The sequence below is a fragment of the Microcaecilia unicolor genome, chromosome 1, assembly GCF_901765095.1.
Source record: "Microcaecilia unicolor chromosome 1, aMicUni1.1, whole genome shotgun sequence".
NCBI lineage: Eukaryota > Metazoa > Chordata > Amphibia > Gymnophiona > Siphonopidae > Microcaecilia > Microcaecilia unicolor.
In genome coordinates, this window is record NC_044031.1 from 588,156,722 (window position 1) to 589,310,154 (window position 1,153,433).

At 44.0% G+C, this 1,153,433-nt stretch overlaps 2 protein-coding genes and 1 long non-coding RNA gene across 4 annotated transcripts; 1 reads left to right on the forward strand and 2 right to left on the reverse strand.

The window, feature by feature from the left end:
* Nucleotides 1-14,435: 14,435 nt before the first annotated feature.
* Nucleotides 14,436-23,005, forward strand: LOC115460441 (elongation factor 1-alpha-like). The gene is made up of 7 exons (XM_030190211.1): nt 14,436-14,769; nt 15,368-15,547; nt 16,088-16,384; nt 16,693-16,843; nt 18,721-18,977; nt 19,410-19,644; nt 22,768-23,005. The coding sequence occupies exons 1-7, from the start codon at nt 14,617-14,619 to the stop codon at nt 22,881-22,883; spliced, it is 1,389 nt and encodes a 462-aa protein (XP_030046071.1). The 5' UTR covers nt 14,436-14,616; the 3' UTR covers nt 22,884-23,005.
* Nucleotides 23,006-40,569: 17,564 nt separating this feature from the next.
* On the reverse strand, nt 40,570-844,555 carry ASAP1 (ArfGAP with SH3 domain, ankyrin repeat and PH domain 1). Of its 2 annotated transcripts, none has more exons than XM_030219214.1 (30): nt 844,310-844,555; nt 785,265-785,351; nt 731,494-731,620; nt 683,863-683,935; nt 610,839-610,984; nt 594,947-595,021; nt 576,395-576,444; nt 561,440-561,569; nt 527,885-527,970; nt 509,458-509,533; nt 490,010-490,096; nt 461,343-461,443; nt 409,836-409,905; nt 378,670-378,757; nt 356,516-356,564; nt 306,431-306,594; nt 298,651-298,784; nt 275,892-275,983; nt 258,145-258,331; nt 240,911-240,996; nt 214,643-214,758; nt 190,651-190,718; nt 184,494-184,601; nt 178,300-178,528; nt 155,419-155,589; nt 111,967-112,024; nt 81,858-81,913; nt 57,128-57,654; nt 46,833-46,955; nt 40,570-43,445 (listed from the first exon to the last, which is right to left on the reverse strand). In XM_030219214.1, exons 2-30 carry the CDS (start codon nt 785,321-785,323, stop codon nt 43,371-43,373), a joined length of 3,411 nt encoding a protein of 1,136 aa, XP_030075074.1. In that variant the 5' UTR covers nt 785,324-785,351; nt 844,310-844,555; the 3' UTR covers nt 40,570-43,370. The 2 variants fall into 2 exon arrangements, with proteins under 2 accessions (XP_030075074.1, XP_030075066.1); XM_030219206.1 differs by having other exon boundaries at nt 81,858-81,916.
* LOC115480502 lies at nt 637,417-638,176 on the reverse strand. The gene is made up of 3 exons (XR_003943836.1): nt 638,089-638,176; nt 637,958-637,959; nt 637,417-637,427 (listed from the first exon to the last, which is right to left on the reverse strand). It is a non-coding gene; the product is annotated as an uncharacterized LOC115480502 (long non-coding RNA).
* Nucleotides 844,556-1,153,433: the final 308,878 nt, after the last annotated feature.

Here is a 1,153,433-nt window from a genome sequence, read left to right on the forward strand (position 1 = left end):
AACGTCGAAGGACCGACTGATGATCCTCCTTTGCTGCAATATGAATGGGAGTGAGAAGTTGGAACCACTCGTCATTGGAAAGAGCAAACAGCCCCGTTGCGTCAAGAATGTTAAGCGACTTCCTGTGTCATACGAGGCTAATGCAAATTCATGGATGACTGGGGAAATTTGGAAGCAGTAGCTAAAGAAGTTAGACACTAGAATGTGGGCACAAAAGCATCAGATTTTGTTGCTTTGTGATAATTGTGCTGCACACAGTGATGATGTCAGGTTGTCTAACGTCAAGGTGGTCTTCCTGCCACCAAACACTACCTCTCTGATCCAACCTATGGATCAGGGCATAATAGCCAATTTCAAACAACATTATCGGGCTCTTGTGCTATGTCATCTGTTGAGCGTTATAGATGACCAGACTGGCAAGGATAAACGTGCTGTTGAACTGGCTCATAATTTATCACTGTTGGATTCCCTACATATGCAGAAAGAAGCCTGGAATCATGTTACACAGGTAACCATTGTGAACTGCTACAAGTGGGCAAGATTTGTTAGGGATGTGGAGAGGGACGAAACAGATGCAGCTGTTGCAAACCCGTCAGATGAACAGGCTAGTGATATCCCAGCTGGTGTTACTGAAGAGAAGTTTCATCAGTACATAGCTGTTGATTACGATCTACAAACAGCTGATGACAGCACTGATGTTGAGATATGCACCTACATGCAGGCAACGGCTGATGATGAAACAGATGATAAAATGAGCAGCGAGGCACATGCTGACAAAATTCAACAACCTCCTGTCACTTTTGCAAGAGCGCTGGAGAGTCTCAACACCGTGCGGGCCTATCTGGAGGCCACTGGATGTCAGTGCTATGACAGTTTTTACCATCTGGCAGACATAGTCTATGGAACTCACAGACACAAGAGTGTACAGAGGACTATGACTGATTACTTCAAGTAAGCCTAATGTCAGTTAACAGAGACTGTATACTGTACATATAATAAACAGTACTGTACATCCTGAGCAGTCCAACCGCAAGCTCCTGGGCCCCTTTCTCACTCAGGGTGAGCTGGTTCTCAGTATGCAAATTATATGCAGATTAGCATGTTATCCTTTCACGCTCAGGGTGACCTGGTTCTCCAGAGGCAAAATTAAACAGGTCTTACCAACAGCATATTCAGGCAATTCTTTCTTCCAGCCCCTGGGCACACTTCTTCTAGCTTAAATACTTTATACATTTACATATCTTCATACTGAGCCTCCCCACACAGATTCCTGGGCTCAGCATTAACCTCAATACTTTGGGGACTTCTAACCCCAGGCTTTGCAGCCTGCTTCTCAGTACTGGGACACACAGCCCTACTTCTTCTTTGGACACCCAGTTCTTCCTTCCTTGGACACCCAGTCCTTTCTTTCTTTAGACTCACAGTCCTTTCTTTGAACACACAGTTCCTCTAAGTACTGAGGCTACACAGTCCAACACTAATGCTTTAGGGACTTCTTACCCCAGCCTGTTTTTCTTCCTTGAGCACACAGTGCACCACAAGTCCCTAGGGTTTAGCCAGTTCTTTCCAGCAGGATTCTCTTCCTTCAGCTACCAGCTCTCTTCTCTCCCTTTCACAACTCAGGTGGGGTATAAAATGGTTAATAGCTAAACAGGACCCAGCCCATAACCGCCTGCACCTGTGGACCTTCCAGGGCTCTCCCCGGTGCTAGCGACCTCCACCTATTCTCCTAGCGCCCTCTAGTGGCCTACCCCGGACATCCTGGACATTTTTAGGGGAATAGCACCATCTAGTGGCCTGCCCCAGCTAGGACAGCCTCTTATTTATCACAATATGTTTATCAGATGTCAAGCTTCTTTGGGTCACAACAGTTAAGTGCACGGTCCGGTTAACTGCATGTATTTCTTTGGTCCCAGACCCTTGCACTTAAGCAGATTGCACTGTACATATAAAGTATTACATACCATGTAAAATGAGTTTATCTTGTTGGGCAGACTGGATGGACCATTCAGGTCTTTATCTGCCATCATTTACTATGTTACTATGTACAAAAAAAGTCCCATCAATGAGGCTGCTGTCCCTCCAAGAACCTTCTCATAAGGAGGTCCCAGCAGACATATTGAAATTGACACTCCAATCGCTCTTGCTTATGTTGCTGCCACTCTCAATATGGAAGCTGGGACCTCCCGTGGCAATTTCACCTGCAGCAGCCATTTTAAACAGCAGTGGCAACAGGCAGAGCAGTGGGTTTTCCTGCCCCCAAACAGGCCCCTAGACCACCAGGGTTTGTTAAGGTAGGTCTGAGGAGAGCCCACTGATGCTTGGGGGAGGAGGGCATGTGGCATAGGGGGCCACGTACAACCTTTTGGCTTCATTTCTGCCAAAATCGAGCCACTGATTTCGGACACAACCAAAAAACCCCACCAGCTTCAGTCTGCCTCTAGACAGATCACACCACAGCTGTGAGAGTGCATGTAGTGTCATGTCAGATTCAAGAGAAAGGAGCTATAAGGTCCTGCGAAAAGTGTTTCAGAGAAACTTGTGAGGGCAGACAGAACTCAAGCTAAGGAGAAGGGGAGAGCTGAGAGGAAGAATGTGGAATATAAACCTCTACATTTTGGATTTTTATTATTTTTGTGTTTGCTGTTTCTGTAGCTTGTCTTCTTCGTAGATAACACATGAATTGTTTTTCTTAACTTTTAATTCAGCCAGTAGATTATATTCAATCAATATTCAGCTGGCGGCAGTGAGTTTTCTTGAAATGCTGGCTACCACCAGCTGAATTAGACCCAGATTCAGGGCCGTGCTAACACGGTAAGCGAGGTAAGCAAGGCAGGGGGGCGCTTCCCTCTGGGGGGTGCCGCCGCACCATGCTCACCTCGCTCGCCCTCCTGCAACATCCCTTTTCTTTTTAAATTTACCTCCGTGGTGGCGGTTCCAGCAGCGCAGCGTCAGGGAAGGAGGCGGCGCTCCCGACATCTAGCCTTCCCTTCGCTGTGTTCCGCCTTCTTCTGATGTCACGTCAGAAGAAGGCGGAACACAGCGAAGGGAAGGCTAGACGTCGGAAGCGCCGCCTCCTTCCCTGACGCTGCGCTGCCAGAACCGCCATGGAGGTAAATTTAAAAAGAAAAAAAAAGAAAAGGGATGTTGGGGGGAGAGAAGAGGGCGGGCAGTTGAACAATGGGAGCGGGAGGGCAGGGGAGAAACGAGAGCATGGATGCGAAGAGGGGGGCATGGATGCGAAGGGGGGGGGGGGAGAAGAGGGCGGGCCAGGCTGGGACATGGGAGCGAGAGGAGAGAGAGGAGCATGGATGCGAGGGGGGGTCATGGAAGGGAGAGAGGGGAATTGCTGGATAGGGATTAATGGAGGGGGCAGGGGACAGAGGAGCATGGATGGGCATGGATTGGGAGGGCAGGGCTCAGGGAGAGAGGGGAATTGCTGGAAAGGGATGAATGGAGGGGGCAGGGGACAGAAGAGCATGGATGGGCATGGATTGGGAGGGCAGGGCTCAGGGAGAGAGGGGAATTGCTGGAAAGGGATGAATGGAGGGGGCAGGTGACAGAGGAGCATGGATGGGCATGGATTGGGAGGGCAGGGCTCAGGGAGAGAGGGGAATTGCTGGAAAGGGATGAATGGAGGGGGCAGGGGACAGAGGAGCATGGATGGGCATGGATTGGAAGGGCAGGGCTCAGGGAGAGAGGGGAATTGCTGGAAAGGGATGAATGGAGGGGGCAGGGGACAGAGGAGCATGGATGGGCATGGATTGGGAGGGCAGGGCTCAGGGAGAGAGGGGAATTGCTGGAAAGGGATGAATGGAGGGGGCAGGGGACAGAGGAGCATGGATGGGCATGGATTGGGAGGGCAGGGCTCAGGGAGAGAGGGGAATTGCTGGAAAGGGATGAATGGAGGGGGCAGGGGACAGAGGAGCATGGATGGGCATGGATTGGGAGGGCAGGGCTCAGGGAGAGAGGGGAATTGCTGGACATAGAGGGGAGGGAAGAGAGATGAAGGAGATGAAATGAGGGAAAAGGAAGAGAGGAGAAAAACTGCACATGGATGAAGAAAATAGGCAGAAGCTGAGGACCAGAAATGAAGAAGAAAGGAGGAAAGGAAAGAAATAAATGGAAAGGAAGCCCTGGAAACGGAGTTAAGAGGACAGATAGCAGCAGAATCAGATACTGGGCCAGCATGATCAGAAAAAGAAAGTCACCAGACAACAAAGGTAGAAAAAAAATCATTTTATTTTCATTTTAGTGTTTGGAATATGTCCACTTTGAGAATTTACATCTGCTATCTTATTTTGCAATGTATAGCAATTTGTTTCTAAGAATATTGCTGACAATTCCTGTCAGTGTGGCAAGTGGTGAGTGATCATTTTCACGGGGGGTGGGGGTGGGGCGCCGCCGCCGCCAACTGATAGTCTGCGGGGGGGGGGGGGGGGGGGCGCCAACTGATAGGCTGCAGGGGGGCGCCAGAGACCCTAGGCACGGCCCTGCCCAGAATTTAGTGCCAGCTCTGGGTACAGCTCTGAATATCCAGGTCTGGGCTGGCTGCCAGGAGTTGCCCAGGTTCTGCCAATATTCTGTGGCAGCAGTGGGATAGATACCTGGTTAACTTGGGACATCCTTTTTACTAAACACATAGAAACATGACGGCAGGTAAGGCCCATCCTCAGTAACCACTAACTTCCACGTATCTGTCCCACAGTCTTTGTCTCAACGACCTCCACTGGGAGATCATCCACACAAAGACCACCTTTTCTGTGAAAGTATTTTCTCAGATTCCTCCTATTTCCTCTTAATTTCATCCTATTCCCTCTCATTCCTGAGTTTTCCTTCATTTGAAAAAGGCTCACCTCCCATGCAATAACGCCACTGTCTGAATAGCTATCGTGGTACTGCCACTGAATATAGGTGATGCCTGGATAACTCTAGGCTCCACTCAACTCTGCCCCTGTACCACCCCAGCACTAACCGGGTAGTGGTCTGCCTGAATATTCAGTGATACCATTGGAGCCGACTCTGTGTGTGCTGTGGGTGCTTGAGCACCCCCAATACTGAGAAAATTCCTTGAATGTGTCCAGGGAGGGGTTATTTCCATTGGGCTTAGCCAAGGGCATAGACAGACTTCGGTTGAAGGGGGGTCCAAGGCCCGAGGTGAGGGGGCACATTTTAACCCCCCCCCCCCCGGTGCTGCTGACCCCCCCCCGCCATTGGCGACCCCCCCATTGCCGACCCGCCACCACCTTTCACGACCTCCCAACCCCCCTCCCACTGCGAACCCTCTCCTGCCGCCGCCTACCTTCGCTTTTGCTGGCGGGGGACCCCATTCCCTGCCAGCTGACGTCCTCTTCATGCAGGACGTCAGCATGCAACAGAACGAAGACTTTTTTGCACTGATTGCAGGACAAAGAGGATGTCGGCTGGCGGAGATTGGGGTCCCCCACCAGCAAAAGCGAAGGTAGGCGGCAGGGGGGGGTCAAGAGGGTCATCTGGAGGGGGGTCCAGGATGAAATCTACGGGGGCCCAGGCCCTGTCAGACCCCATGTAGCTAGGCCACTGGGCTTACCACCCCTAATAATTTAGAAAAGTTGGCTCCTATGAGTGATACTATCTGGGTATCTCAGTTGGACCTAGTGATCAGAAGTTACCAGGTAGAAGCTGCTTCTACCCAGAAAATTCCCTTAGAAAATTGACCCCTATATGTTTAACCATAGAGTGGAAAGTGACAAGACTGCAATATATTGCAAGTGTGGGTGATTGTCAACAAGTTAGGGCCTTGAAGAAATTTCTTCCTCCTGCCCCATAGGGTCTACAAAGGAAGAATTAAGAAGAGGTCTTTCCCTCCAAGAGCTGTAACACTTAGAATTTCCCAGTCCTCAGAATCCCAAGGGACCTACACATTATTCATTGTAAAGATGGGGTGCTACATTGATGAAAAAGGCCAGAAAGGTGAAGACAAGAATAAAGAGAGATAAAAACTACCATCACAGACAACAGCAAGGCACTACCTCCTTAAGGGAACATATTTTGGGATCAGACAAAGCATCGATGACCTAACAATAAGAATAATCCAGAAATGTAAGGTATTGGAAGATAAATGATCAAAACACTTCAGAACTGACTTAAGAGCATTTAACAGAAACATGAAGGTGTTTCTGAACTTACAACCAGAAATAATTCTACCACCTCTACCACATCAAACCCAACCCCCTCTCTATTACACTACTATTGTAAGGTATTCTTTGATTCACTTACATTTTCTGATAATGTCATCTTTTGCTTTCACCTACTTGTTCTAAACCTGAAGGAAATAATACAGTTAGCCCAATAAAGAAGTCTCACTCTATATCTATCTATCTATCTATCTATCTATCTATCTATCTATCTATCTATCTATCTATCTATCTGTATGTATCCATGAACACACAGATGTTTTAAATTTATTTCTTCTTTTATATCACCTGCATATAATAACACATAAACCGCTTTGGCTGTATCACAGAAAGGTGATATATCAGATCTAGGACCCTTTACCTGGAAGCCCAAAAGCTATCAAAGCAGTATATATCGGGTACATTAGGAATATTTTTTCTGTCACAATCTGGCATATAGATAAAGATACAGATACAGTATATAGAGATCTACATATAATTCTCTGTCCTATATTTCTGTGCAAATACAGTACTTAAATTAAAAAAAAAAAACCCAAACCAAAAGAAAAAAATAACAATGCTGCAGCCATTATCTTTTATACCACTAGAGGGCAATGATGCCTACTTAATGACACCTGAGTTCAGGAGAACAGGAAGAACACACAGATTGGGCCCAATTTCAGGTTTATCCCTGAATATTTCCAAAAGTATGAGGCTCAGTCTTAGAGGCTTCATAATTTTGTTTAGGTTTTGGAATAAACGGTTAATAAATACAACAATTCAAGCAAAGAAACAAAAAGAAAGGTACATAAGGCGATACCTTTTTAGTAGACTAATTTATTTTTGATAGCTTTTGGGAGGTGAAAACCCCCTTTCTCGGATCAGGACAGAAAGAGGAAAAGAGAATATTAGAATATGTAACAATCGTAAAAGCATTCCATGAAACTGCAGAGGGGAGGGGAGAGGGGAGAGAAGAGATAGATGGATTGGCGATTTGAAGAAGACAACACAATAGAATGTTAGGGTTTATGATGTGGGTAGGAAACCTTGATCTTTGTTACATACTTTCTTTTCAGTTTCAAAGTATATAATCATTTAAACTTCAAGAGTCTTAATATTCTTGGATTGTTTTAAAGTTCCCTTTTCATATCCTGGTCACTAATGCAGAGCTGTGGTCCCAAGAAATGTAAACTGCTTTGATCATGGCATATTAAGAGCTAAAAAACTAAACTAGTAAAAAAATGTATTAAGTTAGCCCAATAAACGGCATCACCTTAAATTCTTTTGTTTTGTTTTTATTAGCCTTTATTTCTACACTTTCAAGTGGATTAACATGGCAACCCACATCTTTTTTTGTTTATAAATTATTCAAATTTACATCTGGTAAAGACAACAATTTAGTGCACTATTAATGCAATTAAAATTTCAACTATGATAACACTTTTTAATCAAGATCAACATTTTTAACTCCTGTCTGTTGTCCAGCATTGCTTTCTCTCCCCTGCCTATCCTATTTCACCCTGCCAGTACATAGCAGAGAGAAGGCATCGGAATCAATTGCAAGCAGCATGTAGGAATCGCTACCAGAGACCGTATGAAGAGCCAGATAAATGTTAAGATAAATGCGGGGGGGGGGGGGGGAATGCTGGACCTGTATCCTGGGGGGGGGGGGGGTTAGCAATATGAGAGGAGAGAAATGGGTGTCTTTGTGTCAGGGGTAACAGGTTTAATAGTAGAAGGGGAGCCACTTGGATGTAAGTACAGGGGAAGGATGCAGCAGGAGAGGACAAAGGTAGGTACCTATATGGAAGGGAGGGGGGAGCAATGTGCTGTGGGAAGGAAGTGTGTGTATGCAACTTTTCATTATATTCAGCAAGTTTATTAAAAAAATTCCATGCAGTGGGAATTTACTAGAACCAAGCCATCCAGCTCAGAGGTGCAACTAATCTATGATTAAAATTTTTAATACCATGATTAATTTTGATTAAAATTTTTAATCATTGCCCACCCCTTATTGAACAGCATGGTGTGAAGGATAATCAGCCATGCTGAGCATCTGTCAACTTTTTAAAAAATTGGAAAAGCATGTGCACAAAATGCATATAATGGTTAAAGTGCGACTAATCGTGTGCTTAAAATTTTTGATCACACAGTTAATCGCAATTAAAAATTTTAATCATTGCCCACCCCTACTGAAAATAAATCTGAAATTTTTTTAAAATAGAAAATAAGAAGTAATAATCATATCACCATTAAACCACAATAATAGAGGGACCTAAAGACAACCACATCTTAGTCTTTGGGACACAGTCCTTTAATGAAATCAACATCCATAAAACTTCAAACAACAAAAACAGCACAAGTCATTCACACACATATACTTCTTTGAAAAAGTGAAGTTACTCACCTGTGTTCTCTGAGGACAGAAGGCCAGGTATTCTCATATGTGGGTGACATCATCCAATAGAGTCCAGTGCTCACGCTGATTAGCATATAGATGTTTCAAGAAAATTCTAGCAGTCTCCCACTGCCATGCACAGGTGTCTTCCCACCCGATGTGCGAGCATGGGTCCCTCAGTCAGGTAGTACAGCTAAAGGAATACAACTTCTAGGGGGAAGCGGGAGGATATATGAGAATGCCTGGCCTACTGTCCTCAGAGAACACCTGCTACAGGTGAATAACTTTGCTTTCTCTGAGTACAAGCAGGCCCAGCCCTATTCTCACATTTGGGAATCCCTAGGTACCAGGCTCACTGAACATAACAATGCTAGGACAATGGGGACTGAAAATGCCAAGACCTCCAAATTAATTAACCTGAAACTATATACATACTAGTTGTGAAGGTGCAGCCTGGAACATAAGAAACAGGGCCTAGGAAGATAGAGTTGGATACTAGACACCAAACAGATTCTCCAGGACTGTCTGACCAAACCAACTATCATGTCAGGTATCCTGCTCAAGGCAGTAGTGAGATGTGAATGTGTGGACTGAAGACCACATTGCAGCTTTGCAAATCTCCTCAATGGAGGCTGATTTCAAGTAGTCTACTGACACATGGCTCTGACATTATGAGCTTTGACATGACCCTCAAGTCAGCTCATCCTTGGCATAATTGAAGGAGATGCAATCTGCTAGCCAATTGGAGACTGTGCATTTGCCAATGGCTACCACCATACTGTTTGGGTGAAAAGAAACAAAAAGCTGGATGGACTGTCTATGAGTTTTTGTCTGCTACAGATAGAAGGCTAAGGCTTACTTGCAGTCTAAGGTGTGCAGTACACTTTCACCAGGATGGGAATGTGATTTGGGGGAAAATGTTGATAGTAGTACTCATAATAAACAACGAAAATTTAACTTACAGTTCAGTTGCTTGGAAGAGAATTGTTGCCTTCTGCAAATAGAGTCTGCATCTAGCCAACTCAGAGGCATAGAGATGACCAGAGTCTCTGCCCACGCTGAGAGGAAAAGCTGTTTCACTTAAAGGAGAATATGGGGGAGAATCTCAGCAGAAAATAAATGGGGAATGACTTGTAAAATGGTGAAAAACAGCTGCTGATCACAAAGGTATGCTAGGAAGCCTGGGCTCTCTCACACAGCCCAGGGTCAGACAGGGAGGGCTGGCCCTAGCTCAGACCTGAGATCCAATAGGGAAAGCTCATAAGAAGTCAATCACAGGATACTGCAAACTATAAGGGGGGGGGGGGGGGAGAGAGCCCCAGTACACAGTGCTATCTATTACACAGACAAACATGATAAAGGGTATGGGACAACTTCCCTATGAGGAAAGGCTAAAGAGGCTAGGGCTCTGTATCTTGGAGAAAATATGGCTGAGGGGAGATATGATACAGGTCTATAACATACTGAGTGGAGTGGAATGGGTAGACATTAATACAAGAACTAGGGGGCACACAATGAAGCTACTAAGTAGTAAATTTAAAACAAACCGGAGAAAAACTTTTTTCACTCAACAAGTAATTAAACTCTGGAATTCGTTACCGGAGAATGTGGCAAAAGCAATTAGCTTAGCAGGGTTTAAAGGTTTGGATAATTTCCTAAAAGTCCATAAGCCATTATTAAGATGAACTTGGGAAAATCCACTGCTTATTTCTAGGATAAGCAGAATATCTCTTTTACTGTTTGAGGATCTTGTCAAGTACTTGCGACTTGGATGGCCACTGTTGGAAATAGGATACTGGGCTTGATGGACTTTCAATCTGTCCCAGTATGCCAATGCTTATGTTCATATGAGACTAGCTTTGAAGACGTTGAAAGTCTAAAACACCTGCTTCACTGCACATGCACCCCAAGAGAACAAAGAACAATCTCTCATACTGCACACTAAGGAGCCAATGCAAAAAAGTCTGTATTAGAGTTGTGCATTGAAGCTGAGCGCATGGTTTCTAAATGTAACTCCTAATTTTTCCTCATCAATGAAGAAAGCTAATGATAAGCAAATCTATTGTGCGCAGAACTGGTGCGATGCATAATTGCAAGGTTCTGTGCGAAGGGCACCCAGTAATGTGCTCATGTCCAAGAAAAAGCACACATCTGTGCAGATGCTGGCATAACATTTTTGTGGGTCCAATATTTATGTGTAGAATGACATTCATGTACATGTATGTACAAGTACAGCACAATTTTTTCTGCTTAGACCTATGTGCAGAACCATTACCTTTCATTCTGTCGTAAACAGTTATGGGTACTGTAATGCTCAATTTTTTTTATTAGGATTTATTTACCGCCTTTTTGAAGGAATTCACTCAAGGCGGTGTACAGTAAGAATAAATCAAACATGAGCAATAGACAATTACAGCAATAAAAATATTCAAATAACAATACAAAGTGTGGCATAGTATATTACTTACAATGTCAACACAATACGTAATAGAACATTTTAATTGACAGTGAAGGCATGGGCGTAGTTTGACTATTTCATTTGAGAGGCAAAGGATGGGGTGGGGCATATTAGCATATTCATTTGCATATATATATGCATATATATATATGCAAATGAATATGCTCATTTGGAGGAAGGAAGGGAGAAAGAGCTAGCTTTTTTGGGAATAACCATAATGAATATGTATGAGATATCTCATATATATATATATATATATATATATATATACATACACATTATGGTTATTTCCAAAAAAGCCAGCTCTTTCTCTCTTCCTTCCTTCCTTCTTTCCTCCTTATCCAGAACTCCCTCTTCCTTTCAGATCACTGAGATATCTAACATGACATTGAGTTGTTCACGGATGCAGCAGGTGGTGTTTTTCAGCATTTATTGTGCAGGTTCCTGGTGTGCTGAATTGTGGCCCGTGTCCTGGAAGGACTCTGGTTTAATGGTTTTGCCTCATTCAAGTTGTATGGTCTGATATTATTCCCAGACCTGCTCACCTACTTTAAGAAAATGGACTCAGGGTTTAGACAAAATCAAAAGACAGGTGGGTGTCTGGTTGCTAGTGTGGGGATGGGAGGGGGGAGGCAGCTCAGACATGAATGGGTTGACACGCAGTGTGTCGGACGTTTTAACAGGGACAGCATTAATTTGTCTGACGTTGGTTAGATCTCTTTCTCAATGATGTACAGGACCTGATTGAGAGGTATCGCTTTGGTGAGATGCTGTAAGCGCAGCGTCGTCCCATGGTGGGGGCTGGGGTCTTTGGTGTCAAAGGCCCCCTGTGGCAGACACCTGAGCTACAGGGGTTGTGGCTCATGGGGAAAGAGCCATAATGGAAAGCAATGACAAGACTGGATTATATGGGTGGGTCGTAAGGTCCAGTTAATGGACATGGAGGCCCATGCCTGCATCAGGGCTCTTGCTGGCAAGGCAGAGCTAAAAGAAGATCAGAGGTGATGGACTGGAAATGAACTTGCTGCTCAACTGACAAGGCGAGCAGCAGAGGAGTTGGGCATTCCTGAACATGCTAACTGTAGCCGGGGGGGGGGGGGGGGGGGTATTTTTCTGAATTGAAGTTGCAAATTTAAGTGTTGTTAGTAAACAAAGCTGCAGCCTGTTTATCAGTGTGTTGTGAAGTTACTTGCATTAATATGGAGATTGTTGATAAATGTGTGTTAAATAAAGGGTATTGGCTAAGGGTAATGGTGAGTTAGTCCCAGCTCCAATGGTTAAACATCATTTTATTTATTTAATACATTTATACCCCACATTTTCCCCACTAGTTGTAGGCTCAATGTGGCTTACATAGAACCGTAGGGAAAAGTACAATTAAACAATGTAAGAGTAAGGTAATAGACAAATAGGTATCATTTAAACAAGTAAGTTAGCAAAAGATAATACAAAGTTACATGTTAATAAAGTCGATGAATCTTTCTGAAAACCAGGAATGGGTGGGTTAGGTTGAGTCAGGAAAGTAAGCCTTCTTGAACAGGATGGTCTTCAATAATTTTCTAAAATTTAGATAGTTCTGGGTTGATTTTACGGATTTCGGTAAAGCATTCCATAGTTGTGTGCCTATATAGGAGAAGTTGGAGGCGTAGGTAGATTTATAATTAAGGCCATTACAATCAGGATAATGTAAATTTAGGCAGGATCGGGTAAAACTGGAACCAGATCAAGCATGTAAATGATCCTGTGAATCAGGGTGCAGACCTTAAAGGCAATACGTTCTTTGATGGGAAACCAAAGTAATTGTTCACGAAGGGGGCTTGGCAGATTCAAATTTAGATTTACCAAAAATCTGTCTCGTCGCTGTGTTCTGGGCAGTCTGAAGTTTCTTGACTAGATAGATGTTCCTTGTCTGTAAGAAATACATCCCCATTGATTTTATAGGAAAAAACCCTTATGAGGGAAACAGGTCAATTAATACCATGAATACATTCTCTCTCTCTCTCTCCCTCCCCCCCCCCCCCCAAATAAAAAAAAATTCTGAAAAGATCTACCTATGTCAGATCAACATACAGTGAAAAACAGGCTACCCAGGAGTGGAAGGTTAGTGTTGGCCTGAGAACCAGGGGAACTGGGTTTGATTCCCACTGTAGCTCTTTGTGATTCAGGGCAAGTAACTTAACCCTCCATTGCCCCAGGTATAAAATGAGCACCTAGTCCTATATGTAATATGTAAATCACTTTGATTGCAAGTACAGAAAGGCAATATATCAAATCTCATCTCCTTTCCCTATTAGACTTAAATGCTGTATATATGAAACTTTGGTTGGCAGACTTTATCAAAGTGAAAGCAAAATTACTACCCTAGTACAATATTTGGGAACTCAATCTTGTGTTTTCAGACATCCAGTTAACATAGCAAGACTTTATAGAGCTGTTTAGCTCCTCTGAAAAAGCAGAAGCTTTGCCCCCAACAAGAGGCATTCCTGTGACTCTAGGCAAAGCACTCGGATAAGGAAAATATTAATTTAAAAAAGTGACGAGATAAAAGTACCTTTTAGGCAGCTTTAGTACTAACCTATCTGTGTGAACTAGCATAATGAAACTGAAGCACCTGCACCTTTTGTGGTGGTTTATACTTCCCAGTATGAAAAAGTGGCTACAGGGAATAAACCTTATCTTTCCTAATGAGATTAAGGGGCTGTTTGACTGAGCTGAAAAGAACTTTTATTGGATACAGATTTTACACTATTTAGTAACCAAAGGGGAGCAAAAGAATGAAAATTAACAAGTAGGAATATTATTTAGCAACGGTAAACTTTCCCTTTATAATCACCCAGACATACTTTAAAGAGTTAGTGCAGAATAAACCACTATAATTTAAAAAAAAAAAAAAAGCAGATCATTTTTGTACCTATCCTTCCTTATCTTGGTTAAAACCACGCCTGACCCAGGTGGTTTGCATGTGTGGACATATTAAGAAATCAAAAGGAAAGCTCCTCTTAACAGTTCATCTCGGAACGTTAAAAAGATATTATGCCTTCTCGCTGTAGCTCATTATCCGAAACAAGATTTAAAACAATACTTGACTCCTCCGCAAACAGAAGTAACATTCAGCTAGTCAATAATTAATAAGGAATGTGAAAATAAGAAAAAAAAAAACATTTCCAACAGTGCCTCCCCCCCCCCCCCCCCGTACAAAAAATAGATAACTTGTGGATATTTAAAGGTCGTTTCATTTTGTTTCCCAGTACACGAGGAATTAACTATGTGACCTAAATAGGGCAATGAACAATATTCAGATAAGAAAGAAACATTATTTTCTTAAGCAGATTGTTAATTTGAATTTTTTGTGCCCTAAATGCAAACTGCATAGTGCGATATATAAGATTTATTTATTTATTTATTTTTTTGGTATACCGAACAGGCTTCAGCCTTGCAAGTAATTTGGGTCATTTAAAGTGGGCGTGCTGGGGACCTGCAGATAATTAGCGTGTTTAGCATTTACTATAAAACACGAGCAAAGGAGGCCTCTGGTTCCTAGAAGAGGGAAGAAAATTTGTCTATATTGGTAATCGCTTTTTCTAGACTGGAAGTAGAAGATCATAATGGCTGATATGTCTGCTACAAAGATTCCTATCAACATAGTTATTATTGGACATGTGGATTCAGGCAAATCCACCACCACAGGTCATCTTATCTACAAAGCCGGGGGTCTCGATCCCAGGATTATGGAGAAGTTCGAGACCGCGGCCAGTCAGGTTAGGTTTTAATTTGTATTAAATGGCTGGTTGAAAAGGAAAAAAAAAGTTTTAGGGGGTCTTTTACTAAAGATTAGTTCGAGCTAACTGCAGCAGGGCCCATTTTATTCCTATGGGCCCTGCTGCAGATAACTCGACCCCCCCCCCCCCCAGGGGTCTTGTTTAGTCTGGGAGTGAGTTAAAGGCGAGTAGATTCGTGTAGTTAATAGCCTAGTTAAGTGTGAATCCGTGTCCCTTCCCCCTCCTATAAAAAGTACATAAGTATTGCCATACTAGGGCAGACCAAAGGTCCAAGCCCAGCATCCTGTTTCCAACAGTGGCCAATCCAGGTCACAAATACCTGGCAAGATCCCCCAAAAAAGTACCAAAGATTTTATACATAAGTTATCGTAACTAAACAGAAGCAGTAAACTACATAGCACCACTATCTCTATAAAAATAACCTTGGTGGAACGGACCGGGGAGTTTAAAAACATGCATTCAACTGTAGGTGTGTTTATAATATGAAGCCTTCTGTAAACTCCCCCCCCCCCCCCCCCCATTTAGTATGTTTTTCACAGTAATGAACTTTTCTTCCCCTCCCCCTCCATTTAAACAGATGGGTAAGAGTTCCTTTAAGTTTGCTTGGATTCTGGACAAACTGAAGGCGGAGAGGGAACGTGGAATTACCATCGACATCTCGCTGTGGAAATTTCAGACTCAGAAATTCACTATCACCATCATCGATGCCCCGGGCCACAGAGATTTTATTAAGAACATGCTGACGGGTACTTCTCAGGTAGGCGCAGTAGCCAGGCGATTAAGGCGCGCTCTGCTGGCTTGGGTTTCATTTTGTGGGCTGTACTTCGAGGTACTAGGGCGCCTCATATAAACCCCCGTTCAAGTGTGGGCTGCTCTAGCCCTGTGGTTTTTGTTTGTGCGCTTTAAAGCGCTGTTAACGCTTAGTACTTTCGGGGGTGGGGGTGGACAGCAGGGCAGTTGTCCAGTTCTGGGCATTGTGTATTTAACACATACAGTGATGGGATCATACTCGATGTCGATACTCGGAATCTGGTAGTGAAAAATTTCAGGCTTAGTTTCTTTTCTGCAGATGCTTTCGATCCTATCTAATGTGATATGGGGGGGGGGGGGGGGGGGGGAAGAGAAGGGTCAAGAAAACCTGTGGTTGATCTGGGGTTCGCTTATAAATTAAAAAAAACGCTTTGATCCATTCTGGTTGGCTGATTTGGCCTTTTCTATCGGACTTTAGAGTTAAGGTACGATTCTGAAAGATATCTGTAAGGTTTTGACCAAATATTGCGCGCTGTATTTCTTGTAGGCGGACGCCGCGGTGCTGATGGTCTCGGCTGCTCTCGGAGAGTTTGAGGCTGGGGTCTCCAGAAATGGGCAGACTAGAGAACATGCCCTGCTGGCATACACCTTGGGAGTTAAGCAGCTTATTGTCTGCGTGAACAAGATGGATATGACTGATCCCCCTTATAGCCAGAAGAGATATGAAGAAGTGATGAGAAACGTGACGGTGTATCTTCGGAAAATTGGTTACAATCCTGCTGCCATCCCCTTTGTACCTGTCTCGGGTTGGAATGGCGAAAATATTTCTAGTCCAAGTCAGAAGGTAATGGGCTGGAAGGGGATCATGCTCACTAATCTAACTATTAATGTACCTGAGCCACCCTAGAGTGTTCTGGAGCCCAAAACCACTTTAGTAGTAAACTGTTGTGCCTTGGGGCCTGAAATTGTGGTGGTAAATTAAGGTACACAGTAAATGTCCCTCCAGAATAAACTAGGAAAAGGTACTACAGCTATACAAACGTTGATGACAATTGACCCACATGCTGTTGTGAGGTATGTACTTAACCTGGCTAACTTAATTCTGGTATTGGGTATACGTGTATTAATTCACTTGAAAATGTACCTTTGCAGATGCCGTGGTTCAAGGGATGGAAGTCTAAACGGAAGGAAGGCTTTGCGAAAGGTCAAGCACTTCTGGAAGTTTTGGACTCGCTGTTGCCTCCAGTCCGCCCATCTAGCAAACCCCTGCGATTACCACTGCAAGACGTCTATAAAATAGGAGGTGAGTGAATTCTTAAGCCTTTTACTGAGTTCAGCTTTGATCCTACGGGTTAGTGGAGGAGTGGCCTAGTGGTTAGGGTGGTGGACTTTGGTCCTGAGGAACTGAGTTCGATTCCCACTTCAGGCACAGGCAGCTCCTTGTGACTCTGGGCAAGTCACTTGACCTCCATTGCCTGCTGCATTGAGCCTGCCATGAGTGGGAAAGCGCGGGTACAAATGTAACAAAAAAATAAAAAAATAAATCCTTAAGTCACTACTCAAAGCTAGAGAAATTATAAACTTGTGGTTGGGCAGTGGGTCTTTTCATAAATGCCTCAGCGAAATAACATAACTGATTTTATTCCATGAGGCTGTTTTTTTTAAAAATAGGTGACTTGTACTGACAAATCTGTCTCTTTAAATGGACATTGGGAAAAGCTACATAAGTTACTAGATCACAAATCTATCAGCAATGAAGACTTAGCCATTTTGAGCTACTGGTCTAATTAATCTGGTATGCCTTTGTACTCTTGTTGTACATGTGCTGCAAAACACTTCACATGTGATCATAAAAATACTGAATGCAAGTCTGACTAAAGACTTTCAACTCTTAATTAAAATATTAATCAAACAAAATCCTTAAAGGGAAGCTGTTAGAACAAGCTTCCTAGATTGAAAAGAGCAGCAGTTAGCTCTTTCCACCTAAATTTGTACACTGCAGGTTTTGCACAAGGCAAAATACCCAGTTTAGTAGATGTAGGTAGACTGATATGCCAAAAACTAGCCACATGAGCCACTAAAAGCTGAAGGCTCTTTGAGCTGAGAGGTGACTTGTAGCTGATAAGTATAGTTACTTCCACTTCCCAACCAAAAGGGCATCTGAGGAATCCTTCCCTATAGTATATTGGGGTGGGGGCAGGGATTCTTGAACAAATCAAGCTTCTGAAAATGCCAAATCTTTTTGGTACATAATTGCCCAAGAGAAGCTGTTTAGTGTTCAGGATATAGAAGCTCAAGAGTTAATATCACAGGGTGATCCTAACCTTGGGGCTGGGCAACACCACTCTGCTTACTAGGCAGAGGGATAGGGGGATTTACTTTTAAAGTTTTCTAACCTTGGGCCTGCGCAGTGATTGGAGTAGAGCTTGAGGGGTGGGCAACAAGGGAACTCATTTAAAGGATCTGTCTCCGGGTAGCAGGGTCTCTTTCCACGCTTCGGAGGCAGCTTCACACACCCACCCTCCCTTGTGGCAGGGGATTCAGGACCAGGGGTCCAGCAGGTGCCATCATAGCTTTGGGGGGGGGGGGGGGGGTCCTCAGCTCATCAGGTGATAAGTGCATAACTTAAGCTCAAAGAGCTGGTGGTTTGGGTGGAATAGGTAGGGCATGGAGGATCATGCTTTGCACCTGCTGTTGCTGTTATGGCAGGTACAAAGGCCAAAGGTTATAACACTTAAAAATGTTAACCTTTATCAAAGCTAAACTTCTTTTAAACGTCTGTGCATTTGTTATATCCATTCAAGCTGCAGCCAGTTAACATACTTATTCTGGGTTGTGATTGTTGGACGGGAGAATTGAAGGTTGAAAATGGGAAGGGGGCCGGGGTCTATGGGTTAAGTGGTGACAAGTCCCAACTCCAAGTTTAGTTTCCCTAAATACACTTTTCTGAGGACATATTGTGTGAAGTGGTGATTATACAATGAAACTATTAAAATCTATGGCTATAAGTAACCCAAGCACACAAATTACACCCAATTTAGTCCAGGAATTAAGAGGACATAACTATCCTAGTACTCATTAATGGCTGAATTTTACTTGCAAGCAGTAGCTCATACAGTGCAAGGTGCCCAAAAAGATGCTTTTAAAACTTAGGTTGAGTTTAAAATGTTCTCTTCTCAGGAATTGGCACAGTACCTGTGGGGAAAATTGAAACTGGAATTCTTAGACAAGGCATGACCATCTGTTTTGCACCGGTAAACTACACAGCAGAAGTGAAGTCTATTGAAATGCACCATGAGCCAGTCCAGGTTGCTTTTCCTGGTTATAATGTTGGGTTTAACGTCAAGAATATTTCAGTCAAGAGTCTAAGGAGAGGAAATGTAGCTGGAAATTCTAAAAGTGATCCACCAGTAGGGGTATCGAGCTTCACTGCACAGGTAAGCTTGTACTATAAATTCTAAAAGCCGCTGCCCCTTCCCAGTAATAAGACAGTTGACTTATAAGACCTAGTGTTTGAGGCTAAGGATTTGAGTAAAATTGCTCAGGGCAGATGTATTTAAACATATGAATTCCACAGAGCTTAAGGTCTTGAATTTGTGAAGACGGTGGATGAATTCACAGAGATTAAGGTCTTGAATTTGCGAAGATGGTGGATGAATTCCACAGAGCTTAAGGTCTTGAATTTGTGAAGACGGTGGTGGGAAACAGTAACATAGATCAAGTGAGAACTATTTATTAAAATGCACTATCTGCTAGGTTATACATGAAATAGAAATTGGTGCTTTGTGGATCACTGCAGAGAATTTAATTTTCTACTAAAAGGTGGCTTGTTTATGCCTTAAAACTCATCTTGGCTTTCTTTCATCTAGGTAATAATTTTGAATCACCCAGGCTTTATAAAAGCTGGCTACTCTCCAGTGATAGACTGCCACACTGCTCATGTCACCTGCAAGTTTGCTGAGCTTCAAGAAAAAGTTGACAGACGATCGGGTCAAAAACTAGAGGATAATCCATCGCGGCTAAAATCAGGGGATGGTGCAACTATCAAACTTATTCCTATTAAGCCTTTCTGTGTGGAACGGTTCTTTGACTACCCCCAACTGGGTTAGTGACTTTTCAGAAAATTTAACTAATGTACTGCAGATGAAGGGGTTTATTGGTTGACGTAATTCTCTAAAACCCCTTTAAGTTTGGGAAGGGCTACTGTTTTAGGGCCATGTTTACCAAAGCATAGTGCCCCTTAAGTGCTGTATGGTCCATAAGAATAAAATGGGTTGCCCAGTGCTTAGCATGCACTAAGCTTTAGTAAACATAGCCCAAAGGGCCTAATTCAGATTGACCCTGCTTAATCTTCAGCTTTCTTATTAGAGACTTTAAAGTTGGCTATACTATTTATGGCAGTTGATTCTCAACACAAGGCCACCTTTTTGTTCCTGCACATATAACAAACCATAAGTTGCTACCTGGCAAACAATTCATCAGGAGAAAAAGGACCTTGAACTTTCTGGCTCCACACTCATAAGGTTTGAGCCATGAGTGATCACGAGCCCAAACTGTTTTTACTACCATTTTTCTCTCTAAACTTTCAGTACCCAACATCTCATTTACTTTTAAAACAAAATAGTGGTACATTATAACTCCCAACAAAGGTGGCTCATGTTTAATGCTACATTAGGGCAATCATAATTCACAAAAATATGGCATTTTGGTTTGGCTCGGCTCAAGCTTTAAACATGCATTCTAACATTGCTTCATTCTGAAGTCTCCTTTTCATGGGGAATGTTGGCAATTTTTTTCTGCAATAATTGGATTACTTGGCTTCTCTCATCCATGTGATATTAAAATGGAGGTCATCAAAGCAATAGGCAAATTATCAGAAACATTGCTACCTTTAGGTATCTGCCACCCTTTACTAAGTTACTAAGAAAATAGACCTGAGCGGTCCATCCAGTCTGCCCAACAGTCAAAAATCATTGTCAAGATTAAACCAACAATGAATGTGATATAAAATGATTTTTGGCATATCAGTAGAAGTCTGCCTAGCCCTGTCCTTAGGTTCCAACTGCTGATGTTGCTGACGACGCCCACTCCAGCCTATCCAAATCCCTGGGACACAGTAAGTTTGCCCGGCACTGTCCTAACTTTTTCTAAATTGTTTCCATTGAAGCCCTCTCAGCCCATCCTAAACCAAATTGCCATATATGGGACTCAGTATAAATATGCCCAGCATAGCCTTAGTTCTTCATAGCCAGTCACTATCTTAAGTGCCACTTGACATGCAGACACCCATGCAACCATTTAATACCATTCATTTTCTAATTAGAGATCTGTTCATCCCATGCCTTCTTAAATTCAGTCATTTTTTTCTCCACCACCTCCCTCAGGGCATTCCAGGCATTAACCACCCTGTGAATTTTTTCTGACAATTTTTCTTTATAAGGAAGTTTGTGTACTGTAAATAGTAATAGCATATGTGCACCAGTGTTGACTGTTACAAGAACATCTGGCCAGAAGCCCAATGGGGGACTTAGTCTTCTAGCTGTGAGCCATGCTGGTTGGTGAATGCCTTTAAGAAGGAGATGTCTTAGAAATTAGCAAATGTAGATGAGCCTTTAGCCTCTGATTCTAAAACGGAATGTTGTACTTGATATCCTTGATCTCCCGTTTGCATTCACCTGCAAAATGTTTTCAGCTGTGGGTGGCTTGTTTTCATTGAAACACTGGACTTGGCCCGATGACTATTAACAAAACATCTGTGAAATGTCCTATTACCATTAAGAACACACAGGCTAGAGCCTGGTTAGAGAGTGCAGTATCTAACAGACCTGTATGTGGTCTGTCTTGAAACTACACAACGGCTTTAATACCTAGTATAGGGTCTAAGCTCTCATGATTATGGGTTTTAATTCCCTAATGTTTTGTATGAATAAGTGTAGCATCCTGCTAAGTTCATAATGACTGAACACATCTGTTCAACTCATTTGATCTTTAAACTAATCCAAAGCAAGTCATAATTACCTTATGTTCTGTAGAGTTTACTTTCATCTAGAGAATTAATGCAGGGTTTCAAGTTCTAAGATATAAAAAAAAATTCTGATATAGGAACATCAAATGTGAGTTATGAATTAATAATCCAAATTGAAATAAGCATGGAAAAAACATCACAGCCATATGTGCCACACGAAGAACAAAGCAACGGAAGTGGCAATCCTATGTAGCTCATACCAGGCATGAGATTTGGCAGACTAAAACTGATGTCAGAAGGTCCATCAGGTCTTAAACAATAGGAAAGGGTTTAGGAGGTGGTGATCCTGTGAACTAACTACTGCAGGAGGGAGAGGTGATGAACAAAATACTGCAGCTTTGGGAGTTGGTTTGGCAGGCTACAGCTCCCAGAATGCCTACTAGGTGGCTTGCTGTTTTAATCAGAACAGATACCTAATATAGTTATTGTAGAAACTGGTCTAATTTGGCTGATATGCTATGTGTTCATAGGATGCTTGTTGGCATAACACACTCATCTGTCCAGGTTGTTTTAAGAATATCCTAGAAGCAGCAACACTTCCAGAGCTGGGCTATTTTATTTTTAAATTTTATTTTGAGCAGACTGGATGAACTAAAGCAGTGTGCTCAACCTAGTACTTGGGGCATACCTAGCCAGTCAGGTTTTCAGGATAAACAACAAATATTCATGGGGTTTGCATACTGGCAGTGTGCAAATTTCTATCATATTCTTTGTGCATATCCTGAAAACCTGACTGGGTTGAGAAGCACTGCTTGCTAGGATTTGCTTGGAAAGGTTTGATTTGCAGGTGGCCTATCTAACATCCAAAAATGAGCAGTAATTCTGTTTTCCAGCAGGGATACAGGTGAGTTCTGAACATCTGTACTGAATGTGCTGTCTCGACTACTAATTTCTAACAGACATGCAGCGCTGTACACATTATATATAAGTACTTTTCCCTGTCCCTAGAGGGCTCACAATTTGTTTTGTACGTGGGGGCAATGGAGGGTTAGGTGACTTGTCTATGGTCACAAGGAGCTGCAGTGGGAACTGAACCCAGGTTGCCCTGATCAAAGCCCACTGCACTAACTTAGGCCACCGGCTCAACATATTGTCCTGACCAAGCTGTGATGAGGGAGATATTTGGCCTTATTTTGGAATGTTAATTTTTCCGGATAGTTATAATTAAGTATACTTGCTCAACTGCTACTCTTTCATCACAGGTCGCTTTGCAGCCCGGGATATAAAGCAGACTGTTGCTGTTGGCGTAATCAAGTCGGTGGAAAAGACTGGACGTGTTGCTGGAAAACAGATGCAGAAATCTGGCCTTGTGAAATGAATTTAGTTTTCTCGGTATATAGGAGAAAAACTACCAAACATTTTTTCCAAAGTAGTTTTTTTTTTGTTCTTGAGTATTGAGTTGGAGAAGCAAGTTGCATGAATCTTTACTTTTGAAAAATAAAGGGTTGTTTCAAAATTGACATTTGGTTTCTTTATGCAGAAATGGCTACTTATCATCCTGCATGCTAGTAATGTTCTGTGAATAGAACAGGCATATGAAGGCAGTTGAGGTTGCTTTCTGAAGTTGTCCATCAATTAACCATTCCATCTTCAACTGACTTCTACCTTTTGATAGCAGTGAATTGATATCAACCACTATATGGTGTCTGTAGTAGTGGTATAACAGGATGCTTCAAGTCTAAGGTACCTATTTTGCCTTTAAATTAACAGCCTCACTAGTTTCTGATCTGAAAAGAGTGTAAATGTGCCTGCACCCATCTACCCTTGTAGACTATTCCTTCCCTCTGCCTACACATGGTCTAGCTAAGTAATCTTTCAGTGAGCATCTCATGCATATATAGCTGTAATTTCTTCAAAGTGTAATACATTATTGCACATCATTACTGAGGGTGCTCAAAGTGCAACTAATTTAAGACTTTCTGCAAAGACTTCCATAAAGGCTTAATCTTGTTTTAAAATATTTCAAACACTGCACTTCCAGTATTTTCTGAAGGTCTCATTTAGGACTCAAATGAGGAATTTTATTGGTTAGGCCAGTGGACTTCCCAATCCAGTCCTGGAGTACACTTTGCCAGTCAGGTTTTCAGGATATCCACAATGAATATGTATGAACTTAAATTTGCATACACTGCCTCCATTATATGTAAATCTTTCATGCATATTCATTGTGGATATCCTGAAAACCTGCTCTACATAGTTTATAATCATATCTATTCAAAATAAGCCAGATTCTTAGAGCTGAGTTCCATCTCAAGGGATGAAAGCCTGCTACTTGGAAAAGCAAATTTGTAGTTTGGACATAATTAGGTTTTCTCTAGTGCTTGTGCTCCTGGCTTATCACTCAGAGTAGCATAGTGCATTGGTGGCAGGGAGTCTAACAGGCTTATTTTCAAGAGGACACCCATCTTTTGACACAAATTGGAAGATGGGCGTCCTTCTCACAGGGTTGCCCAAAATGGCATAACCGAAAGCTGATTTTGGGTGTCCAACTGCTTTCCGTCATGGGGATGGCCAAAGTTCACGGGGGGGGGGGGGGTGTCAGAGGTGTAGTGAAGGCAGGACTGGTGCGTGGCTAACACATGGGCGTCCACTGATAATGGGTGAAAAAAGGGCATCCCTGAGGAACAGTTGGATGACTTTACCTGGTCCTTTTTTCTTACGACCAACCCACAGAAATGTGCCCTAAATGACCAGATGACCACTGGAGGGAATCGGGGACTACCTCCCCTTACTCCCCCAGTGGTCACTAACCCCCTCCCACCCTCAAAAAATTTTTAAAAATATTTTTTCCAGCCTCAAATATCATACCCAGCTCCAAGACAATAGTATGCACATCCCTGGAGCAGTTTTAGTGGGTGCAGTGCACTTCAGGCAGGTGGACCCAGGTCCGTCCCCCCTACCTGTTACATTTGTGGTAAATGTGAGCCCTTCAAAACCCACCAGAAACTCACTGTACTCACATGTAGGTGCCCCCTTCACCCATAAGGGCTATGGTAGTGGTGTACAGTTGTGGGGGGGGGGGGGGGTTGGGGGGCTCAGCACCCAAGGTAAGGGAGCTATGCACCTGGGAGCAATTTCTGAAGTCCACTGCAGTGCCCCCTAGGGTGCCTGGTTGGTATCTTGGCATGTGAGGGGGGCCAGTGCACTATGAATTCTGGCTCCTCCCACGACCAAATAACTTGGATTTGGTCGTTTCCGAGATGGGCGTCCTCGGTTTCTATTATTGCTGAAGATAGGGGACGACCATATCTAAGGTCAACCATCTCTAAGGTCAACCTAAATTTCAAGATTTGGGCATCCCCTAAGGGTTCAATAATACGGGTTTCCCCGCCCCTTCGCTGGAACGTTCTGCAAGGACGTCCTCAGGAAAACTTGGGCGCCCCTTCACATCCCTCAAGACACAGGAGCCAGCTCTGTGGGTGCTTAAGAACTCTAATATTGAGTAAACTCCTTGACTGTGTCCAGAGCGGAGTAATTTCTGTTGGGTTTAGCACCTCCAATCATCATATAAGTGTTGGCGCCTATGCCCCATGGTGTGCTAAAAGTATACTTGCAGGTAGGTGGTGGTGGTTGGTTTTTCATATTGTAATAGCTGTAGATGTCTAACTACCCCCTCACCTCTCAAGAGAATCATTTTGCTAAAATAAGCCTTTAAAAGTTACAAATTCTAGCTCATGCAGAGGCACGCTAATGTGTAGGAATGTTAAAGTTGTGTATGATGGTATTGAAGGGAAATCTTAAATGTTGGTATGAACTTTGCTCAAGTTTTGGCAGTCCTATTCTGTTTAAATCTCAACTCTCTTGCAGAATTTTGCACAGTTTCATTTTTTCCCCCATTCTCAGTGGAGATCTACTATGATACGGTCAATATAAGATGGACTTAGGTGTAAACATGGAGCCAAAATAGATTGGTATAGGATATTTGTTTAACATTGTGCTACCCTGGCCACATTTAGTGGGCAGGGCAGTTACCAACAAGCTGCAAGGGAAGCCTAGGGCATTATTAGAGATGCTTCTCAGCTTAAAATCTTTGCTTTGCTCTATGCTTCCCTATATTTAATGCCAGAGTTATAGTTTGCATTTTGGCATAGTGGATCCTACTTTGAAGGACCATTAGACTAGGATCAAAAGAAATTTGACATTATTACACAGTTGAAGGAGCTACATGACACCTTTTTAAAAAATCAACATACTGCTTAAAGACCACAACTAGACCAATGAGAGGCTGAGAAGTCTAAGGAGGCTTCTCTAAAATCGAGCATCAGCAACTAGGGTAGCTTTCCACTTTTATTGTAGATCTTCTGCATATGGTTCCAAGGTATATAGTAAGTCTTAAGGAGAAAAGGGGCAGGCTTACCTAGGTTCCTGGAAGGCCAGAAAAGGTAACGTGTCAACATTCAGTCATGGCCTTAGATGGCTGTGTAAGTATTTAAAGTTAATCTTTAAGATGAAAAGGGACTATTGAACCCTATAATGCTGGAGATTTAGGCTCTAGCAACTGCTATTTTTCTTTTGTGTGGCACTTTCCAAAGCAGCTTGCAAATACCATGATAGTAAAACTTCAGTAATAACATTTTGATCCTTAAGGTAGTGCTAGGATTTTTTTTTTTTTTTTGCATCTTCAGTTAATATAAAAGCTATTGAAGCCTAGCCAAGTTACCCTGTAGTTGTGAGCTACAGGCAACACAATTCTTAAAATTCTTCAAAGAATCCAGTCTAAAAAACTTTGTAGAATGGGCCTGTCCCAAATGGATACTAAATATTACTCAGTCAATGAGTGTCCTGTCCAATTGTTTTCTAGTAGATACTGTAGGTTCTGGAACTCTTGTACCATTTCCTTGGGGAAAGTTTTGCTCTTATCTCTACAGAATCATCTTGTAGCCTTTTCAGAGTAAGGTAGTGGTAGGAAAGTGTTCAGGGCATTAATTTTGCTTCTGGGGCTGTATTAGAGGTAAAGCTGGGGGCTTCTTGAGGCCTTTTCCTCTCAAATACGTCTAGCATTCAAGTTAAGATTGCTACAGCTTGACAGAAATATACTTTTGCAAACAGATTTTCCTATTTTTCTAGATATTGATGTATTAGAGGTGTCAGTCTGCTAAAATCAAGTAATGGTTCCTCCATAAACCTTTTTTTAATCTTAGAGCCCTATACAATTTTACCTTGTCTATAACTTTAGTTCAACCTGTATGTTTATACAATGTTGCAAACTTTAGAGTTCCTTACTGAAGGCTTTATTATTCATGGACATGTTCTTATACTGCCCATAATAGAACAAGTCAGACTCTGGCATGGAGAGAGATGGTTGACTTGTGTAGCTGGTTTCAGACTCTGGCATGGAGAGAGATGGTTGACTTGTGTAGCTGGTTTCAGACTCTGGCATGGAGAGAGATGGTTGACTTGTGTAGCTGGTTTATAGTTTACCTATCAATTTTAACTAGTAAATCAAGTGCAACAGACAGGGGTGGAAGAAATGGCAGGTGTGCTATGACACTCATGTCCACTATAAAGTGGGCATCTGGCTATGCCCCTGTGCTACACTAGCCCTTCTTGTACACGTATTTAAAATAACTCCAGTAGGTCACAGTTTCTGGCTAAGGTAAGTTTTCTTGGTATAGTGTGTGGGCGCAAGTCCTTGAGGCTGTTTAGTAAGCCAGGTCTAGGCAACCAATTTCAGGAGCACCTGACCTTTTCTTCCTTTCCTCATGCTGACTGCAAACCAACCATCTCATTTTTCTCCCCACCCTAAAACTTTTCTTCTCTGCCAGAAATTGCTACCAGTAAGAGAAAATTCAGACAAGGCACTAGGGTGAAAATAATTGCTAATTACCTTCACTGCAGAAGAAAATATTTAAAGTATTAAGGCCCTATGCAGCCAGAGGAGAGATGACTGGAGGTTTCAGCTGGTGTGCTTACAGATCCCTGCCAGCCTGAGCAAGAGTGTACAGCTGTTGACTGGGTATAAATTAATGTGATTGAGACCACAACTTAAGCACAGTGATGTCAGGCTTATTAAACCCTGGAGCCAGGTGAAAGGATGTTGTCTAGTTACTTTAAAGTGTATTACTGAGAGTTAAAGATTCATGAGACCATACTCAATATTTCTTTTTTAGAGAGGAAAAAGTGGCTAAAAAAAGCAAATAAACCTAAGGTTAAAAGGCGGGCACTGTAGGCCCTTCTGTATATAAAATTGAGGCACTTCAGATTTCAGCACTGGTAAAGTGTGTGGATCCTTTTTCTAGACCCAGTTGGCTCCTGAGAGTGGTGGCTCCCCCCTCCCCCTGTTGTACAGCTCCAGACAGGTTTCACTGCTGCAAAGTCCTTGCTCCTCAAGATTGATATAGTAATCTCTAACAATACTGATTCCTTGTATGTTTATAACATTACTTTACCATATCTTATAAACCTTTTTGCTATGTAACATTTATTCACAATAAGTCACTATTACCCTCGTGCAGTTAAATTATTGGAAACTGTTCTTTAGTGTGGTGGTAGTTCCTCCCGTGGTAAGGCCATATTGGTGAAACCATGGCCAGCATTAAAAAGAACACAGGTACTTTTATTTTTTTTTTAATTAAGCAGTATTTGTAGAGGAGGAAAAAAAGTAGGGAATGTAATGCCACTTCCAACACAAAACCAAGGTGGTATAAGGTCCAAATCACTGGGTAATTGTAATCAGAACACCTCTAAAGCTCAAATTGAGGTGTTCTGATCACAAATTCCCCATTCAGTTGTCCCTTATACCACCTTGGTTTTGTACTGGAGGTATCATCAGCTACCTTGCGTTCCTTATATCTCTCCACGCAAGTAACCCTCATATAATGCTGTAATCCTTTGAGGAAAAAAAAAGACTTCAGACGCTCAACATTCTGTGTGGGCACACAGTGACTGCTTTATATCCACTAACTGGAAGTTCATCCCAATGTGGATAATGCATGAGCTCATAAGTAAAAAAAAAAACAAAAAAAAAAACAAAAACCCTCCAACCAATATGTTAATAGGCTTAATAACCTTTTGTCAGAAGGTGAGAAACTTATCTTTTTATGTTCTCTCTCTTGTTATACTGGCAACATTCATCTAGGCTGTATCTGTAACTGCGGCTGGGGATGCTCTACAGAACGCTTCTGTTTCGCTTTAGCTTCTTAAGGAGCGAAATCCATGGCCTTATTTAAAGTCCTACAATATCAAAAATACAGCAGTTAATGCGAGGGTGGGGGGGAGTATATGGAATGTGGTAAAGAGATCAAACTGTGCAATGCTTCCCTAGTTATATCCAGCCATCTTGCTATGCCAGAGCTACCTGTGTAATGGCTGGCTGTTTTTCAACCTTCGCTTTCCCTAGCGTGAGAATGACTGACTACTTAAAGGGCCAGCCAGCAATTACGGGGCTCTACCACAATAACCACTAAAGAAAGGCTCCCCATTCGATACGATTATTCAGTCCTGTAGGGGCCAAGGATTGTATGTAGCCTGTAGATCCAACACTGTTCCACCTGATGCGGTCTCAATCTCCTCCTCTTTATTGATTGTTATAGGATCAATTTGCAATGCATTTAAAATCCTCAGAAATATGTGGTACTGAGATACTGTGTGCCACTAAGTTTCTGCTCTGTGATGACCTAAATTGAATTTATGGTCACTCAGATGTTGTTTTAAAGCTCGTGTGGACTTGCCCACATATAGTTTTTTACAGGGACAGACTTTTATTTATTTGTTACATTTATACCCCACATTTTCCCACCTATTTGCAGGCTCAATGTGGCTTACAAAGTACCGTAAAGGCGTTTGCTATTTCAGTTGATGACAAATACAAGATTGTGCTCTGGGCAAATGAGGTAGAAGTGAATCAAGCATCATGAGGTCAAGGGGAAAGAGGAAAGTAAATTGTCCAGTATGATCATTGATTATGGTGTGTTGCTGGGTGTGAGGATTTATGTTTGATTTGTGGGATAAGATTTTTTGAAGAGGTGGGTTTTTAATGATTTTTGCTTTCTACTTACGAGCCTAAATTTGGCATACAGAACCTCTCTACCAAGACAGCTGGCTCCTCCCCAGCACTATCTAAAATCCTTCCAGGGTGACACCCGAGGTCTGCCACCTTTGCCCCAGAGAGGCAAGTGAGCAGGCGATCCTCATGTCCACCAGCTAACTACATGCCTAATAATCGAATCACCAACTACAACAGCCATCCTAACCCTTCCCACCTGGGCAGTAGATCCTGGACACACATCCTCAGTGCGAGAGGATATGTGGTGCACTGGTCCTGTCTACAGGATTACTTCCAGCTGCACCAGGGTGATGCTCTCCTTTTAGAAGGCCTCCCTCCTTCAAGGCAGCATAGGGGCTGCCAGATTGGAGGTGGGATTGCTCTACAACGTCCCTGTAGGCCTCCTCTGTCGCCTTCAGCTCTTCCAAATCTGCTACTCTAGCCTCAAGAGAATGGACTCATTCTCTGAGAGCTTGGAGCTCTTTGAATCGAGCACATATATGACATCTCACCAAATGGGAGATAATCATACATGTGACATTCAATGCAAAAAGACTGGATAGCATCCTTCTTGTTGCTGGACTACTGTCTGCATCTTATTATAGAGTTGTTTAATTAAAACTGCTTCAGGTACTAGGGCTATCAGATGAAGGTACTACAGCTAGAGCACATTTCAGTACATGCTCAGCAACTCATGGCCCCATGGAACGGCTCCTGGTTTCACAATATCTTAACATTTCTCAATTTATGAAAAGGAGTTTTATGTCAAACTACCCTTGCAGAAATCTTCTGTGCTGTGGGACCTTAATGTTGAACTTACTTCTCTCATGAAGTTGCCTTTTGACGCAAGGATGTCACACGGAAAAGTATTCTTTTTAGTAGCAGATACATTGGCCAGAAGAATAATTTAATCTAATGCTGTGGTTACTTATGAACTGTAAACTCAATTTCATCACAACAACCTAGTTCTTTGTACTCACCCCAAGTTCTTACCAAAAGAAGCCACACCCTATCATGTCAATGAGGAAATAGTGCTTCCCCTTACTACCTTAAAATAACTGAACTCCTTTAGAAAGTGTGCAGAGTGGGTTGTCTCCTTTGATCCCAACAGAGTATTCTGGTTTGTTATGAATAAATGCCTATTACCAGGAAAAATCTGGAGAACAGACAAATTATAGGTAAATAAGCAGTTATGACCATAGGAATCACGTACTCCTGTGCCTGACCCAGTCCTGCTTGTTGCAGAAAAAGTATAATTTCTCACCTCTACTAGGTGTTTTTCACAGAAATCAGGAATGATCAAGCACACAACCTTCCCACCTTCCAGAGAGAACTGCATTCTTTCTTGAGCTGTAGGACTAACTGAGGGACTGAAGAGACTATTTCATGTGGAAGGGCTGCACATACTTGGAACTTTAAACTAGTTTAGAGCTCTGGGAAAGCTATTCCATCATGGCACTGTTGAATGAAGTCACTCATATGCCTGATTCAAATATTCTTTCTTATGCATTGAGGGGCAAAGCAATACTTTGGTTGCCCAATATTTTGCTCTAGTCATTTGTTATCAAACACTTCAACTAGAAAGGTATTTCAGCTACCACTCACCTTTGTCTTTTAATGTTAAGATAGGAATACTCTTACAGTTCCTGCTAAACATCTGTCCAGACTACTATTTTGTCTCGGCTATTACTTTTAAAAACTGTCTGAGTTTAAGGTAAGTTGCAAAACAGCAGGTACTTCAATCTATGCTATTTTATTTTCTAGGGAGTAACATAACTTTCTGTATGTAAAGCCCATTTTACATGCACAAAAACTATAAAACTGCACAACTGCATATTGTGCAGATAAAGTATACACATGGAAAGTGCACACCTGTTTATACACAATATTCAAGAGGGTGCAGTTTGAGTGGAGCCAAGGTGGATTTGCAATATATGCACATATTTTATATAAAATACACATAGGAAGAAATTCTATAAAGGGTACAAAAATTAAGTGCCAAGATGGAGAGCACTAAGTGCTAATTCTATAACAGTATCTGGGTACCCACTTGCCATTATTTACTTATTAGGATTTATTTACCACTTTTTTTGAAGAAATTCACTCAAGGCAGTATACTTACTTGTGTAAGTCAGCCTACGTTTAGGAACTAAGGGGCCCTTTCACAAAGGCACACTGAAAAATGGCCTGTTGTAGATCCGTATTTTGGGCATGTGCAGAATCACTTTTCAGCACACCTGTAAAAAAAATGCCTTTTAAAATTTTTGCCGAAAATGGACGTGTCGCAAAATGAAAATTGCTGCATGTCCATTTTAGGTCTGAGACTTTACCACCAGCCATTGACCTAGCAGTAGCCGGGCGGTAATGGTTTACGCGTGTAGAATGATTATCACCTGTGTGCCAGAAAATTAAATAAAATAAAAATATTTTCCAGGACGCCCGGCGTTACGCATATCGAAAATGAAATTACCACAAGGACCATGCGGTAGCGGGTGGTAACTCAAAATTGACGTGCATTGGCACCTACTTGGCTTAGTAAAAGGGCCCCTAAAGTTATAGAATGAGGGGGACAGAGTACATGTACAAATGTATACCTCCTTCATAGCAAGTATAAATCTTGCTATAAATCTATGCCTTAGCATTTATGTGCTAGTAGAGCATATTCTGGGAGCCTATTTTATAAAGGCACAAATGTAACTGTGTTGTCTTTACAAAAGGCTTAAATTAGGCACTCTTTTGAACTTCTCACATAGGTATTCTGTTATAACATTATCCCCAGATGTTTCTATGCTTTGTCTTTACCAATTTATTCTAGAATCATTTAACATACTGGACCACAATCATGACTATAATCTTAATGCAACTTAACACATTTTATTAATGGATAAAATGGAATATTAAATAAGTTCAGGGCCTGGTGCTTTCCATAAGAACCAGCATGGTGTAATTTGAGAATACTGAAACTGGTAGCCTTGCACATTAGAAAAAAAACTACAGGTTTATTCATCTGTTCCACAATGCATAATTTTCTTTTAAGTAAACATTTGGTCACAATGCTAATAAAGCAGGGTTTTAAAAATCATTTTCCAATAATGATTTCTTGGATTTTTTTTCATGCAAGTTTTATGAAATCAACTTGTAAGATATACTAAGCATTTAAGTAGAATTAATATTCACCGACTACAGCTATGCAGAGTTGAGAAGACTCTTCCTCTCACTAAATTGTATTTTTTTTATTATAAGACTCAAATGAGATTACAATTTTGAAAAATGTGCACAAGCAGCCAGGAATGTTTACCTTACCTGATGAATACAAACTGCTGCCAAAACACTTAGGACCAGACAGAATTAATTATGATCCTGTTGGATTTCATTTTAAGAAGGCAACTACAGTAAACAATAATAAATTACTATATATTTAATAATCTGTTCAGTATTGCATTTGTTTTTTTTCCTACAAACACAAAGTGAGTTAATGCCTGGACTCAGAATCCCAATACTGCAATTTCGGGTGTTCTTTGAAATTTCAGCACATTAAGGGCCCCTTTTACTATGGTGCACTAGCAGATTTAGTATGCAATATATGCTAAGACACCCATAGGCATATAATAGGCATTTTAGCATTTAGTGCACACTAATGTTTTAGCATGCCTTAGTAAAAGGGGCCCTGAATGAATCCTCTCAAAGAATTTACACTTAGGAAAATATAGTGATGATACTTGGAGTGGAGGAGTAGCCTAGTGGTTAGGGTGGTGGACTTTGGTCCTGGGGAACTGAGTTTGATTCCCACTTCAGGCACAGGCAGCTCCTTGTGACTCTGGGCAAGTCACTTAACCCTCCATTTCCCCTTGTAAGCCACATTGAGCCTGCCATGAGTGGGAAAGCGCGGTGTACAAATATAAATAAATACCTGTAACAGGTATTCTCTGAGGACAGCAGGCTTCATATTCTCACAAATGGGTGATGCCTTTCAGTGTCACCTGGTCCAGCTTTTGCCGGTGTCTCTTTTTTACTAGAGTTTTGTGGAGTGTAAGTTGCGCTCCACTGCGCATGAACGAATGCCTTCCCTACCATTGTGCGAGCATGGTCTCCACAGTTTAATACTAAAGCAAAAAATAAGGACAAATGAACCAAGGAGATAACTCCAAGGGGAGGTGAGCGGGATTGTTAAAATATGAAGCTTACTGTCCTCGGAGAATACCTGCTACAGATAAGTATCTTCGCTTTCTCTGAGGACAAGCAGACATTATCGTCTCACAAGTGGGGAATCCCTACCATCTAGGCTCACTGAAAACAACAAACACTGGTCAATTGGGCCTCGCAAGGACATTACACAGATTAACCTGAAACTGTATATAATCTGAATGAGAGTGTAGCCTGGAACAGAATAAAATGGGCCTAGGAGGGTGGAGTTAGATTCAAGACCCCGAACAAATTCTGAAACACTGACTACCCAAACCGACTCGTCGCATTGGGTATCCTGCTCAAGGGAACAGTGAGATGTGAATGTGTGGACTGAAGACCATGTCACAGCCTTGCAAATTTCTTCAATGGAGGCTGACCTCAAGTGGGCTACCGAGCATCCATGGGTGTAGTTTGGGGGGGGGGGGGGGGGGTGAGGGGGGCATTGCCCCCGTAAATGAGCTGCCACCTGAGTGGAAAGCCTCTGGACTGCCACCCCATTTTTTTGCTTGGCATCCCCCTGAGTGGTGGCAGAGAATGATAGGATGTGTGTGTGTGTGGGGGGGGGGGGGGGGGGGGGGGAGTGACAGAGAAAGAGAGAGAGAGAGAAACAGATGATGGAATGGGGCATAGAATGATGGAATGTGTGTGTGTTGGGGGTGGGGGAATATTGGGAAACACTGGATCCACAGAGAGAGAGAGATGCAGTACCATGAGGAAGGGGGTGGGGTGAGGAGAGGAAGAGATGATAGACCTGGGGTGGAGGTGCAGGAGAAAAGGGAAAGAAGAGAGAGGAGATGGACAGAAGGTGGAAGATGAACACAGGGGGAAGGATGAGGACACAGAGGGCAGATACCAAAATCTAGGGGAATAGGGACAGAGGGGAAGTGCTGGACAGGACATCTAGGGACACAGAAGGAATGATGGTGGACATGAAGAGAGGAGAATGGACAGGAGATACTGAAGGCAGAAGATGGATGGAACTAGGAATGTGGGGAGAGGGAGGGGGAAGGAGCAGATGGATAGGACTAGAGGGTATGGGTGGGGTGAGGTGAGGGAGAAGGAGAAGAAGATGGATGAGACTATGGGGTGTGAGTGTGGAGAGAGCAGAAGATGAATGGGACTTGGGAGTGTGGGGGGAGAAGGAAGATAGATGGGACTAGAGGGTGTGGGTGGGGTGAGGGAGGGAGAAGCAGCAGCAGAAGATGGATGAGACCAGGGGTGTGGAAGGAAGGGGAACAGAGCAGATGATGAGTGGAACTTGGTGACTGAATGGGAGAATTTGGGGGAGCAGGGCAGGAAATTATGGATAGGAGAGATGGGAGTGGGGGTTTCAAGGAGATAGTGAATACTTGGCAATTTTAAGTATGAGTGGGGGTATATTGATAGGTTGAGAGAATGAGTGAAGATGTTAAATGAGGGAAAAGAGAAAAGGGTTTGACTGTGAGGAACGATTGAGACATAATGCAAGTGACCTGGAAGGCAGGAGAGTGGATGAGGTATTTAAAAGGGATGGGGGTACTTGGGAGGTGTATGGGAGAAAGAGGATGGGTCTCGAGTTGAGTGAGGGTGGAAATGTGGCTGAAAAGATTGTGAAAGAGAGGCAATAGGACACGGGGCATAAGGTAAGAGATGGAAGAATGGCCTTGGAGGCAAGGGAAGGAAGGAGAGACAGGCATGGAGCTAGGACTGAGATCAGAGTTTTCAGGGAGCCCTCTCTTTTGGGTGCCTGGGGGAATGCTACCTAACCCCTAGCCTCAGGCAGCAGATTGCTATGAGTTGCTCCTAGGGGTAAGTACTGTCAGTGGAGAGGGCCAAGAGGAAAAAAGTTATGCCTGGGAAGTAAGTCTGGGGAAGAAGGAATAGAAAGAAAATACTGCCTTGAGGGGGGAGGGGAGGAAAAATGCTGACTGTGGATGGCCCAAGGAAAAATGTTTTGCCTGTTTGGGGTGGGGTTGGGGGAAGCTATGTTTTTCTATCCATGTGCATGGTATGGGGAAGTACTGGTAAGAAGGAATGAAGGGTGAAAGAGCTGGGATTTGGAGAAGGAGAAAATGGATGGGTGACAGTGTCGGGCCTAGGTAAGAGGAAAGGGAAAGTGCATTCTCCCCTTGATAATTTATGTGAATGAGAGAAATTTTCCCATGGTGTTGGCTTCAGTTAAAAAAAAAAATATATATATATAGTATATACTGGCTTCATATTCAGTGTTAACCTTGTGTGTGTTTTGAATAACCATAATGAATATGGTGATGCATGTGGGTAAGAGGAACCCGAATTATAGCTACGTCTTGCAAGGTTCCGCGTTAGGAGTTACGGATCAAGAAAGGGATCTGGGTGTCGTCGTCGATGATATGCTGAAACCTTCTGCTCAGTGTGCTGCTGCGGCTAGGAAAGCGAATAGAATGTTGGGTGTTATTAAGAAGGGTATGGAGTCCAGGTGTGCGGATGTTATAATGCCGTTGTATCGCTCCATGGTGCGACCGCACCTGGAGTATTGTGTTCAGTACTGGTCTCCGTATCTCAAAAAAGATATAGTAGAATTGGAAAAGGTACAGCGAAGGGCGACGAAAATGATAGTGGGGATGGGACGACTTTCCTATGAAGAGAGGCTGAGAAGGCTAGGGCTTTTCAGCTTGGAGAAGAGACGGCTGAGGGGAGATATGATAGAAGTGTATAAAATAATGAGTGGAATGGATCGGGTGGATGTGAAGCGACTGTTCACGCTATCCAAAAATACTAGGACTAGAGGGCATGAGTTGAAGCTACAGTGTGGTAAATTTAAAACGAATCGGAGAAAATTTTTCTTCACCCAACGTGTAATTAGACTCTGGAATTCATTGCCGGAGAACGTGGTACGGGCGGTTAGCTTGACGGAGTTTAAAAAGGGGTTAGATAGATTCCTAAAGGACAAGTCCATAGACCGCTATTAAATGGACTGGAAAAATTCCTCATTTTTAGGTATAACTTGTCTGGAATGTTTTTACGTTTGGGGAGCGTGCCAGGTGCCCTTGACCTGGATTGGCCACTGTCGGTGACAGGATGCTGGGCTAGATGGACCTTTGGTCTTTCCCAGTATGGCACTACTTATGTACTTAAGATGTATGTATGCGAATGAATATGCTAATATGACACACCCCACCCTTTGCCCACCCCCAAATGAAATAGTCAAACTATGCCCATGGACACAGCCATGGCTCTGACATTATGAGCTGTGACATGACCCTCCAAGGCTAGCCCAGCCTGGGAATAAGTGAAGGAAATGCAATCTGCCAGCAATCATGTTGGGATCAAAACAACTCTGACACCACTTTCAACAGGAATTTAGGGTGTGTGCAGAGGACTACTCTGTTGTGATGAAACTTAGTATAAGGTACATCCACCACTAAGGCCTGAAGCTCACTGACCCTACAAGCTGAAGTAACTGTCACCAAGAAAACAACCTTCCAGGTCAAGTACTTCAGATGGCAGGAATTCAGAGGCTCAAAAGGAGCTTTCATCAGCTGGGTGAGAACGATGTTGAGATCCCATGACACTGGTGGAGGTTTGACAGGGGGCTTTGACAAAAGCAAACCTCTCATGAAGCGGACAACTAAAGGCTGTCCAGAGATGGGCTTACCTTCCACACGCTGATGACAAGCACTAATTGCACTAAGGTGAACCCTAAACGAAGTTGGTCTTGAGACCAGACTCTGATAAGTGTAGAAGACATTCAAGCAGGGTCTGTGTAGGGCAAGTAAGAGGATCTAGGGCCTTGCTTTCACACCAGACGGCAAACCTCTTCCATTTAAGTGTAACGTTTCTTAGTGCAATCTTTCTTGGAAGCAGCAAGACTCGGGAGACACCCTTTGAAAGATCCAAAGAAAGCAACTTCTAGGCTCTCAACATTCAAGCTGTGAAATTCAGAGACTGGAGGTTGGGATGTAGAAGGAACCCCTCGCTCTGTGTGATGAGGGTCGGAAAACGCTCCAATCTCCATGGTCCTTCGGAGGATATAATTCCAGAAGAAGAGGGAACCATATCTATTGTGACCAGTATGGCGTGATCAGGCTCATGGTCCCGCAGTCTTGCTTGAGGTTCAACAAAGTTTTTCCCACTACCCTGTCCCCCAACTGAGAAGGAAGGCACTTGATACTAGTCTGTCGTGGGTCTGTAGCCTGGAACAGAAGTGAGGGACCTTGTGGTTGATTTGAGTGGCAAAAAAAAATCCACCGAGGGGGTGCCCCATGCTTAGACGACCTTGAGGGCTACGTCCATATTGAGAAACCACTCGTGCAGTTGCATTATTCTGTTTAGCCTGTTGGCCAGGGTATTGTTTGTGCATGCCAGATAAATGGCTCAAAGGAACATGCAGTGTTGGTGAGCCCAATGCCACATCCAAAAGGCCTCCTGACACAGAGGGCATGATCTGGTGCGCCCCTGCTTGTTGGTGTAATACATTGCAACCTTAGTGTCTGTCTGGATAACAATGTGGTGAGACAGCCAATCTCTGAAAGCCTTTAGAGTGTTCCAGATCGCCCGAAGCTCCAGGAGGTTGATTTGAAGATTTGTTTCCTTGGAGGACCAAGCACCTTGAGTGTGAAGCCTATTTACATGAGCTCCCCATCCCAGGAGAGATGCATCCATCGTCAGCACTTTTTGTGGCTGAGGAATTTGGAATGGAAGTCCCAGAATCAAATTGGATTGAATTGTCCACCACTGAAGACAGCGTACAAGCTCTGGGGACACTTGGGTGACATCTTCTAGACTCCCCGTGGCTTGATATCAATGAGAAGCCAGAGTCCATTGAGCTGATATCATGTGATGGCGTGTCATGGGTGTAACATACACTGTGGAAGCCATATGGCACAACAGTCTCAACATCTGCCAAGTTGTGACCTGCTGAGAGGCATGAACCTTGGACGCCAGTGAGACAAGATTGTCAACTCTTGTCTCCGGGAGGTAGGCTTGAACCCTGTCTGTGGCAAGCAGGGCTCCTATGAACTCCAATCGCTGAACAGGGTGAAGATGGGCCTTGTGGTAGTTTAAAACAAACCCTAGTAGCTCAAGCACCTGAATATTCATCTGCATGGACTCCAGAGCACCAACCTCCAAGGTGCTCTTCACCAGTCAATCATCGAGATAAGGGAACACATGGACTCCCAGTCTGCGTAGCTATGCTGCAACTACTGCTAGACATTTGGTGAAGACTCTGGGAGTTGAGACAATGCCAAAAGGCAATACGCGATACTAAAAGTGATGTGTTCCCAGCCGAAATTTAAGATCGGTGGGTCAGAAGTATCAGGACGTGAGTATATGCATCCTTTAAGTCCAGAGAGCATAGCCAATCGTTTTTCTGAATCATTGGGAGAAGGGTACCCAGAGAAAACATCCTGAACTTCTCTTGGACTAGAAATTTGTTCAGGGTCCTTAGGTTTAGGATGTGACGCATCCCCTGTCTTTTTCTGCACAAGGAAGTACCTGAAATAGAATTCCTATCCCATCTTCTCCTGGTGAAACGGGTTCGACAGCATGGGCCTTCAGAAGGGCGGAGATTTCCTCTGCAAGTACCTGCCTGTGCTGAGAGCTGAACGAATGAGCTCTTGGTGGGAACTTGGAGGTTTGAGATGCCAATTCAGGGCTAATCCGAGATGGACTATTTGAAGAACCCAATGGTCGAAGGTTATATGAGGACACCTTTTGTGAAAACATTTTAGCCTCCCCTCGACTGGCAAGTCATCCGGGACAGATACTTTTACTGCGACTATGCTCTACTGGAGCCAGTCAAAAACTCGTCCCTTGCTTTGTCTGTGGAGCAGCAGGGGCCTTAGGCGCACGTTACTGACATGAACGAGTGAGCTGGGGCTGAGCCTGAGGTAGGCTGGCAAGCCAAAGGGTTATACCTATGCCTCTGATAGTAATAGGTACTCCTCCTTGGCTTGCCAAAAGTCCTCCCAGATGAGGAGGTTGATGCAGAAGTTTCCCGGTGGGAGAGAGAAGAGAGTGTATCAGTGTGTTTCTTGATTTGGTCAGCAACCTCCTCAACCTTCTCTCCAAAAAGATTATTCCCCCGGCAAGGGGCATCCGCCAACCGCTGCTGAACAGTGTTCCAAGTCAGAAACACACAGCCATGAGAGTCTGCACATTGCTATACTTTGAACAGAGATCTTGGATGCCACATCAAAAGTGCTCCTGTCCAAGAACTTTCAACACAACTTCTGCAGCTTGACCAACTGGCAAAAACGCTTGGCGTGCTCCCGAGGGAGCTTGTCAACCAAGTCTGACAGCTGTTGCACTGAGTTTCGCAAATAGACACTCGTAAAAAGCTGGTAGGATTGTATGCGGGAGATGAGCCATTGAAGCCTGGTACATCTTCCTCACAAAAGAATCCAGGGTTCTAGCTTCTCTGCCCGGGGGCGCTAAGGCATAGTCCCTGGAACTCCTGGTTATTTTAAGAGCAGATTCCACCACCATGGAATCGTGTTGCAACTGAGGCCTTTCAAAATCAGATGTACCGTGGATCCAATACTGGGTGTGAATATTCTTGAGCATGACAGGGACCAACAGAGGGGACTCCCAGTTCCTGACGAGGACTTCCTTGAGCATCTAGTGGAGAGAAGCAGTCACAACCTCCTTAGGAGGCGATGTATAGTCCAGGGCCTTGAGCATCTTGGTCCTGGGCTCATCCTCCACTTCTAAAGGAAATGGAATGACCTCAGCCATTTCCTTAACATAAGATGGAAATGAAAGGCTCTCCGGCGGAGTCCGTCTCCTTTCAGGTGGAGAGGAAGGGTCAGAGGGAATCCCATAAGACTCATCTGAGGAAAAGTACCTGGGATCCTCCTCTGAATCCCATGGGTGCTCCTCCTCAGTGTCAGACAGTACCTCCCTATGGGACTGTCGAGAATGAACGTGCCTTGGTTGACTCTCACCTTGACTCTGGTGAAGCTTCCTCCACTGATGTCCAAGGGGTGCCGGCTTGGGTGGCAGTCGACACCAGGGCCAAAAGCGATGCCAGCATCCGCACTGCAGACGGGACCGTAACGGGAGGTAGGGTAGGCACAAGCACTCCAGGTACCAATGCACACCGTTGCATAAGGCTATCCAGCAACTTAGGGAGCAAAACCCGGATGCGCTCATAGAGGGCTGACACCAGGAAAAGCTGAGGTGCAGGCTGCAGAACTGCTGGGGTCGACATGGGAGCTGGATCTCGGCTGCTAGGAGACAGGCGCATCAGCACCTCCTGGCGCTGACGCTTCTTTGGTGCTTAATCCTTTGACGCCCCGAAGCTCCCAGCACCATGTGTCGAGGTTGACTGAAGACAATGCTTCTTGGCCTTCACCCAAAACGTGTCACCAAGGCTCCTTGGTGCAGACGAGAACATCGTAGAATCCTCACTTCGCCTCGGGGTCAGGTGTGATGATGGACATTCCCGGGAGGAGGGGGGGGAGGCCTCGAGACAGGTGGAGACCCACTCGACGCCTCACTGCTCCCAGTGGCTAAGGGTCTAGAAGCAGCCTTGCTTACCGACCCTCCCGATACTGAAGCGATGCTCAACGTTGATACAGACGTCAAGGAACCGGACTTGGCTTCAAAAATCCTCTCTTTGAGCCTCTTATGAAACTTTCTTCATACGAAGAAAGAGAACACAATTAGCAGGGCTACGGTTGGGCCCAAGACACCAAGAATAGGTGTCCTTTCCCAAGATAGTCCGATTACACCTGGTACAGGGCTTGAAGCCACTGGGAATCTTCGTGGACATGGACGGAAAAACTTAGTTGGCTAAACTAAATGACTCGATGGTGTCTGAAAAAGGGGCAAGGCATGGAGAAAAAGAAAGGGAAAGACCCAACCAAAGTCAGGGCCTAAAAATGGCCCGATGACGATGAAAAATAAAGAAAACTTACACCCGGGCAAAATAAAACTAAGGACAGGTTTGAAAGGCCCAATTAAAGGAGCCACAAGAGAAGTCTAGAAAAAAAGACTGAAAGGCACTAACAGCTCTCAAAACCAGGTAAGGAGAGGACAAAAAAAAGCACCTTCTCCTCACGCGGATAAAAGAGAACTAAGGAGACCACATTCATATGACAGATGGGACGGCACTTGCGAATGTGTGGTGGAGCACAGTTCGTGCTCCACAAAGCTCTCTTTTTACTGTGGCAAAAGCAAGACCGGGCGACATGGATCTGCCTCACCCACTTGTGAGAAGATAGAAACCTGCTTGTCCACCTGGTACTTAAGCTAGATCTACAAAACTCTTTTTAAAATGAGAACCTTAACTTGTACAACCGAGTTCTAAAATTACAGTGATTTCATTGCCCTGAAATAATCCATATCCCCATATTTACTTTGACTTTAGATCCAATTTAAAAACAAGTTTAATTTTATTTTAGAATTAAGCAAAACTACATTATCCTTTAGAAATTACATAATTAAAATTCTTAACAAGGTAATAGGGCACCTTTTTAAAATGCACTTAGAGCTAGAGTTACTAATGTGCAGTACTGTTTTAGTGCATGCTAATGCTATTAACACAAATCTTACTGTAGATGTCATTTTATGCATTAGGACTGAGCTACTAAGAACGTGTTAATAGTGTTAATGCAATAACATGGTACTGCATATTAGTAACTCTAGCTGCTAGTTTTCTGTAAACAAATACGTTGCCAATCTAAGATTTCCATTTCAATTCAAATACCTATTGTTCAACTTTAAGTGGCAGCTGCTGACTACAGTAGTATACATGTATAATAGGCAGCCTTCAAGTAAGCTAGTAGCAGATGTACAAACACATACATAATGTCAACAGAGCCTAATATTTTCTAGCAATCACTAATTATTACATGTTCAATGGCGTAAACCTTCAGGAAATCCTATATATACGTTTCAGTATTAGCATTCTTAGTCTCCATTAAAATAAGTTTTCAGATGACAATAATTTATTTTGCTGTTTTATAGTGAGGTAATGATATGACAGGGATGTCGAAATCATAGCTTGGAATGTGTGCACCAAGAGAAACAAGAACTGCTGAGTATAAACAATAAAATGCCACTGTTGAGTCAGTGAATATTTCAGTCACTTTTAAAACTAAACTGATCCCTCCTGTTATCTATAATATCAAACTGGACTTTGTAACTGTAAACTATATACATGTAACTGTAGAATGTTGTTTAAATAGACCTACATGGTTTCCTATGAAAACAGAACCTAATTCATAGCTAATGTGCTTTTTTTTTTTGGTAAAGTGATTTAGAATACTGAGATGATAATAGGAATAAAAAGGCAATTCTGTACAGTTAACCTGCTGTTTGAGACAGCCTATATTTGGAAAGCTGGCAGGGCATACATATTTTAACAGTATAGACAAGATAATTTAAGTGCTAGATGCCAAGGATGGTTTCAACAAAACCAATAAGGCATGCCAGCTTCCAAGACTATCATAATACTGGCAAAGGCTGAACACAATGTATTTACAACAACATATATATATATATATATATTTCACCTCAAGAGGTGCACTTTAAATGAAAATTTCTTTTGTAATAGCAGCTATTATTTATACAATTATGCACAAGATTACAAGCAGGCAGCAGCTATTCACCCTTGCTAGAAAGCTGGTCTTGCATGAAGGGTGTGTAATACTCAAATTGATTATTTTGCTAGTCTGACAAAATATGTACAAAAGACACTGGGAAGACTCCTTTTCTCTCTGGTTGTCCTTCAATGTGTCCAATCTGGAAAAACAAAAAAAAAAAGAAAAAAAAATTGGAATTTGCCTTCATTTCTTTTCCAAACATGTTTTTGCATTGTGAATTGTAAATGTAACATTAAAAGAAGACACAAATGTTTTGGTAAGCTGTATAAGCTACTAAAAAGAAGAGGGTTAAACTGGATCTCTGTTGGACATTTTATTTGTCCCCATCTTCCAGTGAAATTCTATGCTATCTATCTATATATTTACCTGTATGTACCCTTACCAGTAGTGGTACCTTCCAACAGGAAAGAATGTTCTGTTGGTCCCTTAAAAAGTACCATAACTTATTAGGAACTCGGTTCTCTCGAACACCAACAGGGCTAACAGAATTGCAGTAATATATTTTACAGCTGTTCCTATTTCATAGAAAAGAAAAGATTTTTTTCTGTATACAGTTTTGAAAACTATTATATTCCATATCTGTACAGGATGCTCAACTGAGAGCATCTGACAAAGAAGTAACCAAAATATATGAAGCCAGTCCTTTACAGTCACCTTGGGCTTCTGTGGACAATGGTATTTAGCATTTCTGTGTTAATTAACTGAATTGCATTGCTTTGAATGCCTAACATTTTGTCAGAGGAACAAATCATTCTGTTTTATGCATCTGTTTTGCTATATCTATCATGCCTGCCACAAAATACCGGAGAACTGGCTAAATAGAAATTTGACATTTCTCTTTAATGAAAATAGATACACACTGGTTAGAATGACAATGGTATAAATGCCAAGAGTTGAGGAATTAAGGAGAGTTAAATTATATTACTGTAGATAATTGTTTAATTTATAAAGGGATCATTACACAAATAGTCAGGTAAACAATTAATAATAATAACAACAACAACATTACTTATAGTTCACCATTAACCTCATGGTTCTATGTGGATTACAACAAGATAAACTGGACATTACCAGGAACATACATAAATTGGCAGCAGTAATAATATATTTTCCAATAACATTAAAATATCTAAAAGTGACACAGTTATCAACAATTTTTCAAATACAGGACATTATAATAATACATTATCCAAATAACATTCAGAACATCTAAAAATTATAGTTATCAACATTCTCTTGGCGGCCCTGCTGATAGCTAGGAGCTCTTTGCATCGAGCACACACATATGACATCTCACCAACTGGGAGATAATCATACATGTGACACTCAATGCAAAAGACTGGACAGCACCTCTCTCACTGCTGGACTACTGACTGCATCTTAGTATTATAAAGTTGTTTAATTACAATTTCTTAAGGTACTAGGAATATCAGATGAATATAATGATCATTTTGACTGTTGTAATTTATTTAGGGTTTGCTTCTTAGAAACTAATTAAATGTAATTCAAACTCTAATTTCTTATTTGCGGATAATACCAAGATCTGAAACAGAGTGGACACCCGGGAAGGAGTGGAAAACATGAAAAAGGATCTGAGGAAGCTAGAAGAATGGTCTAGGGTTTGGCAATTAAAATTCAATGCGAAGAAATGCAAAGTGATGCACTTAGGGAATAGAAATCCACGGGAGACGTATGTGTTAGGCGGGGAGAGTCTGATAGGTACAGGCGGAGAGAGGGATCTTGGGGTGATAGTATCTGAGGATTTGAAGGCGACGAAACAGTGTGACAAGGCAGTGGCCGTAGCTAGAAGGTTGTTAGGCTGTATAGAGAGAGGTGTGACCAGCAGAAGAAAGGGGGTGTTGATGCCCCTGTATAAGTCATTGGTGAGGCCCCACCTGGAGTATTGTGTTCAGTTTTGGAGGCCGTATTTTGTTAAGGATGTAAAAAGAATTGAAGCGGTGCAAAGAAAAGCTACGAGAATGGTATGGGATTTGCGTTACAAGACGTATGAGGAGAGACTTGCTGAACTAAACATGTATACTCTGGAGGAAAGGAGAAACAGGGGTGATATGATACAGACGTTCAAATATTTGAAAGGTATTAATCCGTAAACGAACCTTTTCCGGAGATGGGAAGATGGTAGAACAAGAGGACATGAAATGAGATTGAAGGGGAGCAGACTCAAGAAAAATGTCAGGAAGTATTTTTTCACGGAGAGAGTAGTGGATGCTTGGAATGCCCTCCTGCGGGAGGTGGTGGAAATGAAAACGGTAACGGAATTCAAACATGCGTGGGATAAGCATAAAGGAACCCTGTGCCGAAGGAATGGATCCTCAGGAGCTTAGTCAAGATCGGGAGGTGGGGCTGGTGGTTGGGAGGCGGGGATAGTGCTGGGCACTTATACGGTCTGTGCCAGAGCCGGTGGTGTGAAGTGGGACTGGTGGTTGGGAGGCAGGGATAGTGCTGGACAGACTTGTACGGTCTGTGCCAGAGCCGGTGGTTGGGAGGCAGGGCTGGTGGTTGGGAGGTGAGGATAGTGCTGGGCAGACTTATACGGTCTGTGCCAGAGCCGGTGGTAGGGAGGAGGGGCTAGTGCTGGGCAGACTTATACGGTCTGTGCCCTGAAGAGCACAGGTACAAATTAAAGTAGGGTATACACAAAAAGCAGCAAATATGAGTTATCTCGTTGGGCAGACTGGATGGACCGTGCAGGTCTTTTTCTGCCGTCATCTACTATGTTACTAATGAAAATTGAAAATTCCCATCTTGGTGTCTTAATTCGAATAATCGACTATAAATGAAGAGTTGAGCTAGGGGTGGGTGAAAGTTGCGGAGGGTGGGTGGGAATGAGGACTGAACTGGGCCCTTCTGTGCCTTCTAGAGCCTAACTGTTAATGCTGTGGCACAAACTTCAAGTTTTAAAAACTATGGGGAAAAGGGTATGGAGATTAGCTAATAAAGTTTGCTTGCTGTTTTTTTTTTTTTTAATTCTAACTGTGTTTATCAATATCCTACAATTCCTCTTTTAAACCCTAATCTTTAAGCTGCGGCAGAAACTTTAGTTTTAAAACTAGGGGGAAAAGGGTATGGAGATTAGCTAATAGAGTTTGCTTGCTTTTTTTATTTTAAAACTTTAACTGTGTTTATCAATATTCTACAACTCCTCTTTTAAACCCTAATCTTTAAGTTACCAAGTTCAGAATAAAATAATGCCACATACCCACAGAGATGTCCTCTTCTCTCAGAACTTCTCAGAAATATTTGTTTAACATGTGACTTGCATCTCATCAAGGGATATATTTTCCTTGGATTGGTGAGTGTTTCATATATAAATAGTCTAGAATGGATATACTCCAGTTCTGGTTTTCATTATACCAAGACTCAATGATTGCAACTACATCCAAGTCTGCCTCTGTCATAATGGCCTCTAAGTCTGTGATTTTGTTAACAAGAGTGAGCATATGCAAGCAAAATAAAATAATTAGCTAAGGGTATATGCAAAAGAGTAATTTAGAAAAATACCTACCCACCACTCTTGGTCCTCTTCACCAGTAACTATGATCACTTCTCCCTCCACAAATGTAAGCTCATCATCATTATCTGCCTGACAATCATACATTGTCTTCACTCGCTTGACTTTGTTCTTTCCCTATAATATAACAAAATAAGATAAATAGAAATGTAAATACATATTAAGCCAGAAGATCAATTAAGTTTTGAAAATACATTTTTATATCTGGATCCAAGATGATGTTGGAGCTAGACATATGTGTTTGATCTCCATGTTCTTCAGCACCTGATATTTTAAGATAGCTCCTCCCTTTTGCTTTGCGATGGGGTTGAGAAAGGAGTTGCCAATACTTACCCTTCAAGTTCTAGTCTCCCCCCCCCCTTGACTAGTGCATAACACTCTGGAAGAGTGTGACTTTTGGTCCACACGGGAGAAGAAGCAGCTTCAGTGGCTCCCGCCAGTACTGTGGTGGACTGGAGCCTTGAATGTACATAAGTATTGCCATACTGGGAAAGACCAAAGGTCCATCAAGCTCAGCATCCTGTTTCCAACAGTGGCCAATCCAGGTCACAAATACGTGGAAAGCTCCCAAAAAAGTACAAAATATTTTATACTGCTTATCCCAGAAATAGTGGATTTTCCCCAAGTCCATTTAATAATGGTCTATGGACTTTCACTTTAGGAAGCTGTCCAAACCTTTTTTAAACTCCGCTAAGCTAACCACTTTTACCACATTCTCTGGCAACAAATTCCAGAGTTTAATTACATGTTGAGTGAAGAAAAATTTTCTCCAATTTTTTTTTAAATTTACTACTTTGTAGCTTCATCACATGCCCCCTAGTCCTAGTATTTTTGGAAAGCATAAAGAGACGCTTCACATCTACCCGTTCAACTCCATTCATTATTTTATAGACCTCTATGATATCTCCCCTCAGCCGCCTTTTCTCCAAGCTGAAGAGCCCTAGCCGCTTAGCCTTTCCTCATAGGGAAGTCATCCCATCCCCTTTATCATTTTTGTCGCCCTTCTCTGCACCTTTTCTAATTCCACTATATCCTTTTTGAGATGCGGCAACCAGAATTGAACACAATATTCGAGGTGCGGTTGCACCATGGAGCGATACAAAGGCATTATAACATCCTCATTTTGTTTTCCATTCCTTTCCTAATAATACCTAACATTCTATTTGCTTTCTTAGCCGCAGCAGCACACTGAGCAGAAGGCTTCAACGTATCATCAATGACGACACCTAGATCCCTTTCTTGGTTCCACTTTCCCACATGCATCACATTGCACTTGCTCACATTAAATGTCATCTGCCATTTAGACGCCCAGTCTCCCAGTCTCGTAAGGTCCTCTTGTAATTTTTCACAATCCTCCTGCGATTTAACAACTTTGAATAACTTTGTGTCATCAGAAAATTTAATTACCTCACTAGTTACTCCAATCTCTAGGTTATTTATAAATATGTTAAAAAGCAGCGGTCCCAGCACAGACCCCTGGGGAACCCCACTAACTACTCTTCTCCATTGAGAATACTGACCATTTAACCCTACGCTCTGTTTTCTATCTTTTAACCAGTTTTTAATCCACACTAGAACACTCCCTCCTATCCCATGACTGTCCAATTTCCTCTGGAGTCTTTCATCAGGTACTTTGTCAAATGTCTTCTGAAAATCCAGATACACAATATCAACCGGCTCTCCTTTATCCACATGTTTGTTCACCCCTTCAAAGAAATGTAGTAGATTGGTGAGGCAAGATTTCCCTTCACTAAATCCATGTTGACTTTGTCTCAAGCATGGATTAATGAGACAAAGTCAACATGGATTTAGTGAAGGGAAATCTTGCCTCACCAATCTACTACATTTCTTTGAAGGGGTGAACAAACATGTGGATAAAGGTGCTAATCCCTTGCTAATTCCCAATTTGAAAGCGCCCCCCCCCCCCGTGACCTGGAAGCATTATTCTGAGACAGCATGCTGCTGGTGGCTGATGGTCTGCTAAGTATGGATGGTGTGGAGGGGTCTTCTATGGTGTCCTCTTCTCTATTGGATTGTGCTACAGGAAACATACTACGGATGAAGTGCTTCCCATCTTAGCGGGATTAAAAAAAAAGGTTTGGATGACTTCCTAAAGGAAATGTCCATAGACCATTATTAAAATGGACTTGGGGAAATTCCACTGCTTATTTCTGGGATAAGCAGCATAAAATGTTTTGTACTTTTTTGGGATCTTGCCAGGGATTTGTGACTTGGATTGGCCACTGTTGGAAACAGGATGCTGGGCTTGATGGACCTTTGGTCTGTCCCAGTATGGCAATACTTATGTACTTATGATAGGATTCATGGGATTAGAACATTCACTGGTTGTGATTATGGTCTATCTATCTTTGGCATACGATTAAAAGTTTGGAGTCTTCTCATTTGAAATTGGCTGGGAAGCTCTATGAGGATTTGGGGAAGATGAATGCTCAAGTGAATAACCAAATCCTAGTTACTGGCCCATATACTATCTGACCAGGGTCTGTGGGATAGCAGTTGGAAGATGTTAAGGACCTTAATGCTCACTTGAAAAAAGACAAAGAGGTGTCACCTCATAAGTTAAAGTATTTGGAACATCAATCAAGGAAGTGCAACCTGTTTTTGAATTTTCCCATATCACCCTTGATATCTTTTGGATAAAAGATGAGAAAATATCTTTAGAAGGTTTGCAGATGCTAATAAAAAGGCAGCTCTGTAACTGGGCCTTGCATGTGTAGGTGCACAGAAAAGTGGCACTTACTGTATATACCACTGATGGCGAACCTATGACACGCGTGTCAGCACTGACACGCGTAGCCATTTTTGATGACACGCGGCGCCGCCGCAGTGTGGTCCGCCCTCCCTCCCGGAAACTAACCTTAAAGCCTCCTTTCACGTCGCAGCAAGCAGCAGCAGGGCAGGCCACTCCTTCCTTCCGTGTCCCGCCCTCGCCTGACGTAACGTCCGCGAGGGCAGAGCACAGAAGGAAGGAGGAGAGGTCTGCCCTGCTGCTGCTTGCTGCGACGTGAAAGGAGGCTTTAAGGTTAGTTCTGGGCCCGGTAGCAGGTGGAGGGGGGGGGGCCCAGCGACCTCGGGTGGGCAGCGATCTCGGGTAGGGGGGGCCCGGGGGCGGTCCTAGTAGATTTTTCTCGAAGTGACACACCACCCGAGTTATGCTCGGTTTTTTCGCGAATTTTGACACACCAAGCTCAAAAGGTTGCCCATCACTGGTATATACTGTATAAAAAAGAAAAATTGTGTTTTGGTTTTGTATTTGAATCTTCCCCTCTCCCCGTGGTGTCCTGCACTTCTCCCCTTCCTCTCCCATGGTATCCAGCATTTCTCCCCTTATCTCCTTCTCCCAGATCAGTTGACATTGATACAAAAACCATCGCAGATGTCCAATGCGGGGTCTTGAGCATCTGCGCATGCTCAAGGCCTTCTGGCTCCCGTCCCCTCCAAAACAGAAAGTTTTAAGGGGCAGGAGTTGGCAGGCTTTGAGTATGCACAGCTGCTCAAGCTCTTCCACTGGCTGACCACAATGCTTTTTGTGTCAATATCAGCCGACTCAGGAGAGGGAGGTAAGAGGAAAAATGCTGGACATCAGGGAAGATGGTGGTAAAGGGGAGAAATGTTGGCCCTCAGGAAACAGGAAGGTAAGGGTATAAATGTTGGCCCTCAGGGAAGAGGAAGGTAAAGGGAGAAATGCCGACCCTTAGGGGAGAGAGGTGGAATACAGGGGGGAAATTTTTTCTCTTGGTTTATATTCGAGTATATATGGATATGAGTAAGTGCAATACATGCTATTCTATAAGATAGAGCATAAGAGCTATAGCATGTACATGCAAGTGGGGGTGTATGTGTGGGTGGAGGACAGGAGGGGGAATGGGCATGTCTTCAATTTATGCATGCTATTTGTAGAATACTTTAAGTTATGCATGTTGCATGGTATACTTAGGTGCACCCATTTACGCCTGCCATTGACCTGGTATAGATGGTCGAGTTTCAATTTAGGCATAACAATGTGGGTTTATGCTAGTGTTCTATAACACAATCAGGATGCTCAGATGCTATTATAGAATAGGCACTCCACACAAAGCACTGGAGTGCCTAAATAGAGGCCTTGTTATAGAATTGCCCCCTAAAAGCATTGCAACCTATCTCCAGGATGCAATATTTCTTAGTGAGAGAAGGTTCTGGGGTTCAACCTCATAAGTACATAAGTATTGCCATACTGGGACAGACCAAAGGTCCATCAAGTCCAGCATCCTGTTTCCAACAGTGGCCAATCCAAGTCACAAATACCTGGCAAGATCCCAAAAAAGCTCAATACATTTTATGATGCTTATCTCAGAAATAAAAAGTGGATTTTCCCCAAGTCCATTTTAATAATGGTCTATGGACTTTTCCTTTAGGAAGCCGTCCAAACCTTTCTTAAACTATGCTAAGCTAACCGCCTTTACCACATTTTCTGGCAACGAATTCCAGGGTTGAATTACACATTCAGTGAAGAAACCTTTTCTCCTATTCATTTAAAATTTACTACTTTGTAGCTTCATTGAATGCCTCCTAGTCCTAGAATTTTTGGAAAGAGTAAACAGATGCTTCACGACTACCTGTTCCACTCCACTCATTATTTTATAGACCTCTATCATATCTCCTCTGAGCCGAAGCCACTTCAGCTTTCCTCATAGGGAAGTAGTCCCATCCCCTTTATCATTTTCGTCACCCTTCTCTGTACCTTTTCTAATTCAACTATATCTTTTTTCAGATGCTGTGACCAGAATTGAACACAATATTTAATGTGCTGCTCTTCAATTTGTCAAATTACCCAATTACATCCTCTAGGTTGATAGAGATTTCATTCAGTTTCTCTGACTCGTCAGCTTCGAATACCATTTCTGGCACTGGTATCTCTCCCAAATCTTCTTCGGTGAAGACTGAAGCAAAGAATTCATTTAATCTCTCCGCTATGGCTTTGTCTTCTCTGATTGCCCCTTTTACCCCTCGGTCATCTAGCAGTCCAACCGATTCTTTTGCTGGCTTCCTGCTTTTAATATACCTAAAAAAATTTTTACTTTGTATTTTTGCCTCCAATGTAATCTTTTTTTCAAAGTCCCTCTTTGTGTTCCTTATCAGCGCTTTGCATTTGACTTGACATTCTCTATGCTGCTTCTTATTTTCAGTCAGTTCCTTTTTCCATTTTCTGAAGGATTTTCTTTTAGCTCTAGTAGATTCCTTCACCTCACCTTTTAACCATGCCGGCTGTCGTTTGGTCTTCTGTCCTCCTTTTTTAATACGCAGAATATATTTAGTCTGGGCTTCCAGAATGGTATTTTTGAACAGCATCCATGCCTGATGTAAATTTTTGACCCTCACAGCTGCTCCTCTAACTTTTTTTTTCACCGTTCTTCTCATTTTATCATAGTCTTCTTTTTGAAAGTTAAACGCTAACATATTGGATTTCCTGCATATACTTACTCCAAAGCTAATATCATTACCTCCCGCAACAAAGGACTAGGTCTAGAATTTTTCCTTCTCTTGTCGGCTCCTGTACTAGCTGCTCCATAAAGCAGTCCTTGATTTCGTCAAGGAATTTTACCTCCCTAGAATCGCCTGATGTTACATTTACCCAGTCAATATCAGGGTAATTGATATCACCCATTATTACTGTGTTGCCCAGTTTGTTAGCCTCCCTAATTTCCTTTATTTCTACATCCGTCTGTTGATCCTGGCCAGGCAGATGGTAGTACACTACTATCACTATCCTTTTCCCCTTTACACATGGAATTTCAATCTAGTACACTCCTATCACTATCCTTTTCCCCTTTACACATGGAATTTCAATCCATAGGGATTCCAAGATGTGTTTTGTTTCCTGCAGAATTTTCAATCTATTTGATTCAAAGCCCCCTTAATACTAAACTAGGTCTTGCAGTGCCTGCTAGAGGCTGTTAATACTGTGGTACAAAGTTCAAGTTTTAAAACTAGGGGGAAAAGAGTATGGAGATTAGTTGTTAAAGTTTGCTGGTTTATATTTTTATTCTTCCTATCACTAACCTACAATTCCTCCTTTAAATCCCAATCTTTAATTTCCCAAAGCAAAATAGTGTTCACTTACCAGATAAATGTCCTTTTCTTTCAGAACTTCTTAGAAAGTTCAGAGGGACCTTTCTTCTTTATATAGTTTTGAATTTAAGGGAATTTTTTCAAAATAGGCTCTTTCAAGCTCTCAGGTTGCCCTTAGTAACCTATGCAAATATTCTACTTCCTCACATCTTAATTAACACGTAATTGAAGTTAGTGGCAGTGATACCTCTCCAGCAACCAAAGAACAGAAAATAACTGTCTATTTAGAACAAGATTTGAGCCTGCCCTCTATCATTCAAAGTTTTTTGGCTGTTAAGTTTCTACCTCTAGAAAAGGTTTCAGTTTAAAACTATGGGAAAAATGTCTACTTCTAGAGAAAATGTCAGTTTAAAACTATGGGAAAAGGGTTGTACACAGTTGCTAGGGGGAGAAGTGCTAGCGGTTTGGTTGTGTCTTGGAAAATTTCTTAGATGTGATTGATTAAGGAGAGAGCTACTCTTTTTGGTGACATTCACTTTGGAACTGGTTCAGAATACTAGCTTAAATATATATATTTGACATATGAACTAAGAGTTTTTTGGGATCTAATGTTTGTGTATTTCCTAATCTGAAATACAAAAGAGAAGGAAAGACTTTTTGGAGATATGACCAAGGGACAGACACTCGGGCTACATAAAGCCAAGTTTTCATGGCCTTAAAGAATTGCAAATAGTTATCCATACTCCTCCTGTAACTGAATCCATAAGGGTGGGCCATAATAACAGAAGTCCCATTTCATGGTAGATGTTAAATTAATGATAAAGGAGAAAGTTCCAATATAGTTCGCTCTGAAAATTGCAATTGCCTTGAAGGAACATATCTGTTAATCACAGCAGAGAGGTAACCAGGAGCTCTCAATTGAAAGGCTTTAAATACCAAGCATAACATTTTAAAATTGATTCTTGCTGACACTTGTAACCAGTGAAGCTCATCCAAAACAGGTGTTATGTGATCAAATTTCTTCTTGCCCGTAATCATACAGGCCACTGTATTTTGCACCAACTGTAATCTTTTTAAACTAACTTGTGTCAGACCCTGAAAAAGCAATTGCTCAATATTGGCTGCAATTGACGTATCATTCTTAACTGAAAGTAACAAGACTTGACCTAGTTATTAACCTGAAGATTAAATTTCATTTGATCATCACAATGAAATCCTAATGTTAGCAGATCATAAACAATGGTGAATTCTTTGCCCTGAAGAGGCTTAAATTCTAATGAATTGGACTTACGGGAAATCCACATGACTACTGACATCCATATTTAGAACCAATTCTTGACTGTTCAAACCAGTATCCCAAAGCTACCAATTTTTGCTTAAAATTTGTGATGACATCACCCTGGTCATCCCTCAGAAAGATGAACAGCTGGATGTCATCAGCAAAAAAATAAAAAAATAAAAAAATGGAAATGTAGATCTAAATTCTCCAACAACTTTTCTAAAAGCACTACGTACAAGTTGAACAAAAGAGGTGTTAACAGTGATACTCGAGGAACTCCTCAAACTAACTTCTTAGATTCAGAAATCTCTTAATTCTAATTTAACATTTGTGAATGATTAAACAAGAAAAAGTCTGTGTTGGGCACTGATTTTACAATAAAATTTGAACTACTGACTGATCTGCTTTGTTTGTCTCCACGTTTTTTGATTTGGTCAGCGACTTCTTCAACCGTTACTGCAAAAAAGGTTATCTCCCTGGTGTGGTGCATCCACCAACCTCTGCTGAACAGAATGATCCAAGTCAGAAACATGCAGCCACGAGAGTCTGCATATTGCTATACTCTGAGCAAAGATCCTGGAAGCCACATCAAAAGTGTCATAAGTGCCCCTGCCTAGAACTTTCGACACGTCTCTTGCTGCTTGATCACCTGGCGAAGTGATTCAGCTTGCTCTGGAGGGAGCATCTCAGCCAGGTCCGACAACATATGCACTGAGTTTTGCAAGTGATGCGTTCATCGAGGGCCAATACTGGGAAAATCTGGGGTGGCTGTTAAGGCGCAGGTTGCAGAGCTGCTGGGGTCGATGCGGGAGCTGGGTCTTGGCTGCTGGGAGACCGACGCATCGGTACCTCCTGTATGGAGGGGGAGTGGTCCTCCCAGGGTTGACAGTTCTCGGGTGCTGAATCCTTCGATGCCCTGGAGATCCCGGAACTATGGGTTGAGGGCGACCAATGACGATGCTTCTTGGCCTTCGCTCAAAGCATGCCACCGATGAACGGTCCTGGGGGCCCTAAACAGGAGGCCTCGAGGTAGGTGGAGACCCACTTGATGCTTCACTGCTCCCAGGATGTACCAGCAGCCAAGCTTACCGACGTGACGCTCGACGTCAATGCCAAGGAACTGGACTTGGCTCCAAATATCCTCTCTCGTTGAGTCTCTCTTGAAACTTGGGTCCTCTTCTTCATGCGAAGACAGAGAACACAGTTAGTGGGGCTATGGTTGGGCCCAAGACACTGAAGACACCAAGAATAGGTGTCCTTCCCAGAGATCGTCTGATTGAACGTGGTACAGCACTTACAGCCACTGGGAACCTTCATGGACAAGGAAGAAAAAACTTCCTTGGCTAAATTAAACACAGCAATAGTGCCTGAAAAAGGGGCAAGGCACAGCAAAAAAAAAAAAAAGGAAAATTCCTGGCCAAATTCAAAGTCTAAAAGTGGCCGAATGACGACGAAAAGGAAACAAAATTTAAAAACAGGCAAAATAAACTAAAAATATATGGGAAAGCCAAAAAAAGGGCATTCCACAACTGGGAATACAATTTGAAGATGAAAAAAATCACCAAAAGGCGCGAAAAAAGCTCTTAAGCCCGAGTGATGTGAAAAGATGGTAAAAAACATGCCCTCTCCTCATCGCGGTAGAAAAAGAACTGAGGAGGCCGTGTTCTCATGGTGGGTGGGAAGGAACTCACGCATGTGCGGTGGAGTGTGTCTCGCACTCCACAAAGCTCTACTTATACTTGTTATAAGTTTTGGACCAGGTGATGTGGGTCAGCGTCACCCACTTGTGAGAACGAATAAGCCTGCTTGTCCTTGGAGAAAAACATTTTCTTACTCACAGCTCTCACATTGATCAAACCTGCTTTAAAAATCCAATCCTTCTAAACTAAAGAAAACAGGAGTTAATACTCATGGCCTATACACATGCTCTATTTTCCTATCCTTATAGGCTCTTTCAAAATTGATTACAGGAATACTATAGACTTCTAGTGCCAGAAAAACACACTTTTAAAATATAAAAGTATCACTTAATGGTTGCTTCGACACTGATTCAGTCACTGCTCAAAGGAGCACGCCTTAGGCGCTACCTTTAAAAAGGATGGCATCGGACGTCACTAGTCAGGGTGGAGCAAGCTCCCACATCCGATGTTACCATCACGGAGAGTGACAATGCTAGCAGAGATGACAATGCAAGGAAGCTCCCACTGCTGCTCTTTAAAAGGATGGTGTCTGCCGTCACTGGTGAGTGCGAAGAAGCTCCCACACCTGATGTTACCACCATGGAGAGTGACAGTGCTAGCAGGGACGACAATAAAGGGAAGCTCCTGCTGCTACTCTTTAGAAAGGATTGTGTCTGATGTCACTGGTCAAGGCGAAGGAAGCTTCCATGTCTGATGTTACCACCATGGAGAACAACAGCGCTAGCAGAAGCCATAATAATACAACTAATATTCAGACTATTGGCACGGTGTTGATATATTGTGGAATCATGTATTACTGCCTATATGTGATAGGCTTGGTAACAAACTGCCAATGGCCTTGGTTGTGATGCCAGTGTTCTGTCATAAAGTGTAACCTGCACACAGTGCAGATCTGGCTGCCTTGCCTTGCTGACTGGATAGACCATGCAGGTCTTTATCTGTTGTCATTTCATTTATTAAATGTAACTGATTAACAGGCTCATTTACAAAAATAGCCATAGCAAAAAAAAACTTGGAAATTTTCTTTTAGTAATCAAAAAGTTAGAAATACACATTCTCACATCTGGTTTTCAGGTTTACTTGTATTAAGGAGTTTTAGGTCCAGATGTATTACGCATTTCCTCTATATACACAACATGGGAAAAGGCAATTAGTGCAACTGGCCTTTATTTATTAAACTAATAGACTTTTAAGCATGATATAAAGAAGGGCCAGCAGGTTGAAGCAAAACATATACCTACCAAATTGATCTTCCTGGGAAGTGGCACCGGAGCCTCTAACAAGGTAGGTGTTACGTCACTAAAATCTTCCGATGTTTGTCTCTGGATAGTGGCCCCAGGTTTAACATTTGGAGAGATGTCCACAGGCTGAGTTTTCTGATTCACCTCAAAGGGCTGAGGATTTGGTAATATTTCTCCAGTTGGCATTCTAGTCAATGTTTCTCCGAGCTGAGGCTTTGGAGGAAGGTCTTTCACTTGTGGTTTTGGAGGTAAATCTCCAAGTTGTGGTTTGGGTGGCAAATCACTTAGGTGAGGCTTTGGAGGTAGTTCTCCTGGCTTTGGAGGTAAATCCCCTACTAACATTTTCTGAACTACTTCCACAGGCTGTGGTTTCTGAGTTTGTTCTATAGATTGAAGCTTCAGGGGCAGATCTGCAAACTGCGTTTTTTGGGATACATCTCCAGGCTGAAGGGACTTCTGGCAGAGTTCTGGTTGTGGATTTGATTTGTCAACAGAAAGATGAATGGTGTCTGTTTTCCTTAGTGCCACTACATAAAACAAAACAAAACCAAATCACAAATAGTGTACTTTAGACATACTATTCTCAGGTTATACATGGAGAGTTTGTAGCATATTACAAAAAAAACAGTACACTACATATTAATATGGATGATGTAATTACTTAGAGATTGTGTGCTCATTAGGGACAGAGAAAATAGCTGCATATAATATATGTATACCGCCTTGGTTGTACCCACAGAAAGATGGTATATTAAATTCATGGTCCTTTGACCTTCGCTGTGGAAAACAAATAAACGTACAAGTGACTAAGAAGGAAGACTAGAGCTGAAGCTATATATTTCTGGAAAGCAAGAGATTTATTGGTTATCAACAGCATGACAATAAGCAATAAAATGGACAGACTAGATGTGCCTTAAAGGTCTAATCTGATGTTGCTTTTTCTTTGTTTCTATTTTGGGCTAGAAAATAAAAATAGTGCTTACTGCATACCAAGTGTATATTTAAAGATTTCAGTTCAATATTTTCCTTCATTCACTCTGCAGATAATTTCCCTTTCAACGTAGTAAATGTGCTTACCTGTAAAATATTTTCTCTGAAGACAGTGGTTCATCAGTCACATAAATCATGTGGCTGTGTTTATTGCTAAGCTGCTGATGCTCTCAAAACTTTATTGAAAGAGCAACAGTATTTTGATGCTCCTGCCCAGTGCTTTCCTAAAGGCCACCACATCTTTCTTCAGTTTTTGAATGGAGAACTCTGAAGAGAAGGTGGAAGTTTCTGTGATTGGTAAGCTATTGTATTCATAGAACACCTATTGTAAGAAATCTCTTTTTCTGAAGACTAGCACTTTACCAAATCACACATGTATAACTCACTAACCAGAGAAAATTTGTTGGTGAGAATACTCGAAAAAACCAGGAACATGAACGTCTGTCTGTCATCATTTTCAAAAATATGGACACACAGCTGACTCTGCAGAACAGAGGAGTAGTTTAGTGGTTAGTGCAGCTGACTGAAAACCAAGAGACACAAGTTTAAACCCCACTATAACTTTTTATTTCTAAATATAATCCCTCCAGGACCTGAAAAATACCTACTGTACCTGAATGTACACTTCTTCAATAGCCTTCACGCTTGCAGGTGTCTTATATAGCGAATGCTACATACCTGTAGAAGGTATTCTCCGAGGACAGCAGGCTGATTGTTCTCACGAATGGGTGACGGCAGCCCCTCCGATTGGAGATCTTCACTAGCAACAGCGTTTGCTAGCCCTCGCGTGCGCATACACGCCCGAACTCCCGCTCGTCTTCCCGCCCGAACGCGCTTGTGTTCGTCAGTCCAGTACATAGCAAAGACATAGACAAGGGAAGACACAACTCCAAAGGGGAGGCAGGCGGGTTGGTGAGAACAAGCAGCCTGCTGTCCTCGGAGAATACCTTCTACAGGTATGTAGCATTCGCTTTCTCTGAGGACACGCAGGCTGCTTGTTCTCATGAATGGGTATCCCTAGCCCCCAGGCTCACTCAAATCAACAAACAGGGTCAATTGGGCCTCGCAACGGCGAGGACATAACTGAGATTGACTTAAACTTATCCAAATAACTGAGAGTGCAGCCTGGAACAGAATAAAAATGGGCCTAGGGGGGCGCAGTTGGATTCTAAACCCAAACAGATTCTGCAGCACCGACTGCCCAAACTGACTGTCGCGTCGGGTATCCTGCTGTAGGCAGTAATGCGATGTGAATGTGTGGACAGATGACCACATCGCAGCCTTGCAAATCTCTTTGATAGTGGCTGACTTCAAGTGGGCCACTGATGCTGCCATGGCTCTAACACTATGAGCCGTGACATGACCCTCAAGAGTCAGCCCAGACTGGGCATAAGCGAAGGAAATGCAATCTGCTAGCCAATTAGAGATGGTGCGTTTCCCGACAGCCACTCCCCTTCTGTTGGGATCAAAAGAAACAAACATTTGGGCGGACTGTCTGTGGGGCTGCATCCGCTCCAGATAGAAGGCCAATGCTCGTTTGCAGTCCAATGTGTGCAGCTGGCGTTCAGCAGGGTGGGTATGAGGACAGGGAAAGAATGTTGGCAAGACAATTGACTGGTTCAGATGGAACTCTGACACCACCTTCGGCAAGAACCTAGGGTGAGTACGGAGGACTACTCTGTTATGATGAAACTTGGTATAAGGAGCATGAGCTACCAAGGCTTGAAGCTCACTAACTCTGCGAGCTGAAGTAACTGCCACCAAGAAAATGACCTTCCAGGTCAAGTACTTCAGATGGCATGAATTCAGTGGCTCGAAAGGAGGTTTCATCAGCTAAATGAGAACAACATTGAGATCCCATGACACTGTAAGAGGTTTGATGGGGGGCTTTGATAACAGCAAACCTCTCATGAAGCGAACAACTAAAAGCTGTCCCGAGATCAGCTTACCTTCCACATGGTAATGGTATGCACTAATCGCACTAAGATGAACTCTTACAGAGTTGGTCTTAAGACCAGACTCGGACAAGTGCAGAAGGTATTCAAGCAGGGTCTGTGTAGGACACGAGCGAGGATCTAGGGCCTTGCTGTCACACCAAACGGCAAACCTCCGCCAAAGAAAGAAGTAACTCTTTTTAGTGGAACCTTTCCTGGAAGCAAGCAAGACCCGGGAGACACCCTCGGAGAGACCCAAGGAGGCAAAATCTACGTTCTCAACATCCAGGCCGTGAGAGCCAGAGACCAGAGGTTGGGATGCAGAAGCACCCCCTCGTTCTGAGTCGGAAAACACTCCAATTTCCACGGTTCTTCGGAGGACAACTGCAGAAGAAGAGGGAACCAGATCTGACACGACCAGAAAGGAGTGATCAGAATCATTGTGCCTCGGTCTTGCCTGAGTTTCAGCAAAGTCTTCCCCACCAAAGGTATGGGAGGATAAGCATACAGGAGGCCTTCCCCCCAATCCAGGAGAAAGGCATCCGACGCTAGTCTGCCGTGGGCCTGAAGTCTGGAACAGAACCGAGGGACCTTGCGGTTGGCTCGGATAGCAAAGAGATCCACCAAGGCGGTGCCCCACGCTTGGAAGATCTCGTGGACCACTTTGGAATTGAGCGACCACTCGTGAGGTTGCATGATCCTGCTCAACCTGTCAGCCAGACTGTTGGTTACGCCTGCCAGATATGTGGCCTGAAGACACATGCCGTATCGGCGAGCCCAAAGCCACATTCTGACGGCCTCCTGACATAGAGGGCGAGATCCGGTGCTCCCCTGCTTGTTGATATAATACATGGCAACCTGGTTGTCTGTCTGAATTTGAATAATTTGGTGGGGCAGCCGATCCCTGAAAGCCCTTAGAGCGTTCCAGACCGCTCGTAACTCCAGGAGATTGATCTGTAGACCTTGTTCCTAGAGGGACCAACTTCCTTGGGTGTGAAGTCCATAGACATGAGCTCCCCATCCCAGGAGGGACACATCCATCGTCAGCACTTTTTGCGGCTGAGGAATTTGGAAGGGACGTCCCAGAGTCAAACTGGATCGAATTGTCCACCACTGCAGGGATTGAAGAAAACTGGTAGGCAGCTGGACTACATCCTCTAGATCCCCAGCAGCTTGGTAGCACTGGGAAGCTAGGGTTCATTGAGCTGATCTCATGTGAAGACGGGCCATGGGAGTCACATGAACTGTGGAGGCCATGTGGCCGAGCAATCTCAACATCTGCCGAGCTGCGATCTGCTGAGACGCTCGCACCCAGGAAACGAGGGACAGAAGATTGTCGGCCCTCGGTTCCGGAAGGTAGGCACGAGCTGTCTGAGAATCTAGCAGAGCTCCTATGAATTTGAGTTTTTGAACTGGAAGAAGGTGGGACTTTGGATAATTTATCACAAACCCTAGTAGCTCCAGGAATCAAATAGTCATCTGCATGGACTGTAGAGCTCCTGCTTCGGAGGTGTTCTTCACCAGCCAATCGTCGAGGTAAGGGAACACGTGCACTCCTAGTCTGCGTAGAGACGCCGCCACTACCGCTAGGCATTTTGTGAACACCCTGGGTGCGGAGGCGAGACCAAAGGGTAGCACACAATACTGAAAGTGCCATGTTCCCAGACAAAATTGAAGATACTGTCTGTGAGCTGGCAGTATCGGGATATGAGTGTAAGCATCCTTTAAGTCCAGAGAGCATAGCCAATCGTTTTTCTGAATCATGGGAAGAAGGGTGCCCAGGGAAAGCATCCTGAACTTTTCTCGGACCAGATATTTGATCAAGGCCCTTAGGTCTAGGATGGGACGCATCCCCCCTGTTTTCTTTTCCACAAGGAAGTACCTGGAATAGAATCCCAGCCCTTCTTGCCCCGGTGGCACGGGCTCGACCGCATTGGCGCTGAGAAGGGCGGAGAGTTCCTCTGCAAGTACCTGCTTGTGCTGGAAGCTGAAGGACTGAGCTCCCGGTGGGCAATTTGGAGGCTTTTTGACCAAACTGAGGGAGTATCCTAGCCACACCAATGTAAATATATTTTCCTTTCTCTCTTACCAGTTTAACCCACAGCGCTTCTTCCTTACCCCGTATGTCCTGCAATTCTGCCACTTTAATATTATTCTTAATAAATAATGCCATTCCACTACCCATTTTTCCTACCCTGTTCTTCCTGAGTACATTATAGCCAGGTATAAATATGTCCCAGTCATGGTTCTCCATGAGCCACGTCTCTGTGACCGCCACTAAATCCAAATCAGCTTCTATCATTCCAGCTTACAGATCTAGAATTTTGTTTCTCATACTACGGGCATTGGTGTATAAGGCTCTCCAGATTTTACTCTTTTTTCCCCCTTGTTCTATGAAGGTATTTGATGTTGTGCCCCTTTGGGTGTTATTAATGACCAGGGTCAGACTTAGCAATTGTGGGGCCCTGTGCAGACCAGTTTGGTGAGCCCCCCGCCCCACCCCTTGATGACAAGATGTGATTAAAAATTTTTTTTATTTCAAATAAAGACAAATTAAGCAAAACTTGTACAGAAAAACTAATTCAAATAAGCACAATGCTATCATAGGAAACTTGGGTTTAAAAAGCAAAATCATGTGCATGTAATGACTGGATAGATGAATTAAAACAAATGCCCTTAATATGTAATACCTGGTAGCAATAATGAAACAGTGATTGAATATTCACATAGCAAGCAGCCTGAGCCAACAGATTTATTTTCCACTGAACATAATTAAATTTGTATGAACTTGGCTGCTAACAGTGTGCTGAACTGGACAATGTTAGCACATTTAGACTGACTCTGGACAGTTCTGTATGAAAGAAACCCTTCCCTCATTATTCAATAACTTCTCTGTGAAATAGTAGTAATAAAAAAGGAAAGTGCATTTTTATAATATACCACTGTATTCTACAAAGCAAAAGGAGCAAGTTCCCACATGCCATCTTTTTTTCTTTTCATGTAGGAACAGGAAAAAAAAAGATTTTAAATGCTCCCAGGTTTCAAGTTAATTCATGTTTAATGTGGGATAAAATGACATAAAAAAGTAAGTAAATAAATAAATAGATAGATAGATAGATAGATAGAAACTCTGATTGTTGAGCAAACTTATTCTCATAACATGATGTCTGTTTAGTGGCCCTTTACTAGGCGAAAAAAAAATCTCTGCACAGACTGCACGAATATAACAATACTAGGTCATCCCTTTAACCAGCCCCTCCAAATGACACACTGATTACGATTTATAACAAATTACTACTGTACCTATAAAAAGTTATTCTATAATTATACTTCCTTTGTGTACAATCCGTACGCACAAGCCGGCATGTTTGAAAATCTAAGTGATATTAAATGAAAATTCCACCAACCATAAAGAAAGACAATGTAGATGCAGCAGCTCATAGGTTTGCTTGCTTGTTTTGAGTGCACAGAGATCTGGCTGCGTGAGGAAGGGGAAACATATTGTTTTTTTTTGTTGTTTTTACAGTACCCTCCCTCCCACCTACATATTCCAAACCTCCTCCCCGCTCTCCTGAGCTGTAGGGTGCCCTCTCGGCACATACCTGAAGCCATCATGGTGGTATAGTGGATTCTTCATGGCAGGAAAGATCCGCAGTCTTTCCTGCCTGCTGCTGCTGACCCTCTTGCTGCCACACCTTCTTTAAAATGGCTGTCGAGACTTCCAATGGCGGCCTCGCAAGACTTCAGTGGAAGTCTTGCGAGGCTGCCGCTAGAAGTCTCGGAAGCCATTTTAAAAAACAATACGGCAGCAAGAGGGTCAGCGGCAGTGGCCAGGAAAGACTGGGGATCTTTCCTGCCCCCAAAGAATCCACTAGACCACCAGAGTAGCTTCAGGTATGTGCCGGGAGGGCACCCTGCTGCTCGGGGGAGTAGAGGCAAAGTTTAGATCGCCGTAGATTTCACCCGCTCCTGTGCAGCTGTCTAAACAGGAGACAGCAATAGCAGGGAGTGGGAGGGAGATGCCAAGGTCACCGCGGGGACCCTGGGAGCGCAAGGCCCTGTGTGACCACACCTGTCGCCCTTGCCTAAGTCCGGCCCTGTTAATGACTTTGGTGCTTCTCTCACCCTTCCCCAGCCAATTTAGTTTAAAGCCCTCTGTAGTACTTTAGCCAGTCTGTTACTAAAGACACTTCATCCCTTCCTTGATAGATGGACACATCACCACTCAGTAGCTCTTGGAAAATCATCCCCTGATGGGGGGCCAAAGAGGAAAGAGAAGAAACACTTCCTAAAGGAGAAGGGCACAGAAGAATGCTAAATTAAAGTTGCTCTGAATATAGCTAGCTGTCCAATATAAAAAAAAGGTGCAAAAGTGCAATAAAAGCCTTAGAGACATTGCAACAAACAGCTAGCTATAGGTGCCACAGATACAGTGGAAGCTGGATCTGGAATGCAATAGTTTGATCAGTGTCAGAGAGCAAAACTAGAAGAGCAGAGCTGCTGTGGGAAACCACTACAGCTAACCTTTGGCACTGTAGCATAGTGTAAACTGTCCCAGCTATGGAAAGAAATGCTTGTCAAGGCAAGCAATATGAGAGAAGGAAGTAAAATATGCTCCATAGAAAAAGAGCCGAGGGCCACAGTTTCTAATATGATGCACAAACCAGCCTTAAACATGTGACCTTCAGGCTGAAAGCCAACCATCTTCCAGAAAAATAAAACTATTTTGCTGAAACTACTGAACCTGGAGAAAATGCCCCCATGACAGCACTGAGGTTCCATGGTTACCATGGAGATCAGAGCACTAGCCCCAGAAAATAACAATATGTAACATTTCCCACAGAAACGTGGAGCCAAAGGCACTAAGCTTAGAAAATCCCACCTGTAAAGGTGCAGAAAAAAAAGAAAACCTACAGCACCCTGGTATTCCCAGGCAGTCTTCCATCCAAGTAGAAACCAGCCAGGCCCAACCCTGCTGAGCTTCCAAGATCAGAGATCAGGCACACTCAGGGAGATGTGCTCATAGGCAATGCCTGTGCTGCCAGTATAAAAAGAGTTTCACAAAGGAAGGAGGGAAACTTCCAAGCTGTTCAAGCAACTTCCCTCAGAGAAAAACTAAGGGGACAGAAAAGTCTGTAAATAAAAATACTAAATAGGCACTTTCAGCGGCCCAACATACAAAAAGCCCTGCTCCGATGCTGTTCACTGTTTCCCACACCAGGGACAGCCTACAGCCTTAGCCAATGCAGGACTACACAGTGAAACCTTGGTTTTCGTCGATAATTCGTCCGAAAATTATCAACGAAAACTGAAACCGACGAAAACCGAGGCAAAAAGCAATTTTTCTTCTAAATTCTTTTAAATGAAGCAGTAATGTTGGCAAAACGACAAAATTTTTTCATCAAACAGCAGGCAATTAGAAGCAGCAGTGTGATCCCACAACAGTGTTGGCAAAACAACGAAATCTTTTCATCAAACAGCAGGCAATCAGAAGCAGCAGTGTGATCCCACAACCAGTACTGTTGGCAAAACAACAAAATTTTTTCATCAAACAGCAGGCAATTAGAAGCAGCAGTGTGATCCCACAACCAGTGTTGGCAAAACAACGCTCTACAAGAACTCCCCAGAAGAACGACACGTGAGAACGCAAAATTAGCAGTGGTGGCACGCTGACGAATTCCGAGGCGACCAACGAAAACCAAGACAAAATTTTCGCCAAAAAAATCGACGAAAACTGAAACCGACGAAATCCGAAGTCAACGAAAACCGAGGTTTCACTGTATAAGAAATCTAAACTCACCAGAGACAGTGATGCCTATTGCTATCAATATACTCACTTAGGAAAACATGGCTTTCCAGCTCAGGTGATTCTTGCTGCCTTTGTGCAGAAAGGGACTGCCCTGAAGACTCCCTCCGAATAGAGGAAGACAGGGGAGAAATGGACCCTACTGCTAAGCTGGAAAGAAAAGATCCCCTTCTTTGGGGTAGGGTCCATCAGAAGAGACTGAGACAGGGAACAAGCCAAAAAACTCCAAAGGCTGAACTAAAAATTAATTGTCAATTCCCCTACCAGACTTCTGCAACATATAGGCATACAGAGCAGCAGAATGAGCTTGGGGGGGGGGGGGGGGGGGGGGGAGGTCAGAAGCCCCCTGCCCCAGAGAAGCCCCCAGGAAATCTAGACTGCCTCAATCTTGATTTACTGCACTTTTTGTCCTTTAGATTGTAAGCTCCTTTGAGCAGGGACTGTCCTTCTTTGTTAATTGTACAGCGCTGCGCAACCCTGGTAGTGCTTTAGAAATGTTAAATAGTAGTAGTAGTAGAGTGGCTGACGTGCATCCTGAAAAAAACAAGATGCATCGCTGGATCATCAGATTCCTTCTGGAAAACTTAGCCATCTAGAACCCATCTGCCTGAGATGGGCATAAAAACTCCCCCAATCACGAAAAGGGCTACTGAGGCCAAGCTCTCTTAAGAAGAAAGTTTCAAATTAAGGGTCCCAGAGCAGAGGAGATCCTGCTCAAAAGATATAGAAACAGCTTAAAGCAATTCTGCTCTTCCCTTGGATCCCCTTGCATAGTGGGGGCAGTTTGAAAAGAATTTGTGCCACTGCCCCAGCTACATGCAAACAGTTTCTGACAACAGTGATTTGGTAAAGGAAACCAAAGGCTGGAGAAAATAAAGGAGAGAAAACAAAGGAGAGAATCCCCTGTACCAGCAGTCTCTAATGGAACACAAGGTCCTTTAGGAGAAGCTACCGCCTCCCCCCCCCCCCCCAGCCCATGAACATCAAGGCTGCAGGGCGGGAAAGGATCAGACCTGATATCAGGAGAAAAGATGCACCGCTGGTCTAGCATTTCTATTTGTCTGTCTTCCCTACTTCCTTCTTTCCTCTCCCCATCTCATCTCTGTCAAGGAGGTTGGTCTCTGTACCTTATGCAGCAAAAGCTAGGAGGATTCCCACAGGCCTGCTCTGTGCCTTCCCTCTGCTGACTCCTGCCTTCTGATGTAACTCCTGTTTCGCAAAACAGGAAGTTACATCAGAAGGCGGGAGATGGCAGAAGGAAGGCCACGGAGCAGGCCTGTGGGGATCCTTCTTGCCTTTGCTGAATAAGATAGAGGGATGAAAATAACATGAAGTGCAGGCTGCGCTGGACATGCGGGAGGGAGAGGGCTGGAGCTGGACCTGCAAAAGGGAGGGCATGGGGCTAGAGCTGAAGGGGACAGAGGTGCTAGACCCGAGGGAGGGAGCTGAAGAGAAGGGAGAGATGCTGTGGCTCTGTGTGTTTGTGGGGGGGGGGGGGGGCATTGGAGCTGAAGGGAAGTGCAAGAGGTTCTGGAGTCCCATGGGGGGTCTGGATGGAGGGAGGCGAGAGAGGTGCTGGAGTCCTATGGGGAGGGCACTAGAAGGAAGGGAGAGAGGTGCTGGAGTTCCATGGAGGGGGGGGGGGGGGGTTGGAGGTAGACAGGTGCTGAAGTCCCATGGTGAGGGGCTGGGTGGAGGGAAGAGAGACAGGTGCTGGAGTCACATGGGGGGGGGGGGGGGGCTGGAGGGAGGGAAGGGAGAGATGTACTGGAGTCCCATGGTGGAGTTGGAGGGAGGGAAGGGAGAGAGTTGCTGGAGTTCTATGGGGGGCTACAGGTAGGGAAGAGAGTGAGGTACTGGAGTTCCATGGAGAGCAGCTGGAGGGAGGGGAGGGAGAGAGGTGCTGGATCTGCAAAGGGGAGGGCAGAGAAGGGAAGGGAAAGAGGAGAAGGGAAGGGATGAAGGAAGATGGAGTAAAATACTGAACACACAGTGGAGGGAGGGAAGGGGAGAGACTCATTGGTCTGGTAGAGAAAGAGAGGGGAGAAGCTGGACACAGGGAGTTATACAGATACAGAGGGAAGATGAAGGACATGGAGGGGAGCATAGGGACAGGAACACAAAGGGGAGATGTTTATGTGGATGGTATATGGAATGGACACAGGGGCAATGCCAGGTATGACAGAAGGTATACATGGACACAGAGGGAAGCTAAAACTTAACGCCGAAAAAACTCACTGCCTCATTCTTGCCTCTCCCTTTAATAAGTTCAGGCCCACCAACCTATCCGTGCCAGGCTTTACCTTGCCCATCTCTGAAAGCCTTCGAATACTAGGTGTCATAGTAGATCGGAACCCAACGCTGCTGGATCATACCATCTCAACCACCAAGAAAGCATTCAGCTCTCTCTGGAAGCTAAAGCGAGTGAAACCATACTTCCCAAGAGAAGTTTTTTGAATCTAGTCAGATCCTTAGTCTTGAGCCGACTAGATTACTGCAATGGCATCTACGCAGGGTGCACTGGCGTACTCTTAAAGAAGCTACAAACCGTCCAAAACACAGCAGCGCGACTCATCTATGGTGTATCAAAGTTCACCAGTTCCAGTCCACTCCATGAGAAATTACATTGGCTTCCTGTGCAAGAGCGTGTAACTTTTAAAATCTGTACCCTAGTCCACAAGATTCTTTGTGGAGCAGCCCCAGCGTACATGGACGCCCTTGTCCATCTACCTCCAAGAAACTCACTCAGGACTGCCCGTTCATACCTGACCCTCCATTACCCTCCGTGTTCTAGGCTGAAGTATAAGACCATGTATGCAGCACTCACTTGTGGAATACCCTACCAAAATCAGTGAAAACGGTTCAGGATCATCTGACTTTTAGGAAATCGCTTAAGACCTGCTTATTTGAACAAGCCTACCCCAAAGATCCTGTCCACCCTCATTAATCTCAGGAAGCCACCAGTATGGACTGACCCATCTATTTCTCTTTACCTCTTTGCCTTGTTTACCCCTTTCCATTTATTGTACCCTGTCTATTTATTATTCAAATAATGTAAGCCACATTGAGCCTGCCAGAGGTGGGAAATCGTGGGATATAAGCACTGTAAAATAAATAAATAAGATGCTAGACATGGGGGAGAATAGGAACACAGAAGGGAGATGCTCTACTTGGGGGGCACAGGGACACAGATGAGCGATGTTGGATACAGGGGTCGAGGATAGAGACAGAGTGGTAATGATGAATGTGGGGAAATGGACACAGGGGAGATGTTGGACAGGGAAATATAGGGGACAGAGAGAAGGGAGATGCTGAACATGGGGGAAAGATAGGTATACAGAGATGGAAGATGGATGGTCAGCATGGAGAAAGACCTTGGCGAGTTAGTTAAGAGAAGACAGTGGAAAACAGAAATCAGAACTTGGGACCAACAGGATTTGAAAAATAAAATGACCAGAAAAGGTAGAACATTTTTTTTTTATTTTCTATTTTGTGATTAGAATATGTCAGATTTGAAATATGTACCCTGCCAGAGCTGGTGTTAGACATGACTAGGGCCCGGGGCAGAAATCTGGAAGGGGACTCCAAAGCCTACTAGGCTGTGCCTTCTTCAGCTTTCAGCAGGCTTAGGCCTTTCTCTCTGGCCAGGGGGCAGTTGTTCTACTTGTACTCCCCTAAAACCATCCCTGGCATGTGTGATCTTTATATTTTGCACGGTATAGGAGGAAACACATCTTTCTATTTTTTTGATGTGGCTTCTTGGGGTTTTGGTTTAATATATATTTATCATTTTTGGTCAGTTATTATATATTTGGCATTTGTGTTCTGTCTGTGTGTGACAAAGGTATTCTGTTAGCAGAAGCTCCGGAGTCTCAATGCGTGGATGAGACGATGGTGCAGGGAGAAGGGTTTTAGATTTGTTAGGAACAGGGCAACATTCTGGGGAAGGGGGAGCCTATTCCGAAAGGATGGGATCCAACTTAACCAGGGTGGGACCAGGCTGCTGGCGTCGGCATTTAAAAAGGAGATAGAGCAGCTTTTAAACTAGAAATGAGGGGAAGGCAGACAGTCGCTCAAAAGCGTATGGTTCGGGATAAGGTATCTTGCAAAGATACCTCACAAACAGGGAAGATAGGGTTTCTGGATAGTGAGGTTGCACAACAGACCGTGGTAGGCCAGGTGCCCTTAAATACAACTAAAGATCAGACAAAAGATGACAAATCAGTAGTGTCCAGTACTAAGCATCATGCAAATAGGAACAACAAACATACTCTGAAATGTCTATATGTAAATGCTAGGAGTCTAAGAAATAAGATGGGAGAGTTGGAATATATTGCACTAAATGAAAAACTGGATATAATAGGCATTACTGAGACCTGGTGGAAGGAGGATAACCAGTGGGACACTGTCATACCGGGGTACAAAGTATATCGTAGTAATAGGGTGGACCGGACTGGTGGAGGGGCAGCATTGTATATTAACGAGGGACTTGACTCAGATAGATTACAAATTCAGCAGGACACAAATCACACCTTTGAATAATTGTGGGTTGAAATTCCATGTATAAAAGGGAAAAGGACGGTGATAGGAGTGTACTACTGTCTGCTTCGCTAGGATGAGCAGGTAGACGCAGAAATGATAAAACAAATCAGAGACGCAAACAAAATGGGCAATGTGATTATAATGGGTGACTTCAATTATCCAAATACAGACTGGATAAATGTAACATCGGGACATGCTACAGAGGTACAATTCCTTGATGAAATCAAGGACAGCTTTATGGAGCAGCTGGTGCAGGAGCCGACGAGAGAAGGAAAAATTCTAGACTTGGTCCTTAGTGGAGCGCATGATCTGGTGAGGGACGTTATGGTACTGGGGCCGCTTGATAACAGTGATCATAATATGATCAGTTTTAATATCAACCATGAAGTAACTATACACAAGAAGTCAAATACGTTAGCGTTTAATTTTAAAAAAGGAGATTATGATAAAATGAGAAGAATGATGGAAAAAAAATTAGGGGGACAACTGAGAGGGTAAAAACTGTACAACAGGCATGGATGCTGTTCAAAAATACCATCCTGGAGGCCCAGGCCAAACATATGCCACTAATTAGAAAAGAAAGACGGAACTCCAAAAGACAACCGGCCTGGTTGAAAAGTGAGGTGAAGGAAGCTATTAGGACTAAAAGAAATGCCTTCAGAAAATGGAAGAAGGAACCGTCTGAAAATAACAAGAAGCAGCATAAGGAGTGTCAAAGCTAATGCAAGGTGCAGATAAAGAAGGCCAAGAGGGATTACGAAAAAAAAGATAGCATTAGAGGCAAAAAAACATAGTAAAAATTTTTTTTCGGTATATTAAAAGTAGGAAGCCGGCAAAAGAATCGGTTGGGCTGCTGGATGACTGAGGGGTAAAAGGGGCGATCAAGGAAGACAAAGACGTAGTGGAAAGATTGAATGAATTCTTTGCTTCGGTCTTCACAGAGGAAAATTTGGGTGGGTACCGGTGTCGGAAATGATATTTCAAGCGGACGAGTCGGAGAAGCTTACTGACTTCATGGTAAGCCTGGAGGACATAATGGGGCAGTTCAGCAAACTGAAGAGTAGCAAATCTCCTGGACCAGATGGTATTCATCCTAGAGTACTGATAGAACTGAAAAATGAGCTTGCGGAGCTGCTGCTGGTGATATGCAATTTATCCTTAAAATTGAGCGTGGTACCGGAAGATTGGAGGGTGGCCAATGTAACGCCCATTTTTAAAAAAGATTCCAGGGGAGATCCGGGAAATTATAGACCGGTGAGTCTGACGTCGGTGCCGGGGAAAATGGTAGAGGCTATTATTAAAAACAAAATTACAGAACACATCCAAGGACATGGATTACTGAGACCGAGTCAGCACGGCTTTTGTGTGTGGAAATCTTGCCTGACCAATTTACTTCAATTCTTTGAAGGAGTAAACAAACATGTGGACAAAGGGGAGCCGGTTGATATTGTGTATCTGGATTTTCAAAAGGCATTTGACAAGGTACCTCATAAAAGGCTACAGAGGAAATTGGAGGATCATGGGATAGGAGGAAAAGTCCTATTGTGGATTAAAAACTGGTTGAAGGATAGGAAAAGGAGAGTGGGGTTAAATGGGCAGTATTCACAATGGAGAAGGGTAGTTAGTGGGGTTCCTCAGGGGTCTGTGCTAGGACCATTGCTTTTTAATATATTTATAAATGACTTAGAGATAGGAGTAACTAGCAAGGTAATTAAATTTGCTGATGACACAAAGTTATTCAAAGTCGTTAACTCGCGACAGGATTGTGAAAAATTACAGAAGGACCTTACGAGACTAGGAGACTGGGCGGCTAGATGGCAGATGACGTTTAATGTGAGCAAGTGCAAGGTGATGCATGTGGGAAAAAAGAACCCGAATTATAGCTACGTCATGCAAGGTTCCACGTTAGGAGTTACGGACCAAGAAAGGGATCTGGGTGTCGTCGTCGATAATACACTGAAACCTTCTGCTCAGTGTGCTGCTGCGGCTCGGAAAGCGAATAGAATGTTGGGTATTATTAGGAGAGGTATGGAAAACAGGTGTGAGGATGTTATAATGCCGTTATATTGCTCCATGGTGCGACTGCACCTTGAGTCTTGTGTTCAATTCTGGTTGCCGCATCTCAAGAAAGATATAGTGGAACTGGAAAAGGTGCGGCGAAGGGCGACTAAAATGATAGCGGGGATGGGACGACTTCCCTATAAAGAAAGACTAAGAAGGCTAGGGCTTTTCAGCTTGGAGGGGAGACATGATAGAGGTATATAAAATAATGAGTGGAGTGGAACAGGTGGATGTGAAGCGTCTGTTTATGCTTTCCAAAAATACTAGGACTAGGGGGCATGCGATGAAACTACAGTGTAGTAAATTTAAAACAAATTGGAGAAACGTTTTCTTCACCCAATGCGTAATTAAACTCTGGAATTCGTTGCCGGAGAACATGGTGAAGGCGGTTAGCTTGGCAGAGTTTAAAAAGGGGTTAGACGGAGCATACGGAATGGAATATTGAGAGTGCACTGTTTAGACCATATCACCCTTATTATATGATGCATGTTGAGAGTACAAAGATACCAAAGGAATGGAAACATCATATTTTATTGCACCCAATGAGAAGTATATGGCAGTACATATTGAGGAGATTTAATAAAAACCCACGATGTACGGATCTCCTCCCACTGGTTGGGAATGGAGCATTCGGACCAGGGAATACGTGCCCGAAATTTGCCAAGTGGGCACAGGAGGGAGTGGTACTAGTGGCAGATGTTATGCAAGACACGGGAAAGATTATATCAAGAGAAACCTTAGAGGGCATGGTGGGAGTAGAGAATGTGATATGGTATGATTACTGCCAGATCCACAGCTATATTGAGAAACTACATAGGGGAAAATGTGATAGAGGGATATATGAGCTGCTGGTGAATCTGTTTTTGCCACAGGGAAGAGAACAGACCACGGTATCCATACTATATAAACAGTTAAATTTGATAGCCAAGCATCGTAGTTACGAAGCAGTGGCAAGACGATGGTCTGAGGATTTAAAGGTAGAGATCAGCAGTGGAGATATACTCCAATCTCTAAAGGAGATAATACATAAAGTGGTGAGTGCCCGATATAGGGAGATACAATTTAGAATTGTTCTGAGGGCATATATGTCTCCCATACAGGCCTATTATGCAGGTAGATTGCAAGAAACACATTGTAGTAAATGTCATTTTCAGAGAGCAACACTATATCATATGTTTTGGGGATGTCCAGCCATACAAGATTTCTGGGGTCCAGTGCTGGAATACTGTGAGGCCGTGCTACACAGGAAGCTTTGGTTAGAGGCTAAAACTGTAGTGCTTGGATTAAGGGGAAGAGGGTCAACACTACGACATAAAGAAAACATATTTATCTATAAGGTACTAATGGTTGGGAAACAATGTATATTACAACACTGGACACAAGACATAGGGCCCTCCTTCTGGCAATGGAGGAGCTCGCTTCATTCCTTGGTGCGAATGGAAGCACGTGCTATGACTAGTAGTCCTAGAAGTAGACAACGTTTTTGGGAAGTCTGGGAACCATACGTACAGGCTTTATCAAGCAGAGCTCGCAGCTTATTGGTGAACACACTCATGGGAGAGGAAGGTAGGGAAAGATAAATGGCTTTATATGTTACATGGTTAACGCTGATATAGAATTACATGGTATAGGTACAGGGGGGGAGGGGTGGGAGGGGGGAAGGGGGGGAAAGGAACATTTAATGAAACCTTTGATGACATTCTAGATTAGATTATGATAAGAAACAAAACGGAAAAAACAGACAAAGAGTTGTATCAGGTAAATGTTTATTGATTATATTTGCAATTGACTGTAATATCAATACAATAGCTTCTTCTTTTATTATTAAAATAAATACAGAATAGGGGTTGGGGGGAGGGAGGGACAATGTTATATGACAAAATTTGATGGCTGTATGTACTGATACTTGTTTTAAGTGATGTTCCACTGAGTTATATACAAATGTTTCGAGATTGACATGTTCCAGTGGCTTTGTACTTTTGGTGTGGTCATCAATAAAAATTGTTAAACATAAAAAGGGGTTAGACGGTTTCCTAAAGGACAAGTCCATAAACCACTACTAAATGGACTTGGGAAAAATCCACAATTCCAGGAATAACATGTATAGAATGTTTGTACGTTTGGGAAGCTTGCCAGTTGCCCTTGGCCTGGATTGGCCGCTGTCATGGATAGGATGCTGGGCTCGATGGACCCTTGGTCTTTTCCCAGTGTGGCATTACTTATGTACTTATAGCATTCTGTAGTAATTTGACTTGTTCAGTTTTCCTGATAGTGGAGGGGATATTTGCGAGGGGGGAGGGGAGACAGGGGTTTTGTTTATCCTTATTCTGTATTGTTTGTGATTTATAAAATGAGTTGTACAGAATATTGTTCCTTTTTATACTTCAATAAAATGAATTAAATACAAAATCATAACTGTTCAAGGCTCGTGCAGATAGGATCAGACAGAGCTTGCAGGGACGGGGACAGTGCTTGTGGGGATGGGAACAAACTTCTTCCCCATGTCATTCTCTACCAAGGCTTCCTGTAATAAAAGTACATTCTATGAATTAATCTTCAGCATGATGTCTGGAGAAAATTTTGAAATTTGACAATGCTGAAGGAAATTTTAGTCAACTTTCTGCAATTCAATGAATTACAAGGTCCAAGGCAACATGGCTTTAACAAAGGTAAATTGTGTAAAATAAATCTGATTGATTTCTTTGACTGGGTAACAAAAGAACTGGATTGAGGGCATGGACTAGATGGGGTCCACACAGATTTCAGCGAAGCCTCATAGAAGGCTCTTGAGTAAACTAAGCAGCTTGAGCCGGATGAGAACCTAGGTAGTGAACTGGATCTGAAACCGGTTGACTGATAGGTGACAGAGAGTGGTGGTAAATGGAATTCACTCAAAAGAAAGGTGAATAGTGGAGTGCCTCAGCATTCATTCTTGGGCTGATCATTTTCAATATATTTGTGAGTGATATTGCTAAAGTGTTAGATGGGAAAACATGCCTTTTGCAGATCACACAAAGAATGGACACCCAGGAAGGAGTGGAATGCAAGAAAAGTGATCAACAAAAAGTTAAGATTTAATATGAAGAAATTAGGATGCAGAAATCCAGAGAAGCAGTAAGTGATAGAAGAGGCTGATATGCACAGAGTAGGAAACAGACCTCCAGGTGACAGTATCCAAGGATCTCAAAGTGCTGAAACAACATGACAAGGCAGTGGCCAAGGACAGAAGGATGCTTGGCTATACTGAGAGGGGCATAACCAGAAGAAAAAAGGGGGTGGAGATGCCTCATGTACAAGTCATTGGGTTGAGACTGCATTTGGAGTACTGTGTTTTGGAGTATATGTCTAGCCAAGGAAGTAGAAAGATTTGAAGTCATTCAGAGGAGAGTGACCATGATGATATGGAGTCTGTGCTGGAAAACATATGAAAAGAGACTTAAAGACTTAAATATATATACCCCAGAGAAAAGGATGCAGAGAAGAGAGATGATACAGATGTTTAAATTATTGAAAGATAGTAAGGAACAAAACAAACTTTTCCAAAAATTGAGAGACTACAGAAATACACAACATGAAACGAAGTTGCAAGGAAGGAAACTTAAAAGCAACATCAGGAAATACTTTTTCATAGAGAAGGTGGTGGATGCCTGGAAAGCTCTTCTGCAGGTAGTGGTAGGATAGTGATAAAATTTAAAAAGGTGTGTGATAAACACAGAGATTCTTATATGGTATGAAGACAGAATAAAAGTACAGAGCATTCCTACTCACAGTAAAACTTAAAATTTAACTTTCACACTTTAAAGGGAAAAAAGAGGCATAGAGGGGAGGTAGACTCCACCAGGCATCAATTACAACCCTAAAGACAAAGGGAGGGGGGTAACCAGCATGGAGTCTCAGATACAATCCTGGCTACCTTTCTGGGCTTTATTAGCGGTCATGTACACTATGTTACTAATTTAGACATTTCAAATGTTTTGTAAAATATATGTAGCAAGAACCACTGTGTATAGTTATCTGTACATGTCCTGCTATAGGTGTAACTTATATCTGGAAGAACCAAATATTGGCACTTCTACATACAGCTTAGACATTTTGATTGGCTGCCCTACTAAGAAAGTTGCATAATCTGTAAGTATAGAAGCTGAATATCGGTGCTTACACTATATACACATGCAGAAAGCCACCATCTGGAACACCTTAAGCCCATTTTCTTTGGTCAAAATATAACGCCAGATGCAAAATGGATTAAGAACATAAGAATAACCATACTGGGTCACAGTGGCATAGCCACAGGTGGGCCGGGGCCCTCCCACTTATGGCTCAGGCCCACCCAACAGTAGCACATGTTTAGAGGTAACTGCTGGAGATCCCAAGTTCTGCCAGCTGAAGATTTCCCCTGATGGTAATGCAAATGCTACTCTCCACGATACTGGAACTGCACATGCTCAATTTTCAGTGCATGCCTGCTGCAGACTGCCAAGGTGGAAAGAAGAGTTTTCCCACCAGCTGAGATTTTTTTTTGGTGGTGAAGGAGGGGGAGAAAACTTGATGCCCACCCACTTCTTGCCTAGGCCCACCTAAAATCTGTAGTCTAGCTACGCCCCTACTGGGTCAGACCAATGGTCCATCTAGCCCAGTATCCTGCTTCCAACAGTGGCCAATCTAGATCACAGGTACCTGGTAGAAACCCAATTAGTAGCAACATTCCATGGTACCAATCCCAGGGCAAGCAGTGGCTTTTACCCGTTCCACACCACCTAGGATTTTATAGACCTCAGTCATATCCCCCCTCAGTCATCTCTTTTCTAAGCTGAAGAGCCCTGATCATTTTACCCTTTCCTCGTATGGGAGGAATTCCATTCCCTTTATCTTTTTGGTCACTTTTCTGTGACCCTTTTCTAATTCCCCTATATCTTTTTTGAGATGTGGTGAGAATTGAACAGTACTAGATAACATAGCACCACATCAAACCAGAACCTCACACAGAAAAACCTCAATACAATGGTTTAATGAAGAATTGAAAGAACTAAAAACACAGGTCAGAAGATTAGAAAGAGCATGGAGCAAGAAAAAAGACGAACACACACTTAAAGACTGGAAACAACTACAAAGAAAATACAAATACAATATCAGACAAACTAAAAGAACGTACTACAAAACCAAAATAGGACCAAACTACAAGGACACACACAAACTCTTCTCACTCGTAAATAAACTCCTAAACACTACACCAGTTACCACTAACAACATAGACACACCATCTGCAACCAATCTAGCGAACCACTTCAACGAAAAAATTATAAAGCTCCCACTCAAGATACCTACCAACACCACTGAGTACATAAGCATCCTTGAATGCCTTGATCCAAAACCTGGGGAATGCCCAAAAGATCGATCATGGACCAACTTTGACACAATATCATCAGATGCAATCTCACACTGGCTCGGAAAATACGCCAAGTCACAATGCAAATTAGATATTTGCCCCACTAGCCTAATAAGATCCACCCCCAAACAATTCAAAGAAGACCTCACGAATCATATAAACCACAGGCTTCAAAATGGTCTCTTTCCCACGAAGAAAGGAAACATCCTACTTACCCCGCTGCCAAAAGATGCTAAGAAAAGCACAATGGACCTAACCAATTATCGCCCAGTAGCATCCATTCCGCTAATAACCAAACTCATGTAAGGCATAGTGATGAAACAACTCACTGAATACCTAAATAAACACTCAATTTTGCATGAGTCTCAATCAGGATTTCGGTCAAATCACAGCACCGAAACTGTACTAGTATCCGCAATGAACTCATTCAAACAAGCAACTGCAACTGGTAACAACATACTCCTCCTACAATTCGACATATCCAGCGCCTTCGACATGGTTAACCATGGAATACTATTACATATACTAGAATACTTCGGAGTAGGAGGCACAGTTCTCAAATGGTTCAAAGGATTCCTGACCACAAGATCTTATCAAGTAACAACGAATGAGGACATATCACCCCCATGGATACCCGAATGTGGAGTTCACCCCCAAGGATCCCCCCTCTCACCAACTCTCTTCAACCTAATGGTGATACCTTTAGCCAAACTTCTAGCCAATCAAAACCTCAATCCCTACATATACGCAGACGATGTCACGATCTACATCCCGTTCAAGCACAATCTACACAAAATCACCAACGAGATCAACCAGAGCCTCCAAATCATGCACTCCTGGGAGGATGCATTTCAGCTAAAACTGAACGTAGAAAAAAACGCAATGTCTTGTACTCACCTCACAACACAACAAAAATAAATACTCCACCATAACTACACCATACTGCTCTTTCCCCGTCGCACAAAATCTGAAAATTCTTGGAGTCACCATTGATCGAATTGACGATCACGTGAAGAACACAACGAAAAAAATGTTCCACTTCATGTGGAAACTCAAAAGAGTAAAACCTTTCTTCCTGAGATATATCTTCCGCACCCCGGTACAGTCAATGGTAATAAGTCATCTGGATTACTGCAACGTACTATACGCTGGCTGCAAAGAACAGAATATCAAAAAACTCCAAACAGCCCAGAATACTGCCGCCAGACTGATATTTGGAAAAACTAAATATGAAAGTGCAATACCCCTAAGAGAGAAACTCCACTGGCTCCCACTTAAGGAACACATTGCGTTCAAGATCTGCACAACTGTACAAAAAATCATCATGCAGACGCCCCAATCTACATGCTAAACCTTGTGGGCTTGCCTCCCAGAAACGCCATAAGATTATCACGCAAATTTCTCAATCTGCACTTCCCCAGCTGTAAAGGACTAAAATACAAGCTGATACACGCCACTACCTTCTCGTACATGAGCATGCAGTTGTGGAATGCATTACCCACATCCCCGAAAGCTATTGCCGAAATAACTAACTTTCGCAAATCATTTAAGACACACCTCTTCAACAAGGCCTACAAAGAGAACCCATAGCCTCACAAAACCACCTCACCAATCCACCCAGTTATTAATGTCCACCTTCTATACCATCCTCCATAACACCTTCCTTCTCTCTTCCCTTACTTATTCTTTGTACATTACTAATCGTATCTGATATCACGTAATGACTATGTCATAACAAAACTCTGTAAGCCACATTGATCCTGCAAATAGGTGGGAAAATGTGGGATACAAATGCAATAAATAAATAAATAAATGTAATATTCAAGGTGAGGTTGCACCATGGAGCGATACAATGGCTTTATAATATTCTTGGCCTTATTTTGCATCCTTTTACTAATAATTCCTAGCATCCTGTTTGCTTATTTGGTCACCGCCGCAAACTGGGCAGAAGATTTCAGTGTACTATCTACAAAGACACTGTCAGGTTCTCAGGTTCAGAGCCCGTGGGGATGGGCTCTGGAGCAAACGTGAGCCCTTGGGCTGCTGACGAGGAGCGACAGCAGCAGGCAAAACCCCCCAACCAACACTGGGCTAAGCACACCGGCACAGGCAAGGACTGCAGGTGCCATCCAGCGAGCCGGAACACACGGACTGGAACCCCCTGGACTGGAGGACACCGGACTGGTCCGCACTGGACTGGAACACACCGGACCGGAACACACTGGACTGGAGTACACCGGACTGGTTCGCACTGGACTGGAACACACCGGACTGGAACACACTGTACTGGAGTACACCGGACTGGTTCGCACTGGACTGGAGTACACCGAACTGGACCGCACTGCTTCACCTGCACTTAGCCACTGTACCCCAGGAGTTGAGCCCCTGGGTTCAAGCGGCCAGCAGGATTTACTGGGTGCAGGATAACATAGGGGCTGGGATATTAGAACAAGCTTGACAGTACCAGGACCAGGAATAGGACTAGGGCTGAGGGACCACCCCAGACCCTGGAATACCACGCAAGCTTGCACAAACCAGGAACACAGGGCCAAGACGACGGAAGTGCTCCCAAGCACCAAAGGGAAAGGCAGGGAAGCCCACAGGGGAAAGCAGGGAAACCCTGCAACTCAGAAGTGTTCCTATAGCGTAACCAGACTGAAGTGCTCCTAAGCACCTAACCATAGAAATGCTCCACAGCACTAAACTAGCAGGGGTTCTCCTAAGCACCAAACTAGCAAAAGAATTCCTAAGCACTATACTAACAGAAGTGCTCCTAGGCCCTAAACCAACAGAAGGATTCCTAAGCACCAAACTAACAGAAGTGCTCCTAAGCACTACACTAACAGAAGTGCTCCTAAGCACTATACTAACAGAAGTGCTCCTAAGCACTATACTAACAGAAGTGCTCCTAAGCACTATACTAACAGGGGTGCTCCTAAGCACCAAACTAACAGGGGTGCTCCTAAGCACCAAGCTACAGCAGTGCTCCACAGCACTAAACTAACAAAGGTGCTCCTAAGCACCAAGTTACAGCACTAAACTAACCAAGGGGAAGCAGGTGAGCCACAAGGAGAAAGTAGGGAAGCTAAACACAAACTACAAAGGTGCTCCTAAGCACTCCACTAACAGAAGTGCTCCTAAGCACTAAACTAATCAGGAGTGCTCCTAAGCACTCCACTAACAGAAGTGCTTCTAACAGCACCAAAACCAGAAGTACTTCTCACAGCAAAACAGAAGTGCTTCTAACAGCACCAAAAGGGAAAGCAGGGGAGCCACAAGGAAAAAGCAGGGAAGCTAAACACGTAAGTCAAAAGTGCACACTGCATAAACACATAAGTCAAAAGTGCACACACTGCACACTAGGAGTGGCCTAGCGGTTAGGGTGGTGGACTTTGGTCCTGGGGAACTGAGTTCGATTCCCGGCACAGGCAGCTTCTTGTGACTCTGGGCAAGTCAATTAACCCTCCATTGCCCCATGTAAGCCGCATTGAGCCTGCCATGAGTGGGAAAGCACGGGGTACAAATGTAACAAAAAAAAAAAACACTAACCTGGACCTAAAGCAAAACATTGCAAAGGCCAAGGCAGCAAGTTCCCAGGTGGCTAATAAGCTCATCACAGCTGAGCTCAGCTGCGGCAATCACAAGGCAGCTGCGGGTGAGGCTAGCTGCCAAACTTCCACACAAGACTGGAAGGCTAAAATATCTGGACCGGAATGGAAAGAGTCTGGAAAGTCTATGGCAGCCACCGGTTCTGGCCACCAGAGGGCGAGAGGAGCACAACCCAAGGGAAAAAAGTCACAGACACCTAGATATAACTCATAAGGTGGACCCTAGCATCAAGTAACCATGACTGGGATTATTCTTCCCAATGTGCATATGTATGGCTTAATTTGTATAATGCTGCCATATTTGATGAAAAAAATAGCAGTTCTATGTTTGACATGGTGTTGAATATATAGCTACTTTTTAAATGTTTAAATAATAAATCTATTAAAGAACAAAACAACTTACCTTTTTGAGGTAGTTTAGGTAGAACTCTAGGGCCAAGTGCAGTCTTCGTGGTACCGCTGCTAATTGGCAGAAACAAAACGACAATTAACAAAGTGTTATCTTTTTCTTCTTAACCCTCTTTTCTTCTCCCCACCCTTTTTTTAAAACTTCCTATCCCCGAACAACATTTGATTCAACCAGCCTTGCCAAATAAGAAGGTTAGTGAGAAACTGAGAAATCTTCTTCAGGGCTATCCCATAGGCAGAGCTGCCCTTGCCATTAGGTGGACTACAGCTAAGGCCAGCAGAATTTGGGGGTGGGAGCAGAGGAGTGCAGCGATGCGGCTCCAGTACCTGCCAGAACTTTCCTCCTGGATAAGCCTGCCATTGATACCCCTCCACTTCCTCTCGCAATCACTTTCAATTAAAGAGTGATCACTGTGTGGGCCCTGTAAGTACAGCTTGGCGCTGAAGTGCTGCCTTGTTCTACTGCTCCCTTCCTTTCAGGAAAACCTTCCTGTTGGAGAACAGGACACAGAAGCCCTTCATGCTTACCTATACTTACAGGGACCGTGCAGTGCTCATTCTTGTTTAACTCATGGCTAGCGGTGGAAGAGGTTATCAGTGGCACAGAAACATGGAGGAAAGGGAAGCTGAGAAGATACTGGCCAACTGTTGGGGGTGGGGGGAGAGAAGAAGGAGAGATGTTGATCAACTGTGAGGTGGGGTAAGAGGGGAAGGAGAAATGTTGGCCAATTAGGAAAGGGGGTAGGAGAGATGCTAGTCACTTTGAGGGGGTGGTGTAGAGAGGAGAAGGGGGAGATGCTGACAAGGGGGGGGGGGGATAGAGAGGCATATGGGAAACACTGGCCAAGGGCAGTAGAGGGGCAGAGGAGCTGCTGGCTATGGGGGAAGGCAGAGGAGATGCTGGTCATGGGTGAAGGCAGAGAGGGGCAAAGGAGATGCTGGCCATGGGGGTAGAGGAGGCAGAGGAGATGCTGGCCATGGGGGAAGGTAGAAGGGGCAGAAGAGATGCGGCCATGGGGGGAGGTAGAAGGAGCAGAGGAGATGCTGGCCATGGGGGGAGGCAGAAAGGGACAGACAAGATGCTGACCATGGGGGAGAGGTAGAGGGGGAGCAGAGAAGATGGTGGCCATGGCGGAAGATAGAGGCGGCAGCAGAGAAGCTGGCCATGGAGGGAAGTAGAGGGGAGCAAAGGAGATGCTAGCCATGGGGGGAGGTAGAGGGGCAGAGAAGATGTTGGCTAAGTGAGGGGAGGTAAATAGGGATAGGAGAAATAATGGCCACAGAAGAGGAGGTAGAGAGGTTCAGGAGATATCCTGGTAAATGGGGAGGGGGAATGTACTGATACTGGCAACCTGGGAGGGGGCAGAAGAGAATGGGAGATCCTAGCCTCCTTGAGGAGAAGGGGTAGAGAGGGGAAGGGAAGTTGCTGGCAACCTTGGGGGTGTATGGAGGGGAGGGAAAGGGAAGATACTGAACTATGAAGGGGTGGGTGGTGGTAGGGTCTTACGTATTCATGGTGTGGGGGGAGGGCATGGCTGAATGGTCATCAACGGTTTCTGATAGCCTTGGGCCATCCCTGCCCACAGCACCACTCATTTGGATATCAGTGGCTGTCACGATCATGGTAGTAGCAAATGTCTTCTGTCCTTTCTTCCCTAAGACAGGGCATATCACCTTCCACAGTGTGCTCAACTCCAACAAGCTGTTCAACAGGTGATTTGAACTTCTGTTTCCAGCACTATGGCACACAGTATAGTGAACTGAGCCACTCAAATGGCATACCAAATTTCTGCTTGATTAGCATGACACAGAATTTGTTGCTCTTAAGGACTTAGAAAAGTTGCTATGATTCAAAGCTTAAGCGAGATCACTGGGTGGAGGCAACTGCAGAAGTGTGGACATTACTCTACAATGACACAATCAATGTATAGCAAAGACAGACTGACTTGTATATCATAGTAACATAGTAAGTGATGGCAGATAAAGACCTGTACGGTCTATCCAGTCTGCCCAACAAGATAAACTCATTTTACTTGATATGCGATACTTTATATATATATATATATATATATATATATATATATATATATATATATATATATATATATACCCGAGTTTGATTTGTCCTAGCCATTCTCAGGGCACAGACTGTATAAGTCTGCGCAGCACTCTTTTTGTTCTAAACGTTCTGAAGCTAACGTCGAAGCCCCTTGAAATTTAAACTCAAGCCCATCCCTATCTGTTCAGTGATGATCAGGGCGTAGACTGCACCGGTTTCGCGTCCCAATTACCAGCGTCACCACCCAAACTTCACTAAGATTCTGTGGATCCATTCCTTCTAAACAGGATTCCTTTGTGTTTATCCCACGCATGTTTGAATTCCATTACCGTTTTCATCTCCACCACCTCCAGCGGGAAGGCATTCCACTTATCCACCACCCTCTGCGTGAAAAAATACTTCCTGACATTACTCCTGAGTCTGCCCCCCCTGCAACCTCAATTCATGTCCTCTAGACTTTTACCACCTTCCCGTCTCCGGAAAAGGTTCATTTGCGGATTAATACCTTTCAAATACTTGAACGTCTGTATCATGTCACCCTTGTTTCTCTATTCCTCCAAAGTATACATGTTCAGGTTGGCAAGTCTCTCCTCGTATGCTTTGCAATGTAAATCTCATACCATTTTCATAGCTTTTCTTTGTATCGCTTCCAGTCTTTTTACATCCTTAGCTAGATACGGCCTCCCAAAATTGAACACAATACTCCAAGTGGGGGCCTCACCAACAACTTGTAGAGAGGCATCAACACCTCCTTTCTTCTGCTGGTTATATCCCTCTCATTGCAGCCTAGCATCCTTCTGGCCACTGCCATCACCTTGGCACATTGCTTCTTCACCTTCAGATCCTCGGACACCAACACCCCAAGGTCTCTCTCTTGAGTCGAGCTTACTACTCTCTCCCCTCCTATCCAGTATCTCTCTTTCAGGTTTCTGCATCCCAAGTGCATCACTCTACACTTCTTGGCATTAAATTTTAACTTACTACTACTACTACTACTATTACATTTTAACTGCCAAACCCTTGACAATTCTTCTAACGTTCGGAGATCCCTTCTCATCGTTTCTACTCCCTCCAGGGTATCCACTCTATTGGCTATTTTTGTGTCATCTGCAAAAAGGCAAACCTTTCCTTCCAACCCTTTAGCAATATCACCCACAAATATACTAAACAGAATAGGCCCCAGCACCAATCCCTGAGGAACTCCACTGCTCACCTTCCTTTCCTCTGAGCGGATTCCATTTACCACCATCCTCTGCCACCTGTCGGTCAACTAGTTTCCTATCCAGTTCACCACTTTTGTCCTAAGTTCAGACCTTTCAGCTTATTCACGAGTCTTCTGTGGGAGACCGTATCAAAGGCTTTGCTGAAATCCAAGTAGATTACATCTAGTGCACATCCTTCATCCAGTTCTTTGGTCACCCAGTCAAAGAACTCAATAAGATTCGTTTGGCAGGATTTTCCTTTGGTAAAGCCATGTTGCATGCTCTCCACTAACAGCCAGTAATATGTGTCACTGGGTGGTTAGGGGCTCATCAGCCTTATTGCCCAGGGCCCAGATTACTGTCATTCTGCCCCTAATGTACACTGAATCCTGATTTATAGTTCAAGAACTTTGGTTTCTACTATTCCTAGACATGTCACAGCAGAGACTTGCATAGCTCACCAAACTGAACAACTTTAGTTCCTACTAGATAACTGGGTCTGCCAGAATAGTTTCATAAAGGGCAATTCTATAACCTAGGTGCTGTCATTTATGCTCCAATAGTTCAGTTGGTAGAGCATCAGCCTTTTAATCCGAGGGTCCCCCAGCCATTTACGCATGTGTTACATACACAAATGTTTAGAATGCTAGCATTTACACACATATGTGCACACTTACATGTGTGCAGAAATGCTAGTATAGAATCTAAATACTATTCTATAAATATCCACTTAACTTACTGTTAAGACTCGGGTAGTGAGCCCTTGTGCCACGACTGAGCACGGTAGAAGAAGGGCAGCGCTATACTTGGTCAGGCAGCTGGACAACCCCTAGCTTCACCTGGGAAGCGACCACCGTTCCCCGGGATTTGAGCCCCCAGGTGCGGGTGGCCACCAGGACTTCGGGATACGGACGGGGTTGGACAGCCACTGACCTGGCTGGCAGGTAATAGAGAACAGTCCAAGGGTCTGGGCAGGCAGCAGCACAGCAGGTAGTTGAATTCAGTCCAAGGGTCTAGGCAGGCAGCACACAACGGATAGTCTAGTTCAGAACAAGGGTCTAGGCAGGCAGCAACACAGCGGGTAGTTAAGTTCAGTCCAAGGGTCAATCCGGAAAAGCAAGTAAGCAAGCAAACAGCAAAACACACGATATCGAGCACCAAACCTCTATAGCAATAGAAGCCGAAGCAAGGTATGAGGAAGACTGCGGCTCTTAAATAGTCCTCTCATCAGCAGTAACTCTGAACAGCTGGAGAACATAATCTGGATTGGTGGCTGCTGGAAAAAGGAGGCGCAGCAGCGAAAGGCGGCCAATCCTGCACAACCAGGCGCGGCGAAAGAACCACGCTGGAAACAAGCCCCATTTCCGGAACACCGCCAGTCCGCGTGGCCGGCCTTCAGATCGAAATGGAGTGGCTGGCCTTCAGACCGAAACAGAATGGCCGATGAACAGGCCGAAAAGACCCTGACCGGCAAGACTGCTCCAATGGCCGGCGACCGGAACGACCGTCCATCAAGCCTGGACACCACAATCCCGAGGCGTAGCTGGCCATCGCAACTGGACTGAACATGGCCAGCCACCGCTACCGCGAGCGGGTCCGATGCTAAGCTGGCCGTGCGGGCCGCACGGCAGGTGAGGGACGTAACACTTACACAGAGACCCTTTTACTAAAGGGTTGGCATGTGGTAACAGGCTTGCCACATGCCAATCCGGAACCACTGCTGGGCTACTGCAGGAGCCCAGCGGTATTTCCCACCCCCAGCATGCGCCATTTCCATTGCTAAAAAATAGAAAATATTTTTGTAGTGCCGGTGCTTACCTGGTGTTAATCGGGGTAAGGCCGGTGCCCTTACTGCCACCTCAAATGGGTGGCGGTAAGTGCTCTACCCTGAAATGGCTGCATGGCAAGTGATTCACTTACTGCACTGCCATTTCTTTTCCCCCAAAATAGCCAGGCTTTTACCTACTGTTCTAAAAGGGGGCCTCAGCGTGCGTTAAAACCACGCACTGACGCTAGCACAGGCCCCCTGTTACTGCAGCTTAGTGAAAGGACTCCATAGTATGTATTTGCAAGGACAGTGTACAAAGGGGTGGAGAATAAATGGGAAATAGGCAGAGCTCCCACTGCATAACTTGCAGAATACTGAAGTTATTGAATGGCCCCCATACTACTAAAGAATCTGAATACATCAAAGAAAGCCTAGCGACCAAACACTTTCAAAAACTTTGTGCTGCCTAAATGAAATGCTGCTCAATGAGCTCTCATCAATCTGCTCAATTTTTAAACCTTCAGCAACTATAAAATAAAAATAAATTAGGACTTAAGATTACCTCTACACTGAGAACCATGGAAATCCTTAGATGATGGTATCTTTTGAAAGACACAACTTTGCATTCAGTAGCAAAAACTTTTTCATCAAAACAGAAATTTTAATAAAAAGAAAAAAAAACCAGAGCACCTAAGAACAAAAACTACATACAGGAAATTATTGAAACCTCAAAAATCAAACAATACTGGGGAGCAGAAATGAACCTATCAAAAATTAATTTGCTCTAAAACTGACTCCAGCCCAAAATAGAATATATCAAATTTTTTTTTTAAACAAAATGAAACCTCAATAGCCTGGGGTGCCTACAGAGATGGTCTTCCCCAATTTCAACGGCTTCTACCACTGGTTTCAATATTCTCTGAACCACAAAGGAAAACAACTCCCTAATGGAGAAAAAAACCTTTGCAGCCAAAAAACAGAGGAAATTTGAAGAAACTTGAGTGAGTCCTGGCTGAATATCTTGTCAAATTGAATATGGTTGTTACTACCCGGGTGGCTAAGCTAACTGAAAAAAGTTTTCTCTGTGCACATGTCATAAGTTTTCTAAATTCTGGATCTTTTCCAGCATGATACTGACCCTAAACCAATATATTATTTTGAAGATAAAAATATTTCCTCTGTTTTTTGGCTGCAAAGGTTTTTTTTCTCCATTAAGGAGTTGCTTTCCTTTGAGGCTGGGTTCAGAGGAATATTGAAAACAGTGATAGAAGCCGTTGAACTTGGGGAACCATCTCTGTAGGCACCCCAGGCTGCTGAGGTTTCGCTGGAGACCCTAGGCACGGCCCTGTGCAATACCATTTGTAATTCTGTTACCCGGAAATGGCAACCACCATTACGGCAAATGTAAGCCACATTGAGCCTGCAAACTGGTGGGAAAATGTGGGATACAAATGCTACAAATAAATAAATAAATAAATAAATAAATAAATAAATAACGGTGCCCCCTTCACCCATAAGGGCTATGGTAGTGGTGTACAGTTGGGGGTACTGGGTTTTGGGGGGCTCAGCAAACAAAGTAAGGGAGCAATAATCAGATGTGTACCTGGGAGCATTTTATGAAGTCCACTGCAGTGCCCCCTAGGGTGCCCTATTGCTGTCCTGGGATGTCAGGGAGAACAGTCTAGTAAAAATGTTGGCTCCTTCTACATCCCAATGGCTTGATTTTGTACGTTTTGCACTTGGATATTTTGTTTTTGAAAATGGACCCAAAAACAAAATGTCCAAATCACAAAATATCCAAAATACAAAACATCCATAGTATTTTCGAACAAAAAGATAGACGTTTTTCTTTTTTTGAAAATGACCTTCTTTCCTGTTCAGAATTTGGAAGTTTTGTGTAAAACCTCCAAATTCAGATTTTGACGTCAGAGCAAAAATGCCCCTCAATGTAACTTTGTAAGTCTAAGCGCTTTGAAAATATGCCTCTTGGTGGTTTAGGCTTAAGATTTGAAACTAGTGAACAATAATCTTACAGCAGGTAATTTTAATATTCATGTGAATTCAGTCATGGAGAGAGTATATCCAAATTTTTAGTTCATCTAACAGAAATTGCTTTAGAACAATTAATGAAGACCCAACACACGTAGAATGATAGATATTTGACTTTGTGCTTAAATCTATTTCATGTAAGGGAAGCAGTGATTTTATTTTATTATTTACTGTATTTTTTTTTAAAAAGTTCATCCAAAATAATTTACCACTAGTGGACACTGGGCCTAGGAAATTTACAAGTACAGCAACAATATGATGATCAGATGCTCAAATATCAAATACACAATTAGAACAACAATGTAAAATAGGAAAACAGGCAAAGCGAATGCTACATACCTGTAGAAGGTATTCTCCGAGGACAGCAGGCTGATTGTTCTCACTGATGGGTGACGTCCACGGCAGCCCCTCCAATCGGAATCTTCACTAGCAAAGGCCTTTGCTAGTCCTCGCGCCCAATGCGCACCGCGCATGCGCGGCCGTCTTCCCACCCGAAACCGGCTTGTGCCGGCCAGTCTTATATGTAGCAAAAACAGAGACAAGGGAAGACACAACTCCAAAGGGGAGGCGGGCGGGTTTGTGAGAACAATCAGCCTGCTGTCCTCGGAGAATACCTTCTACAGGTATGTAGCATTCGCTTTCTCCGAGGACAAGCAGGCTGCTTGTTCTCACTGATGGGGTATCCCTAGCCCCCAGGCTCACTCAAAACAACAACCATGGTCAATTGGGCCTCGCAACAGCGAGGACATAACTGAGATTGACCTAAAAAATTTACCAACTAACTGAGAGTGTAGCCTGGAACAGAACAAACAGGGCCCTCGGGGGGTGGAGTTGGATCCTAAAGCCCAAACAGGTTCTGAAGAACTGACTGCCCGAACCAACTGTCGCGTCGGGTATCCTGCTGTAGGCAGTAATGAGATGTGAATGTGTGGACAGATGACCACGTCGCAGCTTTGCAGATCTCTTCAATGGTGGCTGACTTCAAGTGGGCTACCGACGCTGCCATGGCTCTAACATTATGAGCCGTGACATGACCCTCAAGAGCCAGCCCAGCCTGGGCGTAAGTGAAGGAAATGCAATCTGCTAGCCAATTGGATATGGTGCGTTTCCTCACAGCCACTCCCCTCCTATTGGGATCAAAAGAAACAAGCAATTGGGCGGACTGTCTGTTGGGCTGTGTCCGCTCCAGATAGAAGGCCAATGCTCTCTTGCAGTCCAATGTGTGCAGCTGACGTTCAGCAGGGAAGGAATGAGGACGGGGAAAGAATGTTGGCAAGACAATTGACTGGTTCAGATGGAACTCCGACACAACCTTTGGCAAGAACTTAGGGTGAGTGCGGAGGACTACTCTGTTGTGATGAAATTTGGTGTAAGGGGCCTGGGCTACCAGGGCCTGAAGCTCACTGACTCTACGAGCTGAAGTAACTGCCACCAAGAAAATGACCTTCCAGGTCAAGTACTTCAGATGGCAGGAGTTCAGTGGCTCAAAAGGAGGTTTCATCAGCTGGGTGAGAACGACATTGAGATCCCATGACACTGTAGGAGGTTTGACGGGGGGCTTTGACAAAAGCAAACCTCTCATGAAGCGAACAACTAAAGGCTGTCCTGAGATCGGCTTACCTTCCACATGATAATGGTATGCACTGATTGCACTAAGGTGAATCCTTACAGAGTTGGTCTTAAGACCAGACTCAGACAGGTGCAGAAGGTATTCAAGCAGGGTCTGTGTAGGACAAGAGCGAGGATCTAGGGCCTTGCTGTCACACCAGACGGCAAACCTCCTCCACAGAAAGAAGTAACTCCTCTTGGTGGAATCTTTCCTGGAAGCAAGCAAAACACGGGAGACACCCTCTGACAGACCCAAAGAGGCAAAGTCTACGCTCTCAACATCCAGGCCGTGAGAGCCAGGGACCGGAGGCTGGGATGCAGAAGCGCCCCTTCGTCCTGCGTGATGAGGGTCGGAAAACACTCCAATCTCCACGGTTCTTCGGAGGACAACTCCAGAAGAAGAGGGAACCAGATCTGACGCGGCCAAAAAGGAGCAATCAGAATCATGGTGCCTCGGTCTTGCTTGAGTTTCAACAAAGTCTTCCCCACCAGAGGTATGGGAGGATAAGCATACAGCAGACCCTCCCCCCAATCCAGGAGGAAGGCATCCGATGCCAGTCTGCCGTGGGCCTGAAGCCTGGAACAGAACTGAGGGACTTTGTGGTTGGCTCGAGATGCGAAGAGGTCTACCAAGGGGGTGCCCCACGCCTGGAAGATCTGTCGCACTACACGAGAATTGAGCGACCACTCGTGAGGTTGCATAATCCTGCTCAACCTGTCGGCCAGACTGTTGTTTACGCCTGCCAGATATGTGGCTTGGAGCACCATGCCGTGACGGCGCGCCCAGAGCCACATGCTGACGGCTTCCTGACACAGGGGGCGAGATCCGGTGCCCCCCTGCTTGTTGACATAGTACATGGCAACCTGGTTGTCTGTCTGAATTTGGATAATTTGGTGGGACAGCCGATCTCTGAAAGCCTTCAGAGCGTTCCAGATCGCTCGCAACTCCAGAAGATTGATCTGCAGATCGCGTTCCTGGAGGGACCAGCTTCCTTGGGTGTGAAGCCCATCGACATGAGCTCCCCACCCCAGGAGAGACGCATCCGTGGTCAGCACTTTTTGTGGCTGAGGAATTTGGAAAGGACGTCCCAGAGTCAAATTGGACCAAATCGTCCACCAATACAGGGATTCGAGAAAACTCGTGGACAGGTGGATTACGTCTTCTAGATCCCCAGCAGCCTGGAACCACTGGGAAGCTAGGGTCCATTGAGTAGATCTCATGTGAAGGCGGGACATGGGAGTCACATGGACTGTGGAGGCCATGTGGCCTAGCAATCTCAACATCTGCCGAGCTGTGATCTGCTGGGACGCTCGCACCTGCGAGACGAGGGACAAAAAGTTGTTGGCTCTCGCCTCTGGGAGATAGGTGCGAGCCGTCCGAGAATCCAGCAGAGCTCCTATGAATTCGAGTCTCTGCACTGGGAGAAGATGGGACTTTGGATAATTTATCACAAACCCCAGTAGCTCCAGGAGGCGAATAGTCATCTGCATGGACTGCAGGGCTCCTGCCTCGGATGTGTTCTTCACCAGCCAATCGTCGAGATAAGGGAACACGTGCACCCCCAGCCTGCGAAGTGCCGCTGCTACTACAGCCAAGCACTTTGTGGACACCCTGGGCGCAGAGGCGAGCCCAAAGGGTAGCACACAGTACTGGAAGTGACGTGTGCCCAGCTAAAATCGCAGATACTGTCTGTGAGCTGGCAGTATCGGGATGTGTGTGTAGGCATCCTTCAAGTCCAGAGAGCATAGCCAATCGTTTTCCTGAATCATGGGAAGGAGGGTGCCCAGGGAAAGCATCCTGAACTTTTCTTTGACCAGATATTTGTTCAGGGCCCTTAGGTCTAGGATGGAACGCATCCCCCCTGTTTTCTTTTCCACAAGGAAGTACCTGGAATAGAATCCCAGCCCTTCCTGCCCGGATGGCACGGGCTCGACCGCATTGGTGCTGAGAAGGGCGGAGAGTTCCTCTGCAAGTACCTGCTTGTGCTGGAAGCTGTAGGACTGAGCTCCCGATGGACAATTTGGAGGTTTTGAAGCCAAATTGAGGGTGTATCCTTGCCGGACTATTTGGAGAACCCACTGATCGGAGGTTATGAGAGGCCACCTTTGGTGAAAAGCTTTCAACCTCCCTCCGACTGGCAGGTCGCCCGGCACTGACACTTGGATGTCGGCTATGCTCTGCTGGAGCCAGTCAAAAGCCCGTCCCTTGCTTTTGCTGGGGAGCCGAGGGGCCTTGCTGAGGCGCGCGCTGCTGATGAGAGCGAGCGCGCTGGGGCTTAGCCTGGGCCGCAGGCTGTCGAGAAGGAGGATTGTACCTACGCTTGTCAGAAGAGTAGGGAACAGTCTTCCTTCCCCCAAAAAATCTTCTACCTGTAGAGGTAGAGGCTGAAGGCTGCCGGCGGCAGAACTTGTCGAATGCGGTATCCCGCTGGTGGAGCTGCTCTACCACCTGTTCGACTTTCTCTCCAAAAATGTTATCCGCACGGCAAGGCGAGTCCGCAATCCGCTGCTGGATTCTATTCTCCAGGTCGGAGGCACGCAGCCATGAGAGCCTGCGCATCACCACACCTTGAGCAGCGGCCCTGGACGCAACATCAAAGGTGTCATACACCCCTCTGGCCAGGAATTTTCTGCACGCCTTCAGCTGCCTGACCACCTCCTGAAAAGGCTTGGCTTGCTCAGGGGGGAGCGCATCAACCAAGCCCGCCAACTGCCGCACATTGTTCCGCATGTGTATGCTCGTGTAGAGCTGGTAAGACTGGATTTTGGCCACGAGCATAGAAGAATGGTAGGCCTTCCTCCCAAAGGAGTCTAAGGTTCTAGAGTCCTTGCCCGGGGGCGCCGAAGCATGCTCCCTAGAACTCTTAGCCTTCTTTAGGGCCAGATCCACAACTCCAGAATCATGAGGCAACTGAGTGCGCATCAGATCTGGGTCCCCATGGATCCGGTACTGGGACTCGATCTTCTTGGGGATGTGGGGATTAGTTAAAGGCTTGGTCCAGTTCGCAAGCAATGTCTTTTTTAGGACATGGTGCAAGGGAACAGTGGACGCTTCCTTAGGTGGAGAAGGATAGTCCAGGAGCTCAAACATTTCAGCCCTGGGCTCGTCCTCCACAACCACCGGGAAGGGGATGGCCGTAGACATCTCCCGGACAAAGGTAGCAAAAGACAGACTCTCAGGAGGGGAAAGCTGTCTTTCAGGAGAGGGAGTGGGATCGGAAGGAAGACCCTCAGACTCCTCGTCAGAGAAATATCTGGGGTCTTCTTCCTCTTCCCACGAGGCCTCACCCTCGGTGTCAGACACAAGTTCACGAACCTGTGTCTGCAACCGTGCCCGACTCGACTCCGAGGAGCCACGTCCACGATGGGGGCGTCGAGAGGTAGACTCCCTCGCCCGCATCGGCGAAGCTCCCTCCGCCGACGTAGTCGGGGAGCCTTCCTGGGAGGCGACGGCAGCCGGTACCGCACGCGGCACCGACGCCGGAGACCTCACCTCGGACGATGGGCCAGCCGGCGCCACGCTCGACGGTACCGGAGGCGCAAGCACCGCCGGTACCGGAGGGGTAGGGCGCAGCAGCTCTCCCAGAATCTCTGGGAGAACGGCCCGGAGGCTATCGTTCAGAGCGGCTGCAGAGAAAGGCATGGAGGTCGATGCAGGCGTCGACGTCAGAACCTGTTCCGGGCGTGGAGGCTGTTCCGGGCTGTCCAGAGTGGAGCGCATCGACACCTCCTGAACAGAGGGTGAGCGGTCCTCTCGGTGCCGATGCCTGCTGGGTGCCGACTCCTTCGGCGACCCAGAGCTCTCGGTACCGACATGGGAAGGGGACCGGTGACGATGCTTCTTCGACTTCTTGGGACGAAGCATGTCACCGGAGCTTCCCGGTACCGACGAGGAGGACGTAGAATCCAGCCGTCGCTTCCTCGGGGCCGAGATCGAAGAAGGTCGGTCTCGGGGGAGCTGTACCGCAGGAGCCCTCAGGGTAGGGAGAGACCCACCCGAAGGCTCACCGCCACCAGCAGGGGAATGGACAGCCCTCACCTGCACTCCAGACGAAGCACCACCGTCCGATGACATCAGCAGACGAGGTCCCGGTACCACCGACGTCGATGCAGCTGTCCGATGTCTCGGCGCCGATGCAGAGGGCCGATGCCTCGATGCACTGGCCGCCGAGGTTGAAGGTCTGGACGCTGAAGACGTCGATGCACTCGATACCCCCGGTGCCGATGCCGACGAAGAGCCCGAGAACAAAATGTTCCACTGGGCTAACCTCGCTACCTGAGTCCGCCTTTGCAAAAGGGAACACAGACTACAGGCCTGAGGGCGGTGCCCAGCCCCCAGACACTGAAGACACGACGCGTGCCTGTCAGTGAGCGAGATTACCCGGGCGCACTGGGTGCACTTCTTGAAGCCGCTGGAAGGCTTCGATGTCATGGGCGGAAAAATCACGCCGGCGAAATCGAAAGACGAAATGGCGAAATTTGGCACAGAAAAAAGGGAAATTTCGACCGGGGCCTAAGTATGGCCTACCCCGACGATGAAAGAAAACTTAACGGGGCGAAAAAACTCGAAGTAGAGGAAGGAAAAAACCAAAAATGGTTAATCCAAACACTTTCTGGATTTCTCACAGAAAACAGTCGAAAAACGACGCGCGAGGCCGACTTTTCGGGGCACGAACGGTAAAGCACAACCGTACTGAGCACGCAGAAAAGAAGACTGGCCGGCACAAGCCGGTTTCGGGTGGGAAGTCGGCTGCGCATGCGCGGTGCGCATTGGGCGCGAGGACTAGCAAAGGCCTTTGCTAGTGAAGATTCCGATTGGAGGGGCTGCCGTGGACGTCACCCATCAGTGAGAACAAGCAGCCTGCTTGTCCTCGGAGAAATTAAATCACAGTAATAACAAAATAATATGATACAGTGTAGTACATTACACATTAAAATACAGAAAAAACATTTATATTACTTACAATGCAAACACAATACACATTAAAAAATAGACATGGGGGAAGCCATTGCTTGACCTGGGATTGGTAGCATGGAACTATTTGGGTTTCTGCCAGGTACTTGTGACCTGGCTTGGCAACTGTTAGAAGGATACTAGGCTAGACTGACCATTGGTCTGACACAGTATGGCTATTCTTATGTTCCTAACATCTTAATAGACAGTGAAGGGGACATACAGAGGTGGAACATACAGTGTACAGAAAAGATATAACAAAGGAGTCAAGATAGATAAAATGGGTGACTAATTTTAAGGGAAAAAACTGCATGTGCAGTCATGGAAGGCGTGTGCAACTGATTTCAGTTAGAGTACATGTGGTAAGGTAATCCTGTTACATTATGTTCAGGTGGATATATCAATCTGATCAGTTGTGTCTTCCATTAAAGGCTTTGGAGAAAAACAAGGTTTTCACTTCTTGCTGATTGAGATGTAGTCTTGCATTAGGTGAAGCCATTCTTGGAGTGAATGCTACGGTGTGGGGCACCTTCTCAGAATGCTTGCTGGCAAGTCTCATATATTTCCTTTGATAAGTGTACGACAAAGGATGGTCATTGGGAGGACCTTAAGAGACCTTAAACTTGCATAGAGGGAAATCCTGTATAGAGGGAAAACTGACTGCCCTTGGTATTGGCCCTAAAGTGACTGGTTTAAAAACTGGTTAAGCAGAAGAAGACAGTGAGTAGTGGTAAATGCAGTTCACTTCGAGGAAAAGGATGCTATCAGTGGTGTGTTGCAGGGATCAGTCCTGGGCTGGCTCTTTTTAACATCTTTGTGAGTAATATTGCAGAAAGGCTATCTGGTAAGGTTTGCATCTTTGCGGATAATACCAAATCCTGTAATAGGATAGACAGATTCAATACTAAAAAATGCAGGATCATGCACCTGGGCTGTAAAAATCCAAGGGAGCATACAAGTGAAGTACTTTTGAGCATGAAAAAAGACTAGAGTTGATCATAATTGATGATCATAAGGTGGCCGAATAAGTAGAAAAGGCAATGGCCGAAGCCAGAAGGATGCTTAGGAGCACAGGGATAGGAATGGCCAGAAAAAAAGAAGTGATAGTGTCCTTCTGGTGAGGCCCCATTTAGAATTCTGAAGACTGCACCTTCAAAAAGATATAAATAGGATGGAGTTGATCCAAAGGGTGGCTACAAAATTGGTCAGTGGTAACTGGCGCTGAAAAATAGGTGCTGGGAAAAATCAGGATGCTGAGCTATTCTGAAACCTGGTGTAAATCCTAGTGCGCAAGTTGGACATGGATCTTTGGAATTCTGTAATGCTTCATGCATCTTTTGTGAACGACCCTGACCTAACCCTGCCCCTTGCACGAGAGAGGATTTGGGCGCAAACCTTTACAGAATCATGCACGTCCAGATCCACTTGCAAATCTATAAATTTGTGCCAATTAATATCAATAAATGCTTGTTAACAGCCAATTATTAATACATAGTAACATAGTAGATGACGGCAGAAAAAGACCTGCAAGGTCCATCCAGTCTGCCCAACAAGATAAACTCATATGTACTAATTTTTGTGTATACCCTACCTTGATTTGTACCTGTCCTTTTCAGGGCACAGACCGTATAAGTCTGCCCAGCATTATCCCCGCCTCCCAACCACCAGCCCCGCCTCCCACCACCAGCTCTGGTACAGACCGTATAAGTCTGCCCAGCACTATCCCCGCCTCCCAACCACCAGCCCCGCCTCCCACCACCGGCTCTGCCACCCAATCCTGGCTAAGCTACTGAGGATCCCTTCCTTCTGAACAGGATTCCTTTATGTTTATCCCACGCATGTTTGAATTCCATTACCGTTTTCATTTCCACCACCTCACGCGGGAAGGCATTCCAAGCATCCACCACTCTTCTCCGTAAAGAAATACTTCTTGACATTTTTCTTGAGTCTGCCCCCCTTCAATCTTATTTCATGTCCTCTAGTTCTACCGCCTTCCCCTCTCCGGAAAAGGTTCGTTTGCGGATTAATACCTTTCAAATATTTGAACGTCTGTATCATAGCACTCCTGTTCCTCCTTTCCTCCAGGGTATACATGTTCAGGTCAACAAGTCTCTCCTCATACGTCTTGTAACGCAAATCCCATACCATTCTCGTAGCTTTTCTTTGCACCGCTTCCATTTTTTTAACATCCTTCGCAAGATACGGCCTCCAAAACTGAACACAATACTCCAGGTGGGGCCTCACCAACGTCTTATAACAGGGGTATTAAAACCTCTTTTCTTCTGCTGGTCACACCTCTCTCTATACAGCCTAGCAATCTTCTACCTACATTATCTAACTTATTCGTGCACAGATCTCAGGATAGCACACAAATTTGGGCACCATTTATAGAATCCTGGAGTGTGTGTTCACTGACCACACCAGCTTAGCTAGTAGCTTGAGCTAGATATTAAACAAATAGGTAACAGTTTGGATCCCTGTAGTACCCCACAGATCTATGCCCAAGGTGGTCATAAGGTGCAGCAAAACAGTACGGACTGATGCTGATGAGAACCAGGCAAATCATTTGCCACTGATAACTGTTGCTGTCAGCTGTGCTGGAATGATATTTTAGTCTACTGTGTCAAAAACTGCTGATAAATCCAGCAGTTCGAACACTGAGGCAGTTTCTCCTGCCATGGCTTCTGTACAGATTGTCTTGGACAGACTCATTTCCATAATAGGGGCTGAATATAGACCGACACAATTCTAGCCAGTCGCTGAGTTGAATGTAGATTGTCTGTTTTACAAGTTTTCCTAAAACGTTAGATACTGTATATCCAAATAGTACATAAATATCCAGGAATACAAATTTTAAAAATAATAACATAAAAAATAATAACATAAAACATGTAAAAGTGCTCAGAAATAATCAGTGTCCCGTGGAGGGGCATTTTCGAAAGGGACGTCCAAGTTACGATTTGGACGTCCTTGCAAAAATCCAGGGGCGGGGAAACCTGTACTTTCAAAACAAGATGGACGTCCATCTTTCGTTTTGAAAATGCTGTCAGGGACGTCCAAATCCTTAAATTTGGATGTCCCTAGACATGGATGTTTCTGACTTTCGGCGATTTTCGAAACCAAAGACGTCCATGTCAAAAACGTCCTAATGCAAGCCATTTGGGCGTGGGAGGAGCCAGCATCTGTAGTGCACTGGTCCCCCTCACATGTCAGGACACCAACCGGGCACCCTGGGGGGCACTGCAGTGAACTTCATAAAATGCTCCCAAGGGACATAGCTCCCTTACCTTGTGAGCTGAACCCCCCAACCCCCCCAACCCACTACCCCCAACTGTACACCACTACCATAGCCCTTACAGGTGAAGGGGGCACCTAGATGTGGGTACAGTGGGTTTGTGGTGGGTTTTGGAGGGCTTGCTGTTTCCTCCACAAATGTAACAGGTAGGGGGGTACGGGCCTGGGTCCGCATGTCTGAAGTGCACTGCAGTACCCACTAAAACTGCTCCAGGGACCTGCATGCACTGTCATGGACCTGAATCTGACATCTGAGGCTGGCACAACATATTTTTAAAGATGTTTCTTGAGGGTGGGAGAGGGTTAGTGACCACTGGGGGAGTAACGGTAGGTCATCCCTGATTCTCTCCGGTGGCCATTTCGGGCACCTTTTCGTGCCTTAGTCGTAATAAAAACATGTCTGGGTGAAAACGTCCAAGTGTTCGTCAGGGACGTCCTTGTTTTTTTCTATTATGGGTCAAGGACGTCCAAGTGTTAAGGAATGCCCAAGTCCCGCCTTCACTATGCCTCCGACACGCCCCCTTGAACTTTGGCCATCCTTGCAACGGAGTGCAGTTGGAGATGTCCTAAATCGGGTTTCGATTATACCGATTTGGACGTCCCTGGGAGAAGGACGTCCATCGTCCGATTTATGTCGAACGATGGATGTCCTTCTCTTTCGAAAATGAGCCCAATAATGATGTAAAAAACATCATTCAGACACCTTAACTCATTGACAAGAGTTGCAGTCATAAAGCAACAAAATAGTAAAGAATCTTTGCGATAGTATATAATTCATACTCCTATACCAAATAAAATTTCAAAATATTGATATACTTATCTAATGGTACAGTGTGAAACGCAGCGGCTGCGTCGGGTTTGACGCCAACTTTTAATACTGGATAAAACCAACAGGATATATGAGAAGAGTGTTGCAAAGCAAAACAACCATGGAACTAGATTTTGAAGAGTTTATATGTCACTTGATTACTGAAGAAGTGAAAGAACAGTGGATTGTGAGAAGGATTATGTGGTATAAACCATCTGATATTTGAATCAGTCTGCTAACTTTGGATTTCATTTGACTTATGGGTATTTCCAGCAAAAAATGTTCTGTTGGTGAAAAGAGCATTAATACAAGATATGTATGAGAACTGAAGGAGATGGCATGAGGATATAGAAGTTATGTTATAGGTATCTGCGGTTTAGTAACTATAATAGGCATACGCATTGAGTTCATCACTTCAAGGGAAAGCGTGAAGTTGTATTTTAATCAGGAGCTACAATGTGTGTTAATGAGTATGAGACTGTATGAATAAGTATGATTGAGGTATCATTGGCAAGGGAAAACTGTACTTAATATATACTAGATTTGCTAAAAGTTGTTTAAAAATTAATAAAATTGTGTAAAAAAATGTGTAGTTACTTCTGAAGGGAGCTGATATTAGTAACTAGATTGAAAAAGACTGTACTCCTTATATAAGGAAGATATATATTCATTAGAGAGATCCTGAAAATTGGACCTGTTTGTACCATTTTAGCCTTAACTCCTGCATCCCTGCCCTATTATTTAAGAAAACTATAATCCAGACAATTATCAAGAGGTGTGGTTTGGATGCTGGTACCTTAAACAGCTATCAACTGGTACACAACTTGCCTTTCCTAAGTAAAATTATGAAAAAAGCTTTTATGGGCAGTTGAGGGGCTTTTTGAAAGATATATCAGTATTTTGTCAACAACAGTGCAGGTTATGTAACCAAGTCAGTGGTAGTGACACTAGTGAATCAAATTCATATGGCAAAGCAGAATTATTATTCTTGATCTTCCAGACTTCTCTGTCACATTCAGACCAATTGAATATTTCATGAGAAACAGGAAGTACTTACTTTCTGCTTTCAACTCCTGTGTGGTGCTGCTGGGTACAGCTTGTTAAGGACAGGTAGAGCAGCAGCAGTGAAAAAACAACTTCCCTCTGCTTTGCAGGATACTTAGAGGTGCCAGACAGATAGGAGAAGGGAGCTGATGCCGGGAATAAGGCTGGCAGAAGGGTTTGATGATGGGGCTGGGGATGAGAGTAGGGGCAGATGCTAAGAGCTGGGGATGGTAGAAGGGGGCTAGGGATGGGAGGAAGCAGTAGATACTATAGGGTGAGCTGCTGCCGAGATGGGGATGACAGAAGGGGACTTATACTGGCAGATGGTAAGGGAGGTACAGGGGACTGATGCTGGAGGAGTTGAGAGAAGGAGTTGATACTAGGCCTGGGAAAAGAATCTAATGCTATGCCTGGGAAAAGTGGACTCAGAGCTAACAAGGGGGTTGTGGATGGGAGAAAGGGCAGATGCTAAGCAATGAGGGTGGGAGAAATATTCCTGAGAATGGGGATGGGAGAAGAGGTATGATGCAAGGCTAGGAAATAGTAGAAGGGGGGTCATGCTACAGATGATGGGGTGGCAGATGGGGGCATGGAGCTAACAGGGGCTGGAGATGAGAAAAGGCAGATGTTTGGGGCTGGGGTGCATGGACTGGAGGGTGGGTAGGATGACAGCCAGAGTCCGAGTTTGCTGAGGTGCATGTGTGAATGAACGACGGCCAGCGGCTGATGTGGGGTGCACATAAGTAAATATATACAGATTCCAATGATTCATGGGTCTGGTTTCTAGATCCTAAGAAAATTTGTCAAGGTCCACCATAAGGTATGACTAGCAATTTTTTAAACACAAGAGGGAAGAAAATGTGTTCAGGTGGTAATTAGTTTCTTGCAGGCTGCAAAGAGAGCACTAAGAGGAGATCTAGTGAATAATTTTCTTCTGAGATGCTTTCAGAGTATCCTCTGTCTAAAATTCATCAAGAAGTTGAGAAGCTTCTGGAAGTTGGACCAAGAACAAATTTGAAGTAATTTCCCTAGGATACAGGTGGTGACTATGAGGGGCATTTTCGAAAGGGACGTCCAAGTTTTGATTTGGACGTCCTCGCAAAATGTTCCGATGGATATTCATCTTTCGTTTCAAAAATACCGTCAGGGTCGTCCAAATTCTTAGATTTGGTCGTCCCTAGACATGGACGTTTCTGATTTTCGGCAATAATCGAAATCAAGGACGTCCATCTCAGAAACGACCAAATGCAAGCCATTCGGTCGTGGGAGGAGCCAGCATTTGTAGTGCATTGGTCCCCCTGACATGCCAAGACACCAACCGGGCACCCTAGGGGGCACTGAAGTGAACTTCATAAATTGTTCCCAGGTACATAGCTCCCTCACCTTGTGTGCTGAGCCCCCCAAAACCCACTACCCACAACTGTACACCACTACCATAGCCCTTATGGGTGAAGGGGGGCACCTAGATGTGGGTATAGTGGGTTTTGGAGGGCTCGCTGTTTACTCCACAAACGTAACAGGTGAGGGGGGGGGGGGATGGGGCTGGGTCCGCCTGTCTGAAGTGCACTGCACCCACTAAAACTGCTCCAGGGACCTGCATGCACTGTCACGGACCTGAGTATGACAACTGAGATTGACAAAGTATTTTGAAAGATGTTTTTTTGAGGGTGGGAGGGGGTTAGTGATAACTGGGGGAGTAACGGGAGGTCATCTGGTCATTCCGGGCACCTTTTTGTGCCTTAGTCGTAAAAAAAATAGGTCCAGGTGAAAACGTCCAAGTGCTGGTCAGGGACGTCCTTCTTTTTTTCGATTATGGGTCAAGGACGTCCAAGTGTTAGGCACGCCAAGTCCTGCCTTTGCTATGCCTCCGATACGCCCCCTTGAACTTTGGCCATCCCTGCGACGGAGTGCATTTGGGGATGTCCAAAATCGGCTTTCGATTATACCGATTTGGACGTTTCTGTGAGAAGGACGTCCATCTTCTGATTTGTGTCGAAAAATGGACGTCCTTCTATTTCGAAAATGAGCCCGTATGTCATCTCAACAAGAACTGCCAAAGTGAATGATCTGGATCTTGAAGAAGAAAGCATCAGTATGGCAGTCTTAAGTACAGCTGACTTTGAAAAATCCATGGAGAAATCATTGATCATCTGATTCAACACTGATCAGAATGTTTTGAGTGACTGGATCAGGGTAGGCACTATAGAAATGTCTAAAAACATTATATGGAGGTATTGTCAATACCTCATGTGATATGGCCTTAATACTGAAGGGATGGAAGAGGTCAACAGTTACTCACATGTGGCTGCTTTGGTGCATGGGGACATTTCAATATCTGCTTTTGCTTTAAGTTTTGAATTTGCCTTCTTTTACTTTCTTGCTAAATTCTTGGAACCCCTATGACTTAAGTGGGCATTTTCTCTGAATTTGGGTCTGTCTTCAGACTGAAGAGTTGAAGTGGTTGAAGAATGCTTTGACAAGGCCAGGTTACTAGTCCTATCATCATGATACCTTCTTTAAACTCTCTTTAAAAGCTCTAAGGTTAGCTTAAGGTAGTCTTACTTGTGTCAATCAGGTAGGCAACGAGCTACAGTACATTTGCAAGGTTCATACTGTAAAACGCTATACCTAGGAGGAGACATTAAACGTACAGATGTCATGACCTTTGCCCAAGAAGGTAAAATTATGTATAATCATACCTGATAATTTTCTTTCCATTAATCATAGCTGATCAATCCATAGACTGGTGGGTTGTGTCCATCTACCAGCAGGTGGAGATAGAGAGCAAACTTTTGCCTCCCTATATGTGGTCATGTGCTGCCGGAAACTCCTCAGTATGTCGATATCAAAGCTCCATCCGCAGGACTCAGCACTTAGAGAATTACACCCACGAAGGGACACTCTGCCCAGCTCACCACCGCCGAAACGGGGGAGGGGAATTAACCCAGCTCATCCCCACACAAGTGGGGGAGGGGAATCCGTCCAGCTCATCCCCGCGGAGCGGGGGAGGGACACCACACCCGCCGATGCGGGGGGATCTGACTTATCCTGCAACCGCAACCGCGGGAGGAGCTGACTGACCCTAACACCGCCGAAGCGGGAGGGGTACAAAGCTGCCCTACAGCCGCACGAAGCGGGAGGGAGTGCCGGCAGAATTTTAAGTCTCAATCCAGCCCCGTAAAACGGAGGGGAGAGGAATGCAGCAGCTCACTGTAACACAAACTCGTCTTAACTCTTGAAGAATCCAAGTGAAAAAACTTGAACACGAAGTCTTTCTGAAGTAACTGAAGACTAAACTTGAACCTGAAATGCAACCAGAATAAAAACAGTACAGATATCTGGGAGGGGCTATGGATTGATCAGCTATGATTAATGGAAAGAAAATTATCAGGTATGATTATACATAATTTTACCTTCCATATCATCAAGCTGATCAATCCATAGACTGGTGGGATGTACCGAAGCAGTACTCACCCAGGGCGGGACATTGAAATCCCTGACCTCAACACTGAAGCTCCAAACCGGGCCTCCGCCCGTGCAGCCACAGTCAAACGGTAATGCTTGGAGAATGTATGAGCCGAAGCCCAAGTTGCCGCCTTGCATATCTCTTCCAAGGAGACGGATCCGGCCTCTGCCATCGAGGCCGCCTGAGCTCTCGTGGAGTGAGCCTTCAGCTGGATAGGCGGCACCTTCCCCGCGGCCACATAAGCCGCTGCAATGGCTTCCTTGACCCATCTTGCCACTGTAGGCTTAGCAGCCTGCAGACCCTTACGAGGACCTGCAAACAGGACAAACAGATGATCCGATTTCCGGAAATCATTGGTCACTTCCAAGTATCTGATGATGACTCGTCTCACATCCAGATATTTAAGAGCAGAGTACTCCTCTGGGTAGTCCTCCCTACGAAAGGAAGGGAGACAGAGCTGCTGATTCACATGGAAGCGAGAAACAATCTTGGGCAGGGAGGAAGGCACTGTGCGAATAGTCACTCCTGCCTCAGTGAACTGCAGAAAAGGCTCTCGACATGAGAGCGCCTGGAGCTCGGAAACTCTTCTGGCTGAAGTGATAGCCACCAAAAAGACTGCTTTCAACGTCAGGTCTTTCAGAGATGCCCTCGACAAGGGTTCAAAAGGCGGCTTCTGCAATGCTCTTAGTACCAGGTTGAGATTCCACGCAGGCACCACTGAGTGCAGAGGAGGGCGCAGGTGATTAACTCCCTTGAGAAAGCGCACCACATCTGGCTGCGAAGCCAGGGAAGCACCCTTCAGGCGGCCCCTGAAGCAAGCCAGAGCCGCTACCTGGACTTTAAGGGAACTGAGCGACAGGCCTTTCTCCAGACCTTCTTGCAGGAACGCCAACACTGAAGAAATTGGAGCAGTGAAGGGAGAAAGTGAGCCTGCTTCACACCACGCTGCAAAGATACGCCAAACCCTGGCGTAAGCAGTAGAAGTAGAGCGCTTCCTCGCTCTCAGCATAGTGGCGATGACCTTGTCTGAGAAGCCCCTCTTCCTCAGACGCTGCCGCTCAATAGCCAGGCCGTAAGACCAAAGGGGGAGGGATCCTCCATCACCACGGGACCCTGATGTAACAGGCCCTGCTCCACTGGCAGCCGCAGAGGATCGTCGACTGAGAGCCTGATCAAGTCCGCATACCAGGGACGCCTGGGCCAATCCGGACCCACCAGGATTACCCTGCCGGGATGCTTTGCCACCCGGTCTAGCACCCTGCCCAACATGGGCCAGGGCGGGAACACATAGAGAAGCTCTTGTGTCGGCCACTGTTGGAGAAGAGCATCTACTCCCAGGGATCGAGGGTCCCGTCCTCTGCTGAAAAAGCGCGGCACTTGGCAATTGGCCGATGACGCCATCAGATCTAGGCTCGGCTGGCCCCAGCGCTTCGTGATGTCCAAGAACGCCCTGAGCAGATAGCTGCCACTCTCCGGGCTCCAAGGTATGGCGACTGAGAAAGTCCGCCTTGACATTCATGACTCCGGCAATGTGGGCCGCTGAAAGCTGCTCCAGGTTCACTTCCGCCCACTGGCAAAGATTCATAGCCTCCTTGGCTAGAGGGGCGCTCTTGGTACCTCCCTGGCGGTTGACATAGGCCACAGCCGTGGCATTGTCCGACAGGACCCGTACAGGCTTCAACACCAGTACCGGGATGAACTCCAAAAGCGCCAACCGAATGGCTCTGAGTTCCAGGAGGTTGATAGACCACTTTGCCTCTGCAGGAGACCAGAGCCCCTGCGCTGTCCTTCCCAAGCAGTGGGCTCCCCAGCCCGACAACGAGGCGTCCGTCGTGACGACAATCCACTCTGGGGTCACCAGAGGCATTCCCGCAGACAACTTGTCTGTCTGCATCCACCAGCTCAGCGCCTTGCGCACTGCTGGGTCCAAGGGAAGGCGCACAGCATAATCCTCCGACATCGGAGTCCAGCGCTGCAGCAAAGAGTGTTGAAGTGGTCTCATATGAGCCCTGGTCCAGGGCACAACTTCCATCGTGGCCGTCATAGAGCCCAACAGCTGCACATAGTCCCAAGCCCGAAGGGGAGAGGCTACTAGGAACTGGTCCACCTGAGCCTGAAGTTTGACAATCCGATTGTCTGGCAGGAACACTCTGCCCACTTGGGTGTCGAATCGAACTCCCAGGTACTCCAGGGACTGAGTCGGGCGCAGCTGGCTCTTCTCCCAGTTGATGATCCATCCCAGGGAGCTCAAAAGAGCAACTACCCGGTCCACAGCTTTGCCGCACTCTGCATAAGAGGGGGCTCGGATCAACCAGTCGTCCAGATAAGGATGGACTTGTACCCCTTCCTTTCGTAGGAAGGCCGCGATGACCACCATTACTTTGGAAAAGGTCCGCGGAGCAGTAGCCAACCCGAAAGGGAGGGCTCTGAACTGGAAGTGTCGTCCCAGGACTGCAAAACGCAGAAAGCGTTGATGGAGGCCAGATGGGAATATGCAGGTACGCTTCCTTGTTGTCCAAGGATGCCAGGAACTCTCCTGCCTTCACTGCCGCTATAACAGAGCGGAGAGTCTCCATGCGAAAGTGCCGCACTTTCAAGGCCCGATTGACCCCTTTGAGGTCGAGGATAGGCCGGACAGAACCTCCTTTCTTTGGTACCACAAAGTAAATGGAGTAACGTCCCTTGCCAAGCTGACTTTCTGGCACCGGAACGACCGCGCCCAGGCGGATCAGATTGTCCAAGGTCTGCTGCACTGCCACAGCTTTGACCGGAGACTTGCAGGGAGAGAGTACAAACCCGTCTTTTAAGGGTCGGCAGAACTCTAGTTTGTAGCCGTCTCTGATGACTTCCAGCACCCACGCGTCTGAAGTTATTGTGGTCCACTCGCCCAGAAACGAGGACAGCCGTCCTCCAATCTGCACTGGGGTGTGGACCAAGACCCCGTCATTGGGTACGAGACCCTGGGGGAGGACCGGAGGGAGCACCTCCGGGACGGCGGTCTCTGCGAAAGGAATGCTGCTTGGGGGAGAAATTCCTCTTGAAGGAAGAGGGGGCAGAGGAACCCGACTTGCCCGGGCGGTACCGACGGGCTTCCTGCAACCGTCCTCTGGAGGTACCGGGACGAGTACTAGCCCGAGCCCTGACCTCTGGTAACTTCTTGCCCTTAGACGTGCCGAGATCGGTCACGATTTTGTCCAGCTCGACCCCAAAGAGCAGCTTGCCTTTAAAAGGCAACCTAGCCAGGCGGGATTTAGAGGCGTGGTCAGCAGACCAATGTTTCAGCCAAAGCCACCGCCGCGCAGAGATTGTCTGAGCCATGCCTTTCGCTGAGGCCCTCAAGACATCATACAGCAAGTCTGCCAAATAGGCTAAGCCCGATTCCAGGGCCGGCCAATCAGCCCTCAAGGAATGATCCGAGGGGGAAGCCCGCTGCACCATAGTCGTGCACGCCCTGGCCACATAGGAGCCGCAAACTGAGGCCTGCAAACTTAAAGCAGCCGCCTCAAAGGACGACCTTAAGGCCGCCTCCAATCTTCTGTCTTGGGCGTCCTTTAGGGCCGTGCCACCTTCCACCGGCAACGCCGTTTTCTTAGTCACCGCAGTGATTAAAGAATCCACGGTAGGCCACAGATAGGCCTCACGTTCACTCACAGCCAACGGATAGAGGCGGGACATAGCCCTAGCCACTTTAAGGCTCGCTTCTGGGACATCCCATTGAGCCGAAATTAAGGTGTGCATGGCATCATGCACGTGGAAGGTTCTAGGCGGGCGCTTCGTCCCCAGCATAATGGCAGAGCCAACAGGGGCTGAGGGAGAGACGTCCTCCGGAGAGGAAATCTTCAAAGTGTCCATGGCCTGTAACAACAGGTTGGGCAAATCCTCTGGGCTAAAAGCCGCGCTGCAGAGGGGTCATCCGCTCCAAACCGAGCGGGGATCCGTCTCCTCCAAGGAATCCGCAAAGGACCGTTGGGAGACCTCAGACACGCTGCCCTCATCTACATCGGAGGAGACAAATTCCTCCAAGGCCTGGGAATCAACCCGAGGGCGTTTACCTCTGGGAACCTCAACCTCTTTACCAGATGAGGGAGCAGGGGCAGCGTTGTGCATGAGGAAGGCCTGATGCAGCAGCAAAACAAACTCGGGGGAGAAACCCCCCAGACTGTGCACTTCCGCAGCCTGGGCAACAGCCCTAGACACACCCTCAACCGGCGCTCGCAATAGCGGGGGAGAGACATGCTGCGCATCCAAAATGGCGTCCGGCGCGAAACTCCGCGAAGGAGCCGCGCGGGAAGAACGGCTCTTAACTTTAGCCGCTTCTGTGCCGTCGCCCAAATTAAGGGCGTTCATGGCATTAATGTCTCCAACCTCAAGGGCGGCCCAAGAAGAAGCCGTCCGAGCCGCGTGGCCGGCCAGATGGCGGAGGCGAGGAGCGGGGGATGGGCGTTATGGCGGGAAAAAACCGCCACGCTGGAGGAAGGACCGGGACATTCATCGGTCACGAAACTGTCACCCAACAAGGGCGAATCAGGCTTTAAGACCCCCGCATCCCCTCTAGAAGCGCTCAAGCGACCCGGGGAGCGACCCTTTGCGCCCTCGCCCTCCGACGCCATATGCCACGAGGAGAAGAATCGGGGAACCCCCCTGCCTGCTATAAAAAGGTAAAAATTACCTGCTGTCCGCTCCGAGTTGTAACGACCTGGTGTCCCAGTGAGTAGCTGCAATAGACGCTTAAATAAACGTCGAAATAACGCCTTTAAGGACGTTCAAAATTTTTTTTTTTTTTTTTTTTTAACGGAGCCAGCGGGAGGGGGGAGAAAAGGAGGGACCTGGCACCACCAGGTTTGCACTTGCTCAAAAGAGCCCTCAACCCCAGGCACTCAACAAAACCTAAAAATTAGGCTTGGAGGCCTAGCCAGAGCTGCTGCTGTGTGTGACCACCACCTGCTGAGATAGAGAACATACTGGGGAGTTTCCGGCAGCACATGACCACATATAGGGAGGCAAAAGTTTGCTCTCTATCTCCACCTGCTGGTAGATGGACACAACCCACCAGTCTATGGATTGATCAGCTTGATGATATGGAACTTTTGGTTTTCTTTATGATGATGCAAGAGAGATACTTCCTGGAAGCACATTGGACACCTTCTGAAGACACTAAATTGCTTACTGGCCATGGTTGAAAAATTTGTTGAGGCAAAATTGAGAGAAGCAAATTTCTGACAGAAGAAGATAAAAAAGCTTGCTAAGTAGGAACCCCCCTCCACAACTGGACCACTAGTGCCTAAAAGCAATCAGAAGATCTGAAACTGTGATCAATTTAAAAACTGGAAAGTGTAGATAATAAACACAGTTATGCACCCTGGAGTAGAGGCAAAGGCCATAAATCGTGAGGCCCAGGAACCTATGATCTGATATGATATCCTTACGGGCAAACAGGCCTGGGAAAGGAGGAAACATAAACAAACATGGAAATGTGGTTTAGTAGGTGAGAAAAACCAGATGACTTTGAAAGAAGGCAGGATGATCCTGGGTAAGATAGCTTGTTGAGGCATTGTAAATCATTGTTAAACACAAATGTATAAAAATAGCTGTTTCTGTCCATTATGTTGGAGGGATAGATACAGACAGCCAGCCAGCATATTTATGCAGTAGTTCTATTCTCCCATGAGAAAAATATTAATTGTACCAATACTTGGTAAGTGAATAAAATTACCTTTCTCACAGGGGCGGCCTTGGTCTTTTATCTCTGCAAATTGTGGGTAACTCATAAATGAAGATTTGTAGAGGTGGTAAAAAGATCTAAACATTTAGATGGGTCTAATTCAAAACTTGAAAAAAAAAAAGCTTTAACGCTTAGTGAAACCAAAAGTATAAAAAATAAATTCTGATTAAAAGAGAAAACCCCCCAAAGTACAGAAGAGATATAAAACAATGCACATCCAACTGAGGCCTAAATGGAGACGTAAGCAGTTTAGTGGTATGTCTTCCTACACCATACAATCCAGAATCAAGGAGTGGCAAAGAATGGTGACATACCAGAAAACCCTGCACATGTTCAGAAACTTCAGAGTTTTCGAGTCAGCTAGTCAAGTCACCTGGCTCCCTGTCTTTCTCATTTAAAGATATTTATGCCTAGCAATGTGACAGTCAATGGGGCTCATTTTAAAAACAAAACAAAAAAAATCCAAAAACATCATAAGGTGGCAGGACGATGTTTTTCTTTCAAAAATGTCCACGTTGCAATTTTCGACATCCCAATCTTAGATGTTTTGCTCCACAGTTTGTCCAAATTTCAAGGGGGCATGTTTTGGGTGGGACATGAGCAGCAACAAAAGATAGACGTTTTTCTGCAATAATGGAATACAATGAAAAGTTCTAGAACCAAAACCATTTTTGGCTAGACCTGTTAAAATCATGACGTGGAGGAGCATTTTTGATAGTGCATATAAGTCAGACTTTGAACGTTTTGCGTTAAACGTACCAAATCTGAATAGGAAATATACCCATTTTTGAAAAAAAAAAAAAAAAAAAAGGGTCTTTTTTTCAAAAATACCATTTCGAATAAGGTTTTGTGCTTCTATCTTTTTAGGCCATTTTCGAAAGAAAAAAACCCCACACAAGTTAAAAACGCACAAAATCAAGCCTTTGGGATGTAGAAAGGTCCAGCATTTTTTAGTAGACTGGTCCCCCAGACATCCCAGGAGACCAATGGGGCACCCTAGGGACCACTGCTGTGGACTTCATATAAATGCTCCCAGGTATACATCTCACTCTTGCTTCCTTATCTTCTCTGCTGAGTCCTCCAAAACCCACTACACCCACAATAGCCCTTATAACATAACATTTTGTTTTTATAGCCCACAATACCTCGCAGTTCTATGCGGGTTACATACAAAGAGACTGGACAAACCAGGAATTACTGCATAACATTATCATCAATTAAAACTAATATATTACTTTCCTTCCATCATAATTCTGAAACAAGTATGTTTTAAGCAGATGTCTAAAATACACATAGCTTGATGCCTGAACTATCATGGAAGAAATTTCCTTGCCTACCTTAGCAGCCTGATATGAAAGTAGAGAGTCTATACACCTCTTTCGGATTTTACCATTCATAGATGGGAAGGAAAAAAGGTTAAATAATTGAGAATGCTGAATTGTTTTAGAAAAGATAAAACAACTTAACAAATAAAAAGGGGCCAAGCCATGACAAACCTTATACATTAGACATAAAGTTTAAATAAGACCCTTGCAGTGGTGTACAGTTGGGTACAGTAGGTTTTGGAGGGCTTGACATACAATATAAGGGGATAAAGGTGAGATGTGTACCTGGGACCTTTTATGTGAAGTCCACTGCAGTGCACCCTAAGGTGCCCCACTGCTCTGTTGAGATGTCTGTGTGGACAGTCTACTAAGAATGCTGACCCCCCTTACATCTCAATGGCTTGTTTTTCCCTTAGATTTTTTTTTTTCAAAAATGGTTCTAAAAGATAGATGCACTGAGCACAAAAACTAATAAATGTCCATTTTCAAAGCAAAAGTTGGACTTTTTCTGGTTTGAAATTATCCATGTTCGCTACTGGATATTTGGATGTTTTTTGCAAAATGTCCAAAATCGGGTTTAGATGTCATGTCAAAAATGCCACTCAATGTATCTAATGATTCTATTTGTGTTTGTTTCTAAGAGTCTAATTATTACATGACAGAGATATATAATACAGTACTTCATCTATTAAGGATATGCCTAATTGAGCTTTCAAAATCATTATTTCCGTGTGGTTAACTGTCACCAACGGCTTGTTCACCATGTTTAAAACATCAGAATATCCTTAAGTAAGAGCAAGTTTACCTTGACATTCTCTCAAACTTTATAGCCTTTTCTGAAGATGATGGACCAGAATCATTACCTGTTAAAATAAAAAATCTTGTTACTAAAATTCAAGTTAAAATAAATTCAGGGTGTATTATAGGTGTTACTAATATATCACACAACTAAATTGCAGTCTTGATGGTAGTGGTTGTAAAAAAGGAAACGGCACTTACTATAGGCTGAAGTTGAAATAGGGGCTGTACTTCAAAGACATTTAACTTAATTCTTTCAAAATTAATAATGTATAGAATCTTTTCTTAAATAAGAGTAAACTAACAAATTTTTAAAAAATCATATGATCGGATGTTACCTTCATCATAAATAATCAGATGCCTTTACCAACTTTCGTATGCAAACTTCTTATGTCTAAATTTCTCCCGAGGAAGAACATGACGTCATAAGGGGATATCAGGGTTAAAAAAGGCAATTGTTTGAATATTTTTGCAAGTAAATAGTGTCTTTTTATTGCACTATCAAATTTTAAAATATTCAATATAACTGGAGCTACATTACTTGTCAATTGTGAATATTTTTTATCTGCTTGAACAGAGAAAGGATAATTTCCAAAGTTATATCTGTAGGTAAAAAAACAACAAAAACAATGCTTTTCTTCACAAAAATAGGCTTTAATAAAAATTTTCTCTCCGTCATATGGGTAAAATTATGCATGCACTGGCATTTCATATGAACTCTTATCAACTGGAGGAGGTAGTACTCCTGGGGGCAGGAATTGGGGAGGATTCAGAACTGCCTGTATACTTTTGAATTTTCAAAAGTATGCACATATTTTTAGTCAGAAATGGCCTTATTCTATAAAGATTATGCTCCTAAATTACGAGCGTAATCTATGCTTCTAAATTTATGCTCCTAATTTAGGGCTTATTACTTTCATAGATTTAGCATACATTTAGGAGCATAAATTACGTTCCTAAATATTTTGTATTTTTCCCTTTGACTTTTTTTTTAATGGCCCTAAAAGAAAGCTTAACTGAGTGCACAAATATCTAAACTAGGGTGATTTTTGGAAAAAAAAGACAGACATTTTTCTGGTTTGAAAATGACCACGTTTGGAACTGGATATTTGGACGTTTTCTGAAAAATGTCCAAAATCAGATTTGTATGTCACATTGAAAATGTCCCTCCACATATACCACAGGAGTGAATGACACTTAGGTACACCTCATCTCTAATTCTGGTATGTATGTTCTCTTATTATACCCTCTTACACTTTCATGAGCATAACTGCTTCCAAAATATAGAAATCCTAGGATATTTCTAAGAATAGTTTTGTGTGTTATTTTAAAGTCAACACAGTGAAGAAACCCATACCAAACTAGTTAGCATGCCTGACAGCAAATTTTGGATCATTGTTAACATATAAAATATGAAAAGAAAAGCAAAAATGGGCTTTCAAGAATGGAACAATCATGAGTCCTTTAATGAACAGACCCGACATGGGCCGTGTTTTGTTGTGTGTACACCTATGTCAGGAGTGAAATTGAAGTCAGAGCTCTTGAAAGACACATATGCATAAGATAAATTTCCTCAATTTATCATGAAGACAAAAAAGCATCTGAGAGCACCGAAGCGCAGAAGCTGGTGTTTTTCTTTGCAAACCATTGTGTTCCTAGACATGACTTATTTGGTATCTGCTACCTGTTATTGAGTTTGATTGATCTCCCACGTCTCAGTTGACAACTATAGTTGTGTGCTGCAGCGCTCTCATATGTTTTCTTATCTGCATGATAAATTGAGGAAATTTATCTTAAGTTTGCGTATCATTCCAGAGTTCTAACCTTAATTTGACCCGATGCAGGTGTACACATGCCGAAACATGATCCGTGTCGAGTCTACTCATTAAAGGACTCTGGATTGTTCCATTCTTGAAGGCCCATTTATGCTTTTCTTTTGCTGTTCATGCCTGTGTACTTTTGAACTCTCTCTTCTGCTACCTAACATAAGATAAACATGATTAATATTTATTTATTTATTAAATAGAATATATCTCCACTGAATGAAAATAAAGCATGTACCCAACCAATGCAGCTGCTGTATAAATTTTTTAAGGAAAAAAGGCCTCAAAGAGCTCCTAGATGCAGAACATCTCACAGAGCTGAAGCGGATCTAAAACAAATCCTCTATTCATCATCGGCCAAAAACCCTTGGCTATGTAATAACTATACAGTTCTTTACATCTTTGTCATTCCTTCTTATAAAGGCAAAACCCAGCAGAAAACACTGCGGATATGAGTAGAGTTTGAAAGGATACTTAACTTTCAAACTAACAGCACTCAGTCGATCCACGGTGCGCACAGCACTCAGATTATCCATGGTGCGCTATCGCCCTTCAATCCCCTTTCGCTTCCTTGCCCCAAGCCAACAATGGCCAGTGTTTCGTTTAGCTGCATCAGGGTCTTGGTGGCGGGACTGCTTTGGAAACAGGGTTGAAGCTGAGCTATGAGCAGACAGCGTTCGACCCTGTTTCCACCGTGGATCATCTGAGGCCTTTTTTCCTTAAAAAATTTACACAGCAGCTGCATTGTTGGGTACATGCTTTATTTTCATTCAGTGGAGATTTATTCTATTTAATTCATTATCTTACGATTCCATATTTCCACACCCAACTTCTAATATAATATTTATTTATGGAGATTTTATGTTGCTAGAACCATTTATGTTTCAACAGTTTTTATTAATGAAGCACAAAAATTATGTTTGCATGTTATAAGTACCAGTACAATCAACCAACGAACATTAACTGTAATAAATGTCGAATATTATACACCTTCATTAAGCTTTTAACTTTTGTCCCCCCCTTCCCTAATATTTAACGTTCTTTTCAACAAGATTTCTTTATTAATAACAATTTGACAAAAACTCCTTTCCCCTTACCACTGGATCAGGACTCCGACATGCAGAGGCCTCCTAAAACCTTCAAGTTCCGTTAGCCCCATCTAAGCTTAAACATATATCTCCCTTCTCTCATGTACTCTGTAAATCCTTTTTGAAAGGCCCAGGCTCAATTATGTTTACACTGACTACAAGCTTCTTTATTAGTAAATGATCTGAAATTTTACATAAGTTTCCAGAACCTATAAAATGTGGTGTTTTTCACCTATTCTGTGATAATAAATGGAATTGGAAGATGAGGAAAATAAAGCAAAAATTATCATTTTGTTTTGAAAACAAAGTTATGTAATTTTATTTAAAGCTTTTATTTTTATTAACCACTCATTCTGACTAAAAAATTAGTATTCATGTTCAGATATGGTATTTACAGCAAATGTTCTCAACAATTCTAAAGTGCACATATATTGCATAAGTGCTTCAGGCAACATTCTGATTGGACTATAGAAAAACCTGACAATTTCAGAACTCAAAAGGGGTAATAGACGGGCTCTTTTTTTCTGCTGGTACACACTGGTATGGTGTACCGGCACCTTTTTTCACCTGCTCCTCATGAGCAAGCCTCCGGTGGCAGCTGTCCTGAGCTTCTCTCCCCCCTGCCCCAATGTACCTTTCAATGTGATTTTCCCCTTTGGAGCACTAACAGCGGCAGCTTTTCACATTCAGCTACCTACCCTGTATCGGTCCAGGAATCCTTCTCTCTGTGGCGCTCCTGTAGAAACAGGAAGTTATAGCATAGAGGGCGGGGCACGGCAGAGAGAAGGACTCCTGGGCCAATGCAGGGCAGGCAGCTGAATGTGAAGCGCTGTCGCTGTTAGTGCTCTGAAGGGAAAAATCACGTTGAAATGTACATTGGGGGGGGGGGGGGGGGGGGGGGGATGTTGAATGAGGAAATGTTTACCTGACCCAAGAAAGGGGGGGGGGGGGGAGGGACAGAAGAGAGACATGCTGAACGATTGGGGGGGGGGGGGGGGGGGGGGGGGGGGGGGAGAGGAAGCAAAGAATAATGAGAGGTATTCGACCCGGGGCAGAGGTGGAAGGGAAAGTGAGATACTGGAAAATAGGAAGGTATGATGGTGAAATGCTGGATCATGGGGTGAAGGGGAGGAAGGAAAAAGAGAGGGAAACATGCTGGATCATGGAGTAAAAGGGGGGTAGATGATGAGATGCTTGATCATGGAGTGAAGAGAGGATAGGATGGTGAAATGATGGATTATGGGGTCAAGTGGAGGAAGGAAATAGAGAAGAAAACATGCTGGATCATGGGGTGAGAGGGAGGAAAGAGGGTGTATTATAGGTGTTACTAATATATGCTGGATCATGGGGTGAAGGAGAGGAAGGAAAACGAGAGGGAAACATGCTGGACCATGGGGTGAAGGGGAGGAAGGAAAAAGAGAGAAAGAGAGAAACATGCTGGATCATGGCGTGAGGGGGAGGAAGGACAGTGAGATGCTGGGTCATGGGGTGAAGGGGAGGAAAGAAAGACAGAGGAAAATATACTGGATCATGAGGTGAAGAGGGGGAAAGAAAAAGAGAAAGAGAAAGAGAGAGAGAGAGAGAGAGAAAGAAACATGCTGGATCATGGAGTGAAGGGGAGGAAGGATGGTGAGATGCTGGATCATGGGGTGAAGGGGAGGAAGGAAAGAGAAAGCGAAGGCATGCTGGATCATGGGGTGAAGGTGAGGAAGGATGGTGAGATGCTGGATCATGGGGTGAAGGGGAGGAAGGAAAGAGAAAGTGAAGGCATGCTGGATCATGGGGTGAAGGTGAGGAAGTTTGGTGAGATGCTGGATCATGGGGTGAAGGGAAGGAAGGAAAGAGACAGGGAAACATGCTGGATCATGGGATGAAGGAGAGGGAGGAAAGAGAGAGAGAGAGAGAGAGAGAGAGAGAGAAACATGCTGGATCATGGAGTGAAGGGAGGGTAGGATGGTGAGATGCTGAAGCTGAATCATGGGGAGAAGGGGAGGAAGGAAAAAGAGAGAGAGAGAGAAAGAAAGAAAGAAACATGCTGAGTCATGGAGTGAAGGGGAGGAAGGAAAAAGACAGGGAAACATGCTGGATCATGTGGTGAAGGGGAGGAAGGAAAGAGAAGGCATGCTGGATTATGGGGTGAAGGGGAGGGAAGAAAGAGAAAGAGAAGGCATGCTGGATTATGGGGTGAAGGGGAGGGAAGAAAGAGAAACATGATGGATCATGGGGTGAAGGGGAGGGAGGAAAGAGAGAGGGAAATATGTTGGATCATGGAGTGAAGGGCGGGTAGGATGGTGAGGTGCTGGATCAGGGGTGAAGGGGAGGAAGGAAAGAGAGGAGGAAACATTCTGGATCATGGGGTAAAGGGTAGGGATGACACAAACCAGACTAGCAAAATTCAGACACTAAACCTAAAACAGCTCATGGTATTACTCGGAGCCTCATGTGAAACTTAGCCAAAGGCATAGGCGTTGCTATGGGGGGCAAGGGGGGCATGAGTCTCCTTCCCCCCCCCAAATCTTTGCTGCACCCCCAGTGCTGCACATTTCCTTTCCTCCCTCTCTCCCCATGGGTCCTACAAACTTACAGAGTTACCGGCACTGCCAGCCCAGCGGCAATTACAACAGATTCTCTCTCCGACCTGCCCCAAAGTCCTTCCCTCTGCCTCAACTTCCTGTTGCCACATGGGAAGGATGCAGCAGAAGGAAAACCTTGGAGCCGCTGGAGGGAGTCTGTTGAAATCACTGCCCGCAAACTCTGTAAGTCTGTAGGGCCTGTGGGGAAAGAGGTAAGGAAGTGATGCTGCACCAGCAAGGGGAGGCAGAGGGGAAAGCTGAATTTGCATGAAGGGAAAGGAGAAGCTGCCCATGGATAGAAGGGAAGGGAAAGGGAGAGGAGGGGGGCATGGTGCCCATGGATGGAAGGGAGAGAGGGCAAGCTGCACATGGATGGGAGAGAAGGGAGAGGGGAATATATATTATTTATTAGGATTTATATACCACCTTTTTGAAGGAATCCACTCAAGGTGGTATACAGTAAATGTTGTCATATGGATAACAATAATAATAACATTTTATTTCTAGCCCGTTGTATCTGAGACAATCTAAGTGGAGAACAGAAAACACATACATAATAAATCCAGCTAACAAAAATAACTAATGATAAAACCAAAATCATACAGTATTACAACTAATACAAACTTGTACAATACAATGATAATAACGTAACATCAAACAGTATTATAAAACAAAACATTATCATTCATCTAATGATCCAGCATGAATAAACATATGGGTCTTGAGATAGAAAGGAGAGGAGAGGGGAGGGGACATGCTGCACATGGATGGAAGGGAGAGAGGAGGGGGACATGCACATGAATTAAAAGGGAAGGAAAAAAGGGATATGCTGCAGGTGCAGCACATGGAAGGGAAGAAAAGGGAGGGATATGCTGCACATGGATGGATAAATGGAAGGGAAGGGAGAGGAGGCGCTTGCCACACATGGATAAAAGGGAGGGAGAGTAAAGGTGGACATGCTATGCACTAATGGAAAGGAAGGAAAAGGAAGACATGCTGCCCACTGATGGAAGGAAGAAAGAGGGGGACATGCTGCCTATGGATAGGAGGGAAGAGTGTGTGGGGTGGGGGGAATGAAGCACATGGATTGAAGAGAGGGGAAGGAGTGGACAAGTAGATTTGGCAGAAAAATGGAAGAAAGTTGAAAGATCAGTGCTAAAGATGGATGTAGGGCAGGAAGTGAAGAAGAAAGGAGGTGAGAAAAGAAATAGCACATAAACAGGAGGTGCTGGAGGTAGTTAAGCGCAAAGAGGTAGGGAAACAGAACCAGAGAATGGGAACAAGATGATTAGAAAATAAAATCACCAGACAATAAAGGTAGGAAAAATTATTTTATTTTCAGTTAGTGATTGAATTATGTCAGTTTTCCAGATTTATTTTGCACTAGACAGGAGGAAATGCATTTCTTTCTATTTGGTGTTGCACTACATGTAGAATCTGGCATCTCTGGTTTCAGTTTAATTTTTGTCTACATTAATACTTTTAGCTTGTGTTTGCTTATCCTGTATTTAAACAGGGGGCTCTCTGTATTCTGCATATGTGATCGACGCCAAGATGGGGGTGCAATGGAAGACTATGAGACAGGAAGGAGACAGGTCCCAAGGGGTTGAGTGAGGGTAGAAATGAAGTTAATGTTGTCAAAGAAAGGCAATAGGAGATGGGGTAGAAGGTATGAAACAGAATAGCCTGGTGACAAGCGAAGGAAGAAGAGACAGGGATGGAGCTGGGGCTGATGAGGGGATGAGAAGAAGTGGAGGGTAGATGAGGGCTGAGAGGTTGAGTACAGAGGATGGAAATGGCGGAGAGGGGAGATTAGCAGAATGAGGAAGGAGACAGAGGAAGCAATGAAATTGTTGGAGAGAAGATGAGAGGTGAAAAAAGGCAACTAAGTACTAGAGGGTGAGAGAAAAAGAAAACAAGGGGTAAAATGAAGAGAAAGATGAACAAAGAAACATAAAAAGAAGAAGAAAGATCAGTGCCAGATGGATATAGAGAAGAAATGGAAAGGCAAACCTGGAAAAAATTTAGAAGATTACAAATAGTGGAACAGACTGGGACCAACCCAATTAGAAAAGTACCAATCAACAAAGGTAAAAATAAATAAATTAAAAAATATATATACTAGTAAAAAAGGCCCGTTTCTAAACGCAATGAAAAGGGCGCTAGCAATGTAATGAGTTCCTGTCATTAATGTTTCCACGGTTGTATTCTGAATATAATTGTTGTTTACATGTGTAAGATTTCTTTATATACAATATTTTTTGTGTAAAATGTGTTACAGTGTGGTAAAAGTTTTCCTTGTTCAGGCCCTTCAATCAGTTTAACAAGCACATCAGAAGAGCTCCTTACTCGTGAGAATGCAACATACAGTTGCCCATGTGAGAGACTGAGAGTGACAGTGTGTTTTACAGACAGACAGAGTGTAAGAGAGAGATACAGAGTGATTGAGTGTGTGTGTAATGTCTGTGTGTATGTATGTGTTTGAGTGACAAAGTGATTAAATGTTTGTCTTCCCTTCCGTACTGTGCACTTGCCTCCACTGATGTTCATACCTCCCTGTATATGATTGTTTGCTAGAGATTCAATCCACTCCACTTCCCTCCTCCAAGTTCCGTTCTGTCTGATTGGTTCTTCGTTCCTGTGACGTCACGTTTGTTTGCTTTGCAACTATGCAGCATTCCGTTTCCTCGACGTGAGGGCAGGGACAGTGAGAGCCAATGAAACGCTGAACTACAGACTTACGAACCCTAAACTTCCACAGTGCCACAGAGTCAGCTTCAGAATGTTGGAGGTGCTTTTTATTATATAGGATATTTAATACTTTTAAGGATTGGTATGTGTCTGCTTTGGGAAATATATGTCTTTTCTATTTTTGTATTTAGTAGAATACAGGAGAAAATGCATTTCTGTTTCTCTTTTACCAGAATTTTCACTGCTTATAGAGTCTGACTTACTTGGAGGTCCCCATTTCAGTTTTTGTGGTCCCCTATTTTGTTTCAGGTGATGGTCTGTTCATGTTCTGCATGTCTGAGAAGGATTCTGTGTAGGGCTGTGTAACAGTGCAGCTTGTTCCAGGTTCCCAGTAGCAGGATTACTGGTGCTCTAGGGCCCAGTCCAATATTTATAACACTATCTTTTCATAGGTAGGTCAGGGCTGTTATGGTTTGGTATGTTTTTCCTGCATAGGTTTTGAGTGTCTTTTTGCAGGGGTTTGTATTATTTTGCATTGTCTGGCCTGTTGAAAGCAGGCTCTGGGGCAAAAGCCGCCAAAGATGGCCTTTGTCACCCAAAATAAAAAAGGACTAGTGGTCTCCGCAACCTATAGCGTCACCACACAAACTAAAACCCATCTGCTTTATAAAAAGTGTCTGGCAGCGGAAGGAGCTTCTGCTGTTCATGAGGTGATAATCATAATTTTGAGTATTTTTTGAATGGCATATTATAAGAAGGAGTTCCATTGTTGAGGAATATGAAGTTTGTGATACAGAACTGAACCTTCAGGATTTATATAAAGATTCTGACCAATCCTGTAGAGAATACAGAACATTCCCATACAGAAGGGTTTATGAATGATACTATCAATTATCATGCTAATTTAAAAGGGGGTGGGGGAGAAGGGTATGATGTGCGAAAATGTCACTTTGACTGCTCCCCACGGTGCCACCCCCAAATATTTATGTCTAGAGATGCCAGAGTATTCAAATTACTCTGGATTTATATGTAGTCATTTTATCTCCATGCCACCCCTTTTATAGCTGCCCTGTTCTTTTTGATATGTGATGGGATGCATTGAACTATGTATCCATAATGTCAACAGTAGCATAAAGTAATTTGTGGTCACTTATTTTGTATTTAGTGAGGCTCTTTCTGTGTACTGTAGGGCGTAGCAGACAACAGACTTTGGGTGGGCCTAGCAAGAAGTGGGTGGGCACCAAATGTTCTCTCCCCCCCCCCCCACCCCCCCCCAACCCCCCCCCCCCACCCCCCCCACCCCCCCCCCCCCCCCCCCCCCAAACCAAAAATATATCTCATCTGGTAGGAAAATGCTTCTTTCCACCATGGCAGTCTGCAGCAGGATGCACTGAAACTGAGAAAGCACAGGTGCGGTATCATGGAGAGTAGCATTTTCGTTACCGTCAGGAAGAAGTCTTCAGCTGGCGGAGCTTGAGATCCCCACCAGCTACCGCTAAACGTGTGCTAATGTTGGGTGGGCCTGAGCTCTAAGTGGGTGGGCCCCGGCCCACCTGTGGCTACGCCACTGCTGTATGTATATGACAGAGGTGCAGTATTCTGCTGATATGTGGTTTCTGTGTAAAAATCTTGTTTGTTATGCTTTCCCAGTAAGAGATCTGTTGGTATTCTAGGGATTAGTGTAATATTTTCAGTGATGACTCTTTACATGTTCCATGCCTGGCAAAAGGGGTGTGGCTACTGTAGGGGCAGAGAATAGTGACTCGGCCCATAAAATTGCCCTGTATGAGTACTGGTACGTTTTTTTCATACAAAAAAGCACTGGGTAATAGTATTTTGTTTAAAAATAAACTCTTGTTCATGTCACAGCAAGTAGAAAGAAAATCATTAGTGTTATCTAAAAATTGATCCAAAACAAAAAAAAAATCACAAATCTGTAATTGCATGTTGTGCTAAACGCAATATGAAGTCAAAGGAGTGGATTCCTTTTGAGTATTCAGAGCTGGTATGTGTTCAATAATGTGTTATCTTGCAGGTGGTCTTCCCAATATACAAAAAAAGAGCAAGGACACGAGGATGCGTATTTTCAAAGCACTTAGTCTTACAAAGTTACACAGAGGGGAATTTTTGATACGATGTCTTTGGATGTTTTGCAGAAAATGTCCAAAACTCCAGTAGTGAACATGGTCGTTTTCAAACCTGAAAAAAAATGTTCTCCCCCCCCCCCCCCCACCAAAATGGCCATTTGCTGGACATTGTTGTGCACAATGCATCTATCTTTCTGGACCATTTTCAGAAAAAAAGTCAGAGTGAAAAGCGGACAAAACCAAGCCACTTTGATGCAGAAGGAGCCAGCATTCTTAGTAGACTGGCCACACAGACATCCCAGAAAAGCAGTGGAGCACTGCAGTGGACTTCACATAGAAGGTCCCAGGTATACATCTCACAATTACCCCCTTATACAGTATGATGAGCCCTCTAAAACCTGCCAAAAACCTACTGTCCCCCACTACAATAGCCCTTATACCTGCAAGTGTCACCTCTATGTGGGTACAGTAGATTTTTGATGGGTTTTGGGGGGCTGACATTTTCCACCACAAATATAACAGTTAGGGTGGGTTATGGGCCTGAGTCCCCTAGTCCTCTAGTTCTACTACATATCCTTCTCTGGAAAAGGTTGTTTACATATTAACACCTTTCAAATACTTAAAAGTCTGTATATCACTCTTATCCCTTCTTTTCTCTAGAATATACATATTCAGGTCCTCATATTTCTTCTTACAGTTTTTTTGGCACAAAGCCCACATAAGTTTTGTTGTTTAAGTCTTTTTATGTCCTTATGCACTTTAACTGTAGAAATTGCCTAACAGGAATAATCTGATGTAAAGTCCTAGAATGAAAACTAGCATAATCAAGCAATTTGTTTCCATCAGTTGCTTTTCGAAATAAAGTAGTCTGAAATCTGCCAGCTGACAGAAAAATCTGAAAAGCCAAATATATAACAAGTCTAATGGCTCCTTTTACAAAGCAATGGTAGTGATTCCCAGCACTGGAGCTGAAACAAAGCCCATTCAATTCCTATGGGTTTTGTCATATTTGCTGCATGGGAATCACTGCCACGGCTTTGTAATAAGAAGGCTTAAGAGTAACAAGGAAAAATGGTAAATTAATGTCCTGTTGATTCAACCAAAATATAAGTAACACCAATGCTGTCTCAGTCGATTTTCACACAAAACCTTGAGGGATACAAAAAACGTTCTTCAAACTCAGAAACAGCGAAGATACTTACCTGTGGCAGGTGTTCTCCGAGGACAGCAGGCTGATTATTCTCACAGTTGGGTTGGGGATACGCGCTGGCCTGGGAACCAGCATTTCACATAGCAAAAAATTTGCTAGAGCCTTCTGAGTGCGTTGCACGTCCGACTGCACATGTGCCGAGTGTCTTCCCGCCCACCAAACGGCCGCGCTCCTCAGTTCAGTGAAGAGTAAAAAGAAAGATAAAGGAGACCATTCCAAGGCGAGGTGAGCGGGTTTGTGAGAATAATCAGCCTGCTGTCCTCGGAGAATACCTGCCACAGGTAAGTATCTTCGGTTTCTCCGAGGACAAGCAGGTTGTATTATACTCACAGTTGGGGTATCCCTAGCATCCAGGCTCACCCCAAACAACAAATGTTTGTCAACTGGACCTTGCAACAGCAAGGACATAAAATAGATTAACCTGAAACTATATACAACTAGCTGAGAGAGCAGCCTAGAACAGAACAAAAAGGGCCTATGGGGCTGTATTTGGATTCTAAACATCAGATTCCGCAGCACTGACTGCCCAAACCGACTGTCGCGTCGGGAATCCTGCTGAAAGCAGTATTGTGATGTGAATGTGTGGACTGAAGACCACGTTGCAGCTTTGCAAATTTCTTCAATGGAGGCTGACTAAGTGAGCTACCGATGCAGCCATGGCTCTGACATTATGAGCCGTGACATGGCCAGCTTGGGCATAAGTGAAAGAAATGCAATCTGCTAGCCAGTTGGAGATTGTGCATTTTCCAATGGTGACTCCCCTCCTGTTGGGATCAAAAGCAAAAACAACTGGGTGGAATGTCTGAAGGGCTTTGTCCGCTCCACATAAAAGGCCAATGCTTTCTTGTAGTCCAAGGTGTGCAAGCTGCTTTTGCCAGGGTGGGCATGAGGACGGGGAAAAACTGGTGGCAAGACAATCGACTGATTTGGATGAAACTCCAACACCACCTTAAGCAGAAACTTAGGGTGTGTGCGGAGGACTACTCTGTTGTGATGAAATTTAGTATAAGGCGCATCCACTACTAAGGCCTGAAGCTCACTGACCGTATGAGCTGAAGTAACAGCCACCAAGAAAATGACCTTCCAGGTCAAGTACTTCAGATGGCAGGAATTCAGTGCCTCAAATGGAGCTTTCATCTGCTGGATGAGAATGACGTTGAGATCCCATGACACTGGTGGAGGTTTGACAGGGGGCTTTGACAAAAGCAAACCTCTCATGAAGCGAACAACTAAAGGCTGTCCAGAGATAGGCTTACCTTCTACATGCTGATGATAAGCACTAATTGAACTAAGGTGAACACTTACGGAGTTGGTCTTGAAACCAGACAAGTGTAGAAGGTATTCAAGCAGGGTCTGTGTAGGACAAGAAAGGGTATTTATGGCCTTGATGTCACACCAGATGGCAAACCTCCTCCATTTAAAAGAGTAACACCTCTTAGTGAAATCTTTCTTGGAAGAAAGCAAGACTTGGGAGACACCCTCTGAAAGACCCAAGAAAGCGAATTCTAGGCTCTCAACATCTAGGCTGTGAAGCCAGAGACTGGAGGCTGGGATGTAGAAGCGACCCCTCGTTCTGGGTGATGAGGGTTGGAAAACACTCCAATCTCCATGGTTCTTCAAAGGACAATTCCAGAAGAAGAGGGAACCAAATCTTACGCGGCAAGTGCAATCAAAATCATGGTTCCTTGGCCTTGCTTGAGTTTCAGCAAAGTCTTCCCCATCAGAGGTATGGGAGGATACGCATACAGAAGGCCTGCTCCCCAATGTAGGAGAAAGGCATCTGACGCTAGTCTGTTGTGGACCTGAAGCCTGGAACAGAACTGAGGGACCTTGTGATTGATTTGAGTGGTGAAAAGAACAACCGAGGGGGTGCCCCACGCTCGGAAGATCTTGCGGGCTATGCCCATATTCAGTGACCAGTCGTGAGGTTGCATAACCCTGCTCAGCTTGTCGGCCAGACTGTTGTTTACACCTGCCAGATGTGGCTTGGAGAAACATGCCATGACGGCGTGCCCACAGCCATATCTGGACGGCTTACTGACACGGGGGCGAGATCCGGTGCCCCCTGCTTGTTGGTGTAGTACATCGCAACCTGATTGTCTGTTTGAATTAAGATAATTTGGTTGGACAGCCAATCTCTGAAAGCCCTGAGTTCCAAATTACTCGATGCTCCAGGAGGTTGATCTGAAGACCTGCTCCCTGGGGGGACCAGGCGAGTGTGAAGCCCATCTACATGAGCCCCCCACCCCAGGAGAGATGCTTCCATCGTTAGCACATTCTGTGGCTGAGGAATTTGAAATGGGCGTCCCATGGTCAAATTGAATCGAATTGTCCGCCACTGGAGAGAATGGACAAAGTCGGTGGACAGATGGATAACATCCTCTAGGTTCCCCATAGCTTGACACCACTGAGAAGCTGGGGACCATTGAGCAGATCTCATGTGCAGTCGTGCCATGGGCGTAACATGAACTGTGAAGGCCACGTGCCCCAAAAGTCTCAATATCTGTTGAGCTGTGACTTGCTGAGATGCTGGAACCATGGACACCAGGGACAGAGGATTGTCTACCCGATTCTCGAAGAGATAAACCTTATCTCTACATCACTCTGTATTTGTTTACACTGGAGTCTGCATTCGCACCCCTGGCAATATGTAAGCCACACTGAGCCTGCAAATAGGTGTGAAAATGTGGGATACAAATGTAACAAATAAATAAAATAGGCTGGAACTGTTCTGGCGTCGAACAATGCTCCAATGAATTCTAATTTCTGCACTGGATTGAGATGGGACTTGGGGTAATTTATTATGAACCCTAATAGTTCCAGCACCTGAATAGTTCTCCGCATGGACTCCCGAGTACCGTCCTCTGAGGTGCTCTTCACCAGTCAATCATCGAGATAAGGGAACACATGCACTCCCAGTCTGCGTAGCGACACCACAACCACTGTTAAGCACTTTGTGAATACTCTGGGCGCGGACGCCAAGCCAAAGGGCAGTATGGGGTACTGAAAGTGCTGCGTTCCCAGCCAAAAGCGAAGATACATACCTGTAGCAGGTATTCTCTGAGGACAGCAGGCTGATTGTTCTCACATGTGGGGTCGACGTCCGCGTCGGACCGGGAATCAGACGGCTATTTTGCAAGCAAAATATACAAAAAAGCTTTCCAGAGTCTTCTGGCGCGCATGCAGCATGAACCGCTCATGCGCGGCCGTCTTCCCGCCTCTCGCGTGAGCGTTCCCGCTCAGTTTAATCAAAAAGCAAATAAACAAAAAACAACTCCTCCAAAGAGGAGGTGGGCGGGTTTGTGAGAACAATCAGCCTGCTGTCCTCGGAGAATACCTGCTACTGGTATGTATCTTCGCTTTCTCCGAGGACAAGCAGGCTGCTTGTTCTACTTGTGGGTTATCCCTAGCACCCAGGCTCACTCAAAACAATGAACAATGGTCAATTGGGCCTCGCAACGGTGAGGACATAACATAGATTGACCTTGAAAACATAAACAACTAACTGAGAGTGCAGCCTGGAACAGAAGAAAAATGGGTCTAGGGGGGTGGAGTTGGATTCTAAACCCCGAACAGATTCTGCAGCACTCACTGCCCAAACCGACTGTGGCATCGGGTATACTGCTGGAGGAAGAAGTGAGATGTGAATATGTGGACTGATGACCATGTTGCAGCCTTGCAAATCTCTTCAATAGAAGCTGACTAAGTGAGCCACTGATGCAGCCATGGCTCTAACATTATGAGCCGTGACATGGCCCTCCAGAGTCAGCCCAGCTTGGGCAAAAGTAAAGGATATGCAGTCCGCTAGCCAACTGGAGATTGTGCGTTTTCCGATGGCGACTCCCCTCCTGTTGGGATCAAAAGAGACAAATAACTGGGCAGACTAGAAGGGCTTCGTCCGCTCCACATAAAAGGCCAATGCTCTCTTGCAGTCCAAGGTGTGCAAACTGCTTTCGCCAGGGCGGGTATAAGGACGGGGAAAGAATGTTGGCAAGACAACTGACTGGTTCAGATGGAACTCCGACACCACCTTAGGCAGGAACTTAGGGTGTGTGTGGAGGACTATTCTGTTGTGATGAAACTTGACATAAGGTGCATGCACTACCAAGGCCTGAAGCTCACTGACTCTACGAGCTGAAGTAACAGCCACCAAGAAAACGATCTTCCAGGTCAAGTACTTCAGATGGCAGGAATTCAGTGGCTCAAAAGGAGCTTTCATCAGCTGGGTGAGAACGATGTTGAGATCCCATGACACTGGTGGAGGTTTGACAGGGGGCTTTGACAAAAGCAAACCTCTCATGAAGCGAACAACTAAAGGCTGTCCAGAGATAGGCTTACCCTCTACACGGCAATGATAAGCACTAATCACACTAAGGTGAACTCTTACAGAGTTGGTCTTGAGACCAGACTCTGACAAGTGTAGAAGGTATTCAAGCAGGGTCTGTGTAGGACAAGAAAGAGGATCTAGGGCCTTGCTGTCACACCAGACGGCAAGCCTCCTCCATTTGAAAGAGTAACACCTCTTCGTGGAATCTTTCCTGGAAGCAAGCAAGACTCGGGAGACACCCTGTGAAAGACCCAAGGAGGCGAATTCTAAGCTAACAACATCAAGGCCGTGAGAGCCAGAGACTGGAGGTTGGGATGTAGAAGCGACCCCTTGTTCTGAGTGATGAAAAACAGTCCAATCTCCACGGTTCTTCAGAGGACAACTCCAGAAGAAGAGGGAACCAAATCTGACGTGGCCAAAAGGTTGCAATCAGGATCATGGTTCCGCAGTCTTGCTTCAGTTTTAGCAGTCTTCCCTACTAGAGGTATGGGAGGATATGCGTACAGAAGGCCTATCCCCCAATGTAGGAGAAAGGCATCTGACGCTAGTCTGTCATGGGCCTGAAGTCTGGAACAGAACTGAGGGACCTTGTGATTGATATGAGTGGCAAAAAGATCCACAGAGGGGGTGCCCCACGCTCGGAAGATCTTGAGAACTACGCCCATGTTCAGTGACCACTCGTGAGGGTGCATTATCCTGCTCAGTCTATCGGCTAGACTGTTGTTTACACATGCCAGAAAAGTGGCTTGGAGAAATATGCCGTGATGGCGTGCCCAAAGCCGCATCTGGACGGCTTCCTGACACAGAGGGCGAGATCTGGTGCCCCCCTGCTTGTTGGTGTAGTACATGGCAACCTGATTGTCTGTCTGAATTAAGATGACTTGGTTGGACAGCTGATCTGTGAAAGCCTTTAGAGCGTTCTAGATCGCTCTTAATTCCAGGAGGTTGATCTGCAGACCTTTTTCCTGAAAGAACCAGGCTCCCTGAATGTGGAGCCCATCTACATGAGCTCCCCACCCCAGGAGAGATTCATCTGTTGTCAGCACTTTCTGTGGCTGAGGAACTTGGAATGGTCGCCCCATGGTCAAATTGGATCTTATCGTCCACCACTGAAGAGAATTCGGGAAGCTGGTAGACAGTTGGACTATATCTTCTAGATCCCCTGCACCTTGAAACCACTGGGAAGCCAGGGTCCACTGAGCTGATCTCATATGTAGACGTGTCATGGGAGTTACATGAACTGTAGAGGCCATGTGCCCCAGAAGTCTCAACATCTGCCGAGACGTGACCTGCTGAGACGCTCGAACCATGGACACCAGGGACAGAAGATGGTCTGCCCATGCCTTGGGGAGATAAGCTTGAGCTGTCTGAGTGTTCAACAGGGCTCCAATGAATTCCAATTTTTGGACTCGGGTGAGATGGGACTTGGGATAATTTATGAGGAACCCCAGTAGCTCTAGCACCAGAATAGTCATTCGCATGGACTCCAGCGCACCCTCCTTCGAGGTGCTCTTCACCAGCCAATGGTCGAGATAAGGAAACACATGCACTCCCGGCCTGTGTAGCGACACTGTGGCTACAGCTAGGCATTTGGTAAACACTCTGGGCGCAGATGCCAGGCCAAATGGCAGTACACGGTACTGAAAGTGCTGTGTTCATAGCCGAAACCGTAGATACTTCCTGTGAGCTGGGAGTATCAAGATGTGGGTGTAAGCATCCTTTAAGTCCAGAGAGCATAGCCAATCGTTTTCCTAAATCATGGGAAGAAGGGTGCCCGGGAAAACCATCCTGAACTTTTCTCGGACTAGAAATTTGTTCAGGGCCCTTATGTCTAGGATGGGATGCATCCCCCCTATTTTCTTTTGCACAAGAAAGTACCTGGAATAGAATCCCAGCCCTTCTTCCCCTGGTGGAATGGGTTCGACCGCTTGGGCCTATAGAAGGGTGGAGAGTTCCTCTGCAAGTACCTGCTTGTGCTGGGAGCTGTAGGACTGAGCTCCCGGCGGACAATTTGGAGGCCTGGATTCCAGATTGAGGGTGTATCCTAACCGGACAATCTGAAGAACCCACCGGTTGGCGGTTATAAGAGGCCACCTTTGGTGAAAAAACATTAACCTCCCCCCCCCCCAACTGGCAAGTCATCCGGTAAGGACACATTTAGTGAGGCTATGCTGAACTGGAGCCAGTCAAAAGCCCGTCCCTTGCTTTTGCTGGGGAACCGCAGTGGCATTAGGCGAACGCTGTTGACGAGAACGAGCGAGCTGGGACTGAGCCTCGGCAGGCTACCGAGAAGCAGGAGTGTATCTACGTCTAGCATAGGAATAGGGAGCACTCCTCTTCCCTCCAAAAAACCTCCTAGATGAGGAGGTAGTAGCAGAAGATGCCCGGTGGGAGAATCCATAGCATCATTGTGCTTTTTGAGTTGGTCAACCATATCCTCTACTTTCTCACCAAAAAGGTTATCCCCCCGGCAAGGAACATCCACCATCCGCTGCTGGACCGAATGATCCAGGTCAGAGAAACGCAGCCATGAGAGTCTGCGCAACACCATACCATGGGCAGCGATTCTGGATGCTACATCAAAAGTGCTGAACGTACCCCTGGCCAGGAATTTGCAACACGCCTTCTGCTGCCTGAACACCAGGCGAAAAGGCTCGGCCTGCTCTACTACTACTACTACTACTACTTAGCATTTCTAAAGCGCTGCCAGGGTTACGCAGCGCTGTACAAGTTTAACATGGGGAAGGACCGTCCCTGCTCAAAAGAGCTTACAATCTAAAGGTTACAAACTATGTAGTCAGTGTAGGTATCATGAGTGGGGAAGGTGGTATGCGCCAAAAGCAAGGGAGAAGAGATGGGTTTTGAGTAAGGACTTGAAGATGGGCAGGGAGGGAGCGCATCAACCAAGCTAGACAGTTGCCTTACTGAGTTCCGCAAGTGGATGCCCGTGAAGAGCAGGTTTGTCTGGATTTTGGCAGCGAGCATAGTGGCCTGATATGCCTTCCTCCCAAAAGAGTCCAAGGTTCTAGATTCTCTGCCTGGGGGAGCCAAGGCATAGTCCCTAGTACTCTTTGCTCTTTTGAAAGCTGTAATCGGGTCACCCTTCCAGGACCTGGCCAGGGCCGACCCTGCTTAGCTTTCTTCCAAGTACCACGACTATCCGGTCTCACCCCTCAATGGATGTCTTTCTGATCTGGCCTCACAGGAAAGAGGCCTCTGCTTTTCCAAATCCTCTCTTGTTCCTTTTCACAAATGCTCCGCTCATAACCAGTGTGGTTAATAAAAAGTCTTTATTTTTGCCAACACAGTCTTATTCTTTCCTTTTGGTTCAAACACCACCAAAAAGCAATTACTCTGTGTCTTTTAGTCAAACACTTTTCAGGCCCTAGGGCAGTTCATACAGCCTCTTCTCATTCCCCTCCTCTTTTCCTGGGTTAGGGATACTCTCACAGTGTCACAGTTCAATAGAGCAATTAAGGAAACACAATAGTTTTTCAGAACAGTTCATACAGCCTTTTCTCATTCCCCTCCTCTTTTCCTGTGCTGGGGATACTCTCACAGCCTCACAGTTCAACGGAGCAATTAAGGAAACAAAACAGCTTTTCTTCCAAGTTTCAGAGGCAAGTATACCTGTCCCATTTGAACTAGAGTCTCTTTCCACTGCCTCCGTTTCTCTCCTCCAGTCTTCCACCACCGGGTTAATGGAGCTGCCAGGAAACCTCTCACTGTATCCTTCTCCTTCTGGGCCAGAGCAGCAATTTCCATGCTCTCCTCCTCCTGTCCCTCAGTCATCTTCATTTTATCCTCATCACCAGCCTCCTCCTCCCCAAGCCTTCCCAGCTGGCCCTCATTACCCTCATCAGAAATCATCTCCCAATCCTCTACACTCTCCCCTAGTTTCTGCATAGCTCGTCTGGGAAGAGATGGTTCCTGGGATTGGTAGTTCCTTCCTCGCTTCCCCCCTTCAGTTGGCTTTTCAGCCACCAGAGGGCGAGCTTTCTGTATACTAGGAACTTGGTATTGGAACTTTCTCAGTCGGCATTCCCCTGCTCTCTGCAACCCTCGCTCCCGTGGTTCCCTTGTTCTCCTATAACCTGCCCTCTCACAGAGCGGAGTCCACCACCATGGAATTGTGAGGTAGCTTAAACTTCATCAATCCAGGTTCCCCGTGGATCCGATATTGGAATTCAGTTCTCTTCGGGATCACGGGGTTAGACAGAGGGAACGACCAATTTCGCATAAGGATTTCCTTGAGTACATTACGCAAAGGAGCCGTTGCAGCCTCTCTAGGTGGAGAAGGATAATCCAGGACCTCGAGCATCTCAGCCCTGGGCTCAACCTCCATAGGGAAGGGAATAGCCGCAGCCATTTCCCGGACAAAGGAGGTTAAGGATAGACTCTCCGGTGGAGACAGTCTCCTTTCTGGTGGAGGGGAAGGTTCAGAAGGAATCTCATAGGAGTCGTCAGAAGAAAAGTACCTGGGATCCTCCTCTTCCTCCCACGAACGTTCCTCTTCAGTATCGGACAAGACATCTCTCAGAGCAGTCTGAAACTGAGCCTGCCTCGACGCTGAGGAACGACGTCCTCGATGGCGGTGCCAAGAAGTCGACACCCGCCTGGACTCCGGTGAAGCTTCCTCCACCGATGTTGAAGGGGAGTTGACCTGGGTCACAGGCGGCAACGAGGTCGGGGACCTCACCACAGGCGAAGGGCCAGATACCACTGCAGCAGACGGTACGGAAGGCGCAAGCACCCCCGACACCGAAGCAGACTGGCGCAGTAAACCTTCCAGAAGCTCTGGAAGCAGGGCCCTGATGCGCTCGTTGAGAGCCGCCGTCAGACAAGGCTGCGGGGTCGGTACAGGAGCCAGTGCCAGAATCTGTCGAGGTTCGGGAGCAGGTACTGGGCTGGTAGACCAACGCATCGGCACCTCTTGAATAGAGGGACAGCGATCCTCTAGGCACCGATGCTTCTCGGGTGCCGAATCCCTCGACGCCCTGGAGCTCCCGGCACCGTATGTCGAAGGAGAACAATGACTGTGCTTCGCCTTTGCTCGACGCTCGCCATCGAGTCTCCTCGGTACCGATGAGGAAGTCCAGAGAGCATAGCTAATCGTTTTCCTGAATCATGGGAAGAAGGGTGCCCAGAGAAACCATCCTGAACATTTCTCAAACTAGGAATTTGTTCAGGGCCTTTAGGTCTAGGATGGGACACATCCCCCCTGTCTTTTTCTGCACAAGGAAGTACCTGGAATAGAATCCCAGCCCTTCTTCCCCTGGTGGAATGGGTTTGACCACATGGGCCTTTAGAAGTGCGGAGAGTTCCTCTGCAAGTACCTGCCTGTGCTGGGAGCTGAACGAATGAGCTCCTGGTGGACTATTTGGAGGTTTCGATTCCAGATTGAGGGTGTATCCCAACCAGACTATTTGAAGAACCCACAGGTCGGAGGTTATTAGAGGCCACTTTTGGTGAAAAAACATTAACCTCTCCTCGACCGGCAAACCATCCGGTACGGACACTTTTAGTTTGGCTATGCTTTCCTAGAGCCAGTCAAAAGTCTGTCCCTTGCTTTTTCTGTGGAACAGTAGGGGCTTTGGGTGCACGCTGTTGACGGGAACGAGCGCACTGGGGCTGAGCTTGAGTAGGCTGGCGACACGCCGGAGTGTACCCACGCCTGGAATAGGAGGCGCTTTGTGGTCCACCAAAATACCTCCTAGTTGAAGAGGTGATAGCAGAAGGCGCCCGGCAGGAGAGAGAAGCCATAGCGTCCGTGTGCTTCTTGATCTGGTCAACTAGATCTTCTACCTTCTTTCTGAAAAAATTATCCCCCTGGCAAGGAACATCCACTATTCTCTGCTGGACCGAGTGATCCAGGTCAGAAACACGCAGTCATGAGAGTCTGCACTTTTATACCTCGGGCAGAGATTCTGGATGATACATCAAAAGTATCGTATGCGTCCCTGGTCAGAAATTTACAACACACCTTCTGCTGCCTGACCAGCTGACGAAAAGGTTTGGCCTGCTCCGGAGGGACGGCATCGACCAAACTAGACAGCTGCCGCACCGAGTTCCACAAGTGGATGCTTGTGAAGAGCTGGTATGATTGGATATGGGCAGCGAGCATAGCGGCCTGATACATTTTCCTCCCAAAAGAATCCAAGGTCCCAGTTTCTCTGCCTGGGGGCGCTGAAGCATAGTCCCTAGAATTCTTGGCTGTTTTGAGGGCGAAGCCCACCACTATGGAGTTACGGGGTAACTGAGACCTCATTAACCCAGGTTCATCGTGGATCCGATACTGGGAAACTGTCTTCTTAGGGATCAGGGGACCAGACAGAGGGGATGCCCAGTTCTGCATAAGGACTTCCCTGCATACCTTATGCAAAGGAGCTGTCAGTGCCTCTTTAGGTGGAGAGGTGTAGTCCAGGATCTCGAGCATCTCAGTCCTGGGCTCATCCTCCATGTCTACGGGGAATGGAATGGCCTGAGCCATTTCCTGCACAACAGATGAGGAGAGGTTATCAGGAGGAGACAATCTCCTTTCAGGTGGAGGGAAAGGTTCAGAGGGAATCCCAAAGTACTCATCTGAGAAGTACCTGGGATCTTCCTCTGACTCCCATGAGCGCTCCTCCTCGGTGTTGGAAAGCACTTCCCTCAGTGACCTCTGAGACCGAACCTGCCTCGACGCGGAAGACCCATGGTCTCGATGGCTATGTTGAGGGACTAACCACTATAGGGACTGCAGTGAACCTTCCCTCCACTGATGTCGATGGGGAGTTGACCTGGGTGGCAGCCGATACCAGAGCCGCAAGCGGCACCGAACTTAGGGACCTCACCGCAGGTGGAGGGCCAAAGACAGCAGCAGCAGGCGACGCGGTAGGCGCAAGCACCCCTGACGCTGACACAAATGTACGCAGCAGTCCCTCCAGAAGCAAGGCCTGAATACGCTCATCGAGAACTGCCATCAGAAGAGGCTGCGGGGCCTGTGGAGCAGTCGGTGGAAGCATCACCTGGGGTTCAGGAGCAGGAACTGGGCTGCTGAGACCGATGCATTGGCACCTCTTGTATGGAGGGAGAGCGATCCTCCTGGCATCGATGCTTCTCGGGTGCCGAATCCCTCGCTGCCCCGGAGCTCCCGGCACCATGTGTCAAGGAGTTACGGTGTCGGTGCTTCTTAGCCTTCGCTCGATGCACCTCACTGAGGCTCCTCGGTACCGACAAGAACATTGAATCCCCACGTCTCCTCGGGGTTGGGTCCGACGATGGATGAGTCCTGGGGGGCCTGCATAACAGGAGGCCTCGAGGCAGGTGCAGACTCACTTGATGCCTCACTGTTCCCAGCGTGCCGTGGCTTCTCAGCAGCCATGCTTACCTCCACTCCAGACATCGATACGCCCTCGACGTCGATGCCGCCATCGAAGGACCGGACCGAGCTCCAAAACATTTTTCTCTCTGGGCTTCTCGAATCAGCTGAATCCTTTTCTTCATATGAAGACAAAGGGCACAACGTGCTGAGCTATGCTCGGGCCCAAGGCACTGGATACACCACGAATGGATATCTGTGTCTGAGATGGTCCGATTGCACTGAGTACAGCATTTGAAGCTGTTGGGAGTCTTCGATGACATGGAAGGGAAGACAGCACCGGCTAAATCAAAAGTCTCGATTGTGCCAAGAAAAAGGTTACAAAAGGAGGGAAGGACCCGGCCGAGCAGCCTAAAAATAGCTCCAACGTAAAATAAAGGAAACTTTAAAGGAGAAAAATAAACAAAGGGAAATACACTTTATTAATTTTTTTTTTAACAAAATGAAACAAGAACTGAGGAGGGAGGAGGGCGGGAAGACACATGGCGCATGCGCAGTCGGACATGCGGTGTGCTTGGAAGGCTCTAGCAAAATTTTTGCTGTGTGAAATGCCAGTTCCTGGGCTGGCGCACATCGCCTACCCAACTGTGAGTATAATATAGCCTGCTTGTTGTCGGAGAATTAAAGGCACTACAGAAGGGGCTACAGTAGCACCCATGGCTGTCTCTCAAATTTGTTGAAAAAAGTGCTCTAAAATTCAAAAACATTTTCAGTCAGAACCAAAGTAAGTAGCTCTTATCTGGCAAGGTGGGAGAGATTAAGAGGTTAATTTGCTCCCAAGAAGATGGGAAACTTCAATTTATGGGATATTAGTATATAAAGGAAAAATGTCAAGCGTGACAAAAAAAATCAAGATAACTGTATATAAACCAGCTGCAATAGCTTCTGTAACAGTGAAGTTATGTCCTTTAAACAGGAATGCCTTTTACTGAGAAGAGGTTGCAAAAAAATCTACATAAATAGAAAACAGTTACAAAAGAGAACCAATACCTGCCATTATAGGGTGCTCGGGATGATGTGTCAAAAGACATGAATTTCAGGAACATCAGGAACAGGGGACAGAGAGACACCTCGAAACCCTGACTGCATCCTTCAAACAGAAAGGTACAACCCCAAAATAATCTCCAAGAATATTGCCTCCTCCCTCAAAACACCCAGGGAAAATCTGCTACAGTACAAAGAAAAAAAAGCCACAGACAGAATCCCTCTTATAGTGACATACAACCCAGAGCTAGAAAAATTAAGAAAAATCATAAAAGATCTGCAGCCTCTACTCCAGGAGGATGAATTACTGAAAGAGATATTCCCATCCCCACCAGTGCTCGCCTTCCCACAGCCACCCAACTTAAAACACAAGCTAATTAGAAATAAGCTCCCAACACAGACTCAAAAAGAAAAGAATGGCACACATCCTTGCAATATATCCAGCTGCAAACTATGCCAAAATATCTCACAGGACCCCATGGTCATTCACAAAGAAAACATATTCAACATTAAGGAATCTTTCACATGCTCATTTTCCAATGTGGTATATATCATTCAGTGTAAAAAATGCGATGAAGGCTGCTACATTGGAGAAACAAGTCAGATGCTAAAGAAGAGATTTAATTTACATAGACATCATATGAAAAATGCCAGTACCAACAAAGATGTCACGCCTGTGGGACAGCATTTTACAAAACCAGAACACTGTACCAGTGATTTTATGGTAAGGATTCTGAAAGGGAACTGTAAAACAATACAGGAACGTAAGACCTTTGAAGTCAGAATGATTAAATATTTTGACACCCACCAGACAGGACTTAACAAAGATCTGGGTTTTCTAGCCCATTATAAAGCATAAAATTGTATTGCTTTGTAAATTGTATTGCTCTGTCACCTTCCTGTCTCCCTGACTCTCACCTACCCACCCCCATCCTGTTAGACTGTCACTGAAATGCTTTGATGTTTCACTCATATTATTATTATTATTGTTACATTTGTATCCCACATTTTCCCACCTTTTGCAGGCTCAAGGTGGCTGACATATAACCGTTAACGGCATTAGCCGATTACGGTCTGAACAAATACATGGTATGAATAAATACAAAGTGATATTGTGGTATAATGAGGTACAAGTATGGTAGGAACAGTTGGGGGGAACTTTAGAGAGGGAAATGGGGAAGAAGAGTCAGGTAATGACCGATACGATCTTTGGTTATATTGTGTCGCCAGTGACCAGGTATTTTTATGTTGGGTCGGTGAGGTATGCTCTTCTGAACAGGTCTGTCTTTAGTGCTTTCCGAAAATTTAGGTGGTCGAGCGTAGTTTTTACTGCTTTTGGCAGTGTGTTCCATAGTTGTGCGCTTAAGTAGGAAAAGCTGGTTGCATAGGTGGATTTGTATTTGAATCCTTTGCTGCTTGGGTAGTGGAGGTTTAGGTATGATCGTGCAGATTTTGTGGTGTTTCTGGTTGTCAGGTCGATGAGGTCTGTCATGTATCCCGGTGCCTCGCCGTAAATAATTTTATGAATAGTCGTGCAGACTTTGAAAGTGATGTGTTCTTTGATTAGTAGCCAGTGCAATTTTTCTCTGAGTGGTTTGGTGCTGTCAAACGTGTTTTCCAAATATAAGTCTGGCTGCTGTGTTTTGGGCGGTCTGGAGTTTATGACTTGATCCTTGCATCCCGCATAGATTCCATTACATTCCATAATCTGCGTAGCTTAGTACCATGGACTGTACCAGGTTACGAAATATTTCCCTCGGGAAGAATGGTTTTACGCGTTTGAGTTTCCACATTGACAAAAACATTTTCTATATGGTGGATTTTGCTTGGTCTCTAGTGATAGGTTGTGGTCGATTGTTACTCCGAGAATTTTCAGGCTGTCTGAGACAGGGAGGGTGCATCCTGGGGTGTTAATGTTTGAGGGTTTGTATGTATTGTATTGGGATGAGATGATGAGACAGTGTGTTTTTTCTGTATTGAGTTTTAGTTTGAATGCATTTGCCCATGAATTCATGATGTTTAAGCTTAGCTTGATTTCGTTGGTGATTTCCGCCAGATCATGTTTGTATGGGATGTATACTGTAACATCATCAGCGTAGATAAATGGGTTGAGGCCTTGGGTGGATAGGGTCTTGGCTAGTGGAGTCATCATGAGGTTGAAAAGGATCAGTGATAGTGGTGATCCTTGTGGTACTCCGCAACTTGGTTTCCACGGTGATGATATATTTGTTTTTGATTTCACTTGATATGTTCTTGGAGTTAGAAAACTCTTAATCCAGTTGAGGGTGCCATCACTGATTCCAAAGTAATCTAGGAGTCTTAGCAATATGTTATGGTTAACCATGTCGAATGCACTTGACATGTCAAATTGGAGGAGGAGAATGCTCTTGCCTATTGCTATTTCCTACTTGAATTTGGTTAGGAGAGTGAGTAGTACTGTTTTGGTGCTGTGTAGGGGTCAAACTCCTGATTGTGACTCATATAATATATTGAATTTGTTTATATAGTCATTGAGTTGTTTGGTCACCAGTCCTTCCATTAGTTTGACTACTAATGGGAAAGATGCTACTGGGCGGTAGTTGGTAATATCGTTTGGTTTTTTCTTGGTGCCTTTTGGTATTGGGGTGAGAAGGATGTTTCCTTTTTCTTGAGGGTAGATACCCTGTTGAAGCATGAAGTTTAAGTGGGATGTGAGATCTTTTATGAAGCAGTGGGGGGCAGATTGTATTAGGTAGCTGGGGCGGGTGTCCAGTTGACAATGGCTGTTTGAGTATTGTTTAATCACCTGGGTAACTGTGTCGGCGCTGAGTAGAGCAAAATTTGACCATATTCGGTCAGCAGGGTATCACCAGGCATTGGGTCTAGACCATTAATGAAGTTTTCTGTGTCCATGTTGTTCTGATGTAGGGTTTTGCGTAGGTTTATGATTTTTTTCATTGAAATATTTATCAAGGCTGTCTGCAGATGGGTTATCAGTGTTGGTAGTGGTGACCGGTGTTGTGGCTAGTAGTTTGTTCACGAGATGGTATAGTTTCTTCGTGTTTATGTAGTCCGGCCCAATTTTAGTTTTGTAGTACGACCTTTTGGTCTGTTTTATTGCGTATTTGTATTTTCTTTGTAGTTGTTTCCATTCGTTGAGTGTTCGTCTTTTAATTTTTTCCATGCGCGTTCCAGTTTCCTTGATTGTGTTTTTAGTTTTTTCAGTTCTTCATTGAACCACGGTGTCGAATTGTGTCTACGTGAAGTTCTTATTTGTAAGGGTGCTATTTTGTCTAGTATGTGTCTGCATCTTTTGTCCCATTCTGAGAGGTAATATGTGGATTCCGTTTGTGCTGTCCAATCGTCGTCGTATATCTGTTGCCAGAAAGCATCCGGGTCAATTTGACCTCTCGTGGTATAAGTTGTGTGTTCTCATGTGTGGGGAGAACACCTTTTTCGACATTTTAGGGATAGGTTTAGTTTGTAATGGTCAGTCCATGAGGTTTCTGTCCATCTAGTTTGTGTTAAGGTTAGGTTCTGATCAGTGGACAATTTGTATGAGATGAGGTCGAGTGTGTGACCCTTCACGTGGGTTGTTTGCATGTGTGGCCATGTAAGGTCACATAGTTGAAGGAAGTCCTTGCAATCTCGTATGTTGGTAGAGTTTGGGTCTTCAAGGTGAAGGTTAATGTCTCCTAATACTAGTGTATTGGAGTTTGAAACACATGTATTTGAAACGAAGTCCATGAAGTCCAGCTGGCTTTCGTTCCAGTTACATGGTGGTCTGTAGAATATGACGCAATTTAGGTGGTCGAGCAGGGTTTCATGGTGGATTCTGATTGAGGCTATTTCGAGGTGGGTTGTTATAGATTCCGCAGTGGTTTCAATTGTGAGGTGAGATTGGTATATGAGTGCTATGCCCCCTCCTCTTTTTTCTTTTCTGGTCCAGTGGGTGATTTTGAGGCATATTTTCAAAGCACTTAAGCCTTCCAACGTTCCATAGAAACCTATGGAACTTTGGAAGGCTAAGTGCTTTGAAAATATGCTTGTACCCTGGAGGACATAGGTTTAAGATGATAGGGTCCTTCTGATCATAGATCCAGGTTTCAGTGACGAAGAGTAGGTAAAGTTTCTCTGACATGATCCAGTCTGTTATTATTGTTGTTTTGTTTACTACGGATCTGGCGTTAACGTAGCCTATTAGAATTTTTTGGTATGGGTCTTCTACGTTTGGTGTTATGTGGACTGTTGTTAGCTGTTTCTTGGATTGTGTGGATTTTTTATGATCTTTCCTATCATTTTGTTGAGATTGTGCGCTTGTTGATTCTGTTCCTTTGTTTTGGTTTATGTCGGTTTGGTGTGATGTGGTGTGTCTGGTCAGTGTTCGGTAATTGATTAGTCTGGGTATATCGTTGATTTCTGCGAGTGGGGTGATCATTTTTAGGTGGATCAGGGATAAGGAGTAGATTGCAAGGAGCAGTTTGGTGGTGTTCATTATGGTATTATTTCAGTATTATTTAGAAGAAGATTGTTACTGTATTCAGCATTGGAGATTATTCTCCCGGACCCTCGTATTTACGAAGCAATCTTGTCCGTCTTAAAAGTTGCAAAGCCTCCGTCTTGCGAAGGTAGCGTTATGTCGCAGGGGCGTGATTTAGCAGGATCTAGCGTTCTCGGGATTACTAAAGTTTAGTTACAGGACGTGCACTTCTTTGTTTTGACGGCTGGCGCCACTTACGGTCATCTACCAACATTTGCTTATTTCCGATCTGACGAAGAAGGGCAACCTTTGAAAACTAATCAAGAAATGTATTAAGTTATGTCCAATAAAAAACGTATCATCTTATTTTCTTTTCCATGTTTTATTTCTATTGATTACTTTTATAAGTGGACTAACATGGCTACTACACCTCTCTACTCAAGAACAGCATAGAACCTAGGTGTGTTCAGACACTCTTTAAACCAATAAGTCAGATAACAGTAATGCTTTTCTTTTATGCTTGTTGCAAATGTAAGTTTTTTAAAATGTTTTTATTTATGACATTTTCACAGACTATATCAAGTATAACACTTATATAGAAATAGGAGTGGAGATCAAACATTAAATAACAAAGAAACCATTGATAGAAAAAAAACAATCTCATGAACTCCTTATAACCCACAATGCCTGGAGATTCCAAGGATTGTCAAAAGAGATCAAAGGAAAAATACAAAAAAAGATAATAGGACGCATATATTTGCTAACCACTAGCTAAACTATTACCCTTTACGCATGGGTGCAGTTTGACTGTTTCATTTGGGTTTTTTGGGACTAACCGTACTGAATATGTATGAGATATCTCATACATATTCATTCTGGTTATTCCCAAAAAAGCCAGCTCTTTCTCCTTCCTTCCTTCCTCCTTACCCAGCATTCCCTCTTCCTCTCCAGTAGTATTTCCCACCCCCTTTCCCATACCATGCCAGTGTTGACCTTAGAAATGCTTAGGCTCTATATGTAGATCCTTCAAGGGGTAGTGTTTCATGATTTAGGTTCTAAAACTCTTTCTGATGTTTTGGTGCCACCTCAGTAAGGCCAACACACAATCTCTCCACTGCAATACACAAACTTGTGTAGATCCTTCAGGAGGAACTATGTCATGATTTAGGCTCTAAAACCCTTTCTGATGTTTTGGTGCCACCTCAGTAAGGCCAACACAGAATCTCTCCACTGCAAAACGCTATACACAAACTTGTGTAAAAACATACTCATAACCTTACCAAACCATAACAGCACTAATTCCAAGGACAGGACGAGTTACAACCTTATGCGTGGAAAGGCAGCACTGTAATTACACCAGGCTCTAAAACACCAATACGCTACCTAGTGAAAAAAACAAAAACAAAAAGGGCTGCAAATGCTACACATTAGCATACTGCACCTTGATCACACATGAAAATCACATGACACAACAGACATGACACAAGGAACTAGAAATAAAAAAATATGAAGGGAAAATACTGAACCGGAAAGTTACCTCAATTAAGTCAGAATCGGCATGCAACAATACTAGAGAAATTGAAACTTACATGCAAAATATCACAGATGCACATTTCCAAATGCTGACATATTTCAATTAATAAATTCTGAATAAAATACTTTTTCTACCTTTGTTGTCTGAGCATTTAGTTTTTCTATTCACTTTGGTCCCAGCGTCTTCTGTTTTATGCAGTGTCTTCTTTCCATTTGATATTTTTTCACTCACCATGTCCACCATCCTGCTGTGTCCTTCAGCATCTGCTCTCAAAGTGTTCTGATCCAGCCCTTAAATTCACCAGTTTCCCCTCCATCCATATCCAGCATTTCTCCTCACTCCCCTCCCCTCCATCGGTGCATCTACTTCCTCTGTCTTCCCTCCCCTCCATCCATGTCCAGCATTTCTCCTCTCTCCCTTCTCCTCCATCCGTGTGCATCTCCTTCGTCATTCCTTCCCTCTTTGTCCAACATTTCTTCTCTCTTCCCTGCCCTCCACTCCATCCATGTCCAGCATTTCTCTCCTCTTCGCTGCCCTCCATCCATGTGCATATCCTTCCTGTCGTCTCTCCCCTCCATCCATTGGTGTGCTGGAGCAGGCTCTCTCAGGCTCTCGAGAGCCGTTTGTTAAGTTTTTAAGAATTTTGGGAGCCGGTTCTCCATGGCTACTTTAACAAATGGATCCCAAAATGTGGGCTTGGGCCCCTCCTGAATTCTCTTTTACTTTGCTAGCGAGAGAGAGCCCCCTGTTAACAATTTACCAGCACACCCCTGCCTCCATCCATCCATGACCAGCAACTCTACTCTCTCCCCTACCCTCCCCTTCATCCATATCCAGCAACTCTGCATTCTCCTCTGCCCTCTCCTCCATCCATCCAAATCCAGCAAATTTCCTCTCTCCCCTGCCCCTTCCATCCATGTCCAGCAATTCTCCTGTCTCCCCCGCCCTCCCCTCCATGTCCAGTGATTTCTCATCTCTCCCCCTGCCCTCCCATCCATGTCCAGCGATTCTCCCTGTCCTTCCCTCCATGTCCAGTGATTTCTCCTCTCTCCCCTGCCTCCCCTCCCATCCATGTCCAGCGATTCTCCTCTGCCCTCCCCCATCCATGTCCAACGATTCTCCTTTGACCCCCACTCTCCCTTCCCATCCATGTCCAGTGACTTCCCCAGCTCTCCCTTTTCAGTCCCTGAGTTCAGTTGCAACCCAACCCTGCCTTCCTGCCCTCAGCTTCCCGACAGCCCTCCTCTCCGTTCCTGCCGCCCCGCATTTAAACCTTTTATTTTAAGTCACAGCAACGGCACTGAAAACAGCACAGTGGGCCCGCTTCCAGCATTTCCCTTCCTTCTCAGTGTCCCGTCTTCCTCTGATGATGTATTTCCTGATTCCGAGAGGGCGGGACACTGAGAGGGAAGGGAAAGGCTGGAGGAGAGCCCACAGTGCTGTTTTCAGTGCTGTCGCTGCAACTTGGATCGGAGAGGAGGGCTGTCGGGGAACTGGAGGGAGGGGGAAGGAGGGACTGAGAGCTGCCTGCAGCCGGCCCTACGTTTGGGGGGCAATGCTCCCTCAACCCCCCAAACTACGCCCATGCCTTTACAAGCCTTTCAAGCATGTCTAGAATACAGGTCGCAGCTTTGCAAATCTCTTCAATACTGGCTGACTTCAAGTGGGCCACTGACGCCGCCATGGCTCTAACACTATGAGCCGTGACATGACCCTCAAGAGTCAGCCCAGCCTGGGCGTAAGTGAAGGAAATGCAATCTGCTAGCCAATTGGAGATGGTGCGTTTCCCAACAGCGACCCCCTTACTATTGGGGTCGAAAGAAACAATCAATTGTGCGGACTGTCTGTGGCGCTGTGTCCGCTCCAGGTAGAAGGCCAATGCTCTTTTGCAGTCCAATGTGTGCAACTGACGTTCAGCAGGGTGGGTATGAGGCCGGGTAAAGAATGTTGGCAAGACAATTGACTGGTTAAGATGGAACTCCGACACCACCTTTGGCAGGAACTTAGGGTGAGTGCGGAGGACTACTCTGTTATGATGGAATTTTGTATAAGGAGCATGAGCTACCAGGGCTTGAAGCTCACTGACTCTACGAGCTGAAGTAACTGCCACCAAGAAAATGACCTTCCAGGTCAAGTACTTCAGATGGCAGGAGTTCAGTGGCTCAAAAGGAGGTTTCATCAGCTGGGTGAGGACAACGTTGAGATCCCATGACACAGTAGGAGGCTTGACAGGGGGCTTTGACAAAAGCAAATCTTTCATGAATCGAACGGCTCTCCAGAGATGGGCTTACCCTCTACACGATGATGGTGAGCACTAATTGCACTAAGGTGATTCCTTACTGAGTTGGTCTTGAGACCAGACTCCAATAAGTGTAGAAGGTATTCAAGCAGGGTCCGTGCAGGACAAGAGCGAGGTTCTAGGGCCTTGCCCTCACACCAGACGACAAACCTCCTCCACTTAAAAAAGTAACTCTTCTTAGTGGAATCCTTCCTGGAAGCAAGCAAGATGCGAGAGACACCCTCGGAGAGACCCAAGGAAGCAAAATCTATGCCCTCAACATCCAGGCCGCGAGAGCCAGAAACTGAAGGTTGGGGTGCAGAAGCGCTCCCTCGTTCTGCGAGATGAGGGTTGGAAAACACTCCAATCTCCACGGTTCTTCGGAGGATAACTCCAGAAGAAGAGGGAACCAGATCTGATGGGGCCAAAAGGGCGCAATCAGAATCATGGTGCCGCGGTCTTGCTTGATCTTCAATAAGGTCTTCCCCACCAAAGGTATGGGAGGATACGCATACAGGAGGCCCTTCCCCCAATGTAGGAGAAAGGCATCTGACGCTAGTCTGCCGTGTGCCTGTAGTCTGGAACAGAACTGAGGCAGCTTGTGATTGGTCTGGGAGGCGAAAAGGTCCACCAAGGGAGTGCCCCACTCTCGGAAGATCTTGCGTACTACCCTGAAATGGAGTGATCACTCGTGCGGTTGTATGAGTCTGCTCAGCCTGTCGTTTACGCCAGCCAGGTACGTGGCTTGGAGAAGCATGCCGTGCTGGTGTGCCCAGCGCCACATCCCGGCGGCCTCCTGACACAGGAGGCGAGATCCGGTGCCCCCCCGCTTGTTGATGTAGTACATTGCAACCTGGTTGTCTGTCCGAATTTGGATAATTTGGAAGGACAGCCAATCTCTGAAAGCCTTCAGCGCGTTCCAGACCGCTAGGAGCTCCAGGAGATTGATCTGACGACCTGCTTCCTGGAGGGACCACACCCCTTGGGTGTGGAGCCCATCGACATGGGCCCCCCACCCCAGGAGAGATGCATCCGTCGTCAGCACTTTTGTCGGCTGAGGAATTTGAAATGGGCGTACCAAGGTCAAATTGGTCCGAATCATCCACCAGCGCAGCGAATTGCGGCAACTCATGGGCAGGCGAATAGCATCTTCTAGATTCCCGGTGGCCTGGCACCACTGGGAAGCTAGGGTCCATTGAGCTGATCTCATGTGAAGACGAGCCATGTGAGTCACATGGACTGTAGAGGCCATATGGCCCAGGAGTCTCAACATCTGCCGAGCTGTGATCTGCTGGGACGTTCTTGCCTGGGAGGCGAGAGACAGAAGGTTCTGAGCCCTCGCCTCGGGAAGATAGGCCCAAGCCGTCTGTGAATTCAGCAGAGCTCCTATGAATTCGAGAGATTGGACTGGCTGGAGATGGGACTTTGGGTAATTTATTACAAACCCCAGCAACTCCAGAAGTTGAATAGTGCACTGCATGGACCGAAGAGCTCCTGCCTCTGAGGTGCTCTTCACCAGCCAATCGTCGAGATATGGGAACACATGCACCCCCAGCCTGAGAAGGTACACCGCAACCACTACGAGGCACTTCGTGAAGACCCGTGGTGCAGAGGCGAGCCCAAAGGGCAGCACACAATACTGGAAGTGCCGAGTTCCCAGACGGAATCGTAGATACTGTCTGTGGGCTGGCAGTATCGGGATGTGAGTATAAGCATCCTTTAAACCCAGGGAGCATAGCCAGTCGTTTTTCTGAATCAGGGGAAGAAGGGTGCCTAAGGAAAGCATCCTGAACTTTTCTCGAACCAGATATTTGTTCAGGCCTCTCAGGTCTAGGATGGGGCGCATCCCCCCTGTTTTCTTCTCCACAAGGAAGTACCTGGAATAGAATCCCTGCCCCTCCTGCCCAGGTGGCACGGGCTCAACCGCATTGGCGCTGAGAAGGGCGGAGAGTTCCTCTGCAAGTACCTGCCTGTGGTGGGAGCTGAAGGATTGAGCTCCCGGTGGGCAATTTGGCGGAGTGGAGATCAAATTCAGGGTGTAGCCGCACCGCACTATTTGGAGAAGCCACTGGTCGGAGGTTATGAGAGGCCACCTTTGGTGAAAAAATGCCAGCCTCCCCCCAACCGGCAGGCCGTCCGGCACGGGCACATTTATGGCGGCTATGCTCCCATGAATCCAGTCAAAAGCCCGTCCCCTGCTTTTGCTGTGGAGCTGCAGGGGTCTGCTTGGTCGCACGCTGTTGACGGGAACGGGCACGCTGGGGCTGGCCCTGTGCCTGAGAAGGCCTTTGGGCCGGCTGGTTGTACCTACGCTTGCTGTAGGCATAGGGTGCAGACTGCCGGGCCCGGGAAAAACGTCCACCTGTAGAGGTGGATGCTGAAGGCGCCCGGTGGGAGAGATTGTCGAGAGCGGTTTCCCGCTGGTGCAGTTGCCCAACCAACTGCTCGACCTTCTCGCTGAAAATATTATCCCCCCCGGCAAGGGACATCCGCCAGGTGCTGCTGCGTCCGGTTGCCCAGGTCAGAGGCACGCAGCCATGAGAGCCTGCGCATCACTATACCCTGGGCAGCAGCTCTGGATGCCACATCACAAGTGTCATAAATACCCCTGGACAGGAATTTGCGACACGCCTTCAGCTGCCTGACCACTTCCTGAAAAGGCCTGGCCTGCTCCGGCGGGAGCTTGTCAACCAGGTCCGCCAGTTGCCGCACATTGTTCCGCATGTGGATGCTCGTGTAGAGCTGGTATGATTGGATCTTGGTCACGAGCATGGAAGAATGATAGGCCTTCCTCCCAAACGAGTCCAGAGTGCGAGACTCCCGCCCCGGGGGCACCGAGGCGGTATCCCTCAAACTCTTGGCCCTCTTGAGAGCAGAGTCCACGACCGCTGAGTCATGTGGCAACTGGGGCTGCACCAACTCTGGGTCAATGTGGACTCTATACTGGGACTCTGCTTTCTTGGGGATGGTGGGATTAGATAAGGGCTTCAACCAGTTCCGAAGCAGCGTCTCCTTCAGGACATTGTGCAACGGTACCGTGGAAGACTCTCTAGGTGGTGATGGATAGTCGAGGACCTCGAGCATCTCAGCCCTCGGCTCATCCACGGTGACCACTGGGAAGGGAATGCTCACAGACATGTCCCGGACAAAGGAGGTAAAGGAGAGGCTCTCTGGCGGTGAGAGCTTCCTCTCCGGTGAAGGCATGGGATCAGAGGGAAGACCAGCAGACTCCTCGGAGAAGAAATATCTGGGATCCTCCTCCTCCCCCCACGAGGCCTCCTCCTCGGTGTCGGACATGAGCTCTCTGATCTCAGTCTGCAACCGGGCCCGTCTCGACCCCGAGGAACCGCGTCCTCGATGATGGTGCCGAGAGGTGGATTCCTGCGCCGGCGGGGACGAAGCTTCCTCCATCGACGTCGATTCCACCTGAGTGGCGGTCGAGACTGGCGCGTGTCGAAGACCGCATCACAGTGCCAGAGCCAGCCGGCGCTTCTAACAATGGCACCGCGGGCACAAGCACCCCCGGTGCCGGTAGGGCCTGGCGCAACAGCCCCTCCAGGATGGCTCGGAGACACTCGTCCAGGGCCGCTGTCGGGAGAGGCTGGGAAGCCGGTGTAGGCATCGGTGCTCGAAGCTGTCCGGGTCCAGGAGGCGGTACCGGGGTACCCGACGACCTGCGCATTGACACCTCTTCAATAGAGGGGGAGCGCTCCTCCCGGCGTTGGCGCTTTGTAGGGACCGAGTCTCTCGATGTCCCTGAGCTGCCAGTCCCATGCGCCGTGGGCGACCGATGATGGTGCTTCTTTGCAAGCTTCTTCCGATGTCCGTCATCGGCGCTCCGCGGCACGGACGAGGAGGAAGTGCAGTCCCCGCGCCCCCTGGGGGTCGGGTCCGACAGGGTTCAGTCCCGATGGCCCTGGGCGGTGGGACCAGCCGAGGCGGGTTGCCCACTCGGCCGTTCACCGCCTCCAGCGCTGGCAGGTCGTCAGGCCAAAGGAACCTGTGCTCCTGGGGTCGATGCCATGGTCGGCGTCTAAGTCGTCGACACCAGTATCGATGCCGAAGTTCCCGCTGTCGACACCGATGCCGCCGCCGTGGAAGGGCCGGCGCAAGTTCCAAAAAGACGGTCCCAAAGAACTTGCCTCGCCACCTGCGTCCGCTTTTTCAAGCCGAGACACAAGGTGCATGCTTTGGAATTATGCTTCGGCCCAAGGCACTGGAGGCACCAAGCGTGAGTATCGGACTGCGAGATTTGCCGGCTGCACCGACCACACTTTTTAAATCCGCTCGGGACCTTCGAGGACATCGACGGAAAAATCGCGTCGGCGAGGTCAAAACAGTCGATGGTGGCGGTAAAAAGGCCACAACAAAAGGGAAACACGGACGCGACGGCGAAAATAAAGGGAGAAACACTCGACAGAAAGGGAGACTTCTCTACAAAATTTTTTTTTTTAACACGACGAAAAACAGGAACGTGAACACGCGTAGACAGAAAGAAATAGCGGACAAGGCCGCAAAATAGTTTTCCAGGGCTGACAAGGAGAGGGACGAAACTGCGTCTCTCTCCAGCGCAGAAAAACAGAAACTGAGCGGGAGCGGTTGCAGATGGGCAGGAAGACGGCCGCGCATGCGCAGTGGGCGTGCCCCACGTGCGCTACCTCCCGCGAGACTTTTCTTCCGGTTGGTGGGGGCTGCCGTGGACGTTTACCCTGTCGTGAGAACAAGCAGCCTGCTTGTCCTCGGAGAACTACTACTAATCATTTCTATAGCGCTACTAAACATATACAGCAATGTACATATGCAGGTACTTTCTCTGTCCCTAGAGGGCTCACAATCTAAGTTCTTGTACCTGGGGCAATGGAAGGTTAAGCTGCAGTGGGAATTGAACCAAGGTTGCCAGTATCAAAGCCTGCTGCACTAACCATTAGACCACTCCTCGCTCCAAATTGTTATCTGAAGCACTTATGCAATATACATGTGCTTTAGGATTGTTGAGTGCATGTGTTGGCGTCTTTTTGATATAGCAAGTGGCTGTCACTTTTTGAATAGAGGTGATTATGGGAATGCCATTGCTTTGAATTATATTGACAACGTTTATCTATGGACTCAGACATTTATATGTTGACATATTTTTAATATTTTTGAAAAGGTAATGTTGTTCCTTTGTTGTGAATTGAGAGGTAAAATAATAACATTTGAGAGACTCTTGGATGATTAGTGATCTCTGAAATTGAGTCTTCTTATTTTTAAAAATTGTTGTTTCGGTTATTACAATAGTCCTACCATATTATGTTTTGGTTATTGCTTTCAGTAAATGTCCATGCACAATTAGAATGCCAAGGTGATGAGTTTAAAATATAGAACAGGAAAAGTTCTCTACGATGACGAATCACAGAAGGCAAAAGTAGAGACTAATAGACGATTCACCAAACATATATACACATCCATATAGAGATATGAAAATTCAATAGACACTAATTTTCTGATCAGAGGTCAATATGCTCAAATATGCTTAATAACCATTAAAACAGCATACATATATTCAAAAGATTTAAAAAGTTTTTGGCTTCTGCTAATATAAATAAAAAAATATGAAAATATAAATATATAAATATTATGTGTATTCCAGGTATATATATAATTTTGGACTTATATGAAATAGGGTAATTAATATTAATTGCTTGATACTAATATATAAAAGTGCACATGCATTTAATATTAATTACCCTATTTCACTTTTTCTAACAACCATTTGTACATCATATTTTAGCTGGCATATAAGTCCAAAATTATATACTGTATATACCTGGAATACACATAATATTTATATATTTATATTTTCACTAGTAAAAAAGGCCCGTTTCTGACACAAATGAAATGGGCGCTAGCAAGGTTTTCCTTGGAGTGTGTATGTTTGGGAGAGTGTATGTGAGAGTGACTGTTTGAGAGTCAGAGTGAAAGTGTGAGTGTGTGAGAGAGAGAGTGAGTCTGGGTGTGAGTGTGTTTGTGAGAGAGTGTGTGTGTGAGAATGAGAGTGTGTGCAAGTGTGTATGTGAGACACAGTATGAGAGAGAGTGTGTGTATGAGACCAAGCGAGTGTGTGAGTGACTGTGTGGCACATAGAGAGTGAATGTGATACAGTGTGAGACAGAGTGTGTGAGAGTGAGAGTCAGAAAGACATTGTATATGAGAGAGAGCGTGTGAGCCGTGCCCTCCCAATCCATGGCCATCTGTCCCCTGCCCCCTCCATTCATCCTTTTCCAGCAATTCCCCTCTCTCCCTGAGCCCTGCCCTCCCAATCCATGGCCATCCATGTTTCTCTGTCACCTGCCCCCTCCATTCATCCCTATCCAGCATTTCCCCTCTCTGCCTGAGGCCTGCCCTGCAATCCATATCCATCCATGCCCATCTGACCCCTCCATTCATCCCTATCCAGCAATTCCCCTCTCCCTGAGTCCTGCTCTTCCAATCCATGCCCCTCTGTCACCTGGCCCCTCCATTTTTCCCTATCCAGCATTTCCCCTCTCTGCCTGAGGCCTGCCCTGCAATCCATATCCATCCATGCCCATCTGTCCCCTCCATTCATCCCTATCCAGCAATTCCCCTCTCCCTGAGTCCTGCCCTTCCAATCCATGCCCATCCATGCTCCTCTGTCACCTGGCCCCTCCATTTTTCTCTATCCAGCATTTTCCCTCTCTGCCTGAGGCCTGCCCTGCAATCCATATCCATCCATGGCCATCTGTCCCCTCCATTCATCCCTATCCAGCAATTTCCCTCTCCCTGAGTCCTGCCCTTCCAATCCATGCTCATCTGTCACCTGGCCCCTCCATTTTTCCCTATCCAGCAATTGCCCTCTCTACCTGAGGCCTGCCCTGCAATCCATATCCATCCATGCCCATCTGTCCCCTCTATTCATCCCTATCCAGCAATTTCCCTCTCTCCCTTAGTCCTGCCCTCCCAATCCATGCCCATCCATGCTCCTCTGTCCCCTGGCCCCTTCATTCATCCATTTCCAGTAATTCCCCTCTCTCCCTGAGCCCTGCCCTCCCATTCCATGCCCATCCATGCTCCTCTGTCCCCTGCCGCCTCCATTCATCCTTTTCCAGCAAGTCCCCTCTCTCCCTTCCATGACCCCCCCCCTCGCATCCATGCTCCTCTCTCTCCCATGTCCTAGCCTGGCCCGCCCTCTTCTCCCCCCCCCTTCGCATCCATGCCCCCCCCCCTTCGCATCCATGCATCCCTTTTTTTTTTCTTCTTCGTTTTAACTTTACCTCCGTGGCGGTTCGTGCAGCGAAACGTCAGGGAAGGAGGCGGCGCTCCCGACGTCTTGCTTTCCCTTCGCTGTCTCCCGCCTTCTTTTGAAGGCGGAACACAGCGAAGGGAAGGCTAGACGTCGGGAGCGCCGCCTCCTTCCCTGACGCTTCGCTTCCGGATTTGTTTGGTTTGAGGCGAGGGCGGGGCAAAGACGGCTGGCTGGCTTGAAGGCTTCACACCACGAATCCGGCGCGAACCCTTCAGCCTGGGAGTGACGTCAGATGGCTTCAAGGCTTCAAGGCTTCAGGCTTCAGGCTTCAAGGCTTCAAGGCTTCACAGAACGTTGTCCTCAGAACGTTGAGGGTGCGTTTTATTATATTAGATATTTTTTGATTTATATTAGCAGAAGCCAAAAACTTTTTAAATCTTTTGAATATATGTATGCTGTTTTAATGGTTATTAAGCATATTTGAGCATATTGACCTCTGATCAGAAAATTAGTGTCTATTGAATTTTCATATCTCTATATAGATGTGTATATATGTTTTTATTGGCATTATTTATATGTTATATGTTTTGATTTGTAGTGTATTTATTGACCCCTGATGCAGACGCTTTTTAGCGTCGAAACACGGCCTGTGTCGGGTCGTTATCTCTGATATAATAAAGACTGTTGGACTCACGTCTCCAGTGGTGAATCGTCTATTAGTCTCTACTTTTGCCTTCTGTGAAGGTGATGAGTTTAATCATTTTATGTTCATACGGGAAAAGTGCTAAATCTATGAACTTAATACAATTCATCTGGAGGGCTGAACAATAAGATCAACTGATCAGTGTTCCTTTGCTACTTTTATGTGATGTATGTTGTCATGATCTGTAATTCAATTCCAAACATGTAGGGTTATTTTTTACCTTATTAATTTTGCATTGGTCCTTACAGGCTGGCATTTGACGATTCTCTAGTAACCAAAGAAAAAGTACTCTCTCTATTCATGTCTGTGCAAAATCATTTTCAAAGCCAGGAATTTATGAGGATTCCCGAATGTATCCAGCAGCAGCAGCAAAACGTTTGCAAAAACTTAAGTGTTATTTCTTTAAAATCACTGGTTGAATCAGGGGAAGACAGACCAATCGGGCAGTGCCTGAGGGCCTAGAGCAGTTGAGGGATCCAGTACCTCCTACCTACATAACCGACATCTCTCTCCTCTTTGTCCCTGGATCTGGCGCTTCCCCTCTCTCTCATCCCCGCTTCGGAATTTCCTCTGTTGGATCCGGGGAGGGGAGAGAGAAGCTGGATCCAGGGGAATGGAGGCAGCGAGGGAGAGATGTGGGACCTGGGGGGAGAGGGGGAGCCATGACCCTTATTGCCCAGTGGCCCAGATCCCTGCCAGTCCACCTCTGGGCTGAATCAAGAGAGAGGTTAATGCAATGAAAACGTACATTTTTTGAAAAAATTGCTTTGGAAACAATTATCTGAAAATGATTTCTTGCTTTTAATTCACCTTCTAAATTCTACATTGGTATACCAATTAATCGGACCACAGATCTACTTAAACACTAAGGCAAGGTTTTCAACCCAGTCCTTGAGGCACACCCACTCAGTCAGGGTTTTCAGGATACCCCCACTGAATTCAATGGGGTTAGCTTGAAAACCCTGACTGGCTGGGTGTGCCCCAAGGACTGGGATGAACCCCCCTGCACTAAGGGGTCCCTTTGCTACAGTGTGTTAAGATTTGCAGTTGATGCTGCTTAATGGGGGTGTGAGGGGGGTTTATAGAACACTGCCCCACACCATTAGGAAAAGTCCTTCCGATAGACTGGGCCACCTTAAGAGCACTGGTCCTGCCCCGGGAGGAAGTGAGCCAGGAGGGGCGGAGCCCACACTTGGGAGTATAAAAGATTGGGCCAGACTGAAGTTAAGAAGGTCCAGAGAGGGAAGAACTGAAGTCCAAGTCTAATGTGCTAACAGGATAAGGTTTCCATGCCCATGCCACGCCCCTGAGAGAGAAATTCTGAGATATTTATTGAAGTGAAGTTTACCAAGCAATAACAGGCAGACTATCATAAAACATCTTAATGTGGCTACATGTTAGCTTTTATTTTATGCATTAACCTGCAAATTCTACATAGTGCAACTAGAGCTGCTCTTGCAAATCTGGGCGTATTCTGATTTGTGTGTGCAACTCAATTGGTTAACAAGCCAATCGTCAATAATTGGATGTTAACAAGCAAATATTGGCACAATCTGGAATTTACATGCAGTACTCACTAAATGTATTCTACAAAGTAGTCCACATAAATTCTACTGCATGGATCTCAAAAGTGGGCATTCCTAAATTATGTGCAGTGTTATAGAATAACCCATTCTATGTCTAAAGTTAGGCCTGGGCATTTACACAAGCTTTTCACTGGTGTAAATGGCTGCACCTAAATTAGTCATGTGGACGATGCTTTGCGTATTCTATGAACCACACCTAACTTTATAGAATACACGTAGGCACATTTCCCATACATGTCGATTTATCAGCGACAAATATAGACTCTGGCACTAAGTGCCTAACATACTTTAGTAAAGGGTCCCTAAGTATGCTTCCTAGTAATAGGGTATAACTAGATGAAAACTTCCTTTTGACTTTAAATGGTTTGTATTCAACAGAAACTATATATAACTACCACTTTCCTATAGACGTAATGGAAACTTCCACAACTTCCCAAAATAAAGGGACTAATGCCTTTACTGACTCCTAACAAATTAAGGGGTCCTTTTACTAAGGCACACTAACAGATTTAGCGCACGTTAACAATTATAGGGGTATGTTTACTAAGGAGCGTTACTGTTTTTAACGCGCCTGTAAATTTAAGGCGCATTAAACGCTAACACGCCTATACATTTCTATGGGTGCATTAGCGTTTAACACGCGTACACCATTTATGTGCGTTAAAAACGCCAAAGCGCCATTTAGTAAACCTAGCCCATAGTGCGCTAAATTATAAGATGCTCATTATATGGGCATCTTATCATTTAGCGCATGCTAATCATTAGTGTGCGCTAAATCTGTTAATGCGCATTAGTAAAAGGACCCCTAAAAGAATAATTTTAAAGGAATTGTTCAGAAAATAAGTTATCCTCTAATGCTTTCAAACCTCTCTTTACATTTATTAAACTATTGAATGAATACCAGAGAATGTTACAATGATTATATGAAACGCTGAAAAAAATCAATTTTTTGGTTAAAATTCCATCCACCAAACCATATGCAAATCAGTACTGTCTCTTCAAAATCATTATATCCTGGCAGCACCCGAGGCAGGAATAAATTTTCTAAACTATTTTGATTTTGCACACTGTAGATGTAATTTCTGTTTGATTGTTGTGTCTATTTTCAGTCCATAAACTGAAACATATGCTTTTCTACTCTCAATGCTGAACAATCCAGTAATGACACAGTGGTATAAGAACACTCTAACAATGCAAAATAAACTATTTATACCAGGCCAGGGTACTTAAGGCTGTGCTCTGTGGTTGTACAGCAAACCTTTCTTGATTAGATATAGCCATTTGCTTCAAGCCATCTTGCTTTTTCCTTGAACTGCAAACGTTTCTGATTTTGCAACATATACACAACAAATTATATTAACTCATACACCACATAGCTTTCAACTACAGCAAACAAATTTTATTAAATTTTTTCTGACATTTATACAACAAATGAAATTACCAGTAGAAAACTTTTATAGGGACCATTAGAATATATACTGTCCCTTACAGTTTTATTTATTTCAAAACTCACCCCAAGGAACTGAGCCCTTATTCTGGGGACCATGAAGTTGCGGGCTTGGTGGGTCGGAGAGGGTTCTTTTGTGTCCAGGGGGTGGGGGAGGAGGTCTCTTCTTTGAAAGGGTAGAGCTGCCACTAGGGGTTTGGGTGCTTAAAGGGAGCGATGTAGGTGGGCCGGATGGAGCTAGAAAAGCATAAAAAAAATCTCACTTGAGACAGAATGAGCAGCACAAAAGGTTAAAAGTACAACTTTTCTTTTAATGAGAGAATATGAGCAATAAAGGCAAATGCAAAAACAAGTTATGAAATAATGTAAAGCACAGACAATGTCAATCAAACACAATGACATACTAATCATGTTACTTAAATAATTTATAACATCAAAAACATACAAATGGTATAAAAAAAATCCACAACTGATGTTTATCTTGAGTCTCTAAAATGTACCTAATAAAGAATTTTCAGCAATTACAAGGAGAGTTTTCAAAGCATTTTACCCTGGTAAGTAGCTTGCCTTAAATCGGTCCTGATTTGCCTGGCTAAAAAGTTATTTAGGATTCCACATGTACTTCCATCTAGCTGTGAGCATGTCTTCCAGGGAATATGCTCAGGTCAGGTGAGGAAAGTATGTATTACTGGACCTCCCTTGGATGCCCACAAGGATGGTGCAAAGTATGGGAGTCTTTTAATAAAGGTTAGTGCATGTTATATGCAGGAGGGCCAATAGGAATAAAATACATCCTATGGCAGATAATATGTGCTAACCTTTAGTAAAAGACACCCTACGGGGCCCTTTTACAAAGTTGTGGTAAGCACTAATGCGAGATTACAGCAGCAAAAAATAGCATACTTCAGGGTGCTCTGAGGTGTTCCGCAAGAATTTTGCCATGTATGCATGCTACCCACACACTAAAATATAAAATTCATTTTTTTGGCGCAAGGGGGCATGTCTGGAGGGCAGACAGTGAGTGTATTCCACACTAATTAGTTAGCGTAGCTATATTGCCACATGCTAACCAATTAGAGTATACTTAGCACATAAGCCCTTACCACTTATATAATGGGTGGTGGTAAGGGCTCACACACTAATCTGAATTAACAGCCACGCGCCAATGGCAAAATTAATGTGTGGTCATTAATACCAAAAATAGCAATTTCGGCTATTTCACCCCAGTGGTAAAAATGGCCTTAGTACGAGGGAATGACCTACATAAGGGCATGCAAAGGCCATATTTTACAGTTATTTGGTGAAAAGGCCCCTATTGTGCAGTTGATATATTTATATTATGCTACTATTTAACAAAAAAATGTGAATTATTACTCTCTGAAAATTTGAAAAAAAGTATATACATTAAAAACTACTCACATAGGAGTCCTTTTACTATGGTGCGCTAAAAGGTTTAGCGTGTGCTAATGAATTAGTATGGGTTAAGTGTCTATGATAAATGGGTTTTGATTCAAAATTTTAACACATTGCCTTATGGCTACTGATTATGTCCATACTCTTTGCATATGCTTTTACTTGAGTTTTTAAAAACACTGTATGCTTCCTAGATGAATACTGTTTGGGCAAAACAATCCCTGTATAGCATTTATTCTGCCAGTATTTTCACCACTGTATCTTTTACTGGTGCATTACGTAACTTTTTTAAAACTTGTATTTCTTAGGTGAACACTGCTAAAAGCAAAATAAAGCATTCAGATTTGTATCCTTTTGAAAGAAAAAGAAAAAAGAAAACAAATGTCTGTTTTCTTTCTTTCCTGTGGGAAAAAAAAGGTTAAGCTGCACACATTCCTCCATGGCTGTAGGGGGCAGTGTTTTTTTTTTTTTACATCACTTTCCGTCACGTGACCCCATCCAAGATGGCTGCTAGTAGTGGAATCAGGAAGTGAAGCAATGTATACAGTAGTGACTGCCAGCTTGGGAAAAGGGGTGTGGCTATGAAATTGTTTATTTTATCACCATAAAGTGTGGTGTCATGCAAATATGGTGGGGCAAGGGGCATGGCTATGTAAGACATCATATCCAGTGACATCATCAAAGGGGGTGGGGAGTGGGCATGGTGGGGTGGGGCATGGGTGTGTCCTCACTTTTGATTGGCTGAGAACCTGAAGGATGCTACCTGTCAAAATCAATTAGTTTGATGCAGGTGAGATATACTACTCTAATTCAAGTCAAAAGCACTATTTCCTCACATTCTGGCAGAGAATAGAAAATACTTTTTTCTATTTAAGTCAGAAAGTTTGAACCCTGCCCTGTTTTCAACTGGTTATCTGTTAATGCTCTAGGCTGTAACATTCAAAATTTCTGCCAGAGATTTAAACTTAAGTTTAAAACAATGGGGGGAAATAAGTTAATAAAGATTTTAGGAAATTCAAATTGTTTTTTAAAAATCAATAACCCTACAAATTATCTTCTATCCCAACCTTTGTCACCAAAGCACAGAGCAAAATAATGTTCACTTACTCAGAAAGAAGTCCTCTTCTTTCTGAAGTTCCTCTGAAGAGAACAGCTTTTATCTTCTGCAATCCTATCTGCCTTCTGCACACTTGCCAGTTAGAGCTATTCGTTTGACCATTCTCCACTTTCCTCTTATCTTTTTCCACTTCCCATATTCCCTCACTATATTACTACTACTACTATTTAACATTTATATAGCGCTACAAAGCGTACGCAGCGCTGCACAAACATAGAAGAAAGACAGTCCCTGCTCCAAGAGCTTACAACTATATCTGGCTCGGAAGTATTTCCTCATTCTTTCAATTTGACTGTGCCCACTCAAATTTTACCTCCTCACATTTCAGTTACCTACTTACTTTTCATTTCCTCCTCTTGCCCCTTAGCTCTCCCCATTTCTCCTGTCTCACTCTAGCCTTTTCACTTCACTCATTCCCCATTATTACACTTTTACTCTGTAATCACCATCCTCTTCTCACTCATCTCCTTGATAACCTCCATGGCCTCTCCCACATGGATCCACCTTGCCCATCATTTTTAATTTATTTATTTTTGTTAAATTTGTACCCCGCGCTTTCCCACTCATGGCAGGCTCAATGAGACTTACATGGGGCAATGGAGGGTTAAGTGACTTGCCCAGAGTCGCAAGGAGCTGCCTGTGCCTGAAGTGGGAATCGAACTCAGTTCCTCAGTTCCCCAGGACCAAAGTCCACTACCCTAACCACTAGGCCACTCCTCCACTCATCTCCCCTCCCTCTCTCTTCACCTACACTTGCAGCTCACATCTCTCTGTTTCCTCTTTCTCCCCTCTACTCTTATGGTCCAGCAACTCTCTGTCCATTCTTCCTTCCCCTCTACTGCTATGGTTCAAGTAATTCCCTGTCCGCTCTCCCTTCTCATCCACCACTATGATTCTTCAACTTCCTGTTACTCCTCTCTCTACCCTTCCACCCCTATGGTGCAACTCCCTGTCCCTTCCCCTGCATCCTTGTGATCTAGCAGCTACCTGTCCCCTTCCCCTCACCTTTATGGTCTAGCATTTCTTTGCCTGCTTTATCCTCCCTTCCACCCCAATGGTTCAACAACTTTCAGTTCACAATCCCTTCCCTCCCATCCCTATGGTCTAGCAATGTCCTATATACTTTCCCTTCTCCTTCGTCCCTATGGTCCAGCAACTCCCTATCAACTGTCCCTTCTCCTTCACCCCACTGCTAGATACAAAAACCTCACTCTGAAATCCAGAAAAATTATAATCAGGATACAATCAGAGGGGCACAGGAACAATGAGGTACCTCCAATCTGCTCAGCTCCAGAGAAATTGCTAGAGCAGTGGCGGATTACAAATGTAGGCTCTGAAATTCTAAGACCCCCCCCCCCCCCCCCCATCTACACAAAATCTGGTGCAGGTTTTAGTGCCAGTATATGTATACAAAATGTCCCAAAAAGGAAGAACATAAAATTATCATTATAATCTTTGAATTCATGGAGCACTAACTGCTATAACCAATCAGGAAACACAAAAACATGAAAAAAATGTGTTTATAACAAGACGGATGAGAAAATGGATATGTTTTCCCCTCTGTGTCTGCAGAATAACCACATCAAAGTGGAGGAACCTGGCCACCACTATGAAAAGTCACAAGGAAGAACGGGGGAGTATGGTGTACAATACTCTTCCAATAACAAGAAGAGTCATTGTACACCCTACTTTCCTGTTCTTTCCCTCTGTGTCTGCCAGCGTCTGTTTGTATAATTCACAGTACTGACAAGGAAAATATGGGAGAAAAAAAATCTGTTTTTCTTGTACTGGTCACAAGAATATGCAGAGAGAAGGAAAACATAAAACAGTAAAATCATGCTAAAAGCTAGCTTAGTGACCAGTCTGAATTTCACTAGAGTAACCATAGTTTTTTGGCGTGCATCAACACTTATGGTCCAGGAACTCCCTGTACCCTCTCCCTTCTCATCAACATTTTAGGTTCAGCAGCTCCCTGTCTGCTCTCCCCACCCCCAAAAAGTGCAGCTTCACTGTTCAATGGCTCAGAGGGGACAGCGGCAGCAGGAAACCTAAACCAGTTGCAGGAGATGCGGCTACATTAACCCCGACAGTGAGCTCCTTCCCAGATTCTACAGCCAACACAGCCACAGGAAGTGGGGGAAGCACAGCATTGAGGGTTATGTAGCTGTGTCTGTGGTGTGGCGTGGTTTCCTCCACTCCAAGCTGCTGCTATTTGTGCTGGCCTCATAACGCACTTCCTGGTGCTCGCGACACACCAGTTGAGAACTGCTGCTTTCATGAAGAAGCTTTCACAATTTGAAAAATGATATGCTTCCAACTTCCCACTGTCCTATCAACAGGAGCATGATAGGGTGGAGAACACCAAGATGTAATCTGAAAGGCGATCTTTCAGCTTCTACACAATAGGGCTGGCACAAATAATGCAAAATGGTGTCAGAAGAATAGCAAATAGAATCATGACTGATCGTAAAATACCAGGAGGAAAATTTCATCCTCTTAAAGGCATAGGCAACTTTTATAGATAGCTTTCTTGCAACAATATGAATGCATAGAAACATAGAACATGATGGGAGATGAAGACCAGTGCAAACCATTCAGTCTGCCTAGTAAAGTGGTTAGATAGTTTAACTACTGTTCAATGCAACCTACCCTCCATGCTTTTTATTATCTGCATAGAATCCATGCTGTACACTTGGATTCCATCTTCTGTGTTTATTACATGTATTTTTGAATTCCGTATCTGTCTCTACTACTTGCATCGGGAAGGCATTCCAGGCATACAAGCAAGAAAAAAGGGGGTCCTCATAATTTTCACAAACAGTCAAGCAGCAACAACGAAGGTGAAAGTGAGGAGAGTTCCCAAAAGACCAAGGCAAACAAGAAGTAAGAGCGTTCAAGAGTTTATTTGCCAAAATATACTGATATAAAGTCCCTACAAGGCCGTGTTTCGGCACTAAGTCTTCCTCAGGGGTCTGTAAAGCATAGGTGACCAAATGTCTCTACGAAAATCCAGGCATCCTCCACTCTTTCCATAAAAAATATATATATCTGTCATGTTAGAAAACCAATTTCTAGTACAGTTCACCACTTTTGGTCCTAATCTCAAGCTGCATAGTATCAAAAGCTTTGCTGAACTCAAGTAAACCACCTCCAGCACATGCCCTTGATCTAGTTTTCTGGTCACCCAATTGAAGAAATCAGTCTTACCAATTTGGTCTTTGGTAAAATCATGCTGCCCTGGATCTTGCAATCCATTGGACTATAAAAACTTCAATATCTGAATTATCTGAAACGTCTAACCTAGGTGTTCCAAAATATTCCTATACACACTACCTTACCTAACACCTTTCCATCTAAATCCTCACCTACCTTCAGCCTATTATCGATTGTATTTAAGATCATGTAATGACTACATAATAACAACACTCTGCAAAAAGGTGGGATAATGTGGGGTACAAATGCAATAAATAATAATAATAATAATAATAATAATAATAATATATTTATAGTTAGTGTCACTGTTGGAAGCAGGATACTGGGCTAGATGGACCGTCAGTCTGACCCAGTATGGCTATTCTTATGTTCTTTTGAATAAGCTAGTATAAACTATACAGTACAATCATACTTATATTGGAGCTTCAATGTATAAACTATATGTGAAAGACCTAAAAAATATAAGCTATAGATTATACCCTTGGATCCAACAGCCCAATTAATACCTGTCTTTTCACTATATGAGCCAAAGGTATAAATCATTGTATAGGGGCTAAAAACTGGTGTCTATACATATAATATATACAGATTTAAACCCGAACCCCATCTTCTCTACTATACTGTGCTGCCCTATTTTAGATAGGGCGTAGAAGTAGGAATTGAAACATGCAGGTCTGTGCATCTCAAGTTTAACCAATATTTTAGAACAGAATCTGCCAATGTAGAGCCTGTTCTAAAATACAGGAGAAATGGATATTTATGCATTGGGTGCATACAGCATAAATATCCATTTTAGAAAAGTAAATGTATAAAAAAAAGTTGACACGCTCAAAGTCAGCAGAGTCCCAAAAAATAGCAAGATTCCATGCTTCCTACTCCCAGGGATATGCAGCGGCTTTCCCCATATCTATCTTAATAACGACTTATGGACTTTTCCTCCAAACCCTTTTTAAACCCGGCTACATTACCTGCTTTTATCACATGCTCTGGCAATAAGTTCCAGAGCTTAACTATTTGATACATGAAAAAATATTTTGTCTTATTGGTTTTAAATGTGCTTCTATGTAACTTTATTGAGTATCCCTTAGTCTTTGTAGTTTTGAAACAGTTCCTCTCCAATCAGGATTTTATGGACCTCAATCATATGTTCTCTTATCTGTCTCTTCTCCAAACTGAAGAGCCCTATCCTCTTAAGCCTTTACTCGTATAAGAAGTGTTTCACCCTTTTAATCATGGAGGCATACAGAGGTTTTATGATATTCTCTATTCCTTTTCTAATAATTGCTAACAATATGTTTGTTTTCTTGGCCACTGAAGCACACTGATCAGTGATTTAAATGTATTGTACAAAATGACACCTAAATTCTTTTTCTTGGTGGTAACTCCTAATGTGGAACCTAGCATCATGTAGCTATAATTTAGATTATGATTTACGATGTGCATCGCTTTGCACTTGTCTACATTACATTTTATTTGACATTTGGTTGCTCGGTCTCCTAGCCTCTCCAAGATCCTCCTTCAAATCCACAGTCCACATGTGATATAACAACTTTGAATAGTTTTGTGTCATCTGCAAATTGAATCACCTCACTCACTGTTCCCATTTCCAGATCATTTATGAATATCCTAAAAAGCACCAGTTCCAGTACAGATCCTTTCAGTAGTTCTCTATTCACCTTCCTTAACCCTGCTCTCTGTTTCCTATCTTTTAATCAGTTCCTAATCCACAACTGAACTGGCTTTTTAATTTTCTCAGGAGTTTCTCATGAGGCCCTTTGTCAAAATCTTTCTGAAAATCTAAGTACACTACATCATCCAGCTCACCTTTATCCACACTATTCTTCATCCCTTAAAAAAATGTAGCAAATTGGTGAGCAAGACTTCCCTTAGTTGAATCAATGTTGACTCTGTCCCATTAAACTATGTCTATGTGTCCAATAATTTTGTTCTTTATAATAGCTTCTACCATTTTGCCTGGCACCGACTTCAAGCTTCCTGGTCTGTAATTCCCCAGATCAAATCTGGAACTGTTTTTAACAACTGGCGTTATATTGGCCACCTTCCAATCTTCAGGTATTGTGAATGATTTTAATATCAGGTTACAGATTACCTGTGCAATTCATTTTTGAGTTCTCTCAGTACCTCAGGGTTTATACCGTACAGTCCAGGTGATTTGTCACTCTTTAAATTGTCAATTTGGCTTATTGCACTGAGATTTGTTTTAGTTCCCCCCTTATCGTCACCTTTAAATACAATTTCTGGCACAAGTAGCTCCTTACATCCTCCTCAGTAAAGACTGAAGCAAGGAATTCATTTCATCTCTCTGCTATTGCCTTGTCCTCCCCGAGTGCTTCATTAATGCCTTCATAATATAACAGACCAACTGACCCCCTCCCTTTGCTTCTAATGTACCTGATAAGTTTTGCTATGAGTTTTTGCCTCTACAGCAAGCTTCTTTTCAAATTCTCCTTTAGCCTTCTTCATCAATACATTGCACTTAACTTGCCAATGCTTATGTTACGTCCTGTTTTCTTCATTTGGATTCTTTTACCATTTCTTGAATTATGTTCATTTGGCCTCTTTCACCTCTGCTTTTAACCATGCCAGCTGTTGTTTCATCTTCCTACCACCTTTTTTTTCATATAAGTTGGTCTGGGCTTCCAAGATAGCTCCTAACTTTTGCATCTACTCCTTCTAGTTGATTTTTTGTTTTTAAATTTTCCTCGTATTATAATTTCTCTTTGAAAAGTTAAAATGCTCTTGCAGTAGATTTCCTTAGTGTCTTCACCCTAGTTATTATCTCAAATTTGATTATGTTATCATCACTGTTGCCAAGTGACCCCAAAACTGTTAGCTATCACACAAAGCCTCGCATTTCCACTAAGGATTATATCTAAAACAGCTCTCCCTCTTGTTGGGTCCTGAACCAACTATTCCATGAAGAAGTTTGCCTTTTTTCCAGCCAGCTCCTTGAATAACTATATTGGTTTCCTTTTCCACTTGCTTTGCTTTACTTTCAACACATAAAAATTGGTTGCTATTTTAATGGCTCCTTTCAGTTTAGTCCACTATCTTTCCAATTCTCTTATTTCTTCTATCAACCACTTCTCCATTTTAATGAACTCAGTGTGTTTGAGATCTAAGACTGTTCTACTATTTGAGTCAGAGATCTACAGATCACACTGGTGTGGACAGAAGTGCTATATCCTCTTTTCAAGATAATTCACAGTGCTTCTCTAAGCACTGATCAGAAAGTCCCAGTCTGCTTCTACTATTAAGGTTTCCAGATCTGGAATTTTACTGCTTAGACTGTAAGCATTTGTACTCATAGCCTTCCAGCCATTTTTGGATGGCTTGTTTGCATCTGTATAGTTCTTATTCTGGTCTACTCTTCCCCTTTGTTGCTGATGAATGAGTTAAGATAATTTCTCCTGATATTTTCTCCTCTGAAATAATACTTTTACGAGGAGTGGCATCCTGAACTTGTTCTCTTCCATCTGGTAGCCCCTTCCTCTAGTTTAAATTGCTCTCCATACGTTGTTAGATTTTTTTTTTCACTTAAGATTTTTCTTTTGCACAGAACGATGTAGTCGCCCTAGCCACTTATATATCTAAAACCTTCCTGTTTATACCTAGTTAAAAGCCACAATATTGAAGCTGGCTATCTTCTCCTTTACAATGAAGAGGTATTACTTCTGAAAATGTTATATTCTTGATTATGGATTCAAGTCTCTCCCAAAATCTGGAAGTCTTACTGTTGGGCTTCCAAGATAGCTGCACCACTGGCTCTGTGACTGCTTTCCTTGCCTTCATTTAATTTTGGTGAAAAGATAGGGTCAGATGAAGGGTTTCTCCTCTGAAATGCAGCCTCCGTTACTTACAAGTCTGATGGACTCTTCAATTGAGTACTTGAGCTCCCAGACAAATCCAGGTACAGTCTTGGTTTTATTGAGAGACTCAGAATCATTCCTTGGGCTGGAAACTGCTGAGTCATGAACAGTGACGACCCCACCTCTGCCTTGGATGGACAATCCATCAGATGTTCTAGCTGCGGTGGAGGAAGACACAGGTGTGTCAGTGGCTTAAGGGGAAAGGACTGACACTGGAACTGTGTTGTTGGAGCTCTAGTAGGAAAAGACCAAGGCTTATCTGGTAGCAAGAAGCTATATCCTTGAGGACTAAGATGTAAACCAGGAGTAGTGGCAAGTGGAACTGGGCCTCTCAGCAGTTCTTTTTTTGAATTGAGATCAATGACAAATTTCAGGTGTCTGAGCTTTCTTCTACAGTGGCATTAAGAACAAAAATATACACATATCAAATACCAGCATACAACGACACTTAAACTAACAAAAATATCTCACAAAAACAGCAAGTCCAAGGCCAAAGGTACATCACGGCAGATGGTAAGCCAAATGAAACAGGTAGCCCTTCAACTAAATGTCTGAAGAATCTCAATTTTCCCTGCTTCCGGACATCCAAAGGCAATTTATTCCATTCATATGGTCCAGCAACTGAGTAGACTTTTCCTCGTCTGGTCCAGTTGCACTTGTTGATAAGAAGGCACAAGTTTACATGTATTTGCAGAATGCAAAGCTCAAGCTGGTGCATAATGCTGAATACTAGCACACAAATAAGATGAAGTCCCAAATAAACTAATAATAGTAACTTATACTGAATAAGGTGGGCAAGGGGTAACCACCATAATATCGGCAGGCAAGGTGAAACATGCTCACTTACTCAAACCACATCAAAGATGCACAGCTGAATTCTGCAGATTGCAGAATGATTGTGTACTAGAGGCTGGCAATCCTAAATAAGCAATATTACAATAGTCCAAAACACCCAAAATCATAGCTTGCAATACACTTTAAAAATCAGATCTTAGTGGTCACAACTTTTATTCAAAACAAGGCATCACTCAACATGGGCCTGTGTTTCGGCCAACGGGTCTGTATCAGGAGTCTAATGCCACTTTATATCCCGCTTTAAATTCAAAGAGGGTTACAATACAAAACATTCATAATAAAAAACATCACATAAAATCATAAATCTTATTAATACAAAGCAACACATGGAAAATCTGCCAAAGATAAGGATTAATCCATAAAAGCTTGAACAAAATAAAGAGTTTTCAGTAATTTCTTAAAATGTAATCAGCACATAGTCTTAAATAACCTGGCAAGGAGTTCCACAAATTCCCTCCAGCTATTGAAAAAGCATAGTTCCTTGTTTCTGCAAAATGACATGTTGAAACAGCTATTTTTTTTTGTTACATTTGTACCGCACGCTTCCCACTCATGGCAGGCTCAATGCGGCTTACATGGGGCAATGGAGGGTTAAGTGACTTGCCCAGAGTCACAAGGAGCTGCCTGTGCCGGGAATCGAACTCAGTTCCTTAGTTCCCCAGGACCAAAGCCCACCATCCTAACCACTAGGCCACTCCTCCACTTTTATCAACCACAAATCATGTCGTGGCTCATACATATACAAACAATTCAAGAAATATTGTGAAATCTCTTTGTATACACGCTGATACACCAAAGTTAAAATTTTAAACAAAACACGAAACTTTACAGGAAACCAATGTGAACATTTCAGTGTAGATGAAATAGGTTTACACCTCTTCAATCCTACATGCGAACGAGCTGCTGCATTCTGAGCAACTTGCAGAGCCTGCACCTTAGCTACATTTAAGCCCAAATAAAGGGAATTACAGTAGTCCAAGATAGTACCAAACTCCGCAAAACTGTATAGAAATCACTTGCAGGAACCATTCCCTTCAATCTACTCAATACCTTCACAATTGATACAAAGTAGTTGATATCACTTGATTAATCTATGTAAGCCGCATTGAACCTGCTATGAGTGGGAAAGTGCGGGGTACAAGTGTAACAAATAAATAAATAAATAAATAAATAAAATAATCTGTCATTGGTGAGGCCCCACTTAGAGTATTGTGTTCAGCTATGAAGGCCGTATCTTCCTAAAGATGTAAAAAGACTGGAAGCGGTGCAAAGAAAAGCTACAAAAATGGTATGGGATTTGCATTGCAAACCGTACGAGAGACTTGTTGACCTGAACATGTATACCTTGGAGGAAAGGAGAAACAGGGGTGACATGATACAGACGTTCAAATATTTGAAAGGTATTAATCCGCAAACAAACCATTTCTGGAGATTGGAAGGTGGTAGAACTAGAGGACATGAATTGAGGTTGAAGGTGGGCAGACTCAGGAGTAATGTCAGGAAGTAGGTGACAGATACGTGGAATGCCCTTCTGCGGGATGTGGTGGAGATGAAAATGGTAATGGAATTCAAACATGCGTGGGATAAGCACAAAGGAATCCTGTTTAGAAGAAATGGATCTACGGAATCTTAGCGGAGATTGGGTGGCAACACTGGTAACAGGGAAGCAAAATCAGTGCTGGGCAGACTTCTACAGTCTACGCCCTTATCGTATCTGAATAGATATGGATGGGCTGAAGTGTAAATTTTAAGGGGCTTCGATGTTAGCTTCAGAACTTTTAGTACAAGAACAATGTTGGGCACACTTCTATAGTCTGTGACCTGAGAATGGCAAGGACAAATCAAACTCGGATATACATATAAAGTATCACATACCATGTAAAATGAGTTTATCTTGTTGGGCAGACTGGATGGATCGTTCAGGTCTTTATCTGCCATCATAACTATGTTACTATGCATACTCAATTCTGACTCTAACAATACTCCCAAGTTTCAAATAACAGAATTTGATAAAATCACTATCAGTAGAAACATAGAAACATGACGGCAGATCCAGTCTGCCCTTCTTCAGCAACCACTAACGCCTCCTTTTCCTAAGGGATCCCATGTGCCTGCCCCACGCTTTCTTAAATTCTGACAGACCTCATCTCCACGACCTCCACTGGAGGCCATTCCACACTTCCAGAGTTTTTCTTCATTTGAACAAGGCTCACCTCCTGTACATTAATGCCACTGAAGTATTTAAATGTCTTTATCATATCCCCTCTCTCCCAGCGTATACATGTTGAGATTTATAAGCTTGTCCCTATATGTTTTATGGCAGAGACCTCTTACCAATGTTGTAGCCACCCTCTGGACTGCTCCATCCTGTTTATATCTTTCCATAGGTGTGGTCTCCAGAATTGCATGCAGTACTCCAAATGTGGTCTCACCAGAGACTTGTACAAGGGCACTATCACCTCTTTTTTCCTGCACCCAAGCATCCTTCCGGCTTTGACCATCGCCCTTTATACCTGTTTGGCCACCATAAGGTCATCAGAAACAATCATCCCCAAGTCCTGCTCTTCTTTCATACACAGAAGCACTTCATCCCATAAACTGTACCGTTCCCTTGGATTCTTGTAACCCAAATGCATGACCTCGCACTTCTTAGCATTAAATCTTAGTTGCCAATTTTTGGACCATTCTTAAAGCTTCACTAGATACTTCCTCATGTTATCCACCCCCTCAGAAGTGTCCATCCTATTACAGAGCTTGGTATCATCCGCAAAGAGACAAACCTTACCAGACAGTCTACTACTACTACTACTATTTAGCATTTCTATAATGCTACAAGGCGTACGCAGCGCTGCACAAACATAGAAGAAAGACAGTCCCTGCTCAAAGAGCTTACAATCTAATAGACAAAAAATAAAGTAAGCAAATCAAATCAATTAATGTGTACAGGAAGGAGGAGAGGAGGGTAGGTGGAGGCGAGTGGTTACAATTGGTTACGAGTCAAAAGCAATGTTAAAGAGGTGGGCTTTCAGTCTAGATTTAAAGGTGGCCAAGGATGGGGCAAGACGTAGGAGCTCAGAAAGTTTATTCCAGGCGTAGGGTACAGCGAGACAGAAGGCGCGAAGTCTGGAGTTGGCAGTAGTGGAGAAGGGAACAGATAAGAAGGATTTATCCATGGAGCGGAGTGCACGGGAAGGGGTGTAGGGAAGGACGAGTGTGGTATTTTACGTGCCAAACAGGATTATTATATCCAACTGACCAACTCTCTTGGCTCTAATCCTCGACTTCTCTTCACCACATTGAACTCTCTCCTCAAGGTGCCCCCTCCCCCAACTCCCCCTTCATTATCTCCTCAGACCCTTGCTGAATTCTTTCACAACAAGGTTCAAAAGATAAACCTTGCTTTCTCTACCTCACCACCTCTCCCTCCACTAGTCCGTTCCCCTCTCTCTCTCCTTCCCCTCATTCCCTTTCCTCCTTTCCTGAAGTTACTATTGAGGAAACTACACTTCTCCTTTCTTCCTCAAAATGTACCACCTGTTCCTCTGATCCCATTCCCACCCACCTTCTTAATGCCATCTCTCCTGCTCTTATTCCTTTTATCTGTCACATTCTCAACCTCTCACTTTCCACTGCGACTGTCCCTGCTGCCTTTAAACATGCTGTGGTCACACCTCTCCTTAAGAAGCCTTCACTCGACCCTACTTGTCCCTCTAATTACCGACCCATCTCCCTCCTTCCTTTTCTCTCCAAATTACTTGAGCGTGCTGTTCACCGCCGCTGCCTTGATTTTCTCTCCTCACATGCTATTCTTGACCCACTACAATCTGGTTTTCGCCCTCTCCACTCAACCGAAACTGCGCTTACTAAAGTCTCCAATGACCTATTACTGGCTAAATCCAGAGGTCAATATTCCATCCTCATTCTTCTTGATCTTTCCGCTGCTTTTGACACTGTCGATCACAGCATACTTCTCGATACCCTGTCCTCACTTGGATTCCAGGGCTCTGTCCTTTCCTGGTTCTCTTCCTACCTCTCCCTCCGCACCTTTAGTGTTCACTCTGGTGGATCCTCTTCTACTTCTATCCCTCTGCCTGTCGGCGTACCTCAGGGTTCTGTTCTTGGTCCCCTCCTCTTTTCTATCTACACTTCTTCCCTTGGTTCATTAATCTCATCCCATGGCTTTTCCTACCATCTCTATGCTGATGACTCCCAAATCTACCTTTCTACCCCTGATATCTCACCTTGCATCCAAACCAAAGTTTCAGCGTGCTTGTCTGACATTGCTGTCTGGATGTCTCAACGCCACCTGAAATTAAATATGACCAAAACCGAGCTTCTCATTTTCCCCCCCAAACCCACCTCCCTGCTCCCCCCATTTCTATTTCTGTTGATGGCTCTCTCATTCTCCCTGTCTCCTCAGCTCGAAACCTTGGGGTCATCTTTGACTCTTCTCTCTCCTTCTCTGCTCATATCCAGCAGATTGCCAAGACCTGTCATTTCTTTCTTTACAACATCCGTAAAATCCGCCCCTTTCTTTCCGAGCACTCTACCAAAACCCTCATCCACACCCTTGTCACCTCTCGTTTAGACTACTGCAATCTGCTTCCTGCTGGCCTCCCACTTACTCACCTCTCCCCCCTCCAGTCGGTTCAAAACTCTGCTGCCCGTCTCGTCTTCCGCCAGGGTCGCTTTACTCATACTACCCCTCTCCTCAAGACCCTTCACTGGCTCCCTATCCGTTTTCGCATCCTGTTCAAACTTCTTCTACTAACCTATAAATGTACTCACTCTGCTGCTCCCCAGTATCTCTCCACACTCATCCATCCCTACACCCCTTCCCTTGCACTCCGCTCCATGGATAAATCCTTCTTATCTGTTCCCTTCTCCACTACTGCCAACTCCAGACTTCGCGCCTTCTGTCTCGCTGCACCCTACACCTGGAATAAACTTCCTGAGCCCCTACGTCTTGCCCCATCCTTGGCCACCTTTAAATCTAGACTGAAAGCCCACCTCTTTAACATTGCTTTTGACTCGTAACCACTTGTAACCACTCGCCTCCACCTACCCTCCTCTCTTCCTTCCCGTTCACATTAATTGATTTGATTTGCTTACTTTATTTATTTATTTTTTTGTCTATTAGATTGTAAGCTCTTTGAGCAGGGACTGTCTTTCTTCTATGTTTGTGCAGCGCTGCGTACGCCTTGTAGGCTATAGAAATGCTAAATAGTAGTAGTAGTAGTGGAGAGATACTGGGGAGCAGCAGAGTGAGTACATTTATAGGTTAGTAGAAGAAGTTTGAACAGGATACGAAAACGGATAGGGATCTAGTGAAGCGACTTGAGGAGAGGGGTAGTATGAGTAAAGCGACCCTGGCGGAAGACGAGACGGGCAGCAGAGTTTTGAACCAACTGGAGAGGGGAGAGGTCCTTCCGCAATACCACTCACAAAGATGTTAAAAAGAGCTGGTACACCATTGATAAAATCCTTTTCCTCAGAGCAAGTTCCATTTACCACTACCCTCTGTCTCCTTCTGTTTAACAAGTTTTTGACCCAGTCAGTCATTTTAGGTCCGATACTGAGGTTACTCAGTTTATTTATCAGTCACCAGTTGCCTGTGAGGGACTAGGTCAAAGGCTTTGTTAAAATCCAAGAACAGCACATCTAGCGCCCCTCCTATCTCCAACAGTTTGGTCACCCAGTCAAAGAAATCAATCAGATTCATCTGATATGACCTGCCTTGGGTTCTGCAGTTCATTCGATTTGAGAAACCTCACAATCCTCCACTTCAGAAGCGTTTCCATTAGTTTACTCATCATAAGGTCATACCTACAGGTCTGTAATTCCTTACATCATCTTTGCTTCTGATCTTGTGCAGAGAGACCAAATCCACCCTTCTCCAGTCCTCCAGGACCACTCAGACTCTTAAGAAAGCACTGAAAAGGTCAGACAGTGGATCCACCAGAACCTCTCCAAGTTCCTTGAGTACCCTCGGATCCATACCATCAGGCCGCATCGCTTTGTCCACTTTTAGTTTAGGTAGCTTCTCACGAGCACAGTCTTCTAAGAATTGGTCCTGGTCTACCATACATCCATCCTCCTTAGTATATGTTTTATGAGGTCCTACCCCCGGCCTTTCTTCCGTGAACACAGAACAGAAATAATTGTTAAGCAGTTCAGCTTTATCCTTTTCGGTTTCTACATATTCCTTCCCCCTCAGCTTTGAGCCTTGCAATGCTATTATGGAACTTCCTCCTGTCACATATCTGAAAAACGTCTTGTCTTCCAATTTTACCGTATCGGCTATCTTTTCCTCCATTTGCCTCTTCGCTTTCCTGACAGCTTTTCTAGCTTCTGTTAGCGTTTCCAGGTATTTATGCTTGCCTTCCTCTTTGTGCGATATCTTGTAATATTTTAAGGCTAACCTTTTTTCCCTTACCTTTTCAGCTATTACATTTGACAACCAGAGCGGACTTCTTTTCCTTTTACGTGATTTTCTAAGGTAAATGTTTGTTGCCTTTAAAACAGCACTTTTCAGTTTCACCACTGCTGTTCTACTTCCTTCAGCTGGTCCCATCCAACTAACTCTTCCTTCAGAAATTTTCCCATCTCCGCAAAATTAGTTTTTTTGAAATCTAGGACCTTCAATTTCAAATAAGCTCTCTCCTCCTCTGTCTTAATATTAAACAACACCATTCGGTGATCACTAGATGCCAAATGATCTCCCACTGTAACTTCAGAAACATTGTCCCTATTTGTAAGAAACCAGGTCAAGAATAGCTCCATCCCTTGTTGGTTGCTACCCACTGCTGAAACAATTCTTCTTGTACAGAATCCAAGATCCCTTTGTTTCTAGATGACCCCACAGCTACGACACCCCAATCATCGTCCAGCAAATTAAAATCACCTAACAGTAGTACCTCCCCTTTCCTAGCTATCTTGTGGATGTCTTCAATTAAGTTTCTGTCCATTTCTTCCGACTGAGGTGATCTGTATATTACACCAATGTAAATATATTTTCCGTTCTCTCTTCGCAGTTTAACCCTTAGCACTACTTCCTTACCCTGTATATCCTGCAATTCTGTCACCTGAATATTATTCTTAACATATAATGCCACTCCTCTACCCTTTTCCCTACCCTGTCCATCCTGAGTAGATTATTGCCAGAAATAACTATATCCCAGTCTTGGTCTTCTGTGAGCCATGTCTCCATGACTGCCACTATATCCAAGTCGGTTTCTATCATTACAACCTCTAGATCTAGAAATTTGTTTCCCATACTATATGGTCATTGGTATGCAAGGTACACAATGATTCTAAGAGAGCACTACTGAAATATGATGTCATCATGTAGTTTAGATGCATGTCTTGAATATAGTGTAGATACATAGCTGTAGCAGGTATTCTCTGAGGACAGCAGGCTGATTGTTATCACGATTGGGTCGACGTCCACGGCGACCCAGGAAACTGGCAAAATTTTGCAAGCAAAATAAAAATCTTTAGAGAATGCTCCGGCGCATGGGCAGAGCGCACGGCGCATGAGTGAACGGCTTCCCGCCCGTGGCATGAGTGTGTCATCCCCAGTTTAATAAAAAGCAACCAGAGAACTAGAACAACTCCAAAGGGGAGGTGGGCGGGTTTGTGAGAACAATCAGCCTGCTGTCCTCGGAAAATACCTGCTACAGGTATGTATCTTCACTTTCTCCGAGGACAAGCAGGCTGCTTGTTCTCACAACTGGGGTATCCCTAGCACCCAGGCTCACTCAAAACAATGAACATTGGTCAATTGAGCCTCTAGGACATAACAGAGATTGATCTGAAAAGAAACACAACTAAGTGAGAGTGCAGCCTTGAACAGAACAGAAATGGGCCTAGGAGGGTGGAGTTGGATTCTAAACCCCGAACAGATTCTGCAGCACCGACTGTTGCGTCGGGTATCCTGCTGAAGGCAGTAGTGAGATGTGAATTTGTGGACTGATGACCACGTTGCAGCCTTGCAAATCTCTTCAATAGAAGCTGACTTCAAGTGAGCCACTGACGCTGCCATGGCTCTAACACTATGAGCCGTGAGATGACCCTCAAGAGTCAGCCCAGCTTGGGCATAAGTGAAGGAAATGCAATCTGCTAGCCAATTGGAAATGGTGCGTTTCCCAACAGCGAGCCCCCTTCTGTTGGGATCAAAAGAAACAAACATTTGGGCGGACTGTCTGAAGGGGCTTGTCCGCTCCACATGAAAGGCCAATGCTCTCTTGCAGTCCAAGGTGTACAATTGACGTGCAGCAGGGCAGGTATGAGGACGGGGAAAAAATGTTGGCAAGACAATTGACTGGTTCAGATGGAACTCCGACACCACCTTCGGCAAGAACTTAGGGTGCGTGCGGAGGACTATTCTGTTGTGATGAAACTTGAGATAAGGAGCATGCACTACCAAGGCTTGAAGCTCACTGACTCTACCAGCTGAGACTCTTAATCTCGACCCCTACAACGTTAACACAATACCACTCAGCTTTCATGTCTAATATCACAATGTCATGACCATATATTCTTCATTAGCAAAAACTATGTTTTATACGCTGTTATGGCTGCTTACCCTCAGGGCTACTTTCCAAGCTGGACGTTCCCTACGCCGCTGCCAACTTTGATTGCAGCTGCATGCAAGCGGGTGAGCTAAAAGTCCTAGTAACTCCTCCTCGAGATTAAGTTCCTCCTGATGAAGGTTCACCGACATGCGGTCACACATTGAGGAACAGTTTGAATACAGCCTACGGCTTGCCATATATATGTGGATGGGAATCGCAGACTGTTTTCCTTGACCAAGGCACAAAGTCCAGCAGGATTGAATGAAATTTATAGTGATTAAACATGTTCAACGTTTATAACCCTGAACGGATCATTAATACAGCTTGGACTTTGGAAAAAGCTGTTTGTGGATTACAATTTGTGAACATGGTATAGCGGTGTGATTTGGTATAAGAATACACCGTGAAGATGAACTAATAACAACGATGGATCATTTGTTGAATCCTATTAAGATTGAATATGCTTAAACATGTGTTTAATATGATATAGGCCCATAAGGGGGTGTAAACGTGTATAAAAATATCAGAGAACAACAGATGAATGAAAGTTGGTATGTATGTGCAGAGGTAGGGGAAGCAGTGTCTGAGTAAGTCATGTGTTTGTCTGTAATGTGATGATAAATGTTTTGTAATAATAAATTAACAACATTGTTTGAGCTTCAGAGTGCAGCTTTTATGGTTATATAAGATACAGCACTCTGTGTACAAGATTTGTTCCCCTTTTATATTTAGGTTCAATAGGGAATTACTCATATTTTAGGAAATCACTTAAGACTTTTTTTTATTTCAGAAGTATTTTGATGTATAGAAACTGGTCCCTAGTTAATGTTCTTTTTGGTTTTTTTTTCATTTTTACTATACTTATTAACTGAATGATATGTAGCATCTGAACATGTGGTTCATTCTTGTTTTACATGTAACCCGCTTGGAACTATTCATGGGATTAGTGGGATATAAGTCTAGTATAATGTAATGTAATGTAACGGTTGAAATGCCAGCATTTTTATACCATGCATGTCTTCCAGCTTCTAATCAGCGTGGTGTAGAAGTCCTGTGCTGTTCTCATGAGACTTGAGAACAGTGCAAGATTTCAAGAACCACATGATCGTGCACTAGAACAATTATGCTGTCCAGGAAAGCTGTAGCAGCAGCAGCAGCAGCAGCAGCAGCAGCAGCTGTGTTTCAGTGAGGGAGAGCCCATCCAACAACAATAGTGGCAGCCAGGAGACAAGCAGTTCAGGGACAGAAGAAAGGAAGGTATTGGAAGAGGGAGTACTGTAATAGTACAACATGCATACATGGAAGTGGAGATAAGCTAGAGGAGACAAGAAACAGAGGATATATGTGTGTGTGTGTGTGTGGGGTGGGGTGGGGGGGGGGAAACGGTGGACAACAGAATGTAAGGGGATGTGTTGAAGGGAGATAAGGGTAGCAGAAAGAGCTGTGTATGGAAAGAGAAGAACTGGAGACAACAGAGGGTAAAGGAGATGTATAGAAGGAAAGATGAGCTAGGAGAAACAAAAGTAGGGGATGTGTAGGAATGGGGACAACAGAAAGTAGGGGGATGTGTGGAAGAAAAGATGGGACTGTGTAATGGGGCATATGGAATGATGTGGGATGAAGAACTAAGTGGCCCTTTTACTAAGCCACATAGGCACCTATGTGTGCCAATTCGGGACTACTGCTCAGCTACTGCGTGGCCCGGGCGATAATTTCATTTTTTATGCATGCCGGAAAATATATTTTATTTTACAGTGCACGGAGCTAACCCGCAGTAATCGGCATTGTACGCACGCAGACGATTACCTCACGGTTAATGCGTGAGACCTTATCGCTAAGTCAATGGGTGGCGGTTAAGGTCTCAGGCCCAAAATGGCCCTGTGCCAATTTTCATTTTGCCGCAAGTCCATTTCTGGCCAAAAAAAGCCTTTTTTTCTAGGTGTACTGAAAAATGGAACTGTGCATGTCCAATACATGCCTCTACAACACAGCAGGCCATTTTTTGGTGAACCTTAGTAAAAGGACCCCCAAGGGAGGTAATTTAATGTGACTACAGGAGGGGAGGCAAGCTGAGAGAGAATGTTGAAAGGGGAGTAATCTGAAGGGGTACAGTGTGTGTATTCATGTGTGGGGGTGTAGGGAGTGGGGGGGGGGGGGGGGGGGAGAAATGATCTACAGTCCTATGCTTTGGGTTTCTGGATTTCATGTATTTTCATTTGGCAATCTGAGAAGCCCAAGAGGGATTGCAGGCAGCCTCAACTTTATATTCACTGTTGACATTTCTAGCAACATGAGCACAACTGTGTTGCTGTAAGAAGTCAGCAGTACCTGCAGCATAGAGCTCCCCTAGAACTCAGTGGATTGCTGAAATAAAAATTAATGAAAGTCAGAAACTCTAACTCCTGGGGAAAATCTGAACCAAAAACTTAAAAATTTTGCATACTTAAAGAAAGAACTTTTCAGTTTAGAAGTTTAAAATTACTATTCAAAGATGTTGGCTATATTGTATTTTGATAAATACAGTATGCTAAATTTTGCAGAATTTTAAATTTTGTATGCATCAATCCCAAAGAAAGATAATAACCTTTTATACAGCTTTGTTTCATGTCTGTTCAGCAGAGTGGAAGACTGCTGCACACGGAAAATGCTACACATTCTAAAAATGGTACACTTGGTTCTGAGTGCTGGGAGAGCTGTCCTGTCCCAGCAATGTGCAGTGATATCATCCCATTTGTGTACCTGACTCAATCCTGCTTGCAAGGAAACCTTCAGTTTCTCATTCTTGTTCATTGTATTCCTGTTCTTTCTGCACTCCCACAATAAGGCATGCTAATTATAATGTCAAATTACTCCATTATATGACATATTTTATTTTTCATGTTGTTTAGTATTCCACACAGCATTTAAGAAATTGTGTTGCATAAAAATAGAAGCAATAAAAATGTTATCATCATTATTTGCCACAATAAACCCCTGTTGTTTTTAAAACATATATGAACACGGAGGCATGTGGCATGTGAAAAGAATGTGTTCTACATACTTTCACTTATAAGGTTTTACAGTTCTGTATAATAGATTCAATTCTATAAAGCTCTAGAGCTGGATAAATAGCTTAATATCTGCTAACATTTTGTACTCTGCATTGTCCCTCAGGCTGGAAAAATGATGTGAACCAGCTTGGGATATTTGCCTCTGTAATTCAGAGACTCACTCTAATGCATAAGTATTTAAATGTATCTTAATTTTGCAAACTGAAAATCAAGATTATAATTTCTTTTACAAAGTATTTTTCACATACTTGATTGTAATTTATATGATGCCTCCATAAAGAACTAATTTCTAGGTAACAAGTTTTGCCTTAAAGATAATCATATTAAATTAAGAAAAAAAGTTGCCAAAGGATTAGAAATAAATACTATGTATTTGGTGGTCCTGAATAAAGCATTCACTCCATCATTGAAGGGCCAAAGCTTTTACTAAGCCACGTAAGTGCCTACGCGCGCCCAACACACACAGCAATTCCGAGTTACAGCCCGGTTATCATGTGGCCCGTATGGTAATTCCATTTTTTACGCAAGCCCACTAGGCGCGCCGGAAAATATTTTTATTTTCTGGCATGTGAGCGGTAATCGGCATTTTAAGCGCGTAGACCATTACCGCCCAGTTACCGTGTGAGACCTTACCGCTAGGTCAATGGGTGGCGGTAAGGTCTGAGACCCAAAATGGATGCGCAATAATTTTCATTTTTAACAGGTGTGCTGACAAATGATTCTGCGTATGCCCGAAACACGTGTCTACACTACTGTAGGTCATTTTTCAGCGCAGCTTAGTAAAAGGACCCCTTAGTATTTATAGACAATGAAGAACTTCCAGAAAGACTTACCTTTGCCAGCTGTTCTAGGAGGAAGAGGAGGAGCATCTGTTGTTGGAGATGTAGGTGAATCTGTACTTGTAGAGATAAAAATCTGGTTGGAAAATGCTCCATATGAAAGTCTTTGCTTGTCCCTTGGTGTGCTAAATCCAGGCAGTGACAGTTTGTCTTGAGGAGAAAGACTAGAAGTATGACAGAAACTCTGAGGTCTTGGAGAACGTTCTTTCTTTATGGGACTAGGCTATGGAGAAGAAAAAATAACATATTTACGCCTATGTTTACTAAGCGGTGCTATGGGAGTTTTAGCATTTTTAACGCGCCCATAGAAATGTATAGGCCTTAAATTCACAGGTGCATTACAAACGCTAACGCACCATGGTAAATATACCCCCAAATAATAATAATAATATTGGTATCATTTCATTTCCTAACCTTCTTGGCTTACTTAATTTTCAGGGATGCTGAAAGGTTTTTCATAGCTCAATTATCAACATATGTACATTAAGTTAAGGGTGTGCATGAAAAAAAGTGTGTTTCTTTTTTGGATCATTTTTGGATTTTTGCTCAATTTTCAGACTGTTTTGGTTCATTTTACTTAAGTATTAAAACATGCATTTATTTTTACTTTTGCTTAAGTACTTTGATCTAGTGCTTTGAACAACAGTGAGTACCAATCCTTAAACTGGCCAAGGTTGCCACAGTACTAATCACCATCTTCTCTACCACCTTTCCTGGAATTGCCTCCACTATATACTCAACCCCATTTTGCCCCTTAAAACTTGAGTTTCCTATGCTACAAAATGCAGTGCTGGTAAAAGCATCACAAACCAATGGGAAAAATGTTAAGGACGAGCACAGACAGAGTTAGTTTATTTATAAGGTTGCACGTTATGGCATACATAAAGGAAAACACGTGCAATAATTAGTAGCCTGTGGACAATATAAGACCAAGTCGGTCTGTGCTGGTCCTTAAGAAAATCTATGAGCACACAAAAAATATAAATTCATCAGCTGAAGAGTTTTGCACCTATTTTGTTATAATTGGAATACATGGGAATTGTATTAGGTGACTAACAGGCTTATTTTCGAAAGACAAGGGCGCCCATCTTTCGACACAAATCGGAAGATGGACGTCCTTCTCACAGGGTCACCCAAATCGTCATAATTGAAAGCCGATTTTGGGCGTCCTCAACTGCTTTCCGTCGCGGGGATGACCAAAGTTCACGGGGGCATGTCGGAGGCGTAGAGAAGGCGGGACTGGGGCGTGCATAACACATGGGTGTTCTCGGCCGATAATGGAAAAAAGAAGGGCGTCCCTGACAAACACTTGGCCGACTTTACCTGGTCCTGTTTTTCTTACGACCAAGCCACAAAAATGTGCCCTAAATGACCAGATGACCTCCCCTTACTCCTCCAGTGGTCACTAACCGCCTCCCACCCTCAAAAAAAGATTTGTAAAATATTTTTGCCAGCCTCAAATATCATACCCAGCTCCATGACAGCAGTATGCAGGTCCCTGGAGCAGTTTTAGTGGGTGCAGTGCACTTCAGGCAGGCGGACCCGGGCCCATTCCCCTCCCTACCTGTTACACTTGTGGTGGTAAATGTGAGCCCTTCAAAACCCACTCTACCCACATGTAGGTGCCTCCCTTCACCCATAAGGGCTATGGTAGTGGTGTACAGTTGTGGGGAGTGGGTTTTGGGGGGGGGGGGGGTTGGGGGGGCTCAGCACACAAGGTAAGGGAGCTATGCACCTGGGAGCAATTTCTGAAGTCCACTGCAGTGCCCCCTAGGGTGCCCGGATGGTGTCTTGGCATGTCAGGGGGACCAGTGCACTATGAATGCTGGCTCCTCCCATGACCAAAGGGCTTGGATTTGGTCGTTTCTGAGATGGGTGTCCTTGGTTTCCATTATCACCGAAAATCGGGGACGACCGAGATCTAAGGATGACCTAAATTTTGTGATTTGGGCATCCCCAACTGTATTATCGAAACGAAAGATGGACACCCATCTTGTTTCGATAATACGGGTTTCCCCGCCCCTTCGGCGGGATGTCCTGCGAGGACGTCCTCAGGAAAACTTGGGCGCCCCTTTCGATTATGCCCCTCTAAGAGGCCTTTTTACTAAGCCACGGCAAAAAGTGGCCTGCGGCAGTGCAAGCACGTCTTTTGGGCACGTGCTGGGCCACTTTTTGAGGCATCCTTGAAAAAGCACCTTTTTTTAAGAGACTGGAAAATGGATGTGCAGCAAAATAAAAATCAGTGTGCGTCCATTTTCAGCCTGAGACCTTACCATCATCCACTGACTTAGCGGTAAGGTCTCAAGCACTACCTGGACGGTAGGCATGCAGCGAGTGTCCACTTCCATTTACCGCTGGGTAAGTGCCACGCAGTAGAAAATAAAAAATATTTTCTACCGCATGTTTTTGGCACACAAAATTCAGAATTACCGCCCTGGGCACGAAGTAGCCAGGCAGTAATGATGATTTGGCACATGCTGGATGTGTGTAGGTCCTTTCGCATATTTATAAAAGGATCCCAAAATGCAGTGCTGACACCTGACCGAAAGAGCTGGCTCCCAAATAAAATTTCTCATTAATCTTTAGAAAATAATTTTACACTCATAAAGAACATGCACAGAAACTCCAAATTAATGCATGCAATGTTGGTTTGTGTGTGTTAAGCATGCATAAAAAAATGTACTTAAGTGAAAGTAAAGTTATTGCCTAATGTAATGCTTTTTGAGTAAAAGTAAAAGTACTGCAACAACGAATGCAACCATTGTTAAGGTTTTTATCCCAACTTCTTTACTACTTTACAACTGCATCCACTTTGCTTTTAGTAAAACTAACTTTTGAAAATGATTATCACTCATGCATATGCGCCCGTCAGTCATTATCAAACCAGCGCAATTATAAAGGCATTAAAATTTGCATCGGCAAGAAGTGAAGTGTTCAGTCTGATAAAAAGTTCCTTCAAATTAGAGCAGGCTGCAATACTACTTATGTCTTCTGACTGGATATGCCGGTATTTATCAAGGGAATTTCAGCCTGACACATCTGATTTCCTTATAGCAAAGAATGCTTCAGCATCATTGTTATTATCATCTGCATAAGAAGTAGTGCTGTTTAATTCAACACTTGGATCATCAATTTCATTATCATTGCCATGATGTCCAAACACAGGGAAGGTTTTCACAAAGTTGGAATCATTTTCTATTATTGTTCTATCAATTTTTCATCTGATGGCAAACTCTGTATGAATGTTTTTCGGAACTAATGAAGAAATGTAAAATGTGTGTGTGAACCCTTCCTTCTTTTTACAGTCAGACAAGAAGACTTCCTCTCTAAAGATTCTACCAATCCAGTAGCCTATCATCCCTGGGATGACCAGGAGTCTGTTGTGATAGAGGCATATGGAGTGGAGGAGTGGCCTAGTGGTTAGGGTGGTGGACTTTGGTCCTGAGGAACTGAGTTCAATTCCCACTTCAGGCACAAGCAGCTCTTTGTGACTCTGGGCAAGTCACTTAACCCTCCATTGCCCCATGTAAGCCGCATTGAGCCTGCCATAAGTGGAAAAAACACAGGGTACAAATGTAATAAAAATAAAATATATCTATTCACCAAGAACTGCAAGCAGCTTCAGCTTCATCTCTGTTTCTAACTCATCACTGTTCTGTTTGGCTGGAGACAAACAACCAGTTCAAACACAGGCAACACCACTGTTTCCATAGGCTATATTTGCTGAACAGCAAAATTTAAGATGAGATGATCCACAGCTGTTTGCATTAACAAAAACCTGTTCCAGTTTTTGCTGCTTCAATGAGTTTACTGAGGAATCATCATTTATGTCTTAACTGCAAGCATCAGATGTAACTAGGTAAAAGTAGTAAACATTGGTGGAATTACTTTGCTTGAAGTAAAAGTAACAAATGTTTCCTGTACTTCTTTACAAGTAAAGTTGACAAAACGTTAACTTTAGTTACTGTACCTATTACATTTACTACCATCTAAGCAGTGGTTCATAGATAATGAGGGGCCTCTTATGAGTCTTTTTTTCTTCTTTTATGTGAAAAACTAAACTTCATGTAGAAAACATTTCCTCTTCTTTTTGTCTCCAAAACAGTTTGATCAATATGCAAATAAATGGTGATGTTGCTTAACTTAATACTGTCAGCTGCGGAGGGTCACTTCGGTCTGAAATGAATCATGTTTCGCTGACAAGCGGCTGTTTCAAGTATCAACCCTCCTGACCCTTGAAACAGCCACTTGTCAACGAAACATGATTCATGTCGGTCTGAAGTGACCCTCCACAGCCGACAGTATTAAGTTAAGTAACATCACCATTTATTTGTATATTGATCAAACTGTTTTGGAGACAAAAAGAAGAGGAAATGTTTTCTACATGAAGTTTAGTTTTTCACATAAAAGAAGAAAAAAAGACTCATAAGGGCCAGTGACAACACAGGGTGAATTCAGAACAGAATAAGATTTAATCCGTCTGAACCCCATGCTTCGGTCCGCAAAACAATTTTCACAAAATCTTTTTCACTAGTGTTATAAATGGAATCTATTTACAATTTTCTCTGATTTATAGTTAATCTAAGCTTGTGAAGTACTGTTTCAAGATTTGTGTCCTGAATTGATGACCTCTTTTAAGTATGTCACCTTCAAAATCTCTGATCACACTAAAGGGTGGTAAATGTAAGGTATTTGATATAACACTTCTCTATGGTACAACCAAAGTGGTTTACATATTATACACAGGTACTTTTCTCTGTCTCTAGTGGGCTCACAATCTAAGTTTTGTGCCTTGGGCAATGGAGGGTTAGGTGACTTGCCCAGGGTCACAAGGAGGAACAGTAGGAATCAAGCCCAGTTCTCAGCGCTCTGCTCTAAACCATCAGACTACTCCTCCATTCCACATTATCATTTCTATAAATCTTGAGGTCAGACATATTTCACTGTCATCTACCTCATTACCCATAATGTACTGTAGCATCTCAAATGCACGTCTCTTGAATTAGCTGGCAAACACTCAAACTTCACAATCTCTCTCTCTCTTTCTCCCCCCCTTATTTTCTTCACTCCTTTTAGAGTGTCAACTCTTGTTTAGATTCTAGCTTTATTTGCAAAATAGCACATCTTCACTTCCAGACTCGAAGCAATACTGCTTATTAAAACAAAAAGTAACTGGCTTTACAATCAGGGGTGAAAACTGATAAAACAAGTGACTGAAAAAGCAATGTTCTTAAAATAACATGTTGGATCAATCTGAACCCCTGCCTAGAGAGGATCTCTGTGGAATGCCAGTAGTTCAACTTGGAAAATGAAGCTGCTTACTTGCAACAGGTGTTTACTGGAGACAGCAATTCACCAGTTATACAAGTAGGTCACATCAGTGGCATAGCCACATGTGGGCCTGGGTGGGCCAGGGCCCATCCACTTAGGACTCAGGCCCACCCAACAGCAGCACATATTTAGTGCTAGCTAGTGGGGATCCCAAGCTTCGCCAGCTGAAGACCTCCCCCTGATGATGCTGAAAACACTGCTTTCCACTTCAGCAGTCTAAGCTTCCTAAGCTGCTGATACTGGCCTCATCGCATTGGGGGGGGGGGGGGGGGGGGAAGGAGAACACTTGGTGCCCACCCACTTCTTGACTAGGCCCACCCAACATCTGCTGTCTGGTTACGCTCCTGGGTCATACATAAAATCTTCCAGGTTTTTTTATGCATTGTAGTTTCCATTTTGCAGTAATTCTGCAGCTGCCCTCAGTTCCATTTATGATTGGAGTGTAAACAACTCTGGAAGGTAGGTGGAGGTATTTGTTAATTATCAACCTGCTGTCTTCAGAAGCACATATTAGAAGTGAGAAAGTTAACTTTCTCTGAGGACAAGCAGAGGGACTCCCTTGTTAAAAGCAGTCTGTAATTAAAGGGGGAGTGGAACATGAACTGTAATAGTCATAAAATTGTGTGACTGCACTCCTAAAACTGCATGTAAATACTATGCCTTAAAAAATGTAAACTAATCAATTTCAATAACACTTCTGCTAAGCCAGACAACTGAAAGTTGAGTCAAACAATGAGGTGTACAAACCAATATATTCCAGTATCTAAATTTTACTGCTCTACTTTTACAATGAAACAAAATATTTGATAAGTTTATAGCGTTATATTCTTGATGTAAAACCTTAAAGTCACACTGACCTTATCGTCCAAATCATCATCACTTTCATCGATCTCTTCCTGTCGAAGATTCCATTCGTATTCTACATGGACATGAGGGTTCCACTTTCCTGCCATGGCTTGTGTAAGCTAAAATACCAAGAATAAAACTGTTACTATTAGAATATTTCTGCCCTTTCTTATAAACTGAGTTTTCAAAGCTAAAAAAAGCAGGAAAACAGCTTTCTTGTTGAAGTAGCCTACGTGAAATGTGTAAAGAAAATGTGGTTCTCAGCAGGGCCGGCCTTACCACTAGCCAGACTAGGCACCTGCCTAGGGCAGCACTGGTATGGGGCCTTAAGCAGTCACGTGTGCTTAAAGTAGGGGAGTAGCTACTGGGGGCCTCAGGAGCCCAGCCCCCCCCCCCAAATCTTGGCTCAGCCCCCCCCCCCCAGCCATGTACACAAGCTATCTGCCTATTGACAAATTTTCCCCCCGTCTGCTCTCTCTCATTTTCTTCTTCTGCTCCCCCTCCCCCCCCGCCTCCCGGTGATCTTCTCTACCTCTCTCCTATTACCAACAGCGATTAGAATAGGCTGCTTATGGCTGGCGTTGGAGCTTTCTCTCTGCAAGGCCCTGCCTAGTCTAATGCAATTTCCTGTTCCCGCGTAGGCGGAACCTTGCAAAACAGAAAGCTCCAACTGAAGCCAGCCAGGAGGTGCTGTGGCTGCTGGCGAGCCAGAGTGAGCAGGCATACAAGGAGCAAGTGCGCAAAGAGCCGCTGTGTGACTTTCTGTTAAGCTGTGAACAGCAGGAATTGTGTGCTAGGGCAGCAGTACGGTGCCCCCAGCCCCTGGAAAGCCACTGGCAAAGTGGGTCCCGGTGGAGAGGAGCAGGATCAGGATGCAGCAGATTCACTGAAATACTGGCCCGAGTTGTCCGATACTGAGATCCCGCCCCTGGACTTGGTCTGGCCCAACAGCGGCATCTACCGGGGTATGAGCTGGGGTCCAAGTGTACACACACCCACCTAAGAAAAATGTGCCGCATATCAAAGAAGGCATCCAGGGCAATATCCAGGAAGCACAAAAGGTAAAATTAGCTGTACCCCGGCCATTGCTTTTAGGTTTTTCAGACAAGTTGGGGGAGAAGGAGGGGATCATGCAAATGAAAGAGCACCTGAGTCCTGATCTATCATTCCAGACAAGGGGAGGGGAATATCTTGCAAAAAAAATGGCACCCGGGTCCTGGACATAAGCAGGAGAATTGTGCTAACTCGTGACAGTAGTAGTAGGAGTTGGGAACTAAGCCCATTCTACAGCAACCATTAACTCCTTATGTTATCCAACCTCAAGAGAAATCTACTTCAGGCCTCGTACTAAGTCTAATTACAAAATAAGTAAGGAGTTTGCTGATAAGGAGAACTGTATAGTTAACTGTAAAGGCTGCCAGTTATTGCTGGGAAAAAGGTGATTACGGTAACTCTGCATTGATCAATATGGGTCACAAGTTTACAGGCCATGACTGGAGGCTCATGTATAATTCTGTCACTATCAGTCAAGTTTGTTGGATCCCCATTAATAGATTTATTTTATATCCTTCTCACCTGGATTTTATGACTTACTGGAAAATCTGAAAAATCACAGTGCTAAACCCACCCCCAAGTAGGGTTTAGTGGATTCTAAACCCAGATTGCAATAATTCTGTCTATGAAATCAAGGTAACGTGAGACAACCCCAGGTACAATTAGGAGCTTTGGATTTCCTGGTTTCCATTAACCGCTCTTTGCAGTCCAATAAGTCCTGCTCATAGGAACATGTCTAGACTATAAATGGGGTGTGCAATTGTAATCACAGTGACTCTTCAGTCCATCTCTAGACTGACATATTCCTGAATGGGATAAAGTTAAACTGGTTCCACATATGAATGTTGGCACTTGCTGGCAAAGGGCAGAAAAATCTCTGTTTTTTAATGGAAGCATCTGTTTACCTTTAGGGTGTGTGTGCAGCTGTGGGATTGTATATCCATGGAGGGAGCTGCTGAGATTAAGCTGCGCACCCCCTCCAAATAATGAGGCAAACATTGTTTTTTATGGCATTTCCACATAACCAGATTTTTGAGTAACTGTGCTGGAAAGGGTAACCCTTTGTTGGCTAGAATCAAGGCTGGATCAGTAGTGATGTTACTTTAGAATCCCAATGAAATACATAACCAGCTGTCATATACTTGTTTTTAGTCACCCACTGTTTTTCTATGGCCCTCATGTAGTGGGACACACGACTAGGGTAAATTTGCCAAATAAGGCAATGCTTCCCAAATAAGAGAGGGAATGCCTTACTTGGCAGACTGGCCCCTAGCACTGCATCCTGTCGCATCACTAGGCATCAGATATAGTGGAAAAGATGAAGAAGACCAGAGGACACTGAAAAAATGACAAAAGAACAGGAAAATAGTGAAACCTTTTTATTGGACTAACTTTTTTGACTAGCTTTCAAAGGCCAAAATATCCTTCCTCAAGAAAGGACAGTATACTATACTATTAAGTTAATTCAATAAAAAGGTAGCACCCTATTTTCCATTTTTTGTTTTGTTTCAGTTTCTTAATTTGAAATGTGATTAGAATATGTCAATTTTTGACATTTACACCTGCTCATGCATCACTGCTTCTCTTTATCTAGTTGTTGCACTGTGTGCATGTCCAGCTTCTTGGGAATTCAATTTAATTTTTGTCTACATATTTCTATCTTTAGTTTGTGATTACTTAGACTTGGTGAGGTTCTGCGTGTGTGAAAGAGATCGTGTATTCTTTTAGCACTCAATGTCTGTGTAGGATCAATATGTAGTAATTAGGTTTGTTTAGTTTTCCAGTAGGTGCACCGATATTTTACTACCTACTGCAGTGTTTACAATGCTAGCTTTGGCATCTCTGCCAGCAAAGGTATTATTTTTAACACACCGGGGGTGGGATATGTTGCCCCCTCAGTCCACCTCTGGGCCCCTCCAAACATAGAGGGCTGGCTACTTCCCTGGCTTAAAAGCCTGCTGTGTGCTGCCTCTTCTAAACAGAAGTTCAGAGGGGGGCGGTATATGGCAGGCATTGAGCTTAAATGTCTGTTCAATGCCCCACACTGGCCACTCTTTCTTCCTTTTACAACTGGCCTGTTGGAAAGTGGCAGTGATAACAGCAATAGCGGGAGAAGTGGTACAGTTAAAAACAGAAGATGGGAGATGCTGGATATCTGGTGGTGGGGGAGATGAGGGTACTTCCTACATAGAGCAGTACATGGAAAAATAACAGGCTGTACTGTAATGATGGACTACATCTTTCTGTGACAGAAAAAAGGATCCTCGGAGAGAAATTCAGATAGTCCTGCTTATAATCGAAAGAGAAAAACGCCTATATTGCGACCCAAATTGGGAGATGGGCATCTTTCTCCCGTGGGCGCCCAAATCAGTATAATCGAAAGCCGATTTTGGGTGTTTCCAACTGCAATCCGTCGCGGAAACGGGTAAAGTTGACGGGGGCATGTCGGAGGCAAGGTGAAGGCAGAACTGGGGCGTGGTTATCGGCCGAGGAGAGATGGGCGTCTTTAGCTGTTAATAAAAAAAAAAGGCGTTTTTACCGCGATTTTGGGTCACTTTTTGTGGACCCTTTTTTTTTCACGAACAAGTACCAAAAAAGTGCCCCAACTGACCACTGGAGGGAATCGGGGATGACCTCCCCGGACTCCTCCAGTGGTCACTAACCCCCTCCCACCAAAAAAAACCCCACTTTAAAAACTTTTTTTCCAGCCTCTATGCCAGCCTCAAATGCCGTACCCACCTCCATGACAGCAGAATGTGTTCTATCCTGTGTCAGCCTTTCCCTGGTTCTGATGTGGCTCTTGGGTGAGCGTGACACCTTTTCTGTTATGCGCATTGCAGAGTCACATCAGCAATGCATTGTGGTGGATGTAGGGTATTGGGCTCCATGATTCCACTAGCTTGTGGCAAATGCTCACGATGTTGGTAGTTGGTAGGCTCTACTCCCATGGTGCTTTTCCCCCTGCTTACTGGGTCAGTGTGTGCCCTGTTTTGTTTCCGGTAGTCCTTGAGGTAGTGGCCATTTTTGTAAGCCAGTTTTAGATCCCTTTCACGTTAGCCACGTTACAGAACTTAGTTCTTACCTTAAATGTGGCTGAAAGAGGGCACTGTACACCATTCTGCCAGCTCTGACCTACTGCTCATCTCAGTATCAGGGAGACTCGTTGCCAGTGGGGCACAACCTCTGATCTGCAGTTAACTGTGAGTAAGCGTGCTTATTCCAAAAAAGGACGTTTTCGGAGAGATTAGTCTTCAGGTGTCAACTGGTGTGCCAATGTTATATAGCAGCAACAAGTCCTAGAGGCCTGCGTGCACTTTTAGTGGGTACCGTAGTGCACTTCAGCCAGGTGGACCCAGGCCCATCCCCCCCCCTACCTGTAACACTTGTGCTGGTAAATGGGAGGTCTCCAAAATCCACTGTACCCATATGTAGGTGCCCCCTTCACCCCTAAGAGCTATGGTAGTTTGCACATTTGTGGGTAGTGGGTTTTGGGGGAGGGGGGTTGGGTGCTCAGCACCCGTGGTAAGGGAGCTATGCATGTGGGAGCTTTTTCTGAAGTCCACCGCACTGACCTCTAGGGTGCCCAGTTGGTGTCCTGGCATATCAGGGGGGCCAGTGTACTATGAATCCTGGCCCCTCCCATGACCAAATGGCTTGGATTAGGACATTTTTGAGCTGGGCGTTTTTAGTTTCCATTATCGCTAAAAAAAACAAACGCCCAGCTGAAAAACGTCCACTTTTTCGAAAATACGGTCTGTCCCGCCTCTTCACGTACCCGTTTTTGGACATAGACGCCCATGGAGATAGGCGTTCGCGTTCAATTATGCCCCTCAGCATGTTTCTAAAAATTTAACCTAGAGAGTGGGGGTAACAAAAAGAAGCAATGGAATTCAAAAAGTCACCCCAGGAAAAACATGTACAATTGTGGGGGTAGGGAGTGGAAAGTGAGTGGCAGGAAAGGGAAGAGGCTGGACAGCTGGGAGCTTAGGGGGAGGGGGTGTACAGAAGGGGAGAGCCTGAACTATAGAAGAGTAGCCAGGAGGAGATGCTGGACATGAGGGTAAAGGGCCTTGAGCCACCAGGGGGGGGGGGCAGGGCATGGTTAAAGGTTTGCATAGGGCGTCAGACACCTTGGGCTGGCCCTGGTTCTTAGAAGTTCAGCGTCAGCAAGCCAGCCTTCTATGCTTCCAAAACAGTTAAAATGAAAACCAATAGGAACTAAATAATTCTAATAATAGTTCTAGGAAGTACCTTGTCTGTAAAGCCCTTAGAGGTATGAACAAATGAATGAAAATATGGAATAATTAATGTAGATGGGTAGAACGTTTGTTAGGTAACAATTGTCTTTTTTTTAAATCAAGAAATCAATAAGATTTTTTCCAACATTAGGAATGAGTTTTGACAACAAACTTTATAGCTAATATTATTAGATATTTAAATTAATATTGAATATTACTGTGCTTTGTCTAATTCAGCTAATGCCTTCCTATTAGATAGTTTACTAGGATTGTAACTGTGAAGCTTATTTTAGTGCAGCGAAGGGCAACTAAAATGATAGCGGGGATGGGACGACTTCCCTATGAAGAAAGACTAAGGAGGCTAGGACTTTTCAGCTTGGAGAAGAGACGGCTGAGGGGAGACATGATAGAGGTATATAAAATAATGAGTGGAGTGGAACAGGTGGATGTGAAGCGTCTGTTCACGCTTTCCAAAAATACTAGGACTAAGGGGCATGTGATGAAACTATAGTGTAGTAAATTTAAAACAAATCGGAGAAAAGTTTTCTTCACCCAACGCATAATTAAACTCTGGAATTCGTTGCCGGAGAATGTGGCGAAGGCGGTTAGCTTGGCAGAGTTTAAAAAGGGGTTAGACGGTTTCCTAAAGGACAAGTCCATAAACCACTACTAAATGGACTTGGGAAAAATCCACAATTCCAGGAATAACATGTATAGAATGTTTGTACATTTGGGAAACTTGCCAGGTGCCCTTGGCCTGGATTGGCCGCTGTCGTGGACAGGATACTGGGCTTGATGGACCCTTGGTCTTTTCCCAGTGTGGCATTACTTATGTAATACTATATTCATCATATATTGAAAATCCCAAATTTCTTACCAGTTCTTCACACTGGATAGTTTTCATTTTCTTTGCTATATCTAGCGCTGTTTCTCCATTGTGGTTTACTATTGGAAAATAATAGACTATTAATTAAAACAATCTTATGATATATAACCCAATTAATGTTTAAGTTACTGAAAGAACAAGAGGTACTATGGGTTTCTTAACTCAAGAGTTTCAAGGAATGAAAAACTAGCAGTGTCCAACCTAACTTATAATTTTAAATAATTTCATCTGGTACATGGTGCAAGTTTGTAAATCCATTACCCGAAGCCCAATTTTACACAGGTTGACTATTTTATTTTGTTTTACTAGGATTTGGCTCATGACTTTTTCAGTTGTAGATCAAGATGAATTACATTTAGGAAAAGCAGATATTTCCCTGTCCCTAGAGCTCACAATCTAAGTTGGAACCTGAGACAATAGAGGGCTACGTGATTTGCTCAAAGTCACAAGGAACTGAAGTGGGATGTGAACTGGGTTTCCCTTGTTTTCAACCTGCTGCTCTAACCATTAAACTACTCCTCTGCTCCTCTAGGTAGAGGAAAGAAAATTCAGGTCTGGATGTTCACAGTTAGCAGAGTATTTTATATAAGACTGGCTAAACGTAGGATTTTGTAAAATTCCTAATAAGGCTATGAGATATGCACGTTACTGGTAGGAACATACAGCTGAAACAGTCAATTTATTAAAAAAACAAACAACCCCCCCAACACATTCAAATAAAGAGTGGCACTAACACATATAAGTGCCTGATTTCGCAACCTATGAGTGTAGATACTGACACTTATATGCATTAAATTCTAGGTTTCACAAAACTGGACATCCAAGGGCAGTCTGTTAAGGAAGTAAGCTCCAAAACTATAAATTTCAGCTTTGAAGGTGGTTTTAAACACCAGAGAGGTAAGCAAAATTTATCTGCTTAATCAATCTTCCAAAGCCTAAATCCAAATAAGTAGTTAGGGGATTTTAGTGGTATATAAGCCCAAATTTGATATAAATGCCAACAAGCAAGTATTGTTATTCCAAAATGGGAAATGCCTGCATACTTTTCAGGCCAGCCCAAACCACACCTAGAACACACTCCCTTCAAAAAGCTGTGCATGGTACAGTTATACATATATAAGTAGCAATTTTACACATACAAACCCATGATTTAAGCGGGTAACTTTAGTAAACTTTTCACATGAATAAAGCCTGGTTTACAGACAAAAAACGTGAACCTACCTTTAGGTGATCTATACAAAGGTGTTACTCTGGAGCATAGTTTGGGTAGAGCAGAGGAGGAGTTGTGATGTATGTGCTTATTTTATAAAATACATTGGTACACACATGGAGGACGTATGCATTTACACCAACATCAGAACAGGTATAAACTTGGGCATCCTTGTTTGTGAGAGTCTGTTCTGGGATCCTATTTTATAAAGGCATAGGCTCCTACATTGCCTTTATCCAGTAAGCTTAAAATAGGGGTCAATCTGCAGTTCTCACATTAGCTTACCATTATAAAACCAGGCCCTACATGTGCAAATGTTGCATAAGCTTTCTAAAATGACCTCCAAAATGTGGTTTCTGCCAGATATGAAAATGCAACACACTTTATGAACTTGAGGTGGAAATTGGTTCTTACCTACTAATTTCCTTTCCTTGAGTATGGCTAGACCAGTCCAGACTAGTGGACTTTGCTCCCCAACCAGCAGATGGAGGCAAAAAAACACTGACTTTCAATGACATCATCACTAGCATAAAGATTAGTCTAACCCTGGATCTCACTAGTATACTATCAAGAAAAGCAGACCTAAAAAAGAGCACAAAAATATTGTGAACACACCTCAGAAACCAACCCTCACAGGACAGAGAAACAAAGTCCTCAGATATTTCCCTGAGGACAAAACTGAAAGCTCAAATCAATGCTGGAAGAAACTCAAAAGGACCATGCCTTCTTGGGCGGGTCCTGGACTGCTCTAGCAGGACTCAAGAAATGAAAATGAAGAGATAAGAGCAAATTTCACCTTCCTTACTCTGCTAGACCAGTCCTGATGAGTGGGATGTATCAAAGCTTTAATGTCCCAAGTGAGTGGAAGACAATGATGACCTACATACTCTCCCAAGGCTATCCCCTCCTCCTCCTGAATATCTACTTTGTGATATCTAAGCAAGGGGTGGAGGGAAAGGAGACAAAAGCAGCTACTCCAGAGATTCATGCTCTACATAGGAGGATGGGGCCGTACATGGAAAAATAACAGGCTGTACTGTAATGATGGGCTACATCTTTCTGTGACAGGAAAAAGGATCCATGGGAAGAAATTCAGATAGTATATATCTAGAAATTAAACCTAGAGAATGGGGGTGACAAAAGGAAACAATGGAATTCAAAAGGTCACCCCAGGAGAAACATGATGGCAGTGGGGAAGCTAATGTTAATATATAAAACTATCTAAACTCATTTAACATATGGAAAGCAATGAGCACAAATTCATGTAGTCTAAGTAAAAAGGTTCAAGGTTTGCAAGCCCTGATATTTGAGGAAGACTTGGATATTGTTGCTTTTATAGAGACATGGTTCAATAATTCTCATGAATGTGATGTGACCATACCGGGTTATAATCTTTTTTAGGAAGGATAGGAAGGGCTGAAGAGGTGGAGGATTGGCACTGTATATGAAAAATAATATCAGAACAGCTGAAATGTAGGGAACCTGGAGAAAAGAAGAAGCTACATGGATCGTTCTGGAAAGAGAAGATGAAACCTGTATCCACACGGGTGTTATTTTTACAGACCTCTGGTACAAATGGAGAAGCTGGACAAGGATGAAAGGGGAGGCGCTATTGCTGAGAGATTTCAGCTTCCCTGATGTGGATTGGAACATCCCGTCAGCAGAATTAGAAAGACGTAGAGAGATCATGGATGCTGTCAAAGTGCTTTGCTCAGACAAATGGTGACGGAACCCATGAGGAAAGGGTCAACGCTGGATCCAGTGCTCACAAATGGAGGAAGTGTTTCCAACGTCTGGGTAGGTGCCCACCTAGGCAATAGTGATCATCACACGATATGGTTTAATATAAGAGCAAAAGTGGAGTACAGACGCACAAATGTCTAAAAATTCGGAGTTGCCGATTTTGGTAAAATGAAAGAATACCTGAAGAAGGAGCAGACAGCAAGCATAGGCATAGGAGAAGTGGAAGTGCAGTGATCCAAGCTGAAAGTTGCTATAAATATGGAAACAGATCTTTATACGAGGAAAGTAAACAACAAGAAAAACAGGAAGCCTGTATGGTTCCCCAATCAAGTGGCCGAAAAAATAAGGGCAAGAGAGGCTTCATTTAAGAAATATAGAAGAACGAAAAAAAGAGGATCATGGAAAAGATTACTGGTTTAAACTCAAAGAAGTGAAGAGGGACATATGGCTAGTGAAAGCGAAGGTGGATAAAAAAATGGCTAAAGATGTAAAGAGAGGTGACAAGATCTTTTTCAGATGTACTGGGGAAAAGAGAAAAGCTAGGAATGGAATTTTAAGACTGAAAGGTGCTGAGAATGGCTATGTGGAGATTGATAAGGATAAAGCGAATGTGCTAAACAACTACTTCTGTTTGGTGTTCATGGAAGAAAATCCTGGAGAAAGGACTGCAGTCGGCTGCCGAGAGTATATCTGGGAATGGAATGGATATTGCACCGTTCATGGAAGAAAGCATTTATAAACAGCTTGCAAATCTGAAAGTGGACAAAGCTATGGGGCCACATGGGATACAACCCAGGATACTGAGGGAGTTTAGAAAAGTCCTGCTCTTAAAGATTTATTTAATAGATCTTTAGAGATGGGAGAAGTTTTGCGGGATAGGAGATGAGCAGATGTGGAACCTCTTCACAAAAGTGGGGACAGGGAAGAAGTGGGAAACTACAGGCCGGTAAGCCTCAGGTTGGTGGTAGGAAAAATAATGGAGTCGCTGCTGAAGGAAAACATAGTTAACTTTCTAGAAGCCAACGGGTTGCAGGATCCAAGGCAACATGGCTTTACCAAAGGAAAATCCTGCCAAACGAATCGGATATGCGCTAGATGTACTCTACTTGGATTTCAGCAAAGCCTTTGATATATTCATAAATAAGCTGCAAGAGCTGAACTTAAGACCCAAAGTGATGAACTGGATTGGAAACTAGTTGACCGACAGGTGGTGGTGGTAAATGGGATCTGCTTGGAGGAAAGGAAGGTGAGTTGTGGAGTGCCTCAGGAACTGGAACTGGGCCAGACTCTGTTTAATACATTTGTGAGAGACTTTGCTGAAGGATTAGAAAGGAAAGTTTGCCCTTTACGGATGGCAAGAAGATAGCCAATAGAGTGGATGACCCGGAGGGAGTAGAAACCATGAGACGAGATCTCCATAAAGTAAAAGAATAGTCAGAGGTCTGGCAGTTAAAAGTTAAGGTCTGGCTGTTAAAATTTAACACCAAGAAGTGAAGAGTGATGTACTTGGGGTGCACAAATTCAAAAAGAGATGTACCAGATAGGAGAGAAACTGATGAACACAGCTTAGAAGGGACCTTGGGGTGAGGATCTTAAGGTGATGAAACAATGTGACAAGGTGGCGGCCCCGGCCAGAAGGATGCTAGGCTGCATAGAGAGAAGAAAAGAGGTGTTTATGACCCTATACAAGTCGTTGGCGAGGCCCCATTTCGCATATTGTGTTCAGTTTTGGAGGCCGTATCTTGCTAAGGATATAAAAAGACTTGAAGTGGTTCAGAGAAAAGTGATAAAATATGTTATGGGGTATGCATCACAAGACATATGAGAAGAGACTTGATGACCTGAACGCATATACCCTGGAGGAAAGGAGAGACAGGGGTGATACGATACAGACATTCAAATATTTGAAAGGTGTTAATCTACAAACAAACCTTTTGCACAGATAGGAAGGTGGTAGAACTAGAGGACATGAACTGAGGTTGCGGGGGGGGGGGGGGGGGGGGGGGGGGGGGAGCCGACTCAGGAATAATGTCTTGAAGTACTTTTTCATGGAGCGGGCAGTAGATATCTAGAATGCCCTCCCGCGGGAGATGGAGGAGATGAAAACAATAATGGAATTCAAAAATGTGTGGGACAAACACAAAGGAATCCTGTATAGAAAGCATAGATCCAAACAAGCTTAGCAGTGACTGGGTGGCAACACCAGGAATTGGAAAGCAAAGCCAATAATGGGCAGACTTCTATGGTCTGTGCCCTGATCACAGCTGAACAGATAAGTCAGTTCCAGGCAGGCTTCTATGGTCTCTGCCCTGATCGTAGCTGGACAGATTTGGATGGGCTGGAATGGGGCTTTGATAACAACTTCAGAAGTTGGAGAACAAGGACAGTGACGGGAAGACTTCTACAGTCTATGCCATGAAAATGGGAAGTACAAATCAAGATCAAGTATATATATGTAGTATCACATCATACCATATGCTATGACATTATCTTGTTGGGTAGAATGGATGGACCTTACAGGTCTTTATCTGCCATCATCTACTATGTTACTTTGCCAAGGCTGTTTGAACTAACACAGAGTAGACAGAAGGCCTGATAATCCTTCTTCCAATCCACACAGAGCCCATGACCACACTAATTCGCTAGACCACAGAACACTGGCAATGTACCACCCCTATGCTGGTCGCCAAGTAGCACCAAATCAATAAATGACCCAACTAATAATAGTAAGGGAACTGCCATCTTAAAGTATCCGAGTACCCCAAAACTAAATGGACATGAGAATATTATTTTTTATTTATTTATTTATTTATAGAAATTTATACATTTATAATCAAGCAAAATACTTGTTTGAAAAGCAATACATTTCAATCATTTCAAAGAAAATATGACAAACAGATACTTATTTGAAATTTCTTGCTCAAGTCCACTTTATGAGACAAGATTTAAAGAAATGGAATTATTTATAAACATAAATTTTCAAAGATAGAGCACTAAATGATAGCAGCCATCATTACACAGTGTTTCACATATTTAACGGGACAGAATGTTTAAATACCTCTATTTTGCCTTGAGGTAAGGAATATTGTCAGCTGTGTTGGATCAAAAAACACATACTTGTTTGCCTGGTATCTCACCACACACTTGCAAGGATATCGCAAGTAAAATGTTGCACCCAGTTGTGTTACTGCTGGTTTCATTAAAAGAAAAGATTTCCTACGCTTTTGTGTCTCTCTGGAGATATCGGGAAACATTTGTATTTTCTGACCAAGAAATGATTTATCTTTATTCTTAAAATACATAGACATTAACCACTGTTTGTCAGGTGCCAATGCCACTGTAATTATTAATGTTGATGGAATTACATTCTCATTGTCTGATGATTCCAATAAATCAGTGACATTTAATAGTTGTTCTTGGCCTGTTATTTTTTGATCACCTTTAACTGGAAGATAATACACTTGGGAGAAAGGAGGAATTAAATCCTCCCCTACACCTAAAATTTCCATTATATATTTTTTTTAACATTTCCCTAGGAGATATAACAGTTTGTCTGGGAAAATTTATCAGACGTAAATTATTACTCCTAATATTGTTCTCAAGCAATTCAGTTTTCCTTCTTAATGATGTCAAATCTTTAATCATGACCTCCTGTTGGGTAAGCAACCTTTTCATATCCAAGTCTTTTTGTTCTTGTGTCTGTTCCAGTTTCACAATTTTTAAGTCCATGTTGTTTATTTTTTGCTCTTGTTTTAACATTTCCTGGTTTAATCTATTTATTTGTGGGGTAATTGATTTCCCTAGATCTACAATCAGAGTCCACAAAGAGTCTAGAGTAACTTCTGCTGGCTTGTGTATATCAAAGGAAGAAAATGGTGGTCCTACCGGGCTCAAGTTTGCTGAATTCCCCACCGAGTTAGTTGTAATATTCGGTGTAGCCATCAAGGCTTCCTGCCCTCCGGTCAGAGGATGGTCTGCCTCCCGATTGAAACCAGTCTCTCCCCTTCCGGGGGACTGATTCGAAGTCGACTCTGACGGGGTGCTACAGCCCAACGGCTGAGGGGGTGGATCCCTTGTGTCGGGGCTGAGCGTAAGCTCTAGCCCTGGAGACGCCGCCGTGCCTCCATTCGCACCGGCGCGTATCAGCGGGCTATCTCCCGGCACTCCGAGCACTGCAGTAGATGGGACTGCTGGCGTCTGAAGAAAAGAGCGGATGTCATGCGAAGTAAGAGCCGATCGCTGTGGAGCACTGGAGGCGGACTTGCCCCTTCGCTTCGGCATCGTAAGGAAATCAGAGAGCAGTAGTAAATGGTGGCTGCTAGCAAGCACACTCGGCGGCCATCTTGTCCCTCCCATGAGAATATTATTTCTAACATTGTGACTACAATCTTAGGCAAAAAACAAAAATTGGTTCATGGACACCAATACAAAAATCAAACATGAGCCTTCATGGAAGTACACCTGGATCACATCCATACACCTATCCATGCACACCGCTCCCAAGACCACTCTCAGGAGATTCTCAAAATACCCTGCTTCAACAAGCCCCATGGAAATCATGCCAGTGCATCAGATCCCCGATTCTGATGGAGGTAGAATGAAATAGCTCTACTATGTAAACAAGATGGGCTACTAGCCAATCTAAAAAACCTTTCAGTCTGAGGAAAGAAAGGAGAAACACCACACCAGACTACTGCCTTCAGAAATGAGGCTACAGAATAACCAGGCTTCCAGCAGGAGTATATGCAGGAGATCAGAAGTCAGACAGTCTTGCTTCTCCCAGAATATTCAGCCCCCTAGCTCCTCCTTTTCTTTCTTTGAGCGCAGAACTTATCTGATGTGAAGTATCATCATGACAACATGAGGTCCACACATAGAAATGTTCCTATGACCACCCAGAAATATAACTCTCTATTGAGCACAATCTTTCATGCCCATTTGAGCACTTCCCTTTCTCAATATTCTCTTCCTTGAGGCATTATCCCCCTCTGAGGAGGCAAACTCCCACTATGAAAGCATAATAATCACAAAGAGGGTGAAAACGTATTACAAACTTGAGATGCCATCCCTGCCACTCTATGCAAAGCTCATAAGAAGCATAATCTTGACTAGGCAATATGGAAAATCCACCTAAAGGAGCTCTTAACATCACTTACTTCCATCCAGCATAGTAGATCCTTCTAATAACCTCTTTGAGGCAGGTTCATACAGTGTACTCCATCCTCAGAGAGGAGATGTGACTGGAAGGCAGAACACTGACTCTTCATGCAAGCTTAACCACAGAGAGCACAGTGCAAACCCTCACAGAATGAATGATGTCAGATATCAATACCTATACTGGCTATCCTGTTTCCCACAATGAACTTAACACACTTTATCCAGCTGGTTGTTCACCTTCTACTTTTCCATTTTTTTTTTGGGGGGGGGGGGGGGGGGGGTCTACATTAAACTATGACTTCAAATGCATTTTGGCCTTCAAGAAGCCACCTAGAATGTCACTTTCCTAGGGCTAGTGAGCCTCACCTAGTCCACCCCTTCAACCAACCTCAATGACCATAAACACACTGAGGTAAACCCACGGGAGCCCTCAGGACAACTCTCCAAAAAACCACTTGTTCTTTGACAATCAGCTGACATGGCCAAGTGGAGGAGCCCGGGATGTGGCCAATGCAGAGGCCCTGCATCCTAATGGCCCCAGAGCCTGCAGTGTACCAGGCTTCCTGACTGCTTTGCCTCAGCAGCAACACATGGCCAGAACTCAAAGTGGCCGCTATTTCTGCCAGTGGGAAAATGAGTTCCAAGCTCTCCCGTGGTCTCTGTCCCTCCCAACGGCACAAAAACACTAACCAACATTCTGCTGACTCCACCACTTTGGCGGTACAAACAAGAAGCTGGCCACACCACTACTGCATGACTCCCTCACTGAGCACTGTTAGCAACCAAACTTTGACTTCCTCCCTGCTGTACTGAGCTGGGTGCCTTGGGAACTTCTCCAAAATTCCCATGGATCCCTCCACATTTAGGTCTCCAAAGCCATGTTAGGAGACAACCTGGAGGCCTCACAGGATCACTGTAGTTTGAAGCGGCAGGTTGAATTTTTCCTTCTTCAATACTTTAATGCAGTATATGCTGCCTTTACAACCCAAGCTGAGCAGCATCAGCCCAGAAACCCCTGCAGAGAACATGGGAGGACAGAAGAGAAGAAAGAAAGGGAGAGGAAAACAGACCACCTAACCCCACTGGCAGTAGCTAAGTAGTAGTAGTAGCTTGTGGAACCAAGCTGAGATCTGTGGGCCAAGTCTTGGGGGCTGACTGTGAAAAAAAGTAAACTAGACACATCTGCTGGCAGTGGCCATCATGAAACCACCTCTAGACCAGTCACACCTAGCAAAGACCTGTGGGTCAAAACTTGGTGAAAACTCCTCCAGCTCATAGGAACATGACGCACGCAGAGAAACTTGCAGAGAAGATGAACAACGCAAAGGGCACAACAGCACTTCGGCTGTCGGGGGTTTGGGTCCCTCATCAGCACAGGTAGTCCACAACGGCGGCGGGGGGCAGTTTTCGGTGGGCCGGGGGAGGGGGGGGTCGAGGGGGCCGTAGCGCGGGGGGTGACAGATGATTCCGAGGTAGGGGGAGGAGTAGGGAAACATACTCCTCCCCTTGCCTTGGAATCAGCTGTCCTGACGTCAGTGAGTGTCTGCCTAGCAGACCACCACCTCCAGGGAGCCATGGTCCCAAGCACAGAACGTTGGAGGTGAGAATTATTATATAGGAATCCTCATGCTCAGTACACTCGCCAATTGGGAATGCTCATAGCTTTAGATGCAGAAAAGGCCTCTGATAAGGTAACCTGCTCATATCTGTTCAAGGTATTACAATATATGGGTGTAGAAGACTGATTTTCCTAAGCACTATATTTGCTGTATACTGAGCCTAGGGCCTCAGTTTTTGTTAATGGTCTAAGAACAGCTTCCTTTCCAGTTCAGCAAGGAACCCGTCAGGGATACCCATTATCACCACTTTTGTTTTTGTTATATTTAGAGCCCTTCCTTAGAACGTTACAAAAGGAGACATATATATATGGGATCAGGATAGGTCCGAAGGAGGTTCATGCACTGGCTTTTGCAGATGACCTCTTACTTACCATAAACAGGCCGCAAACATCCCTGAAGCGCTTACTAGATTTAGTGGAAAAATTTCATTATTATTCAGGTTTTGCTGTAAACGTATCTAAATCTGTAGTGATGCCTTTCTAGAATGAGGAATGACAGGCATTGGAGAGACCCTTTCCTTTCACCTGAGCGGATGGGCCGATTAAATACCTAGGCTTTAATATACCTCAACATCTCACACAATTATATAAATGTAATGTAGATCTATTGCAGAGACATACAAAAATCATGTTAAATAGTTGGAGAGGGTTTCCTCTATCACTGATGAGCCGAACTGCCCTGTACAATATGATCAGTGGAGGAGTGGCCTAGTGGTTAGGGTGGTGGACTTTGGTCCTGGGGAACTGAGGAACTGAGTTCGATTCCCGGCACAGGCAGCTCCTTGTGACTCTGGGCAAGTCACTTAACCCTCCATTGCCCGCCGCATTGAGCCTGCCATGAGTGGGAAAGCGCGGGGTACAAATGTAACAAAAAATAAAATTAAATATTACTGCCAAAATGGATATATGTTTTTCAGATGTCACCTTTGATTTTACTGTTAAAACATAACCGCCAACTGACATGTTTTCTTAATTTTTATTTGTGGGCAGGTCAGAATGCTCATTTGTCTATAACACGAGTTTTCTTACCCCGCGATAAGGGTGATCTGGGATTATTAATAGGCTTATTTTTGAAAGAGAAGGGCGCCCATCTTCTGGCACAAATCGGGAGATGGGCGTCCCTTCTCTCAGGGTCGCCCAAATCGGCATAATCGAAAGCCGATTTTGGGCGTTCTCAACTCCTTCCCATCGCGGGGACGACCAAAGTTCACGGGGCGTGTCAGCACCGTAGCGAAGGTGGGACTGGGGTGTGATTAAGAGATGGGCGTCCTTGGCCGATAATGGAAAAAAGAAGGGCGTCCCTGATGAGCACTTGGCCGACTTTACTTGGTCCATTTTTCTTGCGACCAAACCTCAAAAAGGTGCCCAAACTGATCAGATGACCACCAGAGGGAATCGGGGATGACCTCCCTTACTCCCCCAGTGGTCATCAACCCCCCCCTCCCCACTCTAAAAAAAAAAAAAAAGTACATTTTTTTTTTGCCAGCCTCTATGCCAGCCTCAAATGTCATACCCAGCTCCATGACAGCAGTATTTATTTATCAGGATTTCGCCCCCACCACAGCACTGAAACAGTATTAATCACTCTTCTAGCCAAATTCAAGCAGGAAATAGCAACAGGAAAAAGCATACTCCTAATCCAATTCGACATGGTGGACCACAATATAATTGATTGAACTTCTCGATTACTTCGGGATCAGCAAAAATATAATAAATTGGATCAAAGGTTTCCTAACCACCAGAACTTATCAAGTGAAATCAAACACAGATATATCTTCACCATGGAAACCAGACTGCAGAATACCTCAAGGATCTCCATTATCACCAATCCTCTTCAACTTAATGATGACGCCACTAGCCACATCCTTAGCCAACCAAGGCCTCAACCCTTTCATCTATGCCGACGATGTCACAATATACATTCCTTACACACATGATTCGACAGAAATAACCAATGAAATAAATCTAAATTTGAACATCATGGACTCATGGGCAAATGCATTTCAATTAAAACTCAATATGGAAAAAACACACTGTCTCATCCTCACATCCCAATACAACGTGACAAACCCACAAATATAATCAACCCAGATGATATCCTCCCTATCTCAGACAGCCTGAAAATCCTCGGCGTGACAATCGACTGAAAACTCACCCTAGAGAACCAAGTGAAAACTACAACAAAGAAACTGTTCCTTTCAATGTGGAAACTCAAACGTCTGAAACCATTCTTCCCGCAAGAAACATTTCACAACCTGGTACAATCAATGGTACTAAGCCACGTTGACTACTGTAATGGCATCTATGCAGGATGCAAAGAACAACTTATAAAGAAACTACAGACCGCCCAAAACACGGCAGCCAGGCTAATATTTGAAAAAACGCGCTATGAAAGTGCCAAACCCCTCCAAGAAAAACTGCATTGGCTCCCAATCAAAGAACATATCGCCTTCAAAATCTGCACCATGGTTCACAAAATTATCTACGGCGAAGCCCCAGGATATATGACAGAGCTCATAGACCTGCCAACCAGAAACACAATCAAATCAACAAGAACATACCTAAATCTTCACTACCCAAACTGCAAAGGACTCAAATACAAATCAACTTATGGAAGCAGCTTCTCTTACATAAGCACCCAACTGTGGAATGCATTACCAAAAGCCGTGAAAACAAGATACGACCATCCAAACTTCAGGAAATCACTAAAAACTTACCTATTCAAAAAAGCATACCTTACTGACATAACCTAAAAGCCTGAACCCTGCTACACAACTATCTAAAGCTAGTAATCGGACTTACAGCAACTCCTCTTCTCTACGATTCCTAAATGTGTCTGTAACACATGTATCTTATTCCATCGTATTACCACTTTGTATTTGTTCTTTACCGGCTTGGCGTACCCCTACGGTATTATGTAAGCCACACTGTGCCTGCAAATAGGTGGGAAAATGTGGGATGTAAATGTAACAAATAAATATTAATGATTGGCTGTGAGGGGTGACCCATTTTTCCTTTACATAGGCGGAGTTGCATTTATTAAAGCCCTTGCATCAGAGCACAGTGCTTCATTTGAATTCGAGCTACCTGGGTAATGTTTATCCTGCATATCTTTTGTACTGGTCAACACGGCAGACTTGGTGCTGAGTATGTGGTATGCTGGGGTTATCTTATAGAATTTCCCCGTTCTTGCTTATACAGGAAAATGTGTCTTTTAAGCCAAGAATGTCAACTGTGGCATTCTGACACTGGAAGGATAAGGGATCTTTCAGTGCCTTGCCGAGAATGGGAAACTACGCACCTTTCATTCTTTATGTACTGAATATGATATATCACCTTCTCATGTTTTTCCATATTTATAACTTCATTATTATATATCAATGTTACCTGTTAAATCTTTAACTTCAGTGATTCACAAATCTATTTTGGAGGCCTTCAGATTGGAAGCCCACTTGTAAGTGTCACTCCGGTGTCATCATAAAACACTACAAGAACTACTACCAGACTTTGATTTTGCACAACCAGCACAACAGTGGACCTCTGATCTTCATGTAATAGTAACAGGGGACCAGCTTAAGCGGAGTCTGCGCATACAGCGGTCCCTGACCACAAACATACTACACTGGGTGTTACAATATAAATCGGTAATGAGATTATAGATCTCTCCTCATAGAACTTACTTGACTCATTTTGCGGACTCAGATCAAAGTCAGCGGTATGGGCAGGCGGCGGCCACCATTGGGCATTTATTCTGGAACTGTACAAAAATCCAAATGTTTTGGAGATCGGTGGGTGTGCACATGTCATGTCTCTGGAAAACACATTGGGCACCAAAACCTCTTGTACTTTTCTTAGTGTTAGTGCTGGAAAGTCCTACTCCAAAAGGATACACAGGTTTTGTTCAAAGAACAGTTCTGATGAGACTTAAATGTATCCTCCAGCGCTGGCTAATGCCTGAATCCTCCTTATTTTCTTATTGCTAATGATTGCCCAAGTGGCCTTTGAACGAAGATAAAGCGAATGCTACATACCTGTAGAAGGTATTCTCCGAGGACAGCAGGCTGATTGTTCTCACTGATGGGTGACGTCCACGGCAGCCCCTCCAATCGGAATCTTCACTAGCAAAGTCCTTTGCTAGCCCTCGCGCGCCCGCGCGCATGCGCGGCCGTCTTCCCGCCCGAAACCGGCTCGAGCCGGCCAGTCTCATATGTAGCAAAAGAGATACAAGGGAAGACACAACTCCAAAGGGGAGGCGGGCGGGTTTGTGAGAACAATCAGCCTGCTGTCCTCGGAGAATACCTTCTACAGGTATGTAGCATTCGCTTTCTCCGAGGACAAGCAGGCTGCTTGTTCTCACTGATGGGGTATCCCTAGCCCCCAGGCTCACTCAAAACAACAACCATGGTCAATTGGGCCTCGCAACGGCGAGGACATAACTGAGATTGACCTAAAAAATTTACCAACTAACTGAGAGTGCAGCCTGGAACAGAACAAACAGGGCCCTCGGGGGGTGGAGTTGGATCCTAAAGCCCAAACAGGTTCTGAAGAACTGACTGCCCGAACCGACTGTCGCGTCGGGTATCCTGCTGCAGGCAGTAATGAGATGTGAATGTGTGGACAGATGACCACGTCGCAGCTTTGCAAATTTCTTCAATGGAGGCTGACTTCAAGTGGGCTACCGACGCAGCCATGGCTCTAACATTATGAGCCGTGACATGACTCTCAAGAGCCAGCCCCGCCTGGGCGTAAGTGAAGGAAATGCAATCTGCTAGCCAATTGGATATGGTGCGTTTCCCTACAGCCACTCCCCTCCTATTGGGATCAAAAGAAACAAACAATTGGGCGGACTGTCTGTGGGGCTGTGTCCGCTCCAGGTAGAAGGCCAATGCTCTCTTGCAGTCCAATGTGTGCAGCTGACGTTCAGCAGGGCAGGAATGAGGACGGGGAAAAAATGTTGGCAAGACAATTGACTGGTTCAGATGGAACTCCGACACGACCTTTGGCAAGAACTTAGGGTGAGTGCGGAGGACTACTCTGTTATGATGAAATTTGGTGTAAGGGGCCTGGGCTACCAGGGCCTGAAGCTCACTGACTCTACGAGCTGAAGTAACTGCCACCAAGAAAATGACCTTCCAGGTCAAGTACTTCAGATGGCAGGAATTCAGTGGCTCAAAAGGAGGTTTCATCAGTTGGGTGAGAACGACATTGAGATCCCATGACACTGTAGGAGGCTTGACAGGGGGCTTTGACAAAAGCAAACCTCTCATGAAGCGAACAACTAAAGGCTGTCCTGAGATCGGCTTACCTTCCACATGGTAATGGTATGCACTGATTGCGCTAAGGTGAACTCTTACAGAGTTGGTCTTGAGACCAGACTCAGACAAGTGCAGAAGGTATTCAAGCAGGGTCTGTGTAGGACAAGAGCGAGGAGCTAGGGCCTTGCTGTCACACCAGACGGCAAACCTCCTCCATAGAAAGAAGTAACTCCTCTTAGTGGAATCTTTCCTGGAAGCAAGCAAGATGCGGGAGACACCCTCTGACAGACCCAAAGAGGCAAAGTCTACGCTCTCAACATCCAGGCCGTGAGAGCCAGGGACCGGAGGCTGGGATGCAGAAGCGCCCCTTCGTCCTGCGTGATGAGGGTCGGAAAACACTCCAATCTCCACGGTTCTTCGGAGGATAACTCCAGAAGAAGCGGGAACCAGATCTGACGCGGCCAAAAAGGAGCAATCAGAATCATGGTGCCTCGGTCTTGCTTGAGTTTCAACAAAGTCTTCCCCACCAGAGGAATGGGAGGATAAGCATACAGCAGGCCCTCCCCCAATCCAGGAGGAAGGCATCCGATGCCAGTCTGCCGGGGCCTGAAGCCTGGAACAGAACTGAGGGACTTTGTGGTTCGCTCGAGATGCGAAGAGATCCACCAAGGGGGTGCCCCACGCTTGGAAGATCTGGCGCACCACTCGGGAGTTGAGCGACCACTCGTGAGGTTGCATAATCCTGCTCAGTCTGTCGGCCAGACTGTTGTTTACGCCTGCCAGATATGTGGCTTGGAGCCCCATGCCGTGACGGCGAGCCCAGAGCCACATGCTGACGGCTTCCTGACACAGGGGGCAAGATCCGGTGCCCCCCTGCTTGTTGACATAGTACATGGCAACCTGGTTGTCTGTCTGAATTTGGATAATTTGGTGGGACAGCCGATCTCTGAAAGCCTTCAGAGCGTTCCAGATCGCTCGCAACTCCAGGAGATTGATCTGTAGACCGCGTTCCTGGAGGGACCAGCTTCCTTGGGTGTGAAGCCCATCGACATGAGCTCCCCATCCCAGGAGAGACGCATCCGTGGTCAGCACTTTTTGTGGCTGAGGAATTTGGAAAGGACGTCCCAGAGTCAAATTGGACCAAATCGTCCACCAATACAGGGATTCGAGAAAACTCGTGGACAGGTGGATTACGTCTTCTAGATCCCCAGCAGCCTGGAACCACTGGGAAGCTAGGGTCCATTGAGCAGATCTCATGTGAAGGCGGGCCATGGGAGTCACATGAACTGTGGAGGCCATGTGGCCCAGCAATCTCAACATCTGCCGAGCTGTGATCTGCTGGGACGCTCACACCCGCGAGACGAGGGACAACAAGTTGTTGGCTCTCGTCTCTGGGAGATAGGCGCGAGCCGTCCGAGAATCCAGCAGAGCTCCTATGAATTCGAGTCTCTGCACTGGGCGAAGATGGGACTTTGGGTAATTTATTACAAACCCCAGTAGCTCCAGGAGGCGAATAGTCATCTGCATGGACTGCAGGGCTCCTGCCTCGGACGTGTTCTTCACCAGCCAATCGTCGAGATATGGGAACACGTGCACCCCCAGCCTGCGAAGTGCCGCTGCTACTACAGCCAGGCACTTTGTGAACACCCTGGGCGCAGAGGCGAGCCCAAAGGGTAGCACACAGTACTGGAAGTGACGTGTGCCCAGCTGAAATCGCAGATACTGTCTGTGAGCTGGCAGTATCGGGATGTGTGTGTAGGCATCCTTCAAGTCCAGAGAGCATAGCCAATCGTTTTGCTGAATCATGGGGAGAAGGGTGCCCAGGGAAAGCATCCTGAACTTTTCTTTTACTAGATATTTGTTCAGGGCCCTTAGGTCTAGGATGGGACGCATCCCCCCTGTTTTCTTTTCCACAAGGAAGTACCTGGAATAGAATCCCAGCCCTTCTTGCCCGGATGGCACGGGCTCGACCGCATTGGCGCTGAGAAGGGCGGAGAGTTCCTCTGCAAGTACCTGCTTGTGCTGGAAGCTGTAAGACTGAGCTCCCGGTGGACAATTTGGAGGTTTTGAGGCCAAATTGAGGGTGTATCCTTGCCGGACTATTTGCAGAACCCACTGATCGGAGGTTATGAGAGGCCACCTTTGGTGAAAAGCTTTCAACCTCCCCCCGACCGGCAGGTCGCCCGGCACTGACACTTGGATGTCGGCTATGCTCTGCTGGAGCCAGTCAAAAGCTCGCCCCTTGCTTTTGCTGGGGAGCCGCGGGGCCTTGCTGAGGCGCACGCTGCTGACGAGAGCGAGCGCGCTGGGGCTTAGCCTGGGCCGCAGGCTGTCGAGAAGGAGGATTGTACCTACGCTTGCCAGAAGAGTAGGGAACAGTCCTCCTTCCCCCAAAAAATCTTCTACCTGTAGAGGTAGATGCTGAAGGCTGCCGGCGGGAGAACTTGTCGAATGCGGTATCCCGCTGGTGGAGATGCTCTACCACCTGCTCGACCTTCTCTCCAAAAATATTGTCCGCACGGCAAGGCGAGTCCGCAATCCGCTGCTGGAGTCTATTCTCCAGGTCGGAGGCACGCAGCCATGAGAGCCTGCGCATCACCACACCTTGAGCAGCGGCCCTGGACGCAACATCAAAGGTGTCATACACCCCTCTGGCCAGGAATTTTCTGCACGCCTTCAGCTGCCTGACCACCTCCTGAAAAGGCTTGGCTTGCTCAGGGGGGAGAGCATCAACCAAGCCCGCCAACTGCCGCACATTGTTCCGCATGTGTATGCTCGTGTAGAGCTGGTAAGACTGGATTTTGGCCACGAGCATAAAGGAATGGTAGGCCTTCCTCCCAAAGGAGTCTAAGGTTCTAGAGTCTTTGCCCGGGGGCGCCGAAGCATGCTCCCTAGAACTCTTAGCCTTCTTTAGGGCCAGATCCACAACTCCAGAGTCGTGAGGCAACTGAGTGCGCATCAGCTCTGGGTCCCCATGGATCCGGTACTGGGACTCGATCTTCTTGGGGATGTGGGGATTACTTAGTGGCTTGGTCCAGTTTGCAAGCAATGTCTTTTTCAGGACATGGTGCAAGGGAACAGTGGACGCTTCCTTAGGTGGAGAAGGATAGTCCAGGAGCTCAAACATTTCAGCCCTGGGCTCGTCCTCCACAACCACCGGGAAGGGGATGGCCGTAGACATCTCCCGGACAAAGGAAGCGAAAGACAGACTCTCGGGAGGAGAAAGCTGTCTCTCAGGAGAGGGAGTGGGATCGGAAGGAAGACCCTCAGACTCCTCGTCAGAGAAATATCTGGGGTCTTCTTCCTCTTCCCACGAGGCCTCACCCTCGGTGTCAGACACAAGTTCACGGACCTGTGTCTGCAACCTCGCCCGGCTCGACTCCGTGGAGCCACGTCCACGATGGGGGCGTCGAGAGGTAGACTCCCTCGCCCGCATCGGCGAAGCTCCCTCCGCCGACGTAGTCGGGGAGCCCTCCTGGGAGGTGGCCGCAGTCGGCACCGCACGCGGTACCGACGTCGGGGACCTCACCCCGGGCGATGGGCCAGCCGGCGCCACGCTCGACGGTACCGGAGGCGCAAGCACCGCCGGTACCGGAGGGGTAGGGCGCAACAGCTCTCCCAGAATCTCTGGGAGAACGGCCCGGAGGCTCTCGTTCAGAGCGGCTGCAGAGAAAGGCATGGAGGCCGATGCAGGCGTCGACGTCAGAACCTGTTCCGGGTGTGGAGGCTGTTCCGGGCTGTCCAGAGTGGAGCGCATCGACACCTCCTGAACAGAGGGTGAGCGGTCCTCTCGGTGCCGATGCCTGCTGGGTGCCGACTCCCTCGGCGACCCAGAGCTCTCGGTGCCGACGCGGGGAGGAGACCGGTGTCGATGCTTCTTCGACTTCTTCCGAAGCATGTCACCGGAGCTCCCCGGCACCGACGAGGAGGACGTAGAATCCATCCGTCGCTTCCTCGGGGCCGAGGTCGAAGCAGGTCGATCCCGGGGGGGCTGTACCGCAGGAGCCCTCAGGGTAGGGGGAGACCCACCCGAAGGCTCACCGCCACCAGCAGGGGAATGGACAGCCCTCACCTGCACTCCTGACGATGCACCACCGTCCGACGACATCAGCAGACGAGGTCCCGGAACCACTGACGCCGATGCAGCTATCCGATGTCTCGGCGCCGATGCAGAGGGCCGATGCCTCGATGCACTCGATGCACTGGCGGCCGAGGATGAAGGTCTGGACGCTGACGACGTCGATGCACTCGATGACCCCGGTGCCGATGCCGACGAAGAGCCCGAGAACAAAACGTTCCACTGGGCCAATCTCGCTACCTGAGTCCGCCTTTGTAACAGGGAACACAGGCTACAGTTCTGAGGACGGTGCTCGGCCCCCAGACACTGAAGACACGAAGAGTGCCTATCAGTGAGCGAGATTACCCGGGCGCACTGGGTGCACTTCTTGAAGCCGCTGGAAGGCTTTGATGTCATGGGCGGAAAAATCACGCCGGCGAAATCAAAATCCGAAATGACGAATTTGAGCACCAAAAACTTTGAGGGAGAAAAATCTCGACCGAGGCCGAAAAGAGGCCTACCCCGACGACGAAAGAAAACTTACCGGGGCAAAGACTGGAAATACGGGAAGGGGCAAACGAAACCCAAGGGGGTTTGCGGAGCACTTTCCGAACGAATTTAAATCTTTTCCGAAGAAAAAACACGTCGATTTGTACAAAGGACGCGCGAGGTCGACTCTCCGGGGCTCGACACGGCAAAAAACACAGCCGTACCGAGTGCGGACGAAAGAAGACTGGCCGGCTCGAGCCGGTTTCGGGCGGGAAGACGGCCGCGCATGCGCGGTGCGCGCGGGCGCGCGAGGGCTAGCAAAGGACTTTGCTAGTGAAGATTCCGATTGGAGGGGCTGCCGTGGACGTCACCCATCAGTGAGAACAAGCAGCCTGCTTGTCCTCGGAGAAATCCAGGATATGGACTCCTCAGTGGGATTTCAACTCACTAGCGTTTAGGCTCCATTCTGGAACTTAACACTGGTGGCACGTAGTCAACTTTTGAACTAAGCTACAGATATTGGAAAGAGGACTGAACTTTAAATATAGTGCTCTCATCCACACACACTCTGTTTCAGAATACATTGGGAGTTTGTGGGGAGGAGGGGAAGGGGTCATTTGGCAAGCTTGTTATATCCTTGTAAGTTCTTATTCTTTATTCAGTTGTCTCTGTTACCTGCAGAAATGACTAGAATTCTGTTAATATATGTTTTGGAGGCACTCTTTATATGTTGTATATTATGACTGAACTTTAATAAAAAATGTATTTATTAAAAAAACACAGAAGTTTCAGGAAATGATGAAGGATGGGGCTGAACATGCAAGAGAAGATTCTAGTAAAAGGCTGGAAGAGGTTGGTCTGAGAGTGTTGGGGATGCACTGGGTATAGCGCTTGCTCTTTATTCTTTCTGTTTTTAAAAATATTTCCTTTTCTTTCTATCGTTTCCTAATAAATTGTAAATTCTGTTTCTTAAAAAAAAAAAAAGTAAAATACTTGATTTACAAATTATTTACCTTATGGGCTTCTGAAGTAGTATTTTTTAAAGCATCAAAGAGGATATGACCTTTGTAAGGTTACTGCACATTAAAAGACTCATTCAATACATAAGCTTTTCAGACCATAATAGACACACAGAATAGAATCAACAGATAGCGGCTCTAAAACTCATGTAACAAGCATATTCAGTACAATGCGATAAGCTTTGCACAAGACTTTGCAGCAAATGATGTAAAAATGAGTTTTGCGCATGAGCTAAAGTGTACAAAGCCTTTCATAAAGACCTGTGAACAGTACATTTAAAATCATGTTAATGTAGCTATTAGCTATTCAGTCCAGATGCAGAATAGTGCACAAAAGACAAAAAGGCTGAGCGCAACTGAGGAAGCATGAAAGGATAGCTAATTGTTCTGCAGTCAGCATTAGTAAAGTTTCATGCCAGTGTCTTCTCTTTACCTGTCTGACCAGCATATGAGATCTAAAATTTTTTTCTGGGTTTCATAAAGGGAATGGATTAATAAAAATGATAGAACTGAGCAGGAGGTATGATGGAACCAAGAGCAAAGTGATGGACTTTTGAGAGTTGAGTACTCACATAGGTCTGAGCAGAAAAGAAAACTGTTTATACACAGAATAGCATCCCAGCACATATGCAGACACATCCACATGCAACTACAGATGCTGATTTGTGTGCAAGGTATATCTGCCACTATCACAGTGCTTTCTGGTGCATTCCCCATGTTAGCACAAATGTTTTTCATGTTGGGCCTATTTGTATGCTATTTAGCTACTGCACTGGGGAGAAAAGCTTTGCTGCTACATTTATTTATTTATTTAGATTTTGCTCACACCTTTTTCAGTAGTGGCTCAAGGTGAGTTACATTCAGGTACAATGGATATTTCTCTGTCCCAGGAGGGCTCACAATCTAAGCTTGTACCTGAGGCAATGGAGGTTTAAGTGACTTGCCCAAGATCACAAGGAGCAGCAGTGGTATTTGAACCGGCCACCTCTGGATTGCAAGACCGGTCCTCTAACCACTAGGCCACTCCTAGCTGGGCAGCCTGAACAGACCCATGCAAGTCTTTTATCTGCCATCATTTAGTATGTTATTTTTGCATTATGAAACCACGTGCTAAGCATTAGTGCATAACACGAGGTTTCTGCATCAGTCAAGTTTGCCTAATTTGATTCTTTTTGCAATACCAAAGCTACAACTGACCACTGGCTTTCCCTTCACCTCTTTATAGTTAAAGATCCTTTTTGCCTGTCCTAAGTAGAGAGCTGCACGGGAACGGGGTTCCCGCGGGGACGGAAGCAGTTCTGTGGGGTTCCCCTGGGGATGGAAACAGTTCTGCGGAGTTCCGGTGGAAGTGTAAGCTGCACCAGCCTCTCATCTACCGAGTACCAAGCTCTTTGAATGCTGTTTCCTCCTCCTCGTCTTCCTTGCTTTGACAGCACAAATGTTAAAGTCTTCCATTAAGGAGCTGGGAGACACAAATGATGACTGAATTCAAAAAGGCGTGGGATTAACACAGAGGATCTCTAATTAGAAAATGGAAGTTATAAAAAACTTAACCATATTGGCCGCATGTGTGTGGATGTGTCAAGTGACACTTAGATGGCGACTCTGGCTGTGATGAACTAGGGCTGATACCGGGCAGACTTGTATGGTCTGTGTCTTAAACATGGCAATCTGGTTTAGGATGGGCTGGAAAGCCGACAGCAACTTCAGTGGCTGGAACATAAGGACAGTGCTGGACAGATTTTTACAGTCCGTGTCCCACAAATGAGAAGACAAATAGATTGGAGTGGGCTTCAACGGCAATTCCAGCAGTTGGAACATAAGGATAGGGACAGCGCTGCGTATGTCTAGTAGCACTATAGAAATGATAAGTAGTAGTAGATAGACTTCTATGGTCTATGTTCCATAAACACGGAAGACTATAATTAAGTATATAATATCACACTCGTTGATTTAATCATGAATTGATAATGAGTGTGACTACTGGGCAGACTGGATGGACCGTTCAGGTCTTTATTTGTTGTCACTTACTATGTTACAATTAATCCTCTTTGCTCCCAGGCTGATGCGCAAACCTCATCTCTGACACAGGCATGAGCATCAGATGTCACCTGACCTACTGGCATGTGCATGTGGTAATCTCTCAGCACACAGTACCAGTAAATCAGAGACAAATCTTAGATGTGCACACCAGAGTGTTCCAAGTTTCAACTTCCATTCCTTCTTTGCCTTCAGTGATGTGGCTCAAATCCAGAGAGAGACTGAGGGAGCTGACTGGAATTTTCTTTTATGTACCATTAAATTCTTACGTGGATGGGTTAAATTCTTGTGAGGACGGGTTGGGATGGGTTAAATTTTTGTGGGGATGGGTAAGATTCCAGTGGGGATGGGTGGGGACGGGTAAGATTCCAGCAAGGACGGGCGGGGAGGGGTCAGATTTCTGTCCCCGTGCAACTCTCTAGTCCTAAGCTTTCTGAAAATCCATTTCTGTTATTGCCTCCATCCTAGATGGCTGCTTCTGTGAAGGATTACTGAAACAGCCTTCTAGGATGGCGGCAATAACAAAAATGGATGTTGTGATGTCTGTACAGAAATATTTTTTTATGATATACTAGAGACACTGAATATATACATTTATTTCATGTATACTCATTGTCAATATGCTAAAAACATAACTGACTCTGTGCCATGCATCTTGTCCCCATGTATATATCTGCAATTGGCACCTCAGCTATATGGTAAGCTGTATTGCAAAAAAGCATTAGTATCACAGCAATGTTATTCGAATGTTCTAATTGTGTGTTTATTAGATACTCCATTGCTATTATATCTATGTTATTTGAATTTCAGTGCAGTTAAATGTGTATATTTTTGATCATGTTTCCTGGAAGTCCTATTATTAGGTCTCAATTTGCTGCTTTCAAGTTTTTCTCTTTACTTGTTCATTTTACTCTGGTTATGTAGTTAACAAAATTGTAAGTTTGATGTTAAACTGCACCTACTGTATACCATCTTGGGTGAATCTCTTCATAAAAGCGGTTAATAAATCCCAATACATAAATTAATAACTAGCTGTGGGATCACAAAGTGAAGACTGGAGAGCCTTTCTCTAAGAATAGGATACAATACTTTAAATGAGGCATTGCCAATGATTTGTACATAGTACATTCTTTTTTTCTGCTGGTGGTGGTTTTTATTCAATGAACCCTACAAAGGTACCTTTATCAGGCAATTTTATGATAATGGCTTTTGAGTAGATTGTCATAGGCCTGAAAATTTGCTTCTCTAAGTATGCACTAATTTTCCAAAGTTATTTTAGTCAACCGTTTTGACTGCTGTTCTTCAAATAATTTCATTTTACTAGACTAACATGGCAATCCTATTGTATTTTCAGAAACACTGTCAACTTTACACATTAACAAATGGTGTACTTACCAATATCTATAGTTGGTTTGCCCCTCAACAGCAATTTCAAACATTCAGGTTTATTATACATACTGCAGAAGTGTAGAGCTGTATTTCCCTTCCCAGTTTGTTTATCGAGGTTTCCACTATATATATTGAAAACATTAAAATGTTAAACACACAAGCTGTAATATCCAGTTTTAATTCTATAACCAATAGAACTACTGTGGCTTGATGTTATACCTACAGTAAATAATACTTTAGCATGAAGCGTTGCAAAGAAGATAAAAGTGAAGTACAAATATACTTATCCTTAAAAATCCCAATAAAGCAATAACAGAATTCAGACCATATACTAATTACGAGTTACTCTGAGCAAATTTTTAGTCTCATGGTTGGACATATTGTAACACTTAATGTGAATATACACTGCATTTTCTTAATCTACAATGAACTATGGAACAAGATGCTTTAATGCATTAGTAATAATAATAACAACGTATCACGTTCAAGATTTGCACAATAGTTCATAAAATCATCTACGGAGACGCCCCATCATACATGCATGACCTAGCAGACCTCCCACCCAGAAATGCTAAAAGATCTGCCCGTACTTTTCTTCATCTACGCTTCCCCAGTTGCAAAGGATTAAAATACAAACTAACACATGCTTCCAGCTTTTCCTACAGGAGTTCGCAATTGTGGAATACACTACCAAAATACTTAAAAACAATTAATGAAATAACCAACTTTCGTAAATCGTTAAAAACCTATCTCTTCACTAAAGCTTACCATGAGAATCCATAACTAACCACAATATACCATCACGACTCCTGATTATAACTGTTTCCTTTCTATAACTGTTTGATTATATTGATACGTTAACCTTGTTATTCTCGACATCTTTGTAACAACAATTGTATTTCTTTACCCTGAAATGGCAATGCCATGACAGGTATTTGTAAGCCACATTGACCCTGCAAATAGGTGGGAAAATGTGGGATACAAGTGCAATAAATAAATAAATAAATAGTAGTAGTAGTAAAAAATAAAACTTATTAAGGAGAAATTAGGTTTTACCTGATAATTTTCTTTACATTAGTCTTTCCCATTATTCCAGAACCTGTGGGACAGTTATGTCCATCAACCAGCAGGAGGAGCTAGAGAACTGAAAACTGAGCTGAGACACCATCCAATTCAGCTTCTCAACATTTATGTAGACAAGTAGTAAGGAGAAAGAATAAACACAATAACCTTAAACAATCCACTAACCTAACAGTAACCAGACGAGCAAATGTGTGGACCTCTCTCATCTTTGGACAACTTGTAGAGAACAAGAGATATACAGAAAGCACCATGCAAGGTGACACTCATTATATGACACATTACTTTGCACTGACTAAACATCTCAGAAACCGTGGGTTGGCCTCTGGAATAGTGGGAAGGACTAATGGAAAGAAAATGATCAGGTAAGACCTAATTTGCTCTTACATTATGTAGCTTCCCACAATTCCAGAACCTGTGGGATTTTTAAAAGCAATCCCTAAAGTGGGTGGGATCCTGGCACTGCTACCCTGAGGACCAAAGCCCCAAAACTGAGCATACCTCAACATCCACCCTATAGTGCTTGGGAAAGATAGGCAGTGTTGACCATGTTGCCACATTGCAGATAACCGCCGGAAGTAGACTCCACAAAGGATGATGCTGTACATCTTGTAGAATGAGCATGCAAGGCCTAAGGAGCCTGCTTCTCCACAAGCAAATAAGCTGATGTGATAGTCTCCTTCAACCATCTAGCGATTGTGGGCCTGGAAGCCATGAGGCCAAGCCTCTGTTTACCAAAAACCACATTCTGTTCAATTTGTGAAACTCATTTGTGACTTCCAGATATCTAATGAGGACTCTATGAACATCGAGAAGAATACCAAGCCTCCTCATCCTCTTTGTGAAAGGACGGAAGCTCCAAAGAGTGGTTGAGATGAAATGCTGATACAACTTTCAGAAGAAAGTAAGGAACTGTGCACACAGAGAGAGACCCCTATCTCTGAAAAGTGGAGAAAGAGATCCCACCAAGAGAGAGCCTGAAGTTCTGAAACACTATGTGCCGACACAACAGACACGTGGCTCAAAAGGAGGCTTCTGAAGAGCCAGAAGGACTAAATTTCCAATCTGGACATAACATATTGTAATTGTGACCTCACCCTCGGCATGATAGTTCACCTTACAATACCCTTAACTTCAGGCAAACTATCATGAAACGGACAAGGTTGAGGTACAATCATTTAAACTAACCATGTCCCCCTGCTTCTAAAACAGGGAGAGGAAAGAATATAAATTTATGTTGTTGTTTTGCTGCAACTCAGGAAAACAAATGACATTTACATAGAAAATTCAATAAATTATTCTTTTTATGTTATGTATACGTGTAGAGTTCAAAACAATTTAACTAACAAGTTCAATATCTCTTTTTCTAGCACATCAATTTCCCATTTCATCAAACTTCTTCAATGTATTATCAGATAAGTATCCCCTAACGTTAGTAAAAGTCAATATCAAAATATGCATTTAACCTCAAGAATTTTTTTAGAACATCCCTCTCTTTTATAAGAATTGATTCTTTGTTCTTATTTCCTTTTCAGGTCCCTCATCTACCAAGCAGGTAAGTATTTATTTTTGTTCTCTTTCTTATTCCTTTAGTTAACCTTGTATAAGTCAGTCTTTTTTGTTGTTTTGTACATTAACCTCGGATCACTTAGCTTTTCTTCCCACTTTCTTGTATATCTTCTGTTCTTCGCCTTTCTTTTAACATTGGGCACCTTATTTTTTTTTCTGATGACGGGAACTGGAAGCCGGATGCAGAGTACCTACTACTCTAGGCTTTAAAAATCAAAGGAAGGAAAACCCTAACTTTTCACTACTATGGTAGCCTCAACATTTATAAAATTTACTATCTCAAAACTCAAAGGGAAGAAGATCTTATCCCCTATTTATCACTTGCATTAAACTTAAACTCATTCAGTAATAAACTATCCCAGAAAAAAATAAACAGATAATTGAGGATCCCTATGCTTCTAAAGCCCAGCCTCAGTTAACTCTTTTAAACTGAATTAATTAATAAAACCAAAATACTACTTCCAACCATTTATTAAATACTTTAGATTGGATTTTAATCCGGTGGGTTTTTTTCCCTCTTCAATATTTGAGTGCCTGATATCAATTTATTTTCAATAGTAAACAATCAATTTCTTCTCACAAAACTTTAATAGCACATCACTAACTTACAGGTGCTGTTAATTCAATTGCTTTTCAAATAAATTATCTCTCACCAAGAACCAACAGACTTAAGTATTTATAAACTGTCAGCTGTTTTTCCAAATAGATTTGAGCTCTGCTTGTATTTTAAACTGGATGCTATGGATTTTAAAATCCCACCATTTTAAAATAAATGCTTTTATTGCCAAGCATTTTAAAATAAATGCTTTTATTGGCAAGAGTTCTCAAGCACAGAGTTTTAAGTAGTGCCAAAAATACTCAGATACTAACTGGGTATTATAAACTCAATCAACCATTCACACAACTCGGAGCTCATAACAACCACGCAGCTCCTTTAAGTTAATTTTAGTCAGACTTCACACAGGCACACTAATTTCAGGCTCAAATGTCAGTCTTTCTGAATTTTTAAATAATGTCTGAATTTTTCTGAAGGGTCTCTTACAAACATCCTTACAGCAACACAATACCCACCCAACTGCCAACTGTAACATTTAGAACCCATTAACATCTCTCCCCTCTAGCTCGAGCCACCAGCACGAGCCTCCAACACTCCAAAACCCCCAACACCTAAACACAGCATTTTAAAATTAATATAAACACTTCCTACACATATACAAATAAACAGTTTTTTTAAATTTATATAGATGTCGGTACCTTTTTGTGTCCTGAAGCCCAAAAATCTTCTTTTTCCTCTCTGGCATGAGCCTCCAGTTCAGCTCTGTCAAGAGCGGCATCTGGCTCGTGCCTTCTTCTACATCCAGCCCTCCTCCATATTCAGCACATGCAGTGCTAATTTTGTGGCCGGCCGCCCTTAAAATAAAATGAAAATGCTGAGAGCGTGCACCGGCGCACTCTCCCCAGCTTCTCCGATCCCACGCCGGTCCTCTGCTGCATTCAGAACCGGCTCTATTCATTTACAAGAGCCGGTTCCTTTAAGTGAAGGGAATCCCCGGGCCCTGCGTTGGAAGTGTGCGTCTGACGTCGGATGCCGACGCAGGGCCAATCAGAGCCCCTGAGCTTTCCCGGGCTTCCCTCTTCGCCATGGCTCCGCCCCTGCTGACAAACAGCTGACGACACCGATGCCTGCAGCCCCGGCCCTGCCAGAAATGCCGGCTGCCGCAGGGCCTCGGACCCTATCTTCACGGCAGCCCCCTTCGCGCCGCGCTGCTCCCGGTGCCACCTCTAACTCGGCCCGATATGGCCAGAATCGCCGCCTCAGCTCCCCGCACCACTCAAGAAAAATGCCCCTGCATCTGCCGACGCCGTCAACGCGACGGCAATCACCGCTCCGCTCCAGACCTCAGCCACCCTCGGAGGTGCCCCAGGTAACAAATTATTTAACCCCTTATGGGTTACAATATGAAAGGGAGGCTGCAAGCGGCTCACTTCCCACAAGAATCAAATGATATCTGGGTGAGCCGCAAGAGACATCTTCTCTAATCAACCCTTGAAACAGGCCAAAGCCACAACCTGAACTTTTAGAGAACCCAACGCCAATCCTTTCTGAAAACCTGCCTGGAGAAATGCTAGGATGAGCATGATCTGAGAAGGGATAAAGTCCGCGCTCAGAACATCAGCCCTCAAATGTCCTCCACACTCTCGCATACACCATGGACGTAGAGTGTTTCCAAGACTGAAGCAAGGTAGCAATGATTGAATAAGAATAACCTTTTCATCTCAACTGAGACCTTTTAATGGCCAAGCCATAAAACCACATGGGCACAGATCCTCACGACTGTGGTCGTGATCCCTCTCTGACTCACCTTACTTCCGATGGTCAGCTGCTGAGCTGGCTATTGTCTGCACGGTTGTTTCTTTCCTGTATGTTTCAAGCCTCACTTTGGTGTTCAGTGTGTATTTTCTTCCTCTGTCCTGTAGGATTTCCACTTCCTCTGTATTTCAAGCCTCACTTTGGGTTCTGTGTATTTCCTGCCTCTGTCCTGTTTATAAGGAAGTGCTGCACTTTCATTCAGTGCCTTTGCAATGCCAAAGGTCTCCAGGTTGGTCCGTGTGCAGTGTAGCATTTCTGCCTTGTTCTAGTCTCTGTACTTGTGTGCACTTCTGCCTTGATTTCTTGTTGCTTTGTTCGTAGCCTGTGTGCTTGTGGGCACTTCTGTCTTGATTCCTTATTTAGGGTGCCTGTGTGCACTTCTGCTTCTGTTCTTCTCTGTCTGTTTGTGTGCTAGGTTCAGCCTTCAACCATAGTTCTGTTGTTTGTCTGTGTGGGTCAGAGTTGTGTCCTGCCTAGTCTGCCTTGCTTGTTCTAGTCCACTCTACCTTAGCTTCAGCCTTAGCTCTGTTGTTTGTCTGTGTGGGTCAGCTTTGTATTCTGCTTGTGTCTGCCCTGTTTGTCTTCAGCTCCAGTCCCCTTCCTGCTTGTCTCTGCCCTGTTTGCTTTCAGCTTCTGTTCCTGCCAAGCTTGTTTGAGTATCCTGAATCTGGTTCCAGTATCCTGAATCCTGTTCCTGCCAAGCTTGTTTGAAAATCCTGAATCCTGCTTGAGTATCCTGAATTCAGTCCAGCCAAGCCTAGTCCGTTCCAGCATTTGGTTCCAGCCAAGTCCGTTCCTGAATCCAATTCCAGCCAAGCCAGGTGCATCCTGAATCCTGTCCAGTCCTGCTTGGGGGGGGGGGGGGGGTTGCCTCCTGCTGCCGCTCGACGACAGTAGGCCAAGGGCTCACATTGTTCCAGAGTTCGTGCCTGTTTGTTCAAAGCCTGGGATTGTGACACTCGATGAGCACCAGACTTTGCTTCAGCAGGCAGTGTACCTGTGGAAGACGGTGAGGATCCCCATCCAGCAGTCAAATCGGGTCCGTGTACCACAGCTTCTGCAGCTAATCCCGGATTACGAGAGTTATTTGACGATAGTGCAATGTGATCCTTTTCAACACGCAGCCTACCATGGTCCAAGGAGGGAAGACATACAGTAGATGTGTCTCTGGCCAGGGCTGCAGTAGGGCATCGGATCCCCATCAAGCCCAGGACTTGAGCCTGCCATGAGTGGGAAAAGCGCGGGGTACAAATGTAACAAAAATAAAATAAAAATAAATGGCTGAAGAACTTGGGCACTTTGGCATTCCTTTTTGTTGTCATCAAGTCCAGAGGCAGAGAACCCCTTCAGTCCGCTATCAGCTGAAAACCCTAGCAGGATAGTTCCCATTTTCTCGGGTCCAAGGAGTGCCTGCTGAGAGTCTGTCTCCACATCCCAGTACCCAGCAATATGAGTTGCTGACAAGCAAAGAAGATTTTTCTCCGCCTAACTCATGAGGGAAGCTGCCTCCACTGCCATTGCATGACTGCAGGTCGTGCCTTGCTCATTGATATAAGCCACTGCAGTTGCAAAGTTGTAGAAAACTCGGAACGAGGACCCTGCCAGAAAGGGAGCAAAGTTGCACATGGCACTGTGCACTGCACTGAGCTCCATGCAATTTACTGACCAGAGAGTCCTGTTCCATCCAGTTGCCATGTGCCAGATGGAACTTGTAATGAGCTCCCCAACTCAACTTGCTGGTGTCCGTTGTCACCACCTCCCACTGTGTTACTGGAAAGGGAGATCCAACGGCCAAACTCCTGGGCAACAACCATCACTGCATACTCTGTCTGGCAACCAGCATCCAAGAAAGATGAAGGTTGTACTTCTGTGAAACCAGAGACCAGTAGTTGAGAACAGACTCCTGTAATGGCCACATATGAGCCCTTGTCCATGGCAACACTTCCACTGCCGCAGTCACTGACCCTAGAACCTGGGTGTAGTCTGAGATCCTGGGCCTACCTTGACTAAGAACAACATGAATCTGTTAAAACAGCTTCAACCTCCTGCATTCCGTGAGAAAGATTCTCTCCCTTTCTGTGCAGAATAGAACAACCAGATACTCCAGCATCCATTCTTCTCAAAATTGACCACCCAACCCAACGACTGCAGAAGATGGACAACTTTTTCCGAATAGCATGACATAAGAATTAGCCAGTCGTCTAGATATGGATGAACTCTGATTCCCTGGTGCTGAAGGAAGGCCGCCACCACCGCAATAACTTTGGTAAATGTTCTTGGTGCTGTGGCGAGGCTGAAGGGCAAAGCCCTGAACTGGAAGTGACAGCCCAGCACTGCAAAATGTAGAAACCTCTGATGCAGCGGCCAAATAGGTACATGCAAGTACACCTCCATGATATCAAAGGCGGTGAGGAATTCTCCTGCTTGAACTGAAGCTAAGGCTGCTTTTATTGTTTCCATGCGAAAGCAGGACACTTGGAGACAGCAGTTTAGACACCTTTGAGATCTAAGACCAGACAAAAAGTGCATTCCTTCTTTGGGACAACAAAGTAGACGGAGTATCTGCCTTGTCCTTGTTCGGCCTTGGGAACTGGAACAATGGCCAGAAGCACCATCATGGAATCTACGGTGGCCTGAAACTCAACCGCCTTGGCTCCCTTTCGACAAGGAGATTGCAAGAAGAGAGGAGCGACCGGGTGGGAGAACTCCAACTTGTAACCTTTTGCAAGAATATCCAGAACCCACTGGTCTGACATGATTTTGGCTCATTCTTTCTGAACTCCTGAAGAACTCCAGGGGAAGAGAAGAGTGAACCAACCTTGCATAATTGCAAAGCTTGGGAGGCATTGGGCACCCTAGCTGACTGAGAGGACTTCTTCCTGTCGCATGAAAGGAAGAATGGCATACCTGAAAGTGGGACTTCTGGCCATATTGCTGACGACCAGACTGGTACCATCTGCTGTCTTGAAATCAAAAGCCCCCTGAAGACGGATGACAGAGGCTTTTGGCTTATCCTCCAGCAACCACTGTGGCTTATTTCCCTCTGATCTTTCACCAAGTTACAGAGATCTTCTCCAAATAGCCACTTGCCCTGAAAAGGCAGATTAACTAGAGGTGACTGACAATGCATCCGCTGCCCAATGCCGCAACCACAGTTGCCGATATGCCGTGACAGCCAAAGACATACTGTGGGTCGTAACATGTCATAAATAGCATCTCCCAGATAGGTCAACCCCATTGTTATGGCAACTGTTTTGCGTTACAGACTGCTGATGCCACTTCAGGCATGCTCTTGCCATGAATGAGCTGCACACTGTCGCTTGAAGGCTCAAAGAGGCTACTTCAAAGGTTGTATCAGCAAGCCTTCTAGCTTCCTATCCTGGAGGTCTTTTAGGGCAATGCCCCCTTCCACCGACAAGGTGATCTTCTCAGTTACAGCCGTAACAAGGGAGTCCACCCTGGGAAGCTGCAGTTTATCTTTTTCCTTCAGAACCAATGGGTAGAGGAAAGTCATGGCGCTTCTCATTCTTAGCCCCATGTCCGGTGAGACCCATTCTACTGTAATCAGGTCCTGAATGTCTGGATGCATAGGGAAACAGAAGGCTCCTCAATGGAAAGCACCACCAGTGCCACAGAAATATGAGTACTGAGCTCCTCTTTTTGAAATAACCTCAGTATTTTCAGATCATTTCCCTCCTATAATGGCTCTTTCAATGATGGCTCCTCTAAACAGATAGGCCACATCAGAAAAGGAGGGAGAAACAGAGGTAGCCTCATCTGTCTATTCCTGGAGGTTTAAATAAGATCTCTTAGGAGCCAGAGGGGCAATGAGGCGAGAAACTGAAGCACCTTGCAGCAACTCTATCCCTGCATCTGTAAATAGGCCTGGTGAAAGAGCCTGCTCTATTGGGGAATACATCTTCTATACGCTTTTCCCCCACTACTTCTCATGTGGAAAACTCTTCTCAAACTACATCGAGACCAAGGGACTATGATCCTAATTGCTCCCTACTGGTCACAACAAATTTGGTTCGCTCTTCTCCTAGAGTTAACATACAGAGAATCATTAAAGTTAGGTTGGGTTTCATAAGATCAGGTAAGAGACTGCTTCCTCATTGTTAGTCATCCCTGACAAAATGGCGCCTGTTCCCACTCTCCCCTGTATCAATCTGTGCAACAGATCAGCTGGAGCGCCCAAAGTCCTTAACATATTTGGATGCTGTGCCAAATCCAAAGACATTCTGCCGCTGATCATTTCCTCCACATCTCGCGGGATTCCTGGCTTGCAGGCACTGCAATGCCAGGGCTGGCTCAAGAGGTTGTGGTTTTTCCCCCTCCTACAAATCACACACCTTGGGGCCAATGTGCAGATATGAACTGCACAAATTCTGCCCTCCCCCCTCACAGCAGTTTTCACAATTCCGCCCTCACCTTGGTAGCAATAATGAAACAGTGACGGAACATTTACATAGCAAGCAGCCTGAGCCAACAGATTGATTTTCCACTGAACATAATTAGCTTTGTGTACACTTGGTGGCTAATAGTATGCTGAACTGGACAATGTTGGCACATTTAGATTAGACTGACTCTGGCCAGAACTTCTGCATGAAGGAAGCTCTTCCCTCATTATTCAATACCTCTCTCTGAAATAGTAGAAATCAAAAAAGGCATGTGCATTTTTAAAATATATCACTGCATTCCATAAAATGAAATGGGCAAGTTCCCACATGCAATTTTTTATTTATTTATAATATTTCAAACCTTATTCACAAGATATATATTATACAAGAAACACAGAGATACTATCTGAAATAACAAAAAAATATTCTAAAGTAAATATTCCTCTTTTCTTAGACCACTAATTTAGAGGGGGAGGTCAGTAAAGTTGAGGGGAACATATATCATATTAGTTCATAATAGGCAATAAGGCCTGGACCCAAACCACAGGCTATTTTACAATTACTTTACTCAACACTAGTCCCGAAAGTAATTTGGTAATTTTCTTTAAAGCAATAAAGTTTTCCAGCTGATCCGGTTCATAGAAAACATATTTGTTACCCACATATCTTATCATGCATTTGCACGGGTAAGCCAGTAAAAAAAAACTGGCCCCCAGTGCTTTAGTATCTTCTCTTAATGCAAGAAACTTTCTTCGTTTTTCCTGAGTTGCTCTTGTGACATCCGGGTAAATCCAGATTCGTGCACCCAAGAATTCTTTTAAAGCATTTTTAAAATATAACTTCATTATTGAGTTCAAGTCTTGCTCGAAGACTAAAGAAACCATCAACGTAGAGCGAGTGTGGATTTCGGTTACGGATTGCTCTAGGAATGCAGTCAAATTTTGTAATCCGGAGGCTTGTTGAATTTGATTCTCTGGTTTTCTCTTTTCCTCCTCTCTCCTTTTTTGCGGTATTGGAAGGTAGTAGATTTTATTTATCGGGGGAATATGGTCAGAGGAGTAATTGAGAATATCAGACAAATATTTTTTAAACAATTCAATAGCACTCAGTTCTACCATTTTAGGAAAATTCAATATTAGTAAATTGAGCCGTTTGTTAAAGTTTTCAAGCTGATCGATTTCAAGCTGATCGATTATGAATAATAACTTTATCCTTAATCAGGCACTCAGTTGTAGTTTTTAATGAGCTTAGTTCTTTTTGGAAAAGTATTTTCTGGCTATCAGTATCTTGTTTGATTTTTTCTACAGAGTCAGACAAAAGATCAACTTTAATCACCAAAGAAGTAGTGTCCAAAGCAGCTTTTGTAATTGTCTTATTCAAATGCTGTAACATTATCCAAATGCTTCCTAGGGTTACCTTTGTGGGAGCTAATAGCTCCTGCTGTAAATCATCTGCAGGCTTCTGAGGCGAGGCTCCATCCATCCAGGATTCCTCAGCCCCCCCCCCCTTCGAAGGCTTCTGAAAACTCTACCTCACCTCTTGTGCTTGCAGGACACAGAGGAGGGTTAAGATCTGGCGAGGAAAGAGTTGTTACTAGCCCCAGGGGAGTCGTCACTCCTCCACACGCTCCCACAGCAGGGCTCCTCGCCTCCTTCTCCCGTGGCGTGCTCGTAGCAAAACTATCGAGGGTCGACTGGACTAATTGGGTGGTTTCTGCCATGGATGGTAAGCTTTTTACCACCCCTTTTCTTTTTGTATGAGGCATCTTTCAGAGAAAACTATTATGTTTAAGATAGAAAAGGAAAAAAATCCAGAGAGCCTCGATGTATGCTAACAGGCAACATCCGCCATCTTGAAACACCCCCTCCTCTCCCACATGCAATTTTTTTCTTTTGATGTAGGCACAGGAAAATAAAGATGTTAAATGTTCTCAGGTTTCAACCTAATTAATGTTTTTTTTTTTTTAACTGTATTTATGATTGTTAAGCACCTGATTTTCATCTTATTTCTTTCTTTCATAAATTTCTATCTCACTCCATCCAAAGTTCTGGGTGGGCTACAAATTACTATGGCAGCCAATAAATCCGTCTTCCAGAGCTGTCTTGGAAGCTTTTAGTGCTTCTGAGCAAGCAAAGCAATTTCTGTGCAGCCATAGCATATCTCTGTGCTACCAATAAAATGATGAGCTCAATTGTTCTCTGAGGACAAGCAGATCAAGTCTGTAACACGCTGGATTCCCTAAGAGTTCACATGTTATTTTATTTATTTGTTACATTTGCATCCCACATTTTCCCCGAATATAGTAGGCTCAATGTGGCTTACAAAGTTCCGGAGAGGTGTGGACAATACATATAGGGTTACCATATTTGCCCTAAGAAAAAAGAGGACACATACCCCGCCCCCCTGGCACACCTCTTCCCCGCCCACACCCCACCCACGCCCCGCCCACACCCCCCTCCTCCAACACCCGAGATCCAGTTTATTCAACAAAAGGCTGTGGCCTATGGGAGATAAGACTTTAAAATAAGAATCCCAAATTTGTAAAAAAAAATGATGAGTACGCTTAGGAGAAACTGAGGCATCCCTAGTTTCCCAAATAGCCAATATATGTATCTGGTTCCTCCAACTCCAAAATGGAGGTGAGTCTGCTGATACCCAGGTTTGCATAATACATTTTGAGACCCACAAGCCACAGTTTGCGAAACAAACAAACCTCCCCTGGCCTTTCTCCCCAATCTCCTGAGGGCTCCCTACTTGTGTCAAAAAGACTGGGTCAAAAACTTCACCAAAAAGCTTGCCAGAAAAAGATTGAACCTTTGAACAACTCCAGAGAAAATTTAAAAACAAATTCTCCACAGCATGGTGTTTGATACACTGTGACTGGCGGAGGGCACAACCCCAGCATAAAATAATTGTAATTGAGAGATGCAAGCTGTATGTAAGATTCTATGTGTTTCCTCCTGCAAAGTAGCAGTAGCAACCACACTGGGAGTGCCTCGGAAAGCAGATAGCAATGTCCCAATCCAATCTTAATGACAATATGCAACTCATTCCCACCGAAAATCCTGCAGAGCCCCGAAAAAACCTCAGCAGCGCACCCCACACACAGAAAACACTCCAGTGCTGAAAGGATTTATTACACCATATTATTCCTCCCTCTGTTTTGTGTTTTAAAATGCTCTTCTTCTCTCTATTCCCGATCAACACATGATTGAACAGGAGAGCCTCCCCCGCCAACAAGAATACCCTCCCGCCTTTGACCCCTTCCTTAATCCTTTCCTTTCAAATTCAAGCCGAGAAGTAGCCTTTGATCTTACTAGCTCCCGGACACACACATAAATTATTTAAATCTTAATTCTTCTTACCTGGTTGTCCTTCTTCTCAGCCTCTCAGGTAATGGCGCCGGCCAGCAGGCTAAGTAGCAGGGCAGCAAGGAGGGCACACACAGACAGACCCCAGATGCTGCACGCTGCAGCCTCAGTCATCGTCGACTCAATTATATAGGGAGAAAAAGGCGGTAGGCAGGCGGCTGCAGTAGCTAAACTGGGCCTGCGTGCAGGATCGACAAATTGCATCAGCTGATGCAGGCAGGCGTGACACACAGCACGTACGCTGCCTGTAGCCTGCCTGCGTCGGCCCACGCCGCCGCGCTTGCATCAGAGGAGTCATGTGACAGGTCGGACGTCGGAAACCCGGACAAATGATCGGAAGGATGAAATCCGCCCGGACTCCCGACGGCGCCCTCAAAAAGAGGACATGTCCGGGGAAATCCGGACAGATGGTAACCCTAAATACATAGTAGTAGAATAATAATAGTACAGAGTATTAGTACTATCAAGTCTCTCAAGACTTGTATAGCTGTTTCTTAAGAGTTATTTAGCTATAAGTCTCAATATCTTGAAGTATAAACCCCTAGCACACCAACACACCTAAATCTCTTGTCTTTTCTGAAGTTCCTTTATTGAATAACATAGATGATTACTCACAGTTAGATGTTCATAAGCACAAAGGAACCCTGTAGTTTGTGAGCTGTATCAGTGGAGAGAAGGTAGAAGTTTGACCAGGATCAGCTCGTTGCAGAGATAAGTAGTTTCACAGATAGAGGCAGCTCGGAGTTAGGTATTTGGGAGTGCAGTACCCTCTTTGATGAGGGTATTTTCAGGGTGAAAAGACTAGTGCTTTTCCAGAGCTACAACAGAATCATTGCTTTGTCCTGGAGCAAAATGGATACTGTCCTCCTCATGGACAGGGGGGGGAGGAGCCAGATGCTCATACAGACTCAGAGAAGAAGGAGTAGAAAGGCCAATAGGGACAAAGCCTGCCCTCGAGTGGCAAGGGCGGCTCTAGGGGGCAGCCCCTGATTGGAGGAAAAGGTCATACCTGGCTGACCTCTCGGGACAGAGATAGTAAGAATGGCCAGGAAGTGCTGGCACGTAAACAAAGAAGCCAAGCTTGGCTGAGACAGGGGAGTGATCTAAGCAGCATCACAACCAGTAGTAACAGATCTTATACAGACAGGCAAGTGGGGTTGCGTTGTCTGTGAACTACATTACACACAATGCATTGCTCACACACATATCTTAGCAGTGAAGACTGCAGCAATCAAGATCTTTAGGGGTAAGAATAGCAGTGAAGGCATTAACACATTTTAGGGTCACACTATAACTAGTGCCAGGCTGTCAGGGGACAGAACAAGTACAGTTACTTAGATTTGGTGTGGAATGTCCCATATAGTTTGCAAGAGTGGGATAATTTGGAAAGGGGTTGAGTGTTGTCTGGTACTTAGTTTAGTTGTTGTGTTTTATTTTTTGTTGTTGTTTATGTTGATCCTGCAGGGTATGCTTTTCTGAAGAGGTGGGTCTTTAGGTGTTTTTGTAAGTTTAAATGAATGTCCATGGTTTTTAGGTCTTTTGGAAGTGTACTCCAGAGCTGAGTGCATATGTAGGAAAAGCTGGACAAATTATCATAACCCTTCTGCCAAAGGTGCAGGGAAAAATATCTTTTTGGATTATTAAAATGTCTTTTTTTTAATAAGAAGAAACCAAATATCGGTAAAGGGGGGGGGGGGGGGGGGGGGGAGGGGAGGGTGAGCTTGCCCCTAAAACTTAAAGACATTGGAGAATTGACTGGTTGTACCTAATGTTGTGTTAGGAGTCTTTACCAGAACAGTAGTTTGATGTGAATATGTGGACTGAAAACAGTAACTAAGGAAGGAAACTACCTTTTTGGCAACTGATACTTTAGTGACCAACAATTTTAAAGGGCCATTCATATTATAAATATATAAATATAAAATATATTTATTTCCATTTATTAGATGACTACTTTCCTCAAAGATCTAGGTGTCACACAATATATTAAATGTTAATAATGCCTTCTGTTATATTACTATCATGTATTCTATTACCATGTACCCAAAATCCTTCTGTAACACCAAATGTCTATTCTCTTCATATTTCCACTATCTACGATGTATTGTAAGCCACATTGAGCCTGCAAAGAGGTGGGAAAATGTGGGGTACAAATGCAATAAATAAATATTACAAGATCTGTCTGTTCTTCTCAAGAGATTAGACTGACTATTCCATCTAATCATCAATGCCAAAAAATCTTAACTTGGAAAAGATCTATTGTAGGTTGTGGCCCTAAGCTTTGGAATACTAACGGCCTTATTTTCGAAAGTGATGGGCGCCCATATTTCGACCCAAATCGGGAGATGGGCGCCCAAATCAGTATAATCGAAAGCCGACGATTTTGGGCGTCTTCAAATGCAATCTGTCACGGAAATGGGCAAAGTTGACGGGGGAGTGTCGGAGGCATGGTGAAGGTGGGACTGGGGCATGTTTATTGGCCAAGGACAGATGGGCGCCCTCGGCCGCTAATCAAAAAAAGAAAGGTGTCTTTAGCTCGAATTTGGGTCACTTTTTTTGGACTCTTTTTTTTCACGAACAAGTCCCAAAAAAGTGCCCTAAATGACCAGATGACCACCGGAGGGAATCGGGGATGACCATCCCTGACTCCCCCAGTGGTCACTAACCCCCTCCCACCAAAAAAAAAAAAAAACCAACTTTAACAACTTTTTTTTCCAGCCTGTATGCCAGCCTCAAATGCCATACCCAGCTCCATCACAGCAGTATGCAGGTCCCTGAAGCAGTTGTTAGTGGGTGCAGTGGACTTCAGGCAGGTGGGACCAGGCCCATCCCCCCTACCTGTTACACTTGTGGTGGAAAATGGGAGCCCTCCAAACCACCCCCAAAACCTACTGTACCCACATCTAGGTGCTCCCCTTCAGCCATAAGTGCTATGGTAATGGTGTAGAGTTGTGGGAAGTGGGTTTTGGGGGGCTCAGCTCTAAGGGGAAGAGAGCTATGGACTTGGGAGGTATTTTACTTTTTTTTTTTTTGTTACAAGTGCCCCCTAGGGTGCCCGGTTGGTGTCCTGGCATGTGAGGGGGACCAGTACACTACGAATCCTGGCCTCTCCCACGACCAAATGCCTTGGATTTGTTTGTTTTTGAGCTGGGCGCCTTCGGTTTCCATTATCGCTGAAAAACGAAACCACCCAGCTCAAATCCGATGCATTTGCCCGGCACAAACCATATTATCGAAAAAAAGATGGACCCCCATTTTTTTTCGAAAATACAGTCTGTCCCACCCCTTCACGTACCCATTCTCAGAGATAGACGCCCATTGAGATGGGCGTTTGCGTTCAATTATGCCCCTCCACGTGACGCAGAAGAGAATGCAGTGCAATGAATAGTTGATTTAAATCAATAGACCTTGACACAGCTACAGGCAAAACTACAGCCATAGTCAGTGTGGTTTACAGCAAAAGTCAAGAATAACACTTTATGGTGAAAAACCTTAACCCCCTGTTTATTAAGCAGCGCGGCAACGCAGATACAGCCCATTCAAAGTGAATGGGCTGTGCTGGCATTAGCCCACCAGCATCCACTAGCATGGCTTAGTAAAATGGGGGGGGGGGGGGGGGGTAAGTTTGTTGTACTATTTTTATAAAACGTTTTTTAGTCACTATAAAAGGGTATCACCAGCAAACACTGATATATCAGATAGATTTAATGATTAATGATCCTAAGAAGCAAAGGGGTTTTTTTTTTAATGCCAATGATTGGAATCACCCTGTAAGATCCTGCAAGAATGATTAAATGTATTTGCAAGTAAGGTTCTGAGGCTTTCCCCCCTCTGTTTTGATCACACTATACTGATATATGCAAGCTTTCCAAAGGTCACTATTATTGTCAGCAGTTTGAAGAGTGTGTTTGGAAGTATTTCGAACGCTGACATTGCCAAATTGCAATGTCTGACTTGAAGTGGGAAATGGGAATGTGTAAACTGTTTTAGGGATACAAGTAAGTTTTGAATTATTTTTCATATTTTTGATTTTGTCATTGTTTCATTTCCCAGAGCACAGAAGACATTACGGTAAAATTATGTCTTACCTGATAATTTTCTTTCCTTTAGCCATAGCACATGAATCCAGGAACTGGTGGGTTATACCCATCTACCGGGAGGGAGATAGAGATAGTAAAGACTGAAGGCAGTGATACCAGTCAGCCAGCTCCTGCATCAGTAAGTATATGCCATTCGCAAGCAGGGGAAGATAATTTGAAAACTACAACAAATAAGCCGAAAGCCATAAACCTTCCTCACAACAAAACAAAACAATCCAATCTATGTAAAACAAAGGAACTGAAGCACCGTTCATGCTGAACTCCTGTCTTTAGAGCGCTCTCTTTCTCTGTCTGAATCTGTACCTGAGAAAGAGGCAAAACAAAAGCACGAGCCGGCTAACAGGGAGGGATCCTGGATTAATCTGCTGTGGCTAAAGGAAAGAAAATTATCAGGCAAGACATAATTTTACTTTCCGTAGTACCTGCAGCAGATGAATCCAGGAACTGGTTGGATGTGCCAAAGCATACCATACGGAGGGCGGGAAGCCACTGCCGCCCCGCGACACTTCCACCCGAACAGCACATCCTCCCGCGCAGCCACATCCATTCTGTAATGCTTTGAAAAAGTATGTCAGGAAGCCCAAGTAGCTGCCCGACAAACCTCTTCCAAAGGAAAGACTGAAGTTGCCTGCACACCCATGGAATGAGCACACAGCACCACAGACGGGGGCCATGGTCACCAGAAACACCGTCCTCAGCATCAGACCTTTCTCCGAAGTCTTGTGTAACAGATCAAACAGCTCTACCCGCAGAGCTTGAAGCACCAGGTTCAACCGCCAGGCTGAGCATGGCCGCCGTAGTGGTGGGCGAAGGTGGAGATCCCACCCACAGAAAACGAACCACATCCGGATGAGCTGCCAGAGAAGAACCGGCCACACGTCCTCTACCATGCGAGAGCTGCCACCTAAACCTGAAGTGAATTATAGACCAATTCATTCTGCAGCCCGTCCTGCGGGAAGGCCAACATGAGAGAGACGGACGCCGTAAAGAGAGGCCTGGCATGCTGAGCACACCACGCCGTAAAAGTCCTCCACACCAGAGCATAAGTCATGGAGGCAGACCACTTCCTAGCTTGTAGCAACATGGCTATAACAGCATCCGAGAATCCCTTCTTCAGCAATCGGTTCCTCTCAAGAGCCAGGCCACAAGACCAAAGCATCCATCCTGACCAGATCCTGATGGAGAAGATCTGGGGTCACTGGGAGATGTAATGGCAAATCCTTGAGCAGATGAACCAATCTGGAGCCAACATGACAACTGGTCCCTAGTGATGACTAATTCTGTGTAGGACCCGCCTTAACAAGGGACATGGAGGAAACACATACAGAACCGCCGAATCTGTCCAAGGCTGGAATAGGGTGTCTAAGCTTGCGACCCAGGCTGTCTCCCGAGTAGCCATGAGGTCAATCTCTGGAGTCCCCCAATACCGACAAATTAGGAGGAATGCTTCCATGGACAACTCCCATTCCACCGAGTCCAGAAAAATCCGGCTAAGAAAATCCACCAGGGTGTTGGTCTGCCCCGCGATGTGTGCTGACGACACAGAACATGAGCCTCCACCCAATCCAGAATGCAGAGCGCCTCGGTTGCCAGAGGCAAGCTGTAAGTGCCTCCCTACCGACTGATATAGGCTACTGCCGTTGTGTTATCTGACAGAACTTGAACCGCCTTGCTCTCTAGCAACTCCTGAAAGCTCCTCAAAGCGTTTACCACCGCTCTCAATTCCAGATGACTAATGGAACACGCTGCTTCCAGTGTCGTCCAACGTCCCTGAGAAACTCAGTTGAGGAATGGGCTCCCCACCCACAACTATGGTCACCCATTGCGTAGAGGCCAACTGCATTCCCCTCTGCAAATTGGAGGGAAGGAGCCACCACGCCAAGCTGCATCTGGCATTGACCGACCACGGGAGATGCCACTGATAATCCAGCGAAGTTGACAACCACCTGCTCAACAGGGAGTATTGTAGGGGACACATGTGCAACCTTGCCCACTGCATCACCTCTAGCGTGGCTACCATGAACCCTAGAACCAGAATAGAATCCCAGATGCAGAAATTAGGCATCCATAGCAGACTGCGTACTTGCAACAACAACTTGACCCGCCGACAGTCTGGCAGGAACACCTTCCCCTGTCTTGTATTGAAGCGCACTCCCAGATATCCCAATGCCTGACTCAGTACAAAGTGACTCTTGGCCGTGTTGATCATCCAGCCCAATGATTGTAAGAGGGCAATGACAAGGTCATTGCCAACCAACTTTCCTGCTCCGACGCCGCTCTGATCAACTAGTCGTTGAGATAGGGATGCACCCGAATCCCGAAGAAATGCCACGACCACCACCATAACCTTGGAGAAGGTGCGCGATGCGGTGGTCAGGACAAAGGGCAGGGCCCGAAACTGGAAATGACATCCCAGGAGGAATTTCTGGTATGGCTGCCAAATCAGAATATGCAAGTATGCCTCTCTGAGCTCGAGAGCAGTCAAATACTCGCCAGGCTGAACCGCCACAATGACGGATCACAAGGTCTCCATGCAGAAATGCTGAACCTTCAGAAACTAGTTCACCTTTCTGAGATCGAGGATGGACTGAAAGGCGTCTCCTTCTTGGGAACCACAAAATAGATGGAATCGCAACCCATGAAAACTTTGAGTGGGGGTACTAGAATGATGGCTCCCAACTCCAGGAGATCCCACATAGTGGCAATCACTGTCGCCCTCTTGGAGAACGTGGTGCATCGAGATTCCAGAAAAAAAAAATCTGCAACGGGAGAGTCGAATTTGAGCTTGCAACCATCCCCTACAACATCCAGAGCCCATTGGTCTGAAGTAATCTTGACCCACTCTGGATAGAAATAGGTCAGCCAACAACCATATCTGCTCCATCACAGAGTGGGCTGGCACCCCATCATTGGAAGGATTGTGCCGCTGCTTCCTGGCAGATAGGTGCTCCCGAAGCTTGTTTGCCATTCTGAAAGGAAGGGCGTTGCTGAAACCGCGGGTGCTGAAAGGCCCCCAATGACCGGCTCAGACGGTAACGGCATGCCTCTCAAAATCGAGTGTGACATTTGTGAGCTCTTGGCCCATAAGTGGCTGCTTGAGGATCACTAATCACCTCTGGGTAGACGGAGTCCCAAGAGTATCCCAAAGAACTGAACTGGATTGCAAGTGGAGGTGAACTAAGGTAGCTTTAATGGCAGCAAAAGAACACAAGGCAAAAGGCAAAGTAACGGCTCAGCAATAAATAAGGGAAGAGAGTACAATAAGCAGACTAACTGCATATTCTAACACTAGCTAAAGCAAAACAAAACCTTAAGCATACAGTATTGGCAAATAGTAAGACAGCCTAGCTGTACAAGAAAAGGAAACACAAGAGCACAAGAGTTGAAAAAGGCCTGCCCTGGCGGGCAACAGAAAGCAGTAGCACTTAACTGGAAGTGGTGAGACTGCTGAATTCAGATAAAGGTTCATTCTGTCAGGACTGTCATGTAAGCCACGAGACCTCCATGGCAAGCTCTCTCAAAAACAGGAGATGAGCAACAGCAAAGAAAGGAACTCAAAATAGTCTCTTGTAGAAGAAAACAAAGTCTCTAAAACGCCTGGGCCGAACGCTCCCAAGGCCAGCAGGTCAGTAACAGTCTCTGAAATGCCTGAGCCGAATGTTCCCAAGGCAAAAGACACACAGGCACAGCGCAGCAAACAGGAACCAGGAACAGCCCACGTGGATCCCTCCACGCTCCAAGCACAGCCACTTCGTCCAGAGATACTTCGAGACACGGCCACGGCCCCAGTACCTCCAGCACTTCATGCAGTCCCAGCACACATAGTCCAAAAACAGCACAGAGCCAACTCACTGCAACCAGTGACCAAGGACTCACTGCGGATGACTGGAATCTCAGCTGAAGTAAAAGAAGCTCTCTGGACTTCAAGGCTTGGAGGCAGGCTTCACTGGAACAGAGCAAGAAGGTGAAAGCTGCAGCAATGTTTCAGGCCATGGCCCCACAGGGAAACAACAGTTGGAAGTAGCAGAGCCTCAGGAAGACCTGAGCTCATTCAGGAATTATTGCTAGAACACTGAGTGCACAGAGAAGCCAGCTAAAGAAGGGCTCAGCACTGATGACATCACTAGCTTGGCTTTCCCCACTCTACAGTGACCCCACAGGTCACTGGCTAGAACTGCAGGTAAAACTAATGGGTCTAGATGGAATAGGGGGCACTGACGAGCAAGGCCCGGACGTCGACAACTATGACACCAAGACCTCGAGGATGCTGCCCGAAGAGCGGGGTTGGGTGTAACCTCAGGAAAAAACTGTGACTTGGAATCCCCCAAGTCCTTCACAATCTTCTCCAGGTCCTCCCCAAACAGCAATTTACCCTGAAAGGGCAATTTGATAAGACGATGCTTGGAAGACATGTCTGCTGACCACTCACAAAGCCTCAAAACACGACGGAAGGAAACTGCCAACGCCATCAGCTTGGCCGAAGCTCGGACTAAATCATATAAGCCATCTGCCAAATAGGCGAGGCCCACGTCCATCTGAGAGAACCCAGGAGTCCCAGACAGTTCTGTCTCCTGGCCGTGTTCCAGTGATGAGTGAAGCCAGCTAAAACAAGCTCTAGCCGCATAAGAACTACGAACGGAGGCCTAAAGAGCTAGTGCGGCAACCTAAAAGGACCACTTCAAAGAAGCCTCCAGACATCTGTCCTGCATGACCTTCAATGCTACTCGACCCTCCACAGGCAGAGTCGTCTTCTTGGTAACCACTGTCTCCAGGGCACCCACCTTGAGGAGAGAAAACTGTTCCGCCCAATCTGAGCCCAGTGGATAAAACCGTGCCTTGGTCATCTTAAGGCCCCCATCTGGGTCCAACCACTGTCGGTAATTAGCTCCTGGATGGCCTCGAGGGCCAGGAATGACTTTGATGGCCTTTGAGTACCAGCCATCTTTGGATTAACAGCTGCCGACTCTGCAACCTCTGGGTCAGCAATATTTAAAGCCTCCAAGGCTTGAGAGATAAGGGACGGCAGTTCCTCCTTATGAAAGAGACAGACCGCCATGGGGTCATCCAGTTCCTCAAGGAGGGGGTCATCCACTTGGTTCCTCTAGGCCATCCGACTTCCAGGAACCATCAGAGGGGGCTGCCAGGGAATGGGCAGCCGTCATTGTGACCAAAGACCCTTTTCCAACAACAAGGCCATCCGCCTCCTTTTTTATGGTGGGATAATCTTTGGGAGAAGAGGCCGGCAGACCCTGGTCTCCAACGGGGCCCCCAGGACCAGAGCCGGAAGCGGTTGAGAGAGGACACATTTGAGTACATAGAATGAGGAGGACAAACTCAGGAGAAAAAAAACTCCCCCAAGTCTGCAGCTACTGCAGTCATCTCTTACCCAGGTCCAGAAATCATACCGGACCCCCCCTTCCCCGGCAACTTCACCCTCAAGAGGGGAAATAGCTTGAGGTGAAACTGGAGCAGGGACCACCTCAGCAGCTGCAGAAAAAATGGTGCACGCGCCATCAGAGGAGGGGAACAAACTGTCTCCCCCACTGGACTCGGAACACTCCATGCTGCACAAGCCGGACGCTGAACGCCATTTCCCATATCAGGAACAGTATTTAACCTTCTCCGCGGCCATTCCCCAACTCGAACCACTCGGAGAGAAAGAAAAAAGGAGAACACAGAAGCCAGCACTTATCCCAGATGACGACACTCCAATCGCAGTAGGAACAGAGCAGAGAGCAGAGCAGCACATACTCCGGCTCCCTGAATAAAGGCAGAGCTCAGGCAGAAAGCATACAAACCGCTGTAATCCCTTTTTTTTGGTTGTGAGGAAGAAAGGGAAACTCTGAGCAGCCTAGCCCAAAATCAGATTGGGAGAAGGGGTATAGCAGGGTGATGCAGGGACCCGACCAGCAGGTATGCCCCCAGAGTTGGCACCCTCGGCCAATCACTCCTCAGCTCCAGGGCCGGTCTTAGCAAGTGCGGAGCCCTGTGCAGACTGATTAGGTGGGACTCCATCCTAGCCCCATCCCCGCCCCACCGACTAGATTACTAAATTAAAAAAAGATTATTTATGAAATTTCAATTAAAGACAAACTGAGCCTCAGACTTTGATTATGTTGTTCTTCCGTTCCACCCTCCCCCTAGTTAGCACTTACTCTTTTCTGTCCTCAGTGGTCTGGTTCTGCTAAAGTGAGTGGTGCCTGGCACTCTCTGCCGCGGCTCGCCCTTGAGGAAGGAAGTTACATCAGAGGGTGGCCCGAGTGGCAGACAGAACTTCCGGCATCAACAACCACGTCATCAGTTGATTAGGCGGGTGGGGCATCAATTCAGGAGAACCAACAAATGCAGTAGCTGCTTGACATTGATATGGTGCATGACATGGCAGCTGCAAGGCAGGGCAGAGCAGAGAAGATATGCGCAGGAAGCACAGCGCATCATCACACATTTTTGTGGCAGGCCAGAGGCGGGAGTAGGGCGAGGGATATTGAGGAGGCCAGCGCACACAGAGAGTTAAGAAGACAAATTGCAACGGGAGTGGGCTGGGGATGAGGCAGGTGGGGTCTGATCGTAACACAACGGGGACGCGACCGGCCACAGGACTCCTGTGAACGTGAGGTCCTGTGCAGTCACCCCTAAGACTGGACCTGCCTTGCTCAACTGGCCACCCGGCCCAGGAGCACCCCCAGGAACCTTGAATCCAGGAGCTGGTAAGAATCTGTCCATCGCCTGCTGAAGCTAGAGATATACTATCTGATGCAGGGGCTGGCCATCTGGTATCACTGCCTTCAGTCTTGTCTATCTCTATTTCCACCTGCTGGTAGACAGATATAACCCACAAGTTCCTGGATTCATACGATGCAGGTGCTAAGGAATCAGAGATATCCTTTTGAGAGCAGAGAAGGTATTACTCAGATATGTTTTTGAGGAGTTGGTGTTTCTATGTAACATGTCTTATCCTGTCAGAACTCACAGTAATCCATTTATTTATTGTTTTACATTCCACAACCTGTGAATCCACTCATCATTTGTGAGCGTGTATGGAATATATCAAAACTTATGGTCATATCATTAAATTCTCAGCTGTTGAATAGTTTGGTTTCAACAGATAGCCACACCACATTTATGTGAAAACTTTTAGAAAGCAGGCTTATCCTGTGTTCCCTGACCACATCCTGCTGATAGAATGAAACTTACAAACAATGGGATGAGGTTCTGCAGTTAAAGGTATATGGGAGGTGGGGAGGAGGCTAGCACAGAATGGCTTGAGAAGAAAAGCTGCAAATGTTAAAACCCAAGTACCTTTACTTTAAAACCCAGCCAATTCTATGGTCCGATGTTCAGAAGCAAATGCAGGCACTAGAGGCTGTTAGCGACATACTAGCGCCTGCATTTGCTACTGCCCCATGATCAGACCCCCGAGTGCATTAAAAATGCGCTCACAGGCTCTGAATGCAACTAGCATACAAATGCATGCAAAACAGGATTCTTAGCGCAAGTAGCATGCAAATGCATGCTAAATGTATTTCCTCCCCAATGCTGAGCGAGCAGCGCACCAAACATTGGCGCGCTGTCCTCGGCAAACCCTATGCCAGCTTGGAGCTGGTGTTAGGGTTTGCTGACCATTGAGGAGGAATGGTGAGCCCTGTCCAGCTGCATTTGCATGCTAGCAGGCCCCGCATTACCCCCAATGCAGCATCCCCCACCTCCCACAGGAGCAGGAACCTCGACCCAACCTCCCAGCCAGTGACACGGGGGCTGGAGGTCCAGTGGCCTCCAGTCCCCCTGCCCCCCAACACAGGTTCAGGGGGGCTGGTGAACCAGTGGGTCTCCAGTCCCCTATTTACCCTAGCATCCCCTCACATGGAGCCCTGGTGGCCCAGTGGGCCGCAAGTCAATCCCCCCAACCTTATATGATGTGAAGCCCCACCCAGCACATCCCAGGATGCACTGGGCAGGGCTGGGCGCCTCCATTTTCGAGGTGGCGCCAATAGAAGAGGAGGGAGGCCACATCCCTCCACCAATGAAGGTAGGGGGTGGGGAAGGGCCGCTAGACCACCAGGTCGGGGGGATGATTGACTCGTGTCCCTCTGGGCCACCAGGGCTCCATGTGAAGGGATGCCAGGGGGGATGGGGGGGGGGGTCAGGGGGCTGGAGGTATGCCAGATCTCCAGCCCCCGTGTCGCTTGGCTTGGGTTGAGGGAACTAGGAGTCTGATTTCATCATTATGGGCACATACAGAATGCATCAAAACTTATGTTTTGGCCCTGTATTCTATAGTTTGATTAAACTTGTATCTTTAAATGTCAAAGTTGCATTTATCATGCCCAATACATTAAACAAGATCATTTTTTTTAATCCAGCACTTCACTACTAGGAGTACAAGTGATGGGAGAAGATTATTGCTTCAATGTGAGCAGAAATGGATATTCAGATGCTAGACACTGAGGCGTATTTTCAAAGCACTTAGACTTACAAAGTTGCACAGTAACCCAAACTTGAAAATGAGCTCTATTATCCCCTGCAGGCTTAATCAAGATATGACTAGGATAGCATTTTAGAAAGAATTTCTTCAGTTTATGGACATACTGTGTCATAATGGAGCCCTTTTACTAAGCTGCTGGAGTACCATGGGACACACTCAGGCATCCTGAGGTGACTTTGCAATCTGCACACACTAACTGAAAAGCAATGCTGACAAAGCCCATTCAGTTTAGTAAAAGGGGCCCTTAAGCCCTTAATAAATGTTTTTTTTTGTTTGTTTTTGTAGTTTGGGTGAAAGCTTAAGCATTATGTGAAGTACTGCACTAAAATACCACAGTGTTCAGCATTAGAAATTTATTGTAAGGTACGCTTCTTTGGAAGATAACTGCCTTGTGGTACTTGTCTATAACAGCTTGGAGTAAAGATAAGTGTTGAGTTTACTATAATTATGAAGAAAAGTGTTAGATTTATGATTATGAAGTCTTTGGGCCCCGTTTACAAAGGCGTGCTAGTGTTTTTAGTGCACACTAAATGCTAGACACACCCATATATTCCTAGGGGTATTTTTAGTGGCCCTTTGTGATGATGTCCATATAGGAGGACATGCATGTGTGTGGTTCACTGCTCTAGGAAGCTCTCAGAGTTTAAAGTTTATATGGCCCAGTCTCCATCAGATTATTTCATCTATGTGTAAAGAATTCATATCATACTTGTCCTCAGAGAAGGCAATGCACAGTATTTTTCCTTAGCCATCAGGCTGACCCAATAAATAAATGAATTCTACACAAAAATGCAATGCCCCATGCATCCATAAATACTATGAATGCAATAAAGTATGAGTGTTAACATCTTTCTAGTATGAATGACATGATATATTATGAAGTTCTGAAAAGAAAGCATACCAATTTTGTGCAAGAAAGTCAACCAGATGGAGAGAGGTTTGATCGGCAGTCCGAACTGTGAAATGAAGTGCTGTTTCACCTGGCTCCTAGAAAGAAGACAAATTACAAATAGTCTCTTGACTTAATTAAAAAAAAAAAACAACAGAATTTTAAAAATTGCAAATTTGGGAGAAAACAACTAAATATTAAAAGAACACTCAATTGCTAAGTCATAAATCCCCACTTTAAGCGGCCCTTTTACTAAGCTGTGCTAAAAAGTGGCCTCAGCTATAACTAGAATGTGGGTTTCCCCTCCTGCTGAGGCTGCTTTTAGCGTGACTGTAAAATGGCTGCATTTCCTATTTCCCCATTAATGGCTACGCACTAATTTCCCAATTAGCGCATGGCCATTAGCATGGGAGCCCTTACCGACACCTATTTTCTAGGTAATATGAGCTACCATACTAACCACATGCTAATCGGTTAGCATGTGGTGATGTAGCTGCGCTAACCGATTAGCGCTGGGCACACCTACTGTCCGCCCCCAAACATGCCCCAGCGATAAAAAATAGAAAGTATTTTTTAGCAAGTAAGAAGTGCGTGTCGATCCAAAAACTACAGCGGGATGCCTGAGTGTGCCCTGTGGTGATGCTTTGTAGCCTGTGGTAAAGCATGTGTTAGTCCTTACTGCAGCTTAGTAAAAGGGCCTTGAAATGATTTACAATATACATCAGGTACACTGTCTACGAGTCATCTCTAAAAGAGGGATGAGGTAGCACATATTGAGGCTCATATTTAAAGCACACAGACTTATAAGGTCAAATTTAGAGAAAACTCTCTGAAACTAATGGCATAAAAGCCATTGGCTAAAAGAACCTTCTTTACACTGGCCACCATTGGTGGGAATGTTGCAGTCATGAGAGAGATTTTCATCTTCATTTTCTTTAAAGTTGTTCCTTCCCTTTGAAATTTAGAGGACTTTAACTGGATTTAAAGCATTGCATATACTGTCTTGCTGTAGTACAACCAACATAGTTAACTTTTTTTTTAAATAATATAAATGTACTATCATAGAAAGTATTTTTTTGTTGGTAAGACTTAGAGGCCTGCGCTAGCAGAGGTGGCTGTTTTTGACGTGTATTGAGGCCCTTTTTACCGCAGTAGATAAAAAGTCACAAAAAAGAAATGGCCATTTTGGAAGGCGCACTTACTGCACACATTGAGGTGGTGGTAAGGGTTCCCGTGCTAACCCTGCAGTAACTGGGCAGCGCAAAGTGCTGCCTAATTACCGCCGGATAACCCCCAGCAGTAATATTTTTCTGGAATTTATGGTAGCACCAGAAATGCCACACGCTGGGGGTGGAATTACCACTGGAGGCTACTTTAGGACTGCAGTAGTTCCGATCTGCCATGCCACAAGCCTGTTACCACATGGCAACCCTTCAGTAAAAAGGCCCCTTAGTTAAGGTCACTCCATTATGTCATTATTTCTTTGATATTTTCAGGTTTGATAGTTGACAGAAGACTAGAACTGTGGTTATGGAGGAGGGGATTTTCTTTCAGTAATTCATCCTCCAGAAATAGAAGCTGAAGAGCTTTTTAAATGTTTATTAGGTTTTCTTGTTCTAGAATATTGGTACATGCGCCATAGGTCTCCTTCCCTTCCCTCCTTCAGGGAGCAGAGGACTAGCCTAATGGTTAGTGCACTGGGTTAAGATCATAGGGAAATGGGTTTGATTTTCAATGCAACACCATGTGACCCTGGATAAGTCAATTAACCCTCTATTGCCCCAGATACAAAAGTCTTAGATTGTAAGCCCGTGAGGGACAGTGAAAGTACCTGGATATAATACCACAGAAAAGCAGTATATCAAGTTGGTTTTCCATAGGAGTTTTGAGTGAAGATGTACTTTGCTTGGAAATGATTTTGGAGTGACAGTCATTTTGTTTAAAGGATTCTGTTACAATTTTAATGTGTTTATTCTCATACTGTATGTCAGAGAAAGAGTCTGTTCTCTTGAAGCTAGAGTAGCCTACATTAGTAGAAGGCCTACATTAGAGAAGTCCCATCTCCAGACTGGAGCCCCTGTGCTGCATTGGAGGAGGGAGGTCTCATAAAAGGAGAGCAACACCATGATGAAAACAGAAATAATTCTGTAGCCAGGACCTGCCAACCAGGAGATGCAATATCCTCTAGCACTGAGGATGTGTCTCCAGGAGCTTCTGCCCAGGAGGGAAGGGTTAGGACAGCTGTTGTAGTTGGTGATTTGATCATTAGCCATTTAGATAGCTGGGTCACTGGTGGACAAGAGAATTGCCTGGTCACTTGCCTGCCTGGTGCGAAGGTGGTGGACCTCACATGTCACCTAGATAGGATTTTAGATAGTGCTGAGGAGGAACCGGCTGTCTTGGAACATGTGGGTACCAATGACATAGAAAATGTTGGAGGGAGGATCTGGAAGCCAAATTTAGGCTCTTAGGTAGAAAGCTGAAATCCAGATCTTCCAGGGTGGCATTTTCAGAAATGATCTCCATTCCATGTGCAGGGCCCAAAAGGCAGGCAGAGCTCCAAAGCCTCAATGCATGGTTGAGACAATGTTGCAGGGATGAGGGATTTATATTTGTTAGGAACTGGGCAACATTCTGGGACAGGGGGCACCTGATCCGAAACGATGGACTCCCACCTTAATTGGGATAGAACCAGGCTGCTGGCACTAAAAGTTAAAAAGGAGATAGAGCAGGTTTAAAAAAAAAAAAAGGGGGGGGGGGGGGGGGGGAAGCCGACAGTCACCCATGAGTGCACGATTCGGTGTGGAGTATCCTTGAATACTATTCAAACAGGATCTTTAGGGAATCCAAATAGAGAGGTTTCAATAATGGTGAAAGAAAGCCAGGAATGTTTAAAGGGAAAACAGAGTAAAGAATATAAATTATTCCTGTCAACTTCAAGTAGCTTGTAGATGCAGGGGGGAAAAAAAACACAATTTGAAGTGTCTATATACAAATTCTGGAAGCCTAAAAATAAGATGGGGAGTTAGAGTTTATAGCACTAAATGATGAGGTAGATATAATACTGTTTCCACAAAATACATAAGGCAAAAAAGTTCTCTCGGTGGGATATTATCAGTCAAATCCACAATTACTTAAAATTCATTGGCATGTCATACAATTTTATCCAATGTTCAATGATTTTCCAGTCATCTCATACACATGGTGGAAAACTGTGGGGGAATATGTGGGTAAAAATCATATTATCAACCATAAGTGAAGCAGGGACATTTTGCCCATAAAAAACATGTGGACGCTGTCAGTGGTTTGCCTGCACTTTGGAGGGTACTACATGGACAGATCCTCAGACAACAAATTGTATAGATCTGGAGCAAACACTAATTAAGGCACTAGAAATGCTGTGTATATAATAACGTGCAAGTGTAACCTGGTGTATGTGGTGAGAAGTAGTTGCCAAATACGGGTGTGCCTGACAGAACATAAATCACAAATAGCTACTCAGAATATTCAGGCCCCGGTAGTACAACATTGGCTGGCAAAACAACATGAACTGCCTGATTTAAGATGGTGTATTACTGAAGATATTAGAGAAGTGAGGGAGGGGTGGTTCAGTTGAGAGAGTGTTAAATTTCAGAGAGCAATAAATGATATTTATGTTAAAATCTGTTACACAGGGTGGCCTGAATAATGAACTTGAATGGATGAACTGGATTAGGAACTGGTTGATGGACAGAAGCCAGAGGGTGGTGGTGAATGGAATTCGCTCGAAGGAGGGAAAGGTGAGTAGTGGTGTGCCTCAAGGACTGGGCTGGGGCCGATTCTGTTCAATATATTTGTGAGGACATTGCCGAAGGGTTAGAAGGTAAAGTTTGCCTATTTGCGGATGATACTAAGATCTGTAATAGAGTGGACACCCGGGAGGGAGTGGAAAACATGAAAAAGGATTGGAGGAAGCTAGAAGAATGGTCTAAGGTTTGGCAATTAAAATTCAACGCGAAGAAATGCAAAGTGATGCACTTAGGGAATAGAAATCCTCGGGAGACATATGTGTTAGGCGGGGAAAGTCTGATAGGAACGGACGGGGAGAGGGATCTTGGGGTGATAGTATCTGAGGATCTGAAGGCGACGAAACAGTGTGACAAGGTGGTGGCCGTAGCTAGAAGGTTGTTAGGCTGTATAGAGAGAGGTGTGACAAGCAGAAGAAAGGGGGTGTTGATGCCTCTGTATAAGTCGTTGGTGAGGCCCCACCTGGAGTATTGTGTTCAGTTTTGGAGGCTGTACCTTGCGAAGGATGTAAAAAGAATTGAAGCGGTGCAAAGAAAAGCTATGAGAATGGTAAGGGATTTGCGTTACAAGACGTATGAGGAGAGACTTGATGACCTGAACATGTATACTCTGGAAGAAAGGAGAAATGGGTGATATGATACAGACGTTCAAATATTTGAAAAGTATTAATCCGCAAACGAACCTTTTCCAGAGATGCGAAGGAGGTAGAACGAGAGGACATGAAATGAGATTGAAGGGGGGCAGACTCAAGAAAAATGTCAGGAAGTATTTTTTCACGGAGAGAGTAGTGGATGCTTGGAATGCCCTCCCGTGGGAAGTGGTGGAAATGAAAACGGTAACAGAATTCAAGCACGCGTGGGATAAATATAAAGGAATCCTGTTCAGAAGGAATAGATCCTAAGGAGCTTAGCTGAGATTGGGTGGCACAGCCGGTGGCGGGAGCCGGGGATAGTGCTGGGCAGACTTACATGGTCTGTGCCCTGAAAAGGACAGGTACAAATCAAGGTAAGGTATACACAAAAGGTAGCATATATGAGTTTATCTTGTTGGGCAGACTGGATGGACCATGCAGGTCTTTTTCTGCCGTCATCTACTATGTTACTATGGATGTCCCGGGGGAAAGAGCTGGGTGGCGTATATGCTGTGAAGGATTATATAAGCAGTGTTTAGAAACACCGGTACCATCTTGGTAGAGACCTGAGCTAAGCTGGCGCTATAGAGAGTTTAAGGCAAGATTCTGAAATGATAGGGTATATGATGTCTGTTGGTTTAATGCTTCTGACTCATATAGGATATTTTGTGTTTGGCTATAGGAGACACTGCTTGAAACAGCCCTATGGGTGAAACATGATTGTGTCGGACACTGAGGCACCCGTCTGACTGATATAGCTATACCACTGAGATGAGTGCAAATATGTGGACCAGTTTCTGCAACCACGGTTGGTGATGACTAAGAATTATTTTATTTTTGATTTGATGGTCATTTTTACATGCAAAAGAAAGGAGTGGCAATGGGGGCCTCTTGTGCCCCTTCCATAGCCAATTTATTTATGGCATGGTTTGAGGAGAAATTAGTGTATTCTTCAACATTTTTTCAATATGTACTACACTGACATGTTTTTTATATGGACAGGCACCTTGAAGCAGCTGTTGAGTTTTGTTTTGGTATTAAACAACTGTCATCCAACTATCAAATTTGAAGCCCATTGGGATCCGAATGCTATCGCTTTTTTGGATGTGAATATACAGTTAGATAGGCAGAGGATATATACTTGTTAATGAAGACCACTTATCAAAATTCACTGCTACATTTTTCTAGTATGAATTCAGTCCATTCGCGTTTGGGTATCCCATTGTCTCAATTCCTACGGTATCACAAGATTTGCTCCTTGGTTGAAGAATTTAAATGACAGGTGCCTCAATTGATGAAAGTCGTAGTTGCCCGGAATGTGTGGTTAAGAGAGTGGCTAAATGTGCTCTTTTATTGACTGCAAGGGAGAAAACTGTAGAATCAACATTTGTGACAAAATATAATGCTCATACTCCACATTTAATGCAGACTATTTAATAGCATCTGTATCAATTCATCCTTGTTTTCAAAAACTTGATGCACTTTTTTCCAATACTTGCAACTCTAATCTAAATGATTTTTTATGTCCAGCGGAGTTTTAGTAGCGTCAGAGTGAACACATAATGACTGGTAGTCATACTAACTGTGATCAGTGTTCTGTATGTTCCATGATGATATCTAATTCGGAATTATGTGATATTCATAAAAGGAGAACTTATTATCTTAAAACTTGCACTACATGCACTTCTAGGAATGTCATTTACTTGTTGAGTTGAGCATGTGATTTGTATTATGTGGGCCAGACCTCACGACCTTTGAAAATTCGCTTGATTGAACATTGTACAACAGCGAACAAAGTAATGGAACCTTCAGTGGCTCATTGCCAGGATAAGGGTAATGATTTTGCCTCATTTCGCTGCATTGAATTGGAGCAAATTGTGATGGGAGATCGCCGAGGCGATTTTTATGCCAAAAGAAACAATGATGGATATTTCTCCTGCAGACAGTCTTCCGATGGTGTCTCCCTTGGACAGATGCATTGCTATTGGAGGATTCTTACAACGTAATGATGTCAGAATCTATGCTGTTTTTATAGAAGGACGTTTACTCCCCTCTTTCATTCTGAGTTTGTAGTGCAATGTGTCCCAGTCGGCATGTTTCTTCCCCTGATGATAACTATGGGTTAAACAGGATCTCCTGTTGGGAGCTGCTGAACTTTGCAGCATATTATGAATGAGATAAGTACTGTAGAATTTCATATTAAGTACATAAGTATTGCCATACTGGGAAAGACCAAAGGCCCATCGAGCCCAGCATCCTGTTTCCAACAGTGGCCAATCCAGGTCACAAATACCCGGCAAGACCCCAAAAATGTACAAAACATTTTATAATGCTTATCCCAGAAATAGTGGATTTTCCCCAAGTCCATTTAATAACGGTCTATGGACTTTTCCTTTAGGAAGCTGCCCAAACCTTTTTTTGAACTCCGCTAAGCTAACCGCCTTTACCACATTTTCTGGCAACGAATTCCAGAGTTTAATTACATGTTGAGTGAAGAAACATTTTCTCCGATTCGTTTAAAATTTACTACATTGTAGCTTCATCGCATGCCCCCTGGTCCTAATATTTTTGGAAAGCGTGAACAAACGCTTCACATCTACCCGTTCAACTCCACTCATTATTTTATAGACCTCTATCATATCTCCCCTCAACCGCCTTTTCTCCAAGCTGAAGAGCCCTAGCCACTTTAGCCTTTCCTCATAGGGAAGTCGTCCCATCTCTTTTATCATTTTCGTCGCCCTTCTCTGCACCTTTTCTAATTACACTATATCTTTTTTGAGATGCGGCGACCAGAATTGAACACAATATTCGAGGTGCGGTCGCACCATGGAGCGATACAAAGGCATTATAACATCCTCATTTTGTTTTCCATTCCTTTCCTAATAATACCTAACATTCTATTTGCTTTCTTAGCCGCAGCAGCACACTGAGCAGAAGGTTTCAACGTATCTTCAACGACGACATCTAGATCCCTTTCCTGGTCCGTGACTCCCACTGTGGAACCTTGCATGACGTAGCTATAATTCGGGTTCCTCTTTTCCACATGCATCACTTTGCACTTGCTCACATTAAACATCATCTGCCATTTAGACGCCCAGTCTCCCAGTCTCATAAGGTCCACTTGTAATTTTTCACAATCCTACCGCGATTTAACAACTTTGAATAACTTTGTGTCATCAGCAAATTTAATTACCTCACTAGTTACTCCCATCTCTAGGCCATTTATAAATATGTTAAAAAGCAGAGGTCCCAGAACACGAGCCCTGGGGAACCCCACTACCTACCCTTCTCCATTGAGAATACTAACCATTTAACCCTACTCTCTGTTTTCTATCTTTTAACCAGTTTTTAATCCACAATAGAACACTACCTCCTATCCCATGACTCTCTAATTTCCTCTGGAGTCTTTCAAACGCCTTCTGAAAATCCAGATACACAATATCAACCGGCTCCCCTTGATCCACATGTTTATTCACCCCTTCAAAGAAATGTAGCAGATTGGTGAGGCAAGATTTCCCTTCACTAAATCCATGTTGACTTTGTCTCATTAATCCATGCTTTTGAATATGCTCTGTAATTTTGCTCGGCACCGACGTCAGACTCACCGGTCTATAATTTCACGGATGTCCTCTGGAACCTTTTTAAAAAAATCGACATTACATTGGCCACCCTCCAATCTTCCGGTACCACGCTCAATTTTTATTAAACTTTATCTTTATTAAGCTTTTTAACAAACATAATTTCACATTTATGAATGATAATATACAATTTGGAAATAAATTATATAGACAAGCAAATATTTTTTTAAGTTTCAAATAGTTATCGACCACAAGAATAAGAAATCAATCCAAGATGTAAGATTAACAATATAATCTAAAGGAAATAAACATACATTGTAAATTATAATAATGAAGCGTCACGTCCCGAGTGATTCACTCTAAGGCTGTTAAACAGTGTACATATGGGATTAAACCACTACATTAACCTCTTCCCTACTGATTAGAAATTCCTCTAGCTGTTTGGGGTCAAAAAATTGAAACTGTTTAGATTGAAACACTATTCTACATACACAAGGAAATTTCAACAGGAAGGTAGCTCCTATTGCCACAGTTCTTGTACGTAAAGCCAATAAGGCTTTACGCCTCTTCTGAGTCTCTCTTGATAAGTCTGGGTATATTCCTATTTTTGACCCCAAAAAAACTGAATCCAAATGTCTTAAAGAAAGTCTCAGTACTGCATCCCGATCCATCTCCAAGGCAAATGAGACTAATAATGTTGCTCTTTTCGTTATAACATCTAATGATGACTCCAAAAAGGTAGTCAGATTCATCACTGCACCACCTTGAGGAAATTTTTCTGATTCCATTCTAGAATCAGTTGGCAAATAAAACGCTCTAGTTATTGGTGGTAGTGAATTTTCTGGCATACCCAATATTTCCACAAGATATTTTTTTACCATTTGTACAGGGGTAATAAGAGGTGAACTAGGAAAATTTATTAGTCTCAAATTAAGTCTCTTAGACTGATTTTCCAGATATTCCAGCCTTCGGGAAGTAAAGTTCTTATCTTTAATCAATGTTTGACTCACAAGTTCCATTTTTTGAGTTCTTTCAGTAAGAGATTTTACTTCCATAGCTTGTTTTTCAGTCTTTTGCAATTGAATTAATGCAGTTTCTGATAAAGTCTTAATGATTGTAGCATTTTTTGTTACCATAGATTGTAGGGAGGAATGTGCAGTAAAGGTTAAGTCCCATAGTGACTCTAGCGTCACTACAGCTGGTTTTTCCATTTTCTCCAATGTTAGTTCAGGAAGAGGTGCTTTGGCAGCATTTTCCAGAATACTCCCTGTCTCTGGAAACAGTACAGGAGCTGATGTCACTTCTGGAGCTCCCAAACTGTCGTCCCTCTGATCTCCCCTTGTCTCCAAAGGGCTCCCTCCCTGCAGACTCTGCTCTCCACTAGGGGTTAGACCTGCAGGGCTCCTCTGGAGACGCTGACTTCCTGGTTGTGGAGGAGCTGCACGTTCGATGGGGCTGAGAGAGGCCCCATCTACACTGTCGGCCGACGCAGAAGCCCCAGCTGCTCGATTTTAAGGATAAAGTACATATTTCTAACAATAGCTCCACAAGCTCATTTTTCAGTTCTATCAGTACTCTGGGATGAATACCATCCGGTCCAGGAGATTTGCTACGCTTCAGTTTGTACAACTGCCCCATTACATCCTCCAGGTTTAAGAGAATTCATTAAGTTTCTCCGACTCGTTAGCTTCGAATACCATTTCCGGCACCGGAAATGGTATTTTGATGATTGCTGCTAAGTGTCTCTACTGCTGACTAGATGAACTTTTATTGCCTGCTTTGGACCCGAGACTGATCTACTGCCTTAATTATGAGTGGTGGAGTTTTTTTTCTGACCAATGATTAATGTGAGCTATTAACTTATTGCTGTTGTGTGCACCATGTTTATAGCTCTGCATGTTTTGAGGTCTTTTTTCTCCACTATATTAAGTTTTCTTGGTTGGTCAGTCTTGGACCCATAGTGGAAGAGAGTAGATTTGTTTAATATTTTGTTTTTTTCTACTCTCCGCTTGAGATTTTCTTTGATTTCAATTACTCCAATATTGACTGGATAAATTTTACATCAGGGAGCTCTAGGGAGGTAAAATTCATAGATGAAATAAATGACTGCTTCTTGGAGCAACTGGTCCAAGAACTGACAGAGGGGGAGCTGTTTTAGATCTAGTCCTTAGTAGAAAGCAAGGCATGGTCAAGAGGTAACACTGTTGGATCTACGATCATAGTTAAACTCATATCTGGTGTGAAGTGCCCCCACTTCACAAGAGGTCTGCCCACCATCAAATACAATTCTGGCATTTTCTGCCTATTCTTTTCCTCATCAGATAGCAGACCCTTTCCACTTTCCCCCTCCTTTGCAACAATATCCCCCACCCCTCCTCAAGAACACTCATTGATTCTCTCCAAAGACTCTGTGCAGAGCTAAGCTTCCCCACAGCCCCTGCAGCTCAGCCCCTCCCTTCCTGTGACTACTAGAGCCTTCCCATTGGCTGGATTCTACCACAGCCTCTGCACTGGACAGGGGGAGCACTGGAGAGCTGTCATGGGCTAAATTCTGAAAAATATCCACACACTTAGCCATCCTTCTAGCTTTGAGACAGATAATGTACAAATTTTTAGAATCCTGAGCACATCTAACAGGGTTCCCCACTAAACATCTGGGCTCAAGGCATGTGCCTAGTTTGCCTATGCCTTAATCTGGACCTGAAGACTAGAGGTTGGGGTGTAGAAGAGATTCCTCGCTCTGTGTTATGAGGTTTGGAAAACACACCAATTTCCAAGGTTCTTCAGAGGATAATTCCAGAAGAGGAGGGAACCAGATCTGTCTGGGCCAATATGAAGCAATCAGGATCATGTTTCCCCGGTCTCGCCTGAGTTTCAGCAAAGTCTTCCCCGTGAGAGGGATGGTAGGATATGCATACAGAAGGCCATTCCCCCAATTGAGGAGGAAGGCATCCTACGCTAGATTGTTATGCTCTGAACCTGGAGCAGTACTGAGGGATTTTGTGGTTGTAATGAATGACAAAGAGATCCACCAAAGGGGTGCCCTACTCTCGGAAAACTTTGCAGGCAATGCCCATGCTGAGTGACCATTTGTGCAGTTGAATAAATCTGCTCAGTTTGTCAGCCAGGCTGTTGGATTTGCCCGCCAGGTATGTGGCTTTGAGAGCTATTCAGTTCTGGACAGCCCACTTCCACATCCGGACAGCCTCTTGACACAGAGGGTATAATCCTGTACCCCTCTGCTTGTTGGTGTAATACAACATAATCTGATTATCTGTTTGAATAGAGCCATTTGGTTTAATAGATTATCTCTGAAAGCCTTTAGAGCGTTCCAGATTGCCTGAAGCTCCAGGAGTTTGATGTGAAAATCTGTCTCCTCAGCTGACAAAGCATATTGAGAGTGAAGCCTATCTAAGTAAGCTCCCCACACCAGGTGGGATGAATCCATCATCAGCAACTTCTGGGATTGAGGAATTTGCAATGGAAGTCCCATGGTCAAATTGGACCGAACTGTCCACCAGATTAGGGATTGAACCAACTTTGGAGTCACTCAGATGACATCCACTAGGTTCCCCGAGGTTTAAGACCACAGGGAATCTAAGGTCCACTATGGACTTTTGGAAGGCTAAGTGCTTTGAAAATATGCCTCCATGTGGCCTAGTAACCTCAACATTTGTCGAGCCATGACCTGCTGGCTGGAATGAAGGTGAGTGGTGAGAGCGATTAAAGTGTCCGCTCTCAATACAAGGAGAAAAGCTTGCACCTGACATGTACCTAGCAGGGCTCAAATGAACTCTAATGGAACTTGGGGTATGTGATGGGGTATATACGACACTGCCGCTCGCCCTTAAGAGAAGTCCCTCTCTAGTTAGCCTGGGCCACCTTAAAAGCACAGATCCCACCCTAGAAGGAAGTAGGCATGGAGGGGCGGAGACACTGCTGGGAAGTTCAAAAGACAGGGCCAGGCAGAAGTTAAGAGAACCCAGGGAGGAAAGACATGAATCCCTACTGTGTGCTGCTGAAGCGCCCATTCAATAATCATAACCTGGCTGAGGTAAGCCATTGTTAATTTTTGAACTGAGTTTGCAAGTCTGTTTTGCGGTCTAGCAGGAGCTAGATCTGGACCTCAGAAAAGAACCTGGAGCCTTGTAGGCTGTGTTTGAGGCATGGCAATCCCGACAGCCGTAGACTGTGTCTGGCCTGCTGCCAGAGGCTAACCTAAGTATCTGTTTTATTTATTTATTACATTTGTACCCTGCGCTTTCCCACACATGGCAGGCTCAATGCGACTTACATAGTAAAAAAACATTACAAAGGACATGTAAGAAGAATATTATAAACTGTGATAAAACATAGTGGCAACAGTGCCCAATAATATATGAATTGGAATCTGTTGCCAGACTGCATAGGGTTTCCCACGCTATGTCTCGGGCCCTGTGAAGGAACAGGCCCAAGAATCTCTTTAAGTAAAAACTTTTTGTTTTTCATCTGTTTGTCTGGCTGTATTATTTCACTGGTCACGCCTAACCCCCAATCGGAGTATCACAGGGTAGTTTAAAACGAACCCTGGCAGCTCTAGCACCCGAAAAGCTCTCCACACAGACTCCTAAGCACCTTCCTTCGATGTGCTCTTCACCAGCCAACTGTCCAGGACTCCCAGTTTGCATTGCGATGCTGCGAATACCGCTAGACATTTTGTGAAAATGGTGGGAGCTGACATGAGGCCAAATGGTAGGATGTAGTTCTGGAAGTGATGTACTCCCACCTGACATTCCGGATACCTCCTGTGGCCTGGAAGTATTGGAATATATATGTAGGCTTCCTTCAAGTCCAGAGAGCATAGCCAATCTTGTTCCTAAATCATTGGGAGAGGGGTGCCTGGGGAAACCATCTTGAACTTTGTTCAGGGCATTGAGGTCTAGGATGGGATGCTTCCCTCCTGTGTTCATTGGCACAAGGAAGTACCTGGAATAGAATTCCTTCACTTCTTCCTCTGGTGGAATGGGTTTGACCCTCATGGGCCTTTAGAAAGGCAGAGGAGTTCCTCTGCAAGTACTTTCTTGTAAAACGAGCTGAAGAAAGATGCTCTTGGGGGCCAATCTGGTGGTCTCCATCGCCAATGCAGGGAGTTAGCAGGACAGACTATTTGAAGAGCCCACTAGTTGGTGGTTACAAGGGGCCACATTTCTTGGAAAAAAACTCATTCTCAGTCCCACTGGCAGGTCATCTGGGACAGTTACTTGACTTTGGCTATGTTCTGCTGGAGCCGATCAAAAACTCGTTCCTTGTTTTGATTGGGGAGCTGGCTGGACCTTAGGCACATGCTGTTGATGAGAACGAGCATGCTGGGGCTGAGCTTGCTGAGTGGGGTGAGAAGAATGAATGTACCTACGGCTCTGAGAGGAGCGGGGACCTCTCTTCGACTTGCCCAAAAACCTCCTAAATGGGGAGGGTGCAGTAGGCGCTCACCAGGAGAGTGTCAATGGTATCAGTGTGTTTCTTAATGATGTCTGCGGCCTCCTCCACCTTCTCTCCAAAAAGGTTATCTCCACGGCAGGTGGCATCCACCAACCTCTGCTGGACTGCTGGGTCCAAGTCAGAAACACACATCCATGAGAGTCTGACCATCTTTACACTTTGAGAGGAGATCCTGAACCCCACATGAAAAGTATCATATGTGCCCATGGCTAAGGACTTGTGACAAGCCTTCTTTTGCTTGGCCAGCATGTGAAGAGATTCGGACTGCTCCAGTGGAAGAGAACCTGCAGTTATACTGTACACCAGGGGCATAGCTAGGAGGCCACAGGGGCCTTGGCCCCTGGTTTGGCTGGCGGGGGTCCCCAACCCCTGCCAGCTGAAGCCTTCTTCAGTGCTAGTCTCCGGCGCAGCCGCATTCACTGCCCTGCTCTTCTTTCTTCTTGCTCCTCCTGTGCACGCTGATGCTCCTATACGTGAAACTGAGGAGAGTCAGCGTGCACAGGAGAAGCAAGAAGAAAGAAGAGCAGGGCAGCGAACGCGACTGTGCCGGAGACTGGAGTTGAAGAAGGCTTCGGCTGGCGGGGGGTTGGGGACCCTCGCTAGTAAAGGTACTTGTTTTTGCAGGGGGAGTGACGAGGCGGTGAGGGGAAGCAGCAAGGCGGTGAGGCAAGGTGATGGGGCGAGGAGGCGAGGTGTGGCAGTGGGGGAGAGGCGGGGCGGCACTCAAAATGTGCCCCCAACCTCGGGCTCTGGCCCCCTCCCACCGTGAGCTCTGGCTAAGCCCCTGCTGCACACTAGGTTCTGCAAGTAAAGGCTCATGTAAAGCTTGTATGACTGGATATAGGATATAACCATTGAGTCCTGATACATTTTACACCCAAATGAGTCCAGAGCTCAAGCTTCTCTGCCTGGGGGCGCTGAAGTAAAGTCTCTGGAATTTCTGGCCCATTTACGCGTAGATTCCACCACCAGAGAAAGATGAGGCAACTGTAGATTATCAAATCCAGGTGAACTCTGAATCCGACACATAATTTTATTTTATTTTTATTTATTTGGATTTTGCTCACACCTTCTTCAGTAGTAGCTCAAGATGAGTTACATTCAGGTACACTGGATATTTCTCTGTCCCAAAAGGGCTCACAATCTAAGTTTGTACCTGAGGCAATGGAGGGTTAAGTGACTTACCCAAGATCACAAGGAGCATCAGTGGGATTTGAACCGGCCACCTCTGGATTTCAAGACAGGTGCTCTAACACACTAGGCCACTCCTCCATCTCAATCTTTTTGGAAAGGACCGGGACAGACAGAGGGGACTCTCAATTCTTCACCTGAACATCACGCAAGATCTTGTGAAGCAGGACAGTCATAACCTCTCTAGGTGGAGGAGTCATAGTCCAGGACCTCAAATATCTCAGCCCTGGGCTTGACCTTCATCTCCAAATGAATTGGAATGGCAGTCGCCATCTCCTTCAAAAAAGCAGGAAAGGAGAGACTCTCTGGTGGAGACTTTCACCTCTCCTCTGGCTGGGAGGGTCTGACGGATTATCATAGGCCTCCTCCCCCGAGAAGTACCTTGGATCCTCACCACATGCCCATGAGTGGTCCGTATCAGAATCAGAATCAGCAAAACAAATTTCTCATGGAAGTGCTGAGACCATGCCTGTCTCAGGTAGGAGAAACCATGTCCCTGCCTGGAATGGCATTGAGATGCAGGCTCCACTCTCAACTCCGGAGAAGCTTCCTCCTCTGTCAAGGGAGTACCTACATGGGCGGCTGTCAATGCCGATACCACACAGAGCACTGGCATTGGTGACCTCAGCATAGGTTGAGGGCACTGTGAGGCAGATGGTAGAGGCATGGCTGGCACAAGCACCCCTGATGCCAATGCACTCTGTTGTAAAAGCCCCACCAACTGCCCTTGGAGCCTGGCCTGGATCCGCTCATCAAGGGTTGACATAGGGAAAGGCTGGGGCATTGGGTCAGAGAAAGCCTGCTGAACTGTTGGTGACGACTCAGGTACCTGGTCCCAGCTAATCGAGATCTCCGCACAGGCACCTCTTCAATGCTCCTCCTAGTGCCGACACTTCTCGGGTACCGGATCCCTTGGTGCTCTGGTACCATGTATCGCGGGAGATTAATGCTTGCCTTTCTTGGCCTTTGCCTGATGGCAAGCATTGACACCCCTCGGTACTAAGGACAATGTCGAATCCTCCCATCTCCCTGGTGTCAGGCCCGAAGCTTACTAGTCCTGGGGGCCCTGCAAAGTGGTCGGTGTTGAGACAGGTGGAAACCTACTCAATGCATGTCTACTCCCAGTGTCAGACAAAGGTCTAGTAGCTATGGGGACTGATACACCTGATACCGGTGGAAGCACTGATGTCGATGCCAACGGTGACAATTCAGACCTGGCTCCAAAAATGTTCTCTTTTTGAGCCTCTCTGGACTTCTGTGTACTTTTTTGCATATGCAAACAAGGAATACATTTAGTAGAGTTATGGTCTGGCCCCAAACATTGGAGAGAGGAGGAAAACAAATTCAGAAGAGAAAAATAAGGCAATGCTAGCCAAAAAAAAAAAAAACCCAGCAAATTTCATCTGTGTTGACTTCCCCTTACCATAGATGAAAAGAGACTGCTGGTCCTGTGCTCATGAGTCAGGCGGAAAGGCACTCATGCATGTGCGGTGGAAGCACTGCCTCGAGATCTTAAAGCTATAGTAAGCTGGACAGCATTTCTGCATCGGGCACCATGGATGACGAAACCCACATGTGAGAATTACTTGGCTTGCTTGTCCACAGAAATATATTTTTATAAGGTTTATTGTTTGATATTCAGATTTGTGTGATGATTGATATATTTATTACAGCTGAATCTGTGGAACTAAAATTTGATTTTTGCCTTAAGAGTTTAGCTTATTAAAATCTCGATAGACCGCCTGGACTGTAGCACAGATCACGGCGGTGTACACAGTAAAAACAGGCATGTGTTTCTATATTCTTTCACAGCCTAGGTACCTTGTTATAAAATTACCCTCTGAATGTACATTTATTGAGGAGCTAGCTATATGGTTCATTAATAGTGCCAGAAACTCAAGTTTGAATCTTCTTTCTATGGGGCTAACACATTCTTATTCTGATGGAGAGGAGTAGAAGCTTAATTGCTGGTGAAAGAGTCAGACTGAGAAGCTAATTCTCAAAGGAAAGTTACCTCCTGCCCTCAGAGCCAGTATAAAGATATTAGGCGTGCTTGACAACCCTTCAGCCTTGCATTCCCTCAAATAACTTTCAGGCCCCTAGCTTCCATCCCCTCCTCAAATCTTGATTATTAAACTCAATGATGATCACCTCAATGCCATCATTCCCAGAGCGAGTCTTACTTTACATTTGGTTTCATAAAGAGTATATCTATCTATCTATCTATCTATCTATACACACATACACATATATAAATAATAAAGGCAATTTTCAAAAGCCATTTCCCTGGGTGAATTATTTGTAAACTGCCCACTCTATCTGCAGGTTAAATTATGCTCTGCTGTTTGTATTACATATAGCTTGTGTGGCTGTCAGAACCAGTCATGTGTGACTGCAGCTGCTCTTGCTGCCCCTATGAAGCTGCCACTCTAATCAACTGCCTAGTTCACCTACTAGTTAAACTGACCTTGTTAGCCCTCAGTCAATATACATCATGCCGCTTAAGTAGACTGGGCTAAACAGTGGGAAAAAATCACCCAGGATACAACAAAAATGTTTTAGATGAATTATATTAACTGTACCTGTCCAGATTCTAACAGCGGTTCCAATAGCTCTACTCCCTCTGCAAAGACTTGAATTAGTGCAAGTAAATTCCGGGATTTGATAGCCTCAAGTAGTTCATTCAATTTAGCTGCTGTAGAGGCACAAGTCTTCTTAGAAAACTTATGGTCCACATATTTAGCAATGATATATTCCTTACGAACAGTCCTAAAAAAAGCAGTAGTGTTTTAAATTTTAGGTAAGTGGAACTGATGGCTTAGGACATATACAGGCAAGCACTTAATTATCATTTAATTAAAATAATGTTATTTATTTATTTGCTGCATTTGTATCCCACATTTTCCCATCTATTTGCAGGCTCAATTTGGCTTACAAAATGTTAGAACGACATATACATATTATAGAATAAGAATTTCAGAATATAGATACAGATAGGTACATAAGAATATCATAGCAATCGTATTAACGGAATAATACATTTACAATTGTTACAAATAAGAGTGCATAAGTAAATCACATTGGAATAGAAGTGGATTGATAAATAAACATAACATAATGATATCAGGACAAGATATAATATTCAGTCATGAGGATGTAATTAAGATGAACAAATAGGAGGGCTCCATAATAGTTGTAATAGGAATAATTTGGGAGTCAAATCGTTATGGGGAATCTTTGTTGTACGCATTTGTGAATAAGTAAGTCTTTAGTAATTTTCGGAAGGTTGTCAAGTCGTGTGTTGTTTTTATGGCGGTCAGTAATTCATTCCATAGGTGTGTGCAGATGTATGAGAAACTAGATATATGTACAGATTTGTATTTAAGTCCTCTGCAATTGGGATAATGAAGACATATATAGAAGACAGAATCAGCCCATTAAATTTTCTAGAAATCAGACTGGACTCATACAAAAAGTTTTCTATAAATAAAAACATACATATTTCATGCTATATGGAGAAGGAAAATGTCAGGCAATCAGAAAGCATAAATTAGCATATGAATGCATTTATTTAAAATCTAGCACAATAAAATAATCACTTTGTAGAGATTTTAGGTGAGGATAACAAGAAATAAAACATTAATAATTGGCACATGAAAAATAGTATTCAAAATTTAAGCACAATCATACGAAGTTTTAAATGAACAAGGGATAAAACAGGGATATGGCAGCAGTTATCCGCTGTCATATAACAGTGAAATGAAGAACAAAAAAAAAAAAAAAGAGTCCAACATACTCCCAGTAACATGTGTAATCTCCCCTCAAAAAAAGCAACTTTAATAAAGGAAGGGGCTGATGTACTAAGAGTGAAAAAAAACATTACAACTATGGGCCATTTTTGCCAAAGTTTGCTATGGGATTCAGGAGAGCTGCCACAATGACAGGCATTTGGTGAATATCCTGAGAGCTGGGACAGTCCAAAGGGAATGATTTTCAACTGGTAGTGGTTGGCTTGCACAATGAAACATATATACTTTCTGCATCTGGGATGAATTGGTGCATATTTATGGTTATCCTTGAGATTCAATGAACACAGTCATAACACTTTGATCAAGTAGGGTAAGGGTGTGTGTATTCACTTTAAACAACCTTTTAAAGAGTTTGACATCTCTAAGACCTAAGATCTGATGTAGCCCTCCAGACTTCTTGAGGATAAGGAAAAATTTGGATTAGGACCCCAATTCACTTCATGTGTAGCGAAGATACTTACCTGTAGCAGGTAAGTATACCATACTTTGTAAGCCGCACTGAACCTGCTATCGAGCAGGAAACAGCGCGGTATAAATGCCACAAATAAATAAATAAATAAATAAATAAATAAATATTCTCCGAGGACAGCAGGCTGATTGTTCTCACATGTGGGTCGACGCCCGCGTCGGCCCAGGAATCGGCATTTTGCAAGCAAAATATAAAAAAAGCTTTGCCAGAGTCTTCTGGTGCGCGTGCAGCGTGCACCGTGCATGCATGGACCGATTTCCCACCCGTTGCGTAAGTGCATTCCCTCAGTTAAATTAAAAGCATAAAAAGAAGCAAACAACTCCAAAGGGGAGGCGGGCGGGTTTGTGAGAACAATTAGCCTGCTGTCCTCGGAGAATACCTGCTATAGGTAAATATCTTCGCTTTCTCCGAGGACAAGCAGGCTGCTTGTTCTCACATGTGGGGTATCCCTAGAACCCAGGCTCACTCAAAACAATGAACATTGGTCAATTAAGCCTCGCAACGGCGAGGACATAACATAGCTTGACCTGAAACCACAAACAACTAACTGAGAGTGCAGCCTGGAACAGAACAAAAATGGGTCTAAGGGGGGTGGAGTTGGATTCTAAATCCCGAATAGATTTTGCAGCACTGACTGCCCAAATCGACTCTCACATTGGGTATCCTGCTAAAGGCAGTAGTGAGATTTGAATGTGTGGACTGATGACTACATTGCAGCTTTGCAAATCTCCTCAATGGAGGCTGACTTTAAGTGACCCACTGACGCAGCCATGGCTCTAACATTATGAGCCGTGACATGGCCCTCCAGAGTCAGCCGCTTGGGCATAAGTGAAGGAAATGCAATCTGCTAGCCAATTTGAGATTGTGCGTTTTCCAATGATGACTCACCTCCTGTTGGGATCAAAAGAAACAAACAACTGGGCGGACTGTCTAAAGTGCTTTGTCCGCTCCACATAAAAGGCCAATGCTTTCTTGCAGTCCAAGGTATGCAAACTGCTTTCGCCAGGGCGGGTATGAGGACGGGGAAACAATGTTGGCAAGACAACAGACTGATTCATATGGAACTCTGACACCACCTTTGGCAGGAACTTAGGGTGAGTGCGGAGGACTACTCTGTTGTGATGAAATTTGATATAAGATGCCACGTACTATCAAGGCCTGAAGATCACTGACCCTACGAACTGAAGTAACAGCCACCAAGAAAACAACCTTCCAGATCAAGTACTTCAGATGGCAGGAATTCAGTGGCTCAAAAGGAACTTTCATCAGCTGGGTGTGAACGATGTTGAGATCCCATGACACTGGTGGAGGTTTGACTGGGGGCTTTGACAAAAGCAAACCTCTCATGAAGCGAACAACTAAAGGCTGTCCAGAGATAGGCTTACCCTCTACACAGCAATGATAAGCACTAATCACACTAAGGTGAACTCTTATGGAGTTGGTCTTGAGACCAGACAGTGTAGAAGGTATTCAACCAGGGTCTGTGTAGGACAAGAAAGAGGATCTAGGACCTTGCTGTCACACCAGACGGCAAACTTCCTCCGTTTGAAAGAGTAACACCTCTTCGTGAAATCTTTCCTGGAAGCAAGCAAGACTCGGGAGACACCCTCTAAAAGACCCGAGGCAAATTCTAAACTCTCAACATCCAGACCGTGAGAGCCAGAGACTGGAGGTTGGGATGAAGTGATGAAGGTTGGAAAACACTCCAATCTCCATGGTTCTTCGAAGGAAAACTCCAGAAGAAGAGGGAACCAAATCTGACGTGGCCAGAAGGGTTTAATCAGGATCATTGTTCCACGGTTTTGCTTGAGTTTCAGTGAAGTCTTCCCTTCTAGAGGTATGGGAGGATATGCATACAGAAGGCCTGTCCCCCAATGTAGGAGAAAGGCATCTGACGCTAGTCTATCGTGGGCCTGAAGCCTGGAACAGAACTGAGGGACCTTGTGATTGATCTGAGTGGCAAAAAGATCCGAGCGGGTGCCCCACGCTTGGAAGATCTTGTGGACTATGCCCACATTCACAGACCACTCGTGAGGTTGCCTTATCCTGCTCAGTCTTTCGGCCAAACTGTTGTTTACGTCTGCCAGATAACTGACTTGGAGAAACATGCCGTGTCGGTGAGCCCAAAGCTGCATCTGGACGGCTTCCTGACACAGAGGGCGAGATCCAGTGCCCCCCTGCTTGTTGGTATAAAACATGGCAGCCTGATTGCCTGTCTGAATTAAGATTACTCGGTTGGACAGCCGATCCCTGAAAGCCTTTAGAGCGTTCCAGATTGCTCTTAATTCCAGGAGGTTGATCTGCAGACCTTTTTCCTGAAGGGACCAGGCTCCCTGAGTGTGGAGCCCATCTACATGAGCTCCCCACCCCAGGAGAGATGCATCCGTCGTTAGCACTTTTCGTTGCTGAGGAACTTGGAATGGTCGCCCCAAAGTCAAATTGGATCGAATCATCCACCACTGAAGAAAATTCTGAAAGTCAGTGGACAGCTGGATTACATCCTCTAGATCCCCCACAGCTTGAAACCACTGGGAAGCTTGGGTCCATTGAGCTGATCTCATATGTAGACGTGCCATGGGTGTTAAATGAACTGTGAAGGTCATGTGCCCCAGAAGTCTCAACATCTGCTGAGCTGTGACCTGCTGAGATGCTCGAACCATGGACACCAGGGACAGAAGGTTGTCCGCCCTTGCCTTGGGGAGATAAGCTCGAGCTGTCTGAGTGTTCAGCAGAGCTCCAATGAATTCCAATTTTTGGACTGGGGTGAGATGGGACTTGGGATAATTTATGACGAACCTCAGTAGCTCCAGCACCTGAATAGTCATTAGCATGGACTCCAGAGCACCTTCCTTCGAGGTGCTCTTCACCAGCCATTCGTCGAGATAAGGAAACACATGCACTCCCAGTCTGCGTAGAGACGCTGCGACTACAGCTAGGCATTTTGTAAACACTCTGGGCAAAGACACCAGGCCAAAAGGCAGTACACTGTACTGAAAGTGCTGTGTTCCGAGCCGAAATCGAAGATACTTTCTGTAAGCTGGAAGTATCGAGATGTGTGTGCAAGCATCCTTTAAGTCCAGAGAGCATAGCCAATCGTTTTCCTGAATCATGGGAAGAAGGGTGCCCAGGGAAACCATCCTGAACTTTTCTTGGACTAGAAATTTGATCATGGCCCTTAGGTCTAGGATGGGACACATCCCCCCTATTTTCTTTTGCACAAGGAAGTACCTGGAATAGAATCCCAGCCTTTCTTCCCCTGGTGGAATGGGTTCGACCGCTTGGGCCTGTAGAAGGGTGGTGAGTTCCTCTGCAAGTACCTGCTTGTGCTGGGAGCTGTAGGACTGAGCTCCTGGTGGGCAATTTGGAGGCTTGGATTCCAGATTGAGGGTGTATCCTAACCGGACAATCTGAAGAACCCACCGGTCGGAGGTTATAAGAGGCCACCCTTGGTGAAAAAACATTAATCTCCCCCCCAACTGGAAAGTCGTCCGGTACGGACACGTTTACTGAGGCTATGCTGAACTGGAGCCAGTCAAAAGTCCGTCTCATGCTTTTGCTGGGGAGCCGCAGTGGCCTTAGGCGCATGCTGTTGACGAGAACGAGCGCACTGGGACTGAGCCTGGGCAGGCTGCCGAGAAGCAGGAATGTACCTACGTCTAGCATAGGAATAGGGAGCACTACTCTTCTCTCAAAAAAACCTCCTAGATGAGGAAGCAGTAGCAGAAAACGCCCGATGGGAGAGAGAATCCATAGCATCATTGTGCTTCTTGATCTGGTCAACTAGATCCTCTACTTTCTCACCAAAAAGGTTATCCCCCTGGCAAGGAACATCCACCATCCACTGCTGGACCGAATGATCCAGGTCAGAGACATGCAGCCATGAGAGTCTGCGCATCACTATACCTTGGGCAGCGATCCTGGATGCTACATCAAAAGTAGTGGAGGAGTGGCCTAGTGGTTAGGGTGGTGGACTTTGGTCCTGGGGAACTGAGGAACTGAGTTTGATTCCCACTTCAGGCACAGGCAGCTCCTTGTGACTCTGGGCAAGTCACTTAACCCTTCATTGCCCCATGTAAGCCGCATTGAGCCTGCCATGAGTGGGAAAGCGTGGGGTACAAATGTAACAAAAAAAAGTGTCGAACAAACCCCTGGCCAGGAATTTTCAACATGCCTTCTGCTGCCTGACCACCTGGCGAAAAGGCTTGGCCTGCTCTGGAGGGTGTGCATCAACCAAGCTGGACAGTTGCGTCACCGAGTTCCGCAAGTGGACGCTCGTGAATAGCTGCAGCAAGCATATCGGCCTGATACATCTTTCCTCCCAAAAGAGTACAAGGTTCTAGATTCTCTGCCTGGGGGCGCCGAGGCATAGTCCCTAGTGCTCTTAGCTCTTTTTAAGGTGGAGTCCATCACCATTGAATTGTAAGGTAGCTGAGACCTCATCAAACCAGGTTCACTATGGATCCGATATTGGGGTTCAGCCTTTTTCGGGATCACGAGATTAGACAGAGGGAACGCCCAGTTTCGCATAAGGACTTCCCTCAGTACATTATGCAAAGGAGCCGTTGCAGCCTCTCTAGGCGGAAAAGGATAATCCAGGACCTCGAGCATCTCAGCCCTGGGCTCATCCTCAACCTCCATAGGGAAGGGAATAGCCGTAGCCATTTCCCGGACAAAGGAGGTAAAGGATAGATTCTCCGGTGGAGAAAGTCTCATTTCTGGTGGAGGGGAAGGTTCAGAGAGAATCCCATTGGACTCGTCAGAAGAAAAGTACCTGGAATCTTCCTCTTCCTCCCACGAACGCTCATCTTCAGTATCGGACAAGACATCTCTCAGAGCAGTCCAAAACTGAGCCGTCCTCGATGGAGGTGCCGAGAAGTCAACGCCCACCTGGACTGCGGTGAAGCTTCTTCCACCGTCGTCGAAAAGGAGTCGACCCGGGCGGCAGGTGGCACCGAGGTCGGGGACCTCACCACAGGCGAAGGGCCAGATGCCGCTGCAGCAGATGGTACGGAAGGTGCAAGCACCCCCGACAACGAAGCAGACTGGCGCAGCAATCCTTCCAGAAGCTTTGGAAGCAGGACCCTGATGCACTCGTCGAGAGTCGTCGGACAAGGCTGCGGGGTCGGTAAAGGAGCCGGTGGCAGAATCTGTCGAGGCTCGGGAGCAGGTACTGGGCTGCCAGAAGACCGACGCATTGGTACCTCCTGAATAGAGAGGGAGCAATCCTCTCGGCGCCGACGCTTCTAGGGTGCTGATTGCCTTGACGCCCCGGAGCTCCCAGCAACGTGTGTCGAAGGAGAACAATGACGGTGCTTCTTTGCCTTCGCTCGACGCCCGTCATCGAGACTCCTCTGTACCGATGAGGAGGACGTGGAATCCTCACGACTCCTTGGGGCCGGGTCTGACGAAGGTCGGTCCTGGGGGACCTGCATAGCAGGAGGCCTCGAGGCAGGTGGAGACCCATTTGATGCCTCACTGCTCCCAGCGCAAATTGGTCTTTTAGCAGCCATTACCTCTGCTCCCATTGTCAATGCTTCCCCCGATGTCGATGCCGAAGGACCGGACTGAGCCCTAAAAAGCTTTTCTTGTTAGGCTTCTCGAGACGCTTGGGTTCATTTCTTCATATGAAGACACAGACTATAAGCGGCTGGGCTATGGTCTGGCCCAAGGCACTGGACAGACTATGCATGGGTATCGGTACCTGAGATGGTCTGGTTGCACCGAGTACAACGTTTGAAGCCGCTGGGTGTCTTTCATGACATGGAAGGAAAAACGGCTTCGGCAAAATGAAAAGACGCGATCGTGCCTGTTAACCAAAAAAAGGGCACAAAAAAAAAAAGAAACAGGATAACTCGGCCGCGTCGAAAAACAAAGGAAATTTGAAAATGAGAACAAATCTAAAAGACACTATGGGAACTTTTTTTTTTTAACTGACAATTGTTAGTAAAATAAAGAAATAATTAGCAACAAATAGCGAAAAAATTCGAAGACTCTTTTCCTGGGCCTGAAAGAAGCAGAGATCAAAACCTACAGCACCTCAATGCGGAAAAAGAAAAACTGAGGGAATGCGCTCACGCGACTGGTGGGAAATTGGTCTGCGCATGCGTTGTGCGCACTGCATGCGCAACAGAAGACTCTGGCAAAACTTTATTTTATATTTTGCTTGCAAAATGCTGATCCTGGGCCGACACGGACGTCAACCCACATGTGAGAACAAGCACCCTGCTTGTCCTTGGAGAATGGAACATATTCTACTGAACTGACTTACAACAGAAAACGAACTTCTTTAAAAGGGAGATGGGTGTGGGTCAGAAATAGTTGAGACTAAGGCAAGATATAATAGGCATCTCTAAATTCTTGTGGAAGGAGGATAACCAGTAGGACACTGTCATACCAGAGTAAAAATTAATTGAGGTGATAGGGTAGATTGAATCAGTGGAGGGGTAACATTGTATGTTAAGGAGGACCCTGGATCAAATAGACTAAAAATTCTGTAGGACACAAAACACATCTTGGATTGAAATTTCATGTGTAAAAGAGAAAAGGATAGTGATAGGAATGTACTACCTGGCCAGGTTGAACAGATAGATGTAGAAATGTTATCAGAAAACAGAGAGGCTACCAAACTGGGGAACACAATTTCAATTATCCCAATATTGACTGGGTAAATGTAACATCACGGCATACTAGGGAGGTAAAATTCCTTGACGAAATCAAGGACTGTTTTATGGAGCAGCTGGTACAGGAGCCAACAAGAGGAGGAAACATTTTAGATTTAGTCCTTAGTGGAGTACATGATCTGATGAAGGAGGTAATGGTGCTGAGGTCGCTTGATAATAGTGGTCATAATATGACCAAATTTGATATCAGCTCTGGAGTAAGTACAAACAGGAAATTAATTCAAAAATCCTTTAAAAATGGAGACTATGATAAAATGAGAATGGTAAAAAAAAACAAACAACTTAAGAGGAGCAGATGCAAAGGTCAAAAATTTACATCAGGCGTGGTGGATGCTGTTCAAAAATACAATGTTGGAAGCCCAGGCCAGTTATATTCAATGTATTCACAGATTTCACAGCAAACATATTCTATAGATATTAAGTTGTGTAAGTCCACCCACTCTGCCCCTCAACCTGCCCACCCCAGGGAAGACACTTCCTAAATAGTTTTCCTAAATACACTACTTGTCACCAATTAACCCTATCCAAATTACAGCTGTTTCTGAAAAGTAAACCATTCATTATCAAAGTAAATCCCCAGCCTTCTGATTGGTATCAGGTGCCTTTTCTGCTTTAGATAAAAAGGATCTCTGTTAACATATCCACTAGTTGTTAATCTCTATTTTTCACTAAGGATATTAATTTACCTTCTCTAGCCCTTTAACTTGTTCATCAAACCTCTGGCACTGGTAGCAGTAGCAGTGTTGAAAGGATAATCAAGAAATCACTGTCAATTAGCTGATACCCATAGATTGAGATCAGTTTATCCTGGGTCTCTACTCTGAAAGATTAATCCATTGAATTAGGCCTATAACCAACCAGTATGTCAGGGGAAGAAAAGGAAAAATAATCCTATGCCCTGAAGGAAAAAGCTAAATCACTGAATCCCAAATAGGTAAGAAAGTACATTGAATTCCACCCACAGAGTAAATCTGAACAGGTTCTCAGCAGAGGCGTAGCCAGGTTTGACATCAGGGGGAGCAGACTTTTAAAAAATAGGCGCCGGTTGGTCTCAGTTAGACAGCAGTGCCTGTGTTGTTTTCAGGTGTAGTGGCTGTGGCGGGTAATGATGAATACAGGCTGTCTCTGTTGCGTCCTACCTACAAGGAAACAGGAAGTTACATCAGGAGATAGGACGCAGAAGAGATCCTTGGACTGGCCAGAGCAGGCAACCTGTCTTCTTAATTACAAGTAAAAATATTAAAATTGTGACCATCACCTCAGGAACAGCACATCTTAAATTCATCTGTTTTGTAGAAGTTTACATTGTAGATACACAAATGGATTATTCCGTTTTGAGGCATGTTTCAGGGACAACTGGTTTTATAAGTCAAAATTAAAATAAATATTTTGTTTCATGCAGATTTCTTCTGTTTAAACATAACTAAACAGGCTATAAGCCACTAATGCAGTCCATTGGTTTTCTTATATTTTGTTCCTGTGATGACATATACTGTGCCAAAAATGAAAACTCTTCTCTCTGTCTGGTCAGTAATAAAAGAAGCTCATTGCAAACACTATCAACCTTAAAAGGTTGTTTTGTTGCTGTACATGAGGAATTGTGATATTGAATAAATAAGTATACGTCTGTAACCCTAGTCATGTATCCAAAGTTTATCTAGTCCTTTCAAGATAGCCAGTTAATCGTTTAACTTAATAGTAGAACATAACCACAGAGGCATGGTATGGTCACATTTTCACTATGGTAATACTAGAGCCCAACTAAGGAACAGGTTAGTCTTCACTGAACCAAACTTGCTTTCCTTGTACCATCACCACAGAATTCAGTTATATTATGGGAGCAAGTACATAGACATGTCTGAAACATTTGACAAAGTTGAGATTAGTATATATACCAACTGGGATTTAAAAGTCTGTCCTGTAGTGATGCCGCTTGTTCAGAAATCATAGCCATAAGTATAGACAGTTATTCAAATATCACATGCACACACCAGAACAGGCATCCATACACACACTGCAAAATAACTTCTAGAGTACATCCCAAACTTTTTATTTTCTTATTTCCATCTTCCAAAATTCTAGACAGCAGATGTACAGATCAGCAGGACCCAAAGCAGTCCAAAACAAGTAAAGTCAGAAACAACAGTTTATACCTAATTGTTCAACCACCCTTAGGATTCATTCACCTTTTGGATTTAAAAAGCAAAAGCATGTGTATATAAGGACTAAATAAACGAATTTAAACAAAAGTTTAAAGCAAATGCCCTTAATATGTAATACTTAGTAGCAATAATGAAACAATGAGCAAATAAAAATGCTGCCAATGATTAAAATCAACAACGTGAATAGAGCAGCTCCTCCTAGATTTGCTTGCTTCGAGTGTGTAACAGCTGCGCGGAGCGGAGGAAAGGGAGAGAAACTATAGAAGCAAATGGTAAAAAACGATATAGCAATGGCTTGCCTTTCAATGTTTTCAGTTCAACCTCCTTCGCGTCGTTGCCTTGCCTCCTCAACTTGGCTGCAACAAAAATGAAGCCACGTGCGGGGCCATAGTCCTATGCGCGCCACTGGTGCCTTGCCTCTGCCGGTTTCCTTCCTCCACTCCCTCCTCCCAAACAGGAAGTTACATCTTGGGGGCGGGGCCGAAGAGGGAAACTGGCAGAGAGGCGGCACAGTAGCGCATAGGGCTATCAGTGAACAGCTTCACTTTGTTGCAGTCAACTTAAGTTCCAAGTCAGCGGGTTGAGTGACCCAGTCAGTGAGGGACAGGGAAGGATTTTCTTGCGGTTCCTCCAGGCTGTCACAGACTCAAAAGGCAGCGGCTGGAGGAAAAGTTACTACAGCACGAGGCGGCAGGAGCCTTTGGTGCATAGGCACCATTTTTTTATAGACTGTTTAGGGGAGCAACCGCTCCCCCTGCACCCCACCTAGCTACGCCACTGGACGACCCAGAGCTCTTGGTACCGCGTCTGGAAGGCGACCGATGCTTCTTTGCCTTCGTACGAAGCACGTCACCAGTACCTCCCAGTACCGAAGAGGAGGACGTTGAATCCAAACGCCTCCTGTGGGCCGGGTCAGAAAGAGGTCGATCCCGGGGGGCCTGTACCGCAGGAGCCCTCGAAGCAGGCGGAGACCTACTCAAGGGCTCACCGCTACCAGTAGGGGAATGGACAGCCCTCACCTGCACTCCGGAAGATGAAGCACCCTCCAATGACATCAATACCTCGGTATTGCAGACGTTGGAGCACCGGCAGATAAACTGGGTACCGCAGACATCTACGCACCGGACGATGACCTCGGTACCGAAGACGTCGAAGCACCGGATGAGGCCCCGAACAAAAGGTTCCACTGGGCCAATCTCGCCACCTAAGTCCTCTTCTTCAACAGAAGACAGAGAGTACAGGCCTGGGGACGATGCCCGGCTCCCAGACACTGAAGGCACGAAACGTGTCTATCAGTGAGGGAGATAGTCCAGCTGCACTGGGTGCATTTTGAAGCCACTGGCAGGCTTCAAGGACATGGGCGGAAAAATCACGCTGGCAAAGTCAAAATTTGCGATGATGGCTAATGGCACAAAAAAAGTTAGAAAAAACCCGTACGGGCGGCTAAAAAGGCCGCGCCCGACAATGAAAGAAAACTTAACGGGAAAACTCTCGAAATAAAGGAATTTTTTTTTTAAAAATGAAGACGAAACAACGGAAAAGAAGAATCCGGACACTTCCGAACGGAAGAACGCGGCAAAAAGACTCGAGGGGTCTCCTTGCGGCACAGACCGATCGAAAACAGCAGTCCTGAGCCGCGGAAAAAAGAAGACTGGCGATCACGCTCGCGTTCGGGCGGGAAGACGGTCGCGCATGCGCACGCGAGGGCTAGCAAACGCTTTTGCTAGTGAAGATCTCCGATCGGAGGGGCTGCCGTGGATGTCACCCATTCGTGAGAACAAGCAGCCTGCTTGTCCTCGGAGAATATTATATCCTAAAGAAAAAAAATAAAAATATATATTTTATTTACAGTTTGTCGTCTCTGGTTTCTGCTTTCCTCATCTTCTTTTCGATGTCTTCCTTCCATCCAGCATCTATCTGTCTTCGCTCTCTCTCTCTGCCATCCAGTGTCTGCCCTCTCTAATGTCCCTTCCATCCACTGTCTGCCCTCTCTCTCCCTTCCATCCACATCTGCCCTCTATTTCTGCCCCTTCCACCCACCATCTGCCCTTTCTCTCTGCCCCATCAATCCGTCTGCCCTCCCTCTCCCATCCATCCAAGGTCTGCCCTCTCTCACGCTCCCCCCTTCCATCCAGGGTCTGTCCCCCCTCTCTGCCCCCTCTTTTCAGTACTAGCCCCCTTATCCCAACTACCCTCCTTTTCAGCCCCCAGTTCTAGCCCCCTTCGTCCACCACATGCCTTGCACCCCCCCCTTTTCAGCCCCAGACCCATTCTCCCACCTGCCCCAGGCATGGACCCATTTTCCCTTCTGCCCCCTTGTCAGACCCCAGTTCCAGCTTCAGACCCCTTCTCCCCTCCCCAATCCCTTTCTCCCCTCTGAGCACCCTCACCCCTCTCCAATCCCCTTCTCCCCTATGAGAACCCCTCTGAGCTCCCCCACCCCTCCCCAATCCCCTTCTCCCCTCTGAGCACCCCTCTGAGCTTCCCCACCCCTCCCCAATCCCCTTCTCCCCTCTGAGCACCCCTCTGAGCTCCCCCACCCTGCCCCCCTCTGAGCTCCCCCTCTCCCATCTGAGCTCCCCCCCTCCCGACGAGAGCCGACAGAGCCCTCTTCTCGGGCCTTCCCTCGCTGTGTCCCTCCCTCTTCTGAGGTAACTTCCTATTTCCTTGAGGGCGGTACACAGCGAGGGAAGGCCCGACGCCAGCGAGGCGATTTTCCCTTTCACAGCACACGCAGGGCAGTCGCTAGGCGCTGCCTGCGTCGCTGCATGGATTTAAAAAAAAAAAGGCAGGGTGGTGGCAGAAGACGAGAGCTGTCGGCTCTCGATGGAGCACCCCCCACGCGCTGGCATCCAGGGCGGACCGCCCCCACCGCCCCGCCCTTGCTACGCCACTGCTATGATGAAATATTTCCTTATGATACTCCCTAAATTTCCTTCTGTTGAGTCAGGCATCATGACCCTCTCCCTAACTGAAAAAGGCTTGCTTCTTGTGTTAACCAGGGGCGTAGCTACGGGTGGGCCTGAACGGGCCCAGGCCCAGCCACTTTTGCTCCAGGCACGCCCAGCCTCTTCTGCCCGCTCTCCTTGTCCGCGTGGTCTGCTCACTTTTACTGCCCTGAAGCGCCGTTCTCCCTCCAGCACCGGCAATTCCCATAGCCAGTCTTCTGCCAGCGTGCATCATCGGGGCCTATTCTTGGGCGCGTCCCGCCTACTCAGTAACTTCCTACATCCCACCTTTGCAGAAAACAGGAAGTTGCAGAGTAGGCGGGACGCGCCTGAGAACAGGCTCCGACGATGCGCGCTGGCAGAAGGCTGGCTATGGGAATCGCCGGTGCTGGAGGGAGAACGGCGCTTCAGGTCAGTAAAAATGACCAGAACTGGCCATGTGCAGGGGGCTGTCGTGGGGGTGGGGGGTAGAGGGTGGAGAGGAAATGCGGCGGTGGCGGGCGGGCCGGGGGGGGGGGGGGTGGGTGGTGGGTGGACAGGCCCATCTAAAAATTAAACTCTGGCTACGCTACTGGTGTTAACACATTTCAGGTGAATATGTCATTAAGTATCTCCATTCTTTCTTCAAGGATTCTTAAATTTCATTTCATAGGGTCATAAGTACATAAGTATTGTCACACTGGGACAGACCAAAGGTCCACCAAGTCCAGCATCCTGTTTCCAATAGTGGCCAATCCAGGCCACAAATACCTGGTAAGATCCCAAAACAGTTCAATACATTTTATGCTGCTTTTCCCAGATATAAGCAGTGTATTTTCCCTAAGTCATTTTAATAATGGTCTATGAACTTTTCCTTTAGGAAGTGTCTATAATCTTAGCTATAAGCTAGAATGTTTGTACGTTTGGGAAGCTTGCCAGGTGCCCTTGGCCTGGATTGGCCGCTGTCGTGGACAGGATGCTGGGCTCGATGGACCCTTGGTCTTTTCCCAGTGTGGCATTACTTATGTACTTATGTAGGTATACTGCACTATTTCCCATCCCCATCTCTCTTTTCCTATCATCCACATGAAGGAATTTCTGGCTGGTCACATGCTCTGATGGTGAAAATGTTGCTAAGGCAACTCAGAAACCTGGTATATCCTGTTACAAAAGTAATTTACTGGAAAGAGGTGTGGCAAGGACCAATTGCAAGCTTCCAGCACATATGAAAGTCCCAATTACAAGTCCCCAGCCCATATGCTGCACCTATGATTGGTCCAGGGTAGAGGAGAGGTGGATGCTCACCACAGCCTATAAAACCACGTTGCAGACAAAGGAAAACTCTGAAAAACTAGGCTTGGGGAGAGAGTTTCAGATCCGTCCAATGGCCTATGGTTTTTCCCAAAGGGGTTTGCTTTCCCTTCCTTCGTAGAATCTAATTCTCTATATCTAAGAATCTTTCTTTCTTTCTGTTCTGTGACCTTTGTATGAGGAACAAACTCTTTCCTTCCTTCTTTTTTCTTCTTTATATAATTAGTCTAATTACTTATAATTACCAGAGGTACTGATGTTAGATTTTGTAAGTTTGTTATAACTTGAAACTGATGTCTGATGCTGTGCTGGTGGGTGAGTAATTAAAAAGACTTTTAATTCTCTCTAATTCCTGTAAATTATTTCTATAATATTTTATAAAATTTCATAAGTTGTTTTAGCGACTAGCAAACCAAAATGCGCAGCCTAGTACAGAAGCCAGCCAAACCTTTTTTAAACCCTGCTAATTGCCTTTACCACATTCTCTGACGAGTTCCAGAGATTAATTACACGTTGAGTGAAGAAATATTTTCTCCGATTCATTTTAAATTTACTACTTTGTAGCTTCATTGCATGCCCCTTTGTCCTAGTATTTTTAGAAAGAGTAAACAAATGATTCACATCTACCGGTTCCACTCCACTCATTATTTTATAGACCTCCATTATATCTCCCCTCAGCTGTCTTTTCTCCAAGCTGAAGAGCCCTAGCTGCTTCAGCCTTTCCTCATACAGAAGTCATCCCATCCCCTTGACTATTTTCGTCGCCCTTCTCTGTACCTTTTCTAATTCTAATATCTTTTTGAGATGCTGTGACCAGAATTGAACACAATATTCGAGGTGTGGTCGCACCATGGACTGATACAAAGGCATTATAAGTTCCTCATTTTTGTTGTCCATTCCTTTCCTAATAATACCTAACATTCTATTTAATTTCTTAGACGTTGCAGCACACTGAGTGGAGGGTTTCAACATATCATCAACAACGATGCCTAGATGGTTGGTGACTCCTAATGTGGAACCTTGCATGACGTATTTGTAATTTGGGTTCTTCCCACATGCATTACTTTGCACTTGCTCACATTAAACGTCATCTGCCATTTAGACCCCCAGTCTCGTAAGGTCCTTTTGTAATTTTTCACAATCCTCTTGCGAATTAACAACTTTGAATATCTTTGTGTCGTCAGCAAATTTAATTACCTTACTAGTTACTCCCATCTCTAGATCATTTATAAATATGTTTTTAAAAAACAGCGGTCCCAGCACGGAACCCCACTACCTACCCTTCCCCATTGAGAATATTGATTGGTCTATAATACAGGCTCTGGCTTACAGAAATGGTCATAATAATCCAGATGAGATCCTATTAATGTCTTGTACAAACTGATAATACCTCTTGACAAGCATATTAGCACTCTTCCAGTTCTTGCCACAGCCTTGCACCATGGTAGGCTTTATGATTTTTCTTGTTAATTTTGTTAATCAATAGGCCACCAATTAAGGCACACCACCATCTTTTCATCATTGATGTCACGGTTGGTTAAAGTACAGGTTACAGCAGAAGTTTTCAACTCATTCTTTGGGACACAGCCAGTCAGTCTGGTTTTCAAGATATTCACAACGAATATAGAGGTTGACTGAATTTCAGTTTCGGATTTGGTATGAAATCCAACCCAAAATCCAGATTTGGGTTTCGACAGACAATGTTTGTGCATTTTTGTCTGAAACTCTCTACCCCTCTCCATCATTGTCCACCCCCCCCCCCCCCCCAGTAGAGGGAGGGTCCTCTTGGACTGGCTTGTCATTTGATCCTTACCCCTTTAACCTCCCACCACTCGAAGACCCTCCCCGGGCCTACCTTTAAAAGGCCTAGTGATCTAGTGACTTCTTAAAGGCAAGAGCAAGCCCCAGTAGTTCATGCCCCTTCAGGTTCCTTAGCCAAAATGGCTGCCAAGATTGTCACGGAACATCCTGATGGCAATTTTGGGATTAGAAGCAGCATAAATAGAAGCAATCTCCAGCTGCTCCTGCTTATGCTGCTTCCAGTCCCAAAATGGCCGCCAGGACCTCTCGCAGCAGTCTTGCAAGGCTGCTGCGGAAAGTTCCGGCATGATTGGGGATCACTCTTGCCCTAAGAAACCACTAGACCAACAGACCATTTCAAGCAAAGATGGCCTGGGAAGGGCGGAGGGGTTGGGGTCAGGTGGCTGGCCCTCTTTTCGGGGCTGGTAGTGGCGGCAGTGGTGGTTGCCCAGGAAGACCCGTGAGGCGCCGTTTTTAGTTTTGACCAGAACCAAAACCATTGGTTTCAGTTAGCCTCTAAATGAATATGCATGAGATAAATTTGCATGCACTGTCTCCACTGTATGCAAATCTGTCTTCTTCATACTCACTGAAGATATCCTAAAAACCTGACTGGGTGGATAGGTCCTGAGGACCCCTAGGTTAGAGATATTTAATGTTGGATACAAATGCAATAAATAAATATACTAAAATACTGGTTCTCAACCCAGTCCTCGGGATATACCCATTCATTCAGGTTTTCAAGATATCCCAATGAAAATGCATGAGATACATTTGCATATATTAGAGATAAAACATCCAAATTTCTCAAGCATCTTCATTGTGGATATCCTGCAAACCTGATGGGTTGGGTGTGTCTTGGGAGACTAAAAGGATCATGGAAGATTTAAATCTGGGAACCACTAATGCAGTGCTTCTCAACCCAGTCCTTGAGGCACACCTAGTCCCATCACATTTTCAGGATATTCACAATGAATAGGCATGAGATAAATTTGCATGCATTGCCTCCTTGGTATGTAAATCTAAGTTATGCATATTCATTGTGGATGTCATGCATATTCATTGTGGATATGTGCTTCAAGGACTGGGTTGAGAAGCACTGCACTAATGTACTGTGGATTATAATCAAATAATAGCACTAGAGAAAACTGTTCATATTAAAAACACTTACATATCACTTGAAGGAGTAGGTTTTGGTGAAGGACTAGGTAAATTCCCTTCTACAATTTCATTAAAACTATTGTTTCCAACATTCTTGGCCAGCTGAAACAAACACAAAAAAAGGTATGTCAAAATTTTATTTTCCAGTTTATATTTTGAACAAAACACAGTAAAACAGAACAGATTAATCATCTACCTGTTTATATGAGTTGTATAATTTTCTTTGCCTAAAACTACCAGACTTTTATGTAATGCTGATTGATTGGTCGTTTCCCCACAGCAATATGGACAGCCACTTCAACTTTCTCAAGTTCCTTTAACGTGGGACACTTTACCTTTATATATTTGATTAGTGACGTTACATGCAGTTTTGTATCAAACTAGTTTTCTTTGATGTAGTCCACAACTTTATTTATTTATTGGTTCTCGTATCCCAAAATTACCAAAAGTAAGATTCAGTTCAATGTGGCTTACAGTTGACAGTCAGGAATTACAATGTTTCATTACAGTTGAAAATTTGTCTAGATTTGGAAAAAAGGTGGGAGAGGGGAGATATATATATATATTTTTTTGTTACATTTGTACCCCGCGCTTTCCCACTCATGGCAGGCTCAATGCAGCAGGCAATGGAGGGTTAAGTGACTTGCCCAGAGTCACAAGGAGCTGCCTGTGCTGGGAATCGAACTCAGTTCCTCAGTTCCCCAGGACCAAAGTCCACCACCCTAACCACTAGGCCACTCCTAGATTACATTTATAGAATTTGTCTAGATCATTGGTAACATATTATCCATAGAATTTATTGAAGAGGTGGGTTTTCAGTTCTTTTCTGAATTGACGGTAGTTTGTAATGCTTTGTGTAATCTTTGGAATTGAGTTCCACCTTTTGGACCCCAGGCAGCCGAAGCCAGCTGTATAGGTGGTTTTGTAGATTATGTTTCTGCATTTGGGTAGGTGTAGTAGTATTCTATGCCTAGCTTTTATATCCCTCTTGTGTAACCACATGGAATCAAAGTGGGTTACAATTTCAAATATGGTAAGTCATATACTAATCAATCCCCAAATATTTACTTAAAAAGTAAATCTTCAAAGCTTTCCTAAACTGCAAATAGTTAGGAATACTCTGAATCTGAATTAGAATCATATTTTACTACATCGATAATTAAGGGAACATTCATGATAATGTTTAAGATATACACCTTAAACAGTAGGAAAGCCCAATCATAAGCTGTAAAACGGGAAGCAGATCAAGCCACAGGAATGGACAGCAATTGAACATGACCAAGAGGAAAATAACCATTAATAATTTTAAATACTAAACATGCCACCTTAAACTCCACTTGTGCACTGACTGGCAGCCAGAGCACATTTTTCAGCAGAGGGGTCACATGATTAAATTTCTTACTCTTAAATATCAATTTTAAAGCAGTATTTTGTAAAAGTTGCAACCCAATATACAATTTTAGATGCATACCCACATTCAAAGAATTACAACAATCCATTTGAGATAAAATTATAGCCTGCACAAGATGATGAAAATATGCTGGCCTTTAATTCAGACATGCGCGTGGTTGAATCATGTTGTAATGCATCTTTAAGAACTGCAGCGTGACCAGTCATGGCCACAAGGCCTTTGCAATCTGTCATAGCCACAAGGGCCTTTGCAATCTCTCACGGATACAGGTAAGGTGAGCCCTTGGACCCAAGCCGGAGCTTTGGCAGAGAAGTCACCTGGGCTGGCACAGGCAGAAATCAGAACAGACTGGATTAGAATAAACCAGGAGACTCAACAAGGCAGGACAGAGGTAACAAGGCACAATGGACAAGACAAGGACCGGATCCAGGTGAGACAAGGAAAGCAAGGCAAAGGGGCAGAACTGGAACCCAGACAGGACAGGCAGACTCAGAACTGGATTAAAAGTGGGACTGGGACCCCGGCAATACAAGGAAAGATACGGAACTAGATTAAAACTGGGTCCAGAAAAGGGCACGATCAGGACAAGGCAAGGACTGGATCTGGACAGGACTGGAATAGAAGGAGACAAGACAAGGCAAGGCACAACTAGACAAGCAAACAGGGCAGGAGCGAGGCAACAAGAACAAATAGAAGCAAGACTATAAACAGAGGCAGGAACAGGGTTCAGGAACGGATTTGGCTTGACAGCTGGAACAGGATTCAGGCACGGACTTGACTTGGCAACTAGAAAAGGATTCAGGCATGGATGGCTTGGCAGCTGGAACATGATTCAGGAACTGGCTAGGATTGGCAGTTGGAACAGGATTCAGGAACGGACTAGGCTTGGCAGCTGGAACAGGATTCAGGGGCAGACTTGGTTTTAGCAAAAATCAGAAACAGAACTTGGCTTAGCAGAAAGCAGGAACAGAGCTTTAGCTTTAACAGAGATTAGGGACAGAGCTTGTCTTTAGCAGAAAGCAGGAACAGAGCTTGGCTTTAACGGAAAGCAAGAACAGGGTTTAACTGTACGAAGAGTCAAGAGCAGAGCTAGACAGAAAGCAGGAGACAAGGGTAGAGTCAAATATTAACAGACACCAAGAGCAGGGTGTGGCTCTAGAGACAGGCTTTCAGGAACAAGGTTCAAAAGCAAGACACGCAGAAACAAAGCATTCAAGTACAAGACTCATAGAAACACAGAACAGACCTTCAGGGGCAAGACTCACAGGAACAAAGCCAGGCTGGAACCAAAGCATGCAGAACAAAGCCAAGCAGGGATTGGCTATACAAGGGAACACAAAGACAACGTTAAGAGACCTCTTGCAAAGGCAAAACATCAGAGTTCTAGGGTGCTTATAAAGAGCTTTGCTGATGATGTCACAACTTGGAATGAAGTTTGAATAGACTATAGTGAGGCTTGGCCTGCAGGCACCTCAGAGTGAGGCTTGGATTGCAGGCACACCAGGCAGCAAATGCATCAATGCAGGGACAAGGCAGTCCAGAAAGCCACAGAGCCCGATCACTGGAAAAAGGTGAGACTGGACGCAGGGGCATGGCCACAACCATGACACACCCGAAGATCATGTTTAGTTAACGGGCTGCTCAAATCCATCATAAATGGCCTCCTCCTCACCAGCGGGGACTACACCATTTCCCATATCTCCACGTCACATGGGCCAACCTGCTTAGTGTGATTTGCAACTGTAAGTAGGTTTTTATCTCCCTGGTGTGTTTCTTTGACATTTGAGTCACTTAATTAGTAATATAAAAGACAGGCACTCATTGTCCGATGCTTTGCTGGAATGGGTAAGGCACTTGTACAACAAAATAGTCAGGGCATGCTCGGAGCTCCTGGTTCACTCTGCCATCTTACCGATGATGTCACTAGAAGTCCTCTGAAATATTTCCTTTATATTTAACTAATAGAGATGAAAAGCAGCTTAATATGTAAATCGTTATATATGGAATGGCAGGAGGGCCAGAATCCCGCTCTCCGGGGAGATGACTCCAAGGAATGAAGGGGGACTGGGACTGTTAAGTGTATAATTATTTTCTATCGCATGCTCCATGCGTCACATTAACGATTGGTATAGAGGCTAACCAGAGTTTTCCAACACACCACTGGAAAAAGGGTTGGTACCAGATCACCTGAACTACTTCTTCCATGCTCCATCTTCATGACTACATCCCAGCCTCAGGTCTCAAGTGTTACATTAATCAACTCCACAGTATTGGAAGTGGCTTTGTAAATTGCACCAGTATTCTTCAACAGTGTCTCCTCTTCTACCTTCTCAAGGAAAAAGAGATTTTCCTTTGGAATCTTCAGCTAAAGCTTTTCAAGTTTGGGAAATGAAGGGATTACAATATTTATATCAACAATATGATGGCAATAGCCACTTAAAAAATGTTTGGACTTGAGCTTGGAGCTCCACCTACAATCATCAGATACATTCTTTTACTTACAACTGATATTCAACCGATGGCAGGCAGTGTGGTTAGCTGCCACCGGTGGCGCTGACTCTGGATATTCAACGCCGGGCCATATCTGGCGACCAGCACTGAATATCTGGTTTCAGTTTTGGCCATGGCAACTTAAACAGCTAAGCGAATATTCAGTGCTAGTTAGTTAAATTAATAGTGGTTAAAGAAAGGCCACTTAAATAGCAGGCCTATCTTAACCGCTCAACTTAGCCGGTTTAGCACTGAATATTCATGCTTAGCTGGCTAAGTGCTATATTGTGCTGAATATTAGTGCTGAATATTGGGCTCTATGTGAACTTGTTGGATAGTATGGTGCTTACTCCAGAATTACAGGAGATTTTGCCAGACGCACTTAAGTCTCGATGCGCAACTCAAAGTACCACTGAGATATCACCATAAATATTTACAAGCAAATTATTAGAATTGGACTATGAGTCATTGACCATTATTTAAAGTAGAGACCTCTCTCTGGAACTATTAGGCGATCACCTGAAGTCATATTTGCAAGGAAGTTGCTCCATCACCAAGAATGTTACACATTGGGAATTATAGTATATATTTCTTTTAAGACTCTATATTACGCCTTATAAAGCATACAATATGACAATTAGAGAAAATGATGTTTGCCTAAAATGCTCTCAATCACAGTCCACTATGGCTCACATATTTTGGTCATGTCCAAGCACCTTGACCTTTTAGTGTTCATTATATGCACATATATCACAGATTCTTATCTCACAAGCCTTTTGTGACCTGTCCTCTGCCCAGTGGAGTGCATGGTTTCTTGAAGTGCACCTCCTTGATGGCTAAGAAATGTATTCTTATTATGTGGATGTCACTAGAGGCGCCCTCACTTCTTCAATGGAAATCTTTGATGATTTCTTTGCTATCCTATGAAAATTGGATGTCAGTGATTTGAAATCAGTGAAAGGCAAATTGTTTCAATATATCTGGGAGCCCTTTTGGAATTCTTTAACATCGTATGCACATAGTAGAGTGCTGAACATTTAAGTGTCACAGTACATCTTTTTGTGTTGGATTCCTTTTGCTTACTTGTTGCATTGAAAGGGGGCTGAGATGGGAGGGGTGGGACGGTGATGGGTGGTAGAGTTGAATGATATTTTATTTACTCTTACTACTAAATTGGAAAATACAGACTATTGTATTGAGCACTGTGCAATCTATTGTTCATGTGTATGTATTCCTTTTCATTAAAAAAATATTTGAACAATAATTTAACCCACTGAAGAAATTATTAAAAAAAAACTATATTTATCTTAAAATCTGAGTATCAATAAAACTTCCTTCAGCCGATATGATGTTATGTTTTGAGATAATCTACATCAAGGATGTAAAGGCAAAAATCCCTTAAAAAATGTATTCAACAGTAATAAGAACATAAGAATAGCCATACTGGGTCAGAACAATGGCCCATCTAGCCCAGTATCCTGCTGCTAGCAGTGACCAATCCAGGTCACAAGTACCTGGCAGAAACACATTTAGTAGCAACAATTCAAGCTACCAATCCCAGGGCAAGCAGTAGCTTCCCCCATGTCCATCTCAATAAAAGACTATGGACCTTTCCTCCAGGAACTTGTCCAAATCTTTTAAAACCCAGATACACTAATAACTGTTACTACATCCACCAGCAAGGAGTTCTGGAGCTTAACTATTCTTTAAGGGAAAAAATATTTCCTTCTATTCGATTTAAAAGTATTTCCATGTAATTTTCATTGAGGGGGTATTTTACAAAGACGTGCTAGTATTTTTAGCACGTGCTAATTAGCGTGCACTAAATGCTAGATACCCATAGAAAATATATGGGCATCTCTAGCATTTGTACAACAAAAAAAGTGGGAGAGCGACCAAGGAAACCAAAGACAGGAAGATGTACATTAATAAGAAGGTTTATTTGAAGTATGAAGACTTGACACAACATCATGTGTCAGCTGTTAGGCCTGCATCAGGAGTCTCTTACACAGGATGTCTCTGAAAGATGGTGAAGAGAGATCCTCAAAAGTAGCACAGTGCGTGCAGAAGTCTGTTTAGACCAACGCTAGCAACAGTCTTTTTCAAGACTATTGTGCTACTTTTGAGGATCTCTCTCTTCACCATCTTTCAGAGTCACCCTATGTAAGAGACTCCTGATGCAGGCCTAACGGCCGAAACACGACGTTGTATCGAGTCTTCATACTTCAAATAAACCTTCTTATTAATGTACATCTTTCTGTCTTTGGTTTCCTTGGTCGCTCTCCCACTTACATCTCTAGCATTTAGCACACGCTTATTTTTAGTGTGCACTAAAAATGCTAGCACGCCTTTGTAAAAGGACCACTGAGTGTCCCCTGGTGTTTGTACTTTTTGAAATAGTGAAAAATTGATTTACTTTTACCTGTTCTACACCATTCAGGATGTTTTAGACCTCAATCATATCCCCACCTCAGCCATCTCAGAGATTTGTATAAGACATTTTTATAAATGTGGGTATAAATGAGATGGAATGAATGTGATATGAACGTGAATGAGTGTAAATGGTTTTACTAGATGAAAACAGTAGTAAGTGGAAACGTTTACATACATAATGATGAATATAAAGAAGAATAAAGTTTGATAACTGATAAACCAAGAGTTGTTTGAAAAGCTTATACATTATATTAAGTACAACTAATTATAGAAAGGTGTACCCGTATTAGAACAGTGATTATTTTATATAAAGTACACGAATAAGTGCTGATCCCACACTAACTGCACCTTATTCTTGTCTTCTTAGGCTTCTGTGGATGGTGTTATGATTGTTGCAGTTGTCCAGGTCCTGTTTCATCTGAGTAATTGGAACTGACATTTCAGCCCTCATGCTGTGACTTTCTTTAGGGTATGATGTGAGGTCTGCAGTTTGTCTTTATATATAGTGGGTTCTCAAATTGGATTGGCTGGGAATTCAGTGGGTAATTTCCTCAGGATAGAAGGAGATTGAGGCAGAAAAGTCTATTGGTCTCAAAGTCCATTGGACCTTTCTACAAACTGCTGACACGTACCAATTGCAGGAGTAGGTTTTCAAACTTGTCTCAAACACATGTAAAAACTATTCAAGCAGTTTTTGTGGGACAGGAAAAACAGCTGCTGCAAAATGAAATGATGATTTTGAAAAGTGATTTTCAAAAGATGATTTTGAACTCTTTATACCTGATTGCTTAATCTACTATGTCAATCATGATCTTTGATGTAAAACCACTTGTATCTCTCACTCCGGAATGGTTGTCCCCACCTCACCATCTCAGATTTTGATGAAATTTGGTACATAGTTTCTTTATGATAAAAACCTAAGCTGTGCAAAATTGTAGTTCAAAAGACAAAAATTGGAGGTTCTAGGGGACCTCAAGTAAAGGATTGCAAAATGTCGCCTGAGCAAAAATGACATTTTGGGCCAACTTCCAGAAGCTGTAAAACTGGACGTTTTAGTAGTACAAGGGGGATATTTGGAGAACCTGCACTACTTTTAGGGCTTAATGAACTGGCAAAATCCCATGTTCCTAGTCCTCTTACTTTTTGAATGGTTTAGGCTCAAACTTTGCCAAAACAACGGCAAAAATCAATTTACAGCGATGTTGAGGCTGCTGTAGTTTCTAAACTAGTTGGCCTTTCAAGTTGATTTTTGGTAGGTGTACTAAATGCACGGCTGTAATGAGGCATTCCAATTTCCAGCACTTTCCTTCAAGTGGTTGAAAAATTATAAGCTTTCAAAGTTGGTATAAAAAGCATTTTTGCCCATTTTGGGCTATTTTTGATGCCCTTGATCTCCAGTGGGACAGCTTCAATATTCTTTCTTTTAGCACCATTAGAAAGAGCAGATGTCCTTCTATCAGAATATGTAGTTTTCATTTTGAAGTCTCTTCATATAAGGATTGCAAAAATGCCCTCAAATGTTTGCGGGCAGCAGCCTGTGATTTCTTCACTACACCCTTGATACAAGTGTAGTAAAAGTGATTCTTCTTTCAAAAAGCACCAATTTTTTAAAATAAAGAACACATTATGTTATAAAACTGTATTCAAGAAAACTAAAAAACAGGAATGTTTTTTAGGATGTGGAAGGATGAGGCCAGGTTTCATAACAGGTTTAAAGAAAACTGCAGTCAGTTAGGATGACCGACTTGGCCAATTATGATTGGTGGACCCTGTTGCTAGATGTCTGAGTGTCTGTTGCTGGTGTTTCTTCACCCTTGCTACAGTTTGACAGTGAACTGTAGGCATCAAAGTAAGCCTAGCAACAGACACTCAGGAGCCAGGAGGTACCGGAAGCATACAATTGGGCAATGAAACAAACAATTCTGCCTTGCAACAGGGTTCACCAATCATAATTGGCCAAGTCTAACTGGCTAAAGAAGTTTTCTTTAAACATTATGTTATAAAACTGTGTTCAAGTAAACTAAAAAACAGGGTGGAAACCATTGTATACATACTTCTTGTTGAAGAAACTCGTACCTGCACTGACAGGCTCATTTATATTGAATTAAATGCCACAAATGAAGATATTAATCACTTTAGACTGAAGTAAAATTTTACCCATTGAAAACCTGATTGCAAGAATAAATGCGTTTGTTGAACTGATGCTAATGGTCATCAATGGATCCAGAAAGATCAGATGAATTTCCACTTTGCTCAGTTGGCTGTTCAAGTACATCAGAGTGTCATTTACTGACATACAATAAAAATAAAGGTTTGAAATTAATTGAAGAGCTTCTGCCTGATCAACAGAAGTTGTTACAAGAGCGTTCTGGTCAACTTTTCGATGCTGGATCAACTATTTGCCTTCATCATGAATCCTTACTGTTGAAAAAGTTTGAATTTTTGCAAAGAACCTGCTGTAACCCATTTTCCAAAGGTGGTCATAATGCAACTGAAGGAAGTTGCCTCCATATGACTCTCACATTTTGTTTTTGTCAAAAGAAAAGCAAGGAAAAGTACCCTAGCCAAAACCTCCCCGCCCCTGACCTCCTACCCCTAACCCCCCCCCCCCAACCCCAGAGGCTGAACTAAAACCAATGCCATCACTCTGGGTGCTGCAAGCCATTCAATCACTGTCACGTCCCCTACCTTGACGTCCTTGAGCGGCGCGGGCTCAACTGCAGCGCGCTTCAAACCTCCTCGGACAGCGCTGCTCTTTGCCTGCTTGGCGTCTCCATGTCGAGATGCACCGCACATTTGCTTAGCTCCACCCCTAACATCCCGAGTGGCCTTTCAGGGTGCTCCCTTTCCCTTGCTCCTTTCCTATTGGCTACTGCTTGTGCCCTCCTCCTCCTGCTCTCTCCCTATGGCTGCTCTCTCTCACCCTGCTAGGCTCCTGTTGACGTCAGGTACCAGCACTTGATCTGCTGATCTATCCTTGGGCTCCATGCTTCGGCTTCTACTTTGGTAGGTTTTACTTGCTCAGTAGTATGCTTCTCCTCTACTTTGTTCTTCGTTGTTGACTTAGTCTGTACTACTACTACTACTACTTCTATTTAATACCTGGATTACTCTTGTGTCTGCTGCCTGCCTATTGACTCTGCCTGTACCTGGACTACTCACGTGTCTGCTGCCTGCCTACTGACTCTGCCTGTACCTGGATTACTCTCTTGACCTGCTGCCTGCCTACTGACCTTGCCTGTACCTGGATTATTCTCGTGTCTGCTGCCTGCCTACTGTCTCTGCCTGTACCTGGATTACTCTTGTGTCTGCTGCCTGCCTCCTGACCTTGCCTGTACCTGGATTACTCTCGTGTCCGCTTCCTGCTCCATCTCGTAAGCCCTGCAGGCCTCCCGCACCTAGGTGCTCAACCTCTGGGGAACGGCGGTCAGCACAGGTGAAACCCGGGGCTGTCCGGCCACCAAGCAGAACTGGGCTCGGCAGTGCTCTACTTGGTACGAGAACTCACAGGTCTGACAACCGCAACATGCGCTCCTGGTTCCTTTGCCATAAGCGACTACACGGGTGGGCAGACCTACACGTATGGACAGATTTCCCTCTCCCCTCCCACTCTGCCATCTACAACAAACCAGCGTACCATTTAGAAAGGGGAGGGGGAGTCCTATCCGCCCAGTGCTGCAATGTAACTTTTTTAGCTAGTACTAAGGCCAAAAGGACAAATTTACAATGATGACTAGACAGCCCCTGACCCGCTAGTTCAAAGTCCGAGCCCATGAGTAAAATCCCATAAGTCCACTCTAGCAAAGGGCCAAGAATCTCCTTCAGAAGAGCAAGGACGCCCCTCCAGAAGACCCGCAGTAATTATCTGTCTCAAGTAGCGGCATCCCCTTTGTGTCCAAATCCCAAATGCGGATTTATCTTGCCCTGCAGGAAAACCCGGATTTTTCTGAATTTCCAAGAAGGGTGACGGGCCTGTCACACCCCCTACCCAGCCGCGCCACCAATCCCATGCCAATTTGAGCGGCCTTAGTATAGGTGATAGTTTGATCCGAAACCCCCTAGCATGCAGAATACTAAAGATGGAGACGGGGGAAGCAGTGTTCTCCCAAACACCAGGAGGGGTAAACACAAAATTCCCCATATGCAACTCGTGAAGCCAGCGAAGGAGTGCTGAAACATTATACAGTCTAAGATCTGGCAGATTGACACCCCTCTCGCTTCTGTCTCTAATGAGTTTGTTATACCCAATTTGTGCCCGCCAGACTCCCCAAATAAAAGATGAGATTACCCCTTTGTACAATCTATCATCCCTACTGGCAACCCAGAGTGGTATCATGTGCAGGGGGGTATAAAATCTTAGGGAGAAGGACCATTTTGACCAAAGCCACTCGGCCAAGAAAGGAAAATCCTTCCAATGGTGACAAAGCGCTTGAATCGCCTCTAATTTTTTGCTAACATTTTTCTTGTACATAATAGTGAAATTTAAATGGCGGTAGACTCCAAGATACTTCATTGGCCCAGGGGCCCATGTCAGGGGGAAGTCAGGCCATTGCGTGCATGCAAAATGAGATGATAAAACCATTACCTCCGACTTTTCAAAGTTGATCTTGAGACCCGAGAAGGTCTCAAATCTTTGAATGATATCTATCAGTTCGGGAATCCCCCTGGGCGCCCCAAGAAAATCAACATGTCGTCAGCCAACAACTATGCCTCGAACCTCCAAGGACTGCCTAATCTTACTAGCCAGGGGCTCTATGGAAAGAACAAACAACATAGAGGACAAGAGACAACTCTACCTTGTACCTCCTCTCCAGACCAAATGAGGGAGTCAGACCCCCATTTATCAAGATGTGTGCCGATGGTTTGCTATAAAAGGCCCGAATCCCATTTAAAAACTCTCCATAGATGCCAAATTGGGACATGACCCAGAAAAGATGATCCCACAATATTTTATCAAATGCTTTTTCCACATCCAAGCTAGCTATAATAGCATCTCTCGGTAGCCCCCCCTGAGTGCAAAGAGCATTCAAAGCACACAAGATGTTTGTGGAGGTGTATCTACCTGGCACAATTCCTGATTGATCCTCATGCACCAGAAAGGAGAGTACTTTCCCTAGCTTAGGGGCCAAGATGCAAGCAAATAATTTAATGTCCTGGTTTAACAATGATATAGGGCGGTAAGAGCCTAATTTTTCCTGATCTCTGCCTGGCTTGGGCAAAACTATTATAGTGGCATGAGTCAGTGTTCCTGTGGACTGACCTGGATTGCACAGCACATGGCACATATCACTGAATGGCCCAGCAAATTGGATCCCCAAGAGTTTACAATACTCAGGCCCCAACCCATCTGGTCCTGGGGCTTTTGCTAGTTTGAATTTCTTAATAGTAGCTTGAATTTCCTTGCCCTATATGGGTGCATTCAGGGTGTCTAATTGGTCCTGAGTCAGGGCAGAGAGCTAAAGCTCCTGGAAAAAGGCTTTGCGCTGTTTCTAATCACAATGTCCAGCATCATACAAAGATCTATAAAAATCTACAAAAGCTGCGCCCCGTCAAGGATTTAACATGGGTTATCAACTGCCTTGAAGGTCTATCTCAAACTAAAGTGGCCAGCAGCCCACCGACTTTATTCCTCCACCTATGTGCTTATAGAGTTGGATATCCCTCAAAGCCTGCTGGTTCAAACTGTCATTAATACGGCCTTTCAAGTCCTTATAGAGTTCTCGAGCCCCTGCATCTCCTCAATTGACTGCTGCCCGCGTGCCTTGAAGCCACGTGAGCTGATCAGGAAGATCCTGGTCCCATTGTTTGCGTGTGCGAGCCGTGTATTCTATAAATCTACCTCTCATGACCGTCTTCCCAGTATGTGACTGGGTCTACGTCTTACAGATCATTATCACTAAGGTAGTAACCCCATTCATCCGCAAGAAATGCCTGAAAATCTGGGTCTAAATATAACGTTGGGTTCATGCGCCACCCTGCCTTGGTCCTTTTTCGTGAAAGGCTCAAGTCACCCATACCATGCAGTGATCCGATACAGCTCCCCCTTCAATTTTAGCAGAGCAAGCTGCAGAAAAAAGAGATGGGGACAACAGGAAATAATCTAGCCGCGATTAAACTTTATGAACATGAGAATAGAAGGTATACTCCCGGTTGTCTGGATGAAGTGCCTGCCAGGTGTCTACCAACCCTAGCTCTTTCTGTAAAGAACCTATCGCCTTATCCTCCATCCCCCTAGGCCTCTACTTTGAGGGGTTAAAATTCACAAGTGGGTCCACCATAACATTGAAGTCCCCTCCCACAACTAGTTGGTAGTCTCAGAATGGTATGAGCGTAGCCAGCAGCAGAGAAAAGAATCTCTGGGAAAATAGATTTGGGGCATAGACAGAGCATAAGGCCACCTTATTCCCCTGAAGCATACCGCCCATATGACATACCTTCCTTCTGGGTCCTGCACAATCTTATGCTGAGTGCAATCTAGTGACTTATTGATAAGAACAGCCACCCCTCTTTGACTGTTGTTGAAAGAGGCAAAGGCAAGCTCACCCCCCTACCCTGTTTGAACTTGGCCTGCTCAGAAGGAACGAGGTGGGTTTCCTGAACCATTCAAACATCCACCTGTAGATGCTTACTATAGTTTACATTTTTTTCCATTTAAAGGGGGAATGGATGCCATCTACATTCAGGGTTACTACCCACAGACTACCCATCCCCCTTTCCCCGAATTCTAGATTGATGTGACCAAAATGTTAGAACAGTTCCCAGGAGCAGCGTCCCAGCTAGACCACCCCTGGCGATAAAAAGGTTTTGCCGCACTTGAAAAAGCAGCAGCCCCCAGACAAATACCAGCACAAGATCCATCAGCCTTTTTACCCACCCACCACTGAACCTTCAATATCACCAAACCATCGCAAGTGAACCTCACCCCCTCACCCTTCATACCTTACAAATCCTCCTACCCTAGCAAACACCACCCCCATCCAAACTACAATCGCCCACATCCATGAAACCAAGCAACCCCATTCTACAAAAATGCCCCTTAAAGTCCCCATTCCTCCCTAACGTGAACCCAAGAACAAAATCGCTCCCCCTCCCCATCTAGACAGAGTAGATCAACTAATCTAAACCACCGTGCAAATAGAACTCAGCATGCAAGAGGAAAAATAAACAGTAAATGTCCACGAAAACACCAGTTCACAGCATCGGATGCGAGGGCCAATCCCTCTCCCCCAGCAACAAGTTGGGAGGACTCCCCCTAATAAGCTGCAAAGGCAATGTCACCCGAGCACCCAGGCAACACCCCCCTAGCCCCACCAAGAGATCAGAAGTCAGCGAGCTCAGCCACAGGAGATTGCAGTCATCAAAATCAAAAATGTCCTCAGCTCCAACAAAAAGTGCATCATGCTCACAGCCAGCGGTGGTCTCTCTTCCAGCGCTGTCTCAAGTAGCCAAAATGGTGGGGTCCTCCTCCAAAAAATTCTCCTGACACAAACCAACAAGCTGTAAACTGTAAACAAACACAACAAAGCTCTTGAAGATTCTGCATGGTCCCTTAACGAACCTTCCAGGGCAGCTTAGTCCAGCCCAGCCCCCCTCTCCACCAAGTCAGCACAAGCCCCCTATGTAGAGGGGAGTTTCTCCAGAAAAGCTTTTAATTCTTCTGCCTTGGTCATACATATAGTACGGTTTTCATAGGTAACCTTTACCTTAACAGGGTATTGGAAGGCGAATTTTATGCCTTTCGCAAATAGTTGAGAGTAGTACAGCACCAAGAGTCTCCTTTGTTCCATGACTTTGATGGAAAAATCTTGAAATAATAGCAGACAAGTGCCCTTATACTCCACCGCTCGTTGTTTCTCTTATAGTTCCGACAATTTGGCCTTTACAGCATAGTTCAAAAACTGAGCTATTACAAGGTGCGGCTTTCCAGAGTCTTCCCTACGGGCTCCCAAGCGGTGGACCCGCTCCACATGGACAAGGCCTGCTTCTGAGGGGAGCCCTAAAGATCGAGGTAATCATTGCTCTGCCAAGTCTCTCAGCCCTGCTTCAGGTATCGTCTCTGGATTTCCTATGATATGAAGGTTATTCCTGCATTCCCAGGTTTCTTAGTCTTCCACTCTTTCAACGCACGTACACTAGCCTCTAGCTCTCTGATCTGGTTCTCCGCCTCAGCCACGAGGTCCTCCTGGGTGGAGAGACATTCCTCAGCCTGCTGAATCCTCACCGCATGTCCAGCGATTCTGTCTTTAATTTCGTCCATTCCAGCATGTAGCTTAGCAAGTTTATCATCAAGCAGCTGCGACAAATGCCTCATAGACACCTGTAATGTTTCTTCTTAGAGAGCTAAAGGCAGACTAGCTGATTGTTGAGAAGGAGGTGGAGATGCCATCGTTTTTTGAGCTGATTTTCTCTCGCACTGGCTTCGGCGTCTTTACTGACATTCCTCAGGCGCCCTGCCAGTCCAATTACCGCACCAGAAATGTCCACTTAGTATCTAAAAGCACTTGCCAGTGGTTCAGTAGCTAATCCAAATCAATTTCCACAGTTATAAAAGTTTTAAAGCTTAAAGGGAGAGCAGCCGAGCCGTCAGACGTCCGCTCAGGTGCTACCATCACGTGACCCCCACAACATTGGATATTTCTATTAAATACTGTTAGTCCGGCTAGTCTTAATGCCGAAGAATGGATGACATTAGTTTGAATCAAGTTACTGTGACTGGTGGACTAGTAGTCCGGTGATGCTATAAATTTGCATATTTGAAAAGTGGCCGCCATCTTGACTGCTTGATGTAGTGAAGTCGGCAGGATGAGCAGGGTCTATTAAAAGGTATAGCAAATTCTGCTTGGTTTAATGTTAAGTGATAGAAGAGTTAAGAGTGGAGTTAGTGTACTGATTATGTTTGTTCTATAAGGGGTGCTCCTTGAAAAAGCATACAGCAAAACATGTGCCATGTCGGATAGAGATCCCCTGACAAATTGAGACGATATCCGACCATTCATATATATAAAAAAGGACCAATGATGAAACAAGTGTGTAAAGCATGATGACTTGAAATACTGTATCACTACGTGACGCGGCTGAGATCCCAAAAAGCATTATATATTACTAGGATTGTTTATCAATTGCTTACCAATTCAGGTCTTGGACTTTGGATATTTGCTTGTTGACACAATAAGAGTTATTGCAAACACAGTTGTATTAATCTGTGGTATAAAATTGATCCTGCATACTTGATCCTGATCTGTCTTTGCTGCTTAAGATTAAGCAGCATGCTTTTCCAATTTTTACATTTATGTATTACGTTAGTGAACTAGAATATAAATTAAGATAGATACATTTTTTTTCACAATTTAGAACCAATGATGATTTGGTACATAAAGCTTAGGCAGCAATGATTTTATGAGCTACTGGAGTGGTACCGCTGAGGTTCTTGAAATTGGGTTCTAAGGTGCTTATTATACAATAGAGTTCTGTCTATTGGATACCATTTGCTATTTTGGGGGCACAGACCATAGACGTCTGTCCTGCACTGGCTCTACTTCCCAACTACTGAAGTTACAGTTGAAGCCCACTCCAGTCCATCTGGCTCTATCTTGCTATACGTGACCACCTCTGGGAAAAGGTAACTAAAGTAGCGGATCCAAAATATTAATAGCAGCTTATACTCCATGAGTCCATAAGCAGTCTGCAAAAGTTACATGTTTGAACTTCTGTAACTTTCACTTTTTCACCTTAAAGGATGGGGTTTGATCAGTAGCATTACAAATTGTTTGCTCTAACAGACTTCATTAAAATTCATTTTTTGTTTGTGGTGACTTTAGTCACCCTTTCTCCAGAGATGGTCACATATATGGGACACAAACCATAGAAGTTTGTCTGGCACTGTCCTTTCGTCCCCACTGCTGGAGCTGCCATCTAAGCAGTATTCCTGCCTATCATAATACATCAACAGCCATAAGGTCATTTCAGTTTTGTTTGATCAAACAAAATACAAAAAGTAGAGCCTACACTACAAAAGCCTGATTATATAACACCAAAAATGTGTGAAAAGCAACAAAAATGTATTGAAAACAAATAGATGAGTGACCTAAGGGGCCAACTGTGGGTCCCAATGTCAATAATCTAAAGATAAACTCGGAAGTACATATCCAGAAAAAGGACCTGACACAGTGCCGTGTTTTCAGTGAAAATTGGCTGCATCAGAATTCACAAAAACATTTGAGTGTTTTCAAGCCTGATTACAGGTAATAAAAGAATCAACACCACAAAATAAAGTCAATGTCAGTAAAGAAATCTTCTGCAATGAACACCGACACACTAGATGTTTGTGTGACCCGATACAGGCGATTTTTTTCGCCAAAACACGGCGTTGTCTCAAGCCTTTTTCTAGATATGTGCTTTTCAGTTTATCCTTGGATCACTCATCTGTTTGGTTTCAATACATTCTTGTTGCTTTTCACACAATTATGGTGTTCTTCTATTATTAGGCTTTTGTAGTATAGACCTATTGCTTCACCCCTATTTTTCTTGTTTTGTTTATTGACTTCATAGGGGTAAGCTTCTCCCGTTTTTTGTCTGTAGCTTTGTTTTGATACTATCCTCTTTCTATTTAGGGATCCTCTATGTCTATCACACATATAATCATCTACATGTACTCTTGTGTCCTAACATACCAACTATATTACCTTCCCAGGAAATTATAGATGCTAAAATCCTTGTGATTAGAATAAATTTGCACAGATTTGAAGTCTGCCAACCAATATTATCTATGGTACATACAATCATTCAAAGGGAACCTTTACAAAAACTGCCTGAGACAAAAGTAATTCTGTTTTAGATTTCAACAATTTTTATTGATGACAGTTCAGTTCCATCTACATATGTCCAACAGTGTGATTAATACATAAATGTAAACATCCTGCCTAATACAATAGTGTGTCATTAATAACAGTTGTCATCAAAGTTTTTCTATTAAACAACAATATCCTAACCTCTTCTTTCCCTTCCCATTCTTGTTTTACACTGGAGTAGGATAAGAGTTAGCAAGAGCATTATCAACTTAGCCCCTACTTCCGACCTCAACAATTGTAACTCTTATGGTTATCTACATTTACATTATAGTGTTGCTTCAATAGTAAGTTTAATACCTGCTCCTCTTCCCTCCTCATCCACCCTATCCTGTTCTTCTTCCCGTTCTCTTTCTATATCCCTCCCCCTCCCTTGCCCCCCCCCCAAGAGAAGGACCTTTTTCCATGAACACTGGGATTTAATATCATCTTCTTTTGTCACATAGTATGTCATGTAGGAATGTGGGGGTCCCCCAGGTGATTGACAATAAAACTTCGGGCCCGTGGTGCAAGGGCTTGTATATAATTTTTCCAAACAAGATATAGTTCTTTTTGTTTTTTGAACCTCAGGGAGACGTCTTGCAGTTCCATCAGCAATAAGGCATGGAGTCTGTTACGCCACTGCCAATATGTAGGAGGCTCTTGTTTAACCCAATTGACCATTATGCATTTTTTTCCAACCAAGCATGCTTTGTATATCATTAAATTATGGTGGGCAGCACTAGCCCCGGCATCCACTCCCAATAGAGCGTGTTCCGGTCTTAGCAAAATATGTTTGTTCTCCAGATGCCCTAGGGAATCCAACTATTTTGGCCCAGAACCGCTGGATCTCCTGGCACTCCCATAGGGTATGGTAAAATGTACAAGGGGTTTGTCCGCATCTCCCACAGTCAGGTGAGTCTATCCCTCTCATTTTGTAGAGCCTCAATTTAGACGTATATGCCCTAAAGATCATCCTTCCTTGACATTCTCTAAGTTCAGCACTGGCTACTCGTCTGGGGATCTGTCTTAAACTGCTCAGCAGCATATGTGGTGTTATCACCTTTTTAAGATCTGCTGACCATTTCAATGCGAGGTGGTCTATATTTTTGTGCGTTTCACTTTGCAAAAGCCTTTTGTGGAGGAGTGATATTGATGTAGCTTCATCAGTAGGCATTTCAAACAATTTGTCAATCTTGCTAGGCACGTCCATTACAAGTGATTGTTTAGGGATCCCTGTGATGTAGTGAGAGATCTGTTGATATGCAAAAGCATCCATCCCTGATATCTCACCTATCCCTAAGTCCTCTAACCTCTTAATCTTACCAGTTGAATCTACCATGTCTTGTATAATATTAAGTCCTTTTTGTCACCAGATTTGAAATCTTACATTATCCATGTCTGGGAGAAAGTCTCCATTCCCCATTATAGGCAATAATCCACTCTGATGTGTGTCAAATGCCCATTGGAGGTTTAGTTCTCTCCACACCAATCTGAGTGATCTAATCAACAAACTTCTGCTTATCTTCCTCGGCAAAGATGACTGTTGTTCCCTGTTCATCTTGTATTTGTGTCACCCATCTCCTCCCCCATACTTGGTTAACTAATCTCGCTAAAAGTTTCCCTTGTTTGTTAGCATGTTTACACAGCTGATATCTGTAGTATACCAAGGATTTTTGTGTGCGGGAGTGGATCAGTTGATTTAATTACACCTGTGTCCTCTGCAGTAATCTTTTGTGGGCAGTAGATTGTGTTCAACCATAAATTTGTCTTAAGTTTTCTCACTCTCCTCTCTAATCGTAGTAATTCGGCCTCCCTCACTTTCTTTTTGTGGGCTGAGTAGGATATTATGTGTCCCCGCAGCACCGCTTTAGCTGCTTCCCAGAGAAGTATTGGGTCTGAGTGAAAACTTTCTCTATTAAGCTCCCCATAATCCCTCCATTTATCTTTCACAAATGCATGGAATTGGGAATCATAGTAGAGAGCTCTTGGAAACCTCCACGAGAAAGGTCTCTTCAATTCACTACCCCATTGCAAGGTTACCCATATCATAGCATGGTCAGACACTTGTGTTGGGCCTATCTCCACTTTCTCTAGGAGAGTCACAGTACGTTGTGATATTAACAGGTAATCTATGCGGGATTGCGTGCCGTGGGCACTCAATAAGTGTGTGTAATCACGTTCCCCTGGGTGGAGCAAACGCCAAGAGTCCAACAACTCCAGTTCCGAACACACCCAGGGCACTCCTTTAGAGTAGTTCACCAGTCTGATCCGGGAGGGGCCAGTGCTGTCCACCATAGGGTCAAATACCTGGTTAGAATCTCCTCCCATTATCACCGGCATCTGGTCAAAGCTCTGCACATGTCTTAGAATAGTCTGGAAAATTTTTTTGTCATATTGATTTTGGGCATATACAATAACCAATAGCAGTGGCCTATTATTTAGTGTAATTTGCTGAATAATATATCTACCCTGAGAGTCCTGGACTTTACGATTCATCACACATTGTAGCCCTTTTCAAAATAATATTGTCACGCCCGCTTTTTTAGTTGACGTGGGGCTGTCTATCATTTCGCCTACCCACCATCGGCACAACTTTTTATGTTCCAATGCATTCAAATGCGTTTCTTGGAGCATAGCTATGTGCGCTTTGTGTCTATTCAGTGCTTGCAAAATCTTAAGAGCGTTTGATAAGTGATGTTATGCCCCCCACATTCCATGACATTATCTTAACCATAGCTGACTGTGTGTGTGTCAATTATGCTGGATTTCATAATGTGTACATCTTCTATAAGGAAGGGATATCCCAGCTTATCCCCCCTCCCGACTATCAGTCGTGACCGTCCAAACCCCTTAACCATACCTGTGTTCTCCAAGGTTGTGTCTCTTTGATGTTCCTCCGGTCTTCTCCTCCCCTCCCCCAAACCCCTTCCCCCCTCCCTCCCCCAGTTCTCCTATTTCTATTGTCCCCATTCCCCTTAACCCCATGTAGTTCTGTATAGAACCTGTCACGTATAGGTACCCCACCCCCTCCCCTATTACCCTAGCTAAGGCCCCTTGTTCACCTAAGTACTCAATTATGATATCTCTCATATGATGGTAGATCTTAATAAACAGTCAGATTATACAACTTTGTATTGTCTTTGGCGAAAATTGGCCATCTTATAAGCATTCCTTAGCTCAGTGGTCCATATTCAGTAGATACTCCAGCTTTCCTGCTCCGCGTTCCCTGCATGGGTCCAAGTTATGCAACTCACACGACTCCAGAACAAACCGCTTGGCATCCAATTTTTCCGCTTTCTCAGTTCTTGAAAGTCTCCTGTCCTTCCTTCATCGTGCTCATCTCAGCTCAAATCTTGCGCCCAAATTTACATCTTACTCAGCTTGTACTTCTCTTATAAAAGTTTTTAGACTCTGTTCATCCAAGATCAAGCTTTGTGTCTTAGGCTGCCCCTTATTCCATCTAAGGCTCTGTGCGCAGAAGTTGCCCTTCGTTATATTGTCCAGTGATCCCTCCAAAAGTCCATTGAGTCGTCTAGTCCCAATAAACATGTCCTCCTTCCACCATAGGAACTGTCTTGTGCTGACTCACTTCGTTGTTCTGGGTGGCAGCGTCTTCAGGAAGTCTTTGGCTTTTTCCACCGTCTCGTAGTTTTTTTCCACGCCATCTTGATAGAGCTTCAGCTTGGCTGGGTAAATCAAAAAGAATTTAATTTTTCGTTTGTATAGCTCAGCGCATATCGGAGCAAATGCGTGCCTCGCCGCCGCCACGCTGTTCGAATAGTCCTGAAAACATAAATTTTCCGGTTTTCATATTGCAGGGTCTGGCCCGCTCGAATGGCTTTTAAAATTGCTTGTTTGTGGCCATATTGCAAAATCTTCATAATGATCACTCTAGGTTTCTCAGCCACTTGTCGGTGAGGCCCTATCCTGTGAGCGCGCTCAATGTGCAGAGGATCTTGCAGCTTATTTAAGTGTAATGTCTCCGTGAGCCATCATTCCAAAAAGCTCACCAACTCCGCATCCTTCAGGCTTTCAGGTAATCCGACGAGGCGCAGATTATTTCTCCTCGCACGATTTTCCAAGTCATCTAATTTTTGCTCCAGATCCTTGCGAGACTGGGAGAATGGGCGTGCAAGTGGCAGATGAAGTTCAATGTTGACAAGTGCAAAGTGATGCATGTGGGTAAGAGGAACCCGAATTATAGCTACGTCTTGCAAGGTTCCGCGTTAGGAGTTACGGATCAAGAAAGGGATCTGGGTGTCGTCGTCGATGATACGCTGAAACCTTCTGCTCAGTGTGCTGCTGCGGCTAGGAAAGCGAATAGAATGTTGGGTATTATTAGGAAGGGTATGGAGTCCAGGTGTGCGGATGTTATAATGCCGTTGTATCGCTCCATGGTGCGACCGCACCTGGAGTATTGTGTTCAGTACTGGTCTCCGTATCTCAAAAAAGATATAGTAGAATTAGAAAAGGTACAGCGAAGGGCGACGAAAATGATAGTGGGGATGGGACGACTTTCCTACGAAGAGAGGCTGAGAAGGCTAGGGCTTTTCAGCTTGGAGAAGAGACGGCTGAGGGGAGATATGATAGAAGTGTATAAAATAATGAGTGGAATGGATCGGGTGGATGTGAAGCGACTGTTCACGCTATCCAAAAATACTAGGACTAGAGGGCATGAGTTGAAGCTACAGTGTGGTAAATTTACAACGAATCGGAGAAAATTTTTTTTCACCCAACGTGTAATTAGACTCTGGAATTCGTTGCCGGAGAACGTGGTACGGGCGGTTAGCTTGACGGAGTTTAAAAAGGGGTTAGATAGATTCCTAAAGGACAAGTCCATAGACCGCTATTAAATGGACTTGGAAAAATTCCGCATTTTTAGGTATAACTTGTCTGGAATGTTTTTACGTTTGGGGAGCGTGCCAGGTGCCCTTGACCTGGATTGGCCACTGTCGGTGACAGGATGCTGGGCTAGATGGACCTTTGGTCTTTCCCAGTATGGCACTACTTATGTACTTATGTACTTATGTACTTCTTGTGAAGCATCTATCTGGGCTCCTCAGCTTCCTGCATGCGATCTTCGATGTCACTGACCCGTTGTTGCATGTGGTCAAGGTCTAAGTGGAATCTGTCTAGGCGTTCGTGTGCGGCTTCTGCTCTATCATATAGAGCCTGCAGTTTTTTATCTAACGCTGATCCCACCGCCGCCGTTACTTCAGCTGTGATCTCAGCGGTCCAAGCGGAGCATACCGAGGAGCCCTGCAGTGTTGGGCTGTCCGCCATTTTAGGATCTGTGGCCTTTCCTTTCTCTTTAATTCTGGAGGTCATTTCGCTGTGGTGGAGCGATTAAAGATCGTATCTCGGTCTCTCTCCATTACGTGTAGCTCGAGAGGTTCGCTTTTTTATAAAATCTTATACCAGGTGCCGTTTTTGCAGATAATTAATCCGGGAAGTGCGGGAGCTCCGCTTTTCAGCGACCACTCTCCTCCATGGTACCACGTGATCCCTTAGTAATTTTGTTTTAAAGGAAAGCAGAATGGACAATTTCACAAGGAAAATTAACCACTAGGCAAATAAAAAGATAAGGATTTCAAACTTCAATAACTTACCAAGAGTTCAGAAGTTCCTAATTTGTCCAGTTCTAAAGATTGAATTCTAGAAATATGAACCCCCATTTCCCGATGTATTCCTGAACATTCAATACAGGTTAAAATTCCAAGGTTAGTTGAAAGCCAAGTTGGATCTGTCAAAAAAAAAAAAAAGAGAGACAAAAAAACAAGACGTTGCCAATTATTATTACAAATTGGCCTCAAAGCTCCCAAAGCTAGGGTTACAGCTAAGTGATTTGCTCAAGCATTTTTAAAGATATGTGCACATGCTTTTCTTTTGTTTGTTTGAAAATTTGAACTGAATTTTCCTTGAAACTGTGTGTAAATGTTTAGTTAATGGTTACTGTCTGACGTTTTTTTTTTTTGAATGGGATTTTTTTTTCTCCATTTGGAGTTTTTCTCCTTTTCCTTTTTCTAGGCAGAGCTGGCCTATGATAGTACTTGGGACTCCTTGAAATAAGCCACTGCATGATCTTAGCAGGCTTTGAGGCCATTTTTTCATAATTCTAAGCTGTGTTCACCGGGTGCAAGAATAATACAGACATTTTTGATTATCTGTAATAGTTTATCAAGTGTTTCCCTTTTTTGGTAGTAAATTATTATTATTAAACATCAACAAAACCCTCCAAATTACATTATTAATACTAAAGAAAACAATTTTAATTTTTGTTAAAAACCTGTCATGCAAATTTTATTATGGCATTATTGTAGGTTGAATTGAGAAATTTCCCAAATTTAGATTTTTCAAACTCAGAATTGTCTTCGTAATCAACTGTGTGAATCCAATGAAAAGAATACCTCTGAAAGATAACTACAGGCAAGTAATTTGCCTTTGAACAAAAGGATGAATTTTCATTTGTTGCCTCTACGAAAAGACCAGCAAGACTCAAATATCTCAAAACAAAAGGACACAAGAGAAAGATTTCAATGCTAAGTGAAACAATTTGTGTGCAATTCACAGAACAGAACCCAAAGGGGAATTCAGAGGTACATTTATCTATGTATACTTTGGAGGAAAGGCAGGAGAGGAGAGATATTTAAATATCTCTGTGGCATAAATGCACAGAAGGAAGACCTCTTTGAACTAAAAAAAAAAATGCTCTGGAACAAGGGTGCACAGGATGAAGATGAAAGAGAATAGGCTCAGGAGTAATCTAAGGCAAAACTACTTTACAGTAAGGGTGATGGATGCAAACAGCCTCCGATATAGGTGGTGGAGGTGAAGACTGTGGATCTCTATGGATGAAGGAATAGTATAGATTAGTAGATGGGAAGACTAAATAGGCCATAAGGTCTTTATCTGTTGTCACTCTCTATGTTTTTAATTTAACACTATTCCTGTATTGGATACTATGGTGATAATTTCACAACTGAGTACCAAAACATTCTTCAAAAAAGCACCTGTTTCATAAAGACAACCCATGCACCTAAGCACATTTATAAAATAGGCTCCAACAATAATATCCAGCAGTAAAAAAATCCACCCAGGCTGCAAAGAAGGTGTAAATGCATGCAAAAGTGTATTTTATAAAATACACATGTACACTGCAACTCTGCCCTAGCTTTTTCCAAACTATGCCACCAAGAATGCCTTTGCACAGATCAAGTAAAAATAGGCACCATCTTTGACTGTACGTACATTTTATGCATGTATACTGCCACACTATTTTATAAAGTGCAGGTACTTACCTGTAGCAGGTGCTCTCCAAGGACAGCAGGCTTTATATTCTCACAAGTGGGTGACACCAACCCGTGTTGTCCGGTCTGGAATTTACCAAAGTCTAATGAGAGCTTTCTTGAGCACGAGACACGCTCCACTGCAAATACGTGAGTACCTTCCCACCCGCCGTGAGAATGCAGTCTCCTCAGTTTAATACTACAGCAAAAAATAAAGTAAAAAAACTATGAAGGAGACAACTCCAAGGGGAGGTGGGAGGGATTGTGAGAATATAAAGCCTGCTGAATTTGGAGAACACCTGCTACAGGTAAGTACCTGTGCTTTCTCCGAGGACAAGCAGGCTTATAATTCTCACATGTGGGGAATCCCTAGCATCCAGGCTCAGCAAAAACAACAAACATTGGCAAACTGAGCCTCGCAACGGCGAGGACATAACACAGATTAACCTGAAACTATATACAATCTGAATGAGAGTACAGCCTGGAACAGAAGAAAATGGGTCTAGGAGTTGGATTCTAGACCCTGAACAGATTCTGAAACTCTGTCTGCCCGAACTGACTGTTGCGTCGGGTATCCTGCTCAAGTCAGTAGTATGATGTGAATGTGTGGACTGAAGACTACGTTACAGCCTTCACAATATTTTCAATGGAGGCTCAAGTGGGCTCCCGACACAGCCATAGCTCTTGACATTGTGAGCCATGACATTACCCTCCAGGGCCAGCCCAGCATGGGCGTAAGTAAAGGAAATATAATCTGCCAACCAATTAGAAATTATGCGTTTCCCGATGGTGACCCCCATCCTGTTGGGATCAAAAGACACAAAAAGCTGGGTGGACTGTCTGTAGGACTGTCCGCTCCATGCACTAGGCCAATGCTCTCTTACAACCAAAAGTGTGCAAGCTGCCTTTGCCAGGATGGGCATGAGGTCAGGGAAAAATATTGGCAAGAAAATCAACTAGTTCAGATGGAACTCTGACAACACTTTTAGCAGGAACTTTGGGTGAGTGCGGAGGACTACTCTGTTGTGATGAAACTTAGTATAAGGTGCATCCCACCACTACTGCCTGAAGCTCACTGACTCTATAAAGCTAAAGTAACAGTCATCAAGAAAACACACAATCTTCCAGGTCAAGTACCTCAGATGGCAGGAATTCAGTGGCTCGAAAGGAGTTTTCATCAGCTGGGTGAGAATGACGTTGAGATCCCATGACGGTAGTGGAGTTTTGACAACTAGAGGCTGCCCAGAGATGGGCTTACCTTCTACATGCTGATGATAACTACTAATTGAACTAAGATGAACCCTTACTGAGTTGGTCTAGAGATCAGACTCTGATAATTGTAGAAGGTATTCAAGCAGGGTTTGTGTAAGGAAAGCATGGGGATCTAGGGTCTTGCTCTCACACCAGACGGCAAACCTCTTCCATTTGAAAGAATAGCACCTCTTAGTGGGATTTTGGTGGGTTTTTTCATAGATGGCGTTCTGCTTGATTAAACGGACAATCACAACGCCGTGGGCAATATGCCCTAACTTTGTGGTTCGTTTCCATTATTCCATATTATACACATAAGAACCATTCTGACCCGAGGCAAGCGTTTGTACGCCAAAACATGGCCCGTGTCGGGTCATTTTCAGATTAAAGGACGACCGTTATCTCTATCTTGAAGGCCCAGTGTTGCTTTTTTCTGTTTCTCTTTAGGCTTGTATGCTGTTTTTACCCTTTCTTCTATGACAGGGATCAAAGGAACATGCCATGTTGGTGAGCCCATTCAAGAATTGGTGTCTTTCCCAGAGACTGTCCGATTGCACCGGGTACAGCAATTCAAGCCACTGGGAATAAGGCAGTGCTTCTCAACCCAGTCAGATTCTCAGGATATCTACAATGCATATGCATGAGATAAATTTGCATATCAAAGAGGCAATGCATGTAAATCTATCTCATGCATACTCATTATGGATATTTTGAAAACCCGACTGGTTGAGTGTGCACTGAGGACTGGGTGCACCAAGCTAAGGTATTTAAATTTTAAGTTGAATTGGGAGGGGGAGCTGGGGGTGGAAAGGGGCAGAGTCATGCCCACCCATTTTACCTTTGGCCCACTTAAGATCTGCTGTCTGGCTACACCACTGGTACATATGTTGCTCTCTTATGAGAACGTGACTTGACTCTGAATATAGCCATTGAAATATGTCATACTGCAGAACTCACTGACTTTCAACTAACAACTATAGAACAGGTTCGACAGTGTTAATTCAATAGACAAGCACCAACAAGCAACTGCAGAGTAACTCCCCTGCAAACAAATGTGCAACATGTAAGTACTGTGGGAATGCACATACTCATATGAAAGAAACTGTCCAGCACATGAGAAAGCATGTTGGCTATGTGGTGGTTCAAATCATATTGCGAGGATGTGCTCATCAACCAGGAAGTAAAATGCAGCAAATACGCTGCATATGTTGGAAAAGATATCAGAATCAGATGATGCAGACATCCTCAGCACTGATGCAATTTTCTCAAGTGTGCTCTGGCGCTATGTGAACTAAAGGACAAAAGTGGTTTCTGAATCTCAGATTGAAAAACATGGTACAACCTTTTCAGCTGGACTCTGGGAAACATGTAATGTCATGTGTCTGAATGAGAAAATGCGGTTGACACTGAAAGCATATCTGCAGCCAAGTGGCACTAAACTAAAGCTATATTCAGGGGAGTTCATGATATCCTTGGGATTTTCTCAAATACAATGCAATGTAAACACGATGTGCTACCAATGATTCTTGACTGCAATGCCAAAATTGATAATGGAAAGCAAGGCAATGCAGTAGGAACTTATGACTATGGCAAGAAATGAAATAAAACAGGAGATCAGCATAACAACTTTTGTGACGCAAATGACAAAAAGCATTTTTGAAGTATTTCAGCAGAAAGTATTTGAGCAGAGTAGCCATACTTTTAGATAAGGAGGTTTTTGCCTATGATGATTTAGAGGACCTCCCTTATGTTGATGTTATCAACGACAGAATGTTCCTCTAGATTTTGAGGTTTTTCCTCCACCAAAGTGTATACATCAGATAGATATGGATATCCACTATAGCTAGAGTTCAATTCTATTTTATATATCCTTGTTTGCTCTTTGGTAGTGTGAGAGATTAAATATAATCAGTGTTTAATCATGAAGAAGTGGACCCTGTGCAGAGTGCCAGATTCAACTCTGGCCACCTTGTTGGGCAGACTGGATTTGATATGCAGATCTTTATCTGCTGACATTTATGATATTACTATGCAATTATTGATCCAGATTGAGTCAGACAGTCTTTGCAAGCTGGAGGAGGAGTGAGCACTAACCCGTTGAGAACAAGGGAAGGACTATCAACTATACCTTCTGTTCCACCTTTGGTAAGACCTTCTATAATAACTATTGAGGAAGTTTGGTCTACAGTGGCCTAGTGGTTAGGGTGGTGGACTTTGGTCCTGGGGAACTGAGGAACTGAGTTCGATTCCCACTTCAGGCACAGGCAGCTCCTTGTGACTCTGGGCAAGTCACTTAACCCTCCATTGCCCCATGTAAGCCGCATTGAGCCTGCCATGAGTGGGAAAGCGCGGGGTACAAATGTAACAAAAATATTTGCTCAGTTTGCTACTTACAATATGGCAAAAACTCAATTTACAGAATCTGAGTCCAGTATGTTCACTAAGAAAGTGGACAATTTGGAACAAGACCTGAAGGCTGTTAAAGACGTACAAGCTACTCCGGCGACTGATAAAAAAGTGATTCATAGGAAATTGGAGAACAAGGAAAAATTTGGCTAGACATTTGACTATCAGAAATCTGAACTTTCCATGTGTTTATTCCATGGCACCAAAGGATTTATTTTATACGTAGTTAAAAGAAGTTTAGAAATTTCCAGAAATTACTTTTCCACCTTTGAATAATATATATTATATTCCAGTGAATAATCGTGGAGAAAAGAGCTTTGATCAATATTCTCAGTCAGTTTTAGATGTGACTGGTTTACTGGAAGTTTCAGGAGATTTCGTAAATGGATGATCTACTTTAGTGGTATCGTTTGTTTTTGTCCAGGCCAAAGATTCTATCATTTGCATATATTTTTAATATCAGAATATAGAATTTCTGGGTGCTAAGCTTCACATTTTTTCAGATATTTATAAGAAAACCCAAGAGAAAAGAAAACAGTTCCTTGAAATGCAGCAGATCATCCTCTCCTCGGGTGGGAAATGTTTCCTGTGATTTCTGTGCCAAGAGCATGACACAAGTAAGAAAAGCCTCTTTTACTTTTATTGAGCCATTTCAGTTATGAGCATTTATTCAAAGTCATACATCAGTCATGTAAGGGATAGATAATGTTACCCAACTTAGGGAAAGAATGTTTGTGAGATAGCAGTTTGTGCTTTTTTCTTCCTTGTTTATTTCCTAATTTCTTCTCTGAGATTTCAGGGATCCTCTCTCTCTTTTGTGGCCTAAGATTTCCTTTGATCCTTTGAACCTGGAGCCTTGGGTTCAATTCCCACTGCAGCTCTTTCTGACCTTAGGCAAGTCACTTAACCCTACATTGCCCCGTGTACAAAAACTTAGATTGTGAGCCCTCTAGGGACAGAGAAAATACCTGCATATGTGTGAAGTGCTGCGTATGTCTAGTAGTGCTATAGGAATGATTAGTAATAGTAGAAGTAGTTGTATATGGTAAAATTTTCCTTAAAGATAACTGTTAAATGTCATCTTTTGTTTTCTTTCAAGATTGGACTCTTGATAACCACTATGTAATCCCTTGAGAAGTTGGGAGTAAGAGAGCTGCATGGATTTCCCCCAGGGGATTACTAAAATTGGTATTAGAATCTCTCCATATTCACTGGGGGGGAGGGATAGTGTTAGTGGGGGATGAAGAACTCAGCCCAAACTGAGGTATTGGGAGTTGAGTGACAGGTGATGTCATATGGGGGGGGGGGGGGGTAGTTAAATGTTATAAAAACTGTAGCATTAGAGCTAATAGGGTTTGGTCGCCCTTACCCCCACCAGGACCCGTGAGAAAAGGGGATTTCTCGATCAGGCCCAATTACCTAAGGCTGAATCAAAAGGTAGTTTCTGCCAGAACAGCAGTATCTGAGAGGAGAGCTCCGGGAGGATAGAGAAGGAACCCCCCTCCCCCCCCAAAGGCAGAGCAGGGAGAAGCCTGTTTAGACTCAGAGGGGGCAGAAGAAGAAGAGGACAGACATGGAGGTCCGGTCCCAAGGAGGTCTGCCAGCTGGGGAAAGCCCAGCAGAATGGTTGCTGCAGAAAGAGCAGGAAACCACAGAGTTGGATTGTTCTGCCAGAAAGGATGGGTATAGATGGACTGGATAGTATTGTAAATATGTAAGTAGAACAAGATTTCCTATCAACATAGTTACTAAGAGGATCTTTTACTAAAACTTAGCTTGAGTTATCTGAAGCAGGGCCAATAGGAATAAAATGGGCCCTGCTGCTTATAACTTGAGCTAAGCTTTATTAAAAGACCCCCCCTAAGACCTCTACCAATGACACAGACTGCTGTTAATGCCTCTACTAATAACATGACCTGTGGTTAAGAGTACAAGAGGAAGCTGGATATCTGCCTGTTGCAGCATTCCAGTAAAGCTGTTTGCATTTAATAGAACCACTTGAGTGCCGAGTATTTTGTGGAGTACGAATGGTGTTCTTTCCCTTTGGGACTGAAAGAAAAATCAAGAAAAAGTGGCTTAATACCCCACGGCCTACCGGGATCAAGCCCGGCCCTGGCCTGCACCTAGCTGATTAGAATAAAACTTTTGTTTGTGTCCCTGGTTTGGCTAACCGACCTGAGAGCTTAGCCAGTGCCCAAGACTCAGGGTTACACCTGTAAATGCAAAAAATATAAAATTTTAAAAAATGATATATCTTTTAAATTTATGAATGTATAATATTGTAAGTGTTTAGTTTTATTGTTATCTGACTTGAGATGAATGTGTTAAGCAGACTATAAATGCTCATTAAGCTGAATGTATTAACTGGGCTTTAAATGCTCATTTTAATTTAATTAAATTTTAATCAGGGACTACAGAATTGGTAAGACTGGAATGAAATAAATACCTGGTGATCCACAATCACAACAAACGTCATTTCCAGGTAGTCTTAGTACATCATCAATAATGGCTTTGGTTAGATCCTCTAAACTGCTTTCGCCAGTACTCTGCTCCCCTCGGAATGCCATATTTAGTGCTTCTTCTTTGCTGTTTGTCAGTACTGATATCCACCTATCAGGAAAGAAATGTAATTCTTCATTGCTTCATCTGATGAAATTAAATTATTATTCTTTTAAAGGGCCCAATATTCAAACTGGGCTTGCTCCTAAATGTCAGATTCTAACTTAGGCTCCTAATTTTGTGCCCTATTTTCAGCCAAACTTAGGAGCCTCAGGGGCTCATTTTCAAAGCACTTAGGCTTACTAAGTTCCATAGGTTACTATGTAGCTTTGTAAATCTAAGTGCTTTGAAAATATTCCTCTAAGTTTTCAGCTGAAAATTCATCTTAAATATAGAAGCATAAAAGTTATGCTTATACATTTAGGCCTGCCATTCATTTGCCTAGATTTATGAATCTAGTGCTGAAAATCAGTGCTAAGCTAATAACTGCCCCCCCCCCCCCAACCTGTTGTCACTCACTTTTTATGCTCCTAAATTTGAAAGTTCAGTGACATTTTGAGTATAAATTTAGGCACTAAGCCATATTAAATTCTTAAAGATGCCAATTTAGGAACATAACTCTCAAGCTTTAGCATACCGCCCCTCTGATAAATCCCTCTCTTCCTTCCTCACCGACTTCGATGCCTGGCTTTCCGTTTTTCTTGAACCCTCATCTCCGTTCCTCATTCTTGGAGACTTTAACATACACGCTGATGACCCATCTGACTCTCACGCTTCTCAGTTCCTCACCCTGACATCCTCCCCTTCAACCTCCAGCTGTCCTCCACCACCCCTACTCACCAAACTGGCCACTGTCTTGACCTCGTCCTCTCCTCTACCTGCTCACCCTCCAATTTCTACGCCTCAGCTCTTCCTCTCTCTGATCATCACCTGATCACCTTCACACTTCATCAACCCCCCAGCCCCGCCCAACACTAACCACGACTTCCAGGAATCTCCAAGCTATTGACCCTCTCACCTTATCCTCTAGTATTTCTAATCTCCTCCCCTCCATCATGTCCTCCGAGTCTGTTGACAAGGCTGTCTCCGCTTACAATGCCACTCTCTCCTCTGCTCTAGACACCCTCGCACCATCTATCCCCCATCCCACAAGGCAGCCCTGGCCTTGCATCCGATACCTTCGTTCCTGCGCCCGATCTGCTGAACGCCTCTGGAGGAAATCTCGCACCCAGACCGATTTCCTTCATTACAAATTCATGCTATCCTCCTTCCAGTCCTCCCTATTCCTTGCCAAATAGGACTATTACACCCAATTGACTAATTCTCTCAGCTCCAACCCTCGATGTCTCTTCACCACCCTTAACTCTCTCCTCAAAGTGCCCTCCGCTCCCACCCCCCTCACTCTCTCCTCAATCACTGGCTGACTACTTCCGCGAAAAGGTGCAGAAGATCAACCTTGAGTTCACTACCAAACCACCTCCTCCTCTTCACCCTTCAACCCACTCCCTCAACCAACCCAGGCCTCCTTCTCCTCTTTTCCTGATATCACCGAAGAGGAAACCGCCCACCTTCTTTCCTCCTCGAAATGCACAACTTAACACCATCTCTTCTACTGTTACCCCCCCCCCATCTGCCATATCCTCAATCTCTCTCTCTCCACTGCAACTGTCCCTGACACCTTCAAGCATGCTGTAGTCACACCACTCCTCAAAAAACCATCACTAGACCCTACCCGTCCCTCCAACTACCGCCCCATCTCCCTCCTACCCTTCCTCTCCAAGATACTTGAACGCGCCGTTCACAATCACTGCCTTGATTTTCTCACCTCTCATGCCATCCTCGATCCGCTTCAATCCGGTTTTTGCCCTCTACACTCGACAGAAACAGCACTCACTAAAGTCTGTAATGACCTGTTGCTTGCCAAATCCAAAGGTCACTATTCCACCCTCATCCTCCTCGACCTATCCGCCGCTTTTGACACTGTCAATCATGATTTACTTCTTGCCACACTGTCCTCATTTGGGTTCCAGGGCTCTGTCCTCTCCTGGTTCTCCTCTTATCTCTCCCACCGTACCTTCAGAGTACATTCTCATGGATCATCCTCCACCCCCACCCCGCTCTCTGTTGGAGTTCCCCAGGGATCTGTCCTTGGACTCCTTCTTTTTTCGATCTACACCTCTTCCCTGAGCTCGATCCCTTCTTTTTTCAATTTACACCTCTTCCCTGGGCTCGCTCATCTCATCTCATGGTTTCCAATATCATCTTTATGCTGACGACACCCAGCTTTATCTCTCCACATCAGACATCACTGCGGAAACCCAGGCCAAAGTATCGGCCTGCTTATCCGACATTGCTGCCTGGTTGTCCAACCACCACCTGAAACTGAACATGGCCAAGACCGAGCTTATCGTCTTTCCACCAAAACCCACTTCTTCTCTTCCTCCACTCTCTATCTCAGTCGATAACACCCTCATGCTCCCCGTCTCATCTGCCCACAACCTCGGAGTCATCTTCGACTCCTCCCTCTCCTTCTCTGCGCATATCCAGCAGATAGCCAAGACCTGTCGCTTCTTTCTTTATAACATCAGCAAAATTCGCCTTTTCCTCTCTGAGCACACCACCCAAACTCTCATCCACTCTCTCATTACCTCTTGCCTTGACTACTGCAACCTACTCCTCACTGGCCTCCCACTTAACCATCTATCCCCCCTTCAATCCGCTCAGAACTCTGTTGCACGTCTTATATTCCGCCTGGACTGATATGCTCATATCACCCCTCTCCTCAAGTCACTTCACTGGCTTCCGATCAGGTACCGCATACAGTTCAAACTCCTCCTTCTAACCTACAAATGCACTGAAGTCTGCAGCCCCTCATTACCTCTCTACCCTCATCTCCCCTTATGTTCCCACCCGAAACCTCCGCTCACAGGACAAATCCCTCCTCTCAGTACCCTTCTCCACCACCGCCAACTCCAGACTCCGCCCTTTCTGCCTCGCCTCACCCTATGCTTGGAATAAACTTCCTGAGCCCTTACGCCAAGCCCCCTCCATGCCCATCTTCAAATCTTTGCTCAAAGCCCACCTCTTCAATGTCGCCTTCGGCACCTAACCTTTATACTTCTATTCAGGAAATCTAGACTGCCCAATTTGACTGCCCCTATTTGACTGACTGTACATTTCTCCTTTAGATTGTAAGCTCCTTGAGCAGGGACTGTCCTTCTATGTTAAACTGTATAGCGTTGCGTAACCCTAATAGCGCTTTAGAAATGTTAAGTAGTGTTCTATTCTACTGTTCATCGAAGTCAGCTGGGGATAGGCATATTGTTCAGGCATCTGAGGAGGCAAGAAAGAACATCTGCAGTCAATGGGTCAGAGCCCATGGTGGTCATAGACAATAGTGTTGAGGTATCTTCTCAGAAGATGTCACTAGGCCACTGAGTCAGCAAAGGTTTTTGGTACATTCAATCAAGTAAGGGGAAAGGTCAGATTACAAGATGGGTTTTTCACTTTTATGTATATGGGGGAAATGCTGAGAATTAGAAAGGAAGAGAAAGCTATGAGGGAATAAAGAAAAAAATACCCAGAGAATACAGCTGTGGCTGGGAAAGGATGATATGGTAGGCAAAGAAGGTTAAGCATGGCATCATCCTGGAGAAACCCTTACAAGAATTAACAACTACCTCCTAAAACAAAATGGTTTTTTTTTCCAGCTAATGCCAAAGCTAATTTTCCATTTCCTGCTCCACTCATGGACAAACTTCACCGCCATTACCACCGACAAGGTTTCTCATACGCTCTCCAAACTCTCCAAATCTCACTGTCATCTCGACCCTTGTCCCAGCCACCTTATGAAAAACGCCCCAGACCACTTTATTACAGACCTCACTGCACACCTAAACTCCTTGCTTCAATAAGGGTCCTTCCCTACAGATCATGGTAACATATTGCTTACTCCACTACCTAAAGACCACAAGAAACCGGCAAACGACACCACCAATTAGCGCCCTGTTGCCTCCATACCTTTACTGGTTAAACTGATGGAAAGCATAGTGACTTCTCAAATCACTGAGTACATACAAAAAATCTCCATCCTACATGAATCACAATCAGGCTTCCACCAAGCCCATAGCACAGAAACTGTATTACTCACTTTAATATCCGAATTTAAGCAAAAAATAGCAGCCGGAAACAACATTCTCCTTTTACAATTCGATCTATCCAGCGCGTTTGACATGGTTGATCACATCATTCTAACAAAATTACTGGATAAACTCGGGATCGGTGGAAATATCATCAAATGGGTAAAGGGCTTTGTCACCTCAAGATCCTACCAAGTCAAATCAACAACTACACTTTCATCTCCTTGGTCCCCTGACTGCGATGTGCCACAAGGATCCCCTCTCTCACCAATCCTCTTCAACCTTATGATGATCCCCCTAGCCAAGTCTCTATTTAGACATGACCTCAACCCATTCATTTATGCTGATGACATCACCATATTCATTCCCTTCAAATCCAACCTATCGGAAATCTCCACTAAAATTACTACGGGCAAGAATACCAAGACCTCCTGGGCCAACGCCTTCAAGATGAAGCTAAACCAAGAGAAAACACAATGGCTCATCATCTCATCCCCCTATTCTACTCCACTTCCGTGACTCTCACCACTCCCGAGGTCACAATACCCATTTCTGACAACCTGAAAATTCTCGGAGTGACACTAGACAAAAACTTAACACTGGAAAACCATGCAACAACCATCACAAAGAAAATGTTCAATATGATGTGGATATTGAAACTCATGAAACCATACCTCCCCTCAAAATCCTTCCGCAACTTGGTTCAGTCCAATGTACTTACCCACGCTGACTACTGCAATAGTATCTTCATCGGCTGCAAAGCCCAAATCCTGAAGAAACTCCAAAATGCCTAGAATACGGCAGCTAGACTTATCTTTAGCAAATCACGCTTTGAGAGCGCGACACCTCTCCGTGAAAAACTACATTGGCTCCCAATTAAAGAACGAATAAACTTCAAAATTCATACAATGACCCACAAAATTATACACGGAGAAGCTCCAAGCTACATGAACAACTTGATCGACCTCCCAACCAGAAACATGTCTGAATCATTGCAAACATACCTCAATCTACACTACCCCAAGTGCAAAGGAATCAAGTACAAGTCCTTTTATGCATCCACCTTCTCCTTTGTAGGCAGCCAACTCTGGAATGCTCTTTCTCGGTCTATTCACTTAATCAATGACCTACTTCCATTCAGAAAGTCACTGAAAACACACCTTTTCAAAAAGGCCTCCCCCAATGCTCCATCCTAATCACCTAAATGTAAGATAAACTCATGGTCAAAGACTTTGCTCTCCCCGTTCGCCCTATAAGCATCCCCCACCCACCCCTACATATAGTAACATAGTAACATAGTAGATGACGGCAGAAAAAGACCTGCATGGTCCATCTAGTCTGCCCAAGATAAACTCATATCTTGAATTTGTACCTGTCTTTTTCAGGGCACAGACCGTATAAGTCTGCCCAGCAGTATTTCCCGCCTCCCAACCAGCAGTCCCGTCTCCCATCACCGGCTCTGGTACAGACCGTATAAGTCTGCCCTCCCCTATCCTAGCCTCCCAACCACCAACCCCTCTTCCCCCCACCTGCTCCGCCACCCAATTTCAGCTAAGCTTCTAAGGATCCATTCCTGCTGCACAGGATTCCTTTATGCATATCCCATGCACGTTTGAATTCTGTTACTGTTTTCATCTCCACCACCCTCTCCGTGAAAAAATACTTCCTGACATCTTTTTTGAGTCTGCCCCCCTTCAATCTCATTTCATGTCCTCTCGTTCTACCGGCTTCCCATCTCCAGAAAAGATTTTTTTGCGGATTAATACCTTTCAAGTATTTGAACGTCTGTATCATATCACCCCTGTTCCTCCTTTCCTCCAGGGTATACATGTTCAGGTCAGCAAGTCTTTGGTCATACGTCTTGGAACGCAAATCCCATACCATTTTCGTAGCTTTTCTTTGCACCGCTTCCATTTTTTTAACATCCTTCGCAAGGTACGGCCTCCAAAACTGAACACAATACTCCAGGTGGGGCCTCACCAACGACTTGTACAGGGGCATCAACACTTCCTTTCTTCTGCTGATCACACCTCTCTCTATACAGCCTAGCAACCTTCTCGCTACGGCCACCGCCTTGTCACACTGTTTCGTCGCCTTCAGATCCTCGGATACTATCACCCCAAGATCCCTCTCCCCTCAGTACCTATCAGACTCTCCCCGCCTAACACATAAGTCTCTCGTGGGTTTCTACTCCCTAAATGCATCACTTTGCATTTCTTCGCATTGAATTTTAATTGCCAAACCTCAGACCATTCTTCTAGCTTCCTCAGATCCCTTTTCATGCTTTCCACTCCCTCCCGGGCGTCCACTCTGTTGCAAATCTTAGTATCATCCGCAAATAGGCAAACTTTACCTTCTAACCCTTCGGCAATGTCACTCACAAATATATTGAACAGAATCGGCCCAGGCACCGATCCCTGAGGCACTCCGCTACTCACCTTTCCCTCCTCCGAGCGAACTCCATTTACCACCACCCTCTGTCGTCTGTCCGTCAACCAGTTCCTAATCCAGTTCACCACTTCGGGACCTATCTTCAGCCCATCTAGTTTATTTAAGAGCTTCCTGTGAGGAACCGTGTCAAAAGCTTTGCTAAAATCTAAGTAGATTACGTCTATAGCACGTCGATGATTCAATTCTCCAGTTACCCAATCAAAGAATTCAATGAGATTCGTTTGGCACGATTTCCCTCTGGTAAAACCATGTTGTCTCGGATCTTGCAGCTTGTTGGCTTCTAGGAAATTCACTATCCTTTCCTTCAGCATGGCTTCCATTACTTTTCCAATAACCGAAGTGAGGCTTACCGGCCTGTAGTTTCCAGCTTCTTCCCTATCACCACTTTTGTGAAGAGGTACCACCTCCGCCATTCTCCAGTCCCTTGGAACCTCTCCAGTCTCCAAGGATTTATTAAACAAATCTTTAAGAGGACCTGCCAGGACCTCTCTGAGCTCCCTCAATATTCTGGGGTGGATCCCGTCCGGTCCCATGGCTTTGGCCACCTTTAGCTTTCCAAGTTGTTGATACATACTCTCTTCCGTGAACGGTGCTATATCCATTCCATTCTCAGGTGTACTTTTGCCAGTCCCTCACGGTCCTTCTCCAGGATTTTCTTCAGTGAAAACCGAACAAAAGTATCTATTTAGTAAATTGGCTTTTTCTTCCTCATTATCTACATAGTGGTTCGCTGTATCTTTTAGTCTCACAATTCCCTTTTTAGTCCTTCTTCTTTCATTAATATACCCCTAACCCACCTTTCCACCTACTGTACTTCCACTGTTGTTCTGTCTCTACAACATGTCTTATTTATAAAATGTTATGTAAGCCGCATTGAACCTGCCGAGGAGTGGGAAAGTGTGGGGTATAAATATAACAAATAAATAAAAACATCATAGTTTTTATTCAATGCTTTTTTTTTTCTTTCTTAAATTATACTTAACGGTTTTCAAATACGGAATAGCTTTTGATCATTCCTTTTGTAAAAGCCAGAAAACTGTGTATGTAGTCTTTTGCCTTATTATTTTTGTGCAGCATAGAAAGGCAAACCTGTAACTAAAGGCCAATGTAACTGTGCATTTTCATTTGCAATTCTGTAAAAAGCCAATTCACAAGCAGCAATATATATCAGGATGGCCACTTATACCAGAACAGACTCCTTCCCCTGATCTGAAATACAGACATTGTTGGCACCATGTGCTACAGAAGCAGCTTCCACTACACTTACTATTGAACCTGTGTGCTGCTGCCCATTGTAAATGTAACATTTCATCTTTATATTGCAATATAGTAGATACATCTAAGTGGCTTACAAAGTTAAAAATAAATGAACTGTTTGAAAACCCGTTCACACTGACTCTGGTTAAGGCTTAAAATAAAGCTCACAAGAAATTTTCCAATATGATTCGTAAATGCCAAATTAAATAATAGTCATAAAATATACTATAATAAATAAATAAATCACAATTTACTAGGGGCCCTTTTACCAAACTGCGATAAAAAGCGGCCTTAGTACTTGCTTACACCCATGTGCTAAGGCCATTTTTACAGCATGGGTAAAATGGCTGATTTTTCTAGTTTTTGAATTAATGGCAATAAACTAATTTTCTCATTAGCACATGAACCCCTATTGCAACCTATTTTGTAGGCGGTAAAGGGCTCATGAGTTAATCGGTTAGCGTGCGGTGATATAGCTGCACTGACTAGCATACAACACATCTGCTCTTTACCGCAGACCCACCTCCAGCGCTAAAAATAAAATCTATTTTTTAGCGTGTGGGAAGCACACATCGATTGTCAAAAATATTGTAGGATGCCTGAGCATGCCCCATGGTAAGGCATTTTAAGCTGGTGCTAATCACTGCTTTGTAAATGGACCCCTAAATCTGCAATTCATTGTCATTAATACTTATATTGATCCATCTAGAAATCATTTTCTGTATGGGATATCTCACTGGAGAGCTATATATAAGATTTAAACTTATTTTTCAGCAAGGTGGGGGCTGTGCTCAGTGCACTTAGAAATAAAGAAACAAACATGAACCAACAAGGTGTAAGAAGTACCTTTTAGCATATAACAATTTTTATTGATGACAAAATAACACAACTATTAACAAGAGTCATATAAGGTAAAATTATGTATAATCATACCTGATAATTTTCTTTCCATTAATCATAGCTGATCAATCCATAGACTGGTGGGCTGTGTCCATCTACCAGCAGGTGGAGATAGAGAGCAAACTTTTGCCTCCCTATATGTGGTCATGTGCTGCCGGAAACTCCTCAGTATGTCGATATCAAAGCTCCATCCGCAGGACTCAGCACTTAGAGAATTACACCCACGAAGGGACACTCTGCCCAGCTCACCACCGCCGAAACGGGGGAGGGGAATTAACCCAGCTCATCCCCACACAAGTGGGGGAGGGGAATCCGTCCAGCTCATCCCCGCGGAGCGGGGGAGGGACACCACACCCGCCGATGCGGGGGGATCTGGCTTATCCTGCAACCGCAACCACGGGAGGAGCTGACTGACCCGAACACCGCCGAAGCGGGAGGGGTACAAAACTGCCCTACAGCCGCACGAAGCGGGAGGGAGTGCCGGCAGAATTTTAAGTCTCAATCCAGCCCCGTAGAACGGAGGGGAGAGGAATGCAGCAGCTCACTGTAACACAAACTCGTCTTAACTCTTGAAGAATCCAAGTGAAAAAACTTGAACAAGAAGTCTTTCTGAAGAAACTGAAGACTGAACTTGAACCTGAAATGCAACCAGAATAAAAACAGTACAGATATCTGGGAGGGGCTATGGATTGATCAGCTATGATTAATGGAAAGAAAATTATCAGGTATGATTATACATAATTTTACCTTCCATATCATCAAGCTGATCAATCCATAGACTGGTGGGATGTACCGAAGCAGTACTCACCCAGGGCGGGACATTGAAATCCCTGACCTCAACACTGAAGCTCCAAACCGGGCCTCCGCCCGTGCAGCCACAGTCAAACGGTAATGCTTGGAGAATGTATGAGCCGAAGCCCAAGTTGCCGCCTTGCATATCTCTTCCAAGGAGACGGATCCGGCCTCTGCCATCGAGGCCGCTTGAGCTCTTGTGGAGTGAGCCTTCAGCTGGATAGGCGGCACCTTCCCCGCGGCCACATAAGCCGCTGCAATGGCTTCCTTGACCCATCTTGCCACTGTAGGCTTAGCAGCCTGCAGACCCCTACGAGGACCGGCATGCAGGACAAACAGATGATCCGATTTCCGGAAATCATTGGTCACTTCCAAGTATCTGACGATGACTCGTCTCACATCCAGATATTTAAGAGCAGAGTACTCCTCTGGGTAGTCCTCCCTACGAAAGGAAGGGAGACAGAGCTGCTGATTCACATGGAAGCGAGAAACAATCTTGGGCAGAAAGGAAGGCACTGTGCGAATAGTCACTCCTGCCTCAGTGAACTGTAGAAAAGGCTCTCGACATGAGAGCGCCTGGAGCTCGGAAACTCTTCTGGCTGAAGTGATAGCCACCAAAAAGACTGCTTTCAACGTCAGGTCTTTCAGAGATGCCCTTGACAAGGGTTCAAACGGCGGCTTCTGCAATGCTCTTAGCACCAGGTTGAGATTCCACGCAGGCACCACTGAGTGCAGAGGAGGGCGCAGGTGATTAACTCCCTTGAGAAAGCGCACCACATCTGGCTGCGAAGCCAGGGAAGCACCCTTCAGGCGGCCCCTGAAGCAAGCCAGAGCCGCTACCTGGACTTTAAGGGAACTGAGCGACAGGCCTTTGTCCAGACCTTCTTGCAGGAACGCCAACACTGAAGAAATTGGAGCAGTGAAAGGAGAAAGAGAGCCTGCTTCACACCACGCTGCAAAGATACGCCAAACCCTGGCGTAAGCAGTAGAAGTAGAGCGCTTCCTCGCTCTCAACATAGTGGCGATGACCTTGTCTGAGAAGCCCTTCTTCCTCAGACGCTGCCGCTCAATAGCCAGGCCGTAAGACCAAAGGGGGAGGGATCCTCCATCACCACGGGACCCTGATGTAACAGGCCCTGCTCCACTGGCAGCCGCAGAGGATCGTCGACTGAGAGCCTGATCAAGTCCGCATACCAGGGACGTCTGGGCCAATCCGGACCCACCAGGATTATCCTGCCGGGATGCTTTGCCACCCGGTCTAGCACCCTGCCCAACATGGGCCAGGGCGGGAACACATAGAGAAGCTCTTGCGTCGGCCATTGTTGGAGAAGAGCATCTACTCCCAGGGATCGAGGGTCCCGTCCTCTGCTGAAGAAGCGCGGCACTTGGCAATTGGCCGATGACGCCATCAGATCTAGGCTCGGCTGGCCCCAGCGCTTCGTGATGTCCAAGAACGCCTGAGCAGATAGCTGCCACTCTCCGGGCTCCAAGGTATGGCGACTGAGAAAGTCCGCCTTGACATTCATGACTCCGGCAATGTGGGCCGCTGACAGCTGCTCCAGGTTCGCTTCCGCCCACTGGCATAGACTCATAGCCTCCTTGGCTAGAGGGGCGCTCTTGGTACCTCCCTGGCGGTTGACATAGGCCACAGCCGTGGCATTGTCCGACAGAACCCGTACAGGCTTCAACACCAGTAACGGGATGAACTCCAAAAGCGCCAACCGAATGGCTCTGAGTTCCAGGAGGTTGATAGACCACTTTGCTTCTGCAGGAGACCAGAGCCCCTGCGCTGTCCTTCCCAAGCAGTGGGCTCCCCAGCCCGACAACGAGGCGTCCGTCGTGACGACAATCCACTCTGGGGTCACCAGAGGCATTCCCGCAGCCAACTTGTCTGTCTGCATCCACCAGCTCAGCGCATTGCGCACTGCTGGGTCCAAGGGAAGGCGCACAGCATAATCCTCTGACATCGGAGTCCAGCGCTGCAGCAAAGAGTGTTGAAGTGGTCTCATATGAGCCCTGGCCCAGGGCACAACTTCCATCGTGGCCGTCATAGAGCCCAACAGCTGCACATAGTCCCAAGCCCGAAGGGGAGAGGCTACTAGGAACTGGTCCACCTGAGCCTGAAGTTTGACAATCCGATTGTCTGGCAGGAACACTCTGCCCACTTGGGTGTCGAATCGAACTCCCAGATACTCCAGGGACTGAGTCGGGCGCAGCTGGCTCTTCTCCCAGTTGATGATCCATCCCAGGGAGCTCAAAAGAGCAACTACCCGGTCCACAGCTTGGCCGCACTCTGCATAAGAGGGGGCTCGGATCAACCAGTCGTCCAGATAAGGATGGACTTGTACGCCTTCCTTTCGCAGGAAGGCCGCTATGACCACCATTACTTTGGAAAAGGTCCGCGGAGCAGTAGCCAACCCGAACGGGAGGGCTCTGAACTGGAAGTGTCGGCCCAGGACTGCAAAACGCAGAAAGCGTTGATGAGGAGGCCAGATGGGAATATGCAGGTACGCTTCCTTGATGTCCAAGGATGCCAGGTACTCCCCTGCCTTCACTGCCGCTATAACAGAGCGGAGAGTCTCCATGCGAAAGTGCCGCACTTTCAAGGCCCGATTGACCCCTTTGAGGTCGAGGATAGGCCGGACAGAACCTCCTTTCTTTGGTACCACAAAGTAAATGGAGTAACGCCCCTTGCCAAGCTGACTTTCTGGCACCGGAACGACCGCACCCAGGCGGATCAGATTGTCCAAAGTCTGCTGCACTGCCACAGCTTTGACCGGAGACTTGCAGGGAGAGAGTACAAACCCGTCTCTTAAGGGTCGGCAGAACTCTAGCTTGTAGCCGTCTCTGATGACTTCCAGCACCCAAGCGTCTGAAGTTATTGTGGTCCACTCGCCCAGAAACGAGGACAGCCGTCCTCCAATCTGCACTGGGGCGTGGACCAAGACCCCGTCATTGGGTACGAGACCCTGGGGGAGGACCGGAGGGAGCACCTCCGGGATGGCGGTCTCTGCGAAAGGAACGCTGCTTGGGGGAGAAATGCCTCTTAAAGGAAGAGGGGGCAGAAGAACCCGACCTGCCCGGGCGGTACCGACGGGCTTCCTGAAACCGTCCTCTGGAGGTACCGGGACGAGCACTAGCCCGAGCCCTGACCTCTGGTAACTTCTTGCCCTTAGACGTGCCGAGATCGGTCACGATTTTGTCCAGCTCGACCCCAAAGAGCAGCTTGCCTTTAAAAGGCAATCTAGCCAGGCGGGATTTAGAGGCGTGGTCAGCAGACCAATGTTTCAGCCAAAGCCACCGCCGCGCAGAGACTGTCTGAGCCATGCCTTTAGCTGAGGCTCTCAAGACATCATACAGCAAGTCTGCCAAATAGGCTAAGCCCGATTCCAGGGCTGGCCAATCATCCCTCAAGGAATGATCCGAGGGGGAAGCCCGCTGCACCATAGTCAGGCACGCCCTGGCCACATAGGAGCCGCAAACTGAGGCCTGCAAACTTAAGGCAGCCGCCTCAAAGGACGACCTTAAGGCCGCCTCCAATCTCCTGTCTTGGGCGTCCTTTAGGGCCGTGCCACCTTCCACCGGCAATGCCGTTTTCTTAGTCACCGCAGTGATTAAAGAATCCACGGTAGGCCACAGATAGGCCTCACGTTCACTCACAGCCAAAGGATAGAGGCGGGACATAGCCCTAGCCACTTTAAGGCTCGCTTCTGGGACATCCCATTGAGCCGAAATTAAGGTGTGCATGGCATCATGCACGTGGAAGGTTCTAGGCGGGCGCTTCGTCCCCAGCATAATGGCAGAGCCAACAGGGGCTGAGGGAGAGACGTCCTCCGGAGAGGAAATCTTCAAAGTGTCCATGGCCTGTAACAACAGGTTGGGCAAATCCTCTGGGCGAAAAAGCCGCGCTGCAGAGGGGTCATCCGCTCCATCCGAGCGGGGATCCGTCTCCTCCAAGGAATCCGCAAAGGACCGTTGGGAGACCTCAGACACGCTGCCCTCATCTACATCGGAGGAGACAAATTCCTCCAAGGCCTGGGAATCAACCCGAGGGCGTTTACCTCTGGGAACCTCAACCTCTTTACCAGACGAGGGAGCGGGGGCAGCATTGTGCATGAGGAAGGCCTGATGCAGCAGCAAAACAAACTCGGGGGAGAAACCCCCCAGACTGTGCACTTCCGCAGCCTGGGCAACAGCCCTAGGCGCACTCTCAACCAGCGCTCGCAACAGCGAGGGAGAGGCCTGCTGCGCATCCAAAATGGCATCCGGCGCGAAACTCCGCGAAGGAGCCGCGCGGGAAGAACGGCTCTTAACTTTAGCCGCTTCTGTACCGTCGCCCAAATTAAGGGCGTTCATGGCATTAATGTCTCCAACCTCAAGGGCGGCCCAAGAAGAAGCCGTCCGAGCCGCGTGGCCGTCCAAAATGGCGGAGGCGAGGAGCGGGGGATGGGCGTTTTTGGCGGGAAAAACCGCCACGCCGGAGGAAGGACCGGGACATTCATCGGTCACGAAACTGCCACCCAACAAGGGCGAATCAGGCTTTAAGACCCCCGCATCCCCTCTAGAAGCGCTCAAGCGACCCGGGGAGCGACCCTTTGCGCCCTCGCCCTCCGACGCCATGTGCCACGAGGAGAAGAATCGGGGAACCCCCGCCCGCTATAAAAAGGAGAAATTAGATCTTACCTGCTAATTTGCTTTCCTTTAGTCCCTCCGGACCGGACCAGGATTGGACTGATGGGTTGTGCTCGCCTACCAGCAGGTGGAGACTGAGAAAAAACTCTGACTCTAGAGAGCCAATAGGAGCCCTGGCCATGTGACCTTAGCCTCAGTATTTGAATAACAAAGCAGGAAAGAAAGAAATTCCTACCTGCCCAGTATTTTCTCAGTCTCCCAGCAGGTAGGAAGTGAGCCCATTAGTCTCTCTCTTTATCTTTCTCTTTTAGAGGTTCATAATTACAACAACAATAATACTACCTCTTCTTCTGTGCCTAGGAATTCTCTATTAGACGCTGGGCAGGTAGGAATTTCTTTTCCTTTCTTTTACAGCCTCTGGGGGTGTTAAACTCGGGTGTCCCCGGGTCCCTCCCCCCTTCCTCCCCATCTCCCACATGTAGCTGGGAAGGGCTACCCTTTGTTTAGAAAGGTGTATGTCTTTGGGAGAGGCAGCCACTCTAGAAAGTCACAATTTTTATGAGCAAGCTCAACTGTTTAAAAAAAAAAAAAAAAAATGTATATACCCAGGCTGTTAACGAGCAGGCAGCTCTGTGCTAGTCTACTTCTCTTCAGCACTGTCTTTTCTAACTCGGAAAAAAAAAAAAAAAAAAAAAAAAAAAAAAGAAACTTAAGAGAAGATTTCTCTTTGGGGATTGTACTTTAAAAGAGTTAAAACAAATAGAAGGAAATTACGAGAAGAAGCCCTTTTTTCTTTCCCCAGATTTTTCCTGGCAGTCAGCTCGGTTGTGATTTATTATGCTTGCGGAGCTTTTTCTTTTCTAGTTCAGCTGTGCAAAAATAAATAAATAAATAAAAGATTGGAACAATTCAGTGTTTTAGACTTTAAAGGGCGATTTTTTCGCAATTATGTTCCTCCGTTTTCTGGCGTTTTAGTAGCTGTAAATGGAAATTGAAAAAGAAAAAAAAAAAAAAAAAAAAAAAATGGCGCGAACCGCTATGGCGCGAACCGCTTCGGCGCGCGCCCGCTCTTCTCCGATCGGTCTGAAAAGCTCAGGATCTGCTGCGCTGTCTATTAGCGTCGGAGGAGAAGCTAAAGCATGTTTTTGCTCGGCACTGGAGGGTAACTTTTTTCTCGGCAGCGATTTCCGGCTTCTTCGTTTGCGATCGCATCTCCTTTCATGTCCTCCGTGTTTTTTCTTCTTTGATCCTCGTTCTTTTACTTTGGGCGCGCTAGGTAGCCATGTTTGCCTCCAGCTACAGTTCCCTTTACGAGGCAGCGTTTCTCCGGTTCGGTTTTGTTTTTTCTCGGGAGTGTAGAGTGTAGAAGGAAACGGAGAGGTTGTTTCTGGGGTAGTCTGGGGATTTGCAGCAGACGGGTATTTCCCTCGGGCCTTTTCTTCTTTGGCCCAGGGTCTGGCCATGGGTCAATGACTGCTTCTCTATACTATATGTTACATAAAGACTTATGTGGGTTTTTTGGAGCAGGGATTGTCTTTCTGTGTGAGGTGTTCTGCGCTGCGGGCATCTGGTACCGCTATACAAATGTTAATAATACTTATAATAATATTTTGCTTGTCCCTTATGTTCTTAATGTCAGGTCACCCTTTAGGAGATACCTGTATGTTTTGGTGTCGATATCTTTTGCTTTTGTATTTGGTCAGACTGTTTGATATTTGTGTGTGAGTAGATAGCGTACAGTGAGGACCTCTTTCACAGTATTTTTGCCTTTTCTCATGTCAGGTATCTGATTTTTGTGGCAATTCAGGTAGCTGCACTTGCTACAGTCCTGTCTACCAAGCTCCCAATCATTCAGCTGCCTTAGCAGGCATGCTTTATTCATGTCTTCCCTTCTTTTCCAACTGCCTTGAAGCCTCTCATATTTCATTTTAGCTTTCTTCTGGTTATTACAGGACATATGGTCACTTAGAGAATAGAGTCATCCTTTCACTTAAAGATAGTGGACGGTCCTCAAACCATCTACTCGTGTTTGTCTCTACTCTATCAGTTCAGCATTGGCAGAAAAACTCTGACTCTTGAGAGCCAATAGGAGCCCTGGCCATGTGACCTTAGCCTCAGTATTTTCTCAGTCTCCCAGCAGGTAGGAAGTGAGCCCATTAGTCTCTCTCTTTATCTTTCTCTTTTAGAGGTTCATAATTACAACAACAATAATACTACCTCTTCTTCTGTGCCTAGGAATTCTCTATTAGACGCTGGGCAGGTAGGAATTTCTTTTCCTTTCTTTTACAGCCTCTGGGGTGTTAAACTCGGGTGTCCCCGGGTCCCTCCCCCCTTCCTCCCCATCTCCCACATGTAGCTGGGAAGGGCTACCCTTTGTTTAGAAAGGTGTATGTCTTTGGGAGAGGCAGCCACTCTAGAAAGTCACAATTTTTATGAGCAAGCTCAACTGTTTAAAAAAAAAAAAAAAAAATGTATATACCCAGGCTGTTAACGAGCAGGCAGCTCTGTGCTAGTCTACTTCTCTTCAGCACTGTCTTTTCTAACTCGGAAAAAAAAAAAAAAAAAAAAAAAAAAAAGAAACTTAAGAGAAGATTTCTCTTTGGGGATTGTACTTTAAAAGAGTTAAAACAAATAGAAGGAAATTACGAGAAGAAGCCCTTTTTTCTTTCCCCAGATTTTTCCTGGCAGTCAGCTCGGTTGTGATTTATTATGCTTGCGGAGCTTTTTCTTTTCTAGTTCAGCTGTGCAAAAATAAATAAATAAATAAAAGATTGGAACAATTCAGTGTTTTAGACTTTAAAGGGCGATTTTTTTCGCAATTATGTTCCTCCGTTTTCTGGCGTTTTAGTAGCTGTAAATGGAAATTGAAAAAGAAAAAAAAAAAAAAAAAAAAAATGGCGCGAACCGCTATGGCGCGAACCGCTTCGGCGCGCGCCCGCTCTTCTCCGATCGGTCTGAAAAGCTCAGGATCTGCTGCGCTGTCTATTAGCGTCGGAGGAGAAGCTAAAGCATGTTTTTGCTCGGCACTGGAGGGTAACTTTTTTCTCGGCAGCGATTTCCGGCTTCTTCGTTTGCGATCGCATCTCCTTTCATGTCCTCCGTGTTTTTTCTTCTTTGATCCTCGTTCTTTTACTTTGGGCGCGCTAGGTAGCCATGTTTGCCTCCAGCTACAGTTCCCTTTACGAGGCAGCGTTTCTCCGGTTCGGTTTTGCTTACAGTCTCTAGGTGGTGTGGTGATTGTAGCCAGGCCTCTCATTTGATCTCTCATTTGATCTCTCATCAGATATCTCTGATTTTCTCTTTGTTTAGTCAGGTTGGCGCACAGTCTTTTGTCTCCTCTGCAAACATCCCAGTTTATATTTTTCTTGGTGACCTTGGGCCTTCGGCCATTTCCTCGCTCTATTCTGCAGAATGCAATTTTACTTTCTAATGCACAAGACAGAATTTTCCTTCATCCTATTGCGCTATTTAAGTGTCATCTAGTTATCTCAAGAACCTTAGTTCTGTCATTGGGATGCTTCGTGCAGTACACTTTTTGGCAGAAGCTTGGCCTCAGCAATTCGTTTTACCTTCGGGTGAATTTTGTTTTCCCTACTGACAAACAAGGCGGAGAGAGCTATGTTGGTCCTTGCCATGGCAATGGGTTAGGTCATCCGCCAAGGAGGAGTTAAGAGTATACTCTTGAGTTTGTACTTATTTTTTCTTAGTTGTGTCACCCTGCATTTAGGTGAATGGACTCTCATTTTTTCAGCCTTACTTCCTCACTGCGACACTTCAGGGCTATCTCTTTTTGCCTTCAGGCTCACGAACATTTCTTGCTTCTTCCATTCAGCAGTCACTCAAACTTATGGCGTGGTTACTGGGTCCGCAACATCTTTGATATTTTCGCAGGAAGTACTTCAAGTTTTAATTGCTTCCAGACAGAAATCTACATTAAAGTCCTATGAATCAAAGTGGCGACAGTTCACTCTGTGGTGCTCCTCTCGCCACTTCATTCCACAGACAGTACTATTTTGCATGTTTTGGAATGTCTTCTGCATCTTGTGAAATCTTGTCTGTCTTACTCATCCATTAGAGTTCATTTGGCAGCTCTATCAGTGATGCATGATACTGTTGACAACCGCACGCTTATGCAGCATCCACTGTCAAAGCGGTTTCTTAAAGGAGTCCTGCACCTGTACCCCCCGCTTCGTCCACCAGCTAGGTGAACTAGGTGAACAGACTCTTAAAGTTCTGTTTTTCTAGTAGCCATAATTTTTTCTATAAAGTTTTCCTCTTCAAGCACTGTTTCCTAGTAACCATTGCAGCAAGTAGATCTATGTGTGGAATACTTCTACGGTTGGTAACTTCTTTTTGGTCTGCTGTAGTTTAAAGTTTTCACCTTTCCCAATCGGTTTTTTCTTATTGGTTTTGTCCTTCTAGCCAGTAGGCGTAAAAGATTTTCATTGTTTCCACCCCGCTATATCGCGAAGGATCAAGGAAATGAGAATGTCTATTTCTCTTCTCGCTGAGAGGGCAGTTCCACAGCGTATTACAACATATTCCACAACTTCAGAAGCGGGCTCTATTCTTACTATGGCGATTTTTGGTGCTCTCGGTGCACATTGATAAGTTGGTAACTTAGTCCTAGTTTCAGTTTATTTTTCTCATTAGGACACACTACATGTTAGTTGTCGCCAGATGGCCTATGCAGCATGAGCATTTCTCTGCAGTTTTCATAGGGTCCCTCCCTTCAGATTACTGCTTTGGTACTTCCCATCAGTCCAATCCTGGTCCGGTCCGGAGGGACGCTAAGGAAGGAGAAATTAGATCTTACCTGCTAATTTGCTTTCCTTTAGTCCCTCCGGACCGGACCAGGCCCCTCCCATGTTCTCTCTACTCTTTAGCTTCTTTTATTAAGTAGGAAGTGTATTCATTAGGAAGTGTATTCATTCCTTTACGATTCGTGGAACAATACTATATATATACAGAACTTTACCTGGTCTATATTGCTGGTGAGCTCAATTGCTGGAATCTATCTATAAAACCTTAAATACGCCATACCACTAAAACCTTAAATACGCCATACCACTTCTCTGGTGAGAGTTGTGGCTGAGCTCAGTTGCTGGAATATCTATAAAACCTTAAATATGATTTACCACTTTAGCTTCTTTTATTCATTAGGAAGTGTATTCATTCCTTTACGATTCGTGGAACAATACTATATATATACAGAACTTTACCGGGTCTATATTGCTGGTGAGCTCAATTGCTGGAATCTATCTATACAACCTTAAATTCGCCATACCACTTCTCTGGTGAGAGTTGTGGCTGAGCTCAGTTGCTGGAATATCTATAAAACCTTAAATATATATAAGATCGTAAGTGGGCCATACCACTTCTCTGGTGAGAGTTGCTGGTGAGCTATAAGACAAGTGAGCCATACCACTTCTCTGGTGAGAGTTGCTGGTGAGCTATAGTACAAGTGAGCCATACCACTTCTCTGGTGAGAGTTGCTGGTGAGCTGTAATACATATCGGGCCATACCACTTCTCTGGTGAGAGTTGCTGGTGAGCTCTGATACTTGGCATTGCCGAGTGCTTTGTGGCTGCTAGGATTCCATACGGCACAGAAGGTCTTTCTTTCCTGCTTTGTTATTCAAATACTGAGGCTAAGGTCACATGGCCAGGGCTCCTATTGGCTCTCAAGAGTCAGAGTTTTTCTCAGTCTCCACCTGCTGGTAGGCGTTCTCGGGAGTGTAGAGTGTAGAAGGAAACGGAGAGGTTGTTTCTGGGGTAGTCTGGGGATTTGCAGCAGACGGGTATTTCCCTCGGGCCTTTTCTTCTTTGGCCCAGGGTCTGGCCATGGGTCAATGACTGCTTCTCTATACTATATGTTACATAAAGACTTATGTGGGTTTTTTGGAGCAGGGATTGTCTTTCTGTGTGAGGTGTTCTGCGCTGCGGGCATCTGGTACCGCTATACAAATGTTAATAATACTTATAATAATATTTTGCTTGTCCCTTATGTTCTTAATGTCAGGTCACCCTTTAGGAGATACCTGTATGTTTTGGTGTCGATATCTTTTGCTTTTGTATTTGGTCAGACTGAGAAATATTTGTCTAACTAGCAAAAAACAGCTCTGCAAACAAATAAATAGAACATGGAAACACAGACAGAAAACTGGAACAGGGAGGGGCCTGGGCCGGTCCGGAGGGATTAAAGGAAAGCAAATTAGCAGGTAAGGTCTAATTTCTCCTTCCTTAGCATCCCTCCGGACCGGCCCAGGATTGGACTGATGGGACGTAACAAAGCAGTAGTTCTACGGGTGGGACCCCAGCAAGACCGCAGTGAGTACCCACGATGCAAAGACCGCCTCCTGCCAACAATGAACATCAAGTCTGTAATATCTAGAAAAAGAATGGAGAGAGGACCAAGTCGCCGCCTTACAAATCTCTGCAGGAGGCACCAAGGAATACTCCGCGCACGACGCTGCCTGCGCTCTAGTAGAATGAGCATTAATAGCCTCTGGGACTGCCTTGCCTGCCAAGAGGTAGGCTGAAGCTATTATCTCTTTAATCCACCTAGATAACATAGGCTTAGAAGCTGACAAACTCTTACGGTGCTGTCCAAACTCTGGGTTTTCTGACAAACTCTTACGGTGACCAGCAAAAAGCAAAAGACAATCCGAGCGGCGAAAAACCTCAGTGACTGCGAGATATCGTTTAAGCACTCTCTTACCATCCAAAGTACGCAATTTCTTCTGCTCGTGCGTACCTGAGACCAATCCCAGAACAGGAAGAAAACCGACTGGGACAGATGAAACCGAGAGAGAACCTTAGGCAAAAAAGAAGGAACCGGACGAAGGACCACTCGCTCTTTAGAAAACTGTAGAAATTGAGACCTGCAGGAAAAAACTTGCAACTCCAAAACTCTCCTAGCGGATGCAATATCCACCAAAAAACACTGTCTTTAGGGTTAAGTCTGTCCCAACATGGAAAGAACGATCTGACCGGCGGCCGAAGAAGGCTAACTCCTTTTAAGACACGGGCGACCTCGGGAAGACTGCCACTGACTTACCCCGAATCCGACCTCTGAAACTGGATAGAGCTGCCGTCTGCATTTTAAGTGAAGAAAGAGACAGACCTTCATCAAATCCTCGCTGCAGAAAAACATCTGAGCCACGGAAACTTGAAAAGGAGCAATCCCAGCGTCTGCACACCAAGACTGAAAAATTCTCCAGGGGCGAAAATAGTTGAGAGAGGTGGAGCGACGACGAGACCGAAGCATGGTGGAAATAAAAAAAAACCCTGTGAGCTAAACGGACTCGTTGAAGAATCAAGTTGTAAGACAAAATCGAGCCGGGGAAAGCTGGGCCTTGAATCAGCAAGGACTTGTATAGCAGAAGTCGAAGAGAAGACATCACCTTCAGCCGCTGCAGATTCGCGTATCAAGAGCGTCAAGGCTAATCTGGGAGAACCAGAATTACTGGCTTCCCATGTTCCTCTATCTTCTGAAGGAGACGAAGTATCAGAGCTCACCAGCAACTCTCACCAGAGAAGTGGTATGGCCCAATATGTATTACAGCTCACCAGCAACTCTCACTAGAGAAGTGGTATGGCTCACTTGTACTATAGCTCACCAGCAACTCTCACCAGAGAAGCGATATGGCTCACATGTAATATAGCTCACCAGCAACTCTCCCCAGAGAAGTGGTATGGCTCACGTATAATATAGCTCACCCGCAACTCTCACCAGAGAAGTGGTATGGCTCACTTGTCTTATAGCTCACCAGCAACTCTCACCAGAGAAGTGGTATGGCCCACTTAAGATTTTATATATATTCCATCAACTGAGCTTACCAGCAACTCTCACCAGAAAAGTGGTAAATCATATTTAAGGTTTTATAGATTTTCCAGCAACTGAGCTCAGCCACAACTCTCACCAGAGAAGTGGTATGGCGTATTTAAGGTTTTATAGATAGATTCCAGCAATTGAGCTCACCAGCAACCACCAGAGAAGTGGTATAGACCACGTAAAGTTCTGTATATATATATAGTATTGTTCCACGAATCGTAAAGGAATGAATACACTTCCTACTGAATACACTTCCTACTTAATAAAAGAAGCTAAAGAGTAGAGAGAACATGGGAGGGGCCTGGTCCGGTCCGGAGGGACTAAAGGAAAGCAAATTAGCAGGTAAGATCTAATTTCTCCTTCCTTAGCATCCCTCCGGACCGGACCAGGATTGGACTGATGGGAAGTACCAAAGCAGTAATCTGAAGGGAGGGACCCTATGAAAACTGCAGAGAAATGTTCATGCTGCATAGGCCACCTGGCGACAACTAACATGTAGTGTGTCCCAATGAGCAAAATAAAATGAAACTAGGACTAAGTTGCCAACTTACCAATGTGCACCGAGAGCACCAAAAATCGCCATAGTAAGAATAGAGCCCGCTTCTGAAGTTGTGGAATATGTTGTAATACGCTGTGGAACTGCCCTCTCAGCGAGAAGAGAAATAGACATTCTCATTTCCTTGATCCTTCGCGATATAGCGGGTTAGAAACAATGAAAAACTTTTACGCCTACTGGCTAGAAGGACAAAACCAATAAGAAAAAACCGATTGGGAAAGGTGAAAACTTTAAACTACAGTAGACCGAAAAGAAGTTACCAACCGTAGAAGTATTCCACACATAGATCTACTTGCTGAAAAAGTTATGGCTACTAGAAAACAGAACTTTAAGAGTCTGTTCACCTAGTTCACCTAGCTGGTGGACGAAGCGGGAGGTACAGGTGCAGGACTCCTTTAAGAAACCGCTTTGACAGTGGATGCTGCATAAGCGTGCGGTTGTCAACAGTATCATGCATCACTGATAGAGCTGCCAAATGAACTCTAATGGATGAGTAAGACAGACAAGATTTTGCAAGATGCAGAAGATATTCCAAAACATGCAAAATGGATACTGTTTGTGGAATGAAGTGGCGAGAGGAGTACCACAGAGTGAACCGTCGCCACTTTGATTCATAGGACTTTAATGTAGATTTCTGTCTGGAAGCAATTAAAACTTGAAGTACTTCCTGCGAAAATATCAAAGATGTTGCAGACCCAGTAACCACGCCATAAGTTTGAGTGACTGTGGGTCCGGATGTAGAAGGGTGCCTTGGTTCTGCGTAAACACCTAGTGAGATGATGGAAGAAACGCATAAAGAAGGCTGAAAAACCCCTGCTGGACGTTGGCATCTGTCCCTGTCTCCGTCAAGACTGTTGCTGAACGGAAGAAGCAAGAAATGTTCGTGAGCCTGAAGGCAAAAAGAGATAGCCCTGAAGTGTCGCAGTGAGGAAGTAAGGCTGAAAAAATGAGAGTCCATTCACCTAAATGCAGGGTGACACAACTAAGAAAAAATGAGTACAAACTCAAGAGTATACTCTTAACTCCTCCTTGGCGGATGACATAACCCATTGCCATGGCAAGGACCAACATAGCTCTCTCCGCCTTGTTTGTCAGTAGGGAAAACAAAATTCACCCGAAGGTAAAACGAATTGCTGAGGTCCCCCAGAAAAAAAAATATATACAAACAAGCTTCTGCCAAAAAGTGTACTGCACGAAGCATCCCAATGACAGAACTAAGGTTCTTGAGATAACTAGATGACACTTAAATAGTGCGATTGATGACCCTGAGATTCGCAATAGGATGAAGGAAAATTCCTTCTTGGGCATTAGAAAGTAAAATTGCATTCTGCAGAATAGAGCGAGGAAATGGCCGAAGGCCCAAGGTCACCAAGAAAAATATAAACTGGGATGTTTGCAGAGGAGACAAAAGACTGTGCGCCAACCTGACTAAACAAAGAGAAAATCAGAGATATCTGATGAGAGATCAAATGAGAGATCAAATGAGAGGCCTGGCTACAATCACCACCCAACCTAGAGACTGTAAGAAATGCAACACCCGGTGCGTGACCTGAGAACTCTGCTGATAAGACTTTCTCCAATTAGGCAGTCGTCTAGGTAAGAATGAAATGACCCTAAGAGCGCAATGAACATCCTCTTAGATCTATAAAAGAACGGAAGAGAGAGTACTGCTGAAAATGACCGGTTAATGCATAAGCAAAAAACTAGCCATTCTCTGGATCCTGAGGAGAAGAGGAAGGGTGACCAAGGACACCAGTTAAATAGGGCTACAAACTCCAACCCTATCTCTATGGCGTTCCATAGTTGGGTAAGTTCTGAATATAGAAAGTTCTGAATATAGGAGTCCACCAGCTATGGTAGTACGCTCCGGACAGAAAAAAATTGTCCCAGTATGAACGTCTGATTCACCGGCCTGTAATTTCTTGGATCTCCCTAATCCACATACCACTAATCCACGTACCACGGTCATGCGTCCTCCCTCACTGAGAGGTAGATTGTAAGCTCCTTTGAGCAGGGAACGTCCTTCTTTGTTAATTTGTACAGCACTGCGTAACCCTAGTAGCGCTCTAGAAATGTTAAGTAGTAGTAGTAGTACCAGACTCACACCCAATAGATATGAATGTTGAGCTTGTTTCAGGTTAAAACACCGAACCTAGGCCCAGGGTCCCCGGTGTTTCTAGTGGTGAACAGCCATGGCAAATATTGTATGCGTTAGTTTGCAGAATTACTGCAAAGCCTTGCTTTTGGAGCAGAGATTTCTGTTCGATACTCTCGTGAGAGGTTTTTTTTTTTTTTCTTTTTTCTTTTCTTTAATGCTGTTCTGGCTGTAGAAAGGTGGACATTTGAGCTTCCCCAGAATGGCAAAACTTATGTACCTATGCCCATTAGATATGAATGCTGGACTTGATGGACTTTAGGCCTTACCCAGCATAACCATACTTATGTACCTATGGTATAAATACACAGGAAGTGAGTGAATCCCCTTCCAATTGAAAGAACACTCTGGAGTGAAGGCGCATAGAATGAAAATGAAAAAGGACAAACTTGGAAATTACCTGTAATGAAAAAAGTGAAGTTGTGCCACAGCCACTTGGTGAAGGCAGTGTAGACAAGACTGTATCTGAATTCAAGAAAGCTTGATATAACATCAGGTCTCTAAGGAAGAGGAAGACATAGCAGATGGTATGTATAGGCATACTGGACCAAACCAGGATGTTTATAATCTGCCAATGCTGAACTGATAGAGTAGTGACAAACACGAGTAAATGGTTTGAGGACTGTCCACTATCTTTAAGTGAAAGGATGACTTTATTCTCTAAGTGACCATATGTCCTGTAAAAACCAGAAGAAAGCTAAAATGAAAAATGAGAGGCTTCAAGGCAGTTGGAAAAGAAGGGAAGACATGAATAAAGCATGCCTGCTAAGGCAGCTGAGTGACTGGGAGCTTGGTAGACAGGACTGTCCCTCAGAGAATATGAAAGAGCTGATATATCCCCATGGCATCTGAACAATATACTGTATGCCTCTAGAGAAGGCTTCTTAAAGTCGGAAAAAGAAAACACTGTGTAACACTACAGCCATTGAGAGTGTCTGTTAAGTTCTTAAAACACTATATAACATCATACGCATGGAGTAAAATGCTTGAAAGGAACTAAGATATTATGGTCAGAATTGCAAAGTACCAATCAATTGACTCTTAGACAATGTAGTCCTATTCACCAGGGAATGAGAAAGACAGAAATTTACTCTATGCCTATAGAGAAAGTTTCTAAAGTTCTTAAAACACTGTATAATACTACAGCTATTGAGGAAAATGCTTGAAATGAATTATGATATTATGATAAGATGCAGATTTTCCACCAGGCAATGAAAAATGACTGAGCACCAGAAAAAACTAGTGTTAACAGCCCCATGATACATAGAAATTTAAAAGAAGAAAAGCTTGTTATATATCCATATATGAAAGGAGCCCCCTTTCAACCAAATATTGCCTGCTGATGTGAAGAGCATTTTAGAATACGCCGTTCAGCACATACAAAAGTGTACACATCTTGGAGCCGAACTGCTCTATGAACTGCAGCCTTACCTTCAGCAGAGAGATCCCCGACTGATAAGATGGAGGGAGAAACAAAATGGCCGCCGTTCGCTCCACTGGCCCTGTGGCGATCGTCGACAGCGCGCCCGACACCTCCGAACAAGCGGAGCCCAGTGGAACGGCGAAGAAACAACAGCCGGCGAAAAAGGCCCTGAAAAAACTGGAGGCAGCACCGGACCCGAAGAAACCTTGAAGGGAGAGCAAAATTTACATGTTCCGGCTGCGTGAACTGCGCGACGCTGACCGACAGCAGCTGTTTGAACTTTTAAGCCATATCGGAAAAAACAGGTGGCCGCGCTTACGCGGTTCGCACCTTTCTTTTTTTTTTTTTTTTTTCATTTGTTTAAACTGCCACCGCCAAAACGCAAGAAAATGGAGGAAATTAAATCTGACGAGAAAAATCGCTGTTTAAAGTCACAGATACTGAATTATTTTCTTCTGTTTGTTTTTTTTTTTTTTTTATAACCCCTCAATCATAATAAAACACTGGAGCTGCCTGCTCGTTAGAAGTCTGGGGAAAGAAAGGCTGCTTCTTTGAATTTACTTTTATTTGATTTAATTCTTTTAAAGCAGCTACCTGTTAAAAGTGGCTGCCTCTCCCAAAGACGGTACACCTTTCCAGAGAAAGGGACGGCCCTTCCCTGCTAAGCCAGGGAGATGGGGAGGAAGGGGGGTGGACTCGAGACACCCGAGTTTAACACCCCCGAGGCTGTCAAAGAAAGAAGAGAAAGGAAACCCTGTCAAGCCTCTAAATAAGATTCCAGGCACAGAAGAATTATCACAAATATCTAATATCTAAAGAGAAAAGGAGAGAGACTAATGGGCTCACTTCCTACCTGCTGGGAGACTGAGAAAATACTGAGGCTAAGGTCACATGGCCAGGGCTCCTATTGGCTCTCTAGAGTCAGAGTTTTTTCTCAGTCTCCACCTGCTGGTAGGCGAGCACAACCCATCAGTCCAATCCTGGTCCGGTCCGGAGGGATGCTAAGGAAGGTAAAATTACCTGCTGTCCGCTCCGAGTTGTAACGACCTGGTGTCCCAGTGAGTAGCTGCAATAGACGCTTAAATAAACGTCGAAATAAACGCCTTTAAAGACGTTTAAAAATTTTTTTTTTTTTTTTTTTTTAACGGAGCCAGCGGGAGGGGGGAGAAAAGGAGGGACCTGGCACCACCAGGTTTGCACTTGCTCAAAAGAGCCCTCAACCCCAGGCACTCAACAAAACCTAAAAATTAGGCTTGGAGGCCTAGCCAGAGCTGCTGCTGCTGTGTGTGACCACCACCTGCTGAGATAGAGAACATACTGAGGAGTTTCCGGCAGCACATGACCACATATAGGGAGGCAAAAGTTTGCTCTCTATCTCCACCTGCTGGTAGATGGACACAGCCCACCAGTCTATGGATTGATCAGCTTGATGATATGGAACAGCAAATAAAAAGAGTACAGAAAAAGATCATAATAATATGTCACCAAACTTTAAAAAGGTTAAACCTCCTCTGCCCCAAACCAACCTTCCCCAAACCATTAAAAAAAGGGGGGCATTCAAGCGTGTGCGACATGGAAACTCCTCTCCAAAAACATTGCAGGGGGGAACCCCTCCATCCAAAGCCCCCATGTAGAGGAGGAAGAGGACTTGTCCATTAAATGATGTTTCCTCTCTTCCTCCGCTTATCTCCTACTGCTGTTCACCTTGCCACTTTCTCAAAGTCTGTTGAAAATCAAGCTTCTAGCCCTGTAGAGACTGAAAAAAAAATATATCTATATCTATATATATATCTTTCTCTCTCTATATATATATCCCCCCCATATTGCCAGGAACAACTTTTTCATTTTAGGAGAACACTTAGCTTGTCTCTGCTCCAATAATATCAATGCATGCAAGCAATTTCTCCAGGCCCAATAGGAGGGTGCTGCTTCAACTATCCATGCCCCTAATATAACTCGCTTACCCAATGCTGTCGCTTTACAAAGGAGAAGAACACGATTACGATTAGCAACATGAAAAGCTTCACATTTGTCCAAAAGCAATCCCGCTGGCATGAACGGCAGAACAGTCCCAAAGTATTTCAAAATAACATAGGATGACCTTCCAGAATAATTTTACTTTCAAACAGCCCCAGAAAGCAAGGAAAAAAGAATTATGACCTTGATTACATTTTGGACAGACTGGTGTTCCCACCTCACCAATATTAAATACTTGCTCCTGTGTAAAATAAGCCCTATGTAATGCTCAAAACTGAAACTCTCTCAATTCAGCGCTCACTGATATTTCAGGTATGCGCTTACTCAATTTGATAAAGCCTAAAGAGGAAGCAGGCAAACCTGAATCTTGACTCCATTTATTAATTAAATCGAGATTGAGCAGAAGAAAGTAACTATAATTCTCTATGAAGAGAAGAAATTGACAAGCTTCCGTCTCGAAATGTTTAAAAAAATTCCTATAAATGGCCGCCTAAAGGGAAGGCTAAGCTGTTTGCATCCAGGGATTGAATATAATGCTGCAACTGTTGATACGCTAAAAAATCTCTGAACTCAATCACTCCTCTACTCTGCAACTGTTCCCAGGATAACATCTTGCCTCCCTCTCCCAACACATGTTGCAGAAGGACACCTCGTGAGGCCCAACGCTGAAAACTGATATTATCAAAGTCTGGTAAAAGTTGCACATTGCCTCTGATAGGGAATTAATCAGAAATCTCCGGGTTCCCCCCCAGAAGGACAACTAAATGCCGCCAAACCTCCCACAACAAAGAAACATACTCAGACGGAAACAAAGCATTATGGAGCCCAACAGAAGAGATCTGATATGCCATGGGGAGTAAAACGCAGTCTTATACTCTATAGGAGTGAATCCTTGTTCAACAAGGAACCAATCCCCAAGATGACGAAGTAAACACACTTGATTATATATGCGCAGGTTCTGTAGTCCCATGTCCCCATATTTTCAAGCTCCAAGCAAATATCCAAAAGCCATTTTAGGTTTCTTGCCCGCCCAACAAAATGTAGCTAGAAGGTTTCGCAGATAATTTAAACCCCGTTTCAGTAACTAAAGTGGTAATAACTGCACAGCGTAAAGCCATTTAGGAAATAAGACCATACTGAAAAGTTGAATTCAGCTATGTACCGATAAAGGAAGATGAATCCATTGTTCCAAACATAGTCTAGTAGAATCCAGTAAAACCATTAAATTACTGTCATAAAGCAGAGAGGCTTTACAAAGTAACTGAATGCCTAGGTAATGAAAAGAAACACTCTCCCAGCATAGTGGAAATGGACCTACCCATTGCCGATGCACCAATTCTACAGTGGGCAATGACAAGGACTTTATAAAATTTAACTTGAAGCTAGAAAAATCACCATACTCTGTAAAGCTCTCCATAAGTATTCCCAAAGACCTCCGAGGATCTGTTAAATGCACCAATATGTCATCTGCGAAAGCAGAAAGTTTGAATTCCTGTGAACCAATCTGGACTCCCTTAATGTCTGGGTTACTTGTAATTTCTCTAATCAAGGGATCTAAAGAGATAACAAATAATAAAGGCGACAAAGGGCAACCTTGTCACATACCTCTCTATATATATTAAAAGAGGAGGAGAAAATATTATTGATCCAAAGCATTGCATGAGGGGAGGTGTAGAGTGCCTGGACGATGTTAAAAAAAAAAAAAATCTCCAAAACCATATCTCCGCATAGTAGAGAATAAAAAATTCCAGGTAACATGATCAAAAGCCTTCTCTGCATTAAAACTGATCAACAGAGAAGGAGTGTGTGTTTTCTGCACATGTTCAAGTAAGATAAGAAGTTTCCTCATATTCCGGGCGATTGTGAATCCTCGAACAAAGCCAACCTAGGGTTCAGCTATCAAGGATGGCAACACTTGTGCCAACCGATTAGCCAGAATCTTAGCAAACAATTTAGTTTCTACATTCAAAAGAGAGAGGTCTATATGAAGAAGGTTGTGTAGGATCTTTCCCCGGCTTCAATATAAGATAGCTTGCGCCAATTGTAGAGCCCAAGGCAAACTTCCATCCACCACAAACTGTGTAAATAAAGACCGAAAGGTAGGAACACTGGAGGAAGATAGGATCTTATAACATTCTGCCCTACAGCTGTCTGGTCCTGGTATTTTATACAAGGCACTTTGTTGAATTGCTAGGGCCACCTCTTCCTCAGTTATAGGAGCTTCAAGCTTATGTTTACAATCTTCAGAGGTCTGTGGTAAATCTAGACTATCTAAATATGTTTCTCCTTCCATTTCCCCTTCCGAGGGACATGTGTACAAGCGTTGATATTTCTGAATGACAGACGTTATCACACGGTCAGTTCTCACCAATACTCCATCTCCTCAATCTATCTGGGAGATACTAGAGGGCCCTCTAGACTGCTTAACTAGTTTTGCCAAACGTTTCCCAGATTTGTTACTATGACAATGTAACTGATACCTATAATACCGCACTGATTCATCGATTGTGCATGAAGAAGTTCACCTAAAGAAGTCTGAAGTGCCAACAACATACTGAGATGGTGTGGAGAAGGATGCACACTATATTGGATGCGAGCTTTAATCAGCTGATTCTCGAGCCGCAAAATCTCCTGATCCTTTCTGCTTAAAAGAAAAGTGTACGCCAGTATTTCCCCTCGCAAAACTGCCGTGGCAGCTTCCAAAAAAAAGTACAGGTGTGTGCACATGCCCTGCATTATGGATCTGATAATCAGCCCACTTATGCGAAATATATTCGCAAAACTCATAATCCCAATAAAGGTAGGAAGAAAACTGCAAGTGAAATGAGTTGTACCCTGAGACTCCAAAAGTAAAGGTACACCAAGGCATGGTCAGACACACTGTACGGGCCAATCCCTGCATCAAGAACTGAAGAGAAAAGCATTCTGGAGACAAGCCAGTAGTCAATTCTAGATTGAGACCCATGAGCTCTAGACATGTGTGTGTAATCTCGATCCAAGGGATGTAATGTCCTCCAAACATCCAAAAGATAAGGTGGAACAGAGCAATGGGATGCCTTTATTAGGATTCCCCACTTCTCGCGATGAGTTGTGAGATCTATCCAAAGGTTGGGTCATGTACCATATTAAAATCTCCTTCCATAAGAACAGGAATATCTGGCAATCCAAGTACCCTATGAGTAAGAACCTTAAGAAATTTGTGGTCATAAATATTACACAGAAGCAAGAGTTTTCTATTAATAGTGGCTTTAACAAAAAGAAGTCTACCATTGGGATCTTTCCAAATCTGCTGCACTTTGACATCTAGCCCTCTCCAAAAAAGAATTGAATCCTGCTTTGCGATTCAGAGCTGGCGCCTCCACTAAGTCTCCAACCCACCACCTCCTGAACTTCAAATGCTCTGTTGTAGATAAATGTGTCTCTTGCAAAAAACCAGGTCTTTAAATACAGTACAGCCTAATGGCTTAAATCGAGAAATCGAATGGATGTCAATGATTTAAATAAAGGGGAGGAGTCAAGAGTTGGGCTCTGGGATTGGTTCACTAATATATCAGCTGATAAGAAGTTGACGTAAATGTATATGTAAATCACTATATAAATAGTTAGAACGCCGCGGCCATTTTGAAATACGAAGACAGCACAGAAATGTTTCCAGCTTTGATTAAGGTATTAAACTGTATGGGACTGTCTGATATTGAGGGTTCTATATGTTAAGAGATTGTTTAATCGTTTATTTTCATTTTATAGGAGACATGCCTTGACACAGCATTAAATGTGAAACATGAGTTCATGTCGGATTACGAGGTCTCCGAGATGACTGATTGTTTTATAGAAAAATAGAAAACGAAGGAAGAAAATACTGCGTTTAAAGCTAAGTGTTAATTTGAATAATGGACTAAATAAATTAATGATTGGAAAGTTTAAGAAATAAACGTAAGGATCAATGAGGAATGCCTGCCCACCATAAAAAGTGCCTGGCTCACAGTATAGCCTGAATGGTGGTGATATGGTTGTCTGACAGATCCTATACTAAAATACCCTTTAAATCTGTATAAAGGAGCTGTAAAATAGTCTGACAGTTGGGCATTATTAGAAGATTGGTATATGAGAAGCCCCCTCTAATAAGTATAACTCTGATACCATATAAAGTGAACTACTCTAATCAATGGCATAATATATAAAGATAGTGATATATTCAAAAGTGCAATATAATTTGAAAGATCTTGGGACTGTTCCAGCCAGCAGTCCCCCAAACCAAAACAACAAAAAGAAAAGATAACATAGTATTCTTGTGCCATACCGCACACGCCTCCTCACCATAATGCAAACTCCAGCCAAAATTAAACAAAAGAAAGAAAAAAACGAAAACAAAAAAAAAAGGGGAAAACCAGAACATTCTAACAAAAAAAAAAATGAAAACACCCTCTCAAATAACTTTGCTTATCACAAACCAACCTATCCCCTCCCTATCCCCAATTGTCCCTCTTTAAACCCTACTCATCACATACTATCCAGATAAGGACTAGGTCAGTGCAGGAACTCTGTCCCGTGAAACCCAATCTCTTTTCAAAACTTGTGTAACACTAAATAGAAGAGAGCATTTCTGGTAATTGCATATGAAATTTTAAATTAACATCACTCTATAAATTTTTGACTCACTGCCGGAATCTCAGATCGTAAATATGACTGCATTGATCACACAGCAGAGACTCCACACAGTAAGTTAGAACACTCTCCATGGAACAAATAACATATCAAATAGTATGCATTAAGAAAAGTAATGCAAGGTATAAAACTTTTATGAAAGTATAGAAAATAAGGCATAATGGCCTACACTGAACTTTCCTGTTTCACAGTTCTTGTAGCAAAGTCAGTTCTAGTATCTATGCAGTCCAGAAGTCATATCTAACTGAAATAGACTCCAAGGTAGTACCTCTGTCATTATCTTGGTAACCCATGCTGAACTTATTGTGTTCGGCCTGGCTTCACTTACATCCACCATCTTAAGATCACTTTGGCGCGATTTCTCTTTCTCTCGTCGCAGGACTCTCGCAACCATCAGTCTAAGCAAACTGATCCGAACTCGTGGTGAACATAGACGGATATGGCATTGTAGTTTCCAACAATATATCCCAGAAATACACACCAAAATGAGGTTTTGAGGTTAGGGCCCAGGAGCTCTTCCCGCCAGAGCCCGCTTGCTAGCACTGCATCACGTGACAAGTACCTTTTAACTGCTTAGTATTAGCACCAGTAACTTGTCTGATGGTCTTCATTTCTATTTAAATTTCCAGTTCAGCAAGTTCTTAGTTTTACAAAAAACATACAAAACATTAGAAAAATAACAATATAGTGAAAGATAGGAGATGTAGGAGCATAGAATAGCATACTTCAGTCAAAAGGAAGCTGCCAATACAAATTTAAACAATGCTTTGGTATTATAGAAATTCACTGGGTACTACAATACAATGAAATAGCACTTATTTACAGTCTTAAAAAAGGAGTTTGGTGCCATGCTGCCAAAAATTTACAGAAATAAATGTAAAAAATTGTGATGTTTTTCTATTGGTTTAACCATTTCTTCTGGATTCTTCTAAAATTATAACTTGTTCTTCTGAATCCATTCCCACCCAGCTCCTCAGCTCTATCACTTCTTCAGTTATCCACTTCAGTTGTCAAACTCTCAACTGATCACCTGCAACTGTGACTGTTCCCTTAAAGCTAAAGACCACAGCCAAACTTTGGAGGTTTATAGGATAGGTTAAAATCAAGTGGGATGGATGATATCCAATTCTAAGATCCTTTAAAGACAGTTCTCAAACAGATTGACAGATTGCTTCATTAAAGATAGTGGGATATCTGTATTTCAACTGGAAAATGAATTTATGTAGGACAACTCTAATAGCCTAGTAGCTAACCACAAGCACCTTAATATCAGACAATAAGGAGGGGGACAGGACATGCTACAGCAACAGGTCTTTTATGGATGAAAAGCATTCACTAGGTAGAGCCCAAACAACTTGAGACCGAATGATTTTATAAGGATGGAGATGGGGCCTAGCAACAATTGCCAATGGGCGAACATTGAAGTCTAGCACCACACTGACTGGTGCATAATCACTGTTTAAGCCACTGAACCTGCCAATAAACGCTATGCAATTAGAAAGTAAATTTCAGTTTTCCCTACAATTAAGATGGTGCTGATTAAAAGACAAGACCATGAGTTTATCTTGTTGGGCAGACTGGATGGACCGTACAGGTCTATATCTGCCGTCACTTACTATGTTACTATGAGAGGGGCTATCCTGCTATTTATTTATTTATTTGGATTTATTTACCTTCTTTTTGAAGGAAATCACTCAAGGCAGTGTACAGTAAGAATAGATCAAACATGAGCAATAGGGAAGTACAGCAGTAAAAATATTCAACTAACAAAACAAAGTACATAAGTAATGCCACACTGGGAAAAGACAAAGGGTCCATCGAGCCCAGCATCCTTTCCACGACAGCGGCCAATCCAGGCCAAGGGCACCTGGCAAGCTTCCCAAACGTACAAACATTATATACATGTTATTCCTGGAACTGTGGATTTTTCCCAAGTCCATTTAGTAGCAGTTTATGGACTTGTCCTTTAGGAAACCATCTAACCCCTTTTTAAACTCTGCCAAGCTAACTGCCTTCACCACATTCTCCGCAAACGAATTCCAGAATTATGCGTTGGGTGAAGAAAACCTCTCTCTGATTTGTTTTAAATTTACTACACTGTAGTTTAATCGCATGCCCCCTAGTCCTAGTATTTTTGGAAAGCGTGAACAGACACTTCACATCCACCTGTTCCACTCCACTCATTATTTTATATACCTCTATCATGTCTCCCCTCAACCATCTCTTCTCCAAGCTGAAAAGCCCTAGCCTCCTTAGTCTTTCTTGATAGGGAAGTTGTCCCATCCCTGAACCTTTTCCAATTCCACTATATCTTTCTTGAGATGCGGCGACCAGAATTAACACAATACTCAAGGTGCGGTCGCACCATGGAGCGATATAACGGCATGATAACATCCTCACACCTGTTTTCCATACCTTTCCTAATAATACCCAACATTCTATTCGCTTTCCAAGCCGCAGCAGCACACTGAGCAGAAGGTTTCAGTGTATTATCGACAACGACACCCAGATCCCTTTCTTGGTCCGTAACTCCTACTTGGTCCGTAAATTGGTCAGGCAAGATTTCCCCACACAAAAGCCATGCTGACTCGGTCTCAGTAATCCATGTCCATGTCCTTGGATGTGCTCTGTAATTTTGTTTTTAATAATAGACTCTACCATTTTCCCCGGCACCGATGTCAGACTCACCGGTCTATAATTTCCCGGATCTCCCCTGGAACCTTTTTTTAAAAATGGGCGTTACATTGGCCACCCTCCAATCTTCCGGTACCACGTTTGATTTTAAGGATAAATTGCATATCACTAGCAGTAGCTCCGCAAGCTCATTTTTCAGTTCTATCAATACTCTAGGATGAATACCATCCGGTCCAGGAGATTTGCTACTCTTCAGTTTGCTGAACTGCCCCATTACATCCTCCAGGTTTACCGTGAAGTCAGTAAGTTTCTCCGACTCGTCCGCTTGAAAAAACATTTCCGACACCGGTATCCCACACAAATTATATTGTAGTGATAGGGTGGATAGAAGAACGGAGAGGTAGCACTGTATGTTAAGGAGGGCCTTGAATCAAATAGATTGAAAATTCTGCAAGAAGCAAAACACATCTTAAAATCCCTATGTATTGAAATTCCATGTGTAAAGAGGAAAAGGATAGTGATAGGAGTGTACTTCCATCTACCTGGCCAGGATGAACAGATGGATGTAGAAATGTTAAAGGAAATTAGGGAGGCTAACAAACTGGACAACTGGATGATTTTAACTGTCCCGATACTGACTGGGTAAATGTAACTTTAGGGCATGCTAAGGAGGTAAAATTTCTTGACGAAATCAAGAACTGCTTTATGGAGCAGCTGGTTCAAGAGCCAACAAGCGAAGAAAAATTCTAGACCTAGTCCTTAGTGGAGTGCATGATCTGGTGCATGATGTAATTGTGCTGGGGCTGCTTGATAACAGTGATCATAATATGATCAGATTTGATATTGGCTTTGGAGTAAGTATACACAGAAAATCCAATACATTAGTGTTTTAACTTTCAAAAAGGAGACTATGATAAAATGAGAAGAACAGTGGAAAAAAACTGAGAAGCAGCTGCGAGGGTCAAAAATTTACATCAATGAAAGGAAGACCAAACAACAGCCAGCATGGTTAAAAAGTGAAGTGAAGGAAGCTATTAGAGCTAAAAGAAAATCCTTCAGAAAATGGAAGAAGGAACCAACTGAAAATAATAAGAAACAGCATAAGTAATGTCAAGTCAAATGCAAAGCGCTGATAAGGAAGGCAAAGAGGGACTTTGAAAAAAAGTTTGCACTGGAGGTAAAAGCAAGAAGCTGGCCAAAGAATCGGTTGGGCTGCTAGATGACCAATGGGTAAAAGAGGAAATCAGGGAAGACAAAGCCACAACGGAGAGATTAAATGAATGCTTTGCTTCGGTCTTCACCGAGGAAGATTTGGGAGAGATACCGGTGCCAGAAATGGTATTCAAAGCCGAAGAGCCAGAGAAACTGAATGAAATCTCCATAAACCTGGAGGATGCTATGGCTCAATTTGACAAAATGAAAAGCAGCAAATCTCCTGGACAGGATGGTATTCATTCCAGAGTACTAATAGAATTGAAAAATGAAATTGCAGAGCTATTGTTAGTAATATGTAAATTTATCTATAAAATCAAGCATGGTACTGGAAGATTGGAGGGTGGCCAATGTAATGCCGATTTTTAAAAAAGGTTCCAGAGGAGATCCAGGAAATTACAGACCTGTGTGCCTGTCATTGGTTCTGGGGAAAATGGTAGAGACTATTATAAAGAACAAAATTGCAGAACATATTCAAAAGCATGGATTAATAAGACAAAGCCAAAGCGAATGCTACATACCTGTAGAAGGTATTCTCCGAGGACAGCAGGCTGATTGTTCTCACTGATGGGTGACGTCCACGGCAGCCCCTCCAATCGGAATCTTCACTAGCAAAGTCCTTTGGTAGTCCTCGCGCGCCCGCGCGCCCCGCGCATGTGCGGCCGTCTTCCCACCCGAAACCGTCTCGAGCCGGCCAGTCCAGTATGTAGCAAGACAATACAAGGGAAGACACAACTCCAAAGGGGAGGCGGGCGGGTTTGTGAGAACAATCAGCCTGCTGTCCTCGGAGAATACCTTCTACAGGTATGTAGCATTCGCTTTCTCCGAGGACAAGCAGGCTGCTTGTTCTCACTGATGGGTTATCCCTAGCCCCCAGGCTCACTCAAAACAACAACCATGGTCAATTGGGCCTCGCAACGGTGAGGACATAACTGAGATTGACCTAAAAAATTTACCAACTAACTGAGAGTGCAGCCTGGAACAGAACAAACAGGGCCCTCGGGGGGTGGAGTTGGATCCTAAAGCCCAAACAGGTTCTGAAGAACTGACTGCCCGAACCGACTGTCGCGTCGGGTATCCTGCTGCAGGCAGTAATGAGATGTGAATGTGTGGACAGATGACCACGTCGCAGCTTTGCAAATTTCTTCAATGGAGGCTGACTTCAAGTGGGCTACCGAAGCTGCCATGGCTCTAACATTATGAGCCGTGACATGACCCTCAAGAGCCAGCCCCGCCTGGGCGTAAGTGAAGGAAATGCAATCTGCTAGCCAATTGGATATGGTGCGTTTCCCTACAGCCACTCCCCTCCTATTGGGATCAAAAGAAACAAACAATTGGGCGGACTGTCTGTTGGGCTGTGTCCGCTCCAGGTAGAAGGCCAATGCTCTCTTGCAGTCCAATGTGTGCAGCTGACGTTCAGCAGGGCAGGAATGAGGACGGGGAAAGAATGTTGGCAAGACAATTGACTGGTTCAGATGGAACTCCGACACGACCTTTGGCAAGAACTTAGGGTGAGTGCGGAGGACTACTCTGTTATGATGAAATTTGGTGTAAGGGGCCTGGGCTACCAGGGCCTGAAGCTCACTGACTCTACGAGCTGAAGTAACTGCCACCAAAAAAATGACCTTCCAGGTCAAGTACTTCAGATGGCAGGAATTCAGTGGCTCAAAAGGAGGTTTCATCAGCTGGGTGAGAACGACATTGAGATCCCATGACACTGTAGGAGGCTTGACAGGGGGCTTTGACAAAAGCAAACCTCTCATGAAGCGAACAACTAAAGGCTGTCCTGAGATCGGCTTACCTTCCACAAGGTAATGGTATGCACTGATTGCGCTAAGATGAACTCTTACAGAGTTGGTCTTGAGACCAGACTCAGACAAGTGCAGAAGGTATTCAAGCAGGGTCTGTGTAGGACAAGAGCGAGGAGCTAGGGCCTTGCTGTCACACCAGACGGCAAACCTCCTCCACAGAAAGAAGTAACTCCTCTTTGTGGAATCTTTCCTGGAAGCAAGCAAGATGCGGGAGATCCCTCTGACAGACCCAAAGAGGCAAAGTCTACGCTCTCAACATCCAGGCCGTGAGAGCCAGGGACCGGAGGCTGGGATGCAGAAGAGCCCCTTCGTCCTGCGTGATGAGGGTCGGAAAACACTCCAATCTCCACGGTTCTTCGGAGGATAACTCCAGAAGAAGAGGGAACCAGATCTGACGCGGCCAAAAAGGAGCAATCAGAATCATGGTGCCTCGGTCTTGCTTGAGTTTCAACAAAGTCTTCCCCACCAGAGGAGTGGGAGGATAAGCATACAGCAGGCCCTCCCCCCAATCCAGGAGGAAGGCATCCGATGCCAGTCTGCCGGGGGCCTGAAGCCTGGAACAGAACTGAGGGACTTTGTGGTTCGCTCGAGATTCGAAGAGATCCACCAAGGGGGTGCCCCACGCTTGGAAGATCTGGCGCACCACTTGGGAGTTGAGCGACCATTCGTGAGGTTGCATAATCCTGCTCAACCTGTCGGCCAGACTGTTGTTTACGCCTGCCAGATATGTGGCTTGGAGCACCATGCCGTGACGGCGAGCCCAGAGCCACATGCTGACGGCTTCCTGACACAGGGGGCGAGATCCGGTGCCCCCCTGCTTGTTGACATAGTACATGGCAACCTGGTTGTCTGTCTGAATTTGGATAATTTGGTGGGACAGCCGATCTCTGAAAGCCTTCAGAGCGTTCCAGATCGCTCGCAACTCCAGGAGATTGATCTGTAGACCGCGTTCCTGGAGGGACCAGCTTCCTTGGGTGTGAAGCCCATCGACATGAGCTCCCCATCCCAGGAGAGACGCATCCGTGGTCAGCACTTTTTGTGGCTGAGGAATTTGGAAAGGACGTCCCAGAGTCAGATTGGACCAAATCGTCCACCAATACAGGGATTCGAGAAAACTCGTGGACAGGTGGATCACGTCTTCTAGATCCCCCGCAGCTTGAAACCACTGGGAAGCTAGGGTCCATTGAGCAGATCTCATGTGAAGGCGGGCCATGGGAGTCACATGAACTGTGGAGGCCATGTGGCCCAGCAATCTCAACATCTGCCGAGCTGTGATCTGCTGGGACGCTCGCACCCGCGAGACGAGGGACAACAAGTTGTTGGCTCTCGTCTCTGGGAGATAGGCGCGAGCCGTCCGAGAATCTAGCAGAGCTCCTATGAATTCGAGTCTCTGCACTGGGAGAAGATGGGACTTTGGATAATTTATCACAAACCCCAGTAGCTCCAGGAGGCGAATAGTCATCTGCATGGACAGCAGGGCTCCTGCCTCGGACGTGTTCTTCACCAGCCAATCGTCGAGATATGGGAACACGTGCACCCCCAGCCTGCGAAGTGCCGCTGCTACTACAGCCAGGCACTTTGTGAACACCCTGGGCGCAGAGGCGAGCCCAAAGGGTAGCACACAGTACTGGAAGTGACGTGTGCCCAGCTGAAATCGCAGATACTGTCTGTGAGCTGGCAGTATCGGGATGTGTGTGTAGGCATCCTTCAAGTCCAGAGAGCATAGCCAATCGTTTTCCTGAATCATGGGAAGAAGGGTGCCCAGGGAAAGCATCCTGAACTTTTCTTTTACGAGATATTTGTTCAGGGTCCTTAGGTCTAGGATGGGACGCATCCCCCCTGTTTTCTTTTCCACAAGGAAGTACCTGGAATAGAATCCCAGCCCTTCTTGCCCGGATGGCACGGGCTCGACCGCATTGGCGCTGAGAAGGGCGGAGAGTTCCTCTGCAAGTACCTGCTTGTGCTGGAAGCTGTAAGACTGAGCTCCCGGTGGACAATTTGGAGGTTTTGAGGCCAAATTGAGGGTGTATCCTTGCCGGACTTTTGCAGAACCCACTGATCGGAGGTTATGAGAGGCCACCTTTGGTGAAAAGCTTTCAACCTCCCCCCGACCGGCAGGTCGCCCGGCACTGACACTTGGATGTCGGCTATGCTCTGCTGGAGCCAGTCAAAAGCTCGCCCCTTGCTTTTGCTGGGGAGCCGCGGGGCCTTGCTGAGGCGCACGCTGCTGACGAGAGCGAGTGCGCTGGGGCTTAGCCTGGGCCGCAGGCTGTCGAGAAGGAGGAATGTACCTACGCTTGCCAGAAGAGTAGGGAACAGTCCTCCTTCCCCCAAAAAATCTTCTACCTGTAGAGGTAGATGCTGAAGGCTGCCGGCGGGAGAACTTGTCGAATGCGGTATCCCGCTGGTGGAGATGCTCTACCACCTGCTCGACCTTCTCTCCAAAAATATTGTCCGCACGGCAAGGCGAGTCCGCAATCCGCTGCTGGAGTCTATTCTCCAGGTCGGAGGCACGTAGCCATGAGAGCCTGCGCATCACCACACCTTGAGCAGCGGCCCTGGACGCAACATCAAAGGTGTCATACACCCCTCTGGCCAGGAATTTTCTGCACGCCTTCAGCTGCCTGACCACCTCCTGAAAAGGCTTGGCTTGCTCAGGGGGGAGAGCATCAACCAAGCCCACCAACTGCCGCACATTGTTCCGCATGTGTATGCTCGTGTAGAGCTGGTAAGACTGGATTTTGGCCACAAGCATAGAGGAATGGTAGGCCTTCCTCCCAAAGGAGTCTAAGGTTCTAGAGTCTTTGCCCGGGGGCGCCGAAGCATGCTCCCTAGAACTCTTAGCCTTCTTTAGGGCCAGATCCACAACTCCAGAGTCGTGAGGCAACTGAGTGCGCATCAGCTCTGGGTCCCCATGGATCCGGTACTGGGACTCGATCTTCTTGGGGATGTGGGGATTACTTAGTGGCTTGGTCCAGTTCGCAAGCAATGTCTTTTTCAGGACATGGTGCAAGGGAACAGTGGACGCTTCCTTAGGTGGAGAAGGATAGTCCAGGAGCTCAAACATTTCAGCCCTGGGCTCATCCTCCACAACCACCGGGAAGGGGATGGCCGTAGACATCTCCCGGACAAAGGAAGCAAAAGACAGACTCTCGGGAGGAGAAAGCTGTCTCTCAGGAGAGGGAGTGGGATCGGAAGGAAGACCCTCAGACTCCTCGTCAGAGAAATATCTGGGGTCTTCTTCCTCTTCCCACGAGGCCTCACCCTCGGTGTCAGACACAAGTTCACGGACCTGTGTCTGCAACCTCGCCCGGCTCGACTCCATGGAGCCACGTCCACGATGGGGGCGTCGAGAGGTAGACTCCCTCGCCCGCATCGGCGAAGCTCCCTCCGCCGACGTAGTCGGGGAGCCCTCCTGGGAGGTGGCCGCAGTCGGCACCGCACGCGGTACCGACGTCGGGGACTTCACCCCGGGCGATGGGCCAGCCGGCGCCACGCTCGACGGTACCGGAGGCGCAAGCACCGCCGGTACCAGAGGGGTAGGGCGCAACAGCTCTCCCAGAATCTCTGGGAGAACGGCCCGGAGACTCTCGTTCAGAGCGGCTGCAGAGAAAGGCATGGAGGCCGATGCAGGCGTCGACGTCAGAATCTGTTCCGGGCGTGGAGGCTGTTCCGGGCTGTCCAGAGTGGAGCGCATCGACACCTCCTGAACAGAGGGTGAGCGGTCCTCTCGGTGCCGATGCCTGCTGGGTGCCGACTCCCTCGGCGACCCAGAGCTCTCGGTGCCAATGCGGGGAGGAGACCGGTGTCGATGCTTCTTCGACTTCTTCCGAAGCATGTCACCGGAGCTCCCCGGCACCGACGAGGAGGACGTAGAATCCATCCGTCGCTTCCTCAGGGCCGAGGTCGAAGCAGGTCGATCCCGGGGGGGCTGTACCGCAGGAGCCCTCAGGGTAGGGGGAGACCCACCCGAAGGCTCACCGCCACCAGCAGGGGAATGGACAGCCCTCACCTGCACTCCTGACGATGCACCACCGTCCGACGACATCAGCAGACGAGGTCCCGGTACCACCGACGCCGATGCAGCTATCCGATGTCTCGGCGCCGATGCAGAGGGCCGATGCCTCGATGAACTCGATGCACTGGCGGCCGAGGATGAAGGTCTGGACGCTGACGACGTCGATGCACTCGATGACCCCGGTGCCGATGCCGACGAAGAGCCCGAGAACAAAACGTTCCACTGGGCCAAACTCGCTACCTGAGTCCGCCTTTGTAACAGGGAACACAGGCTACAGTTCTGAGGACGGTGCTCGGCCCCCAGACACTGAAGACACGAAGAATGTCTATCAGTGAGCGAGATTACCCGGGCGCACTGGGTGCACTTCTTGAAGCCGCTGGAAGGCTTCGATGTCATGGGCGGAAAAATCACGCCGGCGAAATCAAAATCCGAAATGACGAATTTTAGCACCAAAAACTTTGAGGGAGAAAAACCTCGACCGAGGCCGAAAAGAGGCCTACCCCGACGATGAAAGAAAACTTACCGGGGCAAAGACTGGAAATACGGGAAGGGGCAAACGAAACCCAAGGGGGTTTGCGGAGCACTTTCCGAACGAATTTAAATCTTTTCCGAAGAAAAAACACGTCGATTAGTACAACGGACGCGCGAGGTCGACTCTCCGGGGCTCGACACGGCAAAAACACAGCCGTACCGAGTGCGGACGAAAGAAGACTGGCCGGCTCGAGCCGGTTTCGGGCGGGAAGACGGCCGCGTGGGCGCGCGAGGACTAGCAAAGGACTTTGCTAGTGAAGATTCCGATTGGAGGGGCTGCCGTGGACGTCACCCATCAGTGAGAACAAGCAGCCTGCTTGTCCTCGGAGAACAAGGATTTAGTGAAGGGAAATCTTGACTCACCAATCTATTACATTTCTTTGAAGGGGTGAACAAACGTGTGGATAAAGGAGAGCCGGTTGATATTGTGTATCTGGATTTTCAAAAGGCGTTTGACAAAGTACCTCATGAAAGACTACAGAGGAAATTAGAGAGTCATGGGATAGGAGGTAGTGCCCTATTGTGGATTAAAAACTGGTTAAAAGATAGAAAACAGAGAATAGGGTTAAATGGCCAGTATTCTAAATGGAGTAGGGCAGATACTGAGACCGCTGCTTTTTAACATATTTATAAATTATCTAGAGATTTGAGTAACTAGTGAGGTAATTAAATTTGCTGATGACACAAAGTTATTCAAAGTTGTTAATTTGCAAGAGGATTGTGAAAAATTACAAGAGGACCTTACGAGACTGGAAGACTGGGCATTTAAATTGCAGATGACATTTAATGTGAGCAAGTGCAAAGTGATTCATGTGGGAAAGAGGAACCCGAATTATAGCTACGTAATGCAAGGTTCCACATTAGGAGTCACCAACCATTAAAGGATCCAGTACGGTACGTTGAAACCCTCTGCTCAATGTGCGGCGGCGACTAAGAAAGCAAATAGAATGTTAGGAATTATTAGGAAAGGAATGGAAAACAAAAATGAGAACATTATAATGCCTTTGTATAGTTCCATGGTGTGACCACAACTTGAACATTGTGTTCAATTCTGGTCACTGCATCTTAAAAAAAAGACGTAGCAGAATTAGAAAAGGTACAGAGAAGGGTAACAAAAATGATAAAGAGGATGGAATTTATTTATTTATTGCATTTGTATCCCACATTTTCCCACCTTTTTGCGGGTTCAGTGTGGCTTACAATATGAGTTGAATGTTGGAAATACAATTTGTTACAGATAGTTATGGATTACATTGTGCAGGGTTAAGCGAAACAATTGAGGTGTCGTTAAGGAATGTAATAATGGAACATAGGCCTTGCAACTTTGGAAGGAAACAAAGGGAGCTTAGAGGGCGATAAAAAGGCATGAAGGCGTATGGTATATATCTTTCTGTGAGTAAGGTATGAGTGATGTGATAATACGGGAATGGGAGTTCAGAGGTGAATGTATGATGCATTAGTGAACAATAAGTGTGGACTTTATGTGTTTTGTTTCTTTCCGTAAATTTTTTCGAAAAGATGGGTCTTCAATAATCTGCGGAAGGAAGCTTGCTCGTTGGTTGTTCTTAGGTTGTGCGGCAGTGTATTCCAAAACTGCATGCTCATGTGAGAAAAGGTTGACGCGTGTAGCGCTTTGTATTTCAGGCCTTTGCTATTGGGGAAGTGGAGGTTAAGGAAGGTTCGGGATGATCTTTTGGCATTTCTGGGTGGTAAGTCTATCAACTCAGAGATGTAGGCTGGGGCTTCGCCGTGAATGATTTTGTGGACTAATGTGCATACTTTAAAAGAGACGCGTTCCTTGAGTGGAAGCCAGTGCAGTTTCTCTCTTAATGGTTTTGCACTTTCATATTTTGGCTTTCCAAAGATGAGTCTGGCTGCCGTATTCTGGGCTGTTTGAAGTTTCCTCAGTGTTTGTTCTTTGCAACCTGCGTATAGTGAGTTGCAATAATCCAAATGGCTGAGCACAAGGGATTGCACTAGGCTGCGAAAGACGGATCTTGGGAAGCATGGTCTTATCCTTTTTAGTTTCCACATGCTGTAAAACATCTTTTTTGTTTTGTTGTTAGCGTGAGTTTCAAGCGTTAGGTGGCGGTCGATAGTGATTCCAAGGATTTTTAGCGTTTCTGAGATTTGAAGGTTCAGGTTTGGTGTGTTTATGGTTGTGAATTATTTTGTGTTGTATTGAGAGGTGAGAATCAGGCATTGAGTTTTTTCTGCAATTAATTTCAGTCGAAATGCATCCGCCCATGTGTTCATGATGTGTAGGCTTTGATCAATCTCGTTGAAGATTTCGTTAATGTCTTGTTTGAAGGGGATGTATATTGTCACATCATCAGCGTAGATATATGGGTTAAGGTTATGGTTTGATAGGAGTTTTGCCAAAGGGATCATCATTAAGTTGAAAATGGTTGGTGAGAGAGGTGATCCTTGTGGTACTCCACATTCAGTTGTCCATGCCTTAGATGTGGTCGAATTTGATGTGACTTGATATGAACGTTGGGTTAGGAACTCTTCGAACCAATTCAGGACATTTCCTCCAATGCCAAAGTATTCGAGTATGTGTAATAGGATTCCTTGGTCAACCATATCAAAGGCACTTGACATGTCAAATTGTAGGAGGAGTATATTGTTGCCAGTTGCAATTGTTTGTTTGAATCTGGTCATAAGGGTGACTAATACTGTTTCTGTGCTATGATTCGACCGGAATCCTGATTGGGTGTCATGCAGTATTGAGTGTTTGTTTAGATAGTTTGTAAGTTGTTTGGTTACTATTCCTTCGGTTATTTTGGTTATTAATGGTATGGATGCTACTGGCCTGTAGTTGGTTATTTCACTCGTGCTTTTCTTTGTGTCTTCAGGAATTGGGGTGAGTAAGATTTTTCCTTTTTCTTTTGGGAAAAGTCCATTTTGTAGCATGAAGTTCACATGGCTCGTTAGGTCTGTTATTAATTGTTGAGGAGCAGATTTCATGAGGTTATTTGAGCACGTGTCTAGTTTGCAGTGGGATTTGGCATATCTTTTGAGAGTTTCAGAGATGAGGTCTTCTGATAGTATTTCGAATTCGGTCCATGTTCTGTCTGCAGGGTATGTTCCTTCTTCTGGGTCTAGACAATCTAAAATTGTGGCGTACTCAATAGGGCTGGCAGGCATTTTGAGTCATAGTTGTATAATTTTCTCCTTGAAGTATTTCGCAAGGTTGTCCACATCTGGTACATCTTTGCCGTTGTTTGTAACTGGTGTGGTGTCTAACAGTTTGTTCACAAGGTTGAAGAGTTTATGTGTGTCTTTGTAGTTTGGTCCTATTATTGTTTTGTAATGTAGTCTTTTGGTCTGTTTTATGGTGTATTTGTATTTTCTCCGAAGTAGGTCTGTGCTAGGACCGCTGCTTTTTAATATATTTATAAATGATTTAGAGATGGGAGTAACTAGCGAGGTAATTAAATTTGCTGATGACACAAAGTTAGTCAAAGTCGTTAACTCGCAACAGGATTGTGAAAAATTACAAGAGGACCTTACGAGACTGGGAGACTGGGCGGCTAAATGGCAGATGACATTTAATGTGAGCAAGTGCAAGGTGATGCATATGGGAAAAAAGAACCCGAATTATAGCTATGTCATGCAAGGTTCCACGTTAGGAGTTACGGACCAAGAAAGGGATCTGGGTGTCGTCGTCGATAACACACTGAAACCTTCTGCTCAGTGTGCTGCTGCGGCTAGGAAAGCGAATAGAATGTTGGGTATTATTAGGAAAGGTATGGAAAACAGGTGTGAGGATGTTATAATGCCGTTGTATCGTTCCATGGTGCGACCGCAGCTTGAGTATTGTGTTCAATTCTGGTCGCCGCATCTCAAGAAAGATATAGTAGAATTGGAAAAGGTGCAGCGAAGGGCGACTAAAATTATAGCGGGGATGGGACGACTTCCCTATGAAGAAAGACTAAGGAGGCTAGGGCTATTCAGCTTGGAGAAGAGACGGCTGAGGGGAGACATGATAGAGGTATATAAAATAATGAGTGGAGTAGAACAGATGGATGTGAAGTGTCTGTTCACGCTTTCCAAAAATACTAGGACTAGGGGGCATGCGATTAAACTACAGTGTAGTAAATTTAAAACAAATCAGAGAAAGGTTTTCTTCACCCAACGTGTAATTAAACTCTGGAATTCATTGCCGGAGAATGTGGTGAAGGCGGTTAGCTTAGCAGAGTTTAAAAAGGGGTTGGACGGTTTCCTAAAGGACAAGTCCATAAACCGCTACTAAACGGACTTGAAAAAATCCAAAATTCCAGGAATAACATGTATAGAATGTTTGTACATTTGGGAAGCTTGCCAGGTGCCCTTGGCCTGGATTGGCCGCTGTCGTGGACAAGATGCTGGGCTCGATGGACCCTTGGTCTTTTCCCAGTATGGCATTACTTATGTACTTATGTTACAAGACGTATGAGGAGAGATTTGCTGACCTGAACATGTATACTCTGGAGGAAAGGAGAAACAGGGGTGATATGATACAGACGTTCAAATTTTGAAAGGTATTAATCCGCAAACGAACCTTTTCCGGAGATGCGAAGGCGGTAGAACGAGAGGACATGAAATGAGATTGAAGGGGGGCAGACTCAAGAAAAATGTCAGGAAGCATTTTTTCACAGAGAGAGTAGTGGATGCTTGGAATGCCCTCCCGCGGGAGGTGGTGGAAATGAAAATGGTAACGGAATTCAAACATGCGTGGGATAAACAGAAAGGAATCCTGTTCAGAAGGAATGGATCCTAAGGAGCTTAGCCTAGATTGGGTGGCAGAGCCAGTGGTGGGAGGCGGGGATGGTGCTTGGCAGACTTATACGGTCTGTGCCAGAGTTGGTGGTGGGAGGCGGGACTGGTGGTTGGGAGGTGGGGATGGTGCTGGGCAGACTTATACGGTCTGTGCCAGAACCGGTGGTGGGAGGTGGGGCTGGTGGTTGGGAGGCAGGGATAGTGCTGGGCAGACTTATACGGTCTGTGCCCTGAAGAGGACAGGTACAAATCAAAGTAGGGTATACACAAGATGTTGGGCAGACTGGATGGACCGTGCAGGTCTTTTTCTGCCGTCATCTACTATGTTACTATGTGTAATTAAACTCTGGAATTCGTTGCCAGAGAATGTGGTAAAGGAGGTTAGCTTAGTGGGGTTTAAAAAAGGTCTGGACGGCTTCCTAAAGGAAAAGTCCGTAGACCATTATTGAAGTGACTTGAGGAAAACCCACTGCTATTTCTGGGATAAGCAGCATAAAATGTATTGAACTTTTTCAGGACCTTGCCAGGTATTTGTGACCTGGATTGGCCACTGTTGGAAACAGGATGCTGGGCTTGATGGACCTTTGGTCTGTACCAGTGTGGCAATACTTATGTACTTAACGATTTGATATACCCGTTTTCTGTGGCTACAATCAAGAAGTTTACATATTAGATACAGGTACTTATTTTGAACATGGGGCAACGGAGGGTTAAATGACTTGTCAACAGTCACAAGGAGCTGTGGTGGGAATGGAACCCAGTTCCCCTAGTTCTAAGGCCACTACACTAACCATTAGGTACTGCTCCACTCCTGTAATTCCAACAGAATATAATTTCATCAATAAAATATCAAGATCTACTAGATCAAAAGTGGAACTTAAGTCCAACTGCATCAAAAGAGCAGTCTGAATATTAGCTTTTTTCTTTCTTTACTGTATCCTTACTCAAAGGTACTGATTATATACTGTACACAGATACTGTAATTTGTTTATAGCAAATTCCCCTTGGAATAAATAAAGTACACCTTGGGGAATTCTGCATCAAAAAAAAAAAAGTCTCTGCACACTTGTTTTTGTAATTTTCTTCTGCAGAATTCCCCTCATTATAAAAGCTAGCTTCTCCCCCCCCAGGCATGAAATACCCCACCCCCTATTAACACAGTAGTTTCCCCCTGATAAGTTCAGTCCCCAGTCTTCTCTATCCCTTCTCCAGGGTGAATACTTTTCAGTTTTTCTCCTCCTCCTCCACCATCATCTATTTTTTACCTTCTACTTGCACTATGCCTTATCGAGTTCTCTCATTCCTTAACTGCTGGCAAGACCCCTGTTATGTCCACCCCCAGGAGAACCCTCAGCTTAATTTTCACTGCCCCAATCCCCACTGCACATACACTCCATCCACCTTTTGACAGCCCTCATCCTCTAATAACACCCCCCCCCCAACACATCCATCTTGCTCCAACCCTTCCCTGTCCCATGGCGCACTCCTCCGTGTCCACCTTGCTGCAGTCCTATGTACCATGGCACATGCCACCTCACTCACCTTGCTCCAGCTCTCCCCCCACCCCCTGACATACACAACTCCATGCATTTTCCTACAATCTTCCTATGGTGTGCACAAACATACCTCATCCATCTTTTATCAGACTCAGGCCCATTCCTACACTCCATCCAACTTTTTCTAGCCCCCCCCATTCCATCCACCTTTTTTCCAGGCACTCTCTGCCCTGCCTAACTGTACACACCCTACTCCAGTACGGAAAGAGGAGGAGCGGCACGTCTCACATCGTAGTGCTTCCTCTGCCATCTTTGGCCCGACTGTTCCTTTAAGTCATGCAGGTCTTTGTACAGTTGCTTGGCTTAAAGGAACCACTGGGGACCAAAGCAACAGAGAAGACAGAAGCAGCACAAGGTGCAGCTCCACCTTTTGCAGTACTGGCGTGGTGGGAGGGAGGCAGCTGGAAACAGAGCATCTGAACTGAGGTGCATCACAACAGCAGACTGCACAGAATTCTGCATGGGAAAGGCAGAATTCTGTACAGCCTGCGAAGATGGTGAGTGCTGTGCAAATTCTGCATTACGCAAAATTCCCCCAGGAGTAATAATGGAATAAAGGTTTGCACTCACTTTATTTGAACTGCTTAACAGGTAAACTGTTTATATTTTTAAGTAAAGATTTTCTGCCATGTTGTACCTATTATAGAAATCCTGATTACATATGGTTGTTTTGAAAAAAAACAAATTACTTGCAATACATTACAAAGTAGACAATATACTTACGCTATGTACTCTTGTTCATCCTCAGCCTGAAAGTGATATGTTCTATTATCTAAAATAAAAAGAATAAAGATATTGTAAATGTTTCATGTTATAGAACTACGCACATTAAATACATTAAAAATGTATCTAAGGGAATAAAGCTTCACAATTCAATATTTTGTAATATGGTTTATGGTTTATTACACTTGAAATACTGTTGTTTATACTTTTTTTTCTCCTAAGTTGCTTATCTGTAACAGATGGAGAACAGCAGAACAAAGTACAGATCTGCTACAGGTAACTACTTTTGTTTTCTAAGAGGACAAGAAGAATACTAAAATCCTTACAACATGGGACTCTCCAGCTTCTGGCTGCCTTTGACAAAAAAAAAGTTTATTACGCAAACACTGGACTCGACACGAATTGTGTTTCGACCACAAAAGCCTGCTTCAGCAGTCCCTGTAATTTGTTACTTTTATGATCTATGAAAACACTACTATGTACTGTGTATCAACATTGAGGGAGTAATCTCTATCTAACTCATCTAGACTGCAACGTCATCAAACTCTGACAAACTCAGGTAAAAGATGTAATAAACTTTTGATGAGAACTCTTTGAGTCCAAAAGACGTTTTTTACCATCATCTTCCTTGTCACCTTCACTGTGTGTGCTTGCCTGTGTTTACCCGTGCGGAGGTTCTTTGATTCTTCTATATTTGTCACAGGGCCATCCCTGGGGTCCTGATGTGACTTCCCTTTGCCTTGCGGGAGGGACGTGGCAGAAGAAAGCCTCAGGATGAGCAGAGGAAGAGAGGAAGACCTGTTCTAATAGCTGTCAGCAACCACAAAGTTTGTGGAATTGGAGAGAGAACCCCAAGGGGTGGGAGGAGGAAGGTAGCAAAAGAGAACAGACCCGCGGGAGAGGAGAGACAGGCAGCCAATGTAGGAAAGGGAACATAAGAATAGCCATACTGGATCAGACCAATGGTCCCATCTAGCCCAGTATCCTGCTTCCAACAGTGGCCAATCAAGGCCGCAAGTACCTGGCAGAAACCCAATTACCAGCAATCCCAAATCAAGCAGTGGTTTTCCCAATGACCATTTCAATAACAGACTATGAACATTTCCTCCAGGAACTTGTCCAAATCTTTTTAATACCCAGATACGCTAACCACTGTTACCACATCCTCTGGCGATGAGGTCCAGAGCTCAACTATTCTTTCATTGGAAAAATATTTCCCCTTATTTGCTTTAAAAGTATTTCCATGTAATTTCATGGAGTGTCCTCTAGCCTTTGTACTTTTTGAAAGAGAGAAAAATCAATTTACTTTTACTCGCTATACTTCACTCAGGATTTTGTAGCCTCAATCACATCCCCCCCCCTCAGCCGTCTCTTTTCCAAGCTGAAGAGCCCTAAACTCTTTAGCCTTTCCTCATATGGGAGGAGTTTCATCCCCTTTATCATTTTGGTCGCTCTTCTTTGAACCTTTTCTAATTCCGTTATGCCTTTTTTGAGATATAGGGACAAAAATTAAACATTGAACTCCAACTATACAACTAAATAAATAATATTTCTAACAATTATTTCTTCATACTATTAAACACAATCCATAAAACAACTAAAATCAATATTTATTTTTTTATAAATATGTGTGTATATATATATATATATATACACACACACAACGCACACACATATGCACACAAACATATATATATATATACACACACACACATATACATTAAACACACACACATATATGTTTATATAAATCTATATATCTGTATATCTATATCTATCTATCTATTTCTATATATCTATACATATATATACACACACTAGTAAAAAAAAGTCCGTTTCTGACACAAATGAAACGGGCGCTAGCAAGGTTTTCCTCGGAGTGTGTATGTGAGAGTGACTGTGTCTGTGAGAGAGAGAGTGAATGTGCGAGTGTGTGTGTGTGAGAGAGATAGAGTGAGTCTGGGTGCGAGTGTGTCTGTGAGAGAGAGAGAGTGTGTGTGTGAGAATGAGAGTGTGTGCAAGTGCGTATGTGAAGACACTGTGTGAGAGAGAGTGTGTGTGTTTCACACAGATACAGTGTGTGTGAGAGAGAGTGTGTGTGAGACACAGACTCTCTGTGAGACTGAGTGTATGAGAACAAGAGAGTGGGTGAGTGTGTGACACATAGAGAGTGAATGTGAGACACAGAGTGTGTGAAAGACAGTGTGTGAGAGTGAGAGAAAGACATTAACTGTGAGAAAGAGTGTGTGTGTGACAGAGATACCCCTCCTCTGGTGTCAGGCCCCCCTCCCTCCCTCTCTCTGGTGTCAGGCCCCCCCTCTCTCTTTGGTGTCTGAGCGTTACTGTGCAGGACGCTGAGCTCTGGCTGTGCTTCAAGGAACTGACCAATCCTATTTAATAGAATGCACCTCCAACATTCTGAAGCCGAGAAACCTCATGTGGTTGGTCACTTCTGCTTGTGACGAACCCGGAAGTACGTGATGTCAATTCAGGAGATGGATACAGAGAGTAGGAATGCCTCAGCCATGCAGTCAGCGTCAGAATGTTGGAGGTGTGTTTTATTATATAATATATATATATATATATATATATATATATATAGACACATATACATACACACACATATATATAAATCTATACAGACACACAAAAACAAAATAATATAGTAAGTGACAGCAGATAAAGACCTATATGGTCCATCCAGTCTGCCCAACAAGATAAACTCATTTTATATGATATGCAATACTTTATATGTATACCCGAGTTTGATTTGTCCTTGCCATTCTCAGGGCACACACCATATAAGTCTGCCCAGCACTCTTCTTGTACTAAAAGTTCTTAAGCTAACTTCGAAGCCCCTTAAAATTTACACTCAAGCCCATCCCTATATATTAAGTCACAATCAGGGCGTAGATGGTAGAAGTCTGCCCTGCACTGGTTTTGCTTCCCAATTACCAGTGTCAACACCCAATCTCTGCTAAGATTTTGTGGATCCATTTCTTCTAAACAGGATTCCTTTGTGTTTATCCCACGCATGTCTGAATGCCATTACCATTTTCATCTCCACCACCTCTCACGGGAGGGCCCTCCACATATTCACCACCCTCTCTGTGAAAAAGTACTTCCTGAAATTATTCCTGAGTCTGCCCCTCTTCAACCTCACTTCATGTCCTCTAGTTCTACCACCTTTCTGTCTCCAGAAAAGGTTTGTTTGCAGATTAATACTTTTCAAATATTTGAATGTCTGTAACATCACCTGTTTCTCTTCATACGGTTCGCAACGTACAGACACACACAAACACACACACAGATATATATATATATATATATATATATATATATATATATATATATATATATATACACACACACACACACAACTCAAAGTCCTGGATTTCAAGCATGCTGACTTTAGTAAAATGGGGGAATACCTAAGGAAGGAGCTGATGGGCTGGAAGGACGTATGAGAAGTGGAAGGACAGTGGTTCAGGCTGAAAGAAGCTATAAATGGGCCACAAACCTTTATGTAAGGAAAGTAAATAAAAGCAAGAGAAAAAGGAAACCGCTATGGTTCTCCAAGTAAGTGGCTGAGAAAATAAAGGCTAAAGAGTTCGCGTTCCAGAAATACAAAAAAACTCAAGACGAGGAACACGGGGGAGGAATACCGGAGTAAACTGAAAGAAGCCAAGAGAGAGGTACGTCTGGCGAAAGCGCGAGCAGAAGAACAAATGGCTAGAAAGGTAAAGAGGGGTGACAAAAATTTCTTCAGGTATATTAGTGAAAGGAGAATGGCTAAAAAGGGAATTGTGAGACTAAAAGATACTGCAAACCGCTATGTAGATAATGATGAAGAAAAGGCAAATTTGCTAAATAGATACTTTTGTTCTGTTTTTACTGAAGAAAATCCGGGAGAAGGACCACGATGGACTGGCAAAAGTTCATTTGAGAATGGAGTGGATATAGCACCGTTCACGGAAGAGAGTGTGTATCAACAGCTAGAAAAACTAAAGGTGGACAAAGCCATAGGACCGGATGGGATCCACCCCAGGACATTGAGGGAGCTCAGAGAGGTTCTGGCAGGTCCTCTTAAAGATTTGTTTAATAAATCCTTAGAAATGGGAGAGGTTCCGAGGGATTGGAGAACGGCGGAGGTGGTCCCTCTTCACAAAAGTGGTGATAGGGAAGAAGCGGGAAACTACAGGCCGGTAAGCCTCACTTCGATTATTGGAAAAGTATTGGAAGCGATGCTGAAGGAAAGGATAGTGAATTTCCTGGAAGAAAATGAGTTGCAAGATCCGAGACAACATGGTTTTACCAAAGGGAAATCATGCCAAACGAATCTCATTGAATTCTTTGATTGGGTGACCGGAGAATTGAACCGTGGACGTGCTATAGACGTAATCTACTTAGATTTCAGCAAGGCTTTTGACACGGTTCCCCACAGGAGGCTCTTAAATAAACTGGATGGGCTGAAGATAGGACTCAAAGTGGTGAACTGGATTAGGAACTGGTTGACGGACAGGTGCCAAAGGGTTGTGGTTAATGGAGTTCGCTAGGAGGAGGGAAAGGTGAGTAGTGGAGTGCCTCAGGGATCGGTGCTGGGGCCGATTCTGTTCAATATATTTGTGAGTGACATTGCCGAAGGGTTAGAAGGTAAAGTTTGCCTATTTGCGGATGATACTAAGATTTGTAACACAGTGGACACCCTGGAGGTAGTGGAAAACATGAAAAAGGATCTGGAAAAGCTAGAAGAATGGTCTAAGGTTTGGCAATTAAAATTCAATGCGAAGAAATGCAAAGTGATGCACTTAGGGAGTAGAAATCCAAGAGAGGAGTGTGTGTTAGGCGGTGAGAGTCTGCTAGGTACGGATGGGGAGAGGGATCTTGGGATCATAGTATTTGAGGATCTGAAGGCGATGAAACAGTGTGACAAGGCGGTGGCCGTAGCTAGATGGTTACTAGGCTGTATAGAGAGAGGTGTGACCAGCAGAAGAAAAGAGGTGTTGATGCCCCTGTACAAGTCGTTGGTGAGGCCCCACCTGGAGTATTGTGTTCAGTTTTGGAGGCCGTATCTTGCTAAGGATGTAAAAAGAATTGAAGCGGTGCAAAGAAAAGCTACGAGGATGGTATGGGATTTGCGTTACAAGACGTATGAGGAGAGACTTGCGGACCTGAACATGTATACCCCTGGAGGAAAGAAGAAACAGGGGTGATATGATACAGACGTTCAAATATTTGAAAGGTATTAATTCGCAAACAAACCTTTTCCGGAGATGGGAAGGCAGTAGAACGAGAGGGCATGAAATGAGATTGAAGGGGGGCAGACTCAAGAAGAATGTCAGGAAGTATTTTTTCACGGAGAGGGTGGTGGATGCTTGGAATGCCCTCCCGCGGGAGGTGGTGGAAATGAAAACGGTAACGGAATTCAAACATGCATGGGATAAACATAAAGGAATCCTGTGCAGAAGGAAGGGATCCTTAGGAGCTTAGCCTAGAATGGGTGGCAGAGCTGGTGGTTGGGAGGCGGGGCTAGTGCTGGGCAGACTTATAGGGTCTGTGCCAGAGCTGGTGGTTGGGAGGTGGGGATAGGGCTGGCCAGACTTATACGGTCTGTGCACTGAAGAGGACAGTACAAATAAAAAAGTAGCACATATGAATTTATCTTCTTGGGCAGACTGGATGGACCGTGCAGGTCTTTTTCTGCCGTCATCTACTATATATATATATATATATATATATATATATATATATATATACAGTGCACTCCATTTAAGTGCATGTTGCATAAGCGCATGCTCTGTTTAACTGCATGCCGTACTTCGGTCCCATTTTTGGCACCATCAATTTCTGTGGGGACAAACTTCGGTTTAGCGCACCACTGATAAGTGCAAGATTCGCTTATATGTATGGTTCAAGACCGCTCCTCTGCAGGAAAGACTCTGCATAAGAACATGCATGGAATATGGAAGCCAATTGGCGCGTGACAACCAACGAGATTTCAAATTTACTGCCTCTTTAACTGCCACAGGCAGAATAAGTGAAAGAATGTTGTTAGGGCGTACACCGGGATCGTCATCCCAGCAGAACTGTAAGACTTTAACACTGGCTGAACGAATGCTAAGTGCAAAGTGATGCATGTGGGAAAGAGGAACCCAAATTATAGCTATGTAATGCAAGGTTCCATGTTAGGAGTCACGGACCAAGAAAGAGATCTAGGTGTTGTCGTTGATGATACGTTGAAACCTTCTGCTCAGTGTGCTGCTGCGGATAAGAAAGCAAATAGAATGTTAGGTATTATTAAGAAAGGAATGGAAAACAAAAATGAGGATGTTATAATGCCTTTGTATCGCTCCATGGTGTGACTGCACCTCGAATATTGTGCTCAATTCTAGTCACCGCATCACAAAAAAGATATAGTGGAATTAGAAAAGGAGCAGAGAAAGGCGACAAAAATGATAAAGGGGATGGGATGACTTCCCTATGAGGAAAGGCTAAAGTGGCTACGGCTCTTCAGCTTGGAGAAAAGGCGGCTGAGGGGAGATATGATAGAGGTCTATAAAATAATGAGTTGAGTTGAACGAGTAAATGTGAAGCGTCTGTTCACGCTTTCCAAAAATACTAGGACTAGGGGGCATGCGATGAAGCTACAATGTAGTAAATTTAAAATGAATCAAATAAATGTTTTCTTCACTTCACGTGTAATTAAACTCTGGAATTCGTTGCCAGAGAATGTGGTAAGGCGGTTAGCTTAGCGGAGTTTATAAAAGGTTTGGACGGCTTCCAAAAGGAACAGTCCACAGACCGTTATTAAATGGACTTGGGGAAAATCCACTATTTCTGGGATAAGCAGTATAAAATGTTTCGTACATTTTTGGAATCTTGCTAGGTATTTGTGACCTGGATTGGCCACTGTTGGAAACAGGATGCTGGGCTCGATGGACCTTTGGTCTTTCCCAGTATGGTACTTATGAATAGAAGTTCTTAAAAAATTAGAAAACAAACAAAGTAAAGCATCTATTGCTAAAGAATATGGTGTTAATCCCAGTCAAATTTCACGTGTCTTGAAGCAGAAAGACCAGCTTCTGGAAGACTGGCAAAACAATACAAATCCACAACGGAAACGAAAACGGGTGGGAAAATGTGAGGAGGTAGAAGATGCTCTTCTTCGGTGGTTTTCTCAAGTCAGGAGCAGTTTCCTGCCAGTGGTCCACTGCTTATGGAGAAAGCTAACTAGCTAACTGAAAGTCTTGGACTAACTGAATTGAAAGCCACTGTTGGATTGTTGGAAAGATGGAAGGAGAGGAACAGCATACAATTCAAGAAACAGCATGGTGAAAAACAAGACACTGATGACTTTGGTGCTGAAAATTGGGTTGTTTCAGTTCTTCCTACCATCTTGAATGAGTTTGCAACTCGTGACATTTTCAATGCTGACGAAAATGGTCTCTACTGGAGAGTGATTCCTGATGGAACACCTGCATTCAAATATGCCGAAACTATTGGAGGTAAAACATTGAGGGACCGACTGACAATCCTCCTTTGCTGCAATATGGATGGGAGTGAGAAGTTGAAACCCCTCATCATTGGAAAGAGCAAACAGCCCCATTGCTTCAAGAAAGTTAAGCGACTTCCTGTGTCATACGAGGCTAACGCACATTCATGGATGACTGGGGAAATTTGGAAGCAGTGGCTAAAGAAGTTAGACGCTAGAATGTGGGCACAAAAGCGTCAGATTTTGCTGCTTTGTGATAATTGTGCTGCACACAGGGATGATGTCAGGCTGTCTAACGTCAAGGTGGTCTTCCTGCCACCAAACACTACCTCTCTGATTCAACCTATGGATCAGGGCATAATAGCCAATTTCAAAAAACATTATCGGGCTCTTGTGCTACGTCGTCTCATGAGCGTTATGGATGACCAGACTGGCAAGGATAAACGTGCTGTTGAACTGGCTAGTAATCTATCACTGTTGTTTCCCTACATATGCAGAAAGAAGCCTGGAATCATGTTACACAGGCAACCATTGTGAACTGTTAGAAGCTGGCAAGCTTTGTTAAGGATGTGGAGAGGGACGAAACAGATGCAGCTGTTGCAAATGCGTCAGATGAACAGGCTATTGACATCCAGCCGCTGTTACTGAAGAGGAGTTTCATCGCTACGTAGCTGTTGATTATGATCTACAAACAGCTGACGACAGCACTGATGTCCAGATATGTACCTACATGCAGGCAACGGCTGATGATGAAATGAGCAGCGAAGCACAAGCTGACGAAATTCAACAACCTCCTGTCACTTTTGCAAGAGCGCTGGAGAGTCTGAACACCGTGCGGGCCTATCTGGAGGCCCCTGGATGTCAATGCTATGACAGTTTTTACCACCTGACAGACGTAGCCTATGGAACTCACAGACACAAGAGTGTACAGAGGACTATGACTGATTACGTCAAGTAAGCCTAATGTCAGTTAACGGAGACTGTATACTGTACGTATAATAAACAGTTTATCAGATGTCAAGCTTCTTTGGGTCAGAACGGTTAAGTGCACGCTCCGGTTAACTGCATGTATTTCTTTGGTCCAAGACCCTTGCGCTTAAGCGGATTGCACGGTGTGTATATATATATATACACAAATATAAAATATATAAGAATACAAAAAAACAATGTGACAAATATATGTATGATGAAAAAAATTCAAATACAATCACTACAGTGCAGTTAGTAATTAAAGGATATCCAGAGCACAACAATAAAGATGAAAACAACCGTCTACATATATGGCATATTAAAAGGCAATATATAAAAAAGGCAATACACAAAAAAAGCAGATTTGAATCATCCACAAGGTAGGTTGGTGTGAATACTAACCTTGGTGCTGTATTTCCAAGAGTTAGTAGAAAGAATTATTTAGGATAAAGTCTCTGGTGGATGACGTTCTGGTCTAGAAGAAATATGTATTGTGAAGGAGTGGAGCAGATGGAAGTGGAAGGGGAAGGGGAAGGAGTGAGGAGGCTCAAGAGCAAAAGGAGACAGAACAGAGCCTTGCCTTTACTACTTCCCCAGAGAGAGAGAAGAGAAAGGTTAGTGCCCCCTGAAAAATGGAGGAGAGAAAAAGACTACACTACCCAGCAGCCCCGGCGCAAGCCCTGGTATAGAGACTACCTTCCCCAGCAGGTCCCAGGGGAGAACTCTGACAAGGCAAGGGCGGGGACCCTGGAGGGTAATCAGGCGAACGAGGACCAGCTGAAAAGTGGGTGGGACGAGGAACCCATGGAATGGCAAGAGGCTGAGGAGAGGGGGAGAGAGGAGAACCCAGAGGGGCCGATGGACCTCTCAGCCTGGGCTCATTCCTTAGGAAAAAAGCTGAAAAAGCAGGTGAACTCATTGTATGGCAGCTGGGTTTCAAAGGGGAAAGAGAAAGGGTCATGAGGGAGGAGGATCAGTGCATTAATAGAGTGACCCAGAAAGGGTGGGATCTTTTCCCTTTCCCCAACAAGGGTTCAGTCCATGTTTGAACTGTGTGTAAAGGAGTGCTAGGGTGTGGAGGAGGGGAGTGTTCCCTCCCCCGAAGTGACCTGCTCCCAGACTACAGGAAACTGGGTGCTTTGAACTGAGTGCTAAGGCACGAAGAAGTGTTTATTTGAGCTGTTTTCAAAAGCCAGGAGGGAGCAAGTTGCAGAGGTTTTTTTTTTGAAGCTGTGGACTGGACGCTCACCTCCCTCCCAAAGAGAGGGGAGGGGTGAGCAGGAGAGCCGGCCGGTTGGGATTGTTTAAGGAGGCTCCCCCCCCGGTTCTAAAAACAGCAGGGCTTGAGTTGTTTTCTTTTTGCTTTTTACCCCTGCCGGGCGTGTGCCCTGAGAGAAAAACAGGGGAAGGCTGTTTTGAAGGGCTGCTGTATTTCTTTTGAACTTGCTGGACTCTCAATCCCTGAAAATAAAAGGAACTTATTGGTTTTTACTTTTTTTGAGTTGACTTCTTTAAGCCTGCCCTGAGGACTCCCATGGACTACAAGCTTGGGACAGGAATCCTGTGGGTGTAACAGCCGGTCTCAGGCAGGCAAGATCCTCTGGCCCCCGAGAGGCCGTGGGAGTTTTCACAGTATGTGAATGAACGGTTTCTCTCTCTCCCCCCCCCCCCCCCCCCCTTTTTCCTTTCTTTCTCTTATGGAAACCTCCCACAGACACTTCCTGAACCCAACTTACATTCATTTTTGGAAACATGGTTGGTAGACACTCTCTGCTGCGTACTACTGGCCTTCTGCTAATTTAACAAGCACATCGGATGGAGCAGAAGCATGATTCTTCAACCCGACTGAGTAGTCATATTTCGCTTACTTATGTACATAAATTTGATATCCTAAAAGCGCTACGTGGCGGAAACCAGCTCGACTATGGAGATCATACAGTATTTTGTTTTCAAGATTATTCAGCAGAGGTATCTGCAGCATGGAAAACAATCACCCCTATCTGCACAGATTTAGTAAAGAGCCACAGTCTCTTCAATGTGGCATATTCAGAAAAGTTGCGGATCTTTCATAATGAGGCCACGCATGTTTTGAACTCTACATCTAACGCTTCACAGTCTGTGGCTAATTTAACATCTTCGCCTCCTTAATGAAGTTGCAGACAGGTATTTGGGATATTGCAGGACCAGAACTATATGGAGATATAACGAGACAGGTGACGATGGAATTCCCATTACATTTGGTAATGCCACATAAGACTTGCACTGAAGACCGGTAGGTTGAAAAATTTCAGACCTACTTAACTACTTCGTCTGCCATATTCTAATCTGTACTTATCACTTTATCAACTGCTCATGTGTCAGACCTTGAATTCTTATACCAAGTACAGCGCTGCCGAGCCCGGTACTCGGACCAGGTTCTGCTTGGCGGCCGAACAACCCCGGGTTTCACCTGTGCTGACCACCGTTCCCCAGAGGTTGAGCCCCTAGGTGTGGGTGGCCTGCAGGGCTTACGAGATGGAGCAGGAAGCGGGGTGATGAATGTGAAGGCCAGACAGTCAGCAGGCAAGAGAGTGATCCAGGTACAGGCAGAGTCAGTAGGCAGGCAGCATACTCAAGAGTAATCCAGGTACAGGCAGAGTCAGTAACGAAGAACAACGTAGAGGAGAAGCACACTACTGAACAAGTAACACCTACCAAAGTAGAAGCCAAAGCAAGGAGTCTAGGGAGAGCTCAGCTGATAAAGTGCTGGCGTCTGACATCAGCAAGGAAAATGGGGCACAGCCATAGGACAAGAGCAGGGGAACGAAGAACCGGAAGACCAATAGGAGAGAAGCAAGGGAAGCCAGGCAGAGGAAGAGCAGACCCAGGTGCATAGAAGCAAAGCAATCAAGGAGCCTGCAGCCAGAGAAGAACCACACACATATGGCTCAGGGCTGTGCCAGTCAAGTGTGCGTGTCGATGGGACCCTGCGCAACGCGAGGACGCTGCTTACGATGAGGTAGGGGTCATGACATCATGATACTAAGGTTTAGGGCTAATGATAACATTGATGGGGCAAGAGGGGAATAGAAATCTTACCATCCTAAATTATTTTATGTTTTCTATGGTAAAAATGACGACCGAGGGGGGGGGGGGGGGGGGGGGAGGGGAACGATAAGAGTTATAATATTTGTTTAACTTGTGCCATCCTGTGGGTACTACCTCACATTCAGAGTTTCATATTGGCGCTTAATCTGCTCGCTTCCTTCCCTTAAACCTGCATAATCAGTATGTTTATAATTATTGTGGGATAAGATCTTTATAGAGGCATAGCAGTGAAATATTCTAGGTGCTACTACTAATGCTGTCGCGGTTTCCTCCTTGAGGATAGAATGGGTGGATGACACACAGGTTGGATTATTTAAATACTATTCATCTTTGACTGCATTTGGAGGCTGTGGGAAGAGAGAGATATGCAACCTTTTGGATTTTTTGTTGGTACACTGTTCCCTGGAAATAATGGATGAGACTCTAAGGGGGAGACTGTAGCTCCCATATTCAACACCAAGTGGGTGGTCGACATTTACTAGTAATAAGGGATAGGGTAAAGAGGGAGAAACGTGGGATTTGGGGGGAGGGATGGGTGGTATTTTTTTTCCTCACCGGAGACCTCTTGAGATGTTGGGAACACTGTCCTTTAGTGAAGGTGGGACGACCTGGGGCTGGGGGGCTGTTCCACATACAGAACCTATTCATATGGACATAACAGCGAAAGGAATTAAATGAGTCCTTTAAAGATTTTATTGTGGAATGTCGGTAAGGGGGTGAGTGACTTCATCAATTAGAAGACAAAAATTTTTTAGAATTTCTTCATCGTCATAAAATTGATATAGCTTTTTTTTTAAACACGAGACCCCCCTGTCTTCCTTGGAACACCATACATTTCAGAAATGGTGTGTGGGCTCCGTGTTGGATTCCCCAGCCTCTCGGAGGGCTGGGGTTCTCATCTTATTTAGGAAGTCAATGGATTTTCACATTCATTTGGTCATTCAGGGGCCTGAAGGCCGATCTGTGGTAGCTCGAGTGACTATCAACAAGCATCAAATGGTTTTATGCAATGTGTATGCACCCAACTCTTATGATAAATGGTTTTTCTCTAGGTTGATTAATGTTTTATTGCTCAACCAGATATTATTATGGGTGGGGATTTTAATTTGGCTTTTGTCATGTCCCCTTCCACAACGCAAGTGGCGTCCTCGGGCTGTGCGGGGTCCCGTCGACATGCATAATTGACTGGCACAGCCCTGAGCCATGTGTGTGTAGTTCTTCTCTGGGCTTGTTCAGAGAGACAGTGGCTGCAGGCTCCTTGATTGCTTTGCTTCCACACACCTGTGTCTGCTCTACCACTGCCTGGCTTCCCTTGCTTCTCTCCTATTGGTCTTCCAGTTCCTCCTCCCCCTGCTCTTGTCCTATGGCTGTGCTCCTTCTCCCTGCTGGTTCCTGCTGATGTCAGACGCCAGCACTTTATCAGCTGAGCTCTTCCTGGACTCTGTTTTGGCTTCTACTTTGGTAGGTGTTACTTGCTCAGTACTACTACTACTACTATTTAACATTTCTAAAGCGCTACCAGGGTTACGCAGCGCTGTACAATCTAACAAAAAGGACAGTCCCTGCTCAAAGGAGCTTACAATCTAAAGGACAAAAAAGTGCAGTCAATCAAATTGGGGGCAGTCTAGATTTCCTGGATAGAGGTACAATGGTTAGGTGCCGAAAGCGACATTGAAGAGGTGGGCTTTGAGCAAGGATTTGAAGATGGGCAGGGAGGGGGCTTGGCGTATGGGCTAAGGGAGTTTATTCCAAGCATAGGGTGAAGCGAGGCAGAAAGGGCGGAGCCTGGAGTTGGCGGTGGTGGAGAAGGGTACTGAAAGGAGGGATTTGTCCTGTGAGCGGAGGTTACGGGTAGGAGCGTAAGGGGAGATGAGGGTAGAGAGGTAATAAGGGGCTGCAGATTGAGTGCATTTGTAGGTTAGTAGGAGAAGCTTGAACTGTATGCGGTACCTGATCGGAAGCCAGTAAAGTGACTTGAGGAGAGGGGTGAAATAAGCGTATCGGTCTAGGCGGAAGATAAGACGGGCAGCAGAGTTCTGAACGGATTGAAGGGGGGATAGATGGTTAAGTGGGAGACCAGTGAGGAGTAGGTTGCAGTAGTCAAGGCGAGAGGTGATGAGAGAGTGGATGAGAGTTCGGGTGGTGTGCTCGGAGAGGAAGGGGCGAATTTTGCTGATGTTATAGAGAAAGAAGCGACAGGTCTTAGCTGTCTGCTGGATATGGGCAGAGAAGGAGAGGAAGGAGTCGAAGATGACTCCGAGGTTGCGGGCAGATGAGAAGGGGAGGATGAGGGTGTTGTCGACTGAAATAGAGAGTGGAGGGAGAGAAGTGGGTTTGGGTGGAAAGACAATGAGCTTGGTCTTGGCCATGTTCAGTTTCAAGTGGCGGTTGGACATCCAGGCAGCAATGTCGGATAAGCAGCCTGATACTTTGGCCTGGGTTTCCGCAGTGATGTCTGGTGTGGAGAGGTAAAGCTGGGTGTCGTCACCATAAAGATGGTATTGGAAACCATGAGATGAGATCAGCGAGCCCAGGGAAGTGGTGTAGATTGAGAAAAGAAGGAGTCCAAGGACAGATCCCTGAGGAACACCAACAGAGAGCGGGATGAGGGTGAAGGAAGATCCATGAAAATGTACTCTGAAGGTACGGTGAAAGAGATAAGAGGAGAACCAGGAGAGGACAGAGCCCTGGAACCCAAATGAGGATAGTGCAGCAAGAAGTAAATTATGATTGACAGTGTCAAAAGCGGCGGATAGGTCGAGGAGGATGAGGATGGAGTAGTGACCTTTGGATTTGGCAAGAAACAGGTCATTACAGACTTTAATGAGTGCCGTTTCTGTCGAGTGTAGAGGGCGAAAACTACTTGCTCAGTAGTGTGCTTCTTCTCTACTTTGTCCCTCGTTGCTGACTTTGCCTGTAGCTGGATTACTCTCTTGACCTGCTGCCTGCCTATTGACTTTACCTGTGCCTGGATTACTCTCTTGCCTGTTGTTTACCTATTGACATTACCTGTACCTGGATTAGTCCCATGCCTGCTGCCTGCCTATTGATTTTGCTTGTACCTGGATCACTCTCTTGCCTGCTGCCTGTCTAGCCGATGCGTTCACCACCCCGCTTCCAGCTCCATCTCGTAAGTCCTGCAGGCCGCCCGCACCTTCGGGCTCAACCTCTGGGGAACAGCGGTCAACACAGGTGAAACCCGGGGTTGTCCAGCCACCAAGCAGAACCTGGTCCAAGTACCGGGCTCAGCAGCGCTCTACTTGGTACAAGAACTCACAAGTCTGACAGCTTTTGATCCTGCTCAGGACCGTTTCCAACCTACTGGAGAAGAAAATGACAAAGGTGATGGGACGACTTTTTTTTTGTTACATTTGTACCCCGCGCTTTCCCACTCACGGCAGGCTCAATGCGGCTTACATATACAGGTACTTATTTGTACCTGGGGCAATGGAGGGTTAAGTGACTTGCCCAGAGTCACAAGGAGCTGCCTGTGCCTGAAGTGGGAATCGAACTCAGTTCCCCAGGACCAGAGTCCACCACCCTAACCACTAGGCCACTCCTTCCCTATGAGGAAAGGCTGAAGCGGCTAGGGCTCTTCAGCTTGCAGAAATGATGGCTGAGGGGAGACATGATAGAGGTCTATAAAATAATGAGTTGTGTGGAATGGGTAGATGTGAATCATTTGTTTACTCTTTCCCAAAATACTAGGACTAGGGGGAATGCGATGAAGCTACAAAGTAGTAAATTTAAAGTGAATCAGAGAAAATGCTTCTTCACTCAATGTTTAATTAAACTCTGGACTTCGTTGCCAAAGAATGTGGTAAAGGTGGTTAGCTTAGTGGGGTTTAAAAAGTTTTGGATGGCTTCCTAAAGGAAAAGTCCATAGACTATTATTAAAATGCACTTGGGGAAAATCCACTGCTTATTTCTGGGATAAGCAGCATAAAATGTATTGCGCTTTTTTGGGATCTTGCCAGGTATTTTTGACCTGGATTGGCAACTGTTGGAAATAGGATGCTGGGCTTGATGGACCTTTGGTCTGTCCCAGAGTGGCAATACTTATGTACTTATGACTAGTGAATCCAACTGTCTCGAGTTTACCTCTTTTGTGTAGCACCTTGGATATTGTTACGAATCTGCCCAAGTTTCAGGCTCTCAGTCATCTCGCCACCTGGTGGCTGCATTGAATTGTCTGTGTGCTGTTTCTTGTTCCAGACTTCAGCCCAGTCCAGTCCAGATCTTCCGGCCTGCCAGACTTGCTTGTCTTGTTTGAGCCTGCACAACACCCTTAGCTGCCTGGTGATTGCTGCATCTCAATCTCAGCTGCTTCTGGGCTTATTAGCCATTTGGAAACTCTCTGCTTGGCCTTTGCATTGTCTATGGTCCCTGGTATGTTGGGTGCTGCTGCACTTCTGCCTAGTCCAGATTATAGTCTGTATTCTTGACTGATTCTAGTTTAGTCTTTGTGTAGCTTTGTGTTCTGTATTGCTTGTTTCCCAGTATTGTTTGTATGTCTTTGTCTAGTTCTAGGTTGTCTGTGTTCCCTGTTTCAGTGGCTGCTTGCAGCTTTCAGTCCTGTCCCTTATCTATCAGTGTTTGCTCCCTGTTTCAGTGGCTGCTTGCAGCTTTCAGTTCTGTCTCTTGTCTATCTGTGTTTGTTCCCTGTTTCAGTGGCTGCTTGCAGCTTTCAGTGCTGTCCCTTGTCTGTCTGAGAGTCCTAGTCTAGTATTCTGCCTAGCCTCCCTGTGTGTTCTAGTCCTTGTGTGTATCCTGCTCGTATCCAGTTCTGGCCCTGTCCGGTAAGTCCTGCCGGCCACCTGCACTCAGGAGCTCAACTCCTGAGGAACGGTGGTCAAGCGCAGGTGAAGTCTAGCTGGCCCTGTCAAAGTTCTGCCTTATCCCTGTGTGGAGTGGTTTTGCCTGCCACTGCCGCTCCTTGGCAGTGGTCCAAGGGCTCACAAACCCAGTTCCTGCCTGGAAAATGTGACAGATATGGTGGATTCCTGGCATTTCATATTGGAGAATGGGATTACACACATCTCTCAAGAGCTCATGCCACACAATCGACAATTGACTATCTGTTGGTGTCCCACTCTTTTTTCAATTTAGCTTCCTCAGAGATAGGGTCCTATGGTATTTCAGACCGTGTTGTGATTTGGGCAATGTTCAAGTTGACTCCTGGGAATAGGGGGCAGGGAAGGTGGAGTCTGCATTTCACTCTTTTTTTTTTTTGATTGATAAATGGAAAGACTATGCACAACACAATGCAGCCCATGTGATACAACCGCTTCTTTATTGGGACGCAGTCAAAGCAGTACTCCGGGGACAGACCGTTGCTTATGTAGCTCACCGAAAGTCTATGACACAAATAAATTTTACATTTGGAAAAACAGATTATTCAAGAACAAATAGTGCTGGGGACTAAAAACAAACACTGGTAACAAGTCAGGCCCTAATGGCATCACAGGCTGCTCTTAATGTACATTATTACATCAGAGGGCAGTTAAATCGCTATCCTACTATAAATATCAGTTATATCTACATGGTAGTAAAGTGGCAAAATGCTCTCTCATTTGATAACAACACACAGAGGTCCTACTAGGGTATTACAGCTGACTGATGATATAGGAAGTAAGACTTCTTCTAATAGGGATATGAATGCTATATTTAAAAATTATTATGAAACATTCTATGAGGCACCAAATGAAGACACATTAGATAGCTCACTCTATTTAGATAACGTACAACTCCACAAGATAACCCCATCTCAGAAAGAAATGTTGAATGCACTTTCCAGGAGGATGAGCTGGCCATGGCACTGGGTGGCTGTGCCCTTAATAAGACACCGGGACCAGATGGCTCTTGAGTCAAATTTTACAAGATCTTATAGGATTACATTAGGCCCTCTTTATTGCAGATGTTTACACTATTAATACAGAATGGATCCATGCCGGAATCACTTTGCATGGCAAAAATAACTGTACTGTTAAAACCAGATATAGACCCTTGTTCTCCTGCATCATATCCCTGATAAATTTTGAAGCCATGTTATTTGTCAAGATGTTGGCAAATCGATTGGCTAAGATCTTTCCAGGTTTGGTGGAGGATTCCCAAGTAGGTTTTGTTTGTGGTCGGACAGTCACTAAAAATTACATACGATTTTAGCATCCTTGGAGTTAGCTAACAGTTGTAAAATCCCTTCTATTCTTTTTAGTTTCGACGCGGAGAAAGCCTTTGACTGGGTCTACTGGTCTTTGTTGTTCAAAACACTCAAGACTTATGGTATTACAGGGTTCTTTTCTCAAGACTGTGCAGATCCTCTACTCAAATCCGTTGGCAATTATGTGGGTCAGTGGGTTATTTTCTGCTCCATTTCCGATCTGGCTTTGGATCTACTTATTAGGGAAATTCTAGCTCATCCAGAGATACAAGGAGTGAAGTTTGAAACGCTAACCTTTAAAATTTCAGCCTTTGTAGATGAGCTCTTAGTTCACTCAACTGTGCTGCAGCGTTCGCTAGAGGCTTTGCTTGAGTTATTTCATGAACACAGGGATTATTCTGGCTTTCGTCTTAATCTTCAAAAGCCTTTGGTGCTTGCATCTTCAGAAAATGTGTGCAGAGATTGGGAAAATTTGTTTCCTCTACGGTGGGCATCCCATTCATTTTGCTATCTTGGAATACGTTTGTCCATGCGGCCTATTGAGCTATATGATCTCAATGTCTCCCGTCTATTAGACTCAACTATGGGTTTATTGAATGGCTGGCAAGAACTGCCTGTAGGACTTCATGGGCGAATTCATTTGTTTAAAATGGTGGAATTCGCAAAATGGCTATATATGATGCAATTAAACTTCAGCGGAAAGATCTTCATACTCTTTATAGCTGTATATCTCGTTTTTGTTGGGGAGGAAAAAAAACTAGGATCCCATTAGTCTATTTAATGGGCCCTTGGCGGGGGAGGGGGTTTCCCCAATCTGTATTCTATATAAATACAGTTTGGCCTGTCTCGCTAGACACCTGGGAGTCTGGCTTTTGGACTGAGAGGATAGGGGAACTTCTTCAATCTTATCATTTTAATTTTCTGTTAAAAGTTCCTACTAATGAATTGCCAGTTCTAATGTGGAACGGTACATTGCTGAAACCATTGCGTAAACTTTGGAAGCTCCTTTCGAAAGCATGGGATGTCTCTCCGCATACCTCCCCTCTTCTACCTATCCAGGGCAATATGCACTTTTTGCTAGGTCAAGAGAATAATAATTTTCAGAGATGGGAGATATTAGGTGTTTCCCAACTAGAGCATATACTTAATCTAAATTGTCTAAATTGTACAGCGCTGCGTAACCCTAGTAGCGCTTTAGAAATGCTAGTTAGTAGTAGTAGTTAGTAGTAATCCGGATGGTTCTTTTGTCCCCTTGAGATAGCTGGGGGAGGGTATATCAACTCAATTAGCGGATGGGTTTGCCTATCACCAACTAGGTTACTATGTTCACTCTTTGGCTAGAACAGCTTTGACTGCAACTCATTATGATTGACTGTGCTCATTTATTTTACTTTGGAAGATTGAGACAGTCTCTCAGTATCATCCCTGCATAAGGCTCTACTACAAATTCTTCCCACTAGTCCTAATGAGCAAGTGAAGGGTAGATGGGCAGAAGATCTACATAGGTCACTAGAGACATTAGATTTGGTGACCCTGGTCGCCCGCATCCCTCATTTAACAGCAGAGGCTGACTTGTGTGAATGTCAAGTATCGTACATATATTTCTCAGACTCAATTGTTTCACATGGGCAGCATTGACACTTCTCTTTGTCTGAAGTGTACATCCCAATCCAATTCATTTTTTCATGCATTTTGGGATTGTTTTGTGGTACGCAATTTTTGGTCTCAGATTGTCCGATACCTGGGGAGAGAGCTGAACTCTGCTATTCCCCTTTCAGCAGCTGGGTTTTTACTGGGTAAATATTAGGCACTCCCTTTTCAGAAAAGAGGACAGTGGAGATTTCTACATAAGGCAGCACTTCTTGGCAAAAGGTCAGTTCTTAAGGTATGGACCACTTCTGCTTCCCCGCCATTTTGAGGGTGGTTAAATCTACTACATCAACACATGTTATGAGAAAGGAGGGAGATAGGTGTGTCCTTTAGATACCAGAAAAGTTTTTTGACCATCTGGGAATTTGTTATTTTTTCACTTGCCCCTAGGGCTCAAAGTTTTATTTTAAATACTCTGTAGTACAGTTTGTAGAGCTGGTCCTAGGTCTTGGGGGGTCTCCTAGGGTGGGTTTTTTGGGGGGAGGGGGATGGATCTCAATAATTGTAGTAAGACAACCTCTGATTTCTTTGATAGAGAGAGGGCTATAAGAATCCATGCCGATCTCTCTATGATGGAATTATCTTAGTGCATTTACACTAGTTTATCATCTCAGGGGAGGTATGTCATTCATCAAAATGTTGTCTTTATGAATAAAAGGCTGGTTGGGAGGGGTTCTGTATAGTGGATTTCTCTTAGCTAACATATAGTGTGGTTGATTATACTGTACAGTAATTGTTGGTGTTGAACTTTTGCTAATATAAACTTTTATCTATAATATAGAGGGCAGGGGAGGTTTAAGGGTAGGGTTGAGGAGGATATACTTGTAAAATGTTTGATGATGGGTATTTTCATACTATGATCCTTATGTATTTTTTTCTTTTATTATGTAATGTTTTGACTGTTTATAATGTTGGATATTATTGTTCTGCACAAGTCATCAATAAACACTTTTGAACAAAATAGAATAGCAAACAGTTAGAAAGATCTCCATAACTGAATAGGATATGGACACACTTACACAGCATAAAAATTCAAACAAATTAAGTACATAGTGCTGTCATTTGTCTGCCAATGCTAGCCAGAATAAAAAAATAAACAGGTTTTTAGTTTTGATTTGAATTTAGAAAAAAGAAGTCTCTGAGCGTAAGGTCAGAGGCAAATTATTCCACAGAAACAGTGCCAAAATAAAAGGTACAGTTTCTTGTGGATTCCTACTGAGTTTTCTTTGGGTGTGGAAGAACCAATTTAGAGTCATTAACAGAACGTAGCACATGGGACAGAATGTAAGGTTAGCTAAGTAGTCTGGAGCTCCATCGCAAAAGGCACTAAAAGATAAAACCAAGACTTTAAACTGAATTTGAGACAGGACAGGCAGCCAGTGAATTTGAGGAAAGAGGGGAGTAATGTGGAGGTGGATGAATATGAGCCTGGGTAGCAGTCAAGGCCTCAGTGAGGTCTCCCTTTGACTGTTGGAACCTAGACCTTTAATGTAGCGTGAGGCCTTAATGAAGCAGCAACTGGTACACGACACCTTAAGAAGCACCAACATCAGTGTCAATTCTCAAGGAAGAGCTATGGTTTCCAGGATAGGCTGATCCTCACTTTGCACTGATGTTGATACATAGTAACATAGTAGATGACGGCAGAAAAAGACCTGCATGGTCCATCCAGTCTGCCCAACAAGATAACTCATATGTGGCACATTTTGTGTATACCTTACCTTGATGTACCTGTCTTTTTCAGGGCACAGACCTTATAAGTCTGCCACAGCACTATCCCCGCCCCCCAACCACCAGCCCTGCCTCCCACCACCGGCTCTGGCACAGACAGTATAAGTCTGCCCAGCAGTATCCCCGCCTCCCACCACCGGCTCTGGCACAGACCGTAGAAGTCTGCCCAGCACTAGCCCCACCTCCCACCACTGGCTCTTGCCACCCAATCTCGGCTAAGCTCCTGAGGATCCATTCCTTCGTCACAGGATTCCTTTATGTTAATCCCACGCATGTTTGAATTCCGTTACCGTTTTCATTTCCACCACCTCCCACGGAAGGGCATTCCAAGCATCCACTACTCTCTCCGTGAAAAAATACTTCCTGACATTTTTTTGAGTCTGCCCCCCTTCAATCTCATTTCATGTCCTCTCGTTCTACCGCCTTCACATCTGCGGAAAAGGTTCGTTTGCGGATTACTACCTTTCAAATATTTGAACGTCTGTATCATATCACCCCTGTTTCTCCTTTCCTCCAGAGTATACATGTTCAGGTCAGCAAGTCTCTCCTCATACATCTTGTAACGCAAATCCCATACATTCTCGTAGCATCTCTTGATGCAGCCAGTACTGATGTAGTTATCTTTGTTAGGTGGTAGGTTCAACTTCACGTGGATCTTCCTATCCAACTTGTCAAACACTACCAATGCTAATGGCACGTCAGGTGTAGGAAGAGAGGCAATATTCTCCTGGGTCACCTGAGGCATATCAATGGCTAGGATCCAGACCATCAAAGTCTGTTGAAATGCTCCAGATTTGCTTTAGAGATAGCAGTCCTCTCATGGGAAGGCTGATATTTGTCACACACACACAGTGATGTGAGAATGCCCACAATGTGTTCAAGTAGAGTACTGTTTATATTCTCCAGCCCCAGGCTCCATCTGATGTCATACTTATGAAAAATTCCTTCTGCAGGTTTAGACTTATCTTCATTTTTTGAATTACATATGAAAATGTATTATTATCCACACTGCTGTAATGATTGTCAGTTATGGCATCACTAATCAAGTTTCAAAAAGTTACATACGTGATATCAGATCAAAACATTTCTTCTCTTCAGCATTTGGTTTCACCTGGCAGGTCAGTAGGTTCAGTTTAGCTGGCTGCCTGTTGGACTATAAAGAAGAAAAAGAAGGTCGGTAACAAAGGCTCAATTATTGATAAAAGTACAAGTTTCTAAAACATAGTTTCTTGTATTTGAAATCAGTAAATTCCAGCAATCAAGTGCTTTTAATAATACACTGAGGACAATAAACTTTTTTATTCATTTACAGACAAGATAACTGAAATGCAAGAAACAGAGAAAACTATCACATATTATTAATTTATTTTTAATTTTCTAATCTCATTCCTTAAGAATACATTCCTCCTCAATCAAGTATTATTATAGTTCAAATGTTCTAATAAATAAATTGAAAACTTGTTGTGTAGCAGAAATTAGGTGTTTTTATGCTGCACATGACACATTCACATGTGTGTTCATTTTGTCATAGAACACGTATTAAACAAGTTTGGGTATTATAGCTTACTGTTTAAAAACTTTACTTGGAAAAGTAGAAAAACATTTGAATAATAGTTTAAAAGCTTTGTTAAGGTGTGATTGAGCCAATGTCTAGCAATTTCTCTGATTAATAAAACAATGATACAGGACAGGCTCTTGATTTTTTAAAAAATATTTTCTAGTTCTTTATTGCCTTCCATAATGAATTCTATAGCATAACCGACACATTCTTCAAGATGCCCTTTTACTAAGGCATGGTATGTCTTAACGTGGGATGCTCTGAGGTATCCTGCAGTAATTTTCAGCTTAGGACATGATAATCCCACATTGGAAAATATTTTTTTATTTTTCAGTGCGGGAGGTGTGCCCATGGGCAGTGAATAGGCATGCCTGCGCTAATCAGGTAGTGTGGGCACATTACTTTGTGCTACCAATTAGTGCAGGAATAGCATGGGAGCCCTTACTGCCTCCTAAATAGGTAGCGGAAAGGGCTCCTGCGGTAATGGCCATGTGCTGATTAGGAAATTACTGCGTGGTCATTACAAAAAAAAATAATGGCTAGGGAGCCAATTTACTGCTGCGATAAAACTGCCCCCATGAAAAGCCCACACGCCGACGCCAACACCAGAACTGGCCAGATTTTAGCGCGATTTGGTAAAAGAATCCCTAAATGAATTATTCCACATAGCACTTCATCAAATACTTTCAGGGAAGTCAGGAGAAAGGAGCAGGATACAGAAAGGTGCTGGACCTTTAATTTCCTTGGTTACTTAGTTACTCTTTTGTGCAGAAACTATTCAACTCTAATAAAGCAGTCCAGGCTATAAGTGTATAATTAAGAGTTTCTATTAATTTTATCTTTTTACTTGCTTTTGAAAATGTTATTCAATTTACAATAAACAGCACAAGAATTCTTTCTTGGGAATAAATGCATAAATTTTAATGTTATATTTGTAACATTGCAATCTGAGGCTTCAATTGGTAAAAGGTTACTGAAGGCAATTCCCTTTTCCTTGTGCACAACAGCTTCTATGAAGTGTTTTATCAATCACTTACATGCAAGGTTGTCATTACACACAAACATATATTAGAGCAATTCGTCTATAGAATTTTGGTGCAACATTATTTCTGTTGAAAGAAAACAGCTTCACTTTCCTGATTTACCAACACCCCCATAAATACCTTTATGACATCTCCTGGTTTCTGCCTATCACTCATACAGTTTCTAATTCTTGTCCAACTGAAAAATTTAGCTGAAGTTCTTTGTGGAAGTCTGTCAAGGACAATGAAATCCAAGGAAGCTCTATCCACTGCTCACTCTCTACCCAATCCTCTAGTTATTCAATCAACTATATTAGGTTGTTTGAACTAACCCAATTCCTCCACTGAATCTGTGCTGCCTTGGACCTTAAATTAGTCCTCTTCAAATTATGAAACTATCTTTTATTATAGTAATGAATCCGTTAGCTTTGGCAAGGAGTGATGGGGACAAGCTTAGTATGCTACTGGGAGTTTCTACCACAAAACTACATAAAAGTGGCTCTCATGTTTGACAAACATTTGCCACAGACCTAGGCAGATATGGCACTCATGGGTAACAGTACAGCTCTGTTCAAGGATAGCAATGTTCTCCCCATATGGATACAGATACTGAAAATGGATAGTAGAAATTGTCTAAACCCGCCATCGGTTGCCACGTTTCTGCTCTAGGCTAGCATCCAGAAATTCAGTTAGAGAAACCCCAAACACATGAACTTTGTCACATTGGATATTCATACCCTCAATAACAGACAAGAGGTTGCTGTTCTTGTTACATGCCATCAAGTTTATGTTGACTCATGGAAACCTTTGGGATATACAGTGATCGTGAGCTGTGTTGGAGCAAAGAGCTAGATTGCCACAAACCAGATTCTAGCAGAAGAATAAAAGACAATTTATTATAAAAAAAAAAAAAAAAAACTACAAAACTCAACAAAGCCGGGATACAGTAATATTTCTGTAAAACATAAAAAATAATGGCAATCGCAAATGCTAGAAACTATAAATCAAAAGTTATAAATCTAAACAACAAAAGCCATACTGCATATCAATTTTTCATATAGCTTAAAGACAAGTTCACAAACCACTGTTATTGAAAAAGAAACTAAAATGATATATTCATACTTAAACAACAAAGATAACAATTTTATGGGGGGGGGGGGGGGGAAACATATATATATATATATATATATATAATTTTTTTTTATATAGGGACCATACGTGGTGCAAATAAGACAATCTTAACTCTGCAACTGGACTGACTAAAATTGAGTATTGCATTCTAGCCTATGAAGCATAATCACAACACCAACAATTCAACGAAAAGTAGCAATAGTGAAATACTATTACTTATACACATTACTTATATCTATATTGTGATAGTCACATACAGGATAGTTGGGTTAAGGCAGTTTCAGTTTGAAATGCAAGTCCCAGAAGGCATTGCAGGCAAGGAGCAAGGGGGTGAGATGAAGAACCTGGACTGGACTCCTAGCTGCAATCGGGAAATACATGGGTGTAAGCTGGCAGGATGTGTAGAGTGGCTGCCACTAGGGGGAAAGACGGATAGGAAACCCTGTGTGCAGGAGCTCCTCATTGGTCTAATGCTTAACTCAGCTGGTATGGGTGTGGGGGAAGCTAGTGGAAGGAGAATGATTGGTTGTGAGAGCAGAAGCCAGGGATTGATTAGGCAGGTGGGAAGGAGTCCCAGAGGAGTTCAGTTCAGGAGAAGAGAAGAAGTGAGAGAGAAGCAGTTGCAGGGAAAATCCCTTGGGTGTGAGAAGTCCCTAAAGTATTGAAACCTCCTGAAGGTAAAGGCTGCTTTGTGATTTAACTGGGATGATGAACTGAATGAACTGTTTGTCTAGGGAACTGAACTACTGTTTACTGTGCACTGGATAAAGAGCCCAGACTGAAGCTGACTGTGAGGCTGTATTGAATCCTGGTATGTGCTGATAGCCTATTGCTTAAAGGGGACTATTTGCCACACCCTTTCAGGTGGCTTACATGTGTTTAAGAATGAAGGTAAATGCTGCTGTTGGAACCGTGTATCAGGTCTAGTAAAAACCTGCATGGAATAAAAGCCTAAGATTGAAGTTGCTGGTGGACATTTGTTTCTTGATTGTACCGGAAGCGCTCTCCCTGGTGACAATATATATTAATCTTCTCACAAGCTTCTGTGGTGAGATCTTCAAATTAACGAAAACACAATATTGATATTACCTAATCAATTGACAAACCTGAGACTCCTAATACAGGTAAAAATGTCTGTGAAGGATAATACAAAAACCCCTTGGATAAAACATGTCATAAATAATATTTTAATTGCAATGAATCTACTAATATGATCGTATACCACCACTACATCCCCATAGTTAGGTGTCCTTTGAAATCACAAGCAGCCCAACAGGTAACAACTGGCAACCCACGTCTGTGTCTCTCAACAGAATATAATTACAAATGGTTCTAAAGAGGTTCTGTCAAAGAGGAAGTATAATAATGTACAAAAATCTGAAACACCATTGAATGCAAACTTTTTGATCCAAATCCAAGAAAAGGCACCTCTCTAATTTTGGAAGATTTTAATACTTAAAGATCACTCTGATATACTGTGTTTTGGGATTTTGGTTTTTATTTGAGCTAGCGCAAAAATGTCTCTCCTCCCATCCCCTCCCCCCACCGTGGTGACCAGAACATACTCTCCTTACCTCCCTCTCCCATGGTATCTGGCATGTACTCTCCTTCCTACCTCCTCTGTAATGATCAGCATATACTCTCCTGTGGTGTCCAGCATGTACTCTGCTAACCTCCCTCTCCTGCGCATGCTCAAGGACTGGAGCATGCGCAGATGCTCAAATCCCTGCACCAGTTGTGCGATAATTTTTGTGTCAGCATTAGCCAGGAGAGGGAGGTTAGGAGACTACATGCTGGTCACCATGGGGAGGGAGTGATGAAGAATGAAACAAACCTGCCTTTGTCATTGGAAACTGGGCTCACATAGGCTGTGAACTAGGCATTTCAGAGGCCTCTCTCTAGGTATCCAAGGCCTTACCCTTTGGCCTCACATCTGTTTTTCTTATCTGACATACCCATGTTTACACTGCTTTGTCAATGAATCCCCTTGCCACAGCCAGAGGCTTTCACATTCCCTTATCAGTTAGAAACTGAGAAACACTCCGTTCTGTGCACTTGCAAACGTTACCATGACCAGATTCTGTGTGTATGCATGTTCTGATTGGTTATCCTGGATTGGCTCTGCCCTGTTTGGGCTGGGCAGCGCACTATGCACTGGTATTTGTTTTGGGACCTTCTTTAGAACTTTTTTCCTGTTCTTTGTCTTTTCACTCTGTTATTCCATCTCTGTGCATTGTGCAGATAAAGCCATAGGTCTCTAAGTCCAGACTTATATTCAAGTATATACAGTACTTTTCTTAACCTAGTCAATATCCCATGTGTTAACAGATAAACAATAACCATCCCCAAATATATTATCCACCTTTAATTATCTCAAAATAATACTAGTTTACATACAAAACATTACAAATGTACCTTTAAGAATCACATTAATAAATTTCACACTTAAATGAAATTAACCAAAAATGATTCCTTCCTTGCACATGGCCAAAAATAACTATGGAACCTTAAATGAATTGAGCAAGTAAAAACACACAAACCAACCTTACCTCCTTTAGAAATATAAAATTAGAGAAAATGAAGTTACTCCCTGTAGAAGGTGCTCTCTGAGGACAAGACGACACAAATCACCACAGCTGGGTGAGCTCATCTGATGGAGCTCTGGTACAGCCACTACCCAGTGTTCTGATTATTCCAGAAGCCTTTCACAGCCATACAATGCATGTATGCATGCCTTCCCATCTGCCTTGATCACACGAGACCAGCAGTTGAGTACAAAATCTTAGATAATCTGGACTCTGTGCTAAATAAGATCAAAGTACACCATGATGCCATCTGAGTTGGAATCTTTACTACAGCAAGCTCCACCCAGTAAGCAGTGACATCAGACGCCTTGGATCCTGGTGCCTAACGGGTGCGTCTTTGTAAGCTCTTTGAGCAGGGACTGTCTTTCTTCTATGTTTGTGCAGCGCTGCGTATGCTTTGTAGCGCTATAGAAATGCTAAATAGTAGTAGTAGTAGTAGTCTTTGTGCAGCGACTAGTGCAGTGATTGGAGTCTTGAAATCATATGTATGTTTACATTTGTTAGGAGGTACCAGATAGATTCGAATGGAGTTGATTTGGTGGTTTATTATGTCGGGGAAGGAGGGTATGATTTTAATGTTTTTAACAATCTTAGAGGAATTGTTGGTATTGGTGAGAATTTTTATTACATGTTACCAGCTCATGCCAAAGTATGTAGGAAAAAATTAGGACTGGGTTCACAAGATGAGGAATCAGCAGATTTAGAAACTTTTCTGACAGAAATAGACCACATAAGGTTAAAAGGTATACAAAAAATATCGGGAAAGGGAAATGGGACTTGATATACCGCATTTCTGAGGTTTTTGCAACTACATTCAAAGCGGTTTACATATATTCAGGTACTTATTTTTTACCTGGGGCAATGGAAGGTTAAGTGACTTGCCCAGAGTCACAAGGAGCTGCAGTGAGAATCAAACTCAGTACCCCAGGATCAAAGTCCACTGCACTAACCACTAGGCTACTCCACTAGGCTAGACCTCTAATGTGCAGAAAGTGGATATAGATTATACATTAAATTAAGATAGGTCATAACCAATTCCTTGTTGCTGTTTTAATGTAAGATCTATTAACAACAAAACAACTATATTAAGAGAGTTAATTGAGGATTTAGATGTGGGATTGGAATTTATTACTGAAACTTGAGTTGTAGATTAGAATAATTCCTCTATTGTTAGTTTGTGCCCACCTGGATATAAAGTTGTACAAGTCCAAGATCTAAGAGAATAGGGGGTGGTTTGTATCTAGTATATATGTCTTTTTTTTTTAAGTTACACTAATTAATATCATAGCTATTCCTGGGCTACAAGCCATGGATTGTCAATTAGAAGATGAACAAATAGAAGGATGTTTGGGAATAATTTTGTTGTATAGGCCACCAGGTAATTGGTCATTAGTACAAGAACAGCTGATTTCACAGTATACTACTTCTTTCTCCCAAATGTTGTTGTTGGGGGACATAAATTTACATTTAGGAGATAGGTCAGATCACACAGTGGAAAATTTTCTAGGTATTTTAGAAACTCTGCAATATTACTTGAAAGTAAATGTTCCCAGTCAGGAGAAGGGGCACACTTTAGACTTAATAGCCACATTAGCAAAGTCAGGGTGGAAACAAATTAGATCTAAAATAGATTGTTTACCAGTATTATGGTCAGATCATTATCTAGCCAAGTTTAGAATTCATCTTATTTGTAGTAGGTTTCATCTTATTTGTAGAAGGTTTCAGAGAAAACAATCAAGAAGTTATGAATCTAAATCCTAGGAGGAGAATTGAGATTGATATATTCTGGGCTTACGTTGGGGATAATTTGTAATCTAGTGCAGAGACAACGCAAGTGATGCTTAATGCATGGAATACAACAATTAGAGATGCATTGAACCAATTTCCAGAAGAGAGTATTAAAACACAAAAAGAGAATCGAGGACACCTTGGTATACAGACTCACTACGAGAACTGAACAGATCTTGTCACAAACTAGAAAGGGCTTGGAAGAAATCTCAAGATTCACAAAAGAAAAAGTCCTGGCAGAAAATGATTAAGTCTTATCAATTGGAAATATCATATGCTAAAAAACAGTATTATAAAAATATTAATTGGGGAGGGAAGTTTTAATATAAAAATGATTTTTAAAATGTTTAATCATTTGACTAACTAACTCTCTGATTGTTACTGAAGTTCCGGAATCGCAGCATGCTAAAGAGCTGGTGTGTTATTTAATAGAAAAAGTAGAGAAAATTAGACCATCTTTACTGAGTTGTGGGTTAGGAATCTCTAATATGGTAATAGATGCTGAAATGAACCATGAAGAACAAATACCTGGAGACCATATATGGGCTAAATTTTTAAAAGTATAGGAAGATGAGGTTTTTACAAAACTAGAGGTCATGTTTACTAAGCTGTGCTAGGGTTTTTAGTGCATGCTAATGCTATAGACATAGGAATATATGGGTGTCTCTAGCATTTAGCATACACTAATTTTAGTATGTGCTAAAAATGTTAGTGCACCTTAGTAAACAGGGCCCTAAAAGTATTAGCGAAAAAAAAATCTCGTTTATTGGATAAGTGTCCATCCTATTTGTTGAAAGATGCTCCTATTGAATTGTTGGTTGGATCACCAACTTTGTGATTGTGTCATTAGAGGAGGAAATTTTTCCTCATAATTTGGGTGATGTAATTTTAACACCTATAACCAAATCTGAGGGTGCAGATTTGTCTAGTTTTCACATTTCCGTCCAGTGGCCAGATTCCTTGGCTGGCATAACTTATTGGATATTTAGTTGCAGCCCAAACTACGAATTATTTGGAATCCTTTCAGTGTTTACATAGTTCCCAACATGGCTATAGATCAACGCATAGCATGGAGACCTTTTTAGTAACATTGGTTTATAAAATAAAATCATTGTTGAGCCAAAATGTGCCATCCATGCCTTTGCAGTTTGATGTATCAGGGGCTTTTGATACAGTAGATCATATTTTATTGTTAGACAGATTGGAGTAACAACAGTTGTCTTACAATGGTTTACAGGGTTTTTTTTAAAAAATGAAATAGGAGATACAGCATAAAGAAGAATGGAGTTTTTTCAAACTACTGGACATCAAATTATGGCGTCCCACAGGGATCACTATCGTCACCAATTTTATTTAATGATTTTATGAGTACAATAGGTACTTTTTTGAGGTCCACATTGTATTATGTGTTAACTTATGCAAATGATATTTTTATACTGGTACCTTTGGAGAAAGATTATAAGAACTATTATAGACTGTATTGAAAAGACTCAAAGCTGGGCAATTCATAACCTATTGAAGTTTGATACTTACAAAACTAAACTGTTAGTCCCACAGGGGGTCTTTTACTAAAGCTTTGCTCGAGTTATCTGCAGCAGGGCCCATTTTATTCCTATGTTGGATGTCCCTGGAACTATCATGTTAAGAACAGGGGAACATTTCAATTTTGACACCTCTGGTAGAGTTTTAGGTGTTGTATTGGACTCTCAGTTGACTATGGAAAATCAAATAAATAGTTTGAGTAAATTTATTTCAAGATGCGCTAAGTGAAAGCTATAAGATCCCTTTTCTTCACAGAAAATTTTAAGGTTCTAGTTCAGATGATAGTCTTGTTCCACATCGATTATTGTAGTGCCTTATATGTAGCAATACATATTAGGCTGCAGCATAGATTACAGTTGATGCCGAACACAGCAGATAAGTTGATTAATAGAGCAAATAAATTTGACTCAGCAACATATTTTCTGAGAGGTTTGCACTGGCTGCCAGTAGGTGCCACATTTGAATTTAAAGTGGCATGTTTTGTTTTTAAAGCTTTACATGGTCTCTGTCCATTTTCTATAATTCAGCTGTTATTGATTCCTATATTTAGACTGTCTTCAGATTTTTGCTCAACTTTGAGTTTAGGTTTCCCAACATTTAAAGGTGTTTTGCTGAATCGATTTCATGAAACTCATTCTGTTATAAATCGAGAAAATCTGAAATTTGTTACCTTGTTTATTTGAAAAGACTCTAATTATGTGTTATTTAGGAAATTATTGAAGACATATTTCTTTGATAAATACTATGGCAAAGAAACATAGTTCATTTTTCCTTTTTATTATAATCCCTACTTAATGTTGTGACCCATATTGATTCCTACGGATATTGGAGGGATATAAGTGCTGGAATGGAATGGAGAATATGACTCCTAGGAGAGGAAAGAGGGTCTTTGATAATGTGTGTCCTGCTGTCCTTGAAGAACATCTGCTACAGGTGAGTAACTATGCTTTCTCAGAGGACAAGTAGGACAACACCACAATTGGGAATCCCTAGCTCTCAGACTCACTGAAAATAGGGACTTGCAACAGGCAAGGCCAACCAGTAAAGCAAAGATATTCACAGCAGTAATTCTCCAAGGACAGCAGGCCTTATATTCTCACTGTTGGGTAACGTGATCCCACATTGCCCGGTCCGGAGCTTTTAACAAGCTTTAAGAGCTTTGTGGAGCGTGAGCCATGCTCCACAGCACATGCATGAGTGCATTCCTGCCTGCTACGAGAGAATGCTTACTGCAGCTCAATACTATAGCATAAAAAAAAAGAAAACTAGCAGACAACTCCAAGGGGAAGTGGGAGGGTTGTGAGAATATAAGGCCTGCTGTCCTCGGAGAATACGTGCAACAGGTAAGAATCTTCACTTTCTCAGAGGACAAGCAGGCCTATAATTCTCACCAATGGGGAATCCCTAGCAACCAGGCTCACTGAAAATAACAAAATTTGGTCAAGTAGGCCTCAAAATGGGGAGGACATAACAGAAATCAACCTGAAACTATATACAAACTGAATGAGTGCAGCCTGGAACAAAATAAAACAGGCCTAAGAGGTGGAATTGGATTCTAGACCCCAAACATATTCTGTAACACTGTCTGCCCGAAACAACTGTCGCATTGGGTATCCTGCTCAAGGCAGTAGTGTGAAGCAAATATGTGGACAGAAGACCACGTTGCAGCCTGGCAAATTTCTTCAATTGAGGCTGACTGCAAATGGGCTACTGACACAGCCATGCCATTGTGAGCCTTGATATGACCCTCCAGGGTCAGCCCAGCGTGGACGTAAGTGAAAGAAATGCAATCTGCCAGCCAATAGAGATTGCGTGTTTCCTGATGGTGACCACCATCCTGTTGGTATTGAAAGAGACAAAAAGTTAAACGGACTATCTGTGGGGCTTAGTCTGCTCCATGTAGTAGGCCAATGCTTGCTTGCAGTCCAAGGTGTGCAAGGCGCTCTTGCCAGGATGTGAATGAGGTTGGGGAAAGAATGTTGGTAAGACAATTGTCTAGTTCAAATGGAACTCTGACATCACCTTTGGCAAGAACTTAGGGTGTGTGCAGAGGTCTACTCTGTTATGAAGAAAGTTAGTATAAGGTGCATCCACTACTAAGGTATGAAGCTCACTGACTCTATGAGCTGAAGCAACAGCCACCAAGAGAAAGACCTTCCAGGTCAAGTACTTCAGATGGCAGGAACCCAGTGGCTCAAAGGGAGCTTTCATCAGCTGGGTAAGGTTGGTGAGGTCCCATGACACAGGCTTGACATGGGGCTTTGACAAAAACAAACCTCTCATGAAAAAAACTAGAGGCTGCCCAGAGATGAGCTTACCCTCTACACATTGGTGGTAAGCACTAATCACACTGAGGTGAACCCTTACTAAGTTGGTCTTGAGACCAGACTCAGAGAGGTGTAGAAGCTATTCACATCAGACGGCAAACCTCTTCCATTTGAAAGAATAATACCTCTTACTGGAATCTTTTCTGGAAGCCAGCAAGACCTGGAAAATACCCTCTGGAAGACCCAAGGAAGGAAATTCTAAGCTCACAACACCCAGGTTGTGAGGACCAGAGACTGGAGGTTGGGATGCAGAACAGATCCCTTGTTCTGTGTGATGAGAGTTGGAAAACACTCCAATCTCCATGGTTCCTCGAAGAATAACTTCAGAAGAAGAGGGAACCAGATCTGTTGTGGCCAATAAGGAGCAATCAGAATCACTGTCCCGTGGTCTTGTTTGTTTCAGTAAAATCTTCCCCATGTGAAGAATGGAAGGATACGTATACAGAAGACGTCCCCCAATGAAGGAGGAACGCATCCAAACATAGTCTGTCGTGGGCATGGAGCCTGGAACTGAACTGAGGGACTCTGTGATTGACAAAAATGCCAAAGAGATCCACTGAAGGGATGCCCCACACTTGGAAGGTCTCCCGGGCAATGCTCAAATGCTTAATCTGCCAGCCAAGGAGTATGCCAAGCTCCAGAGCTGCTATGATCCGAGTTGTGAGTCCTTGGGCCACAGTCAGAGAACCAACTGTGGCAGATCGAGCACCAGGTGGAGTAGCACCAGCAAGCAGAGCTACCTCCCAGAAACAAGGAAGAGACTCAACAGGAATAGGAGTACTACAGTAAGAGTAAGGCAGTGCCAAAGGCACAGGGTACCTCAGATGCATGAGCAAGTAGGATGGATAAAGGAAAGACGCCCTCCAATATAGGCAGGAACCCGCTCATACAGAAGCTAGAAAGTGTAACAGGAACCCACTCAGACAATAACTAGAAGGTGTCTCTGGAACCCACTTACACAGTAGAAGGAAAGTCTCTCTGGAACCCACTCACACAGCAGCAGGCGTCACTGGAACCCACTCACACAGTAGCAGGAAGGCGTCTCTGGAACCCACTCACACAGGAAGGCGTCTCTGGAACCACTCACACAGGAAGGCGTCTCTGGAACCAACTCACACAGTAGCAGGCAAGTGTCACAGGAATCCACTAATATGATAGCAGACAAGCATCAATGGAACCCACTCACTCTGTAGCAGCGAAGTGTCTCGGCAACCCACTCACATGATAACTGGAAAGCGTCACTGGGACCGACTCAGTAGCAGGAAAGCGTCTCTGGAACCCACTCAGTAGCAGCAAAGCATTTCTGGAACCCACTCACTCAAAAGCAGGAAAGCGTCTCTGGAAACCACTCATACAATAGCAAGAAAGTCTCAGGAACCCATGACAGCTGACAAGCGTAACTGGAATCCACTCACTCTGTAGCAGGAAAGCATCTCAGGAACCTACTCACACAATAGCTGGCAAGCATCACTAGAACCCGCTCATACAGTAGCACAAGGGATAGTCAGGAATGAACTCAGGAATGTCTAAAAGTTCCATGAGAGTCTTCAAGAGCCAGATACAGCCAGGAGCTTACAGATGTAGAGGCAACAATGCAAGATCCGGGTAGTAGCTAAGTACTTCCTGGAACACGACGTCATCGTGCTGTGCTTGCCTACCTGGCTCCTGCTGAGAATACTGCGTCTCAGGCTGTGATGTGAACCAGTACCCACAGTGGAGAAAGTGTTGTGCTGCTAGGGACAAGGAGCATCAAGTTCAGCCGGGACCATGATCTAGGAGTCACAGTAGGACCATGACAGCAAACCCTCTCTAGGTCCCCCCCTCCTGCTTTGAATCTGCGGCTTAGGTTTGTGAAGAAACAGGCAATGGAATTGATAACAGAGGACTAGAGCAAGAACTTGTACTGTGGGCTCCCAAGAATTCTCCTCTGGACCAAAACCTTTTCAGGTCACTAGGTACTGCAGCTTGCCTTCAAATGGATGGGAATGGAGGATATCTATAATCATAATCCTATCATAATCCTCAGTAGGGTTAATCTCCACAGGGAGAGGAGTCGGGTGTGAAGTAGTGGCTCTTCTCAATCTTACTGGTTTAAGGGGGGAAAGCTTTATGGATCCATAAATGTCTGGGTAATTTTAGCTGGTAAGTAACAGGTTCAAATTTATTTATTAGGATTTATTTTCCGCCTTTTTGAAGGAATTCACTCAAGGCGGTGTACAGTAAGAATAGATCAAGCATGAGCAATAGACAATTACAGCAGTAAAAATATTCAAAAACAATACGAAGTATGGCATGGTATACTATTTACAAACTCAACACAATACGTAATAGAACATTATAGGTGATAGCGAAGGGTAAAGCAAAGATGTAACATATAGAAGGGTAAGAAAGTAGGAAGAGTTAGAAAGTAAGGTGATTGATTTAAAGGAAGTTGCACATGAGGTCAGAGAAATGGTTAAATGTTATCTCAGCTAGAGTGGATAAACATGTCCTGCTACAGTATATGCAGCCTGAGTACTCCTTGTGTGTGTGAGTGAGACTAACGAGTTAGTTACTTCTTCCAGTAAAGGCCTAGTTGAAGAGCCAAGCTTTCACCTGCTTCCTGAAGTACAGATAGTCTTGTGTTAAGCGCAGCCTTTCAGGCAGTGCATTTCAGAGTGTGGGGGCTACTCCTGAGAAGGCTTGCTTGCGGGTATCACATTGTGTAATGTCTTTTGGAGAGGGTGTGGTTAGTGGAAGTCCTTGGGAGGACCTTAGTGTCCTTGGTGGTGTGTGGAGGATCATCCTATTTTTCAGGTACTCAGGGCTTTGAAGATCAGACATAGAGTTTTAAATTTAGCCCTGTATTGTACTGGTAGCCAATGAAGTTTTTGCAAAAATGGTGTGATATGGTCATGTCGCTTGCAACCTTCTATGAGTCTTGCTGCTGCATTCTGAATCAACTGGACCTGGTGCAGGCCCTTTGTAGTCAGACCATTGTATAGTGCATTGCAGTAATACAATCTTGATGTTATCATGGCATGTACAACTGGAATAAGATTTACCTTCGATGTAAGGAGAGAGGCAGCGTAGCTGTCACAAACAGTAGAAACAGCTCTTGAAAGTTGCTTTGATTTGGGGAATCAGAGTAAGTGCGAATCTAATTGTATTCCAAGGTTTCTGACTTGTGATTTGAGGGGGAGTTCATATTTCCCAAAAGGGATTTTGATGTCAGGTATGTATCCACTTGTGTAAGGATGTAAAAAGAATCGAAGCGGTGCAAAGAAAAGCTACGAGAATGGTATGGGATTTGCGTTACAAGACGTATGAGGAGAGACTTGCTGACCTGAACATGTATACCCTGGAGGAAAGGAGAAACAGGGGTGATATGATACAGACGTTCAAATATTTGAAAGGTATTAATCCGCAAACGAACCTTTTCCGGAGATACGAAGGCGGTAGAACGAGAGGACATGAAATGAGATTGAAGGGGGGCAGACTCAAAAAAATGTCAGGAAGTATTTTTTCACGGAGAGAGTGGTGGATGCTTGGAATGCCCTCCCGCAGGAGGTGGTGGAGATGAAAACAGTAACGGAATTCAAACATGCATGGGATAAACATAAAGGAATCCTGTTCAGAAGAAATGGATCCTCAGGAGCTTAGCCGAGATTAGATAACAGAGCCAGTAGTGGGAGGCGGGGCTGGTGGTTGGGAGGCGGGGATAGTGCCGGGCAGACTTATACTGTCTGTGCCAGAGCCAATGGTGGGAGGCGGGGATAGTGCTGGGCAGACTTGTACGGTCTGTGCCCTGAAAAAGACAAGTACAAATCAAGGTAAGGTATACACAAAAAAGTGGCACATTTCTTGGGCAGACTGGATGGACTGTGCAGGTCTTTTTCTGCCGTCATCTACTATGTTACTATGACCCAAAGAAGCTCAATTTTACTTGGGTTCAGGCAAAGTTTGTTGTGTTTAGCCCATTCTTGAATTGATGTTAGACAGGTAATATATTCAAGGCTGTAGGTAACTCAGGTTCAATGGGTATGAGCAGCTGCACATCATCTGCATAGATGTAGAACTGAGTGTCCATTGACCGAATCAGCTCAGCTAGTGGTTTGAGGTAGATATTGAACAGAATAGGAGTCAGTATCGATCCTTGTGGTAGCCTGCAGGTTAGTGTTCATGGTGGTGATGAGTTGCTGCCAAACATTATGGACTGTTGCCTGTCTGATAGGTAGGATCTGAACTAAGCAAGTACTGTTCCTTTGATACCAGTTTCTGTCAGTCGTGCTAGCATGATATCATGATCCACGGTGTCACAAGCTGCAGAGAAATCAAGTAATACTAACATCGAGGCGAATCCCTTGTCTCGGTTTCTGTGAAGATCATCTAGTAGGGATATAAGGACCGTTTCTGTACCATAACCAGGTCTGAATCCAGATTGACATGGATCTAGCCAGTTTCTCGTTTCTAACCAGTCATTAAGTTGAATACAGACTATTTGTTCTATGAGTTTCCCTAGAAATGGGATGTTGGACACTGGCCTGTAATTTTCAGGTTTGTCCTAATCAAGGTTGTTTTTCTTCAGCAGAGGGTGGACCACTGCCCTTTTTAATGCTGTTGGCAGCTGCCCGTTAGAAAGAGAGGTGTTCACAATTCTTGTGACGCCTTCTATGAGGCCCATACTTGCCTGCTGCACTATCTTTGATGGGCAGGAATCAAGGGAGCAGGTAGTAGGTCGAAGGTCTCTTAGGATTTTGTCAAGGCTCTCCTCTGTCATTGGGTTAAAAGTGTCCCATCTGTCTCTGTCAGGAGGGGGCGAGTTTGTGCACCCCTGGTTGCCTAGTTGGGGACTGGGTGAGATTGCCAGTGAATCCTGGCGGAGACTTTTAATTTTGTTGGCAAAGTATGCAGCACAATCATTGCAATTCAGTTTAGACTGGGCAGGCTGGTTCTGTTGTGGGGGCTGAGGTAGGCTGTTTACTATACTGAACAACTGTTTGGTTGAATTGACAGCCTGTGCAATGCATTGCGAGAAATACTGTTTTTGGTTGCTGTTAATGCTTGGCGGTACTTTGCCATGTGCTTCCCTACAGTTTAGTCTGTCTTCATCCAGTCGAGATTTGTGCCATCTCCTTTCCAGTTTTCGTCCTTCACGTTTAAGGATCCGGACTTCTGGAGAAAACCAAGGTGAGCGTTTTTGAGTGGGGCATAAGACCTTTTTTAGTGGTGTGTTTCTCTAAGGTCTTGGTTAAGTGTGTATTCCACATGTCAACTTGTTCTGACACTGTTGTTGTCTTTTCATCCACATGTAGATAGTCCAAGACCTCTAGGAAATTCTCAGCAGTCAGCTTTTTTTTGTCTCTGATCTCCTTCCAAACTCTGGGAGATGCCATTTGTTTTAGGTGGCCACTTTGGAGAATTTAATTAGAAAATGGTCTGACCATGATAAGGGTGTTATTCCAATACTGTTATCCCAGAATTCTAGGATATCCACCCCTTTGTAGAATACCAAGTCTAGTATGTGACCCTTTTCGTGGGTTGGAGAATTGATCACCTGTGTAAATCCTAGTGATGTCATCATGTCCAAGAAGGCAACTATGGTGGTATCTGGGATTTTGATGTGTAGATTGAAGTCTCCCATGATCACCAGCCTAGGGTAATTCAGGGTCACTTGAGTAATCAGGTGTAGGAGTTCTTGCATAGATAATGTGTTGTTACGAGGTGCTCTGTAAACCATGAGCAGCCAGATTGGTGAAGTATTGGCTATGGACGTATGAACCAGGGTGCAAACTGAACAGAAGGGGTCTTCAACCGTAGATAACATGCACAGGGAAACTTCCGAAGCAAAAGCAAGTAGGGTGGCTAAAGGAAAGACACCCTCCAACATAGGCAGAGCCTTAGGAACCTGCTTAAACAGAAGCTATAAAGCGTAACAGGAACCCACTCAGACAATAACTGGAAGGTGTCTCAGGGACCCACACACATAATAACTAGAAAGCATCTCATGAACCTGCTCACATAGTAGCAGGAAAATGTCTCTGGAACCCACTCAAAAGATAACTGGAAAGCGTCACTGGAACCCACTCACTCAGAAGCAGGAAAGCGTCTCTGAAACTCACTCACTTAATAGTGGGAAAGTGTCTCTGGAACCCACTCACTTGATAGTGGGAAAGTGTCTCTGGAACCCACTTACACAGTAGCAGAAAGGCGTCTTGGGAACACACTCACATGAAAGCTGGAAAACGTCACTGGAACCCACTCACTCAGTAGCAGGAAAGCGTCTCTGAAATCCACTCACTCAGTAGCAGGAAGGCGTATCTAGAACCCACTCACACGATAGAGGGCAAGGGTTACTGGAAAACACTCACTCAGTAGCAGGAAAGCGTCTCTGAAATCCATTCACTCAGTAGCAGGAAGGCGTATCTAGAACTCACATACGATAGAGGGTAAGGGTTACTGGAAAACACTCACTCAGTAGCAGAAAAGCATCTCGGGAACACACTCACACGATAGCTGGAAAGAATCACTGGAACCCACTCACTCAGTAGCTGGAAAGCGTCTCTGGAACCCAGTCACACAATAGAGAGCAAAGGTCACTAAAACCCACTCGCTCAGTCATAGTAAGCGTCTCGAGAACCCACTCAAATGATAGCTGGCAAGCGTAATTGGAATCTACTCACACAGTAGCACAAGGCAAAGCCAGGAATAAACTCAGGAATGTCTAAAGGAGCCACAAGCATCTTCATGACCCAGATAAAGCAAGGAGCTTAGAGACATAGAGTCAATGATACAAGATCCATGTGGTGGCTAAATACTTCCTGGAATGTGACATCATCCTGCTGTGCCTGCTTCTGCAGCTCCTGCTGAGAATCCTGTGCCCCCGGCAGTGAAGTGAACCAGTCCCCGGAGCTGAGAGAGCGTCGAGCTGCTAGGAACATGGAACAATAATTTCAGCCGGGACCACGATCCAGGAGTCACAGTAGGACCATGACACATCCAGATTGCCTCCTGACAGAGAGGGCATGAACCAGTGCCTCCCTGCTTATTGAGTGTAATAAGTCACAACCTGATTGTCCATTTGAATGAGAACAATTTGGTGAGACAGCCGATCTCCAAAAGCCTTTAGGGCATTCCAGATTGCCCGAAGTTCCAAGAGATTGATCTAGAGATCTGCTTCTTTGGTGGACTAAGAAGCCCTTTGAGTGTGGGGCCCATCTATATGAGTTCCCCAATCCAGGAGAGATGTATCCATTGTCACCACTTCTTGCAGCTGAAGAATTTGGAATAGAAATCCCAGAGTCAAACTGGATCAAACTGTCCACCAAAACAGAGAGCGAGCTCCAGGGACACTCAGATAACATTCTCCAGACCTCCAGTGGCTTGACACTACTGAGAAGCCAGGGTCAAGTGGGCAGTTCTCATATGAAAATGTGTCATGGGTGTCACATATCCCGAGGACTCCATGTGTTCCAATAACCTCAACATATGCCGAGCTGTGACCTGCGGAGATGGTCAAACCCAAGAAGCTAATGCGACTAGAGTGTCTGCTCTCTCAGTTCTGGGAGAAAAGCTCAAACCTTCTGTGTATCCAGCAAGGCTCCAATGAATTCCAATTGTCAGGCCGGATGTAGATGGAGTAGATTAAAATGAACCCTAGTAGCTCGTGCACCCGAACAGTCCTCTGCATGGACTCCTGAGCACCGCCCTCAATGTACTCTTCATCAGTCAATCATCAAGATAAAGGAACACCTGGAGTCCCAGTCTGCATACTGACACTAAAACTACAGCTAGACATTTGGTAAATACCCTGGCAGCTGATGTGAGACCAAAGGGCAACACACAGTACTGGAGGAAGGGTGCCCAGGGAAACCATCCTGAACTTTTCAGTGACCAGGAATGTGTTCAGGGCCCTGTTTTATATTGCATGAGGAAGTACCTGGAATAAAATTCCTTCCTTGGCTCCCCTAGTGCAACGGGCTTGACAGCATGGGCCTTCAGAAAGGCAGAGAGTTCCTCTGCAAGTATCTGCTCATGCTGAGAGCTGTGGTAATGAGCACTCAGTGGACAATATGGATATTTCTTATGCCAATTGAGGACATATCCGAGACTGACTATTTGAAGAACCCAACGGTCGGAGGTCACAAGGGAGCACTTTTCGTGAAAAAAAACTTCAGCCTCCTGCCAACTGGCATGTCATCCAGCACAGTCACTGACATCGGCTATGCTCTGCTGGAGCCAGTCCAAAGCTCGTCCCTTGTGTTGACCGGGGAGCAGCAGGGGCCTTAGGTCCATGTTGTGGATAAGAATGAACACACTGGGGCTGAACCTGAGACGGTGGCGTACTTACGCCTCTGAGAGTAATAGCCACCCCTCCTTGACTTGCCAAAAGACCTCCTAGATGAGGAGGCAGATTCAGAAGGCAACCGGCGGAAGAGATTGTATTAGTAAGTTTCTTGATTTGGTCAGTGACCTCCTCAACTTCTTCTCCAAAACAGTTATCCCCCTGACACAGAGAATCCGCCATCCTCTGCTAAGCCGCTGGTTCTGTTTCAGAAACACTCAGCCATGAGAGTCTGTGCATTGCTATACTTTGGGCAGAGATACTGGATGCCACATCAAAAGTGTTGAATGTGTCCCTGGCCAAGAACTGCTTTACATTGGCTTTCCTATCCATTCCACAGTTTTGTTTAAATTAGCTTGTTTAATTTTTAAAATGTTTGATGGCTCTGCTCCTGAATACCTTTTAAAAATTAAATTCTTTTCCCCTTCAATGCAAAATGTCAAACGTTTGGGACCTGTTTCGCCTGTTAATTCCTTCTTTTATTGGTATTCCATTTAAACAGATATTGCAAATGTCCTTTTGCTTTCGGGCATCACAATTCTGGCTTTCTGTCCCTCAGGATTTATGTGGACCTTCCAGTTACCTTTTTCTTTAGGAAACGGTTAAAGATGTATTTGTTTAAGTGATTTTTGTCTTAATTTCCGTTTATACTTCTTTTGTTTCATTTTTGTTTTTGTCCTTAGTTTGTTAAACTGCTTTGAACCTCTGTTCAGAGGAAGTTAGCAGCATACAGGAATATAGTACATCACATCATATCACAACACACCTTCTGCTGCTTGGCCAACTTGCGCAGTGACTCGGCTTGCTCCGGAGGGAGAGAGTTAAGTTTAGTATCTTGCACACCAAGTCCTGCCAAGTAGATGATCATGAAAAGTTGGTATGATTGAATACGGGACATGAGCATAGAGGCCTGAAACACCTTATATATAAGTACACAAAAGTGTTGCCATACTAGGACAGACCAAAGATCCATCAAGCCCTGTATCCTGTTTTCACGTACCTGGCAAGATCCCAAGATCCCAAAAAAGCACAATATATTTTATGCTACTTATCCTAGAAATAAGCAGTGGATTTTCCTAAGTCTATTTTAATAATGGCTTATGGACTTTTCTTTTAGGAAGTTATCCAAATCTTTTTTTAAACCCAGTTAAGTTAACTGCTTTTAACACATTCTCTAGCAACGAATTCCAGAGTTTAATTACACTTTGAGTGAAGAAATATTTTCTCTGATTCGTTTTAAATGTACTAATTTGTGTGCCCACTAGTCCTGGTATTTTGGAAAGAGTAAACAAGTGATTCAAGTGTACCCGTTCCATTCCACTCATTATTTTATAGACCTCTATCATATCTACCCTCAGAAGTCTCTTCTCCAAGCTGAAGAGCCCTAGCTATTTCAGCCTTTCCTCACAGAGAAGTCATCCAATCTCCTTTTATCATTTTTGTCGCCATTCTCTGTACCTTTTCTAATTCCACTATATCTTTTTTGAGATGCGGTGACCAGACTTGCACGCAATATTGGAGGTGCGGTTGCACCATGGAGCAATAGAAAGGCATTATAATGTCCTCACTTTTGTTTTCCATTCCTTTCCTAATAATACCTAACATTCTATATGCTTTCTTAGCCGCTGCCGCACATTAAGCAGAGGGTTTCAAAGTACCGTCAATGATGACACCTAGATCCTTTCATGGTCGGTGATTCCTAATGTGGAACCATGCATTACATAGCTATAGTTCGGGTTCCACTTTCTGACATGAATCACTTTGCACTTGTTCACATTAAACGTCATCTGCCATTTGGACGCCCAGTCTCCCAGTCTTGTAAGACCCTCTTGTAATTCTTCACAATCCTCTTGTGATTTAACAATTTAAAATAACTTTGTGTCATCAGCAAATTTAATTATCTCACTAGTTACCCCCATCGCTAAATAATTTATAAATATGTTAAAAAGCAGCAGTCTGTAGGCCGATATCACGTAAATGAGATAAATGTACCTGGAAATATTCTTATAGACGTTTTTGTAACACTTTGCAAATTAAAATTGTCCAGAAAACCTGCCACACTGCTAAGAAGTTCATAGCATGAGTAGCTCCTTTCAACAACATATCATGTTAATTAAATATGATTACAGCATATACTCAGTTTGAGAAATTCCAGTAATCTGAATGCAGATGGTATAATGAATGAAGTCAAACATATGGAACAGAACCTTGCTCCATCACACATGAATATTTTAGTGAAGGCCATTATCTTACCAATATAGCGAAGCTACTCATCTATACAGGTGTTCTCCAAAGACAGTAGGACAAGTATTCTCACACATAGGTGACATCCTTGAAGTAGCCCCATTGCAGACGCTGCCTAGCATTCTGTAACTTCCTGGACGCCCAGACCAGATATATTCCATATATTAAAAAAGGGGGAAAGAAGGCCAAATGAAAACTGGCATGGTTAAAAAGTGAGGTGAAGGAAGCTATTAGAGCTAAAAGAAAATCATTTAGAAAATGGAAGAAGGATCTGACTGAAAATAATAAGAAACAGCATAAGGAATGGCAAGTCAAATGCAAAGCACTGATAAGGAAGGCAGAGAGACTTTGGAAAGATGATTGCGTCAAAGGCAAAAATACATAATAAAAACCTTTTTAGGTATATTAGAAGAAAGAAGCCGGTAAAAAAGCCAATTGGACTGCTAGATGACCAAGGCATAAAAGGGGCACTCTGGGAAGACATGGCCATTGCAGAAAGAGACTGATGAGTGGACTGGAACGGGTAAATATGAATCACCTGTTTACTCTTTCCAAAAATACTAGGTCTAGGGGGCTACTAAACAGTACATTTAAAACAAACCAAAGAAAATATTTCTTCACTGAACGTGTAATTAAACTCTGGAATTCATTGCCACAGAATGTGGTAAAAGCAGTTAGCTTAACAGGGTGTAACATAACAGTTTATTTTTATAGCCCACAATGTCTCATGGTTTGATGTGGGTTACAAAAAATAAATCTGAACAATCCAGAAAAGCGAATGCTACATACCTGTAGAGGGTATTCTCCGAGGACAGCAGGCTGATTGTTCTCACTGATGGGTGACGTCCACGGCAGCCCCCTCCAACCGGAAACTTCACTATCAAAGGCCTTTGCTAGTCCTCGCGCGCCGATGCGCACCGCGCATGCGCGGCCGTCTTCCCGCCCAAACCGGCTCGTGTTCGTCAGTCCCATATGTAGCAAGACAAAGACAAGGGAAGACACAACTCCAAAGGGGAGGTGGGCGGGTTTGTGAGACCAATCAGCCTGCTGTCCTCGGAGAATACCCTCTACAGGTATGTAGCATTCGCTTTCTCCGAGGACAAGCAGGCTGCTTGTTCTCACTGATGGGGTATCCCTAGCCCCCAGGCTCACTCAAAACAACAAACATGGTCAATTGGGCCTCGCAACGGCGAGGACATAACTGAGATTGACCTAACAACTTATCCAACTAACTGAAAGTGTAGCCTGGAACAGAATAAACATGGGCCTAGGGGGGTGGAGTTGGATTCTAAACCCCGAACAGATTCTGAAGCACTGGCTGCCCGAACCGACTGTCGCGTCGGGTATCCTGCTGCAGGCAGTAATGAGATGTGAATGTGTGGACAGATGACCACATCGCAGCTTTGCAGATCTCTTCAATAGTGGCTGACTTCAAGTGGGCCACTGACACTGCCATGGCTCTAACACTGTGAGCCGTGACATGACCCTCAAGAGCCAGCCCAGCCTGGGCGTAAGTGAAGGAAATGCAATCTGCTAGCCAATTGGATATGGTGCGTTTCCCCACAGCCACTCCCCTCCTGTTGGGATCAAAAGAAACAAACGATTGGGCGGACTGTCTATTGGGCTCTGTCCGCTCCAGATAGAAGGCCAATGCTCTTTTGCAGTCCAATGTGTGCAGCTGACGTTCAGCAGGGCAGGAATGAGGACGGGGAAAGAATGTTGGCAAGACAACTGACTGGTTCAGATGGAACTCCGACACTACCTTCGGCAAGAACTTAGGGTGAGTGCGGAGGACTACTCTATTATGATGAAATCTGGTGTAAGGGGCCTGGGCTACCAGGGCCTGAAGCTCACTGACTCTACGAGCTGAAGTAACTGCCACCAAGAAAATGACCTTCCAGGTCAAGTACTTCAGATGGTAGGAGTTCAGTGGCTCAAAAGGAGGTTTCATCAGCTGGGTGAGAACGACATTGAGATCCCATGACACTGTAGGAGGTTTGATGGGGGGCTTTGATAGAAGCAAACCTCTCATGAAGCGAACAACTAAAGGCTGTCCTGAGATCGGCTTACCTTCCACACGGTAATGGTATGCACTGATTGCGCTAAGGTGAACCCTTACAGAGTTGGTCTTGAGACCAGACTCAGACAAGTGCGGAAGGTATTCAAGCAGGGTCTGTGTAGGACAGGAGCGAGGATCTAAGGCCTTGCTGTCACATCAGATGGCAAACCTCCTCCATAAAAAGAAGAAACTCCTGTTAGTGGAATCTTTTCTGGAAGCAAGCAAGACCCGGGAGACACCCTCCGACAGACCCAAAGAGGCAAAGTCTACGCTCTCAACATCCAGGCCGTGAGAGCCAGAGACTGGAGGTTGGGATGCAGAAGCGCCCCTTCGTTCTGTGTGATGAGGGTCGGAAAACACTCCAATCTCCACGGTTCTTTGGAGGACAACTCCAGAAGGAGAGGGAACCAGATCTGACGCGGCCAAAAAGGAGCAATCAGAATCATGGTGCCTCGGTCTTGCTTGAGTTTCAACAAAGTCTTCCCCACCAGAGGTATGGGAGGATAAGCATACAGCAGGCCGTTCCCCCAATCCAGGAGGAAGGCATCCGATGCCAGTCTGCCGTGGGCCTGAAGTCTGGAACAGAACTGAGGGACCTTGTGGTTGGCTCGAGATGCAAAGAGATCTACCAAGGGGGTGCCCCACACCTGGAAGATCTGGCGCACTACTCTGGAGTTGAGCGACCACTCGTGAGGTTGCATAATCCTGCTCAACCTGTCGGCCAGACTGTTGTTTATGCCTGCCAGATATGTGACTTGGAGCAACATGCCGTAACGGCGAACCCACAGCCACATGCTGACGGCTTCCTGACACAGGGGGCGAGATCCGGTGCCCCCCTGCTTGTTGATGTAATACATGGCAACCTGGTTGTCTGTCTGAATTTGGATAATTTGGTGGGACAGCCGATCTCTGAAAGCCTTCAGAGCGTTCCAGACCGCTCGTAACTCCAGGAGATTGATCTGTAGATCGCGTTCCTGGAGGGACCAGCTTCCCTGGGTGTGAAGCCCATCGACATGAGCTCCCCACCCCAGGAGAGACGCATCCGTAGTCAGCACTTTTTGTGGCTGAGGAATTTGGAAAGGGCGTCCCAGAGTCAAATTGGACCAAATCGTCCACCAATACAGGGATTTGAGAAAACTCGTGGTCAGATGGATCACGTTCTCTAGATCCCCAGCAGCCTGAAACCACTGGGAGGCTAGGGTCCATTGAGCAGATCGCATGTGAAGACGAGCCATGGGAGTCACATGAACTGTGGAGGCCATGTGGCCAAGCAATCTCAACATCTGCCGAGCTGTGATCTGCTGGGACGCTTGTACCCAGGAGACGAGGGACAACAGATTGTTGGCCCTTGTCTCCGGAAGATAGGCACGAGCCATCCGAGAATCCAGCAGAGCTCCTATGAATTCGAGTCTCTGTACTGGGAGAAGATGGGACTTTGGATAATTTATCACAAACCCCAGTAGCTCCTGGAGTCGAATAGTCATCTGCATGGACTGTAGAACTCCTGCCTTGGATGTGTTCTTCACCAGCCAATCGTCGAGATAAGGGAACACGTGCACTCCCAGTCTGCGAAGCGCTGCTGCTACTACAGCTAGGCACTTCGTGAACACCCTGGGCGCAGAGGTGAGCCCAAAGGGTAGCACACAGTACTGAAAGTGACGTGTGCCCAGCTGAAATCGCAGATACTGCCTGTGAGCTGGCAATATCGGGATGTGTGTGTAGGCGTCCTTCAAGTCCAGAGAGCATAGCCAATCGTTTTCCTGAATCATGGGAAGAAGGGTGCCCAGGGAAAGCATCCTGAACTTTTCCTTGACCAGATATTTGTTTAGGGCCCTTAGGTCTAGGATGGGACGCATCCCCCCTGTATTCTTTTCCACAAGGAAGTACCTGGAATAGAATCCCAGCCCTTCTTGCCCGGGCTGGACCGCATTGGCGCTGAGAAGGGCGGAGAGTTCCTCTGCAAGTACCTGCTTGTGCTGGACGCTGTAAGACTGAGCTCCCGATGGGCAATTTGGAGGCTTCGAGGCCAAATTGTGGGTGTATCCTTGCCGGACTATTTGCAGAACCCAACGGTCAGAGGTTATAAGAGGCCACCTTTGGTGAAAAACTTTCAACCTCCCCCCGACCGGCAGATCGCCCGGCACGGATACGTTGATGTTGGCTATGCTCTGCTGGAGCCAGTCAAAAGCTCGTCCCCTGCTTTTGCTGGGGAGCCGCAGGGCCTTGCTGAGGCGCACGCTGCTGACGAGAGCGAGCTGGGGCTTAGCCTGGGCCGCAGGCTGACGAGATGGAGGATTGTACCTACGCTTACCAGAAGAGTAGGGAACAGCCCTCCTTCCACCATAAAAACGTCTACCTGAGGAGGTAGATGCTGAAGGCTGCCGGCGGGAGAATTTGTCGAAAGCGTTATCCCGCTGGTGGAGCTGTTCTACCACCTGTTCGACTTTTTCTCCAAAAATGTTGTCCGCTCGGTAAGGGGAGTCCGCAATCCGCTGCTGGATCCTATTCTCCAGGTCGGAGGCACGCAGCCATGAGAGTCTGCACATCACCACACCTTGAGCAGCGGCCCTGGACGCAACATCAAAGGTATCATATACCCCTCTGGTCAGGAATTTTCTGCACGCCTTCAGCTGCCTGACCACCTCCTGAAATGGCTTGGCTTGCTCAGGAGGGAGCTTGTCCACCAAGCCCGCCAACTGTCGCACATTGTTCCGCATATGGATGCTCATGTAGAGCTGGTAGGACTGAATCTTGGCCACGAGCATAGAGGAATGATAGGCCTTCCTCCCAAAGGAGTCTAAGGTTCTGGAGTCTTTGCCCGGGGGCGCCGAAGCATGTTCTCTAGAACTCTTAGCCTTCTTTAGGGCCAGATCCACCACACCAGAGTCGTGAGGCAACTGAGTGCGCATCAGCTCTGGGTCCCCATGGATCCGATACTGGGATTCGATCTTCTTGGGAATGTGGGGATTAGTTAGTGGCTTGGTCCAGTTTGCCAGCAATGTCTTTTTTAGGACATGATGCATGGGTACTGTGGATGCTTCCTTAGGTGGAGAAGGATAGTCCAAGAGCTCAAACATTTCAGCCCTGGGCTTCACCTCCACAACCAACGGGAAGGGGATGGCCGTAAACACCTCCCGGACAAAGGCCGCGAAAGACAGACTCTCGGGAGGAGAAAGCTGTCTTTCAGGGGAGGGAGTGGGGTCAGAAGGCAGGCCATCAGACTCCTCGTCAGAGAAATATCTGATGTCCTCCTCCTCCTCCCACGAGGCCTCACCATCGGTATCAGACACAAGTTCACGAACCTGCGTCTGAAGCCGTGCCCGACTCGACTCCGTGGAAACACGGCCACGGTAGGAGCGTCGAGAGGTGGACTCCCTCGCCAGCATCGGCGAAGCTCCCTCCGCCGACGTCGTCGGGGAGTCTGCATGGGAGGCGGCCGTAGCCGAGACCTCACCTCGGGCAAGGGGCCAGCCATCGCCTCACTCAACGGTACCAGTGGCGCAAGCACCCCCGGTACCGGAGGGGAAGGGCGCAACAGCTCTCCCAGAATCTCTGGGAGAACGGCCCGGAGACTCTCGTGCAGAGCGGCTGTGGAGAAAGACTGAGAAGCCGATGCAGGCGTCGATGTCAGAGTCTGTTCCGGGCGTGGAGGCGGTTCCGGGTTGTCCAAGGGGGAGCGCATCGACACCTCCTGAACAGAGGGTGAGCGGTCCTCCCGGTGCCGATGCTTACTGGGTGCCGACTGCCTCGGCGACCCAGAGCTCTCGGTACCGAGATGGGAAGGAGACCGGTGACGATGCTTCTTTGACTTCTTCAAGCGAAGCATGTCACCGGAGCTTCCCGGTACCGAAGAGGAGGACGTAGAATCCAACCGTCGCTTCCTCGGGACCGAGGCCGAAGAAGGTCGATCTCGGGGGGCTGTACCGCAGGAGCCCTCAGGGCAGGGGGAGACCCACCCGAAGGCTCACCGCCACCAGCAGGGGAATGGACAGCCCTCACCTGCACTCCAGACGAAGCAACACCGTCCGACGACATCAGCAACAGCGGAGGTCCCGGTACCACCGACGTCGACGCAGCCTTTCGATGTCTCGGTACCGACGATGCCGGAGGAAGAGGCCTCGATGCAGTCGATGCCGAGGTCGAAGTCTTCGATGCTGTTGACGTCGAGGCACTCGATGCCCGTGCTGTTGTCGTCGAACAGCCCGAGAACAACGCATTCCACTGGGCCAATCTCGCTACCTGAGTCCTCTTTTCAAAAGAGCACAAAGACTGCAGGCCTGCGGGCGGTGCCCAGCCCCCAGACACTGAAGACACGAAGCGTGCCTATCAGTGAGTGAGATTACCCGGGTGCACTGGGTGCACTTCTTGAAGCCGCTGGAAGACTTCGATGACATGGGCGGAAAAATCACGCCGGCGAAATCAAAATTCGCGATGATGACGAAAGGCACCAAAAAGATGGGAGAAAAACCCGAATCGAGGCCAAGTAGGCCGGTCCCGAAAGCGAAAGGAAACTTACTCGGGGAAAAAGCTGGAAACACAGGAAAAGGGTAAAGACCGGATCGGTCTCTCTTTTTTTTTTTTTTTAGCGAAAATCGCGAAGACGCGCGAGGGTCAACTTGAGGGGCACAAAACGGCGGCAAAACACGACCGTCCCGAGCGCGGACAAAAGAAGACTGATGAACACAAGCCGGTTCGGGCGGGAAGACGGCCGCGCATGCGCGGTGCGCATCGGCGCGCGAGGACTAGCAAAGGCCTTTGCTAGTGAAGTTTCCGGTTGGAGGGGGCTGCCGTGGACGTCACCCATCAGTGAGAACAAGCAGCCTGCTTGTCCTCGGAGAATACAAAGTTACATGGATACAAAAGCTAACAATCATTTCCTATTAAAATTCAAAAACAAATGAGTTAAGCAAACATTTGAAATGTCTATAGCTTGATGCTTATACTATTAAAGAAGAAATATCTTTACCCAGTTTGGCAGCCCAGTAAGATATTAAAGAATTTATAAATTTCTTTCTTTCTTTTCACTTTAAAGACGAAAAAAAAAAACAGATTAGATGATCGGGCCTTACACATTAAAATGGACAAAACAAAACAATTTGTTAGATATGAAGGAGCTAAACCATGAGATATTTTGTACAAACAGGTTAATTTAAAAACAACACGAGCTGCAACCGGCATCCAATGAACTTTGAAATAATACATTGTTAAATGATCAGATCGTTTTAAAGAATAAATCAGCCACAGTGCGGCATTTTGAATAGTCTATAATGTTCAAAATAATGTTTGAGAACATCTTAAACAGACTATATTACAATAGTCCAAAGAACTAAGTAACAGTGTTTGAACCAACAATGTGAATTAATGAACTTCAAAATATTTACGAATATAATGCAATTTGCGCTTAAGGAGGAAAATTTTCTGTACTACGTTATTGACATGAAGCTCCATGGTACCTGCTAAAGCCAAATACACCCCCAAAATCCTTACAAAGGGGGAAAGAATATAATTCTGATGGTTAATAACAATATTGGATAACTTCCTAAAAGAAAAGTCCATAAGCCATTATTAAAATGGAGTTGGGAAAATCCACTGCTTATTTCTAGGATAAGTAGCATAAAATCTGTTTTACTTTCTGGGATCTTGCCAGGTACTCTTGGATTGGCCACTGTTGAAACAGGATACTAGGCTTGATGGACCTTCGGTCTGTCCCAGTATGGCAACGATTATGTTCTTATAAGCCTTTGGCAGGCCCCCAATGTGTTTGCGTGAGTGCCTTCTTGCTCGCTCAAGTCACAGGGCACCAGCAGTTGGATAAAAAAGCATAAAGAATGCAACTCCTAAGGGAGGTGGAAGGGTATGTGAGAATACTTGTCCTAATGTCCTTGGAGAACTCCTGCTACAGGTGAGCAACTTCACTTTCTCCACAAGGACAAGCAGGACATAGTACACTCACATGTGGGAATCCCTAGTTACCAGGCTCATTGAAAACAACAAACAATGGTCAGTAGGAACTTGAAACTGCAAGGCCAACCAGAATCAATAATACTACCAACCAAAACCGTCCTTTTGGGAAGGTGCAGCCTGGAACAGAAAAGAATGGGCCTAGGAGGGTGGAGTTGTATCCTACATTCTAAACAAATTCTGCAGAACTGACTGACCAAACCGACTGTTACATCGAGTATTCTGCTCAAGGCAGTAACGGAATATGAATGTGTGGACTGAAGACTGGACCGTAAGCGGGCTACCGATGTAGCCATGACTTTGACATTATGAGCTGTGACATAGCCCTCCAAAGTCAGCCCAGTCTGGGCATAAAAGAAAGAGATGCAGTCTGCTAGCCAACTGGATAAAGTGCATTTACCAATGGCTGCCCTCATCCTGTTTAGGTCAAAAGAAACAAAAAGCTGGGTGGACTGTCTATGGGCTTTAGTCCATTCCACATGGAAAGCTAAGGCTCTCCTGCAGTCCAAGGTGTGCAGTGCGTTTTCGTCAGGATGGGCATAAGGCTTTGGGGAAAATGTTGGATTGGCGATTGATGTGAACTCTAACATCAGCTTAGGATGCATGCAGAGAACTTGGTGAAACTTTGTGTGTGACAGATCAGCTACTAGGATCTGCAGCTCACTAACTCTGTGCGCTGAAGTGACATCCACCAAAATCAAGACCTTCCAGGTCAGGTACTTCAGATAACAGGAATCAGGTGGCTCAAAAGGAGCTTTCATCAGCTGGATGAGGATGATGTTGAGGTCTGATGACACAGTCAGAGATTTGACCGGGGGGGGGGGGGGGGGGGGGGGGGGGCTTGGTCAACATCATACATTTTAGGCATATGTCATGTGGGTCAGTCATAGACATGGTCCTAGTACAGTCTGTGCACCATTTAAAACTATTGGCAGGTTTCTGGGACATGACAGGGGACATAGCCATGGCTCAATTTTTGAAAAAAGGTGAGTGTTTTTTTTTAATGGATTCAGTGGGGAGCTCGGGTCTAAAGTGGAGGCAAGGCATGAAAAAAAGAAAGAAAGAAAAGTACGAAAAAACTGAGACAAAAACGGGAGCGGGAACAAAAAAAAAAAAAAAAAATTATGTCCTGCACCATTCACTACTAGAACTATGAGACAGGAATGCGAAATATGTCAGAAAAAATAACTCACTCTAGTGATAGAAGACGCTCAGCTCTGCGGAGAAAGTGAACCTACAGGTCCCGCGTGACTCGGGTAGGCGGGAAAGAACTTGTGCATGTGCAGTGTGGGGTCTGTCAAGGGTTCTAGAAATTCCAGCATGCTGGGCAGCATCCACTTCAAGGCTCCATCGGGGACAGCATCCACATGTGAATATACTATGTCCTGCTTGTCCTTAGAGAACTTCAATTTCTGGGGTTGTCGAAATATTTACTTGTTTCCATGCTTGATAAATACTTCAGGCATATTAATTCTTGACTTGCCTTCTCCCACTCTATGCTTCTCTGTCCCATTTTAATGTAGTTCCTTTCTAAATTATTTTACATTTTTTAACTGCCTTGCTGTATGTGATGAAAGGTGGTATTATCAAATCTAAATAAACCATAAACTTCACTAGACTATGACAGACTGATTTGAATGTTTGTTTGTTTTTTGAAGTACAAGCAGTAAACAAAATACTTAAATGCTTACCGTTGCATGTGAAATGGTAAGGATTCCATTTTTGACCATGCACTTTCTTCTTTGCCATACTTTCCGTAGTCTGGAAATGTATTAAACATACCAATAATTTGCTTATATCTTAAACAATGAAATTAAAATACAAATAAATCATACTCAACATTCCAATAACTATTTTCAACCAAAAGGGGTGTTGTTTTGTCATCTAAACATATCAATGTAGGTTAATCCATTGCAAGTGTCTCTTACCTAGAGTATTTTCAATTAATTAGCATTTGATGACACCTTCTCTAGAATGCTAGTAGAAAGCTGTTTAAATATCTTGAAATAGCATACAATAAAAACCTCAAAACAGAATCAAATTAAAGGTACATAATCATAAAAAATAAACATTCACAAAACCCCCCACCCCATTAAAACTAACCAACACAATAGCCTAAAAGTATATAAAAAAAACTAACAGAGTAATTCTATAACTCGGTGCTAAGATGTAAGTGCCACAATGGGGTATACTTGATGTCAATTCTATAAAAGCACTTAGGAGCACTTTAGCTGTTGTAGAAAACTACAGCAAAACTGTGCTGGTATGCCAAAATGTAGGAGCACCTACTTATGACAGGTATTTTCATGCGCAGAATCACACAATGCAACATGCACAACTGATAGTATTCTACAAACTGTGTGCATTGCTTGGTGACACTCTCTTATTTTCGAAACATATGGACATCTCAAAAAGCCGAGATGGCCGTCCATATGATTGAAATATCCAAATTCTGATTTTGTAACAACAAAACGGGGAACATGCAAGTGAACTAGGCCAGTTTTTCCCAAGTTGGTCCTGGAGTACCTCCTAGCCAGTCAGGCTTTCAGGATATCCATAATGAATATACATGAAAGACATACACAAAATGGAGGCAGTGTATGAAAATCAATCTCATGCATATTCATTATGACTATCCTGAAAACCTGACTGGCAAGAGAGTACTCCAGGACCAATTTGGGAAATATTGAGCTAAGCATTGCGTTCTGGAGGCATGCCAAGAGCAGCATTACACTCAGGATGTCCTAATGAGATAATCAATAGCAAGACGACATTCATGGCTGGAACCGGATGTCCATCCCTAGACCTGATATGAAAGCAAATAAGGCAAGCTGCAACCTGTCTTTTGTGACCCATCTGTGTTGTTACTGAGGGTCAGATGCTCAAAATTGCCATTAAATACCGCGTGTGTTTATATCTGTGGTTGAACTTACTAATTTCGAAACAAGCGATCAATGCTCAAAAGAAATTGAATGCAAATAAGATGAATGAAAATTCTGCAAGTGGCTCTATAGGGAAAGTGCCTAGCACATACACATTTCAGTTTCACGTTAAGCATCAATGTTCTGCGCATGCCCAGGAAAAACAATGGTGACAATCGTACAGCAAACCTTTATGCGTGCACCATAGATGAACATCATATGCATGCATCCAGTGACATCACATGGAGCTTCCTTTTTTTTTTGTTGTTTAACGACCACTTTTTAGCACTACTATTATGCGCGGGACACACACATATATAATGCATGCAAGTGGCACATTTCACACACATGTGCAGATACTATTAAAAAATCCAAGCACACTGCTCCAATGAGAAGTACAGTGGGGGAAATAAGTATTTGATCCCTTGCTGATTTTGTAAGTTTGCCCACTGACAAAGACATGAGCAGCCCATAATTGAAGGGTAGGTTATTGGTAACAGTGAGAGATAGCACATCACAAATTAAATCCGGAAAATCACATTGTGGAAAGTATATGAATTTATTTGCATTCTGCAGAGGGAAATAAGTATTTGATCCCCCACCAACCAGTAAGAGATCTGGCCCCTACAGACCAGGTAGATGCTCCAAATCAACTCGTTACCTGCATGACAGACAGCTGTCGGCAATGGTCACCTGTATGAAAGACACCTGTCCACAGACTCAGTGAATCAGTCAGACTCTAACCTCTACAAAATGGCCAAGAGCAAGGAGCTGTCTAAGGATGTCAGGGACAAGATCATACACCTGCACAAGGCTGGAATGGGCTACAAAACCATCAGTAAGACGCTGGGCGAGAAGGAGACAACTGTTGGTGCCATAGTAAGAAAATGGAAGAAGTACAAAATGACTGTCAATCGACAAAGATCTGGAGCTCCACGCAAAATCTCACCTCGTGGGGTATCCTTGATCATGAGGAAGGTTAGAAATCAGCCTACAACTACAAGGGGAGAACTTGTCAATGATCTCAAGGCAGCTGGGACCACTGTCACCACGAAAACCATTGGTAACACATTACGACATGACGGATTGCAATCCTGCAGTGCCCGCAAGGTCCCTCTGCTCCGGAAGGCACATGTGACGGCCCGTCTGAAGTTTGCCAGTGAACACCTGGATGATGCCGAGAGTGATTGGGAGAAGGTGCTGTGGTCAGATGAGACAAAAATTGAGCTCTTTGGCATGAACTCAACTCGCCGTGTTTGGAGGAAGAGAAATGCTGCCTATGACCCAAAGAACACCGTCCCCACTGTCAAGCATGGAGGTGGAAATGTTATGTTTTGGGGGTGTTTCTCTGCTAAGGGCACAGGACTACTTCACCGCATCAATGGGAGAATGGATGGGGCCATGTACCGTACAATTCTGAGTGACAACCTCCTTCCCTCCGCCAGGGCCTTAAAAATGGGTCGTGGCTGGGTCTTCCAGCACGACAATGACCCAAAACATACAGCCAAGACAACAAAGGAGTGGCTCAGGAAGAAGCACATTAGGGTCATGGAGTGGCCTAGCCAGTCACCAGACCTTAATCCCATTGAAAATTTATGGAGGGAGCTGAAGCTGCGAGTTGCCAAGCGACAGCCCAGAACTCTTAATGATTTAGAGATGATCTGCAAAGAGGAGTGGACCAAAATTCCTCCTGACATGTGTGCAAACCTCATCATCAACTACAGAAGACGTCTGACCGCTATGCTTGCCAACAAGGGTTTTGCCACCAAGTATTAGGTCTTGTGTGCCAGAGGGATCAAATACTTATTTCCCTCTGCAGAATGCAAATAAATTCATATACTTTCCACAATGTGATTTTCCGGATTTAATTTGTGATGTGCTATCTCTCACTGTTACCAATAACCTACCCTTCAATTATGGGCTGCTCATGTCTTTGTCAGTGGGCAAACTTACAAAATCAGCAAGGGATCAAATACTTATTTCCCCCACTGTATGCAAGCAGATTGCTCCACTGAGAAGTCACCTTCATGCAATGACAGCTCCAGACCAAAATCATCTGGAATGGATCTTTACAAGCGTTAGATGAGTTTGCATGTTGGCTTAATTCTTTACAATCTAATTTAAACTTTACAATGCAGCATGATAAATTGGGGTTAGAATTTTTGAATGTTTAGGTCTACAGGATGGACAATAAAACACAAACCACTCTGTACCAAAAATCCACAGTGCAGAATACCTTACTACATTTTTCTAAATCCCATCCCTACCATCTCTGAGCTAGCCTTCCAATTAGTCAGTTTTTACGTTTGAAACACATTTGTTTTAACAATGTTGATTTTGAAGATCAAGCATCTAGGATGATTACTCAATTTTTGGAGAGATAATACCCTTATAAAATCATCAGAAATGACTATCTTAGAGCTAAGTTTGCACACCATGATTTATTATTACAATACAAACAAAATATAAAGGAAGACCGATTGGTAGCGGTATTACCATTCTCAATTCTTAACTCCAAAATTAATAAGTCTATTCATGCACATTGGAATATCCTGCAAATTCACGAATGTTTTGAAACTCATCCTGTGAGTTCAAATGCAATAAGACTATTGGTGAACTGTTGTCATATAAACGTCTTTATTATTTGTCCTCTGATGTGGAAAGATTGGGACATTTCAAATGTGGAGAGTGTCAGTTGTGTTCTACACCACTGTAAAGGGAACTGATTGGAAACATCCAGCTACTGCTCAGTGTAACACAGCTCGTAAATACATTGTCAAATGAGGAATATCATGTATGTTATTGATTACCCTTGCCAACTATTATATGTTGGACATTCAAGCTGCCCTATTAGAGTGCGGCTTACAGAACATAAATCACGGATTTAAAACAATGTTTGGTCTGCCCCTCTAGTGCAACATTGGCACAATTTTCATCATCAGTTGAGTGACATTAGATGGCACATTTTAGACAGTGTAGGGTTGGAGGGTGGCAACTCTGAACATCAAATTATAAAGAGCAGCTTTGGATTTTCTTGTCTTAAAATGCTTCAACCTTTGGGGCTAAATTCAGAAATAGAATGGTGGTCCTTGATCTGATTGGTTGCTGTGCAGATCTTGACAACCAATCGGGTTGTTGGGATTCCAGTAAGCTGACTTAACAAAAACCGTGGCCGTTTTCTTTTCATGTGAGGAAGCAAGCAGGTTACTGAAAAAGTAACTTGTTATAATGCAGAGCACTGTATGTGATGGAGATGGAGATATATATATATATATTTTTTTTTTTTTTTTTTGTAGAGTTCATAGCTTGTTTGATTATATTTTGGAATTTTTTGCTTGTTTTCAGTGAACTTCTTCCCTGAGGAAGATACGAAACTTGGCCATGTCGGTGGAAGTTCTCACAATGTTGAAAACAGTTGCAAGTTAAGTAGTGTCAATTGCACCAAAAGCTTTGAAGAGTTTTGGACTGTTTGTCTGAAAATTTAACAAAACAATTATCAAAAAGTTAAAATAATAAGTGAAAATGATGGATCAATGAAGATCCGCAAATCATTAATTTTGAATCTCTGGATAGCGACATTGATAATATGAATTCTGATGATCCTTTAAAAAAATGTGACAATATGGGGAAATGTTTGCTAATATTTTGAAAAATTAATGAAGATATTCTGAAATGTTATTGATTTTGCTACTGCATTTCTGTTCAAGGTGGAAGGTACCGGGATAATTATTAGTGTTGTATATACGTCTCTGCACATTGAGCAAGGCAGTCCTTTTTATTGGACACACCCCATGTATGGCATAACATCAAACAGTGGAATAGAAGACGGTTATACCTATTAAACCTGGAAGAATGATGCACACTGTCAGGTGGGTAAAGATAGAAGGATAGAGGACAGTGTGAGCACACTGCAATATCAGGGGGCAGGAGCAGGGGGGAGGAGGTGGATCATCTCAATCATGGAAGTGAGACTTGAATCAGGAACCCATGGGTTCTCAAACCACTGCCCTATACATTATGTTACACTTCTACATCAGGCCAATGCCCTCTGAAATCCTGGTGCTCTGTATGTAGCCTGTCACCATAGTGCACTCTCTCAGATAATTTCTAGGAATGAAATGAATAGTATCATTCCCACTCCCCCCCAGGCAGTGTGCAAGATAGATTGAAGGATGGTGGGATACAAAAGACTGTGATCACTATATGTGGGGCATAATCTTACCTGTTTCCTCAAATTATGCAGAGGTGTCCTGGCTGCCCACACAGGGGAAAGTCCTAAGGACTATCTGCTCTACTGAGTGAGGTTGTCAGTATCAGCTTCCTGGGGATCTTCTCCTGTCTTGTTTTTCATATCTTTGTGGAGTTGTCTCCACTTCCTCTATTATTATGAAAGACAGCATTTAACTTATGGCACATGGCCACCCACTCCCTTTGTTTTGTGCATGCACCTATACATTGCCCTTTGGGAGCAAAAAAGTTTGGCATGGTGAGAGACCACCTCTCTACCCAGCAGCACAATCTCTGCTGGTGTAAAGCTGCCCTTTCTGCTCAGCATGTCCTTTCAGGCAGCAATGCTGACGTTGGGATGTGGAGGTTCGAAAATGTCGACATGGCCTACAGTACCCAAATTGCAAAGGACTGAAATACAAAACAACTTACACAGCCGGCTTCTCCTACATAAGCGCACAACTATGGAATGAGCTCCCAAAAGCTGTGAAAACAATCCACGACCACTTGAACTTCACGAAATCACTAAAAGCCTACCTCTTCAAAAAGGCCTACCCCAACGACCCCACGTAACCCTCTTCACCTACCAACACAGCATGACTATGATCGAACAGGACATCACGCAATCTTCATCCATTCCGACTCTCCACTTATACCTGATACGATCACTATACAACTTTGTATTTGTTATTCACTGACTGGGCAAACACCTTTGATGATATGATGTAAGCCACATTGAGTCTGCAAATAGGTGGGAAAATGTGGGGTACAAATGCAACAAATAAATAAATAAAATATAGGCAAGGTTGGACATCCCAGGTGCAAAAAATTAGAAGTTTGTAAATTGGACGTTCCTAATTGGAAAATGGGTCACAGCTTTGGGCGTTCTACAGAGATGGATGTTTATTCGACCATTTTTGAACCAGAATGTTAAAAAGGGGGAGGGAGCTTGTGCTGATAAAACATTCCACACCTGTGAAACCACCTCATTACCTCTTCTTCTTGTTCCACAAGCACCATCCAGCAGAACTCATGAAGCTATGGAAATGCAGGAGTCATCATTTGTAAGTCTCTCCACTTAAGATCAGAACTCTCACCTCCCACTCAAGTATGAAGCAGTCATGAGACATTAGTTGCCTATTTGTAGAAACTGGCTGTTATGCACTGGTGGGAATGTCGCCAAGGGGAATCAGTGGACTGTGAGGCAGAGATTTTGGTGCTCACTTTTAAAGCACATAGACTTACAAAGTTACATAGAGGAATATTTTCAAAGTACTTAGCCTTCCAAAGTTCCATAGAAACCGGGGGAATGGGGAATATTGCAGGTGGCTCTTGCTGCATGCTATAGGCCTCAGATAGAGCAATGCAATCAGGTAGCAGTATCAGCCCTGCATCATGAGTTGCTAATCCCCTACCGTGGTCACCATTCAAATGCTGTGCGATGATATTTTTGTCATGAGACACCAGGGAAACTTCTCAGGAGCTGTGAAGTAGGGCAAGCAGGATGATAGTGTCCACATATTTATTTGACAATCATTCTGGCTCAACTCACACTACTTGTAATTCAGGCCAGATATCTTGAGCCAGACCTACCATATACACAGATTGCGAGCCCCCACGGGACAGATGACTACCTGATGCTTCTGAACAGTCCTCCCTTTTCTGTTAACCACAATGCTGTAGATGTGTCTGACGTCTAGGCCTGTGTGCCAACATTATGGGTTGTAGCATAGTTCACTGTACCTGGCCACTCTCCCCCACCCACCTAAAGGATTATAGTTGTGCACTGGTTGTTACCCAGCTGTGGGTGGAGTCTTTCAACAGGCTGGAACTTAGCACAGTGGTTCCCCATCCTGGTCCTGGAGGCCCCAGCAAATACTGTCTCCACTGCATGCACATCTCTCTCTAGAATAATCATTGTGGATATCCTGAAAACATGGCTGACTGTGGTCCCCAGAACCAGGTTGGGGAATCACTGACTTGGGTAATATCTTGAGTGGTTTAAGGATGTCTGAATCCTGGCATACACCCATTACCTTGAAGATGAGCCTGGGAAGGGAAACTGCAGAGATGCATACTCACCCACACTGCAGAGCCTAATTGCAGATCATATACACATCGTAACTTTGTTGGATGCTGCAGTGGTGAAACAAAATCCCACTGCTACTGCTGGCCACTATACTGCAACAGACATTCCCCGCCTCTATGATTTAATAGTGGAGTAATAGCCTAATGGCTTAGCAGTTGCCTGGAAACCTGGGGGAGGCAGATTCGATTCCTGCTGTGGCTCCCTGTGAAACTGGTCACATAACATTATCCTCCACTGGCCTGGCTTCTGAATGAATACCTATCAGTAATGAGAATCGGCCATGATAGTGACCAGAGGGCCAGCTGAATACACCGTACACCTCTTCTCTCCTAGCCCAGCATCTACAGTCTTCTTTCCCCAGGGATGTGCTATCACTGTTCTAACCACAGCTGTTGTCATCATTGCATGTCATATCATAACCACATCTTGGTAATAAAGGAGCCACAGAGCTGTGGAGGAAGCATTTAAACATAAAATATATTTTGCAATGTAAAACATTGAAATTTACATTAAGTACATCTGAGTCTCTTTCAATCTCTATGCACAAAGGCATTTGCAGGCTCATTGTGTGCTCTGTTGCTGCTCATGCAGTACCTGAAGCTCACTGATTAGTTGCAGCAATAGCCCCTCAATTCTGCTGAGCACCTGCTGCATGTCCATGATATGCAGCAGGATCTTGGAAAGAGTTGGGGCCATATGTAGCTCCATGCCTTGCCAGTCCACACCTGTCTCTTCAACAGGCAGGGGCTCAGTGCTGTGGGGTGGTGGCGGCACAGCTGGTGGGGTGGGAGGCTCTTGCTAGAATGCTTTGCCCTGTGGTGCAGCCTCAGGCAGGTCATCCTGCTCAGGCATGTTTGCATATATGCCCACCGGGACTTCCCAGTCCCCTTGCTCCTCTTACACCTCCCCAGGTAGACCCACAGGCTCTTAGGCTTGCACCTGGAGGTGGGGCACATCTAGAGCCTGTGCTGCCTCTTTTTCCTCCACCTCCCACCCTCTTTCGGGGCTGCCCAGCACCGAGTTTTCCTCCTCTGCTTTCTCCAGTCTCTTCTTCACGTGTTGGAGGTATACTTATGTGTGAATGAAGAGCACATGTCAGTTACACACATGCTACCTGACCAGTAGGCCAACATTTCCTTGGAGGCACATGCAATGTGTCATGTTGAATTGCATCGCAGTGCATTGAGGGAGGTGATCTCTCTACTCTTAGGTTTCCAAGGACAGGTGCCATTGTGCTACCCTTCTATGTGTCGGAGCTGTGCAGATGCAACCTTGGTATAGCCTAGACTATACGTAGCAAGTTGGTCAGCATACTAGTGCAGTCAGTCAATGCTATGCAGGTATGGCAACACTTGGGGCTGTGTGTTGGTAGCTGCGAGACATCAATGAGCAATAATATGCCAATGGCAAAGGACGCAAGAGCCACAGTTGTGCGTGTTTGTCACATGTGAGGTAGCCTGCATACAGGAATACAAGAACAGGCTTCATAATGGTGGAGGAACTAGGGTGGGAAGGCATTGGCTTGGCTATGAGGTGCCCATGTTGTGTACCAGTGATAGTGCACAGTAACAAGTACTTCCTAGGATCCAGTATGTTGGGGATCTATGCATATGAAGCCTACAGGTGAGTGGGGAGGGGTCCGCAGACCTTGTTGGGCCTTCCATGCCTTCTTATCCACCTCTGCAGAAACCTCATTGACACAGTCACAGTACTGGATTGAAAATGAGACACATATGTTTGGGAGAATACTGTTGTGGTATTATCATAACATTATCATTTGGGCCCCAGTGCACCATCTCATGACTCATGCACATGATGTTTGGCCTGGCAATGGAACCTTTTTTTTGGGGGGGGGGGTGGGGGGGGTGGTGTTGGGAGACTATTCCTCCAAACCTGTGCCATAGCTATGGAGGTTTCATGGCCCCTGCTGTGGATAGTGCAAGTTGATACTTGACTTTAGTCCTCACAATGGCTTGTACATTCTGTGTCAGTTCAGGGGTCTGTTGTTTGCATGGCACCTAGGGCTCTGAAGGCCTTCTGTGGTCCCTATGGTATCCTCCATGAATGCAAACATGAGGCTTGGCGTAGGGGTCAGGGCTGTAGGATCTAAAGACAGGTGAACTGGATTTGATGCTCACTGCAGCTCCTTATGATTGCTGGTTCTTTTACCAGTCACAGCTGCTGCTATATAGCTGTATGAGACATGCTTGGTACTTTGATTTGGCTCACAGAAGAGTGCTAGTGCACATCCCATACTCCTCCACCCTTTCCATGTAACCTAAATGGTTAGTGCTGGCTGCAACACATTGTTGTGTATGTGAGGGCTATGGCTACACTGTGTTGACAGAGACCACATACACATTCTTTGCTCCAGGAGATGGCTGTTTATGAGTTGCTATGTTGTTGTTACTCACCTTATTCTGCCAGGCGCTGCCTGATGTGCCTTATGAGAGGCCTGTTCTCATGCCTTATTTGGCAGAGGCGCTGCGTGAGCGCCTCCAGGTCATGGCGCACCCCATAGTGTCTGCAAAGCACAAGTTTGAGAGGACAGGGTTCAGGCAGAGGCCCTTTTTAGCTTTACAGACCAGCAGGACGATGATCAATTTCCTCATGTTGTTCCGAACAGCGCGGGGAAATAAAGCCCCGATGATCAAAGCTAATAGCATGCAAATTTAAGTGCATTATTAGCTTCGATCATTGGGGCATTTCTGAGGGAGGATTGTGACTGGGCATGCGCCTAAGGCACAATCCTCCTCCAGAAGTTGTTTGACAGCTCAAGGCTGTAAAAAAAAAAAACCCCCGGATCTGTCAAACAGACAAATACAAGAGACCTCCATTACCCCCCCCCCCCCCCACCTGGACACAAGAGGGCTGGAAGTCCAGTGGACCTCCATCCTCCCACACAAAAAGGTTTCCCTAGTGGGCCCAGTGAGCACCCCCGCCACCCATCCTAGTAGCCGTTTAACTCCCTCCTCCTGCAAATGCTGCGTTTAGAATGGAAGTGCCCTGCCCTGTGCATCCTGGGATGCACTGGGTGGGGCTTCAGTACCATATAAGGGAGTTTCTTTCTTATATGGTATTGAAGTCCCAACCAGTGCATCCCAGGATGCATCGGGCAGGGCGCTGACATTTTGAAGGCGGTGCTTGCAGGAGGAGGGAGTGCAACCTCCTCCTCCTGCTTCAGGGTATTGGGGGGGGGGGGGGAGGTTGCAGGGCTTGGGAGGTAACTAGATCATCAGAGCAGTGAGGGGTGCTTACTGGGCCATCAGGGAAACCTTTTGTGCGAATGGGGGATGGAGATCCAGCGGACCTCCAGCCTCGTGTCCAGGGGGGTGGCAGGCCTGTAAGCATGCAACTGCATGCTGGACAGGACTCCCCCATTCCTTCCCAAAGCTCTACAAACCCTAACGCCAGCTCTGAGCTGGCATAGGAATTGCCACAGAAGCAGCACCAATATTTGGTGCACTGCCCCCTGAGCATTGGGGAGGAATACCTAATGCACTATTAAGCATCCATTTGCATTCTACTTGCGCTCAGAACTGGTGAGCTCATTGTTACACATGCTCACTGTCTCTGCTGAAAGGGTGCAGGCAAACTTGGGTGCTAGTCCAGCACTAATGGCATCTAGCGCCTGTATTTGCCTTTTATCATCTGCCCACAGGTTCCCATATGCCATGTTTTGGTATGCTCCTAAGGCAGGTTGTAACAGCTGAGGTCTGGCAGTTTGGTTGCTTGCTAAGGAGTGTGCAGTCACCACATGGCCAGAGGTCCTGGTTGGCCTTAAGGTGGGCATGGTGACTGTGGATGGGTTGGAGCACTTCACTGTGGAAATCTGCATTGCAGCAAGAAGGTGGAAATGACCAGGTCATTACATGTGGGTCTTCGGGTTGCAGTCTCTGCATTAGTGGACTGCTACCCCTGTGCATATGTCTAAGCAGGCATGGAATGGCAGGACTGAGCTTAGGTTGGGGCAGCTCAAAGATTTGCAGCCCATCATTTCAGTCATGTGTGATGTGGGTTCCATATGGGGATGGTGGGACATGTTGTGGCCTTTCCTGCAATGGGGACAGGGGAGAAGCCTGATGGCAATCCCAGCAACTCTGAATATGTCTGTGACCCTGAGAGTGCATGGTGATTGCACATGGCTAATGCCAAGCTCACAATGGTCTCTAATTGTTCTCATACCTCACACTATCATTATCTGTTTTTGTCTCACCAAGAATGTAAACTGCACTGAACCCTGGAAATGGGATATTAGAAGTATACAAGAATGGATTTGATTTGATAGCTCATTATCGCCCGGTTTCCAATCTATGATTTCTTTCTAAGGTTCTTTTTCCTACAATTGTCTTCATTTGTCAAAAAATCGCTCGCCCTTCACCTTGAGCAATCCAGTTTCAGGGCTCATTTCAGCACAGAAACCATTATCACTGCAGTTCTCAATGAAATCTACACTCAATGGGATAGGCACAATATTGTCTTGGCTGTCTCTCTTGATCTCTCTACTGCTTTTCATTTTGTAGACCATTCATCTCTGCTGTCTCACCTTTCTTCGCTTGGTCTTTCAGGGTCTGTGCTTTCATGGCTTTTCTCTTTTCTTTCCAATTGCTCCTATGCTGCTGTTACTGCCTTTTCTCAGGCCTCCCCACAAGCACTAACATGTGGAGTCCTTCAAAGTTCTGTATTATCACCTCTTCTTTTCAACTTATTCCATAGTCCGCTTGCCACTTTAATCCAGTCCACTGGTGTGTCATTTCACTTTTATGCGGATAATATTTTGTAACTGTTTCCTACCACTCATTATAATCCTTCATTTGATCCTCTCAAAGATTGCTTATAGCTCATTTCTGACTGGCTTGTTGCACATAAATTTGATACTAAATAAGGAGAAAACAGTAGTATGCTGGTTTTCCGTAGGCCTTTCTGCGCCAACTTCACCTTTGGATTTGTTTGGTGCATCTTTCCAACCAGTTGACTCATTCTGTTAGGGATTATCCTTGACTCGCATCTTTCATATGTCCCCCAGATCTCCAATGTTTGCAAAACTGGCTTCTTTATCCTCCATCAGTTTAGAGCTATCCGCCATTACTTTAGCATCAATATCTTTCATTATTTAATTATGTCACTGCTCACAACCCAGTTAGACTATTACAATATAGTCTACTTTGGCTGCATCCAGGATAACCAGACATTTAAGTCTGCACCTAGATATTTAAGTCTGCAAATTTTACAGAATATGGCCATCCGGTTATTATGCCATGACGTCACTCCATTTCTTAAGAAATACCTCCGGCTCCACATCCAATAGTGCATAATCTTCAAATTGCTAACACTTACATTCAAGGCCCATAGATTTGGGCTCCCACATTACTTATCCACTCTTACCATCCTGTACTCTCAAGTCCGTGTCCTTCAATGATCATCGGCTAGTCCTGCCTAGTCTTAGGTTCATACAGCTTGAACTGACAAGACACCGTGCACTCTTTTTCGCTGCCCCTTCATGTTGAAACTCCCTTCCCCTTTACCTCCATGTAGAACTTCCATTTAAAAACTTTAAAGCAGGGATTAAGGCCTGGAATTTTACCCAAGCATTTGGTCCTACCGGGGAGTAGCCACTGAGCTGTCAGCCACTGTTCCATTCGCTATTATCAATTTTCTCCAGTCCTTCCCTCTCCTCCCAGCATACATACTGTTCCCCTCTTTCTACTTTACTCTGACTTTACTCTTTGAGCATGGTGTGTGTGTGAATTCCTTTCCTATCAATATACTGTGGTTCTTTTCCTTTTCTATGCTTTTTATTTTTTTTATTTTGCACACCGCTGTGATCTGCGAGATAGTCTTAGTGGTATAGCAAATTTAAACTATAGCTGCACTGCATGATGCCTTCATTGCAAGGGTGCTTCCAATATGCCTCCAGACCCTCATGAATATCTCAAGGAGTGGCAGTCTCCTGTGTCTCCTGAAGAGCTGCCTCCTGTAAATGAGGCTTAGCACAGCCAGGTGGTTGCTCTCCTGCTGACTGAAATTTTGCTCCCTCCTGGACACCACCCTAGTGTTCTATGGGACACGCTGTCGCATGTGCCCAGGATTTGGACATCCCGGCCCTTGATGTCCATCCAGCAGATGTCCACTCCCACAATTCGCTGTCCTTACAATGTGTGGCAATGATAGGTAATTTTAGACAGTGTGAACGACTATCTTGAGCCACCCATGTCAGTAACATAACATAGTAAATGACAGCAGATTAAGACCTCTACATCCAGTCTGCCCAACAAGTTAAACTCATTTTACATAGTATGTGATACTTTATATGTATACCTGAATTTGATTTGTCCTTGCCTTTCTCAGGGCACAGACCATAGAAGTCTGCCCTGTACTGTTCTTGAACTAAGTTCTGAAGCTAACATCGAAGCCCCTTAAAATTTACACTCCTGCCCACCCCTATCTATTCAGTCATGATCAGGGCGTAGACCGTAGAAGTCTGCCCAGCTCCCATTTTGTTTCCAATTAACGGCGTTGCCACCCAACCTCCGCTAAGATTCCACAGAACCATTCTTTTAAACAGGATTCCTTTCTGTTTATCCCATGCATATTTGAATTCCATTACCGTTTTCATCTACTACTACTACTTATCATTTCTATAGCGCTAAGCGCTACAAGGCATACGAAGCGCTGCACACCATACACAAAAAGACAGTCCCTGCTCAAAGAGCTTACAATCTAGATAAGACAGGCAGACAGACAGAACAATTAAGGGCAAGGGAATAAAGAGGTGAGGATAAAAGAACAGGGCAAGTGGGCAGTGGTTAGGAGTCAAAAGCAGTGGTAAAGAGGTGGGCTTTAAGTTTAGACTTGAAAACAGCCAAAGAGGGGGCTAGACGTAAAGGCTCGGGAAGTTTATTCCAGGCGTGAGGTGCAGCAAGATAAAAGGAACAGAGTCTGGAATTAGCAGTAGAGGAGAAGGGAACAGATAAGAGAGATTTATCAACACAACGGAGTACCCGAGGGGGGTATAGGGAGAGACAAGAGTGGAGAGGTACTGGGGAGCGGCAGAGTGAATGCACTTATAGGTCAATAAGAGAAGTTTGAATTGAATGCGGAAACGGATAGGGAGCCAGTGAAATGACTTTAGGAGAGGGCTAATGTGAGCATAGTGACTTTGGCGGAAAATGAGTCGCACAGCAGTTTTGGATCGATTGAAGAGGAGAGAGATGGCTAAGAGGGAGGCCGGTAAGAAGCAGGTTAAAATAATCAAGACGGGGGAGATCACGCGAGACATGAGCTGAACAGCAGCGAGTTGCTGGAGCTCCGAGTCCCATGCCCGATAATTAGCGATTCTCGCGGACCCAGACCCAATATTGACGGTGACAACAACCCCACATATGGACAGATACCTGAGGAACACATCTGGGACGATGGCACAAAGATCATCAAAGAAAGAAAAGCCAGAGAAAGCAAAGACGGACAGCCCCGAGAAATCCAAAATGGCGGAGGCTGACGCAACGCAACCCGGAGGATTTTCTGAAGCACAGCTCCTGCAGCTCACCGCGGCAGTGGTAAGGGCATGGGACCCCAAATGGGCTGAGATGGAACAGAAGCTAGAGACCCTGGCCGCGCAGTCAGATGGTATAGGGACGAGAGTGGGAGATCTGGAGACCCGAGTGTCTGCCTTGGAGGACAATAGCAGAGGCTACAGCCCTGAAATAGCAAACCTCACAAAGCAGCTAAAAGAGAGCCATGAAGAACTGGAAGAGTTAGAAAATCGTTCCAGAAGGAACAACATAAGAATCGTTGGACTAGCAGAGAAGGTTCCGGAACGGAACTTAATGTGTTGGCTTGAAGATTGGCTTGCAAAAGAACTGGCACTCACAGATACAATAGGCCCACTAATAATTGAAAGAGCACACAGAGTTGGGCGGAAATCAGAAGATAATACACGACCGAGAGTGGTAGTGGCCAGAATCTTCAATTATCAACACAAGATGGAGATTTTGCAAGGCTTCCGTATACGTCGAGATTCTTTAAAACACGAGGGGAGCAGAGTCTTAATTTTTCAAGATTTTTCTAGAGGTACAACAGCAAAGGCGCCAATTTCACCCGTTATGTGCAACCTTAGCGAAAAAGGACATACGATTTTCACTGAGATTTCCAGCCACATTAAGGATGTTAATTGGAGGCCAATGGAAATCATTCAAGGAAGCAGCGGCAGCAACAGCGGCAGCGCAAGAAGCCGGACTAATCAATGCCGAGTGAGGCAAAAAACGAACTTGGGGACACGAGACCATCAACAAGCGCACTAAACAATGGAACAGAAGGGCATGGACTCATGGGCGTAAGTGATCTCCACATTCCATCTTCAAGACCGAGAGGATGGAGCCAGGGAGTTTAAGGGGGAGGAAAGGAAGGGAAGGGAGGGAGATAGGGGGATAGGAACATGCCTTCACACACCACAACAGAAAAGAATAGACAGGGAAAAGGAAAGAGAAAACATATATAAAGGTCCCTCAGGGCAAGCAACATGCCAGTTAAAATAATAACATGGAACTAGGGGGGGTAAGCTCCCCAATCAAACGGGCAAAAATACTGACTGCCCTGAAAAGACATCAAGCAGAAGTGTAGATGGAGAACAGGAGAGGACTGAGAACAGAACCCTGAGGTACACCGATTGGTAGAGGGACAAACGTGGAAGAGGATCCACCAGATTGTACACTAAAGGTGCGAAGCGAGAGGTAGGAGGAGAACCAGGAAAGAACAGAGCCCTGGAAACCAAATGAAGACAGCGTATCAAGGAGTAGGCTGTGGTGAACAGTGTCAAAAGCGGTGGATAGATCAAGAAGCATGAGGATAGAATAGAGACCTTTGGATTTGGCCAGGAACAGGTCATTGGAAACTTTTGTAAGTGCCATTTCAGTTGAATGAAGAGGGGGAAAGCCAGATTGGAGTGGGTCAAGAACAGCTTGAAATGAGAGAAAGTCAAGACAGTGGCGGTGAACTGCGCGTTCAAGTAACTTGGAAAGGAAGGGGAGGAGGGAGATGGGTCGATAGTTGGAAGGACAGGTAGGGTCAAATGAAGGCTTCTTCAAGAGCGGTGTGACCACAGCATGTTTGAAGGCATTAGGAACGGTCGCAGTGGAAAGAGAGAGATTGAGGATATGACAGATAAAAGGGGTGAGAGTAGGAGAGATGGTGTTAAGAAGGTGGGTAGGAATGGGATCAGAGGAATAGGTAGTTCATTTTGAGGAGGAGAGAAGATGTGATGTTTCTTCATCAGTGACTTCAGGAAAGGAGGAAAAGGACGGAAGGGTTAAGTAAATAGGAGAACGGTATAAAAAAAACTTATTGTGCAAAAAATATATTTTTTTGCACAATAAGTTTTTTTTTATAAACCATATATTTAGTTTAGATTGTGGCTTATTTTTATCTTTGGTTTCTGTAAAAAATTCCATTAAATTTTAACTGCCAGACCCTCGACCATTCTTCTAACATTCAGCGATCCCTTCTCATCGTTTCTTCTCCCTCCAGGGTAGGGTATCCACTCTATTGGCTATTTTCGTGTCATCCGCAAAAAGGCACACCTTTCCTTCCAACCCTTCAGCAATATCTCTCACAAATATATTAAACAGAATAGGCCCCAGCACCGACCCCTGAGGCACTCCACTGCTCACCTTCCTTTCCTCAGAGCGGATTCCATTTACCACCATCCTCTGCCACCTGTCGGTCAACCAGTTTCTTATCCAGTCTACCACTTTCGGTCCTAAGTTCAACCCTTTCAGCTTATTCACGAGTCTTCTGTGGGGGACCGTATCAAAGGCTTTGCTGAAGTCCAAGTAGATTACATCTAGTGCACGTCCCTCATCCAGTTCTTTGGTCACTCAGTCAAAAAAGTCAATAAGATTCACTTGGCAGGATTTTCCTTTGGTAAAGACATACTGCCTTGGGTCCTGTAACCCATCGGTTTCTAGAAAGTTAACTATCCTTCCTTTCAGCAGCGACTCCATTATTTTTCTTACCACCGACGTGAGACTTACTGGTCTGTAGTTTCTCACATCTTCCCTGTCTCCACTTTTGTGAAGAGGGACCACATCCGCTCGTCTCCAATCTCGCGGAACCTCTCCCATCTCTGAAGATCTATTAAATAAATCTTTAAGAGGTCCCGCCAGGACCTCTCTGAGCTCCTTCAGTATCCTGGGATGTATCCCATCCGGCCCCATAGCTTTGTTCCACCTTCAGATTCTCCAGCTGTTTATAAACTCTTTCTTCCGTAAACGGCGCAGTATCCACTCCATTCCCAGACAATCCCTCGGCAGCCAACCGCGGTCCTTCTCCAGGATTTTCCTCCGTGAACACTGAAGAGAAATTCAAATTTTGGACAATGTGACAGAGAAGCCCCATCATGGAATAAAAAAAGGGGAAAAGGAGAGGGGAGAAGACAAGAAAAGACCAATAGTTTAGACTTTCCCTTTCCCCCACACAGCAGTCCTCCACAGTTGGGCATGACAGAAGTATTATTGTGGAACTATTTTGTCTTATTATATGCTGGATAATATAAGTTTATTGTTAAGAACTGTACATTTTGTGAACTATACATAGACCGGTAAGCCTGACGTCAGTGCCGGGTAAAACAGTGGAAACTATTATAAAGAATAAAATTACAGAATACGTAGATAAACATGGTTTAATGGGACAGAGTCATCATGGGTTCAGCCAAGGGAAGACTTGCCTCAACAACTTGCTTCATTTCTTTAAAGTCATGAATAAACATGTGAATAAAAGGTGAGCTGGTTGATGTAGTGTATCCAGAGTTTCAGAAAGCTTTTGATAAAGTTCCTCATGAGAGACTCCTGAGAAAATTAAAGAGTCATGGGATAGGAGGCAAGGTTCTGGTGTGGATTAGGAATTGGTTATTCGACAGAAAACAGAGGGTAGGGTTAAACAGTCATTTCGCTCAATGGAAGAGGGTGAACAGTGGAGTGCTGCAAGGATCTGTTTAACATATTTATAAATGGGGCTGACCAAGAAGGTGCTGAGACCAGACGTGCTATGCTGAGCTCTGGAGATTCCTTTTTCCTTTAAGTATTATTTCTTGAGTTAATAATGCCAAAGAGAAAGGGAAAGGTTACAGGAGGTTCCTCCTTACCTTCTACGGACCCTACTCTTCGTCAGTTACCGATTATAGCATATGCAACACCAACTGCATTCAGGGGCGCTCCTTTGACCAGTACAAAGAGGAGTCCCGGTCAGGAAAGTGAGGTTTCACTTAGCCCGCGGAATCCCGAGAAGCAGGCTCTAGAAGCGAAGAGCATGTTGGGAGGAACGCCCATCGACCCCTCGGAAGTCGGGGTCTCTGGAAGAGCTAAGGAGTGCTCTTCCCATACCACTGCACCGCTTCAAGAGAGAGTTTCTTCCAAAAATCAGAGCCTCTCAGTTACCCCTTCGGAAGCTGGGAAGAATTTGTCCGGGCTAGAGGCAATACCTGGAACTCTGATGGGCGTTGAAATGCGGCCTAGCCCTGAGGCAGCCCTCCAGCCGTTGATGAGACCAGCAAAGGTAACACTGGAATCCTTATGGTCAGCAATGGAATCCCTGCATAAGGTTTGTCTCACTTGTGTCTCCAATACAAAGTTGAATGCCTCAATGATAGAATCGCTTAAATCTCGACTAGTCCTTCAGGAGTCAAGTATGAAAAATTATGAAACATCTTTATCCCAAATTAAAGAGGTGGAATGTAAATTATTAAAGAATGGTGATGTTGTTCACCGTAAGTTGGAGAACTTAGAAAATGGAGCTAGATCATTGAATTTGAGAATATTAAATTTTCCTTCTATTAAATATAGCTCCTTAAGGGACTTATTTCATAAATTCTTAAAAGAAGTTCTTCAATATCCTGAGAATGGGCTTCCCCCAATACAAAAACTTTATTATTTGCCATCTCTACTAGCTCGAGAAGCCAGGTTGAAAGGTCAAGTGGGGGTGAATTCGTCTTCCGATAATCTGGATGTCTCAGGGCTTTTAGAGAGATTGCAAGATGAGGTGGACTTTCGGGCCACCTTGTTGGTCTCCTTTGTATTCTTCCAAGGTACAGAGGGTTTGATAAGACTTTATTTGAGACAATCAGTTCCAGTTTTCTTTATGGGAGAAAAGATTCAGATATTTCCGGATGTCTCCAGATCGACACAGGAAAGAAGGAAGAAACTTCTGTCTATGCGACAGGAAGCTTTGACTTTGGGTGCTAAATTTCAGTTAAGGTTTCCATGTAAATGTGTTCTTCAGATAGATAATACTACTTTTCACTTTTTTGAACCTTTACAACGTTGATCTTTTCTGAATGCAACAGTTCCTAAAACTGACTTATAAAGACCATTTGGACTCGTAGAAGTAATGATGTACTTGAATGATCTTTTGTGCGCTATTTTCTTTTTTTTTCCATTGTTTCCTTTTTTATACCTCCTCTCAGGAATGGTGTATGTCAGTCCCGCCCTTATTGTGGACTACAGCCTATAAAAAATTATTGCAGAAGAGGGTTTTTTTCCCCTGTATTTTGTTTCCTTGTTAAATTATGGCAGATTGCTTAACAAAGTTAGCATTGGAATTATGTAAAATTGCTCATGTTTGATCTATTCTTACTGTACACCACCTTGAGTGAATTCCTTCAAAAAGGTAGTAAATAAATCCTAATAAATGAAATAAAGAAATAAATAAAAATGTTTAATAAATAAAAATAAACATATTTATAAATGACAAAAATTGGAATGAGGAGTAAGGTGATTAAATTTGCAAATGACACAAAACTATTCAAGGTTGCAAAAACACTTGTGGGCTGTGAAATATTGCTTAAGGTTGCCATTTAACATATTTATAAATGATATGGAAATTGGAATGAGGAGTAAGGTGATTAAATTTGCAGATGACAGAAAACTATTCAAGGTTGTTAAAACACTTGCGGACTGTGAAATATTGCAGGAAGACCTTAGGAAATTGGAAGACTGGGCATCCAAATGGCAGATAAAATGTAATGTGGACAAATGTAAGGTGATGCACATTGGAAAGAACAATCTGAATCATAGTTATCTAATGCTAGGGTCCACCTTGGGGGGGTAGGCACTAAAGAAAAAGATATAGATGTCATTATTGATAATATGGTGAAATCTTCTGTTCAGCGTGCGGCAGTGGCCAAAAAAACCAAACAGGATGCTAGGAATTATTACGAAAGGGATGGTGAATAAAACAGAAAATACTATAATGCCTCTGTATCGCTCCATGGTGGACCGCACCTTGAGTACTGCATTCAGTTCTGGTCGCTGTATCTCCAAAAAAGATATAGCAGAATTAGAAGAGGTTCAAAAAAGAGTGACCACAACAATAAAGGGGATGGAACTCCTTTCATATGAGGAAAAGCTAAAGAGGTTGGGGCTCTTCAGCTTGGAAAAAAGACAGATGAGGGGAGATATGATTGAGGTCAACAAAATCCTGAGTAGTGTAGAACGAGTAGAAGTAAATCGATTTTTCACTTGTTCCAAAAGTACAAAGGCTAGGGAATACTCAAGGAAGTTACATGGAAATACTTTAAAAAAACAAATAGGAGGAAATATTTTTTTCACGCAACGAATAGTTAAGCTCTGGAACTCTTTGCCAGAGGATGTGGTAAAAGCGGTTAGCGTATCTGGGTTTAAAAATGGTTTAGACAAATTCCTAGAGGAAAAGGTCATAGTCTGCTATTGAGACAGAACGGGAAGCAACTGCTTGCCCTGGGATTTGTAGCATGGAATGTTGCCACAATTTGGGTTTCTGACAGGTACATGTGACCTGGCTTGGCCACTGTTGGAAATACTGGGCTAGACGGACCATTGGTCTGGCCTAGTATGGCTACTCTTATGTTCTTATGTTATAACCATATGCTTTGTTGCAAGCTAATACCAGACTCATGAACACAGCATTTAGGAATGTCTGGGAAACAGATTCTGGAACAAGAAACTGGAACATTTTAAAAGAACATGGAGAGGGAATTCTGCTGACTGCAGATGTGCCAACAGATACATTTAACTATTTATTTTGCTATAGCTCACATTTTTCTCCACTGTGGCTCAAGCAGGCTTATTTTCGAAAGAGAAGGGCGCCCATCTTCTGACACAAATCAGGAGATGGGCGTCCTTCTCTCAGGGTCGCCCAAATCGGCATAATGGAAAGCCGATTTTGGACGTCCTCAACTGCTTTCTGTCGCGGGGACGACCAAAGTTCACGGGGGGGTGTCGGCAGCCTAGCGAAGGCGGGACTGGGGTGTGGTTAAGAGATGGGCGTCCTTGGCCAATAATGGAAAAAAGAAGGACGTCCCTGACAAGCATTTGGCCGACTTTACTTGGTCCATTTTATCTTGCGACCAAGCCTCAAAAAGGTGCCCAAGCAGTGGTCACCAACCCCCTCCCACCCTAAAAAAAAAAAAAAGAAAAACGTAATTATTTTTTTTTGCCAGCCTCAAATGTCATACCCAGCTTCATGACAACAGTATGCAGGTCCCTGGAGCAGTTTCAGTGGGTGCAGTGCACTTTAGGCAGGCGGACCCAGGCCCATCCCCCCTACCTGTTACACTTGTGGTGGTAAATATGAGCCCTTCAAAAACCACCACAAACCCACTGTACCCGCATGTAGGTGCCCCCTTCACCCCTTAGGGCTATGGTAGTGGTGTACATTTGTGGGGAGTGGGGTTTGGGGGGCTCAGCACACAAGGTAAGGGAGCTATGCACCTGGGAGCAATTTCTGAAATCCACTGCAGTGCCCCCTAGGGTGCCCTGTTGGTGTCCTGGCATGTGAGGGGGGCCAGTGCACTACAAATGCTGGCTCCTCCCACGACCAAATGGCTTGGATTTGGTCGTTTCTGAGATGGGTGTCCTCAGTTTCCATTGTCGCTGAAAACCGGGGACGACCATTTCTAAGGACAACCTAAGGACGACCATCTCTAAGGTCGACCTAAATGTTGAGATTTGGGCATCCCCGACTGTATTATTGAAATGAATGATGGACGCCTATCTTGTTTCGATAATACAAGTTTCCCCGCCCCTCCACGGAGCTGTCCTGCGAGGACGGTCCAGGAAAACTGGAGCGCCCCGTTTGATTATGGCGCTCCACGTGAGTTACATTCAGGTAAGTTTTTTTGTTTGTTTTTAGTAAATTAGTCTAAAGTAGAGGGGCTCACTAAGCCTTTTCTTTGGTTTGCTTATTTCAGTACTTTAAAATGAAATAAAACAACATCGTCTCCACCACCCACCACCACCAAGACTTCAACTCCACTACAAACAGTATCTGCTGCCCACAGGTCCTATTCTATGGACAGCAGTAATTCCCTGTTGTACCTACTCTGCCATTGCTAGCTTTCAAACTGCCAGAGGTTGACCAAAGGCCGGTGCTATTTTCTTATGTAACAGAATCTATCATTGATGTTTCCCCTTTGGTTTCAGATGATGGCACATCCCTAGCATACAGGTGTTACTATATCCCTAAAAAAGATAGGCAACAAAGATTTGTGTTCTGGTACTCTTGCAAACTAATTCAAATTTGCAGAAAGATGTTATAGTGAAAAAGGGACCATGACAACTGCTAGGGGGTCAGTCACCATTCTGGAGGAGGCACCAACCCAGGCAACAGCGGACAAGGACCACTACCATCTCGGATGAAATTATTAACATGTGGAACCCTGGGTAAGGCAAGGCGGGTTGGGGGGAGGGTTTCTGTGCGTCAGAGGATGGGGTTTGGGAAACTGTTGTTAGGGGTTCAGAAAATCTAGGATTTATAGGGGGAGGTAAGGATGCTTAAGTGTGAGGTGGGGTGGGGTAAGGGGCTGGCTATAAAAAGGAACGTCAGGATTGGGTGAGGGCAACTGTTGTGCTGGGGCTTGGGGTTGGAGTTGGGGTAAGGGTAGTGAACAGAAAGGGATCAAGAGGGGAGTTGCTAAGTGAGGTGGGGGGGGGGGGGGGGTTGAAAACGCCAGTGTTCCATGTTGCAGGCTTGCTACTGAACTGCTGGTAGCCAGCAGCACTTACTGTTTCCTCTTGAGGTGGCATTAATTTCAGCTGTGCTACTGGCAGTGTGGTCAGCTAGCACATGGCTCTTGTAAGCACAGTAGTATCATGGGCCTGGGCTACTACCGAGCTGAAAACCACACATCTGTTGCTTAATACAGTGTCTCTGAGAATTATGTTCCTAAATTGGCATTTTTGAAAATTTAAGCGGGATCAGTGCCAAAATTTATACTTAAAATTTCACTAAACCTCTAAATTTTCAAGCATAAAAGGTATGTGGCAACAGGGTCAGCTTTACGGCGAAGAAAAAAGGATAGGAGCTTTGCACTGATTTCACAGGAGGCACATAAATTAGGTTCATAAATCTAAGTAAATAGCTGGGCGGCCTAAATTTATAAGTATAGTATAACTTTTAAGCTCCTAAATTAAGCTGAATTTTCAGCTGAAAACTTAGGATCCTAACTTTGGCTGAAAATAAGTTACAAATTTAGAAGCCTAACTTAGGATCATATGTTTAGGAGCTCATTTAGGAGCTTGTTTTTTGAATATCAGGCATGTATCAGGCCTGTAATTGTTTCCGCATAAAGATTAGGTCCTTCCCACTTCATGAATTACACCAACTGAATTACCCCCTTCTCAGGCTGGCCCCTTTCTACTACTACATTAGCATTTCTATAGCGCTACAAGGCATACGCAGCGCTGTACAAACATAAAAGAAAGACAGTCCCTGCTCAAAGAGCTTACAATCTAATAGACAAAAAATAAATAAAGTAAGCAAATCAAATCAATTAATGTGAACGGGAAGGAAGAGAGGAGGGTAGGTGGAGGCGAGTGGTTACGAGTCAAAAGCAATGTTAAAGAGGTGGGTTTTCAGTCTAGATTTAAAGGTGGCCAAGGATGGGGCAAGACGTAGGGGCTCAGGAAGTTTATTCCAGGCGTAGGGTGCAGCGAGACAGAAGGCGCGAAGTCTGGAGTTGGCAGTAGTGGAGAAGGGAACAGATAAGAAGGATTTATCCATGGAGCGGAGTGCACGGGAAGGGGTGTAGGGAAGGACGAGTGTGGAGAGATACTGGGGAGCAGCAGAGTGAATACATTTATAGGTCAGTAGAAGAAGTTTGAACAGGATGCGAAAACGGATAGGGAGCCAGTGAAGGGTCTTGAGGAGAGGGGTAGTATGAGTAAAGCGACCCTGGCGGAAGATGAGACGGGCAGCAGAGTTTTGAACCGACTGGAGAGGGGAGAGGTGACTAAGTGGGAGGCCAGCAAGAAGCAGATTGCAGTAGTCTAAACGAGAGGTGACAAGGGTGTGGATGAGGGTTTTGGTAGAGTACACTTCATCAACCATCCTCCCCAAGGTTCAATCCTCAGCTTCTTCTGTTCCCTCTCTAGAGTGGACACTTTCTAACTTTCTCTCCCTGCTTTCAACCAACTTTCTTTCCCCCCCCCCCCCCCCCCCCCCCCATTTTTGCCCACCCTCCAACCAAGAACCTCAACTTCCTCTGCTCACTTCCATTCTCTCTCCCACCAAGACCTCTGACTCTCTGCCCTCCTCAGTTCTCTCTCTCTCATGCCATCTCTCCCAGGAAGACCTTCTATTCTCTTTGTCCCCAAACTCTCTTCTCTCTTCCTGTGCCAGCGTTTTCTCCCACCCTTGGTACAACCCCACAAGCTCTCTCTCTCTCTCTGGCTCCCCAGTCCCAACCTTTGCTCTCCTCCCTTTCCCAAAGCAGAGAATATTGTCCTTCTCTCTGCTCTCCCTGCACACAGTGCACACACCCCAGCTTACTCCCCTCCCCCTTGGCAAAAATACCATTTTCCACCAACTTATGCCCCATCTTGTCTCCAATGCATGATACTAAATTTTTGCTGTTCCATGGTGCAAAATCATCCAAGGCGGAGGATGAAGGTTGCTGCACGTCGGTCCTGTCCTCTCTTTTGCTGCCTAGAGTCTGAATGCTAATTTTAATATTGTGGCTATACAGCGTCTCATATGATTTCAATATGCAGTATGACTCTGGTTGGTAAAGGAGGATACAGCCTGACAGGCAGCTGTTTTCCAGTATTCTAATCATTTACATGCATATGTGCAAACCTTTGCATGTAGGCATACACATATGTGAATAGGTTGCACACTTATGCATCTAACTTATAGAATAATACTAGTAAAACAGGCCCGTTTCTGACACAAATGAAACAGGCGCTAGCAAGGTTTTCCTCGGAGTGTGTATGTGTGTGAGAGAGAAAGTGTGTGTGAGAGATGGAGTGTGTGTGTGAGTGAGAGAAAGAATGAGTGAGAGACAGTGTGTGTGTGTGTGTGTGTGTGTGTGTGTGTGTGAGAGAGAGAGAGTGTGTGAGAGACAGTGTATGTGTGTGTGAGAGTGAGTGTGGGTGTGAGAGAGAGTGTATGTGAGAGACAGTGAGTGAGTGTGTGTGGGGGGCTCCGAGTTCCATGACCCCCTCCTTCCCTCCCTCCCTCTCCTCCAAGTTCCAGGCCCCCCTTCCGTCCGAGGTGCAGGATCCCTCCCTCCCTCTCCTCTCCCTCCTCTCTGAGTTCTTGGCCCTCCCTTCCCTCCGAGTTCCATGCCCACCTCCCTCTCCTCCCCAGCGTGATCCATGCCCCCTTTCCTCGGAGTGTGTATGTTTGAGAGAGAGAGTGCGTGGGTGACAGATGGAATGTGTATGTGAGAGAGAATGCGTGAGAGAGAGAGAGAGAGAGAGAGAGACAGAGTGTGTGTATGTGTTTGTGTCAGAGAGAGAGAGTGTGTGAGAGACAGAATGTGTGTGTGAGAGAGAGTGTATGTGAGAGACAGAGAGTGAGTGTGTGTGTGTGTGAGAGAAAGTGAAGCCTTCAAGCCTTGAAGCATTCGTGCGCTCTGTAAGGCTCCATCTCCTCAATTAACGATTCATAGTTCCGGAACATTGCAGGAATGCTTCAAGGCTTGAAATCTTCACTTTTTCGGCTTCAGAATGTTGGAGGTGCATTTTATTATATAGGATATGCACATATTTCCAAAACCTAGGCATACATGTGTACACCAGCTCTATGGCTGTTGTTAAGTGCTTGCTTGTAAACAAATATGTGCGTATACACCAGGTTACATTAATATTCCATAAAGGAAAGTAGGCATTTACTTTCCTTCATAGAAAGCAAAGTTACTCACTTACAGCAGATGTTCTCAGAGGACAGCAAGCCAAGTATTCTTACAGCTGGGTGATGTCATCTAACGGAGCACAGTGAAGATGCTGACTAGAAATATTATAGAATTTTTAGAAGCGTCATACCGCGCATGTGCTGGTGTCTTTCTGAGCAACTCATGAGCACCGGTCCCTCAGTCATATAAGATAGCTAAAGAATACAACTCCAAGGGGAGGTGAGAAGTTATGTGAGAATACTTGGCCTGTTGTCCTCAGAGAACACCTGCTAAAGGTGAGTAACTTTGCTTTCTCAGAGGACAAGCAGGCAGGCCAGCTGTATTCTCACAGCTGGGAATTCCTAGCTACGAGACTCACCAAAAACAACAATGCTAGGATAATAGGGACTTGTAATGTCAAGGCCTGAAAGTCAATTAATCTGAAAATATTTACATACTAGTTATGAAGGTGCAGTCTGAAACCAACGAAAACTGGGCCTAGACAAATTCTTCAGGACTGGCTATCATGTCGGGTATTCTGCTCAAGGCAGTAATGAGAGATGACCATGTCGCAGCTCTGCAAATCTCCTCTATGGAGGCTGACCTCAAGTGGGCTACCGACATAGCCATTGCTCTTACTTTATAAGCCTTGATATGACCCTCTAGAATCAGCCCAGCCAAGGGGAAAGTATAGGAGATGCAATCTGCTAGACAATCCGTTTTTGTGTAGGTCAAGTGAGGGGATCTAAGGTCTTGCCCTTACACCAGACAGCAAACATCCTCCACTTAAATGAGTAACATCTCTTAGTAGAGTCTTTGTGGGAAGCCAGCAAGATGAGAAAGACCCCTCCAGCAAACCTAAGGATTCAAATTCTATGCACTCAACATCCAAGCTATGAGGGCCAGGGATTGGAGGTTGGGACACAGAAGGGTTCCTTCGTTCTGCATGATGAGGGTTGGAAAATAATCCGATCTCCACGGATCTTCGGAGGACAACTCCAGAAGAGGAAGTCAGATATGCCTCGGCCATTAAAGGGAGATGAGGATCATAGTTCTTCGGTCTTGCTTGTATTTCAGCAAAGCCTTCTTTATGAGAGGTACTGGAGGTTATGAATACAAAAGACCTGTCCCCCAGTGTAGGTGAAAGGCATCTGATGTTACTCTGCTGTGTGATCTGAGCCTGGAACAGAACTGGGGGTTGTTGTTGTTGAGGTGAAAAATCCAATGAGGGGGTGCCACACTCTCAGAAGATCTAGTGAGCTATGCCCATGTTGAGAGACAACTCATGCAGTTGTAAAATCCTGCTCAGTCTGTCTGCCAGGCAATTATCTTTTCCTGTTAGGTATGTGGCTCAGAGAACCATTTCAAGAAGGAGGGCCCACTGTTACCTGACACAAGGGGTAGGATATCATACCCTGTTTACATAGAATACTGCAACTTGGGGGGGGGGGGGGGGGGGGGGGGGAGGTCACGTGATGGTTCCAGCCTGAGTGGACGCCTGGAGCCTGGGCTCCGCTCCATGCACTTGAAAGACCCTGTCATTTCACTGAGTTATATTGCAGAATGACACATTAAGAATGTGCTTAGTGTTCTGAATGTGGACTGGACAATTTTGGGCATAACTGGTAATCCCTCATTACGTACCTGACCTGTCAATGCTGGTAACATCAGCTTGGCTCAGCAAGGAGAGGTAGGCTGCAGCACCAAGAAAGACAGTGTCCACCTTAGGACTCAGTACTCAAGATAAAGATCTAGATATCAGTGAAGACAATATACTGAAATCTTCTGTCTGGTGAGTGTCAGTGGCCAAAAAAACAAACAGGATGCTAGGAATTAATAGGAAAGGGATGCAAAATAAGGCTTATTTTCGAAAGAGAAGGGCGCCCATCTTCCAAAACAAATCGGGAGATGGGCGTCCTTCTCTCAGGATCGCCCAAATCGGCATAATGGAAAGCCGATTTTGGGCGTCCTCAACTGCTTCCCATTGCAGGGACGACCAAAGTACATGGGGGCGTATTGGCACCGTAGCGAAGCTGGGACTGGGGCGTGATTATCAGATGGGCGTCCTCGGTCGATAATGGAAAAAAGAAGGGCGTCCCTGATGAGCACTTGGCCGACTTTACTTGGTCCATTTTTTCTTGCGACCAAGCCGTGAAAAGGTGCCCGAACTGACCAGATGACCACCGGAGGGTATCAGGGATGACTTCCCCTTATTCCCCCAGTGGTCACCAACCCCCTCCCACCCTTAAAAAAAAACTTTAAACATTTTTTTTGCCAGCCTCTATGCCAGCCTCAAATGTCATACTTCCAGTTCCATCACAGCAGTATGCAGGTCCCTGGAGCAGTTTTAGTGGGTGCAGTGCACTTCAGGCAGGCGGACACAGGCCCATTTGGATTTGGTCGTTTTTGAGATGGGCGTCCTTGGATTCCATTATGGCCAAAAACCGGGGACGACCATCTCTAAGGTCGACCTTGGGCGTCCCCGACCGTATTATCGAAACGAAAGATGGATGCCCATCTTGTTTCGATAATATGGGTTTCCCCGCCCCTTCGTGGGGCCGTCCTGCGAGGACGCCCTCATGAAAACTTGGGCGCCCCGTTCGATTATGCCCCTCCAAGAATATTATAATGCTTCTATATCTCAACATAGTACAACCTCAATTTGAGAATGGTGTTCAATTCTGGTCGCCATATCCGAAAAAAGATATAACAGAATTACAGAAGGTTCAAAGAAGAGCAACTAAAATGATAAAGGAGATGGAACTCTTCCCATATGAGGAAAGGCTAAAGAGGTTAGGGTTCTTCAGCTTGGAAAAGAGATGGCTGAGTGGGGATATGATTAAGGCCTACAAAATCCTGAGTGGTGTAGATCTGGTAAAAGTGAATCGATCTTTCACTCTTTCAAAAAGTACGAAGATCAGGGAATACTCAATGAAATTACGTGGAAATACTTTTTAAAACAAATAGACAGAAATATTTTTTCACTCAAAGCACTACCACGCAACCTGAAAACGGTCCATGAACTGGCCAATTTCTGCAAACTACTGAAAAATTATCTCTTCGAAAAGATTTATCACAAAGATCAACACGTGTAACCGCACAATCTTTAATATAGATAGGAATGTCTTTAACATCTTTTGCTGTAATACAACCATGTACTTCACCACCATGTAACCCAAACCCTCTATTAACCAAATGTATATTTTCTATTTCCAATATCCACGAGGAATTGTAAGCTACATTGAGCCTGCAAAGAGGTGGGATAATGTGGGATACAAATGCAATAAATAATAATAATAAGCTCTGGAACTTGCTGCTGGAGGATGTGGTAACAACAGTTAGCATATCTGGATTAAAAAAAAAGATTTGGACAAGTTTCTCGAGGAAAAGTTCATAGTTTGTTATTTAGATGGACATGGGGGAAGCTACTGCTTGTCCCGGGACTGGTAGCATGGAATGCTGCTGCTAATTGGGTTTCTGCCAGGTACTTGTGATATGGATTGGCCACTGCTGGAAGCAGGATACTGAGCTACATGGGCCATTGATCTGATCCAGTATGGCTAGTCTTACGTCCTTGTGTCCCTGCAGTCTGCTTTGCAGGTGATGAGTGTGAATAATTGCATGCTTCGATGGATGAGATCAAGGACAGTGTTACAGGGCATGCAGCACACTTACAGCATGTAGAGGAGAGCACATTTCAGCAGGAGGACAGAAAGCAGGCAACGAAAGATAGGGTATATGTTTTATTTATTTCAGCACTTGATATACTGTAAGTGATCCCTGAGGTAGAAAGTAGTAGTAGTAGTAGGTGACTATGCAGTTTACAATTTCTATTAAACGTACTTTGCACTGTCCCTAATGGGCTCATAATCTAAGTTATATCTATCTATCTATCTATCCATCCATCCATGTATGTATTCTGGAGTCCCAAGTTGCCGCGCTGACAGACTGGGTCAAGTACCAGGAAAATTACAGTAAGAGAAACCATTTTCGCATCATTGAGCTTCCAGAAACCGTTAAAGACCAGGAACTGTTGAAGTTTTTGGAAAATTAGCTCCCCCAGATCTTGGGTGCAGGCCCAGCAAATATGGAATGTGTGCAACGTTTTGGAGTACAGAGGGAGGAGAAAAACAGATCCAAACCGGTCATGCACAATTCCTGAATTATGCAGTAAAAGCCAAGCTAATGGACTTATACAAGAGACAATATAATCTGGATTACAAAGGCACTCAAGTTTTGCTTTTCCCAGACTTCTCATTAAAAGTCACTGAGCAGCACAGGATAGTGGCGCCATTTTCCTAGCAGTTGTTTGCAAAGGGTATAAAATTTGCTCTCCAGTACTATACAGGTTACTTTTGAAAACTGCACGGTAACCTTGACTACTATAGAAGAGCTTAGGGTCTTCACGGCCAAACCTCCACCCCAGTAGTCTCTGGCGGGGTCAATGTTACAGCTGTTGCTCTTAGGTGGTTAACGTGGAACTGCATTTTTCTACCCTAAAATGACTGTAAACCAACTGCCCGTGTTTTAATACAGGCCCCTAGTCACTGGGCTTAGGATTTGTCTAGCACATCTGTGCCTGCTTGGGGAGAGATGTGGGTGAGCTCCAATTGGACCCAACTGTGTCATGGGTCTACAACTAAGGAATTAGCAGGCCGTCCTTTTGTCCTTAACTGGATTCCATCAATACTTTTATGGACAGTTTAGCTAGTCCTCAATATTTTACAGTGGTCTTACTGTTGTTTTGTTCAGATATGCCAAATATGTCTTTCGTTGGGGTTTGGGGGGCAGAGGCAGGGCAGAGGTATGGTGAGGGGATGTTTTCTGGAGGGGTCTGAAAAAGGTTATTAGTGGTAGTAGTATGTGAGGTACGTGGATTGTGAAAACTAATATGGCGGTTGAGTGGGAGATGGAAATGGGATTTAGAGGAGGAATGGACTATTACTACTACTTATCACTTCGATAGCGCTACTAGACGTACGCAGCGCTGTACACTTGAACATGAAGAGACAGTCCCTGCTCGACACAGCTTACAATCTAATTAGAACAGACAAACAGGACAAACAAGAGATAAGGGAATATTAAAGTGAGGATGATAAAATAAGGGTTCTGAACAAGTGAATAAGGGTTAGGAGTTAAAAGCAGCATCAAAAAGGTGGGCTTTTAGCTTAGATTTGAAGACTGACAGAGATGGAGCTTGACATACCGGCTCAGGAAGTCTATTCCAGGCATATGGTGCAGCAAGATAAAAGGAATGGAGTCTGGAGTTAGCAGTGGAGGAGAAGGGTGCACATAAGGAAAAGATTTAGATCATCTAAAATGGGATGGAAGGGGATGTGAGTTTGAGGAATTGGTGGGATGGATTGGATTACGGGGAGGGGGATGTGAATTCCTATGTCTGGGTTGTAAGGATTTTGATGGGCATTGTGCTTCTTATCATGTACACCCACTTACTGGGATGGTTCTGCTGGGAAGCCGCTGCCAGGATTTTTATTTTTGAATGCAATCTACTACTGCTTGTATTTCTCCAGGCCTGGGATGGGTAGTTGGTGATTGGCCACTCTGAATGTGGACAGTGTCCATACAAAAATTTTAAGCTACTGCAAGCATATGTTATGCATATTGACATTTCACTTTTGCAGGAGACCCACCTTACTGTTTCACTGCATGTCAAGTTGAGGAAGGATTGAGTGGGGGGGGAACTTGCATTTGCTTCAACAGCAGGCAGCATGATGTGGTGATTCTCATTCATGAACAGGTTGCTTGCTCGGGTCATAAAACTATCCAAGAACCAGAGGGCAGGTATGTGGTATGACATGGAGAGATTATGGGGATAAAGCTGGCCCTCTGTTCAGTGCATGCTCCTAACCAGTATTCTCAAAGGTTCTTCCTAATCTCTTGGTTGTTGTGGCACAACTGTAGGAATATCAGCTGGTGGTTGGAGGTGATTTCAACATTACTGCAGATCCCCTCATTGACTGTAATATCCTAAAGCCGAGGACTAAAGGGGAAGAGGGGAAATGGGGTTAATTTTATCATTACTGAGATAGACCTCATAGATATATGGCACACCTTGCAACAGGAAGAGCATGACTTTACATTCTACTCTCATGTACACAAGGTTCATGCTGGATTGGAATATATTCTTTTGGCCCCCCTCCTTTCTGCTTTTAGCTCATGCTGCTGGAAATGAGGATGGGAAAGTGTCAGATCATATCTTGGTATGAGTGGATATGGGGTTATTCCCAGGAAGGGATTTTACTAGGTGGAGAATGAATCCAACTTTGTACTTTGACTCTGACTTTAGGACAGTTCTCCTTCAGGAATCGAAGCATTATCTCACTGACAACAATCCCCAAGACGCAGACTCGGTTACATACTGGGAAGCTGGAAAAAGCAGTTCTGAGGCAAAATCACAGAATATACTGTTCATGTAAGGAAGGAGAGGGACAACGTATTGGTTGACTTAACTAAGCAGCTACATTTCCTTAAGGGCTCTTTTATGAGGCAAGATGAGGGTAGTATTTGACAAAAGAATACCGTATTTTTCGGACTATAAGACGCACTTTTTACCCCCAAAATTTGGGAGGAAAATGGGGGGTGCGTCTTATAGTCCGAAGGTAGCGATTCCGGATCGCCCTCCCCCCCGAATCGCCCTCCCCTACTCACATCAGCGATGTTCCCTGGTGGTCTAGCGACGTCGGGGCAGGAAAGAGCCCCCTCTTTCCTGCCCAGCGCGCTGCTCTCCGTCCTCCTCCGTTCTCCTGTACCCTGCCTGACGGTCTCGGCGAGATTCAAAATGGCCGCCGAGACTCTCGGCGGCCATTTGAATCTCGCCGAGACCGTCAGGCAGGGTACAGGAGAACGGAGGAGGACGGAGAGCAGCGCGCTGGGCAGGAAAGAGGGGGCTCTTTCCTGCCCCGACGTCGCTAGACCACCAGAGAACATCGCTGATGTGAGTAGGGGAGGGTGATCCTGACCTCGGACAAGACGCACCAGAGCACCTAGGTTTTAGAGGAGGGAAAAAGGAAAATTTTTTTTCCTATTTCCCTCCTCTAAAACCTAGGTGCGTCTTATGGTCCGGTGCGTCTTATAGTCCGAAAAATACGGTATGTTGCACTCCGCAAGCAGATTAATGAAGTCCTGCACCAAAAGACAGTAAGGAATATACAACTATATATAAATATAACCTTCACAGATGGGGGAATAAGGCGGGTAAACTATTAGCCACACTGATCAAATACCATGCCACAAAGCAAGTGAAAACCCGTGTTAAAACTTCAACAGGGTCCTTGGTGACCAGGGGTGTGGACATTCAAGAAGTATTTGCCCAATTTTATAAATCTCTGTATGACAAGGGCCACTGTGATGCGGGGCAATGGGATGAGTTCTTTCAGAACCTCTGACTTCATTCCCTCACACTGGAGAAAAATGGCAGGTCTCAACACCCCAGTTATAGTGAAAGAAATTCCATAGGCCATTAAGCATCTCAAATTAGCTAACGCTCTCTGGCCTGATAGCTAGGGCTCTAAATACGGCATTTCAAAGAAAGTTTCTTCTTTTAGCTTTTCTACTAGCAAAAAAAGTAATATTACAACACTGGGCGGAAACAAATCTGCCTTTCCTACAGTACAGCAATGGAATGAAGCTATAACCCAAATGGCCAACTGGGAACACATTTGCAGTCCCCACTACTGGGTGATAAACCAGAAAGCTAAGCTAACTATAGCAGGTGTTCACTGAGGACAACAGACATATATTCTCACATGTGGGTGACATCATCCAAGGAGCCTGGTGTGGACACTGCCAAGCGCACCGTCATGTTAAATCTTTGAGGCAGTGCGCCCGACGCTCAAGCACAGGACCAGCTGTACAGTACTAAAGCTAAGACGACAACTACAAGAGGAGGTGGGAGGGATGTGAGAATATATGCCTGCTGTCCTCGAACACCAGCTAAAGGTAAGTAACTTAGGGGCCCATTTACTAAGCCACATAGGTGCTTGCGTGTGCCCAACACGCGCCAATTTGGAGCTACCACCAAGGTACTGCGTGGCCCGGGGTGGTAATTTCATTTTTCACATGTGCTGGAAACTTTCCAGCATGCTGCGCTAACCGGGCAGTGGTTGGCATTGTACGCATGCTGACAATTATTGCCCGTTTAACATGCGAGACCTTACTGTTAAGTCAATGGGTGGCGCTGTTTTCACTAAGTAAGTAGGACAATTATCCAATCAGCAATGAGATCTTGAGAACTTGCTATAAAATCTAACCAAGTCTTCTATAGATATTTGGGTGAAGTCACTCCAACTTCAGACACCACTCACCTGAAGGGAGATCTTGCATAAAACTCCACTAGCTAACCTATCTTGTTTATGTAATATTGTAAAAAGGTTTGTTGTTTTAGATTGAAAGTAATGTTATAATTGTATGGCAGTAGAGGGAGCATCCCCTGTTTTAACACAAACAGATGCAGTATCAATTAAATGATTAACTGTGTAAAAAAAAGTTTGCCTATATTACAGATGTCTTTATCAATCAATAATATTATACAATTAGGGACTCAATAGAGCTGCTGGAGCACTCGTATTGTCAATCACTAAATAGCCCCAGTCTTATTGAAAACAAAATATCTTTATTAAACACGTGTGCTTCAAAACCTGCTCACGTGTATTTAAAACCTTTATTCACAAACAATATTCTCTTATATCTTTCATGCTCATTCACACCTTATAGTACCTGCATAGAAAATCTATAACAAGGAGGATTTATATATACATGACTTTCTTGAATATCATTACACACTGTGTCAAAGTTCATGATATCTCGTCTCTCAAAGAGGCATCACAGAATTAGAAATAAGACACCTTTGCATATGTCCATTCACTCTGTTCTTCCGGTTTCCAGTTTCACATGAAGTTTCATGAAAGTTCAAGACAAACCCCAACACACTTCTCTGGGGGTAAACAACTCCACTTGCAATAGATTTCAGGCACTACATTAGCGGGATGAGACTTTTCAATCTCATAACTGCTGTTACTCTAGTCCTTAAGCAAGCATCGGCTCCTCTAAGCAGGACCGCATTTCGTTCTCTTCATCAGGAGGAACCACCATATCCCCTAAAATTACACAATTCCACTGTCACCCCTTCAATTCAAACCTTTAAACAAATTAATTTCTCATCAAAATACAATGTTTTATATATTATAATTGCACTTACTTTAACCAATTCTGTTTGGCAGCGTGCCAACAAAGGACTTTCTCAGGCCGGGACCCAACTGCCGTGGCTCTGAACTAACCAGGGAGAATCACAACCCCCACCCTTATATCCTCCCACAATGCATCGCTTCTTTTTTCTTTTTTTCTTCTCCCTTAAAGAAACAGGCTCTTAAATCCATTCTACCTCTTGATTAAGTCCCATGGGTGTCACTGTTTGCCATGTATAAATATATCTCTGTTCTATGGCTAACAATCTAGAACTGATGTCTCCCCCACGGCTCCTGTCAAGGGGAATTTGTGTTAAAATCACACACTTTAACTGATCTACAGTATGATTGCACTCATACCAATGAGCAACCAGAGGGCACATCATTTTCTTCAAACGTAAATTACTTACATGCTCTGCTAGTCTGTTCTTTAAGGGACGTTTAGTGTGACCTATATAATAAAGTTCACAAGGACACATAATGCAATACACCACTTGGGAGCTATTACAGTTAGTGTTGTATCTTAATACAAATTCTTTATCACTGTGGGGTATACAAATCTTTTCAGTATTTAGGGAAAAGCAGCAATATACACATCTCCCACATGGGGAGTGTCTACCTGCCTCCCCTCTTTGTTTTGGTTTCTTTAATAATTCTCCCACATTAGCTTGTCGTCTATAAGCTATTTTGGGGTGTTCCCTAAATTCTGGGTGTATCGAAAGAACATGCCAGTGCTTATGTATAATACTGCTAATATTAGATGCTTTTAAAGAAAACGGGATAACACATGCCAATGCCTTCGAGGGAGATCTTGACTTAGGTAACATTAACCAAGGGCGGTGGGCGTATAATGCCCTTTTGTATGCATTTTTAAGGATCTTCATTGGATAACCCCGAGCTCTAAATCTTTCTATCATTTCAGCAGCCTGTTTCTTAAATTCTGAGATAGAGGAGCATAATCGTCTGAGACGCAATAATTGACCAGTCGGTATCCCTTTTTTTAAACCCTGATGATGAAAACTCTGATAATGTAACAAAACGTTGCGATCAGTGGGTTTGCGAAAAATAGTAGTCGCAAACCCTTTTTCCATTGTTCTACTTATTTTAATATCAAGGAACTCTATTTCATTTTGGGCTATTCGAGAAGTAAAATTAATGTTAGGATCTACACTATTTAAATACTCCAGAAATGACCTTAATTCTACCATGGGGCCATGCCACAACATTATCACATCATCAATATATCGTTTCCAAGATGTAATATATTGAAACCATCTAGACTCATACACATATCTTTTCTCAAAGTACATCATATAGAGGCATGCTAATGAAGGAGCAACACTTGCCCCCATAGCTACCCCCTTTATCTGTTTATAAAATAGATCTTCAAATTTGAAGTAATTATAGCATACCACCCACGTTAATAATTGCTTCAGTACTTCAATTTTAAGCTGCGAAATGTGAAGATTTTCAAATTGCTCACACGCTATCTGTATAGCTCTATCTTGGGGAATATTTGTGTAAAGGGCAACTACGTCTAACCCCACCATGTAAAGATCTTTTTTATTCAATGTGGGTTCTAGCTGTTCAAGCATTTGTATATAATGCATAGAATCTCTCACGTAGGATTCTGCCCTCGAAACCAAGGGGTTCAATATCATATCGATGTATTTAGATAAAGGCTCTAATACTGAATTCTTAGTGGATACTATTGGGCGGCCTGGGGGGTCCCTGGTAGATTTATGGATTTTAGGGATAAAGTAGATATAAGGAATAGCAGGACAAGGATGACACAAAAATTGGGGCACTTTTTTGCGGCTTGGTCGTAAAAATAAATGGACCAAGTGAAGCCGGCAAAATGCTCGTCAGACCCGGCCATCTTTTTTCCATTATCGGGCGAAGCCGGCCATCTCGTAACCACGCACCCATTCTGCCTTCTGTACCCTGCCGACACGCCCCCTTGAAGTTTTGCCGGCTCCGCCAAACAATATGTATTTCTGGCATGAGTAATGGCATTTTTATATTCCTTTACTGTTAGCCTCCAATTAGACTTATTATAATCTGTTTTATCTTTAAACTAATGTCTTTCTAGTTGTCTACATTTTTGTAGTAAGACTTGCAATTCCACATTAAGCCATCTGTTGTTATGACGAATAGCCTTCGTCTCATATATAGGTGCTATCTTGTCTAGTTACAAATATTATTCCAATTATTTAACCAGTTAACCTGATCCTTATCCAGTTTGGGGATCAGTGGTGTAATGTCCTTCCAGAACTGTAACTCATCAGGTTTCTTCCTGTGAATAATATTTAAAGAACTTTGCTGTGCTATAGCCCTATTTTGTTTTGATTTTTGCCAATATATTCTAAAGGAAGACATATAGAGGGGCATAATCGAACAGCGCCGGCCATCTCCATGGGCGGCCATATTTTCTTTTGCTAATATGGTTCAGGCCGCTTAAATCTCAACATTTAGGTCAAATGTTGAGATTGCCGGGTTTAGAGATGGCCGGCTTCGGTTTTTGGCCATAATGGAAACCGGGCCCGGCGATCTCAAATCCGGCGAAATGCAAGGTATTTGGCTGTGGGAGGAGCCAGTAATTCGTAGTGCACTGGTCCCCCTGACATGCCAGGACACCAACCGGGCACCCTAGGAGGCACTGCAGTGGACTTCAAAAATTGGTCCCAGGTGCATAGCTCCCTTACCTTGGGTGCTGAGCCCCCCAAATCCCCCCCAAAACCCACTCCACACAACTCTACACCACTACCATAACCCTAAGGGGTGAAGGGGGGCACCTACATGTGGGTACAGTGGGTTTGGGGGGTGTTTGGAGGGCTCCCATTTACCACCAAAAGTGTAGCAGGTAGGGGGGAGATGGGCCTGGGTCGACCTGCCTGACGTGCACTGCACCCACTAAAAACTGCTCCAGGTACCTGCACACTGCTGTCAGGGAGCTGGGTATGACATTTCAGGCAGGCAAAAAAATGTTTAAATTTTTTTGGGGGGGTGGGAGGGGGTTGGTGATCACTAGGGGAGTAAGGGGAGGTGATCCCCGATTCCCTCCGGTGGTCATCTGGTCAATTGGGGCACTTTTTTGCGGCTTGGTCGTAAAAATAAATGGACCAAGTGAAGCCGGCAAAATGCTCGTCAGACCCGGCCATCTTTTTTCCATTATCGGGCGAAGCCGGCCATCTCGTAACCATGCACCCATTCTGCCTTCTGTACCCTGCCGACACGCCCCCTTGAAGTTTTGCCGGCTCCGCGACGGAAAGCAGTTGGCGCCGGCCAAAATCCGATTTGGCCGGATTCAGGAGATCGCCGGCCATCTCCCGATTTGTGTCGGAAGATGGCCGGTGATCTCTTTCGAAAATACGTTGGATAGTGATCTAACTAAAGTATTAGATACCAAATCAGTGTAAAAAAATAGTTAGTTCATCAAGAACACTATCAGAATAAGCTAGTAAATCAAGATGTTGCCCTTTCTCGTGAACACCAGGTAATGTTAATTCTAAATTACTTAAAAAAAAAAAAAATTTTAGGTCTGCTACTTTAGGACCTTCTATGCAAATCTATATCTCCTATTACCAAGTTATATAATGAGTATAAAACATTTTTCAAAATAAAATAATAAAACTCATCCTTAGTGAATGACCATTTGCCAGGAGGGCAATACAATAAAATACAATTTAAAAACTCAGCTAATATAGTATCATATCTTACATGGGAAAATTTCCAAAGATGCCGAACTGACTCTTCAAAGTTAATTTTAAAAGAAATCCTTACATAATATACCAATGCTGCTCCCTTCTTTCACCATCTTGATAGGGAAAGAAATTTATATCCTAACATGCACAAATCGTTCAGGGTAGGGTCAATGCCTGAATTCAACAAAGTTTCTGATAAAAACAGAAATCCTGGTTGATGTTCATCTATCCATTCCCTTATAAGGTCTTCTTTGCTTCGTGCAGAGCAAATATTTAAATCATGGTATAGGAACTATCTCCGAGTTCCTCATTTGTTCCAAGGAAGCTAAATTGTTGTAACCTCTATGTCTACCTTTAGACAAGTATTTTGTTCCTTGATTATAATGACATCATTTTCTATTTCCAGTCATGAATTCAATAGTTCTCGTCATATACTGTGAACAATCTATTAGGTATCTATTAACATTCATTCTGTTCAAATATTCAAGGAGGGAGGATGAGAAAGACATCCCATTTACCATTAGCTCTCTCTTTGCATTTGGATCACTCAGTATTAGAACCTATATAGATCTTTAACCAATCCATCATTATTCTGGTAAATCTATTGAGTTAAGACGCAAAGTAGTAAATGGGCATCAAACTCTCGACACTATTAGAAAAGTAAACATTTTAAAAAACAGTATCCACGCACACAGGTGCATCGCCTGCCTCTTTGGCACGTCCCTTCAGCACAACACCTGAAGTGTGATGCCTCAGAGCCAAGTCTGCTTTTCAGTGTGCCGGTAAGATGTCATTTCTGGTCTCAGGTGTAAGCCTGTTCCTCTCAACTCTGAAGTTAACAGCAATGTGTAGAAAAAAGTCAATAATAATTTCTATAGCGATGGAATCCACAGAAGCTGCAGATGAGTAATGGCTGTTCAATCAGTGCCTCAGGAACAAGTATGTTTTCATCATCCTGGTAACATGTCACTTCCAGAATCAGAAAGATGGAAGAGATACTCCATAAAAGTGGGAAGAGAGTACCTAGTAGGGTCGAGTGTTTTGTCTGCACACTAGAGGGAAAATATGTTCAAATTGAAATCGTAACATTTCTGTGTAGTAGGCTTCCTAGAGGCTAGGAGTATTCTAGAAACTCCTTCAGAAAGATTTAAAGAATGTAAATCTGTGTGTCAGGAACCAAGCCAACAGGGCTAGGGAGCGAGAGTTTAGATGGACGAGAAACTCCTTGTTCTGTGTTATTAGGGTTGGAAAAGGATCTAACCTCATTGGTTCTTTGGACAATAACTGTAGAAGAGGGTATCATATTTGATGAGGCCAGTACAGAGCAATTACAATCATGGTTCCTTGATCTCAATGCAGTTTGAGAAGAGTTTTACCTATGAGAGGCAGTGGCATACAGAAGGTCCTTTCCCCAGTGGAACAAGAAGGCTTTTGGGGCTACACAGTTGGGAGCGTAGAGTCTGGAACACAAGCAGGGAAGCTTGCTGTTTAGAGAAGAGAACATGACTATCTGTGGGGTCCCTCACTAGTGGAATACTCCATGAGCTACAGGCATGCTGAGGGACCATTCGTGAGGCTGAAGGACTCTGCTTAATTTGTCTGCCACAGCATTCTGTTTGCCAGCGAGGTAAACAGCTTTTATAAAGATGTTTCAAGAAGCTGCCCATGTCCATATCTGGATTGCTTGTGAATGGAGGTGGTAAGAACCTGTTCCTCCTTGTTTGTTGAGAGAATACATTGAAAACTGTTTGTCTGTGCAAACTAGTATTAACTGATTAAGTATATGGTCCTGGAAAGTCTTGAGGGTGTTCCAAACTGCTCACAATTCTAGGAGATTGATATGATGTTGTTTCTCTTGTAGGGACCAAGATCCCTGTGTGTGGAGACCTTCGAGGTGAGCTCCTCAATCTACCATGGAGGCATCTATGGTGAAATCCTATGATGTGGAGGGGGCTGAAATGGAAGACCCCGGGTTAAGATCTGGGACACCATCCACCACTGCAGAGTTCAGCAGCTGTGCAGTGACTTGAATAAGGGCTGAGAGTAATCCTTTGGCTTGAGACCACAGAGAGGAGAGTGTCCACTGAAAAATACAGAGGGGTTATATGGAAAGTTAAGGCCATGTGACCGAGTAGACGAAGCATCTGATGAGTAGATACTCTGGTGGATTTGAATACCTTATGTCATGATGGCTGCAGCTTCTGACTTCTGAGAACTCACCCCTCCCTCAGGAATCACTAAGGATGTTAAATGGACCAAATGCTGCCCAGCAGCCTGATAGCCCTTTTGTTTCTCAATTTCTTTTTTAATCCACACATCTAGAAAACTGAAATGTTCATAATAGAAATTACAGTCAAACTTGATGGTAGGATAACATCCATTAAGTTCTTCCACAAATTGGAGTAACTCAGCCAGTAGTATTCCGTAACAAAAATGTCATCTATGTAATTTCCCCAGTATACAACCTTATTGTACCCTGGTGTGGGATAACCACACCTGATTCACTTCTACCTCATTTGACCACAACACAATCTTGTATTTGTTATCAATCGAAATGGCAAACGCCATTACGGTACTTTGTAAGCCACATTGAGTCTGCAAATAGGTGGGGAAATGTGGGGTATAAATGTAACAAATAAAACAAACAAATTACCCCTGATTAACATACCTTTGTCCTATCTGGGAGCACGGCTTGAGAACAACCAAAGCCAGACAGATAGGCTCCAGAACTAGGGACTTCAAGAGTAAAATCTGTGAAAACGGTCACCTTGACTTCAGGAAAGTAAACTGGAGTTTGTAAAGGAAAGAGCTGACAAACAAAGGCCGTGAAGAAAGGAAGTTTTTTTTTTAATTTTATTTTTCATACATATAAGAATTTTTTACAAGGAGACCCACTTGATTTAGAAAGTGTTATAATCCTACATCAAAATGGAAAAGATCATTAATATAGTTATAAATTACTATAATTAAGCACTCAAGTCCACTTTAAGAGAAGAGATCCAGCATAAGGAGGATTATATGAAAAGGAAAAATTAAAATATAAAGAAAACTATAGCAACTAGAAAACTTAACACAAGGTAATTCTATATAGCTACTTCACTTCTTTTAGATGTAACAAACGTTGTTAATTGTAATGGGTCCATGAAAACATATCTGCATGATTTATAACAAATTATGCATTTACAAGGAAATTTTAAGTAAAAGGTTGCGCCTAGTCGCAATACCTCTGGTTTTAATAATAAAAATTGTCTACGTTTTTTTTTAATGTTTCTTTTGAAACATCAGGAAATAGTGAAATTTTTAGTCCTAAAAAAAGTTTATCTTTATTCCTGAAAAACATTCTGAACAACCATATTTTGGAAGTCCACAAATGCTTTAAGGACAAGAGACTCGTCTCCTATTCTTGAGGAAGAAATTTGGGAGAAACATTAGCCACTCTTTGCCCTCCCAACCATACCGTATCCTGGAGATGATACCATCCCCAAGAGTCAACTTAGATGTGGCAGATGTAGCATTATGTAAGCACACCTTAAAAATTTCTTCTTTTATCCATGTACGGCACTGAGAAGAAATCCATCCTTGAACACACATCTGACTGCACTAGTGTCAATGTCATTTATCTACTATAATAAAAAGCACCTCCAACGTTCTGAAGCTGACCGTGGCACACTTTAAGTGAAGCTTTCGTAAGGTTCGTCAGTCTGTCACCATCTCTCTCTGTCCTGCCCTCGCGTCAAAACGTGATGACGTCAAGGGCAGAACAGTGAGAGGGAAGGGCACGTCACACGCATGAGGGTGTTGTCGTCCCTCCCTTCCAGTTCCAGGCCCCCTCCCTCCTTCACTTACACTTCACAGTCATCTTCACTTACCAAGTCAGGGTAACGGCGGCTGGCAGCAGCGGTAAAACGCGTACAGGCTCGGCCCTTCTCTCTCTCTCACAGCTGTGGTCCCGCCCTCATTCCCTGTTTCCGCAAGGGCAGGACCACAGCTGAGAAAAAGAGAGAAGGGCCGAGCCTGCACGCATTTTACCACTGCTGGCCACCGCCGTAACCCTGACTTGGTAAGTGAAGATGACTTTTAAAAATCGGAGGGAGGGGGCCTGGAACTGGAAGGGAGGGAGGGAGGGATGATGACCCTGGAACTGGGAGGGAGGGAAGGACGATGACCCTGAAACTCAGAGGGACGGAGGGACCCTGAAACTCGGAGGGAGGGAGGGGGGTCCCTGAAACTTGGAGGGAGGGAGGGACCCTGAAACTCGGAGGGAGGAAGACGACCCTGGAACTCAGAGGGAGGGAGGTGACCCTGGAACTTGGAGGAAGGGAGGGGACGACCCGACTCTGGAACTCGGAGGGAGGGAGGGGACGACCCGACCCTGGAACTCGGAGGAAGGGAGGGGGGGACAACCCTGGAACTTGGAGGGAGGGGGGACAACCCTGGAACTTGGAGGGAGGGGGGGACAACCCTGGAACTCGGAGGAACAGAGGGGGGGACCCTGGAACACGGAGGGAGGGGCCCCTGGCACACACTCTCAATCTCACACACACACTCTCTCTCTCACAGACACACTCACACACACTCACTCTCTCTCTCTCACACACTCTCTCTCAAACATACACACTCCAAGGAAAACCTTGCTAGCGCCCATTTCATTTCTTTCAGAAATGGGCCTTTTTTACTAGTATTATTATATGTCCCTGTAAGTTATTATACATTGGTAAAACCACGAAGATGATCAAGACAAGAATCATTGAACACCACACCAAAATAAACTGAAGTAATCTGCACCCCTCGTGAAACATTGGTTGAAAGCACAACATGTTAGTGACAATTTGAAGTTTTTTTTCTTTTTCAGCTTTTCAAAACCAACTGAAGGTGACCATATGTTGACAAGGAATTACTTCAAGAAGAACAGAGGCTAATATTTAACTTCCAAACTGTCATTCCTCTTGGAATTAACCATGGGGTTGACTTTACACCCTTTTTATGAGCTACTCTACCTGATTCTTTATTCACTCTTGCTATCCCCAGATTTAGCATTAAGCGAATGCTACATACCTGTAGAAGGTATTCTCCGAGGACAGCAGGCTGATTGTTCTCACTGATGGGTGACGTCCACGGCAGCCCCTCCAATCCGGAATCTTCACTAGCAAAGTCTTTGCTAGCCCTCACGCGCTGATGCGCACCGCGCATGTGCGGCCGTCTTCCCGCCCGAAACCGGCTCGTGCCGGCCAGTCTCATATGTAGCAAGACAAAGAGAAGGGAAGACACAACTCCAAAGGGGAGGCGGGCGGGTTTGTGAGAACAATCAGCCTGCTGTCCTCGGAGAATACCTTCTACAGGTACAGTGGGGGAAATAAGTATTTGATCCCTTGCTGATTTTGTAAGTTTGCCCACTGACAAAGACATGAGCAGCCCATAATTGAAGGGTAGGTTATTGGTAACAGTGAGAGATAGCACATCACAAATTAAATCCGGAAAATCACATTGTGGAAAGTATATGAATTTATTTGCATTCTGCAGAGGGAAATAAGTATTTGATCCCCCACCAACCAGTAAGAGATCTGGCCCCTACAGACCAGGTAGATGCTCCAAATCAACTCGTTACCTGCATGACAGACAGCTGTCGGCAATGGTCACCTGTATGAAAGACACCTGTCCACAGACTCAGTGAATCAGTCAGACTCTAACCTCTACAAAATGGCCAAGAGCAAGGAGCTGTCTAAGGATGTCAGGGACAAGATCATACACCTGCACAAGGCTGGAATGGGCTACAAAACCATCAGTAAGACGCTGGGCGAGAAGGAGACAACTGTTGGTGCCATAGTAAGAAAATGGAAGAAGTACAAAATGACTGTCAATCGACAAAGATCTGGGGCTCCACGCAAAATCTCACCTCGTGGGGTATCCTTGATCATGAGGAAGGTTAGAAATCAGCCTACAACTACAAGGGGGGAACTTGTCAATGATCTCAAGGCAGCTGGGACCACTGTCACCACGAAAACCATTGGTAACACATTACGACATAACGGATTGCAATCCTGCAGTGCCCGCAAGGTCCCCCTGCTCCGGCAGGCAGATGTGACGGCCCGTCTGGAGTTTGCCAGTGAACACCTGGATGATGCCGAGAGTGATTGGGAGAAGGTGCTGTGGTCAGATGAGACAAAAATTGAGCTCTTTGGCATGAACTCAACTCGCCGTGTTTGGAGGAAGAGAAATGCTGCCTATGACCCAAAGAACACCGTCCCCACTGTCAAGCATGGAGGTGGAAATGTTATGTTTTGGGGGTGTTTCTCTGCTAAGGGCACAGGACTACTTCACCGCATCAATGGGAGAATGGATGGGGCCATGTACCGTACAATTCTGAGTGACAACCTCCTTCCCTCCGCCAGGGCCTTAAAAATGGGTCGTGGCTGGGTCTTCCAGCACGACAATGACCCAAAACATACAGCCAAGGCAACAAAGGAGTGGCTCAGGAAGAAGCACATTAGGGTCATGGAGTGGCCTAGCCAGTCACCAGACCTTAATCCCATTGAAAACTTATGGAGGGAGCTGAAGCTGCGAGTTGCCAAGCGACAGCCCAGAACTCTTAATGATTTAGAGATGATCTGCAAAGAGGAGTGGACCAAAATTCCTCCTGACATGTGTGCAAACCTCATCATCAACTACAGAAGACGTCTGACCGCTGTGCTTGCCAACAAGGGTTTTGCCACCAAGTATTAGGTCTTGTTTGCCAGAGGGATTAAATACTTATTTCCCTCTGCAGAATGCAAATAAATTCATATACTTTCCACAATGTGATTTTCCGGATTTAATTTGTGATGTGCTATCTCTCACTGTTACCAATAACCTACCCTTCAATTATGGGCTGCTCATGTCTTTGTCAGTGGGCAAACTTACAAAATCAGCAAGGGATCAAATACTTATTTCCCCCACTGTATGTAGCATTCGCTTTCTCCGAGGACAAGCAGGCTGCTTGTTCTCACTGATGGGGTATCCCTAGCTCCCAGGCTCACTCAAAACAACAAACATGGTCAATTGGGCCTCGCAACGGCGAGGACATAACTGAGCTTCACCTAACAATTTATCCAACTAACTGAGAGTGCAGCCTGGAACAGAATAAACATGGGCCTAGGGGGGTGGAGTTGGATTCTAAACCCCGAACAGATTCTGAAGCACTGACTGCCCAAACCGACTGTCGCGTCGGGTATCCTGCTGCAGGCAGTAATGAGATGTGAATGTGTGGACAGATGACCACATCGCAGCTTTGCAGATCTCTTCAATAGTGGCTGACTTCAAGTGGGCCACTGACGCTGCCATGGCTCTAACACTGTGAGCCGTGACATGACCCTCAAGAGCCAGCCCAGCCTGGGCGTAAGTGAAGGAAATGCAATCTGCTAGCCAATTGGATATGGTGCGTTTCCCCACAGCCACTCCCCTCCTGTTGGGGTCAAAAGAAACAAACGATTGGGCGGACTGTCTGTTGGGCACCGATGTCGGAGACCTCACCCCCGGCAAGGGGCTAGCCGGCGCCTCACTCGACGGTACCAGTGGCGCAAGCACCCCCGGTACCGGAGGGGAAGGGCGCAACAGCTCTCCAAGAATCTCTGGGAGAACGGCCCGGAGACTCTCGTGCAGAGCAGCTGTGGAGAAAGACGTGGAAGCCGATGCAGGTGTCGATGTCAGAGTCTGTTCCGGGCGTGGAGGCTGTTCCGGGCTGTCCAGAGTGGAGCGCATCGACACCTCCTGAACAGAGGGTGAGCGGTCCTCTCGGTGCCGATGCCTGCTGGGTGCCGACTCCCTCGGCGACCCAGAGCTCTCGGTGCCGACACGGGAAGGGGACCGGTGTCGATGCTTCTTCGACTTCTTGGGACGAAGCACGTCACCAGAGCTTCCCGGCACCGACGAGGAGGACGTAGAATCCAGCTGTCGCTTCCTCGGGGCCGAGGCCGAAGAAGGTCGGTCTCGGGGGGGCTGTACCGCAGGAGCCCTCAGGATAGGGGGAGACCCACCCAAAGGCTCACCGCCACCAGCAGGGGAATGGACAGCCCTCACCTGCACTCCAGACGAAGCACCACCGTCCGACGACATCAGCAGACGATGTCCCGGTACCATCGACGTCGACACAGTCGTCCGATGTCTCAGTGCCGATGCAGAGGGTCGATGCCTCGATGCACTGGCGGTCGAGGATGAAGGTCTGGACGCTGGAGACGTCGATGCACTCGATACCCCCGGTGCCGATGCCAACGAAGAGCCCGAGAACAAAACGTTCCACTGGGCCAATCTCGCTACCTGAGTCCGCTTTTGTAAAAGGGCACAGAGACTACAGGCCTGCGGGCCGTGCCCAGCCCCCAGACACTGAAGACACGACGCGTGCCTGTCAGTGAGCGAGATTACCCGGGCGCACTGGGTGCACTTCTTGAAGCCGCTGGGAGACTTCGATGACATGGGCGGAAAAATCTCGCCGGCGAAATCGAAACTTGTAATTGCGGTAGGCACCAAAAACGAGGGGAAGAAAAAAAAACATTCGACCCGAGGCCTGAAAAAGGCCTACCCCGAAGACAAAAGAAAACTTACCGGGGCAAAAACTGGAAGTAGCGGGAAGGGAAAAAGACCGGAAAGGTCCTCTTCCAAATCTTTCTTTTTTTTGTAGCGAAACCAAAAAAGGAGACGCGCGAGGTCAACTTTAGGGGCGCGAACGGCGAAACACGACCGTACCGAGCACGGACAAAAGAAGACTGGCCGGCACGAGCCGGTTTCGGGCGGGAAGACGGCCGTGCATGCGCGGTGCGCATCGGCGCGCGAGGGTTAGCAAAGACTTTGCTAGTGAAGATTCCGGATTGGAGGGGCTGCCGTGGACGTCACCCATCAGTGAGAACAAGCAGCCTGCTTGTCCTCGGAGAAGCTTACATACACAGATCTGATGTTTCATGCATATGTATTTCTTTGCCTTTTAGCAATTTTATATTCCAGTTCCTTTTTAAGAGCCTTTATTCAGTTATGATTATTTATATGTTTATCATTTTATATTTGTATGATTTGCATTTTAGATTACTCAGGAATCACACTACATATTCATTTGTGCTTGTTTTATTTGGCTGGTTGTATCATGATGGTTTGTTGCTTGCAATGTAATTAGTACCACTTTTTTCCAATTATACTGGACATCAAGATTTTTTTTTTTTAGCTTTTCATTATTAGTGCACTTTTTAGTTCTATGCACTCATATAGTGCCCTATTGTGGGTTATTCCTATAGAGCCTTTCTGTTAAACTTATATCTTCCTTGATTATGCCCTTTCTCTATCCAGTCCTACTCGGTCTTTTGGGTTTTCATTTGCATATTACACATATGCATTAATGATACTGTCAATGTTTTTATTCTATAAAAAAAAAATTCTGAAACTTTTGAACTCTTCATCACCAAACTTTCATTTTCCTGCCGCCTTTGTAACTATGAGCATGTGTAGAGTTTTTACCTTTGGCGCCTTTTTCTACACTATATTTACAATCTCATTACAGTAGCTCAGTTCTACTTGGAAGTTTTAGCCAGTTCTTTACTGTCATCTTCCTTGATTTTCTACACTAGTACAGTCTTTTTAAAGGTAAGTTTGGTACACTGAGCCTTTCCTTTTCTAGCACTTTTTTTCACTTCTATGTCGGTTTATTTCTTTCACTTCTACGTTAATTTAACCATTGTGTTCCACTCTACTCCTTCCTTTTAACATATACAACTTGTCTATACAATCCTACCCTCACTTTTTGATTTCCCTATATCTTGCATATGGCCTTGTGGTGTCTTTCCGCTTTATCTTTTTTCTAGGATTTAGTTTAGCTGACTTCGCTATTATTATTTATTATTTTTTTTATTAGCGCCTTGATCTGTTATATTTAGACACTTCATTATGACACTTTCAGCATATTTTTCCTGACAAAGTTTACACATTCTTTTTTTTTTTATTTCTGCATTTGGTACATCCATCCCTTTTTTTAAAAAATTTGTTCCAAGGCACTTTTTCATTTACCTCACTGCCGCCTTTCATGGTTCTCTTTTACTAGCACAGCCTTTTTGAGGGTACATTTGGCATATCTGGCTTATCCTCTTCTTTTTCAGGCAATTTTTATTTATTTATCAGCTCTTCTTTTTTCCACTTCTATGGCAGTTTAGCCATTTCTTTTATTTTCTTTCTTCCTACTTGCCTACACACTTCTGTTTTTTCTCTTTGGTTTTCCTAATTGTTATATATGGTCTAGTGGTGTTTTTCCGCTCTAGCTCTATTTCCACTACTTAACTTAGCTGATACTGCTCTCGATTTATCTACTAGGTTTTTTTTATATTACTTTGGCATGATATTCAACACACATTTTGCAAATACTCTTTTTCAATTTTTGATTTCTGGTTCTGGTATATTCATTTTTAGATGTACCAAGGTCCCTTTTTTATTTATCTCATTATTGAGTCACCCCGCGTTGCTACATTCAGCACAGTTTTTTTCAGTCTTTTAGCATCAACCATCACTCTTTTAGATGTCCCTCTTTTTGCACAGACTGATTATACAGTAGCCCTGAGTTTTTCCTATTATGGCGTACCCAGCAATTTACCACTTGCTTTCACTGCATCACCTTGTCTACCCGTGCAGACAAGCTTCTATTATGCGTTCCTTGCCTGCTCCTTTTTATGCATGTATTCCCTCTTAGATGTTTACTCACATTTGTATCTAATGTCCCCCATTCCCTTTCTAATTTGTGTTTATTCAGGCTCACATCCTCTTTGGTTTCTTATTTTTTTTTGTCCTCTACATGCACAGCTGTATCTGTTACAGCACGAGAGTCTTCTATTTTCTTAGCCCATCTTTGAGTTTTGCTTCTATCCATGCATACTTTTATTGGTAGAGCTTTGTTCCCTTTTCTCTCTTCCCTTCCTTCCCCCCTCCTTTTTTTTCTTCTTCTTTCTCATTGTCCTATATATATGTATCATTCTCTTTTTTGCCTTTACATCTTTTCTTGGTGCTAATCTTTAACTGTTTATTTACAGTCACGTGTCTTTTGTGACCAGCCACTGAGTATAGACTCTTTGGATTTATATATCTTTTTATCCATTATTGAATGCCAGTAGTTTTATCACTTTTATGTAATTAGGATATTTCTACCTTTTTACACATTATTGTTTCACCATATTTGTATATGTATCCTGGTTTACTCATATTTTTATATCACCTTTTTAATTTCTTTTACATTTTGAATTTATTTTGTATGTAATTACTCCCTTTCATACCTCCTTTATGTACACATATAATGTTAAATTTTTAGGTGTTTTTGTATTGAATATTTTAATGTTTTTATATTTTCATTTTAGATGACTATATTTATTTTTGCATGTTTTAGACTCCTGAGGCATACATCTCTCCCAAACACAGTGCCATGTCAAGTCTTACATGGAATAAAGCTTTCACTGACTGAATACACGTCGCTATACTGTGGTTTTTGGAACCACAGTGTCTTGTTGGTCATACTGCTTCCTTCCCTTTTGTGTCAGTGGCTATGATAGAGGCATTTGACGCCATTGTGAATGCATTATAAGCCAAGCAGACGATGAGGCTCACTTTCAAAGCACTTAGACTTACAAAGTTCCATAGCTTAAGTGCTTTGAAAATACACTTCTGTATGTATTATACAGTCCTCGCCTGCGACACAGAGCTTACAGAAAGACTCTTAAAGAATGTGAAAGAAAGAAAGAATTTAGAAACCAATCAATAATTTAGGTGACTTTAAAAAAGTAAAATGAAGTGGAAATCGAAGTAGTTGAAAATTTCAAACACATGCCATGCTCACCCCCAAAAATCTACATATTTATCTCAAAAACATACTTTAGGCATATACATACTGAATGTATTACGTATGGAAATTCTTTTACATACCCATCACTTTTCTTTAATAGATAACCTTTCTTCTCACTCCCGTATTCCTTGTTGCCCTGAAGCTGATGCATACTGTATCCTCCTTGCTTGCTCTGGGAATCCTAAGAAATAGTCAAAGTTTAAATAAATAAATAAATAAATAAATAAATATTTGCTCATTTATAGATTTTTGCTCTACTATTCCACTTTAACTCCCACCCTCCTTTTTTAACTGATCATTACATATTCTGAAACTTGGTAACGCAAAACAGCTAATCTTTAAAATACCATGTAGTACTTTGCATATTCTTCCTTATGGGGGTAATGTTCAAAAAGCATTGCTAGGCTTTTCTTTAATAATATCCACCAAATATTCATAGGAAGTAATGCACATCCAGTCTGTACATGCATAAACTTAACTGATAGTGTGGCTTTAGTGGGAGGAGGGTTAAGAAAAGGTTTGCATTTATATGCTGACTTCTGAAAATATGCAGGTAGGCAGAAAAATTAGCAAAGAAAATTTGTACATGCCAAAATATAGCTGTTTTTTAAGTGCATAAATTCCATTATTTTTCACAGCAGAAGTACATGCATACCATTATTTTGAAAATAAACCAAAGTCCGCAAAGGGGATACTTTGCATAACAAATTTCAAGTTTATTGAGTACTTGCCATCCCACCTATCAGTGATGCTAACTAAGCATACAGACTAAATTAAAAAGGAGAAAAAGAAAAGGAAGAGAAAGAGAAGGACAACACACTAAGCAGAGGGAAGAAGGGAAAACTACAATAATCATATATGCTTTATGCATCCACAGAATTATAAAATTGTACCCATCAGTATAAGGTGTTGCAAAACTCTCCATACTCTTGAATATTTTTCACATTCTATTGCATTAAATAAGCAATTGAAAATAATAATAAGAAACCAAGAAGCATTGACTGAATAAGTCTTCACACCTCTTGGCTTAATATTTGGTTGGAGCCCCTTCTGCAGTAAAAGCGAAGTTTCTTACCTGAAGCAGGTATTCTCCGAGGACAGCAGGCTGGATATTCTCACGTGTGTGGGTGACGTCACGTCGGCCCCCGGAGGATTTTAGTAAAAAATCGCAGAAGTCTCTTCTGGAGCGTTCTACCGCGCAAGGCGCCGGTACTGCGCATGCGTGAACACGATTTCCCGCCCGTTGCGCGGTCACGCTCCTCAGTTGAATCCAATAGATGAAAAGAAATCAACTCCAAAGGGGAGGAGGGAGGGACTGTGAGAATATCCAGCCTGCTGACCTCAGAGAATACCTGCTTCAGGTAAGAAACTTCGCTTTCTCTGAGGACAAGCAGGCTGATATTCTCACGTGTGGGGTATCCCTAGCCCCCAGGCTCACTCAAAACAATAACCATTGGTCAATTGGACCTCACAATGGCGAGGGCATAACAAGGATTGACCTGAAACATATCTAACTGAGAGTGCAGCCTGCAACAGAATAAAAATGGGTCCAGGAGGGTTGGAGTTGGATTCTAAACCCCAAACAGATTCTGCAGCACCGACTACCCAAACCGACTGCCGCGTCGACTGTCCTGCTGAAGGCAGTAATGAGATGTGAATGAGTGGACTGATGACCACATCGCAGCCTTGCAGATCTCTTCAATAGTGGCTGACCTCAGATGAGCCACTGACGCAGCCATGGCTCTAACATTATGAGCCGTGACATGGCCCTCCAGAGTCAGCCCAGCTTGGGCATAAGTGAAGGAAATGCAATCTGCTAGCCAATTAGATATGGTGCGTTTCCCGACAGCAACTCCCCTCTTGTTGGGATTAAAAGAAATAAACAACTGGGCGAACTGTCTGTGGGGGCTTGTCCGCTCCACGTAAAAGGGCAATGCTCTTTTGCAGTCCAAAGTGTGCAGCTTGCTTTCGCCAGGACGGGTAAGAGGACGGGGAAAGAATGTTGGCAAGACAGTTGACTGGTTCAGATGGAACTCCGACACCACCTTTGGCAAGAACTTAGGGTGCGTGCGGAGGACTACTCTGTTATGATGAAATTTAAGATAAGGAGCATGAACCACTAGAGCCTGAAACTCACTGACCCTACGAGCTGAAGTAACAGCCACCAAGAAAATGACCTTCCAGGTCAAGTACTTCAGATGGCAGGAATTCAGTGGCTCGAAAGGGGGTTTCATCAGCTGGGTGAGAATGACATTGAGATCCCATGACACTGGAGGAGGTTTGACAGGAGGCTTTGACAAAAGCAAACCTCTCATGAAGCGAACAACTAAAGGCTGTCCAGAGATAGGCTGACCTTCTACATGTTGATGGTAAGCACTAATTGCACTAAGGTGAACTCTTACGGAGTTGGTCTTGAGACCAGACTCTGATAAATGCAGAAGGTACTCAAGCAGGGTCTGTGTAGGACAAGAAAAGGGACCTAGGGCCCTGCTGTCACACCAGACGGTGAACCTCTTCCATTTAAAAGAGTAACATCTTTTAGTGGAATCTTTCTTGGAAGCAAGCAAGACTCGGGAGACACCCTCAGAAAGACCCAAGGAGGCAATTTCTAAGCTCTCAACATCCAGGCCGTGAGAGCCAGAGACTGCAGGTTGGGATGTAGAAGAGCCCCCTTGTTCTGAGTAATGAGAGTTGGAAAACACTTCAATCTCCACGGTTCTTCGGAGGACAACTCCAGAAGAAGAGGGAACCAAATCTGACATGGCCAGAAGGCAGCGATCAGAATCATGGTCCCACGATCTTGCTTGAGTTTCAGCAAAGTCTTCCCCACCAGAGGTATGGGAGGATACGCATACAGAAGGCCTGTCCCCCAATGAAGGAGGAAGGCATCTGACGCTAGTCTGCCGTGGGCCTGAAGTCTGGAATAGAAATGAGGAACCTTGTGATTGAGTCGAGTGGCAAAAAGATCCACCGAGGGGGTGCCCCACTCTCGGAAAATCTTTCTGGCTACAGCCATGTTCAGCGACCACTCGTGAAGTTGCATAATCCTGCTCAACCTGTCGGCCAGACCGTTGTTTACGCCAGCCAGATAAATGGCTTGGAGAAACATGCCGTGTTGGGGAGCCCAAAGCCACATCTGCACGGCCTCCTGACACAGAGGGTGAGATCCAGTACCCCTTGCTTGTTTGTGTAGTACATCACAACCTGATAGTCTGCTTGAATCAGAATAATTTGGTTGGATAGCTGATCTCTGAAAGCCTTTAGAGCATTCCAGATCGCTCGCAACTCCAGTAGATTGATCTGAAGATGCTTTTCCTGAAGGGACCAAGCTCCTTGAGTATGAAGCCCATCTATATGCGCTCCCCACCCTAGGAGGGATGCATCCGTCGTCAGCACTTTTTGTGGCTGAGGAGTTTGGAATGGGCGCCCCAAAACCAGATTGGATCAAATTGTCCACCACTGAAGGGAATTCCGAAAGTCGGTGGACAGCTGGATCACATTCTCTAGATCCCCTGTAGATTGATACCACTGGGAAGCTAAGGTCCACTGAGCTGATCTCATGTGAAGACGTGCCATGGGAGTTAAATGAACTGTGGAAGCCATGTGCCCCAGAAGTCTCAACATCTGCCAAGCTGTGATCTGTTGAGACGCTTGAACCTTGGAGACCAGAGACAGAAGGTTGTCTGCTCTTGGCTTCGTGCACAACAGAGCCCCTATGAATTCCAATTTTTGAACTGGGTGGAGATGGGACTTTGGGTAATTGATGACAAACCCTAGTAGCTCCAGCACTTGAATAGCCATCTGCATGGACTGCAAAGCTCCTTCCTGGGAGGTGCTCTTCACGAGCCAATCGTCGCGATACGGGAACACATGCACTCCCAGTCTGCGTAGTGTGATAAACACAGTAGTTGCCCTACCCTGAGGAGGCCGCCAGAGGGCGCTCTCCTACCAGAAATGGGGAAAATGCAAAGGGGGACATCGGGGTAATGTCCTGAAGGGGCCAGCAGAGGGAGCTCCAGCTAAGGCCTGTTAAGAGAAGGACACCCAGAAGGCTCTGGACTCTTCCAGAACGGGGAGGAGGGGCCCAGAAAGGGTGTGGTGGGCTATTAGCAGCCCTATATAAACCATAGCTCCTGAAGAGGAGGGAGGAGAACAGATGGGGACCTAGGACCAGTTACCTGAATCCAGTGAAGCCAGAAGCCTGATGCCCAGTGGATGAGATGCCTTGGAAAAGGGGGAGAAGGAACCCTCAAAGACCAAGAAGGTACTTACTGGACTAAGGACATAGAAGATAAAGGAAACCACTTTGAACTGTTTGCTTCTGTGCTGTGCTTGCTGGAGTTACTCTGAGGGGGAGAAGATAAAGGAAACCACTTTGTTTTGAACTGTTTGCTTCTGTGCTGGAGTTACCCGGGATTCACTACTGGTGGTTTGGAACTGCTTTGGTTGGAACTGTCTGTGGCCAAGCAGTTTGCCTGGCCAAGTGCAATACATAGCTTGGCTTGGGAGCCAAGGGAACTCTGAGGAGATTGGCAAGTGAGACTCCGGCCAGCAGGAGGCTGCATTTCTGAATCACCCCAGTGGCCGGGAGCTTCACAGTAGAGAGGCTGCAACAACTGCCAGGCACTTGGTAAATACCCTGGGCACAGACGCCAAGCCAAAAGGCAGCACACAGTACTGACCCGCTCGATGCATCACTGCTCCCAGCGTGCATCGGTCTTTTGGCAGCCTGTACCCAGTCAATTGGGCCTCGCAATGGCGAGGACGTAACAGAGACTGACCTAAAAACAAACACAACTAAGTGAGAGTGCAGCCTGGAACAGAACAGAAATGGGCCTAGGAGGGTGGAGTTGGATTCTAAATTCCGAACAGATTCTGCAGCACCGACTGCCCAAACTGACTGTCGCATCAGGTATCCTGCGGAAGGCAGTAGTGAGATGTGAATGTGTGGACTGATGACCACGTTGCAGCCTTGCAAATCTCTTCAATGCAGGCTGACTTTAAGTGAGCCACTGACGCAGCCATGGCTCTAACATTATGAGCTGTGACATGACCCTATAAAGACAGCCCAGCTTGAGCGTAAGTGAAGGAAATGCAATCCGCCAGCCAATTAGAGATGGTGCGTTTTCCCGATGGCAACTCCCCTCCTGTTAGGATTGAAAGAAATAAACAACTGGGTGAACTGTCTATAGAGCTTTGTCCGCTCCACGTAAAAGGCCAGTGCTCTCTTACAGTCTAAGGTGTGCAACATGCCGTGTTGGCGAGCCCAAAGCCACATCTGCACGGCCTCCTGACACAGACGGCGAGATCCGGTGCCCCCCTGCTTGTTGGTGTAATACATAGCAACCTGAGTGTCTGTCTGAATTAGGATGATCTGGTTGGACAGCCAATCTCTGAAAGCCTTTAGAGTGTTCCAGATCACTCGCAATTCCAAGAGGTTGATCTGAAGACCCTTTTCCTGAAAGGACCAAATCCCTTGAGTGTGAAGCCCATCTACATGAGCTCCCCACCACAGGAGGGATGCATCCGTCAGCACTTTTTGTGGCTGAGGAATTTGGAATGGACGTTCCAAGGTCATGGTCCACCACTGAAGGGACCTGCAAACACCGGTGGAGAGATGGATTACATCTTCTAGATTCCTTGTGGCCTGGCACCACTGGGAAGCTAGGGCCCATTGAGCTGATCTCATATGTAGACATGCCATGGGAGTCACATGAACTGTGGAAGCCATGTGCCCCAAAATTCTCAACATCTGCTGAGCTGTGATCTGTTGAGACGCTCGGTCCAAGGAGACTAGGGCCAGGAGACTGTCTGCCCTTGCCAGGGGGAGATAAGCTCGAGACATCCGTGTGTTCAACAGAGCTCCAATGAACTCTAATTTCTAAACGGGGACAAGGTGGGACTTGGGATAATTTATTACAAACCCCAGTAGCTCCAGCAGTTGAATAGTCATCTGCATGGACCGTAGAGCCCCTGCTTCCGAAGTGTTCTTCACCAGCCAATCGTCGAGATAAGGGAACACATGCACTCCCAGTCTGCATAGCGATGCTGCGACAACTGCCAAGCACTTTGTGAAGACCCTGGGCGCAGATGCTAGGCCAAAGGGCAGTACACAGTACTGAAAATGCTGAGTTCCCAACTGAAATCGAAGGTACTTCCTGTGACCTGGAAGTACCGAGATGTGAGTGTAGGCATCCTTTAAGTCCAGAGAGCATAGCCAATCGTTTTCCTGAATCATGGGAAGAAGGGTGCCCAGGGAAAACATCCTGAACTTTTCTCGGACTAGGAATTTGTTCAGGGCCCTTAGGTCTAGGATGGGATGCATCCCCCTGTTTTCTTTTGCACAAGGAAGTACCTGGAATAGAATCCCAGCCCTTCGTCCCCTGGTGCAGCAGGTTCGACCGCATTGGCCTTTAGAAGGGCGAAGAGTTCCTCTGCAAGTACCGGCTTGTGCTGGGAGCTGACGAATTGAGCTCCTGGTGGGCAATTTGGAGGCTTGGATGCCAGATTGAGTGTGTATCCTAACCAGACTATTTGAAGAACCCACCTGTTGGAGGTTATAAGAGGCCACCTTTGGTGAAAAAATATCAACTTCCCCCTGACAGGCAAGCTGCCCGGTACGGACACTTTTACTGTGGCTATGCTGCACTGGAGCCAGTCAAAAGTCCGTCCCTTGCTTTTGCTGGGGAGCCCTAGGGGCCTTAGGCACACGGCGTTGATGAGAATGCACATGCTGGGACTGAGCCTGAACCGACTGCCGAGAAGCAGGAGTGTACCTAAGCCTATTATAGGAATAGGGAGCACTCCTCTACCCTCCAAAAAACCTCCTAGAAGAGGAGGCAGTAGCAGAAGACGTCCGGCGGGAGAGAGAATCCATGGCTTCATGATGCTTTTTCATCTGATCAACCATATCCTCTACTTTTTCTCCAAAAAGATTATCTTCCCAGCAAGGAACATCCGCTATTCGCTGCTGGGTCTTGTGATCCAGGTCAGAAACACTCAGCCATGAGAATCTGTGTATCACTATACCTTAAGCAGCTACTCAGCATGCTACATCAAAAGTGTCGTAAGACCCCCTGGCCAGGAATTTGTGACACGTCTTCTGCTGCCTGACCACCTGGTGAAAAGGTTCAGCAAACTCTGGAGGAAGTGCTTCAACTAAACTGGACAGTTGCCTCACCGAGTTCCGCAAGTGGATGCTCATGTAGAGCTGGTACGTCTGAATCTTGGCGGCAAGCACAGCAGCCTGATATGTACGTCTCCCAAAAGAAACCAAGGTCCTAGACTCTCTGCCTGGGGGTGCCAAGGCATAGTCTCTAGTACTCTTGGCTCTTCTGAGAGCAGAGTCCACCACCATGGAATTGTGAGGAAGTTGGGCCTTCACCATTACAGGCTCTCCATGGACTCTGTACTGGGACTCGGACTTCTTGGGGACCACTGGATTAGAGAGAGGGCAATACCAATTCCGCATCAGCACTTCCCTGAGTGTATTGTGCAGGGGGGGCCGTTGCAACCTCTGCAGGTGGAGAAAGATAATCCAGGACCTCGAGCATCTCAGCCCTGGGCTCATCCACAACCTCCATAGGGAATGGAATGTACTTAGACATTTCCTGTACAAAGGATGAGAAAATAAGACTCTCAGGTGGAGACATCCTTACTTCAATTGGTGGAGTAGGATCAAAGGGAAGCCCACAAGACTCTTCCTCCAAAAAGTACCTGGGGTCTTCCTCTGCTTCCCACGAGCACTCCTCTTCGGTATTGGACAAAAGCTCCCTAAGAGCAGCCCGATCTCGAGCCTGCCTCGAAGTACTTGTGGGGGGATGTCGAGAAGTTGACCCCTGCCTGGACTCCGGTGAAGCTTCCTCCACCGACGTCAAGGGGGAGTCGACCCGGGTGGCAACCAGCTCCAGTACCGCAAGCGGCACCGAAGGCAGGAACCTCCTCACAGGTGATGGCCCAGATACCGTCTCTACAGTCAGTACGTGAGGTGCAAGCACCCCCCTGATACCGAGGCCAACTGACGAAGCAGCCCCTCCAGGATCTCTGGAAGAAGGGCCCGGATGCTCTCGTCGAGAGCTGCCATCGGAAAAGGCTGTGGGGCCGGAGCAGGAGACAGTTCCAGAATCTGAGGGGGCTCGAGAGCCGGTACCACGCTGCTGGACGACCGACGAATTGGCACCTCCTGAATGGTGGGTGAGCGATCCCTCCCAGAGCCGACGCTTCTCGGGTACTGACTCCCTCGGCTCCCCGGAGCTCTCGGTACCATGTCTGGAAGGAGATCGATGACAATGCTTCTGTCCTGGGGGGCCTGCACAGCAGGAGGCCCCGAGATGGGTAGAGGCCCACTAGATGCCTCATTGCTCCCAGCAGTCATTACCTGCGCTCCCGGTGTCGCTGCTTCCCTCGACGTCGACGCCCTTGGTGCCAATGCCGATGTCAACGTCGAAGGACCGGACCGCTCAGAAAAAAGTTTCTCACGCTGAGCCCCTCGAGCCACTTGGGTCCACTTCTTCATCAACTTGCACAGCTTACAAGAAGTTGGAAAGTGGTCGGGCCCGACACTGAAGACACCACGTGTGAGGGTCGGTGCTCGAGATGGTCCGGTTGTAGTGAGTACAATGCTTGAAGCCGCTGGGAGTCTCCGATAACATGGGTGGGAAAATAGCGTCCAGGAAATCAAAAGCCTCGATGGTGCCAATCAAAAAGGGCACAAAAAGAGAGAAGAGACCCAAGCCCTGCAGCCTAAAATGTGGCCACGATGAAAATAAAGGAAACTTTAAAAGGATGAAGAAAAAAACACCCAAAAGTGCAATGTTGGGAGCGTCCACAAGGCCTACTGAGGAGGCATCTCCCTTACCTGACTCTCTCCTTACAATTAGTTGCTGGGGGTTTGACACCACCAGTAGGGAATTTGGCAGCTTCTGCTGTAGCAGCAGCAGCAATGACTGCAGTGCAAAAAGGTGGAGCTTCCTTTTCTGAGGTATGATCCATGAATGTTCCTAGGTCAAAGGAAGATGGAGCTGCCTTAAGTGTTTCGGTTTTCACTTTCTCATTTCAATGTCCCATGATAATTTCCTTGGATTCCTTTTGGTTAGTTATAGAGGAACTGAGTAATGCCTTATCTTTCCAACTCTCCTCTTTTCATAAACAGCCATTAGCATTAACTACTAGACTGGATTCTCAGGATCAAGAGTTGAAAGCTCTTAAAACTTGTGTTGATTTGCTGGAACTTACAGCTGAATTGACTTCTCATTCTCCATAATAAAACTGAAATTTTGCAGAACATCTTGAGGAAAAGGAACCTTTGTTTAATTAACTTTCCTAATGTAAAATACATATCGGCCAAGGAGATGTCTAGAAAATGAATTGCAGGCAGTCAAAATTCCAGAGCCCTTAATTCCATCTGTGTGAAGGTTTATTATCTTCCTTTAAAACCTAAACTAACTACAAAGCTGGTGTTTTGGTGGATTCACTGGAAACCTATATCTCCAATTCAAGATATGGGCCTTACTACTTTTCTGGAAACACCTATCGAATGACAGGCTGTTCCAACAATTAAGATTGTGACTTTGTTTTTCAACATAAAGACCCAAAGACCCTCTTTTCTGTGGATTACAAATTCATATTCTTCCAGATGTTGCTCGTCTAGAAGAGGCAACAGTTCCTCTGTCACCGAAAGTATTAAAGATTTGTGCAACCTTTTTACTAAAATATCCATGTAAATGTATGCTGACATACAAAGATGCAAAATATGTGTTTTTTTGAGTCTTCACAATTAGCCTTTTTTTCTCTCTGATAAATTTCTACTACTAACCTCTACTCATTGCTTGGTCTGTTTCATTCTTAAACTGGTGAACTATTCCTGCTCTGTGAAGAAATAACAGGTGGGCTGTAGTCATATCTTACCTTTTTGTTGTTGTTGTTGTTGTTGTTGTTTTGTTTTTTTAAATCAATCTTTTTCCTTTTGGCTCCAATTATAATTTCTCCTTTTCCTTTATGTGGTGGACTTTGGGGTGTGTAGTACATTTATGAGCATTATTTCTTTTTAGTTTGTAAGGTGAGATAATTTTTTGTATGACTTTCTTTCCAAGTCATATTCTAGTAATAATGGAAAAATTAATTATTACCTGATAATTTTCTTTCCATTAGTCCCAGCAGATCAATCCAGAGGCTTGTGGGTTGTGTCCCTCTACCAGCAGGTGGAGATAGAGAGAACCTCCAAGGTTTGCTATATGTGGACCTGTGCAGCCAACAGAACCTCAGTATGAACGATACCAAAGCAGTGGAATGGAAACAATGGAAAACTCTCCTGACATTGTCAGACCAACTGCCCAACATACTTCCACCACTTCTATATTAATTTATTTTATTTTATTAATCAAACAAAGGAACATTCAGAACAATGGAACCTGTGAAAAAAACTAACCAACCACAACAAAACCGCAGACAGTAAACCCAGGGGAGGCCTCTGGATTGATCTGTTGGGACTAATGGAAAGAAAATTATCAAGTAAGAATTAATTTTTCCTTCCATGGCGTCCCATAGATCAATCCAGAGACTTGTGGGATGTACCCAAGTAGTCCTTAAGTAGGGCAGGACACCCCCCCAACCAGGCAGAAATCACCGACGAGCCAAACACCACATCTTGACAAGCTGCCACATCCACCCTATAATGACGAGTGAATGTATGGACCAAAGCCCATGTAGCTGCCCTGCAGATATCTTCCAGAGAAACCAAATGGAACTCTGCATAGGAGAATGCTTGAGCTTGCATAGAATGAGCACGTACTTGCAAAGGGGCTTGCTTGCCCAATGCCACGTATACCGAAGAGAAGGCCTCCCACAATCAACCAAAAAGGACAAAGAGATGGCAGAAAGACGAAATTCATTCGTCACCTGCCAATACCTGAGAAGAGCCCCTCTCACGTCAAGGCAGCAAAGAGTCCGGAATTGCTCAGGGTAATCTTCCCAGCGGAAGGCCAGCAAATGCAGGGACTGCCCCAAGTGGAAACGAGAAACCACCTTGGGCAAAAACAAAGGAACTGTCCTAATTGATACCCCTGCCTCCGTAAAACGCAGGAAGGGGTCTCTGCAAGAAAGGGCCTGCAACTCTGAAATTCTCCGAGCGGAAGTAATGGCTACTAGGAAAATCGCCTTCAAGGTGATATCCTTAATCGTAATCCCCGATAAGGGTTCGAAAAGGAGGACGCTGAAGAGCTTTGAGAACTAGATTAAGGTTCCAGGATGGCAGAACTGGCATGTGAGGATGGCGCAAACGATTTACGCCCCTCAAGAAACGAACCACATCCGGGTGGGAGGCAATGGACGCCCCATGAAGCCGACCTCTAAAACATGCCAGAACTGCCACCTGCACCTTGAGAGAACTCAACGAGAGTGATTTTTGTACAGCCTCCTAAAGAAACACGAGGATAACCGATACTGAAGCCGAAGCCACTGACAATCCCAAACTCGCACACCACAAATCGAAGGTACGCCACACCCTAGCATAAGCTATCGAGGTGGATCTTTTCTAAGCCTACAGCATCGTAGCGATAACCACGTCCAGATACCCTTTTCTTCTCAACCTCGCCCTTTCAAGGGCCAGGCCATAAGACCAAAGAGGGAGGGATCCTCCATCGTGACTGGCCCCTGCAGCAGGAGACCATTCTGCGCCGGTAGCAGAAAAGGATGATCGAACAGAAGCCTGATCACATCTGCATACCAGGCTCATCTGGGCCAATCCAGGGCCACTAGGATCACTCGACCGGGATGGCTGGCAATGTGAGTCAGTAATCTGCCCACCATTGGCCACAGGGGAAAGGCATAGAGCAGGCCCCAGGGCCAAGACTGAAGAAGGACATCGATGCCATCTGAGCCCAGCTCTCGTCCCCTGCTGAAGAAATGGGGAATCTTCGCATTGAATGCGGTGGCCATTTCTGGCATCCCCCAACGGGCAGTTATCTGATCGAAGGCCAGAGGGGAGAGTGTCCACTTTCCCGGCTCCAACTGGTGGCGACTGAGAAAGTCCGCTTGCACATTCTGTGACCCCGCTATATGCGCTGTCAAGAACGAGAGACGAGTCTCTGTCCAAAGGCAGATCAGAGCCGCCTCACGCGCTAGGGGTGCCCTCCTGGTGTCCCCTGAGTTTAAGTAGGCGACAGCCATCGCATTGTCCGAAAGAACTCGAACTGGGCAACCGCAGAGAAGAGACAGAGACTCTCGAAGGGCCAGATGAATTGCCCATAACTCCAAGTGGTTGGTGGACCATGATGCCTCTGTTGAAGTCCAAACGCCCTGGGCCTTCTGTTGCAGGCAATGCGCCCCCAGCCAGACAGTGACACATCTGTGGTCACTATCTTCCAGTCCAGGGTTGCCAGAGGAATGCTCAACAACAGTCAGGAGAGAAAGGAAACTTGGGTGTGATCGTATGTGATGATCTCAAGGTGGCCAAACCGGTCGAAAAGGCGATGGTGAAGGCTAAAAGGATGTTTTGTGCAATGGGAGAGGAATGGCCAGTAGGAAAAAGGAGGTGATGATGCCCCTGTATAAAAATCTGGTGAGACCTCATTTAGAATATTGTATACAATTCTGAAGACCGCACCATCATAAACATATGAAAAGGATGAAGTCAGTCTCGAGGGCGGCTACTAAAATGGTCCTGTGGTTTTCACCATAAAGAGTATGGGGCCAGACCTAAATACCTCAATATGTATAACTTTGGAAGAAAGGCGGGAGAGGGGAGATATTTACAACATGGTATAAATGCACAAGAGGCAAGTTTCTTTCAATTGAAAGAAAGCTCTGGAAAGAGGAGGCATAGGATGAAGGTGACAAGAGGAGACAGACTCAGAAGTAAACTGAGGAAATACTTTTTCATGGAAAGGGTGGTGAATTCATGGAGTGGCCTCCCAGTGGAAGTGGTGGAGATAAAAACAGTATTTGAATTCAAGAAAGCTTGGGACAAGTACATAGGATATCTAAGGGAGTGATAGGGAGAACAGATGGCATGGATGGGCAGACTGGATAGGCCATATGATCTTTATCTGCCTTTATTTTTTCTCTGTTTCTATGTAACAGATTATTTTATTTTCCGGTATACTTCTATAGTAATCCTGAACATGTGAGAGGTTAACTCTCCCCTCTGTCATGCAATATCTCCTCTCTCTCTCTTTCAGTCTCCCTCCCCTCCCCCAGCCATCAAGGACCTCTCTTCTGTCTCTTTCTCTCTCTCTTCCCTCACCATGCTGCATCACCTCTTTCTCTCTCTCTTCCCTCACTATCCAGCATCACCTCGTTCCCTCTCTTCCCTCACCATCCAGCATTGCTCCATCTCTCTCCCCTAAACACCACTATCATCCTGTTTCACCACCACAACTCTCTGTCCCTCTCTTCCCCTCTCCAGCATTGCTCCATCTCCCCTCCTCACAACCACCACCAACCCATTTCTCCCCCTCTTCCCACCACCATCATCCTGCATAGCCTCGTTTCTTCCCCCCGTACCCTAACCATCCAATATGGGACCATTTCTCCCCCTTTCCCCACCACCACCATCATCCTGAATGATAAGGGTCTGTCTCCCCTTCTTCCCACCCCTCCTTGTTCACTCACATGACACAGGCTGCTGCTTCTTCCGGTCTGCATGGTAGTAGGACAACAACAACAAATAGCAGAAGGCAGGCAAATACAAGAAAATTGCCTTGCGTATGCCACTGCTGGCTCTGCTGATTCCAGAAACAGGATGTGATATCAGAGCTCGATGTCACTTCCTGTTTCTGGGACTGGCAAAGCCAACGGCGGCACAGATAAGGCAATGCCCCCATGTCTGCCTGCCTTCTGTTATTTGTTGATGCAGTTCCACCACCATGCAGATCAGGAGAAGCAGTAGACCAGACCATAAGAGTAAACAAGGAGGAGTGGAGAGGAAAGGGAGATAGTCGTGACTATGCAGTATGGTGTTGGTGGGTGGGAGACACAAGGTTATGATGGATCATGAGAGAGGCAGGTGATGCAGTTATTTGTGTTGAAAATTTTAATGTACACTACAATTTAATACGTTAATTGTGTTATACACGATAAAAGTGCATCCCTAATATATATATACATATATACACACACAAATACATATACACGTCAGTTACATGAATAGTTTATAGTGGGCCACAATCAGAAATCCATGAGTGTTCAAGACACATGAATTATATTAGCATGCTATAACAAGATTAATACCATAGTTTGTGACTTCATGTCCACAAAACAGCTCTGCAATGCTTCAAAATCATGAGTGCTAGCTAATTAGGTAAAACATAGTTTTGCTACAAATATCAAGCACATTGCCATGCGTAAACCCAGCAGTAGCTCTACTGCTTTGAAAATACACCTCAGAGTATCACATCTTATTCTAAGCAATTGCTATTAAGATATTGAGCACTATACAAAAAGTTTAGCTATATTTAAAGAGTCTTCTGTCATATGGAAACAGGAAAATGATAGTAAGAATTTGGAAATAAAAATAGGAAGAATTGTCTAAAAAACATTGTTTAACAATTAACAGGTCAGATATCCTGATTAAGACATCCTACTAATCACATGTTACTAAACTAAGGGCCCTGTTTACAAAAGCACGCTATGGGCAACTACACAGCTAGTGCAACTTTGTAAACAGGACTGTAAGTTTTTTGTTTGATGAAGAAAAGAAAAATCATGACTGTGCTTCTGAAAATGGAATGAAACATCAAATGCACAATTTCTAGGGATATAGGTTTCACAGTACTAAACTAATCTACAATATATCACTTTCTAAAGAACAATATATGACTTTCTAAAGAGGAAATATACCAACGACGCTAAAGAAAAAATAATATTCAACTGCACAAAAGACGTACAAGAAGCAACCACAACAGAAAGACTCATTAAAACAATAACTTACTCTCCTAGACTTCAGTCATGTAAGGCAAAAGCAATGCAGCAAAAAAAGAAGCAAAGAATTTAAAATCAGTATCATTTGCTTAAGATTTAGTTTCCTTACATATCTTATTATTATTCTCAAACAAAAGAAATACATTCTTCTATAAGTGTACTTAGAAATTTCATAGTAATTTTTTCTGACTTATTTTATTTATTGTGAGAAGATGCTATTATTAAGGTCTTTGAAATTCCTTACATTTAGATATTTACATTATTAAGAACCTAATTCAACCAGGATGCCTCTGTACTAACCCTCCAAACAAACACTTTGCTCAATGCTGAAAATTCTTCATCCAATTAAAATATGTACATTCAAATAGCTGTATATATGACCTCAGTGGTGACTCGTTTCACATGAGCAGCTTTCGCTCATGACTCACCAAGCTCCTCATCGGTCAACTATTAAAGCTAATAATATATTTAAACAAAATAAATAACTGCACTTATCTTAATAACTGCAGTTATTCAAACACAGCAGGATCTCCGGATGACATGGGCTATATTTCGCTAGTGCTGTATCATAGGCTGGTCTTTCATACTGTGTTATGCCCACACAGTATAAAGGACCAACCTCTGATACAGCACTAGCAAAAGATGGCAAATTGTGTGTTTTATGTAAATAAGCTCCCACTGTAGGAGTGACCTTACAAAGTTTTGATTTATTGACTGTACTAGCCCTCAACAGAACCCATTATCCAAAGCATACATTTATCACACATATCTGAAGAATAAAAGCCACCTTTTGTGAATTTAAAGTTATAATAGTAATCAACAGAAATAAAACAAAATAAAACATGAAAAAGAAAATAAGATGATATCTTTTTTATTGGACATAACTTAGTACATTTCTTGATTAGCTTTCGAAGGTTGCCCTTCTTCGTCAGATCGGAAATAAGCAAATCTTGGTAGATGACAGTATATATAAGTGAGACATCAAAGCATTTTAGTGACAATCTAACAGGGTGGGGATGGAGGTGGATGGGTGAGACAGGGGGATATGCATGGAGACAGGAGAGTGTCCTGTCTGGTGGGTGTCAAAATATTTAATCATTCTGACTTCAAAGGTTCAAAGGTTCCTGTATTGTTTTAAAGTTACCTTTCAGGATTCTTACTATGAAATCACTAGTATAGTGTTCTGTTTTTGTAAAGTGTTGCCCCACAGGCGTGGCATCCTGGCTGGCAATGGCGTTTTTCATGTAATGTCTATGTAAGTTAAATCTTGTTTTTATGTCCAATAAAAAAGGTATCATCTTATTTTCTTTTTCATGTTTTATTTTGTTTTATTTCTATTGATTACCTTTAAAAGTGGACTAACATGGCTACCACACCTCTCTACTCAAGATTAAAGTTATAATAAAAAGTGCACACTGTTTTCAAGACAAATACTAAAATATAAGCAATCTGTTTGTCCTGAGACAAAAACAAACTAAACAAGGATAAGACAAAAAGAAACAAAAATCTTTACATGCTGAGATAACTTTTTTTGTTTGTTTGTTATTTTTTTTATATGAGTAATCCAAGGATGGTATTATATATGTGGTTCTAAAACAAAGGCCCTCCAATTCTTTAGATATATACAGTTGAAGGAAAGAAATATTTATATATAGAGACTGAGATAGCAATTCACATAACACAGGCCTTCAGGAGATAGAGGCAATAAACGTGTAGAGGGCAACAGGCAGAGCCAATGCAATACACTAACTGAAAAACAACAAAATGTATGGATTAAATGTTCCTTTAAATTCACATATAATAGAATGCAGGATTGCAAACTCTAACACAATGTAACATAGTAACATAGTAGATGACGGTAGAAAAAGACCTGCAAGGTCCATCCAGTCTGCCCAATAAGACAAACATATGTGTAAACCTCACCTTGATTTGTACCTGCCTTATTCAGGGCACAGACCGTACAAGTCTGCGCAGCAGTACTTCCTGCCTCCCAACCACCAGTCCCGCCTCCCATCACCGGCTCTGGCACAGACCGTATAAGTCTGCCCTCCACTATCCTCGCCTCCCAACCACCAACCCCTCTTCCCCCCACCCAATTTTGGCTAAGCTTCTAAGGATCCATTCCTTCTGCACAGGATTCCTTTATGCATATCCCACGCATGTTTGAATTCCGTTACCGTTTTCATCTCCACCACCTCCCGTGGGAGGGCATTCCAAGCATCCACCATCCTCTCCGTGAAAAAATACTTCCTGACATCTTTCCTGAGGCCGCCCCCTTCAACCTCATTTCATGTCCTCTCGTTCTACCGCCTTCCCATCTCTGGAAAATATTTGTTTGCGGATTAATACCTTTCAAATATTTGAACGTCTGTATCATATCACCCCTGTTCCTCCTTTCCTCCAGGGTATACATGTTCAGGTCAGCAAGTCTCTCCTCATACGTCTTGGAACGCAAATCCCGTACCATTCTCGTAGCTTTTCTTTGCACCGCTTCCATTTTTTTAACATCCTTTGCAAGGTACGGTCTCCAAAACTGAACACAATACTCCAGGTGGGGCCTCACCAACGACTTGTACAGGGGCATCAACACTTCCTTTCTTCTGCTGATCACACCTCTCTCTATAAGGCCTAGCAACCTTCTCGCTACAGCCACCGCCTTGTCACACTGTTTTGTCACCTTCAGATCCTCGGATACTATCACACCAAGATCCCTCTCCCCCTCAGTACCTATCAGACTCTCACCGCCTAACACATAAGTCTCTCTTGGGTTTCTACTCCCTAAGTGCATCACTTTGCATTTCTTCGCATTGAATTTTAATTGCCAAACCTTAGACCATTCTTCTAGCTTCCTCAGATCCTTTTTCATGCTTTCCACTCCCTCCCGGGTGTCCACTCTGTTGCAAATCTTAGTATCATCCGCAAATAGGCATACTTTACCTTCTAACCCTATGGCAATGTCACTCACAAATATACTGAACAGAACCGACCCCAGCACCGATCCCTGAGGCACTCCACTACTCACCTTTCCCTCCTCCGAGCAAACTCCATTTACCACCACCCTCTGCCGTCTGTCCATCAACCAGTTCCTAATCCAGTTCACCACTCCGGGACCTATCTTCAGCCCATCGAGTTTATTTAAGAGCCTCCTGTGGGGAACCGTGTCAAAAGCTTTGCTAAAATCTAAGTAGATTACGTCTATAGCATGTCGATGATTTAATTCTCCAGTTACCCAATCAAAGAATTCAATGAGATTCGTTTGGCACGATTTCCCTCTGGTAAAACCATGTTGTCTCGGATCTTGCAATTTATTGGCTTCCAGGAAATTCACTATCCTTTCCTTCAGCATGGCTTCCATTACTTTTCCAATAACCGAAGTGAGGCTTACCGGCCTGTAGTTTCCAGCTTCTTCCCTATCACCACTTTTGTGAAGAGGGACCACATCCGCCGTTCTCCAATCCCTCGGAACCTCTCCCATCTCCAAGGATTTATTAAACAAATCTTTAAGAGGACCCGCCAGAACCTCTCTGAGCTCCCTCAATATTCTGGGGTGGATCCCGTCCGGTCCCATGGCTTTGTCCACCTTTAGCTTTCCAAGTTGTTGATACACAACTTGCTTTATAAACAATGCTAAAAGCCTCTCTTATCTATTTATACATTAATCAGAAGACCTTACTTGAAAAACTCTTGCAATTCCAAGCATATAACAGCGTTCAAAATGGAAGTATTAAAAAACTTAAAAGGACTCGAGGCTCAATATTAACATTCTGAGCTACAAATAAAAATCTTAAAACTATTGGACACCACAAATAATCGACTCAACACAGTCGCATTTACTCTGTATGGCTCTCTCTGAGTGTCATGAATGGTGTGTAGTACATACATCTCAAAAATAGCAATTGGACACAACAGTATAAAAAAGTCTTAAATCAGCCACTCTCCCTCCATTTTAAGCTTTCACAAACCACTTGTTTGGCTCATATACTAAAAAACTGCCAACATCCAAGCAGTCTTATTTTAAAAACCACAAACCATATGTAAAAAAACATTATCACTATAAAAAAAGATTCTTGTGCATAAGCGTGTGCCAGTGGTACAGATATAAAAAAATACATTGAAAAGGACTTACCACAATAATGCTTCCTGTGGTGCAAACAAACGCCAGCAAATACCATGATGCTGTCTGTTTTTATCCAAATGATGGGATGACACCAGAATGTATTCAAGTGAATTACTCAAGTTCGGAATTTTAAAATGGCAAGATGCTTAACTGTAAGTACAATGTCGAATACAAAAATGACATTGTGTTGGAACAGCAGAAGATAAATTTGTCACTGCATTTCTTCTGACACAATGTACTTATCAGTATTTTAAAAAAAACAAAATAAAACAAAACATCATAATCAATGATAGTGAATTTCCTGGAAGCAATTAAGTTGCAAGATCCGAGACAACATGGTTTTACCAAAGGGAAATCGTGCCAAACGAATCTCATTGAGTTCTTTGATTGGGTGACAGGAGAATTGAATCAGGGACGAGCTATGGACATAATCTACTTAGATTTCAGCAAAGCTTTTGACACGGTTCCCCACAGGAGGCTCTTAAATAAACTGGATGGGCTGAAGATAGGACCTGAAGTGGTGAACTGGATTAGGAACTGGTTGACGGACAGACGCCAGAGGGTGGTGGTGAATGGAATTTGCTCGGAGGAGGGAAAGGTGAGTATTGGAGTGCCTCAGGGATCGGTGCTGGGGCCGATTCTGTTCAATATATTTGTGAGTGACATTGCCGAAGGGTTAGAAGGTAAAGTTTGCCTATTTGCGGATGATACTAAGATCTGTAACCGAGTGGACACCCGGGAGGGAGTGGAAAACATGAAAAAGGATTTGAGGAAGCTAGAAGAATGGTCTAAGGTTTGGCAATTAAAATTTAATGCGAAGAAATGCAAAGTGATGCACTTAGGGAATAGAAATCCACGGGAGACATATGTGTTAGGCGGGGAGAGTCTGATAGGTACGGGCGAAGAGAGGGATCTTGGGGTGATAGAATCTGAGGATTTGAAGGCGACGAAACAGAGTGACAAGGCAGTGGCCGTAGCTAGAAGGTTGTTAGGCTGTATAGAGAGAGGTGTGACCAGCAGAAGAAAGGGGGTGTTGATGCCCCTGTATAAGTCGTTGGTGAGGCCCCACCTGGAGTATTGTGTTCAGTTTTGGAGGCCGTATCTTGTTAAGGATGTAAAAAGAATTGAAGCGGTGCAAAGAAAAGCTACGAGAATGGTATGGGATTTGCATTACAAGATGTATGAGGAGAGACTTGCTGAACTAAACATGTATACTCTGGAGGAAAGAAGAAACAGGGGTGATATGATACAGACGTTCAAATATTTGAAAGGTATTAATCCGCAAACGAACCTTTTCAGGAGATGGGAAGATGGTAGAACGAGAGGACATGAAATGAGATTGAAGGGGGGCAGACTCAAGAAAAATGTCAGGAAGTATTTTTTCATGGAGAGAGTAGTGGATGCTTGGAATGCCCTCCCGCGGGAGGTGGTGGAAATGAAAAGAGTAACGGAATTCAAACATGCGTGGGATAAGCATAAAGGAATCCTGTGCCGAAGGAATGGATCCTCAGGAGCTTAGTCAAGATCGGGAGGCGGGGCTGGTGGTAGGGAGGCGGGGATAGTGCTGGGAAGACTTATACGGTCTGTGCCAGAGCCAGTGGTGGGAAGCGGGACTGGTGGTTGGGAGGCGGGGATAGTGCTGGGCAGACTTGTAGGGTCTGTGCCAGAGCCGGTGGTTGAGAGGCGGGGCTGGTGGTTGGGAGGCGGGGATAGTGCTGGGCAGACTTATACGGTCTATGCCCTGAAGAGCACAGGTACAAATCAAAGTAGGGTATACACAAAAAGTAGCACATATGAGTTATCTTGTTGGGCAGACTGGATGGACCGTGCAGGTCTTTTTCTGCCGTCATCTACTATGTTACTATGTAATGCCAAAGCATCTAGGCTAAAAAAAAACAAAGCAGGGACTTAAAAGAAATATTTATTGGGCACATCCAACTTCAGAGAAACCACACAGTAACAAAAGAACAACTTGAAAAATAAAGAATAAAAATTGATATGTGGAACGCTTCTAAACCAAATATCAATAACTACATTGTGACAGAAGAAATGCAGCAACAAATATATCTTCTGTCGTTCCAACACAATAAATTCCAAACTTGAGTAATTCATTTGATTATATTTTAACGTCATCACATGCATCATTTGGATAGAAATGGACATCAGTGCGTTATTTCTTTTTTTGCAGACATTTGTTAAGCGCTTGGAGTTGCTACAGTTTTCCAAGTAAGGTCTTTTGAGTAATGCATAAATAGATGAGAGACTTTTAGCACTGTTCACAAAAGATTGTGTTAGTTTATGCAAACATGCATTCTATTATATGTGAATTAATGAACATTTTAAGTCCATACATTTTGGACTAATAAATTGGTTCCTTCACTAAAATCTGCTTCCTCCGAAGCCTGCCTCCGCTTATTGTTCCATCTATGGCCCTCTACATTTTAATTGCCTCACTACTATTTCTGTTGCTGTTTTCCTCTAGTTTGCTTGTTCTTCAGGAGATAGAACCAAGCTTCTTACCTACGACAGGTGTTTTATGTAGACAGCAGGATACAAGTTTTCAAACATGGGTTACATCACCAACAGAGCCATAGCACAGGAAAGCTATACCAGCTTTGATAACTTGTGAAGTTTCACAGTGCAAGTGTGCAACTTCATGCCTGCCAATGCTGTACAAAACCATTTCAGTCTATTATTAGAGCTCTGAGTGGAATACAGCACCTTGGGGAGCTGGGTGGGTGGATGAGTATTTGAAGACTATGTCCTGCTCTCCACAGAGTACACCTGCCACAGCATGGTATTCCCTAGCTGCAGACAGTCTTCAACAGAAAAAAAGAGAAAATAAGAGCACCCATAGATGCTATGACAAAGAGACACAAACAAATATTTTGGTGCCATTTAGCTTTTTTTTTTATTTTTTATTTATTACTATTACTTCTCTTTTATATGTCTCACTTCTGAATGTGCTCTCCCTGTCCTGTTAATTGATTGGACTTCCTTTCTTTTATTTAATTGCATGTGTAAATTGCTTTATTGTTTGAACTGCAGAAACTGGTACAGCAAGCAAAAGATAAACATATTTGGAAAGCACAATGGAAATGAAGCGGAATTCTGGAGGACTGACTGGCCAAACCTACTACTGCATCAGGAGTCTCTTTCTATACAGTAGTGTGAACCTTGCACATCTTCCTCCTGGAAAGTGACCTTAAGTGGGCTACTGACACAGCCATAGCTCCAATATTATGAGCTGTGACATCACCCTAGAGCCTGCTTGGGCATAATGAAACGGATTTGGTAAAAGGAGCAACCAGCTTATCAGGGTCAAAAGAAACAAAATGCTGGATTGCCTTTCTAAGGCCTTTGGTCTGCTACAAACAGGCAACCCAAGATGTTCTCTCTGCAATCCTAAGCACACTTTCACTTTTGAGGGCCAAGACTTAGGAAAAATACTGGCAGGACAATTGATTAAGAAGGAAATCTGACACTACCATAGGATGGAACTTTGGATGAATGTACAGAACCCCATTGTGGTAAAATTTATTATAAGGTGGATCAGTCACTCTACACACTGAAGTTACTACTACCAGAAGCAGGGCGTTCAAGGATCCGTGCATACCACCATCCAGTTGTTAGAATTACTAGGGTGTTCCAAAGTTACCCCAAGTCTCATTTAAGCCCTTCAACACAACTGAAACTCAAAGGAGCTCTGCTAGACATCAAACAAAAACCTTTCATCTGCAACCAAGGATCATCATTCTCATGTCTACAGTGGAAGAAATTCAAAGAAATCAGCTGACATCAGCATGAACTTGTGGAGAATTTTGGTCACATGGCCTCAGTACACCTAACTCACCTGACTTACGTCAGACAAGCTCAATGGAAATTGAGCACACAGTAGATTCAGGCCCCTCTCGAGCTATATAATAAGTGAGTGATAGCAGATAAAGACCTGAATGGTTTATCCAGTCTGCCCAACAGTCACATTCGTTATCAATTCAAGATTTAAATCAACAATCAACGTGATATTATATACGTGATCATGGTCTTTCTTTGGTGTTTCTGGGACACAGACCATAGAAGTAAGCATGGCTCTGTCCTTATGTTCCAACTGCTAGAGTTGCCATCACAACCCACTCCAGCCTATCCAAATTTGTCTCGTCATTTGCGGGACAAAGACTGTAAATGTCTGCCCGGCACTGTACTCACGTTCCAAACCACTAGAGTTTCAGTCGAAGCTCTCTGTAGCCCATCCTAAACCTGATCGCCATATAATTACATAAGTACATAAGCATTGCCATACTGGGACAGACCAAAGGTCCATCAAGCCCAGCATATGTGGGAGACCATACAAACCAGACCAGCATCACTTCATACAGCCAGAGTTGCCATCTAAGCACCACTTGACATGCAAACACATGCAGCACTTTAAATTTTGTTTTTTATATCATTCATTTTCTAAATAGAGACCTCTGTGTTCATCCCATGCCTTTTTGAATTCCACCAGTCATTCCAGGCATCCACCACCCTCTCTGTGAAAAATAATTTTCTGACATTACTCCTAAGTCTACCGCCCCGCAACTTCAATTCATGTCCTCTAGTTTTATCGCTTCCCCTTCTCTGGAAAATGTTTGTTTCTATATTAATACCTTTCAAGTATTTAAATGTCTGTATTATATCTCCCCTGTCTCTCCTCTCCTCTAGGATATACATATTCAGGTCTGTAGTCTCTTCTCATTTGTCCTTTTGGATTAAACTCAAAGAAGCGAAGAGAGAAACACGGCTAGCGAAAGCACAAGCAGAAGAAAAAGTGGCTAAAGATGTAAAGAGAGGTGACAAGACCTTTTTCAGACATACTGGAGAAAGAGAAAAGATAGGAATGGAATTGCAAGACTGAAAGATAATGAGAATGGCTATGTGGAAAGTGATGAGGATACAGTAAACGTACTAAACAATTACTTCTCTTCGGTGTTCACGGATTAAAATCCTGGAGAAGGACCGCAGTCGGCTGCCAAAGGAATACCTGGAAATGGAGTGGATATTGCACCGTTCATGGAAACATTTATAAATGGCATGCAAATCTGAAAGTGGACAAAGCTATGGAGCCACATAGAATACATTCCAAGCTACTGACGGAGCTTAGAGAAGTCCTGGCGGGACCTGTTAAAGATTTATTTAATAGATCTTTAGGGAGAAGTTCCACGGGATTGGAGATGAACGGGGACAGGGAAGAAGTGGGAAACTACAGGCTGGTAAGCCTCAGATTAGTGGTAGGAAAAATAATGGAGTTGCTGCTGAAGGAAAACATACTTAACTTTCTAGAAGTCAACAGTTTGCAGGATCCAAGGCAACACGGCTTTACCAAAGGAAAATCCTGCCAAATGAATCTCATTGGATTACTTTGACTGGGTGACCAAAGAATTGGATAAAGGACATGCACTAGATGTAATCTACTTGGATTTCAGCAAAGCCTTTGATATGTTCCCTCACAGAAGACTCATGAATAAGCTGAAAGGGCTGAACTTAAGACCCAAAGTGGTGAACTGGATTGGAAAGTGATTGACCAACAGGCGGTGGGGGTAAATGGAATCCGCCTTAGAAGAAAGGAAGGTGTGCAGGTGTGAGTTCCTCAGGGGTCAGTGCTGGGGCTGATTCTGTTTAATATATTTGTGAGAGATATTGCTGAAGGGTTGGAAGGAAAGGTTTTCTTTTTTGCGGATGACACGAAGATAGCCAATACAGAGGATATTCTGGAAGGAGTAGAAACAATGAGAAGGGATCTCCAAACGTTAGAAAAATGGTCGAGGGTCTGGCAGTTAAAATTTAATTAGCTACTCAATATGGGTATATATATGCAATTAATTGGTTTCTACACTTGCTAAATCCCAAACTGATATAGAAGCTTTTGATACTCGTGTTTATATTTCATTTATCATTAAAACGTATGTTAAATTAGTAAATGGTGCTCAGAACTATTTCCATATTATTTAATATTGGCCAACCTGCAACGGAGACCGCTTGTCTCTCCACCCCAAACACAGACAGAACGCAGACGAGTACATGCGTCGGCATTCTGTCTAGCTGGGGTGGAAAGAGAAGTGGTCTCCATTGCAGGTTGGCTAATATTGAATAGTATGAAAATAGTTTAAGAAAAATACAAAAATGATTGTTTAGGACTGTTAAAGTTATTGATGAACTGCTCTTTTTAGTTATTACTATTTGCATTTTCAGTTAATGTTCTCCTGAGGACGCCATATTTGGCGAAACATGCCAGCATGTAGAGAACAAGGAGCGAATATGGATTAAGCACACTGCACACTTTCACGAAGGGTTTGAACTGATACTATTATAGCCGGTTGAAAATATTCAGGGTATGAACTGATGGAGGACAGTTCAGCACAAGGGATCATCGACACCATCAAAGACCATCAGCACAAGGGATTACTGACACCATCAGATAAGTCCGATTTTTTATCCTCTGATTAATCTATTCATGATTTTTGGAGAACTTTGTGGCACAATTTACTGCTTCTACATTTGTGATTTTTTAAGCCATTTTTAGGTAGGGAGGTGGACTTTAGTGCGATAATGGTGACTGATGTTGCTATCAATGGAGATGGCTCCTGGTTTCAGAAATGCACTCAGTTCTGAGCACTATTCACTAACTTAACATACGTTTTAATGATTTAATAAATAAAAACATAAACACAAGTATTACAGTTTTCTTTATCAGTTTGGGAGTTAAAATTTAAAGTCAAGAAAGTGCAGAGTGATGCACTTGGGGTGCAGAAACCCAAAAGAAAGATACCGGATAGGAGGGGAGAGATTAGTAAGCTCGACTCAGGAGAGAGACCTTGGGGTGTTGATGTCTGAGAATCTGAATGTGAAGAAACAATGCGACAAGGTGGCGGCCGTGGCCAGAAGGATGCTAGGCTGCATAGAGGGTGGTATAACCTGCAGAAGAAAGGAGGTGTTGATGCCCCTCTACAAGTCATTGGTGAGGCCCTACTTGGTGTATTGTGTTCACTTTTGGAGGCCGTATCTTGCTAAAGATGTAAAAAGACTGGACGCAGAGCAAAGAAAAGCTACCAAAATGGTATGGGATTTGCGTTGCAAACTGTACGAAGAGACACTTGCTGACCTGAAATTGTATACTTTAGAGAAAAGGAGAAACAGGAGTGATATGATACAGATGTTCAAATACTTGAAAGATATTAGTCTGCAAACAAAACTTTTCCGGAGACAGGAAGGCGGTAAAACTAGAGGACATGAACTGAGGTTGAAGGGGGGTAGACTCAGGAGTAATGTCAGGAAGTATTTTTTCACGGAGAGGGTGGTGGATACATGGAATGCCCTCCTGCGGGAGGTGGTGGAGATAAAATGGTAATGGAATTCAAATATGCATGGGATAAACACAAAGGAATCCTGTTTAGAAGGAATTGATCCAAGGAATCTTAAGCAGAGATTGGGTGGCAACACCGCTAATTGGAAGCAAAACCAGTGCTGGGCAGACTTATACAGCCTGTGCCCTGATCGTGACTGAATAGATATGGATGGGCTGAAGTGTAAATTTTAAGGGGCTTCAACATTAGCTTCAGAAATATTAGTACAAGAACAGTGCTGGAAAGACTTCTAATATCTGTGCCCAGAAAATGGCAAGGACAGATCAAACTCAGGTATACATATAAAATATCACATACCATGTAAAATAAGTTTATCTTCTTGGGCAGACTGAATGGCCCATAGAGGTCTTTATCTGCTGTCAATTACTATGTTACAATGTCATTTCATTGACTATGTTTTGTGCTGTATATTAATCTTGAGTATAGTAGTGTTTATTAATAGAGTTGTGGATCAACTGTAAATGGTTGAACTATAAATTCCAATAATTAGAGGAGCAAAAATTTGGCATATTATATATTTACTATAAAAGAAACACACAGAAGAAAATAATAAATGCTGTACATATATGGAATTAGAAATAAGTACCATGAGGTGAATTGACAAAGATAAATGTTGTTGGTATAATTACCATTTAGGTGGTTATAGTTCCTGTTATGGTGTTAGTTCAAGGCTGTTCATGAAGTTGCTCACGAAGGGGCTCACAAAGGGGAAGGACATGACCCTTTGGTGCAATGCCTCAGCTGTCTGCTAGTTTTTGAAATGGAGTAGGAGGTGACATCACTGCTCAGCGTGCTTCCACTGGTTACTATGTGCAGTGGCTGCCATTCAGTGGAGGAGCCTCCTGGGTGAACTAGGGCTCAACTCCGGCTTTGCAGGATCCAATGTGGAGAAGCTTGATGGTAAGTGACGCCTAGCTGAATATGATGATGCATCCTCCATGCTCCATGGAAAAACAAAGACTAAGGAACCTGAGCTCACAAGTGAGGTAGAAAGGCACCAGTGAATGCCTGGTGGGATGTTTCTAGAACGTTATACATTCATCTCACTAGTCATCGTCCACACCAGACTCCATCAGATGCTTTTCCTTCACCTGCTTGTCCTCAGAGAATAATAATTATCAATTAATTGCTCAACTCTATGTTGTAAATTTGTGTTTTGGTTAATTATTATGGGGTTTGTTCAGTACATTAATCTTTCCTTCAACATTAGGTGTAATCTTAGTCTGCTCAAATGTTACTTCATTTATTAATATGCAATTAACAGAAAAATTATATTTTTTAATGTTTTCCCTGCTTTAATCATATCTCACTGGCCCTGGGGTCACAAATCAAGTGGTCTAAAGGAAATCATAGTTCAAACAACTCTACCCAGTCTTGACCCCCTGAAATCACTTTCAAGCAGCAAATATAGAGAACTTCAAGGAAACCTCATCTCACACGTCAAGCGGAGTAACCATTAGGAATTCCAAGGAAGCAACAGCTACACTCCCCTTCCTTTCCCCATCCATCCCCAACAGAAAGTACTTCTTGTGAACAACTAGCCTAGGCTCATATTTCCCAACCCTATCCTGGAGGCATACCTAACTAGTCTGATTTTCTGAACTGTCACAACAAATATGTATGAGAGAAATCTGTATGCATCTGTATATGTACAGGGAACACGACTCCTACTGCAGGCACACTCACCAAAAAATTGCCGTGTTGAGTCTTTTCGTAATAGGCAATAAAGATTGTGGATATTACACACTTGGTTTCCTCTTCCTTTGTGACCTCACTTCTGGTTCCTGTTAATGTTATATATTTGTGAGGATTGGACTTTCTCCTTTTTTGGTTTGGCTTTACCTATCTAATCAATGCATATAAATTGTGGCAATCCTGAAAACCAGATTGGCTAGGTATGCTTCTAAGATAGGGTTAGGAAACAATGGCTTAGGAATCATGAATTGGCTTCACTATTAAACCCAAACGTCTAACTTAGCAATAAAGCATTGCATCTATAAGACCAGGCCAATACATTGTTTACCCATTTTTAATAATTATTTCCTGGACCCTTAGCATGTAAAGGACTAAATTAAGTTGATCGAAATATAAATATTAAACTATTTGAAATCTGTAATTAAAGCATATTTTCAAACTAAAGTGAATCCCATCCGCTGGTATAAGAGATACACTTTGAAGAATTATTATTGTTACCAATCCTACTTAAAAAAAAATCATCCAGCATTACAAAAACACCAAGATTAACATAAGAATGAGAGACCTGAAGAGTCACATATTTATACTCCCCCGATAGCCTTATATACTAAGTGCCTACCTCTTTTAGATCAAAATGTAAGGAAGACTTTATTAAATCTCGGAGTGCTGTTAGCTGCTTCTTTTCCTCATCCTGTGTCTGCTTTATCTGTGCAAAAGAAAATTAGTTCTATTATTTGATCTTCATAAAATTGTTACAGCTAAAGGAGCCATATTCAACCAAACACATCAGCACTGAATGTTAATTTTAAAAGAAACCAGTTTTTTTCTCTTGGTCTTGCCTTACATCTCTCTCTCATTTTTTGTTCTTTCCAACCCAACAAAAGGTCAAAAGAATTGTACAAAAGGGGTGGAGAATGCCTCTCTCGCTGTCTGTCCGTCTGTTTGGGGGCAAAATAACTCTCCAAAAATTAAATGGAATGGGATGAAACTTGGTATGAAAGGGAACAGTGAAAAAAAACATACTGAATTCAAAAATGGGCAGACCGGACTGAGAGATTCAGAGAAAAAACAAAACACTGCACAATGCATTTATATGGGAGGAGGAGTTTCAGGTTCTGTAACATAGAAAACTTATCAACAAACAGCAGATAGAGAATTCCTCCTTTCAAACCCACCTTTCTCTACTCTTCCAACCCCTTGACATGCCCCACCTGGTAAACACCCCACTCCCCACATTGGTCAACCACCCTTCAAAATACCCTCTACAACTGGCCACACCTCCTCAAAACTACCCCTACAATCCAAAACCCACCTCCTGTAACTTAACCATCACCCTTCAAATTACCCCCATAAGCCTAGAAACTTCTCCAGCTCCAAATGCTACCTCCTGCAACTGCCCCAACCCTAAAAATTACCTGTGCAACTGCTCCACCATTCTGTAAATTGCTCCCATCCATTGAAACTGCCCTATGACCCCGCAAACTACCCCTCCTGCAACTACACCCTTAAAAACTGTACCACAACAGCACTGCCACTCCATAAAATCTACCCAATCACCAAACTATCCCAATCCCCAAAACTACCCCCTAAACTACTCCATAAACTGCTGCCGAACCCAAAAACTACCCTCACAATTGCCCCCAACCCAAATACGCACAAACCTGCAAACCTAGGGTCTAATGCTCAAAAAGGTTCACTGCATGCTTCAAAATCACACCCCGACAGGAAAGTTGACATAAAATAAAAATACTGTGGCTCCCTCTCGCACCCCCCCCCCCCCCCCCACATGGACCAAATAGTCTAGTGGACCCCCAGACAATTATGACCTAAAAAAACTTCCTTGTGGTCTAGCAGGACACCAGCCTAACCCAGCACCCACCTGGAAGGAGGCAGAAATTATGTCGCCCGCTCCTCCCTCTGGGTGCCATCATCTTCACAATGGTGGTGCCTCACCCTGCCCAACCTAGGATTCACTGGATGGGGCCAATCAAGGAGGTTTATTTGACAGTGGGAGTATGCTTGGCAGATTATCTGGTCTGAAGCCAGTAGGTGGAGCTTGCTCCCATATTGAGTCACCCAAAACAAAAGCAAATGCTTATTAGAAATAAAGACCGCCTATGAATGGTTTGGGATGGACCAATAGTTTGCTTTGGTTTGAATATATCAAGATAGCAGCTACGGCTTCAGTCTTGTCACATGACACTGTCTCCTGTCAATTAAGCATCCTTTGGGTCTATCTACCATAAGGGAGAAACCACCAGTCCCCCCCCTTTTCTTAACCTTAGGGGAAAAAGGGAGGGGGTCGGGTTGTGTCGCCTCATGTTGGGAGGGGGAGGCTTGATTTTGGGTCCAGGGCAGGGTGATTGGATTGAGGAGAGATGGGGTGCTGCTAGACAACTGCCTCTCAACCAACCTTTCTATGCTGCCTCAGACCTGGCGAAAACGTTTCCTGGGCTAAACATGCGTGGGGAAACTTTTTTTTTAACCTAGCTACAGGGTAATCAATGACTGCATTTAAATGTATTCTGTACTAATGGTTTCAGCACCTGCACTGAAACCATTTGTGCATGCTGCCCTGTCTAACCTGTGCACAAACCTAGTGATAACAGTCGATACGAGAACAGTCTATTTATGCCAGCTGTACTTTTCAGCATTAGCCCCATATTTATTTATATAAGATATTTAGTCTGTCCTTATAATAAAACATAAGTAATTATCAACACACAGTAACACTGTAAGGTATATCAGCAAAAAAGAAAAAAAAACAGCTCACAGAAGCCCAACCCACAATCTGACAATCATGGCCAGTCACTAACAAAGACTAAAGAAATAGGTCTTTAAACGGTATCCAAAATTGCATAACTCCTGCAGAAGCATGTTCCAAAGACAGGAACTCCAACTGAAAAGGATATAAAACTGGATGTCATCATCAAAAATCCAGTAACTGAAACACACATCCTGAAAAACCTGTGCAATTGGGGCCAAATAGATGTACAATAATGGAGACAACAATGCCCCTTTACAGTACTGCTTGCACTGGGATTGGTAACGTGGAATGTTGCCACTATTTGGGTTTCTATCAGGTACTTGTGACCTGGCTTGGCCACTGTTGGAAACAGGATACTGGGCTAGACGGACCATTGGTCTGACCCAGTGGAGGAGTGGCCTAGTGGTTAAGGTGGTGGACTTTGGTCCTGGGGAACTGAGGAACTGAGTTTGATTCCCACTTCTGGCACAGGCAGCTCCTTGTGACTCTGGGCAAGTCACTTAACCCTCCATTGCCCCATCTAAGCCGCATTGAGCCTGCCATGAGTGGGAAAGCGCAAGGTACAAATGTAACAAAAATAAATAAATTATGTACTTATACTCTGCAAAGTAAGGAATAACTCCTTGAGGTCTGTAATCCTATGCTCACATACTATGCTATCCCAGTCAAAAAAAAAGAAGCAAATAATTCCAAAACACATGACAAGAATTTTCAGAAAGCTTTTCTTATTGCTCTTCCTAGCTTCCTCACTCAACTGAGGCAGGGGAAGGGAGCTCAACCACTGGGTAGTGTAGCTCAGTTACAAGCTCTCAACCAATACAATAGATCATCATATTCCACTGTTTTGAAAGCTGCATGCTAATCTAACATAAGCAACAAAGTATCTACACCCTTATCCAACAACAATAATCTCAAAGCACAGTAATGGATTAATGGGACAAAGCCAACATGGATTAAGTCATGGAAAATCTTACTTCACGAAGGGGCCCTTTTACATAGGGCTTGCCGCAAGCCAATTTGGAACTACTGCCGGGCCACCACCCCCAGCGTGCGCCATTTCCAAAACTACAAAAATATTTTCAATTTATGTAGCACCAGGGCTTACCCAGCAGTAATCAGTCACCACCGTGTTAGAGCAGGCGTCCTTACCGTCACCTAAATAGGTGGCGGTAAGGGCTCTCCCCCCCCCCCCCCCCCCCCCCGAAACAGCTTCACACCAATCCCTGTGATTAGCAAAAGCCAATTTCTTAAAAAAAACAAAACAGCCTTTTACCCTCTGCGTTAAATGAAGGCTTCGGTGTGCATCAAAAAAAATGTGCCGATGCTGCTACAAGTTTTTGAAGGAGGGAATAAATATGTGGCTAAAGGTGAGCCATTAGATACGTATCTGGATTTTCAGAAAGTTTTTGACAAGATAGCACATGAATAACTCCTGAGGAAATCAGAAAGTCATGGGATAGGAGGCAGTGTCCTAAAGTGGATTAAAAACGGATTAAAAGAAAACAGGGTTAAATGGTCAATATTCTGAAGGGAGAAAGGTAAATAGTGGGGTTCCATGGGATCGCTGCTTTTATTTTTTTTTAATCAAATTTTTATTGAAAAAGTTTTTACAAGAACATCTAGAAAAACAAGACTTCACAATATCAAAAGAAACAATAACTAACAGGAAGTCCCCCTTCCCGTCCCCACTCATAACTCCTTCCCCCCCTAAATAATACAAGAAATCCCTTAACCTCTCCTCCTCGCCCAAATCCTGTAAGATCAATTGCAAAAGAGTCCATTCATCAGAATCTTTATCAAAATAATGCTTCCATTGGTTAGTAAGTTTATCAAGTTTTGTGATCAGTTGAACATGATGAGACCAGTCCAAGATAGCAGGTCCTGTAGTCTGTTTCCAATGTGATGCAATCTCACATCTAGCAGCTGAAAGAGAAACGCGCATTAATCCCACGGCCACTTAAGTCTGCAAGAGACACTTACTCCCAACAAGCACAGCTTTGAGACCAATGGGAGAGGCTGATCCAAGCCCACTGCAAATTGTTGAAGAAACTGTTACCAGAATTGTTGAATCAATTTACAAGCCCATGATATATGGTAAAAAGTTTCTCGCTCTGTACCACATTGCCAACAAAGCTCAAAGCCCCAATACACTTTAATTGAACATGTTAAATACCAGAGGGATACCACTTTATAGGCATTCTCTTTAATTAACACACAAATTGATACCCATTGTACCTCCCAAAATACCCTTTTGTTGCTGCCCATAGTCAAGAATTCACCAAAATACTACTACTATTACTACTAATCATTTCTATAGTTCTACTAGATGTACGAAGTGCTGTACACATTATATGCAGGTACTTTCTCTGTCCCTACAGGGCTCACAATTTAAGTCTTTTGTACCTGGGGAAATGGAGAGTTAAGTGACTTGCCCAAGGTCACAAGGAGCTACAGTGGGAATTAAACCCAGGTTGCCAGGATCAAAGCCCGCTGCGCTAACCACTGTGTCAAAGTTGAACTGCCTAATCTCCTTGCCTCTCAGGAATTTATACAAAATAGACAAAGGATGAAGCAATTTCCTCATTTTCCAGATGCTGTTATCATCAGGGTCTTCCCTCAACTACCCCCTTGGCATGAGCATAGTTTGGGGGGGGGGTTGAGGGGGGACATTGCCCCTCCCCCCAACGAGCTGCCACCTGAGTGGAAAGCCTCCGGACTACCACCCCATTTTTCTGCCTGGCATCCCCCTGACTGCATCTCTCTTTCTCTCCTTCTAGCCCTGTGGCACCCGGTATGCCCCCCCCCCCCCAAGTCCTCCAATCCACCGACATGCTGGCAGCCTCAGCGTGAAAAAAAAAGATATAGTGGAATTCGAAAAGGTACAGAGAAGGGCAACGAAAATGGTAACAGTGATGGGACGACTTCCCTATTAGGAAAGGCTACAGCGGCTAGGGCTCTTCAGCTTGGAGAAAAGACGGCTAAGGGGAGATAGACATGAATCACGTCTACTCTTTCCAAAAATACTAGAACTAAGAGGCACACAATGAACACAATGAAGTTGCTCCCTCTCTCTCTCCCCCACACCCTAGTCCCATTCATCTTCTGCTCCTTCTCCCTCCCCCCCAGTCCCATCCATCTTTTGCTCCTTCTCTCTCTCACTCTCCCCCCCCCCCCCCCACGGTGGTCTTATTTTTTTTTAACCTTCCCCACCCCTGTATCTCTCCCTCCAGCCCTGCAGGGCCTGTTATCAGCCCCCCCCCCCCCCCCCACCACAGCACTGGAGTCTTCCAATCTTTCTCTCGTTCCAGCCCCGTAGTGCCTGGTATCACTCCTTCCCCCCCAGTCTTCCAATCCCCCGAGCCGCTGGCACCCTCAGCGAGAAAGTAGAACACACGCTGCTTTAGACCTGCCCCGGAAGCCCTTCTACAGCTTCCCACCTATGCGGGAATAGGTAATTGAAGGAGAGAGAAAGGCTTCCGAGGGCACGTCTAAAGCAGCGTGCATACTGCTTTCTTGCTGAGGTTGCCGGCGGCTAGGCGGATTGGAGGACTCAGGGGGGAGGCATACCGGGTGCCGCAGGGCTGGAAGTAGAAAAAGACAGATGCTGCTGCAGCTGCACCACTCAGTCAGGGGGGTGGCCAGGAAGAAAAATGGGGTGGCAGTCCAGAGGCTTTCCACTCAGGTGGCAGCTCATTTGCGGGGGCAATGTCGCCCCTCACCCCCCCCCCCCCCTTCCAACACACACACAAACTATGCCCATGCAAGTTAAAGTCTCAGCATATGACATGGATGTGCGGGTCTTCCCGGACCGAAGTATAGAGGCTGTCTTTAGACACAAAGAATTGTGGAAATACAAAAAGCTTTTACAAGATAAAGGTTATCAAGTCAGTCTATGGTACCCTGCAAGGTTGGTGGTATTAGTCCAGGGTAAGTGGAGATTCCTCGCATCCCCTAAAGAGGTGAATAACTTTCTACAACTGCAAGGGCACGATCGTGCAACCACCACCGGAAAACTGGTTCGTAAGTGGAGGCGATGAATGTACAAAGTAGCATATCACCCAACAACATCCACTTAATGAGAAATTGGGATGAAGCAAGCAAAAGCACACTAAACAAAATAGTGCCACTCAAAATTAAAATAAGAAATCACACCCATGGTTCTATAATGAGCTACTACATATGAAAATACTCTATAGGACATTAGAAAGGAAATGGACCAAAAACAAAACAGACGTAAACAAGACCATATGGAGGAATGCTATAAGAACATATAAACTCAACATAAACAAAGCTAAAGTAGAATACTACAGCACATATGCTGGCCAGATCCAAAGGTCTCTATTCTATCCTCATCCTTCACAATCTATCTGCTCCTTTTGACACTGTGATCACAGCCTACTCCTTGATACGCTGTCCTCACTTGGATTTCAGGGCTCTGTTCTTTCCTGGTTTTCTTCTTATCTTTCCCAGCGTACCTTTAGTATATACTCTAGTGGATCCTCCTCTACTTCTATCCCACTGTCAGTTGGTGTACTTCAGGGATCTGTCCTGGGACCTCTTCATTTCTCCATCTATACTTCTTTCCTTGGTACTCTGATCTCATCCCATGGTTTTCAGTATCATCTTTACGCTGACGACTCCCAGATCTACCTCTCCACACCAGAAATCTCAGCCCAAATCCAGGCCAAAGTATCAGCCTGCCTGTCTGACATTGCTGCCTGGATGTCTCAGTGCCATCTGAAACTAAACATGACCAAGACTGAGCTTCTTATCTTTCCCCCTAAACCAACCTCTCCTCTTCCCCCATTCTCTATTTCTGTGGATAACACTCTCATCCTTCCTGTCTCATCAGCTCGTAACCTTGGGGTCATCTTCGACTCCTCCCTCTCCTTCTCTGCACATATTAAGCAGACTGCTAAAACCTGTCGTTTGTTTCTTTCTCTATAATATCAGCAAAATTCACCCTTTCCTTTCTGAGCACACTACCAGAATCCTCATCCACACTCTTATCACCTCTCGCTTAGAATATTGCAACTTGCTTCTCACAGGTCTCCCAATCAGTCATCTCTCTCCTCTTCAATCTGTTCAAAATTCTGCTGCATGACTTATATTCCACCAGTGTCGCTATGCTCATGTTAGCCCTCTCCTTAAGTCACTTAACTGGCTCCCTATTCGTTTCCGCATACAGTTCAAACTCCTCTTATTGACATATAAGTGCATTCACTCTGCAGCTCCTCAGTACCTCTCCACTCTTATCTCTCCCTACACTCCTCCCCGGGAACTTCGTTCACTGGATAAATCTCTCTTATCTGCACCCTTCTCCTCTACCGCTAATTCCAGACTCCGTTCCTTTTATCTTGCTGCACCATATGCCTTGAATAGACTTCCTGAGCCGGTACGTCAAGCTCCATCTCTAGCCGTTTTCAAATCCAGTCTAAAAGCCCACCTTTTTGATGCTGCTTTTAACTCCTAACCCTTACTCACTTGTTCAGTACCCTTATTTTTCATCCCCACCTTAGTAATTCCCTTATTTGTCCTGTTTGTCCTAATTAGATTATAGGGACTGTCTCTTCATGTTCAAGTGTACAGCACTGCATATGTCTAGTACGCTTTAGAAATGATAAGTAGTAGTAGTACATATGCAAACCCAGAACAGATTAATACGAAAAAATTTGACCTTATGAACAGTTTACTAAATACCCAAGCTGTACTAGCATCAATAGAAACACCACTGTAATAGAAGTGAATTTTAAAGATTGTTTTTCAACTCTGCCTTGACCGACAAGTGCACTCGGGGGGTCTGTATTTTTAGGTGGAGCCTGTTTCGAGTTCAGACTGGCTACCTGGACTGAGAAACATGTGACTACATTCCCACAGTATGGCTTGTTTACCAAAACAGAGAAATTCTCAAGCATTCTGTAATTTTCCTTAGCTCTGAACATGAGGTCTAAGCCTAATAAAAAACATGGGCCTTTTACAGTGAAGATGGAAGCTCATCTATGGGTGGATGCATTGCATAGAACCAGACTCCTGGTCAAACTACGGCTTCGCTGAAAAAGGGGCTTCTCTCAGCTGATGTAAAAAGCCTGGATGATGTAATGACCAGTAGTAGTAGTTTATTGCCTCTTTTCCAGGTCTAGAAACTCCTAGCATTGCTTGGATGTAGGGACCAGTGATGTAATGATTGTTTATAGGTATTGTTTATAGGTATTTGGCTTGTAATGATTGTTTATAGGTATTGTTTCTTTTCAGTTATAATCGTGTATATAGCGAATGCTACATACCTGTAGAAGGTATTCTCCGAGGACAGCAGGCTGATTGTTCTCACTGATGGGTGACGTCCACGGCAGCCCCTCCAATCGGAATCTTCACTAGCAAAGGCCTTTGCTAGCCCTCGCGCGCCGATGCGCATGCGCGGCAGTCTTCCCGCCCGAAACCGGCTTGTACCGGCCAGTCTCATATGTAGCAAGACAAAGACAAGGGAAGACACAACTCCAAAGGGGAGGCGGGCGGGTTTGTGAGAACAATCAGCCTGCTGTCCTCGGAGAATACCTTCTACAGGTATGTAGCATTCGCTTTCTCCGAGGACAAGCAGGCTGCTTGTTCTCACTGATGGGGTATCCCTAGCCCCCAGGCTCACTCAAAACAACAACCATGGTCAATTGGGCCTCGCAACGGCGAGGACATAACTGAGATTGACCTAAAAAATGTACCAACTAACTGAGAGTGGAGCCTGGAACAGAACAAACAGGGCCCTCGGGGGGTGGAGTTGGATCCTAAAGCCCAAACAGGTTCTGAAGAACAGACTGCCCGAACCGACTGTCGCGTCGGGTATCCTGCTGCAGGCAGTAATGAGATGTGAATGTGTGGACAGATGACCACGTCGCAGCTTTGCAAATTTCTTCAATAGAGGCTGACTTCAAGTGGGCTACCGACGCTGCCATGGCTCTAACATTATGAGCCGTGACATGACCCTCAAGAGTCAGCCCAGCCTGGGCGTAAGTGAAGGAAATGCAATCTGCTAGCCAATTGGATATGGTGCGTTTCCCCACAGCCACTCCCCTCCTATTGGGATCAAAAGAAACAAACAATTGGGCGGACTGTCTGTTGGGCTGTGTCCGCTCCAGGTAGAAGGCCAATGCTCTCTTGCAGTCCAATGTGTGCAGCTGACGTTCAGCAGGGAAGGAATGAGGACGGAGAAAGAATGTTGGCAAGACAATTGACTGGTTCAGATGGAACTCCGACACAACCTTTGGCAAGAACTTAGGGTGAGTGCGGAGGACTACTCTGTTATCATGAAATTTAGTGTAAGGGGCCTGGGCTACCAGGGCCTGAAGCTCACTGACTCTACGAGCTGAAGTAACTGCCACCAAGAAAATGACCTTCCAGGTCAAGTACTTCAGATGGCAGGAATCCAGTGGCTCAAAAGGAGGTTTCATCAGCTGGGTGAGAACGACATTGAGATCCCATGACACTGTCGGAGGCTTGACAGGGGGCTTTGACAAAAGCAAACCTCTCATGAATCGAACAACTAAAGGCTGTCCTGAGATCGGCTTACCTTCCACACGGTAATGGTATGCACTGATTGCACTAAGGTGAACCCTTACAGAGTTGGTCTTGAGGCCAGACTCAGACAAGTGCAGAAGGTATTCAAGCAGGGTCTGTGTAGGACAAGAGCGAGGATCTAAGGCCTTGCTGTCACACCAGACGGCAAACCTCCTCCATAGAAAGAAGTAACTCCTCTTAGTGGAATCTTTCCTGGAAGCAAGCAAGACGCAGGAGACACCCTCTGACAGATCCAAAGAGGCAAAGTCTACGCTCTCAACATCCAGGCCGTGAGAGCCAGGGACCGGAGGCCGGGATGCAGAAGCGCCCCTTCGTCCTGTGTGATGAGGGTCGGAAAACACTCCAATCTCCACGGTTCTTCGGAGGACATCTCCAGAAAAAGAGGGAACCAGATCTGACGCGGCCAAAAAGGAGCAATCAGAATCACGGTGCCTCGGTCTTGCTTGAGTTTCAACAAAGTCTTCCCCACCAGAGGTATGGGAGGATAAGCATACAGCAGCACCTCCCCCCAATCCAGGAGGAAGGCATCCGATGCCAGTCTGCCGTGGGCCTGAAGCCTGGAACAGAACTGAGGGACTTTGTGGTTGGCTCGAGATGCGAAGAGATCCACCAAGGGGGTGCCCCACGCTTGGAAGATCTGGCGCACCACTCGGGAGTTGAGCGACCACTCGTGAGGTTGCATAATCCTGCTCAGCCTGTCGGCCAGACTGTTGTTTACGCCTGCCAGATATGTGGCTTGGAGCACCATGCCGTGACGGCGAGCCCAGAGCCACATGCTGACGGCTTCCTGACACAGGGGGCGAGATCCGGTGCCCCCCTGCTTGTTGACGTAATACATGGCAACCTGGTTGTCTGTCTGAATTTGGATAATTTGGTGGGACAGCCGATCTCTGAAAGCCTTCAGAGCGTTCCAGATCGCTCGTAACTCCAGAAGATTGATCTGTAGATCGCGTTCCTGGAGGGACCAGCTTCCATGGGTGTGAAGCCCATCGACATGAGCTCCCCATCCCAGGAGAGACGCATCCGTGGTCAGCACTTTTTGTGGCTGAGGAATTTGGAAAGGACGTCCCAGAGTCAAATTGGACCAAATCGTCCACCAATACAGGGATTCGAGAAAACTCGTGGACAGGTGGATCACGTCTTCTAGATCCCCAGCAGCCTGAAACCACTGGGAAGCTAGGGTCCATTGAGCAGATCTCATGTGAAGGCGGGCCATGGGAGTCACATGAACTGTGGAGGCCATGTGGCCCAGCAATCTCAACATCTGCCGAGCTGTGATCTGCTGGGACGCTCGCACCCGCGAGACGAGGGACAACAAGTTGTTGGCTCTCGTCTCTGGGAGATAGGCGCGAGCCGTCCGAGAATCCAGCAGAGCTCCTATGAATTCGAGACTCTGCACCGGGAGAAGATGGGACTTTGGGTAATTTATCACAAACCCCAGTAGCTCCAGGAGGCGAATAGTCATCTGCATGGACTGCAGGGCTCCTGCCTCGGATGTGTTCTTCACCAGCCAATCGTCGAGATATGGGAACACGTGCACCCCCAGCCTGCGAAGTGCTGCTGCTACTACAGCCAAGCACTTTGTGAACACCCTGGGCGCAGAGGCGAGCCCAAAGGGTAGCACACAGTACTGGAAGTGACGTGTGCCCAGCTGAAATCGCAGATACTGTCTGTGAGCTGGCAGTATCGGGATGTGCGTATAGGCATCCTTCAAGTCCAGAGAGCATAGCCAATCGTTTTTCTGAATCATGGGAAGAAGGGTGCCCAGGGAAAGCATCCTGAACTTTTCTTTGACCAGATATTTGTTCAGGGCCCTTAGGTCTAGGATGGGACGCATCCCCCCTGTTTTCTTTTCCACAAGGAAGTACCTGGAATAGAATCCCAGCCCTTCTTGCCCGGATGGCACGGGCTCGACCGCATTGGCGCTGAGAAGGGCGGAGAGTTCCTCTGCAAGTACCTGCTTGTGCTGGAAGCTGTAAGACTGAGCTCCCGGTGGACAATTTGGAGGTTTTGAGGCCAAATTGAGGGTGTATCCTTGCCGGACTATTTGGAGAACCCACTGATCGGAGGTTATGAGAGGCCACCTTTGGTGAAAAGCTTTCAACCTCCCTCCGACTGGCAGGTCGCCCGGCACTGACACTTGGATGTCGGCTATGCTCTGCTGGAGCCAGTCAAAAGCTCGTCCCTTGCTTTTGCTGGGGAGCCGAGGGGCCTTGCTGAGGCGCACGCTGCTGACGAGAGCGAGCGCGCTGGGGCTTAGCCTGGGCCGCAGGCTGTCGAGAAGGAGGATTGTACCTACGCTTGCCAGAAGAGTAGGGAACAGTGTTCCTTCCCCCAAAAAATCTGCTGCCTTGGACCTTAGTGTCTAATAGGTCTAGAAGACACCCAGGAGGTGAAACTACCTTACAAATTAAGGGGAAAAAAACAAAATAGGAAACAAGTTACCAACAGACAATACTGACTTAGGAACAGATCCATTCAGTTGAGACTCTAACAAGGAGATGGCAAGGGAAAAAGATGGGATAGGCCCTCTGAGACATAAAGAAGCACCCAAATCTGAGGGTAAAGGCAAACTTTGACTCATCCTAATAAGCCCAAGTGAGAACAATATAATACAATACATGGTTTCATATACAGTCAGTACCAAATAGTTCAAGACAGATCACAATTAAAATAAAAGGTAAAACAATCTTTTACTGAATTCAGGATACATTTTTAGAAAAAAAGCCAAGTTTTCAAAGATTTAAGAAAGATCAAAATATTAGTTTCAGATCTCAGTACAAAATGGAAAACAATTCCACACACTAAGAGTCACTGCTTTAAACATTTTTTTTAAAGGAGTATGCTAGCATAATTAATGAAGCAAACAAACAAAAGAGTGGAGATGACCAAGAGAAAAGAAACCAAAATTGTGCGCAAATGTCCTTAAATATAAATGTTCTTTAATAAAATCTTCAATTAAATGTTTCAAATATCCATTTGACTTGACACAGGGAGTGTTTCGACCGATTGGCCTGCTTCAGGAGTCTATATCAATACTAATACACAAACATAAAAAGTATAAATACAAATATAAATATATATTCAAATAAAAAGTACAATAAAATTTAAATGAGAACATCAAAGGATCATTTTTTTATTACATCTGTACCCCGCGCTTTCCCACTCATGGCAGGCTCAATGCAGCTTACATGGGGCAATGGAGGGTTAAGTGACTTGCCCAGAGTCACAAGGAGCTGCCTGTGCCTGAGGTGGGAATTGAACTCAGTTCCTCAGGACCAAAGTCCACCACCCTAACCACTAGGCCACTCCTCCACAAAATGTATATTACAAAATCATTAAAACATTATAAACACATGAATAAACTAAGTACATTAATAATATATATATATATATATATATATATATATATATATATATATATATATATATATATATATGTGTGTGTGTGTGTGTGTGTAAATATATACATATATATATAAATAGAGAGACCAAAATCAAACATGTACAACTACCCAGCAATGTGTGGGTGTGTGGGTGTGTAAATATATACATCTACTATAATAAAACTCACCCTCAACGTTCTGAGGACACTGACGTCAGTGAAGCCAAGCCCTGACTTCCTTCAAAAAGGTTCGAAGGTTCGTGGTGGTGAAGCCACCAAAATCGCTCCGGGCCCCGCCCTCGAGGGCGGAGCAATGGCAGAACAACGAATGGGTTGGCAGGGAGGGAGGCAGGGAGGCGGAGGGGAGTGGGACATTGCTCCGGGCCCCGCCCTCGCGTCAAATGTCATGACATTGGGGGTGGAACAATGGCACAACAACGAAGGGGTTGGCCAGGGAGGGAGAGGGTGTTGGCGACGAAAACCTTGCTAGCGCCCGTTTCATTTGCTCTGAAACAGGCCTCTTTTACTAGTATATATATAAATAGAGAGACCAAATCAAACATGTACAACTACCCAGCAATATGAACAAATGTATTTATGTATGTATATGACTAATCAACCAAAAATACTTATTAAAATCAAATTTATCAAAAAAAAAAATGAAGACGTTCACAACATCAATAAGGCATACCTAAGGATATTATGAGAACCGAAAAACATAAGACAAACATCCATGTAGCTTTAAAACAAAGAACTTAATAAGTACAACAACCCTACCAGCGTAAAAAGGTGTAGATTAATTTATCATTAAAGAAAGTGAATGGTACATACCTGTAGAAGGTATTCTCCGAGGACAGCAGACTGATTGTTCTCACTGATGGGTGACGTCCACGGCAGCCCCTCCAATCGGAAACTTTACTAGCAAAGGCCTTTGCTAGTCCTCGCGCGCCCATGCGCACCGCGCATGCGCGGCCGTCTTCCCGCCCGAACCGGCTCGTGTTCATCAGTCCCGTATATAGCAGAATTGACAGATGGAAGAAGGGCAGCTTTATGGAGCAGCTGGTACAGGAGCCGACGGGAGAAGGAAAAATTCTATACCTAGTTCTTAGTGGAGCGCATGATCTGGTGCGGGAGGTAATGATGCTGGGGCCACTTAATAACAGTGATCATAATATGATAAGATTTGATATTAGCTTTGAAGTAAGTATATACACACAGGAAATCAAATACGTTAGTGTTTAGCTTTAAAAAAGGAGACTAAGGAGCTTTAAAAAAAGGAGATAAAAGAACGGTGTGAAAAAAAAAAAAACTTAGAGGAGCGGCTGCAAGGGTCAAATATTTACATCAGGCATGGATGCTGTTCAAAAACACCATCCTGGAAGCCCAGGCCAAATATATTCTGCGTATTAAAAAAGGAGGACGGAAGACCAAACGACAGCTGGCGTGGTTAAAAAGTGAGGTGAAGGAAGCTATTAGAGCTAAAAGAAAATCCTTCAGAAAATGGAAGAAAGAACCGACTGAAAATAATAAGAAACAGCATAAGGAATGTCATAGTCTCCTTTTTGTAAGACAAGCTGCGTGTATAATAGCCGTCTACAACCTTAAAAAAACACAAGACCAGGTGAAAATGTCCAAGTGCTCGTCAGGGACGTCTTTTTTTTTTTTTTAGTATGGGTGAAGGACGTCCAAGTGTTGGGCGCCTTCGCTATGCCTCCAGCCCTGCAATGGGCAGTTGAGGACATCCAAAATGTGTATGTTTCTGTAAGAAGGACGTCTAAGCCTTTGCTATGCCTCCGACACCCCCTTTATTTATTTGGATTTTGGATCACAAGTAGCAGCAGTGGGATTTGAACCGGCCACCTCTGGATTGCAAGACCAGTGCTCTAACCACTAGGCCACTCCTTCACTCCATTCCCTTGAAATTTTATTTGCCCGTCCCTGTGGGGGGGGGGGGGGGGGCAGTTCAGGATGTCCAAAATGTTTGCAAGAAGGATGTCCATGCCTTCGCTATGCCTCCGCTAACACACAAACCTCCCCCCTCCAGGGACCTGCATACTGCTGCGTTGCACCTGAGTATGATATTTGAGGCTGGCAAAAAAAGTTGTTGTTTTTTTGAGGGAGGAAGGGGGTTAGTCACTACTGGGGGAGTCAGGGAAGGTCATCCCCGATTCCCTCCAGTGGTCATCTGGTCAGTTCGGGCACCTTTTTGAGCCTTGGTCGTAAGGAAAAATGGATCAAGTAAAGTTGGCCAAGTCCTCATCAGGGACGCCCTTCTTTTTTCCATTATCGATCGAGGACGCCGATCTGTTCGGCACATCCCAGTCCCGTCTTCGCTATGCCTCCAACACGCCCCTGGGAACTTTGGTCGTCCCCGCGATGGGAAGCAGTTGGGGATGGCCAAAATCAGCTTTCGATTATGCCGATTTGGGCGAGGACGCCCATCTCCTGATTTGTGTCGAAAGATGGGCGCCCTTCTCTTTCGAAAATAAGCCTGATAGTAAAACATTTTTTAGGTATATTAAAAGCAGGAAGCCGGCAAAAGAATCGGTTGGACCGCTAGGTGACCGAGGAGTAAAAGGGGCAATCAGGGAAGACAAAGCTGTAGCGGAGAGATTAAATTAATTCTTTGCTTCGGTCTTCACCGAAGAAGATTTGGGTGGGATACCGGTGATGGAAATGGTATTCGAAGCTGACAAGTCAGAGAAACTTAATGAATTCTCTGTAAACCTGGAGAATGTAATGGGGCAGTTCTACAAACTGAAGAGTAGCAAATCTCCTGGACCGGATGGTATTCTTCCCAGAGTACTGATAGAACTGAAAAATAAGCTTGCAGAGCTATTGTTAGTAATATGTAATTTATCCTTAAAATTGAGCATGGTACCAGAAGATTGGAGGGTGGCCAACGTAACGCCGATATTTAAAAAAGGTTCCAGAGGAGATCTGGGAAGTTATAGAGTCTGATGTCATTGACGGGCAAAATGGTAGAGACTATTATTAAGAACAAAATTACAGAGAATATTCAAAAGCATGGATTAATGAGACAAAGTCAACATGGATTTAGTGAAGGGAAATCTTGCTTCACCAATCTACTACATTTCTTTGAAGGGGTGAACAAACATGTGGATAAAGGTGAGCCGGTTGATATTGTGTATCTCGATTTTCAGAAGGTGTTTGACAAAGTACCTCATGAAAGACTACAGAGGAAATTGGAGAGTCATGGGATAGGAGGTAGTGTTCTATTGTGGATTAAAAACTGGTTAAAAGATAGAAAACAGAGAGTAGGGTTAAATGGTCAGTATTCTCAATGGAGAAGGGTAGTTAGTGGAGTTTCCCAGGGGTCTGTGCTGGGTCCGCTGCTTTTTAACATATTTATAAATGACCTAGAGATGGGAGTAACTAGTGAGGTAATTAAATTTGCTGATGACACAAAGTTATTCAAAGTCGTTAAATCACGGGAGGATTGTGAAAAATTACAAGAGGACCTTACGAGACTGGGAGACTGGGTGTCTAAATGGAAGATGACGTTTAATGTGAGCACGTGCAAAGTGATGCATGTGGGAAAGAGGAACCCGAATTATAGCTACGTCATGCAAGGTTCCACGTTAGGAGTCACTGACTAAGAAAGGGATCTAGGTGTCGTCATTGATGATACGTTGAAACCTTCTGCTCAGTGTGTTGCTGCGGCTAGGAAAACAAATAGAATGTTAGGTATTATTAGGAAAGGAATGGAAAACAAAAATGAGGATGTTATAATGCCTTTATATCGCTCCATGGTGCGACCGCACCTCAAATATTGTGTTCAATTCTGGTCACCGCATCTCAATAAAGATATAGTGGAATTAGAAAAGGTGCAGAGAAGGGCGACAAAAATGATAAAGGGGATGGGATGACTTCCCTATGAGGAAAGGCTAAAGCGGCAAGGGCTCTTCAGCTTGGAGAAAAGGCGGCTGAGGGGAGATATGATAGAGGTCTATAAAATAATGAGTGGAGTTTAACAGGTAGATGTGAAGCATCTGTTTACGCTTTCCAAAAAGTACTAGGACTAGGGGGCATCAGATGAAGCTACAATGCAGTAAATTTAAAACAAATCGGAGAAAACGTTTCTTCACTCAACGTGTAATTAAACTCTGGAATTTGTTGCCAGAGAATGTGGTAATGACGGCTAGCTTAGTGGAGTTTAAAAAAGGTTTGGAAAAGTCCATAGACCATTATTAAATGGACGGGGAAAATCCACTATTCTGAGATAAGCAGTATACAATGTTTTGTACTTTTTGAGATCTTGCCAGGCATTTGTGACCTGGATTGGCCACTGTTGGAAACAGGATGCTGGGCTTGATGAACCTTTGGTCTTTCCCAGTATGGCAATACTTATGTAAGAATATATTTGTCAATATTGGTGATGGAGCCTTTCATTTCTTGACTAATTTTGTTAATTTTCTCCTCAAACTAATTTGCTAGTTGGTCTGCGATGGGAGTAGATTCATTGGTTTCAGTCAGGGATTACGTGTTAAGTAGATTATTAACCAAATATAGAGATTTCTGGTTTTGGCTTTTTAAATTTTATATTTGTATGCTTTTAGTAATTTTCGCCAGTTGTTCCATTTGTCATCTGTTTTTGATTTGGGCCATACTCTTTCTAGATGCCTGCATGACCTTTATGCCTCTAATAGTTCAATGAACCGTGGAGACAATTTTTTGGCTGGTCCAATCTTTGTTTTTTGCAGAAGCTATGTCATTTAAAAGATCTAAGCATATAGTGTTCCAGTCATATATGATATTTGATGACTGAGAAATGGATCCTAATTGGTCAAAAGGTATTCTGGACCACAAGGTAAAGGGATCAATTTTACCTCGATGTGAAAGAGGAGACCTGAGCTTTTATTCTTGATTTATTTGTGTCTTCTTTCCAGTGGAGGGTTAAAGATAACTTACTATGGTTGGACCATGGGACAGGTGTCTACACAGGATTAGAAATAAAGAAGTTACTGGTTCAGTAAATCGGTATGTTAATAGGTCTAACTGATGGCTTTTATTATGGGGAGAATTTCCAAAGGGAGTACAGAATTGCCAAGTTTTAAGGAAATCTAGGAAACGTTTAGTACATGGGTCTTCACGTTTGACTAAATGGAAATTAATATCACCTATTAGTAATAGGTTATCTGATTTGACACGTTAGAGATGAACTCAGTGAGATTCCAATTACCATGAGGATGGTAAAGCAATAAGATATTAAAATAATTTCTAGACAAGGCAATAGGAGCTCAGAAATGATGGTGACTGATTTATATATTAAAGTAATGTTACCTCCTTTCTTTTCTCTTGTGAGATGGGCGATGTTGTACCTGGAGGACATATGTCACTGAGGATAGGATCATCCTTAGATCGTAATCAAGTTTCTATTATTAGTGTAAAACCAGATTGTGCCTCCTCAATCTAGTCATAGTTTCAGTTTTATTGATAACTGATCTGGCATTAATATGTTAGTGGAATGGGTAGATATGAAACAAAGGCATCTTTCAACAGAGTGATTGTGATTAACAGATGAATACACTGAAATGACACTAATCTTGGTTTATTAGAATGATTGGATAGTGGATGGAAATTTGATCCAGAGCTATCTAAATGACCATTTTTTGTTATTATTGAACTAGTCTTCCCTCTAATTGTAAACCATTTTGAAAACTGTTTAGGTGTATATATCACTAGAATGTTATAAAGTCTTCCAGTGCATTAGTTTAGTTAATACTTAGCCAAATAAGACGGATTATATAAAGTAGTCAACAAACTAGTTTGTTTAACAAGTCCATTTTGATTGAGCACGGCTAACCTAAGACCATTTGTGAAATACAGAACCACATATAGTCTCTGAATTAGTTATTAAGTCACTGATGATGTCACCCACCAGTGTCTAGTTTGAAAGGCCGCTTTCTTCTTCTTTGCCTGCAGGCTGGAAACTGTTCTCCTGATGTACAAAGGAGCTGGTAGACAGAGAAGTTGGGGGCAGGTGGAGAACTCAGGAGGCGGCACACATTTAAATAATACAGTTAATAATGTTACCCACCAGTGTGTTTTGAGAGACCGCTTTCTCCCTGTTCTGCCTGCACGTTGGAAACTGCTCGCCCAATGTACAAATAAATAATCTGGGGCTCTACTGTGCTAAATCTTAATGAAATAAACACTTGATCTCTGATTTTACGTTGCTTCTTTTATTTATTTGTTATATAAAAGCCCAATGCCCATTATTTGTGTTCGGTATTCGGCCAAATAGTAAAATATGCTATTCGGTACAGTTCTAATTAATATAAATGAATTAATAACTTTAGACATAAAAATATACCAAATCACTTACATTGTATAAATCGGCAGCCAGCTTTTCAATATACTGCTTCAGTTTATCAGCTGTTTTCAAGCCATCTTGGAAAAAACTGTAATGGAAAATACCTGTGATTAACAATAAGAGGTGAAAATCAAGTAGGAACTAGCACAACTGCTGTAGAAAGTAAAACAAACTGTGAACAAACTTTTACCAGTACCATATTCTCTTTTTCTATTTTCAGCAGGTAGTGTCTTATATATCTTTCAAATACTCTTTTACTAGTTATTTTCTTGCTTTACATTTTTGTCCTAATGCAAATGCATGTTAAAAGACCAACTTTTTGAGGTTTCTTTTAAACTAATTCTGGAACAGGTTGGCAAATTTATGTAAGTAAATTTTCTTATAGAATACTAGCAAAAAACAGCATTGACATGTCCCTGTAGGTGCTCACATTTACGCTAGGTTTATAGCTGGTGTAATGGGAATGCCTAAATATAGCATTTATGCGTTTATGTCAGCAATACCTATGGCATGCCCATGCCCCTCCCCCTCTGAATGCCATTTTAGCGCATGATTGCAGAATGGTTAGGCATGCTGTAATTTACACAAGTGTACACTATCATGCATAAATGGCAGTATTCTATAATTTTAAAAGTACATTATGGCACTTAAATTTAGGTACTAACTATGATAAACCTTTTGCTCACACTGTTCAAAGAAAGTTCCTCCTCCTGACACAGCTTGGCGAAACAAGGGGGCCCTTGCTGAGGTCCAGGATTCAAGCATGTTGCTGCCTTTAGCCTTTTATGATTTGAACAATTATTCTGTGGATGATGATACAGTTGGACAATGTTACCTACAGATAAGTGAAAGAAGTTTTGGCAGGCAGAGCTCTAACCCCTGGAATTGATTTAAAGATTTATAGACAGAAAATTGAGTAGAGTTAATGCTAAATGTATTTATTTATTTATTTATGTATTTATTTTGTTAGATAGATAGTGGCTGTTTTTTTCTGCAGTGGCTTTTCTTCTATTTGTTTTCCACTGTGGTTTTTGAGTACACTATTGAGCAGATAAGAATGAGCCCTAATGGGTTGTATACTGTAAACGTCTGTGAGTTTTCCCAGGGCAGTTGAGGCTTGTTTTAAGTACCAATATTTATAAATGGCTCTCTCAATTTTTCAAGCAAAACGTTTACCACAGTTAGTATTATAATTTTTGCTCTTCCAGAAGCTAATTGTGTGTGTGCTTAAATTTAGGCGACGTTATAGAATGAGGGGAATATTGTTTTTAATATTTTCCCATAATAAATGGAACTACCTAATCTCTTGTTTCTCCTGTTTGTTTTGAACAGACTGTAAACTCTGTTTTGAACAGGGATAGTCTCTTACGCGTTTGTGAACCGTGCTCTGCATGTCTATCAGCACTATAGAAATAATCAGTAGTGGCAGTAACAGTAAAAGATCTCAGTAGATGAAACACTGAAAATACTTTTCCAATAATAATGAACGTAATGGTGTTACCAAAACACCTCTACTTATTACTAACTAGTAAAAAAGGCCCGTTTCCGAAACCAATGAAACGGGCGCTAGCATGTGGGGGGTTTTTTTGTGTGTGTATGTGTCACAGAGTTATTTTATGTGTGTGTGTGTGTGTGTGCAGGTTGTTGATGTGTCTTTTTTTTTTGTTTTGTTTTTTTTGCTTGGGGGGTTGGGGGATGTGCTGTGCTATGCTGGCAAAGTGGGATGGATTGGTGTGTGGCTTTGAGGGTGTGTGTCTGTTTTATTGTGTGTGTGTGGTTTTGTCTGTCAAGGAGGTTTGTGGAGGGGGGTCTTTCTGTTGGTGAAATGTAAATGTGGTTGTAGGGGGGTCAGCCTTTGCTGAGTGGTGGATTGTTTTTTCCGGTTTTTTTTTTAATGTTGTGCTGAGGCAGCAGTGTTTTTTTAGATGGGCGGAAGGTAGAGGAGCACGTTCTTGGTCTGTCGGTATTTTTTGGCCGTTTCAGGGCTGCTGTAGGGGAACACTGGAAGAGAAATGTGCTGTGGAAAGCAGCACCGTCTTTTTCCGTTGGGCTGGGGTTCTGGGCATCCTGGAGGTGGGAGACAGCTTGCCTGAGGACGGGGATGGTTGTTTTAAGTTGGCGGAAGGGAGAGGAGCACAGTCTCGGGCCATCGGGTAGTGATCCGGTATGTTCGGTCCATTTCAGGCCGGCTGCAGGGGAATGCTGGAACATGCGCTGCGGGAAGCTGTGCCGTCTTTTTCCGGGTGCTCGGGGAATCCCCGAGGTGGGAGACGGCTTGCCTGAGGCTGGGGATGGTTGGGCACGGCCGCTTTGGCAAAAGGGAAAGAGGAAGGGGGTGGGGTTACCTGTAGCTGCGTGAGAAAACGGGTATTCTTTGTTTTGTATTATTAGTTTGCATTTCTGTTGAAGAAAGAGTGGATGCCTTTCAAATGATGGAGGTGGTGCGTCGGTGTGCGGTTGTTTCGTTAGTTTGGCAGCCAGTCTCCAGCGATTCCTAGGCAGGAAAGGAGTAGGGAAACACGCTCCACGTGTTTCCCTACTCCTCCCCCTTCCTTGGTCGCTGTTTGCTGCTGGCTGGGTCGCGGGTAATCCTTCCAGCTGGGCCGCAGCTTGTCCTGTTCGCCCACGTCCCAGATGGTGACGGGCACGTTGTTTTCCGGCTCCTCTGACTCCATGTCAAGCGATCCCAAATATAGTCTCTGCTATGGGCCCTCTGGCACTCTTCAGTACTGGCATTAGGCATTTAAAAAAATTTCTTCCCCCCCCCCCCCCCGGTCTATTTTTGCACATACCCACAGCAGGAATATTCTTCTCTCATTCCAGCGGTGGTTCTGCGCTCTCTGTGCTGCACAGATAATGAGCCATTCTGCTGGGGAATGCTCCTCCCTTATTGTCACGTAGTTTCCTCTGATTGGTACGTCTTATGTTGCCTAGTGTTGCCTGGGAACGGTGTTGTGATGGTTCTTTGTGTTTCAGAATGTTGAGGGTGTTTTTTCTGATTGGTCCGTCATGCGAGGGCGGGGCAGAGAGACATGGTTAATGTTGTGGCTTCACCACCATGAATCCATGAACCCTTCAGGGAGTGACTGAGTGACTTCAGAACGTTGTCTTCAGAACGTTGAGGGTGAGTTTTATTATAGTAGATTAGCTCAATACAATTTAATAATCCAGAAAGTATTCTACTGTTTCTACAGTGCTTTACTTCAAACGTCAAATGTGTCTCATATTTAAACTAAAGTACATTTCTTCTAACCAGTATTGTTTGTTTGTTTAGAAGAAACATGGCAAGTCCAGTGTATGTCTGAATGCAAGGAATAAACTAAGACCTGCTGTAAAACCGCAACATCATAAATGTTTCCTAAAAAATTGATTAGTGAACAGCCCCTGGGATCAGCATTGGGTCAAGTCTTTTCAATATCTTTGATAGTAATGTTGCAAAATGGATTAAAAGATAGAGTAAGTCTTTTAGCTGACGAAATTAAGAACTGCATCAGAAGTATAGTAACTGGTTATTTACCCGTGGCAGGTGTTCTCTGTGGACAGCAGGATTCAAGCCCTTACAAGTTTCTCTAGCTGATTAATTGTTCTAGCAAATTTAAAATAGAAGCATCACACACGTACATGGTTTTTCCACGTTGTTCCAGCATGCAGGACCTCCTCAATCATTAAACAGATAACTTTGGAAGACCACAACTAGGAGAGGTGGGAAGATCTGTGATGACTCCTATCTAGCTTTCCATGGAGAACACCTACTACAGGTAATTTGTTTTTAACCAAGAACAAGCAGGATGACAAATCCTCAAAACTGGGATTTCCTAACTGCAGGTGGACACAAAAAAAGGCGGGGGGATGTTGACAACTGGCAGAAACCAAAACTAATTTTGATGGCAACAAGCCTTCTATGTTTGCACTCTCTCCCTCTTTTTTTTTTTTTTTTTAAATAGAGGCAACCTAGAAAATGAAATGAATAGGCCCTAGGGGGATGGAGTTGGATGCTAAACCTTGAGGGTTTTCAGAATGTCAGACACATATCTACAGGGTTACTAGATATACACAGCACTGTTGCATCAAGAATCCCTTTCAAAACAGCAATGAGATGTGAACAAATGGAATGATGTCTATGCTGAAGCCCTGAAAATCACCTCTACATAAGTAGACCTTAAAATAGATTGCTGATGCCTTGATATGACCTTCTAAAGTCAGATCTACCTGGACATAAAACAAGGACATTCAATCTTATAATCAACTGTAATTACCTGGCTTATTGGGATTAAAAGAAACAAAATGATGGCTAACTTCCAATGATTTTAGTCCACTCCAGATGGAAGTCTAAGGCTTGTTTGCAATCCAAAGCATACAAGATAGGTTCATTATTGTAGGCATATGGCTTAGAGAAAAATATTAGAAGGACAACTAATAGGTTAAGGTAGAAATTCAAAACGAGGCAACTTTGGACACGTGTGCAGAACCAGCCTATTGCAGAAAAACTTTCTATAGAGTGGATCAGTCAGACCCTGGAGCTCTCCAACTCTGCATGTCAAAGTAACTGCTACAAAATACAAGAACTTCCAGGTCAGGTACTTTGGCTCACATCCATTGGCTCAAAGAGAATTGAGTCTGATTTAGAACCTTCTCGTTCAATGGGTGCGCACCCAATGTCGATGCCAGTTCCATGTCAAGCACCGAGTCTCCTGCAATGTTCAATGCGGATGCTGATGCAAAACCAAAAGGTTTTTCACACTGGAATCTGTAGGCTTCAAGGGACCTCACCTGCATGCACTGGCAGAGTTACAATGAATGTCTCAGTGATTTTGACCTAGGCACTGAACACACCAATTATGGGGGTTTGTGATAGTATGAATGTGGTTGGAGCGGGAGTCTTTTATAAAATGCAGCCAGACAAAAATACAAGTGAAGCAAACCCTCTTTATTAAAGAAATACTGATCCCTGTTACATTATAGGTATAGTAAATAATGAATAAGGTCTTTTTCAGGTTCAAAGGCAAACTTCGCCCAGGTCTACAGCTGATAGGTCCCAAATCCACAGTATATACAGCTACTTGCTGGATTGCACAAACACAGGTCTGGCTCCAGTCAGCCCTCAAGAACAGGATTCTTGTAAACCTGACACCTGGCTTACCTCAGTCAGGTTCTGATAGCTTACACATACGCAGGGGAGCCCTTACACTATAGGGCATTTTCTCTCCTCCTAGAGCCTCTCTCTTCTGTTCTGCCAGAGGGCTTTTACTTCCTGCTCACGGAATCCCACCCTCCTGACCAGACAGCCTAACATCCTGATTATCACTTGAACAGCTTCAGCCTCGGATGTGGCTGGTTTAGCACCACCTGCTATACGGTTGCTAAGCTGTAACCTTAGTGAGGGAGTGTTCTTAAGGACACCTGCCACTATACCACTCACACTCACTCCTTCACAGGATCTTTGCACAAAATAGTTCTATTGCATTGAGTACACATCTTAAAGACACTTGGCACCCTCGATGGCATGGAGAAAAAATGGCCAACGCAAGGTCAAAGGGTTCTATGCCTGGAGAGTTCAAGTAGTCGCTTACCTGAAAAAGGTCGATGCTTCCCCTCGGGCCGAAAATTGAAAAAAAAAGTAGAAAAAATTTGTAAACTATATAAATGATTACTGAAAACGATAAAATATAAAGAAAAATATCCCGAAAAAAGGATGCCACCAAAAGGCAAAAGATTTTCGCACTGAGGGAAGATCAAAAGCATAACCTCTCTGGTCCGCGGAAACCAAGACAGCTGGTCCCATGCTCGCGCGTCAGGCAGGAAGGCATCACGCATACGCAGTGGGAGCACTGCCTCAAAGATATAAAGTGACAATGCAATTGGCAGTGTCTGCACCGGGCTTTGTGGATCACATCACCCTACACATGAGAATACTGCTTATCCTCGGAGAATGTTTAGAATACTAGCATTTACACATCTACGTGTGCACATACCATGTGAGTGCTATTCTGCAAATACCTGCTTAATTTACATAGCAAATATCTGCAGGGGGCACACACACAGGGGGTGAAGCATGGGCAAAACTCCCATTCAGGTACTTATCTTAAAGCAAAGCTTCTTAACCCTCTCCTGGAAGAACACCTAGCCAGTCAAGTTTTCAGGATTACCACAAATAAAGTATACATGTGAGAGATTTGCATATATTGAAGGGCCAAAGTATGCACATCTAACTCATGCATATTCATTGTGGTAATACTGAAAAGCCAGCTGGGTAAGTGTGCCTTCAGAAGAGAGTTGAGAATCATTGACTTTCAGAATACCGCATACTACACACATTCCTGCTGCATTCAGGCATCTACACTTGTTGGCTCTTTGATTGGTGTGAGTAAGGGCACCTAAATGTTAGGCACACCAATACCAGGCCACATTTGTATTCTATAATGTAACTTAGGCACTTTAGTTCCATAATAGAATAGGCACCTACCAAGCAGCCTCAGAGTGCCTATATGGAAACAACCAGTTCTAAAATTACCACCCTTTGTGCTCAAGGTCCAGTAGGCTTGTCTCATACTCAGGCATGCCAGGGAAGTTACATGCATTGTCTAAGCCATATAGCTCAACATTCTCAATGAATCTCATGCTGACATCTGCAGACTCATTTATATGTCTCTCACTATGGAACCAAGGCTATAATCCAGTGGTTCTTAAGCAATGGTTCCTGTACTCTCAAAGGTTTTATGGGAAAGAGTCAAATGGTATGAAGAGAAGGATCCTGAAATCTGAGGCAATTTATTGAAATTTTTCAGATAGAGCAAAGGAAGTTATTAAAATAGTAGTAGTCTGTGTACTACTGTAATTTTAGTAACATGTTAGCAGTTAGAACCGTTAAAAGCTAAACGCAGACATCCGTAGCTGTCAGTAGTCACTAGGGGACACACGGAGGGGTATTTTTGAAAGAAATGTCTAAATCAGAATTTGGACGTTTTACAAAGATGTCCAAATTCTGAACAGGAAAGAAGGTCATTTTCGCAAAAGATGGACGTCTATATTTTATGTTCAAAAATACTATGGACGTCCTGTGATTTGGACATCCTGTAATTTGGACGTTTTGTGATTTGGACGTCCTTTTTTTTTGTCCATTTTCAAACAAAAGACATCCAAATGCAAGCTGCCCAAAACAGAGGGGAGTCTCCCTCCGAGGGACACCACCTTGCAGTGGTGGAGGGTCTTCTGTGTTTCAATGACTCAGAGGGCTATGCTGAAGGGTTACCCATATCAGACAGGCCTCTGAGGAGAAACCAGACAAAGAGTGTCCCAAACTAGGGAGAGTGGAAAGATGGCGACCTGAAGCTCGTACGCTCAAAGGCCCAGTTGTCCTCTGAAGTTCTGTCTTTGTTTACTTGAAATTTCCTCTCTGCAACTGCAGTTACCTTAACTGAGAGGAAGGGGACAATCGGGGGTCAGCCGCGGATGACCAGAGTTTTGTCCCCTGTGCAGCAAGTGTGGGACCGCTGCGCGATGAGCTGCCCACAGATGACTGGATTGGTGAGTCCTTTGATTAGTGCCAGCGAAGGAGCCTCAACGCTCTTGGACCTGGAAACAACTTCATCGCTCCCGAATCATTTAACTACCATGTCCAAAGGAGTGGAGGAGTGAGTTAGGCGTCCATGCTGAAACGGAAGTCGTTTACAGCCGAACCCGAGTCGGCGGTGCCACTCCTAAACCCATAAGAGCTATCAGCTTGGAGTTTTCGGCTCCTGTGGAGGTTACATTGAATGTTATCTGGAAGGTGCTCCAGGACCTAACGGTGGTAGTAAATAACTTTGCTTCAGATATAATCTTATTAGTGAGCTACATGGATAACCTAATCGAACCCTTTGAGAAAGAAAATTTGATACAGCAAATGAAGTTCCACAGGAGTAGGAAACGGTTAAGATAATAGACCAGAAATTTGAACAAAATGAATATTATTACAGATGATTAATATTGAGATTGTTGTTTTCCCAGAGTTCCGGGTATGACTCCTAAAGATTTCCTCAGAAATATTTCCTAAATAATTTTGTTATTTTCCTTTGTAATGATTCCTCTTAGTAATATAAATTATTACTTAGTAATATTAATTCAAAAGGAGTGAAGCCTGTGAAACTGGGATTACCTTAATCAGTGGGAATTGGATTAGAGGCTCAAGTGTTCGCATTGTTAAATAATTTCTGGTTTTAAAAGAGAAAAATGAAATTAAGTGTATTATTTTTACTAATATTGCACAATAAGTATGTTTCCAATGAAATAAATTGAATATACACTGTTTTGGGTTTGAAGAAGCCAACCAGATGATCAATGTGGAATAATGGTTCAGATAAATAATAACTGGGGATAATCAGGTTAATACCACATTTTTTTCTGTTTACTGTTGTTTAATTGATCTCCTTGTCTTGTTTCACTCTCTCTATTTTGTGGTCTAAGGAAGAGTATAGAATTACCTGATTGAAATAATTCTTGTGTATTACTTTCTCTGTATTTCATTTCTGGCAAGTTATTTTATTGCTTGTAAATTTGAATTCTTATAAATAAATAAATAAATAAAAACAGGGGGAGTGGCTTAATGGTTAGTGCAGCGGGCTTTGATCCGGGCAACATGGGTTCAATTCCCACTGCTGCTCCTTGTGACTTTGGGCAAATCAAATGCACAAGGGGCATTTTTGGATATGACATATCTAAGTCTGAATTTGGACGTTTTTTGTAAAACGTCCAAAATCAGAACAGGAAAGGTCATTTTCTACAAATAAAAAAGTCTATCTTTTCCTTTTGAAAATGCTGTTTGGAAAAATGTTTTGTGATTTAGATGTTTTATTTTTTGGTCCATTTTCAAACAAATACATCCAAATGCAAAACGTACAAAATACACAAGAAAATCCACAATAAAGTGAAACCATTCACATGTTCTAAGTGTGGTAAAAGCTTTGGTTGTAATGTAAATCTCAAAATGCATCAGAAAGTCCACACGGGAGAGAAATCATTTGACGTATAGAGTCTGGTAAAAGCTTTGGTAAGAAGGTAAACCTCACAATGCACCAGAGAATACACACAGGAGTGAAACCATTTACATGTCCTGAGTGTGGTAAAAGCTTTGGTTGGAAAGAAAGCCTCACATGACGTCAGAGAATCCACACAGGGATGAAACCATTTACATGCACTGAGGAGGCAAAAGCTTCAATTGCATTAGGACAGGTAATTAGGAATGTACATTCTTTCTATGAAGTATGGAAAAATAGCACTCTGGTATTTAGATATATGTAATGACAGCTCCTTTTCATCTATAGATCTGAATTCAAAGCCCAAATCTACTGATAAACAATACACACAAGGCTCAGATGTTATAAAAAAAATAGAAAGCTTGGCATCAGGTAGTGGAAAAGTGGCTTCCCAGGAAAGCAATAGGGCATCCTTGGAGGCACTGCAGTGGACGTTATAAAATGCTCCCAGGTACACATCTCACCATTACTTCCTTACCATGTCTGCTGAGCCCTCCAAATCCCACCCAAAACCACCTACCCTCAACTGTACACCACTACCATAGCCATTACAGGTGAAGGGAGCACCAATATATGGGTACAATGGGTTTCCGGTGGGTTTTGGAGGGTTCACAGTAGGGGGAGGTAGAAGCCTGGGTACACCTGTCTGCAGCACACTGCAACACTACTCCAGGGACCTGCATGCTATTCTAATTGGCTTTCGTATAACATCTGAGGCTGGCATAGAGGTTGGCAAGTAATATTTTAATCACATTTTTTTGGAATTGGGAGGGGGATAGTGACCACTGGGGGGGTAAGGGGAGGTGATCCCCGAGACCCTCTATTGGTCAACTGGCCATTTGGGGCACCTCTTGTGTGGAGTAGAGGAGTAGCTTAGTGGTTAGTGCAGCAGACTTTGATCCTGGGGAACTGGGTTCAATTCCCACTGCAGCTGTTTGCTATAAAAAGAGGTCTAGCTCAAAACGTCTAAGTTAGGATAGTGTAGGAAGGTGGTGCGAGGGTTTCATTGATTAATTAAAGGGGTGCAGAAACCAAAAGAGGTTAAGAACCCCTCTGTAATCCATTCCTGCCAGAGAAAGACCTTTGCATGATTCATATCTAACAGAGTCCAAAAAACGTATTTAACTGAGACTGATTTATGACAAACCTTACTGCCCATGGATTTTTGGTCTTCCACCTGAGAAGTTCTCTTTATTAGACAATCTTCCTGATAGAGGAGCATGTACACGCTCACCTTGCAAAGGTATGCAGCTATTGTGGCTAGACATTTCACGAATACTCAAGAAACTGATCTGAGGCCAAAGGGCAGAACATGGTAGTGGTGCTTCTCTATTACAAATCTGAGAGATGTTCAGTGATTTAGATGCATCTCTAAGTGAGTGTGTGCATTAGGTCTAGAGAGCACAACCAGGGCATTAGCTGGGGGAGAATGCTCTAGCATCTGGGCTTTCTGATATCTAGTATAAAAGTTACATCCCTGTTGTGTCTGGATGCAACAAGGAGGAGAAAGATACCCACCCTGTTAGCATAATAGGTTCTTCTTTTCCCCAACTCATATACTTCCTTGATGGACAGGAGGCTGGGTTGGGCTGAAAGAGGGACTTAAGGGTTTTGCAGTGTTTCTTAATGAGAGAAGCTACAATCATCAACTCAATGAATTGCCTCCACATTTGACAAGAATCTCCAGGATCAGCTGAAAGACCATCCCCTCCAAAGAATATTGAAGCAAAGGCATCATGTCTAGAAAGGAGTTGTTCATCAATCTTCTTAATGAACTCCTTGAAAACTGCTTATGGAATGGGTGCAAGGGGTTCAGTAGGAGAGACCACATCTTCCTGAATAAACTGGGGAATATCAGTGGCCTAGTCTTGAGTTCTTAGAGGCTTTTGCGATTTCTGCATCGAAGATGAGTGGTCCTCCAAGCAGAGTTGTTTCAAGGGCACTACACTAGCTGGTACCTCTATCATCTTGATGCCATTTCCAGATGGGGTCGAATATCTATGCTGCCTGGCCTCTGCCCAGCCCTCAACATCATGAACCCTCAGCTTGAAGGTACCCTCAAGTTGAATCCTCTCTTCTCTGGATTGAACTCAGTTGATATCTGATCATTCCACTTTGAGGGTGATTGACACACTCCAGATGCCCATGCATTCCCAATGTCCAGTGCAGTTCCTGGACTCCAAGAGACACATCAGTGACTGGACATAGGAAAACTAAAGATTCTCTCACCTTTTCCTCCATAGTCAATTTTATCATCTGGGAGCACAGATGACATTCTGAGGGTTCGTGACTAGGGCAAGGGCACCACTGCAAGCACCAATTTTCGACATCTGCTCTGAATATGGTCTTGTTGTAATGCCATACCTCCTAGCTGAAGAAATCATGAGTTCTACTGACTTGCAAATACTGACAATGCAAATAACTATTAAATAAGGAGGAAAAAAGATCTCAAATGTCCAGATCATGTTGTAATGCCAACATACATTTATTTATTAAATTTTATTTATTTATTTACTCATTCATTTATTTTGGAGCCATCAAGCTCTTCTCTGAGACATACTGATGGAAATTATAACTGCTGCAAAATCAAAACAACTTGTGTTTTTTGAATGCTTGGCCAGGACACCCCAAGGTCCCCGATATAACCCTGACTGGTCAGACGTACAATGAAATAAAGAAAACTTGAAACATGACCAACAGCTTAACTCTTTAACAGTCCACCTAACAGCAGAAAAAAAAAACTTTGAAAAAGTTATAACAGCACAATGGGAAGTGATAGTTAGGATCCACAAAAGACTGACAGAGGTCCACCGTGACAGCAGGATGTGGGAAAATACACACATGCACAGTGTTGTTTCTCAAAAGAGAAAGTGTCTCTATGCAGCGTCCATCAGAATGGTATCACCTGTCTGTGAGGACTTGCTATAATGCTTATCCTCACAAAAGAAAAACTTTTGATTTTAATGATCTCACATTTTATTATTACTAGAAACTTTTGAAAGATAACTGTATGAGCTCTAGGTAGCTCCAGGGAATGGACTGCAGTAGGTTACCCGGGGTGGGTAGGGTGGGAGAGGGGGAGGGGGGGTTCTATGTTTATAGAACAGTGTTATTTGACTGTACCTTGTTTCCAATTTATACTTGCTCCAACAGTTGTATTTTATGCTCTATGGGAAAATTAGGTTCTTACCTTGGTAATTTTCTTTCCTTTAGTCATAGCAGATGAAGCCATTACGTATGGGTTATGTCCATCAACCAGCAGGGGAGATAGAGAGCACTCAAACTTTCACAGTGCCCTCTTGGCCAGCTAGCTCCACTGCCTCTTCAGTATTTGAAGCTTCCAAAGCAGTATGGCAAACCGCAATCACAAGAGCTTTCCTCACAGCGAACGATGGCCCATCACAAGGGCATGAACTCATAAAGGAGGGAATGCACATCCTCCTGGAGGGAATAAACTCATCCTCCTTATTGTATAAGTGGAGGGGAACACACGCACCTCCTAGAGGGAATCACACATCCTCCCAACACACTGGAGGGAATGAACTCATCCTCCTATTTATAGAACTGGAGGGGAACACACGCGCCTCCTGGAGAGAATCAACACATCCTCCAAAAAACACATGCTGGAGGGAATGAACACATCCTCCTAAATTTAAACTGAACATGAATCCTAAAGATTGTTTTCCAACTTTCTCCCAAGGAAGGAACTTCAGGAAATTAGAACAGAACCTGAAAAACAGATTCACAGCATACAGACAATCATACAGGGAGGGCTCATGGCTTCATCTGCTATGACTAAAGGAAAGAAAATTACCAAGGTAAGAACCTAATTTTCCCTTCCTTGTCATCAAGCAGATGAAGCCATTACGTATGGGATGTAACAAAGCAATCCCTAGATAGGGTGGGAACAAGCCACACCACGCGCTAGCACTTGTGCACCAAAACGCGCATCCCTCCTGGCAGCCACATCCAGCCTGTAATGTCGGGCAAAGGAGAGCTTAGAAGCCCATGTTGCTGCACTGCATATCTCTTGAAGAGAGAGTGCTCCAGTTTCAGCCCAAGAGGAAGAAATCGCTCTAGTAGAATGCGCCTTAAAGGCTACAGGCGGAACCCTGCCGGCCAGCAGATAAGCTGAAAAGATAGTTTCTTTGAGCCAGCAGGCAATAGTGGCTTTAGACGCTGGAGACCCTCTGCGAGAACCGGATAGCAAAACAAACAGATGATCAGAAGTCCTGAAAGAGTTAGTAACTCGCAGATACTGCAGCAGAGTCCTGCGCACATCCAAAAGGTGCAGCTGCCCAAAAGATTCTGGAAACTCTTCCTCTGAAAAAGAGGGCAAGAAAATAGGCTGGTTTAGGTGAAAGGCTGAAACCACCTTAGGCAAAAAGGAAGGCACGGTCCGAACCGTGACTCCGGACTCTGAAAATTGCAGAAATGGGTCTCTACAGGACAGCGCCTGGAGCTCTGACACCCGTCTCGCCGAGGTAATGGCCACCAGAAAAACGGCCTTCAGTGTCAAATCTTTCTCCGATGCTCACCGAAGCCGCTCAAAAGGAGATGCCTGCAGGGTTTTCAAAACTAGCCCCAGGTTCCAAGCTGGACAGGGTGCTCGCACTGGAGGTCGGAGCCGAAGCACCCCTCTAAGAAACCGTGCCACATCTGGGTGAGCAGCTAAAGACACGCCTTCAACCTTACCACGAAGGGAGGCCAACGCTGCCACCTGCACCCGCAGGGAATTATAGGCCAAGCCTTTTTGTACACCTTCCTGCAAAAAGTCCAGAATCGGCGAGACAGGAGCCAGCATTGGAGCAATGGCTCTGGAAGCACACCAAGACTCAAACAGGCACCAAATCCTGGCATAAGCCACGGAAGTGGACCGCTTGCGGGCTTGCAGGAGAGTGGAAATAACTTTATTGGAATAACCTTTATCCCTCAATTGCGCCCTCTCAATAGCCATGCCGTAAGACCAAAGCGGCCGGCGTCCTCTATGGCTACTGGTCCCTGAGTCAACAGGTTCGGTACCAGAGGTAACGGCAGAGGAGCCTCCAGGAGCATCTGTCGGAGGTCTGCATACCAAGGTCTCCTTGGCCAATCCGGGGCAATGAGGACCACTTCTCCTGGGTGCAGCCGAATCCGCAAGAGCAGGCGCCCTATCAAGGGCCATGGGGGAAACACATAAAGTAGACCCGGAGGCCAGGGTTGAGCCAAGGCATCCAACCCCGCCGAGCGAGGATCTCTCCGTCAGCTGAAGAAGCACGAGACTTTGGAATTGGCACTTGTCGCCATTAGATCCATCACGGGCTTGCCCCATTTGCCACAGATCTGCAGGAATACTTCGTCTGCCAGATTCCATTCTGCTGGATCGATCTGATGCCTGCTCAGATAATTGGCCTGCACATTGCTCTGACCTGCAATATGAGCTGCCGACAGACACTGAAGATGCAGCTCGGCCCAGTGGCAAATCAGTTCGGCCTGCGCGGCTAGTGCTCTGCACCTTGTTCCGCCTTGTCGATTTATATAGGCCACCGTTGTCGTGTTGTCCGACATCACTCTGATAGCCAATCCTTCCAGGGTCACTTGAAAGGCCAGAAGCGCCTGAAACACCGCTTTCAACTCTAGGCGGTTGATGGACCACTCCGACTCCTCGGGTGTCCATAGACCCTGGGCATGCTTCCCCTTGCAGTGTGCGCCCCAGCCCTTCAGGCTGGCATTTGTTACCACTAGGCACCAAACGGGGAGCGTCAGCGGCATTCCTCGCCGCAGCATGCTGTCCGAGAGCCACCACTCCATGCTGAGACGGGCCGCAGGGAGCCAAGTAAGTCTGCATTGGTAATCCTGAGAAATAGGAGACCATCTCCGGAGTAGGGTATACTGTAGAGGTCTCAGGTGCGCTCTCGCCCAGGGTACCACTTCCATCGTGGCTGTCATCGATCCCAGCAGCTGTACAATGTCCCAAGCACGCGGGTGGGGCATCCTCAGGAGCAGACGGACCTGATTCTGAAGCTTGCACCGCCTTAGCTCGGGTAGGAACACATAGCCCGAGACTGTGTCGAACCTGGCCCCCAAAAACTCTAGAGATTGTGAAGGGGACAGGTGACTTTTGGCCATATTGACGACCCAGCCTACAGATTGCAGTACTGAGACCACTCTGGCTGTAGCTTGTAAACTCTCTGTTGCAGAGTCTGCTCTGATGAGCCAGTCGTCTAGGTACGGGTGAACCCTGATACCTTCTCGCCTGAGAAAAGCAGCTACTACCACCATTACCTTCGAAAAGGTTCGGGGAGCTGTGGCGAGGCCAAAAGGCAAGGCCCTGAACTGGAAATGTTTTCCCAACACCGCAAACCTCAGAAACTTCTGGTGCGGGGGCCAAATCGGTATGTGCAAGTAAGCTTCTTTCAGGTCTAGAGACGTGAGAAACTCTCCTGGCTGAACCGCCGCAATGACGGAGCGCAGGGATTCCATGTGGAAATGCCGCACTCTCAGGGACTTGTTCACTTCTTTTAAGTCCAGAATAGGGCGAAAGGACCCACCTTTTCGCGGCACCACAAAGTAGATGGAGTATCGGCCGCAGCCTTGCTCGGCGGGAGGCACCGGGGTCACAGCCCCTAACTGAATCAGACCTTGCAAAGTCTCCTCCACCGCCGCCCGTTTGACGGCAGAACCGCATCGGGACTCCACAAACACGTCTCTTACTGGGGCGTTGAATTCTATTCTGTATCCATCTCTGATCAGGTCCAGAACCCACTGATCTGAGGAAATCTTGGCCCACTCCTCGGCAAAGAGGGAAAGCCGTCCAACGATGACAGGCATCGAGGAGAGGGCCGGCGCACCATCATTGAGAGGGTCGCCCCTGAACTCCTGGTCTTGAGCCACCGACTGCGGAACGCTTGTCCGAGTGAAAGGAGTTCCTCTGCTGACCACGGGCACGTGAAGTGAACCCAGCAGAACGCCCCGGGCGTTAACTTCTAGCTTCACGGAAGCGAGGTCTGTACGAGGAGTGGACCGCCTGGCCCTTAGAGGAAGGCCTCTGCCTATCTTTGGGCAAGCGCTGGGGTTTTGGATCACCCAGGCCTTTCACAATTTTCTCCAACTCCTCACCAAATAGGAGAAGTCCTTGAAAAGGCAACTTCACCAACCTTTGCTTAGAGGCCATGTCCGCTGCCCAGTGTCGTAGCCACAGACGACGGCGAGCCGCCACTGCTACTGCCATTTGTTTAGCCGAAGCTCTGACAAGGTCATAAAGGGCATCAGCCAGAAGGGCTCCGCTCCATCTCCGGGCTGAGCCACTGCCTGTTGCAGCCAAGCTAGGCAGGCTCTAACAGCATAACAGCTGCATGCAGACGCCCGAACAGTGAGACCTGCAATTTCAAAGGACCGTTTCAATGCTGTTTGCAGCCTACGGTCTTGAACCTCCTTCAGGGCAACACCTCCTTCAACAGGGAGGGTAGTTCTCTTTGTCACCGCAGTGACTAGGGCATCCACTGAAGGCATTTGAAAACGAGCCAAATGTCCCTCATGCAGAGGGTATAACTGCCCCATATCCCTGGAAACTCTCAAAGGTCCCTCGGGGTCAGCCCACTGAGCCGAAACAAGCTCTAGGATGGAGTCATGCAAAGGGAAGGCCCGAGCAGCTTTCTTGGTACTAGCCATCCTGGGATTACCGGAGGAGGCCATGCCACTGTCAGGATCTTCAATCGAGAGGGCCTGCAGGGTATCTGAAATAAGCGCTGGCAGCTCATCACGGTGGAAAATCCTCATCGCGGAGGGATCATCCAGATCCTGTGGTAAATCCACACCTGACTCTGGTTCCTCAGACCAAGAACGTCTGTCAGAATTCTCCGAATCCTCACACCCCGACCACGGGGGGGGGGGGGGGGGGGGGAAGGTGCACCACAATCTGAAGGGGAATTAACCCTTCTGCGCTTATCTTTAGGCCAAGCATCTGGGAAAAAAACCTCACTGGGACTGAATCCATCGGGGGGGGGGGGGGGGGGCAATCAGAGGAGCCTCAGGCGACCCCTGAGGAAGGGCTCTTTTCATCATGTATGCTTTATGCAGCAAAAGCACAAATTCCGGGGAGAAAATCTCACCCTGGGCACCCAAATCCTATCCGGTGCCAGCCACTCCTGAAATAACCTCATCTCGAGGTGCCCCACCAGGCTCAGGTCTCTCCGTGTCCACGGAGGCCGCGCCATGCGGTGTAAGCAAAATGGCACCCGCTGCCAGCTCAGAGCGGGAAGAAACATCGCTAGTCATGCTCGGGCCGGCTCCTACGCCAGTACAGCACGATTTACAGAGCCCTGCTGCTGATTTGCGCTTGCCACAAGTGGAACAGCGTTTTACATTGTCCGCAGCCATCGCCGAAAAACGGCGGTAAAATCCAAAATGGCGGTTTCGCACCAAAATCGCCCCGATCGCGGGCCCACCCCGGAGGAGTTGGAAAACAATCTTACCTCAAAGGATCTAGTGTACAACTACAATCCTGCTGAAAATCAGGTCAAAAACCTCTGTTCCAGCGTGTCTGCGTTTAAAAACGCGACGCGACTTTCTTTTCTTTTTTTTTTTTTAAGCTGTGAGGAAAGCAGAGGTATTGAAGACTCCGGAGGCTCAGATGAGTGGGAAAGGCAGGGAAAGGGCGAACCTATATGCCTGCATCCACTGTTGGTGGGTAAGGACAGGGAAAGCAAGGCAATATGTCCACATCCACAGAGGTATGGGTAAGGCAGGGAAAGGGCTAACCTATGTGCCTTTAAAGTGAAGCTGCTATAGCCTCCAACACCCCGGTTAACAACTGGCAAGCCAGGAACCACCTCCCGGCAGATTGTTCTGGAGCTCGAACAAGCTGCAGCCACCCTGCTAGGGGAGATAGAGAATACTGAAGAGGCAGTGGAGCTAGCTGGCCAAGAGGGCACTGTGAAAGTTTGAGTGCTCTCTATCTCCCCTGCTGGTTGCTGGACATAACCCATGCGTAATGGCTTCATCTGCTTGATGACAAGGAAGTATGGTTTATAGGGATTGGCAAGGCTTTTGTGATACTTTTAAAATAATAAAAACTTTATTAAAAAAAAAAAAAAAAAAGAAACTTTTGAAGGAACCTTTTCCACTTTTTCAGCAAAATTTCAAAATATTTCCAAAAAAAGAGATTTCCAAAACATTAGCCACAAACATGTACACTAAAATGCCCATGTTTCATAAAACAGTATAATTTGTCATCTTTTAAGTGAATAAATACAATCTAACTTAACATAATAGAAATAGCTATATTTGAAGCAATAATGCTATAAAAATGTTTTCTGGAAAAAAAGAGCTTTATTAGAAACATTCCAGAGCTAACATAATGAAACTCAACATATTGGTTCACTAAAGGGTCTTACATAAACAATTTTATTTGCATGTTTTCTTGTTATGGTAATATACTGGTTACTTACTTGCATTGTGCATGATAATATTTAATAAGATTCTGAAGAAGGTCCACTCCCTTTTTTGTCTTGATTTCATTAACTTTAATAAGATACTGCAGAAAGAAAAAGAGCTTGAGGTGGGTAAATATATACTAAATCTTTAGCTATGTTTAAGTGGCATCAAAACACAACTACAAATTGAATAATGTTCTCCGTCTAATGTTAATTTTAATAGTGAATCAATGCTTTTTAAGTGAACACTTTAGAACTACCAAATTGGGAACACTTAAAATTCTCTTATTTAAAATGTAAAAACAAGAAAGTAGAAATAGACTGGAACTGCAAACAGTTTCAAATAGACACTTAACTATTACTTAGGATTACCTGATAGTCTGGGAAGCTTTGCCTTCAACCATTTAAGCAGCACTGGTATGTGGTAGTATTTCTAAACAGGTGTGCTATCAGTCTTTACCATACCATGGAAAAATCATTAGTACCTGATTCTCAGGTAGAGACCAGCACCTAGGCTCTGAAAACAGAATCTTGCAGCTCTTAAACATGTAGGGGGAGTTCCACATGCATTTCCCTCCTACTTAACAGGCAGCATGCAGGGCATGGTGATCCAGACCATGTTACACACACCACCACCTCCTCTTCCCCCTCTTTAGCAACAGTCTTTGAGTACTTCTAGCTTTTATCCTATTCCGTGGCTCAGTGAGATGGGAAACCATGCCCTGCGCACTGCATGTAATTCACTCTGAGTGCTGGGAGCAACAGTAGAGAAGCTCTTACAGGTATAGTATCTAGCAAACCAGCTGCCCACACAAACCAAACTTCTTTCTCTTGCATTTGCATACAGTAACAACCAGGCCATTGTGAGGGGTAAAAGTAGGTCTTTATCCCCTCTCTTCCTTTGTTTTCAATTTGGAAAAGGCACTAGATGGGCTTCCTTTTGGCTATATCAGTCCTTTCCATGTTCACACTGTCTGTTCTACATTGGTTGGTGTGTCCCACCTTTTTGTTGATAAGTATGCGTTGTGTTGCAAGAGGTTGTGAAACTCTAGAAGCACTACAGAAGTGATGAATTCAGTGTCTGGCAAATGATAGCGTTACCCCAAGTTTGAACCGTGGACAACCAGTCAAAGGGAGGGGGGGAACATCATGGGTATTTTTTGCTTGCTTTGTCTGATACTAGTAGCCTTTGTAGTAAGAATTTACCATTATTGGTTAAATCTGAAAGATTTCATTGAAGAGAAACTCCAAAGGCGCATTTGTTTACTGTTTGAATTATTTAACTTTCTGTATAAATCATCATAACAGTTCAATCAAAAGGCAGTAGAGAAAATGAATTACACTAAGCGCTATAAACATGGATTTCAGACTTGGTGTACAAACTGTATTGAACACGAAAGTAGCTTCAATTGTTCAGGCAGATTCGAGGAAGGCAAAATAGCATACAAAGCCTATTCTAGAACAATAAATAAAATAAAATATAACTACAATAAGGCCACAGAGCATAAATGCCATTCCCTTAACCTAAACCAGTGAACTCTTTAAGGGATCACAATAAATAAAAAAATGGTCCTGTACCATGGGCAGTGAATACAATAAAGACAAATCCATAACAAAGTACAATATAAAAAGCAATACTAAACAAGATAAAAATAGGATACACAGAGCATAACTGAACAAAAAAAAGGCTTTAAAAATATTAACAATGTCTATCCCTAACCAAGTCTCTCAAATGCCCAACTCAGATCACCAGGTATTGTTACTTCATAGCCTGTCAAACAAAAACTGTGTTTTTAGCTTTTATTCTCCAACTTAAGCTCAGCTGACAGGCTACTCCAAATCTGATGAGATGTACAAGAGATTGTTCAGCTATGAATTGACACAAGAGTCAGTTCTTAAGCTGAAAATAAGATCTGAATAGATGGATTTGACTGGCAAGTACTTGGTCAAAAAGGATGGAGATAATGTAGGCACATATCACACACACAAAAAAAGAATAAATAGCTTAAAGATTATTCTCAGATAGGAATCCAGTGCAAGGTAATAAGGACAGACATAGCTCTCTCCCATCTTTTATCACTGAGACCAACTTTAGCATCCATACTCTACAGTAGTTGCAACAAATTAACACCTATGTTCACTAAGGCGCACTATAGGCGCATTAGTGTTTTTAACGCATGTAAATGGTTTACACACGTTAAACACTAATTCGCCCACAGAAATGTATAGGCACGTTAACATTTAACGCACCTTAACTTTAAAGGCAAATTAGAAACGCTAACGCACCTTAGTAAACATACCCTTAAATAACATTTTGGGTAAGCCCTGGTACAGCAGATTTTAATATGACAGAGATATAGTATAGACCATCTCCTTCAAAATCTGAATCCTTTAAGGATGATCAAATCTGCCTAACCACATCCAAAGCACTTAAAAACAGATGATACCTCATTATCCAAAGAACTACTACTACTACTTATCATTTCTAAAGTACTACTAGACGTACGCAGCGCATGAAGAGACAGTCCCTGCTCGACAGAGTTGCAAAGAAAAGTGGAATTTTATGACTTTCAACTGAAGCATGTTATCAGTCCCTCCAAAATCTAACATCTCTAATGGGCCAGACTAAGAGTAATTTAATAATAGAAGGGGAGGTGGTGGAGATGAAAACGGTAACGAAAATTCAAACATGCGTGGGATAAACAAAGGAATCCTGTGCAGAAGGAAGGGATCCTCAGGAGCTTAGCCTAGAATGGGTGGCAGAGATGGTGGTTGGGAGGCGGGGCTAGTGCTGGGGCAGACTTATACGGTCTGTGCCGGGGCTGGTGGTTGGGAGGCGGGACTAGTGCTGGGCAGACTTATACAGTCTGTGCCAGAGCTGGTGGTGGGAGGCGGGACTGGTAGTTGGGAGGCGAGGATAGTGCTGGGCAGACTTATACAGTCTGTGCCAGAGCTGGTGGTGGGAGGCGGGGGTTGGTGGTTGGGAGGCGGGGATAGGGCTGGCCAGACTTATACAGTCTGTGCCCTGAGGAGGACAGTACAAATAAAAAAGTAGCACATATGAATTTATCTTCTTGGGCAGACTGGATGGACCGTGCAGGTCTTTTTCTGCCGTCATCTACTATGTTACTATGTTACTATGTAGGCAGGTAAAGACCATATGGCCTATCCCAGGGGCAGGCAACTCCGGTCCTCGAGAGCCGAAGGCAGGCCAGGTTTTCAGGATATCCAAAATGAATATGCAGGAGATAGATTTGCATACCATGAAGGCAGTGCTTGCAAATCTATCTCCTGCATATTCATTGTGGATATCCTGAAAACCTGACCTGCCTGCGGCTCTCGAGGACCGGAGTTGCCAACCCCTGGCCTATCCAGTCTACCCATCCATGCCACCTATTCTCCCTATCACTCCCTTAGAGATTCTATGTATTTGTCCCAAGCTCTCTTGAATTCAGATAATGTTTTCATCTCCACCATTTTCACTGGGAGACAGTTCCACAAATTCGCCACCCTTTCTGTGAAGAAGTATTTCCTGAGGTTACTTCTGAGTCTATCTCCTTTCATATTCCTCGTATACCCCTTCGTCTCAGCGCTTCCTTTCAAATGAAAAAGACTCACATCCTGTGCATTTATGCCGCATAGGTATTTAAATGTCTCTACCATATCTCCCCTCTCTCATCTTTCTTCCAAGGTATATATATTCAAATTGCCTTTAGTCACTTTATATTTTATTACAAAATTTCAAAAATGCTCACAAACAACTAAAACCATAAATCCTAGCAGTCCAGTTGTTAAACGTTTAACAAAAGGAGAAAATCTGGGTTGTTGAATAGCCACTACTTCATTTCACTATAGATAAGGTATCAGTAAGTACTTAACTTGTGTTGTGAAATGAAGTAGTGGCTATAAGCAAAGGAGACGCAATCTGCTATCCAACTGGAAATGGTGTGTTTGCCAATGGCTATCCCATTAGATTTGGGTCAAAAGAAACAAAAATGTGGGTGAACTGTCTGTGGGCTTTAGTCCGCTCCAGATACAAAGCTAAGGCTCACTTGCAATCTAAGGTATGCAGTACATGTTCACCAAGATGGGCATGTGGTTTTGAGAAAAATGTTGGCAGAACAATGGATCTCTGACACTATCTTAGGAAGAAACAGAGTGTGTGCAGAGAACTACTCTGTTGGGGTGAAACTTAGCATAAGATGAATCAGTTACTAGTGCCTGAAGCTCACTGACTCTGTGAGCTGAAGTAACCACCACCAAGAATACAACTTTTCAGCTCAAAAACTTCAGATAACAGGAGTCTAGCAGCTCAAAGTGAGCTCTTAGCAGTTGGGTGAGAACAATGTTGAGATCCCATTACACAGTTTGAGGTTTGACAGGGTTTTGTTTTTTTTTAAACAATGCTCTCATGAAGCAAACAACTAGACGCTGTACAGAGATAGGCTTACCCCCTACACAGTGATAAGCACCAACTGCACTGAGATGAACTTTTACAGAGTTGGTTTTCAAACCAGACTCAGGGCCAGATGCACTAACTTAATGAGCCCTTAACAAGCAAGTAGTAAACTCTGGCTTGCACTAAAGACTTTTTTCCCGACGACGGTAGCAGCTAACAAAAACGGAATGCAGATGAGCAAATTGTGCAGAAACCTTATTGTAATGAAATGCACTAACCTTTTCCGATTGCCTTAACAGTGGAAAACGCCAGAAAATCTAACGAGAGGTCTTACCACTCTCGTTGGGACTGCGCTGGATTGAAAAACTGCTATAAAAGTAACAACAAAAAATTGCTCCGCTTCAAAAAAGCCTTCCATTTTGGCCGTTTTTAAATCAACTGATATTGGAGAGTACAGTTGAAAGCGTTCATCACAAAAAAAGCCTTCCATTTTGGCCGTTTTTCAATCCCTGGAGCAGTGGCGTAGCCAGACCTGACATTTTGGATGGGCCCAGAGCTAATATGGGTGGGCACTATGTATATAGGTATGAGTCATGTTTCATGGGATAGTCTAAATAATGCCTTAGCATGCACTTGATGACAAAATTATCTGCCCAACAGATGGCCTGCATCAACATAAACCACATACATACTTTTATGGGACACAGAAATTTTTTAAATAAATTAAAAAATGTCAATCCTGCACTATCCCACAATTCTAGGCAGGTTACAACTGTTATATACATAAATTTTCACGAGAAGAAACCTCCCCCAAATGCCAGCCAAAACACACACCACCCAACCAATTGCACACCCAAAGCATCACAGTATGTGCCACTTTGAGTCTGTAATGGACAGAAAAGCAACAGGTAAGTGTACGCATACCTGTGTAATTGGTAGCTTTAAATGTGCTATGGCTAAATAGTGTATGCTCTAGCTGGCACCCCTAGGAAAGGTCTCTTCTCATGTGATTTAAATTGGCTCTTCTACCCTCTGATTAATAGTGCATAGAACATACATAAGTTTTTGCATATTAATTACTAGACAAGCAACCACTTAAACTCGACAAGACATAAGTCTACTATAATGGCAAACATCTAAACACACATCACAGTATCCTGTAAAATAATTACAGCAATGGCACACATCCCTTCAAACTTTGCTTTATAAGAAATTAAATTGAATTAAATGAAACTCTCCTTTCATTGTGGCATATGGAATCACATCTTCACGTCATCTCTTTTGTACAAATGGATTATTCAGTTTTGAACATGTTTCAGGGACAAGTGGTTTTCATAAGTCAAAATAATAAAAATACTTTCTTTCATGCAGATCTCTCATTTGTTTAAACATAACTACATGGGCTATAAGCCCCTAATGCAGTCCATTGGTTTTCTTATATTTTGTCCTCATGATGACTTATACTGTGCTAAAACTGGAAATACAGTGAGACAGAATAATAGAGTTGTTCCTCCTTGGTTAATTTGAGGCAAGAAGCTAAGAAATTATTTACTCTGGTCTTACAACAAGGACATCCCATCAAGCTATGCATCATCATTTGGAAAACATAAGTGTCATTCAGCTCCAACTGTTTTACTGCTGCTTTCCCTTAGCCATCATTATTCCTGGAACTCATCTATATACAAACACAGAGCTGGGAGACAAAGATTAACCCCCCCCCCCCCCCCAAAAAAAAAAAAATATATATATATGCCTTTCACAACCAAACAGACTTTACAGAACTGGAAAATGTTGGCACACACCCAGACTGATCCTTGACTTCTGTATGATGGTAGCTCTGCCCCATCACCAATATTTCTCTCTTAAATAGCAGCAATAAACAATCTTAAGTGCACCTTATAATATACCACCGCACCCCACAAAACAAAAGGAGCAAGTTCCCACAAAACCATCCCCCTCCCTTGACCCAGACACAGGAAAAAAAAAAATACTTCAAATGCTCCCATGTATCAACCCAATTCATATCCCTTAGTGCATATCTTGGTTGTTACATACATAAAAATGCCATAAAATAAGTAAATAATAGATTGATAGAAACTCTGAATGTCAAGCACCTGATTCTCATAATGTCTGCTTTAGTGGCCCCTTCACCCAGGAGGAAAATATCTCCACACAAATACATCACGTGCTAGGGTGTCCCCACAAGCAGCCTCTCCAAACGACACACTGATGATCACAACTCTACCCACGAAAAGTTATCCCGTTATTATACTTTCTCTGTGTACATCCGCATACTGCACAAGCCGGCTTGCTTAAAAATACAAGCAAGATCAAGCAAAAACACCACCAACAATAAAGAAGGACAACGTGGATGCAGCAGCCCACAGGCCCATTTTGCCCTACCCCGAGTGCACGGGGATATGGCCTGTGCGCGAGGGAGGAAAAACAGACCAACCTCTGAGTCCGTGGCCTCAACCCTTTGCCGCCATGCTGTCTCCCGCTCTCAATTCAACCCCTTGGGTCCTGGATGGGGGCTCACTGGAGACGACGAGATGAAACCTGGCCAGATCGATGCATGCACTGCAGGGCAGACCGCGTAAGTTAGCATATGCTAGAGGAGAGGCAGCAGGCAGCCGTTGGGAACGGAGACAGAGCAGCAGAGAGAAGTAAACCACCATAAGAAGGGTGCGGTGCGGAGCGATGCAGAGTGGAGCCTCTTCCCCCCTCCCCCTCCTATCCGATGCTTGACTCCCGATTGCAGGAAACAAAGCAAAACAAAGCAAGGCAAGGCATTAGGAGGTGCTTCACTGCTTTCTGCACATTTACTAATGCGATTGGACTACTGCGTGTAGGTGTGCAGGATTGCTGGCAGCTGATTGGTGTTCAATAAGACTGGGTGGGCCTGAGCCAAATATGGGTGGGCCTGTGCCCACCCAGGCCCACCCGTAGCTACGCCCCTGCCCTGGAGAGCTCACAATCTAAGTTGGTACCTGACACAATGGATGTCAAGCCAGGTGCTCTAACCACTAGGCCACTCCTCCACTTTTACTTTTCTCTTCGTCTGTACCTCTTTTTCATTTCTAAGCAGCTTTCAGATTTTGTTGTAAACCACACAGAAGCCTCTATGGCCATATGTGGTATATCAAGTCATTGTAAAGAAAGATAGGAGGGAACCAGATCTGTCTCGGCCAGTAAGGTTCCATGATCTTGCTTGAGTTTCAGCAAAGTCTTCTCTATGAGGGATATTGGGGAGTATGCACATAAATGACCCTTCCCCCCCCCCCCCCCCCCCCCAATGAAGGAGAAAGACATCTGATGCTAGTCTGCCATGTGATCTGAACCAAGAGCATAACTGAGGGGCCTTGCTGTTCAGATGAGTGGCAAAAAGATCCACCAAGGGGGTGCCCCATGCTCAGAAGATCTTGCAGGGTATGCCCATATTGAGAGACCACTAGTGCGTTTAAGAAAGCAAACAGAGTGTTAAGTATTATTAGAAAAGGAATGGAAACCAAAAATGAGGATGTTAAAATGCCTCTGTTATTGTTCCATGGTGCAACATCACCTCGAATACTGTGTGCAATTCTAGTGAGTGGAATTAGAAAAAGTACAGAGAAGGTTGATGAAAATGATAAAGGGGATAGGACGACTTCCCTATGAGGGAAGGCTAAAGCGGCTACGCCTCTTCAGCTTGGAAATAAGACAGCTGAGAGATATTTTTATTTATTTATTTGGATTTTGCTCACACCTTTTTCCGTAGTAGCTCAAGGTGAGTTACATTCAGGTACATTGGATATTTTTCTGTCCCAGGAGGGCTCACAATCGAAGTTTGTACCTGAGGCAATGGAGGGTTAAGATCACAAAGAGCAGCAATGGGATTTGAACTGGCCGCCTCTGGATTGCAAGACCTGTGCTCTAACCACTAGGGCACTCCTCCACTCCACGATAAGAGGTCTATAAAATAATGAGTGGAGTAGAACGGGTAGACGTGAATCGCTTGTTTACTCTTTCAAAAAAATACTGCTCAGTCTGTCAACCAGGCAGTTCTCTTTCAAGTGCAGGTATATGGCTCGGATGTCCACTGCCATATGCCCACTGCTTCCTGACACAAGGAGTAAGATGCCGTACCCTCTGCTGTTCACACAGAACATTGCAACCTGGTTGTCTGAATAAGAACAATTTGGTTCTGCAGTTGATCTCTGAAAGCCTTTAGAGCATTCCAGATTGCCTTGAGCTTGAGGAGGTTGATATGAAGTTGAGTATCCTGAGAAAGCCACTTGCCTTGATGTGAAGCCCATATACATTGAGCTCCTCAACCCAGGTTGGGAGTATCCTTTGTCCACACCTCAGAGGTGGTGGAATTTGGAATGGTAGTCCCAGAGTCGAATTGGACCAAACTGTCCACTAGAGAAGGGTGTAAGACAACGATGGAGGAATCTGGATGACATCCAATTGATTCCCAGTCACCTGAGACCACTCTCTGAAGTGGAGATGTGCCATGGGAGCAACACACACTGTTGAAGCCTTGTGAGCTTAAACCTGCTTACTGCTGTGGACTTACGAGATGAGCTACACCAAGGTATCCGCTTTCACTTGTGGAAGAAAAGATCGAGCTTGCAATGTGTCCAGCAGGGCTCCTATGTACTCCAATTGGTGAACAGGATGAAGGGGGATTTGGGATAGTTGACGTCAAACCCTAGTAGCTCCAACACCTGACCAGTTAGATGCACTGACTCTGCCGCCCTTCCTGTGATATGCTCTTGATCAACCAATCCGTCCACATAGGGAAACACTTACACTCCCAGGCTGCATAGACATGCTTCAACTACTGCTAGACACTGGGTGAATTCCCTAGGAGCTCACAGGAGGCCAAACAGCAGAACACGATATTGGTAGTGGAGTTTCCCCATACGAAATCGAAGATACTTCCTGTGACTAGGAAGTATCGAAATATGAGTATAGGCATCCTTTAAGTTCAGAGAGCATAGCCAATTATTTACCTGAATCATGGGTAGACGGGTGCCCAGGGAAATCATCCTGAACTTCTCTCTGACTAGAAATTTGCTTAGGGCCATTACAGCTAGGATAGGACAGAATTCCCCTGTCTTCTTGGCACAAGGAAGTACCTGGAATAGAATCCCTTCCCTTTTCCCTAGGTGGAATGGGTTCGACTGTACTGACCTCCAGAAGGGCAGAGATTTCCTCTAAAAGTACTGTTTGTGCTGAGAGCTGATGTAAGATGCTCTTGCTAGGATCTGGTGGTCTTTGATGTTAATTTAGGGCATAATCAAGATAGACTACCTGAAGAACCCGCCAGGTGATGGTACAAATTCAGCCTCCCTCATAGTGGTAAGCCATTCAGGACGGTTCCTTGGAGTGTGAATATTCTCTTCTGGAGCCAGTCATAAGCCCATTCCCTGCTTTTACTGAGGAGCTGGCTGGTATTCTGGAGAAGGGGCTGGTGAGACCTGGGACACTGGGTCTGAGAAAACTGGGTAAAGAGAGAAGAAGGTGAGAACATACGCCTATGACAGCAGTAGGGTTCCCACCTACACCTACTCAAAACTCTTGTAACGGAAGATGAAGCAGACGGTGCTGAGATAAAGTTTGAATGGTGTCAGTATATTTTTGACATGATCAGCAACCTTTTCCATCTCATCTCCAAATAGTATGTCCCCTCGGCACAGCACACCGACAAGTCTCTACTGAACTGATGGTCCTAGTTCAAGTTCAGAGACACGCAGCCATGACAGTCTGTGCATTCCCACACCCATGGCGGATTGTCCAGATGCAACACCAAAAGTATCATAAGTGCCCCATGCCAGGTATGTTCTACACTCTCTCTTACTGGTCAACTGGCGAAGCTCTAAGCCTGATCCTGAGAGAGAATCTACAAAACTCAGTTCTATTGTGGATTAAAAACTGGTTAAAAGTTAGAAAACAGAAAGTAGGGTTAAATGGTCAGTATTCTCAATGGAGATGAGTAGATAGGTTCCCCACGGGTCTGTGCTGGGACCGCTGCTACTTAACATATTAATAAATGATCTAGAGATGGGAGTAACTAGTGAGGTAATTAAATTTGGTGATGACACAAAGTTATTCAAAGTTGTTAAATCGTAAGAGGATTGTGAAAAATTACAAGAGGACCTTACGAGACTGGGCATCCAAATGGCAGATGACATCTAATGTGAGAAAGTGCAAAGTGATGCATGTGGGAAAGAGGAACCCAAACTAAACTTAGGTGATGCAAGGTTCCACATTAGGAGTCCCCGACCAGAAAAGGGATCATCGAGGACACGTTGAAACTTTCTGCTCAATGTGCAGAAGGTGGCTAAGAAAGCAAATAGCATGTTAAGTATTATTAGGAAAGGAATGAAAACCAAAAATTAATATGTTATAATGCCTTTGTATTGTTCCATGGTGCAACCTCACATTGAATACTGTGTGCAATTCTGGTGAGTAGAATTAGAAAAAGTACAGAGAAGGTCGACAAAAATGATAAAGGCAATGAGATGACTTCCCTATGAGGAAAGGCTAGAGCGCCTAGGGCTCTTCAGCTTGGAGAAAAGAGGGCTGAGGGGAGATATGATACAGGTCTATAAAATAGCGAGTGGAGTACAGGTAGATGTGAATAGCTTGTTTACTCTTTCCAAAAATACTAGGACTAGGGGCTACATAATGGAGCTACTAAGTAGTAAATTTAAAACAAATCAAAGAAAATATTTTTTGACTCAATGTGCAATTAAATTCACTGGAATTCACTGCCAGAGAATGTGGTAAAAGCAGTTAGCTTAGCAGGCTTTAAAAAAAAGGTTTGGATACCTTCCTTTAAGTCCACAAACCCTTATTAAGATTGACTTGGGGAAAATCCACTACTTATGTATAGGATAAGCTTATGTATAAAATGTATTGTACTGTTTTGGGATCTTGTCAAGTACATGTAACCTGGATTGGCCACTGTTGGAAAAAGGATGCTGGGATTGATGGACCTTTGGTCTGTCCCAGTATGGCAACACTTATTTTAAAGACTCCATGTATAGGCTCATGTAGAGCTGGCAGGACTGGATGCCGGCAACAAGTATAGAGGCCTGAAAACTTTTCCTCCCATATGTTCTAGCCTCTCTATCCGAGGGAAGTCAAGGCATGAGACTTGGAACTCCTAGCCCGATTGATAGATTTGACCACCACAGAAATGTGTGGCAATGGTGCCCTCTTGAATCCGGGAACCTTCTGGATACGGCATTGTGTATCCACCTTCTTAGGTGCGACCTGCACTGAGAGGGGAGATTCCCAGTTCATCATCAGTGTGTCCTGAAGGATAGGGTGCAAATGGCACAATGACTCCTTCCTTAGGCGGTGACTTATAGCCCAAGACAGTCAACATTTATGCCCTGGGATGTTCCTCCATATCCAACTTAAATGGGATAGCAGCAGCCATCTCCTTTACAAATCCAGTGAAAGAAAGTCCCTCAGGAGGGGACTTTCATCTCTCTTGAGGTGGGGAGTGATCAGAGGGTATGTCATAGGACTCCTCCTCTGAGAAGTAATGTGGATCCCCATGAGTGGTACCAATCAGACTCCAGCATATTCATATATAGCTGAATGGGTCTGGACTGACCTCAACCCAGTGGATCTATGTCCACACTCTGAAGAGCCCCAAGATACAGCCCTACTCCCCCAACATCAAGAGCGGTACTGGATGCATCAATGTCATTACCCTTCTAGGTGCCAGCTTCGATGATCTCTGCACTGGCATCAATTGAGTCTCAGTAGGAGGCTGAGGCTGTTCCACTGGCAAGGAAAGCGCCCTTAATGTCTGTGCAATGTGCTCCTGCATCAACTGCACCAGGTCCTCTCTACTAGGGTCCGGAACCGCTCATCGAAAGTAGGCATCAGCAAAGGCAGGACGGGGGAGCCAAGAGAGAGACAGCCTGACAAACTGCCGGTGTCGAAACAGAAGCAGGGACCTGGCTGCTCAGTGACTTCAACACTAGCACCTCTTACAAAGAGGGGGAGCACTTCTCCCGGTGCCGGCACTTCTCGGGTATTGGTGATTCCAATGCCGTAGCACCCAATGTGGAGGCAGATAGAGACCTCCTCAACGCAAGTACTCCCAGTGGATGTCGAAGTCTTAGCAACAATGGAAGTCGATGCTTCCAGTGCCAACATCAATATGTCGGCCTTCGAGGAGCCAAAAGGCAGCTTTTGTTGCACTTTCCAAGCCTGCTGAACTGCATTTTTAAACAGAGAGAACAGGAATTAGGCTCATGATCAGGTCCAAGGCGCCCGATGCACCAAGAATGTGGGTCCATGACAGAAATCACCCGACTACATTGGGCGCACTTTTTGAAGCCACTGGAGGTCTTCTGAGAAATCAAAAAAAAAAGAATTGCAGCTAAATTAAATTCCTCAATCTTGAACTCTCGAAAAGGGCAATGTTCAAACTGAAATTGGGGCTGCAGCCTAACTGGCCCAGCCACTCGCGAAAAAGAAAGGAAATAAAAATGATGCAAGATTGAAATAAACGGAAAAAATTTTTTTTAAAAATAAAAGACTGAAGAATAAATGAAAGAACAAGGGCAAACATAATTCATACAGGAAGGTATTCACAATTGAAAAAGGTATGCACATGAAGGAAAACACAAAGTGTGTCCTCCCTGCTCTGCAGAAAAATGAACTGAGGTATCCAAGTTCATGCGGTAGGTGGGAAGACAGCAGCACATGCGAGGTGGGATGTTGCAAGAACCTTCTAAATTACTCACTATCAGCATCCATGCCGGGCTCCATCAGATGACATCACCCAGTTGTGAGATTATGAAGGCCTGCTTGACCTCGTAGAATTTACTTATCACAGAAGTCAGACTTAAGGCCTATAGTTCCCAACCTCTTCCTTACTTCTGCTATTGTGGAGAGGGACCTCATCTGCACTTCTCCAGTACTCCAGGACCACTCCCAACTCTAGAGAAGCATTGAAAAGATCAGCCAGCATAGCTGCTAGAAATTCCCTAAGTTCCTTCGGTACCCTCAGATGTTTGCCATCCAGCCTCATCGTTTTGTCCACCTTTAGTTTAGCTAGCTCCTCACAAACACAGTTCTCTGAAAATCGTTCAAGGACTACCACCCTTCCATCCCTATTTGTGTTTGTCTACTGCAGTCCTGATCCCAGTCCTTGTGAACAGAAATATCTGTTAAGCAATTCTGACTTATCGTTATGAGCTTCTACATATTCCTCTCCTTCACCTGAGTCTCAGAATGCCACTTTTGCACTTCCTCCTATCACTGACATATCTAAAAAATGTCTTGTCCATCCATTTTATCATAGTAGCCATTTTTTCTTCCACTTGTATTTTTGCTTTCCTGACTACTCTACCAGCTTCTCTTTTCAAGATATTGTCACCTGTCTTTCTCTTTCTGTGATCTCTTGTAGTTTATAAAAGCTAACTTATTTTTCCTTACCTTTTCAGCTACTACTTTTGAGAACCAAAGTGGCCTCCTTTTCCTCTTACTTTTAGTTACTTTCCTTAAAAAAAGTTTTGTTGCTCTTACAACAGCTCATTTCAGTTTTGCCCAATGCTTTCCAACTTCTACCAAATGTTCCCATTCAGACAATTCCTTGAGGTAATCCCCCATCTGAACAAAGTTTTTTTTTTAAGTGTAAAACTTTCACTTTTGAATGAACCCTCTCCACACCTATTTTTATATTAAACTACACTATCTGGTGATCACTGAATGCCAGATGATCACCTACTATAACATCAGAAACACTCTAGTAAGCACTAAGTCCAGTATGGCCCCACCCTGCATGGGTTCCATTACCAACTGCTGGAATAATTCCCCTGTAGAGAATCCAAGATCTCCCTGCTTCTAAAAAACCCCATAATAGAGATACCCCAATCAACATCAGGCACATGGAAATCACCTATTAGTAGTACTTCTACTTTCACTGCCATATTTTGAATGTCTTCAATTAAATCTGCCCACTTCTTCTGTCTGTGAAGGAGGCCTGTATATCACACCAGTGTAAATAAATTTGCCATTCCATCCTTCCAGATTAACTCACAGTGCCTCTTCCTTACCCTGTAGGTCCTACAATTGTGTGGCTTTAATATTATCTTCTACATATAGTGCCACACCCCCTTCCTTCCTTTCTTCCTACCCTGTCTTTCCTGAACAGATTATAGCCCAGTATAACTATATCCCAGTCATGGCTCTCTCTCTGTGATCAACACTAAATCCAAATAATAGTACACCTATGCTAACAGGGCAGCCAAGTTCCATTTTTTCCCATATTTTATACAGATATACAGGTGCCTTTGAGGGGCATAATCGAATGGCGCCAGCCAAATCGATGGCCGGCCATCTTAGGGCTGGTGCCGTAAGTGGGTGGAGCCAAGCGTATTTTCGAAATACATTTGGCGCCAGCCAAATCGCTCACCGGGTTTAGAGAAGGATCGCTGGGTTTATATGAGATGGCCGGCTTTGTTTTTCAGCCATAATGGAAAGCGGGCCCGGCCATCTCAAACCCAGCGAAATGCAAGGCATTTGGGTTTGGGAGGAGCCAGCATTTGTAGTGCACTGGTCCCCCTCACATGTCAGGACACCAACTGGGCACCCTAGGGGACACTTAAAAAAAAAAAAGCTTCCAGGTGCATAGCACCCTTACCATGTGTGCTGAGCCCCCCAAATCGCCCCCCCAAAACCCACTCGGCACAACTCTACACCATTACCATAGCCCTAAGGGGTGAAGGGGGGCACCTACATGTGGGTACAGTGGGTTTTGGGGGGGGTTGGAGGGCTCTACATTAACCACCACAAGTGGAACAGGTAGGGGGGGGGATGGGCCTGGGTCCACCTGCCTGAAGTGCACTGCACCCACTAAAAACTGCTCCAGGGACCTGCATACTGCTGTCAAGGAGCTGGGTATGACATTTCAGGCTGGCATACAGGCTGGCAAAAAAAAGTTTGTTTGTTTTTTTGGGTGGGAGGGGGTTGGTGACCACTGGGGGAGTAAGGGGAAGTGATCCTCGCTTTCCTCTGGTGGTCATGCGGTCAGTTGGGGCACTTTTTCCAAACTTGGTCCTAAAAATAAATGGACCAAGTCTGGCCGGCGAAATGCTCGTTCGAGCCGGCCTCTTTTTTTCCATTATAAGGCGAAGCCGGCCATCTCATACCCATGCCCCCGTTCCGCCCCCCATCCCTCCTTCGCTACCCTACCAACATGCCCCCTTGAAGGTTGGCCGGCGCCACGACGAAACAGCAGTTGAAGCCGGCCAAAATCGGCTTTCGATAATACCGATTTGGCCGGGATCAGGAGATCGCCGGCAATCTCCCGATTTGTGTCGGAAGATCGCCGGTGATCCCTTTCGAAAATAAGCCTGCAAGTGTCTATAAAATATTAAATACTAGAAAAAATCTTGCAGAAATCATACAGAGAATGAAGACATGGATATTATACTTGTTCAAGAGCAGTTGTAATTGCACATGTATGCTTTATAAAGGAAATGCATAAATTGCGACTCTGCCCACGCACCACCTCTGAGCAGGGCTACCCTATGAGTACACACCAGTTTGCACCATCCTACTTTTAGGCATGATCTAATTTTGTAACAGCCAATTTCTTTGGACTTATCGGCAGCATTTGATCTAGTTGACCATTCACTCCTCTTATCCCGTCTGTCAGATCTGTGTTTAATGCATACGGTTTTGTGTTGGTTTCATCCATCTCATTGTGGGGTGCCCAAGGCTCTATTCTCTCTCCTCTGTTGTTTAATTCATTCCTAAGTCCATTGGTGTCACTCATTCAAGAATGTACCATTTCATTTCATATTTATGCTGATGATATTCTTCTTCTACACCATACTAATCCAGCGAATCTTGATATTAGTCCATTACAACTTTGCTTAGATAGGATCGCTCAATGGCTGGCGACAAATTAGCAACAAATTGGTTGGTCCTTAACAGAGAAAAGATAGTAGACTGCTGTCTTACAGGATCCTTATCTCGCCCAATCTCCGATTTGCATTTGCTGGGTAAAACAATAACCCCAGCTGAATCATTTCATTATCTTGGAATTATATTTGATTATCAGCTATCCTTTGCTCATCAGGTTTCATATGTAAAGCAGGATTTTTCACATTACATCAATTACGTACTGTATGTAACTTGTTTGATCATTCTTCCTTTCATTCTCCTTTACTTACCCTTTTCAAGACTAGACTTGACTGTTGTAATATTGTTTATCCTAGTATTTTACATTGCCTTTTGAACAAACTGCAAATTCTACAGGACTGTATCATCCGGTTGCTTGGTTGCTTTGTCATTCTGGCCGGTTTGGGTATATGATACCTTTGCCCAAGGAACATCATTGGCTACTTGTGGAATGTCATAGTAAGTTTAAAATCCTGCTTTTAGCCTTTAAAGCATTTCGAATGGGCACTTCTTACTTACAATTCCTGACTATTCCATACACCCCACTCCGAATGCTTAGATCTACTAAAAATTATCCTATGGTTCTGCACACCCCATGAGTGGCTCATTATGAGTCTACCCATTGTAGTGCTTTCTCTTTTATGGCCTCTGCACTCTGGAATTTGTTACACCTGCTTATTTCGTGGATAACTTTCCCTTTGACGCTTTAAAGTTGCAATTAAGTCATTGTTATTTCAGGAAGCATATACTGGATGAGTTGTAAATGGTTTCTCTTGGTTGTGCTCTCCATCTGACCCTCTTTGTTGTCTTTCTGTTAGTTTGTGTGTTTTGTTGTGTTGTTTCAATCTTTTTATTTATGGAATATGGATATGAATGGTTTCTTTCCTATTGATTTTTTTTCATTCCTTTATATGTTTATTTAGATTGTACACTGCTTTGTCAGCCAAACGTGATACGGCAAGTCTGCAATAAATAAATAAATCTGGGCATGTAAAAAGGCATTTTTTGTGTGAAAAAGGCTTATAAATTTACCCTTCAAACGTCTGCCCATCAACAAAGCAGAGGCTTTATTAGCATTAAGGTTTAGATGATTTTCAACCAAACAATCCCCCAAAAAAGGCCTACCTCTATGAACTCTAATAGTTCACCTTGTATGACAGTCAAGAAAAGATGTTAAGGCAGCAGCCAAATGACATCAACAGAGCAGAAGTGATGGAACATAAGAAAAGAAATGCTGCTGCAGAAGCAGTACCAGTGAGGAAGTACAAGCTCTGCCAGTCCAATGAAAGGAACTGGAGAAGCTGAAAAGCAGAAGTGTGCAGCCTGACAGGGAACATGGGATAGGAGAGGGAAGGGAAGGTTGTAAAGGGGAAAGAACCACACCACAATCACATACATTCATACCCTGCCAATAACTCATCCCCCTTCAGTTCCTTATGTGCAAAACCTTGGCTGTATTTTTAGCTTTGTTAATTTAACTTTGCTGTAAGACATTGGATTTTTTTTTTTAAATAAAATAAATATCAACTGAAGAATGGTACTAGAAGGATTGTTTATAATACAGAAACACCAATACCTATTTTCAATACATGCCTAAAACATTTACATAGCTGTAAAATAAACCTAAATTTAGTTAAAATATTAGCGTCATCTAAGGGTCCTTTTACTAAGATGCACTAATGGATTTAGCGCCCATTATATTCCTATGGACATCTTATCATTTAGCATGCGCTAATTGTTAGAGCGTGCTACATCTGTTAGAACACCTTAGTAAAAGGACCCCTTAGTGAAGAAGTCCAGGACAGAACAACATTATTAGTAGGTTGTGTATTTGAGCAGAACCATAACATGATTATGCGTCTTTACTTCAAAAAATCTACATGCTCCTATCTAGGACACAGAATTTGGAAATACCCAGATGTATCTCATTCAACGCAAGAGCAGTATAAATTGTTTCTTTCTACAAGACAAGAGACTTTGGGATCCTTTTACCAAGCCACAAAAAAAAGTGGCTGGTGCTGGTGTCAGCAAATGGGTTTTCCATGCACTGGGGCCACTTTTAGCGCATGGCCACCATGCTATATTTTATTTTATTGGCCACACGCTAATTTCCCCATTAGCGTGTGGCCATTACCATGGGAGCCCTTACTGCCACCTATTTAGGAAGAGGTAAGGGGTCCTGCACAAATTGGATAGCATGCGGTAATGCGCCTGCACTATCTGATTAGCATAGGCACACCTACTCTCCATCCATGGGCATGCCTCCCACGCTGGAAAATAAAAAATCTTTTTCAGTGCGGGATTAGCATGTAGTGAGCGGGAAACTACATTCTAAGTGCATCCTCGGTAATACCCTTTTAATGTGTGGTTAGCCCACATTAGGCCTACCGTGCCTTAGTAAAAGAACCCCTTTGTCATTAGGAGCTAAAACTTTTCTTCATTATCTATGTAAATGTTTAATTTATTTTGCTGTGGTTAAGTAGCTATTCTTTGTGCTGGAACAATTAAGGTCTTTTCTTGATTTAAAGAAAGCGTTAATTCTGCCAGCTAATCGTAAGGGCCCCTTTCACTAAACCATGCTAGGTAGACCACTGGTAAAGACCCAGCATGGCTAATCTTATGTTCTAAGATGTATGTTTTTACTAAATAAAAATATCTTAAACCTACAGACATCTCACAAATACCCCCCTTCATAAATACTACCTCTAATCAGAATCAATATTAACCATAAACACTTTCAAATTGCAAAAATGTCTCCAAATGAACAGGATCAAGAAAAGCATTCAGAATTACTCAAAGAAATGAAACATCTACAAGGAAATTTAAGAAAGAATGTTGCTCCTATTGCCGAAACTTTAGACTGATTGCAAAACCTGTTTCCTATGTACTTGTGCATCCCTAACTACATTAGGAAAAACTTGAACAGAATACCCACAAATTAAGAAAGAGCCTTACTTCTTGAAATACACCTCAAAGACATTTATCTTGATCAAACAAGACTAAAACTAAGATGGTGGCCCAGAGATTTACAAAATCTTGAGTAGTTTCAAGAAATTTCACCAAATTAAAAGAATCTGATGCTTCTAAGACAACCAGAGTCCCCGCTTGCTAAGTCTGATGTATCTTAGAAATTGGTAAATAATATGAATTAAACAAGTGAATCTGAATTAGGCAGCACCAAAATCTCCTTAAATGATTTCCTAAACATGACATCTGCTGACAAAGTTCTACACTTTAGTAAATTCTAGAGGGAGAGATTCCTAGATGTAAACTGATTTTTAAAATGCTGTAACTTCTTATGGAGCATCAAACTGTCCTTGATAGAACAACAAATCCCTTGTATGGTATTCACTTGAGCTTCCAAATGAGTCATTCATCCCTCCATAGACAAAATTCTGAACTTAATTCAGTCATTTTTTTCAGAAGTCTGTTTAGAAAAATCTACAAGTTGACTTACAGAAGATTTCAAAAATATGCTCAATTCTAGTAACCACTGTCCTGATAGCCACAAAATAGACTTTCATTTTGAATTCAAACACTATTGGTGACATAAGGTCTGAAATCTCCACTGGAGCTGGAACCCTAACAGGTACCACATGTACATAAAGAAATGTATAACAGTTTTTTTATTTATTGGGATTAGCCAACTTTATGAAGGGATTCACCCAAGAGAGAGTATAACTTACACTTTGCTAATAGCAAAACAATAGGAAAATGACTAAATATAAGAATATAGGAAAATTGGAAATGGCAAATTGAAACCTAGTAATAGGACAAACATGAAACTGTGTCAAAAATACACACATTTAACAGTACTATAGAACAATTATATAACAGATATATAAAGAAAATGTCAGTAAAATACTAATTATACAATAACAGACAGCATGAAAGAACATACAAATATCATAGATATAACAAAGACAGCACAACACCAATGAAACACCTAATACGCATACATTAGTACAAACATAGTTATGATGTTAATGCTGTTCCTAAGACACAATGAAACATCTTACTATGTAGCCAAAGGGTCAAGTGCCGATATATAGATAGGGCCAAGACAGAGAAGGCAGAAGCAACTGGGGTAAACAGATGAGTGGCTAAACTGAAGGCAAATTATAAGTACAATTAAATAAGACATGTAGGGCTGGCTTAAGTTACAGGGTGTGCAGTAAGTTAGTCCAGGTGTAGTCCTTGATGTGCTTTGTACCAGCCATAGGGAAGTACGTGAATTTCCAGCTTTCACAGCAGTGCTGCAACTACTGCTAGGCATTTCATGAAAATTCTGGGAGTCAACGTGAGGTTAAAAGGCAGAATACACAGTAACATAGTAGATGACAGCAGAAAAAAGACCTGCAAGGTCCATCCAGTCTGCCCAACAAGATAAACTCATAAGTGCTACTTTTTGTGTATACCTGACCTTGATTTCTATCTGCCACTTTCAGGGCACAGACCATAGAAGTCTGCCCAGCACTAGCCCTGCCTCCCAACCACCAGCCCCACTTCCCCCCACCGGCTCTGCCACCCAATCTCCGCTAAGCTTTCGAGGACCCATTCCTTCTAAACAGGATTCCTTTATATTTATCCCACGCATGTTTGAACTTCGTTACCGTTTTCATCTCAACCACCTCCCACAGGAGGGCATTCCAAGTATCCACCACTCTCTCCATGAAAAAAATACTTCCTGACATTTTTCTTGAGTCTGCCCCCCTTCACTTTCATTTCATGTCCTCTAGTTCTACTGTCTTCCCATCTACGGAAAAGGTTCGTTTGCAGATTAATACCTTTCAAATATTTGAACGTCTGTATCATATCACCCCTGTTTCTCCTTTCCTCCAGGGTATACATGTTCAGGTCAACAAGTCTCTCCTCATATGTCTTGTAACGCAAATCCCATACCATTCTTGTAGCTTTTCTTTGCACCGCTTCAATTCTTTTTACATCCTTAGCAAGATACGGCCTCCAAAACTGAACATAATACTTCAGGTGGGGCCTCACCAACGACTTATACAGGGGCATTAAAACCTCTTTTCTTCTGCTGGTCACGCCTCTCTCTATACAGCCTAGCAACCTTCTGGGGAACCAGGCTCCGCAAAAACCCTTACACGCAAGAACAACTTGAAAAATGCAGCAAAACTGCCCAAGATGGTAGGACGACGTGAACTAAGGAGAGAAAAAAATCAAAGACAGTCCTGGTCCCACAAGGCAATGGTAGGCGTGAAGGCATGCAAATGCACAGCGATTGCTGCTAAAGGCTTCAATAAAAGAACATGTGTAGAGATTCTCTGCACCAGGCTCCACCAATGATATCACCCACATACGAAATGAGATTATATATCCTGCTTGGCCTTGGAGAAACAAGTAAACACTAAAACAAAGAAAAACCACCCTAGAACCCAAGTGAGACTTACCAACCTGTAGTTTCCAGCTTCTTCTCTGTCATATGTAACAGAGTGGATACCCGGGAGGGAGTGGAAAACATGAAAAAGGATCTGAGGAAGCTAGAAGAATGGTCTAAGGTTTGACAATTAAAATTCAATGCGAAGAAATGCAAAGTGATGCACTTAGGGAATAGAAATCCTCGGGAGATGTATGTGTTAGGCGGTGAGAGTCTGATAGGTACGGACGGGGAGAGGGATCTTGGGGTGATAGTATCTGAGTATTTGAAGGCGACGAAACAGAGTGACAAGGCAGTGGCCGTAGCTAGAAGGTTGTTAGGCTGTATAGAGAGAGGTGTGACCAGCAGAAGAAAGGGGGTGTTGATGCCCCTGTATAAGTCGTTGGTGAGGCCCCACCTGGAGTATTGTGTTCAGTTTTGGAGGCCGTTTTCATCTCTACCACCTCCCGCGGGAGGGCATTCCAAGTATCCACCACTCTCTCCATGAAAAAATACTTCCTGACATTTTTCTTGAGTCTGCCCACCTTCAATCTCATTTCATGTCCTCTCGTTCTACCACCTTCCCCTCTCCGGAAAAGGTTCGTTTGCGGATTAATACCTTTCAAATATTTGAACGTCTGTATCATATCACCCCTGTTTCTCCATTCTTCCAGGGTATACATGTTCAGGTCAGCAAGTCTCTCCTCATACGTCTTGTAACGCAAATCCCATACCATTCTTATAGCTTTTCTTTGCACCGCTTCAATTCTTTTTACATCCTTTTCAAGACAGGGCCTCCAAAACTAAACACAATACTCCAGGTGGGGCCTCACCAACGACTTATACAGGGGCATTAAAACCTCTTTTCGTCTGCTGGTCACACCTCTCTCTATACAGCCTAGCAACCTTCTGGCTATGGCCACTGCCTTGTCACACTGTTTCGTCGCCTTCAGATCCTCAGATACTATCACCCCAAGATCCCTCTCCCCTTCTGTACATATCAGACACTCACCGCCTAACACATACGTCTCCTGTGGATTTCTACTCCCTCAGTGCATCATTTTGCATTTCTTCGCATTAATTGCCAAACCTTAGACCAGTGATGGCGAACCTTTCAGAGACCGAGTGCCCAAACAGCAACCCAAAATCGAATTATTTATCTCAAAGTGCCGGTACTCATTATGGGCGGGGTCACCACATATGATTCCACCCCTATGATAGCCACACCCCTTACACCAGCCATAGCGCATATAAACAGACATCATTGAAAATATTATACTAGTATAGGAGAAAAAAATAACATGATTTTTTTTCATTATAAATCATTTCTGTAAGCTGTTACAGCTCCAGTATACCCAGTGCAAAATAAGACAGCAGATGTAAATTCTCAGATTGGACATATTCCAAACACTAAAATGAAAATAAAATAATTTTTTCTACCTTTGTTGTCTCTGATTCTGCTGCTCTCTTAACTCCATTTCCAGGGCTTCCTTTCCATTTCTTTACTTTCCTCATTTCTTCTTCATTTTTTGTCCTCCATCCATGTCCAGCAACCCTTCTCTCCCCTCCAGCCACAAATGGCCAGCCACCCTCCTCTCCCCCCTGCCCTCCCGCCCGCCCTACCAGCACCAGGCCACCCTCCCACTCAGCACCCAGCACCAGGCCTTCCTCCCACCCAGCACACAGTAGCACCCAGCATCAGGCCTCCCTCCCTCCCAGCACCAGGCCTCCCTCCCACCACCCAGTAGCACCAAGCCTCCCTCCCTCCCACCCAGCACCAGGCCTGCCTCCCTCCCAGCACCAGGCCTGCCTGCCTCCCTCCCAACACCACCCAGTAGCACCCAGCATCAGGCCTCCCTCCCATCCAGCACCCAGTAGCACCCAGCACCAGGCCTCCCTCCCTCCCAGCACCAGGCCTCCCTCCCACCACCCAGTAGCACCAAGCCTGCCTCCCTCCCACCCACCCAGCACCAGGCCTGCCTCCCTCCCAGCACCAGGCCTGCCTGCCTCCCTCCCAACACCACCCAGTAGCACCCAGCATCAGGCCTCCCTCCCACCCAGCACCCAGTGGCACCAAGCCTCCCTCCCTCCCAGCACCAGGCCTGCCTGCCTCCCTCCCTCTTCCAACCAACGAGGCACCAGGCCGCCCACCCTCCCTCCCTCCCTCTTCCAACTAACGAAAAGCCACCAGGCCGTCCGCCTGCCCTCCCTCCCAGCACCAGCGCTCGCCCTCCTCCTCTGAAATTGAAAAGGCTTCGGCAGCTGCAGTGAAACGCGTGGTCTTCGCTCGGTGCGCCTTCGGTCTTCGCTTGTGTCTGTCAAGCTCTGAGCTTGAGAGACACAAGCGAAGACCGAAGGCGCGCCAAGCGAAGACTACGCGTTTCGCTGCAGCTGCCGACGCCTTTTCTATTTCAGAGGAGGAGGGCGAGCGCTGGTGCTGAGAGGTGCTGGGAGGGAGGGCAGGCGGCCTGGTGGCTTTTCGTTAGTTGGAAGAAGGAGGGAGGGCGGGCGGCCTGGTGCTTCGTTGGTTGGAAGAGGGAGGGAGGGAGAGTGGGCGGAGCGGACCACCGACGGCGCGCGTGCCAAAGGAGAGGGCTCTGAGTGCCCTCTCTGGCACGCGTGCCATAGGTTCGCCATCACTGCCTTAGACCATTCTTCTAGCTTCTGCAGATCCTTTTTCATGTTTTCCACTCCCTCCTGGGTGTCCACTCTGTTACAAAGTATCATCCGCAAAAAGGCAAACTTTACCTTCTAACCCTTCGGCAATGTCACTCACAAATATATTGAACAGAATCGGCCCCAGCACCAATTCCTGAGGCACTCCACTACTCATCTTTCCATCATCCGAGCGAATTACATTAACCACCACCCTCTGGCATCTGTCAGTCAACCAGTTCCTAATCCAGTTCACCACATCGGGTCCTATCTTCAGTCTGTCAAGTTTATTCAAGAGCCTCCTGTGGGGAACCGTGTCAAAAGCTTTGCTGAAATCTAAGTAGATTACGTCTATAGCACGTCCCTGATTCAATTCTCTGGTCACTCAGTCAAAAGATTCAATGAGATTCGTTTGGCACAATTTACCTTTGGTAAAAAACCATGTTGTCTCGGATCTTACAACTTATTGGATTACAGGAAATTCACTATCCTTTCCTTCAGCATCGCTTCCATTACTTTTCCAATAACTGAAATGACGCTTACCGGCCTGTAGTTTCCAGCTTCTTCCCTATCACCACTTTTGTGAAGAGGGACCACGTCCGCTGTTCTCCAATCCCACGGAACCTCTCCCGTCTCCAAGGATTTATTAAACAAATCTTTAAGAGGACCCGCCAGAACCTCTCCGAGCTCCCTCAATATCCTGGGGTGGATCCCGTCCGGTCCCACGGCTTTGTCCACCTTTAGAATTTCAAGTTATTCATACAAACTCTGTTCCGTGAACGGTGCTATATCCACTCCATTCTCATATGTACTTTTGCCAGTCAATCGTGGTCCTTCTCCAGGATTTTGTTCTGTGAAAATCTGCTAAACAGAAGTATCTATTTAGCAAATTTGCTTTTTCTTCATCATTATCTACATAGCGGTTTGCAGCATCTTTCATTCTCACAATTCCATTTTTAGACTTCCTCCTTTCACTATTATACATGAAGAAATTTGTGTCACCCCCTCCTTACATTTCTAGCCATTTGTTCTTCCGCTTGCGCTTTCGCCAAACGTATCTCTGTCTTGGCTTCTTTCAGTTTCATCCGGTATTCCTCTCCGTGTTCCTCTTCTTGAGTATTCTTCTGTATTTCAGGAATGCCAACTCTTTAGCCTTTATTTTCTCAGCCACTTGCTTGGAGAACCATATCGGTTTCCATATCATCATGCTGATCAATCCATAGACTGGTGGGTTGTGTCCATCTACCAGCAGGTGGAGATAGAGAGCAATCCTTTTGCCTCCCTATATGTGGTCATGTGCTGCCGGAAACTCCTCAGTATGTTCTCTATCTCAGCAGGTGGTGGTCACACACAGCAGCAGCTCTGGCTAGGTCTCCAAGCCTAATCTTTAGGTTTTGTTGAGTACCTGGGGTTGAGGGCTCTTCTTGAGCAAGTGCAAACCTGGTGGTGCCAGGTCCCTCCTTTTCTCCCCCCTCCCGTTGGCTCCGTTTAAAAAAAAAAAAAATTTGGATGTCCTTTAAGGGCGTTTATTTCAACGTTTATATCAACGTTTATTGCAGCTGCTCACTGGGACACCAGTTCGTTACAGCTCGGAGCGAGAAGCAGGTAATTTTACCTTTTTATAGCGGGCAGGGGGTTCCCCGTTCGGTCTCTACATGGCTTATGGCGTTGGAGGGCGAGGGCGCAAAGATTAGCTCCCCAGACCGCGTGTGTGCGTCTAGCGGGGGTTTCAAAGCCTGAATCGCCTTTGTTGAGCATCAGTATGGAGTCCGGTCACTGTCCCGGTTCTTCCTCCGGTGCGGCGGTTTTTCCCGCCATAAGCGCCCATTCCACGTTGGCCGGCCACTCTGCTCGGACGGCTTCTTCTTGGGCTGCCCTCGAGCTGGGAGACGTTAATACTATGGTCGCCCTTGATTCGGGCGACGGTAAGAAAGCGGCCAAAGTTAAGCGCCGTTCTTCCCGTGCGGCTTCTTCTCGGAGTTTCGCGCCGGACGCCATTTTGGATGCGCAGCACGTTTCTCCCCCACTCTTGCGAGCGCCGGTTGAGGGTGCGGCTAGGGCCCTGGCCCAAGCTGCAGAAGTGCACAGTTCGGGGGGATTCTCCCCTGAGTTCATTTTGCTGCTGCATCAGGCTTTTCTTATGCAAAACGCTGCCCCTGCCCCCCTGTCTGTTAAAGGGGTTGAGGCCTCCAGAAGCAAACGCCCTTGGGTGGATTTCCAGGCCCTAGAGGACTCTGTCTCCTCTGATGTAGATGAGGGCAGCGTATCTGAGTTCTCCCAACGGTCCTTTGGGGATTCCTTGGAGAAGACGGATTCCAGCTCGGATGGAGCGGATGACCCCTCTGCAGCACGGATCTTTCGCTCAGAGGATTTGCCCAACCTGTTAGTGCAGGCCATGAGCATTTTGAAGATTTCCTCTCCGGAGGACGTCTCTCCCTCAGCCTCTGTTGGCTCCGCCATTATGCTGGGGAAGAAGCGCCCGCCTAGAACCTTCCACGTGCATGAGGCCATGCGCACCTTGATTTCGGCTCAATGGGATGTCCCAGAAGCGAGCCTCAAAGTGGCTAGGGCTATGTCCCGCCTCTATCCTCTGCCTGAAGGTGAACGGGAGGCCTTTCTTTGGCCTACTGTGGATTCTTTAATCACTGCGGTGACTAAGAAAACGGCGTTGCCAGTGGAAGGTGGCACGGCCCTAAAGGACGCCCAAGACAGAAGATTGGAGGCGGCTTTAAGGTCGTCCTTCGAGGCGGCTGCTTTAAGTTTGCAGGCCTCAGTTTGCGGCTCCTATGTGGCCAGGGCGTGCCTGACGATTGTGCAGCAGGCTTCCCCCTCGGATCCTTCCTTGAGGGCTGATTGGCCGGCCCTGGAATCGGGCTTGGCTTATTTGGCAGACTTGCTGTATGATGTCTTGAGAGCCTTAGATAAAGGTATGGCTCAGACAGTCTCTGCGCGGCGTTGGCTTTGGCTGAAGCATTGGTTTGCGGACCACGCCTCTAAGTCTCGCCTGGCTAAGTTGCCTTTTAAAGGCAAGCTGCTCTTTGGGGTCGAGCTGGACAAGATTGTGACCGATCTCGGCACGTCTAAGGGCAAGAGGTTACCAGAGGTCAGGGCTCGGGCCAGTGGTGCTCGCCCCGGTTCCTCCAAAGGACGGTTTCAGGAAGCCCATCGGTATCGCCCAGGCAAGTCGGGCTCTTCTGCCCCCTCTTCTTTCAAGAGAAACTTCTCCCCCAAGCAGCATTCCTTTCACAGAAAACCGCCGTCCCGGAGGTGCGTCCTCCGGTCCTCCCCCAGGGTCTCATACCCAATGACGGGGCCCTGGTCCATGGCCCAGTGCAGATTGGAGGACGCCTGTCCTAATTTCTGGGAGAGTGGACCAGGGTAACTTCAGACGCTTGGGTGCTGGAAGTCATCAGAGACGGCTACAAGCTAGAGTTCTGCCGACCCTTAAGAGACGGGTTTGTGCACTCTCCCTGCAAGTCTCCGGTCAAAGCTGTGGCAGTGCAGCAGACTTTGGACAATCTGATATGCCTGGGTGCGGTCGTTCCGATGCCAGAAGATTAGCTTGGCAAGGGACGTTACTCCATTTACTTTGTGGTACCAAAGAAAGGAGGTTCTGTACGGCCTATCCTCGACCTCAAAGGGGTCAATCGGGCCTTGAAAGTTCGGCACTTCCGAATGGAGACTCTCCGCTCTGTTATAGCGGCAGTGAAGGCAGGGGCGTTCCTGGCATCCTTGGACATCAAGAAAGCTTACTTGCATATTCCCATCTGGCCTCCTCATCAACGCTTTCTGCGTTTTGCAGTCCTGGGCCGATACTTCCAGTTCAGAGCCCTTCCGTTCGGGTTGGCTACTGCTCCGCGGACCTTCTCCAAAGTAATGGTGGTCATCGCGGCCTTCCTACGAAAGGAAGGAGTACAAGTCCATCCTTATCTGGACGACTGGTTGATCCGAGCCCCCTCTTATGCAGAGTGCGGAAGAGCTGTAGACCGGGTGATTGCTCTTTTGAGCTCCCTGGGGTGGATCATCAACGGGGAGAAAAGCCAGCTGCGCCCGACTCAGTCCCTGGAATATCTGGGAGTTCGTTTCGACACTCAAGTGGGGGTAGAGTGTTCCTGCCGGACAATCGGTTTGTCAAGCTTCAGGCTCAGGTGGACCAGTTCCTAGCAGCCTCTCCTCTTCGGGCTTGGGACTATGTGCAGCTGTTGGGCTCTATGACGGCCACGATGGAAGTAGTGCCCTGGGCCAGGGCTCATATGAGACCACTGCAATTCTCTCTGCTGCAGCGCTGGACTCCAGTGTCGGAGGATTACGCTGTGCGCTTTCCCTTGGACCTAGCGGTGCGCAAGGCGCTGAGCTGGTGGCTGAGGACAGACAAGTTGTCCGCAGGGATGCCTCTTTTGACCCCGGAGTGGGTTGTCGTCACGACGGACGCCTCTTTGTCGGGCTGGGGAGCCCACTGCTTGGGAAGGACAGCGCAGGGGCTCTGGTCTCCTGCAGAGGCAAAGTGGTCTATCAACCTCCTGGAACTCAGAGCCATTCGGTTGGCGCTTTTGGAGTGTCTCCCGGTACTGGCGTTGAAGCCAGTACGGGTCCTGTCGGACAATGCCACGGCTGTGGCCTATGTCAAACGCCAGGGAGGTACCAAGAGCGCCCCTCTAGCCAAGGAGGCCATGAATCTATGCCAGTGGGCGGAAGCGAACCTGGAGCAGCTGTCGGCGGCCCACATTGCCGGAGTCATGAATGTCAAGGCGGACTTTCTCAGTCGCCATACCTTGGATCCCGGAGAGTGGCAGTTATCGGCTCAGGCGTTCTTGGACATCACGAAGCACTGGGGCCAGCCGAGCCTAGATCTGATGGCGTCATCGGCCAATTGCCAAGTGCCGCGCTTTTTCAGCAGAGGACGGGACCCTCGATCTCTGGGAGTAGATGCTCTTCTCCAACAGTGGCCGACACAGGAGCTTCTCTATGTGTTCCCGCCCTGGCCCATGTTGGGCAGGGTGCTAGACCGGGTGGCAAAGCATCCGGGCCGGATAATCCTGGTGGGTCCGGACTGGCCCAGACGTCCCTGGTATGCGGACTTGATCAGGCTCTCAGTGGACGGCCCTCTGCGGCTGACAGCGGAGCAGGGCCTGTTGCATCAGGGTCCCGTGGTGATGGAGGATCCCTCCCCCTTTGGTCTTACGGCCTGGCTATTGAGCGGCAGCGTCTGAGGAAGAAGGGCTTCTCAGACAAGGTCATCGCCACTATGCTGAGAGCGAGGAAGCGCTCTACTTCTACTGCTTACGCCAGGGTTTGGCGTACCTTTGCAGCGTGGTGTGAAGCAGGCTCACTTTCTCCCTTAACTGCTCCAATTTCTTCAGTGTTGGCGTTCCTGCAAGAAGGTCTGGAGAAAGGCCTGTCGCTCAGTTCCCTTAAAGTCCAGGTAGCGGCTCTGGCTTGCTTCAGGGGCCGCCTGAAGGGTGCTTCCCTGGCTTCGCAGCCAGATGTGGTGCGCTTTCTCAAGGGAGTTAATCACCTGCGCCCTCCTCTGCACTCAGTGGTACCTGCGTGGAATCTCAATCTGGTGCTAAGAGCCTTGCAGAAGCCGCCTTTTGAACCCTTGTCGAGGGCATCTCTGAAAGACCTGACGTTGAAAGCAGTCTTTTTGGTGGCTATCACTTCAGCCAGAAGAGTTTCCGAGCTCCAGGCGCTATCTTGTCGAGAGCCCTTTCTGCAGTTCACTGAGGCAGGAGTGTCTATTCGCACAGTGCCTTCCTTCCTGCCCAAGATTGTTTCTCGCTTCCATGTGAATCAGCAGCTCTGTCTCCCATCCTTTCGTAGGGAGGACTACCCAGAGGAGTACTCTGCTCTCAAATATCTAAATGTGAGACGAGTCATCATCAGATACTTGGAAGTGACCAATGATTTCCGGAAGTCGGATCATCTGTTTGTCCTGTTTGCAGGTCCTCGTAAGGGTCTGCAGGCTGCTAAGCCTACAGTGGCAAGATGGGTCAAGGAAGCCATTGCAGCGGCTTATGTGGCCGTGGGGAGGGTGCCGCCTATCCGGCTGAAGGCTCACTCCACTAGAGCTCAGGCGGCCTCGATGGCAGAGGCCGGGTCCGTCTCCTTGGAAGAGATTTGTAAGGCGGCAAACTTGGGCATCGGCTCATACCTTCTCTAGGCATTACCGCTTGACTGTGGCTGCTCGAGCGGAGGCCCGGTTTGGAGCTTCAGTGTTGCGGTCAGGGATTTCTATGTCCCGCCCTGGGTGAGTACTGCTTCGGTACATCCCACCAGTCTATGGATTGATCAGCATGATGATATGGAAGGTAAAATTATGTATCATACCTGATAATTTTCTTTCCATTAATCATAGCTGATCAATCCATAGCCCCTCCCAGATATCTGTACTGTTTTTATTCTGGTTGCATTTCAGGTTCAAGTTTAGTCTTCAGTTCCTGTTCAGGAGGACTTCGTGTTCAAGTTTTTTCAATTGGATTCTTCAGGAGTTGAGACGATTTTGTGTTACAGTGAGCTGCTGCATTCCTCTCCCCTCCATTTTTCGGGGCTGGATTGAGACCTAAATTCTGCCGGTGCTCCCTCCCGCTTCGTGCGGCTGTAGGGCAGCTATGTACCCCTCCCGCTTCGGCGGTGTTAGGGTCAGTCAGCTCCTTCCGCGGTTGCAGGATAAGCCAGATCCCCCCGCATCGGCGGGGTCGTGTCCCTCCCCCGCTCCGCGGGGATGAGCTGGACGGATTCCCCTCCCCACGTGTGGGGATGAGCTGGGTTAATTCCCCTCCCCCGTTTCGGCGGTGGTGAGCTGGGCAGAGTGTCCCTTTGTGGGTGTAATTCTCTAAGTGCTGAGTCCTGCGGATGGAGCTTTGATATCGACATACTGAGGAGTTTCCGGCAGCACATGACCACATATAGGGAGGCTCTCTATCTCCACCTGCTGGTAGATGGACACAACCCACCAGTCTATGGATTGATCAGCTATGATTAATGGAAAGAAAATTATCAGGTATGATACATAATTTTACCTTCCTTTTCTCTTGCTTTTATTTACTCTCCTTACATAAAGGTGTGTGGCCATATTTATAGCTTCTGTCAGCCTGGACCACTGTCCTTCCACTTCTTGTACGTCCTCCCAGCCCATCAGCTCCTTCCTCAGGTATTTCCCCATTTTACTAAAGTCAGCATGCTTGAAATCCAGGACTTTGAGTGGCCGCCCTCCACTTCAGCTGTCATATCAAACCAAACTGTTTGATGGTCAGTGCTGCCCAGCTGGGCACCCACTCGGACATTTGACACACTATCCCCCATTTGTGAGCACCAGATCCAGCGTTGCTCCCTCCTTCATGGGTTCCGTCACCATTTGTCTGAGCAGAGCACTTTGGAAAGCATCCACGATCTCTCTACTTCTTTCCGATTCCGCAGGTGGAACCTTCCAATCTACATCCGGCAGATTGAAATCTCCCAGCAACAGCACTTCTCTCTTCTTTCCCAACTTTTGAATATCTGTGATCAGATCTTTATCTAGTTCCTCCAATTGTGTCGGAGGTCTGTAGACAACACCCACGTGGACAGAGGTTCTACCATCTCTTCTGAAGGTGATCCATATCGCTTCTTCCTTTCCCTAGGTCCCTGTCATTTCAGTCGCTGCGATATCATTTCTCACATACAGAGCTACTCCTCCACCTTTACGACCATATCCTTCCTAAATAGATTATAGCCTGGTATGTTTGCATCCCATTCATGGGAACCATGAGCCATGTCTCCGTGATTGCAACAACGTCTAAGTCTGCCTCCAACATCAGGGCTTGAAGGTCATGAACTTTATTGCTTAGACTGCGAGCATTTGTGGTCACCGCTTTCCATCTACGTTTCCGTGGAATTTTTTTCTTCTGTTTAGTTTCTTGTTTAGTCTCACTTCCTGCTGTGTTGGTAAGAAGTGATTTGCTAAGATTGTTGTTTTCATTGCTTTCTTTTCTACTGACGCATCTTGTCTTTAGCTGGGGGTGACCACTTGAACTGAACTGCCTCAATATGCAATGGAAAAATGCTGTAAAGAGGTCCACCTCCTCCACTCTGGGTCGGGGCCGGCAGCCCTGTTAGGCTCACACGTTTCCAGCAAAGAACCAGACTGCCATACGGACTTAGGACTAAAGTGCTTTATTCTCAATTCAGTTCCACTCTCAAAATTGAAATGCAGTTCACAAACAAGGTTCAGGCCGGGTTCAAAACTCCAGCCAACATTCAGTTCCTTAACAGTTCAGGCCCACTTCCTTTGCACTACCTCCCCTCTCCCTCAGAAGGGCTCAGTCAAAGTTCAGCCTGCTGTTCTATACATCCCAATAATTCAACCCTTTCACAAACAGTCTCTTCAAAGGAAATCACTACTTAATGCCCCTTATATATATATATATACGTAACAGAAACTTATAATGCAAATTCTTGTAACTGTATACTTCCCGCCAATCTTGGTCCCTCTTTCAAACTCAAAAGCAAACGCTCCATTGTGTAGTTCCCAAAATCTCGTGCCAAAAGTTACCACTCTAGTCAACAGTGTGTCCACCGTGACTTTCTTTACTATGGCATAATAAAGGTTGGTGAGACCCTTGTGAACTGCAGGTAATGGCCAACTATCATCACAGTCTGATTCTCTAAAATCTACTGGTTTGATGCATAATAAGCCTTGTATGTAATGCTGCAATTGTAAATAGGGATAACAATCAGTCTCCTTCAATTGATACTCCTTTTGCAATTGATCATAGGACACCATCTGCGGTTCATATGCATCTAAGACATGTTTGTAGCAAGTATATTCCCCAAGTCTGCCGTCAAAGGAAAGCTTCCAACTGCAACCCTGGTTGAAAATCTGCATTACTACAAATGGGCAAAAATCGGGAGCAATACGTATGCAATCCAAATGTTTTCCAAAACATGGTCCAAGCCCATCTCACCTCAAATTTGGGGGGGTGGCCAATTTAGCATGTAAAACATAAGCCAAATGATATGGGGCCACTACCCCTGACTCCAAATCCATACCACAAAATTCAGAAGTATGGTATACCCAATCTGAAGCACAATGCAAATGACTAGCTATTGCATAGGCTCTTAAATCGGGAAGGCCCAACCCCCCCATCTCTCTTCGATAATTGTAACTGTTTAAGGGAGGCTCTCAGTCAAAAGAAAGATTTTTAAAATTAAAATCTTCTAAACAAATCCTTACTTCACACATCTGAAGCTGAAACAACCTTCTTTCCTTCTCCATCTCTTCAGCTATCTCAGCTCCTGTTATCTCCGTTCGTATCATTCCATGTTGCTTTGCGTGTTCTCTTTTTTCCTTTTCAATTTTTGTTCTGCAGGGGTACAATCAAGAAGGATTTACAGCTCAAAGATCTTGTAGTTTTACTTGAGTATCACACATTAAACTGAAATGAGAAAATAATCATTTAATGGAATGAACTCTGATTTAATGTGATGTAATTGCTGTTACCTCTCTTTTAGAGATCATGAAGCAACATCACATTTCAAGTAACATTTACAATACTGAGGGGTTTTTTTTTTTACTAAGGCGTGTTAATGATTAGCGCAAGCTAAATGGTAAGGAATATAATGGGCACCTTATTATGTAGCGCATGCTAAATCTGTTAGTGTACCTTAGTAAAGGACCCCTGAATTCAAGTGAAAATACACTGCACAACAGATTACATAAATTTTTATCATATGTTTTCTTATTCCAGAGAAAAAGAAAACTCAGTAGCTCTTTTCAGCAAATTACCTTGCTGTTGGTAATCTTTTACCCAACGATAAGAGTACATTCATCCCTGTAATGGCAATAGTGACTATGTGTGTGCAGGCCAAAAAAATCAAATATTTTTCTTTACATTTTATGTGAAGGGCATTTCTATCAATGGACACCCACATTACATGCCACCTGCGCACATAAATATACTGATTGTCAGCACTTTGCAGGTGTAAAGCAACTAAGAACCCGATGCACAAAGCTTGCCGAGCTTTAAAAGTTTGCTTTAGACTAATTGTAGCCAGTCTAAAACAAATATTATTTGGCAAATAATGCACAAAGGGGTTTCCATGGCTCTATTGTATGCCATTAGCAGCTACCGAGAATCCTATGCAAATGCATTGCAAAGCGCTCATTAGTATTAAAATGAGCATTCTGAAAACGCACAGACCTGAACAACTAACTTTACTGTGCAAAATTTTGCGGCAAGTCTGGACTTGTCATTATGGGGAGCAGCCTGCTTGCATTGTAGGCCCTCCTGCCTCCAGTGTCTTGAAAGTATGTTGGGGGGGGGGGTGTCACTAGACAACCAGAAAGTTGTTTATTTATTTATTTGCAGCATTTGTATCCCACATTTTCCCACACACAAGCAGGCTCAATGTGGCTACAAGTCAATAAGAAATAGGGTCAGGTAAGGGAAGGGTACATGTGTAAAATAAGGTACAAAATAATAAGGAATAAAATGGTCCTTGGAGGCAATGTTGGTCTTTAAAGAGCGCCTAAAGTCTTAATGATCATGCACCATTTTCACACAGTTCGGTAATGCATTCCACAACTGCGTTCCTAAGGAGAAGAAATTAGACGCGTAGGTGGTTTTGTATTTAAGTGTTTAGACTGAGGGGTGGTTGGAAGGGAGGTGGTCAACTGGACCACCAAGGATTGTAGTTGGTTTGTGGGGGGGTGAAAGGGGGAGTGGGAGGCGGTGCACTGGACTACCAGGGATGTTTGGTTTGGGGGGAGGGGGCGCTGTTGGGAGGCAGTCCAACTGGACCAGCAGGGATCTTCTGCACATGTAGGGGAAGGGAGGGGGAGTCACTAGACCACCAGGGAGGTTTTTGTTTTGAGTTGTGCGGGGGAGGGGCTCAAGAGGGTTTCAGCTGGACTCTGGTGGACCCCTCTTGAGACCCTTTGCACAGCTCAAAAAAATTCCCTGGTGGTCTAATGTCAAAAGCATCTGACAGCTCGAGTCACAAACAGCGACCAACTGTGCAAAGGGGGATCCGTGCATCAGTCACTATTTGCGACTTGATAAATTTTGCTGTGGCAGCCGATTTTAACTGCTACCTTTGTGCATTGGCCCATAAGTGCTATTCTGTAAGGAAGCGCTTAAATGGCATAGAGTGTAAATGCAAAAGAGAAGTTCACATGGGTGAACATTGAAGGAGCATTGGCGATGCTGCCACTTCAGCACATAGCTTATAAACTGTTAAGTTATGTGTACCTACTGTCATGCCATGTCCAAGTTTACGTAACTGTGAGCACCTAACTTTTAGGCCTGCTGATGCCAGGTTATGCTAGTATTTATAGCAGATGTTATTATAGAATAATCCTTCATTGAGCTGCATTAGGTACCTAAAAACAAGCACCCACTTATGGAATTGTACTATTTCAGGGGACAAAATCATTAACCTATTAGCCCAAAGTATATTCACATTTCCCACAGATTACTGAAAAAAATGGGCGTGACTCAGTTTGTACACTGAGCCTTACTTTTTGTTCATGCTTTGCTTTACGATAAGTTTGGTACTCCAATAACTTCACATATTTAGGCAGCTGCTTCAGCCAGGAAATAATTTTTGTCAAAGAAAATGTCACAAGTCCTTTGTTATGTGATCACTGATTGGGAAGCTGATGCAGAAAACTACCACAAGTCTAACTGTGTGCATGGAAGCACACAACATTAAACTGAATGGTAATGAGGTCATTAAAATATTCCAGTGCAATGCACAGAAGAATACAGTGGCTTCTGATGTACACACAACACGAGAAAGTTTTCACCAGATCCAGAACAGCAGAGAAGGGTTGGTTGAGAGGATTCATGCCCTTTTTGCAATTTAAAATGCTTCGGGTTTTTTGTTTTGTATTTTTTTACCCAGCCAGAAAAGTATCCACAACTTTAATCAAAGAAAGGAGGTAACAACAATAATGTGTGCGTGTCTAAACAAAAACAAAAATGCCTTGCAAAAATTTCATGTGCAAGAAATGTTTATGAGGCTAATATTTAAGTGCAGAACAGCTGCTGCAGATATTTTCATTTTCTTTAAATATGCACACAAGAAGTTGCTCTTACTGCTGAACCTTGTGTACATGTCCAGCAAGCAATCTCTGATTAGTGTATGAGTTCTGAATGCAGAAAATTAGCTTTCTGCATGCGCGTTTTTAATCTTGCAGTAGAAGCGGAGAACTCAGTCATCAACATGTGGCACTACCACGTGGCTTTCCTGCATAGACCCCTGGAAGTTTTACAACATTTAAAGCATTGTATATTTCACCACCCCAGACAGTGACAGTACTACCCCTACTCTGCAGTATCAACACCCTCCCCTCAAACCAACTCCCACTCTACCCACCAATTATCAATAGCAGACAGAAGATCTACTAACATTTGGCAACTTGAATAATTGTGTTTCATCTGAATCTGATCCTTTCTGCAACATAAACTTCTGTGAGAACATCCAGAAGGCAATATGGCACCAGAAGGTTTCACAGGTCCTGCAGACTTCCTGCAACAGTGTATTTCTGAGCAGGAACTCCTATGATTCCATGGCTGTGGAAATGGATGCAAAATATAGCTCTTTCCACAAATTCCCTGTTCCTCATTTAATCATCACAGAATACCAAGGGCTGAAGCACAGCGTTAGTATTGGCTTTGCACCCTGTTCAGAGTAACCCCAGCTGCTTCTGAGCATAGCAGGGGTGCTGCGCTTCAAATCATGTTCATCCCTGTCTCCGGGTTGGTGTATCTAATTTGAAACACACAGTTCAAAGTAGATATGCCAAGTCAGAAGCAGTGGGGGAGTAGACTAAAGTTAGTGGCAAGCAGAATTTGATTCTGGCAACCATTCCCACTGCAGCTCCTGTGACCTTGGGCAAGTCAGTTAACTCTCCATTGCCCAGGTACAAAACACTTAGATGTGGCCCTCTAGAGACAAAGAAGTATCTGTATATAATGTGTACAGAACTGCATAAGTCTAGTAGTGCTACAGAATCATTAGTATTAGTATTAGGATAGTTTATCATTTATTTATTTTCTATACCGTTTCTTATTGCATACACAAACCAGAACGGTTTACATCTTAAACAATAAAATATCAAAATTAAAAATAACATATAAGAACTCCATTTGTTTGACAGGAAAGCACAGCAAGCTAAAAACATCCATTCTAAAAAGTAAAAACATAATGGACAATCCATTCATACCAAGTTTATATAAGCAAAACATATGATTTGTTACTGCATATTCATTCTGCCCATGTTCCCCTTTTTCATCCCAGATTACTTTCAATTGTATTCTGAAATATATGTTTTTTAGAAGTTTGTGAAACTTAACATATGATTCTTCCAATCTAATAGTTTTAGGCAGACAATTCACAAGAGAGGGAGCTAGGAAGAAAAAAGCTGAATTTCTAGTAGATTCCCATCTAGCCTTTTGTGGTGTTGGAATTATTAGTCTGTTATCGGTAAGTGATCGGAGAGTTCGTGTAGGTGATATGGTAAAATAACGCTGGCTAAATATTGAGGAGTCAGTAAATGTAGGGCTTTAAAGCCAGAGTAAGAATCTTAAATTTTATTCTGGCTTCAACTGGGAGCCAGTAAAGATGGTATAAAAGAGGTGTAATCCTATCATATCTTGACGCTCTACAGATAATACGAGCTGCAGTATTCTGTATCATCTGTAGTCGTTTTACATTAATCTTAGTAAGCCCTGCATAGACGATGAATAGGATGCCTCTTGAAACAGTGACTACTGCTACCCTTGAATCAGCTGAGATTATGCCTCCTCCTGCAGTTGATAGTGGCCTTCTTTTGCTGCCAAGCAAATGAAATGCAGGGGATGGGGGGGAGACAAATATGGAGGGGATATTAGGCAAGGGGGAAGAGAATGAGAAGGACAAGGTAGACTAAATGAGAAAATGGATCAGTATGGAAGGAGGGGGTGTTGACTGAATGTTCCTTCCCTATCTTATCTCCTTCCTTGATACAAGATCCACTCCTTCTGCTCTCCACTCACAATTCCTCTTACTGTCATACTTGAGATTCCCTTTCCCCATATCCCTTATTCTTCTCTTATTTCCTACTCAGCACTAATAACTAAGGAGCCCTTTTACAAAGGCTTAGTGCGCGCTAAGTGCTGCATGTCTTATTTTATACCTATAGGTCACATGTTACTTAGCGCACACTGATGTCCATTAGCTAAACTTTAGTAAAAGGACCCCTAAAATTCCTATTCACCAGAAAAGGACCAAATAAACTAAATTATTAAATCAATGAACAGGCAGGCAGATCGCTATCACAGTTTTGTCTGACTTTCAGCTATTGAGTTTTTTTGTTTTAATACACTGTATTTTACTGAAATTTCTCTTGTTTAGATTTGGAGTTATCAAACCTGTTTTAACAACACTGCTTGTCATAAAATGATCTGTGTGATGGAAGGTGTGGTCAGAGGTTACCAAGAGACCTCATATCTATAGCCCTGTCCCATCATGTAAGCCTGGAGGCATAGGATGGTACATAACATATTATAATATGCAATTATACCAGCCCCTTTAGTCCATAGGACCACCCAGAACACCTTACAATATATATGGAAATATAATTTTGGAAATACAAATTACAAAAATACATCAAAATCAACATATAAACGGCGAGTGACCGTACTCACTCGCAAATGCGCAGTAGAGACTTCCCTCTCTGCCCCGCCCCCCGCGTCAATACGTGATGACGGGGGCGGGACAGAGAGGGAAGGCTCTACTGGCATGCTGCAGATGTCGGAACCGCTCCCCTCCCCCGGAGTCGCCGCCGCCCCTCCATCTGGCCCGAGCACTGTGAACTTACATCACCACGCAGCAGCAGGCACATCAGCAAAGCTGCTGTCGTGCTTCCTTCTCTGCCTTTGTCCCGCCCTCGCCGACGTTACGTCACACGAGGGCGGGACACAGGCAGAGAAGGAAGCCCGCCCTGACGGCAGCTTTGCTGATGTGCCTGCTGCTGCGTGCTGAATAGTACGTTTACAGTGCTGCTCGGCCGGGTGGAGGGGCGGCGGCGGCGCCGACCTCGGGGGGGGGGGGCCCGGAACCCCCCCCCCCCCCATTCCAAAAGTAGCCCGTTTTCACGGGCTCAACGGCTAGTACAATTCAGATTATCCATACAAATTCACAAAAAGAAGAACTTGGAAATGTATCATAAGCTATACAGTAAACAGATAAAAATAATAAAGTTACTGACCTTAAGAGATGTCCCCATAGAACCAAGATAATTGGTCTTCACAGATGGGTTACATCATCAAAAGGAGCCCTGATCAGAGTCACTTCCTTCAAAGTTAATAGAGCTTTCTCTTATGCATTCGAGTCATCCCAATTGAGTATATAGCTATAAATTCTAGAAGTCTTTGAAGATGTGAAAGGCTTTGTGAGCACTGTACTTGGAGAACACTTCTTGCCAATACAACATTGAATATGAAACTTTAGACATGCCACCACACCTAGAAATATTTTCCCCCATGTCAGCCTTTTCTTTTAATGCAACCGGAAATAACAAAATGGACTCTAAAGGGGCAGAGTAGGATTATAAACCTCAGTGTTCTTGCAGGACAAACTGACCAACCGTACTGTCACATCAAGAATCTTTATAGAAGCAGTAATGTGATGGAAATGTGAGGATAAAACTACACAGTGCTTTAGGGCTACTGTAAGTCCTCTTTTAAGGGGACATATACTTCCTTTTGGCTCCTTCAAGTGTCTCTCTCAAATATTTAGAATATTAACCCTATAACAGTTATACTCAAAAAAAAATTTATTTTACAATTTCAATTATACAAAAAAAAACCCTTATCACATTATTGTATACAACCTAATCTTCACATTCATACACATCATACATACTGGACTAATCCAATACACATATCCCGGCGAAAAAACGCTGACACATACAGTGGGGGAAATAAGTATTTGATCCCTTGCTGATTTTGTAAGTTTGCCCACTGACAAAGACATGAGCAGCCCATAATTGAAGGGTAGGTTATTGGTAACAGTGAGAGATAGCACATCACAAATTAAATCCGGAAAAATCACATTGTGGAAAGTATATGAATTTATTTGCATTCTGCAGAGGGAAATAAGTATTTGATCCCCCACAACCAGTAAGAGATCTGGCCCCTACAGACCAGGTAGATGCTCCAAATCAACTCGTTACCTGCATGACAGACAGCTGTCGGCAATGGTCACCTGTATGAAAGACACCTGTCCACAGACTCAGTGAATCAGTCAGACTCTAACCTCTACAAAATGGCCAAGAGCAAGGAGCTGTCTAAGGATGTCAGGGACAAGATCATACACCTGCACAAGGCTGGAATGGGCTACAAAACCATCAGTAAGACGCTGGGCGAGAAGGAGACAACTGTTGGTGCCATAGTAAGAAAATGGAAGAAGTACAAATGACTGTCAATCGACAAAGATCTGGGGCTCCACGCAAAATCTCACCTCGTGGGGTATCCTTGATCATGAGGAAGGTTAGAAATCAGCCTACAACTACAAGGGGGGAACTTGTCAATGATCTCAAGGCAGCTGGGACCACTGTCACCACGAAAACCATTGGTAACACATTACGACATAACGGATTGCAATCCTGCAGTGCCCGCAAGGTCCCCCTGCTCCGGAAGGCACATGTGACGGCCCGTCTGAAGTTTGCCAGTGAACACCTGGATGATGCCGAGAGTGATTGGGAGAAGGTGCTGTGGTCAGATGAGACAAAAATTGAGCTCTTTGGCATGAACTCAACTCGCCGTGTTTGGAGGAAGAGAAATGCTGCCTATGACCCAAAGAACACCGTCCCCACTGTCAAGCATGGAGGTGGAAATGTTATGTTTTGGGGGTGTTTCTCTGCTAAGGGCACAGGACTACTTCACCGCATCAATGGGAGAATGGATGGGGCCATGTACCGTACAATTCTGAGTGACAACCTCCTTCCCTCCGCCAGGGCCTTAAAATGGGTCGTGGCTGGGTCTTCCAGCACGACAATGACCCAAAACATACAGCCAAGGCAACAAAGGAGTGGCTCAGGAAGAAGCAAATTAGGGTCATGGAGTGGCCTAGCCAGTCACCAGACCTTAATCCCATTGAAAACTTATGGAGGGAGCTGAAGCTGCGAGTTGCCAAGCGACAGCCCAGAACTCTTAATGATTTAGAGATGATCTGCAAAGAGGAGTGGACCAAAATTCCTCCTGACATGTGTGCAAACCTCATCATCAACTACAGAAGACGTCTGACCGCTGTGCTTGCCAACAAGGGTTTTGCCACCAAGTATTAGGTCTTGTTTGCCAGAGGGATTAAATACTTATTTCCCTCTGCAGAATGCAAATAAATTCATATACTTTCCACAATGTGATTTTCCGGATTTAATTTGTGATGTGCTATCTCTCACTGTTACCAATAACCTACCCTTCAATTATGGGCTGCTCATGTCTTTGTCAGTGGGCAAACTTACAAAATCAGCAAGGGATCAAATACTTATTTCCCCCACTGTACGCGATGAAGCCTGGTTGTCTACCTCTATTAATGCCACCCAAACTCCTCCCCCTTCACACGCTCAACCATTCAACCTCTTTGTTTAAACCAAAAGGTTCAACAGTGTTCCACATAAATATAGTTCTTTGCTCTTGCCGCAGCAAATGAACGCATGAGTGCCCCAACTGCCCAGATGACCACTGGAGGGAATCGAGGATGACCTCCCCGGACTCCCCCAGTGGTCACTAACCCCCTCCCACCAAAAAAAAAAGCACTTTAAAAACGTTTTTCCCAGCCTGTATGCCAGCCTCAAATGCCATACCCACCTCCATGACAGCAGAATGTGTTTGATCCTGTCACAGCCTTTCCCTGGGTCAGATGTGGCTCTCGGGTGCAGTACAGGGTCACATCAGCATTGCATTGTGGTGGGTGTAGGGTATTGGGCTCCGTGATTTCATTAGCTTGTGTTACAGTCTTACAATGTTGGTAGTTGGTAGGCTCTTCTCCCATGGTGCTTTTCCCCCTGCCTACTAGGTCAGAGTGTGCCCTGTTGTGTTTCCTGTTGTAGTCCATGCGGTAGTGGCCATTTTTGTAAGCCAGTTTTAGTTCCCTTTCCTGTGTTAGCCACGTTAGACAACTTAGTTCTTCCCTTGAATGTGGCTGAATGAGGGCATTGTACAGCATTCTGCCAGTTCTGACCTACTGCTCATCTCAGTACCAGGGAGACTCGTTGCCAGTGGGGCACAACCTCTGATCTGCAGTTAACTGTGAGTAAAGGCGGTTATTCCAATAAAGGACGTTTTCGTAGAGATTAGTCTTCAGGTGTCAACTGGTGTGCCAAGGTTATATATCAGCAACCAGTCCTAGAGGCCTGCGTGTATGCAGGTCCCTGGAGCACTTTTAGTGGGTACCGCAGTGCACTTCAGCCAGGTGGCCCCAGGCCCATCCCCCCCCCCCCCACCTGTAACACTTGTGCTGGTAAATGGGAGGCCTCCAAAACCCACTGTACCCACATGTAGGTGCCCCCTTCACCCCTAAGAGCTATGGTGGTGTTGTACATTTGTGGGTTTGGGGGGAGGGGGGTTGGGTGTTCATCACCCTTGGTAACGGAGCTATGCATGTGGGAGCTTTTTCTGAAGTCCACCGCACTGACTTAGGGTGCCCAGTTGGTGTCCTGGCATATCAGGGGGGCGAGTGTACTACGAATCGTGGCCCCTCCCATGACCAAATGGTTCGGATTAGGACGTTTTTGAGCTGGGTGTTTTTAGTTTCCATTATCGCTAAAAAAACAAACGCCCAGCTCAAAAACGTCCATTTTTTCAAAAATACGGTTCGGCCCGCCCCTTCACGGACCCGTTCTCGGAGATAAACGCCCATAGAGATAGGCGTTTCCGTTCGATTATGCCCCTCTATGTCTTTTTTTAAGTGAACAGTCTCTGACCAAAGGTCTAACAAAGAGCATAGTTCTTTTTAACGTAAGTTTTTTTAAACGGGATATACTTTAGCATCTTTTCTTTTTAAAAATTTGAGTTTATTGATTAGTATGAAGTGATTTTTTTAAAAGAATGAATACATCAAATGTTTGTTTATATGTTTATGTTTTATGCAGTCTAATTTGCGACCCCCTGAAGCAGGTGGCTGTGCCCACTGAAACACAGCATGTGTCGGGACTATAAAGCTGGTACTTTCAATAAAGACCCTTTGACTTCATTTTCAACGGCTAATTGCCATTTGTGTCACCCTCTACTTCTCTTTGGACTACTGGTTTATGGACGAAGAGGTCTTTACTCCTGTTTTCTTCTAATACAGATTACTAGTAACAGGTCTGCAGACTGTGGTGAGGAACAGATAGTGAAGGCTGAAAAGATGAGATGAGGTGAGGTGAGCTAAGAAGGACATGAATGCCTGGTTGATGACAGGGAGTGAATGGAGGGGAGCATAAGGAAAGTACCAGTGGTGTCACATTCTTAACCTCCACCTCTTCCCCCCCACCGCTTAGTAATAATCTTCTACCCTCCCCCTGCCGAAATGGTGCTTTCCCCTTTCTCTACCATTCTACCAGTAGTCCATTTCCCATACCTTGACAGCTGCAGAGGAGGTGCCAGCGGGTAAGAGCACTGATCTCTTATGCATCCTACTGGCAGAAGACAGGACAGGAGAAACAATTATGCACTGACTAAGCCCTGTAGCTAGTAGGTGGGGGAGAGATAACATGGAGATATAAGACTCCCCCCCACCCCCCCACCCCCCCAAGGAGCATGGCTCCAGCAGTTACCCTATTTCTCCCCACAAGACACCTCTGCATTTGAGTGCCTGGCAAGATCCCAAAAAAGTACAAAACATTTTTTTTTTAATATGTATTTATTGCATTTTCAATACTTAAACAGCATACATCTGTCAAGTAAAATACAGCCAATTTTTACAAATACAGTAAGTAACTCCATTTAACCAAAATCTGTAAGGCTTTCTTAGACCCCAACTAAAGGGGGGGGGGGCTTAGGAATTAGTGAAGATTATAAGGTATATATAACTAAATTATGGCGCCTATTTCTCATTCTTCTACTTCTTTAACTGTTTTGAGTCGAGGAAGGCCTTCAGCTGTTCAGGTGTATAAAAAACATATTTTATCTGACTTAACCTTACTATACATTTACAGGGATAGGCTAACAAAAAAGTTCCTCCTATTTCTATTGTTCTTGTTTTCATAGAAAGAAAAACTTTCCTCCTCTGTTGAGTTGTTTTGGTGACATCAGGATAGAACCAGATTTTTTCACCTCCAAAACTGGAGTTAGCAAATTTAAAGTAAAGTCTCATAACTGAATTCAGATCTTACTCAAAAACAAAGGAGACAATCATTGTAGCTCTTTCAGTAACATTATCCAAAGATTGCTCTAATATTGCTGATATATTGTCCACATCAATATCAACTGTTTCTGACTCTTTTCTCTCTCCTTCTACTCTTTTAGTCTTGTTAGGTATATAATAAATTTTATTTATTGGAGGTATAGCTTCTTGTGGAAGTTTTAAGTTTTCCATAAGGAATCTCAAACAATTCTAAGGGGGTCGTCCCCAAAAATTTAGGAAACTTTAACAAGCGCAGATTCAATCTTCTGTTATAATTTTCTATTTGTTCAATCTTTCTTCGAATGTCCATGTTATCCTTTACCACTGTTGCTTTAAAAACTTTTGTATTTGTTCTACTTCATTTTGTAAAGCAGAAACCTTTGAAGAGAGTTCTTCTTTAACCGATTCTATGGTATCTTTCAGTTCTTCAATCTTAGTGTTTAAAGCTTTTACCTCTCCTGAAGATTGAAGTAAGGTCGTGTCCATTTCAAGAAGTTTCAGCCATATCCTTTCCAGACTCATCTCCGGTTTTCTCTCCAAGGATTCAGAAATCACCGGTCCCTGGGTCTCAGCGACGCCTGTAGCAAATCCAGGTCCCCGCTGGGTCTTCCTCCGGTCACACTTCCGGTGTCCGTTGGGATTACTTCTCGGATCGCTAGTGTTGCTGGACACGGAGGATTCATAGATGTTGGTGGGGGGGGGGGGACAGTACAAAACATTTTATGCTGCATATCCTAGAAATAGCAGTGGAGTTTCCCCAAGTCCATTTTAATAATGGTCTATGGACTGTTCCTTTAGGAAGCCGTCCAAACCTTTTTTTAAACCCCTCTAAGCTAACTACCTTTACTACATTCTCTGGCAATGAATTCCAGAGTTTAATTACACGTTGAGTGAAGACAAATTTTCTCCGATTCGTTTTAAATTTACTACTTTGTAGCTTCATCGAATGCCCCCTAGTCCTAGTATTTTTGGAAAGAGTAAAACAAACACTTCACGTCTACCCTTTTCACTCCACTCATTATTTTATAGACCTCTATCATATCTCCCCTCAGCTGTCTTTTCTCCAAGCTGAAGAGACCTAACTGCTTTAGCCTTTCCTCATAGAGAAGTCATCCCATCCCTTTTATCATTTTTGTCGCCCTTTGTGGAGTAGAGGAGTAGCCTAGTGGTTAGTGCAGTGGACCTTGATCCTGGGGAACTGAGTTTGATTCCCACTGCAGCTCCTTGTGACTCTGGGCAAGTCACTTAACCCTCCATTGCGCCTGGTACAAAATAAGTACCTGAATATATGTAAACCGCTTTGAATGTAGTTGCAAAAAAAAAAAAAAAAAACCTCAGAAAGGCGGTATATCAAGTTCCACTTCCCTTTCCCCCTTCCCTTCTTTGCACCTTTTCTAATTCCACTATATCTTTATTGACATGCGGCGACCAGAACTGAACACAATATTCGAGGTGTGGTCACACCATAGAGTGATACAAAGGCATTATAATGTCCTCATTTTTATTTTCCATTCCTTTCCTAATAATACCAAACATTCTAATTGCTTTCTCAGCCAACAAAGCACACTGAGCAGAAACTATGCCATCATCTCGTCTAATGGAAATCATGGGGTTATCAGGACCAAATTTCCTTCTAAAACCTAGCCACATGCCCCCAACTATGGAGAACTCCACTGAGCTTACCGACCCTCACTCTGACAAAGAGATCCATCAGAAGATGGATGTTCTTTTTTCCATCACCTCACCACCTTTCCATATCTGCATCCTCTTTGGATGGCACAACTCTAAGGATTCAATCAAGAATCTAGATACTATATTTGAATCAGGCTCTGACTTTCAGACCTCAGATAGATTTTGTTCTTCGTGCATCCTTCTTTGCTCTTCACCCTGTCCGGGCCATTCTGCCTGCTACTCTCCTACGTCCATTCATTCATGCCTTGGTCATATCTCATTTTGATTATTGCAACTCTCTCTTTGCAGGACTAACGTTACGAAGTTTCAAACATCTCCAGTTAATTCAATTGATGACAGTTAAACTTCTCCACAACATACGTTTCAATCATGTCTCTCCCCTTCTGATATCCGAACACTGGCTTCCCATCTCAGCACGAAAAATTTAAATTATTACAATTGGTCTATAAAATCCAAATCCCCATCTGCCCCTCTCTACCTCAACAAGTTACTCACTCCTTATTCTCCTATCCGCTGTCTCAGATCGGCCAATAGCAATCCTTACCACCATTATCTCTCGTTCGTCTTTTTTTTTTTACATCTTTTTATTAACAAGAGGTGCAAAACAAGAGTTTAATCAGCAAACACTCGAGACTCTGCCTTCAGCTATTTGGGCCCCAAGCTTTGGAATGAACTCCCACATCGCGTCCATGATGAACCTACAATTGTAAACAGGCATTAAAAACTCACCTCTTCGGACACACATTTGCTCTCCCACCATAATTACTTTGTGTACATTGCTTTTCTGGTTTCCTTTTCTCGCTTCCCCCTCTCTCCCTGGCCAAACTCTGCCTCTCTCCTTCCCTCTCCTTTTTTTTCTACTTGAACTTTGTAAACCGCTTTGAAGCCTATGTTAGGCACCTTATGGTATATCAAGCATGTGGAATAATTAAAAAAAAAAAAAAGAATACAATGAATGACAGAGAACTTGAGACAAGCAAGAAGTTGTCAGCCTTCAAGATTCGGCTTTATTAATGGACTTTGCAAGCTTATAATGTTTACCGTTTGGTAAATTAAATAGTGGTATCTACTCATAGAAGCAGGAAGTGGTCGCTCCCATTTGCATGGAGGCAGGGATTTGGGTTGTGCCCTTGAATTACAAATCCCTGTAATTCTGTAGTTCTCTGTAACAGACTCTTTCATAGCACATGTCCAGGTCCCTGTGTCTGATGGGATGCCTTATATTGGCTTGCCTTGCTCTCTAAGCATGCTGGGCAAGTTTTCTCCCCTTCTCTCTCCATTGGATCTGTGAAAGTCAATCTGCGGCATGATTCCTCTATCAACTGAATCTGCTTATGCTGTATTCTGTTGTATGACCCCTTCAAGCTACTGTGATTCTATCAAGATTTCACCAGTGTAAAAGTATAAACAGCATTACTACTCAGTGTGTGACTAAAAATCTCTCAGCCTCTTTTGCATGGAGAAGGAGCTGGCTGAGAACAGACTCCTAGTATTAAAGGCAGAAACTCTTGTCCAGCACATTTGAACTTGAAATTTGAGCTGCAAGTTATTTTTCCTTGTTTAATTACTACATTAAAGAAGATTGGGTTCAAGCGTTCTGAGTCTCTCATAGTGATGTTCTATACTCTGGTTTAAACTCACTGTCAAGCATGGTAACTGGAACACTTTGTGAGGACAGAGAGATAATAAAATCAGTGATGAACAACTTGTAGACAATTTAATAAACGGTGCCATCTGCAAACTGTCCATATTGCTGCAAAGTTTGTGGGTACTTTTTATCTGTGATCTTTGCACTAATTTTTACAATTAAAATATGAGCATATTTATCATTTGCAAACTGCTGTGAGGACAAAGTACCCACTCTTTTGCAACTGCTTTTTCTGCTGATATTTTTAAATAATACATACAGATTTAAAAGACAATCCACTGTACTATTTTTCACCCCCAACCTAGACAACTACATGTGAGTAGGCAAAAGTGGTAAAAAGGAACAATGTTTGAGCAATTTTCAAATAGCTCTTTTACACAGATAAACGGCTTATGAAAACTGTCCTCAAGATTTCTACTCATATAAACCACAACTGAATGCCCATGTAAATTTATAACATCTATGAATACTTACAATTTGGTCTCATAATCCTTCCATGCTTTGTCGAAAGGCTTTTTAAGATCCTTACAAAAGACAGCAAAGAAAACCATCAGATAAGTATATTTAAAACAATTTAACCCAGATGACTCAAAAGGTTACAGTACTGAAATGTTTTCTCATCTGATTTCATTTTCCTATTCTCCAATATGCAGGACACAAGTTACATTTTGTTGCCAATAATTAATAAATAAAACTTATTTTGCTGTGTCTCAAGTATAAACATATTGACTGGCCTGCAATCAACCCTATACAGAAACAAAATACAACATATACAATATCCTCAAATAATACAATCCTCACAGATAGACTCTTTATAACACACTGAAATAATAATTAACCAGGTAACTGTAATGACTACAACAGACTGAAACTTGAAGAAAATGTTTAGGAGGCTAATTTCTAAGCCAATCCTATGTTGCTTAGGGTAACAGTATTCTCCATATAGAGCAGGAAAAGCGAATGCTACATACCTGTAGAAGGTATTCTCCGAGGACAGCAGGCTGATTGTTCTCACTGATGGGTGATGTCCACGGCAGCCCCCTCCAATCGGAATCTTCACTAGCAAAGGCCTTGCTAATCCTCGCGCGCCCATGCGCACCGCGCATGCGCGGCCGTCTTCCAGCCCGAAACCGGCCAGTCTCATATGTAGCAAGACAAAGAGAAGGGAAGACACAACTCCAAAGGGAGGCGGGCGGGTTTGTGAGAACAATCAGCCTGCTGTCCTCGGAGAATACCTTCTACAGGTATGTAGCATTTCGCTTTCTCCGAGGACAAGCAGGCTGCTTGTTCTCACTGATGGGGTATCCCTAGCCCCCAGGCTCACTCAAAACAAGAAACATGGTCAATTGGGCCTCGCAACGGCGAGGACATAACTGAGATTGACCCTAACAATTTATCCCAACTAACTGAGAGTGTAGCCTGGAACAGAATAAACATGGGCCTAGGGGGGTGGAGTTGGATTCTAAACCCCGAACAGATTCTGAAGCACTGACTGCCCGAACCGACTGTCGCGTCGGGTATCCTGCTGCAGGCAGTAATGAGATGTAAATGTGTGGACAGATGACCACGTCGCAGCTTTGCAAATCTCTTCAACAGTGGCTGACTTCAAGTGGGCTACCGACGCTGCCATGGCTCTAACATTATGAGCCGTGACATGACCCTCAAGAGCAGCCCAGCCTGGGCGTTAAGTGAAGGAAATGCAATCTGCTAGCCAACTGGATATGGTGCGTTTCCCCACAGCCACTCCCCCTCATGCTGGGATCAAAAGAAACAAACAATTGGGCGGACTGTCTGTTGGGCTGTGTCCGCTCCAGATAGAAGGCCAATGCTCTCTTGCAGTCCAATGCGTACAGCTGACGTTCAGCAGGGCAGGAATGAGGACGGGGAAAGAATGTTGGCAAGACAATTGACTGGTTCAGATGGAACTCCGACACAACCTTGGCAAGAACTTAGGGTGAGTGCGGAGGACTACTCTGTTATGATGAAATTTGGTGTAAGGGGCCTGGGCTACCAGGGCCTGCAGCTCACTGACTCTACGAGCTGAAGTAACTGCCACCAAGAAAATGACCTTCCAGGTCCAGTACTTCAGATGGCAGGAGTTCAGTGGCTCAAAAGGAGGTTTCATCAGCTGGGTGAGAACGACATTGAGATCCCATGACACTGTAGGAGGCTTGATGGGGGGCTTTGACAAAAAGCAAACCTCTCATGAAGCGAACAACTAAAGGCTGTCCTGAGATCGGCTTACCTTCCACACGGTAATGGTATGCACTGATTGCACTATGGTGAACCCTTACAGAGTTGGTCTTGAGACCAGACTCAGGACAAGTGCAGAAGGTATTCAAGCAGGGTCTGTGTAGGACAAGAGCGAGGATCTAGGGCCTTGCTGTCACACCAGACGGCAAACCTCCTCCATAGAAAGAAGTAACTCCTCTTAGTGAATCTTTCCTGGAAGCAAGCAAGATGCGGGAGACACCCTCTGACAGACCCAAAGAGGCCAAAGTCTACGCTCTCAACATCCAGGCCGTGAGAGCCAGAGACCGGAGGTTGGGATGCAGAAGCGCCCCTTCGTCCTGTGTGATGAGGGTCGGGAAAACACTCCACTCTCCACGGTTCTTCGGAGGACAACTCCAGAAGAAGAGGGAACCAGATCTGACGCGGCCAAAAAGAGCAATCAGAATCATGGTGCCTCGGTCTTGCTTGAGTTTCAACAAAGTCTTCCCCACCAGAGGTATGGGAGGATAAGCATACAGCAGACCCTCCCCCCATTCCAGGAGGAAGGCATCCGATGCCAGTCTGCCGTGGGCCTGAAGCCTGGAACAGAACTGAGGAACTTTGTGGTTGGCTCGAGATGCGAAGAGATCTACCAAGGGGGTGCCCCACACCTGGAAGATCTGGCGCAGTACACGGGAATTGAGCGACCACTCGTGAGGTTGCATAATCCTGCTCAACCTGTCGGCCAGACTGTTGTTTACGCCTGCCAGATATGTGGTTTGGAGCACCATGCCGTGACGGCGAGCCCAGAGCCACATGCTGACGGCTTCCTGACACAGGGGGCGAGATCCGGTGCCCCCCTGCTTGTTGATACATGGCAACCTGGTTGTCTGTTTGAATTTGGATAATTTGGTGGGACAGCCGATCTCTGAAAGCCTTCAGAGCGTTCCAGACCGCTCTTAACTCCAGGAGATTGATCTGCAGATCGCGTTCCTAGAGGGACCAGCTTCCTTGGGTGTGAAGCCCATCGACATGAGCTCCCCACCCCAGGAGAGACGCATCCATGGTCAGCACATTTTGTTGGCTGAGGAATTTGGAAAGGACGTCCCAGAGTCAAATTGGACCAAATCGTCCACCAATACAGGGATTTGAGAAAACTCGTGGACAGGTGGATCACGTCTTCTAGATCCCCAGCAGCCTGAAACCACTGGGAAGCTAGGGTCCATTGAGCAGATCTCATGTGAAGGCGGGCCATGGGAGTCACATGAACTGTGGAGGCCATGTGGCCCAGCAATCTCAACATCTGCCGAGCTGTGATCTGCTGGGACGCTCGCACCCGCGAGACGAGGGACAACAAGTTGTTGGCTCTCGCCTCTGGGAGATAGGCACGAGCCGTCCAAGAATCCAGCAGAGCTCCTATAAATTCGAGTCTCTGCACTGGGAGATGGTGGGACTTTGGATAATTTATCACAAACCCCAGTAGCTCCAGGAGGCGAATAGTCATCTGCATAGACTGTAGAGCTCCTGCCTCGGATGTGTTCTTCACCAGCCAATCGTCGAGATATGGGAACACGTGTACCCCCAGTCTGCGAAGTGCCGCTGCTACTACAGCCAAGCACTTCGTGAACACTCTGGGCACAGAGGCGAGCCCAAAGGGTAGCACACAGTACTGGAAGTGACGTGTGCCCAGCTGAAATCGCAGATACTGTCTGTGAGCTGGCAGTATCGGGATGTGAGTGTAGGCGTCCTTCAAGTCCAGAGAGCATAGCCAATCGTTTTTCCTGAATCATGGGAAGAAGGGTGCCCAGGGAAAGCATCCTGAACTTTCTTTGACCAGATATTTGTTCAGGGCCCTTAGGTCTAGGATGGGACGCATCCCCCCTGTTTTCTTTTCCACAAGGAAGTACCTGGAATAGAATCCCAGCCCTTCCTGCCCGGATGGCACGGGCTCGACCGCATTGGCACTGAGAAGGGCGGAGAGTTCCTCTGCAAGTACCTGCTTGTGTTGGAAGCTGTAAGACTGAGCTCCCGGTGGACAATTTGGAGGTTTTGAGGCCAAATTGAGGGTGTATCCTTGCCGGACTATTGAAGAAACCCACTGATCGGAGGTTATGAGAGGCCACCTTCGGTGAAAAACTTTCAACCTCCCTCCGACTGGCAGGTCGCCCGGCACTGACACTTGGATGTCGGCTATGCTCTGCTGGAGCCAGTCAAAAGCTCGTCCCTTGCTTTTGCTGGGGAGCCGAGGGGCCTTGCTGAGGCGCACGCTGCTGACGAGAGCGAGCGCGCTGGGGCTTAGCCTGGGCCGCAGGCTGTCGAGAAGGAGGATTGTACCTACGCTTACCAGAAGAGTAGGGAACAGTCTTCCTTCCCCCAAAAAAATCGTCTACCTGTAGAGGTAGAAGCTGAAGGCTGCCGGCGGGAGAACTTGTCGAAAGCGGTATCCCGCTGGTGGAGCTAGACATCTCCCAGACAGAGGCCGCAAAAGACAGACTCTCGGGAGGAGGAAAGCTGCCTTTCAGGGAGGGAGTGGGATCAGAAGGAAGGACCCTCAGACTCCTCGTCAGAGAAATATCTGATGTCCTCCTCCTCTTCCCACGAGGCCTCACCTTCGGTATCAGACACAGTTCACGGACTGTGTCTGAAGCCGTGCCCGGCTCGACTCCGTGGAACCACGGCCACGGTGGGAGCGTCGAGAGGTAGACTCCCTCGCCCGCACCGGGGGAGCCTTCCTGGGAGGCGGACCGCAGTCGGTACCGACGTCGGAGACCTCACCCCGGGCAAGGGGCCAGCCGGCGCCTCACTCGACGGTACCGGAGGCGCAAGCACCCCCGGTACCGGAGGGGAAGGGCACAACAGCTCTCCCAGAATCTCTGGGAGAACGGCCCGGAGACTCTCGTGCAGAGCGGCTGTGGAGAAAGACGTGGAAGCCGATGCAGGTGTCGATGTCAGAGGCTGTTCCGGGCGTGGAGGCTGTTCCGGGCTGTCCAGAGTGGAGCGCATCGACACCTCTTGAACAGAGGGTGAGCGGTCCTCTCGGTGCCGATGCCTACTGGGTGCCGACTCCCTCGGCGACCCAGAGCTCTCGGTGCCGATACGGGAAGGGGACCGGTGTCGATGCTTCTTCGACTTCTTGGGACGAAGCATGTCACCGGAGCTTCCCAGCACCGACGAGGAGGATGTAGAATCCAGCCGTCGCTTCCTCGGGGCCGAGGCCGAAGAAGGTCAGTCTCGGGGGGGCTGTACCGCAGGAGCCCTCAGGGTAGGGGGAGACCCACCCGAAGGCTCACCGCCACCAGCAGGGGAATGGACAGCCCTCACCTGCACTCCAGTCGAAGCACCACCGTCCGACGACATCAGCAGAAGTGGAGGTCCCGGTACCACCGACGCCGACGCAGCCTTCCGATGACTCAGCCCCGATGCAGAGGGTCTATGCCTCGATGCACTCATGCAGTCGCGGCCGAGGACGGAGGTCTAGACGCTGCCGACGTCGATGCACTCAATACTCCCGGTGCCGATGCCGACGAAGAGCCCGAGAACAAAACGTTCCACTGGGCCAATCTCGCTACCTGAGTCCGCTTTTGTAAAGGGCACACAGACTACAGGCCTGCGGGCGGTGCCCAGCCCCCAGACACTGAAGACACGACGCGTGCCTGTCAGTGAGCGAGATTACCCGGGCGCACTGGGTGCACTTCTTGAAGCCGCTGGGAGACTTCGATGACATGGGCGGAAAATCGCGCCGGCGAAATCAAAACTCGTAATTGCGGCAGGCACCAAAAAGAGGGGAGAGAAAAAATTCGACCCGAGGCCTGAAAAGGGCCTACCCTGAAGATGAAAGAAAACTTACCGGGGCAAAACTGGAAATAGCGGAAAGGGAAAAAGACCGAAAAAGGTCCTCTTCCGAAATCCTTCCTTTTTTTTTTTTAAACGCGAAAGTCAAAAGAGAGACGCGCCGAGGTCGACTTAAGGGGCGCGAACGGCGTAACACGACCGTACGAGCGCGGACAAAAGAAGATTGGCCAGCACGAGCCGGTTTCGGGCGGGAAGACGGCCGCACATGCGCGGTGCGCATGGGCACGCGAGGACTAGCAAAGGCCTTTGCTAGTGAAGATTCCGATTGGAGGGGCTGCCGTGGACGTCACCATCAGTGAGAACAAGCAGCCTGCTTGTCCTCAGAGAAACTCAGCACACAGGTGGGTGAAATGTCATCAACAGTGACAGTGCAAACTTTTCTCATAGCTCAAAGAGCAAGAAAGTTTCTGAGCATGCACATACCTCCTGCATAGTGCACCCCTGTGGAGGAAGGCATCTCAGTCAAAAGCTTAATATCAACTCATAGGGAAGCAGGCTGGACTGTATTTCATTTATTCAATTGTCTTGAGAGCAACTGTTCCAAATAAGCAAATTTGCTTTCTCTGTTGATAAGCAGGATTAATCAGTCGATCAAATGGGTTTGCTTTAGTCAGTGACCACCACTAGATGGGGTGGGTGGGGGAGATTTCTTATCAAAATAAGGTATTTGGAGCAATAAATCCTAGGTCTGGCAGAGACGAACAATTCAAGATCTCTACAGATCTTGATGCAATATAGGCAAAAAAGGCTTTTTTTTAAACTACAATAGAACGCTGATTATCTGAACTCCGATTATCCGGATGTCCAATTATCCAGATTGTTTCTGTTCCTTATCTTTTCCATTTTTTTATCATAATCTTCGTATCATAGTTATCACATTATTCTTGATATACAGTAAAAAAAAATGTTATAACAACACAAATTGCTTGATATTTTTCCCATTTGTAATTGAAAACAAAAAATAAAGCTCAACATGTAACTCTCAAAATATATTCTCTTTTCAAAAAGGAATGTCCAATTATCCAAATTTATGATTATCCAAACCACACCCTGAAGAGGATAGTCCGGACAATCAGAGTCCTACTGTACTTGTCCTATTATACTCTGATCTTGAAGCATGGTACGGACGGCCAGACTGGATAGGCCATATGGTCTTTATGTGCCATCCTTTTCTATGTTTCTATGATCCAAGCACTAAGACTAAGGTATGAAAACAGAATCTTGGGATCTTGCCAGGTATTTGTGACCTGGATTGGCCACTGTTGGAAACAGGATGCTGGGCTTGATGGACCTTTGGTCTGTCCCGGTATGGCAATACTTATGTACCTATGTACTTATGCACTTATGAACCATGAAGCAGCTCTAATGACATAGCTCTGACTTGATGCATCTTTAAATTCTCCTAATAAAGACTGTTTAGCTAGTAACTAAACTACATGCTGCCTATTAACTAGTTGGATACAGTTCTTTTGGATACAACCACTTCCAATAAATTTGGATCATGTGGCAAAAAGTTGTGTAGATTTTCTATTGGTCTTGTGTATTTTAGGTAAAATGTGAGGGGTCTTTTGCAATCTAGAATATGAAAAGTCTTTACTCCTAGGTGACAATGAGGGGTTTAGGACAGAAGACTTCAGTAAATTTGTTACGATCAAAGAGTGATGCAACCTCTGGAAGAAATTTAGGATGGGTGTTTAACTCTGCTCAAGTAGAACTACATAGAAAGTGGGTATGTTTAAGAGCTTGAAGCCAATACTCCTAGTGAAGGAGACAGCTACACGATAAAACTTAAAAAAACATATTACATTTAGTTTGGTTATTTCTTCAGTTTAGAGCAGGCCTGCCTCCTCCTAAACCATCCTCTCCTCTTCCCCCATTTTCTATCTCTGTAGATAACACACTCATCCTCCCTGTCTCATCAGCTCGTAACCTTGGAGTCATCTTCGACTCCTCTCTCTCCTTCTCTGCACATATTCAACAGACTGCTAAAACCTGTCATTTCTTTCTCTATAATATTACCTATTCAATGCTTTGTTTAGCAAGCTAGTGTGATTTTACTCTATATACTAAATACACAGATTTAGTTGTAATGGAGGAGGAAAAGACCTCAGAAGCTCAGCCTGTGGAGTTTATATTGTACCACAGTAGCTGGAAGAACCTACTCATAGGTCTAAAAATCCTCCAATTTATTTAACTTTTTTTATATATTTTTCTTCAGTATTGTAGCTGGGTCGCCCATCCAGGACCCAGCCAGGCTCGAACCTGCTTAGCTGCCTCTTCCTCCACAAGACTGTTGCTTTCACTCCACAGCAATCTGGCTCCTCTGAGCCTTGGCTCCAGGCCCTGTGAACTCCCAGGACTTTCTCCTCCCTCCGTTCCTTTCACAGAGGCACATTCAAAGCCCAATGTTTATAAGTAAGAGCTTTTATTTTCTTGCTTCAAATCAACAAAACACCCTTCACTCCAGGTTGTTTAGGCTAGCAGCCCAGAGCACAATTCAGGTTCAACACAGTCAAATTCAGGTTCAAAAACAATCCATATAACTTCAAACTCAGGTTCAAAAATAGTCCATATAACTTCACTTCACTTTAGCTCAGATTACTTCACTTAGGGAACAGTACTTCACTTAGGGAAAAACAAATAGCTTGGTAGGTTGCAGCCCAGACCTTTTTAGTATGAAACAGTTTACACAGTCTTTCTTGCACCTTCTTACAGCACGGTTACACAGCTTTATTCCCACCTGGTTCAGGCTGGGGTTTCAATTGTGCCCAGCTCTCTTTCTCTCCCCCAGGCTGCACTGTTTCCTCTTTAGTAGAGATTTCCCCCAGTGCCTCAGCCTCTCTCCTCCGGTCTTCCACCAATCTCTCCAAGGTACAGCTAGCCACCCTCTTACAGCAGCTTTTTGGGTTTGAGCCAGGGCTCCAATCTCCATCTGTTCCTCCCCTAGTCCTTCAGTAATCTCCATTTTATCCTCCTCTTCAACTTCCCCCGCCCCCAATCTCTCCAGCTGGCCCTCATCACCTTCCTCAGAGACCATTTCCCAATCTTCTACCTCCTCCCCTAACTCTTGCACAGCTGGGTGAGGAAGAGAAGGATTCTGGGACTGGTAGTTCCTCCCCTTCTTCCTTAACCCAGCCAACCTCTCTGCCTCCGGTAGCCCAGCTTTCTGAATGTGGGTGTTGTGCACATGAAATCTGCCCCGTTGGGATTCCCCAGCTCCGACTTACTTGATAATTTCCTTTCTTTGTGTCTTTCAGATGAATAGGTTATGTCTTTCTGCCATCAAATAGAGCCAAAGAACAGAAAGCTCAGTGTTGGGTTCTCTCCCCTTACAGGGGCCTAGAGCTGCCTTCAGCAACTCAGTATCCTAGATCAAAACTAAGGACAACCAAAAGCAATTGTTCTGTTTTGGGTTTCCAATTCACCACCCAGCCAAACTAGATGCTGTCAGAAGCATCATTTCCTAGTCACTAACCAAGGAAGGACTACTTGCAGAGAAGGCTACAACATACTCATTGTTAACTTTCTGAATTTGTCAGATAGACTGCCATGGCTTCCATGGATGGGTTCTGGACTGAACAGGCAGAACTCAAGTAAAGGAAATTAACAAGAAAGTCTAAATTTCACCTTCCCTATGGTCCACACCAGACCTGTCCAGACAAGTGAGATGTATGCAAGCTCTACTAGACCAGGTGAGCGGAGGCCACAACAGCTCTCAGAACTTCTACACCTAAGGTGTAGACCCTCCAGTCCTGAATACACACACTGAGTCACTTGAAGAAGGGGTACAATGGAGGCAAGAGAACTCCCCTACCATTATTCTCTGGGGAGATCTTAACTCAAAGAGGACTCCTGTGCTCTAATCAAGCGAGACTGCCAGCCCCCTGGGATTTGTCACTTCTTGCCAGTGCAGTCTGAGATGACGTTTAATGTAAGCAAGTGCAAAATGATGCACATGGGAAAGAGGAACCCAAATTATAGCTACATGATGCAAGGTTCCACATTAGGAGTCACCACCCAGGAAAAAGATCTAGGTGCCATCATTCATGATACATTGAAACCCTCTGCTCAGTGTGCAGCAGTGGCAAATAAAGGTAAATAGAAGGTTAGGAATTATTAGGAAAGGAATAGAAAACACAAATGAGAATTTTATAATGCCTTTGTATTGTTCCATAATGGGACCAAAAATCGAATAGTGTGTGCAATTTTGGTCACCGCATCTCAGAAAAGATATAGCAGAATTAGAAAAAGTACAGAGAAGACTTCTCAACCAAGTCACCTCCACCTCTCCTTCCCTTAGTCCATTCTCTCAAACCCTCCTATAACCCCTGCCTCCTTTTCTTCCTTTTCTGAAATCATGGAAGAGGAAACTGCACATTTTCATTCCTCCTTTAAATTAACTAAACTTTTTGATGCTGCTTTTAACTCCTAACCCTTACTCACTTATTCAGTACCCATGTTTTATCATTCCCGTCTTAGTAATTCCTTTATCCCTTATTTGTCCAGTTTGTCTGTCCTAATTAGATTGTAAGCTCTATCAAGCAGGGACTGTCACTTCATGTCCAGTGTACAGCGTTGCGTATATCTAGTAGCACTATAGAAATAATAAATAGTACTAGCAGTAGTAGTAGAAGGGCGATGAAAATGATAAAGGGGATGGGATGACTTCCCTATGACGAAAGGCTAAAGAGGCTAGGGCTCTTCAGCTTGGAGAAGAGAAGGCTGAGGGGAGATATGATAGAGGTCTATAAAATATTGAGTGGAGTGGAATGGGTAGAAGTGAATCGCTTGTTAGCGAAGATACTTACCTGTAGCAGGTACTCTCTGAGGACAGCAGGCTTCATATTCTCAAAAGTGGGTAATGCTGATCCGAATCGCCCGGTCTGGCATTTTGGCAAAGTAAAAAAAAGACCTTTGTGGAACATGAGCCATGATCCACCGCGCCTATCACTCGAACGCAGTCTCCTCAGTTTAATACTAAAGCAAAAAATAAAATTAAATAACCAAGGAGACAACTCCAAGAGGAGGTGGGCAAGATTGTGAGAATATAAAGCCTGTTAGCCTCAGAATACCTGCTACAGGTAAGTATCTTCGCTTTCTCCACAGACAAGCAGGTTCCAATGTTTTCACAAGTGGGTAACCCCTAGCATCCAGGCTCACCCAAAGCAACAAACAGTGGTTAACTGAGTCTTGCAACAGTGAGGACAAAGATTAAATGAAACTATATGCAAACTGAATGAGAGTGCAGCCTGGAACAGAATAAAACGGGACTAGGAGGGTGGAGTTGGATTCTAGACACCAAAACAGATTATGCAACACTAACTGTCCAAACTGACTATCGGGTTGGGTATCCTGCTTAAGGCAGTAGTTTGATGTGAATGTATGGACTGAAGACCATGTCGCAGGCTTGCAAATGAAGGCTGACCACAAGTGGGCTACCGATGCAGCCATGGCTCTGACATTATAAGCCGTGACATGACCCTCCAAGGCCAGCCCAGCCTGGGCATAAGTGAAGGAAATGCAATCTGCCAGCCATCCTATTAGGATTACAAGAAACAAAAAGCTGGGCGGACTGTCTTTGGGGTCTTATCAAATCCATGTAGTAGGCCAATGCTCTCTTGCAATCCAAGGTGTGCAAGCTGCTTTCGCTAGGATGGGCATGAGGTCGGGAAAAGAATGTTGGCAAGACAATCAACTGGTTCAGATAGAATTCAGACAACACCTTCAGCAGGAACATAGGGTGTGTGCGGGTGCGGAGGAATACTCTGTTATGATGAAACTTAGTATAAGGTATATCCACTACTAAGACCTGAAGCTCACTGACCCTACAAGCTGAAGTAACAGTCACCAAGAAAACAACCTTCCAGATCAAGTACTTCAAATGGCTGTGATTCAGTGGCTCAAAAGGAGCTTTCATCAGCTGGGTGAGAACGATGCTGAGATCCCATGACACTGCTGGAGGTCTGACAGGGGGCTCTGACAAAAGCAAACCTCTCATGAAGCGAACAACTAAAGGCTGTCCAAAGATGAGCTTACCTTCTACACATTGATAAGCACTAATTGCACTAAGGTGAACCCTTACAGAATTGGTCTTGAGACCAGATTATGACAACTGTAGAAGGTATTCAAGCAGGGTCTGTGTAGGGCAAGAAAGAGGATCTAGGGCCTTGCTGTCACACCAGACGGCAAATCTTCTACATTTGAAAGAGTTAACACCTCTTAGTGGAATCTTTCCTGGAAGCAAGCAAGACTTGGGAGACACCCTCTGAAAGACCCAAGGAAGCGAATTCTAAGTTCTCAACATCCAGCCATGAGAGCCAGAGACTGGAAGTTGGGATGTAGAAGCGACCCCTCGTCCTGAGCGATGAGGGTTGGAAAACACTCCAATCTCCACAGTTCTTCAGAGGACAACTCCAGAAGAAGACGGAACCAAATCTGACACAGCCAGTAGGGTGCAATCAGGATCATGGTTCCGTGGTCTTGCTTCAGTTTCAGCAAAATCTTCCTTTCTAGAGGTATGGGAGGATACGCATTCAGAAGGCCTATTCCCCAATATAGGAGAAAGGCATCCAACGCTAGTATGCCATGGGCCTGAAACCTGGAACAGAACTGAGGGACCTTATGATTGATTTGAGTGGCATAAAGATCCACCAAGGGGTGCCCCACGCTCAGATCTTGCGAGCTACGTCCATATTCAGCAACCACTCGTGAGGTTGCATTACCCTGCTCAGCCTGTCAGTTAGACTGTTATTTACACCTGCCAGATAAGCGACTTGGAGAAACATGCCATGACGGCGTGCCCAAAGCCACATCTGGACAGCTTCCTGACACAGAGGGTGAGATCCAGTGCCCCACTGCTTGTTGGTGTAGTACATCGCAGCCTGATTGCCTGTTTGAATCAAGATGATTTGGTTGGACAGCCGATCTCTGAAAGCCTTCAGAGCGTTTCAGATCGCTCGTAGTTCCAGGAGGTTGATCTGAACACCTGTTTCCTGGGAGGTCCAGGCTCCCTGAGTGTGAAGCACATTCACATGAGCTCCCCATCCCAGGAGGGATACATCCGTCATCGGCACTTTTTGTGGCTGAGGAATTTGGAATGATTGTCCCATGGTCAAATTGCAGTGGATTGTCCACCATAGAAGAGAATTACAAAAGTCGGTGGACAGTTGGATCACATCCTCTAGATTCCCTGCAGCTTGATACCACTGCGAAGCTAAGGTCCATTGAGCTGATCTCATATGTAGACGTGCCATGGGTGTTACATGAACTGTGGAGGCCATGTGCCCCAAAAGTCTCAACATCTGCCAAGCTGTGACCTGCTGAGACGCTCGAACTGTGGATACCAGGGACAGGAGGTAGTCTGCCCATGTCTCGGGGAGATAAGCCCGAGCTGTCTTTGTGTCCAGTAGTGCTCCAATGAGCTCCAATTTCTGAACAGGAGTGAGAAATGACTTGGAGTAATTTATGACGAACCCCAGTAGCTCTAGTTCTTGAATAGTCATCTGCATGGACTCCAGAGCACCGTCCTCCGAAGTGTTCGTTACCAGCCAATCGTCGAGATAAAGAAATACATGCAGTCCCTGTCTGCATAGCGATGCTGCGACTACTTTGTAAACACTCTGGGCGCAGACGTCATCCCAAAGGGCAGTACACGGTACTGAAAGTGCTATGTTCCCAGCCGAAATCGAAGATACTTTCTGTGAGCTGGAAGTATAGAGATGTGTGTGTAAGCATCCTTTAAGTCCAGAGAGCATAGCCAATCGTTCTCTTGAATCATGGGAAGAAGGGTGCCCACGGAAACCATCCTGAACTTTTCTCTGAGTAGGAATTTGTTTAGGGCCCTTATGTCTAGGATGGGACGCATCCCCCCTGTTTTCTTTTGCACAAGGAAGTACCTGGAATAGAATCCCAGCCCTTCTTCCCCTGGTGGAACAGGTTCAACTGCATGGGCCTTTCGAAGGGCGGAGAGTTCCTCTGCAAGTACCTGCCTGTGCTGGAAGCTGTATGAAAGAGCCCCCAGTGGGCAATTTGGAGGTTTGAATTCCAGACTGAGGGTGTATCCTAACCAGACTATTTGAAGAACCCACCAGTCAGAGGTTACGAGAGGCCACCTTTGGTGAAAAAACATTAACCACCTTCCAACAGGCAAGTCATCCGATACAGACACTTTTATTGTGGCTATGCTTCGTGGGATCCAGTCAAAAGCCCGTCCCTTGCTTTTGCAGGGGAGCAGCAGGGACCATAGGTGCACGCTGTTGACAAGAACGAGCACACTGGAGCTAAGCCTGAATAGGCTGTCAGGACGCCAGAGTGTACCTACGCCTAGCATAGGAATAGGGAACACTCTGCGCCCCCCCCCCCCCAAAAAAAAAAAAAACCAAACCTCCTGGTTGAGGAGGCTGTAGCAGAAGGCGCCCGGTGGGAGAGAGAAGCCATAGCATCTGTGTGATTTCAGATCTTCCACCTTCTCTCCAAAAAGATTATCCCCCCGGCAAGGTACATCCGCCATCCTCTGCTGGACCGAATGAAACAGGTCAGAGACACGCAGCCATGAGATCCTGCGCATCGCTATACCTTGGGCAGAGATTCTGGATGCCACATCAAAAGTGTCATAAGTGCCCCTTCTGCTGCCTGACCACCTGGTGAAAAGGTTCGGCCTGCTCCGGAGGGAGGGCATCGACCAAGGAAGACAGCTGCCTCACCAAGTTCCACAAGTGAACGCTCGTGTAAAGCTGGTAAGATTGGATACAGGCAGCAAGCATAGCAGCCTGATAAGTCTTTCACCCAAAAGAGTCCAAGGTCCTAGCTTCTCTGCCTGGAGGAGCCAAGGCATAGTCTCTAAGTACTCTTGGCTCTTTTGAGGGTGGAGTCCACCCCCATGGAATTGTGTGGTAACTGAGACTTCATCAACCCAGGTTCACCGTGGATCCAATAATGAGAATAAGTCTTCTTCGGGATCACGGGAGCAGACAGAGGGAACGACCAGTTTCGCATAAGGACTTCCTTGAGTACCTTTTGCAAAGGAGCCATCACAGCCTCCTTAGGTGGAGAGGGATAATCCAGGACCTCGAGCATCTCAGCCCTGGGCTCATCCTCCACTTCCATAAGGAATGGAATAGCAGTAGCCATTTCCCGACCAAAAGATGTAAAAATGACTCTCAGGAGGAGACAGTCTTCTTTCAGGTGGAAGAGAAGATTCAGAGGGAATCCCAAAAGATTCATCAGAGGAAAAGTATCTGGGATCTTCCTCTGACTCCTACGAATGCTCCTCTTCAGTATCGGAAAGCACTTCCCTAAGGGAACTCTGAGATTGAGCCTGCCTCGGCGCTGAGGATCAACGTCCTCAATGGAGATGTTGAGAAGCCAACGCCTGCATGGAATGCGGTGAAGCTTCCTCTACCGACGTCGAAGGGGAGTCGACCTAGGTGGCAGCCGACACCGGTGCCGCTTACGGGGACCTCACCGCAGGTGAAGGGCCAGACACCGCTGCATCAGGCTGCGCGGAAGGAACAAGCACCCCCGACACCGAAGCAGACTGACGCAGCAATCCATCCAGAAGTTCTGGAAGCAGGGCCTGGATGCGCTCGTCGAGAGCCGCCATCTGAGAAGATTGTGGGGCTGATGGAGCAAGCGGAGGCAGAACCTGTTGAGGTTCAGGGTCAGGTACCGGGCTGCCAAGAGACCGACGCATCGGCACCTCCTGTATGGAGGGGGAGCGGTCTTCTCGGCGCCAACTCTTCTCAGGTGCCAATGAGGACAACGCCGAATCCTCAAGTCCTGCATAGCAGGAGGCCTCGAGACAGGTGGAGACCCACTCGACACCTCACAACTCTCAGCGCAACTTGGTCTCTCAGCAGCCATTACCTCTGCTCCTGATGTCAATGCTTCCCTCGATGTCAATGCTGACGTCGAGGGACCGGACCGAGCCCCAAAAAGTTTCTCACACTGGGCTTCTCGAGCTACTTGGGTCCGCTTCTTCATATGAAGACACAGAGCACAAGAAGCTGGGCTGTGGTCAGGCCCAAAGCACTGGATATACCAAGAATGGGTATCGGTACCTGAGGTGATCCGGTTGCACCGAGAGAGAGATTTAAGGCTGCTTTGAAAACCTTTTTGTATAATGATGCCTTTTGTTGATAGCATTTTCACCTTCCTTTATAGGTGATTTTGTAGGATTTTCCCAGGGGCTGGTCCTCTCCTTTTCTCTCAGCTTTTTCCTCACCTTTCCTATTGGCAAATGTAGTTGTTCTTTTGCTCTTTTTCCTTTCTTCTTTTACTTTATAAATGCTCTAGATAATGGACAAGCAGACTTCAGGAGGTACTCTAGTACAGAGTCCTTTCTCTAACAGCCATACTGTATAACATCTATCAAAGCTTAGATAAAAATGAACTGTTCTGCTGGTGTACCTGGATCTTTCATCATCTTTTGAACAGGTGACTGTAAACTTCTAATGCTCAGGTGTGAGCAGATGGGTCTAGGTAAAAAGGAGTCGGCTTGGCTTAAGTTATTTTTAACAAAAAGGACCATTAAGATTAGATCTTAAGGCAAACTTTCTAATCTAAGTTTGACTTGCAAGTTCCTCAAGAGTACGGCCTATTATCACTTCAATGCATTTCTACAATCCTACGAAGGGTTGGTCTGAGCTTTTGGCTACCTTTGCTTATTTTATTTGTTGCATTTGTATCCCACATTTTCCCACCTATTTGCAGGCTCAATGAGGCTTACATAGTACCGTGATGATAAACAATATCAAGATAAATGTTCTTCTGGGACTTAAACCAAAGAAGACAACTGAATGCTTAATCGTGGACATTTATTGTTGAATTCTGATTGAGTGATAGCTTTTTATGGTACTAAATTCTTCAGAAACAGGCCCTGATGTTTGTGGATAGTGGTCAAAATTCTCTGTCATCTTAATGGTCAAATTATCATATCCCTAAGGAATCATTTAGGGAAAGGGAATGAAGATTGCAACTACTTTCAAAGCCGTTTACATAGTATAGACAGGTACTTATTTGTACCTGGGCCAAGGGAGAGTTAAGTGACTTGCCCAGAGTCACAAGGAGCTGCAGTGGGAATTGAACCCAGTTCCCCAGGATCAAAGTCCTCTGCACTAACCACTAGGCTACTCCTCCACTGGAGACCAAGATTTTTCTGATACAGTTCCTGCTATGTAGAACAAATCACTCTTAAAGCTAAGGAATGAGCTCAATTTCCTAACCTTCTGGAACAAATTTAAAGCGTTCCTTTTTCCAGATTAATTTTTACAGTTAATGATCTGCTTTCATATTGAGTACTTTTTCCATTAGTTATTCTCTGTTTTTATTCTACTATATATCCTATATAATAATCCTCCAACGTTCTGAGGCTGCCTGGAACTGTGGAAAAGGAACGTGGAGTAGATAAAAGTGATGTCATTCCTTAAGTGCCACTGATTGGCTGCTATGACATGCTGCAGAACGTTCAATAGACAGGAGTGGAAGTGAACAAAGCAAGTCTATGGTAAGCAAGGAAGCCCACTGGTTAATCTCTGATTCCACTCCCCAAAGCAGCCGTCATTCCTATACACTCAAAAAAAAAGGAAAACTAGGAGCTGCTTCTCATTTCCGTTTTTACAGCTGTTTCCACTGGACAAAAGGAGGGGGGAGACACACAGACCCTGCAACTGGGAGGGGGGACCCTGCAACTGGGAAAAAAGGAGGAAGGGATGGAGGGGGGGACCCTGCAACTGGGAAAAAAGGAGGAAGGGATGGAGGGGGGGACCCTGCAACTGGGAAAAAGGGAGGATGGGAGGAGGGGGGACCCTGCAACTGGGAGGAAGGAAGGAAGGGAGGGAGGGGGGGGACACCCCTGCAAATGGGAGACATACCGGTGGGGGGATGACCCTGGAACTGGGAGAGAGGGGGGACCCTGGCACATACTCTCATTCTCACACACACACTCGCACCCAGTCTCACTCTCTCTCTGTCACACACACACTCGCACATTCACACTCTTTCAAACATACACACTCCAAGGAAAACCTTTCTAGTGCTCGTTTCCTTTAAAACAGAAACAGGCCTTTTTTTTTTACTAGTTTTATTATAAATCATACAGAATGATTTTTAATGAAGTTCAGAAATAAAATAATTTCACAAGTGATAGGTATACACATGAAAAGTTACATTATGTCTAGGGATTTTTTTTTGTGGATTTGCAAAACTGAACACTAGAGGGGGCATTGCACAAGCTCTTTTTTAATGGCATATAGATGTCAATGTTATTATAAAACAGGGATATAATAGACACCTTTTCAGTCATTTCACATAGGTGCTCTGCTAAGAACTTTCCCCTTTAGGGCTAGATTCTATATATGGTGCCTGAAAATTCTGTGTGGGAAAAAAATACACCTAGGCGTATTCTCTAAAGTGCGCCTAAATTTTATAGAGTAGGCTTAAATTTCTGCATGGTATATAGAATATGTCAAGCGCCACTCCACGCGACTAAATTTAGTTGTTGCTATTTATGCCACGTTTTACTTGGTGTAAATCCCAACGACTAAATTAGGCGCAGACTGGGTTAATTCTATAACAACGCGCATATATTTTCTAAACACCCACGCAATGTCCCCTTTTCAACTATGGGACTTAGAATTTACGTGCACCACGTTGCAGAATACGTTTAGAGAATTGTGCACTTAAATCTTAATTAATGCCAATTAGTGCTGATAATTGCTTAACATCCAATTGACAGCGCTGATTAGTTAACCAGTTAAATTACGAGCACTGTTATAGAATATGCTTCAATATCCACACGGAAATTAAGGCGCTATATACAGAATCCGGCAGTTAATGCACAGTAAACCATAAAAAAGTTCCAAATTAGTTTTCTAAAATGAAACCAATTCTCACTCTGGAATTTTCCCAGTCTACTAAATTCAGATAAACTATTAAAAAAGTAACTCAAAATTTTGGAACACTTACCCCTTTGACTCCTTTTAGGTCTCCTTTCAGCAAAGAATCCAAGGTGAAAATAACATTGTGGCTTAAACCTTGCAGCTAATGAAAATTTAAAAAAAAATGCATTGAACAAATCTAAGGATTCTTCAAATTACTTTATACATAACTATTTTAAAAACTGCACATATCTATTTAAACAGTGACACAACAATACACTTCATGCAATTTCAGACAAACTCACACTCTCCCAGCGTAATTATTTGAGGTGCTTTACATGGACGCAGCTGAAAATTTTGGCAGGGTTTCTGATCAAATTTTAGCCAAATTCATTCATAGAGAAGGCCTCGGATACTTACTGTACATCCAGCTAGACAGACAGACATGAGGTTGGCAACAGATACTTTCTACACCTAAATGCATCTAGAAAGTAATGTCTCACTGCCATTTTAGCTGTGTGCAAGTTTAGGCACTGTTCAGACTGAATGCTTCAATGAACCCATAAAGTTTAGTTCAGTTTAATTTCAATTTGGGTCGTGTCCTTCAACAAGTGAGCCCGTACTCAAGAAGATAAACAATCAAACATAATCCAAAAATCATTAAAACAAATATGAACAGCATAAAAACAAACATTATGACAAAACGTAATTAATGTATAATGCAATAACACTCACATATGAAAATACAAAGACCAAACTTTTACGCACCCCTTTTACTAAGTAAGCATCTTCGTTTTCTCTGAGGACAAGCAGGCCATAATTATCACAACTGGGGTATCCCTAGCATATAGGCTCACCAAAAGCAACAAACACTGGTCAATTGGGCCTCGCAATGGCGAGGACAGTACTCAGATTAACATGAGACCTATATACAAAATGAGTGAGAGAGAAGCCTGGAACAAAATTAAATGGGCCTAGGGGGGTGGAGTTGGACTCTAGACCCCAGATTATGCAAAACAGTGTGGAAGAACAGACTGTCGCATCGGGTATCCCGCTCAAGGCAGTAGCGGGATGTAAATGTGTGGACTGAAGAACAGGTCACAGCCTTGCAAATTAATTCAACGGAGGCTGACCGCAAGTGGTCTATAGACGCAGCCATGGCTCTGACATTGTGAGCCTTGACATGATCCTCCAGGGTCAACCCAGCCTGGGCATAAGCGAAACAAATGAAATCTGCCAGCCAATTAAAAGTTGTGTGTTTCTCGATGGCAACCCCCACCCTGTTAGGATTAAAGAAACAAAAATCTGGGCAGTCTAAGAGGCCTGGTCCACTCCATGTAGTAGGCCAATGCTCTCTTGCAATCAAAGGTGTGCAAGCTGCTTTCGCTAGGATGGACATGAGGTCAGGGAAAGAATGTTGGCAGGACAATCGACTGGTTCAGTTGGAACTTTGACACCACCTTTGGCAGGAACTTAGGGTGAGTGAGGAGGACTACTCTGTTGGGATGAAACTTAGTATAAGGTGTATCTACTAATAAGGCTTGAGCTCACAGAAACTACAAGCTGAAATAACAGCCACCAAGAAAATGATCTTCCACGTCAAGTACTTCAGATGGCAGGAATCCAGCGGCTCAAAAAGAGCTTTCACCAGCTGGGTGAGAACGACGTTGAGGCCCCATGACACTGGAGGATGAATGGCAGGGAGTTTTGATAAAAGCAAACCTCTAATGAAGTGAACAACTAGAGGCATGTTGATGACAAGCATTAATTGCACTAAGGTGAACCTTTATTAAGTTGGTCTTGAGACCAGATTCAGAAAGGTGTAGAAAGTATTCAAGCAGGGTCTATGTAGAGCAAGAAAGGGGATCTAGGGCCTTGCCCTTACAACAGATGGCAAACCTCCTCCACTTGAAAGAGTGACGCTCCTTAGTGGAATCTTTCCTGGAAGCCAGCAAGACCCGGGAGACATCTTCTGGAAGACCCAAGGAAGAAAATTCTAGGCACTCAACATTCAGGCTGTGAGGGCCAGAGACTGAAGGTTGGGATGTAGAAGAGATCCCTCGTTCTGCATGATGAGAGTCGGAAAACATTCTAATGTTCACGGTCTTCCAGAGGATAATTCCAGAAGAAGAGGGAACCAGATCTGAAGAGGCCAATAAGGGGTAATCAGAATCATGGTCCCTTGGTCTTGCTTGAGTTTCAGCAAAGTCTTCTCCATAAGAGGTATGGGAGGATACGGGAACAGAACACCGGTCCCCCAATGAAGGAGGAAGGCATCTGGCGCTAGTCTTTTGTAGGCCTGAAGCCTGGAACTAAACAGAGGAGACCTTGAGATTGAGTTCAGTAGCAAAGAGATCCACTGAGAGGGTACCCCACACTCGGAAAATCTCCTGGACAATGCCCACATTGAGAGACCACATGTGAGATTGAATAACCCTGCTCAGTCTGTCAGCCAGGCTGTGGTTTTTGCCTACCAGATAACTGGCTCGAAGGAACATGCCATGCTGACAAGCCGAACAACACATCCAGATGGCCTCCTGACAGAAGGAGTGATCCGGTGCACCCCTGCTTGTAGGTGTAATACATGGCAACCTGATTGTCCATTTGAATGAGTACAATTTGGTGAGACAGCCAATCTGTGAAAGCCTTTAGTGTGTTCCATATTGACCGAAGTTCCAGGAGATTGATCTGGAAATCTGTTTCCTGGGTGGACCATGTACCTTGAATGTGGAGCCCATCTACTTGAGCTCTGACCAAGGAGAGATGCATCTGTCAGCACTTTTTGTGGCTGAGGAATTTGGAAAGGAAGTCCTAGAGTCAAACTAAATGGATCAAATGGTCCACCACAACAGACAGCCAGCAAGCTCTGGGGACACTCGGATGACATTTTCCAGACCTCCCGTGGCTTGGCAACACTGAAAGGCCAGGGTCCATTAGACAACTCTCATGTGAAGACGTGTCATGGGTGTCACATAGACTGTGGATGCTATTTAGCCATGAACCTCAACATTTATCAAGCTATAACCTGCTAAGAGGCTTGAACCTGAGAAGCCAATGCGACTAGGTGTCTGCTCTCAGCTCCAGGAGGAAGGTTCGAACCTGCTGCATATCGAGCAGGGCTCCAATGAATTCCAATTGCTGGGCAGGGCAAAGATTGGACTTGGGGTAGTTTAAAATGAACTCCAGTAGCTCGAGCACCCGAATAATCCTCTGCATAGACTCCCCAGCATCGCCCTCTGACATGCTCCTCAGCAGCCAACCATCGAGATAAGGAAAAACATGGACTTCCAGTCTGTGTAGCAACGCTGCAACTACTGCTAGACATCCAGTAAATACCCTGGGAGCTGATGCGAGGCCAAAGGGCAACACGCGGTACTGGAAATGATGTTGTCAGGTTCTCAGGTTCAGAGCCCGCGGGGCCGGGCTCTGGAGCAAACGTGAGCCCTTGGGCTGCTGCCGAGGAGCGACAGCAGCAGGCAAAACCCACCAACCAACACTGGGTAAGCACACCGGCAGGGACTGCAGGCACTGCCCAGCGAACCGGAACACATGGACTGGAATCCCCCAGACTGGAGGACACAGAACTGGAACACTGGATTGCAATCCCCCGGACTGGAGGACACAGGACTGGAACACACACCGGACTGGAACACACTGGACTGGAGCGCACCAGACTGGAACACACACCGGACCGTAACACACTGGACCGGAGCACACTGGCCTGGTCCGCACAGCTTCACCTGCGCTTAGCTACTAAGCCCCCCAGGAGTTGAGCTCCTGGGTTCGAGTAGCCGGCAGGACTTACTGGATACCGGATGACACAGGGACCAGGACTGGAAACAGAAGTGCTCCTAAACCTAAACTGATCTACGTGCTCCCAAGCCCTAAACCAGCAGGAGTGTTCCTAACAGTAAACTGACAAAAGGACTTCCTAAGCCCTATACTAAACAGGAGCTCCTAAGCCCTGCTCAAGAAAGGGACTTCCTAAACCCTAAACTAACAGAGCAGGGAACTAAACACAAAGCTAACACAGGTGCTACTAAGCACCAAGCTACAAGCAGAGCTCTACACTAATAAGCTAAACACAAAACTACCAAGCTTCCTAAGCACTACTCTGGCAAGCAACCAGAAGAGCTCCTAGCACTAAAAGGGAAGACAGGGGAGCCACAAGGAAAAAGCAGGGAAGCTAACACATAAGCCAAAAGTGCTTCTAAAGCACCAAACACCAACAGCAAAGACTGCAATGCTCCCAATAGCACACACACCAGAAGTACTTCTAACAGCAAACTCTGCAGTGTTCCTAACAACACCAAAGCCTGAAGTACTTCTATCAGCAACGGAGCTTCCAAAGCCCTACACACAGCAATAATCCAAAACCAAGAGGGAAAAGCAGGGGAACCATAAGGGAAAAGCAGGAAAGCTAAACACACAGTCACCAGTGCACACTGCACTAACACTAACCTGGACCTTAGCAAAAGCAAGCAGGGAAACTAGACACAAAGTCAGAAGTGCACACTGCACCACCCTACCTAAAGCAAACACCACCGTTGCAAAGGCTCTGAAGGAAACAACACCACTTCCTTATCAAGGCCCTCCCTGATGATGTCACATTCCCTAGCCCCAGGCAACAGCACACTGACCCAGAGAGGCCCAACCCACACCAATGCAAAACCGTGAAGCACTTGAAGCCAGTACACCCAAAGAGAGGTAGAGCTATCTCAGTCCACCCACACAGCTGTGGTAAAGTGAAACAATTAGAGTCATGCTGCTGGAAGCTGCCAGCACAGAGAGAGAGAACCAGCTGCTCAGAAAGGACAAACAAAAGAAACAGAAGCCAGCTAAGCTGACCACCAGGAAAAAGGTAAGTTTGAGAGGGGTTCTGACCCCAATCATAACAGATGTGTTCCCAGCTGAAACCGGAGATACTTCCGGTGGGCTGGAAGTATCAGAATGTGTGTATATGCATCCTTTAAGTCCAGAGAGCATAGCCAATCATTTGCCTGAATCATGGGGAAAAGGGTGCCCAGGGAAACTATGCTGAACTTTTCTTTGACCAGGAATTTGTTTAGGGCCCTTAGGTCTAGTGTGGGACGCATCCCCCAGTCTTCTTTTGCACAAGGAAGTACCTAGAATACAATTCCCACCCTCTCTCCCCTGGTGAAACAGGCACAAACAAATGGACCTTTAGAAGGGCTGAGAGGTCCTCTGCAAGTCCCTGCTCATTCTCAGAGCTGAAGTAATGAGCTTTCAGTAGGCAATTTGCAGGTTTCTGATGCCAATTTAGGGCATATCCGAGATTGACTACTTGGAGAAACCACTGGTCAGATGTTATAAGAGGCCACCTTTCGTGGAAAAACTTCAGTCTCCTCCCAAACGGCAAGTTGTCTGGGACGGACACTTTGACCACAGCTATCCTCTGCTGGAGTCAGTCAAAAGCTCATCCCCTTTGACTGGGGAGCAGTAGGGGCTTTAGGTGCATGCTGATGATGGGAACAAGCGTGCTGGGGCTGAGTCTGAGCAGCATGGTGAGAAGAGGCGGCATGCCTACGCCTCTGAGAGTAGTATGCACCCCATCTTGAGTTGCCAAAAGACGGCCTAGATGAGGAGGCAGATGAAGAAGGCACCCAGTGGGAGAGAGAAGAAATGGTATCAGTATGTATTTTGATTTGGTAAGCGACCATCTCATCCTTCTCTCCAACAAGATTATTCCCCAGGCACGGGGCATTCGCCAACCTCTGTTGAACCGCCGGCTCCAAATCAGAAACACACAGCCATGAAAGTCTGTGCATTGCTATACTTTGGGCAGAGATCCCTAATACTACATCAAAAGTGTCATGTATGCCCCTGCCAAGAAATTATGACACGCTTTATGATGCTTGGCCAACTTGCGCAGCGACTCAGCCTGCTCCAGTGGGAGGGAGCCAGCCAAGTCCAACATCTTGTGCACCAAGTCTTGCAAGCAGACACTCATGAAGAGCTATGACTGAATATGTGACACGAGCACAGAAGCTAGGACATCTTCCTGTCGAAAGAGTCCAAGGTCCTAGCTTCTCTATCTGGGGGCGCAGGAACATAGCATCTAGAACTCCAGGCTCTTTTGAGAGTGGATTCCACCACCATGGAATGATGAGGCAACTGGGGCTTATAAAAGCCTGGTGTGCTGCGGATCCAGCACAATGTAGCCTTCTTACTGGGCAATACTGGGACAGACAGAGGGGAGTCCCAATTCCAAATGAGATCCTCGTGCAGTACCTCAAGAAGAGCTTAAAAAAAAAAAAAAAAAAAAAAAAAAGAGCTTAAGTCACAGCCTCTCTAGGAGGAGACTCCTAGTCCAAAACTTCAAGCATCCTGGCCCTGGGCTCCTCCTCCTCCTTCAAAGGAAATGAAATGGCAGCTGGCATTTCCTTCACAAAAGAGGGAAAAGAAAGACTCATCCTCTGAAAACTACTATAGATCCTCCTCTGATTCCCATGAGTGCTCCTCGGGTGCCAAATCCCTCAATGCCTCAGAGCTCCTGGCACTGTGTGTCAAGGGCAATTGATGTCGATGACTTTTGGCCTGCGCCTGAAATCGATCATTGAGTCTCCTTGGTGCCGAGGATGACATCAATTCCTCACATTGCCTCGGGGTCAGGTCCGACATTGGCCAGTCCTGGAGGCCCTGCACAGCAGTCAGCATCGAGGCAGATAGAGACCCACTCGATGCACCACTACTCCCAGTGTCTAGAGGTCTAGCAGCCATATGTACCAACTCCCCAATGCCAGTGCAATACCCGGCGTCAATGCCGACACCACCGAACTTGACGCCAATGCCAAGGAATCAGACCTGGCTCCAAAAATCCTCTCTCATTGAGCCTCTCCCGCTAACTGGTCCCATTTCTTCATACGAAGACAGAGGACACAGTTAAGCAGCGCTATGATCAGGCCTCTACACTGAAGAAACCAAGAATGGGTGTCCTTACCAGAGATGGTCCAACTGCACCACGTACAGCACTTAAAGTCACTGGGAACTTTTGTGAATATGGAAGGGAAAACCTCTGCAGCCAAATCAAACAACTCGATGGTGCCACAAAAAAGGGACAAGGCCAGAAAAATTCCTAGCATCCTGTTTGCTTTTTTTGGCCGCTGCCACACACTGGACAGAAGATTTCAGCGTACTGTATACATTTTACAGGACCAGGACACTGTACCAGTGACTTCACAGTGAGAATCCTGAAAGGTAACTTTAAAACCATACAAGAACGTAAGACCTTTGAAGTCAGAATGATTGAATATTTTAACACCCAACAGAAAGGACTTAACAAGGATCTGGGGTTCCTAGCCCATTATAAACCATAAAGCTGTATGTCTCTGTTGATCACCCCACCCCTATCCACACCCATCCTGTTAGAATATCAATGATATGCTTTGATCTCCCCATGCATACCTCCTACCCATCCCCATCCTCCCACCCTGTCAGACTGTCATAGTAATGCTTGAATGTTTTCACTTATATACACTGTCAGCTAGCACATTTGCTTATTTCCGATCTGACGAAGAAGGGCAACCTTCGAAAGCTAATCAAGAAATGTATTAAGTTATGTCCAATAAAAAAGGTATCATCTTATTTTCTTTTCTATGTTTTATTTTGTTTGATTTCTATTGATAACCTTAAGAGTGGACTAACACGGCTACCACACTCCTCCATCATTTAAGTTAAAACTGAACAGGGAAAAAATAAAGTTTCTACTAGTTACATCCCTGTATTGCAAATGTCACATACTCTAACATTACAATAGAGAGAGTTGCACATCCTCTCCTGAATCAACTAAAGGTTTTAAGAATTAACTATTGAAAAACTTTAAAAATTAAGCTTTGAAAAACTGGCAGGAAACGCATCATCTAAAATGTTCCAAATGATGTGGAAACTAAGGAGAATAAAGGGATACTTCCCTAAGGAAGTTTTTCACATGCTAGTGCAGTCTATAGTCCTTACTCATGCCAACTACTGCAACGGGGTCTATGCCAGATGCAATAAACTAATTCTGACAAAACTGCAAACGGCACAAAATACAACTGCTAGACTAATCTTTAGAAAGTCACGCTTCGACAGGGCAAGTCCTCTCTTACAGGCACTCCATTGGCTTCCAATAAAAGCATGAATAACATTCATGCTATGCACTCTGATTTATCAAATTCTTTTTGGCACAGCTCCAGATTACATGAAGGACCAATCAAATTACCATTGAGAAACACGAACCATGAAGCAAGAATCTTCATTACCCAAGCTGTCAGAAACTCTTATACGAGCTGGTGTATTCTGCAGGCTTTTCATATCAAGGCACCAGATGGTAGAACGCACTACCCAAACAGAAGATAAATAAACTATTACTTAGGGTTCTACAAACATCTAAAAATATTTCCCTTTAGGAAATCTTACCCCGAGAACCAGTAACTGAAGCTGAATGATGTTAACCCAATTCCTGTTTCCTTCTACTATCTCAATGGAAATGATGTCTTATCTTAAATTTTGTAAGCTACATTGAACCAAAGCAATTTGGACAATTGTGTGATATAAATACTGTAATAAATAAATAAATAACGATATGCATGAAGTCAAAGGGTAGAAAGGCTAACCTAGACTCCAGCCACGCTACCCCCAGTGAGACAGAAAACTGCTGCAGCCTACACAAGAGTGCCCTAGCCAAGAGATGAAGCACTGAAAGCTTGTTAAACAACACTACCCTGTGGTCATGGGGATCCTTAAGGACTGAACCACCCTCCAATAGGATTGTAGTCTTCTTAGTGACTGTTGTCATCAGAACATCCACTCTAGGGAGGGGGCAAAAACTATCAAGATTCTTCTGCAAGAGGGTATAAAACCAACCCATGAGCTGAGAGCTCCAAGGAATCCCACCCAGCAACTCTATCTAGAAGAGGGCATAATGAATCTGGAAGGCCCTTGAAGCTCTGTGGAGGCCCTCCAGAATGGGATCCCCATCTGCAGGCTCTTCCCATGCAAGGGTAGAAATGCAGAGAGCTGAGGAAACCTGGCTGAGTAAGGAAGCAAGCTCCACCTTACAGAAAAGTCTCACCACAGGAGAAATCCTAATCCTAGTCTAGGAACCACTCCATCTAGTCCAGGGACACTTGTCTATGAGGGGATTCCTGTCATCTATGTCCTCCTCATCCCACATGTCCTTCTCAGAGGATGGGGAAATTAAGCCTCTCAGGATCTGAACCACCATTAGGAAACATGGCCTACTTGTAAGTCTGGACGGGGCCTCTAGCTCAGACTGAGACCCCTTGAGGATCTTGGGACTCAGGGGGGATCCCTGAAGGACCAGAAGTCCAATCTTTGAACTCTCCCAGAAGTCTCTTAAAACAGTCTGTGAGGGCTTGTAGCATATCAGATCCAAATCAGCACCCACTAGTTTTCCCCCACCAGGTGGGGAAGAGAGACCATGAAGCTCTTAGTCTCATAGGGTCCTAAAGCTAAATATAATAAGGAAGTGGCCTAGGTCAGGCTGAACCCACAATCCCCAACTCAAGGAACAAAAACAGGGCAGTAAGAGCCGGCTGTGCTACTCGTGCATCAGCTCCCACATATTTTGCAGCACCTGTCTCCCAATATGAACAGCTGCTGCAGCCAACCCTGAAGAAAAGATCTTTAAATCGATTAGAACTTTTCCTGGAGCCTTGCACAGATAGACCTGCCCTACTGAGCAGTTGCTTGCCTGCTCAATTAGCTTAACAAGGTAGAGAAAAACTCCTATAAAATTACCAGAGCTACTTTAAAAAAAAAATCAAAAACCTAAGTGGGCAGACAACTGCTGAAAGAAAAAGAGACTCCTTGCTCAATCCAAAAAAAAAAAAAAAAAACTTTTTTAAAACTCTGCAAGAGCAGCCCCTGAGACCTGAGAGATAATAAGAGTGGGGAGGGGGTAAGGGAAGCTACTCGCCCCTGCCAGATGAGACCCTTTGGGGTCCACGCCGACTGGCTTCACAAGTGAAGCACATGAGCTAGAGCTCTGGGCCACAGAGGGCCAAACAATTCCAAGCTTCACCACACAAAGGAGTGACACCCATGCCATGGCTCAACTTCAAGGACTGCAGGTCATGGACTGCACCATCGGGAAACAGGTCTACTCAGAAGAAATATCCTGCTGCACTAGTCTAACCTGCACTATCTGCTGGGAGCAGAAATACTGGATTATTTCTAGCTGTTATGCTATACTGATAATGTTATCGGAATCTTCAAGTCTATATCTCCATCTGCTAATAGGGGGAGATAACCCATCAGTCTGGACTACTCTATTAGGATAAGAAACTGAACTATTCAGCTACAGCCACAAAAGGTACAATTGGAGGAACAAGGGTGAAGCGTCAGAAGAAAAAAGCACTGACCATTGTTAAGGGAAGATCTATCATGCTTTGGGGAATGTATGGCAGTAAGTAGCAATTAAATTATTGTATGGGTAACATCCACCATCAGTGAAGAAAACAAAGGTGAAAAGAACTTGGATATTTTGTAGGGCTATTCACTTAACGCAATTAATCGAGATTAATCGTGGTAGGGTTTTTGGTTGTTTTTTTTTTTTCCTTGCGCTAATAGTTTTAACTTGATTAATCACATCAGGCTGCTCTCTCCTATAAGAAGTAAGAAAAATGGCATAAAGTTGAATGTGAAAGATGTTATAGGGGAAGAAGTGAAGAAGAGAAAAGAAATAGTGAGGATAGAGGAGGTCCTGAAAATAGAGTTCAGAGCATATACAGAGGAACAGAACCAGAGACAGGATAAGATGATTAGAAAAATAAAATCACTAAACAATAAAGGTACAAAAAATGATTTTATTTTTCAGTTTAGAAAACTGAAGTACAATATATGTTAGTTTTGAGAATCGACATCTGCAGTCTATATTTTGCACTATAAAGGTGAAAGTATGAGGGGGACACCTTCTGCGATCAATTACGCGAGTTAAAAAGTTTGATCGCGCTTAATCATGCGATTACAACTTTTAATCAGTGAACAGCCCTAATATTTAAGACAATGCTAAAGCACATACAAAAAGGAAAGGTGAATGTTTTCACATGGCCTTCAGTGTCCCCAGACTTTCAAATTATTGAAAATTTGTGGGGAGATCACATGTAGTGCACGTAAAGAGACTTAAGAACATTTCTGGGTTAGAAGAATACTGGAAAGAAGGGAGGAAAAAAATATTCCTACAGCATGAATAGAAAGGCCATTAGCTGACTATAAGAAACATTTGGAAACCATTATGTCAAAGAAATATAGCATAGTATCAATTAAAAGGATGCCAAAATATTTGCCTTACTGTAAACCACGCCTAGGCCACATTTTCCCCACCAGAAAAGGATTTCTCAAGATCTTATTTTCAGGTTCATATTTTCTTCAGAGAAATAATTTTCATTAAAGATTATTTTCATACTAAGTTGTTTTAAGCAGAGAGAATTCAAAAATGGTTTAACTGATTTATTATATTTTTTATTCTTTCAAACTACATGTACCAACAATCTGCTAAGCTTTAATTTCACATAATTTTCTTTCAGGGTTCTTTCTAAAAATTAGCTAAGTTCTCAAAAATCCTAAATAATCCAAATCAGCTAAGTACCTTTAACATTTTCATAATTTTTTTTAAAGTTTCTGTGAGTTTAGAACTAGAAACTTTAACTACGTGGGTTTTATGCTTCTGCAGAAGATACATTAGGTAAGCAGAAACAGCAATTTTAATTCTTCTACTCAAGAACAAGGGAAAGGAAGTAGTATTACTTGATCTCAACTTGCATATAATGTCTACATTTTTTTTTTTTATAAAACAATGTCACTTATAGCAGGGATAAAGTTGTATTTCTTCCACTGGGTGACTTCTGAATCCCAAAATTAAATCTCCATAGGTATGTCAAAAGTACAAAATAAAATAAATACCAACTAGCTCTCAGAGAACGAGCTCATTCACTTGAAGCTAAAGAAGTAGACTTGGAGGAGCTGAGGGAAACAGAAAGCTACATAGAGGAGGCCTACAGGGAGGCTGTAGGGAAGTCCCACCTCCAGTCTGGCAGCCCCTGTGCTGCTTTGGGGGGGGAGGCCTCCTAAATAGAGAGCATCAATATGGTGAAGTTGGAAATAATCCTGTATCCAGAACCAGCACACCAGGGGATGCAATATCCTCTCGTACCAAGGATGTGTCTCCAGGAGTTTCTGCCCTGGAGGGAATGGTTAGGACGGCTGTTGTAGTTGGTGATTCGATTATTAGGCATGTAGATGTCTGGATGGCGGGTGGACATGAGGATCGCCTGGTCACTTACCTACCTGGTGAGAAGGTGCGGACCTCACGCATCACCTAGATAGGATTTTAGATAGTCCTGGGGAAGAGCTGGCTGTCTTGATACATGTGGGTACCGATGACAGGAAAATATGGGAGGCAGCATCTGAAAGCCAAATTTGGGCTCTTTGGTAGAAAGATGAAATCCAGATCATCCAGGGTACCATTTTCAGAAATGTTCCCCATTCCACCCGCAGTGCCAAAGAAACAGGCAGAGCTCAAAAATCTCAACGCGTGGAAGAAACGTTGGTGCAGGGAGGAGGGTTTTAGATTTGTTAGGATGGGCACAAGATCAAGGAAAAATTGTTGGCAAGACAATCGACTGGTTCAGATGGAATTCCGACATCACCTTCGGCAGGAACTTAGGGTATGTGCGGAGGACTACTCTGTTGTGATGAAACTTAGTATAAGGTGCATCCACCACTAAGACTTGAAGCTTACTGACCCTACGAGCTGAAGTAACAGCCACCAAGGAAATTACTTTCCAGTTTAAGAACTTCAGATGGCAGGAATTCAGTGGCTCAAAAGGAGCTTTCATCACCTGGGTGAGAATGAGGCTTAGATCCCATGACAATGGTAGAGGTTTGACAGGGGGCTTTGACAAAAGCAAACCTCTCATGAAGCGAACAACTGAAGACTGTCCAGAGATAGGCTTACCTTCTACACGTTGATGATAAACACTAATTGCACTAAGGTGAATCCTTACGGAGGGTCTTGAGACCAGACTCTGACAAGTGTAGAAGGTACTCAAGCAGGGTCTGTGTAGTAACAGAATCTAGGGCCCTGCTCTCACATCAGATGGCAAACCACCTCCATTTAAAAGAGTAACACCTGTAAGTGGAATCTTTCCTGGAAGCTAGCAAGACTCGGGAGACCCCTCCGAAACACCAAAGGAAGCAAATTCTAAGCTCTCAACATCCCAGCTGTGAGAGCCAGAGACTGGAGGCTGGGATGTAGAAGCGACCCCTGGTTCTAAGTGAAGAGGGTCCCACCTCATGTACCCTCTTGGACAGAGTAACTCTTTATTATGAAAATAGATGGGGTGCCCCCCCAGCCCCCGGGCCGCCCCTCCTCTCCCCTCCCAAGCCAGCAAACCTCCTGTCCTCCCAGAGTTCGTTCTAACAACATAAAATAAACCCCTGTCCAAAAACACAACACAAATCAATTCTAACAAAAACATTACCCCTCCCACTACCGACCCCACCACCCCCACAACTATCTTTCAGCTACCACACCCAAGGCCAACAAGCATGAACAGATGCAAAAGGAGGTCATACAATAATTTAACCACAAAAACCGCCCCAACTCTAAACGTCTTGCAACAGGAATGGCTACCATATCCAATGTAGAACTACCTGGACAATACAATTACAATGGAACACTATCTGTACCCCCTATGCTGAAAAGGCAGAGATGTTCATAAGAATCAACTTATCTTATGATTGTGATCTTCTTCTAAGAGCTGTCCTGCCCTCCACTAAAATAGTAATCTTCTTGGTGACAGCTGTCACCAAGCATCCATTTAGGGACATCAAACAACCTCTCCATGTCATCCCAAAGGATAAAGCATGTTCATCAATCTCATCCCCTTGAAAACCAGGTTCAGGACCTCTGGACACCCCTTCTGGCCTTCTAAAATAGAGTCCTCCTCTGAGGTGGACTCCACCACTGCTAAGGGAATCACAAACTGCCAACACATGGTCTATGAGGGAGGACAACTCTTCTTGATAAAACAAATGTGCTGTTAAGATGCAGAATCCTTGTCAGGAGAAGCCTCTTCAGACTACAGAGAGGAGCCCCCTGGATAGAAACCTGGTCTGGGGGTGGGGGGGGGGACCACATTCCATCCACCCCCCAAAAGTCCTCCACCACAGAGGATAGGGAATCATGGCCGGGACAGCAATTCCTGTCACTTCCAGGGAACAAGGCCACTTTGCAGACTAAAGGTCCCTAGGGACCCCCTCAACTCAACTGTTTCCAGATGGCTGGCTATCCTTGGAGACTCAGGAGCACCTGCCTAAGATACTCAGACAGAAGGGCTGAAAACTGAAGCCCCAACAGCAACCCCACCCTGAAACCAATTCCAGCAGAGGATGAGGCCCCAACTGACCCCTCCCCCCTTTCATAATGGGAGAAACCTACTCACTTAGGACCCCATGTCTAAAACATGGTCTGGAGACAAAAATGGCCACTATTTCCACCAAAATTCAGTCACAATAGATTGGAGATTTCTCTAAGATTGTACATAGCTACAGATGCACAGCCCACCCCCAACTCTCACAGAGGCAGAATTGGCTGTGCTAAGTCTAACTACAACAGTCTTGCCACCAGCCTGAACAAGACAGGGCAAGATTGCTGTGCCTCAGTCTGCCATTTTGCCTCCTTATTCTTGTCTATTTTTATGTTTTTTTTTTCCAAAATACTATTCCCTGTCAGGGTAAAAATAGTACTGGCCTCCAACACTCCCCCCCCCCCCAGATCACCTGTGGGAGGGGGTACCCCTGCTGCATGGCCCCACAGGCCCTGACACAGCCCAGCACACAAAGTGAAGGTCTGTAGGTCAAGGCTCTGGGCCAACTCTTCTCTTGCTCATCAAGTGGCCTGGTCATGGCTCAGATACTGGTAGGGAGTCCCCTAAAGAGACTTCAACCACAGAGCCAAAGGCCGTAACTTGAGGCTCTGGGAGTCTAACTCAAAAGCTGATTAAAAACAGAGGGAGGGAGGGAGGGGGAGGACCCTAAAACTCGGAGGGAGGGGACGGGGAGGACCCTGGAACTCGGAGGGAGGGAGGGGACAGGGTGGACCCTGGAACTCAGAGGGAGGGAGGGGACATTGAGGACCCTGGAACTCGGAGGGAGGGGGACCCTGGAACTCGGAGGGAGAGACTTTTAAAATTCTAGGCTGGCGAAAGGAACTTCTGGTGGGTGAAATATTGGGGGTGCTCGAGCACCCCCAGCACCCACAGAGTCGGCGCCTATGGCATCAACCAGCCTTCAGAAGTGCATGGTTAGCTTTCATCATGGTGCCAAAAGCACAGTCTATGTAAACTGTGTTTGGAAAAAGGTGAGCCCCCTAAACATTTTGCAATAACCTCCTCAAATCTGCACCAAATTAATTAAAATTTTACGTGCACTATTTGCATAACTGATGCCAAATTACACAGGAATCGCTCATCCCATTTAAGAGATTTTTAATTTTTACAAACTGCTGTCACAAATCTCAGTTTCTGACATGACTTACTTGCTGACATCATCCATGATGTCACTGTACACTGATAAACAAAATTTTGTCAAAAGAAGATTGAGTTTTAATTAAAATACTTAGAGTTGAAAAAGGATACGGTACTAAAAGATCATATTTAAACATTCAGACTGTTCAGGTTGACATTAACTGTGTTAGAAACTCTAACTTTTGGGTAGTATTATTTATTATTTTGACATCTCAGTTACATCCTGCTGGGATCTGTGCAGCATATAAGCAATAGATTAGATTTCAACAAAACAACATTGATTGCAATAGATGTCACTTTCTGTAAGTACAATTTTGATTAATTCAGTGAAGGTTTGCAGTTCTTATTGCACAATAATTAAGGGGTTCACTTTTTTCAAGACACAGTGTATATATTTTACCAAAGTAATATAGCTTTGAAGCTACTTACCAAGTTCTTCAGTAATGTAGATAACTCTTTAGTGAGAGATGAAAATTTTACAAAAGCGGTGCCAAGATCAGGGTTGTCACGGCTTAAAAAATTACTTCCAAATTTATCTAGAGCTTGGGCATAATTCTCTTCATTTTGAACATGATCTGAAACAAGATATTTTGAATAGTCATACTTAGTTCCCATTAATATCGAAATGCAAAGCACCTTAAATAGAATAAGACCCACTATGACTTACAAATGAATACCTTTTGACAAAGTGAAAAGTCAACAGATAACTCTGCTTGTTTTTTTTTGGTGAAAACAATATTTTTGACATAACTTGGACCTTGATTCAGGGTAAAATTAGTTCTTACCTGATAATTTTTTCTTCCATCAGTCCCAACAGATCAATCCACAGACTTGTGGGTTATGTCCCTCTACCAGCAGGTGGAGATAGAGAGAACTTCAGACGTTTACTATATGTGGTCATGTGCAGTATTGTCAATACCAAAGCAGTAGAAGACGAAAAAGGAAGTCCTCTCCTGCCTGCATAAAGCCCATGTAGGCTTCTCAACCGCTCCTGCGGGAGGGTAACAGAAGGTTTCCTTTATGTTTTGATTTGTTTTGCCTTTTTTGTTATTGTTGTTGTTGTAGTCAAAAATCAAATGAAGGAATCTGATGAAACTGAGACAACTAGAAGAAAATACTCAACCCAGAACAACAAAGGGCGGGCCTCTGGATTGATCTGTTGGGACTAATGGAAAGAAAATTATCAGGTAAGAACTAATTTTACCTTCCATAGCGTCCCACAGATCAATCCAGAGACTTGTGGGATGTACCAAAGCAGTCCTCAAGTGGGGCAGGGTACTACAACCTCAGCAGACTGGAGCAATGATCCACAGGCCATGGCTACATGCACTTTCACGTTAAATCTGGAATGCCTAGCACTGCCACACCAAGCCTGCAAAGCCTGGAAAGGGAAGGACAGCAGATCAAGTGGGCGATCTGCAAAAGCGATCTACAGCAGGACAGAGGCCCAAGTGGCTGAACTGCAAAGGGCAGCCACGGAAGCCAGACAGGACACAGAAAAGAAAGTCAACTGCGCTCTGGAAGAAAGCGCTGCCACCCGCAACGGGAGAGACTGTCCCATACAGAGGCCAGCTGAAGAAACTGCCTCTCCCAGCCAACGGCCACTGCGGCTCTTGAAGCCAGATCCCCTTTCTTGTGACCAGCCAGAGGACAACATGAGGGTATGCCGGGAAGCATTTCAGCTCAGCAGGTCAGGAATCTGATGATCCTACCGCAGTGTGGGTGTTTCGTAAGGAGCTGCCACCTTCCTATATACCTAAGGTTCTCCAGGTTCTGAATATGTCTGCTTCTGATCCTGCCACCGCTACACCTACTAATCTTAAAATGGTGAGCACTAGAAGACTGCTACAGTCTTTAGCAGTGCATAAGGCTATGTAGGAAGTCACTTCTGCTCAGTGGGTCATCCCAGGCACTGCCCCACTATGCAGAGATGTAGCTAGGTGGGGTGCATGGGGAGCAGCTGCTCCCCTAAAAGGACTTTGAATAAAATGGCACTTATGTGGAACGACTCTTCAGCTTCACACTGATGCCTATTCTACAAAAGGTCTGCTCCTCCTGACATCAAAACCACTATGCTCACATCTGCCAATCTAAAAATGGTGAGCCTTCTTATGGTACCTTCCTATGGTTCAGAGAAAAGCAAGAAGCAAAGAGTTGACCAATGAAACTCGCTGGTCACTTCCAAATAGTATAGGTGTATATAGTGAACATTCAAGAAGCGGGAAGAGAAAAAGGTGGAATGGGATGAAAGGCAGAAACCACCGTATGCAGAAAAGACAGGACTGTGCGCCCGTCAACAGTTGAAATCCAGAGGATCTCAAACGGATGACGTCGGGAGTTCTGAGAACCTGCCTGTACTGGAGTGCTAAAGAAAGTTAGGCTGCCCAGGACGATAGCCCTGGTGTCGTAAAGATAAGGGCAAGCCTGACCCGACCGAAAAGAACTTGTAGACATGTTCGCAGGAAGACGCCGAGTCTATAAGTCACCCAGGTCTTCCACCAACTTCATGGAGTCCTCAAACAATAATTGCCCTGAAAAGTGAGCTGAATTAGCCATCGTTAGAAGCTGCATTCACCACCCAGCAACTCAACCACATTAAATGACAGGCTGTGACCACCAAAAACGTCTGTTTATTTGATGCCCGAAACAAATCATAGAAGAAAACTGGCAATTAAGCCGGCCTCGACTCTACATCTAGCAAGTGAGGAAGCGGTCGACTTTCTGCCTTCTGGAAGGGATCTGAAATCTGTTGCCGCCAGCTACGGCACACCCTAGCAGCCTACAAGCTGCAGATAGCCACCTCCAGGGAGAGAGAACTGAAATATTAGCAGAAAGCTGTGTTGAAATCACCCATTGAGACTAAATTGGCTTGAAGGGAATCAAAGAGATGGGGAGCAAAGCAGAGAAGGAACCCCTGAAGTGGTCTGATACGGACTCGGGCTAATGAGGAATGTCCAAGAAAGAAAACCTTGTACCCATAACTTGAACCTATTTCCATATCCTGGATCTGGTAGGGAAAGTAAAACCGGACATGGGTTGGCACCTGTTGCTGAGGAGCATCCTGCAATCCATCCTCACGAAGGAAAGCTGCCACTACCACCATGACCTTGCAAAAATGTCCTCGGCAACATGGAAAGGTTGAATGACATAGTCATAAATTGCTAAGATCCCTCTGCAGCAAGGAGCACTGGGAATATGAAAGTATGAAAGTAAGTTTCCTTGAGGTCCAGGGAGGCTAGAAACTCTCCCCACCAGACAGAACTATTACACACTGCAAGGTTCCCATTGTGAAAAGTTGAAAAGTTGAACCGTAAACATCCTAGACTCTTATGATGTCCAAACTCAGTTGGAAGGAAGCTCCCTGGTTGGAACTACAAAGCAAAGGGAACAACTTCCCATTCCCCAACTGCAACTGGGGACAGACTCGACTGTGCATAAAGGAAGAAACGTTGGCAAGGTGGCAAGAACTGCCTGACAGTGTTTGAGCTTGTATGTAGACTCCAAGAAACATCTGTAGTGAAATCCAGGTTGTAACTGTGCGATAGAAAAACTAAGGCACGTCTGAGCTGAGGTAATGTTGGTCCACTCCTCCTGAAACCAGTACAGGAGGTCCTGCTTGAGGAGTGAACTGAGACTCCATCATTGGAAGATGCAGAAGGCATACAGTGGTGGAAATAAGTATTTGATCCCTTGCTGATTTTGTAAGTTTGCCCACTGACAAAGACATGAGCAGCCCATAATTGAAGGGTAGGTTATTGGTAACAGTGAGAGATAGCACATCACAAATTAAATCCGGAAAATCACATTGTGGAAAGTATATGAATTTATTTGCATTCTGCAGAGGGAAATAAGTATTTAATCCCTCTGGCAAACAAGACCTAATACTTGGTGGCAAAACCCTTGTTGGCAAGCACAGCGGTCAGACGTCTTCTGTAGTTGATGATGAGGTTTGCACACATGTCAGGAGGAATTTTGGTCCACTCCTCTTTGCAGATCATCTCTAAATCATTAAGAGTTCTGGGCTGTCGCTTGGCAACTCGCAGCTTCAGCTCCCTCCATAAGTTTTCAATGGGATTAAGGTCTGGTGACTGGCTAGGCCACTCCATGACCCTAATGTGCTTCTTCCTGAGCCACTCCTTTGTTGCCTTGGCTGTATGTTTTGGGTCATTGTCGTGCTGGAAGACCCAGCCACGACCCATTTTTAAGGCCCTGGTGGAGGGAAGGAGGTTGTCACTCAGAATTGTACGGTACATGGCCCCATCCATTCTCCCATTGATGCGGTGAAGTAGTCCTGTGCCCTTAGCAGAGAAACACCCCCAAAACATAACATTTCCACCTCCATGCTTGACAGTGGGGACGGTGTTCTTTGGGTCATAGGCAGCATTTCTCTTCCTCCAAACACGGCGAGTTGAGTTCATGTCAAAGAGCTCAATTTTTGTCTCATCTGACCACAGCACCTTCTCCCAATCACTCTCGGCATCATCCAGGTGTTCACTGGCAAACTTCAGACGGGCCGTCACATGTGCCTTCCGGAGCAGGGGGACCTTGCGGGCACTGCAGGATTGCAATCCGTTATGTCGTAATGTGTTACCAATGGTTTTCGTGGTGACAGTGGTCCCAGCTGCCTTGAGATCATTGACAAGTTCCCCCCTTGTAGTTGTAGGCTGATTTCTAACCTTCCTCGTGATCAAGGATACCCCACGAGGTGAGATTTTGCGTGGAGCCCCAGATCTTTGTCGATTGACAGTCATTTTGTACTTCTTCCATTTTCTTACTATGGCACCAACAGTTGTCTCCTTCTCGCCCAGCGTCTTACTGATGGTTTTGTAGCCCATTCCAGCCTTGTGCAGGTGTATGATCTTGTCCCTGACATCCTTAGACAGCTCCTTGCTCTTGGCCATTTTGTAGAGGTTAGAGTCTGACTGATTCACTGAGTCTGTGGACAGGTGTCTTTCATACAGGTGACCATTGCCGACAGCTGTCTGTCATGCAGGTAACGAGTTGATTTGGAGCATCTACCTGGTCTGTAGGGGCCAGATCTCTTACTGGTTGGTGGGGGATCAAATACTTATTTCCCTCTGCAGAATGCAAATAAATTCATATACTTTCCACAATGTGATTTTCCGGATTTAATTTGTGATGTGCTATCTCTCACTGTTACCAATAACCTACCCTTCAATTATGGGCTGCTCATGTCTTTGTCAGTGGGCAAACTTACAAAATCAGCAAGGGATCAAATACTTATTTCCACCACTGTAGGTTGACCTGGAGTTGAAACAGAGCTCATTCTACCAGCAGCCAGGTGGCTTGTCATAGTGGAAGTGGAAACCCAGAAAGTGGTTTTCCTGGCCCCACAAAACCTACGATAAAACCAAGCGGATTAAAAATCATCCTTAAACTCATCCCCTGGCAATCTTCGAGACATGGAAGTCCCTCAGGTCTTTACCCAAGTGCCCTAGATCTTCTCCAATCCCAAAATTACTTCCAAAAGGCAGCTTGCCAAATGTGACTTGGAAGCCACATCAGAGGTCTGATGCCTAAGTCAGTGCTAACTTCTTGCAGATAGGGACAAGAATTGGCTGGTCTGATTGTGCACTATAATTGCTGCGCATTGGAGCTAACAAGTGTAGCTCAGAACCAGAGACAGATGACATGGCAGAATATGGCTGTTGCACCATTGTGCACTACAGATAGCAAGCTGCAGTGGGTTGTGAAGCAGCACCCCTAGAACTCTGTGCTTACTCTCAGCTGAACGCAACCAACTATTAAGCTACCTCTATAATGAAGTAGCTCCTGGACCACTCCTCATGAAATTTAGGTACTCCATACCATGAAAAGATGCCAAAAATACCATAGAAGCAATTAGAGGTATCGGGTACGCTGCAGATACCGGAGTAGCTGAGGCTAGTATGCAAAGGTGTGGCCAGTATCAGTGTGCAAAGAGAGAGAGAATGGCAATCTTTAGTACAGTAGAGTTCTGATAACTGTTCCAGTCATGCAAGAACTGCTTGGCCAGGCAAGCAATAAGAGAGAATGAACTAAAATATGCCCCACTGGAAACCTAGCTGAGCCCACAGTTTCTTATAGGATGGATAAAACCAGCCTTGAACCTGTAACCTTCAGGCTAAAAGGCCAGCCACCCTCTTGCATAAAACTAGTTTGATGTAAACAGTACACACACAGCAAATGTCACCAGGGCAGCACAGAGGGTACAGGATTACCATGGAAACTGAGAGAAACCTGAGAGGCCTGCACTAGCCTCAAAATAGGGTATGATACATACCTGTAGCAGTTGTTCTCCGAGGACAGCAGGCTGATTGTTCTCACGACTGGGTGACGTCCGCGGCAGCCCCCACCAACCGGAAAGAAGCTTCGCGGGACGGTCGGCACGCAGGGCACACCCACCGCGCATGTGCGGCCGTCTTCCCGCCCGTGCGCGACCGCTCCCGCCAGTTGAATGACTAGCAAAAAGATGAAACACACAACTCCAAAGGGGAGGAGGGAGGGTAGGTGAGAACAATCAGCCTGCTGTCCTCGGAGAACAACTGCTACAGGTATGTATCATACCCTTTCTCCGAGGACAAGCAGGCTGCTTGTTCTCACGACTGGGGTATCCCTAGCTCTCAGGCTCACTCAAAACAATAACCCAGGTCAATTGAACCTCGCAACGGCGAGGGTACAACAGAAATTGACCTACGAAGAACAACTAACTGAGAGTGCAGCCTGACCAGAATAAATTCGGGTCCTGGAGGGTGGAGTTGGATTTACACCCCAAACAGATTCTGCAGCACCGACTGCCCGAACCGACTGTCGCGTCGGGTATCCTGCTGGAGGCAGTAATGAGATGTGAATGTGTGGACAGATGACCACGTCGCAGCCTTGCAGATCTCTTCAATAGTGGCTGACTTCAAGTGGGCCACCGACGCTGCCATGGCTCTGACACTATGAGCCGTGACATGACCCTCAAGAGTCAGCCCAGCCTGGGCGTAAGTGAAGGAAATGCAATCTGCTAGCCAATTGGAGATGGTGCGTTTCCCGACAGCGACCCCTAGCCTGTTAGGGTCGAAAGAAATAAACAAATGGGCGGACTGTCTGTTGGGCTGTGTCCGCTCCAGATAGAAGGCCAATGCTCTCTTGCAGTCCAATGTGTGCAACTGACGTTCAGCAGGGCGGGTATGCGGCCTGGGGAAGAATGTTGGCAAGACAATTGACTGGTTAAGATGGAACTCCGACACCACCTTCGGCAGGAACTTTGGGTGGGTGCGGAGCACTACTCTGTTGTGATGAAATTTGGTATATGGAGCATGAGCTACTAGGGCTTGAAGCTCACTGACCCTACGAGCTGAAGTAACTGCCACCAAGAAAATGACCTTCCAGGTCAAGTACTTCAGATGGCAGGTATTCAGTGGCTCAAAAGGAGGTTTCATCAGCTGGGTGAGGACGACGTTGAGATCCCATGACACAGTAGGAGGCTTGATAGGGGGCTTTGACAAAAGCAAGCCTCTCATGAATCGAACGACTAAAGGCTCTCCAGAGATGGCTTTACCTTCCACACGATAATGGTAAGCACTAATCGCACTAAGGTGATTCCTTACTGAGTTGGTCTTGAGGCCAGACTCTGATAAGTGCAGAAGGTATTCAAGCAGGTTCTGTGCAGGGCAAGAGCGAGGTTCTAGGGCCTTGCTCTCACACCAAACGACAAACCTCCTCCACTTGAAAAAGTAACTCTTTTTAGTGGAATCCTTCCTAGAGGCAAGCAAGACCCGGGAGACACCCTCAGACAGACCCAACGCAGCGAAGTCTACGCCCTCAACATCCAGGCCGTGAGAGCCAGGGATTGAAGGTTGGGGTGCAGCAACGCTCCGTCGTTCTGCGAAATGAGAGTCGGAAAACACTCCAATCTCCACGGTTCTTCTGAGGACAACTCCAGAAGAAGAGGGAACCAGATCTGACGGGGCCAAAAGGGCGCTATCAGAATCATGGTGCCGCGGTCTTGCTTGAGCTTCAGTAAGGTCTTCCCCACCAAAGGTATGGGAGGATAAGCATACATGAGGCCGGTCCCCCAATGAAGGAGAAAGGCATCTGACGCTAGCCTGCCGTGTGTCTGAAGTCTGGAACAGAACAGAGGCAGCTTGTGGTTGGTCTGAGAGGCGAAAAGATCCACCGAGGGGGTGCCCCACTCTCGGAAGATCTTGCGTACCACTCTGGAATGGAGCGACCACTCGTGCGGTTGCATGACTCTGCTCAGTCTGTCGGCCAGACTGTTGTTTACGCCTGCCAGGTATGTGGCTTGGAGGAGCATGCCGAACCGGCACGCCCAACGCCACATCCCGACGGCTTCCTGACACAGGGGGCGAGATCCGGTGCCCCCCCTGCTTGTTGACGTAATACATTGCAACCTGATTGTCTGTCCGAATTTGGATAATTTGGTAGGACAGCCGATCTCTGAAAGCCTTCAGTGCGTTCCAGATCGCTCGGAGCTCCAGGAGGTTGATCTGTAGATCCTTTTCCTGGAGGGACCACAGACCCTGGGTGTGAAGCCCATCGACGTGAGCTCCCCACCCCAGGCGAGATGCATCCGTCGTCAGCACTTTCGAAGGCTGCGGAATTTGGAATGGACGTCCCAGGGTCAAATTGGTCCGGATGGTCCACCAGAGCAGTGAAGTGCGGCAACTGGTGGAGAGGCGGATGACATCTTCTAGATTCCCGGTGGCTTGGAACCACTGGGAAGCTAGGGTCCATTGAGCAGATCTCATGTGAAGACGAGCCATGGGAGTCACATGAACTGTGGAGGCCATATGACCCAGAAGTCTCAACATCTGCCGAGCCGTGACCTGCTGAGACGCTCTGGTCTGCGAAGCCAGGGCCAGGAGATTGGTGGCCCGCGCTTCGGGAAGGTAGGCCTGAGCCGTCTGGGTATTCAGCAGCGCTCCTATGAATTCCAGAGACTGGGATGGCTGGAGATGGGACTTTGGGTAATTTATCACAAACCCCAGCAGCTCCAGAAGTTGAATAGTGCACTGCATGGACCGGAGGGCTCCTGCCTCCGAGGTGTTCTTGACCAGCCAATCGTCGAGATATGGGAACACGTGCACTCCCAGCCTGCGTAGGTACGCCGCCACCACCACGAGGCACTTTGTAAACACTCGTGGGGCGGAGGCGAGCCCAAAGGGCAGCACACAATACTGAAAGTGCCGTGCGCCCAGGCGGAATCTGAGATACTGTCTGTGAGCTGGCAGTATCGGAATGTGAGTATATGCATCCTTTAAATCCAGGGAACATAGCCAATCGTTTTTCTGAATCATTGGCAGAAGGGTGCCCAAGGAAAGCATCCTGAACTTTTCTTTGACCAGGAATTTGTTCAGGCCTCTCAGGTCTAGGATGGGACGCATCCCCCCTGTTTTCTTTTCCACAAGGAAGTACCTGGAATAGAATCCCTGCCCTTCCTGCCCGGGTGGTACGGGCTCGACCGCATTGGCGCTGAGAAGGGCGGAGAGTTCCTCTGCAAGTACCTGCTTGTGATGGGAGCTGAAGGATTGAGCTCCCGGAGGACAATTTGGAGGCAGGGAGGCCAAATTCAGGGCGTATCCGCACCGCACTATTTGGAGAACCCACTGGTCGGAGGTTATGAGAGGCCACCTTTGGTGAAAAAATTTTAACCTCCCCCCGACCGGCAGATCGTCCGGTACGGACACTTTGAGGGCGGCTATGTTCCCGTGGATCCAGTCAAAAGCCCGTCCCTGGCTTTTGCTGTGGAGGCGCAGGGGGCTGCTTAGGCGCACGCTGTTGACGGGAACGAGCGCGCTGGGGCTGTCCCTGTGCCTGACGAGGCCTTCGGGCCGGCTGGTTGTACCTACGCTTTGCAAAAGAATAGGGTGCAGCCTGCCGGGCCCGGGAAAAAACGTCCACCTGCTGAGGTGGATGCTGAAGGCGCCCGGTGGGAGAGCTTGTCGAGAGCGGTTTCCCGCTGATGCAGTTGGTCCACCATCTGCTCGACCTTCTCACCAAAAATGTTATCCCCCCGGCAAGGGACGTCAGCCAGTCTCTGCTGGGTGCGGTTGTCCAGGTCAGAGGCACGCAGCCATGAGAGCCTGCGCATCACTATACCTTGGGCCGCAGCACGAGATGCCACGTCACAGGTGTCAAAAATACCCCTGGACAGGAACTTTCTGCACGCCTTCAGCTGCCTGACCACCTCCTGATAAGGCCTGGACTGCTCCGGCGGGAGCTTCTCGACCAGGTCCGCCAGTTGTTGCACATAGGTCCGCATGTGAATGCTCATATAGAGCAGGTATGACTGGATGCGGGTCACGAGCATGGAGGATTGGTAGGCCTTCCTCCCAAACGAGTCCAGAGTGCGAGACTCCCGCCCCGGGGGCGCCGAGGCGGTATCCCTCGAACTCCGTGCCCTCTTGAGAGCAGAATCCACGACCGCTGAGTCATGGGGCAATTGGGGCCGCATGAGCTCTGGGTCAGAGTGGATCCTGTACTGGGACTCTGCTTTCTTGGGAATGGTGGGGTTAGTTAATGGTCGCACCCAGTTCCGGAGCAGCGTCTCCTTCAGGACATTGTGCAGCGGCACCGTGGAGGACTCTCTAGGTGGTGATGGATAGTCGAGGACCTCGAGCATCTCGGCCCTCGGCTCTTCCACAGAGACCACGGGGAAGGGAATGCTGATAGACATATCCCGCACAAAGGAGGCAAAGGAGAGACTCTCAGGAGGTGAGAGCTTCCTCTCCGGTGAAGGCGTGGGGTCCGAGGGAAGGCCCGTAGACTCCTCTGAGGAGAAATATCTAGGGTCCTCCTCTTCCCCCCACGAGTCCTCATCCTCGGTATCGGACATTAGCTCATGTAGCTGAGTCCTGTACCGGGCCCGGCTCGACGTCGAGGCACCGAGGTCTCGGTGTCGTCGAGCGGTGGACTCCCGCGCCGGCGGAGACGGAGCTCCCTCCATCGACGTCGACGGGGACTCCACCTGCGTGGCAGTCGAGACCGGCACCGCAAGCGGCGGCGGTGTCGACAGCCCCGGCGCCGGGCTAGAGCTCGCCGGCGCCACAGTCATCGGCGCCGAGGGTGCAAGCACCCCCGGCGCCGGCACAGCCTGGCGCATCAGCCCTTCCAGGATCCCCGGAAGGATGGCTCTGAGGCACTCGTCCAGGCCCGCTGCCGGGAAAGGCGGTGGGGCCGGTAAGGGTGTCGGTGCCGGAAGCTGCTGGGAGCCAGGAGACGGCACCGAGGTGCCGGAACCCCGACGCGTCGGTACCTCCACAACCGACGGAGACCTCTCCTCTCGACGATGACGCTTCGGCGTCGACTCCTCTTCGGGATGCACCGAGGGCGTCTGGTGACGACGCTTCTTATCCTTTTTTCGATGCACGTCACCGGCGCCGGAGGGCATGGAGGAGGAGGAGGTCGATCCCCCTCGGTCACGAGGCACCGGGTCAGACAGGGGTCGGTCCCGTGGCTCACGAGCTGAGGGAGTGACCGGGGCCGACTGCCCACGCGGCCTCTCAACCCCACTCTCACCGGCGGACCGGCGGGCCAACGGGACCTGTTCTCCTGGGGTCACTGCCATCGGTGCCGATGTCTCGGGCATCGATACCGGTACCGAAGAACCGGCCTTCGATACCGATGCCGTCGAGGTCGACGTCGAGGGGCCGGCGCAAGTTCCAAAAAGACGGTCCCGCAGAACTTGCCTCGCAACCTGAGTCCGTTTCCGGAGACCGAGACACAAAGCACACGACTTGAGATTGTGCTCCGGCCCGAGGCACTGGAGGCACCAAGCGTGGGTGTCGGTCTGCAAGATCGGCCGGCCGCAGCGACCACACTTTTTAAATCCACTCGGGACCTTCGAGGACATCGACGGAAAAATCGCGTCGGCGAAGTCAAAGTCGTCAATGGTGGCTAAAATCACACCACGAAAAGATAAACGACCGAGCGACCACTAGGCCGCAATGTGGCGTCCCCGCTGGAAGCGAGGGAAAAGGGGAGCGCGTGCTCCACACGCGCAGAGATTTTCTTTTTTTTTTTTTTTTTTTAACAAACAAGAAAAAAGGAAAACCGAACGGTAATCCGAAGCGAAGCGACGATCCGCGTAAACGCGGTCGAAAAATCCGGCGGCTGAAACAGAGAGAGTGGCAGAAGCACAACTCTCTCCAGTCGCGGAAAAAAAGGAACTGGCGGGAGCGGTCGCGCACGGGCGGGAAGATGGCCGCGCATGCGCGGTGGGCGTGCCCTGCGTGCCGACCGTCCCGCGAAGCTTCTTTCCGGTTGGTGGGGGCTGCCGCGGACGTCACCCAGTCGTGAGAACAAGCAGCCTGCTTGTCCTCGGAGAAACAACGTTTCTCACAGAAACATGGAGTCAACAGCCCTAAGCATGACTAACTAAACAAACTGTACTGCCATGCTGTGAGAAAGGGGAAGAGGGAAAGAGTGAAAAACCTCAAGTAGGATCCCTAATCCTGATCCCTTTTCTCCCCTCCATTAATGACACCCTGAACCTCCTCAAGGAGGGTTCAGAAATATTCTTAGTGTAAATCACCTAGTGAAGCACAGGTATCTCTACCAGAAGACGTTCAGATAGTCAGTACTTTCCAAACTGCAGCTTAAGGATCTGGCTGCCACAGAACAGCTGCAGGGGGCTAATAGGTCTGCGACCTCACCCCTGGAAAGTTGCGGGAGACTCAAAGCTGTGGGAAGCCCAAGGACTCCCACAGGAGTCTGCAAATCACCCAAGGCCTCCTTCCTCAGAAGCCCTTAAATACCAAATATGAAGAAACTGGGAGTGATCCACCCCAGTTCCCCAGTCACATTTCTGAAAAGCCTACCAATTTAGTTAAACAAGACCAATCGGATGCAAATCAGGCCCCAGGGGAGAGCTGGGGCTTCAGCACTGCCATGTGGAGTGGCAAGAAAGATGGCGCCCTCAAGAGCGCACATATACCCAAGAAAACAACTGCTCTGCACCTACCAAAATGAGCTGGGAGGGAAGTAGCACACCGTTCCACGGAGTTGGGCTGGGAGCCGCTTTTGCTCTGCCCCACCGGCGCAGATAGGATAATGACTACTCACCGCCTCGGGAACCGCTGCCGCATGCCAAGTCGGTTCTCACACCATTCAGTCAGTACTGCAAACCGGCATGAGTTTGCCGTGCTGGACAAATCAGACTGAGATTTTTTTTTTATTTTTTTAAAGGCAGGAGAGGACACTGGAGCAAAAGATACCTCAGACTCCTTTTAAAGTCAGGAGAGTGAGAACCACAAACTCCAGTCAGGAAGAGAGGAGGGGTTGATGGGGGAGGAAGGGAGGGTCCTGGCACCACCAGGTGTGCACCCAAGTCCCAAGACCGGGACACCTCAGACCCCAGAAGCTAGACTAGATCCAGGGGACCAGGTCAGGAGCCAATCAATCCAGAGCTGCAGAGATATGACCATTCACCTGCTAGATAGAGAGAATACTGAAGTTAAGGCGACTGCACAGGACCACATAAAGTAACCCTCTGAAGTTCTCTCTATCTCCACCTGCTGGTACAGGGACATAACCCACAAGCCTCTGGATTGATCTGTGGGACGCTATGAAAACATGTGTTAAACATTGCATACAGGGGTATCTCAAAAGGCCAGAGATCACATTTTTAAAATTGAGATGTTGTTGGTTAGCACTTGTTCAATCCTTACACTTATTTTTTTTTTTTTATTACTACTACATTTTCTCTGTATCTACCATATACAAAATTAATAACACGCTTACATTATTTATGGATTTTGATTTAGCCTACACTTGTGTTAACAGTACATTAAAGCGAGTTACATTTAGATACACTGGATATTTCCCTGTCCCAGAATATATAATAATCTAAGTTTGTACCTGAGAGAATGGAGGTCACAAGGAGCAGCAGCAAGGCTTGAAACCTAGCTTGCCTGGTTCTCAGCCCACTAACTATAGTATTCAGGCTATGAAATAAAACCACATTTAGCACTGTGGTGTGGAATGCCAGTAGCATTCAAATTATCAGGTGCAGTCTTAGTATTACTGCTAGCACAAAAATGAAAAATGAAAATTACCCTCCCATAACTGATCTCTTGAACTACCACTTTAACAGATTTACGACAATGGCTCATGTGAGCTATTTTGCACAATGTCCCTAAGTTTAGCATGCTAGAGTTTACAGTTTTGCCTTAAAATCAACTGTGAACCATTTTCTCCAAATATTAGTTCTTTTAGGCCCAGGTTAATGTAGCTCCACAGGATCAATGTAAATACGTACGTAAGAACATAAGAATAGCCATACTGGGTCAGACCAATGATCTAGCTATCCCAGTATCCTGTTTCCAACAGTAGCCAATCCAGGTCACAAGTATCTGGCAGAAATCCAAATAGTAGCAAAAATACTCCTTGAGGGTATGCTGCATACATACATAAAACTACTAACTCACAGTACAATTTTAGTTACCTTGCCCCTGTATTTTCACTGCATTCACACTGGTGGACATTAAGTTCAAAGGATATGAGTGAAAAACAGAATAATGTTTCAGAAGGTATCGGAATACTAAAATGGAGTCCAGGAGGAAATGAGAACTGTACTTTCAGGGTTTAAAAATGATATATATCTCTGTCTAGAAAAGACAAACATTTTGTGTGTAAGTTAAAAAAGTTAGAAATGAAGAAGAGTTTAGGAGCACTCTACACATCCCTCTCCGATTTAACCAACAATGATGTAAAAAAGAATTTGCCCCCTGCTGGTTTCCTCTATTATTGCATACTAGTAAAAGGTAAAATTATGTATAATCATACCTGATAATTTTCTTTCCATTAATCATAGCTGATCAATCCATAGACTGGTGGGTTGTGTCCATCTACCAGCAGGTGGAGATAGAGAGCAAACTTTTGCCTCCCTATATGTGGTCATGTGCTGCCGGAAACTCCTCAGTATGTCGATATCAAAGCTCCATCCGCAGGACTCAGCACTTAGAGAATTACACCCACGAAGGGACACTCTGCCCAGCTCACCACCGCCGAAACGGGGGAGGGGAATTAACCCAGCTCATCCCCACACAAGTGGGGGAGGGGAATCCGTCCAGCTCATCCCCGCGGAGCGGGGGAGGGACACCACACCCGCCGATGCGGGGGGATCTGGCTTATCCTGCAACCGCAACCGCGGGAGGAGCTGACTGACCCTAACACCGCCGAAGCGGGAGGGGTACAAAGCTGCCCTACAGCCGCACGAAGCGGGAGGGAGTGCCGGCAGAATTTTAAGTCTCAATCCAGCCCCGTAAAACGGGGGGGAGAGGAATGCAGCAGCACACAAACTCGTCTTAACTCTTGAAGAATCCAAGTGAAAAAACTTGAACACGAAGTCTTTCTGAAGTAACTGAAGACTAAACTTGAACCTGAAATGCAACCAGAATAAAAACAGTACAGATATCTGGGAGGGGCTATGGATTGATCAGCTATGATTAATGGAAAGAAAATTATCAGGTATGATTATACATAATTTTACCTTCCATATCATCAAGCTGATCAATCCATAGACTGGTGGGATGTACCGAAGCAGTACTCACCCAGGGCGGGACATTGAAATCCCTGACCTCAACACTGAAGCTCCAAACCGGGCCTCCGCCCGTGCAGCCGCAGTCAAACGGTAATGCTTGGAGAATGTATGAGCCGAAGCCCAAGTTGCCGCCTTGCATATCTCTTCCAAGGAGACGGATCCGGCCTCTGCCATCGAGGCCGCCTGAGCTCTCGTGGAGCGAGCCTTCAGCTGGATAGGCGGCACCTTCCCCGCGGCCACATAAGCCGCTGCAATGGCTTCCTTGACCCATCTTGCCACTGTAGGCTTAGCAGCCTGCAGACCCTTATGAGGACCTGCAAACAGGACAAACAGATGATCCGATTTCCGGAAATCATTGGTCACTTCCAAGTATCTGATGATGACTCGTCTCACATCCAGATATTTAAGAGCAGAGTACTCCTCTGGGTAGTCCTCCCTCCGAAAGGAAGGGAGACAGAGCTGCTGATTCACATGGAAGCGAGAAACAATCTTGGGCAGGAAGGAAGGCACTGTGCGAATAGTCACTCCTGCCTCAGTGAACTGCAGAAAAGGCTCTCGACATGAGAGCGCCTGGAGCTCGGAAACTCTTCTGGCTGAAGTGATAGCCACCAAAAAGACTGCTTTCAACGTCAGGTCTTTCAGAGATGCCCTCGACAAGGGTTCAAAAGGCGGCTTCTGCAATGCTCTTAGTACCAGGTTGAGATTCCACGCAGGCACCACTGAGTGCAGAGGAGGGCGCAGGTGATTAACTCCCTTGAGAAAGCGCACCACATCTGGCTGCAAAGCCAGGGAAGCACCCTTCAGGCGGCCCCTGAAGCAAGCCAGAGCCGCTACCTGGACTTTAAGGGAACTGAGCGACAGGCCTTTCTCCAGACCTTCTTGCAGGAACGCCAACACTGAAGAAATTTGAGCAGTGAAGGGAGAAAGTGAGCCTGCTTCACACCACGCTGCAAAGATACGCCAAACCCTGGCGTAAGCAGTAGAAGTAGAGCGCTTCCTCGCTCTCAGCATAGTGGCGATGACCTTGTCTGAGAAGCCCTTCTTCCTCAGACGCTGCCGCTCAATAGCCAGGCCGTAAGACCAAAGGGGGAGGGATCCTCCATCACCACGGGACCCTGATGTAACAGGCTCTGCTCCACTGGCAGCCGCAGAGGATCGTCGACTGAGAGCCTGATCAAGTCCGCATACCAGGGACGCCTGGGCCAATCCGGACCCACCAGGATTACCCTGCCGGGATGCTTTGCCACCCGGTCTAGCACCCTGCCCAACATGGGCCAGGGCGGGAACACATAGAGAAGCTCTTGTGTCGGCCACTGTTGGAGAAGAGCATCTACTCCCAGGGATCGAGGGTCCCGTCCTCTGCTGAAAAAGCGCGGTACTTGGCAATTGGCCGATGACGCCATCAGATCCAGGCTCGGCTGGCCCCAGCGCTTCGTGATGTCCAAGAACGCCTGAGCAGATAGCTGCCACTCTCCGGGCTCCAAGGTATGGCGACTGAGAAAGTCCGCCTTGACATTCATGACTCCGGCAATGTGGGCCGCTGAAAGCTGCTCCAGGTTCGCTTCCGCCCACTGGCAAAGATTCATAGCCTCCTTGGCTAGAGGGGCGCTCTTGGTACCTCCCTGGCGGTTGACATAGGCCACAGCCGTGGCATTGTCCGACAGGACCCGTACAGGCTTCAACACCAGTACCGGGATGAACTCCAAAAGCGCCAACCGAATGGCTCTGAGTTCCAGGAGGTTGATAGACCACTTTGCCTCTGCAGGAGACCAGAGCCCCTGCGCTGTCCTTCCCAAGCAGTGGGCTCCCCAGCCCGACAACGAGGCGTCCGTCGTGACGACAATCCACTCTGGGGTCACCAGAGGCATTCCCGCAGACAACTTGTCTGCCTGCATCCACCAGCTCAGCGCCTTGCGCACTGCTGGGTCCAAGGGAAGGCGCACAGCATAATCCTCCGACATCGGAGTCCAGCGCTGCAGCAAAGAGTGTTGAAGTGGTCTCATATGAGCCCTGGCCCAGGGCACAACTTCCATCGTGGCCGACATAGAGCCCAACAGCTGCACATAGTCCGAAGCCCGAAGGGGAGAGGCTACTAGGAACTGGTCCACCTGAGCCTGAAGTTTGACAATCCGATTGTCTGGCAGGAACACTCTGCCCACTTGGGTGTCGAATCGAACTCCCAGGTACTCCAGGGACTGAGTCGGGCGCAGCCGGCTTTTCTCCCAGTTGATGATCCATCCCAGGGAGCTCAAAAGAGCAACTACCCGGTCCACAGCTTTGCCGCACTCTGCATAAGAGGGGGCTCGGATCAACCAGTCGTCCAGATAAGGATGGACTTGTACCCCTTCCTTTCGTAGGAAGGCCGCGATGACCACCATTACTTTGGAAAAGGTCCGCGGAGCAGTAGCCAACCCGAAAGGGAGGGCTCTGAACTGGAAGTGACGTCCCAGGACTGCAAAACGCAGAAAGCGTTGATGAGGAGGCCAGATGGGAATATGCAGGTACGCTTCCTTGATGTCCAAGGATGCCAGGAACTCTCCTGCCTTCACTGCCGCTATAACAGAGCGGAGAGTCTCCATGCGAAAGTGCCGCACTTTCAAGGCCCGATTGACCCCTTTGAGGTCGAGGATAGGCCGGACAGAACCTCCTTTCTTTGGTACCACAAAGTAAATGGAGTAACGTCCCTTGCCAAGCTGACTTTCTGGCACCGGAACGACCGCGCCCAGGCGGATCAGATTGTCCAAGGTCTGCTGCACTGCCACAGCTTTGACCGGAGACTTGCAGGGAGAGAGTACAAACCCGTCTTTTAAGGGTCGGCAGAACTCTAGTTTGTAGCCGTCTCTGATGACTTCCAGCACCCACGCGTCTGAAGTTATTGTGGTCCACTCGCCCAGAAACGAGGACAGCCGTCCTCCAATCTGCACTGGGGCGTGGACCAAGACCCCGTCATTGGGTACGAGACCCTGGGGGAGGACCGGAGGGAGCACCTCCGGGACAGCGGTCTCTGCGAAAGGAATGCTGCTTGGGGGAGAAATACCTCTTGAAGGAAGAGGGGGCAGAGGAACCCGACTTGCCCGGGCGGTACCGACGGGCTTCCTGCAACCGTCCTCTGGAGGTACCGGGACGAGTACTAGCCCGAGCCCTGACCTCTGGTAATTTCTTGCCCTTAGACGTGCCGAGATCGGTCACGATTTTGTCCAGCTCGACCTCAAAGAGCAGCTTGCCTTTAAAAGGCAACCTAGCCAGGCGGGATTTAGAGGCGTGGTCAGCAGACCAATGTTTCAGCCAAAGCCACCGCCGCGCAGAGATTGTCTGAGCCATGCCTTTCGCTGAGGCCCTCAAGACATCATACAGCAAGTCTGCCAAATAGGCTAAGCCCGATTCCAGGGCCGGCCAATCAGCCCTCAAGGAATGATCCGAGGGGGAAGCCCGCTGCACCATAGTCAGGCACGCCCTGGCCACATAGGAGCCGCAAACTGAGGCCTGCAAACTTAAAGCAGCCGCCTCAAAGGACGACCTTAAGGCCGCCTCCAATCTTCTGTCTTGGCCGTCCTTTAGGGCCGTGCCACCTTCCACCGGCAACGCCGTTTTCTTAGTCACCGCAGTGATTAAAGAATCCACGGTAGGCCACAGATAGGCCTCACGTTCACTCACAGCCAAAGGATAGAGGCGGGACATAGCCCTAGCCACTTTAAGGCTCGCTTCTGGGACATCCCATTGAGCCGCAATTAAGGTGTGCATGGCATCATGCACGTGGAAGGTTCTAGGCGGGCGCTTCGTCCCCAGCATAATGGCAGAGCCAACAGGGGCTGAGGGAGAGACGTCCTCCGGAGAGGAAATCTTCAAAGTGTCCATGGCCTGTAACAACAGGTTGGGCAAATCCTCTGGGCTAAAAAGCCGCGCTGCAGAGGGGTCATCCGCTCCATCCGAGCGGGGATCCGTCTCCTCCAAGGAATCCGCAAAGGACCGTTGGGAGACCTCAGACACGCTGCCCTCATCTACATCGGAGGAGACAAATTCCTCCAAGGCCTGGGAATCAACCCGAGGGCGTTTACCTCTGGGAACCTCAACCTCTTTACCAGACGAGGGAGCAGGGGCAGCGTTGTGCATGAGGAAGGCCTGATGCAGCAGCAAAACAAACTCGGGGGAGAAACCCCCCCAGACTGTGCACTTCCGCAGCCTGGGCAACAGCCCTATACGCACCCTCAACCGGCGCTCGCAATAGCGGGGGAGAGACATGCTGCGCATCCAAAATGGCGTCCGGCGCGAAACTCCGCGAAGGAGCCGCGCGGGAAGAACGGCTCTTAACTTTAGCCGCTTCTGTGCCGTCGCCCAAATTAAGGGCGTTCATGGCATTAATGTCTCCAACCTCAAGGGCGGCCCAAGAAGAAGCCGTCCGAGCCGCGTGGCCGGCCAAGATGGCGGAGGCGAGGAGCGGGGGATGGGCGTTTATGGCGGGAAAAACCACCACGCCGGAGGAAGGACCGGGACATTCATCGGTCACGAAACTGTCACCCAACAAGGGCGAATCAGGCTTTAAGACCCCCGCATCCCCTCTAGAAGCGCTCAAGCGACCCGGGGAGCGACCCTTTGCGCCCTCGCCCTCCGACGCCATATGCCACGAGGAGAAGAATCGGGGAACCCCCTGCCCGCTATAAAAAGGTAAAAATTACCTGCTGTCCGCTCCGAGTTGTAACGACCTGGTGTCCCAGTGAGTAGCTGCAATAGACGCTTAAATAAACGTCGAAATTAAACGCCTTTAAGGACGTTCAAAATTTTTTTTTTTTTTAACGGAGCCAGCGGGAGGGGGGAGAAAAGGAGGGACCTGGCACCACCAGGTTTGCACTTGCTCAAAAGAGCCCTCAACCCCAGGCACTCAACAAAACCTAAAAATTAGGCTTGGAGGCCTAGCCAGAGCTGCTGCTGTGTGTGACCACCACCTGCTGAGATAGAGAACATACTGAGGAGTTTCCGGCAGCACATGACCACATATAGGGAGGCAAAAGTTTGCTCTCTATCTCCACCTGCTGGTAGATGGACACAACCCACCAGTCTATGGATTGATCAGCTTGATGATATGGAAAAGGCCCGTTTCTGACACAAATGAAACGGGCGCTAGCAAGGTTTTCCTCGGAGTGTGTATGTTTGGGAGAGTGTATGTGTAGGGTTACCATTTTGTGTCCTCTGAAAAAGAGGACACATGTCACGCCCCTACCCCGCCCCCACCCCGCCTCATGCCACGCCCCCCGCCACGCCCCATGCCACGACCCTTCAGGTCGGGTTCCGCCCCTACTCCCCCCCCCCGTCGCATAATCCCCTCCCCCCATCACATACCCCCCCCCCCCTCACTTACGATCTAGCCCTGGTGGTCTAGTAGTGTCTTCTCTTCGGGGCAGGAAAGAGCCCCCTCTTTCCTGCCCGGAGCGCTGCCTCCCCTGTCTATCATCCTTCTCGGTCTGGCTGGGGATTCAAAATGGCCAACGAGAGTTGAAGCGGCCTCGCGAGAGTTCAACTCTCGGCGGCCATTTTGAATCCCCAGCCAGACCGAGAAGGATGATAGACAGGGGAGGCAGCGCTCCGGGCAGGAAAGAGGGGGCTCTTTCCTGCCCCGAAGACGTCACTAGACCACCAGGGAACATGGTAAGGAAGGGGAGAGGACGGGAGACCAGGTGACCCACGGCGCCGACGATCGCCCGCCGCACGCACGCGCCTCCCCGCACCCGCGCTCACGTTTGTCCAGAAATCCGGACAAACGTGGGCGCGGGCAAAATCCGCCGGACGCCCCGGACATGTCCTCAAAAAGAGGACATGTCCGGGGAAATCCGGACGTATGGTAACCCTATGTATGTGAGAGTGACTGTTTGAGAGTCAGAGTGAAAGTGTGAGTCCAATCCATGCTCCTCTGTCACCTGGCCCCTCCATTCATCCCTATCCAGCAATTCCCCTCTCTCCCTGAGGCCTGCCCTGCAATCCATATGCATCCATGGCCATCTGTCCCCTCCATTCATCCCTATCCAGCAATTCCCCTCTCCCTGAGTCCTGCCCTTCCAATCCATGCCCATCCATGCCCCTTTGTCACCTGGCCCCTCCATTCATCCCTATCCAGCAATTCCCCTCTCTCCCTGAGGCCTGCCCTGCAATCCATAGCCATCCATGCCCATCTGTCCCCTCCATTCATCCCTATCCAGCAATTCCCCTCTCCCTGAGTCCTGCCCTTCCAATCCATGCCCATCCATGCTCCTTTGTCACCTGGCCCCTCCATTCATCCCTATCTAGCAATTCCCCTCTCTCCCTGAGGCCTGCCCTGCAATCCATATCCATCCATGCCCATCTGTCCCCTCCATTCATCCCTATCCAGCAATTCCCCTGTCTCCCTGAGTCCTGCCCTCCCAATCCATGCTCCTCTGTCCCCTGCCCCCTCCATTCATCCCTTTCCAGCAATTGCCCTCTCTCCCTGAGCCCTGCCCTCCCAATCCATGGCCATCCATGCTCCTCTGTCCCCTGCCGCCTCCATTCATCCTTTTCCAGCAAGTCCCCTCTCTCCCTTCCATGACCCCCCCTCGCATCCATGCTCCTCTCTCTCCCATGTCCCAGCCTGGCCCGCCCTCTTCTCCCCCCCCCCCCCTTCGCATCCATGCTGTCGTTTCTCCCCTGCCCTCCCGCTCCCATTGTTGTACTTTACTGACCACCCTCTTCTCTCCCCCCAACATGCGTGTTTTGTTTTTTTTCTTGTTTTAAATTTACGTCCGTGGCGGTTCCAGCAGCGAAGCGTCAGGGAAGGAGGCGGTGCTCCCGACGTCTAGGTTTCCCTTTGCTGTGTTCCGCCTTCTTTTGACGTCATCCTTGACGTCAGAAGAAGGCGGAACACAGCGAAGGGAAGGCTAGACGTCGAGAGCGCCGCCTCCTTCCCTGACGCTTCGCTGCCGAGCGATGCGATTGGTTGAGTGTCATTGCTCCACCCTCGACGTCATCACGTTTGACGCGTGGGCGGGGCAGACACAATGCGATCTCACCCCCTTCACTTTTAGAATGTTGGCTAAGAGAGGCTTCATTAGAACGTTGGAGGTGCGTTTTATATAGAGAGATATGTCACACTGAATGGCTTCTGATCATTGAGCAACATGTAATATTAGACAAAGGAAACCTGAACAAACACAAAAACACATTTAAATGATTACTTCATTTATTTAAGGAATATAGTTAAACAACACCCATATCATCCATGTGAAAAGGTAACAGCCCCTTAAACTTAACAAATAGTTGTACCCCTTTTAGCAGCAATAATTACAACCTTCCTATAATTTGATATGTCTTTAACATCACTGTTAAGGAATCTTACCCCACTCTTCTTTGCAGAACTGTTTTAAAACAGACATAGTCATTTATGAACTGCTCATTTCAGGTCCTGCCACACAGCATTTCTATTGGATTCAAGTCAGAACTTTGACTGGACCAATACAAAACCTTAATTTTGTTTCTCCTCAGCCATTCAAATGCACATTTTCTTTTATGTTTTGGATCATTGTCTTGCTGCAAAACTTAGTTAAGTTTCAGCTTCAGCTTACAACTAGATGACCAGACATTTTCCTTAAGAATTTTCTAGTAGAGTGAAGAAAGAGAAGTTACTCACCTGTAGCAGATGTTCTCCAAGGACAGCCAGACTGGTATTCTCGGGCTAGATCCAAGATGGCGTCTAGAGCAGACGTGCGTTTTGATAGCTCCTGACTTCCAGCAGAATCCTCAACGGGGAAAACCTTTACCCAGAAATGGGGAAAAGGAAGGGTAAAGCCCATATGCCTAACTCCACGGGTGGGGCGAATAATCCTCCCATGCGACAGACGACGCTGGAAGAGCTTGGGCTGCAAACGCCGGGGATTCGAGGCAACACTCTGAGAGGACCAACAGACAAACAGGACCAAAGCGTAGAGGGAGTGACGCTTAGCCCTTCCTTGATTACAGCACCTCCGAGACCAGGAGGAGAGTCGGAGCCAGTGGTGATACAGCAAACGGAAACATCCGGAAGTGGTGGTATTTCAACAGCTGATCGTGGAGGCCCCACAGCCGCATCAACCCCTGTGTTAACAACACAACAGGGAAGACAGGGGTGTTTTTTTCTCACCCTGTAAGATTACAACTTAACCCTCTCGAAGGTATGGCAAAACAACAAGACCAGCTGAAATCACATTAGAATTATTATGGAAAGCAATTCAAGGGATAAGTAACATTCTACAACAAATTTCAACTTCTTTGAGTAGTGATATGACGGAGATGAAACAAACACAGACTTGTATATCCGGTAAGATAGAGGTACAAGCAACCAAAGTTGAAGTTCTGGAAACTGAGGTACATTCTTCAAAAAAACATATTATTATTTTTATTTATTTGTAGCATTTATACCCCGCTCTTTCCCGCTCGATAGCAGGTTCAGTGCAGCTTACAGAGTATGGTACAAAGTACCACAGACACAATACAAAGTATGGTACAATGTATCACTGAGAAACAGTTATATAGAGTGGGACAATAGTAAAAGATGTGGGGAAAGGATTGGAGTGTGGGTAGTATTGGTGGTGTGGTCTAGGTTCGAGGATTAAATTGGGTCGTTTGGGTAGGCTTGTTTGAAGAGGTAAGTCTTCAGCAGCTTACGGATGGGTAGGTGTTCATTGGCTTTTCGGATATGTCTAGGTAAGGCGTTCCAGAGTTGGCTGCCTATAACAGAGAAGTTGGATGCATAGTAGGTTTTGTATTTGAGGCCTTTGCAGTTGGGAAGATGAAGATTGAGATATGTTCGAGAAGATTTGGACCAGTTCCTGGCTGGAAGATCGATCAAATTGGACATGTAGCTTGGAGATTCACCATTGAGGATCTTGTGGATCATTGTGTGGGTTTTGAAGTTTATTCTTTCCTTGATAGGGAGCCAGTGAAGTTTTTCATGAAGCGGTGTTGCGCATTCGAATCGTGATTTGCCGAAAATGAGTCTGGCTGCTGTGTTTTGGGCGGTTTGGCGTTTTTGCATGATTTGGGCTTTGCAACTGATGAAGGTGCTATTGCAGTAGTCGGCATGGTAAGTACTGTGGATTGTACTAGACTGCGGAAAGTGTTCTGTGGGAGGAATGGTTTAACTCTTTTCAGAATCCACATCATGTTGATAATAAAAGATAATAACTACCAAACACGTAAGATTCAATATTTGGAGAATCAGGTTAGAAGGAATAACTTACAAATTTTAAACTTTCCTAAGTCTCCTCTTATTCCAGCAACAGAGATGTGGAAAAAAATACCTTCAGTACAATTGAATTCGAAAGGTGGTCGGGTGCAAGATTATATAATATCTTAAAGATGAACATCAACAACTTAAAACAAGCCAGTGTAACCTTAGCAACAATGGAGTGGCATGCTCAATAGCACTACCCCCCAAAATCAGCTTGGCTGCTACGTTCTGTACAGTCTGTAGCTGCCTAAACTGCAAGTCAGTTAGACCTAGCAAGACAACGTTACAATAGTCAATTCGACTATTTGATTCGGTGTCTTTCCTTGTGTTGCTTTGTGATTATTATCCTTTCTTTCACATTTTCCCCTTCCCTTTAGTTTTCCTTAGATTTGTGGCAAGTTTTTTTTATTTTCTCGGCTCCTAAGACCTACTGAGGTCTGAGCACTGGCTAGGTTCTTTTTACCTTCCTTTTTTCTTCCGTGAGATTCCCTGTCTCACCACTGGGCCATTTGATTTGACATTGACCATTTTTCCCTTCATATCTCAGAATGATTCCAGTACCTTTAAGCACTGTACCTGGTGCAGCAGAATTATTTCTGGGACTGATCCTCATAGCTGGTGTCTGCTGTGCTTGGGTCCAGACCAGTGTTCCCTCTTAGGTGAGCGTGTGAGCGATCGCGCATACAAACCAGGAGTATCACTTCGGAACAGTGTTTGCTCACTGTGTTTTTGCACAAAAGCGGAGTGCTCGGAATCTAAAGCTGCCTTCTCTGTCTCTCCTGCGGCACATGCCGCATCCCTTGCTGGAGCCCACTGAATGGGATTTTACATTGTGCTGGGGCTAGTAAGCACCAGCCGCATCTGCATTAGATTTGCTGAAGGGAATTGTCTTCTGTAGGGACCACCAGTAGTCTGAGTTAGATACAGTGGAGGGAGTTGTCTTCTGTAGTACCAAATTGTATCTGCTCCCAGAGTATTCTCAAAATGCCTTTCTACCATCGCATTGTTGCTACACAAACTGGGAGTTCATGTGTTTCCCTACTTGGATGATTGGTAGGTCAAAAGCACATCAAGGAAGGAGTTGAACAGTTCATGCAGAGAACTATTTGGGTTTTGGAGCTACTAGGGTTTGTCTAATGTACTCCAGTTGCTAAACTATGCACAGATAGGATGTTATCGTTCACTCCAGAACTAGTACAGTCGCTTCTCTGGTGGAGGATTCAGCCCAATTTGAACCTGGGACTTCCATTCCAAATTCCTCTGCCCCAGTTAAGTTCTGACTACAGATTCATCCACCCTAGGGAGGGGAGCCCATGTAGATGGGTTTTACACCTTGGGGACATGGTCTGCTTAGGAGGCCAAGCTTCTGTAAACAACTTCCTAGAGCTATGGGCAACCCAGAATGCTCTCAAGGCTTTCAGGGATTGGCTGATGAACCAAATTCTAATTCAAACAGACAATCAGGTTGCCAAGTACTACATTAATAAGCGGGGGTAGGAATGAGATCCTACCTCTTGTTTCAGGAAGTGGTAGGGATGTGGCAGTGTGTCATCAGCCACAGCATAGTCCAAGCCACTTACCTGTGGGGAAAGAAAACAGTCTGGTGGACAGGCTGAGCAGGGTGATTCAGCCACATGAGTGGTCTTTCAGCATGGGTATTGCCTGCAAGATACTCCAAGAGTGGGTCACCCCTTTGGTGAATTTTGTTGACGCTCCTTTCAACAACAAGGTCCCTCAGTATTGCTCCAGACTCAGGTCACATGACAGACTAACATTGGATGCCTTCCTCTTTGACTGAGTAGAGGGTCTTCTGTATGCTTATCCTCTCATCCTTCTGTTAGGAAGACTTTACTGTAAGTCAAGCAGGATCAGGGGACCATGATACTCATTGCGCCTTATTGGCCGAGGGACATCTGGTTCCCTCTTTTCTGGAGTTTTCTTCCGAAGAACCGTGGAGGTTGGTCTGTTTTCTGACCCTTATCGTTCAGAACTAGATATGCGCCCAACCCCCAATTACTGGCCCTCTCGGCTTGGATGTTGAGAGCTTAGAATTTGCATATCTACAGTCGCCTGAGGGTGTCTCTAAAATCCTGCTGGCTTCCAGGAAAGATTCTACTAAGAGGTGTTATACTTTTAAAAGGAGGTTTGGTGTGAGGGCAGGGCCCTAGATCCTCTCATTTGGTCTACACAAAACCCGCTTGAATTCGTCCTCCACCTCTCAGTCTGTTCTGAAAACCAACTCTGGAAGGTGCAATTGGTGCTTATCACTTGGTAGGAGGTAAGCTTATCTCCACACAACCTCTAGTTGTTTGCTTTATGAGAGGTTTGCTATTGACAAAGTCACCTAACAAAATTCCGACAGTTATAATGGGACCTCAACATCGTCCTCACCCTTTTGAGCTACTCGACTCCTGTCATCCGAAGTACCTGACCTGGAAGGTCTTGTTTTTGGTGGCAGTCACTTCAGCTCACAGTGTGAGTGAGCTTCAGGCCCTAGCAGTGGATCCATCTTACACAAGATTTCATCAGCACACACCCTAAGTTTCTTCCTAAGGTGATATCAGAGTTCCATCTAACCAGTCAATTGTCCCGCCAACGTTCTTCCCAAAGCCTCATGCCCATCCTGGCGAAAGTGCACTGCACACCTTGGACTACAAGTGAGCCTTGGCCTTCTATCTGGAGTGGACTGAAGCCCATAGACAGTCCACCCAGCTTTTTATTTCTTTTGATCCAAATAGGATGTGGGCATCCATCGGTGAATACACTTTATCTAGTTGGCTAGCAGAATACATCTCTTTCACTTTGTAGACACTCTCATCTATCTCTGGAGGGTCATGCCATGGCTCACACTGTCAGAGCCATGGCTGCGTCGGTAGCCTACTTGAGATCAGCCTTTATTGAAGAGATTGCGGAGCTGCCACATGGTCTTCTGTCCACACATTCACATCCCATTGCTGCCTTGAGCAGCATACCCGATGCAACAGCTGGTTTGGTTACACAGTCCTGCAGATTTGTTTTGAGTCTAGATTCCAACTCCACCCTCCCAGGCCCATTTTAATTCTGTTCCAGGCTGCACCTTCACAACACGCTTGTTTATTTTGTTAGTGTTATTGGTTCTAGTTGGCCTTGCCATTGCAAGCCCCTATAGACTGTTTGTTGTTTTTGGTGATCCTGGTAGCTAGAGATTCTCATATGTATGAAACCAAGTCCTGCTTTTCCTCAGAGAAAGCGCAGTTACTCACCTGTAGCAGGTGTTCAAGGACTGCAGGGCTAGTATTCTAACTACCCTCCCACCTTGTTGCATTCTTTTGCTTTGATATTGCACTTCAGGTTCCATGTGCTCTTACTGGGCAGGAAGACACTTGTGCATGCTCAGTGGGGCACTGACAAAATATTCTTAAAGTAATAGAACGCAGGGTAGCATCTGCACTGGGGCTCTGTCGGATGATGTCACCCACATATGAGAATACCAGTCTTTTTTTAAAATCTTTTATTTATGAATTTTGCATTTACATGTGTGCACTTACACAAACATGAGCAAATCAGCAAAACCCTAAGGTTACATCATCATTTAAGAAAAAATAAATAAGAAGAAAATGTTAATATTATCTTTGTCCACAATATAATGATCCAAGTACTAGGAAAATTAGTCAATCAACTTCACACATAATAACTAATTAGAGCAGAAGAAATACAAGGATACATAGCCGAGTAGCGTAACTTTCAAGGATAATAACAACTTATTCCTTACTATTTATAAATTCCAATAATTTTCCAGGTTCAAAAGAAACATAATTAGTTGAACTTAAAGAGATAATACATCTACAATGAAATTTAAGGAGGAAAGTTCCTCCTATTTTAACAGTTCTTGGTTTTAACGCCAAAAACTCTTTTCTTCTTTTTTGACTATCTCTTGATAAGTCTGGAAATATTTGAATGTTAGATCCTAGGAGAAGATCATTAATATGACGAAAGTATAATCTAAAGATATCGTTCCGGTCTGATTCCAAGGCAAACATCACCAACATGCCATGGAACTTTCTAGAAATTCTATTAAATTCAAATCAGGTTGTGGGGAATTATTTATGTTTCTAATTCCTGTTATATATTGAGTCTTTATCATCGGGGGAAAACCATCCGGTGATATACACAAAACTAAGGAAACAAGAGATAAACAAAAATGCTGAACCCCAAGCGTTGAAATCTCAAGACAGGATCAAGAAAGGAGGGTTGGGAAAGGTTAGAAAGAGAAGACCAGTAGGTTGCAAAGGGTTTAGTTCCCCTACAGCCATAGAAAGGGTAGGCTCAAAGACAGTTCACTGGTTGCCCTGCCAAGTGAGGGGCAGGCTAATAAACTATAGAGGTCAGAATTCACATGAGAAAATTGCAACTCTCTAAGAGGGAGACTAATGGTTTTAGAGAGTGGCAATATCTTAAGGGTGGCGGTATGTGGTGATTAAAGCACTGTCCCTGTGCTTACCAGTCTCAAAGTGAGCTGCTCTAAAGAGCTGGGATGGAACCCTTGGAACTGCAGGGGAGGGAGTCTCAGCCATTCTCTGGGGAAGACAGTCAGTTCATGCTCTGCCCCAGAGCTTCTGACTGACTCTGTCTCTGACCTCCACCCAGCTAGGAGCTAGAAAGGTGGATATGAGCAAGCAGCCGGGAGGAAAAGGGGGCCAATGGATAGGCAGCCAGCTGAAGGGCCAGAACAGGGAGCTCCTCTCTGAGGTACTGCATGGGAAGGAGAACCTTAAGTAGGTTTACCAGAGGCCTAACCCAGAGTTTAGAGGTATGCTTAATCAACCCGTTTATCCTTTGTTTCCCTTTAGGGAGGCACCAGTATGTTATTAAGTGTAACTGGTGAGAGGGTGGAGAAAGAGAAGCAAAGGGAAAAGAAAGGAGGGTCTCCCTAAACTCCTTTCATTTTAAGTAGTTGATTTATGCCAGAAACTTGGTTAAGAAATTTCAAAGGTAAGTCTCCTATTTACATGTTTCCCAGTGGTGGAGAAAAGACTGGGGGAGGGGCAAGACCTCTCGAGGGGACCGCTGAAAGGAGCAGGCAGTCCTAGTGTGTGCAGAGAAGTCCCTGGAGGAGACGTATGCCAGGACTCTGATAAGTCTCCTATTTAAGGGGGGGGGGGGGGGGGAGGTAATATCCCTAGCCCTGAGACTGGAAGGAAGAAGCCTTGTAGTAGGCACAGCAAGAACATGTGTGTATTTGTTTCTAAAGCCTTACCAGCAAGGCTGCTAGCGGACTCTTTTTGTTTCAAGGAACTGTGGTTACTCAGACATTAAAGCTACTGGGGGATTTTTGGTTGTACATGAACTATACTTATTTGGCCCTCATGGCTAACAGGGATTATTGGCTGAGTTGGGCCTGAAGTTTTGTTTGATGAACTGTGGACCTGGACTCTATGTTTTCCTTTCATCTTTTAAAACCCCAATTGTGACCTGAAATAAAGAACAGGAAAGCTGGCAACCTCACCCCAAGTCTGAGGAGGTGTCTTCTTTTGTTTCTTATTTTAAGTAGCACTAAAGTTAAGAAGACCGAAAGGCTCGAGGAAGTAAATAGAGTCCAGATTTAAACACGTGATCGGCCGCTTCCAAAGAAAGGAGGAGTGGGTGCTTGTGACAATAGGTAAGAATAACCCAAACTATAGCTATGCAATGCTAGATTTCATATTTGGAGTCACCACCTAGAAAAAGATCTAAGCTTCATTGTAAAACAATACATTGAAATTCTATGCTCAATGTCAGGAGGCTGTGGGCAAAAGAGCAAATCAAAAAACTTTTTCTTGCCTGATAGCTTTCTTCCTTTTAGTCGCAACAGATGAATCCAGAGACTTGTGGGTTGTGAACATCTACCAGCAGGTGTAAATAGAGAGCACTGAACTGCAGTGCTCTCTGTCTCTGCAGTGCATAGGATGGAATGCTCCTTGGTCAGTTAGTATTTCTCATAACAAAGCAGAAGAAAACAAAATTATAACATTTCTCCTTCCCCACTGGAAAAAAAGCAGATCAAAAAAGACAAAAAAAATAGAACAGGAGGATAACAGAAGAAGTGGTTTATTACAAGTTAACTTGTAATAAACCACTTCTTCTGTTAACCTCCTGTTCTATTTTTTTGTCTTTTTAGATCTGCTTTTTTTCTTTTGATTTGCTATTTCTGTGGCAGATCTTTGCCTTTTTTTGTTTCTGTCTCCTTCCCCACTGGGAAAAGTACTAAACCAAGAACTGCAAACATGCAAACCGATTACAACAGTCCATCTAAAATATAAAAATGCAGCAACACAGAGAGAACTAACTGATAGGAACAGCTGGAAAAACAGGGTGGGCCTCTGAATTCATCTGCTGCGACTAAAGGAAAGAAAATTATCAGGTAAGAAATAATTTTTCATTCCTTAGAGTCAGCAGCAGATGAATCCAGAGACTTGTGGGATGTAGCAAAGCAGTCCTGAAATAGGGTGGGAACCTGAAGTTCCCGCGGATAGCACCGATACTCCAAAAGATGCATCCGATCGAGTAGAGACATCTAAACGGTAGTGTCTGGAGAAGATATGCAAGGAAGACCATGTCACTGCTGTACCATGTCACTGCTCTACATACTTCCTCCAGGGAGAACAGATGGGCTTCCACACAAAAAGTTATAATAGCTCGGGTAGAAGGTGCCCGGAATCTGGCCAGAAGTGGTTTACCAACTAGTAAATGTGCTGACGTGATAACCTTCTTGACCCAGTACGCTAGCGTGAGTTTGGAAGCCGCAATATCTCTCTGAGGTCCCGAGCAAAGCATGAACAAATGATCTAACCAGTGGAACTCTGTCACTTCCAAATAGTGTAGGAGCACATGGCAAACATCAAGGAAGCGGGAAGAAACAAAGGTTGAGATGAAAGGCAGAAACCATCTTAAGAAGAAAAGATGGGACTGTGCGCCCCGTCACCCCTTCAAGAGAAATCCGGAGTATCTTGACATGATGAAGTCTGGAGTTCTGAAACCCTGCTTGGACAGATACCTGGATTTCTGATTAAAACTAGGTTGTCCTTTACAACGGCACCTGGTATCTTTAAAAAGAAGGTGAGCCTGACCTGACCAGAAAGAACATTCAGACATGTCCTGAGGAAGACGCGGAGTCTTTGAGTCACCCAGATCTTTCACCAACTTTGTTAAATTCCCACCAACTTCATTAGACTCTCACCAAACAATAGCTTGCACTTAAAAAGGGGCTTAACCAGCTGCTGTTTGAAGCTGCATCTGCCACCCAGTGGCGCATCCACAGCAAATAGGCTGTGACCATCAAAGACATCTGCTTGGTCGACATCCCAATCAAGTCATACAAGGAATCTGCCAAATATGCCAGCCCTGTCTCCACATCTGGCAATTCAGGAGGAGGTTGACTGTTGGACTTCTTGGAGGAACCTGAAATCTGTTGAACGCAGCTAAGGCATGCCCTAGCAGCATACGAGCTGCAGATAGCTGCCTGAAGAGAAAGAGAACTTCTGAACTGTCAGAGGAAGGCTGCGCTGAATCCACCAGTTGAGGCTGAGTTTAGCTTGGAGGGTCCAAGAGAGATGGAGACAGAAGGAACCCCTGAAGTGGTCTGCTGTGGAATCTGGCCCATGGAAGAATGCCAAAGATAGAGGCCATTGCACCCAGAACTTGAACATATTCCCAGACCCCAGCATCTGCTAGAGAAAGTAGAACCTGACTTAGATGCGAATCTTTTGCTGATGAGCAACAGGAAGAAATGTCTTCCCTAAGCCTATATCGAATATCACTACCAGATATGCCAAGATTTGTGTTGGAAACAATTGACTCTTGGTGAAATTGAAAACCATCCTGAGGGCTGAAGAAGAGTAGCTATCTTGGATGAAATTTGCAGACTCTATTGATAGGAAGAGTCACAAATCAGCCAATTGCGAGGTATGGATGAACCTACAATCCATCCTTGAGAAGGAAGGTGCCTCTGCTACCATGACCTTGAAAAAAATGTCCTTGGTGATGTGGAAAGGCTGAATGACATGGTCATAAATGATAATATTCTCCAAGGATTGCAAATCACAAATCTTCTGTGGGAAGGTGAAATGGGAACATGAAAGCACGCTTCATTGAGATTCAGGGAGGTTAGAAACTCTCCCTGCTGGCCTGAAACTATTACAGACTGCAATGTTCCCATTGTGAAATGTTGAACAACACTCGGACTCTTTTTGAAGTCCAAACTCAGGTAGAACGAAGGTCCCTTCTTTGGAACAACAAAGTAAATGGAACGACTTCCCGTTCCCCAATTGCAACTGGAAACAGTCTCGACTGTGCCTAAATGAAGAAGCATTGCAAAGTGGCTTGAACTGCTTGATATTTGGGCTGGCGCTTGCGTGGAGATTCAAAAAAAAATCTGCAGTGTAACGGGAGAACTCCAGTTTATAAGGAAAAATTAGTTATTACCTGATAATTTTCTTTCCATTAGTCCCGACAGATCAATCCAGAGACTGGTGGGTTATGTCCCTCTGCCAGCAGGCGGAGATAGAGAGAACTTCTGAGGCTCTATATGGTCATGTGCAGCTAGTCAAACCTCAGTATTATCCATATCAAAGCTAAATAAATGTCCAACTCCCAACCGAGAGCTATTCCTCCCCACTGCAATCGCGGGAGGAACTCATGCAGCTCACAGTAAACAAGGAAGTTGCTCCAAAGAACCCTGAAGAAACAATAACAATCCAAGAAACTGGAACTGCAAACCTGAAACCAGAAAACAACCTAAAACTAGAAAATAGGTATGCAGAAAACTCCAGGGAGGGCCTCTGGATTGATCTGTCGGGACTAATGGAAAGAAAATTATCAGGTAATAACTAATTTTTCCTTCCATAGCGTCCCACAGATCAATCCAGAGACTGGTGGGATGTACCCAAGCAGTTCTTAAATAGGGTGGGACCCAGAGACCCCAGTTTGCAGAACCGAAGCACCGAACGCAGCCTCAGCCCTTGCTGCTACATCCACTCTGTAGTGCTTTGAACAAATATGCACCGATGACCAGGTGGCCGATCTACAAATCTCTTCCAACGAAACCGACCTAGCCTCTGCCATAGAAGTCACCTGTGCCCTAGTGGAATGAGCTCGGAGCTGAGTCAGTGGATCCCTACCGAACGCTATATAAGCTGAGGCGATGGCATCTCTCAACCAACGAGCCACTGTCACCTTAGAAGCTTGCTGTCCCCGTCTTGGACCCGCAAAAAAGAACAAACAAATGATCCGAACGGAAATCATTAGTCACTTCCAAATATCTAATAGCCCGCTTAACATCCAGACACCGGAGGGAAGACAAAGCTGTTGATTCATATGGAAACGTGAAACAACCTTAGGCAAAAAGGATGGAACTGTCCGAAGAGATATGCCTGCTTCCGTAAAACGAAGAAACGGATCTCTACAGGATAAAGCTTGTATCTCGCTGAAGAAATAGCCACCAAAAAACTGTCTTCAAAGTCAAATCCTTAACCGACATTTGAGACAGCGGTTCAAACAGAGGCCGCTGGAAAGCCTTCAGCACCAAATTCAAATTCCAGGAAGGAAAAACCGACCTCCGCAGAGGACGCAGATGACTGACTCCCCTCAAAAACCTAACAACATCCGGATGAGAGGCCAAGGAAGACCCTTGTAAACGACCTCTGAAACAAGCTAAGGCCACCACTTGAACCTTCATGGAGCTCAAAGACAGAGACTTGTCAAGACCATCCTGCAAAAAAGTCAAGCTCGAAGAAACCGAAGCCGTAAAGCCTTCGCACAACACGCCTCAAAGGTTCTCCACACTCTAGCATACGCCGTAGACGTGGAATGCTTCCTAGCTGTCAACATTGTGGCAATGACCTTTTCCAGATAACCCTTACGTCTCAACCTTGCCCTCTCAATAGCCAGGCCGTAAGACCAAATGGGGATCGATCCTCCATAAGGATGGGACCTTGACGCAGCAGACCCCGAAGAGCGAGCAGCCGCAATGGATTGTCGACCCGAATGCGCACCAGATCTGCGTACCACGGACGCCTGGTCCAATCCAGCCCCACAATAATCACCCGACCTGGGTGCCTCGCCACTCGACCCAAAATCCTGCCTATCATAGGCCATGGCGGAAACACATACAGAAGAGTGGCCCATGGCCAAGGATGAAGAAGGGCTTCGATCCCTCGAGACTGGGGATCCCTGCCTCGGCTAAAAAATTGCATCACTTTGGCGTTGTCCGCCCGCGCCATCAGGTCCATATCCGGAACTCCCCACTGCCTCGTGATCAACGAAAACGCCTGCACGGAGAGTTCCCACTCCCCCGGATCCAACATATAGCGACTCAGAAAGTCCGCTTCTGTGTTCAGCGTTCCCGCTATGTGCGCTGCTGAGAGCTGATCCAAGTGCTCTTCCGCCCAACGGCATAGACACGTCATCTCCTTGGCTAGATGAACACTCTTGGTGCACCCTGACGATTGACATAGGCCACCGCCGTCGTGTTGTCGGTGAGGACCCGAACCGGCTTCCCCGTCAGATCCACCTGAAATGCCAGCAATGCAAGACGAACTGCCCTCAGCCCCAACCAATTGATGGACCAAGAAGCCTCCATCCGAGACCACAAACCCTGTGCCATGAGTCCCTGACAATGGGCTCCCCATCCCGACAGACTGGCATCTGAAGTCACCACTATTCATTCCGGCACTGCCAGGGGCATTCCTAGACACAACTTGTTGACTCGGAGCCACCAACACATTTCCAGCCTGACCATTGGTTCCCACATCAACTGAATAATCCTCCAACACCAGAGACCAGCGGCTCAACAGGGATCGCTGGAGAGGCCTCATGTGACTCCTGGCCCACGGAATCACTTCCAGCATGGCTGCCATCGATCCCAGCACATGAGCATAGTACCAGGCCTTGGGTGCTAGACTGCGCAGAAGATTCCGCACCTGCAGCTTCAATCGCCGGCTATATGGCAAGAACACTCTGCCTACCCGGGTGTCGAACAGAACCCCAAGGTATTCCAAGGATTGAGAAGGATCCAAGTGACTCTTTTCCTGATTGATGATCCACCCCAACAACCGCAGCAGACTGACCAACTGGTCTGTCGCCCGAACGCTGTTCTGAAAAGACAACGCCCGAATCAACCAATTATCGAGATAGGGATGCACTAGCACCCCTTGCTGTCGCAGAAACACTGCGACTACCACCATAACCTTGGAAAACGTCCGAGGGGCCGTAGCTAGACTGAAGGGAAGTGCCCGGAACTGAAAGTGTTGACCCAGAACCGCGAACCGAAGAAACCGATGATGAGGCGGCCAAATGGGAATGTGTAAGTAAGCTTCCTTGAGATCGAGGGAAGTGAGAACTCTCCTGGCTGAACTGTGGCGATAATTGCCCGAAGCGTTTCCATGCGAAAGTGACGCACTCTCAGAGCTTTGTTTACTCCCTTAAGATCCAGCACTGGGCGAAAGGAACCGCCTTTCTTTGGAACCACGAAGCAGATGGAATAACGGCCAAGACCTCGCTGCGTCACCGGAACTGGGACCATGGTCCCTAAGCGAATCAAATTTCCAACGTGCCCTGACCGCCACCATCTTCCTTGGAGACTTCCAAGGGGATTCCATGAAAAAAATCTGACAGATTTCAAGCAAACTCTAGCTTGTAACCGTCCCGGATTACCTCCAGCACCCACTCGTCTGACATCACCCTGGCCCATTCTTCCAGAAAAAAAGGACAGCCGTCCTCCTATTGACTCTGGAAGATGGACCAAGGCCCCATCATTGGGCACGAGATCCCGTGGCGGGTCTAGAATTCACACCGCCGGAGCGACGCTCTCCCTGAAATGGCGCTCTCCCTGAAACGGCTGCTGCTTCTGAGGAAAATGGGGCTTAGAGAAGGCCACCGATCTACCTGGGCGATAATGTCTCGCCTCCCGAAACCGGGCCCGAGAAGGAACCGCCCTAGGAGAGGATCTAGGTCTATCCTCCGGCAAACGACGGCGCTTAGAATCTCCCAGATCCTTCACTATCTTGTCCAGATCCTCGCCAAACAGAAGTTTGCCCTGAAAGGGCAAACGAGCAAGGCGCGACTTAGAAGCCGTGTCCAGTGACGAAGCCACAAGCATCGGCGGGCCACCACCACGAGGGCCACCTCCTTGGCCGAAGCCCGAAGCACATCATACAATAAATCCTCCAAATACGCTAGACCAGCCTCAAGCAAAGGCAAATTCGTCACCAGCTCTTCCGAGGTGGACGCCTTCTGAACCCAAGACAAACATGCCCTGGCTGCATAGGACCCGCAGACAGATGCCTGCATGCATAATGCTGCCACCTCGAAAGATGCCTTTAAAGAAGATTCTAACTTCCTATCCTGCGGATCTTTAAGAGCTGTCCCACCTTCCACTGGCAATGTAGTGTTAAATAGTAGTAGTAGTAGTAGTCCTCTTAGTGACCGCTGTGATCAAAGAATCCACCATACGTAAACGCAAATCTTCTTTCTCACCTTCTGGAAGTGGATATAAACGCGCCATGGCCCTCACCACACGCAACCCTGCCTCCGGAGTGTCCCACTGCGTTGCAATGAGGACCTTCATCGCATCTTGAATGTGAAAGGTACGGGACGGACATTTAGTCCCCGACATAATAGAGGGAGCCGCAGAGGAGGTATCCGGAGCCAAGATATTCAGTATCTCCAAGGCCCCAACAATAAGATTCGTCAACTCTTCTTGACGGAACAAGCGCGCTGCCGTACGGTCATCACACCCCTCAGATGGGATTTCCTCCTCCAGAAAATCAGACCGGGTCAGTTGGGAAACTACGGACAACTGACCGTCATCTACCTCAGTACCAAATTCTGACCCAAAATCCACCTCCCGGATATCCAAGCAAGTTCTCTTAGCCAGAGAAGGAGAGGACACAAACTTCCTCATAAGGGGACCCCAATGTGTCTTCTACAGCAATGCCCCCCCCCCCCCCCAGAACGTTTCAATAGAAAGACTCTGTGCTACAAGAGCACAAATTCGGGGGAAAATGGCAGACCCTGCTCAGCCCCGGCAGCAGCTACCTCAGAATTCCCAGATTTTCAAGCCAAGGCCCCGCAACCTGCTCCCCCCCCCCCCCAACTTCAAAATGGCCTCCGGCAAAATGGCGCGAGGGGACTGAGCGCGGGAAAACCGCCATCCTGCTTCCACTGCTCTCCACTCCCCCGGAGTCTGACTGCACTAACTCCACGGCTCCAGCTGATCGCGAATCAGCTGTTTGCCGCTTTCGCGCTTCGGGAGCGAACTCCACTGCCGCCCGCCCTTTCAACGGCGCGATGGCTCCAAAATAATCGGCCCCCAGTTGGGAGGGCCACCCGGAGGAACCCAGCAATGGGACTGCCCCCGCTGCTCTCCCTCCAGGATCTGAGATCTCCCGTCCCGAAGAAGAGCCTCCCTGCCCCGCCGAAGCTCGAGGGCAGGAATCGCAGGCTCCAGACGCTGCTCTCCAGTTCCCACACCGGGAGCAGTGTTTAACAGATTTAGAAGGGGCTGCCATGTGCCCTGTCTGAAAACAGACACCGAACACTCCTCCACACCCACTGAAACAGCTCCACAGCCGAACTGGACCAAAACCTGGTACTGTGAGAGCCTGAGAACTGCTGTTCCTTCTCTTTCCTTTTTTTTTTTTGTAAAGAAAATAGGAGATTAACTCATGTGCTCCTGCCAACCTGACAGGAGATGAAAACAGTGGGAGGGGGGAGAAAGGGAGGGAAATGGGGGGACCAGGTATCCCTGCTCAGCACCTTAGCGAGCTCTCAACCCCGTGGGTACCTCAACTCATCCCGAGGGAACGGGCGAGGAGTCCCAAAATCCAGAGCTGCAGAGTTATGACCATCCGCCTGCTAGACAGAGAGAATACTGAGGTTTGGCTAGCTGCACATGACCATATAGAGCCTCAGAAGTTCTCTCTATCTCCGCCTGCTGGCAGAGGGACATAACCCACCAGTCTCTGGATTGATCTGTGGGATGCTATGGAACACTGTTTTAGTATTTCCAAGACACATTGGTCTGAGGTAATTTTGGCCCACTCCTCATGGAATCTGGAGAGGAGTCTTACTATTATGAAACCCAATGAGTGAACCAAGACCCCCATCATTGGGAGATGCAGAAGGCATTGGTAGACCTGGAGTTTGAAGCAGAGTTCTTTCCAGCAGAATGAAAGACAGCTTTGTCTTTGTTAAAGTGGGAACCCCGAAAGTTAGGTTTGCCTGACCTGTAGAACTTGTGAGCTCATTTTCAAAAGAGAAAAACGTCCAAAAAGTGGCATAAATTTGCATTTGAACATTTTTCTCACAAAAACGTCCAAATTCGTATTTTCAAAACCAATTTTTAGATTTTCTTTCTATGAAGCCCATCAGAAGTGTGTTCAAATCCCAAGGGGGCATGTCAGGGGTGTATTAAGGGTGGGATCTGGACGTTCCTAACACTTGGACGTTTTTCAGCCATAATGGAACAAAAGTATCCAGGACTAAAACTAAGATGTTTAGAGCTAGACCTCTTTTTAAAACGAATAAGGCACAAAAGGTTGCCCTAAATGACCAGATGACCACTGGAGAGAATCAGGGGTGACCCCCCCCCCCAGTGGTCACTGACCCCCTCCCACAAATGTGAATACAAATATGATTTAGCAGCCTCTATGACAGCCTCAGATGTTAGAGTCAGTTCACTACTGCCTTTGGCTCCTAACCGCTACTCATTTGCCCTCCTCCTCCCTTGTTCCTCTTTACCCTGTAATTCCCTTGCCCATAATGTCTTGTCTGTCTGTTTTACCTAGATTGTAAGCTCTTTGAGCAGGAACTGTCTCTCTATGTCAAATGTTCGTAGCGCTATATAAATACTATTAGTAGTAGTAGTAGCATGCAAGTCCCTGGAGTAGTGTAGAGGTCAATGCAGTGCACCATGGAGTGGGGTATTTAAGAAACTGCCCTCTGTGAAAAACCTGAGGGGACTCAAAGCTCTTTAAATGAAAGGTATCTAAGAATATGAAAACACTAAATCAGCCCTTTCAAAGGCCTAACACAGATGGTGCTCTGCTCTGATGCTGTTCACTGGCTCCCACACTAGGAATATCATTTAACCAACTCTGGAACTATAAGTAAAATCTTAACTCACCACAGTGTAGCTTTTTTGGTGACTGCTGTCACCAACGAATCCACTTTAGGCAAAAGTAGCATTTTCAGCTCAGATGTGGAAGTGGGGTAAAGATGTAACACAGCCACCGCCACTTGAAGGGCAATGTCTGGGGTGACCTACTGAGCAGAACTGACTTCCTGCATAGCCTCATGCACTGGAAAAGACTGAAGCAATATTCTAGTGTTTGCCATTTTAAGATTAGCAGATTAAGAAATTTTTGAGCCTTAGGTATAAAGGAAGGATGGGGGAAGGACTGGAGGTGACCAGTTGTACCCCCTAAAGCCGTCACTGCTCAGCCGTGCACCCCAAAGCTCTACTGAACTGAGAGACCCAGAACAGGAGCCACCATCAGATGAGACCAGGAGCTTGTGAAAGACCATCCAGCCACCTGCTAGAGACAGAAAATACTAACTGGCCAAGGAGCATTCCATCCTATTAGTTCAGTGCTCTCTCTCTCCACCTGCTGGGAGATGGTCACAATCCAGAAGTCTCTTGATTCATCTGCTGCTGATGCTAAGGAAAGAATGTTATGAATTGTTAGGAAAGGAATGGAGAATAAAACAGAGAATATAATAATGCTTTTCTATTGCCCCATGTTGCAATCACATCTTGAGTGTTGCGTGCAATTCTGGCCACTGCCTCTCAAAAAAGATATAGTGGAATTAGAAAAAGTACAGAGAAGGGTGGTTAATCATAAAGAATGACTCCTGTGAAAATGCTCTTCCATGTGGCATCGTGAAGATAGAAACTTTAAAATTTAATACAAATTAGAGAAAACATTTTATCACGCACTGCTTAATTAGGCTCTGGAATTTGTCAGAGGATATGGTAAAAGCAAGAGTAACTGGGTTTTAAAAAAAGGTTTTAATAAGATCCTGAAGGAAAAGTCTGTAAAATGTTCTTAAAGTAGACTCAAAGTAGATTTGGAAAAAGTCAAACTGCTGTGATATAGATTCTATCGGATCACTCCGTTGTTCATTCAACATCACTATTGCTTTACATGTTCATTTTAAGATTTTTAAACTTGCACAAACTTCTTTACTCTGACATTCCATCCTATCTGTCATTATCAATACAGCGCTATGCTCAATCTAGAGTTCTTCATTCCCTTGATGATCTATGTCTTCGGATTCTGCAAGCACAAGAAGCTCATTTACAAATCGACAACAAACAAAAGCTCCTTCCTTATGGAATTCCCTTCCTCAAGACATATGACTAGAGCCATCCTACTCTAGATTTCAGTCCCTTTTGAAGGTCCACTTATTTGAGAAGGCTTTCAACCTGCATTTGAACGTGGCTGTTCCTCCCAGGATCCACTGGCTCTAGTGAATCTCTGTGTCTGTTGTCTTTTCTGTTCTCACTACTATATAACCTTGATTCTTGTTTGTTCTATACCCTTTCCTGATGAATACTGGCATTCTTTTCTGTTGTGATTTTAAATACTTGTTTTTAAATTTTGAACCACTGCTATATTTTTGAAGAAGTGCAGTATGGGAAAATTAGGTTCTTACCTTGGTAATTTTCTTTTCTTTAGTCACAGCAGATGAATTCATTAACTGATGGGTTGTACCCGCCAACCAGCAGGTGGAGATAGAGAACTCTGAAAGCACATGGTGTTCTAGGACACCCAACCCCCTCTGACTTCAGTATATGAAATTTCCAAAGCAGAGTGAATAAAAAAGGCAATATAACATAAACTTTCCTCACAGAAAACAAACACCCCAGAACCGGGGCAATAACCAAACAAAGGAGGAATGTTATCAACCTCCCACAATAAAAGCAGCTTGTAGAAACTCTGATAGCTTGTCTTCAAGTACTCCTGATGAGGCACAATGTCTGTATGCAACATCTGCACAAAAACTAAAGTCAGTCAGGGAGGGATCATGGATTCATCTGCTGTGACTAAAGGAAAGAAAATTATCAAGGTAAGAACCTAATTTTCCCTTCCTTGTCATCAACAGAAAATGAATCCATTAACTGATGGGATGAACCAAAGCACTCCCTAAGTAGGGTGGGAACAGGCAACTCCGCAAGCAAGCACTTGCACTCCAAAATGCGCATCCTGCCACGCTGCCACATCCCGCCTGTAATGGCGCACGAAAGAGAGCTGAGAAGCCCAGGTAGCCGCACAACAGATCTCCTGAAGAGAAAAAACACCCATTTCAGCCCACGAATAAGACATTGCCCTCGTAGAGTGCGGTTTAAACGCTTCAGGCGGCGACCGCCCTGAAAGCAGATAATCTGAAAAAATGAGTTCCTTGACCATCGGGCTATAGTGGCCTTAGATGCCGGAAACCCCCGTCGGGGACCTGCCAACCAAACAAATAAATGATCAGAATTCCTAAACTCATTTGACATCTGCAGATACTGCCACAGAGCCCTGTGGACATCCAAAAGGCACAATTTTTATTTATTTATTTTATTTATTGCATTTGTATCCCACAGTTTCCCACCTTTTTGCAGGCTCAAAGTGGCTTACAATACATCATGGATAGTGGAAATGAAAGAGGATTAAACATTTGGTATTACAGAGGGATTTTAGTTGCATGGTAATGGAATACATAATGATAAAAGAACAGAAGGCATTATTAACATTATTGGATATATGTATTCACATGTTTTGATCTTTGTGGTATGTCTTGTCGAAGAGATGGGTCTTTAGTAGTTTGCGGAAGCTGGTCAGTTCATAGGTCGCTTTTAGGTTACGTGGCAATGCATTCCAGAATTGCATGCTCATATAGGAAAAGGTTGACGCATGCATTAATTTGTATTTCAGACCTTTGCAGTTAGGGAAGTGAAGATTGAGGATGATTTTTTGGAATTGCCCAAAGGAGTCTGGAAACGCTTCCTTAGAGAAGGAAGGAAGAAAGATGGGCTGGTTGAGGTGAAAAGCTGAAATCACCTTAGGCAGAAAAGAAGGCACCGTACGAATAGTTACCCCAGATTCCAAGAACTGCAGAAAAGGATCCCGACAAGAAACAGCCTGAATCTCAGACACTCTTCTAGCCAACGTCATTGCCACTAAAAAAAAAAAAACTGTCTTGAGAGTCACATCCTTCTCAGAAGCCTGTTTAAAAGGCTCAAACGGAGATCGCTGGAGCACCTTCAACACAAGCCATAGGTTCCAAGCCGTACAAGGCGACCGCAAAGGAGGACGGAGACGAAGCGCCCCTCTGAGAAAATGGAGAATATCCAGATGAGCATTAAGGGACAATCCAGAGACTTTCCCCCGGAAGCAGGCCAACGCTGCCACTTGAACACGAAGGGAATTGTAGGCCAGGCCATTTTGTAGCCCATCCTGCAAAAAGTCCAGCAAGAGCGAGACTGTCGCCAGAGTCGGTGAGATAGACTTTGGCGTACACCACGCCTCAAAAGTGCACCAGATCCGAGCATAAGTCGCAGAGGTAGACCGCGTGCGAGCCTGCAAGAGCGTGGCAATAACCTTATTAGAATAGCCCTTGTCCCTCAATTGCGCCCTCTCAAGAGCCAGGCCAGGCCATAAGACCAAAGCGGCAAGGATCAACCATAGTCACCGGACCCTGAACTAACAGGTTCGTAACCTGAGGCAAAGGAAGAGGTACATCCACCAGCATCCGCCGGAGATCCGCGTACCACGGACGCCTTGGCCAATCCGGGGCGATAAGAATCACCAATCCTCGGTGCAGACGAATCCAAAGTAGAACTCGCCCTATCAAGGGCCAAGGAGGGAACACATACAGGAGGCCCGAGGGCCAAGGTTGAGCCAGAGCATCCAACCCCACCGAGCGAGGATCTCTCCTTCTGCTGAAAAAGAGAGGGACTTTGGCGTTTACGCTTGACGCCACGAGATCCAAGCCTGGAGTCCCCCATTTGGCACAAATCTGAAGAAAAACTTCGTCTGCCAGTTCCCATTCCGCTGGGTCGATTTGATGTCTGCTGAGGAAATCGGCTTGCACATTGCTCTGACCGGCTATGTGAGCCGCGGACAGCAGCTCTAGGTGGCACTCGGCCCAGTCACAGATCTGAGACTCCTCCGCAGCCAGGGCCCTGCAGTGAGTGCCGCCCCGGCGATTGATGTAGGCCACTGCTGTCGTGTTGTCCGACAGAACTCGGACAGGAAGACCCTTCAGCATCCTGTGGAAGGCCAGAAGAGCCTGAAATATCATGCTCAGTTCCAAGCGATTGATGGACCATCCCGCTTCCACGGTAGACCACAGACTCTGAGCATAGCGTCCCCGGCAATGAGCTCCCCAGCCCGAAAGGCTGGCATCCGTTATCACCAGACACCAAAAAGGAAGAGCCAGTGGCATCCCCTACCGCAGCCTGCTGTCGGAAAGCCACCAATCCATACTGCGCTGGGCCGCAGGAAGCCACCATAGTCTGTGTTGGTATTCCTGGGAAATCGGAGACCATTGGTGAAGCAGAGCAAGCTGCAGCAGTCTCATGTGAGCTCTCACCCAGGGAACCATCTCTATGGTGGCCGTCATCGATCCCAGGAGCCGAACAAAGTCCCAAGCTCGAGGGCGACGCATCTGCAGGAGCAGGCGGACCTGATTCTGAAGCTTTAGCCACCTGCTGTCAGGAAGAAAAACGAACCCCGAAGCCGTGTCGAACCGGACCCCCAAATACTCGAGAGACTGAGAGGGGGTCAGGTGACTTTTGGACATATTGACTACCCAGCCCAGAGTCTGAAGAACTGTAACAACTCTGGCTGTGGCAAGTCGACTCTCGTCTGCCGAATCCACTCTGATGAGCCAGACGTCGAGATAAAGGTGAACTCGGATACCCTCTCGCCTGAGAAAGGCAGCTACTACCACCATGACCTTGGAAAAAGTCCGAGGGGCAGTCAGTCGCCAGGCTGAAAGGCAAGGCGCGAAACTGGAAATGTTGGCTCAATACCGCAAACTGGAGAAACCGCCAATGCGGCGGCCAGATGGGAATATGCAAGTACGCTTCCTTGAGGTCCAGAGACATGAGAAACTCTCCTGGCTGTACCGCTGCAATGATGGAGTGCAGGGTTTCCATGCGGAAGTGTCGCACTCCTAAGGCCTCGTTGACTCTGCGTAAGTCGAGGATAGGTCTGAACGACCAGGGCCGTGCTGATGCAGTAAGCGAGGTAAGCGCTGCAGGGGGGCGCTTGCCTTCGAGGGGCGCCACTGCCCTGCCGTCCGTCCGTCTGCTCACTTGCAAAATCTTTCACCTGAACTTGTGATTCTCCACTGCCCTCCCCTTTTCATGCAAAGGAGCAGTATTAATTGAGGCAGGCACGCTCTTCAAGTTACGTGAGAATACAACCAGATTGCTATTTATGCTTCAGTTTGGGGCTAGCTCCTCAGTCAGGGTGAGTTTCAGAGCTTGAAACAGCATTCAAATTAAAGAGAACCTGAAATTTTAAAAGTGCTAAAAATAAGTTTTAAAAGTATTTGCCTTAAATATAATTGCAGAATTCAGGTGCTGGGAGTCTGTACTTGGTTGTCATATGCTCAGATTTGTTTAAATCATATGCAAATTAGTCCGGTGTTTTTCACTAAACATTCCCATGAGTGTCTGTATGTTAATCTGCATTCAAATAGAGCTCTCTGATTGGATGATCAGCTTCTGTTAAGAAATCTGCCCGGGAAGTGAACAGAGTGAGAGCTGTCCTTTGCCAAGAGAGACATCCAGCTGTGACTTCCTGTGTTTGTTGACTGAAGTTATAAAAGAGTGCCTGATTGTGGTAAATGAGAAAATATAAGTGAAAAGAGATTGGTGGCGATTGAAATTTCTCTAGTGAGAAAAGGATCTGAATATTTCAGGATTACTTGAAGTTTATGAAGAATAGAAAAGGGTGAATTTCAGTTTAAGAGTGTTTAAATCCTATAAGCTATATAAAGGCTAGGTAGATTTAAGTGACTGTAAGCAAGGAAACCTTAATATTTGATCTGAAATAAATATTTGATCTGAGATAGTTGATCAGAGATAAATGTTTGATCTGAATTATATCCTTTGGTGCAAAGGAGATTAGAATGCAATAGAGTATTTCTTTCTGTTTACCAGTACAGTCAAATAATTCCATTCCACTTAAATAATTTTTTGTTATATATATGAGGAAGTAGTATCTGGATTTATTGTAAATCAAATTGATTCCATTCACAGGAATTCATATTCACCTTCATGCATTCATCCGATATTATCTTTTAAGGATGAAGTTTTATTTTATGTTCACTCTGTCTCTTGTGAGCTGAGCACAGTTAGTTTCCTCGGCTGGCACGACTACATATTAGAGGTATTTTGATACTGTGTGAAGTTTTACCACAGACGGGTGACATATATAAAACATTCTCCTTGGATAGGATGTGATATGTGAAAATACATTTTGCTTTAATGAAATTGCTAAACTTTAGAGTCAGAGACTTATCAATGAGGGATACATACAGTGCTATTTTTTCCTGAGGTCCAGCTTACTTGCCTGCTCCCTTCTGTTCCTACTCTGCTGGGGGGGGGGGGGCGCCAACCGATAGTCTGCAGGGGGGCACCAGAGACCCTAGGCACGGCCCTGTGAACGACCTGCCTTTTCGAGGCACCACAAAATAGATGGAATAGCGACCGCAGCCACATTCGGCGGGAGGAACCGGAACCACCGCTCCAACCTTCAGCAACACCTGCAAGGTCTCGTATACTGCCGCCCGCTTGACGGCAGTGCCGCATCGGGACTTCAAAAATGCATCTCCTACTGGGACGGCAAATTCTAGCCAGTAACCTTCTCTGATGAGGTCTAGGACCCACTTATCTGAAGCTATCTTGGTCCGCTCCTCGAAAAGAGGGAGAAACGACCCCCTACTGTGGAACCGATGAGTGGAGCGGCGCCCCATCATTGTGGAGGACGTCCCTGAACTCCTGGACGCTGCCTGGACGCTGCAGCGTGTTTGTCCAAAAGAAAGGAGTTCCTCTGCTGGAAACGGGTACGTTGACCAAACCCTGCAGAGCACCCCGGGCGATACCTGCGAGCTTCGCGAAAACGTGGCCTGGAAGAGGAGGGAAAAGAAGGACTTTTGGAAGAAGGCCACGGCCTATCTTCAGGCAACCGTTGGGACTTAGAGTCCACTAGGTCCTTAACAATCTTCTCCAAATCCTCCCCAAATAAAAGAAGGCCCCGAAAGGGTAACCTTACCAGCCTTTGTTTAGAGGCCATGTCAGCCACCCAATGCCGGAGCCAAAGAAGGCGGCTGGCAGCAACCGCCACAGACATCTGCTTAGCCGAAGCTCTGACCAGATCATAAAGGGCATCAGCCAAAATAGACAGGGCAGACTCCATACGCAAGCCAACCTCAGCAAGGGAACCCGCTCCATCGGTGGGCTACTCAACCGCCTGCTGCAACCAGGAAAGGAAGGCCCGGGCTGCATAGGAACTGCAAATAGCCGCCCGTAAGGAAAGGCCCGAGATATCAAAGCACCGCTTCAGAGCGGATTCCAGCCGCCGGTCCTGCATATCTTTCAAAGCGACCCCTCTCTCCAGCGGGAGAGTAGTCTTTTTAGTCACAGCCGTGACTAAAGCATCCACTTTAGGCATCCCAAAGAGGGTCAACTGACTTTCCCTCGGGGGGGTAAAGGTGACACATAGCCCTGGCCACCTTCAATGGACCCTCAGGGTCAGACCATTGAGCTGAAATAAGCTCTTGGATGGAAGCATGCACAGGAAAAGCCCAAGAAGGCTTCTTAGTGCTAGCCATCCTAGGATTAATAGAAGAGGCAGCGCCCTCGTCAGGATCTTCAATACAAAGGACCTGTAAGGCATCAGAAATAAGAGCTGGCAGCTTGTCGTGGTGGAAAATCCAAACCGCTTTAGGGTCATCCAACTCCTGTGGCAAGCAGGCACCCTCATCTGGATCATCAGTCCGTGAGGGCCTGCCAGACCCCTCAGACTCCCCGAGCCTAGACCATGGGGGAGAACAGAGTGAAGAGTCCCCCTCAGACGGGGTATTCACTCATCTACGCTTAGCGTCAGCCAAAAGCTCGGGGGAAGAAATAAAGTCTCCAAGATGGCGGCCGCTGCCAACTCCGGCGGGCGGGAAGAATCACCGCCTGCCATGATCGTGCCAGCATTAGCATCTAGGCAGCATGTGCTGCAAAGCCCCGCTGCTGATCTGCATTTCCCACAGTGGGAGGAGCCCTTAACCCCTTCAGCAGCCATCAAATACAGAAAACAAAATGGCGCCTTCGCACCAAAACTTACCCCGCACAGAGCGCTGTCAGCGGGAACCTCCCCGGTGGAGCTGGGCACCACTCTCACCTCAGGAGACAGAGTCAAACGAGCTGCGGTCAAGCTGCACCGAGCCAGGAGCTCAGGAGAAAGCCTCTCTCTATTTTTGGGGTTTTTTTTGTTTTTTGTTTTTTTTACTGTGAGGAAAGTTAGATGCAGGCAGCCACAGAGGAACTCCGGGAGGAGGGGGAATGGGGTAAGGAAGGGACAGGGAAAACCAAGTATGCCTTTAAAGTGGGCACCACCAGCCACAACACCCCCTGCTCTACTGGCAAAGCACAGGAGCCACCCCAGGCAGAAATCCAGGAGCTGAGAAGCGACGTCCACACCTGCTGGGAGATAGAGTTATACTGAAGGCAGAGGGGGGATGGGCGTCCTAAAACACCATGTGCTTTCAGTGTACTCTATCTCCACCTGCTGGTAGGCGGATACAACCCATCAGTTAATGGATTCATCTGCTGTTGATGACAAGGAAATCAAGTTAATAAACCATGGATTAGCCACTATTGCAAACAGGATGCCGGGCTTCATGGATGTTTGTTCTGACCTGGTATAGCAATTATCTTCTTATGTTCTCCAAAAAAAATCTCATGTTCTAGCATTTCTTCCCAGGGGCACTGAGAAATGGGTCTTGGAACTTTGAGCTCTCTTGAGTACAGATTTGGCCACCCTAGAGTAGTGAGAAATCTGTTTCTTCTTGAACCCAGAACCCTTCAAGACTCTGTACACACAGTCTACCTTCTTATTAACTGAATGCACAGAGAAGGAAATCTATCTCATTTCATCTGTGTGTCCCTTAGGATCTTGTGAACAGCCATTGTTATGCCTTCCTAGGTGGGAAGGAGAGGAGGTGAGGAATTGGAAAATACCTAATATTTGAGTCCTGAGCTCCATCTATACAGTGGGGGAAATAAGTATTTGATCCCTTGCTGATTTTGTAAGTTTGCCCACTGACAAAGACATGAGCAGCCCATAATTGAAGGGTAGGTTATTGGTAACAGTGAGAGATAGCACATCACAAATTAAATCCGGAAAATCACATTGTGGAAAGTATATGAATTTATTTGCATTCTGCAGAGGGAAATAAGTATTTAATCCCTCTGGCAAACAAGACCTAATACTCGGTGGCAAAACCCTTGTTGGCAAGCACAGCGGTCAGACGTCTTCTGTAGTTGATGATGAGGTTTGCACACATGTCAGGAGGAATTTTGGTCCACTCCTCTTTGCAGATCATCTCTAAATCATTAAGAGTTCTGGGCTGTCGCTTGGCAACTCGCAGCTTCAGCTCCCTCCATAAGTTTTCAATGGGATTAAGGTCTGGTGACTGGCTAGGCCACTCCATGACCCTAATGTGCTTCTTCCTGAGCCACTCCTTTGTTGCCTTGGCTGTATGTTTTGGGTCATTGTCGTGCTGGAAGACCCAGCCACGACCCATTTTTAAGGCCCTGGCGGAGGGAAGGAGGTTGTCACTCAGAATTGTACGGTACATGGCCCCATCCATTCTCCCATTGATGCGGTGAAGTAGTCCTGTGCCCTTAGCAGAGAAACACCCCCAAAACATAACATTTCCACCTCCATGCTTGACAGTGGGGACGGTGTTCTTTGGGTCATAGGCAGCATTTCTCTTCCTCCAAACACGGCGAGTTGAGTTCATGCCAAAGAGCTCAATTTTTGTCTCATCTGACCACAGCACCTTCTCCCAATCACTCTCGGCATCATCCAGGTGTTCACTGGCAAACTTCAGACGGGCCGTCACATGTGCCTTCCGGAGCAGGGGGACCTTGCGGGCACTGCAGGATTGCAATCCGTTATTTCGTAATGTGTTACCAATGGTTTTCGTGGTGACAGTGGTCCCAGCTGCCTTGAGATCATTGACAAGTTCCCCCCTTGTAGTTGTAGGCTGATTTCTAACCTTCCTCATGATCAAGGATACCCCACGAGGTGAGATTTTGCGTGGAGCCCCAGATCTTTGTCGATTGACAGTCATTTTGTACTTCTTCCATTTTCTTACTATGGCACCAACAGTTGTCTCCTTCTCGCCCAGCGTCTTACTGATGGTTTTGTAGCCCATTCCAGCCTTGTGCAGGTGTATGATCTTGTCCCTGACATCCTTAGACAGCTCCTTGCTCTTGGCCATTTTGTAGAGGTTAGAGTCTGACTGATTCACTGAGTCTGTGGACAGGTGTCTTTCATACAGGTGACCATTGCCGACAGCTGTCTGTCATGCAGGTAACGAGTTGATTTGGAGAATCTACCTGGTCTGTAGGGGCCAGATCTCTTACTGGTTGGTGGGGGATCAAATACTTATTTCCCTCTGCAGAATGCAAATAAATTCATATACTTTCCACAATGTGATTTTCCGGATTTAATTTGTGATGTGCTATCTCTCACTGTTACCAATAACCTACCCTTCAATTATGGGCTGCTCATGTCTTTGTCAGTGGGCAAACTTACAAAATCAGCAAGGGATCAAATACTTATTTCCCCCACTGTATATGAAAAGGGAATTGTGTTAACCATTTCCTTATTACAATCTGTGAAGGAGAGGTCTTCTGGAAGAGACTTTCTCCTTTCCCAAGGAGAAGGGTTTGATGGGAAACCAGTCAAGACCTCCTCTTCAGAGAATGCCACTGTCTTAATCTGCACCCCAGGAGTGCTCTCAGACCTGACCCCAGAAAAATACTCCAGGATAGAAGTCTGTATCTCTGCCTTGCTTGAGTGTTATGAATTCTGTTCACAAGAACCTAAGGGGCACACCATAGCAAAATTAAATTACCCTATTTTCAAAAATAGAAGACCAAAAATAGGTACAAAAAATTGGAAGTAAACTTCAAAACAGCAAAAAAAAAAAAAAAGAAAAAAAAACCCTAAGAAAATCAAAAGGGAATGAAAGTCCCGGTATAGAACACCAAAATGTGAAAAAATAAAGTGGGGGTGAAGGATTCATCTGAATGACCGATGAAAACCAGTCCTCTTGGCTCGGAGTAAATAACAGGAACCAAGGCAGCCCCACATGATAATGAAACGTGGGAAGTACAGCAACATGCACGCTAACATTCTAGAAGTATGTAAAAGTTATTGAAGCTACACTGATTATCAAACATAGCAGTTAGGAAATTGTTCCTTTCAAACTGTGCTTGCACCTCACTATCGATCACAGGCCCACACAACAAAATATGTATACAGAGTAGACACACAAAGAGGTTAGAAATAATTCCACAAGGAACATGCTTTTTCCTGTACTAACACCCTCCCCACTGCCACACCCCCATCCCTGCTGACTCCTACTGATTCAGATGTGTATCAATTTCTTTGCTGTAAATTTTACTGTGAAACCTAATGACTGAACCATGTAGTTTGTTGCTGGTTGTTATATATCCTGCCTACTAAGGGTAGAGACACATGGCAATACCTTTACTTTACCACATTCTCTCACAAAAAAAAAATTCACGCTTAACTGTGCTTCCAACAACCAAATTCTGCATAAACCTATCTAATGTTTAAACACAATGGTAAAAATGTGTTTATATAACCCACAAGAAGAAATGCTCTGATACTTATGAGCTGTGAGTTTTCTCTTTGATTAAAACTATATTTCAATATGCACTATCGTGTGACATAAAATCAGCTAAGGGGCAAAGAACAGTTGATGTCAAAACTCTTTTTTGTGTCCAAAATAACTACTGTCTGAAAACAGAAACATCTGTTTTTCCTCTATTAAACTATGACAGACTTGGCAGCCGATTCTTTTAAATCAGATTGTTGCATCACATAGTTATAATTAAATTACAGTTTGTACTATTGCCATATTTTATTGCAGCTTTGCAAATGTTCAGTCATATGATGTTGTGGTTTTATAAATGTAGTAACATGCTTTATAGTGAATGATACATACCTGTAGCAGGTGTTCTCCGAGGACAGCAGGCTGATTGTTCTCACGACTGGGTGACGTCCGCGGCAGCCCCCACCAACCGGAAAAAAGCTTCGCGGGACAGTCGGCACGCAGGGCACGCCCACCGCGCATGCGCGGCCGTCTTCCCGCCCGTGCGCGACCGCTCCCGCCAGTTGAATGACTAGCAAAAGATGAAACACACAACTCCAAAGGGGAGGAGGGAGGGTAGGTGAGAACAATCAGCCTGCTGTCCTCGGAGAACACCTGCTACAGGTATGTATCATTCACTTTCTCCGAGGACAAGCAGGCTGCTTGTTCTCACGACTGGGGTATCCCTAGCTCTCAGGCTCACTCAAAACAAGAACCCAGGTCAATTGAACCTCGCAACGGCGAGGGTACAACAGAAATTGACCTACGAAGAACAACTAACTGAGAGTGCAGCCTGACCAGAATAAATTCGGGTCCTGGAGGGTGGAGTTGGATTTACACCCCAAACAGATTCTGCAGCACCGACTGCCCGAACCGACTGTCGCGTCGGGTATCCTGCTGGAGGCAGTAATGAGATGTGAATGTGTGGACAGATGACCACGTCGCAGCCTTGCAGATCTCTTCAATAGTGGCTGACTTCAAGTGGGCCACCGACGCTGCCATGGCTCTGACACTATGAGCCGTGACATGACCCTCAAGAGTCAGCCCAGCCTGGGCGTAAGTGAAGGAAATGCAATCTGCTAGCCAATTGGAGATGGTGCGTTTCCCGACAGCGACCCCTAGCCTGTTAGGGTCGAAAGAAATAAATAATTGGGCGGACTGTCTGTTGGGCTGTGTCCGCTCCAAGTAGAAGGCCAATGCTCTCTTGCAGTCCAATGTGTGCAACTGACGTTCAGCAGGGCGGGTATGCGGCCTGGGAAAGAATGTTGGCAAGACAATTGACTGGTTAAGATGGAACTCCGACACCACCTTCGGCAGGAACGTTGGGTGGGTACGGAGCACTACTCTGTTGTGATGAAATTTGGTATATGGAGCATGAGCTACTAGGGCTTGAAGCTCACTGACCCTACGAGCGGAAGTAACTGCCACCAAGAAAATGACCTTCCAGGTCAAGTACTTCAGATGGCAGGTATTCAGTGGCTCAAAAGGAGGTTTCATCAGCTTGGTGAGGACGACGTTGAGATCCCATGACACAGTAGGAGGCTTGATAGGGGGCTTTGACAAAAGCAAGCCTCTCATGAATCGAACGACTAAAGGCTCTCCAGAGATGGCTTTACCTTCCACACGATAATGGTAAGCACTAATCGCACTAAGGTGATTCCTTACTGAGTTGGTCTTAAGGCCAGACTCTGATAAGTGCAGAAGGTATTCAAGCAGGTTCTGTGCAGGGCAAGAACGAGGTTCTAGGGCCTTGCTCTCACACCACACGACAAACCTCCTCCACTTGAAAAAGTAACTCTTTTTAGTGGAATCCTTCCTAGAGGCAAGCAAGACCCGGGAGACACCCTCAGACAGACCCAACGCAGTGAAGTCTACGCCCTCAACATCCAGGCCGTGAGAGCCAGGGACTGAAGGTTGGATTGCAGCAACGCTCCGTCGTTCTGCGAGATGAGAGTCGGAAAACACTCCAATCTCCACGGTTCCCCGGAGGACAACTCCAGAAGAAGAGGGAACCAGATCTGACGGGGCCAAAAGGGCGCTATCAGAATCATGGTGCCGCGGTCTTGCTTGAGCTTCAGTAAGGTCTTCCCCACCAAAGGTATGGGAGGATAAGCATACAGGAGGCCTGTCCCCCAATGGAGGAGAAAAGCATCCGACGCTAGCCTGCCGTGTGCCTGAAGTCTGGAACAGAACAGAGGCAGCTTGTGGTTGGTCTGAGAGGCGAAAAGGTCCACCGAGGGGGTGCCCCACTCTCGGAAGATCTTGCGTACCACTCTGGCGTGGAGCGACCACTCGTGCGGTTGCATGACTCTGCTCAGTCTGTCGGCCAGACTGTTGTTTACGCCTGCCAGGTACGTGGCTTGGAGGAGCATGCCGAACCGACACGCCCAACGCCACATCCCGACGGCCTCCTGACACAGGGGGCGAGATCCGGTGCCCACCTGCTTGTTGACGTAATACATTGCAACCTGATTGTCTGTCCGAATTTGGATAATTTGGCAGGACAGCCGATCTCTGAAAGCCTTCAGTGCGTTCCAGATCGCTCGGAGCTCCAGGAGGTTGATCTGCAGATCCTTTTCCTGGAGGGACCACAGACCCTGGGTGTGAAGCCCATCGACATGAGCTCCCCACCCCAGGCGAGATGCATCCGTCGTCAACACTTTCGTGGGCTGTGGAATTTGAAATGGACGTCCCAGTGTCAAATTGGTCCGGATGGTCCACCAGAGCAGTGAAGTGCGGCAACTGGTGGAGAGGCGGATGACATCTTCTAGATTCCTGGTGGCTTGGAACCACTGGGAAGCTAGGGTCCATTGAGCAGATCTCATGTGAAGACGAGCCATGGGAGTCACATGAACTGTGGAGGCCATATGACCCAGAAGTCTCAACATCTGCCGAGCTGTGATCTGCTGAGACGCTCTGGCCTGCGAAGCCAGGGCCAGGAGATTGGTGGCCCTCGCTTCGGGAAGGTAGGCCTGAGCCGTCTGGGTATTCAGCAGAGCTCCTATGAATTCCAGAGACTGGGTTGGCTGGAGATGGGACTTTGGGTAATTTATCACAAACCCCAGCAGCTCCAGAAGCTGAATAGTGCACTGCATGGACCGGAGGGCTCCTGCCTCCGAGGTGTTCTTGACCAGCCAATCGTCGAGATATGGGAACACGTGCACTCCCAGCTTGCGTAGGTAGGCCGCTACCACCACGAGGCACTTGGTAAACACTCGTGGGGCAGAGGCGAGCCCAAAGGGCAGCACACAATACTGAAAGTGCCGTGCACCCAGGCGGAATCTGAGATACTGTCTGTGAGCTGGCAGTATCGGTATGTGAGTATATGCGTCCTTTAAATCCAGGGAACATAGCCAATCGTTTTTCTGAATCATTGGCAGAAGGGTGCCCAAGGAAAGCATCCTGAACTTTTCTTTGACCAGGAATTTGTTCAGGCCTCTCAGGTCTAGGATGGGACGCATCCCCCCTGTTTTCTTTTCCACAAGGAAGTACCTGGAATAGAATCCCTGCCCTTCCTGCCCGGGTGGTACGGGCTCGACCGCATTGGCGCTGAGAAGGGCGGAGAGTTCCTCTGCAAGTACCTGCTTGTGATGGGAGCTGAAAGACTGAGCTCCCGGAGGACAATTTGGAGGCAGGGAGGCCAAATTCAGGGCGTATCCGCACCGCACTATTTGGAGAACCCACTGGTCGGAGGTTATGAGAGGCCACCTTTGGTGAAAAAATTTTAACCTCCCTCCGACCGGCAGATCGTCCGGTACGGACACTTGTAGGGCGGCTATGTTCCCGTGGATCCAGTCAAAAGCCCGTCCCCGGCTTTTGCTGTGGAGGCGCAGGGGGCTGCTTAGGCGCACGCTGTTGACGAGAACGAGCGCGCTGGGACTGTCCCTGTGCCTGGCGAGGCCTTCGGGCCGGCTGGTTGTACCTACGCTTCGCAAAAGAATAGGGTGCAGCCTGCCGGGCCCGGGAAAAACGTCCACCTGTGGAGGTGGATGCTGAAGGCGCCCGGTGGGAGAGCTTGTCGAGAGCGGATTCCCGCTGATGCAGTTGGTCCACCATCTGCTCGACCTTCTCACCAAAAATGTTATCCCCCCGGCAAGGGACGTCGGCCAGTCTCTGCTGGGTGCGGTTGTCCAGGTCAGAGGCACGCAGCCATGAGAGCCTGCGCATCACTATACCTTGGGCCGCAGCACGAGATGCCACGTCACAGGTGTCATAGATACCCCTGGACAGGAACTTTCTGCACGCCTTCAGCTGCCTGACCACCTCCTGATAAGGCCTGGACTGCTCCGGCGGGAGCTTCTCGACCAGGTCCGCCAGTTGCTGCACATAGGTCCGCATGTGAATGCTCATATAGAGCAGGTATGATTGGATGCGGGTCACGAGCATGGAGGATTGGTAGGCCTTCCTCCCAAACGAGTCCAGAGTGCGAGACTCCCGCCCCGGGGGCGCCGAGGCGGTATCCCTCGAACTCCGTGCCCTCTTGAGAGCAGAATCCACGACCGCTGAGTCATGGGGCAATTGTGGCCGCATTAGCTCTGGGTCGGAGTGGATCCTGTACTGGGACTCTGCTTTCTTGGGAATGGTGGGGTTAGTTAATGGTCGCACCCAGTTCCGAAGCAGCGTCTCCTTAAGGACATTGTGCAGCGGCACCGTGGAGGACTCTCTAGGTGGTGATGGATAGTCGAGGACCTCGAGCATCTCGGCCCTCGGCTCTTCCACAGAGACCACGGGGAAGGGAATGCTAATAGACATATCCCGCACAAAGGAGGCAAAGGAGAGACTCTCAGGAGGTGAGAGTTTCCTCTCCGGTGAAGGCGTGGGGTCCGAGGGAAGGCCCGTAGACTCCTCTGAGGAGAAATATCTAGGGTCCTCCTCTTCCCCCCACGAGTCCTCATCCTCGGTGTCGGACATAAGCTCATGTAGCTGAGTCCTGAACCGGGCCCGGCTCGACGTCGAGGCACCAAGGTCTCGGTGTCGTCGAGCGGTGGACTCCCGCGCCGGCGGGGACGGAGCTCCCTCCATCGACGTCGACGGGGACTCCACCTGCGTGGCGGTCGAGACCGGCACCGCAAGCGGCGGCGGTGTCGACGGCCCCGGGCTAGAGCTCGCCGGCGCCACAGTCATCGGCGCCGAGGGCGCAAGCACCCCCGGCGCCGGCACAGCCTGGCGCATCAGCCCTTCCAGGATCCCCGGAAGGATGGCTCTGAGGCACTCGTCCAGGCCCGCTGCCGGGAAAGGCGGTGGGGCCGGTAGGGGTGTCGGCGCCAGAAGCTGCTGGGGGCCAGGAGACGGCACCGAGGTGCCGGAACCCCGACGCGTCGGTACCTCCACAACCGACGGAGACCTCTCCTCTCGACGATGACGCTTCGGCGTCGCCTCCTCTCCGATATCCGGATGCACCGAGGGCGACCGGTGACGACGCTTCTTATCTTTCTTACGATGCCCGTCACCGGCGCCGGAGGGCATGGAGGAGGAGGAGGTCGATCCCCCTCGGTCTCGAGGTACCGGGTCAGACAGGGTTCGGTCCCGTGGCCCACGAGTTGAGGGAGTGACCGGGGCCGACTGCCCACGCGGCCTCTCACCCCCACTCTCACCGGAGGACTGGCGGGCCGACGGGACCTGTTCTCCTGGGGTCGCTGCCATCGGTGCCGATGTCTCGGGCATCGATACCGGTACCGAAGGGCCGGGCGTCGATACCGATGCCTTCGAGGTCGACGTCGAGGGGCCGGCACAAGTTCCAAAAAGACGGTCCCGCAGAACTTGCCTCGCAACCTGAGTCCGTTTCCGGAGACCGAGACACAGGGAACATGACTTGATATTGTGCTCCGGCCCGAGGCACTGGAGGCACCAAGCGTGGGTGTCGGTCTGCGAGATCGGCCGGCCGCAGCGACCACACTTTTTAAATCCACTCGGGACCTTCGAGGACATCGATGGAAAAATCGCGTCGGCGAAGTCAAAGTCGTCAATGGTGGCTGAAATCACACCACGAAAAGGAAAACGACCGTGCGGCCACTAGGCCGCAACGCAGCGTCCCCGCTGGAAGCGAGGGAAAAAAGGGAGCGCGTGCTCCACACGCGCAGGGTTTCTTTCTTTTTTTTTTTTTTTTTTTTAAAAAGAAACTGGACGGTAACTAAACCGAAATAAACAAAGAAAAAGCACGATCGGCGTAAACGCGATCGAAAATCCGGCAGCTGAATCAGAGAGAGCGGCGGGGCACGACTCTCTCCAGACGCGGAAAAAAAGGAACTGGCGGGAGCGGTCGCGCACGGGCGGGAAGACGGCCGCGCATGCGCGGTGGGCGTGCCCTGCGTGCCGACCGTCCCGCGAAGCTTTTTTCCGGTTGGTGGGGGCTGCCGCGGACGTCACCCAGTCGTGAGAACAAGCAGCCTGCTTGTCCTCAGAGAAAAATCTAATCCCCCTGTTTGCAAAGCTGCGCTAGTGGCTGACAGTACGGTAATGCCAACAAAGCCCATTCAATTTGAATGGGCAGTGTCGGCATTAATGTGTGGCTTTGTAAGCAGAGAGGCTAAATTTGCTCTAAAGCCATATGATCATTTTCATTTAAATGTCTAGTCACAAGCTTCATGTACAACAAAGTTAACTGCCTTCCAGCAACAGGTACTCTCTAAGGTAGCATCATAATAGCCCTGAAAGATAGGTGATGACATCCAACGGAACCCAAGCAGATGAGAGGCTCTTAAAGCTTCAGATTTCTGGAGCAAAAAAAAACACAAAATTTGTGGGGCTTCTAGCATTTGTGTTATTGTACAAGGTCCACCTCAGTTCTGTGCACAGCTTTACACTAGAAGAAATTGCTTTGGACTTAGGTGAAACCATCCATAAATCATAACAGCAAAAAAAAAAGTGTGGGGAATTAGATGGGTTTTGTGATGAATGATATCCTGCTGTACTCCGAGAAAACCTTAGTGGTTTCCAAGGACAAGCAAAATGTTACATATTTATAGGTGTGAATCCCTACCTACAGGCTCCCTTTATCGAAAACGGGGAAATTGACAAAAAGAGGCAACAAACTTGTTTTGCATGTTTCCTCTAATTTTTTTTTTTTTTAATGAAGGCAACCTAGAAATAAATTTTTTTTTAAACTGACTCTAGGATTCTAAACCTCAAAGTACAGAAGTCTTCAGTGCCAACTGAGTCACATATGCCACAGCTGCTGAATGAGTCAATGGGAAGGGCACTAATCATTCTTGGTCTTGGCATGGCATCAAGAACAACTAATGTACATTCTTCAAAGACTTTGATACTGATGAAGGGGCTGCCTTGAAAGTCTTCAGCTAAAGTGCCAATCTACAGTTTTAAGAGTACTGCAGAATAGAGGTGGCAATGCTCTGGGATCTAATTTCCTCATTTTGGAGAATCATCCCTATAACACCTCTTCTTCAGGCAAAAGCACCATTCTTTACAGAAGATCTACAACTGGAGGTGGTATGATTTTTGCTCCTCTGGTCATCCCTCTCACCTCTTTCCTTCAATTTACTGGAACACTTTGCAGTTAGGAGCAGCAAAGGTGGGCACAGAACCTCCATCACTGTATGCTGGAGACATGCAGGTGAAGAGCAACCAGTTAAAAACATCACAATAAGGCCCGAGAAACTTGACAGACACTGTGAAAGTCCCTGCTTGATATTTTCTCAATTCAACTGAACCACCTAAATTTCCTCAGAGACTGAAGATAGGACTCAATTTTATTTATATAGTATCTAGGAAGACCAATGAGCAGTGGCTTTAACAAGAAAAAAAGAACTAAGGGGGTCTTTTACTAAGTATTAGCTTCAGTTATCTGCAGCAGGACCCATTTTATTCCTAAAAGCACTGCAAAAGCAAAGGAACACAGCAGCATGGACAAAGAGAGAGGGACAAGCAAGGTACCATCTACACTAAACTCGCCACACGGGCTCACCTGATGACAACATCCATCAACCTGGCCAAGTTCATTCTGCTTGTTAAAGAGATATTTTCATGCAAACATGATGCAATTCATTGTTTCTCAGTTTTTTTAATGATATACAGTGGCTAGAGGAAGTTTTCATACTCTTACAAAATGCTCATCTTTTGTTACCTGTAACTTGGAAGTAAAATGCACTAACAAAATCTTTATTCTATGTATCCACCAAGGGAAATATATATTCCAGAAATCCTTAAAAAATTTAAATAGGGGAAAAAAGCATGGAAGTTCTGGTGTAACCAATCACCTTGAAAAGCACAACCCAAATGAACTAGTTCCACCAGCATCAAATTGTCCTACTTCAAATTATGATAGGAAAAAATTCTGTTGGTTCCTACTGTTCGGTAACAGATCAAGGATAAATATAAAAAGTACAAAATCCCTGAATATCCTTCAGAGTATGGTGTGGACAATTTCAAGTGGACAGTGATAGCACCACAGAGAACCTGCAAAGGTCAGGTTGTCTATTCAAACTGGATAGTCAAGTAAGGAGACAACTGATCAGGAAAGCAACCAAGAGGCCAATGGCAAGAATCTTCAATGGCCAAGGCAGGTCAAAAGGTGCATGTCACAATATCCCAAGCATGCTTCAAATATGGCCTGTATGATAGGGTGGCAAGGAGGAAGCCATTAAATCAAGAAACCTACCTTGAATCCCATTCAAAGTATTTTAAAAAAGCACTGATAAAATAACCTAGCAATGTATCAAAATATTTTAGCTAAGAAAGCTAAAACAAAACTGTTTAGACTGAATGCAAAGCATTATGTAAAGCATAAACTCAGCATATCAAATCACCCAGAGAACACTTTATAAATATTTATTTGTTGCATTTGTATCCCACATTTTCCCACCTATTTGCAGGCTCAATGTGGCTTACATAGGACCGTGATGATGATCGCCAATTCTGGTAAGAAAAATACAGAGTGGTCAAGTGTTAATGTTCATAGATGAGAGAGTATATTAAGTATTCAAGGAGAGAGAGTTAAGTTTTGTCCAGTTCTGGTAGGAGTTGAGATTGTGATACAGGGTTCTGGTACTTAGGTTGGATCATTCTGGTATGCCTTTGTGAACAGGTTGGTTTTTAACAATTTCCTAAAGATTGTTAGGTCGTGCATTGTTTTCATGACATTTGGAAATACATTCCATATTTGCGTGCTTATATAGGAGAAGCTGGATGTGTATTTCGTTTTATATTTTAGTCCTTTGCAGCTGGAGTAATGGAGATTTAGGTATGTGCGTGCTGACCTTTTTGTGCTCCTGATTGGTAGGTCTATAAGGTCTGCCATGTAGACTGGGGCCTCGCCATAATAGTAGTAGAATGGAGATGTTTATCACTGGCAGGGACTGAGGAATTTGACAGGATGAAAGGGACAACAAATGCAGCAACATTCAGAAAAATCCTTCTGGGAAAAAACCATGCCCTCTGCAAAAAAAAAAAAAAACCTGGGACAAAAAAGTGAACACACTTACCTGTAGCAGGTATTCTCTGAGGACAGCAGGCTGATTATTCTCACAAGTGGGTCGACGTCTGCGTCAGCCCAAGAACCAGCATTTGCTATAGCAAACAGAAAACAAAAACTTTGCCAGAGCCTTCTGGCACGCATGCAGCGCACACCGCGCATGCGTGGACTGACATCCCACCCACCACGCGAGCGGGTACCTCAGTTAACTCTAAAGCATAAACAAATAAAAACTCCAAGGGGAGGTGAATGGGATTGTGAGAATAATCAGCCTGCTGTCCTCAGAGAATACCTGCTACAGGTAAGTATCTTCGCTTTCTCTGAGGACAAGCAGGATTGATTATCCTCACAAGTGGGGTATCCCTAGCATCCAGGCTCACCCAAAACAATAAACATTGGTGAATTCAGCCTCGCAACGGCGAAGACATAACATAGGTTAACTGAAACCATATACAGCTAGATGAGAGTGCAGCCTGGAACAAAATAAAACAGGCCTAAGTGGATGGAGATGGATTCTAAATCTCAAACAGATTCTGCAGCACCAACTGCCCAAATCGACTGTAATATGAAGTGAATGTGTGGACTGAAGACCACGTTGCAGGTTTGCAAATCTCTTCAATGGAGGCTGACTAAATGAGCCACCGACACAGCCATGGCTCTGACATTATGAGCCATGAAATGGCCCTCCAGAGTCAGCCCAGCTTGGGCATAAGTGAAAGGTATGCAATCTGCTAGCCAATTGAAGATTATGCGTTTTCTGATGGCGACTACCCTCCTGTTGGGATCAAAAGCAACAAACAACTGGGCGGACTGTCTGAAGGGCTTCAACCGCTCCACGTAAAAGGCCAATGCTCTCTTGCAGTCCAAGGTGTGCAAGCTGCTTTCGCCAGGATGGACATGAGGACGGGGAAAAAACGCTGGCAAGACAATCGACTGGTTCACATGAACTCTGACACCACCTTTGGCAGGAACTTAGGATGTGTGCAGAGGACTACTCTGTTGTGATGAAACTTAGTATAAGGTGCACTCACTTCTAGGGCCTGAAGCTCACAGACTCTACGAGCTGAAGTAACAGCCACCAAGAAAATTACCTTCCAGGTCAAGTACTTCAGATGGCAGGAATTCAGTGGCTCAAAAGAAGCTTTCATCAGCTGAGTAAGAACGACATTGAGATCCCATGACACTGGAGGAGGTCTGACAGGAGGCTCTGACAAAAGCAACCTCTTATGAAGCTTACAACTAAAGGCTGTCCAGAGATAGGCTTACCATCCACATGCTGATGGTAAACACTAATTGCACTGAAGTGAACCCTTACGGAGGTAGTCTTGAGACCAGACTCTGACTAGTGTAGAAGGTATTCAAGCAGGGTCTGTGTAGGACAAGAGAGAGGATCTAGGGTCCTGATGTCACACCAGACGGCAAACCTCCTCCATTTGAAAGAGCAACACCTCTTCATGGAATCTTTCCTGGAAGCAAGCAAGACTTGGGAGACACCCTCCGAAAGACCCAAGGAGGCGAACTCTGTTCTCAACATCCAGGCCGTGAGAGTCAGGGACTCAAGGTTAGAAGTGACCCCTCGTTCTGAGTGATGAAGATTGGAAAACACTCCAATCTCCACGGTTCCTCGGAGGACAACTCCAGAAGAAGAGGGAACCAAATCTGACACGGCCAGTAGGGTGCAATCAGGATCATGGTTCCACGGTCTTGCTTCAGTTTCAGCAAAGTCTTCCCTACTAGAGGTATGGGAGGATACATATACAGAAGGCCTGTTCCCCAATGAAGGAGAAAGGCATCTGATGCTAGTCTGTCCTGGGCTTGAAGCCTGGAACAGAACTGGAGGACCTTGTGATCGATTTGAGTGGCAAAAATATCTACCAAGGGGGTGCCCACGCTTGGAAGATCTTGCAGGCGACGCCCATATTCAGTGACCACTCGTGAGGTTGCATTATACTGCTCAGCCTGTCGGCTAGACTGTTGTTTACACCTGCCAGATTTATTTATTTGTAACATTTATACCCCGCACTTTCCCACTCATTAGCGGGTTCAATGCAGCTTACATAGTAAATCAGGTTAACAAAGTGATATAGAATAGGTGCAGCTGTAATATAGTAAGTAAAGAGGTGGTCGTTTATGTGTGGATAGATAAGTGGCTTGGAGGAGCATGCCCTGACAGCATGCCCAAAGCCACATCTGGATGGCTTCCTCACGCAGAGGGCGAGATCCGGTGCCCCCCTGCTTGTTGGTGTAGTACATCGCAACCTGATTGTATGTTTCAATCAATATAATTTGGTTGGACAGCCGATCTCTGAAAGCCTTCAGAGCGTTTCAGATCGCTCGTAACTCCAGGAGGTTGATCTGAAGACCTGTTTCCTGGGAGGACCAGGGTCCCTGAGTGTGAAGCCCATCCACATGAGCTCCCCACCCCAAGAGGAATGCATCCGTCGTCAGCACTTTCTGCGGCTTAGGAATTTGAAATGGTCGTCCCATGGTCAAATTGGGCCGGATTGTCCACCACTGAAGAGAGTGGACAGTTGGATAACATCGTCCAGATTCCACGCAGCTTGATACCACTGGAAAGCTAGGGTCCATTGAGCTGATCTCATATGTAGACGTGCCATAGGTGTTACATGAACTGTGGAGGCCATGTGCCCCAACATTATCAACATCTGCCGAGCCGTGACCTGCTGGGATGCTCAAACTGCGAACACAAGGGACAGGAAGTTGTCTGCCCATGTCTTGGGGAGATAAGCCCGAGCTGTCTTCGTGTCCAGTAGTGCTCCAATGAGCTCCACTTTTTGAACAGGAGTAAGATGGGACTTGGTGTAATTTACTATGAACCCTAGTAGCTCTAGCACTTGAATAGTCATCTGCATAGACTCCCGAGCACCGTCCTCCAAGGTGCTCTTCACCAGCCAATCGTCAAGATTAGAGAACACACAGAGTTACCATATGGCTCCAGAAAAAGGAAGACACATTGATCCAGTCTGGGTTTTGCTTCCATTGAAAGCCAACCTGTCCTCCAATCTGGCTCAATCTGTCCGCCTTTTTCTGGAGCCATATGGCAACCCTAGGAACACATGCACTCCCAGCCTGCGTAGCGATGCTGCGACTACTGCTAGGCACTTTGTAAAGACTCTGGGTGCAGACATCAGGCCAAAGGACAGTACATGGTACTGAAAGTGCTGTGTTCCCAGCCAAAATCAAAGATACTTCCTGTGAGCTGGAAGTATTGAGATATGTGTGTAAGCATCCTTTAAGTCCAGAGAGCATAGCCAATCGTTTTCCTGATTCATGGGAAGAAGGGTGCCCACGGAAACCATCCTGAACTTTTCTCAGAGTAGGAATTTGTTCAGGACCCTTAGGTCTAGGATGGGCAGGGCCGTGCCGACACGGTAAGCGAGGTAAGCAATGCAGGGGGGGTGCCGACCTCTAGAGGGCGCCACTCACTTGCAAAATCTTTTACCTGAAGTTGTGATTCTCCTCTCTCCCCTGCCCTTCCCGCATCAGGAAGTGAAGGTAGCCCAGCAGTGCTGAGACAGACACGCTGCTCTGCTAAAGCTGCTTCAAAGAGTACAACCAGCAGCTATTTATGGCCTTGGTGTGTGAACAACTTTCATTCAGGGTGAGCTGGAACAACATTCAAATTAAAGAGAACAGGTTTGGAGGCAGGTGTGCAAGTGAGACTGGAAAGAAATAAAAAATAAATAGTGTAATTGTTATCTGTAAGTGGTTCTAAGTTTTTGTTTTTTGAGCATGTACACTGAGAGGAGGGCATGACTGCAATGATGTGTACATAATTATCATAGCTACAGCTAAAATCCATTTAACTGGCTGAGGTTCAAAGAGGAAGTTTAGCTGACGTATAGTATAGAATAGCTGGTAAGTAAAAATCTGATTGCTTTTTTTGTGTGTTTGTTTTTATTTAAAACATTCTGCTTGGATAGGGAGAGTTTGTGATATTTGAAAATACATTTTGCTTTAATGAAATTGCTAAACTTTAGAGTCAGAGACTTATCAATGAGGGATACATACAGTGGAAAGGAAGCCCTGGAAACAGAGTTAAGAGGACAGATACCAGCAACAGAATCAGATACTGGGCCAGCATGATCAGAAAAAGAAAGTCACCAGCCAACAAAGGTAGAAAAAAAATCGTTTTATTTCCATTTTAGTGTTTGGAATATGTCCACTTTGAGAATTTACATCTGCTATCTTATTTTGCAATGTATAGCAGTCTCCAAGAGACTGGGCTCCCAGTGAGCCAGGGAGGTCAGACTGTGTAAATGAGATGAAGAGACCCCCCCCCCCCCCACACACACACACTGTAACAGACAGGAACATGCATAATCAAAGCTTAGGTCTCTGCAGTTACAGGGGCTGGCCATTCCTAATTATGCTAATAGTTTTTAATAGTCTAAGTCCCACTGAAAAGCCTCTTTATAAAGGCAGTGCTTTCTCTGGAGAGCAGTGTTAAGAAACAGCAGGAATTGTGTTTATTTTTTTAAACTGCTTTCCTGTGTAAGCTAATTTACAGTTTTCTAGTATATGCTTGACATTGAAGGGTGTGGTAGACCCTTTTGTCAGGTCTGGCTGGGCCTGTAGTTTTCAGTCTAAAGGAAAGACAGGTAGCAATGGAGAAACATCTAATGAAGAAGCGAGACGGGGGGGGGCACCAACCTATAGTCTGCAGGGGGGCACCAGAGACCCTTGGCACGGCCCTGAGGATGGGATGCATCCCCCGTTTTCTTTTGCACAAGGAAATATCTGGAATAGAATCCCATCTCTTCTTCCTCTGGTAGAACGGGTTCAACCACATGGGCCTTTAGAAGGGCAGAGTGTTCCTCTGCAAGTGCCTGCCTGTGCTGGAAGCTGTATGAAAGAGCTCCCAGTGGGCAATTTGGAGGTTTGGATTCCAGATTGAGGGTGTATCCTAACCGGACTATTTGAAGAACCCACCAGTCAGAGGGTACGAGAGGCCACCTTTGGTGAAAAAACATTAACCACCCTCCGACAAGTCGTCCAGTACAGACCCTTTTATTGTGGCTATGCTTCGCTGGAGCCAGTCAAAAGCCCGCCACTTGCTTTTGCTGGGGAGCAGCAGGAGCCTTAGCTGCACACTTTTAACGAGAACGAGCACGCTGCACTAGGGCTGAGCCTGAATAGGGTGTCAGGACGCCGGAGTGTACCTACATCCTAGCATAGGAGCACTCCGCAGCCCCCCCCAAAAACCTCCTGGTTGAGGAGGCTGTAGCAGAAGGCGCCCGGTGGGAGAGCGAAGCCATATAATCATTGTGCTTTTTGATCTGGTCAACCAGATCTTCCACCTTCTCTCCGAAAAGAATATACCCCCGGCAAGGTACATCCACCATCCTCTGCTGGACCGAATGATCCAGCCAGAGACACGCAGCCTTGAGAATCTGCACATCGCTACACCCTGAGCAGAGATTCTTGATGCCATATCAAAAGTGTCATAAGTGCCCCTGGCCAGGAATTTACGACAAGCCTTCTGCTGCCTGACCACCTCACGAAAAGGCTGCTGCCTCACCAAGTTCCACAAATGAATGCTCATGAAGAGCTGGTACGATTGAATACAGGCAGCGAGCATAGCAGCCTGATACACTATCACTTGCCCTTGCAAAAAGATATATGTTGGTATGACAACTAGAAAGCTCAGAATTAGGTTATCTGAGCACAAGTCTAACATACGAAGATCAGTTGTAAAGGAGCCTTTAGTAGAACATTGTCTGACATTTAAACATGTATTTGAAGATCTAAGATGTTGTGTCATTGATAGAGTAGAGCCACCTTCAAGGGGTGGTAATCGCAAATTATTACTTCAAAGAAAAGAGATCAGACGGATTTTTACTTTAAATACCATGGAACCTCATGGTCTCAATAACAATATAGAATGCAATGCTTTCTATTGATATTGTTTGGTTACATCTTTAAGTACTACCAACGTTATGAAGTGATTAAAGATAACATTCTTGTGATGTGACACATTTTTCCAGTGAGGGACTATCAGTGATATTTTCAAAATTAAGTATGTGAATGCTTGTTGATATGAAGGATTTGTTTTTGAATATGTCATGTAAATGCTGAAGTAGCAGTGCAGGAGTGGGTTCATGAATAAACGTTCACTATATCTGATGTTTTTTCAGAGATGGATTTTTCACTTTTCCCAGCAATATTTAATATAAGATTCCAATGTTCATATCATCATGCTGTTATACCCATTAGTTTGTGAGGGAACGTCAGATGCACGATGACGTCAGCGTTATTTAAACATCAGTAATAGCGCAGTAACAGATTTTTAAAAATATATCTCTATTATAAAAAAATATATCTCTATTATTGGAAATATATTATTAAAAAAATATATATTATTGGAAATATATTTTTATTATCGCTGATATTTCTTTTTATCTTGTATTTACTGATGTTCGGCGGTAAAATATTGTTCACATCGTTACGTTAAAGGGATTTTCCGTTTACCTAATGACATTAGATGCGTAATGACGTTAGCGCTATTGCGAGTTTACCACGCTTGGGAGTTTGAACAGCGATTTTTTTATAACCTTTTGGGACTTGTGAAATTCATGTAAGCTTTTAAGTTATTGTCTGGCTCAACATGGTATTTGATATGCAAACTTATGTTTTGAAATGTGGCAACGTACCTTCAGTCATTCAATCTCTTAGCAGCTAGGATGGGAATGACGTTGGTTGATTCTAACGTAGTGATTGGCTTTAGTTAATTCTGATGTGCTTTTATATATGGAAAGTTTGGTGAACATTTGTGATTGTTGCCATTTCCTAAGTGAAGCTTTATCAGCAGGAAGTAAGTGCCACGAGTTGGGTGGGTTTTGTATTTTGTATGTTTGTATTTTAAGTAGAGTTTGAGTGTAACAATGTTTGAGTGAGTGTCAGTAAAAGATCATCTGAGTCTAACATTTGTTTTCTATTTAGATTAATATCCCTACTATGATTAAACTGGCGGTTCCTGATGAAGCCCTGAAGTGGGTGAAACATTTTGGGCCCCGTTGAGAAAAAATGTGCAGTTGAATTGGGGTCATCAAGCCATCTACACTATAAGCTAAGTTAATTTATGCTTTAGTTTTGGCTTGTTTAAAGTGTGTATACTCAGAAATGTTTCTTTGAAATATAAGGCTCTATTATAGGCATTTTTTTATTGCGAGAAAGTGGGAAAGAAAACCCTATGAAAGAGATGAGACCATGGACAAAAAATCTTATATAGATATCAATGACTTGTTGGTCAGACCTTGGTTTCTGAGGGTTTTTCCCACTTCTATATTGTTAGTTACTCACCTTACACAACCCTTTAGGATTGTGATTGGCTGTTGATCAGTTTGTGCAGTATTAGATTACCTTATTGGGATTAACAGCTCATATTGTGTTTTGATATTACTCTGAATTCCCAACAGCCCTCGCCTCCCATAACATAAAAGCATGCAAAAAAAAGAGGGTGGTTCCTCCTGCAACCAATGTTTAAGTATACACTTCTTCCCCAGTGCATAAACTTTGCTCAGTAGTAAACGTGAATTTTTGTCCGGGATCCCATAGGCCTCTCATTTATTCAACAGGACTCCCTTCCATGAAAAGATTACATGATGACCAAAAAGAATCCCTAAGTATCGATGGATCGACCTTCAAAATGCTTGAATTCCACTGCATCACCAAAAAGCATTAAAAAATAGTATTGTCCTCCCGCTGACATTTGAGACACTGACCAGTAGGTGCCCAACCCGTCTTCGCAGCCTGATATTGTGATATATATGCCCTGTGCAGTGTTCGATATTGACTCTCCTGGAGTTCAGCATTTCCAGCCTGCTTTGGAATAGGTTTAATCAGGCGCCAAGACTTGGAGTCACCAAAATCCTTGACCAGCTTCTCCAAGTCTTCCTCAAATAAAAGCCTGCCCTTAAATGGCAGCTTAACTAACTCCTGTTTGGAGGCCGCAACCGCCACCCAGTGGCACAACCATAACAAGCAGCGCTCCCCCCCTACCAGAGACATCTGCTTGGCTGACGGCCGAACCAAACTGTACAAAGCATCCACCAAATAGGCTAAACCAGTTTCTGTATCTGGAAATTCCAATGAGGGCTGAGTCCCCACCTCCAACAAGGAATCCGCAGCCTGCTGCACCCAGGACAGACAAGCTCGGGCCACATAAGAGCTGCACATAGCCGATCTCAGAACTAGGGCCAAGATCTCAAGAAATATTCAAAGCGGACTCCAGCTTGTGGTCTTGTGCATCCTTGAACGTCACTCCCTCAAGTGGAAATGAAGTCTTTTTCCATGACTGTCACCATCAAAGAATCAATCTTATGCAGCACAAAACGATCCAGCTCTTTCTGAGCCACCAGACAGAGACAGGACATCACCTTGGCTACCCAGAGGCTAGTATCCAGAGGGAGTAGTCCATTGAGTGAAAAGTTCCTGCATAGCTTCGTGCACCGGGAAGACCTTCAGAGGCCTCCAGGTGCTAGCCATCTTGGGATTAGACGCCACCAAAGCAGACACCTCAGGAGCCAAATATTTAACATCTGCAAGGCTTTAGAAACGAAGTCCAGCAGCTCCTCCTTATGAAAAACCCAGACTGCCATGGGATCATCCAACTTCTTGGCCAGAACCTCCCTCTCTTCCAGATCTTCCAACCTGTTTGATGACAGAGGGGAGCGGCCAATTCTCCCTCCAAGGGGACAGGGGACAGAGGGGCAGGAGACCCCAAATCCAACCCCGAACACAAACACTGCCATTTGCTCCCCAAAGCAGGCTGGAGCGACTAAGGGCCTGGCTGTGCTCTCTTCAACAAATAAACCTTATGCAAGAGCAAAACAAATTCAGAAGAGAACGGTTCTGCCGTCTCCCCCTTCCCTACTGCAACCCCAGGGGGTGGCACTAAACTCACCCCCCTCGAAGCTAAGGACTGTCCTGCCTCTGCCGCTGAAAGCAGTAAAACACCCCCCGACTCTGTGGTGTCAGAACTCTGGAGATTCAACTTGGCCGCCAAAACCACGCTGGTCTGAGGGGAAGTAGGACACACATCCTGAGTGTGGGAAACCGCCACACCAAAACTCAGGGCTGCTGCACTCACAGGATCAGGATCCAAACAGCCTCCAGGACATGCTCCCAACACTGCTCTCTACTTTCCACAACAGAAGCAGTGCTTGACTAATTCAGCCGCCATGCACCCTCACTCACAATGCAGACACTACAGGGGCCTGTCACAACAGGGAAAATTTTAACCAACACTCACCCTTAGCTGAACAGAGAAACGATGTCCAGGGAAGACAGTGCTGCATGCAGGCTAAGTCCCACCTCACTCTCCCAAATGGAGCCCACCAACATAAAAAGTGCAATTACACACCTGACAGAGAGAAATCCTCTGTGACGGGATTTTTTTTTATAGGGTCTTTGGAAGGAGACGGTGGCAAAGGGGCTGGAGAGGAGTCCGGGGTGGGGGAGGGACCTGGTGTCACCAGGTGTACCCTCTAAAGCTGGCACCATTCAGCCAAAGCACCCCAAGCTGCACTGAACCAGAAAACTGGAACAGGAGTTGCAGTCAAAGGAATCCAAGAGATAGAGCCTGCTGGAGATGGAGAATACTGAATGTCCCAGAAGCAACCCGTCCAGTAAAACAGAGTTCAATTCAGTGCTCTCTATCTCCACCTGCTGGTAGATGGTCACAACCCACGTCTCTGGATTCATCTGTTGCTAATGCTAAGGAACAAGCCTATACAAACCAATGCCCAAACTCCACTAGCATGCAAGTCTCTGAACACCATGCCCCCTCCTCCAAACCTCCACAAGGTAAGTGGACCTCTTCTCCAAGCATTATAACAGGCTATCCTTATTATGTCTATATGCAGGTAACAAAAAAACCACTGGAATTACCACCATGAGGCTATAACCAGGTGAATCTGCCTGTAAGCTCCCCACCTTAACAGATAGAGTGTAAGTTACCAGGAAGGGCGGGGGGTCCCTATGATCACCAGACATACTGGAACCCTCTCATAGACTCCAGAACCATATGGCCAAACAAAGGACCTCCAGAGAAAGGGCCCCAAAACTAAAGGATGGTGAGACTCTCTCAGATACTCCAATAATACCCTCCCACTGAAGCAGTGGCCGCCTCCAAGAAGATATGCTGCCACTGGTTACCTAAATGACTATGAGGCTTAATTTCAAAGCACTTAGACTTACAAAGTTCCACTGGTTACTATGTAACTTTATAAGTCTAAGTCCTTTGAAAATACACCTCTAAGTTTTCCCTCTTCATGCTCTAAGTGATACAGTTCCTTCAGTGCCAAGGAACCAATTAAGACTAAGACTAGAAGGGGTACCAAAAGAAAAAGATACAGCCGCTGCAACTACATCCTTTCCCCCCCCCCCCCCCCCCCCCCAATTCTTTTTTTTTTAATTCAGGAGACTTAGGGAGTAAAGGAGCAGGTGAAGATGGATAGGGAAACAGAAGCAAAGATAGGGGAAGAGCTTGAAAGGACTGTGCTTACTACCCTATATCAGAGGAGAGACCACTCCAGTCCAATCGACTCCATCCCCTAGATTCAGGTCCAAGGGCAACAAGGTCTGGGACAGAGGCCACACAGGAACCTCACTAACTCAGCCACACCAAGCCAAGATCCAAGGGTTGAGGAATGAGGCTTGTGGCTGAAGAGGAACACAGCTCCACAAGCTCAACCACGGAAAGGTCTGGAGTAATCCTTAAGAGCTATGCTCAGCCAGGAACTCAACCTCAAGGTGCTAGGCTACAGTAAGTCAAGCATATTTCACTAAATCCTGATGCACTAGTCTAATGTACACCATCTGCTGGAGAAATAGAAATACAGGCAAATTCTAGGGCTGCAACTCTTCTTATATTAGTGGCGATGTCACTGAAACAGTGCCTCCATCTACTGATTGGCGAGGGGCATATTGCCCACATCTGGACTGGTCTTGTAGCACAAAGAAGATTCCATTAAGACTGCAAAGATTTGGAGGAGAAAACGTGCAAAGCAGTAGGTTATAAAATTACATTACTGACAAGGTGTAAATTCTGTTTGTGAGCCCTTGAGCCCAGGCCGAGGCCTAGGAAGGATCTTGGCCAAGGCCTAGGGTAGACCAAACAGGCGCTACACATAACCCCAGCCACCAAGCCCCGCACACACAGGACAAGCAACTAGCACCACCAGGAAAAGGGAGATAGACCCTCAGGCTGGCCTTACGGCCGAACGGGAACCCGCTCATACAGAGTCCAAGCGTGCGGGCCTCACGGTCAAACAGAAACCAAGTCATACACTGGGAAGGGACAAAGAGAAACAAGGGGTCCCCAAGGGACTGGAGAACAAGCAACTCACAAAGCGCAAGCTAGAGACACCAGGGAAAGGGCGACAGCCAGAAGCTACTATAGGAATACACAAGGCTGTGCCACAGAGCGGACAAGGGTAAAGGGAATCCACACACAAGAATGCACAAGGCTGGCCCCACAGCATACAAGGGTAGCGAACAGAGAAAGTTGCCTTAGCATACACAGATCAGACAGGAGCAATGCTCACCAAAATCAGGGGACAGACTCAGGAAACAAAGGGGAAAAAACATGCTAAAGGGAAGCTGCTTCTGGGAGACCAAACAGCAGGAAGCAGGGCAAACATGGCAGACAAATGTAAGGCAAAGGAAAACTTAAACAAACGAACAGGAGCAAATACAAGGACAGGAAGGCTTCCGACAGAGGCAGAACTACAGAAGGCAAGTACTAAATTCAGCACATAAAGGGTTACACTGAGGAAAGGGAAACTAAACAAACAAACTGGAACGATACAAGGGACAAGCTTACCACAGACCACACTACAGCAGCAAGCAGGGAACAGACTTAGGTGCAGGGGAGTGAAACAATCAAGCTCACGCTGGAAACACCCAGCAAACACAGAAGCTACAAGCTACGAGGAGAGTAAACAAAGTTCAACAAACACACAGTGTGCAACACCACAGACTGAGAGAAAGGGGAACAGGCTTCAGCTGACAGGAATCAAACGCTATAGCATGGCCTGTAGGGAGAGGTAAGCTTAAATAGATAGATCATGTTTCTGACGTCTGCTGCTTCAGACGTCAGCTCAACCCAACAGGCCAATCAGAAGCGAGTCCCAAACATTCCCCTGCCTGTCTAGCAGAATCATAACAGAAGGTTAGTAATAAACAAGTTAAATGACACAAACGAAATCCCATGACCTGTCTAGATGCTACTTTCATGTGAATTAACAGTTCTTTAACCTCGATTAAGTAGCAAAATAACCCCAATAATTATTTAGTGAATGACAAAAATTTCAGTGAAAATTACCTTGAGTAGAATTATATATTGCTTTCACAGATTTCTTTACTTTCTGTAGAGCAGTTCTATCTTGATCTAATGCCTGCAATAAACAAAAATGGTTTCATTAGCAGAAAAGTTAAGTACTTTCTAGTGCTACTGAACAACCTGAATTCATTTATAATGGCAGTATTTATCAAAACACATTCTAATACTAAAAGTTACTACTACCCTTCATAAAGTCTGTTAACAAATCTCAAAAATAAATCACATTTTATCTTTTCTACAGCACTACTAGATGTATGCAGCACTGTACACCAATAAATGAGACTGTTCCTGCTCTGTGGGAACTTACAACGCATTCAAGACAAACTGTCAGTTAGAATGGGAAGCATTCTACTGATGTAATATTGAATATATTAATAAGAAAGTTAGCCAACAGGATATGATGTCAGTCCTAGGGGGTGTGGCCGATTAAGGCGTCTATTTAGACAGTCACCATTTTGTGCCAATGGCTCGTGTTGTTCCCATTCTGATTGTCAGTTAGAATGGGAAGCATTCTACTGATGTAATATTGAATATATTAATATGAAAGTTAGCCAACAGGATATGATGTCAGTCCTAGGGGGTGTGGCCGATTAAGGCATCTATTTAGACAGTCGCCATTTTGTGCTTGATGGCTCGTGTTGTTTGGAAGAAAAGTGGTCATTTTGGTCTTTTTTCTCCAGATGAAGTAGAGCAACAGAAGGATTCCTGGATCTGTTGAGAAAGAGTTACTGGATATTTTTGATTGATTATTCAATGGACCAATGATGTGATATCATAGACATGTGTTTTGAACAATAATTAGAGTATTCCCTGGATTGTTTCTTGCCAGCATTACCATGGTGAAGCTAAGTACACTTTTTGTTCCCTTATGCATATGTTTTACATTTTGAATTAATTCTTCTGATTTTTGAAAGTTAGAGGTAGCTTGGAAAGTAGTTTGGGTTATTGTTTGTGCACTTTATTAATAAAATAGTCAGAATTAACCCCCTCCGTTTTTTTACTGCAGACCTTTTTTTCTCCATTTGGAGTTGTTTTGCTCTGTAGGTGTTTTCGGAGGAGGTAGGAGCCAATGATGAGAGCCAATTCAGGTGTTGTCCAATTAAGTGGTACCCTGGGCTTATGAGGCTTTATTTGTTTAAATTTATAAGTGACATTTACTTTAAGTGCACAATTCAGGGCAACAGTATAAGTATTATACTATGCCATAATTTGTGTTATTTGAATATTTTCACTGCTGTAATTGTCTATTGCTCATGTCTGATTTATTCATACTGTACACAGCCTTGAGTGAATTCCTTCAAAAAAGGCGGTAAATAAATCCTAATAAATAAATACACAGAAACAGAGAGCAAGAAGTGACCTGAGAACTGGGATCATGTGAGTACGCAGTTAAGTTCTGAATGGACTGAAGTGGAGAGAGATGGTTCAGAGGGAGACGTGCAAGGAGCAGAGTGCAACAGTGGAAGGTGATGAGAGCGTATGGATAAGGGTTTTGGTACTGTATTCAGAAAGAAAGAAATTCTGGAAGAGGAGGACTTTCCAGAGCATACACTAAAATGTGATTGGAGAGAAAAGAAGAAAAACCAAGAAAGAACAGACTCCTGAAATGCAAGCGAGGGCAGAATACCAAGCAGTCAGTGGGATTAAGTGTCAAAAGAAGAAGATAGTCAATAATGATGAGAATAGAGTAAAAGCTCTTGGATATAGCCAGGAATAAGTCACTGGAAAAATAATAGGTCAAGATGAAAAAAAGAGATGTTCTGCCCCCACAACTGTGTGTGCATATTTACATTTATTCTATTTGTATGATACAGCTTATGCAAACATCAACTTCCTGTAGGACTTGTAATTTTTGTTTTCATAGGACACTCCTTGCATTTGACCTATTTCCTCCAATCACTGAGAATCCTGACAGATTTATGCTACAGTACAAAGTACTTCCTTTGACCATATTGGTCATTTACTCCAAAGAGGTTAGATTGAGAACAGGAGACAGTATGAGGTTATCTAGCCCATATGGGTTGAAGAAAGTAAATATAGTTTGCTGGCAGTAGGCGGAGTCAGAAGTGCACCAAAAACAATAGCATCCGCTATTGAAAGCAATCGTAAAAGATTATTAGAAATAATGGACTACCTATGCGTGGTCCATCTGTAAAAAGTCAAACGCTGTTCCAGTTGGGTGGCAGCGCCTTAACAGGTGGCAGGACAAACGTTTTTTGTTGTTTTTTTTACTTGACAGCTTTTTAATTTATTTGAAGCGTCCTATATGTAGATATAAATATCATGACATCAAAACTGAATATCACTAAGACAGCTTAAAAAATTATTGTAGCTGGTGGAAAAAGCACTAATAAAGGTTGTATTTTGTGCTCATTTTTCTACACTGTTTCTATACAATACAGTAATACATGTCCACATTTCAGTAAAGATATCCTGTTTACTGATGGGTTCCTCTTAACTATTATTGTAATCTGCTTTGGGAAGCCTGGTGTTATAAAGATTGGAAGTAAAATTAAACTCTCCTTTCATTGGGAAACATGGAATCACATCTTCACCTCTGGACTTCTGCATGAAGGTAGCTCTGCCTTTCTTTTAAATAGTAGTAATAAACAATATTAAGTGCATTTTTATAATATACCACTGCATTCCACAAAACAAAAGGAGCAAGTTCCCAAAACCCTGCTCCCAAGTTTCAACATAATTCATGTTTAACGTGGGATACAACTGCCATAAATAAGTAAAAAAAAAAATATATATATATATATAGACATAGATATAAATATATATATATAGAAACTCTGTTGAGCACCTGATTCACATAACATGATGTCTGTTTTAGTGACCCTTTAGCAGAAGAAAAAAAGCATAGCTGCATGAATATAATGCATGCTAGGGTGTCCCTATAACCCGCCCTTCCAAATGACACACTGATTACGATTTATAACAAATTGCTCTACCTATAAAAAGCTATTTCTTTATTATACTTCCTCTGTGTACATCCATATGCTGCATAAGCCGGCATGTTTAAAAATATAAGTGAGATTAAATAAAAATGCTACCAACAATAAAGAACAACAAAGTGGATGCAGCAGCTCATAGGTTTGTTTGCTTTGCTTTGAGTGTACACAAACAGCTGCGCAGAGAAGGGGAAACATAGACTAAACTAAGTGGCTTCAACTTTTTGATGCAATGCCATCTCCTGTTCTCAATCAAACCTCCTTGGTTTCCTCAGTCCCCTAGTCTTATGGGTATTCTCTGCACCCAACCCTACAGAACAGAATTGGGCTCTAGAGGAAGCAGTCCAACGCTCTCTGTCCCTCTTCTCTTTTTCACACATAAGTTGCTCAACATCCCCCCTTTTCACAAGGACCAGCACCCTTCCTGCATTAAACTCTGCATCCATCCAGTCAGAGAGATTCCTTTTGCACTAAAGTTGAACTTTCACCTCTGCATTAATTCAGAATTCATCTCTACAGTTGCTCAATTTTCACTTCTTCAGTCTGGCAGTATGTCATCCAGTTGATCAGAATCCAGCTTCAAGTACTCATCCTACTTGGGTAGAACTCTCTATTTTTCAATTATCTGCATATAGTAAGTTATCTGTTTTTACCTATTTGCAACAGTTGGAAATTATGAAAACCAAGTCTTCCATTGAATACTAGCTTGGTTTTAGCTGGCTGTTTAATAACGATTGGAATATGCATTGTGATAACAGTGCAGACAGGTTAGAATAGATTGGATGTGAAAGGGAGAAGGCAATGGAAGGATAAATTAGTAGGCCAAGTAAGGTCAAGTTTGAAGCATGGTGTAAAATCACAGCATGTTTTAAGGCAGAACAGTTTATACCTGGGACAATTCTGAGCAAATTTTAAAATTCTGTCTGTACTCAATATTTTAAAATTTTAAAAAATTCTACAGACATTATGGGGATATTCTATAACTCCCAAATGGTGAAAGCTTATTCTATAACAGCACCTGGGCAACTAGATTCCATTACAGGATACTAGCATAACATGGTATCAGCATACTAGCATAACAGGATACTAGCATAACATGGTATATTTAGGCACCCACAGTTACGCCAGCTACTGACCTGTTGTAACTGCAGGCAGATGTTTTCCGAAGACAGCTGGCCAAATATTCTCACATGTGGGTGCAGACACTGACGAGTGAGCTCAAGAACTTTCTAGCAGCGTCCCACCACTCATGCGCTGGTGCCTTCCTGCCCAACGTGCAAGCGCAGGTCCCTCAGTCATTGTAAAAAAGCTAAACTCAACTCCAAGGGGATGTGGGAGTGAATGTGAGAATACTTGGCCTGCTGTCCCCAAAGAACACCTACATAAGTATTGCCATACTGGGAAAGACCAAAGGTCCATCGAGCCCAACATCCTGTTTCCAATAGTGGCCAATCCAGGTCACAAATACCCGGCAAGATCCCAAAAATGTACAAAACATTTTATACTGCTTATCCCAGAAATAGTGGATTTTCCCCAAGTCCATTTAATAACAGTCTATGGACTTGTCCTTTAGGAAGCCGTCCAAACCTTTTTTTAAACTCCGCTAAACTAACCGCCTTTACCACATTCTCTGGCAATGAATTCCAGAGTTTAATTACATGTTGAGTGAAGAAATATTTTCTCCGATTCGTTTTAAATTTACTACATTGTAGCTTCATCACATGCCCCCTAGTCCTTGTATTTTTGGAAAGCGTGGACACTTCACATCTACCTGTTCAACTCCACTCATTATTTTATAGACCTCTAACATATCTCCCCTCAGACGCCTTTTCTCCAAGCTGAAGAGCCCTAGCCGCTTATCATTTTCGTCACCCTTCTCTGCACCTTTTCTAATTCCACTATATCTTTTTTGAGATGCGGTGACCAGAATTGAACACAATATTCGAGGTGTGGTCTAGACACTGAACAAATTCTGCAGGATTGCTTATCCAAACCAGCTGACTCAAAGCAGTAATGTGATGTGAATGTCTGGACAGATGACCATGGCACAGCTTTGCAAATCTCCTCTATGGAGGCTGACCTCAAGTGAACTACCAACATAGCCATGGCTCTGACATTATGAGCCTTGATATGTCCCTTTGAGTCATCCCAGCCTGGACATAAGCAAAGGAGATGCAATCTGCTAGCCAACTGGAAATTGTGCGTTTGTGACACTCCATCCTGTTTGGATCAAAAGAAACAAAAAGGTGTACTGTCCATGGGCTTTAGTCTGCTCCAGATAGAAGGTTAAGACTTGCTTGCAATCTAAGGTATGCAGTACACTCTTACACTATTCCCAATCAGGGTTTAGGTCGAACTACAGCTCCGAGATGGTAATTGGTTCTCTAATTGATAATATTCATAAACTATTGTGTGAGAGTAGGAAGGTCTTGGTGCTGCAGTTCGATCTATCGAGTGCTTTCGAGCTGGTGGATCATGAGATCGTATTATGGATACTGAATGAACTGGGAATTACAGGGAAGGTGTATGACTGCCTCTTTGGGGGTTTTTTGAAACATCGCAACTATACTGTTAAAATAGATGAAACATATTCTGAGAAATTGACTAATCCTTGTGGAGTATCGCAGGGCTCACCATTGTTTAATGCTTATTTGTATTCATTGGGGTATGTCATGGAGAAATTGGGAGTCCACTTTTATAGTTATGCAGATGACATAGCAATCACGATTCCTATAAATTCTATGGTAGCATCCTGTTCATTCTTATTACATAATGTCATGACTACTTTAGAATCATGGATGAAAATGCATAAACTTAAGTTAAACACAGACAGAACAAAATTTCTATTGATTAGTCACTCAGTTATGGAAGAAAGGAATAATGTTAGAATTAATCAGACATCAATTTTCTCCATTTATAAAAGTTCTAGGTATTCTACTAGACTCTAAGTTATCTTTTGATCCCCATGTTAATTTGTTGACACAAAACACTTTTACCATATGTAACCTTAGGCTGGCACGTACATACTTTGAACAAGATCATTACTGTTTATTAGTGCAGTCTTTGACTCCGAGTATGTTATATTATTGCAATATTGTATATCTGGATGTTTCTAAGCAATTAATGAAGCGTTTACAGATTATTCAAAATATTGCACTTCGTTTGATTTACTCTTTGGAAAACTCCAATAGAGTATCTCAATTCTATATTAAGAATCACCACTTACTGGTCTTTGCAAGAGTACAAAAATGTTATTGTTTCATTTATAAAGTTCTATATGGACTATGGATTAGATCATTTTATTTTTATTAGGAAAATCAGAACTACAAGATCATTAACCTTATTTATTTGTTACATTTGTATCCCACATTTTCCCACCTATTTGCAGGCTCAATGTGGCCTTACATAGTACCGTAAAGGCGTTCGTCAATTCTGGTATGAACAAATACTGTAATGTTGTGGTAGAATAAGGTTCGTGTGTACAGACACACTAAGGAATCGTAGAGAGGAAGAGTTATTATATATCCATTACAAGCTTTGGTTTCGTTGTGTTGCAGGGTACAGGCATTTAAGTTGCGTTGGTAGGGTATACAAAAAGATTTTGTTTGCTTGACACTTTAGTCTCATTTCAAGCAGCTCATCTTGAAAAAACAAGTTATAACCCTACTGCTCTCTGAAACGAACTATTTACAATTTTGAAAAACAATAAAAACGTATTTGATTCAGAAAGTTATTACTCAATCTAATACTTCGGTAGGAGTAATTTTTATACAGATTTCGGGACATGACCAGCTTCTTTTATTGTGATCTGCCTTGAGCCGTGAGGTACAAGCAGAATATAAGTTATATTGTTATGTTAGGATGGGCATATGGTTTTGGGAAAAATGTTGATAGTACGTCTGACAGATTAAGATGCAACTCCGACACTTCCTTAGGAAGGAACTTAGGATGTGTGCGGAGAACTACTCTATTGTGGTGAAACTTAGTGTAAGGTAGGTCAGCTACTAGGGCCTGAAGCTCACTTGCCCTGCAAGTTGAAGTGACTGCCACTAGAAGCACAACTTTCAAGGTCAAATACTTCAGATGACAGGAATTAAGCAGCTCAAAAGGGGCTTTCATCAGCTGGGTGAGTACAATGTTGAGATCCCATGACAAAGTTGGAGGTTTGATAGGAGGTTTTGTTAATAACAAACCTCACATGAAGTGAACAACTAGAGGCTGCACTGAGATGGGTTTACCTCCCACACAGTGATAAGAACTATTTGCACCAAGATGAGCCCTTATAGAGTTGATTTTCAAACCAGACTTAGAGATATGCAGGAGATATTTAAGCAGTTTTTGTGTAAAACAAGTGAGGGGATCTAAGGCCTTGCCCTCACATCAGACAGCAAACCTCCTCCACTTCAATAAGTAACACTTCTTTGTGGAGTCTTTTGTGGAAGACAGCAAGATGTGGGAGATACCCTCCAGCAAATCCATGGTTTCAAATTCTAAGTGTGCAACAGCCAAGCTGTGAGGGCCAAGGATTGGAGGTTGGGATGCAGAAGAGACCCCTCATTCTGCTTGATGAGGGTCAGAAAGAAGTCCAATCTTCACGGATCTTCGGAGGATAACTCCAGAAGAAAAGGGAACTAGATCTGCCTTGGCCAGAAAGGCACAGTTAAGATCATAGTTCCCTGGTCTTGAGTTTCAGTAAAGTGTTCTCTATGAGAGGTATTGAAAGATACGCATTCAAAAGACCCCCCCCCCCCCCCCCCCCCAATGTAGGAGAAAAGAATCTACGCTAGTCTGCTGTGCAATCTCAGCCTGGAGCAGAACCAGGGGACCTTGTTGTTGAGATGAGTGGCAAAAGGATCCACCAAGAGGGTGCCCCACTCTTGGAAGATCTTGTGGCCCACACCCATATTGAGAGGCTACTCGTGTGGTTGTAAAACCCTGCTCAGTCTGTCTGCCAGGCAGTTGTCCTTTCCTAAGAGATATGCGACTCGGAGCCCATCCTGTGAAGGAGGGCCCACTAGGACACCCCCACTGTCTCCTGACACAAGGGGTAGGGTCCCATACCCTCCCTCCTACTTGTTTACGTAAAACATTGTAACCTGGTTGTTTCTCTGGATAAGAATAATTTGTTTTTACAGCCAATCTCTGAAAGCCTTTAAGCTAGATAGACCAGTGCGGAAAGACTTCTATGGCCTCTGTCCTTATCTTGGCTAGACAGATGTGGATGGGTTGGGGTGGGCTTCAGGCGTAACTTCAGAAGCTGGAAAACAAGGACAGTGCCAGGCACACTTCTACAGTCTGTGCCCTGGAAATGGCAAGGATAAATCAAGATTAAGTATACATATGTAGTATCACATCATATCTTATGGTATGAGTTTATCTTGTTGGGCAGACTGCATGGACCGTACAGGTCTTTATCTGCCTTCATCTACTATGTTATGTTATTATGTTATTTCAAATGGCCCTCAGCTTGAGGAGATTGTTATGGAGATCTGTTTCCTGAGAAGATCAAGTCCCCTGCTCCCCATCCTAGATTGGATGCATCTGTTAGCACCTTCTGAGGAGGTGGAATTTGTCATCCTAACTGTGCAGCAGAAAAGGGCATGAGTCAACTCTAGAGGAACCTGGATGACATCTGCTAGGTTCCCAGCCGCCTGAGACCACTGTGAAGGCAAGGTCCACTGAGCTTCTCTCAAGTGGAGAAGTGCCATGGGCTTGACATGCACTGTTGAGGCTATGTGGCCCATCAATCTCAACATTAGCCAAAAAGTGACCTGCTTGCTGGTTCGGACTTGGGAGGAAAGCGCTGATAAGGTCTCTGCTCTCGCTGGTGGAAGAAAAGCCTGAGCCTGCAATGTATCAAGAGTCCTATGTATCCCAATCCACTGTACTGGAAGAAGGTGGGATTTGGGTAGTTTATGCCAAACTCTAGTAACTTCAACACCCGAATAGTTAGGCACATTGACTCTGATGCCCCCTCCTGTGAAGTGTTCTTGATCAGTCAATCGTCCAGATAGGGAAACATACATTCCCAGCCTGCGCAGATATGCCACAACTACCACTAGACATTTAGTGAATACCCTGGGAGTTGACAAGAGGCCAAATGGCAATACATGATACAACCATGATATCAAATTGGAACTGGATCAATTCCCAGAGGATGGTATTAAACAACATAAAAGAGTGCTTAAATCTCCTTGGAACACTAATACACTTTGAGACTTGAAAAGATCTTGTCGTAAGTTAGAAAGGGTCTAGAGAAAGACTCAAGATTTACAGAGTAAGAAATCATGGCATGAAATGGTTTTAAAATATCAAAGGGCGATATCTGATGCTAAGAAGTTGTATTACAAAACATTAATAAGGTGAGGGTACTCATAACTCTAAAACACTTTTTAGGATTTTAATATCACTAGGACTTCATCAGTGACTGAAGTTTCTGAAATACAGCATCCTTCAGCGGAAGACTTGGCTAGTTACTTTGTTGATAAAGTGGAGAAAATAAGATTCTCTCTTAATAGTTATTCTTTTGTCTCCATGAAAGTTATAGAAAATCACGATAACAGAAGTAGTTTGGTCTACTTTTCAAGAGATTCAAGAAACTGATTGCAATTAAGTTGAACGAATTAGCACTCAAATCTTGTTTATTAGATTTATGTCCATCATTTCTGATGAAAAGTATTCCAAAAAAAAGTAGTACTCTGGATAACTAATTTTGGGGTATGTTTACTAAGGTGCGTTAGCGTTTTTAATGTGCCTGTAAATTTAAGGTATGTTAAATGCTAACATGCCTTTACATTTCTATGGGCGCGTTAACATTTAACGCATGTAAATCATTTACACATATTAAAAATGCTAACGTGCCCATAGTGCCGCTTAGTAAACATAGGCGTTTGTGACTGCATTGTTTAAGGAGGGAATTTTCCCTGTTAATCTAGGAAAAATCATTTTAACATCTATTCCCAAGTCAGACGGAACTGATTTGTCTTTAACTTCAAATATTCGTCCAGTGGCCAGTATACCTTGGATGGCAAAGTTGATTGAATCCTTAGTAGCCTCTGAAACAAATGAACTTTTTGGATACCTTTCAAGGTTTACGTACAACACAACAAGGTCATAGACCTTGTTATCAACTTTAATTTCTAATATAAAAACATGGTTGAGTAGGAAAATACCATCTGTTTTACTACAGTTTGATGTTTCAGGAGCGTTTGATATGATGGATCATATCTTGCTGTTGGAATGATTGAGTGGTCTTGGTTTAGCAGGAGCAGTCATGAATTGGTTTAGAGTTTTTTTGCAGGATAGTAGATATAAAGTAAAAAGAAATATGGGTAATTTTTTGAAATGTTGGTCTCCTGTTTGTGGGGTACCTGTTTCCAATATTGTTTAATGTTTTTATGAGTACTTTGGGATCTATATTAGAATCTTCAGCATTTTCTATTTCTTCTTATACTGACAACTTTATTTTAGTACCCTTAGAACTAGGTTATGAGGCTGGTTAAAAATTAATTCTCCAAGGACAAGCAGGCTTATACATTCTCACAAGTGGGCAATGTCCAGCATTTTGCCATAGCTAAAAGAGAGCTTTCTGAAGCGCAAGCCGTGCTTCACCGTGCATGCATGAGTGTCCCCGCCCGTCGCGTGAACGCAGTCTTCTCAGTTCTTCTTTTTCCATGTAAGGAGGCGTTTTTACTTGTCCTCATTCACTTGGTCTACAGAGCTATTTTTGTGCCTTCCAGCAATTTTTCCTGTCTTTGTTATTGGAACCTTTTTTCCCTTTCTTTATTTTTCTTAAAATTGTCTTGCCCGGGTTTTAAGTTTTATTATTTTTTCTGTAGTCATTGAGCTGCTTTCAGACCTCGACTTCAACCGGGTCTTTCCCTTTTCTTTTTACCATTCCTTGCCCCTTTTTCAGGGACCATTTAATTTAGCCGACAAAGTTTTTCCAGCCTCTTCTTCATGCGAAGACAGAGGGCACAACGAGCTGGTCAGGCCCAAGGCACTGGATACACCACGAATCGGTATCTGTGCCTGAGATGGTCCGGATGCACCAAGTACAATGTCTGAATCCGCTGGGTGTCTTCGATGACATACAAGGGAAGACAGCACTGGCTAAATCAAAAGGCACGATTGTGCCAAGAAAAAAAAGAGCATAAAAAGAGGGAAGGACTCAGCCAAGCGCCAAAAAAGAAAGGAAACTCTACCTTGGTAATAAAATGCTAAGAAAATAAAGGAAAATCAATATACAGTGGGGGAAATAAGTATTGATCCCTTGCTGATTTTGTAAGTTTGCCCACTGACAAAGACATGAGCAGCCCATAATTGAAGGGTAGGTTATTGGTAACAGTGAGAGATAGCACATCACAAATTAAATCCGGAAAATCACATTGTGGAAAGTATATGAATTTATTTGCATTCTGCAGAGGGAAATAAGTATTTAATCCCTCTGGCAAACAAGACCTAATACTTGGTGGCAAAACCCTTGTTGGCAAGCACAGCGGTCAGACGTCTTCTGTAGTTGATGATGAGGTTTGCACACATGTCAGGAGGAATTTTGGTCCACTCCTCTTTGCAGATCATCTCTAAATCATTAAGAGTTCTGGGCTGTCGCTTGGCAACTTCGCAGCTTCAGCTCCCTCCATAAGTTTTCAATGGGATTAAGGTCTGGTGACTGGCTAGGCCACTCCATGACCCTAATGTGCTTCTTCCTGAGCCACTCCTTTGTTGCCTTGGCTGTATGTTTTGGGTCATTGTCGTGCTGGAAGACCCAGCCACGACCCATTTTAAGGCCCTGGCGGAGAGAAGGAGGTTGTCACTCAGAATTGTACGGTACATGGCCCCATCCATTCTCCCATTGATGCGGTGAAGTAGTCCTGTGCCCTTAGCAGAGAAACACCCCCAAAACATAACATTTCCACCTCCATGCTTGACAGTGGGGACGGTGTTCTTTGGGTCATAGGCAGCATTTCTCTTCCTCCAAACACGGCGAGTTGAGTTCATGCCAAAGAGCTCAATTTTTGTCTCATCTGACCACAGCACCTTCTCCCAATCACTCTCGGCATCATCCAGGTGTTCACTGGCAAACTTCAGACGGGCCGTCACATGTGCCTTCCGGAGCAGGGGGACCTTGCGGGCACTGCAGGATTGCAATCCGTTATGTCGTAATGTGTTACCAATGGTTTTCGTGGTGACAGTGGTCCCAGCTGCCTTGAGATCATTGACAAGTTCCCCCTTGTAGTTGTAGGCTGATTTTCTAACCTTCCTCATGATCAAGGATACCCCACGAGGTGAGATTTTGCGTGGAGCCCCAGATCTTTGTCGATTGACAGTCATTTTGTACTTCTTCCATTTTCTTACTATGGCACCAACAGTTGTCTCCTTCTCGCCCAGCGTCTTACTGATGGTTTTGTAGCCCATTCCAGCCTTGTGCAGGTGTATGATCTTGTCCCTGACATCCTTAGACAGCTCCTTGCTCTTGGCCATTTTGTAGAGGTTAGAGTCTGACTGATTCACTGAGTCTGTGGACAGGTGTCTTTCATACAGGTGACCATTGCCGACAGCTGTCTGTCATGCAGGTAATGAGTTGATTTGGAGCATCTACCTGGTCTGTAGGGGCCAGATCTCTTACTGGTTGGTGGGGGATCAAATACTTATTTCCCTCTGCAGAATGCAAATAAATTCATATACTTTCCACAATGTGATTTTCCGGATTTAATTTGTGATGTGCTATCTCTCACTGTTACCAATAACCTACCCTTCAATTATGGGCTGCTCATGTCTTTGTCAGTGGGCAAACTTACAAAATCAGCAAGGGATCAAATACTTATTTCCCCCACTGTATATATTTTTTTTTAAAGAAAACAAAGAAAGGGAGGCCAAAAACTCGAAAAAATACTCAAAGGCTCTTTTCCTGGGCAGAGAGAGGAACCACAGAAACTGACTGTTGCTCCTCGCGCGGAAGAAAAAGAACTTAGCGCGGCAGGCAGGAAGACACTCGGCGCATGTGCAGTCTGACGTGTTGCGCGCTCAGAAGGCTCTAGCAAACCTTTTGCTATGTAAAATGCCAGTTCTCAGGCCGGTGCGGATCGCTGACCCAACTGTGGATATAATACAGCCTGCTTGTCCTCGGAGAATAACAAAAATAAAGCAATTTTCCAATCCATATCCAACTAGCCCTTGTTTTGAGGAAAACATCACCTCAACTATCAAAAAAGCAATCAAGTCAGAAAATCTAACTATTAAACATAGCGCATGTTTACTATATTTATACACCAAACCCACAGAAATACTTTCATGACCTTTAAGAAACTACTCAAATTGTAGTGAATCCAAAAATATGTATTCAGTACCCTTGTCACATCTGCAAACACAATCAGGGCTCCACAATAAATTCAATCTTTCTTTTGAAAAACTATTTTCAGAACCAACAAAGTATCTTTTTCTTGACCAAAGGTCATTAATAGGGTAGATCTAGTTTTTATAATATCTTGAGAGTCTTCTAAAAAAGCAGCAAGATCCACCTCTATTGCAAGCAATTGGTCAACAATGCACAGGCTGCCAAGCAGCTGTTCAGTATAGTAAACAGCCTACTACAACCCCCACAACAGAACAAGCCTGCCCAGTCAAATCTGAACTAAAATGACTTTGCTGCATACTTTGCCAACAAAATTTTTAAAACTCTGCCAGGATTTACAGGCAGTCCACCCAGTATCCAATCAGCTAACCAGGAGTGCACAAACTTGTCCCCTCCTGACACCGGCATAGAGGACACTTTTAATCCAATAATAGAGGAAAGCCTTGACGAAATCCTAAGGAACCTTCAACCAACACCTGCTCCCTCAACCCTTGCCCATCAAAGATAGTGCAGCAGGCAAGTGTGAGCTTCATAGTAGGTGCCACAAAAATCATGAACTCTCTATAATGAGCAACTACCAACAACATTAAAAAGGGTACTGATGTACCCTTTGCTAAAGAAAAATAACCTTGACCAGGACAAACCTGAAAGTTAGCGGCCAGTATCCAACATCCCACTTCTAGGGAAACTTATAGAACAAAGTGTCTAAACTCAACTCAGTGATTGGCTAGAAGAGAGAAACTTGGTAGATCCATGTCAATCTGGATTCAGACCCAGTTATGGAACAGAAACGGTCCTCGTATCCCTACTAGATGATCTTCAAAGAAAGCGAGAAAGGTAATTTGCCTCGGTGTTAGTACTGCTAGATATCTCAGCAACCTTTGACACTGTGGATCATGAAATCATGCTAGCACAACTGACAAAAACAGGTTTGAATGGAACAGTACTTGCTTGGTTCAGATCCTATCTGACAGGCAAACAGTCCATAATGTTTGGTAACAACTCATCGCCACCATGGGCGCTGACCTGTGGGGTACCACAAGCATTGATACTGTCACCTATTCTGTTCAATATCTACCTCAAGCCACTAACTGAGTTGATTAAGTCAACAGCTACACGGATGATGTACAGCTACTCATACCCACTGCACCTGACTTACCTACAGTCCTGAAAGTTTATTACCTGACATCAGTTCAGGAATGGGCTAAACACAACAAACTTTGCCTGAACCAAAGTAAAACCGAGCTTCCCTGGGTCCCTAACACAAGTGAACATGGAAAAATTATGTTCTTACCTGATAATTTTCTTTCCTTTAATTATACCAGACCAGTCCAGACTAATGGGTTGTGTCCATCTACCAGCGGAAGGAGACAGAGAAAATAGTTCCAAGTAAACCACCCCTTAAGGGTATCGTGCAGCCTGGAATGTTCAGTATTTCGAATAGCCAAGCAATGGTGCTCTGAAGTCTAGAAGAAAACACAGGCAAACTCTTGGAGCCAATATGCAGAACCTCACTGTTCTTGCTTGGCCAAAGGCAACTGCAACTTCCCCTCACAGTAAAGTAAGCAGGAGGGAATGGTCCATACTGAGCTTGCCCAAACACATAGAGATCTACCCCTGAATCCGGGGAAAGAACTCCATGATGCCAAGTAACAGGAGTCATACAGAGCTGGCACAACAACAAGTGGCAGGAGATTGAATAGAGAAGATGAAGTAGGCAGTGCTGTAGGGCATCACAGCGTATTGAAGCGTTGTGGAACAGCCAGGGATACCTAAAAGAAACAACACTCTGTCAGACTTTAGCCAGGGAGGGCATCTGGACTGGTCTGGTATGATTAAAGGAAAGAAAATTACTAGGTAAGAACATAATTTTTCCTTCCTTGTCATCTATACCAGACCAGTACAGACTAATGGGATGTAGTAAAGCAGTTTAGCAAAGAGGGGGCTGGGGGGGGGGGGGGGGGGGAGAAAGTGAAAGCTACATATCTGTAGAAGGTATTTTCTGAGGACAGCAGGCTGATTGTTCTCACGAATGGGGTGACATCCACGGCAGCCCCTCCAATCGGAGATCTTCACTAACAACAGCGTTTGCTAGCCCTCGCGTGCGCATGCGCGACCGTCTTCCCGCCCAAACGCGAGCGTGCTCGTCAGTCCAGTAAATAGCAAACACAAAGACAAGGGAAGACACAACTCCAAAGGGGAGGCGGGCGGGTTGGTGAGAACAATCAGCCTGCTGTCCTCGGAGAATAGCTTCTACAGGTATGTAGCTTTCGCTTTCTCCGAGGACAAGCAGGCTGCTTGTTCTCACGAATGGGGTATCCCTAGCCCCAGGCTCACTCAAAACAACAAACATTGGTCAATTGGGCCTTGCAACGGCGAGGACATAACTAAGACTAACCTAAACTTATTCAACTAACTGAGAGTGCAGCCTGGAACAGAATAAAAATGGGCCTAGGAGGGTGGAGTTGGATTCTAAACCCCGAACAGATTCTGCAGTACCAACTGCCCGAACCGACTGTCGCGTCGGGTATCCTGCTGAAGGGAGTAATGAGATGTGAATGTGTGGACGGATGACCACGTTGCAGCCTTGCAAATCTCTTCCATAGTGGCTGACTTCAAGTGGGCCACTGACGCTGCCATGGCTCTAACACTATGAGCCGTGACATGACCCTCAAGAGTCAGCCCAGCCTGGGCGTAAGCGAAGGAAATGCAATCTGCTAGCCAATTAGAGATGGTACGTTTCCCGACAGCCACTCCCCTTTTGTTGGGATCAAAAGAAACAAACAATTGGGCGGACTGTCTTGGGGCTGTGTCCGCTCCAGATAGAAGGCCAATGCTCATTTGCAGTCCAATGTGTGCAGCTGGCGTTCAGCAGGGCGGGTATGAGGACGGGGAAAAAATGTTGGCAAGACAATTGACTGGTTCAGATGGAACTCCGACACCACCTTCGGCAAGAACCTAGGGTGAGTACGGAGGGACTACTCTGTTATGATGAAATTTGGTATAGGGAGCATGAGCTACCAAGGCTTGAAGCTCACTGACTCTGCGAGCTGAAGTAACTGCCACCAAGAAAATGACCTTCCAGGTCAAGTACTTCAGATGGCATGAATTCAGTGGCTCGAAAGGAGGTTTCATCAGCTGGATGAGAACGACATTGAGATCCCATGACACTGTAAGACGTTTGATGGGGGGCTTTGACAACAGCAAACCTCTCATGAAGCGAACAACTAAAGGCTGTCCCGAGATCGGCAGTAACATGAACTCTTACAGAGTTGGTCTAAGACCAGACTCAGATAAGTGCAGAAGGTATTCAAGCAGGGTCTGTGTAGGACACGAGCGAGGATCTAGGGCCTTGCTGTCACACCAGATGGCAAACCTCCGCCATAGAAAGAAGTAACTTTTTAGTGGAATCTTTCCTGGAAGCAAGACAGACCCGGGAAACACCCTCGGAGAGACCCAAGGAGGCAAAATCTACGCTCTCAACATCCAGGCCGTAAGAGCCAGAGGCCGGAGGTTGGGATGCAGAAGCGGCCCCTCGTTCTGAGTAATGAGGGTCGGAAAACACTCCAATCTCCACGGTTCTTCGGAGGACAACTCCAGAAGAAGAGGGAACCAGATCTGACGCGGCCAGAAAGGAGTGATCAGAATCATCGTACCTTGGTCTTGCCTGAGTTTCAGCAAAGTCTTCCCCACCAAAGGTATGGGAGGATAAGCATACAGGAGGCCTTCCCCCCAATCCAGGAGAAAGGCATCCGACGCTAGTCAGCCGTGGGCCTGAAGTCTGGTACAGAACTGGGGGACCTTGTGGTTGGCTCGGATAGCAAACAGATCCACCAATGGGGTGCCCCACGCTTGGAAGATCTCGTGTACCACTTTGGAATTGAGCGACCACTCGTGCGGTTGCATGATCCTGCTCACTCTGTTGGCCAGACTGTTTTTTACGCCTGCCAGATATATGGCCTGAAGACACATGCCGTATCGGTGAGCCCAAAGCCACATTCTGACAGCCTCCTGACACAGAGGGCGAGATCCGGTGCCCCCCTGCTTGTTGATGTATTACATGGTAACCTGGTTGTCTGTCTGAATTTGAATAATTTGGTGGGACAGCCGATCCCTGAAAGCCCTTAGAGCGTTCCAGACCGCTCGTAACTCCAGGAGATTGATCTGTAGACCTTGTTCCTGGAGGGACCAACTCCCTTGGGTGTGAAGCCCATCGACATGAGCTCCCCATCCCAGGAGAGACGCATCCGTTGTCAGCACTTTTTGCGGCTGAGGAATTTGGAAAGGACGTCCCAGAGTCAAATTGGATCGAATTGTCCACCACTGCAGGGATTGAAGAAAACTGGTGGACAGCTGGACTACATCCTCTAGACCCACAGCAGCTTGGTACCACTGGGAAGCTTGGGTCCATTGAGCTGATCTTATGTGAAGGCGAGCCATGGGAGTCACATGAACTGTGGAGGCCATGTGGCCCAGCAATCTCAACATCTGCCGAGCTGTGATCTGCTGAGACGCCCGCACCCAGGAAACGAGGGACAGAAGATTGTCGGCCCTCGCTTCCGGAAGGTAGGCACGAGCCGTCTGAGAGTCCAGCAGAGCTCCTATGAATTCGAGTTGCTGAACTGGAAGAAGGTGGGACTTTGGATAATTTATCTCAAACCCTAGTAGCTCCAGGAGTCGAATAGTCATCTACATGGACTGTAGAGCTCCTGCCTCGGAGGTGTTCTTCACCAGCCAATCGTTGAGGTAAGGGAACACGTGCACTCCTAGTCTGGGTAGAGACGCCGCTACGACAGCCAGGCATTTTGTGAACACCCTGGGCACGGAGGCGAGACCAAAGGGTAGCACACAATACTGAAAGTGCTGTGTTCCCAGTATTGGGATATGAGTGTAAGCATCCTTTAAGTCCAGAGAGCATAGCCAATCGTTTGCCTGAATCATGGGAAGAAGGGTGCCCAGGGAAAGCATCCTGAACTTTTCTCGGACCAGATATTTGTTCAGGGCCCTTAGGTCTAGGATGGGACGCATCCTCCCTGTTTTCTTTTCCACAAGGAAGTACCTGGAATAGAATCCCAGCCCTTCTTGCCCCGGTGGCACGGGCTCGACCGCATTGGCACTGAGAAGGGCGGAGAGTTCCTCTGCAAGTACCTGCTTGTGCTGGAAGCTGAAGGATTGAGCTCCCGGTGGGCAATTTGGAGGCTTTGAAACGAAATTGAGGGAGTATCCTAGCCGGACTATTTGAAGAACCCACTGGTCGGAGGTTATGAGAGGCCACCTTTGGTGAAAAAATGTTAACCTCCCCACAACCGGTAGATCGTCCAGCACGGACACTTTGATTGCGGCTATGCTCTGCTGGAGCCAGTCAAAAGCCCGTCCCTTGCTTTTGCTGGGGAGCTACAGGAGCCTGTTGAGGCGCACGCTGTTGACGAGAACGATTGCTCTGGGGTTTGGCCTGGGCATCAGGCTGGTGAGAGGGAAGATTGTACCTACACTTATTAGAAGAATAGGGAACAGTCATCCTTCCCCCATAAAAACATCTACCGTAGATGCTGAAGGCGTCCGGAGGGAGAATTTGTCGAAAGCGGTGTCCCGCTGGTGGAGCTGTTCTACCACCTGTTCGACCTTTTCTCCAAAAATATCATCTCCCCGGCAAGGAGAGTCTGCTATCTGCTGCTGGAGCCTATTCTCCAGGTCTGAGGCGCGCAGCCATAAGAGTCTGCGCATCACCACACCTTGAGCAGCGGCCCTGGACGCGACATCAAAAGTATCGTAAACACCCCTGGCCAGGAATTTACGACACGCATTCAGCTGCCTGACCACCTGCTGAAAAGGCTTGGCTTGCTCAGAAGGGAGCTTGTCCACCAAGTCCGCCAACTGCCGCACATTGTTCCGCATATGAATGCTCGTGTAGAGCTGGTAGGACTGGATTTTGGAAATGAGCATTGAAGAATGGTAGGCCTTCCTCCCAAAAGAATCCAAGGTTCTAGAGTCTTTGCCCGGGGGCGCCGAAGCATACTCTCTAGAACTCTTGACCTTCTTAAGGGCCAGATCCACCACACCAGAGTCATAAGGCAACTTGAGTCTGCATCAACTCCGGGTCCCCGTGGATCCAATACTGGGATTCGATCTTCTTGGGAATGTGGGGATTAGTTAGCGGCTTCGCCAGTTCGCCAGCAATTTCTTCTTGAGGACATGATGCATGGGTACTGTGGACGATTCCTTAGGTGGCGAAGGATAGTCCAAAAGCTCAAACATTTCAGCCCTTGGCTCATCTTCTGTAACCACAGGGAAGGGAATGGCCGTAGACATTTCCCGGACAAAGGCCGCGAAAGATAGACTCTCGGGAGGAGAAAGCTATCTTTCAGGGGAGGGAGTGGGATCAGAAGGAAGACCGTCAGACTCCTCATCTAAGAAATATCTGATGTCCTTCTCTGCCTCCCACGAGGCCTCACCATCAGTGTCGGACACCAGTTCATGTACTTCTGTCCGAAGCCGTGCCCATATCGACTCCGTGGGAACATGACCACGGTGGGTGCGTCGAAAGGAAGACTCCCGTACCGGCGGCGATGGAGCTCCCTCCATCGATGTCGTCGGGGAGTCCGCCTGGAAAGCAGCCGATGCCAGTACCGCAAGCGGTACCGGTACGGGAGACCTCACCACGGACGAGGGCCCATCCATCGCCTCAGTCGTCGGTACCGGCGGCGCAAGCAACCCCCGGTACCGGAGAAGGGCGCAACAGCGCTTCCAGGATCCCTGGAAGGATGGCCCTGAGGCTCTCGTTCAGAGTGGCTATCAAGGAGGCAAGGAGTCCTAGTACCGGCGACGAGCTGCGAATCTGTCCAGGACGCGTGAGGGCGGTACCCCGGGCTGTCCACGGTGGAGCGCATTGACACCTCCTGTATGGAGGGTGAGCAGTCCTCCCGATGTCGATGCTTGGGTGCCGGTGCCACCGGCGACCCAGAGCTCTCAGTACCGCGTCTGGAAGGCGACCGATGACGATGCTTCTTTGCCTTCGCATGAAGCACGTCACCGGTACCTCCCGGTACCTAAGAGGAGGACGTCGAATCCAAACGTCTCCTGTGGGCCGGGTCCAAAAGAGGTCGATCCCGGGAGGTCTCTACCACAGGAGCCCTCGAGGCAGGCGGAGACCTACTCGAGGGCTCACCGCTACCAGCAGGGGAATGGACATCCCTCACCTGCACTCCGGAAGACGAAGCACCCTCCGACGACATCGATACCACCGATGACCTCGGTATTGCAAACGCTGGATCACCGGCAGAAGAGCTGGGTACCGCAGACGTCAACGCACCGGACGATGACCTCGGTACCAAAGATGTCAAAGCACCGGACGAGGCCCTGAACAAAAGGTTCCACTGGGCCAATCTCGCCACCTGAGTCCTCTTCTTCAAGAGAAGACAGAGAGTACAGGCCTGGGGGCGATTCCCGGCCCCCTATCAGTGAGGGAGATAGTCCGGCTGCACTGGGTGCACTTTTTGAAGCCGCTGGCAGGCTTCGAGGACATGGGCAGAAAAATCACGCCGGCAAAGTCAAAATTCGCGATGATGGCTAATGGCACCAAAAAAGTTAGAAAAAACCCATAAGGGCGGCGAAAAAGGCCGCACCCGACAACGAAAGAAAACTTACGGGAAAACTACTTGAAATAAGGGAAGTTTTTTTTTTTTTTTTTAACTAAGAGACATGTGACGGAAAAGAAAGATTCCGGACACTTCCGAACGGAAGAACGCGGCGAAAAGACGCGAGGGGTCTTCTTGGGGCGCAGACCGACCGAAAAACAGCCGTCCTCAGCCGCGGAAAAAAGAAGACTGATGAGCACGCTCGCGTTCGGGCAGAAAGACGGTCGCGCATGCGCACGGTGCATGCGCACGCGAGGGCTAGCAAACGCTGTTGCTAGTGAAGATCTCCGATCAGAGGGCTGCCATGGGCGTCACCCATTCGTGAGAACAAACAGCCTGCTTGTCCTCGGAGAAAAGAAGAATGCAGAAGGTTGAAAAATCAACAAAGCTATACACACAGCAAAAAAACTGATCAGCAGAAAAGGATTCAAATATCCGAACCACCAGGCTAACAAAATGGCACAGAGTTAGACACTAGAAAAGGAACTGAAGCCGTAGGACGTAAAACAAACGTCCTGAGCAAAACAAAAATTAAATACCCCTGTCCCAAGAGTAGTAAAAGAAGCAGCAAAAGGTACTCATGCCAAAGGACCCCCCTCAGAAGAAAGGCAACAGTCGTATCCGAGCAACAAGGAGAAAAACTGTCTCTCCTAAACCAGGATCCACTTCTCCGAACCCTGGCAGGACAAAGGCTAACTCCCAAACCTGCCAGTCTGCCTTGAGTCCAAGATGGTCAGATGAAGCGACCCTAACAAGTACTAGGAGTACGTAGTCCCAAGCAGTGCGCCACACTTCACAGAAGAAAGGAAGCAAGGCCCAGGAACCACCCAGACCCGCATCTAGTGAGAGAATCAAACTCCACAGAACAAGAAGGCACTCCAGAGCCGAGAGAACCAACTAACTGGATCACTAGTCTCTCCAGAACCATGAAGAAAAGGGCAGCAGCATACCAGGGTACAACTGTAGAAAGAGAGTACTCCTCAACCAGCTTGCTCTGGACTTAGGGATGAAAGAACACAGCCAAGAAAACAAAAGGAGACAAAAAGAGAGTCGAGAGCCACACTGTGGACAAAAGACCCCCAAGGTGCCAAGTAGCCACAAAAGGAGCAGAGACAAATTCAAACTCCAGCAATGGAGAAGCTTCTCGCCAGCCACCAGGAGACTACAGCAAGAAAAGGTGCCACAGGAATGGTAGCTAACAGGAGACAAGATAGCCTTGTCTAGCCTTGTCTAGCAATCTAAACTGCGGTATGCCACAGCTGCTGAGAAGTTACTGTATCCAACCCGCAGAAAAAAGCTGGGGTTGACCGACAAGGTGAAACAGTGCCCAACAGGCAAAGGTGAAAATATGCTCCACAGTCAGAGACTGAACTGTGCTCAAGGGACAGAACAGAAGCTGCGCTCATCAGGCAGAGTAGGATCCGTGCTCAATGAGAACAAATGGATTTGCACTCAAAGCACACAAACTGAGCCACGCACCATGGGCAGAGAAAGAGTTGCACACCTCTGACAAAGATAGAAATGCACTGAACAAACAGAGAAGAAGCTGAGTGTAACAGACAGAGAATGAGCAGTGCCCCACTGAAAGAGCTGGATGTTAGAGGTGCCTGCAGAACTGAAGCTGCGGTAGCGATGGAACTGTGTATAAAACGCAGACAAGGAGCTGCTTTCCACATGCAAACAAGGAGCTACTCTACGGATGCCAGCAAGGAGCAGTGCTCCACAAGCCGACAAGGAGCTATGCTTCCTATGCAGACAAGAAGCTTTGTAGCACCTGTAGTCACAGAGCTGTGCTCCACATACCACCTTGGAACTTCACCCAATTTGCAGAGAAGAGTTGTGCTAAACATACAGAGATGAAGCTACACTCAAAAGGCAGTGGAGCTGCGCTCTGCACGCAGACAGGGAGCTGCATTCCATACGCAAAGAGAGAGCTGCATGCCACACACACAGACAAGGAGCTGCGTTCCACAGGCAAACACAGAGCCGTGTTCTACATGCAGACACAGGACTGCGCCCCACACTGAGACCTGCAGAAAAAGAACTACACTCAGCATGTGACAATGGAGCTGCATTCAACATGTAGAGAGGAAAGGTTGCAGAATAAGCAACTTCACTCACCATGCAGCGATGGAGCTAAAGCCAACCTGGAACTGTGCCCAAAATGGAACAGTGGAACTGCATTAAATAATGGAGCAGCGCTCAACATGCAGCAATGAAGCTGCGCTCAACATGCAGCAATGGAGCTGCGCTCAACATAGAGCGATGGAGCTGCGCTCAACAAGCAAAATGCATAGATGGAGCTCCACGGAACAGCCAGAAAAGAAGGTGCTGCCAGGAGGCCAACAGGTAAAGAGCACAACTTGTGGAAATGCAGACCTGGCGCTGCACTCCCCTGGCCCAGAGGGACTAAAACTACAAGAAGAGAAAGCCCTGTGCCCCAAGAGACACTTTCGGCCCCCAAGTGGTCTCTGAGCCACAATGACCGCCCTAATAGGCAACCAATACGGAGCAGCAGTCAACTTAGAGACAGAACTCCCGCCAAGAGGGAAGTAAGCATCACAGATCTGGAATCCTCATACCATAGGGAGCAAAATGCAGCCGTAAGGCAGTGAGGAAGAAACACCTCTCGCCAGGCCAGGAACAAAGAGGAAGCCTGCCACTAACACCAAAGTGAGGAAAAACCAGCTAAGGGAGAGTCAAACTCCACATCTAGAACACAGCCACTTCCTTGCAGAAAAGTAGAGAAAGGCGCCGAGCTAAGAGGCGATAATCCAGATGCACAGCAATAGATCTGCTCAGCAGAAAAGAACTGTGCCCCTTACAGAAAAAGGAAGGAGTGCCAAATGTGCCAGGAGAGAGGCGCCTGAAACTAGAAAAGGAAAAATCCGCCAGGCTAAAACTCCCACCTGAAAGCAAGGGAAGCAAGGAAGAGCTGTGGCAAACTAGTCCTAAAAAGGCTCATTCCCATAAAGACACTGAACTGAGTCCAAGCAAAAGACCGGCAAGAATGGCGCTCCTGAGGGTACTCAGAAGAGGGATTTGAGCTAGCAGTTGCACACCAAGGGCAACTTGGACCCCTGCCAGAAGAAAAGTACTCTGCAGACAAACCAGAGCAGACAGGAGGGATCCATGGGGGAGAGAGAACCAGAACCTCCCTAAAGAAGGGAGGAAAAACTTCTGCCAAAACAAGAATCAAATAGCAGGGGCATCTCAAGCAAGATGCCTGAAGCAGCAGAGACCGGACGGTATGAAAAAGAACTGACCAACAGCCACATAAGGCTGACAGGAATGAAAAAATAGCCCTGGACTAAAAAGACCAAGCCTGCAGCCAAACGGAGCCAGCGAGAGACTTCCCCCACTTTGGAAATGGCAGACTAAGACCTTCAAACCGCAAAGGTACAAGTTCCAGCAACTGGGCTGCCCTCTGAACCAGCTGCTGTCTAGGACCCTGAAGAGGAGAAAAACAATTGAATTTCGTGATCCAGACACGAGCCGTGCCCCACAAAAAACAAAACAAAAAAAAATCAAAGCAACTGGTACCAGCTCGGAAGGGTCTAAGATCAGAATCAGACACCGGCCAGCGAAATTCAAAGAAACTTCGCAAGTGCCTAGAATACATTGCCAAAGGCGGGAAAATAAATCAGGTAACAGGCAAGAGAAAGAAGGAAAAACAAAGTTTCTTCTTTTTTTTTTTTAAACAATCTTCTTCACTAGTGACAGGAATAAATAAAGTTTTACCTCACAGGCAGAAAAGGAGGAAAAAACAAAGTTTCTTCTTCTTCCTTTTTTTTTTTTTATAAGCAACCTTCTTCACTAGTGACAGGAATAAATGAAGGCTTACCTCAGAGGCAGAAATTCAGATATACCTACCACCACAGAAGAGAAGAACCCCACAGGGGAGACAAGTTACTCCATGTCACAATCAACCATCACCCTGCTAGAAAGACAGCCAGGGGAGGGAGCCAGGATGGGAAAATTAGGTTCTTACCTTGGTAATTTTCTTTCCTTTAGTCATAGCAGATGAAGCCATTACGTATGGGTTATGTCCATCAACCAGCAGGGGAGATAGAGAGCACTCAAACTTTCACAGTGCCCTCTTGGCCAGCTAGCTCCACTGCCTCTTCAGTATTTGAAGCTTCCAAAGCAGTATGGCAAACCGCAATGGGAATCACAAGAGCTTTCCTCACAGCGAACGATGGCCCATCACAAGGGCATGAACTCATAAAGGAGGGAATGCACATCCTCCTGGAGGGAATAAACTCATCCTCCTTATTGTATAAGTGGAGGGGAACACACGCGCCTCCTGGAGGGAATCACACATCCTCCCAACACACTGGAGGGAATTAACTCATCCTCCTATTTATAGAACTGGAGGGGAACACACGCGCCTCCTGGAGGGAATGAACGCATCCTCCTAAATTTAAACTGAACATGAATCCTGAAGATTGTTTTCCAACTTTCTCCCAAGGAAGGAACTTCAGGAAATTAGAACAGAACCTGAAAAACAGATTCACAGCATACAGACAATCATACAGGGAGGGCTCATGGCTTCATCTGCTATGACTAAAGGAAAGAAAATTACCAAGGTAAGAACCTAATTTTCCCTTCCTTGTCATCAAGCAGATGAAGCCATTACGTATGGGATGTAACAAAGCAATCCCTACATAGGGTGGGAACAAGCCACACCACGCGCTAGCACTTGTGCACCAAAACGCGCATCCCTCCTGGCAGCCACATCCAGCCTGTAATGTCGGGCAAAGGAGAGCTTAGAAGCCCATGTTGCTGCACTGCATATCTCTTGAAGAGAGAGTGCTCCAGTTTCAGCCCAAGAGGAAGAAATCGCTCTAGTAGAATGTGCCTTAAAGGCTACAGGCGGAACCCTGCCGGCCAGCAGATAAGCTGAAAAGATAGTTTCTTTGAGCCAGCGGGCAATAGTGGCTTTAGACGCTGGAGACCCTCTGCGAGAACCGGATAGCAAAACAAACAGATGATCAGAAGTCCTGAAAGAGTTAGTAACTCGCAGATACTGCAGCAGAGTCCTGCGCACATCCAAAAGGTGCAGCTGCCCAAAAGATTCTGGAAACTCTTCCTCTGAAAAAAGAGGGCAAGAAAATAGGCTGGTTTAGGTGAAACGCTGAAACCACCTTAGGCATAAAGGAAGGCACGGTCCGAACCGTGACTCCGGACTCTGAAAATTGCAGAAATGGGTCCCTACAGGACAGCGCCTGGAGCTCTGACACCCGTCTCGCCGAGGTAATGGCCACCAGAAAAACGGCTTTCAGTGTCAAGTCTTTCTCCGATGCTCGCCGAAGCAGCTCAAAAGGAGATGCCTGCAGGGTTTTCAAAACTAGCCCCAGGTTCCAAGCTGGACAGGGTGCTCGCACTGGAGGTCAGAGCCGAAGCACCCCTCTAAGAAACCGTGCCACATCTGGGTGAGCAGCTAAAGACACGCCTTCCACCTTACCACAAAGGGAGGCCAACGCTGCCACCTGCACCCGCAGGGAATTATAGGCCAAGCCTTTTTGTACACCTTCCTGCAAAAAGTCCAGAATCGGCAAGACAGGAGCCCGCATTGGAACAATGGCTCTGGAAGCACACCAAGACTCAAACAGGCACCAAATCCTGGCATAAGCCACGGAAGTGGACCGCTTGCGGGCTTGCAGGAGAGTGGAAATAACTTTATTGGAATAACCTTTATCCCTTAATTGCGCCCTCTCAATAGCCATGCCGTAAGACCAAATCGGCCGGCGTCCTCCATGGCTACCGGTCCCTGAGTCAACAGGTTCGGTACCAGAGGTAACGGCAGAGGAGCCTCCAGGAGCATCTGTCGGAGGTCTGCATACCAAGGTCTCCTTGGCCAATCCAGGGCGATGAGGACCACTTCTCCTGGGTGCAGCCGAATCCTCAAGAGCAGGCGCCCTATCAAGGGCCATGGGGGAAACACATAAAGTAGACCCGGAGGCCAGGGTTGAGCCAAGGCATCCAACCCCGCCGAGCGAGGATCTCTCCGTCTGCTGAAGAAGCACGGGACTTTGGTATTGGCACTTGTCGCCATTAGATCCATCACGGGCTTGCCCCATTTGGCACAGATCTGCAGGAATACCTCGTCTGCCAGATTCCATTCTGCTGGATCGATCTGATGCCTGCTCAGATAATCGGCCTGCACATTGCTCTGACCTGCAATATGAGCTGCCGACAGACACTGAAGATGCAGCTCGGCCCAGTGGCAAATCAGTTCGGCCTGCGCGGCTAGTGCTCTGCACCTTGTTCCGCCTTGTCGATTTATATAGGCCACCGTTGTCGTGTTGTCCGACATCACTCTGACAGCCAATCCTTCCAGGGTCACTTGAAAGGCCAGAAGCGCCTGAAACACCGCTTTCAACTCTAGGCGGTTGATGGACCACTCCGACTCCTCGGGTGTCCATAGACCCTGGGAATGCTTCCCCTTGCAGTGTGCGCCCCAGCCCTTCAGGCTGGCATCTGTTATCACTAGGCACCAAACGGGGAGCGTCAGCGGCATTCCTCGCCGCAGCATGCTGTCCGAGAGCCACCACTCCATGCTGAGACGGGCCGCAGGGAGCCAAGTAAGTCTGCATTGGTAATCCTGAGAAATAGGAGACCATCTCCGGAGTAGGGAATACTGTAGAGGTCTCAGGTGCACTCTGTATGCTTTATGCAGCAAAAGCACAAAATCCGGGGAGAAAATCTCACCCTGGGCACCCAAATCCTGTCCGGTGCTAGCCACTCCTGAAATAACCTCATCTCGAGGTGCCCACCCGGCTCAGGTCTCTCCGTGTCCACGGAGGCCGCGCCATGCGGTGTAAGAAAAATGGCGCCCGCTGCCAGCTCAGAGCGGGAAGAAACATCGCTCGCCATGCTCGGGCCGGCTCCTACGCCAATACAGCACGTTTTACAGAGCCCTGCTGCTGATTTGCGCTTGCCACAAATGGAACAGCGCTTTACATTGTCCGCAGCCATCGCCAAAAAACGGCGGTAAAATCCAAAATGGCGGTTTCGCACCAAAATCGCCCCGATCGCGGGCCCACCCCGGAGGAGTTGGAAAACACTCTTACCTCAAAGGATCTAGTGTACAACTACGATCCTGCTGAAAATCAGGTCAAAAACCTCTGTTCCAGCGTCTCTGCGTTTAAAAACGCGACGCGACTTTTTTTTTTTTTAAGCTGTGAGGAAAGCAGAGGTATTGAAGACTCCGGAGGCTCAGATGAGTGGGAAAGGCAGGGAAAGGGCGAACCTATATGCCTGCATCCACTGTTGGTGGGTAAGGACAGGGAAAGCAAGGCAATATGTCCACATCCACAGAGGTATGGGTAAGGCAGGGAAAGGGCTAACCTATGTGCCTTTAAAGTGAAGCTGCTATAGCTTCCAACACCCCGGTTAACAACTGGCAAGCCAGGAACCACCTCCCGGCAGATTTTTCTGGAGCTTGAACAAGCTGCAGCCAACCTGCTAAGGGAGATAGAGAATACTGAAGAGGCAGTGGAGCTAGCTGGCCAAGAGGGCACTGTGAAAGTTTGAGTGCTCTCTATCTCCCCTGCTGGTTGATGGACATAACCCATACGTAATGGCTTCATCTGCTTGATGACAAGGAACAATGGATATCACCCTAGCTGGCAGAGGAACTCTGGACCACTGAGTATCATCTAAAACTAGCCCCAACATGGCTACCAGCACACCCCTGGCTACACTGTCACCAGAAGAATCTGGGACAGGAGCTACCAGCCAGCAATCCAGAGCAGCTGCACAATTCGTCCACCATCCGCTAGGAGACAGAGAAAATACTGAACATTCCAGGCTGCATGATACCCTTAAGGGGTGATTTACTTGGAACTATTTTCTCTGTCTCCTTCCGCTAGTAGATGGACACAACCCATTAGTCTGCATTGACCTGGTATAGATGACAAGGAAATACCTGACATCAAAATCTCTTTTGGGAAGTACGAACTCTCCCTCAAATCACAAGTCAGGAACCTTGAAATATAATTTGATTTAACACTTAATCTGATTTCCCAAATCCAAGCAAACTTCAAGAGCTGCTTCTACTATTTGAGACAACTATGCTGCCTCTCTCTCCTTACATTGACAAGGCAAATCTTATCCTAGTTGTGCATGCCATATTAACATCAAGACTGGATTATCGTAACGCATTCTACACAGGTCTGACTACAAACGGTCTGCACCAGCTTCAATTGATTCAAAACGCTGAAGACAAACAGATGGTTGTAAGCGACATGACCACATCACACATTGTTGAAAAAACTTCACTGGCTACCAGTACAATACAGAACTAAATTTAAAACTCTATGTCTGATCTTCAAGGACACTTGCACATGCGCGGTGGAGAGTGTTTCGCACTCCACAAAGCTGTTTTGAAGCTTGTTAAAAGCTCAGAGCTGAGCAATGCAGGATCGCATTACCCAATTGTGAGAATATAAGACCTGCTGACCTGAGAGAATACCTTCAACATGTACATATCAGCGCTTTTTCTATGCATTACCTTCTAGATGTGGCAGCTAGGGCAGAAACTTTCTTTAGAACTTCTGATATGGAAGGGTTATTGCATTCGCTCCCAACTTGAGGACTATTTTTATAAATCCTACAAGTATGGACTAATCCTTTGTAGGCACTAAGGAATGAAAAACTAGTTCTTACCTGATAATTTTCTTTTCTTTAGTCCCAAAGGAACAGTCCAGATCCCACCCTTCTTCTACTTTCCATTAACTTCTTACTGCTTAGCTATCCAAATACTGAGTGGAACCTAGTGCACAGCAACCTTAGGTGGCAAAGTTCTAATTTGCTCTCTATTTCCACCTGCTGGTAGATGGTCATAAACCACAAGTATGGACTAATCCTTGAGGACTAAAGGAAAGACAATTATCAGGTAAGAACTGATTTTTCTGTAACATAGTACTCTAAGTGGGGTGTCACCAATGATTTATACAGCAGCATTAACACCTAGTTCTTTCTGCTGGTTATGCCTCTCTCTTCCTAGAATCTTCCTGGCTTTGAGGAAATTAGAAAGTCATAGGATAGAAGGTAATGTCTTATTGTGGATTAAGAACTAGTTAAAGCACTGACAATAGAGAGTAGGGTTAAATGATCAGCATTCTCAGTGGAGAAGCTTAGATAGTAGGGTTCCCCAGGGGTCTGTTCTGGGGTCAACGTGTAATTAAACTTTGGAATTCATTGCCAGAGAATGTGGTAAAATCAGTTAGCCTAGCAAGGTTTAGAAAAGGTTTGAATAATTTCCTTTAAAAAGTCCATAAGCCATTATTAAGAAGGACTTGGGAAAATCCAGTGTTTATTACTAGGATAAGCAGCATACAATCTGTTTTACTGTTCTGGGATGGGCCTTCGATCTATCCCAGTATGGCAACATATGTTCTTATGACCACCCTGGACAAGGGCGGGTTAAAAATAATAAATACAATCCACCTCACATCCACCTTGTCACATTGTTTTCACCACCTTGAGATTCTGAGACACTATATTTATTTATTAGGATTTATTTACTGCCTTTTTGAAGGAATTCATTCAAGGCGATGTACAGTAAGAATAAATCTAATGTAAGCAAGACACAATTACTGCAATAAAAATATTCAAACAACAATACAAAGTATGGCATAGTATACTACTTACAATGTCAACAAAACATGCAATAAAATATTTTAATAGATGGTGTAGGGTATAAGTAAAAATGGCACATATATAGGTAAGAGAGTAAGAGGAGTTAAAAGAAATAAGGGGACTGATTTAAAGGAAGTTGCACATGAGATCAGAGAGGTGATTAAACATCTCAGCTTGGGTAGGAGTAGATTAACATGTCCTGCTGCAGTATGTGCAGCCCATGTCACTCCGTGTGTGTGTATGTTTGAGACTAACACGTTAGTTACTTCTTCCATTAAAGGCCTGGTTGAAGATCTACGGTTTCTCCTGCTTCCTGAAGTAGAGATAGTCTTATGTTAAGCAGAGCCTTTCAGGGAGTGCATTCCAGAGTGCGGGGGCTACTCTAGAGAATGCTCGTTTGTGGATATCACATCATGTAATTTCTTTTGGAGAGGGTATGGTTAGGGATTCTCCTTGGGAGGACCTTAGTGTCCTTGGAGGTGTGTAGAAGGTGATCCTGTTCTTCAAGTACTAGGGGCGATTTCCTTCCCACCCGTCCAGAGAGCATGGCTACCACAGTTAAATACTACAGCATAAAAAGAAAGGATAGGAGACAACTCCAAGGGGAGCTCGGAGATAAGGCCTGCTGTCGTTGTCATCAGAGAATACCTGCTACAGGTAAGTATCTTTGCTTTTTCCAAGGAGAATCAGTCCGTAATTCTCACAATTGGGATATCTCTAGCATCCAGGCTCACTGAAAAACAACAAACATTATTCAACTGGGCCTCACAACAGCGAAGACAAAACTCAGATTAACCTGAAACTATATAAAAACTGAGTGAGAGTGCAGCCTGGAACAGAATAAAACGGGTCTAGGGGGGGTGGAGTTGAATACTAAACCCTAAACAGATTCTGAAACACTGTCTGCCCAAAACGACTGTCGAGTTGGGTATCCTGTTCAAGGCAGTAATGAGATGTGAATGTGTGGTCTGAAGACCACATAGCAGCCTTGCAAATTTCTTCAATGGAGGCTGAACACAAGTGGGCTACCGATGCAGCCATGGCTCTGACATTGTAAGCCTTGACATGACCCCCCCTCCAGGGTCAGCCCAGCCTGGGCATAAATGAAAGAAATAAAATCTGCCAGACAATTACTACTACTACTACTTATCACTTCTATAGCGCTACAAGGCATACGCAGCGCTGTACACCATACACAAAAGGCAGTCCCTGCTCAAAGAGCTTACAATCTAAGTAAGACAGGTAAAACAGACAGAACAATTAAGAGGTAAAGGAAATAAAGAAGTGGGGTACAGGGCAAGTAAGTAGTGGTTAGGAGTCAAAAGCAGTGTCAAAGAGGTGGGCTTTTAGCCTGGACTTGAAAACGGCCAAAGACAGGGCTAGACGTACAGGCTCTGGAAGTCTATTCCAGGCGTGAGGTATAGTAAGTTTCAGATGACGTTGGGACATCCAGGCAGCGATATCAGATAGGCAGGCTGATACTGTGGTCTGGATTGTAAGCTCTTTGAGCAGGGACTGTCTCTCTATGCCAAGTGTTCAGCGCTGTGTGCGTCTGGTAGCGCTATATAAATGCTATTAGTAGTAGTAGTAGTCTGGATGCTGGTTGAGATATCAGGGGTACAAAAGTAGATCTGGGAGTCGTCAGCATAGAGATGGCATTGAAAGCCATGGGATGATATCAGAGAACCAAGGGAAGAAGTGTAGATGGAGAACAGGAGAGGACCGAGAACAGAACCTTGAGGTACACCGATTGGTAATGGGATAGAAGTGGAAGAGGATCCAATAGAATGTACACTAAAGGTGCGAAGCGAGAGGTAGGAGGAGAACCAGGAAAGAACAAAGCCCTGGAATCCAAGTGAAGACAGCGTATCAAGGAGTTGGCTGTGATCAAAAGTGTTAAAAGCGGCGGATAAATCGAGAAGGATGAGGATAGAATAGAGACCTTTGGATTTGGCCAGAAACAGGTCGTTGGAAACTTTTGTAAGCGCAGTTTTAGTTGAATGAAGAGGGCAAAAGCCAGATTGGAGTGGGTCAAGAATAGCATGAGATGAAAGAAAGTCAAGACAGCGGCGGTGAACGGCATGTTCAAGTATCTTGGAGAGGAAGGGGAGGAAGGAGATGGGCCGATAGTTAGAAGGACAGGTAGTGTCAAGTGAGGGCTTCTTAAGGAGTGGTGTGACCACAGCATTAGAGATGGTGTGTTTCTTGATGATAACCCCCATCTTGTTGGGATCAAAAGAAAAAAAAAGTAGGGCGCACTGTCTGTAATAGGCTAGTACTCGCTTGCAGTCCAAGGTGTGCAAGGCACTCTTGCCAGGATGCGCATAAGGTTGGGGAAACAATGTTGGCAAGACTATCAACTGATTCAGATGGAACTCTGTCACTACCTTCGGCAGGAACTTAGGGTGCATGCGGAGGACTACTCTGTGATGAAGCTTAGTAAAAGGTGAATCCACTACTAAGACCTGAAGCTCACTGACTCTATGAGCTGAAGTAACAGCCACCAAGACAATTACCTTACAGGTCAAGAACTTTAGATGGCATGAATCCAGTGGCTTAAAAGGTGCTTTCATCAGCTGGGTGAGATCGACGTTGAGGTCCCATGATACAGGTGGTGGTTTGACAGGGGGCGTTGACAAAAGCAAACCTCTCATGAAGCAGACAGTGGGCTCTCATGAAGCAACTAGAGACGGTCCAGAGATGGGCTTAGCCTTTACACATTGATGATAAGCACTAATTGCACTAAGATGAACCCTTATGTAGTTGGCCTTGAAAACAGACTCAGATAGGTGTAGAAGGTATTGAAGCAGAGTCTGTGTAGGGCAAGAAAGCAGATCTAGGACTTTGCCTTCACTCCAGACGGCAAACCTCCTCAATTTAAAAGAGTAACACCTTTATAGTGGAATCATTACTGGAAGCCAGCAAGACCCAGGAGACACCCTCTGAAAGACCCAAGGAAGCTAATTCTAGGCTCTCAATACCCAGGCTGTGAGGGCCAGATACTGAAGGTTGAGATGCAGAAGAGATCTCTTGTTCTGCGCAATGAGAGTCAGAAAACACTCCAATCTCCACGGTTCTTCGGAGGATAGCTCCAGAAGAAAAGGGAACCAGATCTTCCAAGGCCAGTAAGATGTGATCAAAATCAAGGTCTTGCTTCAGTTTCAGTAAAGTCTTCCCTACAACAGATATGGGAGGATATGCATACAGAAGACCTGTCCCCCAATGCAGGAGGAAGGCATCCAACGCTAGTCTGTTGTGGGTCTGTAGCCTGGAACAGAACTGAAGGACTTTCTGATTGATCTGAGAGATCCACCGAGGGGGTGTCCAACATTCAGAAGATCTCACAGGCAATGCCCATGTGGAGAGACCAAGCCTGAACAAAGGAGGTGGTGTACCTACACCTCTGAGTAGTAGGCGCCCCTTCTCGACTTGCCAAAAGACCTCCTAGGTGAGGAAGCTGACCTCAACCTTCTCTCCAAAAAGGTTATTCCTTCAGCATGGGGCATCTGCCAACCTCTGCTGAACCGCCAGCTCCAAGTCAGGAACACACAGCCATGGGAGTCAGCGCATTGCTATACTTTGGGCAGAGATCCTGAATGCCACGTCAAGTGTCATATGCACCCCTGGCCAAGAACTTATGACATGCCTTCTGCCGCTTGACCAACTGGTGAAGCGACTTGGCCTGCTCCAGTGAGAGACAGTCAGCCAAGTCCAATATCTTGCGCACTGAGTCCCACAAGTAGATGTTCATGAAAAGCTGGTATGACTGAACGCGTGACACGAGCATAGAGGTCTAGAACATCTTCCTCCCGAAAGAGTCCAAGGTCCTAGCTTCTCTGTCTGGGGGCGCCAAAGCACAGTCTCTAGAGCTGCTAGCTCTTTTAAGGACGGATTCCACCACCATGAAATGGTAAGGCTACTGGGGCTTATCAAAACCAGGTGTGCTGTGGATCCAGTAAATAGTATCGATCTTCTTGGGCAGTACCGGGACAGACAGAGGGGAATCCTAATTCCAAACGAGAACCTCCTGCAGTACCTCGTGGAGAGGGAAAATCACAGCCTCTCTAGGAGAAGACTCATAGTCCAGAACCATGAGTATCTTGGCCCTGGGCCTTCCACCTCTAAAGGAAATGGAATGGTAGCAGCCATTTCCTTCACAAAATAGGGAAAAGAAAGGATGTCCGGGGGAGATTTTCTCCATTCAAGCAGAGGGGAAGGTTCAGAGGGAATACCACTGGACTCATCCTCAGAAAAATACCATGGATCCTCCTCTGACTCCCATGAGCACTCCTCATCAGTGTCAGTCCAAACCTCCTCATGGGAGGGCTGAAACTGAGCCTGCCTCGACTTAGAGGATTCATTTCCTCGAGAAGGGTGTCAAGTAGTCAGCTCCCTCCTTGACTCCAGCGAAGCTTCCTCCACAAACGTTGAAGAAGTACTGGCTTAGGTGGCAGGTGACACCAGTGACGGAGGCTGCACTGCAGATGAGGACCAAGGGGACCGCTACATGAGGCAGGGTAGGCGCAAGCACCCCCAATGCACACTGCTGTAATAAGCCATCCAGCAGCTCGGGGAGCCAAGGCCCGGATGCGCTCTTCGAGAACAGACACTGGGAAAGGCTGGGGCGCCAGCTAAGAGACAGGCTGCAGAACTGTTTGGGTCGAGACGGGAGCTTGGTCCTGGCTGCTAGATCAACGCATCGGCACCTCCTGAATGGAGGGGGAGCGGTCCTCCTAGCGCCGACGATTCTCAAGTGCCGAATCCCTCAACAGCCCAGAACTCCCAACACTGTGTGTCGAAGGGAATCGATGCTGATGCTTCTTGGCCTTCACCCTAAGTCAATCATCAAGGCTCATTGGTACCAACAAGGATGACGTCAAATCCTGACATTGCCTCATGGTCAGGTCCGACGTTGGCCAGTTCCAGGGGCCCAGCACAGCAGTCGGTATCAAGGCAAGTGGACACCTGCTCAATGCACAACTGCTCCCAGTGTCTAGACGTCTAGCAGCCATACGTGCCCCGATACTGGTGCAGTACCTGATGTTGAGTTGTCAGATCTGGCTTCAAAAATTCTTTTGTGTTGAGCCTCTTTAGCTAACTAGGTCCATTTCTTCATACAAGGCCAGAGGATACAGTTAGCAGGGTTATAATTGGGCCCTAAACACTGAAGAGATCAAGAATGGGTGTCCTTACCAGAGATGGTCCAATTGTACTGGGTACAGTACTTAAAGCCGCTGGGAACTTTCGTAGACATGTACAGGAAAACTGTTGTGGACAAATCAAACGATGCTATGGTACCAAAAAGAGGGGCAAGGCACCAGGAAAGAACGAGAGAACGTGGCCAAAGTCAAGGCCTAAACACAGCCCAGTGACATGGGAAAAATAAACTTGTAAGCAGGAAACAAAAATAGTAAAAACAATAAGGGAAGAAGGGCGAGGGCACCCAAACACAGGAACATGAAAAATATCACTGAAAAAAGCACTGAAAGGCACTCAGAAGCTCGAGCAGGACAAAAAGTCGACTACCCTACACCGTGGTAGAAAAACAACTGCTGTAACCGCGCTCTCGCAGCAGACAGGAAGGCACTCGAACATGTGCAGTGAAGCATGTCTCGCACTCCACAAAGCTCTTTTGAAGCTTATTAATAGCTCCGGACTGGGCAACGCGGGATTGCGTTACCCAATTGTGAGAATTATGGCCTGCTTGTCCTCGGAGAACCCTTGCTGCAGTATTCTGTATATAGTGCAATCAAGCTGTGGGTCTCTTAAGTAAACACATATACAAAGTATTACAATAACACAAACAGCCATTATTTGCAAACAGGAGCATACAACATTTCTGCCACGAGACTGCAAACTCAGACCACAGTCAAAACCCCAAGATTCTTTACCGCATCTTTAATCTTCAGAAGTTTTACCTGACCACATTACCAAAAAAAGGGGGATAATCTATAGCTGTTGTCTAAAATCATAAAACTTTATTTTTTACCAGGATTCAAAAGTAGCCCATTTGGTCTCATCCACAACAGAGGAAACCAAACATTCAAACAAGGTCAACAACTTCCTTGTACAATCCTTCCTCAATTCTGCATAAGCCCACAACATAAATTAAATGTTCTAGTCCAATCCAAATCAAAAAAAAAAAAAAAGCCAGAAAACCAAATACTTTCACAGAGCCAAAACAGGCAAGCAAGAAAATCCAATCCAACCCAGACACTTGGCTGCCCCATGAGTTATCCCCTTTGACCTTCCATCCCTATTAATGCTTAAGTATCCTAATGCATTGTTTCTAGATCTTGTCAGTTCCAGTTCCTATTGTAATTATAATGCGAGTGAATATAAGAATCTTTCAAGAAAGTGAACAAATTAGAAATGCTTAGGGAAGATGCACAACTGAGTGGTAGCAAAAGTTAAAGCCTTTTTTGGTTCACAAGTTTAAAACTTTTCCTAATTCAACCGTTTTTTCTATGAATTAAGCATCCAAAGGTTTTAATATATTCTTTATACTATTGTAAGTCAAGATAGCAGAACTTAAATGTAGTTCAACTCACAGCTGAAAAAAAATATCTATATAAATAAAATCCCCCCTCAGATGTTCTGAAGCTCACTCCATCTGTCCTGAACTCCTGTCCTCCTGGTAGGCTAGGCCAGCGATGGCGAACCTATGGCACGCGTGCCAGAGAGGGCAAGCAGAGCCCTCTCTGCTAGCACGCGCGCCCAGTGCTACAAAACAAAACAAAAAATCGCGAAAAAAAAATCGTCGCGTGCAGCCAATCACATGCAGCCATCGCGCCATTGGCTGTTCGGTCGGCGGCGCTAATTTTAAAGGATGCGGGCTGAAGCTAATTGGCCCTGTTCGATGCAGTACCATGGCAACCAAAGTTGTTTAAAACTCCTGGCCCGCCCCCTCCCAATCGGATTCGCCAACCGGACCGCCAGAGAGCAGACAAATTTGTCTTGTCGCTCGCCGCCCGTCCTGTCCTGTCCCAAATTCTAACTGTGCAGCATTGAGTAAGTACTTTCATTTAACCCCCCGCCGCTCTGGATCCTGGCTCCGAGTCATCTCGCCGCAGCTGGACCCCCCCCCCCCCCCCCCCCGGCCCCACTCGTCGCCTGCCCTCGGAGAGATCCCCCCTCCCTGTCCCTGCTGGCTCAGGCAGCCTGGACCGGGTCACGGCCCTCTCCCCCCCCCCCCCCCTTGGCAACCGGCATCAACCAACTGAACGTCGCTGAACCCCCCACCCGGCCTCCCCCTCTCCCCCGGGTCTTACATATTTCATCATTGGCTCCCCGAGGCGTTCCGTTCTCCCTCCTCCTTCGACACCGGCGATTCACTTAGCCAGCCTTCTGCTAGCGTCGGAGCCTCTCCTCAGGCGCGCCCCGCCTTCTGCAACTTCCTGTCTTCTGCAGAAGTGGGACGCATCTGAGGGAGAGGACCCGACGCTCGCAGAAGGCTAAGTGAATCGCCGGTGTCGAAGGAGGGAGAACGGAACGCCTCGGGGAGCCAGATGAAACATGTAAGACCCAGGGGAGAGGGGGAGGCCGGGTGGGGGGCCCAGCGATGTTCAGTTGGTTGACGCCGGTTGCCAAGGGGGGGGGGGAGGGCCGTGACCCGGTCCAGGCTACCTGAGCCAGCAGGGACAGGGAGGGAGGGGGGGGCGGGGGGACACTGCCTGCAGACACATGAGGAGAGAGAGAAGCATCAGCAAGAAGACACAGGGAGAGAGACAGGCACCACACACAGACACAAGAGGAGAGAAAGAGGCACCACACACAGACACACAGGAAAAGAGACAACATTTGAAGAGAGAAGGGGGGAGAGAGAGAGAGAGAAAGGAAGAGATATGCACAACTCACAGAGAGAGAGAGACCGGCAACACACAAAGGCAAGGTGATGCTGTATGGGGGAGGAGAGAGGAGGTGATTTTGGATAGGGAGGAAGAGGGTGAGATGCGGGATAGGGGAAGAGAGAGAGACAGGGAGATGGTGGATGTGATGAGAGATAGATGGGGTGAAGCTGAATTGGGTGGAAGAGAGAGCAATGATGGATGGGGTAAGAGAGACAGTTCACAGTGCTGGATGGGGTAGAAGAGAAAAAGACACTGTAATGCTGAATGGGGGAGGAGAGAGAGATATGGGGCAATTCTGGATAACAGGGAAGAGAAAGAAAGATGGGGCAGTGCTAGATATGGGGAAGTGAGAGAAAGAAACAGATGGGGTGATGCTGGTTGGCAGGGGGAGAAAGAGATACTAAGAGGACAGGCTGCATAGTGGAGGGGGGAGAAGGGGAGAGAAAGAAACAGAGAGGACATGTTATATGACAGGGGGAAAGAATTAATGAAAGACTGGAGACTAAGCGAAAGGGGAATGGATGGGCTTGCTTGAGTGAGGGAAACATGGTTAAATGTAGGTAGGTTCAGTGAAAAAAGGGAGCTTAGACTGGATAGTAAGAATGAATAAAATCTAAATGGATAGAAATGCAGAAAAATAGAAGAAAGCTGAAAGATGAGTGTCAGAGATGAATGTAGTGGAGGAAGTGTAGAAGACAGGAGAGAGCGAAATGGAGAGGAAACTGTGGCAAGAGAGTTTAAGTTCAGTTAAGAGTAGACAGAAGAAAGCAGACACCAGAGAAACTAAATGGCCAAACAAGAAAGGTAGAAAAATAATTTTATTTGTAATAAATTACTGTGGTAGCAACATTAGGGCTTCTTTTACAAAGCTGTGCAAGTGATTCCTGCATGGCAATTGAGAGAAAGTCCATTGGAATTGAATGGACTTCCTCTCATTTGCTACGCTGGGAATCACTAGTCTGGTTTAGTAAAAGAGGCCCACATTATACCTCCTCCAGTCAATTCCACAGAGGAGGACCCAGCTTTTACTTATGGAGGGCAAGAAATGAAGAAGAAAGGAGGAAAGTAAAGAAATAAATGAAAAGGAAGCCCTGGAAATGGTGTTAAGAGAACAGATAGAGAGCAACAGAATCAGAGACTGGGACCAATATCACCAGACAACAAACAACAAAGGTAGGAAAATCATTTTATTTTCATTTTACTGTTTGGAATATGTCCAATTTGAGAATTTACATCTGCTGTCTTAGCTTGCACTGGGTATACTGGAGCTGTAATAGCTAACAGAAATGATTTATAATGAAAACAAATCATGTTATTTTTTTCTCCTATACTAGTATAATGTTTTCAGTGATGACTGTTTATATGTGCCATGGCTGGTGTAAGGGGTGTGGCTATCATAGGGGTGGAGTCATATGTGGTGACCCCGCCCATAATGAGTACCGGCACTTTGCGATAAATAATTAGATTTTGGGTTGCTGTTTGGGCACTCGGTCTCTGAAAGGTTCGCCATCACTGGGCTAGGCTATTCAGACTACTCACCCTCAGTCTCAGCCAAGCCCATCTGGGCCGTAGGCCACGCCCCATCTGCACATAAAAAGCACCCTCAACGTTCTAAAGCACACTATGAAGCTTCAACAGTTCGTACGTTCGAAGCTCTGTAACCATTTTTAAGCACACTACATCTCTGTCCCGCCCTGACCTATCAGAGAAGGGAGTGTCACAGCTGCACCGCTCTGACCTATCAAAGGGAACTGAAACAGGAAAAGGGAGGAGCGTCACACCGAATAACGGACCTATCAGAGGCAAGTCAAATAGAAGAAAGGAGGAGCGTCAGAGGCCAAGGGGACGGCCATATCTACGTCTCATAGGTTTCCTTGCTTTCTTTTCAGTATATTGCAGCTGCAGCCACTTAGGTAAGTCTAGCAAGCCTGTCAGCTACTGAATATAGAAAGCAAAAGATAGCATGTGGGAACTTGCTCCATTTTGTTCTCTGGAATGCAGTGATTATTATACAAATGGTCTTGCTTTCATTATTTTGGTAGGGGCTGCCTTCATGACTGTCCACAGTCCCCCCAGTCCTGACACCTGACAGGGGGGACAGGGAAGGACACTCACTGTCTCACATACACACTCGCACACACACATTCTCACATACACACACGCTCTCTCACAGACACACTCACACCCACTCTCTGTCACACACACACACTTGCACATTCTCACTCTCACACAGTCACTCTCACAGACACTCTCTCAAACATACACACTCCGCGCAAAACCTTGCTAGCGCCCGTTTCATTTCAGCCAGAAACGGGCCTTTTTTACTAGTAGAAAATAAACTTTAAGGTGGATATTAACATCTTCCATGCCTTTATAAATGTGTATGTTGCAATCCAAAAAGTTGAACTAAAGGCCATGAACAGAGCAGTAAAATGTATTTCTAGTGTTAAACTGAGTTAATTAAATATTTGAGAAAATACTGGCATGACGAAGTGCTTCAACTTAGATCACTTAACTATGCATATGTCCAATCCAAATACTGATGCATCGAACTCTGCAAAAGCATAATACCAACAGCAACAAAACAGCCCTTTTACTAAAGTGTGATAAAGTTTTACACTTACTGCATGTCAAATATCAAAATTCCAAGAGAAGCCTGTGCAATAACTATTACCACATGGTAAGAAAAGAGAAGTCTGTGTGGTAACTGTTGGGAGCATTCCCAGCATCTTCCCAGTTACTGCACACACATAAACACAGGAAAAAAAATATATATATCACATGATAAGTCCATGACTACTGGTGCATGGTAATTTACTGTACACTAACTGCAAGGAGCAGTCCATGCCCATTCCCCACCCCATTACAAGATATGCAGTTAGCAAGTGAATTAGTACACACTGTTATGCCAGTGGGGTAAGTTATTGTGCACCAATTCACAACTGCTTACCACACTTTTGTAAAAGGGTCCCTAACTTCTGAACCCAGAAATTGTTTTGGCTTATACAGAGGGGGAAAGGGAATGGGACTTGATACACCACCTTTCTGTGGTTTTTGCAACTACATTCAAGGTGGTTTACATGGTATATACAGGTACTTATTTGTACCTGGGGCAATGGAGGGTTAAGCAAGTTGGCCAGAGTCACAAGGAGCTACAGTGGGAATTGAACCCAGTTCTCCAGGATCAAAGTCCGCTGCACTGACCAATAGGCTACTCCTCCACTCCATGCTCATTTATCCATTCTTACACCACCCAAAATGTGTTAGATTTAACCCCGAGAAAAGAAAATGTTGCTGATAGAGATGCAACAGTAACAGAATTCAAATATGAATGGGATAAACACAAAGGAATCCTGTTTAGAAGGAATGGATCCGAAGAAACTTAGCAGAGATTAGGTAGCAACACCAGTAATTGGGAAACCAAGCCAGTACTAGGCAGACTTCTATGCTCTGTGCTCTGAATGTGGCTAAACAAACTTGGATGGGCTACAGTGGAGCTTTTCAGGGGCTTCGACAACTTCAGAAATTTTAGAACAAGGACAGTGCCAGGCAGACGTCTATGGTCTATGCCCTGAAAATGGCAAGGACAAATCAAGATCACGTATAGATATGAAGTATCACATACCATATGTAATGAGTTCATCTTGTTGGCCAGACTGGATGGACCGTAAAGGTCTTTACCTGCCGTCATCTACTATGTTACTAAGTTCGTGATACTGAATGTTGAAACTCAGGATCTGATCTATCATGATTTACTAAAGAGATAAAGGGGGGGATAAACTTTAGTATATTGAGCTATTAGCTACAATACTCTCCCAGTAACTGAATTATCCATCTACTTTGACACATTTGGGGAGTAGAAACCCAAGGGAGCTGTATGTCCTAGGAGCTGAAAGGCTGATACGCACAGACGGGGAGAGGGACCTTGGAGTGATGGTGTCCAGGGACCTTAAAGTAAAAAAAAAAAAGTGTGACAAAGCAGTGGTCATAGCCAGAAGGATGCTAGGTTGCATCAAGAGAGGAGAAACCAGCAGAAGAAAGGAAGTGTTGATACCCTTATACAAGTTGTTGGTGAGGTCCCACATGGAGTATTGTGTTCAGTTTTGGAGACTGTATCTTGCTAAGGATACAAAAAGACTAGAAGTGGTCCAGATGAAGGTGACAAAATGATATGGGGCCTGCGCCATAAGACATATGAGAAGAGACTGGAAGACCTGAATATGTATAGCCTAGATCAAAGTAGGGACGGGGAGATATGATACAGACGTTTAAATACCTGAAAGGTATTAATATAAACACAAATCTCTTCCAGAGAAGAGAAAATGGTAAAACTAGAGGACAAGAGCTGAGGTTGTGGGGTGGTAGACTTAGGAGTAATGCCAGGAAATTATTTTTCACGGAGAGGGTGGTTGATGCCTGGAAGTGGTTAGGCATGCCCTAAGCCCACCGTAATACCACCTTTGAAATGCCTCAACATGCCCCCTTGTGATTTTGACACACTGCAGACAAAATGCAAAACAGATTTCAAAAATACCGATTTGGACGTTTTGAGAAGAAATCTGTCCAAATGGTGATGACACTTTTGGACGTTTTTCTCTTTCAAAAATGTCCTTTCTCCTCCTTCTTTCCAAATTTGTCCATGATCTCCTGCCATCTCTTCCTGCTGCTGCTGTGCTACTTCTTTAGGCTCATATAGCCCAGTGCTCCCACCATTTCTACCTCCTGTGGGATATAATTGGGTAATAATATTTTTAATTTTTGTGAGGAAAGGAACAGTGCTACCCGTCAATCTGTATATAACTCAAAAGATGATGGTGAAGTTTCTTCAAATCAATACTGAAATCAAAAGGAGAAGTGGCAAATGTTATAGGTGACTCTCAGAAAGAGACCAAGACGTGACATTCTTCAGCACAAACAGCGAGTACATTTAACCTTAGTTAAGGGTACACACTGCACAAATGTTTAGCACATCTAATGAATCCCCTGCTATAAATGTCACCGCACGCCACTGATTTTTATTTATTTGTATTTATTGAGACTTGCTCTACCGCCATTTCCAGCAAGTACTTCACAGTGGTTTACAAATAAAAATAACATAGAACATATAGGAAAAGAACTACAAATTTCTGATAGAAAAGGAAAAGATAACCATGCATTCAATGCAATAAAACGAGAACGATAGCTTAAAGACAACAAAGACTTGGTCTTTAGTCACAGTGAAAGGGCCGAAATTGCTAAATTACTGCTCTAATTTCTTAGGAGTGGAGGAGTAGCCTAGTGATTAGTGCAGTGGACTTTGATCCTGGGGAACTGAGTTCAATTCCCACTGCAGCTCCTTGTGACTCTGGGCAAGTCACTTAACCCTCCATTGCCCCTGGTACAAAATAAGTACCTGAATATATGTAAACCACTTTGAATGTAGTTGCAAAAACCTCAGAAAGGCGGTATATCAAGTCCCATTTCCCTTCCCTTTTGAGGGGGATGTATCATAGGCAGACAGTGGGCATTCTTGTGCTAACTACTTAGTGCACAGATAACGTGTAAGCCCTTACCACCTACAAAATGGGTGGTGGTAAGTGCTCATGCAGTAATTTTAAAAAATGGCTGCATGCTAATGGCAACATTGATGCATGGCCATTAATGCAAAAAGTGGGAAAAGGCCATTGATACAGCTGCGGTAAAAACAGCCGTAGCATGTGGGAAAGGCACACATAAGAGCACACTAATGCCTTCTTTTACTCAGCTTAGTACCCCAAGGTGAGCAAATGAAACACACAAATGTAATGAAACAGCATTACTTGACTGATTAGCGCATGGCCATTAATGGGAAAAGAAATTGAAGCCATCTTACAGCCGACCTAAAAGTGGCCTCCGCACACAGGAAACCCACATGATAAAACTAGCACGGGCCACTTTATACAGTAGCTTTGTAAAAGGGCCCATTAGGTAGTTATTGCTAACTGTGTAAGAGCTTTTGAATATCAACCCAATCATTTGCTTGAATTCCAGTACTATTTTTGTCACCCTGCCCTAAGCCTCACAATTACAATATCCATTGAGAAAGGGAATAGGATTTGATGTACCACCCTTCTGTGATTACAATCAAAGCAGTTTACATATTATATACAGGTACTTATTTTGTACCTGGGATAATGGAGGGTTAAGGGCCCCTTTAACAAAGCTGCGGTAAAAGGGACAGCAGGTAAAGACTTAAATAAATAAATAAAAAGGAAATGGTTGTACAGTAAATGAACCACTTGACACGTGGCCATTTCCCAGGGGAGCCCTTACCATCGCCCATTTAGGAGGTGGTAGGGCAACCAGGTGGTGTGCAGGACAGCCCGATTACCACTGGGGAAGTCCCCAGTGCTAAAAAATATTTTTTGTGCCAGAAATGGCGCTCACTGGGTGCAGGCACTCAGGGCCGGTGCTAGGGTCTCTGGCATCCCCTACAAACTATCAGTTAGCGCCCCCCCCCCTTCCCGGTCCATCATCTCTTTCTCTCTTCTCCCTCCCCCTGTCTAACACCTCGCCCCCTTTTTCAGCCTAGTGCCTTAAAAGGTGAAGAACTTTTTATTTTTTTTTTACTTGACAGCTTTTTTAAATTTATTTGAAAGCTTCCCATATGTAGATATAAACATCATGAAATAAAATTGAATATCACTAAAACTGCTTAAAAAATTATTATAGCTGGTGGAAACAGCACTAATAAAGGCTATATGTCGTGCTCCTTTTTCTACACTGTTCTTATACAATACAGTAATACATGGTCAAATTTCAGTGAGGATATCCTGTTTACTGATGGGTTCATCCTAACTGTTGCTGTAATCTACCTTGGGAAGCCTGGTGTTATAAAGATTGAAAGTAAAATTAAACTATCCTTTCATTGGGGCACATGGAGTTATATCTTCACTTCATCTGTTTTGTACAAATGGATTATTCTGTTTTGAGCATGTTTCAAGGACAAGTAGTTTTCATAAGTCAAAATAATAAAAATAAATATTTTCTTTCATGCAGATCCCTCATTTGTTTAAACATAAATAAATAGGCTATAAGCCCCTAATGCAGTCCATTGATTTTCTTATATTTTGTTCTTGTGATGAGTGTCTTATACTTTGCCAAAACCTGCCCCCCACCACAATTAGCACCCTTGCTGCCATCCCCCTCCCGCATACTACAACCCCCCTCTCCCACACACTACAGTCCTACCTACCCACCCACCCACCTCGGCAGCCATCTTTAAAACACAGTGGCGTCACCCATGGCGCAGAAAAGCAAAGCAGAGACGGAGTAGCGGCAGCAGGTAGGAAAGAGTGGGATTCTTTTCTGCCCCTGTAGCCACAGAGGCCACTACACCACCAGGGCGAACCCTTGTCTTCAAGGTAGGTCTTGGGAAGGCTGTAATGTGCAGCGGCAGTGGCCATGGAGCGCAGCGCAACGGGTAAGCACAGCAGTTTCTGGCACCCCTCCAGTGTTGGCACCCCCTGCCATGCATACCCTGCTTACCAAGTTCCGCTGGCCCTGCAAGCACTACCGCCGGGCTCCTGCGGTAGCTCGGTGGTAGTGCCGAAATGGCATGTGGCATAGCAGCGGTACAAATACCACCACTTTGTAAAAGGCGCCCTAAGTGACTTGCCCAGAGTTACAGAGAGATGTTGTGGGAATTGAACCTGGTAAACCATTAGGCTACTACTTCACAGAAGCTATCTGATGTATTACACACATGTAAAGATTGGAAATTGGACTTTAATTGATTTTTAAAACTTGCAAAAATTAACATATTAGTAAGAGTTTCAGGTTATCAAGAATAGGTTTACCCATATTTAAATGTATCAAGCAGTATTTTCCATAATGCTTTTATGAGAAAAGCTTTCAAATGTCATCTGAGACCTTTTATACATCTAGTATGAACCTAGATAGTGGCATGCTATTTGCCAGAAAAAAAATCTATAGGCTAATTTTGACAAAACAAGTACAACCATAAATGGTTGGCTCTGCATCCTTTGTGGACAGAAATGAGCATGCCCACGTGATTAGTAAGTGCATGTCTCAGGAGTCCTCACAACAATTCTTTAGTGGCATTAGAATGCTTCATAATAATTTTACCTTTAGATAAGGTTAACAGACACCTTCATCTACAATAGGTTTATAAATCCCTTTTTTAAATGAATGAGGGTGCTATAGAGAAGGAAAAGATATATGAAGCAGAGGTATAACTAGGTCAAGTTTATTCAAAATACATCTATTCTATTTTTCAGTAAAGAAAAAAACAAACTAGTATACTGGGCGTGTTTATTATAGTTTGTGCAGTAAGGTCATGCACCAATTACAATAGCATGGCTAACTACTCATTTGTACATTTGTTGTTACTACAATTAACAATCTATACAATACTGTAACCAATAATATTCAGTACCAATGTAGCATACACCCACATTTCAGTAAGAAGAACAGGACTGTAGTCTATTCACAGATTACTGCAACTTTTTTGCATACTCCTTTCTAAATTTCCAAAAACAGCATATAGAAATCAACGCTTAGCAACATGAATTATTCTCCCATAGTATTTTCTTTGCTAAGCTTTATTGTTAACATCTAGTGCCGTTTTCATTCCAAAGGCCACCTTGCAACATGCATTTCACTCAGCTGTCCTTTTTTAATACCAGCAGACTATGTTAAATAAAACCAAGAACAGGGGGGGGGGGGGGAGAGAGACCACGAAAAAGGCCTTTTGTTTCCTAACGAGCTAAAAAAGTGAATGTGATGCAGCGCTCCTCTGCTTAGCAGTAGACTGCTGCTGCTGCTTCTTCCTACCTAAAATTGACATTAAAAACTTACAGCATTGGAAAGAGCAATCCAAGGTTTTACAATATTACCCCCATTAAAATTGCCATCATCAGCAGCCTAGAGGTTATACTCTTCCTACCTATCTACAGATGTTTTACTGTCTATTGTCATCCAACAACATTCATTGTCCATTTAAGCCGAGTGAGGGCACCATCATAATACAACCTTCAGAGGACGGGTCCTGGTCAGAGAGTCAGCCCTGGGTACAGAGAGACAAACCCCGAGCAAACTCTCTGCCATCCTCCCGAGTAGAAAATCAAAGGGCGCGAGCCTGGGCTCGAGTGTGGGGTTTTAGTAGCCGGGCCCCGAAGGGCAGCGCTTACCTCCTCCAGCACCGTCACCGAGTTCCTGCAGCTCTGCAGCCGGGTGGTAAAACTCGACGTGGTCGGAGAGTTGTAATCCTCCGTTGTTTCAGCGATGAACTCCGAGACGGAGATCTGGTCCGGCATCCTGCCGGTGGAGCCACGAGGCAAAAAGAAAATAAAAGATGAACAAGTCAGAGACAATGGTTCTGTTACCCAACAAAAAAAAAAGGGCCGATTCTGTGTTGTCTTAAGGGTGAGGCTATTCCCCCCGCCCCCCTCCTCTCTCTGTGACGGCCGGCTGCAGTGTCACACTGTCCGTGTCCTCTCTCTTTGCTTTCCTTCCTTTGCGATTAATAACCTCTACACTTCCCTTCCCAACCCAAACAAAAATAAATTTATACATGCAAAAACAAACTGTCAAAAGAAAAAAAAAATGCACACGACTGATGTGGGGATACAAATTGTAAGCGGCGACTCCCCCCGCCCCTCTCAAGTCTTTTAAGGGACGAAAGTGCCAGAAGCTGCTCCCGCCGCCCGCTCCTGTCCTCGGTCAGCTTGGGAGTGGGACTTGAAGCTGAGATGCAGCAATCATGCCCTCGCCCCGGCACAGGGATGGGGATCCGAGAGGTGCGGGTGGCAGCAGGCCGCACCTGCTACATTTCTTTCTAACCTTCCCACGGCCAAAGAGCTCCGTTTAGGATGTTTCTCTAGTTTAACGTGTGTTCAGTTTCTTGGAGGGGGGCGGCCGAGCAAAATGAAATGAACGTTAGGGGGATGTCAGAGGTAGCCGTTTAACTTCCTCTTTTTGTGTCAAATGTGTAAGCTTAGTAAAAGGAGGTGAGGGAGAGGAGAAAACTGGGGTTATTGTTTACTGTGCTCGAAATTTTATTTTATTTAATTGCGAAGTTTTTCGTCAGGAACGAGTCTCTCACGGCTCCACTCGTGCGCGCGCACGCGTGGCTACCGGTGCTGTGAGTGTGCACCCTCCCTCCCTTAACCGCTAACTGAGCTATGCACTTTCCCCTCACTCACGCGCGCGTTTTTTTTATCCTTCCTTTCTATTCAACCAAGGAGGTTAGATTGAGAACATACAACACCACCTCGGTCTCGTGCACCTTAAGAAGGAAGTGCTTTGCGCAAGCTTTGTGACCAGTGGGAAGATTTTTTTTTTTTTAATGTCGGGGGAAGGGATGGGAAGTGGGCGGACCTGAAATGCTATTAAAGTAAGAGCATCTGGAGTGAGGCTGCACGCGCCTTGTTCTTTGCTGTCGAGCAGTTCGCTTCTTTGCGTTATCATTAGAACTATATAACCTTGGCTGTGGTGAGCTGGGGGGTTTCGTTTGGGATCTGCTTCTTGTTTGATTTGGGAGTTGGATTTTTGCTACTAATTTACCATGATCATTTTAAATCTCACTTTCTACTTCTAAAACCCGTGAGTCAGAACTATGATGGATTGCATTTTTGTAGATTTCTGGCAGTGGCGTAAATTCATCCAAGCGGCCTTGCAATATAGGCGCTTCCTCCCTTCCCTTTTAGCCACTCTGGTGGCTTTGCATCCCCTCTTCTGAGGGCCCTTTATTTTAACTTCTGCCATTGACAGCGCAGGGATATACTTATAGAACCTCGCTACTGGCATAATGTTGAACGCCTTTAAGTTCAAAAATGTAAATATATATATTTTTAAGCGGATGTGAAGGGGTCATTTGGTCTTATACTACTACTACAACTTATTTCTATAGCGCTACTGGACGTACGCAGCGCTGTACACTTGAACATGAAGAGAGGCCGTGCTGGACAGAGCTTACAATCTAATTAGGACGGACAAATAAGGGATAAAGGGAATTACTAAGGTGGGAAAGATGAAACGGACATGGTACTGAACAAGTGAATAGGGGTTAGGAGTAAAAAAACAGCAGATCAAGGTCTTGTGGTAGTGATAGATACAGTAGCTCTTGAAATCACCAAATGCTGAGGTGAGAAGATGGAAAATAAATCTGTATACATGCAGTCTTGGAATCTCTGGAGGCATTTTTTTCAGTTCACCATATTAAATTTTTAAAAAATACATATTTTTCTGGACATATATTCATTTGTAGCTTTTTTTTTTAACCCCTTTGGTATAAAATTGATCATTCCACTTCTGCTCTTAACATCATCTGTTCCAACTGTATTTCAGTAGGAGATTTTAGTATTTCCATTATATCCCTATTAAAATTGGGTTTTTTATGTTTTAGTAGTCTTTTGTTATTAAATTGATAACAGTACAGGGAAAGGAAACATTGTACAGGTTCTGTCTTTGTGTGTCTCATGTTCAGCGCTGCGTACGCCTGGTAGCGCTATACAAATGTTAGTAGTAGTAGTATATAGTTCACTATAGATTATCAAGTAGGTCCATCAAGATGACTCCACATTAAGGGGTCCTTTTTCTAAACTCCGTTAAATGCTAATGAAACCTGGGTCTCACATATGCGCTAGCTCTGGCCACAAAAGAAAAAAATCCTTTTACACACACTTCACAGTCTTCACTCACTCTTGCCACATACCTTGTTTTCAGTCCATTTGCAGTCAAGCTGGGGTCAATCAATGGTTTACAATAGTGATCGGGTTTTGGGAAACTTTATCTAGATCTGAGGGCCAGATGCACTAAACTTTAGGGTTCCACTCTGCTCTTCAGTCCAGGAACCACATGACGCTCCAAGGGTTTGCTAATAAACTCAACTTTATTGTAACTTCTGCAACAGGCAGATTTTTACTTCAGTTATTCTTTAGATTGTAAGCTCCTTTGAGCAGGGACTGTCCTCTGTGTTAAATTGTACAGCGCTGCATAACCCTGGTAGCGCTTTAGAAATGTTAAGTAGTAGTTATTCTTACCATGGTCAATTTTTATAAACTCTTCTATAACTCAATTTAAGGTTTCTGTTCTGTGGGGAACACCTTTACCACTGAACTTCACACGGCTATTTACTACTACTACTACTATTTAACATTTCTAGAGCGCTACAAAGTGTACGCAGTGCTGTATAAACACAGAAGAAAGACAGTCCCTGCTCAAAGAGCTTACAATCTAATAGACAAAAAAGTAAAGCATTTACATTTAAAATATTTAAGCAGTCAAGCACAAGAGAACAGTCACAGAATGACTGAAGATGTTGAAGGGTGGTCAGTGTGATTAGGTGTAACTCTGGTTGGAGTAGTGGGAGAAGGTGATAGAAGAATAGAAATGGGTGAGGTAAAAGTAATGAGTGTGTTGATAGGGAGGTTATATAAGACATGTCACTCTAGGGGTGGGACTAAGTCTAAAGCAGGAGAAGGTATTCTCTGCAGCCTATCTGTGAGATGGAAAATGCTCTCTGAAGCTGCTGCTATAAGTTGTTAGTTTTCTCTCCCTGAAAGAGATCCAAGCCACACCCAGGAAGTTCAAACTGTCTGTGGGTGGGGAGGGGGAGTCTCTCCCATATATGCCTATCCTGCGAGCCAGATGTAACCTCAGGGCATTTTCACAGTTTTAAACTTCTGTCTGCAAGTCTCTAATCCTCTCCCCTTGCCAGCTTCTAGTGTAGCTAGCATTGGAGAATCTAGCTGGATCCAGCCAATGGGAAGGCACTAGATTCGTAGGAAAGTAGGGAGGAGCAAGAGAGAAGCTCCTGGGCTATATGTTGTTGCTGGTAGTGGGAAACAGCTCTGCAAGGGCCTATGGACTGATCTTGGAGGGTTGGGTGGGTGCCAAGAAGCTTCAGGAATGGGAGAGAAATGAGGGCAGCTTAGGCAGGGTCTGCATGCTCACCCACAAAGCCATTGTGCTATTAAAATACAGTATATAGATAAAATGGTGCTCGTTTTCAAAGCAGATGAACCTTTTTTTTAGGCATTTTGAGACATCCATCTGCTAAAAACAACCAAATCCCAATTTTGGAAAGTCAATTTGTATGTTTCACATTTTTGTTTATCCAAATAGTAGGGAGGCATGTTGTGGGTGGAACTAGGGAGAGCCCAAAAGTAGGACGTCCAATGGTGATTTCTGAATGGCAAGAATTGTCCATATCTAAAAAGGATTAAATGTTTAAGTCAACATCCAAGTTATAAAAAGTAGCTTTGATTGAGCAACTGACAACTGGAGGGATTAAAGCATGACACCTCCTTAATGCCCCAGTGGTTGCTGTCTTCCTCCCCTGAAAGTGAAAACGGAAAGGTTCTGTCAGCAGCAGGTATTGTAGTCATTCTGACCAAAGCAACAAGCAGGTAAGAGGAGTAGCCTAGTGGTTAGTGCAGAGGACTGTAAACCAAGGGATGTAGATTCAAATCCTACTGTAACAATTAGTGTGGGTTTTTTTCTGGGGCTCCCTCCAGGAACAGAAAAATACTTAGTACCTAAAGATATAGGACACCTATAAGCCTGAATGTGGTCAGGTACAGTAGGTATTTTTCTGTTCCTGAAGGGATCACACTTACAAAAAAGAAGACTTGCAGTAGTAGTTGAGCCTGTGTTCCTTGGTTTACAGTCCACTGCATTAACCACTAAGCTACTCCTCTGTTCTGCAAGAATGTCTGTGTGATGTATTAAAAATTCCCATAACAAAAAAAAATCTATAAATAGGCATGCTAGGTAGTGAACTCTGCATCACATACTAACAAAGCCTTAGAGGTAATTCTTTTCACACAGGGTACACAGCCCTGTGCCTTACCTAGATCATCACTGGCTCTGTAAATATTGGTGTGGAATGTATTTTCAAACATTAAAATCCAAATGTCATCTAGGAAGAACAGTGGATTTTTAAGCTTAAAACAGTTGCCTCAAGGGGTTTAAATTTAGAAATCAATTGGCAATTATTATGAAGAAATGGGCGGATACTTTAGGGTAAGAGTTCTATTTCTTTTGGCAGTCTGGGTTTTTAAGTCCAAGAATTTTATTGGTTTTAGAAAAAGACAAACAATTTATCAATCAATAACATCAACTATAACACAGAATTCAAACAAAAGAGAGAAAAAGAAATTTAAACAAGTTACCTAAAATTATAAGATTTCAGATAATTATCCACATGAGACCACGTTTTAGCAGTAAAACATCTCACCCGTTTTGTCTGCAACAGAGGTTTCAAATTTATGAATCTGTAAAATTGCCACCAAAAGGTAGGATTGAGATTAAAATTATCTTTCCAATGCATAAGAACCAGTTTTAGCGCAGCAACCACTAAAATGTTCAGTAAGTTTTGTTGGGAAACATCCAATTGATCTTGGAATAGCACAGAACCTAACATAATAATTGAAGGAGTAATTGGACCCTGTGCAGGAAAAATATTTGAAATAAAAGACCACACCTGACACCAAAATTCATAAGTTATTCTACAATCAAAAATCATATGAAGCAAAGTACCAGTGTGCGAGCCACAGGACCAACATATGTTGTTATTCGAAAGACCAGCTACCGCCAATTTATGAGTCAAAATCGCCCTATGACGATAGAAATATAATGACTACGTAGCTGGCCGAAGCTATAGGCCTGCTCACTTTAGACCAGAGATAAGACCACTGATTCTGAATTTGAAGATCGTTTTCCCAAACTGAACATAGGCAGTCTGGGTTTTTAAATGGTTGATGGAGAGGCGGCATTTAAATAGAGCATGCCATTATGAAAGCAATGTAACGCTGTGGAAACTCATCAGTGTTTTTGTTAGGTGGATGTTTAAATTTGAGGTTTTTACTTACACTTATGATACTAGTTTCTTATGTGAATCATTACTTTTTTAGGGCTATTGCCCTGATGCAGGGTTATCGAAATATGACCATGTTGGTGACAGTCCTAAGTAAATATTCAAAAGATAAGTTAAAAAAATGTTTTCTATGATTGAAATTTAATTAAAATGTGGATTGGAGTTATCAAGTTAATGTTGAAATTTTGGATTTTAATGTTTGAATAATACATTCCACACTAATATTTACAGATCTGATGATGATCTAGGTAAGGCACAAGGCTGTGTACCCTGTGTGAAAAGAGTTTCTCTGAGGCTCTGTTAGCGTGTGATGTAAGCGTTCACTATCTAACATACTTATTTATAGGCGTTGGGATTTTTTAATACATCATTTTGTTTTGCCCTCACATTGAAAAGAACAACCAAATCCCAATTTTGGAAAGTCAATTTGTATGTTTCACATTTTTGTTTATCCAAATAGTAGGGAGGCATGTTGTGGGTGGAACTAGGGAGAGCCCAAAAGTAGGACGTCCAATGGTGATTTCTGAATGGCAAGAATTGTCCATATCTAAAAAGGATTAAATGTTTAAGTCAACATCCAAGTTATAAAAAGTAGCTTTGATTGAGCAACTGACAACTGGAGGGATTAAAGCATGACACCTCCTTAATGCCCCAGTGGTTGCTGTCTTCCTCCCCTGAAAGTGAAAACGGAAAGGTTCTGTCAGCAGCAGGTATTGTAGTCATTCTGACCAAAGCAACAAGCAGGTAAGAGGAGTAGCCTAGTGGTTAGTGCAGAGGACTGTAAACCAAGGGATGTAGATTCAAATCCTACTGTAACAATTAGTGTGGGTTTTTTTCTGGGGCTCCCTCCAGGAACAGAAAAATACTTAGTACCTAAAGATATAGGACACCTATAAGCCTGAATGTGGTCAGGTACAGTAGGTATTTTTCTGTTCCTGAAGGGATCACACTTACAAAAAAGAAGACTTGCAGTAGTAGTTGAGCCTGTGTTCCTTGGTTTACAGTCCACTGCATTAACCACTAAGCTACTCCTCTGTTCTGCAAGAATGTCTGTGTGATGTATTAAAAATTCCCATAACAAAAAAAAATCTATAAATAGGCATGCTAGGTAGTGAACTCTGCATCACATACTAACAAAGCCTTAGAGGTAATTCTTTTCACACAGGGTACACAGCCCTGTGCCTTACCTAGATCATCACTGGCTCTGTAAATATTGGTGTGGAATGTATTTTCAAACATTAAAATCCAAATGTCATCTAGGAAGAACAGTGGATTTTTAAGCTTAAAACAGTTGCCTCAAGGGGTTTAAATTTAGAAATCAATTGGCAATTATTATGAAGAAATGGGCGGATACTTTAGGGTAAGAGTTCTATTTCTTTTGGCAGTCTGGGTTTTTAAGTCCAAGAATTTTATTGGTTTTAGAAAAAGACAAACAATTTATCAATCAATAACATCAACTATAACACAGAATTCAAACAAAAGAGAGAAAAAGAAATTTAAACAAGTTACCTAAAATTATAAGATTTCAGATAATTATCCACATGAGACCACGTTTTAGCAGTAAAACATCTCACCCGTTTTGTCTGCAACAGAGGTTTCAAATTTATGAATCTGTAAAATTGCCACCAAAAGGTAGGATTGAGATTAAAATTATCTTTCCAATGCATAAGAACCAGTTTTAGCGCAGCAACCACTAAAATGTTCAGTAAGTTTTGTTGGGAAACATCCAATTGATCTTGGAATAGCACAGAACCTAACATAATAATTGAAGGAGTAATTGGACCCTGTGCAGGAAAAATATTTGAAATAAAAGACCACACCTGACACCAAAATTCATAAGTTATTCTACAATCAAAAATCATATGAAGCAAAGTACCAGTGTGCGAGCCACAGGACCAACATATGTTGTTATTCGAAAGACCAGCTACCGCCAATTTATGAGTCAAAATCGCCCTATGACGATAGAAATATAATGACTACGTAGCTGGCCGAAGCTATAGGCCTGCTCACTTTAGACCAGAGATAAGACCACTGATTCTGAATTTGAAGATCGTTTTCCCAAACTGAACATAGGCAGTCTGGGTTTTTAAATGGTTGATGGAGAGGCGGCATTTAAATAGAGCATGCCATTATGAAAGCAATGTAACGCTGTGGAAACTCATCAGTGTTTTTGTTAGGTGGATGTTTAAATTTGAGGTTTTTACTTACACTTATGATACTAGTTTCTTATGTGAATCATTACTTTTTTAGGGCTATTGCCCTGATGCAGGGTTATCGAAATATGACCATGTTGGTGACAGTCCTAAGTAAATATTCAAAAGATAAGTTAAAAAAATGTTTTCTATGATTGAAATTTAATTAAAATGTGGATTGGAGTTATCAAGTTAATGTTGAAATTTTGGATTTTAATGTTTGAATAATACATTCCACACTAATATTTACAGATCTGATGATGATCTAGGTAAGGCACAAGGCTGTGTACCCTGTGTGAAAAGAGTTTCTCTGAGGCTCTGTTAGCGTGTGATGTAAGCGTTCACTATCTAACATACTTATTTATAGGCGTTGGGATTTTTTAATACATCATTTTGTTTTGCCCTCACATTGAAAAGAACTTTTAGGATGTTTGTGTGGCCATTTTTAATTAGCATGATACCAGATAGACAATACCTAGTTCCTCCTCCCCCCCCCTCCCTGTTTATAACTTCAGTTTGTATAAGGACATCCTTCTCTTGTATTTTTCAAGGAAATTGGACTTCTTTCCTGTTCAAAAGTGGCTGTGAGATGGATGGGTTTTTTGAATGTTATAAGCAGGATGTCCCAATTCTGACTTGAACATTCTTTTGAAAATGCCCCTCTACATGAAACAATGTTAATATTTAAAACTGTGACGTTAAATTATGCATTGATGGCATAATAATATCATAGGGAAGTGATTTCCCAAACCTTGGATGCAGTGCATGCAAATCTCTCTTCTAAATTTTGATTGTGGATATCCTGAAAACCTAACAGGATGGGGTGTGTTCAGGACCAGGTTTAGGAATCACTGCTATATAACTTGCCCAGTCTGCCCATCCACACCAACTGCTCAACTCTAAACTTTTCCTCTCATTCAGAGATTATACCATGCTTTTTTTTTTAATTCAGATAGTGCCTTTGTTTCCACACAAACTCCACTGGGAGGTTAATCCACTCATCTATTACCCTTTCTTGAAGACATATTTCCTTGGATTACTCTTGAGTCTATCCCCTTTCACCTTCATCCTTATTCCAGAGTCTCATTTCCGCTGAAAATGAGCCATCTTTGCATTTAAACTTTGGAGGCATTAAATGTTGCCATCCTATCTCTCCTATCCCATCTAAAGAATGAATGATTCTTTATGGGCAGGGTGATGACTGAAGTATGGTATGAATGTTGTATGAGATGCTATATAAAGATAAATTAGTCCATTAGTCTGTCTAGTTCCCATCTATGCTTCTCTAGCTATCCTTTAAGAAAAATACTGGATAAGCATTTAAGTTCCTTTACTTAAACCAACACTCATCTTCCTCACTTCCATGGCTTTTAGTTAACCTCTCAACCCTGTTCCTCACCCTAGAACCAACAAAAGGCAAAACCACTTTACATCTAGTTCTTACAGAACTTGATGTGACGAGTAATAGTGGTGGGACAACTTGGAAATAAAGACCATAATATGATTATGCTTGTCATAAATACTGGGAGGAGGACACTAAGGAAAACTACTGCTGTAGCATGTCATTAAATAAAGGGGGGACCATGATAAATGAGGAAACTAGTTTAAAAGATTTAAAGGAGCAGTGACAAAGGTTAAAAGCTTACTTAATACATGGATAATATTTAAAAATGCCATCTTGGAAGTATAGGAGATGACATGACTTGCTTGGATGAGTGCAGGCTAAACTGTAGGAAACACATGACAGCAACAAAAAAAAAAACCAACTATTTCAGTGCATTGAACGTGCTGCCAATTCAGCGAAGCACCTATTCTGCATATAAACAGCCTACTGCAACACCCACAACAGAATAAGCCTGCTCAATCAAAATGTAAACTGCAACAATTCTGTTGCATATTTTGACAACAAAATTAAGTCTCCACCTGGAACTACAAGCAATCTCACACAACCTCTTGTCAATTGACCAGCAGCACATAAACATACCCTCTCCATACAAACATATGAGACTATTTTAACTCAATAATAGAGGAAGGTCTTGCCTTTGAAATGCCTTCAATGACTACTTGCCACCTGAAACCCTACCCATCAAAGATACTGCAGCTAGCAAGCAAGGGGCCACAAACACTGTGAACTCCTCTCTAATGTGCAGCTACCAACAAAATTAAAAACCGTACTGGTATGTCCTCTGCTGAAAAAAACAGGCTTGACCAGGCCAGTATAAAACGTCCACATTTCTAGAAAATCTTATAGGACAAACAGTCTGCATTCAGCTCAATGACAGGCTCAAAGAGAGACACCAGCTAGATCTGTATCAGTCTGGATTCAGACCTGGTTATGGGATGGAAATGGTCCTCTTATCACTGATAGACGATCTGCACAGAAACCATGAGAGGGGAGCCACCTTGATGTTAGTACTGCTGGATTTCTCTGCAGCTTCTGATACTGTGAACCACAGTATCATGCTAACATGACTGACAGAAATCAGTACCAGCAACACAGTACAATAAAGGGATAAATTTGTCTTTGTTCTTCAAGGTCTCAAAGGAAATAGACCAGTGTACTTGAAAAAGTAAATCTCTCTCTATATCTCCAAGATTTGCCCAAGAAGCATCCTAATCATACCCCTCCAAAGAAAATCATGGGATGATAACACCACCAGCAGGCCTTCTCAGGAGTAGCCCCAAATGCACTTTTGATCCACTCTGAGAGGCTTTGCCTAACAAAAGCTTATTGCTAGTCAGGAAGCAGGTTAAAGCTTAGCTGCTTTCCAGAGCCTTTAATGGAAGATTGAACTAACTAGCTAGTCACACACAAGACTAAAATTGGCAGCAGATTTTGCTTACCTTACATATTCTGAGATAAGTTGCATGCACCTTTTCTGATTACATGTGCAATTTTTCTTCAAGTTAGTCACCCTTATCTGTCCAAACTCCTATTACTCTGTCTTATCTGCCTATATGTTCCACCTCCATTTGTCCCCTTTCTATTAAGATATTTAATGTGTATTGTGGTTACACTGTAAATAGCACACTGTGTTATAATGTGTATTGTTAACTGTATATATTACTGTTGTGATTATTTATTGCCAATGTCTGAGTTTTACTCACTATACACTATTTTGGGTAAATTTGTTCAAAAAGGCAGTAAATACATTTCATGTATCAGAAAAGGTCAGAGACAAAGGTGCTCATTTTTGTAACACATAGAGGGGCATAATCGAAAGGGACGTCCTTGCAAAACGTCCCGATGCAGGGGCAGGGAAACCCGTATTATCGAAACAAGATGGACGTCCATCTTTCGTTTCGATAATATGGTCAGGGACGTCCAAATCTTGAAAGTTTGGTCGTCCTTAGAGATGGTCATTCCTAGACTTGGTCATTTCTGATTTTCAGCGATAATGGAAACCAAGGATGTCCATCTCAGAAACGACCAAATGCAAGCCCTCTTTGGTCGTGGGAGGAGCTTGCATTTGTATTGCACTGGTCCCCCTGACATGCCAGGACACCAACCGGGCACCCTAGGGGTCACTGCAGTGGACTTCAGAAATTGCTCCCAGGTGCATAGCTCTCTTACCTTGTGTGCTGAGCCCCCCAACCCCCCCTAAAACCCACTCCCCACAACTGTACACCACTACCATAGCCCTTGCAGGTGAAGGGGGCACCTAGATATGGGTACAGTGGGTTTGTGGTGGGTTTTGGAGGGCTCGCTGTTTCCTCCACAAACGTAACAGGTAGGGGAGGGTATGGGCGTGGGTACGCCTGCCTGAAGTGCACTGCACCCACTAAAACTGCTCCAGGGACCTGCATATTGCTGTCATGGACCTAAGTATGACATCTGAGGTTGGCAAAAAATATTTTGAAAGATATTTTTTGAGGGTGGGAGGGGGTTAGTGACCACTGAGGGAGTAACGGGAGGTCGTCTGGTCATTTCGGGCACCTTTTTGTGCCATGGTCGTGAGAAAAACATGACCAGGTAAAGTCGTCCAAATGCTCGTCAGGGACGTCCTTTTCTTCTCCATTATGGGAGGACGTCCAACTGTTAGGCACGCCCAAGTCCCGCCTTCGCTACGCTCCGATACGCCCCCTTGAACTTTGGCCATCCCTGCGACGACTTTCGATTATACCGATTTGGACGACCGTGTGAGAATGACGTCCATCTTCCGATTTATGTCGAAAAATGGGTGTCCTCCTCTTTCGAAAATGAGCCCGATTAGACATCTCAAAACATCTCAAAATGGCCAGAAAACATCCATCTGCTGAAAACGTCTAAATCACAATTTTCGAAATGCAAAATTAGGATATGTTTCACTACAGTTTGTCCAGATAGTAAGGGACATGTTGGAGGTGTGTTTTGGACAGGATTAGGGTGGGCCCAAAATTAGGATGTCTTTCAGCGATAATGGAACAGGACAAAACGTCCAAGGCAAAAAAAGGATGTGTTTATCTAGAGTTCTAGACCTTTTTCAATATTGTCTAAGTTCCTGACCAGCTGACCACTAGAGGGATTAAGGGCTTGACCCCTCCTCTGTACCCCAGTGGATGCTGTCACCCATTCACCCCCTTTAGAAGTGAAACTGAAAGGGGATAACTGGCTGTATGACAACTGCAAGTATTATGGACACACCCAACAGAGCAGCAAGCAGGTCTCAGTGCAGTGCCCTGTATTCAAGGGGATCCAGGTCCATATCCCACTCTACCCAGCAGGGGCATAGCCAGAAAACAGATTTTGGGTGGGCCTAGGCAAGAACTAGATGGGCACCAAGTGTTCTCCCCCCCCCCCCCCCCCCCCCCACCAAAAAAAAATCTCAGCTGGCAGGAAAATGTTTCTTTCCACCATGTGCACATGGTACCGGTATCATGGAGAGTAGCGTTTTCATTACCATCAGGGGCAAGCCTTCAGCTGGCGGAGCTTGGGATCCCCACCAGCTACCACTAAATATGTGCTACTGTTGGGTGGGCCCTGAGGCCCACCTGTGGCTACGCCACTGCTACCTAGTACATTTATGGTGGAAATTGTGAGCCCTTCAAAACCACCAAATTATGTATGTAAGTATAGAAGACACCTGCAGGGTGGAAGGTGATTGTAATAGTGTACAATTAGGTACAGTACATTTTATTCTGTTCCTGGAGGGCTCACAATATAAACTAAAGGAGTTATGATGGGAATTGTACCTGGGTGCCATTGTTTAAAGTCCACTGCACTGACCATTATGCTGCTCCTCTGATCTGCAGGGACATCTGTGTGACCATTTCTCTCAAAGTGATGCCACACAGACAGATGTCTTTGTACCTGAGTTTTTTTTTGTTTGTTCTTTTTCAGTTTATAAGTTGGATATGCCAGTTTGGAAAATGGCTCTTTTTAGATATTTTTGGTACAAAAGTGTCCACCTTCGAGCCATGTTTGAAAGGGAAACCCATGCATTTTCCTGTTTGAAAATGGCTGTAAGATGAATGTTTTTTGTGGACGTAATGAGCTAAATATCTCAATTCTGACTTGGATGTTTTTTTCAACACAACTACTGCCATGGTTAAAGTGTGAAGTGAAAGGCGATGAGAGCTAAAACTGTGTCTTTTAAAAATCAGAAAACAGATCCAAGTGAGGAAAACAGAAAAGAGCACAAGCACTGGCAGGTTTACAGGTCGAGCATTAAGGCTGGCCAAAAGAGAATTTGAAAAAAAAAAAAAAGGCTTGCCATAGAGCAGCATAGGTACAAATCAAAGTAGGGTATACACAAAAAGTAGCACACATGAGTTGTCTTGTTGGGCAGACTGGATGGACCGTGCAGGTCTTTTTCTGCCGTCATCTACTATGTTACTATAGAGCAGGGGTTCTCAACCCAGTCCTTAGGACACACCAGGCCAGTCTGGTTTTCATGATATCCATAATGAATATGCATTTGTATGCAAATTTTTCTCATGCATATTCATTGTGGATATTATGAAAACCTGACTGGCTAGGTGTGACCCAAGGACTGGATTGAGAACCCCTGCCTAGAGGCAAAAACATGAGAACTTGAGTTGCTATACTGGTTTAGACCAAATGTCTATTTAGCCCAGCATCCTGTCTTCAACAGTAGCTAATACAGTACCTGGCAGGATAAAAATATTTTCAAGTATATTAGAAGCAGGAAAACTGTAGGAGAATCAGTTGCTCTATTAGATGAGTAAGGACTAAACGGTGTGCTCAGGGAGAACAATGCTATAACAGAAAAACTAAGGGGTCTGTTTAATAAGGAGTGGTAAATTTTTGTACTTACTGCACTTGACTCTGAAACGTTAACACACAGTAGGTGAAAAAGCTGTGCAGTAACTGTTGGGGAATTTCTAGCATGTACCTTGCAGTTAACACATGGTAAAGAACTTTTGTATAGTAAATGCATCTATGCTAATTGTGAATAAACATCTCCTCTTGAGGCAGTATCTGTGCTAAGTGCACCTGACAGCATGCAGTAAGTACCATGCCTTAACTGCAGTGGCAGTCCACACCCATTCTCCAACAATGAACTCCCTCTATATCAGGAACCCAAGGGACAGTCACTGCCTTCAAGAAATCACTCAATACTTACCTCTTTTCTAAATCTTTTTTTCCTCTCCATAACCCTTTTTTTAAACTCTCTTCCCACCCCCTTGATTACGTATTCCGTGTGTTTGTTTAACTGCAGATCATTTTATATTGTAAAGCACTTTGATGCCTATGTTTAAGCCCAAGCGTACCTTGGTCTGACCACTTTAAATTAACTATGACCTTATGCTGGAAGAAAAAAGGTCTTCCCCAAACGCATCAACGGGCCTTTTATAAAACAAGAGGTAAAATAGACCCCAAAACATTTTGGCAAGAAATATACTATAACAACTGGACACCAAAAACCGATTCAACTGACTTCTTCACTGTTTGGGATGAACGATGCAACGAAATCCTCAACAAAATAGCGCCCATACGTATAAATTCAGCACAAAAATGAAATAAAATACTCTGGTTTAACGAAGAACTAAAAATTCTAAAAACACAAAATAGAAAATTAGAACGAAACTGGAAAAAAAAAACAAAAACAAACAATCACTAAAGGCCTGGAAAGAAAGTCAAACAAAATACAAATATAAGACAATCCAAAAGAAACTTCTACAGGGAACAAATTGGCACAGATTACAAAGACACAAAGAAATTATACAAACTAATAAACAACACCAAAACGGTAACTACACAGAAAGCAAACCTCCCACATTCAGACAATCTTGCCAAATACTTTGAAGAAAAAATTACCAATCTATGCAAGAATCTGCATCAGGGAAATATTAATCCAGAAACCTTCATAAATGAACTAGATCCGAACCCAAGGGAATACCCGGCAGATCGTATTTGGAATAACCACTCATCTAAGCACTGAAATAATAGCTCACACACTCAGAAAATTCTCCGCCCACTACCAACTAGACACCTGCCCCAACTATATAATGAATCCGCCCCCCCCAACAATATTTCACAGAACTCACAGACCACCTTAATTATCTATTCAAAAGAGGCCTATTCCCACAGGACAGAGGCAACATCCTACTAACTCCCATCCCAAAAGACACCAAAAAAAAAGTAGAAGACACCTCGAATTATAGACTGATAGCATCCTTACCCCTAACAACCAAATTGACAGAAGGCATAGAGGGGCATAATCCTCGCAGGACGTTCTCGCGAAGGGGCGGGGAAACACGTATTATCGAAACAAGAGGGGCATCCATCTTTTGTTTTGATAATACGATCGGGGACGCCTCTCAACATTTAGGTCGACCTTAGAGATGGTCGTCCCCAGTTTTCAGCAATAATGGAAACCGAGGACGCCCATCTTAGAAACGACCAAATCCAAGCCATTTGGTCGTGGGAGGAGCCAGCATACGTAGTGCACTGGTTCCCCTCACATGCCAGGACACCAACCGGGCACCCTAGGGGGCACTGCAGTGGACTTCACAAATTGCTCCCAGGTGCATAGCTCGCTTACCTTGGGTGCTGAGCCCCCCAAAACCCACTCCCCACAACTGTACAACATTACCATAGCCCTAAGGGGTGAAGGGGGCACCTCCATGTGGGTACAGTGGGTTTGTGGTGGGTTTTTAAGGGCTCACATTTACCACCACAAGTGTAACAGGTGGGCGGGGCCTGGGTCCGCCTCTCTGAAGTGCACTGCACCCACTAAAACTGCTCCAGGGACCTGCATACTGCTGTCAGGGAGCTGGGTATGACATTAGAGGCTGGCAAAAAATATTTTTAAAGTTTTTTTTAGGGTGGGAGGGGCTTAGTGACCACTGGGGGAGTAAGGGGATGTCATCCTGAGGGTGTCTTCCTTGTCTTGCTATCTTCCAGAAAAGATTCCACTAAAAGGTGTTGCTCTTTTAAGTGAAAGAGGTTTGCCGTCTGGTGTGAGGGCAAAACTTTAGATCCCTTCTCTTGTCCTACACAAAAACTGCTTCAGTACCTTCTACACCTCTCTCAGTCTAATTTGAAAACCCACTCTGTAAGGGTTCATCTCAGTGCAATTGGCGCTAATCATCGTGTAGGAGGTGAATCCATCCATAGACGGTCAGTGGCCCAGCTGTTTGGGGAGGCTAAAGGGGGCAGGTCTTATGTCCACAATTGTCTGACAACACGCAGAAAAAAGAGTAACTAAAAGGGAAGGAAGATGCTGGCTAGCAAGTGAGGGTTTTCTCGCAGTGCATTCGGTGTATGTAATTTATCATGGTGGGGAAGAGGCTGAGTCCTAAGGAAAGGCTGCTGGTTATTGACAAGTAATGCTTTCATGTGCATGTAAAAATGGATTTATATATCATAAATGGCATATCATATTTTAAACTCAATTATTTCAAGCACTTATCAACTCTAAACCACATATACATCTATGGAGCAACTCAACATCAGATCCTGCAAAATATTCTAAAACCATGTCTGATGTTATGACAAACTATAATGAAATTAAAGTGTTGGTGTCGCCTCTGTAAGGCCTACACACAATCCCTCCACTGCAAAACACTATGCACAAATGTGTGCAAACACACACACCGAACCTTACTGTACCAGAACAGCACTAACTCCCAGGACTCAAAAAGCAACAACCTTTTGCATGAAAAGACAGCACTGTAAATATTACGCTGGGCAGGCCCTAATACACCAATACACCACTCAATGAGAAAACAGAACAAACAGGATTGCAACAAGATCTCTACATAGATACATGCTAGCAGAATACTGCACCTTGGTCACATATGCAAAACACAAATAGACCCTCAAGAATATGAAACAAGGGACCACAGATCAGTAATTGAGATATGAAGGCAAAATCATTGAACTGGAAACCTCATGAAATCACACTCTGCATACAGCAGTACTACAGATACAGAAACTGAAATCCAAAAGACCAGAATGCACATTTCCAAAAGCTAATATAACAAAACAGCGAGGATGATCTAGAAAGAGTCAGAGTAGTCTAAGGATGAGTGCAAAAAACTTGTAGTGGACATTAATAAAGCACATTTTTTCAACTAGAAGTACGTTTCAAAATGCAAACATCCAATGATTGCAAAACAGTGCTCTTAATAGGAGAGCAGAGACTCAACATGGCAGAGACAGGGCCCAGCATTGTCATCACCCACACGTGTGCTTCCTAGCACAGGAACAGCCGCCAAACAGCGCAATTACCTTCATTTACTCTAATGAAGTTCATAAAGGTGTGACATTGAGATTTTGAATTGGATTATATGAATCTTGACGCTGACATTTTTGCTGATGTACAGCCACGTTGAGTCTTTGAGCTCCAGTTGAGACCCTGTTCTGCGATCATTGGATGTTTGCACATTATGACCACATGATTGTGGCTTTATGGACTTGTGTGCATTAAAGCACACTTTTTTCAACTAGAAGTTTTTGGAACTTTTCCTTGGATTACCCTGACTCTAAGTCATCCTCTCTGGGTTTTTAAAAAAAATTTTTATACTGACTACTTTATGAAGACTTTTCTTTTTGTTTTGTCTACATTTCCAAAAGCTAACATATTCCAATTAATAAATTCTAAATAAAATACTTTTTTCTACCTTTGTTGTCTGAACATTTCATTTTTCTCTTTGCTTTAGTCCCAGAGTCTCTTCCTTCTTTTCTATGTTTTTCCTGTCTTTTCAGGGTCTTCTGTCCATTTGACATTTCTTCTCTCTCCATGTCAACCATTCATCCTCCCTCTGCGACCCTATCTGTCCTGTCCAGTATCTCCCCTCTGTTTCCCTGTCCCTTTCTCTATGTTCAGAATCTGCCCTCTTAGTGTCCCTATCCTCTCCTATATTCAGCATTTCCCCTCTGTGTGCCTACCTTGACCTGTCCTGCATTTCTCCCATGTCTCTAACCCTTTCCCTGTGCTCAGCAATTTGCCTCTGTGTCCCTATTCTCCCCCCCCCCCCATGTCCAGCATTGCCCTTGTGTGTCCCTATCCCCTCTCTGACCAGCATAGCACTTCTATGTCCCTGTCCCTATGCTCTCTCCATGCCCAGCATCTCTCCTTTGTCTCTGTGACTATCTCCTGCATCCCCTATTCTGGGGCCAGATCTCTCCCTCTCGATTCCCACCTCCCCTTCACAGTCCATTATTTCTCCCTCCTGCATCCTGTGTCTCTTCCCCTCTCTTCCATCCAGCATTTTCCCCTCCCTCTCCCTCCCCCCCCCCCCCCAAGGTCAGTGTCCATTCCATCCAGCATATTTCCCTATCTTTTCTTTTTGCCCCCCCCCCAAGGTCAGTGTCCATTCCATCCAGCATATTTCCCTATCTTTTCTTTTTGCCCCCCCCGCCCCCCCCAGTTCCAGTCTTTCTCTAATCCCACTTTTTCCCTTTCCCTCCCCTCCCCCAAAGAAACAGTCCCACACTTGCCTTGGATGTCTTCCTGCTGCAATATGCAGTGCTACCAGTAGGAGTCTGCGCTCTAGCGATTGAAGCAGACCTGCCTCAAGGACTCAGCCTTCTTCCTGTCATGCAGTCCACCCTCACCTAAGCAGAAAGTTGCATCATGGGGGGAAGGCCGAGTCCCCGAGGCAGGCCTGCCCTACCAAACCTCCCACTGTGTCATGGGATCTCAACATAGCTCACCCAGCTGCTGAAAGCTCCTTTTGAGCCTTTGAATAACTGTCATCTGAAGTATTTGACATAGAAAGTTATGATTCTGGTGGCAGTCACTTCAGCTCGCAGAGTTAGTGAGCTCCAGGCCCTGGTAACCCATCCACCATATACTAAATTTCATCACAACAGAGTAGCCTTCCGCACACACCCTAAGTTCCTTCCTAAGGTAATGTCAAAGTTCCATCTTAACCAGTCAATTGTTCTGCCAACATTTTTCCCAAAACCTCATGTCCATCCTGGTAAAAATGTACTGCATACTTTAGACTGCAAGCAAGCTCTTAGCCTTCTATCTGGAGTGGACTCAAGCCCATAGACAGTCCACCCAGCTTCTTGTTTCTTTTGACCCCAAAAGATTGGGGATGGCCATTGGCAAACACACACTTTCAAATTGGATAGCAGTTTGTATCTCTGCTTATGTCAGGCTGGGCTGACCCTTCAGGGACATGTCAAGGCTCATAATGTCAGAGCCATGGCTACATCAGTAGCCCACTTGAGGTCAACCTCCAGAGAGGAGATTTGCAAGACATGGTCTTCACTCCACACATTCACTTCTCACTACTGTTTGAATCAGGATACCCAACGTGACGGCAGCTCTGCATAATTTGTTTGGTGTCTAGAATCCAACTCCACCCTCCTAGGTCCTGTTTTATTCTGTTCTAGGTTGCGTCTACACAGCTAGAAAGTTTTAAGGTTGATTGAAGTTTTAGTCTCAATGTTTCGATACTCAGTTATCCTGGCTTTCTTGTTTTTTGTGAGCCTGGTAGGTAGGGGCTCCCAGATGTGAGAATAAGAAGGCCTGCTTGTCCTAAGAGAAAGCAAAGATACATACCTGTAGCTGGTGTTCTCTGAGTCAGCACTTGCACATCGAGTGCGAAGGAGCCAGTGTATACGTGGTGAGATGCTTCTAAAATCTTCTACTGTACTTCCTAGTCAGCATCCGCACCGGGCTCCGTCGGATGGCCTCTCCCAGATGTGAGACTAATCTGTCTGCTGTCTTTGGAGAACACCAACTACAACTAAGTATCTTTGTTTTACTGCCAATTATGTGCTTGTTAACACAAATAATTGATATTGCCTAATTAGCTAATTAGTTTGTGTGCAGATCACAGATCTACATCCAGAATTGCATACCCAATTTTGGGTGACCTATACAGAATCCGGGGGTTAATTCTTCCTAATATGGTATGCTGTTAACGCATACATTAGCACAAGCTATCATGCATTACTGCACTCCTGCAGTAATATGTGAATTAACTGCATTGTACACTTTAGTAAACAGGCCCCTAAATTAATTCCTAGCTTTGGTTTTCACTGAAAATGTTGGAGAGATACCACTACTACTACGACTACTTGACATTTCTAAAGCGCTACTAGGGTTATGCAGCGCTGTACAATTTAACATAGAAGGACAGTCCCTGCTCAAAGGAGCTTACAATCTAAAGAACAAATGTACAGTCAGTCAAATAGGGGCAGTCTAGATTTCCTGAAAGGTATAAAGGTTAGGCGCCGAAAGCAACATTGAAGAGGTGGGCTTTGAGCAAGGATTTGAAGATGTGTAGGGAGGGGGCTTGGCGTAAGGGCTCAGGAAGTTTATTCCAAGCATAGGGTGAGGCGAGGCAGAATGAGCGGAGCCTGGAGTTTTGGAGGGGGTGATTCAGAGAAATGAAGCAAATCATGGTGAACCTGATATACTAGAGCAAACTGACAGAGTAGCACTCACCAGGAGTAGATGATATACACTGTAGAGTTCCAAAAGAATTTAAAAAATGAAACATCAGATCTATTTGTAGCAATCTGAAAACTATGGTTTAAAAATAACTACTGTTCCTGAGGATTAGAGGGTGGTCTGTAATGTCAAATTTTTTAAAAGGACTCAAGTGGGGACTCAGGAAATTAGAGACTGGAGCCAGTCATTGGTGACAAGCAAAATGGTAGAGAAATTCACAAAAACAAAATTACTGAATGTAAGGACAGAAATGCCTTAATGGATTTAGCCTTTTCAATCTGTTAAATTTTATAGAAGTTGTTAATGTACAGGTGAGCCAGTTGATACAGTGTATTTGGTTTTCTGGAATAATTTGAAGTCCTTCATGAGAGACTCCTGAGGAAATTAAAAAGCTCTGGGACAGGAATCAATGTTCTGTTATGAATTGGGAATTGGTTAAAAGGAAAGAGAGTATAATTAAATGGCCATTATTATCAGTGGAGAAAGGGGAACCCAGAGGAGTGCCCCCAGAGATCTGTAATAGGACTAGTGCTTTTTAACATATTTATAAATGGAATGGAAAAGAAAACAAGTGAATTTATCAGATTTTCAGATGACACCAAATGGTTCAAAGTTGGATTATGAGTGGATTATGAATAGTTGCAGGAGAATTTTAGGCAGCTGGATGTCTAGCTAGCAGATGTAGCTAATGCAAAGAACTATAGAGGTCTCTGGATGAGACTGGGGAAAATGCCTGTTAACAATTTCAAGATTACTCCAGAAACATGCCTGCATGGGAGGATAGCAAGAAGGAAGACATGGCTGAAGAAAAGCCAGATGATGTGCTGCAGAGTGTTTGTGAAAACATACTTAAAGGACACTACATGTATATTGGAGAAGGTTTTGTGGTCTGATGAGACTAGTTTGGAAGTTTTTAGTCCAATAAGCAGAGCCCATTACCCTATTAAATCCAGCCCTACAGTAAAGCATAGTGGTTTTAGCCTTTGCAGCAGCAGGATCATGAAGACTTGCAAAGATCAAGGAAAAATGGATTGTGCAAAGTACAGACAGATTCTGCTGGAAAGCCTGTTCTAGTCTGCCAGTAGATCTTAGGCTGAGGAGAAAACTCACCTTCTAGCAGAACAATGATTCTAAGCACAAAGCAAATCCAACAACTGAGTGGCTCAGCATGAAGAAAGTGAATGTCCTCAAGTGGCCCAATCAAAGCATAGACCTGAATCCAATAAAAAATCAATATCAAAACTTAAGACTGCAGTTCACTTATGGATGGTCTTACATACACGTGGGCTAACCCTCAATTTTGCCATTTATGGCTTTTTGGATCTAGTGCATCAAGACATCAGAAAAGGGTAAAGGGGCATAGATTTGATATACAGTCTTTCTGTGGCACAACTAATGCGGTTTAGATATATTACATGCAGATACTTTCTCTGTCCCTAGTAGGCTCACAATCTAGGTTTTGTACCTGGGGCAGTGGAGGGTTGAGTGACTTGCTCAAATTATCCAAGGAGCAGCAGTGAAAATTGAACCTGGATCACCAGATTCATAGCCCATTGCACTAACCATCAGGTTACTCCTCCAAGCAGATAAGTAGACGAAGCTAAAAGTCAATTAATTTTGCAGATTTTTGCATGTGATTGAACAGTTCTGTCCCAATGACCACATGGACAACTACGCCAAACACCTCAGGTGTGAAAAATGGGTTAGCACACTTGTCTGTAAGACCATCCATATTATCCTCAGACATCTTAAGAGCTTGTGCTGTTCTGTCAGCAAGAATGGACAAAAAATTGCCCCTTCCCATTGTCCAAGGTTGGTAAACACATCCTAAATGATAGTCCTACTCCCACTCTGTTAGTGCTACAAAAGAGGCTTCCATCAAGTACTGAGTGACTTGGGGAAAATCCACTATTTCTGGGATAAGCAGTATAAAATGTTTTGTACTTTTTTGGGATCTTGCCAGTTATTTGTGACCTGAATTGGCCACTGTTGGAAACAGGATGCCGGGCTTGATGGACCATTGGTCTTTCCCAGTATGGCAATACTTATGTAAATAACAAGAAAGTAACATGTATAGAATGTTTGTACGTTTGGGAAGCTTGCCAGGTGCCCTTGGCCTGGATTGGCCGCTGTCATGGACAGGATGCTGGGCTCGATGGACCCTTGGTCTTTTCCCAGTGTGGCATTACTTATGTACTTATGTCCTCCAAATACTTAGGGCTGGAGAGAAAGAGAGCCTTGAACACAAGTGACAATCTTACAACCAATCCTCAACTAAACTGGTAACCAATGCAAATTCCATAAGGCAAGTTGAATAGAGACCAGCCAAACCCAGACCACCTTATTTTGCATACCCTTATCTGCATCTAAAATAAATTGCTGTAAAAGAAATTAGTTCTAGAATGGGCTTTTTGATTAATGCCCACTGTATCCCTAGGTAAAGGTATCTGTGAATATCTATAGCATAGCTACTTTTAACCATGTGGTTTAGGAGGCAAATCTTGGGGCTGGGGTTGGTGTTGGGTCAGAGGAGAAAACTACATGTTGTTTTCACTTGCTGCACATATGGTTGGTACAAATGTGTACAGGTCATTGGGAGTGATAACGAATGAAAAAGTATTCATGTGCTTTTTGATTATCACAGCAAATCCCTCAGGTAAACAATATCTTTGGGGTTTACTGAAATGTGTGTAGTTTTGTTATCTAGGTCATAGAATACATCAATTTAAAAGTATTTGGCAGGTGTTGATGAGTAGTCAGAGATTTCCCTCATTGGCAAAATCTCAGGAAAAGACCTTTTGATGCTGGGAGTAGCGGGAACTATGAAGAGCTATTACTCTACCTAGAGATACAAGGTAGGTTGAACTGAACTATAACTGAAATCTTTTATCATTTTTTTAAACCTGTTCCGTTAAAGATATTAGGAAAACTTAAATGAGTGTTATAAAAATCTCTTTTTCTTCTCTTTCAAAGACTTTAGCAAAATATTTTTTTCTGTAAGGTTTATAACCTTCACAAGACATTTGTCTCTCTTCCTTCCCATGCCTTCTACTCAGGACAATAGTCATCTGCCTACAACATGGAGTTCTTAGTCCACCAAGTCATCTTTTAATGGAGAGACTCTATTGGAACCTTCATGCTTATCGCAGAACATCTTGTCCTTGAGAAGTACAGTTGACGATAACCTTTCCACTCTAGCATCCAATCCTGTCTTGTCCTTCTCTCTTTCTAAGTTGTTTATGTAGATGAATCTTACCACCTCAATCCCTGATCCCAGTCCTTCTAAATTGTTGAGATTCTCCAGTAGCTCCAGGGAGAAGCCAACACCACTCAGTAATCCCCATATAATGGGGGATTACATTACTTATCCCATATGTGCCTAGCAGGGCTATGAAGAGTCAAGACCACAATCTTCTTGTGTTCCTTTCTTTAGCACAATCAAGAATGGAATCCACTTGTCAGTCAACCCTTTACTATATGCCATCAGTGTTGTAGAAAACCTTTCCATCCTACTTAAGGACCGAGACCAATTTTGAACACTTCAATAAAGGTTCTAAGACAATTTATTTCAAGGCTTTTGATGACAATTAGCTGTGATGCTCTGGGAGAGTTTGGTGTAGTCATGTATGGCTGGGACCAGGGTAACAAATCTTCTTCTCTTCTCGTGATTTACTTTAGACTTAATTTTCTTTCTCTTTCTTTATTCTGTTATTTAGCGGTTATGTAAACCTCTTTTATTGTTTTATATGAAAGGCAGTATAGCAAATGCCTGAATAAACATTAAAATACCCATAATGGCTAAACCAGATTTCTTATTCACAGCATTCAGCATTTTCTCCAGTGTACTCACATCTGCACTCTGCAAGGCAGCTTCTGCAATGTGCTCCGAAATGGCAGTTCAGCATTTTAAAACGAATTAGTCAATCAAAGCCAGTTTCATTGCTTCTTCCATAAATTCATAGAGTATCATTTTGCTTCACTGATAGCATTAGAATTCTAATGAACTCCATGCTATTTCAACTCTTATATTTTGATAATTTATTATCCACATTATCTTAATAGGTGTGAATCAAACAGTTTCTAACTTTTACTCACACACTTTCAATTATTCAAAATCAATAAAACAAATAGTGATAATCTATTTTTCCAATGTGGGAAGAAGTGTGTGAGTGATGTGAAATTTTTAATGGAATTGGGTGTGGAGGACTGTTGGTGCACCTGTCTCTCACACATTTCCTTGGGCAGGCATATCGTAGTGGAGAACCTACACTTTAAGTTTGACTAGGGTAGGTGGGAAATGAATGAGGGGCCCATTTGCAAAAGTGTGGTAAAGTCTGGGCTTTCTCTGATTAAGATGTTTTCTTGATTTTATTTTAGCACTTATTCTGTTAGTTTACAGAAAGACTTTTCTATACTATAGTTTAAACATGTATTTTACTGTTTTGCTTTATTGTTTTAGATTTGATTTTTTTTAACTGTATTATATTTGTGTTAAATGGTTTCTTGTGTTTATGGTACCCAACTTAGAATTCTAGATAGGTGGTATAAAAGCTCTTTAAGAGGCCCTTTTACCAAATGGTGGTAAAAGGGGCCCTGTGGTGGTGTCAGTGTGTGGGTTTGCCACATGTTGAGCTCCTCTTTTACCGCCACCAGTAAAAGGCTCTTTTTCCTTTAAGGAAGGAAATGGCCATGCAGTGTGGCCATTTCCTAGGGGAACCCTTACCAGTAGGTGTTAAGGGCTCCGGTGGTAACCGAGCAGTGCACTGCACTGCCTGATTACCGCTGGGCACGCCCCCAGTGCTAGAAAATTTAAAAAAATATTTTCTGGTGCTGGAATTAGTGCATGGTAGAAGTTGGAACTACCACCAGGCTTCCCCGGGAGCCTGGTGGTAGGGCCAAATCGTTGCTCGCCAAGCCGGCACGACCCCTACCACCCTTTTGTAAAAGGGCCCCTAAATTAATAAAAAACAAGTATTTGGGTAATGGATTGTTTTTGCATGTCTGTGAACAGAATGGAATGGAGTTTCTCTGGTGGTTCCTTCTCCTGTATTCTTTTAATATTCTTGTTAAACAGTGTTAAAAATTTCATTTTCTTGTTGGATATCTGTGAATATCTGCTTTTAAGTAAGGTACCATTTGTCAGATTCCAAATATTTCCCACTATTCAGCTTTCAGAGTCCAAAAAAGAGTTAGGATGCATACAGTCCAGTGTTTTCCCTTTTGCACGTTTTTTTGGTCAGTTTATGGATAGAAACTGGCACCTTGCTTACGGTCCACAGATGTTTCAAAGCATCGCTGTAAACAAAGCCATTGGAAAACTAAGTAGAGCATTATGTCTCATGGAATTAAGCTGACTAATTTTGTGACTCAGTTTTGCCTTTTTATGTGTTGTCGTTTAAAGGTTTAAAAAAATACATGCACATGAAAACTTTAGAAAAGACCAATACTTTCTTATGAAAAATAAAAATAAAGGAAAAGCAGCCAACAACAATTTTTTTTTCTCTAAGGTAATGTTGGATTTTCAGCAGGTTCCATCTAGCTAGCTATGCAGCCACCAGCTGGATTCCAGGGGACAGGGGTGGAGGTGAAGCAAAATACCCCTCACTGGCCAGCTAAATCTAGCCACTTGGTTTTAGGGCTGGGAGGGTGGGATAAATAATGGTGATGCAATTTTCATACTATGCTCATAGCTATTTGCCATGTTTTATTTTGTATCCACCGAGAATTGCAGATTGTGCGGAATATACATTTTTAAAATAAATATCTAAAGAGTTGATGAGGACATTTTCAAAGTAAAAGGACATGCATGTACTTTCACTTTGAAAACTATCTATGGAACCCCCCCGTCCCCCGTCCCCCCCTACACACACACACTTTTACTGTGAATACTTTTTCTGAATAAAATACAAAAGTGTGCGTCTTGTTTGAGTCCCTGCCCTAATCCTTCCCCAGAAACACCACCACAAAACTGAGGTAAAAGTGCCTAGTCTAGTGGAAATATGTGCTAATTTTTGCTACATACAGGGTATATAATTTTCCAATAGCCTATTTTCATAGGTACAATACTGTTGTACATATTGGCATGGCTTTGAAAATTGCCCTGAAAGTGATTAGGGGCCTCATATCAAGCTGCACTAGCGGCTCCCAGTGCGGCTCCGTCAGCATTGCCACACAGGAATCACTAGCGTGACTTGATTAAAGAAGCCCTAGATTTGTAACTCTGAAAGTGGGAGGCGCCAGAGGTGTTCTGGAATGGAGAGGCTAGCTGATTTTCAGCAATAGCTGGCTAACTCCAAACATTCAAATTTATAAACTTGAATCTAGGTGGACCAGGAATTACGTGGAACTTTGCAGCATCATTTATATGCCTAGAAATCATTCTCTCCTAGGGCCATAGTCCTTTTCAGATTGCACATCACTTATCTACATTTTATTTATCTATATTTATCTATCTATTGTGACCTACCAGCTGGGTCAGGACCCAGGGGGTTTTGGAGGTTAGGAATTAACCAGATAGGATACCCAGTTAAAACTCAAAGGTGAAAAAGAAAAGCAGAAATAAAGGTTAAAATAAGTCCTTACCTGAGAGATGTGCCATCTGCTTCCAGCAAAAATCTCTGTAGCCAAACATGACTATATGAGAGAGGCTCAGAGAGGCAGCCTGGGAAGGAAGCTGCATGGACCTGGAGACTAGTGGAGAAGCCTGTTTCTCCCTAGGTGGGAATGTTACTGCTCTAATCACCAGAGGGGCATGGCTTAAAACACTTTAGCAAGGCTAACAGCCACTATAAGAAAGAGCTGCTTGGAAGAGAAGAGAGAGGAAGGGCTGAAAATCCCTAGGTTACTGATCATACCAACAGGAATAAAAGGCCAGAGGCAGGTAAAAGTAAAGATTAGTAGACTACAGAAATGTTTGGCAATCAAAAAGTATAGGAAGGTTACAGGGGCTGCCCAAGGCAAGATGCTGCATGAGATGTCCCCCCCCCCCTCTCCCCGCGAGCCAAGTTCTGGCATCTCACCTCTTTCTTCTTCCACCCCATTCCTCGATTTTACCTTTTTATATTTTTAAAAAGCCAGTGGCAGCAGCAATTCCCATACGGGTGCTGGTGGTAAATTGTATTGGGAATTTCCTCAGGGGATTACTAGACTGCTATAGAACTCTCCAGAGTCACTGGGGGGAGGGAGAACAGTGGGAGTGGAGCCCAGCCCAGGGGGAGGATTTGCAAAGAGTAATTGATAATGGGTGTCATTAGTTGGGATGGAGTTCAGAAGTTATAAAAATGATAGGATTAGTGAGCACATGGTCTTTGGTTGCCTTCACCCCCTTAGGACCCATGGGTGTCCTGGAAAAGTCCAATAACCTATGGCTGAATTAAGAGGAGGTTTTTGACAACAAAGGCATTAACTGGATTGTGAGGAGTGCTCCAGGTGGATTGAAGGGTTAACCCAGCCCAGAAGCAGAACGGGAAAGAGCCTGTTCGGTACCAGAGGCAGCAGCTCGTAGAAGTGCACCTTTGGAGGAGAGGTGAAACAGGAAGGTCTGGTCCTGAGTGGGTCCAGCAGCTGGATAAAACCCAGCGGGACAGCTTGCTGCAAAAAGTGCTGCAAGCATAGCCCTGGATTATTCTGCCAGAAAGAATGGGTATTGGACTGGTGGTGTTGTAAATATATAAATACCCTAGGATTCATAGAGAGACTTTTAATTAAGTACTGTAGAAAAGACTTTCACCAAAAGTCTTGGACTAGCACAGAAGCCTCTTTCAGCAAATTGAATTATTTGAATATAAAAGAAACTGTTTTGTTACAAGAAAGTATGAAGCTTGGATATCTGCCTGTTGCAGCGTTCCAGCAAAGTTTGGTTTGCTTAAAATTACAAATCCTGGAATGGAGAATTTCTTTGGAGTGGGAGTGAAGTTAATTTGCTTCCGGACATAAAGAAAAGCAAAGGAAAGTGTGGCTTTCAACTCTATGGCCTACCGGCAGTGGCGTAGCAAGGGCGGGGCGGTGGGGGCAGTCTGCCCCGAGTGCATGCCGCTGGTTCCCTGCTCCCTCTAACTCGGAACAGGTTACTTCCTGTTCCGGGGCAGAGGGAGCAGGGAACCAGCAGAACCGACACCCCCCTAGCGGCATGCACACGGCAGGCAAGAATGCACTCAGGAGGGGCTTGGGTGATGTGCCGAGGGGGGGCTTGGGTGATGCGTCGAGGGGGGTTGTCATGCTGCACCTGGGGGGGGGGGTGCACAGCGGCAAACCACCCTGGGTGGCAGCCGCCCTCACTATGCCACTGCCTACCGGGATCAAACCCAGCCCCGGCCTGTGCCCAGCTCAGTAAGAAATAAAGCTTTTGTAGTGACCCTGGTTCGGGTGCTGACCTGAAGAGCTAGCTGGTGCCTGGAACTGTGTGGTGAGATCAGGGTTACATATATAAATATATAGATCTATATATAGATCTATCTAGATAGATAGTACTACTACTACTACTACTATTTAGCATTTCTATAGCGCTACAAGGCATACGCAGCGCTGCACAAACATAGAAGAAAGACAGTCCCTGCTCAAAGAGCTTACAATCTAATAGAGATACAGATATGTAAAATGAAGATAAGTGATATGCATTCTGAAGCGGACTACATTCCTAGAGAGCTTATGGAAGCCTGGTTGGGACAAAAGTCTGAAGTTTGTTATTGTTTGTGTTAAAGATTCTTTGCTTCTTTGAAAGCATAGTCTTGCCCTTCAATTTAGTATACCACAAACTATGTTCCTGGATCCCAGTATATTCTTCTGTAAATTCAGTATCAACAAAATCACCTTGGTATACATATGCTTTGGACTCTGTCTCCTTCCATTGCCTTTGTTTACTAGAATACTTAAAAAATCTACTTAGCAGAAGCTTAAGCAATGTGTGCCAAAATTGTGTACAACAGTGCTGTTAATTTTAAGTAAATAACACTGAATAAAGAGGAATCTCCCCAACTATAGTGGCCATCACTTTTTTCATTTCTTTGCATATTATCAAACATCTATATAAATACTAGATGTGATGGTGGAAGGGATCTTAATACTGTTCAACTAGCTGCTATTTGTTTTTTCTTATTACAGGATGGAGGGGAAAACTGTGCTCTAAGCAAAGAAGAAAGGTGACAAATGGAAAAATTGGGGGGAGTGAGGATGGACGCCTGAGAGGGAAGGGAAGAGAAAAGTGATGGGAGGCACAGTAGTACAAAAATATAACATGGAGGGAGGGAAAGACAGCAAGAGAATTCTGTGATGGGAGTCGTGGGCACCAACATTTCAAAATGATTAGGGGTGCCAAACATTATAAGCTGAACTTCTCCCTAGACACAATGAAGGAGCTTGCTCAAGACTGGGGGTGCCCAGCACCCACTGGTACCCACAGAGCTTGTTCCTATGATGGAAGTTAGGGTCAGGGTCAAGAAGTAATGGGTGCCAGAGGAGGAGAGGTGTTGGGAGCCAGGGAGGGGGAGAAAATTATGTAGGAGGTAGCAGATGATGGAAAACAGTGAAAGTAGCAACAGACAAGAACAACATGACCATGGCAGGAAACTGTGGAGGGAGGATGATCAGTACATCTGAAAGTGCAAGCAGGTAAGGAGATTCTACATTTCCCCCAACCCCCAATCTATAAATGTTGCCCAAAGGTAGACGCTCAATTGGGTGCGCAGTTATAGAAAAGGGCCAGTTGTGCACATAAGATAATTAACTAATTGGCACTAAATTGGCATATACCATAATTAGCATTAACAACCATGAATTGGCTCTAATTTGCTTTTGCACTTGTAACAGACTTACACCCCTATTCTATATATAGCATGTCTAAATTCTCTTGCGCACAAATACAAAGGGGATGTTAACATGGGAAGGGCATGGGTGTGTCAGGGGTGTTAGACTATTCTTGCATGCATTTTAGAGAATAGTTGCATTTATGTGCCCAACTGCCACATTTAGGTGCTACATAGCATAAGTGGGGGGTTGCTGTGTCCACCCACTTTGGGCTCAAGCCTGCATAAAATTGGGTGTCTGACTATGTTCCTGCTGGGCACCGGTTGATATTCAGACCAGTGCCAAGTTAACCTGGCAGATAAAATTACTACTAATACTAATCATTTCCATAGCACTACTAGACGTACACAGCACTGTACAAATGATATGCAGGTACTTTCTCTGTTCCTAGTGGGCTCACAATCTAAGTTTTTGTTGTTGTTGTTGTTGTTGTTGTTTTGTACCTGGGGCCATGGAAGGTAAAGTGACTTTCTCAGGGTCATAGGAAGCTGCAGTGGGAATCAAATCCAGTTCTTATTACTTCTGGACTGTTGGAGGCAGTTTTATGAAGTCTCAAAGTGGCCTCTGCCAGCATTGCTTGTGTTCTATTTAGCAAATCAATGGCTTCGCCTATGGTAGGTAAGGACTTCAAACCATCATCAACGTAAAAATCTCTTTTGATGAAGCATCTGGCATCTGTGCCATACTCTTTCTTCTTGGGCTGTCCTTCTAAGCCTGTGGGTTGCTACTGCAGGTGATGAACTCCGAACTCTCGTTCTGTGATCCACAATCTCCTGGTTGATGTCATTTTCATGATACCACAGGAATCCTAAATAGTTTCTGTAGTCAGGGTGTACATCTTTGTAGAAATCCTTACCCATGATTCTCAAAAACTCTTTGTCTTCTACTGAAAGAGTTGGTTTGTCATCACCCTTTTTAATTAGTTTTTGCTCACACCTTTCAGTAGTAGCTCAATGTGAGTTACATTCAGGTACACTGGGTCTTTCCCTGTCCCTGGAGATCTCACAATCTAAGTTGGTACCATTTGAACCAGCCATCTCTAGATGTAAAGCCCAGTGACTTGGAACACTGAATTCCCCAGATGTTTTCCTAAATCTGGTGGAGAGCTGTTCTGACAGATGGTTGAGCTAGGGTCTAGTTCTTCCCAGCTGAAAACCTCCTTTACATGCATATGGTTATGACAAGGCTCGAACAAGGTAGTGTGCCCATTCTCTAAGATTCACATTTTGTCTATATCAAAACTTGATCTTCTCAATCTGTTAAGGCAGACATTACCTACTATCACCCATCCCAAGGTGAGTCGGTAGGCATAGGGAGCGTCGGGTTGACTTGTATGTAACTCACAAACTCTGATCAATGTTGGTACATCTCCTCCCAACAAGAGTTAGACCTTGGCATTTGAGTCCAAAGGTTGCAGATGCTCTGCTATAGGTTGCAAATGGAGCTGAAATTTCCCTCCTGTTATCAGGTGCCTAATTACAATCAATAAAAGTTGGTAGATGGGTCTTGTTGCTGCCATCCATCGCTTCTATCATGTATTCACTTGCTCTTCTCCCCATTCTCTTAGTCATCCCTGTGCAGGTCATGAGGTTGTAGGGATAGCAATCTCCATGAATGTCAAACAAGTCAAAGAATTCTGTCCTTGCCAGGGACTGGTTACTCTGCTCATCTATGGTGACATTTTTAACTGTGTTTTCTGGTTGCTCTTTTGGATATACTTTAGCTACACATATCTTGATGCATGACCTTCCACTGCTGCCTCCTCCGCACACTTGTGTACAATTTAGAGTAACATTTGGTAATAATGCTTGCTCTGGCTCCTCCTCCTCCCTGAAGTGACTTGGCTCAGAGGCTGGGATTCCTGAAGAAGTAGGCTTACTCTTGTCAGGGTGTAAGGCACTGACATGCTGGTCACTTGCATTCCATACACTTGATGTCTGTTTTACAGTCTTTAACCATATGCTTGGATGAAGAGCAACATTGTAACAAATTCTGTACTTTTTCAACAGTTCTTTACACTCTTTCAAGGGTTTCTCCATAAACCCGCAACATTTCTTGAGAGGATGAGGTTTCATAATGTTTCGGTCTGGATTCTCTAATATCTCTGTAGTAGGAGGATGATGAGATGGTGGGGTTGCTGTGGGTGACACATCTGTCCTGTGTATAGCTATAGGCTTCCTGGTGTTGCCTTACTTCTTGTCCGGGCTTTCATTTAGGAAGTAGCCTGTCTTGCTTGCTTTAGGAATATCAAACTTGAAGCTAGGACAATTTCTTCCCTTTGCCAAATCTCAGATAAACTCCATGAAGAACTGTAAAGGGAGGAAACGTCTTTTGGTTGTCCTCTTTATACTTTGTGCCTAATGAAGACCATATCTTTCTTATGTGTTCGGCATTTTTGTTCTTGTTTATGCCCCAAGTTGTATCCAAGTAGCACAGGCCTGGAAGGTTCAGATCAGCTTTGATGGCTTTCAGTTCCTGGAGGAGATCTCGTAATTCTTGTAACTTGTCATTATCTCTGTCTGTAAGCTTTGGATAAATTCTTATTTTCTTCATCAGTACCTTTTGGATAGCTTCTGTGCTGCCATAGTGCTAGTCAAGTCTGCCCCACATTTCTATCACACTTCTGGAGGGGTCATGCAAATATGTATCCTTCAGTATCTTTACACGACTGGCTGACTCAGTTCCCAGCCATTTTATTATCAGGTTCATTTCTTGCTTTGGGGTGGGCTTCATAATAAAGTCTGATTTCCATCCTCTATACTTTTCGAGGCAGTCATTGAACTGAGTAAGCCCATGTTAACCATCTTTTTGTGAGCCGTATATGTTGCTAGATCTTCTCTCTCTGAAGTTTCTAACACGATTGCAGTAGGTACCTATGGCTGGCTGTTTACCGCAATTTGTCTGCAGTCATGTGTAAAATGTGGCTGGTCAGGTGCCTCTTGCTTAATCACAGTGTGTTTAGCTGGGCATAACTACTCATTTACTTGGGCCCAGTTCCTATGTGGTGCCAGAGTCTGTTGCTAAAGTGTTTCCTTTAGTGCTCTTTCCTGAATCACACTAACTTTTCTTTTTAATATAGGATGACTTGGTATTTTTGGAATGTTGTTATTCTTCTATCTGCAAAAAGAGTTGCCCTTGAATAATATTGTTTTATTACTAATAAGTCAGTTGCAATGCACATTATTAAAAAAGCATAAGATAGTCCTGCTACTAATGTGTCAGTCATTATGTGCATTAATATGCATCTATGACTTTATTCACATGAGTACCTTGTGGTTTTGTACTTGGAAGAAATATAGCTTGATTTGATTTTCTACTAGAGGTTAGCATATGAAAAATTATTTTTTTTTATAGAGCACTCCTTTTTTATGTCATATATGCATATTCTGTTTAGTTTTACAAGTACACAAGTGTTCTTATATCTCCATCTCATCTCTCAATTTATGTGCTCATTATACACAATGCGTTTTTTCTATAGCATGTTTATTGACATGAGGTGCATATGTATGCATGTCCAGGGGAGTGCATGTCTTCACTGAGAAATGGCTGAGAAATGCCGGCATCGTTTCAAAAGGAAAGGGGGTGTACCTTGATACAGCTCCAAAGCGAAACATAGTCTACATCGGATTTAAACCCCCAACTGACTAAGCAAGCATCTTAGTACTGATTGGTGTTTTATGTTAAACATTAAAACATTTTTAAAAATTTTAAGATAGAAAAGATTGTAAAAACAGTGGTAAAAAAGTTAAACACAATTAAAAATGGCTTAAAATTTTACACCACGTGACCGATGAGGAGGTGGGTGCATAAGTCTGGCTGGAAAAACGTTAAGATCCAGTGAGGGGCATCGCAGGGGTCCATAGTTCAAATTGCCACTTATAGGAGGTTATTAATGTGTATGGGTATTTGAGGGCCTCTCAGAAAAGACTTTTTTTGTGCTTCATTTGAGTGAGCGTAAATTTAGGTATAAGTCAAAAAAGGGGTGTGGAAATGGGAGGGTCATGGGGAGATCGGGGACATTCCATAATGACTAAATTCTATATATGGTGCCAAAACATCACTGTACATTATTATAGTAAAACTTAACAGTGTAAACTGTTGGCATGTCAGCTGAGTGAGGTCAACCTTTGATAAATTTTTAACATTTCTGTAGCACTAATAGGCTTAAACACTGTGGTATAGATACATTAATGCAATCTATGCTGCACTTTCTGGTCAGACAGGGGGGTCACTTCTGAGAGCTGTGTGGCCACTAAACAGTCTATGCTACAGGGCCCTTTCCTGATGGAGTCAGGGGGTGGGGAGAAGACAGTCTTTAAGGTTTCAAGGCATTTAAGCCTGTAAAGGTCTTCTGATACTTCTCTGTATAATGAACCACATAATCACACAAGATGGAGTTGTTCCAAAATTAAATGGTTTCCTGAGATACATAATAAAGATGAATATCTTTACTAGAAGAAACTCCATTCTGAAGCAAAAAATCACTGTCTTAGAAGCCTACAGAACTAAGGATTCCTTTCTTTTTTCCCCCCAATTTCCTGTCCGTGTATTTGTTAGAAATACTTCCCTCTAGGAACTTCAATATATTTGTGCATGATCTCCTTCCCCGACAGAGAAGGTTAGAATATTTTCTCTGAGCAGACAAAGGATATCTTCAACTAATGTTTCTTTTAACAATCACTCTGCAGTAGCTTTATGTCTGGCAATCCTACTTCTGATTTCAGCAGCAAATACATGTATGTATTTTTTTATTTACAGTCTTGATATACAGCTGTTCCACAACTGAAAATTGACATCATTGAAGCTTAAATAAACTTAAGTACCAAGGAAGAATCCAAAAAGATAGAAACAAAAAAGAAACATCAATCAAATAAGTGTTTTTGAATATTGGGTCCTAGATTTTTAGCTGAAAATTCATCTAAATTTAAGAACCTAAAATTTATGCTCTGAAATTTAAACCTGCCGTTTATTTGCCTGAATAAATGCACCTAATTTAGGTGCCTAGTGTTGAAAATCAATGCTGATGTCCTCCACCTAAATTTGTCCATTTCCACCAAATATTTAGTCTCCTAAGAGCCTAGTCAAACTAAAAACAATTTAGGAAATATATAGAATAAATCTCCATATATGGATGACCCCCTACTGGCAGTATCACAAAACCGCCACTAAAGGTCATTGGTGTCATTTTTAATATAGGTGCTGACCTGGCACAGCGGAGGAGGATCGCTGCTGCCTAGACTCCAGTGCCCTACCAATTCAGACCCCTAAGTAATGCCCAGGTTGGTGAGAGGATGCAGATTGGAATGCAGTGCTTTTGTTAGAAGGGTGTGGTTCATGGAAGGGGGCATATGCTGGTGGCCTTCAGGAATGTTGGGGCTGGCCTCAGATGTTGAGGCTGACTTCAGGGTGTTGGGCTGGTGATGGGAAAGGATGGGTGGTCAGGAGTCTACTCAGTGGGCGGGGTTTATGTGCTGGGTTGGCTCCTTAAATTGGGGTTGGGACTTGAGTTAACTTAGCTCATGCTACCTACCTTATTCTATTCAGGTTCCACAGTACGACCTCACCTTGAGTATTGCGTTCAGTTTTGGTCGCCATATCTCAAAAAAGATATAGCAGAATTAGAAAAGGTTCAAAGAAAAGCAACCAAAATGATAAATGGGGATGGAGCTCCTGTCATATGAGGAAAGGCTAAAGAGGTTAGGGCTCTTCAGCTTGGAAAAGAGATGGGTGAGGGGTGATATGATTGAGGTCTACAAAATCTTGAGTGGTATAGAATGACTAGAAGTGAATTTCTGTTTTTCAAAAAATATATAGACTAGAGGGACACTCAATGAAGTTACATGGAAATACTTTTAAAACAAATAGGAGGAAATATTTTTTCACTCTACAAATAGTTAGGCTCTGGAACTAGTTGCTGGAGGATGTGGTAACAGCGGTTAGCATATCTGGTTTTTAAAAAGGTTTGGATAAGTTCCTGGAGGAAAAGTCCATAGTCTATTATTGAGATGGCCATGAGGGAAGTCACTGCTTGCCCTGGAATTGGTAAGATGGAATAGTGCTACTATTTGGGTTTCTGCAAGGTACTTGTGACATGAATTGGCCACTGTTGGAAGCAGGATACTAGGCTAGATGTACCATTGGTCTGACCTAGTATGGCTATTCTTATGTTCATATTGTCCTCTAGCAATTTACTGAAATACTACCCTCTGAGTACATCATAACAGGATATCTTGGAATTGGCAGGAATTCACTTGACTAGTTATACTTAATCACATGTAGTCTGTGAATATTCTTTCTGAATGCTACTGTTACAGCACAGATATTTTACCCAAAATAAAACTACCTTATGTTCATAAGATTTCTTGTTCTCAAAATGTAAGTAATCAAAATTTTAAGTTAAATTAAATGGAATTATTTTATTTCTGATTTTGTGAAAACTAGATTGCATAGGATGGTGAAAGATGATTTTGGGGGAAGAGAAAGTGTGGCTGAAGTAATAGCACAGTTTTAGATCTTGGATCATAGCATATTCAACCTGATCTAAGGGGCCTTTCTACTAAGCTATCAGTACTTACTACATGGTTAATGCAGTAATTGCAGTGCAGTAAGTGCAAAGGCTGTGTAGTAAATGCAGGGCAGCATGACCACCATCTGACCTGCATATACCACACAGAGCAAATGGCTACCTCAGAGGCACTGCATTATATGCAGTGTCTGATAGCACAGGAGCACCGTGGAGGAGTAGAGGAGTAGCCTAATGGTTAGTGCAACAGGTTGTGAACCTGGGGAACCAGGTTCAGTTACTGCTGCTGCCTGACAGTTAGCAGAGGGTTGAGATCATGGGGAACTGGATTCAATTCCTTCTGCAGCTCCATGTAACCCTGGGCAGGTCACTTAGCCCTCCATTGCCCCAGGTATATTATACCACTGAGATTGTGAGCCCACTAAGGACAGTGCCATTACCTCTAAATGAAACTGTAAACTGCTTAGGTCTATACAGTATATAAATCCTTAAAATAAATAAATATAGGGGTCCTTTTACTAAGCTGCACTGAAGAGTGGCCGACAGTGGGTTTCCTGTGCACTCTGGATGCTTTTTATCGTGGAACTAAAATGGCACAATTTTTATTTCTGCCATTAATGGCCATGCACCAATTTCCAAATTAGCATGCGCTCATTACTGCCTGAGCCCTTACTGCCTCAGGGCTCACGTGCTACTCGTGCGGTAATTGGGCAGCATGTGGCAATGTGTCTGCACTGCCTGGTTACTGCCAGGAATGCCTACTCCCCGCCGCCCACAGCACACGGCAAACTCAGAACTAACATAGAGCGCCTGGGCATGCCCAGCTGCAGTGCTGTTTTGCCATGCGCTACCCGCGCACTAGCCCTACCACTGCTTTGTAAGTGGGCCCCATAATGTGGTGCAGGCCAGAGTGTAATTAAAGAAACAAAACAGCACATCAGGCCTCGGAAGTGCTCCCAGTCCCCCACTAGACAGTACCCCCATTGTGGTTCACCTCCCTTGAGTCCCCCAACTTCCAGGCCCAACAAAAGAAGCAGATCTCCTCAAGTTAGATGCCAGCACCCCAACTTGTACTCTGATCCCCCCGAGTCATGGCCCCCCATCTCCTCATTAAATTCAGGGTCCTCAAGCCACCCAGCACAAGTCCCCCAGTCTACCTCTTCCACTGCAAAGAAGCCTCTACCCTTGTCTAAGAAACCCCACCCTGACAACAGATACCAGGCCTCCCTTCCCTACCATCCCCCCCTTCCCTACCCAGGGGTCCACAGAACTTCTAAGTGAGTCATGTCTACAGCGGTCCCTCTCCACTGCTGCCCAGGTTGGCACCTGACCCCTAGTGGCATTCTCTTGATATTACTGCTAGGATTCATCCTTCTTTATGGACCAGTGGCATAGCTACGGGTGGGCACCTAACTTTGAGTGCCATTTAAAGAATAGAGCTTAGTGCTTTTTTTGTTTAGAAGACTGAGGTCTTCTAAACTAAAAAATTAATATCTAGTACAAGCCTTACTACTGGTCTTACAAATACATGAATTTGGCTTATGCAAATTATTGGAGCCTGGAAAATAGTAGTGCTTTTTTTCGGCACCAATTTTGTAGGTTCCATTTATAGAATTTAGTCCTATTTCTGCTTTTGAGCAAGTATAAATATTAGCACATAAAGTACACATGTACACAAGTATTTTATAAAATACACATGTGACTCCATCCATGATCTGGCCAGTATTCAGATGTCCTATATGCTCACTTAACTGGTTAGCGGACTGAATACCACCACTAACCAGTTAAGTGCTGGTTCCCCCTCGCTCTGCCCCAGACTGCTACTAACCTAACCACTTACCCCCAAATTCTATAAATGGTGCCTTAAGTTGTGCACACTAATTTGGCTGCATGGTCAACTTCAAGGTCCACACATTAATCCACAAGATTATCCACGGTGAATCTCTGGGCTATATGCTCAATCTGATTGACCTTCCAACCAGAAACATGTCTGAATCTTCACAAAATTACCTCAACCTGCATTACCCCAATTGTAAAGGACTCAAGTACAAAACCTATTATGGCACCAACTTCTCCTTCCTATGCAGCAAACTCTAGAATGCCCTCCCAAGACATATCCGATCAATCTGTGACCATCTACTCTTCCAGAAAGCACTAACAACCCATTTATTCAAGCAAGTCTATCCAAATGACCCAGACTAATCTTATGAACCCATCTACCCAACACATACCCAGGAGACAACGTGTTACGTCTGTGGCCGTGACCACCCTCAGACTTACCCTGTTTCTGGGAGTCAGTGGCTGTGCTGGCTTCTGCTTGTCTCTGTGTCTGTCTCTGTCTTAGTTTCTCTCTGGCTCTGTGTGCTGATTGCCCTACTGAACCTCACCTGTGTGGGCTATGCCTTTTCCAAGATGGCTGCCGCCGACTCCTCTATGCCAGTATCCAAGATGGCTCCCGCTGGGCTGACTTCTCTGTGTGTCAAGCCTCTGTTTGGATGCAAGGTGATTGCTGCAGCTGTGCCTCTGGTGTGGAAGGGCTTTATTAATCACTTAGAGACTGCAGCCCTGGCCTTTGCATTTCATTTAGGGCCCTGGTGTATAGAGTGCTCTGTACACTGTTTCAGTGTTTGCTCTGTGTGAGTTTCTATGTTTGACTAGATAGCTTAGGCACCGTGTGGCTTGTTAGCCTGTGTATAGCTTTGCTAGTGCTCTGTGTTTGTTTAGACTAGCCAGCTTAGGCACCGTGTGGCTTGTTAGCCTGTGTATAGCTTTGCTAGTGCTCTGTGTTTGTTTAGACTAGCCAGCTTAGGTACCGTGTGGCTTGTTAGCCTGTGTATAGCTTTGCTAGTGCTCTGTGTTTGTTTCCAGTGCATGACTTGTTAGCTTGGGCACAGCTTTGTTGTTAGCTGGTGTATAGCTTTCAAGTCTCCTGAGTGTGCTCTGTGTATGTTTCTTGTGTATGACTGGTTTGCCTGGGTATAGCGTTTCTATTAGCCTAGGTACAGTTTACTAGTCATTGTGTTTAAACCTGCCGACTGCCAGAACCCGGACAGTCCCTGCCTGTCGGCCCTGCCTGCGCCTAGGTGCCAGGGGGCACTCCTGGATCTTCATTCCTGCTGTTTCTGCTTGCAAGTTCCAGTTCCGGGTTTTCCTGTAAGTCCTACCGGCTGCCAGAACCTGAGGGCTCAACTCTCGGGGAAAGGTGGTCAAGCGTAGGTGAAGCCTAGGTCCAGTGTGTTCCAGTCCAGCGGGTTTCACTCCTGTATGTTCCAGTCCTGTGGGGCCCTCCAGTGTGTTCCAGTCCAGCGGGCTCCACTCCAGTGCGCACCCGTCCGGTGCGTTCCAGTTCCGTGTATTCCGGTGTAGAACTCCAGTCTGGGGTTCCAGTCCAGTTTTGTCTCATCTCTACCTTGGAGGTGATCTTGCCTGCCACTGCCACTCCACGGTAGTGGCCCATGGGCTCACGAACCCAGTGCTCCCGGGGAAGAAGCCTAACAGTATGCCAAGGTCCTCGAGCACGCGACACAACGACATTGACCCAGACTATATCTCCTACCTTACTCCCTTCTCCATTGCCTATCTCTACCTACTTATCTATTCTACTATTCTGTTATACTTAATTTTTACTTTCTCTAACAATATTCTGTATTCACTATTACTATTTAAGCCGCATTGAACCTGCTTTGAGTGGGAAAGCGCGGGATACAAATGTAATAATAAATAAATAAATCAGCACTGATAATTGGTACTTAACAATTGGCTTTAATTTGAATTTATGTGCACAACTTTCTAGGTGTATTTTACAACGTGGTGCATATAAATTCTAATGTATGTAGCCAAAAAGGGGGTGTGGAATGGGCAAGTCATAGGTATTTCAAAAAACTATGCACACTATTATGAAATACACCCAATCTGTGCCTATGTTAGGTGCAGGTATTTAGGCCTGGTTTTAGGTGGCCTAAATGGGTGCACCTAAACTAAACTATAAAATACACCTAACTTTAGGCATAGTTTATAGAATTGCACTAATTGCGTGATTTTTCGGTGCCGATTTTTACGGCGCCATTTATAGAATTTGGCCCTTAGTACTTTGGCAGTCAGAGAGGATATTCAGCAGCACTATGCAGTTAAGTGCCAGGAATGACCAGCTCAGTAGGGTTTAACCAGGCAGGAGCCTCTCCTTTAGAATATTGACCCAATAATAATAACAAATCAGTATTTTCTGTGTGAAAAAGATTTATAAAATTACCTCCAAGAATTATACCTCTAACTCGAGTCACCCCTGGAATACCTCAAGCCCTGCCTCCTTTTTGGTCACATAGTTCTGAAGCTTTATATGTCCAGAAATATATGTTCAGTTGCCCCAATTTTTTAAAGCAGTTTGTGCTGGTACCAAATGCAAAAGTGCTTTTGACTGTTGGCCAATATATGTTTAAAAATACATGCTTTATTTACAGAAAAACTTCCTCATTGCTGCCAGTAGTTGCTTGTTTAGTTATTTATGAACACTTCTATACTGCCAATTTGTTGATTTCCTCTCTCTTTGTGGTTCACAATAGAACATAAAATAATCTGAATTTCAAGATATTGCCAATATATATCAACTAACAATACAAAATGTAACAGGCTGTTAAAATGTACTTTCCTTTGCAGTTGAAGGAAGGCCCCTGCTCCAGAAAGGTGTTGAAATCTAAACAGGAGGAAGTCTGTTCTAAGTAGCCCAATATCACTGAAGCTTGAGCTTTCGGAGGAAGGTATGAAAACCTGAGTTAAGGAAGGAGCCTTTCCCTCCCCCAGAGGAAGTTCAACTAAGAGAGTGTCCACTAAGGAGGGAAATGTAAAGTTTTACTGAGTGAGTACCCTATTCTGGGCTCCTATGAGCCTTGGCACCCTGCTCTAGGATTAAGAAGAAGAGAAAAACACATGGCTTGCCATTCTAGTCCAGAATTGTACCCTGGTGCATGCTGGAAGAGAGAGGCAGGTTCCCAAAGAGACTGAACCGATCAGTGTTGTCAGTCTGCAGGTCCGGTCTTAAGCAAGGACAACGGGGGCGGTTGCAGAGGATCTCGCGCTCCTAGGGGCCCCGCATCCCTGGCACATCTGTCCCCTTGTCTTGGAATACCTTCCTGCTCTATGCCTTAATGTGCATCTATGTTTCAGTAGAGAGTGGTAGGCAGTGGCAACAATTTTCATATCCCATCGGCTGCTGAACCCAGAGCCTCCTCACTGCTGCGTCCCACTCTTGCAGAAGCTGGAAGTGACATAAAAAAGGGGGCGGGAGTCAGACGCAGCAGTGAGGAGGCTCTCTGGGTTCAGTGGCCGATGGGATATGAAAATTGCTGCCGCTCTGTACTGAAGCGTAGTGGATGCATGTTAAGGTATGGATTGAATGGCTTTTATTTTTTAAAATAAAATCTTTCAAAAAACCATGTTAACAGGGGCAGGACTAAGTAAGGGAGGGGCTATGTGGGGGGAGGGCAGGTGAAGAGGGCCCCACTGAAGTGGTCTGCACAGGGCCCTGCAATTGCTAAGACCGGCCCTGTCAGTCTGATCCACAGAGTGCCCCGAAGGAAGAGGGATTTGGTCATTGGAAGACACGATCCTGATCATTTGTCAGAGATAAAGAGTGAAACTGCTGCCCAAAGGACAGTCCTTGTCAGGGAAGGGATCTGGAATGCTGGAAGTAGTGGAGCTGATGAGTGCTGCTATCTTGAAGTAGCAAGGGATATAAATCCACCCAGGGTCCTGTCCACTAAACTGTTGCATACAAGTAAGATCCAAGCACTAGGAAATACAGAGCCACAAAGGAGAGCTAGAGTGAACACCAAAGAGCTGTACAGCAGAAACACTGTTGCTACACACAAGAGAAAGAAGTGACACCTTGGCCTTAACCTTTGTCTAAACCCATACACCAACTGCTGAAGGAGATAAGGGCTACAGAGTAGCACTGAAGTGACACCATAATACTTGGAGTAAAGGATTTACATCTGTCCAGTCTGTGAAGAAGTGTGGGTGATGTCGGGGTTAAGTAACTGACACTATTCAAAGGAGACCGAGAGCTATTCCTCTGAAGAAACTATCTGATTTCTTTTTCGACTATGTTACCTATGTTATTTCTAGACTATTTGCCTTCTTTTTGGTATATACTTATACATAACTGGAGAGTCCATTAAAAGGGCATTTTTATTTTAAAACCATAAAAATCTCCAGTCTTTTTTTTCTTCCTTTTTCTAATTATTTTTCCATCTAAAATACTAAACTCATAAGTAGAGGACTGTTTACTAGTTCGTGAGCCGTGAGAAAGTTGGAAGCACTGGTTGTAGAGCTTACTGTAATTATTATGTATCTACCTCTGTGAGAATCCTCAGCTCCAATATGCGAGAGATCCACTACAATGACATATTTAAAAATGACACAATAAATTCAAAACTCAGGTTAGCAGCTTTCCTGTCCCATTTCCCCCTTTATCTGTGGCTACCCCATGTACTAAAAGCAACATAAGAAAGAAACACCTTTTTTGTAAACCACTTAGACATATTTATTTATTTGTGGCATTTATACCCCGCTCTTTCTCACTCAATAGCAGGTTCAGTGTGGCATACAAAGTATGGTACATAGTATCACAGAGATAATACAAAGTATGGTACAAAGTATCATGGAGATAACACAGTTATAAAGAGTGGGACAAAAGTATGCGATGTGGGGAAAAGATTGGAGTGTGGGTATTGTTTGTGGTGTGGGTTAGGTTCGAGACTTTGTAGGGTCGTTTGGGTAGGCTTGTCTTCAGCAGCTTTTGGAAGGGTAGGTGTTTGCAGGTTTTTTGAATATGTTGAGGTATGGCATTCCAGAGTTGGCTGCCTATAACAGAGAAGTTGGATGCGTAGTAGGTTTTGTATTTGAGGCCTTTACAGTTGGGAAGATGAAGATTGAGATATGTTTGAGAAGAGTTGGACCGATTCCTGGCTGGAAGATCGATCAGGTTGGACATGTAGCTTGGAGATTTGCCATTGAGAATCTTGTGGATCATAGTGTGTGGGCTTTGAAGTTTATTCGTTCCTTGATAGGGAGCCAGTGTAGCTTTACTCGAATTGGTGTTGCGCTTTCGAAACGTGATTTGCCAAAAATGAGACTTGCTGCTGTGTTTTGGGCAGTTTGGAGTTTTTTCATGATTTGGGCTTTGCAACCGATGAAGATGCTGTTGCAGTAGTCGGCATGGGTAAGTACTGTGGATTGTACTAGATTGCGGAAAGTTTTCTGTGGGAGGAATGGTTTCACTCTTTTCAGTACCTACATCATGTTGAACATCTTCTTCGTCGTGGCTTTTGCATGAGTGTCTAAAGTTAAGTGTTTGTCTAATGTTACTCCTAGGATTTTTAGATTGTTTTGCAGTATATTCAATAAAGCTGACACCTTCAGCAAGGAAGAAAATTAATTTCCTCCCTTAACTACAGTACTCACTGGTCTCTACTTTCCCACCTCATGTCTGTTATTGCTTCTGTGTCGAGGGACCACATCAGCATTTATCGAATCCTGTGTCACTTTTCTAGTCTTCAAAAATCTATTAAGCACATCGTTTAGAGGGCCCATTAAAATGTTTCTAAACTCCCTCAGTATCCTGGGATGTATCTCATCCGATCCCATGACTTTCAGGCTCATTTTCGAAAGAGAAGGATGTCTATCTTTCGACATAAATCGGAAGATGGACGTCCTCCCAGAGCTGTCCAAATCGGTATAATCGAAACCCGATTTTGGACGTCTCCAACTGCAGTCCGTCGCAAGGATGTCCAAATTTCAAGGGGGGCGCTCGGAAGCGTAGCGAAGGTGGGACTTGAGCGTGCCTAACACTTGGACGTCTTTGACCCATAATTGAAAAAAAACAAGAACATCCCTGACAAACACTTGGACGTTTTCACCCAGATGTGTTTTTATTACGAATAAGGCACAAAAAGGTGCCCGAAATGACCAGATGACCACCGGAGGGAATCGGGGATGACCTCCCGCTACTCCCCCAGTGGTCACTAACCCCCTCCCACCCTCAAAAAACATTGTTAAAAATATGTCGTGCCAGCCTCAAATGTCATACTCAGGTCCATGACAGCGCATGAAGATTCCAGGATCAGTTTTAGTGGGTACTGCAGTGCACTTCAGACAGGCAGACCCAGGCCCATACCCCCCCCTACCTGTTACATTTGTGGAGGAAACAGCAAGCTCTCCAAAACCCACCACAAACCCACTGTACCCATATATAGGTGCCCCCCTTCACCAGTAAGGACTATGCTAGTGGTGTACAGTTGTGGGGTAGTGGGTTTTGGTTTTTTGGGGGGGAGGCTCAGCACACAAGGTAAGGGAGCTATGTTCTTGGGAGCATTTTATGAAGTCCACTGCAGTGCTCCCTAGAGTGCCCGGTTGGTGCCCTGGCATGTCAGGGGGACCAATGCACTACAAATGCTGGCTTCTCCCATCGCATTTGGACATTTTTGACATTGACATCTTTGGTTTCAAAAATCGCCAAAAGCTAGAAACATCCATGTCTAGGGACGTCCAACTTTAAGGATTTAGACATCTCTGACGGTATTTTTGAAACGAAAGATGGACGTCCATCTTTTTTTGAAAATACGGGTTTCCCCACCCCTGGATTTTGCCGTTTTCCAAGGACGTCCAAATCGCAACTTGGACGTTTCTTTTGAAAATGCCCCTCTTTGTCACATTCAGTTTTGGATTCTAAATTCTCACTTCATGATCAGGTTTCTCGTGTTCTTCAGCATGGCTTCTTTGTCCTCTGTTGCTTACGTGCCATCTCTAAAGTACTGAGTTTTCCAGTTTTAAACACCTTAGTTCTTGCTTTCGTCATCTCTTAATTACACTACTGTAATACCTTCTACGCTAGTTTGACTGCTTACCAGCTATGGCGTTTACAAACCCTTCAAAATACCGCAGCCTGGTTTCTCTGTAAGGCTCACAAATTTGATTTAATGTCTCCCCTTTTGATTGGTCTAAATTGACTCCTGATGAAATTTCATTCTTGGTTTAAGATTCTCTGCCTCACTTTTAAAACCCTTCACACTGGCTCACCCTCATACCTTGCATCTGTAGTCATACCTTATACCCCTGCTAGTTCCTTTCACTCCCTTGATGCTCATTGGCTTGTTCTTCCTTCCCCAAGACAGGCTCATTATGAGTCTACCAGGCATGCAACATTTTTCTTTCTCTCCCCCAAGCTGTGGAATAACTTCCCTCCTTCTTTGCGATCAGAGATTTCTTTCCCATTCTTCAAATCCCTATTGAAATCTTACTTTTTCAGTCTTGCTTGGGGCAGCCTACTTTAGGCTATAGCTGCTGACAGTAATGACTTGGGCAGACAAACTTTTGTATGTATGTATGTATGTATGTGTATTTGTTGTTGTTTAGTGGTGTAGTTATGGTTTGATTTGTTGTTTTGGATGACTGATTGCTTTCCTATCAGAATTTGAGTTCTTTTTCTACATTTTATGATTTTGTTATTGATTTTATTTGTAACTGCAACCTTTCACCAATATACCTTAAAAAGTTTTGTTGCTTCTTCTTACATCTTTTGCTGTTTTTTTTCTTCTACCCATGCTTTTGCTATCCTGAATTCTTCATTTTTCTCAGCTTTTGTGTTCCTCTTTTTTGTGAACTTCTGTATTTTGTGAACACTACCGTTGCTTCCTTTATTTTTGCAGCCACCTCTTTTGGAGAGCCACATAGGTTTCTTTTTCCTCTTACCTACTTTCCTTAAATAAAAGGCCTGTTGTGCTTTTTATAACCCCTTTCATTTTAGCCCACTGTTAAAGTGATATACACTAAATATGATTTTAAAAAATACAGTACATAAACATTTTGGGTTAGGAAAAGAGAAAACTTGAGAGGGGGATTGCTGGAAAGGATCAGCCACAAGGACCTCATAAAATATATAGTAAGGCAGATACTTCTTATGTAAAAGTTATATAGGTTTTGCAACAGTGAGTGCTGGAGTGTTGCAGTTCCTAGGGGTGTATGTTTCCATATAGGTCAAAAATAGTTTCACACACCTCCACTTCAAAAATTGCTTCAGTCCCTGTGTCTATATATGTTTTTGGGAAGGGAATCTCACAAGAAGGGTAGCTGCTTCTTCTTATGTTATTAGTTTCATAGTCATAGGTGCTTAACAGCAATTTCTGCTTTGTGTCTCCAGGAGGGTTTAGTTCCTATTGAATACTTTCGATAGTGTAATGTTGTAGACAGCTGTAGACACCAGTGAGACAGCTTTTTCACTGGTGCATAGGTACTGCACAAATAGGAAAAGCATACAAAGCATGGCTCATGGAAGTCTTTCTAACCTTTCTGCATACGCATGTATATAGAGGTATTTGTGTTGTCTCTGCATTTGCCTGTGACCATGCAGGGAGACGAGGATGGTGGTTTAAATAGAGTGATGGGATAAAATAATACAAGTGAAACCATATAATATATCTAACCATTATGGGGTAATTTTATAAAGGCTTTATTTTGCTTGTTAATGCTTGTTTATCCAGGTTAAAGGCACATACAACGGAAAAGCCTTATAAAATTACCCACATAAAATTATCGCCAGGTAAAAATAAGCGTGATCACAAGAGGTTGCATAGTATGTGTTTGGGGGCATAGTTTGCACAGAGTGTGGGTGAATTCCTGAATTTTGTGCATTGTTTATAAATGTACTTAATGGAAGTATATTTACACTTACTTCCAAGCAAGTGTAAATGTATGCAATTTCTGCAAGGTTTGTGCTGAAATTTTTATTTATTTATTTATTTTAATAATAATTTTTATTGATGACAAATCTATACAGAGGAATGGAAGCTTCATCTACATGAATACACCATATTTGATAGGTACAAACTAAACTTGGATATTATAACAATGCAGTTTGTCATTTTACTTTTATAACTTTCCCTTCACCTCTCTCCCTTACTTCCTTTTTATTTGTACTATACGTGGTACATTATTGTCTCCCCTTTTCATCCTCCCTCGAAATAATCTTATCTCTTAGCCTAACTAACCATTGAATATTCTACTACGAGCAAGTGGAGTCAAGGTATCACAAAATGGGGACCAGCGCTGCAAAAATTGATCTCCCTTCCGTGAGGCAAGGTCTGGTACTGTCTTGCGTTCTGAGGTGCTTAAAGTTATCATATAGGACCTACCAAGCTGAAGAGAAGGACTATCTGATTGTAGTCATGTCTTAAGTATAGTTTTTTTCCCCCATCATCACTACACGCCTTAGAAATTCTTTCAAACCTGCTCTGGTTGGTCCTCTAACAACAAAGACATCAAACAGCAAGGTGGGGGGTTCGCCTCCATGATGTATTCCACATCCGAGAAGCATGTGCGCACACCAGGGTCCAAAACACTAATACAGGAGGACAGTGCCAAAACATGCGACCCAGGTGTGCCTCCATCCTAGAGCACTTTGGACAGTCATCCCCAATTCATAAAGTAGCTCTAAATGCTCTGTGCAGGGGTATATAGAGACACGTAATGAATTTATATTGCAGTTCCCACAAATCTGCACGCTCAAAAACTTTGTAACATCTTATTATGCAGGATTGTAAATGTACACCTTGGATGTGGAGCCCCAACTCAAGTGACCACTTCTGCGCTAGAGGCCCATATGTCACTGCTGTCGCATCTTCCCTCAATTTAGTATGAAATTATTTGAGAGGCACGACCAACTGGGCCTCCAGATCAAGTATTTCCACAAGCTTCTCCCACATACACAATGTGAGAGTATCCCTCGGCAGAGATGTTATATAATGCTCTAGTTGAAAATATGCCAGAAAATCTTGTGTGGAGAAGTCGTGATTAACCTGTAGATCTTGGAGGGATTTCAAAGTACCATCCTCATTTAAAATTTGAAAAAGAAAAAATGTCCCTTTTCTCCTCAATTGTCCAAAAGCGGCTGAGGAACTTCCCACCTGAAAATTTGCATTACCACTAAGTGGCAACAGTGGCGTAGAGTGTTTGTGGATCTTATAATATTTGCAGATCCATCGCCATGCCTTCCTTAATGGTGAAAAAAGAAAAGTCAGGTTTGCTGGTGTCTGCACTAGGCCTGGTCTCGCATGTAACCAATAACTAAAATGAGTGTCTCCAAACATCGAGCACTCTGTGTCTGGGAAGGAAACGAATGATGTACCTCTGAACCAGTCAGACAGATGCCGCATACAGCCAGCCACAGATAGTAGTTTAATATTGAGGGCCCTTAGGCCGCCCCTGTCTCTAGGCAAATATGTCTGTGTTATTGAGACACAAGCCCGGCGACCCGTCCACAGAAACTGTCGTAACAAGTGGTAGAGACCCATTTCGTCTTTATAGGTAAGGAAAAGAGACAGTACCTGAGCTACATATATCCATTTGCGGACTGTTATCATATCATATTATATAAATCAACCCTGACCCAAAGAGATAATGGGAGGTTCTGCCACATCAACAGTGATGCCCATGTAGAGGTTCACAATGGTGCAAGATAGATTTTATATATCTGTGCTGAAATTTTATAAAGACACGTGGAGGGGCATAATCGAACGCGAACGCCCATCTCCATGGGCATCTATGTCCAAGAACAGGTACGTGAAGGGGTGGGACAGACAGTATTTTCGAAAAAAATGGGCGTCCATCTTTTGTTTCGAAAATACGGTTTGTACGGACCAAAATGCCATGGATTTAGTCATTTGTGAGCTGGGTGTTTGTTTTTTTTAGCAATAATGGAAAATAAAAACGCCCAACTCAGAAACGTCCTAATCCAAGCCATTTGGTCGTGGGAGGGGCCAGGATTCATAGTACACTTGCCCCCCTGACATGCCAGGACACCAACTGGACACCCTAGAGGTTAGTGCGGTGGATTTCAGACAACACTCCCACATGCATAGGTCCCTTACCACGGGTGCTGAGCCCCCAAAACCCACTACCCACAAATGTACAACACTACCATAGCTCTTAGGGTTGAAGGGGGCACCTACATGTGGGTACAGTGGGTTTTGGAGGCCTCCCATTTACCAGCACAAGTGTTACAGGTAGGGGGGATGGGCCTGGGTCTGCCTGCCTGAAGTGCACTGCGGTACCCACTAAAAGTGCTCCAGGGACCTGCATACACGCAGGCCTCTAGGACTTGTTGCTGCTGTATAATCTTGGCACACCAGTTGACACCTGAAGACTAATGTTTCAGAAAACGTCCTTTATTGGAATAAGCACATTTACTCACAGTTAACTACAGATCAGAGGTTGTGCCCCACTGGCAAAGAGTCGCCCTGGTACTGAGATGAGCAGTAGGTCAGAGCTGGCAGAATGCTGTACAATGCCCTCTTTCAGCAACATTCAAGGGAAGAACTAAGTTCTGTAACGTGGCTAACACATGAAAGGGATCTAAAACTGGCTGACAAAAATGACCACTACCTCATGGACTACCAGAAACAAAACAGGACACACTCTAACCCAGTAAGCAGGGGGAAAAGCACCATGGGAGTAGAGCCTACCAACTACCAACATTGTGAGCATTTAACACAAGCTACTGGGATCACAGAGTCCAATACCCTACACCCACCACAATGCATTGCTGATGTGACTCTGCAGTGCGCATAACAGAAAAGGTGTCACACTCACCCGAGACCCACATCAGAACCAGGGAAAGGCTGTCACAGGATAGAACACATTCTGCTGTCATGGAGGTGGGTACGGCATTTGAGGCTGGCATAGAGGCTGGAAAAAAGTTTTTAAAGTGGGTTTTTTTTGGTGGGAGGGGTTAGTGACCACTGGGGGAGTCAGGGGAGGTGATCCCCTATTCCCTCCGGTGGTCAGTTGGGGCACTTTTTTGGGACTTGGACCTGAAAAAAAAGGGTCCAAATAAAGCGGACCAAATTCTCGTTAAAAACGCCCTTCTTGTTTCGATTATCAGCTAAAGACGCCCATCTCTCCTCGGCCGATAACCACACCCCAGTCCTGCCTTCACCATGCCTCTGACACACCCCCATCAACTTTGTTCATTCCTGCGACGGAGTGCAGTTGAAGACGATCAAAATTGGCTTTTGATTATACCGATTTGTTCACCCACGGGAGAAAGACGCCCATCTCCCGATTTGGGTCGAAATATGGACGTCTTTCTCTTTCGAAAATAAGCTGGATAGATGCCTATGGGGGCTCATTTTCAAAGCACTTAGACTTACAAAGTTCCATAAGTTGCTATGGGGCTCATTTTTTAAACAGAAAAGCATCTAAAAAGTGGTATAAAGCAGCATTTTTTTTTGTTACATTTGTACCCCGCGCTTTCCCACTCATGGCAGGCTCAATCAGTATTTTCAAAACCTATTTTTCAGACATTTTTCTATGCTGTTCTTCTGCAGTGTGTCCATATCTCAAGGGAGCATGTCAGGGGCATGCTAAGGGCATGATTTGGATGGTCCTAAGACTTAGGAACTTAGACATTTTTCAGTCATAATGGAACAAAACAAAACTGTCCAGGACTATAACGAAGGCATTTTGAGCTACACCTGTTTTTATAATGAATAAGGCACAAAAGGGGTGCCCTAAATGACCAGATGATCACTGGAGGGAATCAGGGATGACCCCTCCCAATATCCCCCCCAGTGGTCACTGACCCTCTCCCACCTCCCAAAAATGTGAAGTCATTACCAGCCTGTGTGGCAGTCACAGATGTTAGTCAGCATATTAGAGCAGCATGCAGGTCCCTGAAGTACTGTAGTGGTGGGTGCAGTGCACTATGAAGTAGGAGAGTCAGGTCCCTATCCTCTACCTGTCACACTTGTGGTGGAAACTGTGACCCCTCCCACATATAGGTGCCCCCTCACCCATAAGGGCTATTGTAATGATGTACAGTGGGAGGTAATGGGTTTTAGAGTGCTCATGGGACAAGATACAGGAACAAAGATGAGATGTGTACCTAGAAGCATTTTTATGATGTGCACAGAAGTGCCTTCTAGGATGCTGCATTGCTCTCCTGGAATGTTTTGGAGACCAGTGTACTAAAATTGCAGGCTCCTCCTACATCCCAATGCCATGAATCTGAATGTTTTGCACTTATTCATGTTTTTGTTTTAAAAAATAGACCAAAAAATAAAACATCCAAAACACAAAACCTTGTTCGAAACAGTATTTTTGAAAAAAAAAAAAAAAATAGACATTTTTCATTTTCGAAAGTGACCTTCTTTCCTATTCGGATTTTGGACATTTTATGCAAAACGTCTAAAATCGGACTTAGACGTCATATCGAAAATGCCCCGCCACGTAACTTTGTAAGTCTAAGCGCTTTGAAAATATGCCTCCATGTCTTTTATATAATAGCTCCAAAATAGGTGCCAAATTGGCCTCTCCGTCTAGATAATCTGTTCAAATAATCACACTCTGATAGTGGAGGGGGGGGGGGGGGTATGCTATTAAGTTGGCTGTAATATGTATGCAACAATTTCATGCATAAATTTAAACACCAAAATTCTGCCTAAGTGCTATTCTGATATCTTGTATAGGGGGGTCTTTTGAAAAGCCATGCTAGCATTTTTAGCTTGTGGTAAAAGTCAGCTGGCAATAAACGTTGTGATGCCCATTATATTCCTATGGGCGTCTCAGCATTTACTGCCAACTGACTTTTAACGTGAGCTAAAAACACTAGCATGGCTTTGTAAAAGACCCCCATAGTGTGTATTTAACAGGTGGGCATACACATAGGCGGGAGCAGGTGTGGGACTCTCACTTATGCATGTAACTTATAGAAAACTGTATTTAAATCTAGCATAAGTAATCACGCAGCAGATGTAGAACTTTTTGATATGATTTTAAGAGATGCAATTGGTTGCTAAATAAACTTCTCATAAGTGGATGCAGGTGAGACATGAAAAAATAAACCATGCACGTTAAGGAGATGCGAAATGTCTTGAATATATCTATAATAACACCTCACGTACTGTATGGAACCTCATGTTTATTATTTAGGAAGCAGCTCCCTTCAAAAGTGTTAGTCAGGTTTGAGCTTTGGGTGCAAAGGGACTTGCGAAAAGGAACGTGTTTTTTGTTTTCAGTCAGTACGTGCAGATCATGGCTTGATACTGTACTTGGCAGAACAGCAAATCAGCATGTCCCTCTCATAACAGTTAGTCTACACTGACATGATTGCATACTATAATTAAGGCACCAAGCCGTGCATTCCATGAGCTGTGACCTAAGTAAAATAAGTGGAATGACTGTAAAGAAAAAGATCTGCTCATTCAGACTTACTCATGTTCCAATACAGCTCTATTTGCCTTGCTACCTAGTGTTGAGTGGGCTGCTTTCTACACTAAGTGAACATCTCTTTAAAGAGCTACAGCAACGTGTCCTGCATATAGGTAAAACCTTGCTTCTCCAGAGAGTGCCTGAGCTAAATAGATTTGAAATATACTGTGTCCATACAGTTTGTTGTAGAGCAAGTTAGTTTATAAATATTGCAGTTTAACCTCCAATGTGCTCAGTCAGTTATTGCGTTAGAGGAAAGGCTTTATCAGCACCTGTCACCTTCCTTTGAAAGCTGCTTTATTTTTGTACATCCTACAACAAAGTTGACACTTGGAAGAAAATATTACAAATTTTAACCATGTGGAATAATGCAACGTACTTTGTACAATCTGAACTGTTGGTAAATTTTATAGTGTAATATTTTTATTTTTATTGTTTCCCTTACCGGGTCCATAATGAATCTCTTGAAGAAAAACTTGAAAGCCTTGAGGCTGAAGATCTCATGTCTCACTTGTCGCTGTGTCAAAATTACCTGTACAGAAATACAGTACACCGCATCAAAACTACTGGGTTAAAAGAAACACATCAGATTTAAATTGGAAATTATAAACAATATTTCAGTAAATGCAGTGGTATTGTCAAGTATTTGATGTATGGTGTACAGCACTGCGTATGCCTTGTAGCGCTATAGAAATGATAAGTAGTAGTATTTGAGATTTCTGCATCACTTTCTTGAAAACAGCAATGCTCAATGTGTTACTAGTTACAGATATTTTGATTATAATACATATAATAGAGTTCAAACTCAAAATGAAAGACATAACTGCTACCTCACTAAAACCAAATAGAACACAGTGATCAAGATTGATGAACAGAAAATTCTTCAAACCAATTCAGATCCTCCTCATCTCAAATTCAATCTCTTGCAATCCTTCCCTAGCAAAGGTGTCCCTATAGAATGGTAAGTGCCCCTCCTTCCAAAAAAAAAGTGACTTGCAATACTTCACATTGGGCCCAGGTTAACCCAAACTGCCATCTGACCCTCCTCTCTTTTTCCCCATCTAGCTGCTGTGTAATAGGCGATGTTACATTGCGCATCATCTGCTGCTATGGACCAGTCTCCTGGCAGGAACTGCACAAATCTCTTGGCTCATATTGTGAGACTGGCTTTCATCAGAAGAAGGCAATGTGTGATTCAAGCCTACAGTTGAGGAGGAGGATTTGAGTGCAAATAGCTGTATTGCACTGAGCCCCCAGAGGAGAGAAACCTAGGTGGGGAGACTAGGAAGGGGGTAGTGTCCCTGATGGGAGTGGGAGAAGAACAAAGGACCTCTGGAAGGGAAAAGGGGAATAAGAAATAGGGAATGAGGGGTTGAGAAGATAGTAAGAGCATCTATCAGAAAGGAGGGAGAAAGAGAAGGAAAAGTGTGTGTGTGGAGAAGAGGAGAAGAGATTACATAAGAACAGCCATACTGGGTCAGACCAATGGTCCATCTAGCCTAGTACCTGCTTCCAACAATGGCCAATCCAGGTCACAAGTACCTGGCAGAAACCCAAATAGTTTTAGAGGGAGAGAGGGGCGAGAAAGGGGCAACACCATCTAGAGAAAAGGCATCATAAAAGGGAAGACATCTGTGAGAGGTGAAAAGGGAGAAGAGCATCTGGAGGGGGTGAGAAAGGGGGAAAGGAGTGTGGGAATGGATGACAAGGAAAGAAGAACATTGTACGAAGAACTGAGAAAAGGAGAAGAGAGTCTAGGAGAGAGAAAGAGAGGGAAGAGTACAGGGATAAAGAGGGTGAAATGGGGGCATATTGTCTGGAGAGAGAAGGAGAATATGAGAGGCGGTATGAAGAAGTTGGAGTTGCTGGGAAAGTGTTGAGAGGCACTGTAAAAAGACAGGAGGCTGCACAAGAGGGTAAAAGAGAAGAAAGGGGGAGATCTATGAAGGAAGAGAGAAAGTGTGGAAACAGGGTCAGAGAGGAGGTTAAGAGGGAAGTGGAAAGCTGGACAATAGGTGAGAGGTGAAAAGAAAGATACCGAGGACTGGATTACAAAAGGAGGGCTACTATCTATGAGCTGAGAGACAGAGAAGAAAGAAATGCAGAAAAAAAGATGAACAGGAAAAAAAATCAAGGAAACAGGGAGAAAAAACAGAAAAAGTAAAGGAGACTCTGGGAAAGGATTTAGACAAAGATTTTAAAAAAGAGATTGGGACCAGACCTATTAGAATAATTAAGCACAGACAAGAAAGGTTAAAATGAAAATAATTTAGTTTTAAAAAACAGAATATGGTGTCTTTTCAAATGCATTTTTTAAAGAACTTTTGCATTTTGCTCAGTATAGGGAGAACACATTTGTTTCTCTTTCTCCAGTATTGAACTATTCACAGAGTCTTGCGTCTTATGATTTCATTTTCATTTTTTGTCTGTGAGTTTCAGTTTCTAATTTATGAGAGTTATTTTGATCTGCATGGATGACCAAAGTATGGTATTCTGCTAGCATGTGCATTAATGTGTGTGTAAGAATATATAGAGGGGCATAATCGAACGCGAACGCCCATCTCCATGGGCGACTATCTCTGAGGACAGGTCCGCGAAGGAGCGGGACAGACCGTATTTTCGAAAAAGATGGGTGTCCATCTTTTGTTTCGATAATATGGTTGGTGCTAGACAAATGCATTGGATTTGGGCGGATTTGAGATGGGCGGTATCGGTTTTCAGCGATAATGGAAACCGAAGCCGTCCAGCTCAAAAACTAACAACTCCAAGGCATTTGGTCGTGAGAGGGGCCAGGATTCGTAGTGCACTGGTCCCCCTCACATGCCAGGACACCAACCGGGCACCCTAGGGGGCACTTGTAAAAAGTAAAAAAAAAAATTAAAATACCTCCCAAGTCCATAGATCCCTTACCTTGGGTGCTGAGCCTACTACTACTACTACTACTATTTAGCATTTCTATAGCGCTACAAGGCATATGCAGCGCTGCACAAACATAGAAGAAAGACAGTCCCTGCTCAAAGAGCTTACAATCTAATAGACAAAAAATAAATAAAGTAAGCAAATCAAATCAATTAATGTGAACGGGAAGGAAGAGAGGAGGGTAGGTGGAGGCGAGCCCTCCAAATCCCCCCCAAAACTCACTCCCCACAACTCTACACCATTACCATAGCACTTAGATGTGGGTACAGTGGGTTTTGGGGGCAGTTTGGAGGGCTCCCATTTACCAGCACAAGTGTAACAGGTAGGGGGGATGGGCCTGGGTCCACCTGCCTGAAGTCCACTGCACCCACTAACAACTGCTCCAGGGACCTGCATATTGCTGTGATGGAGCTGGGTATGACATTTGAGGCTGGCATACAGGCTGGCAAAAAAAAGATTTTAAAGTTCTTTTTTTTTGGTGGGAGGAGGTTAGTGACCACTGGGGGAGTTAGGGGAGGTCATCCCCGATTCCCTCCGGTGGTCATCTGGGCAGTTGGGGCACTTTTTGGGGACTTGTTCATGAAAAAAAAGGGTCTAAAAAAAGCAGCCCAAATTCTTGCTACTGCCGCCCTTCTTTTTTCCTTTATCGGGCGAGGGTGCCCATCTCTCCTCGGCCGATAAACACGCCCCAGTCCTGCCTTCACCATGCCTCCGACATGCCCCCGTCAACTTTGTTCGTTCCCGCGACAGACTGCAGTTGGAGGCGCCCAAAATCAGCTTTCGATTATACCGATTTGGGCGCCCATGAGAGAAGGGTGCCCATCTCCCGATTTGGGTTGAAATATGAGCGTCTTTCTCTTTTGAAAATAAGCTGGATAGTATTCTGGTTGGATCTATTTTTCTGTTAGGGCGGTGTATCGATATTCTAGGGTCTGGTATGGTATTTTCTGTGTTGCATTTCATAGGTAGGATTTTGTTATTTGAGACCTGACAGTTGGTGCTGTTATAGTTATTTTATATGGTTTATTAAGAATTTGATATATTACCTTTCTAGACTGGCAAACAAGCTGGTGTTCAATACTAATAAGTTAAAAGAGAGAAAGGAAATCCATTTTTTTAGACAGGAAAGTGCTCTAATCAATAAAGCACCAAAGGATTGCAATCAAAGAAGAAGCAGGTGCAGCAGACCTCACACCCGCCAACCTCTCATAAGCACAACACCTCCCCCTCCCCCCCCCAAATGGGGAACAGAAATTTGTCAAAACACTTTCATTCTACTGCCTCATAAGCAAGCTCAAAGAAATGAGTTTTAACTTTTTATGGTGGGATTCAACTCATAAACATGGAGATGGGGGGGTGGGACATTCGAATGAAAAAGAATATGAGGCACATTATAAATTCCAACCTGGCTTGAGTAACACCAGGTACTGACAATCAGTGTTTGGACATAGACTGAAGTTCCCTAGAAAGGAAAATGGGACTTGCTATACCACCTGTCTGTGGTATTTTGCAACTACATTCAAAGTGATTTACATATATACAGGTACTTATTTTGTACCTGGGGCAATGGAGGGTTAAGTGACTTGCCCACAGTCACAAGGAGCTGCAGTGGGAATTGAACCCAGTTCCCCAAGATTAAAGTCCACTGCACTAACCACTAGGCTACTCCTCCACATAAGGAGTAATCAAAGATGCTAAATAGCACGGAGCATCTGTACTTCAAGCTTTATGAGTCAAGGCAAGAATTTTAAACTGGAAGCCAGTGGTGATGAACAAGCAATGGGATGACAGGATCAATTTTTTTTTCTTTTGGTTCTTATTAACTGCTATATCCCCTGAACAAGGGTCCAATGCAGTTTACAGATTAAAAGCAAAAACAATACATCTTAAGGGAAAAAAAAACCTACAGTATTTAAAAATATATATTTTTAATGAGAAACTGCCAACACAGGTACAACAGAACATCAAAATAGTCAGCATGATTAACCAAAAATAAATTCAACATATGCAATGAAGATCAGCTAAGTTCCATACATTTTTTCCTTAATTCCCCCCAAACCCCCTGTAATCCCCTCCCCACTCACTTTTAATGCTGTCAGAGAAATACAATCATGGTCACCCATGTGGACTCTTCAAGGCCTCTCCCACCCAAGAGACTAGCACACAAAATGCATTTACCTCCTACCAATATTTTCCCACCACCCAGTCCTACATCCCCCCCCCCCACACACACACACACAGTCTGGAAGCTCCAGTCAAACCACATTACATATTCAACAAATAACTGTTGGCTTTAGGAGAAAGACCCTCTCAAATGGAGAGCTAAATTTGCTGAAAAGTTCTCTAAGCCTTAAGCGATCCTCTCTTCACAGCTAATTGCTCCATTTTCAAGAGATGATACAGTTCATTTCTTCATCCAGTCAAAGAAGGAGGTTGAGGCTGCTTCCAATGCCTCAGAATACATTTATGAGCTAAAACACAAACATTCTTCAATAATGAGTTTTCTCCTTTTCGCAATCCAAGATTTACCAAATTAGAAAACAATTGTATGTCAGCCCTCAGAGTTATACGTGTCCATGCCCCAAGGCCCCCTGTGGCTACCCTACTGTTGCCGGGAGTCATCTCAACTCAAGGGCACATCTAGAATGCTGACAACATCAGACACCAAGGGCCCCCCCAAAATTTATCTGTCTTTATGCTCAAGAAAAACCCTTAACTGCCAATGCTGAGAGACCCCCTTCCCCCCACGCATTCTCAGATCATGCATGAACTAAGCACGTATGGGGGAGGGGGGCTCTCGATGTTGGTGGCTGGAAGTGTGCCGCCAACTGCCCTAGAGTTAAGATATCTTAGGGAGGCTCTGGAGAGGACTTTAGCCAGCGGAGTTTGGGGAACCTCACCAAGCCAAGGTATTTTTACTGGTTTGGGGAGGGGGGCGAGGGAGATGAAATGTGTGGCCCACAGTGTACTTCCAGGCCCACCCAGAAATTTAGGTCTGGCTATGCTACTGTTAGGAACCTTTATCATTTGGCATCCTAGGCAGTTACCTATGTTTCCTATCCCTAAATAGAGACATGTTGCATTCATTCAGCGTTAAACAATACAGTTTTGTGACACATAAGCACATTTGCTACTTTCAGATCTAATGCTGAACCCCAGGCATGACGACTTGGCCTGGGTTTATGGAGGGCAGTATTAAATTGGTGGATAGGAGGGATCAGAGTTCAAATGCAGGCTGAGGTTTTATGCCCCTAAGCAATATGAATGTTGTAGAACCAAGCAGAAGCGTTCATATTTTAAATCAGCGATACAGTGTAGGAACGTTTCTACACAGGAGAGGTATTTGTTTATCTACCGGACTTGGCGAATGTCTTTACAGTACTATGTAAGCCACATTGAGCCTACAAATAGGTGGGAAAATGTAGGATACAAATGCAACAAATAAAATTGTGCTAGTGTGGAATATGAGCTAACTAACCATCAGAAGGAAGAGTGGGTGGTGGTAGGGAGGGGGACCAAAGTTTTAATGGATAGGTGCCTAAATGCAAACAGTGTTGGATAGCTTACAACATAGTTACCTGTCTGAACTTGCCATGCAAATAAAATAAATAAGAAGCCAGCTTCATTTCTGCCAGTCATTAAACCTTTACAAATATTGACTCATGGCTATATATAACTCTATAAATGTTGGTACTTTTTTTTGTAACTGAAACATAGGTGCAAGTCAATTAAATTACAGAACAGCTGACTTTGTTTTCAAGCTACAGGATAATTAAAACAGAGTCACAGAAAATTCACTGCGGGCCAATCCTCTGGAGCACCATCCCCAAATGCTTGAATGCCAGCCAAGGTGATGAGTAACCGAAAGACACAGTGCTTTGGGAAAGTGCATAATTTTACCATGGGACATTGATTTAGAGAACAGAGCTAATGAAGTTTCTGGGAGAAAAATGCCTATTTGTGTATGGTATATCCAATTAAATATAAATGCAAACATGTGAAAGGCAATTCTATTAAATGGCACCTAGTTTATAGAATAGTAGTGCCTACATGCGTGATTGATGCCAATAATAGGTAGTTATGCATGAATGTGTTAGGCACTATTCTATACATTTTGGGCTAGCTTCCATATATGGCGCCTTAAAAATTAGCACCGAAAAAAATTACGCCTGTGCGTATTCTATAAATTATGCCTAAAGTTAGGCACGGTTTATAGAATATGTCTAGGGCCTGTCTGCATGACTAAATGCAGTCGCGGAAATTTACGGCAAGTAAAACTTGGTGAATAAGTTAGGTGCGGAGCAAGTGTATTCTATAACAGTGTGCATAATTTATAGAAACGCCCACGATTCGCCCAATCCTCGCCCTTGGCTATGCCCCCTTTTGGCAGAAGGCAGAAAGCAGAAACTAAGGACTAGGACCGACACAATTAGAACAGTTAACAAAGGCAGAAAAAAAATTGGGGACCTGATATTCAGCCAGTGGTGGTGAGCAAATTATTCCTGGATATTCAAAGCCAGGCCCTGTTCGGACTTCGGATTTGAATATCTGGTTATTTTTTGAGATGGCTGCGTAAGACGATATTCAGCGCTTAAGCAGCCATGGGGTAGTGCATGGAGTCCCATCTGTGCGCTAAACCTGGCTACTTAAAGGCTGAATATCAGTGCTGACTCTGCCCCCAGAAGGCCCCCAACATAGCCAGCTTTGACTTAGGCGCAAACTGTGAATTTCAGCAGCATTTAGCCAGTTAAGTGCCACTCAAAATTAGCTGCTAATCCCAACCAAGAGATTTAACCAGTCAGTGGCTGGCTAAATTGCATTGAATATCAGCCAGTTTATTTTTAATTTAGGGTAAAATAATATGGTAGCTGTGTTAATCTGCTCTAGATGTTAATAAATAAAAATGTTTAAAAATTGGAAAATAAAGTGATACCTTTCTACTAGACTAACTTAATCAGGGGCAGTCCAAGGCAATCTGCTGCCTAAGGCAGGGATGAGATGCTGCCTGCCTCCACGCCCAGTGTAGCATCTCTCCCCCTTCCCCATATTTACCTTTTTTTTCTTCAAAAGGCAGCAGCGGCTACAATTTCCATAGACTGCCCTGCCACCAGCACCAGCCTCTTAGCTACTGCGTCCCGCCTCTGAGGAAACAGGAAGTTACTTCAAGAGGTGAGCAGCAGTGGGAGAAGAGGACAGTGCCAGGGTAATCACTGCCACTGCTGCCTTTTGGAAAGAAACAAGGTAAAGGGTTGAGGAGGGAGGGGAGAGTGCTGCTCCTGAAGTGTGCCAGCTGAAGCCCCCACCTCAGGTGGCCTAATGGTAGGGCTGCCACTGAAATTTATACATCTTTTTGACTGGTTTTCAGAGGCCAAAATCTCCTTCAGGTCAGGACAGTATTCTGTGCTATACTATCAAGTGAGCCCAATAAAAGGTATTACCTTATTTTCCTTCTTCTGTTTTATTTCTATTTATTAACTTTAAATGTAGTGATTTGAATATAACAGTTTTTGAAATTTACACCTGCTATCTATATATTTTGCATAGTACAGGGGGCATGTGTCACTGCTTCTCTTTATCTGGTTGTTGGATTGTATGTAGTTTGTGGCTTCTTTGGCATTCAGTTTAATTTTGTTTGCATATTTCTATTTTTAGTTTGTGGAATACTTATACTGGGTGTGAGGTTCTATCTGTGTTTTGCATGTGTGAAAGAGAACAAGTATTCTGATAGCAGTGAGTGTCTGCACAGGACCGACCTGCAGTAATCAGGCTTGCTTAGGTTTCCAACAGGTGTAGGCATATGTTAGTGCCTACTGTAGTGTTTACAGTGCTGATTTTTTCTTGTTACATGACTCCTGGAAGTTAGTGTTGTTATGATGTGGTAGAATTGCTCTATAGGTCCTGAGTGACATTTGTAGTTTTTTGTATAACTTCACAAAATGCCTGGTACTTGATTTTGGATTTGGATTTAGATCACACCTTTCCGAGTGGTAGCTCAAGGCCAGTTACATTCAGGTACAGTGAGTATTTCCTGTCCTTAGATGGTTACAGTCTAAGTCAGTACAGGGGCTTAGCCAGACTTTGACGGGAGGGGGTCCAAAGCCCGAGGTGAGGGGGCACATTTTAGCCTCCCCCCGCACCTCCAACCCCCCCACCCGCCGCCGCCCTCTCGACCCCCCCTTCCCGCCGCCAACCCTCTCCCGCTGCGTACCTTTGCTGGCGGGGGACCCCAACCCCTGCCAGCCGAGGTCCTCTTCTCGGCCACGCGGCGTTGCTGACCCCCCCTGCTGCCGCAACCCTCTTGATCCCCCTTCCTGCCGCCAACCATTTCCTGCTGCGTACCTTTGCTGGCGGGGTCCTCTTCTCGGCCGCGCGGCATTGCCGAATGATCTGATCAAGTTTGAATCTGTTTCTGTGCGTGTGTCTGACGTTCTGCATGTACAACGTGCAGGACGTCAGACACATGCACAGAAACTTGATCAGATCATTCAGCAAGCAAAGCGCGTGGCCGAGGAGAGACCTTTGGCTGGCGGGGGTTGGGTCCCCCGCCAGCAAAGGTAAGCGATGGCGGCGGGGGAGGGTTGGCGGCAGGAAGGGGGGGGGGGTCGAGAGGGTCACGGCAGGGGTCGAGGGCCAAATCTACGGGGGCCCAGCCTCTTGATTCTGCTTTCCTTCTTCTTCTCTTAACTCTCTTGCCAGGGTTTCCTGTCCATTTGTCATTTTTCTCTCCTTTTTCTTTGTTTTCTTCAATTTATTTTTCTGCCTCTTTCTCTATCCAGACTTAAAATTCATTCTTGCTGTTCATTCTTTAATTTCCCCTCTTTTTACTTCATCTAGCTGTGGCTTTTCTTCTTTTCCTCACTTTTGTTCTCCCTATACCCCTTCCTTTTATTCTCTATTCTTTCACTCAGGGCCACCGAGAGGGGAGGGCGGGGGGGGGGAGGGGGGTCAGAATTCCCTGGGCCCGGGCCTCCAAGGGGGGTGGCCCAGTGCCAGGGTCTCTCTTTCTCTCTCTCCTGCTCTAGATTGGACTCGCGAGATCACATCCCGACAGGAGCAGGAGAAGAAAACTCCGGTGCTGGGCCCCCCTTGGAAGTTGGGGAACACTTCCCCAACAAGGAGCAGACATTGCAGGTCTTCCTCCAGCCATGCTCTTCTGCCCATTGCTTGCTGAGCAGCTGCTTTTCCTCTCAGGCATACATGCTCAGTTTTGAAACCTGAAACCTAAAGGCTGCTGTGGCCCTGTGCTTGTTTTTCTTGTTTTGCAGTGGCTGCTTCTGCTGATCAAGAGAGAAGCAGAGGCAGTGGCAGAAGCAGTGGCAATGGATTGTCGCAATGTGTCTTAGTGGGAGACTTTCCTGCTTTGGCAGGAGTGCGGGAGATGACCCACCAAAGCAGGAGTCTCCTGCTGAATGCGGGAGACTTGGCAGGTATGAGTCTGTGGGATTTTTCACCCTGTTTTTAGTGTGCTAGAAAATATCTCTACAGCTTCAAACAATGATTAGGTGAATTGTATATGGAGTGGCATCACTTGTCACTGGGTAAAACAGTGCTCTGTTGATCTCTCTAGACCAGGGGTTCCCAACACAGTTCTCAGGACATACCTAGCCAATGAATTGATTTGCTCTTTTCTGACCACAGACAGGTCATTTATGGCCTATGAACTGCATAGCTATAAGGCTCAAACTTTTCTGTACCATAAGCTGAAAGCTGACTTTTGCTGAGAGCTGCATCTTTCTCTGTACTTTTGCTGAAGCCGGGAAAGCTGTGAATGCAAGGCCGTGCTGTCCCAGCAAGGAGCACTCTTCCCCCTCCCTGGCAGAGCCGGTGCCACTTATTCTGCGATTCACAAGGACACAAGAATGAATATGCAGTTTGAGGATTAAGACGTGTTGAGGTTTTGAGATAACACTATGATAAACATGGGTACTAGAGAAATTCCTATAACAAGATGATGACTGCAATCCTTTGTAAAAACCTTGAGGGTGCTGAAGTTCTATAAACATTATTCTGTGTTCTGTAAACATTCAGATAATGTGTTCCATTTTATGTAAACAATAAAGTAAGACAGAAATTAGCTGAATAAGACAGAAATCAGCTGAATTTGCAAGTTGGGAGGGGGATTGATGCCCAATCCACTGTATATAAGGCACTGCTGTGATTATATCTAGTCAGAGGGTGAGATGATCAACAGAGAGTAAGTCTTAGCAGCTGTGGTCTCATTCCCTCTCGTAACAAATTGCTATTGCCATACTGCTTTATTATAGCCTGATTTTCTTTGCCATTTGTTACCTGCCTTATTGCTTAGGTAAAGTAATGAGGCAATAACTAAGCAATGCTGGTGGTTGGGAGGCGGGGCTAGTGCTGGGCAGACTTATACGGTCTGTGCCCTGAAAAAGACAGATACAAATCAAGGTAAGGTATACACAAAAAGTAGCACATATGAGTTATCTTGTTGGGCAGACTGGATGGACCTTGCAGGTCTTTTTCTGCCGTCATCTACTATGTTACTATGTTACTAGGTTCCTTCCAGAAGGATAGTCTTTATTCCAATATAGATAATAACTAAGCAATCAGATAATGAAGCAATTAGGCAAAGTAATCAGTAATCAGGAAAGGTAATCAGGCAAAGTAACCAGTAATCAGTAATCAATAATCATTGCCTCATTACTTTACCTGATTATTGATTACTGATTACTGGTTACTTTGCCTGATTACCTTTCCTGATTACTGATTACTTTGCCTAATTGCTTCATTATCTGATTGCTTAGTTATTATCTATATTGGAATAAAGACTATCCTTCTGGAAGGAACCTAGTAACATAGTAACATAGTAGATGACGGCAGAAAAAGACCTGCAAGGTCCATCCAGTCTGCCCAACAAGATAACTCATATGTGCTACTTTTTGTGTATACCTTACCTTGATTTGTATCTGTCTTTTTCAGGGCACAGACCGTATAAGTCTGCCCAGCACTAGCCCCGCCTCCCAACCACCAGCCCCTTGATTTGTATCTGTCGTTTTCAGGGCACAGACCGTATAAGTCTGCCCAGCACTAACCCTGCCTCCCAACCACCAGCCCCGCCTCTGCCATCCAATCTCCGCTAAGCTCCTGAGGATCCCTTCTTTCCGAACAGGATTCCTTTAAGTTTATCCCATGCATGTTTGAATTCCGTTACCGTTTTCATCTCCACCACCTCCCTATTTGCTTGTGGAAGTTGGAGAGGTCTCCCCTGAAAGGTGGACATTGTCTGGGTGCATAGATCTATCGGCAAAGCCCAATTTAACACAGCACGGAATGTTGTGACATGCTTCTAAAATTTCAAGGTAAAAGAAACCGTATTAAAAGCAGCAAGAGCGAGGGATAAAATATGAGGTATATGTCAGCTTTCTTTATATCAAGATGCAGCTGCAGGCACACTGAATTGACATGGAGAGCTTTGCTACTTGACTGCTAAATTACAGGAAGAGAGCATCAGATATCACTGGCATTTCCTGTCTTATCAAACTGGATATTGTGTTGGGTATTGTTCAAGGACGTAGTGAGATGTGAATGTGTGGACTGAAGACCTTGTACTTTCTCTATCCCTTGTAGGGTCACAATCCCAGTTTTTTAAGCTGAGGATTCTGGGATCAAAGCCCACTGCAGTAATCATTAGCCCATACCTCCAGTAGGAACATAGCTTCTGTCCTTTATTTTGGGTTGGATGTAGGGAGATAGAAACCCTGTTGCCTCACCCGTCCAAATGATATATTTTTTTAGGTAAGTAGAACTATCAGAGAAATAATTCCCACATAATTACAGCCCTCTCTGAGACTAGGTTGTCAGAGGGGGCCCTATAAGAACAAACTCCACTATAACCACAGGTTTTCAGGATAACCACAATGTATATACTATGCCATACTTTGTATTGTTATTTGAATATTTTTCTTTCTTTAATTGCCTATTGGTTATGTTAGATTTATTCTTACTGTACATCGCCTCGAGTGAATTCCTTCAAAAAAGCGATAAATAAATCCTAATAAATAAATATAGTGTCTCAGAATCTCAAGGTGGTAAAACAGTGTGACAAGGTGAGGGTGCACTGTAAATACATTATTTTTAACCCGCCCTTGTCCAGGGTGGTCATAAGAACATTAGTGTTGCCATACTGGGATAGATCGAAGGCCCATCAAACTCAGTATCCTGTTTCCAACAGTGGCCAATCCAGGTCACAAGTACCTGGCAAGATCCCAAAACAGTACAACACATTTTATGATGTTTATTCTAGAAATAAGCAGTGGATTTTCCTCAAGTCCATTTTAATAATGGTCGATGGATTTTTCCTTTAGGAAGCCATCCAAACCTTTTTTAAACCCTGCTAAGCTAACTGCTTTTACTACATTCTCTGTCAACAAATTGAGTGAAGAAATATTTTCTCCAATTCATTTTAAATGTACTAGCTTGTAGCTTCATTGCATGCTCCTTAGTCCTAGTATTTTTGGAAACAGTAAAGAAGTGATTTATGTCTACCCATTTTTAAACTGTTTGTTGCCATCTTGAGCCTTTAACGTATTAAGATAGTTCTTCTTCCTAATACAGCTCAGCGAAACAAGGGGCCCTTGTTGGGGTTGAGGATTTGAGCATGCATTATTAGCCATCATAGCTTACAGTCTCCCAGAAGTTGGACATTCATCTTGCGACTGGCGTTGCTGTGAATGGTGTTTCTTACAGATAAGCAGAGCATTTTTTACTTGCTGAGCTCTATCCCTTGGATCTGTAATGGATAATTTGTAGATAGAAAATTGAGTACAGATAACACTATATTTATATTTCTTCATAGTGTGTGGCTGTTTTTTTTTTTCTATAGTGGCTTTTTCTCTCGGCTTGGGAGTTGTTTTGCACTGTGGTTTTTGCAGTTCACTGTCAAGCTGATGAGAGTTACTTAGCCCCAAAGGGTAGCAATTTGTAAAAGTCATTGACTTTCCTGGGGGCAGTTGAGGCTTATTTCTTTAACTATTATTGATTTGAAATAGTGTTTTTCTCTCTCAATTTTCAGGGCAAAACTCTTTTTAGTATAAAAGAGAGTAGACATGCCAGAGACGGACTAAAGAAAATGAGATTGTGTTTGAGAGACTTCCATGAAGAGTACTGAACCTGTGAGGAAACAGGCATGTTTATTTCCCTTGTACATAGTAATAAAGTTTTCCTTTTTGAACTTACATGCCCTCTGGTGTGTTTTCTGAGGGTTCCATGCCACCTCGCCATGTCACGCTATTATAGTGTACCAGGTTGTACTCAAGCTTAAGAGTCCTGACTAGGCAGCTGTCTAGGGGGTCCTTTTACTAAGGTGTACTGAAAAATGGGCTGCGCTAGTGTAGGTACGTGGTTTGGGCACACGCTGATCCATTTTTCAGTGCATCGGTAAAAAAGGCCTTGGATGTGCAGCAAAATCAAATTTTGGTCCTGAGACCTTACTGCCACCCATTCACTTAGGTAAGGTCTCACATGTTAAATGGTCGGTAATCGTTTACGCACATATAATGATGATGATTACTGCCCGGTTTCTGCCGCGTGCCAGAAAATAAAAATGATTTTCCGGTGCGTGTAGCAGACACATGTAAAAAATGAAATTACCGCCTGGGCCTCAGGCTACCCAGGTGGTAATTCCAAATTGATGCACGTTGGGCCCGTGTAGGCGCCTACGCGGCTTAGTAAAAGGACCCCTTATTTAGTTAATACCCCAGTGGGCCTGGCTTACCATATATCTCTTATAGGGATTGTGTGCTTGTGTCAGTAGAAATGCTATAGCTGAGTAAACCAACCTGTTTAAAAAGGCATACCCTACCGATCCAGCTTAAATGCCTAATCTGTGCAACACAACCAAACTAAAGCACGTAATGGACATAACACAACTCTTCCGTTCTCCGATTGCCTAATGTGGCTGTGCCACATAAACTTGATCTTACCACACATCACCCTGTATTTATTCACACTGGAGCCTGCAAAGGCCTCTCCGGTACTATGTAAGCCACATTGAGCCTACAAATAGGTGGGAAAATGTGGGATACAAATGTAACAAATAAATAAACAAGGCCAGCTAAGAGGCACAGCAATATAAGAAACTCATATTGTTGCACAAGACAGAACTGTTGTCTTCAATATCTACACCTTCTGACCTTCCTCCCAGCACAAAGTAGAGGATTCAAACCAAAAGTGTCCCTTGCACAAGAAACCTCGTCTTTTGAGACTGTCATGGGTTTATAGAGAAACCCTTGAAAGAATGCAAAGAATTGCTCAAACAAGTGCGGGAGGATTGTGCTGAGCGCATGCTCAGGCACAATTCGCTTGCACTTCTACCCGATGATCAGAGATAATTGCGCTGCTTAAATTTGCATGCATTATCTCTGATCATCGGTGCGGTAAAGCCCCATGCTGTTCCAGTGCTATTTTAGAGCGCTGTTTGGAACAGCGCGGGGCCTTTGATCATGAGGGCCAAGATGCGTCAGTAGAAAAGAAAGCAATGAAAACAACAATCTTAGCGAATCACTTCTTACCAACACAGCAGGAAGTGAGACTAAACAAGAAACTAAACAGAAGATAAAAATTACACTGAAATGTAGATGGAAAGCAAAGACCACAAATGCTCGCAGTCTAAGCAATAAAGTTCATGACCTTCAAGCCCTGATGTTGGAGGCAGACTTAGTCGTTGTTGCAATCACTGAGACATGGCTCAATGGTTCCCGTGAATGGGATGCAAACATACCAGGCTATAATCTATTTAGGAAGGATAGAGATGGTCATTAAGGTGGAGGAGTAGCTATGTATGTGAGAAATGATATCGCAGCGACTGAAATGACAGGGACCTGGGGAAAAGAAGAAGCGATATGGATCACCTTAAAAAGAGATGATAGAACCTCTGTCCATGTGGGTGTTGTCTACAGACCTCCGACACAATTGGAGGAACTAGATAAAGATCTGATCACAGATATTCAAAAGTTGGGAAAGAAGAGAGAGGTGCTGTTGCTGGGAGATTTCAATCTGCCAAATGTAGATTGGAAGGTTCCATCTGCGGAATCGGAAAGAAGTAGAGAGATTGTGGATGCTTTTCAAAGTGCTCTGCTCAGACAAATGGTGATGGAGCCCACGAGGGAGGAAGTGACGCTGGATCTGGTGCTCACAAATGGGGATAGTGTGTCAAATGTCCGAGTAGGTGCCCACCTGGGCAGCAGTGACCATCAAACAGTTTGGTTTGATATGACAGCTGAAGTGGAGGGTGGTCACTCAAAACTCAAAGTCCTGGATTTCAAACATGCTGACTTCAGTAAAATGGGGAAATACCTGAGGAAGGAGCCGGTGGGCTGGGAGGATGTACGAGAAGTGGAAGGACAGTGATCCAGGCTGAAAGAAGCTATAAATATGGCCACAAACCTTTATGTAAGGAGAGTAAATAAAAGCAAGAGAAAAAGGAAACTGATATGGTTCTCCAAGCAAGTGGCTGAGAAAATAAAGGCTAAAGAGTTGGCGTTCCTGAAATATAGAAAAACTGAAGAAGAGGAACACGGAAAGGAATCCGGATGAAACTGAAAGAAGCCAAGAGAGAGATACGTCTGGCGAAAGTGCAAGCGGAAGAACAAATGGCTAAAAATGTAAGGAGGGGTGACAAAAATTTCTTCAGGTATATTAGTGAAAGGAGGAAGACTAAAAAGGGAATTGTGAGACTGAAAGATGCTGCGAACCGCTATGTAGATAATTATGAAGAAAAAGCAATTTTGCTAAATAGATACTTTTGTTCTGTTTTCACAGAAGAAAATCCTGGAGAAGGACTGCGATTGACTGACATGAGTACATGTGAAAATGGAGTAGATATAGCACCGTTCATGGAAGAGAGTGTGTATGAACAACTTCAAAATCTAAAGGTGGACAAAGCCATGGGACCGGACGGGATCCACCCCAGGATATTGAGGGAACTCAGAGAGGTTCTGGCAGGTCCTCTTAAAGATTTGTTTAATAAATCCTTAGAGACGGGAGAGGTTCCATGGGAGTGGAGAACGGCGGATGTGGTCCCTCTTCAGAAAAGTGGTGATAGGGAAGAAGCTGGAAACTACAGGCTGGTAAGCCTCACTTCGGTTATTGGAAAAGTAATGAAAGCGATGCTGAAGGAAAGGATAGTGAATTTCCTGGAAGCCAATAAGTTGCAAGATCTGAGACAACATGGTTTTACCAAATGGAAATCGTGCCAAATGAATCTCATTGAATTCTTTGACTGGGTGACCGGAGAATTGAATCATGGACGTGCTATAGATGTAATCTACTTAGATTTCAGCAAAGCTTTTGACACGGTTCCCCACAGCAGGCTCTTGAATAAACTAGACAGGCTGAAGATAGAAGCCGAAGTGGTGAACTGGATTAGGAACTGGTTGACGGACAGATGCCAGAGGATGGTGGTTAATGGAATTTGCTCGGATGAGGGAAAGGTGAGTAGTGGAGTGCCTCAGGGATTGGTGCTGGGGCCGATTCTGTTCAATATATTTGTGAGTGACATTGCCGAAGGGTTAGAAGGTAAAGTTTGTCTATTTGCGGATGATACTAAGATCTGTAACAGAATGGACACCCGAGAGGGAGTGGAAAACATGAAAAAGGATCTGAGGAAGCTAGAAGAATGGTCTAAGGTTTGGCAATTAAAATTCAATGCGAAGAAATGCAAAGTGATGCACTTAGGGAATAGAAATCCACGGGAGATGTATGTGTTAGGCGGTGAGTGTCTGATATGTACGGATGGGGAGACGGATCTTGGGGTGATAGTATCTGAGGATCTGAAGGCGACAAAACAGTGTGACAAGGCGGTGGCCGTAGCTAGAAGGTTGCTAGGCTGTATAGAGAGAGGTGTGACCAGCAGAAGAAAGGAGGTGTTGATGCCCCTGTATAAGTCGTTGGCGAGGCCCTACCTGGAGTATTGTGTTCAGTTTTGGAGGCCGTATCTTGCTAAGGATGTAAAAAGAATTGAAGAGGTGCAAAGAAAAGCTACAAAAATGGTGTGGGATTTGCGTTACAAGATGTATGAGGAGAGACTTGCTGACCTGAACATGTATACCCTGGAGGAAAGGAGAAACAGGGGTGATATGATACAGACGTTCAAATTTTTGAAAGGTATTAATGCGCAAACGAACCTTTTCCATAGATGGGAAGGCGGTAGAACTAGAGGACATGAAATGAGATTGAAGGGGGGCAGACTCAAGAAAAATGTCAGGAAGTATTTTTTCACGGAGAGAGTGGTGGATACTTGGAATGCCCTCCCGCAGGAGGTGGTGGAGATGCAAACGGTAACGGAATTCAAAAATGCGTGGGATAAACATAAAGGAATCTTGTTCAGAAGGAATGGATCCTCAGAAGCTTAGCGGAGATTGGGTGGCAGAGCCGGTGGTGGGAGGCGGGGCTGGTGGTTGGGAGGCGGGGCTAGTGCTGGGCAGACTTCTACGGTCTGTGCCCTGAAAATGGCAGATACAAATCAAGGTCAGGTATACACATAAAGTAGCACATATGAGTTTATCTTGTTGGGCAGACTGGATGGACCGTACAGGTCTTTCTCTGCTGTCATCTACTATGTTACTATGTACTATGTAATAGAACATTATAATTGATAGTGAAGGGTAAAACAAAGATGTAACATATGGAAAGGTACGTTAGTAGGAAGTGTTAGAAAGCAGGGCAGGCAGTGCGCAGAGAACAGTGCTGGAGAAAGGCTTTAGTTGGTAGGGGTTGGGGACCCCCACCAACCAAACCAGGGGACCTAGATCCAATTGGGGGGTTCAGGCCCCCAAGGCCCCCCATAGCCATGCCACTGGGTATCAGCACAGGGCTTTCTTGCACACTGAGGCCACTTTTAGCATGGCTGTAAAATGACCACATTTCTGATATTTTCCATTAATGGCCATGCACTAATTTCCCAATTAACACATGGCCATTAGCATATGAGCCCTTACCAACATCAATTTACTACACCGTAAGGGCTCCTGCACTAACCACATGCTGATCATTTAGTGTGCAGCGATGCAGCTGCACTAACCAATTAACACTGGGCACGCCTACTCTCCACTCCCAAACACACCCCCAGTACAGAAAAATATTTTCTATTTTTTAGGAAGTGGGTAGCGCACACCAAACACAAAACTACCACAGGGTGCCTGAGCATGCCCTGTACTAGTGGATTTTAGCCTGCAGTAAACATGTGTTAGTGCTGATTGCAGGTTAGTAAAAGGGTCTTGTTGTGATAAAGCATATGGAGACAGACTTAAAGATCTGAAGACGGTGTGAAGACAGATTTGTGAGCATCCTAGGATGGTTTGTAGTTTGGCACAATTTATATTGAATCTAAATCCTGATAAGAGAGAAGTAGCCCTATTGAGTATGTAACTCAGAAAAACAGGATATATCTTGTTTGTTTATTCAACAAAAAGATTCAACAATAAGTATCCTTGTTTGAAAGACTGTGAACCCTTCATTCTAGAAAAAGTTGTTTATCTTCAATTCTGCAATGTTGATGAAATGAGACAAGAGGGTCTGGATTTAGGACAGAATCCCTATTGTGGATATGCTCAATGAGATGTGTTCTTGGCTTCATGCTAGAAAGATGGCCATTATCATTCTGTATAATCTTAGGACTGCTTTTGATCTTGTAAATCTTATTCTTTTTTTTTTTATTTTATTTTATTATTTATTCATTTTCATCAAACATTCAAGAAAACATCTTGGTCGGAAAAGAACATAAAGAGTAAAAAAAAACATATAACAATAAAGATTAACAATCTATTAAAGAAATCATTACTACTCAAGTCCATAAACTGGGAATCCAAGATTCAGGAATACAAGGAGAATCTAGTTAAATTTTGAAAATTAACAGGATTAAGCAAGTGCCATTGAGGTGTATTACTTATTTATTAAGCGTTATCCTTTTTTCTCGAAGTTATAAGAGCTGATGCATGCGTAGGCTCTGTAAACACATATTTCTTTCCATCAAGTCTAACTATACACTTGCAGGGGTATCTTAAAAAAAAGGTACCCCCCAACTGCACTATTCCAGACTTAAGGAGCAAAAATTGTTTCCTCCGTTTCCTTGTCTCCTTAGAGACGTCAGGAAATAATAATATCTTGTAACCCAAAAAGGGTTTTTCTCTATTACGAAAGAAAAGACGGAAGATCCAACCCTTATCCGGCAGCAAAGCAACGGTAGCAACCAAAGTTGCGGCCGTTGCTAATTCAGAATCAGAAGTCTCAAGCAAAAGAGATACATCTATTGGAGTTTCAGGAATTTGATTCAGTTCTTTTCCTGGGACATAATAAACGGAAGTAAATGGTGGCAAATTCTGGTCTGTTACATTCAAGACATCTCGGAAGTATCTCTTTAACATATCAAGAGGAGGTATTGTCTGTATCTTAGGAAAGTTTACAAATCTTAGGTTATGACTTTTAGTATAATTATCAAATGTTTCCATTTTTTTTCGAAGATTAGCCAAGTCATTTATCATCAAAGGTTGTAATGTTTCCAATTTTGCAATTCTTTGCTCAGCCTTTTCGGCTTTATTGTCCATTTCTTTAGTTTTTCCCTCCAGCTGTCTCAAGTCTTTCTCTAATAAGTTTACTTTTGGGGCAATTTCATTTGCCTGTTTCAGAAAAGTTTGTCCCAAGGCAGAAACCAAATCCCATAGTTTGTCTAAAGTTACCTCTTTTGGTTTAACAATTAATTCTTTAGGCATTTCAAACCTCTCAGATGCCGTCGCATGGATCTCTCTCTGTTCCTCGGTACCTCTCCCCGCATTCCACGGTGGTAGCGTTTCTCCAACTTGAGATGAAAGCGAGTCCTCCACTCGATATTCTTCCGGGTCCCTCTCATCTTCGTTGGGAGACCCGATCGAGTCAACAAGAAAGGAGCTTGCTGCAACCGGTTGGGGAGGCGGAGTCCGCATAGCGGGACTAAGGGTGGTTTCCAAACCAGGGGAGACCGAATCTCCTAACATGCCGGACATCCCAGCTGGTAACGTCCCGCTTTCAAAAGCAACACTCTGTGGTCGAACGAAGCGGTCAATAGGACCAGGTAAGGAGGGAGTAGCTAGCGGGGCTCTGGCTGCTACTCGCCCTCGTCGTTTAGGCATTTTGGAAACAAAAGTAAAGCGCGACTCACAGCGCCTCAATAGACTGCGGCCATCTTGGATCCTGCCGGAGAAATTAGGTAAATCTTATTCTTTTCTGCTTTCATGTCTTGAAATGCTCAGTATTAGAACAGTTCTGGAATGGTTTGTCTCTTTCCTTACTCCAGTGCTTTTCAGCCTTCCCCTGGATGCACACCCAGCCAAGTTTTCAGGATTAACACAATGGATATGCATGAGATAGATTTGCATGCAACAGGTATCCAATATATGCAGACGTATTTCATGCATATTCATTGTAGTAATCCTGAAATCTTGCCTCCAGGAAAGGGCTGCCATAATCAACATTTCTTCAGGATTTATGATAATCTTAAATACTTTATTGATTGATACCTGATTACATGCAAAACTTGATAGACCTTCCAGCATGAAATACTACCTTAGGTGCCTGCATTTCCCTAACTGGAAGAATATCAGGTTCAAATCTATACTTACCTGTGGCTTTTCATATTTAGGCACAAAATGGTGGGACTTTCTTCCAAGAGAAATAAGACGTAATGATAACTACTTTTCCTTTTGCAAATCCCTAAAAAATTTCCAGTTCATAAAGTTTTTATCTCAAGATACTAATTAATTCCAGCATTGCCATTGACCATCATAATACTGCACAAGTTGTAAAATTGTTCTCTCGCTTTGTAATCTTCAAATCTCACTCATTGTAATTCAACTTTTGTAATGTATGTTAAGCCACAAAGAACTGAAATTGTTTTTGGATAATGTGGGTTATAAGACCTAACTAACTAACTAACTAACTAACTAACTAACTAACTAACTAACTAACTAACTAACTAACTAACTAACCTAAGGTCCTCTACCAGCTTTATCCTCCTGATCTGTGGTGTACTAAAGGACTCTATCCTTGCCCCTGTGCTGTGTTATGTGTTCCTTGCATCGCTGGCATATATGATTCAGGAGGGAAGTTATCAAGCAGCATTAGGGCTTTATGTGATTTAAAAGTTCTAACGCCTGACTTCAATTACCGTGGTGATATTTAAGTTGCCACGAGTGAAGCAGTAATGAAATGCAAAACATTCAAATATAAATCTCCATGTCTCTTCTCTTACAGCATCTGGCAGAGATCCCATACTATTTTGGTTGCTTTCCTCTGAACTGCTTCAAGTCTCTTTATGTCTTTGGCAAGTCTTCCCCAGTTATATCATTCTTTTGTTAAGTGTATTGGAACTAATCACAATCCAATTTTCCCAGATTTTTTTTTTTAATCAAGAAACTGTTTTTTATTTGGACACTGTCAGTATATTTGGATTTGGTATTATATGAAGGCAACACAGGATAAAAAATTAGTTCTGGGAGCCTATTGGAACTTGTGTAAAACATTCTTGCACAAATTTACACCTGCTCCGAGGCAGGTGCAACCATGTGCTTATAGTCTATGGCAGGGGTTCTCAACCAAATCTTTGGGACACAGCCAGCCAGCCAGTTTTTCAGGACATTTGCATACAATGGAAGTAGTGCATGGAAATGTATTTTATAATCCTAAGTAGAGAGGTGTGGTAGCCGTGTTAGTCCACTCTTAAAGGTTATCAATAGAAATCAAACAAAATAAAACATGGAAAAGAAAATAAGATGATACCTTTTTTATTGACATAACTTAATACATTTCTTGATTAGCTTTCGAAGGTTGCCCTTCTTCGTCAGATCGGAAATAAGCAAATGTGGTAGTAGATAGTATATATAAGAGAAACATCAAAGCATTACTTTGACAGTCTGACAGAGTGGGAGGGTGGGGGTATGCATGGGGACATCAAAGCATTTCATTGATATTCTAACAGGATGGGTGTTGGTAGGTGAGAGGAGGGTAATAAACAGAGAAATACAACTTTATGGTTTATAATGGGTTAGAAAACCCAGATCCTTATTAAGTCCTGTCTGCTGGGTGTTAAAATATTCAATCATTCTTATTTCAAAGGTCTTACGTTCCCATATTGTTTTCTTATAATCCTGAAAACCTGATTGTCTGGCTAGGTGTGTCTTAAGGACTGGGTTGAGAATCACTGCTCTATGGGGTTGATTTTATAATGGGGCATACAACACTATACATCCCTGATGCATTCGTTCAACTATAGCATACTTTCTCTTATTCCACTAACATTTACACTCCCACTTCGTCATTGGTCCTTTTCTTAACTTTATAGAACCAATTCATGATTTATTTTTAATCCATTTAAATTTACTCATCTGAGATTTTATTCGGTTCCTTTCCTAATAGTTCCTAGCATCCTGTTTAATTTTTTGGCCGCCATCGCACACTGGGCATGTCCTGTTCATCTCCATTGATTCTTGGCAATGTTTGATCTAATCAGTCACTTCAAAGACTTGCTGACCTGCATGTTTCTGGCATTACATTTTTGTGGTTTGAGTCTTACTTTAGCAATCTCTCACTTACAGTCCACAATTCTGATAGCTCTTCTGAACTTTGATCATTGCTTTTTCGATTATACTTTTTAGCATCTTTCTTACTCCCCTTGCACTACTTATCCAGTCCCTTGGCTTCACATTTGTTATATATGCCAACGATATATGGATTCTTTCTCCCCTCGATCCATACTAACCCTCAACTATCCCTTCAATTTCTGCTAAATTAGACAAGATTGCAAACTTCTTTTTCAGAATAAATCGAAGGTAAACACTGCCAAGTCTGATACTGTCAGTTTTCATTGCTGTGTTTCACATACTATGACATCCACCCCACCATCAAGAGAATTCCATTCCCATTCAATCCAATCAATCCTTGTTGCAGGCTTCACATATCAGAGTACCAAACTTTGGAATTATCTACCCAAGCAATTAAGGTACTTAGAAGATTATCTGAGATTCCGTAAATTACTAAAGGCTTTTCTATTAAGTACATATCTTGTCAAAAGACAATAAACTAATGTTGCCGTCTCTCTTATGTGTTTCAACATAACCAATACTCTAGCCTAGCTTCATGACAAACACACAATTATTCCTACTATGTTAAAATGTTATAATTAAGTATCTGACTGTTTTATATTTTTGATGTTTTTCTTGAATGTAAACCACATTGAACCTGAGCTTGTTTGGGATAATGTGTGATACAAATAAGTACATATAAGTACATAAGTAGTGCCATACTGGGAAAGACCAAAGGTCCATCTAGCCCAGCATCCTGTCACCGACAGTGGCCAATCCAGGTCAAGGGCACCTGGCACGCTCCCCAAACGTAAAAACATTCCAGACAAGTTATACCTAAAAATGCGGAATTTTTCCAAGTCCATTTAATAGCGGTCTATGGACTTGTCCTTTAGGAATCTATCTAACCCCTTTTTAAACTCCGTCAAGCTAACCGCCCGTACCACGTTCTCCGGCAACGAATTCCAGAGTCTAATTACACGTTGGGTGAAGAAAAATTTTCTCTGATTCGTTTTAAATTTACCACATTTATCAACTCATGCCCTCTAGTCCTAGTATTTTTGGATAGCGTGAACAGTCGCTTCACATCCACCCGATCCATTCCACTCATTATTTTATACACTTCTATCATATCTCCCCTCAGCCGTCTCTTCTCCAAGCTGAAAAGCCCTAGCCTTCTCAGCCTCTCTTCATAGGAAAGTCGTCCCATCCCCACTATCATTTTCGTCGCTCTTCGCTGTACCTTTTCCAATTCTACTATATCTTTTTTGAGATACGGAGACCAGTACTGAACACAATACTCCAGGTGCGGTCGCACCATGGAGCGATACAACGGCATTATAACATCCGCACACCTGGACTCCATACCCTTCCTAATAACACCCAACATTCTATTCGCTTTCCTAGCCGCAGCAGCACACTGAGCAGAAGGTTTCAGCGTATCATCGACGACGACACCCAGATCCCTTTCTTGATCCGTAACTCCTAACGTGGAACCTTGCAAGACGTAGCTATAATTCGGGTTCCTCTTACCCACATGCATCACTTTGCACTTGTCAACAATGTCATAATAATAATAATTCAAGAACTTTGTAAAAATACTGCGGGTTAAATTAGACAGTAAGCTAATTTTTCACGCTTGTATCAAGCATTTTTTTCATTCTAAGACAAATTCATTCAATTCACTCCCTGCTTGAACTTTTGGCCTTAGTGATTGCAAAGTTAGACTATTCCAACTCTCTTTATCTTCTGCTGCTGTCTATCCAATTCCGTAGACTGCACTTTATACAGAGCACAGCTATTAAGCTGCTGTTTGAATGAATGAAGTTTCATCATGTCTCCTCTCTTTTTCTCGCTGAACACAAGCTCCAGTTGGCATACAGGGTCCCTATCAAGGTTCTGGTATTCAGGTACCAGATTTAGGTTTAAGGCTATGCTTCATTCCTAACCCATCTTCTCATTCCATACAACCATCAAAAAACAATTTGTTCATCACACTAATGCTTATTGGTCATATCAACCTTCTGCCAGATCCGTTTGGACACCACTGGATGGTGTTGCTTTGACGCCTCAATACCAACTCTTGGAACAGTCGTCCGCTTTACAAAAGATTAGAATTCTATCATCAAATTCAAATCTTCACTTAAAGAATTTTTTATCTCAATGGTTTTCCTATAATCTTTGAAAGTTTTACTTCCTTTTCTCTGCCTTTATCTGTTTTGCCTTCAGCATAGAGTCTAGGGGCAAAGGTCTGGGTCTATGTATACCTATTACTTTTAATTCCCTCAAATTTCCCTTTTGAATTGTGCTATCCATTCCTTTTGTTCCTCCCCTCCTGGCTATCCTTGTATTGGATATGTATGTCCTGTTTATTATCTTCCTATTTTATAATGATATAAACTGCGTAGATCAGTAGTTTCTAAACTTCTGAGGGCTCCCTAGGCAGTTAGGTTTCCAGGATATCCACAATGAATATTTATGAGAGAGATATGCATGCAGTGGAGGCAGTGTATGGAAATCTCTCATGAATATTGTGGGTATTCTGAAAACCTGATTGACTGGGGAGACCCAAGGACAAGTTTGAGAATCACTGGCTTAGATACACACTTGAACCAACCAACCAATCAAGCTCACCCTCTACCTCATCGCTCTGAACATTCCTTCCCATAAGAAGCCTCTTCAGTGAATTCACAGAATTACACAGTACATGTTTGAAGCATAGTTTTTGTCCTAGTAACCAAATATCTAAAAGGGAAACTTCCCCAGATGATCCAGGCAAAGATGGTATATCCAAAGAAGAAGGTGGCTCTATTGGCTTTGGCACAGGCAGTTACTTTGGTGGAGAAGCAGAAATCACTGAATGTTCTAAATGTCTCCAAAGCTGTGATAAGGCTGAGGGAACAGACAGAGACATTTCACTCAAGAGATGGCCCACCTCCAGGGTTCAAACAAGCTTCAGAATCAAGAGGGAAGGAAATAGAAACCATGCTTCCAGGGCATGATGCTTGAATAGCAGAAAAGTGTTTGTTTAATGGACCACTCACCATAACTGAAGCAGACAGAGTATTACTCTTAATCTTTCCTTTCCCATTTAGTGGGATATAGCAAGGGACCTAATGTTTTCTGCTGGTACTCCAAAGGGGGCCAGGCCTACCATTTTACCTCCCTCCCCTTCAGGTGAACCTGTGCTTGCAGTCATGCACAGCAACTGGGGCATGCTTAATTGGCGGGTTCACCTTCATGTGGGGTCCTAGGGTAGTCTGAGTGTATTTCAAAGTGCTGGCACCACTGATGCTCCCAAGTCTCTCTACCCTCTGCAGCCATTGGTATATTCAATCTCTTCCTCTCCAAACACTCTTCTACCACAGTGTGCTTAAATTGGCAGATTTGTTGCCTTCAGATGATGCCAATTTAGGGGCCTTGGATATTTGAGACATCTTTCAAAGTACTGGCACCACCAACGTTCCCAACTCTTTCCACCCTCTGCAGCTGTTAGTATATGTAATAATTTTAAAAAAGGGTTCAACCTTTGACAACATGTTAAGCAATCTTGCAGTATAGTATAGGTCTACAGTGTATTTTTCAGCAGGGGTATTATCTCTTCAAACAGAGTGGATACCCTGGAGGGAGTAGAAAACATGAGAAGAGATCTACAAAAATTAGAAGAATGGTCCAAGGATTGGCAGTTGAAATTTAATGCAAAGAAGTGCAAGGTGATGCACTGGGATGCAGAAATCCAAAGGAGACATACCAGATTGGAGGTAAGACTGATAAGCACAACCCATGAGAGAGAGCTTGTGATAGTGTCCTAGGGTTTCAAGGTGGCAAAACAACATGACAAGGCAGTGGCCATAGCCAGAAGGATGCTAGGCTGCATAGAAAGAGGTATAACCTGCAGGAGAAAAGAGGAGTTGATGTCCTCTACAAGTCATTGATGAAGCCCCACTTGGAGTATTGTGTTCAGTTTTGAAGGCTGGGCCATATCTCACTAAGAATCTAAAAAAAAAGCAGGTGGAGCTAAACTGCCAAAGCAGGTTCTTAGAAGGGCGGGGCTCAGAGAGAAGGAAGGTTAAATGCCCTGAGAGAATATAGAACCAGTGAGGCCCCGAGGCAAGAGGTCTCCAAGAGAGTTCTTGAGTTCAGAGATCTCTGGGACGGAGGCTCCAAGTGAATGAATTCTCCCTAAAGTGTTAGCTGAGCTGGGGAAAGCAAGGAGTGGCCCTAGTTCAGAGGTTTGCTTGAAGAGGAACAGAAGACTACAAAGGTAAAGGAGTGCCTTCATTTTCTGTGAATGTTATTGGGGTTGCTGACCAACAGACTGTATTGCTTTAATGATTTTCTACCAATAATGTTTCCTTTGAATTTGCACTGCAAACTGCCTGTGTCTGTGAAATCCTGTAGCCAACTGCCAGTCACCCTCACAGGTTACTATGGGGCTCATTTTCAAGACATGTATGTTAATTGGATATAGATATATCGGGGCTCATTTTCAAAACCGAATAAATGGCATAGCAAGCGGATATACGTATTTCTTGCAGAAAAACGTCTAACTTGCATAATCAAACAAGCAAAGTCCAAGTCCGCTAGTTACTGAAAAGAAGACGTTACCAGAGGGGGCATTTCTTGGGCATGACATGGCCAGTGTTATGTAATAAATGTTTTTTCGGGCAATAATGGATAGCAAAATGACTTCCTGGGGGCAGAAAGAAAAACACCCAGAGTTAGACCTTTTTAAAAGCATCTAAAGTAGGGCTAAACCTGTCTTTAGACCCATGTATGATTTTGCTGAGTTGGAGAGTGGAGAGGTGGAAGTGAATGTTTGTGAGAAATAGTGGAGAGTTGCTGAATGCTTTGTTACCTTTCTGTGTTTGCCCCAATCTGAACCTTTTGACCCTCACATTTTCCTGCCTTGTCTCTTCTGTGTCTCACCTCCTCATCTCCTTGCCTACACCTGCTCACCCCCCCAGCCACACCCATCCCTTCTTCTGTATCTCACCCCCTTTCCTCACCAAACCTTCACTGTCCCCAAACCCCCACACCTCCCATTACACCTCTCTACCTAGGGCCGGCTTAACCACTGGACCAAGTGAGGCGCCGGTGATTAAGAGTGCCAAAATACCCAGCCTTTGACTTCACCTGGTCTACAGATTAAACTTTTTCAACCCCCCTCCCCCCCAGTCTGGTCTCTCCCCTTCTCTCTTCCCTCCCATCCTCCCCATGGGTCTGGCATGGCTCCCTCACCCCCTGGATCTTCCCTCTGCAGCATCCTGCCTCCTCTGATGCAATTTCTTATGGGCAGGATGCAGCAGAGGGAAGACCTAGGGACTGGCCGAAGGCAGCCTGTCATGCTGCTGTTGCTGGGTGACCAATGCAAACTTTATAGGCTGTGGGGGAGTGAGATAGTTGAGGGAGAAGTCCCGGACCTGCAGGGAGGGAGTCAGAGGAGGGGGAAAGAGAGACTGGACAGGTAGGAGGGAGAGATACTGAACCCATTGGGGGGAAGGGGGTGCCAGAAGCATTGTAATGGGGAGGGAGGAGCTTTGCCAAAGCAAGTTGGCTCAGGGTGCTGGGGCAAAATGTACTGGCCTTGAGGGACCTGGCCTCACAATATCCCACTGGCCTGGGAATGCTTGGATGGCGGTTGTGGCTCTGCTGTGAAGCTTGGCTGGGTGGTGTGGCCACAGGTGTCACTTGAGCCTGGTGTGGAGAGTGTTGCTGCAGGACTGGTGGCCTCACTGGTTCCAGTTGGAGGCTCAGGTGCTTGCTGTTTGCGGAGTCTGCTCACCAAGGCCACTGTGTAATCCCAGAGATCTCATCGGATCCCCAGAAGCTGCTGCCAGATATTCTGGTCTGCCTCCTGGCTCTCCTGCTGTGTGCTCTGCAGCAGCTGCCCACATTCTTGTTGGACTTGAAGCCCCTCACACAGCAGCTGTAGCTTCTGCTGCCAGCAGTCCACCAGATGCAAATTTTGTGCTAACAGTTTGTTGGCCAGCCTCAGCACCTGTCGCCTATGGCAGTAGGGTCCCCTATAGGCCAGCTGTAGCTCTTCATCAGCCTCCTCGGCCTTGACTGGGTCATCTGCAAATGCTGTCTAGAGAGAATCTACGTGTGTAGAGAACTCAGTAGATCCCACGGGACGTAAAATAAAAATAAAAGAGGTGGGAGTATGAGCCAGTCTATCCAAAGACTGAAACCAAGGTAAACTTAAAATATATGACGTTTAATAGTTTAGAACAAATAATAATAAAACAATTACACATAGAAAATGACTCGACACAACATCGTGTTTCGGCCAGATGGCCTACATCAGGAGTCTGATCACTAAGGTAAACAATGATTAGAGATTATCAATGGTTATAATCACAGAATCTCAATACTCAAAAAAATACCAAATGAAAGATCTGCGGACAGGATCTAAAAAAGGTCTTGAAAAAGACCGTTACATGATTGATCCGTCTACCGCTGCGTACTGCACCAACCCTGAGGCACTCCCTCGTGTGCTGGATTAGAGCAGGGTCTTCTCTGTGGATGCATCTGAACTGGTGCCAGAGTGTTCAAGGCTCTGGTGGATACCAAAGCATCTACAAAACACAAGTTGGTGGAGAAGAAGGTTCAGGTGATGGGCCTTCTTGGCATCAATAAATTATTTTTTTACAGCATGCTGTGCAATGCTCCTCACATAGCCTGTGACAGATGGCTACAGCCAAATTGGGAGGGGGGGGGGGCTGAGGAGGTGGGTATGTATTACACAGGAACAGGTGCTGTGCGAGCTGAGGTGACCATGGGGACGGGGATGGCATGGTGGCCTTTTGTGGAGCATGTGCATTGTTGCTGGGAGGTGGAGATGGTCAGTGAAGTAAAGCAAGTCTGCCTTTGAAAGGCTCAATGTACTTTAGTGAACTGCTGCCAATGTTCCCATCAGTATGTATGTGTGGGGAAGGATGCTAGGGAGGGGGTGAGGGGAAGGGGGTCAAAATGTGCAGCTTCTTATTTTAGCATTTAATGGTTATGGAGGGGGCCACATAATTGCTTGTTATTGGATATTCTGTACATTCTGATTTCAGCAATGTTTTATTATTCTTTCTTATGAAAAATCAATAACATGTATTGCAACCTCACTCTATGTGACCCTGCCTATGTATGGTGCTTGCACATGAGTGGTACTGTGATCGAGGGGGGCAATGCCTCATACCTTGCCAGGGTCCCTCTGATGGACCTCCATGCCCTCATGGAGATGTTGTGGGGGAGGGGCAGGTGGTGATGGTGCTTACAAATTTTTCTCCTGATGCACAGGAGGACGAGGACCAGGAGCTCTGTCTTTGTCACACTGAAATTTGGCTCCATGCGTATTGACATGACTGTGCACACTGAAGAATGTTCCTCCATGTGCAGAGGTATATATACACATTTTGCATGTGGAGGGAACGTCCTGCCGTTGCCATGGATGTTTTCTCGACACGAGGACCAATACAGCTTTTGCATATTTTTCATAGTGTGTTTTCGATTGGAGGAAATGTTTATCTCCGAACAACCATGACATTTGCAGTGTGTCCTTTTTCTAAATGATTTTCGAATACCAGAAAATGTTTAGTTTTCTTCCATTATGGACTTGAGTTATTTAGACATTTTCCGATACACATTTGTTTCACCATTTCAGCATCATATCGAAAATGCCCCTCATAGTTATATAGTGTGTTCCAATGTTTTTTTTTTTAAATAAAGTAACTATTGGATAGTTAGGTTCAAGGATTCTTTCATATTTTTTGTATAATAATATCCAGTTCCACCATTTAATTACATTTAGGTTTGAATTATCATTCCAATGGGTCATGATCAGTTTCAGGGCTATAGAAATTAAGAATAAAAAAAAAAAAGGAAATTAGTAAATAATCCAGGAACGTAAGATCTTTAGAGTTAGAAAAGTGAAATATTTTGACACCCACTAGAGAGGACTTAACAAGGATTTAGGTTTCCTATTACATTACAAACCATAAAATGATACTAAGGCCTTGTCACCTTCTGGTACTCATCCAACTCTCCCTGTTTCTCCTTCCCCATCTCCCCCACCCCTCTCTCAAGACTGTTATGAGAATTCTTTACATGTTTCACTATATATATATATTGTCATCTTTTGCTCGTAGCTGAAGAAGAAAGATCTGCTTTTTAAAGCTTGTCAAAATATATATTATTAGCAATAAATATCACCTTAGTTTTCTTTCTTTTGTTATGCCTTTGTTTCATTTCTATGTATTACCTTTAAAGTAGATTAATTTGGCAATCACACTACCCTCCCCAAACTGGTCAGTGAAGTGCTTGAATTTTTTAAAATATCAGCCTTGCACATCCTATCACATTTCTAAAGAGCCTTTCAGTATTAATGGTTCAATTCTGGAAACATTTCCTTAGTCATCCTGACCTGGAAGGAGGGGGCAAAGAGTTAACCAATCTACTGTTTCTGCTGTTTTTGTTGATCTGTGAAGATGTATAAATTATTCAAGGACAGTCTGGTTTACTCAATTTCACACAGATGGAATGTGTCCATTTTGTTTTCCTTTCCTGCCTTGCCTTGCGCTAATGTGCCTGCTCCCTTAAAGGAAAAAGACTAAATTCAATTTCAGAACTGTTGCCCCCACAGAGCCACTGGAGAGATCCACTGATTCCAGCTGGCTGACATCTGCTGCAGCTAGCCGCTAATTGTAAAATGTCTCCCAATTGTGCCTCCCTTGTGTCTAAAATAGTTTCTTAATTAAAGGGAGGCAGGGTAGCATTTCAAACTTTGAGGAAGAAAGGCAGAGCAGCAACATAAATGCAGAAAGCCCTCAGCCTTTCTTCTTTCCTTTGAAATATCTCTGTTGCTGAGAAGTCAGTGCATGATTTCCTTTCCTCTCCACTGCTGGAAACCTTGCACAGAACACACACAAAGAAACCCCCATACCATTCAGATCAGTCAGAGTGCAAAGCTGGTAAAACTCCAGAATCCTTCACACACTGTGCATTAGAAAAGCAGAGAGAAGGATCCTGCAAAAAGGACAATCGACTGGCAGGATGCTTGTTCATAACAGATTTACACAATGCTCTCTAGCTTAGGGGAAAGTACAGGACCCAGGAGAAAGGACTGGCATTTCAGATCAAATCAAACAAAAATGCTGCAGGCTTCTGAAGGAGTTGCAGACCAACAATTGGCACAAAGGGCCAGATGTACTAAGAAGTTTAAACCATAAGCACAGAAGCTGTAATTCTACGTCAGGAAGCAGGTGAAAGCCTGGCTCTTCTCCCAAGCCTTTAATACATAGGGTGACTGACTATACAGGCATTCTGTACCTGGGCTAACTTGCTACACACACTGTAACGTAGACCAGTTCCTTATATCTGGTGGGTGGCTAAACTAAAGAACTTGTTTTTAGTTTAGCCACCCATTTATTTATCCCAACTGATTCTGTACCATGCTTCTTGTCCGCATCTATATATCTTCATTTGGCCCCTCGGCTATATGGTAAGCTGTATTGTAGAAAAACATTAGTATCATAGCAATGTTATTTGAATGTTCTAATTGTGTGCTTATTGGATACTCCATTGCTATTATACTGACATTGTATTATATCTCTGTTATTTGAATTTCAGGGCATGTTAAATGTGTATATTTTGGATCCTGTTTCATGGTAGTCCTATTATTAGGTTTCAATTTGCTGCTTTCAAGTTTTCCTTTTTCATTTTGTCTATGTCTTTACTTGTTCATTTTATTATTGTTATGCTGTTAACAAAGCTGTAACTTTGATGTTAAACTGTACCTCCTGTATACCACCTTGGGTGAATCTCTTCATATAGACGGTTAATAAATCCCAATAAATAAAAAAATAAATAAATAAAATAACGGATCACCTATATGAATTTCCTAAAATGTGATGTTTTTTCTGCCTATTTTATAAAGACATAGACAAAATCCCTTCACAATGAACAAAGGGGCCCTTTTATAAAGTGTCGGTAAGCCAACGTGGCTGGCGGTGGTAGTTCCAGCTCAAGTGTGTGCCATTTCTGGTGCGCCATAAGAAATGTTTTTCTAACGTGACACTAACCCAACGGCAATCGGGCATCGCCGCTCGCTGGCCGGTTGCCACTGGGTTAGTGCAGGAGCCCTTACCGCCACCTCAATGGGTGGCAGTAAGTTTTCCCTGTCGCATGGCCACACGGTAAGAGTTACTTATTTATTTATTATTTATTTGTTACATTTGTACCCCACATTTTGCCACCTATTTGCAGGCTCAATGTGGCTTACATAGTACCGTAATGGCATTCGCCAGTTCGGTTGATAACAAATACAGGTTGTAATGTGGTCTGATGAGGTAGGTGTATATCAGGCAACAGGAGGGTCAAAGGGAATGTAGGTTATATATTGTCCAGTAAGATCATTGGTTATACTGTGTTGCTGGGTTTGGGGATTTACGGTGGGTCAGTGGGGTAAGCCTTTTTGAAGAGGTTAGTTTTTAGAGATTTCCTGAAGTTTAAATGGTGATGGATTGTTTTCACAGCTTTTGGTAGTGCATTCCATAGTTGTGCACTTATGTAGAAGAAGTAGGATGCTTAAGTTGTTTTGTATTTAAGTCCTTTGCAATTAGGGTAGTGTAGGTTTAGGTATGATCGTGATGATCGGATTCTGTTTCTGGTTGGTAAATCTATGAGGTCTATCATGTATCCTGGGACTACGCCGTAGATGATTTTGTGGACCAGGGTGCAGATTTTGAAGGTGATCCTTTCTTTGATTGGGAGCCAGTGCAGCTTTTCTCTGAGGGGTTTGGCACTTTCGAGTCGTGTTTTACTGAATATCAGCCTGGCTGCTGTGTTTTGGGCGGTCTGGAGTTTTTTTGTGAGTTGATCTTTGCATCCTGCGTAGATTCCGTTACAATAATCTGCATGACTTAGGACCATTGATTGTATTAGGTTTCAAAAAATTTCTCTCGGGAAGAAAGACTTTAATCGTTTAAGCTTCCACATTGCCTTAAGATAACTTAAGATAACATTAAGTTATTTTGCCGCATGGCCATTTCTGGGGGCTTTTTACCCACTGCTGCAAAAAGGGCCCTGTCCTTTTACTGAGCTGTGGGAAAAAGGGCTACCGCAAGGCCCTTTTTCCTACAGCTTAGTAAAAGGACTCCTCAGTTAGGGACCCTCAGAACCCACAAGTCTTTTGCTCTTGAATATTGACCTATGAGACAAAATGTGTAGAATCAGCCAGCTATAAAAAATATCTGATTTTAAATTGATTTTACTGTATTCCACTTAACTTCATCATTGTGTCCATGTGGTTTGAGAGATTTCAATTCATAAACTTACTAAGAAACTTCAGACCGCCCAGAACACAGCAGCCAGATTGATCTTCGGTAAATCAAAATTTGGAAGTGCCAAACCCCTCCATGAAAAACTGCATTGGCTTCCCACTAAGGAACGTATTGCCTTCAAGGTCTGTACCCTGTTCCACAGGATTATTTATGGCGAAGTTCCAGGATACATGTCGAACCTAATAAATTTGCCATACAGAAACAGAACCAGACTATCCCGATCTTATTTAAATTTACATTATCCAGACTGCAATGGTCTCAGATACAAATCAACTTATGCATCCAGCTTCTCTTACATAAGTACACAACTATGAAACACACTGCCTAACGCTGTAAAAGCAATCCACAACCATCTTAACTTCAGGAAATCACTGAAAACCAACTTGTTTAAGAAGGCATACCCCCCAGATCCAACTTAAATCCCTACATCCTGCGACACAGCAAAACCACGGACCGTATTGCTACTACTACTACTACTGCTACTACTATTTAGCATTTCTATAGCGCTACAAGGCGTACGCAGCGCTGCACAAACAATATTGGACATTTATAACCATCCCTTCCTTATCCCTTTGTTGTTTAAATACATGATATTTATATGACTACTACTCTATTGTGTATTTGTATTTTACCGAACCAGAGCTCGCCTCTACGGTACTGTGTAAGCCACATTGAGCCTGCAATTAAGTGGGAACATAGGCGCCCGGTATAAGAGGCTTGGAGAGGCTAAGCCTCCCCTGCTGTGCTCTGAGGGGTTTAAATTGTTGATTTACCTCCATCCTCACAGCAGGAGCTGCAGTGAAAGCCCTCTAGCCTTGTGTAACCAGTTGTAGAAATTGGTTTATGGTTTAATTTGTTTACTTTACTGCTGGGAGAGGAGGGGGGGGGGGGGGGTTGGCTGGATGTGTCCTGGGTTGCCAGGGAGATATTTAACGCGGATGACTTCCTGACCTGCACTGAGGACAGATAGCAGCAGAATCGGATACTGGGCCAGCATGATCAGAAAAAGTCACCAGACAACAAAGGTAGAAAAGATCATTTTATTTTCATTATAGTGTTTGGAGTATGTCCACTTTGAGAATCAGGTGCTCAACATTAAAAGTTTATATTTATTTACTTATTTATGGCATTTTATCCCACATTAAACATGAATTAGGGTGTTTTGTGGCTCTACATGAGAATTGTGATGATATGATCCCTTGTTTCATATTGTTGACGGTCTGCATTTTCCGCATGGGTGGTATATTGGTGTATTAGGTTCTGCCCAGTGTAATATTTATGGTATAGTAAGGTTCTGAGTGTGTTTTTGCACAAAGTTGTGCATAGTGTTTTGCAGTTGAACGATTGTGCTTAGAATATGCTTTGAGCAACCACTTTATTCTTTGACATATGATACATATCTAATATCTAAATTTAATAAAAGGTATTAATTGTGACTTTTATTTTTATTTATTTATTTTTTCTGTGTGTTATCAGACAATTATGGATTTAAGCTTCACCCCTGGCCCCACACCTAACCCCGCCCCATTTAGCCTCCCCAAACAGTTGGGCCACCGACCGCCTATGAGTGGGAAAATGTGGGGTATAAATGTGATAAATAAATAAATCCAATATTGTTCCCTTCCAGTACGTCTAGCAAGTTTATCCCTACCGCTTTAAGGTGGCACAACTGTTCAGTGATGAACCACTTGAAATCCACAACTTAATGAACTTTGTCTACACAATGGGATGCCATTGGGCAGATAAGGCCTGAGTAGTGACACAACTTTTGGGTGTCCAGAAAGTTACAGTATAGGATCTCACCATGCAGTATCAGGGTACCTAAAAAGAGGTGCCCCTTATAGAGTTGCCTGCATAATGTGTGCTACATTTGAACACACTCAATACACATGCACTTGTACAATTGTTTAGGAAGATCTGGCAATAACTATTTCATTCCCATAGTTCACAAGCTGGGAAGAATTGTGGAGGGGCATTTTTGAAAGAACATCCAAGTCAGAATTGGAACATCCTGCTCGTAACCTCGAAAAAAAAATGTCTATCTTGCAGCCATTTTCGAACAAAAAAAATGTCAAGATTTCCTGTTCGAAAATATATGAGAAGGACATTTTTGTGCTGAAAACATCCAAAATGAACAGCCGTTTTCCAAAGTGAAGTGTCCAAAGTATGAATGGTATTAATTTGGGAACAAAAACGTCTTTCTGGCATCATTTGAACAAAAATGGCCACACAGACGTCCCTGCAGAGCAGAGGGGCAGGTAGTGGTCGGGGCAGTGGACTTTAAAGAACAGGATCCAAGTACAAATCCCACCTTAATTCCATTATATGTTATTGTGAGTCCTCCAACAACAGATAAAAACCTTCACAATAGATATCACACTTGCAGGTGTCTTATAAATTCAGGTACACTAGGTATTTCTGTGTTCCAGGATGGCTTACATATTTGTAAAGAAATAAGAGTTAAAGTGGGAGTTACCTGGGCCCCCTTGTTCAAAGTTGCTTGTACTGATCACTATTCTACTCCTTACACTTGCTTGCTGCTCTACTAGGAATGGCCATAGTACCTGAAGCTGTCATACAGCCTGGTATTCACTGTCACTTTCACTTCTTAGGGTTGGGAGAGGGTCAGCAACCACTAGAAGATTAAGGAGGGGTCATGCCTTCATCCTTCCAGTGATCAGCTGCTCAATCAGGGCATCTTTTTGTACCCTGGATGTGATTCAAACGGGTCTAGATCGAAACATCCTTCTTTTTTGCTTAGGACATTTCTTCCCATTCCATTGAGGGTGGGAGGGGGTTAGGGACCACTGGGGGAGTAAGGGGAGGTGATCCCCATTTCCCTCCGGTGGTCATCTGGTCATTTTGGGCACCTTTTTGTACCTTATTTGTAAAAAAAAAAAACACGTCCCAGTGAAAACATCCAAGTTTTACTTTAGGACATCCCTGCTTTTTTCAATTTTGGCTCAAACATGTCCAAGTGTTAGGCACACCCAATTCACCATGCCTCCGACACACACCCTTGAAATGTGTACGTCCTTGTGACAGACTGCAGTTGTAGACATCCAAAATCAGGTTTCGGTTATACCGATTTGGATGTCCCTGGGAGATGAACATCCATGTTCCGATTTATGTTGAAAGATGGACGTCCATCTCTTTCGAAAATGAGCCTGATAGTAGCAGAGCATAGTAGATGACAGCAGAGAAAGACCTGTACGGTCCATCCAGTCTGCCCAACAAGATAAACTCATATGTGCTACTTTATATGTACACCTGACCTTGATTTGTATCTTCCATCTTCAGGGCACAGACCGTAGAAGTCTGCCCAGCACTAGCCCCGCCTCACATTACTTTGAATAGTTGCCCACAACCTTGCGGTGTCTTTACAGTTTTGATGTTGTTGGCCCATGTAGCAGTGTGAAAACACAGCTAAAATAAAGAAAAGGGTAGTGGAGAACTGTATTATTATTTTTTATTATTATTTATATTATTACTGTTATTGCTGTTATTATTGTTATTATTGTTATTATTATGACTATTGTTATAATTTAAAAATTCATATTCATTATAGGAGTGGTGAGAGTAAAATATATTCCTGCTTTAACATACTGAGGCAGCAGCATTGTGCCACGAAACGCTGGCTATCGTTGGTTAGAAGTTCTGATGGAAGATCTGAGCAGTATTTGGAAGCCTTTTGAAAGCCCTTTGAAAAGCTAAGTGTCTTTTTGTAAAGCTTAAGCGTATTTTTTGATGTTGCTCTTGAGGACTTTGAAATAAATACAATAGAAAACATTAAAATATATATACAGTGCACTCTGGTTAAGTGCAAGGGCTCCCGACTGGAATTTTACTTATACTTAACAGGAGCATTTCATACCATCAAACATATAAATGGCAAGAGGCGTACTCACTCACAAATGCGCAGTAGAGACTCTCTCTGTCCCGCCCCCGCGTCAATATGTGATGACGGGGGCGTCACAGAGAGGGAACCTGCGCACCTGCGCACCTGCGAGTGAGGGAACTGCCGTCGCCACCGCTCCCCCCCAGGGGTGCCACTACCGCTCCCCCCACCCACCCGGAGTCGCTGCCGCCACCCACCCTTCACCCGGCCCGGGTATCTGTCTTCACTATTCAAACCGCCGGAACGCAGCACACAGCTCATCTGAGCTGCCGTTGGCCTTCCTTACCTGCCTGTGTTCCGCCCTTGCCAACGTTACGTCACACGAGGGCGGAACACACACAGAGAAGAAGGAAGGCCGACGGCAGCTCAGATGAGCTGTGTGCTGCGTTCCGGCGGTTTGAATAGTGAAGCCAGGTACCCGGCCTGGGTGGAGGGGACTCCGGGGGGGAGGGGCAGCGGCGGCGACCTATCCGGGGGGGGGGGGGGCCTTTCAACCCCCCCTTCCTTTACTAGCCCGTTTTTACGGGCTCAATGGCTAGTTATTTAAGAAATCATACAGAGCCAGTGTAGCTTAACATAGTTATTACAGTACTCTATTGGACTATTAACAATTTTCTGTAAAAGATCAATAAAACATAAATACAAAAATTTGGCAACACAGAATTAGTGTTATTTAAAAGGTATAAAAATTTGTTTTCTGTACAATGTTTTGTCTATTTTTGTTGTAGACAAGGTTCAGCAGGTCATAATAATTTTCATAACTCTGGCACCCAACACCCTCTAGATAAGCTCTTACAATGTCCAAACTTTGTAATGCAGCAGCTAATGTCACAGTGGGTCTTGCTTCACGCTCACTGCCAGCTTCCACCCCTATTGGCACCTTATCTGTGTCTCCAGCATCCTCAGCCACAGACTGCAACTCTGAGCAAATCTCTTTTCCAGTTCTCTTGCGTTTCCTTTCAGGATTAGTGTTGTTCTGCCAATCCTCGTTTTCCTACTTGTAGATGCATGAGATTTGGCTTGGATGCACCCCATAGTCTTTTGCAATGAAAGTTTGACATTCCTTATTGTCCAGTGTTTTTATAACATTGATCCTATCTACTAGTGATAGCACTTTAAACATGCATGGTGACATGGCCATTACTGTACAGGTAGAACATTTAGATGCCCAGTTCAAGTTTAGAGGCCACACTTTTGGTACTCCGTTGCCACTGCAGCCCACAGTTTTGGGACAGACGAAGAATCAAACTTGCGTTTACGGTTATTGGAAGAGAAACAAAATGGTGGGCATCCTTCTCCACTCGACAAGCGGGCAAGAAAGAATATGGTGGTCACATGACCTCTTCACTCTGCACATCACAAGCTACTAGCCAATAAAGGAGAGAGAGGAAAGAGTGAAGACTGCCCATCCAACCTCATTGGTTTAGGCCTTATGATACAGTATTCAACTGCTGTGCCGCACAGCAATTGGACATCACGAACCGGGGAGCCAATGAGGTTGGATGGATCACTCACGCAGCATTAGGACTTTACAAGCCCTGGAACAAATGAGGAAAATTGCAATTAAAAGGAGTGAAGTTGTAAAAAAAATGTGGTTCAAGGCATTGACTTAAGCAGAGTGTGCGCTTATTGCTGGTGTGCCAAACCAGAGTAAGTTAAAATTGGAATGAATGAGAAAAATTTGGGACTGTAAATTTCCGTTGCAGATAAGTGGAGTGTGTGCTTATCCGATGGGTAACTGGAGAACTGAATCATCGACGTGCTATAGACGTAATCTACTTAGATTTTAGCAAAGCTTTTGACACGGTTCCCCACAGGAGGCTCTTAAATAAACTAGATGGGCTGAAGATAGGTCCCGAAGTGGTGAACTGGATTAGGAACTGGTTGACAGACAGTCGACAGAGGGTGGTGGTAAATGGAGTTCGCTCGGAGGAGGGAAAGGTGAGTAGTGGAGTGCCTCAGGGATCGGTGCTGGGGCCGATTCTGTTCAATATATTTGTGAGTGACATTGCCGAAGGGTTAGAAGGTAAAGTTTGCCTATTTGCGGATGATACTAAGATTTGCAACGGAGTGGACACCCGGGAGGGAGTGGAAAGCATGAAAAGGGATCTGAGGAAGCTAGAAGAATGGTCTAAGGTTTGGCAATTAAAATTCAATGCCTATTTGCGGATGATACTAAGATTTGCAACGGAGTGGACACCCAGGAGGGAGTGGAAAGCATGAAAAGGGATCTGAGGAAGCTAGAAGAATGGTCTAAGGTTTGGCAATTAAAATTCAATGCGAAGAAATGCAAAGTGATGCATTTAGGGAGTAAAAACCCACGAGAGACTTATGTGTTAGGCGAGGAGAGTCTGATAGGTACTGAGGGGGAGAGGGATCTTGGGGTGATAGTATCCGAGGATCTGAAGGCGACGAAACAGTGTGACAAGGCGGTGGCCGTAGCGAGAAGGTTGCTAGGCTGTATAGAGAGAGGTGTGATCAGCAGAAGAAAGGAAGTGTTGATGCCCCTGTACAAGTCATTGGTGAGGCCCCACCTGGAGTATTGTGTTCAGTTTTGGAGGCCGTACCTTGCGAAGGATGTTAAAAAAAATGGAAACGGTGCAAAGAAAAGCTACGAGAATGGTATGGGATTTGCGTTCCAAGACGTATGAGCAGAGACTTGCTGACCTGAACATGTATACCCTGGAGGAAAGGAGGAACAGGGGTGATATGATACAGACGTTCAAATACTTGAAAGGTATTAATCCGCAAAAAAATATTTTCCGGAGATGGGAAGGCGGTAGAACAAGAGGACATGAAATGAGATTGAAGGGGGGCAGACTAAAAAAAGATGTCAGGAAGTATTTTTTCACGGAGAGGGTGGTGGATGCTTGGAATGCCCTCCCGCGGGAGGTGGTGGAGATGAAAACAGTAACGGAAATCAAACATGCGTGGTTTGTGCATAAAGGAATCCTGTGCAGTAGGAATGGATCCTCAGAAGCTTAGCCAAAATTGGGTGGCGGAGCAGGTGTGGGAAGAGAGGTTGGTAGTTGGGAGGCGAGGATAGTGGAGGGCAGACTTATACGGTCTGTGCCAGAGCCGGAGATGGGAGGCGGGACTGGTGGTTGGGAGGTGGGAAATGCTGCTGGGCAGACTTGTACGGTCTGTGCCCTGAAAAAGGCAGGTACAAATCAAGGTAAGGTATACACATATGAGTTTATCTTGTTGGGCAGACTGGATGGACCATGCAGGTCTTTTTCTGCCGTCATCTAATACTATGTTACTTAAGTGTGTAACATGATGTCAGTTCAATTATCAGAATTAAATATGCAGCAGAATTATTGAAATGTGTAGCATAGTATTGATTATGCTGAATCAGATACAAAAATATAGCTCTAAAAATATATTTGACACTTCAGCAGAAACTGGCTCTGGTAGCAGGGCTAGTCAATTACAAACACTTAACAGAGACAAAAGCTGGCTGGGAGGGTCATCAAGACATCTCCGAAAACCAAAGACCCAAGAGACAGAAAGTCTGGAGAACCCATTGAAGACAAAGACTTCAGAGGAAAAGCATAAACAAGGCATCTGCTTGTTGCCTCAGATATGTATATCTGCCCCCTCCCATCAGCTATCAGCCAGGACATGTGCAGTAAGGAAAGACTTGTAATGTGATCATATGAACAGACTGAAACCTGTGCAAAAGCCCTCAAGCTATAGAAAGCCATTTGCCAGCAGATATCAAGGAAACATGTGACCATGCTTCCCTGCAAACTACAATACCCAAGATCCCCTGCAAACTGCAATATCCAGGACTCAGGGAACATTTTAAAAAGCCTGGAAACAGCCCAGCTCTCTCTCTTGGGACCTGCCTGCTCTTGGGACCTCTTCCTCTTGGGACCTGCCCAGCTCTCGCTCTCTTCCTGAGACCTGCAGCCCACCTGCCTCTGCCTCATGGCTTGTCACTGGACCACAGCATGCTCTCTGTAAGTTGTAACTTTTGATCTAGATCTGCTACCTGGCTTTAAGTGCAGATTCTCTGTAAGACCCTTGCCTCTGGCTGCCACATTAATCGCTGCAATTGTATTATAATTGTAACTTTAAATAAACCTTTTGAATCTAAATATATATAGTGTTCTTGTTCTTTAACTGGTAATGCAGGTTAATGCAATCTAATAAATATATTTAATTCCTTGTATTCTTGCAATTGTAAATCATTCTTACCTTATAGGTAAGTGGTGGAGAAATTTTAGCGAGTGCTCTTAAAATATTCCCCTGCTCTTTGTTCTTAAATATCATATTAGGACTGTGACAATTTTGTAACATTTTTAATGGATATTAAGAACATTTAAATTATTTCTTGTAACAAGTGGAGTGCACTGTTTATAAGAAAGAAAAAAATGTAAAAACTATCAAGAGTTTACTGCTTAACTGAGAGACTTTTGAGTACACAGACGTTTTTTTTCAGTCAACGATTGAATATCTGAGTCATGTTAAGTGTCCATTAAAATCCTGAGGCTTTTTCCTTCTGTCTGTAAAGATAGTATTATGATGCTGACTTCAGACATGAGCTGCTCCTATAATTAATTTGAATAGGGGATGTTTATTCATGTTTCACCATGTAGTAATGTGCCATGATTACTTTAAATCTGATGGCCAATTCTTTCTGTAGATACAGGGTACTGTCATGGTTCCTACTGTGACTAACCTATATATATATATACACAAGATTGAAGAGTCATATCTGTACCCCTCAACATAGTTTATACATATTATGGGCAATTCTATAACTGGGTGCCCCTATTTATGTGCCCCTTGCATGCATTAATTTACCAGGGTAGCTAATCGCTATGTAAATGTCAATGTCAATTATGGTACTTTTAATCAGCAGTACTGTGGTATGCAATAACCAATGCAGACTTGGCAAAATTAAAATGTGGAGGAAAAGGCCTTAAAAGTCTGCACTACTCAGTGAAACGTCATGAAATTTAGTACTTCAACAGACATTCACTTCATCATCGGCCAGAAAAACATCCAAACATTTTAAAATTATTTTTTATTTTATTTTCTATCTGTTTTTCAGCATGCAATAAAATGATGTCACAAAATGTCAAACATAAATTTGCACATTCAAAAATTCTCATAGGCAATATGGCACTTATCTGATTCACCTGACAGCTTTATCCATTGCCATTTGCTGCTCCTTATGTTGCATGATACTTTTAAACTGCTGTTTTCCCAAAATTAAGGTTCAACACAGTATACAGCAAAGAAAAAAATGATTAAAAGTTACAAAATCAATACTGAACAGTAGTTGCACAGTATAAAATACCTTGAGTGTCCAGGTAAGTTGCTACCTTTCAGATTGCTCAAACAAATATGTTTTTAACATTTTTCAAAATTTCAAATAATTTTGAGTTGTCCCAAGATGTAATGGAAAAGAATTCCATAATGGAATAACAGCAGAAAAAAACGTATTGACATAGGAGGGCTTAACATTAGTTGGTCTCGTAAACGAGAAGCAAACTTATGCACCCTGAAAATTAGTCTTAATGCAGTAATCTGAATGAGCTGAAGCTTCCTCAGAAGTCTTGAATCCAGCCCCAAATAAAAGACATTTGAACCAGAAGTGCAAAAGCTTCTGGATGAAAAACCGATCATAACAACCGGTGAGTCTGACGTCGGTGCCGGGCAAATTGGTAGAGACAATCATTAAGAACAAAATAACAGAGCACATTCTAAAGCATGGACTGATGAGACAAAGTCACCATGGATTTAGTGAAGGGAAGTCTTGCCTCACCAATCTACTGCATTTCTTTGAAGGGGTGAACAAACATGTCGACAACGGTGAGCCGGTGGATATTGTGTATCTGGATTTTCAGAAGGCGTTTGACAAAGTCCCTCATGAAAGGCTCCAGAGGAAGACAGAAAGTCATGGGATTGGAGGTAGTGTATTGTTATGGATTAAAAATTGGTTGAAAGATAGGAAACAGAGAGTAGGGTTAAATGGTCACTATTCACAATGGAGAAGGGTAGTTAGTGGGGTACCTCAGGGATCTGTGCTGGGACCGTTGCTTTTTAACATTTTCATAAATGACCTGGAGGTGGGGGTAACTAGCGAGATTATCAGATTTGCTGATGACACAAAGTTGTTTAAGGTCGTCAAATTGCGGGAAGATTGTGAAAAGTTGCAAGAAGATATTACGAGACTAGGAGACTGGGCGTCTAAATGGCAGATGACGTTCAATGTGAGCAAGTGCAAAGTGATGCATGTGGGAAAGAGGAACCCGAACTATAGCTACGTCATGCAAGGTTCAGCGTTAGGAGTCATGGAACGAGAAAGGGACCTGGGAGTCATTATTGATGATACATTGAAATCTTCTGCTCAGTGTGCTGCTGTGGCTAAGAAAACAAATAGAATGTTAGGTATTATTAGGAAAGGGATGGAAAACAGAAATGAGGATATCATAATGCCACTGTATCGGTCCATAGTGCGACCGCACCTAGAGTATTGTGTTCAGTTCTGGTCGCCGCACCTCAAAAAAGATATAGAGGAATTGGAAAAGGTGCAGAGAAGGGTGACAAAGATGATTAGGGGGATGGGACGACTTTCCTATGAAGAAAGGCTAAAGCGGCTGGAGCTCTTCAGCATGGAGAAAAGGCGGCTGAGGGGGTGATATGATAGAGGTATATAAAATAATTAGTGGAGTGGAAAAGATAGATATGGAGCGTCTGTTTACGCTTTCCAAAAATACTAGGACAAGGGGGCATGCGATGAAGCTGGAGTGCAGTAAGTTTAAAACAAATAAGAGAAAATATTTCTTTACTCAGCGCGTAATTCGACTCTGGAATTCGTTGCCGGAGAATGTGGTTAAGGCTGTTAGCTTTGCAGAGTTTAAGAAAGGTTTAGATGGCTTCTTGAAGGAAAAGGCCATAGAATGTTATTAAAGGAACATAGGGGAAAATCCACTATTCCTGGGACAAGCAGTACAAAATGCTTGCCCCGTGGATCTTGTTGGGTGATTGTGACCTGGATTGGCCACTGTCGGAGACAGGGTGCTGGGCTAGATGGACCTTTGGTCTGTCCCAGTGTGGCGATGCTTATGTCTTACGTCTAATGTCATCAGCATAGGATAGCAGCAGTTCACCAGGGTTCAACCTGATCCTTCCTAATGAGGACATAAAAAAATTAAAAAGAACAGGAGACAAAGGTGAACCTTGGGGAACACCGCATCCTGAAAACCAGTACTCAGAATGCATTTTGTTTTGTCGTACACCATGTAAGTGGCATTGCATGAAAATGCAAGGGGCCATACACATGGGTGGAGCATGAGTAGTGAGAAGGGTCCCACTTAGGTGCACAGCTTACAGAATACTATAAGTTATGCTTGTCCCTTCCACATTTAGGCATCTGCAGTTACAGTAGGTCTGTTGTGGTGTCTCTAGTGTGTCACCTATTGTGCAACTGTGGCCTATCATCAGAAGCTTGACTAGGCCAGGATCCATCTTTTCTAAGCAAGACTGCCCGAATGTTTCCTGCATCTTTGCCAGCCTAAGGACACTGACCTTAATGAGAACATCTGCACTTCATCTTGGGGGGTGAAGTTAGTAACAAGACAGATTTACATCGACACAAGTATGTGATAAGACTTGTGGGCCCCTCGGTTGGTGCTTTTGCTTAGCAATTACCACTAGAGGTCTGTGGTAAGGCATGGTGATACCAGTTACGAGGTATTCTATAAGAAATCTGGGCATGCAGATGCCATTATAGAACAGGTTCTTACCATACATCCTTGGGGCAACTAAATGGAGGTACCCAACTATAGAATTGCCCCCATAGAGGGGCATTTTTCAAAGAAACGTCTAAGTTGGGATTTGGACGTCTTTGTAAAACGTCCAAATCCGGAGGCGGGGAAAAGCTCATTTTCAAAAAAAGATGGACGTTCATCTTTCGTTTCGAAAATACCAAGGACGTCCTTAGATATGGACATCCTTAGATTTGGATGTCTTTGATTTTCGACGATTTTCGAAACCAAAGACATCCAAGTCAAAAACGTCCAAATGGAAGCCATTTGGACGTGGGAGGAGCCAGCATTTCTAGTGCTCTGGTCCCCCTGACATGCCAGGACAGCAATTGTACACCATAGGGAGCACTGCAGTGGACTTCATAAAATGCTCCAAGGTACATAGCTCCCTTACCTTGTGTGCTAAGCCCCCCAAACCCCCCCCCCCAAAACCCACTACCCCCAACTGTACACCACTACCATAGCCTTTACGGATGTGGGTACAGAGGGTTTGTGGTGGGTTTTGGAGGGCTAGATGTTTCCTCCACAAATGTAACAGGTAAGGGGGGTATGGGTCTGGGTCCACCTGTCTGAAGTGCACTGCACCTACTAAAACTGCTCCAGAGACCTGCATGTGCTGTCATAGACCTGAGTATGACATCTGAGGCTGGCTTAGAGGCTGGCAAGTAATATTTTTAATACTGTTTTTAGGGGGTAGGAGGGGGTTAGTGACCACTGGGGGAGTAAGTGGAGGTGATCCCCGATTCCCTCCAGTGGTCATCTGGTCATTCCGGGCACCTTTTTGTGCCTTATTTGTAATAAAAACAGGTCCGGGTGAAAACGTCCAAGCTGTAGTCATGGACATCTCTGCTTTTTTCGATTATGGGTCAAAGACGTCCAAGTCTTAGGAACGCCCAAGTCCTGCCTTCATCACGCCTCTGATATGCCCCCTTGAAATTTGGACAAAAGGGCGCCAAAAGGAGACTCATGGGTATGAGATAGTGCCGTGGAGTAGGTGGTTAAGAATCCTTCCACATGGATGCCTCCGGGATCACCGGATCCTCTCATACATACTTTCAACACCTGTATAGAACGAGATGTCAAACAACTTGAAGCCCGGAAAAAAACATGTTTCTACAACCTTTCCAAAACAGAACGAGACACAGTTCAATTGCTAGCCAAAAATCATAATATAGTCATTAAGCCAGCAGACAAGGGAGGTGGCATTACATAGATTATGTAGACGAGGTACTCAGACAACATAACGATTCCCAATATTATGTGAGACTTACAGAGGATCCGACTGCAGCACTTCAGAAAGATATCACCAAACTTGTGATACAAGAATGGGTTTAATCACCCATAAAGAAAGTGAATTTCTCCAAGTTAAGAACCCAGTCATTCCTACAATCTACATCCTTCTGAAAATTAATAAATCACTCACCAATCCACCTGGGAGAGCTATAGTATCTGCAAATGGTTCTGTCTTAGAACCCCTATCTATCTTCACAGATTTCTTTCTCCACCCTTTTGTTCTGCTCATCCCTTCTTACATTAAGGATACCTCCCACATAATTAACATTTTACAGGGATACGAAGGAGATCTCATCAACACAGTTATGGTAACACTGGACATAGATTCACTGTATATGAATATTCCACAATTAGAAGCTCTCAACATGATTGAGCAGACCCTCCACACTAGAACAGGCCCCCGAAGGATTCCGAATCATCTCATTCTCACATGTGCCACTCTGACACTTACTAAGAATTATCTTCAATTCCAGGACAACTTCTATCAACAGGTGAAGGGAACAGCTATGGGGGCAAGTATGGCTCCCGATCCAGCCAACTTATATGTAGCCAACTTTGAAAGAACATACTTACATGAACATCCATTCAAGACACACATCAAACTGTATAAAAGATATATCGATATTTTCATTTTTTGGCAAGAAGACATCAATACACTGCATTCTTTCCATGATTGGCTAAACACTCAAGACAATAATTTAAAATTCAAGGTTCAATACAGTCTGAGTGAAATTAACTTCCTGGACCTCAAAATCACAATAGAAAATGATCTATTTACAACCTCCATTTACAGAAAGCCTACAGACCGCAACACATTTCTACATTACACTAGCTACCATAACGACAGCTTCAAAAGAAATTTGCCTCTGTGCCAATTCCTTCGCCTTAGAAGGATTTGCTCCAACTTTGATGACTTCAATCTACAAGCTCAGCAGATGTCAGATTGTTTCACAACCCGAGGATACACAGCTCCACACATCGCTGCAGGCCTCTGCAGGGCCCAAGCTTGCAACAGACAAGATCTCCTGCAGACCAGAAATATGAGAGACCATCCAGATATTGTATGTACACTCTGATAGTCCTTCCTTGCACAATAGATACAGAAATCATACGTCGACAATGGCATCTCCTGGAAAATTATGACTGTTTCAAGAACCAAAGATTAGTGGTAGCATACACTAGAGAAAAAAAACTTTAAAAAAACATCTAGTACCCTCAACGCTTCCGGACCTACAGTCAGAAACAGCAGCAGCTAACATCAGTCTGGGCCATCGTAAATGTGGACGCTGCAGCATATGCCAACACGCATGGGAAATATCAGTATTTCTGCACCCTACTACAGGAAAAATGTACACACTTCAACATACATTGGACTGTACTACCTCTGGAGTTCTTTATATCATCCAATGCCCTTGCCACCTTCTTTACATAGGAAAGACAAATAGAATGATCAATACTCGGATCACTGAGCATCGCAGTTGCATAAAACGCAGTATTGAGAGTGCACCCATGGATACCCATTGGAACACAGCCAACCACAAAATTGAAGATGTCAAATTTCTGGTGTTTAAGAGTCTCATCCCCAACAAGAGAAAGGGGAACATGGACAATGCACTGCTCAGAGAAGAAAAGAGATTCATTAATGAGTTTAATACAGTTAGCTCTTCCAGACTAAATGCAGAGTTAGACTTTCACCCCTTTTTATAAACCACCTTAATTCACACTTTTGGGGACTTCCACACACTGCTCAGTTTGTGTCTCATCTAGATTGTTCCACATGTAATCATATTCATAATCATATATATACAATCTATGAAAAATGTCATTTCTTTATATCATATATAATTCAATATACTTCTGTCTATGTATTCTGGTCCTCTTTGAAGGACTAAGGGATTTATGGTTGATATTCATATCCACATTCATACACTACATAAATCCTGGTTTATTCTCTCCAACGTGCACAATTGTTCAATATAGCTTTAATATTTTCACAATATTTATGTTTTCTATGAACCATTAACCTGATTCAGTCCTGTGGCTTAAAAAATGTTGAGATTTGGGCGTCCCCGACCATATTATCGAAATGAAAGATGGCCACCCATCTTGTTTCGATAATACAGGTTTTCCCACTTCGTGGGGACGTCCTGCGAGGACGTCCTCAGGAAAACTTGGGCGCCCCGTTCGATTATGCCCCTCCTTATAACAATATTTATGTTTTCTACAGACTGGTGCCTTGATTTCACATAACGATGTCTCTCCCGGTTTATACTCATATCTACTACTTTGTTTTATGCAGTCGGACCATTACATTGATGTTTTTCACAATCTATTTTTAAACACAATTTAACATGTACAAATATTAGAGACAGCTATATAGTTCGACAATATAACTACATTCATGTTTTTATTATATCGAAGTATCTCATGGTTTATGGCCATATTTATTACCTTGCGTTCATGAAACTCTGTAAGTATTAATTGCAGTCCTTTAGCCCATATCCACTATTTTTGTTACCACTTTATGGTTAATTTTGTGTATCCATACACTTTTGTTGTTAATATTTACAGTGCCCATTTTTATAGACACGATTCCGTTCACTATTAGCCTACACAACTATGTTTCCACCATGCCTGTGCCATTTCTCACAATGCCGTTCCACTCCTCACATTCATACACCCCATCCTTCACTCCACATCATCACACAAGCACACGTTCCCACACTTTCTATGCTTAGTTTTTCCCCTTCCTCAGTGCCGTACTCCATGGTGCTATCTCCTACCCATGCGCCTCCTTTTGGCACCCTTTTGTCCTTTTAAACCCCTCCACATACAGTACCTGTTTTTTCTACGATTTAGCTAGCAGTGTCTAGCAGCCAAATTTTCAACTGCGCACCAAGGGTCTTTTTCAAGGTATGGATGCCACGCACTCTGTCTCACTGCCTTTTTACTATTTCTACTTTACTACTCTATTTACTTTACCGCTGTATCATCACCGGCTTTATTTTCCATTCCCAGTCTTCCACCACATCTACTTAATCTATACCTTTCCTCTGTAAGCCACACGGAACACTTCGCTGCTTTTTCACATCTAATGTGCATTAAGGGTCCTTTTGAGGTACGGGTGCCTCTTCTTTCTAAACCACGCGGCATATTTTACCGCTCCTTACATATCTGCTCCTCACATACCTGTTCATCATTACATCTTCATTTTTTTTTGTCTCTCCTATGTTTTTAACCCCCTACTTTCGTCTCTTTCACATGTTTTCACTCTCATTACTCAATCCACAATTGGTTCTCTAATTACCCATTTTCGTCTGTGTATACCCTTCTGTCTACTGCCACGGTTTTGTACTCTGCACAGCATTTTTCTGAACACAGCTAATGTAAGCGCCCGCTCGCTCTTTTCCTCTCTTACTACCACTAACATATTTTTGCAGACCAGCACACAATTCATTAGAGACTCTATTCCAGTACAAGTTTTGTGAACTTACTCTCAGACAAAGTATCAAGGTTAGTACTGAAATCCAGTATATGTGTGGACTTCTTAACCCTGTTCATAATGTATTTTTTCTTTTACTTTTATTATGTACACCACACCTTTGTCAGTTATTTACCGTGATTTATATTTTAATCGCCAATGGAAACATATTATTGTTTATTTTGTTTTTCAATTGTCCCTTGTCATCATGTGTGTATATACTTTGATATTTTTATTCATATCTGGTTCACCCTTTTTGCTTTTTATCTTTCAGTGATATAAAATATTTTATTATTATTATTTTATTTTTTTATGTTCATCTGTTCTTATCATTATTTTTTATGTTCATATAGACTCCTGAAGAAGGCACTTCACATGCCGAAACAGGATACCTTGTAGAGTTGTTCCTCAATAAACTTCATATTTGAAATATTGGACATCTTTTGTCTGTTTTTTTGAAGAGCCTGGTTCCGTTCCCACTCCCTCCTTCCTCCTTACATACTGCACATGTATGCAGTCTATCATCTCTAGGACAGATGGAAAATGGGCCGTCTCATTGTTTGGTACTTATGCTGCACATTTAATGGAAGGTTATATAATCAGAGGTGTGGGTGAGAGACTGTGAGGAAGTGCGTGATATTCTGTGAGATGGGAGAATAGCTGAGGCCTACTGTGATGGTTAGTACAGACTGGAAACTGCCAGTGGGAAAAAATCTAGAGCTGTGTGACCTTTTGGGTTCCTCTCCCTATGCACCCAAACATCCTTCTGGCTTTTGATGTTGCCTTTTCTACCTGTTTGGCCACTTTAAGATCATCACATTCGAGCACCCCCAAGTTTTGCTTCTCTTTTTTGCACAGGCATACTTCAACCCCTATACTTGGGTTTTTGTAGCCCAATTTCTTGACCCTGCATTTTTTAGCATTAAAATTCTAGACTATTCTTAAGGCTTTGCTAGGTCCTTCCTCATGTTATACACAACATCAGGGGTATCTACCCTATTGCAAATTTTGGTATCATCAGCAAAGAGGCAACAAAGAGGCAAAACTTATCAGATTGCTCTTCCTCAACATCGATTACAAAACTGTTAAAGGGAATTGAACCAAGATTCGATCTTGCAGCATACCACTTGTAATGTCCATTTCCTCAGCGCTCCATTTACAACTGCCCATTGTCAACTTCCACTCAACTAATTCCTAACTCAGCCAGTCACTTTAGGGCCTATAGTGAGGGCATTCAGTTTATTTACAAGTCATCTATGCAGAACTTTGTCAAAGATTCAGTTGTTACAATACTAACAAGGCTCTGCCCAGAAATTTGAAAGACAACATCATAGCCAACTCACTGGCAAAGACCTTTGTTCTTACCAGTACTGGAGAAAGGTGATCCAATTGGCTGTGGATATTATCTCACAATCACTCTGATCCCACACATCAGCAAGATGCTACTCAAGATCATTCAGTGGAGACTACAGCCATGCCTGAAACAAGAACTGCCTGAAGTTCAAGCAGGGTTCAGCATAGGGCAAGGAATAAGAAACATAATCATGGATGGGAGATGGATCTTTCAAAAGACAAAAGAATACCACAGCAAGGCCTTTGACTATGTAAATCATGAAGGATAAATTTACTTTGAAGTAGTAGTCATGCTTGGTCCTTATAAAGGATTTCTGAAATTTCTTGCTTAGTCAGGCATGAGAATTGGTGGAGCATAACTGGACTCAAATAAGGTAAGTATCCTGTTTCTGTTCTCAAGTTTTGTTAAGGAAAATTCACATTTAGAAGCCTTGCTGTGCTGGTTTAAATCAGTGTTTGGGACCTTTGATATTACACACTGAATTTTAATATTTTAGTAAACACAGACAGAAGGACTTTAGTCATGCATCTAATATCATATATGTAGGAGGTACCTAGTCTTGAGGCTTTGCATCTTGTGGTTCCTATTCTAAAGGGCCCTCCAAACCATTATTTGTATGCTGATCCTCTCCCTCTCTTCATTCAGCACACACAGGTTTCGGTGAAGGAATTCCCTTCAAAGCTCAGGCATAGCTTTCCCTTTTCTTTTCCCCCCTATAAATACTCAAACAGCTATTGGGTGTTTCAACAGACCTTATTGAGGATTGGTGCAAAACGAGCATTTCTCTGTTTTCTGAGGTAGTATAGCATTAAGTAAACATAATAGGGCCATATATCTTACATCTTCATTTGTGTCTGTGATCTCTTTCATTAATGATCAGTCTGTTGTTGGGGGTTTCCCAGGTACTGAGCAAACCTATTCCCTTCTGATTTTTCACAGTTGCTCTTCTCTGGGATCCTTTCCCACAAAGACTTTCTCACTTTCAAGGGGACGATTTCCCTATAGTACCTTCTGCTGTTTAGCTCCTGGTTGATGCTTCTCTCACTTTTTTTTTTTTTACCCCTCAGTTTGTGGCTCAAGCTCTCCAGAAACATCTGACCTGTGCACCCACTTTACACAAGGACTAACTTAAGATTCAAGGGAGACTTTACATTGGACATTCTTTAACTAGGCCAAAGGTACAGTAGATTACTAAACAGAAGCACTACAACGCTATCACAGAAATCCAGACACCACTACCACATTCACTAGGGGTCTGTGGCTTATACATATGGGCAGATGGAACCATTGCAATCATCCCAGCAGGATAATGTAGCAGAATGGTATACCCCTCTTTTCCACAATAAGATGGTATGGTCCTGATACCGGCAGCATATTGGACTAGTGAGGATTTTGAAATGATCCTTATATATCAATAATTGGATGAACATCTCTATTGATATGGGAATGACAACTGAAACCAGGAGCACTTATTACAGCTAAGTTCTGTGCTATGAAATAGGTTTGTGTGCCCTGATAGCCAATAGTTGAGTTGTGAAAGAATTTTCTTTCTTGCTTTATTTAAATGTTTTATATACCATATTACTGATGAAACACACCATTCAAAATGTTTCACTAAAACAATATCATAAAGAAAGAAACGATAAAAACCAAACATTTATACATATCATATTGTCCTTGGATTGTTTTCCTTTTTTCTGTTACATTATTTTATAAAGATGAAATAGTACTTATATGGCTCATTTACATACTGTAATTAAAATTTCACAAGAAAGTTTTCACATGTTGCCACAGCCAGGAGCTTCACAAATTCCCAGCCACAGCAACATGAGAAATTTGTAAGAGAAAAAGCAAACTAAAAAGACAAATTTCTCCCTTCTTCAGGCAGCAGCACCATTCAAAAGGCTATTATACCCTGCTTTAGAGGCCTTTAGAATTCCCCCCTCCCTCAAGACCTCCAATCCCTGGTAGTTTAGTGACTCCCAAACTTCCCTCCTCCCAGGTCAGATGTAGGGAAAAATGATTTTAAATGTGTAAGATACTCTATCCCCACCAAATCTCTTCCCTCTCTTCACTCCATCTCTTAACTTATAAAAATCTGAAGGCCAGCCCCACCCTCTCCACCCCTCAGCTCCAGGACTCAACTCACTAAAAGGGTCCGAGGACACGACCCCTAGAGAGGTAGTCTCATGGTACTCAGGAACATGCAGTGTGCTGGAGGATCTTTAAACATTATAGGGGGTAGGGCTGGGGGGATTATGGGGCTACTGAAACATCAGAGCTTTGCAGTTTTCCTGGAGTGCGGAAACCTATACTAAAGGCAGGAGAAGGGGGATTAGGGAGTCATTAAACTACTAGGGATTGGAGCCCCCCTCCCTGAGAGGGGGCGATGAGATTAGTTGCTTAAGCAGACTATGAAGGCCCTTCAAATCGGCCATGTGAAGGGAGAACTTTTTGTTTTTTCTGAGACATGAAGAAAAGTGACTACTGATCCAGAGATGCAGTTAGCTTTCTTACGAAAATGGGTCACTGAAGACTTTTTTACTTGCTGATTTTCACAATTTTTACTATTAATACGCTGGTTTACATAAATCTGCATCACAGTAGCTCGTTAATAGAAAATTTAAATAAACTGAAGCAGACTGCAAACGTTTACTATTGTGAAGTGACTTTGCAAGACTGGTCTTGTGAAAAATAGTGCAAAAACATGACATCTTGTGTATATCCAAGCATTTGTGCTATTTGTTACATGAAGTGCACTTCTATGAGGCCCTTTATGCACATCCCAAGACCTCTACCCTGACTATACTTACAACAATAAGCAAGGCCATCTTAACCTTTGCTAGGAGGAAAAATGTATTTTAAATTGTTTTCCTTCTATGGAAAATCATGGGAGCAATGCCAAGCTACCCTTTTCCCTTTTATTCTGATTCCACAGGAATGGAATCTAAGAAATGTGTTAGGAAAATTAGAAAAAGAAGAAGGCATTGCTTAAAATATGTTAAGAGACAGTGCTAGGATAGCTGTATCTCTTTTATCCGTATTGATCTGATAAGACCCACTGGAAGATGAAGTTGGTCACTTTCAGTGCTTTCCTTTACACATGAGAGGTACACCACAGGGGCTCTATGACTGCATCTATTCACTTAAGTCCACTGTAGAAGTCATCATACCTTCTATATTCATCCTAAAGTAGATTTAAAGGAGCTGACCAGAGCTTTCATCTTCCAGAGCACATAGGCCATCCTCGGCTTATCTGCTGATGAGGTGAAAGAGGGAGTTACTGTCTCCCAGATTCTATGTAGCTCGCCTAGGATTCTGCACCAAAATCCAAGTGTATTCTATAACAATGCATGTAACGTAATTGGCTTAACAAGCCAATTAGCGTAGTTAACAGCACTTATCAAGCAATAATGAGCACTAATTGGCAATAATTAGAATTTATGTGCACAACTCCATGAGCGTATTCTGTAACGCATTGCACCTAAATTTTAATGCATGCAGGAAAAAAGGGGCACGGTTATGGGTGGGGAAATGGGCTTTTCATGGGTGGTCCAAAATTTATGCACATTGTTATAGAATATGGCCTTCTGCACCTAAATCTAAGTGCCAGGATTTACGCCACATTTTCATTGGTGTAGATGGAGGCACATAGTTTTAGGTGCTGGGATATCAACTAAGCGTATTCTATATACCATGCCTAAATCTAGGCACCGCTTATAGAATACACTTATCTGGAAATGTTTTCCGTGTGGATTTTTTAAGCGCAACATATAGAATCTGGCCCTATGGGAGTAACTCTATATATTGGCACCAAAATTAAGGAGCCACAAGGGGTTCAATTAGCCCCAATTCTGTAACAGTGTTGAGGCGTGCCTAACGCATTATAAAATACAAGTACAAAGTGCCTTTGGGACGCTGAAACTTTTTTAGTTCCAATATTTTTGTTGTGTTTTATAGAAGATAACAAAATGGCTAAAATAAATACAATTAGCCAACATAACAGGTTAACAATGACAAAGCATTAGTATACATGTTCAAGTTAAGGCTAGACAAGAATTATTACTATAACAAATCATAGTAGTCACGGGAGTAATACATAAGTTCAACTGTGAGAGAGGTTATTGTGTAGTTGATCTAGTAAAGGAGTCCATATTAAGTGCAGTCACTTTTGCCAGGTCAGCAGCTTGCATTAGTTGCTGCACCTAAGTGGGTCATGCAGTACATGCACCTAACAGTATTCTATAATTTGCGCAGATCTGACATGCCCATTCTCCGCCCACAGGTACAGTCCACCTTGTTATGTGTTATGCAACTTACATGCCAATTTTATAGGACAGAGCCAAGCACTTGCATGCATATGAGCCAATTAATGGCACCAATCCTACACGTAAGTGCCACTATTTTATACATTTTGATGTACAACTGGTGTCCAACTTTAAGCGTGCCTTACAGAATTGCCTTTCATGCGTTATTTCACTGCTGGCTCCAACCATAAAGACATATCAATCAGCCCTCTGTTTCTGGATCTTTTCTGGAAGCCATCTTTGCCCATGTGCTTAAATGTAGGTGAGTTCTGTCACCTGAACAACTTTGCTTTAGCTTCCATGGCCCTTTTCACAAATGCATAGTGAAATAAAGTAGCTTAGGACACAGATTCCCGAACCAGCCAGTCGAGACTGCAGGATAAGTTTATGCTGTGCTGCTTTCAAGTTTACAATAAAGACTTTGTATTGCCCTGGTCATTCTCACTCATTATTTGGCGAATATCGAGGAATCGGAGAAAATGTTTCTTCACTCAACGTGTAATTAAACTCTGGAATTCGTTGCCAGAGAATGTGGTAAAAGCGGTTAGCTTAGCGGAGTTTAAAAAAGATTTGGAGGGCTTCCTAAAGGAAAAGTCCATAGACCATTATTAAATGGACTTGGGGAAAACCCACTATTTCTGGGATAAGCAGTATAAAATGTTCTGTACATTTTTGGGATCTTGCCGGGTATTTGTGACCTGGATTGGCCACTGTTGGAAACAGGATGCTGGGCTCGATGGACCTTTGATCTTTCCCAGTATGGCAATACTTATGTATATATCCACAACAAATATGTATGAGAGAAATTAGCATATGCTGAATCTCCAATGCAAGGAAGGCTAGCTCAAGGCATGAGCCAGGTGAGGCACTAGCTCAGGGTTGCAAAGGCCTGCCTCACTGACTCCGCCTTCACAGCAGCGAGAGCTTGTTTTGCTGTCACCACTGTGCTCTTCTCTGCAAGGCCATCGGCACCTCTGCAGGTTTAAATGTGAGAACAGTTACTTCTGTTCTCACATTTAAACCTGGGTGTGAAGGTGGAGGCGAGCACAGCAGTGAGAGCAAAGTGATATACCCTCGATGCTGTAAAAGGTAGAGCTGATGTTGGGGGGGTGGTGGTGAGGAGCAGGGCCGCAGAGAGACTGAGCCGGGCCTGGGACAAGGCTCCGCCCCTCCCTGGATTGCCGCGCCCCCCCAGGATTGCCGCACCCCCCCAGGATCGCTGCCACTCTGCCCCCCCAAGGATCGCCCCCCCCCCACCCCTCAATCGCTACTGCTGTCACCTCCCTCTCCTGGTCCCATGCCACCGGCGCCACAGGTCCCAGTCTCCACCTACCTACCCTCTGCTCCCTTCTGCCTGCCATCCGACCCCCTTCATTTCAATTAAAAAAAAAAAAATCTGTAAAGCAGCAGGCGCAGTGCCTTTTCTGGGAAAGCAGCAGATCGCCTCGGGTGGGCCTTCCCTCACTGTGTCCCGCCCTCACGGAAATAGGAAATTACATTAGAGGAGGGCGGAATACAGTGAGGGAAGGCCCGCCTGAGGCGATCTGCCACTTTGGCAGAGAAGATGCTGTGCTGCTGCTTTAGAGATTTTTTTTTAATGCAGGGGGGTCGAACGACAGACAGAAGGGAGCTGAGGGTTGGCAAGTGGAGATGGGACTCCGGCGACAGCGGCCTGGGAGCATGTGAGGGCAAGAGACTCCAGTACCGGGCCCTCCTTTGTGGCCCGAGCCTAGAGAATTTTGCCCCCCCCCTCTCGGTGGCCCTAGTGGGGAGGCATCAATGCAGATAGAGGGGAGGGAGGCACCAAAGCAACAGATGGCTCAGGGTGCCACAACCTGTTGAGTCAGCAGTGAATGCATCATGGTCATTTCCTGAGTACATGGCCAACTATGAAGTTCCCAGGACAGGTTTATGAAGTGCCAGCTTAGAACAAGGCAGGCAAGACCTGCTTCCCTGAGTATCCATATTAGTCCCTCTTCAGGCTCCCATGCAATCTCTGTGAATAGCAAATGTATTTATTCTCCCAGACCTGCCCAAATAGCTACTAATCTCAGCTTCCTTTCTGATTTCAAAGTGGAAAAACCATGCCTTAATTTTTAATGAATTACTACAGCACTTTTGAACCAGACTAGTTGTAGCAATGAAGACAATAAAAAAAAGGGGGGGGGGGGGATCCCTGTGTACCCATATGAACTGTGGGAAATATGAAAATCACAGGAACAAAATACCATTCAAAACTATTGTTCTGCAATGCCAGGCGGATTAAAATAATAAAAAAAACATGTCAGGTTGTTCTTAATCAAATAAATTACACTTATGATATACTATATCAAAAAGTAACATACAATATTTGGAAATAGAATAAAACTGATTTTCATATGAAAAAAATGGTCCCTCATCTACAGTCATGCTTAATGATCAATTAAACTTCTCATTTTTAGTGCATGTATTGATCCCCTCTTGCTTGTTTACACAGCATAAAATATTTGTGTTTTTAACCTAGTCATCTCCTCTGCACTATTAACAGCTCCTTTGATTTAGCAAAACTTACCAGGACTTAAGCAGTTTGAGTTTCTATTCCGAGTTTGCGTATTACACCAAAATCCATTATTCCATCTTGAGCAGAGATATAGTTTTCCAGGCACCGTTGAAAGTGGACATATGTCTTCACTTACTAGTTCTAATCCTCTTCTCAAAAAGCAACATGCAACAAAGCACCCAAATCCCTGGCCAATTTATGATTATCCAGCGTGTTTTGTGAAAATATAAGAGTTGTGATTTGTATCCATGAACCGTCCTGCACAGTAAGCAGGCACTATAGCTGGAAAGAAAGAACAGGAAGGAAAAGCAACCATGTGAGCAGAACAAAAAAAAAAAAGAAAAAAAAGTGTTCTCAGTAGATAGCACTCTGGTGGATGGTAGGATTACAGGAAATCCAAACACAGGAAATGTGAGCATTCCACAATCCTAACGGATACACACATGGCCCTGTCTCCATTTACATGGACACTTTTCCTGCTGACCAGGAAAAACAGAGGGGGGGGGGGGGGGCATTTCTTCTCATTGGATCCAATGCTCTCTTATTTTGCTGAGTTAGCTTTTTCTAAGCATCAGGTTAAAATCCATTTTAACTAACCTGAACTGTGATTGATTTTTTTTTTGTTTTAAATGTAGTTTTCTATTTGCCTTTGTTTTTTTTAACTATCACTCCTATTTGTTTGTTCCTGGCATATATAGTGTTTGACAGTTCACGATATCTGTCATGTTTTGGTAAGTTCTCTATATTGAACCACTTGGTGTTTTTGAAAATACATTTAAAGCCCTCTTTTACATAGAATGTACAGTTCAAAAATGAAATGTGCAGGTCAGGAAGTGTTTATTTCGATGGTATGTTAGCGATGGATCTGCAGTGCTGGCCCAACCATTCGGCTAGACCAGGCAGTTGCCTAGGCCGGCAACTCCTTGTGGGGAGGGGGGCAGCAAAGATTGTTGAAATCATATAGATCCTGACATCCGCATGAGCTCAAAGAACCATCAATGTTTACTTTTATGTGTAGGGAGGGTGGGCAATATTCAAATACCCCATTTAACTGGGTAAAAAATTGCTCTCTTTCATTGTGCACACACATACACGCACGTGTGCGTTTTTGCCCTGAAATTCTATAAATGGTGCTTAAAATTGCACATGCAAATTTAGGTGCGCACCCAATTTGCTTGTGCAATTTGATTGATTAATGAGCCAACTAGCACTGATAATTGGGTGCTAATAATTAATTGGCACTAATTGGCATTTCTTGAAACTTACATGCACATTTTAAATCACACAGATCCACATGTAAGTTTCACGCACGGCTCCGAAAAGGGAGCATGGCCTTGGGAGGGTCATGGGCAGATCGGAGGAATTCCCAGAATTTATGTGTGCTGTTATAAAATAAGGGGGATCCACACCTAATTTAAACGTGAGGATTTATACCAGGGTTTACTTGGTGTAAATCCTCATGTCTAAAGTTAGGCGCTAAGGCCCGGATTCTATATATAGTACTACAAGTTACGTGCATTAAATTAGGTGTAAACCTATTTTACTTGTATAACTTAATTAAGTAACGAGCCAGTCAGTGCTAATAATTGGGTGAAAACAACCAATTCTCAGCACTAATTGGCAATAATTAGAATTTACATGCATATCATATTCTATAACAATGTAAATGCTAACACGTAACAGGTGTGGATGGGGCATTCTGGGGGTGTTTGCAAGTTTTATGCATGTTGATATTGATTAATGCCAGCATTAAGCACGATTCCATAAAGGATGCATACTTATTATAGAATTGTGCGAAACGTGTTAAATTTTCAGCACCGATTTTTTAGGTGCTACTTATAGAATTTACCTCTAAGTGTATTCTATAAATGATGCCTAACTTTCAGCACCATTTATAGAGTAAGACTTCGCACATTATTTTTTCAGCACTGATTTTTCAGTGCTGTTTATAGAATTTGGTCCTTAATATTTAAAAGCATGATATCTTTTTTTTTTTTGGGGGGGGGGGGGAGGGGAGCAGACTAGAGGCCTGAAAACTAGTGAGAGGGATGTAAGGTTGAAAGTTCATCTCGAAGTGTTAGGAATAAAGTTTGATAAGAACTTCTTGGGATAATGGGAAACTATAGTTTGATTGTATTAAAGATGAACCCAGGGGAAAACTTCGTTCTCTAATAACCTTGCTCCGTCCCTGAGGATTTGCTGACATACAGCCTTTTCTGAAATACCTGCAGGAATGCTTGTGAATTTGCTAGCATGGGTAGCGAGAGCACCCATTTTACATGTGGGGAAAATCAGTGGCAAAAACTCTGGAACTTACCTGTGTAGGTACCGACACTTAACCTTTGGAAGTCGAAAGGTTGGCACTTACAATGTGAGCCATTTTGCATACCTATAAGGGAAATTCCTTAATCTAGGCACCAGCATTTGCATAAACGTATATAATGCTAGCACTTGAATATGGAAGTGTGTAGTTACCGGCAAAAGTGTCAGCAGGGCACCTAACTGCTATTCTTTCATGGTGTACATAACTTATACAGCACTCATACGCAAGGGGTGTTCACATGGGCGGGGCATGGGTGGGGTTCTTAGTTGTACACAAAACATATGGAACACTGTAAGTTACCTGCATCCCTGCAGTATTCAGGCATCCACAGTTATGCCATGTCTATGGCTGGTGCAACAGCAATCACCTAAATAAACACGCTGATTCCAGGCTATGTTAGTTTTGTATGACAGAACAGGTGCCATAATAGAATAGGCTTCTACTGTGTGGCTTCAGGGTGCCTAAATGGGGGCACTTGGTTGTAGATTTGCCCTTTAGACATATAAGTGCCGTCGGTTAACTACAAATATTGCAATTGTTCTTTCTTTCCAATTTTAGAGGGAGAAATAAACAAGGGAATGAGGAGGATACCTGCTTTAATCCCTCTTGTAAAAAGCTGGCTGATAGAAGCACTTTTTAAATATGGTATATGCCAGGGAGCACCTGTAAATCCCCACAAGGAAATGTTAGGTCATACATGTACATTCCCTTTATGAAATGGAAAATACACCCAGGTCTCAGTGGAGAAGGGTAGTTAGTGGGGTCCCGCAGGGGTCTGTGTTGGGACCGCTGCTTTTTAGCATATTTATAAATGACCTAGAGATGGGAGTAACTAGTGAGGTAATTAAATTTGCAGATTACACAAAATTATTCAGGGTCGTCAAGTTGCAGGAGGAGTGTGAAAGATTACAGGAGGACCTTGCGAGACGTCCAAGTGGCGGATGAAGTTCAATGTTGACAAGTGCAAAGTGATGCATGTGGGTAAGAGGAACCCAAATTACAGCTATGTCATGCAAGGTTCCACGTTAGGAGTTACGGTCCTAGAAAGGGATCTGGGAGTCATCGTTGATAAGATGTTAAAAACGTCTGCCCAGTGTGCTGCCGCGGCTAAGAAAGCGCACAGTATGTTGAGTATTATTAGGAAAGGGATGGAAAACAAACACGAGGATGTTATAATGCCGTTGTATTGCTCCATGGTGCGATCGCACCTCGAGTATTGTGTCCAATTCTGGTCGCCGCATCTCAAAAAAGATATAAAGGAATTAGAAAAGGTGCAGAGAAGGGCGATGAAAATGATAAAGAGAATGGAACGACTTCCCTATGAGGAAAGGCTGAGAAGGTTAGGGCTCTTCAGCTTGGAGAAAAGGCGGCTGAGGGGTGATATGATAGAAGTCTACAAGATAATGAGCGGACAGATGTGAAGCGTTTGTTTACACTTTCAAACAATAATAGAACTAGGGGACACAAGATGAAGCTAGAATATGGTAGATTTAAAACAAATAGGAGAAAGTTTTTCTTTACTCAGCATGTAGTTAGACTCTGGAACTCGTTGCCGGAGAATGTAGTGACAGCAGCTGGCCTTATGGATTTTAAAGGGGGTTTGGACAGATTCCTGAGGGAAAAGTCCATTGAACATTATTAAATTTTTTTTTTTTGGGGGGGGGGGGGGGGGTTGCCAAGTTCTTGAAGCCTGGATTGGCTGCTGTCGGAGACAGGATGCTGGGCTTGATGGACCCTTGGTCTTTTCCCATTATGGCAGTGCTTATGTACTTATGTCATGTCCAAACCACACCTCCACTTTTTAATAATCAAAAGGAAGTATTCATTCAAATAATCTAACATGTTAACCACTAACTCCAAAAACACAGAATGAATATAGTGCTTAGCAAAACCCATAAATATGTTTTAAATTCTTCAAATGGAGGAAGAGATCTCAGAAATTACAGCGCTGCGTAACCCTAGTAGCGCTTTAGAAATGTTAAGTAGTAGTAAGTAGTAAATTGTCCGTGGACTCTTTTTCATTATGGATGATTCTAGTCTCAACAGATATTATCATAATCATCTGCCAAAACCTCCTTAACCTCCCTAAATATACTTTATTTATTTATTTATTGTTTACATTTGTATCCCACATTTCCCCACCTATTTGCAGGCTCAATGTGGCTTCCATTGTACTCCCCATGAAGTCAAAGCACATTGATAGAATAAATTAAATATGGATACAGGAATTGTAATATACAAATCCCAGTTCTGAACCCCCTCCCCCTCTGGAAAAAATGCTATTCTAATAGATACAACACTTTATTTTATTTAATCATTTTTTCATTATGTAAAGTTTAATGTTTTTTCATTTTTTATAAAATTTGTTATTTATTTATTTTATTTATTTGCACATTAATATCCCACTTTTTTCCACAGGGATGCGGACTCAAAGTGGCTTACAATGTACTGATAAGGCAATAGCCAGACCAATTGTTTTACAAATACAATTACATTAAATAAGAGAGAAGGAACAGTGTTAGAAGAAATAGGGAAAGAGTAAGAGAGACAAAAAAAGGGCTAGGGACATTTTATTAGGAAGGACTGTAGGCAATATGTTGAAATTCTGAAGATGGCTTTCAGAGATAGGCTGGTCGTCGTTAGACTCCAGATGCTGAGACGGTTCAGAGTAGCTTGTACAACTGTCTGCAAGGCAATCCATGATGGGGAGCAGGTGAAATACCCATCCAGACCAGGAGAAAGAAGCAGGACACGATTAGAACCGTTGAAGGCAGGAAAAAATGTGAAGTGGCCGGACTGGCCAAGCTGGAATAGCATGTTGCAAGTAGCGATGGAAACTGCTTCTTAACTGTTCACACCAGCACCCTAAACGATGGATGCAGCAACCAGGAGATGAGGTGTTAAAGGCCCAATGGCGCTGCCGCGATGAACAATGGTTGGTGTACAGACAGGAGCAAATAAGAGGCAGGCTGAGTACTAGGAGGCACTGACAAAGTGCAAAAGAAGCAGGAAGCAGCCCGGAGAGATGAAAATGGAACCGGAGGTGAGCGGCAACAGCTGGAGCACGAACGGGCCTGGCTGCAGTTGGTCGGCGACTGGTCTGCGGAAAAATATATCAATAAAGCATCATTATTATAATAGTATCCAACACTCTGTCTTCAGCAAAACCAGTTGTCATTAGAACTTCAGACACTTATCTTAATCAATCCCAACGGGCTTCCCATTTCACCCTAAGGCTTCTTCAGTGGAATTTGCATAGTCGTGCTGAATTCTATGAAAAAAGCGAATACTTACAACATAACACAACAGAAACCACACCTCCAGCAAACCCCTTTGCAATTTCTACTCATTATAGACATCCATGTACATTTACATCCATTTACATGTGGATTTCATTCCCACATGTCAATGCTAGAATTTCTTTGTGGAAATTGCTAATAAGATTTCTCAAAAAAAACCCTTACTTATTTTCAAAGCAGGCAATAGGCTGTTGCTATATACAAGTACCTCTTTTAATAGGATCTCTGTATTTCATGTGTCTTCTTTCTGACACTTATTTCCAGTACTTTATGCAGATATTTTACCAGCTAACTGCAGTTTGTCCTTCTGTTACTTATTAATACAAAATCATATAGGTTGAATTATAAGTAGAGAGTTGCATGGGGACAGAAATTTCACCCATCCTCAATGGAATCTAACCCAAACCCACTTGAACCCAATAAGATCCATTCCGTCCCCACAATTTATCTCCTCCTTCCCCTCCTATACCTGCAGCCCTCTGTTTCCTCCCAACTCCAAAAGCCTCCTGTAGTTTTTTAGACAGTATTTACTATTCAACCAATGAGTCTTCCAAGCCTCAGTCTGGTGTTCCAGTTGCCTCTCTTGGTGCATTCCAAGCCTCATTCTGGAGTCACCAGAGATTTTCACTACACTCCTATGAGAATCCCATGGCAACTATTTCCATCTCCGCAGGAATCCTGTGGCAACTTCTACACCTGCGGGGTTTTCAGGATTTGCATAATTAATATGCATAAGATCTATTTGTATGCATTGCCTCCATTGCATGTGTTAATATAGAAAATCAAACTCAGTTATAGCTTTTAATGCTGGAGTGTTCCCACCCCTGTTCAGCAGGGACATCAGACCTACAAGTCCATTCATGTAAAGGAGCAAAAACTAGGACTAGATCAACCTGTCCTGAAAAAAGTGGAGCATGATGAACAAGGCCAGCTGGCCAATAAGTCACAGGCAGTATGGCACAAAAACTTTATTGATAAAATACCCGACGTGGACACAAAAGCTGTTGAAAGGCTCTGTACCGAGTGGTGTATTGGAATTTGTTTTAAATACTTTGGAGGTATTTAACCATAACTGACATATGTTTATCATTAGAGTAAGGTAGTTAGAACATATGTTTGAGAAAACACAGATGCATGTTCACCCCTGATGCCGGTGCTCTGTGAAATGTGGCTGTGTCAGGTATTCTTTCAATAAAGTTGTTTTTGTCCCATACTGTCTGTGACATATTGTCCAGCCATCTGTTTGCTGTGCTTCATTGCTGTTGGACTAAGTCTTTTTGTTCATGTTTATTGTAAAATTTGATATACTGCCTAATCTGGTGTGCGGTCAAGGTGGTTCCCAAAGATAACATTATTAGAAAAGAATGCCAGAGGAATTAATAGGAAAGATTAAAACCAAACACACAAACAAGGAGTACAAATAAATGTGTGTGACTCTCTATATGGGCCCTAGGATTCAAACCTTGGTCGCTGACAGTGCTGCTATACTGCCTAAAGCCATGCTGAAAAAATGGGGTTTTAGGGCAACTTTAAATTTTGGAAAAGATTGCTCTGATCGAATATGGGGGTGGGGGGGTTGGTTGTTCCATATTTTGGGGGCCAAATAATAAAATGCAGAGATTCTGGTTGATTTTGTAATGAGCTTGTCTGGGATTAGGGAGGACCAAGTGGTGGGAATCTAATGATCTAAGAGCCTGGGAAAGGGTATGGGGATCGTGAGAGTAGCCAAATATGATGGTTCTCCTATGTGATAAGCCTTGTGGGCTAGACACATGATTTTAAAAGGGATATGGTAGTGAACTGGTAGCCAGTGTAGATAAATGAACAGAGGTATTAGCTGTTTGGAGGAAATGCCTGTATAAATTGAATTACAGTACTCCAGTCAAGATATTAGAAAGGTGTGGATGAGAGTGTGGAAGACTGGATGGACCGTACAGGTCTTTATCTGCCGTCATTTACTATGTTACTATAATCAAAATCAAGAAAACTACATAGATGAGGCAATCTGTGCAAAGCAAAAATGCAAGTTTGAAACCATGGGAAATGCGAGGTTAAAAAAAAAAAGTGAATCCAGTTGGCAACCCTATTAGTTTTTCCATTTGTCTGCTTATTTACACACTTATCATTCACTGGATATGAACATGTGGTGAGATATTTCATTTCTGTTGTTTTTCTCTGCTATAGAAGCTGCTGTTTTAGTTGTTATGAATCAGCTGTCGCCTTCTAGATTTTGTCCAGTTATGAAGAACTGTACATTTTCTGTTTCTTTTTTCCATTCCCCATGTCATGTGAGATTTCCTGGAGTTCTGACATATTTTCCTACTATTTCATTTGGATTAATTGGACATTGAGCAAGCCATGAAATGCTGCCACTTATAAATCATAAGGAAGCAGTTTTGCAAGCATGTTTTTGCATAATTCAGTGAGAAGTTAAAGACTGAGCTTTTTTTTTTTTTAAATTGAAACTGTGTCAGTTCTCAGGTTTTGGGTGTTCATGATGCAGACAGGATTTAGAAATGGATTAAACTTCTAGGTATTTACCCTGAATTACAAATATGGAATGGATTATTTCTGTTTCTGTTTTATGGTGAAATACTTTAGAAATGAGTGCTTCTGATTTCTCTTGTGTTTTTTTAGTTCTGAGCATGCTTATCTTAATTACCATCATCATTACATAGTCTGTGCTTTAGGGACCTATTTATTAAACTGCGTTAGGAGATTAAGATGAGTTTTATGCACATTAACTGCCAATGAAGAGCTAAAAAAAATGTTAACGTGCTATGTTAACAGTGAATGTTGAGTCTCATGTTAAACACCTAAAGCAGAAATTCATATTAAGGGGCAGGCAAGGGTGGGGAGTGTGCCTTAATTTTATTTATTTAATTTCTTATATACTGCCTGCAAGCCCAAAAGCTATTGAAGTGGTGTACATTTAGGTATAGCAGGTGGCTTTCTGTATCTGTAGGGTTCATAATCTGAGTTTGTGGCTGAGGCAATTGAGGGTTAAGTGACTTTCCCAAGATCAGAAAGAGCTGCAGAGGGATTTGAACTGGACTCCCTTAGTTCTAAGACCACTGCTCTGACCATTAGACTACTCCTCCAATCCGGGTGGAATGGAGAGTGGGGGAGATGGGAGGTTTCTCCTCCAGAGATCATAAAGCATGATTATAATCATTGGAGCCGACTCTGTGGTTGCTGTGGGTGCTTGAGCACCCCCAATATTGAGAAAATTCCTTGTATGTGTCCAGGGAGGGGTAATTTCCATTGGGCTTAGCACCCCCAATAATTTTGAAAAGTTGGCTCCTATGATTATAATGCAGTACTTGCTAATTTTTTTGTGGCTAAATACCCCAATTCACACAACCACAGAAAGGGTACAACCCATGGATGACACAGACGATGTTCTCTGAAGCATTCACCCAGGTCTTGTCTCACAGTTTGAGAAGCTGTGTTCTGAAGTAAGTAGACTCAGGCTTCTGTTTAGCACAGTTATTATGTGCTTTCAAAATCTGGTACACTAGGCAGTTATTCATGTTGCCTATCTCTAAATCCAGGCCTACTTCATGCCTTTGTTTAGGATTGTAATTGCCACTCCGTGCAGATTACCACCCCCATGTCATAGTTAAGGGTTGTAACTGCTACTCTGTGCAGATTACCTCCCCACCTTCATGACTACAAAGAGTCATTTAACTTTTGCTTTGAGTTGAAATGTTGTACGATTGGATTCCATCCTCTTGCTATATAGAGATCCTCTGTACCTATCCCACACATTTTTAAAAATTCTATTACTGTTTTGTCTTCACCATTTTCACTGAGAGGGCATTCTAGGCAGTCACCACCCTTTTGAGGAAAATATATTTCCTGATATTCTGTGACAAATGTTCAAATTATGGCCTTCCCAAAAGAACAATTTTGAAAAGACTCCCAAAGTGAGGGGATTCTACCTCAGAAGATCTGGGATCAACTGGAAGTGGCCTCCTTGCCCTGTAGGGGCCACTTAAGCAGAATCTACACCACTACTGATGTAGGTTTCAAGTTTACCTCCTTGCAGCCATTTCATGTCCTCTAGTTCTACATCTTTTTTGGAAAAAATTTGTTCATTAGTATATGAACATTGAGAAAAAAATGGCCATTTATCCTTATCCTCTGTTTTCTGTCAAATAACCAATTCCTAATCCACAGAAGGACATTGCGTTCTATCCCATGACTTTTTAATTTTCTCAGAAGTCTCTCATGAGGAACTTTGTCAAAAGCTTTCTGAAAATCTAGATACACTACAACAACCTTCTCACCTTTATTCACATGTGTATTCATGCCGTCAAAGAAATGAAGCAAATCTGTAAGGGAAGACTTCCTTTGTCTAAACCAGGGGTGTAGGTAGGTGGGGCCATGGGGGCATGTGTCCCCACAGATTTAGCCCTGGCCCCCTCTACTTTCGCCCCCCCTTCCACTTTCAACCCCCCTCCAGCCAACGCCGACCCTCCCCCGCCGCCACAGGGTACATGCAGGACGTCAGTCAGGACTCACAGCACAGATCAGTGAACATGTCGGAGACCGGCGCTGAAGAAAACTAAGGCTGGTGGGGGTTGGGGAACCCCGCCAGCAAAGGTACCTGGCGGTGGCGGGGGTTGAAGGTGGCGGGGGAGGGTTGTCATCGGTGGGAGGGGTGTCCGAAAGTGGCGAGGGAGGTCAGCGGCGGGGGGATCAGCGGCTGGTGGAGGCGGGCTAAAATGTGCCCCCCCCACCTTGGGCTCTAGACCCCCTTCCTGCCGAGGGCTGGCTATGCCCGTGGTCTAAACCCATTATGACTCTGTCCCATTAAACCATGTTTATCTATGTGTTCCATAATTTTATTCTCTATAATAGTTTCTACTATTTTGCCTGGCACTGAGGTCAGGCTTACCAGTCTATAATTTCCTGGAGCATCCCGGAACTCTTTTTAAAAATTGACGTTACATTGGCCACCCTCTGATCTTCAGGTATTATGGACGATTTTAATGACAGGTTACATATCATTAACAACAGATCAGCAATTTCATGTTTGAGTTCTTTCAGTACCCTGGGGTGTATGCAATCCGGTCCAGGTGATTTATCACTTTTTAAGTTGTTGATTTGGCTCAGAACGTCTTCCAGGATCACTGAGATTTCTTTCAGTTCCTCCGATTATTCACCCTTGAAAACTATGGTACAGGTAGATCTCTTACATCTTCTTCCGTAAAGACCAAAGCAAAGAATTCATTCAGTCTCTCCGCTATCACCTTGTCCTCCCTGAGAGCTTCTTTTGCTTCTTCATGATCTAATGGTCCCATGGATTCTCTCACAGGCTTTCTGCTTCTGTTGTACCTGGAAAAGGTGTTACTATGAGTTTTTGTCTTTGTGGTAAGTTTGTCTTTGTATCGTTTTTTAGCCTTCTTTATCAGTGCTTTGCATCTAGCTTGACAGTGCGGGACCTCTTAAAGATTTATTTAATAGATCTTTAGAGATGGGAGAGGTTCTGCAAGGTTGGAGACAAGCGGATGTGGTCCCTCTTCACAAAAGTGGAGACAGGGAAGAAGTGGGAAACTACAGACCGGTAAGTCTCACATCGGAGATAGGAAAAAATAATGGATTCACTGCTGAAAGAGAGGATAGTTAACTTTCTAAAAGCCAACGGGTTACAGGACCCGAGGCAACATGGCTTTACCAAAGGAAAATCCTGACAAATGAATCTTATTGACTTCTTTGACTGGTTGACCAAAGAACTGGATGAAGGACATGCACTAGATTTAATCTACTTGTATTTCAGCAAAGCCTTTGATACGGTCCCCCACAAGTCTTATTCAAGGCTTGTGAATAAGCTGAAAGGGCTGAACTTAGGACCGAAAGTGGTGAACTGGATAAGAAACTGGTTGACCAACAGGTTTCAGAGGGTGGTGGTAAGTGGGATCCGCTCGGAGGAAAGGAAGGTGAGCAGTGGAGTTCCTCAGGGGTTGGTGCTGGGGCCTATTCTGTTTAATATATTTGTGAGAGATATTGCTGAAGGGTTGGAAGGAAAGGTTTGCCCTTTTGCGGATGACACGAAGATAGCCAAAAGAGTGGATAACCTGGAGGGAGTACAAATGATGAGAATGGATCTCCAAAAGTTAGAAGAATGGTCAAGGGTCTGGCAGTTAAAATTTAATGCAAGAAGTGCAGAGTGATGCATTTGGGGTGCAGAAACTCAAAAGAGAGATACTGAATAGGAGGGGAGAGTTTAGTAAGCTCAACTCAGGAGAGAGACCATGGGATGTTGGTGTCCGAGGATCTGAAGGTGAAGAAACAAAGTGACAAGCCGATGGCCATGGCCAGACGGATGCTAGGCTGCATAGAGAGTGATATAACCAGCAGAAGAAAGGAGGTGTTAATGCCCCTCTACAAGTTGTTGGTGAGGCCCCACTTGGAGTATTTTGTTCAGTTTTAGAGGCCGTATCTTGCTAAAGATGTAAATAGACTGGAAGCGGAGCAAAAAAAAGCGACAAAAATGGAATTTGGGATTTGCGTTGCAAACCGTACAAGGAGAGACTTGCCAACCTGAACATGTAAATCTTAGAGGAATGGAGAAACAGGGGTGACATGTACAGATGTTTAAATATTTGAAAGGTATTAATCCGCAAACGAACCTTTTCCGGAGATGGGAAGGTGGTAGAACTAGAGGACATGAATTGAGGTTGGAGGGGGGAAGACTCAGGAGCAATGTCAGAAAGTATTTTTTCATGGAAAGGGTGGTAGATATGTGGAATGCCCTTCCGCGGGAGGTAGTGGAGATGAAAACGGTAATGGAATTCAAACGTGTGGGATAAACACAAAGGAATCCTGTTTAGAAGGAATGGATCTATGGAATCTTAGCAGAGATTGGGTGGTGACGCAGGTAACTGGAGAGTAAAACCAGTGCTGGGCGGACTTCTACAGTTTGCACCCTGATCGTGGCTGAATAGATAGGGATGGGCTGGAGTGTAAATTTTAATGGGCTTCAACGTTAACTTCAGAACGTTTAGTACAGGAACAGTGCTGGGCAGACTTTTATGGTCTGTGCCCTGAGAAAGGCAGGGACAAATCAAACTTGGGTATACATTTAAAGTAGCACATACCATGTAAAATGAGTTTACCTTGTTGGGCAGACTGGATTGATCATTCAGGTCTTTATCTGCCGTCATTTACTATGTTACTATCCAGCTCATAATCGAAAGTGATCGCCGGCCATTTCCCGACACAAATCGGGAGATGGCCGGCGATCTCGGAAAAGCGGCGAAATCGGTATAATCGAAAGCGACTTTTTTTGACAGCATCGTTGCTTTCCCGTCGCCTCGCCAGTGAAAGTTCAAAGGGGCGTGTCGGTGGCGAAGTGAAGGCGGGACATGGGTGGGTATGGGCGTGGCTACCAGATAGCCGGCTTTCACCGATAATGGAAAAAAAAATACGGCGTTAAGCAGTATTTCGCCGGGTTTACTTGGTCCTTTTATTTTCACGACCAAGCCTCAAAAAGGTGCCCAAACTGACCACATGACCACCGGAAGGAAGCGGAGATGATTTCCCCATACTCCCCCAGTGGTCACTAACCCCCTCCCTCCAAAAAACCCCCACTTTAAACACTTTTGTTTCCAGCATGTATGCCAGCCTCAAATGCCTTACCCACCTCCATGACAGCAGAATGTGTTCTGTCCTCCGACAGCCTTTTCCTGCTTGTGATGTGGCTCTGGGGTGAGTGTGATACGTTTTCTGTTATTTGCACTGCAGAGTCACATCAGCAATGCATTGTGGTGGGTGTAGGTACTGATAGTTGGTGCTTTCCCCCTGCTAACTGGGTCAGAGTGTGCCCTGTTTTGTTTCCTGTTGTAGTCCTTGCGGTAGTGGCCATTTTTGTAAGCCAGTTTTAGTTCCCTTTCCTGTGTTACCCACGTTAGAGAACGTAGTTCTTACCTTGAATGGTGCTGAAAGAGGGCATTGTACACCATTGTGCCAGCTCTGACCTACTGCTAATCTTAGTACTGGGGGGACTCTTTGCCAGTGGGGCACAACCTCTGATCTGCAGTTAACTGTGAGTAAACGTGCTTATTCAAATAAAGGACTTTTTCAAAGAGATTAGTCTTCAGGTGTCAACTGGTGTGCCAAAGTTATACAGCAGCAATAAGTCCTAGAGGCTGTATGTAGGTTCCTGGAGCAGTTTTAGTGGGTGCAGTACATTTGTGGGTAGTGGGTTTTGGGGGGGGGGGGGGGTTGGGGGCTCAGCTCCCAAAGTAAGGGAGCTATGCACGTGGGAGCTTTTCTGAAGTCTACCGCAGTGACCCCTAGGGAGCCTGGTTGGTGTCCTGCCATGTCAGGGGGGCCAGTGCACTAAAAATGCTGGCTCCTCCCACGGCCAAATGCCTTGGATTTGGCCGGGGTTTGAGATGGCTGACATAACTTTCCATTATCGCTAAAAATCCAAGGCATTTGGCTGGACGGAACCGTATTATCGAAACAAAAGATGGCCGGCCTTTTTTTTTTGAAAATATGGGTCTGGCCAGCTGTTTGCGGCACCGCCAAAATACATCGCTGGCCATGTATTTCGCCGGCACCGTTCGATTATTTCCCTCTATGCTGCTTCTTATTTTCTTCATTCAGATCCTTTTTCCATTCTTTTAAGGATGTTCTTTTTGCTCTAATGACCTCTTTCACTTCAGCTTTTAACCATGCTGGCTGTTGTTTGCTCTTCTTTCCTCCTTTGTTAACATGTGGAATACATCTGGTCTGGGCTTCCATGATGGTATTTTTAAACAACGTCAATGTCTGATTTAAAGTCCTAACCTTTGCAGCCGATCCTTTTAGCTGCTTTTTAACCATTTTCCTCATTATATCATAGTCGCCCTTTCAAAAATTAAATGTTGCTACAGTAGATTTCCTTAATGACTTCACTCCAGATATCAGCTAAAATTTGATCATTTTATGATCTCTGTTTCCCAGTGGTTGCAACACAGTTACCTCTCATGGCATGCCCTGCATTTCACTAAGAACTAGATGTAAAATAGATTCCCCTCTTGTTGGTTCTTGGACCAGTTGCTCCAAGAAGCAGTCATTTTATTACATCTAGGAGCTTTACCTCCATAGCTCTTCTTGATGTACCATCATCCAGTCAATATTGGGGATATTGAACTCAAGAATACAAACCAATTCTACAAAGACTTCTGTATCAGAGGAACTGCAAGTATCTTTAACACGGAGAAAAAAAACCTCAGTGAACAAAAGGAGACACACTTAATTCGTAAGATCAAAGCCTTCAGTACAAAGGTGGCTGACTATACTCATCGGTCAAAAAAACTCCACTTACATGTTTAGCAAGCAATTCTATCTTCAGCAATTTCTCTAACATACAGAATATAGCATAAGAAATTATCTTCTCAATGAGTCAGTTTTAGTATTATTCTTACTTGTCTTGGTGAAACAAAAAACAGTCTCATCAATATTGAAATCACCCTTTATTATAATGTTGCCCAATTTGCCAGCTTTCCTAATTTCTGTAAACATTTCTTCATCTGTCTGTTTATTCTATCCTTGTGGAAGGTATTACAGTTCTACCAGTGTATTTCTTCCCTTCACACATGGAATTGCTATCCACAAGGATTCCATGCTGATATCTTGTTCATGTAGAATATTTTTGTTTGACTCAATTCCCTCTTTAACATAGCACAACTCCCCTCCTCCAATTTGATCTACTCTATAGTTGCAATATAATTTGTACTCTGATAGCACAGGGTCCCGTTGATTGTCCTCCTTTCACCAGGTCTCTGAGATGCCTATTATCTATTATATCTACCTCTTCATTTAGTGCTATATACTCCAACTCTCCCACCTTATTTTTTTAGGCTTCTACCATTTGTATATAGATACTTCAAATTGTGTTTTTTTCCCTATCATCTACAAGCTGCTTTGAAGTTGACTGGGATAATTTGTATCCTGTATTCTGTTCTCCCTTTAAACACTCCTGGCTTTCTTTCGCCATTGTTGAAACCTTTCTATCGGGATTCCCTAAAGATCCTGTTTCAATATTTTCCTTCAATGATACTCCACACTGAACCATGCGCTCCTGGGAGACTGTTGGCTCCCCCCCCCCCACACACTTTTAGTTTAAAAGCTGCTCTATCTCCTTTTTAAATGTTAGCACCAACAGCCTGGTTCCATTCCAGTTAAGATGGAGTCCATCCTTTTGGAACAGGCTAACCCTTTCCCAGAATGTTGCCCAGTTCCTAATGTAATCCCCCCTCATAATGGGGATTACTAAGAGGTATAGATAGAACTCTTTAGAGTCACTGCGGGGAGGGTTAGAAATGTAAGAGTAGAGGAGATCCAGCCCAAGGGGGTGGTTTCTGGGATAACTTGCCAAGGAAAAGTGCTATTGAGTAATGATTGATAGATGGGGAGGAGTCAGAATTGAAAAGAGGATTACAGAGGGGAACACATGGTTTTTGATTGCCTGTACCCCCGCTGGGACCCTTGGAGGAGAGGGGGGTCATGGAGTGGTAGAATAAACTAGGGCTGAATTAAGGAGAGTTGCTGCCCCTAACAGTGGCAACTGAGAAGGAATGAGGAGCTCTGGGTGGGTAAGGGGGACCCAGCCCGAGAACAGGAACCAGAACTTGGGAAGCCTGATCAAGGCCAGGGTGCAGCTCTGAGAAGTACATTGCTGGAAGGACAGCCAAAAGGGTCTGTGTCTGAAGGAGAACAGGATTGTGATCAGGACTATCAGGAGCAGCCTTGGATTATTGCTAGCTCGAAGGGGCGGGTAAAGGATAGGTGGAGCTTTGGGCTTAATAAGTAAAACGAGTTGGAAAGTGATTGAGGTTGTATCACACAATCTTGAATGGATGGGAGGACTGTTGAGACCAAATGTTAATTGTACAGGAGAAGTTATAAAATGGTTTACCTGCCAGTTGCAGAAAGTTCAGTAAAGTTGAATTTGTATAAAGTCATGATCTTTTTTTTTTGTTACATTTGTATCCTGCGCTTTCCCACTCATGGCAGGCTCAATGCGGCTTACATATACTGGTACTTATTTGTACCTGGGGCAATGGAGGGTTAAGTGACTTGCCCAGAGTCACAAGGAGCTGCCCGTGCCTGAAGTGGGAATCGAACTCAGTTCCCCAGGACCAGAGTCCACCACCCTAATCTTTAGAGTTCTGTGTGTTTTTTTGGATCGGGAGTGAGGACGCTTGCATTCAGGAATGGCAGAGAATCCTTTCTGAAGCCCGCCTTCATTCCCCATTGCTACCAGATTTATATTCTGGACCTTGACCTACACCCAAGTTCAACTAGAAATGACTGTATAGTATGGGAAGTGTGGAGAGAGAGTGCAGTGGTGTGAGAGAAGAAGAAAAAAATCTTTTGGGAGAGCTGAGTTGGATGTTGGAACTGAGCAAGCTAATAGCACAGAGTGAGACCCAGGTTACACTAACAAATCTAAATCTAAGTCTCAACCACAGATTGAAACTTCAGAGATCTGCCTGTCTTTTGGGTCCTCCACGTGGGACAAGAAGCATTTCTGAAAATGCTACCCTATAGGATCTGAATTTCAGCTTTCTTCGTAAGAGTCTAAACTTGTCTTCCAAAACACCCCTTCCATATTTTCTTATGTTATTGCTACCCACAAGTACCAAAACAGCCAGCTCCTCCCCAGCATGATCTAAAATCCTATCTAGGTGACAAGTGAGGTCTGCCACCTTTGCACTAGGCAGGCAAGTGACCAGGCGATCCTCACATCCACCAACCACCCAGCTATTTATATGCCAAATAATTGAATCACAAATTACAACAGCTGTCCTAACCCTTCCCTCCTGATGAGAAGCTCCTGGAGACATATCCTCAGTGCAAGAGGATATTGCATCCCCTGGTGGGTAGGTCGTGGCTAAATGTTTACTTCCTACTTCACTAGGGTGATGCTCTCCTTGTAGGAAACCTCCCTCCTCCAAGGCAGAAGAGGGGTTGCTAGACTGGAGGTGGGACTTCTCTACACTGTCCCTTGTAGCAGGGTCACCTGGGGGGGGGGGGGCAAAATTCCCTGGGCCTGGCCTCCAAAGGGGGCACCGGCAAGCTTCTTCCTGCCTGCCTGCTTCTGCGTCTGCCCTCTTCTGCTTGATATCATGTTAATGCAGTCATTCAGGTCCCGACTCCCGGCACGACATAGGAGCAGGAGAGGACAGACCGTGTGAGCAGGCAGGCAGGAAGAGGCTTGCCAGTGTTGGGCCCAGGCCCCTCCTTAAAGGCAGAGACAGAAATGTAAGGGGACGGGCAGACGGGAGCGGTGCTTGTGAGTAAGGGGGGAGAGTGGATGAGTGAGTGGGGGAGAGTGGATGAGTGAGTGGGGGGAGGGTGCGCGACTGTCTGGTTCTGCCCCAGGCCTGGTGGTCTGGTTCTGCACCGGGCCTAGCTGTGTATCTTAGTGACCCTGCCCTGTAGGCCTCCTTTATATACCTCTCTGTCTCCCTCAGCGTCCTTTTGAATTGCTAGATTTGAAAAGAAATAAAGCATCATCAATATCCTGTAAAAACTAATGAAGCAATGCAGAGAGATAGCAGATGTGACCTTCCTACAGGTTTCATCACTTCAGACAATGGAGCAACCATTTTGTCTGGACTCAGGATGGAAAACTTTATGCACATCCTCTGTTTTGCACGCACCCTTAACCTCATTGTCTATTCTTTTTCTAAAAAGAAAAGAAAAATAATAGGACTACACAGGAGAAGCTGATTATTTCCCCGCAAAATCTGTTGGAATTAGCTGATACACTGTTTCTGCATGCCAAAAATCGTGAGCTGCAGAAACAGAATGATCTGTTACAGCATCAACCAAAGCAGAAGGTTTTCAGTAGGTGGGCTTCTGCTTTTTACATACTAAAGAGATTTCTGGACCTCCAAAAGGCAGAGTCCAGTTATGCATCATTCTGTGATGATACAGTGAGAGTGACATTTTGGCTCACTCCATTCCCCTGACATTTGATGTTTTGCCTATATGACTGACTTTTGAGGTATACGATTGTACAGGGTTCCAGCATTAACCGGGGGTGCCAGAATAAAAATAAATAATGCATTGTCAATTATCTAGCATTAAATTTGGGTCAGTTAATGAATTATAAATTAAACCATTGAATTCTGACCAAAATAAAGTGGTATCAATTTTGCAGCGGGTAAAATAATTTTCCCTGTGTTGCTGTTTTGATTTTATGCTCATTCTCCAGTTAATAATAAAATATAGTGGAAAATGATCAGACCAAATAATTTTCCTCCAATGATAGTCCAGTATTAAAGCATTCTGAGAGCAATCATTTGTGTAAGCTAACAGATCTAAATGGTGAACTTTCACATGAGTAGGATGAGAAAAAGAATATAAAAAACCCATTGAATCTAATCACATGTATAAATTAGCTATCTTAGGATCACAAATATTTTCCAAATGTAAATTTAAATCTCTTAAGATTAAACAATAATTTCAAGCTTAGAACATGTTGTTAAAAGAAATCAGTCATAGTCAAATCAGGCTTATTTTCGAAAGAGAAGGACGCCCATCTTTCGACACAAATCGGAAGATGGGTGTCCTTCTCACAGGGTTGCCCAAATCGGCATAATTGAAAGCTGATTTTGGGTGTCCCCAACTGCTTTCTGTCATAGGGATAACCAAAGTTCATGGGGGCTTGTCGGAGGCGTAGCGAAGGCGGGACTTCGGCGTGCCTAACACATGGGCATCCTCAACCCATAATGGAAATAAAAGGGCGTCCCTGACGAGCATTTGGATGACTTTACCTGGTCCTGTTTTTCTTAAGACCAAGGCACAAAAAGGTGCCTGAACTGACTAGATGACTACCGGAGAGGATTGGGGATCACCTCCCCTTACTCCCCCAGTGGTCACTAACCCCCTCCCACCCTAATATCACATCATCTCTTAAATTAGGATAATTATCAACATCTCTCATTGTACCCAGAAATAAATCTTTATAAATTAAACCCAATCCCCAACCTCTCCTCTCTTCACTAGGTTTATGTATAATAATATATTTGTGAGAACAAAGATCATGAAAGATAGGGTTATTCCAGGGTATTGGACATTATTCTGGATTCATCCTTGACCTTTGAACCACATATTAACCATCTGTGACAGAAAATGTTTTTTAAACTCAGGCAGTTAAGATTTGTTAGATTTTTCTTTGACATATCCACTTTTGCTTTGTTTGTTCTTTCCCATACTGATTATTATTTATTTAGATTTTGCTCACACCTTTTTTAATAGTAGCTCAAGGTGACCTACATTCAGGTACACTGGGTATTTTCCCTGTCCCTGGAGGGCTCACAATCTAAGGGGTCCTTTTACTAAGGCGTTCCAAAAAATGGCCTGCGCTGGAATAGGCACGTGTTTTGGATGCACGCAGATCCATTTTTCACCGCACCTGCAAAAAAGGCTTTATTTTGGTGGCCAGAAATGGATGTGCGCAAAATTAAAAGCAGCGTGCATCCATTTTCGGCTTGAGAGCTTACCGCCACCCATTGACTTAGTGGTAAGGTCTCACGCGTTAACTGGGTGGTAATTGTCGGCGTGTGTACACTGCCAATTATCACCGGGTAAGCACCATGCGGTAGAAAATTTCTACCACATGTTAAAAATGGAATTACCGCCCAGGGCACATGGTACCCAGGTGGTAGTTTCAGTTTGATGCGTATAGGCAGCTACATGCCTTAGTAAAACGGCCCCTAAATTTGTACCTGAGGCAATGGAAGGTTAAGTGACTTGCCCAAGATCACAAGGAACAGCAGTGGGATTTGAACCAGGCATCTCTGGATGGTAAGGCTGGTGCTCTAACCATTACGCTACTCATCCATTGTAATGTTCTATACTTAGCTTTGCTGATCGTCAAAATGTGTAAACTTCAACTTATTCAGAATACGTATTTTCATTTAATTTTTAGGTTAAAAAAGTTTGATAGGATCACTTCTTGTTTGCAGTCATTACATTGGCTACCCATACATAAACAAGTATTATTTAAAGCCGCTTGCTTGCTATTCCAAGTAATTTATGGCCTTATGTCTGAGTTACTGATTAACATGTTTAAAGATTTTCTATTTGGTCATTTGGCATAGTTACATTAATCTCTGGTACTTTGACCTCCAAGTGTGAAATATGTTTTTTTTTAAACTGTTTTCTTTTGTTGTTAGTCCTTTCTGGAATTCTCTACCTGTCACAGTGCATCTTGAATCTTCATAAATTGCATTTAGGAAGAAATTGAAAACTTTCTTATTTGATGATTAAGACTTTTAGGGGTCCTTTTACTAAGCTATGGGAAAAGGGGGTCTGCTCTGGTGTCAGCACATGTTTTTGATGTGCGCTGAGACCCCCTTTTACCACAGTGGGTAAAAAACTTTCTTTTTTCCCTAAAAGAAATGTCTGTGAGGTAAGTGAACCACTTACCAGGCGGCCATTTCATGGAGAAGCACTTACCCCCACCTATTATGGTAGCCTGGCGGTAGTTACGGATTGGCATGTGGCAAGCCTGTTGCGCAACAGTTCTTCAGTAAAAGGTCTCCTTATTGAGGGGGGGAGGAGCAAGATGGCGTCCTAGCTGTGCTCACAGACGCTCTCAAACTGTTTGCTGCTAAATCGAAGTTTTTCCCCGGATTTTGATATGCCTCATACTAAAAGAAAGGGGATTACAAAAGTGAAACCGCCAGTGGCACTAACGTCATCCCCTATACAGCAAACACTTGATCGTTTTGTGAGAAGCTTACCATTTGAATCCGGACTGGCGACACCCGCCGAGATCGGCGCAGAAGGAGCTGCGTCAATCAGGGATCTAGAGACCACGCTTTCGCCTCCGTTGCTGAAACCGCCTCCCTGTCCCGCTGGAGCCAGAGTGGAGTCAAGAGTACAAGCAGATACCGACGAAGTTTCTGACCTGTCTCTTTCTGGCGGTTTCTCCCCTGATGCACCGGTGGAGAATACTCTGGAGCAGGAAATGCCCCAGGAGGTGACTATGGCAGCTATATGGATGGCGCTACAGAGACTAACTATTGAGGTGGCTAAATCCACTAAAGAAGTTTCTTTGCTAACAAGTAAGTTGAATCTAATGTCAGAATCATATGATGAAATAAAAAGAGAATCTTCAATTCAAATTTCAGCTAGTAAAGAAGAGACCACTAAAGTTAAAACAACGGTAGAAGCTCTTGTTAAAGACAAAATATTTACTGCTCGTAAAATAGAGCAGATAGAAAATTACAACCGACGTCTCACTCTTAGAATGTTAAATTTTCCAATGTCTCCTGCTTTGATGCCTCGAGATTTTCTTAAGAAATATTTTCAAGAGATTTTGAAGTTAACTCCCGTAGAAAGCCCTCCTTGTACTATCTACCTAGTGCTCAAAAATCGGGAGAGATACCTGAATCTCCTGTTGTAGATATGCAAAACTTAACTGCATTACTTGAGGAATCGAAGATAGAAATAACATCTAGACGGACTCTTATTGTATCTATGGTGTTTGAACAGGACTTGAATTTAATAATGAAACTTTACTTTAAATATTCTGCAACACTGTTCTACGGACAAAAATTTTGGGTTTATCCCGATGTTACAAAAACAACACAGCAAAGGCGAAAACAATTTCTTACGCTAAGAGATGAAGTGAGAACACTCGGAGCAACTTTTACTTTGGTATATCTTTGTAAATGTATAATTCGAATGTCTGGCATTAAATACGTCTTTTTTGAACCACCCGATGTTACAAAAACAACACAGCAAAGGTGAAAACAATTTCTTACGCTAAGAGATGAAGTGAGAACACTCGGAGCAACTTTTACTTTGGTATATCCTTGTAAATGTATAATTCGAATGTCTGGCATTAAATACGTCTTTTTTGAACCACCTCAATTAAAGTCTTTTCTGGACGCTAAAATTCCATCTACCTGAATAAGAAAATTGATTCAGCAATCAAAGATGAATGAACAAACAGGACTATGCCAATTTGAAGCATTTTCTTTTTTTCTTTGGATTATATTGCTCCTTAAATTTGTTTAGATTCCTCCCCCCACCCTTTGGTGGTCTAAGGAAGAGTGAAAAGATTGCTTTGTTTAATATATGCTAGATTTAGCATTTATTTTTCCTTGAAATATTTCTCTGTTTTACTTTGCAAACTGGATATGTTTGTAATTTTGTGAAAATATAAATAAATAAATTAAAAAAAAAAAAAGGTCTCCTTATTGCTGTAATTTGTTGAACTCTTATGTTCAATTGATTTGTTATAAACCATGGTGAACCCTTTTTAGGTGATAAAGCAGTAAATAATATATTGATATTGATAACCAAGGGATCCTTTTACTAAGATGCACTGATTAGCGTGCACTAAATGATAAGAAGCCCATTATATTCTTATGGGCATCTTATTATTTAGCATACGCTAATCACCCAATGCATAATTAAACTCTGGAATTCGTTGCGGAGAACGTAGTGAAGGCGGTTAGCTTGGCAGAGTTTAAAAAGGGATTGGACAGTTTCCTAAAGAACAAGTTCATAGACCACTACTAAATGGACTTGGGAAAAATCCACAATTTCAGGAATAACTTGTATAAAATGTTTGTACGTTTGGGTAGCTTGCCAGGTGCCCTTGACCTGGATTGGCCGCTGTCGGGGACAGGATGCTGGGCTCGATGGACCTTTGGTCTTTTCCCAGTATGGCATTACTTATGTACTTATTAGCGTGTGCTAAATCTGTTAGCACACCTTAGTAGAAGGTCCCCCAAGTCCCAGAAATAAACACCAAACCAGAAGAAGCCAATATGTGGATACAATGAGGACTACTGGAAATTCATCTGCTCATATCACAAAATCTACATTTGGGCCAATGACTGAATTTAACGCAACAGACCTTGGAAATACCAGTGTGCATCAAGTATGGTGGACTTTTTACTCCCATGGGTGAATTTGCTTCAGCTTACCAGGATTTGGTTCAGTTATCAGATCTATTTCAGCTTCAAGATAAGTTCAGGTTTTCATTTTTTATGTATTAAACTGGATTTTGGACTGAACACTTGTCACCAAAAATATGCAGGCTTTGTTGAAACAGTTTTTTGGATTGCATTAGCTTCCTTTCTGTTTATAATTAGAGAATTGGTGAGGTGAATGATTATAAAAAAAAGTGACATCAGTCTGGACAACAAATGTGTCCCTATCCACATACATCTATTTAATACTTCTTTAGTCCTTATGAGAGTAATTTTATAAGGAGGTGCCAAGTTTAAATTGCATTTAAAATATATATATATATATATATTTTTTTTTTTTTGATTGAAATTTTCAAGTTGAACTATTACAACATGATTTCCTCCAGTTAAAATGCATTTTAAGGCACCCATGTGAAACCTGTTTTATAAAGACAATTTGTCTTTATGAAATACCAGTTTAAGTGGCAGGCACGGATATTTACACCAGCACTAAAGTTGGTGTCAAATACATACATAAATTGTAATACTTTGTGTGTGTACTTGCATGCTTTGTCCAAGCTCCACTCCTTGGCAAAGTATGTACCATCATTTCAAAGTGTGTACTCTTACACTGCTTGGCATTTTCTCCCAGATTCTATATTATGGGTCAGGTTCAATGGGTATATCATCTGCATAGATGTAGAACCGAGTGTCCATTGACCGAACCAGCTTGCCTAGAGGCTTGAGGTAGATATTAGTATACAGTATCCAAAATACAGTATCCATTAAGCAGCATGAGATCCAAAGAAACTGTTCAAGACCAGAGATGTGACACTGTAGCCAGTATCCAATGTCAAAACATGCAAACAAGGAGACACAACTGAAACCTGTGACTTAAAGTCGCATCCTTCTCCTCACACTTAGGACACACGCTAGAGCTGGCAAAGCCCACCCGGCTTGCCCACTTGGGAGACACGTACAATCGCAAGGCAAATTTGTAAAGTATTTCTCAATGAAGTACACAGTCCATGGCTCTTCTAATTGATATTATAAATGCTTGTATCTGTGCGCTTTTCAATGTGATTTATAATTGCCAGCTCCAGCATGAAAAGTGCCTGGCATAGTCAATATCTGCAGTCGATTCCTGCAGATATTTGTGGTATGACAAAGGTACTTTTATTTGTGACCCCATTGTATATGCTGTCGATAAGGTATCCTGGACAGCTTCACTCAAATCCTCCCATGACAAACTAGACATAGAGGGGTGAATTCTATAAATGGCATCTAAAAAATTGGCGATGAAACCCCCCTACTTGAGTGGTATATTCTATAAGCTGTGCCTAAAGATAGGCACAGTTTATAGAATAGTGCTTAAGCTCAGGGGTCGCATGTAAATTTAGGCCTCTCCATTTGTACCAATGAAATCGTGATGCAAATGCCCGTGCCTAAATTTATATGCGGAGCCCCCTTATTCTATACTTGCATGTGTAACTGGAATCCAAGCCCACACTCCATCCAAAATGCCCATGGCCCTCCTATTTATGTGGCCCCTTTTCTGGGACATGCATAAAATTTAGGTGGTGATCACAGGCCTAAAGTTACGCATAGATTATGCACCTAAGTATACACGCATACATATTGATTGATTTCAATTAGGGCCAATAATTGCTCATTAAAACATGAATTATTGGTGCTAATTGGCTCATTCAATTAAATTGTGCAGGCAAATTGGGCGTATACCGAAAATTTACACACACAACTTTTGTTGATTTTTATAGAATCGCATAAATGCAAATGTATGAGCAAGGGTGAGTGAGAATTTCTGCTGCAAATCCACAAAGGCGAAGACTTCACCTTTCTTTCATCAGTCACTACATGAAGCAAAAAGGTCTTTTACACACATCTTTGGCCACATCCACATGTAAATGTCTACAATTCCACCAAAGTGTGCATATACTCTACCACTTTATTTATTTATTTATTTATTTGTTACATTTGTATCCCACATTTTCCCACCTATTTGCAGGCTCAATATGGCTCATATAGTACCGTAAAGGCGTTCACCAAGTCTGGTAGAGGAACAAATATAATGTGATGTTAGGGTCGAATAAGGTTAGGTATGTTTCAGGCACACTAGGGGTCGAAGATAGGGAAGGGCTAGCTAGAAGGGGTGCTGGTATATCTAGGGTAAAATAATAAGCTGTTTGTCCAGTTAACAATTCACAGCCACCTGCTCAAAAAAATCAGGTCTAGTTTTAACAATGAGGCAGCCTAGGGAGCTGCCTAGAGTGGCATCTTCTAAGGGGCAGCAAAGAGCTGCCACAGTCAAGGCAGAACCCTAGGTCATGACCTCTACATAAACTTGATCTTTTAGCTGCAGGGAGGGTGAGCACTTTTCAAATGCCTTTTAGAAATTGGCCTTATGTATTTATCTCTGGAAGAAAAGTTTAATATTAAAAGTATGATTTCCAATTATGTGCTTTTATAGGATTGTTCTGTAAAGCAGTGGGTTTCAAACCTGTCCCGAGGAACCACCAGTCAGTCCAGCCTTCAGGATATCCCCAATCAATATGCATGAAACAGATTTGCATGTCAGTCATCTCAATTGCATGCAAATCTTCCATGCATATTCATTAGCGATATCCCGAAAACCTGACTGGCTGGTGGTCCCCCACTTAAAGTATGTGCCCCTTTAAAAGATGCATTGTTCAGGCAAAGAATGCTGAAATAGAGGAGCACTGACACCTGATTTAGTACTCACAAATTGAGGACGTTTGTCTAAGATCTGGGTAAATGCCCATTTGGACGGCAGTGATCATTACATGGTGTGGTTTGATGTACAAGCTAAGGGGGATTCCAGTCACACCAAACTCAAGTCCTGCATTTTAAATATTCTGGCTTCAGCAAAATGGAGAAGTACCTGAAGGAGGAGATGACAGAGTGGGAAGAGATAAGGGAAGTGGAAAAACTGGGGACCCAACTGAAAAGGGCTTTAAAAAGAACAATGGATCTTTTTGTAAGGGAAGTAAATAACAGCAAGAGGAGAGGGAAACTGACATGGTTCTCTAAAAAAAAAGTGGTTGCAAAAATAAAGCAAAACAGGTAACATTCACAAAATACAGAAGATCACAAGAAGAACAACAACACAGAAAAGAATACCAGATAAAGTGGAAATGCCAAACAAATACTTCAGTATTCAGAGAAGAAATCCCAGAGGACCCCAAATGATTGAGAAAGACATATAGGAATGGAGTTTTTCTTGGAGGGGGGGGGGGGGGAAGTTATGTATCCCATTATTATCATTATTATTTATTAGATTCTTCATCTACCACCTTTCTGTGATACAACCAAACTGGTGTATATCTTGCCCACAACCTCATTATGGAATACATTATCAGTCGCAAATAATTCTTAAGTGTAGACAAACAGAAGAAGGTTGTGGTCCTCATGATGATGAGATGTAGGCAAAAAGCGAGAAGGTTGTAATATTCAGCCTGCGGCAGTAAGTGGCTTATAACCCGCTTTGAGCTGTGAGCTGACCTAACCTTGAATATCCAGGTATATCTGCTGACCCTTAAGTGGGCACTGGCCAATATTCAGACCGGTGCCTGGTTAGGACTTTATGCGCTTCTGACTGACCAGCTAGTGGAGGAGTGGCCTAGTGGTTAGGGTGGTGGACTTTGGTCCTGGGGAACTGAGTTCAGGCACAGGCAGCTCCTTGTGACTCTGGGCAAGTCACTTAACCCTCCATTGCCCCATGTAAGCTGCATTGAGCTTGCCATGAGTGGGAAAGCGTGGGGTACAAATGTAACAAAAAAAATTGCTACTCTACCCTATCTCCACTCCTAACCTAGCTGGTGTAGGGGATGGACTCTGCTATGTTTCCTGGGACAGTTGAGAGTGGGCTTTCCCTGACACTTGACACTAGTGGATGATACCATCCTGCTTATAATCGAATGAGAAAAACGCCCAAGTTCCGACCTAAATCGGGAGATGGACGTTTATCTCACAAAAATGAATAACGCGGTATAATTGAAAGCCGAACTTGAACGTTTTCAACTGCACTCCATCGCGGAAGCATACAAAGTTGACGGGGGCGTGTCGGAGGCGTGGTGAAGGCGGGACTGGGGCATGGTTATCACCCGAACAGAGATGGGCGCCTTTCACCGATAATGGAAAAAAAGTATGCGTTTGTAGCTAGAATTTAGGGCACTTTTCCTGGACCCTGTTTTTTCACAAATAAGGCCCCAAAAAGTGCCCTAAATGACCAGATTACCCCCAGAGGGAATCGGGGATGACCTCCCCTGCCTCCCCCAGTGGTCACTAACCCCCTCCCACCACAAAAAATGATGTTTCACAACTTTTTATTTTCACCCTCAAATGTCATACCCACCTCCCTGGCAGCAGTATGCAGGTCCCTGGAGCAGTTGTTAGGGGGTGCAATGGACTTCAGACAGGTGGACCCAGGCCCATCCCCCCCCTACCTGTTACAATTGTGCTGCTTAATGCTTATTAGTCGTCCAACCCCCCAAACCCACTGTACCCACATGTAGGTGCCCCCCTTCACCCCTTAGGGCTATAGTAATGGTGTAGACTTGTGGGCAGTGGGTTTTGAGGGGGATTTGGGGGGCTCAACACACAAGGGAAGGGTGCTATGCACCTGGGAGCTCTTTTACCTTTTTTTTTGTTTTTGTAAAAGTGCCCCCTAGGGTGCCCGGTTGGTGTCCTGGCATGTGAGGGGGACCAGTGCACTACGAATCCTGGCCCCTCCCACAAACAAATGCCTTGGATTTATTCGTTTTTGAGCTGGGCGCTTTCATTTTCCATTATCGCTGAAAAACAAAAATGCCCAGCTCACAAATTGTCGAATAAAACATGGACGTCTATTTTTTGCGAAAATACGGTTCGGTCCGCCCCTTCACGGACTCGTTCTCGGAGATAAACGCCCATGGAGATAGACGTTTTCGTTCGATTATGCCCCTCCATATGTTTTTTGAGATGCGGTGACCAGAACTGCACACAGTATTCGAGGTGCAGTTGCACCCTGGAGCGATGCAAATGCATTATAACATTCTCAGTTTTGTTTTCCATTCCTTTCCTAATAATTCCTAACATTTTATTTGTTTTCTTAGCTGCCGCTGCACATTGAGCAGAGGGTTTCAAAGTATCTTTCCTGGTCAGTGACTCCTAATGTGGAACCTTGCATCACTTAACTATAGTTTGGGCTCCTTTTTCCCCACGTGCTTCACTTTGCACTTGCTCATGTTAAATGTCATCTGCCATTTGGATGCCCAGTCTATTAAGGTCCTCTTGCAATTTTTCACAATCCTCTTGCGATTTAACAACTTTGAATAACATTAGTGTCATTGGCAAATTTAAGGTTTTGTTATGTTTTAAATGCATGACAAAGAAAAAGCTAAAAAAACTGGACCTATGATGATTTGTGGTGATCAGTGAGTGGTTATGTTTGTTTAGCTCATGTAAAATTGGCCACTTCTGATGGTCCTAAAAAATATTCTTATTTTTGAATATAAATCACTAATTTTTGTGAATACCAGTTACAATTTTGTGTTAGTAAAAGTGTTCTGAAATGCCAGCACATTTATGTTTATGTTGTTGTCATGTGCCTGTTAATATTTTATACATTTATGAATCTAAAATGGATGATCCTGAAACATGCAACTGGCACATGGAGATCCATTCTTTGATGTACTTTAGAACAGGCTCTATGTTGGTAGATTCTGTTCTAGTACTAGTGGAATTTGAGATGTCCATAAGAACATAATAATAGCCATACTGGGTCAGACCAGTGGTCCATCTAGCCCAATATCCTGCTTCCAACTGTGGCCAGTCCAGGCCACAAGTACATGGCAGAAGCCCAAACAGTAACAACATTCCATTCTACCAATCCCAGGGCAAGCAGTGGCAAACCTTTTTTTAAACCCAGATACTCTAACCGCCATTACCGCAACCTCCAGCAGCGAGTTCCGGAGCTTAACTAAATTGTTATTTCCTCCTATTTGTTTTAAAAGTATTTCCATGTAACTTCATTGAGTGTTCCCTAGTCTTTGTAATTTTTGAAAGAGTACAAAATTGATTCACTTCTACTTGTTCTACACCACTCAGGATTTTATAGACCTCAATCATATCCCCCCTCAGCCGTCTCTTTTCTAAGCTGAAGAGCTCTAAGGGCCCTGTTTACTAAGGTGCGTTAGCGTTTTAACGCGCCTTAACTGTGTAGGCGCCTATACGGATATTGTAGGCGCGTACACAATTAACGCGCGTACATGATTAATGCGCGTTAAAGATGCTAACACACCTATAACGTTGCTTAGTAAACAGGGCTACTACTACTACTACTATTTAGCATTTCTATAGCGCTACAAGGCATACGCAGCGCTGCACAAACATAGAAGAAAGACAGTCCCTGCTCAAAGAGCTTACAATCTAATAGACAAAAAATAAATAAAGTAAGCAAATCAAATCAATTAATGTGAACGGGAAGGAAGAGAGGAGGGTAGGTGGAGGCGAGTGGTTACAAGTGGTTACGAGTCAAAAGCAATGTTAAAGAGGTGGGCTTTCAGTCTAGATTTAAAGGTGGCCAAGGATGGGGCAAGACGTAGGGGCTCAGGAAGTTTATTCCAGGCGTAGGGTGCAGCGAGACAGAAGGCGCGAAGTCTGGAGTTGGCAGTAGTGGAGAAGGGAACAGATAAGAAGGATTTATCCATGGAGCGGAGTGCACGGGAAGGGGTGTAGGGAAGGACGAGTGTGGAGAGATACTGGGGAGCAGCAGAGTGAATACATTTATAGGTTAGTAGAAGAAGTTTGAACAGGATGCGAAAACGGATAGGGAGCCAGTGAACGGTCTTGAGGAGAGGGGTAGTATGAGTAAAGCGACCCTGGCGGAAGACGAGACGGGCAGCAGAGTTTTGAACCGACTGGAGAGGGGAGAGGTGACTAAGTGGGAGGCCAGCAAGAAGCAGATTGCAGTAGTCTAAACGAGAGGTGACAAGGGTGTGGATGAGGGTTTTGGTAGAGTGCTCGGAAAGAAAGGGGCGGATTTTACGGATGTTGTAAAGAAAGAAACGACAGGTTTTGGCAGTCTGCTGGATATGAGCAGAGAAGGAGAGAGAAGAGTCAAAGATGACCCCAAGGTTTCGAGCTGAGGAGACAGGGAGAATGAGAGAGCCATCAACAGAAATAGAAAATGGGGGGAGCGGGGAGGTGGGTTTGGGGGGGGAAATGAGAAGCTCGGTTTTGGTCATATTTAATTTCAGGTGGCGTTGAGACATCCAGGCAGCAATGTCAGACAAGCACGCTGAAACTTTGGTTTGGATGCAAGGTGAGATATCAGGGGTAGAAAGGTAGATTTGGGAGTCATCAGCATAGAGATGGTAGGAAAAGCCATGGGATGAGATTAATGAACCAAGGGAAGAAGTGTAGATAGAAAAGAGGAGGGGACCAAGAACAGAACCCTGGGGTACGCCGACAGGCAGAGGGATAGAAGTAGAAGAGGATCCACCAGAGTGAACACTAAAGGTGCGGAGGGAGAGGTAGGAAGAGAACCAGGAAAGGACAGAGCCCTGGAATCCAAGTGAGGACAGGGTATCGAGAAGTATGCTGTGATCGACAGTGTCAAAAGCAGCGGAAAGATCAAGAAGAATGAGGATGGAATATTGACCTCTGGATTTAGCCAGTAATAGGTCATTGGAGACTTTAGTAAGCGCAGTTTCGGTTGAGTGGAGAGGGCGAAAACCAGATTGTAATGGGTCAAGAATAGCATGTGAGGAGAGAAAATCAAGGCAGCGGCGGTGAACAGCACGCTCAAGTAATTTGGAGAGAAAAGGAAGGAGGGAGGGCCCTAAGTTCTTTAGCCTGTCCTCATACGGGAGGAGTTGCAACCCCTTTATCATTTTGGTTGCTTTTCTTTGAACCTTTTCTAATTCTGCTATATCTTTTTTGAGATACAGCGACCAGAACTGAATGCAATACTCGAGGTGAGGTCGCACCATGGAGGGGGGCCAATCTAAATTCCGATTTGTGCGACCTTTCTAAAATCTGCCTCCACATGCAGTTATGTAGTCTGAGAATTCTGTGTCAAATTCTGCAGTCTCTCAGACAAGTCTTGCATTTTAAAGCTTGTCCAATTTTGAAATGGTGGTATTCTAATTTTTACAGGCGGAACTAGTAACATATATTTAACATATGTGATTAATTTTCTAAGGGTGTGTTTAACCTCTCTGAGCTGCAGAGAAATCAGACTTCTCATCTGGAAAGTATTATTTTTAAAGGAAGAAAGTACATGAGGTAATGGATTTTAAAAAATGATCATAAGATGATCTGGTGATGAAACATGCTGTCTAACTGCTGCTTGTTTACAGGCATAAGCAATATGAGCTAGCATAATGACTCAGTGGTAATGGGGCATGCTTCCATGCAGGAGATCTGAATTTGATTCCGGTTCCAGTGGATGCCAGTTCAGATTGAGCCAGATGCTCAACAGAGCAAAATTAGTCTGAAAACTTGGCTTTTCACTGAGACACACGATCATTTTGTGGACTGGTTGTAGATGTTAGTCTCAGGGTCTCAAACATGAGGATTGGAGATGCCTGAAGTTGACATCCTTTGCTTCGCATTTCTTGTCTAAGAATTGTTTACTTATTGTAATTGCTTGTATAATATGGTGCTCATTTTTGAAGCATATGGACATTCCAAAAGGCCGAAATGGATGTCCATATGTATGAAACAACAAAATACCAATTTTCAACACCCTCACAGGGAACACCCAAGTGAACTAGGTGTCCAAAAATGGATTTTCCCAGAATGGATGTTCGGGAGGCATGTCAAGAGCAGTGTCGTGATCTGGACGTCTGAATGTGATAATGTATAGCGGGCCAACGTCTAGGGCCAGAAATTAGAACATCCATCCCTATGATCTAAAAGTGAATAAGTGACGCCGTGACCTGTCTTTTGCTATCCATTTGTGTTGTTCCTGAGTAGAGGAGAGTAGAGAGGTGGACTGTGGTTTGCTTGCTGTTTCTGTGCCCGCAGTGTGAACCGTTTGAACCCCACATATTGAGTCCTGCCTGTTGTATTTGTCTTTTCCGAAACCTGTTGCCCATACCTCCTCCCCTGTGAACACCTATACCCTGCTTTATATTAGGTCCCATCCCCCTTTGGTGTGCCCTTCCCTTACCAACCCCTCACTGTCCTCAACCCAGCACACTTCCCATTGTAGCTCCTGACCTGCCTATGGTGTGTTTCATACTGTCCCTGTGTGCAGTGCCTGTGTGTTTGTGCAGTTTCTGTTTGTCAGTGTGCAAGTATACACTCTGCACAACCAGAGTGTGTTGGTGTTGGGTGAGCATGTGCTGTGCTGGTGCTGGCATAGGCGGTCAGTGACTAAGTTGTTTGGGGAGGTGGGTCTAGGGTCAGGGTATGGGTGTGGCTAGGGTGGTATATGGAGCAAGTTGAAATCCTTGGCATTACCTATGTCAACAGTAAAAGTATAGTGGGCCATTTTTGAACACAGCATGGAATGAGTCCTTCACTATGCGGCTCTGGTGCAGTTGTATCAGTTGTTTCCACAGTACCTGTGTTACTGATGGTAATGTGCACACTGAAGTACTCAGAAATTATACGTCAAAAAATAAAAATAATGCACCAAATTAATACAACTTACAGCATCTTCCTGTTTATCGTGTGAGTAGTGATGTTCAATAACATTGTAAATGAAACCTTGTGGTTACTGGTAACCATAAAATGGTTTCCCTATCAATTTTTTTGGCAAGTTGACAATTGGCCACCAGGATTCAGATCTGCTGGCCTTTATTAACAAACATGTTTGGAATATGTTTTATCAGTATTAGTCTGAGAACTAGGGAAGCCAGGGTTCAAATTCCACTGCCACTCCTTGAGATCGTGGTCAAGTCACTTAACCTTCCATGCCCTCAGGTATAAACAGATTGTAAGCCTCCCAGAAATAGGAAAATATCTACTGTACCTGAATGTAACTTGCATTGAGCTACAACTGAAAGAAGTATGAGCTAAATCCAAATCCACAATCCAGTATCAGGCATACTGTGAAGTAATAAAAAACCCCCTACAAAATCACTCAGGATCCATAAAGCAATTCTACCATACCATAACAGTACTAACTTCCAGGGGTCACATGACAAGGGCCTTCCTAGGAAAAGGCAGCCTCATAAGAGCATTACAGTAGGCAGTAGAACATCAATACACCTAATGGAAAACTGAACAAGCTGGATTATTACAGGTCAATCCTACACAGAATCAATGCTAACAGACTACCTGGCCTTTTTCAAATATAGGTAGACCCTCAAGTATAGAATGAAGTAACTACAAAACAAAAATTAAACTGAACCCCCAAGAAGCTACACTCTGCATACGGTACAACACCAGAGAAATAGAAACAGTGATGTATGTCCCTCCGTTCTATACAAATATAAAAAGAGCAGATGTAAATTTCAAAAACCGACATAATCCAATTGCTACATTATAAATTTAAAAAATAAAACAAAAACAGAAAATAAGGTAATACCTTTATTTTGGACTAACTTATTACAGCACTGCCCCTGTCTTCCTCCCTCCCCTTCCCCTCCCCCTCCCTGTCCCCGCACCCACCCTCCGAATCATTCAGCATTGCTACTGCCTATCTCTTTCCCCCATCCAGCATTGCCCCTTTCTCCTCCTATGCAGTATTTATCCTCTCTGCTTTCTCCAGCGCATGGAGGATTGGCTGTCTCTCTGTCCCTCTGACATGCAGCACTGCCCCGTCTCTCTTCTCCCCCCCCCCCAAACATTTAGCATTGCCTAAGCCTCTCTATTCCCTCCATCCAGAGTTGCCCCTCTCTCTCCCTCCTATGCCGTACTGCCCCTCTCTGCTGTCACCTGCTTTCTGCTGTTACCTCCTCCCCTATCCAGTATTGCATCATCTATCTCTGTCCCCCACCTAGCATTGCTCTCTTTCTCCCCTCGTTTCCAGTCTTGCCCATTTCTCTCTTCCTTCCCTTTCATGCTTCACTACCACGTAGCATAATATCCCTCTCTTTGCATCTTGCCAGGTCCGCGCTAATAAACAAGCAAGGCAGAGGCACCGGACAATGGTTCTCTGCCTGCGGATACTGCTTCCTGTGCCAGCCAAGAAGTTTACCTCAGAAGAGGCGAGACCAGCATAGGAAGCAGGAGCGACAGTCAGAGAGCTGCGATCTCATGTGCCTGCCTTGCTTGTTTATTAGTGCATACCCAGCGAGGTGCAACAAGAGGGACATTGTGCTGCATTGCAGTGGTGCATGAAAGGGGAGTAGAGAGAAAAATAGGGTAAGACAGGATGGGGAGAGGCAGTGGGTCTGGGAAAGGTCGTGGTTGAGCTTTACTATTTGTTGAGTGAAAAAAATATTTCCTACTAGTTGTTTTAAAAGTGTTTCCATGTAACTTCATTAAGTGTCCCCTAGTGTTGGTACTATTTGAAAGAGTAAAAAATTGATTCACTTCAATTGATTCTACACCACTCAGGATTTTGTAGATCTCAATCGTATCTACCCTCAGCTGACTTTTCCAAACTGAAGAGCTCTAACCCCTTCAGTCTTTCATCATATGAGAGGAGTTCCACCCCCTTTATCAGTTTGGTCACTCTTTTTGAGTTTTTTCTAATTCTGCTATATCGTTTTTGAGATACAGCGACCAGAACTGAATGCAGTACTCAAAGTGAGGCTGCACATCTTGAAAGAAATGAAGCAAATTGGTGAGACAAGACTTCCCTTGGCTGAAACGATGCTGACTCTGTCCCATTAAACCATGTTTTTGTATGTGTTCCGTAATTTTATTCTTTATAATAATTTCCACTATTTTATATGGCACTGATATCAGGCTTACTGGTCTATAATTTCCCTGATCACTTCTGGAGCCCTATCCTATATAATAATTCTCACCTCCAACGTTCTGTGCCTGGGACCATGGCTCCCTAGGCTGCTAGGCAGGTACGCACTGACGTCACTGACGTCATGACAGCTGATTCCAAGGCAAGGGGAGGAGTAGGGAAACACGCGCAGCGTGTCTCCCTACTCCTCCCCCTGCCTCGGAATCATCTGTCACCCCCGCGCTACGGCCCCCTCAACCTCTCCTCCGCGAACCCATCATCCCCCTGGACCGCCGAAAACCGCCCCCCGCCGCCGTTGTGTACTACCTGTGCTGACGGGGGACCCAAACCCCCGATAGCCGAAGTGTTGTTGTGCCCTTCGCGTTCCTTCCTCATCTTCTCTGGAAGTTCCTCTGCATTTAACAGCACTAAAATTCAAATAACAGAGATATAATACAATGTCAGCATAATACTAATGAAACATCTAATAAGCTTGCATTAGAACATTCAAATAACAGAGATATAATACGATGTCTGCTGAAAATCAGCCTCTGAAGATCCAATATTCAGCCTGCAATGGTCAATGAATTTCAAGATGCTGAAAGCTTCAGACCGAATTTGACCAGGATATTCAATGCTTGGCCTAATGTGGGCACTGATATTGAATGTTTGGGTCTGGCCAACTGTCAGATGTTATCTGAGCACTGGCTGATATTCAGAAAGGTGTCTAGATAACAGCCCAGATACAGTTAGGACAGACTTTCTGCTGCCCTATCTTTATCCTGACACCCGGTTAGTGGACTGAAAATTACTGATAACTGGGTTGATTCTAGCTACTGTCTGACTCTGCCCCCGGACTACCCACAGCAATCAGAACACATATTCAGCGGTACTAGCCATTGAAGTGTCACTGATTATGTGCTCTGGGGTTAGCCAGTAGGATTCAAGCAAGTAGGAGCCTTACTACCTGGTTAAATCCTTTTGAATATCTATCCCAGAACTTTCTAGACTTGAGAGGGTTCACCACTAGTGAGAGAGAAGGTGGAGTTCCTACCACAATGGAAGTGTGAATCTATAAATATTACAGCCCAAAGACAATTTCTGACTTTTGACTGATTAATCTACTGTACCATAGTGCTGCTATGCTTTGGATGGCTAAAACAATAGACCACTGAGGTCTTTTTAGAAAGGAGTAAAGTTAAAGGGAACCTCAGGAGATAGGAGAAAAGAGCTTTTCTGATCCTAGTGGAGAATCTGAGGAGCCAGAAGTAGTTTCAGAGGAGTCGGATGCGGAGCCAGAAGTAGCTTCAGAGGAGTTGGATGCAGGATGGCCATGGTCCTAGGAGACAGATGCCTGGGTCTGAGTCCCATCTCCAACCTAGAGATAAATGAGAGGTTTCCAGTATCTTTGAGAGTGAAAGAGATATTGGATAGAGAAATGTGGCAGTCAGTATTTTTAACAGTGAAGACTGGTGTGGATAGAAGTAGGTATGGATATTCAGTGCCAGCATCTATCTGGATCAAAGTATTCAGCGGTGCCCAGAAATTATCTGGGTACTGCCAATATTCTATGGCATACCTAGCTAGCAAATAGGGCATAGTTAGACCACATTACATGCGATCCAACATGTCAGATTAGCTATCTGAGCACTGGCACTGAATAACTCCGGTTCCCAGGTAACTTCTGGGTCTGCCTTGATGCCTCAGCACTAACCAGATAGTACCCCTGTGGTCAGTGCTAATAGTCAGCAGTTAAGTGGCATGAGCCACTCCTGCCTGGTTAAATCATTTTGAATATTAGGCCCTTTATTTTTCTTATTATACCTGTCCAAATATTTAAAGACAAGGTACACTTTTATTGGTTTAGAGCAAACATCTGGAGTGGAGAGGAGCTAGTGATCCTCAGGACCAACAGCTTTTCAGCCCTAGCTGTTCCCAACCCATGAACTCTGAGCTGTGGCTCTGAAAGCTGCCTCTTCTAAAGTATGTACCCATGTTCTCCCCATAGGGTGAGCTATTGGTAAAGGGTGACAGACCTGGGGTTGGGGGGAGGCTACACTTGTCTACCTTTTTATTAGATTCTCTCTATTCTTGTCTGTCCTCTGCTTTGCACTACCTGCCTATCTACTGCTTAACATCAGTGTATGCTTTGGATGACCTGCTTACTCTTTTTTTTTTTTTCGACCTATGCAAACTGTCTTGGTTTTTGAGTTAAAAAGGCAGTCAAAGAAATGATTAAACTAAACTAAGAGGAAACAGCCTTGCAACCAATCAATTGATCATTAGCAATGCAATCAATCAATCAATCATTCAATCAATCAATCAATCAATCAATAAATAAATAAATAAATAGCAATAATGGCCAAGGAGATGTTTGCTAAGTGCTCCATTATCCATTTAAAATGTTTGCATGTTTTAAAAACATAAATCATAGGAATGAAGATAGGCCTCCTCTCGTATGTTATGGTGTAATCCAATTAAGGTGCATCTTCACAGATAGTGATTATATAGGAATCCATGAGATGCCTCTTCCTGTTTAGTAAGATTGATAAAATAATAATGAGTGTACGGTGAATTATTTCAGAAGTACACATAGAGCCATATTTTTTTCAAGAGAAAAACGTCTACAAAGTGGCATAAAGCAGCATTTGGACATTTTTCTCACAGAAACATCCAAATCGGTATTTTCAAAACCTATTTTTTAGACATTTTTCTATGCTGTTCATCTGCAGTGCGTCCAAATTTCAATGGTACATGTTGTGTACATGTTAAAATGGCAGGATTTGGGCATTCCTAAGACTTGAATGTTTTACAGCCATAAAAGAAAAAAACAAAATCGACCAGAACTACAACTAAGATGTTTTAAGCTAGACCTGTCTTTAGAACAAGTAAGGTACAAAAAGGTGACCTAAATTACCAGATGACCACTGGAGGGAATCAGGGATGATCTCATTTACTCCCCCAGTAGTCACTGACCCCCTCCCCCCCCAAATGTGAGATTAAAAACATTACTTATCAGCCTCTATGCCAGCCTCAGATGTTATAGTCAGGTCCATTACAGCAGCGTGAAGGTCTCTGGAGTAGTGTAGTGGTGGGCCCATACCTCCCCCTACCTGTTAGGCTTGTTGTGGTAATTGTGACCCCTCCAAAACTCACTAAAACCCCACTATACCCACATATAGGTGCCTCCTTCAGGGAGACCAAAGGCTATAGTGGAGAGACTGAATGAATTCTTTGCTTCAGACACAAATCGGGAGATAGCCGGCCATCTCTCAAGTCTGGCAAAATTGGCATAATAGAAAGCTGATTTTCGCCGGCCTCAACTGCAATCTGTTGCAGGAGCGGCTAAAGTTTAAGGGGGCATGTTGGAGGCGTAGCGAAGGCGGGATGGGGCGTGGTTAACACATGGCCACCCTCGGCCAATAATGCAAAAAAGAAGGCTGGCCCTGACGAGCATTTGGCCGGTTTTACTTGGTCCATTTATTTTTAGGACCAAGCCTCAAAAAGGTGCCCCAACTCACTAGATGACCACCGGAGGGAATCGGGGATGACCTCCCTGTACTCCCCCAGTGGTCACCAACCCCCTCCCACACTAAAAAAAACATTTTTTGCCAGCCTCTATGCCAGGTTCAAATGTCATATCCAGCTCCATGACAGCAGTATGCAGGTCCCTGGAGCAGTTTTAGGGGGTACTGCAGTGCACTTCAGGCAGGCAGACCCAGGCCCATCCCCCCTCTACCTGTTACACTTGTGGTGGTAAATGGGAGCCCTCCAAAACCCACCCGAAACCCACTGTACCCACATGTAGGTGCCCCCTTCACCCATAAGAGCTATGGTAGTGGTGTACAGTTGTGGGGAGTGGGTTTTGGGGGGGGGGGGATTTGGGGGGCTCAGCACCCAAGGGAAAAGAGCTATGTACCTGGGAGCTATTAATGAAGTCCACTGCAGTGCCCCCTAGGGTGCCCGGTTGGTGTCCTGGCATGTCAGGGGGACCAGTGCACTATGAATGCTGGCCCCTCCCATGACCGAATGCCTTAGATTTGGCCAGGTTTGAGATGGCCGGCATCAGTTTCCATTATCAGCGAAAACTGATGCCGGCCATCTCAAACCCGGCCAACTCTGACATTTGGCCGGCCCCAACCGTATTATCGAAATGAAAGATGGCCGGCCATCTTGTTTCAATAATATGGTTTGGGACACCTCTTTACGGCGCCGGCCTTAGAGATGACCGCCCATATAGATGGCCGGCGCCGTTCGATTATGCCCCTGCACGGCAGCTGTCTCTCCAGATCTCTCTCCTCTACAGGAATGTCTTACATCAGTTTCTTCGTGGATAAGTAAACTTAAGATGATTTTGAATATGAAGAACACACCAACGTGATGAATTACAGGACATTTAACTTTCCCTGTATTGGTTCCAGTACTATTTGGTAGACTTGCTCCAGTACTGGATAAGTTTAAATACCTGGGAATAAGGATTCATTATATGGACTAGGTTTCTTTGGGGCCCTTTTACTAAGATGCGAAGGCACCCACGCGTGTACAATGCATGTCAAATTGGAACTACTGCCTAGTTACCATGTGCCCCGGCCAGTAATTTTGACGTGCATCCAAAACACACGGTAGAAATTTTCTACTGTGTGGTGCTTACCCGGCGATAATCGGCAGTGTACGTACGCTGACGATTACCACCTGATTAACGCGTGAGATCTTACTGCTATGTCAGTGGGTGGCAGTAAGGTCTCAGGTCGAAAATGGATGCGTGCTGGTTTTAATTTTGCCGCTTGTCCATTTTCAGTCACAAAAGGCCCTTTTTGCATGCGCGCTGAAATATGGACCTGCACGCGACCAAAACACATGCCTACACCAGCGCGGGCAATTTTTCGGTGCGCCTTGTTAGTTAAGAAGGGTTTAGGAATCCTGCATCAATTATGTTCCCTTAAACATATTCTGGACAAATCTTCTTTACATTCCCTAATACATGTGCTTTTAATTTCACATCTCAATTACAGGAACACAATTTACCCTGGGTTATTGTCTGTTAATATGAAGAGGTTACAAATGCTACAAAACGCAGCTATAAGATTTCTGGGGGTGCTTGTAGGTATGATTGCATTACCTAACTTTTCATGCATTACCATTGGTTGCCTATGAAATATAGAATCATCTTTGTTATTGGTATTGGCACACAGGGCATATTATGATTGCCCCCCCCCCCCCTTTGTACTTAGTTTTATTAGCTGTACCTTATACACCTATGAGAAGTTTGATATCAGTAAATGGTCAACATATGAAAATTCTAGCTATGGCTAAGGCTCGAAGGGCCATTACTAGAGAGAGTGCTTTTTGGGGGAATCACCTTCCTGTTATTAGAGAAGAGCCCTGGGTTTAAAATACTGTTAAAACATTTATTTACCAGCATGTTCAGGAATAGATATCACATAGTTAATACAGTGAGATACAAAAAGACAATAGGACTGCTTGTGTTGAGAAGGGGAAGGGGTGGTGTAATGTGTTGTGAAGGTCTCTTGATGTGTGAGATGTCTAAAAAGAGGAGTTTATTTTTTGACTTATATGGTATGTTGTTATGTAAACCACTATGACCTGTTTATGATTAGCGGTATATCAAGTTCTAACAAACTTAGAGGTCCTTTTACTAACTCGTTAATTAATCTTGTATCTAATCCAACATATAGGAAAGGTATGGAAAACAGGTGTGAGGATGTTATAATGCCGTTATATCGCTCCATGGTGTGACCGCACTTTGAGTATTGTGTTCAATTCTGGTCGCCGCATCTCAAGAAAGATATAGTAGAATTGGAAAAGGTGCAGCGAAGGGCGACTAAAATGATAGCGGGGATGGGACGACTTCCCTATGAAGAAAGATTAAGGAGGCTAGGGCTATTCAGCTTGGAGAAGAGACGGCTGAGGGGAGACATGATAGAGGTATATAAAATAATGAGTGGAGTGGAACAGGTGGATGTGAAGTGTCTGTTCACGCTTTCCAAAAATACTAGGACTAGGGGGCATGCGAAGAAACTACAGTGTAGTAAATTTAAAACAAATCGGAGAAAATTTTTCTTCACCCAACGTATAATTAAACTCTGGAATTCGTTGCCGGAGAAAGTGGTGAAGGCGGTTAGCTTAGCAGAGTTTAAAAAGGGGTTGGACAGTTTCCTAAAGGACAAGTCCATAAACCGCTACTAAATGGACTTGGAAAAATCCACAATTCCAGGAATAACATGTATAGAATGTTTGTACGTTTGGGAAGCTTGCCAGGTGCCCTTGGCCTGGATTGGCCGCTGTCGTGGACAGGATGCTGGGCTCGATGGACCCTTGGTCTTTTCCCAGTATGGCATTACTTATGTACTTATGTACTTATATAAAACATTACAATAATCCAATTTAGGTAATAGAATAGCCTGCACCAACATATGAAAATGTTCAGTGAAAAAAAAACAGATCTTATTGCCCTCAATTGTCGTAATTTTAAAAAAATACCTTCTCACTCAGATATTTTATCTGTAGATCCTTTGTTAACTGAGTATCCAAAATAATACCCAAAACCTTAGAGGATTTTTGAAACTTTATGTTCTCCTGAAGCAATATATTTACACTACGAGGAACCAGAGCAACATCATTAGAAAAATATAACAATGGCCAGAAAGCATTGGAGACTTTCTCCGCACCTCCCCCCCAAAAAGGAACCCCCTGTGCATTCTTCATCTTAAACAGAAAACCAGAGCTACAGCAGTTATGCCATCTAGCTGTGATGTATGTAAGGGTGTCATAGACTTGTCCCTTATTATTTACATAATTGTACCTAGTGGTACTAAGTGATGAGGTTGTGTGGTTATTATTATTATTACATTTGTACCCCGCGCTTTCCCACATACAGCGGGTCCAGTGTGACTTACATAGTAAAAGAAAGCATCTTACATGGTAAAGAATACAGTAAAAACAAGGAAATGTAGGAACAGTATTATAAATTGTGATGATCATAACTACTTACACTATGAAAGGCATTACAAAGGACATGTGAAAAGAATGTAATGAACTAGAATAGGGAAGGTAGACAAGGATATGATAGGTGAAAGGGAAGGAGTAAACATATTCAAACATTCAAACAAATTGAACAAGGAGAGGTAAATAAAGATAGGATGAGCAAAAGGAAAAGAGATTGGGAGAGGTATGGTGTAGAGAGGATGGATAATAAAAGATTGGGGGATGAGCATAAGGAGATTGGGAGACATGGTCTAAGGTATAATAGTCATCAGAACAGGAGTCAAGTGGGTGGGCTTAAAAGTTAAGTTGGGTCGTTAGGGTAAGCTTTCTTGAAGAGATGGGTCTTCAACATTTCTCTGAAGGGTAGATAGTCGTTGATTGTTCGGATGGATATTGGTAGAGCGTTCCAAAGCTGGCTCCCTAAAAAGGAGAAACTGGATGCATAAGAGGTTTTGTATTTAATTCCTTTGCAGTTGCTGCATTAGTCCACTTTCAAGGTTAAGACACAAAAATAAAACAAAAACAATATATGCTGACATATTTCAGAAGGGAGATGTCTCATTTTCTTTTCTTCCATGTTGTTTTAAGAGTGTGCTAATATTCAAAAGAAAAGCTCTCAAGCATCAGGAGTTGAAATGCTCAGGTCTATGGTAATCAGGAGTGATGCACTTCAGGAAGAATAACCCAAATTAGAGCCACATGATGCTAGGTTCCACATTAGGATCATCACTGAGGAAAAAGATTAGGTGTCATTGTGGACAATATGTTGAAATCTTCTGCTCAGTGTGTGGCGGCAGCCAAAAAGCAAACAGAATGTTAAGAATTATTAGAATAAAACAAAGAATTCTACAATGCCTCTGTATCTCTCCATGATGCTACCTCTTGTGTGAAATTCTGGTCACAGCATCTCAAAAAAGATACAGTGGAATTAGAAAAAGGTACAGAGAAAGGAGACCATAATGATTAAAGGGATGGAAGGACTCTCATAAAAGGAAAGGCTAAAGCATTTAGGACTTTTTAACTGTGAGAAGAGACAGCTGAGGGGACATATGATAGAGGTCTATAAAAATCCTGAGTGTAGTGAAATGGGTAAAAATGAATTGATTGTTTACTCTGTGAAAAAGTACAGACATGCCACGAAGTTACATTTAAAACAAATAGGAGAAAATATGTTTTTTATTCCATCTATTAAGCTCATTGCTATAGGCTGTAATAAAAGCTGCTATGTAGCTAAGTTTAAATCAAGTTTGCACAAACTTCTGGAGTTAAAATCCATAAACCTTTATTAAAGTAGACTTGGGGAAAGACACTGCGAGTTTAAATCAAGTTTGTACAAATTCCTGGAGTTAAAGCCCATAAACGTTTATTAAAGTAAACTTGAGGAAAGCCACTGCTTATACCTGTAGGTAAGTTGCATGGAATTTTAAGGCTTAAGGTTCATTTTATTTGATTACCCGCCTAAGGAAAGCCATTAAAGTGGAGTACAATAAAACAAATTCACACAGTCTAAAAAGATCTCCATTTTTTTCAGAAAAGTAAAGACAGAAGATACAGTATATGCCAACTGCTGTGCCTCCAAGTCCCTGGTGTGTAATAGCACTTCTGCAGCGCCGTACCAGGGCAGAAAGTACAATGAAGCATTAAAGACTTAATTCTATAAAGGGCGTCCAAATGTGAGTAACCATAAAAATTAGCGCTAAGCGCTATTCTATAAACAGCACTCAGAGTTGCGTGCCATTTATAGAATACTGTTTGGTGCTGGGATCCACGTCCAATTTTGGGAGTGAGGATTTAGATCAATCTGGTATAAATTCTTGTGCCTAAATTAGGCACAGATCTCCGTTATTCTGTAATACAAGTGGTTCCCAAACCTAGTCCTGGAGGCGCCCCAGCCAGTCAGGTTTTCTGGATATCCACAATGAATATTCATGAGAGAGAGATTTGCATGAGTGGAGGCAGTGCATGCAAATCTCTCTATTCAATATTCATTGTGGATATCTTGAAAACCTGACTGACTGGAGTGCCTCCAGGACTAGGTTTGGGAACCACTGCTGTAATACAAAGCTCAAATTCCAGGAACGCTCCTGATTCATCCATACCTCTCCCACCCCGCCCCTTTTCTGATCCATGCATAAAATGTATGTGCAGATCCCTGTGCCTAAAGATGCATGTGTAATTTTAAATTAATGGCAATTAGTGCCAATAATTAATTGCATTCAGTTATTGGTGCTAATTGGCTCATTTGTCAATGAAATTGTGCACACAAATTGGGTGTGCCCAAACTTGTGTGCACCATATAGGGGATGGGACTTGATATACTGCCTTTCTGTGGTTTTTATAATTACATTAAAAGTTGTTTACCTAGTTAGTATATACAGGTACTGGGCAATGGAGGGTTAAGTGACTTGCCCAGAGTCACAAGGAGCTGTAGTAAGAACTGATCCCAGCTCCCCAGGATCAAGGCCTACTGCACTAATCACTAGGCTACTCCTCCACTCCATATATAAGAGCATTTTAATACCTGGCAGAACTAGGTTACTCCCCCACTCTTTATATATTATTGCCATACTGGGTCAGACCAAAGGTCTATGTAGCTTGGTATCCTGCTTCCAACAGTGGCAAATCCAGGTCACAAGTACCTGGCAGAACGAAGCTTCTCCCCCCCCCCCTCTCAACTTGTGACCTGGATTGGCCACTGTTGGAAGCAGGATACTGAGCTAGATAGACCTTTGGTTTGACCCAGTATGGCATAAGTACATAAGTACATAAACATCGCCATACTGGGACAGACCAAGGGTCCATCAAGCCCAGCACCCTGTCACCAACAGCGGCCAAAAAAAAAAGCAATTTCTCCCGCCCATCCTAGAAATAATGTATTATTCCCTCGTCCGTTCAATAACAGTCTATGGCTTTTTCCTCCAGGAAGCCGTCCAACCCTTTTTTGAAGTCCGCTAAGTTAACGCCTTAACCACCTTTTCCGGCAGTGAATTCCAGAGTTTAACTACACGTTGAGTGAAGAAATATTTCCTCCAATTCATTTTAAATTTACCACACTGCAACTTCATCGCATGCCCCCTTGTCCTAGTATTTTTGGAAAGCGTAAACAGACGCTCCACATCGACCCGTTCCATTCCACTCCACTCATTATCTTATAGACCTCTGTCATATCTCCCCTCAGCCGCATTTTCTCCAAGCTGAAGAGCCCCAGCCTCTTCAGCCTATCCTGATAGGGAAGTCGTCCCATCCCCTGTATCATCTTTGTCGCCCTTCTCTGCACCTTTTCCAATTCCACTGTCTTTTTTGAGGTGCGGCGATCAGAATTGAACACAATACTCGAGGTGCGGTCGCACCATGGAACGATACAACTGCAGAATAATATCCTTATTTTTGTTTTCAATCCCTTTCCTAGTGATACCCAACATTCTATTTGCTTTCCTAGCCGCAGCAGCACATTGAGCAGAAGTTTTCAATGTATCATTAATGACAACACCTAGATCCCTTTCTCGGTCCGTGACTCCCAATGCTGAACCTTGCATGACGTAGTTATAGTTTGGGTTCCTCTTTCCCACATGCATCACTTTGCACTTGTTCACATTAAATGTCATCTGCCATTTAGTCACCCAGTCTCCCAGTCTTGTAAGGTCCTCTTGTAATTTTTCACAATCTTCCCGCAATTTGACTACTTTGAATAACTTTGTGTTATCGGCAAATTTGATTACCTCACTAGTTACCCCCATCTCTAGGTCATTTATGAATATGTTAAAAAGCAGAGGTCCCAGCACCGATCTCTGAAGGACCCCACTAACTACCCTTCTCCAATGCGAATATTGACCTTTTAATCCTACTCTCTGTTTCCTATCTTTCAACCAGTTTTTAATCCACAGTAAGACACTACCTCTGATCCCATGTCCCTCTAATTTCCTCTGTAGTCTTTCAAGATGGACCTTATCAAACGCCTTCTGAAAATCTAGATACACAATATCTACCGGCTCACCTTTGTCCAAATGTTTGTTTACCCCTTCAAAGAAATGCAGCAGATTGGTGAGGCAAGACTTCCCTTCACTAAATCCATGTTGACTTTGCCCCATTAGTCCATGCTTTTGAATGTGGTCTGTAATTTTGTTCTTGATTATAGTCTGTACCATTTTGCCCGGCACCGATGTCAAACTCACCGGTCTATAATTTCCCGGGTCTCCTCTGGAACCTTTTTTAAATATCGACATTACATTGGCCACCCTCCAATCTTCTGATACCACGCTCGATTTTAAGGATAAATTACAAATCTATAGCAGTAGCTCTGCCAGCTCATTTTTCAGTTCTATCAGTACCCTACAGTGAATACCATCCGATCCAGGAGATTTGCTACTCTTCAGTTTGCAGAACTGCTCCATTACGTCTTCCAAATTTACAGATATTTCAATAAGTTTTTCCGACTCTTCAGCCTCGAATACCCTGTCCGGCACCAGTATCCCACCCAAATCTTCCTCGGTGAAGACCGAAGCAAAGAACTCATTTAGTTTTTCTGCTATTTCTTTGTCTTCCTTGATCGCCCCTTTTACACCCCGGTCATCCAGCGGGCCAACCGATTCTTTTGCTGGTTTCCTGCTTTTAATGTATCTTTAAAAAATTTTACTATCAGTTTTCGCCTCTAATGCTATCTTTCTTTCAAAATCCCTCTTTGCCTTTCTTATCAGTGCTTTGCATCTGACTTGACATTCCTTATGCCGCTTCTTATTTTCCTCATTCGGTTCCTTCTTCCATTTTCTGAAGGATTCCTTTTTAGCTCCAATAGCCTCCTTTACCTCACTTTTTAACCATGCTGGCTGTCGTTTGGTTTTCCGTCCTCCTTTTCTGATACGTGGAATATGTTTGGCCTGGGCCTCCAGGACGGTGTTTTTGAACAGCATCCACGCCTGTTGTAGGTTTCTTACCCTCTCAGTCGCTCCTCTAAGTTTTTTTTTTACCGTTCTCATTTTATCATAGGTTCCTTTTTTAAATTTAAACGTTAACAAATTTGACTTCCTATCTTTACCTTTTGGAAAGCAAATTTCAAAGGCGATCATGTTATGATCACTGTTGTCATGCGGCCCCCGGACTGCTACCTCCCGTACCAGATCATACGCTCCACAAATGACTAAGTCTAGAATTTTTTCTTCTCTCGTCGGCTCCTGTACCAGCTGCTCCATAAAGCTGTCCTTTATTTCATTGAGGAAGTTTACTTCCCTAGGGTGCCCCGATGTTACATTAACCCAGTCTATATGGGGGTAATTAAAATCAAACTAATCAAAAAATTCTACAATCATGAACCTCGAGTATTCAAGGGTGGATGAAAACTAGGTGAAAAATAGTGGAGAAAAAAAAAGACCTCGGTGAATACCGGACACACCTCTTTTTAAAGGGTACACCTTTTAGATAGAGAGGGGACCTCCTTAATTATCAGTCTTTGAAAAAAACTCCACTTAAATTACTTTCATCTTCATTGTGCCATCACACCCTTTCAAACACTCATGGGGGCAGACACATTGCTATATGCAATATCACAAAATTTTCACTACTTATCTTGGATGGAGGCCACCATCCAAGATAAGTAGTGAACATTTTGTGATATTGTCCTTTTTAGTTTCCAAAGAGACCTAAAAGATTTTGTGATTACTGAGGAAACTTAAGTATCAAATGTTAAATGTCTTTCTATAATTATACCTAGAATTTTCAGATTATTGTCAATGGGGAATGAAGTGTTGTCAGTTGTGAAACTGTTGTAGTCGTTTTGGTCAAATAGATTGGTAATGACCATGAATTTAGTTTTTTCTTTATTTAGCTTTAGTTTGGATTCTAAGGCCCAGGTTTCCATCAGATTGAAGCCAAGTTTTGCCTTTTGTAAGATGTCTTTAATGTTCTTTTTGAAGGTTATGTATGGTAACATCGTCAGCATATATGAATGTTTTGAATCCTGCTGTTTCTAGTCTGTTGCCTAGTGGTGACATCATTACATTCAACAGAATGGGTGATAATGGAGAACCCTGAGGGACGCCACAGTCCGGTGACCAAGGAGAGGATAAGTTTCCTTTCATTTTCACTTTGTAAGATCTTGATTTCAGGAATCCTTGAAACCATGAAACCATTTGTGGACTGTGCCACATATACCAACATTGTCAAGTATGTTTAGTAGGATATTATGATCTACTACATCGAATGCGCTAGACATATCAAACTGCATTATTAAGATCTTAAGATCAATGTGGGTTACCGTCAAGATGTCTTATTTTACTGTTAATTCCAGTTATTAGTAACTAGGTCTCTCTGCGTAAAGTGGGACCTGTGCTAAAATAGCACAAGTTAGTGGTAAAATAACACCTCTTAATGGCATCCCACATTGATAACTGTGCCCCTGAATATTGCTGCTAACTAGGTAACTCTTTGCACTGCCCAAGAACCGTCACAGCAGTGCCCGGATAGTGCCAGGATGGTCCGATTAGATATATCACTGGATAAGTCCCAGTCAGTGGGGCTTGTCCCAGTAGCAGCTGTTCCTACCTAGATAAGTCCTAGTGAATACTGACCCCAAAGTTTCTGTTTGGAGTCAGAGAGAGGACTGCCAGGTAGGGGGAGGTTTTGTAGAAGTTGCTGTTGGAGAGGGATTCAGCAGGAGCTAATCTGCAGTGGAGGAGGAGTGGCCTAATGAGGAGGGGAGTGGCCTAATGGTTAGCACAGTGGACTTTGATCCTGGCAACCTGGGTTCAATTCCCACTGCAGCTTCATGTGAACCCTTTAGGGACAAAGAAAGTACCTGCTTATATAGTGTACAGTGCTGCATACATCTAGTAGTGCTATAGAAATGATTAGTAGTAGTAGTAGGTTCCAGGAGAAATATTTCAGCTTCTCTTTGTTGTGACAGAGAATATGCATTGATTCAGGTACCAGTATGGGGAAAATCCAGGGTTGCCCTCATCAAAGAATTATTTTCCTAGGGAGTGGTACATATTGGTGAAGAAACTCTAGTTTGTGCAGGGTGCTTAGATTATAAATTCTTGGACTATTTTTACCTTTTGATTCTCTATATGGATTGTACCAGACATAAATGCACTATGGAAGCAATACTATAAATGGACATCTCCATTTTAACAGAATTTAAAAAATGACTCAGGCAAACAAAATCACCTGAGTCCTGGGATCACAGGAACAACTTGGGTCTTTCTTTATTGCTTGTCTATTCCAGTAGGTTATAAAATGCTGAAGAAAAAGGATTAGGAATCTGATAATAAGATAGGAGCATGTTTCTAGACATTCACTCTCTTGCTGTCTCTTCTGTGCTCCAGGATATAACTTTCTATAAGATCTTTTGATTATTTTATATCAACAGCTCTAAGATTTCAGTTTTCCCAAGTGCAGGTACTCTTGCTATATTTTGTATTAACTGAGAATAGTGTAGATATTATTCCCTTTCTTGTATGCTCTTGACTAGAGCATTGTGGTTGAAAGAGTCAGCATTGCGGGTTCCAGTGTGCACTAAGCACCCCCAATATTGAGCAAGCTCCTTCATTGTGTTCAAGGGGGGTAATTTGTATTGTATTTGACATCAAGAATAATATTGAGATGTTGGCGCCTATGTGTTAGCTCACTTGGATATGTGGAAATGAGAGGTGACAAAATATTATAGGTTATATCTCTTTATTGGACTAACATATCTTTAACAAGCTTTGGGTAGATTATGTTACTTATTGGAATATCACCTTTAACTTGTTTGATACTATACGGTACACAGAGTAGTAATACTTTAAGTCAAATGATACTTAAAAAATGAAAACATTCTTCTTTCATCTATATATATAAAAGGCACCACCAACATTCTAATGAAGCCTCAAGCCGGAACTTTGAGGCGGTCTAGATATCCGGTTTGCCCAGCAGTGTCTATCCCGCCCTCGCGTCACAACGTGATGACGTCGAAGGCGGAGCAGACACTGTTGGGCAAACCGGATATCATCTCCCCCCCTCTCGGCGGCCATTTCCATGGAGCGACTCGACAAAATGCATTCTCATCTCCCCCTCTCCGTGCCCATTTTGTCGGAGCACCATCGACGACCTGCAACACAAGGACGAATAACATCGGCCCGCACAACATCGGAGGGAGGGACACACAAACGGACGAATAACATCGCCCCGCACAATGTCGGAGGGAGGGAGGGACACAGCCAGGCAGCACGAACGTTGGAGGGAGCCAGCCTGCCTGCCTCAACGTCGGAGCAAGGGAGCCAGCTTGAACGTCACAGTGGGAGGGAGCGCCAAGACCCTGAAAGGCAGAGGGAGGGGGGCACTCGAACCTGAAGCTGGGAGGGGGGAAGGGGGATGAACAGGAAAAAGGGGAAGGGAGGGAAGACAGGGAGGGAAAAAGGGCGGCAGACGGAGGAGCCACGATCCTGAAAGGCTTAGGGAGGGGGGGCCATGACCCTGAAGCTGGGAGAGGGAGGGGAGGAAATGGGAGAGGGAGGGGAAGGACAGGGGGAAAGGGAACACGGGGGGAGGGGGAACAAGGGCGGGAGACGGAGAGGGAGGCCCCTGCACCACACTCTCATTCTCTCACACACACACTCATACAAACATTCTCACTCTGTCACACACACACACTCGCACATTCACTCTGTCTCTCTCACAACTCACTGTCTCTCTCACACACTCACTGTCTCACACACTCTCTCAAACATACACACTACGATGGGGAAAAAGGCCAGGAGACGGAGGGGCCACAATCCTGAAAGGCGGAGGGAGGGGGGGCCACGACCCTGAAGCTGGGAGGGGTGCTGGGAACAAACATGGGATGGAGAGGGAAAGGAAGGGGGGAAGGGAAGACAGGGAGGGGGAAGGTGGGCAGCAGACGGAGGGGGGCCCCTGCGGCAGACACTCATTCTTTCTCACACACACACACTCACACATTCACTCTGTCTCTCTCTCTCACACACTCACTCTCACACACACTCTCTCAAACATACACACTACAATGAAAACCTTGCTAGCGCCCGTTTCATTGGTCTCAGAAACGGGCCTTTTTTACTAGTTACATAATAAAAGACATTAGATATGTGAGAGATAAATATACTAAGAATAATGAGGTGCAAATTTTCCTTTGATTTACTTTTGAGTGTGTTGTAGCTTTTTTTTTTTAAATAAAATTCCTGGGAAGTTTGACAGTCCTTGATAACAAGCATCAAAATTGACCTTGAAAAGGAAAGCCGGCAGGCAAGTGAGAACGGAAAGAAAGCATGAAAGAATGTCAGACATGGCCTGCCGGCTGATAAGAAAGTGCTGTAACTGGGTTTACCAAATTCAACACTGCAAATTAATTGACTTTCATATTTCACTATTCAGAAACCAGAATTATTCACACCTGAGAATTAAACATAATAATTAGCACTGCATTTTACATTTTATACTCCTTTTCAATGTGCTAGATCTTAGACTGTGTGACTGTTGGGCTCATTTTCGAAAGAGAAGGGTGTCCAAAAAGCAATACAAAAGGCACATGGCGTCCCAGTGAAAGAAGGTTGTCCAAATCCAATAATCGAAACAGGGCCGTAAAGACGTCCTCAGCGTGAGGACGCCCATCTATGGACGTCCCCACAGGGGGCGTTAGAGGTGTGTTATGGGCGGCGTTACAAGATGGGCGCCTCCAACATATAACAGATAGCGAAATGGTTTAGCATGGGCGGGAACATGGGTGTCCTTAGTTAGACCTGAAATAAAAGCGACCAGGGTAAGGGGGAAGTCGTCTTTAGACCCATTAGCGATTTTGTGGAGTTGAAGAGTGGCGAGATCGTTGTTGGGAGAGAAATTTGAGAGTTGTTCAGTGCCCTGTTACCTTGTCTGTGTCCCTGGTTTGCTGCTTTATCTGCCCTTCAGTATGCTGGGGTTGGTGCTCACTAAGACCAGCTTCTATGTCTGACTAGTGTCATCACCTGCAAAGCAAAAGGGGCGGAAGTATGTTGGTGAAAATAACCCAGTTTTGTTTTGCAGCATTCATATACATAGCCCCACATGTGAAGACCCAGGAAACGGATGGTGAAGAATGGCATTAGCAGGCGATCACAGATCTGATTGTAGATGGTACAGAGCTGGAGACAAGGAATACAGTGCACTTTAGAGACTGATGTGCGAGCCACACAGGCAGGTAGGTACACATAGAACTGTGGAAGGAGTGGAGGACACAGTGAAATTACCTTTGAGGGTGGGTGACTGTTTTGGTGCCATTCTGACAATGGGATGCAAAAGTTCGAAAATACTGAGAAGAACGTCCCAAGGACGTCCTAAGGACGCCCATGTAAGAGCGGGATGGGCGTCCCCAAGATGGATGTCCTAATTTCAATTATGGGCAAAATCCCTAAACATCCCTAGCTGCTCTGCCGATTTGGGCATCCTCATTTTGATTATGGGTGGGATGTCCCCAGCTGCTCTGTGTTTTGGACGCCCTAATTTTGATTATGGGTGAAAATGATAAATGTCCCCAGCTGCACTTCCGGTTTGGAAGCTTGCATTCCCTTTATTGGTGCCTCTTTAAAATGGCTTTCTCTGTGCTTGCACTTTAGAGGTTTTTCTTTAGATTATGAGGTGGTATTTCTAAGCGTTTTAGCTTCAGTTATAGTAAACCTTCTTTTTGCCACTGTATGCTTTTGTAGACTTGTTTGGTTTTTTCGGTTTATTTTTTTTTTGGGGGGTGGGGGACACCTTTTGGTCAATTCTTAAAAGATAACTGGTGTGTGGGCTGTGTACCTTTCCTTTCAAAAAGCTTCTGACTGGGTGTTAGCTGGCAGCTTAGCATATACACTGCATTTTCTGCATCTGACCAACTCTCCATCCTCTACCCTCCAGGAGCTACTTGCTGTGTTTGATGCGATCCCTCACTGACCCCCATTCTCTCTCCTTAGTTGAAGCAGCCAGCCTCTGGCCCCTTGGAGCAAACTGATTGGTGTTCCTTTTGGCAATTTCTAGCACCACAAGTTCAAGGTAAGCTCATACCTCTCAGCCACCTCTTCTCCTTCTGCTATGTAGGTGCTAAACAAACACTTCTTGCATCTTGCACCAACAGGATTGCAATGGACAGCAGTGGACTCTAATACACTGGACTCTGAGAGCCATGATTGTTTCTACCCAATTCATTGTACAGATGTCTTGTTCTCTATTGGACACACTCAGTTGTGGCTGCCTGTGAGGGGTGGCGGGGGGGGGGGGGGGGGAGGGAGGGGAAGAGGCCCTGAGAATGAATGTGTGCATCCTTCATGGTCAAAGGTTTCCCATTCTCTGTATGTTCTCTGCATTCAAATCTTACCTCTATTTTCACCAGGTTTGCCGGTGTTTGCTGTGCAGTGGTGGAAGGAGACGCCACTTGTTGCTGCATCAGGGCTGCACTGTGTGCTTTCAGGTCACGCCGTAGGCCCTCAATGCTATGCTCCAGTCGTTGGAGCTGCTGTACTGCTTCCCGTTGGGCCTGTACTGCTCTCCGGTAGGTTCCATCCTTCTTTATGTGGTGAACCCCAGTCCCCTTTTATGAAGTGCACACGCATTCTCAAGGTTGTTGGGGTGGGGAGGGGGGGAGCATATATGCACTGAATGTTTTTTCCACATTATTGAACACAGTCCTACAATCATCTATAGTTATGGAACAACAACATTTCTAAATTCTATCCTGCAAACCATTTTCAAGGTGGCCACAGGTGTGTACCTACCACGGCCTTGAGCCCTTAAGTCATGGTGAGGGAGAGGGGTTCTGGTTACAGTTCCTATTCTCAATTACCTGCAGGTGGCTACAGCCTGGTGCCTATATAATTCCCCTAGCCTGTGCCCTTATGTACCTGATGTATTATATTGCAACTGTGATGAAGTAAACATCCATGTAATGCTTTTACTATTGTTTTCCCTTTTCTCCTCAGCACTATATACCATTGCTGATACATTCAATGTGAAAAAGATGACCCAGCTGTTTGTAGCTCCTTTCTGGCCCTCACCAATGTGGTTTGGTTGTGGGTAAGGGTGTCTGCTGATCAGAGAGCAAACATAGTCTAGGTGCTACCTATGGTTATCTGCAAGTTTGTACTTGGCAGATCACTAGAGCTAGACAACATACCTATTATTTACACAACTCTGTGCTGTGGGGCTCTATGGTAAGGGGGGAGAGGCTGGATGGGCATTTGTGTTCCTCAACAGAAATGCCCATCCAGCATCCCCCCCCCTTACCATACACCCATGCAGTTTGGAAGGAACAGGTGGCCTTCTCTATGGTCACACTTATGACACATATGTACCAAAGTTTCACTGTCACAGTTCACCTGTCATGCAACCCAGATTGCTGCCTCCTTCTAGAATAGGACGCAGGATCAGCTTTAGCACTAGTGGTGTCCTTTGCAGACTCCACGAACAGAACCCTTTTTGGCTGAGGGCTAGAGGTTGTGGCAGCCATTTTGAAGGGGGGTCTGCAATGGGCAGCCATTCTACACTACTACCAGAGATCAAGAAGATAGGCTGGGGGCCTACAGGGGTGGTGGGGATCCTTGGGGGTAGTTGGTTGCTGTTCTAGGGATTGGGAAGGAGGGAGGGTGATTGGAAGGAGGGATCAGTTGATGTTCTGGGAGGTGGAAGGGAGGTAGGGGGATCAGAAGACTGGATAAGTTGATGTTCCAGGGGTGGTAGGAGGGTGGGGGATCAAAACATTCAGGCTAGCACTCAGACGTTATGCAGGTGTCAGCCGATATTCAGTTAGGACTGCTTTTTGTGTGGTCCTATATGCTCATTTAGCTATGGGGGCACTGGCATTGAATATTGCTAATATCTGCATAACTGCTAGCTCCTCCCCGACTCCTCCCCATAATACCCTAGGTGGTCCAGTTCCAAAATGGCCGGTTAGTGCCAATATTCAGTGGCACTGCCAAGTTAAGTGTTGCTGAATATTGGTGGATAGCCAGTCCCAAGCAATTGAAGCAGGCAGAAGCATCCCCCTTCATATTTGTATTAGAATAGATTTTTATATTACAATTTTTCTGTTTTAATTCTTGGTTATTTTGTTTTTGTGCTGAATATTTTGTCTTTGTATACTTTAGTGCTGTAACATGTCTTTGGCTAAAAAGTGGTTATAAATGCAAGCGAATTAAGGGATCGATGCTCAAAAGTCATCGTTAATAGCCACATGCGTTTATAGCCACAGCTGAACTTACTGAAAGAGGACTAATGACTGATGTTCAAAGGAAATCGCATGCAAATAAGATGCACAGAAATGCTACATGCAGTTTGGAATGGAAAGCGCCTGGCACATGCACAGAATGGTCTTGCAGTAAGCATAGATGCTCTGCACATGCCCAGGCTTGAAAAACAGCGGTTTGCGTATCTGGTTTAAAAAAAAGGTTTGGACAAGTTCCTAGAGGAAAAGTCCATAGTCTGCTATTCAGATAGACATGGGGAAGCCACTGCTTGCCCTAGGATTGGTATCATGGAATGTTGCTACTATTTGGGTTTCTGCCAGGTTCTTGAGACATGGATTGGCTACTGTTGGAAACAGGATATTAGGCTAGATGGACCATTGGTCCGACCCACTATGGCAATGCTTCTGTTCTTATGTAACCTGGGTGTACTATTGTCATTTAACTTAGACACCAGTTTATAGAATTGCCTTTACAACTTATTTTTGCCTGCCCTCACTTCACCCATTTTCTGGATACATATCTTTATTGTTTTTGGTTTGTTGTGAATAAAACGGTCAAAGTGATATGCACAACTGCTAGAGCTTAACCTCCCCCCCCCCCCCCCAAAAAAAAATGCAAGTACAACACCAACCGCATATATCAGTGGTTTCCACACCTGGTCCTGGAGGCATCCCAGCCAGTCAGGTTTTCAGAATATCCACAATGAATATTCATGAGAGAGATTTACATGCACTGTTTCCACTGCATGCAAATCTCCCTCATGAATATTCATTGTGAGTATCCTGAAAACCTGACTGACTGGGGTGCCTCCAGGACCAGGTTTGGGATCCCCTGGCATATATGCTTTTGAGAATCAGCCTCAGAATATTTAAAGGATAGTGCATAAATAACTCTAACAAATGATCTATAAAGTTTTCTAAAGTTTACTTTGAGAATCTGTTGCAAAATGTAACTGAGACTAAATACATTCAATTTCTTTTTATCAGGATTAAAAATAATCCTCAAACAAGATGGAAGTGAGACCTTTTTATTAAATTTGATTAGAAGAGGTTTCGTTGCTGGCTTCCACATTTAATTAGATTAACATGATAACCTGAACTAAGTAGGTCTTGAAATGCAACCTGGAAATACCTTTAAAGCCTCTGGCAGTCTTTGCAGTAGGGATTAATGCAGGGATTGAATGAGGATAAGTGGAGGTGGAAGATTTTGTTTGGGTCCTTAAATAAATTAGTATGATTGCCACATAAGTTCACTTGGATACATAGAAACAAAAATCAAAAAGCCAGATGTAGGTAATATCTTTTTATTGGACTAACTCAGTTGTGACTAGCTTTTGAAAGCTATGATCCCTTTATCAGGGCAGTGTAAAATTACTTTTTCTTATTGTAACTGGGTCCCTTCCCAATTGCCCTACTGCTGCTTATGCACTTCAGGTGACAGGCTCCTTATATCTTCAGGGTTCTGGAAGTTTCCAGGCTTCTAGGACCTGGAATCAGGGTTCTGGGACTTGTGTCTGCTAAAGTGTGGATGACATGTATCAAAATGACAATTCTCCCCAACCCGTATGAAAGGCCCTTTGTTCCTCAGCATTCACTAGAGAACAGACGGTGTTCAACAATAATTTTACTAGCATTAATTTACTGGGGTTTATTAACCATCTTTATGAAGAGATTCACCCATGGCAGTGTACATCAGGTACAGTTTAACATAAAATTATGATTTTGTTAACAAATTAACAATAGTAAAAAGACCAAATCAAACATATAAACGGCAAGTGACCGACTCACCTGCAAATGTGCAGTAGAGTCGGAATGCTGAGAGTGTAGAAGTCCAAGTCCCACCTCCACAGCAGTACAGCACAATAGGGAGGAGGGCTTGGACATGGGCATGGAAATCGGAGGAGGAGGGAGCAGGAAGGGAAGGAGGGGGGCGAAACTGAGGGAAACAGATGCTGGGGGGAGGACAGGGGGGAAGGCAGGGGAGAGAGAAGAGTTGGTGGACGGGGGGGAGGTGATAGGAAAACAAAAAACTAGCCCGTTGTTACGGGCTTAACGGCTAGTATAAACATAAATTCAATCAACGGGGTAAACTTGGAAATGGGGAATTGAAACCTAGAAATAGGACTAACATTTATTTATTTAAAACATTTATATTCCACATAGTCCACAGTTCCCAGTGGATTACAATAATACATACATAATAAAAACAATATGAAACAGTATCAGAAATATACATATTTAACAGCATGATAGAACAATCATATAACAGAAATATAATAAATGTCAGTACACTAGAAATAATACCATAATAGACAGCATGGAAGAACATTCAAATACCAATTCGATGACATCATAATACCAATGAAAAATCTAATAAGTATGCATTTGACATTAACTTTATTATTATTTAAAACATATGGAGGCATGTTTTCAAAGTACTTGGATCTACAAAGTTACTTGGAGAGGGGCATTTTCGATATGATGTCTAAATCGGACTTTGGACGTTTTGCGCTAAACGTTCCAATAGCAATTGTAGCCATTTGTAAAACCACAAAAAATCATTTTTTCCTTCAAAAATACCATTTGTATCAAGGTTTTGTGCTCTGTGCATTTATCTTTTCAAGCAATTAAAAAAAAACGTACAAGTGAAAAATGTAGAAAATCAAACCATTGGGATGTAGGAGGGGCCAGTATTTTTAGCAAATAGGTTCCCCAGACATCCCAGGAGAGCAATGGGGCACCCTAGGCGGCACTGCTATGGACTTCAGGTAAATGCTCCCAGGTACACACCTCTATCATATCTCCCCTCAGCCATCTTTTCTCCAAGTTAAAGAGCCCTAGCTGCTTCAGCCTTTCCTCATAGGGAAGTTGTCCCATCCCCTTTATAATTTTTGTCGCCCTTCTCTGTACCTTTTCAAATTCCACTATATCTTTTTTGAGATGCAGCAACTAGAATTGAACACAATATTTAAGGAGCGGTTGCACCATGGAGCGATACAAAGGCATTATAAAGGCCTCATATTTGTTTTCCTTTCCTTTCTTAATGTCTAACATTCTATTTGCTTTCTTAGCCGCCGCCACACACTGAGCAGAGGGTTTCAACATATAATCAATGATGATGCCTACATCCCTTTCCTGGTCGGTGACTCCTAATTTGGAACCTTGCTTTACGTAACTATAATTCGGGTTCCTCTTTCCCACATGCATCATTGCACTTGCTCACATTAAAAGCCAATTGCCATTTAGATGCCCAGTCTCCCAGTCTCATAAGGTCCTCTTGTAATTTTTCACAATCTTCTCACGATTTAACAAATTTGAATAACTTTGTGTTGTCAGCAAATTTAATTACCTCACTAGTTACTCCCAAATCTGGTAAAAAGTGGTGGTCCTAGCACAGACCCCTGGGGAACCCCACTATCTATCCTTCTCCATTGAGAATACTGACCATTTAACCCTACTCTCTGTTTTCTATATTTTAACCCATTTTTTAAAAAATTTATTTATTTATAGTTTTTCAATAATACAAACGAATACTCATTTGTAAGGCAATACAGAGAAATTATTTAAAGGAAAAACAAACAAATTTCAACAGAAATATCTAGAAAAACAATCATTTGTACTCTTCCTCAGACCACAATATCAGGGGGGGGGGGGGGGGGGTAGTGGTAACTAAATACAACATTGAGGAGATTGTAACTGAAGAAAATATGCTTATATACTAACATAAGGTAATCCTGATCTTTATCTCTATTACTTATAGCTGACTGTTGTTACTCTCATTCAGCTAGATGGTCTTTTAGACACCAGAAATGTCCTTAATTGAGATGGATCAAAAAAAGCATATTTTCTACCAGACAAACGAATCAGACACTTACAGGGGTAGGCCAACATAAAAGTTGCACCCAGTTCCTTAACTTCTTCTCTCAAGGATAAGAACTGTTTCCTCCTTTGCTGTGTAATCTTTGTAACGTCCGGAAACATCCAAACTTTCTGGCCATAAAAAAGTTTTGAGGAATATTTAAAGTATAATTTCATCAACATCATGTTATTTCATCATGTAATAACTTATTGTACTTCCATAGTTACAATCTATTGTAAGCCACACTGAGCCTGCAAATAGGTGGGAAAATGTGGGATACAAAAGCAATAAATAAATAAAATAAAAACATATTTAAATCTTGTTCAAAGACCAAAGTTATTATCAAAGTTCCTCTGGATGTAATCTCAGTCATAGAATCTTCCAAAATAGCGGTTAAATTTTGAATATCAATTGCAGAGGGACCCTTCAATGAATCTGAAACGTCTTTATTTTTTTGAACATTTGGCAAGTAGTAAACTTTACAACAAGGGGGAATATCTGTTGGAGACAGATTCAATATTTCTTGGAAATATTTCTTAAGGCAATCACGAGAATTCATAGTTGGTAATATAGGAAAGTTCAACAATCTCAAAGTTAGTCGTTGATTATAATTTTCTAGTTGTTCTAACTTCTGAGCCGTAAAGTCTTTATCTTTGACCAGAACATTCACTATAGTTTTCACAGAGGTAACATCTTCTTTCACTTGACTTATCTGATTAGCATGTTCTTGTTTCATATTATCTAAAGATTCTGACATAGCAGTTAATTTACTCACAATTGTTGACATTTGTTTTGTTGAATTTGCTACCTCAGCAGTCAATTACTGGACCGCTTGCCAAATAGCCTCCATTGTCACCTCCTTGAGCAATTCCTGCTCCTTGATGTTTCCCTCTGCAGCTCTAGGAGAGATGCTGCCAAGCAGACTCAAACTCGACTCTTCGGACTGGGTTTGGTCCTCTAACTCCAGTCTGGTAGCAGCAGGGCAAGGAGGCGGTTTCAGCACGGGCGGCGAGAGAGTTGTATCCAGCCCCAGAGTTGACTTCGCTCCTTCGACGTCACTCAAAGCGGGGCTCACCGAGCCAATATCGGGAGGTAAGCTTCTCACAAATCGGTCAAGTGTTTGCTGGGCTGGGGACAACGTTAGGGTTAGCGGCGTTTGCCCCCTTGTCGTCCCTTTTCCCTTAGTATGTGGCATATTGTTTTAAAGAAGAAAAAAACCAAACGAGGAATTGCCTGCATGCACAGAGATCGCTGCGAGTTCAGCTAGGACGCCATCTTGCCACTATTTTAACCCATTTTTAATCCACAATAGGACACTACCTCCTATCCCACGAATCTCCAATTTCCTCTGGAGTCCTTCATGAGGTATTTTGCCAAACTCCTTTTGAAAATCCAGATACACAATATTGACCGTCTCACCTTTATCCACATGTTTGTTCACTCCTTCAAAGAAATTTAATAGATTGGTGAGGCAAGATTTCCAAGTTGGCTTTGTCTCATTAATCCATACTTTTGTATATGCTGTGTAATTTAGTTCTTTATAATAATCTCTACCATTTTGCCTAGCACCGACGTCAGGCTCACCGGTCTATAATTTCCCAGATCTCCTCAGGAAACTTTTTAAAAAATTGGCATTACATTGCCACCCTCCAATATTCCGGGACCATGCTTGATTTTAAAGATATATTACATATTACTAACAATAGTTCCGCAAGTTCATTTTTCACTTCTATCAGTACTCTGGGATGAATACCGTCCATTCCAGGAGATTTGCTAGTCTTCAGTTTGTCAAATTGCCCTATTACATCTTCCAGGTTTATAGATATTTCATTCAGTTTCTCTGAGTCATCAGGTTCGAATACCATTTCTGGCACCGGTATCTCTCCCAAATCTTCCTCGGTGAAGACTGAAGCAAAGAATTTGTTTAATCTCTCCGCTATGGCTTTGTCTTCCCCGATTACCCCTTTTACCGCTCAGTCATCTAGCGGCCCAACCGATTCTTTTGTTAGCTTCTTGCTTTTAATATACCTTAAACATTTTTTTTAGTATATGTTTTTGCCTCCAACACAATCTTTTTTTCAAAGTCCCTCTCAGCAATATATTATATATCATTAGCATGCTTATAGCCTGATGTACTGTTGTGAGAAGGGGCTGATGCTTGTGACCTGCTCTTGACCTCTTTTGCAGTGCCTTAAAAAATTGCACAGCCAAGCAAAATTTGCAGAAACAATACTTTTATTGTTTTTCTAACCTATTTCACAGAAGTACACAGTCTATTCTCTGAGGCTCCATGAGAAACCAGTCATGTATCACAGGTGTTTACATAAAGATTTTGATTGAATTATCTTCCCAAAAACATGCTTAAGGAAATTACAATTCAGGTACAGTAAACTCAGTCAGGGCATGTAAACTAAAGATATCTGGCTGGCTCCAAACTCCCAGCAACCAACAAAACTTCTTTTTCAACTGTATTCTGACATGCTGCTATAGCTAGGGTTTTATAGTTCACCTAGGCAGCTTTTTCTGCTGAATGGAGCCCAGATTGCAGAGTCTCTGAGGGCGCACCTCTATCCTCCATTCTCTTTAATTTAAATTTGGCACCTCTGGGCAGGAAATGAGCAAGTCTGGGTCTTAGAATTTTGATGTATGCAGATGACATAACAGTTTTTATTCCTTTTCAATGTCACTTATCATATGTTATCGCTACTGTGACTTTGGGGTTAAATACGATAGAAGAATGGGCTACTAATTTTAGACTTATCTCTCTATATAAAAGGCAACCCCAACGTTCTGAAGCCTCCACGGAAGTTGAGGCGCCCGAGATATCCGGTGTGCCCTGGAGTGTCTGCACCGCCCTCGCGTCAAAATGTCATGACGTCGAGGGCAGAGCTATGACACTCGAGGCCCGAAACCGAAACGCCACAGCGAACTAACAAGGCAAGTAGCTCGGAGGGATGGAGGGAGGGGGCTCCTTGCTAGCGCCCGTTTCATTGCCCTCAGAAACGGGCATTTTTTTCTAGTAATGAATAAGGACAAGACTAAGTTTATATTTTTTAGTTACATTTGTACCCCGCGCTTTCCCACTCATGGCAGGCTCAATGCGGCTTACAATTATATACAGGTACTTATTTGTACCTGGGGCAATGGAGGGTTAAGTGACTTGCCCAGAGTCACAAGGAGCTGCCTGTGCCTAAAGTGGGAATTGAACTCAGTTCCTCAGAACCAAAGTCCACCACCCTAACCACTAGGCCACTATAGGTTTTACTAGCAAGTTTAATATGGTGAATGAGAAAATGTTAAGTATTGATAATATTAATTTTCCATTGGAATCATCCCTTAAAATTCTGTGTGTAATTTCTAAGTGTCTTGTGTTTGAAGAGCAGGTACAGACAATTGCTATTAAAGTTTTTAGAGATCAAACTTTGAAGCCTGAGGTGTTTAGACTGATAATGCAGTCAATGGTGTTGGCTCATATCAATTATTGCGACATTATTTATATGGGTTATAAAGATGCAGGTCTAAAGAAACTTCAAACCTTGTTAAATACAACTGCCAGATTAATATTTAAAGTACGTACCTAAGTATGATAGAGCCACACCATTGTTGTTGCAACTGTACTGGTTACCAGTGCAGACACATATTGTTTTTAAGCTTTGTTCTTTTTTTCAATCATTTATGGTGAAGCGCCTGCTTATATGACATGTTTGATTTGATTATTAGCTAAAAATGTTAGTCCTGTTTTTTTTAATTCTTCAGTATCCAGATCCAAAAAAGATAGTTAAGAAAATTGTCTCTAGTTCATTTGCAGACTTGGTGACTGGTAAGTGGAATGAATTACCTATAGAAATCAGCCTGCAATCAAACTATGCTGTATTTTGTACACTGTTGAAAACATTTTTATTCAGAAAATATTTGAGTACAAATTAGTTTTTTATAGGTTGTATGTCATTTATTGATTTGTAATGTTCCAGGGATTTGCCCAGTTTGTTAATTGCTTCTGACTCACACTGAACTTTGCTGGTATGTGTGTGATATAAGTGTCATGTAATAATAATAGTATGTGCCCAGGATAGGAGCAACCCTGTACATAAACAGTAATTTGTTGATTTGGGAACAGGGCCTGGGATTGGCATGAGCCAAGGGACTGGAGGCAATTACTACACACATTGCTCTCTTCTCTCACTCAGCAAATTAGACCACTACAGTAATTGTGTTTTGATCCAACTTGTTTACTAAAGTCTTTAGGCAAAAATAAATGAGACACAACAGCAGCAGCAGTGGTAGTCACTTTGGCAGAAGCTTCAGGCAACATATGTATAAACTCCTTTATCTCTTTCCATTAGATACTCCTCCTCCTTGTGAGAATATGTGAATACTCTCAATATAACTCTCTTTCAAACAATGTAACGTGGTATCAGGTAGATATCAGATAATCAGGTTAGTAGTGCTGAGAGTCTCAGCGTTCCTCATTCTCTGAAGCAGGTTGGATGTCAAGGTAGTTCCGTGGAGAGGTTTTCTGGAAATATATGCAAGTACTTCAATACTTCAACAAAATTCCTGGAGGAAAAGTCCAAAGTCTGCTATTGAGACAGAAATGGGAAGCAACTGCTTGTTCTGGGATTTGTAGTATGGAGTGTTGCCACGATTTGGGATTCCGCCAGGTACTTGTGACCTGGCTTGGCCACTGTTTGGAAAACAGGATACTGGGCTAGATGGACCATTGGTCTGACCCAGTATGGCTACTCTTATGTTCTAATGTTCTTATGTTCTGTATGGTGATACAACATTATTAAACCCTGCTTTGGTGTACTAAATACAAACACTACTCCATCTTTGGTTGTGATCTTTTTTTACTCTTCCCAGTTCTTTAAGGTTTATGGTTTCCTGGGTGCTGGGCAAACCTAATTAATCCCTTCAAACTGAGCCTCCAGTTTAAATACACTGGGCTTTCAAAATGGGAATTTACAATATAGTATTTAATCTAATCTAACCTAGCCCTCCCTGAACTGTGTTGGGGGGGTGTCGGGGGGACCGGAGGTCCAGTGGACCTCCAGCCACCCCCTGTCTCTGGGGGGCAGGGATTGGTCACCCACTGGGCCACCAGGGACCTTTTACAAATGCTCAGGGGAGTTACGGGGAGCTGGAGACCCACTGGATCTCCAGCCCTTCTTGAACCTGGGGAGAGGGGTTCATCAGGGGGGACCTGAGGTCCGCTGGACCTCCAGCCTCCTGTCTCTGAGGGGGTCTTGGGGGTCTGCTTCATTGGGGAGAATGGGGGCCTGCTAGCATGCAAATGCATGCTGAACAGGGCTCACCATTCCTCCCCAATGGTCTGCAAACCCTAATGCCATCTCGGAGCTGGCATAGGGTTTGCCGCAGCCAGCGACCCAATCTTTGGTGCGATGATCGCTGATCATTGGGGATAAATAGGTTTAGCCCTGTTTTGCATGCATTTACATGCTAGTTGTGTTCAGAGCCCTCGAGCATGTTGTTTCACGCGCTCGGGGACTCTGATCATGAGGCGGTAGTAAGCGCCAGCGCTAGTATGGCGCTAACAGCCTCTAGCGCTGGCGTTTGCTTCTGATCATTAATGTGTGACTGTTGTAGCAGAACTGCCTAAAACTCCTCACAGTACTGGGATGTTATTAATCATTCTGCAGAGAGCATACTTAGGGGCTCTTTTACAAAGGCATGTAAGGACCTTTGCGTGTCCAGCGTGTGCCAAATCAGCATTACTGCCCAGCTACCACATGCCCAGGGTGGTAATACTGAATTTGGCATGTGCCAAAAACACAAGGTAGAAAATATTTTCTATTTTCTACCGTGTGGAGCTTACCTGGCAGTAAACGGCAGTGGACGCGCCTGCATGCCTATCGCCCAGGTAGTGCGTAAGACCTTACTGCTAAGTTAATGGGTGGTGGTAAGATCTCAGGCCGAAAATGGACGTGTGCTGGTTTTTATTTTGCCGTATGTCCATTTTCTGGACCCTTAATAAGAGGCCCTTTTTCCAAGACATGGTAAAATCTGGCCCAGTGCGCATCCAAACGACACACTCACACTGCCGTAGACCACTTTTTGCCGTGGCTTAGTAAAATGGCCCCCTTAGCTAATGAGTGTCCCAAAGGGATTACATAAGTACATAAGTATTGCCACACTAGGACAGACCAAAGGTCCATCAAGTCCAGTATCCTGTTTCCAACAGTGGCCAATCCAGATCACAAATACCTGACAAGATCCCAGAAAACTCAATACATTTTATGCTGCTTATCCCAGAAATAAGCAGTGGATTTTCCCCAAGTCTATGGACTTTTCCTTAAGGAAGAAGTCCAGACCCTTTTTAAACCCTGCTAAGCTAACTGCCTTTATCACATTCTCTGGCAACGAATTCCAAAGTTTAATTACACATTGAGTGAAGAAAACTTTTCTTTGATTTGTATTAAATTTACTACTTTGTAGCTTCATCGCATGCCCCCTAGTCCTAGTATTTTTGGAAAGAGTAAACAAACGATTCACGTCTACCCGTTCCACTCCACTCATTATTTTATAGACCTGTATCATATCTCCCCTGAGCCGTCTCTTCTCTAAGCAGAAGAGCCCCTGCCGCTTTAGCCTTTCCTCATAGGGAAGTCGTCCCATCCCCTTTATCATTTTTGTCACCCTTCTCTGCACCTTTTCTAATTCCACTATATCTTTTTTGAGATGCGGCGACCAGAATGATTTCTTAGCCTAGTTGTCTTTTCTCTGGTAACAGGCTTCATTTATCAGGCATTTGTAAATATTTAATGAGTGCTCTGCAGGAGTCTGGAATTTGTTTTGGTTGAGCTATATTTTGCTTTAGAATAAACTGGTGCACACTGGCCCAATTAAACCTTTCATCAGTGCTCTCAGTTCCTCATGTCTGATCCCTATTTGTGAAATCATATTGCAATCTGAGCTACACTCCAGTTGTCACAATATGGTGCAAGTGTACACAATTCATGAGTGACATTTCATTTAGGTATAACCCACAAGGAAACATAAGGCTAGTAAGTTGAGGGGTCTGGCAGTATCGATCACACATGAAACAGCGTGGGCTCTCTTTTCAGACAGAAGTTGAATTATACCCTCAGCCATTTCTGCACTCTTTTTTGCCAAACACAGAATTGTTTTAGCATATGCGTCTGTGTGAATTTCTGAACTTGCTTGTTTATCACAACAGAGATTCACATGACTGTGGTAAGTGCATTATTAGATGAATTGCTAGACCATCTGTTTTGTCCCCTTCTGACAATTGAGCTCTTTGGTATGACATCAGCAGAGAGCAGAGATATTGACTTACAACATCTGCGAAAGTAAAATGTCACAAAGAATGAATTGAATGATGTTCGAGCGGGGATGTATTTAAATGAGTCACCCACACCCCTTAAATTGCCATAATGCTGTCAATTCTGCAGGCACATGCTGCAGATTAGGAGATTGTGGAAAAAGTGGATGAATTTGAGTATTCTGATGGTAACATTTTTGAGATGGAATGGGATTTGATACAGAAGGATAGCCAGGTTGAGGGCGTGGGGGGAGTGGAAAGCGGACTGCCGATGGCGCCAGCACGTATTTTAAACGCGGCAGATCACGTTAAAAATAGGCACTTGCAGAAGTCCATTTGAGGGAGTGGGTGCTCCCCTGGTGACCCACCTCGCTATGCCTCTGAGTTGATATACCACTTTTCTGTGGTTATAATCAAAGCGGTTTGCATATTATATACAGGTACTTATTTTATACTTGGGGCAATGGAGAGATAGATGACTTGCCCAGAGTCACAAGAAGCTGCAGTGGGAATTGAATCCAGTTCCCCTGGTTCTCAGGCCACTGAACTAACCATTAACCTACTTCCCTATAGCAATCTATGGGGCCTTTTTACTAGGCTGTAGCAAAAGGTGGCCTTAGAATACCCTTGCACCAGTTTTACCGCAGCCATAAAACGGCTGATTTTTAAAAAGCTTTTGTGTTAATAGCCGTGTGCTAATGCTGCCATTAGCATGTGACCACTGAAAAAAAAATTACCACGTGAGCACTTACCACCACCCATTTTGTAGGCGATAAGGGCTCACGCGGTAATCCTGCGATAATCAGTTAGCACACAGTAATGTAGCTACGTTAAATGCACAGGAATGCCCACATTCCACCCCCTCGCACCACCCAATGTTTTAGAATGTGGATTAGTGCATACTTACCACAGGATGTCTGAGTGCATCCTGTGCCATATTTTAAGTGGCATTAGGCACGCGTTAGCGCCTAATGCAGCTTAGTAAATGGGCCCTTATATTAATATGTGATGGTGTCTATAGGATGCTGCCACTTCCCCTTAAGGATACTTCCTCACAGCGTCAGAACCACCTTAAGATCCATGGTCCCGCTCTAGGGGGAAGTGACATGGGAGGGGTGGAGCCTGAGAGCAAGAACTAGGAAGAATAAAAGCTCAGGGGACTGTTAGGTTAAGGAGGCCCAGAGGGAAGCAGCGATGCCCCACTGCATATTCCTGCACCATTTATGTATGGACTGCAACTGCTACAGTCAGGTAGGCCAAGCGTGAGTTGGAACCTTGCAACTTGGTATCTTCGATCCCGCTGGTTTCAGCCTCACTGAACTCATGATTCTGCTAGTAACTCTGGGGACAGCGAAGATGACAATACGGACACCCAAGTCTATGATGGTGCTGATAAAACTTTAATCAAAACTAGGCACGACTTAACACAGGCCTGTGTTTCGACCAGACGGCCTCCATCAGGAGTCCGACGCCACTAATAGTCCTATATTAAAGTACGTTGCGAACATGTAAGTGGTGGTTAGAGTACTGCAAGAGCTCTCACTTACCTAATCTTTCATTTTGTGGATTAGAGGACTATTTTAACAATCGCTGAGAGACTGTGTGAGAGTTCTTGCAGTACAATGACCACCACTTACATATTTGTGGTGCATTTTAATACAAGAATATTAGCATCGGACTCCTGATGCAGGCCGTCTGGCCGAAACACAGGCGTGTGTTGAGTCGTGCCTAGTTTTGATTAAAGTTTTATCAGCACCATCATAGACTGTGGGTGTCCTTATTGTCATCTTCGCTGTGTCTGTTCGTCATCTGTGCTACTTGCGTTGATTGGTTCTTCTGTTTTTGCTGGTAACTCTGGAGAGTCAGACCAGAGCCCAGTAGCATAAATTGTGTGCTGTGGCTCTGCAGGAGCAGGTCACAGAAGGACACTTATATGAAAGGACTAGTTTTGTGTTCACTTTTCTTCCCCACCTGTGAATTAACAGGATCCCTATTTTCCTGTATCCGCACCCGTTGTGTGGATCCTGTTTATCCTGGCTCCAGGGCCCACCCTCATTCATGTTACCACATAGGGGTATGCATTTTTAAGCCAAAATGACAGGAACAATTTTAAAAAGATGTTTTATTTTCCTACTGTCAGTAGTATGCACTATTAATCAAGAATGCACACTATTTATCAATAGGCACCCTACTGTGCAGGGGTTCACTAGTTGAGAAGAGAGTGTACTATTTTAGCAATGTTGCACAGTCGTGTACACTATTAACAACATTGTCCCCGAATGGAAAAACAAAATAAACATGGGAGAAGAAAATGAAAGAGTAAGGGTGTACAAGCTAAAAGTTATTTACATCTAAAACTAGGTTATGCAATAATAGATATTATAACATAACAATGTATTGTTGTGGGAGAGGCAAAGAGGATCTTATGTTGAGGACAGAATATAATGTTGATCAGGTAAGGTCTTTGGTATAGCAATAGGAAGGGGAGAAAGGCCATTGTATGCTGTCATACTTTGTTTTGATTGAAATTAATGCTGATTCATTCTTTGAGATCTGGAACAGAAATCTTCTAGCCCTCTGTTTCTCTCTGCAAAACAGATTGTTAATTGTATGTATTCAAAACATTTTGGTTAGGATTGCATATGTATTCCAGACTGATGATCCAAGTTCTGCACAAACTGTGATTTTCGTGATTACAAATCTCTGATCTGGAATTGGTCTAATTTTAATAACTCACATAGGGATTGGTTCCCCCAGATTCACGGCTTATAAACATTTCTGACAGAAAGATTTCCTGACTGATAAATAGATTTTGTTTTGAGCTGAGTGCTATGTGTGTAAGTGTCTGTGGGCTCTATGCTGAGCATTGCTATATGATGTTGATTATAAAATAAAAGCTGCAATTTGAGTTTTTTTTACAACATTTGATTTTTACAATTTAAAGATTTAGGGGTCCTTTTACAAAGCTGCAGCAAAAGGGGGCCTGCGCTGGCGTCAGCATGTGTTTTTGACGCATGCCGAGGCCCCCTTTTACCGCAGTGGGTAACAGGTACATTTGTCTTTTCTTAAAGAAATGGCCAGGTGGCAAGTGAACCACTTGCTGTGTGGCCATTTCATTTGGGGAGCACATACCGCCGCCCATTGAGGTGGCAGTAAGGACTCATATGCTAACCCGGCAGTAACCAGGCAGTGTGCGGCACTGCCCAATTACTGCAGCATCAGAAATGGCGGAGAGAACTACCGCTGGGCTGCTGTGGTAGCCCGGCAGTATTTCCATCTTAGCGAGTGGTAACCCCCGCGTTGGGCTTACCACCGCTATATAAAAGGGCCCCTTAGTGTGTTGTCATATGACAGGTTTATGTGAGCTGGTTGGCTGTTTAAATGTCACTGTGCCATTTTGAAAATTCAGTTGCAAGCTCTTGTTTTGAGTGAAGCACTATCCCCCAGATTCTATAAATTGTGACTAAAGTTGCACAGACAGATCTGCACATGTAACCGATTTGCACATGCAACTTAAATGTTTAACAAGCTAATCAGTGGCTAACAAACAAGCAATTATCGGTACTAATTGGCACTAATTAGGATTTACGCACACAACTTTCTTTTTTTTAAATTGTTTATTTATAAGTTTTAACAAGTTTTTACAAGAACACTTTCAGTGCAAAAATGGAAGAAATTATACATCTTTTCCATTACAAATTCAAAATATAAGGTAACTATATTATCTTGTCCATTTCCAGTCCACAATATGGGGGAGGGGGGGGGACAAGGTAAAATTCCAAGAAACCTTTTTTCTATAAGTACATAACTTTGAAAAAAAAAAGAAGAGAACATAATATGCTTGGTACGCACGCAACTTTCTAAGCATATCCTGTAAAGTGATCCGCTTAAATTCTAATGTGTGGATCACAAAATGGGGTGTGGCCATGGGAGGGTCATGGGCATTCCTGAAAATTACGGGCACTGTTACAGAATATGCCCGATCCGTGCTTCAATGAGACAGCATTTACACCAGGTTTTTGTTGGCATAAATGGCTGTGCCTGGACGACTGCTACATGTATTCTATAAACTACGCCTAATTTTAGGCAAAATTTATAGAATAGCGCTAAGCATGGGCTTTTTGGCACCATATATAAAATCTGGCCCCTATGTGTGAGTATCTAAGAGTCTTATATTTCACTTTGTATAGATAATTTTCACTGTTTAATATTGAGTTATATATTTTATTTTGCAGAATAAGAAATGAAATAGAAATCAGAGAAAAGTAATTATGGACTCATGGATCACTTGTGGCATATCAAGTACTGGAAATAAATAAGTAAACACTGTATGAAAAAGACTATCTAGTGAAATCAAGATTGTTGGTTGCAAGCTCAATGCTACAATTGGCATTTGTGTGGCAATACCCCTGAGGAAGCTTTTAAGTGAAAGGGATGTGACTCCGTCAGGTTCAGGTAATTGCCTCTCTCTATTCATCCATATTTTTTACAAATCATTACATATTTTAAGCATAATACTTGCACACAAATCATGTTTGAATATAATGCTTGCATATAAACAGTGATTGAACCATAACTTCATGGAGGTTTTTTTTTTTTTGGGGGGGGGGGGGGGCTTATGAATGACAAAAACTGTACCCTTATAAGAACATTGCATAGCACAAGATCCAGAGAGAAAATTCCACTTCCTTTATGCTTGTACAAACCACTGTCTCCTGAGTTGACTACAGCATGGAAGGTCTTAAATCTAGTTTTCAAAGGCCCTCAGTGACATCACCAAGGGATGTTCTAACAATTGCCTGATGGAACACCAGAAGACACAAAAGACTATAACACAAGATCCAGGGGGCGAAACGCCATTGCCAGTATGCTTACAGATACCACTGTCTCCCCTACTTACCAGCCTTGAAAAGTGGAAAATTATGATTTCCCCTAATGCATAAGGTTTGGTAAGTCTAGGTCCATCCATTACAAAGTTATGTTATAGAACAAAATGTCAACTTGGTTGACCCCTTGTGCTACCCCCCCCCCCCCCCCCCCCCCAAATTCACCAACTTTGAAAAGTGAAAAAGCTTAATGATACCCCCCCTATCATGTGCCAGTAAAAGCAAAGGACCCTGTTTTACACTTTATCTTTAGGTCAACTCTCACTTGGATCACATAATACGTTATAGGCTTTATTATAATTTGCATGATTACATTGGAGCACCACTGATTAGCCATTGCAAAAATGGGTCACTCTTACATATTTATGTCTAACATGTCTTTTGGCATGGGGGACACAAACAGACATCTGTTAAGGGAAGCTTAATTTTTGAATTGGATATTGTCTATCCCAATGACCTTAACCAAGAGTTGGACATTGCTGTCTTTCTATGATTCTTGTTTTTTTTTATGTGTGTCTTGCATGTTTTAAAGGGAGACACTGTGATTGAAGAATTATCTATTTTTTCAAGAATTTGTATTTATTCCAGTCAATATTCATCCAGCAGCAGTCAGCATTTTTTTAAACACTGACCACCACAGGCAGAATTAGGCCCCAATATTCACTATCGTGCCATGTGCACTGAATATCGGCAGCTGACTGGATTGTGTTAGGCTTTCGGCCCTTATGCGGGTTCCAGATGATGTTCAGCCAGGACCCACGTAAGACATGAGACTACCTCTAGAGGTTACATTGTTGCTGCTCCCATCACTCTGCCCATGGTATTCAGGTAGGCCTGCGAGGAAGGTCCTATTCTGACTGTGGGGATGGGAGGGAGGGATAGCGGGTGGTTGCTTATTTGTTGGGGGAGGGAGGGGGTTGCTTGTTGGGGGGGGGGGGAAATATCGTACCCTATGCTGGCCAGTACCGTTAAGTTATGTAGATGCTGGCTGAAATTCAGTGACAGCACCCACATAGATAACCGGGCAGTGATGTCTCCAACCAGGATCTCTCAAGGTAAGTTTCTTCTCTCTATCAACTTATCTCCTGGAGGAGTAGCCCAGTGGTTAGCACAGAGGATTTTGATCCTGGGGAACTGGGTTCAATTCCCACTACAGCTCTCCTTGACTCTAGACAAGTCACTTAACCCCCCATTGTCCTAGGTACAAAATAAGTACCTGTTATATGTAAACTGCTTTGAATGTAGTTGCAAAAACCACAGAAAGACAATCAAGTCCCTTTCCCTATCTTTACAAAATAGATTTAAAAAACCTAACTCCCTACTATAGATGCATTTTACATGTGTACTGTTTCTTCACATTTTCTGTTTGTGACTATCTAACCCATAAAAGAAAGAGAAAGAATAATCAGATTTTTAACCTAACTAACCCATTTCTATTCAGTCTTTCACAAATTCCTTCCTTTCTTACAAATGTATATTTTTCTCTTTCTCCTATTCACTCCTTTTCATTTAATAAGAATGTAATATAGCTGCAGTGCTTTATTTAATATGCGCATAATGTAGCTGAAGTGCCTTCAGACAGTATTTTTTAACCCAGAGCTAACACATTCAGCTATTCTGAAGGACAAAGCATTTCCAAGTCTTAAATTGAAGGAATTTCACAATCTCACGGTTCATGAAAATATTCCTTCCCTTATTAATGCATGTTATCTGGCATCAGTCTTCTTTCCCAGCACTGGTCACACATTCAGTTAACTAGTTCAACATGTGTTCCCTGTCAGTCATTAATTACCACTGACAACTCAGTTTTTCCATTTACTGACTTTATAAAACAGACAGAGAAACTAACTTTAGGTTTTCTCAATTAAATGATTTTCTTTACAAGTTATCCATGAAAATTTCTCAAGAACTTTAAAGTTTCTTTCAAGAACAATACACAGCACTCATTCAACCAAAAAGTTAAAAGCCAATAAATGTTGTGATGGCTCTGTCACACTCTGCCCTTTAAAAATCACACATACATGCATTCACAAATTTACTTCTAAAACATTTCTTTCAGACGTTCCTCCTCTGACCAGTCAAATAGCGATCACACTCATACTACAAAACTCTTCAGTGCTTCCCTCCCACTTATCAGTGTATTTTTATAATGCTAGGTCCCCACTGCAGCCATGAGCCAGCAGGAACCTGCCTCATGGAAACTCCTTCTGCATGTGCCTGGCAACGCTTCCACCAACCTAGCCACAGCTGCCCCCACAAATGCAGCCGCTTTACCTTTTCAGGGCCTACTGTACTATTGCATACTTCTAATGCCTCCAGCGACCGTCCACAAACAAAATAAATCTGCCAACAGTCCCCTCTGAACCTCCAGAGCACCCCAACCATACAATTACCTCAGCCAAGGTCTTCCTTGAGCTTTGCTGATTTGCTGGCTGGGCACATTTCTCATGCATGCACATGCTCAGCTGGCCTAACACTTGCAGCACACACAAGTGCCATATTCCTCACACCCCGAGTACCTCCTTCCTGCTGGGTAGGACATACCTGAGCTTCCAGCGAACCTGGAATGCCATGGACCCACAGCTGCAAAAACTTTTCGCATGGCTCTGCTTCTTTCTGCTCTGATATCTCTTGGTAGCACACAGCCCCATGCACTCCAGGGAAAGAAATGTTCTGCAATTATTGAGACAAAAAGCAGATTTGAAATCCAGGGCCCTTTTTACAAAGGCACTCTAGCGTTTTTAGCATGCTCTAAAAATAAGCGTGCGCTAAACACTAGAGACACCCATATATTCCTATGGGTGTCTCTAGCGTTTAGCGCATGCTAAAAACGCTGCCATGCTTTTGTAAAAGACCCTCCCCCCAGTGATTAGACGGATGCAGATATGACACAGAGCTTTCCTCTAAATAAGGACGAACACAAATAGTTTTCCAGGCTTTTGGGACTGTTCCACTAGTGAGACTAATTGAAACCATGTGATAAAGTCATGGCAGAAATATATATACAAATATGAAGGAATAGAATCATGTGGGGAGGCAGTGCATCACAATGAACTCATCATCTTGTTAAAAAGCAACAATGCAAAAACAATCTTGTCAAGAAGATCACGCCTATGTAGATGATATTCTCTTTGCTTACTATATTTGCTCTGACTCTATAGGTCTCCTCACCTCACAAAATTGTCTTGCAACTGTGAACATTTGGCTAAAAGAACATCTACTGTTCAATGCAGGAAAAACTACCATTTGCTGAATTACTGACCATGTTTCTCCACTTTTTGTGATTCCTTTACTTTTCAGTACACCAATCCCAACAGTTGACTCCTTTTGGTACTTAGGAGTCACCTTAGACACCCATTTTACCTTTACTTAACAAGTTTTTGAAATCAGGGTTCTGTTCTTTAAGACCATCAGAAATCTGTTGGATACTGATGCGGAACACACCCTCTATTGTGCCTGTGTTGGCTCTACTCTTGATTATTGCAATGTTGTCTATGAGGGCATTCCTTGGTCAAACTTGTAAAGATTACAATCATTACAAAACACAGCTGTGCATCTTCTCTGTAGAGCTAAGCAACACGATCATGTTACCCCTTTATTCCTTCAACAATACAGGTTGCCATTGCAACACAGGATCCAGTTTAAGATATTAAGCTTGACATTTAGGGCTCTACATGAAGGTATTCCTGCCTATTTATCTGCTCTTACCATACCCTGTGTTCCCACATGCTACCTGTGTGCTTTAAATGACCACAGGTTTGTAGTTCTTGGTTCTTCAAGTGCCTGCTGGCAATCTCCATGAAACAGTGCATTATGAGTTCCTCTTTTCTTGTTATGTCCTTTGCTATGTAGCCTAGCATCCTTCTGGATTTAGCCACTGTCTGGCCATGTTTTTCACCACATTCAGATCCTCAGACACTGTCCCTCAAAGGTCTTTCTCCTGATCTGTGCTCATCAGCCTCTTTCTTTCCATTGCATACAACTCCTTTGGGTGTTTGCACCCCAAAAGCATAACTCTGCATGTCTTTGTATTACAGGCTAACTTCCAAGCATCCAACCAAAACTCTAGTTTTTGTAAACCACATCTCATTTTTCCTACTCTCTTCAAAGTATACTTCTTGCAGATCTTCATGTCATCCACAATATGGCAAATTTTCCTTTCTAATCCCTCAACTGACTGTTGAGGCACTCCACTACTCACCTTTCTTTTTCTGAATGAATGCCATTTCCACTACTCTGTCATAAGTACATAAGTACATAAGTAGTGCCATACTGGGAAAGACCAAAGGTCCATCTAGCACAGCATCCTGTCACCGACAGTGGCCAATCCAGGTCAAGGGCACCTGGCACGCTCCCCAAACGTAAAAACATTCCAGACAAGTTATACCTAAAAATGCGGAATTTTTCCAAGTCCATTTAATAGCGGTCTATGGACTTGTCCTTTAGGAATCTATCTAACCCCTTTTTAAACTCCGTCAACCAATTTTTAACCAGTTGATTACCCTGAGACTCATCCTCAGGTTAGTGAGCTTGTTTACAAGCTTCCTATGCAGAACTGTATCAAAGGCTTTGCTGAAATCTAAGTACATCACATCCAGCTCATGCCCTTTATCTAGTTCTCTGGTCATCCAGTCAAAGAGATCAGATTTGTTTGTCGTGACCTGCCTCTAGTAAAAACCATGTTGCATTGGATCTTGACATCCAATGGATTGTGAAAAAAAATTACTATCTTTTTATTTATCAATGTCTACATTACTTGTCCCTCCACCAAAGTAAGGCTTACAAGGCTTTGCTACTACTTTTGTTAAGAGAGATCTCATCTGCCTTTCTCTATGTAAAACCTTTACTGTGTTCAGTGAACTGTTAAGCACGTTGTTGAGGGGACCTGCCAGAATTTATCTGTTTCATAATATCCTGGGGTATATTTCTTACGGTCCTATGGATTTGTCTACTTTCACTCAATGTCTGAAAAATAGTGATCACTTTAATTAATTTTGTCTACGAATCATTTTTTCATTTTTACTTTTTTTTGTTTTTATTCAGCTGCTTTACCATTTAATTAACAGAGGAAAAGAGCCTCAGTCAGTGCTGGGAACTATATGTCATGTTCAAGAGCTTTATGACAAAATACTCTGCACCCAGTTTCACTCAATCATTGGTTCTAAAAAACCTCCATGTTAATCATATATGTTTTTGATATGAACTAAGGCCTCCTTTTATTGGAGCAGGTAAAAGGCTGTCTTTTTTCACAAAAAGAAATGACTGAGCGGTAAGTGAACCACTTGCTGTGCAGCCATTTCGGGGGGGGGGGGGGGGGGGAGCACTTACCTCCACCCATTGAGGTGGTAGTAAGAGCTCCCACGCTAACATGGTGGATTACCGCTGGGTAAACACCAGTGCAACAAAAGTAGAAAATGTCTACTTTTGATGTGTCGAGATATATGCATCATCAAATGTGGACATTTGGGGCCACCAATGATGTTGCCAGGGAAGCAGAAATAAGGAGCCACTCCTATGAGGTCTAAGGAGAAATCAGGTGCACATTAAGAAAACTTGCCACAGCTCCATGCAGATGAAAAAGGGAAATCCAGCCATTGTTCATTGAGCAGGTAGGAGGGGGTTTTCCCTATATTTGTTTTTAAATGTTTTTGGTGATGTTAATATACTTCTTTTGTTTTGTAACATTTATACATGTTCCCCCAGATTTTATATAGTGTGTCTGTCACAAAATGCCTAGTCACCCACCTGGGGTTACCCAGTGGCCACTCAGAGGGTCTAACCCCAGCACAGCTCAGGTCTGCCTGCACCTGCCGCTTGTGCTCTACACCCTCCTCTTACTGGCTGGGTCACAACCACCTCTGGATGAGTCTCCTGCTCTCAAATTATCCTCAGTGATTTCTAGGTTACTGGGGCCACACTCCCAGTGGTCCCACAGATCCCAGAAAGTACTCACAGACCCAACACACAAACCATCGGGATTCTTTATCAGTCCAGACAGGCAGAGGCAATAAACAATTGTTTATTGTTTTACAAATATGTTGAACAATGAACAAAAAATGTGCAATCAGCAAACAATAATAGGTAACTGAAATATGGATCAATTATAATACTAACTAAACATTTGTTTACTTTCTGAAAAGTACCTGGGAAGATCAGAACATATAACTGTTCACAGGATCTTTGTTGAGATCCTGCTGTCTTTTCTTCCTGGCTAAGACTGAACTCAAAACCAGTAACTCCTAGTTAGCTTCAAACCCCAGGTCAATCAGAGACCAGAACACATTTCAAAAACATACTGCATCTTGTATCTTGCTTCCTGTTCAACTAAAGAAAAGAACATTCAGTTCTCTGTAACAGCTTTACAGCAAAGAAACACAACCTGCTGGCCAATAGGAGACACACTTCAGGACATAATTAAGGCAAGAAGATATCCAATACATTTTATAGGCTTAAAACACACTGGGGCCCTTTTACTAAGCCGCACAAGCGTCTATGTGCACCCAACGCACGCAAAAATGGAGTTACTGCCTGACTACTGCATGGCTCTTGCGGTAATTTCTGATACGTGTTGCCACGCTTCTAACGGTACTTCTGGGTTAGTGAGCCCTTGGGCCACTGCCGAGGGGTGGCAGGAGAATCACCCAAACACAGGACAGGCAGAACAGACTTCCCGGTACCCTGGGCCAGAACTCTTAGACAAAGGCTGCCGCCGAGGCAGCTCAGGCCGACACCAACTGGACCGGAAATAGCCCAAACTTCACCTGCACTTAACCACCGTTCCTCAGGGGTTGAGCCCCAGAGTGCGGGTGGTCGGCAGGACTTACCGGACAGGGCAGAAAATCCGAGCTGCAGGGACCAGCAGTCTAAAGGAACCAGGAACCTGGCTGGAGCAGGGCAGGCAGCCAGCAGCAGAGTAAGCCAGGAGACAAGCCGGTTCTGGGCAGGCAGCAGTCAGAAGAGTAAGCCAGAAGACAAGCCGGGTCTGGGCAGGTAGCAGTCAGAAGAGGAGTCAGAAGACAAGCCGGGTCTGGGCAGGCAGCAGTCAGTAGAATAAGTCAGCGATCAAGCAGGGTCAAAACCTAAAACAGGAAAAACTCAGCAGCACTGCAAACGACTTCCACCAAAGGAAACTCCTCTGAGGACCTCTGTTGCAAGGCAACTAGGAACCTTTCCAGGTGGTTAATAAAGGCAGCTCACAAGGGAGTTCTCCAGTTACGGGTACTGCTTAGTTCCAAAAAACTCCCAAAACAATCTGGAGGGCTGGAAGATCCGGACCGGACCAGCATATCTTCTGGAACATGGGAAACGGTAAACCATCAATTCGCAGCATTCCTCGGGTCTAACCCCCGTGGCCCGAGGTGACTGCAAGCCAGGAACCTGGACACAACCGTGACACGCGTATCTGAAAAATATTTTCGGTTGCACATAACGGATGCGCCAAGTGACATTTGATGCGCGTAGGTCATTACCACCCAGATTCTTTACCACTAGGTCATGGCTGGCGGTAAGGTCTCAGACCCAGAATGGACGCTTGGCAATTTTGATTTTGCCGCACATCCATTTTTGGCAAAAGAAAGGTTTTTTTTACAGGAACGCTAAAAAATGGATTGGAGTGCTCCCAAAACCCACTCCTACACTACCGCAAGCCATTTTTTAGCGCGCCTTAGTAAAAGGACCCCCACTGTTTCTTCACAGTGACCAAAATGCATGCACAAATCTGCACATATTCTGGATTTGCACTCACAATTTAATTACTTAATAAGCCAATCAGCACTGATAATTGCCACTTAACAAGCAATTATTGATATTAAATGGCACTAATTAGAATTTACACGCAAAACTTGCTAGGCACATACTGTAGAGTGGTGCATGCAAATTCCAATGCGTGCTGCCCAAAAGGGGGCATGGGCATGGAATGGGTGAACCATGAGCTTTCCGTTAATGTATGTGCGTGGTTATAGAATACACCTGCTCTGTGCCTAACTTTGGTGTAGTATTTACACTAAGTTTTACTTGGTGTGAATGGATATGCCTAGAGTTAGGCGCAGGCACGGCAGCTATGCATATTCTATAAACCGGCTAGATGTATTCTATAAACTGCATCTAAATCTAGGCGCAATTTACGGAATACACCTAGGGGGAAATATTTTTGGCGCCAATTTTTCAGGTGCCATATAAAGAATGTAGTCTTTTTTGGGATCTTGCCAGGAATTTGTGACCTGCATTGGCCACTATTGGAAACAGGATGCTGGACTTAATATCTCTGATGAAGATCCAACTGGAGAAGGTGACAGAAGCAGTGGTAACTTTGAAATCTGTACGCGCTAACCGCATGCAAGAACATTTTTAAAAACTTGGGGTTTTTTTGAGAGGATGTGTCATGGATGGAGAGTGGGCATTCCTGTGCTAACCAGTTGGTGCATCTACATCGGTTAGTGCATGTAAAACGCAGGAGCTCTTACCACCTATAAAATAGCCAATAAGGAAAAAGGAGGTGATAGTGCCCCTGTATAAGACTCCAGTGAGACCTCATTTAGAATATTGTGTACAATTCGGGAGACTGCACCTTTAAAAGGATATAAACAGGATGGAGTCTGTCCAGAGGGTGGTTACTCAAGTGGTCAGTGGTCTTCATCGTAAAGCGTATTGAAACAGACTTAAAGACCTCAATATGTGTATTATGGAAGTAAGACAGGAGAGGGGAGATATGATAAAGGCTTTTAAATACCTAAGCAACTTAAGTGCACAGGAGGCAAGTTTCTTGTTCATTCCTCACAGCAAGGACTCTTTCCTACTCAGCTGCATGAGTTACTGACAGAAAACCTTGTTCTTCTGGTTTCTTTAAGCATTTATGGGACCTTTTATTAAGGTGCGCTAACGGATTTAGCATGCGCTAACAATTAACATCTGCTAATCCCCAGATTCTTTATATCGCGCCTAGTGTTCCACACTGAAATCCAAATGTATTCTATAACAATGCACATAACTTAATTGGCTTAATCAATTGGCATTGATAACAGCACTTAATGAGCAATAATCAGCACTAATTGTCAACAATTACAATTTATGCACACAACTCACTAAGCATATTCTGTAACGCAGAGCACCTAAATTCTAATGTGTGTGGCCAAAAGGGGTGTGGTTATGGGTGTTCTAAAATTTATGCGCACTGTTGTAGAATATGCTCCTTTGCGCCTAAATCTATGTGCTGGTATTTATGTCACATTTCTCTTGGTGTAAATGGATGTGTGTAGTTTTAAACACTGTGACATCAACTAAGTGTATTTTATATCCCACGCCTAAATCTAGGCACCACTTATAGAATATGCTTAGGCGGAAATTTATTCCATGTGGAGTTTTCAAGCGCCATATACAAGATCTGGCCCTAAATGCTAAGATGCCTATTATATTCCTATGGCCATCTTATCATTTAGCATGTGCTAAATCTGTTAGCGTGCCTACGTAAAAGGACTCTTAATATTTATCTGTGACGCTCTATGTGGAGGACTAGCTTTTTGTTTATAGGTGCAGCTTTAAATTTGCAGTCAGTTTTTTCCCATCAGAATTCTTTTCCTCTTTTTGTCAGCTGGTGTTCAGCTTTTTTTTTTTTTTAATTGTGAGTCCTGTTGTACCTGAATGTACACTAGTTCAATAGCATTCAGGCTTTTAGGAGTCTTATATATTCAGGTACAGTAGGTATTTCTCTTTTGTCCCTGAAGTGGGACCTATGATTATTATATATGTAATCCCTGCCTTGGCCCTCAGTCAGGGCTGCCGGCTAAGCTACTGGGGCAGAACGAAGGTTCTTCAAACCCAGTATCATGTTTCCAACAGTGGTCAATCCAGGTCACAAGTACCTGGCAAGATCCCAAAACAGTACAATACATTTTATGCTGCTTATCTTAGAAATGAGCAGTGGATTTTCCCCAAGTCCATTTTAATAATGGTTTATGGATTTTTCTTTTAGGAAGCTATCCAAATCTTTTATAAACCCCACCAAGACAACTGCTTTTACCACACTCTTTGTCAATGAATTCCAGAGCCCAATCACACGTTGAGTGAAGAGATATTTTCTCCGATTCGTTTTGCTAGTTTGTAGCTTCATTGCATGCCCCCTAGTACTAGTATTTTTGGAAAGAGTAAACAAGTGATTCACATCTACCCATTCCACTCCTCTCATTATTTTATAGACCTCTATCATATCTCCCCTCAGCTGTCTTTTCTCCAAGCTGAAGAGCCCTAGTCATTTCAGCCTTTCTACATAGGGAAGTCGTCCCATCCCCTTTATCATTTTCGTGGCCCTTCTCTGTACCTTTTCTAATTCCACTACATCTTTTTTGAGATGCGGTGACCAGAATTGTACACAGTATTCAAGGTGTGGTTGCACCTTGGAGTGATACAAAGGCATTATAACATCCTGTTTTTATTTTCTATTCATTTCCTAATAATACCTAACATTCTACTTGCTTTCTTAGCCGCCACTGCACACTGAGCAGAAGGTTTCAAAGTATCATCAACAATGACACCTAGATCCCTTTCCTGGTCGGTGACTCCTATTGTGGAACCTTGCATCACGTAAGTATAGTTCGGGGTCCTCTTTCCCACATGCATCACTTTGCACTTCCTCACATTAAAGATCATCAGCTATTTGGATGCCCAGTCTCCAAGTTTCGTAAGGGTGTCTTGCAATTTTTCGCAATCCTCTTGCGATTTAACAACTTTGAAAAACTTTGTATCGTTTACAGTTAGGGCATGTAATAGTTCCAGATCAGCTTCAAACATAACCTATTCCAATGACAAGAAATACAAACAGTCATTGAACATCAACAGCACGGTTTCTCTTTTACTTCTGCCCCATCTTGGATCGGGATTCCCATCCAAATACCCATTGAGTGTCCTGCCAGAAGTGAGGCTCCTCTGTTCCCTCTTCTCCTACCCAAGGTATCTTTTCCTCGGGCATTCCTTTTCATTCTCAAGTCGGAAACTCCCTGTAGGCACCCTCTGACCTGTGGCAGGGCTTCATCCACTGGATATTACAGAAGTCCTCCCTCTTGCATCCAGGGCTTCTCCTTCAGTGTTTGGGTCTCAGTGGGGATGGGCAACCAAAGACCCATGTTCTCCTCACAACCATTCCTTTTATTAATGTCTTGTCTTGCCCAAATGGGCTGGCCCCTCCCAGGTCCACCCAACAGGCTGGCAATATCAGCTCTTGTCGCCTTAGTGACTTCCCTGAAAATTCTCCCTCCCACTGCCCTAGAGCAGGGGCATTTTATAGGGGGGGGGGGGGGGTCACATATATTATTTGATGAATGGGCCAATTAGTCTTTTACTAAGATAAGCTACTATGGATTTGGATTTTTGATTTAATTAATCACAACTCGAAATCCGAGCACTAGATGAATTACTTTTCAGATACTTTTCTTATTTCCCTGCCCTAGAAAATAAGATGTACTTCACAATGGAAGGTGAAATGATTTTTCCAAGATCACATGGAGCGTAAGTGGGAAAAGTGGAAGTTCCCAGCCCACTGCTCTAACCAGTAGGCTGCTCCTCCAGTCCTCACTCCTATGTTACTAGATAACCTTCTAGAAGGAAGTGGCACATTTGGAGAAGAGGACTGATTGATGCAAGTTGTATCTTTTAAAAGGAGCCAGAAGCCCTCTATCAGAAATTTCACTTTGAAATTTCAAATTGAAGTTAATAACAAGGCATACCTATATACAGTGGTGGAAATAAGTATTTGATCCCTTGCTGATTTTGTAAGTTTGCCCACTGACAAAGACATGAGCAGCCCATAATTGAAGGGTAGGTTATTGGTAACAGTGAGAGATAGCACATCACAAATTAAATCCGGAAAATCACATTGTGGAAAGTATATGAATTTATTTGCATTCTGCAGAGGGAAATAAGTATTTGATCCCCCACCAACCAGTAAGAGATCTGGCCCCTACAGACCAGGTAGATGCTCCAAATCAACTCGTTACCTGCATGACAGACAGCTGTCGGCAATGGTCACCTGTATGAAAGACACCTGTCCACAGACTCAGTGAATCAGTCAGACTCTAACCTCTACAAAATGGCCAAGAGCAAGGAGCTGTCTAAGGATGTCAGGGACAAGATCATACACCTGCACAAGGCTGGAATGGGCTACAAAACCATCAGTAAGACGCTGGGCGAGAAGGAGACAACTGTTGGTGCCATAGTAAGAAAATGGAAGAAGTACAAAATGACTGTCAATCGACAAAGATCTGGGGCTCCACGCAAAATCTCACCTCGTGGGGTATCCTTGATCATGAGGAAGGTTAGAAATCAGCCTACAACTACAAGGGGGGAACTTGTCAATGATCTCAAGGCAGCTGGGACCACTGTCACCACGAAAACCATTGGTAACACATTACGACATAACGGATTGCAATCCTGCAGTGCCCGCAAGGTCCCCCTGCTCCGGAAGGCACATGTGACGGCCCGTCTGAAGTTTGCCAGTGAACACCTGGATGATGCCGAGAGTGATTGGGAGAAGGTGCTGTGGTCAGATGAGACAAAAATTGAGCTCTTTGGCATGAACTCAACTCGCCGTGTTTGGAGGAAGAGAAATGCTGCCTATGACCCAAAGAACACCGTCCCCACTGTCAAGCATGGAGGTGGAAATGTTATGTTTTGGGGGTGTTTCTCTGCTAAGGGCACAGGACTACTTCACCGCATCAATGGGAGAATGGATGGGGCCATGTACCGTACAATTCTGAGTGACAACCTCCTTCCCTCCGCCAGGGCCTTAAAAATGGGTCGTGGCTGGGTCTTCCAGCACGACAATGACCCAAAACATACAGCCAAGGCAACAAAGGAGTGGCTCAGGAAGAAGCACATTAGGGTCATGGAGTGGCCTAGCCAGTCACCAGACCTTAATCCCATTGAAAACTTATGGAGGGAGCTGAAGCTGCGAGTTGCCAAGCGACAGCCCAGAACTCTTAATGATTTAGAGATGATCTGCAAAGAGGAGTGGACCAAAATTCCTCCTGACATGTGTGCAAACCTCATCATCAACTACAGAAGACGTCTGACCGCTGTGCTTGCCAACAAGGGTTTTGCCACCAAGTATTAGGTCTTGTTTGCCAGAGGGATTAAATACTTATTTCCCTCTGCAGAATGCAAATAAATTCATATACTTTCCACAATGTGATTTTCCGGATTTAATTTGTGATGTGCTATCTCTCACTGTTACCAATAACCTACTCTTCAATTATGGGCTGCTCATGTCTTTGTCAGTGGGCAAACTTACAAAATCAGCAAGGGATCAAATACTTATTTCCACCACTGTATGTAGCGCAATCTTTTAATATAGTCCTGGGACGAGAAGCCTGTCAAATTAAACTTAACTAAGTCCTATCTTGGTAAACCATTCCAGATTTAATCTAGAACTACAGATTCTTATACTACACATCTCCTCAAAAGCAGCTTCCATATACTCATATACTCCAGCAGCTCATACTTGTCAAGGATTTGGGCAAACTGAATGGAAAATTCAAGGATTTGGAGGCTTACATGGAGTTTCCATTGAGGAAATTCCTACTACAGGACCCAAATATTTTGCATAGTGTCTGCCAAATAATGGTGAAATCAAACAGAATATCTTTTTTTGAACACGAGAAAAACCTTCAGACCCTAAATATCTCCTAAATAAGGAACAATTCTACTCTGGCTATTCAGATCAAGTAGATAGAAGAGAGCAATAGAGGATATTAATGCTGAACATAAAAGTAAAGTCAGAGATCAGTTGAAGTTGAGGCATTACAAGAGGAAAGAAAATAGTTAAAATACTACTACTAATCATTTATATAGTGCTTCTAGGCATATACAGTGCTGTACACATTATGTACAGGTACTTTCTCTGTCCCTAGGGTGCTCACAATCTAAGTTTTTTGTACCTGGGGCAATGGAGGGTTAGGTGATTTCCCCAGGGTCACAAGGATCTATAGTGGGAATTGCACCCAGGTTACCAGGATCAAAGCCTGCTGTACTAACCCTTAGGCTACTCCTGCACTCCAAAGTAAGGGGTCCTTTTACTAAGCCGCGGTAAAAAGTGGCCTGTGGTAGTGTAGGCGAGGGTTGGGTCTCTGACCTTACCGCTAACCATAGATCTAACGGTAAAGAATTTGTGCGGTAATGATGTACGTGCATCAGATGCCACTTGGCACGCGTCCGCTATGTGCGCCAGAAAAGAAAAAATATTTTTCAGACGTGCGTAGCGGATGCATGCCAAAAATGAAATTACCACAAGAGCCACATGTTAGTCAGGCGGTAAGTTCATTTTGGTGTACATTGGGTGTGCGTAGATGCTTACGCGGCTTAGTAAAAGGGGCACTTAATGAGGCCCCCGTCCCCAGCTCTATCTGAAGTCTTATCCTATGTAAAGTGGTTTGAACAATAAAATGAGTATTTATATACCACCCTTCCAAATTTTAGCTCAAGGCAGCTTACAACCCTTTTTTTTTTTAAGGTACAATAAGTCCCTTCTAAAAACAGCTTATTATCTAACAACAACAACTGCTACTTATCACTTCTATAGAACTACTCAATATATGTAGCTCTGTAGACCTGTACATGAGAGACAGTCCCTTCTCCACAGAATTTACAATCTAATCAGGAGAAGAGTCCTGGAGAAAAATCTTAGGATCATAGTAAAAGTTGCTTGCCCAATAAATGCCAGTGCAATTTGAACTCTGGTTTCCATGATTTTCAGCCAATTGTTCCAACTATTAGGTCTAAAATTATTGGGTCTGAGAAAAAAAAATGAACTCCTAAATTTGAACCCTATTTTTTAACCACATTTATGAGGGTTTCAGCTTAATTTAGGAGCTTAACATTTATAAATTTAGGCCTGTCACTCATTTGCCCATATAGAAACATATAAAACTATGGTAAATATAGCCTATCCAGTCTGTCCATCCATACCATCTATGATCTTTTCCTCTCCCTTACAGATCCTATATGTTTGTCATATGTTTTCTTGAATTCAGATGCAATCTTCGTCTCCACTGCTTCCACCGGGAGACCGTTCCATGCATCACCACCCTAAAAGTATTTCTTCAGATTACTCCTGAATCTAACCCCTTTCACCTTCATCCTATGTCCTCTCATTCTACAGCTTCCTTTCTGTTAAAAGAAATTAGTTTCTTATGCCATAGATGTGTTTAAATGTCCATCCTGGAGGTTCAGGACAAATATATTCCACGTATTAGAAAAAAGGGAAAAAAGACTAAACGTCAGCCGGCGTGGCTAAACAGTAAGATAAAGGAAATCATTAGAGCCAAAAAACAATCCTTCAGAAAGTGGAGAAGAGAACCAACTGAAAGTAACAGGATAGATCATAAGGAATGCCAAGCCAAATGCAAAGCGGAGATAAGGAGGGCAAAAAAGGACTTTGAGAAGAAATTAGCGTTGGAAGCAAAAATACATAGTAAAAATTTTTTTAGATACATTAAAAGCAGGAAACCGGCCAAAGAGTCGGTTGGGCCGCTGGACGAAAATGGTGTTAAAGGGGCGATCAAGGAGGACAAAGCCGTAGCGGAGAAATTAAATGAATTCTTTGCTTCGGTCTTCACCGAGGAGGATTTGGGGGGGACACCGGTGCCGGAAAGAATATTTGAAGCGGGGGAGTCGGAGAAACTAAACAAATTCTCTGTAACCTTGGAGGATGTAATGGGTCAGTTCAGCAAGCTGAAGAGTAGTAAATCACCGGGACCTGATGGTATTCATCCCAGAGTATTAATAGAACTAAAAAATGAACTTGCGGAGCTACTGTTAGAAATATGCAATCTGTCCCTAAAATCGAGTGTAGTACCGGAAGACTGGAGGGTAGCCAATGTTACTCCGATTTTTAAGAAGGGTTCCAGAGGAGATCCGGGAAATTATAGACCGGTGAGTCTGACGTCGGTGCCGGGCAAGATTGTGGAGGCTATTATTAAGAATAAAATTGCAGAGCATATACAAAAACATGGACTGATGAGACAAAGTCAGCACGGATTTAGTGAAGGGAAGTCTTGCCTCACCAATCTAATGCATTTTTTTGAGGGAGTAAGCAAACATGTGGACAATGGGGAGCCGGTTGATATTGTATATCTGGATTTTCAGAAGGCGTTTGACAAAGTGCCGCACGAAAGACTCCTGAAGAAATTGCAGAGTCATGGAATCGGAGGTAGGGTATTATTATGGATTAAGAACTGGTTGAAAGATAGGAAGCAGAGAGTAGGATTGCGTGGCCAGTATTCTCAGTGGAGGAGGGTAGTTAGTGGGGTCCCGCAGGGGTCTGTGCTGGGTCCGTTGCTTTTTAATGTATTTATAAATGACCTAGAGATGGGAATAACTAGTGAGGTAATTAAATTCGCCGATGACACAAAATTATTCAGGGTCGTCAAGTCGCAGGAGGAATGTGAACGATTACAGGAGGACCTTGCGAGACTGGGAGAATGGGCGTGCAAGTGGCAGATGAAGTTCAATGTTGACAAGTGCAAAGTGATGCATGTGGGTAAGAGGAACCCGAATTATAGCTACGTCTTGCAAGGTTCCGCGTTAGGAGTTACGGATCAAGAAAGGGATCTGGGTGTCGTCGTCGATGATACGCTGAAACCTTCTGCTCAGTGTGCTGCTGCGGCTAGGAAAGCAAATAGAATGTTGGGTGTTATTAGGAAGGGTATGGAGTCCAGGTGTGCGGATGTTATAATGCCGTTGTATCGCTCCATGGTGCGACCGCACCTGGAGTATTGTGTTCAGTACTGGTCTCCGTATCTCAAAAAAGATATAGTAGAATTGGAAAAGGTACAGCGAAGGGCGACGAAAATGATAGTGGGGATGGGACGACTTTCCTATGAAGAGAGGCTGAGAAGGCTAGGGCTTTTCAGCTTGGAGAAGAGACGGCTGAGGGGAGATATGATAGAAGTGTATAAAATAATGAGTGGAATGGATCGGGTGGATGTGAAGCGACTGTTCACGCTATCCAAAAATACTAGGACTAGAGGGCATGAGTTGAAGCTACAGTGTGGTAAATTTAAAACGAATCGGAGAAACTTTTTCTTCACCCAACGTGTAATTAGACTCTGGAATTCGTTGTCGGAGAACGTGGTACGGGCGGTTAGCTTGACGGAGTTTAAAAAGGGGTTAGATAGATTCCTAAAGGACAAGTCCATAGACCGCTATTAAATGGACTTGGAAAAATTCCGCATTTTTAGGTATAACTTGTCTGGAATGTTTTTACGTTTGGGGAGCGTGCCAGGTGCCCTTGACCTGGATTGGCCACTGTCGGTGACAGGATGCTGGGCTAGATGGACCTTTGGTCTTTCCCAGTATGGCACTACTTATGTACTTATGTATAAATTATATATCGCCTCTGCCGCCTTTCTTCTAAAGTATATATATTAAGATCTGTAACTCTGTCCTTATACACTTTATCACGAATACCACTAACTATTTTGTAGTTCCTCTCTGGACCTGCCTATCTTGTTTATATATTTTTGAAGATATTGCACATAGTACTCTAAATGGACCTTATCAGAGACTTATACGGAGGCACTATCACCTCATTTTCCCAGCTGGCCATTCCTCTCTCTATGACTTTGCATTTTTTAGCATGAGATCTTAATTGCCAATTCTAGATCATTCTTCAAGTTTCACTAAATCCCTCTTCATGCTATCAACAATATCAGTGGTGTCTACCCTATTGAAGATTTTGGTATTATCTGCAAAGAGACAAACTTTACCAGACAGCCCTTCTGCAATATCCCTTACAAAAATGTTTTAAAAATTTCAGATCCTTTGTTGCTTTCCACTCAACTAGTGACCCAGTCAATCATTTTAGGGCCCATACCTAGGGTACTCAGTCTTAAAGTTGCCTGTGCAGAAATGTGCCCCGAGTGAAGGAATCCTCCCAGGGTGTTGGCCAGAAGCAGACGCTTCAGTGAGGTAGGACAAGTTTCCTTAGAACCTTAGGTTAAGAGAGTGTTGACTAAACCTGTGAAGCTGTAAGAGGGAGAGATTACAGGAACCTTGGAAGTAAGAAGAAGAACAACAACTGTGTTGAACCTGTGGAAGCCACATCTGAGACTGGCTGCAGGGACCCTGAAGCAAGAGGGAAAAGTAGCGTGTACTAAATTGTAGAGCCTGTCAGGGCTCCACGTGATTGTTGTTTAGAGTGTCCTGCCTGTGATGAGAACAGAATTGGGCAATCCTTACTTTGAATTTAATAAAGCTATTGTTTTATTACAACCATTTTGTGTGGCTTGTATTCCTGAGAGTTCCAGCTCTGGCAACGGAGCCACTCTAAGAAAAACAAAATTGGAAGACACCAAATTACAAATGTTCAGGACGGTAAATAAACGTCAATAGGCTAATAATGATGAAGTCCATCAAATGTATTCATCTATAATTTGGTTAAACTTCAATCTAATAGAAAGAATAAGACCTTGTACATTTTTATATCGATCTAAAATCACTATTCCCCACCTTGTCAGCAGATTTGATTTCAATCTCTGAATTCCTTGAGAGTGAAAATAAAGCTTGTTTTTCACTCTTGTTCAAATTATAAAAATTACATTTGGAACTACTGATCTCAAGTTCTTCTGTGTTTTGCAAAATGACCTGATTGAAGGCAGTGATAAGGGGATCCGGAGGACCAGGGGGGAGCCATTTTGAATCATTTTTTATAACAGATATATCTATTGTATTATTGTTATATTGATGAAAAAAATGTCTCAACTGAAATTTCCGGGTAAACCCATACAGGTCAATCTGTGTCTGAAAAGAATCATATGTTGTAGGTAAGAATGATAAACCTTTCTTTGAGACAGTATACTCAATATGTGACAAAGTGATATTAGAAAGATTAAAGACTGGAATCTCTTCTACCAATGTCCCATTGTCAAAAATGTCCTGCCTCTGCCCCTGCTTCTTCTCCTCCCTTTGCCTCTGTGATTGTAGGGGTCCCTCTGGTATCGATTGGGGGGGATCTGTCAGGGGTTCTTTGTGATACAACTTTGTCACGTTTCCACAATTGCTCTAAAAAAACTTTGGGATGACCCTGGTGCAATTGAAGGACTGGTGGGTGGTGAGGTGAATAGATCATCATGAGATGTGCTTTGCATTCTCTTTCTATTACGTTCCCTTCTCTCTCTGTTAGGTGATGAGGTATCATTCTGTCTTGTCACTTCAGACCTATTTCTCCCAATCTAGATTTATTTCTATAGTCTTCTTTGTCTCAATTATAAGACTTATTACTGTATAGTCTCTCAATTTTATGTCTAGAAAAAGATCTAGGGCATCTCTTATATTTAAATGAAGTCCTAGAGATTGCCCAGGGATATATGGGACCTGTTTTATAATCTTCAATGTCTCTTTTTTATTTTACCTGTCCTAATATCTCTTTTAGTCTCATCAATCTGTTCATCCACATCCTATAAAATATATTCAAAATTTTTATCTGCTTCCTTGAGTTTATCAGTTTGATTACTAAGATCTATTTTTGTACAATCAATTCTGTTTTTAGAAGTTTCACTAAGAGTGTCATTAAATCTAATGAGCACGTATTCAAGATTTTACACCATTCATCTAAAAACACCTGATCATCCTGGAACACTGTCGGTCCTTTCATGATCCTGAACCCAGAGGGATTCTCTTAAACCGACAAGATTCTAATAAAAAAGCAAAGTGTAATTCATTCTTCATAATATCCTTTTTCATGTCTATCATGCTGACTACTGGTCCAGTATTGAAGTAGGTGGTTTCTCTTCATCTGTTAGTGGTCTTTGGTTTTGTAGAAAGCAATTAAGACAACCTCAGGGAAACTAAGAATATCTTCCCAGGGTTGGAAGGACATGGTGTATTTTCCATACAGTGAGCCACAAGAAAAAGGAGGAAAACAAATATCTTCCACAAGGAGTCAACAGACAAATCAAAAATGGAAGTCACCAAAAGACAAATCAGCTTCCATCTTGAACAAATGTTCATTAGACTTAATGGTCTTGATTATAGAAAAAAACTGGAACAATGACAGAGTGTATACAGCAAGGTTTAGACTTGAAATTGATGGATTTGAAGAAATCGATTACAGTAGAGACGGAATTTGATAAACAGTTAAGTAACATTCGGGGCAAGGTTGAACATTTTAAATGGAATGTACAGAAGTTTAAGATCAAAAAATTTAAAAGAGATGCATCTGATTATGCCAAAGAATCTATTTACTGTTGGATGAGAGATAGCATAGAGAAACCTAATTCATCGGGTGAGCGGTCCTCATCTGAGTTAGATGATCCTTTTTAGAAGGGCAAACATGGAAGAAAAATCAGAAAGATTCAGAGGGAGATCATGCTACAAAAATCAGCAAAAAATGCCCCAACACTCAATTTCAGTGAGAACAAGAACAGAAGGCTTAAATGCCACTGTGATGAACATACCTACTTACAGACCACAAAGACTGAATTAGAGGTATTAAGTAAAGGGCTATCATTTGTGCCAGTGAGAGTGATGCAACTTTTCCAAACAAGAGTGGATTTGGTATATATATATTTTTAACTTTACAATTAAAAGTGTTTTTTTTTTCAACATCCTGTTGTGATAGAGGAGATCCCAAGGGTTAGAAACTGGTCATCTTGGGTGCCCAGAATTCCTCCAAGTGCTAATCTAGCTGTGTGTAAAGATTTGATATTACAAGAAATTGAAGAACTTTCACATAAAAAATGTATCAAAAATTCAGTTTGACTAGGGAAGAATCAAAGACTCTTCAGGCACTGCATTTTAATCTAGACATTAGAATATGTAAATCTGACAAGGGTGGAGAAATTGTGTTGTTGAACACAAGTGATTATGATTCGGAAGAATATAGAGAACTTTGTATCCTCTGATTATCAGAAATTGTTGACAGATCCATCTGAAGACGTGAAGATTTTGATTAAAACCATTACTTTGCAAGGAGCGGATGAAGGCATATTAACTAAACATGCGTTTCAGTACTTAAATGTTAAACATCCAAAGGTTCTGGTGTATTATATTTTGCCCAAAATTCACAAGACAATAGATAAACCACCAGGCAGACCAATAATATCAAGTAGAGGATCTTTATCAGAACCACTCTCTGTTTATGTAGATCTGATTTTTTAAGACCCCCGGTAAGCAGAGGCTTTTCATATTTAACAGATTCTTCTGATTTTGGAGGGAAATTGGCTGAAAAAACAGATATAACTGTTACTTTTTTGGTGTCCAAAACCGAGCTCCTCGTCTTTCCACCTAAACCCACCTCTCCTCTTCCTCCACTCTCCATCTCAGTTGATAACACCCTCATCCTCCCCGTCCCATCTGCCCGCAACCTCGGAGTCATCTTTGACTCCTCCCTCTCCTTCTCTGCGCATATCCAATAGACTGCCAAGACCTGTCGCTTCTTCCTCTTCAACATCAGCAAAATTCACCCTTTCCTATCTGAGCACACCACACGACCTCTCGTCCACGCTCTCATTACCTCTCGCCTTGACTACTGCAACTTACTCCTCACCGGCCTCCCACTTAGCCATCTATTCCCCCTTCAATCCATTCAGAACGCTGCCGCACGTCTAATATTCCGCCAGAACTGATATACTCACATCACCCCTCTCCTCAAGTCACTTCACTGGCTTCCGATCAGATACCGCATACAATTCAAGATTCTCCTCCTTACCTACAAATGCACCTGGTCTGCGGCTCCTCACTACCTCTCCTCCCTCATCTCCCCCTAAGTTCCCACCCGTAACCTCCGCTCACAGGACAAATCCCTCCTCTCAGTTCCCTTCTCCACCACTGCCAACTCCAGGCTCCGCTCATTCTGCCTTGCCTCACCCTTTGCCTGGAACAATCTTCCTCAACCCCTACGCCAAGCCCCCTCCCTACCCATTTTCAAATCTCTGCTTAAAACTCACCTCTTCAATGCTGCTTTCGGCACCTAACCTTTTGTGAATTATAGTATTCCCTATCAGACGGACTCTATACTCTATACTTGTTTTTAGATTGTACACCTGTCTTTTAGATTGTAAGCTCCTTGAGCAGGGACTGTCCTTCTATGTTAAATTGTACAGCGCTGCGTAACCCTGGTAGCGCTTTAGAAATGTCAAGTAGTAGTAGTAGTAGTGGTGCCTTTTGTTGCTAAAAGCATTATATGCAACTCAATTGTATAAGAAAATATATAAGTAATACAATATCAAAACTATTTTGCTGACACACCAGTTGGAACAGAACATAAGAGGACACCTCTTAAATACTATGAAATATATATCAAATGCCTCAACTGTCCAGAGAAAGTCATAGACTTTTTAACAAACCCCATATGTATTTTTATTACTGGCTTCTACTGACAATAGAAAAACAGCAGTGAAAAAACTCCTGCAGAACCCCCCCCCCCCCCCCCCACTACTTTAAAAACCATGTCGGTCACAAGCTATAAATAATGTGCCCAAAACTTATGGACTCTCCCAAAATAGTGATAACAATGAAAAAATAAATCAAAAAGCATTCCATAAACATGCACTTTTAATAAACACAAAAAGTCACTTAGCTGAACTCTCCACATTTATCGTAAGGATAGACTTATGCATTATCCAAAGTCTATGATCTGTTCATTCTTGATAAGAGTTAAAGGCCTCCCTTGTTTCGATCCACTGGGTCAGGAGGTGGAATGTTACTAAGAGCAAATAGCTTCAAAATGGCCATCAGAAACCTCAGCCAATCTAAACAGAACAAAAATGTAAAGGGTCCATTAGTAGGGGTCCATCAGTAGAACGCTTCCCATTCAATGAGACTGTTAATGTCACTTTGGAACCACAGTCTGCAATGGAAATATTTATCTCTGCTCACGCTGATGCAATATGGATAGATCACCTCTTCTTTTATTAACAAGTTGGTCTAGCATCATACATTTCAAATCTTCAAATCGATGATTAAGTTCCGCACAATGGCGAACCAGGAGGGCTTCCAATCTGTTATAGGTAATACAATGTTTGTGATCTGCAAGTCTAGTTTTTAACAGATGTTAGTTTGACCAATATAAGACAGACCACAGGGACAAGAGATTTTGTATATTACACCCTTAGAATTACATGTAGTAGGGTGCCATAAATAAAACATACATTGACATTTGTCCCACCAAACTTCAGTTTTCTTTTCCATGATGATACATACTGCACAATGAGCACATTTTTTATGTCCCCCATTCTGGATTGCATGATCCATCCATATACCTCAAGGATCTGTCCTAGGACCTCTCCTATTCAACAGATTGCTAAAACCTGTCATTTCTTCCTTTATAATATTGCCAAAATTCGCCCTTTCCTTTCTGAACACGCTATCAGAACCCTCATCCACACTCTCATCACCTCTCACTTAGATTACTGCAACTTGCTTCTCACAGGTCTTCCACTCAGCCACCTTTCTCCTCTTCAATCTGTTCAAAATTCTGCTGCATGACTAATATTTCGCCAAAGTCGTTATGCCCATATCAGCCCTCTCCTGAAATCACTTCACTGGCTCCCTATTTGTTTCCGTATAAAATTCAAGCTCCTCTTATTGACTAATAAGTGCATTCACTCTGCAGCCCCTCACTACCTCTCCACCCTCATCTCTCCCTACACTCTTTCCCTAGAACTCCGTTCACTAGGCAAAATCTCCTAATTGCACCCTTCTCCTCCATCGCTAACTCCAGACTCCATTCCTTTTGTCTCACCGCACCTTATGCCTGGAATGGGCTTCCTGAGCCGTTACGTCTAGCTCCATCCCTGGCTGCCTTCAAATCCGGGCTAAAGGCCTACCTGTTTGATGCTGTTTTTGACTCCTACCTTGTCACTTGCTCGTAACTTTATCTTGTCTTCCTCTCTTCAATAGTCCCTTTCCCTATGTGTCCTTCTGTCTGTCCTACCCTTATCCTTATTTGTCCTGTCTGTCTGTCCTGATTTAAATTGTAAGCTCTTTTGAGCAGGGACTGTCTTTTCTTCATGTTCAATTGTAAAGCGCTGCGTATGACTGGTAGCGCTACAGAAATGATTTATAGTAGTAGTAGTAGTAATATCTGAAAAACATCAGCAAGATTTTATTTCTCAAATAGGACACCATACAATGTGTGTATTTCTTAAATAGCTGAAGCCTTGTCTGTTTTAGAAAAGGTTTTAGACCAAGTTGAAGAGGATAATAAAGCCCCTACCTTGTTTATTATCAGGTTAGCAGCTCTAGCAATGCAAAATAATTTTTTTCAGATACCGAGGTCAGTTTTTCCAACAAATCTCGGGAGTAGCCATGGAGGCCACAATGGCTCCATCAGTCGCAAATCTATTTATGCAAGATTTTGAAGAAAATGTTTTAAAGTTAATGATTTTCCAATATATATTAAAAATGGTTTAGATTCATAGATGATATCTTTATGGTATGGACTGGATCAGAGGCAATTTTGACGCAATTTCATATATAGTTTCATGCTCATCGTCCAAAGATACAGTTTATCATGAGCTATCATGAGACACAAATAGCTTTTTTAGGTATTATAGTGAACAAACAGCAAGAAGCTATTATTATGACGACAGTATTCAGAAAAGAGACAGATAGGAACAAAAATTGACTTTTCTCACAGCTGAAGGGTGATTACCAGAAAACTGTAAAAAAAACAAAACACTTTTTAAAAAAAAAGTTTTCTAGTAATCACCCTCCAGCTTTGAGAAAAGTCAATTTTTGAGGTACAGAATTTGTACTGAATTGACAGACTTCAAACAACAGGTGAAAGGTCTAAAAGAATGCCTAACAGAGGATATCCTAAAGATGTTCTACAGTGATCTTTTAAAAGAATCAAATTTATGAACATCTGTTATTTCAGAGGTCTTCTATGGAGGAAGAACAAAGAACTGTTACTTGTATACTTTGATATTCCCCTGGAACTGAGAAGGTGATATGAATTTTAAGAAAACATTGGAATATAATATTGCCACAACCTGCCTTTTAAGGTTTAGATTTGAGAATGGCTTTCAGCAGGCACTACAATTTAAAAGAAATTCTGAGTCTCTCAGATATTGTTAGGAGACAGTGTATTATGAGTAGGTTTCTAGAATGCAACAAGGAGTAACAGATGAAAATGTTTTTATTGAGGCACCAAAGTGAGATCTGACATGGGTCAGTGTTTCGGTGGATTTTCCCATGTCGGGTCTCACTTTGGTGCATCAATAAAGACTTTTTTGTATCTGTTACTCCCGTCTTGAGAGTCGTGAGTCACCCTCTACTCCTTGCTTTGTCTTGTTTCTCCATAGAGGTTTCTTTCTGTTTTCCTGTGGATTAAGTTTCTAGGACAGCATGTTAAGTGTCAATACTGTAAGATCTGTGAAATAACTGGAGTTAGACACGTGGATTACTGATCCAGTATCCCAGAAAAAGGTTTTGTTAAGGCACTCCACTACATGTGACACCGATTTTGTTATATATATAACTATCTATTCCTGTCTCAAGCTTTATGTGGGGCAGACCATACGCCCATTAAAAACCAGATTAAGTGAACATAAAAGTTGTTTGAAACATGAAAGGAAACAAGCACTAACTGAGGAACATTGTTTATTGTATGAACCTCTGTTTTCCTCGCTCCAGTGCTGTGCTGTAGATCACGTGAGTGAGAATACAGTGAATCGCTCCAAATGTCTCCTGCAGAAAGAACAGCAATGGATTTTTAATTTAGATACCGAGCAGCTGAAAGGTTTTAATAAAAAAAACTGAGTGGAACAGCTTTTTTCGAGATTTTTTGTAAACAAGGGGTCTTCCAGAAGTGATGTCATGAGTCTCGAGTAGAAGGAACCTTCTGATACTGAAAAAAGTTGCAGTGCACAAGAGCTGGCAAGTACTGAGTTTTAAAGAGAGGTTAAGCTGTAATGTTTTAAAATGTAATGATTGAAGCAGACGGTTTTTTTTTTACACCAGTGATCACCTGTGAAAACCTATCACTGCAATGAGGTGAAGGTGGGGTTCTGAGGCTTTTTCCTACAACATAATCATACCATGTTGCAGCAAGCTTGCTAAAGAAAGTGAGTATATAAGTGAGCTGGCAATTAAGAGTGTTTTCTAGAGTGATATATTGGTCTCTTCTATCCTCTAGTGATTTTTCTGTATAATACCCACTTTACATAAACAATATTTGTTAGTTGGGACCAGGGCCAGGAACAAAATTCTCCTGGAGGCCGATAAGCAGATTTCCACACTCTCTCCTATTCCACTCTCACAGTAAACCAAACAAGCCAAGACCTGTGCTCTGTGCCAACTATTTACTAAAGTCACTTATTTAGCAATGAAAATCCAATGTGGCAGAAGCAGCAGCAAATGCAGAAGGCAACCAGTTGCAACAATAAATATTTACAATATCTCTGAGACTATTCACTCCCAACTCCAATCTCAAAGAAAGTCCAACTCTTCTTATATTCTTATTCTAATTTTAAATGCGGCTCTTTCATTCATCCCACAAATCTCTGCTGTAGTTAAACACTCATTTTTCAAACCTTGTACCATTTGCTCCATTAAAACCTTCTTACACCCCCTCAGAAATCAATATCCTCATCCACTCTCTTGTCATCAGCCAGCTTGACTATTGCAATGCCTTATATAAATGACTTTGTGTCAAGGATCTCAGACGCTTACAGCTTGTAGAAAACACAGCTATCGTTTATCACCAGCCATAGTAAATTTGACCGTGTTACTCTGTTATTAAAAGCAGCACACTGGGCTCCCATTGGCCCACTATCCAGCTTATTTTTGAAGGAGATCGCCGGCCAGCTTCCGACACAAATCGGGAGATGGCCGGCGATCTCCTGAACCCGGCCAAATTGGTATAATCGAAAGCTGATTTTGGCTTACGCCAACTGCTTTCCGTCGCGGAACTGGCCAAACTTCAAGGCAGGGTACAGAAGGCGGGATGGGGGCGGGACAGGGGCATGGTCACGAGATGGCTGGCTTCGCCCAATAATGGAAAAAAGATGGCTGGCTCTGACAAGCATTTTGCCAGCTGCACTTGGTCCATTGATTTTTAGGACCAAGTCTCAAAAAAGTGCCCCAATTGACCAGATGACCACTGGACAGAATCAGGGATCACCTCCCCTTACTCCCCCAGTGGTCACCAACCCCCTCCAACCCTAAAAAAATAAAAACAAAATTTTTTTTGCCAGCCTCAAATGTCATACCCAGCTCCCTGACAGCAGTACGCAGGTCCCTGAAGCAGTATGTAGTGGGTGCAGTGCACTTCAGGCAGGTGAACCCAGGCCCATCCCCCCTACCTGTTACACTTGTGGTGGTAAATGTTGTGCCCCCCTTGATCCCTAAGGGCTATGGTAGTGGTGTAGAGTTGTGGGGAGTGGGTTTTGGGGGGGATTTGGGGGGGCTCAGCATCCAAGGTAGGGGAGGTATGCACCTGGGAGCAATTTGTGAAGTCTACTGCAGTGCCCCCTAGGGTGCCCGGTTGGTGTCCTGGCATGTGAAGGGGACCAGTGCACTACAAATGCTGGCTCCTTCCATGACCAAAGGGCTTGCATTTCACCGGGTTTGAGATGGCCCGGGCCCGGTTTCCATTATGGCCGAAAACCGAAGCCAGCCATCTCTAAACCTGGCGATCTCAACATTTGACCTAAATGTTGAGATTTAGCCGGCCCCAACCGTATTATCAAAAGAAAAGATGGCCGGCCATCTTTTTCGAAAATACGGTTGACTCCACCCCTTTGCGGAGCCGGCCCCAAAGATGGCCGGCCATATAGATGGCCGGCGCTGTTCAATTATGCCCCTCTACATAACCTACAAGTTGCTACTTTAGGTTATAAAATCCGTACCTTTGATGAACCAGCCTACTTATCACGCCTTCTTACTCCCTACTGTCCCTTAGATCCTCACAAAAGAATCAACTCATAGTCCCTACCTTCTGTGAAATCAGATACGATACTACACAGCAATCCATTTTCTCTGTTCAAGGCCCTGAGCTTTGGAATAAGCTACCAGTTCATCTCCGTTTATCACCCTCTCTGCAAAATTTACGGTTGACCTAAAAATGTTCCTGTTTGCCGACACCTATGGCTAGGGAATTCATGTTATATCAACACTTTGCCATGTGGAAGCAGTAGACATCCTGGACATCACAATCCCTGTCCTTTTGTGCTCCCCCCGCTTCCCTTTTAAATATTGTATTTCCTCCCGTCTCTCCCTCACAGTCTGTCATTATTTCTTGTCTACTCCTTTCTTAGTTCATATTGTAAGCCACTCTCAGACATTATTTGATGGACAGGATATAAGCCTTTAATACACTTGGAAACTTGGAGGGTAGTGGGGAGTAAACAGTTCCTCTAGGCAAATTCCTGCTACTGAAGGAAGCAATGCAGTACAGTTCAATTTAAGTTTCACTTACCGTTCTTAGCTGCTGCAGTGAGGGTCAGAGATCAGGAGACCTCAGATGCAGATTCTTTGTAATTGGGATCAGCTAAGATGGTCTTGGACTCTCAGGGATCTTCTTAGTTGTAGTTGATAATATAAAACGGCATTTAGAAAGAGTGCACAAGCCTGTCTAGAGCTGTCCAATTAAGACATCTACACTTAGGAGTGGAGGCATAGCCTAGTGGTTAGTGCAGTGGGCTTTGATCCTGGTGAACTGGGTTTGATTTCCACTGCAGCTCCTTGTGACTCTGGGCAAGTCACTTAACCCTCCATTGCCCCAGGAACAAAATAAGTACCTGTATATAATATGTAAACCGCTTTGATTGTAACCACAGAAAGGTGGTAGATCAAGTCCCCTTCCCCTATCCTTATTCTGGAATAGGGTCTGCCACTATCGATCTTCTTCCAAAACACATGATTGCATGGATGTCCCAGCAGTCTACCCATTTCGAAAAAGAAGATGGCAAAAGTAAAGTTGCTGATCTGCCTAGAAAGACGTGTCAGGTTCAGCACTGCCATGTGTAAGTGGTGATTTTACACCAAAGAGATGCGGTGGTGAGCATTGCACATCCAAGATCTTTCACCCCACACCTCCCCCCAGACCCCCTTCCCCAGCAGGGAAGGCCCCCACATGCAGGCTCAGCTTGCCATGATCACCCATGCCTAAGGCTCTTACAACTGCCCTATTGGGTGTTAGATTCCGTACCCCCCTTGACCCAGTCTCTAGACTTGTATCTAGTGGGGTGGCTGGGTGGGAACAATGCCTATTCACTCCTGTCTCATGCCCTTCTGCTAAAGAGCCCTCCAGTAGTAATATCATGATATTACTGATAGGGATCAGGCAACCATATATGGGAAAATACAATATAATTTTTTTTATGTACCATCAAAAAGCTCAGGACAGTTCACATTTTAAGGCCACCTAATTAAGTTGTCCCTAAGTAAAATTACAATCTACTTCCAATATCAGAATAGGTATTTCTGAAATAACCAAAATGCAAGTAATTTCCAAAACCTCAAATAACTTTACTCCATCTGTATATATGCTAATAGAGAATTCTATAAAGTTATTATGTTCTTAAGTGACCAAAGTTAGGATTGCTTTTTTCACACCCTTCTCCTACCCACTTTTGAAATGGGCTGTCAGAGCTGATATTCAGTGGCAGTGCCTGGTTAAGTGCCACTGAATATTGGTGGCTGACCCACTGAGCATGATTTAGGTGGGCAGATGTCTCGCCTTCCTATTTAAATCGCTTTGAACATTAACCAGTAAGTTTTTATTGCTACCCACCTAGAAGGGCATGAAGTATGGGCTAGATTTTTTTAAAAATAAAGTGATATACATTCAGAGTAAGTTTATGTTGTTTATTACTGTGACCCCCCCACCCTGGAAAAAGTGCCTCTGTTACAGGTAGAAAGTGGGAGGATTTTCTGGGGGTCACTAAGACAACAGGGCTGGGATTGCCAGCCTGGTGGGTGGACAGGGGAGTGGCAAGCCCTAGTGGGTAGGGCCAGGAGTTGATAAAAGGGTTTGGTCTGTGAGAACATGGACTTTGGTTGCCCACCCCTGCCCAGACCCAAGTACTGAGGGGGGGAAGTCTTGTGGTAAAGAAGGAGGAATTTGTAGCACTTGGAGGATGAGACCCCTACTACTTGGCAGTGGGTGTCCACAGCTGGTTTCCCAGAAGGGGAGAACCTTAAGGGAAGGAGTGCCTGGGGGAAAAGAGCCCCAGGTAGGAGAGAAGTGGGAGCAGAGGAACCTCACTTCTATGGGACATTTACTGGTGCTCAGAGGAACCCTGATCCAGGATGGGACAGAGAGGATAGCAGACAAATGATTGAACCTAACTTACACCTTTGCAAGCCTTGAACTTTATTGGAGGAGATAATGTGTGAAGCTGATTTGTGATCATGATATACCCTAAAACTGTATAAACCAAAGTGTTTTTGAACTGTTTTTTTTTTCCAAGTTCTTGTTCAGTAAAGAAGTTGGCGTTGAACATGGAGCCATTTGGATCATTTTGTGTGAAAGTGGATTATAGGGTGGCCAAAGAAAGATTTCTCTTTGACCTGCTGGGATCTAGCCTCGTTCCGTCTGTGTCCGGCTCATCTGAAATATAAACTGTTGTGAGAACCCTGGTCCATGACTCAGGGAGCTTAGCCTGCGGCCCCGACTGAGGGGCAAGCCAGGGGTTACATTTCACTTGATGCACTGCTGTTTTTAAATATAGGTAACAGCAGTTTACAATAAAATACAAATGGACAAAACACAAAATGGAAAGGAATGCCATTTTCCTGTCCCTGGAGGGCTCACAGTATGAGTTTGTACTTGAGGGAATGGAGGGTTATGTGACTTGCCCAAGACCAAAAGAAGCTCCCCTGGTTCTCAGCCCACTGCTCTGACAATTAGGCTACCCCTCAATTAAGCTGAAAGTCCAGCAGGAGCAGATGAAAACTTCTGGGTCAGAAACAAACAAACAAAAAAAGAGATTAAAGGTCTGAGTAATTAAATTTAGGAAGACATATTGGAATGAAGAACTGATAGAAATGCGTAAGGTTTTTCCTTTTTTGATACTGATGGAGAACTGAGAATGATTGTTTGTGTCCCTTGTGTTTTTGTTTATTTGTATTATAGATTATGTGACTCCTGACGCAGGCTTTATGGCTGAAACACAGCTGTGTTGAGTCTGATCCCCGTGCCATCTACTACTTGAGTACACTGTACTAATTCTAATTGAATAAAGGCTCTGCTTCGAGTACAAGGCCTTTGTTTTTCTTGTCTCTTGTGGTATATCTCCTCACTGTTCTGGTTTCTAGAAGACTCCATGAGGGTTTTTCCTTCTCTTTGTGTTCCCATTAAATTTAGGAAGATATATTGTAATACAGATTCCTTAGATGTTAAAGGTCCAACTGTACTTTACAAGGACACTCACAGCAGTTGTGCATAAACCCTATGTCCTGAGGATCTAAATCACTTGTTTTATGTTAATTAGTACATATGCTCAAACAAAGAGTATCCATATAGTTCAGTACTACTGCGATTAGTTATTGAGGTCATTTCCAGGTCACTTGCTGAAGCCACCTGCGAACTAAGACTAAGCTTTCTGTTCCATGTGCCTCAAGGCTATAAACAAGGGACATAAATGCAAAGCTTAACAACACTTAAAAGAGGCTCTATGACTATTTCATTTTTTTCTTACTTGCATTTAAAAAATGAAAATGTCTCGTTTGGCTTTTAGAGTTGAATAGCAAATTTACTGACTATCGAGTTTGACCCTCAGCTGCATCTCCCTTGGAAATATACCGCAGCAGATCATAGGCTAGATTTATTAAAAAGAGCTACCACATTAACATGCTTTATTTATCAAAAAAGAAAAGAGGGAGAAGCCTTTACTGGGAGAAAGATTCTTAAAAAAACAAAATATGAAAAATTCTCTGGGCAACCAAACAACATGATAAGTTCTAAAAGACAATGGCATTCACTTTGTAAAAGAAATTGTACAAAGAAATTCAAAGAAGTACAAGAAAGAGCACCAAAAATGAAGAATCACCATAAAAGAAGAGTATTTATTTAAAAAAACACCAATTAAAATTTGACATATAGTTATGTTTTGCCAACATAAGCTACATCAGGGTAAAATATCAGTGTTAGAACTGTAAATCAATAAAAATAACAGTACACATGAATAAAATGAAATAAAACTAATATATGATAAAACAATTCCTCCATATATGTAAAAAACATATATATAATATACATTTATACACATAACAATATGAACACACAATGAACTTAGATAAATAAGTGTATTAGATACATTAAAACTAACTAACTCTTAACATTATATGATTTAAGGACACTAATTACCTGTTATTTTCATTTACCTACTGCTGTTTATTGCTATTCTATCTTACTCTCAATTGTATAATTGTACCTCTTGTACTATAGCCTTATTACAGATTTATTGTAAGCCACTTTGATCCTGCAATCAGTGGGAAAATGTGGGATATAAATGTAATAATAATAATAATAATTAAAACATGTCTCAGAAAAACTTGAATATGTACTTCATATGTTCAAATGCATGATGGTAATATGTATAATATACATATTAGTCATAGATATAGATAGGCATATACATAATGAATATTGATGTAGTTTATACGCTGAAGGTAATAGCATGACTGAGGGGGAAGTTATCAAGGCGTAGTAAAAGACGAGCTTTTCTGCACCTTGATTTACCTTGCAAACATTATTCCAGCCAGGGGCATTGCCAGACCTCACGGTAGGAGGGGGCCAGAGCCTGAGGTGGGGGGGCACATTTTAGTTTGTCATCCCGCTGCCTGGCCCCCCACGCCTCACCTCCCCCACCGCCTGGCCCCCCCCAGCCGAAGCCTTCTTCAGCGCCGGTCTCCTTGCCTCCCCCCCCCCCGCTGCACCCCACAGCACCGAATACCTTTGTGGTCCAGTGGTTGTCAGGCAGGACTGATCCTCAATTGCTCCAGCCCTGCTGACGCAGTCTCCAAAATGGCACCTCTAGAGGTAGTCTCATGCTACTACTGCTAGGGGCCAAATTTCTGTATATGATCAAATACGCAAATATCCGTCATGGCTATGTTTGTAAAAACTGCATCAGCGGTGGGAAACGTATACTTGCAGCATAGTGGCTGAGAGATTGCAAGCGCCCTATTGAAAAAGCCTATGGTGGTTCATGTCTCAGTCATGAACACTTTGTGGAGCTGGAAATGGCGCATGGCGTTTAACTCGAGTCCCTGAGGAAAGTATTGAAACCCGCAGTGTCGGGCGTTACCAGGGGAAGCCTTGTGGATTAAGCCTTGTGGACTATTGATCTTCAGACTGAGAGTGGATTTGAGAGGCTTCATTATAAGAAGCAACAGAAAAAATACAGGACTAAGAAAAACGTCTAAAGATAACTTTATGTTTACTTTTATTTTTGAGCACATTGCACTCTTTAGCACTCTTGTATTAGCGTAATAGCAGGTACATTCACTTATAAGAGATAGCCCTAGGAAAGAAGTGCTATGCCTCCGGGCAGAAAGAAATGAGTTTGCCTTAAAAGTGGTGGTTTGTTCTGAGGGTTCTCTTTCAAATATTTTCAAAAATATATACATTAAAGAGTGGGTTTGTGGAGTAGTACGGTGCTATTTGCCTGTACAAGTAACATTAAATCTTTGGTTGAGTAATTTTGGTTGTTCATTTTGTACCAAGGATTGTGGGGAGTTTCAGCGTATTATTTCCACTATAGAAATATAGAAACATGACAGCAGCTAAAGACCAAATGGCCCATCCAGTCTGCCCATCCTCTGTAACTCCTAACTCTTCCTTCTCCTAAGCGATCCCACGTGCTTATCACATGCCTTTTTAAATTCTGACACAGTCCTCGACTCCACAACCTTCACCGGGAGGCTATTCCATGCTTCCACCACCTTTTCTGTGAAATAATATTTTCTTAGAGTACTCCTAAGCCTATTACCTCTTAACTTCATCATATGCCCCCAGGTATGTATACTTATTACATACAGTGTTCATGTTCTGTTAATAGAAGATATCCATCGTGTATACTTTGTTTCATATGCCTGATGTAGTTTTTATGAAACAGTCATGTTAGGTATTTTGTGTATTTGATCAATAAAGGCCTTTGAAGATTATCTGTTTGGAGGGGCTGGTGGGTTTTCTATGAGGTCTAATGTTTTGTCTGCATTTTCAGTGGTCCAGAGTTGAACTTACATTAGTGGTGACTATAGGGGTGGGATGTGAAGATATAACATGATCTCTCAAATTCTGTCTTTGTGAAAGGCAAACCAAGGAATTTTGGAAAAGGATGGATGGATCTACAAAACATGCCAATATTTCTTTAGAATTTGTTTAATATAAGTGCCCCTGGAGAAAAAGGGTAGGACACATATCAAGGGAGATTTTGTTTTAAGCTTTAAGAGCAAATACTTCTGAAAGAAAAGGGTCCCACGAAAGTAACCTCTGAAAATGATTCTAAACATCATAACCTTAGCCTGCTTAACAAATGCCAAAGCCATAGTACAGAAACATTCCAAACAAAGTTCTCCAATAGCAATATTTTCTCCAAGGCTTTGACTGATAGATGTTATAGTGGAACAAATGTTTTAAGTCAGTTCTCTTCCTATGTATGGAAGTAGGAATGCCTTCATTCATCAACATAATTGTTACAGTAAAATTTCATTAACAAGTGCTATTGCTTAAAATCCAGAAGACAGGTGGACCACAACACTAGGAGTGTAATGGTTAATGCAGCGTCTTGAAAACCAGGGGAACTGGGTTCAATATCCCACTGTAGCTCCTTCTGAGAGCAATGAGCAAGTCACCATTAGGGTTACCATATGGCTCCAGAAAAAGGAGGCCAGATTGAGCCAGTCTGGGTTTTACTTCCATTGCTTTCAATGGAAGCAAAACCTGGACTGGATCAATGTGTCCTCCTTTTTCTGGAGCCATATGGAAACCCTAGTCACCATTACCCCACGTACAAAATAAGTACCTGTATATAATATGCAAACCACTTTGACTGTAACCACAGAACAGTGATATATCAAATCCCATCCCCCAGTGGCGTTCCTGGGGGGGCTAGCACCCGGGGCGGATCGCCAATGCACCCCGCCCCCCCGATGCAGCGCAGACCCCCCCCTGGCGAAAGGACACCCCCGCAAAGGACCCCCCCGCCGGGTGCACGCCGCTGGGGGGGTGCCGCGCGCGCCTGTCCTCCGTTGTTCCATTCTTCTTCTCTGCCCCGGAACAGGAAGTAACCTGTTCCGGGGCAGAGAAGAAGCATGGAACAACGGAGAACAGGCGCGCGCGGCACCCCCCCAGCGGCAAGCACCCAGGGCGGACCACACCCCCCGCCCCCCCCCCAGGAACGCCACTGCCATCCCCTTTCCCCTTTCACTAACACAAGAGGGGCAACATTTCTTGCTCCCATAATATTAGAACAATTTGTGATATTGATAACCAAACTATTTTTTTTCAGTATTTTAACAGTTGCATGGCTCCCATATATTGTGCATTGCTTTAACAGCATTTGTTAACTTTTTGGCTCCTGACTTCTCTGTGTTAAAGAATCCACCCCGTATATGCAAACAAGTGGGGACAGCATGTGTGAGTGTGTGTCGGGCGGAAGGTAGTGGTGAGCAAGTGCAAAGTGATGCAAAGAGGAAAATAGCTACATTACACAGTAGGAGTTACTGACCAGGAAAAGGATCTATGTGTCATCATTGATGATATGTTTAAACCCTCTGCTCAGTGTGCAGCAGTGACTAAGAAAGCAAACAGAATGATAGGAATTGTTATGAAAGGAATGGAGAACAAAACTGAGAATATTATCTTTAAACCGTCCAAAAATAAACCGGATATTCAACACCGGCCACTGGAAACAGCCTAGCGTTGAATATCTGGGCTCAGACGGGTTAATTCCCGCAGTTGGCGTTAACTCCCACTGTCTGAATATGGGCCCCAAAGTCATTAACTACTGTAATCATTGCCAATAATAGTTTCTCTTCATTAAAATTGCTCCAAATTTAACCCTGACTGCTATGTCCATACTTTTCCAAACAGTTCTTTTTATTCCATGGAAGACAGATAATGAGAAAGGCAAGGCATATGGATATTAGCAGCTGTAAAAAATCCAAGTTATGACTAAAATCCAAAGCAGCCCCACCCAGTCTAAATTACAAACAAATGGATGCCGAGCGAATGGCACCCATGAATAACACTCATTTGAATAATAAAACTACATGACTATGCCAGTTTTATACACTCTGCCTTGAAGTTTTCACAACAGAAGCACATCAAATTATTGCTTTTAGTTCCCTCTGTCCCAGAACATCCTTCATAAAAGAAAACACAAGCTGCTTAGTGTGACTTGGGGAACTGGGAAGGGTGTGTATTCAATTATTTTTCTAATATAATGTTCATCATCCAATTTAGACAGCTCTGTGTTCTGTTTGGGGACTTATTTTTGCTTTAAAAAACTCCATTATGATGATGCCACCTCCTCAGAAATTGAAGCACATCCTGGAGTGGGAAAGGGGGGGGGGGGTGTCTTTGTGGAACTCTTGGGCCCTATATTCAGCTGGCAGCACTTTTACTGTCCACCGCAGGTGTCACAGTTCCGGTATGGTCCCTGGGATCGTCCACGATGCGCTTGACACATGCCTCCGTGGCGGTGTTGATTCTGCGGCTCCTCCTCCGGCGTACCTGTGTGGAGGCGCACGGCTCACACAGTCCCCGGGTTCATCCAGCCACGGCACCACTCAAGCGGTGCACTTGACTCCTCCTCTGAGACGGCTCTTCCCCTGGTGAGGGCACGGTCCTTTTGAGTCTGACGCCTTCACTTCTTAGGGGCGAGCCTGGTTGTGCCTCACTGCCTCAGCTACTTCCTTGTTGGTTGCACTGGTGTGTTTTTCCCTTTTACCATTGCCTGTCTGTACCTGTAAGCCTGAACTTGATATAGCCATCTGATAGCTGCCTGCCTGAACCTGCAAGCCTGAACCTAACACAGCCTTCTGGTTGCTGCCTGTCTGAATCTGTAAGCCAGAACCTGATTCCACCTTCAGATAATCACCTGCCTGAACCTATAAGCCTAAACCTGACTTAACATCTTGACAGCCGCCTGCCTGAACCTGTAAGTTTGAACCCGACTCAACCTTCTGATAACCGCCTGCCTAACCTGTTAGCCTGAACCTGGTTCAGCCTTCTGATAGCTGTCTGCCTAAACCTATAAGACTCAACCTTCCTTCTGTTGCTGCCTGCCTTACCATTCTACTTGTGGCTCTCTGCCTGAGGCCGTTGTCCTACCTTTATCCTCTGTTGCTCAGGTCTATTACCTGATCTTGGTACCCTTCTCAGTTGTCCATCATGCCCAGACCCCCCCCTCAAGTCCTGTCGGCCACTGGCAACCAGGGGCTCAACCGCTGGGGAATGGCGGTCATCGTAGGTGAAGCACTGGGCTTTTCAACAGCTGATTCTTGACAGAATCCATGCCTTCTGGTCGAGCTCCCCTGGTCTAGGAACAGCACAAGGACTCACTTCAATGGCAATCACCGGGACCGTCATGACAGACCATGACAGCAGGTGTTAAATCTGGATATTCAATGCCTGGCCATATCCAGCGACCGCCATTGAATATCCAGGGTTTTTTAAACTGCTAAAACGTTAACTAGATTTTCAGTACTAACTGGTTAACTTTTTAGCAGTCAAAGATAGGACGGCTATTTATGCGATCCTGTTTGACCACTAAACTTATCTGGTTAGGTTCTGAATATCAGTGCCTAATCAGATAAATCACACGATATAGCCAATTATGCAGTAGGCCCTAACCGGCAATAATCAACAGGAGATAACCAGTTATTTCCCACTGAATATTGCTGGTTAGGTGCTGATGAGCTATATAAGTGATTAGCGGCCATTCCTGACCAGTTAAATTGTGCTAAATATCAGGGGACTTTTGTTTGGAATATAAATATTATGTTTATATACAAATCAATGTGAAAAATAAAGTTATTAATAAAAAAAAAAAACCTCTGTGAGGAGCAGATCATGAACAGTAGGATCCTTCCCCCTCACTAAAGAGAGTTGGAGCATACCATATCTGTTTCTGGGTTATTGCTTAGAGGGACTTCTAAACTGTGAAGGAAAATTCATTCCCCTGGAGAGAATCTGCTCCTTTAGATAAGAGTGTGTGTGTATGCTGAGAGCAAAAGGGGAGAGGGACCAGGAAGAAATAAGGGTAATGGAAATATTTGATGGGCCAGCCCACAATGGGGATACCCTCCTTACATGATTCATTAATAATTTCTTTGAAAAATAATTCACCAAAGTTGGAATACAACAAATTACTAGAAAAACAGATTATAACAGTATGGAACCTATTTACAAAGCAACAGAAGAGGCAGTGATTCGCTCACAAGTAAACCAACAAACAACAGAAAAGCAGATCAACTGATATGGAGATCTTATTTTTCAAGAACCTGACATTGCCTCGTTTCTACTACTGCAACTAATCATTTCTATAGCGCTACCAGACATACGCAGTGCTGTATACATATGCAGGTACTTTTTCTGTCCCTAGAGGGCTCACAATCTAAGTTTTTATACCTGGGACAATAGAGGGTTGAGGGGCGATAAGCCCGATGCGGGCTTACCGCTCACTAAAAGGGAAGTACCGCCAGGCTACCACATCAGTCTGGTGGTAGTTCCCTCCCCCAGCACATGCCATTTGCGGCGCTGCAAAAATATTTCAATTTTTGTAGCACCAGTGTGTACCTGGCAGTAATCGGGCAGTGCCACATGCAGCCCAGTTACTACTACTACTTATCACTTCTATAGCGCTACAAGGCATACGCAGCGCTGTACACCATACATGAAAAGGCAGTCCCTGCTCAAAAAGCTCACAATCTAAATAGGACAGGCAAACAGACAGAACAACTAAGAGGTAAGGGAATTAAAGAGGTGGGAGGTGGGGATAAAAGGGTACAGGGCAAGTGAGTAGTGGTTAGGAGTCAAAAGCAGCATTAAAGAGGTGGGCTTTTAGCCTGGATTTGAAAACGGCCAAAGACGGGGCTAGACGTACAGGCTTGGGAAGACTATCCCAGGCGTGAGGTGCAGCAAGATAAAAGGAACGGAGTCTGGAATTAGCAGTAGAAGAGAAGGGGACAGACAAGAGAGATTTATCCACAGAAGGGAGTACCCGAGGGGGGTACTGCCAGGTTATGTGTTAGCCCTTGCCGCCATCTCAATGTGTGGTGGTAAGTGCTCCCCCCTGGATCGCAATACCAGACTGCTGTTGGGGCAGAAATACAAAGTGTCACGTTGCTAACTAGTGCCTCTGCTTGGATTTATAATAACCGCAGGGCTTTGAGTTGTCCTCAGTTTTGTTTAGTATTTACCTCTAGGATTGTACCAGGCTTTACCTGAACTAGGTTTTATTATTAGGATTTATGCAGATGATATTCAGTTGGTGATTACAGTTCTGGATTCCAAGAAAGATAGTGCTATCTTTCTGAACAATTGTATTTTGGTGGTAGGAACTTGGGTTATCCAAATTGACTCTCCCTAAATATCCTTGAAACTGATGTTATGGCTATCTGTAAGTGAGCTATACGTGATCATTTTGTTCCTCTGTCCTAGGATCAGATAGATTGGTCCAGGAATTTAGAGTGATGATTTAGAGAAACTGAAAGAAATCTCGGTGAACCTGGAAGATGTACTGACAAAGTGACAAATTAAAGAGTAGTAAATCACCAGGGCCAGTTGGCATACATCCAAGGGTACTCAAAGAATTCAAGAATGAAATTGCTGATCTGCTGTTAGTAATATGTAACTTGTCATTAAAATTGTCAGTAGTACATTAAGACTGGAAGGTGGCCAATGTGACGCTGATTTTTAAAAAGGGTTCCAAGGGTGATCTGGGAAATTACAGACCAGTAAACCTGACGTCAGTGCCAGGCAAATTAGTGGAAACTATTATAAAGAATAAAATTACAGAACACATAGACAAACATGGTTTAATGGGACAGAGTCAGCATGGGTTCAGCCAGGGGAAGACGTGCCTCACCAATTTACTTCATTTCTGAAGGCGTAAATAAACATGTGGATAAAGGTGAGCTGGTTGATGTAGTATATCTAGATTTTCAAAAAGCTTTTGATAAAGTTCCTCATGAGTGACTCCTGAGAAAATTAGAGTCATGGGATAGAAGGCAAGGTTCTGGTGTGGATTAGGAATTGGTTATTGGACAGAAAACAGAGGGTAGGATTAAATGGTCATTTCTCCCAATGGAGGAGGGTGTACAGTGGAGTGCCACAGGGATCAGTACTGGGACCGTTCCTATTTAACATATTTATAAATTATATGGAAATCGAACCAGTGAGGTGATTAAATTTGCAGATGATACAAAACTATTCAAGGTTGTTAAAACACGTGCGAACTGTGAAATATTGCAGGAAGACCTTAGGAAATTGGAAGACTGGGATTCCAAATGGCAATTTAAAGGACAAATGCAAGGTGATGCATATTGGAAAGAATAATTCGAATCATAGTTACCTGATGCTAGGGTTCACCTTGGGGATCAGAACTCAAGAAAAAGATCTAGGTGTCATTGTAGATAATATGATGAAATTTGCTGCTCAGTGTTTGGCGGCAGCCAAAATAGCAAACAAGATTCTAGGAATTATTAGGAAAGGGATGGAGAATAAGACTGAAAATACTATAATGCCTTTACATCGCTCCATGGTGTGTCCACACCTTGAGTATTGCGTTCAGTTCTGGTCACCATATCTCAAAAAAGATATAGCGGAATTAGAAAAGTTTCATAGAAGAGAGACCAAAATGATGAAGGGGATGGAACTCCTCTTGAATGAGGAAAGGCTAAAGAGGTTAGGGCTCTTTAGCTTGGAAGAGACAGATGAGGGGAGATATGATAGAAGTTTATAAAATACTGAATAGAGTGGAAAAGGTAGACGTGAATCACTTGTTTACTCTTTCCAAAAATACTAGGACTAGGGGGCACGCAAAGAAGCTACTCAGTAGTAAATTTAAAATGAATTGGAGAAAATATTTCTTCACTCAACGAGTAATTAAACTCTGGAATTCATTGCCAGAGAATGTGGTAAAAGCAATTAGCTTAGCATGGTTTAAAAAAGGGTTGGATAATTTCTTAAACGAAAAGTCCATAAGCCATTATTATGATGGACTTGGGAAAATCCACTGCATATTCTAGGATAAGTAGCATGAAATCTGTTTTGTTGTTCTGGGATCATGCCAGTGGATTGGCCACTGTTGGAAACAGGATACTGGGCTTGATCGACCTTCAGTCTGACCCAGTATGGCAATGCTTATATTCTTATGTTATGTTATGCTATACAGTGTTCTACCAGACGAGGAATAGATTGACACAAAAAGGCTGTCATACCGTTATGCCATCCAAGTGCAACCAATGGACCATCTGTTGTAAACATTACCTTTCCCATCATATCAATATCATTATCACAATAAAACTGCTTAATTGCTGAAACTATTGCAGCATTGTCACAAGCTATTAACTTAATAATTCCATAAAAGAGTGGAATGTGTAGAAACACCAGCTTTCTTATATTGAACAAAAAAAATCAACACTTTGGAAAGTACAGAAATATCTGTACTTTCATCAACTATGAGTGTGTGGAAAGCTAATTACCAGATTGCATCAAATACTTCACTTTTAATAATTTTTATTTTTATTTTTGTTACATTTGTACCCCGCGCTTTCCCACTCAGGCTCAATGCGGCTTACATGGGGCAATGGAGGGTTAAGTGACTTGCCCAGAGTCACAAGGAGCTGCCTGTGCCGGGAATCGAACTCAGTTCCTCAGTTCCCCAGGACCAAAGTCCACCATGATATATAAGAACATAAGAATAGCCATACTAGGGCAGACCGATGGTCCATCTAGCCCAGTATCCTGCTTCCAGTAGTGGCCAATCCAGGTCACAAGCAGAATCCCAAATAGTAGCAACATACCATGCCACCAATCCCAGGGTAAGCAGTGGCTTTCCCCATTTCTATCTCAGTAGCAAATTATGGACTTTTATTCCAGGAACTTGTTCAAACCCTTTTTGAACCTAGATATGCTAACCACCATTACCACAACAAGTTCCAGAGCTTAACTAGTCTTACCTTCTTACCTACAAATGCACTCAGTCTGCAGCCCCTCATTACCTCTCTACCCTCATTTCCCCTTACGTTCCCGCCCGTAACCTCTGCTCACAGGACAAATCCCTCCTCTCAGTACCCTTCTCCACGACCGCCAACTCCAGGCTCCGCTCATTCTGCCTCGCATCACCCTATGCTTGGAATAAACTTCCTGAGCCCTTACGCCAAGCCCCCTCCCTACCCATCTTCAAATCTTTGCTCAAAGCCCACCTCTTCAATGTTGCTTTCGGCACCTAACCTTTATACCTTTCAGGAAATCTAGACTGCCCCTATTTGACTGACTGTACATTTGTCCTTTAGAGTGTAAGCTCCTTGAGCAGGGACTGTCCTTCTATGTTAAATTGTACAGCGCTGCGTAACCCTAGTAGCGCTTTAGAAATGTCAAGTAGTAGTAGTAGTAACTATTGAGTGAAAAAATATTTCCTCCTATATGTTTTAAAAGTATTTCCATGTAACTTCATTGAGTGTCTCCTAGTCTTTGTACTTTTTGAAAGAATAAACAATTGATTCGAGTGTACCCATTCTAAACCATTCAGAATTTTGTAGACCTCTATCATATCCCCACTCAGGCTTCTCTTTTCCAAGCTGAAGGGCCCTAACCTTATTAGCCTGTCCTCATATGAGAGGACTTCAATTCCTTTTATCATTTTGGTCGCTTCTTTGAACCTTTTCTAATTCTGCTAGTATCTTTTTTAAGATACAGCGACCAGAATTGAACACAATACTCAAGGTGAGGTTGCATCAAGGAGCAATACAGAGGCATTATAGTATTCTTTGTTTTATTTACCATCCCTTTCCTAATAATTCCTAGCATCCTGTTTGCTTTTTTGGCTGCCACCGTACACTGGGTAGAAGATTTCAGTGTATTGTCCACAATGACACCTAGATTTTTTTATTGGGTGTTGACTCCTAAGGTGGAACCGAACATCAGGTAACTATGATTTACATTATTTTCTCCAACGTGCATCACTTTGCATTTGTCCACATTAAATTTCATCTGCCATTTGGATGCCCAGTCTTCCAATTTCCTAAGGCCTTCCTGCAATTTTTCACAGTCTGCATGTATTGTAACAGCTTTGAATAATTTATGTTATCTGTAAATATAATCACCTCATTCATTGTTCCCATTTCTAGATAATTTATAAATATGTTAAATAGCACCAATCCCAGTACAGATCCTTATGGCACCCCCCTCCTTCCTCCATTTAACCCTACTCTCTGTTTTCTATCCATTAATCAGTTTCTAATCCACAACAGAATATTGTCTCCTATCCCATGGCTTTTTAATTTCCTCAGGGGTCTCTCATGAGGGACTTTGTCAAGTCAATGAATTCAAATACATAATTTTTGTTTCTCCAGCTGTCCAGAATTTTTCTGCATTTCTCTTAAGCGAAATGGATTTCCTGTAAAGACAACAACAGGACATTATTAATTAAAACCTTTGCCTCATTAGCAGTTGATTCATTTTGTTGCTCAAATTATTTCTTGTTTCGAATTTTGGGTGATTCGGTGAATAGATTTTTGACAGTCCAGCTTTCAAAAGTTTGTGACAGCATCCATGGAGGTTTTATGACTGACACAATGCTTTAAATAATCCTATTTCAATTAACTCTATTTTTACCAGAACTCTACTCTCCACTAACACTTGCTTTCAAGCATATTCCACAGCTAGCAACACCCATTTCAAGATATTCAAAAGTAATAATACTACTACTACTAATCATAATAATAAACAAAATATTTATGTACTGTCTTAACCTGTGGCTCTAGAATGGTTTACAGCATAGGAGCCATAAAAACAGCAAGACTTCACTATTCAAAAAACCCACCTCAAATAACAATAAGCAAATATGTACTTTAATATGTTATGAAAAAAAGAAGTATCCAAGATACTAGGTAAATAAAATGTTTCGGAAGTTTCTAATATTTGTGGACAGTGAATTCCACATCATAGGGATTGTTGCACTGAAAGTTTTCTTATGTGATGAGACTAAATGAATAGAAGAAGCTAATGGAAGCTCAAATTTTTAATGTGGACTGACCTCTTAGATACCTGACAAGGTCTAAGTCTTAGAAGACTCACTGAGGGGCCCTTTTACTAAGATGCGCCGAAAAATGGTTGGCGGTAGTTTAGGCATGTGTTTTGAGCATGTGCAGATCCATTTTTCAGCGCAAATATGGATGTGCGGCAAAATAAAAATTGGTGCGCATCCATTTGGAGTCTGAGACCTTACCGCCATCCATTGACTTAGCAGTAAGGTGTCACGTGTTAACCATGCAATAATCATCTACGTGCATAGAATGTTGATTACCACCCGGTTTCTGCCGCACGCCAGAAAATAAAAATTATTTTCCGGCGTGTGTAGTGGACGCGCATAAAAAATGAAATTACTGCAAGGGCCATGTGGTAGCCAGGCAGTAACTCCAAATTAATGCACGTTGGAAGCATGTAGGCACCTACGCAGCTTAATAAAAGGGCCCCTAAGAAGGAAAGTTCCCATTTAAAGACTTAAAACCAAAACATAAAATATATTAATCAATTCTGGCCACCAATGGCAACCAGCGGTGTTCCCTTAGTAGAAGAGTTACTCTGTCATAGTTGGGGGTTTTCTTTGCAAAATAATCACCATGGTATTTTGTAATAACAGTAGGCAGGATAATAATGTTTTAGAGAGTTCAACTGTGAAAAAATTATTGCATGGCCCAACTTCTACAAATCATTCAAGGAGAAAAAAAGAGCACAAAAGACACAAAAGACACAATTGTAGAAAAACAGATGGTGCAGGATGTCTCTCCTGAGAAGTTCCTTTTATAGAGGAATCAAGCCAAACTCCCAGACTGTGGTTTGAAGGGGAATAATCTTACCACCTAAATTTGGATAGACTGTTGGTATAGGAATCTATTTACCTCCCACCCAAAGTAACTTTCACACGGTAAAGGAAAAAAAAGGCATAGAGAGGTAGACTGTACTGGGTATCAGTTACAACCCTAAAGACTTAAAGGAGGGTAACCCACATGGAATTAACAGGTACAAACCTGGCCACCTTTCTGAGTGGAGTGGATGAACCACACTGCTCTTTATCTGCCATCATTTTCTATGTTACTATCAGGCTTATTTTTGAAAGAGAAGGGCACCCATCTTTCGCCCAAATTGGCATAATCGAAAGCCGATTTTGGGCGTCCTCAACTACTTTCTGTCACGGGGATGACCAAGGTTTATGGGGGCATGTCGGAAGCATAGCGAAGGTGGGACTGGGGCGTGCCTAACACATGGGCGTCCTCGACCGATAATGGAAAAAAGAAGGGCGTCCCTGATAAGCACTTGGGCGACTTTACTTGGTCCATTTTTGCTTATGACCAAGTCTCAAAAAGATGCCCGAACTGACCAGATGACCACTGGAGTGAATCGGGGATGACTTCCCCTTACTCTCCTAGTGGTCACTAACCCCCTCCCACCCTAAAAAAACTTTTAAAATATTTTTTGCCAGCCTCAAATATCATAGCCAGCTCCCTGACAGCAGTATGCTAGTCCCTGGAGCAGTTATAGTGGGTGCAGTGCACTTCGGGCAGGTGGACCCAGGCCCACCCCCCCCTAGCTGTTACACTTGTGGTGGTAAATGTGAGCCCTTCAAAACCCACAAGAAACCCACTGTACCCACATGTAGGTGCCCCCTTCACCCCTGAGGGCTATGGTAGTGGTGTACAGTTGTGGGGAGTGGGTTTTATTTGGGGGGGGTTGGGGGGGCTCAGCACACAAGGTAAGGGAGCTATGCACCTGGGAACAATTTCTGAAGTCCACTGCAGTGCCCCTTAGGGTGCCCGGTTGGTGTCCTGGCATGTGAGGGGGACCAGTGCACTACGAATGTTGGCTCCTCCCATAACCAAATGACTTGGATTTGGTCGTTTCTGAGATGGGCGTCCTTGGTTTCCATTATTGCTGAAAACCAGGGACGACCATTTCCCATATGTGAGCAGAGTCATATAGTGCAAACAAGCAATACATAGCACATCTATAGACATATATGGACGCTAACACTGGATGCAAATAGACAAGACCATATATTGTCCACAGGTAATCTGCTCAGTATGCTATTTAGTTAGTCAGAAAAGATCTTCATGTAAGCAACCTATGCCCCAAGATCGGATTGTTTTGCCATGTACACAGAATAATGGTGCATACTTTGAACTTTGGCATCCGAAGTAAATTGGAAGAAGATATTTGCAAAAAGCACGAGTTTTATGTTTCAGCGTACTTTACTGAATTAGATTCATGGAAATGATATTTTATGATGTTCATCCTTTGCAGCTATGATTTGTGCTATTTCTAAATTTGTTCTAAATACATTGAAAAGCCAAAGTGTATGTGCTTGTGACCTGTCAGCAGAAATGTAAATGTTAGGGACTTTTCAGCTATTTTTCTGTAAGTGGAGTGTACACTAGGGGTGTGGATTCATTTGAAACAACATAGGAGATGTTAAAATTTCCTCTATTGTTTTAAACCAAACAGAGAAGAGGGACTCAATGGTGCAATGAAGAACGCAACACAAAGAGAAAAAGCATGTGGACCCAGGAATCAGTGTGAACAGCAATCTTCCTAATAAAGGTTTCACTTCACACCGGTTCCTGGACCTACATGCTTTTTGGCTATGTTGTTTTAAATACCAACCAGTGAAGAAAAATATATTACCAGGAGGAAAAAAGATCTTATACAACTGTGGCCATTAATTAAACATCCAATTTCTGGCGCCGGTAATCTTTCATGTGCACATTCTGGCCCAGCAATTCTGTGGCGAGGCGCAGTAGCTGCCTCCTCTGGCTGGATGGCCTCTGCTGAGGATGTGCCCCCCCTTCTGCATCTTCTTCTTCTTCTGTGACACCATCGGCAAAGGCTGCGGGTGGTGGAGGGAGAGCCTCTGCTGCGGGTGGTGGAGGGAGAGCCGACGCTGCTGCTGCTGGGTCCTGTGGTTCCACCCCATAGTCCTGTGTGCTTTCTTGTGCAGGCCCACTGGTTTGCTGCTTTGTGTGCTGGGGCTGGTGGCCACTAGGGCCAGCTTCTTCCTCTGACTTGCTGTCATCACCTGCATAGCAAAAGGGGAGGATGCGTGTTGGTCAAAATAACCCACTTTTGTTTTTCAGCATTCATATACAGAGCCCCACATGCAAAGACCCAGCAAAGAGATGGTGAGGAACGGGATTGGCAGGCAAGCCACAGATGTCATTGTACATGGTACAGAGCTGGAGACGAGGAGCGCAGTGTACTACAGAGACTGATGTGAAAGAGAGCCACACAGGCAGGTAGGTAGACATAGAACTGTGGAAGGAGTGTATAGAACACAGTGGCTACAGCACAGTGGTGTGGTGTGGGAGGGAGATATGCAGAGTTTGGTGATGGGGAAAGAGGAGGGAGTGGGGAAGGCCCCCAAAGCTGTGAAACAGTAGTAACCTTCCCACACACATACCTGGAAACCCTCCCCCTCCTCTCTCCACCTGGCTACTCTCTGTGTCATGGTCTGTAATGAATAGTGATTTGTATTGCATGTGGTGTTCTCACCCCTTCCCCTACTTAGGAGCACCACACTGTCCCCCACTTGTGTAAAACAGAGTGTAGTGCAGCACAACAGATACCCCAGCTTCCTAATGGTCAACCTACCTGAGCCCTCAGGCTGTGCTGATGTGTCTAGGGACCCAATGCCATGGATCCCCTCCTGGGGCAAGAGCCCATGAATGATGCACTCTAGGGGGGGGGGGGGGGCTCAAGTTACTAGTGTCATCTGCTGGGGGGTTGGTATCAGCCTTCTTCCTGACATCACGCCTCAGCTGGCACCACTTCGGCTTGCAGTCTTCCACATCCCTGCCACAGTGGAAGCACGTTGATCCAGTCCCTTACTGCTTCCCATTCTCTCTGCTTTATTGTAGCAGCCAGCCTCTGGCCCGTGGGAGCAAAGAGATGTGTATGTCACAGTTGACCTGTCATGCAACCCAGATTGCTTGTCTCCTCTCACATCAACCCCAGCATTTGATAATATGTAGTGCACAAAGTAGAGACACACACATAGGCGTAGTTTGACTGTTTCATTTGGGGGGGCAAAGGATGGGGCGGAGCATATTAGCATATTCATTTGCATATATACATATGCAAATGAATATGCTAATATGGAGGAAGGAAGGGAAAGAGAGCTGGCTTTTTTGGGGAATAACCATAATGAATATGTATGAGATTTCAAGCCAGCCCTTTCTCCCTTTCTTCCTTCCTTCTTTCCTCCTTACCCAGCACTCCCTCTTCATCTCCAGTAGTATTTCCCCACCCCCTTTCCCATACCATACCAGTGTTGACCTTAGAAATGCATAGGCTCTATATGTAGATCCTTCAAGAGGTAGTGTGTCATGATTTAGGCTCTATACCCTTTCTGATGTTTTGGTGCCACCTCAGTAAGGCCAACACACAATCTCTCCACTGCAAAACGCTATACACAAACTTGTGCAAAAACACACTCATATCCTTACTAAACCATAACAGCACTAATTCCAAGGACAGGACGAGCTACAACCTTATGCGTGAAAAGGCAAAACTGTAATTACACCAGGCTCTAAAACACCAATACACTACCTCGTGAAAAAAAAGCAAAACAAAAAGGGCTGCAAATACTACACGCTAGCAGAATACTGCACCTTGATCACACATGAAAAACACATGACACAACAGACATGACACAAGGAACTAGAAATCAAAAAATATGAAGGCAAAATACTGAACTGGAAAGTTAACTCAAGAAGTCAGACTCAGCATGCAGCAATACCAGAAAAATTGAAACTTATATGCAAAATATCACAGATGCACATTTCCAAAAGCTGACATATTCCAATTAATAAATTCTGAATAAAATACTTTTTTCTACCTTTGTTGTCTGATCATTTAGTTTTTCTATTCGCTTTGGTCCCAGTGTCTTCTGTTTTATGCAGTGTCTTCTTTCCATTTGATATTTTTTCTCTCACCATGTCCACCATCCTCCTGTGTCCTTATGCGTCCTGTCTACCATCTATAGCCCTGTCCCTATCCTTCCTCGAGTTTCAGTATCTGCCCTCAACGTGTTCCAAACCAGCCCTTAAACTCAGCAGTTTTTCCCTCCATCCATATCCAGCATTTCTCCTCATTCCCCTCCATCCATGTGCATCTACTTCCTCTGTCTTCTCTCTCCTCCATCCATGTCCAGCATTTCTCCTCTCTCCCTTCCCCTCCATCCATGTGCATCTCCTTCCTTTGTCTTTCCTTCCCTCCATCCTTGTCCAACATTTCTCCTCTCTTCCCTGCCCTCCACTCCATCCATGTCCAGCATTTCTCCTCTCTTCCCTCCATCCATGTGCATCTCCTTCCTGACTTCTATCCCCTCCCTCCACCCATCCGCCCAGCAACTCTCCATTCTCCCCTGCCCTCTCCTCCATCCATCCATCCATCCATATCCAGCAAATTTCCTCTCTCCCCTTACCCTCCATCCATCCATGCCCAGCAATTCTCCTCCTTCCCCTGCCCTCCGCTCCATGTCCAGCGATTTCTATTCTCTCCCCTGCCCTCCTCTCCATCCATCCATCCATGTCCAGCAACTCTCCATTCTCCCCTGCCTTCTCCTCCAGCAAATTTCCTCTCTCCCCTGTCCCCTCCATCAATCCCTGTTGTCCAGCAATTCTCCTCTCTCCCCTGCCCATCCTGTTTCTGCTTCCTTAACTTTCTTTACAAGATCTCCAGTCCATCTCCTATTTTTTCTCTCCCTTCCTGTCTTCTTCACCCATTTCCAGCATCTCCCCTGTCTTCTTACTCACCCTATGTCCAGCATCTTCCAATATCCCTTTTTCCCTTCCAGCATTAGCCCTATGTGTCCTTATCCCCTCTGTGTCCAGCATTGTCCCTTTGTGTCCCTGTCTCTATGCTCCCTCGCTGACCAGAATCTCGCTTCTCTGTCTCCCTGACACTCTCTTTTCTCTACCCTTCCTCTTACCATCCATTCACGGTCCAGTGTCTCTCCTCCTTTCCCCAAGTCCAGTCTCCCTTCTTCCCTCCTACCAGCTAATCCACATCCACAGCAGTGACTCTTGGGATTTGCTCACACCGACCGGCTCCGTTCTATCCAGGCTCAGCCTCCTTCCTGCACAACAGCTGAACACCCCGCGACTTTTCTGCCTGCCTTGTTTGTATTCCGGTGGTGACACGTGGCCAGGTGAATGCAGTGCAACTTTCCTAGAAAACGCAGGGGACTTCGCGCTATGTCTGAGAGTTTGCTGGTGGCTGAGGGTCCTTCGTTTCTACCAGGGGCCTCTACCAGTGCAAGCAGTGAGGGCAATGTTGTTGGCGGTAGTGGCGCCTCCGCGAATCCGCTCTCCCGGAAGCTGCACAAGATCAGGCAGCAGGCTCGCTCAGGCAGGCTGCTCGTGACGTCACTCACGTCGTCAAACGTCTTCTCTCTCCCAGTCTCAGGCGGGGGCGGGGCGCGGCTGCTGCAGGCATTTAAGAGAAGCCTGCAGCCCGCCTCTGCGGGGCTTCTATTGGTCCAAATTGCCAACAAATTGCAAATTGGCAGCAAATTGGACCAATAGAAGCCCTGCGGAGGCGGGCTGCAGGCTGAAGAGGGGAGGGGAATGCTGGGCTTGTCGTCGGACCTGCTTAGTGCTTGCTGCTTTTACTATTGAAGTGATGCCCCGCCCGCCAGTTCGCCGCTGCAGATCGTCGTCGTTTGGGGGGGCAATGCCCCCCCTCGCCCCCCCCAGTCTACGCCCATGGACACACACCCTGTTATATCAAAAATACGAAACTTATATTTAACAAAACAAAAAAATAGTACTATGTACAATTTTTTTTAACAAAGTTTCTCAAGGGAGGCCTTGTCCTCTTCCCTGCATGGCCCTTTGCAGCAGGCTAACGAGCAACACCAGGAGCAGCCTTTGTGCCCTGAAGTGCTGCTCGTTAGCCTGCCGCATCGCTGACATCTCCTGCAGCAACTCGTTTTGAGTATGCACCAGTTGCTGCAGGAGGTGCAGGGCTGGGGCTGGGGATGGGGCTGGTGATGGTGATGGGGCGTGTGATGGTGTGGAGAGGGCGGGTGTGTTGGGACCTCCTGATCCCCCTCAAGGGGAAGCATATTGTGCCAGGGATCTGGCCCTTCTGTTGTCGCCGCCTCCTTCTCCTCTTCCTCCTCCTCCTCTTCCTCCATCACCGGTGCTGCCTCAGCCTCCTCCTCCTCCTGCTGCTGCTGCCGCCGCCCTGTGTATGTAAAAGGATTGTCCTTGAGATCAGCACATTCAACATGGCTTGCATAGAGCAGGAGCTGGCTGGCTGGCATGAGGCAGGAATGGGGAAAAGTGGGGTCAGTGGTGAACCCTGGGCTATACATATGGGGTGTGAGATGCATGAGATGACATGACAGGGAACCCTGGAAGCTGGTCTGAAAAAGGAGTACACGAGATGTGTTGGCAGGGCACACTCATTCCTCAGCAGCATTGAGTTGTGACTATGGTTGGATGACCATTTTTTGTGGGGGGGGGGGGGGGGGGGAGGGGGGGGGTGGAAGCACTGTTTCTTTACATTACTTTCAAATCATGCTATGACATCCACTAAGAGCAGGACATCAGGCAAGAATACCATGAAACAGTATCCACCCCAGAAAGGGGGATATAGAAGTGAGGCATGTCATCTCATTCATCTCAGAGGAGGTTAGTTGGAAGTTACAGCCACACTCATGGGAGGGTAGCTGCAACCTCAGGCCTTGATCTGGGATAGAGGTGTTATGACTTACTATTTGCCTATTAGCCACATGGAAACAGAACATGAAATTTGCATTATTAAATTAATACGTTTACAAAGGAGTACAGGTGCCCTGTTTATAATACTTACATTGAGCCTTGAGGCGCAGTCGCACGCTCCGGATTATATCGGGGTGGTCCCGCCGTATGCAGCGGAACCTTCTCCTCAGGGACTCCAGGTCCTTCCTAGTGCCAAAACGTGTGTAAGATACAAGTTTGTACACCAGGAGTCAGGGGATGGCCCTTCTTGCCTTCACAACATAAAATCATTTGGCAGCCAAATTGTAGAGACACACAACACTGATGATGGGTGGGGGGTGGGGGGGGGGGAACATGACATTGGTACATGTGATGTCATTGAGGTGGGCATGAGGACAGAGAGTACCGTTTGTGTGCAGTATTGTTGGGAAGTGAGAATGTTTTTCCTTTCTAGTACATTGATTCTATTAATGAATGTGCGTGTGCAGATATCACTGATTACCCTTGAATGCAGACTACAGTTAGTGCTTACATTGCTGAGGGAGCTCTTGTATGTGTAGCTACAGGAGGGGGACTTGATAGGCCAGGACCGGGGGGGAGGTGGAAACAAACAGTTACCTTTGCAACCTCTCTTATATGACTCCAGGTTCGTATAGAGACAGTCTTGGGGGGCAGGTGGTGATGGTGGAGAAATAAAGTGCAAAGGTGCCGCAGACAGAGGTGCACCAAAAGCAGGGTCTCAGCTGTGCTAAAGTTAGGTTCTCTTCTGAGCGCTATCTCAGTGAATAACCGTTGGAAAACGTGCATCGCCTTATATGGACGTCCATGCGTGATGGACGTCCTTACATGCACATTTCCATACATGGATGGGTCAGCACGTGGACGTCCTGGCATATATAATGGATCCGCACGTGGATGTCCGTGACGTGCATGGACGTCCATGGACCGTCGTCACGCGTGCGGGGCCTTATCTGGATGAGTACATGTTCTCACGTGTGGAACCTTCCTTATATGGATCATTATCAAGTGTGCGAACCTCTTCTTATATACACAATAAAATATATATGTTCCTTTTATTTCCCATAGCTGCATATTCCGCAATTACAGTGCATGTAGTTGCGGACATCCAGGTACAGGAAATATAAGGAAAATTCATAGTGATAATTACAGTAAAAAGGACGTTTCTCACAGAACTGCCGAAGGACGTCCCTCTTACAGGCCAGCCGTCCTTCGGCGGGCCTAGTAAGATGGACGTCCTTTGGCAGTTCTGCAAGAAACACGTCCTTGTTACTGTACTTTGCACTTTTGAATGTTCCTTATATTTCCCGTACCTGGATGTCCTTTGTAAAAGGGCTTTGATCCTGGCAACCTGGGTTCAATTCCCACTACAGCTCCTTGTGACCTTGGGCAAGTCAGTTAACCCTCCATTGTCCCAGGTACAAAACTTAGATTGTGAGCCCTCTAGGGACAGAGAAAGTACCCGCATATAATGTGTACAGTGCTGCGTATATCTAGTAGCACTATGATTAGTAGTAGTAGTAAGGTAGGACCTTGAAGAAGTTCACATTCCACTAATGCTCCTTGTGATTTGGGGCATGTCTCTTAACCCTCCATTGCCTGAGGTACAGACTTAGATTGTAAGCCTACCTACTGTACTTGTAAGCTCCTTGAGCAGGGACTGTCCTTCCAAGTTAAATTGTACAGTGCTGTACAATTTAACATGGAACTACTAGTTCCATGTTAACTAGTAGTAGTAGTAGTAGTAACTTGCCTTGAGCTTCTACTGAAAAGGCATGGCTCAAATCCAATACCTGCTCCCCCTTCCCATGTCTCCAGTGGCTCCAACAGTGCCTTTAGCAGCCAAGAGGTGCCCAGGCTTTATAATACAGTGTATCAACATATCACTACTAAAGTTCTCAGATCAGGATGTTCTGACTCTTGAATGTAAAAAAAAGTGAATACGTGCTTTGATACAGAGGTGCTGCACCTCTGCTGCCACAATTCACTTTATTGCCATCTTATGCTAATAGCATAGATATGATCTTGTGAAATGGTGTGGCAAACACACACCCTGTTCCCTTTTATGATACTAGGAAACAGCTGCAGTATAAAATAATGGTGCATTGAATAACATCAGAATAGTTGTAATACATCGATATAACAAGGCTCATAAAATCTTTGTCCCAGAGCTTTCTGCAGCACAAAACCTCCTCCACGGTTGTAGACCGTAAGCAGTAGATCTTAAGCTGGCATTGGGCAGTACTTTCAGCACAAAGAAATGCTTGTTAATTACCATAGTAATTGCCATTACTTGACAATTAATTCCTCCAAATACTGTGCCAGCTGAAGCGGTGAATCCTTTTAGGAGATAAAACTGGAAAATAGTAGTAGAAGTTAAAGGGGTACATTCTTTGAAGGTGAGCACATGGGCAACACGTAAATACACTTTGCATCTAGGGCCCCTTTTACTATGCCACATTAGTGTCTACACACACCCAATGTGCACCAAAATGGACTTACCGCCCGACTATCGTGTGGCTCTTATGGTAATTTCATTTTTGTCGCGCGTCCGCTAGGCACGTTTGAAATTTTTTTAAAATTTTCTGGCACGCGTAGCGGACGAGTGCCAAGTGGCATCTGATATGTGTAGGTCATTACCGCCCAAATTCTTTACTGCTAGGTCTATGACTGACAGTAAGGTCTGAGTCCCAAAATGGACGCGCGGCAATTTTGATTTTGCTGCACGTCTATTTTCGGGGGAAAAAAAGAAGCCTTTTTTACAGGTGTGCTGAAAAATAATTCTGTGCGCACCCAAAACCTGCGCCTACACTACCGCAGGCCACTTTTTACCTTGGCTTAGTAAAAGGACCCCTTAGTTTTGTAAAGCAGTGGATACATTACTGCAATTCATTTGGCAAGTCTCATGCATGCTGAGTGTTGTAATGTAGTGACACAAGCATATTTTCCATTCTGTAAACAAGGCTGCAAATTCCAGTCCCATAGTGAGTGTAGCCTTGTTTATACTTTGAATATTTCCTGCAGGATACTGGCATCTAGTTTATGTTCATATGCTGTGTGTTAGCTAAAACCAGTGCGTTTTGTCTAGCAAAAAAGGTGCCGGTACTCAAATGCCAGGCCACCCTTCAGGGGTGGAGTGATCATTGAGGGGCTCACCCCACAATTGCCAGGACCCCTGCAACCAGTCATAGAATCTATGACAAGGCAGAATTTGTATGTAGAACCTGAGCTCTTTCATTAAAATACGAGAACCATGGGTCAAGTTTAGCAGACAGTGGGAAAGGTGCTGGTACTCAGTACCCCCAAGTACCCCTCAAAAAAAGCCCTGGCTAAAACAGTAATGCATCTTATATCATGAGTACTGCCTGCACTATGAAACCACTGCTGTCTACTCACTTTTACGAAGGCGTGTAAGGGCCTATGCACGTGCAGCGCAGATAGCGTGTGCGCCTGGCGGGTAATTCCAAGTCTGGTGCATGCTGAAAACGTGCAGTAGAAAATAATTTTCTATTTTCTACTGCGTGGGCGTTCCCAGCGGTAATCGGCAGCTGGTGCACGCTGAACGGTTACCACGCGGATAACATGTGAGCCCTTACTGCTAAGTCAGTGGGTGATGTTAAGGGCTCAGGCCGTAAATAGACGCTCACTGGTTTTAATTTTGCCACACGTCCATTTCCTGGCCCCCCAAACCACCCTTTTTTCTAGACGAGGTGGAGAAATGGTCCAGCGCGTGTCCAATACATGCACCCACACTACTTTTGGTGCGACCGCTTTTTGGTACGCCTTTGTAAAAGGGCCCCTGAGTGCAGAAAATTGGAACAGGAAAGCAATAATTAGCATTTCTTTCACCAGTGATAGGCATTATCCCCGGGATTCTATATAGTGCGACTTAAGTTGTGGACACAAATCCAGTCATATTCTGGATGTGCATGCACAACTTAATTAGTTAACAAGCCAATCAGCACCAGTAATTGCCACTTAACAAGCAATTATTGACACTAATTGGCATTAGTTAGAATTTTCCTGAAGTAAGTGCATTCTATAATGTGATGCGCGTAAATTCTAAGTCACGTGGTTGAATAGGGTGTATGGCCATGGGCATGGATTAGGTGTCGTGGGTGTTTCTCAAATCTATGTGCTTGGTTATAGAATACACCCAGTCCGTGCCTAATTTAGGCATCGGGATTTATACCAAGTTTTACTTGGCGTAGCTGCCTGTGACTAAATGTAGTCATATGGACGGGTGTTCAGTGTAATCTATAATCTGCACAGAAATTTAGGCTTATTCTATAAAGTACACCTATATTTAGGTATACTTCATACAATATGCCTAGGCATATTTGGTTTGTTGGCATGGATTTTTCAGGCGCCATATGAAGAAACTAGCCCTATGTGGACAGCTTTATAAAGGATTTTCCATGCCTGCTTCACATGTGGAAAAGGCTTACTATAAAGCTGCATTGTTTTACACTGGTATAAAAAATACCCATGCCGAAAGATCATGTGTACTCATAAGCAGTTGTGACTTGCTGGTTTGAGAAGTGAAAGAGGGGAGGGGCTAGGGCAGGTGGGTTGGGGCAACACCTATGTCCAGTGGCGTACTAAGGGGGGGGGGCCCGGTGGGTGCGGCCCGCCACGGGTGCACGCCGCTGGGGGGGTGCCACGCGCCGGTCAACTTCGTTGTTTCCATGCTCCCTTTGCCCCGGAAAAGGTTACTTCCTGTTCCGGGGCAGAGGGAGCATGGAAACAACGAAGCTGACCGGCGTGCGGCACCCCCCCCCCAAGTGGTGTGCACCCGGCGGGGGGTTCTTTCGCCGGGGTGGGGGTGGGGTGACGAGGGGGTTCGCACTGCACCGGAGTGGGGGTGCAGGGTGCATCAGCGACCGCCCCGGGTGTCAGCGCCCCTAGGAACGCCACTGCCTATGTCAATAGTAAAAGGACAGTGGGGGCATGTTTATTGCAAAAGTGTTTTTTTTTAAATTAAGGGTCTCTTTTACTAAAGCTTATTGCATGCTAAATGCACCTAATACAAAACATTAAACAGAATAGTATTATCAGTATTCTGAAAATATATGCAGGTACTTTAACAATTGATTTACAATCAGCCTTGATCCCATTCCAACATCTTATATGTGAAGTTGTGCTTAGCATCATTGTAACAGAAATCCTGTGGTTACTGGCAATAGTAATATTAACAATAACAATATAATTTATATTCCAACATATACCTCTTGGTTCAATGCAGATTACATTTTATTAGAAGCTGGACATTTCTGGGAGATACAACAATTACTAACTTAAACCAAAAAATGTAAATGTAATACCCCAAACTAGTTATTAGAATTCAAAACATATTTCCTGGATAAATAAGTTATGATTTGTTTTCGGAACTGACTATAACTTTTGTAGCAGAAAGCAATATAAATAATTAGTCTATCAATTCATTTTATTTAGTAGGTTGCCAAATGGTCACTAGGCTTCATGTTTGCTGGCCTGAGTAGCCAAACATGTTTGGAATATGTATCACTTATATTAACTTGTCCAATGCTTATTAACATAAAACCTTTCCAATACCAGGCATATAGTGAGAATACAAAGTTCTGCAAAAGTCACTCAGGATCTATAGAACAAATCTCCAATATCGTTACAGCACTAATTTGCAAGGCTTACCTAGGAAAAGGTAGCACCGTAAACGTTAGAATGAGCATTAGAATATCAATACACTGACTGGAAATCTAAACAAGCCAGATCAGTACAGATCAATCCTACACAGACATTCAATGCTAATAAAATACCTGGTCTCTCTCACACATGCAGAGCATAGATAGACCCTCACTAAGCATAGAATAAATAACTACAAAGTAAAAGTAGAAATATTTAGACAAAAATTAAACTGAAACCCAGACTCTGTATGCAACACAACAGTAGGAGAAGTGAAATCAGCAAATAATCCCTCAAATTCCCACCTTCCTGCTCAAATGGACCATTTGAGCAGGAAGCATGCCTGTGTTTGAATGTCTTGGTTACCCATGCCTTGAGACAGTGATTTCTAGTGAAACTCTGGCCAAAGTCGGTGTGTTGGACCATTGATTCACATGTTGTTTTGCACCTGCACTTGAAAGTTAAATTGATAAGCTTGGGTTTTTTTTATGCCGATGAACATAAGACACCCAGTAAATTCTCTCAACCGTTGTTATTAACACTAACTATTTGGGCTGGACGTTGGGCTAGTTTCAGAGGCTTTTTTCCCTCTATCCATTTCCTACAGTCTGATGCACTCCACAAAATTATAGTCATTTGAAGAAGTATGATTTTTGCCTTCATTGTATACTGGAGAGGTTTTTGTGTAGGAATATAGGTCCCTTAATCCCACATGTCTTCCAGCATAGGCTGCTCACTTTAGGGTTCCATCTGGATATCCTAGCTGGAGTACATTACCAACTAAATAACATTTTAAGACCATTCTCTATAACCTGAGGAGCGTAAGATATCCGATGAGTCCATAGGGAGATATCCACCCACTCCTGCTGTTCACAAGCACTCCCCACATCCTGTTCCCACAACTCCTTGTAACATAACCGCTGGGCAGGACAATCATTAAGAAGCCTATAGACAAGAGAAATCTTTCCTTTAGAGCAACCTCTTGTGACCCAACCTGCTGATTAACCTTGCAAAAACTAGAAAGGTGACCCTTATGTACACATTGACCAAAATACCACAAGCCCAACTCCTCCCAACGATTAAAGAGACTCTCCTCCTTTCCTGGCTCAAAGCCCTTTGTGTACCAAATGGGAGAAAGGAATGTATAGTCTCCAGGGCCATTTTAACCATCTATGGGATCCTGGGTAAACTTTAATGGAGGGGTCCCACTGTCCCCCCCCTTCCACACCACCAGGGTCAGTCAAGCAGCTTCCTGCTGAAACAAGTGAAGCATAAAGGTGCGGAGCCAATGTCTAGGTCATGCTGTCTGCACTTTAAAAACAGGAAGTCCATGACAGAAAAGGCAGGACCAGCAGAGCCATCAGCTTTGCAGCCTAGACAGCAGCTCCACACCAATACTGCTTGCTTATTTTTTGCTGGAAGCAGAGGGGTAGGGGTGGTGATGATGGTGGTGGTGGTGGTGGTGGGGTGGGGTGGTTTGGGGGAACAAGCTACAGCAGAAAGGAGGGTGGAGGATGCTGGGCCAGAGTGCAGAGATGCCAAGAGTGGCCCATCCTAAAGAGTGAGATTGAAGGCCAATGAGTGAGATGCATTTGGGTATAAACTTGGCAGAGTATGAAAGGATTGCTGCCTGAAGAAGAGGTGCTGGCTACTTTTATTGTCAAGTAATGCCTTCATGTGAACCTAAAAATGGATTTCTGTATCATGGCATGTTGCATATTTTAAACTCAATTTTTTCAAGCACTTTTGAACATTAAACCACATACACATTTATGGAAACAATTCAACTGTATTTAAAAAGCCCTCAAGAGGCAGAGTCTTACCATTTAAGCCTGATCAACAGACAAAAGTCTGCTATAAGACAATCACCTCAACATACAACAGATTCTGCAACATGTCCTAAAACCCTGTCTCGTATTATAGCAAACTAAAATTATATTAATGTTTTGATGCAATCTTAGTAAGGCCAATGCACCATCCCTCCATTGCAAAACACTATATACAAACTTGTGCATAAACACACTCAAGATACCATAACAGCACTAAATCCCAGGACTCAAAGAACAAACTTATCCATGAAATAGCAGCACTATCGATATTACACCGGTCCCTAGAATTTCAATAGACTGACTAGTGGGGGCAAAAAAAGGAAGAAAAAAAGAAAAAGCAAGAAGAACAGGACTGCTATAGATTTCTACACAAAAATGGCCTGCTAGCAGTATACTGCACCTTGGTCACAAGCACAAATTACAGACAGAATCTCATCAAATATGAAACAAGGGACCACACATCAGTACTAGAGATATGAAGGCAAAAAAATGATTTAAAACCTCAAATCAGACTCTGCTTATACAGCCAACAAAAGAAATACAAATTGAATTGCAAGATATCAGAGATATGCATTTCCAAATGCTGTCATATTCCAATTACTATGAAATTCAAAATAAAATACTTTTATTTTTTACGTTTATAGTTTGAACAATTTATTATTCCATTTCCTTTGGTCCCAGTGTCTCTTTCATGTTTTTCTCTGTTTCATCTGTCTTTGTATGGTCTCCTGCCCGTCTGACATTTCTTCTCTCTCCATGTCTACCATCTTTCTGTCTCTACTCTTATTTGTCCTGTCTAGCATCTCCCTTTGGTGTCCCTGTTCCTATCCTACCATTGAGCTCAGCATCTGCCTTTCCAGTGTCCCCATCTCCCCCTTTTCCAGCATCTCCCCCTTTTTCTGGCATCTGCCCTCCCAGTGTCTCTATCTCCCCCCTCTTTCAGCATCTGCTCATCTAGTCTCCCCATATCTCCCCCTTTTCCGGCATCTGCTCTCCCAGTATCCCTATCTCCCCTCAATTTTCTGGCATCTGCTCTCCCAGTCTCCCCATCACCCTCGTCCCATTTTCTGGCATCTGTTCTTCCAGTATCCCCATATCCCCCTTTTCTGGCATCTGCCCTCCCAGTCTCCCTATCTCCCCCTTTTTTCTGGCATCTGACCTCCCAGTATCCCAATTTCCCCCTTTTCCAGCATTCTGTCCATTGTCCACCATCTCCCCACCTTTTTGGCATTGTCCCTCTATGTCCCTATCACACACCTCTTCCAGCATTGTCTCTCATCCCCCCTTTCCAGTAGTGTTCCCGTATCCCCATCTCCCCCTTTCCAGTAGTATCCTTGTCTCCCCATCTCCCCTTCCTTGCCCAGCATTATTTTGTATGGCCTTATTTGCCCCATGTTCAGTTTCTGCTCCCCCATGCGAGCCCTGCATCTCTTTCTTCCTTCCACCCGCTCTCTCCTGTCCTGCGGTCATCATATTTTTCTGGCATTGGCGATGAAAAAAGTCAATCTTTTACCGGTATCAAAGTCTCTTCTCTGGCACAACACTTCCTTAATCACCGGTGCTGGAGAAGTATAACGACCATAGGATGGGAGAGAGTGGGTGGAAGGAAGGAAGAGAGAGAGATGCAGGACTCAGACAGGCCAGAGAAGGGATAGAGACATACTCAGACTCAAGGACAAATTTACCAATGTGCAATGGGGCAGCTGGGCCCCCTATTTGCAGGGGGCCCGGGGCAGCTGCCCCCTTTGCTCAATGGGAAAAGCGGCACTGATAGTCCCTGCCCCTTAACATCACGTTCCTCTTATGCAGTTTAGTGGTTTTTGTAAATTGAGACTTGTAAGGACTCTCCTCCTTGCTTTTGCTCAAATTCTTTGGACCACCTGTCCCACATCCTTGTAATCTTCAGTTTATGGAACTCCCCGGATCTGAAGATTATTCTTGTATTCTATAACCTGTGTGCATAAGTGCTAGGCACTCCTGACCCACCCATGCTCCTCCCAGGTCCACACCCCCTTTCAGTTGTGCACTATAGATTTTGCATGCTCAATTTGTAGAATACCGACTAAGGGCAGTTATGTGCATAACTGTAAATTAGTGCCATTAAAGCCAATTAACACCAATTTTAGCCAATTATTGGTTAATGCCAATTAGTATCTAATTTAACAATTAAATTACATGCATAGCTGGCAGTATTCTAGAACTTGCATACGCAACCTTGTGCACCAAGCATTCAATTGTGAGCACACGAAATTGGCTATTGTACAGGCTGAAACTAAATGTATGGATTGCAGCAGCAACCATGCAAAGGTCCGTATCTTTTAGATGTTCCTTCCTTTTGGCAAGTTTGTCTTTCACATGTATTTTTTCATAGCTGGACCAACTATGTGGAACACCCTTCTTTTGGAAATGCACCAAGGGTTCCTTTTACTAAGATGCGGCAAAAGGGGGTATGTGTGTTTTTGACACGTGCTGCGGCCCTCTTTTACCGCAGTGGATAAAAGACTGTTTTTAAAAAAAAAGAAATGGCCGTGCAGCAACTGAAGCACTTGCCGCACGGCCATTTTGGGGGGAGCATTAACCGCTATCCACTGAGGTGGTGGTAAGAGCTTCCACGCCAACCTGACAGTAACCGCTGGGTAAACACTGGAAATGGCGTACGCTGGGGGTGGAAACTACCTCCAGGTTGATGCAGTAGCCCAGCAGTACTTCTGGTTTAGCAAGTGATAAGCCCACATTGGGCTTACTGCCACTTAGTAACCCCTCCCCAAAAAAACAGCTAAAAACATGTTTCATGAGGCATTTTATTAAAGAGGCATTTTATTGAAGAGTTTAATTAAGCCACGTGTATTTTTTTCCCTTTTTTTTCCCAATTAACGATATAACTAACTTTCGTAAATCTCTGAAAACCTACCTCTTCAACAAGGCCTACAATGAGAATCCCATAGCTTAACTATAACACTTCACCAACCCACCCTATTCTGAAAGTCATCTTTCTATAACTGTCTACGTAGATCTTTTTCTCATTCTGGATCTTTTTGTAATACCTATTGTATCTGATATCCTGGAATGGCGAAGCCATATCAGATCTCTGTAAGCCACATTGAGCCTGCAAATAGGTGGGAAAATGTGGGATACAAATGCAATAAATAAAATAAAAATATATATTATATTTACAGTTATTGAATGTTACATGTTTTGTATTAGTTTTACGAGTGCTAGTTGTAACCTGCTTAGATGAGGTAGATATAAAGTCGATAAATAAATAAATAAATAAATAAAATGGCTAAATACAGTGCAAATGTGAACATTTTTGTAAAATCTAGCAGTGTAGTTTAAGATTGTGAACTTCAACTGGTTGATGAAAGCCTCAGGTAACCCCTGAGGGTGATTGGTGGAATGCACTTTGGAAATTGTGCGTTGTATTGCTTTGTTGGTGTGTTAAAACAATAAACAGATTTAAACATAAAGAAAATGGCACCCAATGGATGGAACTGGGAAGATTCATGCTAAACTAAATTCTGCAAAGGGCACTCTGTGTGGAGCTCCCTTTACAGAATACTAGCTTAGCGTACATCTCGTGCCTAACTTTGGCCACTGAACCTGGTGTAAATACCGGCGCATAACTAATTGCAGTTGGGTGCATAAATGATCCTATTCTATAACATTGGGCCTTATTCTATAAAAGTGATTTTCCTAAATTTACACTCCTAAAATTTACACTCCTAAATTTAGAACCATAAATTTATGCTCATAAATATAGAAGTGTAATTTATGCTCCTAAATGTATGTAGGACATAAATTATGCTTGTGATTTAGTAGCATAAATTATGCTCATAAATTTAGGAGTGTACATTTTAGGAGCGTAAATTTAAGAGCATAACCTTTATAGAATAAGGCTCATTGAACCTAATGTCTAGGAATGCTCTTGACCCACTCGTGTCCCTCCGATGGCCATGACCCCCTTTGAACTGTACACTATAAAATTTAGGTGCATATTTTATAAAATAGTGCGCAGGGCAGATCCATGTGTAAATCCATATGACTGCCAATTAATACCAATTATTGATTGTTAACAGCTCATTAACTAATTAGTTTGCACGGGGATCTGGGATCCATGCCAAATGTATATTCTACACTTCTGAATATATGTATAGCAACATTGAATATACATATTAATTTAAACTCCAATGCTGGCATTTAAATGAGTCTGTTTGATTCCATCCCTTTGGTTTAAATAATGCTCTAAACAAACAAAAATAGTTTTAGGAAAATTCATTTTTTGTCAGAACACTGGGTAGTAAGTGACATTTCCTCTTTTGGAAACTGGTGGAGAGTTCCATTGTTTAAGCATCATGGAACATCTGATAGGATTTTGTCTTTTATTCATTTTGCAAAAGGAAGAACAGGAAGACGGTGGAAGGTAGCTTCCAAGGTTGTGGAATGCAGTTAGCAAACAAAAACCTGCCAAAATCTCAGTTTGTGTTTTTCCTTTTATCTAAGCATAGTTGCTATGTACAGCTTAAATCAGTTCTTGGAATGCATATTTATGAAGTACACAAGCAAAACATAATGCTGTGTCTGTAAAGGAATGGTGTCCAAGGCACTGAAACTGAAAAACAACTGTTAATAGAGTACAGGCAATTGTGGGGAAGAAAGCATGCATATGATGTGATTGGTATTTTAGTAATGCACTTTTGTTTTGAAATAATGAGATCTAACAGCGAAGTCCAAAAGATCCAGAAATATTTCAATATTTCTGTTAAAACTGTTCCTAATTAAAACATATTTTACTAGTAGTTTTCATGTCTGACTGGCAATTTAAGTTGCTGAAATCACCAAACTACTATTTACAGTAGGCACTGGTCATAAAGGGTCCTTGCAATCGCCCACCAAGAATTAAGAATACTTTCCTGCTGCTTTGGACCTGGAATATATGGTGATATTTTTCATGTGTCATATTTGAAAAACTGTAAAAAAAAAACAACTAAGGGGCTTATTTTCAAAAGAGAAAAACGTCCAAAAAGTGGCATAAATCTGCATAAACCTGCATGTGGACGTTTTTCTCACAAAAACTTCCGAATTGATATTTTCAAAACCAACTTTTAGAGATTTTTCTATGACGTCCATCAGAAGTGTGTTCAAATCACAAGGGGGAATCTCAGGGGCGTCTTAAGGATGGGATCAGGGCATACCTAACACTTGGACGTTTTTCTGCCATAATGGAACAAAACAAAAATATCCAGAGCTATAAGTTGGACGTTTTGGTCTAGACATGTTTTATTAACGAATAAGGCTAAATGACCAGATGACCACTGAAGGAATAAAGGAATGACACCCCCTTACTCTTTCAGTGGTCAGTGATCCCCAATGTAAATAGTACATACCAGCCTCTATGACAGCATCAGATGTTATGGTCAGTCTTATTAGAGCAGCAAGCAGATTCCTGGAATAGCCTCGTGGTCAGTGCAGTGCACTGTAGAGAAGGGGATCCAGGCCCATAATCAACTCTAACTATTACACTTACTCATAGGCGTAGTTTGACTGTTTCATCTGGGGGGGCAAAGGATGGGGCGGAGCATATTAGCATATTCATTTGCATATATACATATGCAAATTAATATGCTAATAGGGAGGAAGGAAGGGAAAAAGAGCTGGCTTTTTTTGGGAATAACCATAATGAATATGTATGAGATATCAAGCTGGCTCTTTCTCCCTTCCTTCTTTCCTCCTTACCCAGCACCTCCTCTTCCTCTCCTGTAGTATTTCCCCACCCCCTTTCCCATACCATGCCAGTGTTGACCTTAGAAATGCATAGGCTATATGTAGATCCTTCAAGAGGTAGTGTGTCATGATTTAGGCTCTACATCCTTTCTGATGTTTTGGTGCCACCTCAGTAAGGCCAACACACAATCTCTCCACTGCAAAACGCTATACACAAACTTGTGCAAAAACACACTCATATTCTTACTAAACCATAACAGCACTAATTCCAAGGACAGACTCAGCATGCAGCAATACCAGAAAAATTGAACCTTACATGCAAAATATCACAGATGCACATTTCCAAAAGCTGACATATTCCAATTAATAAATTCTGAATAAAATACTTTTTTCTACCTTTGTTGTCTCATCATTTAGTTTTTCTATTCGCTTTGGTCCCAAGTGTCTTCTGTTTTATGCAGTGCCTTCTTTATGCAGTAGCCCTGTCCCTACCCTTCCTGGAGTTTCAGTATCTGCCCTCAATGTGTCCCTCACCCCAATCTTCATCCTGTTATTCCTGGTTTTTTTTTTGCTAATTCTCCCCTCTTCCAGCACCCTCTCTTTCTATTTCCTCCCTTCTATACAGCACCCTCTCTCCCTATTTTCACTCCTTTGACCAGTATATTCTCTTTCTCTCACCCTCTTCTGTCCAGCATATCCTCCTTCCCTTACTTCAATCCAGCATCCCTCCATGTCCCCTTCCCTTCCATGTCAGCTTCTCCATTATATCATTATTTCTCCTATGTCCAGCATATCCCCTCTTTGTCCCCATCCCCGTACAATGTCTAGCACCCCCCATCATTTTCTTACGCCCCATTTCCAGCATCTCCCCTGTCCTCTTACCCACCCTATGTCCTGCATCTTCCAATATCCCTTTTTCCCTCCCAGCATTGTCCCTGTATGCCCTTATCCCCTCTCTGTTCAGCATTGTCCCTTTGTGTCCCTGTCTCTATGCTCCCTCAATGACCAGAATCTCGCTTCTCTGTCTCCCTGACACTCTCTTTTCTCTTCCCTTCCTCCTACCATCCATTCTCCCTTCTTCCCTCCTACCAGCTAATCCACATCTAACAATCCCTTCTCCCCCCCCCCAATCCATCACCTCTTCCTCTCTGTTCATCATCCCCCCCAAAAAAAAAAATATCCAGCACAGCAGACCTGCACCTCTCTCCCTCCATCCTGTAGATCCTCCTCCTGCCACCATTCACCCCTACCCACATGGTTCCATCACCTCGCTCCTCCCAAAGGTGCAGCTGAACAGTACCTCCATTTTTCTCCTTTTCTCACCTCCCCCCCAATCCCGGTTCCAGCATCTCTCCCTTTTCCTTCCTCCTCACTCACTTGCATTGATCGCTGCCGGTAGCGGCACTGCAGCCAGCCAGCAATAACAGCAGTCTGCTTCGGACTTCCCTGCTACATGTCCCGCCTCCTCTGGTACAACTTCCTGTTCCGCATAGGCGGGACGTGTGGCAGGGAAGGCTGAGGCTCCGAGGCAGACTGTTGTAATCGCTGCAGCGCCGCTACCAACAGCCCCTGGTACCGAAGTTGAAGCGGCGAACGGGTGGCCAGCAGTAGTAAAGGCAGCAAGCAGCAGACAGGCTCGACTCCGCTTCTCTGCCTTCTCTGCTTCCCGCCCGAAAGGAAATTACATCAGAGGAAGGCGGGATGCAGAGAGGGCAGAGAAGCGGAGTCGAGCCTGTCTGCTGCTTGCTGCCTTTACTACTGCTGCCCGCCCGTTCGCCGCTGTGGGTCGTCGTTGTTTGGGGGGGGGCAATGCCCCCCTCGCCCCCCCCCAGTCTACGCCCATGCACTTACTAATAAAACTTACTGTACCCACATATAGGTGATACCTGCAGCTATAAGGGCTATTGTATTTATTTATTTATTTATTACACTTGTACCCCACGCTTTCCCACATACAACAGGTTCAATGCGGCTTACATGGTAAAGAAAAAAAAACATTAAAGAAAAAAAAACATTACAAAGTCCTGTAAGGAGAATGTTACAAACTACAATAACATAATAATAATAAGGTTTGAAGAATATATGGGTCAGATATGGGAAGGTAAACAAGGATAGATAGGCAAATGGAGAGGAGATTGGGAGGGGGATGGAATAGGAAGATGGGGAAGAAACAATTAGAGGATGAGTATAAGGGTATTAGGAGATAAGGTTAAAGGTATAATCGGTGTCAGAGGCAGTGTCATTGTCAGAGTAGGAGTTACATAAGTGGGCTGACAGGATTAAGTAGGGTCGTCAGGGTAAGCTTGCTTGAAGAGATGTGTCTTCAACATTTTCCTAAAGGGTAGATAGTCAATAATTGTTCGGATGGATCTTGGTAAAGCATTCCAAAACTGGCTGCCCAAGAAGGAGAAATTGGATGCATAGTAGGTTTTGAATTTAATTCCTTTGCAGTTGGGAAGGTGTAAATTAAGATAGGTACGTGAGGACCTTGATCTGTTTCTGATTGGAAGGTCATTCAAGTCATTCATGTAGCTAGGGGATTCTCCATATATGATCTTATGAATCATTGTGTGGACCTTGAAATAAATTCTTGTAGTGGTGTATAGTTGGGTACAGTAGGTATTTTGTGGGTTTTGAAGGGCTCATCATTCAATGTAAGGGGGTAAAGGTGAGATGTGTACCTAGGACCTTTTATGTGAAGTCCACTGCAGTGCCCCCTAGGGTGCCCAATTGTTCTGTTGGGGTGGCTGTGTGGCCAGTCTACTAGGAAAGCTGGCTCCTCCTACATCCCAAAGGCTTGATTGTGTGCGTTTTTCACTTGGACAATTTTTTTTTTTAATGGTCCAGAAAGATAGATACACAAAGCACAAAAACGTCTTGGAAATGGTCATTTTCAAAGAAAAATGACAGACGTTTTTCTGGTTCGAAAATGGCCATCTTCATTACTTGATTTTTGGGCATTTTCCTGAAAACATCCAAAGTTGGATTTAGATGTCATATCAAAAATGCATCCACATATCTTTGTAAGTCTAAGTGCTTTGAAAATACACCTCCACATACATGTACTCTTTCATTCTATAACTTGACATCTATGTTTACATTCCAGTGCACATGCAGATCATAGAATACTAGCACAAGTGTGTGACTCAGTGGCGTAGCCATGGGTGGGTCCAGGTGAGCACAGGCCCACCCAATTTGGACTCGAGTTCACCCAGCAGGGGGACAGCAGCGATCCCCAAGCCCTGCCAGATGAAGATTCTCCACATTTCTCCCTCCAGGAGATTGGGGGGGGGGGGGGGGTGTCACTTAACTGCACTCCCCTGACCTGCTGCTACTTTTAAATCCTTTAGTTCTTCAATGGCAGAGAGCAGAAAAACATTCCACCTGCTTGTGACAGCTCGAGCCTTACCTCTAATGAAACTAGTTCCTGTTCCAGGAAGTTGTGTCAGAGGGAAGGCTCGGAGCAAATGTGAGCAAGGGGAATGAGTAGTTGCTTGCTGCTGGCGAAGGTCTAAAGGGGGGGGGGGGGGGGGGATGAAAAAGAGTTTAAGCAGGTTTCCACCCTTGCTATTATCTGGATGTGCTGTCTTAAAGAAAAATGGAAGTTGAATGTAAAAATAAAAAGGAATAATGCAGGTATAAGATAAGAGTTTAGGATGGTTGCCATCCTTGAAGTCATCTGGGTGTCCAGACTTAAATGGTAGAATAGGAAGGATCTTAAGAAAACACATGGTAAATGATAACTGTTGGTTGGAAAAGAAAGGAGTAACACAGATTGGTAAACTGTGGGAGTGTATGGTGGGAAAATTATGGAGGTATGGTACATGCGTTTTGAATAAGTGTTTGTTTAGGTTTTGCCACACTCTCTGCACACTATTCATTCTATGCTGGATTTCCAATCACTTCACATAGCACTTCATGCATTACTCGTGACACATTTGGATTATTGCGATGTGATTTATGCAGGTTTACCAGAAACTCAATTGCGCTGTTCGTTTCCTTTGTGATGCAAAGAAGCGAGATCACACATCACCTTTATTATTTCATTTGCATTGGCTTCCTATTAAATTTCGCTTTCTTTTTAAAATTCTTATTTTAGTTCATAGGATGTATCACACAGGAGTTCTTTTGTATCTATCAAACCTTATCACTCCTTATACTCCTGTTTGTCAGCTTAGATCTCTGGACTCAAACAGATTGGTTATACGAAATCTTAGGTTTATTAATTACGAGGTCACCAGGCATTCTGCTTTTCTTGTCTGGCTTCTTCGCTTTGGAATTGCCTCCCAGGAACTTTACATTCTGAGCTATCTTTTCAAAGGTTTAAAGTCCTTTTACAGGCTTATTGCTTCCAACAAGCCTTTGATTAATGTTTTTCTATTTTTTCAGTTTATGGTGTAATTGCTGGCACACAGTTTTCAGGTTTGGTGTTTGTTAGATTTTTTTGGATATGCTTGGTCTAGAATTAATGTTTGTCTTCCGTCTTATTCGAAATGGAGTTCTTTTGAGTTTTATTGTACTTATGAATTTTTATTGTAAACCGCTTAGCTCCTCTTTGTTGGTATTAGGCGGTATATCAAGTTTTTAATAACTATAAACATAAAGTAACATAAGAAGGTATTGAACAAAATGATGATTATGTTTGAATAAACAGTTGCTGTTATGAAAATGTGTTGGTGGCCCATAAGGGAGAAAGGGGGAAGTAAAGTTGGCCCATGAGGACTAGGGAACATGATTTCCCGTGATGGAATCAGTCATCTTTTATAATGGGGATTACTAAAGGTCAAGAGAGAACTCTCCAGAATTTCTAAGGGGAGGGTTTTGAGGTTGTGGGTGGTGCAGGATCCAGCCCAAGCGGGTGGGCTCCTGGATAGGTTGCAGAGGAAAAATGTTTCTGGTTGTTGAATAGAGAAAAAATATCCGCCAGAAGGCGGAGAACTCTAGACGCCCCACGGACAACAACAAGAAATGAAATAAAAGTGGGAGGGCGACCAAGGATTCCAAAGACTGAAAGGATATATAATAATAAAGATGTTTATTGAGGTATAAAGACTCGACACAACATCATGTTTCGGCTGTTAGTCCTGCATCAGGAGTCTTAATGCCGAATGCTTTTGAGAACTATTTGATGAAGGCAAATCCTCAACAAAGGGAGGTCTTTAGACACAACGTCGTGTTTCGGCCGTTAGGCCTGCATCAGGAGTCTTAATGCCGAATGCTTTTGAGAACTATTTGATGAAGGCAAATCCTCAACAAAGGGAGGTCTATACAAGCGTTGTGTCAGAGGACACAACAAAGCACGCTCACCTTCACAACGGTCTTTCTAAAGACCTCCCTTTGTTGAGGATTTGCCTTCATCAAATAGTTCTCAAAAGCATTCGGCATTAAGACTCCTGATGCAGGCCTAACGGCCGAAACTCGATGTTGTGTCTAAAGACCTCCCTTTGTTGAGGATTTACCTTCATCAAATAGTTCTCAAAAGCATTCGGCATTAAGACTCCTGATGCAGGCCTAACGGCCGAAACACGACATTGTGTCGAGTCTTTATACCTCAATAAACATCTTTATTATTATATATCCTTTCAGTCTTTGGAATCCTTGGTCGCCCTCCCACTTTTATTTCATTTCTGGTTGTTGAATGACAGTAGGCAAGGAGTTAGGAGTTAATAAATAATGTTGATGTGGAGTGCACAAGGTCTTTAGTTGCCTCTACCCCCCGCCGGGACCATTGGAGGACACGGGGTGTCCCGGATGGGTACAAGAAACTAAGGCTGACCAAAGTAGAAGGTTTCTGTTAATAATGTTAAATCTTATCTCCCTGCTTCCTGGATCTGTACTTTCCTCTTTTCACTTGTCATATGTTGTCTAGATTATTGTAATTTAATTAATTAATTAATTAGGATTCATTTACTGCCTTTTTGAAAGAGTTCACTCAAGGCGGTTGTACAGTAAGAATAAATCAAACATAAGCAACAGACAAATACAGCAGTAAAAATATTCAAGTAAAAATACAAAGTATGGTATAGTATACTATTATACTAATTACAATCATGTAAGTAGTTCTCTCTTTGCTGACCTTCTTCCATCTTCACTAAAACGTATCCAGCTCATTCAATCTACCACTGTTAAGTTGCTTCATAATGCCCGTAAATTTGATCATGTCACCCCGACCCCCTTTTAATAGCTAGAACGCTGATTGCCAGTATCTTTTTGGGTTATGTGCAAGCTCATCTTTCTTGTTTACAAACGGCTATTGTCATCTGTCTGAGGATAAAAGGGCCTACATGGAGCATTTGATGCACATACTACATTTCAAGACTGCTCGTACCACATCACCCTCCTCGATCATTTTGCTCCTCACAGCAGCACCTTCTACACCTTCCCTCACCCTCTGTTATACGATTGGATATTACTTATGCTACTGTCTTTGCATGCACTGGTTGCAACTCTGAAATACACTGCCATTGACTCTGAAACTTGAACCTTGTTATTTTACTTTTAAAAGACAAAGCCTGGCTTTACAGCCAAGCTTTCCCACCATAATTACTATAATACTGTTTTTTTTTTAATTTTCCTTTTTGCACTACTTACTCTTTTCCTTCCTTTCAATGCTCAATGGAGCTTTTATTGTAAACTGCCAAGCTGCCACTGGCAATTGGTAGTATATCAAGTGTAATGCAATAAAATTAAATAAATACATAAAATAAGATTAGGGATACCGATGAGATGTGTACCTGGACGCTGTTATATGAAGTCCACAGCAGTGCCTCCTAGGGTGCCCAATTGCTCTCCTGGGATGTCTGTGTGGCCAGTCTACTAAAATTGCTGGCTCCTCCTACTACTACTACTACTACTACTTAACATTTCTAGAGCGCTACTAGGGTTACGCAGCGCTGTACAATTTAACAAAGAGAGACAGTCCCTGCTCAAAGAGCTTACAATCTAATAGACAAGTGAACGGTCGGTCCGATAGGGGCAGTCAAATTGGGGCAGTCTGGATTCACTGAACGGTAAGGGTTAGGTGCCGAACGCAGCATTGAAGAGGTGGGCTTTAAGCAAAGACTTGAAGATGGGCAGGGAGGGGGCTTGGCGTAAGGGTTCAGGAAGGTTGTTCCAAGCATAGGGTGAGGCGAGGCAGAATGAGCGGAGCCTGGAGTTGGCGGTGGTGGAGAAGGGTACTGAGAGGAGGGATTTATCCTGTGAACGGAGGTTACGGGCGGGAACGTAAGGGGAGATGAGGGTAGAGAGGTAGTGAGGGGCAGCAGACTGAGTGCATTTGTAGGTAAGAAGGAGAAGCTTGAATTGAATGCGGTATCTGATCGGAAGCCAGTGAAGTGACCTGAGGAGAGGGGTGATATGAGTATATCGGTTCTGGCGGAATATGAGACGTGCAGCAGAGTTCTGAACAGACTGAAGGGGGGATAGATGGCTAAGTGGGAGGCCGGTGAGGAGTAAGTTGCAGTAGTCCAGGCGAGAGGTAATGAGAGCGTGGACGAGAGTTCGGGTGGTGTGTTCAGAGAGGAAAGGGCGAATTTTGCTGATGTTAAAGAGGAAGAAGCGACAGGTCTTGGCTATCTGCTGGATATGCGCAGAGAAGGAAAGAGAGGAGTCAAAGATGACTCCGAGGTTGCGGGCAGATGAGACGGGGAGGATGAGGGTGTTATCAACTGAGATAGAAAGTGGAGGAAGAGGAGAAGTGGGTTTTGGTGGAAAGACGATAAGCTCGGTCTTGGACATGTTCAGTTTCAGGTGGCGGTTCAATGGCTTGATTTTATGTGTTTTGCACTTGGTCTTTTTTTTTTTTTAATGGAGCAAAAAGATAAACACATAGAGCACAAAACCATCTAGCATGTGGCCATTAAAAAAAAGAAAGACGTTTTACATTTTGCTGTTTCGAAAATAGCTACATTTCCTATTTGGATTTGGGATGTTTAGCATAAAACGTCCAAAGTCTGACTTAGAAATATAAAAAATGCTGCTCTATGTAAGGTGAGTTACATTCAGGTACACTGGATATTTCTCTGTCCCAGGAGGGCTCACAATCTAATTTTGTACCTGAGGCAATGGAGGGTTAAGTGACTTCCCAAGATCACAAGGATCAGCAGTGGGATATGAACTGGCCACTTCTGGATTGCAAAACTGGTGCTCTAACCACTAGGCCACTCACTTTCATTCTGTGCCCCCCTCATTCCAGAGCATCCTTTCAATTGAAAGAGATTTGCCACCGCTGCATTTATATTTCTGTTATATGATTGTTCTACAGGGTTGTTAAATGTGTATATTTCTGATACTGTTTCATGTTTATGTAAACACAGAAGAACACAAGTCTTCGCACACTCAAAATCACAAAGGACACAGAGAATATGACACAAGAATATGATGTCTAGATGATGTTTAAAAAGTCCAGATTTATTGTGTAGCTCAAAAGACTGGACACAACCATGTTTTGGCCAACCGGCCCTGCCTCAGGAATATTTGCAGTCTTTTAAGATTGTCTATGGAAAAACCATGTGTCTGTTGATGTACTATCAAATAAAAACCTTGTATATGAAACTCAATGCTCAAAAAGCAACGCCTTGCAAGATTGGCACTCAGGAGTTGCCTTCTCTAAAACGTAAAGCATTTCATGTTTGCCCGGGACTCATACTTAATTTTATGCGTAGCCATTTGCACCAACTGAAACGTGGTGTAAATATACACGTCTAAATTGGGTGCATATCCCCTGTATTCTATAACAACTCGTGTAAATGCTAGGAATGCCTCCTTTCTGCCTATGCCCCTCTCCCATTTCCTTGCCCCTTTTTTTTTACTCACACATAAAATTTAAGCATGGATTCCGTGCCTAAGTTTATGCATGTAAGTTCCAGTTAAATCTAATTAGTGTCAATAATTGCTTGTTAAAAAGTCAATTCTTGATACTAATTAGCTCATTATTCATTTAAATTGCACATGCAAATTGGGAGCATGCCCAAAGTTGCATGTAGAATTTTTGCCGACTTTTATAGAATTAGAGGGTTAATGCGCATAATTTATGCATGCAAATTGATGCTTCATGTTTTAGAATGAGGGGGATACTGTTTATGTATGTGGTTGTGCAATTATATAGAAGCCCTTTTTTGCTTGTAAGACATGTTTTGCGTGCAGAAACGGCTTTATAAAATTACCTCTACCGTGTGCTACTTCACCTCTTCCAGTGTTTCTGATTTTTTTCCTTCACGTGTTTGTAGTTTTACAGAAGCAATTGTATTTTAATTCACAATATTTGCTTATAGTATAGCAAGCTCATCTTTATTCTCAAGTTATCAAACCTGATGGAATTTAACAATCTGAGCAAGAGAAGAGTATGTGTATCAAATGCTCCGTGTAGGCCCTTTTATCCTCAGACAGCATGGAATGCACTACAAATATTGATCATTTGTCGTAAATAAGTAAGGGCCAAGAAATGAAGAACTGAGCATAAGAGGTTACATTCCAAGCAGATATTCCTCCTTTTAATTAAGCAAAGTAATTGTTATACAATGTGATTTTTCATTAGCAAGAGTCCTCACACTCCCCACTTTCCCCCTCCCCCACTCATCTTCCTGATTGCTTCTTATGGGTAAACAGAGAACTATTTAATTTAACGCCTCAGTTTTCTTAAGAGCTGGAGCCGCCATTTGCTCTAATGAAATAAGGGAGCCAGCAGTTTGTTAATGGGGCTCTTCATGTCGTATTTGATCTGGTAAAATCAAAGGGCAGTTGATAATTTAGAAAACCTTTTAGAGCTAAGTGGATTGGTTGTTCTGTGTGCACATGCTCCTTTTCCTGCCAAAAAGGGTTTTCAAGGATCAAGGTTAATGGTGTTTACTTGAATCTGCCTTGTTTTTAGAACCAGCATCTGCAAGTGACTACAGTATAATTCTGCCTTTTCTGCTTTGTAAGTCACAGCAGGCGCACAAGCTGTAGCTGACTCATGTCGCATACAGATAAACTGTTATGCAGTTCATCATTTCCTATTATTGACACAGAGAACATTTTATTTTATTTTTTGTCATTCAGTGGGCCTGCAAAAAGCTATTTGAATGTGTTAAGCTGGATGCTTCTGAAGTAGGAGCAGCTGAGAATTTTAACATGCCCAGGGCCGGATTTTTGAGTGTCGTGGCACATGAGCTGTAAAAATTAAAAGTGCCCCCTCCCCTTTATTAGTTTTCCAAGCTAGTGAAGCATGAGGCCTCTTATAATGTGAGGCTCAGGGTTTAGTTTATCTAGGTTATACGTAAATCCGGTCCTGAACATGTCCATGAATTCAGGTTGAGGAGAAGGACAACATCTCTGTGGACATCCTTGTTGATTCTATACACTGTCTGCTTGTTGAGCTGCACACATTGAAGTAAGCCATACACATTCCAGTCATAGATTAATTTGTTGACTTCTTATGCAAGAGTGATTGTGGTTGCTGAAGAATGCATACTAGCATCTGAAAGCTCTTGCAACTAATATTTGGTTACAGAAAGACAGAGGCATCTTAATCCTCTATTTAAATATACTGGAAAATATTATGAGTACAATAGAAATCTGCACACATTTTAGGCCAAAACACAGAGCCTTCCTCTTTAATAAGGAGAGCTGCAAACCTAATAACTCATTTTATAAAAAAAAGAACGGATTTTGGATTATCAGTAGTAGTTCAAGCTGTTAAATTAATAGTTATTTTTCTGTCTCTGGGGGGGACTTAAAATTCAAGGGGCTGATGCTTAACCTTCAGTTATTGCTGTGACATACAGCTCAGCATGCAAGTTCCCGTAATGCCGTAGGCACATCCCCCAGATTCTATAAAGGTTGTCCAAAGTTGGGATCTCATATTTGGATGTGGATTCCAGATGTGTGCTGAAACTAATTAGTCAATGAACAGCCAACAATCCATTATTGATGTTAACTGGTACTAATTATGAGTTACTTGCATCCATAGGAGCCAACTTTTCAAAATGATTGTGAGTGCTGAATGAATGGAACCCAATATTCTCCCGCCACCTGCCACCACCAAAAAAAGAATTATAGTCTTAGACTACATTCACCTTTCTTTTTTTTTTTTAGAATATATTTTATTGCAACAGTCAGATAAAACAATAACAACAGAGCAATACCAAATCGAAAATGAATGGTGTACAAAATGAGTCTATTGTCTTAAATAGTTGCAAGGTACAAGTGTAAAAACCTGCACCACAGCATTTCTTATCATCAGCTGTGGGAGACAGTGGGACTGCTGTGCTGATAGGTCCTAAGTTCAAAGCAGGCCATTTCCCTTAAATTGACAAACCATAGCTGTGGTGAATCTTCTGCCATCCAATAGGACAGAATCAATTTCTTGATGAGCAAAAGAGCATTATAAAGGAAGTGCCACTGCGAGGCCAAGATGCCCTGCTTCACCAAGTGTTCCTGAATACCCAAAAGTAAAGAGCCGTAGTCCCACTCGGGGAAGCACTGGACAACTCATGCCAACACCGACAGTCTTGCCAAACATGAGCCGTGCCTAATTTAGGTCTGGGGATTTACACCAGGTTTTAGTTGGTGTAAACCCTCGTGCCCAACAGGCGCTTATTTTTGCTGGTGCCATATACAGAATCTAGTCCTAAGAGTACAAATGGACCTGCAAGTTTATAGAATTAAGGGGAGTGGACTAGTGGTTAGGGTGGTGGACTTTGGTCCTGAGGAACTGAGTTTGATTCTTGGCACAGGCAGCTCCTTGTGACTCTGGGCAAGTCACTTAACCCTCCATTGCCTGCTGCATTGAGCCTGCCATGAGTGGGAAAGCGCGGGGTACAAATGTAACAAAAATAAAAAATAAATAGGCCGTGTGTGCTTACATGAGACAGCATACAAGACGCCTGTGGGTTTGGGTTTGCACTAGTGGCAGCTATATCTGGCACCTGGAATTGCATGCACACACATCCGTGCATGTGCTAGAATGCTAGTGTGTGCATGCAATTTTTGCAATACCAACATTTATGCACAAACTATCGTTCCAACCCATGCACGGATGTATGCACATACAACTCCCAGTGCTGATTCAATTTTTGCAGTACCAACAATGTTTATTGGCACAGGGGGAGATAACTATTTCATTCATAAGCATTAATATTATTCTTCACTTTTCTCAATAGTTCAGTAGTTTGTTCCAACACAGCTCCTGCCCAGCTCCTCATCCCTGCTGTTTTTTTTACCCATCCACTTCAAAGAAGCCAGAAAAAAAATTGCTCACAGTAAAGAGAAGAAACAGACAGGAAATCTTCATAAACGCTGACCACAGAAGAACAAGCTAATCTTTTACTCCTCAGAACTTGTGTTAAAGCCCAGCATTAGAAAACCCTGTGCACAGCCTCACAGCCTTCTGTGCACTTCTCTGCATCTGCTTTTAATATCTAATGAGCTGGGATGTGAGCGTGAGTCATAAGAACATAAGTATTGCCATACTGGGATAGACCAAAGGTCCAACAAGCCCAGCATCCTGTTTCAAACAGTGGCCAATCCAGGTCACAAGTACCTAGCAAGATCTAAAAAAAGTACAATACATTTTATGCTGCTTATCCTAGAAATAAGCAGTAGATTTTCCCCAAGTCCATTTTAATAATGGTCTGTGGACTTTTCCTTTAGGAAGCCATTCAAACCTTTTTAAAACCCCACTAAGCTAACTGCTTTTACTACATTCTCTGGCAACGAATTCCAGAGCTTAACTACACGTTGAGTGAAAAAAAATGCTCTATCATTCATTTTAAATTTACTACTTTGTAGCTTCATTTCATGCCCTCTAGTTCTAGAATTTTTGGAAAGAGTAAACAAGCGATTCACGTCTACCTGTTCCACTCCACTCATTATTTTATAGACCTCTGTCATATCTCCCCTCAGCCGTCTTTTCTCTAAGCTGAAGAGCCCTAACCACTTCAGTCTTTTCTCTTAGGAAAGCCGTCCCATCCCCTTTATCATTTTCGTCGCCCTTCTCTGTACCTTTTCTAATTCCACTATATCTTTTTTGAGATGCGGTGACCAGAATTGAACACAATATTCGAGGTGCGGACGCACCATGGTGCGATACAAAGGCATTATAACATCCTCATTTTTGTTTTCCATTCCTTTCCTAGTCTAATATAATAATTTGCTCCTCCAACATTCCAATCTGCCTCGCTGGGATCGTAACCACCTGCTGACATCACTCCTCCAATGTTCCAATGTATGTCACTGGGATTGTAACCACCAGCTGACGTCACTCCTCCAACGTTCTCAGTCCCCCCTCCCTCCCAGTTCCATGGGACCCTGGAACTGGGAGGGAGGGACAGAGGGACAGAGGGACAGAGGGAGGGGGAGACCCTGGAAATGGGAGGGAGGGAGGAGGGCCTGGAACTCGGAGGGAGGTGGAGCGGGCAGGGGAGACATGCTGCACATGGATGGATGGAGGGGGCAGGGCACAGAGGACGTTGCCTGAATATGGATGAATGCAGGGGAGACAGCATAATGCAGGGGAGGGAGGGGAACCTGGAACTCGGAGGGAGGGAGGGGGACAACAACCCTGGAACTCGGAGGGAGGGGGGGCCCTGGCACACACACTCATGCTCACACACACACACTCGCTCTCTCACAGACACACTCGCACCCAGTCTCACTCTCTCTCTGTCACGTTCACATACTCACACATTCACTCTCTCACAGTCACTCTCACACACACTCTCTCAAACATACACACGCCGAGGAAAACCTTGCTAGCGCCCGTTTCATTTGTGTCAGAAACGGGCCTTTTTTACTAGTAATACCTAACATTCTATTTGCTTTCTTTTAGCTGTCACCGCACACTGTTTTTAACACAGGGTACCTACAAATTTGTGCAAACGTTGAGCTAAACTATGCACAAAGCCTACTACACATTATTGCATTGGCCCCTAAGTTTGTATCTGAGACAATGGAGGGTTAAATGATTTGCCCAAGATCACAAAGAGTAACAGTGGGATTTGAACCCTGGCTCTTAGCCCACTGCTCTCACCAGTAGGTTTCTCCCTTTTTCCATACTATTTTTTTTGTGCTGGATTAGAAGATAGACTGAGTGTAGCTACTATTCACTTGCCTTTACTTGACCTACACAAAAGTCGTAAACGATTAAATAAAAAAGCAAGTATTTTTTGATTTCTTCATGTGCTACCCAGTCTGTCTGTGATACGAAGGCCACAGGTAGGGAGTAGCAGCAGGCAGGCAAAGAAAAGCATTTAGTTAATTAATGAATGTAAACAAAATTTAGCTCACCTAACAGGAATATTGTTGAGCAGATAATCAACAGCAGTGCTGGAGGTATCACCAGTGGAATAAAGCAAGAGGCTGGGTTGGGTTGTCTGGTACTGCCAGCGAAAAAAGAGGTGAAGCTTGCAGCTCAACTGGGGAGGGACCAGAGATTGGGAGAGGGAAGTAGGAGGGGACAAGGAGTGAGAGGCAGGGCCGCCAAGAGACAGAGCCGGGCCCAGGGCAGGACCGCCTCAGCTGGAGCCCCTCCCCCTCGGTATGCAGCCACCACCCCCTACTCGGGATGCAGCTACCACTGTCACCCCTCACTCACTTAGGCTGTCACTGCCTCCACCCTCTACCTTCCTGCGCCAGTGCATCTGTTCCTCCTTGGCTTCCAAGGGGGGCCAGGCGCTGGGGCATGTTTCTCTCCTGCTCCCATGTGCTGGGACCAGGCTATCACATTAATGCAATCACCTGGGTCCCGACTGCAGCAGGAGAGAGAAAGATAGACTGGCACTAGGCCCCTCTTGGAGGCCAGGGGAATTTTGCCCCCCCCCCCCCCCGCCTCTCAGTAGCCCTGTTGAGAAGAGTGGGAAGTGGGAAGTGTGGAGGGAGGGGAAACGAGGAGAAAAGAATGGCGAAAGAAGAGGAGGGAGGGGAGGAAATAGGGAGAAATAGCAAGGGAATGGAAAGGATTGCAAAGAGAAATGGGCAAGTAGAGTGGGGGTGTAAGAGGTATAAAAGGTATGAGACTGTTCTGTTACAAGATATAATTTAAATGTTCTTAATATCCATTAAAAATGTTACAAAGTTGTCACAGTCCTAATATGATATTTAAGAACAAAGAGCAGGGGAATATTTTAAGAGCACTCGCTAAAATTTCTCCACCACTTACCCACAAGGTAAGAACGATTCAAGAATAAAAGGAATTAAATGTATTTATTGGATTGCATTAACCTGCATTACCAGATCTAAAGGACAAGAACACTATATATTTAGATTCAAAAGGTTTATTATTTTACAATATGATTAATGCAATCATATAAATAAGGTTACAAACGATAATCTGTACTTAATTAAGGTAGCCAGTTTAAAAGCTAAGGTTATAATTTAACTTACAGGAGAGTCTTTGTTGCAGAGCTGAGTGATGAGCACATGGTCAGGAGCAGGGAGCAGGGCTTCTGCAGTGATGGATGAGTTGCAGCTGAAGAGAGAATCTGCAGAGAAGAATCTGTGTTGCAGTTGAAGGGAAGCATCTGCTTGTCTGGAACAGCTCTATCTTTTATACTCTTGCAAGCTGCAGGAAGACATGCCATGTGAATCTCTGTCTTGGTTTCCTGGTTTGCACACGACCCGGAGTAGTTGCAAAGCATTGTGGTATTTTGGTCTCATGTCTTATGACATCACAAGACTTGCTGTCTGGATTTTGCTGACAAATGGTTTATTGTAGTGCAAGGTTTTCCTGCTTGAATCTCTGTGATAGATACTCTGATAAGATTTGTCTGGGGCGGCCAGCAGGTGTCCTTTGTCTTTAGTAGCTGGATTTCACACCTTTCCCACCTGCCTGTCTCCTTGCCTCTACTGGTTACCTTTGATATTTGTTGTGTTGATCAGCCAGGCTTCTTGATCAGAGGAAGAGAGTCAATTTAACCTTGAAGCAGTCTCTTATTTGAGAAGTCTTTTGTTAAAGAGGGAAAAAAAGGGGGAGGTGAGGTCCTTGCAGTTGTCTTTTAAATGTTCCCCAAAGGGAGGGGGAAGAGGGCTCTTGGAATGAAAGCCAGTTTCTACTGCATCTTCAAATATATTTTTAAAGCTGTATTTTTGTGTTGCTATATATATATATGTGTATCTGATTCAGCACAATATCATGCTACACATTTAATTCTGATGATTAAACTCATATCACACTACAGTTCCAACATTGTATGCTGCCAATTTACAGAATTTCATAAAGAAAAGCACCATGTGACATTAGATTGTAAGCCCCTGGTAATTCCACTTCAGTCTGGAGATTTGAAAAGGCAAGTAATTAAACCTAAAAGTCAAATCCAAATATGAAAAAGGGTTTGAGGACAATATTCTGGAGCCATATCTTCAGGCATTAGAATAAAGCAGGGATTCTCAACTCAGTCCTCGGGACACACCTAGCCAATCAGGTGTTCAGGATACCCATGGAGGTAGTGAAAATAAATTTATTTCATGCATATTCATTGTGGATATCCTGAAAAACTGACTAGCAGGGTGTCTCCTGAGGACTAGGTTAAGAACCCCTGGAACAGAGAGATGACCCAAGTAATAGCTGGGACAAATTCTTCTTTTTAGATATTACCAAGGTACACAGTTTGGTAGTTAGTCCAGTCCAGGTCCTTCATAGCTGGGGCCTCGATGTTCAAGACCTAAATCCAGTGCTAATGGCGATTAGTGCTGGACTAGCACTGGTGTTGGGTGCTCCAAATGCTCTAATGGTTTAACCATTAATGCAGATCACATTTAAATATTTTTAAATGCAGTCATTAGGCACCCCACATGACTGCTAAAAAAAAAAAACCTCTCAGACGCATTTAGTGCCTGAAATCTAATGCCAGGTCTGCAGTAGCATTGGAAATGTTGGTTGAGAGAAGAGCTACTGGCACACCTTCCCTCCCACCAACCCAATCACTCTGCCCTTTACAGGCTTCTTCCCCCCACCCCAAAAAAAGCCCTGGTGTTCCAGTGGCCCCTCACCCCCAACACTAAAAAAAGGGGCCCTGATGGTCTTCCAGCCCCTGACCCCCTCAGCATCTCACCCTTCCAAGACAAATAAAACCTGGTTGTCCAATGGTGGCTGGGCCAGGCCAGACCCAGCCCACCTGCAAGCCCCCCTGACTAGGCTTGGCCAGGCCTGGCCCACCTGGAGCCCCCCCCAGCAGGGCCAGACTGGGCCTGGCCTGGCCCACTGACTTAGTTCCACCTGGTGTTCTAGTGGGGAACCACCCCACTGCCATGCCCTCATACCCTGTATCTTAACATTTGGAAGCAGGAGTGATACCCACTTACTCTTGCTTCTAAGGCTGCCATCTGAAAAAGGTTGGACTTTGCCCAATGCAGTGCATTCTGGGATGCACTGGGTGGGGCCTAATGTCCACATAAGGGAAAATGTGTGCTGGGGAGGGCACCACCATTTTCAAGATGGCAGCCTTAGAAGTAGGAATGAGTGGGCATACCTCCTGCTTTAAACTCTTAAGGTACAACGTACGGGGTATGGGGTGGTGGGCCGGTTACCCACTAGACCACCAGGCAGGTCTAAGTCAGTGGGCCAGGCCAGGCCTGGGGTGGGCCTACAAGTATCCTAGGCCTAACCTAGCCAAGGAAGAGGGTGGGAGTCCCACTGGACCACCAGGTTTTTGTTTGCTTTCATGGGGTGGGTCACCGAAGGAGACCCCAGACCACTTTTTATTTTAGTGTAGTGGGAGGTTGGGGGGATTTTTAAAAAAAATTATTTAGGAAAAGGGCTACAATATGCTTTCTCCCCCCCCCCCAAACATGAACTTTCCCATCAGTGCCTGAGCCAATGTGGAACTGGTCAAGAAAGGGTTAAATTATTTTCTAATTGAAAAATAGTGGAAAATGCTGTTAATTTATGTAAGACTGACTCATTCAGCCTTCACCCTTAACCTCAGGATTGTCCAGGCACTGCAGACAATAGCTAAAAGATAAGCTGGCTGTTGAGGAATGTTTTCTTTTTCCTTTCTCAGGTACCAAAGTGTTATATTTACAGTCCTGGTATTTGCCATCTGTAGTTTTCTAACTCCCGCCCCCCCCCCCCCCCCCCCCCCACACACACAAACTATCTTTATATTTTTGTTATTCTTGAATAGAATGGATACATTACATCATCTGTGGTTTATGCTATAAAAATGAAATCATTTTGTCGGTTATTAGGTGATTCCTACAAGGAATGCAAGTCTAAAATAAATGACTTTTCACTTTGACAATTGGTGGCCTGAGCTATGGGGAAAGCTATCTCTGCTACTGGACAGTCAGCACTAGAGGTGAGACTACTTTTATCCTATTACATACATAAAAGTTTACCCCAGTGCTGTTCTCTAATTTGCAGACATGCTTCCAAGAACTAAAGTTAATTAACTCCTACAGGAAAAGGTCAGTGAATTGCTTTTAGATTTGCATAATGGAATTCCACAGTTTCTTTTGTCTTGTTAATTCTTGTTGTTTTGTCTGTGTTTTGTTGCCCTTTAGCTATGTCTCCAGGTTCCCTTTCATCTTTAAGGGTGAACTGTTACCACTTGAATTGCTCTAATGAATTGCAAGGTATTGAAAGGCTGCACAGTTCTTATGCAGAAGGTTAAAGTTTCCTTCTGAAATAATGGATTTTTGTGTGAAGCACAAATTATACGAGAAACAAGATCTTTGTTAATTGATTGGGCATATATATTTGCAAAGTGGCTCATCAAGCTTGGGAACAGAGCCATCCAGAGGAGGGACACTTGAATAGCCTAGTGTGACTAGGCCAATCTGGCTGGGAGCCAGATTTCAGATCTTAAATAGAAATTAGACAGGATGAGTAAAGGTTTTGTCTGAGGAATCTTAATGACAGAAGATTCGGAATGGCACCTGACAGAGAGATGGTGCTGGAGGGTTTCCTGAATGGTGAGGGAGACCATTTGCCTGGGATTCTTGAGGTTCCACTTAGCAGGATATAATTGTATTTTGTCCTTCCCACATAAAAGGTAATTTTAAATGTTTGGCAAGGTGGTATTATTTTACTAAATATTCCTTTGCATTAATATGTTGAAGGGATGTATTTCTTTTAGCTGCAGGCAGTCTTCGTGCAAATTAAGTATAAATGTTTATATATACGGTTGTGGTTGCTACAGAATATAAGTAAGGTTTATTGCGAGTGAAAACAGGAAAGAACCTTTTTTTTTAAAGTTTATCTGAGACAAGCCATTCCATTTTTTTTTAAACGTTTTTTTTCAACTGCTTCACAGCAGGGTTGTTTAATCAGAGGGCAGAAATAAGTTCTGTTGTCTTTTCAAAAGAATGCAGTTAGCACAAATGAATTAGAACTTGTGATGTTTTGAAGATGGACAGTAAGCTGAACTTAAGCAGACTGTGTATTTAGAAACATTTCTCTTGTAAATTGCCTTTATTTTTTTTTTTTACCGTTAGTCTAAAGATAAGTGACAGAAACTTCCCTTCTGTTTGAGAACAATAAACCTTTCAAGCTGTGAGAGGAGCTTGGGCTATAGGAGCTGTTATATTGCATGAAAAGACTATTTACCATATTCTGTTTTTAGTGACTGCTGTCACTACAGCAGTGAAAAACTCCTGTGGCTGTTACTTTGGATAAATAATGCACTTCATTTTGTGCAGCAAAAATCCATTTGGCTCTTAATGATGTCCAGCAGTGAACTTCCTCTGAGACGGTGCCCTTGTACCCATTAAGATTTTTCTCACTTGAGTCTCATAGAATTATTATTATGATTGTTGCTGTGGTAGCTCAGTTTAAAACTTTAACGTGATTTATATAGTGCACTGTTGAACCTGTTAATGGTGATTTAATTACATTTTAAATTAAATTACAAACAGAATTATTTCTTTTAAAGAATGGCTTTTTGGCTCTGCCAGAGGAGAGGTATATATATATATATATATATATATATATATATATATATATATATATATTTGTAGAGACATCTTTGTTGTGTTATACAACATAATACAGTTATATTAATATGATTATTTGTGCTGAATTTCTGTATATTTGTGGATTTCTGACTGCTCACTTTTTAGTGGTTCAGAATAGTATATAATATGTGGGCAGTTCGGATTAATGCTCATGTGTGTGCTAATTATATATGTGTATATATATATTGTTATGTGTATATATATATGTGTGTATAATGTTGTTAATCTTTCATTGGCAGATATTCTTGGGTTTTATTGTGTTACTGGAAGCAGAGAGGAGATAACGTATTGATAGCTTAGATTACTATCTAGTTTTGTTTGCCTTTTCCACTGTTGCCAATTGTACTAATATACAAATTTATATTATTTGAAACAATGGGTGATTGTGGTAAATTTAAATAAAGCAAACAAACACATGACTGTTTTTGAGTATAACACCATTTAAAAGGTTGATGGGTTAAGTATATTTTCATCCATAGTTTATGCTGTTGAAGATATTTATACCCCACCTCACCCCTGCTTGCTCATTTGTTTGTATACTCCAGACTGAGTTCCTTCTGAATGGCTTTGGTCTCAGAGACAGCCAGGGGTAACTACGGGCTAGATATGTTGGGGTTTTTTTGGACATAGTTGACAGTGTCCCATTAACTGAGGCTCATAGTGCTGAATTTTGTTGTTTTAATTCATGCCTGTGAAATTGCTACTAATAGTTATAGAGTTACTCAGGAATTTGGGAATATAGGGGTTTCTTAACATCTTCAGGGCAACCAATTCATATTGAGGGGCATAATCGAACATCGCCGGCGAAATAGATCGCTGGCGATCTATTTTGGCGGCGGCGCAACAGCTGGCCGGAACCATATTATCGAAGAAAATGGCCGGCCATCTTTTTTTTCGATAATACGGTTTAGCCCGGCCAAATGTCAGAGTTCGCCGGGTTTGAGATGGCTGGTTTTGTTTTTCAGCGATAATGAAAAAAAATGCCGGCGATCTCAAACCCGGCGAAATCCAAGGCATTTGGTCATGGGAGGAGCCAGCATTTGTAGTGCACTGGTCCCCTTGACATGCCAGGACACCAATTGGGCACCCTAGGGGGCACTTCTAAAAATGTTTAAAAAATACAAAAAAAGCTCCCAGGTGCATAGCTCCCTTACCTTGGGTGCTGAGCCCCCCAAATCCCCCAAACCCACTCCCCACAACTCTACACCATTACCATAGCCCTTATGGGTGAAGGGGGCACCTACATGTGGGTACAGTGGGTTTTGGGGGGGTTTGGAGGGCTTAACATTTACCACCACAAGTGTAACAGGTGGGGGGGGGGGGGGGGGGATGGATGTGGGTCTGCCTGCCTGAAGTGCACTGCACCCATTAAAAACTGCTCCAGGGACTTGCATACTGCTGTCAGGGAGTTGGGTATGACATTTGAGGCTGGCATACAGGCTGGTAAAAAAAGGTTTTTATTTTTATTTTTTTAGTGTGGGAGGGGTTTGGTGACCACTGGGAGACTACGGGGAGGTCATCCCCCATTCCCTCTGGTGGTCATCTGGTCAGTTGAGGCACCTTTTTGAGGCTTGGTCGTGAAAATAAAAGGACCAAGTAAACCCGGCGAAATACTGCTTAACGCTGCTTTTTTGTTTCTATTATCCACGAAAGCCGGCCATTTGGTAGCCACGCCCATGCCCACCCATGTCCCGCCTTTGCTACGCCGTCGACACGCCCCCTTGAACTTTCGCCGGCGAGGCGACAGGATGCTGTCAAAAAAGCCACTTTCGATTATACCAATTTTGCCGCTTTTGAGAGATCGCCAGCCATCTACCGATTTATGTTGGGAAATGGCAGGCGATCACTTTTGAAAATAAGCCTGATTGTCCCCTATGTTTTCTGCCTTTTTAAAATGTACTATGCATCCACAGGAAATTGTTATTAACTGTGAGGGCCATTCTAAAGCCCACACTGAAGTACCTTGGGGGAATTCTTTTGCTGAGGGCAGCTGCTTTAAGGGGAACATCATACTCTGCTTTCCCTGTACTTAGTGAGGCTGTCTCCTTTGCTGCCCTTATAGACTGTCGTTTAAGCCTAAGCGGAGGTGTCATAATTGGAACTTGAATCTTAGAGACAGGCTGGATGCAGTTTGTATTATAAGGGGATTTGGAAGACCCACACTGGCCATATGATTCTTCCTAATGCCCTGCTCCTGCATGTTGCCTTCATGTACCTTAGCTAGGTACGTGACGGCAGTGAAGGGATGTGATTCATATTTAAGGTACAATATAATCCCAAATTTGCCTAGAAATATTGCAGAGGAGTATATGTGTCACTTGCCTGGTCTAGCCTTTAAAGCCCAGCTAAGTACACAAGCCTGCCCACCCCATTAGGATTTGTATTTTTTTACAGCTCAACAGCAAGAGAAAGTTTTACACGTACCCATTTCATATCTTCATTACAACTCAGAGAAAATAGAAGGAACTAATGGAACATTGAAGACTGAAGATAAAGTTTACTAGAGTACAAGCAATTGGATTAGATTGGGTTCAAAGCATGTCATTAGCTCTTCTGTGTTTAAGCAGTATGTTTAATAGATGGATAGAATTAACATTAAACGAGACAATTACTGAAAGGCTTATGAAAGCATTTTTAAAAATTATGAATACATGCAGCAAACTTTAAGACAAGTTTTATAACAAGAAGGAACTCTAATCTCTGTGATATAGTTTTATCATTTACAGGTGGTTGCAACCCTCCTAGATAAAACTGAGGGATCATATTATCAGCTGTAGTTTGAAAGTGAGGTTCATCAAAAGGAATTAACAAAGTCTTGATGGACTCTTGCAACAAAAAGCCTGGAAGGGAACTGATTCTCCCCTGAAAATTATAGTAAAAGTAAGAGGCATCTGTCAGTCTGGTTGATTGACAGATTCCTGACTGGGTGAAATCAATTTGAATCATTAACTATTTCACTATATTTCCTAGTCTTCTTTCTGTGCCAAATGCAGTTGTAGAAAGAAATCTCTTTTTTGAGATCCTATGGTAATCAGCTGGAATGCCAAACCCTGAATGTCTCATTGTTAGTAATAGAAAATTTTGTTTTGCTAATGTTCTTAATGAAAGGAGATGCTTTTCCAGTGAAGTCCTGCCACGTGAACCCCGGTTTTAGGTGAAGTATTTAATGTGTTCAGTTATTAGACTTATGTAAAGATGCTGCTTGATAGAAGTATGTGTATGTCCTGTGCCCCAGGTAAATGAGATTCCAGAAAAATAGCCCTCCAGGAAGAGTGTATTTTGATAAGCTTGTAGATTATGAAATTGTTAAGATCTATTATGTGCCTTGACTGGAACTGCTTTGTACTGCCCCAGGAAAAAGGACAGAAAGGGCCTCTCTAGGTGATTGCCTAGTTTACCCTAATTTGTTTAAATTGCCTTCTCTTTCACCATATCTGACGAAGAAGGGCAACCTTCGAAAGCTAATCAAGAAATGTATTAAGTTATGTCCAATAAAAAAGGTATCATCTTATTTTCTTTTCCATGTTTTATTTTGTTTGATTTCTATTGATAACCTTAAGAGTGGACTAACACGGCTACCACACTCCTCTACCATATAAGAGATAAGGTGTTAGATCTTCCATGCCAGGGCCATTTAGGACCACTGTGAGTGATAAGCTTCCTTGTAGGAAGAGAAACTGCTGAACTTATTGTTTTACATCAGTTGAATGTGATAGTGTTTTCCTCTAACTTAGGGAAAGTCACTTGACCCTTAAAATGTTTTAGAAACAAGATGGATGCTTGTAAATAACATGTACACCATTTAGATGATAATTGTAGAAAGGTGGAGTGTTAAATTTCATCCCCCTTTCCGGGGTATAGGGAAATTATGCACTTAACTAACTATTTCGTGCCCTAATATTATTTGTTATATAAATAAGTAGTAGTAGTAGTTATGCAAGGTATCTTTTCATGAATATACATTTCCATTGTGTTAGGATTTAGAAAGGGCAATATAGCTTCTGAATAGCAACAAGTGTAAATTATTGGAATATTTCTGAGATAAGAGACAGTTTTTGGAAAAACTAAGTTGCTATATTTTAATAATATTTTATTGGATATTCTAAGTTTGTCAAATTCAGAATTGGTGAACACCTTAATTATAATGGAGTGTCAGGTGGATCAACTAAGCAATTTGATAAGTCTGGAGGTTAAAGAGATATATTTGTAATGAGAAAATGTAAAGCTGTTACCTGCCATTGGAGGAGTGGCCTAGTGGTTAGAGAGCTGGTCTTGCAATCCAGAGGTGGCTGGTTCAAATCCTGTTGCTGCTGCTCCTTGTGATCTTGGGCAAGTCACTTAACCCTCCATTGCCTTAGGTACACACTTAGATTGCAAGCCCTCTTGGGACAGAGAAATATCCAGAGTCCTGAATGTAACTCACCTTGAGCTACTACTGAAAAAGGTGTGAGCAAATCTAAATAAATTGTATAAACATTTTAACAGTAAATAGCATGAATAGTCACATGGCAGGAATAGGATATATGACAGCATAATGTGATATAGGCAGCACATACAGAAAGAAAATTGCAGGTTGATTGGAATGTTTGTGTAAAGTGAATATATATGAAAGTATTTGAGTAGGGATGTTAAGTGAATTCAATATATAATTATAAACTAGAACTGTATAAAGATCCAAGTATAATATTACTGAGCTAATGGAATTTTTGTTAAGGAATTAGGCTGATAATAAATAGACTGTAAAGTTTGCTGTAAGTTATGCAGAAACTAACTGATCTGAGGCCCAAACAAATATGATGTCCTCATTGCAATGATGTGCATTACTGATTTATTGTTTTGATCCATGCTCCAGTTTTACAGAGGTTTCATCTCTCTATATAAAAGGCAACACCAACGTTCTATGAAGCCTCCAGCCGGAAGTGTGTGAAGGGGGCGAGATATCCGGTTTCCCTATGAGTGTCTGCCCCGCCCTCTCTGTAACACAGTCAGTGAAGGAAAACAGCAGAGCACGAAATCAAATCACTGGCTCTGTAACAGTGAAGGACTCAGAGGGGGGAGGGGAGAGAGGCCAGAGGGCAGGGACACACACACTCCCACATGCACACAGAAGAAAACATTGCTAGCCCCCATTTCATTTGCATCAGAAACGGGGCTTTTTTTTACTAGTTTAATAATGATTGGAGCCTTCCAGAGGAAGTGCAACCTCTCCCACATATAAGATTAAAGGGTCCTTTTACGAAGGTGTGCTGAAAAATGGGCTGCGCTAGTGTAAGCACGTGTTTTGGGCCTGTGCAGACCCATTTTTTCAGCGTGCCTGTAAAAAAGCCCTTTTTTAATTTTGGCCAAAAATGGATATACAGCAAAATAAAAATTGGTGCATGTCCATTTTGGGTCGGAGACCTTACCGCCACCCATTGGCTTAGCGGTAAGGTCTCGTGTGGTAACCATACAGTAATCATCTATGCGCGTAGAATGACAATTACCACCTGGTTTCCACTGCGTGCAGGAAAATAAAAATTATTTTCTGGCGCGCCTAGCAGATGCACATAAAAATAAAAATTACCACCTGGGTCATGCAGTAGCTGGGCGGTAACTCCAAACTGATGTGTGTAGGATGCACCTATGCGCCTGTGCGTCTTAGTAAAAGGGCCCCTAAACTATGCGAAAGGTGCCAGTGCAAGTTTCCACTGCAACTGTGCAAAGAAGGATGATTTACAGTATCAGAACCTTCTCTTCATAATCTACTAGAGGGGACTGGCTGCTGCAGACTCATCTATCACCAGAATTGTCTGCCTATAACTGCAACAAAGTTTTTTTTTAAAAAGAGATTGAATAGTAAAGCTTTATACTATGTTTATTTTTCTTTTCTGCATTTTTCTTGAAACTAAGCACATTTCCTAGTTTGTTGCTTACTTTATTGCATTAGGAATTTATTCCTTTCTTCAGTATTGTCCTGTATGTAATGCTAAAATTATTGCTAAGTTTGTGAAATTTAAAAGATAGAGATAGGTCAGCTAAAGGAAATGTGTGTTTTAAAAGAGATGTAATATTAGGAAACTATATGTGTCCATTCCTTATCTTTACTCACTTTGGGAGACACTCTCTCTTTGTTCTCCTTTGCTGTTCAGCTGAAGTGAGACCTGACACAAGAGCAGTGAAGAAAAGAAGATTGTTGATATGAGAAGTTGCCATAGCTAATTCACAGATGCTATCTCAGGAGTAAAAGCACAACCATTTTCCTCGCCCACCGGCGGAAGTTTCTGGATTAGGTAATGGAATGCTGAACATGAAAGCTTGATGATTATAGCATGGTCACCCCAATTCTAAATACCTCTACATGTGTGAACAGCCTGAAGATGCTGAAGATGTCTGGACAAACCAAGTCTACACTAGTTATAGCTTGTCTTAGGAGAACTTAAGACAGAGTTCTTTCCTGGATAAGTGAAGGAGGTTTGCTAATTACCTGTGGAGTTTATGACAGGATGGAATATTAAATGTATTTGCCTGTTTTATAAGAATAAGAATTAAATATTTGCATAAGAAAGTAGGTAATATATGACTTTTAAGAAATATAAAGTTAATTCTGCAGATATTCAGAACTTCAGAAATAATTTTTTCTGACACCAGTCCAGTGAAGTAATATGGTGTTTAGTGACTTTTATTAAAATTGTGGAGCTGGTCAATGAAGAGTTAAATTATTTTCTAATTGAAAAATAGTAGCAAATATTGTTAATTTATATAAGACTGGCTCATTCTCCCAACCTTCATCTGTAACCTCAGGATTGTCCAGGCACAACAGGCAATAGTTAAAAAATAAGCTGACTGTTGAGGAATGTTTACTTTTTCGTTTCTCAGGCACCAAAGTGATATATTTATGGTCCTGGGATTGGCCATCTATAATCTGTTTTACTCCCCCCCCCCCATCTTTGTATTGTTTTTATCCCTGAATGGATAGATTACATCACCTATGGTTTATGTTATAAAAATGAAATCGTTTTGCACTTTAGTTAGGAGAACCTACAAAGCCAGCCATGTCCCTGCTGGTTATTCCTCCTTGTTAACAAGCAGTGCAAGACTAAAATAAATGACTAGTTTCACTGACCATTTGTAGATTTGGATTTATTTATAGAAATTCTAATCTGACACCAATCAGCATAGAGTACTGAGCAACTAATTAATGACGCGATTTCAACACGGCATTAATTTGTATGCTCCTTATTCAAAAGATGCTGCAGTGATTTTTCTATGCTAGATTTGCAGTTTCCTGGTACCACAAATCTTTGCGCATTGGGCCCTGGGTATTAGAAAGAACCATATTATACTTAATGCAACTTATAGAAAGCATTATGTCTGATTCCTTAAAACAAGCACTGGTCGAAAGAATATTGAAAGAGCAGTCTATTGATACTCTGGTCTGCCATATATTATAGAGCATACCGTCAACAATCAGTTACTCGACTTTCTAGATGAAATAGTTCTGTGTCATAGCAGTAATTTATGCTATACTAGCCGTTAAGCCCGTAAAAATGGGCGAGTATTGCAGCCCTCCTCTCTCCCCTGGCCTCACCCCGTCCACCGATCCCCCCCCCATATCCAGCAACCCTCCTCTTTCCCTTGGCCTCCCCCCTCCCCCCATGTCCAGCTACCCTCCTCGCCACTGCTCCCTCCCCTTCTGTGCCGGGCCCCCTACACTGACCTGACAGCGCCTCTCACCTCCGTGTGAAAGCGCTACAGGCAGCAGCCGATTGCTCTGCTGCTGCCTGCAGCGCTTTCACACGGAGGTGAGAGGCGCTGTCAGGTCAGTGCAGGGGGCCCGATACAGAGGGGGATGGGGGGGAGGGTGGAGGTTGGTTTGCACGATGTTCATTTCCAGGCGACAGCGGTGGCGTCCGACAGTTCGACTCCGTTTCCCTCTCTGTTCCACCCTCTGACATTATGACGTCTTGACGCGAGGGCGGGACACAGAGGGAAGTCTGTACTGCGCATTTGCAGGAGAGTCGGTCACTTGCCGTTTATATGTTTGATTGCCATTTTGTAAGCTTAGACTCTGTTTACACCAGAGCTTCCCAAACTGTGAGCTGAGACCCCAAATAGAGTCACAAAGCCTGTGTTTGGGGTTGCAACATGGGTGGGCTGTCCATAGGTGCGTCATTCTTCTGCATCTCACACAATTTTATTTGGCTGCAATCATGGACTCACGGCCACAAAAACATTTATAAGCATTGGTTTATACTTTGTCTATTTCTCACACTGCCACATGGTGATGTTTTCAGGAAACTACATCAATATCTTAATGTGTAATCTCTAACGCGATGGGGCAAATGCTAACAGAATTATGGGAATTTCATCCTGTGAATTGGACTGTCTCTCTTTCCCTATGATATTCAGCCCATGGTGCTGCAGGCCACAAAAATCCAGATCTTCAGCACTAGTATCCAGAAGTGGCTGCCCCTAAATATCTGGATACTGCAGTGTCTAGCACTATCTAGTAGTGGCAATATTCAGGCTCTATCTGGATACACTTTGGACAGCTTTTCTGCTGTCTTTTTATCTGGATAGATATCTGGGTAGCAGCACTGAAAACTGCTACTACCTGGCACTATACTACTACTACTACTACTTATCTCGTCTATAGCGCTACAAGGCATACGCAGCGCTGTACACCATACATGAAAAGACAGTCCCTGCTCAAAGAGCTCACAATCTAAATAGGACAGGCAAACAGACAGAACAACTAAGAGGTAAGGGAATTAAAGAGGTGGGGATAAAGGGGTACAGGGCAAGTGAGTAGTGGTTAGGAGTCAAAAGCAACGTTAAAGAGGTGGGCTTTTAGCCTGGATTTGAAAACGGCCAAAGACGGGGCTAGACGTACAGGCTCGGGAACTCTATTCCAGGTGTGAGGTGCAGCGAGATAAAAGGAGCGGAGACTGGAATTAGCAGTAGAGGAGAAGGGGACAGACAAGAGAGATTTATCCACAGAATGGAGTACCTGAGTAGGGGGGGGGGGGGGGGGGGTGTATGGAGAGACAAGAGTGGAGAGGTACTAGGGAGCGGTAGAGTGAATTTTTATTTTTTGTTACATTTGTACCCCGCGCTTTCCCACTCATGGCAGGCTCAATGTGGCTTACATGGGGCAATGGAGGGTTAAGTGACTTGCCCAGAGTCACAAGGAGCTGCCTGAAGTGGGAATCAAACTCAGTTCCTCAGGACCAAAGGCCACCACCCTAACCACTAGGCCACTCCTCCACTCAGTAAGAGAAGTTTGAATTGAATGTGGAATTGAATGCACCATCCGGACAGTGCTGCCATGGTCTGTAAAGATACTTAATGGTACTATCCAGATAGTGCCGCTGAATATCTTTCTCAGCAGCACAGTGGCGTCACGAGGGCAGCTGACACCCGGGGCGGGTCGCCGCTGCGCACCCCCCCCCGGGTGCAGCGCGACGCACCCTCCCCCCTCCGTAGCGCAACACCCCCCCGCCCGCGAGAACATACCTGGAAGGTGGTAGAGGGGCGGGTGGGCGGGCCAAACCGCCGAGAGCACGCCGCTGGGAGGGTGTCAGCGCCTCGCTGGTTCCTTGCTCTCTCTGCCCCGGAACAGGAAGTAACCTGTTCTGGGGCAGAGAGAGCAAGGAACCAGCGAGGCGCCGACACCTCCCAGCGGCGTGCACCCAGGGCGGACCGCCCCACCGCCCCCCCCCTTCGTACGCCACTGCAGCAGCATATGTCCAGGTTTTAAGTTCTGCTACCCCTCCATTTTGTAGGCCAAAACTCTGAGGGGCCTACAGCTCAGCTTCACCTGTCTACCTCTACAATAATTTGGCAGATGTACTCTGAAGACTCATAACTCCTGACCACTTGAAGACTGGTACTCTCAAGTCTCAATTCTGTTTTATAATCTAGTCAGCCAATTCCTGTTACTTGTTTCACTGAAGTTGTAGAAGTTAAGAAGCAAATTCATCTTACCTGTCAAGCTGAATTTGGGTTTATTTCTCTGTTTACATGCTTGCAGTGCTGTTACATGAAGTGAGAACTGAATAAATGGGATTTTTGAATCCTTATTACTCTGGGTTCAGCTAAAAACAGAGTACTGAGACAGCTCTGAACATCGCTGAACAGTTACCTAGAAATAGTTTTAGGCAATCATGCAGGATTGATCTTAGATTGGATTAGATGTATTACTTTATCTACCACTGTGTACAAGGTGTTAAAGTGGTTTACAAATAAAAAAAACATTGGCAATAACAAGTAGTATATCAATACAAAAGCACAACATCTAATAAAAAGTAATTAAGCATTGCATGAACAACCAAAGTTTTCAAAGCTTTCTAAAACTAAAATAAGAAGCAACATTATGCAATTCATCTGGCAAAGTTCCAGATCAAAGGACGAACACACAAAAATATCATTTTCCTCATTGTTGAAAGCTTGATTATATTGAGTTCAGGTAACTGCAGCCAGTTTCTTTGGGATCCTTTTCTGGAATTTACTTTTTGCTCATATCTTTTTCAGTAGTGGCTCAAGGTGAGTTACATTCAGGTACACTGGGCATTTCTCTGTTGCCAGAGGGCTCACAATCTAAGTTTGTACCTGAGGCAATGGAGGATTAAGTAACTTGCCCAAGATCATAAGATACAGTAGTGGGATTTGAACTGGGCACCTTGGGATGTCAAGACTGGTGCCCTAACCACTAGGCTACTCCTCTACTACTTTGCCAATTTATTAGCAAGGTACACAGGAATGTGCAAATGAAAAGATTTAAACATTAAGCACAGTGTTTTAAATGTAATTCAGGCATCCACTGGGAGCAAAAGCGTAACATGATCATTTCTTTTGCTCCCAGTTATCCTCCTAGCCGCTTTATTTTGCACCAGTTGCAACCGATGCAGGCTAGTCTTACTTAAACCATTAAAAAGAGTGTCTCAGTAATCCAGCCTGTAATAAATATATGAACTATCTTCACCAAACTGCATTCAGTCAAGACTGGTTTTAGATGATGTATAATGCAAAGATGGTAAAAACATGATTTTATGAATGTGTAAAATAAATAAATAAATAAATAATGAAATGAAAACCTAAAGTAGTAAAATCAGGTGACATCAATAGAGGTTTGCTGCAAATTTCAGGATACATTTGTAAGACACTCTAATTGCAGGAAATCCACATCGCAGATGACTTGTCAGCATTCAAGATCAAATCATGTTCACACATTCAGTTTGTCATAATTTGAAGTCTGTTATTGAGTTCAGAGATAACATCTTCCTGATTGTCTTTCATAAAAGCCACAAGTTGAATATCATCAGCAAATAGATGGAAATTGATTTCCAAACTATCTAATAGATTTACCAAGGGAACCAGATACAAATTAAAGAGCATAGGTGAGATAAGTGATCCTTGTAAAATTCTTCTCTTCAGTTCTTTTTTTGAGGAAACAACTTGATTCCAGCAAACTGCATATGTGCAATTTGAATGATAAGAACCAAAACCACTTCAGAACTGTAGACTGGATTTCAATATTCTTCAAACATTGCATTGATTTCTTTTTTTAAACTTTATTTAATGAATTTCAAAATTTTCAACACATATAATACAGCGACTTAGGAAAAATCAAAAATAAACTCAGAAAATGCAATCTAAACATAACTAACAATTTTGATAATTCATCCACAATGTAAGTCACATGGGGCCGGATGAGATACATCTCAGGATACTGATAGAGCTCAGAAAAGTCCTGGTGGGACCTCTTAAGAATTTATTTAATAGATCTTTAGAGACTGGAGAGGTTCTGAGGGATTGGACATGAGCTGATGTGGTCTGTCTTCACAAAAGTGGAGACAGGGAGGAGGTGGGAAACTACAGGCTGCTAAGCCTCATGTCTGTGGTAGGAAAAATAATGGAATTGCTGCTACAGGAGAGGTTAGTAGACTTTCTAGAAGACAATGATCCGAGGCAACATGGCTTTATCAAAGGAATATCCTGTCAAACGAATCTGATTGATTTTTTTGACTGGGTGACCAAAGAACTGGATGAAGGACATGCTATCTACTTGGATTTCAGCAAAACCTTTGATACGGTCCCTCACAGAAGACTCATGAATAAGCTGAGAGGGCTGAACTTAGGACCCAAAGTGGTGAACTAGATTGGAAACTGGTTGACCGACAGGTGGCAGAGGGTGGTGGTAAATGGAATTGGCTCTGAGGAAAGGAAAGTGAGCAGTGGAGTACCTCAGGGGTCTGTGCTGGGGCCGATTCTGTTTAATATATTTGTGCAAGACATTGCTGAAGGGTTAGAAGGAAACGTTTGCCTTTTTGCGGATGACACAAAGATAGCCAACAGAGTGGATACCCTGGAGGGAGTAGAAAACACAAGAAGAGATCTCCAAATGTTAGAAGAATAGTCAAGAGTCTGGCAGTTAAAAGTTTGGAACAGTTCAAGTGTAATGCCAAGAAGTGCAAAATTATGCACTTGGGGTGCAGAAATTCAAAAGAGATTTACTGGATTGGAGGGGAGAGATTGGTAAACTCGGGTCAGGAGAAGGAACTTGTGGTGATGGTGTCTGAAGATCTCAAGGTGCAACAAAGCGGTGGCCATGGCCAGAAGGATGCTAGACTGCGTAGAGAGGGACATAACCAGCAGAAAAAAAGGAGATGTTGATGCCCCTGTACATGTCATTGGTGAGGCCCCACTTGGAGTATTGTGTTCAGTTTTGGAGGCCTTATCTTGCTAAGGATGGAAAAAGACTTGAAGTGGTTCAGAGAAAAGCAACAAAAATGGTAGGGATTTACTTAGCAAGAGGTATGTGGAGAGACTTGCTGACCTAAACATGTACACCCTTGAGGAAAAGAGAATCAGGGGTGATATGATACCGACATTAACATATTTAAAAGGTATTAATTCACACACAAACATTTTCCAGAGACGGGAAGGTGGTAGAAGTAGAGGGCATGAATTGAAGTTGAAAGGGGGCAGACTCAGGAATCATATCAGGAAGTATTTTTTCACTGAGAGGGTGATAGATGCCTGAAATGCCCTCCTGCAGGAGGTGATGGAGATGAAAATGGTAACAGAATTCAAAAATGCGTGGGACAAACTCAAAGGAATCCTGTTTGGAAGCATTGGATCCAAAGAAGGTTAGGGAAGTTTAGGTAGGAAAGCCATTGCTGGGCTGACTTCTATGATCTGTGCCCTGATGAAGGCTGAATTAGATTTGATGGGGCCGGAGTGAAGCTTTTGGGGGGCTTTGACAACAACTTCAGAAGTTTTAGAACAAGACCAGTGTTGGGCAGACTTCTATGGTCTGTGCCCTAAAAATGGCAAGGATAAATCAAGAACAGGGTATACCTACCATATGTAATAGGTTTATCTTGTTGGGCAGACTGAATGGACAATACAGGTCTTTATCTGTCAACATCTACTATGTTGTCACGTTACAATTATTGGGGAACAAGCAAGAAAACTACAGTAAAGGAAAAATAACATAATGATAGTTAAGGAGAACCAGGTAAATTTCCTATGGCCAGCATTAAATAACAGTGTTACCATTATGAGAAGAAGCCATTCCAAGAATTTTGCCCTCTTTATGTAATCTCAAAAAGTCAAGAAGTTGCCTGGATCAAAAAACAAATAATCCTATTAGACACCTACAAAACGTACTAAAGTAAATCATTATATATCAAACTTGTGTTGGTAATGTTGATCTGCAGTGGGATCTCTTCTTAACCAATGAACTTGCGGAACAACTGTTAGTAAAATCGAGCGTGGTACCAGTAGATTGGAGGGTGGCCAATGTAACGCCGATATTTTAAAAAGGTTCCAGAGGGGATATGGGAAATTATAGACCGGTGAGCCTGACGGTGCTGGGCAAAATGGTAGAGACTACTATAAATTACAGAGCATATTCAAAAGCATGGATTAATGAGACAATGAGGGGCATTTTCAAAAGAAACGTCTAAATCATAATTTGGACATTTTACAAAGACGTCCAAATTCCGAACAGGCAAGAAGGTCATTTTCAAAAAAGATGGATGTTTATCTTTTGTGTTTGAAAATGCTATGGACGTCCTGTGATTTGGGGGGTCCTTTTTTGGTCCATTTTCAAACAAAAGATGTCCAAATGCAAGATACTCAAAACAGAGGAGGAATGGCTTAATGGTTAGTGCAGCTGGCTTTGATCCTGGCAACATAGGTTCAATTACCACTATAGCTCCTTGTGACTTTGGGCAAGTCAAATGCACAAAGGGCATTTTTGGATATGACATCTAAGTCTGAATTTGGACGTTTTTTGTAAAATGTCCAAAATCAGAACAGGAAAGGTCATTTTCTACAAAAAAAGTCTATTTTTTCCTTTTGAAAGTGCTGTTTGGAAAAATGTTTTGTGATTTGGGAGAGTAAAGGGAGGTGATCCTCAAGTCCCTCCAGTGGTCATCTGGTTATTTGGGGTACCTCTTGTGTGGAGTAGAGGAGCCTAGTGGCTAATGCAATAAACCTTGATCCTGCAGAAGTGAGTTCAATTCTCACTGCAGCTATTTTTTTTAAATAAAAACTGGTCTAGCTCAAAACGTCTAAGATTTAGTCTTGGACATCTTTGCTTAGTTCCATTATTGCTGAAACACGTCCATGTCTTAGGAATGCCCAAGTCCCGCCTTCAACATGCCCCTGGCACACCCTCTTGAGATTTGGATGTCCTTCTGACGGACTTCAGAGAAAGACGTCGAAAAAGAGGTTTCAATAATATTGATTTGGATCTTTCTGTGAGATAAACATCCAAATGCTGACTTATGTCACTTTTTGGACGTCTGTCTCTTTTGAAAATGAGCCTTATAGTGAATTAGAAAAGGTACAGAGAAGGGCAACGAAAATTATAAAGGGGATGGGACGACTTCCATATGAGGAAAGGCTGAAGTGGCTAGGGTTTTTCAGCTTGGAGAAAAGACAGCTGAAGGGAGATATGACAGCGGTCTATAAAATAATGAGTGGAGTGGAATGGGTAGACATGAATCATTTGCTTACTCATTTAAAAAATACTAGGACTGGGGGCATGCGATAAAGCTACAAAGTAGTACATTTAAAATGAATTAGGAGAAAATGTTTCTTCACTCAATGTGTAATTAAACTCAGGAATTCATTGCCAGAGAATGTGGTAAGGGTGGTTAGGTTAGTGGGGTTTAAAAAAGGTTTGGATGGCTTCCTAAAGGAAAAGTCCATAGACCATTATTAAAATGGACTTGGGGAAAATCCACTGCTTATTTCTGGGATAAGCAGCATAAAATGCATTGTATGTTTTTGGGATCTTGCCAGGTATTTGTGATCTGGATTGGCCACTGTTGGAAACAGGATGCTGGGCTTGATGGACCTTTGGTCTGTCCCAGTATGGCAGTACTTATTATCTAACCTGTCATTATGTATGAGGAAAGTTCCAGACTGAATTAAAGAGGCCATTGTTACACCAATCAAAAAAGGTATAAAAACTAAGTGATGGTTATTCAGGCTTTCATCCTGTTTCCAATTTGGACATATTAACTAAAGTAATCAACAAAAGCAGTTTTGTTTCAATTAAATGAGCCTCTGGATAACAATAATCTCTTACATGCTCGTCAGTCTGGATACAGATGTCATCATAGTACTGAGTCATTATTACTGGAAATTGTTGATGGGATACTGGTAAAGGATTTGATGCCCTGTGTGTGCAATTAGATCTTACTGTCACCTGTGACACAGTATCTATATAAATAAAAATGTAAATGTTCATTTGTTCAAAATCTTAAATCTCCGAAAGTTCTTCACGGATTGCTTTCAAATTTGGACACAACGTTGCATTCGAATACGCGCATGTTTTTATATACCTACTATTATATAGATGTCACAGCTGTCATACTCGCGGAGCGGAAGCTGTGCGACGAGTAATTGCAAATCAAACTGAGGAAGAACGGCCATCAGCGAACGAGTGAAACACACAAAGAATGGCTCAAATACGTGCTGAGGAAGCAACAGAGTGACGTGCTGCCAGACTTGATGATGCACGGTTGCGAGCACGGCGATCGCGTTCTGCAGCTTCAGATCTGCTTCGTTCTGAACAGAATCAACGCAACAGGCTTAGAGTGGCTTAAATCTGTGAAAGTTCTTCACCGATTGCTTTGAAATTATGCGCATGTTTTTATATATCTACTATTATATAAATGTCACAGCTGTCGTACTCGCAGAGCGGAAGCAGTGCGATGAGTAATTGCAAATCAAACTGAGGAAGAACGCCCATCAGCTAACGAGTGAAACACACAAAGAATGGCTCAAATATGTGCTGAGGAAGCAGCAGAGTGACGTGCTGCCAGACTTGATGATGCACTGTTGCGAGCATGGCGATCGCGTTCTGCAGCTTCAGATCTGCTTTGTTCTCAACAGAATCAATGCGACAGGCTGAGAGTGGCTTAAATCTCCGAAAGTTCTTCACCGATTGCTTTGAAATTTTGACACAACGTTGCATTCGAATACGCGCGTGTTTTTATATACCTACAATTGCAAATCAAACTGAGGAAGAACAGGCATCAGCCAACGAGTGAAACAGACAAAGAAGGGCTCAAATACGTGCCGAGGAAACAGCACAGCGAAAAACATCGCTCGAGGCTCTTAATCGATCATTGCAAGATTTGCGTGGAAACATCAGATCATTTGGGAACATATTAATATTGCTTGCAGGAGATTTCAGTCAAACAATACCTGTAGTTCCTCGATCGACACCAGCGGACGAAATAAATGCTTGCCTAAAATATTCTACTTTGTGGCAACACATAAAGACGTTAAACTTAACTACAAATATGGGTGTCCAGCTGCAAAACGATCAATCAGCTCAGATATTCTCACATCAATTGCTGAAAATTGGGAACGGAAAGGTGCCGGTTGATCTGACCTCAGGACGAATTTCATTGCCTCATAACTTCTGCAATTTAGTGACCTCAAAAGAACAATTGGTTGAAAAACCAATTATAAGAATCACGATTCACTGAGTGAACGAGCTATTCTTGCAGCCAAGAACAAAGACGTCTACGAACTGAACAATATTATTCAGTCTAACATTCAAAGTGAGCCACTCACATACAAGTCCGTCGACACTGTTCTGGAAGCAGATCAAGCGCTTAATTATCCAACAGACTTTTTCAATTCACTTGATCTGCCAGGGATGCCACCGCACATACTGCAATTGAAAATCGGCGTGCCAATTATCATGTTGCAAAATATCAACCAGCCAAAGCTTTGCAACCGCACGCGGCTTGCAGTAAAAAAATTAATGAGCAATGTCGTACAAGCTCGTTCGCTTTCAAAGGTGAACATGTCCTCATTCCTCGCATTCCTATGATTCCAACAGATATGCCATTTCAATTTAACAGATTGCAATCACCATCAACAAAGCTCAGGGCCAATCTTTAGAATTCACCCGTTTACATCTACACATGGATTGCTTCTCACATGAACAATTATATGATGCATGTTCTACAGTCGTCAAACCAGACAATCTCTATCTCTGCACACACAATGGAACAACAATAAATATTGTATACCCACAAGCATTGTGAAATTAAACATATTAGAAACGTGCGCTTCCTCTTTTCTTTCTTTTCCATTTAACCAGACTGAGCCACAGCAACGCGTGGCCGGGTAGAGCTAGTTTCATATAAAAACATAAGTACTGCCATATTGGGACAGACCAAAGGTCCATCAAGCCCAACATCCTGTTTCCAACAGTGGCCAATCCAGGTCACAAATACCTGGCAAGATCCCCAAAACATACAATACATTTTATGCTGTTTATCCCAGAAATAAGCAGTGGATTTTCCCAAAGTACATTTTAATAATGGTCTATGGACTTTTCCTTTATGAAGCCATCCGAACCTTTTTTAAACCCCAAGGTGAGTCAAAAGCAGTGCAATGGATTCCTTACATAAAGACAAATATCAAAAAAGAATTAGATCCAGCAAAATAGAGGACGAATTAAAAGACTGAAGAAATTTAATGACATCTGATTTTGCAACTGATTGAAACATCTTGGCATCTGACACAGTAAGCCATTGTTTGTAACTGCAGTATTTAGGACATTTTGGGACAGAAGGAAAGATTATTGAGTGTTTTAATTTCTTTCCTTAAAAACAGGGAACAAAGAGTGACAGTGGGTCAGTAAAACTCAGAAGTTTAGCTACTAACCCCCTCAGGGTTCTGTCATTTCCTCACAATTATTCAATGTCTGTAACAGACCATTTTGTTATAGTGTGAAACAGTTTATGTCTTTGCTGACAATAGTCAGCTGCATGTTTCCTTAGGGATGAATAAACAGTAGATGAAACAGTACATAGGATTAACCAACAACAACCAAGTATATTCTGAGCATTGGATGCCCATTGCTGTATCTGAAATGTCTTTTTAGACATATTTTTTGTTGTGGTGACTTAATGCCAAAACAAAAGGGGAAGCTTAGGAGACCCCTCTCCCTGAAGCCAGAGATTCAGTTGGTGTAACAGACAATAACCACCTTTGATCAGCCCTTACTGTTAGGTGCATCCACTGTCTCTGGAGCAAGGAAGGACGCCACAGCCTGATTGCCCTCAAACAACTGGGGCTGCAGAGAACGGTGGCCACTGAGCTGCGAAGTGGAAGGGGTGTTCCCCTTGCTGGAGTGGCTTTGGGGAGTCAGCTACCATTTCTTACTGTGAGGATTCAGTCAGTAGCGTTGGTCTAGGCTGAAGCTGCACCCAGAAGGTGTGCCAGTTGTGGGGGTCTGTGAAGGCTAGAGTCCATGAAGGAGATCTGGGTGATGGTAGGCTGGTTGATAGAGCAGCAAGTTCTGAAGAACTACTGCCAGGAACATCTGCCTTGCAGTCCTCTACTTAGCCAGATGAATCACATTGGAATCAATCTTGTCAGCTCTTGAATCCATGAGTAAGGTCTGTTGTGCTTTTATTTCTGTCTCTCTGGGGAATACTTCAAAGATTAAGGATCTTCAGACACTGATGGGGTATCAAGTTTCCAGAACTGCTGAAATTGTGTCTTCTGTCTCCCAGATTAAAACTGTACAGACAACTATGTCCTAGAATAGAATAATATTGTATCAGAAGACTGAGAACTTTGAAAATGATGTCAGACTTTTCAATCTGAGGATACTTCATTTTCCATGTACTCAAAAGTCTGCTGCTAGAGACTTGTTTCATAGATTTTTGAAAGAGGTCTTAAACTATCCTGATGCTGGTCTTCCACCTTTATAGAAAATATATTTTCCAGCGGTCATGTAAGTAAAACTCGAGGACCATGGTAGGAAGAAATTCCTGACCCTTTGCCACCGAGGCCAAATTTCAACTTTGATTTCCCTATGAATGTGTTAATAGACGTGAGGCAAAGCAGAGAAACAGTGTGGAGATGACCAAAGAAGACCACAGTGCAACCAGGATTGTCTTCAATTAAACAGTTCCTTTATTGACAACTGCACACAGCAATGTCAAAAACACATGCAAATTTAATTACCTCACTAGTTACTCCCATCTCTAGGTCATTTATAAATATGTTAAAAAGCAGCGGTCCATTGAGAATACTGACCATTTAACCCTACTCTCTGTTTTCTATCTTTTAACCAGTTTTTAATCCACAATAGAACACTACCTCCTATCCCATGACTTTCCAATTTCCTCTGGAGTCTTTCATGAGGTACTTTGTCAAAAGCCTTCTGAAAATCCAGATACACAATATTAACTGGCTCCCCTTTATCCACATGTTTGTTCACCCCTTCAAAGAAATGTAGTTGATTGGTGAGGCAAGATTTCCCTTCACTAAATCCATTGACTTTGTCTCATTAATCCATGCTTTTGAATATGCTCTGTAATTTTGTTCTTAATAACAGTCTCTACCATTTTGCCCGGCACCGACGTCAGACTCACCGGTCTATAATTTCCCGGATCTCCTCTGGAACCTTTTAAAAAAATTGGCGTTACATTGGCCACCCCCCAATCTTCTGGTACCACACTCGATTTTAAGGATAAATTACATATTTGTAACAATAGCTCTGCAAGCTCATTTTTCAGTTCTATCAGTACTCTGGGATGAATACCATCCGGTCCAGGAGATTTGCTACTCTTCAATTTGTAGAACTGCCCCATTACATCCTCCAGGTTTACAGAGAAATCATTAAGTTTCTCTGACTCATCAGCTTCGAATACCATTTCTGGCACCGGTATCCCACCCAAATCTTCTTCGGTGAAGACCGAAGCAAAGCATTCATTTAATCTCTCCGCTACTTCTTTGTCTTCCCTGATCGCCCCTTTTACTCCTCAGTCATCTAGCGGTCCAACTGATTCTTTTGCCAGCTTCCTGCTTTTAATATACCTAAACAATTTTTTAATATGTGTTTTTGCCTCCAACGCAATCTTTTTTTCGAAGTCTCTCTTAGCTTTCCTTATCAGCGCTTTGCATTTGACTTGACATTCCTTATGCCGTTTCTTATTATTTTCAGTCGGTTCCTTCTTCCATTTTCTGAAGGATTTTCTTTTAGCTCTAATCTTCCTTCACCTCACTATTTAACCACACCGGCTGTCATTTGGTCTTCCGTCCTCTTTTTTAATACGCGGAATATATTTGGCCTGGGCTTCCAGGATAATGTTTTTGAACAGCATCCACGCCTGATGTAAATGTTTGATCCTCGCAGTCGCTCCTCTAAGTTTTCTTTTCACTGTTCTTCTCATTTTATCATAGTCTCCTTTTTTTAAAGTTAAACGCTAATATATTTGATTTCCTATGTATACTTACTTCAAAGCTAATATCAAATACAATCATATTATGGTCACTGTTATCAAGCGGCCCCAGCACCATTTCGTCCCACACCAGATCATGCACTCCACTAAGGACTAGGTCGAGAATTTTTCCTTGTCTCGTTGGTTCCAGTACCAGCTGCTCCATAAACCTGTCCTTGATTTCATCAATGAATTTTACCTCCCTAGTGTGTCCCGATGTTACATTTACCCAGTCAATATTGGGGTAATTGAAATCAACACTTACAACAAAATTCTACTGCAATATAACCCAGTATTGGAGGTGTATAATCACTAGTATTCATGAAATGTGGAGAAAAAAAGACTTCAGAAACCATGGAGAATACTCATTATGCAGGAACAACCTTTCAATTTCTAGAGTACTCCTCTTCTTCAATCACTAGTCTTCACAAAAAAAAACTCCACTCTTCTTATTCATGCAATTCATGCACATACACCTTCTACAATACTCTATAGTAGAGGCTTATTCCAACTCTGTACATCCGGTGAAATAATTGTTACTTAACTTAAATGTCCTTGTTGCTGTCAGTCCGTACTGTGTTCCACAGCATACGGTACTCATGAAGCCCAACAGGAGACCCTGTTTCACCACTCTTAGGCTGTTTCAAGGGCTAAACTTTACCACAGACAGCTGCATCCAATGCTTCTCAACTTCACCGCGCTAACTGCCTCATCTCGGCGTATTGCATGAATAAGAAGAGTGGAGTTTTTTTTGTGAAGACTAGTGATTGAAGAAGAGGAGTACTCTAGAAATTGAAAGGTTGTTCCTGCATAATGAGTATTCTCCATGGTTTCTTAAGTCTTTTTTTCTTCACATTTTATGAATACTAGTGATTATACACCTCCAATACTAGGTTATATTGCAGTAGAATTTTGTTGCAAGTGTTGATTGTATTCTACTATTCCTTTTGGGGTTGATCAGGGTAATTGAAATCACCCATTATTATTGTGTTGCCTAGTTTCTTTGCGTTCTTAATTTCCTTTAACATTTCTGCATCCGTCTGTTCATCCTGGCCAGGCGGACAGTAGTACACTCCTATCATTATCCTTTTCCCCTTTATACATGGAATTTCAATCCACAGTGATTCCAAGAAGTGTTTTGTTTCCTGCAGAATTTTCAATGCATTTGATTCAAGGCTCTCGTTAATATACAATGCTACCCCTCCACCAATTCGATCCACCCTATCACTACGATATAATTTGTACCCCAGTATGACAGCAAGGAGTCCTGGAATCGTTCTGAGGATACGTACACAGATAAGTGTTTGTTATCTCCACTGCAGTAAATGAGTAAATTCCTATTGAGAGTATAATGGTCACACCTTGAATAAATGGACATTTTAAGTTCGATATAAAAAGAAGTTAGAAGTACATTACAGAGAAGGACACTATAAGCATTTAAAGCGGTTGGGGGCTGTCAATGATTATAACTGTCACGTTGATCAGGCATATCAAATTGAAATCTGTGTGCCTTGGTGGCCGTATGAGATTCCCCCTTATTATATTAATAATAATTTGGTGACCAGTTGAGTTTTGTTCTACCATCTAGTTTGGGGTATATATATATACATTTGCGGTAGAACACCGCCACCATAGTTTGACAGTATTTCTAGGATAAGCAGCATAAAATATATTGTACTTTTTTGGGATCTTGCCAGATACATGTGACTTGGATTGGCCACTGTTGGAAACAGGATGCTGGGCTTGATGGACCTTCAGTCTGTCCCAGTATAGCAATACTTATGTACTTATGACTTGATGGCAAAAAAGACAATCAAATATTCTCCAAGTTGTGTCCCTATTGATATGCAAATCTAGGAAGATCATCAAAGACATTATGAACTTGTAAAATATGTTAATATTTTCTGACAATCCATTGAATTGCAAAAGCCTGATTTGAATACAGCAAGTCATATACTGGTGAAGTTGAACCAGCGTGATCTGAAGGCTGCAGCAGTAAATTTATTTGGGCAAATAAAGCCTGTTTAATAATTCTGCTTAGAATAACCTGAGCAAGGGTGCTGACTATCTGGAATACCTTCCTAGTGGAGGTGGTGGATAGACAAATAGCGACAAAATTCAAAAATGTATGGGATAAACACAGAGGATCTCTAGCAAGAAGATGGAGTAAAAACAAAACTTAAATGACCTCATGGCTGTTGATGTGTTATGATGGGCAGGAGTAGTGCTTAGACTGGAACTCCAGTAGTTGGGAAGTAAGGCCAGTGATGACTTCAAAATAGGAAGACAGACCAGGATGGGTTAGAGTGGGCTTAGATGGGAACTAGTTAGGAAGTAAGGCCGGTGATGACTTCAAAATAGCAAGACAGACCAGGATGGGTTAGAGCGGGCTTAGATGGGAACTAGTTGGGAAGTAAGGCTTAGATGGGAAACTAGTTGGGAAGTAAGGCCAGTGCGCTGAAATTGGCAAAGACAAAATCAGGATCAATTATGCATATTTTATATGAGTGTGGGTATTTCAATGGGGGAGGGGAAGACATCCTAAATTAGCAAGTGAAATGTTGTTACTTAGAAATATTATTGGAAGTTGCTTTAATCACATACAGATAATGTTGCAGCCACAATAATAAAACCACTCTTTGGATTATTGGCATGGTGTTGCAGTATTGTGTTCTAAGGATGCATCATATATAACTGCATATATGGGGCTGGCATGGTGGTGACTTGTTGACTGCCCTGGTTGTGATGGCACTGTTTAATCATAAAGGAGCGTAACCTGCACAGTGTAGCGGGTGAGGCTCTGGATGGGCTGTGTAAGTCTTTATCTGTCATTTTACTAAGATACACTAAGCATTATCATGGGTTTAGCATGCCAAAAAAGGCTTACCAGAGGATGTGCTAAAGCGTAGCAATTTCCCTATTTGCACACGGTGACCATGCGTCAACCATTTAAAAATTTTTTTTTGAGGGGGCATGTCATGGACGGAGAGTGGGCGTGGAAGGAGTAACCAGCCAGCATGTTCAAATTACTGCATGCTAACTGGTTAACAAAGGGTTAACACAGGAGCATGTACTGCCTCCTAAATAGGAGGCAGTATGTGCTACCGCATTAATTATTTGCAATTGCTGCACGCTAATGACAACATTAGCACGCAACCTGGAATTACATCTGATCTGCAGAGAAGATTGCAGCTAGTTCAAAATATGGCTGCCTGTATGATTTTCAAGAGATCTAGATTTGATCGTGTTTCACCACTCTTGAGAGAATTCCACTGACTTCCATTCCACAAGAGATTAGATTTTAAAAATCTCTTGTTTTGTGTTCAAAAATTTTCAAGAGAATATCCTGGAAGAGTTTTTGATGATGGTATTTTTTCCTATGGGGAAGCTCCCTGGTAGACATTCTAAGATTTTTAAGCTTATCCATCCTTCTTTCAAAGTGGTTTGTTTCAAAAAAGATGCTTGAGCAATCTTTCTCTTACAAGGCAGCTTCAATTTGGAATGTTCTTCCTGGCTCTGTTAGGTTTATTGATTCATATTTTGTGTTCAGAAAATGTTTGAAAACGTGTTATTTTAGGGATAATTGAAGCTATTTTGCTATTTTTGTTCTTACGTTTTTATGTGTTATTTCTTTTTGATGTAACTTCAGGACCTTTTTTAAGGGTAGAAGTGGATTATAAGACCAATGAATAGAATGGAATGGAAAAAGATTTAGTTTACTGCCAGAGTAAAAATGGGCTTAGCAGATGGGAAAGTCTTATGTTAGGACACGCTAAACCCAGATTTTGCATCAGCTCTGTTAAAGGGCTCCTTAGTTTGTTGCTATAATCTCTTTTATTTTTAACAGGTCTTGCATGTCAATAGCCTAAAATTTAAAATCTTGCACAGAATTGCTATGTATTAGTATGTTAGACATTCTTCTGCTATGCTGAGTGAGATAGACATTTGCTATCCAGGCACTTTGAAGCTCAGCATGTTTTAAATGTAGCCTTTATAAAAATACTGACAAAGAAAACATTCCTTGGCAGTGTTACAATGTTTACTTGATTCTGTAATTCTGAATCTCAGTGCTAAAATGGCCACCTACTGGTTGCAGGAAAACAAAAGGCATTCACACCAGAGCTACACAAGGAAAGAGATTAATTTTTTATATAAATTGGGATAACCTGGAGTTTGTGACATGGGGATTGTGGGCAGCTTGCAGGCAGGAGGGGTACAGGTCGAAGTTACACAGTAAATGGAGCAGAAAATATTATTATATCCAGGATCTGGTGCATTGGCTCTCATGTCTTCATAGGATACTTTCTGAAGTAATGACTCTGGAGTGGGAATCTTTCCATGACTAGGCTCCATCTTAGCATATTTATTTATTTATTTTCTGGTACATTTATACCCCACATTTTCCCACTATAGCGAGCACAATGTGGCTTACAAAATTACAAAGGATTACAATGCATTGAGGGTAGTGACACAAAAGTGAGAAGGTCTGGAAAGAACAAGAGGATAATACGTTTTACTAGGTGGAAGTAGTCTGTGGCTAAACGGGTATAGTCAACATGAGAAAGGTGAAGGCTTAGCATAAAGTGGGTGATAAGCTTTTTTGAATAAAAATGTTTTTAAGGATTTCTTGAATAGCTGGTGGTCATCAATCACTATTAGATGCCTAGGTAGAGCGTTCTAAGATTTTGGTCTGACGTAGGAGAAAGAAGATGAAAAGAGCAATTTATATTTTACAGACTTGCAGCTTGGATAATGTAGATTAAGGTAGGATCGAGAAGTCACCAATGCATTTCTTGAAGGTAGATCTATCAAATCCTATTACTACCCATCCATCCTTCTATTATGTTATACTTAATTTCCTACTTTACATAACAAAATTCTGTGTTATCTATTATTATGTAAGCCGCATTGAGCCTGCTTTTAGTGGGAAAGTGCGGGATACAAATATAATAAATAAATAAATAAATAAATAAATAAACAAACAGTATCTTGTGAGTCAATGAGCAGATTGCTTGGTTCAATATCCCCCTTATTTACGCATGCAGGTTATAGAATGACATCAGTTACATGCCTAACTTAACTGTTAAATAGGCATTTATTGGCTTTCAGTACCAACAATGGCCCTTAACTGGAGCGCACGTCTCCATTTAACTGTGAGCAGATTATATTATTTGTTGACATTAAGTACTGCTGTATTGCAAGCTACTAGTTCCTATTGTAACCCGGGTCTCCCTTTGTTCTAGCTCCGTACCCAGGTATAGTCTTGCTTATTCAGGCCATTTTCACCACACTCACATCTGCAATCAGTCTCCAGTCGAGCTGGGAGTGGGCAAATGGTCCAGAATAGTGATGCGGCGGTTTGAGAGACACTTCTATATTCTCAGTTCCCCTCCGCTCCTCAGTCCAGGAACACGTTGCACTCCAGGCTTAAACAATAACTCGGCTTTATATGTAACTCTGCAACTGGCAGGTAATAACTTCATTTGTGTTCTACCAATGTAAATTCTTGTTATTAACCTTTAAATAATTTTATCTCAGTCATCAACTGTCCTGGGGGAGGGGGGGATACCCATATCACAACTGTTCACAGGGGGTATATACAAGGCTGTTTTAGGGCTATTCACACATCAACAAGTTCTCCCATTCATGCCTATCCTTTAGACAGATATTCCCACAGAGACTGACTCTCCTCAACCAAATCAGTCCACTTCCACCTGGCACATACCCTTGTGGCTGTCCTCCTTCCACGGGTGTACCTCACAGGGTTGTACCCCAGCCTTGGACAGGCTCCTTCCTATCCTAAACCCCACTTACAGGCAGGACTCCTCAATCCTCCTGAAACTTTGGCTCCTTCTCCAGTTACTGTGAGAAAACAATAACTGCTCCCTAATTTCTGCCCCACTGTAAATGGCATTCCATGATCCCCCATCTCCTCCTTGGTCATTTGGCAGAGGCTTGCAGGCTACCAGAGATCACTAGGTACCCTTATTCAGAGGCAAAACCAAGGACATTTTCTCGCTCAAATTCTCCTCTTTTATGTCCTCTTAACTAGGGTTACCATATATATGGATTTACCCGGACATGTCCGGGCAACCAGGCGGATTTTGCCAATCTGCCCGTTTGTCCAGAAATCTGGACAAACGGGCAGATTGCTAGCCTCCCCTCCCCTCCTTACTTACTACTACCCTGGTGGTCTAGTGACCTCTTCCGCCTTTGGGGCGGAAAGAGCCCCCTCTTTCCTGCCCGGAGGGCTGCCCTGCATGCATCCTTCCTGTTCGTGATGTCGGCACCGATTCAAAATAGCCACCAAGAGTTGAAGTGACCTCGCGAGACTTCAACTCTCGGTGGCCATTTTGAATCGGTGCCAAGATCACGAACAGGAAGGATGCATGCGGAGCAGCACTCCGGGCAGGAAAGAGGGAGCTCTTTCCTGCCCCGAAGAGGTCACTAGACCACCAAGGCAGTAGTAAGGTAAGGGGAGGGGGTGATGGGGAGGGGGAGTGATGGGGTGTGTGACGGGGGAAGAAAAAATGTGACAGGGGGCAGAGCGAGGGCGTGAAAGGGGGCATGTGTCCTCCTTTTTGGAGGACAAAATATGGTAACCCTACTCTTAAACCCTGTTCCCAAACTGTCACTCTACAGAACATGAGCACTATAGTGCCTTGTAGCGCTATAGAAATGCTAAATAGTAGTAGTAGTAGTAGCACTATCTCTCTGCACTCCCATGGGCTGGGCATCCTCCCACCTAAGAACCTCCCAGTCAGTCCCCCGAGTGACTCTCAACCAGGGGTTTTATCTGTAAGTAAGCCCTATCTAACAGGGGATTACATTCTCCCCCAAGTTACTAAATTTCTTCCCTCATGGGATTACCTCGGATTCTGTTCTCCTTTCCTTCTTGAGCAACAGCAACACATACTACATCATTTCAACTTTATTCAACACATAACATCATTGCATTTCTTCTTTCCCCATGGTTATCTTCATTTTACATAACCCTTACAATGCAACCACATTAGTTTCATCACCTTATAAAAACATAAGTGTTGCCATACTGGGACAGACTGAGGTCCATCAAGCCCAGCATCCTGTTTCCAACAGTGACCAATCCAGGTTACAAGAACCTGGCAAGATCCTAAAAACAGTACAATACATTTTATGCTGCTTATCCTAGAAATATAACAAAATGTTCAAACTGGCATGAATACAAGTACATTTATACTTCTTTTCTTTTGTTTTTTTATTTTTCTATGTAAAGTGGAGTAGTCTCATATATATAGCCACAAAATGATGATTTTCTCACTCAGTGACTGAGTGTATCATATATATGTATGGTCTAATCATTGACTTAACCTCCACCAACCTTTATTATTAACTTGACTTATATTAGTACGTTTTGCTTTATCTCTAAGTAATCAACAAAGTATTATGTAGCACTTAACTTGAGCATGTTGGTGTACTCAAAAACCCCGACAGGTCCCCGTTTCGTATTGACTTTATCAAGGGGGAGACACCATTTCTATTATGCAAAAAAAGGAAGAAGAATAAAACTGTTGATTACTACCAGGAAATCTTTAAAATACATATTGTCTAAATTGTTACTTGCATTCATTTATATATTAATGTAATAATGCTGATGGCTTACCCGGTAACCGTCTCAAGTGCTTGTGTGGCATTGCTTTGTCAGACTCAAAATGGCTTCAGCGTCTTTTTATCAATGAGGAACCATAACAGCTGGTTTGAAAACGTCATGGAATAAAACTACAAAATCAAAGTCCTATACAGGGACTTTTATCTTCAATGGACAACAATGGCAGGTCTACGGGTGTTGAGAACATATTTGAAAGAGAACCTTACCTAAGAACCCGTGGTTTAATGAACAAATTGGGAGCAGTTGTTTTGTTGTTCTAAAAAAAGCAACTCCACTGTATGTAAGTATTTAAACCCTTTGGCTCTATTGTATCCAATGTAAAAATCCAGAATGTTTCCCGTTGCAGGATCTTTCTGTTCAAATCACCCCCTCTAATGGAGGGGATAACTTGTTCGATCACCATGCATTTCAGGTCTTCAATGGTATGTTTTTCAGACATCCAATGTTGAACCATGGGCGCTCCAAGATTCTGAGCTGAAATCCGTGAACGGTGTTCTATCAGTCTCTCATGTACAGATCTGGTCGATTTGCCAATGTAATATTTGTCACAAGGGCATTTGATGTAGTAAATGATGCCTACAGAACGGCATGTGGTTCTGTTTTTCAATATATATGTTTTGCCATTGCAAGAAAAGTCAGAACCCTCGATGGTCATGGGGCATGTCTTGCACTGAGATTTCATGCATTTGAAATGACCTGGATTTACATCATTATCAATTAAGGTAGTTGGTAAGACAGGAGGGCTTAAAATCTCTTTGAGATTTTTAGAGCGTGAAAACGCGGCCCTAATATTGAAGTTTGAAAACACTGGATGTGATTTAATAATGTCCCAATGGTGTCTGATAATTGCTGCAGTTGCTTCCCCTCCGGGAGTATACCTCGTGACAAAGGTCATAATTTGTTGATCAAGTTGTGTACGCGGTAGAGGTTGGAGCAACTAATCTCTATTGTTGTGCTTTGCCCTTGTATATGCTTTCTTTATTATTTTGCGTGGATAATTTCTCTGCAAAAGTTTAGCACCAAAGGTCTCTGAATGTGTTTTATAATCCGCTTCTGTAGTACAGATCCGCTTAAATCGAAGAAATTGCGAAAAAGGGAGGCTTTGTCTTAATGCCTTAGGGTGGCAGCTGCTATAATCCAAAAAAGTGTTACGGTCAGTACTCTTAACAAATACATTGGTGATAAATTGTTTCCCCGATAAATGGATCTCTACATCCAAAAAATGGATCTTTGAATCTGACCACGTGACAGTGAATTGGATTCTAGGATGGCATTGATTCAACCATTGATGGAATGTTTGTAATTGCTCTACACTCCCATACCAGACAATGAATATGTCGTCGATGAAACGTCTCCATGTCCCTAACTGATCTTTGAAAGGAGATCTTGACAGCCATTTCTCTTCAAACTGTGCCATGTACAAATTGGCTAGGGTGGGAGCGAATGTCGCTCCCATAGCCACTCCCGATTTTTGTTTATATAAATTGTCTTGGAAGCAAAAAAAGTTGTTACACAGTGCTATTTCTGCCAATTTACATACAAAGTCAGTGGGGACCTGGTGTGGACTAGGACGACTTTTCAAAGTTTCACCAATGACCTCCAACAGCTCATTTTGAGGGATCATGGTATATAAAGATTTTATGTCAAAAGTTGCCATAATGATAGGGGCATCTGGTAACTGTATGTTCTGTAGAATGTTTAAAAAATCTGTGGTATCTTTAATGTATGTAGGAGCCTTTTTCACAAAATCCTGTAAAAATGTGTCTACATATTCAGATAGTGGTTCAAGAAGAGATCCTCGGGAGGACATGATAGGTCTCCCCGGGGGATTATGTATGTCTTTATGTACTTTCGGTAGTATGTATAAAACCGGAATGATGGGAAATTTTCTATTCAAGTACTGAAACTCTTTTTTGTTCAAAAAGCCTGCTTCCTCTGCCCTCAACGTGATCTCCAATATATGTTCTTGAAGATGTTTCGTGGGATCATGATTTAATTTGACATAAGAAGAAGTGTCTGCCAATTGTGAATGGATTTCTGTTATGTATTTCGGTCTATCCAAGATTACAGTGGCTCCACCTTTGTCAGCCCGTTTCAATATTATATCAGTATTGTTCTTCAGCGAATATAGAGCTTTGCGTTTGTCATGAGACAAATTATCATGGAATCGACGTGATTTTTTGTTGTTGTTATGCAGCTGGCAGACATCTCTTAAAACTAACTGTTTGAATACGGCAACGACTGGATCAATGGGAATGGGCGGTACCCATTGTGATTTATCTTTCACACGGGAGCTGGAATCTTGCATATCGTTGTCCTTAAAGAAGATCTTGAGTTGTAAGGCACGAACGAATTTTTCAAGGTCTATTCTGAATTGAAAGATGTTAAAGAATTGGGCCGGCACATATGAAAGTCCTTTAGACAATAAGGAAATCTCGGATAAGTTGTCTGGATAGCAGACTGAATATTGTTGTTATCCAGACAAATTCTGGAACCCTCATGCTCCACCCCAGCATTATCTGCCTAGTACAGAGGCAATTTGTAAGGATATTCAGAGGTACTATCCAGATAGTGCATCCAAATGTCACGGTCAACAGCATTTATGTCGATAGCAGGTGTTGTTGTCTTGAAAAGTACTTTGAATGTTAATTCATAAGTCCCTACCCTAGGTAATAGAGGGTTAAGCGACTGGGGCCGCTTGATAACAGTGACCATAATATGATCAGTTTTGACATCAACCTTGAAGTAACTGTACACAGAAAGTCAAATACGTTAGCGTTTAACTTTAAAAAAGGAGACTATGATAAAATGAGAAGAACGGTAAAAAAAAAACTTAGGGGGGCAACTGAGAGAGTAAAAACTGTACAACAGGCGTGGACACTGTTCAAAAATACCATCCTGGAGGCCCAGGCCATACATATTCCGCGAATTAGAAAAGAAAGACGGAAGTCCAAAAGACACCCGGCCTGGTTGAAAAGTGAGGTGAAGGAAGCTATTAGGGCTAAAAGAAACGCCTTCAGAAAATGGAAGAAGGAACCGTCTGAAAATAACAAGAAACAGCATAAGGAGTGTCAAAGCAAATGCAAGGCGCAGATTAAGAAGGCCAAGAGGGAGTATGAAAAAAAGATAGCATTAGAGGCAAAAAAACATAGTAAAATTTTTTTTCGGTATATTAAAAGCAGGAAGCCGGCAAAAGAATCGGTTGGGCCGCTGGATGACCGAGGGGTAAAAGGGGTGATCAAGGAAGACAAAGACATAGCAGAGAGACTGAATGAATTCTTTGCTTCGGTCTTCACCAAGGAAGATTTGAGTGGGATACCGGTGTCGGAAATGGTATTTCAAGCGGACGAGTCGGAGAAACTTACTGACTTCATGGTAAACCTGGAGGAAGTAATGGGGCAGTTCGGCAAACTGAAGAGTAGCAAATCTCCTGGACCGGATGGTATTCATCCTAGAATACTGATAGAACTGAAAAACGAGCTTGCGGAGCTACTGCTAGTGATATGCAACTTATCCTTAAAATCGAGCATGGTACCGGAAGATTGGAGGGTGGCCAATGTAACGCCCATTTTTAAAAAAGGCTCCAGGGGAGATCTGGGAAATTATAGACCGGTGAGTCTGACGTCGGTGCCGGGGAAAATGGTAGAGGCTATTATCAAAAACAAAATTACAGAGCACATCCGAGGACATGGATTACTGAGACCAAGTCAGCATGGCTTTTGTGTGGGGAAATCTTGCCTGACCAATTTACTTCAATTCTTTGAAGGAGTGAACAAACATGTGGACAAAGGGGAGTCGGTTGATATTGTGTATCTGGATTTTCAAAAGGCGTCTGACAAGGTACCTCATGAAAGGCTACAGAGGAAATTGGAGGGTCATGGGATAGGAGGAAATGTCCTATTGTGGATTAAAAACTGGTTGAAGGATAGGAAACAGAGAGTGGGGTTAAATGGGCAGTATTCACAATGGAGAAGGGTAGTTAGTGGGGTTCCTCAGGGGTCCGTGCTAGGACCGCTGCTTTTTAATATATTTATAAATGATTTAGAGATGGGAGTAACTAGCGAGGTAATTAAATTTGCTGATGATACAAAGTTATTCAAAGTCGTTAAATCGCGACAGGATTGTGAAAAATTACAAGAGGACCTTACGAGACTGGGAGACTGGGCGGCTAAATGGCAGATGATGTTTAATGTGAGCAAGTGCAAGGTGATGCATGTGGGAAAAAAGAACCCGAATTATAGCTACGTCATGCAAGGTTCCACGTTAGGAGTTACGGACCAAGAAAGGGATCTGGGTGTCGTCGTCGATAACACACTGAAACCTTCTGCTCAGTGTGCTGCTGCGGCTAAGAAAGCGAATAGAATGTTGGGTATTATCAGGAAAGGTATGGAAAACAGGTGTGAGGATGTTATAATGCCATTGTATCGCTCCATGGTGCGACCGCACCTTGAGTATTGTGTTCAATTCTGGTCGCCGCATCTCAAGAAAGATATAGTAGAATTGGAAAAGGTGCAGCGAAGGGCGACTAAAATGATAGCGGGGATGGGACGACTTCCCTATGAAGAAAGACTAAGGAGGCTAGGGCTATACAGCTTGGAGAAGAGATGGCTGAGGGGAGACATGATAGAGGTATATAAAATAATGAGTGGAGTGGAACAGGTGGATGTGAAGCGTCTGTTCATGCTTTCCAAAAATACTAGGACTAGGGGGCATGCGATGAAACTACAGTGTAGTAAATTTAAAACAAATCGGAGAAAATTTTTCTTCACCCAACGTGTAATTAAACTCTGGAATTCGTTGCCGGAGAAAGTGGTGAAGGCGGTTAGCTTAGCAGAGTTTAAAAAGGGGTTGGACGGTTTCCTAAAGGACAAGTCCATAAACCGCTACTAAACGGACTTGGAAAACTCCAAAATTCCAGGAATAACATGTATAAAATGTTTGTACGTTTGGGAAGCTTGCCAGGTGCCCTTGGCCTGGATTGGCCGCTGTCGTGGACAGGATGCTGGGCTCGATGGACCCTTGGTCTTTTCCCAGTATGGCATTACTTATGTACTTATGTACTTATGTAGAACTCCTTCAGCTGTGGTGGCGATGCCCAGAAAGAAAAAGTCCCAGAATTTTTCCAAGTGAAAATTCCTAGTTCCAAAAATCTGCTGAGTAGAGTCAGCACTCAAGGGAAAGAGTAGCTGGCAGTCAATTGATCTAAAGGGCTAAGGAAGCTAGATAAAGAGATCCTGCTGAAAAGCAGGCTGAAATTAAAACAGTGGCAGCAGTAATTCATTAATCCTTTATTTTTCCAGTCAATTTGTCTGGATTAGATTTTAAGCTCTTTCGAACTGGAACTGTCTCATACATGTTTAGTGTACAGCACTGCATATGTCTAGTAGCTATAGAAATGATAAGCAGTAGTAGTGGCATTCAGTGACCAATGTACATACATATAGCTGTACATATATACAGCTCATTTTAGACAGGATGTAAAACTAGGAACTGTATAGGACAGTATGTCTCAAGTTTCACCAGTATTTTAGAACACAACATGTGACCATAGAGCCTGTTCTAAAATACAGGAGAAATGGACATTTAAGCAGCAGGTGTGTGCAGCACAAACATCAATTTAAGAATCATAGCACATAAAAAAATCGACGGGTTCAAAGCCAGCACATAATTGTTTATCTTTTTGATTTTAGAAACATAACTGGTTATTATCATGATGCCATTTTCTTGCCAATTTCTCTTGCCAGTTTGGCAGCCCCTTTATCCCTGCAGTGGAGTGCTGCTCAATAGCAGCTGTTTCCCAAACCCTAAACGTGCTTTGTAGCAGGTGTAACTCCTGACATTCAGTCTTTTAGGACAGAGACATTCAGTCTTCTTCTGAAATGGGCAATAAATGTCTATAAACTTACCACTTCCATGTCCCACCCAAGTCACAGCAGACATAATAACGTGGTAACTTTAGTAGATGATGGCAGATAAAGACCTGTATGATCCATCCAGTCTGCCCAACAAGATATACTCATAGCATAAGGTATGATGTGATACCACACCCCTTTTTTCCATTTGCATGCACTTGGGTTTGATACGTGCATATCCTGACTTTGTAATATGGAGACAAACATGATTTAATGGGACAGAGTCAGCATGGGATTCAGCCAAGGGAAGTCTTGCCTTGCCAATTTGCTTCAATTCTTTGAAGGCGTAAATAAACACGTGGATAAAGGTGAGCTGGTTGATGTAATGTATCTAGATTTTCAGAAAGCTATTGACAAAGTTCCTCACGAGAGACTCCTGAGAATATTTAAGAGTTATGGGATAGGAGGCAATGTTCTGTTGTGGATTAGGAATTGGTTATTGGACAGAAAACAGTGGGGATGGTTAAGTGGCCATTTTTCTCAATGGAAGAGGGTGAATAGTGGAGTGTCCCGGGGATCTGTACTGGGACTGATGCCATTTAACATATTTATAAATGATCTGGAAATCAGAATGACAGATGAGGTGATTAAAGTGGCAGATGATACAAAACTATTCAAAGTTGTTAAAACACATGTGGACTGTAAAAAATTGCAGGGAGATCTTAGGAAATCGAAAGACTGGGGCATCCAAACGGCAGATGAAATTTAATGTAGACAAATGCAAAGTGATGCACATTGGGAAGACTAATCCAAATCCTAGTTACCTGATGCTAGGGTCCACTTTGGGAGTCAGCACCCAACAAAAAGATCTATGTGTCATTGTAGACCACATGCTGAAATCTTCTGCCCAGTGTGCGGTGGTGTCGATGGCCAAGAAAGCAAACAGGATGCTAGGAATTATTAGGAAAGGGATAGAAAATAAGAAAAAGAATATTATAATGCCTCTGTATCGCTCCGTAGTGTGATCTCACCTTGAGTATTGTGTTCAGTTCTGATCATTATATCTCAAAAAAGATATAGCAGAATTAGAAAGATTCAAAGAAGAGTGAACAAAATGATAAAGGGGATGGAACGCCACTCATATGAAGAAAGGCTAATGAGGTTAGGGTTCTTCAGCTTGGAAAAGAGATGGCTGAGGGGGGGGGGGGGATATGATTGAGGTCTACAAAATCCTGAGTGGTGTAGAATGGGTAAAAGTGATTTTTTTTTTTTTTTACTTTTTCAATAAGTACAAAAATTAGAGGACACTCAATGAAATTACATGAAAATACTTTTAATACAAATAGGAGAAAATATTTTTTCACTCAACAAATAGTTAAGCTCTGGAACTCTTTACTGGAGGATGTAGTAACAGTGGTTAGCATATCTGGGGTTAAAAAAGTTATGGACAAGTTCCTGGAAGAAAAGTCCATAATGTGCTATTGAGACAGACATAGGAAAGCCACCTCTTGCCCTGAGATTGTTAGCATGAAATGTTGCTACTATTTGGGTTTCCACCAGGTACTTGTGACTTGAACTGGCCACTGTTGGAAACAGGATACTGGGCTAGATGGACCACTGATCTGACCCAGTATGGCGATTCTTATGTTCCTATGACTTAGATGCTTATGCAAGGTAAATGTTTAAATGCCAGTTTATGCACATTTCAAATGCGAATAGGACTTGTAAATTGAGTCCATAGTTAGCAGTACTGAATATATTAACTGTCTAGTTCTTTTTTCTGCACACATAGCTACAGTTTCTCAGCATGCTTATTACTAATTGCATCTAATTAGGCCCTTGAGGCTATTTTTTGATCTGGCAGACAGCATATTGTATTTTTAGGAATGCATTATACATTGGTCTTCCTTATTGGATTATGAGAAGGTTACAGGTTATGCAGAACTTGGTTTCAAGTCTGCAAAATTAGTGCTGGGGGGGGGGGGGGGCGTAAGTGTATGGGGGGGGGGGAAGAGTGCCACATATTTGTTGACAAGACTGCACCCCTGTAACACTGGGTAAGTTTTTAGACCTGGTGCTGGCTTTTAAAGTTACATATGAAACAAAAAGTACCTTGTGAACGGGACTCAATGGTATAAACCCTTCTAGGCCTCTGTGTTCCAAATCATAGTATCTATTGATGGTGCCTATGTACAGAGGCTGCTGGTCATCTAGAGTGTTTTCTACTACTGATCCAAAATTTAGGAGCAAAGCGCTTTTAAAACTGTGCTCAGAACAAACTTTGGGGTCCTTTTACGAAGCTGCGGCAAAAGGGGGCCAGCAATGGCATGGGTGCATGTTTTTGATGCATGCTGAGGCGTGGCCTAGTGGTTAGTACAGTGGACTTTGATCCTGGGGAACTGAGTTCAATTTCCACTACAGCTCCTTGTGACTCTGGGAAAGTCACTTAACCCTCCATTGCTTCTGGTATATACCTGAATATATGTAAACCGCTTTGAATGTAGTTGCAAAAACCTCAGAAAGGCGGTATATCAAGTCCCATTTCCCTTTCCCTATTTGAGATTCTACATGGAATGTTGCTACTATTGGAGATTCTAGATGGAATGTTGCTACTATTGGAGATTCTGTTGCTACTATTTGAGATTCTACATGGAATGTTGCTATTCCACTAGCAGCATTCCATGTAGAAGCCTGCCCTTGCAGATCAGCAATGCGGCCGAGCAGGCTTCTGTTTCTGTGAGTCTGATGTCCTGCACGTACCTGAATGTAACTCACCTTGAGCTACTACTGAAAAAGGTGTGAGCAAAATCTAAATAAATAAATAAACAAGCCTTCTCCGGAGTAGCCCCCACGCTCTGGAATGCACTCCCTGAAAGGCTTTGCTTAACACAAGACTTCAGGATGTAGTTGAAAGCTTGGCTCTTCAACCAGGCCTTTAACAGAAGAAGTAAATGACACCAGCTGAACGTATTATAGTAGGACATGCTTATCCACTCCAACCCTAGCCAAGATAATGTTCAAGCACCTTTCTGACCTTATTTGCAACTCTCTTTAACTAGTCCCTTATTTTCTTACTCCTGTTACTTTATCTTATCTATCTGTTCCATCTTTGCTTATACCCTATGCTGTCTATTAAAATGTTTTATTGTGTATTGTGTTGGCATTGTAATGTAGTATGCTATGCCACACTTCATATTGTTATTTGAATATTTTTACTGCTGTAATTGTCTATTGCTTATGTTTGACTTATTCTTGCTGTACACCGCCTTGAGGAATTCCTTCAAAAAGGCGGTAAATAAATCCTAATAAATAAATAAAATGAATAAATAAATTAGCATGTGGCCATTAATACAAATATTCAAAAATTGGCCATTTGACTGTTGTGCTATGGCTACATTTTAGTGCTACTTTGTAAAAGGGCCCCTTAGAAATATAACTGGTTATGTGCCAGCTTTCTAAACATCTATGTGCCATACATTTTTTAAAAAATGGGTGTTTATGCTGCGTTCTCCATTTTGGCAGATTCTAATCTAAAATACAAGTGAAAATTGAAGGGCACATAAGTCACAAGAGTCAAACTTTTGACAAAAACAGATCTTGTATTGATTTTTTCCTGTGAAAGCCATCATTCCTTGGTTATATTATTGTTAACTTTGCTACATGTCATCAAAGCAATGTCAGAGTAACAAAAATAATGTGTTGACTACTGTCTAAAGCTTCTGAACATATTTTTTGACTAAATATTAATGTCCAATTAATAATGCAATAGTTGTGCTAATAAAAGACACACAGTTTATATCTTAAATTCATTCAGAATCCTTTTCCATTTCATCACACTGTATAAAAATGTTAGTAATTTCATATCCATCTCATGTTTATTGCACATCACAAAAGTAGTACTTGACACAACCCATTTGTTCAAGAACCTGTTAAGTCCATTCACCTTAAATAGCCCACTACAACTTCTTGGTTTCCCATTTTCAATTTAGAGTCGATGACATTTGACATTTAATTTTGTCGCCGTTCCTCACATATACAGATTCTGGGCAGCATGATCTATGATTTTGTTGAAAGGATTGCTTGCTGACTTTGGTCATTTGAACCATGGGCCAGTAGACCATTGTGGTATTGTCTGTCCTTCTCCATTCACAAATTTCTCTCCCTTTGCACATTTAAGTTTTGTTACAGTTTGTCCCCAGTTGCTGTCATCATGCTTTTGTTATTTAGCATTTTGGCAGGATTATTTGACATTGTCACTTACAGCCACAATGCTGAAAAACAGAAAAGATTGCTTTGCCTCGCGGCACTGAATAGAAACATAGAAACCTAGAAAATGACGGAGATAAAGTCCATATGGCCTATCCAGTCTGCCCATCCATATCATCTGCTGTCTCTTCCTTTCCCTCAGAGATCCTACATGCCTATCCCATGATTTCTTGAATTCAGATACAGTCCTCTTCACCATTTCCACCGGGAGGTCGTTCCACACATCCACCACCCTTTCTGTAAAGAAGTATTTCCTTAGATTACTTTTGAGTCTATCCCCCTTTGATTTTATCTTATGCCCTGTCGTTCCAGAGCTTCCTTTCACTTGAAAGAGTCCTGCCTCCTGTGCATTTATACTGCAGAGATATTTAAATGTCTCTTCTCTCTCTTTCATCTTTCCTCTAAAGTATACATATTGAGATCTATGAGCCTGTCTCTGTATGTTTTACGACGAAGACCACTGACCAATTTAGTAGCTGCCCTCTGGTTCGACTCCATCCTGGTTATATCTTTTTGAAGTTGTGCCAGTATAATAAAACATAGGCCCAAACACGCATTAACTACGCAAAACTATCACTACAAAGTAATTCACTTGACCTAAATTAGCTCTTTCAAATTAATTATAGCAGTAGTTAGCAGTTACAAAAATATTCTGCATGCAAAGTGATTAATATACTAGACAACTAGCCTTTCCTGTGAGACTACTTCTTGTGGACTATACAGAATTTTATATAAAGCCAAAGATACAATAAAATTTTGCAATGGCTAATACAAGGTCTTGACATGTTTTTCATTAAAAATAAATGCTCCCAGGTTCACATCTGATTGTTGCTCCCTTATCTTGTCTGCTGAGCCCTCCAAAACCCACCCAAACCTATTACCCTCCCAGCTGTACACCAGTACAATAGCCCTTATGTGTGAAGGGGGCACCTATATATGGGTACAGTGGGTTTCTGGTGAGTTTTGGAGGGCTCACAGTTTCCACCACAAGTGTAACAGGTAGGAGGAGGTATGGGCTTGAGTCCACCTTTCTGCAGTACACTGCACCCACCACTATACTACTCTGGGGACCTGGCTATAACATCTGAGGATGTCATTGAGGCTGGTGAGCACTATTTATATTCACATTTTTGGGGGATGGGAGGGGGGTTCAGTGACCACTGGGAGAGTAAGGGGGTCATCCCTAATTCCCTCCAGTGGTCATCTGGTCATTTAGTGCACCTTTTTGGGTCTTGTTTGTTAGAAAATCAGGTCTAGACTAAAATGTTGAAGTTTCCCCCATAGATGCTTTGGCTCTGTTCCATTATGGCTGTAAAACATCCAAATGTTAGGCATACCCTGAGCTCGCTTTCGAAATGTCCCTTGACAAGCCCCCTTGTGATTTGGATGCATTGCAGATGAAATGCATAGATAGATGTCTGCAAAACAGGTTTTGTGAATACCAATTTGGACGTTTTGAGAAGAAATCCATCCAAATGGTGCTTTGTGACAATTTTTGTACATTTTTCTCTTTCGAAAATGAGCACCCTCTAATGAATATGCAAACAGAATTTAGCAAGAGTGATGACTGCAGCTGTAAAAAACTACATATACAGTGCCATTTTAGATAGAAGTAGGAATTCATACGTTCAGATCAGTGCATCTCAACTGAAGGGTGTTGCACACAAACCTAAGTCCACTTTAGGAACAAACTGAGATTTTCTTACTGACATATTCTTTCATAGGGCTGTTCATTATCTGCTTATATGAAGTCCATTATGAAGTCCACAGCTGCGTCCTCTAACATGCGTCACTGCTCTCCTGGGATGTCCGGGGAACCAGTCTGCTAAAAAAATGCTGGCCTCTTCTACATCCCAATGGCTTGATTTTGTGCCTTTTTTATCTTCAGAAATGGCCTAAAAAGATAATGCATAAAGCATAAAATCTTGATTGAAATGGTATTTTTGAAAAAAAAAAAAAGACAGACATTTTTCTTTTCTGAAAATGGGCTTATTTCCTATTCAGATTTGGTACGTTTAGTACAAAACACACTATCGAAAATACCCCTCGGAGTATATTTGGTTTGATACTACACCATAAATCAATTTTGCATGCAACATTAATGTAATGTGCATTTACTTATGAATTAAAGTATTGAAAGTTGATTTGCCCACATTAAAACATTTTTATTAGGAAAATAGCTTGAAATGAACTGAAAAGAATGTTAAAGATTGGGAACAATATTTAAAAATGAATGGAAAAATTTTTCCCCTGCACATCCCTACTGTTTGAAGTGGCAAATTCATCTTTGATTAATTCAAATCAGGGCCATCCCTGGGGTAAGAGTAAGAGGGGGCCCTCATAAGTTATCTACCTTGGGTCCTGTATCCCACTGGAGTCAGCCAAGATCCAAATGAAAACATTCAAGGAGCCAGTTTTTCCTCACTGTTCAAAGTGGTACTCATTTCTTTACACTATTCTGGATTTTTAAATGTTTAGTTTTCTAATTAAATATTTGTTGCAGCATCTCCTGGGTATTTGCATTTTTTTTTTTCAGTTTTGCAAGCTCTAGTAGATTGTTCTAGGGGGGAAAAAACCCTCATAGAAGCTATAACTTGATTTAGTAATGGGAATGAGGCTTGTGATTTTGTTATGGCTTTTGATTGAAAAAGCTGTCTTAGGTTACATCCAGGCTTCTCCTTGCTCAGAAGAAATGTATTAAGCCTGCCTGACCTACTTTTTTATGTCTGTGTCTATTTCTTTCTTGTTGCTGTGGCCATCTTACACTCATTAGTTCTTGGTGCATTTTAGACATTGTCTCTGCTGTCATCTTACCTGCTGTGTCCCCTCCCATGCAGCTTCTGCTGCTACAGTGGTAAAAGGGGGTTCAAATAACTTATCTGAGACATTCAGGACAATTAGTGAATATCTATTAGGCATGTTTCTCTTGGGGGCAGTATCTTCAAATTGGTTAATTTTGCGCATTCCATAACAATATTGAACATCCCTCCTAAACCAGAGTATGTGGAATATTTATTTATTTGTGACATTTATATCCTACTACTACTACTACTTATCATTTCTAAAGCGCTACTAGACGTACGCAGCGCTGTACACTTGAACATGAAGAGACAGTCCCTGCTTGACAGAGCTTACAATCTAATTTATCCCAAACAAGTTTCAGTTCAATGTGGCTTACAATAAACAGTATAGGATACATAACAAAGAATAATGTATAAGAAAGTAATTTGTTGTAAGAATCCAATTTTACAATACAGTATCATAAATGTACTGAGTTAGTTATGGATGTTTAATATTTAGAAAATCTATTATGAATGAGAAATTGTACATGAAGCAAAGAGAAGGCTAATGGTAAATAGAATAATAACCAATTCAGGTAATAATTAGTTGTTTGAGATATGGTTGTTTGCTTGATTTGAGGATTTTGTGGAATCTAGTATATTCCTGTATATTTCTTATTTTGGTGGGAAGAAGTTCCACCATTTGATTCCTAGGTAAGTAAAGTCTGCAGGGTGGACAGGTTTGTAGATCACTTTTTTGCAATTTGGGAAGTGTAGTCTGAGTTAGTTTCTTGCTTCATATTTAGCGTTTCTTTGAGGTAAGTTTATCAATGGTACCATATAGTCTGGAGCTGTGCCATTTAGGATTTGAAATATAAATGTACATAATTTGAAGGTGATTCTTGCTTTGATGGGAAGCAAGTGTAATTTGATTAATAAAGGGGAGGCACTTTCAAATTGAGAGATTTTCTATATGAACCTGGCTGCAGTGTTAAGCTGTTTGGAGTTTTTTCAACAGGTACTCTTTATAGCCAGATATGATCTCAGTGTCTCAAATGTACTGCTAATCCTTGCCGTTGTACTACATCATGCCAATGAGAGCTTCCGTCTGGCATTCATAGGATGTAATATGTACAGAAAAATCAAGTCTGTGGAACCCAGTATAATAGAAAGACAAAAAAGAACCAAGGGCCATTCAAGAATGGGTCAGTCAAGAGTCCTTGATTAGACCCGTCATGGGCCGTGTTTCAACAACAAGCACCTTTGTCAGGGGTCAATAGAGTCAGTAAATGTAAAATATCGAGATAAAAGTGCATAAAATCAGCTCAATATTTTACATATATTCACTCTATTGACCCCTGACAAAGGTGCGTTACAGCACTTCAGCCTCCCAAAATTGGCACCAAAGCCGGTATAAAGGGAAATATTTCTGTATCTTTCTGCAAAGCTTTGGACAACTTATAAATAAAGGACTAGATTCTATATATCATGCCTATATAATCGGTGCTGAAAAATAATACACCTAGGCATACTTTATAGAAAAGGCCTAAATTTCTGCACAGTTTATAGAATACGCCGAGCACTCGTCTGCGCAACTAAACTGCCCACAACTAAATTTAGTTGCGCAGACTACTTGGTGTGAATGCTGACACCTAAATTACACACGGACTGGCTGTATTCTATAACCACACGCATAGATTTCAGAAAGGCCCATGCCCCCTTTTCAACTACACAACTTAGGATTTGCGCACATCACGTTACAGAATACGCTTAGACAGTTGTGCTTGTAAATTCTAATTAATGCCAATTAGTGTCAATAACTAGTTAATTGGCAATTACCGGCGCTGATTTGCTTGTTAACTAATTAAGATGCACACACAAATCCAGAATACGACTGGATTTGCATGCGCAACTTAAGTTGCAGTATATAGAATCCGGGGAAAAGTGAGTGCCTTCAATATAGACCCTAAACTGACTGTCTGGATTAGAAATTGGTTGAGGCAACAAAAAATAGTGGTAAATGGAGTTCACTCTGAGGAAAGGGACGTTACAAGTGGTGTGCCACAAAGATCGGTTCTTGGTCTCATTTCTTTTTACATCTTTGTAAGCAATATTTCAGAAGGGATGTCTGGTAAGGATTGCCTCTTTGTGGATTATAGGAATAGGGGAGTGCATAACCACAAGTGGTCCATACCTGTGAGTGAAACATGGGCGTGTCATGGTCATTCTGCATAGCAATGCACATACCTTATAGAATAGCAGTTGTGTGCATTACCGGGATCACACAGACGTATCAACTTATGCCAGCCGTTGACCTGGCATAAGTAGTTGTGCCTAACTTTTGGCACTAAATCAGATTAGTGCTAATATTCTAGAACAGGTTAGGCGTGCCCTAATGCTGTCATAAAACTGGCACTAAGCTACCCTTTGTAGAATTGTGCCATTAGGGGCTCTTTTATCAGGCAATGGTAAAAGGTGGCCTGTGGTGGCATCAGCATGTGGGCAGCGGGTAAAAGGTTTTTATTTAAAAAAGGAGGCAGTAAATGGCTGTGGAGTACTTAAAAAATTGTGTGGCTATTTATTACTGGAGCTCTTACCGCCTCCTATGTAGGAGGTGGTGAGGGCTCCGTTGGTAACCTAGTGGTAATTGGGCAGTGCATAGTGCTGCCTGATTACCACTGGGTATGCCCACTCCCCGCCTACTGGCATTAGAAAATAAAAAATATTTTCCAGCACTGGAAACGGTGTGCGGCAGACCTAGAACCATCGCTGTGCTCCTGGGCAAGCCCGGTGGTAAGGCCGATTTGCTGCGCACAGCCCCGGCCTGTAAGTCTGAAACAATTCTGTGGTCTTGCTCAAACAATGATTTATATTCATCATCTTTTCCCTACCTTAAGCAAGTAAGGATCACAATAGACCTGATATTCAAAAAAAGCTGAGCTCCTATATTTATTCTCTATTTTCAGCTGAAAATTTATCTTATAGTAGGAGCTTAATATTATGTTATAAATTCAGGACTATTAAAAAAAATTGGGACACACTATATAATAATATATTTTTTTGAGTATACAATCCTAGGAAACATTTTCAATATAACCATACACTATGGGGCTCATTTTTGAAAGAGAAGGATATTCATCTTTTCAGCATAAATCGGAAGATGGACGTCCTTCTCCCAGGGACGTCCAAATCGGTATAATCGAAACCCGATTTAGGATGTCTCCAACTGCACTCCGTTGCAAGGATGGTCAAAGTTCAAGGGGGCGTGTTGGAGGTGTAGCGAAGGCGGGGCTTGGGCATGCCTAACACTTGGACGTCCTTGACCCATAATCGAAAAAACAAGGACGGTGAAAACGTCCAAGTGTTCGTCAGGACGTACCTGACGAACACTTGGACGCTTTCACCCGGACCTGTTTTTCTTACGACTAAGGCACAAAAAGGTGCCTGAAATCACTAGATGACCACCGGAAAGAATTGGGGATGACCTCCCATTACTCCCCCAGTGGTCACTAACCCCCTCCCACCCTCAAAAAACATCTTTAAAAATATGTCGTGCCAGCCTCAGATGTCATACTCAGGTCCATGACAGCGCATGCAGGTCCCTGGAGCAGTTTTAGTGGGTACTGCAGTGCACTTCAGACAGGCGGACCCGGCCCATACCCCCCTACCTGTTACATTTGTGGAGGGAACAGCGAGCTCTCCAAAACCCACCACAAACCCACTGTACCCATATATAGGTGCCCCCCTTCACCCGTAAGGGTTATGGTAGCAGCACCCCCCCAGTGGCGTGCACCCGGGGTGGACCGCCCCCCCTTGGTACGTCGCTGTGGGCACCCCTTTTCAGGAAAAGGGGTAGCCATTCTTCTTCTCTGACTCAGAGTCCTCTTCTCCTGGATACCCCCTTCAGCTCTGGGGACCTGAAAGACACTTCACATAAAGACTTCAATTGCTCAGCTCTTGCCTTCATTCGGCCATTCATTAATTCATGTATTTATTTCAATTGCTTGGTATACCACACATCATCATCAACTTTATTTGATATACCGCAAAGTCAAAAATATATCTAAGTGGTTTACAATTGTGAAAAAGAGAGAGAAATGAAAGAAAAGCATTAACAAGGACAACACAAAAGGTAGAACATTACAATCTCATCCAATATGCTGTATTAGTAATAAAATATTAATATTAAATAGAAAAGGAAGACACATTGGGAAAGGAAAGTGAGATTGCAAAAATACAGTGCGAAGACAAGAACAGTAAGGAGTGAAAAAGCAGCTGAAGGGCAGGTCTGTGAAACCCAGTGCATCTTTTCTAGCAAAAAAGGTGCCGGTACTCAAATGCTAGACCACCTTTCAAGGGTGGGGTGATCACTGAGGGATCCACCCCACAATAGCCAGGCCCCCTGCAACCAGTCACAGAACCTATGACAAGGCAGAATTGGTGTGTAGAGCCTGAGATCTTTCATTAAAACTTGGGGTCCTTGGGTCAATTTTAGCAGACAATGGAAAAGGTGCCAGTACTCAGTACTCCCAAGTACCCCTACAAAAAAAGCCCTGGTGAAGCCACTCCTGAGCAGTTTATAATACAGAATCAATGGTAGAAAGGAAATTACAATATACAATAATCAGCAAATTGCGTTAGGATCAGAGATAGAAGGAGACAGGATAAAAAGTAAGTGACAGATAAAAAAATGAGAAAAGAGAAGGTCCAGGCTCTGCAGGTTCTCTGAACCCATCTGGGATGTTTGTAAGCACACATCCAAAAGATGCAGTGCTTTTTTTGTGCTGGTACGCGACGGTACGGCGTACCGGCACCTTTTTTCTGGGGCTCCCCTGCTCGCTCCCTGCTGTTTGCACCGATCCCTGCCTCATAAAACTTATTTTTTCGCGAACCGGCAGACTGAAGAAATAAAACAAACAGCTGACAGTCTTGTCTCCTTCAATCGCGTCGGCCGCTTCCTTTCCCTGCATTCTGAGCGTGTCTCGCCCTCCTCTGATGTCATTTCCTTTCCTCGAGGGCGGGACGCGCTGAGAATGCAGGGAAAGGAAGCGGCCGACGCGATCGAAGGAGACAAGACTGTCAGCTGTTTGTTTTATTTCTTCAGTCTGCTGGTTCGCGAAAAAATAAGTTTTACGAGGCAGGGATTGGTGCAAACAGCAGGGAGCGAGCAGAGGAGGCTGAGCAAGTGGGGCTGGGGGGTGTGTGGGCAAGTGGGGCTGGGGGGGGTTGTGGGCAAGTGGGGCTGGGGGGGTTGTGTGGCCAATTGGGGCTGGGGGTGTGTGTGTGGCCAATTGGGGCTGGGGATGTATGTGGGCAAGTAGGGCTGGGTGTGTGTGTGTGTGGGCAAGTGGGGCGGGGGGGGGGGGTTGTGTGGCCAATTGGGGCTGGGGAGGTGTGTGGCCAATTGGGGCTGGGGGGTGTGTGTGGCCAATTGGGGCTGGGGGTGTGTGTGGGCAAGTAGGACTGGGTGTGTGTGTGTGTGTGGGGGCAAATAGGGCTGAGGGTGTGTGTGTGTGTGTGTGTGGGCAAGTGGGGCTGGGGGTGTGTGTGTGTGGACAAGTAGGGCTGGGGGTATGTGTGTATGGGCAAGTGGGGCTGGGGGGCTGGGCAAATGGGGCTGGGGTTTGAATGATCTCGGGGCAAGTGGAGGCTGGGGCGAGTCACTGGACATTGAAGGGAGGGGGAGGATAGGGGGCAAAAGAGAATCGCTGGACATGGAGGGGATGGGATAGTAGGGCAGGGGAGAGAGGAGAATGGAGAATTGCCTGACATGGATGGAAGGGGAAGGCAGGGAAGAGAGAATTGCTGGACTTGGATAGGAGAGGAGGGCAGGGAAGAGAGGAGAATCACTGGACATGGGAGGGGAGGGGAGAGGAGACATGCTGGACATGGATGGAGGGGAGGGAAGATAGGAAGGAGATGCACATGGATGGGATGGCAGGAGAGGAAGGAGAAATGCTGGAAATGGATGGAGAGGAGAGCAGAGCAGGAGATAGAGGAGAATTGCTGGACATGGATGGATGGAGGGGTTGGCGGGGAGAGAGGAGAAATGCTGGACATGGAAGAAGAAAGGAGGAAAGTAAAGAAATAAATGGAAAGGAAGCCCTGGAAACGGAGTTAAGAGAACAGATAGAGAGCAGCAGAATCAGACACTTGGACCAGTATGGATAGAAAACAGTCACCAGACAACAAAGGTGGAAAAAAATTATTTTATTTTCATTTTAGTGTTTGGAATTTGTCCAATTTGAGAATTTATATCTGTTGTCTTATTTTGCACTGGGTATACTGGAGCTGTAACATCTTACAGAAATGATTTATAATGAAAAAAAATCACAAGTTATTGTTTTTCTCCTATACTAGTAAATTTTCAATGATGTCTGTTTATATGCGCCATGGCTGATATAAGGGGTGTGGCTAATGCGGGTGTGGCTATCATAGGTGTGGAGCTATATGTGGTGACCCCGCCCATAATGAGTACCGGCACCTTTTTTTCTACAAAAAATGCACTGGAAAGATCTTTCATCTTTGGGTCACAGAGAGGTTCATTTTCAAAGCACTTAGACTTACAAAGTTCCAGAGGTTACTATCAGGGGCATTTTCAAAAGAGAAGGGAGCCCATCTTCCAACACAAATTGGGAGATGGGCGTCCTTCTCTCAGGGTTGCCCAAATCGACATAATGGAAAGCCGATTTTGGGCGTCCTCAACTGCTTTCCGTTGCGGGGACGACCAAAGTTGGCAGTGTACCGAAGGCGGGACTGGGGCGTGCTTAACAGATGGGCGTCCTCGGCCGATAATGGAAAAAAGAAGGGTGTCCCTGACAAGCATTTGGCCGACTTTAATTGGTCCCTTTTTTTTCATGACCAAGCCTCGAAAAGGTGCCCAAACTGACCAGATGACCATCGGACGGAATCGGGGATGACCTCCCCTTACTCCCCCAGTGGTCACCACTACTACTACTACTATTTAACATTTCTAAAGTGCTACAGGGTTGCGCAGCGCTGTACAATTAACAAAGAAGGACAGTCCCTGCTCGAAGGAGCTTACAATCTAAAGGACAAAAAGTGCAGTCAATCAAGATTGAGGCATTCTAGAATTCCTGGATAGAGGTACAATGGTTAGGTGCCGAAAGCGACATTGAAGAGGTGGGCTTTGAGCAAGGATTTGAAGATGGGTAGGGAGGGGGCTTGGCGTATGGGCTCAGGGAGTCTATTCCACGCATAGGGTGAGGCGAGGCAGAAAGGGCGGAGTCTGGAGTTGGCGGTGGTGGGGAAGGGTACTGAGAGGAGGGATTTGTCCTGTGAGCGGAGGTGACGGGTAGGAGCGTAAGAGGAGATGAGGGTAGAGAGGTAGTGAGGGGCTGCAGATTGAGTGCATTTGTAGGTTAGTAGGAGAAGCTCGAACTGTATGCGGTACCTGATCAGAAGCCAGTGAAGTGACTTGAGGAGAGGGGTGATATGAGCATTTTGGTCTAGGCAGAAGATAAGACGTGCAGCAGAGTTCTGAACGGATTGAAGGGGGGGATAGATGGTTAAGTGGGAGGCCACCAACCCCCTCCCACCCAAAAAGAAAAATTTAAAAACATCTTTTGCCAGCCTCTATGCCAGCCTGAAATATCATACCCAGCTCCCTGACAGCAGTATGTAGGTCCCTGGAGCAGTTTTTAGTGGGTGTAGTGCACTTCAGGCAGGCGGACCCAGGCCCATCCCCCCTACCTGTTACACTTGTGGTGGTAAATGTGAGCCCTCCAAAACCTACCTGAAACCCACTGTACCCACATGTAGGTGCCCCCCTTCACCCATAAGGGCTATGGTGTTGTACAGTTGTGGGGAATGGGTTTGGGGGGGGGTTGGGGGGGCTCAGCACCCAAGGTAAGGGAGCTATGCACCTGAGAGCAATTTGTGAGGTCCATTGCAGTGCCCCCTAGGGTGCCCGGTTGGTGTCCTGGCATGTGAGGCGGACAAGTGCACTACGAATGCTGGCTCCTCCCACGACCAAATGCCTTGGATTTGGTCATTTTTGAGATGGGCGTCCTCAGTTTCCATTACCGGCGAAAACCGAGGTCGCCCATCTCTAAGGTCGACCATCTCAACATTTAGGTTGACCATCTCTAAGGTCGACCTAAATGGTGAGATTTGGGCGTCACTGACTGTGTTATCAAAACGAAAGATGGACGCCCATCTTGTTTCGATAATACGGGATGCCCCGCCCCTTCGCGGGGACGTCCTCAGATATGGGTGCCCTTAGAGATGGTCGTCCCCGTTCGATTATGCCCCTCCAAGGGGCTCATTTATGAAAGAGAAAAACATTCAAAAAGTGTCATAAAGCACCATTTGAATAGATTTCTTCTCAAAATGTCCAAATTGGTATTTTTGAAACCTGTTTTGCAGACGTCTGTCTATGTTTTTTGTCTGCAATGTGTCCAAAACACAAGGGGCATGTCGGGGGTGTTTTGAAGGCAGGATTAAGGCGTGCCTAACACTTGGACATTTTAGAGCCATAATGGAACAATACCAAATTCTCTAGGGTGAAAACATTAACGTTTTGAGCTAGACCTGTTTTTCTAACGAATAAGACACAAAAAGTGCCCTAAATGACCAGATGACCACTGAAGGGATTCAGGGATGACCACTCCTCACTCTCCCAGTGGTCACTGACAACCTTCCACACTGAAAAAATATAAATAAAAATAGTACTCCCAAGCCTCTATGACAGCCTCAGATGTTATCAGATCCATTAGAGCAGCATGCAGGTCCCCATAGTAGTATAGTGGTGGGTGCAGTGCACTGTAGACAGGTGGACCCAGGCCCATACCTTCTCCTACTTGTCACACTTGTACTGTCAAACTGTAAGCCCTCCAAAACTCACCAGAAACCCGCTATATTCACATATAGGTGCCCTCTTCACTCATAGAGGTATTGTAATGGTATACAGGTGGGAGTACTGGGTTTTGGGTGGGTTTTGGAGGGCTCAGCAGACAAGATAAGGGAGCAAAGGTGAGGTGCACAGCAGTGCACCCTAGGGTGCCCCATTGCTCTTCTGGGATGTCTGGGGAATCAGTCTGCTAAAAATGCTGGCCCCTCCTACATCCCAATGGCTTGATTTTGTGCGTTTTTAACTTGTGTGTTTTTTTTTTCTTCAAAAATGGTTTGAAAAGATAAAATAACAAAACCTTTTTCTAAATGGTATTTTTGAAAAAAAAAGAGATAGACGTTCTGTTTTGAAAATGGGTATATTTTCTATTCAGATTTGGTACATTTTGCTCAAAACGTCCAAAGTCCAACTAAGACGCTCTTTCAAAAATGCCCCTCTACGTAACTTTGTAAGTCTTAGTGCTTTGAAAATACACCTTAACACCATCCAAACTAGCAGAAATTACCCCCAAAGTTCTCTCAGTACACAAAGGTACGAAAAATCTACTCTTCTAGCCCTTAGTCATTTTGATTCTCAGGACCTAATATTCCAGCCACTCCAAACTTGTGTGCTCATCCCACCCAGGAAGGTTTTCAGAGAAAAGACAAAAACTTCCCTAAGCTCCATGGACAACTTTTATATCACAAGGTCTCATTCCACTGAGTCTGGTAACTCCATGTGTGAGCTCTAACCCTCACCTGGATGGCTAAGAATGGAATCTAGAATTGGAATCTAGAATCAATCATTTTTCCCTTTGCCTTTAGACTGGATTGTATTATCAGGACTCAACTCCACAGAGCCCAGATTCCATTTCTCTTGAAGATTTGACTTGCTGCTAGAGTGTCAGAAAAAGAGACAACAAAAAAAAAAAAGGGGGGGGGGGGAGAGATATATTCATGGGGTTTTATTTGTCAAAAAATATATAAAGTTAGTTCATTTTAACGAAAGTATTACCTTATTCTTTTCCAATGTTCTTTCTAAGCTGTTCGGGTCGGGAGTCCACAAACCTCATTGCTGCCAGTGGGGTGGGGGTGGAGGGCTGATACTTCAATATCATGGTGCCAATTAGTAGGTACAAGCTAGTCTCTGGAGTCCTGCAGTGCAGAACTTGCCTGTCTCTTGCTGTTGAAAATGTGATATTGAAACAGCACCATTACTGGCAGGAATATAGTTGGAGGACTTCTGCACAACTTAGAGGGAACACTGGTCTTGTTTGTTTTGCTTTGTTTTATTTCCATTTATTATACTCTTACATGACATCCTCTCATTTTCCTGTCTTCTCCCATGTACAGGAAGGTACTGGCATATACATTCCCATATAACACATCACATTACTAGCAAAGATAGCAGAGACCCCTGCAGCAAAAACACAGAGCCGCCATCGGACTTTGAGTTAATGTCTGATGTCAAACTACACTAAGTTCAGGAATTAGTAGGGGCTTTCTCCATTCCCACTTAGAGCTGCATCAGCTATACTGGCTTTATGCTAGTACCATTCACTTCTCTCCATTTCCTGTTCCAAATGCTTAAGTTCCTGTGAGACTCGCAGTAGTGGATTTCTCATCTGCACAAGGACCTTTTCCTCTGGGTCGATTTATCTAATGCTTTTCCCATTTCTTCATTCCATAGCTCTGTCAACACTGTTATATCTTTATCATGTTACTCAGCTGGAGTTGATGCCAATGCTTTTATGTACTCAGGTGGGATTAATTTATGGTTCAGGCATTGTATGTTTGCTTATTACACAGTCCTGCGCTCAGAGTCCTGACCATAAGTTTCAAACTTAATAACATGGAGGTACTTTTAGAGTATGCGCATTTATTTTCTCATATGGGCTTCTATAAATGTTCAAAGTGTAAGGATGCATTCACCTCCATTTTAAAAATTACTACTACTACTACTACTACTACTACTACTACTACTATTTAGCATTTCTATAGCGCTACAAGGTGTACACAGCGCTACAACATATGGGCTTCTATAAATGTTCAAAGTGTAAGGATGCATTCACCTCCATTTTAAAAATTACTACTACTACTACTACTACTACTATTTAGCATTTCTATAGCGCTACAAGGTGTACACAGCGCTACAACATCCGTAAAATCCGCCCCTTTCTTTCCGAGCACTCTACCAAAACCCTCATCCACACCCTTGTCACCTCTCGTTTAGACTACTGCAATCTGCTTCTTGCTGGCCTCCCACTTAGTCACCTCTCCCCTCTCCAGTCGGTTCAAAACTCTGCTGCCCGTCTCATCTTCCGCCAGGGTCGCTTTACTCATACTACCCCTCTCCTCAAGACCCTTCACTGGCTCCCTATCCGTTTTCGCATCCTGTTCAAACTTCTTCTACTAACCTATAAATGTATTCACTCTGCTGCTCCCCAGTATCTCTCCACACTCGTCCTTCCCTACACCCCTTCCCGTGCACTCCGCTCCATGGATAAATCCTACTTATCTGTTCCCTTCTCCACTACTGCCAACTCCAGACTTCGCGCCTTCTGTCTCGCTGCACCCTACGCCTGGAATAAACTTCCTCAGCCCCTACGTCTTGCCCCATCCTTGGCCACCTTTAAATCTAGACTGAAAACCCACCTCTTTAACATTGCTTTTGACTCGTAACCACTTGTAACCACTCGCCTCCACCTACCCTCCTCTCTTCCTTCCCGTTCACATTAATTGATTTGATTTGCTTACTTTATTTATTTTTTGTCTATTAGATTGTAAGCTCTTTGAGCAGGGACTGTCTTTCTTCTATGTTTGTACAGCGCTGCGTATGCCTTGTAGCGCTATAGAAATGCTAAATAGTAGTAGTAGTAGTAGTACACAAACATAGAAGAAAGACAGTCCCTGCTCAAAGAGCTTACAATCTAATAGACAAAAAATAAAGTAAGCAAATCAAATCAATTATTGTGTACAGGAAGGAGGAGGGTAGGTGGAGGCAGGTGGTTACAAGTGGTTACGAGTCAAAAGCAATGTTAAAGAGGTGGGCTTTCAGTCTAGATTTAAAGGTGGCCAAGGATGGGGCAAGACGTAGGGGCTCAGGAAGTTTATTCCAGGCGTAGGGTGCAGCGAGACAGAAGGCGCGAAGTCTGGAGTTGGCAGTAGTGGAGAAGGGAACAGATAAGAAGGATTTGTCCATGGAGCGGAGTGCACGGGAAGGGGTGTAGGGAGAATTTATGCACTTACGTTTACACTTGCTCTTTACTATATGTGGATTTTTCAAGTTACATGCATATGACTGAACTTTAATGTGTGCATGTAAATGCAAACCCATTGCCAACAATGACCTCAGAACGCTGCCTTTCAGTTCAGGTAAAGTTAAGAACACAAGAACATAAGCAGTGCTGTACTGGGACAGACTGAAGGTTCATCAAGCCCAGTATCCTGTTTCCTACAGTGGTCAATCCAGGTCACAAGTACTTGGCAAGATCCCAGAACAGTAAAACCAATTTTATGCTGCTTATCCTAGAATATGCAGTGGATTTTCCCAAGTCCATCTTAATAATGACTTATGGACTTTTCTTTTAGGAAACAGCCAACCTTTTTTAAAACCCTGCTAGGCTAACTGCTTTTACCACATTCTCTGGCAATGAATTCTAGAGTTAAATTACTCATTGAGTGAATAATTTTCTCCGATTTGTTTTAAATGTACTACTTACTAGCTTCTTTGCATGCCCCCTTGTCCTAGTATTTTTGGAAAGAGTAAACAAACGATTCACATCTACCTGTTCTACTCCACTCAGTATTTTATATACCTCTATCATATCTCCTCTCAGCCATCTGTTCTCCAGGCCTTCTACCAAGCACAATCTGAGTCCGAACTCTATAAGGAGAAGAAGCAGACTGGGAGTCTTGGGAATTTAGGAATCTTCAGGCTATTGACCTTTCTACTATGCCCTCCAGTGTTTCAAATCTCTTCTCAACCACTATGTTACCCAAGTCTGTCAATGAGGCTGTCTCTTCCTATAATACTACTCTCTTCTCTGCTCTGGATACCCTGTTCTGTAAGGCATACCAAATCCCAGCCTTGGCCGATCTGTAGAATCTGTTACCTACGTTCCTGTGCCTGCTCTGCCGAACGCCTTTGGCTGAAATCCTGTGCCCATTCTGACTTCATACATTTCAAATTCTTGCTGACCTCCTTCAAGTCTTTCTTTCACTTGCCAAACAGGACCACTACATCTAGTTGACAAATTCTCTTGGCTCAAACCCTTGAGTCTCTTTGCCACACTGAACTCTCTCCTCAAAGTGCTTTCACCTCCAACTCCCCGTTCACTTTTTCCCCAGACTCTGGCTGAGTCCTTTCATGATAAGGTTCACAAGATTAAACTTGAATTCTCAACCAAGCCACCTCCACCTCTCCTTCCCTTAGTCCATTATCTCAGCCTTCCTTCAACGCCTGCCTCCTTTTCTGAAATCACTGAAGAGGAAACTGCACATTTTCTTTCCTCCTCGAAACTACCTGTTCCTCTGATCCTATTCCCACCAATCTACTTAGCAATATCTCTCCTACTGTCATATCTTTCACTTTCCACTGTGACTGTTCCTGATGCCTTCAAACATGCTGTAGTCACACCACTCCTTTAAAAACCATCATTGGACCCTACCTGCCCTTTCAACTATCGCCCCATCTCCCTTCCTCTCTTTCCTATCCAAGATACTTGAATGTGCTGTTCACTGCCATTGTCTTGATTTTCATCTCAAGCTATTCTTGATCCACTTCAATATGGCTTTTGCCCTCTTCATTCAACTGAAACAGCACTTCCTAAAGTCTCCAATGACCTGTTCCTGGCCAGATCCAAAGGTCTTTATTTTATCCTTATCCTTCTCGATCCATTGCTGCTTTTGACACTGTTGATCACAGTCTATTCCTTGATATGCTGCCCTCACTTTGATTTCAGGGCTCTGTTCTTTCCTGGTTTTCTTCTTACCACTCCCATCGTACTTTTAGTGTATACTCTGGTGGATCCTCCTCCACTTCTATCCCACTATCAGTTGGTGTACATCAGGGATCTATTCTGGGACCTCTTCTTTTCTCCATCTATACTTCTTCCCTTGGTATTCTGATCTCCTCCCATGGTTTTCAGTGTTACCTTTACACCAATGATTCCCAGATCTACCTCTCCACACCAGAAATTTCAGCAAGAATCCAGGCCAAAGTATCAACCTGCCTGTCTGACATTGCTGCCTGGATGATGCACCACCATCTGAAACTAAACATGACCAAGACTGAGCTTCTTATCTTTCCCCCTAAACCTACTTCTCCTCTTCCCTCATTCTCTGTCTCTGTGGATAACACTCTCATCCTCCTTGTCTCATCAGCTCGTAACCTTGGGTTCATTTTCGACTCCTCTCTCTCCTTCTCTGCAGATATTCAGCAGACTGCTAAAGCCTGTCGTTTCTTTCTCTATAATATCACCAAAATTCATCCTTTCCTTTCTGAGCACACTACCAGAATCCTAATCCACACTCTTATCACCTCTCGCTTAGACTATTGCAACTTTCTTCTCATAGGTCTCCCACTAAGCCATCTCTCTTCCTTTCAATCTGTTCAAAATTCTGCTGCATGACTTATATTCCATCAGTGTCGCCATGTTCATATTGGCTCCCTATCCATTTCTGTATACAGTTCAAACTCCTCTTATTGACTTACAAATGCATTCACTCTGCAGCTCCTGAGTACCTCTCCACTCTTTTCTCTCCCTACAGTCCTCCCCAGGAACTCTGTTCACTGGGTAAATCTCTCTTATCTGCACCCCTCCCCAGGACCTCCATTCACTGTATTAATCTCTCTTATCTGCACACTTCTCCTCCACTGCTAACTCCAGAATCCGTTCCTTTTATCTTGCTGCACCATATGCCTGGAATAGCTTAACTATTCACTGAGTAAAAAAATATTTCCTCCTGTTTGTTTTAAAAGTATTTTCCATGCAACTTCCTCAAATGTCCCCTAGTCTTTGTACTTTTGGAACGAGTAAAAAATTGATTTACTTCTACTCATTCTACACCACAAGATTTTGTAGACCTCAATCATATCTCCCCTCATCCGTCTCTTTTCTAAGCTGAAGAGCACTAACCTCTTTAGCATTTCCTCATACGAGAGGAGTTACATCCCCTTTATCATTTTGGCCGCTCTTCTTTGAACCTTTTCTAATTCCGCTATATCTTTTTTGAGACATGGTGACCAGAACTGAACGCAATACTCAAGGTTTGGACGCACTTAGGTTTTAAGCAGGTTATAAGTTTTAAAATAAATATATATATTTTATAGCAAACTTGCATTCTTTTTCTCCATGGGTTGCTGTGATCTTTTCTTCTTTCTCTTAGCAATAACATACTATTTTCTCTAGTTTCCACCCAGAAAGGTGTATAGTTGTATTATCAGAGAATTATAGTTATCTCACTGTACTATTTGAAGATCACACTACATGTATAAACCATAGCATCTTAGACAGTTTTACTGTGCTAATTGGATATCAAGAATGAAATATTTATATGACTAAGGCTGTGAATGGATAGGGTTATGCAAAATGTGTTCACAATGCAGACTACTTTAATTTTTCACCGTGAAGTCAGTTCAAACATCTGATGAAATTGCCAACATGTTGGAAATTTATGTGCCAAAACAGATTGAACTGGTCAGAATGATTTGTTGAGTTAGCCTGTTCCTGGGCACAAAATAGAGGATCAGTATTACAGAGGCCTGTCTGCTTTGACAGGTCAATTCTGGAAGAGATGATCCTAGAATAAACAGCAAATCCAAAAACAGCCCTAGCTGGTACCTTCATCTTAAGGTTAATAGTGAAATGTAATAGTTACTTTTGGTCATAAAAACCTCACCAATTCAAAGAATCTGTGCATACTTTTACCTGCAGGGAGGCTGGTATTTGAAGTAAGCTTCTAGTAATATAAGAGCTTTTGGTTATACAGTATATATTTTTGTCACTAATAAGCTTTTTTTAATGTCAAAGTTTATTCCTGTGATCCCTGAAGCAAAGTGACAAAATGTTGACCCAGTGGCACGGCCAGACAGCCAATTTTAGGTGGGCCTGAGCCCAAAGTGGGTGGGCATAAGATTTTCTCTGCCCCGCCCTATCTCCACCTCAGAATATAAATATTTTAGCTAATGAGGATCCTCAAGCTCTGTCAGCTGAAGACTTCCTCTTTAACATTGCTTTTGACTCGTAACCACTTGTAACCACTCGCCTCCACCTCTCGTAACCATCTACCCTCCTCTCTTCCTTCCCGTTCACATTAATTGATTTGATTTGCTTACTTTATTTATTTTTTGTCTATTAGATTGTAAGTTCTTTGAGCAGGGACTGTCTTTCTTCTATGTTTGTGCAGCGCTGCGTACGCCTTGTAGCGCTATAGAAATGCTAAATAGTAGTAGTAGTAGTAGTAGTAGTAACTCCCTTTTACCAAGCTTTACAGGCAGCAACAACATCCCTAAGCGACCGATGCCGACACTCCATGCATGCTTAGTAGTCAGTGGCTTAAAGATGCTGTTGCTGACTGGAGAGCTTGGTAAAAGGGAGTTCTTGCTGCCTTTGGAGGAGGTCCTCACCTGGGGATGCTGGGGATCCCCACCATATAGCAAGGGTTAGGGTCAGTGTTAGACATGCACTGGATCAGGTCAGAAAATAAAGGAGGGAACTCTCTCCAATCCCCTCTCCTCCCTGCCTCCCCTCCGATTTCCCCACTTGCTATTACTATCACACCCTCACCAAATACAGAAGAAGGGATCACAAATTAGAACTATAAATATTTACACAAAATTTGAATTGAGAACCCCAAGAAGTTAAACTTGACATGTACTACAACACTGGAGAAACAAAAACAAATGCATTTCCTTTTCTACCGAACACAATGCAAAGATGTTTGCTATGCACTTTTCCCATAGCTAGCATATTCCATTTAAAACATTCAAAATAAAAAACTTTTTTCTACCTTTGTTGTCTGGACTTTTTAGTTTTCCATTTTGTTGGTTCTAATTACCTGCCTGTTGTCTACTAACTCTCCTTCAAGTGGCTGCTGTCCCTTTGTCTTTTCTCCCTTCTGCTGTCTATTCCCTCAGTACACCCACCTCTGACATACTGATTGTTCCTTTTTAGCTCTTTCTTTTTTTTTTTTACTTTTCTGTCTCTGTCAACTCAGTTTTCACCCTTTCTCACCCATCTCCTTTTTACTTTCCATCTTTGTCTCTCATCCACTAGCTCTCCCATTCCTGAACTCACTGTTTCCCCAGCCATTCCCTTCCATCTTAAATCTACTCCCCATTACCATATATCTATCCTCTGTAATCACTATCCTCTCATCTATTTCCTTGCCACCCTCCCCCCCCCGGCCTTTCCCACATGGTTCCACTGTTCCTAGCATCTTCCTCCCTCCACTCTTCTAGCCCAGTATCTGCTCCCTCTTTCTTCTCTCCCCACCCTCGTAGCCTGACATCTCCCTGTTCCTTCTCTCTTCTCTTCTGCCTTGTCCCCTATAGTCCAGCATTTCTCCCTAAATCTTCCCTCGCTCCCATTATCTAGCATCTCTCCATCACTGCAAGCACAAAACAGTGAAGGAGATCAAAACAAAACCTTGCACAAATGGTATAAAAAAAATACTTTATTCATTCTTCACAACAGACCCTTCATCTTCATAAAGACCTAAGGGTCTGTTGTGAAGACTGAATAAAGTACTTTTTTGGACACCTTTTGTGCAAGGTTTTCTCCTCCACTGGTTTGTGCTTACTATGCTGTATCCATGGAGGGTGTTTCTTCAGTGCTTGTGGTGGACTTCTCCATCACTCCCATCTGCTCCTTGATCCAACATCTCCCTCTCTCCCCTCTCCACCTCCTGTGCATCTCTCCCCACCCCTCATCTAACCCCATGTCCTACATCTCCCCCTCTCTCCCATTGTTCACCATCTCCCTCTCTCCTTCCCTTGTACCCAGATCCAACATCTCTCTTCCCTCTCCCTCCCATGCAGCATTCTCTCCCTTCCTCCACTATGCCCAACATTTCTGGCTCTCTCCCCCTCCCTTGTGCTCCAGGTCAAACATTTCTCCCCCCCCCCCATGAAATATCTTTCCCTTCCTCCTCGCCACTGTCATGTCCAGTACCTGTAAAATGAAACTGTAAACTGCTTAGGTCTAAGCGGTATATAAATAGTGAAATGAAATTTCTACCTCTGCCCCCCATGTACCATCTCTCCCTCCCATTCACCCCTATGTCTAACATTTCTCCCTCTCTCACCCCTCTTCCTGTCCATGCAGCATCTATCCCTCCCCTCCACCCCCATATACAACATTTCTCCCTTTCTTGTCCCTCTAACCCTTTTGCTGCATCTATCCCGTCCTCCCCTCCACCCCCATGCACCATCTCTCCCTCCCCTTCACCTCTATGTCCAACATTTCTCCCTCTCTCGCCCCTCCCCCTCCATGCAGCATTTCTCCCTCTCCTCCACCCCATATACAATATTTCTCCCTCTCTCACTCCTTTCCCCATGTGCAGCATCTCTTGCCCTTCTCTCTCCTGTACAACATCTCTCACTCCTATCTCCCCCATGCAGCATATCTTGCCCCTCCCCACCCCTGTGTAGCATCTCTCACCCAACACAATACTATCCCTCTCTCTCTCTTCCTCCACCACCTGCAGCATCTCTTCCCTCTTTTCTATGGGTCAATGCTAGAGACACCCATATATTCCTATGGATCAAATGTTTTTGGTTCAAAGTAGCATCAACTTTGTATCTTGGTGATGCCTTCTTAATTATCAATAGTAATAATTTTTCAAATAACAATACTGGATTAATTTGTATGGATCCTGATAAATACTCTAAATGGCCTCGATTACCCAACACCACCTCTCTTGGAACAATCTGGTGAAAACACTTAGGGCCCTGTTTACTAAGACACACTATAAGCGTGCTATCGTTTTTAGCGCGTGCTAAAAATGAGTGTGCACTAACGCTAGAGACACCCATAGAAATATATGAGTGTCTCTAGCATTAGCACACACTAATTTTTAGCATGTGCTAAAAACGCTAGCGCACCTTAGTAAGCAGGGCCCTTAGTTGTTTCCATGTTTAATACTTTTCATATCGCCTATTTATCCAGTTAAATGGCTTTTGGAAGTTGCCTCCATTATTTCACCCCCCCCCCACCTTTGAGCTCCTAAATTTTAGAATCTACATTAGGTGCCTAAGAGGACCTTTTACTAAGTGACGTAAAGTGTGCTTACTGCACTCTAAAAGGCACTACCACAGGACACACTCAGGCATCCTGCAGTAGTTCTGAAATCAGCACATGTGATAAGCGGCATATTGCAATCTGCTGATTAGCGCGGGAGCCCTTACCGCCTACTAAATAGGTGGTGGTAAAGGCTGCCACGCTAATGGCCACATTCTAATTATGGAATTAGCACTTGGCCATTAATGGGGGAAAAATGAAATTGCAGCCATTTTATCGCCATGCTAAAAGTGGCCTCAGCACGCAAGAAATCCACACACTAAAAATAGTGCAGGCCACGTTTTAGTGCAGCTTAGTAAAAGGACCCTTAAACTTGTCCCCTATTTTCAATCAAATATAAAGGCCTAAATTTTCATTGAAAATTCACTTAAATTTAGTTGCTGAAAAGTTATACTTGTAAATGCTGGCCTGTTATTCATTTTCTTATATTTGAGGCTAATTTAGGTGCATAAGTACCAAACATCAGTGCTAATCACCTAATTTTCTCCTCACCCTAAATCCGCTCATGTTGCCACCAACATTTTAGGTCCCTAAATTTACATTTAATTAAATTTTGAGCAGAAATGTAGGCACTCAGCCCTAGTAAGTTTTCAGAGGCCAGCTTAGGAACCTAAGGGGCCCTTTTACTAAGTCGCGTAAACGTCTACGTGCACCCAATGTGCACCAAAATGGAGTTACCACCTGGTTACCGTGTTGTTCTTGCCATAATTTCATTTTTGGCGCGTGTCTGATACGCGCGTCTTTCGGATGTGCTTATCAGACGCGTGCCAAGTGGCATTTGACATGCATAGATCATGACCGGTCGGTTACCATGTGAGTCTTTACTGCTAGGTCAATGGCTGGTGGCAAGGTTGCAGACCCAAAATGGACGCACGGCAAGTTTGATTCTCAGGTACGTCCATTTTCGGCAAAAAGTTTTAAAAAGGCCTTTTTTTTTACAGGCGTGCTGAAAAATGGATCAACAAGCGCCAAACACCCATGCCTACGCTACCGCAAGCCATTTTTCAGCGCACCTAAAAGGACCCCCTAAGCTTTTTGAAAATGGATCTCATGGTAGCCAATTAAGGGCTGCGTTCTAGAAATGTTAAGTAGTAGTAGTAGTAGTAGTTTACTAAGGTGCGCTAGCAATTTTAGCTAGCACTAAAAATTAGCACGTGCTAATGCTAGAGACACCCATATATTTCTATGGGTGTCTCTAGCGTTAGTGCGCACTAATTTTTAGCACGCGCTAAAAACTCTAGCACGCTTATAGTGTGGCTTAGTAAACAGGGCCCTAAGTGTTTTTACCGGATTGTTCCAGGAGGGGTGGTGTTGGGCAATCGAGACCATTTAGTTTATTTATCAGAATCCATAAAAATTAATCCAGTATTATTATTTGAAAAATTATTACTATTGATAATTAAGGAGGAAGAAGGCATCACAAAGATAAGAAGTTGATGCTACTGTGAACCAAAAACATTTGATCCATTCAGTGTTTGGCAGAGAATAATTACTAGCAGCAAACAGAATTTTTGCCTTAAGAAAGCCAATTATTTTCCCTGGAAAGCCACCTGGCAGTGTTTAGTGAATTGCTTGGCAGGAGTTTCTATCCTGTAGCAACAAACAAGCACTAATTGCTGACCTATAGGAGGAACAGATAATTTACCAACCTAATACCAGTAGAAACATTCGGGTCTGTATTGTGTTGACTCTTACTAACGTCGCTCACATTTGTGTGGCTAGCAGAGACATCAACCCACATATTTTCAAAATGATTGCATGGAGAAATGTTATCATTTAACATTTGGCTTTCTGTTGTACTGCATCTTGGAAATGCATACTGTTCATATTTACAAAGCAAGCAATTTCAAATGCAGTGTGCTGGGAACACAAAGTAAGCCCTTTATAAAACCTTCCTTTGACATAAGGCTTTTTCTAATTTAGGGTCATGTTATAACCACAGTTTCCCACATCACTCACTACCAAATTGAATATCATCATTATAATAACATCTTACTATAATGACCAAATTGTACAGTGTAGAGAAAAGCCAAGTAAAAATAGTGCAGTATAAAATCCAATGTAGCAATCTTCTCTGAATCTAGTTGCTCTTGGGTCCTTTGGTTTCAATATATAATGCTATAAGTTTATGCATTGTAAGTAGTTCATATAGATTAACACTCTTATTATTCATTTCACAGTCTGCATAAATGTCCCTCTCCTTATTATTTTCTTAAAGTCTGATTCACTAAGAAAGTTTTTTCACTCTGGGCCTGAAAGATCAAGGTAGACTCCTACAGACGAGTGGTTCTCAACCCACTCCTTGAAATACACTGAGGCCCTATGGTTTTCAGAAGGAGATACAGACATAGACCTTCTGCTTTTTTTGTGAAAAATCTTGATTTTAATTTCACATTTATAATCTACTTAACCATTACAATATAGCTCAGGGTGGATAACAACATCAAGCCAGTCTATCATCAGTTACACTACAATTCCCATCATACAAATGAAAGTTACATAGAAATCATATTTACTACGAATTACATAGAAATCTTATTTAGATTGTAAGCTCTGTCGAGCAGGGACTGTCTCTTCATGTTCAAGTGTACAGTGCTGCGTACATCTAGTAGCGCTATAGAAATGATAAGTAGTAGTAGTAGTAGTAGTTATTGTAAACCAAATGCTTGTATTGGATTGTAATATTTCCCAAATAAATGTTTTTTAAAGAATGACATAATTGCCTGTAGTTCTTTTTCTGATGCAAGGCTAAAGGTAAAGAGTTTCATAACTCTGGCCCTGTACCATCAATAGAGCTTCTTTTCCAGGATAGTGATCTGAAAGTCTAGGGAATTTTGCTTTAGTTTGATTTTCAGACTGTAAGCATTGAGATGGAAGACATATTACCCAAGTCAGTATATAGTTAAGCATCAGATCGTGTAAAATTTTAAAAATGTATTACAAAATTTTAAACTCTTCCCATTGGCTTAACTGGTAGCTAATGAAAAGCTATTATAAAGGGGTTGCTTTATTCTCCTCTATGTAATTGGAATTGTAGTGGACTTGAACTGAATAATTTTGGGTTTTTTTTTTCATTGCTTAATATTACAGTGGTTCCCAAAGTTTTTCGGTTCACAGCACCCTTAGTGTCTGAGTAATCTTTCATGGCACCCCCCCGGCCATACAGGTCTCTACCCCACCCCCTGCCACACATCATGTCCAATATTTCTCTCTCTCTTCCCCATGCACCATCTCTCCCTTCATCCCTATGTCCAATATTTCTCCCTGTCCATGCAGCATCTCCTGCTTCCCACGACCCCCATATATAAGATTTCACCCTTTTGCTGTATCTCTCCCTTCCTCTCCTTCTAGCCCATGCCCCTCACTCCTCCTGAAGCATCTCTTCTTCCCTCCCCCAACCCATCCACAATTCTCCCTCTGCTTTAACAGGTTCATATGCTTTAACTTTTTAACTGTGTTTACCTTGGCTTACTATCTTTCTTTCTTTCTGCCTGCTGCTATGTACAAAATGTCACACTCTGACAGAGGACCGCTGTTTTTAGCACGCACTAAAAAGTTAATGCGTCTACAGAGCGGCTTATTAAACAGGGCCCCTTGGTTTCCTATGATAGTCAGTTTTTCTGTTTTGCTTAATTTGTCTTTATTTGAAATGTCATAAATAAAAAAATTAATTTTTTTTAAATAAAACCTTGTTAACAGGGGAAGGACTAGGTGGGGGCAGGGCTAGGTGGCGGGAGGAAAGCAGGGTGAGGCAGGTAGGGTGTCCGACAAAACTGGTCTACACAGGACCCTGTAATTGCTAAGACCGCTCCTGAACACATCAACAATTCTATCCATTACCAGTGTTTGATTATAGCTCTCGTTAGCAGCTGCATCTGAAAACCACCCTATCCTTGCCAGTTGTAAACCCCCAAAGCTGAATAAGTACTACTACTACTACTACTACTACTATTTATCATTTCTATAGCGCTACAAGGCATACGCAGCGCTGTACACCATACACAAAAAAGACAGTCCCTGCTCAAAGAGCTTACAATCTAGATAAGACAGGTAAAACAGACAGAACAATTAAGGGTAAGGGAATAAAAGGTGAGGTTAAAGGACAGGGCAAGTGAGTAGTGGTTAGGAGTCAAAAGCAGTGGTAAAGAGGTGGGCTTTAAGTCTGGACTTGAAGACGGCCAAAGACGGGGCTAGACACACAGGCTTGGGAAGTCTATTCCAGGCGTGAGGTGCTGCAAGATACAAGGAAGCATGCCATGTAGGCCCTATATGACCCTGGTATGAGCCGACCCGGATGGTAGCCATGGCCACACGGTCCACTGATTATGATCAGGTGGTACCACCAGATTATTTCCAGACACTGCAGGAAAATGACTCGGAGCTTTCCAATCTGAAGCAACTAGTGCAACACACCCCAGATAACGCTTACCAACATACACCCTTTCTCACACTCACTATACAGAAAGAAATGCTGTGTGTGAAGAAGGAGGAAGGATTGGTTATAGCTATCCCCAGAGCTCAAGGGAAAGATTGGATGCAGTGGGTTCATGGAGCAGGTCCCATGGGGCACCCTAAAACTGAAGAGATGCCGGCAACCCTGAATATGTTAGTCTGGTGGCCAGAAATGAAACATGACATACAGGATCATGTGGCCTCCTGTGTGATTTGTGCTTCATTTGGGAGACAACATAAAAAGAAAAGGGGGCAGCTGATGAGCGTGCCACCACGACCAGTACTCATAGGTAGCCTCAAAACTGCTCTAATATCCGCAGCAGTCTAAAACACTCATTTGCACATCCCATCAGCTTAATATGGCAGTGTAACTCTGACACCCAAACAAAACATTGCAGAATTTATCACACCATTGCCTTGCAATGTGTGTAAGTATAACACTGGAAAAAAAAGCTATTCTAATTAGTCTAATGCTTTACCCCAAGAAAACTGCATACATCATCTCAGTGCTGTGTCTCAGAAAACCAAATCAAAACAAAACACATCTGTTCACATTTTGGCAAATGGCAACTAGCAAGAAAAACAATTGAAAATGATTCTGTCTGATTTAAGGGAATTACATTCAAGCATCCAAAATTATTCTCTTTTGCACCTGCAGCTCACTATCACTGCAACATATCTTTTTTTCTGTGTTTTCTCTGACTCAGATTCCTAGTTCATTTATACCTCAAGATTTTTTTCCATAATGTTTTAAAAAAAAGGTAAACAGAAACACAAAAAAAGCAAACACTGGGCCTTGAGGAAAGAGAAAAATGTAATCCTTTATTCCAAAAGATGACCCGACACAGGCCGTGTTTCGGCGTACAAACGCCTGCCTCAGGGGTCTAACATAGAAACACATCAATATATTAGTTCAAAAAAATCTCTCTCTCTCTCTCTCTCTATATATATATATATATATATGCGCAAAACCACGGAGATGCACTACAGCCCGATGTCATACAAGATAAGATTACAATAAGTGCTTAATGGAACATAGCAGGACGGATGAAGTAAAACTTGCATGCAGTATAATATCATAGAAATGCATCATTATATAAATGGAGTATTCAAGATAGAAGGAGACCAGCCTTAAAGTGCCTCGCGACACTGTGAACAGGAACCTAATCAAATTTTTTTGTGTTTCTGTTGTTTTTTTGTATGCTGTTACCCTCTCTTTTGTGACTCTGTAAAAAAAAAAAAAGGTAAAAACAGATTTTTTTTTTATTTTGGTGAATAATTTGGAAGGAGTGAATGAATCATTTTTCCACATTTTATTTGCTTTTGTTGTGACTATTTTGACCATTCTCTCAACAGCAGTGTCCACCCCTGACCTCAACCATTGTGTTCCTCAAGATGAAGGTTTCCAGGGAGTTCCCATGAAGTATAGGCGAGATGCTACATCCCTGATATATTATTATTCTAGTCTGTCATCATCTTACTGTTCTTAATGTCTGAATTTTAAATATTTTGACACCCACCAGACAGGACTTAACAAAGATCTGGGTTTTCTAGCCCATTATAAACATGAAATTCCACTGCTATGTCACTCTCTGATCACCATGCATATCTCCCTGTCCCTCATCCTCTCAGCCCTCTCTGTTTCTCACCTAACCCACCCCTCCCTCATCCTTTCAGACTGTCACTGAAATACTTTGATGTTTCAGTAATATATGTTGTTACTTATCAAAATTTGCTTATTTCTGATCTGACAAAGAAGGGCTACCTTCGAAAGCTAATCAAAATATGTATTAAGTTAGTCTAATAAAAAAGGTATCATCTTATTTTCTTTTCTATGTTTTATTTTATTCTATTTCTATTGATTACTTTTAAAAGTGGACTAACACGGCTACCACATATCTCTACTCAAGCCTCTGCAGAAACTGTTGCTATTGCTTTGCACACAGGCACAGCCCAGGCATTGGCATGGCAATTTCACTTAAACCTATTTTTAGCAGCTCAAAAATGCTCAGCCCTAGTTAATTTTCAAAGAGGCCAATTTAAGACCCTCAGTCTCAAAGTTAGGAGCCTAAATCCTTTTGAAAATGATCTCATGATGTCCAATTTTGCATTTTCCCAGGATTGTTCTAGCAGAGTTGGTGTTAGGGAGATCACCCACCCTCCACCCCAGTTCACACCAAATCTTTGCAGAGAGGTGGCTAGGTAGGAAAAGAAGTTGGATGGAGGGGTTTCTCTTTTAGATTACATATAAACACTTTGCACCGGAAATGTTAGTGGCCTTCTAGCATTCTCCAAACTGCAGTAAGTGCCATCACAGTTAGCTGAAGCTCCTCTGTTTATACACTTAACCCCAGATTCTATTTAGGTGCCCAAAGCTGGGCACCCAATTTTGGGTGAAGATGTCATATCCGCGCCTAAACTAATTAGTTAATGAGGTGGTAACAATGCCGTGATTGGCATTAACAAGTATTTAGGTTCAGATCTGCCCTGAACCCTATTCTGTAACATGTACACCTAAATTTTAGAGCATTCAATTCAAAAGCAGCGTAGCTATGGGAGGGGTATAGGCGAATCAAGGAGCATTCCCAGAAGTTAGGCCCAATGTGTGGGGAGCTGGGGCTTTCTCTGCCGTCATCTACTATGTTACAATCCTGCTTATTTTCGAAGGAGAAGTGTGCCCACCTTCTGACACAAATCGGGAGATAGGCGTCCTTCTCCTAAGGTCGCCCAAATTGGCATAATCGAAAGCTGATTTTGGGTGTCCTCAACTGTTTTCCGTCACGGGGATGACCAAAGTTCAAGGGGGCGTGTTGGCAGTGTACCGAAGGCGGGACAGGGGTGTAGTTAATAGATGGGTGTCCTCGGCCGATAATGGAAAAAAGAAGGGCGTCCCTCATGAGCATTTGGACGACTTTGCTTGGTCCATTTTTTTCATGACCAAGCATCAAAAAGGTGCCTGAACTGACCAGATGACCACTGGAAGGAATTGTGGATGACCACCCCTGACTTCCCCAGTGGTCACTAACCACCTCCCACCTGAAAAAAACAACTTCAAAAACTTTTATCTTTTTTTTTTTTTAGAGTATGCCCTTTGCTATGCCTCTGTCCCTGTGATGGCAGTTGAGGACATCCAAAATGTGGATGTTTCTGTGAGAAGGACGTCCATGCCTTTACTATGCCTCTGACACCCTCTTTATTTATTTACTTGGATTACAAGTAGCAGCAGTGGGATTTGAACCTGCCACTTCTGGATTGCAAGACCAGTGCTCTAACCATTAGGCCACTCCACCACTCCTCTATGCCCTTGAAATCTGGCCATCCCTGTGGGGGGGGGGGGGAGCAGTATGCAGGTCCCTGGGGGGGGGGGTATATGTGTGTCAGCGGAGGCATAACGAAGGCGTGGACGTCCTTCTTTCAAACATTTTGGACGTCCTCAACTGCCCCCCACAGGGACAGCCAAATTTTAAGGGAAGTGGAATAGAGTGGAGGAGTGGCAGAGTGGTCTAGTGGTTAGAGCTCTGGTCTTGCAATCAGTGGCCAGTTCAAATTCCATTGCTGCTACTTGTGATCCAAAAGCCAAATAAATAAATAAAGAGGGTGTCGGAGGCATAGCAAAGGCATGGACGTCCTTTTCACAGAAACCTACATATTTTGGACGTCCCCCTCCTTAGGAAGGAAATCGTGTGCAAATGAGCTAACAGTGAGCAGCTCATTTGCATGCAATTTTCTTCATGCATGCCCGTTCCTTTCCGGATCGGTAAGGGAAGGGCTTTTTTCATTCAGTTAGTGGGACCAGTGCACTACAAATGCTGGCTCCTCCCACAACCAAATGGCTTGGATTTGGACATTTCTGAGATGGGCGTCCTCGCTTTCCATTATTGTCGAAAACCTGGGACGACCTAAATTTCATGATTTGGGCGTCCCCGACCATATTATCGAAATGAAAGATGGACGTCCATCTTGTTTCGATAATACGGGTTGCCACACCCCTTTACGGGGCCATCCTTAGAGATGGGCACCCTTAGAGATGGGCGCCCCCGTTCGATTATCCCCCTCCATGTTATATTATAAACTACTATCAACTGTGTGCCCCAACTGCTATAAATTGAGTGCCAGCATTTACATCAGGTTTTGGCAGGCATAAAGGCTGGTGCCCAAAATTGGACGCAAAGGGCCAGATTCTAAATTTGGTGCTTGAAAAATCCGTGTGGAAAAAAAATACGCCTAGGCGTATTCTCTAAAGTATGCCTAAATGTTATAGAATTGGATTAAATTTCCACTCGGTATATTGAATAACGCCAAGGGCCTCTCCATGTGACCAAATTTGGTCATGTCCATTTAGGCCATGCTTTACTTGTCATAAATCCCGACACCTAAATTAGGCGCAGATCGGATATATTCTATAACAATGTACATACATTTTCAAAATGCCTAAGACACTCCCATTCCACACCCATAACCATGCCCTCTTTTCAACTGTGCAACTTGGAATTTATGTGCATCATGTTATAGTATACACTTAGCGAGTTCTGCACATAAATCATAATTAATTTCCATTGGTGCTGATAATTGCTTAACATCCAATTAACAGTGCTGATTAGCTAGTTAACCAATTAAATTATATGCATTGTTATAGAATATGCTTTGATTTCCATGCAGAAATTAAGGCACAATATATAGAACTAGTAGAAAAGGCCCATTTCAGACACAAATGAAATGGGCGCTAGCAAGGTTTTCCTTGGAGTGCATATGTTTGAGAGAGTGTGTGTGAGAGTGACTGTGTGTGAGAGAGAGAGTGAATCTGCAAGTGTGTGTGAGTGACAGAGTGAGTGATGGGGGAATGATGGCCAAAATGGGCGCCCATCCAAAACAAAATGCCCATTTTGGCCGTCATTCCCCCCGCAATAATAAAAATGTCTTTTTTGCCAGTGCTTTACTCAGCTGAGAGACCTGGAAGTCTCTGAGCCAATCACAGTGCGGGGGGGGGGGGGGGGGGGGGGGGGGAATGACAGCCAAAATGGATGTTTTTTTGGATGGGTGTTCTCAACTGCACTCGAGCCGCATCGGAGGGGGTGAGCAGCGCGGCATCTTCGGGCGGCACAGGGATGCGTATTTGGCATACGCAGAGCAGCCAGCATAACACTTGGCTGCTCTGCGCATGCTCGACCAGCCGATTGGCCGAGTGTTTAACGATGGAATAGAGAATGCAAGTGAGCTACAACGAGCAGCTCATTTGCATTCCCTTTCCTTAATGCATGCCCGTTCTTTACCAATTCGCTAAGAGAATCAGTAAGGGAAGGGCTCTAATGATTGTTTAGTGCATCTGGCCCTCAGTCAAGTTAATGTTTCAAAACACCAACTGCAAGCAAGAACTGTTTTAAAAAACTCTTTTCTCTATTTCATTTTCATTAAGGTCATTAGAATATGAGATGCATGCACCTAGACCTCTGGGAAACTTGCTTAGTCACTTACGCAGTTTTGAAAACTGATATCCCTTGTTCATCTACTGAAAGGAAGAAAAGAAGGGTCATGAATTAGTAAACAGGTAGGGTAAAGCCTGTGAAAGCACTGCAGCAGCTGGAGAGCACATTCTATTGCTATTCTCTCCACGCGTCTATGAAATGCTTTTCCAATGCTTTATGCAGTTCAACTGATGGGCAGTGAGGAAGAAGCAGTACCACCCAGCTATCCTTCTCCCCGTCCCTCAGTTCTTAGTGGGAAGAAAAAGGAGAAAATTAAAGAATTAATAAATCGAAGCTTAGGAAGGAAATGAAAGACGGCACTAGGTGTAATAAGAAAATAACACTGTCACAGCAGGGAATGAATGGTATATGTCACGTGGCAAAAGGAAGCTGCTGACAGATGAGATAAAAATAACTGGGCGGAGAGAGAGAGAGAGAGAGAGAGAGAGAGAATGGAAGCAATGCCTCTTGAGTCTATCCAGGAAAGAAAAACACAGAAACATTTCAAAGGAAAAATCAAGACAAGCAAGTAAACCTGGTGATGGAGAGCAATTATAAATCCAGACAAAAGCAACAGTTTTGAAAAATCGAGGGAAAATAATGGATGGTGTAACACGCATAGCTGATTGTTAGGGCACTTCACAGTCTGTAATCATCACATTTCCTCATGGCTGAATGACATCCAGAAATTGTAATGCTGCACACAGCCTTAGCATGGCAAGGGGTGGAGCATCCTTAGGCTGCCTTGAAATGAAATAGCAGTACATGAGAGAAATGGTACTGTAAAATAATAAGTGTGGGCTAGAAAACAGGGCCCCATGATTCTGCAGGCATAGCAAGGGCTGCAAAGTCTCTCCCTTCCTGTGCAGTTTGCCAGTTCTAGGCAGAAGCTGGGAGGTTCATTCACATCCCACAGTGACTGGGCCTCATAAAGAGGAGGATAGCAGCACTGGCTGTTTCTTCCCCATCTCCTGCCCTGAGTCCCACTGCTTTGAATCCTGTGGGGTTATCTTGCTTGGCTCCTTAATTGTAGTGGAGGAGTCACCTAATGGTTAGTCCAGTAGGCTTTGATCCTGGCATCCTGGGTTTAATTCTCACTGCAGCTGTCATGACTGTGGTCGTGACTTCACTTTTCAGTCTCACTTTGTTTTCCGATGGTCAGCTTCAGAGATAGCTCCAGTCTATTCTGTTCTTTGCATTGTTGCCTCTGCTACCACTTCCTGTGTGTTCCAAGCCTCACTCTGGTGTTCAGTGTGTTTCAAGCCTCTTTCCTGTAGTGCTTCCACTTCCTGTGTGTTCTAAGTCTCACTCTGGTATTCAGTGTGTTTCAAGCCCCTTTCCTGTAGTCATGACATCATCAGCGGTAGCCCTCATAAGGAGGATGAGATTTGTTGGTGTGCTTGAGTAGCACTTCTGCCCTGTGTCCTAGTCGGTGTGCTTGTGTGGCACTTCTGCTTTAGTTCTTCTGTTTGTCTGTGTGCTAGTGTTAGCACTTCAGTCTTGGTTATTGCCTGTTTGTTTTGTTGTGTGTGTGGCTCAGCCTAGAGATCTGCCTAGTCTGCCTCGCCCAGAGCTCTGCCTAGTCTCTTCTGCTTTCTGCTGTTGTGTTTGGGCTCCCATTCAGCTTTGCGGCCCGTAGGAGAGGGCTCTGTGTGCATGGGTTCCATGTCGGCCTTGTGGTCTGTTTGAGTGTTTTCTCTTCTGGTTTTACTTGGTTCTGTCCCGCTGTTCCTTGCCTAGTCAAGTGCTTGTTCAGTCCAGTCCTGGTTTGTTTCTTAGAACTGCCTGTATGCTCTGTGCACTTGTGGTCTGTTTCTGCCTGTGTGCTTTTTGCACTGCTAGTCTGCTCCAGTCCTGCTTGTCTAGTCCTGGTTGGAGGTTCTGCCTGCTGCTGTCATTCAACAGCAGCCTAAGAGCTCATGTTGTCCCTGAGTCTGTGACAGTTTGCTAAGACCCTAAGACCATGACAGCAGCTTCCTGTGACCCTGGGCAAGTCACTTTACCCACCATTGCCCTCAGGTAAAAAAACTGAGATTGCGAGCCCTCTAGGGACAAAGAAAACTCCTGCCTATAATGTGTGATTGTCCTTCACTTTGAACTTGATAGTTAAGCAGATTATAAATGCCAAAATTAAATTAAATTAGCTCTTCATGGATGTCTAGTTTTGTAAAACCTGGCACTTATTCATACATATTCTGATACTGAAAAGTCATCACCAACAAGTGCAAGTATCAAGCTTACATATTCTAAATTCCCAGTGATGCTCGTCTTTTTTTGAACATATTTCTTACCAAAATGGCTGTTCCCACTGGATGTACTGGTACTTGCATGCATATAGCCCACTGTTCTTAACAGTATTTTATACAAGGTTCCTCATTTATTGGACCTTTATAAAGCTTAGCTCGAGTTATCTTCAGCAGGGCCCATTTTATTCCTATGGGCCCTGCTGCAAATAACTTGAGCTATGCTTTAGTAAAAGACCCCCTGAATGCATTCTAACCTGCATGCTCCAAATCTTTTCTACATGCCCTATGCAAAACTGGGCCTTGTATCTGCATCTATAGAATCATGTTGCGATAATATGTTAGTTCAGTAAACAGGTATCACCTACAGCTTATTTGTTGACCTTAACTTCTACCTGCTGAATAAGCACATAAGAATAGTCATACTGGGTCAGCCCAATGGCCCATCTAGCCCAGCATCCTGTTTCCAACAGAGGCCAATCCAGGTCACAAGTACCTGGCAGAAATCCAATTAGTGGCAACATCCCATGCTACCAATCCCGGGGCAAGGAGTGGTTTCCTCATGTCCATCTCAATAACAGACTATGGACTTTTCATTCAGGAACTTGTCCAAAACTTTTTTAAACCCAAATACGCGAGCTGGGCTCTTTTTCATCGGGGCCGTGAGCTATAATTAAAAGTAGTGCGCAACTATTTACTGTCTGAGGGCCCTTTTACTAAGCTACGTAGGCGTCTATGTACGGCCAACATGCGCCAGTTTGGAACTACCGCCAAGCTACTGCATGGTCCATGTGGTAATTTCATTTTTTCCAGCACGTGGCGCTAACTGGGCGGTAATCGGCATTGTACGCCTGCTGACAATTACCACCCGGTTAACGGGTGAGACCTTACTGCTAAGTAAATAGGTGGTGGTAAGGTCTCAGGCCCAAAATGGACGTGGTCCAATTTTCATTTTGCCACACATCCATGTTCGGCAAATAAAAAGGCCTTTTTTGCAGGTGCGCTGAAAAATAGACCTGTGCGCGTCCAATACACGCAGGGCACTTTTTGGCACATCTTAGTAAAAGGACTGAGCCCTTACTGTCACCCACTGAATTAGTGGTAAGGGCTCACACGCTACTCACACAGCAATCATGCAGAGCGCACCAATGTGGCTGTGCAGAAAATAGAAAAATATTTTGTACCATAAGAAACAGCGCACACCAACTTCAGAAAGACCACTAGGCGCCCGCGCTACCCTGGCTGTAGTGCCGGTTTGGCGCTTGCTACTCACACATTAGCCCTATGGCTGCTTAGTAAAAGGGTCCTTAAACGAGTAGTGTATGAGCTCTTATCACCTACTGCTATGAGCTCTCTGCCCTGCCCCTTGCTCCTTTTCCAGCATGATGAGTCATCATCAGCTGATGACCTCATCACCCACCTCGCCCTCCTATTGGTCAGATTTGGAGTCGGAATGAGGTTTGAGATGCACCAAGCCTCATGCTGACTCCAAATTTAACCAATAGGGTGACAGAGACAGAGCCGGAAACCAACCGTAGTAGCCGTCCAAAAAAACAAAAACTGGCCAAAAAGTCGCAACTTGCGACTGTCAGAAAACGCCTTTGGGAACTCAAAAAAACCCTCTCAATTCTGTGGGAAAACCATGGAGTTGGCAAAATGACCCGTGTACAGACGCGCTAAGGCCAGTTTTTACCACAGTTTGATAAAAGAGCAACTACGGTAGGTATGAATAGATGATGAAAAATAGGTAGAGCAGACTGAACTTATCTGCTCTAGCTGTGAATGAATTTGAAACCGAGTGTAAAATTTCAAGCTAAAGGGAACCGTCTCAGATTGATAAAGACATTGAGAGCTAGTGCTAAGTACAAAGAGACAAATTTTAGATGTTTGTTAAGGTTCATATCATCTGTCAAGAAAAATAAAAATCCAAGACACTTTTTTTTCCTGGATTCTTATCAAGCTTTATAAAATGCTGACAAGAAATCCCCGTCATAGAAAAATCCTGATAAAAACAGTGAAACTGTTCTGATTTTGGAAGTTTCAATGTTTGTAGTGCATTTGGACTGGTGCTTTTTCTGACTTGCTTTGGATTTAAAGAGGTTTAACTTCTGCTGAGTGAACAGTTTTGCTGCCAGTGGAATGTCTGCTGAGTGTTAAAAGTTCTGGCATTGACAGATGAGTTCTGTGCTGAGTGAAAAAAAAAATCTGTTACAAATGCTCATTGAATGTCTGGTTTCAAAAACTGGAACATAAATTTGTGATTTAAGTATCTTACCCACCTGGAGTTCTATGTATTTGAAAATATCTCTTGCAGATGTAATAATAAACATTTTATTTATTGTTTAAAGTGAGTCAAGATGCAAAGAAACTTGTGCTCCAGATATAGTGCAGAATTTACTCAAATGAAAAAATTACATAGTTCTACTAATTTTGTCTTGGCCTTTGTTTTCCCTCCCTACCTCCTGGAGACCCAGAGGACTAGTTACAAAGCTGTGGTAAAATATTGCATTTTACTGCAACCTGAACTAATGTCTACTGCACTAAGGGGTCCTTTTACTAAGGTGTGCTAACAAATTAGCACATGCTACATACGACACCCCCTGTTTAATGAAGCTTAGCTCGAGTTATCTGCAGCAGGGCCCATTTTATTCCTATGGGCCCTGCTGCAGATAACTTGAGCTAAGCTTTAGTAAATAGCCCTATAAGAATCCTATTTTAGATATATATGGGCTTCTTAGCATTTAGGGGCCTTTTTGCTAAACTGTGATAGGGCTAACGTGTGGGTAGCGTGTGCCAAATCGATACTATGGCTGGGGTGGCATGGGTACCCGGTGGTGATTCTGTTTCCCGCGGTAGAAAATAACTTTCTATTTTCTACCATGGGGGCGTTCCTGGCAGTAATTGACAGCATGGCCACAATACTGTGAACTGCCTGATTATTGCATGAGTAGCACTCGAACCCTTAATGCCAAGTAAATAGATGACTGGAAGGGCTCAGGCAGTATGGTGTGGAGGAGTAGCTTAGTGGTTAGTGCAGTGGACTTTGATCCTGGGGAACTGAGTGCAATTCCCACTGCAGCTCCTTGTGACTCTGGGCAAGTCACTTAACCCTCCATGGCCCCTGGTATAAAATAAGTACCTGAATATACGTAAACCATTTTGAATGTAGTTGCAAAAACCTCAGAAAGGCAGTATATCAAGTTCCATTTCCCTTTTTGAGATTCTAGATGGAATGTTGCTACTATTGGAGATTCTGTTGCTACTATTTGAGATTCTACATGGAATGTTGCTATTCCTTATATGGAAGGATGCCCCATAGGTTTAGTACCATGAAACTTCCACTAAGGGTCATAGCAGCTACTTTTGATGCCAGCTGAGGCCTGAGCAGGAGTAGAATGGTATTTTTCTTGCCTGGATTCCACTTGATCACCAATGGCAACCCCTGGTAGGTCCCAGAGGGAGAGGGACAGGGTTGGGGAATGGGCGGGCTCTGCGGGATGTGGAAGGTTTCTGGAAGGGGACATGGTTTGTAAATGGGGTAATTGGACCACAGAAGATTACTGTGGTGGAGTGTGCTATTTTTGTCTGTCAATGTGCACTTTTTAACACTGCAGTAATTTGCATACCATTGTCAGCATTGCAGTACCCACAGGGCTTCTGGGTTGCATTTGTTTGGCCTTGGCAAAGGCAGAGCCACTGAGAATGCCATGTTATTCAGACTCAGGGCTAGATGCACTAAGCTTTCCGAGCTAGCAACGTGGGTTTTAAACTGGTTCTAGCCAGTTTAACGTGCAAGTAGTAAACCAGGACATGCACAAAAGGGCATTGTCCTGTCACGGTAGCAGCTAACGAAAATGGAATGCAGATGAGCAAATTAGTATTATAATGTGTATAAATCGTATTACAATGAGATGTACTACCATTTTCCGATCCCCTCACCGTGGAAAACCTAACAGGAGGTCTGCACCTCTCGTTGGGCTGCTGAGAGGGAATCGGAAGGGGGGGGGGGACGCCCAAGTGCTTGTTAGGGATGTTCTTCTAAGTTCCTAACATGGACGTCCTTCAATCAAAACCCCCCAAAAAAGGACGTCCCTGACGAGCACTTGGACGTTTTTTTCCCCCAGATTTTTTTGTGATGGGTGTCCTCAGTGCCCGAATGACCACCGCCGGATCAGGACGTGCGGGGATGTCCAAATCCAAAAAAAACTATTTGGACGTCCCTTTCGATTATGCCCCTCCTCCAGGTCTCTCTCAGCCAATCACAGCACATTTAGCTGTCAGCTAAACGTGCTGTGATTGGCTGAGAGAGATCTGGAGGAGGGCATAATCAAAAGGGACGTCCAAATAGTTTTTTGATTTGGACGTCCTCGCACTTTAACTTTTATAGTTTCCTGTCCCAAGTATAGCCCTAGCCCTACCTCTCTTCTCCCCCCTGCTGCCTGCAACCATTGGCCATGGAGCTGGGAAGAGCCGCCGTGGCTAGACTGCACCAATCGGCGCTGATCAGGAAGCCCGGGCACAGATGCACGAATGCACTCCATTTGTTCTATATTTGAATCTAATCGTAGTCAGAGCGAAAGAGAATCTGTAGGGTGATCACTGGCTGTACTGGCGGCTGCAGCTTGCACTCCGGCCCGCGGCTCTGACAAGTGCTCTGCGCATGCTCAGCTGGCCGACTGGCTTGGAAGGAAATCCCATTCAAACGAGCTAGCAGCGACCAGCTCATTTGCATGCGATTTCCTTGATGCATGCCCGTTTCTTACTGATTCGCTATGGAAACGTTAAGGGAAGGGCTTTAACGTTTTGGTTAGTGCATCTTGGCCTCAGACTGTTCCTGAGCTCATTTGAGAAGAATGACTGAACCTGGGCTCATCCCTTTGTCCATATGCAGAACAAAGAGACCCATTTACAAAAGAATGTCACAGGGACTGAATCAAAAGGGACACAGGCCTGGGCCATTCATACAACAAAAGAGACTCAAGACTCTCAGGGCAAGATTAAGGTATTTCTCTACTCTTCAGCTACCCACCCTGGCATGAAAGAGTAGAGGCTTGAAAAGTGAGACAAGTCGAGGCATAAACAGGCTCATTTTCAAAAGAGAAGGATGCCCATCTTTCGACACAAATCGGAAGATGGGCGTCCTTTTCACGGGGTCGTCCAAATCGGAATAATCGAAAGCCAATTTTGGATGTCCACAACTGCTTTCCGTCGCAGGGACGGCCAAAGTTCATGGGGGCGTGTCGGAGGCGTAGCAAAGGCGGGACTTGGGCGTGCCTAACACTTGGACGTCCTCGACCCATAATGGAAAGAAAAAGGGCGTCCCTGACAAGCACTTGGACAACTTTACCTGGTCCTGTTTTTCTTACAACCAAGCCACAAAAAGGTGCCCGAACTGACCAGATGACCACCGGAGGGAATTGGGATGACCTCCCCTTACTCCCCCAGTGGTTACTAACCCCCCCCCACCCTCAAAAAAAATCTTTAAAAATATTTTTTGCCAGCCTCTATGCCAGCCTCAAATGTCATACTCAGGTCCATGACAGCAGTATGCAGGTCCCTGGAACAGTTTTAGTGGGTGCAGTGTACTTCAGGCAGGTGGACCCAGACCCATCCCCCCCTACCTGTTACACTTGTGGTGGTAATTGTGAGCCCTCCAAAACCCACCACAAACCCATTGTACCCACATCTACGTGCCCCCTTCACCCATAAAGGCTATGGTAGTGGTGTACAGTTGTGGGTAGTGGGTTTTTTTTTTTGGGGGGGGGGGGGTTTGGGGGGCTGAGTACACAAGGTAAGGGAGCTATGTTCCTGGGAGCAATTTATGAAGTCCACTGCAGTACACCCTAGGCTGCCTAGTTGGTGTCCTGGCATGTGAGGGGGACCAGTGCACTACAAATGCTGGCTCCTCCCATGACCAAAGGGCTTGCATTTGGTCGTTTCTGAGATGGGCGTCCTTGGTTTCCATTATTGCCGAAAATCAGAAACGACCAAGTCTAGGGACGACCATCTCTAAGGACGACCTAAATTTCAACATTTGGGCGTCCCCGACCATATTATCGAAACGATAATACGGGTTTCCCCGCCCCTCCATCGGGACGTTTTGCGAGGACGTCCTCAACAAAACTTGGGCGTCCCTTTCGATTATGCCCCTCTATGTGAACTACCTCTATCCTCACTGATGCCTACAACTATAGGAGTATGTTGCAACATATGTGTGTGTTTAAGTTGCAGACTATGACTGGCTATGATTTTTCTTTACTGATTTTGATGCAGAATGGAGCTATTCTAACCCAGACCCCTGAGCCAGGTCTATGGGGGAACAAATGGAATGCCATGAAAAAGGCTTTGAGAGAAACACAGTGGTGTTGATATAAGTGGTTGGCGATATTCTGCTACAACATCACAGTAATACAACATTTATGAGGAGTATATTGGGGTTTTTTAGTCTACTTACAAAATTGAAAATAAAAAAGCAAATGTGAATACAGTGACAGAACATGGGGGAACCGATGATTGAAAATATCAGCTCATAGAGGACAACTTTGATGTTTTGCTCCAGCATCTGATTATACTTTCCGATGGTCTCTCACATTTAATTAGTGGAATAGTGTATGTACATAGAGGAGGGAATTCTAACCCAAGAACGGGGTGCTAGGCTAGTATTATATAATAGCAAAGTTGTGCACCAAATCTGTTATAAAATACTAGGGTAACTCCACAGAAATACGTAAAACTCCAGGCACAACCTCTTACGCTGTGTCTATGGCGAGTATAATGCTGGTGCCCAAAAGGTAGCAGTTGGACAAATAAGTGCAATTATTCTGTATAGAGCATGCAGGAATCGTCGAAATGCCCCTGACATGCTCATGCCCCTCCCATGTCAATGGCCCTTTGAGAGAAGTTAGGCACTCACCCCCAGATTTTAAACATCGTGCCTAGATTTCTGCATGGAAATCCAAGCGTATTCCGTAACAGTGTGCATAACTTAATTGGTTAACATGCCAATCAGCACTGTTAATTGGATGTTAAGCAATTAGGAACATTAATTGACATTAATTAGAACTTATGCGCAGAACTCCCTAATGCATTCTATAACGTGGTGCATGTAAATAGTAATGAGCATTGTCAAAAAGGGGGCATGGAATGGGTGGGTTGTGGACATTCCGACAATTCATGCGCAGTGTTATAGAATATTCATGCTCTGCACTTAATTTAGGTGTCGGGATTTACACCAGGTTCTAAGAGACGTAATTCCTCGTGACTAAATACAGTCACATGGATGGCCATCAGCGTATTCTATAAACAGAATGAAAATTTTATGGAATACGCTTACGGAAAATGATTTCTGCACAGATTTTCCAGGCACCATATATAGAATCTCCCCCTCAGTATACAGAATAGGGTCACAAGTCAGTTACACGCCCAGCTGCTAATTAGTGTGAATTAGTGCTTTTTAATGCCAATTATTGGTACTTATCTCCAATCAAATGCCAATTTAGTGATAGTTAACTAATAATATGCTACCCAGCTATTCTATAACTGTGTGTGCAATTGGGCGCCTAAATTTAAGCACCATTTAGAGAATCTGGGGGAGAATGTTTTATTGTATCCAGTTAGACTGGCCTGGTATTTTGGGGTGGTATAAATTTTGGAATTTACACTTGGCATTCCAGATACACACATCTATCTAATATGCATAACATGATATTTACATATTGCAGTGTATGTTTATATAATGCTCTTCCAGCTCCTGGTTCAACCTCTGTGCAAATATCAATTCTGAGACTGGTACATGTCCAATACACTAGAAAGCAGGCATGTTCCCATGGCAACTGGCATGCTCTCCCATGTTTGTGCATATTTTTGTCATGCACATTATTTGCATATGATTTGTTTACTACATCAATCTTAATTTTCTTTTGTACATGTTAGGCGCCTGCATGCTGAACTTCAGCGCACAGTTCTAATGTACAGCTTATTGCATCAGCCCTGAGTTAGAAGCTTGTAGTAGAACCTATGCTGAAAAAATTCTCTCTGTAGACAGAACTCAGGATTATAAACTAAAAGCTGACTCTGGTGGAACTCATTCCAGGAAACTGCTTTTTATTCTGTTTAACCACAGACAGTCAGACCCCAGGGAGCTTAGCACTGCAGATTTTCACCACTATATGCAGAATGACTGAACTACTAGCTACGGTAAGATCCTTTCTGCTGATATTCTGTACAGCTGAACTGGAGCTCTAACTGTGTGTGTGTTGAATTAAAGCTGATTTATACTTCTTTTTAAAGGCTTATTTAAAATGAACTGGTATTTCTTTACATTACATTAGTCTTGTATTCCGTACCATTCTCTACAGTTCCGTACGGATCACAAAGCAACAAAACCCAGCACATTTAGCTGGGAATATACATCAGAGGCCTGCATGCTCAGCTCAGCTCAGCTCACCTTACCTTATGCTAAGCAGCTTCAGCCAAAACTGGGCACATGTTGGCATGCATTAAATAGATGAAGAGTAGAATCCAAGAATGAGGATATTATTCTCCTACTATATTAGTTATCTATCAGACCCTACTTGATGTACTGGTTTAGTTATGGGCAACTTTCTTCATAACAGATATCCAGTTGTTGGGAAAGGTACAAGGAAGGGTCACTAAGCCAATAGGGAAGGGAATTTGAAGTTAGGGCACACATGTTTTTCAGTTGTACCTCAGAATGAGCTACATTCAGCTACAGGTACAACACTGTATTTCCTGTCCCTGGAAGGCTTACAGTCTAAGGGGTCTTTATACTAAGCTGTGTTAGCAGCTAATGTGTGCCTAATGTAGCAAAAAAAAAAAAAAAAAAAATTGGACAGGGTCGTACTACAGTGTCACACAGTAGTTTTTGAATATACACATGCTAACTTAAAGAGGGGCATCATCCAGAGGGGGCTTTAGGATCCTTCAAACTGGAAAGAAGGGTATCCCCGAAACCAACCCTGAGAGTGAAACACAGATTCAAACAGAAAAATTCCCAGCTGTGCGATAGAAGTTACAAAAGCGCGAGCAGAAGTATTTGGCCAAATTATTCAGTAAAATAAACCACTTTCACGCGTTCTATAATGCTATATTGGCTTTATACTAGCAGGAGGAAAGAAAAGTGAGAGATCAAGAGGCATGTGAATGGACCAGAGAAAATGGACCAGCTATACACAGCACCACAATTGTCTTACCTAGCACCAACTGGTACCTCTGAGCAACAAACAGTCCAATTCAAAGTCTCCAGATTCCCATCCTCCAGCACTGGTAAAGAATTAAATGCCCAGTTTCCATAGCATTATAAGTAGAGGAGTGTGGTAGCCGTGTTAGTCCACTCTTAAGGTTATCAATAGAAATCAAACAAAATAAAACATGGAAAAGAAAATAAGATGATACCTTTTTTATTGGACATAACTTAATACATTTCTTGATTAGCTTTCGAAGGTTGCCCTTCTTCGTCAGATCGGAAATAAGCAAATGTGCTAGCTGACAGTGTATATAAGTGAAAACATTCAAGCATTACTATGACAGTCTGACAGGGTGGGAGGATGGGGGTGGGTCGGAGGTATGCATGGGGACATCAAAGCATATCATTGATATTCTAACAGGATGGGTGTGGATAGGTGAGGGGTGGGGTGATCAACAGAGACATACAGCTTTATAAACCAAATGTGTTAGCTAACACATTTGCTTATTTCTGATCTGACAAAGAAGGGCAACCTTTGAAAGCTAATCAAGAAATGTATTAAGTTATGTCTAATAAAAAAGGCATCATCTTATTTTCTTTTCCATGTTTTGTTTTGTTTGATTTCTATTGATAACCTTGGAAAAGTGCAGTCACAAAGCTTCAACAGACAGCATAAACCATTCTCAAGTAAAAACTTTACTAGTAGACTCTCAATTCTTAATCCAATTCTCCTTTAATGCAGAAATCATAGCAAACAAAGAAAAATCAACTTACAGTTTATTTACTTGGAAAGAATTGTTGCTATCTACAAACAGAGTCCACCTCAGAGGCAAGGAAATCACCAGAACCTTAGCCCAGCTGAGAGGAAAAGCTGTAATACTCAAAAGGGAATAAATGTGGTGAAGAATCTTGATGGAATCATAGTAGATTAAGAGAGGGATCGACCCGTAGAACAGCTGCTGATCACAAAGGTGTGCTAGGAAGACTGGGATTCTCTTCCACAGCCCCAGGGAAGAGGTAGGCTGGTCCCTCCTTAATCTACTGAAATTCCATCAAGATTTTTCACCCCCTCCCCAAGTCATTCCCCTTTTTATTACCCTGAGTTTTTCTTCCTTTGAGAGCTATAGCTTTTCCTCTCAGCTGGGCTGAGGTTCTAGCCATCTCCTTGCCTCTGGGGTGGCTAGATACAGTCTCTACGTGCAGAAGGCAACAATTCTCTTCTAAGCAACTGAATTACACGTTGGATTTTCTTTGTTTATCATGAGTACTACAATAAAGAAAATTTGCTTAAGAATCGAGAGTCTACTAGTAAAGCTTAAACCAACCCTAAGTAGTAGTAAAGTGGTTTAAGCTGTCTGTTTAAGCTACACTACACTTTGACTAGAATAGTACACTATATAAGGGAATATAAGAAAAAATAGAAAAGGAGAGAATGGGAAAGCTTACAATTCTGCATAATAAGGAAGGAGGATAGAAGGAGAGCATAATTAACCCTATCAGAGAAGAAACAAAAAAAAAGGAGAGAAAGAAGTGGGAGAAGAAAGACAAGACAAAACTAACGCACATCTCAGGGCTACAAACGTAGGTAAATGACCAATAACATAAAGTAATTTAATCCAGTTTAGGTGGCCGTAAATACTTTGTTGAAAAGGAAAGTTTTCAAAGCTGCCTTGAAATTTTTATGTGAACTCAATTTGAAGGTCATGGGGTATTGAGTTTCAGTGAGAGGGAGAAACAACAGAAAAGCAGGTGTGTCTGGCACGGTGAGAGTGAATCTGTAAGTGAGTAGCTACAATAAGTAAGTGCTGACTAGAGAAGTGCAAGGACTGTCCTGGTATATAAGGGACGTTTTTGTCGAGCAAACCACCAGCAGGATAGAATGTGGTCATTAAAGGAATGATACTATCCTTTTTGTTATAAATGTTGATGCACAACCCCTGAAAAAGCCGACAGAGTGAAACGGGTCTGGCCACCGTCGGGTGTCAGATAAGTGCTCGACTTCTTTTGCTCTATGAATTATTGTGCAAGACAATTGTGAATGTATGGTCAAATAAGTTAGACCTTTTTTACAAAAACAAAAAAAGTAAATAGTTATTTTAACAAAGAATAAATAAAATATGACAAAATATATTAATTAAAATAAAGAAAAAGTCACAAGGTTTTTCTGACCAATGATGAATACCACGACCCCAGCTAAAGACGCTGGAATTAAAGTAAGTGTTTGGGTGTTTTGAGGTCTTTTCCTCATTTTAAAAGAAGTATTGTGTACTGTCAAAAAAATCAGTGCTGGACTCTTCATTATATTATTTAGTTAATCACGGCTATAGAGTTTCAGTTTGTTTACACTTTGGGATTTAAAAGTAACACGGAAATGAATTGGAAACTAGTATTCAGATCACATTAACACACATCTGGCAAGTTACCCTCTTCCAGGAGGAAGACTGTCTACTCTAGACCATAGGTCATAGTACCAGTAAACCAATAATATAGAGCAACAGCAGATTACAAGAATCTCCCCTCCCGTCCCCAATCCCCTCCCTCCCTTACTCATCAGTTATCTGCACAGAAGTGTGAATTAGTCAGAGGCAGTGGAGTTGTATCGTCCAGTTTAAGAGGTGGTTGCAGGCTACAGGGTGAGTAGCCCAAAAAGGCTCCCACTGTGTTGAAAGCATTTACCATTAGCGGAAGAGATGTCATTAATATCTCACCGCTACAGAGAAAGTAAATTGATCATCTGAAATCTCTAAATGGATAAAGGTGGAGCACTGGGACCTCGCCACTGCAAAAGAATGGCCTTTTTTGCCAGGAGCACCAGGCGCCGAAGAAATTCCAACAGGTCTGGAATAGTGAGCCAACAAGCCATAGTCTTCAAAAAGCAATGCAGGGGCCAGTTTAATGGAAAAGGACCATTGTGTGTGTATTGTCCATGGTAATTGTTTCCAAAAGTATTGGATTTTTGGGCAGTGCGAAAACATGTGTCCCAAAGTTGGAATATAGTTGCATTTAGGGTAGTTCTTTGTGGTAGTTATTGTAGCTCTGCGAGCCCGGTGGGGTGAAATAAATAAGCACAATACAAATTTGTACCGTAATTCCCAGAACAACATATCAGGCGTGAAGCTCCTTGGAGAACGGAGTGTTTGTTGAATATGTGTGGCTCCTAACGGTGCCTGTAAATTCCCCAACCATTGGCTTGCCAGGCGAGTATAATCAAGTTCCTCTTAGGAGTATTGCAGATATTTGTGATGCTAAGCCATGGGTACCAAGAGCTTCATTCAAAGTGTCCTGCACGTCTTCACAAAAATCTTCCCAGGGCAGCTGTCACAGATAGTGAGCTAATTGAAAATAAGCAAACTTGTCTCTTGGTGGTAACTTATATTTATTACTGAGGTTGTCAAAAGATTGTAATCATCCAGCATCTGTCAGCAGCTGGCACATGTAATGAATCCCTAGTGAACGCCAGCGAGCAAACACTGTAGAATCTATACCAGCTGGAAAGTCAGGATTGTGTTGCAATGCCAGAAATGGGGTCACTGCCGCTGAGAAACGATGGCGCCTGCAAAGCCATCTCCACACAGCCTGTGGTACTTGGAGAATGGATTCAGATGGAGCAATGGGGGGCATCTGCCTGGTATAGTATGGAGTTGCCAGCTGAAATGAACAAAGTAGTTTCTAAACTGGAAACGGAAATGTCTTCTCTGTTACGGTACCAGTCATTAATATGTCTCGTCGTGTACGCTACTGAGAGGTAGCACAAGATTAAAAGTCCCATCCCTCCACGTGCATGAGGTTTTTGAATTATTGAAATAGGTAAATGAGCCCTCCTGCCCTGCCACAAGTACTTCTGCAGCAGATCATGAAGGGAACACTCATCCCGCACTTTCAAATACAAAGGAAGCATCTGAAAGACATACATCCACTTAGGAGTTAAAAACATATTAAATAATGCTACCCATCCACTCAAGGAAATAGGATAAGCACACCAAAGCCCCAGGGTCTGTTTAGTATGGGTCAAAATCGGGTGTACATTCTTTACATACAGTTCTGTCATATTGGCTGGCACAACCACCCTCAAGTATTTAAGGTGATCCTCTGCCCAACTAAATGGAAATTCTCCTTTCCAGTCTGTTTGAACCGTTACAGGGGAGGGCAATGCCATAGACCGCTATATTTAGTCGACACCTGGACAAGTAACCATATTCAGACAAGAGTCCCAGAAGCTGAGCAGTTGAACCCTGGGGTTCAGTCAATGTCAACAACAAATCATCAGCAAAGGCTAAAACCTTGATGATCTGCCATTTAACAATCACCCCCGGACCCCAGGGGAATTCTGAATCTTTCACAACAATGGCTTCAATATAAGAAGGAAAAGTAAAGGCGAGAGAGGACACCCCTGGCATGTGCCCTTCATGACTGGGAAGGAGAGCTGCTTCTGAATCTGTGTTGAGGGCCTTAACCACTGTAGCAAATCAGCCTGAAACACCTACATAGGACAATGTTTCTTGAAGAAATGACCACTTCCCGCTCTGCATCCAGGCTTGCCACCAATAAAGGAACAGCTTTCTGTTTACAGTACGTCATGGCTAGTAGCAGTTTATGGACATTTAAGAGCGATTGATGTCCCTTTACGAAGCCAGTCTGGTTGGAATGTATCAACATGGGGAGTATCACCGCCAACCGAGAGGCCAAGATTCTGGAGAGAATCTTAATGTTGACATTAATCAATGATATCGGGTGATAGTTCTGTGGATATTCTATGGGACAGCCTGCTTTTGGAATTAGGGTAATCAGCGCTGTGTTAGCATGTGAGGGGGAATTTCCCGGACATAACAACAGTATCATAGTAGTCCTGAAGGGACATCAAGAACTGCAAGGAGAGCATCTTATAATATTCTCCCGTATATCCAACCGTGCCAGGAGCTGAGTGCAACCTTAAATTTCGAATAGTAGTCTGTAGTTCTTTAGCTGTTATAGGTCTGTTTAGGAGAGATAGGTGTTCTGGAGTCAAACGAGGCATGCCCGAGTTTACCAAATATCTTTATGCCGTTTCAGAACAGTCTAGAGAGGAGACCTGTCGTGCACATAAACTGCGAAAATAAGTGGCAAATGTATCTGCAATTTCTTCCATCTTTGATGTCAATGTACCCCCTTGAGTACAGATCGTGGGAATATATTGCGGCCCACCCACGATCTTGGTTGCTCGGGCTAACAATTTCCCTGCCTTGTTTTCTATACAGAAGAGATAAGGAGGTACGTTTGTTAATATAAGTATTAAGTGCTATGCATGTACCCTGCAGGGCCTTGTGAGTTGCAGGTGTCGGCCATGCAATTAAGTTTTCTTAGCAGTTTGTAATTTCTGCCCTAAGGTCACTATACATTGTGCCATACGTTTCTTACATGCAGAGACAAAAGCAGTTATGGCCCCCTACATTACCGCCTTCCCCGCTGACTAATAAAGGGCAGGGTCATTCTTATGTTGTTCATTATGTTTCTCAAATTCCGTCCACCGATCTGTCAGGTAAGCTAAATATTCATGGGAGGTATATAAATAAGAAGGGAAGCGCCAGCCTAACTTCTGGGTAAAATAAAGGCCCATTTCATAATCAATCCAAATAAGCACGAGATCTGAGAGCTCCTCTGGGCCTATCATCGCTGAGCTCGGAAAGAAGGCATTATGTACCAGAATATAGTCGAGGTGGGAGAGAGTGTGGTGGGCCCTCGAAGTATGGGTATAATCCCGTTCTTCTGGGTGGTAAAAACACCAAGGGTCCAACAAGCCCAAGGTCTTACAAAAGGTCTGCAACTCATTCTCTCCAGTAGTGGGGGTAGGGGATACACCAGACGAATGGTCAAGAGAAGGATCCATGACCATGTTCATATCTCCTGGGATAATTAGTGGCAAGCCTGGAAACGACAACATTCCTGTAATACTACTTTACTATAAAAAGAGGGCTCCCTGGGAACAGGGCCATAAATTCTCACAAGTATTAAATCTTTCCTGTGTAAATACAATTGCATCCCCACATAGTGAACATGATCATCACGAAAGATGTGCCGTGCAGTGCAGTGGACCGTCTTGTGGATTAAAATTGCCACCTCACCCCTGCGCTCCGCAGAGTGTGAGCAAAAAACCTCCCCATTTATCTACATTTCAGCTTCTAGTGCTTTCGTTCCAACAAACTGGTCTCTTGGAGGCAGATGATGTCAGTGTTATGGTGGTTTAAAGCTCCTAATAGTTTTGTTCTTTTAATCGGGGAATTAATGCCACAGACAGAAAATGATGCAAATCTCAAACTACCAATAGCTGGTACATTCAGTGCTCATATCCATGCAACCTCTGTGCAAACAATAAAGACTATCAAATCCTCTTGAGAGCCTAGCCTCCCCTAGGAGTTCCATAGCGAAGCACTCCCACTGCCACTTTAATTACAGATTAATCTGTTTCTGCATTGAATCACCATTCTGCTTGAAACTATGTTTATGAAAAACGAACCTTCTCCTCACCCGCCCAAGAACCTGCCCTCCACAATCTATCCCCTCCACTCCTCCCTCCTCCCCCCCTAACAAAATTCCCCGGATCTCAGCTCCACATTCATGCGGGTGAGATACTGAGATCACATTGTGAGCTAGGGGACCCCACGCCCCACATGACTATGATCACAAACATAACAACCCCAAATTTCACAGGTGGAGAAAAATAGGCAAATTATACTGTAAAATCATAGGACTGCTATATGTTATATGAACTTTCCACCAAAGTAGATCATAGCAGAGTGTGTCATGTCCCAATTTCAGCGGTCTCTGTTAAAAAGTGTGGACGATTGTCTGCGCTGCTTCAGTTGTAATGTAGGAGTCCCATTTGCCGTTAGTATTAATCTTTAACACTGCCGGGTACTGCAGCATAAACTTGATGTTTTTAGCAGCAAGAGCAGCTGAGTGAATTTCTGGCATCTTTCTTGCAATGCAGGAGAAAAGTCTTGAAATATTTTAACTGGTGTCCCAATTTTGATGATACCCCCCAAGATTTCTACCATGTGTATGCAGTTGTAAACTTTGAAAATCACTATGCGGGGTCGCTGCTTTCTATCTTTTGCTTGCCCAATGCAGTGTGCACAGTTGAGGCACAGGGGGTCCATGTTGTCCGATAAGGCAAATTCGTTTGCCAACTATTTCTCCAATTCAGCAGGCAAGGTGTATTCCATTATAGTTTCAGGCAGCCCAGCAGCTGGCCTTACGGAGTTTAAAGGGGGTTTGGACAGATTCCTGAGGGAAAAGTCCATTGAACATTATTAAAAACTAGGAAAAAAAAAACGTTTCTGAGCGCAATGAAATGGGCGCTAGCAAGGGGCCCCCTCCCTCCATCCCTCCGAGCTACTTGCCTTGTTGGGGTTGGCGTTCGCCTCGCGTTTTGGCCCTCCGAGTGTTATAGCTCCGCCGTTGACGTCATGACGTTTTGACGCGAGGGCGGTGTAGACCCTCCCTCCGTCCCTCCGAGCTATTTGCGTTGTTCGGGGTTCGCGTTCGCCTCGCGTTTCGGCCCTCTGAGTGTTATAGCTCTGCCCTCGACGTCATGACGTTTTGACGCGAGGGCGGTGCAGACACTCCAGGGCACACAGGATATCTCGGGCGCCTCAACTTCCGTGGAGGCTTCAGAATGTTGGGGTTGCCTTATATATAGAGAGATTAATTTTTTAATGGGTTTTGCCGGGTTCTTGAAGCCTGGATTGGCCACTGTCGGAGGCAGGATGCTGGGCTTGATGGACCCTTGGTCTTTTCCCAGTATGGTGGTGCTTATGTTCTTATGTTAAGTTACAATGGCAAGATCTGTTTTCCACATCAACTATCTTCACCGCCTGCTCACACAGCTGTTTTTCATGGGCCGCAAGGGCGGATTCTCTGTGTGGCTGCGTCCTCCAAGGTGGACATCCTCTGTTCCAGCTCCCATGCCCTTCAGATAGTATCTGACAGACTCGCTTGCAGGTGGGAGATTTGTTCTGATAATTGCACAAACTTAGGTTCCAGTGCCTGCCCCACTGTAATGGAAAGCTGCTGCAATTGCTGTGTGGAGAATCCAGATTCCATATGCTGAGTGTCTGCCATCTTGTGGCCAATCCCCTTCGGTTTGTTTTTCATTGTTCTTTACCCTGTTCCAGGCACTTGTCCATGAAGATTGAAGATACAGTAAATGAGTTTTTGTATCTCAAATTTGTGGGTTAGCAAAGTGAAAATGTGAAAAGGAGCGCGGGGTCCCCTGAGAGGAAGAAGCACATCTGTATCCTCTCACTGCATCACGTGTTCTCACCTGCCCCAGTTTTAATCTTACATTCTTTTTGTTATGATTGTCCCTATTTTGTATATTCAACAAGGCCTGAAGCATTCCAGGTTATGATTTCTAGTACTTTGTTGATTATGGACCAAAACAATACACATTATCTTTTTAGTTTATCACAGTGCTATATGATGCCTCATTGTGCCAGTATCGTTTTGGCATCTTTAGCAGCCTCTAGGTCTCTTCAATCTGGTCTAAGATGATCTGCTACATGTACTGTGTCCTCTGCACAGTATTTTGACTTGAATCAGCTTATATCTTGTCTTCAGTGCTGTGAAATAGGTAATATGCCAGATATGTGTGTAAAACATGAGAATACCAGCATATTGTATACCCATGTACGTGTGCACACACACACACATAAATGCCAAATATGTGTTTACTAGCTATTCTATAACTACAGGCATATCTTCAATAGCGTGTCATTTGAGGGAGGATGCACACATAGGCAGAGCCTGGGTGGAGTGCATTGTTATGTTATACGTGTATCTTCAGAACTTAAGTACAAATAGTTATGCCAGCTCTATGGCAGGCATAATTGCTCATGCCTAAGTAACATACATGAATCTTACCTATTACTCTAGTATTCTATAAAGGAAAATAGTGTCTACCTGCCTTTGTACAATAGGCTTCTATCAGACATCTAGTTTTAGAATTAACCCCTAGTTCTAATCTCTGTCGCATCCCCTTCTTTCCATTTTATGAGCTGATTTCCTAAGTGGATCTGAGTCTAGAAGGTTAATCTGTGCACTCTTCCAAACTTAGCTGATGTACAAAAATGCCACGAAAGCACAAAGGCAGATGGTCTGTAAACTCCAAGGTGGAAAACAAAAAGAGCAGATCGTGTAAAAGGAAAATTGTAATTTATTTCAAACAATATAACAATTCTTATATAAATACAAATACAAATTTATATAAGAATTGTTATATTGTTTGAAATAAATTACAATTTTCCTTTTACACGATCTGCTCTTTTTGTTTTCCACGTACAAAAATGCCACTACACATGGCATTCAGAATGAAAATGATATGCAGAGCCTAATCACACTCCATCTCTCATTGCCTTTCTTGCTTCCTTTGTGCCAACCAACCCTGTCATTGAAGACTGAGCACTGCAGCAACTTAAGCCTCCCCAATTTCACACCCCAAAGCCAAAACTGCACTTGGTTTCAATCACCCCCTTGACATCCAAACATATTCTTTCCTCATCACAAGTGGGAAGATAGATGCTTGCCTCTTGTTTGCTCCCATGTGGCCCTCCAAATGGTGCCAGTTGGCAGTGCTCTATACGTGCTAACTTTAAGAGAGAACTTCAAAACTTCCCAAGAACAGAAGACATTCAAACTGAAAAGGATCATGGACTTCATAATGTCATTATCAATATTCAATCAAATTCAATCGCCTGTTGCCTGACAAGGTGGCTGCTGCTTTACGTAAATTCACAAATAAAAGCTGTAGATTAGATGTTTGTCCGACCCATCTCCTAAAAGTCGCACCAAAATGTTACATCGAAGATCTGACTTGTTACCTCAATTTAAAGATCAAGCCAGATGTCAAATCTAACTATTGCCCAGTGGCTTCGATACCTCTAGTTATCAAGCTGATGGAGAGTCTGGTCAATGTTCAGCTCAACGAATTTCTGACTAATTTTGATATCCTCCACCATTCGCAATCAGGTTTTTGAGTTCAATACAGCACAGAGACTGTCCTGGTCACCTTCTTATCTAACTTTCGACGAGAACTATCTGTTGGACGGAAGATTCTTCTGCTGCAATTTGACATGTCTAGCGCTTTCGACATGGTGCATCATGAACTCCTGCTCCACCTACTGGACTCTTTTGGTATAGGAGGGCCAGTTTTGCATTGGTTCAAGGGTTTCTTGACTTCAAGGTCCTACCAGGTCATGGTGAACTCCTACACTTCTGAACCGTGGAATGCTTCCTGTGGGGTCCCTCAGGGCTCTCCCCTTTCACCTACCCTATTTAATATTATGATGATGCCTTTAGCCACAGCACTTGCAAACCTGGACCTCAACCTTTTCATCTATGCGGACGATATTACAGTCTACATCCCTTTTCACTCCACAGTATCAGAAGTTGCCAACCTCATAGATGCCTGTTTCTCCACTTTAGAACATTGGGCCAGGGTGTTCCACTTCAGGCTAAACAGGGAAAAAACTCATTGTCTCATCCTCTCGTCCACGCACGCTCATGTATCTGACACAATGCTTCCGGTCTCCAAAAAAATGTTCCAGGCCATGTGGAGGCTTCGGCGCATCAGATACCTCCTTCCCAGAGACTTGTTTCGTACCCTTGTCCACTGGCTTGTCCTATCCCATCTGGATTACTGTAGTGGAATTTATGTAGGTTGCCAGGCCTCCTTATTGAAAACGTTCCAAACGGCTCAGAACACTGTGGCGAGGCTCATCCTTAGAGAAAGGCATTTTGCACATGCCGAACCCCTGCACTTTAAACTTCATTGGCTGCCTGTCTCGCTTAACTCTACACAATGTAATCCAATACCAAGTTGTAACAAATTGTATTTCCTTCACTTATATCATATTGTAAGCCACACTGAACCCGCAAAAAGGTGGGAAAATGTGGGATACAAATGCAATAAATAAATAATAAAATAAATACAAGAGCGCATTGCTTTTAAGATCTGCTCCCTAACACATAAAATCATCTATGGGGCTGCCCCGGATTACATGCTGTCCTTGATCGACCTTCCGCCTAGAAATGCCAACCCTGCTGCTTGGTCCTATCTCCACCTCCATTTTCCGAATTGTAAGGATGTCAAGTACAAGAAAATCTTCGCCTCGTCCTTCCGTTATTGGAGTCCCAAACACTAGAACACGCTACCTCGTCACCTTAAAACTCAAGTGGACCATGCCCTTTTTAAGAAGTTGTTAAAGACATTCCTCTTAGCTAAGACTTACCCCCCAACTTACCATGTTGATTGATGCATCCCTTGTCCCTTACCCTGCCTAGTTCACGCTGTTAGTTTCTCCCCCCCTATTTGCTTCTTTTATGCTTGCCTAAGCTTTTAACTTTGTACTCTTATTTAATTCTCTGTAAGCCACATTGCGCCTGCATGAGTGGGAAAATGTGGGATATAAGTAACCCATAAATAAATATAATGAGGGATATTGTGGTGTGATCTATGGAACACTGGTAACAGAAAATAGACTTCTTGATTCAGATTCTGATCCTACCAGATACTGTGGGACTGATTCACTAAAATCCAAAAGCCCAAAGCATATTAGCACATATGCAAAATGGCAGCTTAGCCACATGGTGCTGGTGGTGGGGTAACAAGGCAGATACTACTGCACAGCTTATGTACTATACTGTTCTCATGATCCCATTTCTATCCTATTGTTTTATATAGTATTTATTGTACTGATTATTTTTGCAGTTGTTTTTACTTGTTGATTACCTACCCAGAGAATCTTGACGCTGGGCGAGTAAAACATATTATTTAGTAAATAAATAAAATCTACATGTGTTGGGAATAAGCAAGTACATGTATTTGTGCACCTGGTCTGGATACAAGTGTATTTTCATTGTGTTCTGTTTTCAGTTGCTGTGCATGCAAAGCACATGACAAAGATGACACTCAGGCTAAGGCAAGAAAGCCACACTTTCCAGTCAATGACCTCTAATTTCTGGTGGACCTTTTCCTATGAAAAAATGGCCACATCTTCCTAGTAGCTGGAAGGCAGTAGATTCCAGTTGTTATGACTGCCTCCTAGCAGGCCCTCTTCTGGTGGTACAAGAAGGGAGCTGGAGGATCTCAAGGAGGTCAAGAAGGGAGTTGAGGCTTTGTGAAGTGGAATGTCTAGGCAGCTTTGTAGACAGTTGCAAGTTAGTTCACCTATCTAGAGATGGTTCTGCTTTTATTTTGACAAGCTATGTTATACACAATGGGGTAAATTCTCAAACGTTTGTTGGAATATAGGTGCTGAGATAATGTATGTTAAATGTGAATTTTATAATGGCAGTTGTGCACATTACAGAAGACTAGTTTAAGTCTATATTTATGGGCCTAACTTTGAACTAGCTGCTCACACCTAAAGGCTGGCATAAATGCTTCTGTGTACGAAAGAAGAGCGGGACTTGTATCTGATGACCTTAAGGTGGCCAAACAGGTAGAAAAGGCAACGGTCAAAACCAGAAAGATGCTCGGGCGCATAGGTAAAGGAATGACCAGCAGGAAAAAAGAGATGATAATGCCCTTGTATAAGTCTCTGATGAGGTCCCATTTAGACTACTGTATGCAATTATGGAGACTGCACTTAGAAAAAGGTATAAACAGGATGGAGTCGATCTTGTGGCTACAAAATTGGTGAGTGTCACAAGGCATATAGGGACAGGCTTATAGACCTCAACATGTATACTTTCGAAGAAAGGCAGGAGAGAGGGGATATGATAGAGATATTTAAATACCTCTGTGGCATTAATGTACAGGAGGTGAGCCTTTTTTAAATGAAGGAAAACTCTGGAATGAGAGGGCATAGGATGAAGTTGAGTAAATAGACTGGTGAATGAGTGGAATGTCCTCTTGGTGGAGGTCATGGAGACAAGGACTGTGTCTGAATTTAAGAAAGCAAGGGACAGGCACATGAGATCTCTTAGGAAAAGGTAGAGTTAGTGGTTACTGAGAATGGGTAGACTGTGTGGACCATTTGGCTCTTACCTGGTGCATGTTTCTATGTTTCTACCTCTGCTTATCAAAACCCCCCACCCCCAAATACCAGCCTGTCTCCAAGAGGACCCCCAGAAACTGGGGGTCTCCATTATAATCTAGTGGCCTGGGATGGGAGCAGTCACACTCGTCTCCTGCTCCAGGACTGTGTTAGGTACAAAATGATGCTGATGACCCCTAGTGGTAGTCTCACGGTACTACTGCTAGGGGGGCATCTCAAGACTACTGCTAGAGGTTGTGGCTGCCATTCTGAAATCAGAGTGGCACAGGCAGCATTAAGTAGGGATCACTGCTGCCTGCTCTACCTTTGGCGTGCCCTTTCTGAGATGTGCCTCAGTAGCATTGCTGTTTAAATGCTAGAAATCTTACACGGAGATGATATCAGTGCACAGAGGCAGAGCTAACTATCCCAGCACCGAATGGCAGCAAGAAAGAAAAAAAATAAAGTGCACAATACAGATTTCAAGAGTCATAAAGGTTCATACAGCAGGCAAGCAAATAAAACCCAGTACTGTCTCCCACTTCTCAACTTTACTGGTTAAATGCCAGGAGCTTCAGATCTTCTATATAAGACAGAAGTCTGGATTCTATATAGGAATGGACTGAATCTGACTATAAAACCTGCTTCTCCAATTCTGTAACACACACTTCACATTCCTCAACAGGGGAGCTAGATTGTTTCCTCTTACTGCTCACCATGTAAAAAATATATATATAGTCAAATTGCAATGTCATTTCAAGAACAGCAACACTCTCCTTCCATGTTAGACAGTTTGGGGTCCTTTTATTAAAGTGCAGTAGACTTTGCACTTACTGCACATTTAATGCAAAAAGTAACATGTTATAAATGCAAAGCCTACACAGTAAATGCTGGGGTTTCATGCAAATAGTTGGTATTCATCCAGTAGTTAAACTACATTTTAAGTTAACAACATAAAATCTCAGTTGTGTTTTTAAGTTCTTCTGCACTGCTTGCTTACTGACTTACTAACTCCACCTAGTGCAATTCTCTTGTGATATATTCATCACGGAAACTTGGATCCACGACCTTAAAGATCCCATAATCTTAGATCTATGCCCACCAGGATACAAAATTACCCATTGGACAAGAAATGGAAAAAGAGGAGGTGGAATATCCATAATTTACAAATCCGACTTCATCATCACAACCACAGCTGAATCCATCCTACCACAACTTGAAATTGCCTCGGTAAGAATCAGCCACCCAAATCTGCAAGATCACCTCAACGCAATCCAACTCTACAGACCACCAGGCAACTGGCAAAACTCCCAAACACACTTTATGGACTTCATCTCGAACACATGTGTTTCCACCGCAAACCTTATCATAATAGGAGACATCAACTTGCACCTTGAAGATCTTACCTTAACAAGCACACAAGAATGCAAAGAGTTCCTACAACTATGGGATTTTCAAGAACCAAATACACAACCAACACACATAAAAGGACACACACTAGATATCATCACACACAAATTTGATCCAGACTCAAATCTTCTACTAACAGACACACGATGGACACCTGCACTGTGGTCAGACCACTATAAAGCATACATCTCCCTCCAATGGCGAACGAAAGACACAATTAATAAACAAGAACAAAAAACCTACACCACGAGAGGAAAAATAGACCCGGTAATATTCTGGCAATAGATCTACCAAAACGGATGGACAACAAGAGCAGACACAATCCAATTCCTACAAGAATGGGACGATAAATGTAGAACAATACTAGACAATATTGCCCCAATCCAAACCAGAACATCACACAGGAAGAAATCAACACCATGGTACACCGAAGAACTGAAAAAGCTCAAAACACAAATTAGAAGGTTAGAACGTGCGTGGAATAAAAAGAAAGATGACCCAACACTCAACGCCTGGAAACAACTTCAAAGAAAATATAAGTATACCATAAGGCAAACCAAAAGATTATTTTATAAAAAAGAAATCGGACTGAATTACAAAGACACACACAAACTCTTCCAACTCGTGAATAAACTACTAGATACTACACCAATCACAACCAACAACAATGACACACCAGGAGCAGACAATCTCGCGAAATACTTTAATGAGAAAATCGTACAACTATGACTTAAAATACCAGACAGCAACACCGATTACGCCACACTCCTTGACTGTCTAGATCCAGAACCAGGTGTACACCCAGCAGATGGAACCTGGACCAATTTCGAGACAATATCGGAGGATCTTATCTCCCAAACACTCAAAAGATTTGCCAAATCTCACTGTAAATTAGATATATGCCCGAACAACCTCATGACATCTGCCCCTCATCAATTTATAATAGACCTCACAAACCACGTAAACTATATGCTACAAATCGGACTCTTCCCGAAGGAAAAAGGAAACATTTTACTTACTCCAATACCCAAAGACACAAGGAAGAGCGCCAGTGAACTAACTAACTACAGGCCAGTAGCATCCATACCCCTAACAACCAAACTGACGGAAGGGATGGTAACCAAACAACTCACAAATTATCTAAACAAATTCTCAATACTACATGATTCCCAGTCAGGATTTTGGTCCAACCACAGCACGGAAACAGTACTAGTCACTCTCATGAATAAATTTAAACAAACAATTGCAACTGGTAAGAATATACTACTGCTGCAATTTGATATGTCTAGCGCCTTCAATATGGTTGACCATGGGATACTATTACATATCCTCGAGTATTTTGGAATTGGAGGAAATGTTCTCAACTGGTTCAAGGGGTTTCTAACCACGCGATCATATCAAGTGACATCTAATTCGACTACATCATCTACATGGACACCTGAATGCGGAGTTCCACAGGGATCCCCCCTCTCACCAACTCTATTCAACTTAATGATGATACCCTTGGCAAAACTACTATCAAACCAGAACCTGAACCCACACATATACGCAGATGACGTAACGATCTACATTCCATTTAAGCATGATCTAAAGGAAATTTCCAATGACATCAACCAAAGCCTACATATCATGCACACATGGGCGGATGCGTTCAAGCTGAAACTCAATGCAGAAAAAACCCAATACTCACCTCACAACATAACATGAAAAAATTCAACACCATTGACACACCAAAACAAAAGCTTCCAATCTCGGACACCCTAAAAATTCTTGGAGTTACCATCGATCAACACCTAACACTTGAGAGTCACGCGAAAAACACAACCAAGAAGATGTTCCACACAATGTGGAAACTGAAAAGAGTAACATAGTAACATAGTAGATGACGGCAGAAAAAGACCTGCACGGTCCATCCAGTCTGCCCAACAAGATAACTCATATGTGCTACTTTTTGTGTATACCCTACTTTGATTTGTACCTGTGCTCTTCAGGGCTCAGACCGTATAAGTCTGCACAGCACTATCCTCACCTCCCAATCACCAGCCCCGCCTCCCAACCACCGGCTCTGGCACAGACCGTATAAGTCTGCCCAGCACTATCCCCGCCTCCCAACCACCAGTCCCGCTTCCCACCACCGGCTCTGGCACAGACTGTATAAGTCTGCCCAGCACTATCCCCGCCTCCCAACCACCAGCCCCGCCTCCCGATCTTCACTAAGCTCCTGAGAATCCATTCCTTCGGCACAGGATTCCTTTATGCTTATCCCACACATGTTTGAATTCTGTTACCATTTTCATTTCCACCACCTCCCGCGGGAGGGCATTCCAAGCATCCACTACTCTCTCCGTGAAAAAATACTTCCTGACATTTTTCTTGAGTCTGCCCCCCTTCAATCTCATTTCATGTCCTCTCGTTCTACCATCTTCCCATCTCCGGAAAAGGTTCGTTTGCGGATTAATACCTTTCAAATATTTGAACGTCTGTATCATATCACCCCTGTTTCTCTTTTCCTCCAGAGTATACATGTTTAGTTCAGCAAGTCTCTCCTCATACGTCTTGTAACGCAAATCCCATACCATTCTCGTAGCTTTTCTTTGCACCACTTCAATTCTTTTTACATCCTTAACAAGATATGGCCTCCAAAACTGAACACAATACTCCAGGTGGGACCTCACCAACGACGTATACAGGGGCATCAACACCCCCTTTCTTCTGCTGGTCACACCTCTCTCTATACAGCCTAACAACGTTCTAGCTACGGCCACCGCCTTGTCACACTGTTTCGTCGCCTTCAAATCCTCAGATACTATCACCCCAAGATCCCTCTCTCCGCCCGTACCTATCAGACTCTCCCCGCCTAACACATTCGTCTCCCGTGGATTTCTATTCCCTAAGTGCATCACTTTGCATTTCTTCGCATTGAATTTTAATTGCCAAACCTTAGACCATTCTTCTAGCTTCCTCAGCTCCTTTTTCATGTTTTCCACTCCCTCCGGGGTGTCCACTCTGTTACAGATCTTAGTATCATCCGCAAATAGGCAAACTTTACCTTCTAACCCTTCGACAATGTCACTCACAAATATATTGAACAGAATTGGCCCCAGCACCAATCCCTGAGGCACTCCAATACTCACCTTTCCCTCCTCCGAGCGAATTCCATTCACCACCACCCTCTGGCGTTTGTCCGTCAACCAGTTACTAATCCAGTTCACCACTTCGGGTCCTATCTTCAGCCCATCCAGTTTATTTAAGAGCCTCCTGTGGGGAACCGTGTCAAAAGCTTTGCTGAAATCTAAGTAGATTACGTCCATAGCTCGTCCCTGATTCAATTCTCCTGTCACCCAATCAAAGAACTCAATGAGATTCGTTTGGCACAATTTCCCTTTGGTAAAACCATGTTGTCTCAGATCTTGCAACTTATTGGCTTCCAGAAAATTCACTATCCTTTCCTTCAGCATCGCTTTCATTACTTTTCCAATAACCGAAGTGAGGCTTACCGGCCTGTAGTTTCCAGCTTCTTCCCTAACACCACTTTTGTGAATAGGGACCACCTCCGCCGTTCTCCAATCCCTCGGAACCTCTCCCGTCTGCAAGGATATATTAAACTAATTTTTAAGAGGACCCATCAAAACCTCTCTGAGCTCCCTCAATATCCTGGGGTGGATCCCGTCTGGTCCCATGGCTTTGTCCACCTTTAGCTTTTCAAGTTGTTGATACACACTTTCTTCCGTGAACGGTGCTCTATCCACTTCATTCTCATTTGTACTATTTCCAGTCCATCGCGGTCCTTCTCTAGGATTTTCTTCTGTGAAAACAGAACAAAAGTATCTATTTAGCAAATTTGCTTTTCTTCATCATTATCCACATAGCGGTTCGCAGTATCTTTTAGTCTCACCCCTTCTTACATTTCTAGCCATTTGTTCTTCCGCTGGCACTTTTGCCAGTCGTACCTCTCTCTTGGCTTCTTTCAGTTTCATCCGGTATTCCTCCATGTGTTCCTTTTCTTGAGTTTTTCTGTATTTCTGGAACGCCAACTCTTTAGCCTTTATTTTCTCAGCCACTTGCTTGGAGAACCATATCGGTTTCCTTTTTCTCTTGCTTTTATTTACTTTCCTTACATAAAGGTTTGTGCCCTATTTATAGCTTCTTTCAGCCTGGACCACTGTCCTTCCACTTCTTGTACTTCCTTCCAGCCCATCATCTCCTTCCTCAGGTATTCCCCCATTTTACTAAAGTCAGCACGCTTGAAATCCAGGACTTTGAGTTTTGAGTGGCCGCTCTCCACTTTAGCTGTTATATCAAACCAAACCGTTTGATGGTCACTGCTGCCCAGGTGGGCACCCACTCGGATATTTGACACACTATCCCCATTTGTGAGCACCAGATGCAGTGTCGCTCCCTCCCTCGTGGGTTCCATCACCATTTGTCTGAGCAAAACACTTTGGAAAGCATCCACGATCCCTCTACTTCTTTCCGATTCCGCAGACGGAACCTTCCAATCTACATCCAGCAGATTGAAATCTCCCAGCAACAGCACCTCTCTCTTGCTTCCCAACTTTTGAATATCTGCGATCAGGTCTTTATCTAATTCCTCCAATTGTGTCGGAGGTCTGTAGACAACACCCACATGGACAGAGGTTCTATCATCTCTTTTTAAGGTGATCCATATCGCTTTTTCCTTTCCCCAGGTCCCTGTCATTTCAGTCGCAGTGATATCATTCCTCACATACAGAGCTACTCCTCCACCTTTACGACCCTCTCTATCCTTCCTAAATAGATTATAGCCCAGTATGTTTGCATCCCATTCATGGGAACCATTGAGCCACGTCTCCGTGATTGCAACAACATCCAAGTCTGCCTCCAACATCAGGGCCTGAAGGTCATGAACTTTATTGCTTAGACTGCGAGCATTTGTGGTCATCGCTTTCCATCTACATTTCCTGGTATGCGTTTCAACATTAGTGATTTGGGGGTTTCTTTTCTCTTTGGGTACCTTCATATCTTTTTGTTCCACTTTTATTGTTTTTTCTTTGGCTTTCGTTCTGTTTTCAAGAACATCACAGTGCTGTAATGGAGTAAAAGACCTTTCTTCCCAAGAACCGTCTTTCGCAACCTGGTACAATCAATGGTACTCAGCCACCTAGATTATTGCAATGCACTCTACGCTGGTTGCAAAGAGCAAATAATCAGAACACTGCAGCCAGACATATTCGGCAAGGCAAAATACAAAAGTGCTAAACCCCTATGAAAAAAGATGCACTGGCTTCCACTTAAAGAACGTATCACGTTCAAAGTATGCACCCTAGTTCATAAAATTATTCACGGAGACGCACCAACCTACATGTCAGACCTGATAGACCTACCACCCAGGAATGCTAAAAAATCATCCCGCACATTCCTCAATCTTCATTTCCCAAATTGCCAAGGTCTCAAATACAAACTAATGCATGCGTCAACCTTTTCCTACCTGAGCACACAACTCTGGAATGCGCTGCCGTGCAAATGAAAAACTTCCGAATTCTACTGAAGACTCATCTCTTTAACAAGGCATACAATGATCAACAAATATAAACTCCTATACGCATATCCAAAACTACCTCTACTATATCAAATTGCCAAAACACCACCATGTTTTTCACTATCATGATACTCAAGATCCTGTAACTACTACTAAATGTATACTTTCTTATACAATTCTTATATATTTCTTATATACTTCTTAATAGATTTGTTTGCTGAAACGCTATCATGTTTTATCATTATCATACTACCCAAATTCCTGCAGTTATCACTATACTTTTTCATGTATTTCTGTTACTCATTGAGCCTGCAACATTGAGCCTGCAAAGAGGTGGGAAAACGTGGGATACAAATGCAACAAAATAAATAAAAAATAAATATAATGTCTTTGGTTCTGGAGCAAGTGATTGGATAAAATGAGAAACTGCACTGGGATCGGATGGATAGGAAGGAAGTACTGTAATTGAATAAAATGAGAAACAGCACTGGAATTGGATGGATCGGAGGAAAGCAATGTAATTGGATAAATTGAGAAACTGCATTGTGATTGGATGGATAGGAAGGAAGTACTAGTTTGTGATTGGATAAGTACGTAAGTACATAAGTATTGCCATACTGGGAGAGACCAAAGGACCATCAAGCCCAGCATCCTGTTTCCAACCATGGCCAATCCAGGTCACAAATACCTGGCAAGACCCCCAAAAAGTATAAAACATTTTATGCTGCTTCTCCCACAAATAGTGGATTTTCCCCAAGTCCAATTTAATAATGGTCTATGGACTTTTCCTTTAGGAAGCTGTCCAAACCCTTTTTAAACTCTGCTAAACTAACCGCCTTTACAACATTTTCTGGCAATGAATTCCAGAGTTGAATTACACGTTGAGTGAACAAACATTTTCTCCGATTTGTTTTAAATTTACTACTTTGTAGCTTCATCGCATGCCCCCTAGTCCTAGTATTTTTGGAAAGTGTAAACAGACGCTTCACATCTAACAGTTCCACTCCACTCATTATTTTATAGACCTCTATCATATCTGCCCTCAGCCGTCTTTTCTCCCAGCTGAAGAGCCCCAGCTGCTTTTGCCTTTCCTCATAGGGAAGTCATCCCATCCCCTTTATCATTTTGGTCGCCCTTCTCTGCACCTTTTCTAATTCCACTATGTCTTTTTTGAGATGCGGCGACCAGAATTGAACACAATATTCAAGGTGCAGGTGCACCATGGAGCGATACAAAGGCATTATAATGTCCTCATTTTTGTTTTCCATTCCTTTCCTAATAATACCTAACATTCTATTTGCTTTCTTAGCCGCCGCCGAACACTGAGCAGAAGATTTCAACGTATCATCAACGACGACACCTAGATCCCTTTCTTGGTCGGTGACTCCTAACGTGGAACCTTGCATGAAATAGCTATAATTCGGGTTCCTCTTTCCCACATGCATCACTTTGCACTTGCTCACATTAAACGTAATCTGCCATTTAGATGCCCAGTCTCCCAGTCTCGTAAGGTCATCTTGTAATTTTTCACAATCCTCCCGCGATTTAACTACTTTGAATAACTTTTTGTCGTCTGCAAATTTAATCACCTCACTAGTTACCCCCATCTCTAGGTCATTTATAAATATGTTAAAAAGTAGTGGTCCCAGTAAAGACCCCTGGGGAACCCAACTAACTACCCTTCTCCATTGAGAATACTGACCATTTAACCCTACTTTGTTTTCTATCTTTTAACCAGTTTTTAATCCACAATAGGACACTACCTCCTATCCCATGGCTCTCCAATTTCCTCTGGAGTCTTTCATGAGGTACTCTGTCAAACGCCTTCTGAAGATACATAATATCAACCGGCTCACATTTATCCACATGTTTGTTCACCCCTTAAAAGAAACGTAATAGATTGGTGAGGCAAGATTTCCCTTCACTAAATCCATGTTGGCTTTGTCTCATTAATCCATGCTTTTGAATATGTTCTATAAGTTTGTTCTTTATAATAGTCTCTACCATTTTGCCTGGCACCGACGTAAGACTCACCGGTCTATAATTTCCCGGATCTCCCCTGGAACCTTTTAAAAAAATCGGCGTTACATTGGCCACCCTCCAATCTTCCGGTACCATGCTCGATTTTAAGGATAAATTACATATTACTAATAGTTCCGCAAGTTCATTTTTCAGTTCTATCAGTACTCTGGGATGAATACCATCCAGTCCAGGAGATTTGCTACTCTTCAATTTGTCAAATTGCGCCATTACATCCTCTAGGTCTACAGAGTCTATAGAGACTTGTCAGCTTTGAATACCATTTCTGGCATCGGTATCTCTCCCAAATCTGCCACGGTGAAGATCAAAGCAAAGAATTCATTTAATCTCTTGCTAAGGCTTTGTCTTCCCTGATCGCCCCTTTTACCCCTCAGTCATCTAGTGGTCCAATTGATTCTTTTGCTGGCTTCCTGCTTTTAATATACCTAAAAAAAATTGTTATTATGTATTTTTGCCTCCAACGCAGTCTTTTTTTCACAGTCCCTCTTTGCCTTCTTTATCAGTGCTTTGCATTTGACTTGATATTCCTTATGCTGTTTCTTATTATTTTCAGTCAGTTCCTTCTTCCATTTCTGAAGGACTTTCTTTTAGCTCTAATAGCTTCCTTTACCTCGGTTTTTAACCATGCCGGCTGTCGTTTGGTCTTCGGTCCTCCTTTTTTAATACGCGGAATATATTTGGCCTGGGCTTCCAGGACGGTGTTTTTGAAACTAAACTTGGGACATTTATTTTCTTTTGTGTTATGGCATATCTAGTATTTATCGATGTAGGAATCAGTTACTGTTTAAATAAGCTGGAATGAATAATTTAGTAGTGAGGGAATTTTATGAGAAACTGAGATTGAAAAGTGATAAACCGGATGAAAGCAATTTTGTAGTGAACTGTAAATTCTGTGTGTGATATGAGATCAGTGGCAATATCACTTCAAGCATCTCAAAGTGAGTATTGTAGGCTACTGATGCACTGATCTTCAGCTTGTTAGTTATCATCCTATATAATAAAACGCACCTCCAACATTCTGAAGCTGACTGCATGGCTGAGGCATCCCTGCTCTCTGTATCCATCTCCTGAATTGACATCACGTACTTCCGGGCTCGTCACAAGCAGAAGTGACCAACCACACGAGGTTTCTCGGCTTCAGAATGTTGGAGGTGCATTCTATTAAATAGGATTGGTCAGTTCCTTGAAGCACAGCCAGAGCTCAGCGTCCTGCACAGTAACGCTAAGACACCAGGGGGGGGGGGGGGCCTGACACCAGAGAGAGGGAGGGGGGCCTGACACCAGAGGGAGGGGAGGTATCTCTGTCACACACACACTCTCTCTCTCACACACACACTCTCTCTCTCTCATAGTCAATGTCTTTCTCTCTCTCACTCTCACACTGTCTCTCACACACTCTATCTCACACTGTATCATATTCACACTCTATGTGTCACACAGTCACTCACACACTCTCTTGGTCTCATACACTCAGTCTCACAGAGAGTCTGTGTCTCACACACACACTGTCGCACACACTGTATCTGTGTGAAACACACTCTCTCTCTCACATTGTGTCTCACATACGCACTTGCACACACTCTCATTCTCACACACACACACACTCTCTCTCTCACAGACACACTCGCACCTAGACTCACTCTCTCTCTCTCTCTCTCTCACACACACACACACTCGCACATTCACTCTCTCTCACACACAGTCACTCTCACATACACTCTCTCAAACATACACACTCCGAGGAAAACCTTGCTAGCGCCCATTTCATTTGTGTCAGAAACGGGCCTTTTTTTACTAGTTTTCATATAATTTTTATTTATATGGTGCTGGTTTGGCAGGTTAAAGTGTGGTGGCAGCACATATTTCAGCAACTGCTGCAATTTGTTAAATTGCTGTTGTGATTTATAACTATCTGACAAATGATTTATAAAAGTCTAAGTCTAAATCCTGTTGCAATTTAGTTGCTATGTAAAAATTAAAGTAAAAATGAAATTTAAAGTCAATTAATCTCCCCCATGATTGCATTCCTTCATTTATACATTAGATTCTCTTCAGTGAGACTAAGGATGTTTAATCTACCATAAATTAACTGGTATGCAAAATATTGCATTAAAACTGGAACTCATAAGTACGTAAGTATTGCCATACTGGGAAAGACCAATGGTCCATCAAGCCCAGCATCCTGTTTCCAACAGTGGCCAATCCAGGTCACAAACACCTGGCAAGATCATCCTAGTCATCATGCAAGGTTTAAGGCCATGCAGTCAACAATAGCAACAAAGAATAGTAAGAAGCAGAATTCCGAAGGAGGTGATCAATCCAAGCAACCAGAACCACCAGTGAAAACATTTATCCAAGTTCCATTCAACAGCTCTCTGCCAAGACAAGGAGCTATGTCACAGAAATAGTTTGACCATGAAGTTTTGTTGAAGGTTGCAGAAGATATGATGCTGCTTGCAACAATTGAACAAAATCGCTTTGGAAAGTTTTTATCTGTGATGCATGCCTGCTGTCCAACTTCCAAGTAGACATGATCTAACACAAAGCCTAAATGAACTGTATGACATTCACAAGAACTTTCATATTACATAATTAAAGCAGGTGAAATATGTTTCTGTGATAGCAGATCTTTGGAGCAGCCACAAGCGTGGTATTTTGGGAATGACTGTTCATTACATAAACAAAGAGACACTATTGCACAATTACCATGCTTTGGCTGTTCGAAGGTTTAACGTTCCCACACTGGGTAGAAGATTGCTCAAAGAGTGGTTGAGCTGTTCGTGGAATTCCACATAACAACTAAGTTTATGTGCTGCGTTACTGACAATGCAGCAACTATTGCAAAAGGTTTGAGTCTTCTGAATGATATTTGCACAGATCTCTGTTTGATGCAGTCGAAGATGAATCATGCACTGATGACATTGACTCTGACTGGTTTCACAAGCACAAGAGGAATCATACACTCAATCTTATAGCAATTGTTGACAGCCGTGAAGCACAAAAAGATTTGTGCTACAAGTGAACGTTTGATAAGGCCATGGGGAAAGTACAGATTCTTAATACCAAACATGCAGTTGAGGTTGAAGAGATGGGTGGTCTTACATTCCTCAATCCAACCTACACAAGGTAGGATTCGCATTACTTAGCCATAAGTTGGCTGGTTACTCTTGGAGTGGAAAAGGCATGAGAATGTCAACATAAAATAGGACTAGAACTAATGACTGACACTGAGATGGTGTTCCTGAGGAACTATGTCTGCATCACAAAGCCACTGTCAGCTGTAAATGATATTCTGCAAGCTTAAAATGACTGCTATATTGGACAGGTAATTCCCACGATAATGGAAATTCAGTGAAAATTACAAGGACTGGTTGATGATATCAACTTGGATAAGACAATGCAGTCACTAATCACAGCTCTGACAAGAGAAATTGCTTCAAGGTTTCGTCTGGTATTTGATGATGATGACTACCATATTGCACCAATATTTGTTCAGAAGTTCAAGTTGAGATAAGAAAGGTTTGGATATCACAGTGTGACAAGGCGGTGGCTGTATCTAGAAGGTTGTTGGGCTGTAGAGAGAGAGGTGTGACCAGCAGAAGAAAGGGGGTGTTGATGCCTCTGTATAAGTCATTGGTGAGGCCCCATCTAGAGTATTGTGTTCAGTTTTGGAGGCCATATCTTGCTAAGGATGTAAAAAGAATCGAAGCGTTGCAAAGAAAAGCTACGAGAATGGTATGGGATTTGCGTAACAAGACGTATGAGGAGAGACTTGCTGACCTGAACATGTATACCCTGGAGGAAAGGAGAAACAGGGGTGATATGATACAGACGTTCAAATATTTGAAAGGTATTAATCCGCAAACGAACATTTTCTGGAGATACGAAAGGCGGTAGAACGAGAGGACATGAAATGAGATTGAAGGGGGGCAGACTCAAGAAAAATGTCAGGAAGTATTTCTTCACGGAGAGAGTGGTGGATGCTTGGAATGCCCTCCCGCGGGAGGTGGTGGAGAGGAAAACGGTAACGGAATTCAAACATGCGTGGGATAAACATAAAGGAATCCTGTTCAGAAGGAAAGGATCCTCAGGAGCTTAACCGAGATTGGATAGCAGAGCCGGTAGTGGGAGGCGGGGCTGGAGGTTGGGAGGCGGGGATAGTGCGGGGCAGACTTATACGGTCTGTGCCAGAGCCAGTGGTGGGAGGTGGGACTGGAGGTTGGGAGGCAGGGATAGCGCTGGGCAGACTTATACGGTCTATGCCAGAGCCGGTGGTTGGGAGGCAGGGCTAGTGCTGGGCAGACTTATATACACAAAAGTAGCACACATGAGTTGTCTTGTTGGGCAGACTGGATGGACCGTGCAGGTCTTTTTCTGCCGTCATCTACTATGTTACTATGTTCCTAAAAGAAAAGTCCATAAGCCATTATTAAGATGGACTTGGTGAAAATCCACTACTTATTTCTAGGATAAGCAGCATAATATGTATTTTACTGTTTTGGGATCTTGCCAGGTACTTGCAACCTGGATTGGCCACTGTTGGAAGCAGGATGCTGGGCTTGATGGACCTTCGGTCTGTCCCAGTATTGCAACACTTATGTATCAGAACAAAAATGGTATGACAAAATGCAGCTGCATATCCATGTTGTGGTTGCAACAGAGACTGAATTCAGAGCTAGTGGCAAAGACTGTGATTGGAGGTGAAAACTTATTAGATTTTCTGTTCACTGAAAAGAACAACCTTCCAGAACTCAAATCTGGAACAAAGGAAGAGGTTGAACATTATCTGGAATGTTCAGACACTTCCACAAACAGCTTGCTTGCATTTCTAAAAGTGGGAAAAACTTTTATCAAGTTCAGTGATGCACTTCCCAGCAGTTATTTAGTTGCTCAGGACAAAGTTTAGTGCCACAACGATGCTCTCTTAGAGGCGATAACTTTGAGAAACTGGTTTTTCTGTGGTATAAACTGAAGTGACATTAGAAATTCTAAGATGTTAAACATAAAGTAGAGTAATTATATAAAGTATTTAGAATTAGTTAATTAGGGACCCTTTTACCAAGCTGTGGCAAAAGGGGGCGTGTGCTGGCATCAGCGTGTGTTTTTCACGCTCCCCAAGGCCCCCTTTGACCGCAGCGGGTAAAAGGGAAGTCTCTCTTTCTTGAAGAAAATGGCCACGCAGTAAATAAAGCATTTGCCATATGGCCATTTCGGGGGGGGGGGGGGGGGGGAGAGGCAGCCCTTACCGCCATCCATTGGCTCCCTTGCTGAGTATCGTGCAGCAGTGCCCGATTACCGCTGGGTGCACTCTGGTTCTTCAAAAATAAATATATTTTTATAGTGTCAGATATGATGACACGCTAGGGGTAGGAAGTACCACCGGGCTGCTGTGGTAGCCCGGCAGTACTTCCTGTATTGGGCTTACCACCGCTTAGTAAAAGGGGCCCTTAGTGATTTGCTGAGAATTTATCAACTCTGTTTTTAAAAATTAAACACATTTCTTCCTGCGTGCAATGGTTGTGCAGTTGATTTTAAGGCAAATTAAAATGCCATTGAAATAGTTAACTACTAGCTAAACACTTTTGTAGTAATTGTTTCATGTAGTTAAACTACTACAAGAAAAATGTAATTAACCAGATAGTATAATTAAATTTACTTTACTAAAAAAGTAGTTAAACTTTTTAAGTAGTTGGCGCCCAGCACTGGGGCATCCCTGTATTTAGTGCACAGGATGCACAGTAAATGCAGGGCTTCTGCATTACATGCCTAGGCTGATAGCATATAACATGGTGGTCATGGGGTAACTCAAAATATGACAGCTATCCTCAGCGGCACTACCTGTCTGCGGCACCCCACATCCCAGAGTCAAGACACCCCTTCAGGCCCTGACTCCCCTGATCACAGTCATGCTCCCTTCAGGACCTGATTCCCCAACAGACAGCACTCTGCCCCCTCTGAGTATCCCCACCCATGACAGAGAACCCTGCCCCCAGACCCTTACCCTCTTCCCTAATGCCTACCTGCCCCCCCGCCCCCCAGGACTTACTTGGGGCCATCATTGGTGGGGTAGTGGTCCTGGATGGCAGTGATCCCCTTTCACTGCTGCCTTGATCAGCATTCTCCTCAAAAATGGTGCCTGCCTAGCAACAGTACTACTGCTAGGGGACATCCATCCTTACATGGAAGGATGCATCTGTGACTGGGAGAAAAGGGGCTTTGCAGTTTGAAAGGAGGAATTTTCTAACCAATATGTTTCAGTATATCAAAGTTTCTGTACTGCAGAATCTAGAACTGCTTCTTCAACAGAATTGTATTGGTACAGGGGCAGTGGTGAGTACCGCAAGAGATAACCTTACCATTGGATATCCAGTTCCCCAAAGAGTTTGAGGTAGAATGCATCCATAAGGCCCCCTTCCTTTATGCTGCTGGAGTTATGTACCTACACTGCATGTCCAATGATACCTACTGTACAAATACAGCAAATTCTTTCTAAAGTTAAAGCTCCTATTATGTATAAAAGTGACAGAATCCTAATCCTACTGGATCTTAATAAGAACATGCTTCAAATTTGGAAAGCAGTTCCTGGCTCTGCAGGAGAGGTTGAAGAAGTTGAATATCATATTTGTCCTATAATTTCCCACAGGGATTCGGATAAACACTTAAAAAATAAAACTTTTGATGTTGAGGATCCACAAGCTTTGATAACAGTGCCAAGGTCTCTTTAGGTCTGATGCAGAAATTCATGGCCTTGTGAGCGGCAGTTTTGTGGTATATTGCATCTGTTTGGTTATTCTGTGGCCAACCTGTGAAAATAATATATACCAAAGACAAATAGAAGGATTAACTCTTGTAAGGAGGGTTGAACTCTAGTCATTGAATTCTACCTATGTACTGGGATGGAAGTCTATGTTTATTTTGGGCATATCATTGGAATTGTCAAAAAATGTGGCTGCCATACAAGAGCTGTAGTATGGTGTGATGGATACTTGGGTATAGGAGAGTAGGTGTTGGACTACTTCTCTCTCCCTCCTCCAGATTTCAACCCCTTCTTCCACCTCAATCTCACTGTTTTTCCTCCTTTGAAGTCCACTCTATCCGCCTTTTCTCTCCTCTGCCTCTTCGAATAGCGGTCATTTATCGTCCCCCTGATAAGTCCCTTTCATCCTTTCTCAGTGACTTTGATGCCTGGCTTGCCTTCTTCCATGATCCTTCCTCCCCCTCTCTCATCCTTGGTGACTTTAATATTCCTGCTAATGATCCTTCCAACTCTTATATTTCCAAGTTACTCGCTTTAACGTCGTCCTTTAATCTCCAACTATGCTCCACCTCCCCCACTCATCAAAATGGTCACTGTCTTGATCTCATCTTCTCCTCCAACTGTTCACCCTCTAGTTTCCTTGCCTCCGATCTTCCCCTCTCTGATCACCATCTTATAACTTTCACACTTAAATCTCCTCCCTCCCAGTCCCGTCCTATCCTATCTAATTTATCTAGGAATCTTCACGACATTGACCCTTCATCTCTATCCTCCCATGTTTCAAACCTCCTCTCTACTGTGGCACCATCCACGTCTGTCAACGAGGCTGTTTCTTCTTACAACAATACTCTATCCTCTGCCTTAGACACTCTTGCACCTTTGATGACCCGCCCTGTAAGGCGTACAAAACCCCAACCTTGGCTGACTTCTAATATCCGCTACCTACGTTCCTGTACCCGCTCCGCCGAACGCCTCTGGCGGAAATCTCGGGCCCTTGCTGATTTCTTACACTTTAAGTTCATGCTGACCTCCTTCCAATCTGCTCTTTTACGTGCCAAACAGGATTATTATATCCAACTGACCAACTCTCTTGGCTCTAATCCTCGACTTCTCTTCACCACATTGAACTCTCTCCTCAAGGTGCCCCCTCCCCCAACTCCCCCTTCACTATCTCCTCAGACCCTTGCTGAATTCTTTCACAACAAGGTTCAAAAGATAAACCTTGCTTTCTCTACCTCACCAGCTCTCCCTCCACTAGTCCGTTCCCCTCTCTCTCCTTCCCCTCATTCCCTTTCCTCCTTTCCTGAAGTTACTATTGAGGAAACTACACTTCTCCTTTCTTCCTCAAAATGTACCACCTGTTCCTCTGATCCCATTCCCACCCACCTTCTTAATGCCATCTCTCCTACTCTTATTCCTTTTATCTGTCACATTCTCAACCTCTCACTTTCCACTGCGACTGTCCCTGCTGCCTTTAAACATGCTGTGGTCACACCTCTCCTTAAGAAGCCTTCACTTGACCCTACTTGTCCCTCTAATTACCGACCCATCTCCCTCCTTCCTTTTCTCTCCAAATTACTTGAGCGTGCTGTTCACCGCCGCTGCCTTGATTTTCTCTCCTCACATGCTATTCTTGACCCATTACAATCTGGTTTTCGCCCTCTCCACTCAACCGAAACTGCGCTTACTAAAGTCTCCAATGACCTATTACTGGCTAAATCCAGAGGTCAATATTCCATCCTCATTCTTCTTGATCTTTCCGCTGCTTTTGACACTGTCGATCACAGCATACTTCTCGATACCCTGTCCTCACTTGGATTCCAGGGCTCTGTCCTTTCCTGGTTCTCTTCCTACCTCTCCCTCCGCACCTTTAGTGTTCACTCTGGTGGATCCTCTTCTACTTCTATCCCTCTGCCTGTCGGCGTACCCCAGGGTTCTGTTCTTGGTCCCCTCCTCTTTTCTATCTACACTTCTTCCCTTGGTTCATTAATCTCATCCCATGGCTTTTCCTACCACCTCTATGCTGATGACTCCCAAATCTACCTTTCTACCCCTGATATCTCACCTTGCATCCAAACCAAAGTTTCAGCGTGCTTGTCTGACATTGCTGCCTGGATGTCTCAACGCCACCTGAAATTAAATATGACCAAAACCGAGCTTCTCATTTTCCCCCCCAAACCCACCTCCCCGCTCCCCCCATTTTCTATTTCTGTTGATGGCTCTCTCATTCTCCCTGTCTCCTCAGCTCGAAACCTTGGGGTCATCTTTGACTCTTCTCTCTCCTTCTCTGCTCATATCCAGCAGACCGCCAAGACCTGTCGTTTCTTTCTTTACAACATCCGTAAAATCCGCCCCTTTCTTTCCGAGCACTCTACCAAAACCCTCATCCACACCCTTGTCACCTCTCGTTTAGACTACTGCAATCTGCTTCTTGCTGGCCTCCCACTTAGTCACCTCTCCCCTCTCCAGTCAGTTCAAAACTCTGCTGCCCGTCTCATCTTCCGCCAGGGTCGCTTTACTCATACTACCCCTCTCCTCAAGACCCTTCACTGGCTCCCTATCCGTTTTCGCATCCTGTTCAAACTTCTTCTACTAACCTATAAATGTACTCACTCTGCTGCTCCCCAGTATCTCTCCACACTCGTCCTTCCCTACACCCCTTCCCGTGCACTCCGCTCCATGGATAAATCCTTCTTATCTGTTCCCTTCTCCACTACTGCCAACTCCAGACTTCGCGCCTTCTGTCTCGCTGCACCCTACGCCTGGAATAAACTTCCTGAGCCCCTACGTCTTGCCCCATCCTTGGCCACCTTTAAATCTAGACTGAAAACCCACCTCTTTGACATTGCTTTTGACTCGTAACCACTTGTAACCACTCGCCTCCACCTACCCCCTCCTCTCTTCCTTCCCGTTCACATTAATTGATTTGATTTGCTTACTTTATTTATTTTTTGTCTATTAGATTGTAAGCTCTTTGAGCAGGGACTGTCTTTCTTCTATGTTTGTACAGCGCTGCGTATGCCTTGTAGCGCTATAGAAATGCTAAATAGTAGTAGTAGTAGTAGTAGATTTTAAGGTCTGGATGGTGAGTGCATGGATATGGTAAGAGCATTTATATATTTGTTGCTGTTCAATCTGGCAAATAAGGTATATGGTCATAGGCTATGTATGATCAACGTGGTGCATAATAACAGAGGTAAGGGTATAAGGCATCAGTCCCTGTCAAAATGGCTGATGACTGTGTGACTTTGATGCATTGAGTTTGTCAGTGAGCTGATAACCAATTGTAGGTATAATACGGACATTTGAGTGTGTTTGGATGCTTCCATGAGTTCCAGGGCATGGTAAGCATGTCCAGTCTTTGGTTTATATTGTGTGAGTTGGGAGTGTGTGTGTGTCAAGCAGAGGGGTTGGTGTGTTTGTGTTTGTAACTTATATATATGTTAATGTCTTTCTTTAATGCTCAGTGTTTAAACATTTTTCGATACTGCCCATCTTAAATTCTGAACAGTTTACATCCAATTTTTTTTCATACTCAATAAAAACATATCATAAATAATTCAATTGTTCTTAAATTATAAAAGCTGGCAATACATAAACTTTAGTGAATAAAAGATCTCAAATATTTTCTAAACTCCTTCTCATTTGCACCCCGGCTTATCTCAGCTAACAAGGAATTCCAAGCATAAAATCTTATGGTACATATGCATCAGTATGTTAAAAAAGATTTCAAATGCCTTCTACAAGCAGTTCCAAAGTCTAGGGCCTGTTATTAAACAGGCACAATACCAAGTTTTTATCAGTCTCACATGATGCACTGAAAGGACTTCCGATCAGTTGCTGATCCTGCGAATGTAAATGCCTGACAACAAATAGAGTCTTTAATGGAATCACCAGATGCAAAGGATTGAAAGCTGCAGAGCTTTAAGCAATAAAAGTGCCACTTTAAATTTTATGTGAACTGTGATCGGAAGCCAGTGCAGAGACTTGAAGATGGGCATAATTTGAGCTCCCTTTGAAGTCCCTGTAAGAAGTCTTGACACAGCATTTTGTGTCAGCTGCAGAGGTCTCAGTAAGTTTGTTGGAAAACCAAGGAACAGGGCATTGCAACAATCATGTGCAGAAGTACTAAACATTGTAATGCCGAACAAAAATCTTCCATTGTGAGAAATGGGCATAATCTCCATAAATGCCTCAATATAAAAATGATCGTTTTTTTCATTTGCCTGAAATGTGACTTAAAAGATAATTAGATGGCTAATGCTCCATCCAAACAACCCTTTTCAGAGCCAAGTGTATGAATACTGTTATGAGTAATAATTGTGGGGCCCTTTTACTAAGCCATGTAATACGCGCCCTCTCGCGCCAAATTGGAGTTACCACCCGGTTACCATGTGGCCCTTACGGTAATTTCAATTTTGGCGCGCGTCCGCTACGCGCGTCTGAAAATGATTTTTTATCTTCTGGCATGCGTAACGAACGCGCGCCAAGTGGCATTTGATGCGTGTAGGTCATTACCACCCAGATTCTTTACCGCTAGGTTAATGGCTGGCGGTAAGGTCTCAGACCTAAAATGGACGTGCGGCAATTTTGATTTTGCTGCATGTCCATTTTCGGCAAAAAAAGAGGCCTTTTTTAAAGGCGCGCTAAAAAATGGATTGGCACACGCCCAAAACCCATGCCTACACTACCACAAGCCATTTTTCAGCATGCCTTTGCAAAAGGACCCCTGTGTTTGGATAATCTGTCACCATATCTAGTGACCATTGTGATCTTTGTCTTGTGATAATCCAAACTGAGACCATCAACCTAATTCTAAAAACTGAGTCAAAACAAACATATCTATTCCCTCCATATTCTACCAAACTAGTGATAGGGAGGAAAATAAATCTACCAAGTGTCATAAAAAGCAGCCTTAACTGCAGGAAACTCCTTCAAAGCTCTGTAGCTCTGGAAACATCAGGAAATATAGAACATTTCTGTCCACAGAAAGGAACATTTCTTTAATGAATATATGATTTCAAAGCTAGAATTTAAGAAAGAAACCAACAAATTGGCTCTAGTTGTAACTCATGTTGAAATGATTCCAAAAAAAGCTGATAGCCAGAGACTAATTTAGTCACCACATCGGTGTCACTTCGGCTAAGTTCTCAGGTTCAGAATTAGAAAATATATAACTTAGAAATAGTAATAGTATCATCTACTAGAATGTGCTCACCGTTCTTTCATCCCATTCACTCTCAGTGGCTGTAGTCTTTTATGCGCACCAACCAGTTGTGATGACAACATAATTATGATTATTTAATAAATATTCCTTCAACTTTGCTTTATAACACGTCTTAGGGGCCCTTTTACAAAGCTGTGCTAAAAGATGGCCTGTGCTATTATTAGCACGTAGGTTTCCCATGCGCTGAGGCCACCTTTTCTAACGTATGAGTAAAATGGCCGATTTTTGTGTATCGGCAATAATGGCCACACAATAATTTTTCCATTAGTGTGTGGCCATTAGCTCGTGAGCCCTTAACTACTCCTATTTTCTAGGCAGTGAGGACTCACATGCTAATCACACACTAACAGCAATGCCCACACACTAACACTAGAACTGAGCACACCCACTCTCCCCTCCCAAAGACGTCCCCATGCTAAAAAAATAAAAAATTATTATTTAACATATGGGAAGCACAAGTACATGCCAAAACTACTGCGGGATGCCTCAGCGCACCCTGCAATAGGCATTGTTGACTTGCGGTAGGCATGCGTTAATTCTTACTGCGAATCTGTAAAAGGGCCCCTTCTTAATCCGTATTAATAAAACTGATAGATACCTTATAATTTATTCTTTACAGCTCAATGGATGTTGGAAAGAAGTTGTATGTAGGAAATGAAGAATGTCTGTCTGAGGGCAAAATAACTGCCAAAAATGTAACAGAATGGGAACAAAATTTGGCACAAGAAAAAAAAATGCATTAAAAAAAACGCACATCAAGTTTGGAAATGTGCCAGATAATATTAAGATAAATAAGCTCCCACAAAAAAAAATGGCCTAATGCTTTTCTTTTTGTTTATTTAAATTATTTTTATAAAAACAAATTAAAACAGAAACAAGAACAGCATGTGCATTTTAGTGCACTAATCAATGTTTATAGAACTATCATGATTATCCAGTTGCCTGCATTTAATCACAGGGCCCCATATTATGTGAAATAATAACATCTTATTACATTTTTCCACCTCTGCTACTTCATACTTGTATATGAAACAGACTAGATTCCACTACGTATTCAAGTCAACATGTGAGCAGCCTTTCCAATTAAGGAGTAGATGTTTCAAGACTAATGTAATAAAATATCAAATAACTTCTGTTCTGCTATTGCTAAGTTGTGCTTTAACATCACTGATTTCTATATTATAAACCTAAAGTATTTTATAAGGCACATATGTAAATGTGAGACTCATCTGTGCTCTGCCAGACTCCACCAGAGCAATGCTTAGCCACAGAATAGCATTCAAGTGGAATTCTAGAATGTATACATAGATGTGCACACATATGGGTGTGAGCTTAACATAAAATCTGGTGCCTTCTTTATAGCAATGGAAACAGGAGGAAAAAAAAAGGGGGGGGGGTCCACTCCTTCCACAAAAGCGCAAGCAAAACAAACCAAGGGTGGAAGAAGACCAAGTCCAAATGACCAGCCCAAACAAGGAAGTAGCAACTTCAGACAAAGTTTATTAGGATCCTACACGGTCTGTGTTTCAGCAACAAGCCTTCCTCAGGGGTCTAAAAACATAAAATTTAATATGCAAAAATAAAGCACACAGAAGTCATAAAACAACAATCAAAACATACAAATTATATAATATATAAAATATAAAACTTAAAATATAATAGTAATGATGATGACACACACAACTATAAATATGTGTACATAATGAATGTCTCAATATAGATATCATCAAAACTGTGAGTGTAGAACATGAGAATATAATAGCGGTCTGATCAAATCAAAATTGTCTGAAGCTCTTACTTCCTTGTTTGCGCTGATCATTTGGACTTTGTCTTCTTCCACCCTCGGTTTGTTTTGTCTTCTTTATAGCATACACCTATAAGGGGGATGAATTCTATAAATAGCACCAAAAGAATTGGTGCTGAAACCCCCCTGCTTAAGTAGTATGCAAAATGCCATGCCTAAAGTTTGGTGCAGCTTATAGAATAACGCTTAAGTGAAGAGGTCGTACATAAATTTATGCACCGCTATTTGTACCAATGAAAATGTGGTGCAAATGCCCACGCCTAAATTTACGCGTGGGGCATCCATATTCTATAATTACATGAATAACTCAAAACCACGCCCTGATCCGCCCCCAAATACCCATGACCCTCCCATTTCCATGTCCTCTTTTTCAGGCCACAGCTAAATTTATGCACATAAGTCTCATTATTGGCACTAATTGACTCATTATTCTATTAAATTGGACATGCAAATCGGGTGTGCGCTTAAATTTGTGCTTGCAATTTTTGGTGACTTTACAGAATCAGGGGGAACATTCTGAAGGAAAGTTCATAGCTCCCTCTTGGGCGAAATACTAGGTAACCCACTATTAGGCATCCAATTAACTCTGGGAAAGACAAGGCTTTGTTATAAATCTGAGCAAATTACCAAGGGGTCCTTTTACTAAGGCATGCTAACAGATTTAGTGCTTGCTAATGGTTAGTGTGCCCTAAATGCTGCACAGCCCATTGTATTCCTATGGGTGTTATGGCATTTAGGGCACACTAATCATTAATGTGCACTATCCCTCGGATTCTATATATCGTGCCAAGATTTCTGCATAGAAATCAAAGTGTATTCCATAACAATGCACATAACTTAATTAGTTAACAAGCTAAAAGATCAGCATGCACACTCCTGAATCTTCACTTCCCCAGCTGTAAAGGACTAAAATACAGATTAACACATGCGTCTAGCTTTTCCTACTTAAGCACCAGATGTGGAATGCATTGCCACTTGATCTGAAAACAATTTGCGACATTATTAACTTTCCGTAAATCATTGAAGACTTTTCTCTTCAATAAAGCATACCACAACGATCCTTAATAGGAACTGTAATGCATCTCCACTTACCTAATTATTCTGAATGTTTTTCCCTCTATACCAGTTACTTAATTCTATTGTATCATCCATGCTCTTATGTAATACCAATTGTGCCTCTTACTCTGGAATCATAAATTTTTGAAATCCAGTAACAATGTATAAATACAGCTTCTTATCATACCAATGCAGGATATTTCAAAGTCATGTGTCTTTATATCTTATATCTCAGTGTCTTCAAAACATCTGATACAGATTTCCTCAGAACCTCAGTGATGTTAATCGCTGCGATTTCAATTTGCAGCGATATAACCAACATCAAAATCTTCACTGGTTCTTTTACACCTAGCCTCCTCTTATAATTATCAAAACTTTTAAACTTATCTCATTTCATCTTGCTTTATTGTCGAACCCAAGGGGACAGTAGTCCAACATGCACGTTTTGCCTAAACCTGGGCTGTCTCAAGGACCTTCCCCTGCAAATACATAAACCCATGAATTAGATTACAATCCCCAACCTTTGGCTCTAAACCTCCACCTAGGGAAAATAAACGTTTAAAAACTTATAATCTAGTAACTCACCCTGTATTTTTATTAGCGTCAGCTCAGCAAATGTAATTTATTAGCCAAGATGGCACTAGCGTTTTTTTGACCGAATTAAATATCAGCTAATTAGTGACGTACATAACCCTGCCCCCAAGGCATTCCACCGACAACAAAAAAAACCCTAAACTGCTGCCGGTGGTAGGAAAGAACTTCTTAAATAAGAGTAGTCCACTCAATCTCGATATTTAAGCCCTTGGGCACTACTGTTTGTAACGAAAAAATATTGAATTGCTCCCTAAAATTCAAAAGTTTCTTTAATGACCCACCCTCCTCCCGATTATCTAGACATTCAACAATTCTTCATTTAATCTCATCCCATTTATGTTGTTTCTGCATCCAGTGACTCACAAGAGGAGCTTGAAGGTTTTGAGTTTGAATCCTAGATTTGTGCTCATTCAATCTTATTTTAATAGGGCGAGAACTCCTGCCAATATAAATTAAACCACAAGGGCATATAATTGTGTATATTACATTCCTACTATCACAGTTGGTTTCAGAGGGACTTCTCAAAACCTTCCCTCTCCCCGGTACAGTCCAAGTCTCTCCTATAATAGCCAATGAACACCATTGACAATGTCCACAAGTCTTTTGATATCTCTGAGTAATATTGGTGGAATCCTTATCTATAATTTTTTTCTTACTCAAATGTTCCCCCAAGGTTTCACCCTTGGTAAATGATATAAGAGGTGGGTCAAAAAAACACGGGTATAGTTGAAGAACATGCCAATGTGTCTTAAGGATCTGCACTATTTTCTGACTTACATCAGTAAACGGTAAGACACATGTCAGACATTCTTCTTCAAATTTCTCTGACTCTTGTAGCAGGAGAGATCTTTGGGCAAACCTGGCTCTAGTGTAGGCTTCTTTATGGAAGATCTAGGGTATCCTCTTGCTACAAATCTTACTTTCAAATCCGCAGATTACTTCTTAAAATCAGCTAGCGTTGAGAACACCCTTCTAACCCTCAAAAACTGACTAATCGGAAGATTATATTTCAATTGAAAAGGATGAAAACTACCAAACTGTAGTAATGTATTCCTACTTACAGGTTTCCTATACAGAGATGTCAATAATCTGTTTCCTTCCTTATAAATTAGGAGGTCCAAAAACTCAATAGCATTAGTGTGAGCCGTCATAGTGAAAGAGATATTCACATCAATAGTATTTAGCCATTGAACAAATTCATCCAAAGCTATTTTGGAGCCTGTCCATAGAAAAAAGACACCATCAAGAAAACATCTCCAAAATTTTACATGTTGGAAATATGAGGCGGAGTAGATCGATCCTGATTCCATTTGAGCAATATAAAGAGTCTGGAATGGCATGACAGAACATTGTAAGCCACATTGAGCCTGCAAATAGGTGGGAAAATGTGGGATACAAATGCAGCAAATAAATAAATAAATCAGCACTGATAATTTGATGTTAACAAGCAATTATCAACCCTAATTGGCATTAATTAGAATTTACACGCACTACCCACTATGCATATTCTGCAAAGCAGTGGGCGTAAATTCTAATGCACACTGCCAAAAAGGGGGCATGGCTGTGAGCGTAGAATGGGCAGATCATGGGCATTCTGGAAAACTATAGAATACACTACTCTGCGTATAACTTATACACTGGCATTAATACCAAGTTTTATGCCTAAATTAAGGTGTACTTTATAGAATGCGCTTAGGCGAATTTAATTCAGACCCAAATTTTTAGGTGTGATGTATAGAATTTAGTCTCAAATCTGTTAGTGTGCCCTAGTAAAAGGAACCCCAAGTTTTTTTTGGCATACTTTGAACTTCTGATAGGAAACTTTTACTCTAAGGCAATTGGGGAGTATGTTCCATAAAAGAAATAAAATGGGCAAGTTAGCAAAAGCTGTACAGCATGTAATTTATGCAAATATTTCAATCTCCCAGAGGAACAAGTTTAATGCTATTTTCACCTACATGAGATTCATTTATTCTACTTTAAACAGCAGCAGCAGGGGGTAAATTGATTAATGGCCAGACATGAAACACATCGTAGAAGGCAGCCACAGCAAAATTTTAATTTGACTTTCATGGAAAATCCAGGATTTACTACACGGAAAGACAGGACAAGATCAATCTAACCATGTGTCAATAAACAACAAGAGTCCATGCATTTTCAAGTCTAATTTTCTAGTGAATTTAGTGCTTTTCAAAAGTAGCAGAATGACAGTGCTGCAAGTCAAACTTAACCATTTATCCAATGAATTGTTATACACATAGTAGGAGCAGTGGCAGTACAAACTTTCACACTGTGCTCTGCTAATGTGCCTCAACCTCGGGTTAGAGCAGGCTTGTCCAAGTTCAGTCCTTGAGGGCCACAAAGAAGTCAGGTTTTCAGGATATTCCCAATGAATATGCATGAGAACAATTTGCATACTATAGCATAGGCACTGACTCCATGGGTGCTGAGGGTGCTCGAGCACCCCCAATATTTTGACCCTCCGGAAGTTCCCAGCCAGCCCGATCTGCTCGCCCTCTTCTCCCTCAATAGTCCTCCGCCCTCGCCTTTCTGTGCGCCGCCCAGTATTTAAAACTCATCTTACCTCGGGGTCCCGGCAGGCGGCAGCAGTGAAAGATGAGCAGGCTCAACGCTTCAGCCTTTCCTTCTTTCTCAGCTCTGGTCCTGACCTCATTTCCTGTTTCCCCAAGGGCAGGACCAGAGCTGAGAAAGAAGGGAAGGCTGAAGCGCCGAGCCTGCTCGCCTTTCACTGCTGCCACCGGGACCCCGAAGTAAGATAAGTTTTAAATTCTGGGCAGCATGCAGGAAGGCAAGGGCAGAGGTCTGTTGTGGGAGAAGAGGTCGGGCTGGGGTTGGGACTGGCACTTGAAGGAGAGGGGGGGCCTGGAACTCGGGGGAGAGGGATGGGGGCCTGGAACTCAGATGAGAGGGAGGGGGGCCTGGAAGTCGGAGGGAGGAATGGAGGGCCTGGAACTCGGAGGAGAGGGAGGGGGTCTGGAACTCAGAGAGGGAGGGGGGCCTGGAACTCGAGAGGGAGGGGAGCCGGAACTCAGAGAGGGAGGGGGGCCTGGAACTCGAGAGGGAGGGGAGCCTGAAACTTGGAGCAGAGAGGGCTGGAACTCGGAGGAGAGGGAGGGGGGGCTTAGAACTTGGAGGAGAGGGAGGGGGAAGGGGAGAGGGAGAGGGGGAGTGCACCACCTGTAAAAAAAAATGTCAACACCCCCAATCATTTTGAAAAGTCGGCTCCTATGTACTATAGAGATACTGGGCATGCAAATCTCTCTTGTTCATATTAGGGATATCCTGAAAACCTGGCCCATTGGCAGCCCTCAAGGACTGAAATTGGACAGGCCTGCTCTAGAGGGTGGTTGTAGTGATGATGATTATTACCTTGTCTGTTACAGATTTAGATAATCAAGCTCCACCATGGTGACCACAATGTTTTAGCAGTATACTGCTGTGGTCCTACAATTACTCTGCAGCTCATAGTTCTAGAAGACCACTTCTAAAAGTGAAAGGGTAATTTGTGGCTATGGCAAACTTTTAATGAGACTATTAGCTCCACTGAGGGAAAAATTTTAAAACATAGTAACCTAGAATGGCATTTTAGAAAGGACATGTTGGTTTGTTGCCTGTGACACTAGTATTTTAGAACAAGATCCATTGATGGTAGAACTGTTTTAAAATACAGGAGAAATGGACATACAGTACATGTGCTGATCATGTCCACATGTGATGATCTTAAGGTAGCCAAACAGGTAGAAAAGTCAACAGCGAAAGCTAGAAGGATGCTTGGGTGCATAGTAAGAGGAATGGCCAGTAGGAAAAGGAAGGTGATGATGCCCCTGTATAAGACTCTGGTGAGACCTCATTTAGAATACTGTGTACAATTTTGGAGACTTCACCAGATATAATCAGGATGGAGTTAGTCCTGAGGGCGGATACTAAAATGCGCAGTGATTTTTGTCATAAAGTGTATGGGGACAGGCTTAAGGATCTCAATATGTATACTTTGGAAGAAAGGCAGGAGAGAGGAGATATGATACAAACATTTAAATACTTATGCAGCGTAAATACCCAAAATGTACCAGAATGTAACTCACCTTGAGCTACTACTGAAAAAGGTGTGAGCAATATCTAACTAACTAACTAACTAACTAAATAAATAAATAAATGCACAGGAGGCGAGTCTCCTTCAATTGAAAGGAAGCTCTTGAATGAAGGACCATAGGATGAAAGTGAAAGGGGATAGACCCAGAAATACTTCTTTTCAGCAAGGGTAGTGAATTCGTAGAACGGCCTCTCGGTGAAAGTGGTGGAGACGAAAACAGTGTCTGAATTCAAGAGGGCTTGGGACAAGTACATAGGATCTCTAAGGGAGTGATAGGGAGAATAGATGCAATGGATAAGCAGACTGGATAAGCCATATGGTCTTTAGCTGCCTACATTTTTCTATGTTTCTATTACTGCCTAATGTAACACTGTCATTAAAACCTGCAGGCAACTGTGTTTACCATGCAAGTTTCAATGCCAGTTCACACACACACCTCTCTATATGAAAGAACCTATCGTTCTGAACTAAAATGAAATCTCTGAAAAATAATTTTTTTTCTTCTCATACATGCAAATATACCTGTCATTTATTCATATTTTAAGGCAATCATCTCGTTCACATCACTTATATCCAAGGCAGTTTCTCAATTCAGTCCCTGGGTCATCCAGCTAGTCAAGTTACCAGACTATCCATAATGCATATGCACGAGACAAATTTGTATACAACAGAGGCATTGCATTCAAACCTACCTCCTGCATACATAGATATCCTGGGAACCTGACTGGCTGGGTGTGCTTACTGACTAAGATGAGAACCACTGCTTCAACGACATCAGACGTATCAGCCTCATAAAGGTCAAGCTTATATACTTTTATTAAGAAATGAGTTATATTCAAGTTCAGTAGGCATTTTCCTGTCTCTAGAGGGCTCAGTCGAAATTCCTGAGGCAATGCAATGTTAAGGTCACAAGGAGGCGCAGTAGGATTGTACTAGGCTTCCCTAGTTCTCTGCCAACTGTTTTAACTACTCCTCTACTCCAAGGAACTTTGTGTAGAAGTGACTGAGGAAAGGCAACAAAGGTGATGTCTTGTTACATCAATAACATTTTCTACCAGAATACTATTTTATTTTTCAATTATATCCATAGAACTGACTGTGCTGTCAAAAAAAAAGTTATTTATCATCTGGATGGCAAGAATCAGAGCTTTCTAACTGCATGGACGTTGTACTAATTTTTTAATGAAGTAAAAGATGCCAGAGATAGTGCTCATTAAAATTGCATCCCTTCATTTTATTTTATAGACAAGTATAGCCCTGAAGATAGCTTGTTCAAGTTATAATGAGGTTGGAGCTAAGCCTGCTTTTCTGGGAATGTGTTCATAGAAAAAACATAGATCTGCCACATACATCAATGTATATGCATTGACCCAAAGATAGATTTACTTACCTATAGATTTTCTTTCTTTTTTTTTAAAAACACTGTCCCATTACATTAAAAAATAATGACTATGCAAAATCACAGTCTGCACAGTTTGTGTATTAAGCAAAAATATAATAGTACTTCCTTTATCTATAGCAAAAAGGAAAAGAAAAACTTCAGAAAAGAGGTCGATAAATATGCTGGCACATAGCAAATCTATAAGCAGGAAACAGGGAAGGATCTCAAGGGGTCGTTTGCTTAGCTGCTTTAGGCACTAAACAAGCCTAACACAGGTTAAAATGGCATACTGTGGTAACCACAAAATTAGTGCATGTTAATCCGGGTGCTAAAAAATGTTTTATTTTTTTATTTTTTAGAGGAGTGGATGTCAGGAGGTGGAAAGCGGGTGTTCCTGAACTAAACAATTAGTGCATCCGCATTAGCATACGCTAACTGGTTAGCGCAGGACTACCGCGTTAACCCTTACTGCCTACAAAACGGGTGGTGATAAATGCTCACACAGTAATTATTTTTAGGTGGCGGCTCACTAATGGCAACATTAGCGAATGACCATTAAAAAAAAAAAAGAAAATCGGCCATTTTATGGCTGTGGTAAAAGTGGCATTAGTGCATAGGAAAAACCTGAACAAGGATATACTAACACGTCAACTTTGTACCACAGTTTAGGAAAAGAACCCCTAAGTTTCCTTTACCACATGGAGAAGATGGCTTCTAACTCCCTGAGAATATGCCGCTATAATGTTTTGTTTGTTTTGTTTAAGGTTCTGTGTATATCACATTCTTCTGTCCAACTTGCTTCATCCTCCTCGAGGGGTCATTTTACTAAGGTGCGCCAAAAGGTGGCCTGCGCTGGTGTAGACGTGTGTATTGGATGCGTGCAGGTCCATTTTTTAGCACACCTGCAAAAAAGGCCTTTTTTTAGGCTAAAAATGGACGTGTGGCATAATGAAAATTGGCGTACATCCATTTTGGGCCTGAGACCTTACCGCCACCCATTCACTTAGCAGTAAGGTCTCATTTGTTAACCTTGTGGAAATCATTCATGTGAATACAATGCCGATTACCGCGCAGTTAACACTGGAATATATTTCATTTTCCGGCACGCGTAGTGGGCGTACATAAAAAATGAAAATACTGCCCAGGCCATGCGGTAGGGCAGTAGTTCCAAATTGGCGTGTGTTGGGTGCACATAGGCGCGTATCCTGCTTATTTTCGAAGGAGAAGGGCGGCCATCTTCTGAAAGAAATCGGGAGATGGACGGCCTTCTCCTAAAGCCGGCCAAACCGGTATAATTGAAAGCTGATTTTGGCTGGCTTCAACTGCTTTCCATCGCAAGGCCGACCAAAGTTAAAGGGGGCGTGTCGGAAGTGTACCGGAGGCGGGACAGGGGCGTGGTTAAGAGATGGCCGGCCTTGACCGATAATGGAAAAAAGAAGGCCGGTTTTGACGAGCATTTGGTCGACTTTACTTGGTCCTTTTTTGTTCACAACCAAGCCTCAAAAATGTGCCCTAAATGACCAGATAACCATTGGAGGGACTCGGGGATCACCTCCCCTTACTCAACCAGTGGCCACCAACCCCCTCCCACCCAAAAAAAATTAAAAACATCTTTTTGCCAGCCTCAAATGTCATACCCAGCTCCATCACAGCACTATGCAAGTCCCTGGAGCAGTTTTTAGTGGGTACTGTAGTGCACTTCAGGAAGGTGGACCCAGGCCCATCCCCCCCTACCTGTTACACTTGTGTTGGTAAATGGGAGCCCTCCAAAACCCACCACAAACCCACTGTACCCACATCTAGGTGCCCCCCTTCACCAATAAGGGTTATGGTAGTGGTGTACAGTTGTGGGTAGTGGGTTTTGGGGGCTCAGCACACAAGGTAAGGGAGCTATGTACCTGGCATCAATTTATGAAGTCCACTGCAGTGTCCCCTAGGGTGCCCGGTTGATGTCCTGGCATGTGAGGGGGACCAGTGCACTACAAATGCTGGCTCCTCCCACGACCAAATGCCTTGGATTTGGCCGGGTTTGAGATGGCCGCCATTAGTTTCCATTATCGACGAAAACCAATGGCGGCCATCTCTAAGGGCAGGCCAAATGTTGAGATTTGGCCGGCCCCGACCGTATTATCGAAACGAAAGATGGCCGGCCATCTTGTTTCGATAATACAGTTGGGTACGCACGCTGCTTGATGGGGCCGGCGTTAGAGATGGCTGCCCTTATAGATGGCCGGCCCCATTCGGTTATGCCCCTCCATGCGGCTTAGAGAAAGAGCCCCTTAGAGACCTGCTCTGTCAGAGACTCCTCTAAATAGGCAATTCAGATCACAGTGGAACAACTCATAACTGGATGTGTTCTTTTTTAACACCATTATTTTATTTTTCTGGTACAATGTAGCACCATCTAGTGGTTCACAGAAATGTTATGAAACAAAATTTAATCAGTTCATACTAGGAATATGAATACTTTCCCATTGGATTTATATTGCTTTTTTTTTTTTCCTGAAATGACTTACATGGCAATGATTTATACCTCTATATTATGAAACACATGGGAATTTCCTACGATGTGATAATGTTGTCTTTGTGTGTCTTGATTAGATTAGACCTCCACAGAGCAGAGACTGCCTCTGTACAGCACCTCATCCTCCTAATTCTATATGTCACCAAAAATTGCCCATGTAAATTTGGGCACATGCCCAATTTGCACGCACAATTTAAATGAACGAGCCAATTAGTACCAATAATTGGTATTTTAACAATTATTGGCACTAATTAGATTTAATTGGAACTTATGTGCCTCAATTTGATGCACAAGTAAAAAAAAATGGAGGGCAGAAATGGGAGGGTCATGGGTGGAACAGGGGCGTTTCCAGCATTTACCCGCATGGTGTTGGAAAAGGTAAATGAAAATGATACCAACTAGAGTACATGTGGTAAGCAAATCCTGCTACAATATATGCAGCCAGTGCTAATTCTTCTGTGGGTGACTAGTTAGTTGTTTCTTCCATTAAAGCCTTTGGTGAAGTGCCAGGCTTTCACCTACTTCCTGAAGCAGGAAGTCTAGTTTTAGGCAATGCCTTTCTGGGAGTGTGTTCCAGAGTATAGGGCTACCCCAGAGAAGGCTTGTTGGCAGGTGTTACAACATTTGATTTGTTTTGGAGAGGATGTATTAGGAATACTCCTTGGGAGGACCTTAGTGACCTTGGAGGTACAGAGAGGGAGATCCTGTTCTTTAAGTATTCTGGCCCATTTCCTTTAAGGATCCTCACGATCAGTATTAATTTTAGCCCTATATTGTACTGCTGGCCAGTGTAGTTTTTGCAGAAATGGTGTGATGTGATCATGTGGTTTACAATATTTTGTCAGTTGTGGTGTTGCATTCTGAATCAATTTGGAGCTGGCACAAACCTTTTGTAATCAAGCCAGTGTACAGTGCCTTCTATTAATCCAGTCTTGATGTTATTATGGTATGAGCCACTGTGACAAGGCATGCCTTCTCAATGTATGGAGACTGACAGCATAGTTCTTGGAGATGATAGAGGCAGCTCCTAAAGGTTGCTTGTGTAACACAAGGGTTAAATAATAAAAAGAAATTACTTTGCCAAGGCCATTATAAGAGCTGGAGGAACTGCTGGTGGTTGGGGTAAACAGGTAATCCTGGTAATCCTCCTATAGGGGTGATCACTGGGCTAGTAGGGACAACGGAAGTGGTCGCATATGATTCCTGGCCCACGGCACCACTTCCAATGCAGATGCCATGGACCCCAACACCTGTACGTAGTCCCATGCCCGTGGTGCCAACAGCCTTAGTAGATTCTTCAGTTGGTTCTGTAGCTGGAGCCTGTGCTCTGCCGGTAGAGACACCATCAATGTCCTGGTGTCGAAAATCACACAAAGGTACTCCAGAGACTGTGACGGGGAGAGATGGCATTTTCGCACATTGATCGCCAAGCCAGACTATAGTAGACCGATCACTCCATCTGTGGCCTTTGGCTCATTCAGGAACTGTCCTATGAAGAGTCTAATCATCCAAATAGGGATGCACCTGAATCCCCTCCTTCTGGAGTGCTACCACTATAACCACTATGACCTTTGAAAAGGTCCTGGAAGCTGTAGCGAGTCTGAAGGGCAAAGCCTGGAACTGCAGGTGTTGCCCGATTACCACAAACTGCAGAAAGTGCTGATGAGGTGGCCAAATAGGGATGCGTAGATAGGCCTCTTTCAGATCGAGCACAGTCACCAACTCCCCCGGTTGCACCACAGCAATGACCGACCGCAACGTTTCCATTCTGACATGCATGAACCCATAAGGCCTTGTTGACAGACTTGAGGTCTAGTGTGGGGTGAAAAGAACCAACTTTTTTGGGGACTACAAAGTAAATGGAGTAATGACCTTAGCCACACTCCTCCGGGGGTATGGGCCGCACTGCCTTAGGCACAGCAATTCCGCCAGTGTGTCTGGAACTGCTACCTTGCTCGCTGCTTTGAATGGAGACTCCAAAAAACAGTCTGACAAGGGCTGAGCAAACTCTAATTTGTACCCGTCTCATATTACCTCCAAGACCCATTCGTCCCTAGAAAATGGGACAACCGACCCTTTACCACTGGTAGGGAATAAGGCAAGGCTCCATCACTGTGGAACTCTTGCTTAGGGCTGCCCCCTAGAGGTCAAGACTGAGGGCTGGTGCTCACTCCAAAAGGACTGCGCCTTCTGCTGGAACCTAGGTTTCTGGAAGGACCCCGTGCACCCTTGGTGGTAACATCTTGTCTCCTAGAACCGAAAGCGGGGAGGCCCTGACTGAGACCCGGCCTTTGATCTGTCTTCGGGCAAGCCCTGACCCTTACAGTCACCCAATGCTTTTACTATCTTTTATAGATCTTCACCAAAGAGAAGCTTCCCCCTGAAGGGCAATTTCGCCAGTCTTGATTTTGAGGCCACATCCGCTGCCCAATGGCGCAACCATATTCAGCAACAAGCCATCACTGCTAAGGACACCTCCTTGGCTGATGCCTGTAACAGATCATAAAGCAGATCTGCCCAGGTAGGCTGACCCAGATTCCAGGGCCGGGAGATCTCTAAGAAGGTCCTCTGCCAAGGAAGCTCTTTGCACCCACAAAAGGCAGGCCCTTGCTGTGTAAGAGCTGCAGACGGATGCCTGTAGACAATACTGCCAACTCAAATGCAAGCTTGAAGGATGACTCCAACTTACTGTCCTGGGGATCTTTAAGGGGTGTCCAACCCTCCATCGGTAATGTGGTCTTTTTTGTCACTGCTGTGATCAACGAGTCTATGGTGGGGAGACACAAAGACTACAATCCGAAACCAGCAGGGCATAGAGATGTGCCATCGCCTGCGCCACCCTCAGTCCCGAATCTGGCGCATTCCATTGCGCCAAGATGAGGATCTTCTTAGCCTTGTGGATGTGAAAAAAATTTCACAGGACTCTTGGTCCTTGATATGATAGAGGAGGTGGGTAGCGGACCATCCGCAGCATCAGGCAAGGAAATATTACACATATTATACTAATTACTCTCTAGAAACCGTTTAACATTTTAAAAAATTCTTTATTAGTAAATCAATATAATTTTCCTAAAATAAATCCGTTCCCTTAACCCATAGTTACACCAAATTGATCCATACACACTCACATTCACCAACACATTTAAAATTACACACAATTCTCCAAAATACTACTTTTAAATTTGTAATTTTAAATGTGTTGGTGAATGTGAGTGTGTATGGATCAATTTGGTGTAACTATGGGTTAAGGGAATGGATTTATTTTAGGAAAATTATATTGATTTACTAATAAAGAATTTTTTTAAATGTTAAACGGTTTCTAGAGAGTAATTAATTATTTTCATGATATCATGATATATACAGCACTGGGTACGTCTAGTAGTACTATAGAAATAATATGAAGTAGTATTAGTTGGTGATTTTCAGCTGTGGCAGTGTCAGAGGTAAAAATCTGTTTAACAGCTATTAACACTTTGAAGTTTCAGCAAAAAAATGGAAATAATTCTTCTCAATTGTTATGGTATTTTGCGTCACAGCTTCCCTTTATGGTTATTGAATGTCACCCTGCAGATAGAGGCATGAGATCTGGGGCTAATTCTGGATACATCATTATCTTTTTGTTCGCATATTAAGTAATGGTTCATAGTGGGGTTTTTTTTTCAAATTATGCATTTTGTGCAAATTGAAATGATATTTGAATTAGGATGACTTTAGGATGATGCTTCAACTGCATGTGACTTTATCCGTTAAGAATTTGACAATTTTATCTGGGTCCTCATGCCTAGTGAGAGTGCTGAGCATAGGCTAAGTGCCATTGTCAAGCTTCCAGCAAGAACAAAAAGGATTAAGTAGTGAGGACTGCACCACACCTTTTAATCCCTGTGAAAATTCATCTCAGGCTAGACCCAAAGCTGAGGTCCCTCCTTCCATGTCTTTTCACACCTGGGGTAAATTACATGGACAGTTCAATGCAAGCTCTCAGGCATAAAGGATAACCATTAAAGTAAGTCTCAAGCAGTTTTCTTACTTAAACTCAACTTCTTAATGTCTTTATGCTCTGCAGTAACACAGGCATAAAGACAAATTCTCAGCAATATGAGAGTATGCAAATGAGTTCACTTTTTTCACTGGCTGTAGTCCAACTTTATGCAAATCAGCATTCACCTTCTTCAACAGAATAGCCGTATCAGCAATCAGTTTCTTTTGATTCACTTAAACTTGAAACCTTTTATAATATGACCCTTTTCTCTTAGCAAGAAGAGCAAGGTATAAAAAACATGTTGCTAGAATCTCTTCATTATGCAAATTGGCTTCCTAAGCCTCCACCAAGTACTGGCAATTAACCCTCTAGCAACTCCTGAGGGTTCTCTTTTGCAAAAATCTTTAAAAGCAATAAAGCTGGCTCTTCACACTGCCCTGAGCCCCTGCCTTTAACTACCACTACCCCTGGATGATACCAAGCTCTCAACAGCTCTTCAGTATCAACCTCCACCCCTCAGCTGTTATCAAAGTAAAAGAAAAATGCTAGAAAAGACAGATATTCTGCTGGCTTACTTTCAGCTCAGTTTTCAGGCTTAAACAAAAGCAGTGCCCTGTTCTTTCCCATTTTTCCATTTATTTATTTATTTATATATTAATTGCGTTTATGAAGAGATTCACCCAAGGCGGTGTACAGCAGTACAGTTTTAACATAAAACGTACAATTTTGTTAACAGCATAACAATGCTAAAAATGGCCAAATATCAAGCTGTGCTGGTGGTCCCCGCTCTCATATCTGACTCCCTTTGGTCCTAGTTCAACAGGCTTCTCTCAGAGCTTCTCCAGTCACAAGCTGCCCAGTTCCCAAGTTGAGACTCTTCCTGGTTGCCCCTCTCATCCCAGAGAGGTTTACATGGGCTCAGGGTAATTAAAATCTCTCCTCCCCTCTTCTCTGTGATTGGACCAGGCCATCTCATCAGTACAGGAGCTGGGGAGTCTAAGAATTTCCCTTCCCCTCTCCTCTGTGATTGGACCAGTCCACCTTATCAGTACAGGAGCTGGGGAGTCTACCTAAGAATTTCCCCTTCCCATCCTTTAAAGGGATATAGCTACTCTCTTTCCTCCAATACCTTCTGAGAATAGGGACTTCTCCTGTCAGGTTCTGATGCAACCTAGTGGTCAGACAAGATCAATGCAACAGGGAGAGGACAAAGTAAACATCAGAGGATCATCCCACACCTCTGTTCAAGACGTGACAACTCTGGGACAGGGACCCTGACCAGCTTCTGGCTCTGTTTCTTGTCACAATACATATACACGCTTTATTCTTCAGCAAAGGAAAATATGTAGGTGGCTGATTGGGCAAATAAAGATATGGTTTCAATAAATAGTGAACCTATTCTAGTGGATAGATATTGGAATTCTTTTGAGAAGATTTCTTGTGCAGAGGTAACATCATTAGTATATAAATTTGCACATACACGTAGAGGGGCATTTTCAATATAACGTTTAAGTCAGACTTTGGATGTTTTGCACTAAACATTCCAAATCAGAATAGCAAATGTAACCATTTTTGAAAAAGCAAAACATCTTTTTTTTTTTTTCTGAAAATACCATTTGTAACAAGGTTTTGTGCTCTGTGCATTTATCTTTTCAGGCCATTATAAAAAAAAAAAACTCACAAGTGAAAAACGTAAAAAATCAAGTCATTGGGATGTAGACGGGGCCAGCACCTTTAGACTGGTCTCCAAGACATATTAGGAGAACAATGGTGCACCCTAGGGGGCACACTGTGGACTTCATATAAACGATCCCAGGTACACATCTAACCATTGCTCCCTTATCTTGTTTGCTGAGCCCTCCAAAACCCACTACCCCAACTGTACACCACTACAATAGCCCTTATGGGTGAAGGGGGCATGTATATGTGGTTACAGTGGGTATCTGGTGAGGTTTGGAGGTCTCACGGTTTCTACCACAAGTGTAGCAGGAAGCAGGAGGTATGGGCCTGGGTCCACCTACAGTACTCCAGGGATATGCATGCTGTTCAAATGGACCTCCAATCACTTCCCACCCTCCCTAGCCTTTTTTTTTTATTGACCATAGCTTCTTCCTTGTATCAGATCCCATAAGTCCTGGTGGTGCTTTTTTTTTTTTTAATGGGGTCTAAAACAAGGAAGTTAGAGCAGTATACAGATGTACACAGAGGACGTATAATAACAGAATAACTTTTCAAAGGAAGAGTAGTAATTTGTTATAAATTGTAATCAGCATATCATTTTGAGGGGATGAACTAGGTTGAAACCTAGTTTGGGTTGTGGGGGGTCATTCCCCCCCCCCCCACAAACTGCATGTCTGGAAGGAGAAAGGGATGTGTGAGGGGGTACTGGCCCCCCAAATGATCTGGAAAAGGGAAGGAGATTACTTGTTCTAGTGTGTTTTGTAGTTTTTGGGTTATGGGTGGAAATTGTCCTCCTTAGTGTGGTGGGAATTGGTTCAGTGGTAATTGTCCTAGGTGGAAATTGTCCTGATGGGAATTGTTGGTTGGGAACTGTCTAGGTGGGAACTGACCTAGAACCGCTGGACATAGATTGACTTGCTTTTTAGATAAATTTTTGTTACTCCGTGACACTCCGTTTGGGTTTACAAGTAATCATAGTACTGAATCATTGCTTATTGTGCTTTAATTAAAATTAGCAATTGTCTGAGTTATGGCTCTCAATCACTGTCATTACAGTTTGATGTATCTGGAAACTTGATACAGTAGATCACTCTAAACTTGCGGATCTAGGTATTTCTGGTACAGTTTATATTTGATTCCAAAGGTTTTAGGCTAATTGTAGCTATTTTGTGTTTAAAAAATGGGGTAAAATCTAAGATATCGATTTCCGTCTATGGTGTACACTAACTCTTACATTTAGAGCTTATTTATTGTCGTATGCTGATAACATTTTTATCTGACTTCCAGTACAGAAGAGCCTAGATTTGATTTATCCCATGATTTCTTCTTGTATAGTTGCTATTGAGGATTGGGCTACTAGGTATATGTTACTGCTGAATGCTGTTCATGTTGTGCTTTAGTAATTTTTTACATAGAATTCCATCAATAATTCTATTAGAACAATCACAGTCAATATTGGTTGTTCAAATATCAAGCGTTTGGGGTATTTTCTTTGATTCACTGATGTTCTTTGAACCTCAAGTAAACAATTTAGTGAAAAAGGTATTTTTTAAATTAAGACAGTTAAGATAACTAAAAACAAGACCATATCAAACAGTTTTATTAAAGTTTTCATATATAACAAAACATCCCAGACAAGAAAACAAACCAGCATGTAGGATATAAATACTACAAAAGTATCCATTAGCCCTGTTCAATGTTCACAGATGAAGGGCAAGGAGTAGGACTGCAAAAGACAAACACAAATAGAAATGGAAGTATGGAAGACCTTCAAAAAGTTTCAGAGGACTGTGTTTGTGTAAAGCTAGCTAAATGAGAGGTAGACAAAGTGATGGGGCTGGATGGGATACATCCAAGGTTTTCTGAAGAAACGTATGGAAGTTCTGGCTGCTCAGCTGTCTGACATTTCCAGTGCTTCTCTAGAGTCAGAGATGGAAGTGGTCCTGAAGGATTGAAGTAGGACAGATGCAGTCCCTCTTCACAAAAGTGGAAGTAAGGAGGAGGCTGGGAACCATAGGCTAGTTAGTCTGACCTCTTTAGTAAGTAAATTAATGGAAATGCCTCTAAAACTGAAAATAATGAGGTTTCTGGAATCCAGGTAACATAGTTTTGCTAGAAGAAGGTCTTGTCAAATGAATCTGATTAATTTCTTTGACTGGGTGACCAGACGGTTGGGTTGACAGAATTTTAGGTGTAGCATAGTTAGATTTTAGCAAAGCTTGTGACACAGTTCTGTATAGACAACTTATAAATAAACTGAGTGTCCTCAGAATGGGCCCTAAAAGGACTTACTGGGTAAGAAATTGATTGAGTGGAAGGCAAGAAATGATAGCTGTAAATAGAGCTCACCCTGAGGAAGGGAACTTTGCAAGTTGTGTGCTGCAAGGATCAGTTCTTGGTCCAGTTCTTTATAACATTTTTGTTTGCTATTTGTGGAGGGCAAGGTTTGCCTCATTGCAAATGATGCCAAAATTTGCAATAGGGTGGTGTGGATAACATGAGGAGGGACTTAGCAAAGCTTGAAGAATGGTGCAGTATTTGACAGCTAAACTTTAGTGTTAGAAATGCACAGAGAGGTACAGTATAGAAGGTGAAGTACTTCTGTGCATGAAAAAAAGAGTGGGACTTGGGGGTGATTGTATGTAAATTTTAAGGTGGACAAACAGGTAGAAAGTGATTGAAAAGACAGATGGATGCCTGGATACATAGAGGAATGGCCAGAAGTAAAAAGCAGGTGATAATGCCTCTGTATAAGTCTTTGGAGAGACCTCATTTAGAGTACTGTGTATAATTCTGGAAATTGCACCTTAAAAAATATAGAAACAATATGGGGGTTGGTCCAGAGAGTGGCTATTAAAATGGTCAGTGGTTTTCATCATAAACCATATGGGGACATGCTTAAAGATCTCAATATGCATACTTTGGAAGAAAGGCAGGAGAGGGAAGATATGATAGAGACATTTAAATACTTCCATGACATAAATGCACTGGAGACGAGTCTCTTTCAATTGAAATGAAGCTCTGGAATGAGTGCAGATAAGATGAAGGTGATAGGGGACAGACTCAGGAGTAACCTAAGGAAATACTTCTTTACAGAAAAGTTGGTGAATTCATGGAACAGATTTCCAGTAGAGGCAGTGGAGATATAGATTATCTGAATTCAAAAAAGCTGGGGACAAGTACATAGGCTCTTTAAGGGAGAAGAACTGATAGTAGATGGTATGGATAAGCAGACTGGATGGGCCATATGGTCTTTTTCTACTTTCATTTTCTATGTTTTTATGAATGTGAAAAATGATAAGGAGATAGTGATGTTGAAGAAATAAGTGCAGTAATCATTATATTTTCTAGCATGACAGAGAATCCTAAGGTGGGTATTCTATACAGATTGCAACCATTTAAGAAGTTTATGTGGGACTCAAGCATACATGACATTACAATAATGAAGCCCAGTGGCATGGCGGTGGAAAAGACTTGGAAGCACAGATGGTATAAAAAGCACACAAAGAAATGTACACATGCTAGGAATAGCAACCAAATGGCAAAGAATGTCACCTTTGACCTGGAACATTGGTTGGCATATTTTGTTGCTGGTTGGAATCTCAGTGCATGGTCATCCATTAACTAGCTACTTCTCTGTTCTCACCTAGCCCTCTACATCACCATTAATACCCACTCAGATACTTTTTGTCCCTTAATACCAAAATCTCTCTCCAAACCTTTTAACACTTGCTTACCCCTCCCTCACATTTGACCTTTTTTCAGGTCCTCCACCCCATCTCTGTGAGCAACAGCCTGTGTCATTGACTGATGCCAAGTTACCCAGTTCCAGGCTGGAGATTTTGGGACTGTCCTGGTTTTATCTTACATCCCAAAACAGTGTAGGATTTATAGTGTTTGATCCTGCCCATTGAAATCAGTGCTGCAAGTCCCATAATGCGCCAAGATGGAGTGGTCAGAAATCCAGGACTGTCCCAAAATCTCCAGCCTGGAACTGGGTAACTTGGCATCTCTGGCCTCTCGATGTGTATGTAAGAAGATAGATACTGCAACTGGTGGTGGGTTGAAGCAAGAGTAGAAGCAAGATGATGCTCCTGTGAGCCCTTGTTCACAGGGTAGACAACAGATAAGAAGGAGAGCCCCTGTGCAGAAGGTATACAAGTATACAAGCCCTGAACACAGTTCATGGACATGACAGAGTTGCAGTGCATGTGCAGGTTCAGGTATGATAAGGAGACTTTAGTGTACCTATGTAATCATCTGGAGGAGGACCTAGAGCCCATTGCATGGAGGAGACCATCCCTGACAATGCACCAGAAGGCCACCACAGCCCTCACATTTATTGCCATGGAACCTTTCAGATACTTCTTGGGACAACAACAGGCATCAGCCAGCAAGCAACCTCATGCTGCATAGCTGTTTCTACAGGCCTCTTTCAAGAAAGACAATCAATATTTAGCAGCACCACCACCACTAAACCACTCAGTACATAACTGCAGCACCTTTTCATGCTAGAGGCCATTGATTGCAGACATGTTGCTATTACATCATCTGCTGACAAGGAGGTCATTTATAGAAAACACAAGTCATTCCATTCCCTTAATATTCAGGTTGTCTGCAATGCCTCCAACATAATAATTGATGAGTATGCCTGCTTTTCAGGCTCCTGTCACAACACCTACATTCTGTCACAGTCTGGCATCCATGAATGCTTTGACAGTGGCAAGATGACTTGGAGGATGGCTGCTAGATGACCTTGCTAAACTCACCCACAATGTTATAGTCACTAATTTGCTCTACCTCCCCCCTCCACCCCCTGATAACTCCATATATCTGCAGCAACCAGCTCTGTGAGCATCTGGGATCATTTGTGCTGTGAGATGACAACTACCTATAACACTAGGTACACTGGTACTCATGTAAATGTCTCTCCCTTGAGGGTTAACAGAGACATTAAAATTTAGGGGCTCATTTTCGAAACAGAAAAACATCCAAATGTGGCACAAAGTGGCATTTTGGATGTTTTATTTGCCCAAATCCTTATTTTCGAAACCCATTTTAAAGATGTTTTTCTATGCAGTTTGATCTCAGTAAGCCTAAATCACAAGGGGGTGTATCGGGGGTGTATTAAGAGTGGGATTCGTGCATTCCTAACACTTGGACGTTTTTCTGCCATAACAGAAAAAAACTAAAATGTCCAGGGCTGTTTTTATCACAATTAAGTCACAAAAAGGTGCCCTATATGACCAGATGACCACTGGAGGGATTAAGGCATGCCCTTATCCCCAAGTGGTCACAGACCCCCTCTGCCCCCCCAAAGATATGAAAGAAACAATAAATACCAGTCTCTATGACAGCTTCAGATGCTATGGTTAGTCGTATTAGAACAGCAAGCAGGTCTCTGGAGTAGCCTAGAAGTCAGTGCAATGCACTGTAGAGAAGGGGATCCAGGCCCATATCTCATGCATGTTAGACACCATAGAGGTAAACATAATTGCTTCCTCAGTCATTGAAGGAGACCCCAAGTCCAAACACATAGGTAAGTGATTCTTATCCCTTCTTCAAAGCAGCTATAAATGCTGATGCAGAAATGTTTAAGAAATGCATGTAAAATAATTCTCTCTCTCTCAGTTCAGTTGTCCGAGTAGGTTATAGATCTCACTCTTACAGCTTGTGATCATTGATGGGTAGACTTTTTGGAAAATACAAGGAAATTTTGCTTTAAAAATCTAAGTCTAATCCTGTTGCAATTCAATTGTGTAAAAATTGAAGTAAAAATGTAATTTAAAATCACTTAATCTCTCCTTTAATTGCATTCCTTCATTTATGCATTATCCCCTGAATTCTATAAAAAGCACTAGAAATTACACAAGCAAATTTGGGTATGCGCCCAATTTGCGCATGCAATTTAATTGAATAACAAGCTATTTAGCACCGATAATTAGCTTGATAACTAGCTATTATTGGCACTATCTGGATTTAATTGAAATGAACATGCATAAATTTAGGTGCTGGATCCATGCCTAAATTTTATGTGCAAGTCCAAAAATGGAGCATGGAAATGGGAGGGTCATGGGCAGATCAGGGGCATCCCTAGAATTTACGTGTGTAATTACAGAATAAGGGGGATGAGTACCTAATTTAGATATGAGGATTTGCACCACATTTCCAAGACATAAACGCTGTTCTATAAACTGCGCCTAACTTTAAGCACATTATCTAGAATAACATTTTTTCAGTGCCAATTTTTTAGGTGCCATATATAGAATCTAGTCTATTTTCTCTTCAGTGAAACTATATGTTTTGTCTAATTTCCATAAATTAAATTATGTGCAAAACATTGCATTAAAACAGGAACAACATCCTAGTCATCACGCAAGGTTCAAGGTCATACAGTCAACAACAGCAAGAAAGAACAGCAAGTAGTGGAGTGGTGAAGAAAGTGATCAATCCAAGCAACCAGATCCACCAGTGAAAAAATGTATCCAAGTTCTACTCAACAGCTCTCTGTGCAGACAAGGAACTATTTCACAGAAACAGTTTGATCATGAAGGTATGGTGCTGCTTGCAACAATTGAATGAAGTGGTTTCAGAAAGTTTTGAAAGTGATGTATTCCAGCTGTCCACCTCCAAGTAGATGCAACCTAACATGAACATAACATGACATTCACAAGAACTTGCTTATTACAGAATCACAACAGGGGAATATGTTTCTGAGACAGCAGATCTTCAAAGCAGCCACTAGTGCAGTTTTCTTTACATTGCATAAACAAAGAGACACTATTGCACCATTCCCATGCTTTGGCTGTTCAAAGCTTTAAATATTCCCACGCTAGGGAGAAGATTGCTCAAATGATTGCTGAATTGTTTGTGGAATTCCACATAACAACTAAGATCATTTGCTGCATTACTGCTCAAAGTTCAACAGTCAATCACTTTCCAAGTCACAGGCAGTCGAAGCTGTAGATGTTGGATTTCTGGTTGATGCAGTTGAAGATGAATTATGCGCTGTTGATATTGACTCCAACTGGTTTCACAAGCACATTGACTCCAACTGGTTTCAATCACACAATCAATCTTGTAGCAGCTGTCGACAGCTGTGAAGCACAAAAAGTTTGTGCTACAAGCGAATGTTTGACAGGGCCTTGGGGAAAGTACAGATTCTTAGCAATGTAATCAGTCAGAGTACCAAACATGCAAATGTTGTTGAAGAGGTGGGTGGTCTTAAATTCATCAATCCATACATTCCTCAATCTAACCTGCACAAGGTGGGTTTCGGATTACTTAGTCATCAGTCAACTGGTTACAACTGAAGCGGAGAAGACACAAGAATGTCAATAAAAATAGGACTAGAACTGGTGACCGATGCTGAGATGATGTTCCTGAGGAACTGCATCAGCGTCATAAACCATTGTAAGTCACAACTAATATTCTGCAAACTGAAAATGAGTGTTACATTGTAAATGTAATTCCCACAATAATGGAATTCAGTCAAAATTACAGGGATTGGCTAATGACTTTAACTTCAATAAGACAATGCAGCCACTAATCACAGCTGTGACGAAAGGAATCGAAGATGATGACTACCATATTACAATGATGCTTGTTCCGAAGTTCAGGTTGAGATAGCTACCAGAACAAAAGCGGTATGAGAAGATGCAGCTGCTCATTCATGCTGTGGCTGCAACACGGACTGAAGTCAGAGCTAGTGGTCTGGTTCCACTTTTATTTGCACAGGAGTAACAGTCAGTCTCCAAGGAAAAGACGGCTACTGGAGGTGAAGACTTCTTTGACTCTTTGTGCACTGCAAAGAACAACCTGCAAGCAGTTGAATCTTGGACAAAGGAAGAGGTTGAGCATTACTTGGAATGTTCAGACACCTCCACAAACAGCTTGCTTGCATTTCCAAAAGTGGCAAAAGCTTTTATCAAGTTCAATGCTGCACTTCCCAGCAGTGCAGTACTAGAACGGTTATTTAGTTGCTCAGGACAAATTTTAGTGCCACAATGATGCTCTCTTAGTGAAGATAACTTTGAGAAGCTGTTTTTCCTGCGGTATAAACTTCAGAGGCAAATTGAGAACTCTGAGAATTTAAACATAAAGCAGAGTAATCATAAACCAGTTGATATTTAAAGTTATTTAACTGGCCAGGAACAGCTCCTGGCCAGTTAAATACCTTAAGCCAGCTAAGTTCTAATATTCAGCACGAGGTAGCCAGCTGTCTTGGCTAAATATTACATGTAGCGGCTAGCCCGGTCACCGGCTATATCATACGACATAGCTGGTTAGCACCAATATTCATTGGCTGACCTGCTAAGTTTAGCAGCCAGACAAACCTGCTTAAATAGCAGGTCTACATTTGACTGCTATAACTTAGCCAATTCAGTCGATGAATATTGGCTTAAAAGGCTATGTTGTTAGTGGCCAAAACCCCCCTGGAAATTCAATGTCGGTCGCAGGATACAGCCCTGGCACTGAATTTCTGGGTTCACCGCCAACTGCGGGAGTTTGCTGGGCTCTCTCCCATGGTCTCAAAATCAGTTCCAAAGTATTTAGCATTAGTTAATTTAGTGATTTGCTGAGAATTTTATCAACTCTGTTTTTAAACATTAAACACATTTCTTCTTAAGTGCAAGGGTTGTGCAATTGATTTTAAGGCAAATTAAAATGTCATTGAAGTAGTTAACTACTAGTTGATTACTTTTGTAGTAGTTGTGTCATGTAGTTAAACTACTATAAGAAAAATGTAGTTAATCAGGTAGTTGAGCTACATTTCTTTTAGTAAAGTAATTACAATTAAAGTTAAACTACTTTTAAGTAGTTGGCATCTAGCACTGCCAGTTAATCATAATCATATTTTATCATTCTCCCAGGTTTGTTTGTTTCAGAAATGCCAAAAAAATGCCTGTTTCCAAGGAGGCATTATCAATAGGAGGTCTTCCAATCATATCCTCTCTTGCTGCCTTCACAAGAAAAAATGGGCAAAGGTCTAGCTCACATAACATCGTCTTAATCTTCTGTACAATTCTCAAGTTACTACTACTTGACATTTCTAGAGCGCTACTAGGGTTATGCAGCGCTGTACAGTTTAACAAAAAGGACAGTCCCTGCTCAAAGGAGCTTACAATCTAAAGGACGAAATGACAAGTTGGTGCAGTCTAGATTTCTTGAATAGAGGTAGAGTGGTTAGGTGCCAAAGGCGACATTGAAGAGGTGGGCTTTGAGCAAGAATTTGAAGATGGGCAGGGAGGAGGCCTGGCGTATGGGCTCAGGGAGTTTATTCCAAGCATGGGGTGAGGCGAGGCAGAAAGGGCGGAGCCTGGAGTTGGCAGTGGTGGAGAAGGGTACTGAAAGGAGGGATTTGTCTTGAGAGTGGAAGTTACGGGTAGGAACGTAAGGGGAGATGAGGCTAGAGAGGTAAGGAGGGGCTGCAGATCGAGTGCATTTGTAGGTTAGTAGGAGAAACTTGAACTGTATGCGGTACCTGATCGGAAGCCAGTGAAGTGATTTGAGGAGAGGGGTGATGTGAGTATATCGGTCCAGGTGGAAGATACGACGTGCAGCAGAGTTCTGAATGGACTGAAGGGGGGATAGATGGCAAAGTGGGAGGCTGCAGGAGTCAAGGCGAGAGGTAATGAGTGAGAGGATGAGAGTTTGGGTGGTGTGCTCAGAGAGGAAAGGGCGAATTTTGCTAATGTTGTAGAGGAAGAAGCGACAGGTCTTGGTTATCTGCTGGATATGCGCAGAGAAGGAGAGGGAGGAGTTGAAGATGAGGGTGTTGTCAACTGAGATAGAGAGTGGAGGGAGAGGAGAAGTGGGTTTGGGTGGGAAGACAATAAGCTCGGTCTTGGCCATGTTCAGCTTCATGTGGCGGTTGGACATCCAGACAGCAATGTTGGACAAGCAGGCCGATATTTTGGCCTGGGTTTCCGCAGTGATGTCTGGTGTGGAGAAATAAAGCTGGGTGTCATCAGCATATAGATGATACTGGAAACCCATCCCAAAAAGGTTTAAACCCTTTTAACAACCCAATCTTAGAATTAAAAAATCTACTTTTTCCCCACTCCACTGTCACACCTTTTATATTACACCAATAGTTCCTTAGATTTTTTCTCTTCTAGATTCATTGCTAAATAGAATTTTCACCTATCTTGGAAAAAATGATAAAAGAGTCAGAGGTCCTCAAGCTATTTAATCCTTTGGGATGGCTCAGTCCAAAATTTAGTGGCACACTTAAATGAGAATGTTGCAGTGCTTTTCTGCCTCTTTTTAAACAGGTCGTAGAAGTTGGAATTAAGATGCACAGGTCAGTATGTCTCCAGTTTCATGAGTAGTTTAGAATAGAATCCGATGATGTAAAGCCTGTTCTAAAATATTGGAGAAAATCGACATTTATGCCCCTGGGACATGCAGCATAAACATCTAGGGGTCTTTTTACTAAGCCACACTAGCGGCTTCCACACGACATTGTTGGCACATAACTGGTTATCTTTGCAACCAAGGGCCCTGTTTACTAAGCAGCATTATAGGCGCGTTAACATTTTTAACATGCATTAACCATGTACATGCCTACAATATCCCTATAGGCGCCTATATGGTTAGCGTGTGCAATAAGTGTAGGCACGCTAAAAACACTAACACACCTTAGTAAACAGGGCCCTTAGAAACATAACCACATATTTTCCAGATGCTGTCACAGTGACTGGTTTTCCTTGCCAGTTGGGCATGGGGCGGGGGGGGGGGGGGGGGGGGGGGGGGGGGGAGTATAAAAACCACTGGATGATTAAGGGAGCAGCTCAATAGTAGCTATTTTCCAAATCCTAAACGTGCTTGGTAGCACTGTAACTCCCAATGCCGATCTCCCAACATAGATGTTTAGTCCCCTTCTGAAATATCTATGAACTTGCCTTGCCCTTGTCACACCCAAAACAGGCCTAGACCATGTGTCCTTGCCATTTGCATGCACTTGAATTTGATATGTGCATATCCCAGCTTTGTAAAATGAGGACTTAGATGTTTAAGAAAGATAAACTTTTAAGTGCTCATTTATACACATATCAAACATGAACAGGCTTATAAAATGAGGGCCTTTATGTTTTAGGGCTTAATTTATTATGGCTTTTCCCCCATTTTGTATCTATAAGAGGCAAAAACTGAATAAACCAGACTCTTAATGTCAAGCAAAGTCCATTAGGAAAAGTTATAAATGAATACCTTTGCTAAAAACATAAAAAGGCAAAAATGACAAATTTGTAATGTTCATATTCCTTATTTGAATGAAAATGAGCTTAATTAGGCCAGTTTGCAAGACTTGGTAACTTATTTTGTTATGTAAGGACTCTTACAGAATGCTAAAAAGTTCTAATGGACAAATTATGCAAATGATAATGAATCATTTTAAGCTTTATTGCTTTGTGCTTTGTTGTTATACAGCAGCTGTCTGCAGTAAAGAGTGCTTCTAGTTTTCCAACCTTCAGATCATAAAATAATATTTTCCAAGCTAATTATTAACCAAAATAACCCCCGTTTACTAAGCTGCATGGCAATGCCAACACAGCTGACACGGCGCATTCAAAGTGAATGGGCTGTGTCAGCATTAGCGCACTAGTGAAGCATAGTAAACAGGGGGGTAAATCTTAAAAAATGCAACAAACTCAGGGGCCCTTTTACTAAGCCATGGTAAAAAGTGGCCTGCGGTGGTGTGGGTACATATTTTTGATGCGCGCTGGGCCATTTTTTTACGGCGGCTGGTAAAAAGGCTTTTTTCAATGGGGACAGTAAATGGTCGTGTGCTAGATTTAAAAGTAGTGTGCGGCTATTTACTGCCTGTGCCCTTACTCCCACCCATTGACCTAGCGGTGAGGGCTCATGTGCTACACATGTGGTACTCATGTAGCACTGATTACTGTTGGGAATGCCCCCCCCTCCCATGGTAGAAAATAGAAAAATACTGCGGGAAACGGCACGCGCCAACTTCAACATTACTGCTGGGCGAGTGTGCTAACTGGGCTGTAGTGTCCATTTGGCGTGTTCTACATGTGCCACTTTATAAAAGGGTCCCTCATTTTTTAAAATGTGAATCCCATTTTTTTGTCTCAATTTTAGTAGAATGTGACTATTCTCTTAAGATGGATGCACTAAAAGTTGTAAGGTTTATTTTCGGTTTGTTCAGTTAACTTCTGTAGGTAGCTGGACAGAACCTGTAGATTTAAATTTACAAGGTACAAGCCACTCTCCCCCACTCACCAGCTACATTTTGTCTGGACAAAGTGTTATCTGTACAAAATTGACTTGGCAAAAGAGGTGGTATGGGGACATTTCTGAAGTACAGTTATATTTTAGCAAGACAGTGCTATTCAGTGCTGACAAACCTAAATTACCCAGACAAATCTGGCAAGATAAATAGCCATCTTAAAGTTATCTGGATAACTTATTCAGGTAAGTTCTGCTGCATATTTGGATACTTTCTCACGCAGCAGCTTTTTCACAATAAACCTCAGTGTTTCTTCTTTGAATTGGATTAGAGTTTTGGATTTAATCACTCACCTTTCTAAATCCAAGCTGAAACTGAATTATGAATTTAGGTATAGTTGATAGGCTGTGTCCCCCCAGATCTTATATAGGCCACCCAAGTTGGGCGATGCCAATTAATTAGCTAATGAGGTATCAACAATCAATAATTGAAGTTAATTGGTAACAATTTAGAGTTACGCGCACATTCTATAAAATCCACGTCTACATTTCATAGCATGCAACTCCAAAAGCCATGGGAGAAGCATGGGAAGATCAGGAGGTGTTCCCAGACGTTAGGCATGATGTTATAGAATACTATCAATTACATGTCCAACTGCCATAAATTGGGTGATCTTTGAAGAATGTGAACTTAAGAGCATGTGGTACCCTGAGGAAGGTGGCGAGACACTGGTCATGTTGGCAGTGGGTCCAGAACTTGAAAATAAGTAAGTAAGTAAATAAATAAATAATTGTGATTTAACAAGAGATTTAATAAGTGATGAGACAGCAGTTTTATAAAAAGGGTTGATGAGGATTAGAAGCGATAAAAAATAGCAGTTGTATACTACATCAATATTATTCGCTATTTCCGATGGTCTAGAAAAAATTATTGAAAAAATAGAATAAAAAAAAATGGAATGAATGCATGAATGTCATTTATAGAATTAAAGTGCTGGGACTATTGTGTTGATATTGTAACTTAAGGTCCTCGCGATAAGAAGTGACCCTTTATTATTGGTAAATTGGGTGCCAGCATTTACACCAGCTTCTGGCAGGCATAAAGGCTGGCACCCAAAGTTAGGCATGAAAGGGCTAGATTCTATATCTGGCGCCTGAAAAAACATGGACAAAACATTACGCGCGCACTGGGGCTGGCGCTATCGCCGGCCCAACGCAGGCACTGACGGTATTTCCTGCCTTAGTGCATGCCATTTCCCATGCTAGGGAAAATCGGCCCATATTCCCAGTGCGTGCCTTTTCCTACGCTAGGGAAAATTGGCCTGTATTCTTTAGCACAGCGCTAACATGGTGTTAATCTGGCAGCGCCACACGCTACCCTGTTACCGTCAGGTTAGCGCTCTTACCTCCTCCTCCTCAGTGGGTGGTGGTAAGTGCTCTCCCTCACATGGCCAAGTGGTAAGAGCAATCTTACCGCATGGCCATGGCTATTTTCAGCCTTTTCTACCTGCTGCTGTAAAAATGACCCTGCTGCTAGCACAGGGTCCTTTTTACTGCAGCTTTGTGAAAGGACCCCTAACTTAGTATGAAGGATTCTTTGTGCTGAGCACCCTCTGTAGAATACTAGCTTAGCGTAGATTTTTTATTTATTTTATTTATTTATTTTTGTTACATTTGTACCCCGCGCTTTCCCACTCATGGCAGGCTCAATCCTGGCACCTAATTTTGGGTAGACAAAATATTGAAGAGTATTATTGCAAGATATATATCACTGTTCTTGCTTAAACGAGGAAAAGACCTCTACTCAATTGCCCTCCTCTTGTTCCTTCTCACCCAGTACTTCCCTCTCCCTTAATTGTCTTGTCTGTCTGTATTTTTAGATTGCAAGCTCTATTGAGCAGGGACTGTCTCTCTGTGTCAGGTGTTCAGTGCTGAGTGCGTCTGGTAGCGCTATACAAATGCTAATAATAATAATAATACACCCGGACGCCTACTTAGATTTTGGCGTCTTTAACTGGGGCTGTGGTGATCATCATCGGTCTAAAAACCTTGTAGTATATTTTTTCAAATTTAATTTTATTTATTAAGTTTTAATCCTTCATTTAAAACATGTATTTGTTTCTTATTTCTTTTCTTCTTAGTTTTTCACTGAAGACAGCATTCTTTTATTATTTATTTCATAATCACTTTATATTAAACTAATTTCTAAAAGAAAAAAAGTCGAGCACTTAGCTAGCACCCGACGGTGGCCAGATCCGTTTCACTGCTGTCTTCAGTGAAAAATAAAAGAAATAAGAAACAAATACATGTTTTAAACTAAGGATTAAAACTTAATAAATAAAAACAAATTTGTAAAAATTGAAAAAAATATACTACGAGGTTTTTAGACCGATGATGATCACCACAACCCCAGTTAAAGACGCCAAAATCTAAGTAGGCGTCTGGGTGTATTGAGGTCTTTTCCTCGTTTAAGCAAGAACAATGATATAGTAACATATAGTAGATGACGGCAGAAAAAGACCTGCACGGTTCATCCAGTCTGCCCAACAAGACAACTCATGTGTGCTACATTTTGTGTATACCCTACTTTGATTTGTACCTATGCTCTTCAGGGCACAGACCGTATAAGTCTGCCCAGCACTATCCCCGCCTCCCAACCACCAGCCCCGCCTCCCAACCACCGGCTCTGGCATCTTGCAATAATACTGAACTCTTCAATATTTTGTCTAATTTGATTTTTTAGAGCCACAGCTACCTTTCCCCTTTTTTTGATACCTAATTTTGGGTGTCATTTACTGAATTCTGCCCTATATGAGGGGCCCTTTTACTAAGCTTTTGGCATCTGCATATGCTTCCCATGCGCTAAAAAGTACTTTTCTTTTTTTAGCACTGGGGGTGTGTTTTGGGGTGGAGAGTAGGCGTGTTCTGCATTAATTGCAGGTGTGTTCTGCATTAATTGCCCTTACCGCCTAGAAGATAGATGTCAGTAAGTGCTCCAGCGCTAATAGGGGAAATTAGCATGTGGCCATTAATTAAGAAAATGGGAAATGCAGCCATTTTACAGCCACACCAAAAGTAGGCTCAGCATGCAGGAAAGCCCAGAGTTGTGATAGTTATGGCTACCTTTTAGTGCAGCTTAGTAAAATGGTGCCTGAGTGTTTCCAGCTTCCTGCTATTCACATTCCTTCCTGCCCACTTTGGGGGAAATTCTATATATGGTGCCTTAAAACCACACGATTAGCATGATTCTATAAACTACGCTTAAAGTTAGATGTAGTTTATAGAATACACCTAAATGTCGTTCTTGTGCCTAAAATGTAGGCACATCCATTTAGGCCAATACAATCCAACTGAACAAAAGCAGTGTGCTAGAGCAAAGAGAGTAGCCTAATACCAAAAAGACCGCTCTGGCAAAAAAATTGACTAATTGGTGCTTATTTGAAAAAAAAGGAGAAAAAAGCCCTCAGAAACCGTAGGCCAATTGCCTAAAGGTTTTGAGCGTGGTTAGAGATGATCTTACATCGGCTTATAACACACGCTACAGTTCGATCATTGGGCCAAAAAACTCCATTTTGAAAAGGGGCTCAAAAGTATTTTTAATCGCCTCAATATATGTAATTAAGAAACAAAATGAATTTCTTTCAATTGATTCATAAATAGAATGAATTTTTTCAATAAGTTCTAAATCTTTCAAATACTTTTTCAAAAAAATTATCGCAAAAGCATATCAGAAAAAGTAACACTTAGCTTTTAAATGTGTTGGAACCAGGCACTCATCACTGTCCGTTCTACGGGAACCCGTTTCGCCTAGAAACGTGGCTTCTTCAGGAACGGAGTGCTTTGGAATATGCTGAAAATTATTAACTGGACGTCTGCAATGCTTCAAGATGGCGCCTTCTTGAAGCATTGCAGACGTCCGGTCTCTAACCACGCTCAAAACCTTTAGGCGATTGGCCTACGGTTTCTGAGGGCTTTTTTCTCCATTTTTATCAAATAAGCACCAATTAGTCAATTTTTTGCCAGAGTGGTCTTTTTGGTATTAGGTTACATCCATTTAGGCCACCTACAACCAGACCTAAATACCTGCACCTAAGTTAGGCGCAGATCAGGTGTATTCTATAATAGCGTGCATAGTTTTTTGAATCGCCTTCAACCCACCCATTCCATGCCTATGTCCATACCCCCTTTTCGACTTTGCACATTAAAATGTATGTGCACTGTGTTATAGAATACACCTAGAAAGTTGCGCGCATAAATTCTAATTAAAGCCAATTAGTGCTGCTAATTAGTTAAGTACCAATCAGCGCTGATTGGCTTGTTAATCAATTAGGTTGTGAGCACAATTTGTCAGTGTGGCCAAATTTGTGCACAAAACGTAAGGCGCCATATACGGAATTTGGAGGTTCTTGTATAGTAAAGACATTTCCATGTGTGTTAGTATATATATGTGGTACGAATAATAATGTTAAATTAATGGATTGTTATTGAACTTTGATTCATGTCATCCCAAATTAGATTTTCTTCATTGGCTGTCAATGCAGTCACTGAGACCCATTCTGCCAGTTGGGTATTAGAGGATATCCACAATGAATATGTATGATATGTATTTGCATATGCTGGAGTTAGCATACGCAAATATATCTCATGTATATTCTTTGTCACTATCCTGAAAGCAGATTGGAAGGGTAGGTTCCAAGAATGAGATTGGGAATCGGTGCTTTAAAACATGAATAAGGTATTTACTCTGCTATGGTGAAATCTCTGTATCTTACTTTATTTCTCTCCTTGCTCTGATGAGTCACCAGAGATACAGTACTACATTATAGATGCATCTCATTACATCCTGGATATATTACTGATGTTTCAGCTGGGACCAGTTCTTATAGCTAATAGCATTGGTTAATTGCAGAACATGTCCCAGAAACAGTGTTCAGCTCTATCTAGGGGTCTGAGGACTCTGCTTAATAAGCACATTCTCTCATTTCATATATGTGGGGAAATCTTGGTAAATTAGTTCCTGCTTGTGTTTTCCCAATAAAACCCAACAATAACAGAAAACATTCAGCAGTTCAGTAAAGGAGTTTTAACATTTATTAAAAGTACTATTGGTATTTCCTAGTTAATGCCGCTCTGTCTTAGTGGAGACATTGCATAATGCTGCTGCTCATGGCCACATTCATCTCTGCTGCCATTCTTCCTATAGATGCTCTACCTGGATCATTACTGGGGTTCCAAAAATGATACCAGGCAAAGTATCAATTATCAATTATCGCAATTTAAAAATAAATTTTGTGTCAAAGCGATTTACAATATAAATTCAATAAATAAAAGTACAAAAGACAAAATGGAAAAAAGGGAGATAGACAGACCAGGGGGCCTAGGCTACAATTAATAATATAACATGTCTGGAAACCAAGACAAAAACTTTCATTAAGAAGGCAGTGCTGGATGCTACAAATGGCGACAGGCTCCCAATCACTCCAATAAAATAGTTGCCTAACTCAAAACTGCTCAAATGCAAGCCAAAGGTAATGTGTTTTTAACAGTGGCGTAGCCACAGGTGGGCCTGGGTGGGCCAGTGCCCACCCACTTAGGGTTCAGGCCCACCTAATAGTAGCACACGTTAGTGGTAGCTGGTGGGGATCCCAAGCTCCACCAGCTGAAGACTTAAGTACATAAGTACATAAGTACATAAGTAGTGCCATACTGGGAAAGACCAAAGGTCCATCTAGCCCAGCATCCTGTCACCGACAGTGGCCAATCCAGGTCAAGGGCACCTGGCACGCTCCCCAAATGTAAAAACATTCCAGACAAGTTATACCTAAAAATGCGTAATTTTTCCAAGTCCATTTAATAGCGGTCTATGGACTTGTCCTTTAGGAATCTGTCTAACCCCTTTTTAAACTCCGTCAAGCTAACCGCCCGTACCACGTTCTCCGGAAACGAATTCCAGAGTCTAATTACACGTTGGGTGAAGAAAACTTTTCTCCGATTCGTTTTAAATTTACCACACTGTAGCTTCAACTCATGCCCTCTAGTCCTATTATTTTTGGATAGCGTGAACAGTCGCTTCACATCCACCCGATCCATTCCACTCATTATTTTATACACTTCTATCATATCTCCCCTCAGCCGTCTCTTCTCCAAGCTGAAAAGCCCTAGCCTTCTCAGCCTCTCTTCATAGGAAAGTCGTCCCATCCCCACTATCATTTTCGTCGCCCTTCGCTGTACCTTTTCCAATTCTACTATATCTTTTTTGAGATACGGAGACCAGTACTGAACACAATACTCCAGGTGCGGTCGCACCATGGAGCGATACAACGGCATTATAACATCCGCACACCTGGACTCCATACCCTTCCTAATAACACCCAACATTCTATTTGCTTTCCTAGCCGCAGCAGCACACTGAGCAGAAGGTTTCAGCGTATCATCGACGACGACACCCAGATCCCTTTCTTGATCCGTAACTCCTAACGCGGAACCCTCTGATGGTAACGAAAACACTACTCTCCACAATACCAGTACCTGCTCATGCTCAGTTTTCAGTGTATTCCTGCTGCACTGCCAAGGTGGAAAGAAGCGTTTTCACACCAGCCGAGATTTTTTTTGGGGGGGGGGGGGGGGGAGAGAACACTTGGTGCCCACCCACTTCTTGCCTAGGCCCACCCAAAATCTGTTGTCTGGCTACGCCCCTGGTTTTTAAGGCAGATTTGAATTTTAGAAAGGACATCTCTAGACGAATTTCTAATGGAAGATCATTCCAAAGTGTAGGGGTAAGTACACTAAAAGAAGAGTGTCTTATATTATCAAAGCAAATCGCTGAAATGACAGGATGGTCAATAGGTTTTGGCCTGAAGAATGAAAAGATCTAGTAGGTAAGAAGAGAATAAGGTGGTCACAAAGAAATAAAGGCTGCCTAGAATAGTGAACTTGGTGAACAATGGTGTTAATTTTAAAAGGCATACTATAAGAGATAGGAAGCCAGTGTTCAGTTTTTAAGAGAGACATAGAGGGGCATAATCGAGCCCAGCATCCTGTCCCCGACAGCGGCCAATCCAGGTCAAGGGCACCTGGCAGCTTCCCAAATGTACAAACATTCGGGAAATTGTGGATTTTTCCAAGTCCATTTAGTAGCGGTCTATGGACTTGTCCTTTAGGAAACCGTCCAAACCCTTTTTAAACTCTGCCAAGCTAACTGCCTTCACCACATTCTCCGGCAATGAATTCCAGCGTTTAATGACTCATAATAGGAACTGTAATGCACCA

What these genes read in the sequence shown, in the direction of transcription:
- LOC115460441 (XM_030190211.1), top strand. Translation starts at nt 14,617, where the DNA reads ATGGCTGATATGTCTGCTACAAAGATTCCTATCAACATAGTTATTATT. An exon ending in TGCTGACGGGTACTTCTCAG is followed by an intron (nt 15,548 to 16,087) that starts GTAGGCGCAGTA and finishes TATTTCTTGTAG; the next exon opens with GCGGACGCCGCGGTGCTGAT. An exon ending in CTTTGACTACCCCCAACTGG is followed by an intron (nt 19,645 to 22,767) that starts GTTAGTGACTTT and finishes CTTTCATCACAG; the next exon opens with GTCGCTTTGCAGCCCGGGAT.
- ASAP1 (XM_030219206.1), bottom strand. Translation starts at nt 785,323, where the DNA reads ATGAGATCTTCAGCCTCAAGGCTTTCAAGTTTTTCTTCAAGAGATTCA. An exon ending in CGGTGACGGTGCTGGAGGAG is followed by an intron (nt 683,936 to 731,493) that starts GTAAGCGCTGCC and finishes TGTTTATTGCAG; the next exon opens with GCATTAGATCAAGATAGAAC. An exon ending in GATGAACAAGAGTACATAGC is followed by an intron (nt 306,595 to 356,515) that starts GTAAGTATATTG and finishes CTTTCCTGATAG; the next exon opens with GTGGATATCAGTACTGACAA.